The 1153433-nt window shown below is 37.4% G+C and overlaps 1 protein-coding gene across 6 annotated transcripts; it reads left to right on the forward strand.

The window, feature by feature from the left end:
- The first annotated feature begins 220982 nt into the window (after positions 1–220982).
- Positions 220983–814212, forward strand: NAV3 (neuron navigator 3). 6 transcript variants are annotated; one of them, XM_082636005.1, is made up of 40 exons: positions 220983–221335; positions 548635–548752; positions 549386–549438; positions 577486–577558; positions 581420–581603; positions 605031–605099; positions 608261–608400; positions 620013–621039; positions 637074–637189; positions 653361–653469; positions 654138–654521; positions 665366–665485; positions 723589–723721; positions 724379–724649; positions 725558–726266; positions 728286–728774; positions 732486–732527; positions 733928–734088; positions 739855–740043; positions 741640–741692; positions 747549–747572; positions 749762–749839; positions 758709–758792; positions 773064–773175; positions 778499–778620; positions 779589–779609; positions 780289–780461; positions 782035–782188; positions 783677–783851; positions 788798–788895; positions 791418–791513; positions 791795–791963; positions 793120–793355; positions 799613–799767; positions 800812–800883; positions 801465–801661; positions 802593–802711; positions 806848–807051; positions 811618–811749; positions 813297–814212. In XM_082636005.1, exons 1-39 carry the CDS (start codon positions 221264–221266, stop codon positions 811735–811737), a joined length of 6921 nt encoding a protein of 2306 aa, XP_082492131.1. In that variant the 5' UTR covers positions 220983–221263; the 3' UTR covers positions 811738–811749; positions 813297–814212. The 6 variants fall into 6 exon arrangements, with proteins under 6 accessions (XP_082492131.1, XP_082492130.1, XP_082492133.1 ...); XM_082636004.1 differs by having other exon boundaries at positions 811618–814212; XM_082636007.1 differs by having other exon boundaries at positions 581453–581603; positions 811618–814212.
- The last annotated feature ends 339221 nt before the right edge of the window (positions 814213–1153433 follow it).

The following is a 1153433-nucleotide window of genomic DNA, read 5'->3' on the forward strand; positions in this document are numbered from 1 at the left end:
TTATTAGGGAGGCATGAATGGAAGGAAAAAATATATCCTTCTGCAAACCACTTCTTTTCTGCTTGTGTTTGGAGTCAGTGTGTCTCATCTTTGACATAGGCTGCAAAGTCGATAGTGATGGTGAATTTTAGTTACATGATGCAGTCTCTTCCTTCTATACATCATCAGTGGATCAAGTATGATAATTTTTGTTTCCATTCTCACTGTAAATAATCGTTGTGGATAATTTACCCATTTTTTCTAAGGAGTGTATGATTTAAAGTATCACTGTGTTTTTTTTTTTCACTCTCAAAAGGGACTAATAAAACCCGCCTCTGGAATGAATAAGTACATTATCATAGGTGTTGAAATTGTTCACATAGGAATGTTAATTCCCTCCTTGAGTAAAGATATATTATCCCCAACACAAACACTGTCAATCGAAGAGTTTGAATGTGTCCTTCAATCAGCTCAAGACCACTTTGTATAGCTAGGGCTCAATCAAATATCACTTTTAATCAGCTAATTACATAAAGCAGATCAGGTTTTCATGCCAAACAAATGACTGGGGAGGAATAATTCTAAAAGTATGAAGCCCTGAATGGTTTTTCCCCCCCAACAAAATAGTCCTTTGAGGAAACCATCTGACAAGGTTAAAGTTGTATATGCCTCAGTTTTTGAAATGGTTGCCCGTTACTTTGGGAGGAATATGGGAACATTTGATTGTGTTTAGGCAAGAAAATTGATTTGGCATTTCCTCCCCTCCCCATCCCTGCTGTAGAATCCCCTGATCTCCATGTTTCCTTTCGTGCATTAACCTTTTCTCTCCAAGTCTTCAGGTGTCCTGAGGCTCAGAAGGCCAAGAGCACAACCTGTCTTTTTGGTGACATCATCAGTTTGTCATAGGGACAGTTTCCTGGTCCTTAGACAAGAGTGTGTAGAAAAGAGTGTGCAGTCTATCTGCGGTCCTTTAAAGTCAGATAGTTGTATATGGCTTTAGATATTTCTCAAAGCCGTCAACATACGTAATTCTGCAAAGTTAGTAGGATAAAAGTTCACCTCATTGAGGCCCAGGGAGCATAGAGATTGCACAGCAGGTGGGTGTTGCAGTGGAGACAGGAGTACAGGTCTGTTTGCTTCCCGATCTTTGCATTTAAATTAGGACATTGAAAAGTAATGCAGTTGCCAAGGTGAAATAATCTACTCATCTTCCTACTTACAGCACAGTCTCAGTTACAATAGGCAGTCATATCTCAGTTAGGCATCTATTACACCGAGCACATGCAATAAATATTTTTTAAGGCTGCAAGATCTGAGAAAACAACATTGTTCTAATCCCAGGTCTACTGGAAGCTATGCCCTAGCTTTTCTCATTGCTGTTCCAGTGCTTGTTGTCTACTTCTACTATTTACTATTTCTTCTGTCACCAGTAAGGTTTCATATGAGCATTAGTCAAATGGTAGAGGTTGACAGGATTTTCTCACGTAAACAGCTTACATATTGCTTGGAACCTGGAAGCATACAATGTTCGGAGTATGTATACTGATAAGGGGCTTGTCATAATTCCTGTTCTTTTCGGTCTGCATTTGCATTTTCCAGGCATGCCTCTGGGTATGGAGGCAGCATGGCTATACTGAGGTGGCGTGGCTGGGTCAGCATTTGTAGGGCAATGCATCATCTCATCTCGAGTGAGTTTCAGAACTCTCTTTCCCCTAGCTAGCCAGAAGTTCTGTTTGGATGTTAATGGCCCAAATGGGACTTGGTCCTAAGGGTTGGGGGAAAAGGCAACACCTTTTTCAGAGAGACACAAAATAAGGAAGACTCTATAAATGGATGTGGTCTCACTCTGAAAAGCAATGATAGTGATCCCCATGGCGGGTCAGGGGTGTCGGCCATAAAGAGTTGTTATGGAACACCCCTGGACACGTTTATCAACTCACAGATGGGAAAAGATGGTAAATACATGCCCTAAGTTTCATGGGGCTGGTTTATGGAAACAAGTAGAAAATTGCTGTGAAACCTCACATTTCATATGAAAAAAGAATACAGATTTTGCATTCAACTTCCTAATTTTTGTGTTGTCATTTGCATTATTCAAAAACAAGTAAAATAGGGCTTCCCTGGTGGTGCAGTGGTTGAGAGTCCGCCTGCCGATGCAGGGGACACGGGTTCGTGCCCCGGTCCGGGAAGATCCCACGTGCCGCGGAGCGGCTGGGCCCGTGAGCCATGGCCGCTGAGCCTGCGCGTCCGGAGCCTGTGCTCCGCAACGGGAGAGGCCACAACAGTGAGAGGCCCGTGTACCGCAAAAACAAACAAACAAACAAACAAAAAACAAGTAAAATCGAAAATCTAGAAATAAGGACGCTGTTTATACTGGGAATTCCCTCTAGTACACATCTCTGGTTCATTTCTAGACAGTTTTTATACCTCAGTTTAAGTCAGAAATACTGAAAAAAAAAAATCCAGAAGTCTAACATAACTTTTCAAAAGGGTCATACAAATAGGCTCTGTGGTGTTTGATTAATATCTAAGGCAAAGAATCAGTGTAGAATAAAATAAGAAAAAATACTCAGTGACCATTTAAATTTTTTCCATGCCTGCTCTTAGGTTATAATGGAATTCTTTCCCCTGTCAGTGAAACAAAAACAAAAAGCAAATAAACAAATTTTCTTTCTGATAAGAGCTAGGTCTGAGTAGTAGGAATAATCCTCCAAGCCATGATCTGGTACTGGCTGAACCACACAGGAATGTGGGACCTTAGGCAGATCTGTAACTTCTCCAGCTTGGGTGAGTATATAATTTATTGTCACTTTATGGAGCTGCTATTCAAAATTACAGTGGGTCATCAGGCATCAACCCGACTGTCCTGGTCTGATTTCTTACCCTGTCTTCAGTTCTCCATGTTTGTTGGTGAAATGAGATAGTTGGATTAAATTAGATATTTTTAAGCACTTTTTTTTGTTCAAGAAACCCAAAATGTAAAATGAAAGTTCATTCTGCAGCATGGACAGGGGCAGGGTTCCAGTTCCCCACCCTCCCTTCCGCATACACACCCCACCCAAGGATCCCGGGAGATCCCTAGAGCACGGTTTGAAAACTCTGACCTTCCATGAGTATATTCCACCCATCACTTGCCCTCAGCTGGAATCCCATACCACATCTTCATGTTCAGAAGATAATAGGCAAATGCAAATTCTAGCAGAAGAAGGATATAATCTCATCTAAGGTGTTCCTTTGGGGCTTCATCTTCTTGTTTGTGACTTTTTTTTTTTAATCTCATATTTTGTGTTTCCATTGGAGTAGGAGCTTGGGATAATTTCATTTCTTCTAACCTTTTTATTGTTTTCTTGTTTGAAAGACATGAACCTGCAGAATATAAACGTAAGGGTGGAAATACAGATATAGCCTTGAAAAACAAATATCAAATCAGAAATTGTTCTGTGTGTCCAGGAAAGTGATCAGGTTGTTCCCTGACCCTCCATAATCATCAAGAAGAACGTCCCACTGCCGAGACCCTAGGTCATATATGATAAAAAAAAAAATAATAAGGCCATTTTTAGGGTGGTATATGAAGGCACATACGAAAGTAACAGCCCTGATTTGCCTACGAATTTCCCAAATGGAATAATCAGTTAATTCTCTCATGTGTTCTCTGTGCCCATGTTTCTCTGCTGTATTCTTTTCCCTTTCCTGTCTCTTCATTGCAGATCTTCCGTCCATCTTCCCACATGTGATTTGGCAGTGTTATTCCCAAGATTGCCCTAATCACTGTGTGTAGTCCTCCAGATTAAAGCCTCCTCTCCTGTAGGTCTGCAACATCCAGCAGCAGGAATTCAAGCCCCTCGCAGAGGAGGTGAAATGAAGTCAACACGCCCCTCCACATACTGGCAGACATGTGCCAAAAGTGATTGTAACACTCCATCCACACTGGGCATTACTGGAACAGGAGAAAGGAGAAACCTATTTTTATTGATCCTCCCAATTTTGTGTTTTATTAACTGTGGCGGCAAGCTCTTGAATTTCTATGTCTCAGCCCTTCTCAGTGATCATCTGGAGGTTCCTCGTCATGGATGCCATCAGATTTGTAGGCTCAGTAGTCTTAGACCTGACCTGAGGCAAGTAGACATGCTTTTTGTTATTTCTTTTCAAAGCACTATGGGTTTTTTCTGCTCTGAGTTACAGGACCGCCCTTGGGCTAATGATATTCCTGTCTAGGTTTGCTCATCTTCAAAGTTCAGAAGCTTCTTTGTTGATGGCACCTCTATTTCTGGTTCATTTAGTTATCTGGACTATTTCAGGTGCAATTATCTGAGAATGAATGGTTAGAGGATGATATCTATCTGTAACTGTTTGATATGTGGTAGGAGGCATACAGGTTGCTACAGGTAACAGACATTAGCTGCAATGGAAAACTACATGACTGTGGTTTCTCTGAGAGTCATGGAGTCCTTCTGGTCACTGGCGTCTGTCCAATAGAATTCAACAGCCATCATTTATTCAGAGCCTGTTCTGTGCGATGCATTTTGTACATACTTTCCCATTTAATATATTGATAAGGTAGTATATTAGTATCGTATTGCTGCTGTAACAAATTACCAGCAATGTAGTAGCTTAAAACAACATAATCAATTTGTTACAGTTATAAATTTAAAAGGTCACAATTTTTTTTTTTTTTTTTTTTTTTTTTTTTTTTACAGTTCTGGAGGTCAAAATTCCTCAAATCAAGGTGCCAGCAGGGTTGTGTCCCTTTTGGAGGCTCTAGGGGAAAATCTGTTTTCTTGCCTTTTCCAGCTTCTGAAGCTTGCACACATTTCTTGGCTCATGGCCCCCTCCTCCGTTTTCAAAGCCAGCAGCATGTTATCTTCAAATCTCTCTCTCTCTGCCTCCGCTTTTGTCCTCACATCTCCTCTGACCCCTGGCTCTCCGGCTTCCCTCTCCCTTACAAGGACCCTTGTGATTACATCAGATCTACCTGGGTAATCCAGGATAATCTCCCCATCTCAAGACCCTTTATATAATCACATCTACAAAGTTCCTATTGACCTGTAGGGTAATATAGCCAAAGGTTCTGTAACTGGAAGTGGGGATGGGCTGCTCGCCGCTCTAAAGCCAATAAAGAGGCAAGGTTGGTGGAAAGGAAAGTTGCTTTACTTTGGATGCTGGCAACCGGCAAGGCCAGGAGAGAGGGCGGACTCTTGTCCAAAGGCCGACTCCTCCCCCAACCCCAACCAGTGGGGAAGAGCTTTTATTGCTGAAAGGAGGGGGGGCTCCATGCAGAAACAGCACAGTCAGCTCTGACAGTCACCTTGAAATTGGTCGTGCGGTGGTCTGACCAGCGTCACCTTGATTGTGTTAAGTACAGTTAATCTTCAGTTCCAGAGTCGGTTTGTTCCCATTTCCTTGAGGCCCATTCTCGGAACTGTGGCAGCTTAAGTCATGGCTACAATCTGGCCATCGTGTAGTTAACTTCTTCCACCTGCTGGGGGTTTCAGTATCTACAAGACAGCCCACAGGATATGGCTCAGAATATTATCTACAGCCCTTGAGGAGGAACTAAAGGTCCTTGACTGTGCTTAATGACTAAACTATTATTATTTTGTCCTGTTTGACTGTTTTCCTTTGTTTCTGCATTTTCTCACTTCTCTGATTAAACTTATTCTTTGGCTAAAGTTTTTCCACAGACAAAAGACAGGCGGAGGATGTGGAGGACGAGGACCATAGGATCCTGCTCCATTTCAGTTCCAGGGATTAGGATGTGCCCATCTTCAGGGCACCATTGTACTGCCTACCGTAGGTAGTCATAACTCCCACCATCAGAATGACAGCAATAGCTGACATGTATTAAGTTCCTACTGTGTTCCAGTCAGGTCGTCTTTAACCTTCATGACCACCGTAAGGGGTAGGTATTGTTATCCTTATTTTACAGCTGAAGGCACTGAGGCTTGGAGAAGTTAAGTAACTTGTCTGAAGTCACACAGCTAGTTGGCCACAGACAAAGGATAACAATCCATGCTGTTCGTTCTCACACTTCTAACCATTATGCAGTTCCACAGTTACCTCATTTGTACAGACAGGCTTAGGTGAAAAGAGGGTGCTTTTTCCAGGTCACGTAGGTAGTCAGTAACAGGGTCAATATTCGGATTGAATCTCTGACTCCAGAGCCTCAGTCTGAAATGCTCTTCCGTATGTGCTGATGATACTGGACCCCTGTTCTATCTGAGATTTTTGCTTTCAGCTGTAGTTACTGTGTCCTTTGGTCTGTTGGTTTGTTTTGTTTCCCTTTCTGGATGGTCCTTATTTATTGGTGAAGTCAGGTGGGGAAGGTTGTCATTGAGGTTGGGGTGTCACAGTGTTGAGAGCTAACGAGTGAGAGCCTTTGGCCCGGGGCAGCTGAGCTCGCCTGGATGGTGGCTGCTCCTCGGCTCAAGTGAGGTTTGTTCTTGGAGTGGCTGGTTGTCGGTGAAGGTGCCCACTCTGCCTCAGTTGGAGCAGGGACCCTGGCTCACGTTGAACTTTAAACACGGTCCCTGCCATGGAAGGCTAATGTTTAATGGAACCAGCCACAACTTAGTTACCGTAACAACTTGGTGATCCTCATTCCATCTTGGCGTACTGCCTCCGAATGTGAGGTACAGCAGTCATTCTGGCCAGCTGAAATGGACTCCCACGTTCTTCTTGTCAGGCATATTGATAGATGGCTCTGTTTCATGACATACATTTCAAAGTCATCGCTTTTTGTGTGCCACTGACCTTCCCTTAAGCTGCGGGTTGTATAAAGAGAAGCTGTTGGAGTAACACTGTGATTGTGCTGCTTTTCTGTTCCTGAGTTATTTTATCATAAAATTGTATGACTCTGTGTGTGTGTGTGTGTGTGTGTGTAGGTGAGGGGTGGTGAGGAGAGAAATAAGTAGATGGTTGAGTATAATTTTTGGAGCAGTGTCACAGTATCATAGTATATTTATGTCATCTGCTTCCCCCCAAAAAAAAAGCTTGAAATAATGTTAAATTCAATCTCATTCTTAATGCAGTAATTTTGACATGCTCTGGAAAAGCTGTGGGCAATACAGTGAAAGAGAAGGTTTTTTTTTTCATTCAAGCATTACATTGGGGCTGGCCAAAAAGTTTGTTCGGGTGTTTCTGTTCTGAACTTCCTGGCCAGCCCCAATATATGCACTAATGTCCAGTGTTTCCTTGATGATAAGTAACCTGTAGTAGAATTTAAATTTTGCCTATGGGGAAATAGATGGGCTGGTGGGAATTTGACAGAAAGCAGACATCAAGATTTTAGTTTGTATTCTAGTAGGTGAGAGTGTTCTTCCCTTTTAAGGAGGGTTAATAGGGATCCCTTGAGGGGGGCAGGGGGAAGGGAAGGAAAAGGCAGGGTAATGATGCATTCTTTATTCCTCTCTGGGAGATACAGGATCTGTATTCACATTCCAGGGCTCTGAAAAGTCCAGTGGCAGAGAAACCTATTTAATTAACTGTTTCACTCAGCCATGAGGGCCGTGGGAGCTCCTTTTCCAGCAAAGCATCTGTGGATATCTCATAGAGCACTGTTTGGGAAATGGTGCTTTTAGAGCAATAATAATGAAGAGGAGACCAAAGTCAGGATTTTGCCTTCTGTTCCTAACTGTCTGTGTAGTGATTCAGATATAGGACAGGTTCAGTACTTTGAATCTTCATTGTGAGCTGATGCATTTTCTCTGCTTCCCACCCCAAATGTTAAAATGGCATTTCTTGTGACTTGTGCCATCCAGGGTTCCATCTATGCATTTATTTTGGGCAATTTGTACAACATTCTGTTTAGCTGCTTCTTCTCTTAAGTATGGGAGCTTATTGCTAGGGAAGATTATGGAGTCTCCCGTGGAGAGTTCCAAGGAAAATAGTGATCATCATTTTTATGGGATGGCTAGAGTTCAGTCTTCTAGGAAACAGGTAAAGATACATAAAAATCTGTATTTTTATCCTAATTATTTTGTGAAAAAATGTGGAAGTCTAGTGCTCAGTAAATCCTAAGCTCTTTGTATACATTGGAGAGAATCTTAGAATAAGTTAGTTATACCTCTTTCTCTAATGATGAAAAAACTCATTTCTAAAAAAATGAGTTACCCAGTGTTACCAAGTGAGAAAGAATTTGGATCTCTCAACTCCCTAAGACTGCATTTCCATGTTTCGTTATTGGTAATCTTAAGAAATCGAGGTAAGCAGACTCCTTAGGGAAGGGATATTAAACCCCTCTTGATCACAACCCTTCTTTAAGAGGCAAGGTGGAAAGATCTGTGTCCTCACCGTTGTTGGCTCTCTAAGGCACTGACTGTTTAAGATATTGAGGGATAAAAATTTTAAGATGATTCCCTGCTTGTATGCCTATTTAAGATATTATCCAGTGCTATGTTATTTTCTTCCAGTGCCAAAGAGTTGGAAGAAAGCATATTTGGGTAACTTTGGTATGCAGGAACCATGTTGTTGCATACTGTTGACTTCCCAGATGTTCTCAGATCTGTTCCTGGCCCAGCTGGCTTGCTGGATATTTGACCACAATCCGTGGGGTGCTAGTGGTCAGTGTATTGTATGTGAATTAGCAGAGTCAGTAGATTTTAAAATTCAGAACAGCCTTTGTGTACTGTGTTGTCTCCCATGGCTAACATTATCCAAATAACAATGCTATGCCATGATTTTGAGGCAATTGTTAATCTCTATCTGATGAAGCTTTCCCATATCCCATTTGTTAGAATTTAATGTGCCTCTCTCTTCCTTTCTTTAATTTTTTTCCCCTACAACAGCATTGTCTGAAATTTTGAGGTAATTGATATCTTCATTTACATACTGGTTAGAAAAATGGATTTATCCAGCACTGTCTATATTGTTAGCCAAAAGAATTGTACACTAGGGTAACTTGATAATGGAGCATCTAAACGTATAATTAAAATTTTCAAGGAATTTTTTTTGGTGATAGAAATTAAAGCTTAGTGGCAATAAGCAGATAATAAACCACAGTGTTAACCTAAGATACTTTGAAATATTGGGGTATTATACACAGCTCAGGGGAAAGAAATAGACACTCATGTGTATGACTGCTGAAATGCTGACTTTGTTTATTTTCAATAAACATAATAACTAGCTTCATATGAGTACATAGTTTCTTGGAAGAAATTAGGAAGAGCTGGAGTAAAGTGGAACGTATATACGTATATATATTTACCCACTAAAAATAAACTTCCTGGTACACAGTCACTCAATTTTTATTTTTAGGAGGGAAATCAGATAAAGACAATGTGTTAAAAATCCTTCTTGGCTTCAGAAATGTTAGTACTTTGCATATTTTCTTAGGTGCAGTTAGCATATTTACTCATTTCCTGGCGTGATGTGGCGAAAGTATGTCTTTTGGATGATTAAAGTGAGAAGGAAAAGGAATATAAGGATTGGGCTTTTGGAAAACTGTCTCTCAAGGCAGAGCAGACAAAGAAAGACATCATCTATGTTGCTTCAATGAAGCTATAAAAATAAGACATGCTGTGGGCATGAATAGGATCAGAACCCAGTGAAGGTCAGTTAGATGTAAGAAAGACAAGAAATTTGTTGGCACTGTCATTTCACATGTTATATTTTTATTTTACTTAATTTTGTGTCCTGATTAGCAGCCGGGCTGAAGACTTTCTCTTTATATCATTAAGTCTTTGGTTGGTTAGTGAGTGTAGTTTAGCTTCTCCAGTCTGAGCAACATTGCCTGTCACTGTTGGAATTGAGTTACATAAGGACCATGCCCTGAATTGTGGTGAAATTCACTGAGTTTAAGGCATACCCTTTGGGTGGGCATCCAGGCGCTCCTGTTAGACACCCCACACTCCCAGCAGACTTCCAGAGAATGGGCCATGCACTGTGGGAGCATGAAGCGGAAATGTGTCCTTTCTGGTTGCCATTCTTGGTGGGTGGCAGTTGCTGCAGGGGGAGGGTTTGTGTCATAGAAGTCTTCAGAAGAGGTGAGGCTTGAGTTGAGTCTTGTAGGACTTGTAAGAGTTTGCAGGAGGCATGGAGGGGTGAACCAGCATGGCACGTGTAGGGTACTGAAGATACACTGGGAGCGTGACATGGCTGCAGCCTAGCGTGCATGGTTGGACGGGGGCGGTAGTCAAGTATCTAAAGGCGGACGGGGACTGGACCACATAGAGCCTCACGTGCGTGCCGTGCTAAGGGGTTAGAACCTGTGGCACTGGAGAGAATGATGAACTTGTGTCTTCTAAGGACAAGTGCTCCAGTGGTGTGGGGAATGAGTCAGGAGAGGGCTGAGACGTGAGAGTAGGAATTTAGTAAGACAAGACACTCAGCAGTTTAAGTTAGAGGTGATGAGGGCCTAAGTTAGTGAGGTGGCAGAGGGGACGGAGGGGACAAATGGCTAACCAGAAACGTAGGTGCTGTGATCCTCAAGACTTGGTAACTAGCATAGTAGAAATGGGGAGCAAAAGATTGTTGTGAGAATTAAATGAGATACTATATTTTACATGTGCAACACTCGTACGGTACCTGGCATATAGTTAAGCACACGGGAAAATGAGAACTTGTAGTTCTTTTGTTACCCACGTTGGCAATAAGAAACATCTTGGCGATTCCTGTTTGCCAATAACTCAGGACTTCACCTCTGTATAACCCCATCTCCAAATACATACGCTAGCAGATTTCATACCCTTAGATTGTGCTTGTTAGAGAGACTGGGACCATCTTGTGTTCACTTTATGTGATGGCCTGAGAGTAATATTGAAGTATTTTCTAGTTGTTAACAGCGTCTTAATTTTTACATGCCCTCATCCAATGACCTGATAGATGTTTTAAATACAATTCAGTTGTGGACCGCATTTGTTTACCTTTATGCTATCATTCAGGGAGAAAGCCCCAACCCACCACTCACATTTGATGATTTGTCTAGGGTTTTGTTCTACACATATTTCCTTTCCCTCCGTGTCTTTGGAGGCACCTGCAGATTCCCTTCCTTAGGAGAGTGCTCTTCCTAGCTTGTCGATAGCTGCCTTCTCTCGGTGTCCTCACTTGGCAGAGGGAGATCTGTCTTCTCCTTATAAAGCTACTAATCCCATCATGAAGGCCTCACCCTCAGGACCTCATTGAACCCTAGTTACCTCCCGAAAGCCCCATTTCAGTACCATGACACTGGGGGTTTGGGCTTCAACATAGGTTTTCGGGGGACTCAATTCAGCCCTAGCAACTGGGGTTGAGAAGTGTGAATTAAGGTATTTGTTGCCTTTATGCCCTCTTTTACATCCTACTATTTCCAGACCAGTCTTGATGGTTGTCTTAAGCTGGTTGTGCTGGTTGTTTCAGGTATCTTGAAGAGTCATTCATTAATTGATTCATCAGACAGGCACAGAGCTAGAATTTAGAAGCCAATAACATAGTTTGGTGCTTAAAAGCTTGTAGAGCACAGCTGTACTTTCTTAACTGGGAGGAAAAACAAACACATGCAGATTGTAACAATGGGAGTAATTGTCTCTTAGGGCATGGGAATCTGGAAGGTACAAAATCCGGGTCCGGGGCTAGAAGGCTATTCTCCAAGATCCCTTTCAAGGCCGATATAGTACTTTTTGTGCTGCTGAAGTTGACATTGCATCATGTTCTGTCCTCTGATTAAGTTGAGTGAGTAATCTTCACCATAAGCATGGATAATTTCCTTTCAGGTATGGTCCTGTATTTAAAGGAAGCTGTTAATTTAATTACTTTTAGTATCATTTTTTTCTTTAATGCTAAACCACACATTTTTCCACATTAAAAAAATCTCTGAAATCAGGATATATCTTAAAATCAGTGATGCATTATGGTTAATTGACAGTCTTCTTCTTTTCTTCCCTATTATAGTATATTATTTCTTTCAGATTATTTTCTTCTTATAATAATTTTACAATTGGTGGCACAGAATATTTAATGAAATACTGCAGTAAAAGGTATAATATGTACCTGAGTGAGCTCTTCCCTTGGTATCTCATTTAGTGCTCATAATGAGACTGTCATCGTGTTCAATTTACAGAAGGTTTGGTGATATTAAGTTAGTTGCTCAAGGTCATTTTTTCTTTATTTAATTTCTCCATGAAATAAACACACATATTTTTCTTAGAAGGCCAGGCCACACATCTTTTAGTAACTCTAAGACTGCATTTTTTAGAGGAAGATACTGAGTTTTACTCTGAATTTCGTATGAATTTAAATCACATAGTTGTTGGAGGAAAATTCTATCTTCTTGTATTTGCTACAAGTATCTATATAAGAAATTTATTTATTTCTTTACTACAAATGAAATGTGTAGTAGTTTTGTCCTCCACTGTATCAGAAGATGAAGAGTTCTTTCGGGACAGCTGAAAGGACACATCTGGATTCCTGGCTTCCTCTAATTCCAGTCTTCGCAGTTCTATAGCTGAGACTCCTTAGCTCTTGCTTGCAGGCTTATTCTCATCTCAGTCTCTGAGGGGAATCTCTTAGAGGGAATTTCAGAAACCCAGGCAATTATCTCGATTGGCTAAGCATAAAATTAACCATGATTCTTGTCCTGCTGTTTACAAAGTCTGGGTTCCATTCACTGGGTTCTCTTGTGAACAAACTTTGAACCTAGTGTCAGTAGCTATGTCTGCATTATCTCATCATGTCAGAAACTCTGCCCAGGTCTTCCAGGACCCAGGCTGTGTCTGCCTTCATCCTCCCTGACTAGGGCTTGTATCTTGTGTATCTAGACCTATTCTCTGATGCCAGACACTTGGACCCATGTTCTGCCTTTCTTTGGGGAAAACCTGTTTGAGCTCTGCTATCATTACCTGGTCCTGCCTGTTGCACATGGGGACTGGGTCCTGTCTGTGGTCTCGGTTCTCTTTACTGTCTGCCCTGGGCTCTGATTCAAACATCAGAGAACGTGCCTTAAACACTACGCAGCTTAGCCTTAGCCTAGCATTCATGCTGTCTAGAATCTGCCTCTAACTTTTCCAACAGTTTTGCACCATCCACTACTATCAAACTTCCTATCTTATGGTATTCTTTTTCATTACTGTATTATGATTTCTGTATTTGTGTATGTATCTAATCTTGGCTAGCATACTTTATGTCCCTTGAACATGGGACCATGTCTTTTATCTTTATATACTCCCATAGTAACTTGTACGTCGTAAGCATAATGAATGAAGGGTAGTAGAGCTAATAACTATTAGGCACCCAGTGTGTACCTGATGATTAAAGGCTCATAATAAACAGAAAAGCATTCACAGGAAGTTGTCCCTGATCACACAGTCTGTGCCTGATGGGTCCATGTGTATGGACTTTGGAATAATGCTCTTTAGCTTTTGGGTATTTGGTTATATATCTTTCTAATCCATTTTGTGTCTAATCTATTAATTTATTAACATAGAATTTTGCTTTTTTTCAACTTCTGGGTTCATATTTTATACGTGATTTATGTATGAAGTATATATATATACACACATATATACATATATACATTGTGTAGCCTTTCTATATAAATGAATGTTTATAATGGTTTGAGTTTTTTAATAGTTCAAGTACTTTATTTATTGATTGATTGATTTCTTACTCAGCCTTCAACAGATTATATGAGGCCCGCTGACATTTGGGAGGGCAATCTGCTTTACTCAGTCTACTGATTCAAATGTTAATCTTATCCAGAAACATTGTCACAGACACAAATACTTTCGAACTGTTTAAATGTGACCCTAGAATATAAGCTCATCAGGACAGTGGCTTTCTTTAGTTTGTTCTAGGAACTGGGCATACAGAAATAATGTCTAGCACATAATAGGTGCTCAATAAATATTGAAACGTGAATAATTATAACACTCTCAGCTTTCCTGGGGAGAGGAAAAAAATAAGTATTTAAAAATTCTTCAGATTGGATATATTGTTTGCAGTTTGATTCAGCTTTAATTTCCAAGTTGCATGAGCGTATAGACTCTTGGGTTTGGAATGGAACTTAAAGCTATGTATAGTCCAGCTTCTCTACCACAGAACAGCTGACAAGTAAGTATCATACATGTCAGTAAGTAGAATATTCAGAAATTGTCACAGGAAGCATATAACTGTGAAACACCAGTGAGAAAATACTGATTCCTCAAGCACTTCCTCACTCAGCCTACAACTTAAAGGATTGTTTATATGGGAACTGCAGAAAATTACATTATATTAAAGTGATTTGTGATGTCAGCTGAAGGGGCCCAAAAGTGGCTTGTTGTTGATTGGAGAGATCAGAACCAATTCTTTTGTTGTGTTTATTCAGCCGGTTTCTGTTCCATCTTCTCTGCCAGTGGAAAATGGCGTTGGGATTAGGAGAAAGAAACAGAAATGAAATATTTGAGCTGTGTTTGGTGCCATATTGAAGGTTTAGAGCATTTTATTGGTTCATTTGCTTAACCCTATTTTTTTTTTTTTTTTGCTTTACCATACTTTGATTGAAACCTTATTTTTAGAGAAAAGGAAATAAACATTAATAATTTAAATTTTGTAGTTGGCCAGTTGGCATTGGCAGCAAGTAACTGGGTAGCTAATTAGTCCTTAGAGTGTTTCAGAGTTGAGTATATCATTTTTCTATTCTTGGTTAATAACATTTCCAGTGATCAACTATCATAGTCTATCGAAAAGGACCTGAAATGTTTTGGAGTCATTTTTCTTAAGCTTGAATTTTCTCTATACCCTCCTTCTCAGCTTTCTAGATTATCCTTACACAGTAATCTACAAAGCTCTTTCCATCTTTAAATAATGCTGATTTTTCAAAATAGAAAGTTTCCTTATTTTAAATTGTCATTCGTTTGCCTAAACTCCTGCTCACTGCTGCTAGTTTGATGCCTGGTGCCATCAAGAGCACATCTAATCCCCCTCACATAGATGGCTCTTCTCGGGTTGAATCTGCTTCCCCAGGTTAAATAACCACAGGCCTAGAACTGCTTGTCAATGCTGTGGCTGTTTCCCCTTACTATCCCATTATCTTTAGATCTGTCTCTCTTGTTATATGCTACTTTCAAAAAAAAATTTCTGGACAGTATGAGCACAGAGCAAGTTGTATTCTTGGATATAATCATAGAGGGTTTCTCTTTTAATTTATTTATTTTTATTGAAGTATAGTTGATTTACAACGTTGTGCTAGTCTCTGCTGTACAGCAAATGACTCAATTATACACATATATGTTATTTTTTTATATTCTTTTCCATTATGGTTTATCATAGGATATTGAATATAGTTCCCTGTGCTGTACATTAGGACCTTGTTTCTCCATTCTAAATGTAATAGTTTGCATCTACCAACCCCAAATTCCCTGTCCATCCCTCTCCCTCCCCTCCTCCCCCTGGGCAACCACAAGTTTGATCTCTATTCTGTGAGTCTGTTACTGTTTTGTAGATAGGTTCATTTGTGCCATATTTTAGATTCCACATATAAGTAATGTCATATGGTATTTGTCTTTCTTTTTTTTTTTTTTTTTTTTTTTTTTTTTGCGGTTCGCGGGCCTCTCACTGTTGTGGCCTCTCCCGCTGCGGAGCACAGGCTCCAGACGCACAGGCTCAGCGGCCATGGCTCACGGGCCTAGCCACTCTGCGGCATGTGGGATCTTCCTGGACCGGGGCACGAACCTGTGTCCCCTGCATCGGCAGGCGGACTCTCAACCACTGTGCCACCAGGGAAGCCCTGTCTTTCTGACTTACTTCACTCAGTATGATAATCTCTAGTTGCATCCATGTTGCTGCAAATGGCATTATTTTGTTCTTTTTTATGGCTGAGTAGTATTCCATTGTATACATAAACCACATCTTCTTTTTCCATTCATCTGTCGGTGGACATTTAGGTTACTTCCATGTTTTGGCTATTGTGAACAGTGCTGCTATGAATATAGGGGTGCATGTATCTTTTTGAGTTATAGTTTTGTCCGGGTGTATTCCCAGGACTGGGATTGCTGGATCATATGGTAATTCTATTTTTAGTTTTCTGAGGAATCTCCATACTGTTTTCCATAGTGGCTGCACCAACTTACATTCCCACCAACAGTGTAGGAGGGTTCCCTTTTCTCCACATCCTCTCCAGCATTTGTTATTTGTAGACTTTTTAATGATGGCCGTTCTGACCAGTGTGAGGTGGTACCTCATTGTAGTTGTGACTTCACAGAGGCTTTCTCTGGAGATAAGTGAAGTTTTGTGCATTGTGAAGTAAAAGGTTTAACAAATGAGGCAAACATCACTTTTCTTCACTTTATGGTGTGTTTGAAAATGGTCACTAGGCCTCTGTATCTACTATTATGATCTTTACACCAAACTCAATGATCATGGCTTCTCTGTCAGATACGAACAAACACAAACAGTAGGGACATGAACCTATAATTGCATAGCTGAGACTTAATGCTAGAAAGATTGTTTAATATGTATTTAGCATACATAAATGAGATTAAAAATGAGAAGCTGTGGGGCTTCCCTGGTGGCGCAGTGGTTGAGAGTCCGCCTGCTGATGCAGGGGGCACGGGTTCGTGCCCCGGTCTGGGAAGATCCCACATGCTGCAGAGCGGCTGGGCCCGTGAGCCATGGCCGCTGAGCCTGCGTGTCCGGAGCCTGTGCTCCACAACGGGAGAGGCCACGGCAGTGAGAGGCCTGCGTACCGCAAAAAAAAAAAAAAAAAAAATGAGAAGCTGTATCATGTGCATTTGCTCCAGCCTAATTCTTGCTCATTAAAATGAAAGACGGTTCATTGTCTTTTGGAGCATTGCCATTATAAAAATAAATGTCAATATGTTTCGTACTTGCAAAATTTTAGCACTTGTCTACAAAATGCCAAAGGATGACTGCACCATTTCTTCTGGGTGTGGGCTTTGTATTCACAGTAGAATGACATCAGTTACAAAAATGTAAGCTTGTGCTCTTAGAGGAGTTTCCCAACTGCAGTGGTTATTTAATTATACCAAATGCTTTCTTGACTGGTGAACTCTTAAGAAGAAAGGTAGGAACAGTCTAGGTGAGAACATATTTGCAGGTCTTCTCTCTACCACTTGCTCCCATCCAGTTCCTGCTCTTTTCATTTTCCCTCTGGCTTGTCTCTTTCTCTCTTCAATCATCTTCCCCCTTGACTTGCAGTGAACAGTGTGGGCATTACTTTATCCCAGTGGTGGCACAGGGATTTAGTATGATTGCTGACCTCTGGGCCAGAATGACTCTTGCCTGGCTGACAGTTGTTAACTCCTAGTGGGCTATGTAGGTAAGGGAAGGAAAGTGATGGAATTTGCATGAGTTGCTGAAGCAGGTGTTGAAGACTGGGGACCTCTGTCAACACTTTTTTTTTCCTTCCTTTTCTAGCATTGGGTCTGGATGGGTGATGATCTAACTGGTTTAGAATTAGATGACAGGAAGGGATTGGTAGTTTTGCATTCCATTTTGCTTGTAATCACATGTGCTCACTATGCTCGAGGTCTTAGAGAGGTAGAGGGGAAAGAAAACAGGATAAAGAGGTGCTGTAAAAACCAATTGTGTGTTCCTTGTCCTGTTCCTTAGAGAGCAGGTTCTGGCTGTGGGTGGGGAGGTGGAGCTACTGTGTTACTGATGAGGACTAGGACCTGGAAAACGGTTTTGGACGAGGAGTTTCTGGAAATGTTGGGGTGATTGCCATGGTTCCCAGGACATTAGCAGAGTGGAGACCTACAAGAAAATACTAGTCCAGTGTTTACACAGTTGAGGTCAAGCCAGCTTTGCAAATTATGCATTTGCCTAATTTATTGCTGTTCACAGGAGAACTGCTATGATTTTTATATTTACATAAGAATTCCTTTGGGACTTCTTAATACCAAATACATGGATACAGTTTTCTAGAGTAATGAAATATTTCATTCTGGATGCTGGTATCTTGTGACTTCTTAATACCTTATTATACGAATTCTCCCTCTTGTGTATCTGATTTGCAGTAAAAAGATACTAATCCCCAACCGGTCTCATACACAAGGTACCTGTGAATTTCTAGTTGTGGGAACAGACAGGTCAGATTCAATTAAATAGCTCGCTCTGCTCACTGACATGTAACCATTTGCTATGAAGAGCTGGCGGGTAGAGTGGGTGGGTGGAGAGTTTTCTGTAATCTACTGAGTTTTCTTTACCCAGTACAAAATCAAGTAGCTAATCCAAGGCAATCAATTTCTGCCCATCCCCCGAAAAAACCCTTAAACTAGGATGTATGATTTGAAACGTGAAGGTAGTTCTTGAAGCTATTCTGTGAATACAGTTATTTGAAAAGGGGAGGTCTTTTGACTTATTTGATCTTCCTCTCTACCCTATCTACCAATAAAACAAAATAAGACTTAGTATTAAGTAATTCTTTGGTTAGGTCAGCCATGATTTATGGGGAGCCCATTAATGTACTGCACAGACAGGAATTGTACAGATTTGATGAATCAACAAAGCAGAAAATGGAAAACACATTTTCAACCCTGGGTTTTGTGAGTCAGGAAGAATACATACTTGGCCATGGTTAGGCTTTTATATCAGTCCTGCAAAAGAGAAAGTAAACTGGTCTCCATTTGTGCTGATCTATTATGTTGTGAAAATGCTGCGTGTGTTTTCATCCTTATAAAAGATTTCTACAAACAGAGCTCTAAGAACTGAACATAAATGATTGTGGAGATTGTTTTATTTATCCTAAAAGCAATATCCTTTCTGTCAAAACAAGGGATTTAGATGGCAGAATCCATAACTTGGTTACCATGTGGGACTTGCTAATACACAAATCAGTGTATGGTGCTTATGAGCTTGATAAGTTTAAAAGGCCATATTCTCTCAGTATTTTATTGCCATGCAGTCAAATGACAGAATAGACAGAAACAGTGTAAGGGAAGGAAATGATATATATCATAATCTTCCTAGGATGTTACTTCACACGTGTGGTGGCAACAGCGGACATCTCCGCACTACCTCATTGCGTGACAAACTCCTGTGACAAACCACTGGTATTGTGGATGGTGTGTTTTCCTAAAGCAAAAATCAGATAAAACCTGGTAGTTTTTATAAGAACTCATCATCCTTTGGCATGTATAACTAGGAAGCATTGGCAAATGGACACCCGGCTGGGAGATTTATTCCCTGAAATGCTCTTTTCAGGGCTCCGTGTGAAAGCGTTAGCTGTGTCAATTAGTTGAAATGAAATGACATAATTTATTGACTGGTGGTGATAACTTTCTAAATACATTGAACATTTGCCGCCACATAACTGAATGCCTCACTAATTGCTTAGACGCATGCCTGCTTTTATAATCAATGTGCGACTTGGGCTAGCCTCAGCAGAATTTATTGCCTCATCTTCTATTTCAGACTGCTTAACTATTCACTGGGTGGTATCCCTGAAAATGACAGTCCCTTAGGAGACGAATTCATGTGTCAGGGGGCAGAGGTCACCCCTTTTCATGGCTTTGGAATCACTCTTTCATAGTCTAAGAGCAAGGCAAAGCTGGCAATTTGCATTTAAAGCACTGCTCTCCAAGGTTACCGTCTGCTGAGTATATCTTTCAGATAGTGGACATTTATCATAGTGTAGCTCTCAAATCTGAAATAGCTGCTGAAGGTATAGCCAAGGAGCCATCACAGTCCCCGGGAACAAGGTAATAAATCAGAAGCTGCCACATGATCGCTATGGTAACCACCAGGTCCTGTCACACTGCAAGCGTTATTGAAGGGTAGGTACAGTGTTCAGCTCATCAAGTGTTTGTGATCATAAACCTGTTGACATTATAGATTTGATATGATCATATTATTGTCTTTGTGGATTGAAAGGGACTGCTCTCAGACTTTGTATTGGGAGAAAACAGTATCATAATGGAGACTTGAACTTGTTATCAATATAAATTGGCATAATACAGTAGCATGCAGCTTTTCTTTTTAAAGGTAAAACCTAACTTGTCAACACTGTGAAACTAAACATTTTTTTCTAATGAGATGTTTCATGCTGAGGTCTACATGTAGGCATGTAATTTTATACATATTGATTAAAATCACTTGTTCTAATATTTTAGCTATTGAAACAGTATTCAGTACTTCTCTTTGACACAATTTCTTTATGATTATAGGAATAAATAAAGGATCTTGAGATAATGCTTTCTTTCAACATTGTTTTTAAATACATGCACATAATTATATTTTGAAATTTTATAATGTGACATTTAGATTTAGATACAGGTAGCACCTGGGTAAAAATGTTGACGAATTTGTTGTGAAGCAATTAGAATATAAGGCCAACATTACGAAAGTTAATATTTTTAATTATAAGAACTAACTGTGCGTTCTCAGAATTATAACCACAACTTTTTCCCTAAAAACGAAATTCGTATATCTGGTACATTTTATATGAATGTCGTGAGTGGTAGTGAGTATTTTCAATTATTTTACTCATAATTGTTTAGCATTTTATTAAAGCACGTATATTTAGAACTAATCAGCAGGGGAGGAAAACCCCACATTTATTATTATAATAAAATTGTTAGCATTTTCATAATTATTGTTGAATTTTAACCTCTTTCTTTCGACTGACCTAATTTAGTCATTAGGGCATTACCAAACGCTAATGGCAGTGACTGTGGTAATCCCCTCGTAAGAGAGAGAAAAACTCATGAAGAGCATAATAGGGCCGTCACTCCTACATATTCCTCCCAAGGATTTGAATTTTCTTCCTTTCCTTCTCCCTCCTTTGAAAAGAGTGATCCAACATTCAATTACTAAGCACACGGCCATCGTTAACATCTTCAAAACATCCTCCCCCGACAGGCAGGCGAAATACACTGTAAGGTTTGCACTGAGCAAAGGACTTTGCTCCCTCAGCGTTAGAAGGCCGGAAGGAATGCGGGACAGAGGGAGGGAAGGAGGGAAGCCCTCAAGCGTTTCCTACCTCCTTTCTTATCCGCTGAGTGAGGCTGGAATCAATATATTTCGTGAGTAGCAGAGGAAGAGGCACAGCACATATGTAGCAGGTTTCAAAAAGAAAGGTTCTCCCTGCCATCCCTTTTTTTTTCATTGGAAGGGCAACCTGCAGCAGGGGCCCGTTGCTGCTGAAATGTAGTGGAACTCAGAGGAAGCGGGGGCACAGCGGAGTCTGAACTGGATGGTGAGCGCTCCTTTTCACGTGGGAGGCCAAGCAGCTGGCTGATGGGGAACTGCTTTGCACCATTTATGGGCCGGAGTCGAAGCGGCAGGCTGGAGAGGAAAGACTTGGGGCCAACCAGCTAGCTTCTGAGGACTCTGCCTGAAAGTGTTTATAAAGGCAGCAGTTAGGCGTTACTAGTTATCTTGACTCAGTTCACTTTGCTTAGTCTCAGTTTCCATATTCTTTTTGCATTAGATTCATATTCAGGGTCACTTGCACTAGCATTTTTGTAAATTATGAAGAAGTGCAGGATAGTTATACCCTGTAGAGGAAGGATGCTAATACTGCTCACTCCTTGTGTGCCAGGTACTCTGGCAGGTATTTGCATATAGTATACTTTAATCCTGAGGGCCATCCTGAGAAGCGTTATCATTTCCATTTTACTGATAAGAGAGCCTAACCTAAGAAAGATTTAAATGCCTAGAAAGTGGCTGAGCTGGATTTTCAACTCAGTTCTCTCTGATACTGAAGTCTATGCTCTTCTATTTTTTTTTTTTCTGTACAGTTTGCATGAGTGTTCAAGAAGGCATAACTTCTCGTTTCTTTTTTGCTTTTTACTATTGTGGTTAAAAACACTTAACCTGAGATCTACCCTCTTAGCAAAATTTTAAGTCTTCAGTACAGTATCGTTAACTGTAGGCACAATGTTGTACAGCAGGTCTCTAGAACTGATTTATCTTATGTAACTGACACTTCATACCTATCAAATAGCAACTCCCCATGTCCCCCTGCCCCAGCCCCTGGCAACCACTGAGTGGAATCATGCAGTATTTGTCTTTCTATGTGTGGCTTATTTCACTTTGCATAATGTCCTCCAGGTTCATCCATGTTGCTGTATATAGCAGGATTTCCTTCTTCTTTAAGGCTGAATAATAGTCCATTGTGTGTGTGTCTGTGTGTATCACATTTTCTTTATCCTGTCATCTCTCAGTGGGCACTTTGGTTGCTTCTGTGTCTTGGTTATTGTGATTGATGTTGCAATTGAGCAAGGGAGGGCAGGTCTCTCTTTGAGATCCTTATTTCAGTTCTTTTGGCTATATACCAAGAAGTGGGATTGCTGGATCATATGGTAGTTCTATGTTTAACTTTTTGAGGAAATTCCGTATGGTTTTCCATATGGCTGCACCATTTTACATTTCTACCAATATCATACAATAGCATCCGGTATCTCTGCATTCTTTCCAACACTTGTTATCTTTTTTTTTTTTTTTTTTTTTTTTGCGGTATGCGGGCCTCTCACTATTATGGCCTCTCCCGTTGCGGAGCACAGGCTCCGGACGTGCAGGCTCAGCGGCCATGGCTCACGGGCCCAGCCACTCCACGGCATGTGGGATCTTCCCGGACCGGGGCACGAACCCGTGTCCCCTGCATCGGCAGGCGGACTCTCAACCACTGCGCCACCAGGGAAGCCCATCTTTTGTTTTTTGATAATAGCTATCCAAATAGGTAGGAGAAGATATCTCATGGTTTTGACTTGCATTTCCATCATGATCCGTGATGCTGACCATCTTTTTATATACCTGTTTGTCATTTGTATGTTGTCTGTAGAGAAATATTTATTCAAGTCCTTTGCCCATTTATTAATCGGATTTTTTTTTTTTTACTATTGAGTTGTAGGAGTTCTTTATATATTTTGGATATTAACCCCTTATCAGATATATGATTTGCAAATATTTTCTCACATTCCATTGGTTGGCTTTTTATGCAGCAGCTTTTAAATTTGATGTAGTTCCACTTGTCTATTTTTGCTTTTATTGCTTGTGTTTTTTGTGTCATATCCAAGAAAGCATTGCCTAGACCAATGTCATAAAGTTTTTCTCCTTTGTTTTCTTGAAAGAATTTTACAGTTTCAGGTGTTATGTTTAAATTGTTAATCAATTTTTGATTTGATTTTTGTGTATGATCTAAGAATCTAATTTCATTCTTTTTGTTTTTCTGACACCATTTTGTTGCAGAGACCATCCTTTCCCCATTGTGTGTTTTTGGCACCCTTGTCTAAGAGCAGTTGACATATGTGCCTGGATTTATTTCTGGGCTCTCTATTCTGTTCCATTGGTCTATGTGTCTGTTTTTATGCCAGTACCTTACTGTTTTAATTATTATGGCTTTGTAACATAACCTTGGCCCTTAAACAATGCAGGGGTTGGGGTGCTGACCCTCTGTGCAATCCAAAATCTTAGTATAACTTATAGTTGGCCCTCTGTATACATATGGTTCACATCCGTGGATTCAACCAACTGTGTATCATGTAATACTGTAGTAATTATTATTGAAAAAAATCCTTGTATAAGTGGACCTGTACAGTTTGAATCCATGTTGTTCAAGAATCACTGTAATTTGAGATGGGGCAGTGTGATGCCTTCAGCTTTGTTCTTCTTTCTCAAGATTCTTTTGGCTCTCTGGAGTTCTTTGTAAAAAGGTTCCATATGAATTTTAGGATTTTTTCCCCCCATTTCTGTAAAAACATGCTGTTTGGATTTTGATAGAGATCATGTTGAATCTGTAGACCACTTTGGGTAGTATGGACATTTTAATAATATTACATCTTCTAATCCATGAACATGGGAGGAGTAAAAGGCATCCATATTAGAAAGGAAGAAGTAAAATTATCTGTTTAAAGATCACGTGGTCTTATATGTTGAAAACCCTACAGATTCCACAAAAAACTGTTAGAACTAATTAACAAATTCAGTAATATTGCAAGATACAAAATCAACATACAAAAATCAGCTGCTGTTTTCTTTTTTTAAATTGAGGTATAATTGACATAACATTGTATTAGTTACTTTTCAATATACTAACAATGAACTATCCAAAAAGGAAATTAAGAGAATAATCCCATTTAAAATACATCAAAAAGAATAAAATACTTAGGAATAAATCAAGGAAGTGTAAGACTCATAAACTGAAAACTATATAATGTTGATGAAAGAAAGAAGACATGAATAAATGGAAAAACTTCTTTCAGTTTCTTTGGTGTATATTTGGGTCTTTCTACTTGTGCTGTGTAGCTCACATTCAGACACTGTACCTGGTACTAGAAAAAATGTAACCAAGTTCAGGCCTCTGGAATTCCATTTGGTGTCACTATAAAGATCACTAAGGAAAAGTAAGCAACTTCTTGGAATGGTACACTTCCACTGGTACGCTTAGAAGGTGATGGGGAAGGGAGGAACCTGTACCTTTAGCTCTCATGGAGGCAGATTAGGGTAAGAAAATCATGCTTAAGCAGTCATATTTGGGGTTTGGTTTTAGATCTTATCCTGTAGTGCTTAACTCTTTAATTTTGGGCAAACAACTTTACCTTTCTGGACCAGTTCCCTCATCTATAGGGGAGAGATGATAATGTCTACTTCGCCATGTTGTAGTGAGGATTGAATGAGGTAGTGGATGCCGAGGACCTGGTGTGGAGTGGATACTGCTCATCTCCATTCTTATTTGCTGACACTTCCAATTATAAAACAGCTAAAGGATAGGTTAGAGTAAGCCAAAAAATGTTAGATCAGGGTCAGTATTCGTTTTCCTGAAATTCCATTGTATATAATACATTCACCGAGTATGTGACATTCATAATAATGATATTGTACTTATATCTTCTTATTTCTTATTAGAGATTAATTTCTTTTTCCGTTTATACATTTGACACTGAGCTGTTATCTTGACCACTGGAGGCAAATATGGAAGAGAAAATGAGAAACACTGTTCTCCCCAAACCTAAATCTGCAGCTGAGCCCTGAGGGTCTCCCAGTGTCAGCCCTGGAGCCTTTGCAGAAGAGAATCCTGGTGATTAGAATCAGGAAGGCAAATGCTAATGTGCTAATCCCTATCGTTTCTCCAGGGGGTCACACCTCCCTGTCCGCTTCTGTTGATTTGCCTGCCTTTGTTTTCCTGTCATCTCATTCTTCAGAGCAACATCTTAGGTTTTATACTTTTTTACCTCCTCTTACATTTTGTTACAAACCTGGCTACACAAGCGTGGGCAGTTGTTTCCTTTCATCTGGGCTGTTATTGTTGTGTTGGCCTTTTTTTTTTTTTTTTTTTTTTTGGTACGCGGGCCTCTCACTGTTGTGGCCTCTCCCGTTGCGGAGCACAGGCTCCGGATGCGCAGGCTCAGCGGCCATGGCTCACGGGCCCAGCTGCTCTGCGGCATGTGGGATCTTCCCGGACCGGGGCACGAACCTGCGTCCCGTGCATCGGCAGGCAGACTCCCAACCACTGCGCCACCAGGGAAGCCCTATGTTGGCCTTTTAAATGATAGGCTCCTGGTTCTGCAGCTCCCACACCTGGACACTCCAAGTAGAGTAGAAATAAAGGCCTAGTTCACACCTGGTGTGGAGAGAGGCGGGCACCATGCTACTGAGGGCCACTAGGGTCTCAGGTCCAACTTCATGTCAATGCCAGAGTGATTAACGTTCCTTTGAATAGATAGCAATTATTTGATTAACTGAAAGAGCCTTTTTATAGTAAAGGATTAGTTTAAAAAAATATTTAAAAGGTTTCAGTTTTGTAATAACTTTAGTTGTCTAATTGCTGTATCGTCTTTGTTTTTGGAGTTTTTTGTGTATTATATTTTTTTAATCAACCTAACTCAGCAGTTTTTGTGTTTTTTTAAAATTAATTAATTATTTATTAGCTGCATTGGGTCTTCGTTGCTGCGTGTGGGCTTTCTCTAGTTGCGGTGAGCAGGGGCTATTCTTTGTTGTGGTGCGGTGGCTCCTCTTGTTGCGGAGCACAGGCTCAAGGCACGTGGGCTCAGTAGTTGTGGCTCACGGGCTCTAGAGCGGAGGCTCGGTAGTTGTGGTGCATGGGCTTAGTTGCTCCACGGCATGTGGGATCTTCCTGGGCCAGGGCTTGAACCCGTGTCCCCTGCATGGCAGGCTGATTCTTAACCACTGATCCACCAGGGAAGCCTTTGTGTGTGTTTTTATTTCAAAAGCTTATGGATGTGTGTAGAAAGGAGATAAAATTCTGAAGCTTTTGTTATCTTAGATAATGCTTAAAGCAGAATGGCCACGTGAGGTATGTTTGGATAGGAATTCTGATGACGTTGACTTTTCCTCTATCATCCCTTTTCAGTTCTGAACAACAGGCAGTAGCTTGAAATTCTTGTTTCTATTAGATGAAACTCACCCTTTTACTGAAATGTTTTATTTATCTTAACTTTGCCTTTCCAATGGTAAACAATTAAGCATTACTGTTTGCAGAGCCAAACTAAGTTTAAAACAGGTCTTTATATTTAGGCTTCTTGATCCTAGTCATACTATCACATATATTTTGATACACTGCTTTCTAAGAAGTTGAAACAGAAATATTTATTATTGATGAACCAGGGAACGCTATGATTGTTTGATGTGTGTGCAGTTGTCTTGTTCCAAAAGTGCTGCATTTTCTTATAAGATTTGGGAGCTGAATAAAAGGCAACAGGAGACTTAATGAAGATATAAAAGTTATTTATTTTTGAAATTTACATATGTCGAAAGTCACTTTTTTGACGAGTAGTCCTGTGAATTATGACAAATTGCATGGGGTAGTGTAACCATCAGCACAGTCAAGGTTCAGACTTCTCTTCCTTCTATTTAGAAATTCCTATTCCTTTTCTTAGAAATTCCCTCAAGCCGCCTCTTTGTAGTCAAACCCACCCCCTGCCCCCCAACCCCTGGCAACCACTGATTTGTTCTCCTTCCTTATAATTTGACTTTTTTCAGAATGTGATATAAATGGAATAATATGTAGCCTTTTCAGTTGGGCTTTTTTTGCCCAGTATAATGCATTAGGGATTCATCTAAGCTGTTGTGTGCATCAGTTTTTCCTTTTCATTGAGTAATGTTCCATTGTATGGATTTACCATAGTTTGCTTACCCATATGCCAGTTGAGACATGTGGGCTGATTCCAGTTTTGGGCAGTTATGAATAAGCCTGCTATAAATGTTCACATACAAGTTTTTATGTGAATTTAAGTATTTATCTTTCTTGGATAAACATCTAGGAGTGGGATTGTTGAAGTGTATGGTAAGTGTATAATTAACTTTATAAGAAACCGCCAAACTTGTTTTCGAAGTGACTGTAACATTTCGAACTCTTCCCACTAGCAAAGTATGAATGTCTTTGTTGCTCTCCTTCTTTGTCAGCGCTTGGTATTTTCTTTTTTCTTTTTCTTTAAGTTTAGCTGTTCTAATAGGTATGTAATAATACCTCACTTTAGTTCTCTTTTGCATTTTTCTGATGACTAATGTTGAACGCCTTTTCATGTGCTTATCTATATGTCTTCCACAGTGAATTGCTTGTTCAAACCTCTTGCACATTGAAAAAAGGTTTGTTTTCTTATTGTTAAGTATTCCTCTTATACTCTGGATACAAGTCCTTTGTCAATTTTGTGACCTGAAAAAAATTTTTTCCCCACTCTGTGGCTTGTCTTTGAATTCTCTTAACAGAGGCTTTTGCTGAGCAAAATGTGTTAAATTTTAAGTCCAGTTTATCTGTATTTCTTTTTTGGGTCATACTTTTAATGCTGAATTTAAGAACTATTTGCTTCACCCAAGGTCAGAAAAAAATTCCATGTTTTCCCATAAAAGTTTTATAGTTTTAGGAATTATATTTAGATTTATAATCCATTATCAGTTAATTTTTTGTATAAGGTGTAGAATATATGGCAAGAGGGTTTTTTTGTTTGTTTTTTGTGGGTTTTTTGGCATATGTATGTTCAATTATTCTAGTACCAATTGTTGAAAAAATTCTTCTTCATTGAATCACCTTTGCATGCTTGTCAGAATTGATTGTAGCTGTGTGCTTTTACTTCTGGTCTCTCCATTCTGTTCCACTGATACATGTGTCAGTCCTTTGATAACACCACACTTTCTTGATTACCATAACTTTACAGAAAGCCTTAGAATCAGGTACTGGAAGTACTCCAACTTTGTTTTTTCAAACTTGTTTTGGCTATTCTGGTTCCTTTGCCTTTCCGTATAAATGTTAAAATCAGCTTGTTTGATTGAAAAAAAATTTTTTTTCTGCTGGCATTTTTATAGAAGTTGTATTGACTCTATAATGCAGTTTCTATGTATCAGTTTGGGATAATGGACATCTTAATCATATTGAATCTATCTATGAGCATGTTGTATCTCTCCCTTTATTTTTTATTTCTCTTACATCAGTGTTTTGTAAATTTTTAGCATACAGATACTGCCTATTGTTAAAGTTTTAATCATCTAAATATTTTAGAGAGTACTATTATAAATAGTAGTTTAAAACCTTTTTTATTTCTAATTGCTACTTATAGAATTATTGATTTTTGCATTTCTACTTGTTTCCTATGGTCTTAGTAAAATTTACTTACTAGTTATAGAAGCTGCTTATGAGGATTTCTTGGTTTTTTCTTTTTTTAAATGCAGGCAAACATGTCTACAAATAGGAATCGTTTTATTACTTCTATTCAGTCTGTATGCCTTTTGTTTTTTCATCTTATTGCACCTGTTAGAACTTTGAAATGTTGAAAAGAAATGGTGAGAGCAGATAGCTTTACATTTTCCCCAATTTTAGGGGAAAGCATCCAGTCTGTTATCAAGTTTGATGTTAGCTGTAGGGTTTTTTTTTTGTAGATGCCCTTTATTAGGTTAAGAGGATTCCCTTTCATGCTGCTAACATAATTTTTAAAAAAATTTGAATGGGTGTTAAATTTTGTCATATGCTCTTTTCTGTATCTACTGGTGTAACCAGATTTTTTTCACTAGTCTGTTAATATGGTGAATTACATTTATTTTTAGAATGTTAAAGTAGACTTGTATTACTGGAATGAACCCCAATTATGAAATACTATACATATATATATGGTGTGTTTGTGTATATATACGTACATGTGATATGCTCATATTTTGAGGATTTTTGAATCTATATTCATAAAGAATATTTGTAGTTTTCTTGTAATGTCTTTGTCTGGTTTTAGTCTCAGTGTAATGCTAGACTCATAAAATGAGTTGGGAAGTGTTCTTTCCTCTTCCATTTTCTGAAAGAGGTATTGTGACACTGGTACGATTTATTCCTTGACTATTTGGTAGAATTTCTCAGTGAAACCATCTGGGCCTGGAGTTGTCTTTGTTGGAAGGATTTTAATTGTGAATTGAATTTTTCAAAATAGCTGTAGGCCTGTTCACATTATCTGTTTCAGTTTGATGGTTTGTGTCTTTCAAGGAATTGTCCGTTTCATCTAAGTTGTCAAATACGCTATTTATAGTGTTCCCTTATTATCCTCTTAATGTTTGTAGGGTCTGTAGTGGTACTATCTCTTTCATTCCTGTTATTGGTAATTGTACTTTTCTTTTATTCTTTGTAAATCTTCTTCATTGAATCACCTTTGATAGAGTTTTATCAGTTTTACTGGTCTTTTCAGAGAATTGACTTGGTTTCATTTATTTTTTCTTTTTCTGCTATTGTTTTTTGTTGTCAGTTTCATTAATTTTTGCTCTTGCCTTTATTATTTCACTTTCTTCTGCTTGTTTTAGGTGTAATGTGCTCATTTTCTAGTTTCTTAAGGTGAAAGCTTATATTAATGATTTTGAACTTTCTTTTCTTATATAAGCATTTAATAATATCATTTACCCTCAATGCACTTCTTTTTACCAGAATCCCACAAATTTTGATGTGTTGTAATTTCATTTTGTTTTTATTTAGTTCCAAGTATATTCTAATTTCCCTGGAGACTTTCTTTTTTGACCTGTGGATTATTTAGAAATGTGTTGTTTAATTTCCAAATATTTGGGCATTTTCCAGTTATCTTTCTGTTACTGATTTTTAGTTTAATTCTGTTGTGGTCAGAAAACATACTTTGTAGCATTTAATTTCTTTTAAATTTGTTTGTTTGTTTTGTGCCCCAGGATGAATATTTTCTCTTCACTTAAAAGAATAGGCATTTGGCTGTTGTTGGTGTAGTGAATTAAAAATGTCAGTTCAAGTTGATTGGTAGTATTGTTCACTTCTCCTACATTTTTATCAATTTTTCTGTCTACTTTTTCCATGAGTTTCTGAGAAGTGTTGAAGTCTCCAAGTATAATTATGGATATATCTATTCCTCTTTTCTGTTCCATCAGCTTTTGCTTTATGTATTTTGGTATTCTGTCATTAGCCGCATAAAAAACAATACGTTTTCTTTTTTAAAATGTCTCCTTGTTGAATTGATGCTTTTGTCATCATGGAACGTTCCTTTTAATCCTTATTTTTTGGTTCTGATACCTTCTTTGCCTCATGTTAATATAGCTACTCTAGCTTTCTTGTGATTGGAATTTGCATGATACGTTTTTCTTTCTTTTGACTTTTAACTCACATATATCCTTGTATTTAATGTGGGGTTTTGTAGACAAAATATAGTTGGGTCTTTGTTACTATTGTTGCTTAGTCTCATACTTAATCTTTTCATTTGTGTGTTTAGACCATTTACATTTAACATAATTCCTGATATAGTTGGATTTAGGTCTACATTGTATTATTTTCTGTTTTTATCTTCTGTTTTTTTTCCCTTCTCTGGTACTTCTTCTTGCCGCCTTTTGTATTATTTGAAATTTTAGTATGTTATTAGTTGCCTTTTTGGCTATATCTCTTTATTTTATTCATAGGGTTTTTAAAAAATTAGCGTACATAGCTGACTTTTGCAGTCTACTATACACGTCTTTCTCCTTCCTACCCTCACTGTGCTAGAATTTTTACTTTCATGTGTCATACATATTTTTAAAACCTTTGAGAAGAAAAGTAATCTGTTTACCGTGTTATTATTTCTCTTGGTCTTCCTTCATTCCTTGTATTTCCCTTCAACGTGAAGACCTTCCTTAAGCATTTCTTTTATTATTAGTCTGCTGTGACAAATTCTATTTGCTTTCCTTTGTCTGAGAATGCCTTAATTTTGATTTCATTCCTAAAGTGTATTTTCACTGAATCTATAATCCCAGCCTGATAATTCTTTTCCTTTAGTACTTTAACAATGTCGTTCCATTGTCTTCTGTTCACCATGGTTTCTCATGAGAAATCCACAGTCATTTGGACCCTCCCCTGTATTTAATGGTCTTTTTTCCTCTGGCTACTTTCAGCCATTTGATTACAATGTGTCTGGATATGGTTCTGAGTTTACCTTTTTTGAGGTTCACTTGGCTTAATGAATTTGTAAATTAATGTTTCACCAAATTTAGGATTCTGTCAGCCATTATGTCTTCCTATTTTTTTTCCTGCACGCTTATCATTCTCCTCTCCTTCCAGGAATCCAGTGACACAAATGTTTACCTTTTTGATATTGTCCCACATGTCCTTGAGATTCTGTTCATTAAAAAAAATCATTGTCTCTTCTTCAGATTGGTTAATTTCTATTGATTTATCTTTAAGTTCACTGACACTTTCCCTTTTCATCTCTATTTTGTTATTGAGACAGTCCACTGAATTTTTAAATTTCAAAATTTTAAATTTCAGGGTTTTTTTAGTGTGTGTGCTTCAAAAATTTTTAACTGTTTGCACTTACTTCAAAATAAGAAAGAAGAGGAAAAAAACTAGTAAACTTGCCCTTTCTTCTTTATGGTTTCTTTTCTTTTCTTTTTTAAAAAAAAATTATTTATTTTCGGCTGTGTTGGGTCTCCATTGCTGCACGCGGGCTTTCTCTAGCTGTGATGAGCAGGGGGCTACTCTTCATTGCAGTGCACATGCTTCTTATTGCAGTGGTTTCTCTTGTTGTGGAGCACGGGCTCTAGGCGCGCGGGTTCAGTTGCTCCACGGCACGTGGGATCTTCCAGGACCAGGGATCGAACCCGTGTCCCCTGCATTGGCAGGCAGATTCTTAACTGCTATGCCACCAGGGAAGTCCTCTTTATGGTTTCTTGATCTCTGTGGAGACCTTTCCCTTTCAATTCATTTCAAAAGTGTGTTCATATTTACCACAGTTATAATTGCTTTTTAAAAAATCTTTATTAAAAAAAAAAAAAATCTTTATTAATTTTAAGATCATCTTGGGCTAGTCCCTATTGTTTGTTTTCCTTGTGAATTGGTCAGAATTTCCTGGTGTTTTGGATGTTGAATGAGTTTGGGTTATATCCTGGACTCTTTGAATATTATTTTCTGACACTCTGAGTCTTGTTAAAGTCCCCTTGAGAACGTCGATTTCTTTTGTTTCTTTGTTTCAGCAGGCAGTCAACCCATTTAGGTTTGTACCACTTCAGTAGGTGGTTTTCCCAATGTCAGTCCTGTTTTCCAACCCTTTGCTGTGCTGCTTTGGGTCCACTTCATGCATTCCTCACACTGGGTTTCATTTCAGACTCGGTTGGTGGTTTGGATCATAGCTTAATTCTCAGAACCTTTGTTGGGTTTCTTTGTGTCTGTGTCACAAAGTGCACAGTTGGGGTGGACTGGGACTTGTGTTGGTTTATATACAGCATTAGCTGATCCCCTTCTCCAGATCTTTGCTAATTGGATTTTCCTCAATACTCTCTGACTCCTAGGGGTCTGGTTGTCTATTTCTCTGGTGAAAAAATCTGGTGTTTCAAGTTAGTTCCCTGTGCTATCGCATAGTTCTGTCCACTGGGCTACCCTAGGGATAGAGCAACGGGGGTGGAGTGGGGTGGGAGGTTTGGGGGAAGAGAGAGGCAGAAAGAGAAGTGCGGATACCCTCACATTCTTCAGACCACTTGGGTTCATTCGCCCAGTTCCTTTGAGTCAAGAGATGCGTTTCCTCTCTAGATCTTAATGTTGGAGTCATAGCTGTGACAGAAGTGCAATGCTGGGACTGCAGCTGGTGTCAGGCCAGACTGGAAGAGGGAAAAAAGGAAGGATTCCCTCCATACTCTACTGTTTGCAGGGGTCTCTTTCCCTAGTCCTCTGGAGAGAAGGAGAGCGCTTTCTTTTGGAGCTTTTTTTTTTTTTTTTTTTGCCATTTGTACCCACTGTATAGTTCTGGGATTCAGGCCCAGCCTTGGGTCAAAGCAGGAATGTAAAAAAAGAGGGGTAAAATCTAGAAACCACCATTGTACTGTCTTTAAGTTTTGACTTCCCTCCCTAAATCACCTGCTCTTATTTATTTCTTAGAGTTTTCAAGTAGTTGCATTTTGTGTCTTGTCCAGAACCTTCAGTTATAATCAACCATGGGGAGAGAGAGAGGGTATAGGGGGCTTACACCATCCTGGGTGGTATCAAGAAACCAAAATAGTGTTTTTTTAAATTAAATATTATTTTATTTGCCAATAATGAAATACACACTATAGAAAACCTGGGAGACACAGAATTATAATTAAGGAAAAAACTACCCATATTCTTATAACTTAAAATTAAGTAGTCCTAGCATTTTTATGTACGTATACCAGTTCTCACTTTTTAATATACAGGTAGCTGTGTTCTTAGAGGTGATCATATTATATACAATTTTGTATCTTGCTTTTTTTACTTATTACAAAGGAAACTTGTTTGGTATTATTAAAATTATACTTAGAATGATTTTATAATGAGTTCATTGAATAAATCCACTATTGTTTATTCAATCATTTCCCTATTGTTGGACGTTTTCCCCCCCAAATATTTGCTACTGCAAAATTGCTGTGATTAACATCTCTGGGTATAAACATTTCCCTAAATTTAGATTATTCTTTAGGTTATCTTTCCAGATGCATAATTACTAAGTCAAAGGGTATGAATGTTTTTAAGGGATTTGCTGCGTAATTCTAAATTGTATAATACCATCATCTTACCAACATACTGTCCCACTGGCAGTGTGTCAGAGTGCCCAATTCCTGGCAGTGGAGGTTGCTCCACGTATATTTTAGGATCCCTTATGTGAATCAGGGTTCTATCCATTCCCAACCCCATGGACCTCATCAGGAATCTACTCACCACTCAGAACATTCACATTCTGAGCACTGTCTTGCTGCACCTTAAAGCTTTATTGTATGTTGACCTGATGCTGTAACGACTTGTACAAGAGTTGCGTTATTTGAGGCAGTCACTTGAGAATCACAACTATGACCACCTCACTTTCCTGTTTAATTATGAGCCCTCCATTGCCTATGGGAAAATGTCCAAGTTTCTTAACATGGCATGAAAGACCCTTCACCATCAGCCTTGTCCATTTGTGATGCTCCATTTCTAAGCACTCGTGCCTCACAGGTTCAGTTTTACTGCACCGTTTTATGTACCCTGCTCTCTCTTGCCCTCATATCTTTATTCATGCCCTTCCTCCCCTTGTGCTCCCAGTTCCTTCCTTCCCTTGCCCCTGCCACATAACTCTCATCCCACACAAACAAGCAGACACGCACACTTGCTGGTTCTTCGGCCTTTTACGATTCAGTTGACGTGTCACTTCTTCCGTCTTTCCTGAACAAACCTCTGTTCAACTCCACTCACCACAGTTGTATGTATGTGTGTGTGCACACATATGTATATGTGTTATGTGTGTGTGTGTGTACATATACTTGTTTTAGCCGTATTCAAATTACTTTCCATAGACTTTTCCCCCTTCAGTGGATTATGAACCATGCAACTAGCAGTGTTTTAGTTTATATCCCCAGAACCCGACACAATGCCTGGTGCATGCTGGCACTTTAAGAGACATTGGTTAATTGAACTAGTGCATGTCTGCATGAACGAATGCATACCTCTGAGACAGACTTGCTTCTACTCGTTTTTAACGTGCGAGCGACGCAGAGGAACACCTTATTTTATTTACTGTTTGTTTCCCACGTGTGAGTATCTGTTACTTGTGACGGTGGCCAGTGATGGACAGACAGCTCTCTTAGCACTGTTATGTTACGAACGATCGTTCTCGATTCATAGGGTTAAAATGATTGTAGGTTCATGTGGCTTGACCAGTTATTTCAGGCTCTGGAATATGACAGCAAAACACAAGTCTTTGTAGATTTATGTTGACTGATGTTGTGTGTCGTGGAGTAAATGCTTTTTTTGTCTTTTTTCTTCATTTTTTCCCTGTCCTTTGAAGTTCTACATTTTGTGCCTATAAAAACTTCAGTATGTATGATTGAAATTATTTTACAAATGGTCAGTTAAAGAATTCTGAGAACCATTTGGCTTCACTCTTGCAAAGTAAAAGCAGATTAAAAACGGTAAAATACAATAAGTGGTTACTCGGAGAAGGGCATATAGATGAAATTGTTCATCTATAAAAATACTGCCTAGACTTTCTGCTTTCTTCTCTTCCCCTAATTTTCTAGAACACACCCAAACTCAGTTAAATCCAGATTTTAATGATTTCCAAATAGGTACTCAGTTTAAAGTACACAAGCCATGAAATAAAATGTAGGCAAATAGGTAAAGCAGAATATAAAGCAGAAATAAAGTGATGCAAAAATCTCACCTGATTATCAGGTATATGTATTCTCTTTAGATCTTAACCCATTAATGTGGACTGAAAGTTTCGTCAGAGTTGTCATTGTCACGTTCACCTTTTTTTCTGGCAGTGTTTTCCATTTTTCCCTATTATTAAGCATCCTATCACATCCTTCCACAAGCACCACCATGGGGCAAACAGCCACCTTTTTCTTCTCTCATTTAAAAAAAGATTTGTGCTAGCTTTGAACTGCCTTTAGGTGATCCTGAATTCTTTAGGAGCTGACTCCAGCTCATGCTATCTTTGGACCTCAAGATGAGTTTGGGTTTAGAATATGCCAGCTGGTTTGGCCTGTATCGTTCATTCATTCAAAAACATTATTGGGTGTCTGTTATGTGCCAGGTCCAGTACAGTCATGGAGTATACATGGTGACAAGACACAGTGTCTGCTGTCACGGAGCTCACGTGGGGACCAAGGCAACAGGCACTTGCCGATCACGCTGTCATATGAAATGTACCAGGATAAGAGTGAATGCGTGGTTCTTTGAGGGCATCTAGAGTAACCTTGGTGATCAGGAATAATTTCTTGGAAGCAGTGAGAACTTCAGCTGTTGATATTACTGAGTTATCATTTGGGATATAAAAAAACCCTTCTGTGCTTTTGGATGTGGGTATTTGGCTCTTACCCATGGGTTTCCAAGTCTGTCCTCACGACTCTATACCTCACTACTCTAGCAATCTGTCCTTTCTCTTTCTGGCATTACATCTTTAACACTATGAAGCATCCAAAGAACTCTTCTTGGAATCTGTGAAGAAATCCATAAGGCATGTTTATTCAGGGCCCCTAGCTTTATCCCCCCCCCACCCCCCATATCCTTAGGCCAGCTGGGAACAGTACTGCCATCAGTGTTTGCCAGCTGCAGTTGCCAGAAGGAGTGTTGGAGGAGGCAGGTGGTTAAGGTGAGGTTGTGTGTGGCTCAGGTAGCTCTCTGGCTATTGACAAATTGTTGTTTAAATTACTCAGGGGCAGAAGAGGAAACTTTTGTTAGCAGTTTTGAATAGAGAAGAAGTGTTGTCTCTAGAGAAATGATAATTTAAAACATACTGTTTTCCATTTTGGAGCTGGTCCTAGTAGCTGTGTATATTTTCTCTTCCCAGCTGGGTGAATGACACTCTCTTGCACTCCAGCAAATTGGGGTGCGTCTCTTGGCTCCAGGCCTAGGGTTATAGCTGAGTAACTGCAAGTGCCATGTTGGCTACACATTCTCCCCTTGAACCATACAAGGACAATAGGAATTCACATAAAAAGACACATGAGTCTGTTGGTCTTATACATCACTTCTGGAATAGATTTTTTTTTTTTTTTTTTGCGGTACGCGGGCCTCTCACTGCTGTGGCCTCTCCCGTTGCGGAGCACAGGCTCCGGACGCGCAGGCCCAGCGGCCATGGCTCACGGGCCCAGCCGCTCCGCGGCATACGGGATCCTCCCGGACTGGGGCACGAACCCGTATCCCCTGCATCGGCAGGCGGACTCTCAACCACTGCGCCACCAGGGAGGCCCTCAAATAGATTCTTAAGTATACTTTTTTGAGGGATGGATACATTTAAACAGAATACGTTTATTGTTTGGTATAGTCAGTGGTGGTGTAGACTTTCTTTTAAAGGTTTTTTTAAAATTGAAGTATAGTTGATTTACAATGTTGTATTAGTTTCAAGTGTACAGCAAAGTGATTCAGTTATGTATATATGTATATATATATATATCCTTTATCAGATTCTTTTCCATTATAGGTTATTACAAGATGTTAAGTATAGTTCCCTGTGTTATTCAGTAGGTCCTTGTTGTTTACCTATTTTATATACAGTAGTGTGTATGTGTTAATCCCAAGCCCTTTAGATCTAGATGGTTTGGGTTCAAATTCTGGCTCTGCCTATCTCTCTCTGGGTCTCAGCTTCCTCATGTGTAAAATGGGAACAGTAATAATCACTTTCTTTAAGAATTAAATAAGTTTATATACATAAAGTACTTAAAATAGTACCTGGCATGGGGAAAGTACTCGAGTGCTATTAGAAATCATTAAAAATCAACAACACTGAATTATATGGCATCAGAATATAACAGATAGAAGTAGGAATTGATTAGGGTTTTTGATAAAGATCTGCATAGCCATTGAAGATTGCTTTGTGCAGTATATATAAATTTAAAGAAATCTGATTCTGATAGTAATTTCTTTATTCACTGTATCATTGAATTTCTCATCTACTATACCCTCCCTGCTCCATATCCAAGGGAGCATTTTGGTCCCTTCTGACATATCTCATTCCTTTATCACAGATAATAATCATATAAGTTAATTTAAATCGCCCTTGAAGTTTCCTAGTCCAATGGTAGCCTCTGGCAGCCTTTTAAAACCATCTCATCTTAAACAGGTTTTATAAATAAAGCTTGTTTATCAGACTCTGGGTTTGTTTGCACTCTCCTTCATGTTATTTATCTACTCACCCTGTTATTTCTTCGGAGTGCTTTTTTTTCTTGAACTTACTCTTGTGAATGGAGTTTCTCCCTTTGTTTACAACATTGCTTTATGTCCTTCTGCTTTTTCCTGTTTCATTTCTTACCAACTGGAGGAAAATTCTTCTTTCATTAAGTAGTAAAATGAAAGGCTTGAAGTGCATTTAATTCAGCTTCTACATTGTCTTATTCCTGTTTGCATTCGAGCAGTGAATGCATGTCAGCTTCAAGGACAATTGTTGCATTGCATGCAGCGTGCAGCTTTAAAAGCAATATAAGGAGTAATCTTCATTTGGTGAAATTTGATTGTAGTTCTCACCTTTACAAAAGTTCTTTGCAGTCACTAGGTTAGGCTCTTTTCTGCGTACTTTATCAGAGTCTGTGGTAAAGCTTTTAACATCAGTCTGTCTCATTGTATACATTGCCTAGCTAAAATGAAACTGTTATTATGTCTCATCTCAGTCTCCATTCACGGAAGACCAGGAAATAGACCCTTTCGTTGGGGTAAACATAGCTCATGTCAAAGCCTTCCCTGAAATGCCCTTCCAATAACATATATGGAAAATCTTACTTAAAAGGATGCTTAGTAAGGGGCAAACATTATGTAGCAGCTATTCTGAAATTTCTGGCAAAAGGTCACTGTGTAGGTGCAAGTCTCATTCTTTCTCCATATATGAAGCTCACAAGTTATTTATCAACACATTATCCCAGTGTTTTCAGATACTTTCTCCCAGCATATAAATATAATATTCATCAGTGTCTCCTTTGGTGTGGACTTTTCCTATCGATTCCGCTTAATTTTACATCCTTTTTATTGATTTGGCAACTTTGAACATACGCAGCTTGTTCTGAATGATCCTTGTTTCCTCTAGTTTTTCTTTCCTTCCTGAGATTCTGTATAGACATTGTTGCTGAGTTGTGAGATATCAAATGGGTTGTTAAACTCAACAGTGCTTTGTGTTGTTCCATTTACCTCAGCAAACATTTCTTACATGCCTATGCTATGCCATGTTGAAGAGGCCCAAATACATAAAATGGGTGCATGCTTTTGAGATTGAAAACAGTGGTGGAGTTACCTGGAAAGGTATAATTTCTGTACCTCATGGTACGTGTAATGATAGAAGCGTGCGTGGAAAGTACCGTGAGAGCTCAGAGAAAGAGCACATAAGTAGGTGGACTGGCCAGCCTTTTCTGGAAGAGCTAAATTTTAAGGGAAAGTAGGATTTAACTAGAAAAGAAAGAGTGAGCAGAAGTCTAAGATGCAGGTGGCGCTCTAGCCAATGGGAACAATTTTACACGGTCATGTAAAACATCAGAGTATATGTGGTAATTCCAAGATACAGTCAGGTCTGCTATAATGTGACCTACGCATTCCTCAAAATCACTATTGCAGAATTGCATAATGAAAAACCACGTGGGTTATGGGAAAGCTCAAAAGCTTCCTAAGTGACTTATAAGGAAAAAGATAGAAACCTAATATACATGGTAGCACAGTTTTGCATAAGTTAAAAGGTTAAGAAATATACAAATACCATAGCAAATGTGGCACATTTCCTTGAAAGGAATCTGAAGTTTAGCTGTGGAAGTTGCTGTCGTAAGGGTTGTAGCTTGTAAATTTTTGCAGAGTGTTGCCTGGAGGGTTATCTGAAGTGGGAGTGAAAACTGTAACAGCAGATGTGGGTGGTGAGGCTCATAATACAGGAGCTACGGGAGCTGGTAGATGCTGAAGTGTGTGGTGTGCATAGTTTTTTGTATTTCTACCTGGCTTGGTTCAGCCAGCTGCTGTTTTCTTTGCTCACCTAGTCTTTCCCAAAGATGACGTGGCATGTAGTCAAATGCAAGGTTTGCTTATGCTTAAATTGTTTCCTGATATAATCAATTACGTTGGAACAAATTCGTGTTTTCACAGCAAGAGCTATAGCAGAACTGGCTGGCTTGTGCCTCTGGAGGGTAACAAGGGACGTCTGGAGGGGCCGGAGATATGGGCTGGGGTTCCAGCCTATGGCTTCCATTTCCGTCTCCAGCATCTTTTTAATACTTTGCCATTAAATAAGGTCATTATGATTTCTTTCAAACTCTAGCAAGTCTGTTTGATCTTTCATGACCTTCCTGGTTTTCTTGTCAGTTCTGTTCTCTTCAGTATTCCCCCTTGAACCTCAGGGGGAATTTCCCCCGTGGTAGTATTGTCTGTCTCCGACCCTGGGCGCTCCTGAGTGGCCTGCTTCGTTGTCAGCGGCCCAGGCTTTTTCTCGGCCTTCCGTCCTGTCCTCTCCTTTTGGGCCTTTTCTGCATTAAATGCGAGGGCTGCTAGGAGCTCAGTCCTGTGCTCCCTGCTTTGTGTTGGGTGCCTGCCTTGCTGTGGCTTGGTTTCTCTGTGGACTGGTCACTCTTACACCTAACATGTTGTTGCTGTTATCTTTAGATGTCATGCTTTTTGAAAATTTACCCTCAGGTGCTCACTGTTTGGAATCTTTGCTTAGAAATTAAAGTGGAGTTGGGAATCAGGAGTTCTTTTAGATCATTTACCTATCTGGAAATTAGTAAGACCTTGCATATGTCTCAGCTGACGATCATTCAGTCATAATAAGTAGCTGTTAACATTTCCTGAATGTATAGTGTAATGTCAGGCAGTGTTACATAGTTGACCTGGATTACCTCATTTCATCCTCACAATGGCCATAGGAAGTAGGTACTATTATTATCTTCATTTTACACAGAAAGCAACGGAGAGTGAGAAAGTTAAGTGACTTGTCCAAGGTCACACAGGTATGTGTTCAAGGTCACATGGTCTAAGGTGCACAGGAACCTGGATAGTTTGATCCAGAGCCTGCACTATTAACCATTGCTGCATAATTGAAATAGTTTCTTTCGGACACTATTATAGGCATCTTTACACTGGGAAGAGGGCAAACCTCACTGTGAAGGACCATGAAATTTGGATAGTTTTGAAATCAGATATACTAGCAACCAAGTGTCTGCCCTTAGCTACATAAATGTATCCTTCATTACATTATATGTGTGGCATTCATTCAGAATATTTCAGTGCTACTTGAATAGATGTCAGATAACTTTTCCACCTATGCTTTTGTCAGTCTTTTTTCTTGTTTTTTTCTAAAGTTGGCTTGTTGTGGTGGCACAAATGGGGAGAGGAGAAACGACCCCTTCCCTGTTTCGGGTTATAGAGTCCTTCCTACGTACTGGGGTGGGGGAGGGGAGATGTTGTGCAATATACCTATGAGAAATGGGCTCAAATATGAAACCTGAGAGATCATGACTGTCAATAAATCAACTGGTTCTGTGTCTCTAAGCAAAGCACTGAAGATGGAAACTGACAATGAGGAAGCTCTAGTGCCATCTTGTGGAGAGACCACCGCAGTCCGGTTCTGACCCTGCAGTGACCATGCTTCTGCTGGTGGCACTTGGTGATCGTGGCGCCTGGATGGGGGTGTTGTGTTGTGTTTACTACCAAGCATTTCTAACCAAGCATTTCGCCTCTAACAATTGGAGATGGATGAAATTCGATACCCCGTGTAATGGGTAACATTGACAGTTTACAGTGCCCTTCCATACGTATTGTTTTATTTATTGCGTTTTTGTAAGGTAGGCAGGGAAGCTATTATTCTCATTTAATAGGAGAGGAAATGGGCATTGTCGGAGGGTTAATTTACTTGACCAGGGTCACAACCAGGAAGTGATAAAGCTGTGATTTGAAACACAGTTTTTTGTGTCCTAATCCAGGGGATTTTCTTGCTCTCCCATGTTCTTCATAATGTATGAGACTGTTTCATGTGCAGGCAGCAGCTGTTTCATCAGACAACTGCTTCTGCAGCTTCTTTTGTTTATTGTAGTATTTTGATGCCTCTCATCATTTTCTATGTGACTGGCAGTTTGGGATCTGAGGACCTCATATTCTTAAGGAAGCCTTAAACCTATTTTTTTTTTCCCTAGAGCTGGATGGCTAGAGAGTGGCAAGTCCTTACATAGAATCTTTGTTTGGATTTTGCCATCAAAGGGTCTTTAGTGGGGAGAGAGCTCTTTCTATCTGTGTGGGGAAGCAAGGGTTAGTTTTGGCTTTTAAGAGACGAGCGGACTCAGCACATGATTAAGCTGTGCTTTGCACTGGGTCTACTTAAAGGGAATCAAAATTTCTTGAACAAGTAGAAAGCTCTTGTTTCTGCTTTGTCCTTATGGACTTTATCGTCAAAGATTCCAGCTAACCCCTAGAGTCTCATTCTGGAGTTTTCTATCCCCGCTGGTTTGTTAGCTGTCTGAGATCAAGGTATCTTGTCTGTCTTCTTCTTAGCTCTCAGGAGGCACTCAGATAATTGAGGGATAAATGGAGGAATGTTGTTTTTTTTCTCTTTCTTTTGGATCTCTGATTCATTAGGAGATTGGTATGGCACAGTGGTTAAACCTAGACTCTGGAGTCAGATATACCTAGGTTTGATTCCTAAATTTGCTCTTTGTAATTATTACCTTATATCTCTGAGCCTAAGTTTTCCTAACTAAAAAATGAATAGTTTATAATAACCACACAATATTGTGCCTGTAAAGAATTTAGTGTGTATTTGGCACACAGGAAGTTTTGAATCAATGCTGGCTGCTGTTGTCATCATTATTATTATCTGGATTCATTTGAACTGTCATACTTTTCATAGGATGGACTGAAAATCCCAAGGGTATAATGTCTACTTCTGTTTCATCTCTAAATATGGATGCAGTTCTTAAGATTTTGGTACCTCTCCAACCCATAACTCTTCATCTTACCAAATCACTTTGCATATTTGGGTGCCATTGCAGTGACTCATTCTTTGGTCAGTTGCGGGTGAAGCTTTGGATAGCAGCTAGATACTCTTTTACATTACTATCAACTTTTTTTTTTACATCTTTATTGGAGTATAATTGCTTTACAATGGTGTGTTAGTTTCCGCTTTATAACAAAGTGAATCAGTTATACATATACATATGTTCCCATATCACTTCCCTCCTGCGTCTCCCTCCCTCCCACCCTCCCTATCCCACCCCTCTAGGTGGTCACAAAGCATTTTGTCTTAACAAAGTTTTGGAGAAAACATCGGCCTGTTTCTGGGCTATGCAGATCAGCACAAGCAAAGCGAGATCTTCCCTGGAGAAACTTTTTGTACCTGGTAAAAAACCCTTGTTTCATTGTTCCTGCAATCATTTTTCATGCTTTATAGAAGTCTAGACCAGAGCTTCTCAGTCTGCGCTGGGCTGGATAATTCTTTTTTTTTTTAATTTTTAAATTTTTTATTGAAGTATAGTTGATTTACAATGTAGTGTTTGTTTCTGGTGTATAGCAAAGTGATTACGTTTATATATATATATATACACACACACGTGTTTTCTTCAGATTCTTTTCCTTTATAAGTTATTATAAGGTATTGATTGTAGTTCCCTGTGCTATACAGTAGGACCTTGTTGTTTATTTTATGTATAGTAGTGTGTATTTGTTAATTCTGAACTCCTAATTTATCCCTCCCCCCGCTTTCCCCTTTGGTAACCATAAGTTTGTTTTCTATGTCTGTTTCTGTTTTGTAAATAAGTACATTTGTATCACTTTTAAGGTTCCACATATAAGTGATAGCAAGCATATGATATTTGTTTTTCTCTGTCTGACTTCCTTCAGCTAGTATGATAATCTCCAGGTCCACCCATGGGCTGGATAATTCTTTATTGTGGGTAGCTGTCCTATGTATTGTAGGATGGTTAGCAGCATCCCTGACCCCATCCACTAGATGCCAGAGCATTCCTTCCCTCCTAGTTGTGACAATTAAAAATGTCTCCAGATTGCCCTAATGTCTCCTTGGGGACAGAATCACCGCTGGTTGAGAACACCTGCTGTAGGTTTATGTGCTGGATACTGCCTTCCTTTAACTAATGACTGACTTTTCTCATTTATTTCTTCCTTTCTCAGTGCCATTCATTGTCTCAGCTCCCTCCTTTTCCCTCTGAGCACACCCATTTGCTTAGGTTGAAGGAATTACTAAAGCGCCATTTTGCTATTTCAAAAGTGTTCAATGATTATAAAAGTCAAGGGCCACAACAATCTGCAGAAAGTAAAAGTAGTGTTTTTTGCTCTTTTTATCAAAGGAAATTCAACCTTTTAAAGGAAGGATAGAGTTTTGTCAACGTTCTGAGGCAAGTGACATTTGTCTTGCTTTCTACTTTCTTTTATCTCCTAATGCTCCCTTTCCCAAACTTCAAACTTACTCCTTATTTACCCTCTATAATGCAAACCATTTTACTGTCAATCCTCACTTTATAAGGACTTCCATAGGTATTGGATCTCAGCTAATTATTAGAGGAGCCAGATAATCAATCTAATTTATGTGAAATTAGAAATACAGTTGACCCATGACCAACACAGGTTTGAACTCTGTGGGTCCACTTTTATGCAGATTAAAAAAAAACATATTACAGTACTACATGTGGTTGGTTGAATCCACGAATGCAGAACCTCAGATATGAAGGGCCGGTTGTAAAGTTATACATGGATTTTCAGTGATCCGCGCCCCTAACCCCTACGTAGTTCAAGGGCCAACTGTAATTCATAGGAGACACTGTATTGCTCCTTTTAGCATTTGCATTTTGTTAAGAGTAAAACTTTCTAACTTAAATAAGTTTCATGGGTTATGCTACAGTGAAATGCAGAATTTTCAGCAGATGGGTGAGATGGTTTTAGCTATGAGTGTTCCTTGCACTTCATAAGTTATGTTTCCCAGCCAGCCACTTTTTCTATATAGTGACAACCAACATCCATTTCAAAAGTATTAAAATAGAGGTTGTCTCACTTTCTTGCCGTCTTGTAGCTTCTTGGAGTCTCCCCCATTGGGTATAATCATTTCTTCTAATTGTACTATTTTTTTGTTATTGGTATTGATGAGACTTCCCCATATTCGTGGTCTGCAAGTGGATAAGGGCGTTGAGCACTGGTACAAGTTGTGCGTTTTTGAAAGCTGCTGGAGGCCGGAGACGCAGTTTAAAAATTGCATGAGTTATGTGGGAGGCTTTGGAGAGGGTGGTGGTGTGGTTCTGGTTATGGGAAAGAGTTAATTTATTCTGAAGATTTAAATAACTCTAGAGGAGAAAAGACAGCTGGAAAAAAATCTTCTGTGAGGACATTCTGAAGAAGATTGGGGGAAGATTAGAGAGACTGTAGTAAAACATTTGAAAGCTCTCACATAAGAGTGCTGTGAGGATTTATTTATTATCTGTAAAATGAGAGTATTGGCTTGCTCCCCTCCGAGTCTAATACTCTGTTATTACAGGATGACATTCTTGAGAAGCTGGGAAAGCGGGAATGTTTGCTATTTAATACCAAAAATGCAATAGGAGGACCCTCTTCTCTGTATTTCATTATAGTGAACACCATGTAACTTTCAGAAACAACTGCTGGCTATGACTGTTGTTTAGACAAAAACTTGGGCGTATTTCCTCCTGTCCTTTCATGCTTGAATGTATTCTATGTTCATAGACTTAGGAGTCACAGGTATCTGAGTTCGATTCAAAATGAATTTGTCATTTGAAATATTTTCATGGGGAAGGATGAATTAGGAGGTTGGGATTAACGTCTACACACGACTGTAATATAAAATAGATAACCAGCAAGGACCCATTGTGTGTGTGTGTGTGTGTGTATAAAACTGAATTGCTGTGTTGTGTACCTGAAACTAACATGATATTGTCACTCAACTATACTTCAATAAAAACAAACAAAAAATACAATATTTTCATGGGATTAATTAGCTTTCATAGGTCTTATTTTCTTTCTGGATGTTACAAAGTATCATGGGGTAATATTTTAGGAGGATCACTGTCCTCTTTCATTATTTCCAAAATTCTTTTGGGATAATCTTTAAAAACATGTCAACAGAGCCAGTACAGATGCAGTCGAAACAGGGCCTACAGGGACTTCCCTGGTGGTCCAGGGTTAAGACTTCGCCTTCCAATGCAGGGGGTTGCGGGTTCGATCCCTGGTCAGGAAACTAAGATCCCAGGTGCCTCGTGGCCAAAAAACCAAAAACATAAAACAGAAGCAATATTGTAACGAATTCAATAAAGACTTTAAAAAATGGTCCACATCAATAAAAACTTAAAAAAAATAAAAAAACAGGGCCTACGATTACCAATAGAACATTACATTAAAAAGAAATACTTCAGGGCTTCCCTGGTGGCGCAGTGGTTGAGAGTCCGCCTGCCGATTCAGGGGACATGGGTTCGTGCCTCAGTCCGGGAAGATCCCACATGCCGTGGAGCGGCTGGGCCCGTGAGCCATGGCCGCTGAGCCTGCGCGTGCGGAGCCTGTGCTCTGCAACGGGAGAGGCCACAGCAGTGAGAGGCCCGCGTACCGCAAGGAAAAAAAAAAAAAAGAAAAGAAATACTTCAACAAGCCTTTATTAAGGGCCTGCAATATGCGAGGCATTTTGCTGTGTGCTATGGCTATCAAAGAGGAAACAAACAAACAGCAGCAGCCGTTTCCAAATTATAGTTTGCCTTTCTTAGTTTGCAAAAGCGTGGTGATTAGAATGGAGCCAATACACAATATTAGGGACCCACAGGCTTGGCATACAAATGGCACACGAGGGCCCTTTGCTCTGGACATCTCTCCACGTGGGGTCGGCTGCAGAGAAAGTTACCGAAGGCAGGAGGAGGAGCAGAAAATTACCTCCCAGTGTGGGAAGAGCCCATAGTGCCTCTGGATTCATTTTCTGTTCTGGATGGATTCTTAGGACACCCTGCCCCATTTAAACTTTTCTGAAAGATCGATTCTGAGTTTAAGTTCCATCTAGAGGTCGTGCGGTTCTTGGCTCTTTTCCAGACTACGGAAAAGACCAAAATAAAGAAATAAAACAGGTTAAAATTCTAGGGCAGGCTCTACTTTCATGGAGGGTCCTCCTACCTACAAGTGGGCCTGCATGCCTTTGCTTTTGTGGGGTCTTCAGGGTAAACTCTACCCACCTCCATCCTCTTCAGAGGAGGTCTGGGATGCTAAATGGCCCAAGTTTGAGAGAGAGGCTCCGGCTCCGGACAGGAGGATTAGAGGTGGGTTGTTAATGATGGTTTAATATAATCAGCTGTATTCCTGGTGGTAAAATGTCTAAGTGGTAAAGAGATTGAGTTCCGTCTCTGGCTTGCAGCTCCCTCTGTGACTTTGGGCAAGTGATGTTTATTCTCTGGGGCTCTGGTTTCATATCTATCACACGAGGGAACGAGACTACGTAATTTCTAAAGTGGATCAAAGCAGACGTTGTCTCTAATGGTGTGTCTTCTTGCTATTTCTAGGTTTTTTTTTTTTTTTTTTTTTTTAGGAATAGGATTTGTTCTGAAGCCATTTCTGCAATCCTAGTTAACTGATTTTTGCTTGTAAAATTCTTATTTCTTTGCATTAAAGAGGGAGCCTCTTGGGCTTCCCTGGTGGCGCAGTGGTTGAGAGTCCGCCTGCTGATGCAGGGGATACGGGTTCGTGCCCCGGTCTGGGAAGATCCCACATGCCGTGGAGCGGCTAGGCCCGTGAGCCCTGGCCGCTGAGCCTGTGCGTCCAGAGCCTGTGCTCTGCGATGGGAGAGGCCACAACAGTGAGAGGCCCGTGTACCGCAAAAAAAAAAAAAAAAAAAAAAGAGGGAGCCTCTTTAGGGTGAGAGTGAGCACCCATCCTCCCTCTTTCAAATAAGATGGCCCAGTTAGTCCTACTGCCAAGACCAAGACGGATTCTTCAGTTTACCTCTAGCATCGGAGGAGAACAGCAGCGATGAAATGGGAGAGAATGAGTTGATTAACGATTATTGCTGCTCGAGCAGACACAGGAGTGAGGCCTCAGAGTTCCTGGCTGCCAGTCATTACTGTCTTGTCTGTCTTGTCAGTCTTGCCACAACTCTAGAGAGAATGCAGCCAAGATAAGGGGTGTGCTTCCCAGTTAGAGATTCAGTGGGCAACTCACAACAGATAGGACTTCTGTGTAGAAGTGAAAGGGTAACATAACAACGGGGATGGTAGCCAACTTCAGAAAATGCAGGACTGGTTTGAGATTAAAACATCATGGTGTCCAGAAAAGTGATCATGTATCAGTGGCACATTCTGACCGAATTTCTCATCAGCCAGTGTTTGATTCATACCGACCTCTTTTACAGGAAAAATAAAATAAGTGCACATTGCTGTGACCATAAAAGAAGCGATCTAAATCCCAAGGAAGAGCTAGACTCTTTCTCTTGCATTATATCCAAAGCTGTCAGTGATGGAAAGTGATTGCAGAACTCCTATTATCGTGGTAGTAGTATAAGCAGGAAGAGATCCCAGGTGGAATGTGTCTGACTGGCACTTAATATCCTCGATTTTGATTTATAAAAACAAGAACAGAATCACGAAGGGAATATAAGCATTGCCACACCTAATCTGTCATTTTGTTGCATTACGTCCAATTGTATAACTTCTTTCAGTACAGGTTTTTTTCCTCTTCCCTCTTATTAGAAAAATAAATGCAGTGCTATCGTTTTTAGGAAGAAAATTCCAGAGTTTATTGTATTTAGAGGGACTCATGAATGATTTATTTACATTAAGTATAAGAGTTTCCAGAACAGTGATTAAAAATGCTTGCAACTTCTAGATTAGAAGTGTGGGAATTTCCTTTTGTGCTAATCACTCTCTAAAAGTTACACTTCTAACATGACTCACAGGAACCAATTAAAATTAGGTCATTTGCATTTATTCTCTTCTCTTCATGGCAGTGTGAACTTTACATGTTGTGACTTGATTTTTATTAAAAATTTTTTAACTTGCAATCAAAATTTTAAACATTTATTGGTATTTAGAAGTGGTAGTTCTCCATGATTTAATGTAGTTGGATCCATTCTTGAGAGACACATCTCTTATCCCCTGATTAAATGCAGTTTTACTTCTACTAAATTGGAAGTAGGGATGTTTAAACAGAAATGTAGCATACAGTAATCACAAGTAATCCTTCTCTAATATTCTTTGTTGGAAACATCTGGAGCATGACTAATGGTTTGGGAAATAGGACCTATGAGTAAAAGTGAACAGGAATTGAGAATTATTTCATATGTAGATAAATAAATGATTTAAATAACAAATTGTAAGTTCAGGAGGAGCAGTTGGAAGGAGGACAGTAAATGTCATCCATTCTTCTCAATACTAAAGAAAATCCTATAAAACAGCAGGAGAAATTTGTGTTGGGAATAAAGTTGAAGACTTGTAGTAATGGCCCAGAGAGACTGCAGATTCTGTAGTGCATTGGAAAAAGGACAAATAGTTACCTATCTGTGAAGTCCCAGGATTTGGGGGGCCCTGGACCCAATTATTTCTGAGGTCTGTTGTAATTTTTTTCACTTACCAGTGAAGTGGTAAATACACACCCATGTTCTTAAAGTTTGTGTCACTTGTATCCATTTTTCTGCAGAGGTGTGATGAGAGGATCAGGTCCTCCTAGAAGCAAACCTGAGGTCCATGGTATTGGTTGTTTCAGAAAACAGAGTCCAGGAGTCAGAGACTCTGCTGGATTCTCTCCTGAGTACATTAGAGATACTCTATCTAGCAAGAGGCAAACCACAATAAGCTGTTTTTAACTGGAAGGAGTCACTACTGTCCCAAGACATGAAAGAATATGACTAGGGAGTCATAATGTAATGGAGAGGAGTTGTGGGCAAAGAGAACGCATTGATTTAAAAATCACCGCTGAAAAATGTGCATTTTTTGTAATCAGACTTCCAATGCTGAAACTATGGCCCGAATGAGGGGCTCCAATTAAAATGTAGCGAGAGCAATGTGTTAGATACAATTTTTGTATATTTTTGAGAAAGTGCTAAATACGTTGAAGGCATTTCTTGATTCACTGTCATTCTTTTTTCTCTGTTTCTTTCTTTCTTAGAATGATATTTTATGATGCATTCTTTTAGGCCACAGGCACCTCTTTTCTTCCTCTATGCTTTTTCCTGGGATTGAAATCAAATAAAAAATGTAGAGCTATACAACGTTGTCAGACCCATAATGAAATCTTGCTTTATTTATGTGTGCTTAGAGGGTTTAGGGCAGTTAAGCTGCTAACTGTGGTGGTAAACATTGTTTGACACTCCTCTCCCTTAAATCCTTTGAAAAGAGCTGATTTTGTATGTTCATGCCGAAGAGTCCTTAGAGGATCGTGAGGGAGCATGTGGTTTGCTCATACACAGATTATCTTATTACGATATAACCTGTGCAATTGTTAGAAAAAGCAGCAGCCGTGGCGTCAAGGAATCCTGAGCTGTTTCCTGTAGAGTGATGTCCAAGTGCTCCACAGCTTAGAAACTTACAGGAAATCTTGATCATGCCTATAGATGTCAGTGATATAATTGTGTGACCACTGTATTAGGGCATGCATGTGATCACAGTATGAGAATGAGACCTGGATCATATCTCTTCGTTTGTATATTTAACACAAATTAATTTACATGGCTGGGCAACTTAATATTTTCTAATAGCCTGAATATGGATGATGATTATGAGGATGAGTTTTTGAGTGGGCTTCACGACCTAAAATATCTGAAATGATTTTTTCCATGAATAGCTGCCTAGGTATTGCAGAACCATGGCCTTATGTTTGTGTCGGGATGTCGTTGATGATTTTGTGGGAAGGAACCAGGGTACCTCATATTTAGCAAGAGGAATATGCATACAGGAAGACCAAGGGATAACTAACAATTAGGAATGTTAAGGTCCAGGAAACTAAGAGGGATGTAGAGAAATGTGTTATTCAAATTAGCGGGACCTGCAGCCTAGCCATGATCTGAGAGCTTGTTTAAATTGCAGAATCTGAGGGACTTCCCTGGCGGTCCAGTGGTTAAGACGCCGTGCTTCAACTGCAGGGGGCATAGGTTCAGTCCTTGGTCAGGGAGCTAAGATTTCCACATGCTACACACGGCACAGCCAAAAAAAAAAAAAAAAAAAAAAAATGCAGAACCTGAGTCATCACCCCAGATCTACCGATTCAAAATCTGCATTTTGCACAAGCCTCTGGGGTGGTTGTTATATTCTATAGACTGATGTTGGTGTGTTCCTCTCAAAATTCATATGGTGAAACCTAACCCCCAACGTGATGGTATTTGGAGGTGGAGTCTCTGAGCAGTGATTGGGTCATGAGGACAGAGCCTTCATGATGAGGATTAATGCCCTTATAAAGAGACCCCCAGAGAGCTCCCTCACCCCTTCTGCCATGTGAGGACATGCCTAGAAGACTGCCTTCTAGGAACCAGGAAGCAGGTCCTCACCAGACACTGAATCCGCAGCTACCTTAATCTTGGACATCCCAGCCTCCAGAACTGTGAGAAATAACTTTCTGTTGTTTATAAGCCATCTCGTGTATGGCATTTTGCTATAGAAGCCTGAATTAAATAGTGTGCATATTGAAGTTGGAGGAATACTGATCTACAGATCAGAAACTTGGATATCTGGTGAGAATGGAAGACCCCAGCTGAATGAAGTTTGGGGAAATGAATGTTGTTGGCTGAAGGTGGTTCAGCCTTCTGGAAGTGAAAAACCAATCAAATATTGCTCCCAAGAGAAAAGGCATTTTATTGGTGGGATGTTTGCTGAGTCTGGCTTAGCTGTGTCTGTCTTCCAGGTCATATAAGTAACTATGGCATGCATACATTTTCTCCAGATGCCAGTGAGCTGGGTCTTTGAGGGCAGGCCCAAAGATGGAAACATTAGTTAGCAAAACCTCATGCTTTTTTTTTTTTTTTTAAAGCCGAGATAAGAGAAGCAGTAAGACATACATTCTCTACTGGAAATAACAGGAAGATGCCCATCTCATAATTGGAGAAATGTCAATAATTATTTTTTGTTACTTTTAACTTTAACTTTAATTAAATTAAAAAATTTTAATGTTTTTCTTAATTTTACTTTAAAAAATGCACACATGGTAATATAAAAGTTTAAAGAGTAAAAATTTAAATCTCTACTATAATATAAAAATATTTGTATCTCTTTATATAAATTCCCTCCTAATTTCATTTTCTCTTCCTTCCCGTTGGTAACCATACTTACGGCTTGGTATGTATGCAGTTTTCCATATCTTAGGAGGAAAAACTAATCTTACTCATGATAGCATTTGCAATTTTTAGAAGAGAACAAAGCATACTTTAGTAACAAATTTTCTGAATACAGTTGAATAGGGCTTTTTAAGACTATAATAAAGACCAAAGGGCCAGATTTGTCTTTTAACTACTAGCACTGTAGGCAGGAAATGATGAGGTGGGTTGCAGCGTAGTTTGGTCTCTACCAATTATGTTATTGAGATCAGAGGTATATATAAAATATATTTTTAGTGGTTGCATAGCACTTAAGCTGTGGCGGTCCTCATCCTACACTCTTGTGGTTTAGCTTGGCAGATCTGAGTTGAGAAGTAAGCCACAAAGCGCTACGGGTCTTAAGACATAATGAAGTCATGCATGCATTACGGTAAAGGGTAGGGAGAGGAAAATCAGCGTTTTTCAATAGCCAGGCTCTGCACATAGATGCTCCAGATACAGTTTGCTCTTTCTGTATTTATAGCCTATTAAAACTCTGTAAAGATTGCCTTAATTTCTCCACCTGTAAATTTACAGGACTAAGTGACTTGCCTTTGTCGTGTTTGTGGGCTACTCAGTGCTATATGGAGCCCTTTAAAGCAATATCTCTGGCTCTTCTTGGTACACAGTGAGTGTTACATGGCCCGTTTTTTCTGTTCATTGGTATTTCGTTGTCTACCCATGGTGGAACTCCTAGACATTGTAGCTAGTGAGGAACTGCTGAGGTTATTCACTCGACTGGAATGGTGAGTCTGAGTGAGAGGTAAATATGGTGGAGTGAGGAGACAGTGTGGGTAGACTCCAGCCAGACATGGGAGGATGACACACCATTTGTGATCAGACAGCTAATGGCTCGATCTCCCTGGTCCTCATGGTCCTGATGCCACAAGCAGAATATGACAGCAGGAGCTGCTGGGCTGTGAATAACTAGGATGACTTGGAGGCTTTTGGTCTAAGTTAATATTTCAAACTGGAAATTCCCACCAGACCATAACCGTGCTTGGTAAAAGGATGCTTTATCCACATAAGTTAATCTTGTTTGGGTTCTGCTTACCTATAAATGTTGGAATGAGAATACATGCTGTAATATAGAAATGGATGGAAATGTTCATCTTTTAGTTGCTTCTGTTGTGTTTTGCATTCAGAATCATAACTATGCCTATTTCTAGCATCCACCTGTATTAGAAAAGGTCTTAGTATGAATCCCTTGTAGAAAGATGACTACTTTTAGCCATTTTTTAATGTGAAGGCATATAGGTCTTTTTCAAGAGGTAGCTTGTTGGTAGTTCATTTGAGATATTTACCCTTTGCATGTTTCTTGTTATCTTAGCTTCATTTAACCCAGTAATCTGTGCTCTGCATTTATGTATTATTCCTTCTGATTTGGGGGATGTACTCCTAGGCTTAAATCAGTTTCAACTGTACAAGTTTATTATGGGTTCAGAAGGGGGAGCTGAAAACTATCCTCTGAGTAATCCTGATAGTTTTCTATTGCTTTTTTTTTTTTTTTTTTTTTTTTTGCGGTACGCGGGCCTCTCACTGCTGTGGCCTCTCCCGTTGCGGAGCACAGGCTCCGGACGTGCAGGCTCAGTGGCCATGGCTCATGGGCCCAGCCGCTCCGCGGCATGTGGAATCTTCCCAGACCGGGGCACGAACCCGTGTCCCCTGCATCGGCAGGCAGACTCTCAACCACTGTGCCACCAGGGAAGCCCTCTATTGCTTCTTTTTAAAAGACACTAAAGCATTTCCTGAATTATCTCTGCTAAGATTGATTTTGTTTCTGAATGGTCATAGTTAATTGAAAAGTAACCCAATTATTATTTAAATGGGGGTTGTCAAAATTCACCTGGAGAAGATTTTTTCTAGGAGAAAAAAATGTCAGCTTACAATTTACTGTTGAAGTAACTATCATAAGATTATACTGCATATCAAGCACTGAATATGTATGTTGTGTGTTAAAATTTATAGACTAAATCTGAATAAATGCATAGTAGATGTACTATTGTTTTATATCCATACTTTGATTATTTTTGATATTCATGTCAAGCCTCAGTTTTCGAATCAGTTAGCTAAATGTATACTCATTTTTTAGAAGATTTTTCAAGGGAAAGAGAGGCAGCCTTTTGTCTTTCATAAGTGAATTCATGGAGCGCATTTTAGAAATGGATTTTCTGTGGCAAGACTTGATCCCACACATTGCTGAAACTTTTATTAGTCAGGCCTTATCAAATTTCCATTTAGCATGTTTCCCCCTCCATTTAGACACCAGGACATGAAGAGAATTTAAATAGCCTAGAAAATTTACACGTAACTATTCATGGACTCAGAATACTTCCTTTTACTTTTTAAATTTTGACTTTGTAGTGAAAATTATGTCATATAGGGTGATCATCGTTAGTAAGACAGTGTGGAGTAAATGGACAAGAAGGCACCGGTCAAAAGAGTAATAATTTTAATGGGAATTAATTTTTTTGGAGGGCTTGTATTTAAGGTCCCACTTTAAAAAATCGCCTTGACACCAGCTCTTAATTATATTTCTGCCTAAAAGCCCTCCACGTCATAAGCAGTGAGCAAGCCAAGCTGGAGGAAACTTCACTGTGTGTAAATACAAAGACCTCGTGCCTGTGCGTGTGCTGGATTTGTATGGTGTTTGCCGGTGGTGTGTGTGCGTATTTGTGTGTGTGTGTGTATTGGGGGTGAGGGTAGGACCTTTGCTCCTGAAGACGCTTTGTAAATGTCTTTTGTTTTCGTGTGTTTCTCTCTCCCTTTGTCTGCAGTCAGTTGGATTCTCCTGTGCACCAGTGCCCTAAGTGACAGCCACTGGCAGTAATGAGGCTGCACACTCCACTATAATTGAACCCTGTCAGCGCTGCCCATTAAGGCCGCCGTGTGTATGCCAGCTCATTAATCCAACGCCCATTTCTTCTCCTCCGTCATTTCCCTTTTATATCATGGCACTGTTTCAAGTCCTGATCCCGTCATTGTGCATGTGGAGGTTCAGGAATGGGGAGTAATTGGTGTTATTGCACCGTCTTGAGAAGTAACCCTTCTAATAAAGGACATGCTCACATCTGCAAACTAAGTTCATTGTGTCATGATTGCATATTGTTTGGGCTTCTTGGATAGTCTGTTTGCAGTGGGAATTTTCTATATGGCTTTAGATCCAGCATCTCTAACTCTCACAGTTCCATGATCTAAAGATAGGTCTTTATGATTAAAACGCACACATATGAGTACGTGTATATTTGTGTATATATGTGTGTCTGTATGTATATTTTCTTTTATCACTGATTAGCTAGTGTGAAATCCCCATGGAACATAAAACTGCAACTGAGTGTTAATTATTCTTCTTCATTATTACACTCTCGGTTAGTCAAAATTTCAGAGAAAAACTTCCCTTCTTTCTTCAGTTATTTTTAAGCGTTAGGATATTAACATCAAAATAATAGCTGGCTAATAGTAGCAGGCTTTCATCTTTACAGTTTCTCATACAATGCATTCAGATTTTGTAATTGTTTTCATTTTTGTGCTTTGCATACATGATCCTTTTGTATGTTCCAATTCTGTGATAGTACAGCAGAGACCACGTAATTATCACTTGCATAGTAAAATGTTTCTAATATTATTATGTGAAACTCTGCTTAGAGCCCTTCTTTCATCCCATCATGCTAAATACGCCCCCCTTTTTTTTTACACTCAAAAAACGTAAGTAAATTCCTTTTTGAATCATTTTGAATCTGTAAACTAATTGAGGCTTATCTTTTGATGTGCTTTCTAAGTAGGAATCAAAGAAAGTATACTTTGGGCCTTAGTGTAGGGAAGGCAGTTCAACTCAAGGTATCACCTAATTGAAATGCAGAAATGAGAGAATGGTCTGGCCTGTAGGTCCTGGATGAGGGGAGGGGTGTGAAAAGGTAAATAGGAGGTACTGACAAAAATGGTTTAAAAATTCACATGAGTCTCCAGAAATCAACATCTCTAAATGACTCAAATTTGTCAACATTAACACTTGCTTCTAGATAACTTTGAAGTTTAGTTTATTGTAATGAGGTTAGGAACACTTTTTATAAAACCAAATGAGTGGAAATTCTTGGTATTTGGTAAATTATTATCTAATAAGATATTTTGTTAGTCAGGCTAACTTGGGCCTAAGTATCCTAGGATTCACTTTCTATAAAAGTAAAATATAGGGGAAAAAGAACCCAAAATAAAGTTAGCAGGAAAAGACAAGTAAATTGCAACTTCTTGAGGGTGAGATTGTGTTTTCTTCATTGTTAATGTATTTGCTGTTTAGTTCAATGTCTGAACACAGTGAGTTTTCAGCCAAAATTTAGTCCAAAGAATGAAAGTTCTCTGTGGGCAGAGATATTTGCCTCTTACTGTCTGTATTTCCTCTTATTTCCAGAATGGTGCCTGGCATAGAGGAATGTGCTCAATAAATACTTATTGAATTCATTAATTAATTCATTTTATAATATGGAGAAAAACATTACTGTTGAAACAAGGATTTTCAGTCTAGCTAGCTTTTTGATGGTATTTAGGACGATGATGGAAAACAAAGAGGAGGCTGTAGCAGACTAACCAAAGAAAAATATCCTTTTATAATCAAGAAAACGAGTATACAAGATGAAACTGTTTCCAAAGTAAGCCTTTAAACTTTCCTCAACCAGCCGGCTTTGTTCCTATTCCTGTAATCAGGTGTCAAAAGTATTTGTTTTAAACTCTACATTTTCCTGATAATTATTTTCTGTTTCACTAACTGTCAGGTAAAAAGTGATACTGATGTAGATTCAAAATTGAGTTATTTAATCTCTACTAAAGGCAATGAAACATATATTTTGATTTCTTTATTTTTAGAAAAGAAAGTTCAGAAAAGCCTCTTTAAGGTTATTCAGTTGGTTTAAGCTAAATGAAATTGGCATGTTTTTAGATCAGACCTACTAATTTATATCTTATTTCCGGATCATGAGGTCAGAAGATACTTGAGTTTTTGAGGTGTTTTTCTGTTTGTTTGTTTTTTTGTTTTGTTTTTTTTTTTTGCTGTGTGTGTGTAAGGGAGTGGAGGTGAAGGAAAATTCAAACATGGAATATGGAATAGGGAGCGCTGTCATATAGCTCTAGATAAATCAACCAAGAAGCCAGAGTGCTTAAAGCCTCTCCTTATCCTAAAAAGAACGCATTAATATGGGTGTGGCAGTCAAGGGGGCTCCACCCTCTAATTTCAGGGCTCTCATTGATTTTGGTGTCATTAGCAATTTGACCCTTGATTATAACCATATGACTGGGAATTTTCACCAAGGTAGAGAAGTGATCCAATGGTTTTTTTTAATAACAGCCCAATTATAGTGAAAGGAAAATAAACATACATTACATGTCTTGAAAAATGCTTGAAGAATTTGCCATCATGGAAGTTTTATACACTGTTTAAATGAAAGCTCAGTATTCAGATTAATCTGTGGTATTGTGAATATTTATGTGAAAGAGGAAATCAGCAGATATTTTCCTGACATTCTTTTTCCTGACCTTCGTTTTCCTCCACAGTTTTTCCCCAGTTTTTGAAATCAGCCACTATTGTACCTCCTGCAGATGTCACATTATACAAGAGTCCTCACAGAGACTGAGCCTCTGGGAGCCCTAGACAGTATAGGCATAGGGGTGAGTGTATTCTCTCCTGTGCAGGAGCCGTGCCTCTTGCAGAAAAGATAATTAGGCTTAGAAAACAACAACAACAAATAAACATATCCATCTCCCCCCTTTCCCGGCCTTTCACTGAGGTTCAAGCAAACTAATACTCCAAAGTCTCATTGAATCCTGGTTCCTAAATTCATCACCTTCCTCTTAGACCCTCCCTTTAGACCTTGGTGGCCTCCAAATCAGCTAATGGCTGTATTTTCAGTAAGAGCGTGACCTAGTCTTGGGTCTGGTACAAAGATCTTATAAGTCAGGTCGTAAGAGCTCACCAGTAACTTAGCTGGGGTTGTTGGGTGTGTAGGTTGGGTGGGATGGGGTGCAGCTAATGTTGACTCTGCGAGAAGGTGACTGACATTAGGTGCTTGGAGACCAATACACAGACTTGTGAATAGATAGAAGTCTTTGTGTCATGCCCCAAAGAACTGTCATGTCCATCAACATGAATCAGTCAACATCAATTGGATCAATTTATGCCTTAAATTTTTGATCTTTCTACTGAGCTTTCTAGAGGCTTTTGTTTACTGTGCTAGGATTGATATTGCCCATTAAATTAATATGACTATTTCTGATGTGCCCATGTTCTAATTTACAGTTTTTTTCTTGGGAATATCCTCTAGTGTTCTTTGCTAAGAGCATTAACCACGTCTGCTTACTTGGGCTCTTCCACCTCAGAAGATATGGAACATACTGCCTCCTCCCCACAAGCGCGTCAGCTTTACTCCTTGAAACGTTCCATAGAAGTTGACTTCCCCTGAGTGAGATAAATGAGTAATTTTTCAGTTTTATTTTCTTAATACTCTCATTGGCATGGAATTAGAAAACTGAATTTTTACCTGATAAAACTCATTCCCCTATTCTCGTACTTTTTCACACTGTGTTATTTCTTCTGTACTGAGCGCTGGGATTTTTTGCCTCCTGTGTACCTAAGGGGCCAGGTCCTTGTCTTATAGTATTGTTATATGGTTGCTTTCCTGAAGGAGAGGTCAGGTTTTTAAAATCTCTTATGGTGGCCGTCACAGCCGTTATTTAATGCATGCCATGTTTCTGTGTTGAGGTAGGAGGTTATGAAAAGTGGAGTTTTTGAGTCATAGCTTCTGACTTTTATTTAAAATTCTGAAGATGAGTCTTCTGTACCGCTTGTTGTCCTGTGAGAAGTTACAGCCTTTCTGAAGGATAGTTTGGAAATGCGTTAACAAGGGCTTTACAATGTACATGTCCTTTCAGGAATAGTTCCTAAAGAAAGTGTTAGAGAGTGCACAAAGGTTTGACCAAAAGAGCGCCTCTTTCCAGACAAAGCGGAAAATGATAAGGGAGGAGGAATACTTTGTCCTCAACAGTAGAGCCATTTCTTAAACTTCATTTATTCATAAAATGATTCCACGTTTATTGAAAAAGTAAGTGTATTGGAGTATACGCACTAGGGTACAAATGGATGTTAAAGGTAAACTGTGAGGATTATAAGCATGTTTTCCTTTTGTTCCCATAATTTTTCTGATCTTTCTACAACAAATGCATACTCAGCTGGTATTAAAATGTTGTTTTAATATGTAGAAGAGCCCTACATATTTATCGAAACATATTTGTTGAATGCTTGGTGCCAAGGGGTGTATTCATGAAATGACAGCCAATATTCTTCTTGACATCATATGACTAAAGTGAGCTTGCTGCAGCTATTAGCAGTCATTCATGAACAAACAAACAAAAAGTCTATTACTTGTATTGTCTTAGAAAAATGAACATGGATATTTTCCAAACTTGTGTTTTTATGGCCAAAGGTATTCCTGCTACCAGTGGTGGTTAAAAGAAAAGATGCTGAGGACCATCTTTCGTAATCAATGTTTTTTCAGCCTCATTTTGTTTGCCCTGAAATTCCTTTAGGTGTGGAGGTGAAGTTTGTCAAGAAATTGAACATACAGGTCATCCCCTCTAACTTAGGGGCAGTTTATACTTAAAAGTCTCTAATTGCTTACAAAGTAAAGAAGTGTGATTTTTGTAAAAAGAGAGCTCAGCCTAATTAGTAACTTTGAATACCAAGTGGAGCAGTGATATTTCATTATGGTTTCATTAGTGGTGAGAGGATAGACTCTGTAATCACAAATCTGTTATCTAAATTAAATTCCCAATTAGCCTTATAATAAAGTTGTTGACAGTGATGCTGTAAGCCCCTAAAATATTGTGATATCGTGTGATTGTGGTATTTTTTTTAACTTAAATTATGTTTTGTAGGATGTATTTAAGTGCCACAACAGCCATTCTGCTGTGAAGAGAGCAAGTCTCATCTCAGAGAAACATAAATAGCTTTTTGAAAATTAAAATGGCTTGAACTGTTCGGGATCGTGGTAATGAATGTACCCCAGGTGAATTTTAATTAGTACTTAATCAGTATTTTTCAAATGGCTGAAAAAGCAAGACACCTCAGTTAAATCATTTAGGAGAGTGATTTCATACACAGTTATTCCACACAGCATTATTTCTTGAGATGGGGTAATGATGCTCGTATAGGTGAGGGGTTTTGATAACAAAAATAGTTGGACAACATTATGTGCTCTCTTCTCTTGGAGATACAAAAGCACATAAGCATATTGAAGACTATGAGAAATCCTGCAGCGAAGAGGCCAACTCAACTTTGTTTAACCTAAATTTAAAAAAAAATTATAATTTTTATTTTATATTGGAGTACAGTTGATTTACAATGTTGTGTTAGTGTGTTGTGTACAGCAGAGCGATTCAGTGATACATATACATATATCCATTCTTTTTCAGATTCTTTTCCCATATAGGTTATTACAGAATATTAAGTAGACTTCCCTATGCTATACAGTAGGTCTTTGTTGATGATCTGTTTTATGTATAGTAGTGTGTATGTGTTAATCCCAAACTCCTAATTTATCTCTCCCCCACCTTTCCCCTTTGGTAACCGTAGGTTTGTTTTCGAAGTCTGTGAGTCTGTTTCTGTTTTGTAAATAAGTTCATTTCTATCATTTTTAACCTAAAGTTTAAAAAAATTTATTTAACTGGGAATTTTGTACATTTCCTAATACACCACACAGTGGTATTTGTGAACCCTCTTTGGCCAGGATGGTTCAATCTCTAGAGCAGTGCTTCTGAAACTACTACGGTGAAATACCAACTTGAAAAATTCCGCTGTCATGATCCGCCACTAGTGATGACAAGTACACAGCTTGTGGCACTTGAGTCCGACCACAGTCCAACTGACCTGTGTCTTGTTCAGTAGGATGAGTCCAGTGGTCTTGTAGTTGGATCTTGTGACAGTGTCAGATCACAGTAATAGTTTCTAAACCTTCATTCTCATGTTCTTCCATTTATGTTCCTGCCTCCTTTTGGACTGATAATAGATACTTGCAGACCAGCACTGCTCAGTATGGCACATTTGGGTAGCACATGTCCAGAGCCTGGATGCTCAAAGAGGCCTGCAGACCAGACCTTGGGATCACCTGGGAGTTTGTTAGAATGCAGCACCTTAGGCCTCACCCCAGACGTGATGAATCATGAAGCTGCATTTTATCAAGATCCCAGGTGAGTTTGATGCACATTAAAATTTGGGAAGCATGAATCTAGAACTGTGCTGTCCAACAGAAATAGAATATAAGCCACATGTGTAATTTTAGATTTTTTGGTAGACTCATTTAAAAGCAAGGCGAAATTAACTTAATATATCTTATTTAACTCAGTATATCCCAGACAATGATCGTTTCAACATACCTCTATAAAATGTTTATAAGATGTTCTGTATTTTTCCGACATCTTGGAAATTTGGTGTGTATTTACACTTCCAGCACGTCTCAGTTCATACTGGCCACATTTCAAGTGTTCAACGGCTACATGTGAGCAGTGGCTATAGTATTGGGCGGCTGAGAATGTAGCATGATAACTGGCACATAGTCGGTGCTTAGAAAGTATTTATAAAATGAAAGTAGTTGAGGGAAAATGTTTATGGAAGGCCAGATATGTACTAGCTACATTGCCTCCTCATAATTTGTAGGGTAGGTAGTTTTGTTGGAACAGCACTGAAACCTAGGTCTGACTCCGTGTTCTACCATGTTCTTTCTACCTCTTGATTGCATTTTATTTTTATTTCTGGTGATTCTCTTTAAGTGCTTTAAGTAGAATTAAAAAAAAATTAACTCTGGAAAAACCCACTTTCCCAAATATGCATATGCCTAATCTAAGACCTTCCTGGAAAAAGTTCAACTCTAAAGATCAAGACTGAGTTTTTATTGTTTCTTTGTTCCTCTGATATTACCCTGACCATTTTTCTTTTTTACTTGTTGGAATTTGTAACTTAAATCTACTTTAAGAAAACTGGTCAGATATGTCCTCCATTCCAGAAATTTTGTTTCCAAATTTGATGAGAGAAGTCTTAGGAAATTGAAAGCCATTGGTCAGATAAACAGATTATAAATCATGGCACTTTTCTGTGTAATGTGGGACCAATTTGATTAAAAATACTATTGATTCCTGGTATCCTTGGACCACAAAGTAAAACAAAATACCCACAAGATGCTGAGATAATGCTCTACCTACAGATTTTATTATCACAGGCTGGGAGAGGGTGGTAATTGATAATTTCTCATCGCACAGGAGGGCAAATGGCAAGTACTTTACAAGTCATTTTCTCCTAAGTGTCGTGATTAGATTTTTGATAGAATCAAGACAGAAAGTGAAAATATTTCTTGTCCTGTCTCCTAACTTCTACTCCCATTTTTGAGGCAAATAAAATCAGAGTATTGACTCTGGACACCTTCTAAATAGCTATTCTGAAGTTACTATTGCATCTCAGTCATCTGCTGCTTGCCTTGGTTGGTGAAGCCTCCCAAGACAGCTGGTGGGAAAAGTTCCTGAATTTTAATTATGGACCCACAGTTTGTTGACTGACATAGGAACTTAGCAGATTGGAAAAAGCTTGTCTCTAGGAACTAGGCACCCCAGGTTTTAATCTTGGTTTTGCCTCAGCTCACCTTTTCTAAATCTGAGTTTCCTTATCTGTTAAAATGAGGATAATACAAAACTTAGAGGATTGTATTGAGAGGAATAAATGAAACAACAGGTTTTAAGATGCTTATGTGAAGTTGGGCCAACAGAACTTAGTTATTCATCCTTTCCCCTGAGTGAGGGCGTGGAGAAACGGGAATTTTCACATACCAGGGCTTGGTAGAGCATTAATCAGGACAAGCTTTATAGAAGGCAGTTTGGCAGTCTTTTTGACGCAGCAGTACCGTTCGTTCATGTGCTTGGGCAGCCGACGGATAAGTTCTTAGGATATATGGACAAGGGGGCTCCTGATAGCATTGTTTTGTAAAATTTAAAACTGCCGACAACTGGACTGCTCATAAATTAGGAACTGATTAAATTACAGCAAATCCATACAGTGAGATGAATAGACATTACAAAGAACGACATAGATATCCTTGGGAAGATATCCAAGACGTATTAAGTGGAAAAAAATTGCAGGATGCTCTTCTTTGTACAGAAAATGTATCAAAGAATATGCGATAAGTTATTCAGTGGTTCACTCCTGAGAAGTAGAAATGGGGTCTGGAAGAGAGAAGGCCTTTGATTTTTCACCCTTCTGTGCTGTCTGAAATTTTTGTTATGAGCAGCCATTACTCTTTCAAAGTACTTCTATCAATATTTGTAAATAGGGAATGTATTACCTTCTAGCTAACTATTCTAAATTTTGGATGCAAAAAACGATTTTGGGGGAGGGGCTCAACATCTTAGAGTGTAGTCATTTGAAGTTTTGTCAGACACGTACTACAAAATCAATTCAAAAGCCTGCATACTCTGTTGAATTTGATTCAGTGTGTGAAGTTTGGTCTAGAAGTGATTGTTCTGGTGCTTTTATTTTAAACAATCTAGTGTTCTACATTGGGATTCAAGCATTTTGGAAACAACTTAATTTGGTATCTTACGAGGATTCAAATGCTTAAAGTGGATACAAAAAGTGCAGCCTTAAAATCACATTGATTCAGGTTCTTCTCAATTTAGTATAAAGTAATTAGGTCTGACTTAATCTTTCCAGGGGAGGTCAGTTTCTAACTCATTTTATTGGCACTGCATAAAGAAACATGAAAGACAGAATAAATGCAAATTGACTTATTATAGGAGGGGCATATTGTGAATGAGCTTAGCTAAGTAGATATTAAAACAAATGTGGCTTATAAAAAATGTGATAATGTAAGGATTTTTTCCTAATCCTGATTAGATTTCAAATTGTCCCTTCAGTAGTTTGCATAATTATAAGGCACTGCCATAGAATGAGTAACAATAGAAAATAACTCATTAATGCTTGTTTCTCTCTGGCATTGTTCCAGGGCGTGTAGCTTGATGTTTGTGCAGGAGACAGTCTGTAGCATTTCCCTGTCTGACATGGAACATCAAAGATTGCTGGGATTTCTCTGTGCTCAGACAGTCCTGGTTTTGTCTGAAGTGGTAATATCCTGAGGAACCAATAGCAGCATGAAATTTCAAGTATTTTGGTGCTTTTCCTATTTCTTGTATTATTTTCAAATGTAGTGATATTAGAGAAGTAGGTTGAGATTTCTTCGCTTTTAAACAAAGCAAACCATTACAAAGTCTGGGTTTTGAGCCCAAGGTTAGAAGGTCATTATCATGCTGGTGACTGAGCTGAATTGCTTTCCAGAGCTAGGTTTTAAATATCCACCACTTTTAAGCCATCATTTCATTAGCATTAGGACATTATCAGTGCCATGCCGAGACGTTAGATATGCATCCCTCATGAATAAATAATGAGATGTTGAATCTGGAGTATTGGAATTTTATTCTTCACTGTGTAACATTTTTGAATACAGGTTGCGACCAGCCGTAGTGGATCAGGAAATAGCTCTATATGCAGCTGATGACTTGCAAATACTTACAAGCAGGAAGTTTCTATCTTAAAATGGTTAAATCATTGACAGTGTCTGTGGGTTCAAACTGATCAGCCCCCCTTAGATGGAGGAGAAACCTTTGATCTACAGACATGAAACCAAATGTGGACCCTAAGTATATATATTCTTCTTGGGACAGACACTGCGGAACCAATAAAGACACTCTCTAGTGGTTCAGTACAAAGATATGGAGTAAATATTAAGACAATCTTAATTAGGCATTTGATGTATAATTCTTTACTGTTGTTTCTTACTGACAAATGCTAAATTTAAGTTTGAACCACTCAGAAATAATTATTTCTTAGATCTTTGCTTTTTTAAAAAAATTATTCTTTGGCTGTTTGTCTACTTAAAAATTTTTTTTGTTACTACCACGCAAGGAAGTTTGGACATTCAGCAAGGATTACATAGTTTGTTGCTAGAGTTTTATGAGATAATATACATCACAATAAGATATATGTATGTGTATATATTTATATGTGTATATAGTACCTTCACACACTAATAAATACAATAATGTATTAACAATTGCAATTTGAAGGTGTTAGGGTACAGATATTGAAAATTGGTTTTATTGAAATAGTGGAAGAAAAAAATTCATCTTCTAACTTTTGACAGTGAACTTTTGTACAGTTTAGCCTTGACAGTGTAAGAGAAAATTGCCCTCTTTGTTCCTCAACCAGATGTGGGCCTTACCAGTGGCCTACTTTCTGACCACCATGGTTATCGGCCCTAAGTAGCCACAACTAGCAGGACCCTAGTTACTGACCCTAGGATTGGAGGTCACCACTTCTGAGAAAAGACTAGTAAAAACAAATGCTGCCTAGTTGACTGTACCTGAGTACATGGAAAGGAAACCAAATTCAGGTAGCACTTTTTTTTATGGACCGCTTTATTTCTGAATTGTAGACCCAGTTTTTCTGCCTGAAAATGTGGATCCCTGCATCCATCAGCTATTATGTACCTTTAGTGGCTCCTGAACAGCTCTTCCTCAGTTCCTCCTGTGAGGAATTTCGTGGTGTGCATTAAGAAAATGAAAAGAACTCAGACAACATGAAGTAATATCTCTTTAGAAACATTGACAATAATACATAACTGTGTTACTCTCATGATAATACTCTTTGCTTCAAAACAGGCTGATCATGACCTAGAATTGTCTAAAAAAAAAAAAAAAAAGGACAATTCTGCCAGCATTCTGCACAGCTATATTTTCTGAAATGCCCACTGCAATATCTGGAAAGACATAATTCTTTTTTTTTAATTGAAGTATAGTTGATTTACAATGTCGTATTAATTTCTGCTGTGTAGCAAAATGATTATACATTATACGTCTATACACACACACACACACATATATATATATACACACACATACATTATTTTTTATATTTTCCATTATGGTATATCACAGGATATTGAATATAGTTCCCTGTGGTATACAGTAGGACCTTGTTGTTTATCCATTCTTTATACAATAGTTTGCATCCGCTCACCCCAAACTCCCACTGTATCCCTTCCCCACCCCCCTTGGCAACCACAAGGCTGTTCTCTATGTCTGTGAGTCTGCTTCTGTTTCATAGATAACTTCATCTGTGTCATATTTTAGATTCCACATATAAGTGGTATCATAGGGTATTTGTCTTTCTCTTTTTGACTTACTTCACTTAGTATGATAATCTCTAGGTCCGTCCATGTGCTGCAAATGACATTATTTCATTCTTTTTTTATGGCTGAGTAATATTCCATTGTATATATGTATCATATCTTCTTTATCTGTTCATCTGTCGATGGACATTTGGGTGGTTTCCAGGTCTTGGCTATTGTGAATAGTGCTGCTGTGAGCATAGGGGAGCATGTATCATTTTGAATTATAGTTTCATCCAGATATATTGCTAGATCATATGGCAACTCTCTTTTTAGTTTTCTGAGGAATCTCCATACTGTTTTCCATAGTGGCTGCACCATCTTACATTCCCACTAACAGTGTAGGAGGGTTCCCTTTTCTCCACATCCTCTCCAGCTTTTGTTATTTGTAGACTTTTTAATGATGGCCGTTCTGACTGGTGTGAGGTGGTATTTCATAGTTTTGATTTGCATTTTTCTAATAATTAGTGATGTTGAGCATCTTTTCATGTGCCTGTTGGCGCATGTATGGAACGACGTAATTCTTATACATAAATTTTCCAGATGTGGAGCGTATCAAGCATCATATATTCAATGAGAATGTTGTGAAATGAGATCCTCTCTGTAGAGTTCTTCTGTTACAGAGTGATACTCATATGACGTTGGTTTATTTTTTATTACTTTCCTTTTTTTCCTTTCATTTTCCTTGACTTTTAGATTTTCTCCAGTGGGTATGGATTTGCTGATTGAAATCTAAAATTCAACTTGTAAATACATTATATAAATGAATCTATTATGAAAGAGGCTGTTAAGACAGTTTATTACTGACCTAGTTCATTATATCAAGCCAATATATAAAAAGATAAAAAGTATCTGTAGTTATGCCATCTGTATTAGTTTCCTAGAACTCCGCCATAACCCAGTACCAAAAATTGGATGGTTTAAGACAAAAGAAATTTATTATCTCAAAATTCTGGAGGCTAGAAGTCTGAGATAAAGGTGCTATAGGGGAGACTCCTTCCTTGATTCTTTTAGCTTCTGGTGTTTGCCACAAGACTTGGCATTACTTGGCTTCTAGATGCATCATTCCAGTCATGTGGCCATCTTTTCTGTGTGTATCTTTACATCATCTTCTCTCTGTGCATGTCTTTCTCTTTGTCTAAACTTCTCTTTTTTATAAGCACAGCAGTCATATTTAATTATGGTGTACCCTAGAGACCTCATTTAACTTGATTTCCTAATGAGGTCACATTCTGAGGTACTGGGGGCTAAGACTTAAGTATAACTTCTTTGGAGGATGCAGTTCAACTCGTAACACCATCTCATGCTGGAAATGTGGAGGATGTTTATTCATTCGTTTAGAACATGTTCACTGAAGTCAAGTGATGAGGTACAGACAAATAAGCCAGGTAGTAGCAACCAACCCTCTGAATAATCTCTATCATTATTTATTCAATTATTTAAATAGTTTAGAGAATCTCATGGATTAAAGCAGCAGCACAGTTAGTGAAGGGTGTGTTTTAGGGACACTGATGCTGGAGACCTGTAATCATGTGAGAAAAGGTTTCTGGGGCTACAAAAATGGACAAAATGCTGGGTTAAATAGTTTAAAAAGTTCTTTTCTGCAAAACTTCTCAGAGCCTTGAATATGCTATTGTGCTTTGAGAACAACCAGCAGGAGGCCACAGTGTTTCCCAAAATTACTTGACCACAGAATTCTGTTTTATAATCATCTCCAAGAATTATGTTCCCTAGGAAAACACTGGAAACTACTTTAGTGTCAAACCATATGATCTTATTTAAAATGTCATTATAGAGTTACGGTAATCTAATGGTTACAAAAATAATTTATGGCCCGTGGGAGTAGACCAAAGGTTTTCAGGATTTATAAAACTCTCTTGTAGGTAGTCAGCCCTTCTCAAGAGAGTGCAAATTTCTTTCATGACAAATGTAAGAAAATTCTGATTAGAGGGCTGAATTCTATGTTTTACCCAGCAAATTTGATTTACTTTGAAATTAATAAAAAGCAAGAGACCTTCTCTTGAAACAAAGCAAAGTAGCATGTTTGCTTCACTTTTTACACACATTATTTATTGCCATATTTCAGACCTAGGAAACATTCTAAACAACCAGTGATAAACTCTGCCTGATATCCCCTGGGGAATTTTTAGACACCCCCCCCATATGGCTGTGGTTAGAAAAATATGATACATAGCTATTATTCTGGACCTTGAAAACATGCACATCCTGTTTATTTTTGAGACAATGCCACGTTACTGATTATATATCAACTTGAGGAAATGTGAAGCCGTGTACCAAATTATATGAGGAAAAATCCTAGTGACTCCACTTGTGTTAGCAGGTTAGAGGTGGAACAGTATCTAAACCCATCTTCACTATAAGAAGTCTGGAAAATGAGGTCATTGAGTGGGGCTCTTAATAGCATTAAGAACCACAGATCAGCTGAGAGATGCTTAAATGAGTAGCCTGGCCCCACTTTTGAATGGGATATGGAATTGGGATGATTCTAGCTCTTGTAGAGAAGAGTTGCAAGAGCAACTCTTATTATTTATATATTAAATATATATTTATATATTATATTAATATTATATTAATATTATGATTATTTGTCCTACCTATTGGAAACCCATTTGGAGTCATGAAGATATGGCCAGTCCGAGGAATTGTGGAGGCTTTTAGACATATTTACTCTCCCCAGATATGGAAACGGCAGTCAAATTTTCCTACAGCTTTCCACTGACGGAATATCCCAATGTTACTGAACCAAACTGGGGTCCACTCTCCTGAGTGCAGTAAGGCCAAGCTGCTGACCCCAGCTTGTGGTGAAGGAAAGTGAAGCATTAATTATAAAACCATACAAGTAGTTGGGGACAGCTTGTGCTAAAAAAGCCCAAACTCCCCATGGGTTTCAGGAAAGCATTTTTAAAGGCAAGAGGAGGGAGGGTGGGAGTTGCAGGTTATGTGATCAGCTTGTGTGCAGTTCTCCGATCGATGGGTTGATGGTGGGGTAACAGGGCGGTGACACAGGGGTTAACGTTTTCAATCTTTAGATTCCAGTAGGCCTGGGGGCTATGTGCTCATGGCCGTCAAGTAGTTAACATCTTCCATTTGATGGGGTTTTTCACATCTGTAAAACAACTTAGGAAACGTGCATCAGATAGTATTGTCTGGGTACTTCAGAAAGGAGCTAAAGCAGAGGGTATGGGCGAGGGGATCTGTCCTAGAAAGACCCTATAGGGTCCTGCTCAGTTACAGCGAGAATCACTAAATGGTCCTGCGCGTGGATTCTTAATCTTAATTCTATGGCCCTTCTCCTAATTTTTTATCTTCAGTATTCTGTACCTACAGATAGAACTAGCTTAGCGATGCCCTTTCGCCTCCGTGGTCTCCCAAAAGAGGAAGATGGCCTGCTTTCTCTCTAACCACGGGTCAAATAACTGTGCAGGACTAAACATGAATTCTTTGACTTCTAGGTCCCAGACTGATGATTTTCCAAACTACCAGGCTCAAATAGCTCATTAAATGTGTCTGTTTTGAGTTTTGTGGATGTTATTGCTATTAAATTAAACAAACAAAAAAATAGGATCAGCTCTCATTGATGTTTGTTTTATATTTAACTTCATAGTGCCCCAAAGATTCTGTGTGCCTGGCACAGCATTTATTGAATTGAATGAAAATGTTCTTGATGTATAGATTCATAGGGAAACTACGTGGGCACTCTGTAGAGCCAGACAGCAGTTTGAAAGGTTACATGTTCTCCAGAAATGGAAAGCCACAGCACTAGACGGTGGTTCTCACTGCCTCCTGGGGGCCTCTACTGAGTCATCCAGCCTGTGGTATTCTTTGGTTGCAGAGTAAATCTGGAGGGCTTGATGGGTTCTTCTCTTCTGCCTCAGTAATGGCTCAGTTTCAAAGATGGATGTTGAAACTTCTGTATATCTTAAAATTTTTTCAGTCTCTTCAGATTAATAGCAAAATAGAAATGTAACACATTGTATTATGATTAATGATTATCATCGTACTCGAGGCTACTCCCTGTAAAGAGAAAAAGCCAAGAACTTTCTACTCATTCAAGTTTATTAGGGAAAAGCAGAACATTGGACAGCAGGGGAATCTCTGGGTTGGATAGAAACTTCCCTTTGCAGTGGCCAACCAATGTTTCCCCTCCATTGAGCTCAACCAAGGAGATGTTCTTAATATCTGGCTGATAAATGGAAATGCAGCTCATCATCTCAAAAATGCACACCATTGACCAGTGTTCAAACAATAGTGTCTGGGTGGAACATTTTTACCAATCACAAGCAGTTCCTAACATTTTGGAAGTGGAAAAGAAGACAGATTTGAGGGTATATTAAAGACTACCACTGTGGTGTGCGTTTAACTTCTGGGAGGAATGACCATGTAGTTGATTCAGTCCTAAGCATGGATCCACAAGACGTGGTTGTTTTTATTGAGATCATATGCAGAAGTTTGTGTTTATTTAAGTTATCCTTGTTTAATTGGGGCAGCTGTGCAAATGTATCTGGGTTACTCATCTAAGCTTAGAGCAAACTTTTCATTAGAAATCCCATTGAGGACTGGAACTGCCCCTTTTCCCTTGAATTGGGGCTTCCAATTTTATTTTATTATTATTTTTGACAAATTAAAAACAATTATTTATTATTATTTTTGGCTGTGTGCGGGCTTTCTCTAGTTGCAAGCCCTATTGAGTGGGGGCTACTCTTCGCAGTCTTCTCATCGCCGTGGCTTCTCGTTGCGGAGCACGGGCTCTAGGCGTGCAGCCTTCAGTAGTTGTGGCACGCAGGCTCAACAGTTATGGCTCGCGGGCTCTAGAGCGAAGGCTTAGTAGTTGTGGCACACGGGCTTAGTTGCTCTGCGACATGTGGGATCTTCCCGGACCAGGGCTTGAACCCGTGTCCCCTGCATTGGCAGGCGGATTCTTAACCACTGTGCACAACCAGGGAAGGCCGGGACTTCCAATTTTAAGTATAAATAATTAAACTGTTTTCAGAACGTTAGGTCTTCCATTTTGTATGTGTAACTCATTGTTACCCGAGGTAGTTGTCATCAGGCAACAGCATATTGTTTCTCTGGGCATCCAATTAAGATCCTTATTGTAGGCAGCTTGATACGTCTTCCACCCCATCCAGAATGTCTTGAAGCATTCCGCAATTACTTTCATGGGGAGGTAGCCGTCTAAGTCATATCACATTGTGATGTAGCACTTTTGTCTGACAGGACTGAAACCATTTACGCATATAGAAACTTTTACCAGAAAAAAGATATATTCAAGTGTAATCTATAAATGTATTAGGTGGACAGAAAAAAGGAGCTGACCATATGGCATGGAAATGATTTGTTTTCACCTCTGGGCCGTGAGTTCCTTGAGGACAGAGATGCCTCTTATTAACTGGTATCTCTAATCTTAGCCATCACCTGACTCATGTAGTTCAGCTTGAACAACATTCTCAGTAATTTTGAGGGGCTTTTTCAATAACCAGTGAAGGGAAGTTTTACGTCTGATTTATTACAGCTTTCAAATCTTTGTTGCGGATTTACAGGATATGAATATAATTTGGCTGTGATGCCTCTCATAACCCCGTGAAGGAGAAAAGACATATTTTTCCATTTTGCATAGAAGGAAAGAGACAGGAACAAAGGGGGTGCATAATATTGTCAAATCTGCAACTAGGATTTCCCTATAAGAAGGAGGATTCCAACATTCTGACTGACATCATATACCTTGTCAAAAAGAATAAACTTTCTAACAGCCTTTAATTCTTTGGAATTATCTGTGAGTTATAGAAAGAAATGAATTCTGGTTGGCTTGTCAATTTTAAATGCACTAAAACTTGGAAAAGTGGAAAGACTCCAAATTAGAACTTTATTAAAATTGTTTTCATTTTGATTAGTTGACTTAATTATATATGGATTTAGTTAATTGTCTATTTCTGCCTGCTCTTACTTATGAAGTTTTTGGATGATAACCGTTCTCCTTTATTTATTTTTTAAAGGAGCATTTATTTATTTATTGGCTGCATTGGGTCTTCGTTGCTGCGTGTTGGCTTTCTCTAGTTGCGGTAAGCGGGGGCTTTTCTTTGTTGCAGTGCGCGGGGGCTTCTCGTTGCGGAGCACAGGCTCTAGGTGCATGGGCTTCAGTAGTTGTGGCTCGCAGGCTCTAGAGCGCAGCCTCAGTAGTTGTGGCACACAGGCTTAGTTGCTCTACAGCATGTAGGATCTTCCTGGACCAAGGATCGAACCCGTGTCCCCTGCTTTGGCAGGCAGATTCTTAACCACTGTGCCACCAGAGAAGTCTAATAGTTCTACTTTAAAACATGTCAACATGCTTTATTTCTGGGTGACTGACACGATATCTCTCATGTTAGCTTTTGAGTTTCTCTGGATTTCAACTATTTTTTTAAAATTTATTTATTTTTGGCAGTGTTGGGTCTTCTTTGCTGTGCGTGGGCTTTCTCTAGTTGCGGCGAGCGGGGGCTCTAGGTGCGTGGGCTTCAGTAGTTGTGGCGCGCCGGCTCAGTAGTTGTGGCTCGCGGGCTCTAGAGCGCAGGCTCAGTAGTTGTGGCGCACGGGCTTAGTTGCTCTGCGACATGTGGGATCTTCCTGGACCAGGGCTCAAACCCATGTCCCCTGCATTGACAGGCGGGTCCTTAGCCACTGCGCCACCAGGGAAGTCCCTGGATTTCAACTTTATTTTCCACTGGGAAAATAAAAAATGTGGTATAGTCATGAAAGGCATTATTATTTTAAAAACGTTTTTAGGTATATTATACAATTTTACCTGTATTGAAAAATTCACCCACTGCAATGTACAATGCAAATAATTATTAATAAATTTATGGAGTTGTGCCACAATACACCACAATTCCGTTTTGTAAAATTTCCATCAACCTCCAAGTTCCTGTGTGCATTTTTGCAGTCACAGTCCAGGTAATCATTGATGTTTTTCCATAGATTTACACTTTCTGGATATTTCATATAAATGTTATCACAGAATATGTAGTTTTTTGTGTGTCTGCCTTATTTCACTTGGCATAAACATTTGAGGTTTATCCATGTTGTAGCACTTACCAGTAGTTCATTCCTATTTTATTGCTAAATACTGGTCAGTTTTATTGATATGTCATTCACATTCACTTATGTATGGACATTTGGATTGTTTCCATTCTTTTGGCTGTTATGAATAGTAATACTGCTGTGAGCATTTGTGTACAAGTCTTTGTGTGAACATATGTTTTCATCCCTCTTACTTAGATTCCTAGGAGTGGAATTGCTAGGTTGTTTATGTTTAATATTTAAGCAACTGCCAATACCTTTTCCAGAGTGCCTGAACCAGTTCTCTCCAGAAATGTACAAGTGACCCAGTTTCTCCATGTCCTAACCAACATTTGGTATTGTCTGTCTTTGATAACATCCATCTAGCTGACGTATAGTGGTATTTCATTGTGGATTTGGTTTGCATCCCTTAATGAATAATGATGTTGATCACCTTTTCATATGCTTATTAGCCATTCTTCTTCTTTGGTAAAATATCCATTGAATTGTTTTGCCAATTTTTAAATTGGTTTGTCTACTTACTGTTGAGTTGTAAGAGTTCTTTATGTATTCCACATACAAGTCCTTTATCAGATATATGATTTACAGATAATTTCTGTTTGTCTCTGGTTCATCTTATAATTTTCTTATTGGTGTCTTTTGAAGTGGAAGAGTTTTAACTTTAAGTCCAGTTCATCAATTTTTTAATTTTATGGTTTGTGGTTTTGGTGTCAAGGTGTTAAGTGGCAGTATTACTATAGCTTTTGAGTTCAGCATCCCTACTAATTTCTGTTTAGACAATTGAAAAATGAGACTTAATAAAATAGAGTATGAAAGATATTCTGGGAGAAATTTTCTTTCTAGGAAATATTAAGGGAAAGGAATCTGCATTGAGAGTTAAAATGCATGCCCGTGAACTCTGTGTTGGCATCTGGGATTAGTGGGCACCTGTGAACAGTGGTGGTGCCCAAGGACCATCTTGACTTCTTGCAATGCTTGGGTCCTTGTATTAATGTTGGTTTGCATGAGAAAAATGATAAAACATCTGTGGGAGGAAAATCCACTATATGCAGTCACTTATATTGTTAATACTCTTATGTTTTAGCTCTAATATGTATAAGCTTATTTTTATAAAGAGCAAAAATACTGAGTTTAACACATCACATAGATTGTTCTGGTAAAAATGTGTTTCCAAGAATTCTGTGTTGTAAAAGTCTTTGGGTTTTTTATTGTTTGTGTAGTTATATATATTTAAAAAAAGGTAAGAGATGTTAATGATCATTGAAGCTCCTTTTCAAAAGCAGAGTCTCAAGATTTAGCTTCACTTCTTGCATTTCCTACACAAAGTGACACCATACTGTAGATTTTTTTCTTCTTTTGTTGTCAACAAGGACCCTGGTCTTAATACCAGGATTGACTGATGCCTGTAGCAGTCATGTTAGGTACGTGTGCTGTTACAGCATGCTGTAGAGAGTGCTGCTGTGGACGAGGAATTAGCATCAGGACAGAGATGGTGCCGGGAAGAGAAAATAACTGTCGTCTTGTTGCATCATCCCCTTATTCCTTCCATTATGCCCATATCACAGCTTGTCTAACCCCTTAGTCTTTGGGTAAGGGCTTTTTGCCAACTTTGATTTGATTTCTAGCTCTCCTGGTTACTAGCCGAATGACCTTGGACAGGCTATTCAACCTTGTCAAGCCTGTGATTTCATTGTCTGTAAAATGGAATAGCTATACCTACCTGTACTGGGTTGTTTTAAGGAGAGAAAATATACATAGATCACCTAACATCACGCTTAGCATATAGTAGGTGCTTTATTGGAGGTTGTTGTTATTATTATTGTTAATGTTGTCTTATCTTCTAGATTCTTTATTATTCAAAGAACTCTTATATACAGAAATTTTTTTTGGAATTTTATTTTTTTTTTTATGCAGCAGGTTCTTATTAGTTATCCATTTTATACATGTTAATGTATACATGTCAATCCCAATCTCCCAATTCATCCCACCACCACCCCCTGCCGCTTACCCCCCTTGGTGTCCATACGTTTGTTCTCCACATCTGTGTCTCAATTTCTGCCCTGCAAACCGGTTCATCTGTACCATTTTTCTAGGTTCCACATATACAGAAATATGAAGAAGCAAAAATGATAATGAAGGTGGAACAAATAGACTGAGCACTATAATGAAACTTCAACTTGAAAAAACGTGTTGTTTACTTTTCCCTAATGTTTCAGAAACGAATTCATGCCTTCCTCTTCTCAATATATATATATATATATATATATATATATGTATATTCTGCCTAATATCAGTGGCATTTTTTTCTTCTTCTTTTTACCTTCTCAAAAATAGTATCTCTAAGAAGTTTAGTTGGAGACAGGAAGACCCTAGCATGAATGTAGCCTATACCTTGAAGAGATTAGAGCCTTCTATAAAAATTGTGCGGTGCTCTGAGGTCTATGGGATTCCCATATTTGAGTCATTTTTTTAAAATTTTACCTAAGGAGCCTCAAAACTTTCAAGGTCCAAAGAGCCAAGACTCCACTTTTGCTTTCTTTGAAATATCACTTTATTTCTGATAGTGAGTAATGTAACATTTTTCAGCCTGAACATGAAGTTCTCTTTCTCAATTCATTATTAAAAAGTGCGGGCTTCCCTGGTGGCGCAGTGGTTGGGAGTCCGCCTGCCGATGCAGGGGACGCGGGTTCATGCCCCGGTCCGGGAAGATCCCATATGCCGCAGAGTGGCTGGGCCCGTGAGCCATGGCCGCTGGGCCTGTGCGTCTGGAGCCTGTACTCCGCAACGGGAGAGGCCACAGCAGTGAGAGGCCTGCGTACCGCAAAAAAAAAAAAAAAAAAAAAAAAAATCCCAGTTTGTATGAATTTAATGTATGTGCAAGTTTTAAGTATTAAAATTAGTTATTGCAGCATGTGATCCACAGAAACAGGAACACACCTTGTACAGGTATCTCTGTAAATAGGATGGGAGTGTTACTTACCTGGTGAGCATGCTTGAGGCACAGAATCCCAATTGTCATTTTCAGTTGGCTCCATCTGGCTCAGGTAGCTTTCCTTACCAATATCTAAAAGAGTTACTCTAATATTGAAAAAGAAGGAGTCAACATTTATCAAGTACTTACAATATATAGTAGATGTGCTACAGGCTGTATTCTGTCTTATTTTATTCATACATGTGGCTGAAATATTTAAACCCACATTTGGTATGGAATGGTAAAGGAGTAGGCTAAACAGCTCAAATTTGAAAACATACTTAGCAAATTAAAATGAAAATATTAATGTGATTTTGACATAGTCAACTCCTTCCTCTACCTAAGAAACAGGTGCCCTCCTTCTCACCCCTTAGCCTCATTTGGGTTCCTCTGGTCTTGATGCTTTTCTTCCCTTATTTACCTGCTTTGTGTTTCTCACTCATTCTCTGTACCATGTTATCCTACGTTCCATGATAAAGTTTCCTAGACTTGCACTGTCTGATGTGGTAGCCATTAGCCACATGTGGCTATTTGAATTAGACACAATTAAATAAAAATAAAAAAATTCAATTTCACTAGCCACGTTTCAAGTTCTCAATAGCCGCCTGGACGAGTGGCTACATATTGTATAGGGCAGAATGGAACCTTTCCATTGTCACAGAAAGTTCTGTTGGACAGCACTGCCTTAAGCTAGTTGTGTCTTTGTTAGAACTAATAGGCTAATTGCAGAATGTTTTTAGTTTCTCTTCCTGAAATTGACGAAAGCTTAGACACTGGTCTTCATTAACTCCTGTTTTATTGTCTTACCTGCTGTTCCATATATTTTACTACTGCTCTGCTCTGTGGAATGCTGGAAGTTAAGGTTCTTCATTCTTCTCTGTGGAATATAATTGCTGCCCTGTAGCTTGCTATGGCTCCTTCAGCAGAACGAGTCTTCCCCGTTGGCCAGAAGGATCAAATCTTTGCTTAGTCCATATGACCTAAGTCAGACTATCTTTCCATTGAAGAATGCTTTTTTTTTGAAGTACACTTTGATATTTGATGTTTTTAAATGTTTTCAATATTTCAGTACTCCAGACAAAAGAACTGGGTTGGGGGGGTGGGAGGGCGGTCATGGCATATATTGGGTTGGCCAAAAAGTTCGTTCGGGTTTTTCTGTAACATGGAAAAACCCAAATGAACTTTTTGGCCAACCCAATATTTCTGCTTGTAATTGAGACAACACAAAGACTGGAGAGATGTTTACTACTACAAGTGGGGTGATGGACATTGTTCTTTCTTAATGCCTCATCAGTAGCAATTATAATAAGTTAATTAATGCACTCGTTAATATACTCAAAATACGAATAGTTTAGTATGTCTTTTTAAACACCACCTGGTGGATATCAATAGACCAACAATGATTCATTGACCTCATTATGATAATCACTGCTTTGGAACTTCAAATGCCTCGGAAATAACACAGTTTTATTTTGATTTAAAAATATTCTAATGAGCTGTATAACTGCCTGCCATATTTGCGAGTAGAATAACTTTCTGGGGTGTTTAAAGAAGATAGGAAGCCATTTATATTGCATATTTAATGCAGAATTTTGTCTTTATGATATATTTTTGGACTCTGAGTCCAAGATTTTTGTTTCTTCTGAATAATCCCATATACTTTGTTCCATTTGATCAGTACTGTGTTGGTTAAGTTCTCTTAAGTTGACTCCTGGGAAAATTCCAGTGACCTACGCATTTTAATGTGAAAAGGGAACTGAGAAAACTATGCAGTAAGTAACATTTAAGACATAACAAATGTTACCAAGAATGGCTGTAAATGCTTTCTGTCTATTTGTGCCTATGTAGCTGAGATTTAAATAGATCAAGCTCAGGCTGGAATTGCCACTACTTTAGTCATTAAACTTCACCATGCTGATGCTGCTACATTAATGTCCTTTTAGGAGGAGACATCCAAGCAATTTTCACATTCTCAAGCAATTTTCAGGCACACAAAAGAAGGAGATAACTTGAAAGTATTTGTAAGATTAAAGTATTTTATTTAAAATGGCCTTCATGGAGCCAACCATAACTCTACAGATTTGGATCCACAAGAAGGTGATATAGGACAGTAAAATAATGTCCTGTGTTGAAAACACAGGACAAGGCAATTCAAAACATGGTGGACAGTTGGGTACAACCTTTGGGGTCCTGAAAAAAAGAGTATTAAAGAACAAGATTGTATGTAAAGTGAGGTTCATGTTTAGTGAGCAGTTAATATTCCTGTCTTGCTTTTGGAAGCAGAGCCATAAATCACTTAGAATTTATCTAGTGTATTAAAATAGACTTTCTGGAAATATTTCCTAAACTTCTTCACGTCATTTTGGGGGGAAATGTCAATGTTTTCCTTCAAAGAAAACACCACCTGCCTAGAGATGGTACATATTAAACATGATGTTCGAGAGGTTAAGTAGGTAACCAGATTGACGGTTCATCCAGGAAACGTTGTTTTCTAGGTTGTGTATAGGAAGAGAAAATAAAAATCCCCCAGGCACCTGAAACGTATGCTTAAGCCCAGTGTACTCCTTCCTCTTTCCCCAACTGTGGGTTCCTTTCAATTCTAGATTTTTGCTATAAGCAATTCCAGGAAACTTAAAGCTCCTTATACTTTTCCAAAGAAACATTGCTTTCAAAGGTTGTTGAGTTTCTTAACAAGGGCCAGATAGTTTTAACAAACAATTAAGGGTAATAATATTAAGAGTTCCAGCTAAAATTCACTGTTGTCTAAAATACTAAAAACATATATACTGAATTTTAAAATACTATACTTCTATTAATTATACAGGGAGTTTTAATATATTTTAAGTTAAATACTCAAAATTTTAAGTTAAATACTCAAAATACTTCAAATATATATGGCAGGTATAGTTGTTACAATGAATATTTGATTACCAGTAATTTCCTTGCCTGAGAAATGAGAAAAATGTTTACTTTAGGAATGATTTGAACTGCTCCTCTCAGATTTCTTTTCAAATTGATCATATGCCCATATAGTTGCTTATATTCACATTATTTGAATCTCCCAACAGCCAAGCAAGGATGTTTCAGTCAATTCTACAGCTCAGTAGACCCAGGCTCAGAAAGTAATTCACTTAAAGCACGCGTTTAATCAAGACTTTTTATTGCAATTTTCTTTTAAAAGGCCTCTCAGTCTATCATAAGAGATATGTTATAATGCAATCTCATAGACATTGAAACCTTGGAAATGAAGTCCATTTGGACCTGGCCTCGCAGACTGGGAGCTGGTTGTCTGAAGTCACTTGGTATAAAGATAAATCATTCACCTTCACAAACATGACTGCACTTTCACAGGGTGGTAAGTTTGGGTCATTTCCAAATAAAGGATGTGGGTAGGATTGGTGTCTCAAAATGTAGTTGCTATAGAGCAGGACCAAAATCCATACCCAGGTCTTCTGATTCCACATCAAGGCCTCCTTCTAGTGTACATGTGGTAAAAGTTAAGTGATTCCTTATCTTAAGTCCTTAGAATAATTTCATGGATCCTATAATTTTAAGTTTTGATCATCCTTTTAAATAAAACACAGGACCTAAATGTTTGGAAGCTTTCACGATTTTAGGTGTGAAAGTTTGAATGTGGTTTGTCATTTCTTTGTCTTTCCTTCTCCCCGTAAATAACATTAATAAAACCTATAGGAAGGTTAAGTAAAAGAAAAATCCTAAGGGCAGAAAAAAAAAGAGTCAGGGAGCCATACTTCTTCGCTACAGTATTCTGGCTGTAGAGCGTGTATGCAAGTTGGGAAAAAGACAACAGGACTATGAGAAAAATATATATTTATTAACCTCCAAACTTTAAGCTTTGATGGCACGCTACTGTCAGCATAGGCCTGGGTATGCTGCACTAACAACCCCCAAATCTTAGCACTTTAACAAAAATAAAAGTTTATTTTTCGCTCATAGAACATTTCTACTGTGATTCAGCTGCAACACTATTCCACAGTTTCTCCAATCGATTCCCTGCCTGAAAGGCAGTAGAATATTGCTGGTCTTGTGGCAGAGAGAGAGTTAATGCACTGGTTCTCAAAGCCAGCGGTGGCATATATCACTTCTGCCTACATTTCATTGGCCAAGTCAAGTCATGTAGCTATGGCTGAGCTAAATTGGCAAGTCTTCCTGCAGGGAGGGGCATCACAGAAGTTGCCACAGAGTAAACCTGTGGATGAACAGAAATCCCATCTACCACAAAGCCCTTCTAACATCTTAAGTTGTTTCCCAGAATCACCAGAGGCAAGGGGACCTTCATTAATCAATTTTGTTATGTTAGTCAAAAAGAATATATATGAATATACATATGCATGCATGTATATGTGTGTGTGTACTCACATACACATGCATGCACACATGTATGTGAATATAACAGCTACCTTTTTTGTTTTGAGATTTACATTTCTCACTCTTATCATCAAGACTCACTGCCTTTTATCACCAGTATTTATTGAGTGTTTACAGTGCAGCAGGCACAATGGAACATACAGAAAATATATCCCTGCTCTTGAGGAGCGTACATTCCTAAAAATATATATATGTATCTCTTCGTTTTAAGAATAGACTTTATTTTTTAGAGAGTTTGAGGTTCACAGCAAAATTGAGGGTAAGGTACAGAGCTTTCCTGTACATCTCCTGAGCCCACACACACACAGCCTCCCCCATTACCAGTGTCCCCCACCAGAGTGGGACATTTATTACAACTGATGCACCTACGCCGACACATCATTATCACCTGAAGTCCATACTTTACATTAGGATTCACTCTTGGTGTTGTACATTGTGCGGGTTTGGGCACATTTATAATGACATGTATTCATTGTTCTGGTATCAGAAAGAGTAGTTTCAGTGCCCTGAAAATCTTTTGTGCTCCACTTATTCGTCCCTCCCTCTGACCCCCTAGTCCCTTGCAACCACTGATCTTTTTACTGTCTTTATAGTTTTGCCTTTTCCAGAATGTCATGTAGTTAGAATCACACAATATGTAGCTTATTCATACTGGATTCTTTCACATAGTAGTATGATTTTTGTTTCCTCCATGTCTTTTCATGGCTTGATAGTTTGTTTCTTTCAGCACTGTCGAAAAAGCACTGTCTGGATGTACCACAGTTTGTTTATCCATTCACTTACTGAAGGACATCTTCGTTGCTTCCAATTTTTGGCAGTTATGAATGAAGCTGCTGTAAACATCTGTGTGCAGGTTTTTGTGTGAACATAAATTTTCAACTCATTTTGGTAAATACCAAGGAGCATGATTGCTGGATCATATGGTTAGAGCATGTTTAGTTTTGTAAGAAACCATGAAACCGTCTTCCAAAGTAGCTGTGCCATTTTACATTCCCACCAACAGTGGATGAGAGTTCCTATTGCTCCACACCCTCACCAGCATTTGGTATTGTCAGTGTTCTGGATTTTGGCCATTCTCATAGGTGTGTCATGGTATCTCATGGTTGTTTTTAATTTGAATTACCCTGATGACATACGATGTGGAGAATTTTTTCATATGCTTATTTGCTATTTTTATATCTTCTTTGGTGAGGTGTCTTTTAAGATCTTTGGTCAGTTTTAAAATTTTAGGTTGTTTTATTATTGAAATTTAATAGTCCTTTACTAGATACATCTTTGGAAAATGTTTTTCTCCCTGTCTCTGGCTTGTCTTTTCATTTTCTCGACAGTATCTTTTGCTGAAAAAATTTTTTTAATTTTAGTGAAGTCTAGCTTGTCAGTTCTTTCTTTCATGGAGCATGCCTGTGGTGTTATATTTAAAAAGTCATTTGCCAAACCCTAAATCATCTAAATTTTCTTTTAGATTTTTCTCTAGGAGTTTTATAGTTTTGTGTTTTACATTAGGTCTGTGGTCTATTTTAATGAATTTTTGTGATGGGTGTAAGTTCATGTCTAGATTCTTTTTTTTTTTTTTTTTTTTTTTGCCTGTGAATGTCCAGTTGTTCCAGCACCAATTTTGAAAAAAATAAGCACATTTTTTATTGACTCATTCTTTTTTTTATCTTTATATAATTTTAAAGGTTACAGTCCATTTACAGTTATTACAAAATATTGGCTCTATTCCTTGTGTTGTATAATACACCCTTGTGGCCTGTCTCATACCCAGTGATGTGTACCTTCCACTCCCCCACCCCGATATTGCCTCTCCCTGCTTCTCCCCACTGGTAATCACTAGTTTGTTCTCTATATCTGTGAGTCTGCTGCTTTCTTGTTATATTCACTAGTTTGTTGTATGTTTTAGATTCCATATACAAGTGATATCATACAGTATTTGTCTTTCTCTGACTTATTTCACTTAGCATAATGCCTTCCAGGTCTGTCCATGTTGCTGCAAATGGCAAAATTTCATTCTTTTCTATGGCTGAGCAGTATTCCATTGTATGTATGTGCCACATCGTCTTTATCCTTTCCTCTGTTGATGGACACTTCAGTTGCCTCCATATCTTGGCAATTGTCAATAATGCAATAAGCACATCTTTTAAAAAGGCATTTTTAAATCACAGGATAGTTGATTTACAATATTGTGTTATTTTTAGTTGTACAGCAAAGTGATTTAGTTATATGTATAATAAATACAATATATAATAATAATCTAAAATATATATATTTAGATTATCTCCCATTATATGTTCTTATAAGATACTGACTATAGTTTCTGGTGCTGTATGGTAAATCCTTGTTGCTCACCTGTCTTATACATAGTAGTTTGTATCTGTTAATCCTGTACTCCTAATTTATCCCTGCCTCTTCACTGTCCCTTTCGGTAACCATAAGTTTTCTAGGCCTGTGAGTCTGTATCTGTTTTGCATGTAGATTCAGTTGTATTATTTTTTAGATTCCACATGTAAGTGATATCATATAATATTTATCTTTCTCTGTCTGACTTGACTTCACTTAGTCTGATAATCTCTAGGTCCATCCACGTGGCTGCAAATGGCAATATTTCATTCTTCTTTTATGGTTGAGTAATATTCCATTGTATATATGTACCACATCTTCTTTATCCATTCACCTGTCAATGAACATTTAGGTTGCTTCCATGTCTTGGCTGTTGTAAATAGTGCTGCTATGAACATTGGGGTACATGTATCTTTTCACATTAGTCCATTTACAGTTACTACAAAATATTGGCTATATTCCAGATATATGCCCAGGAGTGGGATTGCTGGATCCTATGGCAACTCTATTTTTAGTTTTTTAAGGAAACTCCATACTGTTCTCCATAGTGGCTGCACCAGTTTACATTCCCACCAACAGTGGAGGAGGGTTCCCTTTTCTCCACACCTTCTCCAGCATAAAATGGCATTTTTATTGAATGGTTTCTGCACAGTACCTAGGAAATATTCTGTAGGGGGAGCTTTGTGTATAACTTAGCCCCATCTTCAGAGAATAGAGGAAGAGAATGATTTTAAAGATTATTTAATGGCAGCTCTGTATTAGCCATTATACCACAAGATTTGTAACAGACTGTGAGTTAGGTATTGATGTATTTGAACAAGATAAGAAATTTCAGACCTAGAGCTTAGATATTGCTTCCAACCAGATTCACATAGTGCAGATAGGAAGTAGCATATATACTAGGGAAGAGCACAGGCTCTGGAACAAGTTGCCTGTATTTGAATCTAAGCCTTGCCACTTTCTAGCTGTGTGGACTTTGTCAGGCTATGTAACTCTGTTGCAGTTTCTCACTCAGTATAATGTGGGTGATAATCACATCTACCTTAGAGAAGTTTTGTAAGAATTAGTGCATGTGAAGTGTTTCCTGCCAGGCCTGGTGCATGGTGATTTATCAACAAACTAGATGATAGCTAGCATTCAAACCCAAATGCATCCATTCTTCCCACCTGATAGATCATACTAGTTTTCAGAAGGGAAATAGCAGCAGTGGTTTAGGCCTGGTTGTATGGATACAGCAGTGAAATTTAAGAGAAGCTGCCCATGTTACATCACAGGAGATGATACTCAAGGCTCTTCCACATGGAGGCATAAAGTAATAAAAACGGTATAAGATATAGTATAACACTTTGAAAACATGTTGCCTTAATGAAATAATAAAGAAGAAGCAGTGAAAGCTTCAAACGGGGGATTAAAGCTTAGTGTCAAAGTAAGACACATCTGTCAAGATTGCATCAAAACCCTGATTAGCCTATTTATCATAAATTAAAATGAACCCTTTCTGAAAGGGATTGCCAATCGTTCATACACTACTCCACTGAAGCACTTGGTTTTGTAATAAACGAATAAGAAGACGTCTTAATCCAGTTTGTTGTTTGGGAACTTTTTTTTTTTGAAAGAAGACCTCAAGGTAGTGGTTTTATCTGTGGTCGGTCTAGAGACTTTCGGGAATCAGTCGTGTTCAGATGGTAGTTGTGGTCGCCCTTCTTTGTGGAAGGCTCACGGGGTGCTGGGTTTCTCAAGCACTTCCTCACTTAATCCTCCCAGAAGTCTGGTGAGGTAGGCGCTGCTGTCTCTCTCTTTCCCCCTTTTTACAAGTAAAGAAAGTGAGATACATAGAAGTCACGAAACCAGTCCAAGATTGTCTGTCTAACTAGTATGTGATTGTGGCTGAAATGAGATTCGTACCAATATTGTTCTGGTCCCAGAGCCTGCATTTAACCACTCTCTAATGGAACGTGTAAATTATTTTTAATCTTTCAAAAACTCTACGAGAAACAACATAATTATCATTATTATTGTTGCATAAACTTTTAAGTTGTTCTTTAGTTTGGGCTGAAGTTGGAACAAATTCTTTCAAAATAAAGGGTCTGTGGGGGGGAAGTAATTAATGTGAGGTCCTTGGTGGGGAACTATGAGGTGAGAATAATATTTGAAGCAGGAGTTAGGAATTGACACACACACAATCTGAACTCAGTCTGTAGAGGTGTTGGTTTCCAGCAAAACACAGTTTAACAAAAAAAACTTCAAGTTTGGATACATTGGGTCAAGAGGTTCACTTACCAGCCCACCTCAGTTCCTTTCCATCCTCAAATCACCAAGTGTAAGGTCCCAGGTCTAAAGAGAGGCTCCCAATTAGTTTCCTGAAGTCTTTGTTGCTGTTGGTATATCATTCAAAACACAGCATTTCTTTTGTCCTATTTTTCATTTACTAAAATTTCTTGAGACAATATAGCTTTAAATACTATGTATAGTATTCGGTCCTTTAAGAAGTTGTGTTCATGGTAACTTTTTTGCGTATAAGGGATTGAGCCAGTTATTATCATGACCAGTTAATCCATTCAATAATGGTCATGGGTTCTGTAAAAAAGATACCTGATAAAAAGGTGCTAGAGTTCTAATAGTTGAAATTGGATAATTAATTCTTAAATTCCATTGAGGAGATGTTCCTGCTGGACCTTGACTTTATTGTAGAAATGTTACAAAGTAGCCTTATGGAAGATGTATTTTCAGGAAAGATGTTGAGAAGTAAATAGTGAACAGTTGCAGTTAAAAAGACATTTAAAAATTCAGTTCTAGGGCTTCCCTGGTGGCGCAGTGGTTGGGAGTCTGTCTGCCGATGCAGGGGACATGGGTTCATGCCCCGGTCCGGGAGGATCCCACATGCCGTGGAGCGGCTGGGCCCGTGAGCCATGGCCGCTGAGCCTGCGCGTCCGGAGCCTGTGCTCCGCAATGGGAGAGGCCACAACAGTGAGAGGCCTGGGTACCGCAAAAAAAAAAAATTCAGTTTTATAGTATGTTCTCATGTGATTCTTCAACTGACTAAAATCAGGTGGCATAGGGATGGCCTTTAGGGTGCAGTTGAGAAGCATGTGGGAGGAGCGGCACAGACTCTGGACTCACATTGCCTGAGATTGAATCCTGGCTCCGCCACTTCCTTACTGTTAGCTTCTGTGCCTCAGATTCTTCAACTATAGAATAAAGATAATTGTAGCACCTCTACAGTACTCACATAGTTGTGCTGAAGTTAACCTGAGTTAATTTTGCTTAGAACAATGCCAGGCACTCACAGATTTAAAAGGTGTGATTGTTAGCCTTAATCATTAACATTATTCTCATTGAGAACATCCTTGATTCTTTGATACCAGGAAAAAATATAAACACCACCACACGTATCCGTGAAATAGAAACTAGTTTATTTTGGAACTCCTCAGACTGGAGAGTCTTTAGGGAATTAATCTCTGCTGTCCTTGAGAAGGAGCTTGCATTTAGCAAACCCCAGTTATTCATGATGAAGGTCAAGTATCTCTACATAGAGGTCAAGGTTTTTGACTGAGAAAGTGTTCCCATCCATCATGTTCAAGGAGTTCTCACCTCTACAAGGACTCTGAGTACTAACTATAGAAATGAATTGAGTCTATATTTTCCTCCCATAACTAGCTTTTCAGAAGTAACATTCAATGGCAAAATATTCTAGTTGTTTTGGTAAATAAATGAAGAATGAATGTAAAGGTTTCTACACAGTACACATTCTGGAGCACAGTTACATTAGTCATTCCACGCTGGCACAGAGAGTTGGTGTCATCATTAAGAGCTTAGAGTAGGTCTGAAAAGAGTTAAACCATCATACAATTTTGTGGGTGCTCACCTTTTTTTTTTTTTTTTTTTGCGGTACGCGGGCCTCTCACTGCTGTGGCCTCTCCCGCTGTGGGGCACAGCCTCTGGACGCGCAGGCTCAGCGGCCATGGCTCACGGGCCCAGCCGCTCCACGGCATGTGGGATCTTCCCGGACCGGGGCACGAACCCGTGTCCCCTGCATCGGCAGGCGGACTCTCAACCACTGCGCCACCAGGGAAGCCTGGGTGCTCACTTTTTAATGCTGTTCATTGCCTGAAGTTTACAGTAGGTCTGCAACTTCACTCGGTACATCTGCAGTTGGTGACTGCATTTTCTTACAAAATTTTGCATTTTGGATGTTAAGTCCCTGACAAGGTTTATAATGAGCTGTGCCCCCGGAGGACTGACAGTAGTCATTACACATTTATACAACTCCCTAGCCTCCTGTATCACCACCATTGCTCTTGGGCCACAACAATGTACCGTAGTTTGCTCTGCTTAGGAACTCTAAATCTGACATTGATTTGGGGTGGGAAGAATCCATGAGTCTGTTTTTTTTCTGGGCCCAGGAGGACAGGAGATGGGGTGCTGTTAATTAAGATAGAAATAGAGATTAAATGGGAGTTTTCTGGCTTGTGTATTCAGTGGGGGAAGTAAAACATTTCAGGCAGAAGATAATTTTTCTCTGGTTCTTGTTTAGCAAAAATCTCAGCCGTCTGCATAATAGAAAAAAAAGAAAAGAAAATAGGAGCTCTGTTTTCACCACCTCCTTCAGCTCCTTGTAGACAGACCCCTTATAGAAACAAGAAGCTCATTAAAATTACACTTAACTATCCTTTGCACTCCCCACCTGCACTCTTTGGGTGAAGGAGGTGAGAAAAGCCAGGAAAGCCATGAAAATAACCGCTATTAAATTAGCTCAAATCTTGCATTAATACACATTTAAAATAAACTTAGGATGTTCTTTTCCTACTTATTCCTACAGTTGTACTTTTCTATGATGGACTATAAATATTTGTTCTAGTAGATTTTTTGATGTCTTAGTGCAGCTGTGTGAGAGCTCGTTAATTGCAGATAGATCAAGGTAAACGTTGACAACTTTGCAGTGCTCCCCCAAAGTAGAAATTCGATTTTTTAGGGTAGTTCCTGTTTATGCTGCAATTATTTGCACCTCATTACCTGTGAGCTTATTCTTTAATTGTTTCTGGCCTTGTTTCTTCTTGCATCTAGTAAGATATTTGGAATAAAGCTTGTTAATGTCCCATGGGGCACATAACATGCCTTTGACCTCTTTTTCATTTCCTATAATACCTAGCGGTACTGGGCACTTAGTAGGTATTCACTAAATACTTGATTAACCAATTATACTTTCCAACTATTCCATAGGGGGATAGGGGTAACTGTTACCTTAGATTTAGTCTCCAGAGAACTTATTATTTCCTAAATCCCTGTGGTAAATGGGGTTCCCATGCGTATCTGTTGTTTGGATGTAAACCTCTTGCTTGTAATTGCTTGTCTTTTCTAATTTAGAAAGGATTGGACTCTGTTCTTTCCTTATGGTTGTGTAGTTGCTTGTTTTAGCAGAGGCAGTATCAGTAGTGGTTGAGAGCATGGGCTAGTCCTGTTTCTGCCATTTGTAGGTTGTAATCACACTACCTATTGTTGAGACAGTTAAATAGATGTAAATTACAAGTTAGAGAAGAGTCTGATACAAGGTAACAGCCATATTAGCGGCAGCTTTTATTTGTAGCTTTTTAAAGTCACAGTCCTTTTTTCCATGAACTATGAAAACACTTGGAATTTGACAAGCTCTGTGGAAATTGACTGCTTATTTTATTTAGACTAATTCGAGCCTTTTGCATTAGGTTTATTTCCCTTGACCTCAGACTTCTTTCTTCAACAGAAACCTTTTTCCGCAGAGTTACCTCCCTGAAAAGACAATAATCTTCATGTCTAGAGGAGACAGGCTGAATTATAGACAGAATGTTCCTTACTTTCACCAAGTTTCCTCAACATATTGAATATAGGTAATCTCTAATGGGTTGATATGACCTTTGATAATACTAATATGTGGCTAATTTATACTTTATGTATTTTTGGGTGCAAAGGGAGTTTGGGGTATTTCTTTTTAGCTAAAACAATTTTATATAAGAAGAGCACTGTAACTTGCTCTTTTCCTTGCTAAGTGCTTTTAGACTATTAGATTTTTCTTAATTTTTGATATTGAGGTATTATAAAAGCATTCTTCTGGCTTTAGTAAATGTGATAACACTGGACCAAGCACTACAGAAAGCCAGTAAATATTACCTTCTAAGAGTCCATAGACCATTAGTTGAATATTTAAAAAATTGATTTCATAGGCTGTAAAAATACCTTTTTTCCCCATTAGATCTACACAGACTTAAATGATTTGGTTCTCATACCCTGATATTTTTGAAATGTATTTATGCAGATCCATTATAGGACTGGGGTTTGTAAGGACCTCTCTCTTTAACTCCAGGGAAATTGGCCTAACTTTACAACTCATCTACAATTCCAAGTTATCAATTAGCTGTTAAGTTTGCTGCGTGAGAAATCAAATAGCCTCTAAAATCCAACTCTAAATCTCAATAGACTTCTTTCTAACCACATCTGAATCATGGTCCACTGTTGTAAAGTGCTGAATAAAATCAACCAGATACTATTTATGACTCTACTCATCACCATCAAAATGAAACTTCTAGTGGATCAATTAGGAAACATATTGATTTTTTAATAAAGGCTCTTATCCTAGATAAAACTTATAAACCATAAGAGTATCTCTGTATATTTATGTACACATTTGATCAGTGACTCAGATGATTCCTCATCCTTTGCCAATATGATACTGGAGTACAATTTGCAGTGAACTATGGTCTGTTTTTTAAATGGGTCATCCATGAGGATTCATTGTTAAATGCCAGCAGGAAATATAGGCACTATTTTTAGAGTGTGTGTTTCATTTTTTTTTAAGCTGCGCCGAGTCTTAGTTGCGGCACACGGGATCTTTGTTGAGGCATGCGGGATCTTTTCATCACGGCACATGGTCTGCTCGAGTTTCTCTGTAGTTGTGGTTCGCGGGCTCCAGGGCACGTGCGCTCTGTAGCTTGTGGCACGTGAGCTCAACAGTTGGGGCACGTGGGCTTAGTTGCCCCGCGGCATGTAGGATCCCAGTTCCCCGACCAGGGATTGAACCTGCGTCCCCTGCATTGGAAGGTGGACTCTCCACCATTGGACCACCAGGGAAGTTCCCTGTGTGTTTCATTCTAGAAAGATGCATTTCAACATTAGAGATGGTAAAGATTTAAAAATAAATCTGCTTTACTTATTTACAATAATCTGTATTGGTTATTGTCTATTTTGAGTGAATTAACTCAATGGGAATTTTAGGTTATTCATGGTCAAAATTAGAAAAAAAGATTCTGTGTTCTGTCACAGTATTTACTAAAAAATCCTTCAAAAGCAATGATCAGATTTATAAGCATTTAAACTAAAGTATAACTTATTCAGGAACAAACTTATAATGCAGAATACAATTGGATTGATTCCATGGCATCTTAACTTCTCTTTCAAAGATGATGCATATAACCTGTTGCTTTTTCCCATGCGAGCTCTGGCTTTCTGTAATATGACTATTTTTGTAATGAACTATTAAAAATAAAACATACAGATGCATATTGCTTTACAATTATCATCACTTAATCAATAAATATTGCTACTGTCCTAAACATTTTTGTCACTTGTGGTTAGAGAGCTTGAGTCTTGCAGGTTAACTTTATAGAATTAAGTTTTCATAAAGCACAGTGTTACCCAAAATAATCGCCAACCTCATTCATGAACTTTTGTCTGAGTGACTTGGCTATAACCAAAAATTAAAACCCTCTTCAAATAATGAAGATATTCATGGGACAGTGATGCAGATTCTACAGATAGTGCAGCTTTGGAGCCATACTTATGGATGACTTTTGGGGGTGTTATAAATATAAACAGCTTTGCCACTGCCAAAGGAGGCAAACATTTACAAAGAAGAGGAGGTTTGCTGTTTGCTGAATAGGGGAGACGAGGGGGAGATTGAACCAGCATTTACTACCTAACCCCAGTCCTGGTTATTTTCCCTTTTCTTCCTTCAAATATGTCTCAGTGCTATTTCCTAAATTCTCAGAATGGGTCTCAAGTTTCCTAATGAAGTACCAGACGGGTTATTTTGGGCAGTGGTAAGCAGGATTGGTGGGGTAGTCCAAACAGTCTTGTGTACTCTATGGAACTGTTTTAGGTGTGAAGAATTGGTAACTATAGGAAGATAGGGAATCTAAAGTTACATTACCTTTTCCTGAAATAGCTGTGATTCAAGAATTAAACTAATGAAGCAGTTGAAACATATTTATTAAACGTGACATTGTCCTGGTCATTGTTGAAAGCACTTATAATCTGGGAATCTTCTTTGCCTTTGTATAATGAAGACTTGATGGGGATGTGAGTATATAAATCACAGGGCAAAAGCTAAATAACAGCTTCGAAGGGAGAAAGAGAAGAAGGCATTTCATGGTTTATTGATAGTACTTTACATTTGTTTTGTGTTTTACAGTTGTCAAAACACTTCCACGTACCTCATCTTATTTGCTTCTCACAATAACCAGGTACACAGGCTAGCTATTATTATCCTTATTAAGTAATGATAAAGAGACTAGGAGGCTTACATGAGGTCATAATTACTAAGTGTGGTACCAGGGGTAAAATCAAGATCTTTAAAAAATAAACTCTAGCATTCAAACTAGAGAAAAAATTTTTAGAATTTGGAATTGAAGGTGGATCTTGAAGAAGATACATGTACCATATTTTGGAAAAATATGAAGATGAGAAAGTCTAACAATTTTCTAAACTATAATTGAGATTTTGTTTTGCTAGATTAGAAGCTTTATGGGGGGGCCTGTTCGTAAAAATTCCCAGCAAGGTGGTTTGTGTTCGATCAGTGATTTTTGCAACAGGGGGTGACGTTTGACCATGTCTGGAGGTGTTTTTGGTGTCACAGCTGAAGGGTTGATGGGGTGCTGCTGGCATCTAGTTGGTAGGGACAGGGATGCTCCTCTAAATACTGAACAATCCACAGGACAGTCCTACATAAATAATTTTCTGGCCCAGAATGTCATTAGTGCTGAGGTGGTGAAATCCTGAACTAGATTGTGGAGGGCCAAAAATGTTGATTCAAGGAGTTAGAACTTAACCCTGTATGCATTAGGGAGTCATAGAATTTTTTTTTCTTTTGATTTCAGGAGGGAGAGGCTATACCCAGTGGAAGTAGGTCCGAGATGATAATCCATAAAATAGATGTTATTTTCCAAGTTCTTTGACAGAAATAAAACTCCAAATTGCTACCTTATGCACACAGGAAATTACAAAATCACTTTGTGATAAGTTTTTTAGGCACTCCTTGCAGGGAAGAGGGAGGTCTTGAAAGGCACTTAAACCTTACAGGCAAATCCTTGTTAGGGGGCTTCCCTGGTGGCACAGTGGTTGGGAATCCGCCTGCCAATGCAGAGGACACAGGTTCAAGCCCTGGTCCGGGAAGATCCCACATGCCGCGGAGCAACCATACCCGGGCGCCGCAACTACTGAGCCTGCGCTCTAGAGCCCGTGAGCCACAACTACTGAAGCCCGTGTGCCTAGAGCCCGTGTTCCACAACAAGAGAAGCCACCGCAATGAGAAGCTTGCGCACCGCAACGAAGAGTAGCCCCCGCTCGCTACAACTGAAAGCCCGAGCGCAGCAATGAAGTTCCAACGCAGCCAAGTATAAAAACAAACAAATAAATAAATTTATTTTTAAAAAAATCCTTGCTAGGTGTGTGCGATAATGAGAATTCAGCTCACAGAAAGCTAGAATTTGAGCAGCCAACGCAAATTTCTTTCACCAAAATGATTCCAGACGTTCCCTCTGTGACCAGCAGAGCTGAAAGGGCACAGTCCCTCTGCCTAAGCCGATAAATCATAGACATGGTTTACAGCAAGTGCGGACTGTGCTGATGAGATGGATGCTCTCCAAACCATTGATGGGATGTTCCTCACGGTGATGAGATGTGAATGCTGCCAGGGGTCACGAGAATCTTGGATTTATCCGACTCGAGTGTACTCCGAGTAGCTTTACCAAGAGAGCATCACAGCCCCGGCCCTCATTTTTAACCTTCAGCTGCAGGAGATTTCAAATCTATGAGCTACACATGATGAAATTTAGAGGCTAGCTTCTGCTCCGTTCGAATTCATCTTCTGCTTGCTTTCCCAGCTTTTTACTTTTCATTTATGTAATGTTAGTTTTCATTCTGTCATTGAGCTGTGTGCGCTAAAAAGCTGGTTCCTCTCTTTCTGCTGTTACGTGTATCTCTCTGTAAGACATTCTCATGTGAGAAAACTGACCCACTAGCAATGTAAGGTGTCTTTGCTTTAATGGGGTGGTGAGAGATGAAAGATAAAGACCAGGTTATCATCTGATAGTGGGCTTGACACCAGGATGAGTGAGTACGTTGCTATACCTACCTCTTCTTTGGGCCGACTACCTGGGCAGAATATGATTAACGTGATGCAGGCTTCTCCCAGTCGAAAACCTGGATAGGCTACTGCTTGCTTTAAGCAAAAGTGCACATTTGATACAGCTGTAAACTACCTTGAGGGCCAAGAAGATATCTAATCTTATAGATTGCTTCAGAATGATTTAATCCTGGTAAAAGATCAGTCTGCAAAAATGTTATTTTGTATTTTTCAGAATCATCGGCGGAGAATGTCTATGTCCTGAGGCATATGCTTTAGCTCTTGGGCTTGGGGGTGGGTGGTCATCATCTTTTATTCATATTCTTGGTTTTCTTTTGCTGACTTTCAAGTCTGGCCAGGTTCATACTCTGGACCAATGCTTATTTGTAGGGGAATTTAAACCTATTTTAAATTAGTTGCATTTACGCAGTCTTTAAGGGAAAGAATGTGACTCTTACTCAGGAAGATATTTTAAACATTTTAGGTTGGAACTTTACTCACGAAAACCACAGATGCAGTTGGAAAATGACTTAGGAAAGCATGGAATGTGGTGGGTGACCCATTTTGTTGGCTTATTGCATCAATTCAGAAGAAATATACTGTAAATACCAAACATTAACATGAGATAATGCAGGGCTAAACCTAAATTTAGCTATTAGAATGAGGCTGCTTCCTGAATTTTATCAATTACACTCTTTTCTTACTGAATACATAGTGGTAGTTACTAAATATCCTTTGAATGTCAATATATATTGCTGGTTGAATGTTTTTCTTAATATTTTGGCCATGACATTTCCTTCATATTCTGAATCTATACTAATACATTTTAATACACACACCCAGCATTTTATGGTTAGGTTTAAATTTTATTTTGTTTGCTGTCTATTTTTATTTTCTAATTTTCTAGTTCAATAAATTTGAGTTAATGGGTTAGATAAAAAGCAAATGTGGGCCTCCCTGGTGGCGCAGTGGTTGAGAGTCCGCCTGCCGATGCAGGGGATACGGGTTCGTGCCCCGGTCTGGGAGGATCCCATATGCCGCGGAGCGGCTGGGCCCGTGAGCCATGGCCGCTGGGCCTGCGCATCCGGAGCCTGTGCTCCGCAACGGGAGAGGCCACAACAGTGAGAGGCCTGCATACCGCAAAAAAAAAAAAAAAAAAAAAAAGCAAATGTAACTAGTTAGAAATATACAGGCACATACTACTTGGCAAACTCAAGAAGGGAGTTTGTACTTTGCGTAGCCAGTTTTGAGAAGACTATTCCTACTTTGAATATGCTTGAAAAAGACTACAGCTTGGGGAATTCCCTGGCAGTCCAGTGGTTAAGACTCAGCGCTTTCACTGTTTGGCCTGGGTTCAACCCTGGTTGGGGAACTAATATCCCGCAAGCCGCATGGTGCGGCTGGGAGAAAAAAAAAAAAAAAAGACTACAGCTTGATTTGGAAAGTGTAGGCTTGCTATAAGGGAATCTATAACTAAAAGAAAGTAAAATATGCCTAGGAAAAGGCTTAAAAATTCTCGAGATGCCTGAAATAAGTTTGAGGATATTTGTCAAAATGTTGCTGAAGAGTCTTTTTTGAACTTTATAGTACTAGGCTTGATGAGAAAACAACAGAACTCAGGTTATATAGTACTCAGTTCATGTTAAATAATATATAACAAAATTGGTTACTGGATTCCTTGACTTCTGTGAACTTTGGAAATTTTTATGCTATGTAGTACTGAAAATGGCTAAATACAATATGGTCATTTCTATAAAAAGTTAGGCACTTGAATGTTGAATTTGAGTGCAGTCTCCAATATTTTATAATATTCAACTTGCTTAATTTATGCTTACAGACCTTTCCTTAGAAAAGCAATTAGCCAAAGGAGGATATACAATGGATTTTTCCTTTTGACTTTGGTTTTGGGTTCTAAGATCTAGAATCATAGGAGAGATCAATATACTCATAATAGGTTAGCTGATATGGTTTAAACTATGGTAAGATGATCCAGGGCTATTAGATAATGGGTTATATCTACATGATCCTCTGCAGGTTTTGTAAGATTCATTAAATGAAGGTGTCCGGATTAAGATGGCAGAGTAGGAAGATCCTGAGCTCACCTCTTCCCAAAGACACATTCAAACCACAACTGCATATGGAACGACTGTCTCTGAGAACAACCAGAAGACTAACATAACAGATCTTCTACAACTAAGGATATAAAGAATAGGCCACATTGAGATGGGTAGGAGGGGCAGAGACACAGTCTAGTCAGAATCCGTATCCCCAGTGGAAGGGATATCAACCCACAAGTGGGAGGGATAATCACAACCAGAGAGATCCCCTCAGAGGAGGGAGGGGTCCAAGCACCATGTTGGGCTCTTTAGCCATGGGGACCTGCACTGGGAAGAAGAGACCCCCATAACACCAGGCTTTCAAAACCAGCTGGGCTTACATCTGGGAGAGTTGGAGGGCTGTGGGAAACTGAAACTCTATTCTTGAAGAGCTTGTGCATAAACTCACTTGTGTCGAATCCCTGTGCAGGGTAGCAGCTTGAAAAACATCTGGATCATACAAGAGGAGATTGATTGACTGATCTTAGACCATGTGCTGAGAGTGGCAGGGATCTGGTGGAACTTCCTCTGGGGGTGGATATACTGGTGGGCACCACTGTTTTTTCATTCTGCTTCCACTTGGCTCACCCAGTGCTGGCAGGAGCCATTTCTGTCACTCTTCAGCATGCTAGCTAACACTGTATAACTTGCCTGGGAATTCCTTTGAGGACTAGTCACACTCAGCCCACCTGCCCTGGCCAGCCCCTCCAAAGTAGCTCCCACCCTGCCCCACCTGGAGGGCAGCCCAGGCCAGCATCAGCACCCTCCAAAGTGGCTTCTGCTCTGGGGGTCCATCCCCACATATCAGCATGCCTACAGTAGTCACAGCCAGACCTCTCAGCCAGCAAGGCTGGGGGCCAACTCCACGCATCAGCATACCTGCAACAGTAGTGGCCCAACCACAAAAGGAGGGTGTACACAGCCCACACAGGGGATAACCCTGGAGCACTTGGTTCTAGTGACCAAGGGAGATTGCACCACTGGGCCCCACAGGACACCTTCTACTTAAGACCTCTCTTTCAAGACTGGGAGATGTAGCTGATATGTGTAATATATAGAAACAAACATGGAGAGGCAAAATGAGGAGACAAAGGAATACCTTCAAACAAAAGAACAAGACAAAACCTCAGAAAAAGAACTAAATGAATTGGAAATAAGCAATTTACTGCATAAATAATTCAAAGAAATAGTTATAAAGATGCTCACAGAACCCAAGAGAAGAACGAATGAACTTCAGAACTGCAATAAGAGATAGAAAATATAAAAAAGAACTAATCAGAACTGAAGAATACAATAATGGAAATGAAAAATACAGTAGAGGGAATCAACAGCAGATTAGAGGATTCAGAAGAATGGATCAGCAGTCTGGGACAGAGTGGACATCACCCAATTGGAGCAGCAAAAAGAAAAAAAGTAAGGAGAGTTTAAAGGACGTCTGAGATAACATCAAGCATACTAAAATTCACATTATATAGGGGTCCTGGAAGCAGAAGAGAGAGAGAAAGGGAGAGAAAATGTATTTGAAGAAATAATGCCTGAAAACTTCTCTAACCTGGTGAAGGAAGTAGGCATCCAAGTTAAAGCACAGATAGTCCCAAACAAGATGAACACAAAGAGACCCACATCAAGACCCATTATAATTAAAATGTCAAAAGTTAAAGAGAGAATTTTAAAAGTAGCAAGAGAAAAACTACTAGTTATGTAAAAGGAAACCCACATTAGACTATCAATTGATTTTTCAGCAGAAACTTTACAGTCCAGAAGTGACTGGCAAAGTATATTTAGTGTATAGGAGGACAAAACTTATGACCAAGAATACTCTACCTAGTAGGTTAGCATTCAGAATTGAAGGAGAGAGAAAGGTTTTCCCAGACAAGCAAAAACTAAAGGAATTTATTGCCACTAAATTGGCCTAACAAGAAATGTTAAGGGGACTTCTTTAAACAGAAAAGGCCATAACCAGAAACAAGAAAATTATGAAAGAAAAAAATCTCACTGGCAATGACAAACATATAGTAAAGGTAGTGGGTCAACCAAAAAGATAGCAAGTGTGAAGGTCAAAAGACAAAGGTAGTAAAATCATCCATATCTACCATAATTAGTTAAGAGACATGCAAAAGAAAAAGATGTTAAATGGCAGCAAAAACAACATGGGGAGGCAGTAAAAAGGTAGTGCTCTTAGAATGCAGTCAAACTTAAGTGACTATCAACTTAAAATAGACTGCTGAATACCCAGGTTGTTATATAAGAACCTCATGGTAAACACAAACCAAAAACTGATAATGGATACACAAAAGTAAAGAAAGAGAAAGGGAAACAAACATAACATGAAAGAAAGTCATCAAATCCCAAGAGCAAAAGAAGAAGAAAGGAACAGAGAAGAACAACAAAACAACCAGAAAACAATCAACGAAGTGACATTAAGTACATATCTATCAATGATTACTTTAAATATAAATGGAATAAATGCTGCAATCAAAAGACAGAAGGTGGTGGAATGGAAACAAAAACCAGACCCAGATATATGCTGCCTACAAGAGACTCACTTGAGATCTAAAGACAAATACAAAAAGTGAGGGTGTGGAAAAAGATATTCCATGCAAATGCAAATGAAAAGAAAGCTGGAGTAGCAATACTTATATTAGTCAAAAGAGACTTTAAGACAAAAACTATAACAAGAGACAAGGGCATTACATAATGATAAAACAGTCAGTCCAACAAGAAGATATAACACTTGTAAATAAATATGCAACCAACATAGAAGCACCTAAACACATAAAGCAAATATTAACAGACACAAAGGGAGAAATTGATAGTTATAATAGTAGGGGACTTTAACACCTCACTTACATCAGTGGATGGATCATCCAGACAGAAAATCAACAAGGAAACATTGACCTTAAATGACACATTAGACCAGATGAACTTATACAGAAGATTCCATCCCCAAACAGCAGAATGCACATTCGTTTAAATTTCACATTCTCTGGGATCATGTTAGGCTTTGAAACAAGTGTCAATAAAATAGAGATTAAAAAAATAGAAAAAAATCAAAAAAACCAAGAGCTGGCTCTTTGAAAGGGTAAGCAAAATTGACAAACCTCTGGCCAGGCTCACTGAGAAGAAAAATGAGAGGACCCAAATAAACAAAATAAGAAATGAAAGAGGAGAGATAACAACTGATACCACAGAAATACAAAAAAACGTAAGAGAATGCTATGAACAATTATATGCCAACAGACTGGACAACCTAGAAGAAACGGACAAGTTTCTAGAAACATACAGCCCACCAAAACTGAATCAAGAAGAAATAGATAATTTGAAGAGACCGATCACTAAAAGTGAAATAGAATCTGTACTTAAAAAAACTCCCTGCAAACAAAAGTCCAGGACCAGATGACTTCACTAGGGAATTCTATCAAGCATAAAAAGAAGAACTTATACTGATCCTTCTCAAACTCTTCCAAAAGACTGAAGAAGAGGAACACTCCTAAAGTCATTCTATTGAAGCCACCATCACCCTGATACCCAAACCAGACAAAGGTAATACCAAAAAAGAAAATTACAGGCCAATATCTTTGATGAATATAGATACAAAAATTTTCAACAAAATATTATCAAACTGAATCCAACAACATATAAAAAGGATCATACACTACAATCAAGTTGGATTCATCCCAGGGTCCCAAGGATGGTTCAACCTACAGAAATTGGTGTGATACACCACATCAACAAAATAAAAGACAAAAACCACATGATCATCTCAATAGGTGGAGGAAAAGCATTTGATAAAATTCAACATCTGTTCATGATAACACTTATGAAAGTGGGTATAGAGAGAACATATCTCAACATAATAAAAGCTATTTATGACAGTCCCACAGTCAACATAATACTCAATGGTGAAAAGCTGAAAGCCTTCCTGCTAAAATCTGGAACGAGACAAGGATGCCTACTCTCACTTCTTCTATTCAACAGAGTACTGGAAGCCTTAACCACAGCAATCAGACAAGAAAAAGAAATCAAAGTATCCAAATTGGAAGAGAAGAGGGAAAATTGTCATTATATGCAGACGACTTGTTACTATATACAGAAAAGCACTAAAGAATCCATCAAAAAATTATTAGAACTAATAGATGAATTCAGTAAAGTCACAGGATACAAAGTCAATATACAGAAATATGTTGTATTTCTATACACTAATAACAAACTATCAGAGAATTTAAGAAAACAATCCCATTTATAACCGCATCAAAAAGAATAGGAATAAATTTAACCAAGGAGGTGAAAAACCTGTACTGAGAAAACTATAAGACATTGGTGAAAGAAACTTAAGATACCACAAATAAATGGAAAGATATGTTCATGAATTGAAAGAATTAATATTGTTAAAATGTCCATACTAGCCAAAGCAGTCTACAGATTCAATGCAGTCCTATCAGAGAACAAGGGAATTCTTCACAGAACTGGACAAATCCTAAAATTTGTGTGGAACCAGCAAAGACCCTGAATAGCCAAAACAATCTTAAGAAAGAAGAACAAAGCTAGAAGTGTCATGGTCCCTGATTTCAGATTATATTACAAAGCTATAATAATCAAAATTATATGGTACTGGCACAAAAACAAAAAAGATAAGTGGAACAGAATAGAGATCCCAGAAATAAACCCATGCTTATATGGTCAATTAATTTATGAGCCAAGGAGCCAAGAATATACAGTGGAGAAAAGACAATCTCTTCAATAAATGGTGTTGGCAAAACAATCACTTTCTCACACCACATACAAAAATAAACTCAAAATCGATTAAAGACTTAAATGTAAGACCTGAAACCATAAAACTCCTAGAAGAAAATATAGGCAGTATGCTTTTTGACATTGGTCTTACTATTTGTTTTTTTGATCTGTATCCTCAGGCAAGGGTAACAAAAGCAAAAATAAACAAATGCGACTGCATCAAACTAAAAAGCTTTTTGCACGGTGAAGGAAACCATCAAGAAGATGGAAGGACACCCTACTGAATGGGAAAAGATATTTGCAAATGATACGTCTTATAAGAAGTTAATATTCAAAATATATAAAGAACGCACACAACTTAATATCAAAAAAACAATCTAATTAAAAAATGGACAAAGGACCTGAATAAACATTTTTCCAAGGAAGACATACAGATGGCCAACAGATACATGAAAAGATGCTTAATACCACTAATCATCAGGGAAATGCAAATCAAATTCATGAGATATCACCACACATCTGTCAAAATGGCTATTATTGAAAAGACAAGTGTTGGTGGGCCTCCCTGGTGGCGCAGTGGTTGAGAGTCCGCCTGCCGATGCAGGGGATACGGGTTCGTGCCCCGGTCTGGGAGGATCCCATATGCCGCGGAGCGGCTGGGCCCGTGAGCCATGGCCGCTGGGCCTGCGCATCCGGAGCCTGTGCTCCGCAACGGGAGAGGCCACAACAGTGAGAGGCCCGCATACCGCAAAAAGAAAAAAAAAAAAAAAAAGACAAGTGTTGGTGAGGATATGGAGAAAAGGGAACCCTCCTGCACTGTTGGTGGGGATGCAAATTAGTACAGCCACTATGGCAAACAGTATGGAGGTTCCTCAAAAAATTAAAAATAGAACTACCATATGATCCAGGAATTCCACTGGTGGGTATTTATCCAATGAAAATGAAAATACTCATTCAAAAAGATATATGCATCCCTATGTTCATTGTAGCATTATTTACAATAGCCAAGATATGGAAGCAACCTGTATTTACTGATAGATAAATGGATAAAGAAGATGTGGTGTGTACACACACACACCACAGGAATATTACTTAACTATAAAAAAGAATGCAATTTTGCCACTTGCAACAATGTGGATGGACCTAGAGTGTATTACGCTTAGTGAAATAAGTCAGAGAAAGACAAATACCATATGATTTCACTTATATGTGGAATCAAAAAACAAAACAGAAACTAACAGAAACAAAGCATGAACTAGTGGTATTGGGGGGGTGTTGGGTGAAATAGGTGAAGTAGATTAAGAGGTACAAACTGCCAGTTATAAAATAAATCACGGGGATGTAATGTACAGCATAGGCAATATGGTCAATAATATTGCAGTAACTTTGTATGGTGACAGGTGGTTACTAGGCCTATTGTAGTGATCAAAATTATATAACTGTTGAATCACTTTGCTATACACCTGAAACTAATTTGATATTGTATGTCAACTCTAGTTCAGTTAAATGAAAACAAAATTTTAGGTAATTCATACCTGTTGAGACAAGATAACTTATTTATATATTAAAGTCCAAATTATTGTCATATCTGATTTAAATAACATTCCATCTTCCATAAATAATAGTCTTTCGTATGTAATCACTTGATAAATCAATATTTGAATGTTTGCTAAAATGTCAGTTTGAATAACAGTCTTTGCCCTTAGACTAGCTTGGTTTATCTGTGACACATACTCAATGCTTTTCACTGAGATTTATTTCCTCCCTGTGTATTCAGTTTTGTAAACCAGTTTGTGTAAAAGAATTGTGGTGTTAAAATTCCTACTGATGGTGATACCACAAATAATAGAAAAGTAGAACTTTGACCATGAGGAATACAAATAGTTGTTTATATAAATTTCAGTGTATTCTCTGCCAGTAGTAGATATTAAATTTAAAAAATATTTTGCTATATTTAAATTTCACTTTACTACAGCCAGGTTTAGTCACCCCTGTTGCCTTTTTCTCTCTTTAACTTCACTAGCCCATACTTAATAATGCTTCTCTCTCTGCAGCCAGCCACCAACTGAATTTGGCCAACATCACTTTTCAAAGTGATGGCTGTATTAGTTTTCTATTGCTGCCATAATAAATTACAAGAGATTTAGTAATTAAAACAACATCCTTTTATTATCTTACAGTTTTGTGGGTCAAAAATTCAGGGTACAGTGTGACCCAGCTGGGTTCTTTGCTTAGAATCTCACAAGGCTGATATCAGGATGTTAGATGGACTGTGTTTCTTCCTGGGGATGGATCCATTTCCAAGCTCATTCTTGCTCATAGGTGAGTCCAGTTTCTTGCAGCTGTAGGACAGAGGCCGCCCTTTCTTTGCTGGCTGTCGGCCAGGGGCCAGTGCTTGCTGCCAGAATCTGTCTGTATTCCTTCACATGCTTTCTGCTTTCTGCTAGTGTCTCCTCCTCCACCCTCAGCAGCAATGGATCATGTCCCTCTCACACTTCACATTTCTCTGACACCAGGGAGAGAAAGTTCTCTGCTTTTAAGAACTTGTATGAGTAGTTTTGGTTAACCTGGAAAATTCAGACTAAAGCCCCTGCTTTAAAGTTTGCAACCTTAATCACATCTGCAAAATCACCCTTGCCGTGTAATGTATTCACAGGTTCCAGGGATTAGGGTGTGGACATTCTGCCTTGTGAGTGCCATTCTGCCTACTAAAATGGCAGTAAAAGCAACGAGCTCTCCCACGTCCTCTTTAGTCTCCTCCACTAGCCAGTTGGTGACCTTGATCTTTCTGTTTGCTCGTTGGATATGTTGGACCATGAAATCTTAAAAAAAAAAAGGGTCACCTGGATGTTTATACAGTGAGTGCTTGAATCTTTCTCACTTTCCTTCTTGTTCTCTTTAATCTTTTCTCCTTCATGTCGTTTAATTTTTGCTCAGATATTTTCATTTTTTCTATTTGTTTTCACTTTTTTTTTTCTCTTTTTGCTGCCATGTTTGTATGCAGCTCAAGCGGCATGATTGGAAACATTTTTTTCACCTCTCATTTAATTGTAATACCTAGCGTGGACTGATGTGAGGCTATTATTTATAGTTAATGTATGTTGTATGTTTCACTACAGGATATTAATGTGTGACGATAGCATGATACTCTAACCCCCCAGAAAGAGTTCTGTAACATATGGAATATCACCATATTACTTTCCTAAAATCTGAAAAATTTTGAGTTCCGTATCAGTCTGACCTCAGTTGTTTGGAAAAGACAGCTTCCTGAGTGCTGCAGTCTTGCATTCCTATGATAGGCCAGATGATTTTATGACCTTTTTTTCCTCTCTTTATGGTGATAGGTGTCAAATATTTGTTGAAAATTAAAATGAATCATATTTAACTGTGATTTGTTTAAAGTACTTTTGAAAATTGCCCACCCATTGTGCTAATAACACACATCACTTTTGAGAATTGATGTCACAGAGCTAGGCCAGAAAAATATAGTCTCCAAGAATGTGTTGCCCAAACTGTTGAGAAGCAAAACGTGCATGAACCACGGAGAGAGGAGACCTCTTTCTTTCAGGGATATGCTTGGTTTTCAGTTAACAAAATAATTCCGGGCATTGTTCCAGAATTTAAATTTACAGCGTTGATAGCAGGACGTGAATTTGAAAGTTGGGAGACGATGCTCATTGTAGTGGATTCCCATTAAGATGCACTGGACCTCAGCTATGCTAGACACAAATTGTGATGGGAAAACTTACTGTATATATCTAGAAGCCTTGCTAATTCACTAATTCGTTTAATTTGTGATGCTAAAAATAATGCTTTTCTTGAGCTTTTTCTTTTATCTCGGATATAGCTCCTGTTAACACTTCATCTGGTTAATTTCTTCACTTGATTTTTAAAAGGCGAAAGAAAGCTTATTCAAAAACAAACCTATGGCAGACTTTCAAATTGTTAATTTGCAGAAATGTCACAGTTTATTTTCTGGCAGTGTTACACAGTTACTATTTAAACTAAGAATCTCATATATTGGAGCTGTGCATGTGTTGACATAGAGTTAAATACCTCCAGAATAAGGGACAACCTATATATATAAGAATTCCCTGTCCCCACCCCATCCCTTCTGGAGCTTTACCACATAAACTCCAGGTTAGTTAGGTTAGCAATAAGCCCCAGGCTCTTATATTTCTATCAGGAGTTACTAGGATCTGGCCCAGATTATGTTGCTTGGGTACCCTGAGGTGTATGCTGAGAGGATGAAAGTGGACTGTGAACTTGCAGCTGTTTTCTGTTATGGTTCTCCGTGATGGCAGTTTTTTGCCTGTGGTGCTCCCCAGGGTACCAAGGTGGGTGGGAGCGCTGTGGTTGCTGCCATTGTTGCCGTTTTCACTGCTTTTTTTCATAACTCTCATTGTCTGATTTCTGAACTGAAATAACCTTATTTAGATATCCAAGTACTCATTTAAATTGAAATATATCTACTGTGGCAAATTATTATTGCTTAAAATATGGCTAATTCAGACGTAGAGAATGGACTTGAGGACACGGGGAGGGGGAAGGGTAAGCTGGGACGAAGTGAGAGAGTGGCATGGACATATATACACTACCAGATGTAACATAGATAGCTAGTGGGACGCAGCACAGGGAGATCAGCTCGGTGCTTTGTGACCGCCTAGAGGGGTGGGATAGGGAGGGTGGGAGGGAGACACAGGTGAGAGGAGATACAGGGATATATGTATACATATAGCTGATTCACTTTGTTATAAAGCCGAAACTAACACAGCATTGTAAAGCAATTATACTCCAATAAAGACATAAAAAAAAAGTATGTGGTGTGGCATCAAAATATTACAATAAAAGATAGTGCAGAAGTAAACTATGCTGCTTTGAACACACGTGCAAAATAGGGCTAATTCAGTTTTATCAGAAAGTGCTATAATAGCATTGCAGATAATGTGGTATTCTGACCTTCCTTTTCTTGGCTGATTTTTCTCCTTTATAAGTAAATAGAACATAAAATGAAGAACTATCTCTTTCTACTTGTTCAGCACATATTCACTTCTTTTGGGTGTGGAGCACTTATGGGAATAGAAATTGTACTGTTTTCTTAGCCATTATGAGTTTAGTACCGATGAGTATTTCAAAGTCATTTGAATCAGAATTATTTAATTCTCTTAAAACCATTTATCTTTTTTTACATTCTGTTGTTAAAGCTTAAGTCGATCACCTAGTGATAAAAGAAGCACTTCCTTGTTTTTGTCCAAAAAACGTTATCTTTTAAGCCTCACAATGTGTGTGTGGGGTTGGCAGAAATTATAGTTCTGGAGTTCTGTAATTTTATTAGTATTAAGCTGACCAGATAATTTAAAACATGTTTTTATGTAACACTGTTACACTTTGGTCATATTCTTCTTTAGCCTTTGGGAATAAAGAATACTCCCTTTACCAGTGGTTCTCAGAGTTTGGTCTTGAGGAATGCTGGAGGTCTCCCAAAGTTTTCAAGGGCCCACAGAGTGGACCAACTCTTTTTCAACTACAGATCTATGTGAAGTCAGATTACCTTTATATACTTCAACCAAAACAATATGGCTCAGTAGAATCCAATGGGCTTTTATTTAAGCCAGATAGTAAAGAGTTTTACAAAAAAGTAGAATAATGCCACTCTTCTTACTAATTATTTTTGTTTTAGAAAATAGTTATTTTTCACAAAAGATACATTTGTATGTTTTAACATGCAGTTGGCACAATATTGTTATTTAAGCTGCATTAACAAATATTTAAATGCTTCTCAATTTTAATTCTTAATAGGTAAGCGTTGTTAGGTCCAACCCATATAAATAAAAGATCACTATGGTCCTCAGTAATTTTTAAGGGTTTTCAGGGGTTCTGAAACCCCCAAATTTGAGAAGATCTGCCTTATACACATTTCATAGGCTTTCTAAGCTTGTATTCCTTTGAAATCTCTTCTTTGAGTTCTAGCCTCTGGGTATGCGAGGTTTATCACTATTTTCTGATACTTCTGTTTAGTTTTCTGATCTAAAAAAAGGTCAGAAAAGGAACACTCTTGTTTTCTTACACCTTTCCAGGGCTATTTGACTGGTTTAGGGAGTGGTGGTCTGGAGTGGGCAGGTTGCAGCAGATTACTGGGCCTGCAACTCTTGAAGTCATCGATGAGTCAAGGAAGGAGAATGCCGAGCAGCTACATGTTCACGGCTCACCTTTACCAGAATTCAACATTTTGCTGTATTTGTTCACTTCGACCTTCCTACCTCCTCCTTTTTATAAGAACTCTTATGATTTTATTGGGCCCACCTGGATAGTCCCCTCATCTCAGATCTGCAAAATCCCTCATGCCATGTAATGTAACATGCAGATTTCAGGGATTAAAAGGTAGACATCTTTGGAGAGGCCATTATTTTGCCTTACTATGGGCATACGTATCTTGAACTTTACTAGGTGTTAACACATCATTCTCCAAAGCTGTTTTACCAAGTCTTTCTTCCGCTAGCCATGCAAGAATTGGTCAGCTTCCTTGTCAACACCCGATGTTATCATACTTTTATATCCAGAGTAGTAAAAATATTAAAGGTTTTGTGCTTTTCCCTACTGTTAGTAAAGTTTATCATCTTTTCATTTGTATATTGTCCTTTTGCATAATCATTCTCTGATTACATTGTAAGAACCATTGTACAAGTAAAACTTGGATTATTTTGGCTGAGAATATTTGCTCACATTTCTTCCCACTCCCATAGCTTCGTGCAGTCTTCTTGCAGTTTATTTCTGTGATTGACATTTTGCTAGCCAGAAATACTTAGTATTGTCCGCAAACTGAAAGACATTTATCAAGATGTAAAAAAAAGCCATTCTCAGACTTACTGATAACTGAAATTAATCCAGAGACTTACCAGAAAACTACTTGTATATAATGCTCTTCTTTGTAAGTGTATCCTTGGAGATTTAAAATGTATATGTACTCGTTACGGTACACATGATTATAGCAAGGATATTGTTGCCTGTCAGTTGTTCTCAACAGGAACTCTGAGCTGCCTGGTTTCAGTGCTGTCTGTGTCTTTTCTAGCCTGGGCACTTCTTACAGTCTCTGACCTGAGTTCCCCTCCTTCAGTGTCATGTACTGTCTGCTCAGTCCGTATTCAGTCCTTGATCCAGACTCATCTCTCCAACGCATAACTTGAGGAAAATTTCCCTGCAGATTTCATAACCGTTCTTCGTTCACGGACCCCTTTTAGAATTTAAAAACAGTTATAGATCCTTTTCCAGTGGGTATTTGTACACACGCACCACACACACACACACACACACACACACACACACACACACACACACACACACACACACACACACACACACACACAGAGTAATTATAGTCCCAGAGTGTTCATTGACCACATCTATGGTCTATGTCTTCCAAATTAAAACATCTGACTTTCAGGATAAAGATGAAACCGATTAGCCCACACATCAAATCATGATGCCCTTTATGATCTGATCCCTACGTACCTGCTTCTCCAGATTAATTTCCTACTACCGTACCCTGTATAAACATTCCACTACTTGAAATTCTTCAAACATTCTGTGCTCTTCTCAGTTGAAGCCAAATCTGAAAATCTGGCTATAGCATCCTGATATCTATTTCTGGATGTCTGATAACCATATTAATAGGTAGAAGACTGCTCACACCTTCCTTTGCCAAATGCTTTAGATGGCTTTCAGTGATTGTTCTTTAGTGTTTTCTCCTTCTTTGCTCTTAGTAGTTATTTATCAGTGTATCAGCTTTGAATAACTTTCATGCCAGCAGCCCTGGACAAGGAAAACCCTGTTTCTTCCATACCATGTAAAAACTTTGGGATAATTATTTGCTGATTATTGTCCTTTTTTTTTTTTTTAAAATCTCGTTTCTTGATTCTGTGCAGTGTTCCACAAGTAATAGCTTTTTGGGTGTCTGACAGTGGGAAAAATGAGAGCCAGTATAGTGTAGTGGTTATGAAGATGGGTTCTAAAGCCAGATGGACTGTATCCCTAGAGTTGCAAGTTTTGGAAAATGCATTGGAGAGTGGCTTAATTAAGGGTGTTTTTCTGACTCATGTAACCAAAAGTCCAGCAATATGTTTTCTTCAGTTGTGGTTTGATCTCAGCTCCAGCACCGTTTATCTGTGATTATCTTGGCTTTGTCATTCTTTTTGAGTTGTCTGTTCTTCAGAATACCGTCTCTCATAGGAAAATAGCTGCCCTAACGCTAGGCCTCATACCCTCTGTCAAACCATCCAAAGGTGCAGAGTATATTCTTTCTAAACCCTAGAACAGGAGCTTTAGAATTTACTTTATTTGAAACAACTTAGACTACATGCCAACCCCTGTGGCTAAGGAAAACTCATGTACTAATTGGCATAGAGCGGGGCTAGAGCTCATCAGTAAAAACACTTGTCTTTGAATAAATAACTAAATTTAGCACATTAAAAAATGAGTATCTGGAGGACAAGAATATTTGAGATCAATCCCAGGGGCATAGATTCCCCTTACATCCATCATGCCTGGATTCATACTACTTAGATACAGCTTGATTGATTAAAAAAGAACTAACTGAATGGTTTAAGATACCACACTTAACTAGGCAGAACCTCATCAGAAAAATGTCTGCCTCTGAGGTTATGAATGTCGAGAAATAAGGAGAGTCTGAGATTTTACTCTACTTGCAAGCTAATATATTACCCTGCTACAATTTATGTTTGCTGGCAGACACAAGACTTCTGATTCAGATATAAAGGATTTTGTTACTCATAGCAATAGCAGTAGCTGGAGTATTAGCATTCACCCTAGTTCCCTGAGCCCCTATCCCCATGGACAATTCGAATAGGGCCTGACAATGCCTGTACATGCAGTGGGTTGCATTACAGAAAAGGAACACATCAACCACGATTAGGGGAACTGAATTTTTTCAGTGTCCTCTAAGCAAATCTGCCTGACCTTTGCCTTGGACAGAGTCATTGTCTTTATTATACTGGACAGTAAATAAATCTGTACTTTGCTTTGGAGAGAGAGACAGTTTCTATCTTTCAAAACTATTTTCTACACAAACATCCTTGAAAAGATAGTCCAGAACAAAGGCTGTTTGTGCTTCTGCTTGTCAGATATGTGTGAATATGAGACCCCATAGAAAACTGTCTTCAGTAATAGTCTTCTTTCCTTTCTACTCCATCTTGGCTTCCAGAGGATTTTGCCAAGAGTATGTCACTCCACTGGCCGTTCTAATTAATCTGACCAACAGAAGCTGCATCAAATCTGTTTAATTTCTCTCATACAGTATTTAATTAAGACTACTATCGGGCTTCCCTGGTGGCACAGTGGTTAAGAATCCACCAGCCAATGCAGGGGACACGGGTTCGAGCCCTGGTCCGGGAAGATCCCACATGCCACGGAGCAGCTAAGCCCGTGTGCCACAGCTACTGAGCCTGTGCTCTAGAGCCCGTGTGCCACAACTACTGAGCCCACTGCCACAACTACTGAAGCCTGCACGCCTAGAGCCCGTGCTCTGCAACAAGAGAGGTCACTGCAATGAGGAGCCGGCACACCGCAACGAAGAGTAGCCCTTGCTCGCCGCAACTAGAGAAAGCCGGCGTGCAGCAACGAAGACCCAATGCAGCCAAAAATAAATAAGTAAATTTATTTAAAAAAAATAAAAAAAGACTACTATCGACAGGATCCCAAGCAGCATGATGAGGCCAAACTCATCCTCCAGGGCTCCAGCCGTGCAACTCCAGGGTCCCAAACTAGCTAACTGAACAAATCCCATATAATATCAGGGCCAATCTTAGAAAACCTGGTGCTTTCTCCTTAAATTTGTGTATTGATCTTTCCACTTGGACTAAGGCATTAATCCAGACATAGCAGGATATATTAGTGATTGTATATACTCTGCCTTGGCCCAGAATTTGTTAAGTCTAGTGTATTTCTGTCATCCATAATAGCCTTGGCCAGTGAGGTGAGGCTGACCTGAATGCCTTCCAGGGCGTAGGTGGTATCACTGATCACTTCAGCTAAAGTCAGGGATAGATTTCACACCACCTTTTCTAATTAGGTGGCTTCTGTTGTAGGGAAAACTGCACACAGGGTGTGTATAAATAACAAGTCAGTTAGGCCTCTGGGAAGCTCACCCAAGTAATGAGAGTAACCTCCTTTTATATAGGTTTCTGCAGTTTTCTGAGAGCTACATGATCTAGTGGTGGTATTTTTAGAAGCAGTTGTAGGGTTCCTTAAAACCTCCTGTGACTTCTCATTCTCAACAGAACCTATGAGTCCGTATGTGATCTGGCCTTTGCCCACCTTACAGCTTTATCTTGTCCTGCCTTCCCCTCACTCTCTGCATTCTTTAATCCCCTTCTGTTTACCACGCTCTCTCTTCCCACGTAGTCCTTGCACAAGCTGGGCCCTCAATATAAAATGTGTTTCCCGCCAATCTCAGCCTAATTAATTTCTGTTTACCCTTTGTTGTCTCTGTCCTATCCTAATTATCCTATTATACTATATCTTGTACTTTTGAGGCGTTAGGTAATGCTTCGTAGCACTTGTCATAATCGTAGTTTACACCTATTAGAGTTGTTTCATTAGTGTCTAGTCATTGCTAAGCTATGCTCTATGATGGCTGGGAATACATGTGTTTTTACTTATCTTTATATTCCTGCCTCTTCCTAGCACAGTCTGTGGGGTAGTCAGAGATTCAGTAAATATTTATGAAATGAATGAATTTTGTAGTGTATTTAAAATTAAGAGTTTAGAACGGATATTAGTGTCAAGCCCTTGGGCAGTCATCCCTTAATCATCAGAGACCTCTCACTGTAGTTGGTTGTAGCTTGATTGACCAGGAAAGGAGACTGAGTACAGGATGGTGTAATTAGCAAAGGAAGCAGCCAGTAGGATAGACCAAAGAGACTTTTGAAGCATTCAAGAGGACACACCTGGAGGCTAAAGAATGTGGCATTTGCTTCCTTGAAATCAGCAGCAGTCCACCAAATGGGCAGGCAACAATTAATCAAGAGGTGACTTAATTTGTAACTAAACCCCAGGCTGCTTAGAAGCCTTAATAGAGAAGTCCTTCTAAGAGCCAGGGTATAAGAAATGGATGTCAGGTGATTCTGTTCCTCAGCTGGTTCCTCCAGGGGTTCAGGGTTGGGAAATCCTCGGGGTAATGCCTGGGCATTGGGGATGTACAGTCAAATGAAGAATAGGGACAGTGTTCTCATGAAGCTGCCATTCCAAACGTACCTGGAAGTTTTAAAATTTCATGTGTGCTTTTATTATTATTTTTTTCTTAAGGTGGTTCCTTATTATTTATTAGGGTAGTGAAAACACTGAGTGTTTACTTTCAGTCATTTCCCCACTTGACTGTAAGCTGCTCAGCCAGGAGCCCTACGTATTCTCTGGGTCCCAGGTCCCTAGCACAGTGCCTGGGAGGTACTGAGCAGTGACTCCGTGAAGTGTTGTTCTGTGAGCTCTGGAGAGAGGCCGCTACTTTCAACCAAGCTCTGCCTTCTCTTGCTCTATAACTTTGGGCGTTTACTGAATCTCCCCTAGCTTCCGCGTGCTCCCGGGGATCATAAGGCTCATCCATTCTCTTGAGAACTGTGCCATAATGGACAGGAAACACTTAGGAAGTGCCTGGCACGTGTCTAGTCCTCAGAGAATATTAGCTTTTATTTTTAGATGTATAACGTCACATCCTCCCTACATTGTGATGGAGTTTGGGCATTTCAGAATCCGTTGGAACGTTAACGGCAGTGTTCGTGCAGATCGTTAGTGGTAATTGCAAGTCAAGAGGCTCACCTGGGTCGTTCTTTTCCACGTGGTGACTTAAGGATCCAGAATCCTTCTCTTGTGGTTCTATCTGTGCCCTAGAGCATCCTTAGAATTCGAACTGGAATTCCAGCCCTCCCCCCACCCCCCACCCCCCATCCAGCTGGGCAGTGAGGGAGAGGGTCTATAGGATCATGTTGTCAGATTTAAGGGCCTAATTCTAGCAGTGATAGAATTCCCTTCTGCTGCTGTTCTCTTGGCCAGAATTCAGTCACATAGCCCCGCCTAGATTGCTAGAGGACTGGAAAACGTCTTCCTAGGAAATGGTGTGAAGCTCTCATTATATTTCTCCTGCCACAGATTTCATTAATAGTTACCAAATATCCATGGGCAGCTTGAAACAATATCATTGTCATTGCATTTAATCCAGTTTTCTTAATGCTGTTGATCTTTTCATTATGCTTGTTTTCATACATTGCCTTGTATGGCCATGTCCTGCCTGTGGGTAAGTTCGTTTTGACAGCTGGAAGCACAGTAGGAGGGATGGCAAAAACAAGGCACCTGCCTCCAGACAGGCACCATGAAACTGCTGAAGCTGTGTTATGTCTTAGAAACCATAAGAACTGCAGAGATATTTCTTTGTGAAATCTATTGACTTCTCATTAAACTCTCCTTTGATTTAATGGTAGGTTTAAACTGTTCCCAGTTTAGGCATGAACAAGCTCCAACAGCTTCATATTTGACTTTGAGATTCTCGTTATCTAAAGCTTTGTCTAGTAGGTTACCTATGGTATGTCTTACCTGTTTGTTGTATGATGAGCTTTTAGCAGTTATTTCTCAAGAGGCTTGTGCTCCAGAGGTCAGATATTATCTCTATTCTTACACTAAGGCAATTGACCATGTCGGTTTGACATCCGCTGGTTCTTCGGCATGATTTTTAGTCATTCTTTATTCTCTATATTCTTAATTCATTTGATGAAGAGGGTTTTGGATTCCCCAGGCTAAGAAACAAAAGTGGCAGAGTGTCCTCCTTATTGCTTTTAGACCTGAGGGATTATCAGATGCATTACAACCCCATTAGGCTCAAGGCAATTTAATGACTTGCACCTTCCAAATCATAAGAACATATAAAACAACTAGGACAGTAGCAGCGTAAGTAGGACATTTCCTTGCTAAACACTGAGAAGTAGCAGCGTTAGACTGAGCCGTAATGGAGCTCAACTCGACTCCCACACCTTGACCTTGGCAATCACTGAAGACTCTCAAAATACTTGTAGTGATTGGCCAGTTTACCTTTGAGTCTTACCAAGTGCTTTTCTTGTATATCATCAAAAGTCTATGTGAAACGCTGATGGTTAGTTACATGTGCAGAAACAGATGTGGGTCATGAGGTTATGTTAATACTGCCACCTCTTGGGGACGTGTGCTGTTGTTAATACTAGCCCCTGTTGCGGGGCGTCTGGTCTGGGAGCCAGAGGCACAAGACTTGGGTGCAGGCCTTAAGTTTTCTCCTCCTTACTTTTGGAGAGCTGTAAATCTAGATCGTAAAACTGCAGTATGCCTGCTGGGTGATCTTGTATAAGGGTTCATGATATTAGGATTAAAAGCTCATGTGATGGAATACATTTCCCTTTAAGCCATATTCTTTCATATTATCTGTGTCAAGAACTCCTGAAAAAGGGCTAAAGTCGAAGTCCAAGTGTTGTAACTTTTTTATCCGTGGTTTCCAAGTAGCTCTTTATTCGGCTGTATTTAACGACCACATCTAGGAGCTGTTTCAACAGACTCTGTGTAACTAATATTGTCTTCAAGGGATTTGTTGATCAGCATGAAACTTTTACCCTCCAGGAAGATGTCAAGGGCATATTTTTGTCAGTGAGACCTTTATGGACCTTGGCTGGAACCCAAGGATTCAGAAGGAAGGGAAATATTGTTTTTCTTTGATTTATTTTTTTTTCTCTACGGTTGTATTTTCATGTTTTACGTGTGCTTAGCAGCTCCACAGCACAGTTTTATTGACTTCTAAACTAAGCAAATAAAACAAACTCTGGTGGTATAAAGTGCTAAGTGAGCGAGCCGCGGGGAGCACATTATACCGAGGCTCTTCACTCACTCAGCTCTGTCTGCCAATTTGCCTTCAAGTGCAATTCAGGAAGCTGGTTATGGTCGATGGAGCCCTAAGTAATCTAGGCCTTTTTCACCTTAGAAATTAGCTCCTTCTTTTTACACCCTCCCCACAATTAATCATGGCCCATCATTCTCGTGTCTTATGGAGGAAGGTTCTGCAAACACATTATTCGATGGACTCTTCCTGCAACATTGTCCCCCTTGTTTATAACGAGCGGCAGTGTAGACGAGTGGTTAGGAGCTGGACTTTTTTCAGAAGTGGGGTTCAAAATTCAGTTTTACCACATAATAGCTGTGGGATGTTAGTCAACATACTACAACCAGTGGTATTGTTAATAAGCACAGACATAGAACACAAGTATATGTCAGGTAGCCTTGTAAGTTTTAACAAATATTAATTCTTTCACTTATCATTCCCAACCCTGCCCTGCAGGTGTAACTGTCTTCCCCATTTTGAAGGTGAGGAAACAGAGAAAAAATACTGAATATTAAAGTCTTGCCGTTTAAATGTTCATCTTACCTAAGAACACTCTCATAGAAACACCCAGAATAATATTGGACCAAATACCTGGATACCCGGTGGCCCACTCAAGTTGACACTTGAAATTAACCATCACAATATCATAATTCATATGATAAATATATTTTCCCATGAAGTACAAGCTTCTTAGGAGACTGATCATGTCTTATTTGTTTATTTATTTTTAAAATAGGTCTTTACTGGAGTAAAATTGCTTCACAATACCGTGTTAGTTTCTGTTGCACAGCAAAATGAATCAGCCATAAGCATACACATGTCCCCATATCCCCTCCCTCTTGAGCCTCCCTCCCACCCTCCCTATCTCACCCCTCTAGGTCATCGCAAAGCACCGAGCCGATCTCCCTGTGCTATGCTGCTGCTTCCCACCAGGCAACTATTTTACATTCGGTAGTGTATATATGTTGATGCTATTCTCACTTCGCCCCAGCTTCACCCTCCTACCCCATGTCATCAAATCCATTCTCTATATCTACCTCTTTATTTCCGCCCTGCAGCTAGGTTCATCAGTACCTTTTTTTTTTTTTTTTTTTTTTTTTTTTTTTTTTTTTAGATTCCATATAACCCAGCAATCCCACTACTGGGCATATACCCTGAGAAAACCAGAATTCAGAAAGAGACATGCACCACAATGTTCATTGCAGCACTATTTACAATAGCCAGGACATGGAACCAACCTAAATGTGTTATTTGTAGTGAGGTGGATGGACCTAGAGTCTGTCATGAAGAGTGAAGTAAGTCAGAAAGAGAAAAGCAAATACCGTATGCTGACGCATATATGTGGAATCTAATTTATTTTTGATAGTTCAGGGGTTTATTTTCACCTGAGATAATATTGGTAAAGTCTACGTGTGGATGTATATATGTATATGTGTGTGTATGTATATTGTTTTCATTTTAAAATCATCCATTTCCTCCATGCAGAAAAGTACATTGCTTTTTTTGCTTATTTTGGGGAAGGAGTATCTTTAACTCATAGATTCCTGGGAATGTGGGCATCCATGAGGGATTTTGATCAGTGACTCTAGTTTGCTCCAGATGTGACAGATGTCAGGTGGGGATGTGCCTAAAAGACATCTACATGAGTGTTAAGGCTGAGACCCAATAGAACACTCTTCTGTCAAATGTATATTTGACCAGAAGGTGATTTTTTTTAAGTTCACTTTTATAATTGGAAGAATTCAGTCAAAATCCACACTTTTACTACTCTACTGTCAATTTCAATCTCTCTATTTTTGTTGTTAAAAAAGGAGAGGAAATGATACTTTCTGTTTGTAAAACTCTTCATGTTTTATGATGCTCTTATGCCTGCAACAGCATCTAGTTATTTTGCACTTAATGAGGCCATGACGCTTGGAGGGAATGGCATCTAAGAAATTTTCTAGCATCTGAGCAAGAAGCTGAAAACCATGGAGCATGCGCAGTGAAAACGCAAGGTTGCTGATGACCCTCTGCACGTGGCGCTCGACTACTAGGGGAAAACTTAAGGGAAAACAGCTCTTAGAGTGCATGTACGGTGGCTTCAGGTGACAAATGCACAAGACCGGGATTTGATGCAACCTGGTGCAATCCAGGCCACACCTCAACCCTCACCTCAGTGAATATTCCACCCCTAATCAAAAAGACCCCCACCCATTCAAAGGCCTAAAAATAAGATAAAAGGGGGGATCAACAACCCTGCACGGGGCCCCTCACTCTGCGAGGAGGCCCACACTCTTCTTCTTCGAGTGCGTGATTGTTGCTTCTGCCCTAAACTGCTTCTTTTTTCTCTTTGCTCCTCAGCCTTAGTGTGTGTGTGTGTTTCTTCCTTTGTGTTTTGTGTTTCTTCCTTTGTGTTCCTCACGCACATTCTTTTGGATGAGTTGAACAAGAGCCTGGACTTCTGATAAAGCTTTTCCTGTATCACCAGTTCATGAATTTTCCAAACTTAAATATGGTAGGTTTATACCCATGGTGAGAAGAAACAGCATGTCAGCTCTTGGCAAGGTGCGATTGTTGCAAAGGTTTGAGATGGAATAAATACTGTGGCCCATTTTGTACCCTCTACTGTGGTAAAGAATGCTTGTGCTAATTTATGGAGATTCTTTTTTTTTTTTTTTTTTTTTTGCGGTACGCAGGCCTCTCACTGTTGTGGCCTCTCCCGTTGCGGAGCACAGGCTCCGGACGCGCAGGCTCAGCGGCCATGGCTCACGGGCCCAGCCGCTCCGCGGCACGTGGGATCTTCCCGGACCGGGGCACGAACCCGTGTCCCCTGCATTGGCAGGCAGACTCTCAACCACTGCGCCACCAGGGGAAGCCCTATGGAGATTCTTGATCTAGACTTCTGGCTCTGTGCATAGCACCAAGAAGCAGACACCGCTCCCGGAAGGCTCACGCTGCATGTCAACAAAACAGTTTCTACTGATACCGCCTCTCCTGTCAGGATCATTGTGTGAGAGAAACTCTTCCAAAGGCCTCTGAGGCTCCTTTCTGCCTTAGGGCCTCTGAACTTAATATTCTCTTCCCCAGAAGCTCTTGACCCAGATCTTCTTGAGGCAGGTACTTTTCTGTTGTTTAGAAATCAGCTCAAATATTTACTTTTCAGAGACTCCTTTTCAGGCCACAAACTAAAACAGCACTTGCTGTCACTTCAGCTGTTTTAGCAGAACACTCTCACGCTCTTTGTGTATCTGTTGTCTGTCTGTCTCCATCTCACCGTTGGAATGGAAGATCCAGAAGGAGGGAGCTTGCCTTTGTATTTGGTGCCACTATATCTCTATATCTATAGCCACATGTACTCCGTATATATGTATATAGATATAGTAGGTGCTTTAAAAATATTTGTTGAATGAGTTGGCACTCAGAAAACAGAGCCACCTCGTGGTTTCCATTTACAGCTATTTACGAGTAATAAGAGCAGCACCACCACCACCCTGTAATGTGTTTTGGGGGCAGTGTGCCAGGAACCATATATGCCTCAGCACGGTGCTTTACCTACATTTTGAGGTCTCATGTCGACCTAAGAAATAATCTTAAAATTTAGACCCTATCATTATCCCCATTTTATAGATGGAGAAACTAAGGTACAGAAAGGTTCCTACCACTTGGCAAAGCTCACAAAGCTGGTAAGTGGCAAAGCTGGGATTGAGATGCAAGCAGTCTGATTCTTAAGTCTTCACAGCTAACTATGTATTTCAGGTCCAGAGGTGTTTTTCTCTGGATCATGACAGTTTCTGAGTTTTGCTTTCATATGAATAATTAGGAATACTTGATGCTTGGCAGTTTGATGTGCTATGATAGTTTTAGAATTCCATTCTGAGTTTTACTGAATGACAGAGTCTCTGAAGGTGGCTCTTTTTTCCCATTTAGACTCTGTATTCCATGTTCTTAAGCTTTTGTGGGCGGTGCAAATGGTAATTGTTATCGTTCAAGGCATATGAGGAAGCAAATGTTTCCTATATTCTGTTGTCTATAGGCAAATTTTTTCTGTTTATATATATCAATTATTTATGCAAGATATTTCTTTTTGAGGTTTGTAGTAGTGTTGTCTCATTGGCTAAAAGCTTCTTTTCAACTGTCAAATTTGGTTCAGTCAGGGCTTTAGGAAGAATTTACCTGTGATCTTCACATACATAAACCAAAGGTAATGTATTCTGTTAAAAATCCCTCAAATGTTGAGGCATTTGCCGTTTTTGTGTCATATGAAAGTAGCAGGGTCCTAGAGTGGTGACTCCATTTGAATGATAATGTGAAATGAAAAATGTCCTACAGTTGACTCATAAAATCATTGAATGCCCTAATCATTTTTGGAGCTAGGATGGTGAGAGGGCTTAGCATAGCAAGTATTTGACAGACTTTAAGAAAAATATCAAAGTAGGTAGCTAGTCTGAATCACTTTCCAAAAATTTAACTCTACTGAAAATGCTTCATTCCTTCATATTCTGTAACAATTCCATTTTTGCAGAACCTGGTGGCATGATGGGAAATCCAAGCTCATTTAAACATTTTATGTGCTCTCCTTCCTCCTCAGTTGTTCAGAGGTCCCAGGGTTATGCAACCCAGTAAGACAATGCTGTGGGCCCTCCTGTCACTGGTCATCACCGCAGTGGTGGTGACTATGTGGGACAGCCCCATTTCCAGACCAGAGGTTTCCTTCGGGTCCTCACTCCATTAACTCCATGCTAGAACTGGGGTTCAGGAACCTCAAGAAAAGTTGAGAATCCAGGAGCCATGGAAGCTAGGAGCGCCTCTCCCTCTGTGTCCCACACAGCAGTTCCCTTCCTTGGCCCGACTACGTCCCTAACACAGAGCAAAGTACCAGGCCCTGGACCTTTGTCCCTTTCCTAGTCTCAGCAAATCTTCCTCCTCCCTCCCTTAGTTCTTCTTAAAATAACTTTCAGTGGGCCAGTCCAAATCTCCAAAATAAGAAATTACAAGGGAAGACAATTCAGTATTTCAGCAGATTATTTTGTCAAAATAAATTTGAATGCCTTTTAGGAAATGTCCTAGGATGCAGCATGACTTGAATATCCATTTATTTTATATGACAAAATAGTCATTTTGAAGGTAAGGTCTAGGTCCAGATGATGTCTAGGTTGGAGATCCTATTGAATGTTAACCCCAAATTGTTTAGAGCAGGTTTCAAGATACTGTCTTGAAAAATGCTGTTGTCATCAGGGCCCTATTCTCTTCCTGAGAAAATTTATTTTCTTGGGTAGCACTAAACAGGTCTTTTACCAGGGAGGCCTTCATAGCTTCCATACTTTTCTGGCCAGTCCTTTTTTCCATGATTGAACAGACAACTAAAGAACTCCAAGTGGTTAGCACTCCTCTCTAATAGGGATCATAGAACTCCCTGGCCTGTCCTGTAGAGCAGCTGAGTGGTGAGATAGGAGGGAGAGCCCCACAGCACACCTTCTGGCCTCTTCTGCAATAGCATTCCTTGGAGGAGCTATTTCTTCCATTTGGAGGATTAAGAAAAGGCAAGACTTACAAATATTGGACCATTATAATACACAGGTTGGCCATAGACAAATATCAGAGAGACCTAGAAAGAGGGCTTTCTACTGATGTTCATGAACAGTTCACTAGAGAAATGTCTTTTCCCCCCTTCTTTTTTGTTACTGTCATTCTAAATGTTGGCAGATGTGTTTGCCTTTTGGATAAGAATAAGTATCATTCACATCATTTACTTGTGGCAGTTCTCTTGCCTTTGCTTCAACTGTTATTTAAGCCTTATTTCTAATTTCACTTTGAAAAGCCCATGATAATGGAATTAATTTTGCTTTGATGTGGAATCTTCTCTGATGACTGAATACTATAATTTACCCAGTGCACTGACTTTGATATGTTTTTCTTGGTTAAGCTTACATAGGTATTGCATGTCACAACTGGTGGGGCTATAATAATTTCGCTGTTCACTGAATGTCAGATTAAACATGTATATGAGATAGTTAAGGATCCTATCCCCTTAATTCTTCTCTTGGGATTTATGAAATTTTTTTGTTAATGAGCTGAAACATTCTGAAGACCAAATGCCTGAATGTTTTCAAAGGGAGAGTGAGTGAGGAAACCTGCAAACTGGAAAATGCACATGAAGGAGAATAAGATAATAAATAAATGTGATGCAGTCATTTAACTTTTTATTTTTATTTTTTTTTTAGTGGGGCAATTGCCTTCTTTTGGGGTGAATAACACTCTTGCTGTTAATCAGTACCAGTTTAATGCATATGTGGCTGAAAAGTTGCATGCATTGATACAGGCTTCCTGCAAAAACAGATCTAGCCTCTTCATTGGAATTCAGTACGTGGTACCTGGCAGGTGAATGGATGGATGAGCCAGTAAATTCCTCTTTATTCTGTAGCTCTGACTCAATTTTTGACTAATTGAAATCTGTGATTGTAAGGAAGATCATGAGCTGTGTTGTCAAGAAATCTCAAATTCTCCTTCTTGTTCCCAAACTGAGACAAGTCACTTACTTCTCTGATCCACCATTTCCTATGGAAAATGATTCTTACCTCCTAGTGGTTGTTTGAGGTCTGAATAGGTTGATTTACGTATAATTGCTGTATATAAAGTGCTTTACACTATTGGTTTTTTTAACCTTCCCGTTTGAGTTCTTTGAATACTTCTGAAGTTTCTCAGCAATCCATGGCCATTTTGATTCAACTGAGGGAGCTTTGTAGAATGTGTTCTGTGTGTTGGTTACTCTTTTAGTTCCCTGAAGGACAGTCTGATAACTGCTTTTTCTGTTTCGGTATAGGAATGGTTTGTCATCAAATACAGCTTTAACAAGCTACACTTACTTGGGGGAGTAAAAGAAATAGGCTGGAGGAAGGGGTGTATCATAAGAATCCCAAAGACATTATGGAAAGTTGGAGCTCAGTAGTCATGGTGATAGGATTTTGCTCTAAGCAGCCAGGTGGTCCCATATGGCAGAGGACCACTCTAAATGAAAGCTTTAATTTTGAAACTGCAAAGAATCTTCATGTTTAGCCTTTCATTCATTTTGTCATGCGAGTCCCCAAAAGCTTTACTCAGAAATTTGTGGATGCCTGTGCTTGGCTGGATTTCTAAATTATTCAGAATCACGATATGTAGCTTTATTCTAAGAATAACTATCACAAAGGAGTTACATGATGTAAGCCTATGTTTACTGTTTCAGGGCAATCAAGATTTTCTTTCATTTTATTTTTGTGAACTCTGAAAATTAAGTAAAAGTAAAAGGATGGTAGAAAAGTTCTGTGGGCTGTAAGTGGTTAGGAGAAGCATGGGGTAAGGGCTGACGGAAGCTTAGATTTCTGGTTTCTTTAATGAGTCTTTAAATGAGACATTAAAGAATTAGACGTTAAAAAAATGTAAAGGAACTTGAAGACCCTTTTTGCATAATCTGAATTATTTGGAAAGAGGAGCTAGCACTTCTTAGAGTTCTTTTTACGTTTTGAATATCTAAGAGGGAGTACAGTCTGCAGGCGTTCTAGCATGGATTGCCTTTCCATGACATTAAGCTACATCGCTAGCTCCATTTTTGCCTCTGTGGCATCCCCTACCCTCTGCCCTGTCAACTCATGCTAAATTTTATGTAGCTTGGTTACTCTGTCTGAACCTTCATGTTAATCCTATGGGTACCCTGCAGTTTCTTTGCTTCCAGTTTTTTCAAACATTTCTGAAAACGTTTCCATATTCTTACCTTCCATTGAAATTGTGCACCCATTAACCGCAGATTTTCCATAAAGGTACTGAGGCGTAAACTTCAGGGCCCCTCATTTACATGAACCCTTTGCTAGGCCTTCATAGGGGCCTACACAATTTTGTATTCATAATTTTGTCCTTTTAAAGGGGATTCTAAAATTGGTTAAATTTTCAGTCCCCCCAAATCTGAATCTGCCCAAACTTCTATTGCCATACATTGTTGATAGGTTGATGCTAAAATTATCAGTGACTATAGGATTTTAAGTTTTGCCTAAGTGGTCTTCTTGTACCTAACTCTATTTATTAATCTTTTTTCTGTGAAAATCTCTTTTCTTTGGTTTCATTTTTCCTGGTTTTTGTGTTTGTGTGTGTGTGTGTGTGTTTTTTAAGTTCATCCTTATCTCAGATGCAGGCTGTTTTTCCATCATCTCTGTTGGTGTTATCCAGAGTTCTATTTTTAGTCCTTCCTTCTTATTTTACTTACACTTTCTATATAACACACCCATTCTCAAGTCTTCAACTTCTCCCAAGTCTGCGGTGTACTATGCAGTAGCCACTAAGTGCATTTGGCTACTTAGCACTTGAAATGTAGCTAGTACCACATGCTGAAAAAGTATTTTGCATACATTTAATAAAATAAAATATAACTTCATTTATTCCTTTTTACTTTTAAAAATGGAGCTACTAGAAGATTTTAAATTTCATAGGTGAATTGAATTATATTTCTATTTGAGAACACTTTTGACTTACCCGGTGGCCCAGTGGTTAAGACTTTGCCTTCTAATGCAGGGGGTGCAGGTTTGATCCCTGGTCGGGGAGCTAAGCTCCCATGTGCCTTGTGGCCAAAAAACCAAAACATAAAACAGAAGCAATATTGTAAAAAAATTCAATAGAGACTTTAAAAATGGTCCACATCAAAAAAATCTTAAAAAAAAACAAACAAAAAAAGATGCTGATGGTTGCCCAATCTCTGTCTCCAGTCTAGAACAACCCCTCACTGGGATTTCAAGTGTGAAAATCCTGCTGGATATTCACCTGGGCATCTTATGAGGTCCTGGACTGAATCCATCACCTCCTTAGCCAATTACTTCTTCTGTTTTCTTTTTCTCAGTTGGCGGAATTCACTATCTATTAATTTGCCCAACGTACAGACCTGGCTTCAAACTTAATTTCACGTTCTTGCTCATGCACATGTGCAGTCAATCACAAATCCTAGTCACTTTGATCTCATAACTATATTTCAGGTATTTCCTTTTTGTCTTCACTGCATCTAACCTGGTTTGAGCTCTCATAATTTATCTGAACTCCTGTAACAAATAACCTTCAAGTATTTTTTCCATTTGGTACCCCTCAAGTATGTTCTCTGGTGACTGATGGTTTGTACAGGAGAGGAAATACAGGCAGACTGTTGAACAAAACAAAACCATGAGGCTTATCAGGAGACATTGCCATAACTTTGAGTGGAGAAGTGCACCATTCTAGTATAAAGCAAGTGCCTTATATATGGGGAGTGAATTGCTGTATCAGATCATTAATTCCTAGCTCCAAACTGTCAACGCCATCAGAAGACAGGCAGGTTTCTCAAATTCCATGACCCAGCAAAGTGCCTCTGAATTCTCTCGGAGAATTTGGGTGATGTCATATGACCTCATAGCCTTTTTTCCCCTATAGCAGAACTTAAAGAAGTTCTTCCCCTGGCTTTGGTACTTACTTTGATATGCTCAGACTAAGTAGGCAGCCGCTATGTATGTGACAACCATTGTTTTAATACCCCTCTGTTGCTGCTCTTCTATGGTGTCTATTTTGGTTGACTGTTTTAGATTATAGGTGCCTAGAGTATAGAAAGTAAATTTGCTTAAACAACATGTTCATGTTGGAAATCAATAAATTTATTTCAATTATGAGGAGCATGTTCTCATTAATATTTATTAAGGCAAGTGCTAAGGAAAGTAAATATTAATCTTCAAATAGTAGGAGGTTCTTGGTGAAAAATATTAAATAACAAATTAACCAAATGTCTTTTTAAATTTTTAATTCTGTTATATTAAAATTCCCCTCTTCTTTGACAATGCATGAGTTCATCAACTTCTTCACTAATTTTTCTCCTGAGGGTCTTCACACTTACCTAATCGGTACCTGGCATCTAGTGATGCTACATCATCTTTACCTGACTTGGGGAAGGATTGTTTTATTCATAGAAAGTCCCAAGCATAGTAAAGATGTAAAAAAGGGAGCAGTCATCTTCAGATGTAGAAATAAGTCATCTTGGTTATATGTCATGAATGCAATGGTACATGGTTAGAATCATGTTTTGTCTTTTAAAAGTGTAAAGGATCTCTGTTCTCCACTGACAGCCCTCTTCTTTGGTGTGATCCATTTCAATTTAAAATTTGTATCAAATATGCATTCAGTTATTTAGATTTCAATACAATTTAATAAGCATTCTTATTAACATTCTCTATTGTGAACCCTTCAATTTTACTTCTGCGCTGAACCAGGCTTGCCGGGATGATTACATTAATAATACATTGCTATCCAAAATTAAAGTGCCGAGTAGAGAACATGCTAATAGGTTTCATTGATTTCAACTTGGAAATGGGTGCAGGCAATCAGAAAGCAGGTGCAAACCTGACTAGCAATGAACTACTGTGAAAATATTGAGTCAGGATCAGTGGCAAGATTCATAGCTGTGATCTGAGTTAGAAAAATGTTAAACTTAATGAAGCTGGAGCGATTAAAGCCTTCTGGGCGGAATGTGAATGCTTCATTTATGCTTTTCAGATGGTGGCTTTGAGTGATAAGAGTTCTAAACTCTGTCTTAGGGATTTCATTGGTTTTCTTATATTTTCCATGGTGTTATCTACACATAGATTGACTCTCATTTTAGTTTTCCAAAAATAAAAGATGAGGTTAAGAACACAGCTCAAAACATTCAAACATCATACTACCCGTGCACTTTTCTTTAAAATTAATTTGGATTTAATTTCAACATTTGTAAAACTGCTGTGTCATTATTTATTTATTTTAAAATTTTATTTATTTATTTATTTATTTTTGGCTGCGTCAGGTCTTTGTTGCTGCCTGTGGGCTTTCTCTAGTTGCGGCGAGCGGGGGCTACTCTTCGTTATGGTGCACGGGCTTCTCATTGCAGTGGCTTCTCTTGTTGTGGAGCGTGGGCTCTAGGTGTGCGGGCTTCAGTAGTTGTGGCATGTGGGCTCAGTAGTTGTGGCTCACGGGCTCCAGAGCGCAGGCTCAGTAGTTGTGGCGCACGGGCTTGGTTGCTCCACAGCATGTGGGATCTTCCTGGACCAGGGCTTGAACGTGTGTCCTCTGCATTGGCAGGCGGATCCTTAACCACTGTGCCACCGGGGAAGTCCCTGCTGTGTCATTTTTTGGCTAATTCTTTAGTTGAGTGTATACTCCTTTATATTTAATCCTTTATTTTTGGCCTTAACAATTTGAAAGGATAGATGGTGATGTACGCAAGAAGTGATTTTAGTGTTAATTGAAGGGAAAGTTCTCTTTAAATGCAAAGCAAAAGCAGTAGTAATATTTCTAATTTCTTTTTCTATTTCTTTTGCTTGAAATGCACACTTTCAGGCACTGTACTTCTTGACACAGGTAATAATTCAAATCATCATCATCCGAAGCCTTCAAAAACACATAGAAATTGATTTACTCACTAGAAACAAAGAGTTCATTTGGTTTCGTCCTACAGTTTACAGTATGTGACGGATTAAAGATTAGACCTCCGTTCTATACTAATACCCATGCTGTAACACCTAAATACCTAATATCTAAAAATACTATATACGGATGAGGGGTTGCTGTATGGGCATTGTCTCTGGAATTTGAGCACACACTTAGAATCCAGGTGGCCTGAGTTTTAATCCCTGTTCCAACCACTTGCTAGCTAAATGACTTTGTGTCTCAGTTTTCCCATTTAAGAAATGGGGCTAAGATTGACGTCTGCCTGTAGAGTTGTTATGAAGGTTAAATGAATTAATTCGCTTAAATCCCTTGGAGCAATGCCTGGCACATGGGAAGCACCCTATAAAATGTTAACTTGTATAATAGTTGTTGCTCTTGTTGGTATTGTGAAGTGCCTGTACCTACTTTCCCAAGAGGGGCCTTACAGCCCATGTTGCTCTGTACTGACACAGCTCCCATGATCATTCGTTCTAGATAACTCTCTTTCTTGGACATTCCTGCGGAAATACCATACTACATTTAGTTTCTTTTCATTCCTGAGAAATTTGAATGTGACCTTCTGACCCTTTCTACCAAATCCTTAAGAGTGGGTGTGGATAATGCCAGAGAATGCATTATATTCATTTTATTGAATGGGAAGACTGTGCTTGCTTGAGGCAGATCCACCTCAGTGCATGATTCTTATACTGGAACTGTTGGGAGGATATAAAAACAATAACTTGGTCACGTGCAGGACTCTCCCTCCTGAGGCTGTTTTCCTAAATCTTCTCAGCTACTATTTTACTAGCATAATTTTGGTTTTTGATGGTCTTTCACGCATCTAGAGAACAGGAGATATCTTTTTTGCTCGCACCACTTCCAGTTGCGTGGTTTTAATCAAGTTGCTTAATTGCTCTGAGGCTGTTTGTTAATTTACAAAATAAGGATGAAAATAGTATCTACGTGATAGGATTGTAGCTAGGCTTTACTGGTTGAATGAATATGATATACCTAGTATATTGTGTGATCCTAATAAAATGTCACTATTATTATTAACCACGAAATATTCTTTATAGTTAGATTCCTGGCAAGATCCTGCTAAGTCCTTCAGGCCACAGCTCTACTTCTGACTATGGCGCTTGGTGAAGTGGCCTTTGAGCCACACGTAGGAAATTCACTTAGGCCAGCCCCAGGCTGAATCGGGTACAAAGCCCATTCTGTAGGCCACACCTCCTTCTAGCCTGCCTTCTCCCCATAGCTAAGAAGGGTCCTTATTCCTTCTGCTTTCTTTACACTTGATTATGAATATTAATTTGTTCATCTCTTCAACTATAAGCATTGATCTTGGTGAGCCAGTGATACATATTTGCTTTCTTCAGAGAAAGGAAATAATATTTAATATGAAATAACTGAAGGAAGAAAAATGTAGAGTAATCATAAATGAAGAGGTAAAAGACAAGCATGATACATGGTTGCCAGTAGTCTTATGTGTTCTACAACAAAAAGAAAGTGTAGAAAAGCAGACTCTCAGATTCATATTCTTCATTAATGTCCAATTAAGGGCTACATCCATCACCATGTGAACTGTTTTACCTGCTGATAACTAAATTAAAAGTAAAGAAGTTGAGGCTGCATACAGTTTTCTCTATAGCAAGGGCAAAACCAGAAATTCAGCCATCGATGCATTGTAATCCAGTTATTCCCATGTGAATTTTGTCTTCTATACTGGAAAGGGCTTAATGCTGTTGTTGAGTATCTTAGGAAGCCCTGTGTCATTGTTTCTTAATTCATTGGATGGTAATGTTCATTAGAACAGCAGTCCCCAACCTTTTTGGCACCAGGGACTGGTTTTGTGGAAGACAGTTTTTCCATGGATGGGGGGAGGGGTGATAGTTCAGGCTGTAATGCAGAGTGATGGGGAGCCATGGGGAGTAGCAGATGAAGCTTCGCTTGCTTGCCCACTGCTCATCTCCTGCTGTGTGGCCCCATCCCTAAGGGGCCACGGACTGGTACCGGTCCACTGCCCCAGGGGTTGGGGACCCTTGCATTAGAGAATTTGTGAGGGGTACATGAAAGGTAAAATTAGATGTTGTTAAGCTGCCAGTATACATGCTATGGCTTTCAATTATATACTAATTTTTCCAGTTATTCATTTTAATTTTCTAAAGCAAGGGTCACAAGAACACGTTTTCTCTGAATGAATAAGTGCTAGGGAAATCATTTGAGACCACTGTCTTACATAATAGTCCATTTTTCTTCTAGTGCAGAGAATTCAAGAAGCTTTGGGAAATAACTGTTGGCTTTTGTTTTGGATATCTAAAGAAAAAAAGAAGCTTGCAGAGGATTGTTGTGTATTTCCTTAGCTACGTTTGGGAAAGAAATTCAACTTGGTTAATTATGGATATGTATATGCTTCAGAAATATTGTTCCTTTCTTATCCAGTTTAGATACTTGTAGACATATCCTTAAGTTTGTAATACCACAGTGGATTAAATGAAATTGTGGAGAATACCTCAATGAGCCATACCCACTATTAGGCATAAGGTTTATTACATGACTACACACTTATTTCTAATTTGACTCTTCCTGTCATGAGTGTGTACGTGTGTGTGCGTGCGTGTGTATTTGTCTTGAATTCTTCTCGACCACAGTTCAGTTGAGGGAGTCTCTGTTTCCTATTGATATTTGACTATATTCTTTCCATTTTGGTGACTTCACAGGGGGGTTTTGCAGTATATCTAGAAAGTGTCATATGCTAAATTTGTTTGCCTTCCAAATCATTAAATTAAAATATAAAACAACAGACCCAATCTGATTTGCTGGTGAGCTCATTGCTACGTAAAGCAGATGTTATAAAACTGACTTGCTGAACTGTCCACCCTCCCAGCCTCTACCCCTCTTCACACCCACTGATTTTCAATTAAGAGTGTGTATTGGAAAATTTCTCCACCTCATTGTCTAGGGGGAAAGGAACCAGTGGGGAGTGTATAGCCCAATTAATTAGTAGTTTTCAGTAAATACTATTTAAAGAAAAATCCTGGATTCTGTACTTAGGTATTTATTTACTCATTCATTCATTCAACAAACAGTTATGATACCTGTGTGTTATAGGTGTCATATAGGTAAAATCATGTTTATGGAGCATGGCTATTGGAAATTCATTGCAGTATGTCCATTCTAGATTTATATGTGCATACAGCACAGTAAACATAATTCCAGGTATTTTCTAATGTAGAAAAAGATACAGGAATTAGAATACAGAAATACAAATATAGAAAAATAAAGAATTCATGTGTATAGTAACAAGCAATACGGTATGCTCACATTTTCTTATCCGGCAAGTTTCTAATACATACATATAGAATATTGTTGTGATTGCTGTAAAATCTCACATTTATAGATTTCAAAAACTGGAAATAATTTCTCCTGGACTTTTATTTTCCTCTGTAATATTTTTATTTCTTTATCTCGGAGTGTTTAGAGTTTTTTGTTGTTGCTATTTTTTTTTTTTTTTTTTGTATGAGCCTCTGTCTCTTGACGGCTGCTGTTTGACTCCTGAGTACATAGATACAGACCCTCTGCAGACTCTTGCAGATGCTTCCACATGGAAATAGTGAAGATAGCAGGTGATGTGTGAAATGCTGCCACAGTATTGATTGTCCTGCCACACGAACAATAATAAACTGAATTACTGCCATCATCCAGGCCTTTTAATAATTATGGGCAAAGGCCAAGGTTAAGCTGGAAGGCAAATTGCATTTGGAATATTATATGACATATGGATTTTTTGGAAAGGATGGAGATTGAAGATGGAGGGATTGTGAACTCTGCCCTGTTACATAGTACACATTTGTTTGACCAAGATTAAAAGTCTGTTTTAACAGGCAGGCATACCCCCTTGTTAAATACCTATTGTTTGAACTGTAAACAAAATGGTTGAAAAAAATCATTACCTAAAAAAAAAATCTCATAGTTGGTGATTAATCCACGTCACTGACAAAAGTTTGTGAACTGACTTAAGTTGACCAATTTTAAGGTACCAAATACAACAGTGAGAAAGTAATATTTCATCCATTTAGGTCGAAACAAAAAACAAAAACATACAAACAAGCAAACAAAGAAACACTTATATAAAAAGAGATTGTATTTGTGGTTACTAGAGGCAGGGGTGGGGAGGGGAAATTGTATGAAGGTGGTCAAAAGGTACAAACTTCCAGTTATCAGATAAATAAGTACTAGGGATGTCATGTACAACATAATAAATATAATTAACACTGCCCTATGTTATATATGAAAATTTTTTTAAGACAGTAAATCCTAAGAGTTCTCATCAAAAAAAAAAAAGGAATTGGAACTCTGGCTTGTACACTTCTAAGTTTCAAATGAAACTTTTCTGGTTTCCCGCTTTGAAGTTTTCTCAGAATTGTTTTCTTTCAGTTCTCAGGAACCTGAATTCTTCATATGTAGACATTCCATTTGCTTGCAGGCAATTAAAAGAAAATCTTGAGTTTATATGTGATTATATGACTTCTGAGATAATACTCAAATCATTGCTTCTAATCATCAAGGTATTGAACTTAAATATTTTTTGTTTTCCTATAAATAAACATTTTCCCTTTTTTTTTTCACATTTCAGTCAATTGCTTTGGAACAATATAGAAATACAATCTTGTAGACTCTGGTCTTATCAGTGACATTTCAGATGGAAAACTTGTTAGGCAATAATTTATACTTTTTTAAAAAGAAATCTTTATGAGCTGTGGTTATGGTCCATCTCACACATTTCAACCCTTGATTACATTCTTCTAAAAACTTTTAATTATCTTCTAGTTTTATATTTGAATGCCTTATCTCATATATAATGGTAAACTTCTTCAGGACAAGGAATGTAGAAAATCCCTAGAATTAACACCTTTTCTGAGGCTAATGCACTGTAATACAAATGGTATCATGCTATGAAAAATGAAGAAGGAAAATGAAAGAATTCTAAGTCCAGCAATATTAAAAGTCCACATGGCCTTGACGGTAGGGATGGTCCAGTCTTCTAGTGCTAGACAGTAGTGGCCGGGACCAATGAGAATCATGGCCAGGAGCAGACAGTGATGGAAGAAGAGAAGGGGACAGAGAGAAAAGCTGCAGAAGGGTTATTGGTAGTAATGGAGGAGGGGGGAGAAAGGCAGTGAACAATAGTGGTTTTTCACATGAATAAATCGGAAATGCGCCATATACGTCAGGTATGGAATTACTGCCTCTAGGTGGAAGATTGTAGCCACCTAATACTATTGCGGGATTAGGTATATAATGAAGAACTATTGATTTATATTTCTAGACCAGCCCTGTCCAGTAGAAATATAACACAAGCCACACATGCAATTTTAAATTTTCTAGTAGCTGCATCTCAACAGTAGAAAGCAGAGGAAATTAATTATAGTCATATAATTGACTTGACCCAAGATTTCAAACATTGCATCATATAATAAACTGAAAATTGTTAGTGAGCTACTTTATATATATATATACACACACACATACACACACACATATATATATACACACACATATATGTGTATATATATATATATGGTCCTAAATTTTAGAAATCTGGTTAATTATCATTTAATGTACATCTCGGTTTAGACTCGTAATCACATTTCCAGTGCTTGGTATCTACTAGTGACTGTATAAGACAGTGAAGTTAGGGACTTTTAAATAAAAATGTATTCTTTCCTGTCTTCTAGAAGGGGAAGCACACACAGTTTCTGGGCATTTCTCACATTTGTATGTTGCCATTTATCATCTTAGAAGGGTTCTTTCATATATAGCGTGAAAGACTGTTTAGAAAATTTCACAAGATATTCCCAGTGTTATTAAGGTTGCACTGTGTCCTTGGGATCTTACTCTGGCTATGATTAATTAGGAACTCCAGGTAATCCCCAAAAGTATAGATAAAATTCTGTGTTGGTGCAGATGTATGATATGTACATGCACAGGTTCTCTTATGCTTCTCAGGGAGGAGAGTCTGTGCCTTTTATTTAATTCTCTAAGGGATCATGACATCTCTACCTCCCCTACCCCAAAATAGATTAAACTTTTGCCAGTGTTTATTTCCTTTATATGAAAAGCCCAAAAATCAAAATAAAGTTGGTGAAATGAAAATCAGGACAGTTGGCTAGAAAGCCTGCCATGTTGGTTCAAATACACATTATAGTAAATTGCCTAATTAGGAATCTGTGTGTCTGATGCACAGAATGAATTGAATTGTGAGAGTCTACAATATTCATTATTAAAATATGACAATCCTTTACACTTTTTAATGAAGTATTTACATAACTTGCAAATGACACATTAATTAACATAACTTGTCTGGAGGCTGCACAGTCTTGTTCTTTGATGACATATTTCTGGCAAGGTCACCTATTCAAAGAGTGTGGTGAAAATAACTTCAATTTATCCAGGAAGCTTCATTTCTGGTGTAGCTTATACCATAGGATTTTCAATCTCACTTTTCCATGGGAGAAAAAATAATGAAATTCTCTAGTTTAATGATCTGCACCCTGAAATCTATGTTATTTTGTTTTCCAAGGGATATTTTCCTTGTTTAAAGAGATCAGAATTGTAATATAGTCCCACCTTGATGTATTTTGGGATGATAAGAAGTATATGTTCCATTATTTATTTACAAGAGGTATCAGGTGGTGAAGCCTTATTTCCTTTTTCCTTTTCTAAATAATTCTCCATTTAAAAATGCATTTGAAATGCAGAGACTGGAAAACATTTTTTAGCAATTTGTAATTATTAATTGATTACCTTTATATTATACAGACTCTCTAGTGAGTTGGCTGGAGACAACTGTAATATATCCTAGCCTTAACATAAATTAATCATGAAAGAAAGTAGGAGGTATTTGAAGAGCTGAAAATAAGATTAGAGGTGACATTTCCTCTAGAAAATAACAAAATGAGAACAAAGGCTTTACGGAGAATAGAAGTAGATAATCTCACATGCAAGGGAAGATGAAAAGCAAAGCACAAAGGATTGGTAACGTGTGAAGAAAGGGTGGAGCAGGGAGAGGAGGTCCAGGTTTATGAACAGGCTTCACAGGAGGTAGAGGATAGTGAAAAGCTAGTTAGTGGATCAAAAGGCGAGAAGTCAAGTCTAATACAAAGTCCTTTGGAAAGGAATAAGATGTAGTTAGTAAAGATAATGGTCGTAGAGAAGAAAGGAGGAAATTATATGGGAAATAAAAGAGAAAAATCCAAGAAATGGGAGGTAAGAACCACAGCCTGGCAAAGCTGGCCCTCCCAAAGCCAAGCTCCTGCATGAGGTTGCTATGGGGCTCTTGTCATGTGGCGTGGGTCCCCAAACCTTATCGGAGGAACAGAGGCTGAATTCATGGTTGTGATGATAAGAAATGGATTTGGAGTAGTATTTGCATCTTAGTCTGTTTGGGCTGCTATAATAGAATACCACCGACTGTGGTTTGTAAACAATAGAACTTTATTTCACATGGTTTTGGAGGCTGGGAAGTCTAAGATCAAGGTGCCAGCAGATTCGGTGGCTGGTCAGGGCCTGCTTCCTGGTTCATAGATGGCCATCACCTTGCTGTGTCCCCAGATGGCAGAGGTGAGAGAGCTCTCTCGGGTCTCTTTTATAAGGGCACTAGTCTCACGCATGACGACTTTCCCTCATGACCTAGTCACCTCCCAAAGGCGCTGCCTTCTAATAGCACATTGGGAATAAGGTTTCAACATATGAGTTGGTGGGGGACACAAACATTCAGTTTATAGCAATTTGCTACTTTTCTCCCCTGTACTTCTACTCAACGGGTTGCCTTTGAAAATCACATTGAACACAAGGACACACACACTGTTTTGTGCTGGTCTCATCCTATCAATAACCAGTGTTATAGTTGGACCAGCCCTTGTGGTTCTTTCTGTGATTGCAAGATGCTTTCCTGATGGTTAAATCAGGAAACTCTGATAAAAATAGACGTTTATTACTTAAAAGACCTGGAAACTGCAATGCACACAATGAGGTTTGGGGTTTGAGGGGGAGAGCAAGCAGCAGGGGCTGTGGCTTTGCTTTTACTGGCATGGAGGGTGGGTGCCTAGGGTTTCCTAGGCTCGTTCTTTGTAGGTGAATTCAAAGCGTAAGAGCGGGAATGTAAAGAGTGGGAAGAGAAGAAAAGCAAGTAGCCCAGTCAGTTTTTGAAATCAACCAAGATCTCTAAAACAAAGGAGCCTCACTGTGGGGAGGTCGCCTGGCTCTTTATCCAGCCTAGTGGCTGGCAGTGTGTTTATATGAGATAGCAGACTTCGGGGTGGATGCCTCCTTGAAATGAAAGCCCAGGCAATCAGAGCTTAAGTCAGGCACTTGCATTACAAAACCTCGCATCTGGCAGGGCTTACACTAGACACACACACACAGGGAAGTGTACAAACACTAAGATCTTCTGGGGTTGAATGGATTTGAAGGGACATATCACCATGGCGGTGCTACCACAGTGGAATCTGCAGATTTCAAAGGAGTCCAGAAGCTGATGCGGCAGGGCCTTTCCTATAACTCATGTGAGTTGGTTTGTGGAATGTGAGCTATGAACAGGAATTTAGTTTTAAGGCGGGTAGAATTATTAAGGGGATGGGGTTAGTTGATAACTTAAACATCATCCCATCACAGAGTCTCCCCTGCTGACCCTTCCTGTGTGTATGTGTAGTAAATAATGACTTGGAAAGGGAAATGGGTAGCTACATATGAAATACGGCAATACTTAGACAGATGGACAGTCTGCCTGGGTATTGAGTTAGTAGGAGTTTAGTAGGGTGGATACTCATTTTTATAGCAAATATTGATGTATTAGATTTACAGCCAGAGAAGTCTGAATCCAGACAGTTCCTGCAGGAAAGGACAGTGGTGCTCTCCCCTCTGGGGCAGGCGGAAGGGAAGGCTGCTCTCAAAAGCTCTGGCAGTATTGTACTTGCCTTTTCCCTGCCCCTCAAACACTGGCTTGCTGTCTTTTGAAAAAAGAATCCTTCAGGGATCTGGCACATTCTTCTGAAACTCTGTCCTGAAGATTCTCGGCAAAACCTTGGTTAACTTTTCCTTCCACACTGTGAGCATATGTTTCTTCTCTAGCTCTTGGCACCTCTGAGACCCCAACAAGAATGTTCTGATTTATAACCTGTTATAACTCTCTTTAGCATTAATTGACCCAGCTTCTTATATCCAGAAGCTCCTGGAGACATTTATACCCACTGAGTTTCATAGTAGTACATCCTTAACTTTGGGGTTCTTGCCTTTTCTTTCTTTCCAGTTTATTGCAACATAATTGACATATAACATTGTATAAGTTTAAGGTATACTATAAGATGATTTGATTTGGGTTATTTCTTTGATTATTGGTGCACGTATTTCTTCTAACTGCAAGTCTGTTTTGGACTAGAGACTCAGTATTTTCTGGAAGATGAAGGCTTGTTGAGTTGCCTAATATAACATGGATACATCAATCATCCTGCTCGCTATTTATATATTTGACTGATGATACCCAGGGATGGATGGTAAAGCTGTGTTTTATTTTCAGTACTAGTATTTCAAGAAAGGATATGTGTGCCGATGAAGTCTATAAATTTTAAGGACATTATGACAAAGCACGTTTCTGTTAATAATAACAAAGGTAAATAAATTCAGATTTTCTGGTACACAGAAATAACTGAGCTGTGATGTAGCAGTAGAAAAGCCTGATGTTACTAGGTAATGTGCATAATCTTTAAATGGTGATCTAAGCTGCGAAATGCAAAACCTGTCCATGCAATCTTTAACGTCTAGGACACTGAGATAGTCAATGCAATGGGAATTTGCTTCCTTGCATTTTACTTGGTAAACAGACTCTGAGTAGAATATAAAGTAGCCTTAATAAATAAGCTTAATGGAAGTTGGTAATCAGTGTATCCTACTCTGGATAATAAAGTTTCCCAATAGGAAATTTTCTCTCCAGTAACCTTCTCAAAGTAATATTTATTAATCTTCCTCATACATGTGGTTGTGTGCTATGGGAAAAGATTTTCTGTTCAATACTTGAACAGATTACATATTTTCTACTCAGCATGTGGTGTATTTTAAGAGAATATTGGTTTTGCTATTTTAACGTATCTTGTGTCTATAAACAATATAATCTTTCAACTTGAGCCAAAATATTTGCATTTGAGAAATAGCTCATTTGTTTTATTTGTCTCCTTTTTCTTCCTGACTGTGTCTGATTACTCACAAGCTCAGAAAAAATATAGTGATGCTAAGGTTTTGGTTGTGGTCTACTCAAACCAGTTGGATTTGTGTCCATTTTGCAGTGCTTTAGGCATATTGTCTTTGCATGTCTCATTGTAAAGAAAGGACTGAAAAAAATTTTGAATTTGGATAGCATCATTTTCCTTCTAAATGAGACAAAAAAGTATATGATCACTTGAATAACCTTTTTTTTTCCTCCACTGAATGAGGGTAAAATATTGATTGTACTCAGGGTCTGAATAATTGTTCATCAGAAAAGATAAAATCACATTTCTCTCTGTGTTTACACATATTTTGGACACTCTGTAGTATATTAACAATTGTACCCATTGCTTTAAATTAGGGACACTTTACCCAAAATGTTTTCTAGGAGTTGAAGTAAAATACCTTGAGGATAGCATATTTAGAAATGTAACTAACAAACTGTTTAAAAATAAGTTTTTCCTATGTTTCCTGGCTTTTCAGACACTCTGTACATATATATTGATTACAAATATGTTGGTTGACAGTGCAAAGTTGAGAGATATTACCAAATTTTACCATCTAGGTAGCAAGTGAATGCTAAATATAAATTTAAAAAATTAGCCCCAAAGTTGTTGTGGACTGGCAGACAGAATGTGTTGAAGAGCATTCAGATTTATATTAAACTAAGTTTTATAAGGTTGGCATAGAATCTGGAGAGATGTTTCACCTACATCCGACTGCTCATGCAGTTGCATCCATATTTCCTATGTGTTCTACTCAGCACCATGCAGCTCCCTACCGAGGGAGGATCCAGACTGCCTCAGCTGTGCTTACTAATGAAACTCCACTGATCTAGGTATGTATATGGAATACCTAACAGCAAGACATCCTGCCAGCTGACTTTTGTGGAACCAGAGAGAATTCAGAAAAAGAATATAATCAGAAATTAAAGGAAAAGCCCGCCCATTGGGCATGAATGTAAATTCTAGGGTTAGAGTCATTGTTTTGTGCCTCTTCTGAATATATACCCAAAGGAAATGAAATCAGTATCTTCAAGTGATACCTGCAATCCCATGTTTATTGAGGCACTATTCACAATAGCCAATATATGAAAGCCTAAGTGTCCATCAATTGATGAATGGATAGAGAAATTGTGAGATGTGATATATATATATATATATATCACTATATATGTGTGTGTATGTATATATACACATATATATGTATATAAAGATGTAGTATAATTATAATATATTGGAATATTACTGGCCTTAAAAAGAAGGAGATCCTGCCATTTGTGACAACACGGATGAACCTGGAGAACATTATGCGAGGTGAAATAAGCCAGACATAGAACAAAAAATACTGCATGTTCTCACTTAGATGTGGAATCTAAAAAAGTTGCTTTGAAAACATAGAAGCAGAGAGTAGAATGATGGTTGCCAGGGGTGGGGAGGTGGAAGAAACGGGGAGATAATGGTCAAAGGGTACAAAATTGCAGTTAAGTAGGATGAATAAATCTAAAGATGTAATATACAACATGATGACAATAGTTAATAATACTGTACTGAATACTGGAAATTTGCTTGATTGTAGATTTCAGGTGTTCTTACCAGCCACCCATACACAAAGGTATATGAAGAGATGCATATGTTAACTAGCTTTCTGTAGTAATCTTTTCATTATGTATATCAAAACATCATATGGGGGCTTCCCTGGTGGTGCTGTGGTTGAGAGTCTGCCTGCCAATGCAGGGGACACGGGTTCGTGCCCCGGTCCGGGAAGATCCCACATGCCGCGGAGCCCGCAACGGGAGAGGTCGCAACAGTGAGAGGCCCGTGTACCACAAAAAAAAAAAAAAAAAAAAAATGATATCGTACACCTTAAATGTATGCAATTTTTTTAATTTTAAAATTTTATTTTATTTATTTATTTTTTTAACATCTTTATTAGAGTATAATTGCTTTACAATGGGGTGTTAGTTTCTGCTTTATAACAAAGTTAATCAGCTCTACATATACATATATTCCCCATATCTCCTTCCTCTTGTGTCTCCCTCCTGCCCTCCCTATCCCACCCCTCTAAGTGGTCACAAAGCACCAAGCTGATCTCCCTGTGCTATGCGGCTGCTTCCCACTAGGTATCTGTTTTACATTTGGTAGTATTTATAAGTCCATGCCACTCTCTCACTTCATCCCAGCTTACCCTTCCCCCTCCCCGTGTCCTCAAGTCCATTCTCTACGTATGCATCTTTATTCCTGTCCTGCTCCTAGATTCTTCAGAATCAGTTTTTTTTTTTTTTTTTTTTTTTTTTAGATTTCATATATATGTGTCAGCATACGGTATTTCTTTTTCTCTTTCTGACTTACTTCACTCTGTATGACAGACTCTAAGTCCATCCACCTCACTACAAATAACTCAATTTCATTTCTTTTTATGGCTGGGTAATATTCCATTGTATATATGTGCCACATCTTCTTTATCCATTCATCTGTCGATGGACACTTAGGTTGCTTCCATGTCCTGGCTATTGTAAATAGAGCTGCAATGAACATTTTGGTACATGACTCTTTTTGAATTATGGTTTATCTCAGGGTGTATGCCCAGTAGTGGGATTGCTGGGTCGTATGGCATTTCTGTTTTTAGTTTTTTAAGGAACCTCCATACTGTTCTCCATAGTGGCTTAATTTACATTTCCACCAAGAGTGCAAGAGGGTTCCCTTTTCTCCACACCTTCTCCAGCATTTATTGTTTGTAGATTTTTTGATGATGGCCATTCTGACTGGGGTGAGGTGTTACCTCACTGTAGTTTTGATTTGCATTTCTCTAATGATTAATGATGTTGAGCATTCTTTCATGTGTTTGTTCACAATCTGTATATCTTCTTTGAGGAAATGTCTATTTAGGTCTTCTGCCCATTTATGGATTGGGTTGTTTGTTTTTCTGATATTGAGCTGCATGAGCTGCTTGTAAATTTTGGAGGTTAATCCTTCGTCAGTTGCTTCATTTGCAAATATTTTCTCCCATTCTGAGGGTTGTCTTTTCATCTTGTTCATGGTTTCCTTTGCTGTGCAAAAGCTTTTAAGTTTCATTAGGTCCCATTTTTTTATTTTTGTTTTTATTTCCATTTCTCTAGGAGGTGGGTCAAAAAGGATCTTGCTGTGATTTATGTCACAGAGTGTTCTGCCTATGTTTTCCACTAAGAGTTTTATAGTGTCTGGCCTTTTATTTAGGTCTTTAATCCATTTTGAGTTTATTTTTGTATGTGGTGTTAAGGAGTGTTCTAATTTCATTCTTTTACATGTAGCTGTCCAGTTTTCCCAGCACCACTTATTGAAGAGGCTGTCTTTTCTCCATTGTATATTGTTGCCTCCTTTATCAAAAATAAAGTGAGCATATGTGTGTGGGTTTATCTCTGGGCTTTCTATCCTGTTCCATTGATCTATATGTCTGTTTTTGTGCCAATACCATACTGTCTTGATTACTGTAGCTTTGTAGTATAGTCTGAAGCCAGGGAGCCCGATTCCTCAGCTCTGTTTTTCTTTCTCAAGATTGCTTTGGCTATTCGGGGTCTTTTGTGTTTCCATACAAGTTGTGAAATATTTTGTTCTAGTTCTGTGAAAAATGCCATTGGTAGTTTGATAGGGATTGCGTTGAATCTGTAGATTGCTTTGGGTAGTATAGTCATTTTCACAATGTTGATTCTTCCCATCCAAGAACATGGTATATCTCTTCATCTGTTTGTATCATCTTTAATTTCTTTCATCAGTGTCTTATAGTTTTCTGCATATAGATCTTTTGTCTCCTTAGGTAGGTTTATTCCTAGGTATTTTATTCTTTTTGTTGCAATGGGATATAGGAGTGTTTCCTTAATTTCTCTTTCAGATTTTTCATCATTCATGTATAGGAATGCAAGAGATTTCTGTGCATTAATTTTGTATCCTGCTACTTTATCACATTTGTTGATTAGCTCTAGTAGTTTTCTGGTAGCATCTTTAATATTCTCTATGTATAGTATCATGTCAATGTATGCAATTAAAAAAAATTTTTTATGTTATATTGAAGTATAGTTGATTTACAATGTTGTGTTAGTTTCAGATGTACAGCAAAGTGATTCAAAATGATTCTTTTCCCATATAGGTTATTACAGAATATTAAATAGAGTTCCCTGTGCTATACAGTAGGTCTTTGTTGGTTATCTACTTTATATATAGTAGTGTGTATATGTTAATCCCAAACTCCTAACTTATCCCTGCCCCCCACCTTTCCCCTTTGGTAACCATAAGTTTGTTTTCTATGTCTGTGCATCTGTTTCTGTTTTGTAAATAAGTTCACTTTTATCATTTTTTCAGATTCCACATATAAGTGAGACCATATATTTGCCTTTGTCTGACTTACTTCACTTAGTATAATAATCTCTAGGTCCATCCATGTTGCTACAAATGGCATTATTTCATTCTTTTTTATTTCTGAGTAATATTCCATTGTATATATGTACCACATCTTCTTTATCTGTCGATGGGCATTTAGGCTGCTTCCATGTCTTTTTAATTTTTTTAAACAGTACAGTCTTTCATTCTTGTCAAATTAAAAAGAATAAAAGCTCAAGTTCACCAGGAATCTGTGAAGCTAAGTTGCAAACAGTGGCAAACTAGGCTCACTGCAACTCCATCTACAAGGCAAGGAGCCACTGTCCTGCACCTACTTGTAGATGTATCTGTGGATCTTACAAGAGATTCCTGGATGTCGCTACATCCTTGCAAGCAATGGCATTTCCAGTAGAACAAAACTTAGAATTTGGAAACCAGATTTTTTTCCTGTGTTTTCCATCTATTGTCATTTTTGGATAATAAAGATAGTTCAAGCAGGATTAAAAAAAAATAGTTTCATGTGTTGCCAATTATCCCACTGGGAGCCTGCTCAAGTAAAGGCTAATATTAAAATCAGCAGCCTGCAAGTCATCTGGACCTTTGTAAAGTAATATGGATGAAGTTTGCCCAAGAAAGGAATTTGGAAGAGGGAGCGTAAGATGTTAGTCCCACAGCACTCCTAGTTAGGTCAGTGCATTTCTGGCAGCCAGATAAATACCAAATGATGCTGCTGCTATGTTAAATAAAGGGATAGTTAATATGGGATAAGTCCTTGGAGTATCTTTTGCTATTTTTCTCAGAAAAGAAAAATTCAAACCAAATCTTCCATGTTGGTGTTTTTTTAGTTGAAGGTGTTTAGCATGCAACCCTTTGGGATCACACTTGGTTTAAACTGGAATTTGCAAACTTGAGGCCAGGAGTCCCAGTTTGTCTCAGGGAGATGTTTAGGGGAAAAAAATAGCTGACGTTTAAAAATTAGAGGTTTTAATTTAAATCCTTGGGTTTCTTACTTCCTGGATACTTGGAAGGTCGAGCCTACATTCTTGTGTGGCAATATTTTTCTAAGACTCAGTCAGTCTCACTGTCTTTTTTTTTTTTTTTTTTTGCTGTACTCGGGCCTCTCACTGCTGTGGCCTCTCCCGTTGCAGAGCGCAGGCTCTGGACGCGCAGGCTCAGCGTCCATGGCTCACACACCCAGCCGCTCCACGGCATGTGGGATCTTCCCGGACCGGGGCACGAACCCATGTCCTCTGCATCGGCAGGCGGACTCTCAACCACTGCGCCACCAGGGAAGCCCTCACTGTCATCTTTAAAGGGAGTGTGTTCCCTCGTCTACAGGCCCCATAACTTTTTATTGTCTAACAGTGAGGCCGTGTGCAGTGTTATGGTGGTCAGTGTTTACTTGGCTCTGCAGAAAGGAAGAACCCAGGTTTGTAGCATTTGATGATTTTCTGCCGTGGCCGATTTCAGGTTACCAGTGTGAAGCAGTGGAACAAGGAGTAGGGAAGATGCTCCGACAATCTGGTGTGAGCTGGTGGCTAGAGCCTACCACAGGGAGTGTTCGTTTATCATCACACTTACATTATTTTTCTTATGGCAAAGAAACATTTCTCCATTCTTTGCTCTATCAAAATTGGAAATGTAAGTCCAAAGATGAAATGTTTAAAGAAAAAAAGGTAGGATATTTTGTTGTGGTCTAATGTGCAAACAGCTGGCACAGTTTACTAGTTGGTGGTGCGTGTCTGGGCCTTCTAGGTGTTTGCTTGCTACCTGTGGTCTGAAGGACTGCGAGGATGTAAAAAGATTCTGGGGAAGTTTTAAGGCAACTGTACTGCAGTGGAAAGCACACCAGAGGAGCTCTCGGGAGTTGCTCGTTGCAAACTGCTGCTAACTTTGCTGTTCGATCTTCAGCAGGTCATTAACCCCACTGGCATGTTTTGAATCACAGACCATTTTGAATCCTTTGGAGGAGACATAAGACACTGTCTAACCAGTTGTTCTAGACCCAGCTCTGTGCCTCTGCAGGCCTTGGTAACTTGCCTAATGGAAGGCCTCACCACCACCGCCACTGTTGCATCTCCTAGCACCTCCCCTGCTGGAGTGAGGCCCGGCCATAGCGGCTCTGACACACAAGTCCAACCTCTAGGGCCAGACTGACAAGACTCACAGGGGTCCTCTTACAGCTTTTGGTCTCCGAAGACGTGCAGCCCCAAGATACATAGGGTCTGGCTTCTGTCCTAGCAGTTATGTAGAGGGCAGGATAAAGAAAAGAGAAAATATTAGAGGGTTACTGTAACACGGGGCTGACTGTGACCAACGAGGAAGCTATGACCAGAAGAGGTGTGTAGATAAAATTCTCTCCTGATTGTCCCAAGGTGCCATGGTTTCACATGGCCTCTCTGAAGACTTCCCTCCCCCCCCCGCTGTGTACCTGCGCCACTGACTATTTCCTTATAAGCTTCATAATGCCCCCACCTTGTATTTTCTTTCCCTCCTTAGCTGCTTTTTCTCCTTCCTCCTCAGACTTGCTGCGTTGGAATTGCCCCTTCTGTTCAAGCCTCAGCCTGGAATATTTGTCTCAGACTTGGATTTTTAAAGAATTAGGATTAAGATATCAGTCTCTTATCAAAACAGGGATTCTAATAGATGACCAGGTGACTACCACCTGAGTAAATATTTACTGTATTCTAAAAAATTTTAATAAGTCAGGCTTTCAAGAGGTATACAGAATAAATGTAATTCCTATTTCACGTTCATTGAAAGAGGAAATATTACAAAAATGGTTAAGAATTGGGACTATTGGAGTCAGGGAGATCTGAGATCAGACCCTCTTTCCAGTACTTGTAATTGGCGTGTGATTGTGGCCAAACGTGCAAAGTCTCTCCCAGCTTCAGTGTTCTTAAAATATAGGCCTGTGACAATTTTACTGTGCATCCTGGGCCTTGATTGAAACCAGCATGACCTCGAGGAACTTGGCCTTTGACTGACAAGGAGGAAGAGGACTGGAGGTGGTTGGTGAATGTTTGGCCCAGCTTGCTACTTTGCACTCGACATCAGTCAAATGGGTTCAAGTAGGGAGATTATCAGACAACAGCATCTATCCTGAGGGTCAGAAGGAAAAAGAAAATTGCAATCAAAACTAGAAACTACAGTTGTGCTCGCCAGCTTGTCAGCTGAATCAAAAAAAATAAATAAGAGTTTAGTAAACAGCATCCAGGAATGTAAGACAAGATTAGATGTGACAGCTTTGCCAGGAGGTCTTTGTGGGGCTATGGAAAAAGTAGAAGCGGAAAAGCACATTTTGGTTTCTCTCCATTTCTCTTACAGACATAGCCTAGGGAAAGTCTGTGTGTTGGAAACATCACCTTGAATACTGTTTTCTGTTTCTTCCAGGCAATTTACTAATCACGGTTTTTCATTTTGATATATTGAATATTTCATTTGAAAATATCCAAAATTCTAAGAGGAGAAAAGATGAGAGGAAAAACATACTTCAACATAAATTCATTTTTCTGGCTAGCTGATGTCAGTTAAAAGAATCTCGTGTTTGTGAAAAATTACCTATTAACTGTATTTTGTAGGATTATTTAGTGTCATGAAATTGGAGTTTTGTGACAAAACAAAATATGTTTGAAGTTAAAAATGTCTTTCAGAATATATATTTAATCCATACTATGTAAATTTTTTCAAACCACTCTCCATTTTGTAGTATTTTCATTGTAAGAAGAAGGACATTGAGGCTATGTTGATATTTATTGGTCACAGTACTAGAATGTGGATGTTATTGAGTTCTTAATTATGACCCTCAGAACCCATTTGGCAGAAAGGAGTTAATTACAGGATATTAGGTGGCCCAAAGAACATTTGAGCAGCTAGAGCTGGGACTCAGGTATCAACTCCCTGGGACAGTGACTGAAGTCACGCTGCTTAACTGGCCTGTTGAGGAAGCTGATGCACCAAGCAATTAATGCTAGAAACTTGACCTTGTTACACTGATGCCTCTTGAACATCAGGAACTTGACCTGGCAGCCACTGAGGCCTCAGGAACCTGGATGCCTACCAGTGCCTACCATTCCCAGTGTCAGCAGTATGGAAGCTGCCCAGAGAGCTTGTTTCCACACATTGCTCACTTGTGAATTGATGGCTCAGTGGGTACGTCTGATGAGTGAAGCTCAGGTCACATGTCTGGGATGTGGCTGCAGTTTGAGTTTAACTTCAGCACTGGGGACGTGGGACATGGGAATACTTCCAAATATGGAAAAGTTGTTCAAAGGAAGATAGGCTACCGCTATCTGCCACGTTTAAGACAGTTGGGAAACTCTAACGCTCACCTATGTGTCTGGTCCAAAGCTGGTGCTCTCAACCCTGAGGCTCTGCAGCCTGAGTACTACCTCTGCCTTATGCCAGTGCTTTACAAAGTATAATTGCTAGGCCCGCAGCATCAGCATCCCTTAAAAGCTTATAGAAATGCAAATATGTGGGTGCTACCCCAGATCTACAGGACGAGAAACTCAGGTTGGAGCCCAGCCATGTATGTTTAATCAGTCCTCTGGGTGATTCTGAAGTGACTGAAGTTTGAGAAGCACTGCCCCATGCGGTACTTTACTATTTTACCAAGGCTTCCTTTTGAGAGACTTTCTACTTTTTGAAAGCTTAGGAAAAGGAAATAGAAAACCAAGAGAATTAGAAACCATTAACATACTTTTACATAGTTCCTTTGTGATTCTTATCCGTGTGTATATATCTTCATCTATTAAGACTTTATAAACTCATAGTAATTTACTAGAGCTGAAATATATCAAATGGACACAAGATTTGTTCAGCTGAGCTTTTAATGAAATGATGGAGTGCCAGAGATTTTTAACTCCATATTGCACACTAGAAGTTCCCCTTATGATTGAGCCTTAGAAGCTAAATCTTTTAATTTTGCATAAGCCCTGGAGGAATTCTCTTGGCTTGGTTACTCTAAGGTTTCTTGCAAAACAAATGGCACTTGCCTGCAAGCATGGGAATGTGCGTAAGAGCAGGAGTTACTGGTGCCACTCCTACAGGTCTCTGTGGTTTGGTCTTTCTGCATTTAGAGTTGCTGGTTTGTTATAAATTCTTAGCCACATCTGCAATGAATGGGAGAGGAGGTGATAGAGCAGATTGCAAAGTCCTCAATCATTTGCTCACTCATTCATCCATCAACTATTTATCAAGCAGCCGGTACAGGCATAGCTCATTTTATTGCACTTTGCTCTATTGTGCTTCACAGATATGCAGATACTGCGTTTTTGATAAAGTGAAGGTTTGCGGCAACTCTGCATCAAGCGAGTCTACTGACACCATTTTTCCAACAACATTTGCTTACTTTGTGTCTCTGTCACATTTTGGCAATTCTCACAGTATTTCAAACTTTTAAATTATTATTATATTTGTTTTGGTGATCTATGATCAGTGATCTTTTTTTTTTTTTTTTTTTTTTGCGGTACGCGGGCCTCTCACTGTTGTGGCCTCTCCCGTTGCGGAGCACAGGCTCTGGACGCACAGGCTCAGCAGCCATGGCTCACGGGCCCAGCCGCTCCGCGGCATGTGGGATCCTCCCAGACCGGGGCACGAACCTGTGTCCCCTGCATCAGCAGGCGGACTCTCAACCACTGTGCCACCAGGGAAGCCCTGTGATCAGTGATCTTTGATGTTACTATTGTAATCGTTTTGGGGCACCATGAGCCACACCTGTATAAGACAGCAAACTTGATCAGTGTTGTGCGTGTTCCGACTGCTTCACTGCTTCTCCTCTGTCTACTTCTCCTCAGACCACCCTATTCCCCGAGACACAACAGTTTTGAAATGAGACCAATTAATAACCCTACATTGGCCTCTAAGTGTTCAAGTGAAAGGAAGAGTCAATTGATGCAGCAAACATCATGGTTGTCTCATTTTAAGAAATTGCCACTGCCACCCCAGCCTCCGGCAGCCACCACCCTGCTCAGTGCCATCAGCAATGAGGCAAGACCCTCCAGCAGCAAAAAGATTACAACTTGCTGAAGGCTCAGAAGATGGTTAAGTTTTTTTTGTTTTTTTTTTAAATTAATTTATTTTTGGCTACATTGGGTCTTTGTTGCTGCATGTGGGCTTTCTCTAGTTGTGACGAGCAGGGGCTACTCTTTTTTGCGGTGCACAGGCTTCTCACTGCGGTGGCTTCTCTTGTTGTGGAGCACAGGCTTCTAGGTGTGCGGGCTCAGTAGTTGTGGCTCACGGGCTCTAGAACACAGGCTCAGTAGCAGTGGTGCACGGGCTTAGTTGCTCCGCGGCATGTGGGATCTTCCCGGACCAGGGTTTGAACCCGTGTCCCCCACATTGGCAGGTGGATTCTTAACCACTGCACCACCAGGGAAGTCCCTGATGGTTAGTTTTTAACAAAAAAGGATTTTAAAATTCAGGTATGTACATTGGATTTTTTAGACATAATGCTGTTGCACGCTTAATAGACTATAGTATAGTGTAGGCATTGACTTTTCTGTGCACTGGGAAACCAAAAAGTTCGTGTGGCTCACTTTCTTGCGATGTTCACTTTATTGCAATGGTCTGGAACCAAACCTGCATTGTCTCCAAGGTACGCCCGTGTTCAGAAAGCATTGTTCTGGTGGCAACCTTTAGGCTAGAATTGAAAAAACAATTATTGTAGAACTGAATTATCCCCTTGTATGACATACATGATTTAATGATACTCAAAGAGTTAAACATCAAGTAAAATACTTCGGCACAAAAATAAATGACCAAAAGCTTAGCCCAGCCTTACTTTGTGGAAAAGAAAAGGAAGGTATAATTTGAGGGGTACTGATAGTTATTGAGAGTCTACCTTGCATTGAGTACTTTACTAGTTCCTTTTCAGACATTTAATCTACAGTCCATGTGAGGTAAGTGTGCTGTATGATGAGCACTGGTGGAACAAAGCTGATGAAAGAGACACTGCCCTGTCCTCAAGGAATTAAACTCTGGCAGGAGGCAGGCATGGATAATTTCAATATAACATGACCTAAATCCCAGGAGAATAGTAATCCATACCTATAGATGTATGAAGTGAAGGTCATCACATGCTAGACACACCTGACTCTCAGCCTGGGCCCAGTTAGGGGCATCCTATTTCATCAGAATGGATGTGTGTGGGGCTACCTGATTTGTGCAAAGTCAATGTCTCATACATTGAGACATGAGAAACTGGGGGAAACAGGCAGGGGTATGTTGTTTGACATCTGTAAAAGGTCTGACAGTGCAAGGTCTGGGTCAGCCAGGGGGTCTCCCGATAGCCTTGGAACAAAGGTGATATTGGGTGTACATTCCCAGTACAGTGAGAGTTAGTAAGAGTTATAGTGGGGCACACAACTAACAGGTCATTTTGGATTCAAAACCAATGAGTAGGCACTCCTGAGACAGAGATAAAGTGACTTGGCAAAGACTATACAACCAGTAAGTGGCAGGGCCAGGATTACTCTAGAGTGTCTGCTCTTAGCCACTAGATTAAAATGTTGATTTAGTCACCACCCTCATCCATACCCATTTTACAGAGGAAACTAAGGTTTAGGGAGATAAAGGAAGATCCCTTGCTTGGGGTGGTACAGTGCTTAACTGTCAGAGCCAGCTGGGCTTAATTCCATATTGATTTTGCTCCAAAGCCATATCACACTTAGGCTAATTACTGTCAGGAGGGACATTTGTACTTCAGCTTTGCCAAATCTTAGGGATAGTTTTGGGCATAAGTTGTCCAAGTTTGTGTGGACAAGATTAAATAATTCTTCTTAGCGGCACAGCTGGGAAGACAACTTAAATGTCCCTTTTGGGGCTCATTCATTCTGGCAGGCCCTTCAAGAGGTGGTGGTGTGTGCTAGAGAGTCATAATAAAGGATATTCACATTTTCCTGGCCCAACTGAACATTTTTTTTGCGTGCTTCCTGATACAGACCTATGCAGTGTCAGCTTATTACTGGTCTTATCACTTGAGCTATTCAAGCTGTTATTCCTTTAGAAAAATGTTAGCCTTTTCTCCCAAGGCATTCGGCAACCTGTTGAGAGCTGAAATAACCTTTGATCTGGGTGGCATTAGACGCCACAGTTTTCACTGTAAAATGTCTGCTTGCCACTTCCTACTCTTACCTCTGAAGGCTTTCACTGTCCTTTCAATGGACACTATTGTACTTTGGGCACTCACTCGAAACGAAATCCTGAATTGATTGCTAGGCAGGTTACTTTAAAACATACATGATGCCCGCACTATTTTAGGCAGGACTGGCTACGTAATTTGGGGATGCCCAAGGCAAAATGGAAACAGTAGGCATTTTGCATTTTTAGGTGCTGAAGATGATGAACACAGAGCCTTAAACCCCCAAGTGAGAGGCCCTTCTGAGTACAGGGACCCGTGAGACTGCATGGACCACTCACCTGTGAAGTTGACTCTTTATTTTAGGAAAATCATCTGAGGGGGTAATTCCCAAATGTCTGTGTTCTGGTGCTATTCTGTGGCAAACGTTTCACTGGTAGTGGCACATAGGGAAAACAAAAGAGGGTGTTAGAAGTATGAGGTGACCTTATCAGACATTTTATAAAATTTACTAAAGGACTAACATTTTAACTTAATAATGCCATCTTTTTTTTGCCATTTAAAATAGCCTTTCTATGACTCTACTATCCAAAGCAATCCACAGATTCAGTGCAATCCCTATCAAACTACCAATGGCATTTTTCACAGAACTAGAACAAAATATTTCACAACTTGTATGGAAGCACAAAAGACCCTGAATAGCCAAAGCAATCTTGAGAAAGAAAAACGGAGCTGGAGGAATCAGGCTCCCTGGCTTCAGACTATACTACAAAGCTACAGTAATCAAGACAGTATGGTACTGGCACAAAAACAGAAATATAGATCAATGGAACAGGATAGAAAGCCCAGAGATAAACCCACGCACATATGGTCACCTTATCTTTGACAAAGGAGGCAAGAATATACACTGGAGAAAAGACAGCCTCCTCAATAAGTGGTGCTGGGAAAACTGGACAGCTACATGTAAAAGCAAGAAATTAGAACACTTCCTAACACCATATACAAAAATAAACTCAAAATGGATTCAAGACCTAAATGTAAGGCCAGACACTATAAAACTCTTAGAGGAAAACATAGGCAGAACACTCTGTGACATAAATCACAGCAAGATCCTTTTTGACCCACCTTCTAGAGAAATGGAAATAAAAACAAAGATAAACAAATGGGACCTAATGCAACTTCAAAGCTTTTGCACAGCAAAGAAAACCATAAACAGGATGAAAAGACAACCCTCAGAATGGGAGAAAATATTTGCAAACGAAGCAACTGTCAAAGGATTAATCTCCAAGACATACAAGCAGCTCATGCAGCTCAATATCAAAAAAAACAAGCAACCCAATCCAAAAATGGGCGAAGGCCTAAATAGACATTTTTCCAAAGAAGATATACAGATTGCCAGAAACACATGAAAGGATGCTCAACATCACTAATCATTAGAGAAATGCAAATCAAAACTACAATGAGGTATCACCTCATACCGGTCAGGATGGCCATCATCAAAAAATCTACAAACAATAAATGCTGGAGAGGGTGTGGAAAAAAGGGAACTCTCTTGCAGTGTTGGTGGGAATGTAAATTGATACAGCCACTATGGAGAACAGTATGGAGGTTCCTTAAAAACCTAAAAATAGAACTACCATATTACCCAGCAATCCCACTACTGGGCATATACCCCAAGAAAACCATAATTCAGAAAGAGACATGTACCACAGTGTTCATTGCAGCACTATTTAAAATAATCAGGTCATGAAAGCAACCTAAGTGTCCATTGACAGATGAATGGATAAGGGAGATGTGGCACAAATATACAATGGAATATTACTCAACCATAAAAAGAAACGAAATTGAGTTATTCGTAGTGAGGTGGTTGGACTTAGAGTCTGTCATACAGAGTGAAGTAAGAAAGAGCAAAACAAATACTGTATGCTAGCACATATATATGGAATCTAAAAAAAAAAAAAAGGTTCTGATGAACCTAGGGGCAGGACAGGAATAAAGACGCAGACGTAGAGAATGGACTTGAGGACACAGGTTGGTGGGGGAAGGGTAAGCTGGGATGAAGTGAGAGAGTAGCATTGACATACATACACCACCAAATGTAGAATAGATAGCTAGTGGGAGGCAGCCGCATAGCACAGGGAGATCAGCTCGGTGCTTTGTGACCACCTAGAGGGGTGGGATAGGGAGAGTGGGAGGCAGACGCAAGAGGGAGGAGATACGGGGATATATGTATATGTATAGCTGCTGATTCACTTTGTTATATAGCAGAAACTAACACAACATAGTAAAGCAATTATACTCCAATAAAGATTTTTAAAAAATAAAATAGCCTTCTTTTTGAGGTGATTACAATGATAGACCTAAAAGTATCTTTGTCTGACAAAAATAACACGTGGCAGCCCCCTGTCCTGGTGTTCTTTTCTCCCTTCACCCCTGATTTTACTCATTAGAAATTCCTGCTATCTTGGAACCACAGTTCTAAAGTAACTAATGAGAATATTTCATTGCTTTCCCTAAATTTTTCATTAGGATGTACTTTCAGGAAGCAACATATTATTTAAGCTTCATGAAATTATTTATTATTATGTCCTAAGTGTTCATCAAAGGTTGTTATAAGAAATGGCTCTAAGAAGATAGTTTTGCTATTCCATGTTCTAAAGATAGTTTCCATCCCATTTCTAACATCTCCCTTTGCATGTAAGGACCCACAAAATACATTCTTCCCAGGATTTAATGCCAGCAAAATCTGCCTCTGAAATGAGCTTGCTTGCAGACGGAGAACTATAAAATCCATCACAAAATTTAGCCGAGTGCTGAATTCGCTCTTCAGTTGTAGGACGGTTTAATACCATTTTCCTAGGATCTCTCTTCCTTTTCTCTAAATGGTTTCTTATCTCTATTTGAGAAATTGTATATCAACTGATCTTACTCTGTTTTAAATGGTCTTATTGAAAAACTCTTCAAATCTATTCTTTCTTTAAACACTAGGTTGACTACGCATTGTTAGTAGTCAAAAATACTGGATACTGAGTGACAAGAGCTGTGACTGTAGAGAAACATTTTGATGAGCCTGGAGAGCTTTATCGTGTGGAAGGAGTAATACTCCAATCAAAGTTATATACTTTCTTCGCCTGACACTTTCTGTGTCTGCCTCATTTGCATTTTCTCATATGTTCATGCCAATTGGTAGTAAGAGAAGGAAGATGAGGATAACTTAGCTTCTTGGCATACGTGTCAATTCCAGGTTCTGCAACATTGACAGTGAGGCTGTCATTCTTTTTCCTCTTATGTGTAGTCAGTGTGAAGTGTGAAGTATTATCTGTTTCTTCTCTGGGATATGAGCTACTTCTCCAAATTGCAATTTCGAACGTGAAGCCTAATCCCAGGTTCAGTCTGAAAGGGCATAGGCAAGAGTTGGTGTGTCTTGAAAATATTGCAGAAGGGAACCTCCAGCTAGCCTGGTACTACTTCACCTAACCTGCATCTTAAACATAGGGCTTTCCGGTTGTTTCCTTTCATTTTTAAATGAGTGACTTACAGTTGATAGATCCCAATTCAGTCAGCGGTGCTCTATATTCTTACACTGATGCATGTTTTAACTTTTATTTTCATGGTGGATTGCAGTGTGCTCTCCATGAGGAAATGCTGCAGAATGGCGGTTACAAATTCCAGAAGAGGGGGAACTATCTTCATTCAGTAACCTAGAGTCACTGCATGTCAAGAGTTGTCCATACGTTACTTTATTTCATTTTCATAGTAACTTCATGAAAATATATTATCTCTGTTTTTCATATATTATGAAATTGAGACTCAGAGAAGAAAGTTGCCCAGTATGACACAACTAGTAATTTGCAGAGCTAGTATGTGACTGTATATCTGACTGTATATCTGCCTGAGTTCATCTGATTCTAAAGATTGTGCAATTATCCCCTTGAGTAATGTTGCCAAGTTGGGTATTTGAGGTTTTAAGGCAGCTTGCAAGGTGGTCACTTGGAAGTTGATGATGTTGGCTGTTTGTCTTCCTGATCCATTGTCACCCAGCCACATTTTATTGCCCAAAGGCTTACCTACCGGGGCCAGCCCTGTCATCTTGCTAGAACTTTCAGAGCTCCTTGGAAACTACAGTCGTCATCTTTGATAAAAACAAAATTAGGAAGCCTCAGATTTGAGGGAAGGCCTCTTTCTCCCACCCAACGGCCTATAACTGTGACATCTCATGTATTCACTAATTGGACACAAAACTTTTTTTTTTTGACTATGTACAGAGTACTGTGCCATGCATGTTACAGTATCTTAGGAATGTGGTGATAAACAAGCACATGGTCTCATTTCTCATGGAGTGCATTGTTTTTGGGGATACATGGTAAGCTAATAATGACACAAATAATTCATTAATTAGAATTGTGAACAGTACTGCAACGGAGAAGTACAGGGTCTTATGAGTGTGTTAAAAAGGAGAACTAGTAAGTCTGAGACTGACTAGTGATCAGCTAAATGAAGGAGGTGTGATGGGCTGAGCATTCCAGGCAGAGCATCCAGATAGGTTATAGAATAATTACATGGAAGTAAGCAACATGTGTGTTAAGCTGCAAGAGGACGGAATAAGAGGATGTGATTAGCTGGGGCTGTCAGACCCTTTCAGTTAATACTTGCACTAACTCTGAATTCCATTCTTACCCCATACAGTCTTGTAACACACAGTACAAGCTAGCACAGTATGTATATATATATGTATATATATATATATATATATATATATATATAGTAGGGATCACGTGTTTTTCCTGAATTTTCAAGTTACGTATTGCTGTGTAATAAACCATTCTCAAACTTAGTAACACATTATTAATAGTTTATTAATGACCTCTTGTGGTCCGAGGAGTTGTCTGGGCCCACCTAGGTGGTTCCAAGAAGTCCAAATAGAAGCTGTAGGTTTTCTTCTCTAGCCTTCTTTGTCTCAGAATTTCACTTCTGCCATATTCTATTGGTCAAAACAAAATCACTAAGGAAAGCCCAGCATCAAGGGAAGGGGGATTAGACTTGACCCTTTAGGGGTGATTTTAGGACTTTAGGAGTAGGTAGGTCCCATTGGAGATAAACATGTGGGAAGAAAGATACTGTTGCCACCATCTTTGAAAAACAGCCTGCCATGCTGAATAAAGGAGTTGAATGCTAGTCAGGACTGAGATACACTCAGGGGGGCTGGCTTGTCTGCTTCTTATGGTCTGAAGTTTCTGATTGGATTCATATTTTAGGAACTGCCAAGATTAGATATGTCTCCCTTCTTTTGATCAGATCTTAGTCTGATTCATTTAATTTCTATGATACGTCATTGCAAGATAGATCCTTGCCAAGTATTTTTGGTCAACTTATGTTATTTCTCTAAGTTAAAAAAAATCTGGTAAAAATATAGACTGTAAGAGCTTCCTTATCTGCTACATCAGGTCGTGATAAGGTTGTCAATGATTCATTCGTTGATTCAAACCCAGCAATGACAGTAAACACTTAGCGTGCTTGCTATAGGCCTGAAAGTCTTCCATTATTCTAAGGACTGTATATAAAATCTTGTGACAGGATAAGGGCCAACTGTGTGCCAGGCAGCATGCTCTGTTCTGGGTGTATAATTACTAATAGAAAAAGGTACAGTGCTGCCCTCATGAGTTGCTAGTATACAGGAGGGGTTAGATTAGTTAAATGTTCAGACAAATGTGAATTTACATCTCATACACAAAAGCACATAATGAGGAGATTAGCGACTTAGTTTAACAAAGGTACATCTACTTCGTGCCAGGCTTGAAATAATTTAAATCAGTAGACGATGGTTCCTGCTATGACGGATGTGTAAAGGTCATTACTTACGTGAGTGTTTTGGGGTCTGGGGAGTTAATTGAATAATCGTAAGCTTCTGGCTAAGTAAACTTTAGAAAGGAGCTGAAATACAGATTTGATGATGAAGGAGATGCTTTGAGTGCTTTTGTAGAATTTGCTCCTTGTGTATTAATTTGAATGGACAGATGTGACTGAAGGGTGATGGGAATTGCTTAAAAACAGTGTTTCTTGGTAAATTCTGTCATTTTTATGATATATCTGCCCACTTTTCCCTCCTAGAAAATAAAGTAAAAATAAAGTTGTGTTTCTGGCCCCGTACGTTAGAAAGAAATGTTCCCATCCCACAGAAATAATAAAGAAAGGTACTTCTCTGGCCTTTTTGCTAAAAATACTTATAAATATTCTTAAAAGTCGCAGAAGTACCATTTAGAAAACCAAAACCTTTATATCTGGAGCCAAGATTTGGCTTTGAATTTCATATCTACCTCTTGTAACCCAACATCCTTGGGTGCATTCCTTAGCACTTCTAAGCCTCAATTTCCACATCTATAAAGCAGGGTAATAATGTCTTCATATTATATAAACAATAAAACACTATGTAAAGCATTAGAGTATCACATTATAATTATCATTTAATACTATTTGTCAGCAACTGGGATAGACTGTTGTTTCTAGCGTAGACAAAAACCTTTGTATCTCATATATATTCTACTTTAAGATCAATAGTTGATTTCAGAATAATATTGGACCTTGATATCAATTGTTGTTAGGGCTGATGGCTATTTTGTATGTAAAGTTCACATTTTACGTGATTCTTTGAGTGTTTTACTAATCTGATCACCTATGGTTTTCGTGACTAATTGGCTCATTCTGCTCTGTGATAATAATTTTAGAATAATGCACACAGTCCTTATCCATATATAAAGTTGAGTAGGGAGAAAAAATTTCTATAACATGAAGCTGTTTATTGACATTTACCTCAAAAATTAGTCTCCATTCAAATATCTCCTGTGCTTAAGATGCCATCTTTTCTTGCATTTGATATCAAATTTCACAATGAGCAGTTGCTTGGTGAAATATAAAGCAAATGATGCGAATCATTGGAAAATGAAGTGATCATTTTTTTGAGTGAATCAGAAATGAAGTGAACAATGTCTTGTAATATTTTCATGCAATTTTGTCAGAAAAATAGTGCCTCTGAAATTACATTTATTTTTGGTTCATTTAAAATATAACTTATTTTTTAATTTTTATTTTCAATGAATGCTATCAATCCAAATTTCTGTCATTTATTATAAGATTACAGTATCCTCTTAATTGGCTGCTTTTGGGTACAGTTGTCCTCCAATACAGAACACCTATTTTATATTAAATTGGAACCTGGCATCCAGTTTAACAAAGAGTGAAGGAAAGATGATAGAGATCAAGATAAGAAATTAAATTTTGAGGGCTAAAGTTATTTTTAGGAATTTTAAAAAACTGATTTATATTTTTTCTCTGTGTTAGTTTATTTAAACCATATATCAAAAAAATGCAGCTTCTTAAAAATAGTTACTAGGTTAATATGAATTATTGTTAATGAATTTGATTATTAGTTCAATAATAATCACTATTCTTCTGTTGAGACTTGGGATTAAAAGAAGTTATGATAATTTAAGGATGACCCAGGGAGGAGTGGGTCAAATAACTTACAGTTTTTCTTCTAATTAATTTGACAACTTCATACCTTCTCCTTTTTGAAAACATTTCAGTTGAAGTCATACACTGATTATTACTTGCTGTGATCGATGGTCCACAGAAGAAGTTATAAGCTTTAGAATCATCTGGGGAACTTTATAAAAATACCAACACCCAGGCCCTACCCAATCTAATTAAATGAGAATGTCTGAGGGGGAGGGCCCAGGTCTGCCTATTTTTAAGATATGTCCAAGTGACAGTCATGTCTGACCAAGGTTGAGACCCACTGACTCAGATCCTGACCCAGTAATCACTCAGAAGCTGATATAGGATGGCAGTGAGCAACCCTCCAGCTCCCGGAATCCATCAATTCAAGGATGTCTGCAGCATTAATCTGTTCTCTATTCTCAGCTGTTCCTCCTCTTGCTCCCACTTAGGAGATGTAAATATCATTATTTAGAGCACAACTGGCCCCAGGATGCAATTTTAGCAAGATTTCAGCGTGGCTACCATTGTTGACTGGAGCTTTCTATAGAGCCAAGCCATTTTTCTGTGAAACAACTTTCAACCTAATATCATCAAAGATTGGCAAGGGGGAAACAGGTGTCTAATTTTCTAAATATCCTCAGACTCTGGTGAAGCTTTTTAGCTGTTATATATTGCCCTTGAAATGGACCAGTATGAAGTCATGATGGGAATTTTGCTGATTGTACATCAAGGATGTGCCCAGACAGCCTGTGAAGTGGAAAGACCCAGCTGCTGAGAAGGATGAAGGTGCCAGGAACAGCTTTGGTGCTGAAGCCTGGAACCTTGTCTGTCTTGTTCACTGCTGGGTCCCTGGCTCTTAGAACAGTATCAACTACAGAGTATGCACACGATGAAAACTTGTTGAATGAAGGCATAAAGCATGAAAAACCTAAGTGCTGAATGGCTTTGAGAAAAGCTGTTAAGCCCTAGCCCTCTCCCTCCCCACACGCAACTGAATGATTATATGATAATAGTTATTATTGAGTTCTTATACGTGCCAGACATTGCAGTAAGATTCTACACACATACATGGCCATATAGACATGTACACCCACAACTATGTTCTTTCCTGTTTAAAACTCATAACAGCCCTATTAAATAAGTACTGTTATTATCCTCATGTCACAATTGGGGGAAACTGAGACTTATACAGGCCAAGCAACATTTCCAAGTAACACAACCAATTAATAGCAGAATTGGAATGAAAGATCATGTCTTCCCATTCCAAGCCTGCATGATGAAACAACTGTACGATACTAATATCTCTTTCTATGTGTCCAGCTTCAGATTTTAAACATTTTCACAGGCATCATCTCTTTATAGCAATGATCATTCTCGGAAGTTAGGTTATTCTTGTGTTTGTTGACTTGCGTACATCTATTAGAAAATCAATTCCAGAAGAAGAATGGTATTGGTATTTTTTGTTGTTCACCACGTTACCCGCTAGTTGTTGGATAAATGAATAAATGAGCCCCCTCTCTTCTTTAGTCGGTGTTTGAATGATTAGCCCTCCCATCCAGTTGCTCAATCGAGGTAGCTGGGCATTGTCTTTGACCATTGTTAAGCCTCAGTCACTACCCATAATTGGCTGCTATGTTTACCTCTCTGCTGTCACTCAAATCTGTTTTTCTCCATTCCCCACACTACCGCATTAGTTCAGGTACTTACTCTCTTTGTGCAGTAGCCTTCTGATCTGTTTCCCTGCCTTGAGTTTCACCTTCTGATTCACAAAAGTTATAGTGCCGTGATTCTCAACTGGAGGAAATTTTGCTCCTTGCCCCCAGGTAAAATTTGGCAGTGTCTGGAGATATTTAATTGGTTGTCACAACTGGGTTGTACTGGCATCTAGATGGGAGAGGCTAGGGACGTTGGTAAACATTCTGCAGTGCGCAAGACAATAAAGAATTACCTGGCCAAAATGTCAACAGTGCAGGTATTGAAAAACTGTTCTAAGGCAAGCTTTTTAAAACCTCATTCAAGTTTATGTGTAGTGCAACCCTTTCCGTGACTGCCCTGGACCAAACGGGTAAAACACACAGTTCATAGCAGGACATATGGAGCGTAATTAGGATTTGCTTCCTCCTTGCTACTGCAGCTGCCTCTCTCATGTTTCTTCCGAATGTGCGTGATATTCTAGCCACTTTAAGCAGTTTGAATGTTCTCAAGAGCTTTCTGTTATTTGCTGTATTTCACTTGTTAAAGTTCCCAGGCAAGCTTCTGAGATGTGCTCTTAGACTATCCTAGATACAGTCATTCCGTAATCACTGAGTGGCCCATTGTCTCTCAGTGTGGGCGCTGTGTTAGGCTCAGAGGGCACAGCAGAGAGAAAAGTAAACGTGGTCCCTCCCTTGGAGCTTCCTGTCTTCACCTGTTGTAGTTAGCTTTCAGCTGTATCGCACTTAAAGCTATTACTTCGTCATTAGTAGACCACTAAATACAGTTTAATTATAACCTCAAATAAAAAGAGCTTAAGGTTATTCTCAGTTCCTGTCAAATTCACATTTGTTTGTCTAAGAAATGTGTGTTTGTTTTAAACAGTTGGTTTCTTCAGGTTCCAGACAAGATCCATACCTTGGATCTGGTTGTGTTCTTTAAGTCTTCTGGGTTCTCTGGATCTACGCGCTAACTTCTTTCATCTCCCCCTCTCTCCCTCCCTCCCTCCCTCCCTCCCTCCCTTCTCCTTACCTTCCCCTCCCTTCCTCCCTCCGTTTCTCACCATCCCTCCATCTTTCCTTTTTCCATTCATCCCTTCTTCATTTCCCCCATCCCTCTCTTCATCCCATCTTCCCTCTCTCCCATTTGTTCATTTTGTAGAAGCAGTCAGTTAGTTGTCCTGTAGAAAGTCCCACGTTTTGGAGTTTAGATTTTTCTCACTACTCCTTTGTCCAGACATTTAACTCATTCCCCTCTATTCTACATGTTCCCCGTAGACTGGAAGTTAGATTGAAAGACTTATTTAGATTTACATATATTTTTTGCAAGAATAATTCATTAAGTGGTGCTGTGTATTTCCCATTTCATCACATCAGTGGTAAACGATGTCTGGTTGTTTCACTTTCGGTGATACTTAGATTGGGTTCAGATGGTGACAGGTGGCAGCCTGAACTTTGCCATCAACTTTGCTCCCAGTGGTTTTACCATTCATTGATGGCTATCGATTGCACAAATCAGTTATTTTATTAGATACTGAAAAATGGTGGCGGTCTAATTCTTTCCTTCTGTTTGCATTTATTAGGTAGGATTTCCCTACATAAACCTGTCTCATATTTACTGTGAGATACATTTTAAACAAGAATAGTATCATAAGTTTTATATTTTTCTCTTTATTCATTAATTTTTGGAAAAATAAGGTGGTACCTTAACATTCCCTGGTGGTATCCAGTTAATTTTGCTTTTCTCTTTATCCCTTCTCTTCCTTTTTGCTCCTGTTATTAGGAGCAAATGGCCCTTTTATCTGTTACTTCTTTTAAATAGGTTAATCTTCAATATTTAATACGCACCTTTGTCCACAGCAATGAATGTTTGTAGTTTTTTCTAAAAATTGAAGAAATAATCTTTTAGAATTTGGGGAAAATTCTGTTAGAGAATGAAATGAAATAGGTGTTGTTACTTAAGACAATAGATCTTACTGTTCCTGATCTCTTGCCTCCCTCTAATAAACACTTGTTGAGGACCTACTATGTGTCAGACACCAGACTAGACAGGATTTTTGTTGCAGATTTACTTTTGGTCATGATATCGATGAATTATTTAGAATCAGATACCAGTGAATTGTGCAATTTACTAGATAATCTGGAGGTGTCTCAGAAACCTCACGCTCTGTAGGCAGCCTGGGGAGGATTATGGGTCACAGTGGAAGCTCTCTGACATGTGTGTAATTCCGTTGTATGAGCAAGTGTTAGAGGTTCTCAGAAGTGACATTTTCTAAGTGAACTAACTGGTTGCAAAGGACTTCAACCAGGTTACAACAGGAGCTTGAGTTTAAAGTAGTTATTCCAATATTTTAATTTGCAGTTGATTTCCTAGACATTCTTTTTTTTTTTTTTTTTTTGCGGTACGCGGGCCTCTGACTGTTGTGGCCTCTCCCGTTGCGGAGCACAGGCTCCGGACGCACAGGCTCAGCGGCCATGGCTCACGGGCCCAGCCGCTCCACGGCATGTGGGATCTTCCTAGACCAGGGCACGAACCGGTGTCCCCTGCATCGGCAGGCGGACTCTCAACCACTGCACCACCAGGGAAGCCCCTCCTAGACTTTCTTGATCAGCTCTTTCCATCTCCATTTTCCCCAGTTACTTCACATTTAACAAATGGTGTTTATGCCAGCCTGCTTTTCTTTCCAGAGGTATGGTGTAGTTTGATCAAGGTTATATAAAATGCATAAGTTATAATTGTTTTCAATATCCTATTCCTGTATATGTCTTGATGCCTTATAATTTTACCTGGTTGATGTACACAGATTTCCTGTGCTATCAGGGGACAGTTATAGAGCTGATTTCAGCTATAATTACCTTTTATTATCGGAAATTGGAACACAAGGAATAATCTGTTTTTTTCTTTTCTTTCTTTCTTTTTTTTTTTTTTTGTCCTATGTCAGTTTTAAAAACTGTAATGAATTCAGTAGTTATATGAACTGATAGTCGATAGAATCACTGAATGGTGCTGATCCTTGTCTGATTGCTTACACCAGCAGCATTTTCTAATGTATCCACTCACTTTCTCTCGATTAAAATGGACTATATCTTTGGATTATTTGCTTTCAAATACTTTTAAGACTTATAAAATAATTTGAATAAAAATAGCTTCCATTTACTGATACTATGTGCTGGGTTGTAGGATATTGCACTAAGTTTGTTTTAATATGACTTATATTATTTGATTTTTAAGGCAACCTAATGGGTTTTCTGAAGAAAATTGAGTCATTTTCCCAGTGTACCATATATAATTGGAAGTAAAGTTGGGATAAGCTGAAGTCTGCCTGACTCCAAAGTTTATGCTCTTAACTATAAGCTACTGTGATCTCTAAAAAAGACAAATTCCCTTTCCATAGAGAGTTGTTAAGTCATCTTTTCCAATCATAATAAATGCCTGTTTACATAAATGAACATATATTTGTAAGTATGAATATATTATGTGGCTTTTAATAACCTAGAAACTCATGACTTAGTATCAGAGCAGAATGGCATGCAAGAGGCAAAGTTTATAGTCCAAAATAATTAAAAATATATCCTATTCTTTACTTGCTCTGACCTTCAACAGACATAAAAATAAGCTAAATATGTAGCTCACTATCAGCATTTATTAAAATTTCCTTTTCTAACTCACAGCTCTTTTCTCTTCAGATTAATTCTCCAAATTTCTTTTTCACAATCTGTCTTTTAAAAATACTTCCCTTTCTATCTTTTTCAGTTCTTTCAATTTAGGAAAGAATTACTCTTGTTTAAGAGGTAAGGGAAAATCAAATTTGTGATTTCAGCAGTGGCTTTCAAACTTTCCTGAACATATAAAATGAGTGAAAAGTATCAGAAAATAATACAGTGGACTCTAACATTTCTATTTTATTCCATTCCATTTTGGTCCACTCTACCCTTCCCCTCTATTCTCCTCCATCCTCTGTTTAAAAATCTCAGTTACGACCCATCCAATTGATTTTATGATTCATTAATGGGTCCTGGGCAGTAATAAGAAACTGAATCACACAATTTTCTTTGACTGGAGAAAGAGAGAAGTCTATGAACATGGCTAAATTAATAATTTTGCTCCTATCACCCATATAAATGCATGTCACATTAATTGCTTTGCTAAGAATTACTTCAGTGGGAATTTATATTTTGAAAAGTCATATTAAAGTCATTATTAATGGAAGAAAGAAGGTTAATGATTAGGTCAGAGGGGAATGAAATAAAACACTTTGAAAATAATAGAATTAAGATGGATTATGGATTTAGTATATTTCGTATCATTTAAAACTTGTTTTGTAGAGTTGTTTGGCAACATAGGAGTTTCCTTGGAAAGGAGATCAGAAGACAACAAACAATTTTAATAGGGAGTAACATGACCAAGAGAAGTGATGAGTATTGAAAATACATGTCTTACGACAGACAATGACAAGTGTTGGTGAGAATGTGGAGAAATTGGAAACCTCATTTATTACTGAAGGGACCTTAAAATAATGCAGCCACTTTGGAAAACAGTTGGGCAGTTCTTTGAAATGTTCAACATAGAGTTACCATTGATGAAGCAATTCAATTCTACCTTGAAGTATATATTTGAGAGCAACGAAAATATATGTCCACACAAAAACTTTGTATACAAATGAATATTCTTGGCAGCTCTATTCATAATAGCCCCAAATTGGAAATAACCCTAATGTCCATCAGCTGATAAATGGATAAACAAAATGTGGTATACTCACTCGATGGAATATTATTTGGCCATAAAAAGAAAGGACGTGCTGATACATGCTACAACATGGATGAATCTTGAAAGCATTATGTTAACTGATGCCAGTCATAAAGGACCACATGTTTGATTTCATTAATATGACATGTCTAGAATAGGCAAACTTACAGAGCTGTAAAGTAGATTAACAGTTGCCTGGGTTGAGGGTGGGATGGGGAATGAGGAGTGGCTGCTCATGGGTATGGGGTTTCTGTTTTGGATGATGAAATGTTCTAAAATTAGATCGTGGTGATGGTTATACAACTCTGGTAATATAATAAAACCCACTGAATTGTACACTTTAAGTGGGTGAATTTTAGACTGTATAAATTATGTCTCAATAAGGCTGTTTAAAAAAGGAAATACATATTTAAGGATCATATGGAAGTATTAAATAAATGCTATCATTTGATGAACCAAGTGACAGTCTTTGTGTTTTGGATCCAGTTTACATGCTTACTTTTCGTATTAGGGTCGTAGCCCAAGGTGCCTTCACATTCTGAAGAGCACAACTAGCATAGCAGTTTGGTTCACGGTTGGGTAGCATCTGTGTCCATGAGAATATAGCCAATTAATATAAAAAAGGTATTTTCAGAAATATCAGAAAGACATCTAAAACTGAGTCCAATAAAATGGCAAAAATAGTTTCAGAACAGAAGGAAAGAGACTATAAACAGAATGGCTCTTACAATGTAGGCAGTAGATTTCATGTTGCTAATTTTAATTCAAGATTTTTATAACTATACTTCAAAATTAACCTTTTATTCTGTTCTCATGCTTTAACTGGGGACATGAGTGCTTCTGTTGCGGCAGTTTAATTACAATTTGAGGTAATTCAGAAATAGATACTGGGTTTTAATTTAATTTCTTTTTTTAAAGTAAGTTGATTTTTAAATAAACTTTGCATTTTGGGGGTTATTTTATATTTGTAGAAAAATTGTGAAGATAGTAGTGAGTTTTCTTACTCCTCTTACTCATTTCCCCTAAGGTTAGCCATGGTATATTTGTCAAAACTAGGAAACCAGTATTAGTGCATTAATATATTTTTTGTTTTTTTTGACTGTGTTGGGTCCTCATTGCTGTGTGCAGGCTTTCTCTAGTTGCGGCGAGCAGGGGCTACTCTTCGTTGTGGTGCGCTGGCTTCTCATTGCGGTGGCTTCTCTTGTTGCAGAGCACGGTCTCTAGGTGAGCAGGCTTCAGTAGTTGTGGCTTGCTGGCTCAGTAGTTGTGGCTCGTGGGCTCTAGAGCACAGGCTCAGTAATTGTGGTATGCGGTGGCATGTGGGATCTTCCCGGACCAAGGCTTGAACCCGTGTCCCCTGCTTTGGCAGGCAGATTCTTAACCACTGCGCCACCAGGGAAACCCCCAGTGCATTAATATTTACTAAGTTCCGGAATTTATTTGGATTTCACAAATTTTTCCACTAATGTCCCTTTTTCTGTTCAGTGATCCAGTCCAAGTTATCACATTGCATTTACCCATCATGACTTAGTGTCCTCTGACCTGTGACAGTATTTTAGCCTTTTCTTTTGCATGACCTTGACGTTTTTTCAGGGTTACTGGTGGGTGATTTATAAAGTATTCCTCAATTTAGTTTCGAATAATATTAGACTTGAGTTGTGAGGCTTGGTGAAGAATACCACCGTAGCCCAGTTCCTACCTTCTCACCTCCTATCAGGAGGTACATAGTATCAACATCACTTACTCCTGGTGATAGTAACTTTGATCACTTGGCTAAGGTAGTGTTTGCTAGACTGCTTGACTGGAAAGTTCTTGTTTGCCCCATCTGTGTCCTATTCTTTGGAAGCAAGAGCATAATTTTGTATTATAAAAAGAGAGCTACATTTTGATTTTTCTCTTTTATTCAAACCCAAATACACCTTTTAAACCTGTGCAGTAGGAAGGTTCTTTTTTAACTTTCATTAAAACATTCAAATGATACATTATTATGATTTGTAAGTGAAGTTTAATTTTCATAACAGACCAAAGATTCCACTGTAAATTAGGTAGCTTTTAACTGGTGACAGGGAAGATGTTACTATAAGATGAAAATTCTCATACCAAAGGGAACATATATTTAGGGCAATCCAATAAAAAAAACCCTTTCATGAGTGTTGTTTCATATAAACAATAAAGGGAAAATACTGTAAGTGGCATTTTGTGTTGTATCTGGGAAGATATGTGGCTGTACTTTTCACGTTTGTCTTTCCATTTATGGAGCTCTATTTATTCTTGGAAATAAGAGTATTTTAGTTTTCTTTACTCCATCATACACTTTATAAATTCTACATCAAGAATTATATTTTTCCCCCAAAGACCTTTGCTTTAAGATTATCTACAAGACTTCTCCTATCCAAGGCTAATTCCTCTTGGTCCAGTTACCTCCTTTCCTCTCTGAGAATTGATTCCTTCAGTTAGTTCCTCTTTTTGTTTAATTTTCAACATCTCCCTTAATACAGCCTTCTTCACGAAGGCTAGAAACAAGCTATCTGGCTCAGCTTTAAAACGAACATGTGTGCAGGGCCCCCCTTATGTGTGTGTGCACGTCCACACACCCATGCATACATATCCTCTCACTTTCAGGCAAACACAGACAAGTAGCTTGAGGCTTAAGGACTGAGTCTGTCTATCTGTGTCTCTGAGTCTTTCATTCTTCTCCTAAATCTCTTAAAAGAAGAGGTTACATTTCCCTCTTTTATATCCTCATTTGCCAAATTGAAACCAATTTCCTTCTGACTTCTGCTGGTAACTCTCTATCCGTAGAAGAGATTGTCCTTGAAACTGTTGTGTCCTTGTTACCCATTATCTCTAATTTTCAAGTCAAATGGACTTTATCCCACTGGAGTTTGATAGTCACTGACACGTAGTGTTTATTTAATAAATATCAGTTCATTGGATGTTGCAGGAACTTTGAATATTCAGTGAAATTTTGACATAGATAAAAAACCTTTCACAGTATCCTGCTTTTTAAATTTTCTTCATTTATTATAACTGATGACTTTTCCCCTTCCAATTAATGTGTGGTACATATCCATGAATCTGAATGGAACAGGAATGTCTGCTATAGTGAGACAGTGTAATAGCCTTGGCACTGTTCATATGGATGATTGCTGTGTATTTTTAGTTAGTTCTCCATTGACAATTTCAGTAACTGGTTTGGGGCCTGTTTGGTCAGTCCATGACCTTCTTTTCTCCAACCAACCTACCCTTTGGGTCCCCAAAGGGAAATCTGTACTTGTTCTGGACAATAGAAAATTGGAACAAGAGGAGTATACCTCTCCCAGAATAGGTTACTTGTTCTTTTTCCTGAGAAAGACCACCTGGTCATCTGAACTAAATAAATATTTAAAAATGAAGATGTAGTCCTGCTCTCTGGTCACAGAAGGAGGAAGAGTATCCAGCCATATTGGAGAAGGGTTTTTACCCTTACCTTGAGAAATATTTTCCCAGGCTCAAATAAAGACCCATAAGAGGAGGCTTCTACATCTTATATAAAGCCAAGATGCTTTTCACAATGGAATTGTATCTATGCTTGTGGGGTCCCAGTGGGTCTGCTCAGTGGTTTTATCTCCCTTTCTTCTCTCGTAAATATACCCTCATTTAAACTTCCTTTACTTCAAGACACACTGTAGAGAGTAATGGAATAGATGTTCCTAGTGGAGAGAGAGGCCTAGCTCTCATCTCAATATTGTCAGCATTTTGCTGGGCCAGAATAATGCTAATAAATACTAATAACAGTGACAGTATCAGTAACCATTTATTGGGTGCCTACCGTGTGCTTGCAAAAGCCATCCAGGCATTTTGCAAATATTCTGAAGTCAGGGACCATGGCCCTCTTATTCACTGCTGTATCGCCACCTTTGGCAGAGCCAGTGGGATATAGAAGGCAGTTAATAAATGTTTACATGCACACCTCAAGACATTGTGGGTTTGGTTCCAGCCCAGTGCAATAAAGGGAATCACATGAATTTTTTGGTTTCCTAGTGCACACAAAAGTTTATATTTACACTATAGTCTATCAAGTGTGCAATACCATTATGTCTAAAAAAATGTGCATACCTTAATTTAGAAGTACCTTATTGTTAAAAAAAATCCTAACCATCTCTGAGCTTTCAGCAAGGTGTAATCTTTCTGCTGGTGGCGGGTCTTGCCTAAGTGTTGATGCTGCTGACCCATCAGTGTGGTTGAAGGCTGGGGTGGCTGTGGGAATTTCTTAAAAGAATACCACAGTGAGGTTTGCTGCATCGATTGACTCTTCTGTTCACGAATGATTTCTCTGTAGCATCAATGCTGTTTGATATCATTTTACCCATAGTAGAACTTCATTCAAAATTGGAGTCTATTCTATCAAACCCTGCCATTGTTATAACAACTAGGTTTATGTAATTTTTAAATCCTTTGTCATCATTTCAGCAATCTTCATAGCATCTTCACTCAGGGTAGGTTTCATCTCAAGAGAACACTTCTTTGCTCATCCATAAGAAGTAGCTCCTTATCCTTTCAAGTTTTATTATGAGATTACAGCAATTCAGTCCCATCTTCAGGTTCCACTTCTAATTCTAGTTTTCTTGTTATTTTCACCACATCGGCAGTTATTTCCTCTTCTGAAGTCTTGAACCCCTCTTTGAATTGACTTATTTCAAACTTCTGTTAATGTTGATATTCTGACCTCTTCCCATGAATCACAAATGTTCTTAATGGCATCTAGAATAATGAATCCTTTCCAGAGGTTTTCAATTGACTTTGCCCACATCCTTCAGAGGAATCACTATCTATGACAATTGTAGCCTTAGAAAATGTGTTTCTTAAATAATGACTGGAAAGTCGTAATGACTCCTTGATCCATGAGCTGCAGAATTGATGTTGTGTTAGCAGGCATGAAAACAACATGAATCTTGTACATCTCCATCAGAGCATGTTGTCAACAGATGTGCTGTCATCCAGGCTTTGTTGTTCCATTTACAGAGCCCAGGCAGAGTAGATTGAGCATAATTCTTAAGGATCCTAGGATTTGGGGAATGGTAAAATGAGCATTGGCTTCATCTTTAAGTCATCAGCTGCATTAGCCCCTCACAAAAGAGTCAGCCTGTCCTTAGATGCTTTGAAGCCAGGCATTGACTTTTCCTCTCTAGCTATGAAAATCCTAGATGGCATTTTCTAGGATAGACAGAAGGCTGTTTTGTCTACATTGAAAATTTACATCTCTAGTGCATGCCTTGGACTCTGCTGATTCTAAAACACTGGTTATGACTCTGTGTTATATTGTTAATTTATACAGTAGCACACTCTTTATAGACTACTGGCTTCTGGGATTTGAGGCAGTTTGAAGAAGAGCATACTGCTGTTCTTCTATAACCTTTAGTTTAAAACAGTAAAATATTTTGAGGTCATTGAATTAGAATGTTTTGAAGATCACTGAATGCATCTTATTTTGTATTAAATCATTGGCACTTTGTGCTTTTCTTCACATATAAAACAAACACTTGAGGAAAAAAGCATTCTCCAAAATTTTGTTTTATATCACTTTTATGTGTATTCCACATAATAACTCTCTAAACATGAAATACAGCTATGTCTTTTATGTGCATAGTTAAAGACCTCATTGATAGTATTTTGGTATGGTTAAAAGTATGTTCTGAAGGTGGACTTTCACGAATCTTATCCAACTTCATCATTTACTAGCTGTGCAAGTTTAAAGCAACATATAAACCTTTCTGTGCCTTAGGTTTTCCAGCTTTAACTGAGGATTATAATAGTACCTACTTGCTAGCTTTGTTCTAAGGATTAGATGAGATCCTTCTGATAATATGCTTACTTAGAACAATATCTGGCACATAGTGAACATAATTTCTATTATAATTTTTGTCTTTGCAGTTTTATAACTCTATTTAATTTTGATCGGTAATTAAATTTCTAGTAATCAGTGTTTGAATTAGTCTACATGATTCTTGATCAAGCAGGTTTCCATTTACTGTATTTACTTTGGGCTCCTATTGTAGCAGTTTGTGAAGAATGTGCTTTGAGAGAATCCAAAGATAATGTACAGTGGGAATCAAATATAAATACATAAGTACATATAATATGTAATCATTTTGTATTATTATTTTGGAAACGTTAGACTTTCAACCTAGTTCATCTGTTTGGAAGACTGTTAGGTTAAAGTGCTTTCCTACTTTGGAAAATCTTGTTAAAACTTTATGCTGCACTATTTCTTATGTTCCTTATTAATCGAAGTCTTATTCTCAGAAGATGGCACTTCACAATTATAAAATCACTGAAGCAGAACGATTAATCTTTTATTTTGGTAATTTATGTGATGCCCCTTCTTTAGAGGAATATTAGGAAAGTTTTATGTTTGAAACTTTATGGGGCCTATTTTTATTTTATTTTAATAAGGCATGGAATGCAAAACTCTAAGATAGTGTAATACCTTGATTTCGTGACATGTTGTCAGGAAATGACATATTCCAGATGAATACATGTTTTTCAGGTGATTGCCCCCCTATGATGTAGTACTCTCTTCCTTGTCTTTTGAAGCAGTATACAGTGAAAATAATATAAATTTCCTTCATAATACAAGGTCATCATTAGGCATTTTTATTATTACACTGCCCACTGACATGACACTGTCCTCAGGATATATTAAAATATGTAGCCCTGCTTGACCATGTACTAAATGGATCCAGACAGCTGACTTTTGGTGAATTCTCATGTCTACTGTTATTTCTCACCACTGGCAATGTGCCTACTTCTAGAAAGCCAATCCTCTTTATTTGCTGATTCTGACTGCAAGCTATGCTTGCTGGGATTGTGTCTAAAATAACACTAGAGCTTGAGTGAAGACTTGAAGTTTTCTCCTCAAGTGCGGTTCATGGAAGGAGGGAGATGTTAGTGTATGTAGATGGGCTACTGGCTGCCTTAGGAACTATTTTGATTTCTGGAACAGTATTCTAATATACAATCAAATGACCTATATATTTAATATTTTTAATGTCTGCCTAAGTTAAGAAAGTGAACACAAATGCTAATGTTACATAGATATTATTTGGTATATTTACTAGATCTGTGTTAAAGAGGAATACAATTCTGAGTTCATGAATTAGACATCTCAAATATAATGATGGTTAAAATAGAAACAGAATATAATGTAGGTGGTGGAGGAGTCTCATACCTGGAGATATTTCACAGCATCACTGGAGAGTGACCATCACCCATTTTTAGGAAACCCTTTGGTAGTGGACGTTTTATGGCCACTTGAAAACTCTTTGGCATTGCCTCTGTTCTCTGCTTCAGATATGAACATTGATGGATTGATTCATTGAATAATTATTTGTGAGTTTATCTTCTAGATTAAAGGTACTGTGGGAGGTATGGTGGAGGTGAATGAAATACATATGGCTCTTACCCCCTGAAAGATGAGAGTAAAATAATCACAAATAGATACATACTTTTCAATTGTCCTGTCTTATGAAAGAAAATTATTGAGTGCTAATGAGTTTAAATATTAGCAAGAAGAGGTAATTAAATTGGAATTCCAAGACAAGTTGATGCTCAAGTTGAGGTCTGAAGGATGAAGAGAAACTAAAAAAGAGAATCGTTTTTTTTTTTTTTTTTTTTTTGCTGTACGCGGGCCTCTCACTTTTGTGGCCTCTCCCGTTGCGGAGCACAGGCTCCGGACGCACAGGCTCAGCGGCCATGGCTCACGGGCCCAGCCGCTCCGCGGCATATGGGATCCTCCCAGACCGGGGCACGAACCCGTATCCCCTGCATCGGCAGGCGGACTCTCAACCACTGCGCCACCAGGGAGGCCCAAGAGAATCGTTTTAACAGAGTAAATAGCATGGAAAAATTCTTAGAAATGGGAAAGATCTTGGCACATTTTGAAAACTAAAAGAAGGCCAAGGTAACTGGAATGCAGTGAACAAGGAAGCATGGGTTAGGAGGGAAAGAGGGAGAAATATATAAGTGCCTGGTCAAGAAGAACCTTGTAAGGATTTTGAATATTTTTCCAAGTGTAATGACATTGAAAAGCTTTTAAGTAGGGGATGGAATAAGTAGGGTTGAATTAAAAAATACTTTCTGCTATTCATTGATTCATGAAAATTGGTGGAGTGAGAGTGGAAGTGTAGAGACTGGCTAGGAGGCCACTGAAGGAATACAAGGGTGGTCAAAGTGATGGGCAGAGTCAGGATATACAGACGCAGCCCTCAGTTTCATTATCTGTAAAAGAGGATAGTTGTGTTTGGTACAGGGTTCATATCAGTAAATATTAGCTACTATTATTATTTGTATTATCCAATGGAATTTGCACTAGTTGGTTACTTAGTTGAAAAATCTGGTTAAAGAGAAATACTAAAAAAATATATACGCAGGTCCTATATTTTATTTTAACTTAAAGAATATAAGTACTCATTGCCAATCTTTTGAAACAGCTTGGGACCATTCGTTGAATGTGAATCTGTGAATTGGAGTTCTGAACTGATTTTGTTGGGTTTGCTTTTGTGTGAACCATACCCGTAGTTACATCTTCCATTATTTCCGGTTTTGGCTCCCTTACCTGAAGCAAGAATTGAAAGATATCTGTAAATGTCTGTATGAAGCAGGGATGAGAATGACAGCACAGAACTTTCTAGCTTCTTTTTTTTTCCAGTTTTGTCCATTATGGGATTTAAAAATTCATATAGCAATTTTTCTTGGAAATCTTCCAAAACATTCTACCTTGTTTTTGTAGAGCCAAACTTTTTAAAATTCAAAATTAACCAGTTTATATAGTATATAATTGAAATATATAATTTCAGTAATAAGTGCATATTGGTATCAGCAAGTTTGGATCAAAATACAACTGACTTCTGGCACAGATGCCATTTGATTGGAGGGAGTAAAAATGCAGGGTGATGCTAGAAGTAAACCTTGTATTGATTGCAAGCATTCAATGTGCCATGGTTGCTAGTCAGTGTCTTTTTATAGAAGAGATGGAAAATATCAGTTAATCTAAGAGTCAGGTAACTGGAGAGTAGTTAGGAGTGTTTCTACTGGGTTTTGGAGGCAGAATTGACAAGACAGGCCTTGGTGTGTGGTGAGGGAAAGGAGAGTCCCAAGAATGTCTCCCTTATTTCTGGTGTAAGCAACCATTCAGAAGAAGGAATTGATCGATGGGTGGGGAGATGGGAGATTGGGTCCAAATGTGGTTTTCAGTTTAAGATTCCTGGAAGACATTCAAGTGGCAGTATTATATAGGCCATTGGCAATTTATCTCTAAAGTTTAGAAGGAGGTCTTGGCTGGCTTTCCTTGAGGAACTTTAAGGGAAAGTGTGGTGAGGGCTTGAACCAAGATAGAGTGGCCCATCTGCTAGGCTGGATTATACAGAATATGGAGTCATGGTGGCTGGAGGCCAAGGGGTGAGAGAGTCTGAATCCTGCCCTGAGTAAGGAGGTACAGCGATGTAGCTGCAGAAATAGCACTCATTGTCAGGTACTAGGGCCAAGGTAGAACTCTACATGCAAAAACAAATCAGAAAATCACAAACGTACAGAACTAGGAGATAATAGTGAAGTATGGCAGGAAACACAGTAAGGGAAAAGCTTCAATAGTAAGACCATGAAAAATGCCAAGGTGTTAGAACACTATTTTTGTGTGGTGCTGACTGAACAGCATGTGGGACACACTGAGAGCTCCTGATACACAGTCACCCAGGCATAAACATTAATTTGATTTTCTGGAAGTGTCCATGGGTTTTTCATAATACAGCCTTGATACGAGGATACCCTTGGAATCAGTTGTATGCTTTTATGAACACATTAGCCTCTGTTAGGGATGCAATTTCGAATTCCCCAAAAAGGAGTAAGCTTTTGACCTTGGCCTTATTGACCTTATTCTGTGAACAAAATAAACAAACTCTGATCCTACCAATTTATCATCTGCATGTGCAACAGTACAGATGTTTGTCCTCACCAGAGCCCTCGATTCATATTGATGTGTGAATCATCCAGTTGTGTTGGAATTCATATTGAAAACAAAACATGTTCAGAAACTGGTGGAAATTATAATTAGATCTGAAAGTATTCTGTCAATCACGATGAATATTGTGTTGTTTTGTCCAGCTGAGTTAAGAGGCAAATTGTGGTAGGGAAGGAAGAGTTTATTTTTAGTTGGTGAGTATAGCTAATCTGGCCTCTCAGTGTAGGGGTGCTGGGCTGTGAGATGAGAGAGAATTTGGTTCAGTGGCCACGTGATGGCTTGTTAAGTAATTCCAAACACACCAGCATGAAGATTCTCATTGATTTCCCATTTTCTGAAAGACTAGACTAGATTGCTGAATCTGGGTATCTTTTCTTTTTGGAGAAGCAGTTTCTTAAAGGATAGTTTCTTCCTTCTGATGCGAATATTTACGTATTGAATATTAAAACTGAAAATAGCAGCCATTGATTCTGAGGAGGGAGGGCTTGATCCCTTTCCCACATAGTGAAAAACATTTCTTAAGTGTTTTAATATTTAATGTACAAATATTTGATGCTTATTAAATTTTTTCTTTAAGCATCTATTTTTAAAAACATCCCTGAAGAAATAGTCATATATATGAGAAATCCGTCAATTTCTTATGTTTATAAGTTTTTTCATTCTATATTTAGAAGGAACCAAACACTTCATTATGATTTTCCATATTCCCCCACCAGCTCTTCTTCTTTTTTGGTTCTCTTTCTCAGGCTCTGGTTCTACCATTCAATCCCTTGCCAAAGTCAAAAACCTGGTCTTCATCCTTGACTCTTACTTTTCTCTATCTTACTGTTTGACTCATTCTAGAATCTGTTCAGGATTCTCCATCTCTGTGGCAACTACTTAATTCAGCCCACTATCTCCCTAGATCCGTTGTGGTGGCTTTCTGCATTCTCTCTGCCACTACTTTTCAATGCGTTCTCCCCACGTTACTCAAAATGATGTGTAATCATGCTGTCTCCGTGCTTAAAACATCGGTGGTCTTGCCCTTAGGGTAAGAAAAAACTACTTAGAATGTTGTATAAAGTATTTTAGAGCTTGACCTCCACCCCTTTCTTCAGTTCAGATTCACCTCTTACTTTCTCACATTCTGAGCTCCGGTCACACAGAAGCTTAATGTATGTTCTCAAATGTTGCATGGCTATATGGCCCCCGAGCCTTTACACATGATCTTGCTTTGGTTTTGAACACTGTCTTCCTACTTTTCTGTCCTCACTTTAGATGCCACTACACAGAGGAAATCTTCCCTGAGAACCACAGACAAGGAGAGGCGTTCATGCTCACATTCCAGTGTAGTCATTTCATCTTATCATGGTGCTTTTTAGTTCTTTATTGCTGTTGCTTATTTACTTGTCTGTACTTCCCAATAGATTGGAAGGGACAAGACCCATATCTGTTGTTCTGGGTATCTATTGGCGCATGTTTTAGATTTGTTATGGTGGTACCCCACTTACAGGAATCAAAATCTGTTCCTGTTGCTGTTAAAAAAAAAACCTCAAAACTTAGTGATATAAAACAGTCATCATTTTGTATGCTCATGGAATACATGGGTCAGAAATTTAGATAGGGCATAGTCCAAATGTAGGGATGTTTACCTCTACTCCATGGTGTCTGAGGCCTTAACTGGAAAGATTAGAAAGTCAGGGGCTATTTTAATGGCTAGAGGATGGAATCCTCTAAAGCCTTCTTACTTCGTTACTTTTGATAAAGCCCAATTGATCTTTTTTTTTCTTCTATTGTTGCTCTTACTTTTGATGTCATACCGAAGAAGCCATTGCCTAACCCAAGATCATGGAAATTTACTCCATCAGGTTGAGTGGTAGTTCCCACATACTGAGTCTTTATTCCACAATATTTTGGCAGGAAAAAAAATCTTGTAACTCATCACTTTCTTCTTATCTTTAAATTAAAAACACATGCCAAAATTCAGTTCTTTCTCTGTTTTTTGGTGTCTGCCATTAATTAATATTCCCTCGAAAAGTACTTGGAAAGCAGTTTGGCTAACTTAAGTCAAAAGCATCTAAGGAATATACACATGTACAAAGCTGTATGCAAGTTAGTGGGATAGTGTTTCCCAGACAAGGAGACAAGTTATGATGACATTAATGATGCTAGAAACCACCTGCTTAAACAAGCTCATTAAATCAAGCAATTGTGTAATTTGTGTTGACCCAGCTATTAAACAGACTCTCTGAGAAAGCTTATCAGTTTTCATTTATGGAAAAAATCATATTAGAAAACAAGATTAAAATCTCTAGTGATATCTTTGGAATTGACTATATAAGTTAAGGTTCTTTTTTTTCAATCAGTGAATTTTTATGACTAGCTTAAGCAAATAAATTAATTTATTTGAAGTTTATGGTGTAGTTTCCATTATTGAAAGGAGTAACATAAACCAGGCTTCAGATAGACCAGAGCCAGGCATATTAATATGGCTTTTCGGAGTAGGAGCATTTTAATCATCTTTCCCTGGCAGCTCCATGGGATGTATGAACTCAGATTGCTGACTCTGTCCTTGCATTACCTCGCTTGAATTTCTAAGAGCTTGTACTTCAGGTTGTTGCCACAACTTATCCTTATATGGATGGAAAAAGGAAAAGACCCATGATAAGACCTTCAGGCACTCCTTGGGGGGTCTGTAGTGGGAGCGCATAGCACCTTGATTTACTGCTCCAGCAAGATATCTTGTAGGGAAGGAAAGTTGTTTCCTAAAATGAAACCTGGGTACTGTTAGCAAAGCAAAGATCTATCAGGCAGCTCTAAGGCAAGAGCTATCTTCTACACTAGCTGTTTTAGTAAATTTAAGGGCAGTCTGGCTTTGCGTAATGAGTCCTGCTTCTGCTCATAGTTCTTCTTGAAAAGAGTGAACAACCATAGTAGAGCTTATAACTAAATTAATGTTTTAGAACTTTCTTCATAATGTTGTCCCAAAGAGTCAATGTGATATTATGCTTAGCACAATACACCTAGAAAATGAAGTTTAGATTTTAAAACAGTATTGTCTTTGAAATGAAAAAAAAATTTAGGGTTGCTACCAGTTTAAACAGAGGATTTGAGAATAGAACCACAAGAAAATCTTATAAAAATGAACTACAACCTTAAATCTAATGGTAGAGCAATTAGAAAATTCCGTTACTATCTAAACAGATAAACATTTGCCTTTAAGAAGCTATAGAGTGTTCTACAAGGTTGCCAAGGTAATTCAGTGGGGAAAGAAGAGTCTTTTCAACAAATGGTGCTAGAAAAATTGGATATCCACATGCAAAAGAATGACTTTTGTATATGGTGTGAAGTATACCAAAATTAACTCAAAATGGATTCCAGACCTAAATGTAAGAGCTACAACTATAAAACTTTTAAAAGAAAATGTAGGAGTAAATTTTCATGATCTTGGATTAGGCAATGGTTTCTTAGATATGACACCAAAAGTATAAGCAACAAAAGGAAAAATAGATAGATTGGACTTTATCAAAATTAAAATTTGTCGTACTACAAAGGACAACATCAAGAAAGTGAATCAATAACCCATAGAATGGGAGAAAATACTTGAAATTCATTTATCTGATGAGACTAGTATCCATGCTATATTAAGCAGAGGTCCCCAACGTTATTGGCACCAGGGACCGGTTTCATTGAACACAATTTTTCTACAGATGAGGGTGGAGCGGGGAGTTGGGTGGCAGGGGGATGGTTCAGGCAGTAATGCGAGTGATAGGGGGCATGATTCAGGCGCTAATGGGGAGCAATGGGGAGCGGCAGATGAAGCTTTGCTTGTTTGCCCACTGCTCACCTCCTGCTGTGCAGCCTGGTTCCTAACAGGCCACGGACTGGTATGGGGGGCTGGAGACCCCTGATATAAAGAACTTGTACAATCCAATGGTAAGACAACCCAATTAAAAGTAGGTAAAATATTTGAGTGTATATTTCTCTAAAGAAGATACAGAAATTGTCAGTAAGCACCTGAAAACAGTATTAGTCATTAGAGAAATGCAAATTAAAACAACAATGAGATGCCATTTCATACCCACTAGGATGGCTAAAATCAGAAAGACAATAACGAGTGTTGTTAGCAGGTGGAGACATTAAAATCTTAAACATTGCTGCTGGGATTGTAAAATGGTGCAGTCATTTTGGAAAACAGGTTAGCAGTTCCTTGAAATGTTTAGAATTGGGTTAAGCAGTTGCACTCCTAGGCATACACCCAAGAGAAATGAAAACCTATGTCACACGAAGACTTGTACACAGAAGTTTGTAGCAGCAGTATTTATAGTAGCCAAAAAGTGAAAACAACCCTAATATCAATCAACTGATGAATGGGTAAATGAAATGTAATAATTTATATAATAGGTTATGTGGTAATAAAAAGGAATGAAGTAGAGATATATACTACAATACAGATGAACCTTGAAAACATGCTGAACAACAAACAAAGTGAAAAAAGTCAGTCACAAACGGCCACATATTGTATGATTATTTATATGAAATGTTCAGACTAGGCAAATCCCCAGAAACAGAAAGTAGATTAGTGGTTGCCAGAGACTGGAGGGCTGAGGGAATGGGGAATGGCTGTTAATGGCTACAAGGTTTCTTTTTGAGGTGAAAAAATGTTCTGAAATGATGTCGTGTTGATCGTTGCACAGCTCCATGAATATTCTAAAAAATGCTGAATTATATCCTTTAAAAGGGTGGATTTTATGGTATGTGAATTATATATCAATATATTTTTCACTCTTTATATCAATAAAAAAACAAGAAAGAGTGAAGTCAGGATCTAGGCTCATGTACCTGCTTGTATGTGAGAGGAGTGCACCTTTGGCCTCGATTTTCCATAGTGATGTGGTTTATTGGTATATAGAGTGATTTTAACCCTTTGCTGCCTCTGGGTGCAGTGTGTGGAAGATCTGGGCCTTCCTTCTCTTTCTGGAGCCATGACCAAAAGAAGGGAGTACAAATTATTGTTTAGTAAAAATTGCAGTCGTTCAAGTCAATAAGCATTTATTGGGCACCTAGTGTATGACAGCCCATGTGCTAGGCAAAAGTTGCCAAAGATAACGATGCAATTTTGTTATTCACGAAACTCACTTGCTTAGAGCCTCAGTTTCCACCTCTGCTGACAAAATTGCTAGAGGTCAGAGGAGACGAGAAAGTTCTGAATTGAAATTGGATGTCATTTCAACAGAGATACTAAACTGCGTAAAGCACAGCCATTAATTTCCGTATAAGAATACATTTATTCGCTTAATTTGGTGATTTAATGCTATAGTTTTTGAGGCTCTAATAGTAGTAGCTGATTTGCTATTTAGAGTAATGCAACAATAGTAAAGAATAGTAAAGAACAATAGTAAAGAATAGTACAAGGCCTGTTGTATTCTGTATATTTGTTAATAATAGAACTTATTTCTAGATATTTAAATAGTATTAAAAGTTATAGTCTATTTTTAATCTGTGTTTAAAATAGTTCAAAGATAATTGTATGTTTGGAATAAAATCGTAACATTCTGTTGTGTTTTACTTCGGAGAAATTAACATCATCGTACATTGTAATTTAATTCAGCTAAAAGCAGAAAATCTGTTCTCCATGTAGGTGGTTGCTTCCTCTTCTTATATTTCCCTTTTTTTGGGAAAAATACACCTACTATTCTCAACATACAAAAAAGATATAAAGAGTGAGATATGAGTAAATTATTTTGACAAATGTATCCATTAAATAATATACAGTTATCAAGGAAAGGAGTTAAAGCAAGCAATGCAAATGAGTTTAGTGACAAAGTAGGAAGAATGAGTTAAGATAAATGTGGAAGAACAGGTCTGGGGGGCACTTTGGTATGTTTTCATGGCCTTAGTTGCTTTCTGTCACCATTTCTGCTCGTGGGACTTGGTAGTTTTGAATTTTATGTATCTGTAATATTCAGTAAGTTTTTGGTAAAGGTAAAAAATTCAGTATATTCTTTAATGTGTAGTCACGAAAGCCACTATATGTTTGTATGCATATAGTTATTAAATAATGGCTAATGTTGTATATAAGTAGTTTTATTTGAGAATATACGAAACCCTAGAGTAATTTCATTGCTTAATATAATCACATGTCTGATTCTATTGGCAGAAACAAAAGGATTTTGCAAATAATCAGTTTAAGATGACTAGAGTCTATTTTATTTATCTTAATAATTTCATTGACCAAGGATATAAATGTGCCCAAAGATGAAAAATTTACCTCTTTTCTATGGCTATACCAATAATATGGCCTATACTAATATAAGAAAATTGTTATGTTTTCATCTTTATTATGAGGCATAACATCCTTTAGAGGTTATCTGGCAAGAATGATACAAGGAAGACCTCAATGTTAGTTCACCATCCGTGCTGTGTTATATTTTGTTATATATGTTGAGTGTCCACAACTCCATAATTTATAGCAAATGTTATGAAATGCATACATAACAGATTCTCATTTATAGATTTGGCAGTTACCACATTTTTCTACATAGAGAAAAACATTATCAAGTTTTTTCTAAATTCTGTTTTTAACATCACAGCTTTTAACACTTGTTAATGAAAGTATATGTAAGGTGAGTTTAGCCAATAATAGAGTTTCCATGCTTGATATTCTGTTCAGAGAGGGTTTGAATGCAGATATATCTGAACATTTTGAGAAGGATGCAAGTGTCACTCTAAGTAGTTTTTAATTCATGTGTTATATAATTTCATGGATTCTGGTCATAGCTTTAAAGTATCACAAAATGTTTTTATAGTGGGTAGTTAGGCTCAAAAGTATATTTGGTATTTTTCAACATCATTGTATATACATGTGAGTGAAATGAAGGAGAAGCAGAGACAGACAGAAGGAGAAGGAGGAGAATAAAAAGGATGGGGAGGAAGTGGAGAAGGAGGAAAGAGATTGATATTGATAATAAACCTATGTTTCAGAGTTTAATATATTTTTATTTAACATAAGGCTATAAGATTACCATACGACCCAGCAGTCCCACTACTGGCATTTACTCTGAGAAAACCATAATTCAAAAAGTTAATTGCAGGGCTTCCCTGGTGGCGCAGTGGTTGAGAGTCCGCCTGCCGGTGCAGGGGACATGGGTTCGTGCCCCGGTCCGGGAGGATCCCACATGCCGCGGAGCGGCTGGGCCCGTGAGCCATGGCCGCTGAGCCTGCACGTCCGGAGCCTGTGCTCCGCAATGGGAGAGGCCACAACAGTGAGAGGCCCGCGTACCGAAAAAAAAAAAAAAGTTCATTGCAGCTTTATTTACAATAGCCAGGATCATGGAAGCAACCTAAATATCCATCAACAGATGAATGGATAAAGAAGATGTGGCACATATATACAGTGGAGTATTACTCAGCCATAAAAAGAAATGAAATTGAGTTATTTGTAGTGAGGTGGATGGACCTAGAGTCTGTCATACAGAGTGAAGTAAGTCAGCAAGAGAAAGACAAATACCGTATGCTAACACATATATATGGAATCTAAAAAAAAAATAGTTCTGAAGAACGTAGGGGCAGGACAGGAATAAAGATGCAGACATAGAGAATGGACTTGAGGACATGGGGAGGGGGAAGGGTAAGCTGGGACTATGTGAGAGAGTGGCATGGACATATATACACTACCAAATGTAAAATAGATAGCTAGTGAGAAGCAGCCACATAGCACAGGGAGATCAGCTTGGTGCTTTGTGACCACCTAGAGGGGTGGGATAGGGAGGGTGGGAGGGAGATGCAAGAGGAAGGAGATATGGGGATATATATGTATAGCTGTATATACATATATATATGTATAGCTGATTCACTTTGTTATAAAGCAGAAACACACCATTGTAAAGCAATTATACTCCAATGAAGATGTTAAAAAAATAATTTTATCTTTTAATTTATATTCTTTTTAATTTCAGTATAGTTGATTTACAACATTGTATAATTTCAGGTGTACAACATGATTCACCATTTTTGAAGGTTATACTCCATTTATGGTTATTATAAAATATTGGCTATATTTCCTATGCTGTATAATATATCCTTGTAGCTTATTTATTTTGTACATAGTAACATATCTCTTAATCCCCTACCTCCTTTCCTCTCCTTACTAGTAACCACTAGTTTGTTCTCTATATCTGTGAGTTTGTTTCTTTTTTTTTATATTCACTAGTTTTTTTTACAGAGCCTAAGAAGGCTCTGTAAATAAGTGATATCATGTAGTATTTGCCTTTCTCTGACTTACTTTGCTAGGTGTAACACCCTCCAGGTCCATACATGTTGCTGCAAATGGAGTTATTTCATTCTTTTTTGTGGCTGAGTAGTATTCCAGTGTGTGTGTGTCCATACCACATCTTCTTTATCCATGTATCTGTTGGTGGATACATAGGTTGCTTCCATATCTTGGCTATTGTAAATAATGCTGCTATGAACATTGGGGTGCATATATCTTTTCAAATTAGTGTTTTCATTTCTTTGGATATATACCCAGGAGTGGAATTGCTGGGTCATATGGTAGTTCTATTTTTATTTTTTTGAGAAACTTCCATACTGTTTTCTATAGTGGCTGCACAAATTTATGTTCCCACCAACAGTATATGAGGGTTCTCTTTTCTCCACATCCTCGCCAACATTTGTTATTTGTATTCTTTTTGATGATAGCCATTCTGGCAGGTGTGATGTGACATCTCATTGTGGTTCTGATTTTGCATTTCTCTAACGATTAACAGTGTTAAGCATCTTTTCATGTGCCTGTTGGCCATCTGTATGACTTCTTTGGAAAAATGTCTATTCTGGTCTTTTGCCCATTTTTCGATCAGGTTTTTTTTTTTTTTTTTTTGATGTTGAGTTGTATGAGCTGTTTGTATATTTTGGCTATTAACCCCTTATTGATCATATAATTTTCAAATGTTTTCTCCTATTTAGTAGGTTGTCGTTTCACTTTGTTGATCGTTTCCTTTAACCTGCAAAAGATTTTCAGCTTAATTAGGTCCCATTTGTTTATTTTTGCTTTTGTTTCTTTTGCTTTAAGAAACATCCAAAAAAAATTGCTCTGATTTATGTCAAAGACTGTTCTATGTTTTCTTCTAAAAGTTTTATGTTTCTGGTCTTATATTTACGTCTGTAATCCATTTTGAGTTTATTTTTTATATGGTCCTAGAAAATGTTTAAATTTCGTTTTATAACATATAGCTCTCTAGTTTTCCCAGCACCGCTTATTGAAAAGACTGTCTTTTCTCCATTATACATTCTTACCTCTTTTGTCGTAGATTAATTCACCATAAGTGTGTGGGTTTATTTCTGGGCTCTCTATTCTGTTCCATTTATCTGTATGTCTGTTTTTGTGCCAGCACCATACTGTTTTGATTACTGCAGCTTTGTAGTATAGTCTGAAGTCAGGGAGCATGATACTTCAAGCTCTGTTCTTTTTACAGATTGTTTTGATTATCTGGAGTCTTTTGTGTTTCCTTACAATTAAAAAGATTTTTTGTTCTAGTTCTTTGAAAAATGTCATTTGTATTTTGATAGGGATTGCATTGAATCTGTATATTGCCTTGTGATTTTCTGATTTGATTTTGCATTTGGAGCTCCACCTTGACCCTGATACCTGACAATGAACACTGTTTCTGTAGCTACATCACTCTGCCTCCTTACTCAGGCAAGATTCAGACCCTCTCATCCCTTGGCCTTCAGCCACCATGACTCCATATTGTATATAATCCAGCCTAGCAGATGGGCCACTCTATCTTGATTCAGGTCATCACCACACTTACAGCTCCTATAGTGTGGGAGACAGTTGTCTAAGTAAATAATGATGATTACAGTCAGTGTAAGGACTTAGATAGAGCTGTGGGGCTGGAGCCCAGAGGATGGAGTGACTGCCTGCCAAAGGCAGACAAAGGAGGACCTGGGTCAAGGATGAGCAGTCATTTCCATGGCAGAGAAGGATAAATGCCTCTAAGTAATAGAAGGAGCACAAGTAAAGCCCTGGAGTTGGGAAAGAAGAGCATGCCTTGTGGATGATGAGAGATACAGCATGTCTGGACTTTGAGTTGCAGAAGTGAGAACATTTGGAGCCAGATTATGATGTTCTCCAACAGGAATTTTTATGTGGTTCATACTTTATTCTCAAGGTGGTGAAGAGCTGTGCTAACAGTGATGATAGTAACCACCATTTATTGAGGGTTAACCATGGGCAATGGGTTGCTTAAGTTATTTGCATGTATTGTCTTATTCCTATGTAGTAGACAAGGAAACTAAGAGGTTAAGTAACTTAACCAAAGTCACATAGCAAAAGACCTGCACAGCTGGGTTTGGAGCCACCCAGTCTCAGATTCCAAAGCTTCTGCTTTTAATGTGGTACTTCACTGCCTTTTGTTACAGTTTTTAAAGTGGGGAGATATAGATTGATGTGAGATGTGTTTAAGGACAATATTGCAAAAATAATGTGCAGGAAACCTCTGGAGGAAAAGATAGGCTACAGCAATAGTGCAGGTAAAAAATCATGAGTCTGACTAAAAACATTGGGGGGAAGATGTTCAATCTGATACTGAAGGGTCTTTCTCTCTGCTGGTGATTCCTCTTCCTGCTCCTAGAATCCGCCTCGCCTCCCCTTGGAGTCAGAAGGGCTATCATCAAAAGGAACACAAATAACAGAAGGTGGCGAGGGTGTGGAGAGAAGGGAACCCTTGCGCACTGTTGGTGGGAATGTAAATTGGTGCAGCCACTGTGGAAAACAGTATGGAGGTTTCTCAAAAAACTAAAAATAGAACTACCACATGACCCAGCAATTCCGCTCTTGGGTATATATCCAAAGAAAATGAAAACACTGATTTGAAAAGATACATGCACCCCAATGTTCATAGCAGCATCATTTACAATAGCCAAATATGGAAGCAACCTAAGTGTCCATCAATAGATGAATTGATAAAGAAGACGTGGTATATATATACACAATGGAATGCTACTCAGTCAGAAGTCATAAAAAGGAAGGGAATCCTACCATTTGCAACAACATGGATGGTACTATGATAAGTGAAATAATTCAGGCAGAGAAAGCCAAATACTGTATGATATCTCTTGTATGTAGAATCTAAAAAATACAACAAACTAGTGAATGTAAGAAAAGAGAAGACGACTCACAGAAAACACACTAGTGGTTCCCAGCGGAGAGAGGGAAGCAGGGAGGGGAAGTATAGAGGTGGGGGTTAAGAAGTACAAACTCCTATGTATAAAATAAGCTATAAGGATCTATTGTACCACACAGGGAATATAGCCAATAGTTTATAATAACTATAAATGGAGTATAACCTTTAAAAATTGTGAATCATTATTTTCTATACCTGTAACATATAATATTGAATATCAACTATACTTCAATTAAAAATTTTGAAAAGAGAGGAAGCTTCTTGTAAGCCAAAAGCTCACCTGCCATTGTAGTGTGCCTGTATAAACACTTAAAAACAGGAGACCTCTTGATCAGAGAACAGAGCATTTACTCACATCTTAGAGTGCTAATTCCCCTGTGTTCCAGTTCCCCATGGGGCATTGCAGTGTGGGCTAGACACATCTGTGCGTGCACAGACTTGCCAAAGGACAGGAACTCCTAAATTATGAAACTCAGAGGTTGTATAAGACGGCAAGCATATTTTCCCTTTTCCCCCATGGAGAGAGACAAATCCTGTCTGGGGAGGGGAAGGAAAGGTCCTGAGATTTTTTTTTTTTTTTTGCGGTATGCGGGCCTCTCACTGTTGTGGCCTCTCCCGTTGTGGAGCACAGGCTCCGGACGCGCAGGCTCAGCGGCCATGGCTCATAGGCCCAGCCGCTCCGTGGCCTGCGGGATCCTCCCGGACCGGGGCACGAACCCGTGTCCCCTGCATTGGCAGGCAGAATCTCAACCACTGCGCCACCAGGGAAGCCCAGTTGCCAGTAATTTTTACCCAGAAGGCCCTGAGTGTGCAGAAATGTGAAAATATTCATGGAACATAGTCTCCCAATAGCGGTGTGAACAGCCTATTGAAATTGGACAGAATTTCTACAGCTTTTATAAGATACTGGAATCAGTCCATCACAAGCTTAGAATGTCTGCAATACTGATTGAAGTGGACAGTTGTTCAGGCCAAATTATCTATAAAATTCAATTTGAAAGGTGTTTCTTAAACAAATTTCTGGGTTACTCAAGTGATTGTCTTGGTATGTATGTTCTTACTTTGAGTGTCAATAAATTATATTTGAAGAGAAGAGAATCCTATTTCTTCTGTGCTTTGAAAGTTTCTGAAGAAATACTGGTAAATGGTCAACAGAAGGACCAAGAAACCCTACTTTTATTCAGAAACCTGGGCATTATCACAATTTCAAGAATACAGAAACGTACCTCGTGCATATATTCCATGTAATAAAAGATTGCATGCGGTGTGAAATTTTTAAAAATAGTTTATTTTAGCTGATAATGTATATCATAAGCTTTTCCCTGGAACATATAGTGGAACTCAGTTCTGTTTTTCTCAAAAAATGTGAAGATGAATTATTTTCTTGTGTTTTGTATGGATCATCTAGGCAGGTACCAAAAAGAGGAGCTTCAGTAGCAGTGTTAAATCAAAAAGCACATTGAACCAAGTTGAGTCTGACATTTTGAGAGTTAAAAAAAAAAAAGTGGTTGTTAGTTTCTACTATAATACAATGAGCTTTCATTTACAACTTTTTTCTTCTATTTTGTGTGTTTGATTTTGTATATGGGTTTTGGTCAAGGGATAGGTAAGAGGGAGATCAGGAAATATAGGTAGAACTTCCATGGATCTTCAAATGCTGGTGTTGACAGCAAGTAACTTTTCCAATATGTGATGTACAAATGTAACTGTTAGGGTTTTTGGATTTCTTTTCATGTTTCTCTGTCCTCTCATTGCCGGAGATGACATCAGCCTTGATTCTTTTAATAATATGATAGAAGAAGATTATCAATACCAAAAATTTAGAACTGCAGCTTAGTTGAAGACCAGCCTTCAGTGTGTAGGTCTTTTTATTTTTCATATATAGGTTTTGAAATGATGGAAGCAATAAAAATTCATGTTGAAATAAAAAGTTCCACTATTCTGCCACGACCAATTTGCTTTTTCTATATTACCTTTTACTTCAGACACACACAGCAAAATTCCAGTACATATTAAGTGCTTAATACATCTTTTCTATTAGCATTGTGTTACATTTGTTTGTTTATTTAAGGAGATGTGAAAAGCACAAAATATTAGAAAACTAATAGTATAAGTTAGGTGTAGTGAGTCTTTCTAGTTTGCTTTAGGTCTTCCAGAGTAACCCTAGGCTAGTGTTAATCCTGATAGTGACAAGTTAAAATAGTGACAGGGATAAAGTGATCTCTTGTCCTAGTTGTTAGCCAAGACGAGGGTGCCAGTTTCACTTTTTTATGTCGATAACCTCATAATAGTAATTTCACAGGGCTCTTTTGTGAGCTTACTGGACCTGGTGTTCAGCGTTGCATTGTGTTTGGGGCAGAGCTGGCTGGGTGGGGTGCAGGGTACCCAGGGGTGTGGGTGGAGAGATACCCAGTGCCAGATTCTTAGGGACCTTTGTAAGTTATACTATAGAGTTGGGACTTCATCTTGGAGCAAATAGGGAGTCAGTGAATGCCGTTTAAAGAAGGAATTGCCATTCTGGAATCTGTACTTTCAAGGGGTGACTCTTTCTCTGTGTGAATAGTGGATTTCAAAAGGGTAAGGTAAACAATTTGAAAAGTTCTTAGTGATCCAAGAGAGAAGTGAAGGAGGCTGAAGGTCGGCTCGAGGCAGCAGAGGAGTTTAAGAGGCTGAGTGAGTGTGGCTTTATGTTTAAGTGAATGCAGTAGAGTAGGAAGAGGGGACTTGGAGGGTTCATGCAAAGGTGTCTGACCTGGAAACTGTCCAGTTGGTGGTGCCAGGCACCGTGATGGCCATAAATTGAATGATGCTTATGCACCATTTTCAACCCCCGTGGTATCTCTAGGACATGAAAATAAGCATGCTGGAGCCTGGCAAAGTGATACATAGGATGTTATCAACTCTTTTGTTCTTAAGTTTTACATTTCAAATTTTATGTCAATACTATTAATGTACTTAAACATAAAAAATGCATTTATACATATCCTTTCAACTATTCCTTGAAGCCTTCCTGATTTCTGTCATTTAAAAATTACTAATTTTCGTTTGGCATTTAAACATACATTATCACACATGCATTTTGAATTATGTAGAGGTTTTGCTTATATTTTCATGTATCTTTGTGTTTGCCTTACCCTCATTACCTTTATTATTAAGCACTTGGGCGTTCCTTAGCTTCGATTCCTTCTGTATCTTATTAAGATACTTTTTTTGACCACATAAAATGTCTGTAACATAAAATTTAAATGTGGATACTGGCAAGGATAAATATTATGTAAAGTTAAAACAACAAACACATACTCCAGGCCTAGAAGGTTAGAGATGGGGGAAATTAACCCTACTCTCAACATTAATGTGTAAAAAAGCCATCAGGAAGTTACTACATTTGTAATTGTTCTTACATATCAACTATATCACAGCACCAATGAATGAAGGATCTGTTGATAAGAGGTTTTGCACAGTAATTATTTTCTCATTACTACAGCAGATAGAGCTTTCTGAAATAAATATAATCAAGTCTCTATCAATAACTCCAAACCAATCAGATCTGTCTCACACCAAGTGTTTCTTATTGCCCATGGTGAGCTTGAAATTCCCTGCCAGCTGAAAAGATGTTACTGAAGCATCAAGAAAACTATATGAAGAAAATGAAATGCATGATACTTTCTTACATTTTTCTTAGGTGAGCATAAATGTTGACAGAGCTGATCGTCTTACATATACAAGCTCTTACTCGCAAAACATTTCTGATTTAATAGTCAAACACTCAGAATCTTTTTATGCTCTCTTGCAATCTTTTTTTGCTTAAAGCATCTCTTTTTTTGTACCTGGGATTCCACTGTGGGGTCTTTAAAGATTTTGACAAGATAAGAGGAAACAAACCAAACTCTGCTTTCCTACATATCCTATACATATTTTCATTTTTAGACAAACTTGCATTATGGATACAGGTTGACTCAGTGTTTAAAATTTTGAGCTCCAGGGTCATACTTGGTATCCTTTTTATTTATTTCTTATCTTTTGTACTGTATTATTTCAGAACAAATGACTCTGGCCTGATTTCTCTCTCTCTCTCTCTCTCTTTTTTCTTTGCATATGTCCCTATAGGAATGTTTCTTTAACCCAATTCAGCCCTATTATTCTTTTATTAATTTTGACTTGTATGTGTTGAGTGTTTTCGACTGATCATGCAGGTCATTATTTAGCTCTAATGTTTTAGTATGTTGGATTATTATATTTGTTCTATTTGTCTTAGTCTCTTCATCAAGAAAATACCTACTATCCACTTGTTGAAAATCAGTTATCTTGAATTATATTATTAATTCTCTTGTTGGAGTCAACTTTTGTATTTTTCTTTTCCATTTTTGGAAAGTCTGTCAAATCTGACTGATAATTCATGATTTGATTTTTACATTGTTTATTACTTAATGTTCTTTTGAATTCCACCACGGCTTTACAAATGACTTACCATTCTGTATAAGCCCCCTTAGTGTACTGCTTTATTCTGTTAGCATTTGTGCTGAACAGGATGGAATAGTCTGTGTTGAAGGAATCAGTGCAGGTGTATTTCTTCTCATGCTACATGGTGAACTTAAGGTGATCCTGTGCTCTGCTGCCCACAGCCACTCAGTCGTCAAAGCTGATGGAGCCCCACTGTGACTTACCGGCACCATCTAGGACAGGCCACATTTTCAGTCACAGCATCGTGATGTAATCTTTCTGGCTCGTTGGTCAGAAGCAGTCACTTAGCCCACCAAACTCTATGTGCCTAGAAGAGGAGACCCATACATGAGTGAGCACTAGAAATCTCAATCAGTTTATGAAATCAGCGGTTATTTTTCAAAATTGTTTTGAATGTATAAAGCAGATACTATTTAATCTTTACCTGTGTTTTGGTGGCAAAATGTATGATTGTTCTCTTCCTTTGGTTTGGCAGAATCCGAAATGCAAAGTATCAGAATATCATGCTTTAACTGTAGTTAATATATTTTAATATACCAAAACAAAATTTATACTATATGAAATATTTACAGACATCTTAAGTTGCTTTCCCAGGTTGAATACTAGCTAGTTGCCCCTATATACCACTTATTGGATGTTTCTTCTCATCGCTGATTTGAGCTGAACCTTTGTACACTAAATTCTTCTATCTTTTAAGCAACTGGTAGGGAAAAGCATTACTTTTTTCCTGAAATTTCTTTACTATTCATATATATTTAACCTTCAAGTGAATTTTAGTCATTTTATCACTCTAAGATTTCTGAAAAAAAATATATAAAGTGGCTTCACCTCATCAATATTATGCATGAATAGTGGAAAGCCTTAGAATTTTTTTTATGGCATTAAATTCCTGGGTGGTAATTTCTACTGTGCCACTTAATAGCCATATGACCTTGGGAAAATACCAGGCTCTGCGTCTCAATTTCCTCCTCTGTAAACAGGGGATAGTAATATCGTCTATCTTACAGGGTTGTTATGAAGATGAGATAACTTAGTATTTGTGAAGCTCTTAGTACAGTGTCTCATATGTATTAAGTTTTGTATTTGTGTTTTTTGTTTTAAATACAACTGAAGTCAATTAAAAGCAGAATGTTGCAGTACAGTAGAAATGTGTGCGCTTTTTAAGGAGATCGTGCAAGAGAAATGGAGCTGTGCACCACGGGGTGCAAAAGGCACCACGTTCGAGTGCAGAGGCAGGCATCATTCTTCTGGGTGTTGGTTTGAGGGCTGATGCTCGTTGATGCGCCGGATGCGATGTGTGAGAGAATATAAGACGGAAACGTTTGATATTCTTAAAGAAACAGTAAAATTCCTGTCAAGGGACCCATACATTCTTGGGGAAAGGCTGTCTAACCCCTGCCCCGAAAGTGCTGTCTTCATAGGAAAGCTCACCTCTAAAAGTCTGCATCTTTAGCGAAAATAAACTGGTAGGTTGTGAATTTCTTTTAACCAAAGATAGCGGTTTATTAAAAGAAAATTAGTGTGTGCAGGCAGTGTGACATATTATTCTGAATCTTTTATGTCTGTTTGTTAGGGTATGCTAAAAATTTTATGTGATGATAATGCTCTTTAGATGTAGATTTTTTAAAATTGGACTTCATATTTGAAGAATCATGAGATCCACAAAGAAATAGCATAATCTGATGAATGTCCGTTATAAATTAATATTAACATATGGAGCTGTATGAACTGAAATATGAGTATACTATTTACAGGGCCAACCGAAACATCACATGAATCATCTCATTTTAAAATGTTAAGAATCCCTTGCCTGTCCCTGAAATAGGAAGAAGTATAGGAGATGAATTGTTACTGTAGTGTACTAGCACATAGCAATATACCTTTTTCATTACAGAATCAGGGAACAATCCTCTGAGATTCTCCTCTGAAGGAGAAGGGAGTGAATTTTTATTGATTTGTTATTTCATTTAACACATCATTTTGCCCTCTTGCTCTCTTGTAGTATGTGTGTTCAATAAATAATACATTCTCTCTTCTCCACGTTGCTGCCTAAGAATCTGTGTGGCTCAAAATAAGCCAGGTGTTTCCACAACTTATTGTTCTGGCTTCTCTGTTGTTTTGCCTAACAGCTGTCAGGACTGGTCTTCTTAATTGTTTTATGTGAGTGATGTGAAATTCGGGTTGTGATACCAAAGGTGGTCTGGGGTGAATGCTACTTACCCAATTGCCATGTTATGGACATGTGTGTCTCTTACTGTCTCTGGTTGATTGTGACAACGGCTGCTAACCCCTGACTCTTGTTAAGTGCCTGGTAACTGATCAGTCGAATCCACCTCAGAATGATGAGTAGCCGGGCCTGTGAGGCTGACAACAACCAGAAGTAAAAGCAACATGGCAAGTAAGATACTCACTTCATGGTCTGCTTCAGCAGGGAGCTTGCTTGTGACACAAGCTACATTTTCATAATCAGGAAAAAAATGACCAGACAGGTCTTTCCAGAGAGGGTTATTTATATATTTCATCAATGGTTCCTTTTGGTTTTAATTAGGAAGACTAGGGATATCACATTTAGATTGTTTTAGTAGGCCTAAAAAAGAAGGCAGAGGGTACAATTTTAAAATGGCACCTAGTAGGATTTCTGTGAGTGTTTAGTTGAACTAGGGATTAAACTAGAAGGCATCTTTGGTTACGTTCTGAAGTTCATTCCTCTGTGAAACTGCTGTGCTGTGCAGTGGAACTGCCTAGATAGAAATCAGTTTCAGTGGGAAGAAGCACACCTTTCGCCTGTCAAGATCTTACTGTTCCCCGCCCCCCCCCACCGCCCCTTCAAGCTTTTCTTCTAGTAAGGAGCATGGATTATGAAGGGTATGTAATTGCATTACATTGACTGCATCAGCCTAGAGGTTAGATTTTTGCCGTCAGCTGACAACATTTTGGAGAGAGTGTGTTCATTTTTATTCTTAGTATCCCACTTGGTCCTTCCCTATCACTCTTAGAAGAACTCAGTTTACTATATTCTGTACTTGACCCCTGAAACACCTTGACCCAAGCTGGAAGAGTAGGATTGAGTACAGTGAATTCATATCTCTTCAAAGATGTATTTGTAATGAAGGGCCTCTCTGGGAGCCTACTTAATACAAATCCCCTTTCATTTTACAACAGGTAGTCACTGTTGGATTCAGGTAGTAGTTTTAGAAAAGTTCATTTACTTGCAACTTCAGATCTCAAATTTAACATGATTGTTAAAGGGGCATGACATTAGACCTTTAAAAAAATGTGTGTTTCAATTCCCAGATAGTGCTTTTGAACAAAATATGTATTTTGAAGCTACACAGTGAATTGTGCCTAATTCTCACTAGGTTTTAAAATCATAAATACCTTAGGTCATGGCTCCTTCAACATTTGCATTCTTTTTGGATTGTACAAAGGCCATGCAGATAGATGTCACAACATGCAGGGAGAGCAGAAGGAAAATATACATCCAGGTATTAAGGAGGAAGTCAGTATCTTTGCTGTGAATATTCATCTTAATTTCAAGTGTTTACCAACAGTTTAAAGGCCTATGTGTCCTCCCAAACTGCAAACCATTAAAGAGGTAAAAAGGTAATTGAGATAGGAAATGGTAGTAAGAAGTCTCCAGTGACAAGCCAATAAGTGTTATAATCCTGAGCTGTATTCTTTATTAATATTGGTTTACAGTTTCTACTTAGCACTTAATGGTCTCTTGGTCCTGCCTTGGATTCCATATTTTTATTTGATTACATTTATTGTTTTTTTCCCTAATATAAAAGAAATAGTCACATTAAAATCTTTGGGAAATATATACAATAAAAATAATGATATGAATTTGTGAGTAAATGATACATGGTGATATTTGCTTCAAAATAATGTTGGATGGGCAAAGAGGTGAGGGTCTAGATGAAACTGTATTGGCCCTTGTAAGTTTTGGGTGCATAGAGGTTCATTATGCTGTTCACTTTATTTTTATATCCTTTGAAAATTTCTGCAAGTAAAATAAAAAGACCTCTAGTTCCACTTCTCAGAGATAATTATTTCTTCTTCTGCACACAGACATATGCACAGAAATACACTTAGACATACTCATACTTTTTTTATTTAGACAAAATTGGACCACCCCAAAGTAGAGAGTCTGAGTTCAATTGAGACTCAGGTTGTTCTCTCAAATGCCCTTGGCAGACTCCTGTGCAGAGTGACCATTTGAATTTTGTTGACTTGTCCCTGGATGGTCAGGTTTGGTGAGTAAGTGAAGCCAGGTGTGTACTCATTGGGCGGGGGAGGGGAGGGGGTTCAGGCCCAAAACACAATTAATTGCTGTATACACTGACACTAAACCATGGCTAAAATTTAGAATTTGCCTGTGTTTGGTGTGATGTTTAGACTTAGCTTAAATATCTTCTGTGGGCTGGGATGTGGGAAAAAATAGCAAAGCAAGGGAAGCTACCTTATTCTCATCCTCTTTTTCTTTGTAATGTTATTCCCTCTTCCTCTGAAAGAAGGAAGGGAAAACAGAGCAGAACCTCGAAGTGTTTAACTCAGAGAGTGAGAAATGAAGGAGTTGAATTGCCATCTGCTTCCACTTGCTCTACCCTCTCCATATCATCTTCCCCAAGCCCAGGTGTGTCAATTTCAGATGTACAAGTTCTTTTTCCATACCCCAAGCAATAAAAAAAAAGTTCTTAAAAATAGAATTTCCAGGACAGATCCTTAGTTACCATGATTCAAGGGATCCTACAGGTGTTAGGTAAGTCTTCTAGAAAGATAATTCCTTTAAAGAGATTTAATTATAGTTCTCTTATTTACTTTAAAAGTATCTTTTAACTGAGGTCCTTAGCAGAAACTCACATGATTTTAACTTTGCATGAATGGTGTTATCCCTTAAAAGTATGTGAGAATACAGTTGGCCCTTGTCTACGTTGATTTTCACAACACCAGAGGAAAGTTTAGGCCCTGGTATGGAAAATAATCTCATTGATTATGGGAATTTCATTTCGATTCATGAAGCAAATGGCTGCTTATTTCTAAAAGCCTTTCCTCAGTACAACCCAGGTCCCTAGGACTAGCCTTCCTTTGCTTGGGTAGTCATTCTTGAAATTTTTTTCGGTATAGTAGGAAAATACAAAGGCCTTAGCACCGAAAGTATACCATTTCAGATAACATGCATTCTCTTCATGCCTATATATGGTAAACCTTCATTCCTTATATATTCCTTATTAACATTTGAGTGTTATTTTATCATTCCTACATTGCAGTGGTAACAAATTTTGATGTGGTGCTTGTGAAGCAGTTCTGGGCACTGAGCTCTGGGGACAAGACACAGAGAAAAGGGAAATATGATGCTGAGCAAACAGTCTACACTGCAAAAGCACGAGTGAGTTGTATTGTAGGATTTTGGAGCAAACATATTTGTGTATATTTTTTACAAGGTCAGTAACCAAAGTTTGTTCACAGTTTAAGGCAGGAACATAAAATATTTTATGTATGAGCAAAATATTTTAAAGCCCAACCTGGATTTTAAAAAGCTTTATATTTAAAAATTTAGATTTATTATGAATCATACTCTCAGGTGAGTTGCTGGCTTGGTTTTGTAGATGGAAGTATTAAATGATATCACTGCATAAACATAATTTATGATTCATGATTTTTTTCATTAATGGCTATTTTAAAAACCTGTGCTTGGTTGACTACAACTAAGGAGTAAGTGATTTTTAGTTTTGGTATTTTTATATTCTATCATTTTATATTGACTTTTGCTGTAATTCCACAAGTGTTTTTCTAATATTAGAAGATATCTAAACATTTAGTAAAAGTTTTAACATTTCCTCCAAGTATCACTTCATAGTATAAATGTTTTGTCTACTTGTATTTTAATTCTCCAACTCAAGCTCTGTAAGAAATTGGTAAAATTATTATGTGCTTTAAATTTTCAGTTGTTGTATAATAAATTTCTGTTGAAAATTTCCACTGATTCCTGGACCCATGTAAAAGTAACAACAATTAAAAAAAAAAAATATTGCCAAACCAAAGCAAGGCAGTCTTTGAGCCAGCCCTAAAGGTCAACAGACCTAGGGCACTCCCCACATTAAGCTGGTAGCTTGCTTAAAGTAAATGTCTGATTGAATTACTCCTTGGCAATAAGGAATCCGGTTTTTTCAGAGGGACTGATTTTTAATCAAAGTCAAATTCTGAAAAATCGTTTCTGGATTCTCTATTTGATTTTTATGAGTTGGATTTCTCAGACCTAATTCCCTCTTAATATTCTTCCTTTCTGAATTTGATTTTCCTTTAACAAGGGGATATGTATTTCTTTCTAAATTAAAGGTTAGTTTGCAAGCCAGAATGATAAAGGTATAAAGGCCTCTATTCCTCCAACTTGGCAAGAGAACTTTATTTTCTGATATCTGGATCAATAAAACATTGCTTTTATAGAAATAGATGTAGAAAACATTGCTTTTATAGGAAATTGGGCACTCTTACTGAGGAATTTGCTTGGAGTCACTTCTTTTTAATTTGCTCACTGGGAGAAGGGTACTGGGAGAAGGTCTTTTCTGAGATGAGGAAGGTATACAACTTGTTTCTTAAAATTGCTTTGAGTTTCTTTGGAAAGGTCGGGATTTGTGGAGTATTCGAGTTAATTCCCTCTTCTGGCTATGACAGCAGAAGTGCAGATTTATTTCACAGTTAACCTAGCCTCTTAACACATCTTCTACGTCTTGTTAGATTTATTTTCTAGACCTCAAAGCTACAAAGAGCCTTGAACTGAGAGCTATCATCCCTCCCTTCTCTGTCTTCTCCTCTGTCTCATCACCCTTTCTCCCCTCCTTGCTCTCTCTTCTCTTCTCCCTTTATTTTTCTTCCCTCTTCTTTCTCTTCCTTTCATCCCTTCTGCTTTAAACACCCCCCCCACCCTCTTTACCTCCTTTTACCTCTCACTATCCCCTCTGTCCTAGAACGTGCAGTTCTAAAACAATGATGACTAAGTTAACGTAAAAATGAACAGATCACTAAATGCCACGGCCCCATCAGTTGCTGGAAAGAGTTGAAAATCAAGTGATGGAATTACGAATATTAAACATGAGACTGCCAAGGGTCCATCTCATTTCTCTTAGTGTAGTGATTCTCTTCCGTGGTTGTCATTTGAATGTGTTCTCAGGAAAGAGCTTCAGTGAAAGGAGAACGAGGGCAAATATGTGTGACCATAAGAACCTAGAAAACGAGACAAACTTCTTTCTTTGATGAAATATGTAAGAGCTGCACAGCCATATTCATGCTGGGACATTGCTGAGTGCTTCCAGGACACAGCCAGCCCATGTGGTCCATGCGTGTGATCTGGAATAATGAGACAGAGTGTAAGACTAAATCAGGATTCTGAGCTAAGTCATGCCAACACATTTATCTAAGCAAAACTGGGGAAGAGGAGTATGGTTCAGCTTTCTGGAAGCAGAGACTGGGGGGAGTAGTGTAGACCCAAATCCTGAAGAGGACTGTCACAGGGATACTCTTAGAGAGATGTCCCATGGAGTACGGATGGGAATCAGTTAAGGTATAGTCCAAGTTGCTGTTACAAGTAATTCTCACCACCCCTCATAATGTAGCTTTAATAAGAGAAGTTTTTGGAGTGTGTGCATGTATGTGTGTGTGTGTGTGTGTGTGTGTGTATGTTCACGTGTATGTTTTATTCTTACATGGCACTCCAAGGGTAGACTAGGGCTGGTGTGTTACTTCTCAGACAGCCATCCAGAGACTCAGGCTCATTCAGTCTTACTGTTATGTTCTTCTCAATATGCAGCTTTCATGTCATGGTCCAAGATGGCTGCTCTGGCTCTAGCCACAGTATGTATACTTCAGGTCATGGGAAGAGGAGAGGTCAGGTGAGCATATATCCATTTCTTCTAAGAGCAGTAGCACACATCAGTTCTGCCTAGGTTCCCTTAGCCAGAAATGAGTAATATGATCACTAGTCTCTCTAGCTAGGCAGTTGTTTAGCTATTTAATTTGAAAACTTTAATTTGGTATTTCTGCTATTAAAAGAAGAGGATGATGCACTGGTGTTTGTGGAACACCAGTGGTCTCTTGCAGAGGCATCAACCAATGCCTTAGATGAGTCCAAGCTACTGGTTCTGATAGTCATTGGGCCTGAGGAATATCATTTATCACCTGCTATAATTGGCAGGAGGAGAAGGACCACATTCCGGAAAGTGACTGGGTAACATCTTAAAAAGTTGACATGGGTGCTGCATGAGGAAAAGCAACAAGGACAGTTACCTCACTAGATCGTGAGTTTCTTGAGCGTAGAAGCTGAATATTATTCATCTTTATATTCCCAAAGCTTAACACGACTCTTAGCCTATGTTTTATCACTAATAGATAAATACTGAATGAACAGTTGTAAACATATCCTTTAAGAGGATAAGAAAGAAGGGAAAGCATATAAGGTAAAAGTGATAAGGGCCTAAATTATTTAAATCATTATGTTCTTTAAAAAGTTTTCTTTTCATTTTCTCATTTTTGCAGTAGAATTTCCCTTAATATTTCAAACTGGTATTCCAAGACACATACTTTCTCTCTGAACCTTGTGTGAGGCTAAAATAGATAATGAGTTATGGAAAGTACATCATTTTCTATGCAAATATAAATGTAACCTAAATTGTACATCTCAATATAGCCTACATTTGAACCCTGACATTGATAACTTTGAAACCATTCCTCAAAAACAGAGGTATTCTGCCTTTTAATTTTAACACCGTATGTAACTTCAGAGTTCACTATTGTACATTGAAAGTAAATTTCAGGATTTGCCAAGCTTTCACAGTGCAGGGATATGATTCTTAAGTTATATTGCATGAGTTCATTTTTGCTTTCAGTCATATCTTCTAGTAGTACTTCAGGAAACAACATTACATTAAAAAGTTTGTGTAGTCTACATAACAAATTGCCCTTTGTGATATCCAGGTATTTTCCATCCTCAAACATACGTTAAAGCATGCTTAAATAAATAAATATATAAAATATATTGTAATTATATTTATTAACATATATTAATTGTACATATATAATTCAGATTCCATGTGTGTACATGTGTGCGTGTGTGTGTATTTACATGTGTACATTGTGATGTTACACTAGACAGAAGTATTTCCTGTTAGGGAAATACAAGCTAAATTGCTTTACTGGGAAATATATCTTTTATACCTTTAAATGTAAAGGGTTTATTTAGTTTGTTCTGGTATGCAAATAAATGTTCTGGTGTGCTCCAATAAAAAGCACATAAATGGGGAAAATAATTTATAGAGAAAGTTTAAACATACTCAATTTGCTGTAATTATAGTGAGAGCAGGAAAATATTCCGTACTGTATTTGGTAAAAATAACTGTGCATTTTTGCAGATAGGCTATTTATGGCATATCTTTTATAGTCTTTTTTCTCTGACCTGAATAGCAAATGTTGTCTGTATCTGATTCATTTAAATAATATATTTTGAGCTTTTTGCATATTTCTGACAATTCCTGAGGGTAGGTGCTTTCATATACGTTATACTGTTTAATCTTCTGGATATGAAGGGTGTTTTTATTTTCCCTTTTTTTACTGATGAGCCCACTGAGTCTGATGTCACAGGAGGGTAGGAAACAAGCCTAGCTCTGATCATAGTCTCCTGCTTATTGCAATTTACTCCCCATCCTTTTATTCTGACAGTTACCAATTATTACCTTGTATTTGTCTATAATTTAGCTTATTTACTCAATTGTGAGCTCCTTGTAGACAAGAACTGAATTATACAAAACAAAAATTTTGTTTCTTATATGTCAGCTATGAGAGCAAGTAGCATTTGTATACCCAGAACAGTAAAAGATGCTCATTTTGATTAGCAAAACCTACGAATGCTGTTTATTTTCCTTTAGGATCTGGAGCCTAGGTTGCAGAGCATATGAAGGATCTGGGGAAACTTCCCAGAAATTTCTTCTATGCTTTCATCTCAAGTATTGCTGCAAGTCCTGGCTTATTTAATGATGACTTCCAAACAAAATAGAAAATACAGGTTGAAACTATTAAAGATTAAGCAGTAATTAAAATAGATACTTTTGATTTTCCTTTTTAACATAAACAGACTGTTTCTATTTAAAGAAACAAAAATTTTCCTCTTTTGTTGTTTTTTGTTTGTTTGTTTTTTGCGGTACGCAGGCCTCTCCCTGTTGTGGCCTCTCCTGTTGCGGAGCACAGGCTCCGGACGCGCAGGCTCAGCGGCTATGGCTCACGGGCCCAGCCGCTCTGCGGAATGTGGGATCTTCCCGGACCGGGGCACGAACCCGTGTCCCCTGCATTGGCAGGTGGACTCTCAACCACTGCGCCACCAGGCAAGCCCTCTTTTGTTGTTTTTAAGTTAATATCATTTGACTAATTTAATTGGTAATAATATATTTGTGTAAAAAAAAAAAGAATTGTTACCATACACACACTAAAGGAAAACATGGGTGATTTCCTCTTTTACCCTGGTGTAAGGGAAGTCATACCTACGTATGACTCAAAATCTAAAGTCAGTAAAAGAAAAAAGTTGGTAATTTTGACCACACATGCATGCACACACACACATACACATCTCATGGGATAAAACCCCATAAGCAAAGCAAAGACAACTTATGAACTGGCAGTAAATATTTGCAACATATGCCACAAACAAAGGAGTTGGTACATCCTTCATATACAAAGAATTCTGAGAGGCTGAGAAATAAAAGACTAAAACCAAAAAAATCGGAAAAGTTATGAACTAACAATTCAAGCTTGCAAATAAAGATACAAAAATGGCACTTGAACATCAAAAAAAAAGTTCAAATTCACCCATAATTAGATAAATGCCAGTAAAAATAATACTGAGATGCCATTTTTCAACTCTCAGGTTAGTGAAAATTAAAAGTATGATGACACATCCCATTGATGAGGCTGTGAGGAAACAGGTGCACTCCAACATTGCTAGTAGGAATGCAAGCTGGTACAATCCTTCTGAATGGGAATTGGATAGTACTACTACCTTTTGACCAGCAACTGCACTTTTAGGAATCTCCCCTGTAACTACAGTACTCTGGAAATATCTATACAAGTTTATTAATTGCAGCTTCAGTTAGAATTGCAGAATACTGGAAACAACCCAAATGCCCCCACCCCTCCACAAGAATGGCTGAATAAGCTATTGTATATTTGTTGAGTGGAATACTATGCAACAGTAAAAAGTAAAAGAGCAAAGTGCAAAAGGCTATCTGTATTGTGCTATACTTTATATCACAAATAGTAAATATAAAAAAATACAGTGTGTCTGCTTATTTTCCCAAAAGAAACGTAGTAAGGATAAGCCCGAAACTACTGAGATTGTTACCTACAGTGAGAAGATGGTTGACATGAGAGTGACACTTTTCTTAATACCCGTTTTGTGTAGCTTTGATTCTTATAAGCATGGTTATCTTTCACATACTCCCCCTCTCCAAATAAACAATTTGAATCAACCAGGATGTGGGGAGAACCCAAAATGGAATTTAGAAAGTGGCAAATGAACATAACTCTATTATGGATGAGTGCCATAACCACAATGCAGGAGATGGGGAAAGAGATTTAACTAAGTAAATTTGGAAAACAGTATTTGGCTGTGTACTGTAAGGTTAGAGACAAAGAATGTTATACAAATACTGTGCTCCAGTTAATAAATACATTTCTCAGAGGGGTTTGGGTTAGCAAGTCTGAACTACTTCATGTGTATATTAGAACTGAAAAAATATATATATTGTGGATAATGAGAGCCAGATTTCTCACCATCAGAGAAAGAAGTTACAAATAGAAAAGGAAGAAGAGAAGGCTAGAATGAACTAATGGTTTTGGTTAGAATCAGAGCTATGAAGAATCATATATCAACAAATTGGATAACATAGATGAAATGGACAAATAAGTAGAAACACAAAATTTACCAAGACTAATTCATAAAGAAATAGCAAATATGAATAGACCTATAACTAGAAAGCAGATTGGATAAGTAATCAAAAATCTCCTGACACACAAAAAAAACCCATGGATCTGACCTGATGGCTTCACTGGAGAATTCTACTAAACATTTAAAGAAGAGTTAATCCTTCTCAAACTTTTCCAAAAAATTGAATAGGAGTTTATACTTCTGGACTCATTCAAAGAGGCCGCATTACCCTGATACCAAAGCCAGACAAAGACAACACGAGAAAACTATAGACCAGTATCCCTTATGAGCATTAATACAAAGAATCCTCAAACCTTGCAAACAGAATTCGGTAGCATGTTAGATGGATTGTACACCATAACATGGGATTTATTCCTGGAGTGCAAGGATGCTTCAACATAGGAAAATCCATCAATATAATACACCACATCAACAGAATGAAGGAAAAAATTCACATGATCATCTCAATTGATGCATAGAAAGCATTTGAAAAATTCAAAACCCTTTCATGATATAAGTACACAACAAACTAGGAATAGAAGGAAACTTCATAAGTGTAATAAAAGTCATATATTAACAACCCACAATAAACATCATACTCAATGGTGAAAGACTACTGAAAGCTTTTCCTCTAAGATCAGGAATGAACTAGGATGCCCACTTTCACAACCTCTATTCAGTATAGTACTGGAAGATTAAGCCAGAGCAATTAGGCAGGAAAAAGAAAGAGAAGGTATCCAAACTGGAAAAGAAGTGAAATTATCTGTTTGCAGATGATATGATCTTACATGTAAAAAGCCCCAAGGATTCCACAAAAACCACCTGTTAGAACTAATAAAAGAATTCAGCAAAGTAGCAGGATACAAAATCAACACACAAAAATTATTTGTACTTATATTTATGTACAATGAACAATCTGAAAAGGAAATCACGTAACAATTACATTTGCAACAATATCAAAAAGAATAAAATACTTAGGAATTAAGAGTAAAATACTTAGGGATTAACCATGCTGATGAAAATCTTGTACAATGAAAACTACAAATCATTGTGAAAAATTAAAGAGGACATAAATAAATGAAAACATATACCATGTTCATGGATTGTAAGACTCAATATTGTTAAAATGTCTATACTACTACCAAAAGCAATCTATAGGTTCAATGCAATCCCCATCAAAATCCCAGTGATATTTTTGCATAAATAGAAAAACCTATCCTAAATTTCATTTGCAATCTCAAGGGACCCCAAATAGCCAAATCAATCTTTAAAAAAAACAAAACTGTAGAATTCTCACTTCCTGATTTCAAAACATACTATAAAGCTATAGTAATCAAAATAGTGTGGTATTGGCATAAAGACAGATATATGGACCAATGGACTAGGAATAGAGAGCCTAGAAATAAATCCTCATATATATGGTCAAATGACTTGTGAAAAGGTGGCAAGACCATTCAATGGGGAAAGGACAGTCTTTTTCAGAAAGGATGCTGGGAAAGCTGAATATCCACATGCAAAAGAATGAAATTGGACCTATACTTAACACCATATACAAAAATTAACTCAAAATGGAAAAGGATCTAAATGTAAGACCCAAAACAATAAAACCCTTAGAAGAAAACATAGGACACACCTTCATGACACTGGATTTGGCAATGACTTTTTGGATATGACATCAAAGGCAAAGGTAACTAAAGTAAAAAATAGACAAATTGGACTTCATGAAAAATTTTGTAAAATTTTTCATCAAAAGACATTATAAACAGGGTAAAAATTAAAACAACTAAATGAGAGAAAATATTTGCAAATCATATATCCTGTAAAGGATTAATATCTAGGATATATAAATAATTCCTAAAACTTAACAACAACAAAACAACCAGATTTTGGGCTTCTGTGGTGGCGCAGTTGTTGGGAGTCCGCCTGCCGATGCAGGGAACATGGGTTCGTGCTCTGGTCTGGGAGGGTCCCACATGCCGCAGAGCGGCTGGGCCCGTGAGTCATGGCCGCTGGGCCTGTGCGTCCGGAGCCTGTGCTCTGCAGCGGGAGAGGCCACAGCAATGACAGGCCCGCGTACCGCAAAAAAAAAAAAAAAAAAAAAAACAACAACAACCAGATTTTTTAAATGGGCGAAGGGTTTAAATAGATATTTCTCCAGAGAAAATATATGAGTGGCCCGTAAGCACGTGAAAAGAAGCTCAGACCACTGATCATTAGGGAAATGCAAATAAAAACCACAGTGAGATACCACTTCACACTCATTATAATGGTTACTATTAAAAAAACAAACCAGAAAACAGTTAATGTTGGCAAGGATGTTGAAAATTTTGAACTCTTGTGCATTCTTGGTGGGAATATAAACTGTTACAGCTTCTGTGAAAAGCATTTTGAATGTTTCTCAAAAAATTAAAAATGGAATTACCATATGATCCTGCAATTTTACTTCTGGGTATAGGACCAAAATAACTGAAAGCAGGGTCTCAAAGAGATATCTGTACACTCGTGTTCATAGCAGCATTATTCACAGTTACTAAAACGTGAAACCAACCCAAGTGTCCATTGACAGATGAATGGATAAACAAAATGTGGTATATACTTACAATGGAATACTATTCAGCCTTTGAAAGGAAGAAAAGTCTGCAATATGCTAAAACACGAATGAACCTTGAGGACATTATACTAAGTGAAATAAACCAGTCACAAAAAGGCAAACGCTATGTGATTCCACTTATATGAGGTACTTAGAGTAATTAGAGTCATAAAGACAGGAAGTACAATGGTGGTTGCCAGGGGCTGGGGGCAGGGGAGTTTGGGGAGTTATTGTTTATACATATAGAGTTTCAGTTTTGCAAGATGAAAAGAGTTATAGGAATGGGTGGTTATGGTGTTGCACAGACAAGTCAGTGTATTTAATACCACTGAATGGTACACTCAAAAGTAGTTTGGATGGTAAATTTTACGTTATTTATATTTTATCATGATAAAAAGTGATGAGCAGTGTTGAAAGGATGTAAGTGCCAATTCGAAGGAGCTTCTAGTGGTCAAATCCGAAACAAATTGAACAAGAAAATAATTGATGAGAGTAATGAATTATAACTCATAGAATAAAGCAACTGTCCCCACTGATGTAAATAACTGAATACATAAATTTTGGAGAAGAGACAGCTTTTCCTTATGAAATAATTCCACGAAGCCCTTCCCTCTAAGACCACTTTTAAGGGGGCCCATATATGTTTAGTGACATTTTGAAAAACTTTTATAAAAGAGAAGGGTAGCTTGTTCCTTGGGAGTCATGTCTTCTGAGGTTATCTGATTAATCTGCCACTAAAGAAGTGTAATATTAAAGAAATGTTGGCATGGGAAATTAAGTGTTTAAGAGAAAGAGGTGAGTCTCTGGGTACATAGACAGGAGGAAAAGGATAGAGAACAAAAGAACATTAGCTGGAGTGGAACAGCTCAGGACTTTAAGGAAGCAAGTCTTGAGGAGATGTGTGGCAAAGAGATTTACATAGGAAAATTTGGGTTTGCAGTTACAAACGTGCCCTTTTCCTGGGTAGCCATGAACAAACCATTTCGAGTTAGAGATTCGTAGAAACTTAGATGGCCTTTAGATTTCTTATTTTACTGAGGAGGAATCTGAAGACCAGATGGATACAACTGACTTAAATCATAACTATTTGCTGCTATTATGTTGTTTGTTATTGTACAGTGATTTGTTGTTTAAAAGGGTTTTCTAATGAGATAAGAGATAGGAAGATACCTTGAAAATTATAATATACAAAAGTGGTTAATTCATTTCAAAAATCAGTTATTCACTATATTTATGATGTAGGTATTATTACTGCATTCCTTTCACTCATCCAACAAATATTTCCTGAAAACCCACTGTTCCAGGAGGGAGAGTAAAATGGTTCAAGGTACACTTTTAACTCTGAATCAAGCTGCCTCCTTCCACCATTTACTACCTATATGACCTTTGGTAGGTTGTTTCACCTTCGTAGGTCTCAGTTTCCTTGTCTGTAAAGTGGAGAGAATGGAAGTCCCAAATTCACAGATTTTTGGTGAGGAGGTAATGAGATGGTACTTGGTGTAGAGCATGGCTTATAGAAAATGCTACATGTGTAAGCTATTGTTATAGTCTGTAGTTCCTTTGAAAGAATAGTATTAGGATGAATAACACTATCTGTAAAAAGTGTTCATCTGTTCTTTTTGTATGAATTGTGAATAAAGGTCCATCATATTAATGTAAGCACAAAATGAAAAGAAACATTAAAGCTGATTCTTTAATGTTCATCAGAGAAATTGTGGGTTCTGTACATCTTATTCCATTTATGGAATGACATGCCATGCGCAAAAGGAAAAAATAATTTTCATGTTCGAAAGTATGTATTTGAATCAAGTTGTACATTCATTTGTACAGTGTTTTAACTAGAGATTTGGGGGCTTTAGGATTTAGTGTGATTGTCAATAATTGATTTCATCCACATATTTCAGAAGTTAAGTAATGTACTTTTTTCATATGAAAATATTCCTCTATTTCATTTGTTTTGAAAAGTATCTGATGGATGCTGTGTGTAGAGAAATATTTGGCAAACCTTGAATCATTTCAAAGACCCAAACTTAATTGCTAAATATGATTAAAGATTATTCTTTCCCCTTCAAAAACAAAACAAAACAAAACAAAACAAAAATAACACACCTCCCACTTCAACAATACACATTCTTCTATAGGATTACCGTTCCTTTATTTGGGCTCACTATATGTTTTCAGGTCCTAGAAGAATAATAGCTAGTCCTTGTAAGCATACAGGGAATTATCTTTATTGAGATGCTGAAACGTTTTTCTGTACTGTTGCTGAACAAATTGAGTAAGAAATTGCCTTTATGTAAGGACATCAAAAGAAAATGTAAGTAGTATCTTAAACTACATATATAGCCATTTTTTTTGGTTAAACTAAAATAGTAGTCTATCATGTGACTTAATGTTGCTGAATTCATTTATGTAAATAGAATACATATTCATATTTTAAACAGAAGTAGGCAGATATTTATATAGCGTTTCCTGTTTGCAGTTTAAGGCCATGCTATCCATTGGAACCAGTACCTTCCTCCAGAGAATAGCACCAAGGTCACCTGTTTTTTGGTTGTTCTTTATTTACTTTTGTTTAATTTAAAAATTGTATTACGCTAGCTGCTCTCTGTAAGTTGACTGTCAAGATTAAAGCTGTACCATTTAACAAGGAAAGTGATGCCTTCATTCTTCACGAATGGCTCTGGATCGAATCAAAAGTCAGTATGGTCCACTCTTGCTCCCCAAACATTCCTAAACTGTTTCCTCTGTTTCAGTCCCTCTGTTTGGAAACTTTTTCCTCTTCTCTACCTTTCTCAGTTACAACATCGATGTCAAATGCATTAATCATATTTAGGGATTAGATCATTATTATGAATGTTTGAAGTGACTAGTTTTAAGATGATAGCAAGTGTCCAGACAGATTAGAAATTGAGAATGCATATTTTGCCTAATAACAATTAAAACAGACAAAAGAAAGAAAATAAAACTATAACACCCCTCCTGATAGCCCACATGCCTAACATACACTCTCTGATGCTTAAATTTCTGGCAGGTAGGCTGTCATAAGCCCTGATCTAAGCTGAAGATCTGTCATTCTTCATGAACCCCTTCCCAGGGTCCTTTTTCGTTTGAAGTTATGCTACAAAAATTTAAATACAATAATTTTGCCAAAATTTTACTGAAGTAGATAATTGGGATCAGGATTAGCTTGACATTTTCAAAAGTCTGATTTCTAGAATACATTTGAGAAAATGTCATTTTATTGTGCTCTTGTAAAGCACTCAGTGCATATTCACTGAATGAAGGAATACCTGAGTTCATTTAGGAATAGTAAGAGCCGTCTGTAATTAACACATTTATCACTTGTAAACAAATTACATGGAGCTGAAGTGCTTTGAAGTATCTAGTACTTGTTGAAGTACTATTTATACTATTGATTTGCTCTGAGATTCCTTTCAAAACTAATATTAAAGAGAAATTAAGTCCAATGTAATTCTGATTTCTGAATGTAAATTATTAGTGTGGATGGATTACTGGTGATTCAGATATTTTAAATACTGTATTTCCCCATTATTAAACAGTCTTTTTTTGTTAAATATCTTTACATTATGTACAGAGCTAGATCTTCAGAAAGACAAATGTAGAATAATCCTTCACAAAATAATTGACTATTAAATGTCTTTGGTTGGCTAATACAGGCTTCCTTCCTCCCTCCCTCTCTTCCTTTCTGTTTCCTATCATATTTTCACAATCATTTGTTAAACTGCGTGCTAAGATAACTTACTCCTGAAGAGTAAAAATAAGATAGGCTCAGCTGTCCCTAAGTAACATTGTCCTAGAGGGGTACTGCAGTGGATATATCTCACTTGACTATATTTCCTGTTTCTCAAGTTATTTATACTCATTGTGAATGTTTAAACAGAAAAGAGTGTATCTTTGCGTTTCAGTTTTATTTCTTGATACCTAACATGTATGAGCATATTAAAACAACTTATTAGTAACTATGGAAAACTTTTCCATAATGAGATTAAGATTCTGTAAAACTCTAGTCCATTTGGAAATTGAATAACTGCATAAAGCATACCTTACATCTTCCTGAGTACTCTTCTTGAGCACTCCAAGAGTACGCTTGTGCAGTGGCAGGTTGTGTGTTCTAGCAGAACTAGAAACTTAAAAAAGTTTTTGGGCTGTTTGTGGCAAGGTCTCACCATTTCACGACGCTTCAAAATATATCACTAGTCCCTCTAGTAGAAAGTTTCCACAGTTTTATATGCTGGCCAGACTTCTGATTCTCTAATTCATACAGAGTTTATATTATTAAATATCATAAACTCTATTACTGCTGTCCAAAGGTGGGATATAATACAAAGTAAAGTGTAGACCACTGGGCTATAAAATGGTGACAAATCATGACCTAGGATGATCTGAAATCCTCTCTTAACAAGGGAAGTGTTATTCTACTCAGAGTATCTGTAGGTTGCAATCCACTGATCAAACGAGTGAAGGGCCTTGGTTAAGAAAGTGGCAGAAATTGGGAGACAATGTACAAAATCTTAGAATATTAAAGTTGTAAGCATCCTTAGAGATTGTTTATTTAACCCTTCTGTTTTGAAGATCAAGAAATTGAGTTGAAACCATGAACAGTTACACATAAAAGTTTTTAAAACTTCTAATTCCAAATTCATGAAGTTCAAATTGTTTTCTTTAATACAGCATCCTGTCTTCTTTCTTTTCAGTATTATATATTGGTTCAATAATGTTGCCTAACCTCTCCTGTTTTCTTCCCCCCAAATTCAGTAGCTTAGAACAGTAAGCATTTACTTTTTTGTTAATGGGTCAAGCTGGGCTTGACCGAGTTGGCCATCATGCTATGAGTGGGATTTAGGTTTTCTCCATATATTTCCTCTTTCTTCACGGACCAGTAGCACCCGAGGTTCCCAGGTTCCTTCCATCTCATTGCTCTGACATTCCATAGTGTGGTGTCCTTGTTACATGGTATTCTGACCAGCACGACACTACATTCCAGCCCATGGGAATTGGGGGAAGAGAGAAAATTGCCACACAAGCAATTTCCTTTTGAAGTTATTTGAAAGTGGCACTGTCATTTCTGCTTGTATTCCATTGGCCATAGCATCGTGAAATGGTGAGACCTTGCCACCAGGGAAACTGGTTAATGTAGTCTCTCATTTTGGGGACCTATATACAGGTAAAACCTTGAGGATAAACAGAGAACAGATATTGGGTGACAATCAGCAGTCTCTGCTTTCAGGAAAGTTTGAACTAATTGTATATATGGGGGGATGAGCATGGATAGAAAAGAAGAAAAATGCTCCCTTACGCTTGGGAGGATCCATGTAGATGACGGTCTTTCCACAGCAAGAAAATGAAAAAGATTTTTGAAACTTTTCTTAGCTCACCAATTTTCAGTATAACTTTTATGATTACCTTGATTAAATGATTGTCTATTTGCTTTTGTAACAAGGAACAGCCATGTGTTTCAAATCTCCCTTATGGGAGCCTGTATTTTCTAAATAACCAAGTCCATGTGCAGACTAAATGTGAGAACCTGATCAAATGAAAAATTTGATTAAAATGACATAATAAGGCCTTGCATGTTTATAAGCACACATCATAATTTTATCCATATAACGTGTGCTATATCATCTGGGTTGTGACCTGAGTTATTGAAAATATTGTGTATGTGTGCGTTTTTCTTCTCTCTTCAGAACTTAGAAACTCCATTTCAGAACTATTACTGAAGATTGAATTGATGTCAGCCAGGAAACTGTAATTTCCTGTCACTTGGACTTGAATTACTACATTGAGTTTTCAGGCAATAAACAAATTTAGCTAAAAGATGCAAGCTTTTTTCCAACTTATCATTAGTACCTAAGAATATGAATGTTTTATACTGTTCCGTCTCCATTACAGATATGGTTATTGGCTCTGAATCATATTCAACCCTCTTTGTATCCTTTTATCTTGCACTAATCAAGTCCAAACTTCCTCCTGAAAACCAATGTATGTTCTTTTAAATGTGGGCTGCAGAGCCAATTTATCTGATACAGCAAATAACGTACCATTTCCATTCTACAGAAACGACGCAGAGCAGCCATGTTGCAAGGAACATAATGTTTCCCTGCTGTTATGACTTCTCTTGTGTATCACCAGTGGGAGAGGTGGAAGTGTACAGGAACGTAGTTTGTGAAGCGTGATGCAAGGAGGTTTTTGTTTTTTCGTTTTTTTCAGTAATTTTCCTGCATACGTGGTATACAAGAGAAAAATTTGTTTTGTCTTACAAAATTGCGTTGCAGTTTTCTGAAAACCCACAAAATCTGTGTTGACTTTCTGGTTGCCAGGTTTTCTGTGATACCTAAAAAGAGATACATTTATGTGTGTGTTGGGGGGGGGATGGCATTTATGGGGCAACCGGTAGCACCAAGGCTCTGTTTCATTGTGTACAGCAGAGTAAGGCAGAGCATAATGATGTCCTGGGGTTAACTTGATGGAGCTGAGAGGATGAGCTGGGAACTCAGCTTAGGGGGAGGGGGCAGGACAGAGCCTTAAGCATCTGTTCTCTTCCTGGTCCCCGAACAAGCTCTGACACATGGGAGGCTCTGGGGGAAAAAAAACAAAAACATTACTAAAGGAAGAGTCCCAAGGGAGAGGTCATCTTCTCATGGTGGGGATCTTGAACTCACACAGTGGTCAAGTCAGGCATGTACCAGGGCTGCTTGGTATAGTGACTGTGTCTGTCAGTGGGAGATGTAGGGACAATTTTCCCTTGTGCTGGGTTGTACCAGTCACATTGCAAGACATTTATCATGCTCCCCCTCCCGCCCAGTAAATGCCAGCAGTGTCACCAGTTAAATGGAACGACCAAAAAGAGCTCTCTCCTCCTGGCACATTGTCAAGTGCCACCTATGGGGAGGTTCTAGCCCTGCAGAAAACCATTTGCTATAGTTCCAAAGTTGGTTGGTTGGTTGGTTGGTTGATTTATCTATTATAAATACTTCTGCGTTCTGTAAGTTCTCACTTTTCTTGTTGTTTTTTAACATTTCTTGTTTTTACTGTGAACTCTTGTAAGTATTAAGAAAAGCACAGTGAATAGCATAGAGAATACACGGAATTAACACTTCTCTGTACTCAACATCTAGCTTTGCTGCATTTTAACATTTGTCTTTAGAAATTTTTTGAAGACATGGGTTACTGCATCATTATTAAAGCTTCCTTTGCAATCCTCCCCAATCTCATTTCTGTATCCTCACCCCAGGACAAACCCTGCTATCTCGATTTCAGATTTCTCATTTCTTACATGTTTTTATGCTTTTACCATATTTCTGTGTATTTCTAAATGGTATTTGGTGTTTCTCTACATGTTTTTAAACTTATTATAAGTGATATTAAACTCTATTTTGTTCAGCTTCCTTACTTGATGCATGGCTATGTTATCAAGATTTGTCTGTGAGACATGTGGAGCTTTAGATTATTCATTTTAAAAACTATAAACCATGTAATACAAATATATGCCACAGTTCACTTATTTAAAATTTCTGATACTTGGATATTTAGAATATTTCTAATTTTTTTTAAAATCAGTGCCAAGGATGCTATAATGAACATTCTCATACACTTCCTTTAGTGTATACATGTGTCCGTAGGAATTCAACTGAAGATCTGCTGACATTTAACTATACTAAGTTTTGCCAGATTACTCACTACAGTGCTTGCCCTATACCAACACAGCAGTTACACACCCACTGGCAGTTCATGAAAATTTTTGTATTCTCTTTTTCAACGTTTACTGTTGGTAACATTTAAAAATTTTAAACAAGCCATTGTGTGGGACATAATTTGTTTTTAAAAACTTTGTATTTCCCCAGTTACTACTTTTCATGTGTTTATCGGCCATCCATGGTTCCTGTTGTGGGCATTGCCTGTTCATATGATTTGCTCCTTTTTTCTACTGGGTCTTGTGTCTTCTTTGTAGTTTTTTGGTAAGAGTTCTCTTTTTAGTATGTACACATGCACATATGTATATGTGTACTGTAAATAGATTTTCCCAGTCTCTGGCTTTTCTATGTTACATGCTTACTTTTTGTTGTACAAATGGCTGTGGTCAATTTTTTCAATCTCTTTTATTAGATTAGCGTTTTTTCTGTATTATGTAAAATTTTTTTTGCTATTAGTCTTATATTTTTCTATGTGGATAACCACTTATCCCAGGATCAGTTTTTTAAATTGTCATTTCTTTCCACATCGTATTACTTATTAAATGGTCTTTATGTGGGTATGTGTATTTCTATTTCTGAGCTATATATTTTATTCCAGTATTTATTGATCTTTTACTTTGTCCAATACCTTTATGTCTTAAATATCTTTGTTTTATGTAAATCTTGATGTTTATGAAAGCATGCATTTTTCAAAATTGTCTTGGCTAGCCTTATCCCTTTGTTCTCATATATGAATTTAATAATCCTTTTGAGTTACATAAAAATTATACATTGAAATTTTGATTGGAACTGAATTGAACTTACAGAATAATTAGAATACAACTGTCATCTTTAAGCTATTCAGTCCTGTTACCCATGAACATGTTATATCTCTCCATTTATATAGATAATTTTTATGCCTTTCAATTTAAAATTAGACTATTCTATATAAAAATTTTAATTTTTTTCTAGTTTTATCTATAAGGATATTATATTCTATGTATCTCTTACTAATGGAATTGGTTTTAAAATTATATTTTCTTTCACTATTTTTATTGTTGTTGCTGCTATAAAGGTGTATATTTTGTTGGTGTATTGTAAATGATAGACTTGTTTATTTCTTCTAAATAATTTAAAAATAAATTTTCTCAAACTCTCCATATAATCAATAATATTATATGCAAATACTTTTTCTACCTTTTCTATTCTTACTATTTTATTTTATTTTTTGTCTTACCATGGTGATAAGTGCATATGGTATAAAGGTTTATTGAATGAGTGACAGACATCTTTATCTTATTCCTGACTTTTAAGAGACTTATTTCATTCATGATTATATACTTTAACTATATCTTTATTTATAAATATTGCTTAACAATGACTTACATTGTTTTAAATTTTATATAAATGGTATCATTCTATGTATTCTTCTGTTCACCATTAATATGATATTCTCTGCTGTACTTATTTGGCTTCTTTCTATTCCTATTTCTATTATTTATTTTTTTATTTTTATTTTTTTTTCTTTTTGCGGTATGCGGGCCTCTCACTGTTGTGGCCTCTCCCGTTGCGGAGCACAGGCTCCAGACGCGCAGGCCCAGCGGCCATGGCTCACGGGCCCAGCCGCTCCGCGGCATATGGGATCCTCCCAGACCGGGGCACGAACCCGTATCCCCTGCATCGGCAGGCGGACTCTCAACCACTGCGCCACCAGGGAGGCCCCCTATTTCTATTATTTAAAATTTTGTTCTTACATTTAAATCATGAATGGGTTTTGATGTTTATCAAAAACTTTTTAAAACATTTTTTGCAATAGTCATATTATTCCAGTAGTTTTCTAATAGTTGTATAGTGGTAGAGTTCTTTATTACATGGAACACTGGAGTCACGGGTCTGGGACCCTTTGGTAGGAGGGCAAGGAGAACTTCTGGCCCCAATGCCGTTTTCTACTGGAGCAACTTCTTATCTTAACCCTTTCCATTTGGGCCTGGATCCTTTTCTTTGTGTTTTAGAAATACTGACTTAGCTACATAGAGATTACAGTTGACACTTGAACAACATGTGCTTGAACTGTGTGTGTCTACTTACTTGTGGATTTTTTTTCACTAAATGCACACTACGTTACTACACTATCCAAGATTGGTTGAATCTGGATGTGGAACCATAGCTATGGAGGGCTGACTGTGAAGTTATGCTGGGATTTTCTACTGCATGGAGGGGTTGGGTCCCTTAACCCCCACTTTGTTCAGAGGTCAACTGTATTTAACAATTCATTATCAGAATTCAAAGCATAAACAATGGCCATTTCACCTCTGATTAGTGGTTAAAATTCCAAAAGAAATTTCCAGTCAGTTTTCAATGGTTTCTGGATCTGGTTTTATTACTCACTCAACAGTGTGGACACAGGGACTGTTGATTCTTTTGCATTCTCTTTGACTTAAATAGAGGTCATAGAGCCTGGGGAAAATATGTGAAATAAAGTGAACCTCTTTATTTTCTTCATTTGTAAACAAAAAGAGTCCAGAAAGCCTGAATTAGGATATGGAGTTCCGGATGATTAAAAATCCCAGTGTTGAGCTGGACTTTATTTCGGGCAAGTACATGAATTGGGACACATAAGCACAGACACCCCTCCATAGAGCAAAAGAAAGTAATGAACTACTGCTACGTAAAACTACACAGATGAATCCTCCAGATTTAATGTTGAACAAAAGAAAAGCAAATTGAGGACACACTGTATGATTCCACTTAATATGAAGTTTCAAGAACAGAGAAAACAGATCTGGGGTGATAAAACAGATCGGTGGTTACCTTTAGGACTATTAAGGGAGAGGGGGAATTGGGGAGTCTCCTGGAGTTTTGGAAATATTTTGTATCTTGATGTGGGTGGTGGTTAACTGAGTGAATCATAGGCTATGTACACTTAAGATTTTTGTACTTTGAGTGTGATGCCTTAAATAAAAAGAGAATGGCTAAAGTAATTTCAGAAAGGGCTTATTGCCGTTTCTAAGTTATATATATGTTTTTGATGAAAAGAGACAGTTTTGGTACAGCCTTTTCTGGGTTTATAGGAAATTACAGTTGACCCTTGAACAGCAAAGGTTTGAACTGTGCAGGTCCACTTATATGTGATGTTTTTCAACAAATATGTACTACACTATTACATGATCCATGGTAGGTTGAATCCACGGATGTGGAGGGCTGACTGCAAAGTGGTTTATCAACTGTGTGAGGGTCGGTGCTCCTAGAACCCATGTTGGTCAGGGCCAGCTGTATTGGTTGGAGTATATATTTATACAGTCATGTATGTACATATACATATTTCATATGTATTTCATGTGTTTTCTTCAGAATCATAAGAATCACTTTATGAATGGCTACCAGCCTCCAGGCTTTGTGTTAGACCTTGGGGGCTCTGAGAAAGTGTATAGGGGTTGACAGTCCAGTGGGTGACGAGTAGCTATAGGTAAGCGCGATAGTGTGGGGGACGTCTATAAGTACTAGTAGAACATTGGGGAAGAAGCGGCCAACAACTTGTCTGGAGTAGGGTTGGGGGCATAAAGAAAGTGGAGCCTTTGGAGAGGAAATGGATTTGAGGAGACTTTTTAACGACAAGTAGGAGTTTGCAAAGTGGATGTGTGACACTTATGGCCAAGTTGTAGAATGCTCAAGTTGTAGAATGAGTTATTGTACTCAGGAACTTAAGGTTTTTGGTGTAACTATAAAAAAAAATAAGCTCAGAAGTGGTAATATATGAAGCTGGAAAGTTAAGAAGGGATCATGATAGGGTAGAGTGTTGAATGACATGCTAAGGAATTTTGCTTTTGATTTTCTTTTTGGCTTTAGGGGTTAGGAAACTGTTGAAGAATTTGAATTGTGTCATGACCATGTTTGCATTTTTTGAGATAATTTTGGCAGTAGTACCTAAGACAATTTCAATCTTTCCTGGAGGTATGCCTTTGGTGCTTTTCTCAATTTATGTAACTTCTATGAGTGATCTCTTTAGACTGATGACTCCTAAATCCAAGTCTCTATTCCAAACTTCTCTCCTTTTTCTTCAGATTTCTAATTAGAATTGCTTGTCTGTCCCTGGATGGAAATTTGGCTTAGTTCCTGTTTTTGTTCACCTTTAGATAATATAAGCTTTTTGATCACTTTATGTCACAAAACAAGTTTCAATTCAAAATTTAGAATATTTATTTCAATATGTTTATAAACACATCATTATTCGAAAGCTCTTCCTCTTCAACCAAACCAAGACTGGGTACCAGTGCCCCTCCTTGCCCCACTTGAGCCAGTTGGAAAGAACCTTCTTGGTTCACCTCCACACCCACTCACTAGGGTCTTTGTAGGGGAGGTGAGGAAGAGACGAGAGGTATAGAGGCAGAAATTTCTTATTGGCTGATACTGGCTTTATGGCCAGTATTGGCTTAATGGCTTCATTGTCTATAGGCCTGGGGGATATTTAAAACTTACTCTTTTGGCTATTTGCCTGAGATGTTTGAAGATTTCACTGTCAGGTCCCTCTGATCTCACCTCCTGTGATCTGGGTAATGACCTCTCCTTGAGAGTGAGTGAACGTTTCGGATCTCTCCTTTGCTTCTCTTCCCAGCAGTACCTACAGCCTCCTCCTGCAGGAGTCCCTTACCTACCCTGGCAAATTACTCTTTTGAGCAGGATCCCTTTCCTTTCATAAGTGAATTCAGGCAAACGTTCCTACCACAATTCCTATCCTAAGATGCATATACATCTTTGATTTACAATCAGACAGGACTACAGTTTACTTCTCAGATGCATTACCCTACCCTGCCGCCACAGGCCACCTTACCTCACTCAGGTACTGGGCTTCTGTGTTTTCTCAGTTGCAGGGAACATACAAATGCAGGGAAGCTCTCTGAGTGGTCCCCTTAAAATCCTCATGAGAAGGATTTTTTAGGAAGTAGCACATACCCCAGTCACTCAAAAATCTCACATTCATGATCTTTTTCATCCTGAATCTAAGTGAGGGACTTCTAGATGAGTTTGAGCAAGATGGAAACCTTCTCTTAAGCTATAGAAAAATGAAAGTGTTTATACTTACGCATAAAGTAAATGGATTTCACTACCGAACCCAACCACTGAATTCTATTGAGTAAGAGTAGAAGAGAATTAATATGACATATTGACAGTTACCTCCATATGAGAAAATAACCTGTGAGAATCTTTTCAGTATACATAATCTGTTCTTTTTTGGCCACTTAGTTTAGTTTTATTATAAATGGTTTTTATTCCATGAAAGTAAGCATAAGTTATATTAGATTCTTTATGCATTTAAAATGAACTGAAGTCATATTCAAATTAATTTTTATATGCATAGTATTCAATAAATTCTGTCCACGTGAAATTGCCTTTTATCATTGGTGTAAACTCATCTGTATGCTTAGGTTTTGATGTTGGACAAAGTTGAAGAGTACGCTGATACTCCTTGCTTTTAGTTAAATCTGACTCCCCACTGGACTGTGAACTCTGTAAAGACAAGGGCTAGATTTGAAATTTGACTATTTTGGGCCTGCACCATGTTGAGTACATATTAGGCACTCAGTGCTGTGTGTCTTTTTGATGTCTTTTAACACTGTAACTAAAGGTATTAGGTAAGGTGGGTAAATTTAAATAACTTAGAGCATTAATGGTACTTTGGAAATTCTATTTTATACAGATATAAATATATATGTATAAAAAGTATGGTTGATAGACTACAATAACTCATCACTCTAAAGAAAGTAGGAGAGATGTTTGAAGTCAAGAGATGAATACATTTTTTGACAGTTAATAGACCATATCTTGGTAAGGCTGACATTGTTTTCAGACAAAACTCTGTGCCATAATCAAACAGTTGGTCCATAACCTTAAGAAAGAAGAACAATGCCCACTAGTAACAAGTTTAATTAGTCTAACTTAAATTTTTGTTGTGTTGTTGCTTGCTGGGGAGACTAAAGACATGGGAATACTAAAGACATAGATGTATCTGTGTTTTTTCTTAGCTAAATTTTTTATTATGAATATGTTAGACATCAGGAAAACTGCACAGAATGTAAATTTACAGCTCAATGAGTTGTTATAAAGCTAACATCCATGTAATGCCCACTCAAGTCAAAAAATGGAATATTGATAACACTCCAAACTCCAATCAAAACCCCTTCCTTCCCCCTCACCAAAGGTAACCACTCTCCTGACTTCTAACACTATAGTAGAGTTTTACAAGATGTTGAATTTTATAAAAATGGAATCATATAGTATACACTTTTTTTGTTTGGACTTTAGATTCTTAGTGTTTTTGAGGTTCATCCATGTTGATATGTATATCTATAGTTTATTCATTTTATTTAATGTATAGTTATCCTTTGTATAAATATACCACAAATTATTTACCTATTCTAATGTTGTTGTGTTGTTTCCAGTTGTGGTTTTTTTTTTTACCATTCTGAAGAAACTTTCTTGTACGTACCTCTTGATGCACCTATGCATATGTTTTTCAACAGTTCGTGCCTAGGAGTATTATTGTTGAGTTGTATAGTGTAAGTATCATCAAATGTAGTAGGAAATAGTAATTTTTTTTCAAGATAGTTGTACTCATTTATACTCTGACCAGCAGTGTTCTTGTTCCTCCGTGTCTTAGCCAACAGTTGGTTTTGTCATTTTTTGTTATTTTGATCCATTTAGGTAAATGAAAGGTCATATCTCATTATGGTTTACATTAGCGTTTTTCTGATTGCTAAGGAGGGTGTTCATTTCTCATGTGCTTATTGGCCATTTGTACATCCTCTTTTTTCTCAATTTTATTTTTAAATAATTGCAGGTTTACAGGAAGTGGTAGAAGTAGTTACCACCTGGTTTCCTCCAATGGTGACATCTTGCGTAACTGTAGAGCAATGTCAGAGCCTGGAGATTGGTATCAGTATGATCCACTGAGTTGATTCCTATTTCAACAGCATTATATACTCTCATCTGTGTGTGTATGTGTATTGTTCCATGCAATTTTATCACACTTGTAGGTTCATACAACCACTTCTGCAATCAAGATTCAACATTGTTCTCTTACTACAAGGCTTCCTTGTGTCATGCCTTTTAGGCAACCTTACCTTCTCTCTCCATCCCTAGCCCGTAGCAACCACTAATCTGTTCTCCATCTTTATTTTTACTCTTACTTTTGGAGTGCTTATTCAAATATTTTTCACTGTTGCCTGTCTTTGCTCGATTTTGGGGTGTTTTTACATGTAGTTATATGTATAACAAGTACATTTTCCTACTCTATGGGTTGCATTTGTATTTTCTTATTGGTACAATCTGATGAATAAAAGTTCTTGATTTTAATCTAATCTTAGTTATATTTTTTTCTTTATGTTTAGTGACTTTTGTCTCTTGTTTAAGAAATCTTTCGCTTCCCTTAGATCATGAAAATATTTTCCCAGAAGCCTTATTGTTTTGTCTACAATCCACCTGGAATTGATTATTGGTGTGAAGTAGAGGTCAAATTTTATTTTTTTCCATATGAATAGCCAATTGACCCAGAACTCTTTATTGAAAAGACTTTTTCCCCACAGCTTTGCAATTTCGACTTTGTAATTAATCATGTGATCATATGTGTTAAGAGTTCTTCTCTGGGCTCTTGTGTTCCATTGGTGAACTTGTCTACCCTTGTACCAGTTACATGCCTTTTTATTTACTATTGGTTGATAATAGGTCTTCACATCTGATAAAGCAAATAGTTGCAACTTGTTCTTCATGAGTGTTTTGGATTTTCTTGGTCTTTTACATTTCCATATATATTTTAGGAGCATCTTCTAGAGTTGTAAAAGGAAAACTGGGGATTTTGATTAGTAATGCACTGAATCTATAAATCCTTTAGGCATGAGTTGGCATTTTTACCATACTGAATCTTCGTTTATTAATAAGCCCTCTGTTCATCTAGATATTTATTTTTTGATGGTGTTTTATTGCCTTATAAAGTTTTTACCATCTTTTATGAGATTCATTCCAAGATATTTGTTATTCTAAGTGACAGTGTAAAAGAGTATCTTTTTAGAGTTTCATTTTCTGAGTATTTGTTGCTGTTATAAAGAAATATAAAGGAATGTTGTATATTTGTATCCAGGAAAATTGCTGAACACATTAATTCTAGTAATTTATCTCTTGATTTTTTAGAAGTTTCTATATATATCATCATGACATTTGCAAATACTGTTTTTTTCCTTCCTTTCTAATGCTTATACTGCTTGCCTGTATCCTTCTCCATCCCTCCCCCTCCTTCCTTCTGTCTCTGTCTCTCTCCCTCTCTCATATTTTCTTGTCTCACTGCATGGCTAGGGCTTTAAGTACAATATTGAGTAGACATCATGTTAGCAGGTATTTATGTGTTATTCCTGAGCAAATGGAAAGTCTTTAACTTTTCACCCATAAGTATGTGTTTGCTATAGATATTTTATGAATATACTTTATCAGATAAAGGACGATCATGAAAGTCTCTTTCTAGTCCTCATTTGCCAAGAGGTTTTTGTTTTGATCATGAATCCATGTTTACTTTGTCAGATTATATTTCTGCACCAATAGAGATGAACATATCATTGTTCTTCCTTGTTTTGTTAATGTGGTGAATTACACTGATTTTCAAATCTTAAACCAGTCTTTTATTCCTAGGGTGATACCATCCTGGAATTGATGTATGATTCATTTTATATTTTACTGGATTCAGTTTGTTAGTATTCCTTTAGGACAGTTACTTCTATGTCCATCAGTGAGATTGGCTTGGAATTTTCTGGATTTTAGTAAGCATCTTTTGTTTGCTTTACAAATTCTTTCATCTTCCCCATGTCTAAAGTGCTTCCTTTGTGAGATTTGCTATCTTAGATAATGATATCATTGTCCCTATGCTCATGCACCCTTAGACCACACACATGTCCAATCAATTACCAATTCCGTCAACTCCTCCTTTCATGTACTGTATCACTCAGTTTTGTCACTCTTTCCTACCGGTCAGCTCCTACACTAGTTCAGAATGTTGTTGTCTCTTTAATGGTTCTAACAATCCCTAGAAGGTTTCTCTTGCCACCGGTTTTGTTCTCTCCCTCCTATTTTCCATATTTTAGTTAAGACAAACTTTTAAAATAAAAAAATATTTTATGTTACATTCTTTCTTAAACATTTACAGTGGCTTCTCTTTGAATTTCTGTGAATTCCTCGGATGGACTATGTTTTCTCCTATGTCCAAGCCTTTGCCCATGCAGTTTCCTTTGCTGGTAACATTCACAGAGTACACAAACTATGTACTATATAGTATGTAGTAAAAATACCTACGCAGCAGAGCAGAGGAATTGTAGAAGGAGCAAGGCTTGGCAAAAGAATGAGTAGTCAGGAAACAGTTCAGGAGCTGATCTTCAAGCATTATCTGTCTACTTTATCATTTATTGTATGCTTGGCCTGGCATGTTTTGTGGTACCTGGAGGTGAGTTATTAAAGAGAGCGTGCCATGCTTGACCCTTGTGCTCATTTCTGGATAGTACATTTTATGGGTCATGTCAAAAGTAAAGCCTTTTAAGTAATAACCAGGGTAATGAGGAATTGTTGAAGGCACTAGGGATGGTTAACCCACTAAGGTGATACTTGAAGGACTGTCAGATGAAAAGGGAAATTTAAAAGATTTTGTGTACATTGAGGACTACAAGGATGTAAATAATTGCAAATGTACAGACACATTCAGGAAGGCAGACTTCATCTCCAAATTAGGAAGAACAATCTAAAGACTGGAACTGCTCCAGTATGGAAAGAGCTGCCTTCTGAGACACTAAGTTTCCTCTTTGATGTATTCATGCAGTGGTTGGTCAGTTACATAAAGGGAATATATATGTATTAGGTCAGTGGTTCCAAGACTCAGGCCATATCTCAGCCTAATTAAATCATAGTCTCTGGAGATGAGACATAAGAGTCAGTAGTTTTTGAAGCTTCCCAGATGATTCCAAAATGCAGACAAGCTTGGGAAGTGCCCTGTATTAGCAGGAGATTTCAACTCTTCTGTGGTTTTCTTGCATCAGAATTGTTTAGAAGAGATGGAAAAACAACAACAAAACCCAGAACAACACTGCCCTGTAGCTTCTGAATTAGCAGGGTTGCGTGGACCCCAGGAATCTATGTGATTAAGATTATTACCAGTAGATTCAGTTTTCTGGCTGGGTTTGGAAACCACTGGATTTTAAGGAGAGTGCCCTGTGCATTCATAATCTAGCAAGGCACTTAATAAACTTATTTTTGGTATCCTTGTGGATAATAAAATATGTAATATGAATTGACACAACTATGTTTAGGACAAGGAATGTGTTTTGGAGCCAAAGGTATCTGAATTCAAATTCTAGTCCTGTTACACTTGTTTGACTAGACTTACAAAATTTACTTACCCTCTCAGTCTCCTCATCTTAAAATAGAGTAATAAGAACCATTTTATAGATTCATTTTGAAGTTTAAATAACGTTGTTTATGAAAAGTATCAGTCTAGCATAGTGTCTAGTTATTTTGGGCTCTTTTCTGAATTCTGTAGTTCTATGAATGCTGAAATTAATGAGCGGGACCATGGAGCATATACACGTTTGGTGAATGTATGTGTATTCTCTGTTGATTTTTTGCTTGATGTGCTATGAATCCCTGGTTTTAATATTCTCTTTTGGTTCAGGTATTATAATTGGTATTTTAAAGGCCATAGGGTTAAAGAATAATGCCTTTCACTTGCTGTTACTTTTATGTGAAATATAATCCATGCCTACAATCTTTTTCCAAATTGGACATTTCAGATAAGAAGTTTTCATTTATTGTACTGTAAGCGGTGGGGGAGAATTAACTGTGTGCTTATTTTTTCTTATCACAGGTTTACAGGAACTGCGTAATTATTTGTTAAAATGGAAAACTGTGAAGAAAGAAAAAGATAGCAGTTGGAGTTAAAATTCCTGGATGAATATTTCGCTTTTGAGAAGTCCGCATTTAAAACCATATGCTGATTTGGAAAGTCCCAGGAGTAAATTACACAATTCATGTTTTCCATTCAATCAATGGATTTTTTAATCATTCCTTGGAGTTGATGAAGTTCAGAGATGGTGCGTGATGGGAAATGTGGCACTCCAGTGTTTTCCTAGTGATTGCATCTTGGATTAGTTTGCTGCTTTTTTGAAGAGATTCCATTGTGAAGGGTAAGAACCTAATGTGATGGATTTATCTTCAGAGATGAACAGACATGGAAAGAATCCAGTGAGTCACAAGCTAGAAGATCAGAAGAAGGTAATACAAATACATTTCCTTTTGCTTGGTCATTTTTGTTTTTGCTTACATAGAATTTTATAAATTGAAAATGAATGTGCTTTGAGAGATAAAATAACATAGTATTTCATGGAAATTAATCCTGTAGCCAAGTGTTGCTACGGGTCTGGATTTCATTATCAGTTAGTGGTTTTGTTTCTAAAGTCTTCTGAATTCATCCATCCAGTGGGTTTGTAAAGGATTCTGCTGTGTTTGCCCACCCTTGACTTGATTCTAGTGACATGCTGGCCTGACCTCATGTGAACAGTTTTCTGAGATTCAGGATGAGGTGTGAGTCCTGGGCCATCTCTGGAGTAATGGAGCAAGTTAGAGCTCTCCTAAAAGAGAACACCTGCCTTGCTGTTATTAGGAGGCATAGTTGGCATTTGAAATTCTCTGATTTCATGTCCTTGGTGCACACATCAGCTTCTCATTTTTCTAGCTAGCCTAGAAAGAGAGTCGTGAGGCAACTGTGAGCTTTGGTTTGCTTCTTCATGTGTGATGTCTAAGGAACTAATGGAAAGTATCAAGAAAGGACTGCGCTAATATATATTTTAAAATGGTCTTAGAGAGCTTCTGAGTAGGAAGCTGGGAATTGAATACTGAGGGTTGCATTTCAACCTAATTTTTCTACCTTTTTAGAAACTCTTACCTGCTAAACTGTTGCACTGTTGTGAGAGCACTTATCAGAAGGGTCAGGGATGGTGCCCAGAAGAGAAAGCCTGCTCATAATGAAATATATTCTCTTTTGTGGTGCCTTTCATTGAATCCATTAGTACAGAAGATGTGTGTGGGGACCCAGTGGCTAAGGCACGAAAGCAAGGAATAGTGAGATAATAGAAATAAGATTTTTAGCTAGAACTGGATCTAAGGGGCATGATTAAGGTTTGTTTTTACATCTGTCTCAGAAATTATTTACTACTCACTTTGTACTCCCAGAAGACATCTAGCTCTTTCACAGTTTTAGAGGTAAGAAATTTAGAAGAGGCCATAAAGAGTCAACAGCTTATTAATTTGTTCTGATCTTATGACCAGTGCCACTGGATTGGGGGCTACACGGACCCCTTTGCATCAATCCAGGTAGAAATGGATGGATTATTTGTGCCAGTTTGGTTCCTTCATTGAGTTTACCTTCAGTATAAGTAAATCTCAGAAAACACTAAGTACTATAAAATCCAAGATGCCTGGTCAGTTTTCAGTTCATTGTGGGTGTAAATTTCTGCACAAATAAGTGCGTTACCAAGAATGATGTTGGTGTTTTAAACGGTCGGCATCTTTTTATTGCTGTTCTTGGCACTAAGGGTGTTAATCCGAAAGCGTCGGCAAAGCTAAGTTTCCATCTAAAGCGTGCCCTTCAATTTCTTAACTACTGAGGAGCCTTTAATCCTTCTTCTCTATTCACATTTTTAAAATGTCCTTCACACTGATGGTAATTTGCGTACTGTATTAGGCTAGTGAAGAGTGTGAATGAAAAATACTGCCTGCCATATCATTAAATATGGATGTTGCAGCCATCAAGCCATCACATTGTAGCTGCCCCAGCAGTGAGCCCTGAGGGAACTCAGGATAGAAACAGGCTGCCCACCATCAGCCACTGCAACTACCCCTGAAGGTGCACCCTGAGGAGACTCAGGTTGAGAAAGCACAGGATGCTGGCCCCAGATAGCGGAGGTGCATATCAAAGGAATGACTTCAGTCAGCCCTGACTCTTGCACCCTCCCATACATAGAAAAGCGCTAAATTCTTTAACTTGAGGTATCTGGTCTTCGTTAATTAACAGTAACCTTTTGATGTTTTGACTGCCTGGTCTTCGTTGCAAAACAGTCTTCAGTTTTGTCCGCCCGAATACAACGTAATTCTCAACGTTCAGGCTGTTCCTTACTTTTCAGCTGACAAGAGGGAAGTGGGTTAGGTGGGCAGGTACTACCACAGAGTTCTGAGTTTCGACAGGAGCCCTGCTTTTCTGGCAAGAACGCAAAGTACCTCCACAAGTGCTATTCCCTGTCATGTCCCAAAGAGGAGATAGTTTTGCAAACACAGAGTGGATTGCAAGCTAAAGAATGGAATGAAATGGAATGGAATGAATTGGAAAGGCATTTTGAAAGTTTCTTTTTTTTTTTTGAAGATGTTGGGGGTAGGAGTTTATTCATTAATTTATTTATTTTTGCTGTGTTGCGTCTTCGTTTCTGTGCGAGGGCTTTCTCTAGTTGTGGCAAGCGGGGGCCACTCTTCATCGCGGTGCGCGGGCCTCTCACTATCGCGGCCTCTCTTGTTGCGGAGCACAGGCTCCAGACGCGCAGGCTCAGTAGTTGTGGCTCATGAGCCTAGTTGCTCCGCGGCATGTGGGATCCTCCCAGACCAGGGCTTGAACCCATGTCCCCTGCATTAGGAGGCAGATTCTCAACCACTGCACCACCCAGGAAGCCCTGAAAATTTCTTGAATGGAACTTTAAATAATGGTCTGTAATGATGCTTAGTTGCCCAGGCCAATTCACAAAGGACTGTTTATCATAAAGAATATATGAATATAAATAAAGAATATAAAAGTTTAGACAAACTATGTGGATCCATGATTCTGTGGGAAAAAAATAAAAAAACAGCTTGTTGTTGTGGTACAAGAGAATCCCTATTTCCCTGTAGTTTTACCTTCTAGTTGGTACGAAGATGGGGAGGCATGAACATTTTCATTGAGCAGTATCAAGATGGAAAATGGGGTTCAAATGATCTCCTGGCCACCCAATTTGTGTAGGCATTTGCAGTGAATAAGTCAGAAACTCAGATGTTGATTGATCAGTTGATCAATACTTAAGATTTCAATTTGTTAAGTGTCAGCAGGAATACCTAGTCTAATGACAGATTTGTGAATTTGTATTAAGGAGAAATATGAAATGTAGCATCATAAATCTTTATAGACTAAGCTTTGGGCACAGCCCTGACACCACACAATTGCCAGTAGAGATTATAAGATCATTCATGTAATTACTTTAAGTGTTTGTAGTCCTTTGTGATGAATTAATTTAACAGGCACAATGCTTTACATCAGTGAAATAAAATGCATCAATTCTAACTCACAACTTGAAAATCCAAAGGTGAAACATTTTTCTGGTATTACTGAAAAATATGTCCTTTTCACAGTTTGACATATGTATGGTAGACATTCAAAGCAAGGTGTGTTGAACTGGCTTGAATATAGGCTCCTGTTTTGTACTCTGCACAACCAATTTCTTGTTCAGTATATAAATGGTTCACTAGCTTTTGTTCTTAATTTAAAATATGTGGATTTGTACTTATTTTGCTCTGCTTCTGAGAAAGTACCTTCTTACAAAGATAAAAACTACTTTTACCTCTTTAAGATACTCGGTTCTGTAAACATTAATGATCAGTTCCTCAAGAATATATATACTAAAACATACATACACCCACTATTATACAAAGTTAAAGGGTTCAAAATTGTGTGTGAATTCTCTTGGACTTATTTTTTATTTATTTATTTATTTATTTTGCGGTACGCGGGCCTCTTACTGTTGTGGCCTCTCCCGTTGCGGAGCACAGGCTCCGGACGCGCAGGCCCAGCGGCCATGGCTCACGGGCCCAGCCGCTCCGCGGCATGTGGGATCTTCCCGGACCGGGGCACGAACCCGTGTCCCCCGCATCGGCAGGTGGACTCTCAACCACTGTGCCACCAGGGAAGCCCCTCTTGGACTTCTTTTAAGTGACGCCTCATCACCTCACTAAGTCTGAACATAGGAAAACATACTTGACAGTTAAAAAGCTATCATCTCCACAAATCCTATATTGAACTGCTCTTCATTATGGATAAGCCAGAAATGTGGCCCTTATAGGAATTGAGAATACTTGTAAGAATTTCAAATCAACTTGGATTACTGCAGGACTAGGTGGAATTCAGTTGTCTTTTTGATTCCTGTGATTTTTATCAGTAGACCTTTCAGTTAGTATTGGTCCATAATCCTCCTTTTGGCATTCAGCTTCTGGAATGTCCCAGATGGGAGAATTATGGTGGCATCCAAAAGCTCCTGAATGCCCATAATGAGGTGTTTATTTTTGGAAACTTTACTTTTTGACCCTTGTTTGCTCTTTGATGCCAGAGAAGTTGGTATATTGCTTTCCACTAATTGTATTGCTTTGTGGAATTATTTCTGCAAAAGCTCCTGGAACAGTGAAAGCCCTAAGGTACAAATGTCACTTCTGTATAATTACTTGTGACCTTAAACTGAAAAGCACAGCTCAGTAGATTTCACTGTCAGTCTAATTGCAGCAGTTTGCTGTCCAGACAGCCCTGGGACACTGCTTTATTGCTCCATGAATATTTTGTATATTAAACCAAACAATTTGTCATAGTCAACAATTTAGTAGGTACTGCTAAAAAGGGTAGCAGGATACACATTTTGAAATTATGGCAGTGACATACAATAAATATATAGTGATCTGTTGGAATTATTTTGTTTCTCTGTTCTCTAAACCAGAAAGGGATGAGCAGTATTATTGCATATATGCGGAGGTACTTACTTTTATGGAAATGTCCAAGATGGATGCCATCTCAGTTTGTCACTTCCTAAAATCATGTCTTTCACATGTTAGCATTATTTTCACACTGCCATGCAAAAAAACTCAACATAAATTCCAACAACACATCGTGTCTTTCTTTCTAAGAGATGACACACTTCAGAAGTGACATACTCCGGGTGTAGTGAATAAGAGTGTTTAAGATGTGGGAAATCATGGAAAATGAGAGCAATGATTGTATTTATTAATAGAAAAGGGAATACTGATGGAGCAAGCCTATTATTTTAAGGGCAGCCCCTGTGATGTTGTGGACTTAAAATCACGTTTAAGTGGGGAGTTAGAGGAAGCATCATCTGTAAGTGACAGTGAGTGCTTCACCACTGTCTATCCACATAAACTAGTTTTGTTCTTTTTTTTTTCTGTTGATGTCATGCAGAAGTATGATCCAGGTGTGTATCTGTATATGACTGTGTTAGGCTACTCTAATAATTGTACTGAAAAGTCTTACCCACTTATGGTTGCCACTGCTTTATAGAGTAAAACTACTTTATCAATTTAAAACTAGCCTAATATTTATTTTTATTTTATTTTAGTGTGCTGATTCTTTTAATTGAGACTACATTTGTTGCATTTTCTTTCAGTGATGGTAAAACAGCATCGTATAAGAGTTAAGAAGTGTATTGGGATTATTCTCACAGGTGATGAGGACTCCTTGAAATTATGTTGGAGACTGATTAAAGATCTGTCTTCTTAAGATAAAATACAAAGATAAATCACTGTAGAAGAGAGGCTTAGGGTAGATTCAGCCCTTCATTCTTTGATATTCTTGAAGGTTGGACTCATTACACGGGGCTTGATTTTTATAAGTCTGCCTGACTTCTTTTTTGTTAGTGTGTTACAATATATGTTAAAGGGACCGTGAGGGAGGGTGAGGCTTCTGCAGCAAAACCACATCGTTTATTGATCGTCCAGTCCTGAAGCATGAGTGCTAATAGGAATGGATTGTCCGGGGGTTTCAACAAAATTGACTAGTCATCCTGTTACTGGTGATTCAAACTTTTAATTTTTGAAATATAGTTGACCCTTTATTAACACCTGGTTTGAACTGTGTGGGTCTGCTTACATGCAGATTTTTTTCAGTGAATATGTACTACAGTACACGGTCCATGGTTGGTTGAATCCTCAGACTCAGAACCTCAGGTACAGAGGGCGAGTGGAAAATTATAGGTGGATTTTTGATTGCGAGGGGATCAATGCCCCTAACTTTTTTTGGTACGCAGGCCTCTCACCGCTGTGGCCTCTCCCGTTGCAGAGCACAGGCTCCGAACGCGCAGGCTCAGCGGCCATGGCTCACGGCCCCAGCCGCTCCGCGGCATGTGGGATCTTCCCGGACCAGAGCACGAACCCGTGTCCCCTGCATCGGCAGGCGGACTCTCAACCACTGTGCCATCAGGGAAGCCCTGCCCCTAACTTTTGTGTGTTCAAGGGACAACTGTACATTGAGCAGCCATTTTGAACTGTTATTATATAAATCTGGAATACAGGTATGGACACAAATATGAATATCAGGTTCACTAAGAAACTAGTACTGGCGTTGTGGCACGTTGTGATGCCGATTACGACTGCCCGTAATTTCTTCCTCCGCCCCTTTGTCTTTTATAAAAGGATGCTATAAACAGCCGTCTCTAAGCCACTTGACCTGGAGTTCTCTAAGGATGAATTAGATAAGGTGAGCTCTTTTTCTGCTCAGAAGTGATTCTAGAAGCTTCTCTTTCAAATCTGAACTTGGATAGAACCTCCTTTAAAACTTCCTCTATTATATCATTCGTGTTCCTCAAATAGACTTCTGAAAATTTGTATGGCCACTGGCCTTTTTGCTTCTGACTACATATATTTTCAGTGTAAACAGACTTGGGATAACAGAAAAAGCTAGAACTAGATAAAAGTAAACACTGTATTCCATGCTTCATGGTTCTTCTCATTTGTTGTAAATTAGACCATGTTCTTTTTCCTGATTGGTGGATTTAAAGCGTCAACAGGTATAATGACCACATAATCTGCATATAAATAAAGAGACAAAATAGACAAGTCTGAAATATATGATACTTGAATTATATATGTTTTGAAGGCAGAACTATATATAAAGTGTTATTATGGTTATTGTCATAAATTATGATCTCAGTATTAATACAAACATATAAGGTTTAGTAAATTTTAATTCCTGTTTTTTCATAAATACCTTCCTCTGTCTTGATATTAGCACGTGAGTTATTCAAGCTTTTATTACTTCATGACGGAATGCCTGAGACTAATCTTTTTCTAAAATATATTGAAAAAATATGTACATATACAATGTAGAAAACTTGTACTACGCTAATGCACAGATTTGTTCTCACCTTTTAATACATATATCATTATATTTTAAACATATATTTATACATATTATATATAAATACGTAACTTTTAAAAGCAAATATTGTAATATTTGCTGCCCTGCCTTGAATGCCCAATCATATCATTGTTAGTTTCTCTTTAAAATTCTGTTTCTAAAGGGGCTGGGACTGTTCTCCATTTGACTGTAGAAATATGTACATTTGCACAATAATTTTAAAACAATAGTTCAACCATGTCCATTTGCCTCTCTTGAGGTTCCAGCTGAGTATAAACATGAAGACTGAGATTCCAGAAAGCTTACCCTGAGGTAGCCACGTGGGTGAGGACCTGTGAATGCATGAATACATACTATTAAAGAGGGCTGAGTATCAAAATCAGGAAAACAGATTTATTTCTCATTTCCAAAGACCATAGATTTGGTACAAGTTGGCACTCGAATGGAGTGGGGAGCAACAACAAATGTGTTCGCAGAGAAGAGTCAGAGGGGCTGGGCGTGCGCTGAGCAGCTTGATTCGTTTCTGTGGATAGCGCGCTCCCTGCTCATGAGCAGGGCCGCCTGATTTAGTAGCACTAGGACCAGGTGGACAGAACTCTTCGTGTTTTCCTTCCACGAAGACGGACCAGATGTTTCCAAGACCGCTGATACTCAGTGAGGATGCAATGCCTGGGATAAGAGTTACACGAAACAAAGCAGATGTAATAATAGGTGGTGAAAGCAGTGGACATAAGAAATTCTGTTAATTTTATATGCAAATTTGGAAAAATCGAATGAGACAGAAGCAAGAAATCAACGTCTTTCCTCTTCAAAGTGTTCTGAGGGCTAGCAGCCGCAGCTTTCTCATCTGGGAGCGTGTAAGGAATGCAGGCTCAGACCCCACGCTAAACCTGCGGAATCAGAATGTGCATTTGTAACAAGACCTACGGGTGATTCTGATGCACAACAGTGTTTGAGAAGCACTGCCCTAGAGACCGTGTCTGAGAGGTCCTCAGTGGGATTAAGGACCTCCTGTTGTCATAAGATGCCCTTTATTTTCTGTCTTCTGGTTCTAATCTCCCATCCTGACTCCCCTCCCATATTTCCTGGAATCGTCAGCCAGATCAACTCCTTGCATTTGAATCGTTTCTGGTCTGCTCTGTGGAAACCTAAACTAAGACATTCTATATCGAGAGGTCTGGGCTCGCGTTTGGCTCTGTGTTAACACAGCTGCTTGGAATTTAAATTTTTCCAGAATTCTTTTCTCCTTTTTATTCATTCCCATTGTACTCTTGGACACCCCCAGTGCACACCCAGATAGATGATAGAATCAACACTCGTACAGTATGGCTGGCCCTGCCTTACACACCCTCAGTTGACAGGTGACCCATTCACAGGACAGCTGCTGCCTCCTCCCACTGTCACCCCATTGTTGATGGTTTCTGCGGCTGAAATTGTCCCAAGCAGTTGCTGAGGAAGCTGCCAGCACCTTTGCCCGTCTCCTGCCATTACCCGATTTACTAAAAAGCAAACCAGACACACTTAGGAATCATTCACTGAATCTGGTGCTTGGGATTTGAGGTGAGATTTTATGTGAAGTCTTCCTATTCTCTCCTCTCTACCTCCAAGCTTCCCTGCTGAGGAAGCTAAATTTACCACTGTTTTGTGGTAAATGGGAACAAAGGAATAGCATTCTAAAAAAGAGTGTATATATATATAAATGCTTCTAAACTGTCCTAAAAGTAGATCATCTCTGAGAAGATGTGGTCCCTTAGGTCCAGAAGCCAAATCTGGGTTTTCTAGTCCTGCAAAGCTAGAATCACTGCTCCACTGAGAAGACCTGAATATACTAACCAAGTTAGTGGTGTGGATGACAATGGACAGAGAAAGACTTCCCGAAGAGGAGGACCCTGTTAGTGAGCTTACCACAAATGAGCAGTACAACAGGAAAAATGTTGAGGCTCCTGACCCTACCTTGAGCAGAAAAAAAACACTGCCCAGTAATAAAACATGGCCCACTATTTCACTCTTGACTTGACCAGTAGGCTAGCCACGTCTTTGGTAAGGTCTAGTAAAAAGTAGTGTAAAAATAGTTAGGAGCAAAGGATCTAGAATGACTGCCTGAGTTTGATTCTTGGCTTTGGCACGTTGTCAAATTACTCAGCTCCTGTCTTCTCCTAGTCTTCTCTTTTGTGTTATTTCTTAAAATGGGAGTAGTGAAAATCATCATATACAAATCATCTGGAACAGTGCCTCCCACGCAGAAACTCTCAATAACTGGTGGCTGTTGGGGGTGAACTAAGGAGTTGAACGTGGTCCCTCCTCTGGGGACAGAGGCAGAATGTGAGCCGAAGGGCAGGAATGTCACTACCCTCTCATCGTTTGACTTCCTCTGAAGCCTTGGAAGAGCTGATGTCGAATGACTTCCGGGTTAGCTGCAATCACGGCAGCCCATCTTAGACTTCTCTCTCCCATCTGCATTTAACAAACAGTTTAGTCACTCTTAACGCCAGGGTCCCCAAAAGGTGAAGGGCTTCTTTATTTGGGAGTGGGAACAAAACGCACGCGCACACACACACACACACACACACACACACACACACGAAGAGGTGGAAGTGGAGCTTGTCAATCAGTCTTCAATTCTCCACACTAGCCCTAGGGTAGAATTACCCTGTGGGTCCCAGTGTTCTTTCCTGATTTCTGTTAGACTTGGTATTAGTAGTTCCTCTGAGGCCAGGGCTCAGTTTGCCTGTTTCCTGAAGAGGGAGAGAGAATAGTTGGTGCTCAGCATATTTCATTCTAAAATATGGATCAGGGTCAGCCATGTGTGACTAGAGCTCAACCCTAGAGCTGGTCAAAAGAAAGTCTGTGAGTTCAAAGGCTTTATTTCCCTTAGGATGACAAATTATTAAACCAAAATACTTTCTGGCCATGGCATGTGGACAAGTACAAAGTTACCCTTAATTCATGGTACATTTTAAATAAAAATTTACCTTCTAAATTCTAAACATTAGTATGGATTTTATTTCAGTTTCAAAGAGTAAAAGAACATTGAACATAGGGAAAATTCTCAATACATCAGCTAACTCAGGATTTATCTCTCTCATTTCCAAAGTGAGATTGAGAACATAAAAATTGTATACCACAAAGATATGTGATAAAGCAAACGTAGTAAAATGTTAATTGTAGAGTCTAGTGGTAGGTATGTAGGTGTTCACTGTAAAATTATTTCAACTTTTCTGTATGTTTGAAAATACATGCAACATGGGGGGATATGTTTATGAGATGTAATGCTTGTTTTCAAAGTATTTACAGTCTAGTGGCATATTTATAATTTTTCTGCCTTACTTCCCCAAGTTTGATCCTTCTCTTTGGTGTAACTTGGGAATCAAGAGAGCTTAGAGGATTTTAGAGGAGTTAAGGGAGACTGCTGTTATTAGTCTTTTTAGCAGCACTAGGTAGTTTTTTCCATTCTCCTGGGATTCTAAGCAGCATTTGTTACATGATATGTATGGGAAACACACAGTTTTCAACAAGGGACTTAAAAATCAGATTTAGGACTCCATCCCATATGTATGGAGTTTTCCTTGACTTAGAGATAAATTTTGTATATTCGATCATTTGTATGTTTCATAGAGGGGCACGATTATTGTGCTCCAATTTGAGTCTGGAAATGTCAGTTCCAAGCATTAATGCAATAAAAATAAATAACTTTTTTATCATTTTTGGAATCATTCTCTATGATCAGTTTTTCATACTTTGTAAAATAAACTCCATTATAAATGCTTCTCAACACATATTTCACTGGACAGTGTAGTTGGTTAAAGTACATTAAAATGTGCAATATTATATTGCCTGTGTAGAAGCTATTTCTTATAAGCATTTTTGCATAATGGTAAAATAGTTCATCAGTGCCCAGTGGGTGCAATTCTTGGCTCAGAATTTTCTACAGTGTATTCAGAAGGCTCTACATATTGCTTGATACCTTCCAGTTAATTAACTAGGTTTTGAAAAGTGATTGTGTCAGAGAGAGAGATGGAGGTTAGTAGATTCAGGTTGGTGATGTTGCCCTTAGTTGTATTATGTATTTTATTTTAGCATAATATTTTGTTTGAAGGTGGAAATTATCAATTTATGAATTGTGCACAGACTTGAATGATACAGTATTTTGGTTGAATTCACTGTGCGTTTGTGTATTTATGGAGTGCCGACTAGTGCCCTGTGGTAGGTAACAGTAATACACTTTACTGTGTTAACTGCATTACTAAAGAGTTTATCCATTTATATCCATCACATTCGTTTTGCATAACAAAGTGGGTTAGGCTCCAAGCTAATATTTGAATAGCAACCTCTATTTTACAAAGCACTTTTCCTTGCATTTCTGTCCACCCTTGCAGCTCAGTGGAGCTGTAGGTCAGATATTCTTTACGTCCATTCTTGTGAAGGACTTGCCCAAGGTCAGAGAACTCACCAGGTTGCATCTTTCTTTTTTGCTTGGTGGTCTATGATTTTATTTAAAATTTTTATCTACCTATGTTTAGCATGTTTTCTATGTGCATGGAAATTATATATCAAATACTTTCTCTTCTTTCTTAAAAACATTTATTAATGCTTTATTAAAAATCTGTTTGAAGGATATAAATCTACGAAAGCCTTTCAAGTTTTCTATTCAACTTTTCTGATATATGAGTCTGAGTATGATATACTTTCTTTGAGCAAATAGTTTTCAAAAGCTACCTCCAAAACGACTTGGAAAATGTGTCAAAAATGAGAATCCAGATTTGGGAAACTGCAGTTCTTTGTTGGCATTCAACCTGGCTTGGTCACATTACACTTGTCACATTCGGGAACTTAGATTCAACGTTCTCTACCTTATTAAAGGTGACAGGTTTCATTAAATCACATTAGGAAGCTTCATTTAGTTGTTGGAAAATATGTTGTAAGGAACACAGGTCATGTTTAAATTTGATGGGCTACACAGAGAAAAATCATCAGTCCACACAGGTAGGGCCACACTCCATCTCAGCTTCTCAGTTTTGCTATCCTCATCAGCCACCGGATAGTGCACAAAGCTTGGCTACCTGGTCTCCTGGCTGTGCCAGTGACACATGTGAGGACACGCAGGTATAAGAGCCGCCTTGCTCTCCTGTAGTGAAGCAGGATGTTCTTTTGGACCCCATTCACATTCAGAATGAATGCTCACCCTGGTGGAAATGAACGGGAAGCAGGGCCCATGCCAGAGGTAAGATTGCTGGCCATTTCCAGGCACAGTCACGTCATTTTTGAGGGGATATTAGAAGATAAAATATAATGGATTTGTGCCCATCTTTAGACCTAACTTACTGTATGTTTGATTTGTTTGATGCAAAATGAAGATGAGTAATTTCAATGACATAAATGGCCCTTTTGATTTTCTACTGATATTCTTCTTTTTTTGGGGGGGGTTCTTTTAATTATTTTTTTGATATATTTTTCAATGGTTCTCTGGCTACAGGTGTCACATTTTCCTAATGTTTGTGTTTTCAACAAATGCTAATAATAGCTATAGCGTACTAATCAAAATGTAGCTATTCAGTTCTGAGGCAAGGCTGCCTCTTCTTAAGAAGGTGATGGAAACTACATGAATTTTCCTGCTTGCTTTTCACATTTTGCTGCTGGTAGTTAATTTTATACTTTATATTTTTCATTAAAATTAGATGTTTTCCTTTGAAACCCTTACCAGCTCCTTGATTAAACAACCGTGTTATGTACAATGTAGAAGTTTTACCTTATGCTATCTCAGTAAGAAGGACCTCTATCTTTTAACAGTTGCTGGTATTGGCAAATCATAATGTTTGCAAATAACAGATAAACAACACCTTGTGTATACATGTATTCTCTAATTAACAGTGGGAAAGGATTTAGAGTTAAACTTTAAAAGCAATGTGAATTTTGTAATTAATGTCTTAGTCTGCTTCACTCTGTAGAATATTTTTATATAATTATGAACTGATGCAGTGATTTCCACATTACTTCGGGAGAAAAGTACAAAATAATGTTAAATAAAAACTGTGCCTTAATATTTCTGTAGCACTTGCCATTGATAAAATGCTTTTCATAGCCATCGTCAGGTACTAAGTTAGCGGTCCAGACTAATTTATGACACTAAGAGTATTCATGAGTGTAACAATGATTTTTTTTAAAATACACAGTGCCTCCAGATTTATCATTTGCCTTCCTAAAACCCTTCAGTGACTTTCCAGTGCATTCAGAGTACAATCCGAACTCCTTAACATGGCCTACGGAGCCCTGTGTGATCTTATTTTCATTCTCCTTCTCCAATCTTGTCTCCCAAGCTGCACTGTTCCGTGTTCCTCCTTTTCAGGTCACATACATATACTCACTTCCCAAGTATTAGCTGGTGTCAGGGACACTGCATCACACCTGTTTGCAAGGTCTCTTCTCTCCAGGCACTTACCCTTAGACATCAGCCACCATTTTTTTTCTACTGTCAAATGCAATGTGCTTGATTATACTCTCTTTACCTGGATAGTGGGCTTCTAGTAAAACTTCCTTAGACCTTAGAATCAATTTCAATGACTTCAAGATAATTTCCAACAACTCTTTTGCTGGGGAAGAGAAAACACAGAAATGAAAAATAATTATTCTCTGATGAGCCATACTACTGTATAAAATACATGATGTCATTAGGTTTGTTGATTTCTTTACCTCTGAAATATTATGCATGTCCATTTTCAAAAACTTGCTGTAATGTTATTTTGTAATTTACACTGACCATCAGTTTCTTTTACATGAATTCTATTCTGTAAGATCTTATAATATCGATTGGCCAAAAGTATTAAGATTTTTTTCCTGGAAGAAAGACTTTATTGCTAGTGCTTAGGAGAGCACTTTCCCAGGTAAGAAAATGTAATCAGCCCTTTTTGTGCTAGTTTTACATGACTAGATTCTTTCTGATATTCAGAAAGACTAGGGGTCCATTAGCACGCACTGCTGTTTTATTTTTTTTTTCAGAGATAATGGGCTTTCATACTCTTGTTTACAAACATAATTAAAAATGGGCTTTTGTAGAGAGGAACTTAATTTTAACAGAATGTTGATTAACTGAAGTGTTATTTAGTTTTTTCTAAAAGTCTTAGAGAGCACCTGACAAAAATTTAAGCTTATTTCTAAGAGCAAGTAAAGCTAGAACAACTATTGCAGAATAGAAACCAGAGCTTAGAAAAGCTTTGAATACTTTGTGCTTACTGATACAGTATTCATTAGCCACTGTAGATATTACAATTTAAGTTAATTAAAATTAAATAATTCGGTTCTTCAGTTGTACTAGCCATATTTTAAGTGCTTAATCATTACCTGTGGCTAGTGGCTACCATATTGGACAGTACCATATACAACATTTTCTTCATTGCAGAAAATTCTGTTGGACGTCACTGCTGAAATGTTGTCCTGGTTAAAATGCCATGGATAATGGGATATTAGGGGAGTCAGAGTCAGAGATAGACCAATGCAAGTCAAAGGAAAAAGCACTCATGGAAGATATTTTGTCATCTTTTAGTGCACAAAATTGGAATGGGAGGCCATCACTGTTCTGTGATAAAGAGGACAATAACCTTTTCTCCTGCCATAAATTTAGTGAGCAAAGTGAGAGGATCTTAAAGGTCAGTTAGACCAATTACCAAATTAATATTTGAACTGTTTATATTGCTTATTCTTGCTTACGTGGAAAAACCCAAAGCTCCCTATCTTAAGAAGACACATACAATGAGTGAGATAATTAGTTTTGCATTATATATAAAGAAAACATTGAAATACCATAAATGATTATCCATAATAAATTATTTGATAATAAATTTTCACTGCTGCATTAAAATGAAGACTTTCCAAAATTGCTTTCCATGATCTCACGGGGAACTAAATGCTGTTTCAAATCTTACAACATAATAAGGTCAGCCAACAAATTAGTTAGTGTCAGGGCAAAGGTATTGAGGTCAAAAAAAGAACTGTAAAATACTTACAAAAATGCATGCATAATATTTTCCATCATTTTAACAAATGATTTAAAATCATAATTGTACCCATTTATATTGTAGTTCAACTCATCTTTATATATATTTATTGTTTTCTTGCCAAAAGATAAGCTCAATAGTGCCAATATGTTTCCTAAGCTTCTCTTAGACAGAAATTTTACCAAAGCTAGAACAAATAAAATGTTAGCCAGTCAGCAAAGGCATCATTAGGTAAATTTGTGTTCCAGGCAGCATTGGTCCAAAATATGTATTACAGAAGCCCATTTTCAGTGAGGTAATATCAGACCAGTTTAGGTACAAAATGGAAAGCTTGGCAAAACCATTATATTCATTAAAAATGAAAGAATAGCATAGAGTTTGACTAATAATACAAATATGTTACATGAATACCTAATTTACCAGGAATATTAAGTCTTAATAGACTGAAGTATGTGTTCCATGTAATAGTTACAGAATTTTAAAGCCCCCCCCCAAAAAAAAAATCTTAGAGATTACACAGCTCCCTCTGAAGGTGAGAAATCTAAGGCCCAGAGTGGCCATATAACTTTCTCAAGGTCATAGTATCAGAGCTGTGATCAAAGACACATATAGACTAATAGCTGCAGTTCCATCAAGGAGATTTTTTAAAAATTAGACTGTCCATTACAATGTTTAACAGCTTATAATCTTCACATGTTTTTTAAACATACATTTATGTATACTAGTCATTCCCAAATTTAATACAGAGAAGCTTGTCTTAATGTTACAAGCCAGTGCATGTTTACTGTTACGTGTGACCGGTGATAAGATAGAAACAACCCACTAGGGCACTTAAATTGATTATCCTTCATTGTCTCCTTGGCAGTTTCAGACAGTGGTGTCCACATCCCAACTTGTGATGTAGTTCTTAATGGACACCTTTGCTTATAACCACAGGGGTTCAGGAACTTTAAGTGCTAGGTCTTAAGTACCCCCGTATCCCCAGTGCCTAGCATCAGGCTTAGTGCAGACTACCTATAGTGTTTGCTGAATAAACGAATGAATGATCATAACCTCCTCTCCAATAAAGATCTTACTTTGGTGCGTACTTATAAAGAAAGAAATTCACATGAAAGGTATAGGGCTGACTTGCAAAAATACCTTTTTCTTTCTATTCTTCTAAAAGCAAACTTGTAATTTTAACACAATATTGCTTTTTGTTTGATGAGAAAACCAAAATTAGGTAACTTTGATTCTCTTTTTCAAATGTTAAATCCCTTTTGAATGGAGTCTTAGCTGGGTCTCTGGATACTGAGCAGTAGGAGATGAAGGCAGTGGTTACAAGTTAGGAGTAGGCACAGCAAAATAAAACCTAGGAAGGAGTGAAGAGATTATCCAGATGGGTGATATACTAGAGCTTTCAGTAAAGACAGCTCAGCATCCCAGAACCTAAGCTTCTATAGGTGATATAGGAGCGTCAAGCCCCATCAAAGCCAAAGCAGCCTGGATTAACTGAGGCTGGAAATAAAGGATCTAGATCCTGAGACAAAGATTGTTTTAGGAAGGAAACATTTTATAAGTTTTCCCCTGTAGGAAGATCGTGGTAGTATGAAAGAGTAGGAAAAACACAGGCCTTGAAGAGAGGGAGACAGTAATTTAAATCCTGGCTCCTTTACTTAATAGCTCTGTGAATTTGGTTCAGTGACTTAACCACACTGAGCTTCAACTTACCTCATTCGTAAAATGGGTTTGTAGTGTTAATTACCCTTTTCAGACCATGGCCTGCTCAGAGACCCCTAGTTAGCGAGCATTCTCTGACGTAAGGAAAATGTGAATGCTATTTTTAAATCACATTTATCATCTCTATTTTGTAGATGATGATAGTCAAACTAGGGGTTCCAAAAAATATATTGGACATTAGCTTAGTAAAAAGGGAACTGCAAAAGTACATTTTCTTAAAAAAAAAAAGAATTTATAAATAATATTTGTCCATGCTTGGATTAATAGAGTATGAGTATACACATATACATTGCATGTATCCAAATGTATCTGAAAATGACAGCTAAATTTATAATCAGATATCATATATAAGAAAAATCAGCCTACTGAATTAAGATATGAAAGCATTAACTTATATTTGGGTCATAGTTCAAAAGAAAATTAAGCCATTATTTTGTAATAAGTTTAAATGGAGTATAATCTATAAAAATAATGTCACTATGTTGTACACCTGAAACTAATATATAATATTGTAAATCAACTAGACTTCAATAAAATAAATAAATAAATTGAAAAAAAAAGAAAATTAAAATTACACTCTTCTTGGAAATGATTTCCCGATGCTCTTATGGAGAGAACTTCTTCCTATTTCTGGACTCCTGTGACACTTAGTTGCGTCCTATGATTATGGAAGAGGATAATTGTCCACAGGCCCCTGAAAAGGGCCACAACATTCTCATCCATGACAAAGATGTCAGTGGACTCTGGAAAGTATAGTTTTAACTCATATTTGATCTCCTTGAATTTTATCATCAAAAGTATAGAGTCTTTGCTGAAGCCTTATTTTTTGCATGCAAACTATATGAAGAACCATGATATGGAACATCTTCAATTGAAGTTGAATTTCGTTGTCCACCAGGTATGTTTTACAGAACATACCTGGGCTCTGTAGTCAGGCAGGCTGGGTGTGAACACCAGTTCTGCTCTTTCCTAGCTGAATCACCTTGATCAAGTTGCTTAATCTTTGTGTGCGAGCCTCCTTGTCTGTAAAGTAGGGACAGTAATAGTCTTTCCTTACAGGATTTTTGAGAACATGAAGGAAGACAATTCACATAAACTTGGAACAGCGTGAGCAGGTAGTGTAGGTTAGGGTTTAGTGGTTACTGTAATTCATGGGTGATACGAGACCCAGACAGCCTCAGAGCTCCGTGGGGAGCAGAAAGCTGTCTAGGTATAGAGTCATCATTCCATGGGACAAATAACAATTCAGGGGAGAGGTGGTGGACCTGTATCTGCATTGGGCACTTTAGGTCAGGGAATGGCAGAACGTGGACAGCTGGGAGATGGGACTGTGGATGCCTCATCAGTGATGGGCTAGGCTCCTAGCCTGCATTTTGCTCAGGCCTTCCCTCCATGATTAAGATGGGAAGACTCAATAGCGGATGGAGGAATGAAGTTAAGACCCCACCTTGTGGTTTTAATTATTCACGTCAGTGTGCGCATTCGTGGAGATGGATCATCAGGAGTATACGTAGAAGCTTACATGGAATTTGTGAATAGACACAGAATTTTTTTTTTTTTTTTTTTTTTTTTTTGCGGTGCGCGGGTCTCTCACTGTTGTGGCCTCTCCCGTTGCGGAGCACAGGCTCTGGACGCGCAGGCTCAGCGGCCATGGCTCACGGGCCCAGCCGCTCCGCGGCATGTGGGATCCTCCCAGACCGGGGCATGAACCCGTGTCCCCTACATCGGCAGGCGCACTCTCAACCACTGCGCCACCAGGGAAGCCCCAAGACAGAATTTTATAGTGATTAACAGAGAAGCTTGCGGAGTCCTACAGATCTGAGTATGAGTGCCAAGAGTACTCTTTCTCTTCTATGTGATTATAGCTCTTTTAGCTATAGTTTATTTATCTGAAAGATGGGAGTCATAATAATACCCACCTCATTAGATGGTTATTATAATAAGGGTGATAAGCCATGGAAGCCCCATTGTATAGTGCTTTCTGTGTAAGAATGGCTCAAGGAGAAGAGGAAGAGGAGGAAACGGTATCAGACAGGCAGTGGTGACTCATCACATCGGTTCCCTTGAATGCTGCTTGCAGTCATTGAACTGGCAAGTTGGAGGAGAAAGCAGAAAGTGTATGAGATAAATACAGTTCTCCTCATGTATAGTAGTTATTTTTTCTAAATTCCCTGCTCATTAAAGTGACTATCTTCTTAATCTCTGTCATTTTTGAAACCTTATTTTTTAAAAAGAAAGTTGTAATTTAAAAATATGTTACTTCAGTTCATCTCAAATACATTGAAAGATATTTGTCTATTTAATTTACTTTTATGGACAATGAAATATATCTTACCTGCCAGATTTCCTTTGTAGGTTTTTAGGTTTACTTGCTGTGGGAAACTTTACAGCATGGGGGAAATGCTTGTGATGTTCCTTATTTAATTATTTTGTACAAATTTTGAAGTTGGAGATATTTCTGGAAAATTTCTAAAATATACATGGCAACTGTACACTGGTGGCAGAAGCAGAGGAAGCTGGTGCTGCTAATTTCTTGAATCAGCCAATAGAAGGAAATTGAGTGGTCAGGAAACCTTATGAATAACAATTTGATCAGCCTTATTTAGATGTGTCATTTGATTTCTAAACCACTTAAACATAAAGCAAATTAATCTAGATATGCCTATCTAAAAATGAGTGCACCAGGAGGCAATCCTATGTAAATATAAAAATATATGCACATATATATTTATATAAGCTTGGATGTATGTGTCTGTATTATATGTGTGTTTCTATATATGTGTATATGTACATGTTCCTATATATCCCTATGTATACATATGTGTCTAAGTACAATACCATGTTTACTTTATTACTGATGGATCAGAAAGTCTACCCAAATTTTAGTAAAAATGTAAAGAGTATTATGAATTTCTGAGATGAATTGTAAAATACACTTTCCTGTTGAAGCAAGCCTTCTGAAACAGGAGTCAATGGTAGGTGGCTGCACAGTTGTTAGAAACTAGAAATTCTGGGCTTCTTAATGGCCAGACACTGCAGGTGCTTTGCACAGTATCTGGCTCCAAAACCAGCTTTGGATCCTGCCTGGCTCATTACGCTTTCCTCCCAGGTTTCTTCCTCAGAAAATTGAAGGCCAGCTGCTGCCTGACATTAGGAAGCTTATTGAAAGTCAACATGGAGTTGGAAGCTGGCTGGGGGCTGATGGGGCACTGTCCACAGTCTGATGAAAGGGTCACCTAGAGAGGGCCTATGCTAATGCTGCTTAGGACTTGCTGCATGCTGCTCCTGCTCACAAGCAGCCCCAGAGAGGTAATAGATCAGTTCCGGAATGTTCTATTGTTGTAGATATATGTCACATGCCATATGTCATTCTTTGATCTCATGTAAACATTATTATGGTTGTATAAAGAGATTCCCTTGTGTTACTCTGAAGCTTTAATCGGAGTAGCTCCCTGTCCTTTCCCTTTACAACAGGGGTCTCATCATGCCCACCCGATCCTTTTTGTAATAGAGTAAAGCCTCAAGGGGTGATTCATCTTCTGACCTTCCTTGATGAAGACAATCAGCTTATGCCCTGGAGCCTAACAGTTGTCCCTAGTCTTCGGTCTGCTATCTTGATTGGTGCTCCTACATCTGTTGTATTTGTTCATATATGCTAAATTGCAAAACTCTTCTAAAGTCCTCTAAATATTTTGGCTGAATGATCTCCTCTGGCAGGTGATTACCCAGCTTACCCATATACTGGGTATTCTGAATTCACCCTACTTGTATCAAACCATTTCACACAGTGTCATATTTTTGTTTAGCGAAGCCTATTGAGTGAAAAGAAAATGCTGACATTTGAATGGAAAAGCCAGAGGCCTTAGGAAATGCCAGAGGAATTCTATAAATATCCTTTCTCAGTGGCCGAGACAATCAGGATCTAATTCTTCTTGGGCAGCAGATGGAGGTGGTAAAAAACTGAGCTAAGTGGCACAAGTCTCTGAGTTAAAGGGCTTGATGCTGTGCCATGCAAACAGTCCTCCTTTTTTGTAGCCTACAGCAAGGATGGAAGCCAGCTTTCAGAGAAGACTGGGTTTGGCAGAGAAAAGAGAAACCCAAATCACCCTTGGGTGTCTAGAAATGATCATAGTTGAAAAAATAATGGATCTGTTGAAAAGGAATGCCACTGTTTCACCAACACTATTAACACTCATTAGCTCTGTGCAGCATATGTGTGTGTATGCGTGCATGTATGTACCCCCATGTGTGTGCGTGTATGTATTTTTATCCCTTAGGTTTAAATAATATAAAGCTGATTACATCTTATTCTAACATATTTAACTTCTCTCTCGCTCTCAATTTCTCTCCCCCTCTTCCTCTTTTCTCTCCCCCCCCACCCCGTTTCTCTCCCAAATAGCCTAAGTGTTATATTTTTGTGTGATTTTTTTTTGTGGGGGGAGGGGGCAGTATTTTGGATAGAAGAAAGAGAAAGTAGATGTTTATAGCTTGTTAAATTGTCAAATGCCTTTTATTTTTATTTTTTTTGTCAAATGTCTTAATGCTCCTTTCTCAATATTTCCTCTCCTCTCTAATATCACATGATTCTTCTACCTTTGCAATCTTCAGCATATGAAACTACATATATACTGGCACGATTTATGTCACATAATATTCACTTACTAATTGTTGAACAAATTTCACATAATTTATGTCTCTTTCTCATTTTCAGCCAGCAGGTCTACTTAATGCCAGTGACTAACAAAATCCTAAAGGGAAAACCTTACTAAGACCTTTTGCTGTTGGAACAACAAAAAAGATGCTAATACATTTTATGTCTTTTAGCAGAGGAATTATGGGTATTTTCTCACACATTTATAATTACAGACATTTTATTTAATCATTTCTACTGCCCATGGGGGAGGTGGGGATAGGAGGAAGTAGCTGGTCTGCTGTCCTGAAAATACTGTCACAGAGAAGAGAACAGCCACTCAAGATTCTATAAACATCAATCTATAATCATCTGTCTGTTCTAAGGAAAAAAAACAAAACAAAACAAAACAGCTTAGCTCTTCTTCCAGTGTTTAAATAAATGCGCCCAATTATTTTAACTAGTTTCCACTGACTTGTCAAAAATCCTTGTGTATAATAATGGTCTGCCGACGGCAAGACTGAACAGAAATACTGTACAGTAATTGATTTTGTTAGTTGAACATCTGGCAGAGCAGCCTGGATATTTACTTGGAAGGAATGTTCCCCAACCAGAGTAAGTTCGCTGTTGGGTTTTAGGGCGCTAAAGTGCCAGATCAGGCTGCTCTGGGCCTAAAACACATAGGTTGGCAACAAGCAAGTGCATCAATAAAAGAAAAAGAGGAAGAGGTGAGACGCTCTTCACACATGGATTGAAGGTTAGAGGACATTTTTCCAGGACCACCTTACTGGAGTTCCAAATGGAATCCAGGCGATATACAATAGGATAATTGTTTTTCCATCATATGATTTGTAATCATCTATTCTTTTTCTTAAATGCAGTTTTGTTTAATCAATGCCAAGTAAGGAAAACCCAATTATGAGAAAAAAAGGAATTCAGTATCAATATAATGCTTGAGAAAGTGCATCTATGACATAAGATCCTACTGACTGGAATGCAGTACTGATTATGATAAATAGTCATTGGGCTTGTTTCTTATCTAGCATGTCTCCATGTGTATCTGCATGTTTTCTCATAAATGTGTGATTTTGACAACAATGAAAAGTACACAGCGTGTTCTGTCTCACAGGGCTATAAGCTACAAATTGTGCTTGAGACCATAAAATGTTGTGGATATTTTTGTTGTTTATTTAATTCTAAGGATCTTGTGGTAGCATATTATTTTCTTGTGGGACATTAACAAAAAACGTTTTCCAAGGAAATGGTCAATTGTACTAAGCATGAATGGTAGGATATGTTGGCATGACCTACTTATTTGTATACCTCCAATTGTGGTAGTTAATTCATTGTACCTTCTAAGGTGGATTTCCCAAGAGACTGAGATTACCTTGTGGGTAAGACTATATCGTACCAATTTTTATATTCTATCCAGTTACATATAGTAGATTATTAAGTGAATACTTATTGAACAAATCCCTCCATAATTTATTTTCAGCATATCTTTTATCATGTCAAAAAAGAAGTTTATGGAAGAAGTAAACCATCCTATACAAATGTGAAGTATTGCTTATTTCTATATGTTTAACTTGAATATTTGTCATATTCACGTAGTTCTCATTAGCTCTGTGACAGATACATTTGTCTGGCAGATAAATAATAAGCAGGAAAGTAATGCACTGAATCGTGAAATTGTTTATCTCAGGTAGGGAGAAACTTGCCTTAAGCACGCTGGAGAGTTAGTGGATTTATAGTTTTTATTCAACGGTCTGGCCCATTCTGCCCATCTCTGAGCAGCTTGTCATTTTAGTCACATAACTAGTGACTAGAAGTTTGGGATCTGAGGCCAGGCAAATCCGAGTGCAAATGCCAGCTCTACGACTTTCATGTATGTTTGACACTGGACAAGAGGCTTGATCTCTCTGAATCTCGTGTGCTCAAGGAGAATAATAATAGTTCTCATGGGATGGTTGCAGTGTATCATAAAGCCTTTACAAATGCAAGATATATGACAAGAACTCAGAAAATGGTAGTTTTTGATTATTTGAGCATATCAAAATAACAGGTTCTGTTTGTACAGACCCTGGATTTGATCAAAGTTTAGTCTTTTTTATTGAAGCATAGTTGATTTACAATGTTTCAGGTGTACAGCAAAGTGATTCAACTATATATATATATAGCAGGTACTGAATAATTATCCAACATTGTATTTATATATATATGAATGTTCTTTTTCAGATTCTTTTCCATGATAGGTTATTATAGTAAAAGAATCTGAAAAAATGTAGACTTTTATCAAATCCATTTTAATATTTATTGATTAGTACATTGCAGCATAAATATTTTACTCTTTAAATACCAGTAAAATAAAAATTTAAATGTAATGCTACCAGGGTCTATAATTGACAGTTCGGATTTCTTAGCTATCGAGTAAAATTGCTTAAATTCTTTTTCTCAGATTTATTTCAGATAATCACATGTTCAGCCAGTTTCATAGCTTATAGCTAGAGTAAGTCAGAATATTTTAGCAAATCTTTATACTTTTAAATTAAAGATTTGTTAAACAATCTATTCTTTAAGCAATCATTTCCAGATGCTGCACTAGGTGCTGAGAATAGATGATATAAATGACAGTTTCTCAGAGACTAAGAGAAAAAGAGTGTAATAGATTAATCAGTGAGACAAGAGAAGCTTGTGTAATGTACAGAGGTAATACAGAGGAAGTAGTGATTAACTTTTTTTTAAATAAATTTATTTATTTATTCATTTATTTAATTTTTGGCTGCATTGGGTCTTTGCTGCTGCACGCGGGCTTTCTCTAGTTGCAGTGAGCGGGGGCTACCCTTTGTTGCGGGGCGCAGGCTTCTCACTGTGGTGGCTTCTCTTGTTGCAGAGCACAGGCTCTAGGCGTGCGAGCTTCAGTAGTTGTGGCACACGGGCTTAGTTGCTCCACGGCATGTGGGATCTTCCTGGACCAGGGCTTGAACCTGTGTCCCCTGCATTGGCAGGCGGATTCTTAACCACTGCGCCACCAGGGAAGCCCGTGACTAACTATTGGAGGGGTGGACTTAAGTAGCTTTTGGCAGGGGGGCATTGTGTTTGGAGGTTCAGAGACCTGAACTAGGCTGGTGTGTTTGGGCATCCATATGCAATTTGACCTTGCCAGGAAGTAAAGTTGATAGGTGGGATGGAGAGAAGTAAAATAAAGTTGTTAAAAATGAGATCATGGCATGGCTTATAGTCAAGGCGTGGCTACTTCTCTGTGTCTCCATTGATTGGATTCTCTGCCAATTCAGGAGCATGGAATCACGATCACTTTCTTTAACTCAAAGAGCAATGTGCTGATAGAGATCCGTGTATATCATCATTCTAAAATTGGGCAACATTGGCCAGCTGAAGACACAAAATGATATCTAATGTCTAATGTGGAGACCCTGAAGAACTCTTTAGAAGGCAACAGTTGTTGGTAAGAGTTAAATGATAGTTAGGGTTCAAAGTAGTGATAATAACTCCTTTCTTCAGCCTGTTCTCTCTTTGTTGGGATAAGTATGACATAACCAATAAGATATGTCATTACTCACTTCTCTGTATTCCCACATCAAATGTTACTGGCCTCTATTTGGTACTAGTCATATGCTATGAAATGACTTGTTTCTATGCCCGTCTCCTGCACTAAGCCGTGAAGTCTTGATATCCCCAGTGTACAGAGCATGTACTGTATAATTATCCAACATCTTTATCTTCTAGGCTTAGTCATTTTCAGTGACATTAAGGAAACATCATTTTTTACCAATTGAATAAAATTTTGGCTAGCATAGTGATTAGGCATGTGATTAAATTTTAGAGGATCTTGAGTTACTTAATTGTATTTTCAAGGAGGGATTTTAATAGACTTTTATTTGAAATTCATGGAACAAATACTGGGTCTTGGGCACTGTCCTGGATGCTGGGAGTATACACATGAAAATACATGCTTTCTTGTCTCAAATAGCTTCCAGTTTCCGCCCTATGATACATGCAAACAATTGAAATACGATAAGAAAACAGAGGTGTGTACAAAATACAGTAAGACAAAGCTGTACCCGAGTCAGCTTGAGATGATCAGAAAACTTTGATGGAGTCATGGAACATTTGACATGGTAGCAAGATATGAGTTTTCAGGTTAATATGCAGGGGCTGGACTAGGAGGTTTATAGTGGAGTTAGTCTTGGAAGGGAGGATGAAAACCGTCCTACATCTCTGACAAGGGGGGAGAAGGAAAAAGAGAAAAGGTGGGAACAAGATGGATCTAAATAAATTCATGAGGAAGTCTCTGAGCACTGAACAAGTGCATGCCTGGCAACCATTGTATTTCAATTGTGTAAAAATCCATGCCAACTTCCTACAAATGGCTTAAAATTAAAAAAAAATTATATAGCCATGTATACTTATTGTGGAAGTTTAGGCCATTCTTTTCAGAATATTTCTTTGAATATATTTATTTGAAGATTTTCAGCAAATTTGTGATTTTATTATACCGGCTGTTTTGTCATTGGAAATTTTTATCTCATAATAAAGTAGCCCTTTAAAAAATACATAAGAATTATTCTACAACCTCATTTTAAATGGTTGAATTTTCTTTATGGATGTATCCCAATCAGGTATCCATTTCACTGTTGTTGAGACTTTATTTCCATTTTTATTTGAGATATATCACACCATTGAAATTATTCACAACTAAAGTTTGCTACATCTTTCAACACGTCTTTCATTTTTAGGATAGATTTGTAGAAGTGGAATTGTTAGATAATAGTTATGCATATATTTGAAGAGTTTATAATAGTGCCTAATTGTCCTCCAGAAATCTTGGAATAGTTTTAAGGATAACTTGAATTAATTAATTATAAACTGCTTAATTGAGGTATCATTGGTATATTAAAAAACTGCACATATTTAATGTATACAGTTTGATGAGGTTGCACATATGCGTACACCCATGAGGCTATCACCACAATCAAGGTAATAGACATACCACCACATATTTCCTTAGGCTCTTTTGTTTTTTTGATTTTTGTTTTTGTGTTAAGGTCATTTCATATGAGATCTACCCTTTTAACACATTTTTTTAACACATTTTTAAATTGCACAATACACTATTGTTATCTACAGACACAGTCTTGTACAGAAGATCTCTAGAACTTATTCATCTTGTACAACTGAAACTTTATACCCATTGAATAATAAGTTCCTCCCCTGAGCCCCAGGCAATCATTACTCTGCTTTCTGCTTCTATGAGTTTAATTATTTTAGATGCCTCATACAAGTGAAATTAGGCAGTATTTGTCCTTCTGTGAATGGCTTATTTCACTTAGTGTTTTGTCCTCAAATCTTATGCATGTTGTTGCATATGGCAGGATTTCCCTTTAAAAAAAATTTTTTTTAAGAGCTGAACACTATTCTTTACCATATTGTCTTTATCCATTCATCCATCAATGGACATTTAGGTTGTTTCCATATCTTGCCTGTTGTGAATGATGCTACAGTGAACATGAAGTGCAGATATCTCTTCTAGATGCTAATTTCAGTTTTCTTGGATGTATACCCAGAAGTAGGATTTAAGCATGACTTTTGAATGTTCTATTTATGATCATTTATCTGGTGTACTTACCAATAATGTGACTTATAAGGATAATGCTGAGTCCATTTGTTAAAATATAATTTGCATACCATAAATTTCTCACTAGTCAAAAATAAAACAAAATTCTGTAGAAAACCATTTCAAGATAGAATATTTAACTTTTTGGTAATAGTGATAAATATTTATTCAAGTATTTTCAAACCCTTGTTTTTTTATCATCAGTTATCATAGTCTTCTTGACAATTGTAATTTACAAAGTCCTAGTATTTCCTCAGGTTTTCTTATTTCTTTAAACATATTAGTGTTATTAAAAGAAGATTCACATCAAGTTTCCTTCTCTAATAAAATGCTGTGATTTACATTTGAGGGATTGTAAATTTTTAATCTGGTAAGTTTCCAGTTTATAAGCTAAACACAAACAAACCCAAGAAATATAGAGCAGGAAGGCACATTAACGATTATCCAGTTTTTAGTCCAATCTTCTCACACTATGAATGGAAAGTCAATTTGCAGAAATATTTTGCCAATAGGCCAGTATAGCAGCTTTTTAATTATTAAAGAAGACTGTCAGACCTTTGAAAAACTACACAACATCACAGATTTTCTTCCGCTTTGTAGCTGTACTTGCTGTCAGAATATATTTAGAAACATTGATGCTTAAGCAAATGTGTAACGCATGCGGTCAAAGTAATGCAGCATTAAGTGTAAGTTTACCCCAGGGAAAGCAAAACTAGAGTTTTGATGTTTGTGCTTAAATATTTAGTACCTAGGCCAGCTCTAGGCAGAATTGGTAAAGCAGACCTTTGGTGTTCACTTCTTTCATCTTTTTTCTATATATTATTACTGATATACTGGGTTTACGTCTGTCATCTAGTACTGACCACTGCCCAGTACATCTTAGCTCTCTCTTTTACTGAAGTTTCCAACATAGGTCCATCTACCCTCCTGACTGTTCTCTCCAACCCATCTTTCCACTTTCAAGTCTTTCCCAAGCTTCATACTCAGCCTCCTATGTAGGAATCGGGAAAGACAGTAGGTTATGGACTCTTTGGACTACAGGGTAAAGCCACAATGTAGATATGGTCTACATATCAGAGACGAGAACTTAGCAGAAACGCAACTGGCAAGTGCATTATCTCAGAAGGGGATAAAAACACATCATAAATCAGGGCATGAGTATATGAATTGGGTGCTCAAGGAGAAGCATCCACTGGATGGCAAAGCTGGAAAGGAAAGTACAGAAATTTGGTCAGAGAGACGAGTCAGATTCATCCCAGGACAAGTGATGATGGGTGATTGTTAGATAGGAATAAAGGTCCAGTTCAGGACCAATCTAGCAGACATTGGGCTCTGGCTTCCAGTATTTTTACAGATATCTCTACAGGTATCTTTACATGTTCTGGGCCTTCAAGCGGCAGGCTTCTTCCAGGCGTCCTGTAACCTTAAAAACTTAATTACTTATATAATAATTAGCCAGTTTTAGAAATGTATCCCTACCTGATAATAATGAGAAAAGATAGCAAATAATTAGTCATCCCTACTGTTCACTCACATCTCTCAGGACCCTCTTTAGCCTTCCTTGTGACATTTTGTTTTTGAAATTGTGAGAACAGCTAGCTCTAATATAGTGCTTAGTGTGGCACTTCCTGTTTTAAGTGCTGTGTATGGAAACTCTACATACCCAATGCATTTACATTTTTTATATATTTACAACTCATTACATATTCAAACTTATCCTCACAAATACCGTATTAGGTGGGAATAATTCTTCATTTCAGATGAGGAATCTGAAGCACAGAGGGTAAGTGACATGCCCAGGGTCATACAGCTGGTAAGTGGCAGAGTTAGGATTTGAAACCAGGCACTGTGACTTCAAAGCTCATGAACTTTACGATTCCTAAGCTACCTTGTCAGCTATTGCTTTTCCTTTTGTAACCCAAAAGAGGGATTTGATGGGGGGAGTCCTGGCTGAATATAAGGAGAACTATCACCATTATTTATTTTAATACTGGTAGGATGCTTCCTTACATTCATAAATCAATCTCTGTAGACGTGCTACTTAAACTTTTGAAGGATTTATGCAGTTATTAAAAAATATTTACTACTGTTCAGTACATGCCAGGGTGATAGAGATACAAAGATAAATAATAAAATGATTTCTGTCCTTCAGAAATCTAGAGTAAGTCAGGCCTACAAATAGGTGAATTAAAATACAATTTATGACTGCGTTACAGAAGTCTGAGCTAACTCATATAATAGATAGAACACAGTTAATAGAGCAATAATTTCTATGGAAAGATTTCTAAGAGTCTTCATTGATGATGTGACATTTATACTGGGACTTAAGGGTTAAGTAGGTGTTTTCATGACCAAGAAGAGGAAAGGGGGTATTTCAATTAGGCTTCAAGAGCAAAGGCATAGTGTCATAAGAAGGCTGAGATCATTTTGAAAATAAGGGGAACTTCTGTGTGACAGGAGCATGTGGTGCATAGTGAGGGATGATAAGAGGTGAGAAGGATTCCGAAGATAGATGTATACCAAGCTAAGAGATTGGGATTGTATTTGGTCGATACTGGGAAACCTTCAGAAGATTTGATGCTGAAGACTGATAGCAAAGGTTATATTTGATAGGAAGGTTTTGCTATAGGCTGTTGGAGAATAGACCATAGTGTAAGGAGCATCAAATATGAGACTTAGAAAATCCTAAGCCAAAGGCTTTGGTAGCTAGAGCTCAAACAGTGTCCCTGCACTTGGAGAAGAGGAATTGAATTTGAGATTTTTAAAACTTTTTTTTTTAGATTTTTTTAAATTGATGTATAATATTGTGTAAGTTACAAGTGTACAGTATAGTGATGCATAATTTTTAAAGGTTATGCTCCATTTACAGTTATTATAAAATATTGGCTGGTATTGTACAATACATCCTTGTAGCTTATTTTTTACATAATAGTTTGTATCTCTTATCCTCCTACCCCTATATTTCCCCTCCCTCCTTCCTTCTCCCCACTGGTAACCACTAGTTTGTTCTCTATGTCTGTGAGTCTGTTTCTTTTTTGTTGTATTCACTAGCTTGTTGTGTTTTTTTAGATTCCACCTGTAAGTGGAATACATACAGTATTTGTCTTTTTCTGTCTGACTTATTTCACTTAGCATAACACCCTCCAAGTCCATCCATGTTGCTGCAAATGGCAAAATTTCATTCTTTTTTTTATGGCTGAGTAGTATTCCACTGTACACATATACACACCGTGTCTTCTTTATCCATTTGTCTGTTGATGGACACTTAGGCTGCTTCCATATCTTGGCAATTTTAAATAATGCTGCTATGAAAATTGGGGTGCATGTATGTTTTTGAATTAGCGTTTTTGTTTTTTTTGGATATATACCCAGGAGTGGAATTGCTGGGTCATATGGTAGTTCTATTTTTAGTTTTTTGAGAAGCTGCCATACTGTTTCCACAGTGGCTGTACCAATTTACATTCCCACCAACAGTATACCAGGGTACCAGGCTTCCCTTTTCTCCACATCCTCACCAACGTTTTTTATTTGCATTCTTTTTGCTGACAGCCATTCTGGCTGGTGTGAGGTGATATCTCATTGTGGTTTTGATTTGGGTTTCCCTGATGATTAATGATGTTGAGCATCTTTTCATGTGCCTGTTGGCCATCTGCGTTTCCTCTTTGGAAAAATGTCTATTCAGTCCTTCTGCCCATTTTTTAATTGAGTTGTTTGTTTGTCTGTTTGACGTTGAGTTGTATAAGCTGTTTGTATATGTTGGACATTAACCCCTTATTGGTCATATCATTTGCAAATATTTTCTCCTGTTCAGTAGGTTGTCTTTTTGTTTTGTCAGTGGTTTCCTTTGCTCTGCAAAAGCTTTTCAGTTTAATTAGGTCCCATTTGTTTATTTTTGCTTTTATTTCCTTTGCTTTAGGAAACAGATCCAAAAAGTATTGCTTCAATTTATGTCAAAGAGTGTTCTGTCTATGTTTTCCTCTAGGAGTTTTATGGTTTCTGGTGTTGTATTCAGGTCTTTAATCCATTTTGAGTTTATTTTTGTATATGGTCTTAGAGAGTGTTCTAATCTCATTGTTATACATGTAGCTGCCCAGTTTTCCCAGAACCACTTATTGAAGAGACCGTCTTTTCTTCATTGTATATTCTTGCCTCCTTTGTTGTAGATTAATTGACTATAAGTGTGTGGGTTTATTTCTGGGCTCTTTATTCTGTTCCATTGATCTGTGTGTTTTTGTGCCAGTACCATACTGTTTTGAATTTAAGATTTTTTTCTCAGATAGCATGAATAAGATTTGATAAATGATTGAAGGTAGGGGATGAAATATATTGATGAGAAGTGCCTTTGAAATTTCTATCTTGAGATGGGGTGTGTATTACTTAGAATTCTGGTTGGCTGCTGTACCAAAAATCCAATTTAACAATACTTTTTTTAAAAATTGGGGTATAGTTGTTTTAATAGTGTTTTGTTAGTTTTAAACAAGGCAGAAGTTGGTGGGTGAATGGATCAAGGAAATGTGATATGTATATATACACAATGGAATATTATTAAACCTTAAGAAAGAAGGAAATCCTGCCATTTGTGACAACATGGATGAACCTAGAAGACATTATGCTAAGTGAAATAAACCAGTTACAGAAAACAAATACTGTATGATCTCAGCTATATATGGAATCTAAAATGGACAAACAAATAGAATCAGAGAGTAGAATGGGAAGATGCTGGTCAAAGAGTACAAAGTTTCAGTTATGCAGGATGAACTTCTGTATAGCAATGTGACTACAGTTAACAATACTGTATTGTGTTTATGCTTGAAATTTGCTAAGAGAGTATAGATCTTAAGCATTACTACATTAAAAAAAAAGAAGAAAAAGGTACTTGTGAGGTGATAGATATGATAATTAGCTTGATTGTGGTGATTATTTCACAATGCATACATATATCAAATCATCAAGTTGTACGTCTTAAATGTGTATAATTTAAAATTGTCAATTATTAAAAAATATAGGCAAACGTTAATTTCTCTTTCAGGGAAACAATCCAGGTTTAGCAGTCTAGAGATACTATGGGGTTCTGTGGTATTGCAGATTCAGATATATTTTCTGGGTTCTCTACCTTCCCTTAGGGTGATACCCTCATTCGTATGGTTGAATAAGTCTCTTTACCAGTCCATCAAATAGGAAGAAGCATGATCAGGAAGTCTGTTCACATTCTATTGCCACAACTTAGTCACATAACCGTTTTTAGAAGTAAGGAAGGCTGGGAATTATAGTCTTTATTCTGGATGGCCATGTACGCAGCTAAAACTTGGGGGTTCCGTTGTTAAAGGAAAAGAGGGAGAATGAATTCTGAGGTATAATTAGTAGTTCAGCTACAGAGTGTCTGATGACCACATTAATAGAGATCTGAGATGGAGGAGGTAGGTCAGATTTAGGAAGACATGGGGAGATCATGAGTTCCATTTTGTGTCTCTGAGACTATCTGATAGCTATGTCCAATAGGTAGTTTGGAGTAAGGATTTTGATAATGACAGAGATAAATTTGACAGTCATCAGCAATTTATTGCTGTTTCAAATGAACTGGGGAGGGCATTAGTAGTGAAGATTAAAGGCTGACAGCAGAATCTAAAGGACAGCAACCTTGGAAGGAGTAGATAGGAGATAAGAGCCGAAGCCAGTCAGAAAGGTTAATAGAGTAGAGGGGGAGATGGGGAAGATTGACATTAGGCTTCTTTTTCTAAGTGTGGAACCCATTCCACTACTCCCGTAGCAGCAGTCTATAACATCCTTGCATAGATTACCATCTGTCAGAGGACAGCTTCCACAGGGAGATCAGCTCGGTGCTTTGTGACCGCCTGGAGGGGTGGGATAGGGAGGGTGGGAGGGAGATGCAAGAGGGAGGGGATATGGGAACAGATGTATATGTATAACTGATTCACTTTGTTATAAAGCAGAAACTAACACACCATGGTGAAGCAATTATACTCCAATAAAGTTGTAAAAAAATAAAAAATAAATAAAGGCGACTCCAATCTACAAAAAAAAAAAAAAAAAAAAAAAAAGAAGACAGCTTCCAGATTCCCTAAGAGTCCAGTCACAATGGCCTTGAAACATGGCCTCAGTCTACTGCTCACTTTATTCATGCGAAGCAAAGACCAGTGCCACAGGGAACTCTAAGTAATATTGAAGCACTTAGCCCTTAATTCAGAGAATTGAATAAAATAATGTCTCTCAATTCCTTGCAATATATCATTAAGGAAATAGCTTTTAAGGTGATAGACTTTAGAACTGACTCATAGGCGGTGGCCCTTAGGTTCACCTGTAAGCACAACAATCCATGCTCATTGGTATGTGGGAACCAGGAAGGAGTGAGTATTGAGAAGTCGCAAGTGCTGAACAGAGATCAGTTGAGGTGAGAACTAAAACTAGGTGTGGGGTATGACATTAATGAACTCTTTGGTGATTTCAGGAAAAGGCATTTTAGTGCACTGGTCCTAGTTAGAAACTGGAGGATTGTAACTTGTGGAGTAATGCCCACTGAGCTGTAGATGAACAAAAACTGAGCAAATGAAGACAGAAAATGTAGACTCTGATGCTTTCAAAGACTTTTTGCTGATGAACAGAAGCTGGATGGATGATTAGGATGAAGGGAAAGAGAGGCAGGATAGGACCTTGAATTGAAGACAAGTCTCCAATGAGTTATATGCTTCCTTCTTCCCGGCTTCCTCCTTGTTTCCTTCTTCTCTTCCTCCCTCCTACGTGGAAGTTTTAAATGTGTTTACAGTCTCAGAGGAAGGAGCCAGTGCGAAGGGAGTTGCTTAAAGCATAGGAGGGAGATGTCTAGTACGTGGAGGAAGTCCTTCATAAGAAAGATAGGAGCAAAGCATATAAGAAAATAGTCCGTATTGGATAAGTTTAGAGATGATGTTTGAGGCGACAAGTTGGGAGAGTTCCTGTTTGATATTTTCTCTATGAACTAGAAAGCTGGTCTCACTTTCCTTGTCTGTAAAATGGGAATAATCATCCAAACAAGGTAGTTATAAAAATAAAATTGACAGCACTTACCCTTTGGTAGTTACCTTTAAATATTAGTTTTCTTGCCCACTTTGCTGTTAAACTAGAAGATTCAGTTAATCAATTGACTCTCATTATATTCCTTTTTGAATGACAAAAAGTCAAGGAAACAAATCTCCAAACCATACCATCTGGTTTTATTTGTACAAACCCACGTAAAAAGAGTAGGATATCAGTTCTTTATTTCTGCACATTAATTTGTATTGGGCCTTCTTTAACACGTCCATTTTGTCCTCTAAAATTAAAGATATAAGAGGTAAGTGCATGAAATAATCAATACTTCCTGAGTCTCTGATTATAGTAACAGTGTACACTCTAGAAGAATGTCAATAACCAGCATTTGTCTTGAGTTCTTTATACTCTTTAACTTGCTTTCATATCCTTTATTGCATATGATTCCACAGGGAACATTTCGCTTATAGAGAATATATCTTAACATCCAGCTACTATTTTACCACTGTGGTTTTTTAAAAATTGCAGTTAATTTTTGCCTCACTGAGTTTGTTGACTTTCAGGTCCCCAGAGATTCCTTCTGAAAAACCCCTCAGGTAAAATGAGTTACCTGGTAGTGGCCTAGGAGTTAATACTTTGCATTTTATTCACTGGAATGTCTTCATCATGCTACACAGTAAATGACAATTTGTTTCAGGAATGAGCTGGTGAATTCAAGGGGCTCAGTGTTGGGTGACAGTATTAGTATTTGGCATTTAAATTTAGGCAATTCATACTGAATGCAGAGGGACTAGCCGTGCTGTTAACTGGTGGATGGTTGTACTGTATGTAAGATAATGATGTGGTTTATTCTGCCTTTCTGTTAATTTTTTAAAGTAGGTTTTATTAAACCAGTGCTGGATTATGTCCCCTTCTTTCATAACATTCTGTCATCCTGTTTACCTTCTTAATTCATTATCACACTATATTAGTTTAGCTGTGTTTTTGTATTTTTTTTAACTTTTCTGCTAGAATGTGAGCAACTTCAGGGAAGAATTTTTGTCTTCTTCTTTGCTGCACTCCTAGAACCTAACACATAACATGTGCTCATTGTATATTTGCTGAATTCAAGAGTCAGTATGTATTTAGTTGCAGGAAAAGGGAAAACCTGCTAAAAATGCCTTGAACTATAAAAGGAATCTGACTTAATTTAGGTGTAATTCAGTCAAGACTCCCACCACAAACTTCACCCTCATGCTTGCTTCCCTCAGGCTGTGATAGGTACCCTCACAGATTTAGGACAGAAGACAGGGTTTGTGTCCCAAACTGCTGGAAACAGTCCTGAAACTCACTCCTATTGGATTCTTTTAGGTCACGTGCCATTCTTAAACCCATGACTGTGGTCAGGCCTAGAATCTGCAGATTGACTTTGCTGGGATTATGTGCTGCCCCTAAAAGATGATTGGAGTCAGGAGATAAATGAATGCAAGGATGTTATAAAAAATATTTACTACAGCTAATGAATGGAATTAGCTTTTGTGCATTTTATTTAATAAAGTGTAGTGAAATGAGAACATTTAAAAGGTTTTGTTTAATCCGAAATATCTGTCATAGTTCAAAAATAGTTGTCCACGTGTTTACACAAATAGTTTTAAATCTGTTAATAATAATTCTGGCTGTACACAATTAACTGAAATCCAAGATTTAGCTTAGCAAAAGTTATACTGTACACTTATTTTCATGATGCAATTTAGGAAAAATCTTCTACCACCCCCATCTCCACCAACCTATCCTCTTAACTCTATGAGGAATTTTAGCCTTCAACCACGAATGGATTTTTCTTTTGATAATAAGGAAAATGACTGAATAACTGGATAAGGGAAAATGGAAGGAAACAAACTTTGCAGATGCAGTTTTGCCTAGAGCCACCCCAGATATTTTAGGCTTCTGAAAAACTTGATTTTGTGTGAGCATTTAAACTTTGCAAGAATACAGATGAGTGAATGAAGTGTCTGAGGATGGGGGAGGGACGGTAGCCAGGAAGCCAAAACCTGTATTGCCCGGGGAGCGGGGTGAGGGGAGGTGGAGGGGCGGTGCCACGCATGAAACGTAAGTCATCAACTTGTAGAATATGTGTTTATCAAGTATTCACCTCCGTGGCAGTTCCACTTTCTTCCGTTTCAACCCCAAACAAATCCTACTGTCTGATCCATTCTTCTCTTACTGCCTTTGCATTACTGCTTTGCATTATCATTTAACTGTTTTCATCTGCATATATTGTCTCGCTAAACAGAGTGTAAACCTTCTGAGAGCAAGAACTTTGTCCTGTCCTCTGGAATTAACCCCAGCATTTTGTAGAGGTGTATTGTAAATAATTGGAGCTGAATAAATGCTTGTGAGAATTGGTTCAAATGTTCTCTTTCACAGTGATTTGGGCAAAGGTGATTGGATCACAATGATGTGAAAGTGTTTCCTTACCTTTTTTTTTTCCCCCTGAGAAACTCAGATTAAAATTTAAATATTGCCATGCAAAGAAAAAGATCCGGTAAGAAAGGAGACTGTTAAAAGATTTGCAAAGGGAATGGAACCATTTGAAATTATTTTCCCTGCTTTTCTGATGCCAGGTTTCTAATGACTTTCAAACAACTAGATAATAAAGGAAGAAGTTTTATGGGTGTGTCACTGCATTTATATTACTTCCATAAAATTCATAAAAATGTCAAGCTAGGGACATACTATCATGCTATTCAAACATTCTTCTCAATTAGATGCAGGGAGATGAAGAGAGATAGTACAGTATCATTATTGTTTCCATATTTGTTGTTGTAAACAGTGAAGTCTTTGTCTTTTGTGAACTGTCAGCTTCAAACATTCTGCCAAAAACCTTCTAAAGCAAGTCCTTATTAGAATTAATCACAAGTGTCAGTTGAGACAGTATTATGCTTTCCGTGTAATTGAAACAGACTGTTATATCCTATGTGCAAAATATTTGCTTTGTTTTAGACGTGCAGTTGGGCCATAACAAGATGCTAATAAGAGAAAGAATCTTTTGGCTTGCTGAGGCTCAACATGCTAAGCAGCTGAGGTCTTACCCTCTTGTACATAGTAAAGCTATTTTCTAGGTCTCTACCTTGATTTGTCCAGGCTGGTAGCAGATTTCCCCAGTCACATTCCAGAGAAAACTGGGAATTCTCCATTTCATTCTCCTCATCTAATCATTTGTCAAGTCCCATCAATCCTCTCTTTGAAAATTCTGGCTATGTTCTTCTTTGGCATGCAATGTGATATGGGAGGAGTACCTGTGGACTGGAGACAGGTACGATGAAAGAGTTGTGCTGGTCATGGAAGGAACTGGTGATGGATCAGTAGCTCTGTAGTTGAGATCTCATCCTAAAAGTCTGTCTGGAATCAGTTGGACTCCATTTCTTGAGATTCAGAAGAAAATTTCAAAGACCATCTTATTTGTGCTTGGACCTATAGGGCTTCCTACCTCCAGACAGCACTAAAAGAGTCAAGTTCTGCTGAAAGGCCTGAGAATGGGAACCCAGTCTCCATGGACTCAGAAGTAAAACGCCTCTTTTTGCCTCTTTCTTTGGAAAGTGGGATATTTTAAGAGACTTAAGTATATTTGACCCAAGATGTGTGTGATCTGTACACTTTTAGAAATAAAATAGACAAGAAACTAGAATAAGAGAAAAGTAAAAACTAAACCCTTGAGAATGGAGGATGTCTAGTTTCCAGGTAATTTTGAAAAGTCCTATTTTAAAAAAATATTTTTAGTTCTGCTTAATAGTAACATTCATGTTTGTGCATCTTGACTACTTTAATAATACTTTTTCATTTTATATGTCAGTGTGAGAAGAGTTTATTCTCTTGTACCTAATAACCCACATCAGAAGGTAGAAATAAAAGTACTTTAACCAGGGCACCCTGCAGGGCAGCGCTTCCCAGTGAAATCTCCCTCCTGACAAAGCAATTTTGTTTTCTAATTTTCCATTTATTTTAATGTTCCATTTTGTTCATCTTTTCCTTTCAGAAAGCTTTTTCCTTGAGTTGGAGAAAATTAGTTGCAATGCCTAGAATGCCTCTCTTTTCTGGGGAAAAAGAATTATAATTTCAGTTGAGTTTGATGAGACTGGGCAAAAGGATAAAATGATAAATATAAATACTAGCTATTTATTCTCCTATAAAATATTACATTCTTACTTTGAAAAAGTTGAAACAATTTTATTTTAAGAGAAATATGTGCACATAGTAGAAAGTTCAAATGCTTAAAAATATATGAAATGAAAATTCTTTAGGAAATTTTCCATCAATCGCCAGTTCTACTCCCCAGAGGCAATCACCATTAACAGGTTTTTGTGTATCCTTTCAGTTTATATAAAATACACATACACACACCAGAAATTGACTCATGCTTTATATATTTTACAAAGCTTTGATATTTTTCCTGAAGTGTTTTGAAAGTGCATACTTAAAAATGATGAGCAAAGTTGCTGTAATAAAAGCAGAAGAAATAAATAATTGAGGATCGCTTATCAAATGTACTTTTTTTTTTTAACCTGAAACGGATTAACAGTACTCTATCCCTTGGGAGAAAAGGGCACAAACATCTCTTCATGTTTTAAATTGTTGATTTAGGAAGTTACTCAAGGATGTTTGCTACCACTCATTGCTTTTTTAAATTCTATAAATGCTGTTAATGAGCTAATGACCCCAGAAACATCACCTCAGACATTTTGTATGGTATTTATTGTTATGATTTCACTGTACATTTCTAGTTTCAATTTTTTTATATAAATTTATTTATTTATGGCTGCGTTGGGTCTTCGTTGCTGCACGCGGGCTTTCTCTAGTTGCGGTGAGCGGGGACTGCTCTTTGTTGTGGTGCGCGGGCTTCTCATTGCGGTGGCTTCTCTTGTTGCGGAGCACAGGCTAGGGAGCACAGGCTTCAGTAGTTGTGGCACGCGGGCTCAGTAGTTGTGGCTCGCGGGCTCTAGAGCACAGGCTCAGTAGTTGTGGCGCACGGGCCCAGTTGCTCCACGGCATGTGGGATCTTCCAGGACCAGGGCTCGAACCTGTGTCCCCTGCACTGGCAGGTGGATTCTCAACCACTGTGCCACCAGGGAAGCCCCTCTAGTTTCAATTCTTAATGAACTATTAGCAAAACTAATTTTTAGATTATTTGTCAGAAAAGACTAGACCTTCTAAGTTCATAATCCCATAATAAATAGTGCAAACAGACTTGTAGACATGTAATTGCTGGCGAAATTATTTTATATTACAATATTATTTGAAATATGTGAATTTGGTGAAAATACAGCTATTATTTGGCTTTGGCTGTGGAAGAATCACTCTTCAGTCATTCATGTGGAGGGTATCTCCCAATGATGATCTACATTGTAGAAAATACGCAATTTTGAGTTTTTATAGAGCAAAACTTAAGTATCCGATTCACTGTTGGATAATAAATCTGTAATTTCTGTAACTATGTCTTTCTTCCTGGCAGAGGCGGTTATATGAAAGCAAATGGTATGTTCTCACAGGTAGATCTTGTCAAATCGCTCTCGCTCTTTGCATCCTCTACTCTTCAGAATTAGCGCTTCCTTCCCCACCTGGAGGTGGGAAGCAGCAGGGGAGAACAGGTGCACCTTGGTGGTATCAGTGTTGCTTTTCCAGGGTAATTTGGCTTGATGAGGGCATGCATTTATCTAAGCCGATCACTACTTCTTGTGGATTTAGAAGGCACCCTGACAGATTTTGGAGCAAGGAGATATTTTTCTCTAATGTTGCTTTATTAGTTTACAGAATTACAGTTTTCAGAAATATTTTTGATCTATATTCTTTCTTCTCGTTTTTAAAATGCCACCCCCTGCAATTTGAAAGGAGTCTCCTTTCATGGCAATTACCAATCTCATTGAGCTCTAGACTCATCTTGCCTTGGAAGCAGAATAAACTAGATTTTATTTATTTGTTTATTGGCCAGTTATTTGCATGCTTTGCTCAGAATTCTAAATACTACAGTGAGTGGATTTTTATGCACGTATGAGTCCTCTACGTGCATAAAATTTGTTCTTTGTTTAAAAAGAACACGACAACTTTCATTTCTCTTTATCGGTGTTTTCAGTGTCTAAGGCAGTTGATTATATTGGTGCGTCGTCGTTTGGGAGGGTTTGGGAACGTGGCAGGAAAGCGAAGTCTGGGAAGTGAAGTTAGCAACCTTTAGCCTCAAGGAGGAGTAAACGGCCTTTTTACATGAAAACTGTGCTCCAGGGGCTCAGGTGTCCTCTGTCCTTGAAGTGTGCTGTCTTGTTTCCCATCATGTTGTCTTTTGCCCTTATTTGGTGTTCACTCTGTAGAGAATAGCAGAGGGAAATTCCTGGTATTCAAGGCAGCCTGTGTTCTTCCAACACTTGTGCCCATGGCTTTCAAAAGGGCCTTGTTCTCAGCATTTGTGGGTGAGGCTGGAAGGAGTATGTGGGGAATAAATGGCCTTTTCACAGTATAAACCCACATATGATGTCATTTGTTTCTATGCTTTGTATGACAGTTCACTGAAATTTTGTCACTTTTCTGTGGGATCGTCTTTTTGTCTATTAGGGACTCAAGGGTTTTTCTCCAAGAAACCGTTTATAATATTTAACTACAAACCAAGTTGACCTGGCAGCTGTTGGTTGATTTGGTACCAGGGGGCCTGTTCTTATTCTGGCTGGGCTTTCCCCATATAACATGAAGTTTGTGATCATGAAAAGGGGGAGCTTGGGCCTTTACACCAGGCATCTATGTGTCTAGACCTTGCCACTTCATTGAACCTGTGACTCCAGCAAAGCCACTTTGTCTTTCTAAAACTCAATCCCTTCTTGTGTGAAACATTGTAGGGTATTGTAATGTTTCTAGATGCCTAGCCCATGGTCTGAATACCAAGTAGGTGTATTCAGTGAATAACTCTCCTTCCCACCAACCTTTGCTTTTTTTTTCTGCTACCTATATATTCCTTTAAAAAAAATTGTTCCCATGTTAAATTTCTTATTTAATATAACTTTTTTTATTGAAGTATAGTTAATTTACAGTGTTAACTTCAAGTGTACAGCAAAGTGATTCAGTTATACATATATATGTGTGTGTGTGTGTGTGTGTGTATATATATATATATACTTTTTCAGATTCTTTTCTATTATAGTTTATTACAAGATATTGAGTATAGTTCCCTGTACTGTACAGTAGGTCTTGTTGTTTATTTGTATTATATATAGTACTGTGTATATGTTAATCCCAACCTCCTAATTTATCTCTTCCTCCTTTTCTCTTTTGGTAACCATAAGTTTGTTTTCTCTGTCTGTGGGTCTGTTTGTATTTTATAAGTTCATTTGTACCTTTTATTTTCTTTTTAGATTCCACATATAAGTGATATCATGATATTTGTCTTTGATTTACTTCACTTAGTGTGATAATCTCTAGGTCCATCTATGTTGCTGCAAATGGCATTATTTCATTCTTTTTTTATGGCTGAGTAATATTCCACTGTATACCACATCTTCTTTATCCATTCCTTTGTCAGTGGACATTTAGCTTGGTTTCATGTCTTAGCTTTTGTAAATTGTGCTGCAGTGAACATTGTGGTGCATATATCTTTTCAAATTATGTTTTTCTCCATATATTATATGACCAGAAGTGGGATTTCTGGATTATATGGTAGTTCTATTTTTTAATTTTTTAAGGAACATACATACTGTTTTCCATAGTAGCTGTACCAATTTACATTCCCATCAACAGTGTAGGAGGGTTCTTTTTTCTCCACACCCTCTCCAGCATTTATTATTTGTAGACTTTTAATGATGGGCATTCTGACTGGTGTGAGGTGGTATCTTATTGTAGTTTTGATTTGCACCAACCTTTACTTTTGATGTTCTAGTGTCCTCCGAGTTCAATGTTCATCTTCCCAGAAGTCATCATTTTCCAAAGCACTGGTATCTCTCTCTTTTGCTCTTTGATATTGTGGGGGTTTTTTTAACTGCTAGTTAGGATATAAAACATTATGGAATTTGGAGGCTAGTGGAGATTCCTTAAATATTAATCAGCATATTAAAGTTCAGGACGGAATATATATTCAAGACTAGCTTGGTCTATAACGCCTACTGACATTTTAGGTTAAGCAAGTCTTTGTTATGGGTGGCTATTTTCCACAGAGTGGATTGCTTCCCAGCATCCCTGGCTTCTATCCACTAGATGTCAGTAGCACTACCCTCTCAGTCGTGACAACCAAAAATGTCTCCAGCCATTGCCAAAGGTCCTTTGGGGGCAAAATCACCCCTGGTTGAGAACTTCTGATCTGTAAGGAAAGGAAGTCTGTGCATGGATATCTCTTAAACACGTAGCCTTTATAATGCAAGTGTCATCCTTTATTGTGGCATTAGGAGTCCTGTATTTTTTAGAAACCTTTTGTTCTCAGTCTGACTATAATAGTGAGAAGAAACTTTTAATTATTAATAATATTTAAAATTTAATCACTCTAATATTTTAAATCACTTATTTATTTTTTGAAAAATGCAACTGGGCACCTATGTGGACCAGGCACTGTCCTACATAACGAGTATTTTAAGATAAATAAGGCAGCATTCACTCAGTAGTTAAGAGTGTGTGTCCTAGGGTCAGACTGCCTGTGTTCAAGGACTGGTTCCAGCATTTCTGGCTATGTGATCTTCAACAGTGAGTATCTCAGTTTCATCATATGTAAAATGATAGTTATAGTACTGCTTACTTTCATATACTTTTTTTTTTTTTTTTTTTTTGCGGTACGCGGGCCGCTCACTGTTGTGGCCTCACCCGTTGCAGAGCACAGGCTCCGGACGCGCAGGCTCAGCGGCCATGGCTCACGGGCCCGGCTGCTCTGTGGCATGTGGGATCCTCCTGGATTGGGGCACGAACCCGTGTCCCCTGCATCGGCAGGCGGACTCTCAACCACTGCGCCACCAGGGAAGCCCCCTTTCATATATTGTTTGATAAGGTTAAACAAAATCATATGTAAAGCACTTAACACAGTGTTGGTGCACAGTAAGTTCTTAAAGAATGTTAGTTGTGGTGGATGTTATCATTATCTGCATCAACAACATTATTATGGGTGCTGTGCTCATTCAGGAGAGCAGCACCTAATCTTGAGTGGGGGGTGATAGCAACATCAAAAGTCTTTCTAAAAAAGATGAGCCCTGAGCTGAGCCCTGTAGGACTAGGTCACCCAAAAGGTAATGAGGTAAAGTGAAGAAGAAGGAGGGAAGAGCATTCTAGCAGAAGTATTACCTTTTTTTTAAAATGTCTAATCTGTGATATAGAAACAAATAAGTATCATGTAAATATTTTAAAAAGTAATATTTATTTTTCACCCTGTATTTCTCAGGCCACAACTCTTTATACTTTATAAAAGTTTATTTTGCTATTAGAAGTTTCACAAAGTATTTTTATACCATTTTAATGAAGTATTGACTTTAAATGAAAACCTTATTTTTCCTTGAAAACTATATGATAAAAACTATATGATAGTCTTGTCTAATTTTAGAATTCCTTCTGACCACAGACTCAGGAAAGCCTGGCTATTTTAAACTTCCTTTTGCTTCTTTACAAATAATGTCAAAGCATAAGTTTTGATGGATTTTTTTTTTCTGTCTTTCATTTCCATGTTAGCTATCTTATTTATATGAGAATAGGGATCTAATCATCCTTGGGCAATTCTTGATGAATGCTCAGCTGCCCTGGTGATTCAAGTATAATATTCAAAAATAAACCATACCCGTTCCTAACATATATAAAGCCTAGTGCAATCTCCAACACATCCATAGGCTTCTGTGACCCATATAATAACCCATGGGGTAGGTAGGACAATTTTAGAGGTAGGGAAACTGTTCTCAGAAATATCATTACTTGCCTAAGTCGACCCAGTAAATATCAGAACTGGGCAGGGAAACCAGGTCTTCCTGACTTCAAAGCCTGTTATTTCTACTACATACACAATCATATATTAAAGTGGATCCTGTGCAGTCATGCATCTCCTTTTCAGAGACCTCTTATTAACTGTGAAGGTAGGATGGTGTTCTGCAGAAAAGCTCAGTATCTCTTCTTTATTTATTTTATATTTTATGATCCTAAGCTACTGCCAGTGGACTTTAAACTCTTCACTAGTTTAATCCTTTTTTAATTATTTAAGAAGAATGTATTAGAATCCATTTTAGCATTAACATGATTCTGAATAATCATTTATCTTGCTCATTCTTATGAGCTTCCTCAGGACATCTTCTGTGACTTGATCTTTGACACATTTCACAGTTTTGCTCATTGAGTTCCACATCTACTGGAAGCTCTTTGGACAAATGACTATTGAATTTTCTAGGGTATATTGACAGTCCTTAAGTTTTGACCATTTTACAGGATAGGTGATTGTAGTAGACAGCTTCCAAATGTTCCCCAGTGATCCTGTAGTCCCCTGTATTCATGCCCTTAAGTTCCATCCTACATGGAGTAGGGCTGATTTGTGTAACCAAGGATGTTGCTATCAGACAGGGACTGACATCCAAACCTAGGTCGTAAAACTTCCATCTTGCTCTTTTGGATCACTTGTCCTGGGGGAAAGCTAGCTGCCATCTTATGACACAGCCATCTTATGAGGAAGTTCTATGGAGAGACACATAGTAAGGGACTGAGGCCTGTCTGGACCATGTGCGTAAGCCATTTAGGAAGTGAATCCTCCAGCTACAGTCAAGCCTTCAGATGACAGCAGACCCTGGCCACGGTCTTGACTGCAGCATCATGAGAGATACTGAGCTGGAACCACCCGACTAAACTGCTGCCAAAGTCATGACCCACAGAAACCAAACAATAGTACATGTTTACTGTTTTAAGCCACTAGTTTTGAGGATAATTTGTTATACTGAGCACTAATTGACTCATATAGTGTTTATTTGAAATGATTTTACACCTGTTGGTAGTCAGGTGCTGTTAAAACACAAGTGAGATATTACGTGCTCTACCTGTTTTTGTCTATTCAGAATGGCACACACCTTTGATTGGTTCACCTATGCCAATAGTATAATTAAACAGTGATTCTTTTAATTGATGTTGCTGATGGTCATTGAGTGTTTTTAATTTAAAATAAAGGAGATACATGGAAAACATTCATAAAACTGAAGTGTTAGGCAGTTATAACCTATTGAATGAAACTCACTTCTAAACTGTTACAATGTGTTTTAACATTTATATGATATCTCATAATATTAGCAAAATAGTTTGAAGAGATTCCCCCTTAATAAAAAAAAATGGTTGTAATCCTTGAATATTACTTTTATCTTAGTATTTCATGAGATCTAGTCACTGATCTTATAATACCTCAGAGAAATAAGGACAGAAGGAAGAAGAAAGGAGGGGCAATAAATAATAAATATTATTAGCCCTCATCTACAAATAAAGAATTGAAAGCACACAAAGTCTAAATTGATTGTCAATAGCCTGGTAGAGGTTCCTTCTCGTATCCAAGGAGCTTATGTTTCTTTTAGTTGCGTTGTTAGGATAAGCTTTGTATTGTGTAACCAAAAAGTGTAGCTTTGAAACCTAAGGACATAAAGAATGACTCAGGAGATTTGCTCACAAAATGATCATCTTGTTGTAATAATCATTGAAAATACGTTTTTATTAGCCAAGTTAGTAGTATATTGAATGCTTTTAGTATTCATTTTAGTATTTAGCGCATGTTATTGTGCTTTTAGCACAATACATCTCCTTCATAAAACAATTTTACTTCGCCATCTTTTGAAAAAGTGGTTTATTCTATTGGCATAACATAATGATCACTGCCAACCATGATTCTCCATGCTTCCTCAGAAAATAAAGCTGTCTCTTTAACCCTACTTAAGTTTATGAATACTGTCAAAAGCCACAAAGCTTCCTGAAATATTTAAAAGGAATGTGTATTCATCAATAATATTTTTTAGATTCCATAAGCTTCTGCTGATTAAGACCATAAACCACATCAGACAGATCCAGAAATCAGACTCTAAGTCTTTTCTGCTGGTCCTTTGTTCTGACTAGAGCAATTGCCTTTCATGATTTCCTCTTACTTTGACAATTTTCTTTATTGGTAAAGTAAATTAAATGTATGTATTAAAAACATAGCTGTGAATCTTAGCATATTTTCTTGTCTTGAGCTTTGATGGCAGGTGTGCTTGGTCTTCTAAGCAGGCATTTCACGGTTGCTGCAGATGGTGTGTCCTGTCAGTTGGATTCACACATGATGTATGGTATTAATTGTTTCTGAACTATTGACGGAATGAATGCTTTTGCTATCACAGGGAACACGGGGGAAAGAAAAATGAGTAAGTAGAGTTGTCGTGTGTGAATTACTTTATTTAAGTCACCATTTTTCTTCATGTGTATTTCTTAAAAAAAAAAAAAAGAGGAACACAGGGAGGCACTTCATTCTCAAAATGACTTTGGAGTGAAAGCAGCTGTTTTTGTTTTTGTTTTTGCGGTACGCAGGCCTCTCACTGTTGTGGCCCCTCCCGTTGTGGAGCACAGGCTCCGGACGCGCAGGCTCAGCGGCCATGGCTCACGGGCCCAGCCGCTCCACGGCATGTGGGATTTCCCGGACCGGGGCACGAACCCGTGTCCCCTGCATCAGCAGGCGGACTCCCAGCCACTGCGCCACCAGGGAAGCCCCTGAAAGCAGTTCTTAAGAGAGGAGAGGCATTGCAAATTTGGAATGTCTGTTTCTTTTTTTCTGTCTGTCTCTCTCTCTTACACACACATACACACACACGCTCACACACACACACACACAGTTTGGAAGATTTCAAATGTTTATACACCCTTCTGGTAATGGGTTTATTAAAAGGATGTGAAAGACAGATGATTCTGAATTTACTTCCATTGCTAAAATAGAAACAAACAAATTTTCTTCATTGTAAGATTAAGGATGCTTTCCATTTGGAGAGTACCTTTTAGACCAAAGCATTAAAATAAGTGTCATTTTGGAAAAACTAGAGATGTGCTAGTCTCATACCTGAAATTCAGCCTTTCCCTCCTCCTGTGCCCGACTTTGCTACCGATGAAACCTTGGGCAATTTATCTTCCTGAGCCTCATCTTTCTAATCTTTATAATGGGGTTTTTTGAAGATAATCGATGATGAAACTTCTTTATCACATGCTACTTCGTATAGTAGTTGCTCAGTAAATGTGGTCATTTTTTCTACTCACGATGATGTTGGCAGGTGTTACTGAGACAAAAATGTAGATACCCTGGTGAAATCCATTCACACAAAGATTTACTTGTGCTTGTGCCCAATCTTCAAAATAACACTTCTGATTTTGAACATCCATTTTATGAAAAAGAGACCAAAATGGCTGGTTGCTGAAGGAGTACAGAAGGAAAATATTTTGGCATTTATATGAATGAATTGAATGAATAGTTAAAAACTTAGATGTTATGAAAACCAAAAGTCATAAAATACTTGAGTCAAAAAAAGAGTTGAGAAACTTAGGTGACATCATAGTAAAAGTTTGAAGCAGGCGTAGACATGGCAGCATGGGTACAGAGAAGTTGGAGAAACTGATGGAGGGGTGAAACAAGTGGCTCAAGTTTTTAAAAAGCTGTTCTTGAAGAAGGATTGGATTTTTGATGTATTTGAGTTCATTCTGAAACTCAGTCTGTGAGACGTACTAGAAGTGATAAGCAAACAATTATGTTTGCCATTTACAAGTTTATCATTTATAAAATTATTTCCTGTATATTTTCTGGGTCAATCACTATGAAACCCCAGGGGATGGTAGTTAAGAAGCCTTCCTACAACTTTGGGGCCCTATTTTGATAATGGAGCTATAGGGACTGGCGCATATAAGCAATGCTCTACCCAACAAAGCACCCAACAGCCCAACAGATGTGAGAAATGAACCACTGTAGCCTCTGGATAAAACCATCATTTTGTTTAAACCCTAAATAAGTAAGCAGAAGCTAATACAACTGTCATTGAGCTCTCCCTTTCAACCACACAGCTGCGTTGCATACCACCTGTGAGCTCAGGAAGTCTCATCAAAAGAAGATGATCCCCCACCCCAAATGACGGTCACACAGTTTCCATTTTACTGCCTGCCACTACATCATTCTGTATCTTAGAACCTGAGACATCATATTTGGGTGAAATGTATAGGCTTCAGTGATGCTGGTGGGGAATGGTGGACAACTTCACATTTAATGTTCTCATTCTTTCGACAAGAATGTTTTGGTTCCCTTATCTTTCTAGCATAGCACTTGCCCCAGCCATTATTATTATTATTTAATTATACAAATGAGGAAAACGAGCAGAGGAGGCAGGAGACTCACAGCTTTGAATTTCAAGTCTTCAGTGTTTTCCCACCACACACCACACCAATCAAGGTCCATCGTGCTCTACAGGATGCTCATCCTTATGAAGTGTTCAGTGGAGGTTGGAGGAGAAATGAGCAGCCAAGCACCAAGAAAACATGATGCATAGGCTAGTTGTACTTGTTCCAAAATATTGAGAAAAGCAATAAAGTCCTCATGTTTTAGTTCCTGGCTTCCATACAGTGTGTTCTATCAATCACATTAATTTTGTTCCATTTGCTAAATGAATGTTGATGTGGAGAATTTATGAAGCATAAAGTTGGATGAAATATGTATGTGTGTATCTATAATTTATGTACTTTAAAAAATGTATTTGGTGTCTGAAGCAGTACTGAGAGTTAGATGCAGACATAGCAGTTCTTTTGTCATCTAGGTAGGTGTGAAAGTGCCTATCTGTATGTACCCGGAGAATGTGATAAACACATAGTGATTTTCAGTCGATGATATTTGTCAGACCATTTCATGTTAGACAGTCTCATAATAGAAAGTAATGGATACCAAACTGTATTGACAGAAGTGTGACTTGGCAAATATCAGGGCAGGAAGAGGAATGACTCATCACAGTGTCTGCTTTAGATGTCTTGGTATACTATGGTTTTGAGGCCAGAACACATTTGTATCAGCATGAGTATGTTTTCTTCAGATTAAAATATAGTATTTTTCTGTTACTGAAAATGGATTGATTCTTTTATTAAAATACTATAAGACTAAAAATAGAATAATACATTAAACTAAAATTAAAGATAACAGAGGCCTGTTTTTACCCATTGTCTCTTAAGCACCAGAGAGCCATGGGAAGGGCATCGTGATTCGAGCTGTGCTTCAGGAGGTTAATCTGAGGATAATATATTCAGCGGATTATAAGCAAACAGAATTAAGTCAGACTGGGAGGAGAATATTACAGAATAAGAATGAACCTCAAGTGTCTACAGACTATCACAGGTTCTTAACTGGGGGTGTGGAAATGTTTGGAAATGTTTTCAGTTGTTACAATCCCTGGGGGATGCCTCTGGAATTGAGTTGGTGGGAATCTGGAAAGTGAAACATCCTACATTATGAGAGATCTCCTGCACAACAGAGAGTTTCTGATCCCAAGTGCAGGCACAGCCCTTGAGTGAACTGTGTAACTCAGTCGGGAGTTTGGGGGGATGTTATCTAAGAGGCAACGTAGTAAGGGCTGAGAGACGTCAGGGGAGCCTGCTTTACTTCCGTGCACCATTCTTAAGGTCTACCACGTTCTCTGAGATGGAGGTATCGTTGTGTTCTTGTTCTTGTCTTAAAAAATACTCAAATGCCAGGATTTTCCCTGAGTTTTCTCTTAGAAGAGAATGAGGAAGATAATTCTTAGCAGTAACATAAAGACAAACACTTCAACGTTTACACTATTGACAGCATTTTACAGGGGAGAATTATAGATAAAAAATATCTGTTAAAAACTCAGGGCAAGAGCTTATGATTCAGTCTCCTTAAAGAAAATAAGATGATGAAGAATTAGATTCATTTATTACTGTACTAGTGAAATGATTATAAGAAGAAATTTTGTTTCTGAATTCATCCATTCTTTCAGCAAATGTTTTTTTCAGCATTCATTGTGTGTCAGACACTGCTCTAGGAATTAAGCATACAACAATGTCTTAAGGGAGCTTGCATGATAATAATGAAGACAATATAAATAATGCCAGGTAGTGTAGTTAAGCACTAGGAAAACGTGTTAAGTGGATAGAAAAATGACAAAGGGTTATTTTAAAGGGGCAGCCCAAGAAAATACCGTCGTGAGGAGGTGGTGTTTTGAGTAGAAACTGAATAAAGGGCGGATGTCAGCATATGAATATGTGTGGGGTAAGATATTAAGCAGAGAGATCAACAAAAGTTCTAGGATAATGGTCATGTTGAAGACCAGTGAGGAGACCAGAGAGCAAGAGGAAAGTTGTAGAAACAAAGTGGGAGAGGCAGCTAAGTGCCCAGAGAGGTGGAAACTCCGTGTTAGCCCAAAGAACGGCTTATATTCAGAGGCACCTTAAACACCGCTGCAAGATCCTGAGTATAGAAGGGATACAATCTGACAAACGTTTCCAAAGGATCACTCTACACTCTCTGTAGTTTTCTTGGCCTGGCAAGAGTGGAAGCAGAGGTTGACTTGGACAGGTGAAAGGGCAGAATTGTGAAGTGGCTCTTGAAGATAGAGTTTGCAGGATATGCTGAGGGAGGGATGGAATGTAGGGTGGGAGAGAAAGAGAAGAATCAAGTATGACTCCAAGGTTTATGAATTACTCTCAATTTATGGGATGTTCATTTGAGAAACATGTTATTGCAAAGTTAAAATTGACATTATCTACCATTTAACCTCTTTAAGCCCTTTCAAACATTGCATTGTAATTAAAGGCGGACATTCCTAATTCTCAGGGATATTTTAGTGGCTTATTGTATTACTTCTTTTTTTTAATTGAAGTATAGTTGATTTACATCGTTGTGCTAGTCTCTGCTGTACAGCAAAGTGACTCAGTTATACACATATAGACATTCTTTTTTAAATATTCTTTTCCATTATGGCTTATCCCAGGAGACTAGATATAGTTCCCTGTGCTATGCAGTGGGACCTTGTTGTTTATCCATTCTAAATGTAATAGTTTGCATCTACCAACCCCAAATTACCAGTCCATCCCTCTCCCTCCCCCCTTCCCCCTGGGCAACCACAAGTCTGATCTCTGTGCTGTGAGTCTGTTACTGTTTTGTAGATAGGTTCATTTGTGCCATATTTTAGATTCCACATGTAAGTGATATCATATGGTATTTGTCTTTCTCTTTTTGACTTACTTCACTTAGTATGGTAATCTCTAGTTGCATCCATGTTGCTGCAAATGACATTATTTTGTTCTTTTTATGGCTGAGTAGTATTCCATTGTGTGTATGTACCACATCTTTATTATCCATTCATCTGTCGATGGACATTTAGGTTGTTTCCATGTTTGGGCTACTGTGAATAGTGATGCTGTGAACATAGGGGTGTATGTATCTTTTTAAAAAATTTTTATTGGAGTGTAGTTGCTTTACAATGTTGTGTTAGTTTCTACTGTACAGCAAAGTGAATCAGCTATACGTGTACATATATCCCCTCTTTTTTGGCTTTCCTTCCCATTTAGGTCACAACAGAGCATTGAGTAGAGTTCCCTGTGCTCTACAGTAGGTGTTCATTAGTTGTCTATTTTATACGTAGTATCAGTAGTGTATATATGTCAATCCCAATCTCCCAATTCATTCCACCCTACCCTTTCCCCCTTGGTATCCATATGTTTGTTCTCTACATCTGTGTCACTTAAAGACCTAAATGTAAGGCCAGACACTATAAAACTCTTAGAGGAAAACATAGGCAGAACATTCTTTTTTTTTTTTTTTAACCACTATCAATATTTTACTAATATAAATATTACTAGGCATATTTTAAATATGTTTATAACAAATATAACTTTAAAAATAACACAGCATACTCGTTAAATAGCTTGATGATAAGTACAGTGAATATTACTGTTAGAAAATTTCTATTTTAACAAAATTTACTATAAATAATAAGATAAGCTCACTAGTATGGGCAGTCTTCTGGGGAGATGGAAATAATTTTTAGAGCTGATATCTGTTAAAAATAGGAGTCTGCTTAGTGTGGTGGCTAAAAACAGACTCTGGAATCCAGACATGGGGGCAGGACATTCTTTGACATAAATCACAGCAAGATCTTTTTTGACCCACCTCCTAGAGTAATGAGAATAAAAACAAAAATAAACAAATGGGACCTAATGAAACTTAAAAGCACTTCTGCACGGCAAAGGAAACCATAAACAAGACAGAAAGACAACCCTCAGAATGGGAGAAAATATTTGCAAACGAAGCAACTAACAAAGGATTAATCTCCAAAATATACAAACAGCTTATGCAGCTCAAAACCAAAAAAAATCCCAATCAGAAAATGGGTGGAAGACCTAAATAGACATTTCTCCAAAGAAGACATACAGATGGCCATCAAACACATGAAAAGATGTATCTTTTTGAATTATAGTTTTGTCTGGGTATATGCCCAGGAGTGGGATTGCAGGATCATATGGTAATTCTTTTTTTTTTTTTTTTTTTTTTTTTTTTTTTTCGGTACGCGGGCCTCTCACTGTTATGGCCTCTCCCGTTGCGGAGCACAGGCTCCGGACGCGCAGGCTCAGCGGCCATGGCTCACGGGCCCAGCCGCTCTGCGGCATGTGGGATCCTCCCAGACCAGGGCACGAACCCGTGTCCCCTGCATCGGCAGACGGACTCCCAACCACTGTGCCACCAGGGAAGCCCTGGTAATTCTATTTTTAGTTTTCTGAGGAACCTCCATACTGTTCTCCATAGTGACTGCACCAACTTACATTCCCACCAACAGTGTAGGAGGGTTCCCTTTTCTCCACACCCTCTCCAGCATTTGTTATTTGTAGACTTTTTAATAATGGCCGTTCTGACTGGTGTGAGGTGATACCTCATTGTAGTTTTGATTTGCATTTCTCTAATAATTAATGATGTTGAGCATATTTTCGTATGTTAGTGGCTTATTCTGGATTGGAGATTTTTCCAGCCTTTGGCTTTGGTTTTCTGTAGTTTTGTAAACAGTCAGTATGTAGGATGAGGTTTAAAAATACATGTAAGAAATGCTTTTGAAGGAATGAATTATAAATAATAGGGAAGTTGTTAAGAGTGTGAATTCTAGAAGCAGACTGCCTGGGTTTAAATGCTGACATCACCACTCATGAGCTTTGCAACTTTAAGGAAGTTAGTTACCCTCTTTTTCCTCACCTGTAAATTAGAAATAATAATATTGCCTACTTTAGAGGATCATTGTGAGGATTTAGTGGTTTACTACATATAAAATGCTCTGAGCAATGCTTGGTACATAGTAAGTTCTTAATAAGCATTAATGATTTTTATTATCTATTAATACCGTTGCTAATAAGAACAGATATGTAGTGATTTGAATTTAAAAAGAGGCAGTTTCAGAAACAGAAGACCTGAATAATCCGTAAACTGAACAAGCCAAAATGAATAATAGAAAGTGAGTTCTGTATAAAATTAATGGAAAGAAACAAAACTCAATAGATAAATTCATATGTAAAAAGTTAAAAATTATATCAGACTTTTCTTGCCTAACAACTTGCTTAAATTTGTAACCTGAGAGAAGAAACATAATATCAGCAAGAGAGACAATTTTTTCAATTTTTATTTGTATCATTAAAGTATAATTGTCACACATTTGCTGTTTTCTTTTCTTTTTTCTGTTTGTAAGTTGCTTTTGAGGAATCCCAAATCTAAGTATATTTTCTGCATTTCCCAGAATTAAAAAAAAATTAATAGCATTCTCAAGTACATTGAGGGTATTAAATGAATGTACACAGTAAGTAAACCTTAATTGCTTATATAGTTGAAAATAATTCTATCATATTGAAAAAAGTTCTCAAGAATACCTAAAACCCAATTTTATAAGATGTTGATTAGTACTTATACTACTTAATAACAATTTTATCCTAGCACAGAAATAATAAAGCTGTAAAAAATGATAGCTGACTTATTTACAAGCCCTTAAATACTGTCTTTCTTTAGAATCTAGTAATAGGATTCCAACAGGCTTGGATGTAAGTATTCAATAAATATTTGCAGTTTGATTAATGTTTAATTAAAAATTTCATGTGCTAAGTGAAGTGACATAGAAATTCTGAGACTGCTCTATGAATGAAGCAAATAGAGCAGAAAATAGTGGCTTTTAAATTGTGATTGTGATAAGTGTCCTTTAGTTTGCCATTTTGAAGCTGACCTGACAGCATTGGGATCATCTACAAATATTTATCCAGTACCCATTATTTAATGTGCATTGTGATTGGAGCTTGGGCGTTTCACTTGCAAAGCTGTGAGTAAATATGGTTCTTTTTTTGGTTCCTTTTATCTCTTGCTTAGACTATTGAAATACCATTTATTCTTATTTTTCCCTGGAATAAAATCTAAAACATTAAATATTGTCTACAGTGTGGTACCAACAGACTTTTCCAAGCTATTTATGTAGTAATATCCCATTTTACTGTCTTAATATACTTTACTGCTTAAATGTGTGTAAGCCACATTCATTTTTGTACATTAAAAACTCTCCTCTCTGTTTAAAATGACATTCTGCTTGTTACCTTGCTTTTATGGGTGTGCTGGGAATGCCTAGCATGCTGAAAGTAGGAATAAAGCAGGCTTGGGAGAAGATGGGAGTAACTAACCTACACAACAGATGAGTCCTCGCCAGGTTGTACTAGTCTCAAAATTTCCATTCTTACATAATCCAGGTGTTTTTAAGGGAATCTGTATTGGGGCCAACTCATGGCAAGAGTGGTTACCGAAGTAGTTGTAGGAGGAGGTCCCATAGGTTTAGCACTAGAGGTGATGGAAGCAAGGTGAGAGAAGACCCTCAGTCAAGAATTGGACAGTGAACTCCAGGACTCAAATGACCAGGGTCAAAGTTAGTTAGGAAAGCTGCAGCCAGATTCTCATTCACATACTCCGGGACGTAGGAGTGTGAAGAGCAGACTATCCAGTTGCAGATTCCTCTCCCTCATGGTGAAGGAGCCTCCTAATTCAGCGTCCGTACCATCTTCCTATTGGAATTCAAGGCCTGAGGATGAGCAAGTTATTCCTTCTGGCAGCTATGAGCACCTCAGTGGGCCAGGAGTTTCACCATCTTTCAAGGATATTGGCTGAAAACTGTTTTCTTCAGTCTCCTGGGCTGGATTTAATCTGCTTATCTTCTGTGTTCCCAATAGCATGCTTTTTGTAACTCTTTTATGGAAGCTAATAGAGTTGGCTTTGTAACAGAGTAAAATCATGTACCTTAAGACCAGGCCTCCATTCCACCCCGGTACCTGGCCCATAGTAAGCATTCAGTACATGCCTTTTTGAGTGCATTGGTTATGTGAAATACTTTAATGAAGTGAGGGAAGAACCAGACTTCTTTTTTTCTTGGCAGTATTTTCCTGTTGTCTTAACTGCTTATATTTAAGGCTTTAGGCTCCAATAAACCTCCCATTCTTGTTATGATATGTGGGAGAAAAACAAGTCTTTTATTGCTTTATTTCAGTAGAATTGGCAGATTCACACCTGATGATTTAATCATCTATTTTAAGGTCTCATTCACCCTGTGCATGCTGGGTGAACAACTTGCTGTTCATTAAACAGATTGTACATTAAGAACTATAGAGTACAAAAGCAGAAATGTCATACATTTGGTGATAATTCGTAGTGTTCATTTCTTCACTAAGTACTAGGACATACCATACTGTTTCCATAGCAACCTCTATTCTGTTCAATTAACTGCCTAATGTGAATATATGAATAAGTTTCTGTGTTTAAGGAAAAAGCCCTCAAACAATGAGGTGATTTAAGAGTTTACAGTTACAGATGTAAGCATGTTGGTTTTACCTTATTTTGTATTTTACTTCTGGAAACACATTTTTGATGTTTTTAGGTACTAGTCATAACCAGGAAAAGCATAAAGAGTGAATAAATTTTAATGAATTTCTAAATGGCCTACTGAACCAGATTCTCCTAGTCCCCAGCTACTGCCTGGTTGTAAATTATGCAAATATACAAGCTGCCTTAAGTCTTTCAGGACATGAGGGTACCATTTGGCGAGTAGCTACTCCAGGAACTAATCCATCATGGGGGGAAAAAAAAGGCCATTTCATAGCGATTAAATCAGTGTTGCTTTAATTTATAAAGTGTCCCTGGAAAGAGGACTGGCATTATGCCAGTTTTTCTGGAGATAAAAGCTTATAGATATTTTCAGCAGAGTCTTGGACACTGTGGCCAACAGCATGCTATAGAGGAGGCAGCAATGACTCTGGATTCAGAGATCCAAGTTCAAATTCTGGAGTCACCATATACTAAGGCTGAGACTGGAAATAGCTTCCCCCATTGTGAGGATGATACTCTTGATATTGAGTTGGTTCTTATTCTATATCACTCCTCTATGTGATTATGTCAAGGCACAATGGTTATAAGTTAAGCGTGATCGGTTTCCCTCTTTTCTTTGGTGGAACCTTATTAAATTGTTAGCATTGACCACTTCTGACCTTAAAGAAAGTATAGTTCACCGGGGCCTAGTCCATTTTCATAAACCACTAAAATGTATTGTTTGGCTAAATAACCTGTGTAGCCTGACACACTGCAGGCACCCAGGAATCATTAGTACCTTTTCCATTTCTAATTGTCAGTTGGGTAATGGGTGTAATGTCAACCAGAGTAGTGATCTGCCTGGTGTTTGCCTAAGTGATTTGGAGCTTGGTGGAAGGATTAAGCTCAGGTGGCGAATCAAGAAAATTGTTTTATTTCCTACTCATTCTACTAAGAGACACACCTGGGGAGCTTTACTATTCCTCTGTTTTTCTAACTAAAATGAGAATGGTAATGTTGATGCATTTTTTTCAAAGGGGTTGCAATATTTTGATGTTCTTTGTAAAAAAAAAACCTACTAAGTATATACCATTTATATATCACTGTTAAATGTTTATTATGACCTCTGTTATCTTTACTGGCTATTTTAAAGAAAAAAATCTAAAGTCCATCCCTTATACTACCGGGAATGAAGAATCTTTTGAAAGCAATATATCAAGTTTGGGGTTTTCTTTTTTCTATTCTATAAATATCTATGAATATTCTATATCTATATGTATCTGTATATATAAAAAGATATACACATACATATATTGATTTTTGAATAAAGTATATAAATGTTTTTGTATACTTGTATGTTGAATATATTTTAGGAGATACATACATGCATATCCCATAACTTAAAATCTTTACTAACGTTTAGCATTGTGCCTAGTAAGCACTCAGAAATGTTAACTGTCATTGCGGCTGGTCTCCTCTTATCTTTCATACAATGACACTAACTTGAACAAAATTATTTTTCTAGGTATTTCTAATTTTGACTTAGAGGTTCATATTCAGAGAGAAATGAAAAAATGTTTCTATCAGAATAAATTTAGTTAATGAATTTTATTAATTTTAAAAAATAATATGCTCAGCAACACGTTAAATGCTTTATGTGTATTATCTCATTGTATTCTCACTGTATCCCTAGGAGATATGTTCTGTTGTTATGTCCATTTAGTATCCTAAATGTACATCATCACTGTAATATTCTTATGAATCTGTAACTATTTCATTATATTTTTTACATAAGCAGAATGAAGGGTTCTAAAGATGAGTCATCATTACAGTCCTTAGAATTTTTTTTTTTAATTTTTATTGAGGTATAGTTGATTTACAGTGTTAGTTTCAGGTGTACAGTACAGTGAATCTGTTAGACATATACATATATCCACTCTTTTTTAGATTCTTTTCCCACATAGGCCATTACAGAGTATTGAGTAGAGTTCCCTGTGCTATACGGTAGGTCCTTTTTAGTTATCTATTTTATATATAGTAGTGTGTATATGTCAGTCCCAATCTTCCAATTTATCCCTCCCCCCACACAGTCCTTAGGCTCCTAAAAACTTTTTTTTCTCAATACTTATTGTTAAAGTCAATGTATACCTAATATAAAATAACATTTCTTTTGCTAAAGTTAATCTACAGTTGTTGCATATCACATATTGTTCACAGTGAAGAAATTAAAATAGTCATTTTTCTTCAAAATTGACAATTCTGATGAGTTCATAAAGATGTTTATCAAAGAAAACTAGATATTGTTCTTGACCATGCCAGAAAAAAATCTAAAAGATTCAAAACAAAATTCTTTCCAAAATTAAAGAATTCACTTAAAACTTTTAAAGGAGAAACTAAACCAATTTACATCCCCAAATAACATTTTATGTTAGTATTGAGGTTGGAAATAGTAAAAAATTGTTAGCATGTTAGCATTGAGCTGTTCTTCTTAAAATGCTAGATAGTTCTTGTAAATGTGAAATTCATAGTCAAAAATATTTCCTTTATACACTATTATTTCAATGAAGGAGTTTGCACGATAATTATTTCCATTTGCCACTTCTTTCTTTTGGGTAAGGACATAGTGTGGTAAGGTAAAATATGCTCATTCTATTTGAAAAACAATATTATCGGAATGCTAATTGGAATTGAATCAAATGTATATATTTATTTTGGAAGATCTAATGTTTTCATGATAAATTTTCCCATCCCAGAATATAAAATGAGTTTTTAGTTGTTCAGATCTTGTTCTATATCTTGTTCTAAGCATCAAAGATATATTGATGTTTTCTTCATATAATCCTGTTCTGTTTTGTTAAATTCATCTCTAGGTATTTAATAGATTTGTTGTTAATGTAAATGGAATACTTCTTCCTGCTTCTATTTCTCACTTCTTTATGTGTACTTTAATTTTGTTTCCAGCCACCTTGGCAAATCTCATTAATTCAGGTTGTTTTACAAGAATCCTTTGAGGTGTTGAGAGGATTAAAGTGAGATATGCTGTTTTCAAACTTAAATGATATCTGACACAGAGCAAGTCCTCAGTAAGCAGTGGCTGTTTTCATAACGTAAGGTTCCACTTTCAGGCTGCATGGTCTTTATCTATAGAACATTCTCTTCATCATTGGATTGCATGCACTGCTATTTTGATGGTTTGATAAATTCACTTTACTTTTAAATAACATTTATTGGGCTTCTGCCATTACATGCTAGTTGCATTTACATAGATGATTTTTGATCATTTTGTGAAACAGCGTGAGCAATAATTTCTTTGTTCTAAAGGCTGTCAACACCATAAACAGTACTATAAGGGACCAATCGCAATGTAATCTAGATTGGGGATGACAACTAATGTTAATTATTTAAAGATGGTTATTAAACATGTTGAAAAGAGATGCTCTTTTCCTCGCAACTTCTTCACCTTTAATAGATGACAATTTCTGTATCCTTAAGCACAGAAATATATATGTTTTAACATGTAAAACATGGCACTCATAGTGTGAAACTTTGGAGTAGGTGTCACCTTTCTTCCATTTTTGGAATTTCCTTAAAAATATTCTGTGTGTATGTTAATGATGAGAATTCTATAATCCATTCTTACACATTCTTAGATTTTAGTAGTAATTAAAACAACATATTATCTATGTGACTCATAAAATTTACTGAGACAATAAAAGTCTGAAAGAAAACAATGAGAAAATAAAGCATTCATATTTAAAGATTTATAAATGGTGATTACGTCATAACCCTAGCAAAGATTATTTTAAAGTTTTGCCTTCTAAGTGAGAGGGATGGTTATGTAAGATGAGAAAAGTAATTTAAGTTGGGAAAATATATTAGGTCATGTTTTCTCCTGAGATGTTTCTATGATAGTTTTGTGTTAATAGCAACAGTTGATTAAAAAATAAAATACAGAGGATGTTTTCAGATGCCCTCAGCCTTCATAATGTGACTTTACCTGAGACCTTCTAATAAGTGGGACTGATTAATTTCTCTACCTTACTGAAGAGGCATGTAAAAACTGATTTAAGAGCATTTGACTATAAAAACTAATAATATCTATAATATTGATATTATTGAACACTACTCTGTTCCAGGTTCTGAAATTAAACAGTATCCTTGAATTACATAATCTTTTCAACAAAAATACCCTGAAGTAGGAGCAATTATTATTCCTGTTTTGAAGATGAGAAAATTAAAGCTCTGAGAATTAAATAAACTTCCCAAAGTTACAGAATTAATGTAAGGCTGATACAGTACTCGCATCTTAGTTTCATTCCAAAGTCGTCCTCTTCTCTACATTCTACTACTTCATTACATCAGAAATAGTGATTTTATAGAAATAAATATTTTTTCTTTAAAAATGTTCAACTAGTTTATAAACATCTAAGGGTACATAATAGATTTGATATGTAAAATAAATCAACACTATAAATGTTTGACTTTAGGTGATTACTAATGCTTGTGACAAAAAATTGACCATAGAATTTGTAATGTTTAAAGCATCACAGAGATTTAAAGTTTATTTATGATGCTTGGAATTGTAAAGAGGTATTCCTTAGAATTTTAGGGGGAAGATATCCTCATGATCAGGAAAATTGCAGCATTTTTACAGTTTTTGTTCCTCAAGGCTAGAGTTGAAGCAATTTCCAATATTGACAAAAACATACATTTTTTCCAAAGATGTATGTATTTTAAAAGTAATTTTTATCATACAGATACATAGTAACTGCTATCTTCTAGAGATTATCCTAAGTATTTTATAAATATTAACTTATTTAATCCCCATATTCACATGAGGTAGGCACTATTATTATTCCCATCTTATAGAAAAGGAAATGAGGCATGCACACTTGCTCATGTTTACAGAGTAAATATGGCCATCAGATTTAAATCTAGGCTGTCTAATTCCAAATGCTCAATGCTGCCTTTCATACATATCATCTAAATGCTTACTTTAGTAGTTCAATCAGTGCTTTATTTTAAATGTATTGCATATATTTTACAATGTTCTGTGTTCTCTTAAGTAGCTCATGTATGCCTGCAGTAGTTTCAAAGAATGTAATTATTTTTTAAAATTGTGCTGTGATATGACAGAATCATGTTTTCCAGTAGTATTTTTTTATTTCCTTATTTTACTGTCATAGAATTTTTTTAAATTAATTGACATTTTAATTAACAAGTCAAAGGTTCTCAACAGACACTATTTGATGCATCATGAAGTAACCTCTGTGGCGTGCTTTGCTGCCATTTGTCATCTTCTTTGTGCACTAGAGCATAGAACATAATGTTTCTTGTCTATAGGGACTTCTTTAGCAATTGATAATTAATTGAAAAACATAGCATAGCTAAGTCTTAGGAGAGACATTAATGTCTCGTCCTAATTAAATACATTAATTAAAAAACAGGCCCTTTGAATGATTTTTATGAATTGCCAAACTTCACTCTACACTGCAGTCTCGAGTATAATGGGGAATTGTTTCTGCCGCTTTGTTTGAAAACAAAGGATAAACTCTTGGAATTTCTCTTCATGTGTCTCAACAGCCCCTAGAAAGGATGACTCTTTGCCCTTCTACACCATTATTCTCTTTAAAGACCGGGAATCCTTGTCGTGTGCTTCGTGTCAGCTTCCTACCACCTCGTGATACTTCTGTACTTTATACCTTTGCCTTGTGGCCACATCCAGTGTGGGTGTCTCCTTTCTCTGAGAAGTCACGGTCTTATGTGTGTATTGAGTGTGCACAGTCTTTCAAAGGAATCTACAGACCATACTGCATGAGCAGCAATTCTCTTATTTGCTAAGTACCTTCTCAATATTCTGAAAATACTGATTGGAGAATAGAGCCACTTAAGAGAGGATTCTTACACTATTTTTTGAACTTGTGAAATTTCTATACTAATAGTTTGGCCATCGTACTTGAATAGATTAAAACTCTCTAAACAACGATAAAATCAGTACTATTTGTAGTGACATCACCAGAGCAATGTCTGCAGTGGCCAGATCCGAGATATCAGGTGAACTTGTTTATTCTTTACCTTGTTACTCTATTTGAGAAGGACCCTTGATTATCTTGAACCTGCTCTCTAATGTACTTAGGTGACAATGTTTAAACATACTCTAGGAAGGATGAATATTTATTTGAACCCATGCTGCTTTTTTTTAACCTCCAGTGTACTCCACATAGCATGTTCTAAGGACATACCATTCTATTTAAAGGACATTGGAGTAACTGTATCTATATTCAGCAAAAGTTTTTCACATTGAAAAATAATTGGTGATAGGCACATAGTATCCTGGTTTAGAACTCCTGAGGTAGATGCAGGGAAAATACCCATCGAGATGAAATTTGGGGTAGCTAGACGATCTCCATCTGGATTGGCAATAGATCAAGGATCTATAAGCAAGTTTTGATTTACCCTCATCTTCTATGTATAAAGGAATATTTGAGATTCCTTCATTCATTAATTTAGTCAGTCAGCCATCTAGTCTAGGTGCCAGGAACTTGTCTAGGTATAAATGACTCAGAAATGAACAAGATAGACACACTCTCTGCTCTTGTGCAATTTATAGTCTTTAGAGGAACACTGAAGCAGAAACTGAATGGTTCATTCATTCATTTATTCAACACACTTTGTTTTTATCTGTAGCACTCTTTATGATCTGACACGCTGTAGATTCACCAGTTTGTTTGTTGGCTGTCTGCACCAACCAGGCTGTAAATTCTATGAGGGCAAGGATTTGTCTACCTTGTTCGTTGCTGGAGCTCCACGGCTAGAACACTGGCTGGCTCATGGTATGAAGTCAGTGTCGAAGGAGAAAAATTAAGTGACACATATTTCCTATTCATCTGTTAAGTATGAGGGTGCTCAGTGCCAGGTGTAAAAAGACAAATGGGAACCACAGGGGGTAGGAAAGCCTCTTTGGGAAGAGGCAGTCCACTGATAGCTGGCTACATGCAACGGCAGACAGAAATCAGGTACTAGGAGAAACACAAAGAATACCAGGTTCGGGCTTCCCTGGTGGCGCAGTGGTTGAGAGTCCACCTGCCGATGCGGGGGACACACGTTCGTGCCCCGGTCCGGGAAGATCCCACATGCCGCGGAGCGGCTGGGCCCGTGAGCCATGGCCGCTGAGCCTGCGCATCCGGAGCCTGTGCTCCGCAACGGGAGAGGCCACAACAGTGAGAGGCCCGCGTATCGCAAAAAAAAAAAAAAAAAAGAATACCAGGTTCAGATTTCAGAGGTGAGGAATCGCTTCCTAAAGGAAGGGATGTCTGACTGCGCAAAGCAATCATCAGCCTTAAAACCCAGGACTCTAGGATCTGAGCCCCCTCCTTCCCTGCACACGCCCCACGTACAGACACAGTTGCCCACACAGAAATATAGCACGTGCACTGTTGCCCCGCGGAAACAGAGGTAGCAGAGATCAAAGTCTGACTGGAGACCTAAAAAAGACATGACAAGGAGGAACATTCGACCTGAGCTTTCAAAAGGGGGACACTGGTTATGGAAGAGAGTTGAGAAGAAGCCCCCATGGCCGAAGGAACGGCCCAGGCATAGGTACTTGTATAGAAACCTCCTGACCATCATCTGATTCTTGGATCCAGTTCTTAGAGATTAAGGCTGGTTGATGAGTCTTGCTTCATGCATCTTCACCCTTGTTTAGATATGCTGCTGTCTGTTTCCTTTGACTAAGTTTTAAGGTATTAAAATGTACCAGGGAAGTGGAAGATTGTAATTGCCAAGCGTACTGCACAAAGGAAATGATGAATTGGGAAAGCGAATGACAGGGACGCGGAGCAGAGAGAAAGAGACTTGTCTTGCAACACACAGGAAAAAGCAGTTCTTCAGTGGGGGATGAGTCGTCATTTTGTAGAAAAGCCTGGAGAAAAGCAAAACTTTCTTTAAAATACTCCTGATAAAGAATATATAAATTGCAAAACCACTTTGGAGAGCAATTTGGTAAAACCTAGTAATCCTGAAGTGACCCGGCAATTCTACTCCTATTAAGTGGAACTGTCTGAAATTGCTGACACTTAGCTGTTTTTGACCTACAAAAACATCAGTTTTAGATGGTCTTTTATATATATATATATATATATATATATATATGTATATATATATATACATATATATATATACACACATATATATATTTCTTAGATACATTTGTCCATGTGTGCAAGAAATAAAATTGTAGTAGCAAAACTTAGAAATAATCTAAATAATGCCATCAAGAAGAGAATGGATAAATTATTGCATATTCATACAATGAAGAGTTAAAAAGCCAAGCATTTAACTTCTTTATAGTTAAAAAAAAGAATTGGGGGGGGTGACATTTCTTGGTAAAGGGAGAGCAGCTCCCCTGTGCATTAAAAAGGTTTTACATGTCTTAGTCTGTACACCAAATTATATTTTCCTCTGTTTCTGCATCAGCTAAAATAACAATAAGCTTAAGTCATTAGTCTTCTGAAACAGCTCTGTGTTGCAGCCAGCTGTAGACTTGTAGCACGTTTTTCTTTGCTGAAACCGAATAGACATTTTCCTTTAATCTCAGAAATTTGAGAAAGTTTGGGACTTGAGATTTTTTTCCCTCCGTTTTACCCTCCTTCCATCCTTTCAGAAACACTTGAAAAGGCACGTGATCAGAATCAAGTCACTGCTTGTTTAGTGCTGTTTCTGATTCTTTTTGATATAAAATGAAGTTATTTATGAACATTTCACAAGTAGTTCTATTGTTCTACTGTGCCAACCCTAAGGGATGGAATGAAGTAATGTAGATGCGCCGCTCTTTCTAGTGATAGTACTACACTGTATTGTGTTTTACTACTGCAGAAAAATAGAGCCTGCCAGTCAGGAAACTGCTTGATTTCAAAGCACAGTTCTACCATTCCTATACCATATAAAAGAAAAATGTGGTTTTCTGTACCTTAATTGACAGTGTACATCTCAACTTCTCCTAAAACAGATGGGGAAATGCAATAATATTACATTTTGGGCCCTCAAGACCAAGGGGAAACCTGGCAGCTGTTCAAAAGTAATGACATAACAAAGAGAAGAAAACAGATCCTGATTTTTCCCTGATGTTAGACTCTCTGTCATTGCCCAAACAGAGATTTTGGCCTATTTGAAAAATCATGACTATTTGGAAGACATGCAAAGTATAACTGAGTATTGCAGATTTGTCCGGTAAAAGTCCTGGTTTCAAAGGAATTTCTTTGGAGGAGTATAAAAGCCAAGAAACTGCTGGAATTTATCATCAAACAAGGTCTGATCCTGAATTATGTTATAATTCAGCTGTAGTTAGAGACCTGATCTTTATTATCTTTTCAGTGACAAATACACATGTACACGCAGACAGCCAGACACCCTTAATTTTACTTAATTAATTGGGCTCTTGGTTGGAGGCTTTAAGTCATGTATGGTGTTTTAAGTCAAAAACATCAAAAGGTGGTGAACATTGCAGACAAGCAATTTAGTAACAGTATTTATATCTCACAAATTACAGAGTCTTAGACTTTATTGCTGACTGGTTATTTATTTATTTATTTATTTTTGCAGTACGCAGGCCTCTCACTGTTGTGGCCTCTCCCATTGCGGAGCACAGGCTCCGGACGCACAGGCTCAGCGGCCATGGCTCATGGGCCCAGCCGCTCTGCGGCATGTGGGATCTTCCCGGACCGGGGCACGAACCCGTGTCCCCTGCATCGGCAGGCGGACTCTCAACCACTGTGCCACCAGGGAAGCCCCCTGACTGGTTGTTAAATGGTAATAGTTGGATTAGGGCCAAACTGATTATTCGAGTATTTCTGCTTCTTGATGATGAGCTTGGCAGTCAGTGGAATGGCTCTCCTCTGAATGGTATCGTTCATCCGACTGTGGAGAAACTGTGAAGAAATCTACAACCAGCAAGTCCCCTAATATATGACATAAAATTTTGATGACTGTTTGCTCTAATAATGATCTCAGGTTTGCTTCGTGCGTGAAGGGTAGAGCTGACGAGGCTGGTAAAGTTTCTTTCAACTCTACTTTCTGTGAACCTTCCTGAACTTTTTGCTAGTAGATATTATTGGTTAGGGTGTCTAGTGAGGAAATTTTTTTTTCTTTCAGAGTCAATTAGAAATTCTCTGATTGTACCACATATTGTTTCGGATGTTATTAATTCTTCCAGCACGTCATAGAGTAAGCTATTTGGGAAGTAGGAAAGTACCAGGGAAGTGGTTCAGATAGAATCAGGCTCAAATGAGAAGCTGTGATCATAGCTTTTCCCCAGTAGCTGGCCTTCCCCAGTGCTGTTCCTTCCTCAATTTCTTAAATAAATTTCAGAATATATTTAGTTTGGATTAGACCTTGTTCAAGCCAGTGGCTCTGCAGAGAGACCACTGCCACATAGATGGACCTAGACTGGAAGTGAAAAAAATTATTCATTCTTTCAATCAACATTTATTGAACATCTCTTATATGGGAGGCATTCTACTAGGCATGAGGATAACTTAGTGAATAAAACATAGGTTGTTATTGACCTTAGATTGTTCAAGTCTGATGGTAATTGTGTATTTCAAGTTCTATACTGAGTATTAGTAATAAGAGATGGAGATAATAGGGTAAATGTAACCCCTGGATAGTAATACACTATATGCTATATTAATTTTTGTTCGATTGATACTTATTTCAAGTTTTACTTTATCTTATTTAATTAAAAAGCATAAATTAGCACATCATGTTGTTTGCATCAATTATGCCGCTGAATGCTTGGATTATATTTGATTCACAAAGTGACTTCAGCATACAAACAAGGGAGAGTAAATCAGAAATATAAAGAAACTTTCAATTTGAATTTTAAAATAAGAGTGAAATTCATGTGCACTGTAACTATACATCATCATGACCTTTCTATTGTAATCTTATTTAAAAATGACTTTGTTATAATAGACGAAATTTGAGCAATCTTCTGCAATATGACACATACAAAATCATTTTGCCAGTATCACTTGTTCTCCGCTATCTTTGGTATGACTAAAGATTTTTACATATGCCTTTGAAAATGAATGTTTTCATAGCTCTTTCTTTTCAGAATGACAGTCTATACTGTTTGCTTCCCTTTGCAGTAGTTTTATTTTCTTTACCAAGATCATTTTGAGTTCCTCTTTCATTTTAGTTTGGGTCCCTTCATGAATCATTGAGCCAGAATATGCTGAAACAAAGATCTTTCTATTCAGATATATTGAGGTATGTTGTTTAATTTCAACGGTGTGGCCCTGGTGTCCCTCCACCCTGTTTCTCTTTGTCTTTTAAGCTTGTCTCCTCCAGGTTTGGCCCATGGCAAACCTTCTGTCTCTCCCTCCCTTTTAGATATTTCCTAAGTGCCAGGCTCTGTGCTGGCTTCTAGGGGTGCAGTGGTGAAGCAGTTAATCACATCCCCCTTTGATCTGATAATCAAAAAATGTTCCTTAAACAATCCCATACAGTAATTTGATATCGTCTTTTTAATATCTTGAAAGGAGAAATATGAGGTATATTGAGAGGTGTAATTGGGGAAGTTACCCTAGGCTGTGGAGGAGGGGGTGGAATAAAAAATCTTCCCTGAAGTTCGACATGTAAGCTAAACCTTGAGCGTTCAAGAGAACAACAAAGAACTTGAAAAGTTCTAGTCGCCCCTTCTTTGATGTCAGGAGATATTTCACCTGATGCTGAGTTTCAAGGAGATACAGCTGGAAGCCTTGTTATTAGGTATGCTGAATTAATCTAATCATGATTTGAAGAGAGAGGATTTGTCTTAAGTGCAAAACTCTGGTAAGAGAACATTTTACCATATGTTATGAACCATTATAATACTTCTACATGTCCTTGACTTGAGTTAGTGTGGTTTATTATTTCAACTGAAAAATTATATAAATTGTAATTCACTTGTAGAGGATGTTTTGTTTCGTGGGGGTAATAAATCTGAAAATGTTCTTGGAGCCTGATATCAGTGGCAGGTAAACATTAGTTAACGTTAATTTCTTACATTTCCCATTTATGGTATTGCTTAATAACAGGCTAATAAAGATCATAGAGATGATCTTTATAATACCTATTATTAGGTTAATGATAAGATTAATAATCAAACTAAAGGTACTGCTAATGATAGGAGCAGTTTCCAAACTTTCCACATGTTTTCAAGTGATTTGATCCAATTGAATGAGTACTGAGGATCGAAAATCCTATTTCTCATAAATTTTTAGCAGCTATATTAAATCTAGAAGAAATTCCTCCAGATAACTCAGATTGTTATTGAAACTAGCTGCTTGGCCTTTTAGACTCATCAAAGCACAAATATGTTGCCCATTGCTGATATATTTTAATGAAGAATGCCTGAGACAACACAGTCCCTTTGAGTCAAATTAATTGTAAAACTTTTCTACTTTTCAGCCAAGCTGCTTGCATAATTACCTGTTGGCAAAGCTAGCTTTATCAACTCCTTAGAAAATTTTGGTCATTGAAACTTAAGGGAATTCCCCACCATATTTATATTGACTTTAAAAAATACTGAAGTAAAATTTCAACTGCTTTTTCTCTGTGAGCCCTTAATCCTTTCAAACTTACACTGACTGATCCATTCTTGTGTTTTCTCTGCTTTTTTGGGTGATTGTTACTACCAAAATCTTCCCCATGCTTTTTTTTAAAGTTGTTCTTATATAGCTGATTATATGAATGATGATTGGAGTAGATTATTTAACAGCCACGAGGATTTTTAAATACCTTAAAAAAAAACTCTGAAATTTGGTCCATAATTAGGCAGACTTTTCCTTTGCACTTAACTTCCTGAACCCTTGTCCACAGGTGGTGCCTAAGGATATATGACTAGGTGACTATGCATCAGATGGCCAGTGCACCTTCCATTTTTTAAGGCTGCAGGGGCTAGAATCAGAATTTTAGCTGAGCTAGTGTTTATTATTTTTCGGCTACTTCAGTTACATATGACAGAGTAAAATGTGATCATTTGAACACAAATTGAATTTACTAAAAGGATGTCTGGCAGCTCATGTAGCAGAAGGCACAGCTGAAGATCCAGATTTCAAATAAGAAAGGGTCAGAGGTGCTTTGGGATGTGTGTAGCAGCAACTTGTGTCCTATGCTTGGGGATCTAATTTTAGGGGAGATCTAGTTAGCTTGTTTTTGGTCAGTTCTTCAACTGTAGCTAGTGAAAGGCAGGTACTAGTATGGAAAGAGTAGTTTTCAAAGTAGTAGTGGGTGTATGATGACCAGAAGAAAGTGGAATGATACAGGAAGGGAAAAACAGTAGCTTTCTGCTCTGCTTTTGGAATTTAACTTCTCTCTAGTATCCTAGTCTATAAAATAAGATACTACCACTACCTCTCTTAGGTTGTAACAATAGTGAAACCAGAAACACTAAGAACAGTGTTTAACAAATAGTAAGTACTGTGTGAATACAAAATAAATTATTTATCTCTGTATATCCATATATAGATATATGTGTTACACATAAATGCATTACAGCACTGTATAGATGTATGTGTATATCTTTATTTTCATGTTTGCAAACATGTGAATCTATGTGGGAAGGGTATTGGGAAAAATTCTGGTTTTCTGAATAAAGAAAAAGCATACAGATATCCCCTGAAGTGAAGAATACCAGATAGCCATCTTTTTTTATGGTGTGTGTGTGTGTGTGTGTGTGTGTGTATGCCATATGTATATATAATGCATCAGAAATTACTTATGGTGGGTGGAGCAAAGTCTAATGAAGTTTTTTTATTCAACTACCATCATCAGTTTAAATATATGGTTTGGTAAATAGGATAGAAAAATTTCAGCAAGTAGGTGTTAGTCCCATTTTTCCATTTGAATGGAATTTGTTTTATCTCAGCATTTAAGTCAAACATTGCGATGTCAATGTCATTACGATTTTAAAAAGTATGCTTTTTAAATTTATTTAATTTATTTATTTTTGGCTGCATTGGGTCTTCGTTGCTGCACTCGGGCTTTCTCTAGTTGCAGCGAGCGGGGCTACTCTTCCTTGTGGTGCTCAGGCTTCTCATTGTGGTGACATCTCTTGCTGTGGAGCACAGGGTCTAGGTGCATGGGCTTCAGCAGTTATGGCTCATGAGCTCTAGAGCACAGGCTCAGCAGTTGTGGCTCACGGGCTTAGTTGCTCCACAGCATGTGGGATCTTCCTGGACCAGGGCTCGAACCCGTGTCCCCTGCATTGGCAGGTGGATTCTTAACCACCGCGCCACCAGGGAAGCCCATGATGTCATAAGCTATTGAAGCTGGGAATTTGGGGAAAGTCGGAAAGATTCACTTCTATGAATCAATTATGTGCCTTCAAAGGGATTAGACAGTAGGTGTCTACATGAATTATCTAAAGGTACTCCTTTTGTTTTTAACAGTTTTATTGACGTATATTGTACATAAGTTCACCCTTGTAAGTTTACAATTTGATACCTTTGAAGAAATATGTGCAATTGTGTAACCATGGCCTCAGTCCAATTTTAGACCATGTCTGTCTTCACCAAAAATTCCTCTGTGCCCCCTTGCAGTCCATCCTTCTCCCCATCCCTGGCCAACTGTTATCCAATATGGACGTGCTGTTTTACATTCCCCCCAGCAATTATTAAGAGTTCCAGTTTTCCACATCCTAAACAAACGGGTTTTTCAGACTTTTTGATTTTAGCCATTCTAGCGTAAATAGTAGTATCTTATTGTGGTTTTAATTTGCATATATAATTGTAGAGAGAACAACACCTTTATTAGATATGTGAGTTGCAAATGTTTTCTCATGGTCTATAGCTTATCTTTTCACTTACTTAATGCTGTTTTTTGAAGGGAAAGGTTTTTAATTTTGCTGAATTTAAATTTAACAGTTTGTTTCTTGATGGGTCATGCCTTTGGAATAACATGTAAGAAAATTTCGTCTAACTCCAAAGTCAGGGGTTTTCTCCAGTTTCTCCTATTCTCCTATTTCTTCTAGGTGGTTTGTAGTTTTAATTCAAATATATGTTCCATTTTGAGTTTATTTTTGTAAATGGTGGAGGCTAGATTTTAAATTTATTTTCTCATATAAATATCCAATCATCCCAATGTATTTAGTGAAAAGCCTTTCATTTTCCCCCTCAAGTTGCCTTGGCATATTTATCAAAAATCAGTTGACATAATTAGATGGGTATGTTTCTGGATTTTCTATTCTGTTCCATTGGTATTTATGTCTATCTATATGGAAATAGCATACTGTCTTGATTACTGGAGCTTTCTATTAACCTCTAAAATCAAGGAGTATACATCCTTCAACTTTGACTTTCTTTTTTGAAATTGTTTTAACTATTATAGGTCTTTTGCCTTTTTATATAAAATTTAGGATTAGCTTGTCAATTTCTACAATAATGATTGCTGGGATTTTGATTGAGATTCTGTTGAATTTGTAGATCAGCTTGGAGAAATGCCATCTTAATCATATGGAGTCTTCCAATCCACGAACGTGGCATATCTCACCTTTTTTTAGGTCTTTTAAAGTTTTTCTCAGCAATGTATTATCGTTTTTAGTTTACAGATCGTGCACTTATGTTAAATTTATTCCTAAATATTTTATTCTTTTAATGCTATTGTTAAAAATTTGTTTTCTTAATTATTTTTAGTTTGTTCATATATCAAATACTATTGATTTTTATATTTATCTTTTACCCTATAAAATTACTACATATTTATTAGTTCTAGTAGTTTTTCATAGAACCCTTAGGACTTTTAAAAGATACCTATTCTGGATGTCTCTCAGAAATAGTCTGTGTGCTATTTGAGAGTAGATACCCATGCCTAGCATGTAATGAATACTTCATACATGCTTACTGGGTGATGGAATGGATTTTTGCATGTATTTCTCCAGAGTATTATGCTTTTTCTAACTATAGTTAACAGGTACTTTAAATTTATAAAAATGAGACTTTACATAGGTTTGATTATATATTTACATTTCATTACAATTACATTGAAAATGTTTCCTACCTTAGACTCCATTCCTAGGCTGTACAGACAATATGAAAACAACACAAAACAAAACAAAAGTTGGCAATAAAATAAGAGTTGTTTTATTCAAGATCATTTTGGTGAAAAGATTAACTTTTTTCTTTTTTTCCAAAAGGATGTGTATTTTAAGGTGAATATGTGATCAACACTCAGTGCATTAAGAATGCATTCCTTACAGTCAGGTTTTTATTTCATGAAAGAAAAATGCTTATGCCATATCATGTTTATTGCATAATTTGTGATTTACAGCAACAGTGCGTCTATTTAATTTTCACTTAAATGTTGTAAATTACACTCTTTTAGAATACATTGGATACAAATATTTTTTATTCCTTCAGCTTTTTTTCTTTTAACCAACAATCTGAGTCATTTTAAACATTGCATGTTTTACTAGGAAGATCTTTTTTCCTTAAATAATTTCTGAGTGAAGATTTTTAACTGCATAGAACACAAACACCTGTTTTCCCCACAGTATTAATTGATATAATGCCAAACATACATCATCATCTGACTACTATGTGAGTTGTGTCAAAACATACCTTACTTTTCAAGCCAAAGACAGGTTTATGGAGTTTTCAATTTGTCAGCTCTGAAACTGCATCAGTTTGGAAATTAAGGACACAAAGAAAAAAGTAAACAAACATAAACAAAAAGTACAACATACAAAGTTAACCTTTTCCAGTACAAGTGAGGATTATCCTGCATGTGAAGCAACATTTCTTTCAAGTGTGTGTGGGTGAGCCTGCACCATGCCTGGGTGTATATCTGTAACTGCGCTCAGTTGCATGTATGTTTTAATATCACACCTAAAGTATCAATATAATCAGCATTAGCTCAAGAGCTTTTACCAAATTGGCATCTCTTCATGTTGCCACCACTTCCCAAACAACCCATCTCTCCTCACCAACTGTCTTACCTATTTGTTACCATTACTCCCAGAGGCAGCTGTAAGCAATGGGTAAGAGCCAGGACTCTGGACTGTATTATCTAAGTTCACATTTTTGGCTCAGTCACTTATTAGCTATGTAATCATGGGCAATTTATTTATGCTCTCTGAGGCCATGTTTCCAATCTGCAAAATGGAGAAAACAGTAGTATCTGCCTTCTTGGGTTGTTATGAAATAGATATGTACTTATCATGTTAACACGATGTATACATGTGGGTAGGTATGTGCATGTGTGTTGGTGCTATATCTACCTGTTATCCATCTATCTATCTACATATACACATATGCATACACAGACACAAATATTTGTGCCTGTGTTATCTATGTAAATGTATATACATCATATATATATAAAACAATATATACATATTTTTTGAATAACAGTGACTGGTATATGGAAAGTGATCAATATGTTTTATCCTTATAAAATTTGGTTGAAATGCCCTGGTGTAATATTTCTCAGAGCTGATGGTATGTAAACCATTTCTTATTATTAACCCTTTAGCTTGTTACAAAGTTTGATGAAGGTAAACATGATGGGAAACAAAATCAGCCAAACTGATAAGCCATGAAATTATTCAGGTCTTGGTGTGTGCCAGTGGTAAAGTACATTTATGAATAGTTAATAACATGTTTAATATTTACGTTAGATTCTGGATCCAAATTATTTTAGCAACATGAGAACTGCACATTCTTTTAAATACCCATAGTCATCCTGCTTAACATATATCAGAATAATTTTCCATCCTGTACCAAATAATTGTCATATTCAATGAAGAATTAAGTTCTATTTAACATATTCTTGTTTTTATTCCCTGGAAGAGTTGGCTTAATATTCAATAGATCTGTGTCCATTGCTTCCTCACAATGCTTGAGGATATTTTAAAATACTTTTTGATGTTTTTAAATGTACACTTGTAATATATTAAAGTAATAGGTAATTTGACAGTATCATGATTAATGACAAATATGATCTAGTGAAAATATATTATTTTAATACCACTCTGCTAAAGTCATAGATGATAATCTTCTCACTTATGGTACTATTATAATTCCTAAGTCATATATTTCATTGTACTTCAAAAGTAAAGTACTTATTACTCTATAAATCTCTGTTCAGACTTCTTTATCAGTTAAGATGGGATACCTTAATTGCCTCTCCATTTATTTATATTTATTTAAATTAAAAACAAGAAAACAAAAAAAGCATACTAAAATCTTGTTAATCCATGTAGAGTCTTCTCTGATAACATGTTATCCTTGTACACTAAAAATAAACATTGAGTGACAGTTCCTGTAAACAAGTTTGCAATGCTTTGCTGTTCCTAAGAGCTGTGATTTATGTCAGCACTTTTGGAGCAGGGATATCTGACCTTTTATGGTTGGTTTATGGACCCTTTTGAGAACCTATAAAGTAATCTATGAAAGCCCTTTTCATCTGAAAAAAGCATTTAGGCTCTTATGCAAATACAATTTTGTATATAGTTCCTTTAGATCACTGGATCCCCTAAAGCTAAATCAAGGACATATCCATGGTTTAATTCTTCCTACTAAGAAATCCAACTCTAATATTTGTGTGTAAATCAGAGACAATTAATAATTCATAATTTCTTGTATTTAGTCAGCCTCACAGAAATCATATTGCCTTTTCTGTTTTTCATTTTTAGTTCTAAGGAGCAAATTACTATGGGCCTTGTGGCACTATTTCATATTATGGTTTTTATGTAAAGATTACAAATTTTTTTTTTTTTTTTTTTCTTTTTGCGATATGCGGGCCTCTCCCTGTTGTGGCCTCTCCCGTTGCGGAGCACAGGCTCCGGATGCGCAGGCCCAGCGGCCATGGCTCACGGGCCCAGCCGCTCCGCGGCATATGGGATCCTCCCAGACCGGGGCACGAACCCGTATCCCCTGCATCGGCAGGCGGACTCTCAACCACTGCGCCACCAGGGAGGCCCAAGATTACAAATTTTTAAAAAGTTACTCTGGAAGAAAAAAGAGAGCAGTATCTCTTCATCATGTTTTTCTTATCATGACAATATTCTTTTCTGCCAGGAAGTTGTGAGGAAGTCTCCATTATTGTTCAAATATGCTAGTATTGGGCCTCCCTGGTGGCGCAGTGGTTGGGAGTCCGCCTGCCGATGCGGGGGATACGGGTTCGTGCCCCGGTCTGGGGGGATCCCATGTGCCGCGGAGCGGCTGGGCCCGTGAGCCATGGCCGCTGGGCCTGTGCGTCCGGAGCCTGTGCTCCGCAACGGGAGAGGCCACAACAGTGAGAGGCCCGCGTACAGCAAAAAAAAAACAAACAAAAAAACAAAAACAAACAAACAAAAAAAATATGCTAGTATCTTGGGAAGATAAAAACTGTGTAGAGTTTATATATCTTTAGAAGATTTTATATTCTGAAATTCAGTTATAAAAATAAATATTGACAAACATTTGCTGCATGCCAGGCTTTATATTTAGCACATTATTGACATCATCTCATTCATCCTCATAAAAACCCTAGAAGTTGTCGTAGTCTGTTTGGGCTGCTCTAACAAAAACACCATAAACTAGGTGGCTGAAACACAAAAATTTATTTCTCACAGTTCTGGAGGCTGGGGAGTCCAAGATCAAAGCACTGGGCAGATTTGGTATTTGGTGAAGACAAGCTTCCTGGTTCATACACAGCCATCTTCTTGCTGTGTCCTACGAGGAAGAAGGGACAGGATTGCTCTCTGAGGTCTCTTTTGTAAGGGCACTAATCCCATTCATGAGGGCTCCACCCTCATGACCTAACAAACTTTCTAGGGTCCTGCCTCCTAATACCATCACTTTGGAGGTAGGTTTCAACCAATTAATTGGCTGGAGGAGTGGGGGTGGGGCAGATACACAAACATTAAACCTATAACAGGTATACACAGTCATTCCTATTTTATAGTTGAAGTAACTGAGGCCAGAGAGTTGATGTAACTTTCCCAGGATTACTCAATCAGTAATTATTCAGTTACTAGAGAACAGATGGGGATTCCCTGGCAGTTTTTCTGACTTTCAGCCTCTAATTGTAACCATTCCACTGAAAGCTAAAATGGTTTGCCTAGAATTACCAAGGGAATGTTACTTTGATAGTTTCTCAGATTAGAAAAGAAATACACATCATATGACCTCTCAAAATCTTTACACATTTCATTTTAATTCCTTTATTCAATATTTACCTAGTGTTTAGGACCTTATCTGCCTTACTTGGCAGATAAGAAAACTTGAGGAGCCTATGAAGTTATGAATATAATTTATTGTCCATTAAACATAATTTAAGTACAATTTTATTCCCAATCTCCTCTGTTTTTACAAAATATATTAAATTCTTTCAGGTGTATTCATGCAGACAAATCCAGCCCCAGGTGGTTCCAATCAATTGCTTGTTTTGTTTGTTATCCAGAGACTTCTCTCTTGAGTCTTTCAAACCATCCATAAACAATTCCTTTTCAAATTACTGGCACAACCGTGGTCCTTGGTTTGTGATTTTAATCACTACTCCTGTTAAACCAAACACGTTGTCCATAGCAGACAGGGAACAAATACTTGTAGAATGAATGGGTGAATGAATGAATTTTATACTGGCTAGACTACAAAAAAGTCAGGTTCCTTAAATGAAGGGACCGAGTCGTTTAATCTGATGTATGTTACATAAGAAGCCTACTTCCTGAGTATTGTCTATTAGGGAAAAAATACTCCACAAGAAAATGATAGTTTTAATTTCATACTTCCTGAGAATGAATTCAAAGACTGTAGAGCAATTGACTTGTGCTAAGTAAGTCTAAATATTCTGCTAAAGGTATTAAATTGAATGATGCAGTAAATCCTCGTATTTAAAGGTATGTATTGTGCTTCTTTGAAGTTTATTCTATCTGGATTAAGTATTTTTATTTGATTTAGAATTTTGCTTTGAAACATTAGATAGGAGGATAAAATTTGAAAGAAATTCTTGTAAGTTTGATTTGATTTGTTATACTTCTATTGAACATTTTCTATGTGTTGCTTATCGTGGTGAGTAACAACGGGTTTCTTTTGGAAGCAGATTTGTTTTCTGGGTGTTTCCTATTTAACTTCTTAAAGAAGCCAAAAAAAATCAATTAATGGTATCCTATATTGAAGAGTTTATTAAGCACAGATTATATGGACTAAAATGGGGTTTGTGAGTATTACTACTCAGAAATGATAACTTAAAAACTAATTTTCAGAGTGCAAAGGGTTTTTTTTTTTTCTTGTAGATTCATCAATCTCATGTCCAAATCCTAAAGATAAATTCCCAATCACAGAGAATGTAAATGGGGAATGCAAGGAATTTTGTGGGAAAGGAGTAGTTTTAGTCAGTATGAAATTGGATTTAAAATTTTTTTGACTATTTTGAAGGGTAGTAAGAGAAAAGAAAAAAAAAAAAACTAATGGCTTCCTAGTAAAATATGCTTGCCCTTTGTTCTTCCTATTCTTTTTCTTTTCCCCAGTTTTTAAAAACTGTTGTATATCTGCACATTAATAACTTCTGTTGAAATTAGTAGTTATTACTTGTGTTTGCTCATATTTAGCAGTAATCAAGTATAGTTTGGTATACAAATTCAAATTGTTTTCAATGTTTACACCTAATCATTAAATCAGAGATATTAACTTATGGGAATAGCGATTTTTTTACTCATCTTTTTTGTTGTTGTTGTTGAATGATGTTTCCTTCATTTTGATTAAAAAAACTCCATTGGCAATTTTGTTTTCACTGTACATACATATTTGAATTTAAAATTTAGTCTTTTATAATCAAATTGCATTGCAAGACCTTCATACTCTGAGTACTGTATGAATGATTAAACAGAGCTTAATAGCTATAATAGTAATTTCTTGTGATCCATTGAAAGGGGTAGCACTAGTAAATACTAGCTATAACAGTTAAGAAGATTTTCTCTCAACATTATACCCAAAGCATAACATACATTTTAAAGTTCCTATGTCTCCTTTCAAGCATGAAGCCTTCCTTAAGCCAGTAAAGTTATCTATCTGAGTGAATATGAAAGATGCACTAATTTGTTGAACACACATCCAAGTAATACTGTGATTCACCAGTGGCATCAAATTCATTTGAAAGTAAATATTTATTCCTGAGTTTTTGTATGGAGTGTTTGATTTCAGCCTTTTCTCAGATTTATGTACTTAAAAATGAAATAAGTAAGAAGATAGTTGAAGATCCTTTTCTCATGGAAAGGGTTTTCAACACGAAAGATTTCATTTCTTAAATTGTGGAATACATAGAATTATAAGGAGGTTCTATTTCATATCTACTTTTCTTGCTAATATATTATGATCAATGCCTAATATTTAGATTGTGCTAAAATAACAAGAAGTTGGTTTGCCCTTAGAGTGTGAATATAGGTTTTTATTAAAAATATTTACAAAAAAAATTTACAACTCCCTAAATTCTCATTACCTAATTTTAACTTCCAAATTAATATCCCAAGGTATGAGGTGAATCATTATTTCCAAAGGGACCTTAAAATACTATTAAGAATGTCATAAAATGTGGTGCCATTTAGCTGTCTCACCATAAAATCTCTGTTTCTGCATAAATGTAGAATTGGCAAACTGATTTACGAGGTCTTCTTCACGCAGCTCTGGCTTTGGGGCATTTTTAGCTCATGTGATTTGGGTCATATTAACTAAAAAGGAGTTCATGATTGCTGTGTATCCCCCCAAATTCATACGTTGGGTCTGAATGTATCCCCCCAAATTCATATATTGAAACTTAACCCCCAAGATGATAGTATTGAGAGAGGAGCCTTGGGAGATGGTTAGGTAATGAGGGTGGAGTCCTCATGAATGGGATTAGCAATCTTATAAAAGAAGACCCTAGAAAGATCCCTTACCCCTTCCCTCAAGTGAGGATACCAGAAGTCTGCAACCCAAAGAGGATCCTTGCTTGACCATCGGGCACACTGATCTTGATCTTCAGCCTCTAGAACTATGAGAAATAAATTTCTGTTGTTTATAAACTATGCAATCTGTGGTATTTTGTTATAACAGCCCAACTGACTAACAGTGGTATTCAGTGGGCCACCTACACAGGCAACAGTAATAACACCTGCATTGCTTACCTCTAAATTCCACATTCTGAATCCTACACGTGTTCTTTGAAAGGTATCACTAAGGGTCAACTGCCAAAAGCAGATATTTTCAAATTATAATCAAATGTGGAATGCAGGGTGTTTTTTTTAAACTTTATATCCATGTATTCACTCATTTAATATTTATTGAGCATGCACTATATGTCCTTGGCAGTGTGCTTGATAGTGAGGATATATTGTTGACCAAGTCAAACCTGGCTCTGTCTTCATAAAGCTTAAACTTGAGAGGGGAAGACAAATGAACGTCAAATAATAAAACATTCATTTCAATTGTAATAAGTGCTACAAGAGAAGAACAGGTGTCATGAGCATATTTAACAGCAGGATCTGAATTTGATGGGTAGTCAAAGAAAGCATTCCTGAAGGAAGCAGCTCTTTAGATTGGGACCAGAAGGATAGAGAATAGGAGAAGTGCATTTCAGGCAAAGCAGGGGAATATGCACAAAATCCTCACGGTCTTATTTACATATATTAAGTTACTCATGCCACAAGCTAAGATATGCGGAAAAATGTAATATTTACATATTTTATCATTATTTTGGTTTTCTTTGTGGTTATTTGATTATGGCAGTCCGATTTCAGCCAGCGTAACAGAAATAGGAGGAAATATATATTAAGAGATTTATTACAAGCAATTGGCTCACACAGTCGTGAGGGCAAGCTAGACAAGTCCATTGGCACACCCATAGGGCAGGCTAGTGCTCTTGGCAGGAGCTGAAGCTGCCGTCTGAGGGCAGGATTTCCTGTGGCTCTGCTGTGAAGACCTATCAACTGAAAGACTCACCCAGAATATCTAGGATAGCCCCCCTTACTTAAAGTTTACTGATTATGGATTTTAATCATATTCACAAAATGCCATCACAGCAACACCTAGGTTAGTGTTTGAATAACTGGGAACTCTGGCCTAGCCAAGTTGAGGCATAAAACTGACCATCACACCAATACAATTTAAATTCGTCCATTATGGACATTTAAATAGTCCTTTTAGGTCAACCTCAGGCTCTCATTTAGAGAAAAATGTGTTCCTTGAAGTACCTCCCTTTTAACCCACTTCTCTGTCTATGACGGCATCCAGGTGTCTGTGAGGGTGAGTGTTCTGGGAAGGTTATGCCTTATGAGACCTGGGGTCATGGGAGGGGTGTGGTGCTCCCTCCCATGCTGGTCCTTGTGTGTGTGTGTGCACACCAGCTGATGTTTGTACCCTCCAGGTTTCTATTCTTGGTCTACCTGGTTGATGCATGCTCTTCTGTTTGTACTTGGTTTTGGCTGGTGTTTCTAGACACTCCCCTCAGTGGCTAGTCATGTAGACCTCCTGACCTCTCTTTTATCCTCCATTTGGCTCCTGGCTTGGGAGATTCCATAGGCCCTCACTCACCAAGAGGGCTCAGTGGTAAACCCATTGGTTCTCAACATGTCATCAACCTGACATGGGAAGGTTAGCGTTCTGAATGCTAGCGTTAATGTTATCCTCTGCCTGATAGGATTCTACCACCTTGATATCTTGGCTCCCTGGCTCATCAGTGTGGCATCCTCCTGTGACCTCTTTCAGGAAGATGGTACAGTGTTTTCCATGCTCCCCCTGCAGAGCCAACAAGCATGTCTTATGTTGGTTTTTGTTTTTATTTTTTCCTTCCTATAATCCCCCAGGATTAGAAGGAGGTAGGCTTTCTTTTCTTTTTGCAGAACTCTTCTTGTGTAGCTTGCAAACTGGACCCTTTAATGTCCTTTGAAAGGCAGAGTTTAAGCATCAATCACATTGTCCTTCACCGGGCACAGACTGAGGAGAAAGAACTTTTTTTGCTTCTGCTGGTAAACTATTTATTAGGGAAAGTTAAGGGCTTAGGGGTGGGATGAGGGTGGTGTGTTCTGGGGGTGGAGGTGGGGAAGTGAGGAGTACATTCTTTAAGCTTCACTTAGAGCCCCAGAATTTAAATGTCAACTCTAGATAGAAATGATAATTAGATCGTAAAGTAGCTTCTTTACAGTCATAAAAACCCCCAAGCCAGCACAAATGGAACATGAAGTGTTTCTACCAGTGGTGTGGATGGATTCCTTACGATCCGTTTATCTTTTCTTAACCCATCCCTACGTTTAACCAGAGGCATTTTCAATGTGAGTTATTGAAGAGAGGGGTTCAGTTTGAGGCCAAGAAGTAAGGTTATTTATTCAACAAATATTATTGAGTGTATCTAGGCACAGCCCATAATATGAATTCTGAGTCTTAGTTTATAATTGGCTAATTAGCCATTACAACGACTTATTCTTTGAAGAACATAATTTAGATTAAAAAAAAGAGAGTTTCATGCATTTTGTGATCTGATGGAGCAGAGGCAGGGTTGACTCTCGGTGAACTTAGAAGAGACCACGCTTGGTTTAATGCTCTGCTGTGGCCATCTTAACATTCTTAATCATTTTTGAACAAGCGTCCTCACATTTTTATTTTGTGCTGCGTCCAGCAAATTGTGTAGCCAGACAGGAACAGAGGGATTTGCCTTCTAATTCTGATTTCACTTACTAGCTCTCCGGCAAGTTACTTAAGTACTATAAACCTCACTGTCTCATCTGTAAAATGGGGCTATACCCCCTACATAGGCTTGCTGTGTAGATAAATGAGATGTGTGCATAGAGTGATTAGCGCATCACTCAGCAATTAGCAAGCCCGCTGCTGCTGCTGTTACTAATACGTAAATGAATGTGTTTTGGAGCCAAACTATTTTTTAGGCCTTAACAATCTACGAAAGTAGCAACTAAATTCACTGTTCTAAAGCAATAATGATATAAAATCATTTTTTAAAATTCTAGGATATTACCCTAACACTGCCAACCTCTATTTTCTAGCCACTGGTTAGTTTTCTTACAGCAAGTAAACAGGTTGTTGTTGTTATTTTCTCACAAATTTAAATTTGGAATATTTTGTTTCTTATAACTTTAAGATTGCTAAATTGTATGATTTTCTAAAGGAGAAGTAGCAGGCTCTGATATTATGCCTTATTGGCTTTGGTTTGCTGTTAGGAATTTGACAATTTAGTTTCTATTTTAAGTACTTAATATTAGATAGGGATTTATAAATAAAGTACATATAAACTCCAGTAAATAGAAAAGGATGAAGCTGGTGGGCAAATGGGAGTGGGTAGATTAGGAGGAAGCAGTAGACATTATACAGTTATGTTGTATTTTTAAAATGTGTAATCAACCTTATTTGAGAAAGGATTGGAAGCAGAATACCTCAACCATTCGGCATACCAGGGGAATGGATAAGTGAACTTTTCTCATAACTGACTAGCGCTTAACCTTGTAATGTTTGCTTTAAGGTACTTTAGTGGAAATTATTATTTCTGTGGAAATCTTAAGTATTGCAGCCATTTGATTCAGGAAACAGAATGTACTAAGCATAGTTTTTTATTAATAAGTCAAGGTTATCACTGTATGAATATCATGCCTTAACTGTTTTCTCTTTGGGGACAAAAAAGGGACATAGGAATTCCTTATTTCTTCAAGGAAGCTCCCCAGGCTTCTGCAGAATGCTGTCTGGTACTTGTTTCATTTGTTGGCATAACCTCTGTTTTCTAAGAGCCCTTCAATTGATGTGAGTAGGTCTGTTTCTGTGGCTCCCACCTTTCTCAGGGTTTTTTTAAATAATTTGATTCTGGTCAGTCTCTTTATGTGGGTCGAACTAAGAGATCCGTAAAAATGCAGGAGCAGTACCTCAGCTATCTTATACCATATGGTACCCTAAGAAGGAGAGAAATCTAGTCCCAGAGAGATCAGAAATAAACAGAAGGACAGAGAGGAAAGAGAGAAAAGATGAAGAGTGTGTGCCCAGATTCCTGAAGGCTTTCTGGCTTCTGATTCTAGAGCCTCGTGAGGTCCTGCTTCCTTTGAGATTCTTTAAGTATCTCATTATCTTTTAAGTAATTCCAAAACTTAAAAAAAAACAAAAAACCGTTTGCATTTGCATTCTTTTACTTGTGAACAAAGGCATCTTAAATATGATTGTGTCTGTATTAGACTTCTGAGCAGTTACTGTTCAATGTTAACTCATTTGAATTTGAAGTTCACTAAGCTCTGACTCTTGCTCTTTGTTTCTAACCTCAATTCAGGACTTTATATTTAGCTCTTTTTAATTTCAGTATGACTGAGGTGGTGCACTTGAATATCATAAATGTCCAGGTAAGAGTTGATGAAGGCCTCTGCTAGTGTTAGGGGCCTAATGGAGATTCTGGGGAAACTATGAAGGGTAGGATGATATTAGGACTCCATTGATAAGTCTTGAATGGAGATGATGAGATGAATGAGTGGTTGAGTCTTGAGGAGTACTTACAAATGAATGAGCAGAGTTTGATGCCATTCACTGAAGGAGAGCACGTACAAGGTGGTGAACAGGACAATGCATTCCTTTCAGGCCCTGCTGAGTCTGCTTCACTTGTAGGAGGGAAGTATTTGAGTCTTGGTCTCAGGAGAGGGACTTAAAGGACAGTTAAAAAAGTACAAGTGTTACCCTTTTTTTTTTTTTTTTAAATGTTGAGTCTTCTTTTAATTTATTTTTATTTTTGGCTGTGTTGGGTCTTTGTTTCTGTGCAAGGGCTTTCTCTAGTTGTGGCAAGTGGGGGCCACTCTTCATCACGGTGCGCAGGCCTCTCACTGTCATGGCCTCTCTTGTTGCGGAGCACAGGCTCCAGACACGCAGGCTCAGTAGTTGTGGCTCATGGGCCTAGTTGCTCTGCGGCATGTGGGATCTTCCCAGACCAGAGCTTGAACCCGTGTCCCCTGCATTGGCAGGCAGATTCTCAACCACTGCGCCACCAGGGAAGCCCAAGAGTTACCCATTTTTAAGTGATAGTTGACTCCAGAGGGGTGAAAGAGACCACTCAGCAAAGGGGTACAGTATGAGAAGAGAAAGCTAGAGATGAGACACTGAGGAACACCAACCCTTGGAGGAAGAGGAGGAACTGCTGGGAAAATAGAGAAGCAGCAGCCTGAGAAGTATGAAGGAAGCCGGAAAAGACAGTGTCAGAAAAGACAATAACGAGGTATCTTTGAGAAGGAAAGAATGGTCAACTGTGTTAACTGATGTTGAAAAGTCCAGTAGGATAAGGAGTGTTATACACTCAGTAGCTTTGATAACTCAGAGACAGTTGCTGACTTGAGGTACCAAACTATCAGTGGGTCGGTGAGAGGAAGGCCAGATTACAGCGGATGGAGAAGTAATGGGCAGTATGGAGGCGAACCTCATGTATCGGTCCTTCAGAAACTGAGCTGAGAATGCAAAGAGACGATTTATAGACACAAGAGGGTGTGTGGGTGAGGGGAAAGGTTTTTAACAATAGAAATTGCATCCTATCACACTGAAGGAGGAAAGAAGCCAGGAGTTACAGGGAAAAGGTAGGATTCACTGATGGAGGGGGAGAGAAAATAACAGGTTCTGGAGCTACAGTGTCTGGATTCAATTCAGGTAAAAGTTTAGGACAGGTATTTTTATGTCAGTGGGGAGGGATGCAGCAGGGATGAGGGTGAGAAATAGAGATGAACTTCTTTCCCACCCAGTGGTGGTGTTTCCCGCCACGAGGAGACAATACTTAACTAGGGTGACACTGCTTTCCACCTTCTACCCGCTACTCCCCTAACGGAAGAAGGAGGCATAATTTACTTAATCTGTAATTTGGACAAGCTGGGTGTTCGTAGCCCGCTCTTCCTCTTTACTTTCTGTTGTGAATTCTCCTTTACTTCTTATTGCTATGACTGGGTTGGTAAGACTGCTCAGTTTTGGTTTTCGATATTAGAAGCTTTATTTAACTCTCACACTTCAGTCATTGTCTCCAACGTTAACTTCAACAATAAGAAAGATGATATTTTGGACTTCATTGATTTTTGTCTTCTTTCTCAACTGGGTCAGAATTCAGCTAGGGAAGAGGCATCCTTTCTTCTTGGTGTGCCCCTTATTGATTTTCAGCAAACTTTTCTTCTAAGATATGTGGAAAATGGTTGACTATAAAAGATAAAATATCTCCATATGTATGCAAATGGAAAGTTAAGAGCATCTTGACGTTTTGCCTTCAGGTAGGAGGTGAGAGCAAATACTAGGAGAAGGGGTCTGGAATAGAGTAAATCTGAAGAGTGAAATGTGGACACAAAGAAAAAGTACTGACTGGCATTTTTGATCTAGTGGAGGCAAGAATTTATTAAAATAGTTTTCCTTTTAATTTTTTTATCAGGGTTGACCAAGATTATAAGATAATAATTTTTGTCACATTCTTAGACTTCTGGCACTGGGATTTTATCTATCTTTAAATTTTTCTGAAGTTGTTGTTACATATCTAAATATATGCAGTATTCCTATCTTTATTGTTATTACCTCCAAGATGGCTTGATCACTCCTCTGTGGCAAGCACTTTATTCTGTCTTCTAATTTTGAAAATATTTCAGTCCAAAACAGTGGTTCCCCAACTTACTTCATCTCCCTTCAGAGCAATGATATTGAAAGCCTAGGTAAAATAATGTTCAATTCAGAAAAACACACTTTAGATATCTTTTAGGTGAAAGGCAGGTAAGAGTTATTTATGTTGGTGATGTCAAATCTATCAAACCTTTAGTGAATGGGCATTCTGGCCCAGGAAGTCTTTGGCATTCCTTTTGTGTCCTGTAAGTGCAAGGAAAAAGAGCACCAAAGCAACAGGACAGTAGCCAGTGGGTATTTTCAGTAACATGAAGGCTTCTTTTACTACAGAAATGTCTCTTTTAAAATTTTAATTCAAAAGAGAATCTCACCTGGGTTGAAACACCTGCATGTGAGTGGCATTTGCAGTTGAGAAGAGGTAAGAACTAACAGTGTAACATGTTAAATAGTCAACCTTTTTTCCTCAGTAAGTTCTGACAAAAGGTGTTCTGTTCAATTGAATATTTTCTCCTTTTTTGCTGGTATAATTTCAAACAGTAAGATTCACAGATCTCAAGTGTAGTTTGATGAGTTTTGATAAGTGTATGCACCCATGTAACCAAAGCCTCAATCAGGATATGTAGCATTGCCATCTTTCCAGTTTATGCCACTCTCTCCCAGAGGCAATGGCTCTTCTGATTTCTTGCTTCCTACAATGATTTTGTTTGTTCTTGAACATTGCAACAATGGGTTATACAGTAGGTATGTTTTTATGTCTGGCTTCTCCTAAGCATAAAGTTTTTGAGATTTATCCATTTACCATCATCATAAGCTTATTCTTTATTATTGCTGAATAGTGTTTCTTTGTATGAATACGTTACAGTTGAATATTCTTTTTCCTGTTGATGGATGCCTGGGTTGTTTACAGTTTTAGGTTATTATGAATAAGATTACCATGAATATTTGTATGTAATATTTTGGGAGACATTTTTATTTATTTTGGGTAAATGCATAGGGGTGGAATTAATAGATCATAAGGTAGCTATATTTATAATTTTATAAGAAACTGTCTCATGATTTTCCACAGATGTGGATCAGTTTTATACTTCCACCAGTAATATCTGAGCAGTGCCATTGCTCCGAATTCTCTCCCACATTAAATGCTATTACACTTTAACTTTAGCCCTTCTAATGAGTGTGAAGTCATATCTTCATGTGGTTTTATTGTGCATTTCCCCGATGGTTATGATGCACGTTTTTCACGTGTTTGTTGGCATTCCAGTATACACTTTTCTGAAGTGTCAAGTCTTTTGCCCTTTTTAACTGACTTGTTTGATCATCATATTAGTATTTATTTGTAGGTATTATTTAGATAATCTGGATACAAGTATATGATTTATGTACTGCAAATATTTTCTCATTTTGTGGTTTGCCTTCTCCTTTTCTTTTCTTTTTTAACATCTTTATTGGAGTATAATTGCTTTACAATGGTGTGTTAGTTTCTGCTTTATAACAAAGTGAATCAGTTATACATATACATATATATATATATATATCCCCATATCTCTTCCCTCTTGCATCTCCCTCCCTCTCATTTTCTTAATGATGTCTCTCAATGAGCAGAAATTTTAAGTCTGATGAAGTCAGATTTATTATAATTTCTTAAAATTATAAGAACGGTTCATTCTTTTTTTGTTCTATTAAAAATTTTTTTTCTAATTGATCACAAAGATAATTTGCTATGTTTTCTTCAGTGAACTTGATAGTATGTTTTTTTACATTTAGGTTTGTAATCCAGACCTGATTAAGTTAATTTTTGAATGCGGCCTGAGGTATGAAACAAGGCCCAGTTTCTTCTATACAGATATCTATTTACTCTAGCAAAATATGTTGGAAGACCTTCCTTTCCCCACTGAATCCCATTGACACCTTTGTCAAAATCATTTGGGTCATGTATGGACTCTGTTCCATTGATCTTTTTGTCTTTATGTCAGTACTAGTCTGTTATGATTATCTTAGCATTATAGTACGTCTTAAAATCAGATCATGTTAATCCTCTAACATCATTATTCCTTTTCCGGATTCTGAAGCTGGAATTCTTAATTATAATTACTTTGTACTTATGTGGGGCCTCCTATTCTTCCACTGCTCTAATTGAAAAATGACTGTTCTGTGAATGGGTTATTGAAGAATTCAAATATGTAAATATACATGCATCTTTTCACTGTGCTTCCTAGAAGCAATGTGTGACATGCCATGAAACTTGTCAAGCGTCTGAGCAATTCTTTAGTGCAGTGAAACAGGTTTCCTGACAAGTGTGCCATCTGCTGATCAATGTTTCCAACTGCATTATAAAATGATAAACTCTTAACTTCCTTTCTTTGTTCATTCTGTGCCTTCAACGACAGGTTATCTAGCCCAATCATTAACATACTTCTAACACACACACACACACACAAGCAAATAAACACACCATTATTTCTACATCTCATTTGTATCTTGGCTTCCTATCCACTTTCATCCTTTCTACCCAACTGCCAAATTTAACACTCTTTTCCCTTCCCAAGAGCCTTTTGGGCTGGCCCTGAAGATTCAGATCTCTACTCTGAGTACACCACAGAGAACTCTTAAAAATGGCTTTTTTGTCAAGTCATTGCCAGTGTGTTTCAAACCTCGTTAAAGATAATTAGTTTCAATGTGTTTTAAGCTACTCTATGTAGTCTCTAAGCCTACTAGGGAGTAGCATCCATTAACAACTTTAAAAGTTGTTTATATACATAATATTATTTTATAAACAGATATTCATTTTTAATTATTATTTTATTTATTTATTTATTTTTGGCTGTGTTGGGTCTTCGTTTCTGTGCGAGGGCTTTCTCCAGTTGCGTCAAGCGGGGGCCACTCTTCATTGCGGTATGCGGGCCTCTCACTGTTGTGGCCTCTCCCATTGCGGAGCACAGGCTCCGGACGCGCAGGCCCAGCAGCCATGGCTCACGGGCCTAGTTGCTCCACGGCATGTGGGATCTTCCCAGACCAGGGCTCGAACCCGTGTCCCCTGCATCGGCAGGCAGATTCTCAGCCACTGCGCCACCAGGGAAGCCCCATATTAATTTTTAAATAGAAAATTTTAGACATTGAATTTATTTTGCTCCTGTGGACTCTTGGCATTTAGAGTGCTTAAGAAACTTGAGAAAACTTTGATAATGTTTACTATAGGCATGGAGCTATTACTTGCTAGTAGGGTCTTTTTAGCATTGCCATCTAAACACAAATGTCTAGTTTTTGAAAGTCACTATTTAATTGGAGAGAGGTTGATTGATTAAGCCATCTACATGTGGGATCTCCCTTCCTCCTCTTTGAGTCCTGATATATGACTCTCCAGAGCCTACCATAGTGATTAAGCTTAGCCATAATGATCATTAAGTTTTTTGTTTGGTTTTTTTTTTTGCATTAAAATCAGATACTTTGTTCTAAAGTGGGTTTTGTAGTTTGGCTCTTTTTAGTAAAATGAGTTTTATACCATATATATATATATATATATATATATATATATATATAAAATATTTGAATTACTAGACTTTAATTTCTAAGGCCATTTTAAGCCTCAAAGTCATTGATGAACCCACACATAGCATCCATGACTGCTGAATACTTTGCAGGTATTATTTCCTTTTATTATTATCCCCATGTATAGATGATGACACTGTACTTAGATGGCTGAGATAACATATCCCAGATCATAAGTACACGGTGGAGTGAAGCCAGTATTTTAACCAGGTCCATCTGACTTCATAACAAGTTCTTAATACACATTACTGCCTATTTCTGTATTTCAGACACTTACTCTCTTAAAATAGCTCTCCATAAAAACCCTGATGAAGTTTTCAAATCTCAGATCTTTTCTAATTAGGATTTATGTTGTAATATACAAACATAGAGTTATAGGAGAATTTAAAAAAAAAAACAAAATTAATGTGTACATGTCAAAAAAAAATAATGTGTACATGTCTAAAACGCAATACTGCCTCTTAGTGGGGTCTCTTTTCCATAGCAACCTTTGCATCCTCACTGTCAGCCATTCTGCATCTTGTACTAACTAAATCCATCATTTCCAGCATATGCACATTTCAGTCTGGTTACAATATTTTCTTTTCATTTCTTTTCAGTTTTATTGAGATATAATTGACATACAACACTGTGTAAGTTTAACATATGCAACATGATTTGATATGTGTACAAAATGTGGTTTTTCTTACTAACATTTTCTGAGTCTTATCTGTGGTCAACCCAGTCCTGTAATTTTATATCTCCAGGCTGGAAGAACATGAGCAGTTGATGTGCAGTGTTCTCTCTCTGTCTCTCTGTCTCTCTGTCTCTCTGTCTCTCTCTCTCTCTCTCTTTTTGTTTTTTCTATGACAGATAATCCATTACAAAAACAGAAGGAAGTAGCCTGGTGCATTTTGTTATCTTAGGTCTGCTGTTTGATTTTTATTAGGGATGTTCTTCATTATTTGGATACACTATGTGTTCATATATGAGAAAGGGGTGTGTGTGTGTGTGTGTGTGTGTGTGTGTGTCCATATGGAAGAAAGCTCTGTGGAGCCCGTATTTATCACCGAGTCCTTAAGTGTACACTTTATCCTTCTGCTTCTGGGTCCATCCCAAACTCATTTCTCAGAATCCAAGATCTAAGAATACCTCAGATGTCTGAATCTGTAGACAATCCAGAGTTGGGAAATAGACCCAGGAAATGCCTAGAGATAATGAAAGAAACTTAATTAACCAAGCTTATATCTGCCAGAGTTTAAATGGACTATTTATTTGCCCAGTAACAGGCCAAGTATGAGCAAAAAAGAACAGCATATGGAAGCATTCTAGCACAGTAAAAAGGAAAAATCATGAGAAAAACTGGATTCTCAGGCTCTACCACTGAATGGTAATGTGAATTTAGGTAGGTGCCATAAACTTTCTCTATTAAAGAGATGGTAATACCTTTCTTGATTATAAGCTACTTGAGGATCAGGACAAAGTTTTATACATCACCTTATTGCATAATAACAGCTTCTAAAAAACATCAGTACGTCATATAGGGTTTTTAACCTTTTGGACCGAGTATTCCCTCAAAATTATTTTTATAAAAAATGTACTCTAGTCCACATCTTAATTTTTCATTGCATCTTCCTAAGGATAAATGTTTCAGCATATCATAAATATTGATTTTACATAGAACTGTTATATCACACTTTTAATTATATCCAATGGGGTGAAAATATCATAGCCAATTGAAACCCACTGATACCTATTTAAATAGTATATGTACAAACTCAATTTTAAGAGATGGAAATTTTAAGTTGTATATTTTCTTCTTGAAATTTTCCTTCCAGTTCACTTCTCCCACATGATTATTGTTGGTCCACAAAGTTCAAAACAGCATTAATATATTTAAAGTTTTATGATTGCTCAAAATTTATGTGAAACATCTTAATTAGGTTAAGATATGGTGCAAATGGTGTTTGATTAAGGAAGATTCAGTGTGTTCCTCATGAAGACCACTCCTGACACCCTGGCTTAGGTGAGACCTGCTTACCGTATGTGCTCACTGTACCCTGTGCTATTTCTTTCTTAATACTGTTTTTACTGTCTCCTTTCCTCACTAGACTGTAGGTACCCTGAGGATAAGGACCTTGTTATCTCATTCACTGTTTGATCTCGAAGGACTAGTCTAGCAACAGGATAATAGTACATACATAATGAATATTTGTTCAGTTGAATTTTACTGAGGAATCAGTAAGTGAGGGAGACAGTGTAAGATCCGACAGAAACGTTAACTAGGAGAGTGAAGTATTACAAAAAGCAGTGTTCAAATAAAGCACAGTTATTACAAGAAGTGATTTATTGCAAATGCAAGATTTTGGATAGTGACGTTTCAGTAGAAGGAAGTTAATGGACGTTAGATTGTAGAGAATACTAAAGACTGATGGGTAATGAAGAAGGAGAGGCGGTAAAAGAAAAGAGAAGCTCAGTGAAATGGGGTGTATGGGCGTGGGGGGCAAGGACGCATATGGCCGACTGCTCCGGGCAGTGTATTCCATAATCAGTAAGGGGTGAATGAAAGGGTTTCTAAGACGGTATAAGAAGCCAGCTGAAATTTGAAAATCTGAATGATCAGTGGGCCAAATTTACATAGTTCCATAAGTTTCTCTGGAAGTGCTCAGCTGAAACCAAGATAAAAGGAAGTGTAAAATGGGGGAAGTTCAGGATTTGACTGGAATAGCGGAAGGGTTAAGGAGGCAATTGGGTTGAGAGCATTATTAAAGACCTTATCAGTAGGAATATGGAAGATCTCAACACACTGAGCATACTATTTCCAAGTATTTAACAAGTCTAAAAAATATAACATTTCCTGCTGAAACTCCTGCTGCTTTTTCTAAGCAAAATATGGTATTCTCATGTCTTGAACATCTGCTGCCAGGAAAAAAAAATCTCAGAAAGCTCAACATTATATACCAGTGTTCAAGCCAAAGCAATGTAAAGTCACTGAATGAATCAAGATGAGCTCATCCAAGATTCCATTTTAGAACATATCTAGTCTTCTACCAACGGTTGAAGTGCAATGAAAATTGTAAACTAAAAATATCAGCCTCTTCTGATGCCATAGACTGTCTAGTCTGAGATGTATAACCAATACACAGGAGCCCAACTTTCTCTGGGCAGTGGCTTTTATATTGGATGTTTCAGGAAGGTGGGTTAAGATGTCTGTGAGCTCAAAGCTTTTAAGGGACTAGCAGAAGGTGGTTACCTTAGCAACTGTAGCAGTGTACTGTACTTAGATGTTTTTCACTGAGAGCTGATCGCAGAAACACTGTCCTCGTGTTTAGATGCAGCAAAACAGAAAAATGAATAGGAACCTAAACTGAGGCAAGGGTTTATTAAAAAGGTAACATTTCCAAATGACCATTGCTAAAGGAGAGCTTCATATTTAGCTGTTTTTATTTAAGGTAATAATTAAAATGGGGAGTCAACGTTTTAAGTAATGCATCTATTTTTTTACTACTTGACTTTTATGATACAATGGAATATTTCAATATTTTCAGAAATCACAGTAGGACTAGTTATCACCAAGTCAGCTGTTAGATTTGGGAGTACTAAATATTAGTTGCAGTCTCTGTCTCCAAGAGGGATGATCATATCAAGAGTAAATATGATCAGAAGTAGGTGTTTTTTTTCCATTTGCCATTCTGAAATGAAATTGAGTAATCACCGACATGGAGCTGTTTCTCCCTCTCGGATAAGTGGTAACATTCAACATTCAAGGTTCTTCAGGAGCCACCTGTATCAGAATAATTTACGGTGCTTGATAAAATACAGATTTTCAGGTCCCTTTCTCAAGCATTCCAAATCAGTGGGGCTGAATATTTTTTCGTTTCACAAGTTACTCTGATACAGATGGTTCCTAGACACCACTTGAGAAACAAACTGTCTCAGTTTGATGCCCCAGGGAAGTCTTGGGTCACTTTGACAAATGAGAGACTCCCAAGGAGGCGGGTAAATTTAGTGTTGATTGTATGAGGCTGGGTACATAAAAGCACTGCTAAAATGTCTAGAAAATCCATTCTTATAAAGGATAATGTTTAGTTACCATTTCTAACAAGGTAATTAAAATCCAATAAATCCTTTAAAATGTTTTATACTTTGTAAACATCATTCTAATATAAATACATTTTAATTTCCTGAAACTTACATTTTTATTTCTTTCTGTTGTCAAAGGCATTCTTATCTCATCTCTGCTGTATATGGGGCAATATAGTGGAATGGAAGGAGCCTCGGTTATGCAGCCAGATGGCTGTGCATTCCATTCTCAACTCTGTCATATAGCAGAAGGATATTGGGCAAGTTATTTACCTTTCTAGAGCCTTAGTTTTCTCCTTTGTTAAAGTGGGTGTTATCTTATTTACAGTCCTGGATGGTTGTGAATAATAAATAATAAAATATATGTGTGATGCCTAGAATAATACTCACTCACAAATTGCCCCCTTTTCCTCCCTTCCTCATATAAAAAGGAGCACTTATTCAGTGTGAACGCTTTTCTGAGTTTATGTTTCAGTAGTTCAGATTGCTAAAATTAAAACCAACCTCTTAAACTACACCTACATGCTAGCAATAAATTATGTTCTAAATTCATATAGCTTTTCAATTATATCCATCATTTTCCTTACATTAATTTTCCAGTTCTGAGCCAAACTAAATAACATTATTTTTATATTAATAATACAGTTATTAAAGATAAAGATGCTAGATGAAATAACACCGGAAAATATTGTTGAATCACAGTTATATTACAGACAAGAAACAGACTATTTCAGGACGCTAAGGTAGAATCAATCCATTCCTCTTTGTTTTCCTAGCACCTGCAAAATTGCTTAGTACATGGAGTGAATAGTCAATCAAACCTTGATAAATGAAAAATGAAATCAGATTAAATGGAAACCTTAATTTAATAGAGGAGAAAGTTGGCTACTGTCATGCATCTACTAAAAGGAAGCAAGTAATATTATTCTGATAAGGATTACCTGAGTGAACATCTTCCGTCTCATGTCTGTTTTAAAATCAAGAACATTTAAAATAGCACTTAAAATACAAAATTACAGTTTTGAAGTAAAAATAAAATAGTAGAGAAAACCAAATGATCAGATATTATAAGAGGAGCAACAGGTGGCAAGTTGGTCAGAAGGGATTTGACCATATTCTAGAGCAAGTTCTTTTAGGGCCATTAACAACTCAATTATTGTCATGTATTATGGCTTTAGAATTCAATTACTGTGTGACATTCCCATGTAAATGGCATCTTTATTTCTGCTTGGTTTATTTGAACCTGAACCTTTAATAGTTTAGGTATCACAATGGCAACTCATGTGGTGGGTTTTGGCATCACCTCTATAGAAAGTAGTACAGTGTGATTTCCTGAGAGGAAGTACCCACAAAACGTATAAGATTTAGGGTACCATTGTGAAACGAAAAGTGATTCTTTGAAAAAATAAACAATTCGTCTCATACTTTTAATTAAAAATCTTGTGATGTCTATGTTTTGTTTGTTTTAATTTGTTTTTAATTTGTTAATACAGCTTCATATGAATGGCTGGGCATTAATGAAAATGACCCTTTCTGACAAATGTAATTTTTCCTTCTTTGAATTTTCATGTAATGTTGTGCCTTTATTAAGGTGTATCTTACTACTGTTGTTTTCATTTTTGAGTGATTGCTTTATACTAGATAAAATGCTGTGAGGTTGGTCATTTATAGACGAGATCATTGAGGCTTAGAAAGTAACTTCCCCCACAGCATACACCTAGTAATTGGAGGATCTTGGATTTGAACTCAGATCTGTCAGAAGTCAAAGCACTTAAGGTCTTACCCACATCACTTTCCTATGTCAAGTTTTAATAAACACACACACACATATATTTAAGTTGTTAAACTCTAAGCTCATTTAATATAGGGACTATACCTTCTACATCACGGTATCACCTTTAGCAATGATGCCAAATGTTTATCCATGGGTGCCACATGTTCCTCTGTATTTGTATAAAGCTCCCTCCAGGGATTCTAGTACACGACCTAGTTGGGACATTTCTATGCCTAAGATTGTGTCTCAAATAAACATTACGTTGGAATATATAAATGAAGGACAAGACTGCCAAGAGTATTAAGTATGAAATATATCCGTTTATGCAATGAGTCTATTATTTCACATAGGGATACAGTGATTAAATTTTAAAGTTACATGAGAAATCCTAATGAAATATTTTACATAAATAGTTTTATAATATAGAACTCATTTTGTAAATATTGCTATTTTTGAATGAGAAATAGACTAAGACTCAAACAACTTGTGTCAAAGTCACTGCTCCACCATTTAATAGGTCCATGGCTTTTAGTAAATCATTTCTTCTCTAGCCCATAGTGTGCCAAATTTGTAATAAGGAAATGGTATTATTAACCAATCCTTATAGGATTGTGGTGAGGATCAGATGAATTTGTTGAAGCACTTTATCGCTCATGGTGTACAGTATACTTTGCGTCTGGCACTGTGTACTTCTCATGGTGGGTCCAGAAGCTCCTTCCCGTCACCGTCCATCACCATTATGAGTGATAGTTCTGAGCTATAGTGAATGCTTAGAACAAAGAAGCATGTTTAGCTATATATATAAAGGTATAGTAATTATATTTCATTAGCTCATTCAGCCATTTATTTTTTGGTTGTTTTTGAGTGCTGTTCTATAAAAGAGAGATAATAATGTGCAAAAAGATACAATTTTTAAAAGACAAGTTTATATTTATGCCTTTATAAAGCTTATAATCTATTGGGAGAGACAGATGCTAATCAAGGAATCAGAGAAATTATAATATGATAAGGCTGCAAAGGAAAAGCACGTAATTTTAAGAACATAATAAAAAGCGAGAACTGACCTAATCTGGGAGATCAGCGAAAGATTCTCTGATCAAGTTATGTCTGGGTTAAGATATGAAGAATAGACGTTAACCAAGCAGATGTGGTGGGGAAAAATGTGGTGGGGACATTCTTGTTAGAGGGGCAGCATGTACAAAGGCCCTTCAAATGACAAAGAAAACCAGAGTGTCCAGAGTGAAGAGAAGAAGGGAGAGAGTAAAGAGAGGTTGTCAGGGACCAAGCCATGCAGAATGCTGGGGTGTGACTTCTAGATCCCTATATCCCACGAGCAAGGACCACTACAGCAACGTTTCAACCTAGGAGCCCAAAGAATGAGGAGATCATTATTTGGCCCTGAGAAAATCTTGTCGTCCTTTGCATCTACAATTCTCTGTACCTGGGGATCCAGCCTATAATCTAGAAATCACTTGGCCCAGCACCGTTATCTAGAATCAGCCGAATGGCTACTTTGTGAAGATGCCATTCATGCTATAACCATGGAACCACTCATAGGTGGCAGATCCTTTACTGACAACCTGTTATTTATTATGGCTTCTAGTTACTTACTGGGGACTCTGGGAATTAGAATTAGCCCTTCATACTGTATAGTCCATAACATTCTTATGTTACTGGACAATACCTGTTACCATCTTCCAATGCCTCATTAGCCCTGAAAACGCCAGGGTCATAGTATTATTGTCCTGGTAGCTATGCTCACAGAAATTATCCACTTTATCTCCTGCTCTGGACTGTCACTCTTCTCCCCAAAAGATATCGTTCCCTATGACTTTCTGGACCACAGAAGTTAGTTCATTTTATGTCTCTGGGTGACCTTTTTTTTTTTTTTTTTTTTTTGCGGTACACAGGCCTCTCACCGCTGTGGCCTCTCCCGTTGCAGAGCACAGGCTCCGGACACGCAGGCTCAGCGGCCATGGCTCACGGGCCCAGCCGCTCCGCAGCTTGTGGGATCTTCCCGGACCGGGGCATGAAACCGTGTCCCCTGCATCGGCAGGCGGACTCTCAACCACTGCGCCACCAGGGAAGCCCTGGGTGACCGTTTTAATGTCCTTCAAATGAAAGAGCATCTGCCTCTGCTTACAATCTTTAGTCCCAACTGACACAATGTTCTAATAGGATACATGAGAAATACTTAGGATGCCATGTCTCTTACCAGCAGAATCACTGGGACACCATGCAGGTCCCTAGGGTTTTGCTCTAGCAGTTCAATTCCCCACTCTATCCTTATTACCAAGCTTTATAGTGTCTGTGATCTCTACTCTTATGTATCTCAGTTTTCTCTTCTCTAGTCCTAGTACCTGCAGTAGAATTTAGTGATTGAATGTCATCATGGTCAATATTTTCTACCCCAAGGGTGGTTATAAAAAGAGTCCCTCCTTCTTTTGAAGCTATCATCTGTCATGCACACAAACCTTCACAACCAATTTCAGTGTCCAGACCACGTGTTTACAAATGAAAGCCAACTACCAGACTACCGTTAACATGAATGGTCTCTCCTTATCTCTCATTTGTGTAGCCCTCCTAGATACTTAATATCTTTTAAAGAAAAAATTGCTTGGATGCTTGTTAAAATGGTGAGGAGACTTTATTCAGGATTATTGTGACAGGCACTGAGATTGCCACAATAAGGGGGGGAGATAGGGTTCAACTCTGAGTACAGCAAGGACAAGGGGGAGTTATAGCCAAAGAGCAGGAGGAAGCGTCAGTGGATAGAAAAGATTAAGAGGAGGCATGAAGGGAGGGGGAGGGGTTCTTGCTGACGTCAGGCCAGAGCGGTCAGATATCACGGGTGGGGGGATTCTCACTGAACGGACTTAGTAGGATTGTTGCTATACCTGAACTAGGCAGACTGATGACAGGGCCCAAGGACACGTCTTGGTCAAAAAGAGGCCTGTCTAAAGTTTGATCAGAGTCTTTGTCAGTGTCTGATACTTTGGTCTTTTTCATGGTCCTGTTCATGTGTTTCCCAAACTGATGGCTCTCTGAACTAAGTGTGGTATATACAGTAGTTAAAGTTAGGGACTTTGGAATCAAACAAGACCAGCGATCAAAACATATACCCACAGCTTATTACGCCACCACAGATAGGTTACTCTAAACTGGATGTAGAATAGTATCTAATATATAAGGAAATTAAATTATATACTGTATTCAGTAGAAGAGATATTTAAAGATAAAATGCACATAAAACACTTAACCCGCTGACTGGTACCCAGTAAGCACACAGTAAGTATAATCTTTTATCAAACCCCCAAATCATCATAGAAGCTCTCCCCTTACTTGAATGTAAGCTTTTTAAAGACAGGGCTTTGTCCATTTTAATGCCAATGTACTTCCTAAAATTAAAACAGTGCTCTTAAAACAATAAATATTTGTTAAATGAATGACTATAAAACTCACATTTCATCAGAATAGATATTAAAAGGAAGAAAACCTATGGACACTACTTGCTAAAAATATCTGCTACCACTTTAAATAATCTAGGCCTGTAGCCTAAAAAGGCATCCTTTGTCCATGTACCACAATTATTGGTATTGTTTTGAGTTAAGGTTTTTAGGACAAGTTGCTATGTTAGAGAGATTCATGTGGTGAGGAACTAAATGGGGGCCTCTGGCCAACAGCTAGTAACAACTGAGGCCCTTAGTCCAACAGCTTGCAAGCAACTTAATTTTGCCAACAACCATGTGAGTTTGGAAGCAGATTTCTCCCCAGTTGAGTCATCAGATGAGACCCCAGCCCTGGCCAACACCTTCAGTGCAGCCTTGGGATACACCCTGATGCAGAGGCCCCAGTTAATTAATTCTGCCAGGTCTCTTGACCCACAGGAATTGTGAAATAATAAACGTGTTATTTTGAGCTGCTAAGCTTGTGGTAATCTGTTAAGCAGCAATAGATGAGTAATATATCAGGCTAGCCTTTGGCAAAATTGGGAGACTAAATAAGTAGAACCAATTTGTCTGTACTCACATGCTGTCTCCCATCTTCCCCTGGGACTGTTCTACCTCAGGCACTGTTCTCCATGGCTGGTGTGCTCTCAGTAAAGTATGCTGTGACAGCCACCTCATCCCTGCAGTGAATTTTGTTCTAGAATAGCCACATCCTGGGTTTGGAACTGTAGGTGTTTGGTAGAAAGTAGGTTGATGCTCATGGACCTCTTGTACCTTTCACAGAACGAGAACCACTAAAGAGGATTTTCAGATGATTCCATGTCTACTCTTGGGCATAAGACATTATCCCATCTACCAAAGGGCTCAGTATCTGATGGAGTAAATGAGGGCTTGAGCACCATCCATGCTTTCTGAATTTTCTGTAGGAACTGTGGCCAACACAGAAGGACCCTTAGCTGGGTGCTTCCTGGTTTTAGAAACTTTCTCTGGCTTCCTAACAAGTGGCACTGGCTCCATCCTAAGTAGGGATTTCTAGTAAGGCACAGCCCTTTCCCTGAAGATATTTTTAAAATTCCCAAACATAACTAAAGTAGCCTTTCTCTGTTGTTGCTGAGTAAGAATCTTCTGGTTCTCCAGGATGTACATGATGTGATGCTCTTGTTCTTTCTCCTTTGTGACTTGTGGCAAGACTCTGAGCTCTTTGAGTGAAGGGGCCATTCCTCTTTCTTCCTGTTGGAGTCACAAGGTGACTGTCCTTGCACCTGAGACATGATAGGTACAAATACATTTGCTGCGTGAGTAAATAACGACATGGAGTGATGTATGCATAGGCTTCCTGCACTCATCTGTTCGCCTGTTTATAATCGAATGCTGCTTGAACACAAACATACTGGAAGCAGTTGTGCTTTATCACTAACTCATGTACATTGTGTAATTATTTCCAACTACTGCCAGTTCAAAATCAGGATATATTTAGCTCACTAGCTTCATCTTTGGCGATACAATCGAAAGCCTCTTGCTGGTATCCTCCGTCAGCTGAGCTCTTCGCCTTATTACAGAGCGGCATTTCTCTGCTTCTGACCCAGTTTCCTTCTCACAGGGGAGTCAGCACATCTTGGTATCCTACGTAATTCTCCTGGCCTGCAAGAGCCTGGGTTGTGTACTTAGCTCCCACAACCCCCTTACCTTCCAGTCACCTCTCTCTCCAGGCTTCCTTGAGCCCATTACTCTCCCAGCCCTCTTTGTGCCTCTAGATGCACCATTTCTGTGTCATCATCCGTATCTTCTTTCTTCTCCCTACAACTGCCCTCAGGCTTGTCTTGGGGCATCTCCCAACAGTGATGAGCAGGTTGCAATGGCTTCAACTAACTGACCAAACATGGTAGCTAAAATCAGGGACATTGGAGTCAGACTGTCCTAGATATAAATCCAGATTCCTTGTGAGTTATAACCATGACCAAGTTGCTTAATCTTACTTTCTCAATCTACTCGTCTGTAAAAGGAAGATGATGATTCTTTGGTTTTTGGCCCCAAGTTCCACTTCTCACTTTAAGCTGGCAGAAATGTCCTTTTAATTTCATATTTTCATTGTTTCAGAATTGTGTGCACTCATGGATTTGCATTTCACTTTGACTCGTTCCCTTAATCACTCATGCATTAAATAAAGTTTTAGTAAGTGCCTACATATGGCAGATCTTATGACAAACACCATGGATAAGAGGAGTAATGAGATGTTATTCCTGCCCTCAAAGTACTTACAGACTAGAACGAAAGGAATAAAATCATATACAGTGCCATAAGTTAAGAAATAAAATATGTGTCAAGAGCTTGAGAAGAAAGAGATGGGAACAGTAAGGTATGGATTAAGGGCTTCCCAAAAGAGATGATAGATAGTTGAACTGGACCTTGAAAGATGAGACGGAATTTATAAGTTAAAAAGCAGTAGAGATGAGAGTATAGTTACAGAAAACAGAATTTGCTTTAAGTTGCTAATTTTTCTAGCTTCTTAAATTAGGAGGCTGAGAAATCATTTTTTCTAATATAAGCATTTGAATGTATAAATTTCCCTCTATCACTATTTGGGGTGCATCTCACAAATTTTTCTATGTTGTATTTTCATTATTCTTGAGTTCAAATTATTTTCTATTTCCAATCATGATTTCTTCTTTGTCTCATATTTTTTTCTTTTGTTGTTGTTTGTTTCTTTTAGTAGAGTGTTGTTTAATTTCCAAATTTGAGTGGCTTTGCTTTGTATTTTATTGTTATTAATTCCTTAAATTCAAGTATTTTAGTGGCCAGAGAACATATTTTGTAAGATTTAAATTTTTTTATGACCCAGCATATGGTTTACCCTGGTGGATGTTCCATGTATACATGGAACAAAATATTTAGTTATTGGGCATAATATTCTATATACATCATGTAATTCAAGTTAGTTGATAATACTTATTCTTCTTACATCTTGATTGATTTTTCTAGTTCTATCCATTACCATAAAGAGGGCTGTTAATATCTCCAACTGTGATTGTGAATTTATTAATTTTTCCCTTTAGTTTTCAATTGCTTTATGAATTTTGAAGTTCTGTTGTTAGGTGCATTCACATTTAGGATTTTTCTGTCTTTTCGATGAATTGACCCATTCATAAGTACAAAACGTCCTCCTTTAACTCCAGTAATATGTCTTGAAACTTTATGTCTTGAAGATTACTTTGTCTGACATCAGATAGTCATACCTGCTTTCTGTGTGCATAGAATATGCCTACTATTTGCATAGTATAATTTTTTCATTTCTTTTCCTTTTTTTTTTTTTCTTTATACCTCTGTGTTTTTCTATTTAAACTGCATCTCTTGCAGAGAATATAATTGAATCTTGCCTTTTTATCCTGTCTGGTAATTTCTGCCTTTTATTGAAGTATTAGTATATTTATACTTATTATATTTATTCTTATGCTTGGCGGTAAGTTTACTATCTCTATTCATTTTCTAGTTGTCACGTGTATTTTTCTCCCTCTGTTATCTTCCTGTTTTCATTCAGATTAATCAAATTTAAAATTTTTCTACCATTATAATTTGTTTACTGGCTTTTTGATTATCGCATTCTGGTTTTTTTTCTGGTGGTTGCCTTGGGGATTGCAAATATTCATCCTTAACAGTCACAGTCCACTTGTGGTTAATATTGTATCACTGCACATAAACTATACAAACCATAAAGAAGTGCATTTACATTTACTGTTGTTCTTTGTGCTATTGCTGTCATATATTTTAGCTTTATAAACAAAAAATTTCACGATAAATATTAATTTTGCTTTAAAATAAACATATGCCTTTCAACAGGAAGAAAATAGATAGTATTTTATATTTTCCTGTATATCAGAAATTTTCATTTCTTTTTATTGCTATCTGGTATTACTTCCCTTCAGCCTGAAGAAGTTTCTTTAAAATTTTTTTGCAATGGAATGGTCTGCTGGTGACCAGTTTCCTCCAGTTTTGTTTATCTGAAAAAAAAACCAAACCCTTTATTTTTCCTTTTTTAAAATAATTTTTTATTTTACAGGTTTATTCATACATACCTAAAAGTCATTCTTTAAGCTGTAGAGTTTGATAAGTTTTGACCAATATGTATAGTCCTCTATCCACCATAGTAATCTAGATATTCCTTATAACCTAGAACATTCCCTATGCCCTCAGAGTTTTCTCATGCATCTTTGATCCCCTTCTCCCTTCCTAGCCCCTGGCAACAACTGATCTGTTTTCTGTCTCTAAAGTTTTTCTTATTCCACAATGTTATATAAATGGAATTATATAGTATTTAAGATTGTGTCTCCCTTTACTTAACATATTTTTAAGGTTCATCCATGTATTGCATATATCAGTAATGTATTTACTTTTATTGTGGAAGAGTGTTCTATTTTATGGATTTACCACAATTTATCCATTCATCAGCTGTGGGTGTGTGAGTCATCTCTGATTTTTAGCTATTCTGAATAAAGCTGCCTTGAACATTTGCATGCAGATTGTTTTGTAGAAGAGTATTTACATTTATCTTGGTAAACATCTAGGAGTAAGCTCACTGGGTCATATGGCAAGTTATGTTTAACTTTATAAGAAACTATGAAAATTTTGCAAAATATTTGTAACATTTTTCATTTCCATGAGCAAACTATGAGGGATCAGATTCCTTAGGGAACAAGTCTAGTTGGCCTGGTTTAAGCCATAAATGCACACCTTGGTCAGGAGAGAGTAGAATTCCCTTTTTGACAATTCCACAAAGTTAAAAATCATTGAGAAAGCAGTAATTTCTAAATGAAATAAGATCCTGACAATAGAAAAATGGTTGCTGAATGGATGAAAATAGTGATATTTTCTGCAGTGTAAATCACTTAAAAATGCTGCAGAAGCAGAAAGACAGTTGGACCACAGGATTTTATTTTAATACTACTACTCTTGCCAGTGATTATTTGCATGACCTTCTGTACAACACTGGACTTCTCTGTGTGACATTTCTCTCACTTGCAACGCTAGAGGAATGGAATGGATGATCTTGGTGAGATCCCTGCCATCTTGAGTTTAATCTAAGCCATAGTAGATCAATTAAACATGTATTGAATGAACACATTTAAAAGAATGTTCAGAGGATCTTTTCTATTCTGTTTTCATGCTTCTTTTTCATTGTTCCTTTTAAATTGGATAAAGACTTTTCTTCTCTGTTAATTTTAATAATATTTAAAGCTACTAAAAAGCTTTAAGATTAGAGACTCGCTTCTCTCTGTGTGTGTGTCTATATATGTGTGTGCGTGTGTAGCACTTAAAAATAATTGGGAAGTTCCTCACATAGATTGGATGAGTAGCACTAGTGCCAATCTGGAGTTTATAAGGTATTGTTAGCAGCGCTCACACCTTGAAGCACAAACGAAAGCTGCCATATCCCAAACGCTAGTCAGTCAAGCAGTCCTGAGTCCTATTTGCTTGATTTCCAAAATAGTATTAGGTACACTTACTCTGGAAATTCCATGATCATCCAGCAATTGTTGCTCTTAAATCCTTTAAAAAGTACAGGCAATTCTATAAAAACTGCCTTTCAGATAGCAAAACATATCAGCTTTTTTTTTCAGGGGAAAATGTTCCTGTTAATGAGCCTGTGGATTTTCCTATACTCATTAATAGCTAAGGGTAATAATAATAATAATAATAAGCCAATTCTCAATATTTGCTAAAGTGGAGTGAACTGGACTCCACTTTAACGAACTGGACATTAGTAAACTAGGTTGGCTAAAAGCTGTATTACAAAAAAATCTAAATGAACTAAAGAAGTTGTGTGAGATATTTTATTTCTCACATTTCTAAGAACCATTTATATATCTGTTCTCTATGACCTGTCCTATCAGATCAAAGACCCTTATTATCTGGTAATTTCCCACTCATATATGAATTTCTGGAGTAACATTACTTCTTTTTAGGATATTTGAATTTTAAATTTAGTTTATATTTGTGAAATGAAAGATTTTATGATACAATTTTAGAAACTTAATAGCACACTGTAAGCATTTTTAAGGTGCAAGAGACAGTGGTAAGCTAATGGAGGAATCTTATTGTTGCCCTGATACTACACTAACCATATTTCTATGTTAGCTTAAAGGAGACTGTATCTTTGTCATATTTGCATATGTATTAACTATGATGGTTTCTTGCATGATAGTGAAATAAATGAAAGGAAAACTGGCTTGAAATTCAAAGGAAATTTATTGGCTATCACAAAACTCAGAAATTTAAAATTATGAAATGGCTTTAGACCCAGTCCCCAAAATTATATTTTAAGATATTATCTCTCCATTTCTTAGCATTATATTCCTCTTTATGACTCCATTTTTGGACACAGTTTCTTGAAAAAAAAAAAAAAAGGAGATACCTATGGTTATTGGCAGCTCCAACCAGGTATGGCACATTAGTTGGTTTCACCCAGGCCATTTGCTAACCTTAAGTTTAGGGATGGATTCAGTGAAATCATTGGTACTGTTTTTAATGCTGATAATGAACAGTCCAAGTTTATGCCATCAAGGAGCTTAGTGTCCTAGCCACAGTTTGAGGATGTAGAGCTGTCAGTTATTAATAATGGATGTTTTTAATAGTTGGACTACAGTTGATATTTTTTCATAGTCTTATATGAGTTTTCAGATATTTACAATATCCATCTTATTTCTGATTTTAAGTTGCATATTTTCACATGTATTTCTTTCTTCAATTGGAATGTTTTTGATATGTTTATACATTTTTTTTTTTTTTTTTTTTTTTTTTGCGGTATGCGGGCCTCTCACTGTTGTGGCCTCTCCCGTTGCGGAGCACAGGCTCCGGACGCGCAGGCCCAGCGGCCATGGCTCACGGGCCCAGCCGCTCTGCGGCATGTGGGATCCTCCCAGACCGGGGCACGAACCCGCATCCCCTGCATCGGCAGGCGGACTCTCAACCACTGCGCCACCAGGGAGGCCCTGTTTATACATTTTGATTGTATTTTCTCCATTAAAGCTATTAGCATAGAGGTTCTTCTCACAGTCCATGATATCTATGAGAAAGTACAATTCTTTTATAAAGGACAGGAAAGTTATTATTGAACAACCTCTAGCTTTTATGATTCATACTTCAAATCAAAGAAGATTACCCTGTTGTGTAGCTGAGATATGATTTAATAAAAAGCTAATGAAATTTCAGGTAGACTTATTACTGTGCAGACTCCAGAAAGCCTGGTTAATCATTTTGGAGAACTCAATTAACATTAACAGATCTCCATTATGAATGGTGAAAAAATAATATTAAAACTTTAATGAGTAAATTAAACTTCTAGAAGTACATACTATATTTCCGATAGTTGTTCAAAGACTTTGAGATCGTTCTTTCATTTTTTCATGAAAAATGACTTTTTCATGTAAAAAGACTTTCTTCAAATGAGGGACAAACTCAACCTGTTGATCTATGTCCTCCATCCCTTACTGAGACCTCTTTGAAACTCGACTTTTAATGTGCATAGTCTAATACCTGCCAAATGGTAAGTTATTGTGATTGTCTTCCCTGGCCCTGAGCACTCTTCTCACACCGGAAATCAAAAGATAAAACAGACCCAGGATTAGAATATCTGGGGGAAAAGGTGTGCTTTTTTTGCATGCTGATAGTATGCAGGTCTATGCATGTTTTGCCTGCTTTCATTTATCTACTAAATTCCTACTCTTTTACAAGGGAACAGCTTGAATTCTACCTTTTTTCTTTTCTTTTCTTTTCTTTTTTAAACTAACATCTTTATTGGAGTATAATTGCTTTACAATGTTGTGTTAGTCTCTGCTGTATAACAAAGTGAATCAGCCATATGCATACATATATCCCCATATCTCCTCCCTCTTGTGCCTCCCTCCCACCCTCCCTATCCCACCCCTCTAGGTGGTCACAGAGCACCGAGCTGATCTCCCTGTGCTATGTGGCTGCTTCCCACTAGCTATTTCACATTTGGTCGTGCACATATGTCAATACTACTCTCTCACTTCATCCCTGCTTACCCTTCCCCCCTGCACCGTGTCCTGTACCTTTTTTCTTTTACTACTAAGCAGTTTTAACTTTCCTTTCTTCTATGTTTCAAAGCATTTTCATTTACAATGACTGGGTGCCTACTGTGTGTCTGCTCTGTAAGGTATTGTGTTTGTAAACATCCAGTGCCTTTAAGAGACATGCAATAGAATGGAAGGCAAACAATATAAATATAAATTCAGTAAAGTATTCTGGGTGCCATAAGATAGTTGCTAGGTACAGCAAGGGATTATATCAAACATAGTGTTTTAAAAAGTCCTTTATGTACGAAAAGGACTTTCTGCTGAATTACAATAAAATTGTGAGTTAGATATATCCACCCTTGATCATTTAAAACCTGAGATACTGAGAATTTGGAACATGCCCATTGTCATGGTCTGGAACGGACAGGGTGGTGGCTCAGCCATTCACAGAGGTCAACCAAGTAGGCCTGTCAGCAAGGAATACTGTGAGGAGATTACGTACCCATTTCTTAGCTCCCTGGAATCATAAATTTAAACACATCTTAGTATACTTCCCTCATGCCCTTCTGCTGTATAAAACTTAATGCCATTAGTTGCCCATTCTTGATGTTTTATTTTGTGGTTTTATTTACTTAAAATACATTATTTATCTGATGTACAAAAAAAAGTATATGTATCACTGAATCACTTTGCTGTACAGCAGAAATTAATACAACACTGTAAATCAACTATACTTCAATAAAATAAACTTTTTTAAAAAGTGGAAAAAAAGGATTTTGAATATGAGCACTCTTTCTACTGCACTTGTTTCCTACTCTCCTGTTAAATTGCAACCTTCTCAATACTGATTTTGTATTTCCATCAATTAGCATTGTGCCTGACGTGGAGTAAACAATAAATGCTTGTTTAATTAAAAGGTGTGTGTTTTCCTTCCATATATATTTTCCAGCTATCTTTTAATCTGTCTCTGTTCAATTTATTAATGTTAAAGACTGAGCCAAACTCAGTATACCCAGTTATACAACATGGCCCCAGAAGAACTATCTGGAATCTTGAGCTCTTCTAATGTGGACCTCATATGAGCATTAGCAGAGACAAATCTCAGCTTGCATTACTTTTTTCTTTTTAAATTTTTATTAGAGTATAGTTGATTTATATTGTGTTAGTTTCAGGTGTACATAAAAGTGAATCAGTTATACATATACATATATACACTCTTTTTTTTTGGATTCTTTTCCCATATAGGTCATTACAGAGTACTGAGTAGAGTTCCCTATGCTATACAGTAGGTTCTTATTAGTTATATATTTTTTTATTTTTTATTTTTTAAAAATTTTTATTGGAGTATAGTTGCTTTACAACACTGTGTTAGTTTCTGCTGCACAGTGAAGTGAATTAGCTATATGTATACATATATCCCCTCTTTTTTGGATTTCCTTCCCATTTGGGTCACCATAGAGCACTGAGTAGAGTTGTATATGTATATGTCAATCCCAATCTGCCAATTCATCCCACCCCCCGTTTTCCCCCCTTGGTGTCCATATGTTTGTTCTCTACGTCTGCGTCTCTATTTCTGCTTTGCAAATAGATTCATCTGCAACATTTTTCTAGATTCCACATATATGTGTTAATTATCTATTTTATATATAGTAGTGTGTATATGTCAATCCCAATTTATTCCTACCCCCCATCCCCTGGTAACCATAAGTTTGTTTTCTACAGCCAGGACTCTACTTCTGTTTTGTAAATAAGTTCATTTGTACCCTTTTTTTTAAAAGATTCCACATATAAGCTATATCATATGATATTTGTATTTCTGTGTCTTACTTAACTTCACTAAGTATGACAATCTCTGGGTCCATCCATGTTGCTGCAAATGGCATTATTTTGTTCTTTTTATGGCTGAGTAATATTCCATTGTATATATGTACCACATCTTCTTTATCCATTCCTCTGTTGATGAACATTTAGGTTACTTCCATGTCCTGGCTATTGTAAATAGTGCTGTAATGAACCCTCCTGCACTGTTGGTGGGAATGTAAATTGATACAGCCACTATGGAGAACAGTACGGAGGTTCCTTAAAAAACTAAAAATAGAACTGCAGTATGACCCAGCAATCCTACTCCTGGGCATATACCAGAGAAAACCATAATTTGAAAAGATACATGCACCCCAACATTACTTTTTAAAGTAATTACTTTTCATAGTAGTGTATATCTTAGAAAGCTGCATTTTGAAAGCCAATAGTTATTAAATGGATCCTAACCGAAAAAAAATCAGTAGATGATTATTCTTGTTAGGGTGTACACTTTTTTCTTTTAAATATCCTAATGTATTTCAAATATAAACTCTCTCCAGAACACTGAAAAATCACTTCAGAAACAAAATGCTTTTGCATGGACTCTCTTGATTATGAAGCAAAAATGGTTAAGTCTGAACATAGACATAGTTCGTAAATCTAAAACTTTTGAGTTTTCCTGGACTTGATTCTGGGCAACTGTTACCTATTTGGAACTCTTGTCAAATAATTAACAATTTGGATGCCCTACAGTTTATTGAGTCTCACGGATTAAAAGCAGAAGTAGAAGACTGTGTTCCAGTTTGAATCTGCCAGTGTTCTACGTGAGGTTGAAACTCACTTGTCTTCTTTGTACCAATTTTTACATCTGGTAAATGGATGTTAATGGGATTTATCTTGCTTTCCCCTCATAGGTACCAGTAGAAATTACTTACAAGTGCTTAGAAATATACTACACAACCGTAGTTTAATGGACAAGTTAATAGAGATGTGATTCTGTAACTGTTCATGAACAAAGTCCTGGAAGAATGTCTCTGACATGCACATAGACAAGGACTTGTGTTCTTTGTTCCAGCTCTCTTGAATCCTCATAGAATTCCACTAACATATTAGAAAGACAGCACTTCAAGTTACTTCTATTTCTAGAAACAATTCGAGTGTTTTCCTTGTTCTAGCTCTTGGCAGTGGATTAAATGAACTAATCTAATATACTTGGCAAAATTTCTTTGAGTCGGGTTTTCTTTTTTTGGCAGCTACCTTTAAACATAGTTAAAAAAATTGTTTCTAAGAATTTTTAAGTTATTCAGTTTTTGTTGGTCAGAACTTTTGTACCATATTTCTTGATTCCATTTCAAACCAATGACCTTATAAAACGACAAACCCTCTTCAAATACTGTGTCACTTTGCACTTCTCAAAGAAATAAAGTAACTAGACATTGTGCATTATGGAAATAATTGCTAACTGAACTGTCTCAATATACAACAAAACTCTCTGAGTGCTTTGCATTTTGTGAAACATCAAACCCACTTAGAATCCCCCAGTCATCTGCAGACCCTCTGTGACTTTGCATTAGAATTACTAGTGGGAGCCTCAGAGACCCATGTGGTCTTCACCCTTGTTAATGTGACCTAACCCCATGCTGTGGACCGGAGTAGGTTTTTTTGGTTTGCTTGGTTTTTTGTTTGCTTGTTTTTTAATTTTTATTCTTCTATTTTTTGCTGTGACCTCTGCCCTGCCTTTTGCTGTCTGTGCATCACTCGTTACGTGGGGCACTTCCAGTCTTTGCTGTTAGTGTTAACATGTTACGATTTTCTTTCCCTGACTGTAAGGGAATCAGTGAAAGCAGAAAGAGTATCGTGATAATTTTCTTTTCTCGTCATTTTACTTTTAAAATCTGGGAGAAGGGGCAAGAACTTTGAACTGATCTTGAAATTATAGCTTAAAAACTGAGGGCAATTACAAATAGGATCTGATCTCTGGCTGTGGCATGGAGTGTGGTGTCAAGGGTAGCTAAAAGGCAGGCACTCCTGATGTCCTGTCAGTCTTGTTTCTTAAGCTGCCTGAAGAAAGTTATCCAGGATGTCAGTGGGACAGGGGATCTCTGAGGGAGGGAGGTGTCCGCAGACTGGAAGCTTTTAGCTGGAATCCTCATAGCTGTGAATCTAGTGATAATTTTTGATCACCATCCCCTGGGAGACAAAAGATGGCAGCTGTCCTTTCAAGCCCTTGATGCCTGTCTGTTGCTTCTCTCTCTCTTTCCCTACCAGGGGTCCAAAGCTGTCCTGTAAGTCCTTGAACCTTTCTTCTCACAGAGGGAGGAAACTGCAGAGTGAAAACTCTATTTGCTTGTAGTAAATCAGATGTAGTGACTCGGTTATACCCAGTGAGATGCAGGCGTGCAATGTTTCACAATCTGCTTGGGGATGCTACTATCATTCCTGTTTGCCAGTTCTAGGCTCTCATCTGGAACACTACTCGTGGACCAAGCTCTTTTTGAACTATAGGTTTTGGGAAAAGATGTCTTCATTTCCAGTCTTAGATATCCTCTTATAGCTTGAGATAAAAGCCACTATCCCAGTAGCCACTAATCAGCCACTAAATCAGCTCTCGGGAGATTTTCTCATTAGCCTTCTGGTACTCAGCCTCTGGGCCAATAAATAGAGCGGAGGTTCTTTCCCCCTTCAGCTTGATCTTCCTGTTTTTTTATTCATTGCCTCCTGTGTTTGGCTTTATCCTTTCTCTGGTGGGCTGTTTGTAGAGCTCTCTATTTCCAAGGAACCCATTCTGCCTCCTCTCTCTCTCTCTTTTTATTTTATTTTTTCAAAACCCACAACTCCATATAAAAGCTTTTAGTTCTTCTGACTGAGGGCTGTCTGCATCTATCCTTCAGCCCCCCATCATTTAAACCACCTGTAACTTGAGCATGTTAGAAGCAAACAATGGTTTTAGCTGTCTTGTATTATTTTCTATTGTTGTATTTTATCATGTCTAACTTTGGTACACCCCTTAATCCACAGTCTCCTTTTCAGAGAGATAGAGATACGTTTTTATGAAAATAAGCAGCAGAGGCTAAGGGGAAGCCAAGAGGAAAAAAAATGCTGGACCAATGAAAGATACTGCAGCTTAAGTAGAAGGGAGATATCATTGTATGTTTTTTATATAATATTTTCCCCTTTTGAATTTGCTCCACTTGTAAGAATACTCACTGTTTCCAGAAAGTACCAGTTTAAATGTGTACAGGCTCCCTCCAAAGTGAAATATATTTAAAGCCCTATCTTTACATCAAAGCTTAGGAAACAGGAAGATGCCAGTCTCTGATAAGTCCACGGCCAACAAATGTTGGGGTCCAAAACGTGTCCCCAGTGAAAGCCCACTTCTAATTAGAATTGAGACTTCAGTAAGATAAGTATTAATCTGATGTCGTAGCCAGAATATGTTTACAGTGACCCAAAGGTGCTAACAATCTTAGTTTTGCCTGTTGGATTCTTATTAACTGTTGGTTGTAGTAAGTCCACAACTATGGACATTTCTTTTCAAATGGGGCTTAATTAACTCATATAAAGTGCCAAGCAATTCACATCTCTCCGAATTAGTAACCATTGCTTCAGAGTTTGCACAGAAATAAAGCAAACTTATACATGCAAATTATTCATGTTGATAAACAGGCAAGCAAGGTGATGGAAATCACTTAACACAATTACATGCGGTTAAATTTCATAACCAGCTTTGGCTGGCTCCGGAGCTAATAGCTGGTTTTTTCAACACAGTGAACAAGTGACTTAGTCCTGTGGGACTGTTTCTGTGATGGTTCTTCCAGAGCTCATTGCCACTTCGGGCTGTGGGCCCAGATCCCTTTAGTTCAGATATTGACTGTCCTACCACCCTCTGGAGTCAGGTCACCATGGACGCTAGGTCTGGCCCAGTGTTCTTCCACTGAGACCAAGAAATGGCCCTTTCGGTTGGTTACAGTTGACTTAAGCGCCATACCTATGCATGCCAGCTCTGTGTGTTCACTTATTCATTTAGGTGGAAGAAAACAACAAGCAATTGATTTCATCTTAAAGAGGGAGATTGATGTGTGTATGCATTGGTTTCTGATTTTTTTTTCAGCATTTGTTTTTCTATCCAGTTATAAAATTATCTTTACTGACAAAAATATGGTGTGTTCAGAAATTATCTATGCTATGTGTACCCTGAGAAAACCATAATTCAAAATGAGCCATGTACCACAATGTTCATTGCAGCTCTATTTACAATAGCCAGAACATGGAAGCAACCTAAGTGTCCATCTACAGATGAATGGATAAAGAAGATGTGGCACATGTATACAATGGGATATTACTCAGCCATAAAAAGAAACGTAATTGACTTATTTGTAGTGAGGTGGATGGACTTAGAGTCTGTCATACAGAGTGAAGTAAGTCAGAAAAAGAAAAACAAATACCGTATGCCAACACATATATATGGAATCTAAAAAAAAAATGGCTCTGAAGAACCTAGGGGCAGGACAGGAATAAAGATGCAGATGTAGAGAATGGACTTGAGGACACGGGGAGAGGGAAGGGTAAGCTGGGACGAAGTGAGAAAGTGGCATGGACATATATACACTACCAAATGTAACATAGATAGCTAGTGGGAAGCAGCCGCATAGCACAGGGAGATCAACTTGGTGCTTTGTGACCACCTAGAGGGGTGGGATAGGGAGGGTGGGAGGGAGACACAAGAGGGAGGAGATATGGGGAAATATGTATATGTATAGCTGATTCACTTTGTTATAAAGCAGAAACTAACACAACATAGTAAAGCAATTATACTCCAATAAAGTTGTTAAAAAAAAGAAATTATCTATGCTCTATATCTACCTATCTACTCCTGTAGTGATACAGTTTTAAAATTTGATTTATAATGAATATTCAGTTTTATATACTGTTTGAAACTTACAGAGTGAACAGTTTTTGCATTGTGAAATAGTATTCCAAAGCTTGATTTTAATAATACATCTATTCTTAATTACACATTTAAGTGAAAGTCAGTGAACTGAGAAGTACAAATGGTGTTGAGTAACCTATAGAGTACATGAAGCTCATGAAATGTTGAGTGGAAGCACTCATGCTTATTCTGTTTTATGCTCTTTATCGTGTTTTAAAGTTTCCTTTTCCTGATCATTTTCTTCATGACCTTTTGATGTCTTTATTTCCCGTGTTGCATCCTTGCTTTTTATCTCTCTCTAATCTAAGGTTAATTATGGAAATGTGCAAGCCAGAAATGGGAATAAAACAAATGTATATCCTATCTTGTGGTGGGTAACAGCATGGGCTTTATAGTCAGAAAATCTGGATCTGAATCCTATCTCTAACATTTATCAGTTCAGTGGATGTTGTGGGCTAAGTAATTAATCATTTAGATTCATTTTCATCATTTCTAAAATGGGGAAAATAATATTTCCTAGCAAAATTAAGTGCCCAATAAACATTAGTTGCTATTATTATTATTATTATATATATATATTTTTAAAAATTTATTTATTTATTTTCGGCTGCATTAGGTCTTCGTTGCTGAATATGGGCTTTCTCTAGTTGCAGTGAGCAGGGGCTACTCTTGGTTGCGGTGTGCAGGCTTCTCATTGCGGTGGCTTCTCTTGTTGTGGAGCACGGGCTCTAGGCGCGTAGCCTTCAGTAGTTGTGGCTCGCAGGCTCCGTAGTTGTGGCTCGCAGGCTCTAGAGCGCAGGTCAGTAGCTGTGGTGCACGGGCTTAGTTACTCTGCAGCATGTGGGATCTTCCCAGACCAGGGCTCGAACCCGTGTCCCCTGCATTGGCAGGCGGATTCTTAACCACTGCACCATCAGGGAAGTCCCAGTATATTTTTATAATATTATTACATTGAGGAAATACTTTATCTTTTTCTGAATGGTAAAAAATATTCTATTTTACGGAGATAAGAAAGATATTTTCTCAGTTTTCTTCTGGGAATATAGTTTATTATATGTATAATGCATGGCTTGTGACAGGCATTTGGAGAAATTCCAAAGAAATTGATGTTACAGACTCTGCTTCTCAAAACCTTTCTCAGAGATTGAGGGTATAAGGCATAGAAATGTCAAGTATGTATAACGTAGAAATTTGAGAAATGAAGCTATGAAGAAATATCCAAAATAATACCACACCGATGGATAGAGAAGCAGATCCAGTGCAACTCTACCCTATACTCGGATTTATCCTGGGAAATTCATTAGCTGAGGCTATTATTTTGTTGTTTTTTTCAGTTTGCTAGCTACATGCTTAACTGTAATGAGCCCTGTGCACAATCTCTGATTAACAGATCTAGTTCCTGATCTTCTTGACTTTATTCAGCTTTGTGTCCTACAGCCTAACAGATCTCTTTAGAATTGAAGGCACAGCCCCGACCTATGGGTGAGATTACATTCTTATTTTATTTCTCCAATACAGATTTGACTAAGGCTACCTTAGAACATTGGTTTCTTTAAGGATTTCTATAATAGGATCTAGTAAAAGACATCTGCCCATTAGACATCAAAAAATTAAAATATGTTAGATTCAATAGCATTTGTCTATGGTTTTGTTTATAATAAAATTTCTAAACATCCATGAATTCAATTTTTAATTTTTTTAATTAAAATTTTTGCTTTCAAATCCCATGTGCTAGCTGGAAGGAAATTTGCAAAGACACTCCTTTTATAAAGTATCCCTTACAATTAGGGAATGTTTGTCTTTTAAATTGACTGTAGAAAGTAAGTTTATATAAAAGTTATTAAAAGTTCCACTTGGCATAAAGGGTTAAATATGTATAATGTGTATAACATATTTTTCAGATTCACAAAGTATCTTAAGAATGTATTTACTTTTCATAATTTTTTAACCCACAAGAATTTAATTTAGATTAATACTAGGGTATTAAGTGCCATATAAGTATAGATAAATGGCAGGTTACATTTGGCTCTCCCATTGAAATTGTAACAGTGAGAATTATAAAACATTAGTTATAATCCTATCTGTCAACAGGATTGTTTTGGTATTCCAGCAATTGTGATATTTAATTCATAGGACAAAAGGGAGTATTTCATAAGAAGTATGATTTGACAATTAAACTTGAATAAAACACTTCTTTTTTGAGGAATAATTGACATATAACATTATATTAGTTTCAGGTGTACAACATTAATGAGTGAATATTTGTATATATTCTGAAATGACACTCACAGTAAATCTAGTTAACATCCATCACCATACATTGTTATAAATTTTTTTCTTGTGGTGAGAACTTTTAAGACTTACTTTCTTAGAAACTTTCAAATGTGCAGTACAATACTTTAACTATAGTCACCATGCTAAAAATGTATTCTGTCTATCATACCATAGAAAATGACCTCTTCAGGGCTTCCCTGGTGGCGCAGTGGTTGAGAGTCCGCCTGCCGACGCAGGAGACACGGGTTCATGCCCTGGTCCGGGAAGATCCCACATGCCACGGAGCGGCTGGGCCCGTGAGCCATGGCCGCTGAGCCTGCGCGTCCGGAGCCTGTGCTCCGCAATGGGAGAGGCCACAACAGTGAGAGGCCCGCGTACCTCAAAAAAAAAAAAAAAAGAAAGAAAATGACCTCTTCAGTTGGTTAACATTCATTAATATATAGTTGGTATATAGTGGAATCAAATCTTAAGTAAAAAAGTACATATTTCAAGTATTAAACTTTGATTTCTATGTTTGTTTTATATCTACATCTATTTTTATTGCTTTTTGAATATGAATGTCCAATATTTTAAAAAATGTCCAAAACAACAAATATTTATGTATATATACACACTTGTGTATATATGTAATAGATTATTAAGATAGCATTTTCAAAATTTGTAGCTGATAAAATGTTTACCCCAAAAGAAATAGGATTTTTAAATTACTCTGCTATAGAAGTTATTGAAATGAACTCTACCATTACTGAGGACACTAGTTTTAGATATTTTAAACCATTGATAAGTTTTGAAGTAAAGTCTGTTTTTCAATGTCTTTTGTTACTGTATGCAGGGTATCTCATTAACTAAGTAGGCGCATATGGGCTGAGTAGCAAAGCTTTGCTGACTCGACCATTTTTTTTACTTCTTGTGTATTTTCTCTGTGTAGTGTGCCATTTTGTTGAATGGTGAAAAAGTTATGGTAGCCTTCAGTCATTTTTGTAGGATGCCATTTATTTACATCATGAGAAAATGAGGTCTTTATAAAATTATACCTTAGGTTTATTTATAGGTACCATTTCATACCTACAGTGCAAATTCTCAGAGGTGTGTAGAGCTGAGGCCATTATCAAGATTTAGAGGCAAAAGAGAAATCATTGTACTTCACAAGTACAGTATATTTATATTTACAATGTACAAAACCTGTAACTGTAACTTTGAACCTCTTAGAATTTGTCAAATTCTTAAAATGAAATTTAGTCTCATTTTTCCAAGTTTCTTTCTAATCTATGCAAATCTTGAGGTCATCAGTATTTTTTTCTAAATAAGAGGTTAAATTAAATATTATAATATCTCTTTTTTAAGATAAGTTTTGGAGTTCAAGAAATCTAATTGCATTTCTCAAAAGGAAATAATGAGATTTTCTTTTCTTTACACATCTGGGCAATTGCATTTAGAGGAACAGCAGAAATTATGACCTTTAGTTTACCTGCACATTTTTCAGTCATGACATAGAAATTTATAAGCACCTTATCAAAGAAACTGAAATCATTTCTCATTCTGGGTTATATAGTAACAAATCAAGTTACCGATGAATAAGTCTAAATTCTCAATTTTTCTCTTGGACAAAAATCATGGATAGAATCCTAGACTAGAGTTCCACATATCTAATTTCAATCTAAACTATGCTATTTATTCCCTCAACATTTATAAGCCTCAACTTTCTTATCTGTCAAAAGGGAGGTACAATTCCCACCACACCAGATTTTGATGAATATTAAATGGGATATGCGTGAAGCACATTCCATCTGGGAAGCAAATTATACACCTCATATTGACAGCAGAAATCCTATAGAATATGGCTTTCGGGAAACTGCCTGTAATGTTTATTATAAGGGAGCACTGTGGTAAAGAGAGTAAAACAACTGTGTTTCGCAGCTTGCTGAAAATTAAACATATGTCTGTGCATGAGTGTGTGCATATGTGTATATGAAGGGAATTATTGAACATCTCTGATTTTTTTTACGCTTCTTTTTCATTGTAGTAAAAACACATAACATGGAATCTACTCTCTTAATTTTTTAAGTGTGCAGTACAGTATTAACTATATGCACATTGTTGTACAGCAGATCTCTAGAACTTTCTCATCTTAAATGACTGAAACTCTGTGCTCATTGAACCGTGACTTCCCATTTCCCTCCCCACCAGCCTCTGTCAAGCACCATCCCATTTCCTGCTTCTATGAGTTTGACTACCTTAGATACCTCATATAAGGGGAATCATACAGTGTTTGTCCTTCTGTGACTGGTTTATTTCATTTAGCATAATGTCCTCAAGGTTAATACATGTTATAGCATATGACAAGATTTCCTTCCTTTTTAAGGATGAATGATATTCCATTACCTGTATATATAACATTGTCTTTATCCATTCATCTATCATCTAGATTGTTTCAACCTCTTGGCTATTGTGAGTAATACTGTAATAAACATGGCAGTGTAAATATCTCTTTGAGAGCTGTTTTCAGTTATCTTTTAAAATAAATACCCAGAAGTGGGATTACTGGGTCATGTGGTAGTTCTATTTTTAATTTTTTAAAGAACATCCATGCTGATTTCCATACTGATTGTACCATCTTGTATTACCACAAAGAGTGCACAAAGGTTCCAATTTCTCCATATCCTTAATCAACATTAATTAGTTTCTGTTTTTATTTCCTGCAGTGGCCATCCTAACAGATATGAGATGATAACTCATTGTAGTTTTGATTTGTATTTTCCTGATGATTAGTGATGTTGAGCATCTTTTCATTTACATGTTGGCCATTTGTATGTCTTCTTTGGAGAAATATCTATTCAAGTTCTTTGCCACTTCTTAATAAAGTTATTTATTTGCTATTGATTTGTAGGTATTCCTTACATGCTTTGGATATTAAAGCCCTTAGCATATACAGGGTTTACAAATATTTTGTCCCATTTCATAGGTTGTTTTTATACTCTGTTGATTGTTTCCTTTGCTGTGCAGAAGCTTTTTAGTTTAACATAGTCCCAGTTGTCTAGTTTTGCTTTAATTGCTTGTGCTTTTGGTATCTAGCCAATAAATTATTGCAATGTTATGTTCAGACTAATTTTATGAAGCTTTTCTTTTATGTTTTATTCTAGGAGTTTTATAGTTTTAGGTTTAAATCATTTATCCATTTTGAGTTGATTTTTGTGTGTGGTATAAGATAAGGGTTCACTTTCATTCTCATGCATGTGAATATCCAGTTTTCCCATTACCATATGTTGAAGAGACTGTCCTTTCCCCACTGTGTAGTCTTGGCACCCTCGTCAAAGGTCATTTGACCAAATATACATGGGTATATTTCTGGGCTTTCTACTCTGTTTCACTGGTTTATATGCCAGTACCACACTCTTTTGATTCCTACAGCTTTGTAATATGTTTTAATGTCAGAGAGTATGAGGCTTACAGCTTTGTTCTTTTGTCTGAAGGATGTTTTGACTATTCAGGGTCCTATGTGGTTCTGTATTAATTTTAGAATTTTTTTTCTATTTCTCCAAAAATGCCATTGAGATTTTGGTAGAGATTGCATTGACTCTGTAGATCACCTTGGAAATTTTAACAATATTAAGTCTTCCAATACCTGAACATGGAATGTCTTTCCATTTATGTGTCATCTTTAATTTCTTTCATCAGTGTTTTGTAGTTTTCAAAAGTGTATGTTCTTTTGCCTCCTTGGTTAAGTTTATTCCCAAGTATTTTATTCTTTTTGGTAGTCTATTCCTAAGTATTTTATTCATTTTAGTGCTGCTGTGTGTGGGATTGTTTCCTTAATTTGATTTTCATAATATTTGTTATTAGCATATAAATGTACAACTGATTACTATATGTTGATTATGCATCCTACAGCTTTACAGAATTTGTTTTTTCATTAAAAGAGTCTGTGTGTATGTGAAATCTTTTTTTCTACATTTAAGATCATGTCATTTGCAAACAGAGTTAATTTGACTTCTTCATTTCTAATTTGGATACCAATTTTTTCTTTTTCTTACCTAATTGCTCTGGCTGGGACATCCAGACTATGTTAAATAGAGATGAGAGTGGGTATCTGTGACTTGTTCCTGATTTTACAGGAAAAGCTCTCAGTTTTTCACCACTGAGCATAAGCTGTGGGTTTTCATATATGGCCTATATTATGTTGAGGCAATTTCTTTCTAGTCCTAGTTTGTTGAGTTTTTTCATCGTAAAAGGTGTTGAATTTTGTCAAACACTTTTTCTGCTTCTCATGAGATGATCATGTGATTTTTATTATTTGTTCTGTTAATATGGTATATTACATTGATTGATTTCCATTGTTGAACCATCTTTGCCTCCTAGGGATAAATTCCACTTGTTCAGGGTGTCTGATTCTTATAATGTGCTGTTGAATTTGGTTTGCTAGTATTTTTTTGGAGGATTTTTGCAAGTATATTCATCAGGTATATTGGCCTATAGTTTTCTTTTCTTATGGTATCTTTGCTTGGCTTTGGTATCAGGGTAATTCTGTCCTCATAAAATGAATCTGGAACTGTTCCCTTCTCTTCAATTTTTGGAAAGAGTTTGAGAAGAATTGGTATTAATTCTTCCTTAAATGTTTGGTAAAATTGACCAGTGAAGCCATTTGGTCTTGGGTTTTTCTTTGATGAAAGGTTTTTGATTACTGACTCAGTCTTACTAGTTGTAGGTCTGTTCAGATTTTCCATTTCTTCTAGGTTATTCAGTTTTTTTAGCATGCAGTTCATAGTATTCTTGTATAATTCTTTTTATATATAATATCTCCTTGTTCATTTATGATTTTGTTTACTTGTGTCTTCCCTTTTTGTCCAGTTAGTCAGGGTAAAGATTTGTTAATTATATTATCTTTAAAAAAATCAACTCCTAGTTTTGTTGGTTTTTCTATTTGTTGTTTTGTTTATTTCTGCTCTAATATTATTATTTCCTTTCTTCTGCTAACTTTGGACTTAATGTGTTCCTCTATTTCCTTGAGGTGAAAAATTAGTCTGTTTATTTGAGATCTCTCCTCTTAAATGTAGGCAGTTACCACTCTAAACTATCCAACTTGTGAATTTTTTTTTTGCTGCATATCATAAATTTTGGTATTTTGTGTTTTCATTTGTCTCAATATATTTTCTAATTTCCCTTTTGGTTTCTTTTTTGGTCCATTGGTTATTCAAGAGTGTGCTATTTCATTTCAACAAATTTGTGAATTTTCCAGTTTTCCTTCTATAATTGATTTCTAGTTTCATTCCAATGTAGTCAGAAAAGATATTTGGTATAATTTTAATCTTCTTAAATCTGTAAGACTGGTTTGTGATCTAACACATCATTTATCGTGGAGAATATTTCCTGTGCACTTGAGAAGAATTTGTATTTGTATTTATAATTTTTGTATCTTCCTTATAAATTGACTCTTTTTTAAAATTATTTATTTATTTATTTATTTATGGCTGCATTGGGTCTTTGTTGCTGCGCATGGGCTTTCTCTAGTTGTGATAAGCGGGGCTACCCTTTGTTGCGGTGCACAGGCTTCTCATTGTGGTGGCTTCTCTTTGTTGTGGAGCATGGGCTCTAGGCATGCGGACTTCAGTAGTTGTGGCATGCAGGCTCAGTAGTTGTGGTGCATGGGCTTAGTTGCTCCGCAGAATGTGGCATCTTCCTGGACCAGGGCTCTAACTCATGTCCCCTGCATTGGCAGGAGGATTCTTAACCCTGTGCCAGCAGGGAAGTCCCTAACTTGACTCTTTTATTATTTTATAATGTTCTTTGTTTTGTGACAGTTTTTAAATTTAAAGTTTATTTTGCCTTATATAAGTGGACTACCCCTGCTTTCTTTTGATTACCATTTGCATAGATTATGTTTTTCCTTCTTTCCCTTTTAGCCTATGTGTGTTCTTAAATCTGAAGTGGGTCTCTTGTAGAGAGCAAATAATTAGATTTTTAAAAAATCAGTTTAGTCTTTTGACTGGAAGACTATGTCTTTTGACTGGAAAGTTTAATCTATACATTTAAAGTAATTAATGATAGTTACGGATTTGCTATTGCCATTTTGTGAATAGATTTCTGCCCTGTAGTTGTTTTGTCCATTTTATCTTCTCCTGCTGTCTTCTTCCTTTGTGGTTTGTTGATTTTTTTTTAAAGTGATATGCTTTGATTCTATTCTCTTTTTCTTTTGTGTATCTCCTATAAATATTTTCTTTGCAGTTTCCATGGGGCTTACGTAAAACATAGTTATGACAATCTTTTTAAAACTTATAACAACTTAACTTCAATCACATACTGAACTCTGTTGTTTTACTTCTTACCCCACCTATACTGGTTATTGATGTCACAAATTATATCTTTATTGTATATTTATTAACATAATTTTATTATTGTAGTTACCTTTTATACTTTTGTCTTTTAACTTCTATACCAGAGTTAAAAGTTATTTATGCACCACTGTTATAGTGTTACAGAATTCTGTATTTGTGAGCCCAGCCATGTGGTCTGAATCTGATTTAGAGATAAATTTCTTTTTTGTTTTTGTTTTTGGCAATAGAGAGGATCATGGTCCACATCCAGATCCAGTGGATCCACTCTAACCTGGGAAACAAGAGACAGTCATTTAACATCTCTAAAATTCTAATCTCCCATTTGCAAAATTTGGATACTAGTTGAATATTCATCAGTTACTTTTGTAAGTCCATTGTAAGAATGTAAAACATGAAACTAATCTTATTGTATGTCATGACTATAAGATATATTCTGAACACGTGGATTTTTACCCAAGCCTAATTGATCCAATTGGCTCATTCTGACAGTAGCTACTTTGCCCTGTGTTAGCATAATAAAGAAATCTGAGTTTACTGCAAATTCTGAGTAATTAAAAATTTTAAATTTCCTGTTTATATTTGTTTTAATTCCCACACATATGTGAATGTGTCCATATCCATTTCAGATATTAGAAATCCTATAATTCAATAATTTAGGTAGATATTTTACACTTAAATTAGTGCTAGTTGTAAGTAAGAAACATGGGTGTAAGAACATGAAGTACTGAATGGAGAGTAAAGAGAGTAGCTTTAGTTGTTGATCTTTTTAAAATCAGTAATCCTTATTATGCATCCTTTATATTGAAATGAAGATGTTACATTAAAGATCTGAAATGCTGAAAGGCATATCAGCCCATGAACAGCCACTTTTGGAAAGTGCTCTGTGAGAATGTAGCAGTTTACATAGCACATTGTCAAGCCACGCAGAGCAGTTCATGGCCATCATCTGATTCGTGGGAGGTAAAATCTCAAAGTCTATTAATTAAAGGAAAAGAGGCTTTTCTGATTCAGGAGAGCCAACCCTAACCAGGTCTGGAAACCACTGCACCGCTCAGGCTTTCTCTGGGCAAGAAATTCAAGAATAAAACACTTGGAAGAACTGTGATTTTTACTCTGTGCCAACAATTGCCATAAACCATGTGCTCTGTGTGTTTAAATGGAACTGAAACTCAGTTTTCTGCTGGACAAATGTTTGCACTGAAAAAAGCAGTGGTGGAGCCCACAAACAACCCTTTCAACATGATGCACATTTTTGTTTATTCTCTCGTTTTATTGTGAAAGTGGGATTTCTATACAAAATGAAAGACATGAAAATGACTCCAGTTGTGTATGTTACTATTTTTCTACACTGCCAACCGGGCTGTGACTGACATACTTCAATTGATAGGAATTATAAGCACCCTTTGTTGAGGAAAAAGGGGGTTTAAGACTTCCTGTAATTAATATACTTGTATCCTTTCAAGCAAAGTACATGCTGTGTATTTCTATGTTAAAGTACCAGGTAGTGTAAAAACTGTTGTTGATGTGGTATGTGGTAGCTGAAGCCTTTTGTTTAAACCCTTGCTTCTATAAAGCATTATACTGGTAATGCTGTTTAGCAATAACTTTTGATTACTAAAGGGCTGTGAGACTTTTTTTCATGGGCAGTATTCATATTACACATAAATTGCACAAATGGAAAAAATGAAAAATATTCTGCTATAGTCTGGGAGAAATTTTGTTAAATAATGTTATTATATGGGTCGTTGAGTTCTTTTAGAGTCTTTTGAAGAGCATCCAGGCTGTTTCCATGCTTTGTTTATATGGGGAAATGGTTTAAATAAAAAAATCTGAACTATTCTTGAATTAAGCCAAATATTTATCTTATGGCATTATTGATAGAAATTTTGTCATGTTCCTTGGAAATCATGCAATGTTTACGGGGATAGCAATTTTCTAGCCAAAACCTTACTCATGAAGTTCAGCTCTCCGACTTCTCAAACGATTGCTCTTTTTCTCCTTTTTTGCCATGCATATTTGGCATAAGCCTCAATGAATCTAAGTCCAGATGAATGTGTGCAGAGTTTCTTTCTGTTTCTAACTCTGTATAGGGGTACGGCTGTAGCTTTTGTGTGACAAGCTTTAGTGATTTTAAATAGTTCTTCTGCATTTCAGAATCTTAGTGTTTTTCTAGTTTGTGATTAACTCTCTGTAAAAAACATAAGCTGTTTCATATATTTATTGTTCTTCATTCTTCAACAAATATTTGATTGTCTGTGTACTATGTGCCAAACACTGAGTGGGTTACTAGGATGCAGACGTGACAACGGCATGATCTCTGCCCTCTTGGGAGATTGCGTGATCTACCAAAACATCCCCTCTCAGTCCCCTTTCCTTTCAAATCAAACCCTGCCTCTAATGAAGTGCCTATGATTACAGTAAACACTGTATGCATTAACCTTTCACTTTTTCAGAATCGCATCACTTAATTGTTACACTTAATGCTACTGAAAAGTATTGAACATATTTGGCTGCATAGGATGGTAATGTGTGAGGGGTTATGAGATGTTCCTTTAGGAGGCCGGCAGGCTTCAGAGGCCCTGTGGAGTCATTGAGCAGATATTGAGCAAGTCGCGCTGTGTGCCCAGCAATCTGTCAGCTGTTGGGAGGTCAGTGATAAACAAAATAGAGATGATCTTTGTCCACTTAATGTACATACATTTCAAGACTTAAATTATGACAGATACTGTGAAGGTTTTTGAATCTTCTGGCTTATGTATCTTCTCCCTGCAGGAAATCCAGGTGCAAAGCCAAATTTTAATTCCTTGGATGCTTAATGATCATGGAAATAGAGGATTAATGGGCAGATCCTGATCACTAGCCAGCTGATGCCCTTTCTGTGTCTTCATGCAGATGTAGGGGCTTATCTTCTTGGCAATTCTGACATTTGGTACATATGTATCTATTATGACAGTTCCTATGATATTTTTTCATATCTACCTTCTGCAGCTTATACAGTAAATGCTTTCAATATAGTGAAGAGCCTTTTTCATGTTAAATTCCCAATGTTTGGTCCTTCATATATACATGATATTAAGTAGTGAATACATTTATCCATTCATTTATTCTTTGACTATGAGAGTACATTTGAGTCTCTGTCTCTTAAGTTTTTCTATTCATTATTTTTAAATATGCCAAATAAATGATTACTTTTCTGTATCCATCAAATTAGATAATAAACACACACACATATGTATACTTATGTATCTCATTAGCTTATTGTGTAACCAAATGAGATTGTGTATAACATATTTTAAATGATTCCAGGCATTCGTGTAAGATCTCAAGAAATGTTAGATATTATTGACACTAAATAATACCACATTCTAAATCTAATAAAGAAAAATAAAGGCACATTTATCTTAAAATCGCTTCTTTCATATATAATCCAGGCTGAGACCATATATGTGGGTACTTATGTATTTGTCTACAGTCCTGTTATTTGGTTCTGCCTTATCCAATTTTATTTTTGAGTGCAGACATTCAAAAAATTCACGGTACCGGCAAATAAATTAACTCAAAGTTCTGGCAGGAATTTTGAAATTATCTTTTCTGATATGATTATATTTTGAATGTATAACAGTAACTACAGAAAAAATTTAAAATATATTCAGACTGCTTTGAGGGAGAATCAAGATACTGAGCATTAAATAATGTTTGCAGTAAATTCTTTCTGTCCATGCTAGAGGATTCAGCAATACACCGCGTTTACCACCAGAAGGTGCTAGAGGGAAATGAAACCAGCTGTATGGATACTTTGCACTGTTTTTTTTCCATTTGCTCGGTGGTGTTCTTTCTCTCTAAATAATTTCCTCCGTTCAGTGACAGGTTTTCATATGGTTTCAATATTATATCTACAAAGTTTCAGGGATTTGTCCATGTGCAAAAACAAAAGCAGATTTTTAATCTGTTTATTCACCAATAAATAACTAGAAAAGGTTTTAGAAAAAAATTGCATGAATTATTTGAGAACATAACAGTCATGTAATTGAAGATAAATATTTTATGCTTCTGTATAAAAATTCATCTTTTCAGTCAAGTTTATAAGTAAACCATATGTTCTAATTTAAATTTCAGATCTTTCAAAGGTCAATTTACACCCACTTCAAAATAAGATAGAATTGAAAATGGTATTTTTAAAATAAATTTATTATTTATTTATGGCCGTGTTGGGTCTTCGTTGCTGAGTGTGGGCTTTCTTTAGTTGCAGTGAGCAGGGGCTACTCTTCATTGAGGTGTGCGGGATTCTCACTGCGGTGGCTTCTCTTGTTGCGGAGCACAGGCTCTAGGCGCACGGGCTTCAGTAGTTGTGGCACGTGGGCTCAGTAGTTGTGGCTCACGGGCTCTAGAGTGCAGGCTCAGGAGTTGTGGCACACGGGCTCAGTTGCTCCGTGGCATGTGGGATATTTCTGTACCCGTGTCCCCTGCATTGGCAGGTGGATTCTTAACCACTGCGCCACCAGGGAAGTCCAAGAATGGTATTGTTGAATGCATAATTCTAGAGTACATTTTCTAATCTTGTAAGTAAATTTATTAACCGTAAAAACTTCACTGACTTCCAAGTTTCCTAGATATAAAGTAATACCAGGTATCCATGTGTATTTTATTCAGATAGCTTATTTCAAGATAGTTTAAGCATCTAGGAGATGCTGGCATTAAGAAAAAATTCCATCGAGGATTTCCCTTTTCTTTCCCATTAGGAACTAAAACATGCTTCTCAGATTCCTAAATCCAGTGCTTATTTTCATTACTGCTATAAAGGCATAGAAAGAGGATAAAATAGTAAAAGGACAATAATATTATCCTGGGAACTGTTTCTGTCTTTCAGTGCTAAAAGTCATCCAGCTATATAGATACTTTCTAAAGTCCTTTTGTAATATTAATGTAATGGATGAAAATTTATTCGTTCTTCATTTTAGCAAGAAAAACTATGCAATTTCCCTGAATATTCTTAGGATATTTGCCATCTACGTTTTCATTTAACGTGTGTTTAGAAAAAAACCCCAAAAACTTGCATCTGTAAGCCAGATAATTTCTCCAGGTTTTTTTTTTTTTTAATTTCATGGGTTCAGTAGAAATATGGCAGTCTTAAGCACAATGCTGCCAACTGGTAAAACGGGGCTAAAATCAGAGAAAGGAGAAGCTGCAGAGAGCTTGCCTACAAAAATGTACAAAATATGAAAACAAAAACATGTCAACTCTCCTGTCCTCATACACCCTATTGTACTAGTTTCCTATTGCTGCTCTAACAAGTTACCACAAACTGATGGCTGAAAACCCTAAAGTATTTTATCTTACAGTTCTGGAGGTCAGAAGTCCAACATGGGTCTCACTGGGATAAAATTAAGAATGCAAGGCTGCATTCTTTCTGGAGGCTCTGGAGAGAATTTTCCTGGCCTTTTACACCTTCTAGAAGCTGTCCACCTTCCTTGGTTTGTGTTTTCCTTCTATCTTCAAAGCCAGCAATGTCTGATGGAGTCTCTCCTTTCCTACTTGGCTCTGACTGTGACTCTTCTGCTGCATCTTCCACATTTACAAGACCCTGTGCTTACACTGGGCCCTGCCAAATAATCCAGAATAATTTCTTTATTTCAGGGTCAACTGATTAGCAGTCTTAATTACCCCTTCCCTTGTAATATAACATATTCAAAGTTTCCAGGGATTAGAATGTGAACATCTTTGGGGAGGGGGGGGTCATTCTTCTGCCTACCACATCTATCTTCTGTGCATTTTTTACTGAATTGAAATACTATGTGTATAATTTAGCATTTTCTCACATCAGCAGTTTTTAGCATACATCTTTTCACAGCCACACAATACTACGATGAAAGAATTTACTGTACTCACCTAATGTTGGCAGTTTCACTTACTCAAAAAATATTTATTGTGTTCCAATTATGTTAGAAGTATTCTGCAAAGAAATGAGGCTTTAGTCATAAATAAGACAAAGCTTCTGCCTTTCAGGAACTTACGGGAAAATGGAAAAGAAAGGAAAGTAAGGGATTAACCAAAGAATTAATTAATTAAAATTGTGACTTGGGCATGAAAATGAAAAACAGGGTGCCATAAAAATGGGAAGAATATTCTTAGGCATACTTTCCCTGATAAAGTGACATTTAAGTTGACTGGAATGCTGGAAGGATTTATACATGTTAGGAAGTGAGGAGGGGTGTTTGAGGCAAAAGGAAGAGCATGGGTAAAGACCACACGTCAGGAAGCTACTTAGCAAATTGTAGGAATCTGAAGAAGTCAGAGAAATCTCCTCCTTGGTGAGGTGAGCAGGAGAATGGCTTAAGATAAAAATGGAGAGGTGGGCAGAGTCCAGATCATGCAAGACGTCACATTGCCAGGGTGAGCCTATTGGGCTTTGTGTTCAAGACAAAGGAAAGCTATTGAACCCTTTTAATCAAAGGAGAAATACAATAAGATCACATTCAAAATGATCCCTCTGGCTGCAGCCATTCATGAGTGAAGGGAACAGAGATGGAACTGGAGGAGGGAGGCTGTGTTGAGAAATGTCCACAAGTTGATGATGAAGTGAATAGTGAGGGTGGCAGGAGCCATGGGGAGGTTGTCTCCCTTCATAAGAACAAGTATAGGCAGAGAAAGAGCAGTTGTAGTAGGAAGATTGAGTTCAGCCTTGGGTATATTGAGTTTGAGAGACCTTTGAGTCATCAATGTGGGGCTTCAAGGGGGGAGTTTAGTAATTTTTTCAAGGTCTGAGAGTTTAGTCTGGGCTGGAGCTATATCTGTGGGCATCTTTAGTCTGTATAAAGCAACAGTAAACATGGGACTGAAGTAAAGAGGAGGGGAAAAGGGAGCCCTTTCCTATTTCAGCTCTTAAGAGGAACAGTTAACATATTGCATAAATTTTTGACTGTTTTTTTTTGGGGGGGGGAGGTATCATTTAGAAGTACCATTACCAAGTTGAGGTATAAATATTTTAATACTGAAGGGAAACTTACATGGCACATAGGCAGACAGAGCTGGGGACGGGCATTCCAGGGAGAGACCGTGACCAAGGGCCAAGAGGCACGGAGACATAGATTGTTCATCATAGTCTGGGAGTGTCAGTGTGAGGAACGGGATAAGAAAGAATGCTGAACTATCAAGCAGGGGCCAGGTCGTAATGGGTTTTCTTTGTCACGGCAAGAAGAATTTGATTTATTTATGCATGGCTCATGTTTGTTTAGTACTTACAACGAAGCTGAGACTGTTGTAAGAATTTTACCCTTATTAAATCAACAAGTCTATGAAGTAATCCCTGTCCTTAGTCTCACTTTTTATTTTAGACAAGTAAGGCCCTGAGAAGGTAAGTAACTTGCCCTAGTTATACAGCTAGGGAGTTGTGCTGGAACTCGAGTCCAGACGGTCTGTATTACACAGCGGGATAAATGCTGTTGCTCAGCGTCCTTCTAATTCTTCCTTGTGTGGGAAGCCACTGCCCTATTCATTCTGTCTATCGTCTGCGTTCCCACTGGCGATCAGAGTAGGCAAGAAACCCAAACTGGCCTCATCAGTATCTTTCTTTAGGATTAAAAATGGGAATAAAAGGGTACGAATCCTTACTCCTCTGGTAGCATAGCTGGTGGAACGTACGCTCCAGATTGCAGCTGACTATGATTCCAGCCTCGTGGGCATAGTCAGTGTAGTTCATAAACCTAACACACCAAGAGAAGCAGAGAAGAGATCTAGTGAGTCTTTTGGAGGTATTCCAATACCTGATTCATTCCAGTCCGTCGGGGGCAAGCATCCCATTTTGGCAATTTGGTCACAGGAACCAAGAAATGCCTAAGGTTGTCTGAGTTGGTTACTCTAGCTTGTGATCAAAAGCATTCTATTGCATTTAAGCGCACAGTGTCATGGTTAGATTTGTGTATAGGAAAACACTCACTTGCAACAGTATGGAAAATGCAAGACTAGAGACAGAAAGAATATAGCAGGATTATTTCTGTAACCCAGATTACACATTGCTTAAAAATGGACTAAGCCATTACCACTGAGGATAGAGGGGAGACAATGATATAAAACACAGTAATTTAGTCACACCTATTGAATTGTTTTATTAGTTGGGGAAGGATGAGGGAGAGAGAGAAAATATCCAGGTCTCCAGCTTGAGTAGTAAGTTGAATACTGTAGTGGTATCGTTTAAGGCAGTAATAGCTTGAGGGCGGAGGAAACAGTGAGTCCAGTTTTGTAAATGATGTCCAGAGCACATTTGTATATGTTTACTTGAAGAGAGTCTTTGGCTTCAGATATATATAGGTTTGGAAATCATCAGTATGTTGGTTTTAGAATGTAAGATGTCATTATTGATCCTTGCTAAAACAGTTTTAGCAGCAAGAAAGGCATAGAAGCCTGATTTCATAATTGGAAAGGGAAGGGAAGTCTTCTGCTTAAACATGGAAGATTGAGTTCGCATGTTTATTTTTACTTCTCAAATCTCACTAAAACGTTAGCAAAGAATAAAAACCTACCAGGAAAGAGATGGGAAAGGATATGAATAAGATCTATGGCACGTTGAAGAGTGAAATGCAAAGGAAACATGGTCAGTAGAGTACAGAAAGCTGAAATATAACTACCTGAAGAAGGAAGAGCCAACGAGAAATAGAGTTTTGCCTCCAGACCCTGGCATGGTTCAGGAATCGGAGATGACAAGAATCACTGAAATGGGGGATGAATGATAGCTGAAATTCCTAATGAGCTATTTAGTCTCCCAGATCCCCTCTGCAGCCATGTGACAATTCCTCCTCATCCTGAAATAAGGCAGGAAGTTTACTCCTTGGTGAAACTGAACAGAAATAGTATCAGACACACTGTTGTATCTGATAAAATAATTTCAGACACAATAGAAGGCCTGAAAACAAGATAAGTAATTGGCAATGTAGATTCTAAATAGAGAAACCATGAAATCCTTCCTTTTACAGAAGCTGCATCCAAGCTTTTAGCTCCCTTAGTGGGAGAATGATAGATTTCTTTCTCAAGAAAGGAGAGTGGGGGGAAAATCAGGAAAAATAGCTCAGAAAAAATGAAAACATTTATAATACATATAGCAAAAGAAAACTTAAAGAGCAATCATTGATAAGCTCAGAGGGGAAAAAAAGATACATGAAATAATAATAGGATGAGATATTTAAAACAGAACATTTAGTGAACAAACAAGATTTTTAGAAATGAAAAAGTACAACTCCAAGAAATTAAAAAAATAATAATGTAAGGTTTGGCAGTTAAAAGTGAGGAAGACAGTAACAGCTAAAAAAGACACAAGAGAACCATAATAGGAAAGTAAAGTAAACCAAGAAGTCTAGTATCCTAATTAATATATCCAGTCAATTTTTATTGAGCATCATTATGTACCATCTATTGTTCTAGATGCTGGGATATTGCAGTGAATAAAATAAAATTCTATGATCGTGAGTTCCAATGAGACAGAATTGAGAAAATACAAGTAAAAAAATTAGGAGTGAAATAATACATAGATAATCTGGCCTGAGTTATTGAGGTTCCAGATTGAAAGTGCTCATTGAATTATATAGTATAATGAATTTTTTTAAAAAAGAAAAAGAAAGGCACATCATGATGAGATTTTGAACAGTCATGATAAAGAGAAAAATGTAAAAGCTTTCAGAAAAGAAGGTAACTTTCAAAAAAGAATAAAGAATTGTGTCCACCTGGGGGGGTGGATAGGGAAGGTGGGAGGGAGGGAGACGCAAGAGGGAGGAGATATGGGGATATATATATATGTATAGCTGATTCACTTTGTTACAAAGCAGAAACTAACACACCATTGTAAAGCAATTATACTCCAATAAAGATGTTAAAAAAAATGAATAAAGAAGACCGTTCTTGAAAGGGGTGCTAGAAGCCAGAAGAAACATGGAACAATTCCTGCAGTACTTGAAGGAAAACGATTGCCAAACTAGATATTGATATTTAGCTAATCTCTGAATAATATGAGGATTAAAACAAAAGAAAAAGAAAGGTATTTGAGCAAATACATGGCATTGAAATTTTTACCACTCACCTCATTTATGGTCCGTCAAATCAAGGGAATAAAATCAAGAATGATGATTACGTGTGAGATTCAGGAATGAAGAGATCTAACCCAGAAGAGAGGTGAATGTAATTCCCAGAAAAATGAAGTTGAAGGCAAGGGTGACACCTGTATACCAAACTACAGAGCAACCAGTGCTGACTGCTGGAGTATAGGGGAGGGCTCCAGGGGGAGGTCTTTCAGAGGAAATGAAAAGTTAAAATGATGGATTAGCCTACGTGCTCCCCCATAAAGATTCACAGAAGAATTTAGTGGCAGGAACATAGAAAACTATGCAGATATTTTAAAAGAGGCAATTAATTCCAAGGAAAATAAAATTACAATAAAGTAAATGATTTTATGATGCAGTGCATGACCCAGCAATAAACAAAGTTACTTAGTTACTGTAATATAACCACCAAACAGTGATTTCTATCCAAATTGCCATGAGAGAACGCTCATTAGGGAGTCAAGTCATAGGAGAAAGAAAAATCCTCATCTTCCGTGTAAGAATTCAAGGGATTCTTGAACTTTGAAATAATAGGAAATAGCACAGATATTGTTTGTACCTTTGAGATAAATTATAGAAAAATTAACCAAGAGTTAAAATGATTGCCTTTCAAGGAGTTGAACTCCATGTTGACACAGAGGACTGCTGTTCTTATTAAAACCTTTCCAGTATTATTTAACTTTAAAAAAAGTTTGCATATAACAGTTTGAATATAAAATTATATTTGGATTCTATTAATTAAAAAAGACGAGGAGGGCTTCCCTGGTGGCGCAGTGGTTGAGAGTCCGCCTGCCGATGCAGGGGACACGGGTTCGTGCCCCGGTCCGGGAAGATCCCACATGCCGCGGAGCGGCTGGGCCCGTGAGCCATGGCCGCTGAGCCTGTGCTCCGCACGGGAGAGGCCACAACAGTGAGAGGCCCGCGTACCGCAAGAAAAAAAAAAAAAAAAAAAGACGAGGAATGCTTGAGGCAGTCTGAAATGTGCAGTTGTCGCTAGAATTAAGCTATAAGAGGCAGAATAAAGAAAAGTGAGGATCTATTGCTGCATTTAGCAGCTTTAGCGTGGGGGAGGTTTGAATCGGTTTATAGGACACAGAGAATGAAATAGGAGAGAGGAAGAGTTTGAAAACCAGGCAAAAAAAGATGAGAACCCACAAATGAAATCCCCAAATAGTAAAGTTTGCATTGGGACCACTGCAGTGGACTGGGGTCCCTGCAAGTTGATATTCTTCTCCCTCATTAGGGATCCCTGGTGCCTTTCCCACCCAAAATTCAATAGCCTACTTTGCAGCTCTTGTGCAGGGGTGATGAAGTAGGGTTGTATTAGTTGATGAGCATTTCCCAAAAAAGGTTATGGCGTTGAAATGGAATGAAGACAGATGAAGAGGAACGTAGGAAAGGAGTTGGACATTAACTGAACCTGAGAAGAATTGGACTGAAAGAGAACATTCATCTGTGCAGGGAGACTTGAAGGGAGGCTCTCCTCACTGTTTCTGAAGGTGCCTCCGTGGGTGAGTGGAACCAAGCTACAGGACCTCAACATTGTGTCTCCGTTGCTTGATTATTTTGGTGACATACTCCTCACACTGGATAGAATTCAGTCCTTCCTGCAGATAGTCATTACACATATGTTTGACGATTACTGCTGACGTTAATGAGAGGTTATTGCTGCCATATTTTCATTGCTTCATATGGTATGTCTCATCTAATCCTTGTCACAACTCTACGAGGTAAAAGTTCTTTTTCATCCTGTTTTACAAAAAAGAAAAACAAGGGACACAGAGTTTAATTAGCAAATTGTCACCAAGCCAGTGAATGGAGGAGCTGATATTTAAATCTAAGTAACCTGACTCCTGATCACGTGTGGTTAGTTATTATCCTGTGTTAGCTCTAACTACACTGTGGACAGAGGAATAGCAAGTGCACAGGTTGAAAAAAGAGAGTGTATTTGGGGAATTGAAAGTAATTAAGCAGAGCCGGAGCATAGGATTTAGGATGCAAATATAAAGGGGACATGTGGGAAACTGGTAGAAAAAAAATCTGTAGACATCGGAGAAACTAGTTCATGAAGAACCTTTTTGTCATATTGAAGACCTCTGAGCTTTAGCCTGATAGCTAGAAGGAGCCATTGAAGGATTTTAAGTAAGAAAATAATGTGATTGGATTTGTTTTAGAAAGGGCCCTCTGACATTATAGAAGATTGTTGGAAAAGTCTGAAGAGGGGATGTAGGGATGAGAGCATTTAAGAAACTGATGTTGATAGAGGTAAAAAGTAGGCACAGAGAAGAGGGGACAAATAGGACAGGCATTAAGGAAGTACATTTAATCGGTCTTAGTGAAAGATTGGACGAGGGGATGAAGGGTATGATTCCTTTGCTTTTGCCTTGAGTAACTAGGTAGGTGAAGCACCGTTCACCTATATAAGAAAACCAAGAAGAAGAGCATGGGGGAGATAAGGAAAATATGTCTTCAGTTTGAGATATAGCAATTCTGTGTGACCTGGGAAGCTTCTAGATGGAAATGTGCAGTGGTTGGTTGCTTTAATGTGTGTGTGTGTGTGTGTGTGTGTGTGTGAGAGAGAGAGAGAGAGAGAGAGAGAGAAATGAATATGAATGAATGGATGAATGGATGTGTAACCTATGTATTTGAGTCTGGGTTTCACCTGTATAAATCACCTGCACATATTGGACATTGGTGTAACCGTCTCAGGGACATAAGCAAAGTTACAAAACATCATATGGGGGACTTCCCTTGTGACACACCAGGGACTTCCCTGGTGACACAGAATCCGCCTGCCAATGCAGGGGACACGGGTTCGAGCCCTGGTCCGGGAAGATCCCACATGCCGCGGAGCAACTAAGCCCATGCGCCACAACTACTGAGCCTGCACTCTAGAGCCCGCGAGCCACAACTACGGAGCCTGAGTGCCACAGTTGCTGAAGCCCACGCACCCTAGAGCCCGTGCTCCACAACAAGAGAAACCACCGCAGTGAGAAGCCTGCGCACCACAACGAAGAGTAGCCCCCGCTCGCCACAACTAGAGAAAAGCCCACACGCAGCAAGAAAGACCCAACTCAGCCAAAACAAACAAAAAACATCATCTGGGATCATTTGACAGATATAAACTAAATAGTAAAGAGAAATGTGGTTATAACTGGGGGGAAATCACATTTAAATGGTAGCTAGAAACAAAGACCACAGAGGAGATAGAAGAGGAGCCAAGATCTGAGGGAAACCAACAAAGAATGGTTTCATGAAAGCTTGAGAATAGTGAGTAGAATTTCAAGGAGAGAGTGATCAAATTTTACTGAAAGGCCACTAGATCTTTTGGCACTTAGCAAGCCATTGCTGACTTGGTTTAGATTAGATTCGTTGAGGAAGTTGGGTTAAGAGCTTGTTTTCAGTTTATAGATAAAAGAGAGGTGAGGAAATAAATCCAATTTGTGTAGACTAGACATTTCCCAAAGCTAGGAGATAACGTGAGGAAAAATAGGGTCAAAAGATTTTTTTTTAAGATGAGAGAGACTCAAGGGAAGGAGTCAGAAAAGAGAGATGAATTTGAAGATTCTGAGCAAAAAAGGAATCGTGTAGGAACATTTCAATGGGAAAAGATAGCATCCAGAGTACAAAAGGGGCCATTTGACTTAGAAAACAGTTGAGATATCTTTGTTCACTAATGCTGTAAGGATGAAAGTAGGAACGTGATGGAGAGGGTCTAGCAATCTGTCCACTTGATAGACTCTACTTTTTTACATCCTATCCTGTCTTCCATGAACCAATCGTTTTTCCTTTCTTGGATTCCTGTTGTATTTGTGGTCTTTTCATTTGCATACTTAAATTGGTTCTGATATTTAATAACTTAATTGCATGCTTAAATTTCCAGTGCATGTGGGGAGATTCTCCTCAACTCCAACAAGCAATTCTTAGACACCAACAGGGTATCCATGAATTCAACTCAATTCTGACAGTTTACCCAGAGATAGTGTCGATTCCACAGGTTTAAGGGTCCAGTTCTACAAGACTGCACCCCCATTTCAGACGTTGCAAGCCCAGGTTGTTATCTTTCCTTCTGAGCTACTGGCTATAAATCAGAGGTTCTCATAACATCCTTCTTGGGTTTAATTAATTTGCTAAAGCAGCTAATAGAACTCAGAGAAATATTTTGCTTACTAGATTACCACTTTATTATAAAAGAATATAACTCAGGAACAGCTAGATGGAAGAGAGGCATAGGGCATAGTATGGGGAAAGGGCACAGAGCTTCCGTGCCTTCTCTAGGTGGGCACTCTCCCGCATCTCCACAGTGTTCACCAGCCCAGTCACTCTCCGAACCTCATCCTTTTGGTTTTATGGAGGCTTCATTATATAAGACATGATTGGTTAAATCATTGGCCACTGGTGATTAATTCAACCCCCAGGTCCTCTCCAGAGGTCAGGGAGTGGGACTGAAAATTCCAACATTCTAATCACGTGGTTAGCTCCATTGGCAGCCAGCCTCATCCTTAGGTCATCCAAATGACCAAATACATATGCCTTATAAATCACAATACTTTTTTATCTTGGAACCAGAGACCATGTCCCTTTGTCCTTCTAATTCCTCAGATTCAATATGTATGCTAGCCATGTGATGATCTTTAATCTTTGGCTGATACCTTGATCTATACATGAGAAATACCTGGCATAAAAAAAAAAACCCTGAGTTTTGAAGCATTGGCTGATGACCTTTATAGAAGTCAGAGTCACAGCAACTAAATTTGAGGTTTTTGATTTGCGTATTTGGATATAATTTTGCAGTCTGAGCAGATGATCTACAACCTGGCCTCAGAGATCTGCCTGCAGTAAATTGTAAGATGTGCCTTCTTTTTTTTTTAACCTCCAAAAGTGGAAGGGATGAGTCAGCCCATCTGGGATTTTAAACAGCCAGTTCCAGGGACACTGCACAGCCCAAAGCCATGCCTCCAGCAAATCACTATTAAAAATATTCTCTGCTAGGCAAGACCGCCTAATGTGTCAACCTTGACTGCTTCCTGTAAGTAAAAGGAAATATTTAGAGGCAAAAACAACAGAATTACTATTGAAGGCAATCGTAAGGTTACTTCCCTCATTTGCCTTTGAAAATATGGTGTGTGTTTTATTCCCTGATAGCCTTGATGTTTTACATGAACAGTCAGATGTAACTCATTTTACCAAGGACGGATGAAGTTGAATCAATTTTCTCTCTGAAAAAGCTAATAATGTGTAAATTGATATATAAATGTTGGTGATATATACTGTGTATGTGCACTTGAATGATAGTATAAGCTTTTCTTCTGCACAGATATCAAGAATGTGATATTATTCACATAATTGCAAAGATTTAGACACAACAGGACAAAGAAGATATTTTAAAGAAAAAAAGTGAGGAATCATGCAAATTTTGACAGGGTCTTTTAATGTCTGATATGTATTGAAAATTAGTATACTGAACATTGTTTATAATAATAATAGGGCACTAAAAATGATACTTACCTTTGAATATAAACCCTTTGTTCAGTTATTCTTAAATAGGATTTTAATGTCAATACCAATATGTGCAAAATATTAATAATAAATGAATTAACATAAAGGAAAGTGCAGGTCACTGTTCACAGTAGGAGCTCAACAATGGTTAGCTGAATTTGAATGATATAAAGATAAGAGGGAAAACATGTTAAACCCTCCTGTAAACAGCAGATGACCCCTGGCAGGAGTCCCTTCTTTCTCTTAGCTTGATTAAAGACTTTCTTACTATTTAGGGTGATTATTTTTCTTCTTTAAATTTTCCAATATTCCTTTAATTTTTCTGCCCTGTTAGATATTTTATTATCATCAGAAATATATATATATTTTAATCTTGTAAAGACAAATTACTTCCTTATATGCAGTTTTACTTTAAAGTAATGGTGCATGAAATACCTGTCATTTGAATCTGCTGTTATAACTCCAAACACAGCCTTTCATAAAATGAAGTGCCATGTGCAATAAATGAGTGCATATACCACTACATAAGTTTAAAAATAAAACAAAATATTTAAAAAGAGTTACCAAAGTCACAACAACATTTTTTAACACCCTCATTCGTACGTTTAATTGGTATGCCTGTATCCTTCTGATGTCTACACTTCCCATCTGCTGCTCAAGGACAGATTCACGGGGAGAGGACTACAACAAAGACATGAATACTGAAACCTGTGGTTCCTGGGGGCCACCAAGGTCATTACTGTTCTAAAGAAATTAAATTCAAGATGTACTGTGTATTCTTGTGGCTCTCAGAGACATTGTCGGTCACCATAAGAATTTTGATGTTTGCCCACGATGGGTGAACCCATTGCACGGATTTAGGTAAATGAGTGAAATTGTCAGGCAGGTCTCTTGGGCAGCACTGTGGAGGACGGATTTCGGAAGAACAAGATTAGTGTTAATGAGGCCAATTCAAAAGTAGTGCAGTAATATTGAGGTAAGAAGTGATCTGAGCCTAAAATTATGCTACTTTTATTTTTTTCCCTAAAATTTCATTTGGCCTCCATTTAACTCTGGGAGTGGGTGAAGAAATAAAGATATGGGGAAAAAGAGAAATTCAGTATGATTCTGTGCATGGTAGCACCATTCATTCAGATGAGGAAGGCAGAGGAAAAAAGATGTGTTGAGGTTGATGTTTCTTTGGAGGTACAGGGAGAAATATGTACTGGTCACATGGTATCCGGAATGGAGATGAAGATTTAGGAGTCATTAGGGTACACCTGGTGTTTGAAGCCTTAGGAGAGATTGAGCTCGTCCAAGGATGCGTAGAACAGTGTTTCTTAAAGAGGAGGGAAGAATAGCAGAATCCACTAAGGGTCATTTGCAAACTCTACATCCTGCTTCCCAACATCACAGGGGTGGAGAAGGAAGCATGTGTACTTTGAATAAACTCCCAGGTACTTCTTTGATATGCCGTCCTCTCCCAGGGGATGTGGACATTGATACCGTTTTTAAAGTTCTCCAGGAGATTCTGAGGTACCCCCAGGACTAAGAACCACTAAAGGCAAGTGAAAGGGGAAGAAGGGTGAGCATTCCATCCAGGAGAAACAGAACTCAAATGAACAAGACCAGACCCGATAATGTTCTCTAAAGGTGACAAGAGCAACTACAGAATACTAGCAACTGCCACAAATTACAGGATAACTTTACATATGTAATTTCTGCGAAGGACTCATAGCCATTCATCGGGCTCTTCAACTACTAGTATGCCGTCTGTCTTGTAAGAATTCAACAGCCCATGCTTTTCTAGAGATAACCAGTATTTCCAAGTGTTTCGCATTGATTTGGTGACTGAATCTGACCACATTCTAGAAACTTTCAAACATGCTTTCATGTGTTTTTCTAGTTCCCTTTTGAGTGACAGCGAATTTCACTAGCTTTTCCCTTGCTCCCTCTTCTTTCTTTACTTCCCTTGATGTCCCACCCCATCCATCTTAATTTTGGCATCCTTGAAGAATATACGTCCTGTCTCCAACTTATTCTTCCTCATTGGGTTCCTGGATGTTTAACGTTAGCTTCTTTCTGTTTGTTCCATAGTGAATCTCTCAAGATATACAGTCTAGTCCATATCCAGTTGGATTCTGATGGCAAATCAAATATAAATGTGAATTATGGAATTTTTTCTTGGTGTTTACACATCTCTCCTAATGTCCGTCTTGTCATCTCTTTTTACCTCTTTCTCTTTCTAATTGATCATTGGTAGAGTGAAAATGCCAAGTCTTACTGCTTCCTCCTTAATTTTTCTGCACTTCAGTTCCTATTCTGTAAAATGGAGACAATTGCAATAGCTTCCTCATGGGGCAATTACGAGGCGTATAGAAGGCTTTAGTTGTTATCATTACTTCCTAATGACACCTCCTTTTCCCCCAAAGTTTATAAATAAGTTCACCAAGATATAATTAATGGAAGCCAGACCCAAAAGTGCACAAGTGCACACACATCCACAGAAACACACAGGCACACATACGTATATCTTGCTTTGGATGGTGGTTACACAGGCATATACATTTGCCAAAGTTTTTCAAGCTGTATACTTAAGATGTATACATTTTCTAGATGTAAATCATACCTCAATAAATTACTGGGTGGAAAAGGTGTCATGAGAAGCAGGGCAGTAGAGCAGTTAAGATTGTGGGTTCTGGAACTGGACTTTGGTTCAAACCCGGGCTCCAGAACTAACTGGTGGTGTGATTTGAGGCAAGAGATTGGCCTCTATTTCAGTTTCCTCAGTAGTTAGATCTGGATAAAAGGACCTATCTCATAGAGTTGTTATGAGGACTAAAGGAAGTAATCTAAACTAGTACTTGGCACATCTTAAATAGCATATAAATGTTAGCTACTGTTTTCTAATACGTTTTCTTAAAAGAATGGCGTTACATATTTCTAGGGTATGTGTCTTCTTTGTATATCCCGTATCTTTACTTAGGTAATGTCTTTTTTCATGCAGAGAAAAAGATTTTATACTTTTTTGTTACCTCTGTGTACGTCCAGCATTTAGCCTGATGCTACATTTAATAGGAGCAAAATCAACATTCATTGAATATTCACCAAGAAGGTCATACCAGATCAAAAGACAGTTTTTATTGTAAAAACTGATTAAATTGGGTATTCCTAACTAGTAGTGAAAATTGTATCTGACTGATTTAAATCAAATCTACCCAAAGAATAATTATTCCTTTAGCAGCAAATTTTAAAATGGTATGAAAATAAGTTTGTGAGAAGTAAACAGATTTTCTTTTAACCTCAACTATTCTACTCAACCTTTCAGATCCCAGAAAATTACAGTAATAATAAATTGGAATAATGTCAGATGATGGAAACTTCAAATCCACATGGATAATTGTCTCTTCTAAGTAGAGAGTGGCTATGGTTCTGGAGCTTTAAACATTTAAATCTAAAAGACAAATGTCCTAGTGTTTTAAAATGATTCACACAGTGACCTTTTTCATTATGCATTTGAATTGTTTAAATCAAATTTTGATATGAAGTACAAAATCTGTTTGATTTAACAGTCATTTGTATTAATTAAAAGAATGTCATCAATGCCTTAAAAGAAAATTACAAAGTTTATTTTTTAAATTAAATTGACGGTAACCGTATTATTAATTAACAACATTTTCTATTCAGTTATACAGTAAAGAGAAAAAAAAGATCCCACTTGATTCCCAGTTCTTGGATTAGAACTGATAATTACTATTTATTACATACCAATTATTTTTCAATTCCTATACTTGGTGGATTTTACAGGTTTTATTAAAACTATTGCAATGTAATTATTATCCCCCTGTAGACATGAGAAAACTAACAATATAGCACTCAATTTAAAGCTTAAACATGCTTCACTGAATGTGTGGATATTTTCCTCTTTAATTTGAAGTTTCTAATATGTGGAAAACTGGTACGTAGAACCAGAATGCTTTAAAAATTGTGAAAATAACCATCTAGAAAGTGATAAGGTGATATGTAACCAAAAAATGGGCCATTACAGAAGTCAAAAACATATATTATTGGTTGGACGAAATCTGATTTTGCAAAAATAAAAAAGGGGGGGACGTTTATGACTTATATGGGGGGAGGGGATAATTATTCTTTTACAAATTAATTTTGAAATAATATGTTAAATAGTTCAGTTTGAATGAAAAAATAACAATGAAATTAGGACTCATCATACATTGATAAAGGTATATTTCCAGTTAAAGGGAGTGTTTTACCCATGGTACTGTACTGATGAATCCCATTCTGTGGTCAAGACCACATCTGAAGTACCGACTCCATTTCTTGGGGTCATTTTCTAAGAGGATAACTGGACGGGTAAGAGGTTTTTCATGGTTTCCAGTGAGGATAAGCTGCTCTGATTACCCTGGAAAGGAGAAGGTTTGCCAGTAGACTACATGATGGCAGAAGAGGAACAAATGGGTGAATAACACTGGGAGGTGGAAGAGAAGCATCATTTTCTGTTAGTGCTATGCAACCATGGTGTAAGGTGGTTTGCAAGGAAGTTAACTTGCAAATACTGTGACTACTTCAGCAGAAGCCCGGTGACCCCGTGTCAGGGAATGTGATGACAGAGGATTCCTCCTTGGGAGAGAGGGAGTGGAGGATTCCTAAGCAACTTTCTGACCCTTAGCCTTTCAGACCAACAGAAGTGCCCAGAAGTTTGCCAGGTAGATTGTGTGTTATCAGTTGAGGAGAGTCCAATATTTAAAAAAAAAAAAAAAAAAAAATCATTTATGGGGAAAGTATTTTTTGAAATGTTATTTTTTCCTGGGTATAAAGAATTGGAACTAACATTTCTTGATTTTAGAAATACCAACAACAAAATTTAATTGGCAAAGATAGTAAGAGAAAGAAAAAAATGAGAATAAAAAGGAGAGACAGAGAAAAACAAAATCCTTATAAAGTGTGATACATTTAGCACTTTTTCTTTACCTGCCCCCATCAATTTACTCATTATTTTCCATTGTTTTACATATGCATACAATAATCTGAGGTTTAGGAATTATGTTGTTGTTACAAGCTATTAATTATTACATTATATATTTGTATTCTATAAATACCTATTTTTAATTTTTGTATTGTCAGGTTTTTTTTTTTACTATATTTACTACAATTAAACAACTTTTATTTAACTGGTTTTTATTCTCCTTGCCAGTATTATATGCCATCACTTCCTTATTTAAGATCTCTTAAATTTGACTTACTACTCAGTCACCTAGAGTATGTATTCAAATAGCTTGTGTAATAAATAGGAAGTTTGAATTACTGAAGAAGTCTTTCTCTTGCCTTTATATATGACTAAAAATGTGGCTAACTATAAAATTATTGGTTGGTCATTAAAACTGAGCAGTGCTCAGTATTGTTTTAGGAATTCAGTTTTGCAGATGGGTATGATAACAAATTAATGTCTTTCTTTTTTCATTAATAACATTATTTTCCCGACTTCATGATTTTTGACATTAGTTTATCATTGTACCAAAAAAAAAATAAACTTAAGAAGTGTATGGCTCTTCTTAGGCAGAAGGGTTAAAAAGCCTCTTATTTAGTTAATTTGAATTTGTTAAGAACACAGTGGACTTCGTTTGATGTTCATATAATTTCACCAAGTTTTCTTTCATAATTACCACTCATTCTTCAGTAAGTATTGAGACTCTTATTGCTTATTTTTCTGGTTTCCGCATTCAGTATACCTAAAATCTTTTATTAATGATCTGTTCTGTTACCTCTATAAAAACTTTCTTCTGACGTAATTTTAGCTCTTTGCTCTTTTTCACTCTGCTTATGAGTTTTTCAAGTTTGACCTCTGTGTTACAGTTTTAACCATCATATCAGTTGTGTCCTTAATTCAGCTGGTACAATGTTAATATATATGTAGCCTGTCCTGATTGAACTAATTTGTCTCAGCATATTGATTTTGCTGGTGGCAGTGTAAATGATACACCATCATTATAAAATTAAGCATATACCTCTCAAATGACACAGCACTTCACTCCTAGGTATTTATCCTAGGCATCAGAAACACAAGACTTTGAGTTTTGAGTTGAGACAGAAAGCTATAGGAGTAAGTGAGAAGCCTCGTGTATTGTGAAAGGACTTCTCTGTTTAAAGTGGAGGCATATATAAGACACATTATTTTTCCTCAGCCTAATTTCAGGGAGCTTGTAGAATATATCACTTCTTAAAATTTTATATAGGCTCTTTGCCATACTTAGTTTTTGACTGTGGTGGGGTTTGTTTTTCAGTGTTTTTCATAGTATATTAATTTAAAAAAAAGTCAGGGGAAGGTGTGTCAGGAAACTAATATAATAATATTTATTTTATGTAAAATTAAAAAATCATAATGGGCTTTTTTGGAAGATATGAACTTAAGAATGTAGTGGTTCTAAAATAGGTCATGAGAATATCCTTGGTTACTAAGTAGCTCCATCTTTCTGTGTAAGATTTGCATTTCAAGGGGTGAACAATAACTGTATTTCTGTGTCTTATTTTGTACAGTGAGGTGTTAAGTAAGTGGGATGAGGAACTCCCTATTTTATTTTAAAAAATTTATAATCTGGGACTAAGGTGTTGCTTTTGGTTAAAAGCTAGTGTTACAGTAATTTTTGCTGATTTTAATATTAATCATTAGACTTTGTCAAATGAGTTAGTACCTAAAACCAACACATTGTTCGTGGTATTACATCATTCATTCTGCATGAAACTGAGGCTGTCTCTTGTCCTCTTATTATCCCAGTAAGAATTTACACCACTTAACCAGGTATTAATCATTGGCTCTTGTGAAAGCTGGGAATGTTTGAGTCAGTTAGGTGAGTGAGGGAAACAAAAACAGCGATAAAGGAGCAAAAAGCCTTTGATGGAACAAATTGCCTATGAGAAGATTGGGGATAAGCTCAGGAGCCTTGGAAGGTAGAGCTCAGTGAAAGGATACATGCAGAAGAAGCCAGCCACATCTTCAGGTGGAGAGGAAGGAGACTGCAAGGTGTTATTTCTAGGGGCTATCATCTTCCCTGTAAATTTAGAAGCAAGGCTACCTTCTCAGTAAATACTCCTGGAATGACTTGAGGGTACTGAGAGGAGGAAGAAAGACTGAGAAGTTTTGATGGTAAAGTTTGGGGTCAACTGTGGAGGAGAATGCAACAAGGAATCATTCGGGAGAGAATTAAAGGCTTGCTGAGCAATAGAGAGGTCTTGGTGTGGTTACATGTGTATTCTGAGTCAATTACAATGGCTTTGCAACCTTTCTGGTAGTCCTTGACAGAGGGGGAAAAAGGAAAATAAAATAACTGGGACAACAGTGAGCTCTCAAGTGGATAGGAGACCAAGGAATTATATGGGAAAATGGAACAGGGGTCAGGAACGCCTGATACTGAAAACAGACTAGAAATCCATGTAGCTCCACAAGATTAGCTAAATACTTAAGGTCAAAATATAAGAACATAATCTAGGAGGCATTAGTAAAGAGTGGTAACCTGTTGCCCAGTTGGCAAGCTGATAATGACAGCAGTGAAAGAGCAGTCACGAGAACATCTATCAGGCTAGTCTATCCCATTACTCCTGTTAGTTGAGGGCTACTCTGTGTTGTGTGTTTTGCTTAAATCCAGGTTGGCAAACATTTTCTTACAGGTCTAGATAGTATATATGCCTTAGACAATCTGAAAATGCATTGACCTGAAAACCATAGGTGGTTGCCCAGGAACATTTGTGTGAAATCCCCATTAGAAGTCAAGGTTAAAAATGTATCAGTATAAACAGTGTTGCAATCCTTGTAAAAATGAACTTCCTAGCCTCCTGGATGTTGAAGAGATTTTTCAATCTACCTACAGGTATCTATGTCTGTATATATGTATGTGTGTGTGTGTAGGTATATGATACTATATACCTAATACTGCTTTAGTCCCTATGAGAAACATATAGAAATTACAGAAATAATTTGTCTTCCAAGAACTGCCAATCTATTTGGAGAAGGAAATGGGAAAAGGAAGACTGGAGGAATGAAAATACTTATAAAATATCATATAGTTGGACAGTGAGTTACTGCTACAAAGGTTACTTATAAAATATCATGTAGTTGGACAGTGAGTTACTGCTACAAAGGTGACTGAATGACTTTGAGTACAGAATTGCCTGTATACCAAGCAGGAAGATTTCTCTGCCTTTGGACTTGAGGTTCGAGACAGTAACCAACTGGGAACTCTTGTCTCACGTATAGCATTTCAGCTACTCTCGTGCTTTGGAAAGATGAAATAATGACTCATTTCTCCAGGATTTTTATTTCTACTGCTTAGTTCTGCTAAATGTCATAGTCTGAATAGTTAATAAAAGTCGGAAAAATAATTAAATGGACACTTTTCAGACTCAATCACATTTTGACTGGTATGATAATGGTCTCCCAAAATATTTGATGCCTTGAAAGTAGTGTCCTGCTGTATTTGATACAGACCCCTTTTTCTTCTTTTTAAATATTTTCTTGAATTATAAAATAAATTTATGTGGCAATAGATTAAGTCTGTTAATTCTATTTTGGGCAGTTCTACCTAAGAAAAATAAAGACCAGTGGATAAATCCTACTTAGTGTTTGACACATTAAAGTGGTCATTTAAAATTGTTAAACCATATTTGGAACGTAATCAGAAAGCACATGTAAAAAAAAAACAGGATTATAAATTTGTTCCACTTTGATATCATAGAACAGTATGTTGGAAGGGCCTAGTGCTATCACTGCCTACCGGTAATTTTACAGTAAAATACAATCTGGGATTCTAGATGGAAAATTACATCATCAGTTGTTCAGTGGCATGGTGGTGTCTTTGTAAATCTGCCTGAGCAATTTGGTTACTGCAGTCAATTTGTGTTTTACTTTGCTCATTGTCAAATTCAAGATTTCTGTTGTTCTAGTTGAGCAAAAATTTGTGTATATCACACTTTCAAGATGGTGGGTAAGATTCAAGTTGGCCTTCTGAGCTAAGATACATGTGGTGTTAAGCCATCCCACAGTGTTGACAATAAACTTTCAATGACATAAAGTGAAGTGGGAAATTTTCTCCCCCCCTAATCTTACCCAGGGCTATTGAAAAGAGATGTTCTTCTTTAATGATGACAGGCACGAGAAGGAGAACTTGGTATGAACTACAGTTCTAAAGAGAGTGATTCTAACCAGACTGTACTGATGGGCATCAGATGAACAGAGGAGGAAATATAATTGTAAACGGAAAAGGTGGCACTTTTTGTTTCTAACGATTCTGTTACGTTGGGGGATATTTGAGGATCTGACCATGAAGGATTCAGCCCTGAGACTCGGTTTAACATTTAAAAACATTTTTAAATATTAAAACTTAGATGAAGTCATAAAAGATATGTCATTAACTTTTGCAGGTGATAGAAATATGGGAGGGAGCATTAGTATGATGGATGAGAACATCAGTGTACAAGGTTAATAGCTTCAACTGATGGATTGCATCACATTATGGGATTAAATTTGAATGTAAATATTTATTGTAAAAACCAGTTTGGGCAATTTTAAGGTAGTGGAAACACAGCTTGATAGCAAATGACGCTTTTTAAAAAGGTGAATCTGGGTATTTTTATATGACTATAAAATTAATATGAGCCAGTAGTGTGAAGCAGCTGCTAAAAAATAAAAACCTTGAGCACGATAGAAACATAGTAAAGATCAAGAGAAGTCCTAGACAGTGCTCGCTTCGTCAGCACATATACTAAAAATTGGAATGATACAGAGAAGATTGGCATGGCCCCTGAGCAAGGATGACATGCACATTTGTGTAGTGTTCCATATTTTTACCTCGTACCAGTCAGAATAGCTATCGTTAAAATGTCTACAAATAATAAATTCTGGAGAGGGTGTGGAGAAAAGGGAACCCTCCTACACTGTTGGGGGGGATATATTTTGGTGCAGCCACTATGAGAAACAGTATGGAGGTTCCTCAAAAAACTAAAAATAGAGTTGCCATATGATCTAGCAATCCCACTCCTGGACATATATCTGCAGAAAACTCTAATTCAAAAAGACACATGCACCCCAATGTTCATAGCAGCGCTATTTACAATAGCCAAGACATGGAAGCAACCTAAGTATCCATTGACAGATGAATGGATAAAGAAGGTGTGGTGTACATGTACAATGGGATACTACTAAAAGAATGAACTATTTCCATTAAAAAGAATGAACTACCCATCTGCAGCAACATAGATGGACCTAGAGATTATCACACTAAGTGAAATAAGTCAGAAAGAGTCAAATATTGTATGATATCACTAATATGTGGAATCTAAAATACGACACAAATGAACTTGTTTACGAAACAAGCAGACTCACAGACATAGAAGACAGACTTATGGTTACCAAAAAGGAAAGGGGGTGAGGGAGGGATAAATTAGGAGTTTGTGATTAGCAGATATCACTACTATATATAAAGTAGATAAACAATGAGGACCTACTGTATAGCACAGGAAACTATATTCAATGTCCTATAATAAACCATAATGGAAGAGAATATGAAAAAGAATATATATCTATATCCATCTACCTATCTATTTATCTATCTATTTATCTATCTACCTACCTATAGTATAACTGAATCACTTTGCTCTACACCGAAAACTAACACAACGTTGTAAATGAATTATATTTCAAAAAAATAAACAGATAAAAAAAAAAGAATTCCTAGACATTTTGCACACTGTGATGTGCAGGCCGCATCCAGAGGGTTGGGCTGCTTTCTATGAGCCCTGATTTAAGAAGAGTGCTTAATATGTCAGAGTGGGTCCAAACGAGGCTGGAGGCTGACCAGTTTTCTTCAGATATTCAAATTGCCGATGGAACAGATGCTGGAATTATTTTCTTTCAAGTAAAAGCTTCAAGAAGCAGACTTGATTCTCCTGGGAAGGCATGGGCAGCCACTGCCAGAGAGATATAATAAAGAGAAATCTTTGGTTGGTAGAGACTAAGAGGAATAACTTCTATTTTCCTTTTAAAAGTCAAAGATGCCATGATTATTCAATATAAATCTAAGATTTGAGAAAGCAAAAAGAAAGACAATCCTGGGTAAGAACTGAGATAGGCTGTGATTGGAGGGTCTCACTCTTGATTAGCTTCTGGACCTATTAAAGCACGTTGTATGGACCTCAGCTCTCCATTTAAAGCCTGAATTGGACTTAATTGTGATACAGTGTCAAGTGGTAAAGGAGCATATCACAAGGGGTATACTGTTAGCATTAAAAAGGGAAAGTCAGAAATAGCTTCACGTGGATTTTTTTCCCAAATCAAGCAACGCAATGAAGTACAATAAAAAAGGCAGAACACAGAACTCACAAGAAATAATGGTCTATCCCCTTTGAAGGTTTTCATGAACTATATATAACAGGATTATAGTTTTTTACACTGTAGTTCACTTAGAATTGAACATGAAGGTGCCTTCGGCTACCTGACTGCCTTTATAATTCTCTTAGTGATTCCTACAGTCTCATGGCAAATTGTAAGAATTTTCTTTTTCTCCTTCTTGTTTATATTCAGGGAGATGGGTTCTGTTCTTTAGAGTTTCACAAAGATGTAGTAGATCTTAGTTTGAACAAATTGATCCTCTTATTTCTTTAGAATCTGTTATGTGTATGAAAGTTTAATTCAGTGTGGGTCAGGGCAAAGGAAATATAAGGACACTGGATAACAAAAGAGACAAAAAAGGATGACTGATGTGTTAACACCCTTATAAGCCTCTCTACTTCAAAAATGCCAGTCTTGGATAAAGCTATTGTTGAAAGAACGCTTTTTTCTCCCTCAAGTCCAATTTCCAGACACACACAAGTATACACATACTCTTTTTATAATCTAGAAATGTTATAGGAATCTGATAATACAGTTTGTGTTATTAAATGACACATTGTTCAAGTCAAGGTTTTGTGTTTTTTTTCTTTCACAACCGAGTTTATAGTCAGTTGTCCTGTGACATTAACACATTGTAGGTATTCTTAGTTTGTTATTAAAGAAAATATTGGGAATATTAGACATCTTCAGGGAAATTTTTAAAAACATTACTAGATGAGTGAACATTTATCCTTTCCAAGAATATAAAATTTGTGACTCATTTTTATCTTTGGTTTTCCACTGTAAAGAATGGGTGTCAGCTTCCTATGTAATTTTGATTTGTTTATCCAGCAGTTTTGTTTGTCTGTGCAGTTTTCTATGTGCCAATTGTGGTCAATATTTGGTTTCCATAAAAGGTATGAGTTTTCTTTGAGGCTATCTTTCTTGCTATTGCCAAACCCACAACTGATGCACCATTACTTTGACTTTTGTTCTTAATTTAAACTTGGCACAGGTCCTGTCTTTGGTGTAAAACATGAAGCAAACTCCATTTTGACCTGGAATCTGGGGAGGAAACTATTTGCTTGACATTCTCTAAAGAGACATATAGACAGGATGTTTGTGTTGCTCTTATAGGGATAGAACTGCTACCTGAATGTGCCAGTACCCACAAGTTCAGGGTTGGCACTGCTATTAAAAAAAAAAAAAAATGTAGCCAAGTCCGTTTTTCTCAGTTTATAGGTAAAAGCAGGTAAAGACACATCAAAGTGTCTGTGTTTAATGGAATGCAAAGCAATCCATTTTAAAAGGCCGGAACAGGATTTAGATCCAGACTGCCTGAGTCTGAGTTCTGACTCTACCACATATATGCCCAGGCAAGTTATTTAACCTGAGTCTGTTGTCTCAACTGTAAAATGAGATATCAGAAGTTTCAACCTCATGGAGCTCTTGGAAGGATTAAGGTAAGTGGCTTAGAACAGGGATTGACAAGAGTAGCCTCTTCCTTCTTCTCCTCATCTCTCAGAATTGAATATGCAAGTTACATTCCTTTTTGGCAAGAGTATGGGATTTAGGGTCTTCGGAGAGTTAGTTTTTGACATTCTGGCCTCATTGTCACCCTGCTCTAACTTACCTCGTCAATGACATAGTCTTTACTTATTATCTAGCAAACTGAATGGTAACCCTGTGACCTGAAGGTGCTAATACATCTCTAATATGTGAACCATTCAGTCATATTTTATGAATAATTTAGGTCTCGTAAGCTCAGTTCATCCGTACTTTGGAAATTTTTCAATCTTCTGTAAGAGCTACGTGGGGCTAGAAATTGAAACCACATAAAACAGTAAAAAAGAATTCCGACCAACTTTTACCTGTCAAATAAAGCCATTTATTCATATTTATTGAGTGTCTAGGACCTTCACAGTGGAGAAAACTACTTAATCATTCTCATGAGCTCCCTGCCTTGCACATTGTAGACACCTAATAAAATGGTTTTTTCAATTGAAGTTTATGACCAAGCTTTTCACAGTGAAGATTCCTTTTCAAATATTCTCTAAATTTCTTCTTTTAAAAGTAGATACCCAGTCAGAAGTGGAGAAGTAGCAATTGCTGAGCTTAGCAGTAGCCAAAAGCGAACTTCATCCCTAAGTCTAATGACAGCTTCTTGGATGCAGCTCATGTGTGTTTCTCTTCTCTCTCTTTTTAAAGACAATCCCTAGGTCTGGATCTACTGCTGATTTTGCAGTTTTTACTGGTTAGGTCATATTGAGAATGATGATAGCATTAAAAATGAAATGTTGTATTCTTTTTCAATCCTTTGCCCCAGATTAGTTGAAAAGGGAGAGAGAAGGGGGGAGGTCCATTACTATTGTTCTACAACACTGAACTAATTGCTTCTTAAGAAATAGCATGAAAGTTGTACACATTATATAAAAAATTCTTGTCTAAAGTGAAATTATTTTACAGATGAAGATAATGAGTGCTTATTGAGGTAATAATGCATCGAATTATATTCAAAGAAGAATTAAATAAAAGATGTTCTGTCATTCTACACATGGTTCACTAACAGAAATTCAAGATTTTTCACATCGTAAGACAGCCACGTTTAGTGCCCCTAAATTTTGTGCCACTTTTAGCACCACATAATTAACTGTGATTTTGAGTCTTCACATATGGAAAAAAATTAGGCTAGTACACTTGTTTGTTTCAGAAGCAGTTAATAATTTTTAGTTTATCACTGAAATGATATATGTTTCTGAATGAGCTTCTCCAGAGGCATGTCACAGGCATCTCATCATTCAGTATCACCCTGCCTTTCTGTCAGTTTTAGCCATTTAGAGCCCCTATTTTGGCCATTAACTCTCAAGTCTTTCACTCTCCTCAAGCTGATCTTGACATAGGATTAGGAATACCAAAGCTTCCAGTCACAAGGAACCAGTGTCAAAGAGATTAACTGAATTATCTGTTGGCTTAATTCCCCATTCATGCTCACATGGGAAGGGAATAACAATATATGTGAGAGTTTTTTTTACAGCTATACTCCAATATAAGCAATGGCTATTACCATTTCCCTATATTGGATCATTATGGTGACCTTCACTGCTCCTAAAGAACTCCTTTACCTAGTCTTTCTCTTCCATGGTCTCAATCCATAGCATACAAATGTAGTTCTCTGTTTCTGTATAGCCCAGACTTTGAGGTTAATTGAATATCTAATTCTTACCTACTAAAATTGGGTAGCTGCAGAAAGCAAGCTTCTTAATCAAAATTTCGTGTTTCTTGCTGCTACTAAAATAGGCAGGAAGGCAGGCCTGTTAACCAGTATTAGTGAGACTTTATGAAAATCCCAGGAAAACGTTAATGTTCCTTTTGGCTGTGCTCCCAATGAATTAGCTGTTTATGTGAAACTTTGCCTGTATTGCTCATGAGACCAATGATGCTATGAGGTTTTTTCCCTCTGCCTTGGAAAAAAGTGTTGCCAGAGTTGTGTTCCTTATGATATTGTTACTTTGCTCCTGATTTTGCACTAAACTCAAAGACGTAATCAGGTAGTGTTGGGTGAAAATTGTTGGCATGAATAGAGAATCTTTTATCAAAAGATTTAAATATGATATCCTAAACGATAAGTTTCTTTCCTGAATTAAAAAACAAAAACCCAATAACTTAATTTTCCCTTATTTCTCAGTTAGCTATGAAGGTAAGCCTACAGGTAAACCTTTTCATACAGATGTGTACCTGACCATCTTGGTATTTCTAAGCCTCTTTTTCCTGAAATCTGTTTTACTCAGACTTTTTTTTTTTCCTAATAGACTATTTCTGAAATTGATGCAGATCTCTTATATCACAATTAATAATTTCCAGTTTATTTTTTCTAATAAGGCTCTTCTTTTATTATTATTATTTTCTTTTATTGGAGTATAGTTGCTTTACAATGCTGTGTTAGTTTCTGTTGTACAACAAAGTGAATCAGCTATATGTTACATACATCCCCTCCCTCTTGGACCTCCATCCCACCCCTCTAGGTCACCACAGAGCACCAAGCTGAGCTCCCTGTGCTATACAGCAGGTTCCCACTAGCTGTTTTACACATGGTAGTGTATACATGTCAATCCTAATCTCCCAATTCATCCCACCCGCCCTCCCCTCTGTGTCCACACGTCCATTCTCTGTCTGCATCTCTATTCCTGCCTTGCAAATAGGAAATACATGACTTTAATTTAATATAGGCTACATATATTTTGACCTGTTTGCTCATCTATATCTACCATCTGCCAACTATATGCTAGGCATGTGAAGGGTACAAAGCCCTCTGCCTTTATTTGGTGGGAGTTACAGTTTCCTTTTTGAGAAACTTGGAGAGTAACGTTAATGGGTTAAAATAATGTCAAATTAGAAATCCTTTTAAGACCTATTTAAGGATAAAAATTACTTTAAAGATCTTAATACACTAAAGGAAAGCACAGGAAAAAGCCTAAAATACTAACTTAGAGTGGGCTTGGGAATAGAAATATCAACTTTGGAATCCTAGCACTATTACTTAACAGGCACAAATTACACTTGCCTTTTTGCATTCTCATTTTGTTTTCTCTAGAACATAGAGGTAATAAGAGTATCACCTTTATGGAGGTGTGTGAGAACTATGTGATATAATATGCATAACTACTACCACCCAGTAGGTTCTTAATGCATTTTGCCTTTATTTTTATTGCCAGTGTTGTTAAAAACAAGAGCTTATGGAAATTAGGTAGACTTATAAAAATTAGAACATTATAGGATAGAATAATCTTTCAGAATGTTGGCTTATATGGCTTGTTAAGTTTATGTATGTCATACTTATTTGACTGTCAAATTTATTTTTAAAATTTCAATTCCCTCTTATCTCCAGGAAACATGTATTTTTATTTTTCCACGCAGTATGTTGTCCTCCTTATTATTCTGGACATGGAAATAAAGGAGTGCTTGGAAATGTCTAGATTGTCTTGGCCATTCTCTTGTTACGTTCAGTGATGTCAGTAAGACAGGCTCCTTCAGAAGCTGTGTAGTTTATGAGTCTGGAGTGTCATATAAAAAAGAAATATCCATAACTATATTTTATGGCTGGAGGTTATATAAAGATTCTTGGTCGACTTTCTTTTGAGATTGAGTATTTCAGTAATGGTTTAAAATTGACATTCTGAATTATTATGTAATTATTTTGCATTATTCTTATTTTCTTATTTGAAAGTAAACAGCTCCTAATAACCAAAATACAGATATACTTTGGACGTCTTTGGCATATACAGTGTCCACCAAATCTTTCCATCTGTCGTTAATAGGTACATTTCAGCTACACTATTTTTTTTTTAGTCTAATTCTTTTTTACTTTATTTTTTTATCATCTTTATTGGAGTATAATTGCTTTACAATGGTGTGTTAGTTTCTGCTTAGTAACAAAGTGAATCAGCTATACATATACATATATCCCCATATCTCCTCCCTCTTGCGTCTCCCTCCCACCCTCCCTATCACACCCCTCCAGGTGGTCACAAAGCACCAAGCTGATCTCCCTGTTGTATGCGGCTGCTTTCCACTAGCTATCTATTTTACATTTGCTAGTGTATATATGTCCATGCCACTCTCTCACTTCGTCCCAGCTTACCCTTCCCCCTCCCCGTGTCCTCAAGTCCATTCTCTACGTCTGCATCTTTATTCCTGTCCTGCCCCTAGGTTTTTCAGAACCTTTTTTTTTTTTTTAGATTCCATATGTACGTCTTAGCACATGGTATTTGTTTTTCTCTTTCTGACTTACTTCACTCTTTATGACACTCTTAAGTCCATCCACCTCACTACAAATAACTCAATTTCGTTTCTCTTTATGGCTGAGTAATAAGGCAAGAATATACAATGGAGAAAAGACAGCCTCTTCAATAAGTGGTGCTGAGAAAACTGGACAGCTCCATGTAAAAGAATGAAATTAGAACACTCCATAACACCATACACAAAAATAAACTCAAAATGGATTAAAGACCTAAATGTAAGGCTAGACACTATTAAACTCTTAGAGGAAAACATAGGCAGAACACTCTATGACATAAATCACAGCAAGATCCTTTCTGACCCACCTCCTAGAGAAATGGAAATAAAAACAAAAACAAACAAATGCGACCTAATGAAACTTAAAAGCTTTTGCACAGCAAAGGAAACCATAAACAAGATGAAAAGACAACCCTCAGAATGGGAGAAAATACTTTCAAATGAAGCAACTGGCAAAGGATTAATCTCCAAAACATACAAGCAACTCATGCAGCTCAATATCAAAAAAACAAACAACCCAAACCAGAAATGGGCAGAAGACCTAAATAGACATTTCTCCAAAGAAGATAAACAGATTGTCAACAAACACATGAAAGAATACTTAACATCATTAATCATTAGAGAAATGCAAATCAAAACTACAATGAGATATCATCTCACACCAGTCAGAATGTCCATGATCAAAAAATCTAGAAACAGTAAATGCTGGAGAGGGTGTGGAAAAAAGGGAACACTCTTGCACTGCTGGTGGGAATGTGAATTGATACAGCCGCTATGGCGAACAGTATGGAGGTTCCTTAAAAAACTAAAAACAGAAATACCATACGACCCAGCAATCCCACTACTGGGCATACACCGTGAGAAAACCATAATTCAAAAAGAGTCATGTACCACAATGTTCATTGCAGCTCTGTTTTCAATAGTCAGGACATGGAAGCAACCTAAGTGTCCATCAACAGATGAATGGATAAAGAAGATGTGGCACATATATACAGCTACACTATTTATTTAACTGTTCCCTGACATTTAAGAAAAAATGACATTTAGTAGATTTATCTCATTCCTGAAAAGATTCTTTTTTGTTATTTAACTTGCTAGAAACTCCTAACTTCACTCTTAGCTGAAGATTTCTGTTACTACTTCCTTAAGACTAAAACCTCCCAGTTTGCAATGTATTCGACACACCGTTGACGTCTATGAGGTGGCCTTTCCTAGTTTATACTGCAGTAACACAGTTAGAGCTTTATTTCCTGCTCATCTTCAGTATTGTGTGAGGCTCCTCTTCATGTACCTTCATGGTGGGACACCAGCGGAGGGGCCACCCTTTCCTGGGCCATGCCAAGATGGTGACAGATTGGAAAAAGAGATTGTGAGACCACATGCTGGCTAGTACAGCTTCTGCTCGCACAAGGCCTGTGTCTCATATCTTTTCCACTCATAGTGCATGAGCCAAAGTCAGTCACATGGCCAAGCCTGATGATAATGTGATGGAAAATACTGCTTCCTGCAGCAGTGGGCCTGGTTTGTAGGGGAGGGGAGCAGCAAACATGTTTAGACAAAATCCTAGTCCACCACACTACCTCAGTGTTGCCCTCTTGACATGTGGAAATGTGCCTTCCTCGCTACAATTGGAAAATACCACGTATTCACTTTTAAAACATATATTGAGCATTAACTATTATATATTCCCCATAGTCAGTGATTGTACAGACTTTAATCTTAAGGACCATAAACTGAAAGAAGAATCTACTGATGTGCTTAGCTCTTGTCCTCCTGATATGTCTATACATATTCAATCATTTTCATAATGTTTTCCATGATACTCTTTTCACTCACCTTTTGTGATGCCAAAAGGTGACTTGGACTTTTTAAAGAGAGATGGGATTGGAATTCTACCTCTGTGATTCATTAGCAATGTGATCTTAGTTATTAATTCTCCTTGATCTCCCTTTTCCTCAATACTCTGGGATTATACAAAACATGTGAATCACCTGGTCAATCACCTTGATGCATTATAAATTTTCAAGCAAGTCATATCTTGTATCACTTCCACCATAACCCTCTAGGAACTCTCATTTCACTCAGAATTAAAACAGAAGCCCTTTTTGTGTTCTACAAACTCCACGATGATCTGTCACCATGGTTCTCACCCTTGCTTACTTTGCTCCAACTATGTTGGGCTTCTCGATAATCCAAAACACAAAAAGCACAGTCCAGGCTTGGCACTTCTGCTACTGACATTCCCACTGGAATGTTATTTCTTTAAATATCTACAAGGCTTGTCTGATCATTTTTTTCTGCTTAAATGTCATCTCATTAGAAAGGCCTCTGGCCACTGTGTTTAAGATATCACCTATCACTCTGTAACTTCTTAACTTGACATATGTTTTCTATTTTGATTTATCATCACTAGACATATATATATGTGTGTGTTTGTTTACTGGTTTATGAATTTTTCCTCCCTATAGAATTTAAACTTCATAAGAACAGAGACTATTTTGTATACTGTGCATTCTACCACCTACAATGCTTCCTGGCCCATAGTAGGTGATTAATAATGGATGAGTAAATAAATTTAACTTATATCATTCAGGAGAATAAATAATAAGATTAAACAGAGAAAAAAAGACAGGTTCTTCGTATCTTCTATTTATTGCTCAATACCAGAAAAGGTGACTGAGACATAATTACGGAATATCTATATTTATCTTCCAAGTCACTGCCCAATTTTTTTTTGTATTTTATTTTATTTATTTTTTTATACAGCAGGTTCTTATTAGTCATCCATTTTATACATATCAATGTATACATGTCAATCCAATTCTTCCAATTCATCACACCACCACCCCCACCTGGCACTGCTTTCCCCCCCTTGGTGTCCATACATTTGTTCTCTACATCTGTGTCTCAATTTCTGCCCTGCAAACCGGTTCATCTGTACCATTTTTCTAGGTTGCACATATATGCGTTAATATACGATATTTCTTTTTCTCCTTCTGACTTACTTCACTCTGTATGACAATCTCTACGTCCACCCATGTCTCTACAAATGACCCAATTTCTTTCCTTTTTATGGCTGAGTAATATTCCATTGTATATATGTACCACATCTTCTTTATCCATTCGTCTGTCGATGGGCATTTAGGTTGCTTCCATGACCTGGCTATTGTAAATAGTGCTGCAATGAACATTGGGGTCCATGTGTCTTTTTCAATTATGCTTTTCTCTGGGTATATGCCCAGTAGTGGGATTGCTGGGTCATATGGTAATTCTATTTTTAGTGTTTTAAGAAACCTCCATACTGTTCTCCATAGTGGTTGTACCAATTTACATTCCCACCATCAGTGCAAGAGTGTTCCCTTTTCTCCACACCCTCTCCAGCATTTATTGTTTGTAGATTTTTTTTTTTTTATGGTACACGGGCCTCTCACTGTTGTGGCCTCTCCCATCGCGGAGCACAGGCTCTGGATGCACAGGCTCAGCAGCCATGGCTCACGGGCACAGCCGCTCCGCGGCATGCGGGATCCTCCTGGACCGGGGCACGAACCCATGGCCCCTGCATCAGCAGGCAGACTCTCAACCACTGCGCCACCAGGGAAGCCCATGTTTGTAGATTTTTTGATGATGGCCATTCTGACTGGTGTGAGGTGATACCTCATTGTAGTTTTGATTTGCATTTCTCTAATAATTAATGATGTTGAGCAGCTTTTCATGTGCATCTTGGCCATATGTATGTCCTCTTTGGAGAAATGTCTATTTAGGTCTTCTGCCCATTTTTTGATTGGGTTGTTTGATTTTTTTAATATTGAGCTGCATGAGCTGTTTATATATTTTGGAGATTAACCCTTTGTCCATTTCTTCGTTTGCAAATATTTTCTCCCATTCTGAGGGTTGTCTTTTCGTCTTGTTTGTAGCTTCCATGGCTATGCAAAAGCTTTTAAGTTTTATTAGGTCCCATTTGTTTATTTTTGTTTTTATTTCCATTACTCTAGAAGGTGGATCAAAAAAGATCTTGCTGTGATTTATATCAAAGAGTGTTCTTCCTATGTTTTCCTCTAAGAGTTTTATAGTGTCCAGTCTTACATTTAGTTCTCTAATCCATTTTGAGTTTATTTTTGTGTATGGTGTTCGGGAGTGTTCTAATTTCATTCTTTTACATGTAGCTGTCCAGTTTTCCCAGCACCACTTATTGAAGAGACTGTCTTTTCTCCATTGTATGTCCTTGCCTCTTTTGTCATAGATTAGTTGACCATAGGTGCATGGGTTTATGTCTGGGCTCTAGTCTATCCTGTTCCATTGAGCTATATTTCTGTTTTTGTGCCAGTGCCATATTGTCTTGATTACTGTAGCTTTGTAGTATAGTCTGAAGTCAGGGAGTCTGATACCTCCAGCCCTGTTTTTTTCCCTCAAGACTGCTTTGGCTATTCGGGGTCTTTTGTGTCTCCATACAAATTTTAAGATTATTTGTTCTAGTTCCGTAAAAAATGCCATTGGTAATTTGATAGGGATTGCATTGAATCTGTAGATTGCTTTGGGTAGTATAGTCATTTTCACAATATTGGTTCTTCCAATCCAAGAACATGGTGTATCTCTCCATCTGTTGGTATCATCTTTCATTTCTTTCAACAGTGTCTTATAGTTATCTGCATACAGGTTTTTGTCTCCCTAGGTAGGTTTATCCCTAGGTATTTTATTCTCTTTGTTGCAGTGGTAAATGGGGGTATTTCCTTAATTTCTCTTACAGATTTTTCATCATTAATGTCTAGGAATGCAAGAGATTTCTGTGCATTAATTTTGTATCCTGCAACGTTACCAAATTCATTGATTAGCTCTAGTAGTTTTCTGGTGGCATCTTTAGGATTTTCTATGTATAGTATCATGTCACCTGCAAGCAGTGACAGTTTTACTTCTTCTTTTCCAATTTGTATTCCTTTTATTTCTTTTTCTTCTCTGATTGCCGTGGCTAGGACTTCCAAAATTATGTTGAATAATAGTGGTGAGAGTGGACAACCTTGTCTTGTTCCTGATCTTAGAGGAAATGCTTTCAATTTTTTCACTATTGAGAATGATGTTTGCTGTCGGTCTGTCACATATGGCCTTTACTGTTTACTGAACCTACCTACTGTTGAGGTAGGTTCCCTCCATGCCCACTTTCTGGAGAGTTTTTATCATAAATGTGTGTTGAATTTTATCAAAAGCTTTTTCTGCATCTCTTGATATGATCATATGGTTTTTATTCTTCAATTTGTTAATATTTTGTATCACATTGACTGATTTGCATATATTGAAGAATCCTTGCATCCCTGGGGTAAATCCCACTCTATCGTGTTGTATGATCCTTTTAATGTGTTGCTGGATTCTGTTTGCTAGTATTTTGTTGAGGATTTTTGCATCTGTATTCATGAGTGATACTGGTCTGTAATTTTCTTTTTTTGTAGTATCTTTGTCTGGTTTTGTTATCAGGGTCATGGTGGCCTCATAGAATGAGTTTGGGAGTGTTCTTTCCTCCGCAATTTTTTGGAAGAGTTTAGAAGGTGGATGTTAGCTCTTCTCTAAATGTTTGATAGAATTCACCCGTGAAGCCATCTGGTCCTGGACTTTTGTTTGTTGGAAGATTTTTAATCAGGGTTTCAATTTCAGTACTTGTGATTGGTCTGTTCATATTTTCTATTTCTTCCTGGTTCAGTCTTGGAAAGTTATACCTTTATAATAATTTGTCCATTTCTTCCACGTTGTCCATTTTATTGGCATAGAGTTGCTTGTAGTAGTCTCTTAGGATACTTTGTATTTCTGTGGTGTCTGTTGTAACTTCTCCTTTTTCATTTCTAATTTTATTGATTTGAATCCTCTCCCTCTTTTTCTTGATGAGTCTAGCTAATGGTTTATCAATTTTGTTTATCTTCTCAAAGAACTAGTTTTTAGTTTTATTGATCTTTGCTGTTGTTTTCTCTTTTTCTATTTCATTTATTTCTGCCCTGATCTTTATGATTTCTTTCCTTCTGCTAACTTTGGGTTTTGTTTGTTCTTCTTTCTCTAGTTCCTTTAGGTGTAACGTTAGATTGTTTATTTGAGATTTTTCTTGTTTCTTGAGGTAGGCTTGTATAGCTATATACTTCCCTCTTAGAACTGCTTTTGCTCCATCCCATACGTTTTGGATTGTCATGCTTTCATTGTCATTTGTCTCTAGGTGTCTTTTGATTTCCTCTTTGATTTCTTCAGTGATCTCTTGGTTATTTAGTAACGTATTGTTTAGCCTCCATGTATTTGTGTTTTTTACGTTTTTTCCCCTGTAATTGATTTCTCGTCTCATAGTGTTGTGGTCAGAAAAGATGCTTGATATGATTTCAATTTTCCTAATTTTACTGAGGCTTGATTTGTAACCCAGGATGTGATCTATCCTGGAAAATGTTCCGTGTGCACTTGAGAAGAAAGTGTAGTCTGCTGTTTTTGGATGGAATTTCCTGTAAGTATCAATTAAATCTCTCTGGTCTATTGTCATTTAAAGCTTGTTTTTCCTTATTAATTTTCTGTTTGGATGATCTGTCCATTGGTGTAGTGAGGTGTTTAATTCCCCCATTATTATTGTGTTACTGTTGATTCCCTCTTTTACAGCTGTTAGCAGTTGCCTTATGCATTGAGGTGCTCCTATGTTGGGTACATATATATTTATAATTGTTATATCTTCTTCTTGGATTGATCCCTTGATCATTATGTAGTGTCCTTCCTTGTCTCTTGTGACATTCTTTATTTTAAAGTCTATTTTATCTGATATGAGTATTGCTACTCCAGCTTTCTTTGGATTTACATTTGCATGGACTATCTTTTTCCATCCCCTCACTTTCTGTCGGAATGTGTCACTAGGTCTGAAGTGTGCCTCTTGTAGACAGCATATATATGGGTCTTGTTTTTGTATCCATTCAGCGAGCCTATGTCTTTTGGTTGGAGCATTTAATCCATTCACGTTTAAGGTAATTATCAATATGTATGTTCCTATTACTGTTTTCTTAACTGTTTTTGGTTACTTTTTGTAGGTTCTTTTCTTCGCTTGCGTTTCCCACTTAAAGAAGTTCCTTTAGCATTTGTTGTAGAGCTGGTTTGGTGGTGTTGAATTCTCTTAGCTTTTGCTTGTCTGTAAAGCTTTTGATTTCTCCATCGAATCTGAATGAGATCCTTGCCGGGTACAGTAATCTTGGTTGTAGGTTCTTCCCTTTCATCACTTTAAGTATATCATGCCACTCCCTTCTGGCTTGTAGAGTTTCTGCTGAGAAATCAGCTGTTAACCTTAAGGGAGTTCCCTTGTATGTTATGTGTCATTTTTCCCTTGTTACTTTCAATAATTTTTCGTTGTCTTTAATTTTTGCCAATTTGATTACTATGTGTCTCGGCGTGTTTCCCATTGGGTTTATCCTGTATGGGACTCTCTGTACTTCCTGGACTTGGGTGGCTGTTTCCTTTCCCACGTTAGGGAAGTTTTTGACTATAATCTCTTCAAATATTTCCTCTGGTCCTTTCTCTCTCTTCTCCTTCTAGGACCCCTATAATGCAAATGTTGTTGTGTTTAATGTTGTCCCAGAGGTCTCTTAGGCTCTCTTCATTTCTTTTCATTCATTTTTCTTTATTCTGTTCTGCAGCAGTGAATTCCACCATTCTGTCTTCCAGGTCACTTATCCATTCTTCTGCCTCAGTTATTCTGCTATTGATTCCTTCTAGTGTATTTTTCATTTCAGTTATTGGTATTGTTCATCTCTGTTTGTTTGTTCTTTAATTCTTCTAGGTCTTTGTTAAACATTTCTTGCATCTTCTCGATCTTTGCCTCCATTGTTTTTCCGAGGTCCTGGATCATCTTCACTATCATTATTCTGAATTCTTTTTCTGGAAGGTTGCCTATCTCCACTTCATTTAGTTGTTTTTCTGGGGTTTTATCTTGTTCCTTCATCTGGTACATAGCCCTCTGCCTTTTCATCTTATCTGTCTTTCAGTGAATGTGGTTTTTGTTCCATAGGCTGCAGGATTGTAGTTCTTGCTTCTGCTGTCTGCCCTCTGGTGGATGAGGCTGTCTGAGAAACTTGTGCAAGTTTCCTGATGGGAGGGACTGGTGGTGGGTAGAGCTGGGTGTTGCTTTGGTGGGCGGAGCTCAGTAAAACTTTAATCTGCTTGACTGCTGATGGGTGGTGCTGGATTCCCTCCCTGTTAGTTGTTTTCCTGAGGTGACCCAACACTGGAGCCTACCCGGGCTCTTTGGTGGGGTAATGGCGGACTCTGGGAGGGCTCACACCAAGGAGTACTTCCCAGAACCTCTGCTGCCAGTGTCCTTGTCCTTGAGGTGAGCCACAGCCACCCCCCGCCTCTGCAGGAGACCCTGCAACACCAGCAGGTAGGTCTGGTTCAGTCTCCTGTAGGGTCACTGCTCCTTCCCCTGGGTCTTGATGTGCACACTACTTTATGTGTGCCCTCCAAGAATGGAGTCTCTGTTTCCCCCAGTCCTGTCGAAGTCTTGTAATCAAATCCCACTAGCCTTCAAAGTCTGATTCTCTAGGAATTCCTCCTCCCATTGCCAGACCCCCAGATTGGGAAGCCTGACGTGGGGCTCAGAACCTTCACTCCAGTGTGCGCACTTTTGTGGTATAAGCGTTCTCCAGTTTGTAATCACCCACCCAGCAGTTACGGGATTTGATTTTATTGTGATTGCACCCCTCCTACCGTCTCACGGTGGCTTCTCCTTTGTCTTTGGATGTGGGGTATCTTTTCTGGTGAGTTCCAGTGTCTTCCTGTTGATGATTGTTCAGCAGTTAGTTGTGATTCTGGTGTTCTCACAAGAGGGAGCGAGAGCATGTCCTTCTACTCCGCCATCTTGAACCAATCCTCACTACCCAGTTGAATGCAGTCTAAATAGCTATAAACTGCTAACAACTATAAAATATACATGATTATATTACTTTTTAAAATAATTTTTTAAAATGTTATTTCTTATAGGTGGAAACTGGTTTATTTGAAATGTAAACTGCACTTAAGCAGTTGGGCTAAAGACGGTAGTAAAATTGCTTCCTTTCTTGGAAAATAGGTAAAAGAAAAAAAATCAAGCAGTACTTTGAACTTAGAGCAGTGAATTTAATAATGAAGTTAAATTTCACTATATCTGAAAAATTTAAGAACGTAAGGCATTTTACTTAAGGAGCTAATAAGGCTTTTCATTTAAGCCAAGGTGTATTTTCAATATATCATCAGTATAAAATTGTTAATAAGATAATTTATATTTTTGATATTAATTCTTTGAAATCTGATGTGTATTTAGACTTACCACATTTCTCAGCTTGGATTGGCCACATTTCTAGCGGTCAGTTGCCACTTGTGACTGATAACTACCATATCGGATCTTACAGTTCCAATCTGACTGGTCACACCAATACAGGAGGATGCTAGCGAGGGCTACTCTTCATTGCCGTGCGCGGGCATCTCATTGCGGTGGGTTATCTTGTTGGGGAGCACAGGCTCTAGGTGCACGGGCTTCAGTAGTTGTGGCACGTGGGCTCAGTAGTTGTGGCTCGCGGGCTCTAGAGCACAGGCTCAGTAGTTGTGGCGCACGGGCCCAGTTGCTCCACGGCATATGGGATCTTCCCAGACCAGGGCTTGAACCCATGTCCACTGCATTGGCAGGCAGATTCTTAACCACTGCACCACCAGGGAAGCCCCTCAATGCATCTTTATTTCACTGCTATCGTGTTATTTTTTTTTCAAGTTTAACAGACAAAAAACAGCGTTTCATCATTTTTAATTTCTGTTGTTGATTAGCAGGAATATTTATCATAACTAATAGTTATTGAGAGCCACCTGTTTGCTAGGATTGTAGTAATTGCTTTATGAATGTTATCTAGCTCTTCACAAAGATATGAAGATATGTTAAAGGGAAAAGGGGGCCCAGAAGTTTTCCAAAATTTGCCAGACTCACACAGCTTTAAGTGGCGGAGCAGGGATCTCAGATCTTTGTTTTTGACTGAGTTAGCAATTTATGTAGGGCCAGTGGTCTTGAGATTTCAGGGAGCTATAAATTGAACTTTATTTCATAGGCAGTGAAACTATGTTAATTGAAATGAGTGTGAAACTCTAAATATAGTCCTCTGATTCTTAGGTAACTCCTCAAATAAAATCACCCCTGGTGCCCAATATAGCTGAAGTTAACCTGAGAAATGGGCTCTAAATGGATTAAATGTCATTATTTTGGTTATCTGCTAGGTTTGTTCAAATGAGCAAGTATTAATTAACTCTGTTATAGATATTCACCACTCTACTAACAAATATGCAGGAGTTAAATAAGGTTGCTTATTGATGAAGACCGTCTGATTTTAAAAATATTTCCAGATTATATTTCATTTTGATTCTAGAGGAATCGAAGACTTTTTCCTAGTAGTCCGTCTGCCCTGTACTGCTGTTTTTCTGGACTCTAAAGCGCTGTCACATAACTTCTGCTTGAAGTTATGCTTCAGTATGTGGTGGGTTCCTGTTTGCAGCAGAAGCCCGAAGAGTGACTTGAAAGTGTCCTCCTTGTTTGTATATATTAATGTATAAGTGCTTCTTTCCCAGGATCAGTTTTAAATCCAAGGGAGCTGGAACCCTTTTAGTGGTGATTCGAACCTCCTAGACTGTGGAACATTGTGAGCATCAGAAGATCTCTGGTACAGAATAGGTTTAATATCTTGAATCTCCATTAGCACCAATATGAAATCCAGATACGGCAGGAAATATCCATGTGTATGAGGAAAGCTGCATCTTTTGAGTCACTGAGTAGCCATGTAAAAAAAGTTCTGAATCTTACTCTAAAATAATTTTCCTTTTGTCAGGATTGTAGTTACACATTCAGGTGGAGATCATTTTTATGCTGAGGAAATACCTTGGCCTTGGTCCCACTGTCCTGAACAGAATAGGAATGGGCACATGGATTTCTGGGGACCACAGAGCAGCCTGCGAGTTTGCTTTGGAGACAGGGTTTCTGGCCATGCATGTGAATTTCAAAGTGAAACATTAACCTGCCTTAGCACCTCTAGGCCTTCCTTGTTGGTTTTGGCTATTGTTTAGTGACACTTCTACTACCAGCAGTTGGAGAGTTTGCAAAGGCGTCTGTAGCCTTGTTTTTAACATTACTCTAGCGGCCAGTAAGTAGAACTTCAAAGCCATCACTTTGAAGAAGTTGCATTGAAAATGAACTCCACTTTAGATGAAATTCTTGGTCAAAGCAAGAGAAACATTATCACAAAAGTTTTATGACTTTTTCAGTGTTGACTTACAGGGTAGGATTCAGTATGAACCCGGGACAACAGGGAGCATACAGAGACTGGAAGGAAGGTAGAAGGTCCCAGCCCTGGGTCACTAGGATGCCAAAACTGCTACCAAGCTCAAATGTGACTCAAGAAATTGTGTGTACTAGGAGTTAGGACCATAGTTAGTTCTGAGTGATAAGGTTTTTCCAGGCAAATGGATTTCTAGGATACAAAGTTAAGCAATGTTAAGCTCTGACCACTTTAAAAGCAAAAGAAAACTCACCCTCCTACTGCTCTCTTTCTGACTGAGGCCTTAAAGCTTACCCCAGGTTTCAGGTCAGGCTACTTAGCATTAGCAAAGATGCGAGAAACTAGAGAATTCCAGAAGAGGCCATATCCTCCACAAAGATTCTGTGGGCTTCCCCAGGAAGCGAGAATTTCTAGTTACATCTCTGCAAGTGGTCATTTTTGTTTTGTTTTGTTTTGTTTGATTGAGCATATCAGCAGGAAGTGCAGGTATACAGCAAGTAGCAGGTATTTGACCGTGTAGGCTGGAGATGGGGGACATATTCAAAGCAAGGTGCTAATCCACAAAGAGTGCTTCACATACATTAGAGGGGTTTCTGAGTGCCCATCACTAAATGCATTTCAAAGTGGGGTTCTTGTCCCAGAAAAGTCCAAAATCTCAGGCATGGTCATGAATCAGGGAAACTTTAGGGGACATGTGGCAGTAACCCAAATCTTTTTACGACTATGATAGGGAATATCAGGAAGACTATCTCCCTATGCACGGATACTGGTTGACACAAGAAAAGAGGGGGGCAATCCAGGACCCTACATGTTACGAGGAGCACCGTATCCTGACAGTTGACCATAGGACTGACTGTAGGAGAGTACTGATCATCTAAACCAAGGTTGATCCAGGCACACAACCTGAAAGTCAGTGGTTGCAGTGACCCCTGCTGTGATTGGTCGTCATGGACATAAAGAATACACTGGCTCTCTACTAGACCTAGTAGGAAGAGACCAGGCGTATCTATAGATCACCCCCTAAGGTAGATCCTAAAAACAATATGAATAAGAAAAACAGTTTACCGTTTAAAAAAAAAAAAGCCAATCCGAGATTATATTAGTACAGTGCCTAACACGTTCACTAGTTCAACTTTCCCTCCTTTCACTCTGCTGGTCTCTGCTAGGTTGTTACATGTTAAGAGAACAATATATAGTGGCACTGTTAATAATTCCATTTGAATTCAAATTTACTTCAAAATCAAATATATATCTTTAAAAATAAAGAGATGGCATATTTGAGAATATCTTAGGCTGATGATGATAATGATGTTTTTGTCCAGAATACTTACACTTTTACCTGCTTAACGGTGGAATTACATGAAGGTAGTGATGGAACTGGATGATTCAGAGGAGAGAAGAGTGAAGGAAACAGAATAAACCACAGATTCTAGAAACTGCAGTGCACGGTTTCCCTGTTACTGTAGTAGGAGCGCTCACAGTCATTGCACAAAGCCATGTGGCTTAGTTAGCTTACCAGAATAATGGAAGAACAACAATCTTAGAAGGTTTTTTTTGAAAATTCTATTTCAATGGGATTTTTTCCCAAAATTGACAGCTTATGTGCATATTAATATTTTTAACTCATAAATCTCTATCAGCTTCATACTTTTATTTTGAGAAACGGTAAGCAATGCCTTGCTGAAACCTGGAGTTACATAGAGAACTACTTTGAAACCACTTTGGGAGTTCCACTGTCTCTCCCCAAGGAAGGAGAGATGGAAGACTTGTAATTCTGTAACATCCTGAAGATCAACTGTTTCACTGTGCTACACTGTGCAACTATCAAATCCCAATCTCCCTGATGTTTGTGTTCTTTGAACTCTTTTATCATGGAAATGTTCAAAAGATGGCTGTTCCACATATGAACAGGGATAACTGCTACAAAGTTCTTAGTTGACAGAACTCTTCCTCCTTAAAATTCCACCCGTCTCTTCAAGTTCTTTATTGTTAAATGGACAATTTTATGCTAATTGATTATTCCCCACTGTGACATGACCGTTATTACTTTCAGTGCCATAAATCTTCAGAACCTATTTATATTGAAACAACATACATATTGCCTCTACAGTTCCATGATGCCATTTATTAAATGCTCATCGGATTATTCACGACACTGTATTATCCATTGTTTTTCCCATGAATACTGGCCTCTGGTGGCTCCCTCAGAGGTTGTTCCTATAAACACTAATAACCATGAATGGACCTCTTACTCAGAATGTGGAGGGAAATGTGAACCATAATTTGCTTCCTAGTCATGTTAAATTTAGAATTTAGAGTGTGAACTGAGAATAACACATCCATCTTTCAATTATATCTTTTCATGATCTCTTTAGGCCATAAGAAGTGCATTCCTAGATTGTGATCATTTTTTGTTTGTTTGTTTTTTGCGGTACGCGGGCCTCTCACTGTTGTGGCCTCTCCCGTTGCGGGGCACAGGCTCCGGACGCGCAGACTCAGCGGCCATGGCTCACGGGCCCAGCCGCTCCGCGGCATGTGAGTTCCTCCCGGACCGGGGCACGAACCCGTGTCCCCCACATCGGCAGGCGGACTCTCAAACACTGCACCACCAGGGAAGCCCCGATTGTGATCATTTTGAATGTTAACCGTGCCCCTGTCTTCTACACAAGGCCACCCATAGGGCAGGGGTGAGGGGACCTTGGGTAGAGAGAGAGAAGTTGCCTCTTCATACAAGGAATATCTCTCCCTTGGCCATACAGCTGACGACCGACCTGGGGAAGCACATCAGTGGGAAGTAAGAGAGGATGTTGATCACAAGGACTCATTAGCATTAGGGAAAGACGGTCTTGAAAGGCCTTTGAGAAGATGGATGTGGCCACTACTAGAGGACTGTCTGACAATTAGCAAATGGGGAGAGATGACAGCTCTGGATGCAGTGGGCCATGAGTCCACAGGTTAAAGAGTGCCTGCTGTGGACCCCTGCTACCCTTAAGTGCTATAGACCAGCAGCATCACCACAGTTGGAACATGGGCAAACTGATGCATGGGCCCACGAAGCTCAAGGCTAGTGGTAGACCTTTGGTTGCCCAGAACCTGAACTTGCCCTCTGTCCAACATGAATAAACATTGTTCAAGATCATTTACGTTTGCACCATTTTTGCAACCTAACCTTGTACAACCTTATGGAAGAAATAGTACACTGACCAGTGGGAGGGATCCTTTTCCAGGCTGCTCTCCTGGAACTAGAACAAGGTCACTAAGCCCTGAAATAGGTGTGAATCCCTAAACTAATCGGAACAACTGGTTCACCCCATACTTGGGATAAAGCATTGGAGAAGACCTCAAATAGAGGAAACAGGAATAGGTCCAATACAGTTCTGGTCTGAATTCGAGGTACCACACCCAGATAGCACTGCAGACTCTGGCACGCTCCAGGCACCAGAGAAGGGCTTCTTTAGAAAATTTCAGTGAAGTGGTATAATGTTTTAGTTATGCAAGAGGAATAAGTTCTAGAAATTTGCTGTACAACATAGCACCTATAGTTAATAATACCGTATTGCACACTTAAAAGTTTGTCAAGAGGATAGACCTCATGTTAAGTGTTCTTACCACACACACACAAAGCAGGAAGGAAGCTTTCGGAAGTGATGGATATATCTGTTACTTTGTGTTGATGGCTTTCTGGCTTTATGCATATGTCCAAACTCATGAAACTGTAAATCAGATATGCGTAGTTTTTTTGTGTATCAATTTTACATCAATAAAGTTATTTTAAGAAGAAAAGAAACTTTCAAAGAAGGCACTTCAAGTGTCGGAGCCCCTGAAGACTGGGGCCCAGGACAGGGGCCTCACTTGCCTGGTTGTAAAAGGTGGCACTGCCCATTAGAGCTGTTTAATTGTGTAAAAAGTTTTCTTCTTGGTTCTAAGTCGTCTTTTCTTGTCCTTCTCAATTTCTTCCAGTCTTCCCACAAGTGGATGAATGCCTTCTGAAGTATAAAAACATTGTAGATGCCATTCCTTTATGTGTGTGACCATCTGTGCATGGGCACTGTCCTTCCTAATTAAACTGTACATAACTGTCGTCTGCATTGTTTATATGTTTGTTTGGCATTCATATCCTTAGTAATACAATCTGTTCAAAATCAATAAAATCACCCCAATTGTCACTCATCAAATGCTAATATTACCACATAGGCAATCATAGTTATTTTGGTACATGTTTTAAGGCCCACACAGAGGACTCTGGGCATTTTGTAATTGGGACCAGTCATTGGTTATTTTGAAAGGAAGATAGAAATGAGCTATTCTTATATATTTAGGAGTTTATAAAGACAAATTTAATCCTGAAATGTTTTAAGATCACTTTACTCAAGTTGCAAAGGAGAATTTAACCTCATTTAAGTTGGTATTTAGTTGATTGGAACATGAAATTAATTTTCTTTATTACTTCATGGGATTTAAAAAAGGAGACTTTTATTAAATTGGTTTTATACTGTTTTTAAACCCAATAAACCATTGCATTGTTGTTAGCTGTTGGGAAGGAAGAAATTTTTTTCTGCTCTTCTAGGTTCTTCTGGCTGGTCTAAGAATTAAATGGACATGAGACAGATTAATTAATAAGAGAACATCAATCAAAAGTTTAATAACATGTACACATGGGAGAGACGCAGGAAAACTAACTTGGCAAAATGGCCAAAGCCCTCACCTTAAATACCATCTTCAGCTAAAGCCAAAAGAGAATGTTGGCGGTAGTGGTTTGGGACTTCAAAGGAGAGGAAGGCAATTCACATGGAGATGGAAAAGCAAATATTTGGTAAACAAACGTTGGCTGGTCCACGCAGAGACAAGGGGACACAGAGGGGAATTTTAACAAACAGACTGCTAGATTCCTCCTGGTCTACCACACCTAGTTCATACTATAGTTATCTATGGTGTTAGTTCCTTTCCTGGAATAAGTCCTCTATCTTTTAGGCATTTAGGGGGAAGGCCAAAGGTTCTTCCTGAGTCTCTTGGGCCTTGATGATTTTCAGCTTGAAATAATCCACATGCCAAAGAGACCCATTTTGGGGTGGTAAATTCTGCTCTTCTACATGGCTTTATTGCATTCTGTTCTGCTTTAACTATTTTACCATCTTATAGGAGGTCTGTAGCTCTGAATTAGCTAGCAGACCTCTGCTTTATAAATGGAGTGAGTAGGTACATAAATTTCTGCATATTCATGTCAATATATAAGTGACATTTGTGAAAGCAAGTCTGGGTCATTGTTTTGGAAGCTGTCCCAGTTCACATAACATTTATACCTCATCCAGGAAGTATCTGCATATGCATCAGCAAGCCAGTCTTCCCCATGCCCTCTTGTAAAATCTCTTAATGGTATGTTGTCAATTATGCTAGGTTAAGAAACCTGCTTAAAAGTTTTCATGAACATAAAACATTATGAAGGCTATTAAATTAAAAAATGGTGTTTGGAAGGTGGAAATCCCCAGAAATCCTAATCTTTTAAACTTTCTTCTTTATTCACATCTTGTTGGAAGAGGCTAGTATGTTCATACCCAGAGCTGAAGGAAGACTTTTGACAACAGTGTTGCTGCCAGACCTGAATTCTTCAGTCTCCAAAGTTCTTTGACCTTTCTGAGACCCTCAGCCACAAATCTCTTTTCCAGCCACTTTGGCCTCAGCTCTGTGCTCTTGTGCCTCTCTAAATGTCCGTGTCAGCTGCTTACCCCATGACTCCAATTGTTCACTGATCAGACTACCAAGAACGGATTGTAGATGGGTCTGTGGTATCTAGGTATCATGCCAATTACTTAGGCTATGAAGGTAAATGATCTATTGCAAGGATGTGCCTTTGAAGATCACATTCCACTGGAGGAGAGGTCCAATTACAAAAGAAGGCGATAGGTGCTGCAGAGACTTTTGAAAATATAGAAGCAGCAGCAGCTGACTGTGTTTCAGGCATTCAGTTAAGATGATTCTTAAGCTAAGTCAGGAAGCCAGAGAAGAAAAGGGCCATGCAAATACAAGGAGTAACATGACCAAAGGCGTGCAGTTCTGAGAGAACATGGGGTACGGGAGGAAGAGTATGACTGGAGTCTAGAGTTCACGTGAGAGATGGTAAGAGCTGATGCTGAAAAGGTAGAGCCGGTACAGTGGAAGAAAAGGAAATTCAATATAGGCACACAGACTGAGAATAGAAGGAAGACCAACAATGAAACCTGAAGAAACTGACTAGATAAGAAGAGGACACCAACATCAAAGAATGACAGAAGAAGAAGAACCAAGAGAAGATTATAACACAGAAATAAGAAGAGAAAACTGTAATGAAGGAGGAAAGAATCATTGGTGAACTTTGAAGGAGGGACATGAAACCAAATGAGAAGTGTGCAGTGATTATTGAATGTCAGAGCTACATCTGTTTCAGCTGACTGGTTGGGAAAGAGAAATGGCCATAGTTTGAGAAATTTAAGGGATGTGAGAAAGAGGAGATGTTGAGTGGTCAAATTTGTTGAAGGAGGAAAGAGAGCAGGGAATTGGGAACTGAAGTCTCATCCAGACAGGCTACTTTTCTGCTCCCAGAGAGAAAAACTTAGATCACATTTATCCCACAGGGGAGAAGAACTAGAGGAAAGGAAGATGGCGAAGGTATAGGAAATAGAAGAGATTGTAATTACTTTTAAAGGAGGTGTGGAAAATCTGTCAATTCCTTTTGCACATCAACACCACCTTTTTCTCTCCATTTCCTTTCCAAGTGAAACTTAACTCCCCCTTTGGCATGACTGTAATCCACCGACAAAGGTATTCTTTTTATCTCAGTCTCGGAACCTGGCTCAGCACTTTCCTTAGTGGCTGGCCCTTTCATTCCCCAGTTATCATGGCCTCATACATATTCATCGAATCGCAGTCTAATATGGATAATGGCCAAGAGAATGTTTTTAACATTGAAAGAGGATGGTTTTCATATAAAAAACATATTGCTATAGCTGAAGAAAGTAAAAAATAGGATAGACACATGGCCTCAGGACAAGTCCCTTAACCCTCTGAGCTTCAGTCTCCTCCAGCTTTTTTAAAAAATATATATTTTTAGAGAAGTTTCAGGTTTATAATAAAATTGAGGGAGGCACAGAGATTGCCCGTATACCCCCTGACCCATAGTCTCTCTCATTATCAGCATCACTCTTCAGAATGGTACATTTTTTTACTAAGGACGAACCTACATTAGCACATCATAATCACCCAAAGTCCTTAGTTGCCTCTTGGTGGTGTACATCCAGTGGGTCTGGAAAAATGTATAATGACATGTATCCATCACTATACTATCATACAGAGTGTTTTCATTGCCCTAAAATTCCTCTGTGCTGTGCCTGTTCATCTCCCCTCCTTTCAACCCCCTGAAACCACTTATCTTTTTATTGTCTTCATAATTTTTCCTTTTCTGAACTGTCATATAGTTGGAATCATACAATATACAGCATTCTTAGATGGCCTTCTTTCACTTAGTAATATGCGCATAAGTTTCCTTCATGTCTTTCATGGCTTGCTAGCTTATTTTCTCTTCTGTTTTTTGGAATATAGTTGCTTTACAATGTGTTAGTTTCTGCTCTACAGCAACGTGAATCAGTTATATGTATACATATATCCACACTTTTTTAGATTTCCTTCCCATTTAGGTCACCACAGAGGGTAGCTAATTTTCTTAAAATGCCGAATAATATTCCATTGTCTGAATGTACCACAGCTTGTTTATCCATCCATCCACTGAAGTACATCTTGGTTGCTTCCAACTTTTGGCAATTGTGAATTAAACTGTTGCAAAAATTCCACGCACAGGTTTTTGCGTGGACATAAGTTTTCAGTTCCTTTGGGTAAATACCAAGGAGAGTGATTGGTGATTGTATGGTAATAGTATGTTTAGTTTTATAAGAAACTGCCAAACTGTCTTCCATAGTGGCTATACCATTTTGTAGTTGAATCAGTAGTGCATGAGAGTTCCTGTTGTGGCATATCCTCACCAACATTTGGTGGTGTTAGTGTTTCAGATTTTGGTCATTCTAATAGATACGTAGTAGTATCTCATTTTAATTTGCATTTTCCTGATGACATATGATGTGGAGCAACTTTTCATATACTTACTTGCCATCCATATGTTTTCTTTGGAGAGGTATCTATTAAGGTCTTTGGCCCTTTTTTTTTTTTTCCTTTATGGCTTTTGTTTTAAAGTCTATTTTGTCCGATATGAGTACTGCTAGCCCCACTTTCTTGTTTCCATTTGTATGAAATATCTTTTTCTATCCCCTCACTTTGAGGTTGTGTGTGTCTTTCATCCTGAAGTGAGCCTCTTGTAAGCAACATATTGTAGGTTCTTGTTTTTTTTTTTTTTTGTCCAATCTTCCACTCTGTATTTTGACCCATTTTTTAAAAATTGGGTGGTTTGTTTTCTTATTGTTGAGTTTTAAGAGTTCTTTGTATATTCTGGATAGCAGTCCTTTATCAGTGTGTCTTTTGCAGTAATTTTCCCCTGTCTGTGGCTTGTCTTCTTCATGGAGTAGCCTTTAATTTTAATGAAGTCCAGCTTATCAATGATTTCTTTTATGAGCCAGTCTTTGGTGTTGTATCTAAAAAATGCGTCACCATACTCAAGGTCATCTAGGTTTTCTCCTATGTTATCTTCTAGGAATTTTATAGTTTTGTGTTTTGCATCTATGACTGTGATCCATTTTGAGTTAATTTTAGTGAAGGGCATAAGGTCTGTCTCCTCTTATGTTTAAAAATGATACTTTGTATAGCTTCTATCCAAGATGTATTCTAGCTAAAAATTCAAGGATACTAAAATTAAGCAATTAAGAATTTTATGAAAAGGGATGAAATGACTAGTAGGAAGTGTGGTGGAAAGTTAAGGGGTCACAGGGGTAGGTTCCAATCTTGGCTTCTGGTATGGTAGTTTTGTATCTCTACCTAAGTTACCTGAACTAAGTCTCAATTTTGACCTCTTCATAATGGGTAGGTATAATTTCCTACAGGACTGTTGTGAGAACCACATGAGATGATCTGGATAAAATAGCCAGCACAAATGTGGCACATGATGTGTGCCTAGTGAATATTTGTGATTCTCTTCTTCCTAAAGTTAATTTTGCTCAATGGTAATGCCTTTTCTCAAGAACATATTAATAGCAGACATTGAATGAAAATTTACTATGAACAAGGCATTGTTTTAAGTCTTTTACATGAATTAATGTATCTAATCTTCTTTAAAAACCTTTTGAGGTAGGTAGGTATTGTTTTCATTGCAATCTTATAGTTGAGGAAACAGGCGTAGAGAGGTTAAATAATTTGCTAGAGTCACTCATAAAATAAAGAACTAAGCCCAAATTGAAATCCAGGCAGGTCAGCTCCAGAACCTGTGTTTTAAACTACTACATATAGTTGCCATGTATTTATGAAATAATTCTTAGTCAAATATGTGTTTGATATAAATTACATTTGATATAAGGCTCAGTTATATATGGCTTCCAAGCTTTCAAATATAATTTCTAATATAACTTCAGACATACGTAAAATGCCCAGTTTGTCAGTAATAACTAACAGAAGAGCACAGATCCCAGAGCAGTCATGCCATCTGTCAGAAGCATTTTCTGATAGTGCAGTAGTTACTGTATTTGAAAAGAGGAATGTTATCTGGTTAGCCAGATAACTACTTTGACATCTGAGACTTTTTCTGTACATTTCCTTGCCCTAAAAGAGTAAACAGTAAATTCATCAAAGAAGAGTCACAGGAATGTTTGAAGAGACAATTCTGATCATGGGTTAGTAAACAGGAACTACTACACTTTCGTAAATTAGGAATGAGTAGAAGATGATATGTTCATTCTTTCTAGCCTCTATAGCTGGGCAGGCAGCTATGCATCACTGTTCACTTGAGCACGAAAATCACAACTAGAAACTGCTATGTAATTCACAAGAAAATTATTTCATTCACATTAATTCAGTAATATTAATGTAAAAATGTCACGTGAACTCAAGCATTTTTAACCCATGACCAATCCTGATCGTGAGCTTAACAGGCAAGGTAAGGACAACAAAAACCTAACAGAGTTTTTGGTAATATAATACAAAGTATTGCAAAATCACCATATCTAATGCCTACCAGTTCCTAAGACAGAACAGCAGCTTGTGAATCTGCCAAATCCTACTTATTTTTTGTTCATTAACAAAACAGCAGGGGTTGGTAGACGTAAATATAAAAATAGCATATAGTGTGATGACATAATTAAGTAAATAAACATATCAAAGTTACATAATATGTACACTGGGAAAAACAGCATATAAAGTTGTCAAAAGACATATTTGAGAGTTAATCTTTGATAATTAATCTATTAAAATTGCACCTCCTCAGACTCCGCAACAGCATTCTCTATTTGCCTTTCCCGCCTTATATTTCCCCATAGCTCTTATCACCATCTAACATATTATGTAGTTTACTTATATATCTTACTTATTGTCTGACTCCCCCACTAGATGTTAAACTCCATTGGGACAATAAATTAGTAAAGCTTGAATCATTAGAATAATTTAATAATAATTTAATTTATAATTTAATAATAATCTCAACTTAAATGGTTTACTTTTGTAATTAAATTAATGTCTTTGATGCTAGTGTTTGAAATATACTGCCATTATAGAAAGTCAGATGTCTCAATAAGGAATTGATTTTAAAAAGTTATAATTATGACTATTAGACATTAATTGAGCATATCCTTTACTGATATTTTTCCAGTTAACCTGACAGTGAATGTTATTAATTTAAAAAACAACTGTCAGTTCCTGTTTTGAGATGGTAACTTCATGGGTTAGTAAACAGGAACTACTACACTTTCGTAAGTTAGTAAAGCTTGAATCATTAGAATAATTTAATAATAATCTCAACTTAAATGGTTTACTTTCAGTAACTTCAGTATATCTAGTGAAATGAATGTTTGACCAATAACTGGGATATTCAGGTTAATTTTTTTTAATGGAGTTAAGGAAATAAGGAGAAATTTGTTTTTAAAGAAGATGATGGGTTTGAATTTGGGTATGTTTTATTGGATGCCAGTAGGAATATGAAAACACAAGACACAAGAAACTTGTTCATGCTAGAGTTCTAGATTTTATTTTTTAATTTAAAAACGTTTTTTTGTCATTGGAAGTATTAAGAGGCTGGGGGTGAGGGTCTTTCTTTAGTTTATAAGAAAGAATATTGACACTGAGGACAGCATTCATAGGAGTGGAAAAATCAGAAATGAGAAAAAGCTAAATCCCTGTAGGAGGAGAGTAGATTGTCAGTTTGCAGTCTTAGAGATGGAGCAATTCTAAGTGAAAAGAGGTTCTCTCCTGAAGTTTCTCTCCAAGCCTTGGACTTGGATGTCACTGGGATTGAACATGTCAAGGAACTGAGCCAGTCAATAAATTGTCCTCCCAGGTAACCAGGTGAGTGTTGTTTAGTGAGGACTTTTGCCTGAACTACTTAAGAGCTCTTGAAAAATAGACCTAGAAAGTTGAAGTTGACTTAGAGGTGGCCTGGCTCAACAGTTGCCAAGAGCTTCAGGTCTGAGTAGTTAATGATAGCCTAGCAATCACACCTGTACCACAGCTTCTGGAGCCTGCCCACCCTTCCTTGCTTTTATATGAAGTCTAAGACTTTACCATTTGGATTTAGGTTAGCCTAGGATATGATCAAGTATGAAAAATTAATACTATATATTCAACATTGGTACCTACTAATAATACTTAATATGTATCACTCTTTTATGATGTACCAGACACTGTGCTAAGGGCTTTGCATAATGATCTCCTTTAGACCTTACCTCAACCCTGAAATGGATATCATTAGCTCCATTTACAGATGAGAATACTGGGACTTGGAGAGGTTGTGTAATTTGCTCCAGGTGACAACACTAACAAGGGGCAAAACCAGTATTCAAACTTGGGTCTGTCTGATCTCTAAGTTATACTGATTCTGTGAAGGCTTTTCAAAAACTTTGTATGCTTTGTACTCTGAGCGACAGACAATAAAACACAAAGATGATTTCAAAATAAAAGAAGAGATTAATTTTGAAATCTTTTAATTAGGAAAAAGCAATGACTTATCACCAAACTAAGTGTTTTTATTCATAAATCTTTGACTGTACTTGTCAATCCTTTTATGAATAGTATATGTCTTTATGTAAGGAAATCTCAGAATCAGATCCTTGCTGAAGCTAATGATAAATAGTATTAACACTGAAATTGACTTCACTGAGTAAAATTAGTAAGGAGATGCTAGCAATTTTCATATTAAAAGCTGCACTGAGTTTTTTTTTTTTTTGGCTATCCTTTTATCTTAAATATAAGTTCTTGGTTTGATAGGTTCTGTTTCAGCGGGTAAACTCACAGTCACATGAGAAGCTGTTTTAAAAGGAAAATCCTTGATGGTTCAAGCAGTTGGAATCTGTGTTGAATTCTTACTGAGGTTTAGAATGACTTGATGGGCAAAATGTACTTGTGGGACACACATGTTACATGATAGCACCCAGACCTGACTTAATGAACTAAACACATTGCTGGTCTTTCCTACCAGCTGTTCCAGCATTCTTTAGTTGTTTGCATTATGACTTTTCATGAACAACAGATAAATCTGGGCATTTCAATAGCATATATATTATGTGAAGAAACTGTAATGGTAAAAAAATAGGCTAGTTTCTGACACTCTATCATTCCAATATTTAATCATCCTAAATGGCAGAAACAGATGAGTTCTTCTATTGGCTACAAAGCCATCCAATGTCATAGATATTACATCATTATGGGATATATAGCTGGTTGACATGCACTTCAGTAATAAATAGTCAGAGATTGTTTTCCCCCAAAGTGTTGATTATTTACTGTATCACGTTATCAGAGCTCCTTTTGCCCAAACCATCAGCTTTTTATTGTTTTCTCTAGTGATGATCCTCAGGGATAAGAATGTATTGAAATTATTGTAGACAAAAGCAAAAAGACTGTGACTGTTACCACCAAGATTGCAAAAGAAAAGCAATATAAACAATAACATCTTCCATTGGAATATTCTACTTGATCTCCCTATTAGCTGACTTTGGATTTTGCAAGGTGTTCTATATATTTTAAAGAAAATTGACTGCAAGTCATTCTGTTTATTCACAGATATTTATCGAATACTTACTAAGTTCTAGTAAGTAATACTTACTTATACATGTTGGAAATATATAATCCCTGGCTCGGTGAAGTGGAAAAATAATTATTGTCCCAATGGAGTTTAACATCTAGTGGGGGAGTCAGACAATAAGTAAGATATATAAGTAAACTACATAATATGTTAGATGGTGATAAGAGCTATGGGGAAATATAAGGCGGGAAAGGCAAATAGAGAATGCTGTTGCGGAGTCTGAGGAGGTGCAATTTTAATAGATTAATTATCAAAGATTAACTCTCAAATATGTCTTTTGACAACTTTATATGCTGTTTTTCCCAGTGTACATATTATGTAACTTTGATATGTTTATTTACTTAATTATGTCATCACACTATATGCTATTTTTATATTTACGTCTACCAACCCCTGCTGTTTTGTTAATGAACAAAAAATAAGTAGGATTTGGCAGATTCACAAGCTGCTGTTCTGTCTTAGGAACTGGTAGGCATTAGATATGGTGATTTTGCAATACTTTGTATTATATTACCAAAAACTCTGTTAGGTTTTTGTTGTCCTTACCTTGCCTGTTAAGCTCACGATCAGGATTGGTCATGGGTTAAAAATGCTTGAGTTCACGTGACATTTTTACATTAATATTACTGAATTAATGTGAATGAAATAATTTTCTTGTGAATTACATAGCAGTTTCTAGTTGTGATTTTCGTGCTCAAGTGAACAGTGATGCATAGCTGCCTGCCCAGCTATAGAGGCTAGAAAGAATGAACATATCATCTTCTACTCAGATGCTCAGATGGTTATGTTCTCACACACTGGGAAAGACATAACAGGAAGTGTCTGCAGTTATCCAATTATCGCCCTCCTTTGCTCCACTTCCGTGAAGAGGTGGGGTAGACTTTATTAGCTTTCATAAGTTGATGCTGGTCATAGTCTTATTTTCCTGTATAATCACCGCTCAATCAGCAATGTATAACAGTGTATTCAACAGACATCTCAGAGCATATTATTTTGATGTCACTGCTCCAAATGTTTATCAAAAGCTGGAATGAGAAAGAGTACTTATGGAGGATTCCTTGAAGGAGGCACAGATCATCCACCCCTCTAGACTCATAATTACAAACTTAAAGGACTAGAGAAGCCAAGAAAGTAACAAAATTGAATGAAAGCAAATATGTGACCTGTGGCCTCCTGGAGGGTCACATGCCCATCTAGGCACAGTTACTCCTCACTCCACAAAACACTTTTTGAAGGTTGATTTCTGCAAGTAGATGACCACCTTAAAACCGTGCATTTAAATGACCAAAATCTTCCTCTGATTACAATAGGCTGGTATCTGATTAAGATACCTAAACCACATTTTTTCCAATCTCTGTTAAAATATAATTTTCTGAGTTCTGATGTGTTGTGAATATAACAGTCTACATTGAGGAAGTTAAAAAATAAAGATTTATGAAGCCTGCCGTTCCATTTACTATATTTATATATCACAGAACACTCCTATGGGGATCCCTGGGAGAAATTTCTCTCTGATCTTAGTACCAAGGTTAGTTGAGCTTATACTATGAACAAATGGATGATTTTATCTTATGAATAAAATAAGTAAATTTGTACCATTATATAGAAGGAGCTGGTGGCTTTAGACATGGATATTCCACTTAAAAGAGTCTATTTGTCAATTTCAGCTGTCTCTTGCAAAATTTAAATTCATCACCAAGCTCTAGCCAGTGGATCTCATCTTGCAAGGTGTACTTGTCTGTCACCTTCACTCCTGACTTTATCTTACCTTTCTTATTCTCATTTTCCCTCTGCTCTATTTCCTCATCTATTTATTTACAAATTTATATATTTTTATTGTCTATAACTATATAGACCACCTTCAAACTTTGGGAACAGGTAAGATTAAACATAAATGAATAATCAACTTCTAAGATCTATACTGGTTGACATTTTTCTCATCACAATAGCATTGCATACTAGCATATCATCAGGTCAGTCACAAATGCCAACATGTTTGTTACCAAACATAATTAAATAATAATAGCAAAATATTTACATTTTGACATGAATTGACAATTACTAGATGGTCCTTATAATGATATCTTAAAGAAGACCATCGTTCACTTTCTAATGCTGGGAGTAGCACGTCAACGGAAGTTTGTCCTTGTGTGTATACATGACTGCCACTAGCCCATGTGGTACCTTTCTGTGGTTTAAAAAAGGACGTGGTGTCCTCTTAGAGGATACAATCTAAGGTCAGGTCTCATACTTTTGTCCTCAAGGTGTGGCAAGGATTTTGGTCCCCATCTCTCTCAGACCAGGAGTTATTTGGGAAAGGCATAACCTACCAGGCCATTCATGGAAACCTTACTAGTGTGTTACATGTGAGTTTCATCTGCCACATGTGTCTGACCAAGGAAATCTAGGTTGAGATCTGATGGGGTAAATTCTAGGTTGGTGACATTTTATAAACACGTGAACAAAAATAAGCACTTCTAATCTCACAGAAAAGAAAGATATGACAACAGGATGCATATGTGTCATATAACAGATTAGTAATTTTTTGATATGTATTGAACTCTTCCTGCATTTAATAGCTAAATACTTTTTGGTAGGTCATAGACCTCTTGAGAATCTGATGAAAGCTATGGTCCCTCTACAGAAAAACACACAAAGGCATAGGCGTATATATATATATATTTTTTTTTTTTAATTGAATTCATACAGGTTACCAGATGTTCAGAAACAAACCCCAACTATTGATTTTGGAGAGCTCATTCATTCTCAGTCCTTTGTTCAGAAGGATGATGATAACCTCCTGATGAAGGTACTGCACCTCTCTGACCCGATGTCTCAAAATCATCAATCCCTAAGCTCATCAAAGCCATGCTCTGGGATTGCACCACTGATGAATATGGCCTCTGAACAAGTCTAAACAGGAGCAGTTTTACAGTACTCACACAGTGATTAATAGAAATGAATGTGAAGATTTCCTTATCCATGTAATCCAGTAGTTCAGATTCCACTTAGCATATTCTGATGCTTAAGCGTATGTTTAATAGGAAAACAAGGATTAAGTAAATCACTGTACATTTATTCAGTGAACTATTATATAGTCACTTAAAAGAATGAAAAGAATTAGTAACCATCTAGGGAAAAATGCTTGGTGTATACTGTTAAGATAATAAAGTAGACTATGTAAGTGTTTAATCAGTATGATTGCAACATTTTTTTTCTTTAAAAAATGTATTAAAAAAACGAGAAGATACTACACCAAAAATATTAGTGATTCTCTTTGATAAAATTATAGATCAATTTTTTTGTTACACCATTTTATTTTCCACATTATTATAATGAACATGTATTATTTTATATGAAATGGGAAAAAAGTTTATTTTAAAATTATAAAAGCAGTTTGCTGGAGAAAGGAAATTGTATATATTAGTAAAGTATAAAATTGTCGCCTTCAAGCAAAAAGAGTTCTCAATCCTCACTAACAAATGTGTATATAATTATATAGCATCAACTGTTGTCTTTGGGACAAAGAAAGATCAATTTAGTGATTATTGAGATTGAATGTCTCAAGTGACTAAGTTAAGCTGTGATGTATATTGTGCGTTGGAATTTGTAATTTTCTCAAATTATTAATAAAAACACACATTGGGCTTCCCTGGTGGTGCAGTGGTTGAGAGTCTGCCTGCCGATGCAGGGGACACGGGTTCGTGCCCCGGTCCGGGAAGATCCCACATGCCGCGGAGTAGCTGGGCCCGTGAGCCATGGCCGCTGAGCCTGCGCGTCCGGAGCCTGTGCTCCGCAACGGGAGAGGCCACAACAGTGAGAGGCCCGTGTACCAAAAAATAAATAAATAAATAAAACAAAAACACACATTAATAGGCTTTGAAAATGTAAATTAAAAAAGAGGTCTCTTTGATACTAGCCTGTGCCACTTTGCATATGTGAGAATAAATTATTGGAGTCTATACTTATACATTGCTTTGTAATGACACTTTTGTGGCAGTTGATCACATTACTTATTTCTGCTACAAGTGTCAATTTTGGATAAATGTTATAAAGCAACTGAGATTTGTGGTTTTGAGTTGAAATTTTGTCACGACACTGAAAAATCTCACCCAGAGGGTATGAATTAAACTTTTGGCTTCTACCCATGAGTAGGGCGAAACTAAAACTAAAATAATATCTCAAGGGGTATAAAACCAACCATTCCAGTAAAATGGACATACAGGCAATGCCTCATTTTATTGTGCTTCGTTTATTGCTCTGCGCAGATACTGCATTTTTTTGCAGATTGTACATTTGTGGCAACCTTGTGTTGAGCAAGTCTACAGGCACCATTTTTCCAATAGCATTTCCTCACTTCATGTCTCCGTGTCACATTCTGGTAATTCTCACAGTATTTCAAACTCTTTCATTATTATTATGTTTGTTACCGTGATCTATGATCAGTGATTTTTGATATTATGATTGCAAAAAGATTATAACTCACTGAAGGCTCAGATTATAGCAATTTTTAGCAATAAAGTATTTTTCTATTAAAGTATGTACATTGTTATTTTAGCCATAATGCTACTGAACACTTAATAGACTATAGTACAGTGTAAACATGACTTCTCTATGCACTGGGAAACCAAAAAATTTGTGTGGTTCACTGTACTGTGATATTCAGTTTATCTTGGTGGTCTGGAATTGAACCCATGATATCTCCAAGGTGCCTGTATTCTGAAATTGAAGTTCTATGTAGCTTGTATATACTCAGACCGTCCAGGACTGCTGAAAAAGAGAATTTACAACAATCTTAAACTGCTTGTTGGAAAGAACTAATACATACACAGCTGGGCCACCATGTTGCACAACTCAGTGAAGTTCAATGTGAATAAAGTATGAAAAGTAGCTTCCAGAATTGGGCAAACACTGGGTGGAGTTAAACAGTCAAGGAAGACTTTACTATTCGTGACTATTAGAGGTCAAGACTATTGCAATAAGATTCAAGGTTATACAGTAGAGGAGAGAGATTGTTTTAATTCTGAAGAACCAAAAGGCAGTAGAATTTTTTTTTTTTTTTTTCAGTATGCGGGCCTCCCACTGTTGTGGCCTCTCCCGTTGCGGAGCACAGGCTCCGGACGCGCAGGCTCAGCGGCCATGGCTCACGGGCCTAGCCGCTCCGTGGCATGTGGGATCTTCCCAGACCGGGGCACGAACCCGTGTCCCCTGCATCGGCAGGCAGACTCTCAACCACTGCGCCACCAAGGAAGCCCAAGGCAGTAGAATTTTTAAATGCTGGGATGAGCTAGTGGAAAAGTTTGTGGGACATTTGTGGGGAGGTTGGTCAATGTGTTTGCAATATGGCAGTTTACCTAATCTAGGCTCCTACCCTCCCCCCTGAGACTGGAAGATTGAGGCTCAATTCTTTCTTGATGATAAAATTTCAAAGGGATGTTTCCCAGGTCCTTGAGAAAGACCTTCCTAGGTAGTAGTATGAGCTGGAGGCTGGGAAGAGATTTATATCTCAAAGGGGCAGAGAAAGAATTTACAAATTCAATTTTTTTAAAAGCAAATCCTCTAGGAGAAGGCAGAGGCCAGAAGTCAGGAAGAAACCTGTCTAAAGTTTAGTGATGCTGAGGGGATTCTTAAGGCCATCTTTGTTACCTTCATTTTCCTTGGAGACAGCATGGAGATAGAGAATCCTAACCATAAGAGGTAGGTTTTGTCCTTGGCTCTGCTTAGGTATATTTTGGGGATGTTAGTTTTTCTCTTTGAGTTTTCTATACTGTGTAACAATTACCACACTTAGTGGCTTAAAACAACACACATTTATTTATCTCACAGTTTCTGTGGGTCGGAGATTTGCTTAGGCTCTGTTGCAATCAGTGTGTTGACCACAACTGTGTTTTCTTATAGAACCTCAACCGTGGAAACATCTGCTTCCTCCACTGGCATGGTTCTTGGCAGCATTCCTTTCTCTTTGGCTGTAGAATTCATGGCATTTTGCTTCATCAAAGTGAAAAAGGGGAGACAGAGGTCCTAGAGCAAGGTGGCTAGCAAGGAAAGTTTTGCATAACATAGTGTAATCCTGGAAATGACATCTCATCACCTTTGCTGTAGTCTATTGGTTAGAATCCTCACTCTTTCCATGCACACTCTGTGGAAGGCTTTTACATAGAGATGTAAATACCAGGAGGCTTCTGTAACAATCTATGTGCCACATCTTTCATTTGCAAAATTAAAGCAATTTCACTAATAATAGTTTCCTTTGATGTGTAGGAGTCCTCAAGTTGCTTCTAGAGAAGTTTGGTGATGGAGGTGATGTCTTCATGTTACAGAGCTCTGGTTCCCTATATCTACTTTAACCTAAACAACATGTTGAGGTTCCTTATGAAATTTGTCTTTTTCTTTCTTCTCTTTTTTCTTTCCTTTTTTTTAAATGAAGTTTTTCTGTTTCCTTCAAAATATAATAAAAAATGCACCACACCAGATAATAATTTTGATCACACTAGCTAGAAAAGCTATGATTCAAATAAAATTTAAAGTGAAAACTTGTCTCATGAATTAAAGCTTAGCTTTCTGAATTTGACCAGTCATATAGTTATGATGTGACTTGTCCTAGAGAGAATTTAAAGATTCCCTAGCTTGAGCAAACAGCCTATAAGCTGATAGCTTATTTTGCACAGAGTTTTTATCCTCTGCATATTCTTGCATCTTTCATAGCTATACCTTCTCAAAGAAATTATCCCACTCGAAATAGGAAAGTAAGAAAATTCTAGTGGAGCTGAAAGTAGTATCCAGATGAAAAAGGACCAAGTCATGTGTTGCTCTCATTCTAGACTATTTATTGCTTAGTTGAGCTTTCCACATTTGAGAACATACTTTAATTTTTCCCCACTTTTTATTTGCAAAGTTCTCTTTTCCATCTTAGTGTGAAAATGGAGCATATGCTGACACAATATCCCAGGCTGTGTTTACAGACTCTCTGGAGGTGAGGTGGAGGTGGGAGGGAGCATGGGAAGGAGCAGTTCCTTAGCAGTTGTTTTTCTCATTATGTTGTTAAGCAACCCATCACAAGTTATCCTTGGAACATACTTTTTATATTCACTTATACCACTGACTCTATATATGATTATTTATTTTTCTATTTATAATATTAAGGTGCCATTTTAAAAGGTACTGTATTAAGTCCAGTTTGGACTATAGATTCTAGCTGCTTCTTCATGTTTTACTTATTAGGACTGTTGGAACCAATCCTTGCCTTTGTACTTATAAAGTGTAAGCACATGACCTTTCCAGGCCTGGTGGGAGAGCCTCCCCAGACCGAGCACATGGAGCCTGCAGTTGTGAAGGAACAGGAGCTAGTGCAGGTCTGGTGGCCTTGTTCTCAGGTGGCCTGGGCCTACAGCGGCTTGAAGCAGGATTGCGGTTCCCAGCCAGAGATTGAAGTCAGGCCGCAGCAGGGAGAGCGCTGAATCCTAGACACTAGTGGCCAGTGACAAGGCCCTGGCCCGTACGGCTTTGCAGAAAATGAATTTCCACAGAGAAATGGAAAGTAGTGAAACAAGTAAAGTGTTTATTAGGTGGAAAAGGGGTACGTGTGGACAGGCACACGGGCGGACTCAGAGAAAGAGTTGCGTTGTTGTGGTAGTTTGAATCACGTATATGGGGCATTTCTTCCGGGTTTCCTTTGGCCGATCATCTTGCTCTGCCTGGTTCTGTTTCCGTATTTGGTTTACCCCAGGGTCCTCTCGTGTGTGTGTGCATCTCTTAGCCAAGATGCATGCTAGTGAAGAGGCCTATGGGTAGGTTGACTTTACATCACTCCCTTTTTTGACCTCCAAGAAGCCTTTCTGCACATGTAGAGTGGGGAAGGTCTCCTTAACCTTGAGAATGAGAAATCTGTGGTCTCTTACCTGGGCAGGGCTCAGCTTCACTCTCGCTCCTGCTATTTTGGAGTATCTGTCCACAGGGGACAAACTCCAGCTGCTCAGCCTGGGGCCCGTCTATCTCCTGCCTCAGCCTCTGATTGCCAGTGTCTGGCAACCACATTGTCTTCTCTCACGATGTGCTGGGAATGTGATCAGGCAGAAGCACACTTAAGTGAATGCAACAGTGGAAACTACCAAGGAAGAGTATGGTACACAGAGAAGAGTATGGAGAAGAGTAGACCGCAGTGTGAGCTTCCAAGGAACTTAGCATCTTGTTGAATTGGAGGGACGTGGATTATGTAGAGAGTGAATAAAGTGTTATGGGAATTAAAATAAGGGGCCCATTTTTTTTAAGTGGGGGAATGGGGCAGGCTTCATGGAAAGGATGTGTTTGATCTGGATCATATGGAATGAATAGGACTGAAAATGGAGCTTATAAGGGTGAGAATGCTTTACATTAGAGGAAACTGCATTAATAAAAGGATGGCCATCTGTGGCTTGAGGTGTATAGCTTATTTGTAGATACATGCATTTCAATTTGCCTGGAGTTCAGATTCCATGTGGCTGAGCTAGAGAGTTGGGGCAAAGGGAGAGGTGACTCTGGAAAGGCAAATAGAAGCAAATCATAGGGGGTGGGGGGCGGGCTTAATTACCAAGTTAAGACTTGTTGATTTTTTTCATGGGTGTGTGTGTGGGGAGAAGACTAGAGTTATAGTATAGTGATTCCAGACACAGACTTTGGGATCAGAGTAACTTGGGTTTCCATCCTGACTCTGCCGTCCACAAGCTACATGAACTTGTGTAATACATAATGTTTCTGACCTTCAGTTTTCTCATCAGTAAATGAGGAGCAATAATGCAAATTTATCTGAAGCATTCTGAGGATCAAATAAGATTAGGGACCTAAAGTGCTTAGGCTGGTACCTGCCACTCAGCAACATTCTGTAAGCAGTAGCTATGATCATGCTAAAGAGAAGGATGGTAATACCACTAACTTCAACACAATAAATCTCTTCAGTTTTTGGTGGAGATGTAACATTCCCTCTCTCCCAGGTAAGTAGAAGCTGTCCCTGCTGTATTGAGCTTATTGCCAAGTGGATTAAAACACTGGACTGAGCAGGGAGTCCAGTGATCTCATGGAGAAAAATGTAAACCAAAGTCATATAGAAGAGTGTACAACAGAATTATCAATGAAGACAGGAAGAATCTAGAGATGAGGCAACAGAAAGCACAGGGAAACTAAAGGAGATGGAAATCCTGTGAATTCAGAATGAATTCCCTGAGGTATCAAGGCTGGGAGAGACTTCTTAGGAGCCTGCAACTATGAGTTGTTCAAAGAGGAATCTATTACGGTACTTCCTTGGTCTGGATAGAAGGGAGTGATGGTTCTTTATCCCTTCTATTAACCTTTGATTATCTTTCTGAATAACACTAGGATCTGAAAACTGATAGACTTACTAAGATACACATGATGAATGGAAGTTCAGACTACATACTGATTAAAATCAGAATCTGAAAGTATTGGTAGTTGAGCAGATACATCTGTCAGAAGTTAGGCCACGCAGGGACCACAAAACTAGGACAATGTTACCTAAAGGAAGGATGATATAACTAATATCCCATCATCAAAAGCAGGAAGTTACCTGCTAAAGGCATGTCAAGGTTAGAGGTGCAGTGAGGGTCAGTAGTAGAACTCAGCCTATGGCCAGAATCAATCAGTTTGGTCAATGAAGCAGTTCCTTGAACTAGTTTCTTGTATTTTCCATTTCTTGTATGGCTGGAGGAGCAATATGTTGGAAGGATCAAGCTGGGTACATTTGACATTGGGAGATGTGTCTGTCAGTGATCTTAGTACCAAGCTTCAGAAGCTAACTCACAAAAGTAAAATGGGAATTAATAAGGATAGTGTAAGTTCAGTGAATTAGTGAGGATACTGCAAGTTCAGTGGATCAGTGGGAACCTGGAAGTCCAGACTTGGAAAATGGACAGGAACTGTAGGCACAGTACAGGGTGAGGGAGCAGGAACCACACTGAAGGTCACGTGGTCTTCATGCCTCCACTCTGAACTCCAGTTATTCCCATATTAATTGTTGTATCACTTACTCAGCCCTGAAGAACCTCAGAGAGCCTCAGCCTGACCTGGACTCTGCCCACGCCTGGCCCCTTTCTGTCCTGAACAGGATCGTGAAGATATTTACTACTTTGACGTCCTTAGTGAGAAGTAGTCACTATTTCCTAAGGCAACGTGCAATGGGGGAGGATGGAGATCCCCTAAACAGAGATGGATGCTAATCGGAAAAGGGTTTGCATGTTACACAGATACCTGCCTAGGAGGCACTGAGGTAAAGAAGTAGGAAGAGGGGGGAAGGGAGCTAAAGAGGGTAAAGGGAGACAGACAGAGGAGGGTCAGAGTGTTCTTCTTGTACCGGCTGTTTCTTAAGTAACTAATTCAAAATCATCAGTATGCCAAAGTGGCATTTTGGGGGCAGCCTACCCTGAACGCCATCAGCAATAATGGTAGGCTCCTATAGTAGCGTCAAGATGCCTTTTATCAGGGGGCAATTCTCTAAGTACATACTTTGGAAACCCAAGAAACCTGTGGCCATTCCTCCTTCCAAATCCTTTAGTAACAGAGCCTGTGTATACTGAGATGAGGAGAAGTTTGTCATGTTAAACCTTAAGTCAAGGCTTAGCAGGAGCTGAATGATCTTTTTTTGATGAGTGCAGATTTATAAGAATTTTAGCTTGGAGTTTGAGATCAAATTCTCTCACCTAAGCTGTGGGAGCCCATGAAATTTTTCCAATAAAAATGATTGCAGTTGAGATTTTTGCCAAATAGTGTCTCTTAAAAAGAGTCCCTATTTAAGTCATTTCTCAAAAATCATTGAAAATGGCTATTTCGTTATGCTCCTAACTGCTCTGTGGCACTACTTATTTCTTTTCGAGAAGTATGATAGAGAATAAGATAATTCTGATTACGGTGAAATACGAGAACACTGATATTATTTTATTGGTTTTTTTTTCCTGAGTTAAAACTTTATATTTTTGGATTGTTCATCATATACCCCTTTGCCTGCTATCATTTCCAAATGGTGACTATTATCCATGTGTTTTAATATTCTTCATATGTCATTTTAATGTTGTTCATATGTTAAAACTGAAGTGACTGCTTTTTTTTTTTTTTTGGTCTTTGTAATACCAGGATAATTTAAAGAGAATGTTTTTGAAACATCATTCTATTTTTTTGTAAAGTGGGCCAAATAAAATATTTTTGTTCATTTGGGCAGCATGTCAACAGCCACGTAGTTCAAATAATAAGTATAATTTCTTTGAACATTTTGAAGCAGTTCAGATGGAGGCAGCGTACAAGGTGGATCCTTGGAAAAGCTCCTGTTAAAAGATCCTATTTAAAAAGAAAAAAAAGATCCTATTAAAGCTGGTGTTGAGAGTTGGGGTTACAGATGGAAGGACTATAGAGAAGAAATCCCTGAGTCTCTAACTCTTCCCTTTTTCCTATCCCCACGTCACCCGCTTTTATCATTTCTGACTGCTCAGGGTCTCTCTTTCCGAATGCTACCAGCAACGGTGTTAAGGTCTTAGAATCACATTGTTCTTCGAAAGGATGTCTTGGCCTTCTGTTTCTTAGCACGTATTAGCCTCCATTCCACCATGCCATTTCTCTGCTCAAACTGTTATTCCCCATTATATCAGAATACCCGAGAAGAGCTTTGATGTTTAAGAACTTTTTATTACTTTAAGTTGATTGAAAAGTACTCCCTTTATCCTCTCATCTTATTGGACAATGTCATCCTGAGGTTGAAGAGCTGGTGAACGCCAGGGACAACTGTGGAGAAACAGAGTTCTTGTTTGTGTGGCTCACCCGTCCTACCTGTCCTTTAAACCAGCAGCACTTGCTTAGATGCCCAGAGGGTAACTTAGGTACAAACACTGATGTGACCTGTGAATTTTACTGGCATTGTTTCTTTTAGGATGTATTCATTGTCTAATGGATATGAATTCATAAGCCTCCACCTCGTAGCGATTCCTTGAACTAAGTTAAGCAGTTTTTAAAAATAATCTTCTTTGTTATTTAGCAGTTTTTTGGGAAACTGTTCATTTTATGTAAATGTGATTTACCAAGATTGTTGGGGAGATCATCATACAGTTAATACGGAGTGTGCAGTTTGATAGTTTTACAGATATACACATTTTAAAATTGTTCATGGACTTTTCTTGATAATGATTAGATCTAGATTTAACTGGCAACGTGTTTGAAAATATTTTCAGTATTATTAAAATATTTCATTAGCCCTGTTAGTTTGAGAACAAAAAAAGGAGAGAGAGAGAGAGAGAGATGACTGAGAGACGGTATATTATACAGTTCAAGATGCTAGAGCTAGATTCCTAGTGTTCCAGTCCTAACTTCACAAATTATTAACTCCGTGATCTTGAGCAAGACATTTCACATTGCTGGGCCTTGCTGTTTTCATCAAGTATGGATAATCCTCATGGGATTATAGTGAGTATCAATAGACCCAAATAATGTCTTTACTGTGGATTTTATGGAAGTGTATCGCGTGCATATACGCAACTTTCTTACTGTTAAGAGTTATTCAGAATGATGTTGAGACGTTTGTAGTAAAATTAGAAATCCTGGATGTTAGAAAGAAATGCAGCAGGTAAAAATGTGCTGCATTCATTTCTCAGTCTGTGATGACTTTGGCCTTAAGTTAATGCTGAGTGTGGTCAGCAGAGGCAGAAAGCCTGGCAGGCGCGGAAGAATAGTCCTGAGATGGGCTCCCGTGTGTGAGCTTGGCCAGGTTTCTTAACCCCTCTGTACCTCTGTTGTCCCATCTATAAATATGCCAACTTGGATTACCTGATCTCTAAGGTGTCTTTCGGCTCTAAAAGTCTATGAATCTTTCAATGCACTTTGACTTAATGCATTTTACACATGGAATGTTCTTGAAAGCATTTAGCCTTTTTTTTAAAAAAAACAAACAAGCAAAGGCTTTTTCAGGTGTTTCCTCTTCCTCCTCCTCCTTCCCGCCCGCCTCTCCTTCTTCTTCCTTCTATTATGTAGAATTCGTAGAGATACCAGGCCTGACTACTGCTTTCAGGATGGTTAAATAATAGGATTTCCATTTCTAAGACATAGCAATTGAGATTACATGCGATTAACTTCTTCTAGTAGATTGAAACAATAACAAAATAAAAAAATAAAACTAAACTTGGGGGCTTCCCTGGTGGCGCAGTGGTTGAGAGTCCGCCTGCCGATGCAGGGGACACGGGTTCGTGCCCCGGTCCGGGAGGATCCCACATGCCACGGAGCCGCTGGGCCCGTGAGCCATGGCCGCTGAGCCTGCATGTCTGGAGCCTGTGCTCCGCAACGGGAGAGGCCGCAACGGTGAGAGGCCTGAGTACCGCAAAAAAAACCAAAACAAAGCAAAACAAAAAACTAGATTTTGTCTCCTAACCGAACTTCTCTGTTTCCTGGCTCCCCAAACTCAGTCCCTCACCTTGTGCATGGTATCCCTTTCGACTCCATCTTCCGCAGCCAGAGAACTGGAAGCCACAGTAGACGTGTCCCTCTGACCTCCCACCCCATCCACAGTAATCCAGTAGCCACGTCATGACTCTGCTATTTAACAGACGTGCTATAGTGCATCCTCTGCTTTCCCTTTCCTTTTGCCACTGCTTCACTTCAGGCTCTAATCATTTCTTGCTTGGATTATGCCAGCTAACCTACCTTCCTTATTCTGATCTCAAATCCTTCCAATAAAGTTTCCACTTCTCTGCCAGAGTGGGATTTCCTGGAAATTGTGTCTGATTGTCATATCCCTCCCCTAATAAATATCTCCATTTTCTTACCAGCTCTTCATCAGCTGCCTCCTGCCTACGTTGTCACTTAGTTTATTAGTCATTAATTCCTCTGGCCCCTGGCCCTCTACCCTCTAGCTGTTATTGAACTACTTTCTTTTCCTCAGTACTTTTTTTCTGGTACCCGCTGCCTAGCTTTATCCTCCTGTTCCCACTGTCTGGAACACCTTACTTTTCTTCATCTGCCCACTAACGCGCATCAGCGGTAACAAGCCTCTCCTTGGTGCCCCTGCTGTCATGTGCAACATAAATAACCATAAAAGAAATGATAGCACATTTTCTCATACTACAAACTGTAACTGTGATGCACAGTGGACACGTGCTTTCTTTTTTTTTTTTGCTGTACGCGGGCCTCTCACTGTTGCGGCCTCTCCCGTTGCGGAGCACAGGCTCCGGACGCGCAGGCTCAGCGGCCATGGCTCACGGGCCCAGCTGCTCCACGGCATGTGGGATCTTCCCGGACCGGGGCACGAAGCCGTGTCCCCTGCATCGGCAGGCGGACTCTCAACCACTGCGCCCCCAGGGAAGCCCGACACGTGCTTTCTTAAACTGAGCCGGTGTCCTTCACAAAGGCCTACATCTTCTGACTTACCAGAAAAAAATCGTTAAGATATATGCAGCTGGCTCTTCAGGAGATGCTCGGCATCTCTGGGAGAAAACATTCAATCTTGGATTCAGACCTCTGCCCCAGTTTAGGCTTTTTTCCTACATCCGTCTGGGTATAAGGTGTTGAGGAATAAATGAGCTGCATAGTCTTATGGGTAAAGAGTTGAGGTTCTTGGGTTCTGAAACTTCTGTTTTGTCTGGCCCCTGGGTTGATGACCCTTGTCCACCTGGTTGCTGGTCTTGGCAGGTGGGGACAGCTATTAGTGTAGCTTGCAGTCTGGCTTCGTGGCTTGGGCAGGGCCGACCTTTGCCCCCCAGGTGACCAGGCTTTGCTTGTTTTAGAGGTTTTCTGGCCTTTGAGGCTCTGCACCGTCCTCTGTATGGTTTGAGATCGTGGACATTTATCTCAGCCTATAAGATTCACTACCCAGGGGGCCCCTCAGCAGACCCAGTGACTCTCAACTCACTGTCTAACGATGTAGGAACATTTCAGGAGTGAAACCTACAGCCTGTCTGCTGGACCACTCCACTCAGGCAACCTCTGCAGACTGAGGCCCTCCTTCCCTTGCTGCTTTCCTCCACTTACCTCGTGTTTTTAAAGGTATTTCTCTCCACCACCCCCTTCTCCCCTTATACCCTGTTAGGGTATAATTTCAAAAGAGGAGGACAAGGAAGGAAGAGCAGAAGGCGAGAACCCTGACCCCAGTTTGGTGTTTTCTTAGTTCCTGTGGGACAGTGAGAATGGTTTCCTTTCGTTTTGTCATTCCTTCCTTCTGAATCATCCTTATGGGTGGGTCCTAGTGATAAAGAGTATTTTCCTGGCATGTGGAACAGGTTCTCTGATGAGATGGAACCGACTTAGCCCTTAGAAACTTATGATGGGTGCTTTAAACATACTGTCTCTTTTAGTCCTCATAAGTCCCTGATGACATAGGTGCTGTTATCAACCCTATTTTCAGAAGAGTTGCTGAGGCTCACAAAGGGTAATGAGTAGCCCAGGGCTTACCACAGGCATGTGGCAGAACCGAACATCTGTTGTGTACTGCTGTAAAAGCCACCTAAGCACAAAGCATCTTACATTTTTTTTCATCAACATCATCTAACATTAGTATCATTCTCACTTTGTATGCTACTGCCAGACTGATTTTCTTCCAATTCCTTCAGTTTTTTTTTTGTTTTTTTTTTTCCCGTCTCTGGACCATCTGCTTTTCCCTCTGCTTGGAATTCTTTATCCTCCTACATGCAGCAAATATAAAGCTCAGTTCACAAATGCAGGTGCCAAGCAATAAAAGTCTTTGTTTCATAATTCAATTTAATTGTTACTTTAACCAATTAAACCTCCTGTTAGGCTGGCAAAAAAATAATCTTCAGCCTTTATTAGGGCCCCCTCATACACCCACCTACATGGTACCCAAATATCATGTAGGGCTAAGGCTTTGGACATGGATCGTGGTGGCCATGACAATACACCTCTCAGACCATAAGCTACAGGGAGCATCACTGAACCAAGTCCCCTGCTGCTGTGCCCTGAACTCCATCAGCACATTGACAAGGAGGCTTCTCAGGGGACTGCTCGCAACCAGTTACTAAGCACAGCAGGGATCTTAAGGCAGACCTGTTCCATGGGATTCCTTTCATGGGCAGCTCTGGTTCAAGGGCTCTCCACAACCTTGCTGAACTGTCCTTCGATTGCCCAGCAGCCTGAGGCACTTTCACTCCCGAAGGTCCTTCCCTCTTTCCTCCATCGGGATCAGACTGGTACAGTCTGAAGGCAGGCACAACCTTTTAAGTCTCCCTCCCTATTTCCTTTCATAGTGTTTCCCATAGTAAAATCTTAGCACATTTAATCCTGTCTCAGTGTCGTTTCTAAAAACTCCCTTACTAATGTATAGGGGATTTGGACATCATCAAATCATCACTTCCCACCAGTTACTACCAAGAGGCATTTCTCTCAGTGGACATGTTACTGTGGCCCTTCAAATCTGCTTTTAGCTGGTTCATTCCATGATTCCAGTGCAGGGGTCTTCAGAGAGGCAACCTATGGCCCTATGTGCCTAGTTACCCTAAGAAGCTAAAACCTTTCTTGAGCCTTGCTGATGTCAATTGCAGTTGTATGGTCCACCCATACACCAAATGAGGCTGACCTCTATGAACTTAATTTCTACTGAGAAAGCACAGACAATAATGAAATGAAATGAATGAATGAGTGAATAAGTCAAATAATTATAGCTGATAGTTAATCTTGTGAAGGAAAAAAACAACAAAAGAGGTATAATAAAAAGAAACAGGCAATATTATATTGAAATCAGGAAGGTTTCATTGAGGAGGTGGTGTTTTGTCTAAGATTGAAAGAGAAGTGATAATTTCTTAATGTCTTCTGTTTAAGGTGTTAAGGTAGTTAAGTTGTAGCTTCCAATTTATAATATAGAAGAAGAGAACTGAAGTTAAGGTCAGGAATCTGTTTATAGCCAAGTTCTCCTCTCAAATTATCAAGTAAAATCTTGGGCAAATAAGTAAACTTCTTAGGGACTCCATTTTCTTATTGTTATTTAAATTAGGTGGGTTTTAAGATCACTTTACTTCTAATGGTCCCCAAATTGAAATCAAGCTACCACCTAGCTATCGATCGAGAAGACTGATCTTGCCAGCTATTTATCTAAAACCATGTCATTTTAACATCAACCTTTATATTTTTCAGAGCACAGTGCAGCAAAGTCAGAGATATTTGGGTTTCAGTATTGGTTTGCTTTCACCTAAGATGTGTGACCTTGGTACAAGTTTTCAACTTCTTACTATAAAATGAAAATAATAGTGCTTTTTCATACTATGTGTCAGAATGGAGATTATGTATGTACAATGCCTAGCACAAGTAAACAGTGTCTCTTGTTTTTTATTTCATTTACAAAATATTCATGGAATATACATTATTGTCCCATTTTTACAAATTAGAAAACTGAGGCATAGAGAACACAACTTACCCAGGTCATATCAGAGCTAATAAGAGTATTAATCAAGGTCTTAGGAACCTGATTTGTTTTTTCTATAACCTATTATTTACATGTGGTCTTCTTTAAAAGCATCTTTTGTGGGTTCTCAATATATATGTGTTTGTGCATGTTAAACTGATTCAAAAATTATGATGTGACTATTTCATTATATACTTAGAGTAAGTAAATCTGTAACTAACATGTTTGCTGATTTAATTTTCTGTACTAAGGGTTAAACAGAATTTTTACAAAGTAGAAAGTTGTTTAAAGATACCGTATTCAAATACCTTCATTTGATAAATGAGGAAGAAACTAAGTTCAGGGTAGGTAACACACACTACATGTTTAATAAATTTGCTTTAGTAAAGGCAATTTGAAGTTAAGCATTTCCATTGATCTCTCTCTTTTAAAACTCATTATTACTGTGATATATAAATACATTTAGTCTTACATAACTTTTATATATGTATATAGTTGTATAACTGTATGTAGAAATTATGGAAAATCAGTGCATTTAATAGCTGTGTGACAGACAAATTATTTTACATCTTGAACCTCATTTTCCTCACCCGAGGAATAAGAATACAAGTAAAACCTTGTTTATAAGGCTTCATGAGGATTAAATGAGATGATGTATGGTGCTTGAATATGTAAATTTTAATTTTATTTTATCATTTTTAATGATAAATGATAATGAAATATCATAACTGTTATGAATACTGTTGGGGGGACTTCCTTTCCTCTGACCTCATGTTTCTATGAGGAAGTTCTTGAGGGCAAGATTCATATAGGATTTGACTTTGTTTTTCAATGTTTATATACTATAAATAAGTATCAATGAACCAATTAATGAATTCATGAAATGGAACTTCTCTTTGATCCAAAGTAGTAACTTAGAATTACTTCACTGGAGGAGAAATACCTTATCAATTAGCTTTTAGTACATAACAAAACACCCCCAGACCACCATTCATTAACAAATTGTTCTGTGGCTCAACTGGAATGGCTTTTGTCTGCTCTGTGTTTTGGCTGTGTTCAAGCATCTGCAGTGAGTTGGCTGGTCCCTCATGGCCTCGCTCACATGTCTGGTGGTTGGTGCTGGCTCTCAGCAGGACCACATGTCTATACAAGGCTAGCTTGGGCCAGAGCAACAAGAGATGGGGCACACCCCAGTGTGTAAGTACCGTTAAGGCATCTGTTTGTATAGTGTTTGCTCTTCTTCCATTGGCCAAAGCACATGTGGGAAGAGTCAGTGTGAGAGGAGATAACACAAGGGTTTGGATACCAGGAAATATGATTATTGGGGCTCTTTCTTGTAACAGGCTACTACAAATAGAACTTTTGAGCCTCCCTTGCTTTATTGGATTTTTAATTTATATTTAATGCTTTGATTAGCTTTCTTGTTAATGAAGTAAAGTGGATAAATCATTGAACGTGATTTTAAAGTCAACATGATCCTTTATTAAGAATTATTGTCTCATTATAATTTTTAAGTCAGAATGTGAGTGAGCCAAAGTTTAGTTGCTATGACTGGTGATAAATACTGAGAAAATTTATTCCTCCCCCAGTGATGATGATGCTGATGATGGTGACTGCACCTAACAATAAATGAACTCTTAATATATGTCACACACAATGTTAAATTCTTCACATACATTCTCCTATTTTAGCCTTATCATAGACTATTATTTTTCATTAAAAAAAATCAAACAGGAAAGTGAAATACTAGGAGGCTAATAAGTTCTCCCAGAGTTATATACTAGTAAGTGGTAGAGGTGACAATTGACATTTGTTGGTCTGACATTAGAACACAGACTTCTGATTTATGCTATACAGTGTCACAAATTTTATATGTGTATACATGGGTTTGTATACATATAATATATATTTTAAATATGAAATGAATGTATGTAATTACAGTGCTTTACGTTATCTGTACTTAGTTATAATGCTGTTATATTATTTGATTCTTCCAGAATCTCAGTGAGTCAGTGTCCCAAAAAATTAATGACACAAGTAGAATACTGTGTTAAAAGGCATTATTCTCACCATCATATGTACTTGCTTTCTGAGAGGTATAACAGTTAAAACATGTCAAACCATGGGTTTGAATAATAGTTTAATAGTAGGAGACTTGGACTTTCATGGAACATCAACAGTAGTGTCATGAGATGGCTTTTGAGGCCTTGGAATTGGCAGCCACTGCAGATTCAATTTGGCCAGCAAAACATAGGTAAAGGCCAAAAGGGAAGACGGTAAGCAGGAAGGGACTGGCTGTATTTATGGGTGGGCTTTAGAAATGAAACTCTCCCAAAGCAGAAATGGAACATGGAAGTCAACTGCCATAGCTAATAAACTGAGGTATTTAAATCTACAAATCACACGTGTTTGCTATTGTGGTGTAAAGTAAATGGGTTCTAGTGAGTGTATAATGGTATGTTCTTGGGGCTTATATTTTTCTTGAGAGAATGTGAACATTTTGATGGTTACTATTTATAAAATGGAGCATTTGACCCCCGAAAGTCATTGGTTTGATATTAGCCTTAGTTTTCTAATATTTCCTAACAAAGAAAATAGGCATTTTTCTTGTCATTTTTAAGTATAGCAGGCACTACTATGGTCTATAAACAATTTATGATTTTATTTAGAAATGATTATGTAACTCTGCTTTTAAAATTAGAATTAACAACAGACTTTGGCATCTGTGGAAGTGGCCTACATGTCTGAGCTTATATCAGAATGAGTTGTCAGGAATTAATTGGGGGAATATTTTTAAGACCTGCTTTTTAGGGCTTCCCTGGTGGCGCAGTGGTTGAGAGTCTGCCTGCCGATGCAGGGGACACGGGTTCGTGCCCCGGTCCGGGAAGATCCCACATGCCGCGGAGCGGCTGGGCCCGTGAGCCATGGCCGCTGAGCCTGCGCGTCTGGATCCTGGGCTCTGCAATGGGAGAGGCCACAACTGTGAGAGGCCCGCGTACCACAAAAAAAAAAAAAAAAAGACCTGCTTTTTAATGGACACAGATTTGTGAGATAAAACACATAAGAGAAAATTCCTCATTTATTTCTATACTTATTCACCCAGGATACTCCTCATGACTTTTTAAAACATTGCAATTATTCACAGTGGATTCTAAGATTTTGTTAGAGGCACTTAGGGAAAGACATGACAACAGTCTTTTCTTACCAAAACTGATATATTTCTTTGCTTTGCCTACCTGAGCATTAGAATCGGAAAAAAATTAGTTTTGAATTCAGGTTCTAATTCATCTAGGTTTCCCTTGGGTACAATATTGAATCTCACAGGTTTTAGTTCCCACAAGAAAAACACTGCTATTGTAACCTAGCTCAAAGTATGGCGCTCAAGGGCCTCCCTGGTGGCGCAGTGGTTGAGAGTCCGCCTGCCGATGCAGGGGATACGGGTTCGTGCCCCGGTCTGGGAGGATCCCATATGCCGCGGAGCGGCTGGGCCCGTGAGCCGTGGCCGCTGGGCCTGCGCGTCCGGAGCCTGTGCTCCGCAACGGGAGAGGCCGCGGCAGTGAGAGGCCCGCATACCGCAAAAAGAAAAAAAAAAAAAAATTTAAAAAAAAAAAAAAAAAAAAAAAAAGTATGGCGCTCAGGATTCAATGAGCTAAGTACATGACAGCAACGTGGCACAGTGGCTGCTGCGTGGACATCACTCAGTAACTATTAGCGCCTTTCCCCCATCTACAGGACGACATACCGTACTGTGTGTGTGTGTGCGTGTGTGTGTGTGTGTATATATATGTATATATGTACATATATACGGAATACTGCATATGTAATTTATATCATTACATAGCATGCATTAAAAAGACTGTCATTGTGAACAAAAACTGAACCTTACCTCAAAGTGGTCTTAGAGATGTAATGGATTTTAAAAATTAATTATACGTGAATTTTAATTTCTTCTCCTATTTTTAAAATTCACATCCTCAACATTTATTTGCAGCTCTCTCACACAAACATACATGCTGAGGAAGAGAAGGATATTTGTGTTTCCCGTGATTTTAGAATTTCTGTTTTGACAGTGTGTACTTACGGTATTGATTTTCAGAGCCTTAGAACGCATTAATATGTTTTTTGCATTCTTTCTTTCTTTGATGAACAAAAATGGAACTTGGGGGATATTTTATTTCACTAAAACTCTGAAAAAGTAGTGTGCTCCATCCAAATTGGAAAACTTAGTATATAAAACTTAAATTTTTGTTTCTTGGGTTTTCTGCTTAATGATAAGTCAACCTGGAATGCTTGCTGTGACTTGCTCCCCAAGACTTCAGTTTAATGCCTGGAAAAACTAAGAGCTGCCCGTCATGTCCAAAATTCTTCATTCTTCAGCCCTTTGGGGGTAACTCGCTTAGCCCATCAGAAATGTTCATCTTCACTCTTTCATGATTTCTAAGTGAAAAGGTCTTGTCTTAGATTCCTTTTCAGTTAGTAAGCTACTGAGGGAGAGATGACATTCCTTACATCTCTCTCTGCTCTTTATAGCACTTTTGCTCATAGCTGCTGCTGACTCAATATTTGATAAATGAACGAATGGGCATGTAGTCTCTCACGGGCCCCATGTTGAACATCCTAGAATTGTACATATAAATATAAAAGTGGGCTAAACCACTCTTTAAAAGAATACATCATTTAAAAGAAGCCTTTGGCGTTAAAGTGTTTCCATGAATATAAGAATATGAGAAATGATTCTTGCCCAGAGGGTTTGTTATATATTTTGATGCTTGGTATATATTTGTAGAATGACACTTTTTTCTGCTCTTCTCTTCTTTCCCAAGTTAGCCTAGATGTTCAGGGGTCACTGGACAGAAATCATCTAAAAATACATGAATGACTTTCTATAGCAAATACAATTAATCCTCCCACAGTAACTGACTCTAGGAAAACCATACCTAAGAGATTTGAGAAGTTAGGTATGTCATGAATTTCGTATTAGATTAACTGTGTGGTTTACATTTATAACTCAGTCAAGCTTATCTCTGATTTTTAGGAAGGAAACATGGAAAAAGAAGAAATGCTTTTGCTCTTATTCCCAGGGATTCAAAAGGAAAACAGTTTTTCCTGAGAGAGTCAAATAATTGTTTTCTGTAAGTGGATACGAGGGTAATATAAATGTGTTTCAAGTAAACTGTGTTAATGAAGCCCAAAAAAAGCTTTAAAAATTACATTCTTCTTGTGTGCCTAGTACTTTGAAAACTCCTTCAGACAATTTAAAGGGTACATTTATTATGCAACATCCTATATTCAATGATATTTTAATGACAATGTCACATTGTCTAGCTTTCTTCCTTGGTATATTGTTTACATTTTAGCCAGTGAACTGAGGAATGAGTTACTATCTTTCTTGTTTTTTTGTTTTTTTTAGTTATGAAAAAAATGCAGAATAAAAAATACTTTGCTGATGTGGGTTGTTTATTCTTTATGTTTGAACTCTGTCCTTTAAATTGGGTTAAGTTGCTAATTTCAAATTCATAGCAAAACCACCGTTGTGTGGCTTTTTCCATGGTGAATTACAAATCATTTTGGCTTTAATGTTTGGCAGATATGTAGTTGGTCTGTGTATCAGATCTGCCTTTGGTTGGGTTCCTGGTTGCTCCAGTACAGCAAAAATTGAATTGCAAAATATTTTTATTGGCTTGTCACCTTTGCTGTTGTAAAAATACTAAATCAAGTATCTATTAAAACCAGATTCTCAAATGCCTGACTATTCAGACTGTTCTGCTCAGGATTGATCCGTGTTTTGCCTTCTTTTTCAGTTTAATTCCAAATTCTATTGGTCAGTTTTCTGAACTTCTTAGTCATTTTACACATTTTTTTTGCTACAAGATCCATTATGTGTTTTTATGTTTTAGTGACTAATTGATTGTTATTACTTAGTGAATAACTGTTTTAAAGTGATATTATATGATTCCATTTACAGACTGATAACTGTTTTAGAAAAAGAAAATACTTTAAAACTTAGCATAATGTTGCAGACCAACAAGGCTAAGCAGATTTTTCTTTCCAGGATTAAATACTTTAGGGCAATTATTTAAAATAGAACTAAGACATTTCAGGTATAATGTCAACAAATATGTTTCTTAAAAATTTTTTAAATTCTTTTTATTCCTTAACAAATATCTCTGCCAAGCCATTATGAATAAAAGTAGGCCAATCTTCAAATTGTCTTTTGTTTTTAATTGCCACTTAAAAGTTTTATGTTAAATCAGCTTTATTAAGCTTTCTTATTTTAATACAAAAATACTTGCTCATTTAAAAATATGCAGTGAATGATAAAAATAAACAAATAGCTTTATATCAGATTCCCCTGCTATGACTACTGATAATAAATATTGAAGGCAGTTAGATTTCTTAAAGGGAAAAATTGAACCTTTTCAATTAAAAAGATTTCTCTCAAATGGGATGTAAATGTGCATAGTAGATAAATTTTTAAAACTTAAAGAATAAAAGTGTTAATTAGTATTGTAGTTATCAGTTATTAGGTGGTAGTGTCTCTATCCAGTTCTTCACCATCTACTCCTATAGGCCATGAATATCTACTGATCATCCACTCATTCTTCCATTCTTTCAGTATCATTTAAGAGCATGATGATTTGCATAGTATTTGGCCTTGTTTTCTAATATATGGGAAACTAATTATAGTAATTCATAATTAAGAGAATATATGATAAAACGGGTATTAAGAGAACCCTTTCCTGACAACCTCCATCCCCAAGTCTCAGTCAGATTATTTAGTTATATGTTCTCAAGAAATTTTTCTTTTTTTCAAAGTACTTTTATTGATTTGATGCTAAGCCTTCTTTAGTTTGATAATATAATTCTTCTCATTTGTTGTAAGGGGCTCACCAAAACTTTTCCAGAACTTAACACAGTGCCCTACACATAGTGGGTGCTTAACAAATATTTGTTGACTGAATGACTAAATATGAAATACAGTATAAACACTCAGAGAAGTGAAAGTTAACTTGGGGTTGGAATTAACAAGGAAGGTCTTAATCAGTAAATGACATGTGAATTGCCTTTCTAATAAGAGAAGGAGGTGGATAGGTGGAAAGAAGAAAGAAAGGCATTCACTGGAAATGCTGTAAAATAAGAGAAGATAACAGCACAAAATTAACCATTTTGAAGTGGCATTCAGTGGCATTTAGTACACTCACAATATTGTGCAACCACCAACTCAATCTAGTTCCTTAAAACTTTTATCACCTCAAAAGGAAACCCTGTATTCATTAAGCAGTTGCTCATTTCCTCGCCTCTTCTTAGCCCCTGGCAACCACCAGTTTGATTTCTGTCTCTGTGTATTTACCTATTCCAGATATTTCATAGAAATTGGAGTTGTATGACATATAACCTTTGTATCTGGCTTCTTTCACTTAGTGCAATGTTTTCAAGGTTCATTCCCATTGTAGCATATATCAGTACTTCATTGCTTTTACAGGCTACATCTTTCATTGTATGTATATCCACAATTTGTTTATCCATTCATCCATCTATGGGCCTTTGGCCTGTTTCCACCTCTTGGCTATTATGAGTAATGCTGCTGTGAACATGAATGCACATGTAATTTTTAGTATATTGTTTCATGCTTTGAATTTTCTTTTATTTATTTTTACTAAAGTATAATTGACTTACTATATTATATTAGTTTCAGGTGTACAGCATAGTGCTTTGTACACTATGCTGTACAAAAATGTGTTTTTATATATTATGAAATGATTACCCTAAGTTTTGTTACCATCTGTCACCATACGAAGTTCTTTATAATGTTATTGACTATATTCCCTATGCTGTACATTACATCTCTGTGACCTATTTATTTTGTAACTGGAAATTTGAACCTCTTAGTCTCCCTCACCTATTTCCCTTCTCTTCCCACCCCTCTCCCCTCTGGCAACCACCTGTTTTCTTTGAATCTATGATTCTGTGTCTGTTTTCTTATGTTTGCTCATTTGTTTTGTTTTCTAAGTTCCAAGTATAAGTGAAATCATACAGTATTTGTCTTTCTCTGACTTATATCACTTAACACAATGCCCTCCAAGTCCATCCATATTGTTGCAAATGGCAAAATTTCATTATTTTTTATGCCTGAGTAGTATTCCTCTGTGTGTGTGTGTTGTGTATATGTGCACCACATCTTCTTTATACATTCATCTGTTAATGGGCACTTAGGTTAATTTCATATCTTGGCTCTTGTAAGTAATGCTGCAATGAACATAGGGCTGCATATATCTTTTCTAGTTAGTAGTTTTGTCTTCTTCAGATAAATACCCAAAGTGGAATTGCTGGGTCGTATAGTGGTTCTATTTCTAATTTTTTGAGGAATATCCAGACTGTTTTCTACAGTGGTTGTACCAATTTATATTCCTACCAACAATGCACAAGAGTTCCCTTTATTCTACATCCTTACCAAAACTTGTTATTTGCATACTTTTTGATAACAGCCTTTCTGAAAGGTGTGAGGTGATATTGCATTGTGGTTTTGATTTGCATTTCCCTGATGATTAGTGATGTTCTGCATATTTTCATGTGCCTATTAGCCATGGGTATGTCTTCTTTGGAAAAATGTCTATTTAGGTTCTCTGCCAATTTTTTTAATCAGATTGTTCATTTTTTGATATTGAGTTGTAAGAGTTCTTTGTATATTTTGGGTATTAACCCATTATCAGATATATTAGTTGTCAATATCTTCTCTCATTCAGTGGGTTGCCTGAGGAGACAGCTCCATAAACTATTGCTAAGACTCTTCTAGGAACCTCATGGCTTCTGGTATTACATTTGTCCTTGAGCCATCTTGAGTTTATTTTTTCATATGGTGTAAGGTCCAGTTAACGTCTATTATATGTAGCTCTCCAGCTCTATTTATTGAAGAGACTGTCTTTTTCCCCATTGTGTATTCTTTTTAAAAAAAAATTATTTATTTTATTTTTGGCTGCGTTGGGTCTTTGTTGCTGTGCGTGGGCTTTTCTCTAGTTGTGGTGAGTGGGGGCTACTCTTCATTGCAGTGCGCGGGCTTCTCACTGCGGTGGCTTCTCTTGTTGTGGAGCACGGGCTCGGCTCTAGGTGCGTGGGCTTCAGTAGTTATGGCGCACAGGCTCAGTAGTTGTGGCACATGGGCTTAGTTGTTCTGCGGCCTGTGGGATCTTCCTGGACCAGGGCTCGAACCCGTGTCCCCTGCACTGGCAGGTGAATTCTTAACCACTGCACCACCAGGGAAGTCCCCATTGTATATTCTTGCCTCCTTTATCATAGATTAATTGCCCCTATAAGTGTGGGTTTATCTTTGGGCTCTCTATTCAGTTCCACTGACCTATGTATCTGTTTATGTTCCAGTACCACATTGTTTTGATTACTGTTGCTTTGTAGCATAATTTGAAATCAGGGAGAGTGATACTTCCAGCCTTTGTCCTTCTTTCTCAGGATTACTTTGGCTATTTGGAGTCTTTTGTGTTTCCATACAAATTTTAGAATTATTTGTTTTTAATTATTTAGGTTATCTATTCAGGAATAAAATTGCTGGATCATATTTTTATGACATTATGCTGATTTTAGGGCAAATTATGACCAAATATGTGATATCCTAAGATAAGATCATTTTTTGAATATTATGACTATTCATTTTGTTAATTTTTGCATTAATGGAGAAATTATTTTCAAGTTTATGATTATTTTATTCACAAACATATCTTATTAAAATTATTTTCTACTGTATGTGAGTTTAAAATCAAAGTTTACTTTTTGGTTTGTTTTAATCCTTTTATCTTCTTACTACTCAGATGAATAACCTGGTAAGGTGATTCTTTACTTTGGAGATGCTGATTAATTTCAGAGCCTGATTCCATCATCACATTTTTATTTACACTTAACCTTGACATTTCTTTATAATATTCTGCAAATTGGTAAGCATAGCATAGAGAATTTTATTCCATTCTTCTAGGATTTCTTCATTCAGTGAGACATGTATTTTCCTCTGTTTTCTTTTACTGCCCTAGCCTGAAATAACAGCCCCACATCCTGTTGCCAAACTCCATGCCATTCAAATTCTTTAATTGTAACAAACTTCAGCTTCAGTTCTATTCCTTTAACTTACCTTGTCCTCTCCTTGGACTGGAGATACCTGGATAGCCTATTCTGATGGCATTTTAAGTGATTGGCTAAATATGAAGATAAATAACTTAAATAATGAAATGCTATTTAATAAATGATTCTTTTCTACCCACCCTGACTTCCATGATTATTTCAGAGATCAGAGCTTAGTCCCAATGAAGTATAGAGGAACTTTTTTTTTCTAATGTAACAAAAATCACATTTGCTCATTGAGCAAAACTCAGGGATTGACATAGACAGTCTTCATAAATAAAAAGTCACCAAACTCTTAAGGGTCCTGGAATTCTCTCAGCCATTGGTGCCTGGGCAGAGTTTACATACAAGCAAGGAGCCTGTGTGCCATGGACATCTTTTGTTTTCACCTGCCAACATTCATTACTCATTCTTTTGCTGACAGCACACTCATTTTACTTTGGGGAACCAGCCATCAAAGACACTGGATACTGTCTTGATAGGACGATATATCAAGGTACTCTACTTTTGCTGGCCAAGACTAGGGATGTGACCCAAGTTTTGTGAATCAAGTGTTTTTTTTTTTCCCGGAATGCAGTCCTTGAACAGAGTAACAAAAACTCTGAAATTGATCTTAGGAAGCCCTGAAGAAAGTACCCATCTGTTCCTGCCACTCAGATCACCAGACCTGATTGATTTGTTTTGTTTGTTTTTTTCCTCAGTTCTGTTTGTATCCCCTCTGCATCCTCCTTCCAATTGTTATATTCATACATGGAGAGGCTATCCCACATCCTAAAGCTATCCTACAGAAAACTGCCTGGCAGAAAGATGAACCCATCAAAATAAAAGGGCTTAGGGAAGACAGAATTAAATGTGTATCTAAGAGACTGTTCATAGGGAATTATGAAGGATAGGACTAGTCACCAACCACAGGGCCAGAACTAGATTGGTTCACAGGACTGACAGCAATTACTCAAAAAATTGGAGTCTGGGGCTTCCCTGGTGGTGCAGTGGTTGGGAATCTGCCTGCTAATGCAGGGGACATGGGTTCGAGCCCTGGTCTGGGAGGATGCCACATGCCGCGGAGCGGCTAGGCCCGTGAGCCACAACTACTGAGCCTGCGTGTCTGGAGCCTGTGCTCCACAACAAGAGAGGCCGCGATGGTGAGAGGCCCGTGCACTGCGATGAAGAGTGGCCCCTGCTTGCTACAACTAGAGAAAGCCCTCGCACAGAAACGAAGACCCAAAACGGCAAAAATAAATTAATTAATTAAACTCCTACCCCCAACATCTTCTTTAAAAAAAAAAAAAATTGGAGTCTGGCACTAATCCAAACTATTTCAGGAAAGATGGCAAATTCTAGAACTTCAGTGTCTTCATTTCCTTCAGTTATTTTTTTTTTCTGGCATCTAGTATAAATACATCTAAGTTATTCTCAAAAGTAAACCCTCTTTCTTGCTCTTGTCTGTGTTGCACACTACAAAACAGTGGTTCATGGAGTGCGGTCTCCAGATCAGCAGCATTTAGGAACTTGTTAGAAAAACAAATTCTCAGGCCCCACCCCCAGATTTATCATTTCAGAGACTCTGGGGGTGGGGCCCGGCCAGCTGTCAGGTGGTTCCGAAGCCCACTACCGAAGCCCTACAGGTGGTTCCAAAGCCCACTACCATTAAAGGACCACTGACCTAATATGCCAGAGGTTGGTGGACACTCACAAGTCCAATATCCCAGGGGAATTAATGTGTCATTGTTCAGGGAGACTCATGGCCCTTCATAGTTTGAGGAAAAACTGATCAGGGGAGAACATTTCCTGCCCTGTGATGAATTTCTCAAGAATCCTTTGGGACGATGTGGTCTCCAAATCAAGCATTCTGCTTTCTCTGCCATGGCCTGGCATTGAACTCTACTTCCACCAAACTCTACACCATGCAAATCAAAAGAGAAATAAATAAAGCAACACCAAAGCGATGGAGATCTTTATTTGAAATGTTATACCAAGAAAACATCAACAAGGAGAAAAGGTTGAATTCAAAGGGAATGAGTGGGTTAGAGCCAATAAAAACAACTGATTCTGGTAAGCAGAGGCAGTTATTGAAACAGGGAAAACACTGGATCCTGTGGAAAGTACTAAAGAAGTGCGGAGAAGCAGTTTGTAAACTGAGAAAGTGAGTCCTCATGAGCACAGGCCTACTTTCCTCCTTAATTAGACTGGAATTGCCCATTAGTGGGGCTCACCTGTGAGTAAACCCAGCAAAACACAGTACGATGTGCAAGCTTGAAAACAAGTTAAGACTTTTAAGATGGTTCATGGTTTTAAAATGTTGATTAGAAAGTGGCTTCTGCTGGTGCTATTAATCAGTGCGCTTGGAATGTGAATCCCCAACTTAGGGAGAGGAAGAGATGTTTTGGTTTTGTTCTCTTAATTTTCCCAAAGTATTAAGATGTATGCAGCAAGATGTGTTGATTTTGCTATCATTTAAGTTGGCACCATTAATGGAGGGGATCCTTGAAGCCCGTCAGGGGTGGAAGCTGACACGAACATCAGAGCATGGCAATGTAATGGACAAGGTGGTGAGTGCTGATGGTGGAACAGGGGATACACGTTTCTTGAGTTTTAGTTCTGGCTCTGTTCACTACCAGTCAGATGTTCTTCGTTATTTCAAAGTAAAGTTTGAGGCTGAATAAATAAATAATACAAAAAGCAAATAATTTGTAGACAGTAATTTTAGTAAGAACTTACTATTTAGTTCAGTGCAGTTTTTTATTTATGGCATGACAGTTACTTATATTGTTTATATTGAAGCAATTAAGGATCTCCCTTGATCCGGAGGATACTAGAGTGGGCAGAGATACAATTACTTTAAAAATCCAAGTGGTGAAACTTGAACATCTTGTTCTGTGAAGATGCTGCTATGTTATTATGTTACTATTTTCTCATTACTAGAATTACAGCATATGCATTTTCAGGAGCACATAGTAAATACTGACCTCTCATTTTAAATATTTGGGTAGGCTAACGATCTCCACTATGAGTAGATAGGTTAAATATGGTGCATTAAAGCAATCCTGATACACCCCTTGATGTATGGCTTTTTAAATTATCATGTATATCATCTCCAGTAAGTTGTAGCTTTTAAAATTACATTGTAGTCTCATAAAATTATCGCTTTATATTAGAACATCTTAGTTCTAATATAAAGTGTGGTCATGGCTTCCTGAGCTGTCATAATTCATCCAATCTTTTTTCCCTACATCTCATCTCCACATCCTTTCTGAACTGTACACTGTAATTTTTAGATTGCCAAGTATGATCTATCAGAACTAGAACTTGGGTGTGGTACTTAGTAATTTTTGGATATTCCAATAAAATAATAATCTGATGTCTAAGGAGAACTGGATAATTTTCTGTTGATATTTTATGGTATGTTGGAACCTCTTAATATATGCGTATGCACTAGCGGAGGTGGGGAATTGAAATACATTATATTATGTGTCAAGCTAGCCTCATATGTCAAATGATTTCAGAGGACAGGGAATAAGAGCCAGGGGTATTGAGGAAACATAAGATAGAATTTCAAAGGCAGGAAGAAACTTGATGGGAGAGTAATTAAGAATGAATTGGTGGAGGTTTGTATATAATTACAAGGCATGTTTGGGGGAAATGAACACAGTATTCATTGGAAGGGGTTAAGAATGAAGACTGTTAAAAAAATACTAGAAGCAGGAAGTCTGGAAACATAGGCTGTTTTTAATGATGTTTTGTACTGTTAATATCCATGTATCATCTAATGTATTCATCTATATTTTCAGACTTGATGACCACCCTCCACTATGATCAATATGTAAATAAGTGGTTTTAGTTCAGTCAGCGAAGAAGGTGCATTTGTACAGAGAGAAGGAATTTGTCAGCCTTCTGAAAAGTGAACACACTGGAAAACCACTGTTTTCACTTTCTGGGCAGAATTGGTACTGGGTCAGTATTTTCAGATCAGCTCTAAGATAATGGCATTTATATCCCTTTGCTCCCTTTCCTGTGAGTTTATCATCCAGGACTATCTAGAAGTTCTTTATCCAATGTGAGCACAAATGACTAGAAAAGATGAAAGATGAAGCCGCCAGGTAGCCTGTGACATGCAGTGTTATCTGCCTGTCTCTTGAATGGTGCCCAGCTATGGACGCTACAGTCTTTGTGTCTAGTCAGCTTTGAATTTTACTTACAAACACAGTATCTTTTTCCATTTAGCTTTATGTTTACTTCGTTTTATTATTTGCCACTCCTCTCCCCACTTCCCTAAGCCAGAATTGGAGGGAAAAAAAAATTATATCAGTAGGCAAATAGTTTAAGTTATTTGAAGTAAATAATGTGGGTTTGGGGCTTTATGTTTCAGCTCACTTCTAAACATCTTTATGATCTCTAACGTATGGAGGGAATTTTCACTGTTTTCCAGTGAACGTTTAATGCTAAGAGTTCATAGAGAATAATAAAGTGCCATCTATATGTTAACAACTCTATGAATTCTTGCCGATTGACAAACTGAATTTTGTGACTCTGTGTCTGCACAGCTGGTATCTTACATGCTTCCGTCAAATTGTGGTTGCTCCTGTTGATTTCCATTTTTTCATTCTCTTTTCCAATTTATTATACTCTTTCCATATTCTGGTTGGCTAGTTATTGATGCTTAAACCTAGTTTACTGTGTACACGTTGGTCATCAATTTTTGAAAGGATGCTTGTAGGAGCTCAGATACTGAGAAAGAAAATATACCAATAAAATGTAAACTGGAGAGAAAGAAAGTGGGCAAGCAAACTTTAAAGCTTATCTAAATGGAGCTCACTATTTTAAGATTGTGAGCCTGGAATGGCTGTACCTACTTTAGGATTTACTAATAATTTTACCCTTTTACTGAATATTCTGTGAAGGAATAATAAGCCCTGTTCTTTGCCATAGATGCGTTGTTTAAGTCAGATCTTTTGGAGAAAAACTCAAGAGGAGAAGCTGCTGAGTTTACCTGAATTGTTTTTTTTGTGTGGTTTTTTTTGTTTTTTGTTTTTATACTTTGAAGTTTCCTTGACGGCACTGCTTGTTGATTAAAATGCTTTGCAAAGTTCTTCCAGTGATTCTGTCAAGAGCACACTCTACTTTTTTACTGCAGAGGCAAATGTTAACCTCTCTTCAGCATTTTCTCCTTTTCAGCTCTTAACATTGCCAGATGTGCAATTAAATGGTCACTTTACCTTTATTATAGTTTTCGTGGCATGTTATTGTCATTATTTTTCTTGTTTATGTACATTATAGCAGTTATGGTCTCCATATGCTTGTTTTGTAAGATAGCTTTTAAAACCCAGCTGAGAGATGCAAGCTGGTGGGGAAAAAATCACCACTGGTCTCTCATTTATCTCCTTTTAACCCTCAGAGGTAAATTCATCTGGGTAAATGTGTGTCTAAGCATCTTTCAGGATCAGGCAATGTTGTTGTATAGTTCCTCTCTAGAAAGAAGAAAGAAGGCTACAATATAGAACCTGATTTTATCACTTAATAGCTTTGGACTATTGAGGTAGCACTTTTTAGATAAGATACAATAAGCCGATGAATTAGAAGCTGAGGTGTGGTGAAATAAATATATGTAGAAACTGGGCTTTTTGTGTTTGGGGAAGAGGGCATGTAAGGATTTCTTCCTGATGAGTATAAAGAAAAACAACTTCAAAGAACATGGGAGTTTAATAATTTAACTAACTTAGAGTAAGCCATACAATTGAATTGAATTGGTTTCTCATAATGCTCTTCTTAGAGAAATCCCAGATATCTTGTTTCATGAGAGTCTGGGATATGTACAATACAAAATGCAAATATGCCGTTATTGCTGAAAGAATTACAGAAATAAAACTTCTAGAATGCACATCCTTTGGGGCATGGTTTTTAAAACTGTCCTATGAAAATGATATATTTCTAATGAGTAATTTTAATGCTTAATAGGAAACAGGGAAATTGGCTTCATGGGAGAAGAATCTATCCCATCCAATTCGAATTATGAAACTTTCCATTTACATTTGTTCAAAGTGTTTTGTCTTGTTTTGTTTGCCTGTTTTTTGTCAGAAAGTGTGGAAAGTTGGAAAGTGTGGAAAGTTGGCAGTGTTGTCCCCAAGACTAAGAGTATGTGAACCCTTTGTTTTCAGTGACCTCATCCAGGTTAGCATCTGATGGTCTCCATCAGACAGGGTTTAGAGGAGAGGAGACAAATAACACATTACCTTTCATCTTTAACATTTCCTCTTTCATCCTGCCTGCATCTAAGAGGAGACAGTTCTTTTCTGTTAATTCCAGAAAATATGTGAGAGATTTTGTTTTACTTATGATAAAGAATATGAAAATACATTTATTATAAGCCAAGTTTAAGTAATAAAAAGTGAGATTATTTTAAAACTTAGCAAACTGTTCATTCCCCTGTTTCTATATTCCAAGTTCACATGTAGGATGTATCATGCCAGTTGATAGATTTCGGCCTATCCCATTTTCAGCAAATCTAATAGTATTTTATTCTATTTTATTTTGACTGTGCAAATTTTCTCCATATTCTTAAAATCCATTGAAGGCATTTTCAGTGACTAAGGAAATCTCTGTCAGTGATAGTGGAATTGATTGATTTCAAACCTTCTTGGTACTGTTATAGAACTTGGCAAAGAGAAGACTCGTGGCAGCGATAGATGTTTCTGTGAACTTTTTATGAGACCAGTGGGAAATTTATAAATTTTTTGGTGATTCCCTCTCCCCTCACCCTCTTTTTCCTTTTTGTCTGACTGACTATTAACATAACCGTGGTATAAATATGCTACTCATCCTGAAAGTACAAGAATTGACTAATAGTGAGGATTTTAAGCTGAGGTTACTAAGTCAAACTTTCTCTTCTATTAGATGAAAATCTGCCTTATCACCAGCTACTTAGTAGCATGTTATTAGCAAATTTTAAAATTCTCATTTCTTCTAAGTTTGAGGAATCTAATTCTTAAAAATATAGCTATTGAAAAATGAAAAATAGGCTGATGTTTTAGATACCAAATTTAGTTATCCTTTTTTTCCCCCTTATTCTCATCCTTGCCTAGCCCCTAATGCTTATAAAAATTTTGTGGAAGCATTGTGGGGGGATGAGAAACAAATTGTTTTTGTGAAAATATTTAGCAAGAGAATATGGGTACAAGGAATAAAATGAGGAAAATAAAACAAAACATTTTAACCTTAGCCTAAATTTTCAGCTTTGTTAAAAATTAGAAGCTCCTCATGTATATCTTACGTTGATAATGATAAAGAATTTCCTAAACTAAATTAATTAAAATTAATTAATTAAAAGTCATCTTTATAGAAATCTGTCGTACTTTATCAACAGTATACTTTTCGACTTAACCACGTTCAAGGTTCAAGCAATTAAAACAGGAAAGAGGAAGATATTTAGGGCAACATATGTGTTGTTCATAAAACCAATGACCAGGGCTTCCCTGGTGGCGCAGTGGTTGAGAGTCCGCCTGCCGATGCAGGGAATACGGGTTCGTGCCCCAGTCCGGGAAGATCCCACATGCCGCAGAGCGGCTGGGCCCGTGAGTCATGGCCGCTGAGCCTGCGCGTCCAGAGCCTGTGCTCCGCAACGGGAGAGGCCACAAGAGTGAGAGGCCCACATACTGCAAAAAAAAAAAAAAACAATGACCAAAAATATGTAAGAAAGATTTAGGCAACTGTTTCTACTGCTGTCAGAAATCATTCTTCCTTTGTGAAATTTCAAGAAAAGTAACCCTTGAGATTCGGATAATGTGGAAGTGAAGGGAATGTATATTTGAACATCAATATTTTAGTAAGAAAACTGATTGGGAAAGAAAACAGATGTCAAGGTCAGGATGAATATAATGCCTAAAAGGAAATATATAAAGAAAACTATTTTGGTGAAAGGCAGATAAGAAAGAAAAAGAAAACTTTGAAGTGTTCCCTCAGACTTTTTAAAGAATATATTTGAAGCTTGCATCTTTTATGGTGTATTTTATATATATTCTGAATCCAATGGATTAGATGTCCCTGATACAAAAACATGGTTTTCCAGTTATTAGTCTTATTTTATTTCTGGGCTATTGAGAATAGGACCATTGCATACATCTCCTCCCCGCCTCTCTCACTCTCACTCTCTCTCTCTCTCTCTCTCTCTCTCTCTCTCTCTCTCACTCTCTCTCTCTCTCTCACACACACACACACACACACACACAGAGCTGTTTTGAAATATCCCCAGGGTTCCTAGTAAAATATTGCATGATGTGATAAAGACCACCTTTGCGAAGCTATTGATTTGGGTGGGTTTTCTGGGTGGTCTCCTAGAATGGAGATGAAAGTTAGTTATATCTGAAATTCCCTTTGCTAAAACTAGGGGACATATCTCCTAATCACAGGCAACAATTAATTTAACTCACTTTTTGGGTTAAAATAAAAAAATAAATTTAAAAAGAGAACTTTAGAAAATATTTCTCCTGAATTCCTGAAAGAATCCTGGTGCACCCTCAATATATCTGAAATAAAGTAGGGGATAGTTAACATTTTGATTCTGAAAGAGTAAGAGCAATGGTTATATATCATGCCCTAGGATGCTCAGGATATGAGAATGTGTAATGTTCCAAGTGATATTCCTATAAATTCTTCACAACTAGTAAGTACAACCTTTGCAAACAACATTTTTATTGATACCTTTTAAACAGTCATCTCTTTTTATTTTAACCAACTCGTATTTATATATAATATTCAAAAATAGCTGAAAATAATGAAAAGTGGCAAGAGAACAGTAGTTAAAAAACCCATACTTTTATAAAAAAGTGTTTTTATATATTGTTATGCCTAAAATTATTTGGCTGCATTTACCAGGACCAAACTGTCAGGACTTGGCTTAAGTTCCCTTTCTTTACCTTCATAACACAGTGTGTTTGTGTACTTATATGCCAATAGGAGTAGTCCTTTCAAGTGTAACTATTTTTTAAGTTATTAATGTCCTTTTTTCAGTAAGGTCTGCTGTCTTGTTGGAGCACTGAAATTTATCTGGCAAGACTATCAAAGAGATTTTTGTCTTAATAAAATAACTATCCTTTCTCCAGATGTGTATATTTTTGACTCTGGGGGATGATATTCTGAAAGGGAGAATATCAACGTGAAGTGCCATTTCAAAGCTTACTACATTTGCTTTTCATTGTACTTTGTGGTTAAGAGGCCTTCTGAATTTGGTGAATTTTATTTGCTCAATTAACTATATCAGTAGTATATTGTAAGGAAGCCTGTAAGATTCTAAATATTTGCCATAGAGCAAATGTAATTAGTTTTCACCTCTCCTGAATTGTTCCTCATTTTAGTGGGTATGATATGCATTTCCAAATGTCCTTTAACTTCTATTATTGGCTCCTTTGTACTCCTCACCTACGTTTATATTTGAACCATCTGGTTTACCTTCTTTTCCCCTGCTTAATACCACAATAAAGGCATATCTTGGCTTATTGCTCCCTCATATATACTACATGGCTAATACTTCTCTCTGCATCAAATTTTTCCCAGATATCTGAAAAAAAAAATGGTGCCAATGGGGATTCTGGAAAGACATTCTAAAACAGATCTTAGTGTTTTAAGTGCTTCAAGCCAAATTTGGAGAAGAGTTTTAACTCCATGCTCATTGTATCCTGTATTAGTTTTTATTATTTGAATTTTCTCATTAGAGCTGGCAGACAGTCTAACCCAATCAATCAAACATTTTGCAAGTTGTCAGTACAAAATATTTCTTCTTTAAGGTTTAAGGGAAGTTCTCAGCTAAATGAAGGAGGCTAACAAACCAATAAAGGTTTTGAGGTATATTGTGAAAAACTAATAACAGTAAACAGTTTTCAGGATGGATTGGAGAAAAAAATTAAGATCTGACTCTTTACTTTTGCTTCTAACCATTATAGATTAATAGGGATCTGATTTAATCTCCTGTCTTAAACAACTAGAAACTGGACAAAAGTATAAAAAAATATATTATTCAGCCATTGGATAAAAGGCAGCACAGGTCTGTGGTACCCAAGGGAAGGGTAATTAAAAACCAGTCCTATTATTGTGCCAGCTTACTGTCTGGAGACAATATCCAGATCCCAGAGAAGGTCTGGAGAACCCACGTAGAGTCCAGCCATTGTGCTGAGTTGTAGAGACTGAAATCAAAGTTCAGGAAAGCCTAGAGGTCTAAAATTTTCAGACAGAGTACCAGGAAGGAAGGGAAAAATGAATGAGAGAGAGAGAGAATGAGAATGAACCCTGGAAACTTACAGAGGCGTTTCCTCCAGTGTTTGGTAAAGGACTACACTGTACTTGTATGAGAAGAAACAAGCAAAGGTCAAGGAAAGAAACACCAGAAAGGAGTATGATAAACAATTCCCAGAACTCACATAAGTCTGGGGACACTGGGTATTTCCCCCAGCTGGAGTGGAGAGGCCACTTAATAGGCATTTGTTTGAGTTCAAAAAATTGTATTTCTTTTAGGAGTGGTGTTAAACTAGCCCTAGACAACAAGCTGCTCTGTACCTTTTTAAAAATAGCTTGTAATAAAGTCTCAAAAGTAACTTAATTGTGCCATTACAAAGTCATACAGCACATGAAATCCAGCACACAACAATGTATAACTCAAAATGTCTCCCATCCAGGAAAAAATTACCAGACATGTAAAAAGCAGTATAACATGAGTCATATCCAGGAGGAAAAAAAAAGTCCATTAATAAAAACATACTCTGAAATGACAGAGATGATAAAATTCATGTATAAGAATATTAAACAACTAATATTAATATTCCTCATAAATGCAAGATGGTAGAAGAGAACATAAATACGGTGAGAAAAGAAATGGTAGATACAAAAAACACTCAATGGAACTTCTAGAGAAGAAAAATGCATTATCTGAAATAAAATACACTAGATGAGGTACAGCAGATTAAATATTATAGAAGTAAAGGCTGGTGAACTTGACAATATAGCAATAGAGGTTAATTGATTGCAAAATGAAAAACAGAGTTAAAAAGACCTAAAGAATAAATGAAAGCATTAGTAACCTGTGGTACAAAAACAAATGGTCCAACACATATGTAATAGGAGCCTCAGAAGGAAAGTGGGAGGCAACAAATATTTTTAGAAATAACTGTTCTAAATTTTCCAAATTTGACAAAACTCTGAAGACTGCCAATGAACACAAAACCAAAAAAGCATAACAAAAGTCACATTTCTAAAAATGACTAAAATGAGAAAATCATAACAAAATCTGGATAAAATAGCCACAGTACACAGGGAGGAACAAAGATCAGAATTACAACAGACTTCTCCTTAGGAACTCTGCAAATGAGAAACAACAGAGTGACATCTTTAAAGTATCAAAGAAGGAAAAATTTTAACTCAGAATTCTATACTCAGAAAAAAATTTCTTTTAAAAACGGAGGTGAAGCAAACTCTTTTTCAGCCAAATGGAAGCTGAGACAGTTAATCACTAGCAAATCTGTAATAAAATAAATTTTACGGAGGTTGTTCAAGGAGAAGGAAAATGATACCAGATGGAAATTTGCATCTACACAAAGGAATAAAGACCAACGGAAACAAATTATGTGGATAAACATAAAATGCATTGTTATTCATTTTTGTTTTTCTTTAAAAGGAAATTGACAGTTTAGAACAATGTAATAATGTGCTATTTTAATGTATGTAAAGAAGATGTATGACAATAACAAAAAATGTGAGGGGAACATGAAAATAAAATAGTGAGGCCTGTACATTATACATAAAGTGGTTTAATATTATTTGAAGATATATTGTAATAAGTTAGTGGTTTAAATTGTAAACCCTAGAGAAACCATTAAAAATGTTAAGACATAGAACTGTATGTTATTAAATCAATAGCAGAGATAAAAGGGAATAATAAAAAAAATGAATCGATCCAAAGAAGACAGGAAAAAAGGGGAAGAAGAATAAAGAACAAATAGAAAACTAATGGAAAGATGGTAGACTTAAACCAGTCATATCAATAATTACATTTATCTGAAGTGGTCTAAATACTCCAATTAAAAGGCACAGATTGTCAGAGATAATAAAAGAACAAGATTAAAAATGTATACCCTGGGCCTCCCTGGTGGCGCAGTGGTTGAGAGTCCGCCTGCCGATGCAGGGGATACGGGTTCGTGCCCCGGTCTGGGAGGATCCCATATGCCGCGGAGCGGCTGGGCCCGTGAGCCATGGCCGCTGAGCCTGTGCGTCCGGAGCCTGTGCTCCGCAACGGGAGAGGCCACAACAGTGAGAGGCCCGCGTACAGCAAAAAAAAAAAAAAAAAAAAAAAAAAAAAAAATGTATACCCTAACAGAAATCCACTTTAGCTGTAAAGACACAAAGAATGGAAAAGTTATACCCAACACTAATCAAAAAAAATATCAAAATATTGCCAAAGTAGACTTTAGAATAAGAAATACTAACAAATATAAAGAAAGTATTTTCATTATGGTTGTTAAAGGAGACAGCTAGCTCATCAAGAAGAAATAATAATCCTAAATGTCTATGAAGCCAGTGATAAAACTTTAAATACATAAAGCAAAAACTAATGATATTGTTAAAATACAATATTAAGATAACTAAAGGGTGTCAAGAACTATAAGATGTTTGAGACTTTACTCTGTTTGAAAGCTAATAAGTTAACCTGGCATATATTCATGGGTGTTGGCAGAAGACATTAGACTTCTCTATCAGAGACCAGAGATGGTTTATTACTTAGAGCAATAGCAGTAGCCAGAATATCATATTTTCTTCTGTAGGTTTCTCTAGCCTCAGTTCCTACAGGACAGTGTGACAAGGGCCAGGTGATGTCTGTATATGCAGTAGGTTGGGTTACAGGAGAAGAACTTTGAGCCTAGGGAACACAAATCTTTTATAATTAGTTGTAAGCAAACATGTGTCACCTTTTTTTCCTGGAGGGAGACATGATTTTTATTAAAATATACAGCAAATAAATCTACTCTTTGCTTCAGGAGAAACACCATTCCTATCTTCCAAGGCTGTTTGCTTCTAGATAGAAGACTTCCGAGGCTGTTTACAGCTCAGAATCCTAGAAAAGATAATTTAGCGTAAAAGGACAGTTAGTTATGGCCTCTGCTCTCAAGACTGCAAAAATGTGAAAAATATATAGAGAATTTTCTCCTAATGAAAGGCAACCTGTAATGTATCTAAGAAAGGACCTGTATCCAAAATATATAAAGAGCTATTAAAACTCAATAATAAGACAAAAATATTGGTAGACATTTTGAACAGATATGTCACCAAAGATGATATATGGATGGTATGGCATATAAACATATGAAAAGCTACTCAATAAATTATTAGAAAAATTCAAATTAAAACCGCAGTGATGCACTATGTACCTCACTAAAATGGCTAAAAGATTGACAGTGTGAGGTATTGCTACTGGTATGTTTTGGAAAACAGTTTGGTAGTTTCATATATAGTTAAATATATGCTGATCCCCTCCTAGTTATTAATCCATGAGAAAATAAAATAATATCAACACAAAACATATACACATATTTTTAGAGGTTTGTTCATAATATCCTCAATCTGGAGACAGTCCGTATGTCCTTCAGCTGAAGAATGCATAAACAAATTGTGCCATACCATGCAGTGGAATACATCTCAGCTATACAAAAGAAAGAACTGTTGATACACATAACATGGACAGATTTCAAAAGTATTATGCTAAGTGAACAAAGTCAGACAAAAATACTGCATGATTTCGTTTAAACGTGTACTTGAAAAGGCAAAACCAGTGTCAGAAAGCACTTCATGGGTTGCCGGAGTTGGGTGTGGGATGTTGACTACAAAGGGGCATGAAAGAAGCTTTTAGGATGAAGGAAATACTCCACATTTTGATTATGGTGCTGGTGACACGAATTATTTCCTTAGAATTGCTGAATTTTATTATGTGTAAATTTTACTTCAAGCTGTTAAATATAGGAGTGTGACTCTATCTTAGAAAATATCAGAGTTGACTAACCAATCATATTTTTTCTTTTCACAAGCATGTTTTTAGTGTTCATAGTAGTTCTTTTTTCTCTCTCTTTCTTATAAAAGAATAATAGCAAATTGTCACGTCATGAGGTTTTATTATATATTTTCAAAATCACTGATATTAAAATCTAGCCTGGTTAGAATTCTCTTACTGCCTTCAACTTAAGCTTGGCTTTAAAAGGCAATGTGTTTTAGGAGTCATTGCTGCTTTTCCTGTTAGGTTTGATGGGAAAAAATGACTATAAATTTATCTCATTTTTATTTTCAGGATTTTACCGAGTTCAGTTATGTTAACCCTATGATCCTAGCCAAACTCTTCAATTATGCTTCTTGACCTTACCTCAATAATTCTCAAGGCTATTATATTTCTAATAACATTAATACCTAACATTCATTGAGCACTTATTATATAGCAGACTCTGTTCTAATGACTTCATCCATTTATTTTCTTTAATTCTCACAACTGCCTTGTGAAAGAAGCACTGATTTTTTTCCCATTTTACGGAAGATGAAACTGAGTCGTAGCAACTGCCAAATTCATACAGCTAGTAAGTGAGGAAGCAAAGATTTGACTACAGGCAGTCAAGCCTTTTAGAGTCCATTCCCTGAACTGTAAAGCTACAAATTAAGTAAAATACAGATCATAAGTTTTAGTGTCTAGGAGAATCAATCAATTCATTTAAATTCAGTTCTCAAACTTCTCCCTCTCCCTCCTGATTCTTATTTGGTAGATTTGGGATGAATTCAGGAATCTATGTTTTTAGCAAGCACTCCAGGTGGTGGTTTGTTGAACCCAGTTTGAGAAACCCCATTTTCTGTGACCTTAAGCTAATTACTTCTAAGGGCCTTTGTCTCCTATTCAAAGGTGGATTCTTTTAGGATGAAGTGCTTGCCCAGTAACTGCTATGTAGTACATTTCCCATATGTATTAGCTCTAAATATTTTTATTATCACCATTATTAAATTTTAAATGATTACTATATATCTGGTGCCCTGTTCTCTGTGTTTACTGTATTTCCATAACCTAGGCAGGCATAATCTGCTGAATGATTTAGCAGCTTTAGCTGCTATTGCATGAATTTAACCTGATTTCATGGGATGAAACAGAATGAACACCGTGGTTCATGGCTGTCAGTAGTGAAAAATAGCTGGAAATCAGACAAACAGCTTCATTGCTGAGATTGTTTCCGGGCTAAAAGTTCTTCCAACAGCTGTTTGTTTTGGCCATTAATCGTGTCCATTCTTTTTTTTTAAGCTGGGGGAAATACAATTTTCTTTAAAAAGAGAATGCAGGCTGGTTATTTCTGAAGTTAGGAAGAATGCCTGTCCTTCCACTATTGTGATCTTTTGGCTGCTTTGACAGTTGGACTGAAGGGCTTTCCTTTTGTTCTTTTTCACTCTCAGTGCTCAGACTCAGACTGTGTAGTGAGAAGAAAAGGTAAAACTAGGAGCTCTTTAATCCTAGAGAAGGAGCTTTGTAGCAGTTACCTTCAAGAAAAGTTTCCTCCCCAAAGGAATATTTAATATTACATGGACACTGACTCACTGAACAGAGAGAGAGAGAGAATGGATATATGAGAGAATGAGAATATGAGAATTCAAGCCAGCAAGAAAGAAACTTAACTAAAGATGTAGGGGAGTTTTGCCTCTTCCTGAAAGTTATATTATTAGTTGTGTTTTTTTCGTTTTTTTTTTTTTGTTTTTTTTTTTTTAAATCATGTTGACTGCTAGTTTTGTTTAAAGTATTTGTTCTGGAAATACTAAAGTTGGAGTCTACCAGACTGAGGTTAGAAGCATTTTCTTTGGCAGCAAGAAGATACTTTTATAGAAGCCATGCCTGTACTTGGGGTTGCCTCAAAGCTGAGGCAGCCAGCTGTTGGGTCAAAGCCTATTCATACTGCTCTTCCGATACCAAATTTTGACACTACTGGGTCACAGCACTATTCTTCGAGACCTCTGGAACTTACTGAATCAGAGAGCTCAATGCTTTCTTGTCAGGTCACATTACAATCAGCCTGTGAATTTGAAGAGAAGAAACCCCTCCAAGGAAAAGCTAAGGAGACAGAAGACAGCAAGGTTAGTGGCTGAAGGTTGCCTACAGACTTATAAAGCTGAAATGCAAATTTCCTTTTAGGTAGAATATAAAACATGCTGTGAAGTGGGGAGTAGTAGAGGAATACCGGTGTAAGAAAGTAAGTAGTTTGAAAGCTGAATATTTAGCCTATGCAGAACTGTATTTATAATTTATGGTTGTAAAAGTTGTGAACGAAATTCTCTGAATATGCCTGTGTTATCAGTACTACTTATTGATGAAGTGCCTAGTTAAATCCTAGATAACTCTCTTACTGATAACTGTAATTGATCACAAATATGAGGAAAAGGGGAGCTATTTTTCAGATATAAAGTAAAAAAAAGATTTATTTGTGAGAACTCGTACAAACACCATCACTTTTCTCTAAATGTCGTTTGCATTTTAAACACTTTCTGATTGAATATGTGAATCCTAGCCTGCTTAGTTCATTGTAGTATGAAGGAAAATGAAGTATGATTTTCCTTGATACTGCACATTTGTCTGGGTTTTCACTTGTAAATTGAAAACCTACTCTGACTTATTACTGACATCTTTTTCAGTCATTTAATTTATGACATTTGTGAGCAGTAGCTCATAGCTTTTGGGTTTTAAGCCATGTTACACTCGTTTTCTCCAGATGCTGAGGGGTAGCGTGGCCCTTCAGCTGGTGACCTCCACAGGGATTCCTTTGTACCTAGATGAGCATCACTTTTTAATGCAGCATTAACTATGGCATCAAGCTTTACAAAGTCACCATTCTCACCTCTGGCTCCTTAGGGAATGATTTGATTTTACTCTCCCGCCCAAATGTAATCTAAAATAATTTTTAAAAAGGCTTCATATAGAAATCAACTCTACAAGTTAAAAAGAAAGTCACGCTTTTTGTCTGAAATGTCCATTCTGTCTTCACCTGTTCAAATCCTCTCAGGTGCAGCCCAAATGCAGTTTTCTTCATGAAGTCTTTGCTAGTTACCCTTTCCTCGCCTTTCCTGTGGTTATTCACCTGCAGTAATGCCTACGACACCTTAATTTATATTGCGTTTTAATTATTTGGATAATTTATTTCTATCCCCACTAAATTGAAAATATATGGAACCTAGGACCTTATTCTGTGCTACAACTCCCTCTCCTCAATGCTTTAGGCATAACAATTAGTAATTGAATGGATTGATACATGTATGAATGAATCAATGAATGAACAATTATACTGAGAAAGATTTAGTTATGTTCATTAGTCTCTTTGGATCATTCCATCTATAAAACGTAAGGTTTAGAATGAATGATTTTTAAAGTACTTCTAGTTCTAAAATTATTCCTTTTGTGTTTTAGGACAACACTATCTACCCAAGAAAAAATCAATTAAAAGAAAATACTTAATTTTAGGCTTAGAGTTCTCAGTCCAACATAAGCAATTCAGGGTAAAAGTAGGGAAGTGTAAATTATCAATAAAAGACTAACAATATTTAACTTTATGCAAATAATTAAAACAAATGCATGCCGTTCTCTTCTAATATTCTGTGTACCCACAATGACTTGTCTGGATTAGATGGAAGAGAAACCACTTTTCTCTCCTGACCATGGCTGTCATCTCTGCAGGTTTACTCAAACTTGTACTTTGATAAATGGCCTTGGCCTAAGACTTGACCACTGTAAGTACTATTTGCAATAGAACTTTGGTTGGTCTCTTTGGTTAGCAAACATATGAATCATACATCTGATATTCCAATAAGACTCTGTGGTAAGCAATGTTGTATTTATAGAGATGTTTTTACCATGCTGCTTATCAGATTGAAAACTTTTTCAAACAAATGTAAAGAATACCTGGTCAGCATTTCAGAATATTTCTAAATGTTAGAAAAGAATTAAGATTTGTATAAACTTCTGAAAAAAAATAGAACTAAAGAAAACAGCAAAAATGATCAAGGTCGTTGTGTTAGAGAAAATTAGATTTGGCTGCAAATAGTAAAAAAAAAAAAAAAAAATCAACATAACAGCATAAATAAGATAGGAGTTTATTTCTTTTTCATTTAAAGGATATCTGGAAGTAAGCCATCCATGACTGGTGTGGTGACTTCATGAAATTGTCAGGGAACCAGGCTCTCTTTTTGTCATTTTGGCATCCATCTCTCAGTCTTGAGTGAATAATTGAGTTACACTCAACTAAAAAGACACAGCCTGGGCTTCCCTGGTGGCGCAGTGGTTGAGAGTCCGCCTGCCGATGCAGGGGACACGGGTTCGTGCCCCGGTCCGGGAAGATCCCATGTGCCGTGGAGCGGCTGGGCCCGTGAGCCATGGCCGCTGAGCCTGCACGTCCAGAGCCTGTGCTCCGCAACGGGAGAGGCCGCAACAGTGAGAGGCCCGCGTACCGCAAAAAAAAAAAAAGAAAAAGACACATCCTGTTTCATTAAGGATTCTTCCACATCCATTTGGCCTGTTGATAGTTCCAAGGCCTTATCTAGTTGCAGTGGAGACCGGAAAATGTAGAGTTTATTCTAGGCCCAACTAAAACTGATGGGTTCTATTTCTAAGGAAAAGAGACCATTGATAGTACCCACAATAGATGACTGTCATTAAGAAACATTTATGTGGAGTATTCTGATGGTCCTTGCACCAAACAGCCTCACAGTCTGGTGAGAGAGAACAAACCTGTATATGACAGTGTCAGAAATGTATCTTCAGTCCAACACTCCCTTCTCCTGTCCTTGTTTTTGGTTAGTGTACATGCCATCATTCCAGGCATCTAATCTTGAATTCCTAGTCTGATTTCTGGTGATATACATCGCTATTCCACATTCCATAATTTGCTAGAAATTGAAGATTTTGCTTCTGTACTACAGCTTGGATTTATCCCCTTATGCACATCCTCATGCTTTGGCCCTTGTTAAGTTTTCTGTCTCTGTAATAATTCCAAATTGGTCTCGTCTCCAGTGGCTCTCCATCACATCCATCCAAAACATTTACCATTCTGATTAAAGAAAAAACTTATTACTTTCTTCTCTGTCTTACATTTTTTTTTTTTTTTTCGGTATGCGGACCTCTTACTGTTGTGGTCTCTCCCGTTGCGGAGCACAGACTCCAGACGCACAGGCTCAGCGGCCGTGGCTCATGGGCCCAGCCGCTCCACGGCATGTGGGATCTTCCCGGACCGGGGCACGAACCCGTGTCCCCCGCATCGGCAGGCGGACTCCCAACCACTGCGCCACCAGGGAAGCCCTGTCTTACAATTTTTTAATTCAGGCATTTCAGTCTCCTAATTGTCACTTCTTCTATCATAGCTCTATCTAGCTATTCTATATCTCGTTCTTGGGTGTCCCAAATTTTTCAGATTGCTTAATCTCACTGTTCTTTTTTTTTTAATTGAAGTACAGTTGCTGTACAATATTATATGAGTTACAGGTGTACAATATAGTCATTCACAGTTTTTAAAGGCTATACTCCATTTATAATTATTATAAATTTTTGGCTGTATTTCCCATGATGTACAATATATCCTTGTAGCTTATTTTATACCTAATAGTTTGTACTTAGTCTCCTACACCTATATTGCCCCTCTCCCCTTCCCTCTCCCCACTGGTAACCACTAGTTTGTTCTCTATATCTGTGAGTTGGCTTTTTTTTTTGTTATATTCACTAGTTTGTTGTATTGTTTAGATTCCACATATAAGTGATACCATACAGTATTTGTCTTTCTCTGTGTGACTTATTTCACTTAGCATAATGCCCTCCAAGTCCATATATGTTGCTGCAAATGGCAAAATTCCATTCTTTTTAATGGCTGAGTAGTATTCCATTGTATATATATATACCACATCTTCTTTATCCATTCATCTGTTGATGGACACTTAGGTTGCTTCTCTATCTTGGCTATTGTAAATAATGCTGCTATGAACATTGGGGTGCATGGATCTTTTCAAATTAGTGTTTTTTAGCGGGAGTATATACCTAGGAGTGGAATTGCTGTGTCATATGGTAGTTCTCTTTTTACATTTTTGAGAAATCTCCATACTGTTTTCCATAGTGGCTGCACTAATTTACATTCCCACGGAATGTACATGGGTTCCCTTTTCTCCACATCCTTGTCAACGTTTGTTATTTGTGTTCTTTTTGATGATAGCCATTCTGACAGATGTGAGGTGATATCTTGTTGTGGTCTTAATAAATAACTTTATAAATAAAGTGGTCTAAATAAATAACTTTAATTACAGATTCCATGGCCTATTTTCAAATTCCACCATGATATCTAAAAGGCATATTTTTTCTATTTACCTCTTGTTCTGATTTCTTGCTTTCCTTGAATTTTCTAGAGTCTCTCCTCATATGGATTTGTTTTTCCTTTCTTCCTGGGCGTTCGCCCAAATGAGAAAGAGAGTAACTTTGCTTTGGAAACGTTACTTAAGAATCTGGAGATTAAGGTTAAGAAAGAGCGTTTTACATTGTCATGGTTCACCAAATAACATACAGTTGAGCATTAGATATCCTTGTTCATAAAAGTTCCTCAGCCATACCTACCACTGAAAACTGGCCTTCACTTTTTAATCCCCATCCTCCTTTCGGCTTGATCTGTCACCTAAATTTTACCTCTGTTCTCATTTCTAACTTTTTTCAGACTTGGGCTTGCTCACCCCTTCTTTCTTGAATTACCTATGCAAACTCAAGATTATTTTTACATTATTATAGAAAACAATTAATTTTTTGAGCACCTATCTTGTACTTTATAGGAAATTTCTCATTTTATTCTCACAATGTTTCAAAGAAGGCACTGTATCCACATTTGCAGAGAAGTAATCTGAGGCCTAGATAGAGTGGGAGACACTCGTAAGATCAGACAGTTAACTAGTAGTTAATTTTGATACTACTAGTATCAAAACCCAGAATTTGAATCAAGATTTGTCTCTACAAAGCCTTTATTGTCTTTTACATTACACTCTCTCGTCATGATGCACTTGCAATATTTTTTCTAGTTATAACCTTTTCTCTAAGTTTCACCTATTTTTTTTAAGGCTCACTTCAAAAGTCAAAGAAAATAATAAATTGTTGGGGAGGTTAAAAGGAAGGAAAGTTTACATCCAGTTGGGGAGATATAAAGGAAATTCTTGAATGAATAATGGAATTTATATACATGGTAGAATGGATACTTGCTTAACGTTCTTACCCTATTAGTTGTAAGGACAATCAAGATAGAGATTGTTGCTTACTAATTTGTTCATATAGTGCTAACACTAATGCTTTGAAAACAGAAGATACTCAAAAGCATTAAATTCAATATTTTTAAAAAACATAAATTGTGATATAGACAAGCAAATATATGGATAATATTGCTAATGAGGGCAATTATTTCATAATTTACAGTTGAGAGAAATCCTGTTTGGTTGGAACATTCAGAAAATACTTCATCAAGTAGTTGTAATTTAATGGGCAGATAGGGCTCATATAGAGAGAGGAAAAAGCATTCTTTTGAGGAGAAGGTTTCATAGAGGAGCACCCAGAGAGTAAACCATCATGGTTTGAGCAGACTGTCAGTGAAAATGAACAGCTTGGGGTCAGATTATAGATGTAGGCAGACTTCACTAGGAAGACAATGAGGAAGGCTCTTTGGTAAAAATGAGACAAAATTACACGGTGAATGACATTTAGGAGAAGTAATAGCAGAAAGGGACTAATATTAACTAATGTCTATAGAGGCTTGCTGTATGCCATTTACTGGACCAAGCATTTCACGGAGTATTGCATTCAGTCCTCACAATAGTCTTATAATATAAGGACTGTTATCATCCCCATTTTACAGATGAAGAAACTGAGGCTGAGGTTAAATTACTTGCCAGTATCTTAATGTGGTAGAAAATGGATTCAAACTAAAACTGTGTGGTTCCAGAAGATGCTACTCTTAACTAATAAACAACATTGTAACAATGGGGACTTCTGGTGCCAGGGGGAGAGAAGAAGCGCTATTGGTTGACTTGATTTCCATATATATATATATATATATATATATATATATATAAAGTAAGGTTTGCTGTAAGTATTTAATTAGCATTGCTCGTGAGTTGCAAATAAAGCATTGGTATGCCTAAGTGCCTAGAATTATCAGAAGACAATTAAGTGGACACAGGGTCTCCACCGAATTGTTTGAAAAACAGAAATGAATAAAAGAAACCCCAGAAGAGAAATATATAGCAGCAGATGTCAATAGAGTAGATGACAGGCTCTGGGCTCCAGCTGTTTCCTTCATGACGAAGATGCCTGATTGCTGAGGACTGTGGACACCCCTGTTGGCTCACTCACATGGTAGCACTTCCAGAGCTGGCCAGGCCCACAGCTGCATAGGTCAGCCCTCAGGTCTCTAGATGATTCCGCCTGCTTTGCCTGTTTCTGCTGTGCTTGCACATTTAGTTATTTGTATTTAAAGAAACATGATGATTTCTTTTTCTGGTTATACTTCATGCTCTAAGTTTTATAGTGAAGCTGTTAATGGTTGTTTTAATTGCTTTTGCCTTCGTGGTAGCAGTAGTGTGTAAAGAATGCTGTAATGACCCTTGAATTTTAACTTTTCCTCTGCTGGCAGAGGGCTCAGATTTTCAGTATCATACATTTATTTCCCTTAAGTAACAATTTATAGAAATGTGACAGTCTAATACTATTGTCTATTATTTTAGTTTGTGCTTTATAACGTCTTTAAAGAATTATATGTAATGCTTTAAACTATGAAATTACCAGAATTTCTGGTGTAAATTATATGTGATTAAATGTTATTCAGAACCTCATATAACTTTTAAATTGTTCTTCTGCAAGTGTCAATATTGAGTGTGTATTTGATGCTGATTTGCCAAATGTATTCTTCTTAGTTTCTTCCTTTCCAGTGTTATAGACATTTTTCTTTCCTTTAATAAAAAGGAAGGCACTAAGTATATTGTTTATGGAGACATAAAATCATTAGGTATGTCATAATTTTTAAACAAAATAACGGTTTCATGGTTGATATTTATGCTGTCATATCTCCAACAATTACCCTCAGTCACTCTTGAACTTAAAATACTAGGTGTCCTAGTTAAAAGAACATCAAATTAGGAGCTCAAAAGATTTGAATTAAACTTCTGCTAGATTTTGAAACGATAAGTCACTTAAACTGTCTCGACTTCAATCTCTGTTATCTGTAAACAATGAACGAGAACTGAGGACAATAGTTCTTGGTAAAGCTTTTCGAAGGAGAATATTTGTATTATCTACCCCCCTTCTTCCTGATTTTGTCTTATCAGTTATCACATTTCTCTTATTTTTTCAATCTCTTCCAATCCAGTGGATTCTTTGGACCCAGACTTCTCAAACTTGTAACATTTTGGAGCTGATAATTCTGTGTTTTAGTGGAATAGCCTTACTGTTGTGGGATATTTAACATGATCCCTGCCATTATCTACTAAACGCTAGTAGTGTTCTCCAGTGTGACAGCCAAAAATGCCTCCGGACTTTGTGAAATGCATCTGAGGGGAAGGTGAAGTCAAACTCTGTAGAGAGACACTGCTTTAGAATCAGCTTCCAAAAATGCTCAGATCTTTACTATTTTTAATAATAATTATTATTATATCCTTCAACATGCTTCAGGTGATCACTCTTTCTAACTCTGCAGATATATTTCTTTAAAGAGTACTTTGTGTCCATTCCCACTATTCCAAGGTTTACATTTGTTTTACTTTTCTTGATTTCTGACTTCTGTTTTCTGAGAGGTTATCAGTGGCTTTTAAAAAGACATCTTTTCTTTTTTTTACCTTATATACTTCTAAATTGCAGGGATTTTTTTTTAAACATCTTTATTGGAGTATAATTGCTTTCCAATGGTGTGTTAGTTTCTGCTTTATAACAAAGTGAATCAGTTATACATATACATATGTTCCCATATCTCTTCCCTCTTGCGTCTCCCTCCCTCCCACCCTCCCTATCCCACCCCTCCAGGCGGTCACAAAGCACCGAGCTGATCTCCCTGTGCTATGCAGCCGCTTCCCACTAGCTATCTACCTTACGTTTGGTAGTGTATATATGTCCATGCCTCTCTCTTGCTTTGTCCCAGCTTACCCTTCCCCCTCCCCATATCCTCAAGTGCATTCTCCAGTAGGTCTGAGTCTTTATTCCCGTCTTGCCCCTAGGTTCTTCATGGCCATGTTTCTTTTTTCTTAGATTCCATATATATGTGTTAGCATACGGTATTTGTTTTTCTCTTTCTGACTGACTTCACTCTGTATGACAGGCTCTACGTCCATCCACCTCACTGCAGATAACTCAGTTTCGTTTCTTCTTATGGCTGAGTAATATTCCATTGTATATATGTGCCACATCTTTATCTGTTCATCTGTTGATGGACACTTAGGTTGCTTCCATGTCCTGGCTATTGTAAATAGAGCTGCAATGAACATTTTGGTACATGACTCTTTTTGAATTATGGTTTTCTCAGGCTTTATGCCCAGTAGTGGGATTGCTGGGTTGTATGGTAGTTCTATTTGTAGTTTTTTAAGGAACTTCCATACTGTTCTTCATAGTGGCTGTATCAATTTACATTCCCATCAACAGTGCAAGAGGGTTCCCTTTTCTCCACACCCTCTCTAGCATTTATTGCTTATAGATTTTTTGATGATGGCCATTCTGACCAGTGTGAGATGATATCTCATTGTAGTTTTGATTTGCATTTCTCTAATGATTAATGATGTTGAGCATTCTTTCATGTGTTTGTTGGCAATCTGTATATCTTCTTTGGGGAAATGTCTATTTAGGTCTTCTGCCCATTTTTGGATTGGGTTGTTTGTTTTTTTGATATTGAGCCACTTGTAAATTTTGGAGATTAATCCTTTGTCGGTTGCTTCATTGGCAAATATTTTCTCCCATTCTGAGGATTGTCTTTTGGTCTTGTTTATGGTTTCCTTTGCTGTGCAGAAGCTTTTTAAGTTTCATTAGGTCCCATGTGTTTATTTTTGTTTTTATTTCCATTTCTCTAGGAGGTGGGTCAAAAAGGATCTTGCTATGATTTATATCATAGAGTGTTCTGCCTATGTTTTCCTCTAAGAGTTTTATAGTGTCTGGCCTTACATTTAGGTCTTTAATCCATTTTGAGTTTATTTTTGTGTATAGTGTTAGGGAGTGTTCTAATTTCATTCTTTTACATGCACCTGTCCAGTTTTCCCAGCACCACTTATTGAAGAGGCTGTCTTTTCTCCATTGTATATTCTTGTCTCCTTTATCAAAGATAAGGTGACCATATGTGTGTGGGTTTATCTCTGGGCTTTCTATCCTGTTCCATTGATCTATATTTCTGTTTTTGTGCCAGTACCATACTATCTTGATTACTGTAGCTTGTAGTATAGTCTGAAGTCAGGGAGCCTGATACCTCCCACTCTGTTTTTCCTTCTCAAGATTACTTTGGCTATTCGGGGTCTTTTGTGTTTCCATGCAAATTGTGAGATTTTTTGCTCTAGTTCTGTGAAAAATGCCAGTGGTAGTTTGATAGGGATTGCATTGAATCTGTAGATTGCTTTGGGTAATAGAGCCATTTTCACAATGTTGATTCTTCCAGTCCAAGAACATGGTATATCTCTCCATCTATTTATATCATCTTTAATTTCTTTCATCAGTGTGTTATAATTTTCTGCATACAGGTCTTTTGTCTCCTTAGGTAGGTTTGTTCCTAGATATTTTATTCTCTTTGTTGCAATGGTAAATGGGAATGTTTTCTTAATTTCACTTTCAGATGTTTTCATCATTAGTGTATAGGAATGCTAGAGATTTCTGTGCATTAATTTTGTATCCTGCTACTTTACCAAATTCATTGATAGCTCCAGTAGTTTTCCGGTAGCATCTTTAGGATTCTCTATGTATAGTATCATGTCATCTGCAAACAGTGACAGCTTTACTTCTTTTCTGATTTGGATTACTCTTAGTTCTTTTTCTTCTTTTCTGATTTGGATTCCTTTTATTTCTTTTTCTTCTCTGATTGCTGTGGCTAAAACTTCCAAAACTATGTTGAATAATAGTGGTGAGAGTGGGCAACCTTGTCTTGTTCCTGATCTTAGTGGAAATGGTTTCAGTTTTTCACCATTGAGGACGATGTTGGCTCTGGGTTTGTCATATATGGCCTTTATTATGTTGAGGAAAGTTCCCTCTATGCCTACTTTCTGCAGGGTTTTTATCATAAATGGGTGTTGAATTTTGTCGAAATCTTTCTCTGCATCTATTGAGATGATCTTATGGTTTTTCTCCTCAGTCTGTTAATATGGTGCATCACATTGATCGATTTGCGTATATTGAAGAATCCTTGCATTCCTGGGATAAACCCCACTTGATCATGGTGTATGATCCTTTTAATGTGCTGTTGGATACTGTTTGCTAGTATTTTGTTGAGGATTTTTGCATCTCTGTTCATCAGTGATATTGGCCTGTAGTTTTCTTTCTTTGTGACATCTTTGTCTGGTTTTGGTATCAGGGTGATGGTGGCCTCGTAGAATGAGTTTGGGAGTGTTCCTCCCTCTGCTATATTTTGGAAGAGTTTGAGAAGGATAGGTGTTAGCTCTTCCCTAAATGTTTGATGGAATTCGCCTGTGAAGCCATTTTGTCCTGGGCTTTTGTTTGTTGGAAGATTTTTAATCACAGTTTCAATTTCAGTGCTTGTGATTGGTCTGTTCATATTTTCTATTTCTTCCTGGTTCAGTCTTGGAAGGTTGTGCATTTCTACGAATTTGTCCATTTCTTCCAGGTTGTCCGTTTTATTGGCATAGAGTTGCTTGTAATAATCTCTCATGTTCCTTTGTATTTCTGCAGTGTGAGTTGTTACTTTTCCTTTTTCTTTTTTAATTCTATTGACTTGAGTCTTCTCCCTTTTTCTCTTGATGAGTCTGGCTAATGGTTTATCAACTTTGTTTATCTTCTCAAAGAACCAGCTTTTAGTGTTATTGATCTTTGCTATCGTTTCCCTCATTTCTTTTTCATTTATTTCTGCTGTGATCTTTATGATTTCTTTCCTTCTGCTAACTTTGGGGGGTTTTTTTGTTCTTCTTTCTCTAATTGCTTTAGGTTTAAGGTTAGGTTATTTATTTGAGGTGTTTCTTGTTTCTTAAGGTAGGATTGTGTTGCTATAAACATCCCTCTTAGAACTGCTTTGCTGCATCCCATAGGTTGTGGGTCATCGTGTTTTCATTGTCATTGTTTCTAGGTATTTTTTGATTTCCTCTTTGATTTCCTCAGTGATCTCTTGGTTATTAAGTAGTGTATTGTTTATCCTGCACGTGTTTGTATTTTTTACAGACTTTTTCCTGTAATTGATATCTAGTCTCATAGCATTGTGGTCAGAAAAGATACTTGATACAACTTCAATTTTCTTAAATTTACCAAGGCTTGATTTGTGAACCAAGATATGATCTATCCTGGAGAATGTTCCATCAGCACTTGAGAAGAAAGTATATTCTGTTGTTTTTGGATGGAATGTCCTATAAATATCGATTAAGTCCATCTTGTTTAATGTATCATATAAAGCTTGTGTTTCCTTATTTATTTTCATTTTGGATGATCTGTCCATTGGTGAAAGTGGGGTGTTAAAGTCTCCTACTATGACTGTGTTACTGTCAATTTCCCCTTTTATGGCTGTTAGCATTTGCCTTATGTATTGAGGTGCTCCTATGTTGGGTGCATAAATATTTACAATTGTTATATCTTCTTGGATTGATACCTTGATCATTATATAGTGTTCTTCTCTGTCTCTTGTAATAGTTTTTTTTTTTTTTTTTTTTTTTTTTTTTGCGGTATGCGGGCCTCTCACTGTTGTGGCCTCTCCCGTTGCGGAGCACAGGCTCCGGATGCGCAGGCCCAGCGGCCATGGCTCACGGGCCCAGCCGCTCCGCGGCATATGGGATCCTCCCAGACCGGGGCACGAACCCGTATCCCCTGCATCGGCAGGCGGACTCTCAACCACTGCGCCACCAGGGAGGCCCTCTTGTAATAGTTTTTATTTTAAAGTCTATTTTGTCTGATACGAGAATTGTTACTCCAGCTTTCTTTTGATTTCCATTTGCATGGAATGTCTTTTTCCATCCCCTCACTTTCAGTCTGTATGTGTCCCTAGGTCTGAAGTGGGTCTCTTGTAGACAGCATATATATACGGGTCTTGTTTTTGTATCCATTCAGCCAGTCTATGTCTTTTGGTTGGAGCATTTAATCCATTTATCTTTAAGGCAATTATCAATATGTATGCTCCTATTACCATTTTCGTAATTGTTTTGGGCTTGTTTTTGTAGGTCTTATCCTTGTCTTGTGTTTCCTGCCTAGAGAAGTTCCTTTAGCACTTTTTGTAAAGCTGGTTTGGTGGTGCTGAATTCTCTTAGCTTTACTTGTCTGTAAAAGTTTTAATTTCTCCTTCAAATCTGAATGAGATCCTTTCCTGGTACAGTAATCTTGGTTGTAGGTTTTTCCCTTTCATCACTTTAAATATGTCCTGCCACTCCCTTCTGGCTTGGAGAGTTTCTGCTGAAAGATCAGCTGTTAACCTTATGGGGATTCCCTTGTATATTATTTGTGTTTTTCTCTTGCTGCTTTTAATATTTGTTCTTTGTATTTAATTTTTGATAGTTTGATTAATATGTGTCTTGGCATGTTTCTCCTTGGATTTATCCTGTATGGGACTCTCTGTGCTTCCTGGACTTGATTTACTATTTCCTTTGCCATATTAGGGAAGTTTTCAACTATAATCTCTTCAAGTATTTCTCAGTCCCTTTCTTTTTCTGTTTTTCTGGGACCCCTATAATTCGAATGTTGGTGCATTTTTTTATTTTATTTTATTTTTTTTTGTGGTATGCGGGCCTCTCACTGTTGTGGCCTCTCCCGTTGCGCAGCACAGGCTCTGGACGTGCAGGCTCAGCGGCCATGGCTCACGGGCCCAGCCGCTCCACGGCATGTGGGATCTTCCCAGACTGGGGCACGAACCCGCATCCCCTGCATCAGCAGGCAGACTCTCAACCACTGTGCCACCAGGGGAGCCCGAATGTTGGTGCATTTAATGTTGTCCCAGGTGTGTCTGAGAGTGTCCTCAATTGTTTTCATTTTTTTTCTTTCTTCTGCTCTGCAGTAGTTATTTCCACTATTTTTTCTTCCAGGTCACTTATCCGTCCTTCTGCCTCAGTTATTCTGCCATTGATTCCTTCTAGAGAATTTTTAATTTTATTTATTTTTTGTTCATCATTGTTTGTTAGCTCTTTAGTTCTTCTAGGTCCTGGTTAAACGTTTCTTTTTTTTTCTCCATTGTATTTCCAAGATTTTGGATCATCTTTACTATCATTATTTTGAATTCTTTTTCAGGTAGTCTGCCTATTTCCGGTTCACTTGTTAGGTCTGGTGGGTTTGTACTTTGCTTCTTCATCTGCTGTGTGTTTCTCTGTCTTCTCATTTTGCTTAACTTACTGTGTTTGTGGTCTCCTTTTCACAGGCTGCAGGTTCGTAGTTCCCATTGTTTTTTGTGTCTTCCCGTAGTGGCTAAGGTTGATTCAGTGGACTGTGTAGGCTTCCTGGTGGAGGGGACTGGTGCCTGTGGTCTGGTGGATGAGGCTGGATCTTTTCTTTCTGGAGGGCAGGTCCACGTCTGGTGGTGTGTTTTGGGGTGGAAAAGACACAGTTTCTTGACTCGTATTTACCTCTTGTTTTCATCCTGTTTACAGCACTTGACGTCTGCTGACCACAATTCTCATTTTAGAATGCTCCAATATTCACTAACAAAGTGACTGTGGCAAGTCGATTAATACTTAAGTCTCAGCTTCTTCATCTATAAAATGAGGACAATAATGTAAACTGACCACATAACATTTGCATATAAACTGTATGCCAACAGAGTGCTGTACGTAGTTGGTGGTCAACTTATTACCTATTATAATACTATAAAAGTATCTAATAGTTTAATACCGAAAGTAGTAATATTAAGCATTGTTAGTAGAACAAAGGAGACAGTGACTAATTTCCATGTACAAGTAAAGTAACTTTTCAGCCATGTTTTGAAGAATGAATTTTTTTTTTTTTTTTTTTTTTTTTTGCTGTACGCGGGCCTCTCACTGCTGTGGCCTCTCCCGTTGCGGAGCACAGGCTCCGGACACACAGGCTCCGCGGCCATGGCTCGCGGGCCCAGCCGCTCCGCGGCATGTGGGATCTTCCGGGATCGGGGCACGAACCCGTGTCCCCTGCATCGGCAGGCGGACTCTCAACCACTGCGCCACCAGGGAAGCCCAAGAATGAATTTTTTTAGCTAAATAAATATGGAAGAAAGAACATCTTAGGTAGAATAGCATCTATCAAGGTATGAAATACTGTGCTGTGTTTAGAAAACTACAGATTATTCAGCAATCCTAGGATTTAGATAAGAGAGATGCAGTTGAGATGAGGCTATGGGAAGATGACATTAAATGCCCAGTAAGGAGGTTAGACTTAGTCTATAGAGGATGAGGGGAAGGATGTCAAAGAGATATGATCAAGTCTGTATTTTAGAAGGGTGAGGATGAAATGAAATGTGGAAAATATCCAGTAAGAGGAGAGTTCAAAAATCAGAATATTAGGAGTGTGTGATGGCCCAAACTTTTGTCTAAGATATCCCTCTCAAGAGCAATGGAAGAGGGATACATCTAGTGAAATAAGCTGTAGCTGTTTGGATTAACTTATTAATTATCAGCAAAACACAGAATTCTGTGTCTTGAAGAACACATACATGTTTCTTCAAGCAAAACTTAGTTTATTTGGAAATGATAATTTGTGAACTTGGCAGCAAGTAGCAATCAACCAATGATAATTATTAATACTTTCTGAGTACCTACCACATGCTGGATGCTATACGCAATTTATTATTGTTACAATTAAATATATGTAGAAACTGAGCTCAGAGAGGTACTAGGATAAAGCGGGAATGCCAACCTAGGTCTATTTTACTCTTAAGTCCTTGCTTTTCAATCTCCCTCTCTGTCTCTCTCTCAGAACAGTTTATAAACCACAGTCAAAATCAATGTTATTATTTCTTCTTTTTGTGGATTCTGAGTCACATAATGGGAAAACAAAGAAAACTGTGGATTCTTACAGGGGGGCTGAATTAATCTTTGACAGATTTCACTTTGCATTCTTCTTCCTCCCACTGTTACTCCATTTTTGCTTTAAGAGTGCTTTTCTTTGGACTCCTAGTCACTAGAGCCAATAGAGAAATTCAATATCTGTGGGAGAGATCATTAATTGGACACATAGCAGAATTTCTCCACTGTTCCCAGGAAATGGAATGATTTGTTAAAAAGTGTTACAAGTCTGCCTGGAGATAAAGGCACCAGATGAAAAGGCAGTGACAAAAATTTACCTAATTTTTCCCAATAACATAACATGATCTGATCTCCATCAAAGAAAAAAACCCAAAGAAACAAAAACAGCAGGCCATCTCTTTTTGCTGTATTTGGATGTTGTCAAACTGATGTTCACTCTTGAAGTTATTCTTTGATGTTTACTCTTTTGTAAAACTGAAAACCTGAGGTGGGCAGGCTCATAATTTCCCATCAGGACATGAGTTAGAGTAAACTTCGTAAACAGTGAAAATGGCATTTTGTTAGTCAAGGTAATGCTAACTTCTCTAGCAGACAGATTCAAGGTCTCAGTGGCTTAACACAGTAGGAGTTTATTTTTCATTCTCTTGGCTGTTTGTATCATCAGGGGTAGATAAACGGTGGGCCATAGGTCAAATCTGGGTTGGCACCCCGTTTTAGTAAGTAAAGTTTTATTGGGACACAGCCAGGACATTTGTTCCTGTGTTGTCTATGGCTGCTTTTGTGCTGTGCAGCAGAGTGGAGTGGTTATAATAGAGACAGTATGGCCTGCAAAGTCCGAAATATTTACTCTCTGATCCTTTATAGAAAGTCTGCTGACACAGGTTTATGGTAATTCAGGAAATCAGATTTTTTTTTTTAAGCTTGTGGTTGTACCATCCCACCTTTAACTAACCAACAGTGAAAGAGAGAAAATAGAGGATTGTGTAAGAGACTTAGAATTTCCACATATCACTTCTACTCAGTTCTATTGGCCAGAACCCAGTCATATGATACCTAATTGCTAGAAAGGCTAGGAAGTATAGTCTAGCTGTGTGCCCAGAAATGGTTTGGTGAGCTGTTAGCCAGAATTTAGTTAGCCCATGACTGTCTAATTAGTCCGATGTTCAACATTAGGCAAAAAATTGCCATATGAAAAATTTTCTAAGGGCCCAGAAGTGGCTTGCAGGTTGTCAAAATGTTGCCTTGAATTATAAGAACATGTCTTTAACAGCAAAACATTGAATGTCTGGAAGACCATAATTATATTCAAGTTTCTCAATGTACAGAAAGAAAATATCTTGTAGTTAACTCTGCTTTTAAAAAATGGACCAGGCCCATCTACACACATGTATCATACAGAAAGCTCGCTGTGGTATTGTGACTCCTCACGCTGCTTCCCACTTGATGATTTTGCTAACCACCTTCAGTTTCTCCTGTTCCAACCTGGTGATCCAAACTCACATCCTGAAAGCAACTCTCTCTTGGTCCTGTGCCCTTGTTTCTACTCGCTTTACTACTCAGCTTGTAGCATTCTTCTCTTGTGGGACCTGGAAACTCTCCATCAAGCTGGGAGCCAGAAAGGCCAAGACAGTGTCAGATCTGAATTCTAGAAGTGAAATTTAAAGATTCAAGCTGGAGTCAGGCGTCACAGCAGGAAGGAGGCATTTGCTGGCTTCTAGATGTCAAATGGGTGGCTGCATAGTTGTATGAGGGGGTATCTGCTCTCTTGGCCTGGAGACACCATGTAGCTTCTGTCACTACATTGCGGATTGGTTCCAAAAAGGACCTAGTGGGAAAGTATGAATGGGTCATTGACAAACCCACCACTGGTATTGAAAGAAGCAACTCATATTACAATCCTTTCAGACCTTGGTGAGCAAACATAAAGCAAAGTGCATAAAGCAACCTCTTTTCAAATGCAAGGTAAATTTCTAAATGACTTAATTGGTCTTTAGATTTAGTTGTGCATCTGGGATTATCTACTCAGGTTTCTACTTCTCTTTCACAGTGTTTACTATTTAGCTTTAGCATGGATCAATTTAAGTTGTTCAGTTTTTAGACTCTGAAACGTAGGCAGGTAACAGACATTTCTCTTTACTGCCCCCGAATGCTTACATTTTTAATCTTGCTGTGCCTTTCTTTTTTGACAATTCGTTGGATTTCTACAGAGTGATATTTTTGCCAGAACCATTTATGTTATTATTTTGACCCATATATTTTTTTGGATTCTGTTTTACATTTCCTTTCTCTTCAAACCATCTGCTTTTTATAGCTCTTCCTTCCTTTGGCTGACTTTTTGATATACACACTTGTGTGTTGCCTTCTTCCATTGAACACAAGGTTTATCATCTGCAACAATATGTTCTCTCTGCTCTTTTCCTCTCATTCAGGCTAGATGTATTGTATTCTAAAACAAGGTGTCTGTTGCACAAATGTAAATCCTTCCAATTTCTACTTCTGCCTCTTATCATGGATCCTAGGTGACTTTTCTTATCTTTATTTTATTTTTTTTAAAAGAATCATCTTTTTTAAAAAAATTTATTTATTTTTGGCTGCATTGGGTCTTCGTTGCTGCACGCGGACTTTCTCTAGTTGCGGGGAGTGGGGCTACTCTTCGTTGCGGTGCGCAGGCTTCTCACTGCAGTGGCTTCTCTTGTTGCGGAGCACGGGCTCTAGGGTGCGTGGGCTTCAGTAGTTGTGGCACACAGGCTCAGTACTTGTGGCTTGCGGGCTCTAGAGCGCAGGCTCTAGAGTAGTTGTGGTGCACGGGCTTAGTTGCTCCGCGGCCTGTGGGATCTTCCAAGTCCAGGGCCCGAACCCGTGTTCCCCGCATTTGCAGGCGGATTCTTAACCACTGCACCACCAGGGAAGTCCCTCTTATCTTTATTAATCAATTAGTTCATCATCAACTATTCATTGTTTACTTACTATGTACAAGGGGAAGTGTGTGTGGCTGTGTGTGTGTGTATGTATGTTTGAAAGCTCATTTTGACATGATAGTCTTTATGGGAAATATACTAGCAACAACTGGGACTCTTTTTAGGAATTTATATTTATTATATGGGGCAACATTAAATTCCTGTTTGATATTACCTAGAAATATCAGAAACAATTATTCAGATTTCCAATAATCGTAACTGTGATTATACAGTCGAGGTATGTTGTTTCATTTCGAACAGATTTATTCTCTCCAGTTGTGACAAACAAAAATGTCTCCAGAGGTTGCCTCCCCTTGGTGGGGGAGAAATTGCCCTCAGTTTAGTATCACTGATTTAAATACTGTCTCTTTTGAAAAAAAGATTTAGTAGAATTTTTTAAAATGCAACATATAAGATTTCAAAACATGTGCAAATAAGATAGGATTATAAGAAGAAAAGAATAATAGAATAGAATAAAGCCAGAGGAAGGAGCTGGTGTATAAAATTTGTGCTGCAATGTTTTGTCTAGTTACTAGGGTTCATCTGCACATTTGGATATGAGCTTTTGAGTGGGTGATATGTAAAGGTTAAGCAAGTGATGTTTGAATCAGTGCCCAGTGCATGAGCTAATATTTGCTTAGGAGGTTCACATCTTTGTCTGCTTTTGGGTGTGCAAGAAATATTTCCTAGGGGCATACAGAGACATTACTGTGTAATTAAAACAAAAATTTTCTTGATAGCTTTTTTATTCCAGATTTTACTTACTGTTTTCTCCCCTGACCCCCATTTTCTATAAGCAACCATTAAAATAAAAGAAATTATTAAGTCTACATAGAGTGACCAGCTATAGTGGCTTTCCCAGAACTGTCCTGATTTTAGCACTGAAAGTTCTTGTTTTGGGAATCTCTCAGTCCAGGGCACACTGGGATGGTGGGTCCCACTAATTCTAAATCAGATTTTCATGTGTTCCTCTTTAATTTTATTGCATTTTTGTCTAATTATTAATTCTAATTTTGTAGTAGTAGAAAATGTATTTTATATTTATTGATTTTAAAACATTGCCTCATTTAATTAAAAATTCATTGCCAGACTGTCAGTCCTCTAGTGAGATTTAGCAGAACATGTCCTTTCTTGAATGGCAATTATTCAAATTAGAAGTAGTTTCTGTGGAGATTTTAGTTATTCAAAGAAGAAATTTTTTTTTGAGGTTCAGATACCTAACATCTGGTCCTTCCTTATCTGTGTCATTTTAACTAGTGTTGGCAATAATGAATGTCCTGTTGTTTCCTTTTGTGTGAAAGACTTAGAGTTGTCAATAAAACAAACATACTTAGTTCCCAGAGTTCATCAGGTAATTTCCACCATAAGTCCTATAGGTCCTGAGTTGAATTTAGAGCTCTCTTGAGGTTGATTTGTTTTCTCTCCACCTTAGAGACTACACAGAAAAACAGGACTTTCATTTCACTCCAGCAGCATCCTTCTCCATAAGACAGACAGGATGTGGTCTGGGAGAAAGTCCACACTTGAACAATAGACCATTGACAAAATGTTGGGGAACTTCAGAGAGGAAGAGAGCATCTGTGTACACCCAAAATTATCAGAGGCATTTGTGTAGGTGTGAGAATCTTAGGTTTCAGAAAAATGTTTTTTAAGGTCACCCGTTTTCCATCTCTGTTTTTATTGGATGACGAAGATTGCCTTCAAAATAACACAACATTTTAAATTCAGGGGAGGAATTGCATCACACTTTGTCTGGTTATCCTAGGCAGAAAATTAATTCCCTCAGGCACTAAACACATTTTGTTTAGCTCTTATGTCTGGTCTGTGTGAAGCAAGCTGAGAGAATTGAAAGAGCGAGAAGATAAAATCCAACTGAAAGATAAGGCTGCAGAGGTTTCAGCAGGAAAGAAGTCCTTTTAGGCCGATAGTGGACCAGGTGCTGACATTATCTACAACTCACTCTGCATGAAATATGAGAAAAGATGCTATGCGGAGTAAGGGTGTCACGAGCACTGGTATGTCCCTTTCTCTTCTGCAGCCTTGATCAAGTAATAAGTAAACTTTTAATTAAAGTTAATATTTTAAGGAGTTGCAAGAACATCTTGGACATCATATCCCTGTGTTCATTCTGCTGCATTTGTAGCTCGTTTCACCTTCCAGAGGACAGTTCCTGTCTATACCACCCTATCACAATGGTGACTCATGAACATATCCAGTTGGTGCAGCTGCCTTTAAGTTGAAAGGAGAGTTAGAACAAGTCCCAATGGCTGCCTTGTCTTTTGCTTTCTTATTCTCCAGTGCAGTTGTGTAAAACTTTTGTTCACATGTCTTACCACCTGGGTCCTCCTGTAGATGTGTCACTGCTCTCCAAAGGACTTGGCCATGGTTAGTTCCTGTTGTACAACGGGCTTTCCTTTACAGGACATCTGTAAAACCACAACATGAATAGTCATAATAGCAAAACCGGCCTTCTAATAAACATAGTAAAATTTCAGAGCACATTCTTGAGCCAGGAGAAAGTGCCCCAAAGAACAGATGTGATTTAGGATGAGTAAGGCATAAGTCAAGGTGCGGGTCTTACACTCTCTACCAGAAAACAACACTAGGATTTCCTGGCAATACAATTATGTAATGACTGTGGTTTCTTTCTGTAAACTGTGTTTCAGACAGGGAGGAAGAAGGAACCAACTGGATTGTGTAACTTTATAAATAGAAACAGCCATGTTAAAATAACAGGACTGCTCTGAGTTAAGCCTATGAATTTTGCTACTAGTGGCGAAGCTGGGCCACTGAATGAATATAAGATCCATTCTGTGGAGTAATTTCTCAGGTTTGCCCAAGAATGCTTAATGGGAAAAATCAGTGGGAAGTTCTTACCCTCCTTCCGTTGTATGCCAAGTATTTTAGTCCAAGTAAATCAAAACTTTTCTCTGCTGGAAACAGTCAAGTTGGAGACATACAGGAACTTTGTCCTCCACCACAAAAAATAAATAAGGAGCTCACACCATTTTTAATACAACACATAATTTACTAAATACTTGGAACAGTTTATTCTGGCAGTGACATAAAGGCTAAAGAGGTACCTGCCTTTTTATCTGTTGGACAAAATGAGTGCTGCTCTTGCCATATGTTCTGGAACACTAGATGATTTACATTTCATTGCTGTTCTTTATTTTAGGGGGCAGAACCCAGGTAAATAGAGATAAATTTCTTTAATAAAGACTGAAGCCCTCAGTCTTCTCAGCGTGATGCCATTCGATTTGATATATATTCCAAAAAAGAGATTGTGCTATGTTGCCAGTTCACTGAGGTTTATAGATCATACGTTTAGAATCTCTCAGGAATGACTGTATAACAGCCATGTTTTCTTTGATTTTTGTGGCTATAAAAGTGATACTAGTCCTTCCTAGACGCCGTGGACAAATTAATATTCCCCAGCACAGTGGGGAATCTTGGCATTCTTTCAAAGTTCTCCCTAATCTAATTGAAATGAATTTTCTCATTTAAACTCTTACTTTAAGGAGAGGCCTACTTGATTCATGTTTACATCCCCTGAGATCCCTAACACAATGCCTTGGGTACAGTAAGAATTTAAACATATTCATTGAATTAAAAAAAATCAATAATGACTTTTGTAATCTTATTTTTTTTCAACTCATGATTTGCCTCCTGATGACTTTGTTTCAAAAGGAGCTATCCTAGAGGCTGTTCGTGATTGCTAGGATATAAATATTGGCTCTACTGTTTTGGTATATTTCTGCTCTTGGAGTAATTCAAGGTCAAAATCTTCCTCATTCTAGCTTTAGTATAGTATACTAGTCCATCTTGAGTGAATCTATCCCGGTTCAATGGTCGTTTCATATGTCTCTAAATCTATATCATGAAATGTATCATATTAATAGTGGAAGGGATAGTGGAGGGTATTCTAATACAAGTATCTCTTTTGTACATTGGTAAAATCAAGACCGAGCAAATTGAAATGGACCATCATAAAGCCATATAATCTTAAAAAGTGAATATAGAAGTCTTTGACCTAAGTGTCCCAGTTGTTGTTAACTATTACTTAGTTTACCCTAAGAATCCGGCTTGAGAAAAATGATTATGACTTTAACAGCAAATCCAAGACTCATCGTTTCACAGAAAGCCAGCCATTGCTTTGTGCTGGAGGACCCGTAAGGAGATGGGAGATGTTCCAGGCATGCTCCAGCCCCTCAGATTATCTTGGCATTCTTTGATTTCCTTGTCAGTTAGAACATAATTGATGAGATCAGTCTATTCAGCAACAATGTCCATGCTCTATCGCCAGAGTAGGTTTATGGATGTTAATACAGTTTTCCTTGCCTAGGGTGATGTATGATCTGGATCATCCTGTAAGTAATCACAGGTCCATTGTAGTGTAGTAAATTCAGCCAAGTGCATTGTAATTTTTATGTTTGACTTAAAGGGCTTTAAGATACACTACTTCTCCAAAGTATAAGAAAATATAATTCAGTATCTTCTATAACATATCTCTTCTTGCTCTCCAACCTCCATTCCTGCTGATAGTGGTAGTAAAGGTTGGTGAGGATGGGAGAAACCTAAATTAGACTCCTTTTCCTGTTTGTTTGCTTAGGAAAGCCTCATTAGAGTAAATATTTAGTAATTTGAAGGTGAAACTTCTTGTCAGTGCTGTTTTCCTTTCTCTATGAGGTTTCTCTCTTCTTTTCTCATTTATGAAATGGCATCATCTGACAGATGGACACAGTATATTTAGGGAACTTTGTGTATCCTCAAGGTAATAGCAGATGGAGTGGGAAAGGCTCTCGGGTTTGCTTGCAACCATCTATATCCTTACTGGTCTGTGCTGTGATGGCCCCATACAGCTTGGTCACTGGACATGCTGTGCCACTTTCTGCTGAGAGTTGGGCTTTAGGTACTGTGGACACCCACTGCTGGTTACCATTGCCTACATTCTGCATCTGCCTTGCCGTAATGCCAGCTCTCTTTGGATACGTAGTCCTCTCAGCACTTTTGCATATCCCCACTGGCATACATAGAAACTCTGGATTTGGTGCATATCAGGAATGCTGTTTCAAGCTCTGTCTGGCTAAGTGTGTCCTCTTGCTATTTTCCCTGTACTTTGGCTCTTGATATTGGCAAGGGACACCCTGCATTTTAGCCCTCCCAGCTACCAGATGGGAAATGGAATGCAAGTCCTCTTAGCTTTCACCCTGATCCTCAACGTATCTGGGAAGTCTTCTTAACCAACAGTCAATCCTGGGACTACTCCCCAGGGTATGGAGTCATGGTCTTCCATCTTGGATCCTAATGGTATCGTATTTTAGACATACCCCCTTCTGAATCTCCTTGCTTCCTACCTGCTATTGGAATTTTTAAAAATTCTCACCATCACAGTTAGTCTTTCTGAAAATATCTCCTGCATCCTCTGCATTGTGTTTTATGTGAACCCTATGTTCAGGTTTTCAATGTGGTAGGTAAAAGGAAGCTTTTGCAATCTGGAAGATACTCTCATTCAATGAATCCTAACTTTCAAAACTATTTTGTCACTATGGACTTAAAAAGATATTTGAAATACAGTTGAGCAATGAGTTCCTTGTCATATGCTGAATTCTGTCTTCTTGAAGTAATAAATATTATTGTTGCAATGAATCGAGGAACCATATGTCAACTAAGAAATAGAAATAAATAAGGACAAAAATGTGCTGTTTTAATATCTCAAAAATACACTCCCTCCTACCTAACTACAATGAATATATGTTATGATTAGGTAAAATTCACAACTTACTCTTAAATATTTGTTTCCTAGAATGTTGAAAACATTTTCTAATTCTGGCCTCAGGGTCTATTATATACCTCATGAAGAACACTAATAATAATTAGTTATTAATGAAAAACTTTATTTGAGATATAAAATTGAATATGTATAATATATTCCACAGCTGCTTTGTAATACACACACACGTTTATAAATTACCAAACTGTTCTATTGTATAGCCTGAATTTCAGTATATTTTTTGCGAAAAAAAATTAGTGAAATCTTTATCCAAAAAATCTGCTAAAATTAAAATAGCTATGACTTATTCCCTTGGCTGCCAACTTAGTAACACTGTCGCAAAATGAAAGAAAGTTAGTTTGATAGAATCTATTCTTAGTGAACCTATGCTATCCCTAAAGGGCACTGCATATTTTCCTATTTTCTCATAAGGTCTTTGTTTAATGACTTTGTGGTATAGTATAAAAATCCTGCATGACATCGTAGCTCCTCTCATCAAAGTGCGGGGCAGGATGCTACCCCCATTTTGAATCTGGGCTGACCTTGAAATTTACTTCTAGCAATAGGATGTAGTTGAAGAGACACTCTAAGAATTCTGAGCCTAGTGGTTTTCCCACTTGCTGCTCTTGGGAACCCTAGGTGAATAAGCCTGGACTAGCCCACTGGATAATGAATGGCAAATGATGCAGGTATCCAGCCAACAGCTATCTAATGCCAAACTCACTCAATGAGTGAGACATCGACTACCAGCACAATGCAGATACTTGAGTGAGACCAGCCAAGATCAAGTGAAGAACTGCTCAGCTGAGCTTAGCCCACATTGTCAACACACAGTGTCATGAGCTAAAAAATGGTGGTTGTTTCAATTTACTAAATTTTTGGTAATGTATAATATTTTATAGTAAATGCTAACTGATACTGATGTGTACTGGATTTTCATAATAATGTTATACAGTTTATCTCCATGTAAGTTTTATTATTAAAATTTCTTTTTCCTATACATTTTGGAATATTAAAGTTTTCACATCAATATAATTTTTCTGAAATTCATTTTTTCTGGCACACATGCCATGGATTACAAAGGAATGCTTTATAATTCTTTTTACCAATGGATGTACATTAAGATCTTTTAAGTCCCTGCTGTTTGTTCTCTTTTAGGAAAAACGTAGGGCTTGTAGATCTTGGGCTTCTATTGACTAGAGTATTCTTATTATTGTTCTTGTTACCTTTAGCTGTTTAAGTCTGAACATAAATACCAGTTTATGAAATGATAATGACAGGGTGAAATTAGGAGTAAATACTGATAAATTGCTCATAAATTCTGAAAGCTGACTGTTGGCATCTTCTGAGCCCCAAGGGCTATGTTCTCACACAGAAGTTCCACCCAAAATTTGTTGTCTTTATTCTAAAGTGTAAAGATACACACTGGAAATCTAGATTTGTTTCAATTAAGACTATATTGGCTTAGCTTAATGTTTAAAGTTCTTAAATCCAAAAATAATTGAAAAACTTTCCCTTGGAAAATTTTGTAGTGGAAAGAATGTCATCACAGAGTTTTAAATTGATGTAATAAAAAGTAAAATAGTAAAAATAAAATTCTTACTATTATATTATTTTACAATTTGCGGAAATAAAGAGACATTAAAATGTAAAGTTGAAAAGAGGAAAAATAAAGTTAATTATCTACTTTCTTTTCTAAAATAACATTAAATATTTGAATATTAGGGAATGGCTTTTTAAAAAAAATTTCCCCAGACATTGTGAAAGTAAACATTTGAAAATTTGAACTGTTTGAGTTGAAAATAAGAAATGATAGTTTCTGAGGACTTCCCTGGCGGTCCAGTCGTTAAGATGCCCTTCCACTGCAGGGGGTGTGGGTTCGATCCCTGGTTGGGGAACTAAGATCCTGCATGACGCATGGCCAAAAAAAAAAAAAAAAAAAAAAAAAGAAATGATAGTTTCTGAAAATAAGATATTTACAGATCTTAAAATGGTTTAAAATTTTTACACTTACTTTAGACAGTGAAAGGATAAGAATGGTTAAGTTCTAATTGTTTAGACTTCATTTAGCATTATCAAGTATTTAAAACTATTTTTCTAGTTTTGCATAGAATACATCTTTAACTTTTTAAAAACAAATGCATTCATTTTGATAATCTGTAAAATGAGATACCAGTTAAGGGAAATTCAAACCTACATGTTTCTGATAAATTTGCGGAGGAATTCAAGCATGAAAGTTGGAACCAGCCAATTTTACATATAAATTCCAGCCCTGCCACTTATTAAAAGAGTAACCTTGAATATATCATTTAACCTCTCTGTGTTCCATGTCCTTTCTCTCTAAAATGGAGATCATAATATGACATTCATGAAGAGTTTTTAAGTGTTAGATATCTTTTTATAGTGATTGGAATAAGTTGAGCCTTTAATAATAATAATAATAATAATAATAGCTATTGTTATATACTCTTAGATTTTAGTTTCAGTTTTCTTTGAACTTATATGATAATTGTGGGATTTCTGTTTTATTTTTAGTGGTGATGGTTGCGTGGAATAGGAAGGTTGCGACAAAATTTTTTTTAAAAAATTAAAAGTCTCATTAATTCAGCAACTAAAATCAAAATGTAATCAATTCTGTTATCTTCAAATATTCAGCAATACTTGTAATAGTGAATTTAAAATATCATTATTTTGGTTCCTAACAGTTCCTTTTTTCTGAATTTTAAACCATTATCTTTAGTTATGTATGACATTTCTTGGATTTTTTTAAGGACAAGAAAAAAACAAGGTTTTGGAAAAAGTCTTCCTTGGATAATCTTTTCCTCAAAGGAATTACTCATATTTAAATGTTCTTGCAAAATATTTAATTAAATGCTCAGATATAAAGCCATGTCTTAAAACTGAGGATAATAAAAATCTGTATCATGTAGATGTATTATGTAGATGGAAAATGATCCACCCCATAAACTCTTATATTAACAATGCTATGGAGTTGGTTACATTTTTGTGACACAAAGTTGATGAGTCTTGTTGTTGTTTTGTTTGCCTTACTTTTTTTTTTTTTTAACTATCTTTGTAAGGACATGAGTGTAAAATTCACATTAGATAACAAACGTTATCTATGCATCTTGCCAAGACTAAAAACACATTTTACATTTGAGACAAAATACAATCCATATTTATTTCGCGGGTTTAGGAATTTCAAGAGGTCACTTCTATAGGAGAGTTCTAAGGGAGTTAGGAATCTGGCCTGTGATTTTTACTTTTGGCAGTGGCTTCTGAAATAAAACACAATAGCTTATAATATTTCAAAAAGTTATCCATCATTCACACTGTAAAGTACATTGCAGTATTTTAAGCTCTGGAGTATGGCTTGAAAAATTTGCTATTCATGGGGGGTGGAAAACATGAAAAGAAAATGAAAATGGGAGACAGGGGGTTTAGGGGGATTGGGTTCCATGTGCATGAAGAATTTGACTCAAAATACATATGTTCCAGGAAATGTTTCGGGAGGACTGTGTTGTTAATTAAGATTTACAAAGGCTCAGCAATACCTCAGGTACTCAGGAAGTATGATGCGTACAACCACCATGTTAAAGTTAATATCTAAGACTCCAGCTGTTTATATACACAATTGATTTACCAGGAGAATTGGTGAGAAAGCAGCTCTGTTGAAGACAGATTGGGAACTCACAGCCATATTTTATTACCACTATCTCATTGCGGTTTTTCACACTGTGGGAATTCTGCTTCCAGAACCAGGGGAGCCTCTCTACTCTCATTTCAGTCTGGCCACTTTTCTTCAGGGAAAGCAAAAGCTCACAAATCAAAAGTTTGTTCCTGTTGAACCCCAGGAAAATATTTAAAAGGAAAATCCTGCTGTATAAGCATGCTTATCCACATAACAGTAGCTGCTTTACCCAAACCCAAACCAATCCAAATAAAATCTTACAAAATCTCATTAAGTATACAGCTGCATGTGCAGCGCTTAGCAGAGGAGTTGCCCTGGGTGATTCTGTTATGGCTTCCTGCTGAGAGAGATGCAAGCTTCTTTACCCCAACCTGAGATCATAAGCCTTTTGTGTTTATTGACTGGCATTGCATATTGACAGGTATTTCTTCTAGTTTAGTTTCATTACAGCTGTAGAAATTGTAGCTCCTTACTTTGTTTTTAAGTGAGTAAGGGTGTGTCATTCACAGTGAAGTCATTTTGGTCATCCTACCCAAGAATGAGAAGTAGAAGTTGTAAAAAACTGGTTGAGATCTCTTTTCAAGAGATCTCTTTTCAAACTGGTTGAGATCTTTTAGAGAAGAGAATAAAATTCCAGTTTAGCTGTGATTTTTCTTTAATTCATGAAACTTTTAGCATATCTTATTATACCCGTAAGCTTTCCTTGGGATACAGTTACATTCCAAGATTGCAACCTTAGAGATTATATTGTAAGACCCTGGAAACTATTATTGCAAATGTGTCTTAGAAACAATTTAAAATATAACTCCAGTCTTCAAATTTTTCAGTTTTGTCTAAGAGAAATATATAGTCCCTAGAGATATGTCTTTTGGCCCTCAGGGCAAAGGTTCTATGACAGAGTTAGTACTTTTTCAGGCTTAAGGAAAATCAGATGTGGCTCTCTTGGGAGAACAGTTTTTTGATAGCAAAGACTAAATTGATAACCTTTCTTGCTGTATCTTTCTGATATTCAAGAAAATATTTAAAATGGTAACTTAGCCTTGAATTTGAACTCTGATATGACTTGTCATTCTTGTATTTCTCTTTTCCTTCTCTTGCTTACACTGTCACCATTTTATTTTTTATGCTTAATTGTATTTCCTCATAAGTGGAATCAATTCCTGCTAACAAGTGAAGCACATTTAAAATATTTCCCTGTTCATTAAAAAATGTGGTTGATCTACATGTACTGATAATGAGTTAGACTCAAGATATGTTAACTGCAAAGAGTAGAATACATAACATGGTGGATAGGATGCTTCCATTTTTGTAATCAAATACACACAAAATATATTTGCATGTATATGTACATATGTATTTATTTATGCATATACCAGCTCTGGAATGATACACAGGAAAATAGTAACAGTGATTGCCTCCAAGGAAGGAAAGGAAACTGAGAAGCTTAGTGCTCAAGGGTAGAGGTGGTCTTACTTTACTGTAATATATAATAATATAATATAGTGTTACACTGTTATATATATATATATACTATATATATAATTTATATATATAAAAGTAAAGTACACACATAATTATACACATGTACAACACACATATGTCTACAAGTATATATATACACTTATTACATATATAAAGTTATACATGTAAACACACACACACACATATATATGCACTTTGTATTGTTTAAAATTTTATTATGCACATTATTTAAAATCAAAGAATATTAAAATGTTGCTGAGGTTTAACTACTAATTGTCAAATCTTTTTCATACTTGAATTAGAAATAGCCATTTCCAAAGTAGTACTGCACAGTAGCAATCATGAGTATTCAAACAAACAAAAAATATTTATTTTTCTAGTTACTAGAAAATATTCCTCTTTTTTTTTTTTACATCTTTATTGGAGTATAATTGCTTTACAATGGGAGTGTTAGTTTCTGCTTTATAACAAAGTGAATCAGCTATACATATACATATATCCCCATATCTCTTCCCTCTTGGGTGGGATAGGGAGGGTAGGAGGGAGGGAGGAAAATATTTCTCTTTTGTTAAATGTTTTCTGGGTGTAGGGCACAAATTGTGAGTATTCAATAAAGCATTATTACTTTGGGGTTGGAATAAATTGCCATTATTTTATTTGAATAAAATACAATACTCCCAAGTCTGTATTTGACATTTAAACAGAATGAGGTTAGTTTTTACTGTCAAAATATTAGGTGCAGATGTGAATGCCTAAAGTCAGGTTTAAAATATTAAATAGAACTCCACATGGGTTTCAAATTGAATGGGAAGGGATGCTGGCAGTGTCTCATACAATTTCGAATGGCAGTGAACTTAGCATTTCAGTAATTCTTGGTCAAACTGCTTTAATTGGCCTGTAAAAGGGATATAAAGGGCTTGAGGATCAAAACTGCTCTTCACAGAATGGGTAAGCATGATCATTTTAGTCTGAATTACTTAACTATATGATACAATATTCATTTGATATGTGTTTGTGAAGAAACGACAAAGAGTCATTTAAAAGCAGAGCATCGGTAAATCCCATTAATTCCATTCTTGATCACAGAGACATTTGTTCGGGGCATTCGTATGCTTCATCTTGATGCCATAACCATGGTTGTCTCTTATGTAGTAGAGATAAAGTTAGCAAGTGATTGCAATATCATATAGTCCTGTGGTATTTACAGGGTCATAATTGTTTAAAATGTTTCCTGGCTTAAAAAGAGAAACTCAAATTTTCTTCCTCTTTTTTTTCTTCTGTTTTATGCAGATGATTCTATACATTCATCTGCATGAAACTCTCTTAATTAACCACAACCAACAAGAAGTTTTGTGACTTTTTGTCCAGTTTTCTATTATCATATGGCATCAGTCATGATTAGAGAGAACAATATTTAATGGGTTAAATTAATAACATTTACATTCTGGTCAAATACTAAGAAATTTGGAATGATGTTCTAATGAAACCAGTTTGTATGTCTCTCTTAAAAGCACACTAAGAAAATGCTTCAGCGTTGCAAGTGGAGTTTCATATTGTATCCTGATAAAATAAATCAGACAGTTAAATAACATGAAATATGGCCCCCTGAATCCCCTGGACTTTTGCAACCTGCTATATAAGCAATAAGATGTCTAAGTTAGAATTCCTGTTACCTTTTGGCCGGATATCATGGAAGCCAATTTGTCTTTAAATTGTTGGGATTGGGGAGGAGGTAGATTATGGGAAAAAGCTCCTGAAATCTTAAAGGAGACTATAAAATGTCCTGAGGTCTTAAATAATTTTTCTGAAGGATGTTTACTAGTTTATATTCTATTACATATTATATTTAAACTCCATTATTCTACAAACGAAGTTCATTTTTTGTGCCATTAGAAAAATAATCACTCCCTTCCCAAGCTAATATCAATGTGAATAAACATTAGGTAGGATTTCAGTCATTTTTATCAATTGATATAAATTGTGTTTGTCTAAAAGTACTTTTAAAATATACAGTGAAAAGTCAGGAAAGGATTCCACACACACAAAAAGATACTTTTCTGCTGCCTGATTTCTGACATGTTTTCTAATTTTTCCAATGGATAATATTGTGATGATTGTTATTTTAAATAACAGGCAAATACAGCTCTTCAGAGGTTTCTGCAGATGTGGGATACACATTAAAATGAATTATGTTTCTCTTCATGGGTCTTTGGAGGAGTACTGAATAAAGTAACAGCCTATTAATTTTATTTTTTATATCATTAAAATAACGTTTTTAAAATGTTTTCAAGTGAAGTGTATAGAGACGAGCAGTTCATCAGTTATCCCTGAAGAGCCTTTTGAACAAAGGAAAATTTGGTGTGACATGTTAATTACCTAAAGTTTAATGACAAAGATAGTAAGGTATCTTGCCTTCCCTGAGTCAGTTCTGCTTGTCAACAAGATGAATTTGTTTCCAGTTTTGTAATGCCAAAGGAGTTTGGGGGGAGGTGAACAGAAAGTTGGACTATCAACTGAAACTGATGCAGAATCCACTATGGCCAGCCTGTAGAATCTGTTGAATAATTTGAGACTGTTTCCTTTGGCTTGATGTTCTATTTTGAAATGGAACCAAAAGTGAAAACATGTATTAAATTCATAATCCTTCCTGTAATCCTTCGTAGCAAGGTCCAATGAGTGTACCAAGCAAAGGATAACAAAAAGTTATTAAAAAGACAGCATCATTATTCTCCTTTTGTTGGAATTCATCAAACAAATGAAAGCCCAAAGGGAAAGTATTGTTTCATTGGTGGTGATATGCGACCTTTTTTTAAAACATTATTTTGATTAAACGATAGCTTATCTAATGTTTCCATATTAATCAGGCAGAAGTTTCTTGGATGAACAACTATTTATTTTAGGACTTGAATGGGGACAGGATGAAGGAGGATACTGTCACAGTCAATTTTAGAAGGTCATGAAACCTTTGCCTTCCTTTTTTTCTCATCTTTAAAAAAAAAAAAAAAGGCTAAAGCATTCCCTTTCTTTACTTGTATCATAAACACTGCATGTTACCATTCTGAATTCCCTTTCTTCTTTGCTAATGAAAACTTTTTTCCGGTGACTTGATAATTGTATTCATATTCTTAAGAAATGGACATCTTGAAAAGTCTGTGTTAAATTGTCTGCATCTGCTCATACCAAATACAACAGGTTTATATTTAAAATGTAAGGGCTGGGAGTGCCAACTAGAGAAACGAAGTGCAAAGTGTAAACAAATAACAATTCCGCTAAAGATAGGTAGATCAGAATACATACTTGTTTGACAGAGTTAGCTTTTAACTTATTTATCTAAGACTGTTAAAATGAATCATCTATATTTAAAGTCCTAGAAGCTCAATTCTCTTCAGATGTCAGGGGATATGTTGAGAAGATACTTTGACTACTGGTTAAACTTGTACAAATCACCCAAGTATTTTTTAATCACTTCATATTTCCTTATTTATAGTCACTATTTGGTAGACAACTTTTTGAAGGCCTCCTAATTAAGTATTTTAACTACTTTTTTTCTAAAATAAATAATAGCATAAGTTACTCTACTGATCATTTTAGCAAGATATTTTTAAAAATCGATTGGTTTGGGTCGTGATATGTCTAAGTCTTCAGTTTTCTTTTTATCATGATCCTTTGCATTCCCCATTGGCATAAGTATGTATGGGATTCATTCCGTTTGCATTATTCTTATAGTCTTAAATTATCCTTTTGAATGAAAAAGTTTGAATTGACTACATAGGGAAAAGAAGTTTTTCTGTAGTCGGAAAGAGTTGTGTTTTAAGGCTACAATGAATATTTGACTGACCTTTCAAAGTAGGAAAGTTGAGAACTAAGACATATACTTAAAGACAGTTTTCTCACAATTTAATTTTACGTGTTTTTTGTTTGTTGGTTTTTAATAATAGGGCTATTACACCAGAAGACGGGAACAAAAATCATTTAAGGGAGTCACTCAGGGCAATCAAGTTAATAGTAACAGATCCCCAAATTCTCCAACATATATATTAATATTTCAGTTCATCTGTCTCTGTAAAAATATGCCTCTTTTGGCAGATCTTATAATATAAATATAAATGGGGGCAGGACGAATGAACATCTTTGGTACAGCTTAGACGATACCTAAATACAAAGATTTGTTTAAATACTGTGATTAGGGCATCTCAAATTTGATTTGTACTTTCATCCTGCTACAGCTTCTTCATGCACCCCTTGTTTATATCTTCTTTTTCTATTTTCAGTCCTTTACTGAGTTCTACCAAGTTATACTTCCCCTTTCCTTATCAGTCCCTCATCTTCTCAGAAGTAGGGCCCAGTGGTTTGCCAATGTATCTAAGTGTAATAGTGAAATTTGTTCAAACATACGTCGTTATGAAATGGCTTTGAGTCCTTTTCATAACAAGTAATCCTTATTTTAACTACCTTACAAATATCACATGTCCACTAGCATATGTTCACTGCAAGAATTTCCCTGGTGCAGCAGAGTAACTTGCTAAACAAAAGCTACTCTCTATAGTAAGCATTTATAAAGCTTTGAGGCGGTTGGTTATAATTTCTGAGATGGCTGAGAGAGCAAAGATTATAGAAATTCTTAAGGCTAGTCTGAATAGAAGTAGACATCCCTCCGAACTATATATACCAGTGGCGTCTCTGCTCCCCTCTTAAGCAACCCTTTTCCTATCTAAAATTCCCTCTGCCCACCCACTATGTGTCATGTTACCTTTTTTTATTTCTTTCTTGGTATGTATCTCAATCTGTAATTCTGTTATTCATTGTTTTGTTTTGTTTGTTTTAGAATTATGCAACATGAGGGGAGAGGCCTTGCCTGTCTTATTCTTTTTCATCCCGGACCCTCTGTGTCTTGAGTCGTGTCTTGCACAGAGTTGGTGCTCAATAAATATCTATTCAGATAATAAATGAAGGAATGAATGAGTGAGCTAAGCCAGGAGTAACCCTAAAAGGGTTCAGAATGTTTAATCTTCTCCAGGGTTAGCCTGCTGGCATCAGGCACGTTTTATGATTGATTTTGATTCTTTATGGCCATTACATGCATCATGATAAAATCTATGAGAAAGGCATTTATATTGTCAATAAATGATGACTTTGATGAAATGTGAATAGTTGGTGAGGAAATGTAAGGTATGTTTATTTACATTAGCTCCTTTTTAAAACTACATGGTTGAACTAAAACATACTCTACAGTTCAAAACTCTTTCATAGTTCATGTAGATGAGTCTGTATGTTTTCATCCTGTTTTTATTTTATTTTACTTTGCAATGGGAGGAAAAACTGATACGTGAGACATTTCTATTGCACAAGAAGGAATAGATGCTTCCTTTTACTCTCATAATGTCCATAAGGACACTGAATGTTTCAAATCCTTTTACCAACAAACATAATAGAACTTGTTTTTGTTTTCCAATCTTCTTTTACTACAAACACATTTTCCAAGGGAGATTTTGAGGTTCTTTGGAACTATAGCTATCTCTGAGATACAGGAAAAATATTCATTAGTTAATGTTTGAACCCTTAAAATGTATTTAGTCACTGCTGTTGATAGTAGTTAAATAGTTTAAAAAATTAGTTCTGTTAAATAGTCTATGTATTATAATTTAAGGAAATGATATTAAGAGTAATATTTAGGGATGTTTATAAGTTTTAAGATAATGTATTTAACAACAAACAAATGAATGTACAAAACCTCTACTATATAACTTTCTACAATATAAAACAACCGATTGCTTCTCTTATCCTACATGCATATTTTTGTCATCCTAATATGTTTGCTTAGTGACTACTGTGAAACAAGCTTTCCCATTTCCCCCTTTTTCCCTAAGCTTTGAGATCCTTACTTTGTGCCTAGTAAGTAATCAGTATACACTTCTTTTTAAAAATGCATGAAAAGACAATCCACTGCTCTTAGGGATGTTCCCATTGGCCTCACATGATAGGAGTTTGTCAGTTTGCCACCAAAATAATATGTGATAACATTTTTCCAGTATTTGTTTACCAAATACATTTTATGAAGAGTAATTAATAAAATTTTAAGCATATTGTTTGAAACCACATTTTAACTTTAAAAAAGTAAAAATCCAAACACAAAAGAAAAACATAATTCTTGAGCACAGTTATATTGATGTTGAATTATTTGTCAACTTGGATAAAATATGAATAGTGGTAGAGAAATTATGGGGATTTAGAGTATTATCTTTCTACATTCTATTGGAGAATTGAGATTGAGTACATAAGGCTTAAGTTTTAATTAGAATGGTTTTGAGGTTTACACAGTGCTGCTGGATAGAAGAAGGGCGTTTTTATTTATTGGGTTTTTCTATTTTTCTTTTTTATTGAAGTATATTTGACATACAATATAATATTTCATATGAACAACAGTGATTTGACATTTGTATACACTGTGAAATGATCACCACAATAAGTTTAGTTACCATTTGTCACCATAGAAACTTGAAACAATATTATTGATTATATTCCTCATGCTGTACATTACATGCCCATGACTTATTTATTCTATAAGTGGAAGTTTGTAGGGAAGGGAGTTTTTTAAAAGACTTTGGTACCACAGGAACAAGTTAGCCTAAGTGGCTGCTGGCTCATGCAAATTGCACAGGCCTCCCGTTCTATGGGGCCATAAGGGCACTTTGATTTGACTCAGAGAAGCCGGAGGATCCAGCAACCACAGGATACCGAACCAAACGTTTTCTTCATCTAACATCAAGACCAATAACTAAGGTTAATTACAATCACAGAAAAATTTTGAGAAAGGCCTAGTGACAGATTTACTCTGTTGGTTATTTATAAGAAGTTTGCCATTTGATTAAGATTTAAAATCTCTTTTAAGTTTGTGGCATAGAAGGTATATATTTACTCTATATTCTTCTTGAATAACTCAGCGAGTAACTTGAATAGCTCATTTAATAATTATAAAAGGAAAGAAATCCTCTTAATATCCAATGAAAGCTTTGGTCTATAGCTAAATTTGCCCATCAAATAACAAGAAACATAGATTCCCAATGAAGATAAATTCTTGAAAATGTCTCATTTATACTTAGCCTCCTCTTCAGTGTAACCAAATAAAATTATTAACAGCTACATTTATTCTTTAGAACATGCCAATAACATGGCAAGGATTAAATTTAGTAATGTGACAGTCAAAACAAGCAATAAATTTAACAGTTTAAAAGGAAGTCAGTGTTTAGACATGATAAATGTAATTGTTCAAGTTGAAAGTGGATGAAGTCCAAGATACATAATTATTCTTTGTTCCTCTTGACTGTTGTATTTCTTAATACATATCGATTTCCTCTAACGTTTCCTCTAAAAGAATATTTGGCATTTCTAAGCTGAAATGCATATGCAGGGCTAACGTACATTTAAAAAATATGTGAGTTATTAAAATATAGGTTAGTATATAAAATCCTAAGGGTAATTGTTTAAAGTAAGTGAAATTAAAATTTAGCTGAGCTTGATGGTTACAGGGAGATGAGTGTTGAATGACCCTTGAAAAATAATGAATAGATGGGTGTGAGGGATGGAGTGGAACACATGATGTGCTTTCAAACAGAATCAAAGCTGTAGAATATTCTACAGTATGAGAATAAAATGTGAACATTCCCAAGCATGGCAGGCAGGCCGTTTCTAGAGCTGTGACATTCAACCCTTGAGTAGACCCAAAGGTATAATAAAAACTAAAACACTAATTAGTTTGAGTAATTGTAGTATAGCAAAATCTTTCTTCATGATGATAGAGTAAACCCTAGGGTGGTGTTGTGACCCCACCCCCTCAGGCCCCAAATAGTATAAAAAGCAGGCAGCCTACAGTTCTGGGCTGCACTGACCTAGTAGATTGCAGGATGCCGAGGCCCCTCAAGAATGGATGTGTTTAGGTAAAGCACTGAGGAAAACCAGAGAGTGGAGTCCACTCGCCCCAGATACTGTCCTTCATCTCAGGCACAGGCTCTGCATTGTGGATGTGCTCGTTCTATTGTAAACCAAAGTTTGTCATTTTCTTCTAGTCTTCAAACTTTTTAGTTGGCTCTAACTCAAAGCACTATTAATATTTGGAAGAACTTGAGAAGAAAAAACAGCATGCTGGGATCGCTAGATTATAATGTGGAGAGAAACAGAGCCAGGGGAATATGTTCCTATAGACTAAAAATAGGTACTCCTAGAAACCTCAACTCTTGCATGAAGTCTGGTTAATTTAAATAATTGTTATGAGAGCCTTAAACGTCACGGTGCAGAAACGACACTTACAGATCTGTACCAGCCATTTGAAATGATTATTTAAGAAGAGTGAGAATTCTCTGCCCTACTTCTGAGAATGCATGTTTTAATTGATATGGTGGAAATGAGGTCAAGTGGCAAGAAGCTGGGCTTTGGGCAGGGCTGATTCTATTCTTAGGTTTGCCCCTTACCAGCCTTATGCCCTTGGGCAAATTGCCTAACCATTCTAAGCATCAATTTCCCAGCTGTACTAGGATTCCATTAAATAACAATATAAAGTTCTTGACATATAGTAAGTAAATATGCTATTTGGGGAAATAAATGTCAAGTCAAAATAATTTTGTATTGAAACATATGTTTTGGTAGTGATAATTTTTTCTGAAACACATCAGCTAATGTACTGACATATTATGCCTACGATCATTTGTTGAGCAAATGAAAATTTGTCTTAATGGATGTGAACCTGACCATGTCAGCCATTTTGAACATGGCATGCCCCTCCCTCTTCAGGATTTTTGGAAGTGCTGTTTCTGTTTGGAGTTTTCTTCCCTTGCCCTTAACCTGGTTAACTCTTACTCATTTTCAGATTTTAGTTCAAACTTTACTTCTTCAGGGCCAACTTCCTGGACCACCTGCCTCCACCATCCAAATTTAGATTAGTTTCCTTTGCTTTATGCTCTCCTGATATCGTGTTCCTTTCATTCAAAGCCCTTATCTCTATTTTTCATAATACATTTATTAGTATAATTATTTATTAAATATATTTTTCCCACTAGACCACAAACTTTATGGGGGAAAAACCTGTGATTTTTTTGCCAACCAATATATTTCTAGTGTTTAACATATACAAGGTGTATACTGTTTGATGAATGAATGAATGATGTGTGTTCAATTCTGTTTTGTGTATCATTTTTGTGTTGGGTAGGAAATAAGTAAATACATAAATAGTCTTTTGTTGTTACCTAACTCAAATTTTATATCTATGACAGTTTACCAAAAAAAATATCTGAATATGTTATTGCAACATACTATATAAAGATAGGCTATATAAAAATTACTAATAATCATCACATCTCTATATAATTTCAGACAAGAATGTATAGAGATCAAATTACTATATTTTAGGTGATTAAGTCAGAATAAAGCCTAGATAATTGGGACATTTTCTTTCTATTAGTGAGACATTTAGTAATAGAAATCAGGGAGAAATATTGGGTCTGGAAATGAAATTTTCTCAAGTAGATGAGTCAGTTAGTCATGGTGCTTCTCTTACAGGTGCTGGAGAATGTTCGGATGGGGAATCTGCCACACACTGGGGAAAGGCAAGGAAGTGAGCAGAGTGGGAAAAATAACCAGTATTTAATGATAATTCTGTAGAGGAAAATAGTGGGAGACCTGACCAGAAAAAGTTAATCCATGAGGATCTTGAAAACCAAACCGAGAGAGGGAAAGTATTTAAACCAAATTCTGAAAATCACCAGTCCTTTTTCACGAAATTCAAGGATATACATCATCCTCAACTTAAAAGCAAGGTGAAAGCCTGTGTGAACATAGTAGAAAGTCCATTTATGATAGCTTTAGCTCTTAAATCCAATCGTTTACAAGGGTATTGAAAAATGTGTATGCCCAGCTTCACTTGTTAGGAGCTTGTAGTCAATTTAAATACGTGAAATACATTTTAATACAGAACTAAGTAGATAGAATCTTATGCATTATATCTCTTATTATATCTCTTATATGAGAGATAACTTCTATATATTAGCACATAAGTAGAAAATAAACTTTAGTAAAAATTGTCTTTGAGATTTTCTTAAATTGAAGACTAGCACACATGATACTTTTGTGTACTATACTAGCTTACAATTTATTGTTTTCTTTTTCCTTAAGCATGAGTGCAGATTGCCTTTTCTTTAATTGAACATGAAATAAGGTAAGCTTATATTTGAGACCAGCTAATACGAAAAATTAAAGATAAATGACATAGGGATTTCCCTGCGGACCAGTGGTTAAGACTCCATGCTTCCAATGCAGGGGGCACGAGTTCGATCCCTGTTCAGGGAACTAAGATCCCACATGCTGCGCAGCACGCCCAAAAATAAAATAAATAAATAAATGACATACATGATGCTGCCTGAGTGGTATTTGTGTTCATTTTACATATACTTTAACTTCACTTTAAGTTCTAAATTTCTGAGAAACAAAAGCATTCAGAGAATAACCCGATGTGAGTATTAGTGGAACTGCATACACTAGAGCTGAGGGTACACCCTGAAATGCTGGTACTTGGGGAAAGACCATGGTCTTGGGAAAGATACCTCAGACTCGAGAAAGCTCTGGTTGGAGATTCTAGGACAGAAGGCCAAGTTCTAGGACAGAACCACTAGTTAATGACAATCTTGGGGAACCAAGAAAGTGTATAATAGAGGCACAACTACTGAGAAAAGTCAGTTGAAGCATTTTATTTTCTTCAAGCTGAGGTCTTGGCCACTGCAACTTAAATCATCTTTGCCAAGATATTAATATTACTCTTTTGTAGACTTTTAAAAATTTGGAACCCTCTAAATATGTGATTATGGCTCTGGCTTTAACCAATGTGGATCTGTTTTTTTATATCATTTTTCTTTTTCTATTGTGTTGAATAAATATAATGTATGCTCATTTCAGAGAACTTGAAAAATATAACTGAAAGTTAAAAAAAAACTCTAACCCCATTTTTCAGATGTTACTTTTTAAATTTATTAGAGTAATTACCTTTAGTTTTAACATATAAGAAGATATACATTTTGTACATATTTTATCCTTTTAAACTAATATTTTTAAAATATTTCTCCATATCCATACATATTTTGAGGAAGTTGATTTTTTTAAATTGAAGTATAGTTGATTTACAAGGTATGTTAGTTGTTTCTGGTATATAGCAAAGTGATTGAGTTATAAGTGTGTGTGCGTGCTTGTGTTCGTGTGTGTATATATTCTTTCCCAGATTTTTTTCCATTATATAGGTTTTCCCGAGATACTGAGTATAGTTCCTTGTGCTATACAGTAGGACCTTGTTGGTTATCTATTTTATATAAAATAGTGTGTATCTGTTAATGCAAAACTCCTAAGTTATCTCTCCCCTGCTTTCCACTTTGGTATCCAAAAGTTTGTTTTCTATGTTGTGAGTCTGCTTCTGTTTTGTAAATAAGTTCATTTGTATCATTTTTTTAAGATTCCACATAAAAGTGATATCATATGATATTTGTCTTTCTCTGTCTGACTTCCTTCACTTATTTCACTTAGTATGATAATCTCTAGGTCCATCCATATTGCTGCAAATGGCATTATTTCCTTCTTTTTTGCGGTTAATATTCCACTGTGTATGTATATACACACACACTGGCATATATATGTATGTGTATATGTACACATACCACATCTTATTTATCCATATGTCTGTTGATGGACATTAGGTTTCCTCCATGTTTTGGATCTTGTAAGGAGTGCTGTTGTGAACACTGGAGTGCATGCATCTTCTGAACTGGGAAGTTGATTTTTAATGACTGAAAGAATTCCTACCATAGGTCTGTTAAAATTTCTCTCAGTACGTGCCTAGTGTTCAACATCTGTTACATGTAATTTTTGTTTGCAAAATTTTATAATGTCATAGCAAAGAACCATGACTACTTTTTTTTATTTAGGGTAAATATCTAGAAGACCAAATGTTGTTAACATTTTAAAAGCTATATATTGTATCATATTATAGCATGTTAAATCATATTATATGAAATTTCCCTTTCTAAATATTGTATGAATTTGTTCTTTCAATAGCAATGTTGTAAGAGTGTCTGTTTCTCTATAACTTAGAGAATACTAGGTGCTAACATTCTTTTTAATCTTTTCAAATGGGTTGGGTAGATTTTAAAAACACCCAAATTTATTTGCATTTTATTAAGTACTGGTGAGTGCTTTCATGTTGTGTAGGTTTTAAGCTTTGGAATCTCTCAGAATGGGTTTATATACTATAATTACCTTTTGGGAGTCCCTCTGGAACAAGTTACAAAAGGCTGTGATGCTTTAGATTTTTGATCTCTAAAATGAGGTTAATAATACCTACCTTATTATGTTATTATAATGAGTAAATGAATTAAGCATACAGGGGTATCTGGCTTAATAAATGATTATTTCATTCTCTGTACTCTCTATAAATTTGGTTACTCAGTTTGATGTTAACAGCTTCCATGATAAATATATAAAAATATACATTAGGGCTTCCCTGGTGGCGCAGTGGTTGGGAGTCCGCCTGATGATGCAGGGGACGCGGGTTCGTGCCCCGGTCCGGGAGGATCCCACATGCCGCGGAGCGGCTGGGCCCGTGAGCCATGGCTGCTGGGCCTGTGCGTCCGGAGCCTGTGCTCCGCGGTGGGAGAGGCCACAGCAGTGAGAGGCCCACGTACCGCAAAAAAAAAAAAAAAAAAAAAAAAAAAAAATATATATATATATATATATATATACACACACACACACATTAGAGGAAACTCACAAAAGTCGCACAACAGATTTATATTTTCTTATAGGAAGAATGCATTTATTTTAACTTTACAAATAACAAGCCATTGGGCAAGAGTAAAGTTTTTCATGGCAAGACGTTAGCTGCCACCAGTAGAGGTGAAAGGAAGGTCTTTTTGGTCTTTTGTTGGTTTTTATACAGAAGAAACATTTTGAAAGTATATTTTCTCCAGAAGTATTTTTTGGAAAGCCCCTTTTTCTTCAAACTGGCAACAAACTACAGTGTAAACATTTAAATTACTATTTTACACTATTAAGCACTCCATGCATGATTGCCTCAGGACTTCTGTAGTGATTGTTACCCTTAGGTTACCCAAGGCTCATCTCTATATTTTGTACAACTTTCTGCTCCAGTGGCACCTCATTAAAAAGATCTTCTCTGACTACACTTCTCGAGAAAACACCTTGCTGCTCCTTATTATCCTGTTTGATTGTTCTGCTTGATAAGTGACAGTACTTATCAATACATTATAATTATCAGTTAACTTCCGCATTGGAATGTGAGCTGTATGAGAACAAGGAGTATTCACTATTGTGTTCTCACTTCCTAAAGCGTCACCTGGCATATAGAACAGCCACAATACATATTTATTAAATGAATGAGTTTATGAATGAATGAATGAATAAGTTGCATCTAATAATAATGAGAAAAGGAGTTCTTATTTGGTTATGGAATTTGATTAAATCGACAGTATTTTGATTGTATCCCTGCTCATATGAGTGATGTATTTTATTGACTATACGTATTTAAGCTGTATGTAAATTACATGGTAGATAATACATTGCAAACACGTTATTAATGAGTAGTCTATAATATTCTTTGTCTCCATTTGCATGTTCCTCTATCAATAGGTAATACTTAGAGAGACCCACAGTAATTTCCTCTTTGCCCTTGTATCTTCTGAGAAAAATAGGACGTACTGGAGAAGCACTTAGCATTTCAGGTTAGTCTTTTTCCAGGGCATAGGGTAGCATGACAATGGCCCTGTGAGCTGTTACTGTTCTTATTTCCATCAAAATTCTAAAATAAATAATATAGATATGAAAGTAAATGTGGAAATGCAATTGGTTTATGTTTCTATCACTATTTTGTAGCCATGGTCTGAGAAATGGTCAGAGCCAAGAGGACCCTAAGCAGACATACCAACTAAAAGTATTATGGTAGCCTGAATGACATCCTGGAACAGGAAAAAAAAAGACGTTAGTCAAAAACTAAAGAAATAAGAATGAAACATGGATTTTAGTTAATAATAATGTGTTCATATTGATTTGCTGATTGTAACAAATATACGTAGTAATGTAAGGTGTTAATAAAAGAGGATATTGGGTGCTGGGTATATGGGAACTCTCTGTACTGTCTTCTCAATTTTCTGTAAACCTAAAACTATTCTAAAACACTGTCTATTAAAAAAAAAAAGGTAACGTGATCTGATTAAGAGGTCTCTGGCAAGTGGAGCTTAGACATTCTGGTTACACTTGTTTTACTTTAATTGTATAATGGTTGTTAGAGTTCGCATGGTACACACTCTTTGCTCTCGAAGTAGCTTTTGGCCATCAAATTCTGACCTGAATTGCTGTCTGAGAATGGCTGAGAAAAACTAACCCTCACCTCTGTCTCATAAAGTTCAACAAGGTGTTTACAGGGGAGAGACCTGAATTTGTAGACTTTCAGTCCCCATTGAGCATATTTGTGACTATGTCTGCACATGCTTTGTCTCAGACAGCCATTTCGTAGTTTTCAACGACTCGTAGCAGGAAGCAGCTCTCAGTGGGCAAAATGTGGCAGTGCCTGGAGGTCAGTAGCTCTATGCCACCAAATATAGCTGAGGCAGAGGAACTATTTATGAGTTAGGAAGGGAGTTACAACACAGTCTAGATTAAGCAAGTAACCCTGGAAAGTCCCCAGGCTCAAAAATTTCTCCTCCATACCTTCAGAGAACCATAGCGTTTTAAAACAGCAAGTTGTTTTCGTAGCTATCTAAATCAAGTCTCTACATAATGCAAGACTCATGTTCACAGAATTCATGTTAAATGGGAATTAAAAGAATATTTGATCCACAGGGCTATGTAAGCTGAATGAGATCATGTATGTGAAAATTATTTTACCACTCACTGTAAAGTACTCCATATGGATGTACATAATTATTATGTGTGCTCATCAGAGTTTACTGCTTCACAAACCAGTTTGTTTCACTTAGTGAGCTATAACTTTGTAAAAAGCACTTTCTCTTGTTAAGTCAAAGTCCTCTTTTCCAATAATGATGAAGTCCCACAGATGTGGGTTCAAATGCTGGCCCTCTTACTTACGAGTCAGGACCTTGGATAAGTGGTTTAAGTTCTCTACTCTCATTTTCCTCATTGATACATAATGGCGATAATCTCTGCCTTACAGCAATATTGTAAATGTGATAGTATTTGTAAAAATGCGCCTATCCTAGGCACCTAATAAATGGTAGTAGTTACTATGATATGAGTTTTCCTTTTACGATTCTACAGTAGGTAAGAAAGAGTGAATAGGAGCCCCAAGCCTTTCCGGCCTCCCAATGGCACTTCATAAGAATATGCCTGAACTTCCATTTCTAAGTAATTAAGACACAGTGACTGGCATAATTCTGTTCCTCTTATTGTATTTCTCATTCTAGGAAGAGAAGGCCTGAGGGAGGAAATCTTTCTTTGGCACATAGCTTGTCTCATAGCGGAGTCACATCTTGTAAAATGTGGTTTCCCCTGATTGTCAGGAAAATGGACAATTCTGTTAGTATGCAGTTACCTTTTCCTTTATAGAGGTTCTGTATTTGTTAGAAGTGGGATAAACCCTGCAGGCAAGTAGTACTTCTTTAAACTTCTCCATCCAGAGCCTCAGTGTTGTGTTGCTCCAACTTTGGTGGATACTATCTATTGATACATAGACAGCATGTAAATGGCATCCTCTGGAGTTGTGCGTGGCATTGTTGCTGTCTCCACCTACCCTGCCAGTTAATGACCAGCTATTTTGTAGTTGTTTTGAGGCAGAATGCCTAGATAGCTGTGCTTCCCTTTAGGCTACCTTTGTGGATCTCAAACATAAGCGTGCATAAATATGAGTTTATTATCGGCATAACCTTTTTTAAAGGGATTTTTTGTCATGGTGATTCTGACCTTAGGAGCTGGCTTTAACATGGGTCTCTCTCTCCCCCTGCCCCATTCTAACACTTGGCTCCACTGTGCTGCCAGGTGAAATCTCAAGTCATTACAGTGTTTGCAAATGGTTAGTAGCTCAGTTGGAATCTTCCATAAACTGCGTATCAGGATCAGATTTCATCATCCATCAGCATTCATGGAAAATGGCAGTTAGTCTTTTACCGCTTTATCCACTGCTCAACAAAATCGTTTGATATACTGTTTGGGTAAACAGCTATTTTCTTCTAGCATGTTTACTGGGAGAGAGAGTGCGAGAGAGAGGATGTGCACTGACTAACATACTTCACAGTAAAGAGAATTATTTTCTCTTTTCTTTTCCTCAAAGATGGTCTCTGCTGCATTACGTTTTTGCTGTAGTTACTTGGTTTTTCCCTTTCTCTTTTAACTTTCGGTATACCACAGGGAAATTGGAAATCACAGGTCCAGCTGGAAATCTTTCCTAGAAAAGATTGATTATACTTTCATGTCATATTTTTAAGAAGAGGTACAAAAATTACATTTGGCCACCTGAAATATTTTTTCCATGTAATCTTGTAGTAATTTGAAATAAAGCCAAAAGTAACCTCTCTGGGAAGCCCAGCACCTACTATAGCCTTAAAACTTTATAGCTCATTCAGCTAAAAGGCAGAGCTGGCTTCTAAAACCAGTTGGTTCATTTAATAACCGGGAGCCATTTAGCATGGTGCCTAGAAGCAGCTCCAAATGATAGCTCTGATTATTTCTTTATTTCTGCAATTCTCAGATTCCCCATCAATTGAGTAAAACTTTAGAAGAAGGAAATAAATGTTGACAATGCCAAATTATTATGAGATGCACCCCATTTTCAGAAATGCTAAGTATGTTTTATCATAAGTATAGTAATAAGGATGATGATGAATGGATGGAACATTTCTGGAATCTTATCTCTATTGTTAGAAAAGTCTATATTCATGGACTATAAATCTACCGTGGAGAGTATATCCTGTCAAATTTTGTGTCATTTACTTTAAAGTAAAGGAGGGTAACCATTTAGTTGTCTCACGGTTGTTCCTGGAAACATGAGATTATCCTTATAGAGAGTAAGGGAAAAAACAATTAAAATATTTAAGCTTTTTTTCTAGGAGTTAGTGATTTATTACAGTGAAGTGTGTCGATTTTTGTCAGAATCACGGAGTCACAGAGTTTGAAAGGCCCTTAGAATTCAGTGGCCTAATTGTACAAATGATCAGTCTGAAGTCTAAAGAGACTACATAGTCACAGCTTTTACCGTTACTTGTTTTTTTGTAGCTATATATGCATATGTGCCTCTTATTTTCAGAAAAAAATGTAGCCGTGCACAACAATACCTTGTACAGAACAGTGCTCAATAAATGCACATTAGTTTGTTGTATAATAAACATCTACATAGAAATAAAAGTTATGTTGGTCCTATATGAAGGTTCCCTTGCTTCTTACAGGTTGTATCTGCCCCAGAGGAGTATTTTTTTGTGAATCAGAATTTTCAAGAATATGCTCTGATCTTTAATTGGAAGTGACGTCTAATATTCATTCTAAATTTCTCTGCCTATGCCCATCTCCTTGCATTAGTTTCTCAGCTGAGTAGTTAACGATCATTAACATGCACTTAAATACATTGGAGTGGTCACATTCCTGAAAGAACATTGCTGAAGCAAGGAACCAACTTGCAATTTGAGTCCTTCCCTAACTGTCCTGTTGCTTAAGACTAATTTTAATCCAAAGCGAGATATAACTCTAGTTCCACGAGCCTTCTCACCATTTCTGACAATGGGAGCAACTAAATCTTTCCGTTTAAGAATATTTCTGTTTAAACAAACAATAAGTTATTTTTGGCATTTCCTCCTCCCAGTTAAAAGTGGCATCATTTATCTATTTAAGCCAAATATCTATTCTTCATGCCTGGTATCAGATCAGTCACCAGATCCTGCTTATTTTATGTCTTAAATATTTCTTCAACCTTTCCCTCTCCCATTTCTCTCTTTATCACCGTCCTGCTTCCCATCATCGTAATCGCTCAACTGTATTCTCTGAAGTCACCCTGTTGATAATCCCAATCCAGTCTTACCGCCTCCCAACCAATCTTTCAACTGTTGCCTGAGAAATGTCCATTTTACCACACCACATCCAGGTGAATGCTCCCTATTGCCACAGGGTGAATTCCCATCTACACAGCATGGTATACAAAAAAGCCATGATCTGGTCCCTGCATTCATTTATGGCATCATTTCTCTGCTCTAGTAACACTGAAAGGCTTCTGCTCACACAACCTGCTGTTTAGTGGTTCAGGTTTTTTTCCCTCTAGCTCCTTTGAACTTCTTTATCTTCCCACTATCACTACAGCGTGTCTGTATCTTAGACTTAACGTATTATGTTTATTTATATTATCTTCATCTTAGTCTAACACAGACTATAAGTCCCTCAAGTATAGTAACCGTGCTTTGTTCATATTTCTTCAATGAGGGTGTAATTTCTTTTTGTTTGAAAATATCTCAAATTGGTCTTAGATGTCATTTAAGCATTTTGTTGCTTCCACCCCTGGATAACTTGTTGCTGAATTCTTCTTTCTCAAAGCTGTAGTTACATCCCACAGTTTTTCTGATATTCTTGTTTTTAACTGTTGCAGCTTGCTGAATAAAAGCTGCTAAATTTTTTACATGTTTAATGTCATTTCCTTCATCTTTCTGGAATTGGAGGTATATTTTATTTTTTTATTTTTATTTTTTTAATTTAACATCTTTTTTTTTTTTTTTTTTTTTTTTTTTTGCATTACGCGGGCCTCTCACTGTTGTGGCCTCTCCCGTTGCGGAGCACAGGCTCTGGACGCGCAGGCCCAGCGGCCATGGCTCACGGGCCCAGCCGCTCCGCGGCATGTGGGATCCTCCCGGACAGGGGCACGAACCCACGTCCCCTGCATCGGCAGGCGGACTCTCAACCACTGCGCCACCAGGGAAGCCCCAATTTAACATCTTTATTGGAGTATAATTGCTTTACAATGGTGTGTGAGTTTTTGCTTTATAACAGAGTGAATCAGCTATACATATACATATATCCCCATATCTCCTCCCTCTTGTGTCTCCCTCCCACCATCCCTATCCCACCCCTCTCGGTGGGCACAAAGCACCGAGCTGATCTCCCTGTGCTACGCAGCTGCTTCCCACTAGCTATCTATTTTACATTTGGTAGTGTATATATGTCCATGCCACTCTCTCACTTCGTCCCAGCTTAACCTTCCCCCTCCCCGTGTCCTCAAGTCCATTCTCTACATCTGCATCTTTATTCCTTGGAGGTACTTTTAAAAAAATCTGTTCTTCTTAAATAAATATCTAGCACAGTGCCTTCCACATAGCCAGCTCTCCATAAATAATTACTAGGCTGAAATGAGGTATGTAATTGTGGTTCTAGTCTGGTGTTGCCTTTTGACATGATTTATATACAACTTACCCCTTGATTTCAGTCACCATAGTCAATTTAAAATGTCTTCGGGTGAGATTTTTCAATTGTTTTCATTTAGTATGGATTCCAAGCTTTTTGAGAAAGAAAAGTTCTCCTCTAGGCTCATGGAGTTTTGACAACAGTTTTCCATGCTAATTAAATGAACAGTTCTTAAGTTCCAGCTACAATGTTACATGCTAAGAATATAACTTTGACCTTGCTTTAAAGAAGATCCTGTTCTCAAGAAACAGATGAACCCCTCACAGTGGTGTCCCATTATAGGTGCATTTAATTTAGAAAACTTTATTTATAGGCACTGGTGAAAGAGAGAAATTGGGAGTAGATAATGAAAGAAATTAATTCAAATGCTGTGGAAAATTCAGCTCATCATTCCATCATGAGATGGAAGAGTTGAATCCCTTCTTGGTTTTAGTTTCTACATGACTAATAGAATAGACTTGTATACTTAAAACTATGCATCTTCTACTTTAGGGGAAACTTCAGCATTTTTCAAGGGAAACGTTGAGTGTGAGTATTGTGTGCCTTATGTGGTAACTTGAGAACCAGTATCCAGGGAAAGACAGTGACTCCTTGTGTTTAGGGATGTAGTAAAGTTCTATCAAAATTTGTATTTGTGTGATTATGTGATGCCTGTTTTCTCCACTAGATTATGTTCCATGATAACAGAGACCATATCTACTTTGTTTACTCTTACATCATTAGCCTTTAGTAAAATGCCCAAAACTTAATAGGAACTCAATAAATATTTGTTGGAAGGATTAGAGGAGTTATTACATGTTAATGTGATTTTCCCCTTCAGTAGATTTATTTAGATATTTACACTGCTTTTGTGATCTTTAATTCTGAGTTCATTTTTTTCTGTAACTTGTGACTTATCTTTTTTAGATACTAGATATCAATTTATATGATTTAATTTATTTTAGAATAAACAGTAAACTTTAAGAGAAATAAAACACCTCATTTTATCTTTAAAAATTGGTGTAGTTTAGAAAGAACATCCACCTTTTGGGTAGCGTGATAGTTCATTTTAGGTGTCAAGTTGATTGGGCCACAGGGTGCCCAAACATTTGGTCAAATGTTACTCTGGGTGTGACTGTGAGAGTGTTTACAGGTGAGATGACATTTGAATTGGTAGACTGAGTAGAGATACTCTCCCTAATGTGGATGAGCCTCATCCAATCAATTAAAGACCTAAATACAACAAAGGTTGAGTGCTTGAGCTGGGACATAGTATTTTCCTGCCCTTGGACTAGAACTTACCCCTTTGGTTCTCCTGATTCTCAGGCCTTTGGACTCAGACTAGAACTACACAACCTACTCTCCTGTGTCTCCAGCTTGCTGACTGTACACCTTGGGATTCTCAGCCTTCATAATCACATGAGCCAATTCCTTATAATAAATCTCATTATATGTATACCTTCTGTTTCCATAGAGAACCCTGACTTATACAGGTGGATTTAGCTAGGATTAAAATTTAAATGCTGGACAATCCATGGTAAATGCAACTGTTTCAACTACCATAAATTATTTCAATGATAACTCAGTAAATACTCTTTTACTCTGTAATAAATAATATTATACTGAACTCAACAAATCATGTTATACCGAACTTAAAGAATCTTGTCATTAATCTTGATCATCATTAATTACAGTTTAGGGTTAATGGCTGTTGAGCTGTTGAAACCCAGTTGTTATTAGAGATATACATGAACCAGTAACTTTGGGCTCTTCTTAATATCATTCCTAAGTACAGTTCATATCTTTAGGGTGAAAGAAAATTCTAGTCCTCATATAAGCATACAAAAATATGTCCAATAGTTATACCATTTATCTGCATTTGGTAACTTCTCCAGGATATATGAAGAATAGCTATTATATATTTGGACTCTATAAATACATGCAGTAGTTACCACTCCTATCCTGTAGCTGTCTTAAGCCTATCTACTTATTCATAACTGAAACCAAACCCAGTGGGTAGGTAGAATAAGAGAAAAACCTAAGAATTAGAACTTAATCTTTGAATTTTATGTTATGTTAGTCTCATAAGCCTTCATTTTATAAATTCTTGTTCTAACAAATTATAATTCATATTCAATCAAATCTTAGCTCTTGGTTAAATTTTTTTGGTGAATGACCTTCCTGAGAACTTTGCTATTTATAGCCTATTTTGATTTCTTTAATTTTAAGGAAATTATGAAGTAAAGAAATATAACAAATATAATTTTTATGCCTTAGCTCATCTCTAATTCATATGTGGTTATCCATGGTTGGAATTAGAAAAACATGTCTATTTTTTACCTTTCCTTTTTAATTTAGAGACCATCTGTTATACTCCGATATTTATAAAAAACCTCAGAGGGTAAATAGCCTGCTCTATTTTGACTTAGAAAGATATCCCTAAATCTCAATATGCCAGCTATAATATTAGAATTTAAAGTATTGAATATGAAGATGACTTTTTGCCCAAAGTAGGTACTCCACAATGTGAATATATCCCAAAGTGTCTTAAACAGCTATCTGTAAACTCTGTAGAAAAGCTTCCAGTTCTTTTGAAAGTAGCGTCAGGTCACATCAACATCTGAAATGCCTATATAATGTTTCAGAAACTAGTTCAAAGGGAGGGAATCATGCTCAATATTCTAATATGATAAACGATTTAATAATTTAGACACAAGATAGTTCTCCAGAGTAGCCTGTGCTTAGTCAAATATTTTCTGCCCTTTCTTCTCTTAAGCAAGATTGTCCTGTTTTATAAGTAAGACTCCTTGTTAATTTAGCATTCCTGATGAAATATTAGCACTTTTCCTTGGTATTTCTGCTTTAAAAATTGGTAAGTGAAACAAACGGAAATGACAAGATAACTTAGATCAAATATATTTTCTCAGTGACTTAGATAGGGTATTATTCTGTACCTATGCTGTGATTCGGTATAAATGTACTACCAAAGATTATTTTGATAATAACTTAGTAAATGTTTATGTGGTGAGCATTGATTTCATATTATGTTGAACTCAATATATTCCATAAGGCACTTTTGTCTCTCACCTCCTTGTTTATATTCTTGGCAGACAAATATACGTATGTTGTCTGTTTGGGGTAAATGCAGTCTTGTTTCTCGTACACTCAAATCTAGATGCAGGCATACCTTGGAAATATCGCAGGTTCAGCTCCAGGCCACCACAATAAAGCAAATATTGCAACAATGCAAGTCACAAATTTTTTGGTTTCCCAGTAAATATAAAAGTTATGTTTATACTATACTGTATTCTATTAAGTATGGAAAGCATTATGTCAAATAAAAATACCTACCTCAATTAAAAAATACTTTTTTGCTAAAAAATTCTAACCATCATCTGAGCTTTCATTGAGTCATAATCTTTTTGCAATCGTAACATCAGAGATCACTGATCATAGATCACTGTAACAGATATAATAATAGCAAAAACGTTTGAAAATTACCAAAATGTGACACAGAGACACAAAGTGAGCAAATGCTACTGGAAAAATGGCACCAATTGGCTTCCTTAACACAGGGTTGCCACAAACCTTCATATTGTAAAAATTGCAATATCTGCGAAGCGCCATAAAACAAAGCACAATAAAATGAGGTATGCCTATATTTTTTTTCAAGAACTCTTTAACAAATTTCTAGTCCTATTATTTTTGGCCCTTTACATTTTTTGAAACAGGAACAACCTAAGTTCAGTGATATAATGCACTTAATATAATGCACTTTATCATGTATATCACAAACAGCTAGCAATTTAACAAACACTTGTTCATTGAAACAATTGGAGTTGAAGGACTTATGCACAACTCCAAAAGCCAGCAGCCATAGAAATGGCATTGGACCCTGCTTTTCAGTCTAATAGGCTTGTTTAACACTATGCTGCCTTCCAGAGACAAGACATTCATCCTAAGTGCCACTGTTCCCTTGTCCATTTATTTTCCTTCACAGGAAAGGTGTCATTGATTCCATCAATTTCTCCCCTTTGCTGCTCTGTGACCAACAGCCTTGCAGGTGTACTTCCTCATCTACTAATCTAGCAGAAGCCTCTGGGAAGCTAGTCATCCACTCTGCCACTTTCATGGGTTTAGAGACATTGACCTACACCAACATTTCTCAGGTGTATTTGACCATGGAACACTTTTATAATTATACTTTTTTGTTAGATTACTATATTAACAAGATACAATAATAGAGGGGAATAATTCAAACTAACATTAGAGGGCAAAAATGGTCTCATAAATTAATTGCTTAATAAATTATCAAAATGTGACATATTTTATATATCAATACAATAAAGATACTAAAGTTGTAAGCCTATGTCATAGCCTGTAATCACTGAGAAGCATTTAATGCAAAGGTGAGTTGATGAATGCTGCGTATATCTTCTTGCTGATGGAAAATTATTTCTTTATACATCAGAGGATCACCAAAGGTTTCCCTAAGTTCATAAAGGAGGCAAGCAATTGAATCAGAGTCTCTTGTTTTAATTTCAGCTTTACCATTTATCCACTGTATGATTTTGAGAAAATTATTTAAACCTGATAAGCCTCATTTTCTTTATTTCAAAATGCAAATAATGAGAAAATAGGAATGAAGTGCTGATACAGTACCTGATACAAAGGAATAAATATATGTAGCTATTATAAAGGAAAGGCGAGCAGGGTAATGAAGAGTTGGTAGGTAACTAACTTTGATATTAGTTATGTAAGTAAGGAAGCAATATCATAAGTGATGAGTTTCATGTTAATCATTCAGTGCCATTGAGTAACAAATATTAATATCTCAGGGGATGTTAGTCTTCTGATCAGTGCTTAGAAATACTGACAGAGTTATAAGAACTTTATTATCTAACTATAGCATTTTTCTTACATGGTGTGGAAAATGTCTTTATAAATATAGGATTCAAAGGAACATAAAGGAACTAAGGAAAGAAATTTGTTATCTTTAAGAACCTCAGGAATGAGCTGAATAACAAACTACAACTTACGTCATGCTGCAAATCTTCTAATGTCAAAGTTTATGGAGGTCCCCTTCTACCAAATTAAACATTTTCTTAGGAGTTTACTGTTAAGTCAGACTTTCTCCGCTGCTCAACATGAGCTTTTTCCTCAAGCATAAAACTCAGAAGAGTAATTAAGATTGTTTGTTTAAATTGTTCTTACTTATTTATTTACATATTTATTTTTATTGACTTATAGTTGATGGACAATGTTGTGTTAGTTTCTCTTGTACAGCACAGTGATTCAGTTATATATATATATATATATATATATATATATATATTCTTTTTCAGATTATTTTCCCTTATAAGTTATTTCAAAATATTGAGTAGAGTTCCCTGTGCTATACAGTAGGTCCTTTTTGGTTATCTATTTTATATATAGTAGTGTGTATAAGTTAATACCAAACTTTTCATTTATCCCTACCGCTCCTTTCCTCTTTGGTAACCATCAGTTTGCTTTCTGTGTCTGTGGGTCTATTTCTGTTTTGTAAATAAATTCATTTATATCATTTTTTTTTAGATTTCATGTGTAGGTGATATCATATGGTATTTGTCTTATTTCACTTAGTATGATCATCTCTAGGTCCATCCATGTTGCTTCAAATGGCATTATTTCATTCTTTTTACGGCTGAGTAATATTCCATTGTATATGTGTGTGTGTGTGCGTGTGTGTGTGTGTATGTGTGTGTGTATGCCACATCTTCTTTATCCATTCATCTGTTGATGAACATTTAGGCTGCTTCCATAAGCTTGCTTGAAAATAAGAAAAAAGGAAAGATCTAGGAGAAGTCCATAATGCCAATGTATTCATATTAGAGTTGAACTGCATAGAGTACTTCTATTGGCATGATCATGCACATATTAATAAACGAAGCATCTTATTATAAGTGAATTGATAAAAATAAAGACTATTAATGTAAGAAAAATCAGATACCCAATCTAAGAAAAAGTGAAGGGGGGTTGAAAATTTGAAATTGTGTGGGCAAAAGCTTAATCTGACTTTTAAAGGATGAGCCTTGCTCAGAGACAAAATCCGGGGGCCAGGATCGTAGAGTTAGGAGGCGAGAATGATACCTTGCTCCAGTAAGGCCTTGGAATAGTGACTTCAGCAACTTAAATCAGAGTTTTTGCAGTGGTGTTTAAAGCAGAGTGAGTTTGTCAGAGCTGGAGAAGCGTCTTCAGGATGCGCAAAGAACTTCCCTTTAGCTGTTGAATGAAACCTTCAACTGTAATTATAATATTGCTCTCCTAATTGACATCTAGTTACACTAACATATTCTAAAGAGTAGACAAACAGCTACCTATTTTCTGCAGAAAACACCAAGGATGTCAAAGGCAACTTGTTTTTGCCCATCTGTTGCCTTTCTCTAACCCTTGGCACTTACCTGTCCCCTTTCAAATGCGTGACTTGATCTCATGGGTCCCAGAACTTCAGTTCCCCTCTCACCTCCTGACTTCCTGAAACTATAGCAGTTTTACTTTGGTTTGTTGACTTTGGAAATTTGCCCAGCACTTTCCTAGATATTTTTCCAGTTGACTAACACTGTGGTGTTGTCACTGCCCTCTCAGCATGACAATTATGAACGTAACCTAGGAAGGTTCTATTTCTAAAATAAGATTCAAAATAGTTTATAAGCCAAGATAAAAGTTAGAGAAAATATACATCTGTTATAGATCTTTAAATCTTGCTCTAAGTGGTATTTCATGTTAATATAAAAATTTCAGTAATTTGGGTTTGGAAAACAATAATCTACAGAAAGTGGAACAGGATTGATTATTAGAAAAAAACCAAATCCTTGGCATTGCGTTATTTTAACCATCCCTACCAACTGTAGCTAGCAGAATTAGAAAGGATTAGCCAATACCTAGTATGGGAATTGTAAAGTCAAAGAAATGTCTCTGGGGACCAGACAAGAAGAGTAAATATGTGAAAAGGGCTGATGATATGAAACTACAGGCAACGGTGAAGAGGATTGGTCAACTGAAAAGTGGTCATTATTGACATGCAAGAACGTGGATCTAGTGCTGCTAGAGCTTCCCATTTCTCAAAAGAAGCCAGAAACCTGAAATAATCTGAGTTTTAAACACTAGCTAAAATCTTTTTAAGACACTGTGTTTGCGAAACAAAGCATCTTTGGAGGGCTTGATCCCGTTGACTGCCTACCTCTGCTCTCACAGATATTTCTCACACATTCTTATTTTCTTGACACCAAATGCCTCACCTGTACAGGAGTAACTCATTAAAATATTAGCAAATTAGGGCACATTTGAAAGAGATGTGAGACGATGGAGTCTGATCAAAGAAAGAGGGATAAGAAAAGTACAGCAATGTTTCTTGAAAAATATGTTATTTTCCTGGATTCCTCCAATGACTGCCCTGCATGGCTGGGACCCTTGTGATGGGGTACGATGAAAGGAATTAGGGATATGAAATACGAACAGAGTAATAGAAACAAAGAGTGAGAAGTCAGCAGAGACTTGCTGGTTTGTCTGGGACTGACGTGATTTTAAAAACACGTTTTAAAAAGGGAAGTGTGTGTGTGCATGCGTGTGTGTGCGTGTGTGTGTGCACACACGCACGCGTGCGTGTACATGTGCATTTTGTGGGAAGGAGGTAAAAAGGGAATCACAGACTGTGGATGGTATAATGTTCAAAACTTTCTGGTCAGTGCTTTCATGATAAACAGTAAAGGGAACAGTTTTTGAGTTTTGGACGTGCTCCTGAATATAAAACTTAAACTCTCCAAATACAAGATAAGTATTTTGATTAGAACCTGCCTTTCTATTATTTGGCTTTGACTTTATGTTGTTAATGTTCTCAGCGGTTCTCAGTGCAAAATGTTACTCCAGAGCTTTGTATAAAATGTATTAAGTTTTATGTTTTCGTTTGTAAAAAAAAATATTTTAAAGCATCTGCTTTAAGTAGGCATCATGGTTCTGGTTCAGATCTGCCTTCCTTCCATACGCCACTCCACCCTATACCAACATTTTATATATATATATATATATATATATATATATATATATATATATATGCGCACACACACACATTTAAAAAAATTCTGTCTGGAAACATTTACACAAATGTTCTTTTTTAAACAAAATACACAGATCTGATAAGGGGAGTTATGTTTCCCACTCTTTTTGCAAAGAGCTCATATAAAAGTATACGTTATGTTTTATAACCACTGAAAGTGGGATTTGATTTTATTCTGAACTTTTTTGGTCATTTAGTTTGTCTTTTGATCTCAATTTCCAGTTTAAAAAAAAAAGATTCTTTTAATGCTATTCTTAGGACAATGGAAATCTGTCACAAAACTGAGAAAGTGGTGCTAATGTTAGAAAATTAATGAAGTAAGCAATTTATAGTAAAGTTGTGCGTTTAATTTTATCATCATGTCTGATAACAGTGAGTAAGATCTTTTTCAGGATAGCTATAGCCCTATTCTCTAGTTTGTCAGGCCACAAACTTCATCTAAAAGATTGACTGTAAATCTATAGATTCACTGTAGGCAGATGTGAGTATAGCTCATGGATCTGCCTGCACATCAAAACCAGTGGAAATACTAATGTAACAAAACAGGGTACTGCTAAAGGGTTCCAAAAGAAGGCTGTTGATTCCAAGTCTCTGTTTTCTATTAGCAGTTCATTTCATATTGCTGTTTGCCAGGCTCTGTCTTAGGTACTGGAAGTAGATAGATGAATACAACCATGTATTTCAAAGTCAACAATGTGAAGGGGATTGGCAGATAATATAAATGATTGATATGGAAAAAGTATACAATGTGATACAACTAGGTTTACATTTGTTTCCTCAGTTTTGACAGACATGGGGATGGAAAAATATCTCTCTTCTAAACAAAATCAACATAAAAATTGCATGATGAATAGAAAAATGGTCTCTGCCTCTGTCAGGGATGTACTTGGTAGTGAAGGAGGCTGTTGGCAATTGGATGGGACATGCCTCCTCTGAAGGGGTAACTTTCCCTCCCCTCCAGTGTCAACTGATGGTTGACAGGTGCAGTGATGCCAGCTGTCTTAAGATTCTAAGAGAACCAGGAAACCCAATCTTTACATATAGTCTCGTGCTTTCTCATTGTAGACTTTAAATTGTGTGGGCCAAACAGAGCAAAGCTGTAGGTCTTGGGCTGCAGGAGGCCAATGACCAGCCACAGAAGACCCACGTCAGGCTTTCCAGTTGCTTACACACCAGTACCTCACTGGCTAAAGTGTGGACCAGTGGTAGAAGCATAACCTGTCGCTTGTGAGCTTGTTAAAAATGCAAAATCTCAGGCTCTGCTCTAGATCTCCTGAGGAGGAATCTTCATTTAAATAAGTCCCAAGTGATTTGTAGGCTCAGAAGCATTTGACAAGCTCTGGCCTAGGAAGCATCAAAAAGAAAAAAATTGATTTTTCTCTAAAAATTGTGACTTTGAATTTTGGGCCCTTTCCTTTTATTTCTTCTGGTGCTTTTCTATGCCCACTGACCATTTTCATTGATTCTTGGTCTCTCCTAGAGAACAGCTCATCTTAACTTGCATGGAAATAAATCTTCTGAAACCATTACAGGGTGTTTCAGTAAATGACTAGTACCTGTTGTCACATCACATCATTCTTTAACGTGATAGGATATTCGAGTATTTACTGGCATTCTCCATGTCATCCTGGAGCTCTGACCTCATTCTTTGTTGCCCTTTCTTGCCAGTTTTCCTCATATCTACTCTCTCATATTTATTTTACTCAGAAACAAAGTGGTCTTTCCCTAGCTGGGCCTTGGGTACACCTCTGTGGACGTCAACTTCCAGTTTCTTTGTCACAGCAATTTGAATGGGAAGCCTGTAGGCTGCCCTGGGCCTAGTACTGCTCTGGCTTCTGTGGTTCTTTCTTCTGCTTTCTTTCATCATGAACTGTACTGGTAGTCTCCATCAGCCCATTCTAAGCTCCTATTTTGTCCTGTTTTTCTTTTATATTGGCATATTTTTTGTTCCGGGGGCTGGTTGGCAGGTGTGTAGGGTGTATGTTTATATAATACGTCTGTGTTCTTTGGTATTCATGGCGTTCAAAGTGCTGTGGGAATTGTACAATTCCAATGAGGTCTCAAGAGAGAAAATCTATGTACATATTTTATTATGGATCCTACACTCATTGAGCTCAACGTCCAATCTCACAACCCTGTTTCTTTATAGCTCTGTGTCCAAGTGGTCCACATCTCAGCTGACCTAATACTGGGACATCAATAATTTCCATTATAAGTACCTATTCTTATTTGGCTTTTCGTTGCTTTTGAAATCTATACTCCATTTGTTTCTTATAATAACCATTACAGGTTAGGTGTCCCTATGTTCCCATTTCATAGAAGAGAATATGATGATTATGGAAATTAGCTAAGTGACTAAGATCACACACACTTGAACCAACGCTGAATTTCTGGCCTTTGGTACTTCTTTGGAATCATGTTATATCACATATTCTCTGGCAAGCATATACAGAAATATCCTTATAATCCATTTGCATTTCATCTCATTTCAATTATCATCAAACTAGTCAAACTGAATGAATATAAGTTTTCATCCTGTTAAATACATAGTTAACTATTACAAAGGTAAAGTTATCAGAATTTGCTAACAAATGGTACACAGGATATAAAAGGAAGAGGGGAGTCAAGGATGACACCAGGGTTTTAGAATGACCAGTTGGAAGGATAAAATGAGATGGGACACGAGAAGGGGGAGAATGCAGGAGGAGCCAGTTTTGGTAAGGTAGGGATCAGCGGCTCAATTTTGGAAATGTTGGGTTTGAGATGTATATTAGGATTCTCCAGAGAAATAGAGTTTTTTTTGTTTTTGTTTTTGTTTTTTTTGTGTGTGATACGCGGTCCTCTCACTGTTGTGGCCTCTCCCATTGCGGAGCACAGGCTCCGGACACGCAGGCTCAGCGGCCATGGCTCACGGGCCCAGCCGCTCCGCAGCATGTGGGATCCTCCCGGACCGGGGCACGAACCCGTGTCCCCTGCATCGGCAGGCGGACTCTCAACCACTGAGCCACCAGGGAAGCCCCAATAGAGTATTTTATATACATTATATTTTTATCACATATATAATATGTGATGAGATTGCTTATAGAAATTTATTATTTATTAAAAGGTATTGGCTTGCAATAGTATGGAGGCTGAGAAATCCCATTATCTGCTCTCTGAAAGCTGGAGACCCAGGAAATCTGGTGGTGTAGTTCAAAGGCCTGAGAGCCAGAGAGCCAGTGGGGTAGATTCCAGTCCAGGTCCGAAGACCTGAGAGCCAGGAGTGCTAAGAGCAGAGGACTGACGTCCCAGCTTATTCAGTCAGGCCGGGAGCAGATCAGCCTTCCTCTGCCTTTTGGTTCTATTCAGGCCCTCAGTGGATTGGATCATGCCAGCCCTGCTTCCCACCCCCACCCCACCCCCATTTTGGGGAGGGCCATCTGGTGTACTCAGTGCACCAATTCAAATGCTAATCTCTTTGGAAACACCCTCAGACACACCCAGAAATAATGTTTTACCAGATATCTGGGCATCCTGTGGCCATGTCAGGTTGGCACATAAAATTAACCATCACAAGATGCTTTCTGGATATCCAAGTAGAGACAGTGGGTTGGAAGGTGGATCTGTGAATCTGGAATATAGATGAATATATCATCTCCCTAGAGATGATAATTATAGTTAATAATTTTGGAGTCAGTAATGTACAGGTAGTATTTAAAGTCATGAAACTTGATGGATTCTCCAAAGAAGAAAGTGTAAATTGAGAAGAGAAGAGGTTTGACTACTGATACTGGAGAACCATCAGTGTTGAAGGGTCAGGGAGATGCAGGAAAAAAACCAACAAACATGTGGAGACCAAGAAGGAGCAGTCAGGGAGGCAGGAAGAAAACCTAGAGAATGTGGTGCCCTGGAAGCCATGTGAGGAAAGGGCTCAAGGAGGAGAGAATGATCAACTACATCAAAAGCTGCTGATATGTCAAGTGTATCAGAATGAAAAAATGACCCATGAATTTAACACTTGGAAGTCATTATTGACCTTGAAAAAGGCAGGGTACAGGAGAATGGAAGATGGGTCATAAAATGCAATGGACAGAGTTTTATGAGGATTAGATGCTAGAGGATGCAGGTTGATCTGTCCAAGGCTTCTTGAGGAGACAGGTACAAACTGATCGTTTCTGAAGATGTAAGTGTGAATTTTGGAGCAGGGAAGGGTGCAAAGTCTAAAATTTTAATGATATCTGGATCATAAAATGAAGCATATTTTATGGTTCAAATTTTTAAAGTTTGTATATCTTTTTCAAAATAAACTGTTCATCCACTAGCTACAAAAGTCCCGTAATACAGTCAACTTAATTTCTCTTCCTTATATCTCTTTTTCTTCTGTTTGTTGTCATGTTTTCTTTGTCATGTATTAACTGTCCTTCTTTTCTTTGGCTACCTTCTTGAAATGGCTACCTTCTTGAAATCTTGACCCTTTTGTTCCTTTCACCTCCAAATATGCTAAATAGACTTCTTGTTCTCGAAGTCTATTTAGCATATTGAATATTGTCTATTAAAAATAGACAGCTTTGTTCTCGAATTTCTTCTACGTTAGAATCACATTAAAGCTTCCATGCAGGTTGGACCTGGTACCTGCCTCTTTGCTTCTTTATAGAGGGAGAACTTTGCCATTTTATTGTTTGATTTATTTGATCTTTTTCAATATGCTGTCCTTAACTCTGCTCTCACAGCACTGTCCTCTTGAGGGCAAGAGAAGGCACAGATTCTGAACATGAAGGGAATTTAACGCAGGTCACGTCAGCAGTTATAACGTCCACCCGAGCTGAATGTGGAAAACGAAGCTCACCTGGAGATTGCTCACTCTGTACAGCTCCCCAGATCTGGGCTATTCTTGCCAGAGATCCTTCCTTCTCTGGTTCTCTGAATCACCCATCAGTCTTTCCCGTAGCTCTATCCTTCTTCTCTGCTTCATATTCAGACTGAGCTGTTGCTACCCTTTCTACTAGTCTCAGCTGAGCTACCCTGGCTCTTTAAAGTGGAAGATTCTCTTCTTTCCTTTCTGTTTGGGGTCTCTGGGTTTGCTTGAGTATGCAGCTCTGAAATTATCCAGTGGTGTCTTTCTGAGTGGCACGTACAAGTGCCCTCTGGATTTAGCAATAGTTGGCTACCATATGATTGTACGTAGGGTGCTTGTGGAAGAAGAGATGGTCCTATAGTAAATGATTTCATTGTAATTATCTTTACTCTTATTTCTCTCTGTGAAACAAGTGATTTATATTATTTTTTATTTCTGGCATTACATTTTAGTTGTTATATGTTGTTTTCAAAAATCGTCTCCCGACACTTTGACTAGATGTTTTATTGGTGGTGGAATTTCTCTGAATTATCTCCCTTGCTTAATTATCTTTAATTAGGATGTACCTGAAATTGGTTTCTGGGAAGATCATGCCCACTCTATGAAGCGGTCAGTCCCACTGAACCAGTAGTTTGGCTGGTGCCCAGCCATTTGATTGAATGAACCATTGTGTTGTTTTTACGTGTGTAGACAGCCCCTGTAATACTGGGCTTGTGAAACATGCACTAAAGGTTATCCCAAAAGGTAGTGGTCTTGAAAACCAAGCCAACAGGGAATAGAAAGGCACAGCACTACTTATTAAATTTACTTTAGAACTACTGCCAGGTTCTCTGAATTCTATTCTAACTTATTTTGGGTTTAGGACCAAAAGTTGCTTTCATGATTATTTCATTATACGTCTCTCTATTCTAATTTTCCTTCTATGCTTTATCTGCACAAGTGTTGGTCTTTTGTTTTCCTGCTGTGCTGGTCGTGCCATATGGTTGCTTTCATTTGATCAGGTACTTTATTTAAAAAAAAAATACTAAGAAAGAGATCTGAAATAAGTATGGATAAATGGTGCCAATGCATAAATCAAGGAATGAAAAGTTATTCTCATACTAACTGCCACAGTGATAGCAAAGTCAATATGCTATCCCCCTGGTCTGTAAATGCCTTTGAATATATCTGAAATTATTTCATTAAAAACTCACCTTTTGGCATAGCGAAATGTTATCTATGTCTTCAGGGATCTGGTGATTTTTAATACCAACTGAGATCTCAATATTCAGGTTCAGAATGGATTGATATATTATAAGCTATAAAAATTACTTTGAGGGAAAAAGCAAATATATCTACTTGCATTCATTACTGGTTGTATGCCAGTGGGAAAAAAGGGTTTTCTTTGCCATGCACTTATTTCTTTATATCATCAGTAAGTCATTTTGTTTGAAAGAAATTCTCTAGATTTTATATCATTATCTCAAATATTATATGTGTATGGGGGAAAAGCCTCGTAGTTTTTAAAGTAGGGAGACCTACAAATTGCATCTGTCAAATTATAGGTTGGCAAGGGCCTAGAGAACTTGATTGATTTGTCCAAGGTTATAGAAGTTTGGTGCCATAACTGTGTGTATTCTTTTTCCTTTTTCACATTTACTTTCAAATATATTAAGTTTATATTTTCAGTTTACATTTATGTTTTCAGTTTTCAATTATATATTTACATCCCACTGGATTTTATCTCCAAAGTTAATGCATTTCTCATTCTTGGAAGCTTTTTGAATTAATAATAATGTAACTCAGTATAGAAATAATATGTTTATCTTTTATAACAATAGTAATTATTTTATTGTTTAATAAAAGCTATATTAACTGTGGCTGACCAGACACCAAAAAATATTAGCACAAAAATTACCACAGTAATTAACTTTTGTGTGTTGATCACAGTAGAAACTTTCTGAGCTAACTAGAACATTTTGGATTGGTATTGAATACTGAAGTAGACAGGTCATGGGTACCTGGAGCTTCCTTCACTTCACTGAGTACTTTTTCCACAATCTACTAAGTAGGCAGCGTGCCTTGGGACATTGCTTCCTCTGGTCACTTCTGTTTAGATAAAGGGTGGATTTTTGATCCAAGCTATGCCAATTCTGTTTCTTCTCCTTGGAAATTGTAGACCATGAGTGTAAGTAAGTTAGCTTTAGACACTGGATTCATTCGTTCAAAAACATCAAACCTGTATTTGCCATGGACCTGCAGAGCTGAGAAAGTCAATTGACCCTCATGAAAGAAGGAAGAAAGACATTAAGGGGAGAGGATGGGAGGGAGGGGTGTCCCCCAGATTAGGCATCCTGTTTCCAGGATCCCTTTGATAGCTTATCTGTAGACATGCCAATAAACTCTAGTGTCCATGCTTTCTCTACCGCTCCATGATATAAGAGAAGAGGGTGACTGAAAATCAGATTGCAAAGGATCCAGAAAGCTGGACAGAGAACTTTAGATTTGAATTCAGATTTTAGATTCTTTGGTGGATGAGTAACAATCAAGATAACTGATTAGAGAGGAGAGGAGAGGGAGGGGTAGAGAAGATGGGCTCAGTAGACATGAAAATCTTCCCTGAGAAGATATGACTCAAAGAATGTATCGAAAGGCAAAAAAGGGCCTTCCAGTCAGAAGGAACAGAATGCACAGAAGCCTGAGTTCAGGAGAGATGAGCGTTCATTCAGATAGCATGTAATTATTCCCAGTCTGAGTCTTTGAGAGTTTTATTCATTTCTGTGGAAAGCCATTCCTCCCTGTCTTTCTACAGGCTGAGCTTTGGTTGGTGTGGTTTCTAGTAGCCCCCAGATGAGAGCTGTTGGTAGCTCTTTCATCTCGTAAGATTTTGCTCAGTCCCATCTCTTCTATGCACCTTTTCTCACATGCTCCAGACTTCTCCTGATTCTGGCTTTGTGACGAATAGTAACGCAAGTCACTGGTTATCTCTCTCTTACACTTATATGTGGTATTCATTTGTTTTATATATACATAGAGATAGGGAAACGTGTGTGTGGGGGGGTATGTGTATATATATATATATACACATATACACATACACCCACACACACACATGAGTCCTCACAGCAACTCTATATAATAGGTATTATTACACCTGATTTTTCAGTTAAGAAAGCTAAGACTTCAGCACCATCTCTTAAGACTGTAAACACCTAAGAGGCAGCTAATATATCCAGTATATTGGACATAGGCATGATGCTGAGCAAGTGAACAAGCTCAATAAACATTAACTGACAGCAGTATTTCATATCTGAATGACATTACCTGCGTGCCACATACTTGTAAGTAGGTGTGGATTATATGAACTTTCCTTTCACTGTGTGAGTGGCTGAATAGTTTCTGGCCTGTGTACTAAACACAGTGACCCTCTCATATTTTCTTCCATAATATTCTGGAAAAAGCTAGAAGTAAACCACTCCCACATAGAAACTATAGAATTATGGTTAGCAGTGGTTTTTAGCTTGTTTTGTTATATTTTATTCATTATTTTAAAACATAATGAGGCCTTGGTTGTAAGTAGCAATCACAAATTATATATTTATTTGTCAGCAGGCTATTCCAAATAACTTGTATTCAGAATTGCTTATTTCCACATAGACTACTAATTACATATTGGAAAACATACATAAATATTAAAATCACCATATTGTAAATATGGTATAAAACCAACAACATATGCTTCTAGAAAGTATTGGAGCTGACATATTGTTTATGACTTCGTATGGGCTAAATATATTTTGCTTCACTGGAAAGTTTGGAAGTCTTTTATTTATTTATTTTAGAACTATAAGATAGTTTCCAAATGGGCATCACTCAGCAAAATGTACACAAATGTATTTGTTAGAAGAAAAAGAAACAATGATACAAATATTTTTAAAAGGGAGAAAACGCAGTTTAAAAAGAATATATCCTTGTTAATCTCTAGCTTCTGGTGTCTAAACAGTTTTTGGTGATCATATGAATTCCATTTTATAATAATGTTTAGACTTTCTACTATTTTTTCTGAAAATAATATTCATCATAAAAATTCATACTTTGCTTTGATTAGTGGCTTAGATATAGTTAAAAGACCTTGATTAATAGTTGGATTTTTCCATTGCTTTACTATTTACAGTATTTCAGGGAAGCATTCAGCATACCACTCTCAGATTTTTTTTCTCCTTTGCATAATTTATAGATCATATTGCTCCTTCTGTATAATGACAGCACTTTATCCTTGCCTGTAAAAATAGCTTGGACAGTTTGTATTTAAAGAATCTGAAAGTCAAAACAAACCATACATAGTTCAGGGAAAAGAACATAGACGATAGCTGTGGAAATAGCAGACTGGATTCAAACCATGATCCATCCATTTGCTGGTTTTTTTCCATAAAGTTATTTATTTATTTATTTATTTCTGGCTGTATTGGGTCTTCGTTTCTGCGCGAGGGCCGTCTCCAGCTGCGGCGAGCGGGGGCCACTCCTCATCAAGGTGTGCGGGCCTCCCACCGTCGCGGCCCCTCCCGTTGCGAAACACAGGCTCCAAACGCGCAGGCTCAGTAGTTGTGGCTCACGGGCCCAGCCGCTCCGCGGCATGTGGGATCCTCCCAGACCAGGGCTCGAACCCATGTCTCCTGCATTGGCAGGCAGATTCTCAACCACTGCGCCACCAGGGAAGCCTCCCCATCCGTTTGATGTTTGACGCTGCTCAAGCTACTTAACTTGTCTCAGCCTCAGTTTCCTTATCTCTAAAACAGGACTAATACTATTTGCCTTATAGTTTTGCTGGGAGGATTAAACTAGATTCTCGATTTAAAGCCTCTAATATAGTACCTAGCCTGTAGCTGGTGCTCAAAATGTGGCTACTGTTATCAGAATTACATTTGTAGGTATAAGATTTTATAACTATCTGATCATTAAAGATGACATAAACTTTAAAACAGGAAATACAAATCAGTAAATGTATCTGAACATATATAGTTGAGAAATTTTCGGGGACCTTTTTCTCCTTTGATCTTGCTAAAACAATGGTGCAACTTAAGCCTGTTTCCAGCCAGATAATGACTGCATTCCCCCCGGGTTCTAGGCTGATTTACAGATAAGAGGGAGGAGCACAAGAGATGCCAACTCAAAGTCTATAAAAAGAGAAAAAATGTTATGAGGAGGTTGTGGTACTACATGCTAGTGATTGTCGTCACAGAAGAAAAGGCAGAGACCAACCTGTTTAGTATCTTTTAAGTAGAACTACTTCTTCAGTGGAGCATAAGCAGTTCTTCAAATGATCACAAGTGTTTTGCCTCTTAAAATCAGCTACTGGCATGAAGTTGTCGCCTTTTGAACGTGTCACCCATTATCTAATATGACTCAATGGAAATGGAAAATTTATTTTATGGTTTTCTTATACAGATAATTTTCATGAATGCTTATATATTGTGGAATAATCTCTTCAATCTTTATAACTATCAGATGCTATTGAAATGATTGGATTAACGTCAAAGTCTACAGTTACTAGGTACATTTTTAAAGGTATAACAATTTACTTTAAACAAAGAATTGAATATCGAAAAATGTGTTTAGGGGACTTCCCTGGCGGTCCAGTGGTTATGACTCCACGCTTCCAGTGCAGGGGGTGTGGGTTCGATCCTTGGTCAGGGAACTAAGATCCCACATGCTGTACGGCACGGCCAAAAAAAAATAATAATAATAATAAAAAAAATTTTTTAAGGTGTTTACATTTGCCATGGTGGTGTGGATACCTTTAGGGACTAAAATACCTCATGATATTTAAGCTATCATTTAAATGTTTTCACTGTTGTCATTTTTGAGACATCTTTACAGTGTTCCTACTTTTTTTATTTTAAAGTTCTTTTCGGAATAGCACTATTTTACTATTAAGGCATTCTTAAACTATGCCCCAGAAGGAGTTCAATTAGAGAGGGTGAATAATATTTAGCTATTCTAATGTTTAATAGAATTGGAGTAGTCTTAAGTTTAACAGATTTCTAATAAGGGTATCATAATCTAAAAACTCTCTCTTGCCTTTGTCTAAGTATGTTTGCTTTGAACTTCAGCAACTTGCTAGGACCTGGTCACAAGAAGCATTAAACCCTCATCTCTGTGAAACTGTGGTTCCAGCAAGTCATTCTGCACCCGAAATTGGTGACAGGGAAAGTCCTGGGCACCCCAAACAGATGACCTCTGTGGAAGAATAGAACTGAAAAGCTCTAACAGAGTATGCCCTATTATCTATATTCACGAGGTTCCCCTAGAGCTCAGAGAGAAAATGGGCACCCAATAGGCTGATGGTGTGTCTCTGATGCCATTTTGCTTGAAAGCTGAGGGATGAAAGAAACATGGGAAGCAATAAGCCATGGGGGGCGGGGATTGGGGAGAGAGAGAGAGAGAGAGAGAGAGAGAGAGAGAGAGAGAGAGAGTGCAAGCAAGCTAGCTAGATACTGCGGTAGTATAGATACTAATTAGTAGAGAGAAACAACAGAAGAGCAGAGGGGAAAACTCCCAAAACTTCTGTATTTGGGATAGAATTGAATGGCCACCTTCTTTATACTTCTATCAGCCTGTAGCATAGTGCCTAGAAGATAGTATGGGCACAATAAAGAGATGCCAAATGAAAGAAATAAAGAAAGGGAGGGCCTCCCTGGTGGCGCAGTGGTTGAGAGTCCGCCTGCCGATGCAGGGGATACGGGTTCGTGCCCCGGTCTGGGAGGATCCCATATGCCGCGGAGCAGCTGGGCCCGTGAGCCATGGCCGCTGGGCCTGCGCGTCCGGAGCCTGTGCTCCGCAACGGGGGAGGCCACAACAGTGAGAGGCCCGCGTACAGCAAAAAAAAAAAAAAAAAAAAAAGAAATAAAGAAAGGGAAAGGTAGGGAGGGGAAGGGAAGGGAGAAAAGGGGGTGGGGAGAGGGAGATGGAGAAGGAGAGGGAGAGAAGGAGGGAGAAAGAAAGAAAGAATGAATGAATCCGTTAGGGCAGTACTGTGTTATTTCAACCAAACACTAGCTGTTGAATAACTTAATACCCATGTGTCCGAAGAAAGAGTGAAGAGCCATCTTGATGAGATAACTGATCAAGTACCTCAAGACTTCATGATAAATGAAGGTTACAGATGGGATTTATACTAACCTTTAGATGTTCTAGAGTTTCCTTGAGGAAGTGGGATTAGAATCTGCCATTTTCATAAAACTTATCCAACTTGTTGACTAGTGAGAGCATGAAACTTTGCCATGAAAAATTTGTCTCTTGATTTATCATACCAGAATTGTTTTAAGATTTTCACTCAATCTTGTGTCTTTGTTTTTGTTAAAACATTAACTAATAAGAAGAGAAAAAAGATATTTTGGTTTATTATCAATTTAGATTCAAAGAATGGAATCCTATCCAGGACTTTCTGCAACATCCTGGCAAATGATGATCCAGCCTATATATTAAAACAAAAAAGAACAAAAAACAAAACAAAGCAAAACTATCATTCTGGCAATGTTTCTCTAATTATTTTTAATTAATTTCAAAAAAAATATCTAGAGACTGATGGAATGAATATTTACTTATAAGAGTGTGCCAGAAATCAGTTCTCCAGGCTTGTTTTGAAGCTAAAATTATTTATGATACCCTATGTGAATTTAACATTCCATTACAAAATGTGTTGATTTTAAAATAAAATTAATGTTTTAACTCACTTATCATTAGGTAAAGTTAATTTCCATGAAAGATAGAGCATGTTAATCAGAAAGGTTTTTATACCACCAATCACACATTTCATTATCTCCAGGATGTTCGTATGTTCGTACCCCAGTTTCAGAAACAAAGGCTTTGTAATCAGGCACTTCCACGTTTAAATGAGACTCAGCCTCTTACTTGCTGTGTCCTTCCAAAAAAGTAAATTAATCTTAACGAGCTTTCTTTTCATCAGTCAAGAGGGAGTGATGCCTACTCCACAGAGTTTATGGCAACCATTAATTGAGGCAACATAGTGTCAATTACCTGGAATAAAGTACTATTGGGGATTGAACTGTGACCCCCCCAAAATGTATGTTGAAGCCCTAACCTACTGTACCTTAATTGGAAATGGGATCTTTGCTGATATAATCCAGTTAGGTTGGGATCATACTGGGTTAGGGTGGGCTGTAATCCAATGACTAGTGTTCTTATGAGAAGAGGGAACTTTGGACACAGACACATAGGGAAAGCACCATGTGACCATGGAGAGAGAATAGAGTGATGGGTCTACAAGCCAAGGAATGCCTAGTAACCCTATTACAATGATATGGTGTTAATTTGATTTGTTCCTAGTAAATAGTCTGATTGCTAGAAACATCTTTTACTATGTAAATACTCATAAATCAATTACTTAGTAATTCACACTAGAATTTTTCCATAAATCTGCATCAAGCTAGTGATCTGCAAATACACATTTTCCCCCATTTTGAAAAATTGGATCAATCTCTGTTTCTTAAAAGATGGTGATAATGATTATCATGGTCTAAACACATGCTTTTTTCCCCAAGAACTTTAGGAAATAGCAATGTGTACTTTAAGACTTTACTATAAAGTGTCTAGATAATTTTTTTAATTGTTATTTTCTATTATCTTCAGTCATTTTGGTGACCCTCAATCATGTTTTCCATTTCCAGGTTACCAGTTAACATTTGAATCACTCTTTTGTTTAATGTAATTTCAAAGTTACACTTGAATCACTCTTTTGTTTAATGTAATTTCAAAGTCCATTTAAGATATGAAAAAAATGTGCCTAGTGAAAAAAATATCCTTAAAGTAGTTTAATTGGCCCCAATATATCATGTGTACATGGTACGTGTCATACGTACACATATACTTTCACTTTGTATATTATGTACACAGCAATTCTTATACTCAGAGGAGAACCACTTAGCTACACTAAAGGACGGAACAGAGGAAAGTCCACAACATGCCTAGGACCAATGGCACTCAAGTCACTATTGGTGATTGGGTTGCAGGTAGAAAACTCTCAACAGTCCCTGAAACGTGTGCTCCATCCAGTAAACCACTAGAAGATTAATGTATTTGAATAAGAAGAAGAAAGATTATGATGATCATCACAGAACACTTATCTAGTATTTAACCATGTTCTAGGCATTATTCTAAGAGTTTTGTAGGTACCGTATTAACTCTATTTAATTGATTTTTTTTAGTTAGGATCATTTGACTTAGGTTGTAGTTTATTGGCAGATTAGATTCTGAATTCAAGGAATATGTTTGTGAATGAGGCTTTAAGAGGCTAGAAGCAAAATAGGATTTGCATGTTTTTATCTTTTCTCACTTAAGTTCTATCTTTAAATATAACTAATTAAAATGTTTACACAATTTTTATGCTGGGCTTCAGACATTTTTACAGACGATTTTTAAAGTGTTTTCTTAGTTCTGTGCCTCTTCTTTCTGTCTGTTGTACATATCCTTTTTTCAGTCTGATGTGGATCTTGGATTTCTCAGGCAGCTTTTTTTAGCACTGTGCCTAGAATATAATACAGATTCATTGAATGTTAAGTGTTTTTTTTTCTTAATTTTTTGTGGGCCTTAATCATATCCAGTGCAGAAGTCCCTCTTTACCTCTGAGCCATGACATTTTAAGGAAGCCAAGTCGAGGTTTTAAGATGCTCTGCTTTTAATTGAATGAAAATTTCAGCAGATGTTTAGCTGGTTAATGTGTCCCACAATTTTTACATTTTGTATCTATGCCAACTTTTTAAGCTGCTTCAGGAGAGAACCATCCAACAATCTCTTCTGCCGATGAATGCTTATTGGTCTTATTGGCATGTGAAGAGAGTATGCCTTTGATTCACTATTAGAAGCTTCAGTCGTTTATTCACTCATCAAGCAGCCAATCAGTCAATCATGAGAGAAGGTGTAAGGAGGTTTTGGGAGGTAAATTTCTACTGTGTGTACTGCAGCTGGCCTCTGAGTTTAGCAGCTACTTTGATATCTTAGTGAGGGGTGCTCTCTAGTGTTTTGCTACAGATGTTTCTGTGTCATGAAATTGCAAGATAAATGATTTTGCTTTTATCTAAAAGTCATACTTGAAGGATAACTTCTTGTTTGGGGGATACCATTAAAATAAATTATGGTCACAGGTACAGATTAAATTCCCTCACAGGGTTAGCTAGTGCCCTATGGGATAACCTGTATATCTTGCTTTTATTTTCCTTGCACAAATATGGAGTGAAAATCCATGGGATCTTGCCTAGTCTGTTGTGCACTAAAATGAATGTTGAATAGTTTGTAGAAAGCAATTTTCAGATATCTGTTCTCATTCATAAAACAGACACTTAAAACTCAAAACAATAAACTTAAACCCGTTACCAGGTTAGGAAATGTGTAGGTGCTTTGTCTTTGTTTCAGGATCTGATGTTTTTCCATTTTATGCCTAATGCGTGTGTTGCACATGCGTATTATTTTACAGTATAAGTCATTTAAATGGCTTTTAAAAATCCAAGCCAAATGCAGCTTATTAATTTCTGAAGATCATTTAGTTTAGTTATGCAGTGTACGTTTAAGAGATATCTTGCATCTTTTTGATTCCAGCTGTCAGAATCTTGAAAACACCATAACAAAACCTAAATGTCTTCCTTCATGCCTTACAATCCTCCTCTCTTCCTGAGCTCTGCAGAAATTTCTCCACCCTGGATTTACTTCCTGACCAGCTGCAAATTTTGACTTTTGCCTCATCCCAGAGTCAAGTGGCTTAATTTCAATATGTAATTAATTTTTTTTAAAATACCATAGTGGACACATCACAGAATTTCACATTTCATGCTTTATGCAGAAGCATGCATCAGTAAGTAGCCATTTGTGTGTACATTAAATTAAACCTAACATTTATATAATGGCTAAAAATTCTTCCTGACATTGCATAGAGCTGTGGAGTTTGTTTAGGGCTTTTCTGAAATTTCCACTTGTATGGCCCTCTGGAGATCTGTCAAATAAATAACAGATGTAGAGATTATCAGTTACTGTTGAATGTTTGACAAAAACAGACATGCAAGCCAGGGATTTCCCACTGGGTCTCTTCATGTTAAAAGAAAGAAAAGATCTTCCAGCCAGAATCAAGTAATTCAACTGAACAGTGTATTCTTTGCATCTTTTTATGTAATTTTTGCCATTTTACATCTGCAAAATTTGATCAGGGCCAGGAGGGTAAATTTTTTCTGATCTTTGAAGATAATCACTTTATCTCTGAGAAATAATTAAGTTGACTGCATCATTGTCTTCTCCAGTAGAACTATAAAGACAAGGAAGTTGTAAAATTGGTAAGATGTTTGCTATGTGTACTCTGTGGCCACATGCATTCCTCATTCATTCATTTTATCCCGTCAGTATTTATTGAGCACTTCCTATGGGCTAGACCTAGTCCAAGTGACTAGAGATACAGCAGTGAGCAAGACCATGCTTGATGACATGAAACTTAAATTCTAATGAGAGTGTGGAGGTAATTGGGAGACAAATCTTTAGGGTATCAGATGACACTAAGCACTTGAAGAAAATAAAGTAATAGATGGAGTTAGGCAGTGACAGAATTGCAATGGCGAGAGAGTATTTTATCAAGAAATTTAAGGAAGACCTCTCTTAGATGGTGATTTGAGCAGAGACATGAATGAAATGGTTAAGGGAACAAATGAATGGTTAAGTGAACAACTTATTGATGGAAAAGCATTATGAGCCAAAGGAACAGTGAATACAATGCCCTGAAGCTGGATAGGACTTATATGATACATAAACTGCAGCAATTTTTATTTAATGCTGCAACTAAAAGACTATTTATTATTTGAAAATCTTTGGAAAATATGTGCTACCGGTCCAATGTTTCGTTTTGGGAAGAATAAAGAATAAATCCAGAAAACTGTTTTGAAGGGAAAGACTAAGGCTCCTTTCTGGTTGTACCTTGTGGGAGTCCATTTCCTTCAACAAAAAGGTACCAAAGCAAAGAGGAAGGAATGGTTAATCCTACCAGGAAAGGGACAGATGGTGTGAAGATTGTGTTAGAAGTAAAGGCTATTAGGCATTAGTTGAAAGAGGAGGGAGGCAGGTGTTCCATAGATTTTACTGAACATTTCAACAAAAGTCTAAAGGACAAAATCTACCTAATATATTTTTTCTGTTGTGTTCAGTATATTTTAATCTTTGATCACTTGTGGATGGTAGGTTGGCATTTTATGCAGTGAGTGTGTCTTCTCTTCTGTGGTCTCATATCTCGTCAGTTGTAGCTTCCATCAGTGAAGTCTAGCTTCTAGGATTCAGCAGTACCACACCTCTTTTCCCCCTTGCTGTAGAGGTGATCATGGTTTCCTGCTCTTGCTAAAATCTGGATTAAACATTCTTTATTTGTCTTCATGGCTGTTCAGTGGCCACAGATTAGATTCTTAAAGTCTTACTTCTCTAGAGTGATTTCCATTTTCCTGACTATACGGACCCTGACTCATACTGTGATTTTGCATCTAAAGGCAGTGACCAAATGGATCCTTTTAATCTGCAGTTTCTCTTCTGAAACGTGGAAAGCATGGGATGGCATTTAGAAAAACTTTCATTTACCTGCACATTGTCAGCAGCATTGTTTTCTAGCCGAAGAGCTAACAAACTATGTGAAGTCCAGATTGAACTAATCAAAATTAAGCATTAACTTATACCTAAAGAATAATATTCTGTCTTTCAGTATGGAATGGTCAATTGTGATATTTTTCTCTTCTTTCACGATCCTAGGGATTCCCCTTGCTTTAATTATTAGAGCTCTTCTTTTTTTTTTTTTTTTTTTTGCGGTATGCGGGCCTCTCACTGTTGTGGCCTTTCCCGTTGTGGAGCACAGGCTCCGGACGCCCAGGCTCAGCGGCCATGGCTCACGGGCCCAGCCGCTCTGCGGCATGTGGGATCTTCCTGGACCGGGGCACGAACCCGTGTCCCTTGCATCGGCAGGCAGACTCTCAACCACTGCGCCACCAGAGAAACCCCTAGAGCTCTTCTTAAATGAGATATATTAAGCACCACTTTGTGACCCTTCTTTTGGACAACTTTTCATGATCAAGGCTGTTTTCTTTTAGGGACTCTATTATCTTGCATATGACATCTACATTCTGTTAGCCAGTGATCCAAAAATAGAAACTATTTGGCTGAGTATGATTACAGTCTATATTATGGGGACCTTTTACATCAGCTAGTCCAGAGCTGTTAGCTACTGATTCTGTTAGCACGTCCATACCTATTTCGAGTTATTGGAAGATGTATCGGGTAGCTTTTGCTGCAAAACCAACCCATACTCCATGTCTTAAGACAACAACTATTTATATAGTTTACAACTTTGTGGGTCGACAAATTGGCTTGGGCTCATCAAGGCAATTTAACTGTGTTCCATGGGTCACTCATGTTCGTGGTCAGCTGCCAGACAGCTAAGTGATTGTTTTTGAGAGTTGGGTGGCTTTTGTCAAGCTGTCCCACAGTGGCCTTATCTGATAAAACTGAGATGACTGGGACTTCATCCCACATGGTCTTTCCTTATCCAGCAGAGTAGTCCAAGCTTGTTCACATGGCAGCTAAGAGTTCCAAGAGCAGCAAGCAGCAGTGTCTATTGCACAAGTGCTTTTCTAGGCTCTGCTTGTGTCATGTTTGCTAAAGTAATGTTGGGCAAAGCAAGTCAAATGCCCAACCCCAATGCAAAGTTAAAGAGTGACTCCACATCATTATGGGGAGAGTGGACAACATTATTACACTCTACCACAGAAAATATGTACAAATGGCCACGTGATTCATTCAAGGAAGGGGAAAGAATGAACCCAAGAGCTGGTTTGAAGGGAACATAGGAGAAAGAATATTTTCAAAGACAACAAGATAGAGGAAGAATTGGAATCTTTAGTGAATGAACAAGGGAGAGAAACTTAGGTTTGGAATGAGTATACATATCACAGAAGGAGAACAAACAGAACAAACATTTGTTGTCTATGGGCAAAATGAAATGGATGCTTGGCATGCAGGCTCTTAATCATGAATTAAGGTGAGGGGGGTTAAAGTGTGATCAAAGATTTCTTTGCTCTGTTAAATCTTGACCGGTCGTCCACATGAATTGAAACATGGACCAACAAATAGAGTAAATACATGTGAATTAGGTCACTTAGACCTCCTTACCAGAAGACCCACATGAGTGTTGTTAATTTAGACTTCAACTATTGGGGTGGAAGTGGAGGAGGAGAATTCAAATATTGCGGTATAGACTTCAACTATTGGGGTGGAAGTGGAGGAGGAGAATTCAAATATTGTGGTATAGACTTCAACTATTGGGGTGGAAGTGGAGGAGGAGAATTCAAATATTGTGGTATAGACTTCAACTATTGGGGTCCAGCTTAACTTCTAAAAATACTCAGGCAGAACTGTTGCAGCTTTGCACAAGTAGAAGTGGGGATAGCAAGGAATGCATCATGTCTAAGTAAGCCATTGCCTTGCGCCTTACTTTTTAATGCCCTGCTTTACCAAAATACATGATTTTTTTAAAATTCAAAAGTCTGTAATTTAGGTTATTTCTTAAACTGAACTATGTTACATAGCAACCACTGAAGGACATCTTTTGTATCTTTCAAGGCAGAATTCATATTATGTTATCAAACATCTATTTTCGTAGGAGAATCAATATGTTTCTATCTAGACAATCTGCCTGGACAGTGTTCTCAATGGCAATTATACTCTCTTTGCTTTTTATTTGATCAGATCAACAGAATTCTGGCTCTCAAAGGGCCACTGTTTATTCAACTTTATGAAAACCTAATTGAGCTTTGATTGTCTGGTGACCTTTTGTCATTGTTGGGCTGTGTGGTTAGAATTTGAAGGGAACCAGCGATGATTTCTATAGAGGGCTGAACCATCATTTGTATTTCGTTTTGGCAATGACACTATACATACAGCAAGTTTAGAACTTACCACCGTTTTAGACGTTATTTATCAAATGCATTTAAAATATAACATAGTATGAAAAGTTTCAGAGTTTTTTTGGCTTGGTGAAGAGTCTAGGCTCAGCCACTTACTACCTGTGTGAACTTTGGCAAATTGCTTAATGTATATAAACCTTAGCTTCCTCATCTGTAAAATAACAGTAATAACACTGTCTTTAATGTATGGTTCTGAGAATTGCATTAAGTGTCCCTGTGTAGAGCATAGCACAGTGCCTAGCACATGGTAAGAGATCCATATGTTTTATTGTTATTACTGTTACTCAACTATATATAATTAGCACTCTATAACTCGTAATTCAAATTTGAATAGAGAATACTTTGCTCTATGTTGTACGTAATTTTCTCAGTTACTTTATCCAATTCAAGCTGTTTTCTCTTGTTTGAAAAAAATTGGAGTTTGTTTTGGGAATGAATGGTCTAACATTGGACATGAAGAAAATGGAAAAGATAAATTTAAAAAACACAATGAAAAGCTCCCAAACTGTAAAATGAAGTAAGTCCTAAGTGACCTTTTTACTTAGAAAGTTCATAGAACAAATAAATACTTCATAGCATTTTTCTGGAAACATAATTAATTCGGTATTGTGGAAAATTAAAGTTTTAGAGAAATATATATTGTGAAAATTAGAACTATCGGAAAGACAAGTACAAATATGTACTTGTACATATTTGGTACATTGGCAAATGTACCAATGCTCGAACACCTTCTTGCTCATGCAGCCAAATATTTGCCATTTTTTCTACTTGATTTGAAAGTATAAATCCAAATATTAACAGCAATATTTGTCACAAAAAATTATATTAAAAAATTACATTAAATGCTTCCTGTCTTGAGAAAGACAAGATTATCAAAGAATAAGGTGACACTGACAATTGTTTTACCTTGTGAATGTGGAGAGTATTAGACTTTTAAAGGTCACTGTTCAGTTTCTTTTGGGTTATCTGCCCATGTCCTTGTCAAAAAAGGGAATGGAAGGCTGTAGGCATTTCTGAGTAGAGAATTTTGGTTAGGAAAGTGGGCTTCTAATTATTGCATCATAAGAACATGAAAAGGACACCCATTCCCAAGACTCAACTGCTAATGAAGAAGTTGAAATTTTTCTTTTTTTTTTTTTTAAGAAGTTGAAATTTAAGAGTAGAGGTATGTGAAGTATTCAGCAGACTTTCTGACAAAGGCTTAACCTTAAATTTAGGCTAGTTTGAGAAAAGATGTGAATTTTTTTTTTTGTCATCCTAAATCTAGTAACTGAGGACATGTATCTTCAAGATACGGAGTTCTGTAAGTATAATTTTTATTCAAACTTTAATTTGAAAGTTTAGAGACTAATAAATGTTCTGCTAAGTCCATACCAACTGCATATAGTTGATGGAGTCATAGAGATGAAACTCAAATTTCATTTTTACTATTGATAGAACTGTTGAAGAATTATAGCCATGTGGCAACAATGTACTTTATAATCCTGCACCCCAGAATTAGCCATATATATCCTGTCAGAGACACTAGCAGTCTGGAATAATCAACAAATTGTGATCATTATTAATCCAAATATATTAGAGCAAAAAAAATGCTATTAATAGCTGCAGCTTGGAACTGATTTAGAAAAGACTGTCCAACAGTAAGTTCTTTCTCATAGCTAAGTCCTTTTACCATGGAGTTAACATGAGCCTTCTAATGTGAAAAGATGAAAAATTTACTGGAAAACATAGGGTTAAAGTGACATATTCTTAAAAGAACCAGCTATTTTATGGGCATATAAAGGCAGTACCAGGGCAAACATTTTGAACATTTTTAATATTACCCTTTTTTGTTTGTTTATACCAACAGAGAAGATGGTATGGAGTCATTGAAAACATATGGGTATAGGAGAGAGAGAAACAGTTTCAAACCTGGCTCTGTGACTAACTATTTATAGACTTTGGCGAGTTGGTAAAGTGGTCTGAGCCTCAGTTGTCTCCTGTGTAAAATAAATCCAGTGGCCCCTCGCTGTCCACGAGGAATTAGTTCCAGGACTCTCAACAAACACCAAGCCCTCATATAAAATGCATAGCATAATCAGCCTCCATGTCTACGGATGCAACATCTGCAAATGCCGAGGGCCAACTATATAACAATGCCCATCTCATAGGATCCTTTGGAAGATGTAGGAAATAATACCCATAAAGTGCCCAACTCGTGGGAGTAAATGCTGTACTGGGGCGGGTGTCCTTCATATCTTAGTGGGAACGTGGCAGTTTGATCAGAGCTTGTTCTGAATATTTGCGTTAGTGAACTTGAGTACAAGAGCTTCTGGTCATTTGCTTAAAGAAAGCTACTGGCTCTGTCAGCCCTGAAGACACTCCTTAAATCAGCCATCAGTTCCAATTACCTCTTCCTGAAAGTGCCAGAATAGCCACCCTAGGGTGGTTCCCTGCCTCAGTGTTTTAAAATCTCTGAGCTGTGAACCAGAGAGATTTCTGTTTTTAAGATTTCTGCCCTTTTGGAGGCTAATGCTTTGTATTCAGTCTCCTAATTGCTTTTCTGGTCAGCGGGCTCTTATGAACATCCTGGTTCTTGTCTGATCCCTTGATCTTCTAGTTCTTCAATTGCCTCCACGCCTTTACTTCTGGGAAATTCCCTCATCAGTATTTCTTCCGACTTTTGCAGCTCCCTTGTGCCCGCCTTCTGCTGTTATCCTGCAGAAGTGTTGGTCATAGATGGGCCACCCTGAAGTGCTTTCAGACTACTTGCCAACTTTGGCGCCTACATTTGTCCAGAACTGGCTTCACTCTTGTGCCCTTGGTATGTGTCCCTCAACTTTATGTGGTCCCAAACCCCTCTGGTTACCTGTAGTTCTCTCTATGGGAGTGATAAGTAGTAATGAGTGTTCATATTACTGCTTTGAATTCAAAGACTCACTGCATCTTCTTTTTTCAAGAAGACCAAGAAATTCTCTTAAAGTATTTTTACTCATCTTATACCTGTGAGGTAATGATTTTAAATCAATTTTAATTATATGAGAAATGTAATATTACAGAATTTTGTTAAATATAGAGAAAAATCTGTAAATCTAATCACCCTCATTACAAATACTGTTATTCCCTGCATTTGCTTCTAGTATTTTTTACATGCACATCTAAAGATTGTCTTATAGTCAACTTTTTTGCATCATATTAATACTTTTGCATTTTGGTATATAAGCATCATAATTTCTATTTTTCATGGCTACTTAATACTTCCTAGGGTGAATAAACCTTATTTAGTAATAATAATTTACCGACTGGGTTTTATTTTAATTCTTATTTTTAAATACTATAATTCATATTACAAATGACATTTTCTTGGCACATAAATGCACATTAAAAAGAGAATAAAGAATATCACAGGGGTGTATGGCAAGCCTAAAGCCAATTTGAGAAAAAAAAAAAAAAAAAGCAAAAACATTCTATTCCTCCAGAATTCTACCACCTAAAATATGACAGTGAAGAATTCTGAATTTTAAAAACCAAATGCTTATTTTTTACATAATTTATAAGACACTGAATTTAATTTCACACACACACACACACACACACACACACACACACCAGAACTAAAATAGATGAGAGGCTGTGATGGATTTAGAAATTGATCATCTTCCGGGCTTCCCTGGTGGTGCAGTGGTTGAGAGTCCGCCTGCCGATGCAGGGGACATGGGTTCGTGCCCCGGTCTGGGAAGAACCCACATGCCACGGAGCGGCTGGGCCCGTGAGCCACGGCCGCTGAGCCTGTGCGTCCAGAGCCTGTGCTCCGCAACGGGAGAGGCCACAACAGTGAGAGGCCTGCGTACTGTGAAGAAAAAAAAAAAAAAACCGAAATTGATCATCTTTCAAATTTTTAAAAATGTATTTTTAAAAAATGTATTTTACTGAAATTTGGAACCACCATTGCCATAGAAACAATGTTATAAATGATGGTTAATTTTCCCAAACAGTGCATCTGAGCCCATATTACCCCTTCTGTAGGTCTGTAAAGTAGGACTATAATTATAACACCTACTCTATTCAACTCAAAAGAGTATTGTGAGGGGACTTCCCTGGTGGTGCAGTGGATAAGACTCCACACTCCCAATGCAGGGGGCCTGGGTTTGATCCCTGGTCAGGGAACTAGATCCCACATGCATGCCACAACTAAGAGTTCACATGCCACAACTAAGGAGCCCACGTGCCACAACTAAGGAGCTGGCAAGCTGCAACTAAGGAGCCAGCGAGCTGCAACTAAGACCTGGTGCAACCAAATAAATATTAAAAAAAAAAAAAAGTATTGTGAGGAACAAGTGAGATGACTCACTTGTAATTATAAAGCAAAATTGGGATATTAAATATATTTAGGACCGGGGAGCTTCAAGATGGCAGAAGGGTAAGACACAGAGATCACCTTCCTCTCCACAAATACATCAGAAATACATCTACATGTGGAACAGCTCCTACAGAACACCTACTGAATGCTGGCAGAAGACCTCAGGCCTCCCAAAAGGCAAGAAACTCCCCATATACCTGGGTAGGGCAAAAGAAAAAAGAAACAAAAGAATAGGGATGGGACCTGCACCAGTGGGAGGGAGCTGTGAAGGAGGAAAGGTTTCCACACACTAGGAGCCCCTTCGCGGGCGGAGACTGCGGGTGGCGGAGGGGGGAAGCTTCGGAGGCACGGAGGAGAGCACAGCCACAGGGGTGCGGAGGGCAAAGCGGGGAGATTCCCGCACACAGGATCGGTGCCGACCGGCACTCACCAGCCCAAGAGGCTTGTCTGTTCACCCGCTGGGGCGGACCGGGGCTGGGAGCTGAGGCTCGGGCTTCGGTGGGATCCCGGGGAGAGGACTGGGGTTGGTGACATGAACACAGCCTGAAGGGGGCTAGTGCACCACAGCTGGCCTGGCCGGGAGGGAGTCCGGGAAAGAGTCTGGAGCTGCCGAAGAGGCAAGAGACTTTTTCTCACCTCTTTGTTTCCTGGTGCGCGAGGAGAGGGGATTAAGAGCGCTGCTTAAAGGAGCTCCGCAGACGGGCGTGAGCTGCAGCTATCAGCGCGGACCCCAGAGACGGGCATGAGACACTAAGGCCGCTGCTGCCGCCACCAAGAAGCCTGTGTGCGAGCGCAGGTCACTCTCCACACCGCCCCTCCCGGGAGCCTGTGCAGCCTGCCACTGCTGGGGTCCTGGGATCCACGGACAACTTCCCCAGGAGAACACACGGTGTGCCTCAGGCTGGTGCAACGTCACGCCGGCCTCTGCCACCGCAGGCTTGCTACGCATCCGCACCCCTCCCTCTCCCCGGCCTGAGTGAGCCAGAGCCCCCAAAGCGGCTGCTGCTTTAACCCCGTCCTGTCTGAGCGAAGAACAGACGCCCTCCGGCAACCTACACGCAGAGTTGGGGCCAAATCCAAAGCTGAACCCCGGGAGCTGTGCGAACAAAGAAGAGAAAGGGAAATCTCTCCCAGCAGCCTCAGAAGCAGCGGATTAAATCTCCACAATCAACTTGATGTACCCTGCATCTGTGGAATACCTGAATAGACAACGAATCATCCCAAATTGAGGAGGTGGACTTCGGGAGCAAAGGTATATATATTTTTATCCCTTCTTCTCTTTTTGTGAGTGTGTGTGTGTGTGTGCTTCTGTGTGTGACTTTGTCTGTATAGCTTTGCTTTTACCATTTGTCCTAGGGTTCTGTCTGTCCAAGTTGTTTTTCTTTGTATTTTACTTAAAATTTTTCTTTCTTAATAATTATTTTTTATTTTCATAACTTTATTTTATTTTATTTTACTATATTTTATTTTATTTCACTATATTTTATTTTATTTCATTTTATCTTCTTTCTCTCTTTCTTTCTATGTTTTCTCCCTTTTATTCTGAGCTGTGTGGATGAAAGGCTCTTGGTGCTCCAGCCAGGCGTCAGGGCTGTGCCTCTGAGGTGGGAGAGCCAAGTTCAGGACACTGGTCCACAAGAGACCTCCTAGCTCCACATAATATCAAATGGTGAAAATCTCCCAGACATCTCCATCTCAACGCCAAGATCCAGCTCCACTCAACGACCAGGAAGCTACAGTGCTGGACACCTTATGCCAAACAACTAGCAAGACAGGAACACAACCTCATCCATTAGCAAAGAGGCTGCCTAAAATCATAATAAGGCCACAGACACGCCAAAACACACCACCAGATGTGGACCTGCCCACCAGAAAGACAAGATCCAGCCTCATCCACCAGAACACAGGCACTAGTCCCCTCCACCAGGAAGCCTACGCAAAGCACTGAAGCAACCTTAGCCACTGGGGACAGACACCAAAAACAACAGAAACTACGAACCTGGAGCCTGCAAAAAGGAGACCCCAAACACAGTAAGTTAAGCAAAATGAGAAGACAGAAAAAAACACAGCAGATGAAGGAGCAAGGCAGAAATCCACAACACTTAACAAATGAAGAGGAAATAGGCAGTCTACCTGAAAAAGAATTCAGAATAATGATAGTAAAGATGATCCAAAATCTTGGAAATAGAATGGAGAAAATACAAGAAACGTTTAACAAAGACCTACAAGAACTAAGCAAACAAACAGTGATGAACAACAATAAATGAAATTAAAAATTCTCTAGAAGGGATGAATAGCAGAATAACTGAGGCAGGAGAACGGATAAGTGACCTGGAAGATAAAATAGTGGAAATAACTACTGCAGAGCAGAATAAAGAAAAAAGAATGAAAAGAATTGAGGGCAGATTCACAGACCTCTGGGACAACATTAAATGCACCAACATTAGAATTATAGGGGTCCCAGAAGAAGAAGAGAAAAAGAAGGGACGGAGAAAGTATTTGAAGAGATTAAAGCTGAAAACTTCCCTAATATGGTAAAGGAAATAGTTAATCAAGTCCAGGAAGCACAGAGAGTCCCATACAGGATAAATCCAAGGAGAAACATGCCAAGACACATATTAATGAAACTATCAAAAATTAAATAAAAAGTATTAAAAGCAGCAAGGGAAAAACAACAAATAACACACAAGGGAATCCCCATCAGGTTAACAGCTGATCTTTCAGCAGAAACTCTCCAAGCCAGAAGGGAGTGGCAGGACATATTTAAAGTGATTAAGGAGAAAGACCTACAACCAATTTTACTCTACCCAGCAAGGATCTCATTCAGATTTGATGGAGAAATTAAAACCTTTACAGACAAGCAAAAGCTAAGAGACTTCAGCACCACCAAACCAGCTTTACAACAAATGCTAAAGGAACTTCTCTAGGCAGGAAACACAAGACAAGGAAAAGACCTACAAAAACAAACCCAAAACAATTAAGAAGATGGTAACAGGAACATACCTATCGATAATTACTTTAAATGTAAATGGATTAAATGCTCCAACCAAAAGACATACACTGGCTGAATGGATACAAAAACAAGAACCGCATATATTCTGTCTACAAGATACCCACTTCAGACCTAGGGACACATACAGACTGAAAGTGAGGAGATGGAAAAAGATATTCCATGCAAATGGAAATCAAAAGAAAGCTGGAGTAGCACTTCTCATATCAGACAAAATAGATTTTAAAATAAAGACGATTACAAGAGATAAAGAAGGACACTACATTAATGATCAAGGGATCAATCCAAGAGGAAGATGTAACAACTGTAAATATTTATGCAGCCAACATAGGAGCACCTCAATACATAAGACAAATACTAACAGGCATAAGAGGGGAAATCGACAGTAACACAATCATAGTAGGGGACTTGAACACCCCACTTTCACCAATGGACAAATCATCCAAAATGAAAATAAATATGGAAACACAAGCTTTAAATGATACATTAAACAGGATGAACTTAATTGATACTTATAGGACATTCCATCCAAAAACAACAGAATGCACATTCTTCTCAAGTGCTGATGGAACATTCTCCAGGATAGATCATATCTTGGGTCACAAATCAAATCTTGGTGAATTTAAGAAAATGGAAATTATATCAGTATATTTTCCGACCACAATGCTATGAGAGTAGATATCAATTACAGGAAAAGATCTGTAAAAAATACAAACACATGGAGGCTAAACAATACACTACTTAATAACCAAGGGATCACTTAATAACCAAGAAATCAAAGACGAAATCAAAAAATACCTAGAAACAAATGACAATGAAAACACGATGACCCAAAACCTATGGGATGCAGCAAAAGCAGTTCTAAGAGGGAAGTTTATAGCAATAAAATCCTACCTTAAGAAACAAGAAACATCTCAAATAAACAACCTAAACTTATACCTAAAGCAATTAGAGAAAGAAGAACCAAAAAACCCCAAAGTTAGCAGAAGGAAAGAAATCATAAAGATCAGATCAGAAATAAATGAGAAAAGAAATGAAGGAAACTGTTGCAAAGATCAATAACACTAAAAGCTGGTTCTTTAAGAAGATAAACAAAATTGATAAACCATTAGCCAGGCTCATCAAGACAAAAAGGGAGAAGATTCAGATCAATAGAATTAGAAATGAGAAAGGAGAAATAACAACTGACACTGCAGAAATACAAAGGGTCATGAGAGATTACTACAAGCAACTCTATGCCAATAAAATGGACAACCTGGAAGAAATGGACAAATTCTTAGAAATGCACAACCTGTTGAGACTGAACCAGGAACAAATAGAAAATATGAACAGACCAGTCACAAGCACTGAAATTGAAACTGTGATTAAAAATCTTCCAACAAACAAAAGCCCAGGACCAGATGGCTTCACAGGTGAATTCTATCACATTTAGGGAAGAGCTAACACCTATCCTTCTCAAACTCTTCCAAAATATAGCAGAGGGAGGAACACTCCCAAACTCATTCTACGAGGTCACCATCACCCTGATACCAAAAGCAGACAAAGATGTCACAAAGAAAGAAAACTACAGGCCAATATCACTGATGAACAGAGATGCAAAAATCCTCAACAAAATACTGGCAAACAGAATCCAACAGCACATTAAAACGATCATACACCATGATCAAGTGGGGTTTATCCCAGGAATGCAAGGATTCTTCAATATATGCAAATCAATCAATGTGATACACCATATTAGCAAACTGAAGGAGAAAAACCATATGATCATCTCAATAGATGCAGAGAAAGCTTTCGACAAAATTCAATACCCATTTATGATAAAAACCCTCCAGAAAGTAGGCATAGAGGGAACTTTCCTCAACATAATAAAGGCCATATATGACAAACCCAGAGCCAACATCGTCCTCAATGGTGAAAAACTGAAACCATTTCCACTAAGATCAGGAACAAGACAAGGTTGCCCACTCTCACCACTATTATTCAAAATAGTTTTGGAAGTTTTAGCCACAGCAATCAGAGAAGAAAAAGAACTAAAAGGAATCCAAATCAGAAAAGAAGTAAAGCTGTCACTGTTTGCAGATGACATGATACTGTACATAGAAAATCCTAAAGATGCTACCAGAAAACTACTAGAGCTAATCAATGAATTTGGTAAAGTAGCAGGATACAAAATTAATGCACAGAAATCTCTAGTATTCCTATACACTAATGATGAAAAATCTGAAAATGAAATTAAGAAAACTCTCCCATTTACCACTGCAACAAGAAGAATAAAATATGTAGGAATAAACCTACCTAAGGAGACAAAAGACCTGTATGCAGAAAATTATAAGACACTGATGGAAGAAATTAAAGATGATACAAATAGATGGAGAGATATACCACATTTTTGGATTGGAAGAATCAACATTGTGAAAATGACTCTACTACCCAAAGCAATCTACTGATTTCAATGCAATCCCTATCAAATTACCACTGGCATTTTTCAGAGAACTAGAACAAAAAATTTCATAATTTGTGTGGAAACTAAAAAGACCCCGAATAGCCAAAGCAATCTTGAGAACAAAAAATGGAGCTGGGGGCTTCCCTGGTGGTGCAGTGGTTGAGAGTCTGCCTGCCGATTCAGGGGACACGGGTTTGTGCCCCGGTCCGGGAGGATCCCATGTGCTGCGGAGTGGCTGGGCCCGTGAGCCATGGCCACTGAGCCTGTGCATCCGGAGCCTGTGCTCCGCAACAGGAGAGGCCACAGCAGTGAGAGGCCTGCGTACCGCAAAAAAAAAAAAAAAAAAAAAAAATGGAGCTGGAGGAGTCAGGCTCCCTGACTTCAGACTATACTACAAAGCTACAGTAATCAAGACAGTATGGTACTGGCACAAAAACAGAAATATAGATCAATGGAACAGGATAGTAAGCCCAGAGATAAACCCACACACATATGGTCACCTTATCCTTGATAAAGGAGACAAGAATATACAGTGGAGAAAAGACAGTCTCTTCAATTAATGGTGCTGGGAAAACTGAACAGGTACATGTAAAAGTATGAAATTAGAACACTCCCTAACACCATACACAAAAATAAACTCAAAATGGATTAAAGACCTAAATGTAAGGCCAAACACTATCAAACTCTTAGAGGAAAACATAGACAGAACACTCTATGACATAAATCACAGCAAGATCCTTTTTGACCCACCTCCTAGAGAAATGGAAATAAAAACAAAAATAAACAAATGAGACCTATTGAAACCTAGCAGTTTTTGCACAGCAAAGGAAACCATAAACAAGATGAAAAGACAACCCTGAGAATGGGAGAAAATATTTGCAAAAGAAGCAACTGACAAAGGATTAATCTCCAAAATTTACAAGCAGCTCATGGAGCTCAATATCTAAAAAACAAACAACCCAATCCAAAAATGGGCAGAAGACCTAAATAGACATTTCTCCAAAGAAGATATACAGATTGCCAAGAAACACATGAAAGGGTACCCAACATCATTAATCATTAAAGAAATGCAAATGAAAACTACAATGAGATATCATCTCACACCGGTCAGAATGGCCATCATCAAAAAATCTACAAACAATAAATGCTGGAGAGGTTGTGGAGAAAAGGGAACCCTCTTGCACTTTTGGTGGGAATGTAAATTGATACAGCCACTATGGAGAACAGTATGGAGGTTCCTTAAGAAACTAAAAACAGAACTACCATACGACCCAGCAATCCCACTACTGGGCATATATCCTGAGAAAACCATAATTCCAATAGAGTCATGTACCAAAATGTTCATTGCAGCTCCATTTAAAATAGCCAGGACATGGAAGCAACCTAAGTATCCATCGATAGATGAATGGATAAAGAAGATGTGGCACATATATACAACGGAATATTACTCAGCCATAAAAAGAAATGAAATTGAGTTATTTGTAGTGAGGTGGATGGGCCTAGAGTCTGTAATACAGAGTGAAGTAAGTCAGAAAGAGAAATACAAATACCGTGTGCTAACACATATATATGGAATCTAAGAAAAAAAATAAAATAAAGGTCATGAAGAACCTAGGGGCAGGAAAGGAATAAAGACACAGACCTACTAGAGAATGGACTTGAGCATATGGGGAGGGGGAAGGGGAAGCTGTGATAAAGTGAGAGAGTGGCATGGACATAAATACACTACCAAATGTAAAATAGATAGCTAGTGGGAAGCAGCCGCATAGCACAGGGAGATCAGCTTGGTGCTTTGTGACCACCTAGAGGGGTGGGATAGGGAGGGTGGGAGGGAGGGAGATGCAAGAGGGAAGAGATATGGAACACATGTATATGTATAACTGATTCACTTTGTTATACAGCAGAAACTAACACACCATTGTAAAGCAATTATACTCCAATAAAGATGTTTAAAACAAATAAACAAACAATGAACAACAGAAACATAATACCAAGTATGTCTAGACTTCATTTTGTGTGACATTGAGGAGTTAAATAAATTTGATCATATAAAGAAAAATAAATAAATAAATGTATTTAATACTTAGTTCTCTTTTTTTTTTTTTTTTTTTTTTTTTGCTGTACGCGGGCCTCTCACTGTTGTGGCCTCTCCCATTGCGGAGCACAGGCTCCGGACGCACAGGCTCAGTGGCCATGGCTCACGGGCCCAGCCGCTCCGCGGCATATGGGATCCTCCCAGACCGGGGCACGAACCCGTATCCCCTGCATCGGCAGGCGGACTCTCAACCACTGCGCCACCAGGGAGGCCCCTTAGTTCTCTTTTTAATCATCATTAAGAAAAAAAATGCGGCTTCCCTGGTGGCACAGTGGTTGAGAGTCTGCCTGCTGATGCAGGGGACACTGGTTCATGCCCTGGCCCGGGAAGATCCTACATGCCATGGAGTGGCTGGGCCCGTGAGCCATGGCCACTGAGCCTGCACGTCCGGAGCCTGTGCTCCGCAACAGGAGAGGCCACAGCAGTGAGAGGCCCGCGTACGGAAAAAAAAAAAAGAAAAAAGAAAAAAAAATGTTATACCAAGTTCTAAGGATTCCAGTTGTGGAAATTTCACCAGTGTATGCCCACATTCCCATCCCAGGGACAGTAGCAACAAGTTGAATGGAATTGCTGAGGACCCATGGTCAGAGCTTCACAAGGAAGAGAGAGGCATTCCTAATGATGAAGAACCCATAGTAAGTGCTCAGAAGATACACATGAAATGAATTAATGAAAAGATTATCAGGAATGAAGAGAAAGTCCTTGGTAAGGACTGTGGGTACAGGGCAATGGTCTCTGGAAGGGAAATAGGAATATTTCCTATTTTTCTCCATTGGCATCATCATCAAATTCTTGGACACGGGATTTGTTCTGTGAAGAGTCTTTGGCTGCAAGGAGAATATCTCTGTAATTTCAGTTAACACCAGTTTGTAACAAACACCTGGATTCCAGGGGCTTAGCACAGTAGCTGTTTATTTCTCACTCCCACAGTGAAAGGTGTTTCCTGCTTGTTGGTTGTAGAATCAGGGATGCTCTGTTTTGGACAGTCACTCAGAACTTATACTAATGATAGCTCTGCCATTTTCATCATGTGGCTTCCATATTCCACCTAGATATGAACTTCCAGCTGCACCGAGGGCAAAAAGGATGGAGAATATGGTGTCGGGTATTTTTATGGGCCAGGCTTGGAAGAGATGAATATCACTTTAGTTCACATCCCATTGGTGAGAAGAAGTCTACATTTTCCTACCTAAATGCAAGAAGAGGAGAGCTGGAAATGAAGTTCCTGTGTGAGAAGCTGCTTGCTAGAGGATACTCTATGCTGTGGAAACTGGAACACCAGTTTTGGTGAACAGTAGCTAAAATGTAATAGGTTTTCTGACAAGGGATGGGAGTCGGGTCACTTATAATCATGAAGCGGCTGGAAAGGCATTGCTAGTTAGGTCAGCTCTTCATAAAAATCATCCATTGTCATAATACATAGCTGATGTATGACCTTTCTTAGAATAAACTAGGAAATACATCAGATATGGGCAGAGAAGAAATTCGAGATAAGGGCATTTTGTGGAGATAAATTCGTTTGTGTCTCATTAATGCAATTAAAAAACAAAACATAGTTGATCTCAGTATGCATGTGCAATAGTTCTTTGAAATGATTCTATGTTTGTTTTGGGGGAATATGTTTTTAAACGTAATCCATGGGTAACATTTCATGGATTATAATAATGATGCCTTATTTTGTATAATATATTTTGCTTTTGCAAATGTTTTCTATTACGGTTAATCCTCACAATAATCCTCTGAGATAGGCAGGGTAGATAAGGATATGTATGATCCCTGCATTAAAGAGGAGGAAACTCAAGATCCAGTAGTAAGTGGTGGAACTGGGAAAGGAGCCCAGAATCTCTGACTCCAGGCTCTACTTCTGAAACCCTTCAAAAATTTAACTTTATTTTTTTTTCTCAGAGGGGTTGGGAGTTAGAGAACAACATCAGCTGAGATCGGCTTACTTGCTTAGTGAGAAGTTTTACTTCCTGAGTTGTCCATGTTGGGTGAATGTTCTAGACCATGTTTCACATCCTCTTGGGGAACAACTTCAATCACTGGAATAGGTTTATAAGAAAATAGATGGTAAAATTTGGTTTGGAGGCTTGAACTTGAAATATTGGCCAAATTAGAATCTTTGATTTCTATTTGCTACCTTGCATTTGTATATAAATACAGTATGAAATCATATAGTGAGCAGTCTGCCTTTTTTTTTCATTTTTATTTTCCATTTTACTTAATGAAGTGTAATAACTTATAAGGGATTTAAATTGAATCCTTAGCAGTCTACCTGTTGTGGTACATTTAAAATGAAAGGATTTCAGAATGAAATTTGGAGATTTTTATGGTGATTGTCAGTGTGATGACTTCTAAAATCTTAGTGCTCTCGCCGGGGTCAAGAGACCACTAGTGTGGTTGTCCAATTAGGTGAGCAGGTTTACTTTGCAGCATGACAAAGCTGTACAGTAGATGCACTCCAGCTGATGGTCTTGGAGTTATGTGGCTCTAGCCCCTACATGTGGTGATCTGGAGCTACAGCATGTCACTGTAGAGAAACCATCTGCAGGAAGCCAATAAATAATTGTGTCTGATTGGAATATAAATTGGATCCATCAAAGTGTCCTTAGCAAACAGCAAACTACATGACACATATCACCATGTGTCGTGTATATACACATATATGCGTGTGTGTTACTATAATTCATGATAGTTTCAAAAATTTCAGATATTTATGAAAATAGGATATGGCCCCATGGGGATCAACAAAATCTTCCAAATAGTATTGTGTTTGCTTATAATTCATGTAACAACGACAAAAAAGAAGATAGCAAGAAAACAAATATTTTTAAAAGTCTCTTTTTGTCCCCAGAAATTTCACTCCTGCAGATTAGCAGTGGCTGGCTGGATGTATCAGTGCCCCTGGGGTGATGCACTTCTATTTCCATTACTCTTCATTGCAGCTCTTTAGCACAGCAGGAAGTGTGTTCTCTCTCAGCTTCCAAGTTTTATGTTTTTAGCCTAAGTAAATATAAACCACCTGCTGTTCACCTCCTTCTAAATAAATAGATGTTTTTTAACCTTGAAAAAACTTTGAAATGGATGCCTACCTTTATTACTAAAAATTTAAAGTTTTTAATGTGGGAATGAATGGTTTGCAAAGAGCACTTGTAGTCAGTATTTTCTGGGCTCACTGTGAGGTGTTTTTTAGTTTTGGGGTCTTTTTTTTGGTAGCAGGAGAATTTTAGGAAGTAAGGGAAAATACTATATAAGCTTTGAGTCTTTTGTTACTTTTAATTTACATTGAAATAACTTTATCTTTACAGTGAAACACAGTTTAAAGTGCTAGAAATAAATCCATTTTTACGTGTGAACATTATTGTCTATGCCAGTGGTCCTCAAATATTAGCTAGCATACATCAAAATCACCTGGAGAATTTTTAAAACTCAGATTACTGTCCCCACCTTTAGAGTTTCTGAGTCAGTGGTTCTAGGGTGAGGACTGATAATTTGCATTTCTAACAAGTTCCTAGATGACTCTGACGATGTTGGTCCAGGGGCCATACTTTGAGAATTACTGGTCCATGCTTAATGTTTCTAACAGTCAATTCCTCACTGCTAATTATGGGTACGTGAGTGGAAATACCCAGGTCAGAAGCCTAGAAACTGAATTGCTAAGACTAATCGAGGTTTATTCTCTCTTACCTCTGTGTTTCATTAATATTATTTTCTTACACATATTTTTCTGCCATATTATTTCTTCTTTGAAGGACGGTTGCTAATATTTACCTTGAATTTAACTTACATCAATTATCAGACTGAGATAAAAAGAAGGTAAAAGAATTTCAGGTATCATGCTTTTTTTTTTTCCCCTAGAAAAGTATGAGAAGTAAAAGTTCTTTTAACTGGTTTTCTAAAATACTCTTTGGTACATGTTATCACCTGGGTTATTAGAATTTTGCAAGCAGTTAGGATGGATTCCCCCATAGAGCATTCTATAAATGCCAGATGTTGTAGCAGTCAAATAAAGGAGGCTTTCCCCCATATTTTGAGATGCATGTCAGATGCAATGGAAATAACTGTAGGAGGCTGGAGTTAGGGAAGCTCATAAATGAAATATCTCCTTTTGTGTGAGCTAAGAGGACAGCTTCTGGGCCAGAATATCTGGATTATTTGGCGCTCTTATGTTGAGACCTAGGGAAAACACCTCACCTCTCTGTTTCAAGATCCTCATATCTAAAATGGAATAATAGGATCTTCCTCTTAGGAAGCTTTGAGGATCGACTGAGTTAAACCATTTAACGTGTTTAAAATAGTGCCTTACTCTCAACAATATTATTAGCAGATACTACATCTTGGAGAAAAAATACTATAAAGCCTTTTTTTTTGGTCATGCTGCTGGTAACAGTGGCAATGCGATTGAAGTTAAGTGAAAAAATGTTAAATTAGTACCAGAATTGTACTGTATGGTTATAATATCCAACTCCTTTTTCAAAAATTTACAAAATGTCATTTTCTCTGTAGAAGAAAAGATCATTAAAAAGCGCTGTGAATTTAAGACAGGGTAGATGGTTCTTCTTTATATATTTCATTTCTGGCAGAGTGTTTATTGGATTGTCCACTGATGAGGAAATTGCCCAGGATGATGATGACACTTAAGGTTAGAGGAGAAAATATGACTCAAAAACCAAAACAATCAGTACATCTGGAGTGGTCAGAAGGATCAGAGAGTGACATATATGACCGCAACTAAATGCCAGGGAGTCTTCACAAGAGTGTGGGGAGTGATGATTTGGAAAAAGGATCGAGGTAGCTGGAACGTCACCAGATAGACAAGATGGGGAGAGACGAGGCAATCATCATTGCAAGGAACACCTGGTGGGTTCTCAAAATGGGCTAACCTGCTCCCTGCCCAGTCCTTGCTTCCCTCCTCAGGGACAAACTATGTGTCTTCTCCTTTTTAATGTGGCCACAGTACCCAGCGCAGCGCTGTGCAGTCAGTGTTGGCTGATTGGATTTGATTATGCATGCCCCAGTTTGTATTCTGGTTTCATTATTTTCCCTACAAATAAACTGCAGGTAAAAAAAAAAAAAAAATCAGGAATACGGTAGTTAGCATAGTAAACTCTATCTCTTGTTTTCCTTTTAGATTACATTTAGGTCTCTTTCTGCTCATGGAAAAGTTTCTTATTCCTGTATGAAAATACAGGCTTACCTCATTTTATTGTTTCACCTTATCGCACTTCACAGGTAACTGCGGTTTTTGTGTGTTTTGGGTTTTTTTTTTTTTACGAATCAAAGGTTTGTGGCAACCCTGCATTGAGCTTTCTGAGCAGCATTTGCTCGTTTCGTGTCTCTGTGTCACCTTTTGGTAATTCATGCAATATTTCAGCCTTTTTCATTAGTATTACATTTGTTATGGTGATCTGTGATCAGTGATTTTTGCTGTTACTATTGCAAAAAGATTACGACTTGCTGAAGGCTCAGACGATGGTGAGAATTTTTTAGCAATGAAATATGTTTTAATTAAGGTATGTACATTGCATTTTTAGACATAATGCTATTGCACACTTAATAGACTACAGCATAGTTTAAACATAGCTTTTGTATACACTGGGAAACCAAAAAATTCTTGTGACTCGCTTTATTGAGATACTTGTTTTATTTAGATGGTCTAGAATCGAACCCATAATATCTCCGAGGTATGCCTAAAAGGAGATGTCATTACATTCCAAGGTAATCACTTGGGCTATAAATTTAAACAGATAAATGCAGTTGTACATGAAAATATCAATATAACTTCAGTTTCAATAAAATCTGAAACTTGAATCAAGTGGTACATTTGACAGCTATACGCCAAGGAAGTGTCACTGGGATGGGTAGGGTTGCAAGCATGAAAGTTGAGAATATTTATGTTGATTATTTGCTCCATCTGGCTTATGGTCAAAATAAGTACAGTAGGCAGCCAAGGTATATTCTTTTCTCAGGTAGGAAATAACTCTCAGAGAACTTGAAAGGTTAAATGCAGTAATAATGGAAAGTGATATTTTTGCATGTATATGAATTTTAACGTTTACTTAAGACTGGTAATCCCTTCACATGGAAAATATTATTAGTAATATATGTGACATGGACCAGAATTTTGATATACTAATCATCATTAAGAAGTTTTCTTTTTTGTAACCAAAAATCAAATATTTTTTTTAAAAGTAAGAAATATTTGTATTTTCTTAAAATCTAAAAATGAAAGCATCATGTATATCATGTATATATTATGTATATGGATTGTATATAGATGGACCAAAAGGCTGTGAGCCAGGCTTTTTTGGGTGTCTATTAAGTGGTAGACACCAACATTATAACGAAGTCTTATTCTACTCCTGCCTTTGACACTATTTTGTTCTTTTTTATCTACCCATCTGGTGTCTGTATTTTATTTTAGAGGATTTCATCAACTGTATGGTAACCTTCAACTCTGTATGTATCAAGTGTGAGACACTAAAAAGCTATGTTCACACATCCACACATTTCTTAGTGTCCTCTGGGATTCACTCTAGGTCATCCACTGGCCAGCTGGTTGATCCACTGGGTACCTTGAATGTTGATGTCTGTTGGTCTTAGGGATGATAATTGTTGTCTGAGAAGGACTTCCCATTTCTGGCTGGAATGCGGATGGGGGAGATATAATCTTGCATTTCTGAAGGAGAAAGAACCTAGGACAGGAAGACACTTGCTGGAGTCTCAGTATCAGGATGCATAATTTCATTTAATCCCTCATTTTCATTCCTATACCTCCACCCTCCTGTCTGACTGATATCTCTAAGTCTGGCTTTTCCCTGGTCTGTACTTCCTGGCTCTTGATGGTATGAGGAAGAGGTACAGTAGCTCTTGTCTCTGGTTTCTCCCACCCCAACTTGTCACTTGGTCTGTTGCCCACACTTCCTGAGCTGTTCTGGGATCCTATGGGAAAATCTCTTTGCATTGCTCTGATGTCTCTCTCCGCAGGCTCCTGTGGGCTTGATGGTCCTTTACTCCTCTTTGCTAAATCATGTATCTTTGCTAAATCATGTATCTTTTAGCTGCTTTCCATATTCATATACTGCAGTCATAGGAGATTGAGTTGGAGCTTTCAGTTTTTGTTCTTGCTGTCTTAAGGGAGAATTCCTAGAAAATACAGGGTGGAAAAGTTTTTATTTTACCATCCAGAAAGTGGGAGTCTTACGTCTTAAGTCTTAGCCTCTTAAGCAGTCTCCCTTTATTGTTTTTCTCTATCCCTCATAGCTACACCAGAGCTAGAGTTTAGAAATACAGCCATATCTGTCATTTTTATGCCTCCTCCTACATAAAAATAAGCTTTTACCTAAAATATTGATACAGCCCTCTTTACATAGGACCCCTGCCTGATTCCTGTCCTCTTCTCTCTAGCTTTCCCATGTGCCTCTTCCCCGTGCTCTGACCAAATGGAATTATTCAGACCAAATGGATTCAGAATTCAGAATATGAAATACACCTCTGCCCCTTAATAAGTTTCACTATCCCTCCATATATATATATATATATATATATATATATATATATATATATATATATATATATATATATATGGAATATGCTTTCCCCTTCTCTCTGCTTGTCAAAGCTCATCCTTTTGGATGGCATTCCTCAATCTTTCATCATTCTTCTAGGACCTTCATAGTTGTGGCTTTCTTTTTTCTCTCTTTTTTTTTTTTTGGCCATTTTTCTTTAAACAAATTCACTTTTAAGAACTGGAGTAAATTGGCTTCATACGGAAACTTTTATTCTGAAGTCAAGTGGGAGCTATCCTGTGATTTTTAGGTAGGAAGGTAAATTACTTTATCAGACTTGCATTTTAAAGCAGTCCCTATCTATAGTGTATAGAATACTTTAGTGCATACCCTGCCTAATTTAGAGACAGTTTCTAGGACTTTTAAAGCAATTTGGGTGAGAGATGATGAAAAGCTGAACCAGAATAATTACAGCAGTAATGGAGCCGAAGGGTCAAAAGATATTAAGGAGATAGAATTAACAGAACTGGGTCAGAGATTGGGTGTGAGAAATAAAGAAAAAAAGCAAAAGGAAATTATTAGAGTTTATTTTATGTTTACTTTAGAATTTACCTGCTTTCATAGATCTTCTTCTGATTTTCTGGCGTTGTTGACTCATCAATATTCACTTTTAATCAACCTTCAAACTTGAAAAATTTTTTAAAAGTTCATTAACAGTATTTTCCTTGATGTAAAAACTGAGAAATAAACTAGCTGTGTTGAACCATTTACTTGGTGAATCTATTACATATATTGTGATGATGTTTATATTATCAAAAACTTTTAATGGGTTCATTTTATAATAGTCCCTCATAGCCCTCAGTATTGAGATTTCTAGAAGGTCTGCAAGAGTCATGACATTGAACTCCATGGATCTTTTGGTCATATCAGTTCTGTGATAGCAACTGAAGATCCAGTCTGTGATCAGATTTCAAACTGAGTAAAAATAGCATGTTTCAGGTCTTAATTCCATACTGTAATTTTTCTAATCTCCTTTGCCCAACATTGCCTATCACTCATGGATTTTTGAATAATACACTGAGGTGTACAAAATTATAGCTTTTAAAAAGAATATATAGGGAATTCCCTGGCAGTCCAGTGGTTAGGACTCTTCTCTTGCACTGCAGGGGGCCCGGGTTTGATCCCTGGTCGGGAAACTAAGACCCCATAAGCTGTGCAGTGTGACCAAAATAATAATAATAATAATAAGCAAAGAGGGGCCTCCCTGGTGGCGCAGTGGTTGAGAGTCCGCCTGCCGATGCAGGGGATACGGGTTCGTGCCCCAGTCTGGGAGGATCCCATATGCCGCGGAGCGGCTGGGCCCGTGAGCCATGGCCGCTGGGCCTGCGCATCCGGAGCCTGTGCTCCGCAACGGGAGAGGCCACAACAGTGAGAGGCCCGCATATCGCAAAAAGAAAAAAAAAAAATAATAATAATAATAATAAGCAAAGAGATTCTATTTTTTTAAAAGAATATATATATAAGTTCATCTCTCAAATTTCTATTTCTGTACAGCAGGAGAAAATTTATTTTTCCCAATTCAAAGTATTCAGTTACTTCTGGTTTAAAGTTCAGTCCTATCAGAAAAGGCCCAGTCAACTTCAGATTCTTCTCCTTCCCTTGTACATCTTTCTCCCTGAAGTGATAGTCTGGGGAGGGTTGGTGAACAAGGGTACTTACTACCACGGCACCATGATGCCACATCTTATGGGCCGTTAGTGCCCATCAGTGCCACTGTCTGGTAAGTGGTGAAATTTATGATGTCTGTCAGACTGGAGTTATCATAACCTGTGCTCACATATTTCTTGCTTTTTGTCCTTTCCCATATTAGGTCTAAGCATCCTTCCTGTCCTGATTTCAAATACTCTCTGGGCTCACTTGCTTTCCCTTAGAAAATCCCATATGATTCTCAGGAATTGGAAGAAAATAATGGATGCTCTCCCATAAACTTTTGGTAGATGTTATGCTTTGTGAGTCCTTCTCAGGTCCAGATGCTACTATGAAACTCTGCCCAGAAAGGTGGCCTGTTGGGTCGAATCTTAGCACCTTTCCTTCCTTCCAGTTCTCTTCCCAGGATGAATTCTTCTCTTTGTGGGAAAAAATATTTTCATCACTGGTCACTCTTCCCTAATCTACCATTTATGGCTTATCTTTTATGTGCTTAGTCCTTTGCTAATTTATGTAATGTGAAAACCCAATTATTACTGTTGAAATTGTTGGTTTTCAAAACAGTTTCTTTCTGCTATGGATTAGAAGAGCCTATTTGACTTCTCAAAACCTATAATTTGAATAAACCAGAGAGCAGTGCTTACGGGAATATATCACTACTCCTTGAATGTTGGGGAGAAACTAATGTGTATAAATAAATGCAGGGTTGAAACCAGCTCAACTAATATTTAAAATCATCTGACTTCATTTATAATATTTTATAAGTAGGTTATAGGTTAGTGTCTTTCTGTTAAAATAGGCTCTTGACTGAAGAGTCTGTTGTTCCCCACCTACTTCTCTACATTTCTTTGATCATTTAGCACTCATTAAAAATAAATTATTGTATCTCATTGAAACATTTGTATACCCCAGAGTGTAGTGTATGCAGTAACAAAAACAGTCATAATAATTTTTATATAACTGTCAGGTTATTTATAATACACTCATCAAATACTGAATTATGGTTAAAAAATTCAGGAGCAGTTTGCTGTGATACACAAAAGCAGTGCATTATATTGTCAGTAGTAAAAAAAAAAATTCATCATAAACAAAAGTTTAAGACTCCATGGAGAACCAAAGTAGATCTTCTGATGTTGTTTTACTGTAACAGGATAAAAGCAATATGATGTCTATATTTTGTCTTCTATTTTTTTACAGCCATATTTATTATTTATTCATTTGCCGTTGTATTGAGAAGTAATTGATATACATCACTGTATACGTTTAAGGCATACAGCTTGATGGTTTGGTTTACATATACTGTGAAATTATTACCACAGTACATTCAGTTAACATCCAACTTCTCATATAGATAGATACAGTAAAAGGAAAAAAATGGGAGGGGGAGTCTTCTTGTGATGAGAACTCACAGGATTAACTCTCTTAACAAATTCCCTATGTATCATATATTAGCTGCATTAACTGTAGTCATCATGCCACACCTTACATCCTTAGTGCTTATTTATCTTGTAACTGGAAGTTTGTATCTTTTGCCACCTTTCTCCAATTCCCTCTCGCCCTCCACCCTCTGCCTCTGGTAACCACAAGTCTGATCTTTTTTTCAATGAGGTTTTTTCATTTGTTTTTAGATTCCACATGTAAGTGAGATTATACAATATTTGTATTTCTCTCTATGACTTATTCCACTTAGCATAATGCCTTCAAGTTTCATTCATATTGTGGCAAATAGTAGGATTTCCTCATTTTCTATGAGTGAATAACATTCCATCGTGTGTGTGTGTATAAATTTATATATCTATATTTTATATATCTATATATGTACCACAACTTCTTTTTCCATTCATCCATCGATGGACACTTAGGTTTTTTTCTATGTCTTAGCTATTGTAAATAATGCTCCTATGAACACAGGGTTGCAGATATCTTTTTGAGTTAGTGTTTCTATTTCCTTTGCATATATTTCCAGAAGTAGAAATGCTAGATCATATGGTAGTTCTATTTCTAACTACTTGAGGATCCTCCATACTAATTTCCCTAGTGGCTATACCAATTTAAATTTCCACCAGTAGTACACAGGGGTTCCCTTTTCTCTATATCCATGTCAGCATTTGTTATCTCTTGTCTTTTTGATAACAGCCATTCTAACAGGGGTGAGGTGCTATCACATTGTGGTTTTAATTTGCATTTCCCTAATGACTAGTGATATTGAACATCTTTTCTTATACCTGTTGGAATTTTGTGTATTTTCTTTGCACAAATGTCTATTCAAATCCTTTGCCTATTTTTAATTGGGTTATTTGTATTTTTGGTATTGAATTGTACAATTTCTTTATATATTTTAGGTACTAATTCCTTTATCAGATTATACTGTTTGCAAATATTTTTTTCCCATTCCATGGGTTGTCTTTTCACTTTGTTGATGATTTCTTTTGCTGTGCAGAAGCTTTTTAGTTTGGTGTAGTCCCACTTGTTTTTTGTTTTGTTTTGTTTCTTGTACTTTAGGTGTCATATCCAAAGCTTCATTCCCAAGACCCATGCCAAGGAATTTATTCCTGTGTTTGTTTCTAGGGGTTTCATGGTTTCAGGTCTTAATCCATTCTGAGTTAATTTTTTTAAGTGGCATAAGATATGGGTCCAGTTTCATTCTTTCACATGTGACTATCTAATTATCTCAGCAGCATTTATTGAAGTGACTGTCTTTTCTCCATTGAGTGTTCTTAGCTCTTTTGTGAAATATTAGTTGATTATATATGCATGGTTTTATTTCTAGGCTCTCAATTCTGTTCCAATGGTCTATTTATCTGTTGTTATGCTAGTACCATATTGTTTTGATGACCATAGCTTTATAGTATAGCTTGAAATCAGGAATATTGCCTTCTATTTGATCCTATTATTTTATAATTTAAAAATTAGCACTCACTGTAAAAGAAATATTATAAGATCAAATAATTAAGAGATCATTACAACTTGCAGCAGTTTTCCTTAATTAGTTAGGTCAACTACCTTTGGGTGGACAACTAAGATTTAAGGATTTGACGAAGATACTGTTTTATAATGTTAATAAACTAATTATGATTAATGTAAATGTGAAAATGTGAACTGATAATGCTATTTGACATTTAACAAATATTTAGTAAGTGAAAGGCCATGTTCCAAAAGTATAAATTTATTAACTCCTCACAATAATCCCATTAATAGTTAATACTATTATTGCCATTTTACAGATGAGAAAAATCTTACACTGAGAGGAAATAAATGTTCAGTTGGTATCCACATGGATATTGAGTGGCAGAGTAGAAATTCCAACCATATAGACTGTTCCTTAAAGAATACCTGCTGTTGCACAATAGGCCCTAAAACCCATGCTGATAAATATGAAATATAAAGTATGCCATGGTGCCTTTAATTTCTATTATTTTAAATTACTGTAAATGCATTATTAAACATACAACTGTGCTAGAGTTTCTAAGTAGCACTTTGGTAAATGTAATATCATTAGTTCTTCTGAATTAACTGAAATATAATTATAATGAGATGACATTTATATTCATAATATTGAAGTTTAAACATCTGAAGCCAGCTTTCCTCAGATGTTTTAAGGTAAATGATATTTAAAGCTTTGGTCACAACCTTGATGACTTAAACACTTAATGATCCTGTAGAAAATACCAAATATTGATTTACGATTGCTATGATATTATTTCCAATTATATCAGTTTCTTCACTAAAAAAAAACAACTGTAATTCATACCATAATCCTACAAAATAAGTACCACACATTTCACTCATTCAACTGAGGCTAAGAGGTTAAATGCTGTGATTATTTTTATGGGAATGAATCAAGGGCAACTTTGGAGCTCAGATCCAAAATCCGGACATGATTTCACCATTCTGTTGTGTTTACTTGAACAACAGATTCTAATGATGATTGACAGGTTGTTTGTATCTTCTCTCATCAGGTTATTACAGAAAGTTTATTGATGAGTTTTAAATATATTTATATACCATGTGTCCTTTGCTTGAAAACTGTCTCCTTAAAGACACAGTTCATATGTCCACTTTTTTAAATTTAACTTTTTATTTTTTAAAAGACAGGAAAATATAAGTTTATATATATTTAATTTTAAATATATGTATAAGTTGCTTTGTAATTGTTTTATATTTCCTAATCTAGATTATAACCCTTTGAAAATCACTGATTAACTTGAATCAGGTATCTTCTACACATGACTGTTAGAAAGAGTAAGTAAATAAAGTGCATGGGACTTAGTTTTTGTTTTTTTTTTTTTTTTTTTTTTCCCGTACGCGGGCCTCTCACTGTTGTGGCCTCTCCCGTTGCGGAGCACAGGCTCCGGATGCGCAGGCTCAGCGGCCATGGCTCACGGGCCCAGCCGCTCCGCGGCATATGGGATCCTCCCAGACCGGGGCACGAACCCGTATCCCCTGCATCGGCAGGCGGACTCTCAACCACTGCGCCACCAGGGAGGCCCGGGACTTAGTTTTTAAATTCATTTATTTAGTCTGAATAGATTTGTCTGATTGCAGCTAAGTCAGAGCTACTATCTGAGCAAAGTCTCATATGTTAGAGACGCTGGACGAGTCAAAGCACTCGGGCTTGGGATTCCTCTAGAAGGAATCCTGGACCAAGTGAAAATGTGTTTCATGAGCTCAGCCAGAGGCTATCCCAACAAGGTCTTGAAGCCAACCAGCTGGTTTCCCATCTGTTTTCTCACCTGAGTCCCAGGAGGGATTTGGATAGAGGCTAAGGCACTGTTGACATGCATTTGGAAAATAAAAGGATTATTGTTTTTATTTTTAATACATTCTAGTCTGTGTATATTTAAATAAATGTTAAATGAATATATTTTCCATAATTTAATGCCTTCATTAAAAAAGAGGAATCCATGCAACATGGAGTTTGTTGGAGGTTGTGTCACGATGGAGGCATTGCAGGCCTGGATGAGAACATCACAGCCTTAAAATTGGATACATTCCTCTGAGTTTGGATGGCAGACAGATCTGTGGCCCCAGTGAATTAGATAGCAGGAGTCAGAGATGTGAGTAGTGTAAGAAAGCAACGAGTACAGTTTCTCAAGTCTTTGACTGCCAATACTTTCAAATTTTTTAACCTTTGCAAAATGATAACATCAAAACATATTTGTTGGAAAGCCATCATAGCAAATAACACTTAGATGCCATAAAATGATAATAACAGCAGACCTTTTTTCAGGGCTAACTCTGTGACAGGCACTTTACAAGTGCTATCTTATTTATTCCTGACACAATTTTATAATGTAAGTATTATCATTATCTTTATTTTGCAGATGAAGAATCAGGTTTAGAAAGGATAAGCAACTTGTTCAGTGTCCCAGGGGTGGCAAGCGGTCTGCTGGGCCTCAAAGCCAGGTCTGCTTGACTGCAGAACTCATGTTCTTCATCTTTGTGGTTCCTTTAAAGTCAATTAACGGTGCTTATAACTCGCTGCCTAGGAGATAGGCACAAATCAAGCCTAGCTTGCCCTGAAATTTCTACTAGAAACCAAACAATTAATGCTATCATTTGATTGATGTGTAGATGAAGGGAAAGTGCTGAATTTTTTTATATTCTAAACAGTATAAGTCCTTATAAAATTAAAATTTTACAATAACACAAGCAGACTAAAATCTTGAGGAAAATGATCACCAAATAAAAGTGTCTATCTAGAAATCATGCGTTTGTTTTCTAATTCAGGAGACAGTTGTGCAAGTGATTTTTCTCACACTTTAATATCTTCAGTATAAAGAAGATCATGAACATGGAGAAAGATGTAGTGTTGCTATCATATATGTTTTTCTTATGCAACAGGATGCTTCAAATTATTTATGTCTTTCAGGACACTTAATACCACTACATATGCATTAAGATGCCACTTTGTATTTTCTAAAATAAAGAAACACCCTCTTTTTCTTCTATGTTGTATTTTGGAATGTTTGTACCTAGGACACATTAAAAAAACTTAATGGTCCCACTTTTAGGTTTTGGTCCTGTAAAAAAATACTAGTATATGAATGTGCCAAGATACATATATAAGATGTATCTTACAAATCTAGATGCAGTGGAAACATTTAAAAAAAATTAAATATCCTTCAACAGGAGATTGATATTATATATAATATTACATCAAAAATAATGAGAAAATATATGCAAAATGGTTTTAGAAGTGTTATTAAAATGCTGTTACATAAAAAACGGAAAAATGCAGTGATAAGTAAAATTGAGCTAGATTTGGTCATGTATTCTATCATGAGTATGTGTATGTGTTTGTAATATTGTGTCATGTGGTAAAGTGTGTAGGCGTAGAAAAAATTCTAGAACTGTTTATACCAAGTTATTCAAAAGTGGGTGGGGTTGCAAGTTGTGGGGAAACCTCCATTTCTCAGTTTCTACACTTTTATTTTATTTTTATAAAAACATGTATTAGTTTTGTTAGAAATTTTAAAAAAGCATTTTTTTACATTTTGCTTGGCACTCAGTGCTCATGACTACAAGGCTCAATTTACCTTTCCAGTCTAATTTGTCACAATTTCAGACGTCCTGCCTTATTATATAATTTACAACTGTGCCCTTGATTCCTTTTTTCCTCTGCCTTTCTGTATCTTGTCCCCTCTGTGGGGAAAGCCCTTTCCTTCACTTCCTATCTTTAGGTTCTATTATGTTTCCAGTTCTAATTCCAGTGCTTCTATAACACATTTTTATGTGTATATTTCTCAGTTAATTGTCCTCCTCTATTCTCATTTCAAATTTTGCATTCTTCTATCATATCACATATTATAGTCTGCCTTGTAATAAATGTATTAATATGTCCATATGAGCCATTCATGAAATTCAAGTCTTAACATATTTATTTCCTTACATTTAGATTGCATTACATCAGTTAGTGCCTATAGCATTTGAAAAATTAGTAACATTTTATTTTTGTGAAGTTTTTGAACGGTTTCAGTTTTTTCTTCTATCATAATCTGTTATTGGAGAGACACCTCTACTTTATGTAGATTGCCAACCTTATGGCTCATAATCTGCTCCTCAATTCTGTATTATAATTTCTATGTAATAACTGCATTTGCTTCCTCTATTCTCTTATATAAATGCATTTCAAGAGGCTGAAATGGGATATGACAGTTCAAATAAAATAGCTTAGGCATTTGCAATTATTTCATAAAATGATACCAAAATATTGTCACATACAGTATCTCACATGACAAATTTAATAAAGTCTTCTCAGAGAAACACACATTTTTATAGTAAGATTCTGGTATAAATCAATCCAGGTGGCTTCCTTTTACAAGGACAGGCAGATTATTTTCAATATGATAGAACCAAGGGCAAGAGAGTAAAAACTCAAACTGATTTGCAAACAGGAGCTTCCTCAGTAGTCATCCAGGAAGGGAGTTTTGCTGTGTCACAAGTGACTAGTACCCGGTTTTGAAAAAAGAGTGAGTCATCCCCCTTTGAAACAAGAGATAAGTGGGGGAAAGGGCTGTTTAAAAATTATTTTACAACTATTTCCTTTGGAGCTATGACTCCTTAAGCTGGAATGTGATCCAGAATAACTTCCCTTTGAATCCAACATTTGTCTTAAGCATTTTTATTGCCTCTCTTTTCCCTCATCCCATCTCACTTCTTCCCTCCCTCTGTTCAACAGATTTACACGGACTGGGCCAACCACTACCTGGCAAAATCGGGCCACAAGCGGCTGATCAAGGATTTGCAGCAAGACATTGCAGATGGAGTACTGCTAGCAGAAATCATCCAGATCATTGGTAAGATCTGCCCTCTGAGAAAAGCCATGAAAGTTTCTGCGCCCACGCACTTTGGTAAAATACAATTTAATTTGGATGCTTAAGAACTTGGTCCATGTGTCTCTGAGATTAATGCAGCTCTCCCCGTGATTTAATTAAAATGTTTATGTGAGAATGTTTGAAAAAGGCAGTTTGGCCATACTTTTAAATGGCTAAAACTGTATCTTTACATACACTGAATTGTCAGAAATGAACGCTTCATTAAACCATATGTCTCCCATGTGTGCATTTCGTTAGCTGGAGCAACTCATACACTCTGAGATTCCTTGAAACTATATCCTGATCCAGCAGGGACAATTGTGAAAGGTTTCATGCCAGCAGTCATTTGGCACAAGCTAAGGAATTAGCAGCCACTTCCTTCTCACTCACTTTTTTTTTCTATTTGCCTGATTTGTGCATATGGACCTGGCGGCTGCTAACAAGAGTGTCTTCTTGTACACGGCTTAGGAGGCAGAGTGGATGTAGCACCAGCATTTTGCTTGGTGTTTTTTTTTTTTTTTTCTTTTTTGCTTAGTCTCCTTTTTTTGTGTTTCACTTCATGGCTTAAGCATGTCATTCTTCTTTTCTCTCTTTTATTTTATTTCTTGGCTTTAGCAAATGAAAAAGTTGAAGATATCAATGGATGTCCTAGGAGTCAATCTCAGATGGTAAGAATCATGTTTATTCTAAGTATATTGCTTGTCTTCACTTCCAGAGTTAACTGCATTTATAAATGAACTAGAAGTTTCTTTTGCATGTCTCTCTCCTTGTTTAAGAAACCATTTGATCATATTCTATCATATATATTTCTTGGGGGGAAATTTAGGAAGAAGTGATAACAACGATACAGTTGAATATGTATGACTCCTGAAGAACCAATCTCCAGGTGTTTTATCAGATCCTTGACCTTTGTTTTGTTGTTGTTCTGATGTCTGAATAATTTAACACTGGTCTTGGTGGCAATAAATCCCATTTCCAGTTTTAAGTGGAGCCTTTTTGTCTGAACAACTGGTTTGAAGAACAGAAGTTGCCATGCGCATTTTAAAAATATATGAATAGTATTTCCTTCGCTCATAACAAAGTCCAATGTAAACACATGGACTCTTCAACACTTTTGGAAGTAACTCTAAAGGCAGGCTGCTGGAATTTTGCTGAGCAGGGACTGACTAGGAGATATGATTCATAGCCTTTTCTAGAAAGTTGTCGATCTAGAGGTCTGTCTGTCCCCCAGCCCTCTCTTATTTTTACCACTTGGTAAAGCCTAGAGTTTTATAATAAAATAATAGATTAATAAACTGCTGAGATAAAACCCCACCCCTTTCTTAATTAAATAGCCACAACTTTATTTTATAGGACAACGTGAACCCAAAATGCCTTAACTGAAGTTATGTCAGCAGATATAATCAGGAATGACAGCCAAAATCCACAAGATGAGGTTTCCTCCAAAACTCTTTTTAGCATAGAATAGACATTTAAAATAAAAATAATGAGTACTTAATTGACAGAAACTGGAAGAATGAAAAAAATGATGAACAGTTTTGACCTGCTGACCTGCTTTATTTAATGTCAGAAAACTGAAATCCAAAATAATAAAAATAATTTATTTTTAAAGAGTGATTAACTAGCGTGTGTGTGTGTGTGTGTGTGTGTGTGTTTAAGCACCCCTCTAAGGACCTACTACAGTGACATGAACTCTGTGTCGCTCTTGTGAAAAAAAATCACTATAAAGAAAGATTCTCTGTAAAACATTTCAGTTTTAAGGAAACTTCCTGATCTAATTACTCTGGGCACAAAGACGACTCTATTAAAATTAATTATGGTTATTTCCTGAAGTTTTACTGGAAGTAGTTATAATACCTTTAGGCCCTGCTATAATAAAAGCTGCACGATGATGGGAAAGACATGTAACTTCTCTGAGCCTCAACTTTCTCATCTGTAAAATGAACCCTAATTATGATATGATAATAACATATAATTATGGACATTCTTTACTACCTAAACTGATATGGAAATGCAGAGTAGTATTGCTACAAACTTTATAAAGAGCACATTCATGAATTAATACCTGCTAAAAATTTTTAAGGCTTTATATTAAAAAGCTCTATAGTCCCTGAATATCATATGTTATTTCTCAAACCCAACACTGTTGGTTTTACTTTCATTATTTCAACCATAAAGAGATGTTGGATACTAAAACTCTTATGTTCTCTGCTGGTATTCCAATTTGATTCTGATTACAGTTCAATAAATAGCCAAGTTATTACTTCATGACAGATAATAAACAAATAAACCTTCAAAACTCATAACTATAAATAGAGATGCGGTCCTTAGATATTTATCTGAAACATCTGTGCCTAAGATTCTACAAATCTGAAAATATTCTCATGGGTATAAGACTCTCTTAATTTTATTACTTCCTGCTCCTTATTAGCCCCCAAATGTCATGCAACATCTAGTATACATGTTATGTTGATATTTCTTTCTGCTTCTGATTTAAAAAACAAACAAACAGAAAAACCAAAACCTGAGAAATGCAAATGTTATAAAATAGGTGATTTTTTTTTCCAGCCAAAAAGTTTTAGTCAGAATTACACTGAATTTTGAGTAACAATGACTTGTAACCTCATTTTTTTTGATGTGGTTGAATTTCTAACCTGAAATTGGCATGCCTTCAATAAGGTGATTCAGAAGAATACATATGACACAAATGTAACTTTTTTGGCTGAATTATTTTTGCCTCTGTTCTTAAGAATTGGCATCGGTACTATGTTATTAATGAATAAAAATTCCAGATTTTAACTGAGACAAGAAAGTAGAGGAAAGAGAATTATGATAGCATGACTAGGCTTATAAATTTCATATATCTTTTCCAAACAGGATGTTGCCTGTTTCTTTATTGTGTAACAACCGAGCAGTGCTGTGTTAGTAACAGTGAGCACTGTCCTTACTCATAGAACTACTTGGCCAATGCTTTTTATATATCTGATTTTTCATGGCCTTTGGTTGGCGTTCATGTTTAGTAACAAAAGATAAGGTAAAACTAGGTCTGCTACTGTTTCTAGTTACAAATTGTCTTTTTTTTTTTAAATTTCCATCTTGGTAACCTTTATTGGATTATTTTCAGCCTTTAGTAATAGAAGTTCTCTCATGGTATGAATGTATGGTATATTGATGAATAACAGCCAGCTATTCATATTTAGGCAATATTAACTGAGCACATAAGACACCAGGTGTAGGGACACTTGAGGGTCAGAGGAGCAAATATTCAAATAAATAATAGCCACAGTGTTAATAGGGAAGAACAAAAGGAATGTGAAGGAAGTGAGCCTGGTGTGTTCCAGAGCAGAAGACCACTGTGGTTTGAGCACAGTGAGAGGTGATTGGGGGGGATGACGGAAGCCTGATTTTGTAGGACCAAAGGAAGGAGTTTGTATGTTACTCTAAGCTGATTGAGGAGCCTTTGGAGGACTTTTAAAGCTGGGCTGTGTTGTGACTTGATGTAAATATTAAAAATGATCACCCCAGGTGCTTTCTGGGCATTGTAGAATACTTAAGTGTTGGCCTTCAGTTGGGTATGGGAGATGAAAAATATAGGGACTGTGCAGTGGTCCCCGATTTTTTGGCCTGAATGAGTAAATAGTTACCATTAAACCAGATGATTATTATGGAGGGAGAAAACAGGCTAAAAGGTGAAGAAGGGAAGAGGACAAATTCAGATTTTGACAAGTAGAATTTGATGTACCCATTGGAACGTCAAGTAGGAGGTTATTGGAGGCAATTAGGCATGTGATTCTTAAGGCCAGAAGTAAGGTATTGGTTAGAATATACCTACTGCGTAAGTAATGGTTGAAGCCATGGCCAAGGATGAGATCTCTAGGAGGTCTGTGTAAAGTCAGAAAGCAAGAAAGCTTAGGTTCTCACACTGAGGAATACCAACATGTATGTGATAAGCAGAGGTGAAGGAGTCAGAAAAGGGTGAAAAGAGTGGTGAGAAAGTGAGCCCATCACTGAGAGAGTGGATCAACAGATATGGATTGTTAATCCTTAGGGTAGCTATGGTAGCTTAAGCTGTAGTACATACTTGGACTAACCCAGTGGGACGGGGCAAAGTAAGATGAGGAAAATGTGGCAGATGCTGTCAAATGCTACCTAGTCAATGGGTTGGTATACCAGAAGGCAGGAGGGTTAGTTTTGGTAATTAGACAGGCGTTAATGACCTTCATGTAAACATCTTCTGTAGAGTGATCATGTGTTCAAGAATAGCTGAGAGGTGCAGATATCCACTGAGTCTTGAATGATCTTTCCAGGACTTTCCTGTTGAAGGATGAATAAAAAATATATAGTTTGAGAGGAAGTCAAGGTGAGGGGAGTTTTTGCAAGGGCGGAAGTAGGCAGAGAAGGAGGAAGCAATAGGGAGAGGGGAGGATCCAGGGGAATGGGGAGACAAGTGACCATGCCAGATCCTCAGGGACGTGGCAGAGGAGGAAATTTGAAGTCTGTGTGGAAGATTTAATGTTGGAAAACAATGGGGATACTCTTCCCTTTCATAAGGGGATATGATTGCTTGAAGAGGTGATATTTGTTAGTGGATTACATAGAAATGGAAGGAATTCAAATCAATATGATAATGACTTCAGACTATTAGATAATATTAATGTGCTCTTTTCCATGTCATTCTCTAATGGTTACCTTATAATATAAAGAAAAAACATTGGTTATAGTATTTTATAGCAGATAAAGAAAATACAACAAAAATTCTTTCAAATATCATTGGCTAAAGGGCACATATTTAAGAAAAATATGAACTTGTCTTTATTAGCAGGATTATTGAGAGGTTGATTCATATTTATTCCAAGTTTCAACTGCTATCTATTGCTGTCTTTCCTTAATAAGTTTGAGACCAAACTCATCCTGAAAAAAACAGAACTAAGTTTGTAGGAGCTTATTCAACACTATATTTAACCTCATCCAAAGATGAAGTTACTAATATGGATGACACCTGTTAAGTAATTTCTAGGTGGGTGGTATCAGGATTCAAAATATATGCTGCATGCCACAACTCTGGTGAGATTACATGAGGAAATAAATTAGCCAACTATAAATACCAGGAACATCCAGAATGCCCAGCAGATTAAAAATAGCAGAAAAAAAATGCCCAACATGTATTTGAAAGGCAGAAGCACAAGTGCAGGGTTCTTAGACAAAAATGTAAGACACGTAGAGGAAAAGCTGTTTTGAAAACAAAATTTTCTTTATTTTAAAATAGACCATTAGAGCACTTGGCCAGTTAGCTCAGTTGGTTAGAGTGGGGTGCTAATAAACTAGGCCATGATATTTAGTAATCTTCATAAATGCATGGAGGGGTTAGGAAATTTGATCATGTGAAATAGTTTCAACCCAAGAATTAGATAGTGGGGCAGAGGTGAGGGTGTGGTTCCCAGCCTGTCCTTCCTCTTCGCTGCTTCCTCCCTTTTCCTCCCTTCACCTCACTCTAATAGCTCGACTGCATTTTTCAGCCACAGCATTCTCCCTTCTTTTCTATCATATCACATTGTTTGAAATTTGCTGAGATGCGGATTTTTGGAAAACTTGTGCCTCTTACCCTTTTCTATTCCTAGGAGATGAAAAATTAGGTTTTAGTCTTCCCTTAATTCTCTGATTCCATGTCCCACAGGGTTATGGCTGCCACAATAATTACCATCATGGATTTCACAGGCATCTTTATTTCATTGCTATAGTTTACAGCAATCCAGACAGTGAAACTATTCTTGACGGAAGAAGTATCCTGTTCTTTTATCACTATGCTGTCCTTTTAAGTTTTAATTCTTTCAGCCACTGCTTGTTACTGCTGCCCTTTTAAAGGATCTATTTAGGTAAGATAAGAAGATGAGGCTCCTAACCAAATAGGGAAGAGATAAAATATTGGAATGCTCTAAAGGTTTAATAAAATCTTATAAATGGCACGCTGCAGGATTCTAGCACTATGACTCAGAGGAGTGGAATATTGCTAAGTTAGTCCATTCACATGATCCCCTGCCATTTTGAAACTGTTCATCTTCTGGAATGTCTAGAAAAAGATAGCTTAATGAAGACAAATGCTTTCCTACAAATAGAGCTCTGATCTCTAAAGAAATACTAACTGAAAATCTCTACTTTGTAGTTGCCTTAATGATTCATTATCTTTATTTAGGCTCACACTTCAGAAGAATAAGTGTAAAGTATAAGTATTAGGAAATTTATATTAAATGATTAGAATATCACCCTGATGATTTTTAAAACTGAGTTTGTCTCTAGAAGTTGCTCTATATACTTGTAAAGTTTGAATGAAGTAATTGAAATAACATGGGGGTGCTGAGAGTGTGTCATGTTGAAAGGACAGTGGTCACTGGAATTCTAATTCTGATTAGATGATCCAGGAAAAAGAATTCAGTAAATGCTCAGAGTTTTCACTCATTTCTGCAATGAGGAAATTAGACTGATTAAAGTCTGTTAGAACTCCAACTTGCTAGATTGATTTAATGAAACACCAAAGACCACAGTTTCTGTTCAATATTTCATCTTATAGATATACCTGGGTTTTCAATCTTTATAGCTTTTTAAAACTACATAGTAAAGTAAGAAAGACATTTCTTAGAATATATTATGTCTAATTTACAACGAAAGACAGTATTTTTATGAAAGTTATCTGGTCTGCCATTCAGAAATTAAATAAATGCTGAAGATACAAGAATGCTTTTCTACATTAATTTTATATTATAGAATAAATAGTATAAATGTTTTTCTTATGAGTATCAATATTTAAATTGGTTTGTGCCATTAGTAGGACAAATAAAAATTGAAGTTAAGTAACCCCCTTTGGGTTGGACACCAGATTCCACATACAAATTTTTTCCTTTTTTCTGGAGACAAGATATAAAATATTTCTGGTTTTGCAGGTAGTTATTAAGCTTTACATACATAAAAAATTGCATACATAAAAAGTACATAAAAATTGCAAATGTACTTAATATTTCTACTATATATTTAAATACCAACCACTTTCTTAAACATTTATCCTGATAGTTTTGACTTAAAATGCTGTAAGTTGTTTGCCACTGATAAGCCACTATCTGAGTAAACACAAAATACCATCATACCTTGTATTAGAAAACATATTTTGTAGCAATCCTTTCATAATTTTAGTTTTATTACCCTCACTAATCTAGTTTTTTTTTAAAAAGAACTTACTGCTCCATCTTTTTCAACCCCCTTCTTGAAATTAATAGAAAGTTAACTGAGAAATTTAATTCTCAGTACTAAAAAATATGAAATAAGAGCAGTTTTTAAAACCCTAGTTCGGAAAACCATATATTACTAAGATATGAAGCCATTTTAAATATGACCTATGATATTCTTAGCTTAAAAACCTATGGTGATTAAACAATGTTTTTAAAAAATACTTCCATAGGACAGAAAAAGGAAATGAAATGGGGGAATCTTGTTCACTTGATCTCAGTATAATCATTTGGGAAGTATATCTTTGATAAAATAAATTATTGGACAATCAGTAGATGTACCCAATCTACTTGTTTTATGATATTATATTTAAATGATTTTAATATGAATGAAATTAAACTGACCTGTGTGGATAGCCACAGACAAAATTCATGACATGTCTGGTTACACTTTGAAAAATTGTATTGCCCGTTTGATTTGTATTAGCCCTGTTTCAAACATAAAAAAATATTATGAAATCATATCATAGAAGCATCAAATTTTAGAGATGGACCTAAGAGTTCAGCCATATCAGTAGCGCTTATTGATTCATCTGCAGGTTGAATGTCAACCATCTTTATCCAGTGCTGCACTAGATGCTTTGCTTGCATTTTTCATTGAGTCATCATAGCAAACCTACAAAAGAACTTGTCTCACTGAGGCTGCCTTTGTCCCTATTTAGTAAGTGGAAGAATCAGTGTTTGGCCTCATGTCTATTTGAGTCTAGGCCAAATTGCTTTAAAACGTATTAACAAATGCATTTAAAAAAATAGGGCCTGGGACTCAAGTCTTGAGATTTTGATCTCTTCCTCTTCTTTCCCCTCCCCCTCCTTCTCCTTCCCCACCTCCTCTTCTTCTTTAAAGTTTGCATCCCTCCTCTCCCTACCCTCCCTCCAAACTTGCAACATACATGAGCATTTTTCTTTAATATTATGCTTGTTTCTTCCATCTATAGCAGGAATAAAAGCTTTGGTTAGGTTGGGAGAGGGTGTGGGCATATGAGATAAATAATGATTTATAAACTTTGTGGTGAAATTATGCATTTGGAAAATAATTAATTGTTATATGTAACTTTAGCCCTATATCTAAACAGATATTATTTGTTTAGAATGGTTTTATAACTTCGTAATAAAAGAGTAAGATTCCTTGTTTTGTTTTGTTCTCTGAAACAAACCGAGAAGCAGGAATTATTAAAAACCTACAGAGAATATTTTCAGGTCAATGAGTACTGACATAGTATTTTATAATTTTATATTTATAACACTTTATATTGGCAATTATAGCCTATAATGAAGATTTAACATCATCTATAATTGGCAACTAATATTAAATGATGTTCATTATTCTCTAATCACCAAGTCAGTTAAAGCAGAATATAGAATTTTAAACAAAAGATAATTTTTAGCTGATAAAATTCTAATAAATTTTCCATATCTGTACCCTTATCTATCTGTCTATCTAGCTATCTAGTCACATACACACTTCTGTTATATATGTGTTTATATAAAGCATTCCTAGTATGAAAATTTGTATATACACACATGTACACACAGACATAGATACACATATGCCTAGTATGGAGTAAGCTCTTCATAAACATCTGTAATCCTCACATAATATATTGTGTGGGAACTGCTTCCATTCTCATTTCACAGATAAGGAAGCTGAGCCTTCAGGAGAGTAAAAACTTTATTTCTAACAGTGTGTAAATTTCATAACTGTGATTCAAACTCAGATTTATTTGACTGCAAAGCTTTCAGTTATACTACAGTGCTTAATTAATGAACTGACTCCTTGTAGCTAACCCCAGACCAATTAAACACAAAAACAAACTGAAGAGCTAAACAAAATTTCTATCTCCTGCCTCTCCCTATCCCACAACACAAACTAACTTGAGATAGGAGAGGAAAACATGGGACATAGCATTCGATGACATGAAATACCTAGTTAAACTGTACCTTTCACCTCCCCTCCCCACAGACTTAACAAATCAAGCCTCAGAGGGCAAGGCCTAGAACTCTGCATGCTTACAGATCCCAGCTGACCCTTAGGCTTGCTAAAGTTTTGGGATCTACTGCTCTGCTGCATTAGTTTCCTGTGACTGCTATAACAAATTATCACAGATGTGGTGGCTTCAAACAGTAGAACTTTAATCTCTCACTGTTCTGGATGCCAGAAGTCTGCAATCCGTATCACAGGGCCAAAATCAAGGCTTCAGCAGTCCTGTGCTTCCTCCAGAGGCTGTAGGGGAAATCCATTCCTTGCCCATTCCAGCTTCTGGTGGCTGCCAGCGTTCCTTGGCTTGTGGCCACGTCAGTCATTCTGTATGTTCATCTACCGGGAGATAAAAATGCATTGGTTAGTTGTGGAATAATTTGGAATCATTTAAACCTTATGAACTTAGAATATGTATGGAACAAATAGATTTTGCATACTCTTTCTGTCCTTCCTTTCACACTACACAATTTCATCCTTACATTCAACCACATATTTGTGGAGCACCTATCTTGTGCCAGGCCTATATCCTAACTGCCTGTCGATCATGTAGAGAGCTTGAGTCAGAAGCTGGAAATGGCTCAGTCAGAATGTCTAAATTACAGCGGTAGAAAGCATAATGTGGCAGAAATGGTGATTTCATTGGAGACTGACAGGGTTGAGTTTGAATTCTGTCTCTGCTATTTATTAATTGTGTAAACTTGTACAAAGTATGTCATTTCTAAGCCTCTACTGAATGGCCAAAATAATATCACATTTACCAGAGTCTATGGTAAAGATGAAAAAAGCGTTTTGCATTTGGAGTAAATAACATCCATGCTTAAAACTGTGTATGGGGCTTCCCTGGTGGTGCAGTGGTTGAGAGTCTGCCTGCCGATGCAGGGGACACAGGTTCGTGCCCCGGTTCGGGAGGATCCCACATGCCGCGGAGTGGCTGGGCCTGTGAGCCATGGCCGCTGAGCCTGTGCGTCGGAGCCCGTGCTCCGCAATGGGAGAGGCCACAACAGTGAGAGGTCCACGTACCGCAAAACAACAACAACAACAAGAACAAAAAACTGTGTATGAACTCCCTTCCTGTGCTGGGTTGTTAAGTGGTGGAGGAAAAAGTGGCTTTCAAACCATTTCCCGTGCTTCTCTTCTTGACATGTAGTGTCCAGTTCATCACAGTGTGGCCTGTTCACCTAGTGTGTTATGAAGTTAATATTTTACAAATGACATATTAAAATTAAATACACTAAAATAGACTTTTTAAAAATCAGAGTGCATTGCAGATAGTATGGGTAGAAATTGACTTGTGAAACTTTTATTAATTTCTATCTATAAACCTATGTATATACTGTGTGGTCATATAAAATAGATATCTTCAGTGCAACGCTGACCATTTCTTTCTTTCGCATCAGACACACCATTAGTGCCCTGAGCTTTACTATCAAGCCCAGGCCCTTAGCAAGACGTGGAAGATGTTCCACATCTAGTCCCTGTTTATCTCTATGGCCTCGTCTTCTGCCACTAGATTTTCCAGATCTCAAGATACTTGTTCCTGGAGTCTTTCAGCCTGATCTCTCCTCTAACACAGTTTCTTGAAACCTATTGAAGGCCACCAGCCTTTGGAGGGGCCTGTTTTCGCATTGATAAACAAAGACGTTGTGGAGAAAGATTTAAGTGGGGTTCAACTTTTAATATTCCTGGCTATTCTGAATTCCCCCGTCCCTTAACTAGCAGTGTTTCTCAACCCTGACCAGTTCACATATTGTTCCTTCTTTGGGTTCACTTCACCCCCCATCCTGTTATTTGGTTAACCCTTCCTGACCTTTCAGGGACTAGCTCAGGCTTCCCTTGAAGCAGAAAAAAAAAAATGTGGGAGTTAATGATACAGGCTCTGTTTTTGACATATTCTCTCTGTGTACCCTTGAGCATCTCAGTTTAATTCTCTGATCAACACTTTTGTCATTGGAAAAATGCTATAATTATGGCAACTTCAGAAGAAGGTATCTTTGTAACCATGATAGAGAAGTCTTAGTTACTAATTACTTTCTCCTTTCCTAGTCCCTTTACCTCTGATCATGAATAGACTGTTCTGCATGCTTCTTTAGGAGTCTGTGTTTCTCTAATTATAACATTCATCACATTACATTGGAATTATCTCTCCTGTGAGACTATATATATTTTTAAGAGCTTGGACATGTCTCAGTGAATAAATAATTGTTATGGAGTGAATGAAAGCAAACATCTTAAGAATTTTTAACCAATGCAAAAACACTGTTGCATTTTACTTTAATTCTTCAAACATTTATATTTAAAAGAGTTATATTAACATCTTTGGCTAAAATCTATATAATTTGAATTTTATGATAGGATGGGAGTTTGCTCAAACTGAGCCATCATATCTATTTATTTTTGGTGGAAATCAAATGTAATTAATTTATATAATGATACTAGCAGTGTATATTTATCATGACAAATAGGAAGAGTCATTAATTAAAAATAGCACAAGTCACAAAAGAACTTACTGTCAGAGAGAATGAAAGTTACCTTTGCTTTATATTCTTCTTCATATTCTCTGTGTATGATTCACAGCAGCAGTACCTCAGACATGCCCTAACCAGGATGCATTGTGTCTGTAGAGAGAACTCAGTCTTTGAAATATTATGCCTACTACCTGGTTTACAATTATTTAACTTTTTATATTGCAGTGGTTTTAGGATTCCAGGGGGCATCAGAGCCTTTTCAGTTCCAGGCCAAATTCAGCTCTGTAAACATAATTGCAGAAAGGAAAGGCTGGCATGGTCTGTTTTCAGGCATCCTTTTGAGCAATTGTGTGTTGCTCTAAGCTGCTCTGTTGGGCATGGCTGCTCCCCCTTCTGAAGCTTGTCTAACCTTCTCAGAATCAGACTTCTCCTGTGCATCCAAATGACACTTCTTCTTTGAAGCTTTCGCCAGATCCATAGTGAAAATTGATAAATGCATTCTCTTCACTGCCTTATAGTGTTCTCTATAATTCTTTTTTGGACTATTACGCCTTGTGTTATGGTGATTTATGAATCTTTTTTCGTCTCTTCAGCTATTTTACAGCTCACAAAGCTCACAAAGGCAAAGACTTTATAGTCATTTTTACATCCTTTAACCATCTAGTAGAGCTGTTTGCCCATAATAAACAGTCAATAGTGGCTGAATGAATTGATTACTTGTTGTTAAGTGTTGGTGCCATGGTTAAAATTTAATCACACACTGATCTCAATTGATACTAATCATACTCAGAATGTAATTTCCATTAAATATCCATAAGTAAAAATGAAAGAAACCTACGAATAGACAAGGCATAATTTTGTTAATATTGTGAAAGTTGCCTCCAATTACATCTTCCAAAACAGATTATCCTAGTTTTGTAGTAAAAATACTCAAAGGCTGGGTGGCATCAAACATGCCACTTAAAGTTCATAAGTTCAATAACTGGGAGATTGGGATTGACATATATACACTATACACTAATATGTATAAAACAGATAACTAATGAGAACCTGCTGTATAGCACAGGGAACTCCACTGTACAGTAGAAACTAATGCAACATTGTTAAACAACTATACACCAATAAAAAATAAATAAAGTGAGTCTCTTGTAGACAGTGGGGAAAAAAAGAGTTGTGCTAATTAAGAACACTACTCTTTTTTTGGACTACTTCATTCAACACTGAAATGAATAAGTCCAAATACATGCAATACACACTCTGTGTTTAATATGTTGAGAACACATATTGACCCTCAGGTTTAAAAAAAATTTGAAAGCATATATACACTGATAACTGTCTAGAGTTTTCATAAGTGAAGATAATGAAAACTCTTGTTTTCCTCACTTGAAATCCAGTTTGTGATTTAACAATTAGCCATGTTCATACTGAGCAAGCTCATAAGGGTCAAGATAAATGTACAATAATGAAATCAGACAATCAAAGAAATTTCTGAAAAATGACTCCCATTCTTTGTGGGAATAGTGGAAAATATTGGAAAGAAATCAATGCTCTTTAGAATATACGAGAATAGTGGCTATATCTTGAAATTTATATCTGTAGCACTGAGTACAATTCCAGGCATAAAGTTTAATAAATGATGAATTGGAGACCTTCAACATGGCGGAGGAGTAAGACATGGAGATCACTTTCTTCCCCACAAATACATCAAAAATACATCTACATGTGGAGCAGCTCCTACAGAACATCTACTGAACGCTAGAAGAAGACCTCAGACCTCCCAAAAGGCAAGAAACTCCCCACGTACCTGGGTAGGGAAAAAGAAAAAACAGAGACAAAAGGATAGGGACGGGACCTGCACCTCTGGGAGGGAGCCGTGAAGGAGGAAAGGTTTCCACACACTAGGAGCCCCTTCACTGGTGAAGGCAGGGGGTGAGTGGGAGGGAAGCTTTGGAGCCACGGAGGAGAGCGCAGCCACAGGGGTGCGGAGGACAAAGCGGAGAGATTCCCGCACAGAGGATCGGTGCCGACCAGCACTCACCAGCCCGAGAGGCTTGTCTGCTCACCCACCGGGGCGGGCGGGGGCTGGGACCTGAGGCTCGGGCTTCGGAGGTCAGACCCCAGGGAGAGGACTGGGGTTGGCTGCATGAACACAGCCTGAAGGGGGCTAGTGCGCCACAGCTAGCCGGGAGGGAGTCCGGGAAAATGTCTGGACCTGCCTAAGAGGCAAGAGACCATTGTTTCGGGGTGCGTGAGGAGAGGGGATTCCTTCCCTGTCTGCCCACAGAAGGCAGATCACTGCATAAATGAGCTCCAGAGACCGTTGCGAGCCGCGGCTATCAGCGCGGACACCAGAGACAGGCATGAGACGCTAAGGCTGCTGCTGCATCCACCAAGAAGCCTGTGTGCAAGCACATGTCACTATCCAAACACCCCCGGGAGACTGTGCAGCCCGCTACTGCCAGGGTGCTGTGATCCAGGGACAACTTCCCCGGGAGAACACACGGCGCGCCTCAGGCTATTGCAACGTCATGCTGGCCTCTGCAGCCGCAGGCTTGCCCTGCATTCCCTACCCCTCCCTCCCCCACCCGGCCTGAGTGAGCCAGAGCCCCCTAATCAGCCACTGCTTTAACCCCCTCCTGTCTGGGTGGGAGCAGATGCCTGAGGGCAAACTACATGCACAGGTGGGGTCAAAACCAAAGCTGAACCCTAGGAGCCGTGCGAACAAAGAAGAGAAAGGGAAATCTCTCAGCAGCCTCAGGAGCAGAAGATTAAATCCCCACAAGCAACTTGAGGTACCCTGCATCTGTGGAATACCTGAATAGACAATGAATCATCCCAAAATTGAGGTGGTGGACTTTAGGAGCACCTGTAGACTTGGGGTTTGCTGTCTGTGACTGATTTGTTTTTGATTCTTACATTTACCTTAGTATAGTTTTTAGCACTTGTTATCATTGGTGGATTTGTTTATTGGTTTGGTTGCTCTCTTCTTATTTTATTTATTTATGTATGTATTTATTTATTTAAATATTTTTTATTTTAATTATTTTATTTATTTTACTTTTTATTATTATTTTTTTCTTTCTTTTTTTCTCCCTTTTCTCCTGAGCCGTGTGGCTGACAGGGTCTTGGCGCTCCAGCCTGATGTCAGGCCTGAGCCTCTGAGGTGGGAGAGCCGAGTTCAGGACACTGGACGACCAGAGACCTCCTGGCCCCATGTGATATCAGTCAACGAGAGCTCTCCCAGAGATCTCTGTCTCAATGCAAAGACCCAGCTCCACCCAACGGCCAGCAAGCTCCAGTGCTGGACCCCCCATGCTAAACAACTACCAAGACAGGAACACAACCCCACCCATTAGCAGAGAAGCTGCCTAAAATCATACCAAGTTCACAGACACCACAAAACACTCCACCAGCCGTGGCCCTGCCCACCAGAAAGGCAAGATCCAGCCCCACCCACCACAACACGGGCACCAGTCCCCTCCACCAGGAAGCCTACACAAGCCATTGAACCAAACTTACCCACTGGGGGCAGACACCAAAAAAAAAACAAAACGGGAACTAAGAACCTGCAGCCTGTGAAAAGGAGACCCCAAACACAGTAATTTGAGAAAAATGGGAAGACAGAGAAATATGCAACAGATGAAGGAGCAAGGTAAAAACCCACCAGACCAAACAAATGAAGAGGAAATAGGCAGTCTACCTGAAAAAGAATTCACAGTAATTATGGTAAAGATGATCCAAAATCTTGGAAATAGAATGGAGAAAATACAAGAAATGTTTAACAAGGACCTAGAAGAACTAAAGAGCAAACAGTGATGAACAAAACAATAAATGAAATTTAAAATTCTCTAGAAGGAATGAATAGCAGAATAACTGATTCAGAAGAATGGAAAAGTGACCTGGAAGATAAAATAGTGGAAATAACTGCCACAGAGCAGAATGAAGAAAAAAGAATTGAGGACAGTCTCAGAGACCTCTGGGACAACATTGAACACACCAACATTCAAATTATAGGGGTCCCAGAAGAAGAAGAGAAAAAGAAAGGGTCTGGAAAATATATGAAGAGATTATAGTTGAAAACTTTTGTAACATGGGAAGGGAAATAGTCAAGTCCAGGAAGTGCAGAGAGTCCCATACAGGATAAATCCAAGGCGAAACACACCAAGACACATATTAATCAAACTATCAAAAATTAAATACAAAGAAAAAAATGTTAAAAGCAACAAGGGAAAGGCAACAAATAACATACAAGGGACTCTCCATAAGGTTAACAGCTGATCTTTCAGCAGAAACTCCGCAAGCCAGAAGGGAGTGGCAGGATATATTTAAAGTGATGAAAGGGAAAAACATACAACCAAGATTCCTCTACCCAGCAAGGATCTCATTCAGATTCAATGGGGAAATTAAAAGCTTTACAGGCAAGCAAAAGTTAAGAGAATTCAGCACCACAAGACCAGCTTTACAAAAAATGCTAAATAAACTTCTCTAGGCAGGAAACACAAGACAAGGAAAAGACCTACAAAAACAAGCCCAAAACAATTACGAAAATGGTAATAGGAGCATACATATTGATAATTGCCTTAAAGATAAATGGATTAAATGCTCCAACCAAAAGACATAGACTGGCTGAATGGATACAAAAACAAGACCTGTATATATATGCTGTCTACAAGAGACCCACTTCAGACCTAGGGACACATACAGACTGAAAGTAAGGGGATGGAAAAAGATATTCCATGCAAATGGAAATCAAAAGAAAGCTGGAGTAGCAATTCTCATATCAGACAAAGTAGACTTTAAAATAAAAACTATTACAAGAGACAGAGAAGAACACTATATAATGATCAAGGTATCACTCCAAGAAGATATAACAATTGTAAATATTTATGCACCCAACATAGGAGCACCTCAATACATAAGGCAAATGCTAACAGCCATAAAAGGGGAAATCGACAGTAACACAGTCATAGTAGGGGACTTTAACACCCCACTTTCACCAATGGACACATAATCCAAAATGAAAATAAATAAGGAAACACAAGCTTTAAATGACATATTAAACAAGACGGACTTAATTGATATTTACAGGACACTCCATCCAAAAACAAGAGAATACCCTTTCTTCTCAAGTGCTTATGGAACATTCTCCAGGATAGATCATAACGTGGGTCACAAATCAAGCCTTGTTAAATTTAAGAAAATTGAAATCGTATCAAGTACCTTTTTCCGACCCCAGCGCTATGAGACTGGATATCAATTCCAGGTAAAAAAAAAAAACTAAAAATACAAACACATGGAGGCTAAACAATATGCTACTAAATAACCAAGAGATAACTAAAGAAGTCAAAGAGAAAATCAAAAAATACCTAGAAACAAATGGCAATGAAAGAAGATGACCCAAAACCTATGGGATGCAACAAAAGCAGTTCTAAGAGGGAAGTTTATAGTAGTACAATCCTACCTCAAGAAACACGAAACATCTCAGATAAACATCCTAACCTTACACCTCAAGCAACTAGAGAAAGAAGAACAAAAAACCCCAAAGTTAGCAGAAGGAAAGAAATCATAAAGATCAGAACAGAAATAAATGAAAAAGAAATGAAGGAAACAATAACAAAGATCACTAAAACTAAAAGCTGGTTCTTTGAGAAGGTAAACAAAATTGATAAACCATTAGCCAGACGCATCAAAAAAGAAAGGGAGAAGACTCAAATCAATAGAAATACAAATGAAAAAGGAGAAGTAACAACTGACACTGCAGAAATACAAAGGATCATGAGAGATTACTACAAGCAACTCTATGACAATAAAATGGACAACCTGGAAGAAATGGACAAATTCTTAGAAAAGCACAACCTTCTGAGACTGAACCAGGAAGAAATAGAAAATATAAAGAGACCAATCACAAGCACTGAAATTGAAACTATGAATAAAAATCTTTCAACAAACAAAAGCTCTGGACCACATGGCTTCACAGGCAAATTCTATCAAGCTTTTAGAGAAGAGCTAGCACCTATCCTTCTCAAACTCTTCCAAAATATAGCAGAGGGAGGAACACTCCCAAACTCATTGTACGAGGCCACCATCACCCTGATACCAAAACCAAAGATGTCACCTAAAAGGAAAAGTACAGGCCAATATCACTGATAAACATAGATGCAAAAATTCTCAATAAAATACTAGCAAACAGAATTCAACAGCACATTAAAAGGATCATACACCATGATCAAGTGGGGTTTATCCCAGGAAGGCAAGGATTCTTCAGTATACTCAAATCAATCAGTGTGATACATTATATTAACAAACTGATGGATAAAACCCATATGATAATCTCAGTAGATGCAGAAAAAGCTTTTGACAAAATTCAACACCCATTTATGATAAAAACTCTCCAGAAAGTAGGCATACAGGGAACTTACCTCAACATAATAAGGGCCATATATGACAAACCCACAGTCAACATCATTCTCAATGGTGAAAAACTGAAGCCATTTTTTCTAAAATCAGGAACAAGACAAGGATGCCCAGTCTCACCACTGTTATTCAACTTAGTTTTGGAAATTTTAGCCCTAGCAATCAGAGAAGAAAAAGTAATAAAAGGAATCCAAATTGGAAAAGAAGAAATAAAGCTGTGTCTGTTTGCAGATGACATGATACTATACATAGAGAATCCTAAAGACGCTACCAGAAAACTACCAGAGCTAATCAATGAACTTGGTAAAGCAGCAGGATACAAAATTAATGCACAGAAATCTTATGGATTCCTATACAGTAATGATGAAAAATCTGAAAGTGAAATTAAGGAAGCACTCCAATTTACCATTGCAACAAAAAGAATAAAATACCTAGGAATAAAGCTACCTAAGGAGACAAAAGACCTGTATGCAGAAAACTATAAGACACTGATGAAAGAAATTAAAGATGATACAGACAGATGGAGAGATACACCATGTTCTTGGATTGGAAGAATCAATATTGTGAAAATGACTATACTACCCAGAGCAATCTACATATTCAGTGCAATCCCTATCAAACTACCACTGGCATTTTTCACAGAACTAGAACAAAAAATTTCACAATTTGTATGGAAACACAAAAGACCCCGAACAGCCAAAGCAATCTTGAGAAAGATAAACGGAGCTGGAGGAATCAGGCTCCCTGACTTCAGACTATACTACAAAGGTACAGTAATCAAGACAATATGGTACTGGCACAAAAACAGAAATAAAGATCAATAGAACAGGAGAGAAAGTCCAGAGATAAACCCATTCACATATGATCATCTTATCTTTGACAAAGGAGGCAAGAATATACAATGGAGAAAAAACAGCCTCTTCAATAAGTGGTGCTCTGAAAACTGGACAGATACATGTAAAAGAATGAAATTAGAGCACTTCGTAACACCATCCACAAAAATAAACTCAGAATGGGTTAATGACCTAAATATAAGGCCAGACACTATAAAACTCTTAGAGGAAAGCATAGGAAGGACACTCTTTTTTTTTTTTTTTTTTTTGCCGTACACGGGCCTCTCACTGTTGTGGCCTCTCCTGTTGCAGAGCACAGGCTCCGGACGTGCAGGCTCAGAGGCCATGGCTCACGGGCCTAGTCGCTCCGCAGCATGCGGGATCTTCCTGGACCGGGGCACGAACCCGTGTCCCCTGCATTGGCAGGCAGACTCTCAACCACTGCGCCACCAGGGAAGCCCAAGAACACTCTTTGACATAAATCACAGCAAGATCCTTTTTGACCCACCTCCTAGAGAAATGGAAATAAAAACAAAAATAAGCAAATGGGACCTAATGAAACTTAAAAACTTTTTCACAGCCAAGGAAACCATAAACAAGACGAAAAGGCAACCCTCAGAATGGTAGAAAATATTTGCAAATGAAGCAACTGACAAAGGATTAATCTCCAAAATATACAAGCAGCTCATGCAGCTCAATATCAAAAAAAAAACAAAAACCCAATCCTAAAATGGGCAGAAGATCTAAATAGACATTTCTCCAAACAAGATATACAGATTGCCAACAAATACATGAAAGGATGCTCAACATCACTAATCATTAGAGAAATGCAAATCAAAACTACCATGAGGTATCACCTCACACTGGTCAGAATGGCCATCATCAAAAAATCTACAAACAATAAATGCTGGAGAGGGTGTGGAGAAAAGGGAACCCTCTTGCACTGTTGGTGGGAACGTAGATTGATACAGCCACTATGGAAAACAGTATGGAGGTTCCTTAAAAAGCTAAAAACAGAACTACCATATGACCCAGCAATCCTACTACTGGGCATATACCCTGAGAAAACCATAATTCAAAAAGAGTCATATACCAAAATGTTCACTGAAGCCCTATTTACAATAGCCAGGACATGGAAGCAACCTAAGTGTCCATCGACAGATGATTGGATAAAGAAGACATGGTACATACATACAATGGAATATTACTCAGCCATAACATGAAACAAAATTGATATATTTGTCGTGAGGTGGATGGACCTAGAGTCTGTCATACAGAGTGAAGTAAGTCAGAAAGAGAAATCCAAATACTGTGTGCCATCACATAAGTATGGAATCTAAAAAATACCCCCCTGGGTTTGTGGGGGAAGGGTAAGCTGGGACAAAGTGAGAGAGTGGCATGGACATATATACACTACCAGATGTAAAACAGATAGCTAGTGGGAAGCAGCCACATAGCACAGGGAGATCAGCTCGGTGCTCTGTGACCACCTAGAGGGGTGGGATAGGGAGGGTGGGAGGGAGACGCAAGAGGGAGGGGATATGGGGATATATGTATATGTATAGCTGATTCACTTTGTTATACAGCAGAAGCTAACACAACATGGTAAAGTAATTATACTACAATAAAGATGGTAAAAAATTTTTTAAACCAAAAAAACTAAAAAATAAAAATAATTAAAAAATGATGAATCAGTGAATGGTTTGATTTTTTGAACATAAACAAAATTAAATGGTATTGCTTAAGATACTAATATTGGTTATACAAATAGAAATTATTCATGTCTAAAAATATGGATCAACTTCTGTTGAATTTATTTAGTATCTTTAATAAAGAAAACACACGCAATTATCAATTTACTTACTTCCTGTAGAAAAACTGTATTTTGGTTTAGGCCATTGTGGTAACATTATTTTCATACAATCCAAAAACCTGAAGGCTCAGTGTGCCCAAACATTTTTTTTTTTTTTTACTCCCAAACATTTTAAAACTTCTGAAAGCATTGATTGTTTCTAGAATTTAGAAACTTTTGGGTTGATTTTCAGTATACAGTCAATATTTTTATAGTTATTTAGCCATCCTCAAATTTAGCAGGAAAAAGAGAGGCAACGTAGGTGTTCCATGCCAATAAAATGTAAGCCACAAACAGAAGGACCCAAGAAATAGTGCATGACATAAAATAGGCAAGTAAAAGTCCTGGGAGTTGTCCATGAGCTGCAGATATGACTGTTACCTGAGCCAATGAGAAATGGGGTGTCCAAAGAACAGAATGGATTTCTTTGTATTACTACTACAAAGGCAAAGGTATATTTTAATACCAAAGGAAGAAGTGTAAAACACATGAATTATATAGGATAATGGTTCAAATACACAAAAGACAATACAGTGCTCCAGTGTGAACAGTGCAGTTCTTGCATTCACATGGGGTAAATTGAAATTATATTCAGTTTCTTTCTTTGAAGAGCGTAGGTGGAAGCTTTGTTTTCCAGGCATCGCTGCAAACTGGAATCACCTGGGGACTTTGAACAGTTTTTGATAACTGCTCTCCACAGACATTCGTATTTAACTGATGATGGTGTAAATTGGGCATGTATACATTTAAAGTTCATCAGGCGATTCTAATGTGTAGCAAAGTGGGCAAACTGTTGAATTAAGTTTGGAAAGCAGGTTTTGTGCAGTGTGGATAATTCTCAGAAAAATTGCTGTAATACCAAAAGCAAAAGATGTTATGATGCTATTTTATACCATTACCACCTGCTATTAATTTTTTTAAATTTATTTTATTTACTTATTATGTTTGGCTGTGTTGGGTCTTCATTGCTGTGCGCGGGCCCCCTCCAGTTGCAGCGAGCGGGGGCCATTCCTCGCTGCGGTGTATGGGCCACTCATTGCGGTGGCTTCTCCCGTTGAGGAGCACAGGCTCTAGGCGCACAGGCCTCAGCAGCTGTGGCCCGCGGGCTTCAGTAGCTGTGGCTCGCGGGGCTCTAGAGCGCAGGCTCAGCAGCTGTGGCGCACGGACTCAGCTGCTCCGCGGCACGCGGGATCCTCCCGGACCAGGGCTCAAACCCGTGTCCCCTGCATCGGCAGGCAGACTCCCAACCACTGCGCCACCAGGGAAGCCCGCCTGCTATTAATATTAAAGACTGGTACAGTAATCACAGCTACTTTTTTATTCTTGAGTGTATTACAGTTCTTACTATGTGCAGTGCATTGTACTATGTACATATTTATGTGCAATTTCATTGGGTCCTCTAAGTAATGATGTATATTATCTGTTTCTCATCTCAGTATTTAATTTGAAAAGGTCAGATAAGATGATCTTTATGGGCTCCTCAATTTCGGAAATTCTTTTAAATTATTTATTTCTATCAATCCTAAAATATAATGTCAACAAGTTCCCATAGAAGGGTAAATGGGAGGGGGGAGATGCTGGACCCCTCCAGTGTAGATGAGTGTGATGGGCATTAGAGAGGAGAAGCTTAGGATGCTGCAGAAGTCTAAGTTGCCTGGGCAGATAACGCTAAATTTGATTATTAATAGTATTATAAAGTATTGTTTATGTCTTTTTTTATTTGAATGATCTAGGCATAAAACATCATTTTATCCCTGTGTAGTTAATTCATTCCCTCAACAGTTGTTGATGGCATGCCTAAGGTACTCTTACTCTCTCTATGTGTGTGTATACATATACAGAGAGAGAGAGAAAAAGAGAAAGAGAGAGAGAAAGAGAAAGAGAGAGCCCAAGTGCCAGCAAGCATGAGAGGCAGGGAGTACTAGGATTGAGGCTTTTTTTTTTTTTTTTTTTGGTGCTTTTTTCTTTTTTTTTTCTTTTTTTTTTTTTTTGCGGTACGCGGGCCTCTCACTGTTGTGGCCTCTTCCCTTGCGGAGCACAGGCTTCGGACGCGAAGGCTCACGGGCCCAGCCGCTCTGCGGCATGTGGGATCCTCCCGGACCGGGGCGCGAACCCGTGTCCCCTGCATCGGCAGGCGGACTCTCAACCACTGCACCACCAGGGAAGCCCAGGATTGAGGCTTTTATGAGTTGATTTAGTTAATCCTAAATCTAAGAGTCAGTTCTTAGTTCTCATCTTACTTACCAGCTGCTTTAGCTAGAGCTCATGTCTCCCTTGGAGTTAATGTACTTTCTTCAGGTGCCTTTCTGTGTCCCATACTCTCCTAATTTGCCTGACATGTCACTGGTTGCTTTTCCTCCATTTCCTCTGCTGGTCCTTCCTCTTCTTTCCTGTGAGTTGCCTCAGGCCCACTGTTTGTTCCTCTTCTCTTTTATAGCTACACGCCCTTGGTGATTTAATCTAGCCCCATGGCTTTAATTACCTTCTGTATGAGGATAACCCTGAAATTTAGACCTCTGTTCCGAAACCTCTCAGTTGAACTCCAGACTGTGTGTCCAAAGGCCTGTACATCCCTTTGGGTGTCTAAGAGACTAGATAAGAGGTCCAGAAATTAACCCCTTGTATCTGTCTGTGGCTTTTCCCATCTTATGGCTGGAGGTGTCATCCACCTGCTACTGAGGCCAGAAACCTTGGCGTCATCCTTGAATCCTCTCTCTTATATGCCACATCTTCCCATTAGAATCCTTCAGAGTATATCCAGAATCTGATCCTTTCGGATCCAGAAGGTGATCCTTTCTCATCACCTCGCTGCCGCCACCGTTGTCTGAAACACTATCATCTTTCACTTGAATTACTTGCACGAGCTACCTGACAAGTTTCCATACTTCTATCTTTATATGCCTGGAGTCTATTCTCAACAAAGCGAGGGACCAATCATTTTATTTTTATTTTTAAATTAAGTAACACATACATAGAAGCGTATAAATACTCTAATAGAATTTGAGGTAAAGCAAACATAAAAAGTGTATAAAATACTCCAGTCTTCAGTATATAGCTGATTGATTTTAAATATCTCTACACCTGTGTACTCACCACTCATATCAAAACACAGGATACTATTAGCATGTCAGTTCCCCTTGTGCCACTTTCCAGACTATACCCCTCCAAAGTTCGTCACTATTCTAATGTCTGTTCTCATTGTTTAGTCTTGATCTTGAATTTCATAAATTGAGCAGCATATAGTATATACTCTTTTGTTAGCTTCTTTTGCTCATCTTTTTTTTTTTTTTTTTTTTTTTTTGCCGTATGCGGGCCTCTCACTGTTGTGGCCTCTCCCGTTGCGGAGCACAGGCTCCCGATGCTCAGGCTCAGCGGCCATGGCTCAAGGGCCCAGCCGCTCCGCGGCATGTGGGATCTTCCCAGACCAGGGCACGAACCCGTGTCCCCTACATTGGCAGGTGGACTCTCAACCACTGCGCCACCAGGGAAGCCCTGCTCATCTTTATTTGAGACTTTCTCCGGAGGTCAGTTGCTTAATCTGTAAAGATGAGGGTAGACTGAGATTAGGAGCTAAAATTTGAAAACAAACTGATGTCCAATCCCAACTCACAGAATTTCTGATTCTTATTGTCTGGGGTCAGACACAGGGAAGTCGTATATTTGAAAAGATCCCAAAGAGAATATAACATGTAGCCTCTGGATCAAATGACTCTCTGTCTCCCTCTGTCTCTATCTCTGTCTCTCTTTTTTTTCTCTTGGACTCATTTCTTCCAAAAATGCAAGGACCAATTGGCCGACACTCCTTTCCTCCCTTCTTCCTCAAGTATGTACTGTGCATCTATAGGACACCAAACACCATGCTAGGCTGCCAAAGGTGCACGAGTCAACAAAATTCAGTTCCTGTCTCTCAGAGGCTTAGAGCTTTGCTAAACCCATGTCTTCATAAAAACAAACAAACAAACAAAAAACCTGAATGAACAAATAAATAAATAAATAGATAGATACATACATACATAAATAAATAAATAACTCTATGAAAACTCAACAGACATCTCTATTTACCTGCAAACCAAATAGAGGGAGTGAGGAGAGAGAGATCAAGAAATGATTGACTTTGTTAAATAACCTAGTAATTTTGAAATAGTTGTTTAAATTTGGTCAAATAACTGATTGCTTATAAAAGATTGACTCAAGTTTCAACTCAGTTGCTTTCCTTTTCAAAATGATTTGGTATCTAAACAAATTAAAGGGGATTGAAAGGAGTTAAAATTCTTTTTCAGATCTTGAACACCATTTGTAAACACATCCTAAAAACTATGTGATTATATAACCAGTATTTTGAATATTTTGTTTTTGTTTTGTGCCAGTTAACTGATGTAATTAAATCCATGCAGAGACTTCGCTTGTGAGGATAATTTTCCACTTTCTGATTAATCATTGAATATAACGCCCACCCCCACCACCCAAAAGAAAAGGTACTGTAGATGTGTCAATGCTCTGGTCTTCTTCAGGGCAGTGTTTTTCAAATTGTGGATTACTGTCCATCAATGGATCCTGAAATTCATCTAGTGGATTTTAAGCAATACTTAAATACCGATTAAAAAGCATTAATTAATTAATGAAAAGAGAAGACAATGTTATTAGTAGAAAGCATCACAAACGATTTCATGTAGTAAGTGTAAGTACTGATCTATGAAACTTTTGTTTCCGTTATATTTAGGTAACTGTGCATTGGGTTGTTTATTAGTTTATTAAGTACATGAAATTATTCTAATTAAAAATTGATCCAAATTATTAGCTGTTAAAATTACACTTTGAATTCTGATAGCTTATTTGGTATATGATTCAAATAATACTGAGAAAAAATAAAACTCACTTCAGTTAATTGGATAAATTTGATGGCAAAATCACTTTTATCTGTTTGGGATTTCAAAAATGTTTAGAGGTTTTTAGTTCAAAGAACAGTTGAGGTTTGACATGACAAAAAAATTAGGAACTAAAACAGTATTTATAGATATTTAACTGGGAAATGTGAGGGGACAATCTATTATTTTAAAGCAGGAATTATGAGAAACTAATATCTCAAATTTATTAAAATAAAAATAATCATTAACCAAAATATATTATTATATAGGTAGAAAGTATTCTCAAATTATTTGAGTATGCCTCTGACAAGGAAACTAAACATATAAATGACATTTAACAACATTTCTCATAGCCATTTTCTTTCATTATAACTTATCGCTGGGTAAAAAATGTAAGTAGTACCAACAAGCATGATTGAATTTATAGATGACTTTGGAGTTAGGTAGGGAGAGGATATTATTTTCTTAAGTTATGTTTGTTATGTTGTTACATTGTTGGAAAATTAATTTTGACCGAAAACAAAAATTGGTGAATAAATAAATTGTAATGAACTATCCTTTAATAGTCATACAGGAGATTTTGTATTCAAGCACTTATTCTGTTGCTGTTACTTACCTGCTATAGTAAGATGGGAAACAATTAACTACCTCAAATTGTTGGTGCTCGTAGTGAATGACTGTAAAGGACTATTACAAAAGGTTGAATGCTTCTGATAAATAGATATGAAAGGAATGTAAGGTATATTTTGAGTATTTTTTTCTTTCCTCTACTAGGACCCTTTTAATTTCCCTTTCTAATTTATGGTGCATATTGAGAGAGAGTTGTTTGTCTCTAATACCCAATCTAGACAGCAGTTTTATTTTTTATTCTGTTTGAACAGCCAAAAAAGCCATTTTACACACTTAATTACAGACACTGTTCATGAATATTTTCTTGGTCTTCCAATGAACTAATCTGTTAATGTATAATAAAAATACATTTTGCAGTAAATTATATATATTTGGGCCAGAAATCTTCTTACTTTCTATAAAATTCATATAATTGGTGTAAAATTAATAATATCAGGACTGTTACAGCAAACATTCAAAAATACTCAGCTCAATTCTCTGTCTTAATATTAGGCCACCATAATTACTTGGCATCTTTTATTTTATTTATTTATTTATTTTCTGTGGTACACGGGCCTCTCACTGCTGTGGCCTCTCCCGTTGTGGAGCACAGGCCCCGGACGCGCAGGCTCAGCGGCCATGGCTCACGGGCCCAGCCGCTCTGCAGCATGTGGGATCTTCCCGGACCGGGGCACGAACCCGTGTCCCCTGCATCGGCAGGCAGACTCTCAACCACTGTGCCACCAGGGAAGCCCGGCATCTTTTATTTTTTTATTATTTTTTTTTTTTTGTGGTACGCGGGCTTCTCACTGCTGTGGCCTCTCCCGTTGCGGAGTACAGGCTCCGGATGCGCAGGCTCAGCGGCCATGGCGCACGGACCCAGCCGCTCCGCAGCATGTGGGATCTTCCCAGACCGGGGCACGAACCCGTGTCCCCTGCATCGGCAGGTGGACTCTCAACCACTGCGCCACCAGGGAAGCCCCCATCTTTTATTTTTAATCAACCTGAAAAATAATGTTTTAAAGAACACACTGGGTAGACACAGTAGTATATTCTGTTTGTTACACTTTTCTTTTTCTTTCCTTTATGTTATCTTATTTTCTAATAGCAAAATGAAATGTGAAGGAAAGAATTTGAAGTGGATTCCAGAACCATAGGTTTTTTGGGTATTTAGACGTTGACAAGTAGAACGAGAAGGTCCACTTGGTCATGTAACATTCAGCGTCTTCAACTCTATCATTCTTTCAGTAAAACTTATTTTGAAATGAATCAAGAAGTTATTTTTTTCTCAAAGCAAATGTGTATACCTTGGCTGCAATCATTTTAAAGTAAAGAACCTCTCATTGGATATTATTACTTTAATTTTGCACAAAATTACATTTAAAAAGGAACGTAATCAGTTGTCCATTTTATAAAGACAGATTCTGGAATATATTTTTTTTCTTTTTATTTTCTTTAACAGACATTTTAACCTTCCTATGAAGCTCAGCTAAAGAGGACATTGGCAAAACTTTGTATGTCCTCCTGCATAGCTTTTGATGAGAATTTAATAAGACAGAAAACAGTACCTTGCCAAGTATTAACTTTAAATCTCTTATTTACTTTAGAATTTCAAGATTTATGGAATACCACAAAACCCAGGGAGATGACTCACAAAGAACTGGAACTTTCTAGTTTCCTACATTCTTTTAAAAAGTCTTAGCTATTTAACTTTGCTACATAATGCCATAACTAATACTGAAATCAACCCATGAATTAACATAAATTAGTCTTTTTTTTTTTGCTTCTCACCCTAAATGGTTAATCACTGGCTATCATGTTGCAGGGAACGGTTCAAAAGCAGTGGCATCACTCTTTTAAATTATAAAGGCAATACCTATATTTAAGCAGAGAATTAGCAACTGTAGAAGTACAAATACGGTTTTTAAAATAAAGAATTTCTATGATTTAGGATGAAAATATGCTTCGTTTCTTTCATGTATATCAACCCTTTCCCCATCTTATTTATCTTTTGGCATACTTACCAAATATTACTGTTCGAATCTCAGTTACCCACATCCTAGTATTCTAACTCACAGAAACAGGCGTCTCCTCCTATTTGGATGCTTTAGTTGAGACGTGTTTGTGAAGCACAAAATCAGTCTGGTTTTATGTTAAGTAGGTGGGTTGCTAATCTGTAAGAATGCCATTCTTGGTCAGGCCTTTATGAATTGTTTGTAAGTACTAAAGCGGACAATGCAATCTTTCTATTCATTCTGCAATTAGCCAAAATAATTCTAGTTAAACTCTTGTTAAAGATCTCTAGTATGAAATGAATGTAAAGTATTCATTCTTTCTTTATCTTTCTCTCTGGCTTCATTCTAGCTCATTTATTTATACAAAAATAACCTTCTAAGTTACTTTTTCGCTGCTTTTCATGTTACAGATTGAAAATGTTGATGTCTGCCTTAGTTTTCTAGCAGCCAGAGGAGTAAATGTTCAAGGTCTATCTGCTGAAGGTAAGAAAAAGTACAGTTGTCACAAATGGCATCCATGTTTGTAAAAGACTTTTTATAACGCTGTAAATGTAAAGTGGGAGTACATAGCCCCTTAATACAAGAAAGGAAATCAGTAAAGTTTCCAAAATAATAGAAACATAAATTCACTGGTTATTAATGTACGCCTTATATAGGTATGTTCCAAATTTTGCCAAAATTGTTCTTTACATTATGGAGTATATGGGAGGGGGACATATTAACAAAATATCTTTATGTTATTACCAGTTGGTAGTGTTTTTAGAGTCTTAAGTAGATGGATGGATAGATAGATAATGCTGGATAATAAATACAGTAGATGGACATGAATACAGTTAAAATAGTGTAATTAACGCTCAAATATTTTATCAGTAACAATTCTATAATTTGATCAAGTTGGTAGTCCAAGTCTAAATATTTGTTAATTTTAAATAAGTCATCAGGAGTTCTTACTTAATTAGCACTACCAGTATTAATAACTGTTCTTTGTAAAGGCCTTAACATTATTAAATGTTTAAAAGATCATCACTGACATTGAAATATAGAAAAGTGGAAAAAGAAAACTAGATCTGATATTTTTTTTCTGCATTTCTTTTTCTTCCACATATATTTTTAGGAAGCCTTTGCAAAATTTTCAATTTAGTACTATTAACAAAAAACAATTGCTAAAGTTATGAAATACCAAGTCCTTTGAGATCTGTATCAGCAACAACCATTTTTAATTAGAATTTTATGATTAAACACTTCTGACAATTTATGTTGCTTCTTGTTTCTACTACAGTCAGTTTACTCTGAAAAGCCTTTTTCCCCCACAGATAGTAGAAATATTAGACAATTCTAAGCTGTTCAAAGTTTGCTGCCATTGGAAAAAGAGGAATTGTGTGACTTCTGAAATATTATGGACATGTACTAGAATTATTTACATTTGTCAATTTTTCTTCACTGTTTAAATTTTATTTTAAATTTCTTTAATCCTTTATCTGTATATGTCATCATGATGTTTAATATTAAATTACATATTTAATGGCAAAAAACTTATGTTCAAACCTAACTCATGGTTCTGTTACTTAGAATAAAATTTGATAAAATCCTCCAGGATAATACTTTACTTTCTAAGTGGTTAAAGTTGGTGAGAAATGTTACCATTTATTCGTTTTATGTCTCTTCCGTATAACATGACATCTTTTTGTTTTGCTTTGTTTTGTTCTTTCATATTCTTTTTTTTAAACATCTTTATTGGAGTATAACTGCTTTACAATGTTGTGTTAGTTTCTACTATATAACAAAGTGAATCAGCTATATGTATACATATATCCCCATATCCCCTCCCTCTTGCCTCTCCCTCCCACCCTCCCTATCCCACCCATCTAGGTGGTCACAAAGCACTAAGCTGATCTCCCTGTGCTATGCAGCTGCTTCCCACTAGCTCTTTTACATTTAGTAAGCGTATATATGTCAATGCCACTCTCTCACTTCATCCCAGCTTACCCTTCTCCCCCAAACCTGTGTCCTCAAGTCCATTCTCTACATGTGCATCTTTATTCCTGTCCTGCCCCTTGGTTCTTCAGAACCTTTTGTTTTGTTTTGTTTTGTTTTAAATTACATATATATGTGTTAGCACACAGTATTTGTTTTTCTCTTTCTGACTTACTTCACTCTGTATGCCAGACTCTAGGTCCATCCCTTTCACTACAAATACATCAATTTCATTTTTTATGGCTGAGTAATATTCCATTGTATATATGTGCCACATCTTCTTTATCCATTCATCTGTCGATGGACACTTAGGCTGCTTCCATGTCCTGGCTATTGTAAATAGGGCTTCAGTGAACATTGTGGTACATGACTCTTTTTGAATTATGGTTTTCTCACGGTATATGCCCAGTAGTAGGATTGCTGGGTCATATGGAGTTCTGTTTTTAGTTTTTTAAGGAACGTCCATACTGTTCTCCATAGTGGCTGTATCAATGTACATTCCCACCAACAGTGCAAGAGGGTTCCCTTTTCTCCACACCCTCTCCAGCATTTATTGTTTGTAGATTTTTTGATGATAGCCATTCTGACCAGTGTGAGGTGATACCTCGTTGCAGTTTTGATTTGCATTTCTCTAATGATTAGTGATGTTGAGCATCCTTTCATGTATTTGTTGGCAATCTGTATATCTTCTTTGGAGAAATGTCTATTTAGATCTTCTGCCCATTTTTGGATTGGGTTGTTCGTTTTTTTGATATTGAGCTGCATGAGCTACTTGTATATTTTGGAGATTAATCCTTTGTCCATTGATTCGTTTACAAATATTTTCTCCCATTCTGAGGGTTGTCTTTTCATCTTGTTTATGGGTTCCTTTGCTGTGCAAAAACTTTTAAGTTTCATTAGGTCCCACTTGTTTATTTTTGTTTTTATTTCCATTTATCTAGGAGGTGGGTCAAAAAGGATCTTGCTGTGATTTATGTCATAGAGTGTTCTGCCTGTGTTTTCCTCTAAGAGTTTTTTAGTGTCCAGTCTTACATTTAGGTCTTTTATCCATTTTGAGTTTATTTTTGTGTATGGTGTTAGGGAGTGTAACATGATATCTTTTATTAACATAAACCTCTTGCTTTTTATTTATCTCCTAAAAATATATGAATGCCCAAAATGATTTTCTAAATTGATTAAACATGCATAGTAATAAAATAAGTTTAAAAAACCTCTTTCAATAAGATCATTCAGGTTTACAGGAGAAAATTAATACTTTATCACTGTAGCTTTATATTGATCAATCCAACACTTACATGTTCTGACCCCTGTGAGGAGGATTGGGGGCTTATAACAATTGAGCCTCATTTTATATGAATAATTCCACGGCATAGTGTGTGTGGCATTATAAACCATCAGAGAGCAAGAAATCTAAGTAGTTTATTAATGTTTCTAAATTCCAAAAAGGAGACATAAAACCTTGACCTCAAAGGAGGATATATTTTGTTGCCAATAGCAAGTTTCATTTAAATTATGATTATAGGTTGTGTAGCATTATATCAAGCTTTACTTGCATCTCTTTTTTCTAATTTTAGAATTATAACTGCAGGAGGAAAACGTAGGCTCATGTTGTAGCCTACTTAGTGCATTTAATTTTGTATTCAATATTAGAAAAACGTACACAGGAGCCCCATGTGTTAGAACTAGGAATTCCACTTACATTTATTCAATTATGTCATCTAAAGTCACGAGTAAGGTGATCTTTAATATTTATTAATATGTAACATAAATTAAAAATAGAAGAATTGGAGCATTAAAAATGGATACCTATGATGTAGTCTGCTTTTTGGAGGACATATACATATATTTTTTAAAATAAATTGGTTGGTGGGTGATTTAGAATTGTGCTAACAGTTATAAATCTAGTTGCTATTATGAGGTGCACCCATAGCATTTGTAATGTAGGACAACCAGCATTTAAGTGGCTTTCTTTCTCTAGCTCATAGCCACCACTGTGTTGGTAACAGCTGTGTGTGCTTGTGAGGGAAGCAGAGTGCTAAACCAAATGATTAGCACAAGACTGAGAACCCATCCATTTCCATGAAGAAACTAACTCTAGAAAAACTGTCATTCAGGGTCAGCAAAGAACATCACTTGAGTAAGCTTTGTTCTCTCTACGCTTCATCCCTTCCCTCTCTCCCTGAAGTTTCCAAGCTATTTGGAAATGCTAGCATGTTTCAGAAAATCAGATTTGCTTAAATCTGTGACTGAGAAAATCACGTTGTATTTCTGTCTCCATAGATTTAGCCTAAGAGACTTGCTTCTAGAATTTCATTTGTAAAAAATAATCATTTTCTATGATACTGTTTTTATATTTTCCACTTGATACAGAAATAAGAAATGGAAACTTAAAAGCCATTCTAGGGCTGTTTTTCAGTTTGTCTCGCTACAAACAGCAGCAGCATCATCAGCAGCAGTATTACCAGTCCTTGGTGGAGCTTCAGCAGCGGGTCACTCACGCCTCCCCTCAGGCAGAAGCCAGTCAGGCCAAAACCCAGCAAGATATGCAGTCCAGGTAAGGAAGGGAAGTGGGGAATGTGCTTAGAATGAATTTATCTTGATGCAGCTTGTTTTTAATAAGTTTTTGTTTGCGAGTTTGGAAAACATATTTATATGTTTGTATCAAAGTGATGGGATTATTTGATTAATGTTATAGAATTTAAAACCACTTTTCTATTGGTTGGATGACCAACACATCACTTTTTAGGTGAAATATTTGTATTTATTTTCTGAAGATGATTGTGGTTTCTATCAAAATGTGTGAAATGTCTTTCTTGTAAGTAGTGTATCAGAGTTCCTTCCTTCTACAAATTATTGTTTAGAATGTGTTTTGTGAATCCTAGTCTCCAGTTGTGTAGTTTTCTTTGGTTGATGCTTTTGATTGATTAAATCGTTAAATCTGTCAAAAATTTCAGGTCTGTTAAACATAGGAGTTTGAGTGTTTGGGAACATACCATTTTGATGTGAGATTGTGCATGCATGTGCGTGTATACATGTGTGTGTTTGTATACACACATTGTTTGTCTGCCTTGAGTCTGTGGATGCATGTAGACACAGCTGGTGTGGGGTGCTGACAAACCACTGCAGCTTCCTTTACCTTTCGTTCCTGCTTTTTTCCAGTTTGGAACTATATCAGTCATGATTCACCTAGAGAAGCAGAATCAGTAAGAAAGAGTGCAAGCAGATTTATTTTAAAGAATTGATTCACATGATAATGGGGGCTCGATAGGCAACTCTGAAATCCTGAGGCCAGCCCAGCAGGAAGACAGGCTGACACTCTTAGCAAGAGCTGAAACCGCTATAAACTGGTGGAATTTCGTCTCTCAAGGAGGCCACACTCCCGCTTTTAAGACCTTTCAAGGAGTGAGTCAGGCCTACTATCCTAGTGATAATCTAGGATTATCTCCCTTACTTAAAGTCAACTGCTATGGACTTTAACCACATCCACAAAATGCTTTCACAGCGACACCCAGATTCGTGTTGAGTGGAACTAAATAAACCTAGCTAAGTTGACACATCAAAAAATGATCACAGAACGTAATTAAGTTAACAGGTTTCATGCAAATTACTCATATGTTTCTGATCAATGTTCGGGTTATCAGATCATTAGCTCTATGGCATACATAGCTATGATCATTTTTCTTAAGGAGGGAGAATGTCCAATATGAAAATACTCTTTTATCGTCTACTAAAATATACGCATTGTATCACACATATGTAAATATTTAACTTTTTCCATCTTAGAAGCCAAGCCTAAAACCTAATAATACAGTTTGCCTTGAGTTTGTTTTTGGCAATTAGTATTGACTCAGAAAGCTAACATAAAATTCCAAGATACATCCACAAACCACTTCCCACTTATTGTCAAATATTCAGCAGCTCAGAAATCCCCTGTTCTTTCATCTGTCAACCATCCCTCACTTCATATTAAGCAATATTTCTGTCTCTGTACAACCATGTAAACTCATTTCCTTTGGCAAATTTTACTCATTAGTGAATTATTAATAAAGAAAAATCACAGTTTTACCAAAAAATATGGAGTGTACTACAAAGGCCATGGAATGATAAGAGATAGTTGTTTTTACTAAGTAATGCAGATGTGCTTCTGTTCTTTAAGCTTGTCTTGGTATTTTGTGATGTCATGTGAAATTGAGCAGGAATCAAAGTGAAAAAAACATTCTTTACAGTATAAATTCTTTAGATTTCCTTAAGAATAGAGAAGGAGAAAAAATAAAATATATATTTTAAATTTTTTATTATTAATTGTTTTGGGGGGAGTGGTGGTTGGTAGAAAGAGATCTAGATTTTGAGAACTGCCAGAAATAATATTTCCTAGAGTTTGGTTTAAGCCATTTGAAAGGACAAGAAGCAAGAATAGTAGCTGGAAAAATACAGGAAGTGAAGTGGTATTGTGCAAAGGATGTTGACTCTGGAAGTGAGATGAGATATCATTTGTCATTGCTTTCCCTCACTCTATTTCTGTATCTGCCATGTGGAGTTTCTTGCCCCACATTTCTCAGTGGTTATGACCCGTTGGGGGAAATTTTTTTCTCTTCTTGCTGGATATGCATGGATATTATGAAACTGTATTATGTTTTAAAATATAGACCTATATATAATAGGCATGGTCATTTTATACCATCTTGGGGAGAGCTCTCTTATTTTTTTCAGTGAAAGGTTATGAAAGCATTCTTTTCACCAGTGTCCTTTAATTCTGAGATAGACTCTTAAATAATTTTTTCTTTTGATAAATTGGATTTAATTGCTTTTTTTTGGGGGGGGTAGGTATGCGGGCCTCTCACTGTTGTGGCCTCTCCCGTTGCGGAGCACAGGCTCCGGATGCGCAGGCTCAGCGGCCGTGACTCACGGGCCCAGCCGCTCCGCGGCACGTGGGATCTTCCCGGACCGGGGCACGAACCCGTGTCCCCTGCATCGGCAGGCGGACTCTCAACCACTGCGCCACCAGGGAAGCCCAAGGATTTAATTACTTTTTGGATTGTTAATTTAATAAATTCAGAGTAGTTACTGTACTGAAGGTAGGGTAGTACTTAGTTAGGACATGATAAAGAGGAGCTCCAAGTCTTCATTTTAACAGAATTTATTCTATGTTTTGGAGAATGTTATATTTCAGACATTAATACTTATTTACATTTGTATAGATTTGACATAGTGAAATAGTGTATGAATTATAATCTATGTGAACTTAAATATAACAATGTATCTAAGCATTTTTCAAAGCCTATATTGATAGTATACATAGGAAAGGAATAAGTATCTATACAATAGAACCAAGATAATTAACATGGAAAATAATCTCAATGACACATTACCTTCATTTACATGAGATGAGAGTCATAAATCATGATTTATGAAGCCTTTCTGTTGACTCCAAAGCTCTTCCCAAGTGAATAGCTTAAATGACTGGTGGCTATATTATTCTGGATATTTAGCCAGAAAAATGTTCTTGTATTTTTCTCTGTAGACCTAAAATAATTTTAGTGCACGTTGTTTCATGAGAGTATTTTTGTTTTGTTCTCTTTGTTTATTTAAAGTAAATTGACATAACTCTCTATATTTCCACAATATTTATTTTATACATTAAGAATTGCTAATTTGTTTTGCCCTTTGGAGAATAACCCCAAATGTTTTCAATCAATTTGAACACCTTTCATTTAAACAGACATTTTGATCTAAAGGTTAACAAGTAAAATATACAAGAGAGAAAATAAAATGTGGACCAAGAGACATAGAATGTGGATAACAAACTCTCCTCTTCTGGCTTCTCAGCTTCCTCTCCACTCTTGAGTGTGTGTGTGTGTGTGGGTTTGTGCACATGTGAGCGAGCATGCGTGCCAATGTGTGTCCTGTTCAAGGACTGAAGATCTCCTTGTTAAGAGCTCACCTCTAGAATCAGACTGCCTGCACTTGGATCCCAGTTCCACCACTTCCTAATTGTGTGACCTTGGGCAACTTACCTAACTTCTCTATGCTTCAGGTTCTCATCTGCTAAAAGGGTATAAAAAATGGCATCGATTTCATGAAGTCGTTTTGCGGGTTCAGTGGGTCAGTATCTACAAAACTCTTTGAACATACCCGTTAGATGTCACTCTTTTGCTCAAAGCCCTGCCGTGGTGTCAAATAGGCTAGGCTTGCTCCCCGCTTAGGAAATATGCTGTAGCTGATTCCTTTGCCTGGAATGCTTTTCCTCTGATAGCCACTTGGCTGAATCTCTCACCTCCTGCAAGTCAACTGCTCCAGTGTTGCCTTCTCACTGATGCTGACCTTAACTTCTCTTTTAACACTGCAGTCTGCCCATCCGCACTCCACATCATCGTTGCTGTAGTTTTCCTTCTTTTCTGTAGCTCTAACCCCTCTCTAACCTACAATTTATTTATTATATTCATTGTTTATTATTGCCACTGTGAGGACAGCAGTATTTTTACATTTTAACCACTTCTGTATTTCAAGGGATTAGCCCAGAACCTTACACACAGTACATCCTTAGTAATGATCTCTGAAATGAGTTAAGTAAGAATGAATGAACCTTTATTATAGTTGCTTCTAATTTTAGGTAGGAAAACTTTCTAACATTCACAATTGCAGTGGTACGTCATTTAAAATGAGAATTGTGTGTATTACAAAACTGCTATAATATAGATAAAATGTTCTTGATTCTTGGGTGGCCATGATATTGAACTACAGTTAGTTTCAGAATGATATGTAGTGGAACCATCAGACCTTCTCCAGGTCTGATGGAACCATTTGCTTCCATCCTCATTGATGCATGACTATACACCTCTTTGGTCTTTTACCTATTTATGTAAATATTTTGTTCCCTTTGTTTTCTGGCTGTCATTCATTAATTCACTGCTACCAGTGTTGCTGCCTCTGTGGAGTACCATCCCTTTACCAATATGTGGTTTTTGTTTTGTGGGATAAGAAAGCAGATTACCAAGATCATTAGCATTTTGCTACCACAAAAAGTAATAGGTAACATGAGTGAAGTGTTTGGGCCATGAAATATCATTGATAGCTTAAAGGCTTGCATGTTGATAACTCCTGTCTTCTCTGTCATGTTTGGTTTAGACAACGAAAGAAGGTATCTGATCTAGTATTAAGAAATGATGCCTCTAATTTGCAGCTAGTACAGAGTTTAAAATTTTTAATTAAAGGCTGGTTAAAAAAATGAATGCCACAACTAATCCGACACGGACGTATTATCTTTAAAATGTCCAAATTACTAATTTGTTTTGTTAATAAATAATATTAATACAGAAGTCCTTACCTTGTCAACATAAACTAATATTACAAGGGGAAAAATACTGTTGAAAGACCTATGTTCTGAATTAACCCTAAAATGGCATGGTTGGTGTAAGTTTAGTGATGATATGTGAGGGCAGTCTTGTTCCTTGATCACTGATCTGTTTACCATTTGACTTGAATTATCCACTTGTAGTATGTGTATTAAAATAAAGCTGCGACTCATTCTAAATTTCTTCAGTCTTTCAGCAATCTCAAAAATTTGAACATATTTCATATAAAAAGTAATTTCTCTATTTCAGTGATCTTTGGAAGGACTTTGCATAGGTAAAGTTTAAACATTTTGCTATATTAAAGAATGTTAAGTATCCTGTTTACATTTATTTAATATAAAATATAAAATCAATTTCTTTTATTTTTCTGGCTTTTCATTTTATTTTGAAAAGAGTATATTAAAGGCCCTTTGTCTAACCAACTGGAAAAAATATGAGAACTGTTTTAATATAAAGTACTAAAAATCTTATATAAGAGTTGGGATCATAGTTATTTTCTATAGGCATTAACCAGGAGATGGGGAAAATAGTACTTCTTATTCAAAAAACGAGGTAGACATGAATCCTATAATTTTCAAACTCAGAAAATTTATTTCCATCAGTAAATATGTCATAGACATTCAGGATATTTCTGCTAATCATATTTTCACATATATGTGTTTTGACAGAATTCTACTTGACATGAAAAGTAACAGAAAGTTCAATTTCACCAAAACCGTACACAGTGCCTGGCACATGAGTCCAGTCAGCACTGGGCAGAAATCATGTCATGAATGTCTAATTTTCCTGAGAATATCTAGTAAAGCATTATAGTGAAGGAAAATTATAAAATGAAAATTCATTTTTCTTATGTACTGGTCTGGTTATACATGAGATGTTAGGGTAATAGTATACATAAAAAATGTTTTCTATTTGCTAAAAGTTTTAAAAAAGGAGGTGATTTTCCTTAGAATACAGGCCTTTTAGCTTAATTTTTGTCTACATTATTAAATGATTTCCCATCCCGTTAGTAAATAGTTGGTGAATTGTACCAATCCCAAAACAGTGATTTTTGAATCACATGAACAAGTACTTTTATATTATAGAGAATTAAAACATGTAAAAAAGAAACAAAATGCATGTGAAAGTGTAGGTAAGAAATTACATAGATAGGTGATAGTGTGTTAAAGGCAGTGATAATAAGTCTTTCTCAACTAAAATAAGAGCTATTTGGGGAATTTGGGAGATTATGATCTCCACAGAAAACCATTTGCCCTTCTGCTTTTCATTTTGTAGGAGAAAGCCAAGAATGTGTCCACTTGCTGTGTAGATGAACTTGCTCCTTCCTATAGGACTCACAAGTCAAATTGCAAACTCTCTGGGCATATGCTATTTGAGTGACTTGTCTATTCCCTTTGCATCCCCTTCTCAAGGCTCCCATGACCCCTGCCACACACATTGCTTTTGGAGCCTTCTTCCATGGAGGACATTTGCCTTCCTCTTTTCCAGGAAACATCATTTCCTTCTGGGAGATTCACTCTGAAACTGGGATGGTTTACAGCTTTTCAGCCTGGGGTTATAAATCTTGAGAAGTATATAAGGAAGTTTAATTTAAGATGACAGGAAGGCTCTGGTAATTTAAGCCCTCGTGAACCTGGCTTCAATTAGTTGCTTAATTGAGCTCTGTGTTGTGGCCTATAGTGTGCTCTTCATAAAAGACAGTGAATCAATTAAACTTTAAAGAAAATGAAAGAAACAAAAATGACATTCATGAATCTCCTTTTAAATAACAGGATTTTTTATTCCTAGAGAGAAATAACTGAAGGGAAAGAAATTATTCTTTAATTGACTGATCGAGGAAACCAAGAGAGGGTGTAATACTAAGAGTATGTACACACACATATACACACACTGCTTATGTTCTGTGCTTCTAGTCCATGATTTTAAAAGCTTGACAACCACTCATGGTTCTGTCGTTATGACGAAGCAGCATCTGTATAGTGTTGGTTATTTTAGAGTCAGGCAAATATGGTTTTCAATTCTGCCAACCAATTCCCAGTGATGTGGCATGAGGCAAGTAATTTTAATCTTCTCAAATACCAGGTTTCTTACCTTATATTAGGATAGTGGTAGCCTTCTCAAAAGGGTATTGAGAAGACCACCTGACATAATTTGTGTTTAAAGTTCCTCCTTAGCACAGCCCTTAGCATGTAACAGGAACTCAAACCAGCCACTTTCATCTTTCCTCCTCCCACTTCTAGGTCATATCACATATATAATGAAGTATATTGACCCACATTAAAAACCTCAAGTCAACCTCATCACTGTTCCTTCCTCTCTCACTTTCTCTGATCAATTCTGTCCATTACACTTCTAACTTCTATTAAATACATAAATGTAATTCAAAGTAATAATATCCTTATGATTTAAAAATGACGGCCCAATGCTCAGACCTTCCCAAGCCTGGTCTAGCTACAGAGAGGTAACCCCATTAATTATTTTAGGTATTTCCTATAGTAAGTATTCCCTTATAGCTAAATAAAATACTACTACCACTAATTTTTATTCATTAATTTGATCATTATCTTTTGATGTACACACTCTCCCATCTCTCCCATCCCCCATTAATATATTCAACAAATGTTTATTAAGCACTTAGTGTGTTCCAGGCACTCTTCTAAGCGTTGGAGATACAGCAGAAGACAAAAGAAATCGAAGAATCCTTGCCCTTTTGAAGCTTACATTTAGTGATAGACAAAAAATTAAAACATTAAATATGTACTAGTAATTGGACAACTGATGGTAGAGAGGCATAAATCAGAAAAGGAGAAATAAGATGTGTAGGAGCCATATTTCTGCACATTTCAACAGGCTTCTGGGAAAGTCCTCACTCAGATGATACTGAGCAAAGGGGGTCATAGAACCAGCAATTCCATTCCTGGGTATCTATCCAAAAAAACCCCAAAACACTTATTCGAAAAGATACATGCACCCCAGTGTTCATAGCAGCATTGTTTATAATTGCCAAGATATGCAGGTAACCTAAGTGTCCATCAAGAGATGAAAGGGTAAAGAAGATGTTGTGTGTGTATATATATGTATACACACACACACACACATACACACACACACACTGAAATATTACTCAGCCATAAAAAAGAATGAAATAATGCCATTTCCAACAACATGGATGGACTTGGAGGGTATTATGCTAAGTGAAGTAAGTAAGGCAGAGAAACACAAATACTGCATAATATCACTTACATGTGGAATCTAAAAAAACAAAACAAACTAGTGAATATAAAGAAAAAGGAACAGATCCACAAATGCAGAGAACAAACTAGTGGCTACCAGTGGGCAGAGTGAAGGGGGAAGGGGCAAGATAAGGGTAGGGGATTAAGAGGTACAAGCTACCATGTATAAAATAAATAAGCTACAAGGATATATTGTACAACGCAGGGACTATAGCCAGTATTTTATAATGACTATGATTGGAATATAACCTTTAAAAATTATGAATCACTGTGTTGTACACTTGAAACTTATTGTGTATCAACTACACACTTCAATTTATTTATTTATTTGTTTTAGAAAGCAATTCTAATTTATTGGTTATCTGTTTTAAATAAATACAGCAGTGTGTACATATCAATCCCAAACTCCCAATCAATTCCCCCCCTCCCACCCTTACCCCCTGGGGGAAGTTTGTTCTCCAAGTCTGTTTCTATTTTGTAAATAAGTTCATTTGTATCAATTTTTTTAGATTCTACATATAAGTGATATCATACGACATTTGTCTTTCCCTGTCTGATTTACTTCACTTAGTATGATAATCTCCAGGTCCATCCGTGTTGCTGCACATGGCACTATTTTATTCTTTTTAATGGCTGAGCAATACACTTTGGTTTGAAAAAGAAAGAATAGGCCATAGCTCCTTTAATGATGCTCTAGAGGTATATCAGTCCAGGTAAATTGAGAAACCCCTCTTTGCCGGCATTTTTTTCTTTGATTATTCAGTTATTATAGTTAAAATCGCTTCTTGTTTGTTTGGATGGTTAATTGGTTTGCGTCTGGCCATGGAGTGGTCATCAATAGTAATTGACATGGATGTTCCATTAAGCTCCCTCTTTTTTTTTTTTTTTTTTTTTTTTTTTTCCCCGTACGCGGGCCTCTCACTGTTGTGGCCTCTCCCGTTGCGGAGCACAGGCTCCGGATGCGCAGGCTCAGCGGCCATGGCTCACGGGCCCAGCCGCTCCGCGGCATATGGGATCCTCCCAGACCGGGGCACGAACCCGTATCCCCTGCATCGGCAGGCGGACTCTCAACCACTGCGCCACCAGGGAGGCCCTAAGCTCCCTCTTTTTATATCCCCTTCATCTTATCTGAAATTTCCTAGTCCAGCCTCCCTCATTCTTACATGGAGGCCTCCATGCGTATAGTAGGATGAGGCTTCTGTGTTCATTTTTGATGGAGAACACATGGAGGTTATGTGTTCCACATCAAAAATACTTCATTTAGTTTCAGTTCTCCAAAAGCTGCTGAAGTCTCTTGGTCATTGATGGCCCCTTTTATCTATCATGTTATCCTTTGATGTTGTGAACTTAAACCTTAATTATTGTTTATCAACATGTTACTGGCATCACATTCATTGACAGAACCATTCTTCATTCTGATAACTTTGTTTTTTCTTTTCTTTAACTAAGTAAAAATCAGTTAACTGAGCTTGATTTCTCCAGGTAGAAAATGCAAACATCACAGTTATACTCTATCTTTCCAAGGGAATTGTGAGAATATAATATATATTATAAAGGATTAGACTCACTCCTAATTTAGAGAATTTGACTTGTGCTCTCTGACATAAATGTCTCAATAAAAACAATGGTAAGCCAATGTTTCATAATTTTCTCTTATAATTACCAAATATATGATTCATGTATCATCACAGAGCTGTTACTCAGAATAGCTAATTTGTGATTTATTTCTTTAACATTTTACTCCAGGACATTTTGATATCCTGTTTATATATTTCATGAACATTGTCTCCCAAACACTAGAAATTGTTTGGTTCTATTTGATCTTTACTATTTCTGGGGCACTGTCTTCTCAAATAGAGCACTGATAATGTAGAGTTGATTATTATATCTGCAATTTTATACCATATGAAATTATTGGGTATTAATCTGTTTTCCACTAAAATCTTTCTCAAAGGTTCAACTTATTGTCTTACAATGGAAAAATGCACCTGTCACAAAAACTGTAATAATTTTGTCAGTATGACCCTTGAATATTTTCCTGTCATCAGGTCTACAGAGAAAGACAAATTGTAATCAGGGGATGACTGGGTGAGCATAGAATTGAATTTGGGGGACTTGCATGTTTCTGCAGCTGAGATAGTCTTGCCATTGGTTAAAAGTCCTTCTTCATTACAAAGCGCACTGTCCACATTTGTCTCTTCACACTCCCATTTCCTGTGCTTCTGCTTCTGGCCACACTCATAGCACCCACCCCTTTCTAACTGACTTCTCAGTCTCAAAAGATGTGTAAATAAAATCAGCTTTCTCTCCTTACAAGTGGGGGCAGACTCTAGACCAGAGTCCACCATCAGAGATGTTTTGAGACCCCAGTTACCCCTAAATGATATGAAACTGACTGTCTTAATGATTACATTTGCTTTGGAGTAAATTGAAAGGAGCCCAATTATAAGGACTCTCTAAAATAGACTTTCTTCTAGATCTTCAAACATTTATATAATTATTTTATAAGTATAATAATTAAGTTCATTTTCATGAACATGGGTACTAGGAAATAGTTTAACATAGTCTGTGCTTCCTACAATACTTTTATTTATTTACTTATTTATTTATTTTATTTTTGGCTGCATTGGATCTTCATTGCTGCTGCACACGGGCTTTCTCTAGTTGCGGCAAGCGGGGGCTACTCTTCGTTGTGGTGCGCGGGTTCTCAATGCGGTGGCTTCTCTCGTTGCGGAGCACGGACTCTAGGTGCCCAGGCTTCAGTAGTTGGGGCACACGGGCTCAGTAGTTGTGGCTCGCGGGCTCTAGAGCGTAGGCTCAGTAGTTGTGGTGCACGGACTTAGTTGCTCACGGCATGTGGGATCTTCCCGGACCGGGGCTTGAACCCGTGTCCCCTTACTTTTTAAATCTTCAGGAGTATTAAATAATCCAGATTTTTTCACTCACCAGGGTAGTCTTTGCCAAAGTTTGTTTACATTTTTAGCTTAAAAAATAGTAATAACCTATATGGGAAAATAATCTGAGAGAGAATGGATATATATATGTATATCTAAATCACTTTGTTACACACCTGAAACTAACACAACATTGAAGTCAACTATATCCCAATATAAAATAAAAGTTAAATTAAAAAAATAGTTTTGTCTAGCGGTATTCAGGGTCCAGTTTTTTTTTTTTTTTTTTTTAGCTGTACGCGGGCCTCTCACTGTTGTGGCCTCTCCCGTTGCGGAGCGCAGGCTCAGCGGCCATGGCTCACGGGCCCAGCCGCTCTGCGGCATGTGGGATCCTCCCAGACCGGGGCACGAACCCGTGTCCCCCTGCATCGGCAGGCGGACTCTCAACCACTGTGCCACCAGGGAAGCCCAAGGGTCCAGTTTTTTTAAGGTGGTTGCATTAAAATGGACTTTTAGAATGGAGCACTGAATGCATTGCGATATAATTTTACTCCACACTGAAAGTTGTAAATGGAAAAGATCCATGCAGCAGCATAGTGTTTTGAGCTACATGTAAGTAAAAGCAGTGTGAAAATCTAATTTATGGTAACATTGTGAGAGAAATGTGAGCCTGGTTTCCTGAGTTCTTTATCTTGAAGTTCTCCATTCCTGAAAGAGCATGAGACTTTGATGCAGTAATATCCTAGCCAGGCATCTCCCTCTTTAGTTACTGTTTTGAGATCCCTCAAAAGCAGACCATGCAGGTGGCCTTATTAACTGTCAGTTGAAATTTAAGATAAGACAGAGGTTATAATAGATTTACATGCCATATTTCACTAATGGGATAAGTTATCACAGTAACCTGTCTCACATGTAATCAGGATGATATTTCAGCCACCCAGCTGCTAAAAAGAAACACATGTGGATGAAGGCTAAGCTTCTGACTCATTTATGGATTAGGCAATAACTGTTTTTAGTGAAGTCTCAGCAAAATTTATGTATAGGGACAACATATTTTTATCACATACTCTGATGTGAGTATAGTTGTTACAAAATGTCTGAAATATTTTTGAAGGAGTGTATATAGTTTTAAGGTACAAAAGATATTTTGCAGAAGTGGCCGAACACTTTCCTCTTTTTTAGAGCTATTAGCTTGTCAGTTATCATTTTATAACATTGCACAAGGACCCTACAGAAGGGAAACTGTATATACTAAAGGAAGAATTTGGTTTAAAGAATTATTTAAATACTAATTCTGAAGATACGGTTTTATTTCTAGCAATCATAGGATATATAAGGAAATGTATTTCAATCTATCTCAGCCTTAAAAATTTTAGTGAATATGTTCTACTATCTTCAATGTTTGTTATTTTATATAAAATCCTTAGTTTAAGACTTTCTTCCAATGTACTTAATTATAATACACCTTGGGTAATTTATCCCTAATTTTCTCTCAAGGCATTTTTAGTAAATTTGAAAGGAAATAATTCCTGTCTTCTTCACATACCATCTTACAAAAGAAAAGTAAAATTGGGAGGTAAAAAACTTCCACCAAAATTTATGCCCAAGAAATTTCTTACCTCATATTGTGTAATTTGCTTCTTTGTATTCCTCCTTGGTTCCTTGGGAATAGTGTTGTTAGTAGAACAAATGTGATTTTTTTTTTTTTTTTTTTTTTGCGGTACGCGGGCCTCTCGCTGTTGTGGCCTCTCCCGTTGCGGAGCACAGGCTCCGGACGCGCAGGCTCAGCGGCCATGGCTCACAGGCCCAGCCGCTCTGCGGCATGTGGGATCTTCCCGGACCGGGGCACGAACCCGTGTCCCCTGCATCGGCAGGCGGACCCTCAACCACTGCGCCACCAGGGAAGCCCCAAATGTGATTTTATGATTAAGCATTTTTTCTCTTTCTTTGGGAATCAAGAGTACTAAAGGTGTGACTGTAGAGGGATTCTGTATAGGGATTTCCACTCCTATTTGTGTGATTCCAAGGCTGAAGTTAAGTAGACTGAAGGGAGGAAAGATGGTTGATTCTAAAACAATTTTCTGTAAAATCTCTTAATATAGATGAGGAGTTATAAAAACCTACAGAATATGAAAGATTGCTCTGATAAACATAGTGTATTATCATATTTATATTAAGTACATCCATTTAAAAAATTACTGTTTTGTGCTTATTTTTATGTCTTGATGAACCAGTCACTGTGCGTAGTCCATGAATACCACATGGCTCAATGAAAAACAATATTGTTCTAGTGATCTTCCATATATTACCTTAGAGCACAGGGTTCTTTCTTACCGGTGGTTTGAAAGTTCAGATGTGACCTTTCAACAAATAAAGATTCAGCCCCGCTATGTGCCAGGAATTATGCTAGATGTGCAGCTGAGATCTGGTGATGCTTTAACCTTTTATTTCGCCTTTTATTTCGTCATCTAATAGAGGACCTAGATGTTTAAACAGGTGGTTCAGTGAGGTGTGCTAACTACTTCAACAGAGAGCAAAAGCCCATACAAAGGCACTGGTGAGGAAAATGCCATTTCATTTTCAGGAAACTGCCACTTTTTGGCTGAGCAGAAAGTGAAAGTGGAAATGTGTTCTGGGTATCTCTTGCTGTTTAAAATATATTGGCACAAAACAATAGCGATTTTATTATACTCGTGGATTTTCTGAGCTTAGGAGTCAGACAGGGCGCAGCAGGAATGGCTTGTCTCCACTCCACTATTTCTGCAACCTTCACAGGGAAGGGTGGAATGGTGGGAGTGTCACAGGCTGCCCCAAGGCAAAACACCTGTGGTTGGAGAATCCACTTTTGAGGCGACTTCTTCACTCACGTGTCTGGAACAGTGACTACATATGGCCTCACCAGCATGGCTGTCTCAGGGACATTGTACTGTGACCCAAATGTATTGTGACCCAATAGTTGAAGGACTGACAATTCCACCCAGCTTCAAAGGGAGGGTGGGTGGGATAGAGATCTCACCTTTTAATGACAGGAGCATCAAATAATTGATTGTAGCTCTGGGTTTAAATTGCCACAGGGCATGATGAGAGGGAGGCTAGAAAAGTAGGCAGAGGCCAATTCATGGGGGCTCTGGATGCTCCATCTAGGAGCTGGGAGTTCTTTCTTGAAGGTAAAGGAAGTTGCTTCAGGAATTTCCTTAGCAGAAGGAAAATGAGGCTGCTTATAACTTAGGAACATGACCTTGGTGACAGGGTGGAGAAAAATGTGTTTTGGGGAGAAATGTGAAAGGGTGCAGGTTTGTCATACATTATAGCTATAGAGGCAAGAGTTTGAGCAATTTAGTGTTAATAGGCATGAGGGTGGGACTGCGGAAGCTGGATTTGGGGACTGTTTGGAGGTAAGGGCCAAAGAAATCATCACATTTCTAGTTTTGTTGACTCACTGGTGGTGATGTATTTCAACAAGGGAAAAAATAGTAATGCTGTGGTGGAAACAGATGAGAAGGAGATGCAGAGAAGGAAGTTCAGCTTTGGCCTTCATGAATTTGACATTTCAGTGGGACTTCTAGATGGTGATATCTAATATGAGGCTCTGGAGCCCAGAGGAGTGGTCAGGGCCAGATATATGGACCTGGGAACATCGGCTTAGCAATGTTTTGTTGACTGAAACTATAGAAATGGAAGAGATCACTCAGGAAGAGAGTATAAAGCTAGGGAAGAAAAGGAGGGCTCAGAACAAAACTCTGAAGACTACAAACATTTATGGGTCAAGTGAGCAAACAAGAGAATTCCTTTTGTTGTTTTGCAATATATTCAGAATTATGGAGGCCTGTTTGCTACCTTCTTAAAGGCAAATTATTTTTGTTGTTGTTATAGAGGACTGCCTCAATTGCTGACACATTTTACCCCTGTCTTTCAAATTAGTTGTGACATTTAGAGTGCAAATCTAACACAAAACTGTGGTTGAAATATTAAAGCAAATATACTATAGCATTAAGCATATCAAAACTATATTTTCATCTAATGACTGTATCACAAAACAGAACATTTATGAAATTCTGTATTTGAGATACTTTGGGGATTATGTACAGTTTTGAGAATTGTAGTTTCTGGAAGGCTCATCCTGTGCATGTTGTTTTGGGAATGCTGGTTCTTGGATGTCCTATTGGGGCAATTTTCTGATGATTCTTTATACAATTAGGACCTATAGGGCTTGATATTGTTGACTTTAGAAAACAAGAAGAGTGAGTAGTATCCAGAGAGGTTTGAGGGAGAATAAGACAATTGTATTTGCTTGCACGAAATCGGGTCTCAAAGTAATTATAAACCAGGAGACTGAGCCAGAGTTAAAAGCTCAGGCACTGTCCTGAGATGTCCATGCTTGTGGGTCTTAGAGTAAGAATGTAGTAGCATCAAAAGTGATAGGTGGGGGCTTCCCTGGTGGCACAGTGGTTGAGAGTCCGCCTGCCGATGCAGGGGACACGGGTTCATGCCCCGGTCCGGGAAGATCCCACATGCCGCGGAGCAGCTAGGCCCGTGAGCCATGGCCGCTGAGCCTGCGCGTCCGGAGCCTGTGCTCTGCAACGGAAGAGGTCACAACAGTGAGAGGCCCGCGTACCACAAAAAAAAAATTTTAAAAAATAAAAGTGACAGGTGGGACCAAAGAATGTGGTGTTGAGAAGACAACCAAGCACAGGAGGGCAGGGTAGTTGTAGGAACGTAGGAAGTTATGTTGTAATGAATTCACCAGACTCTTTATAAGCCTCACATGGGGGCTTAGTGAACCCAGCGACTCCCAAACGTACATCTGAATCCCACCGAATTTTCTTTTTAACTGTTCCAGCACTTATTTCTACCAGACACCCTTCTAAGTGATCTACAATTTAATCCTTATAAAAACCTTGAGATAGATAATATTGTCAGCCTTATTTAACCCCTGAGGACACAGGCACAGAGAACAGCTGAGCTAGGATTCAGGTAGAGTATTCAGGCTTGAGAGTCTGTGCTACTAACCAATACATTAGATCTTTACTACTGGCATTTCAATTTAATAATTCACGGAAGATAGATATTTGAATGTACCACTTTTTGCACACTTGCCTAATATTGTTGTGTTTCTTCTTCCAAGGTTGAAGTCAGTTCAGTTTCCATTAAATATCAAATTGTATTTTTTAGGAAGGGTTTTGAGTTGGAATACATGGTCTGAAGGGTTATACTTCTCAGAGTGAAACAGTCATCCCTGCATTCTTAAAACTAATTTTCCCAAATTAAATCGTTCTAGCACATTGCTGATACATGCTGGTGGTCAATAAAAACCTTTTTAATGGTTTATTAATTGGTGGATAACGTCAATCAATATATGCTTATTAGAATAAGTGGGACACAAAACTAAATCAAATTTCTCAATATCTATGTCTGTCTGCCACTTTAAGTACCTTAGGGGTGTGAAGTCAATTTCTTATTAATTTATTCAATATCCAAAACTATTATGTGCTTTAAAAAAGAGCTATTATGATATGACCATAAAGTGATCTTTACTTTATCTCTGCTGTGAAAATGGATTTATTCACCTGTGAATATCCATCTTCCTAGTATTTCCTGTTACTTTATTCACCCTTTGACTAATGACATAACTTAAAAGTGGAGTCTTGATTTTTTTTTCTCTTTTTACACTCTATCAGGGATGTTAAAACTCTTTTTCCTGCCCTCTGTTCCCATGTAACTGTACTGCGCAACCCAAGCCAGAGGCCCCAGAGCCATCTTAGATTTTCCCTTCAAGTCCTATGTCCATGATTATAACTTCTCTCATTAATCATTTACTCTTATTTCCTGTGCCTCTGCCTCCATTCAGGCCCTCATCAAATCTTGCCTGAATTGTAGCAGTGATTTCCTATGTGGTCTCCTGGTTCCAGGCTTGCTAAATATCCCAACCTCTTTCATCCCCCCAATTTCTTCTTTACATATCAAAGAAAAGGTTCTCACTAATCTGGGAATTTATTATTTATTCTGCAGTTTAAACCTTTTGGTATTCTCTGTTGTGGTCATGACAAAGGCTCAATTTCTTAGGAAGTTACTGTGGCTCTCCAACTTTTTACTTGGGCAATTAGTAGTTGTTAAAAGAATATTTTAACTATCATAGGAATTAAATACCAGTTAAGGCAATTCAAATATTAACTGTCTCAACTGAGATTTTTTTTTTTGAAAGAACCTTGATAGTGGCCAATGGAGGTAAAGAATGATAGACGTGTGAGGCTCAGATATTATGTTTTGATGACTTTTAATGACGCACATGTCTTTATATCTGGGTCCAATTTGATTTTTGAAGATGAAAGCTAAGGAATAAGATCATATAATTTTTACTTCTGCATGGAAGTCCACTGCTAGAATAACTACAACAGAAATAGAACCTTCCACAAAAATCTTGCACTGAGCCACTCAAAATCTTCTTAACAATATTTGATGAGAGCATAAGGAAGAGATCGAGTAAGTTTTTACTCTCATTCTAAGTGTTCTGATTAATAAGGGTTGCTGGAATCCTAGCCAAGGATTTTGAGGCTACCACAGGACTCAGCAGAAAAAAGTTCTGTGATTGATTAATTAGTCATGTGTGCAATGAACATGGGAGTGGCAAGTTATAAATAGTATGCCGTAATTTTCTAGCTCTTACTAAAATGTGGCTTAAACATTTAAAAGATAGTGTTTACTTGGAAGATTTTTGAGAATTGCTTGGACATTAAAAGCATCAGACCATTTAAAATTTGTTTTATGGTTTATTTCCTATTTCTACATAAAGTCATCTGTTGGATGAAATTATTTAAAATTCCCTATCTAAATGCTGAAGAGTGTCTATTGAAAGTAGATTTATTTGACACTGGAAGAGATGATACTCTGAAGGCAATATAAAGTTATTATCATATAATGTCTTGGAGATACTCACAAATCCAAAATGCAATGAATAGCAAAGGAAGCATTAAAGTATCACAAGTTGTACTTTGCAAGAAAATGATATGATATAGTAGAACATAGCACAGCTTATAGAATCCAACAGAAGAAAGTTTAAATTTCAGTACTATTATTTATCAGATGTATAACTTGTACAAGTTACTTAATGTTTAAAGGCGGTTTCATATTTTTCAGTCAGGAGTAGGGTATCACCTTTGCAGGACTATTGTGAGGAATAAATGAGAAAATAAAGTAAACTGTCACTTAATAAGGACACAATGAAGACAAGTGTCTTCCTTTAGTATACTTCGGATACTTCCATTCTTAAAACAATTTCCCTTGGTTAAAAGATGGTGATATGACATACCATTTTTTGATAATACTACCCAGTAACTAGCAATCAATAGTTAATTACTGAACACATACCAACCCATGATAGGAACTGAGAATGAAGAAATGAACATACCGTAATTCCTGTCCTGGTGAACAATGCAATCTGTTCAGGAGATAAACATTTACCCTGATACATTTCCATGTTAACCTAATCCTTAGAGATGAATAAAGACCTGGGGACTAATGGGGGACAAAACTAACTCTACAAGACTTGAGAAATGCCTCAAGAAGGAGGTGACACTTGAGCAGGATCTTAAAGCAGAAGTAAGATTTCATAATGTGGGGAAGAGAAGCCAGGGTGTTGCAGATGAAGGAAACCTCATGAGAAAAGCCATGGAGCCGGGGGAGAAGAGGTCTCAGGCCAGAAGCAGAGGTGTGATGACAGTGGAGAACGTGGGATGGAGGACGTGCAGAGGAGATGAAGCTGTAAGAGAGTCTGAGGAGACACATGGAAACACTCAGTAAACCAGATCACAGAGCTTGGACTATATCCTACAGACAGTGGGGAGTCAACAGCAATTTCAAAGAAAGAGATTGGCATCTATTCTTTCTTGGGAAAGTTAGTTCTGTTGACTGTGAGAAGAATGATTGGATTTGGTTGGCAATAAAAAAGGGGTGATAAGAAAGAGACTAGTGGAGGGGCATTATTGGAGTCCATGAGAGAAATGACACAGAGGTAGAAATGGAGTGGGTCATGTCAAAGAAGACAACTCTTCTTTGTTCAATGGAAAAAAAAAAAAGTTGGTGACACTAAATTTAAATAACAAAGTCAAAGAGAGAGAGGTGATTTGAAAGAATAATGAGTTAAGGTTTGAACATTTTGGGGATATCTGGGAGCAATATAGCTGATAGATCCAGGTAGAATATGTAGGAGATAATGAGATACTTAGAAAAGAGGCTCTGAGTTTAGAAATGAGATTGGAGTATAAAATACAGATTTGATATAAAAAGAATGGAGGGATATACTAGCTGATACCTAGGGTTATGGTTTTGAAAATATTCATGGGCATAGTACAAAATTTAGAAGGGGTGATGGTGAGTGGACCTGTGTCTTGGAAGGAGGAGGAGGAGTAACTCAAGAGACAGCTGTTGTGTTAAGAAAGCTAAGTGAGTTGAGGATTTCTAGAGGAAGGAGGGTGTCAGCGCTATCTAAAGCAGCAGCAGCAGAATAGAAAATGAGGCATGGCTTGAGATGTTTAGATTATGCTCTTTGACTTTGGAAACAAGTGTTTTTCTTCCAAGCTTGGACATCTGTGGATGTTCTGTAGAGCACAGCTTTTATTATGCATAGGAATCCTGTTAAAATGCAGATTCTGATTCAGTAGATTTGGGATGAGACCTAATATTCAGTATTTCTAACAAGACCCAGGTGATGCCATTTTGTTCATCTGTAGACAACACCTTGAGTAGTGAGGCTCTGGTGGTTAATAAAAATAGGTGATTGTTGGGCTTCTCTGGTGGCTCAGTGGTTGAGAGTCCGCCTGCCAATGCAGGGGACACGGGTTCATGCCCCAGTCCGGGAAGATCCCACATGCCGCTGGAGCGGCTGGGCCCGTGAGCCATGGCCTCTGAGCCTGTGCGTCCGGAGCCTGTGCTCCGCAACGGGAGAGGCCACAACAGTGAGAGGCCCGTGTACCACAAAAAAAAAAAAAAAAAAAAAAAAAAAATAGGTGATTGCAATTCAGGATCGGTTTACTTTGAGAAGCTTTCTTTCCTTATAATAAATGGATATTACAGTTCTACATGGGGATTTGCACTGAAGCTGTATTGGATAGTTCTGGCAGTTTGGATCCTTCTGTGTATTGAACACCAGATGAGTTTCATCCTTTTTTTTAATTGACTTTCTCTAATCTCCTCCTCTTCCCTTCCATGTTAGGGGAAATAAAAAGCTTTCCCTTGATATTCTACTTTACAGGATAGATGAGAAGATACTTCCTTTAGTAGAACCCACAGTGTGTCTCAAGATATTTATTTTTTTGTGCTTTTGTTTCTGATGCTTTTTGCCACCCATTAGCTAGAAGCATTTTCATTTGACAACATTTCAGGAAAAGAATACATAATCTTCTAACCAGATGTCTGCAAATCCTTAGTTTAGTGGTGTTCTGACTCTATTTATCTACCCCCACTTGCCTCAGAGCTGTGTCTACATGTCCCTTGTGTCTATTTCACTAATAAACTGCTTTGGCTGTACCTACTCACCTGCTTTGTTACTAGCCCATTTGTAAATCTGAAATTAGGGACATGGTATCGCAAGCACTGCGGGGGAAGAAATTTGTTTCTGCTGCGTAGAGAGCCAGGGCCAGGGAAAAAAGGAAGGAAGAAAGAAAGAGAGAGAGAGAGAGAGAGAGAGAGAGAGAGAAAGGAAGGAAGGAAGAAAGAAAGAAAGAAAGAAAGGGAGCTAGAGGCATTGTGAGAAGTGTTGGGGCTTGAGTTAGGTGGAAGGAGAACATAGATAAATTTGTAGAGGTCGAATCAGCGTGGCAGGGTATTGATTGCACATCTACAATAATTAAAAGGAAGGAAAAAGGGAAGTGTTGACTATTGAGGTTTCAAGCCCAAAGACCTAAAGAAAATGGTGATCCTGTGTACAGAAATTATGAAATGAAAGGAAGGATCTGATTAGAACTTGGGGGATTAAAAAAAGGAAAATGGTGAGTTTGATGTGGTAATTGATTTTGAAGGTCATGGAAATAGATGTCTTTTATTCAGTTGATACTGATGACTGGGAGTATGATGCAGCTATTAACTCTAGTTTCTAGTAGATTTCACCTGAAATCTTAGGTAAGAATCAAATGAAAGAATGCATACAAGTGTTTGAGGAAAGATGACATATGACAAAGCATGCTTTTAAGAGATGGGTAATGGAAGAGGGCCTGGTGAAAGAAAGAGAAAATGGATAAGAATGATGGTGGGTAGGTCAAGTGAGTTTATTAGTATGACAGTCTATGAAAGAGAGAAATTAAAAAGGCAGAGGGGGCTTCCCTGGTGGCGCAGTGGTTGGGAGTCCGCCTGCCGATTCAGGGGACGCGGGTTCGTGCCCCGGTCCGGGAAGATCCCACATGCCGCGGAGCGGCTGGGCCCGTGAGCCATGGCTGCTGAGCCTGCGCATCCGGAGCCTGTGCTCCGCAACGGGAGAGGCCACAACAGTGAGAGGCCCGCGTACCGCAAAAAAAATAAAATAAAAAAATAAAAAAAAATAAAATAAAAAAAAATAAAAAGGCAGAGGGAAAAATATGGCCAAATACAAAAATATTAGAATATGGTGAGAGTTGAATCAAACGCTTCTTCAAATAACAGTTTCACATTTGTAAGGATAGTATAGAGCAGAAGCCCAGTTTCAAAGAATTAAAGTAGGATGGCTTGGTGCAAAAATATAGGCAACTAGTAGAGTATTCTCATAATAATTAGAAAACACAAGTGGGCGATAAAATCAGATTGATTTTGACCAAGTCGATTAACCTCTAGATTTTGTTGTTGGTTTTCCACTTCTATACTAGAATGATACATCTTTAAAATCATGGAAGAAAAAATCAATGAGGTGGCTTCAGTTCCCCGAGGGAAAGTACATTGTTTTATTGGCATCTCTCCTGCTAATATTTGTGTTCAATTTGGAGGGTACAGGATAGAAGACATCATAGTGAACCTGTAGGTAGTTCTCTTATTCTTGGGTTGAGAAAGCAGACTGACATGTTCACAGAAGATTCTTTTTTTTCACTTTGGGTACTTTTAGTTTTAATTTTTGAATTAATATTTCATTGGAGTGCTTTGGTTTTTACTTTTAAATTGTCCTCTGATATTATTGTTGCTGAGGTAGTTTGGCCAGTGGTAGCCAGTTGTCTCAGTGTCCAGTACAGTTAGAATACAGAATGCACTCTCTGCAAATAAGAATATATCACATGTCCACTTGAAAAACAAGTGCTCTGAAAAGCTGTCTAGATATGAGGAATTCTTTATTCCTCTCTAGCCAGGCAGTTCAAAGGCCTGCATACTCCCACCACAGACTGGCTGCATGGAGTAAGAGTTTACTTAGGAAACATGTCACCATCTTAAGGGATCCTTCCCTTGGTTAAATACCCTCTACTTAGCAGCAAAGCAACTGGATTAACAGCAGGGCTCCACATGACCCTTCCACCCTGATTCCAACAACTCCATGTTGTTCCTGTTTCCTTGGAAGCCTTGGAAACTGTGCATGTACAACAAATGTGTTCATGTAGAGTCATCACAATTCACCAGCAGAGTGATTCTCCACTCACACATCAACTCGTGACCATCACAGCACGTGTGAACGTGTTTAGGCCCACTGAGTCTTACTATGTCCTTCAGAACACTAATTTCAGAACCATTAGGTAATTCAGAAATCAGTTCAAGTTAAAGCACAAATGTTCATTTAGTTTATAAAGTATCCACTGCTCTTCAAAACTTGGTTTCCATAATGCTTTTCAGTGTGTTTTCGACCAAAGATTGTGATTTAAAAAATCATTAAGAATTGTAATCCAAGAATGCCCAGAAATTGTCATCAGCAGTTGTTCAGTCCGTTTTTGAAGAATTTGACTCCATTTTAATCTTAGTTTTTTGCATAGATCTTTCTCTAGAAAAACATCTTGTATTAATCACTTCCATAAAATATTCTATCCAGGACTAGAGATGAACAATAACTTACTACACAGAAACCAGATATTTTAATCTTTTGGCTTTCAAAATAGTATTTAGGTTAAGACAACAGACTAGAAGAGTTTATAAAAGAAAATAATGACTCTCATTTCATGCTCTTTTTTGCATTTGAATCTTTTTGAGAAAGAGATCTTGCTATGGTGTTAAGTCAAACTTTAGCTTTCCTGAAGTTTTCACTGTCATTTACAAAGGTTGAATTTTTTCCAAGATGGAATAATATTACTTTAAAAATATTAATATTGTCGCACAACCATTTTTTAAAATTCATTGATGACACACTTGTTAGGGGGTCCACAGCATTATTTATTTCATAATATGTCCATAATCAAAGGTCATGGTATATGTGTTGCATTATCATAATTTTCTAATTTATTCTTTATACATGTTTATACATGTTCTAATTGCATTTCATTAACTCATAGTTTTCTTGTAAGCTTGTACTTTCTTTCCATGTTCAAAGAATCTCTTTAATTCAATTTCTCTGTTTCTCCTCATACAGTCTGGCAGCCAGATATGCAACTCAGTCTAATCACAGTGGAATTGCAACCAGTCAAAAAAAGCCTACTAGGTCAGTTAATATCTCTAATTTATTGCTTGTTAGTGATAATAAAGTAAATGCCCAGTGATATTTTGTCCTATCATTCTAAATTTTTTCAAAAACTGACGTACTTCCGGATGAAAAGGTTAGAGTAAAGAATTCTTCCAAGTAGATTTCCATACGCCTTCTTGGGGGTGAGCATGTTTGTGTTAGATTATGAAATGGGTCTTGGGTTCTTCTAATTCAGTTTAGTTATACATAGTGCTATGACTGGGCTGAAGTCTAGGTTCTAGGCTTAGAGAAAGTCAAGGAAAAAAATTACTTTGAAGACCCCATTCTTTCCAGGCCACAAATCTGGAAGTAAAACAAGATTGTAATTGCTTTTTGAAATGGGTACGCATTAATTATTGCACATTTTGAAGCAGAAGTGAGAAAACATTGGCAGATTTTTGTGGGGAAATTAGCACCAGCTCAGCCTGAACCATTCTTTTATCTTTAATCATTTAAATTTTTGCTTCTTTATGACATATGTATTTTAAAGGCAGTCTATTATAGTAAATGACAGTGCGTTATATACTGTTTGGAAAATACTGGTATAGAAAAATGTGTGGAAAGTGATTTTTTTTAATGTTAGTTTACTGGAGGCATGATGGTACAGCTAAGTGAAGCCACAGCAAATGTGTTTTGCCCCCCTGATTATTATGTGATTATATGTGCCATCTCACTCACTGGGGAAGTATCTCAGTAGTGGTTTACTAGTCACTACTCTAATAATGAATCATATTATGCAGTGTTTGACCACAAGAACTACTTATGATGCCTTAACTTGAGGTTATGTGCTTTTCCCCTTGCCTTGGTTTCCTAAGTTATGTTCATTCCCATAGTAATTAAACTGATTCTGAAAAGGCAAATTAAAAGGGTATTTAATTAAAAATCAAAAGAAATGATATAAACTAGGATGTGCAAAGAACAGTGACCTGCCATGTTCAGTAAGCATTTTTTATTACTATTTCTAAGACTTAATGAATATAAAATATATTTTAAGTACTTCTTTGATTTAATAGAACATCTCTTTTTTTGGCTTCATTCTCATTTCTCTTTTTATTACTTTGATGAATGATCTTGAGCTCTGGCTGACTGTCAGATTACGGTAATGAGAAGAGCAAATGGATTTTTTAATTTGTTTTAATTTGTTCTTCTGAGGACTAAAGATCACTTGGCTTCATGGGTCACAGTCAAGATCAAAATGTATTTCAATTGCTTTCTAGAAACAGGTCAAGTTTCATTGCAAGAAGGGCAAATTTTGTGACAAAATTTGTTTATAAATGTGAGTGTGGAATGAACTTTCTAAATCTATGGCTGTGTCTATAGGACTAGTTCTCAGATTTATTATGATGGGACATTTGGCCAAATTAATTAGTTGAGTTCCTTCTACATAGTGCAATCACTGGTATTCAAAATTCCTGGTGTCTGTGGTTATTGTGCTAGACTTACAAACCCTGTAGATCCATTTGAGTAAAAGTTAAATGCTGCAGTCATTTGGAAAAGATTCTAATCTTGTGCATGACACAACCTCTAATTAGCAAAATAGCTGAAGGAACTATTTATTAGCCATATGTATTTAAACTCCAAAATACAGTCAACATTTTGAAACTATTAACTATTCCAAGATATCAACATTTCTGGTCTAAGCTGGCGTGTGTGTTTTCCTGATGTTCATTCCATTCCGCAATACCTGTTACTATTATAAAATATTTATAGTATACATTTAAGAGTTTGATTTCCTGATAATCTATGGAAATAATGTGTCAAGTAGTATAATAAGGTGAGTTAAAATTTGAATATTGTAGCAACTGATTGTGAAATTGTGATATGTTGGGTACCAATATAATAGATATAAACATTCTTTTATTTTAAACATTTTGTATAACAAGAAAAAATTATTTGCTACATTTATAAGTTATGGATTGTTTTTGTTATTTTTCTTTTAAAATAGAACTTATTAGAGCAGTACACAGTGACATTCACATGGTGGCAGCAAATACTAGCAAAGATGCTGGCAACCCTTAATATCATGTTTTTAAATATGTCTTAAGATGCCAATATTAATTCTTGATTTCTAGTTTTTCATTTATGCGGATTGAGTTTACTATACATACACAATATACATTAGTATTAGTATAAAATAAAATATAGTAATTGCATATTTTACACACAGTTCTTGAAATAATTGATACCTGAAATTTTAATATGGAAACTGTTTAAACAGTGAAATAAATGATCCAAACTGATGTTTAATTATAGTTCAAATAAAATAACTGCAGATGATTACCTGCTATCAAACTTCCCCTAATTCTAATACAGTCTACCTACATTTCCTCATGTCTTGTCCTTCATACACAATGAGTAGCTAAAGCTACTATCACGGTAGGTGTATTTTAAATTGTCACTCTACTAGCATAGATTTTCTTCTTCTGAGACCTGCATCCTTGTCGCATGGCCTGTGTGATCAGTTGGCCACACTTGTGAGATAACCAGCTAGAGTCTAGGTGCTTACTTTTGGCAAGAGAGTGAAAGTTTTCATGTGAGACAGATCAGTCAAGTATGAACAAACTCATGACCTTGGTCTCCACACCGTGTTTTCGAGTAATTAACTACCTTAGATATTCAGTAAGCATTTGCTATTTGCAATTTGTATGTAACTTTATTCTTCTTTTTATTAATGTACAAGTTCATCTAAGATACAGCCACCTAAGATAAAAACAAATGTCCCGTATATTGAAAAGAACAACTTAACAACAACTGCAGGCAGCTGGTTAATATAGCCTGAGAATATAATAGATTCTAGTTAAGTATTATTTTTCCCTTGCTTTTCATGTAATTGTTACAGTACCTTTAAATCAAAGTTTTATTCATCAGGTGCATAGAGGCATGACTTTTTAGTTAAAATTACTTTATTTCTAATTGTCCTGCATTATTAATATACTTTGGAGGCAAGTTATATCATACGAAACAAGATTTTTCTGAAGATTTTCAAACCTTGTTTTTAGCTATTTGTCACTTAAACCAACATTTTCTGCTGAATGTCGTAAATGATGATTTTCCCATTAACTCTTCCCTGCTCAGAACCTCCTGTTCCCTATCTTTTTATAATGTACAGTAATGATGTAATTTTTCTTGTACTATTTCAGGCTTCCAGGTCCCTCTAGGGTGCCAGCTGCAGGCAGCAGCAGCAAGGTCCAGGGAGCCTCCAATTTAAATAGGAGAAGTCAGAGCTTTAACAGCATTGATAAAAACAAGCCTCCAAATTATGCAAATGGCAATGAAAAAGGTGAGTGTTCGCCCATTACATCATTAAGGCACAAGCGTAACATATGAGCCTAATAAATTACATGCTAAATCTAGTATTTAAGCAGTATTACAGCATTTGGAATGGAAATGTTATCAGTGGACTTTCTTATATTGCCTAAGTGCCTCCTCCTGAATTCCAGCTTTCTTCAGGACCTTTTCTATCTGAAGAACACTTTAAGGAAATATAGTCATTTATATTAAAGTGGTTAGTGATTATCCCCAAGTATAAAATCTGTTTCTCAAAAAAAGTTCCTCCTGGATGTATGTAAATAGCATTTTCTTTTGTTTTCTCATGTTTTATGAACACTTATCTTGAAATCATAAAACTACATGAAATGTTTTCAAATCCTTGGATTCAGTTAACATTAAGTGCCATACATGTTTGAGGAAGTTAAGGTTGGAGCATCAGAATTTAAGACATAATTATGAAGGGTACTTAGTCTTTGACAGCAGCAGGACAGATAAATATTATGACCTTAGTTTTTCCTATAAGAGACAAGTTATTCATGTTTGTTTTATTTTCTTGAACGAGTGTATGATAGAAGTATCCAATCACACATTGATCAGGAAGAAAGGACACAGTGGAAGTGTGTGTTAAAGGAGATTATATATTAACTACTGTATGATACACAGTTCTCTCTAATGTGCACAGTGCATATTTAAAGAGGTGCTGGCTTGATGCATATCCCTGTGGAGCCTGCATCCCAACGGTAGGATGTGTAATTTACATCTAAACCATGAGACAATCAAGAACCTCTGCTGTTGGGAGCAGTGTGTTGCGGGATTTTGAGGTAGTATTTTCTAATCAATAAAACTTTAACTTCTGGGCTTCCCTGGTGGCGCAGTGGTTGAGAGTCCGCCTGCCGATGCATGGGACGCGGGTTCGTGCCCCGGTCCGGGAGGATCCCACATGCCGCAGAGCGGCTGGGCCCGTGAGCCATGGCTGCTGAGCCTGCACGTCCGGAGCCTGTGCTCCGCAATGGGAGAGGCCACAGCAGTGAGAGGCCCACGGACCGCAAAACAACAACAAAAAAACTTTAACTTCTCTGTGTGGTATTTAACTCTCCATGCAACAAGGCATGAAATTCCAAAGTGACAAATACACTTAGTAGAACAGCTGGCAAATTTGGTTTGACTAATTGAACCAGGTAGAAACTTTCTGGCTCAGATTAGATCATTTCCAATTGTTTCATATGGGTTATCTGATTAGACTTCTCTTACTCAGACATGAATTGACAGGAGTGATCTATGAATTATACACTTTCATGAAAATTTCCTACCCACTAAAACAAAATTGGACAGACTGTAAATCCATGTAAGCAAAGCACTGTATCTTGATCCCTGTAATATCCCCAGTTCTTGAGTTGAATGGAAAAAGAAGAAAATAGTATGTGTTTGGAAGTTAGGATTTTGTCTTTAAAATAAAGAATAAAACCTTTGATTGGAGAACCTAAGAAATGTCACTGAAGACTTACACTTCTCCTGGAGAGAAAGGGGACAAGAATTTCTTATCAGAAAAACATCTCCCTCATTTTGTGACTTTCCTAGAAAGCATCATACAAAGGCCTATATGTGCTATGAAATTCTAAGGGAAAATAAACAAATTTAGACATTAAGATATGCTGAGTGGACTGCTCAAGTGTCTGATTTTAGCTACATGATAATACAGTTGTATAAGAGTTTTGCAAAAAATGACTAATAACATTGGCAAAGAAACCTAGAAATGCTTTAGATGACCCAACGCTTTGATATCATAATGTATTTTTTGATCATGTGAAATACTTTTTGTATTTCTGGTGTCTAAAAGTAAAAATCCAGAGGTAGCCAAGTATTCATATCTTTCCATAGCCATTCAACCTCTCTTATGTATGTCTAGGAAGTAGTGCAAAATTAGAAAGTAGCAATATTTATAATAACCACAAGGTGGAGACAGATAACATACATTACGAGGTATTTGACCATAAGCAGATTTCCTTAGGTCTGTATCAAGAGCAAAAGTTTTCATGGTGAATTAGCCATTACTTTTAATTCCAACAAAGTAAAATTCCAAAACATTTAAAGTGTATGATCTCACATTCACAAATATTTATAATATTATATATCAAATGTAGGCATTAAATGTCTGTAAACTGTCAATAATAATTAAAGCATAAATTGCATTATATAATACAGCCTTCTGGAATTTGTTTTACATGCTATATGGCATTTTCTATTAATGTGGAGTTACAACTTCATATCAGTATATCCAATATCATCTCTAAATTAATCATTGGGTCATGCTATTTTATATTTCCAAAATATTAGCTTAAGTTATAGAGCAAACAAAACAAATATAGACATCACATATGAAACAGTTTATAATTTATTCTTTAGACTATTCGAATGGTACATATTTTTGGATAAGAATGTTTTATTTAACCTTTGACGTGGAGATTTTTCATGTTAGCATAGCATATAAAAATATAAGATTCCATCTGATGACAGGTTGATCTCTGTGACAATATAGTTCATACATATCCTAGGTATGGCCAAATAAGGTGAAAATTAAACAAGAATTTTCAAAGGTTACAATATTATAATGACAGAATTCAGAAATTACTGACTTGAGTATTCTAATTGCCATTCCTTTTTAGTTATTAGAAAGTATAACAGTTAAATTTAATAAATTATTTTTACTCAAAAGAAATAATCACGCTATCTGTAATGTGCTCCCTGAATGCTTCTAAGTGAAAATGTACTTTCTACTTTTTTAAAAAGTCTTAAATGATGAGTTATATGAATCAATTGGGGAATCTCTAGAATTTGTAATAGATAGTAAAGGTTTATTCACAATTAAAGCAATTTCACTTCCTTATTAAAAAACATACTGTTGAAAGCACAGTAGCTTCTCACATGTATGGGATGGTAAAAATAGCTTATTTACGAATTGTGTGGCTTATCTAATAAAGGGAAATCAGAAGAGAATCACAAACTGCACTTCAAAAGATACATCTAATACCATTTTAATAATAATCCAAAAAATAGTGTGCTCATTTCACCAAATGGATTAAAATACCGGTGAACATGGCCATAGATTATCACTTGCAGAGAAGGCTGAAATAGAAATGTTAAAATAGAAAGCAGTGCCACCCCACCATTCTGTTGAAATGGAATGTAGGAACAAATTTCTCAGAACAAATGGCGAAATGAAGATAGTATATTGTTTGTAGAAAAGCATTTATTTGGGGAGTCCAAGTTTCTTCGCTTGGTGACCTGACATGCAGAGACTGACAATGAATAAATAATATGTTCTGACACTAGCATTTATCAATTTGCCAATGCACCCTATGAGATTACTCTAGACAGATGTATGCTTTAAAGAAAAATCAATATCTTTTCAGTGGAAATCAGGGATCTTGGGGAAAAAAATGGCCTGGTTCATTTGGGCACACATTTTATATGCCTGAAGCAAATTATCTTAAGAAATAATTCTTGTTTTATTAAATCGGCATGATAAATATGAAAAAGGCTTAACAGTTTAGTATTATTAGGAATGTAAATGTCCCTAGCTCTATTTGGAATTCACTTTCTGAATTATGATCTGTAAACACTTATTACTTGGCAGAGTTCCTTAGCAGAGAGATGTTTTTCTATGTTGCTAAGAAACATGCCACAGTACCAGAGGGCATGCTCGCATCTCTTTATTGTTTCTCCCATGTGATTCTTACATGGTACCTGTACATCTGTGGAAGAGGAGATTTCCTTTCTGTTCTCCTAGGTTCTAATGAAGTATCTTCTGGTGTGAAAGTGTTTTATTTCATTTATACTCAACATAGATTTAGTATGATTGATATGGAGAATTTAGCAAAATTGAAATTGAACTTTTTAAAACTATAGGTTTAATGTGAATGTTGCATTAGTCGTGGAGTTTTGACAGCTAAAACATAGTTATCTAGTTCTTAAGTACTTTTTTAATTACTCTGAAATTACTCTTAAGACCACAGAACTGAACTGTTTTATTTCCTTTTCAATGCAATGCAAATATGTTTTACTCATTATATCTCTTTATGGGTGATTTCATTATGTGTTCCACCATGACTTTTTGCTTTATTTCCTTAATAATTATATAAACCTATAATGACATAATTTCAAGTTAATCTTGAGGATGTTTATGAGGTACCAATTAAGTACATAGGTCAAGTGATATGATTAAATAGACTTGGGCATATATGTTGTTTACTTATGTATACATGCTTACATATTGAGGTGTACATGTATTTTATATGCCTGTACATAAATTACATACTTTAAAAAAATCTGGCTGGTGAGTTAAAGCTTCCCTAAATTTTTCAATAGTCCACAAAGTGGCACTCTCACATTACTAATGGTACAGTATATACATGTGCAGAATGGACAGTGCCCCTACAGTCCCTGTAATAGCATTCCATGTTTCTGTTTATCATAAAATTGATGATTGAGGCATTTTGCAAGCCATCATTAATGGGAGACAGTGTGGTGAGGTAAACAAGGGGCCAGTTGGTAACAAAACAACTGAAAACAAATTTGAATGCTACATTTTTTAACTTTTGAAATGTTCAGTGTATTTTGGTATATTATTGTAAAATGAGAGTCTAAGTTAATTATTTACCAAACTAATTGCCATCACCGCATTGATCAGTCATTTCCTTCCTTCCATAATGATCTGTGATGCTGAAGTTCTATAATTAGCAGGGACCATACGTATCACTGAGCACAATGCCTGCTGTACAGTGAATACTTTAAAAAGAGTGGTGCCAAAAACAGAAAGATAGATCAATGGAACAGGATAGAAAGCCCAGAGATAAACCCACGCACATATGGTCAACTTATCTTTGATAAAGGAGGCAAGAATGTACAGTGGAGAAAGGACAGCCTCTTCAATAAGTGGTGCTGGGAAAACTGGACAGGGACATGTAAAAGTATGAGATTAGATCACTCCCCAACACCATACACAAAAATAAGCTCAAAATGGATTAAAGACCTAAATGTAAGGCCAGAAACTATCAAACTCTTAGAGGAAAATATAGGCAGAACACTCTATGACATAAATCACAGCAAGATCCTTTTGGACCCACCTCCTAGAGAAATGGAAATAAAAACAAAGATAAACAAATGGGACCTAATGAAACTTCAAAGCTTTTGCACAGCAAAGGAAACCATAAAGAAGACCAAAAGACAACCCTCAGAATGGGAGAAAATATTTGCAAATGAAGCAACTGACAAAGGATTAATCTCCAAAATTTATAAGCAGCTCATGCAGGTCAATAACAAAAAAACAAACAACCCAATCCAAAAATGGGCAGAAGATCTAAATAGACATTTCTCCACAGAAGATATACAGACTGCCAACAAACACATGAAAGGATGCTCAACATCTTTAGTCATTAGAGAAATGCAAATCAAAACTACAATGAGATATCATCTCACACCGGTCAGTATGGCCATCATCAAGAAATCTAGAAACAATAAATGCTGGAGAGGGTGTGGAAAAAAGGGAACACTCTTGCACTGCTGGTGGGAATGTGAATTGGTACAGCCACTATGGAGAACAGTATGGAGGTTCCTTAAAAAGCTAAAAACAGAACTCCATATGACCCAGCAATCCCACTACTGGGCATATACCCTGAGAAAACCATAATTCAAAAAGAGTCATGTACCAAAATGTTCATAGCAGCCCTATGTACAATAGCCCGGAGCTGGAAACAACCTAAGTGTCCATCATCGGATGAATGGATAAAGAAGATGTGGCACATATATACAAGGGAATATTACTCAGCCGTAAAAGGAAACGAAACTGAGCTATTTGTAATGAGGTGGATAGACCTAGAGTCTGTCATACAGAGTGAAGTAAGTCAGAAAGAGAAAGACAAATACCGTATGCTAATGCATATATACGGAATTAAAAAAAAAATGTCATGAAGAACCTAGGGGTAAAACGGGAATAAAGACACAGACCTACTTGAGAATGGACTTGAGGATATGGGGAGGGGGAAGGGTAAGCTGTGACAAAGCGAAAGAGAGGCATGGACATATATACACTACCAAACGTAAGGTAGATAGCTAGTGGGAAGCAGCCGCAGAGCACAGGGAGATCAGCTCGGTGCTTTGTGACCGCCTGGAGGGGTGGGATGGGGAGGGTGGGAGGGAGGGAGACGCAAGAGGGAAGGGTTGTGGGAACAGGTGTATATGTATGACTGATTCACTTTGTTATAAAGCAGAAACTAAAAAAAAAAAAAAAAAAAGCATCCCTATTAGGATGATAAAAAAAAAAAAAAAGAAAATAAATAAAATTAACACAGGCTCCAAAAAAAAAAACCAGACAGACCGAGTGGTGCCCTTGTCATTTTCATTGTTGCTGCGCTTTCTGTGTTCTTACTTTGTGAACTGAAAGCTGGTTTGCTTCCATGCAAACAGCATACTACTCAGTGAGGAAGAAGAAGTAAACAACTGAGGATGTTCCCCAGTCCTTTCTCAGGCTAGTAGCACCATTGGCAACATAGCACTAAGCTCGGAAGCTAACCTGCCAGATTCCCATGGAGAATCATCTTTATCTAAACTTCCCATATGCCTGTTGTGACTGCCACATTCACCTCCGTGTATTAATTTTAGAACTAGGTTGGCATTTTTCCAGGTCATCAAAGTTACTTTTTTTTTTTTGCATATGAAATAACTAAAAATTAACTCTCTGAATTTAGATGTTTTCTAAGCAGGAATTAAAATCTATTCTTACATCAACTCAAAAGGGTGGTGCCAGTAGGATGCCCCAGGAGATAGTATATAGGTAACTGAATAGTGGGTATCTATCATGTTCTCCCCATTTCTATTCTGCTCATTGAGGAAGAAGGAAGCCATATTTCGGGGAGGTACCCAGTTGCCTTCACTGTTGTGACAAACATGTGACATTCTGGAGAACTGAACCGGCAGAATTTTTGGATGGGCAAGCAAACATATGGGAAGAAGGCAGAGTCAGAAGCCTCCAAGTTTTGTAGTCACATAAGCCGCGGTTCCAATTCTGGTTTTGTCTTTTCTAAATTTTACGTTATGCATGATTTGGAGCAAGTTACTTTCTCTAAGCTTCAGTTTTCTCATTTATAACAAGAGAAATAATAAGTATATTGTAGATTATTATGAGTTTAAATAAGAGGCATATGGGGAGAAGCTCTAAATGTGATACCATGTATCAAAGTACTTGGGAAAAGTAAGCAGTTGATAAATAATAGTATTTGGTTGTAATGGAATTGGTGGTGGTGGATGCGAGGTGGAAGAAGGAGGGGAGGAAAGGGAGAGGGAGTGGAAGAAACTTTCTCTTTGGAGGCCAGAGACAAGGAACAGCTATAGGCAGAGAGGCCCTGCAAACACAAGATACAGGTTGGTTGCAGGAATGCCCTTAAATATGTGCATTAGATACCTGTGCTTTTCCGCCATACCCAGCTAACAGTTCATTTATAGTCAGCAGCTGAGTTAACAACACTCAGCAATGTATCAGGCTACTTACTATTGAATATGTAAGTCGCACAGAGACCAGAATTTGTGCCGACGCCGCAGAGGCTGCCATTTCAGCAGCTGTCGTTCTGCACCCTCTCTTGGGAGGTGTCCAGAGAGACACTCATTATTCTAATGCTCTCCTGATGCACAGTGACTTCGGATTTTCACTCTTCGTGAAACCTGAAGCACCTCATTGCTGATTATAGAGAGGAGCTGGGCACAGATTGAGAGTTGAGTTCAGAGAAGTGTCTTCTATGTGTGTACTTATCTGAGAACGATTTTATAGATTTTGCTGTGACCGTTACTGTAGGCTGGATGTTGATGTCATAATTTGGAGTCCCTCCTGTCTCATATTTGGGTGTGATGATGTTGAATTTCCTCTGTACTTGAACTGCGATAGCAGTCTATCTAGCTAATGTCAGCACACTTACAGAGCATCCTGACTGGTCCTTTTCTGCCCTCTTCTCTCATCCTCACCAAAGCTCCCAGGCCTACAGGGGTAGGAGTCCCCTGGTTTCTAGTTGCAGAAACACAGAAGATATACACTAAGTATGTGGCGGAAATGATGAAATAAAGGACATTAGGAAAACCTCTTTTGTTTTTAGTGATCTCTCGCCACAGATTGCCAAGCATCCGGGGGGAATGCAGAACTGACCAAGGTTCCAGAAGTCCACAGAGCGAAGAATATTAATGCTGCACAGCTATGGAACATTTTATGAATTTAGCCAATTTGGACACTGTCATAAGAAATAACTCTTTAAAGCCGAACATGGTCTGTGACCAGCAGCGTTGGTATCATGTGGAAGGTTGTTAGAAATGCAGAATCGCGGGGCCTCCTGCAGATATGCTGAAGCACAATGTGATGTACACTCAGTAGGATCCCCAGTGACTTAAGCACACGTTAAAGTCTGAGACTGTTATGTTAAACACTTAAAATGTCAGACATTCTACGATAATTATAGAGCTTGGGCTCTAGAATCACACATGTGGCATCAAATCCTAGCCACACCACACATTCCTCGCTAGCTGTGCACCACTGAATGAGTTGTTTAGACCCTCAAAGCTTGGGTTTCCACAAGTGTGAATTAGAAACAGGAGCCCTTCCAAAAAAAGATAGGCAAAGTGATTATGAAATTGTCAAAAAAAAAAAATAGGAGCCCTTCCCATCTCATCAGGCTGTTGTGAGCACTAATGTGAGATAATATAGTTAAAGAATCTTCAATAAAATGCCAGTAGGCATTATTATATTTGTAATAATTATTAATATTATTTTCATTATAGAATAAGAAATATTGCAAATAACTTTTGAGATCAATGTAAGAAAGTGAAGATAAATTCAGTATGAGGCCATTATGTTCCTCTTAACAATACTACAACAGACTGTGATTTCATTTTGGGGGTACTTTATTTCTAACTCTGTGTCCCACTATACGTATGTACATATTTTTAAAATGTAACTAAATAGAATACATTTCCACATAGTTTCATATAAAAATTCTATACCACTCCTGCCTTGAATGCCTGCATATCTCCCTTAGCTCATCTGTCTTGATCTTATTTAATGTTGTACAGCCCTTTGTGCACTTCTGATCTCTACCATTTTCTTTCCTGCCTCCTACTCGTTTAACATTTAATATATGCCATTCATCTTCTGTGAGTCTGATTTCTTTCCTCTGACTAGATTGTAAGGTGTCTTGGGGAGTCTTGCACAGAATAGCCACTCAGTAAATATTAACAGATGTTATGCCTAGATTCAAGTCCTAGAGATTATAGGAACTGAGTAGCATTGATTAATATTTCTGGAAATAGTAGAAAAATAGAGGCATATATGTTGGACAGAAATCTGCAAAACAGTAAGGTCACTGTGTGAAATGCACGGGCACGTACACAATTCACTGAACTTGAGAAAATGCATCTTGTTTGGAGATGTTCTTAGTTCCCAGTTGAATCTAGGTAATCGAGAAATAAAGTTTACTTGACAATTCTATTAAAGGCATGAATTTGACATTCACTATTTTTTGTGTTTCTAGAGTCAAGGAGTAATGTTATAACTGATAAGCCATTGAACTTCTTGTACATTTGAAAAATAGTATAACATAGTGGTTGACAGAATTAACTTAGAATCCCAAGCTAAGTTCAGTTCTCAGGCTTGTCACTTACAAATTGTGTAACTTTGGCCAAGTTCTTTTACCTCTTTGTGCTTCAGTTTCTTCATGTGCAAATTGAGGGTAATAATGAAAATTTTATGCAGTTGTTGGAAGGACTGAGTTAATGTATTTCAAAAAGTTAGTTTAGTACCTGTCACACAGAAGGTGCTATGTGTTTAATGTAGAACTATGCATTACAGGTGTGGTCTTTGCTTTCATGGACTGTATCAACAGTGCAGTAGAAGAAACAGGCAATCACAGTGAAGTTATCTACGTTTGTCTATATTATTGGCATTGTTAATATAAACTTCACAAATCTATTATATTATTTTAGGCACACTTATTTTTTTAAAAAAAAACCTAACTCACACAAATATTTAATGAAGAATTTAACCTGTTTTCCTATCTCTAACTTTCTTTATTAACTTTTTAATGTAAATTTCTTCTTCTGAAAAATGGGTAAGACAAGTATTCTATACCAATTGGATTAATTACCTACTGTTTATCATGCATTTTGATACTGTTGGAAAAAACATTTAAAAGTGAAAGCATTGTAGTTTTAGATCTATGAATATTTAATGGAATTTAATGGTCTCCAATTCCTGAATATTATGAAAGGATTTATTAATAAAATATTTCCTTTGGACATTTCATCAAAAACAGCTTAGCCTTTATTTGACAATATCTGGTATGTTAACAGTATCAACATTGCCTCTTTTACATAAATATCTAATTTAATCATTCACTCCATTTCTCAGAAAAAAAAGAAAAAGAGGATGGAAGAGGGAGGTATTTATGGTAGATGAAATTTAAGATAAATGACATGACCAGAATTATATAGTTCTCCAGTGTCATCATTTATACTGAGATCTCTTAACTCCAAACTCAATTTTTTTTTAATTGTATACATTGTTATAAAATCTCTTTTTGGTTTAGTTTTTCATGCTTAAAAATAAGACTTGTAATCAAGCATTAATCAGTGCTATAACAGTCGTATAGAAATTCATATCATAATGAGATTTCTAAGTGGAAAGTAAGTAAACACTTGTGCATTATAAGTACTTATATGACAATTGGCCTTATTTTCTTATAGCCCCCAAAAAGTAGCTTGATTTTTTTATTAGAATTTAAAGTTTGTTCAGATCCCTACAGGAGCCTGCAGGTGTGCTAGTTAAGAGCACAGGCTTTGAAATCCGTTCAGGTCCAGGCTGGGTGACTTCGGACAAGTTATGTAGAATTTTTAAAAGTTATTTATAAAATTACTATTTGTAAGAATTATTTGTAAAATATCAATACATACCTTGTAGGGTTGTTATAAGGATTATACATACTATGTATTACACATTTTGTAGTATTACATATTTGTATTACATATTTTATATATCTCTTAGTAGATGATCTGACCCATATAAACATCCCTTTCAATATTTATTTTGTACAAATAAAAACAATATTAACAAAAAGCTAAATTATGATTCAAAAACATATTTAATCAGATAAGAATAAGCTAGGCTCCCTGTAGGTTAAAGCAATCTCTCAGTATTCATTATTTTTATAAGGCAAGGTGGACTATCCATTCACTGCTATGAGCTACAGTAGTAGCTGGAAGAATACAGAGAATTGCTTAGGGGAGGGATAGTGTTTGATTCATCTTTAGACCTCTGTGACCAGCAAAATTCATTTGGCTATGAATAATTTTAGAAGGGAAGAAAAGTGTTGTGTGTTTTTTCCCCAACATCACTGTCCCTCAGACGCTGAATGTTTGATATATGGTACAAAACCCACCACATTACAGACGTGGTTGATGCCACATAGCATGTCCGTTTCCAGTTCAGAGGAAAGAACTTTCCTTGTGCCTACCGTTAGAAATACTCAGTGGTGTGACATAAGTGATCAAAAACTAACCAGCCTTTTAAAATTGTTTCTTCTTAACCACGTCCAGATTCCTCCAAAGGACCTCAACCATCTTCAGGTGTGAGTGGCAGCACGCAGCCCCCCGGCGCCGCTGGGCAGCCCCCGGCCTCGGCCATCCCGTCCCCGAGCGCCAGCAAGCCGTGGCGCAGCAAGTCCATGAATGCCAAGCACAGCGCCACCTCCACCATGCTGACCGTGAAGCAGTCGAGCCCAGGCCCCTCTCCCACACCACCTGCAGACAGGCTGAAGCCCCCTGCCTCGGACGGGAGCAGAGCAGCTCCCTCGGGACAGAAATCCATGCTCGAGAAGTTCAAGCTGGTCAACGCCCGGACGGCTTTACGCCCCCTGCAGCCAGCCAGTTCCGGACCCAGCGATGGTGGGAGGGAGGACGAGGCCTTTTCTGAGCCTGGTGAGATGGAAGGCTTTAACAGCGGTCTGAATAGCGGCGGCTCAACAAATAGCAGCCCCAAGGTGTCACCGAAATTAGCCCCTCCAAAAGCTGGAAGCAAAAATCTCAGCAATAAAAAGTCTTTGCTACAGCCAAAGGAAAAAGAGGAAAAGAACAGGGACAGAAATAAAGTTTGCACTGAAAAACCAGTCAAGGACGAGAAAGATCAGGTGGCGGAGACGGCTCCAAAAAAGACCTCTAAAATTGCAAGCTTCATCCCAAAGGGCAGCAAGACGACAGCCGCCAAGAAGGAAAGCTTAATCCCCTCTTCCAGTGGGATTCCAAAACCGGGCTCCAAGGTGCCAACAGCAAAGCAAACTGTCTCACCGGGAGGCTCAACAAGCAAAGAGTCTGAAAAATTCAGGACTACCAAGGGAAGCCCTTCCCAGTGCTTCCCTAAGCCCGTAGCGACCGAGAAAGCAAGCACGTCCAACTGCCCTGCTCCTCTGGAAGGGAGGGAAGCTAGCCACCCCTCCTTGGCCGGCTCCTGTGCTGGGTCAGCGGCGCAAGGCAGTGGGCAGAGCGTGGGGAACGGTGCTGTCCAGCTCCCTCAGCAGCAGCAACACAGCCACCCGAATACGGCCACCGTGGCTCCATTCATTTATAGGTAAGGCGAGCTCCGTTGGTCCACAGCTGCAAACACTGACAGGTCTGCATACTCAGCGTATACATAATAAGGAAGGTTGCGGAGTCCTATTTCACGTAGTCATTTTGGAACAGTGTTTCATTCTGGAGAGAGAGGCCTAGAATTAAAATTTTTAAAAGAAAGCCTCCCCTATCCTCCAATCTGTTAGTCCTCATCTCCTTCCCCTCCCCCCCCACTCAAGAACCGAGGCCTTTGAAAGTTAACCTACTTGTCATCAAAGGCAACATAGAACCCAGATGTCATGACTTTTCCCTGTGTCTATTACTTTTACGACTATTATTTCTATTATTAGTCTTTTAAAATAATTCTCATTTTTATAGAGTTTAGACATATTTTTGTTTTCACCCATGAGAAATAGTAAACCATAATGGTTAAGGGGGCACGCTCTGGGATCAGGCAGATATAGACTTGATGCCCAGCTCTGCTACTTACCAGCTATATGCCTTTGAACAAAGAATTTAACATCTCTTAGTCTCATTGTCAGCTGTCAAATAGAAATAATAGTATCTACCGTGTAGAGTTGGGAAGAGTAACAGGCATAATGCATATAAGATGCTTATTGTATATTGTGGCACATTGTACATGTTTGTTAACTGTTGCTTATAAGGCATTGCTTTCCCAACATAAAATTTATATTAATTTCCACAGCTAGGCCTGTTGTTTCCAGGCAAAAATAATAATCTATATGATTATTATATTTAACTTTACTAAATTTTTTGTTATATATTTATATTATTTTTCATTTAAAATACATAACAGAGGGCTTCCCTGGTGGCGCAGTGGTTGAGAGTCCGCCTGCCGATGCAGGGGACACAGGTTCGTGCCTCGGTCCGGGAAGATCCCACATGCCGTGGAGCGGCTGGGCCCGTGAGCCATGGCCGCTGAGCCTGTGCGTCCGGAGCCTGTGCTCCGCAACGGGAGAGGCCACAACAGTGAGAGGCCCGCGTACCGCAAAAAAAAAAAAAAAAAAAAAAAACATAACACATGCTATATTTTAAAATATATATCCTACTAAACAGTTGTAAAAAGAACACATTTTGCCTATTGTCCTGTGGTAAGTTTTACTCGATCAGGACTATGTCAGTGCTGCTCTGTCTCCATTTTTATCCACTGTCCTTTCTGTGAAGAGGTGGCTAGGGAGGAATAATGCCTGTGACTTCAGCAGGTGTACGGTTCATCAACAGGAAAAACAGGATGTAGGATCTGCTGCAAATAGGAAAAGGTCAAGATTATATAGTTTCAAATTTTATTAAATTTATTAAATATGTGAGTTTTTAAGTAAAGAAAACAATTATAATGATTTGTTTTCCCTCAGTGAAAAGCCCAAGTGCTTTAAGGGATTTTTTCTGGGGCTTTATATACTCATCCACACAAATGTATAATTATTGAATTTCAGGTCTACCTCAAATAGCTACCTCATTTAAGGCTGCTATTCTGCCTTTAATAGCAAAAATTCATTTAAAACCTTTGTATCTGCATCACATGATGTTACCGAGCCCAAGCTTGCTCTGCTTGCCACATGACAGGCCAATAAATCAGGAGATGAGTTGTTGGGGCAAGGAATAACGACTTTAATCAGAAAGCCAGCAGACCGAGAAGATGGCACCCTCGTCACAAAAAAACATTTTCCCTCAGTCCGCATTCTCTGGGCTCTTTTTCTACAGAGAAGGGAGGGGAGGGGCCCACTGCAGTGCCAGCCAATGGCTGAGTGGGACCACTAACCGTCAGTTGCTCATTGACAGTTGCTCACTAACGGTCGCTCACTTGGGGGAGGGGCCCACTGTGGTGCCAGCCAATGGCTGAGTGGGACCTTTTTTTTTTTTTTTTTTTTTTTTTTTTTTTTTTTTTTCAGTACGCGGGCCTCTCACTGTTGTGGCCTCTCCCGTTGCGGAGCACAGGCTCCGGACGCACAGGCTTAGCGGCCATGGCTCACGGGCCCAGCCGCTCCGCGGCATATGGGATCCTCCCAGACCGGGGCACGAACCCGTATCCCCTGCATCGGCAGGCGGACTCTCAACCACTGCGCCACCAGGGAGGCCCTGAGTGGGACCATTAACAGTCAGTTGCTCATTGACGGTTGCTCACTAACGGTCGCTCGCTTGGGGCAGGGGCCCAGTGCGACACCAACCAATGGCTGAGGGGGACTGCTCTAGGTCGCACCTGTCCCACCTGTATTACAAAGGGAGTCTGCAGATCCTTCTAGCTCCAGAGACCCTATCTGACAAAGGAGAATTTCAGATGTCAAAATCATAATCCACGTTTCAAAAATATAAGAAAAAGTTATAAAGTTTAAAATGTCATAGGGCTTCCCTGGTGGCGCAGTGGTTGAGAGTCTGCCTGCCGATGCAGGGGACACTGGTTCGTGCCCCGGTCCGGGAAGATGCCACGTGCCGCGGAGCGGCTGGGCCCGTGAGCCATGGCCGCTGAGCCTGTGCGTCTGGAGCCTGTGCTCCGCAGCAGGAGAGGCCACAACAGTGAGAGGCCCACGTACAGCAAAAAATAATAATAATAAATAAAATAAAATATGTCATACTCAGCACACTTGTCACTCTCCAATGTATTCTGTAAGAACATCAGTCATTTCAAATCACCATGGATGAATTTCACAGGAAAGTATAAATCTAAGCAAAAAGAACATATCCACCAGTTTAGCAAGCTTCTTTCTGTAAGTAGCAGCAAACTGCTTTGGTTGTTTGCAATAACATGTCCAAGTGGGTACAGATTTAGTGATTTTCATTTGACAGGGTAACCTTTGCTATCTGAAAGAGGAAGCAGCACAGTTTAGGGGTTAAAGTGTGACTCAACCGTGTGACTGCCAAATTCTCCAGCCTCTTTGAGTTTCTTTTTGCCCTGTTTAAAACGGAGATTATGAAAGTGAGGTAATATAGCCAAGTAGCTAGGATTACAGGCTGTAGAGTCTGATTGCTCTACCATAGTTCAGAAACTGCACCTTGTATTATTGAGACAATGGCCCCAAGAGCCAGGTTGCCTGGGTTGGAATCTTGATGACACCATTTGTTAGTCATGTGGCTTTGTGTAATGCATTTAAAGACTCTTGAGACTCAATTTTTATAATCTGTAAAATGGAGATGATAATAATAGAAGCTTCCTCATAAGGCTGTTTTGAAGATTAAATGAGTTGATATTAATACAGGGTTCAGAACAGTACCTGCCACACAGTAAATGACCTTCCCCAGACTTCAGTTTCTAATTCTGTAAAATGTGGTAGAAGAATATCTACCTTATTTGGTTGTTTTAAAGATTAAATAAGGCAATCTTGTGTAAGTCTTTAGCACAGAGCCAGATTCAGAATAAATTGCTTATAAATGTCAGTAATTATTTGTTTTATTATCAATAATATAAAGTAGTTGAAAATAAATAAAACCATCTAATAAGAAATGTCACATCATAGTCTACATATGAGGAAAAGTTTGATTGGAGTCTTTTATAAATTCAGAATAATTTTATAAATGATAATATAAATGCTCTTAAGGTTGAGTAGTCAATATTCAAGTTTCTTAACTGTCAGTGAAAGCGATATCATAGAGTCATGTCATTTGACTTATGTGACCCCTGATGTCCTTTCCACTCTGACTACTCCAACACCATTTAAGAATTTCTCTTGCAAAATCCCTGACAGACTTTTCTGGAGGTGCTAATCATTTGATATGATAATAGTAATAATTTACTATTTTATAATGGTTTTTGTTGAGTGCTTACTTAGTACAAGTCTGTATTACAAAATTTATGTTCATTTTTTCATTTAAACTGTGTCATAAACCCATGACAAGGGAATGTTACCCCATTTTACAGAGATGAAGAAGCAGCGATTTCAAGGCAGAATAATGATAATCTCTTACAGTCACAGGCCTGGCAGGAGTTTGCCTTTGAATCCATATATGCCTGAGTCTGTAGTGTGCCCTCCTTTGCTTAGCAGTTCTTGCTGTATGTGTAGAAATAAGAGGTATTGTTACTAGGAAAATTCTGGCTGGGAAAATGTCAATAGCAGATTTGCAGATATCACAATCAGAATTCATTTATATTGGGAAATACTTAATTGCTTTTAAGTAGAATAACTTTAAAATACATATATATGTATGTATATGTATAAACATACATATGTTTGATATTTAAAGAAAATTAAATAACCTCTATATAATGGGAAGATCCATGGGTGATGCTGATATTTTTCCCCAGTTCTCAGCCCACTTCTAGGTCATGCTGGTTATTAATTATTCCTTCTGGGACATTAATATATGCTTCATAATACCCTTTCTTGCAAATTGAATGTTCAAAGTCCTATAAATATATTGTTGCGTTCTGAAAGTTAATGAATTTCATTTTACTCCTACTTCCTGCACAGTGCAAGGATATTCGATATTAAGTTTTTATAACTCATTTATCACTACTATGTGATAAAAGTAGTTTTGAATTGGGCATATCTTTATCCATTTAATGAGTGGATATAACTAAAATCAAAGGTGAAAACTTTAAGAAGATTTTAACTCACTATAAGAAGTTCCCAATAAGTAGACCTGTGTGAATGGAATAGCCTGCCTTTTTTAAGTGCTGCACGTGGCTACCGGAGGTTGTTAAGAAGCGATACAGTGACCAGTTGCCATAGTTTAAGTTAAGGAATTCACCAAATATTTTTTTTCTTTTATGTACTCATCACTCATTCTGCAAATACTAGGTAATAAGAATTACAAAGAGTGAAAAAAAAATTATCTGCTCTCTGGGAGCTCAGTTTTATTGGTGATAATGAAAAGAATTTAATCAAGAACTTAAAACATCATTGCTGTCATGGAAGTGTATGCAACAAATAAGGTAGAAGAGTTTTCCTGAATCTTACATGAGGGTGGAGTCAGTGTATGCATTACAGAAGAGGTAAGAGAAGAGATGAGACTTAAAGGATGAGTTAGAATTTGTCAGGTGGAAGGAGGAATGTTATGGAATCATCCAAATTTAACATTCTACAATTTTACAATCCAAGCATGTTGGAAAAAATAACAGGCAAATTACGAAGTGCTATGCAAAATGCTAGTAACTAAAACTGCTCAAGACTAGAGGTTAGAATTCATGATTACTTGAATGGGAGACTAGGAAGAAAATTTGGAATGAATCCATACTTTGTTCTTCTCTTTCACTCCCTCCCTCCCAACACGTCTTATTTCCAGCTAGTCCTATTGGCTTGTGCTGCGAACCATACCCTCAGTTGGGCATTTCTTTCCATTTCCACCCTGCCTTCCCCGATCATGGCACCACCAACTTTCACCTAGTTTCCAACGAGTCTTCCAGCATTCACTTTTGGTCCTTTCCAGTAGCATCCTTCACACAGCACGGGCTCTAATCTTCTAAAAGTATAAATGGTATGTCATTTAAATTCATGAGACCATCTACTGGATTTACATTACACTTGAAAAGTAAAACCTAAGCATCTTACCAAGCCCTACAAGTTCCTACATAATCCGGCCCTCTCTCTAGCCCTTAAACTACGCTCACTGCCTCCCTGCCTTCATTCTGTTTCTTAACAAACTAACCTGTCCTGCTTTGGGGACTTTGTCATAGATGTTCTCTCTGCGTATAAGGACTCTCTTCTGGATCAAAGCAGCCTCCTGGGGCTTCCCTGGTGGTGCAGTGGCTGAGAGTCCGCCTGCCGATGCAGGGGACACGGGTTCGTGCCCCGGTCCGGGAAGATCCCACGTGCCACGGAACGGCTGGGCCCGTGAGCCATGGCCGCTGAGCCTGTGCGTCCGGAGCCTGTGCTCCACAACGGAAGAGGCCACAACGGGGAGAGGCCCGCATATCGCAAAAAAAAAAAAAAAAAAGCAGCCTCCTTCTTCTCATCAGAACTCTGCTTACATGCTACTTCGTCACACAAGCTGTTTCCAACCATCTAGTCTGAAGGAACACTCACAATGCCTCTTGCCAGAATTATATGCCATTGTCCCCTTGTATTTTATTCATAGAGTTTATCACCATCCACTGGGTTTTTGTTTACTTATTAACAAGTGTGATTTCAGCCACCTCCGACCATAACATAAACTCATTGAAAAACAAGCATCTTGTCTTTTTTTATTTGGTAGCATAATTGCCCAGGACAGAGCCTACCTACAATAGGAACCAAATAAAAATTGTTGAATGAAACACCATCATCATGGGTTAGACTCATCTGCTATAGAAGAATAGAAACACTACCAAAAATGTACAATGGAATAAGAAAAATTCAGAAGTCTTTTATTCCTATAAATGGTAGGGTTTAGTTGAAATATAAACAGCTTTAAAATGTTTATAGAATGAAACCATATCTTCTCTTCGGGACCTTCATTCACTTATTCTTTTCCTCTTTCAACTACCTACTAAATACATTTCCTGTGTAAGGCATCAGGGTTAGAGTGAAACATCACACATCCCATATGTTATTTCCCTTCCATGGTCCACAGTGTGGTAGGCAAGAGACTGACTGAAACATAACTACAGAATGAAGCAGGAAATGTAAACCCCCCGAGCAGTGAACCAGATTTGGTATACCGAGACTTCAAAAAATGGAAAATTACCGCTAGTTGTTGGAATCAGAGAAAGTGGCACTTAAGCTGAATTCTGAAAGAGAAGTGGGATTTGGGCATTCGGAGATGAGGGGGACAGGAAAGGAAATGTAAGACTAAAGGAACCAAATAAATAGGGTAAACACAAGATGTGTAAGGTGGTTGGCAAGGAGATCAGCTTTCCTGGAAAATGAAGATTGATTGGAGCCTGATTGTAGTAGAAATTCTTCTTTTTATTTTTTAACATCTTTATTGGAGTATAACTGCTTTACAAAGGTGTGTTAGTAGAAATTCTTGAATGTCAAGAACTTGGACTTTGTGTGTGTGTGCAGCACAATCTGGAAAATTACTATGTCTTTATTGTGTAAATGAATTGTTAGTGGGAGAGGTCAGGGTAGGATACACCAGGTTCAATGGCTGGATGAAGAAGAAATTTACAGACTTTCAGAGTTAGATTTGTTATGACTTGAATTAGGTACCAATTATAGCAAGGAAAGAAAGATAAAGAGGAAGAGCATAGTTAAGAAGAAAAAGCCTACTTTTCCTTGTTCCTCTTCTTTCTTGGTGTCTGCCCTTTATGCTGTATTCTTCAAACTTGCTTTCCTTGCCTGGAGTTCAAAAATTGTTACCTCACCTCCTCTGGGCCTTCAAGATTGCCTCCCCTCTTTTTATGCGCCATTTTCTTCTTCCATTGTTTTTTTTTTTTTTTTTTTTTTTTGCGGTACACAAGCCTCTCACTGTTGTGGCCTCTCCCGTTGCGGAGCACAGGCTCCGGACACGCAGGCTCAGCGGCCATGGTTCACGGGCCCAGCTGCTCCGCGGCATGTGGGATCTTTCCGGACCAGGGCACGAACCTGTGTCCCCTGCATCAGCAGGCGAACCCTCAACCACTGCACCACCAGGGAAGCCCCTTCCATTGTTTTTACTTTCACTACTTCACAGCTATATTTCTTATGCTTACAGAGATATGTGAAGTAAAATTGTGAAGTGATTCCTTAGTCAAGGAGGAAAGAAAGACGTGCACATTTTCTCTAAACCTCAGTATTTTTAACAGCCCCCAATAAATTTCAAAATAGCTATTAACCAGATTCATAACTTGCTAGTTTGAGGTCTACATGCTCTTTGTTATTTTCTGACCATTTGTAGTAAATGTCAAGAAGTCAGTGCATTGGATATAACGCAAACATCTAAAGGCAAAGGGAGAGAATCAGGGTGAAGATAGTTCACAAAAGAAAAAAAAGGAACCCAACCTTTAGATAAGGCAAAACATTGTTAAACAGAGAAGAAAATCATTGTGCTTCTTAAACCCATTAATTAAATATAAGCAGAAACCCTCTGTACACACTTGATTTGTAAAATTAGGTCAAGAAAGTCTGAATTTAGAGATTTCCTTTTGTTACTCCTATGTATATGTATATATATAATTGGTATAATATGATTTGTCTTATATAACAGCATCAAGGGTTCTCAGGAAAGATTTTTGTTGTAACAGTGTTTGTGAGATTTCGGATTTACCTAGAAAGTGACATGGAAAATTGGCCCTTGAATATATTATATTCTGAAAGGCAAAGAATACAAAACGTTAGTTTTGAAAATGCTTACTCACATGGTTTTAAGTTTGGCTCATTTGTTGAACCAGTAGATTGAGTAGGAGGCTCTGTGAGTCTATGAAGTTTGAAACGTGGAGCATAGAACCGTCTTGCAGATAAAGCTTTTGTAAGCCCTGCAGCTATTATTACAGATTATACTGCAGTTGTGGTTTTATGTGAACTGGGCATAATTGGTTATCAGCACAAACTAAAGCTTACTGAATGCTTGTCTTGCAAAATTGTCTTTTGCTGGGTTGGATATATATCTGTGCATTGGGTAGCAGTTTAACGTCCCTCACACAGCAGTATTTTTAAGCTGGAATGCAGAGCCAATGCTGGAAGGGGGTCTGTTGTGTAGAAGACTGCTATGAGTTGGCATTCTCCCCACAGAGAAGCTTGATAAGCTGCCCTTTCTGTATTTAGCTTACGAGGTTCAGCGCCAGATTGCCCAACCAAACCACAACTGTTTCTTTTTTCTGTATTTTATCTTCTCTTGGAAAGGCTGTTAATGTTACAGAAAATTTGCAAGAATCGTACAAAGAACTCCTATATACATTTAACTCAGAGCACCCAGAGACCTTTTTCAAGTTTCACAAGTTGTCCCAGAGGTAGCACTTTTAGCGATTCAGGATGAACGTTGTACCCAGTCGTCATGTCTTCGTAACATCCCTCGAGCTGGAACAGTGCTTTAATCTTTCCTTGACTTCCGTGACATTGATATGTTGAAGGCGAGCATTTTATAGACTGTTTCTTAATGTGGGTTTGTCTGATATTTTCTCGTGATTGCAGATATATATATATAAATGTATATATATTTATATATATATATATATATATATAATGTCACAGAAATGATACTGTGTTTTTTCCATTGCCTTCCTATCAGGTATCAACATTACGGATATTCCCCATTTTGGTGGTGTTGAATTTGATTGCTTGATTGGGATGATGTTTGCCACAGTTGATGTGCTTTCACCCATAGGTTTTAGCATCCACTGAGGTTTCTTGTCTAAATTAATAGTTTACTCCATGGATGTCATGTGATTTCTCATTCCATTATTCCTTCTGCACTTATGCCTTGCCATTCAACTGTAAGAAAATGATGTCCCTTTCTTATTTTTCTCCCCCTTCCCCTCTCCCTCCTTCTCCTTCTCCTTCCCCCTTCCCCCTCCCCTCCCCCTCCCCCTCCCCCTCCCCTTCCCCCTCCCCCTCCCCCTCCTTCTCCTCCCCCTCCCCCTCCTTCTCCTTCCCCCTCCCCTCCCCCTCCTTCCCCCTCCCCCTCCTTCCCCCTCCCCCTCCCCTCCTTCCCCCTCCCCCTCCCCCTCCTTCTCCTTCTCCTCCCCCTCCCCCTCCTTCTCCTTCCCCCTCCCCCTCTCCCTCCTTCTCCTTCCCCCTCCCCCTCCCCTCCTTCTCCTTCCCCCTCCCCTCTCCCTCCTTCTCCTCACCCCTCCCCCCTCCTCCTTTTCCTTCTCCTGTCCTCTTTCCCTCTCCCTCTCTTTGAATTTTGTGAACTAATGGGTTCCTGTTGTCTTCAGGGGATTATAATCCATCAATATGAATATTTATTTTGATGTTTAGAATTTCCCAGATTTGGCTGCTGGGATCCCCTTCAAGCTGGCTTCTGCCCCATTATTCTTTGAGAACTTTGTTTCTTTTTGGCTCAAGGTAATCTAGGCTCACCTTGTTCTCTCACTGCCTTGGCTTCAGCTTTTATCTAAGGTGCCCTGATTTCTTTTGTGAAGAGTAATATTTAGGAACCAGATCTCACTGCTCCTAGCTTTCCTAAATAGTAAAATATATGTAGGTACACACACACACACACACACACTCATAGAGACACACACATATTTTTTTCAAACCTATTTCCTTTTTTTAAAATTAATTAATTAATTAATATTTGGCTGCGTTGGGTCATCGTTGCTGCGTGCGGGCTTCCTCTAGTTGCGTAGAATGGGGACTACTCTTCATTGCGGTGCACGGGCTTCTCATTGCGGTGGCTTCTCTTGTTGTGGAGCATGGGCTCTAGGCGCACGGGCTTTAGTAGTTGCAGCACGCGGGCTCAGTAGCTGTGGTTCACGGACTCTAGAGCGCAGGCTCAGTAGTTGTAGTGCACGGGCTTAGTTGCTCCACGGCATGTGGGATCTTCCCGGACCAGGGCTCGAACCCGTCTCCCCTGCATTGGCAGGCAGATTCTTAACCACTGCGCCACCAGGGAAGTCCCTACACACATATTTATCTCAATATCAATGAGCTATCTATTAGAGAGAGAGAGAGAGAGATGGGTATATAACTGTAAATTCACAGTGCCTCCAGTTCCAAATCAACACACAGAGTTTATGCTTGCTTTCTCCTTTCCATACTTGCACCTTCCTTTGTCAACTGAGAAACCTGGCTCCCATTATACTCAATATGTTTTCTTATTTGCTCAGCCCCCCGACCCCCAGCATACAAATCTAACAAATCTCCCATCCACACTGGGCTACTCTTCACTCTGACAGATTCCTGGCCTTGGCCCTGGCTGTCACCTGTCTGCCTTCCCACCAAGAAAGAGAGAGCTGGTTTGGGAAAGATATTTGTTTTTCTTTCTTTTAGGTTGGGTTTATAAAGCAGGAACTATAAGACCATTAGTTAATGCTGCTGACTCAAACCAGTTGTGTTTGTGTTCACATTTGTGTCTAGTATATCCATATCAAGATGAATTCATACGGCTATATTTTTAATATAAACCAATACGCAACACCCCTATTTATGAAATTGGAAATCTGAAGATTGATAGTATCTAGATGTAGTGCTGAATTCCTTTAAATGTCATGTATAATAGCTTCCTTTTCTTAGGAGTAAAAATTTAAGGTAGTAAAGAGCAAAATTAAGGTTAGGCCATTGGGTATTGTCACATTCAAATACTGCCTGTTAATAACTTAGTGACTAAGCCGTCTGTCAGCTAAGGAGACATCACATACATTAACATGCTCAGTGTCCAGAGACATTTGGATGGAATTAACTTGTAGGGTAGTGGTTAATAAAACAATATTTAGAAGCTTCCAGGTTTAAGTACAGGTTAAGTATCTCCCAGCTTGTTACACAGGGCAAATTATTACACCTCTAGAAGCCTCAATTAATCCACAGCACCTAAATTACAGGTATCTTAGTCTGTTCAGCTGCTCTAACAGGAATACCATAGACTAGGTGGCTGAAGCAACAAACATTTCTCATAGTCCCGGAGGCTGGGAAGTCCAAGATCGAAGTGCCAGTAGATTTGGTATCTGGTGAGCTCCTGCTTCCCGGTTCATAGACGACCATCTTTTCACTCTGCCCTCACATGGCAGGAGGGGCAAGGGAACTCTCCAGGGTCTGTTTTGTAATGGCACTAACCCCATGCATGAGGGCTCTATCCTCATGACCTAATCACCTCCCAAAGGCGCCACCTCCTAGCATCATCACATTGGGGGTTAGGTTTCAACACATGAATTTTGGGAGGAAACAGATATTCAGTCCATAGCAACACAGTTGTTGTGAAGTTTGAGTGATATGCCCTAGATAAAACACTAGGCATAGTACTTGGCATATAGTAAGTGCACATAAACAGGAACTAGCTTTTATGTTAATTATTGGTGAAACCTAGACCTTTAGCTACTAGGACTCTTAGTAACAGACACTAGCACTAGCTTATTAGAACTCTAAATAAATTAAATGGTGCTTTGGCAATGCCCTATCTTACAGTTTCAGTAAGTGCTTATATCATGTTGACCATGTTGTAAATGCACGGTAAGATAGTCTGCACAGGATGATGTCTTCTAAATATTTTGAATCATGTTTTCCTTTTCCCAGTCAATATGAGAGGAATGCAGTATCGGTTTACATGGGAACGGTGAATGATGCCACTGCAATATCTACCTTTTGGTTAGAAAACACTATTGATTCTGAAGTCTTTGTAAATTGTTTTATGAATCAACCCCAAAACCTGTTATTTTACTGGAATGAAGCATGCACAGAAATAGAGGACATGCTTAGAGCCTTCCGAGATTAAACTGAACTTCTTTGATCATTTGTATAAAAGTTAAATCTTTACCAGTTACCTTTGATTGTCCCTCTAGAGACTGGAGTTAAACTCTGATTCCACTTTAACAAATAATGAGGTAGAAATCCTGGAGAAATCGATGTCTTGTAACATATATAGAGCGGGGGATCTGGACCCATTTACATGTGAATACAATCCAAAGATAATTTCTGAGATCTTTTTATAATTATTTGAAGTTTAACTTCACCATGTTCCTTCCTTTGATCAATCTGTTGCCCTATCATTTCTAATGTAGGTAACTCAGATAGGGAACACTGTGAAACATACACCAAAGAACTTGAAAATATGGTATAAATAAGATTTTCTCTTGTGACCTAAACTAAAAAATTAAAGAACAAATCAGCCAGAAATGTTCACTGCCACATTAAAAAATAAAGTAAAACAAAGGTTTCTAAGACCAAAGTTTGAATACTTTTTTATCAGAGGGTGGGGACTTGGCCAATGGAATTAAGTACTAGGTTTCACACATTGAGAAAGATAGCCGTACACTGAGAAATATTTGTAAGATCTGTATATTTGCAGCAAAGAAAAAAGTCTACTCCCAAAACACATTCTAAATATTCTTTTGCTCCATAGAGATTTTCCTAGAGGGAGATGCTCTGCATCTTTATAACTAACATGGCTACAAGTATTCTGGTTCCTGTAATTGCTCTGGTCTTGTTCTAGTCAAAATCAGTTGGCATTGGGCTTTAGACAGCCATCCCAGTGAACTACTTTACGTGACTCAGCATCTGAGAAACCAGTCTGTGAATTCTGAGCCTATATGACTGTAGGCCAACCCTGGCTCCTAGCCAGTTCATCCAGGCACCATGCCTCTCTGAGGCTTCTTGGCCAGCAGCCAGTAAGCTTTCCCTGGGGTGTCCTATCTTACTACATACTCTCCATTTAAATGGCTTCAGCAAGGAATAACAATCCTTAGAAAACTTCAGAGGAATTTTTTCCCCTCGTTCTTGGACATTAGGCTAAGGAATAAGCCAGGGAGGTACAGTGGCTCACAAGAAAAGAGCCCAAGTGGAAGAATAGATGATAATGAACTTTAGAAGTGAGTGGGGAGGGGCAATAGACAGGGGACATAGGAGACCCTGGGGGCCAGAGAAGAAAAGAAACAGCCCAGAGAGCCGGATATATTCCCCACATTTTAACGTTGGCCAGAATCCCACATGCCTCAGGAGAATGCCTTTCCAGGCCTTTAGTAATAATAACACCTGAGCTCACAATTATTTTGCGAGGAACATATTTTTCTTTGCCTTTTACATATAAGCGAATTGAGGTTCAGAGAGGCTACGTCACTTAGCGAGGTCACATGAGTTAGTAACTGTTTAGCGAGAGAGCTAAGTTTTACAACCAAATGCAAAGCAAGCACCATTATACCATGCTTCCTTCTGTATGCTTTACCCACCAATGACACTATTTTATGATCACTACTGATAAGATTTATTCATTCAGTTATCAAATATTTGCAGAGTGCAGCGTATCTGCTAGACATGTGGCTAGGCATCGGGGTGCAATGATGAGCTTAAACATCGAGAATGGACTCTAGTTTGGAAGATGAACATTTATCAAATAATTACACAAATGTCATGTTACGAGAGTATGAAGTGCTCAACATAGGTACAGGGAGAAATAAGTATTTGTAACATGGGACTTCACCTGAAAATTTGGGATGGTTCTTTAAGAAAGAGTCACTTGAGCTGAGACTTGAAGGGAGAAATTTAATTGGATGTCGTGGGAAGGAAACTATTCAAGTAGAAAGGACCTGTTGAGGCCAGAAGCTATAGGATGTGGGTAGAAGATTCTTGTGACCACAGGGGAGAGAGATAAGGGGAGTCCAGTGCAAGATGATACTGGAGAGGCAGACAGAGATCAGACCATGCAAAACCTCTTAGGCTCCCTAAAGGTTTCACCCAGGGACACTATGAACAAGGACCAGGTTTGTTGAGAAAATATCACAAGTTCAGTTCTGTACAAGATGGGTTTGAGTTAACTCTGTGATAATCAAGAGGTAATGTCAATTAGACAGTTATGATTCACATCTGGAATTCAGAGAAAAGTTCTGGGTTAGAGTTTGAATTTGGACTTCATGTGTGGATAGGCAATCACTAATACAATGTGTATGTTTGAGATCGTCTGGAGAGACTGTACAATGCAAACTGGAAGAAGCTTAGGATATTGCTTTGAGGAACCCCCAACTTTTGCCCTTCTTTTTTACTACCGACAACCATGACATTTAATGATTGGGTAAAAGAGAACAAAGAGAAAAAAAGTAGCATCCAGAGAGAATGGGGAACAAACTGGAAAATTTTTATTACAGAAGCCAAGGAAGGAGAGTTTCATGAAGGGAGGAATGGTCTGCTATTCTAAATGCTACCAAGATATCAAGGAAGGTGAAGACTAAAAATGTCTGAGTTTCACAACATTGAAATTTTTACTGGCCTTAATGGTATATCCTGTCATTCGAACAGCATGTCCTCTTCTGAATTTTGCTGTGCTCCTTATATGTAGTTTGAAGTTACAATAAGCTAGGAATGTCTGCCAGAAATCACTGGAGGTCAAGGCACAGCTTTGTATGAATTCTTGCATGGCTCTTTCTTTTAATATGTCAATTCCTATATACATACACACATACAGCATATAGTTTTCGATGATTTATTAAAATCCTAATGAGCGTTTCAGAGTTTTTAAATCCATCAGATAAATAGAAAATATTTCTGGCATCAATTATTACACTTTATTTTCTCTCAAACAAAACCAGGATTTAGAATAAAAGTAACATAGTAAGCGAAAATTGATTTAAAGATATACTGAATTTTTCTTTCACGTATAAATATTCTCTTTAGATTTTTTTAAAGTAAGAAATATTTAGTGATCACTTGCCATGGTCCAAACTCAGTACTAGGAATGGGACTCCAAGCAAATGAGATAACTATAAAGAACAAAGTCCAGTGTACAATGGTGTATTGTCTTGTCTCCTTCTTTCTCTTGTAGTTCACGCTGTGGACTTTCTAAAGATGTTGTGTTTTTGACCAAATATATGTAGATTTTGAAGCTGCATAAGGAAAGATAGTGCCTCTTAAAACGTTTGCCTGTGCATAAAAGAAAGAAGCAATGCATGAAGATTGGAATATCAAAACGTATGCAGTCCCTCTGTGGAGTGCTTTTTATTTGATTAGACCTACTCTTTATATGTTAATCACACACACAAATACATACCCATGAACATATATACACAACTATAAAACGTATTATAAAAGGGGGTTGTCAGAATGAGAATTTGTTTTTGATTGACTTTAATTTTTCTGAAATCAAGACATCATAGTGACATTTATAGCCCATAGCAAAGTCAATATTTATTTTACTTGTACTTTGTATTTTAGGATATATTTTATAGAATGTGCATGGAAAAATAATTTTAGGGGGGTTTTCAGTGCTTTTATTATTCTCAGAAGAACACAGTTTAGCCAGACTTCCTCTAAGACAGCAAAATAAAGAATCTTTTCCAGTCTTTTGCCCAGAAAAAGTGCAGTCAATTATTGGTAATTACAAGCTTTCAAACTTAGAAAAGTCTAAGAAATCTGATTTAATACCTCACTACAACTTGGGTTGTATATGAAAAGTAAGGAAATTCTCCTGTAGATAGACAGCTTTGGAATGTCCCAGACATAAAGAAATGCTCACTTGCCTTCATAGAAAACTTTTAATACATTGATTTCTTCTTGTACTAGAGAACTTTGATGAGTGGCTGGTGACAGCAATTGGTATTTCTGTCTTCTTGGTTAATTTCAGAGCACATTCAGAAAATGAAGGTACCTCTTTACCATCTGCCGATTCCTGTACCAGTCCTACTAAGATGGATTTATCATACAGTAAGACAGCTAAGCAGTGCCTAGAGGAGATATCCGGTAAGTGACCTGATTGGTGGGTAGGTCAAACTCAGAATTTTTATGATCTCTCCATAAGTCTTTTTATTAAATCATATTTATGCTATACTGTTTTCCCTTAGGCATAAATGGACTGTGTACATTTCATGCTTCAGAGATGCTTAGGTATTTGAGTATTCTGCTTAGCATGGTCTCTTTGTTGCTCTGTAATGAATTCTGTAAAGAATGGTAGTGCTCTCAGAGGCTGAGATTTTAAGTCATGGTTGCCCTCAGTCTAGTTGAATACTATCAGAGAAGACCTGGAGAATCTTCTATTGTTAATAAGGCAGTTCTTGAATATATCTAGAGATTTAAAAAAATATAAGATGGCAATGTAAAATTTCCAAGGCCTCCAACCCTGCTCTGTCTACAATTCTGTGTTATTTTGAACATTCCTACATAGTGGCTCCAAATGTGTGTTCTGGGAAAAATCTAATTATGGAAATATGTCATTATATATACATAATGTAAGAAAAATGACATATACGTACTCCAGACCCAATTTGTCAGATTCTCAGCTTTAGTCCACTATTTTTCCTAGGATCTGGATAAGCCTAGGCACATATGGAAGGCCTTTGGTATAATTTTATTATATGTAAGTCCATATGGACCTATATAATATATAATATAGGAACTAAGTAGGCTCTTAACGTGATATACTGCTTCTAAGGGGAAAGACAGCTTAAGAACATTTTATGTGTTTCCAAGTATAAGAATGCATGGCAGTAGAGGTATGTCTTTTGGTCCAATAAATCTCTGGTTCAGCCCTTGTATATTCCTAAGGAAACAACTAAAAGAACTATTTAAATTTTAAAAATTACTATAGTGCTCCTAGAACTCAAAGTATTGCTCTGAAGCTCATGAGCACAGCCATATCGCACATTCGGAGGTTAAGCAACTTCCCCACTTCAGCAGACTTGTAGCACTTTGGCAAGCGTTAGCAGCTACTGTGGTATCCATCAGTGGATATGGACAACAATGACAGCGCAACATCCCAAGGGTTCCTTTTGGAATCAACATCAGGGGTATCACAGGCTTCAGCGTTTGTTTCCATGTGGAGATTACAGTGGACCAGTCCAGGGTAAGGGCAGAAATGGTAATGCCAAGGCATAGCTATAGGGATACTTGTAGATTTTTCAAGCACTTGGAGAAAGTGTTGGTTTTCCATAGCTCCAGATAGCCCCTTGGAGAGTGATGGTATGTATGTGTATTGTGACTAGATATTATGTAAACATAGTGTGGAATGTTTCACCCATTTCTTTACTCATGCATGTCTTCAATTAGTATCAATATGCCTACAAAATACTAGACCTCAAATCTGTAGGAGAAAATGCATTTAAGCACACTTTGAATTCTAATTTTTATGTGATTTTCACAAAGAAACCTTGTTTTTCTGAAATTAGTATATTGCTTAGTATCTCTGATTGAATCAGTAACCCATGTTGGATCTTTTATCCTCCAGTTTCTTATTCTTTTGACCATTTGATCATTTTTTATACTTCCAGTTAATATTTCCATTTATGTAAGTCACATCATTATGTTATACACCTTAAACTAATACACTGCTACATGCCAATTATATCTCAGTAAAACTGGAAAAAAACATTTTTAATTTCCATTTACTGTTCTGATTTTTAATAGAATATTTGAAAGTGAAAAATAAACTAGACTTTAACATAATACAATAGTCTGATGGATTTATTAGAAGGTATAATATTAATTTATGTCAATAAGTATTGATACAGAATCATAGATTTGAATCTATGATTTAGATAGGAATAAAAGAAAGCAAACAGCACATAAGTGCTGAAATGAGGCTTATCTGATTATGTCATTCCTACGATCATTTGTTTAAAATGAGTCTATAGTGGAGTGCTGAAAATTTCTCTCAGTGCAAACTTGAGATTTCATGAAAGAAAGATATTTATGATTAGAAAGCTATAAATTGAGTACCATAATTGGAGAAATGTAGATGAGAGTATACTGGTAGACCAGTGATGAGAGGATGACAGTCATAGGGAAGTAGGCCAGTGACAAGAGCAGAGCTGGCATTTATACCCCAGCCTTTCTTCTAATGAGCTCGCCTTCTAATCCCTCCTTGAGCTACTTATTCTCCTGTTCCTACCCTACATCTGGGCGCCATTGGAATCTGCAGCTTCTCTATAATCTCACTTCCATGCACCTCACTCTTACTGATGACATCCTCCTGTCCTTTCAATGCCCTTCCTTTCATTCTCTGACTCTGACACTGGTTCTACTAAGATTTCCAATTTATTGATCCCACCACCATTTACTTACCCTCACCAGACTCTACATATCCTTTCTTCCTTCCTTAATCAGATGAATTCCTGTAGTGACTGAATGTGATTTTACTTTTACATATACCCTTTACTCCCTTACACCTCTTTCACTTCATTGTTCTCATTGGATGAAACCACAGACCCAGTAACATCCAGGTCTCCACCTAGTCCATACCAGCAATGAATGAACCTGTAGAAAAACACATCACGTGTTGATGTGATTCGCTTTACATTCATGACCAGCAGCTTCGAGTGAGTAGTTAATGCTGCCCGGCAATCATTCTGTATTTCTCTGGCGCATTTACTCTTTTTTTTGTCATCTAAGAACTTGAGATTGTTCTTAGATGACAATTTTATACCTTATCTCTTCTTTACAAAGCTACAGTGCCACTTCTCCCATCCTTTCTCTTAACTGATGACCTTGATGTTGATGTCACTAAAAAAAAATTAAGCAGAGAGAAAAGAATTTCACAAACCCCTGCCACCATATCTACCCATGTATGGCATTTTATACCTATTTACTTCACTTTTCCTTGGATTACTTTCTTTTCTACCTTATCTCCTTCTATACCAAACCACTCTCTTTAGCCCACAGCATGCTGCCATCTCTGCAATCTTAATTGAAAACAAAACAGAACAACTTTCCTTGACCCCTTCCACAGCTTTCTTTCTCTATCTAATTTCTCTTGTTGCTACTATATTCTGGCTGCTAGGGAAACCACAAACCACATACACACTTGAATTTAATGCCACGTCTTAGACTAGCCCTTAGAATATTTTTTCAGAGACAGCATGAGATATGAGGAGCTAAGTGTTCTAGGAAGTAGAAAAAATTAATCCTGGCCTCTGCACTGCCGTTGTTTTGTTGTTTGCATTGTCCCTTAGTTCTCTTTTTTGTGAGGTGACTATAGTGATGCTTAATAAACTCAGGATTATTGTGAGATACGGTTTTATTCTTCCATCCATCTTTTCAGTAATCATTGCCAGGTATGTTGTAAATGCCAAGCATACCAAGGATAGGGAAAACAAACATGACTAAGACATGAGTTCTCCTATGGAGGAATAAGTGACAAATAAACTTTAACACCACAAATAATTGAATTACTAGATTTATGGGAACAACTAACTTAACTGTAAAGATTTATACAGGGCCTAAAAGAAGATCACACATGTGTATAGTAGAATTCTAATGGGTAAAGAAATCAGGAAATAATATTTCAGGAAGAAACAACTTCAATGGAAGTAATTTGAAAAAAAGTTTTACTTGTTATTTTTGTCTGTTTCTTATTGAAAAACTGGGTACATTTGGGATTTTGGTAGCTCAGTGATTTTCAATGCCAGTTTCAATGCCAGTGCTACTGTTGAAGGCTTATTGCTAAAGGTTGCTGTGGGGACCTCAGTGGGGAGTAAATTTGTCCTGTTCCCCAAGTGAAGTAGCCTAAATAATAGAGAACTCTGATGGAGTTAGTCTTGGCTGGATAAGATCCAGATTCTGTGAATTTTTGAAGCCTATACAATTTGGAGGAGCCTGGAAATAATTTTAAAAATACAAAGTTATATTGGCTCAACCAAGTTAGAAGCTCTGTATATTAAACACCACTGGCTTCACAGTAGACGTACCTTGATGTCCTGGTATAGTTTTGCCTGACCAGCATCCATTGCTGAATCTGCTAATAACAGCCCCTTGATTTTCTTTTGGGGAACCATAGCCCCATCAATCTCTGTTCACGTAGTTCAAATGAAATTGACCCAAGCAGGTCCAATCAGAACAACCCATTCCGTTGACCACAGTGACTCTTTCAGGAGTGGACAACTGACCCAATTCAGTTCAATCAGAACCAGTGAGAATCAGTCTCAGAACTTTTCCTGGCTGTTAGGAAAGAGACACTCCATTTTTCCACTAGACCTGAAGCTAATCAGAAGAAAGCTTGGAGCTGCTGGCAGTTACCTTCACCCGCGAGTGAAACAAACGTAGAGAAAACAGAACCTAAAGCAGAAGAATATTAGCTCAAGGTCTTTGTAGAAAATGTCTGAGCCCCTGGACAAGCCGTGTCAGAGACTCTGTCTCCCTCCTTCCCTGCACTTTTCTGTTGTGTTACCCAGGGAAATCCCTTTTTGTACTTAAACAAATGTGAAAAGCATCCCTATTGCATGACCTGTGAGATGCATGACATGTAAAGATCTATGATACTGTTAAGGAGCAAACTTGAAGAGTTCACATTGAAAAGCAGATTTGTTAGGAGGCTTAGCTCTTTACACTTCCTCTATGCAGTAACTCATTTGAATTTATAAGAACAGTGTCTTCATGATTAAATGGTAGCAGAAGTTAAAAACGTAGTTAAATTGTGGTGTGAAGATAAGTATCAGAAATGAGTTACACAATAAAATGGCATATGCTGGAGAAAACTCAAGACTTTTACAATTTGGAGACACTTTATCCCTCTAAAGGCTTTATGTATCTCTCTCAAGCTTCCCATTATTTGTCATGTTCTTAGGGAGGAAACTGTGATATTTACCCAATCTGTTGATGGTGGTGCTATTAATTATTACAGTCAGGTGGTATGCATTATATAATTTGTGGCAAAGATCGAGTGAGCTTCTTGCTTCCAGCCTATCCATAAGATTCATGCCATGACCTCAATATTACAAGTCCAGCTGAATTGATGGTTTAGAGTTTACTGCTTTGGCTTGGGTTTCATTCTCTCATTCATTGACAAAAAGAATTTGGCTTCAGAGACCATCCCTTTCATCAAGTGCCAAGAGATCCTGCCAAATGCAAAGTGAGCTTTGTTTTTCATTCCACTGGAATCATTCAGAAAGTTTTTAGATTTTTTTTAATACATAGGTTCACACATGCCCCTTGTTTTGCATAAAACTGTCTACCAACACATATAACATTTATTTAATCCACTTTTTAACCTTTATCTAGAATTTATATTCCACTGAAAAATGGTGATAGATGCCAGACTGAATCAGAATCAGTGAAGCCAATATGTCATTTGTAAAAAAGTAATTAAATAATTGGATGAATTCAGGAAATCATTTTAGAAGTAAGAATTTAATTTGAACAGAGAGATAAACTAATGGCTACATGTGTTTTTTTCTGACTTCCCAGACTTTGTATTGAATAATGGGAAATACTTGGTATTTAAGACCTGTGTAAATGATCACTTATTTTGCCTTTTTCTTGGATGTTTATAAAGATTAAGATGATCAAGCTCAGGTCATTTTAAATCAGTTTAGATCTTTTACTTAAATAGCTACTTTGTAATTATGTTTACTAAAGAACTCAAAAGCATTTCTTTTCAGAACATTATAGTAGCTCTACTTTATGTGAGGTCTTGGCTAAATTAGAGCGATTCACATTTTCATTATTGGGCATATGTGTCTCATACACTGAGGCTTCCTCCTCCACCTTGTGTAACATACATTTCTGAGCATGCTCTCTGGAGCCCGTGAGCCACGACTGCTGAAGCCCACACGCCTAGAGCCTGTGCTCCACAGCAAGAGAAGCCACTGCAATGAGAAGCCCGCGCACCGCAATGAAGAGTAGCCCCCGTTCGCCGCAGCTAGAGAAAGCCTGCGCGCAGCAACAAAGACCCAACACAGCCAAAAATAAATAAGTAAATAAATAAATCTATTAAAAATAAATAAATAAACAATTAAATACAAGTAAGTATAAATACACCCATGTATGAATGTACACCCAAAGCAAGCAGAGATAACTGCCTCTAGAGAAGCAATAATTGGGTTCCCTGCTGTTGTTCAAGGTAAACTTAAGGACCCATGTAGTTGTTCCCAGGGAGAAAACCACTATAACTGCAAGTTGACAATATCTCTAAACAAAGAAACAAGCAAAAATGCCCTTTTGGTGCTTTTCTCTGTTCGGGCTGTATCTTCAAACTAGCCAGCCCCGCTCTGCTGTCTCCACTGGACTTAGTCCCTTCCTCAATTCACCCCTACAGTTGTGTTATACTTTTCGCCCCACTGAATCAGAATGGACCATGTGATTTCATTTGACCAATGACATGTGAGTGGAAAAATGACGTGGGCCATTCTTGGGCAGAAGCTTAAGTTTCTTATCTCTTTTTCCCTCTATCATGATATCAACATATCCTAGACTGAAGTTGCTCTTTCAATATGGGTCTTTGTATAAAGGGTACCTGGATCAGAGCTGCAGCCAACATAGAGTGGACATTTATGTGAGCAAAGTGCATCTTTGTTTCTGGAAGCCGCTGAAATTTCTAAATCATTTGTAAGTACAATGTAATGTAGTCCAAGCCAGAATTTCTCAACCTTGGAACTATCAACATGTAGTCTGCATAATTTGTTTGGGGAGTGGGGTTCCTGTCGTTATAGGGTGTGTAGCAGTATCATTGGCTTCTACCTTCAGATGTCGGAAGCACCACACCCCCCTTTGTGACAACCAAAACTATCTTCTGATACTGCTGAATGTCCCCTCGGGAGGACCCAGTAGAAAACCACTAGTCTCTAGTCTCACTCTAGAAGTTCTCAAAGTGGGGTTTGTTCCAGAGCTAGCAGTATCTGTATCACCTGGGAACGTGTTAGAGATGCAGAGTCTCAAGCCCCTTTCAGACCGACTGAATGAGTAGAGATGGGGCTGGGGCCCAGCAGGCTACGTTGTATTAAACCCTCGGAGAGGTTCTGAACGTTCAAGTTTGAGAACCACTGGTCTAAGCTGACTGGTACACAAGTATCCTTGTATAAGGAGAGGGCATCATTATTGCTTTCACTTATAATGCTCAACTTTAACTTTTGATGCCTGAAGCGTAAGAATTCCATTTTTTGTGAATCTGTAAGACTTTAGAGGATGCTGCATGTGTCCTTTAGTGTAATACAGATCAAACACATTAAAGTTTCATAACCTTAACAAATTTACTCTAGTCTTATAATCTGTTGATTTACTGGATCACAATAACTCCAAATGAAGAAAAAATCCAAAGTGGGGTAGCATTTTGATCTTTTGAAAAACACTTTATAAAATGATGTTTTTAGAAGGATAATTGTCAGTTTCTATGATTCAGCCTTTGTGCCCTCATTTTATTTAAGCACATTTTATATAAACATAAATTATTTTTGAAGAATGAAGAATTGAGGATCAGTATTCATAATTCACAGGTTTGTTCAATTGCAAAAACTTTTATCCCAAATGATTGCTCTTCTTTCCGTCTAATTCCCTTTTACATACACCCTTGAGCTTGAGCAGAAGGAATAATTAACTCTGCAAAGTACGCTGTTATCATATGTAAAGGTATAGGCAGTGTACATTATAATGCTAATTTACATAGTTAAAAGACTGAGCATTCCCCCTAGCTGAAGTTAGCAACAAGAGGTGAAAAATCAGAATTAATTTGATGATATTAGCTCAGAAAATGCTACGGAATTATATCAATCTGAATGACACGAATATTTTCATCTATTTCTCCATGCTGCCCCCTTTTAGTGAGGAGTGTTTATGGGCAGAAAAACCTGATAAGCTTTTCCTTGATGCTCTTCTCATTAGCTCTCAGTGGTACATGGTCTCTACTATACCTGATAAGTGTTTTAAAAGTTTTCCTAAAATCAGAATTTCAGGATGGTAATTATAACCAGTACAAGATAAATATAAGAAATTTACCCTTTAGGTTTTCTGCTTTTCATCAAAATATTAAAGAGCTGATTATACAGTAATAGGTTTATGGAATAGACTAAGAAAAATGCTCTGTCAGAAAACATAATAATATACAGTTTATGGGTTTTGTCACATCATTATCTTCAACACACTTGGCCATCAACTTTCAATTATAGGCTTTGAGTGAAAATATTCTTTCTCAAAAAGAAAAAAGAAAAAAAATGTTTGAGGGGTTTTTTGTGTGCTATTTTTGTATAGGAATAAATCTTGATTTTTATTGTCAGATTAGGATTGTACTAAATATCTTCAGAATAAAAAGCCCTTGGATTTGTTCTTTAAAAGAGGAGGTGAAGTCTCTCCCTTTAAAGCATTATCTGTCTGCCGGTGGAGAGTGTCATGCTCCGTTTTTTAGGTCCTTTACACTCTTGAATTTGATTTGTGCTTTTACAGCACAAATCCCAACATTCAGAAGACAGATCTGCCTGCTTCAGCTGCCTGCAGCTATAGAGAATTAGTCTGTCATTCTCAGCGTCGTGGAGTGTGTGTTATGTATGTGAGTCAGTGTGTATGTCGTGTGTGTGTGTGTCTCTCCGTATCTGAGGTGGGGTAGCCGAGAGTGATTTAAACATGCATAGGGTTAATCATGTAGCATCTCATTCAGGCTTGGCTTTGAAACCTGTGGCATGCTAGGCTGGACAGCCGCTTCTGTGCCTCTGTTTTAATTTAGCAGGATGTTTGCTGCCATGGCAGCCAGCAGCATCCACTGCAGCGAGGAAGAGCCATAGATCTGAGAATGCAGGTGGAATACTAAAACACGGGAGGCGCGTGCAGGGTGGGCTTCAGTGCTTAATCTGCTCTAACGGGGCTCTGATGTGGAGGCTCTACATGCTGCATCTTGCCAGTTCCTCTAGAGTAAAGGGCTGCAGACCCAGATAGATCAGTGAAAGGCTGGTGAGAGGCAGGGAAAAAAGCAAAGCCAGAGACATTGCTGGTGCTTCACTACCTCGCGTTTGGGAATACAGAAGCGATAGAGGGAAATGTGGACCCATCGCCCTGCTGAGACATGTGATTGGATAAAGACTGGAAAACGTAGTTGGCTTCCTGTGCTACTTTACAGCTGGAGCAGTGTCTTTGATGAACTCTTTTCTGCTTCCGATATATACAAGCAAAATGTTTGTAAGTACTGCTGATGAGGGGCATGGCATGGCAAGCTGAATTGTGGGCAACTCATTGATTGTACTATAGCTCTAGAATCTAAGGTGAATGTTTGAGCCTTGCCTGAGCTTTTATTGAAGTGCAAGTGTTCATTAAAATCAAAGGGGCCAGTTGGCATCTCAGTGTAGAAAGATAATATGAAGTCCAATTGAAAAAGAAGAAGCCAATAAGGAGAGCCATGCAGCGGCCAGCTGAACTCTCTGTGTTTCAGAGCAAAGTAAGGCCAAAGGGAGCTTGCCTTCAGAAGCAAAAGTCTCTGACCAATCTGTCCCTCACCAGTGAGGGGGAGAGGCGACCCACTGTGCGCATTTCCAACTGGTTTGGAAATGCCGCCAAGGCCAGCCAGAGAGAATCCAGCTATGCAGAGAGGCGCTCGCTGTCCAGATTCTTGTCGAGGTCCGTGCAGTCCCTGTACCACACCAGTGGTCCGGGGGCCTGGAACCTGCTGCCCGCCAGCCATGCAGGCGGTGAGAGCTTAGAAGAGTGGTCTTCCAGAAAAGGCTTGGAAGGTGAGAGTGATGAAGACAGCCGTTCCGAAGATGAAAATGTGTCCTCCAGGCCTGGCAGCATCGGCAGGAGCTGGGCCGAAGAGGAGGGAGAAAGCTGCCTGCGGGAAGGCACAGCTCATCTGGACGAGGATGTGATCCTGACAATGCTGGGCGACCTGGAACAGGCCCTTTACACTGACTTGTTAGGTAAGTGGGGTCTGCTCCCAAAAGGAGGATGAACTTTTCAGAAGCTGCCTCTTTGCATAAACCAAATAGCTTCTGTTCTTCCGACTGATGTTTTCGAAACCGTAGTTACTCAGAACAATTTGAAATTCCTTGTTTCTTGAAATGATTGTCTTCAGAAAACTGAACTGTGAGAACTAGTTGTAAAGTGTACATGGAGAAGGTAAATAGCAACCACCTGCCTTGGGCATTATTGGCCTGGAGTCTAGTACACTCTAGACATCCATAAATAAGTGTTAACATTTAAAACTCCAAGTTTGTTTTTTACTTAGTCATTAACAGGGCCTATTTATTCACCTTCCCTCAAGGCGACCTCACCACAGATTTGGAATGAAGAGTGAAGGGCCTTGTGGGTAAATGTGTTGTATAGTCAGGTTTCTTCTGCCTCAGTGGTGTCTGAAGAGATGGCCTTGTTTGTACCTCGGTGACAAGTACCATACATTCTAGTTATACTGGAAATGCAGAGGCCTCTTCTGACAGCTTTACTCACTTACTTTTTTTTGAAGTGTTTGGCAAAAAATACTTCTGAGTGTGTACATTATAACTATGTAAATTACTATGTAGATGCATGTGAACTGTTCTGATACTTTACAAAGTAGGCCTGTTTGATGACATGATTCTTAGGAGTAACTTCTGATAATAATCTTTAATTAATTAGATATGACAATGTCTGAAGTAATTCTTCAGTTTTGCCACCTGCCTGAATAGCTAAACTGTATACGTTTTAATTGTTATATCTAAGTTCAGCGCTCTACTGTAGCATATTTATATCATTATATCATATGGTGCCTTCTTCAAAAAGTCATAAGCATTAAACCACTGACCACATCCTCTTTTATGTCAGTGTGTATTTCCACAAAGGATTTCATATAGGACTCTTTAAATGTGAAAGAATTAAACCAGACCAGTGATCCCTTTGTTTCTGATTCATACAACCGAAGCCAAATATAGGTTTGTTTTTATTCTCTATGTAGACCCTCCTGTTACAAGAGGTTTTGTGAGATTTTCTGGAATCTTAGTGAACAGCTTTAGAAGAAGAAAGCTTAGAGAGACAGCAGAGATGAATATCACTCAATTTTTCTTGCTAGTTTAGCTTTAAAAGAGTAATGTTTCCACAGTTGCGGGAATAGTGATTTCTGAATCTGAATACACCAGGTGCTCAGACACTGAAGATTCACTTCTTCACCATTGTGTGCCTTCCGTGATGAACTGCTTCTCATAAAAAAAAAAAAAAAATCCCTGCATGCAGTACAAAGGCAAGAGAGGGAGTCTTAATCCTTAAGAATCTTTTTTCGTTTCTTGATCCTCTGAAACAGTAGAATCAAATAATATTTGTCTTTTGCCTTGAAAATGGTAGCATTTATCTTGTTCTAAGTACCTCTTAGGTAAGTATTTTCAAAGATATGACCAGAGTAAAGTCCCCTGAAAGCATGTGTTGGTCGTTCTGTTAAATTATAGCCTGCTGTGGCTGGGTGTGTATATGACATATGCCTTTTTGTACATAAATAACTTGGAACATTACTGTCAGAGGGTCATGTCTCAATAGGTGTCTGTGTATTCCATGGTTTTTAAACTGAGCATCTGCTAATTTATTTATGGGATTATTCTCCTTAAGGCTTTTTTCTCCCCCAGCATATGCCAGTATTCAAAGATGCAAATGAGAAAGTAAGAGGAAGAGTTTATTCAAATAGCTCTGATATGAATAATCATATCAGGATAATGAAGCATTGCAATGCGCTTCCCTAAATAATGATGCATGTTAAGTTGGTAAATATATCCAAGCCCACAGCACACAAGAATTGCAGGATTTCTGCTATGTGCTTGACTAGGTTCTGCTTCTGACTCAAAATGGCTTCTTCCAAGTTAGTTTTTAGGCAGAGTTCCCTGAGTTCAACTCTTTATTCTTGGATATCCTAATAAATCAGACAGACTAGGGTCTGTGCTATAACTATATAGGAGAATATTTAAAAGGTAGTGGTAAAGCTGTTAGCCATACTTTGCTATTTTTCCCCCAAAGTGTCTGGTTTAACCTGATGAGTTGAAAATTTTTCTATCCAACTCACCTTTGGAGGGTCATCCACAAAACTAGGGTGATTTCTCCAAATAAATCAGGCAGCTGTACTCTAAAAAATAACATTTGTAATATAGCTGGTGTAGAGGACATAATTCTCTGTGAATCAGGTTCATTCGTATGTAATTTGATTTCCTCCTAAAAGATGACAAAGGCTGGTGGTGTTAATTACAGTGTGTGTAATTAAAGCTTGAAAAGTAAGGGCAGGACCACACAGATTAAATGGTCCGTCTGCCATTAAGTAAAAACGCAAAAGCACCGAACTGAGCCTGTTACTCTGTCCTAATAGAAGAGATGTTTGCACTAATGTCAAAAACTCAAAGCAAATTGCAGAATATGCCATTCTGGAAAATGTGTGTAAGCCCTTACGATTTTGTCTGACAGGAGACTTCTTTCAGGAATAATAGCTGGTTTTTAGATGATAAAAGTGAAAGGGGATACATTTTTGTGACTAAATTTCTCATGTGCATTTTTCTGCTAACTTTTATTTGTTACTAAATATTTAATGGTATTTGCACTTTTACATATGGCCTTTTCACAGTTGTGATTCCCTCCCTGCCCCCATTTCTCTATTTACTTATGGGATTTGGACACAAATTTACAGGATCTTTCAGGCTTGTGCAATCCTTAGGGGGGTTGTAAGTGCATTTAACTTTATCTTGCCTTTCATGGGTCATTGAGAACATTTGCTGCAAGAAATGTTGATTTGGTTATTATCTTTCCTGACGTGAATGAGGCAGCACTTATGTTTTGCTCAGTAAGTGTTGGAGGAAAAGGTCCATCTGTCTGATTGTCATGAGTGGTGCAGTGTCATGAGGAGAAAAAACAATGGAGAGAGAGAGAGTGATGGTTCTGAAACATGAGGGAAGCTGTATAAACAAACAATGGATTCAATTGGAAGAATCCAAGGATCTAAGATGCCTGCTGGATTGGAAGAAGGAAATTTAAAAGGAGAAAAAGAAGGTGTTAAAAAATACTGAGTGAAATGGAATGTCTGAAAATATACTGTTCTTAAAGTTTATGTAAAAAAGGTATTGAAAGTAATTCAAATATCAGTGTTACTAATATTATGCAATTGGCAAGTAGTTGAGATGCAGCTTGATTACAAAGTCAAAGTTCTCCCCAAAGGAAGGGGCTAGGAGATCGGAGATAGGGAACTTGTAATGGTGTATTTTTGGAACTTGTGTAAGGGCAATGATTTGCCTTCCTTCCTCCCTCCAATAAAAGTCATCTCAGCACTTTCTCCTTTAAGACTTTTCTCTTACCATCCCTTAGAATCTTAGGCTTCTCTACTGTGTGAAATCTTAGATAAACTACTGAATATTAGCTTTAATGTGTCTCCAGTTTGGTCTCATCCTTCACTGTTACTTTTGCCATTTTAAGTAAAATCTCTTCTTCACCTCTGCCTTTCCTTTGACTGTAATCTTTTTTTCTGCCCATCAAGATTTTCCTTACAAAGCCTTCTTTTTCTTTCAGCATACTGCCAGATTGTTTGGAAATAAGAGGTAGACTTCTTTCTAGCCATCTCTCAAATATGCTGTGTTATATTTATGAGGAGAAGGATGGGAAGAATTTCCAGAGAAAATATAATTAGAGTCTTAAGGGTTATTAACAGTTCTGAATTTTAAAATAATGTTAATCTATGAGGTTAGAAGTTGTATGACTTGAATTAGGGTTAGAAAAGTTGTGCCATGTACAACATATTCTTATTTCTTTTTTTTTTAATTTATTTTTTTGTTGATTTACAATGTGTTAATTTCAGGTGTACAGCAAAGTGATTCAGTTATACACACACACACACACACACACACACACACACATATATATTCTTTTCAGATCATTTTCCCATATAGGTTATTACTAAATATTGAGTATAGTTCCCTGTGCTATACAGTAAGTCCTTGTTGCTTATCTATTTTATATATAGTAATGTGTATATATTACTCCCTCCTCTGCCACCTTTCCCCTTTGGTGGCCATAAGTTTGTTTTCTCTGTCTGTGAGTCTGTTTCTGTTATGTAAATAAGTTCATTTGTATCATTTTTTTAGATTCCACCTATAAGTGATATCATATGATATTTGTCTTTCTCTGTCTGACCTACTTCACTTAGTATGATAATCTCTAGGTCCATCCATGTTGCTACAGATGGCAGATGACATTATTTCATTCCTTTTTATGGCTGAGTAATATTCCATTTGTGTATGTGTGTGTGTGTGTGTACACACACACAGGGAAGTTAGGGAAGTTTATCAGTACTTTCTAAATCTGAAATAATAATACAGTTATTAAGCATTTCAATCATTCAAATAATTGGTAAATTAAAAGGAAGAGATTTGCAGACTGGCAGCAGAGTGGTGGTTGTTTTGGCAACCATTCAGGATGAAGGATAATGAACAGTGTAGTAGTGTTTGGCTGAAGAAGAAATTAGCATTTGTCTTTCTGAGTGGCTGCCATGGTAAAGTGATATAAAATTATTCATTTGGTTTCAGAGCCATTGCAACCCCTGGGTGGAAGTTAAATGGGGGCAAATCATTACTCGTCCTCAGAACTGTTTTTATAATGAGACCTAATTGGCCTAATATTGGAAAGAGTCACCTCTTACTGGAGAGGAGGAAGCCTTTCCGATCTTGGAGGTTTTAGGCAGAGACCCGTGGCCACCTCGCTAGTGACACAAAGAGTTTTCCCTCATTGGCTGAGAGGTGAGGCAAGACAGTCTCTGAAGTCCCCATCAACTCTAAGATTCTATTATAGATGTTAAATGTGTGCATTTGTTGTGTGTGTGTTTTTTTAACCTGGCATGAATATTGTGGAAGAAAAATGAACAGGTTGAATATCTACCTGTATTCTTAAAACTGATGGTAGACATGCATCTTGACTTGTCTATGTGGCAGTTTTCATACTGGAATTTAATACATGCCACTTTCTACCTTCACTTTTCCTTCTTTTGTTCTTTTCCTTCCATTCCTTCTGCATTCCTTTCCCCTCCCTACCATCCCCTCCTTTGCCGTCCTCTTCCTTTCTTTCTTTCCTGTACCTTCTCACCCCTTAATCCATTCATTCCCCTTCCTTCCCTTTTTTTATTCCTTCTTTCTTTTTATTTAAAATTCCTCGGGCTTCCCTGGTGGCGCAGTGGTTGAGGGTCCGCCTGCCGATGCAGGGGACACGGGTTCGTGCCCCGGTCCGGGAGGATCCCACATGCCGCGGAGCGGCTGGGCCTGTGAGCCATGGCTGCTGAGCCTGCACGTCTGGAGCCTGTGCCCCGTAACGGGAGAGGCCACAACAGTGAGAGGCCCGCATACCGCAAAAAAAAAAAAAAAAAAAAATTCCTCATCACTGGACATCCTCCTGAGTCCAAATTGAACAGAATTAAGACTATGTTTCCTCTCCTTCCTTTCCATGTTGTTCTTATTATCCAGATTCACCAATTTCAATGGCCACTGGCCTGGGAATTATTACATGACCATAAACAAAATGGTTTAATGGCACCTCTGCCCCCAAATGACAGATAGAGGTTGAACAAGGCCAACAGTTGTCACCCTGGCAGAGCTGTTTATTTTATGTGTAGACTTATTGCTGGATTAGATGCCTAAGACTTTACTGGCACTCTGGTGTCACATGTGGATATTTTGGTTCCCTGTAGAAAGTGGAGAAATAATGAAAAATAAAGCTGTCCAATTCTTGGATCTTGGTTCATGAGTCTAATAAAATAAAAGACTTAAAAAGATATTGCTTCTATGAGAAAAGGCCTCTGTCTGATTCCCCAGATTATAAATGTATACTTGCTACATAAGTCAAGTTTATCTCAGCTATTCTGAGCACACTTTGAAATAGGTGATTATGAAAGTAATTAGGATCCAAATGTTTCAGATATTTAAATTAAGCTTAGAAACATGGAGTACAGCATATTTCCAAATGACTCTCTCATTTTGCAATGATTAAGGTCATAGACCTACGAAATACTATTGTATTACTGCCACTTCAAATTATTACTTGTAACATTACATTTGTTTCTATTCACATTTTATTTGTAGAAAAAATTATAATTTCAGATAATAATAGTCATTTGGAATTTTCTACCTATTATTTTACTTTACAAAAAGGAACTCATATCTATATCTATATCTATATCTATATAATTATTCAGATTATTCACAGGACAGTAAATGGCATGAATAACAAGTTTATTATTATGTTACTTTTCTAGGTGAAGACCCTGAAACAAGAAGAATGAGAACAGTTAAAAACATAGCAGATTTGAGGCAGAATTTAGAAGAGACTATGTCCAGTCTTCGTGGGACCCAGATAAGTCACAGGTCTTCTTCAATTCTGCCTATTTTGGGGCCAATAAAGAAAAAATTACAATTAAGCATTTAACTTCTTATAATGAAAAAGAAGGAATTTTAGTTTTCCTTTACTATTTTCTCACTTAAATTTTATATGAGAGTCAACTGGTGACTTCGCAGCCCTACCCAGTGATTTTTTTCTCCTATCCATCTCTTCTTCAGTATAATTTCCCATTTAAACTGAATTAGCTACTGAAACTAACACCATCACTGCTAAATGGATTTTCACGCCTGCCTCAAATAACAACGGTGGAAGTTGTAATTAAAATGCATCTGAGGAGAGGTGGTAGAGAGTCTTTCAAACATAATTGTAGTTAACTTCCAGAAAAGTTCTGGGAAGGCTACAATGGGTTAAATTAAGGGTTGGTTGAGAATGTGAAACAATATTTTGTTTTATCTAAACTGTAATGATGGCATTTCTTTTGAAAGCAAAAAATCTGTGATGAATGCCCCTTCCTACATTTTGATACCTGCAGAGGTGTTTAGAATCTCAAAATGAATGTATAATTTGACTTTCATGAAAATGGACATACTTCTAAGAAACGACTTTCAACTGTAGGCATTCCTGTCTTCATGCATTCTGGGTCCATGGCCCCAGGTGAACCAGAATATAGTGATTTCTCTATTTGATTTGACAGCACCCTGGAGACAACATTTGACAGCACTGTGACGACGGAAGTGAATGGCAGGACCATACCCAACTTGACAGGTCGACCCACTCCCATGACCTGGAGGTTGGGCCAGGCATGTCCTAGACTTCAGGCTGGAGATGCTCCCTCCCTGGGTGCTGGCTACCCTCGCAGCAGTACCAGTCGTTTCATCCACACAGACCCCTCCAGGTTCATGTACACTACGCCTCTCCGTCGAGCTGCTGTCTCTCGGCTGGGAAACATGTCACAGATTGACATGAGTGAGAAAGCAAGCAGTGACCTGGACGTGTCTTCTGAAGTTGATGTTGGTGGATATATGAGTGATGGTGATATCCTTGGGAAAAGTCTCAGGGCTGATGACATCAACAGTGGGTAAGTGGCCCTGGGCCCTGGTCTCTAACAGAATTGTGTAAAGAGAGGTCGTCTACTACAATGCAGTAGCTGTAGGAAGGGGGTATAGGTTAGTTAATAAAGTCATTAGAAAATGTGAGAAATCTAACGTTCTTTGGGGGTATTTCAGCCTTCTCTTCTAATCATTCATGAACAGTAAAAATGTCCAAAATTTCTATAAAGTCTTTTCATTATAATCCATTAACTTTTTCTATTGTTAGTTCAGAGAAACACATGTGCCCTGTGTTTTTCAGAGTGATTTTCACATGCTTCTTAAATAACAGATTTTGTAGTGAAGGGTGTGGGAAGGAGACAGGAGGAGTTTTGCTGAGCTGCTTGATTTTTTTTGGCTCGTCAAAGCTGCCTGTAACTGCTCTGAGGAACACAGATTTTCTAGCATTCTTCAATTATACACCTCCGGTCTAACTTGAGAGAAAATCATTTTAGATCTGAACATTTCAATCTATTTATTCTCTTTTGATGGCATCAGATTTTTTATGTTAACCCCTGTTTTCCTTCTGTTTTCTATTACATTCCAAAAAAGAGTTGTAATTATAACACTCTCAAAAGCATTTTGGCAATTTGGAATATTTAGTTCAATCTGAGGATGAGCCCCAATGGAGGAAATAGGATATTCTATTAAAACTACTTCTATTAATAACTGTAGTTGACACGTTGAAAATTTATTACCTACTTCACTCTTTTTAAGTGCTTTAAGGACATTAATTCATTTGACCCCCTCCCCACCACCAACCCTTATGAGGTAAGTATTTTTATACCTGTTTTACAGATAAGGAAACTGATCCCACTTGGCCCCAACTGTATTAAAGCTAAGCAAAGACTAGACTTGCATTAGGACTCAGATACATCTGACTTCAAAACCTAGGCTCTATAATAAAAGGAAAAGCTTCCCAACTAACTCTATCTATATTTTTCATGTGAGTCCAGGTTTTTACCTCTTCTTTGTCCTTATGCATCTGAGAGGACTGGTCTCTGAAATCATTCTTCTGTACAAGTAACCTTTCCTGACTTCAGTCATGAAAAGCTTGTTTGAATGGGAATAAGACCTTAAAAAGTACAAAAGAGCTTTTGATCAGACTTAACAGCTCTGCTTTGATATCCTGATACCTACCAGTTCATTCCTGGTGGCCACCTTCTCTGAGTTTCTAAAGGTCTAGAATTAGGGAGACAGGTTATTGTTAATTAGGGTAGGAAGCAGTTGAGTTGCCGCTGGAGTTGGAGTGTCTAAATTATGTCTCTTTCTACCATTTGCTATCTGCCAACTCCTTGAGAGCTTAATGTATCCAAATTCCTTTCCGTAATAAGGATAAAATTGCAAAATCTTCATGAAATTGTTAGGAATGAAGAAAATAACCCACAAAATTGTACTTAGCACAAAGCCTGTCACAATATGTGTTCAGTAAATTATCATCATCATCACAATTACATTTTTATCAGTAATAATTATTAACCTAATGATTAATAACCTCATAATCATAGGATATGATCTTATATAGGAGATAGTAGAAATTGTGAGAGGTGTGAAGCATCCTGGGAAAAGAATAGAGAAGGGAGATCATGAGCTGAATTACGTATGTATGTATGTATGTATGTGTTCAAAAATATTTGTTGCATTCTTCCTATGTGCCAAGCAACATTCTAGGCACTGTGTGTTCAGTGGTGAACAATGTAGACACAGTACTGGCCCACGTATACTCACATGTTAGTGTTTTTATATTTTTATAGTTGCTCATTTATTCAATAAATGAATAGTAATATGTGTACATATGTATGTACGTGTGTATGTATATACATTCTTAGATAAGGGGTTTTTGAAAGTCTTTTTTTTTTTTTTTAAACTGAGCTCTGCTTATAGTAGTGTATTTTACCAGCATACCTATAGTCAGGAGCATTTTGTATTTTCCAGGACTCTAGCGGTATTAGGCAACTAACTTCTGTAACAGAGAAATCTCAAAATCTCAGTAACTTAACACAAAGAAGTTAATTCCTCCTTCACATAAAACCCATCCTGGCGTTTCTGATCATCAGTTGGGGACTAAGATGGATGGTAGGTAACTCTGCTATTATCCAACCAGACTGCTGACGTCACCCTGGGTGTCGATTTCAACAGACAGATGACAAAAGAGAGGAAGAACCATGGTGTAAGAATAGTTCATATGTACCAGGTCTGGAAGTGGGGGGTATGACTTCTACCCACATTTCCTTACCCAGAACTGCTGCAGCCCCATCTCACTGACAGCAAGGCCAGGAACCAATGTTCATCTTTGTGCCCAGGAGGAAGAGGAAATTGGTTTGATGAGAGCTGGCTCGTCTCTGTAGAACTAATGAGACATTTTTAAGATACTGGTATATTCTTTGTACTTCCTACTTGTTTCCTGCCTCACTGGAAACCTGATTCTCACGTCTGTTCTCCAGTTTTGTTCTCTGTTGGCCTTTCAGAGGAGGTCTTGAATAGTCCCACAAATGAGTCCGTGTAAGAACGCATTAGTGGTCTGTGTGCTTTGTGTTGAGTCATTCATACTCAGTTTCTAAAGTAGAAGAAGAAGAAAAAAAAAAAAACTAAGTAAAAATAACACAAATCCTATTTGAAAACTTCCTCTAATGATGTTTACCTGCTTGGCCTTATCCATGTTCTCTTTCCCATGGTAGAGTACAGGACACTGAAATTTAAAGAATGACTCAGAGTTCTGTCCCCTGGATGGAGCGTGACTAGACGTGGTCAGCAGGCAGTGTCACTGGTCTCAGCTCAAGGGTGACTGGGGTGTTATGGGGAGGACACCCAGGATGTGCTGTACTTCCTCATTGCTCACCAGCGTATGTAGTGTACCATTGTCAACATCAGTAGGATGCAGCCCGATTTGTCAGCCTAAAGTTAAAAGATAGGAGGATGTCCCAGGGGAATTTTAATTTGATGTTTTCTTTAAGAAAAAAGGGCATAGAAAAGTCTGTGCTATAATTCATGAAAAAATCTGAATCACAAAGTTAACTGTCTGTTCCCAATTTTTTAAAGTATGTTTTAGTGATTAAAGGGACAAAAAAGGCTCAAAAGACAAAGCAATGAATGAAGATGTTTAATCTTGGATTTTTTTCTCATACAAGAAGGAATGTCATGAAGTAAATGGGAAAGGAGTTTCATTTTTTTCATGTACTCCAGGTAGAACTCAGAAAATTAGTTAATCGGCATTCTGAGAATTCGAGATTCCTTGAAGCATGCAAAAGCTTATCTCTTTCTTCTCTTCTAAAAATTACTTTAAGCACTTGGGGATGTGAATCTGCCAGTAATTAGGAATTAGTCAGAGGAAGGCCTCTTACTTATAATGAATCTCTTTGAAAAAGTCTCCATGTGTAAAGCAAAAAACGGAACACCCTGGAAAACTGGGGGAAAAGTTACATATTTTAATTGGGTGGAAATTGAAGTTATCTGCAGGTGTCACAGTGAATAATAGTTGGGCCAAGAATATAACCTAAAATCCTGATTTAAATGGCCCAAACGCAAAGTAATTTAATTCTGGAGAATGACATTTTTTAAAAGGGAGGTGGATACTTTAATGCTGCTTTAATCCCCTGATCCTCCCACAATTCTCCTTTAGGAAACTTTGTGATGACTGAAGCATTCAAGACATTGGAAGGGCAGGGCTACTTGAGTTGGGTTAAAGGATGTACATGGGAAACCACATATTCCTAATCACAATGCTTCTATTCATTTCATATGCAAGATATGAGAGTTATTTTTAGTGCATTTAGAAATTCTAATGGAAAAAATAGACAGTAACGTTAGTCAACACTTATATAGCACTTATTATGTGCTAGGTCACCATAACTGTAAGTGATAAGCATATCATTACTATCTCCATTTTACAGATGAAACAACTGAGGCATAGATAGGTTAAGTAACTTTAGGTAGACCTCAGAAAGTTAGTTCATTGGCATTCTGAGAATTCAAACTTTCTTGGTGCATGCAGTGCTGGACTTGAACTTAAAAGCAGTCTGGCTCCAGTCTGCACTCTTAACCATCTTGACATACTGACCCTGTGAAGTTGTCTACATGTCTACTTGTCCACATTTCTCTCCTAGGAGTTGATTTTTTACAAACATAACAGAGCTTCACAGCCATCATTCATTATTAGTATAGTTTTCTTAGCTAGCACCTTTGATCAAGGGGATGATCCTTAATATTATCTGTGCTCATGATCTGTGTTCTAGGTGCTGAACTAAAGTTCCTTGGAGGTTAAAAACACACACACATTTTAGATGCCCTGTGTTTTCATGTCATAACAAATAGCGAATTGTTATATACAATTTCTGATATAAGATATTGAATGTAAAAACGGAATTCTAGGAAGATATGGTAGGGGCATAGGTGAATCTTTCCAAATACCCACAAAAATAGACAAAACAACTAGATAGCAAAACCGTGGGAAAAAACCATGATCGTTGTTGAAAAAGGATGATGACAAGGTATCACCTCAAACCCCAAGTATAAGCAATGAAGGAAAAACAGTCAAGAGCCAAAGGAGCAGAATGATACCAGCATCTATGTACGAAGAAAGAGAAGGTAGTAGTGGGGCGTCTGATAACACTGAGAACAGAAGAACCACAAAATAGCCCAGAGAAACTGACTAGAAAACACACAGGGCCTATCTGAAGATAGCACCTGAAGCTGGGAAGGTTTTGACCACTTGACCCGCCAGGGACAGTAAGGGCTGAAGGTCATATCTGAAGGGAGTGGAACAATCTTGTCCCATGAATTCATTAAACTCTCCAGCCACAGCTCCCTTCCAGGACAGGACCCCACACTGAGGGAAAACTTCCAGGAGTAGAAGCAAATTGAACAGGATGTAGCAATAAAAGTGAAGATAGAGAAGGTCCAGATAAAAGTGGGAGATGGGAACAGAGTCCAAAAATCTCAAAAAAGCTAGTTATCACATTCTAAAACACTACACAAAAATAACAGAAGCATTTACTGTGTGAGGTTAGAAAGGTATCTAGATCAAGTTTCTTTTTATTCTGAAGAATTAAGTTCACATAAAAATAAGTAAGAGAAAAATGTCAGGATAAAACCCCACATAAACCACAAACATATACAAGACATACAACTAATAAAGGATTATTATCAATGGGGAAAGAAAAAAACAAAACTAAACATAGAATCCAATAGAAAAATGAGCAAAAGTCATAAACAGACATTTCACATTTCACAGACAAAACATAAATGGCCTATAACAAAGTAAAAATATGATCAACCTGCTTGGTAATCTGGAACTTTTAAATTAAAGCCAACATGAGAATTCTTATTCATAGACAAGTAGAAGTTTATTCTGAAAATATTTTGAAAACTCTTTGGCATTGACTAGTAGGGTTTGAATATGTATATGTATCCCTTTTGACCCAATGATTCCTTTCCTAGATATAGACCTTTGACAAGCTCTTGCCTGTGAGCATAAAGAAATGTGCATATACAGATGTTCATGGCAGAGTTGTTTGTAACAGCAAAAAATCTAAAAACAGCTCAAATGTCTGTAATAGTCAAATGGATAAATAGACTAGTGTGCTTGTAAAACGAAGCTGTATAACACTAACATTAAAAATACAATAATAGGGCCTCCCTGGTGGCGCAGTGGTTGAGAGTCTGCCTGCCGATGCAGGGGATACGGGTTCGTGCCCCGGTCCGGGAGGATCCCATATGCCGCGGAGCGGCTGGGCCCGTGAGCCATGGCCGCTGAGCCTGCGTGTCCGGAGCCTGTGCTCCGCAACGGGAGAGGCCACAACAGTGAGAGGCCCGCGTACCGCAAAAAAAAAAAAAAAAAAAAAAAAAAAAAAAATACAATAATACACATCAAGATAGATGATTTGCAAAAATGTAACTTTGAGTGAAGGAAAGAAGTCACAAAAGAATATATACAATGTGATTCAATTTATATGAAGTTCACATGCATGAAATGCTAAACAGTGTATTTTTAGGAATATATGCCCATGTGGTTAAACCATAAAGAAAAGTAAAGGAATGCTTAACACAAAATCCAGGGCAATAGATATCTCTAGAAGGGAGGTTTAGAAATGTAGGACTGGAGGGCTTCCCTGGTGGTGCAGTGGTTGAGAGTCCGCCTGCCAATGCAGGGGACACGGGTTCATGCCCCGGTCCGGGAAGATCCCACATGCCGTGGAGCGGCTGGGCCTGTGAGCCATGGCTGCTGAGCCTGCGCGTCCGGAGCCTGTGCTCCGCAACGGGAGAGGCCACAACAGTGAGAGGCCCGCGTACTGCAAAAAAAAAAAAATAATAAATGTAGGACTGGAAAGAGCCTATATGGTCACTGAAGAAACTGGAAATGTTCTCTTTCTGAAGCCAGGTTATGGGTACATGAAAACTGATATTATTTTTTAATTATTATTTAATGTGCTGTTACATTTTATACTCTTGCAAAAATATGATGTATTTAAATATGAAGCTTTTTTTGAAAAAGCATGGAGTTGCTGTGGAGGTAGAGTTGTATGTATTTATGTTGATTGAGAAAATGGGATTGAATAGCATACAAAAAGAAGATGTTTATAGTTTCTTCCTATTTCAGTGAATTCCAGACATAATTAGAACATAATGATGTTGATTCACAGGTCTGAACAGACTCCATCCTATAGTCGTTGAGGGTGGTGAGTGACAAGAAGAAAGTCATTTATCTAGATTGTTAACTAGGTGGATGGTGTGTTTCCCTATAACTATATTAGCATATACCAAAGGAGCATGAGCTTTAGTGGTAAAGGCAATATATGGTCTGTTTATGCTATATTTGAGGTGGTTATGGGAAATCCACGTATCTGTGCACAGGAAGCAGTTTAATATCTCATTCTAGTGCAGGGTGGAGCGCTATGGCCTGGAAATATTAATATGGAAAACACACACCTAAAGAAAATGTGCCAAAGTATGCAAAGTTTTTCTACAACAGAAGGAAGACGAGAGATGACAGTGGAAGGGAGGAAGAGTTAGAAATGCTTTGGGAGACTATTGCGTTTTTTATGTGAATCATCTTATAGCTTATAGAATTTGAACATGGCTAAAATTATCCTAAGACTTCCATAGTTTGAGAGATTTTACTTTCTGTCAGTAACCTTCACAAATTTCCTTTGCAACTTTTTGTTTGTACCAATCATCCTGTGACTATTAACTCTTAAACTCAGCTTAGCTTATGGTTTAGAAGTTTAGGTATAACATTATTAGGAAATCTTTTTTTTTAATTTTACATTATTCTTTCAAAATGATCTCCTAACATTTATATTTCCTGGATTGTAACAAATTTTTCTAGAGGAACTATGAAACGCATGTTATTTTAGATTTTTAAATCCTTCAGGAAAACTGAAAAGAAGGAAGAATTTTCAAGAAAAAAATTTAAATGAGAAATTTGCTTGTGTGATGCCTATATATATTTTTCAAATAACAAACTTTTCTGTTATGAAAATGCCCTACCAACATTCCAGTGAGACAGTGTCTGTAAACAGGAAATAGACACTGATGACTATTTTTGGTTCAATTAATATCTGTTGTAAACCTATTTGATATTACCTGGAAAATCCCAGGGTCAAAGGAAAATGAGTATCTTTTGAAATGCTTCCTAAAAAGGTTGGGTTTTTTTCTTAATTCATTGAAATTTTAAAGTTGTTTTTTTCTTTGGAAAATTAGTTTTCAAAGCATTTAACCTTTGTCTATAGAACTTACTCTTCTGTAAGCATTGAATAATTGAAAGGTTATGTTTCTAATAGAAGTCATCTTCCATCTTATTTCTTGTTTACATGCATCACCATTATGGTTAAAATGCTGAGATCTGCTGTCATGGTTTCTTCCTGCAGTACGGAGGCCTTTTAAATTCAGCTGAACAAATGTTTAATATATTTGTTGATACCAAACTATATACAAAACACTTTACTAAACACTTTTAGAGATACAGCAATGAATAAAACAGACCAATAAGACGTAAAACTTAACATGTATACATTGTTTTAACTTCCTCCTGAGGTTAAGTTTAGGATCAAGCATGTTGATAGTTTTTTAAAAAAGGAGTATCGCACTTATCTGGAGAGAAAATTTCTATCATCCCCAAACTTTTAAAACACAGTTTCAGGGCTTCCCTAGTGGCGCAGTGGTTAAGAATCTGCTGCCAATGCAGGGAACACGGGTTCGAGCCCTGGTCCGGGAAGATCCCACATGCCGCGGAGCATCTAAGCCCGTGCGCCACAACTACTGAGCCTGCACTCTAGAGCCCACGAGCCACAACTACTTAAGCCCGCTCACCTAGAGCCCGTGCTCTGCAACAAGAGAAGCCACTGCAGTGAGAAGACTGCACACCGCAACAAATAGCAGCTCCCGCTCGCAGCAACTAGAGAAAGCCTGTGCACAGCAATGAAGACCCAACACAGCCAAAAATAAAATAGAAAAAAAAAAATTCAAAAGGAGAGTGAATGAGAAAAACATTTTTCACTAAACACTTTATCAGGAATTTCATATACTCCACCTTAAGAAAAGAAGCAATAAAAATATTTAGAATTGGGCTTCCCTGGTGGCGCAGTGGTTGAGAGTCCGCCTGCCGATGCAGGGGACACGGGTTCGTGCCCCGGTCCAGGAAGATCCCACATGCCGCGGAGCGGCTGGGCCCATGAGCCATGGCTGCTGAGCCTGCGTGTCCGGAGCCTGTGCTCCGCAACAGGAGAAACCACAACAGTGAGGCCCGCGTACCGCAAAAAAAAAAAAAAAAAAGAAAAATTTAGAATTGGTTGAGAACTATGTGGAAAATATAATAAGTAAGAAATTGGAAGTAAGAGTAACAATAGAACACTGACAGCAATCAATATGGCAGCTGACAAATTAAAAAGTACGAAGGACAAATATCCTTTAATCTTTAATTATCTCATTTAGTATCACTGTATATGATACGGGAAATTGATGCTCATAATCATGAATTAGTTATCAAAAAAAGTTGTCATATCTAGTATTCCCTGTTTAAAAGAGTATGTCAGGGGCTCCCCTGGGGCTTCCCTGGTGGCGCAGTGGTTGAGAGTCCGCCTGCCGATGCAGGGGACACGGGTTCGTGCCCCGGTCCGGGAAGATCCCACATGCCGCGGAGCGGCTGGGCCCGTGAGCCATGGCCGCTGAGCCTGCGCGTCCGGAGCCTGTGCTCCGCAACGGGAGAGGCCACAGCAGTGAGAGGCCCGTGTAACGCTAAAAAAAAAACAAGAAAACGAGTATGTCATCTGCACATTTTGGAACCAAAGTACTCTTTTTACTGTTTTAATTTTGGTGGGATTCAATTCTTTGGTTATCAGGAAAATTAACCATGTAGAGTACCTTATGAGGATAATACAGCACGACTTTCTGTTTTGTGTATAAAATTCATATATTTCCTTTTAAACATATGTTGGGAGAGACTTTGTGAATAACAAGTCACTATTATTTATCAGGTTCTCATATTAAGAGCTTTATGTATTTCTCCTTTAATTACCATAATATCTATCTTCAGTAAATTTTATTCTTCCCATTTTGAGGCAGAAATTGAGGCATAGTTTAAGAAATTTGTTTAAGGTCCTTCAACTAATAAGGACAGAATTTACTAATCATGTAAGCAATTAGCCAACTTCATAATCGTAGTTTTAACTATTTGGTTGATCTTTAATATGGTCATGATTAGATTTTTTATTCCAAATAGTGAAATTAACTCAAATTTGTTTAAGCAAATTGGGGATCTTATTATAAGGAAGCAGGGATATCTCCTAGAACCTCAGGAGAAGTTGTGAAGCTGAAACCACATGGCCAAGTGTGCTTTTTGTGCACCTGTGTCATTCTTTCTACTTTGCTGATCAGCTTTCTCTGTGCCTCTTTGCATCTGGTGAAGATAAATACCCAAAACTCCTGGGTTTTCATTATCATAAACTCTTTCCACATAGAAAGACTGATGAGCTATCTGTTAATCCCATTTCTCAAGAAAGAAACATTTGATTAGCCCCACATGGGGTAGGAGATTAACACCTGTTCTAATCCCCCATTACCAAGAAAAGATTATCAAATAGTAACATGACTATGGGAGTCTACCAGCCCTGTGTGATGATGGTGGTCCTGTGATAGCAAGGAAGTAGTTCTCAGAGACAGGAAATGGACAGGCAGTGTGGTCCTTCAGTTCAGACAGCAGTGCATGGTGGTTAAGGTCATGGTTTCTGAAGCTGACTTTCTAGATTTATTCTCAATTCTGCTGGGACTGGTTGAGTGACCTTGTGTAAGTCCTTAACCATTTCGTGCTTACTTATTTTCTTTATCACTAAGGTGGGGATAATAATGTTATTACATGTAAACTATATAGAACGGTTCCTGACAACATCTTAAACATTTAATACATCTTAGTAATTATTTTATGATAGTGGTCAATTGCTGTATATATTTTATTTATCAAATAAAATAATCTAATTTTAAGATTACTCCTGTGACCTTCAATGCTTCAAAGATAGTGTTTACAAAATGAAATAATCATGCTCTTATTTTGCTAAGAGTTACATTATCTCTAAGTCTGTTCAAAATATTGATAACAAAGGGGAGAAAAAGGAAGGTCTTATAATAGGCTAGTTACTTGTTGCAGTAAGGAAGATTAATTTCCTAATAAACTTGAAAAGATTTTCTAATACTTCCTGGTGAGTAGAGTATTCATATAGAAAAAACTATAATAGAGCATATTTGCATAATTATTAAAAATTTTGCACACCATTTGTTTATTAAGTTAAATTATACAGCTGAGGTCAGTTAATTTTCTGTTGATTAATTAGGCATTTATTTTCAGGTACATGACAGATGGAGGGCTCAACCTGTATACTAGGAGTCTGAACCGAATACCAGACACAGCAACTTCCAGGGATGTCATCCAGAGAGGGGTTCATGACGTGACAGTGGATGCAGACAGGTAATGTCATCAGCGTATTTGATGGTGAGGAATGCATAAAGCAATTTTATAAATGAGATCCTAGGAGTTTTACAGTATTAAACCGAAGGACTTTTTATTTTGATATAATAATTATTTTGGAACATTTTGAAAACTAAAGTGCTTTTGCTTACAAGACTTTTAGCTCTGTACACTAAAAGAAACTGCATTGCTGTTGAGAACATTTAACAAATTTCAGGTTACATGGTGGCAAATTTTCATATCTGCAAAAGCAAAATTATAAACATAGATTTCTGTTCCTCACTTGAAAAGAACCCTGGCTGATAAATTCCTTTCAATTCAGATGCTCTCAGATCTACCTGGGGGCTAATGACATAAAGATTAAAACATAATTCTAATTATCAGGTAAAATAAGCTTGATGCTTTTCTTGAGGGGTTTCTTGAAAGCATACAACTCTTGCTTTAAGCTAATCTCTTTCATATTTCAAATTGCTTACAAGTTTGTGTGTTTCATGTACTTGTTATTATTTTGCTGGGAATTGTTTTGCCAATGTTATCAGAATCACTGCTCTTTGACAATATTGTCTTTGTGAAATAATGTTGTAAGACATACTTCTGACCTGATTTTGCCCCCTCTTCACTCAGAATTTTTAATTTCTTAAGCAGGAAGGGATTGCCTATTTCCAGAGCTACTGTATATCAATACCTAGAGTAGTTCTTTAATTCAACATTTATGAAGGGGACGAAAGGGTAAGACCTAACGTATGCACATTCTGAAATAAGAACTGTGTACAATTCATAGTGCATTTTAATATAGCCAACTCCAAAGGCTAGACAGTGAATTCTGATATTCATCATCAATTCCTCCTTACTCAAATGCTGTTGATGTTTTAACTCCTGTTGGCCAGCTCTCATCCTGTATATACACTAGTCTCCTAGGCTGTACACAAGGTGTCTGTGTGAAGCATGTGGTTACAAAAGGCTTATGAAAAATTTTGCTCACTCCACCCCTGACCTGAACTATTCTTCAACTGTTTTCCCTCACTGACTCTCACTCACTTCAAACACGATGGACTTCTGCTTTCACATTGATGCTTCCTCTGCCTAGAATGCCCTTTTGTACATTCTTTGCATTATTGCCTCCATCATATTTCTGTTTCAGCTTAATGTTACCTTCTTAGAGAAGTGTTTCCAGAGTAGTTAAGGTACAGTTCATTTCCAATCACTTTCTTTTCCATTATCTTATATTATTTTCTTCAATGTACACATCACTCCTAATTATTGTTTACATGTTTACTTTGTATCTCCCCCATTACAGTGTAAGCTCAGGAATGCAAACTTTTCATCATATTTACGATACATTGAGCTTTTTTGTTGTTGTTGTTTGTTTGTGGTACGCGGGCCTCTCACTGTTGTGGCCTCTCCCGTTGCGGAGCACAGGCTCCGGACATGCAGGCTCAGTGGCCATGGCTCACGGACCCAGCCGCTCTGCGGCATGTGGGATCTTCCCGGACTGGGGTACGAACCCCTGTCCCCTGCATTGGCAGGTGGACTCCCAACCACTGTGCCACCAGGGAAGCGATACATTGAGCTTTTAACAAATGCTTGTGGAGTGAATGAACAAAGGAATGACTATAGGCTATATATTCATATAGGCTAGCGATAGCGTCCAGTTGACTAAAGAGACAAATAAGACTGGGAAAAGAGATGAGATACTGCAAGGATATTATGTAAGAGAGGGAACGAGTTATGTGGGAAAATAGGAAGGAGTGATTAGAGGGAAAGAAATCCAAAGTGTCGGCCACATTTTGAAACTAATGACCAACTCATTGTTAGCGGACAGTGGAAAACATTAAAGGAGAGGAAAAAATCTGTTGGTCTTTGGGAAATGAGATTTATGATAGCACAAGCTAGGAATCAATACAAAGGTGACTTATTTTGGAGGCATTTGGGATAACCAGCTCTCCAGGCTCCAGATTGGAGCCGGGCTGATGAACCTCAGACCAACGGAAAAACCCAGGTATTCAACTAATAAATTGGGACCAGCAAAAGCCATAGTTCTTAAAGTGTGGTACCTGGATCAGCGGCATCAGCATCATTTGGGAACTTGTTAGAAATGCAGATTATCAGCTCCATCTAAGACTCGCTGAACCTGGGGTCCAGCAATCTGAGCTTTAACCAGGTGATTCATATATACACCAAAACTAATGAAACACTATCTTAAAATGAACAAATAGATGCCAGGCCTATGAAAACGTAAACATTTAACATAAACATGTAAACATAAAAAATAACATTTGGGGGCTTCCTTGGTGGTGCAGTGGTTGGGAGTCCACCTGCCGATGCAGGGGACATGGGTTCATGCCCCGGTCCGGGAAGATCCCACATGCCACAGAGCGGCTGGGCCAGTGAGCCATGGCCGCTGAGCCTGCGCGTCTGGAGCCTGTGCTCCGCAACGGGAGAGGCCACAACAGTGAGAGGCCCGCGTACCACAAAAATAAATAAATAAATAAAATAACATTTGGAAAATTTTACTTCATTAGCTGTGCTTTGTCAAGTGAAAGAGACTATCAAAATAACAATGGCATTAATCTTTAAATTAGATCAAATAATGATGTGTTGCACCTGAAATAAATTGTCTCAGATTCAGATTTTGAGAATTATGTAGAAGGTTTTTGAAAGAATTATGTAATTTGAGGAATACAAAAACGCTTTGGTCACTTTTATATATTAAACAGCAATAGGGTTATAGTGAAAATCCTACTGTAGGAGTTTTAGGATTTTCTCTTTTATTATAGCTAAATCTCAAGCTCTTTTAAAATTGTATATTCAGGGCTTCCCTGGTGGCGCAGTGGTTGAGAGTCCGCCTGCCAATGCAGGGGACACGGGTTCGTGCCCCGGTCTGGGAAGATCCCACATGCCGTGGAGCGGCTAGGCCTGTGAGCCATGGCCACTGAGCCTGCGCATCCGGAGCCTGTGCTCCACAACGGGAGAGGCCACAACAGTGAGAGGCCCGTGTACTGCAAGCAAAAAAATAATAAAAATAAAATAAAATAAAATAAAATTGTATATTCAGAAAGTGATTCAAGATGTTATTGTTTTAAAATGCATAATCTTAGATATTAAAGTTGTAAAAGTCCTGTTAATTTATAAAGGATAGCGTTTCATAAAATTTTCTTAATTCTGCTATCCATTCCAAGTAGGATTGACAAGAATGGCTAAAGGTACTGAGAAGTCCTGCAGTTTAAAATAAAACCTGCTTAACTTTATTTAATTCATTGCTCCTTAAGTTTTTTTCATCGATTCCCCCACCTTTTTCTCTATAATGATAATTTGTTCCTATAATATCTTAAGAAATGCTCATTTAGCCTAATGCTCTCATTTAATGGATATAAAAGAGTGAGGAGTTAGGTCTTTTACTCCTGTGCTTCTAGTTTCCCAGCTACCTTAGTCAAGGTTTTTAAAAAAAAATAATAATAATATAAAATGTATTAGTGATTGGTTCATTTTAGCAAATTGGTAAATAATAGGACTTACAACAGTTCACTGACAAGAAAGCTTAAATGCAAAAAAATCAGCAGTGTTTTCATACTTCTTAGATTTTCTTTCTAAAAGGTATATCAGGGAAAAATGCACTTATATAATGGCAAAGTACCCAGCTGGCTGGTATGGCAATGGATTTGAATTGTTCGTGTTGCTGTAGTGAAGGTTATACGCTCCCCTTTGATCAACTTCTGGAGAAAATGTGACGGGCAATAGAGAATAGCTGAATTCCTCTTCTCAGCAGATTGAAATGGCCCCAAAGAAAAGAGGATGGCTTCCAGCAGCCAACTGTATTACTCAAAGATATTGCAGAACAAAAGCGGGGCATCATTTCGAGAGGCACTTGGGTTTGGTCCGTATGTAGTACTCTGCTCGGACTGCCATAACAAAGTACCATGGACTGGGTGGCTTAAACCACAGACATTTGTATTCTCACAGTTCTGGAGGCTACAAGTCCATGATTACAGTGCTGGAAAATTCATTTTCTTATGAGGGCATTTTTCTGGCTTGCAGACAGCCACCTTCTCACTGTGTCCTCACATGGCCTTTTCTCTGTGCTCTCTTGCAGTGAAAGACAGAGATCTTTAGTGCCTGTTTCTTTTCTGTTAAAGACCCCAGTTGTATTGGACTAGCCTCCTCCCACCATTATGACCTATTTAACCTTAATTACCTCCGTAAAGGCACAATCTCCAATATAGGCACATTGGAGATTAGGACTGCACCACATGAATTTGGTGATGATGGGGGATGAAGGGACGGGCATAATTCAGTCCATAAAACTGTGTAACTCCCAGGTGGTTTTGTACTTGGAGATATAGGTTCAGTCTCTCTATAAGTGCTGGATTAAAGTAGTGAATATATGTATTATGCATATCATAAGCCCAAACCCTACAGGGATCAGGAACATCACATGAAGTGAGTGAAGCAGAAGACACATGGTAAACATGACCAGTCCAAGTGGGCATCTACCCTCAACTGTAGAGGTCGCTGCCTGTGGAAATGCACAAATGTAGAAAGGAGGGCTGAGGATTGCAAACCATTTGATTTTTTTAATTTAATTTTTATTTTATATTGGGGTATAGTTGATTTACAATGTTGTGTTAGTTTCAGGTGTACAGCTAAGTGATTCAGTTATACATATATCCATTCTTTTTCAGATTCTTTTCCCATATAGATTATTACAGAATACTGAGTAGAGTTCCCTGTGCTATGCAGTAGGTCCTTGTTGGTGATCTATTTTACATATAGTGGTGTGTATATATTAATCCCAGACTCCTCATTTATCCCTCCCCCCCCACACATTCCCCTTTGATAACCATAAAGTGCAGCCAAGAGTCTAGACTTTTTTGAGAACTCTCCCAATTTTTAAGTATTGGTAACTGTCTTAGCACATCTGTGAGATCAGTAGATAAAGATACACATTTTTTTCAAGTTAAAGATACACATTTTTTTCAGTCAGATAATCTAGGAAATCACAGAGAAGCTTATATAAAGCAAGAAGCCATGAACATTCTCACGTATGGTCATGTAAACCTCCTAGGTCCATTAAATTTTCCCAAAGAGATATGCTGGTGGTGATACCTGCTGTACAGAATGAGAATGCTGCCACTCGTGAGAAGCCTGCCCGGTGGGTGCAAGGAATTGTGGCAAAACTAGCTGAGCACGTTTCTAAGTTTTTAATACAAGATAGGACCAATCTAAGGTCTGTGTCCCAGCCATAGCATCACTCTGGAGGCTGTGAGCCCTGTTATGGCAGCAACTATAGTTAATTTTGTTTAAAACACTCTGAGGATCAACACTGTGCAGGCTAAAAGCTCATTTGGATTGGTGATGTAGAGAGAGAAAACAAGCCTTGAGAATGAGCTCTTGACATTTAACAAGGGGATAAGGGAAGAGCAGTCATTGAAGAAGGCAGAGATCAGCTCTAACACAAAGGTGAGGACAAATAGGGTTAACTGGTACTTTTAAAATGGAGAGAAGAGGGAATCGGCACCAATGTCAAATAACATGGAGAGGTTAAGTTAGGTGAAGAGAGTTTATGCAAAAAATAAAGTAAAATAATATGAAGTTTCACACTTGAGAGGTAAAGTTTCCTGGATGATTTAAGCAAGTTGTAAGTCATCGCCTGAGTTACTAGAGTAGAATGGTCGTAGAAGTCAAAGTTCGGTTATGCAGATGATTTATCCAGGTGGCCATTAACTCATGATGACAGAAGGAGTCTCAAAAGAGAGGAAAACAGGGCTTCCCTGGTGGCGCAGTGGTTGAGAGTCCGCCTGCCGATGCAGGGGACACGGGTTCGTGCCCCGGTCCAGGAAGATCCCACATGCTGCAGAGCAGCTGGGCCCGTGAGCTATGGCCGCTGGGCCTGCGCGTCCAGAGCCTGTGCTCCGCAATGGGAGAGGCCACAACAGTGAGAGGCCCGCGTACCGCAAAAAAAAAAAAAAAAAAAAGAGAGGAAGACAAAGCTCCAGGTACCAGTCTTTATTGAATACTGACAAATTCCTCAAATTGTAATAATAGATTTCACCAGGTCTCTTCTGGATTGTCTATTACATTGTTATCTAAAGTATATTCTTAAATATAGTGATTGCTCATTTCAATTATAAACGAATCAATTTAACTATTCATATTTTTACTGACTTTTTGCATGTTTAGTCATGACTTTTTGAAAATATAAAAACATAATATATCATAGAAATTATTTTTGTATTGTATTAAATGAAAAATTGATTTCATTTATGATACTATAATCGCGAAACTAAAATCACAGCTGATGAACGAGTTTACAAAAGGCATTAAGGATTATCATATTACATGTCTCTAGATTGCCAGTCATTATAACTTACTATATTGAGGGAGGTCTAGTTCCAAGCATCTAGTCATAGTGAATCCCCTACTGGAAGAGGAACTCTTTTCTCTCAGGTTTAGTGGTTGGTGGCCTGCGAATTACTCTGACAGAAAAACAAGAGACAAATTTTTATACACATATGTATGCAGGAGATCACAGAAAGATGTGATTTAAGGGGAGATGGTTAGAAATTGGGACATCTTCATAGGGAAAAGGGGGCAGGGAGAAGGACACTTTTGGGAAAACAAATGACTTTCAGGAAAGATAAATGGGACCATAGAAGAAGAGATGGGAGATATGATAGTTTTGTGACAGTGTCTATTTAGGCAATTTCTTATTTGGTGCCATTTTTCTCTGGTGATAGGAGTCAATCCTGTCTGGTGTGAAACTCCCAGGGAGGAGATTTATGAAAATTGAATTCTTTTGGGAGACACTTTCAGGCAGACAGGGGGAGTTTAGGAAGAAAGAAAAAGCTCTTTCAGGGGTATATTTTGGATCCCTTCACCCTAAATCTACAGTTTTCATCAATGTGTAGAAAATTACACTGCCTCTACAAAAAGGCTCATGGAAAATTCCCATAAAATCAGGTGGGGAGTCATTTCTAAGGGTAGGAGGCCTTTGGTATTTTCACGACTTCTCCAAACGAGAAGTGAAGGCAACTGAGATTTCTCCTAAGCCACCAAGCAGATATCTCCAGAGTCTGGCTTCATGATGCTTGTCACTAGTTTATGTACACTCTAATAATTCCTTCTCTTCTGTGTTGATTTATTCCCGCATAATCACAGAATCAGTATATTCCCATATCTGAAGTATTTCCTTCATTAGCTCACTGGCTTTCCATAGTAATTAAAAGCGAACACAAAAAAGATTAATAGGCTGAGATTAAAGTAGATAAAGTAAATATAATTATTTCATTTTATAAGTAAATGGCCTGCCATTTTGGCCCTCCTTTCTTTAAGTAGGGAGAGACCAATGCAAAACACTGGAGAAGTAGAAAACGTTTTATTTGCCCCCCTCAACTTCCCTTTGCTACCTTACTCATCTGTGCAGGCTTATGCACTGGTGCTAAACTTCTCTCCTGTGTCCTGATTCTCAGCATTACCTGACCTCATTGTGAATCATCTTACAAACTTCCAATACTTTTAAGTAATACCCCTCATAAAATTAATTCACACTGTACACATGTGAACACATTGTGTACACATGTACACAATGTGTGCACGTGTATTGAGACCCTGCTCTCTGCCAAGTTCTGTGCTCAATCCTGGGGGACCCTGTTCTCAAAGGTCTTATATTAGAAGGGCTTTTTAGGCTTGATTAATTTAAAATAGGGATTAATGAAGCCTAAAAAGCCATTGAGATTCAAAGGATGCTTAGTCAGTACAACTAGCCCAAGTCGTAGATTTTTTTTCATCTTTATTGGAGTATAATTGCTTAACAATGGTGTGTTAGTTTCTGCTTTATAACAAAATTAATCAGTTATACATATACATATGTTCCCATATCCCCTCCCTCTTGCGTCTCCCTCCCACCCTCCCTATCCCACCCCTCTAGGCGGTCACAAAGCACCGAGCTGATCTCCCTGTGCTATGCGGCTGCTTCCCACTAGCTATCTACCTTACGTTTGGTAGTGTATATATGTCCATGCCTCTCTTTCGCTTTGTCACAGCTTACCCTTCCCCCTCCCCATCTCCTCAAGCCCATTCTCTAGTAGGTCTGTGTCTTTATTCCTGTCTTACCCCTATGTCCTTCATGACATGTTTTTTCTTAAATTCCATATATATGTGTCAGCATACAGTATTTGTCTTTCTCTTTCTGACTTACTTCACTCTGTATGACAGACTCTAGGTCCATCCACCTCATTACAAATAGCTCAATTTCATTTCTTTTTATGGCTGAGTAATATTCCATTGTATATATGTGCCACATCTTCTTTATCCATTCATCCGATGATGGACACTTAGGTTGTTTCCATCTCCAGGCTATTGTAAATAGGGCTGCTATGAACATTTTGGTACATGACTCTTTTTGAATTATGGTTTTCTCAGGGTATATGCCCAGTAGTGGGATTGCTGGGTCACATGGTAGTTCTATTTGTAGTTTTTTAAGGAACCTCCATACCGTTCTCCATAGCAGCTGTACCAATTCACATTCCCACCAGCAGTGCAAGAGTGTTCCCTTTTTTCCACACCCTCTCCAGCATTTATTGTTTCTAGATTTTTTGATGATGGCCATACTGACCGGTGTGAGATGATATCTCATTGTAGTTTTGATTTGCATTTCTCTAATGACTAAAGATGTTGAGCATCCTTTCATGTGTTTGTTGGCAGTCTGTATATCTTCTGTGGAGAAATGTCTATTTAGATCTTCTGCCCATTTTTGGATTGGGTTGTTTGTTTTTTTGTTATTGAGCTGCATGAGCTGCTTATAAATTTTGGAGATTAATCCTTTGTCGGTTGCTTCATTTGCAAATATTTTCTCCCATTCTAAGGGTTGTCTTTTGGTCTTGTTTATGGTTTCCTTTGCTGTGCAAAAGCTTTGAAGTTTCATTAGGTCCCATGTGTTTATTTTTGTCTTTATTTCCATTTCTCTAGGAGGTGGGTCAAAAAGGATCTTGCTGTGATTTATGTCATAGAGTGTTCTGCCTATGTTTTCCTCTAAGAGTTTGATAGTGTCTGGCCTTACATTTAGGTCTTTAATCCATTTTGAGCTTATTTTTGTGTATGGTGTTAGGGAGTGATCTAATCTCATACTTTTACATGTCCCTGTCCAGTTTTCCCAGCACCACTTATTGAAGAGACTGTCCTTTCTCCACTGTACATTCCTGCCTCCTTTATCAAAGACAAGGTGACCATATGTGTGTGGGTTATCTCTGGGCTTTCTATCCTGTTCCATTGATCTTTCTGTTTTTGTGCCAGTACCATACTGTCTTGATTACTGTAGCTTTGTAGTATAGTCTGAAGTTAGAGAGCCTGATTCCTCCAGCTCCATTTTTCGTTCTCAAGATTGCTTTGGGTATTCGGGGTCTGTTGTGTTTCCATACAAATTGTGAAATTTTTTGTTCTAGTTCTGTGAAAAATGCCAGTGGTAGTTTGATAGGGATTGCATTGAATCTGTAGATTGCTTTGGGTAGTAGAGTCATTTTCACAATGTTGATTCTTCCAATCCAAGAACATGGTGTATCTCTCCATCTATTTGTATCATCTTTAATTTCTTTCATCAGTGTCTTATAATTTTCTGCATACAGGTCTTTTGTCTCCTTAGGTAGGTTTATTCCTAGATATTTTATTCTTTTTGTTGCAGTGGTAAATGGGAGTGTTTTCTTGATTTCACTTTCAGATTTTTCATCATTAGTATATAGGAATGCCAGAGATTTCTGTGCATTAATTTTGTATCCTGCTACTTTACCAAATTCATTGATTAGCTCTAGTAGTTTTCTGGTAGCATCTTTAGGATTCTCTATGTAGAGTATCATGTCATCTGCAAACAGTGACAGCTTTACTTCTTCTTTTCCAATTTGGATTCCTTTTATTTCCTTTTCTTCTCAGATTTCTGTGGCTAAAACTTCCAAAACTAGGTTGAATAAGAGTGGTGAGGGTGGGCAACCTTGTCTTGTTCCTGATCTTAGTGGAAATGGTTTCAGTTTTTCACCATTGAGGACGATGTTGGCTCTGGGTTTGTCATATATGGCCTTTATTATGTTGAGGAAACTTCCCTCTATGCCTACTTTCTGGAGGGTTTTTATCATAAATGGGTGTTGAATTTTGTCGAAAGCTTTCTCTGCATCTATTGAGATGATCATATGGTTTTTCTCCTTCAATTTGTTAATATGGTGTATCACGTTGATTGATTTGCATATATTGAAGAATCCTTGCATTCCTGGAATAAACCCCACTTGATCATGGTGTATGATCCTTTTAATGTGCTGTTGGATTCTGTTTGCTAGTATTTTGTTGAGGATTTTTGCATCTATGTTCATCACTGATACTGGCCTGTAGTTTTCTTTCTTTGTGACATCCTTGTCTGGTTTTGGTATCAAGGTGATGGTGGCCTCGTAGAATGAGTTTGGGAGTGCTCCTCCCTCTGCTATATTTTGGAAGAATTTGAGAAGGATGGGTGTTAGCTCTTCTCTAAATGTTTGATAGAATTCGCCTGTGAAGCCATCTGGTCCTGGGCTTTTGTTTGTTGGAAGATTTTTTATCACAGTTTCAATTTCAGTGCTTGTGATTGGTCTGTTCATATTTTCTATTTCTTCCTGATTCAGTCTTGGCAGGTTGTACATTTCTAGGAATTTGTCCATTTCTTCCAGGTTGTCCATTTTATTGGCATAGAGTTGCTTGTAGTAATCTCTCATGATCTTTTGTATTTCTGCAGTGTCAGTTGTTACTTCTCCTTTTTCATTTCTAATTCTATTGATTTGAGTCTTCTCCCTTTTTTTCTTGATGAGTCTGGCTAATGGTTTATCAATTTTGTTTATCTTCTCAAAGAACCAGCTTTTAGTTTTATTGATCTTTGCTATCGTTTCTTTCATTTCTTTTTCATTTATTTCTGATCTGATTTTTATGATTTCTTTCCTTCTGCTAACTTTGGGGTTTTTTTGTTCTTCTTTCTCTAATTACTTTAAGTGCAAGGTTAGGTTGTTTATTCGAGATGTTTCCTGTTTCTTAAGGTGGGATTGTATTGCTATAAACTTCCCTCTTAGAACTGCTTTTGCTGCATCCCGTAGGTTTTGTGTCGTCGTGTCTCCATTGTCATTTGTTTCTAGGAATTTTTAAATTTCCTCTTTGATTTCTTCAGTGATCACTTCGTTATTAAGTAGTGTATTGTTTAGCCTCCATGTGTTTGTATTTTTTACAGATCTTTTCCTGTAATTGATATCTAGTCTCATAGCATTGTGGTCGGAAAAGATACTTGATACAATTTCAATTTTCTTAAATTTACCAAGGCTTGATTTGTGACCCAAGATATGATCTATCCTGGAGAATGTTCCATGAGCACTTGAGAAAAATGTGTATTCTGTTGTTTTTGGATGGAATGTCCTATAAATATCAATTAAGTCCATCTTGTTTAATGTATCATTTAAAGCTTGTGTTTCCTTATTTATTTTCATTTTGGATGATCTGTCCATTGGTGAAAGTGGGTGTTAAAGTCCCCTACTATGAATGTGTTACTGTCTATTTCCCCTTATATGGCTGTTAGTATTTGCCTTATGTATTGAGGTGCTCCTATGTTGGCTGCCTAAATATTTACAATTTTTATATCTTCTTGGAGTGATACCTTGATCATTATATAGTGTTCTTCTCTGTCTCTTGTAATAGTTTTTATTTTAAAGTCTATTTTGTCTGATATGAGAATTGCTACTCCAGCTTTCTTTTGATTTCCATTTGCATGGAATATCTTTTTCCATCCCCTTACTTTCAGTCTGTATGTGTCTCTAGGTCTGAAGTGGGTCTCTTGTAGACAGCATATATACGGGTCTTGTTTTTGTATCCATTCAGCCAATCTGTGTCTTTTGGTGGGAGCATTTAGTCCATTTACATTTAAGGTGATTATCGATATGTATGTTCCTATTCCCATTTTCTTAATTGTTTTTGGTTCATTATTGTAGGTCTTTTCCTTCTGTTGTGTTTCTTGCCTAGAGAAGTTCCTTTAGCATTTGTTGTAAAGCTGGTTTGGTGGTGCTGAACTCTCTCAGCTTTTGCTCGTCTCTAAACGTTTTAATTTCTCCATCAAATCTGAATGAGATTCTTGCTGGGTAGAGTAATCTTGGTTGCAGGTTTTCCTCCTTCATCACTTTAAATATGTCCTGCCAGTCCCTTCTGGCTTGCAGAGTTTCTGCTGAAAGATCAGCTGTTAACCTGATGGGGATTCCCTTGTGTGTTATTTGTTGTTTTTCCCTTGCTGCTTTTAATATGTTTTCTTTGTATTTAATTTTTGACAGTTTGATTAATATGTGTCTTGGCATATTTCTCCTTGGATTTATCCTGTATGGGACTCTCTGTGCCTCCTGGACTTGACTATTTCCTTTCCCATATTAGGGAAGTTTTCAACTATAATCTCTTCAAATATTTTCTCAGTCCCTTTCTTTTTCTCTTCTTCTTCTGGAACCCCTATAATTTGAATGTTGGTGCATTTAATGTTGTCCCAGAGGTCTCTGAGACTGTCCTCAGTTCTTTTCATTCTTTTTTCTTTCTTCTGCTCTGCAGTAGTTATTTCCACTATTTTATCTTCCACGTCACTTATCCGTTCTTCTGCCTCAGTTATTCTGCTATTGATCCCATCTAGAGTATTTTTCATTTCATATATTGTGTTTTGAATCATTGCTTGATTCATCTTTAGTTCTTCTAGGTCCTTGTTAACTGTTTCTTGCATTTTGTCTATTCTATTTACAAGATTTTGGATCATCTTTACTATCATTATTCTGAATTCTTTTTCAGGTAGACTGCCTATTTCCTCTTCATTTGTTAGGTCTGGTGGGTTTTTATCTTGCTCCTTTTCCTGCTGTGTGTTTTTCTGTCTTCTCATTTTGCTTATCTTACTGTGTTGGGGGGCTCCTTTTTGCAGGCTGCAGGTTCGTAGTTCCCGTTGTTTTTGGTGTCTGTCCCCAGTGGCTAAGGTTGTTTCAGTGGGTTGTGTAGGCTTCCTGGTGGAGGGGACTAGTGCCTGTGTTCTGGCGGATGAGGCTGGATCTTGTCTTTCTGGTGGGCAGGTCCACGTCTGGTGGTGTGTTTTGGGGTGTCTGTGGACTTTTTATGATTTTAGGCAGCCTCTCTGCTAATGGGTGGCATTGTGTTCCTGTCTTGCTAGTTGTTTGGCATAGGGTGTCCAGCACTGTAGCTTGCTGGTCGTTGAGTGAAGCTGGGTGCTGGTGTTGAGGTGGAGATCTCTGGAAGATTTTCGCCGTTTGATATTATGTGGAGCTGGGAGGTCTCTGTGGACCAGTGTCCTGAAGTTGGCTCTCCCACCTCAGAGGCACAGCACTGACTCCTGGCTCCTCAATTTGGGATGATTCGTTGTCTATTCATGTATTCCACAGATGCAGGGTACATCAAGTTGATTGTGGAGCTTTAATCCGCTGCTTCTGAGGCTGCTGGGAGAGGTTTCCCTTTCTCTTCTTTGTTCGTACAGCTCCCGGGTCTCAGCTTTGGATTTGGCCCCGCCTCTGCGTGTAGGTCGCCGGAGGGCGTCTGTTCTTCGCTCAGACAGGACAGGGTTAAAGGAGCAGCCGCTTCGGGGACTCTGGCTCACTCAGGCCGGGGGAGAGGGAGGGCCACGGAGGCGGGGCGAGCGTGCGGCGGCGGCAGAGGCCGGCGTGACGTTGCACCAGCCCGAGGCGAGCCGTGCGTTCTCCCAGGGAATCCGTCCCTGCATCCCGGGATCCCGGCAGTGGCGGGCTGCACAGGCTCCCCAGAAGGGGGGCGTGGACAGTGACCTGCGCTAGCACAGAGGCCTCTTGGCGGCGGCAGCAGCAGCCCCAGCGTCCCACGCCTGTCTCTGGGGTCCGCGCTTTTAGCCCGGCTCGCGCCCGTCTCTGGAGCTCCTTTAAGCAGCGCTCTTAATCCCCTCTCCTCACGCACCAGGCAACAAAGGGGGAAGAAAAAGTCTCTTGTCTCTTCGGCAGCTCCAGGCTTTTTCCCGGACTCCCTCCCGGCTAGCTGTGGCACATTAGCCCCTTCAGGCTGTGTTCACGCCGCCAACCTCAGTCCTCTCCCTGCGCTTCGACTGAAGCCCGAGCCTCAGCTCCCAGCGCCGCCCGCCCAGGCGGGCGAGCAGACAAGCCTCTCGGGCTGGTGAGTGCCGGTCGGCACCGATGCTCTGTGCGGGAATCTCTCTGCTTTGCCCTACCCAGGTACGTGGGGAGTTTCTTGCCTTTTGGGAGGTCTGGGGTCTTCTGCCAGCGTTCAGTAGGTGTTCTGTAGGAGTTGTTCCACGTGTAGCTATATTTCTGGTGTATCTGTGGGGAGGAAGGTGATCTCCACGTCTCACTCTTCCGCCATCTTCCCCGGAAGTCTCTGTAGATATTTTTGATTGGGATACCTTTTAGTATCTTTTTTTTTCTTTTGCGGTACGCGGGCCTCTCACTGTTGTGGCCTCTCCCGTTGCGGAGCACAGGCTCCGGACGCGCAGGCTCAGCGGCCATGGCTCACGGGCCCAGCCGCTCCGCGGCATGTGGGATCTTCCCGGACCGGGGCATAAACCCATGTCCCCTGCATTGGCAGGCGGACTCTCAACCACTGCGCCACCAGGGAAGCCCTTTAGTATCTTTTAAAACATACATACAGATGGCTGTAAGTTTTACCACCCTTTGTAAGACTGCCCCTGATATTAAACTTGGCCATGGCTAAACTTTACCATTACAGAATACATCTCCCAATAGAGGAGATGGTCCCCAGTACTCTTATTTATGGAGTCGTTTTACATTATCTCCTTCCAAAACAATTTGCTAATGAATCTTATGAAGACGGTGATGATGATGTTGAAGACAAGGAGGAGTCATGGCTGTTACAGTACAAAGAGCCAGAGTATTTCTCTGTATTGAGGATCGAGTAGTGCAACCAACATACCATACTAGTTAAGTACGTTGTTATATTTTACCTTTCCTGCAGCCCTGTGAAGTGGACTTTATTACTGCCGTTTTATAAGTGAGGCAGACAGTCCTTTGATCAAGTAACTTGCCTAGAGACACTTTGTTGATGAGTGGTAATGGTTGGATTTGAATCCAGTTCCTGTACTCTTACTGTTACTCATAAAATTATTAACATGGATAAGGGTTTTATCATGCCTGGATAACATACTCTGATTTTTAAAATTATTTCAGTTGTCCCTTTCTGGCTAAACATACCTGTAAAATATGAATAGATCTTTCTTATTCAACTTCGTAAATGTTGGTAATTTCCTTCAGCATGTAATCATTTTCTGTTTCTACTGCAGATTGTCAGTAAATGTAAAAACACGATTGACAGAACAATATTTTCACATGCATTAGAGCTTCTAAAAGGCTGGCTAGTTTGTTCATCAGTAACGCAATTTAGCAGTGTTTTGTTTGTAAATCTATCCTAATCTTGAAATCTAATGTCTTTTGAAATATCTATTTCTAACAGCCTCAAGGAAATAATAGAAAAATGGAAAGGGTAGAAATATGATTCATCTTATATACAGAAAAATACTAATAAAAGTGTACTTATATGAAGGGAAAAACAATGTGGACCTTTTATATTACATGATTTTTTTGTCCTACAAAGAGCAATAAAGTGGGAGAGGTTTTTGTCAATGAACTTAATTGTTTAATTTGATTTAAGAGTTGCATCTATACATGAAACAGCTTTTTTCCCCCTTCAAAAGCTATGGATGAATTCTTTTTTTATAGGCTAACTAATGGGGTGAGACATTCAACTTGGGATCATTAAACTGAGGTCTTCTGGCAGCTGATAAATTCTGCACCTTCCTCATTCCAGCTGTTTGAGTGGGTGGCATGGACATATTTATTAGAGTCATATGTGCTCCGTTTATATTCTTTTTTCTTGCTTGACTTAATTTGTGTTTGAAATGGTTAAAGTTATCTGCAGTGAGCTGTATTTTTTCTTTTTTTAAGCATCAACAGAGCTTCCATATGTTTTTTTAGATAAGTTGCGAATGAAAGTGTTTTCATTACAAATGAGTGCTTATTCTCTGAATTAGTTATTTTGTTATTATAAAGCTTTTCTGTGGTTATTGAGGAAAGTTCACAGAATAAGTAAAAGTATAAAGAAGAATCTAAAAATAATTCATAATCCTCCCATCCCCAGAACAACCAAGAATATTGCTTCGTTGTATTTCCTCCCAGGCTTGCTCATCTACTCTGTTTGCACAGTTTGGGTTATACCATCTATACAATAGATTATCCTGCTTTCTTCACCTACTTACGTAATGAACACTACCCCATAATGTTAAAGATTTTTTTAAAAATATGACTTTTAATGATTGCATGCTCTTCTATCACATGGGATAAATTTTATCTAAGGAGTTTTTGTAATCAACCGTAAAATTTTTAAGACATACATCAAATTTTGGATTTTATTGGCAAGGCCATTAGGAGAAACTTATCTGATTGTCTGTCTATATGTATTTTTTCTTAAAAGGTAAACACCTCACATATGCACATGTGCACATTTGTATATATGTGTGTGTATGTATATACACAGGTGCATTTGGAATTTAATTTTATTTCTCCAAGTGAATCTCATTGCTTAAGATTAAGTTTTATAATTTACTTTTACTTTAGATTTTTAAAATTTCAAGTGTATATTTAGGGCTTTGTAAACTCTTAGAATTCATGAGTTTGATATAATTTTAAAATACTTTGTCAGCCAGGTTTTCTTACAAAATAGGTGGTAAACAATATTGCCTGAAACTGTGTTGCTTCTTCTTCAAACATAAGCAAATATCCAAAGGGGCTTTACTTCTTAACAGAACAAAACCCTATCACTTGTTTCTCTAACAATATAATCTATTCTGATCCCAGACAGTTTGTACAAGGCACATCCACTTGATAACCCAAATATTTACTAGATAAAAATAAAAATAGGGCTTCCCTGGTGGCACAGTGGTTGAGAGTCTGCCTGCCGATGCAGGGGACATGGGTTCGTGCCCTGGTCCGGGAAGATCCCACATGCCACGGAGCGGCTGGGCCCATGAGCCATGGCCACTGAGCCTGCGCGTCCAGAGCCTGTGCTTCGCAACGGGAGAGGCCACAACAGTGAGAGGCCCGTGTACCACAAAAATAAATAAATAAATAAAATAAAATAAAAATAAAAATAATTATAATAATAGTGCCTTTATTGAGGGTCTCATTAGTGCTAGACATATTTCTTTTTTTCATCTTCGGAGATGTTAATATACTTCTTTCAGTCACTAATAGAACAAGAAGACACCCCCCAAAAAAAATAAATATATAGAAGATTTGACCCATACAATAAGAAAGTTGACCTTATGTACATGTATAGAACACCAGAATGAAGAATAGTAGAATTCATTCTTTTCAAGTACACATTGGATATTAAAAAAAGATGTGTTGGGCCATGAAGTAAGTCCCCACAGATTTCAAAGAATTGAAATACTATAGAGTATGTTCTTTGACCACAGTGCTTTAAGCTAGAAATCATTAATAAAAAAGATAGACAATCTCTGTATGTTTGAAAATTAGAAAATGTACTTCTTAATAACATTTGGGTACAAGAAGAAATCACAATGGAAATTAGAAAATATTTTGTTCTGAATGATAAAGAGAACACTACATATTAGAATTTGTGGGATATAGCTTAAAGTCATGTTTAGAGGAAAATTTATAGCCTTAAATACTTAAATTTATAAAACAAACAAGAAAGGCTGAAAATCAATGAGCTAAGCTTACAAGAAGTTAGGAATTCTGCAGTTCAAGGAGTTAGGAAAAGAAAAGCAAATTAAACCCAAAGAAATAAGAAAATATACATAAGCACAGAAACCAGTGAAATAGTTTTTAATACTTCACATGCATTAACTAATTTAATCCTCATAACAACCTTCTGTATTTGGAACAGTAGTTGTCATGTCTTTGCAAATGAAGCATCCATAGCACAAAGAGATTAATCATTTGCTTCAGTTCACACCATTGGTAAATAGCAGAGCTGGATTTAAACCCAGGTGAAGCAAAACAAGTGGATTATAAAAACAACATTCATGAGTATTTTTTTTTAATTTTAAAATCTTTTCCAGCTTTAGTTTTGACTAAGTAATTTGATTGTCCCCTGTCCTTCTTGTCTAAGCCCGTTTGATTGGCTGTTGGCTAGAACAGGTTGATCATAGTAAAAACCAATAGAAGTTCTGCCCAAATTCCATTTAACTACTACATTTTGAGAATATGTTGGTGTAGTTGATTTTTAAGATTCAGATATCATACCAGCTCTGCTGCTACTGAAACTCTCCAAATATTTTAGTGAAAAGAGTTTTAAAACACATAAAGCCACAATGGTCAGAGTACAGTTGGCCCTCTGAATCCACAGGTTCCCCATCTGGGACCATTTTATGTAACAGAGTTGAGCATCCTTGGATTTTAGGAGGGTGGGTGGGGGCTCCTGGAACCAATCCCCCTGCAGATACCAGGGGACAACTACACAGAAGGGAGCAATAGCAGGAAAGCTGGGGAAATGGCAAGACAGGGAGAATGGTGATTGATTTAACAGCCCCGTGAAAGCACGGAGCGTGCCAAGGGTGAAGGCAGGAAGCAATGCAGTTTACACCATGGGAACCCCTAAAGGCTTGGGAATTTTAGGATTAATTAGCTTGGGATTTAGGGGTGAGTATGAGGTAAAAATAGGAGGAACTGGGTTAAAAGGTTTTTAAGAAGCAGTCAGATCCCCAGATCCCCAACCCAAACGTGAATAACTGGGCACCTGCCCCTTTTCTATCTTAGCAAAAGACTGGAGATTATTTTCTGGGAGGAGAAAAGAAGTAGAATTTGTGTGGGACACAGAGGAGGACTGACCACAGGGTAATTAAATGAAGTTTTCATAATAAACATGGAGATTCCCAGCTTTTCCTCCAGTTTAGACCCTAAGTCTAAATTTAGGCAACAGGTATGAGTCCATCTAATGAGGACCATCATTTACCTTCTACTTTCCCCATGTACCTGCTGTGTGCTTACTGGTTACAAATTCTTAAATCACTATAGGCAGTATACATTTGGAAAAAATATGGTATTGTGATCTAGAATTTAGCATAGTTATTAAAAAGGGTTTTGAAGTTTGGATTCCTGGCTTCAGATCGCAGCTAAACAATGGCTGTTTGTGTGACTTTGGAAAGTTACATAGCTCTCTTAGCCTCATTTTTAGACTTACAAAAATGAATGATCTATTAGTAGTAACTAGTTAGACTCTTAGGCCTCTTTTAATTGTAAATGACAGACAGTCATATTAAAACTGAATTAAGAAAAAAAGCATGCTCTGTTCCAATAACTGAGAGGTCCCTAAGTATCTCAGAGTTCGAATGCGGCTGCATGTAACAGTATCTGGTTCCCTTTATCTGAGTCCTATATAATTCAAGGTTCAAGTTCAGTGCAGAAGCAAGCTTCTGCGACATTCCTAAGACTCACTAAAATTGGACAGGTTATGGTATGCACATTCTTGAACTAGTCACCATGGCCAAAGAAGCATTTTCACTGCCTAAGTTCTTACTTGTATCTTAACATGCGTAATCTGTACAATTACCACTGCACCCTTTTCTTGACTCCTTCCATTCTTCTGTTCCAAAGCTGGGCATCCTGGCGTCTTGCCCACAGCTTTACCTCATATGTGACCTGGCCTGACCTCACAGTTTATGCTTTGGAAATATCGAATTATTTATTGCTTCCCCCTCCACACACATATACACATATCGTCATACTAAAATCAGCTGTTCCATGTCTTTGCTTAGGCCTGGAATTCCATACTCAACCCTTCTGTCTTCCTTCATAATGCTTACTCATTCGCTGAGAGTTACTTCAGGTGTTGTTTTTCTCTGTGAACTTTCCTCAAAACCTTAATAGGCTCCGTGTTCCTTCTCTGTGTACTGGGTGTACTTCAATCTTAAAATTCATCATATTATTTTGAAGACTCTCGTTATGTGTCTGTCTCTCCCACAAGACTATGATATATCCAAAGACAGGGACCATGTACTATTCATCCTCTTACCCCCGGTTTCAAATACAGTTCTTGTCAATATACATCTGTTGTCCTGAAACCCCATTTTATCTTGTGCATTCTTGTATTATACAATACTCTCCACATGGTATTGAAAATATTTTTTCCATGTCTTATCCAACATTATATTTTCAGCATCTAATACAGAGCCTGATATACTGTTAGTACTCTATTAATGTTTACTTGAATGAGTGAATAAATGAAATGCTTTATTTTGTGGAGAGCTTGTTTTAAAACTATAGGTAGAAAAAGAAGCATGTAAATAAGAATGTTAACATTGAAGGCATTATGGAAGAATTTATTATGTGTGAATGTCTTTGAAAATCATTATCATCCAGAATATTGCTATTTGCTTCTTTTTGTAAATTGAGATATAATTGACATATAACATTGTGTAAGTTTAAGGTGTAAAATGTGTGGATATGATTCTAGCTGGTGATCACTTAAAAATATTTTGGTCAAGATACTCAAACCAGAAATTTGGTCCACAGTCATAATTTGGTGATTCCTGTTCTAGACCATTCTTAAACCTGACATTTATTCTCTGTATTAGTTTGCTAGGGCTGCTGTGACAAACTCCCACAAATTGGGCACCTTAAACAATAGACATGTAATGTCACGGTTCTGGAGGCTAGAAGCAGGAAATGCAGGTGTCTGCAAGTTTGACTTCTTCTGAGACCTGTGAGGGAAGGACCTGTTCTAGTCCTCTCTCCTGGCCTTGTAGATGGCTGTCTTCTCTTCATGTCTTCACATGGTCTTGCTCTGTGTGTGTGTATCCAAATTTCCCCTTTTTATAAAGACATCAGTCATATTGGATTAGTGCCCACCCTAATCACCTCACTTTAACTTAATTACTTCTGTAAAGACCCTATCTCCAAGAAGGTCCCATTCTGAACATGCTGGGGGAATAAGACTATGCCATGTGAATTTTGGCTGGGTGAGGAGAGTGGCATACAGTTCAACCATAACATTCTCATTCTCTTTGTACTACATCAAACTTGATTGCCACCAGGAGCTAGAGTAACAAAATACTCTTTCTGTCCTTCTAAATGTCAAGCCATAGCTTCTCTCTCAGTAACACTGCACGGTAATAATAAACAAATAGAACTGAACCAAGAAACTGGAAAGATGACCCTATAAGACTTGCCATTTCAATCCTACAAAACACCCAGAAGAAAATATGACATCGTATCAGTCATCTGAATATTTAACCACTTTAGAAAATGGGCAGCAATATGTAGAAAAATAAAATGATAAAGAAAATTCTTGTCATCGTATTTCTAACAAATATTCTGCTGGTTAAGATCCTTAACTCTGTGATTCCCTAAAAATATCAAGAATAAGACCCACACAAATCACACCCCCCTGTGTCCAAGCAGCAGACAGAATTGACTCTAAAATAAAACTGTCATTTGAAATCCCCAGCTGTGAATGTGCCTTGTTGTTAGGAAGTGTCGTACCTTTTGTAACTAGAGCTGTCACAGCATGCAAAGCCGAGATGCCACTGAGTCATACAGCTGGGGCAAGGATAGGTTAGCACAGGAATTCTGAAGAGGTTTCTTTTCAAATTTTAAATGAAAAGACCATGTGAGGTTCTTCGATATAAAAGCTTAGATTTGTAGCTTATATACCTGAAACTGTCTTTGGAAAAATTGGTCCATAGTCATCAATTTTGAAAGAAATGTGCTTTAAAATAGAGCATCGTATTCTATCTCTTTGAAGTCTTATTAGGCTCCATTGATCCATGTATTATTTTCATGACTGATGACATTTTATCAGCAAAAGGAAGCAGTATATTTTGGTATTTGTTGTTTGATATTCAGCATTTGATACCTGCTCCATCATCCCAAACCTACTTTAATAGGACAGTTGTAATCTTATATAGTGCCAAGCACAATTCTTTTTCCTTCTCATCACAGCAGTGTTAATTTTTAAAAACTCTCCCATCTTTAAAAATATGGAAACAAACATGAGACCTCTTTAATTAGCTAGAGAATGACTAGATACCCTGGTGCACTGATCATACCTCTAGAATAGAAGCATCTTCAAAGAGAACGCTGGAGAAGTGATTAGGCCTGTCTACCAAATGGAGTTTCTGTCATTCCATGCAAGGTAAGTGATGGTTACTCCCTTTCCTGCATATGGCAGTAGAGAAATGGAAGGGAACTTACACTGTTTAACTACAGGCCAGATGCCATGCCAAGTGTTCTATATTCATAACCAAAGTAATGTATTCTGCATTTTGCAAATGAGGCAACCAAAGCATGGAGAATGAACACATTTACCATATGCCAAATGCGTTTTGTTTATATTTTAATACCTTATGAACATGATCCTGCCCTCTCCCACACACACACATTCCGTTGACAGCAGAATCTCAAACTATATCCACATACCTGGGCTTTCTTGACTGCTGTTTCAGACTAGAATAGTTTAGGGATTGGATATAGTTAAGAGTTTTCTAACTTACAAGTATCCCTTCCATAGTAGGTACTCACATGGTGTAGGTTGAGGTATAACAGTACAAAGAACCAGTGGGAAGAGGAAAAGGAGAGTATCACATCCCCTTAGCAAGCAGGCAGCAGAAGCAGAGCTGGCCTCTTTCTCCTGTTTTCTAAAGACAACTTAATTTTTGTAAAATTTTTGTAAAATTAATTTTTTGTAAAATTAAGTTGTCTGTGTGATATATGGAATGAGCCTTAAATTAACTTTAAATGTTTTCTATCTTGAAACATGCTTTTAAAATAAATTTTCACCTGAGTAAATGTTCTCTTTGGATTAAAGGCTTAATCAGCACACTTTGAAGAGATACTTTTTTTTTTTTTTTTTTCGGTACGCGGGCCTCTCACTGCTGTGGCCTCTCCCATTGCGGAGCACAGGCTCCGGACGTGCAGGCTCAGCGGCCATGGCTCACGGGCCCAGCCGCTCCGCGGCATGTGGGATCTTCCCGGATCGGGGCACGAACCTGTGTCCCCTGCATCGGCAGGCAGACTCTCAACCACTGCGCCACCAGGGAAGCCCTGAAGAGATACTTTTCTGAACCTTCTGACTGCATTGTTATTATAAGGACAGCAGCTCATTAACACAGTGGTGTCAGTATTGATTATGACTTTTATTTTTATTTTTTAACTTGAGATATCTGGTTTTTCTTTTTTAATTTTTGAATTTTACTTTATTTACTTTTTTATACAGTAGGTTCTTATTAGTCATCAGTTTTATACACATCAGTGTATGCATGTCAATCCCAATCGCTCAATTCATCACACCACCACTTTTGCCTATTATGGTTTAATTTCTATCTAAAATAGATCATAACTCTTGATTGGCTGCTACCTTGGAGTTTTTCCAAGATATTGGACTTATGGTAAGATAATAGTGTTCAAATGGATACTGATGGTCATAGGGACTCAGGACTGTTTTCTCCTACTGTGATGCTCTGTTTTGCAGAATGCAGTGGTATGGGTAGTCTTCACTGCAGAAATAATCATGAGAGCCAAGTGCATGCCGCAGGTACAATCACCACCATCTAATTGTCTCAAAGTTGCTTGTCTTTTGACTTTATTTAGCTGAGCACATGCACACAATAATAACAAATAGGCTAATTCAACGTACTGTCAACCACAGGCAACTTAGTCATCATAAACGCGGTCTGGTGCATTTTAGAGATTGTATCTACTTGACAAGCTAGCAGGTATGAAGAGGAAAGGCAATGAGGCAGGAAATAGAGAAGTCAGAATTTGATTTTTTCCCCCTTAGGAGAAAAACCTATCAAGATCTATAAGTCTTCCTTCAATGTGTATTTGAAACATTCAGTTACTTACACTGTTACATCTCTAATATCTTATAAACTGTATAACATTATAAGATGTTAAGAGAAAGTGAGGTTGATTTTTCAGACTCAAAGGAATGTTCTTTTCTTGAAAGAATCTCTCTTGGTCAGAGTCAGCAGACACTCTGATGCCTTTTATAGGTGCAGCTAATGAGCCTGTTACTTCAGCTTTGCAAGGCTCATAGCAGGCCTGGTGCAGATGCAGAGCTTGGGGCTCAGCACACCTAAGGGCCCCAAGGTGGTGACTGCAAACCTTACCAGGATGTGAGTGGCAGGAGATGCATGGCGGAAGTGCTGTCTGTCCTTCACGCTCCTCTCAGCTATGTCAGCTGTCTGTCCTGCTGACAATCTCTTGCTCACTGTCCACAGTCATTTCTTCTCCTTGCCTCTTGCCGCTTTCTCTCTTAAAACCCTGGCCTAGGCCTTTTCATACACCTGGGAAATCTGAGAGGGTCCGGGCTGGAAGTGGGAGAGAGTTTGTCTGAGGCACTGTGCTGTTCATCCTGTGTGCAAATGATGATGTTTCTCCCAGTCCCAAGAGAGGGGCTACCTGGTACGCCCCCCAGGGTCCCCAGGGTCAGGCATCTTGAGTGCTGAGCCCTCTACATTCACCAGCCCCGTGTGTTTGTAACCTGTGCTGTGTGTTTCTGCTTCTGACCACCTGTAAAGATAATGTTTCATTTTAAAATGCAAAACTTCCTGAAGACAAGCACGTGGATGTGTCCTTTCCTTGGGTGCTCTTTAATTTATCTCATTCCCTGGCATATGCGCGTTTTCAAATATAAATGTACGGGCCGATGAATTATTTTACCTCCGTTGTTTTGCCAGATGAATGACCCATTTTGAAAATATCTGTGCACGATTTTAAGGAAAACATGTTCTTTTGGGTTAGTTAACTTTTTTTCTGCTAAGTTTTAACATGAGGGTAACTAGTTATACCTTGACTACTTTGGTATTTTGTTTTAGACATGCTCTGTGTGCTTTCTGTTCATCTATTATTAAACAAAAGCAGTGTGTAATGTAGTCCTCCTACTGTTAACATTTTAACAGAAGATGTTTGATTTACAAACTGTGTTGTTACATACATCAAACTTTTCAAGACATACATTTAGAGTGACAATTAAAAGTTTCTCCCTCATACCTATACCCCATGGCTATATAGTCCTGTAAATCCTTTTTCAAACTCCATTTTCCACACCTTCCCGATACCTGAAATCCTTTCACAGCACTTCTTAGAATTTAAAACCACTGTCAGCTAAATTGCCTCTATCAGTAATCTCTTCTTGAATCACACCCTTCACCGTCTTTTCACTCTAAACTGCCTCTCCCCCCAGGCTTCTAATTCCATACAGTTCTTCGCCCACAGACCTCCTGCGACTGGGCCTGGGTGTAGGTTCCACGTCCTCCTTGTCTACCCACTCCCCTCTCTTTCCAACAAGCATCCAGTTTTGAAGCCCCTCCTATCCGTCTAGACCCCTTGCCGCCCCTTCTTGGTGTTATCATTCCAAGAACCTCAAGCCACTCTCCCTCAGGTATGCAAGATGTTAACTCAGTTTTTGTCACTTTCTCTTACACTCCTGTCATAATCCATTACGGTATCAGTGTCTGCACACACTTTCCAACAGCCTAGCTTCTCAGGACCTTGATAGGCAGGGGTCTTGCCTTCCATTCTGTCTTAGCCACGAGCTCCTACTATCCCCTTCTAGAACTTGCTGTTGATAAAAGTTTCACCCTCTGCATTGGAACAGTTTTGAGTATCATGATAACAATCACTCTGACTCCTCCAGTTTCCTCCTTTTATTATTCCAGCCCCAAGAATACTGTAATTCTACCAGGACCTTTAATCCCTTAATTCCAAACTTGTCAGAATCCCACAGCTTCACTGAGTCCTCATAGTCTTCTTCGTGCGAGTTAGATTCCATGATTCATCAAAAAAAAAAAAATCCCTTTATTGACTATGGATGTCCCCCCCTACTCCACTGCCCCCTTCTCCCTTTGCTTATTTGACTAGCAAAAACTTCAACCTGTAGTTGAATCCAACATTTCCTCTACTCTGCGTCTGCCCAGCTGAATGTGGCCAGAAAATTTCAAAAATCATGCAGACTGATTTCATAGCAAATTCATGACTAGTGATCTCAAGTGGACTCCTAGTGTGCCCAGAAACCCTGCGTTCCCTTATTCCCTCATCCTTCCATTCTCTTAACAGATAATTCACCCTCTTCTTTCTCCTCATACTCCTATCTCCCCTTCCCGATTCGACTCCCAGTTAGCATGCCTGCCATTCCCCTGAGAAAATGGAAGCACTTCAAATAGAACTCTCACCACCTTAGGTCTCTACTTACCTACCCCTCACTTATATTATCTTCTGTTAGTCTGTCTCAGCTATTATACAAGGCCAGACACTCCAGTTAAGTCCTGGATCCCATCCCCTATCTTCTGTTCAGACTTTTAGCTCCATTACTTCTAAGCTGCCTGGGTCTTCAGATTTTTGTTTGTTTGTTTCCCCTAGGTTATTCTTATCAGCACACAGGCATGTTGACATTTATCTCTCACCATAAACAAATAAGACAAAGCCCCCTCTGCAAAGTCCATATTGCCCTTGAGCCACTACCTTCTTTGCTCTTCTTTACACCAAAACGCTTGAAACATTTTTTTAAAATTCTCTTGCTATCTCCAATTTCTGTCATCCTGTTGACTCTTGACTCCACTCTTGCAAATCTTTTCTTCCTGAGGTAATAAATGACTTTCTTATTAGGGTTAGCAATGACTTTCATTGAGGTCAAATACATGTTGCTAAATCCAGTGTTCATTTCTCATTCCTCTTCTGACTGACCTATCAGCTCTATTTGATAAGTGGGTTGCTTAGTCTTCTGTGAGACCTTTCTTTCCTCTGCCCCTTAGAGAATCATATATGATGTTTGTGAGATGCTCAAAGTTCACTTGAGGAAGAGTCATCTTGATAGAAACTAGAGTAAAAGACAGGCCTAAGGAATTGCAGATCATCAAAAGGAATGGTAATGATCAACATAATTAGGAGAGTGGTGGTGAAAATATAAAGAAAAAAAAGGATGGAAGATACATTACAAATGTAGAACTAATGGAAATTGCAATGGATTTGATGTCAAGGTGAGAGTAAAATGAAAATGTATAGTTTCGGTTACAAGAAATAACCTACTAATATCAGTGGCTTACAATAACAAGCATTTATTCCTTGCTTACAAAACATGCCACAGTTGCGGCTTGACTGCTATGGCTTGGCTTTCCTTTGTTTTCTCGTTCCTAGATCCAGGCTGAAGAGGCAGTCCCTGTTTGAGTATCTGTTCTTAAGACAGAGAGGAAGAACAAGAAAGCCAGCAGAAATGTGCACTGCTACTTAAAGGATGTGTCATACGTCATGTCTGCTGACACCCAGTTGGCCAAAGACCATCACATGGCCAAGGTCAAAGTCAATGGGATAAACATGGATAAGCCACCAAAAGAGAAGGGGATAGAATATTTGTGAACAAGTATACCATTTACTATAGGGGTAATTCAAACTACTAGTTCCTATCCTCCTAAGTGATTGTGAAAAGAGTGGGCAGAAACAGAAGATCTAGTAGAAAGGATGGATTGGGGAAAGAAGAAGATGAATTCAGTAAGAAACATATTTTGTGTAGGCTGAACATCCAGGAGCAGATGTCAGACCGGCAGTTTGAAATGGAAAACTAGCACTTAGGGAAAAGGTCAGGTCTGGAGATTCTGAACAAAGCCAAGAACAGATCATTTGGAAACACCTACATTTTGGCAAAAGGAGATAAAGGATTTAACTCTAAGAAATAGAGTAGGTGGTTCCCAAATTACAAAAATCCAAGCTCCGAGTAAAATGTATTCTGATACAAGTGTGGATTGGTGATTCACTATCAAGTCACCTAGACTTACTCAGCAAGTAAGTTCTGAGTTTTGTGAATTTATCAGAAAGACAATATGGCATAAAAATTAAAAACATAAGCTCAGGAGTCCAAGATACAGTTTTACCTTACCGCTCAGCCATTTTGTAACTCTTTCAGTTTGGGCAAATTATTTCACTTCCCTAAACCTGTTTCGTCTCTGCAAAATAGTGACAATAACACTTACCTTATAGGGTGGTTGAGAAGCTTAAATGAGATTTTGCTTGCAAAATGCTCAGACAGCTCCTGGCTTGTTTTAAATATTGAACTGGTGATAGTAATGCTGTTAACAAAATTACAAAAAGAAAACATTAACTCTGGCTTTATTTATCTTTGCTTTTCTCAAAGTCTTTTCTTGAAGCATATGTTTTTTTATTTACTCGTGTTAATAATTCTTTTGACAACAAGAATGGCTGGAATTATTATCCAATTATGTGAAAATGCAAATAAGATTAAATTCAATTATATGTGTGCAGCACTTTGAGTAATTACATTTATTTTTAAATTAATTGCACCCAAATGCTCACTTCTTGCTCCTTGTCAGAGTATGGCTGTACAGCATGCATATTTATTGCTACCAATATTTTTATCACATTGACACTCTGAAAGGCTATTTGGATGGTGTTGGTACTATTTATGTTCAGCTTCTTACGTTTTTATGCTTCATAAGAAGTCATGGTAATGAAAAAATTTTGAAGGGATGAAACATTGCTGAAGGACTATTCCATTTAGCTCAAAGAAATAAATGAAACAACTCTTGAAAGTTGGCTAGAATTAAAAACTTGAAAAGATATATCTGTTTTACTGTCAGTATTTCTACAGCCCACTTGTGGCCCAGATTCACTTTACATTTTGTTCTGCATTATCACTTCTTTCCATCGAGATGTGATTTCCACTGAGATATATCTGTGTGCTGGGGTTATCATGGCTTCACTGGCCATCTTTCATACTAGTAAAAAAAATTAAATACTCTTTAGTGAAGAAGATTCTCTTTATGATACCAACACTTTTTCCCATTTTTTGAATTAACTGACTATGAAGTGTTAACAGTTGTCAGTGAAACAATATGTATTCTAGAGTCTGTAGCCCATATTGCTCTTTTATACTATCTTGCGGTTTTCCTGTGAAATGGTTTTTGGTGTTTATTTTTTTTAAGCATCACTAGCCATTTTTAGACTGCAGAGCTAATTAAAACCCAGACTCCCATATGAGGCTTACAGATGCTGCAGAATTAAAGGAAATTAGCTTCAGGTCTGGCAGTGATTTTCTAAAAATGGTTCTGTTGATCTCACTGATATCGAGGATTTCTTTGCTAAGCTGCCAAGATACATGCATCTACGAGAGCTGGTTTTGTAACAGAACTTGACGTGTATGATCTAATTCTAGAAATCAAACTTCTAACTGAAAATCAACAGCCTCAGGGAGGATTAAAGGTTCTCTTGGTATCCACGTGTGTATTCTGTCCTGTATTGGGCAGATGCGTTTGGAGGTTGTACATTCAGAAGGAATCCAGAAGTATCTGTACATTATCACTATAACCTCCCTGCCCTCCCCTTCCCAGTTGCAATGCACAGCCAAGAAATGGGTGTTTAGAAGGTGGGGTTGTGACCTGGGTGGAATTTAACATGCAGTTTTATGTTGTTTGACTTTTTTTTTTTTTAATTTAATGACAGCCATGTTAGTGGGTGGTAAAGTAATCTAGCAATGGTCAAGTAGACTTATCATGAAGTATAAGGTCTCACCTTCCTGTCTGCTTCTAGAAATAATAGTTTATAAAATGCAGCCTCTAAAATGAATTGTCCTCTTTTGACTGTTTTCCCTGTATATTATGCAAGAGTATTTTAGAATCAAAATGGCCAGCTAATTAATTTTTATAGTCTTACAGAGACTTTGTATTTAATTAAGGATATATTGATTTTCCTTACTTGTGCAGATGAAATCCTAATAGAAAATTAATTTGAATATTCACTTATTGATCAACATGATTAATATGAACTATTATTTTTTATTGCAAAAGCAATATAACATCATAGAGAACTTTCGCTAAATAGAAAAAATACCCACCTCTTGTTTAAGCACAACTGATGTTATCATTTTTCTTTTCTAATCTTTTTTCATATGCATATTTGTATTTACCTACATGATAATGTATAAGGTTCATTCAATTTTATATGCTGCTTATTCACTTAACATGTAAGGCTTCTTATGATAGTTAGAATTGATCTTTATTGTCACAGCTATATAGTTCATGTAATACATAAAATACATTAAAATCAAATAGTGATTCTGAAATGCATGTGAAGAAAAATAAATCTACAGGTAGCGTATTATCAACAGAATATAACAGGGTAAAATATAAAATTCATTCAAGCATTGTCTTTTCTTTCCAAACACCTTTCCAACAAAACGTAAAATTCTATCATTATAGAATGTGTGAATGGATTATCACTGCAAACAATATTATCTCAACTAGGCAAACAAAGGGGGAAGACCCAATGATCAAATTAGCTTGGCAACTTTTACTTTTGAAGCTCAGTGCTTTATTGAAATTCACTGTCACATAAACTTACAGGCAATGCTAATAATGTCCTCTCTAGAAGAGAAGATCAAAAGTTCTTCATCTCACTTCTTTCTCCTTTTGTTTTCCTCTCAAGAGAGAAACTCAGGAAGCAACTAAAATAAATCCTTTTATCCAGAACTCTACGTAAATGCTACGACTCTTTCAACCACTGCAACTTTCTAGGCCTTGCTTCTCTTAGGCAGCAACTACTCGCTTTTACAGGGGTCCCCAGAGAATTTGAAGATGGGATGGCTCACCCAGAATGTGAGAGCATGAGTGGGAAGATGGCTATGTGTCCCATATCACTGCAGAGTGGATCCAAGACAGACATGTTGCACTAGCAAAGATGGGATCCAAAAAATTTTTTATATTACAGTCCCCAAAATCTCTTACTGGCATTTAGATTAGGAGTTTTAACTTCTGACCTTTCATAAGAAACTATGCAGTTCATCGTCAGTAACTGCACATTGATCTCTTAGAATTTGAGATTATTAATGGATTCTACTCTTTATATATTTTGAAATTGGCATGAGAGGCATGTTTGTGCATTGCACTCTCTTTGCAAACATGGCAGGTCTGATCATTTAAATTTATGATTTAGTCAACCAGCTGATTCTCTCCCCCCCCACCCCTTTCCCCCTACCCCTCAAAACAAAACAAAACAAAAAACCTTATAGAATTCACCTATTTATAAGCTCAGATTTCTTCCCTCTGAGATTTAATTCAAGTGGAGAGAGAAAGCTAATACAGGGGAACAAATGAGAAAGAGTTAAATGCTAAACCATATGGAGAAGGCCATAATTATTAATAAAATATTCAGATAGACATGTTAACACACCTAAGAAACTCCATTTTATTTAACGAATTAAAAGAACCAAGGCACTTTGCCTTGGTTAAATAGGCATAACTGTTGTTTCTGATTTGTCAAAAAATAAGCTATAAATCTCCAGAGTACTTACCCTTTTCATAGATATACTACATTTGGTTTTCCAGAGGTTTCCTTTCTCTAATTTCCTTCCCTTATTTTTTTTTTTTTTTTTTTTTTTTTTTTTGGTATGCGGGCCTCTCACTGTTGTGGCCTCTCCCGTTGCGGAGCACAGGCTCCGGACGCGCAGGCTCAGCAGCCATGGCTCACGGGCCCAGCCGCTCCGCGGCATATGGGATCCTCCCAGACCGGGGCACGAACCCGCATCCCCTGCATCGGCAGGCGGACTCTCAACCACTGCGCCACCAGGGAGGCCCTCCTTCCCTTATTTTTAAGATGAAGTAAACTTCATTTCAGTTGTTTTATTAGCTTGGATAATGGCTTTTAGGCTTAGCATTCTGAATGACTCCTGAGATTTTAATCCTATTTGAATGCACTAATTAGTGGCAGGGTCAACAGTGGAATTAGGACTCTGGGGCTATGATGTGAGATGCTCGGTGTTTTATGGGAAGTTGGTTCCCTTCTGCCTCCTCACCACATGTAGACTGATGCTTGTGGTCACCAGTCTCCATATATACTACCTGGCAATACTTCCGTAGCTACTCTACCTAACTCATCTAATCCAAAATAATTTCAGATCCCAAATGTTTCAGTGTATCATCACCTTCTAGTTCTTCTTCAGCCTTGGCCTTGATTTCCTGCCTGGCTGGTATCTTCAATCGCTCGGTGTCTTTGCGCTGTCTTCTGTATCTATGCAAAACTACCTCCCTCTCAAACTCTGACTTAAGCTTTCTTCTGCTCTGTACTGCATGACTTTTATATGATTTTGTTTGCTTATTTTATGAATTCAACTCTATCACCATTTTGCAAAATTAGAATCATACATAGGTTTCTCCTTCTTTTGTATCTCCATCATCCCCCGCATCAAGCGATAACTAACATACTTTGTATTCAGGCCCCTCCAAAAAATATTTTGAAAGTTGAATTAAATTGCAAGTGTTCCTATATCCATATTTCTTTGGTTCCACTACTGCAGATAAATGTGGCTGTTATAATACTAAGCTATGGAAAATTCAAAGGTGTTAAAAAAATTTATCCAAGATTCTAATTTAAGCTTGTCTGAATTTAAAGCCTCTGCTACTAACATCAACCACATTGCCTGATGATGCCTGTTAGAATTCACCATAGGAATTGTGCCTTAAATGATTCCAAACTGCTAGATAATATAAAGTATATGATGAGTGAGCTTCTTGGAATATTTTCCCACTGATCATGGTACCATTGACATTAAATAGACCTTTGTTGTCAGTATATTGTGGACTTTATTACAGAGTAACCCTAGGCACTGCTTTTATAGGTTCTTCTTAAAATTACCTCCACATATGTTTTTAAATTTTCTCTAAAACAGAAATTGCTATGGTTGACGCCCCATATAAGTCTTTATGACCTATCTTTAAAGTGATAAAGACGATTCTACAGTAGTTGCTTTCATATTTCTAAAATCCATTGATTTCAAAGATAAAAGTTAAAAAGATGTGAGAATCCCTCTGCATGGGGTCCATCCTTTCACTTCCAAACTCTTAACAATAAAAGTGAAAGATGAATGGCATCTTGCAAAGAGTTGGAGCTATTTCTGAGCTTTGTGTGGGCATGTGTGTGTGCGTAAGTGTGAACATATCCAAAGAGATACAAATTTAGCTTTTTACTCAAGTAACTATTATATTGTAAAATGGCATAATATAATTGAAAAGAGTGTAGTTTATATCTTAAAATGCCTTTTTGAAATACAGTGGATTACTAACATAGCGAATTCAGGAGACCCTACTTAAGTTATGTGCTTGAAGTGTTAAAGATCATATAAATAATACCTATTGATTCCTACTGATGTTTTGACTTTTTTTAACATCTTTATTGGAGTATAATTGCTTTACAATGGTGTGTTAGTTTGTGCTTTATAACAAAGTGAATCAGCTATACATATACATATGTCCCCATATCCCTCCCTCCTGCGTCTCCCTCCCCCCTCCCTATCCCACCCCTCTAGGTGGTCACAAAGCACTGAGCTGATCTCCCTGTGCTAAGCGGCTGCTTTCCACTAGGTATCTATTTTACATTTGGTAGTATATATAAGTCCATGCCACTCTCTCACTTCGTCCCAGCTTACCCTGCCCTCTCTCCATTTTGTAACCTGCTACTTTACCAAATTCGTTGATTAGCTCTATTAGTTTTCTGGTAGCATCTTTAGGATTCTCTATGCAAACAGTGACAGCTTTACTACTTCTTTTCTGATTTGGATTCCTTTTATTTCTTTTTCTTCTCTGATTGCTGTGGCTAAAACTTCCAAAATTATGTTGAATAATAGTGGTGAGAGTGGGCAACCTTGTCTTGTTCCTGATCTTAGTGGAAATGCTTTCAGTTTTTCACCATTGAGAACAATGTTGGCTGTGGGTTTGTCATATATGGCCTTTATTATGTTGAGGTAAGTTCACTCTATGCCTACTTTCTGGAGGGTTTTTTATCATAAATGGGTATTGAATTTTGTCGAAAGCTTTTTCTGCATCTATTAGATGATCATATGCTTTTTCTCCTTCAATCTGTTAATATGGTTTATCACATTGATTGGTTGGCATATATTGAAGAATCCTTCCATTCCTGGGATAAACCCCACTTGATCATGGTGTATGATACTTTTAATGTGTTGTTGGATTCTGTTTGTATTTTGTTGAGGATTTTTGCATCTATGTTCATTAGTGATATTGGCCTGTAGTTTTCTTTCTTTGTGACATCTTTGTCTGGTTTTGGTATCGGGTGATGGTGGCCTCGGAGAATGAGTCTGGGAGTGTTCCTCCCTCTGCTATATTTTGGAAGAGTTTGAGAAGGATAGGTGTTAGCTCTTCTCTAAATGTTTGATAGAATTCGCCTGTGAAGCCATCTGGTCCTGGACTTCTGTTTATTGGAAGATTTTTAATCACAGTCTCAATTTCAGTGCTTCTGATTGGTTGGTTTATATTTTCTGTTTCTTCCTGGTTCAGTCTCGGAAGGTTGTGCATTTCTAAGAATTTGTCCATTTCTTCCAGGTTGTCAATTTTAGCGGCATACAGTTGCTTGTAGTAATTTCTCATGATCCTTTGTATTTCTGCAGTGTCAGTTGTTACTTCTCCTTTTTCATTTCTAATTCTGTTGATTTGAGTCTTCTCCCTTTTTTTCTTGATGAGTCTGGCTAATGGTTTATCAATTTTGTTTATCTTCTCAAAGAACCAGCTCTTAGTTTTATTGATGTTTGCTATTGTTTCCTTCATTTCTTTTTCATTTATTTCTGTTCTGATCTTTATGATTTCTTTCCTTCTTCTAACTTTGGGGTTTTTTGTTCTTCTTTCTCTAATTGCTTTAGGTGTAAGATTAGGTTGTTTATTTGAGATGTTTCTTGTTTCTTGAAGTAGGATTGTATTGCTATAAACTTCCCTCTTAGAACTGCTTTTGCTGCATAGGTTTTGGGTCATCTTGTTTTCATTGCAGTTTGTTTCTAGGTATTTTTTGATTTCCTCTTTGACTTCTTCAGTTATCTCTTGGTTATTTAGTAGCATATTGTTTAGCCTCCATGTGTTTGTATTTTTACAGTTTTTTTTCCTGGAATTGATATCCAGTCTCATAGCATTGGGGTCGGAAAAAGATACTTGATATGATTTCAATTTTCTTAAATTTACCAAGACTTGATTTGTGACCCAAGTTATGATCTATCCTGGAGAATGTTCCATAAGCACTTGAGAAGAAAGGGTATTCTATTGTTTTTGGATGGAATGTCCTGTAAATATCAATTAAGTCCATCTTGTTTAATTTGTCATTTAAAGCTTGTGTTTCCTTATTTATTTTCATTTTGGATGATGTGTCCATTGGTAAAAGTGGGGTGTTAAAATCCCCTACCATGATTGTGTTACTGTCAATTTCCCCTTTTATGGCTGTTAGCATCTGCCTTATGTATTAGGTGCTCGTATGTTGGGTGAATAAATATTTACAATTGTTATATCTTCTTCTTGGATTTATCACTTGATCATTATGTAGTGTCCTTCTCTGTCTCTTGTAATAGTTTTCATTTTAAAGTCTGTTTTGCATGATATGAGAATTGCTACTCCAGCTTTCTTTTGATTTCCATATTCATGGAATATCTTTTTCCATCCCCTCACCTTCAGTCTGTATGTGTCCCTAGGTCTGAAGTGGGTCTCTTGTAGACAGAATATAGATGGGTCTTGTTTTTGTATCCATTCAGCCAGTCTGTGTCTTTTGTTTGGAGCATTTAATCCATTTACATTTAAGGTAATTATCGATATGTATGGTCCTATTACCATTTTCTTAATTGTTTTGGGTTTGTTATTGTAGGTCCTTTTCTTCTCTTGTGTTTCCCACTTAGAGAAGTTCCTTTAGCTTTTGTTGTAAAGCTGGTTTGGTGGTGCTGAATTCTCTTAGCTTTTGCTTGTCAGTAAAGGTTTTAATTTCTCCATCAAACCTGAATGAGATCCTTCCTGGGTAGAGTAATCTTGGTTGTAGATTTTTCCCTTTCATCACTTTAAATATGTCTGCCACTCCCTTCTGGCTTGCAGAGTTTCTGCTGAAAGATCAGCTGTTAACCTTTTGCAGATTCCCTTTTATGTTATTTGTTGTTTTTCCCTTGCTGCTTTTAATATGTTTTCTTTGTATTTAATTTTTTTTTTTTTTTTTTGCGGTATGCGGGCCTCTCACTGTTGTGGCCTCTCCCGTTGCGGAGCACAGGCTCCGGACGCGCAGGCTCAGCGGCCATGGCTCACGGGCCCAGCCGCTCCGCGGCATATGGGATCCTCCCGGACCGGGACACGAACCCGTATCCCCTGCTTCGGCAGGCGGACTCTCAACCACTGCGCCACCAGGGAGGCCCTGTATTTAATTTTTGATAGTTCGATTAATCTGTGTCTTGGCGTGTTTCTCCTTGGATTTATCCTGTATGGGACTGTCTGTGCTTCCTGGAGTTGATTCACTATTTCCTTTCCCATATTAGGGAAGTTTTCAACTATAATCTCTTCAAATATTTTCTCAGTCCCTTTTTGTCATCTACTTCTGGGACCCCTATAATTCGGATGCTGGTGCATTTAATGTTGTCCCAGAGGTCTCTGAGACTGCCTTCATTTCTTTTCATTCTTTTTTCTTTATTCTGCTCTGCAGTAGTTATTTCCACTATTTTATCTTCCAAGTTACTTACCTGTTCTTCTGCATCAGTTATTCTGCTATTCATTCCTTCTAGAGAATTTTAAATTTCGTTTATTGTGTTGTTCATCATTGTTTGTTTGCTCTTTAGTTCTTCTAGGTCTTTGTTAAACATTTCTTGTATTTTCTCCATTCTATTTTCAAGATTTTGGATCATCTTTACTATCATTACTCTGAATTCTTTTCCAGGTAGACTGCCTATTTCCTCTTCATTTGTTTGGTCTGGTGGGTTTTTACCTTGCTCCTTCATCTGTTGCATATTTCTCTGTCTTCCCATTTTGCTCAACTTACTGTGTTTGGGGGTCTCCTTTTCACTGGCTGCAGGTTCTTAGTTCCCTTTTTTTTTGGTGTCTGCCACAGTGGGTAAGGTTGGTTCAGTGGGTTATGTAGGCTTCCTCATGGAGCGGGCTAGTGCCTGTGTTCTGGTTGATGAGGCTGGATCTTCTGTTTCTGGTGGGCAGGACCACGTCTGGTGGTGTTTTTTGGTGTGTCTGACTTTATTATGATTTTAGGCAGCCTCTCTGCTAACGGGTGGGGTTGTGTTCCTGTCTTGCTAGTTGTTTGGCATAGGGTGTCCAGCACTGTAGCTTGCTGGTCGTTGAGTGGAGCTGGGTCTTAGCATTGAGATGGAGATCTCTGGGAGAGCTTTCGCCATTTGGTTTTACGTGGAGCCGGGAGGTCTCTGGTGGACCAACGTCCTGAACTCGGCTCTTCCATCTCAGAGGCACAGGACTGACACCTGGCCGGAGTACCAAGACCATGTCAGCCACATGGCTCAGAAGAAAAGGGAGAAAAAAAGAAAGAAAGGAAGGAAGGAGGGAGGGAGGGAAAGAAGGAAGGAAGAAAGAAAATTAAGTTATTAAAATAAAAAATAAAAAATAATTATTAAAAATTAAAATTTTTTAAAGTAATGAAAAAAGAAAAAAAAAAGAGCAACCAAACTAAAAACAAATCCACCAGTGATACCAAGTGCTAAAAACTATACTAAAAAACAAACCAAAAACAAAACGGAGAGAACCCTAGGACAAATGGTAAAAGCAAAGCTATACAGACAGAATCACACAAAGAAGCATACACTTACACATTCACAAAAAGCGAAAAAGGAAAATTATACATATATATCGCTGCTCCCAACGTCCACCGCCTCAATTTTGGGATGATTAGTTGTCTGTTCAGGTATTCCAGAGATGCAGGATACATCAAGTTGATTGTGGAGGTTTAATCTGCTGTTCCTGAGACTGCTGGGAGAGATTTCCCTTTCTCTTCTTTGCACAGCTGCTGGAGTTTAGCTTTGGATTTGGACCCGCCTCTGTGTGTAGGTTGCCTGAGGGCGTCTGTTCCCGCCCAGACAGGACGGGGTTAAAGGAGCAGCTGATTCTGGGGCTCTGGCTTACTCAAGCCGGGGGTGGGGGGCCTAGGGGGCAGAGGCCGGCGTGACGTTGCACCAACCTGAGGCGCCATGTGTTCTCCCGGGGTAGTTGTCCCTGGATCCCGGGACCCTGGGAGTGGCGGGCTGCACAGGCTCCTGGGAGGGGAGGTGTGGATAGTGACCTCTGCTTGCACACAGGCTTCTTGGTGGCTGCAGTAGCAGCCTTAGCATCTCATGCCCGTCTCTGGTGTCCGCGCTGATAGTCGCGGCTCACCCCTGTCTCTGGAGCTCATTTAGGCGATGCTCTGAATCCCCTCTCCTTGTGCACCCCAAAACAATGGTCTCTTGCCTCTTCGGCAGCTCCAGACTTTTTCCCGGACTCCCTCCCGGCTAGCTGTGGCGCACTAGCCCCCTTCAGGCTGTATTCACGCAGCCAACCCCAATCCTCTCCCTGGGATCCGACCTCCGAAGCCCGAGCCTCAGCTCCCAGCCCCGCCCGCCCCGGCGGTTGAGCAGACAAGCCTCTTGGGCTGGTGAGTGCCGGTCGGCCCCGATCCTCTGTGCGGGAATCTCTCTGCTTTGCCCTCCGTACCCCTGTGGCTGCGCTTTCCTCCGTGGCTCCGAAGCTTCCCCCCTCTGCCACCCGCAGTCTACGCCCACGAAGGGGCTTCCTAGTGTGTGGAAACCTTTTCTCCTTCACGGCTCCCTCCCACTGGTGCAGGTCCCATCTTTATTCTTTTGTCTCTGTTTTTTCTTTTTTCTTTTGCCCTACCCAGGTACGTGGGGAGTTTCTTGCCTTTGGGGAGGTCTGAGGTCTTCTGCCAGCGTTCAGTAGGTGTTCTGTAGGGGTTGTTCCACATGAAGATGTAGTTCTGATTTATTTGTGGGGAGGAAGGTGATCTCCGCGTCTTACTCTTCCGCCATCTTGAAGGTCTCTCCGATGTTTTGACATTTGAAAGCTCATTTGAAGATGTAACATTTAATAATAACCTTAGCTTTGTAAACAAAGTTGGTTTTAGGAGAGGATTATAATGGGTTCTTTGGAGGTGCACTATTGGCCCTTTCTTGCTAAAATACATTGTTCTTTGATTAATGTTGACAGTTTTAAAATTGTTAAAAATTAGTGATTCAGGAAATGATTCTATGATAAATCCTCATTACTCAGCACGTTCAAGAGATCGAAAACTTAACTCAAGGTAAATGTTATGTGAAAACAGTGTTTTAATCAGCGTCTAGCAAGTAATTCATCTGTTCTTTGGCTACGTTTCTTATTGTTCCTCCTTTTTACCTTTTTGAGTTTTCATTTTAAAGTCTGGACAAAATACGAAGAATCAGTGTCATGCTCAGTTCATTATCAAAATAGCACTCACTCACTCTAAGTTAAAGAGCAGTCATAAGGGTAAGAAGGAAAATGCTTATTTAATTTTCCTGATATTTTTCAACCTGTGACATTCATTCATTATTATTTCAGCAAATATCCAAACCTAATATATACAAAGTGCTGGGGAGCTGGGGATACAGTAATGCAGGGCACAGGTTCCATATAGCCCAGATTCTTGCAGAATTTCTTGAATTCATGCAGAGTTCACATTCAAGTTCAAGGATATTTTAAGTAACATTTCACATTGGTGCCTGTGAAAATTGGGAGACAAGGGAGCAGGGAGTGGTCAGCCCCATCTGTAATACTTGGCTTATATCGAGGGAGTGTTACAGTGTATAAGATAAATACATCTTTAAAGATGTGCTCATGCTTGGTATGGTAATATTTTTCTAATGCCAGGAAAAAAAACTCATTTTAACCTTTGAAAGTATTATTTTCCCAACTGTTTCATCCATATTCACTTGGGCCTTAAACCAAGTTCTAAGGCTATTCCATAATAAGGAGATGCAGACATTTTATTTCTCCCTGTTGCATAGTGCAGAGTAAGGTATGTATTTGGCTTTCATATATTGATTAAGTTTTATCTGGTTGGTTGGTTGGTCAAATCCTCCAGAGAATCTTGCCAAGTCATGTTTACTTCCCACAATAATTTCCATTTGGTCAAATACTAGGGGGCTGGATTTTGTTCCTTTCATCTTCATAGACTGAATAAGCACCTAGCAAATCCTTAGAGCATGAATGAATAAATGAAAGTAGAAATTATTTTATAAACAATGAATATGATTCATTAAGTAACATTTTCAAGTTTCTGTGGCTACATCTGTGACTGCCTGTTTGGGGAACAAATTCAGGGGTAGGTTTTCCATAACACATTCTTAATTTTCTGTCATTGATTAAACATAAGCTACAGTTCAGGTTCTCAGTTATAGATATTTACCCATCTATATTTTTCTGCATCCTGTTTGCTTATTGAGGACACAATCTCATTTTTGTTTATTATAACAGCAATTAGTATGGAGCCTGGAATTTAGAAGGCGCTCATAAATCAAGAATGGAATACAAGAACAGAGGAAGCATTTTAAGCTTTGATTAGGAAATCGAAAGTACCATTAAATCTCATGGTATACGAAGTGGTGATGGAAATAATACAACAAATCCAAATATTAAATGTTGGGAAATAAAACACACATCACTGTAGTATAAAGACTTGCAAAGCACTGGACAAGCAAGCTGTAGGGGCCAGAGGCCATATGCTCTTTGTGTCAGTGTGACAAAACACGGGGACTCTAGGGACTAATACAGACAAACAAACAAACAGAACAGCGGTGCATTATGCAGGAAAACAGACAAGTTTCTTCTTTCCCGGTAAACATTATTTCCTACCCCAAGTCATCTTTCCTTTTACATTAGAAGACATACTTATTCTAGGGCATATTCAGAAGACTGTCGTTTACCAAGATGTCTTAATAATCGTTTTCTTACCATTTGAATTTTTGAATAGAAATTCTAAAGCACCAATTTTGAGTACAGTTGGAGGATGAGACGTTCATACCATGTCCATTCATTTGAGTTTATCTAAAAACACTGGGAAGCTGACTGTTTGCGGGGACTTGGACCAGATTGGAATTTCCTTCCAACATGCAGCTATGAAGTCTGCTTGTCCTTTATCCCAAAAGCAATCTAAAAAATACGAATTTCAAATGCCCAAGGTATAACATTATGTCTGGTTTGTTAAGTTGTGGGCTGTTTATTTTTAATTAAAATGACTCAATGGATATAATGATATCAATACAACATTTTAATGAGAAGAAAATAATTCTCCAAATCAAAAAACTATACCTGATTAAGTAGCAACAATTACTGAGATGATTGCAAATTACATATTTAAACTTGGAGGATGACATTAACCCTGTCATATCATTATGAATATCCTAAATCATTTGATCTTTTAAGGTCATAATTTAATACTTTGTAACTACACAATTATAAATGTGTACTATTTTAGTTATTATTAGAAAAAACCCTCAAGAATATGAGGAAGAGTAAAGAAAATGTGTTTTTTATTGATAATTACCAGATTATAAATCAGAAGCATATAACACCTAGTTTTAGTGTCTTGCACATGAAAGATATTTTAAAATATTTCTTGATATGATAGACAGCATATTGCTGCATTTCATACTATGCATTACCTCTGTCAATACCAAAGTTCCAGAGAGCCTTGCAAGTTAGGTAGGCTCCACAGGAAGGTATTCCAGTTGCTGAAAGTGACTTCTGTAAACTTCCTCAATCAACTCAAGCTCAAGGATTAAAGGAAGTGTAAGGGTAAAAGAAAGAATATGAACATATATGTTTATAAACACAGTTGAAGGGTTCCTGGTGTTTTTATTTCACCAGTCCACTCAAAGAGCCCAGACCTCAGAGTGAGCACAAATGGGAGAGTTCTGTCTGTAGAGTGAGACAAGCAATGATTCTAGGATTGAAGATAGGTTTCTTTCATATATTTTGGCCCCTTAGTAAAACCTAGCTGCTTCCTATGAGGCTGAAATGAATAAATTGCAATATGTTGTAATGAGACTGAATGAGACCACCTAGGGATAAAGAAAGGAAGATCAGTAGAAAGACTTCGGCTTAGGAATGCCAAAATCTGCATCTTTTGCCTTATTTGAATTCTTACTGGACTCAACCCAGTCTTTTATGAGTTAACATTTGAAGAGTAAAAAATTACCAAATTACTGCATTTTATTTTTCAGAGATTTTGTCTGAAGGACAGGCAAAGATTGGGAGATTATCATATTTTAGCTTTCTGAGAATGAAATTTCCCAATCTTATATAAATGTATTGTTAATGTAACCCATGATATTTGTACAAGGTTACAGAATTTATTATACATGCAATCAGAAATTACCTTCAAGCAGATCACATCCCAAGGAAAAAGATAGATTAAAAAATAAGTAATATCAATTTAGTGAGAGAAGTGCTATAATGAGGAGTATAAATATTTGAACGGATACTCACAGAATACACAGGAGGGTTATGTAAGAGCCTCAGGTGTTCGAGAAGGTTTTTGAGAAGGAACTAAAGACATGTAACAGTCTGGGGGAAATGTACATATAGAAAAATGCATTAAGGAATGCATGAATTTATGAAATTGAGAGAACACTTGAAAAAGTGCAAGGTAGCTCCACATGACTATAGGTAGAGAAGCAATGGGAACCTAGGCTGAAACACAAAGAGCAGACTTCAAAGAGTCTTTGTACCATGCTAAGTTCTTGGTAATTTATTCTGGCTTTTTGTAGGATGCACTGGACCAGACCAGAGGCCAAGGTGACAGTTAGGAGATAGTAGTACTAGTCTACTGAGAAGTAGTGAGATCATTAATTAAGACAGTGACAGTGGGGATGAAGCGATGCAAATGGAGGGAATAGAGATCAGATTGAGCTTGGTGACCAATTGGATTTCGGTCGTACAAGATGGAGAAATCTAGGTTTTTGTCTTGGGCATATGCTTCCGTGAGCATATAGGATCATACAAGCTGTATACTTGTACACACAGCTGAATGACTGTGGAGCTGAAATCCAGACCACACTGCTTTCAAAGCCATGCTTCTGTGCAATTATATAAATACTCTTGCTACATAGGCTATTTTATTTATTTATTTATTAGCTGCTTTGTGTCTTCGTTGCTGTGTGCGGGCTTTCTCTAGTTGCGGCGAGCGGGTGCTGCTCTTTGTTGCGGTGCGCAGGCTTCTCATTGTGGTGGCTTCTCTTGTTGTGGAGCACGGGTTCTAGAAGCGCGGGCTTCAGCAGTTGCAGCACACAGGCTCAGTAGTTGTGGCGCACGGGCTTCTTTGCTCCGTGGCACGTGGGATCTTCCCAGACCAGGGCTCGAACCCGTGTCCCCTGCATTGCAAGGCAGATTCTTAACCACTTTGCCACCAGGGAAGTCCTACATAGGCTTTTGACAGCCCTAGATGTAACCCAGACGGAATATAGGAAATGCAGTAAATTTGGTTTAAACACTGCTGAAAAAAATTCATTTTCTGACCCTAACATTTTAACTCATGCAAGCCTGAGAAGAGTCTTCCATATATCTATCTTATGCCTGAAGCTAAGACAAGACAGTATTAAATCCACTATGTGGAAAAGAGAAATACAATTCTCAAAATCAATCCCATGAATCAGTACCACATAGGACATGCCCCAAGCAAAATTACCTGACTTCCTCCAAGCTTATAGAATAAAACCGAGTTCTCCTCTCTTGAGAGGACTAAGGAATAACATCATAACTTGCATCCCAAACTAACTACCTGAAAAGGAGATGCTTTTCTCCATGGCTTTACATCATTCCCTCAGGCTCTTCTGTTTGCCCTCACTAAATCCTGGGAAATTGATTTCTGCTCAGCTGATATAAATGCTCTCTGTTTCAGATGGAAGACTGACCCATTTGTCAAAATCTTTTTTTGTTACTGAGTATCACGTTTTTTTTTCCTCCTGTTCTGAGCCTTTTCAGCTCCTATAAATCCACTGACTCCCCAGTGTGCGATGACTCAGTGACCTCTCTTGCTTGCTTCTGTTCTGGCCTCTCTTTTTTGGTGTGCCCTGACTCCACTTTACCTGCCTGAGGTGAGAGATGATCTGTGTACCAACCACCGCCTCGTCTTGAAGTGTCACCTTTTCTGAATCCTCAGTTCCTCCTGGGTGGGACACAAGATGAATCTGGTCAGATATTATGATCCAGGATTAGCAACAAAAATCTGTGGATGAAATCTTCATCTGGAAGAAGACAGAAATCAAATAGAAGATACTAAGCCGGGCTCAGAGACAGAGAGATGGGGTGTGGAAAGTGAGAGAGTAGATTGGGAGCAGCTGGCAACGTTTCAGACCCGGAGATAGTTTAGGCAAAGCATCAGCAATGAGTTAGGTGCCTGGGAAATCTCAGGAGACTCAGACACCTAGCCAGGGTCACATCAGCACTTCACTCTTGCTTTTAAGGTTTAATCCTTTCCCTGTCAAGGCAATTTAACTGTCATTCTTGCATTTTTTTCTCTTTTATATCCATGCATACGATACAAGGAGACAGCGGTTAGCTGTTTGTGGTGGGAAATACAAATGGCTATTTTGAAAGTGTGCCAGCCAGGATCTGCTGCAAGTTTTCATTGTTACTGCTGCTATCTGTTGTTCTTCACTGCTGGGATGTGAATTTCCTGGCAAACATCTCTCTGACTCTGAACTATCTTTCACCCCCTCCTAGAGATATTCACTTGCTGGAGTGGCTTGTAAAAAAATGTTCTTTACCAAGGCAGCTTTCCGAAAGTTGAATGGAAGAATCTGGAATGTTTTTATATAACATATTTTATGTATCTCAGAGCAAAAATATTTCTTCATTGTTAATAATATTTCTCTTAAAAATATTTTATTGAGTTCTTGTTACTTTAATGTATGCTATCTCAAGCAAGATATCATGGAACAGATTTCCATTTTCAACCTTGTTTGCTGTTAGGTCTGTAGCTAAGTTGTTGGGTTTTATCTAAGTTCTTTTATCTCTACATAACGTTTTTGTTCACTCAACCATGAGATTATAGTAATTTGGGGACTTCTCTTCTTCTGAAAGATGGCTAATGCCAAAAATATTTCAAGTGATAAAGGAGGTTTTAGAGAGGGGAGACAATTTAGCTGAGGATCAGTAGCTGTGATTGCTACTTATTAAGTAAAATGTCTATAACTAAATGTTCAGATATCAAAAAAAAAAGTCTGAGTTCTCAAAAGTGAGAATTACACGTTTTCTACATTAAAGGAAAAATTGTGTCTCTATAATATCTTTTTGATTTCTGTATTCTCAGTATTTTCCATAATGATACCATTCAATAAATGCTTCATGCACTAATTAGTGAATAAAGCTATGCATGGAAATTTTGAGAAAGTTTTTTAAAAGGCTTGAATTCTTAGTTAAATATATATTTTTAAGTTGTAGTCTTTAGTCTTTAAAAAAATATTAAAAAACCTCTGGACCTCACTATACTAGAACAGCATGGCATTACATGTATGTGTGGTATTACATACATAATCATTTAAAAATAGCATATATTGAGACTTGATAAGTGAACTATAATAATAAATAGAAAGGAATAGTTATCAATAAATGATCTCTTTGGGGTTTCCCTGGTGGCGCAGTGGTTGAGAGTCCGCCTGCCGATGCAGGGGACACGGGTTCGTGCCCCGGTCCGGGAAGATCCCACGTGCCACGGAGCGGCTAGGCCCGTTAGCCATGGCCTCTGAGCCTGCGTGTCCGGAGCCTGTGCTCCGCAACGGGAGAGGCCACAACAGTGAGAGGCCCGCGTACCGCTAAATAAATAAATAAATAAATAAATGATCTCTTTGAAATTCACTGTTTGTTTAAAAAAATAGTTCTTACTTTACCATAACAATGGAATATAAAAAGGAGGAGGAGAAATCAGATTATATATGCAAATTTTTCTGGGAGAAATTGTAGAAGAAAAGATCAAAGATTGATTTTTTTGAACCCTATACATTGAAATATAATAAATAAAACTAAAAGCCAAGAAATAGATTGAGAAGTATTTGAAATACTTTAAATATATAAAAATCTAATACCTATATGTTGTTTAAACTCTATTAGAAAAATACACGAAGGACATTGACAATTTATGGATATAAAAATAGCAAATAAATCTGTTGAAAATTTAATCTCACAGTTGCTCACTTTAATTAAAACTACATTAAACACTATTTCACATTTTGAAATTTTTGAATTACTGAAGGAAATCACATACCTGAAAGTATCCAGGTTTTGTAAGATTGGCACTCACATGGCTGGCAGGAGTGTGAAATGATGTGTTCTTCATTTATTATGCTACATCTGCAGTGTTTCAAATGTTTGTATTCTGTGAATCACTAATTCTCTTTCTAGGAATTTATCCTAAGAAAATAATCATAAATGTAACCTGAATACTTATATATAAAATATTCATTGAAGTATTACTACAACAGTAAAAAAAATTGTGAAGTATTTCATATATCCTAAAACAGAAATGGTAAAATATATAATAATTCATATAATATACTTGTGTCAAAGAAAATTTAAGGATATTAAAAATCATTATAAGGTGATATAAAATAAATGAATAAGGTACAATCAGATATATAATCAGGTATAATCAGCAAGGTCTCAACCAGGTATGTTACATATGTATATATTGTACATCCAGAAAATGACTGGACAGAAATTATAAAATGTTACCGGTGGTTACTTTTAGGTGGGATTACAGATGAATTACTTTGTCTCTTTTATATATTTCTGGACTTTGGAATTTTCAACAATGAGCACGTATTGGTCTTTTAATTAATACAAAAAGATACCAAATGGACCTTAATGAATCCTGAGTTAGCTTTCATATGAGTTATATGTTATATTCTCAGCTTATCACTAATAGAAAACCTTTAAATAAACTTGTACACATTTCAACCATATAACAGCATCGTGAAAATGGGCTTTGAAATAAACTAGCAAAACCATAATAATCGTTCCAGTGATGTGGTTCAGCGAAGTAATTTTAATAAGATTATTTTATCTCGTGATTTCAGCCCATATAGTAATAAACACAAAAATAGATGTTTCTTATCTGCCTCAGATAACATTAAAACAAAAAATCTGCCTGATTACATAAATTCATTTCAAGCTAACACCATTCATCACATTTAATTAAATCTACGTAGGGCTTTTTCTTATAAAGAACAAGAGCTTTTTCTCTTTTGTTTATCTTAACCGTATCTGATGCCATAATAGAATAGTCGCAAATATTCATTATTTGTTTTCTAGAGAAAAGAAAAGGGAATGAAAGGTCAATGCATAGAGTTTATTGATGCTCTCCTTACCCAGAATCCCCACAGTATTTATGGTGGTCTCTCTAAATATTTCATGGATAAATATATAGCATTTTGTGCACACTAAAAATAATGAAAATAGAGAGACTTTAACCCCATGTTGACGTGAATTGCCAGTTTTGTAAAGAGTTATACACTTAAACTATGATATTTTAAACTCATATAAGCTTCCCTTGAAATATGAAAATAATGGTACTAAGTGCAAACAAAATTTAAGATTAAAACTATGCAAGAGATCTAGAGTCTTTTTGTTTTCTCTTTTACCACATTCCAACTAAAGAAAAACTGTTTTCTATACAACCCACTCACTAAATACTTCTGACAACAAATGTTTGGGGGTTTTTTTCCCCACACCAACTAATTTTTCAACACCAGCTGCATACCCTACAATTCAGTTCAGCTCAGTGCTGGCACTATTTACCCAGAGTTTACATCTGATCCCACAAAGTTAAGGGCTCAGTCCCATAAGACTCCCCCACTTCAGATGCCAATTGTAAGCCCAGACCTCCCATATTTCTGACTAGCCAGCTGTAAATTGGGGGCCCCCATGATCCCCTACACAGGTTCAAAAATTTGCTAGAATGGCTCAAAAAACTCAGGGAAACATTTACTTATATTTACTGGTTTATTATAAAGGATATGACAAAGGATATAGATGAACAGCCAATTGAAGTGTCACATAGAGCAAGGTATAGAGAGGGGCATGGAACATCCAAGCCCTCTCTTGGCATGCCACCCTCCCAGCACCTCCCTGTGTTCACTTGGAAGCTCTATGAACCCCATAAATTATGGATTTTTATGGAGGCCTCATTATTCAGGCATAATACATTAACTCAATCTTCAGCTTTTCTCCCTCCCAGAGGATGGAGGTGTGAGATAAATCAATAAATGATGTAGTCTTACAAAGTCACAAACTAAGGCCTTAATCTGTGATACATTCACTCATTCTAATATGTAAGTGTGCAAATAGTTATGAATCGTGGTTTTACACTAAAGACCAATGGGCTATCCAGGAGCCAACCAAGAGTTGTCTTATTAGAACAAAAGATGCTCCTATCACCCAGGAAGTTCGAAGGGATTTAGGAGCTCTGTGTTAGGCACCGGAGTCCAAGACCAAATATTAGAACAAAAGTCTCTAATATTAGAACAAAAGGTTCTAGCACATCTATCACTAAGAAAATTACAAAATTTTTAGTAGCTCTGAATCAGCAACTGGGGACAGAAAGCAAATATATATATATATATCTTATTATTATCTTACACCATCCAACAGCAAATCCTGTCCTCTCTACCTCCAAATATATCTTGAAACTGCCTTCTTTTAATGAACTTGTAAACCCCTCATCAAAAACTGAAGGATGTTGCAGTAGCCTCTTCATTGAGCTTCACACTTCTACGCTTCTTTACCTCTAATATATTCATAACACTACAGTAGTATGTTTAAAACCCATATCTGCTCATGTCGTTTCGCTGCTTAGCACTATTTGATGAATTTCTGTCATATCTCTAAGGAACTCTCATGTCTTCACATTGTCTAGAAGATCCTTGAAGGGCTGCCCCTGCCTCCCTTCCCAGTCTCAGAACTGACACTTTCCCCTCGCCTGCTGCTGCACAGTCCTGCTGCCCTTTGACCTTGTGGCTTCTGGGTCTTTACACTGGCTGTCTCCTCTTCCTGTGCTGCTGTCTTCTCCACCCTTTTCACAGATGGTTCTCCTTCACCCTTCAGTTGTCTACTTAATGACTGTTTACAACGACCTCCTCACAGGCCGTTCTTTATTCACCCAGAGGTAGTAGGTCTTTCTGATTGGTTTTTCTCTCACATAATCACATTGATTTTTAACCACAGTTCATAATTATACGCACATTTGAGTGTTAGAATGAGTGAATGAATCACAGATTAAGGCTCTAGTTTGTGACTGTAAGACTAGATAATTTATTGTGTCAGTTGAAAAAATGCACAACCTAAGCATTGAAATTGTGTTTTATTTGGTAGACAAAACTGAGGACTTAAGCCTGGACACAGACTCTTAGATAGCTTTGAGGGACTGCTGCAAAGAGATAAGGGCGGAGCCAGGATATATAGGAGTTTTTGCAAAAAGATCGGGTAGTCAGAACATCAAAAAATGACCGTTAATTAAAGAAAAGCAGACATCTCAGGTTAATGAATTTAGTGCTTTTCTAAGTATGAGAAGATGCAAAAGGCTGGGCGCATTGAACTCATTCCTTTGATAAGTACCTCAGCTATCTGGGGCCAGTATCCTGTGTTTTCCCATCCTGAGTCTCCTCAGCGAGCATCCTTGGGAGGTGGCTGCAGGGCTGATGGCTTGATGGCGGGCAAGCTGTTTCCATCCTGAGGGGCAGCTCTAATGTGATGGCTTGATGGCTGCAACATCCTTTGTTTACTGATATGGCAGGCAACATGTTTTCACTCACAATTGATTTATTCCCCAAACACTAGGAACCTATCATGGGCCAGATGCCAACCTGAGCACTGAAACTGCAAAAGAGAAGTCGCTCTATTTGCCCTCAACCACAGTCCTGTAGCTGAACCCACTTTGCAGGCAGATAATTTACAAAACAGTGGGAGCACACTTGTAGTAAATACAGACATGGAAGAGTTAATGTTTCCTTGGAAATCATGGAAGGATTCATAGAGGAAATGACGTTTCAACTGGATTATAAACCAGTTGCTTATGCTCCACTGCACAGTTAATGAACAGTGGAAGGACGAAACACTTTAAAAGTAGAAGGAAATTTTTTAAAAATATTTTTAACATAAAATCATGTTTAGTATATTGATGTTGTTATATACTTAGGTTTCTACAATTCTAAAGTCTTTTCTAATGATATTCTTATTTTCTTGGTAATAAAATATTTTTCCAGGGAAATGTTGAATAAATCATTGTTGAAATACACGCCATTGCTTTCTATCAATGACCCTGAAGTAATATAGAATTTACACTTCAGCAGTTGCAATGCTCAAATGTGGCAGGTAGTGTATTGTGTTTGCTGATTTAAAAAAAAAATGTATGGCATAGGTCTAAGTGGTTTTGTGCTCATTTAGTTTTGAGGAAAATATCATTGACTTAACATATTAGTACCAAAGTGCAGAGCCTAGACAGTTGATTCTCAGTATTTTTAAAATTATTATTGCAAAGCTCATTATGTCTAAATAGTTTTAAGATACCTGTATCTCCTTATGTGTATTTTTCAAATTGGCATAAACAATGGGAATGGAAAGCAAAGCTATCCTGGAATGTGATAGAGTTGTGTTTTAAGTGGTGACTTTATTTTCTTAGGCAAATGTTATTTACTTTTCCCTCAGAAACAGGAAGCCTATCCAGAAGTTTTTACACAGTGATCTTATGGATAGCTACGGAGACTTCGTTTTTCTTTTCATGAAATAATTATTTGTCTTAAGAAATATTTAGTAAAATCTTTAGAACTTATGCTTTATCATATCTTATTATGTTTTCCAATATTTAGGTTGGAAGAGAGCAATTTTTCTCAGTATGATTATCTTATGAGATTTTTAACTCTGGACCTCTAATATACCAATGAACTGTTAGGAGTATGTATCTCCTTTTCTTCTAGCCTCTAGATTTCTTTCTGTTTCTGCTACCTCACTTACATCTTTAAAAATCCCTATTTTATAGTACACACTTGTGGAATAAATGGGAATCTCCACATTCGTCTTAAGTGTCTGCAGTGCCTAAATACTTCCAGTGTATCAAACTATATGTTTGTGGAATGTCCACAGGTCTCAGGCACTGGAATGAACACTTTATTTACATTATCTGCATTATCTACCAATGGCAAACGACTCCAGAATTTTCGTTTAAATCATATATAAAAAATGTTGAATTTGCTTAACATTTTAAAACTTTTTATGTTCTTGAAGTTCTTGAAAATGGAACCAAGGATATATGAGTTTTAATTTAGAGTTCAGAATGAGGATGTTGTGGGGAAAGATTTAGAACTTGTTTCAAGACCTGTCCTATATATCTAAGTGACATTCAGAGGACTGAGATGTAAGTGAGAGTGGCATCCACAAATCTAAAGCAGTGTACAGTAACCTATGGTTGGTGATACATGTAGAGTCCGACCAGGTGATTACTGTCAGCATTAAGAATCAGGTACATATTGCAAGAATCATCGTGAATGAGGGAGTAAGACATGCTGGTACCCTGGAGGAAGAACCGTATGTTGATGGTAAACCTCAGGCACTTGGTTCCATAGTGTTCCAACAGCATTGGCCTGAGAACACTCAGATACTGACAAATATTAAATATCCATATTTTCTAAAAAACATGCAATGTATAATCAAATAATTTAAAAAGATGCACAAACATTGTTTATATGGCTATTTCTTATTTTATCTTTTAATAAAATAAACTAACAAAATAGTATATTGTTAAAAGTTTAGGTATAAGAAGGTGTTTTTATAGCAATCAGAGATAATATCACCTTAGTGGGCAGCATTTCCATGATTGTAGTTGAATTAGGGTTGGAACTGAGTACATCTAAAGGAAGCATGTTTGTTTATTTCATTAATGAAATATTTAATGAACTGGCAAATTGAGACTGAGGTTACTGTTGAATGCCTGAAGTATAGAAATTAGTTTTTATTGAAAGAAACTCTCTATGTTTTATATGTATACGTATAAGTAGTACAGTTGACCTGCCAATATAAGCTATCAAAGAGCCTGATTGAATACCTGCTAAATGAAGTGTTACTACACCAAAAAACAGGAGTGTGTTGAAAAATTACTTATAAACAGGACTAGCATTTTCCTCTGGAATTAGATTTAAATCTGCAAAATTATTTTAATATTTATTTACTTAATATTTCAGAATTCTTCAACATAAAAAGCAACAAAAAAAGACTCTCAATATATAACACATTTGTTTTCAAGCAGGTCTGCTTCTAAATGTAACTCCAGGGGTGAACGTAGGGGTCAGAGCCACAAATGCACAACCAGATAAATAAAATAGATCCCTGGCCCCATTAGGTTATTCAGCATTAAAAATATAAATAGTAAAAGGTATACCAAAACAATCCTTTTCTTCTTAGAATAATGAGTAATCTAGTGTATATCCAAATTGTAATTTATCAACAGGTTAATTGGCTACATTTGTTTTTACTTTACATACAGTGTTTTTTTCTACAGTTCTAAGTTTTGGCATATGCATCGTCATGTAACAGCCACCACAAATCTTCCCACACTCCCATCCACTGGCAGTCACTGATCGGTCCTACATATCTATAGTTTTGCCTTTTCTAGAATGCCACATAAATGGAATGTATGCGAATGTTCTTAACAGCTTTATTCATAATATTTTAAAACTGGCAGTAACTCAGTGTGTAAATGCAAACTATGTGGATAAGATACTCAGATTTGTAATTTTTTAGCTGTCCTAGGCTGTTGAGAAGAATTTAGCAGATCAACAGATCTGTAACTTGGAGGTGATAAAGACTTGACCTTTTATAAAGAATATAGTCAAGAATTCTTAGCACTTAAGGAATTTAAAAATGAAAGGATAAAGAAAATATATTGATGGGTTTGAGACATACTACTCAGGGCTAATTATGTGAGTAAATTAACATTTTTGTTAGAAAAACTATTTTCTATGAAGTTTTTAACTTAATTAAGCGTTCCATAATAAGCAAGATTAATTACATCCTACCTAGGGAGAATTCTGGCTCTACAAAACCAAAGATGAAAGTCAAAACACAGAACCTTAAGATAAGGAAAATGATGTTGTCATCAATCAAAATTTGTTCCTTTAAGATTGTTTAGCAGAGAAATATGTTGAACACATTTTTCTCAAATTCTACATTTATTATTGCATTCAATCTGACTTAACTTTATTGGATAGAAGCAGTATCCTAAGTAAAACTGCTTCATTTATTTAACAAACATCTACTAGTCATCTATTCAATAGTTGACACCATGTTGCATGCTAGAATTATAAAGATAAGTGTCACATAGTCTCTGGCTTCAGGTAATTCAGATTATGGCCAAGAAGATAGAAAAACACCAAAATAGTGGTTATGTTGTAACAAGTGATATATGCTATAATACAGTGGTTAACATTTATTTCCTCTGATCACTCTGCAGTATCTCTGTCATGAGGAAATGCTTGAATTCTTCAAATGAGTGGTAGTGGCTCTGTCCTGCCACACACTTAACATTCATCTCTATTACAACACTTACCATTTTGTATTATAACAATTTGTTTAAACTTCTGACCTCCACAATAAGCAGTGAGTTCTTCAAAGGAGAGGAGCTATAATTTATTCATCACTTAATGAATAAGAGCAGATTCTTACTAATAGCTTTTATGGAAGGAGGGACAGGCGTGCAGAGTGGCGATGTGGAACACAAGGAGGGCCATGTCACCTATAGCTGAGATGGATTTTCAAGGATTAGAGACAACTTGACTAACAGTGGATCCAGGTGAGAGAAGAGAGGTAATCACACTAATATTTTATGGCAGAAGGATAAACAGGTAGTCAGTAACTGAAAGGGAGAAGAATTGTTAACGAGAAATGATGGAATCTAGGTAGAGTGAATTTGAGATGTTGACAGGACATCCTTGAGAAAGTGTTCAGTAGAAGGCTGGAAATGCTGATCAATTAATCAGGAAAGAAGTCTGGATTAGAGATGTGAATTTGAGTGTCATAATCATGGAGGTGATATTGAAGTTGTGAAAGACTAAGAAATTTCCAAGAAAGAATGTCTAAGGTGAGTTAAGATTAAGTACTGAATTTTGAGGAATTCAAAGGAATCCCAAAGAAGAGGAGAAAGTAAAGGGTTCTGTGGACTGGTGAAGTTTGCAAAGAGCCTGTAAATGCACATCATTGGTGTATTTCAAGGTAAAAGGGGTGAGAAGATGGGAGGCAAGGGAGTGGAATACTGACCAAGCTTTGGGACATAATTCCTGGGTTCAAATCCCAGCTCCATCATGGGCCTTGGGCACATCATTCAAACTACCTGAACCCCTTTATCTTTACAATGCCTGTCCCATGGTTTTGTTTGGGATTAGATTATATAAAATATTTAAAAGAGTAGGACACATTAGTAAGCACTCAGTCCATGGGTTTATTGACCTCAATGAAAGCAGTTTCACTAAAGTATTAGGAGGAAGATCTTGGAATCCAGAGGAAGAAGAGAGAAACAAAGCTATATCTTTGGAATTTGAAGAAAACCACTTTTGGAGTAGGCAGAATTTCTTAGTAGTGCTGAGAAATCACCTGAGGTTAGATAACTTGAATCTATATGCATTCAGTCATAATTATTATGTATTATGAAATATACAATAATATTGTTATATTAGTCATTCTGATTAGTTGAATTTGCTGTCATTTTCCAAAATAATAATGGAGAAAACATGTTTAATTAACATAGAGACAGGACCGGTATGGAAGACCATTATGGGGGCAAGAACTAGAACAGAGTACTGGTTAGATTATGACTTTAGCGATCCTGTTGTTCCAGCATCTTTGGATCCTGCATCATTTGGTAAAGAGCTCAGTGGAGTAAAAAACACAAGAAGGCCATTAAAAATAGATAATAGGAAGTAGCTATAAACTAGACATAAAAATTAGGAAATCAGTAGATTTTAGAGCACCGGAAGTGTAGAAGACTGTGATCAAAATATGAGATTGCAGAATTTGAGATCTTAGAGGTAAAGCAGTTTGAGGAGATGGAAAAATGTAAAGTATTATCAGATGGTTTGTATAAATGATTCATTTGCTTCCCACACTACTCTGTGAGATAGGAAGATCAGAATAGCAAGTTTAAGTGAATATACTAGCTATGCCCCTCTAAAAACGGCTCAAGTGAAAGTCTTTAATTTTAGGAATCCATTGTGCTTTACATTACACCAGGATAAATTTGGAAATTTGTTCTTCATGTCTATGATGTTTGTTAGTTTGATATATTTTCATTTTTCTATCAAGAGATTGAAACTTTATATCTTATTTTGGATCCTTTCACTTATATCATTTTAACTACAAAGTCATTGTGTTCATCTGAGTCTTTAAATGGTTTTAAAACAACTGATTTTTTTAAATTCTAGTAAGAGTTGATGCATTTACTTTTCGTCGCTAATGCTGGGATTTACATTATTATTAGAAATATTAGAAATATTTTAGAAATATTTTTAGCTATTATTAGAAATATTGATTCTATCTTCCTTGCCAGAGAAATTATTACTTTAAAAATATTCATTTTTAAAGAGAGGTAAAATTTCCTCTTTGTTTAATTTTGCTCTTTGAGTACTGAATATATTGTGGTAAGTATTTCTTAAAAATTCATTTCATATGACTATGAAAGATTATGTCTGTAACTGCCTTTCTCTTAATCTCAATAAAACATGAGAATTTATTCAACATTTATGTCAGTCATTGCCATAAATAGTAGAAATTAAAAGAAAACTACTCCACAGTTCTGTGCTTAGAAAACTCACAGGCTAATGGTCCACTTTGACACATATTTATAGATTTATAAAACAATGTGCTAAATCCAGTCCTATAAGTCTGCATAGTATTATGGCAGTGCAGAGGGGAAGCTACCTAATTCATCCCAACAGTGGCAAGTAAAAGGGGCTTCCCAGAAGATGGATGCTAGAACTGCATTATTAGGTAAGTATGGGTTAATCAGGTACGCACAGGGGTACCTTGATTGAAGACAGAGGTGGGAAATAATGTGATGGTGATGGGAATTGAATGCAGCTCTAAGTCAGAGTGCACAAATTGAGGCAGGGGGTGTAAAGAGTTTAAGCTCAAGAGGTAGGCTAGGGCCACATAATGGAAAGCCTCGTATGTCTTTTAAAGGAGCCTGAACTTTGCTTTAGACTAGTGATTGCCCAAGTGTGTATATTTATAATTTTATGATTATATGCATGCATTCCTATGAGAAGATAATATATGTATTACACTGCATATATAAACATGAAAAATTTAAAGATATGTTAAAGAAGAAATAATATTTTTTAAATTATGAATGTATTGATAGAGGTTCTTGGTTGCAAACTACAGAATCTACTATCTAATTTAAGGAATGAAGTGATATAAGAAGGCTCTCTGAATAATTGGGGTGATTGGAGGACCAGGCTCTTTGTAGGTACTTAGCTAACCATAGCTCTAGGGCATCACCGCTTCCTCTACTTGGCACCTCTGACCCTTGGAAATAGAGACCAGATAGCTGCCAGTGTTTACAAGAGAAAAATTGAATGACTGTTCCTGTGTTTGCCAGAAGATTTTCTCATTTGTGACTCTGTAGGCCCTTTGTTATATGTCATATCTGTCTATAAGGGAGTCTGGAAATGTGAGGTTTTTGCAGTCTACCTTCGGAAGGTAAGACTCATAATGTGGGAAATTATCAAAATAAGATGTAGGGAAGATATTCAAAAGATCTGAGCAGCTGCAAATGGCAGGTATTTGCTACAGTGATACAAAATACTCTTTTGCTGTCATTAAAAATACAATTATTATTGGTAATAATATGATTTATAAATGTGTTTGGTCATCACGTTTTAAGCTCTCAGTAGCTAACATCTCAAGCAAAATACTCACCTGGGGGGAGATCATCATTAATGATATTTTCTATAAGTTCAAGTTTCAAATTTTCTTCTTGATAATTACTTTTCTAGTTGGTTTGCTACATGATCTCAACACTTCACTTTTATTTGGAACGTATGGTGAGACTCATAAAGTACACATAGCAGAGCAGGAAGAGTTACCAGTTCACCCTTCCTTTATGGTTAGCTTGTGCTTTCGTTACAAATATTCTCTTCAATGTGTGGATTATTTGCAGGCGTTTTTTTTAAAGCCACTTGTCTATTTTATGAGACTTAACTTTTGTCTGTATCTAATATCTGTATCCAGTTTACATGAATTCAATGAATAGAGTGCAGGTGAGCAGCAGTGTATCATAGGAGACTGAGAACCAACCAGTAAGTGAGAGAACCATGGTTCAACCCTTCACCCTGTGGAGCTCCCATTCTCATTCAGGTGACCCTGCTCACCCTACATTATTTCTGCATCTTCTGACACACTAAGTAGGGTGCCTATGTTAGCCTGCACATGAATATTAATATATCCTATTTTGCTTCTTCTTCTTTAGATTAAGAACAGGTGTATTCAGAATTTCAGATATTTTTCTTATGCCCCAAGGGATTACTTTGTGCACCTCGCAGGGCAGGTGCATTACATTTTGGAATCTACTACCTTGGTAAAGAGAAGTCTTTGAAGAGTGGTACATAAGGAACTGACATCAGATGTGAACATTCGAGCACTGACCCAAATTTAGCAGATGAAGTTCATTGAGAAAGACTGAAGACAGGAAGGCCAGATAAAAGAATATTGTACGTTGCCCAGGCCAGAAATGGCAGGAGGGAAGATATGATAGAATAAGTCTCAATCTTCAAGATTTGGTAAATGATTGGGAATGGTTATTGGTAGGAGAAAGAATGAGGAATGATTTTCTGGTTCCTGACCAAAGCACGTTTTTTTTGTTTTGTTTTGTTTTTAATTTTTAACACAACGGGTGAATGCTGTGTGACTCCTGATTGCCTTCTCAGGGGAACAAAAAGGTTATGGATAATGTTCTTCTTTCCTGATGCCATGCAGTATTTGTAGCAGTATTTTCATTCATTCTGCAAACATTCCCCTGGATCTGCTCTACACACGGATCCTTAGCAAACCTCCGATAAGATTACTCTCAGGTTTGCGCTCAGTTCTTAGCAGGATGATTTTCCAAGAATGGCAAGTGCACATTTTTCATCATAAGATTAAAAAAATAAGAATTCTCTTCCCAATGCGTGACACACGTTAAATGGGCGTGTGGGTGACTTTTGCGTCGTGCCTCGTGTGCTTAGCTCATCACTGCTGCCTGTTTTGCCTTTAGCTGGGATGATAGCAGCTCGGTGAGCAGTGGCCTCAGTGACACCCTGGATAACATCAGCACTGATGACCTGAACACCACATCCTCCGTCAGCTCTTACTCCAACGCCACTGCCCCGTCCCGAAAGAACGTGCAGGTGAGAACTGCCCTCTCTGTTTCCCCAGGGCTTCTGCCATATTTTCCCCCAAATTATGTTGCATTGCATTAAAACATAGCACAACCTCTTAATCTGAAGGAATTGCATAAACTGAAGCAGCTCACGGATATGTATTTTTTCAGTTGATTACAGTCTAACCCAGAAAGCCTTATGTTGTCATATCTGTCTTTATAATAATATGTGTGTCTAGAACTCCAAAAATGATTTTAATAGTCTAATTTTGGATAGTTCCTGATTAATTTTATACTGATCTCTGAGACACATTGCTGGATCTCTTGTGAACGGTGAATCGAGAATGAATATTAGGTAATTAAGTTTTATTTTGTCTTACTTTTCCTTGTTCGATTTGACATAGAAAGTGCCTTCTTCTCTGGAGTGTTCAATTGGGTTTTCTGCACACACTTCTGGCATTCTCTAATATGTGCAATTGAGAATTATAGGGCTAAAATTAAGGAAACTTAAATGAAGACAGAGATAAAAAAAAAAAACAGGAGTCTTCAGAACTGTTTAGAAATACAAATCACTGCTTCTTTTTTTTTTTTTTTTTAACCAGTTATCTGAAAGGACATTCCAGGGCCCAATTCACACTTGATAGACTTTTCTGCACAAAGTTTTTCTGTCCTATTTTCTTCATAGCTGAAGACAGATTCAGAGAAACGATCTGCAACAGATGAGCCCTGGGATAGTACCGAGGAGGTGAAAAAAACAGAGGAGGACTTTGATAGCCATGGGGATGGAGGTGGCAAGTGGAAGGGCATTTCCTCCGGACTTCCTGAAGACCCTGACAAGGCAGGGCAGAAAGCCTCCCTGTCTGTTTCACAGACGGGCTCCTGGAGAAGAGGCATGTCAGCCCAGGGAGGAGCACCATCTAGGCAAAAAGCTGGAACCAGTGCGCTCAAGACCCCTGGTAGGCTTGTCATCTGGCAGCTGTTATGCCAAATTGTTTTAGTGTTTCCATTCGATCTTTTTGTCTTTCATAGTAGCTTTTCTTAATTAAATCAGATTTTTCTTCATGCTAAATTTCACATGCTTTGTCATATGCATCCACATGAATGTAACATTCCAGGCATCCTCTAGAGGGCATCCTCATAATATGGTGAGTGTCTATTTTGCCACAGTCATTTCTGATCACGTGGAAATAAAATAAGCCTACTTACTACTAAACCTAAGGTTGCCTTCATTCTGACTTTCTTATGAAAGTTTGGCATATTTATGTGAACTCTGCCCCTATGTTTCACTTTCAACTCTAAGAGCAAGAGCAGTCACTCTAATCTACTTGGAAGGCTGGAGATTTGAAACATCATTTCTGAATTAGACTTGATGCAAAAAGAGAGTGAAAGAATTGTGCAAATTGTACTCTCCTTTTTTTGTAAAAGACTCTCTCCCTATTTTAAAAATGGTTCCGCATTTTAAATAGTGCCACCTGAAGTGCTGATGTAACAGGGCACTCCAAATACAATCATCTCAGAGATATTCAAATGAATTCCTTTTTGAGCACTTAGTTTGATGAGATTAAGCGCTGTCTTTATAAAGGAAGGGAGTTGCAAGATAGAAGGCAATAATAAATAGCTAAAATAGGTGTTTTCCTTTTATCTCCTTGATCTCTCGTCGTTTTCCTCTAACAGCCATATTTTGATAGCTTTGTAGTTAATCCTCTGAACGTATTAAGAGAACATGCCTATTTAAATCTAAAACAGTGAATATTTAGGAATTGAGGCAATATTAAGATGTATTCACATTTTACACTTTGTTTAAAGAAATATTGTGAAATCAAAATGTGCAGGCACATAAATGTGTGTATTTTTCACTCATTAGGGAAAACTGATGACGCCAAAGCTTCTGAGAAAGGGAAAACTCCCCTGAAAGGATCGACTCTACAGAGGTCTCCTTCAGATGCAGGAAAAAGCAGTGGTGATGAGGGGAAAAAGCCCCCCTCAGGCATTGGAAGATCAACGGCCACTGGCTCTTTTGGATTTAAGAAGCCAAGTGGAGTAGGGTCATCTGCCATGATCACAAGCAGTGGAGCCACCGTAACAAGCGGCTCAGCAACACTGGGTAAAATCCCCAAATCTGCTGCCATTGGTGGGAAGTCAAATGCCGGGAGGAAAACCAGTTTGGACGGTTCACAGAATCAGGACGATGTTGTGCTGCATGTCAGCTCGAAGACCTCCCTGCAATACCGCAGTTTGCCCCGCCCATCCAAATCCAGCGCCAGTGGCATTCCCGGCCGAGGTGGCCACAGATCCAGCACCAGCAGTATAGATTCCAATGTCAGCAGTAAGTCAGCTGGTGCCACTACCTCGAAACTGAGAGAGCCCACGAAGATCGCCTCAGGGCGCTCGAGTCCCGTCACTGTCAACCAGACAGACAAGGAAAAGGAAAAAGTAGCAGTCTCAGATTCAGAGAGTGTTTCTTTGTCTGGTTCCCCCAAATCCAGCCCCACGTCTGCTAGTGCCTGTGGGACACAAGGGCTCAGGCAGCCAGGGTCCAAGTATCCTGACATTGCCTCACCTACATTTCGAAGGTACGAAAGCGTAAAATGATGCTGAGAAAATATACAATGCTATATCTTAGGATATATATGTGTCCTATATCCTATCGTATAAAAGATGTATATCCTGAACATATATGTCCTAAGTGTATACATTCTATGACACATATATCTTAGAACGTTTTATTCAGTTTCTGAGTAAAATGCGTTTTATGAAGCTGATGATATAAATAGCTAGTGAAAGAAATATCGCTCATTTTGGGAAATGCTTCAACTTTGTAGTTTCACTAACATTGTCATATTAGCAACATAAAGAGCATTTATGAGAGACTTAAAAGCAGATGGCAGTACCTAAGGGGAGTGATAAAGCAGCTTGCAAAATTTCCATAGATTTTCATCTTTCCACAGTTAAAAATAAAATAGAACGTAATAGGTCTTTATGACTATTGGTTTTCATTTCTAGTGTTTATATTATCTTGCTGGCTCTTAATGAGCTGATGATCACGAGTGTGGATGAAGTTGTGTTCCTTGTACAGTACTGGATCACAATGGACAGATGTATATAGTACCGTATCTTGACATATGAATGAAAATCAAGGTATGATATGATTGACAGAATTTGAAAAACTTTGGATGTTCGATACAGGATTATTACTAAGAAATGGGCTAGGTTTTCTAACTCTTCATCAGCTCTCTTTGATATGACTCTGATAAGCAGCAGGACTTGGTTTCTGCACCGGGACTGTCTTTGGTATTGCATATGCAAAGTTCTCCTTCGAGATATCACTGTTTTAAATACTGATGTGTTTTAAGTGGCAGGAAAATACATACAGTGCAAGACTTGAGACAAATAGTCAAACCTCTCTGGGTCTGTTTCCTCATCTATGAAATGATAGAGTATGATTTGTCTTTCATGACATGTTAAGTATTTTTAATGTTTTTATTATACTGACTAATCTGGGAGATATCAAGGGTCTTGAAACACTTACTTTTATATTTCAGGCAATCTCAGATAGATACATGGCTGTTTGCAAAACCTAGAGGTTTTATATCTCTCAGTAGCAATATTAGTCCTGAAGAGCTGGTGTTTTGAAATGTTGCCTCGCGTTGCAAAGAATAGCCGCTAGTAGTGGGAGTAAATATCTCTGTTGCTTAAGTAGAAGCCAGTGGTGCCCTCCAGTGGCCCTTACCTATGAAACAATTTCTCATATTCGTCACACAATGTTTCACTATAGGAAATATGGATTCCACTGCAACTTAATTAGTCATCGTGATACCATTACTTCATGTCACTTTATTTCCATGTTTACATAAAGTCGATGATATCATCTGCTTCATTTACAAAACTAAAATGTTTTCTGAACTAAACTCCGGCATCTAACTTAGCACCGTGTTTCAAATCACTATTACAGATATGTATTTGAATAGCACTGGCAACTGACATAAAACCCTTTGGTCTTTCTTGGGGGAAAATACGGACAAACCAACATGTTGCTGTCAGTGTCCAATATTGTTTCTAACCAAATGCTCTCTGAAAGTCAATCAGGCCACCAGCTGTACAACATAACCCCTAAACCTTGCCTTAAGCATTCCTTTTAGATTTTGAATAAACTGTTAAAATGAAAAGAAAAAAATGAAAAGAAAACGAATTTACATGTTATATACCGAATGCGTAGAAGTTGTTTCATTATAATGGTTCTGTAAATAGGTAGCAGCCAGTACGTGCAAACTATTTAATTTTTGCAAAAGATTCTCATGATCGCTTAACTGTGAAAACCAGGGACTTTCGTGTTTGATTTACAGTTCCTTTTGTTTGGCCCATGTCCCCCCACCACTGGGGTGGCAGCCCAGGACCGACTTACCCTTTTGGCGATATGAGAGAGTTTTGACACTAGAAGTTCAAGCTTATCAAGTTCATTAACATAGAGGCAGGAAGTGCTGGGTAGCTCGGTCCACCAAAGCACACTTGGCTCTATGTACTGTAACCCTAAATATTAAATGTGGATATTAGTTTCTCGGAACAACTGAAGTTGTTATTTGTTTTTCTTTTAGGTTGTTTGGTGCCAAGGCAGGTGGCAAATCTGCCTCTGCACCTAATACTGAGGGTGTGAAATCCTCCTCTGTAATGCCCAGTCCTAGTACCACATTAGCGCGGCAAGGCAGTCTGGAATCACCGTCGTCCGGTACGGGCAGCATGGGCAGTACTGGCGGGCTAAGTGGCAGCTGCAGCCCTCTCTTCAATAAACCCTCAGACTTAACTACAGATGTTATAAGCTTAAGTCACTCGTTGGCTTCCAGCCCAGCATCGGTTCACTCTTTCACGTCAGGTGGTCTCGTGTGGGCTGCCAATCTCAGCAGTTCCTCTGCTGGCAGCAAGGACACTCCAAGTTACCAGTCCATGACTAGCCTCCATACGAGCTCTGAGTCCATTGACCTCCCCCTCAGCCACCACGGCTCCCTGTCTGGACTGACCACAGGCACTCACGAGGTGCAGAGCCTGCTCATGAGAACGGGTAGTGTGAGATCTACTCTTTCAGAAAGGTGAGCTCTCCTGGAGGCGTCGATGAAGTCCTCACCCCCCCTCCCTGCACTGTGCCTACCTCTCCCCACACCCCGCTCAATTCCCTTGATTTCAGGGGGAGTGCCACTTTGCAGAGGGACGTCAGATGGATGAGACTGGCTGGGCCTTTTCTTTGGTCTCATTACCAAGTTTGTAGAAGGAAGAGACCACTAAGGATCCATAAAAAATGGAATAATTAGTTTCTTAATATGAATGCATACATATATACCCAATAGGCAATTTAAGTAAAATCCATAGCATGTATTTATGTATTGAATGGTGTTTTCTCAAGACATGTCGATGATGTGGCTTGAGCTCCAGGCAGCACAGCTCCTTAGGATAATTGAAGCATTTTTAAAGACCAAATTTAAATGGATTCTACAATTATGCTCAGAGCAAAATGTTCAATTGGCTTTATTAGCACTTCTATGGAAAAATAGCAAATGGATCACTGGGAATCCTAGTTGAAGCGGAAGAAAGATCAGTTGTCAGATATGAATTCTTAGAGAAAATTACAACACCGGTGACGTTTTTAGTAAAAGCCCTTTAAAAATAAACCACGTTACAAGGTGTTTCTCATTGATTTAATGAATTACTGTTTTCTTCTAAACTTAAAATGAAGACCATAATGAGGCATTCCTTACCTAATATACTTACCAGAAAGCATCTCTGTCGACCAGAATGGCTCTAGATTCTCTTCCCTAAAAAATCCTTTCTCAGATATTTTGGTACTGACTCTTTCCCTCAGGCACACGTCTTAAAACTGCCCCTTTTCTCCTGATGAACTTAATGCTGTTTGTTTCTTGGCACACCTAAAGCTTTCAGAAATGGTCTTGGCTGTATACCTTAATTGAGTTATTTGTGAAGGCACCACTGGTCACTGAAAATGCCTGATACCTTCCCCAAACTTTTGTTCAGTCTATTATTGATGCTGACATATCACCTCCAACTAAGCACACGGCAAATAGGTTATTGTTTGTTAACCAGAATCAACCTCCAAGATACTGATTAGTTTTTAATCATGAATATGACTGCAACAAGTTGACCATTTAACCATCAACCTACTTCTTTGGCATTGATACATTAAAAACACAGAAAAATGGTCAAGTAATTATCTGTAACCAAGTAACCCTCAAATAAAACTGGATGTTAAGATGGATGAGTTTTATGCAACATAAATTCAATGTTAATTTTTTACCTTGATATATATTTTAGCAGAAGTCAGTATATATATATAGTCTCACTATAGAAATACACTGGCAAATATACAGTTACGTATTCTCTTCAAGCAAATCTTTTTTTTTTCAGTCTTTGAAATAGACCAGTTTTACAGGTGGATGTATTATAAATAGCCAGATAAATAATTTTTCTAAAATAAATTTTAAATAAATCACTTTTGAATAAATGAATATTCTGCCCTTGACTCTTAGTAAAATATATTGATGAATATTAAACTGAAAAGTAAATCATCTTCATAGGTATATTATATAATATAAATATTTAATTAGTTTCTCCCAATAGATTACTAGATTGAAATAATTTTTGATATAAGAAATTGTGCTTTTTCTTTCTTGCGAACAAATTTGCAAGCAATAGCAATTTCTTCTAATCCTTTAAAGTACACCCAAGAACTTTATGATCTCTTGAAGAGAAAATTAGGTCCTATCAGAGATCCTGGCTTAATCATAATTAAGTCCGCAGAATGTTGGGAACATCAAGGAGACCAAAGAGCCATGCCTAAGAGAAAATGTGCCAAAGTGTAATATTTAAGACAAAGTAGTTAGAAAGATATAATAGAGATGTATGTAAGTTCATGACTCACCTGTTTATCTACGATTTCAGAAGACTTTATTGATACTCATTATCCTAGTACTGTTAAATAGTTTTTCATTCAGATTTTAATTCTAGTCTAAATTTCTTCTCATTAAAATATCATAAACAAACAAACAAATTCTTTAACAATATTTCCTCTAACTGCTCTAGATCATTGGTGGCCTTTGGTTATAACTATTAATAGTTCACATTTGTTTTGTTCATTTTGTTTTTTGTGACCAAACCAAACCTTAAAAATAATTTAAAGTTGTAGCCAAATTTTAAAATTTCTGGCTTGCTTTTAACTATCAGATCTGGCTCCCCTGCCTTTATAACCGTGCACTGAAACAGTGCCTGTCTTCTTCAGACTGTTGGTTAAAATTCCTCCTTCGCTTATGCAGGCGTAGGAGTTTTCGACTTTTCAGGGTTTGTGAAAACTGTCTATACTATAAAATCATTAATATCCAGATTCAAACAGATATTTCCGCTTAAAGTTTTAACTTATATTGGTAAACTTAAATTTTTTCCTGATTTTTCTTTCATTAAATTCTCTGCATCATACAAACACATAGTGTTTATACAATTAATAACATGGGCAAAACAATGCCTATTTTCAATGTACTCTGAAATGTTAAAATTGAATAAATTTGCACACATGAAAGAGATAATTTTTAAAATGGCTTATGACTGTATTAATGTTTCAGCATTGTGTAGTTTATATTTAGAGGTCTCTCATATTTGTTCAGTATGATTGCTTTTTGTTTGTTGGTTTATCTACACTACTAAAAGCACATCTATAGTCAAGATGTATGCTAGAACTGGCCTCTACATAATATAGTAATTACCCTATGTGGACATTCCCAAAACATAAAGTAAAAGTTGTATGATGCTTTTGGATGCTTTCTATTGCAGTGCTAAATAATGGAGTACACATAGAAGAAAACATTTTAGCTTTGATTTTGAGTGATTAAATTTCAAGTCAATGTGTTTGCATTCATGTTGTATCATCCCCATTATGCATATCATGTGTATTTAATTTTGATCACTTGAGGTTCTAATGGAAGAGATGTATCATTCTGCAAATTCAAATTAATTTTATTATTTGCTTAGCCACATCAAAGATTATAACAGAAATTCCTAGACTTATCCCACCTAGTTGTTGACACCCTCTTCCTCTGTTTTTAGGAAGGCCACTTCTCATTTTCTCCAGACACATTCTTTCTTCCCCTTCTAAGACCAATTGGGAGTTTTTAAAAATAGAAACTGAAAACTTATAGCCTTTTAAACATCTAATTTATAACTTCTAAAAGGTGGCGTCGTTTAATTTCCTTAAAATATTTAAATGATGCCAGAAACATTACATTTCAAGCAGATACTATGTATTATTTTTCTTCTCTTATGTGTAAGTGGGGTTACATCTGCCTTTATTTTTATTGAAGATAGTTTAAATACAAAAAATAAGTATTAAAAGGTGTTTTATATCTTCTCTGTCCATTGGAAGTTGTCACTTGAACTTAGGCAGAGAAGATCTTTCTTATTTCCACCTCTGTGATTCTCCTGCATGTGAAATCATAGCAGAAGTCTAGTTATTTGCATGGGGAAGGAAAAACTACCACAGGACTAGGCAAATAGAATCTAGAGGAGAATTATGTTAACATATAATCTATCTTCTCATAGTCCTGTCACTAAATTATCATCGAAGGTGTCACAACAATGGACATCTGTTCTCCTTTGGTTGGCCTTTTCCAATGAGTTAAGCATTAAATATGTGTCACAAAAAGATTGATTTTGTGTAATTCAAACAGAACCATTTATGTTGGATGTGTAATTTCGAAATTTTGTTTACATTATGTCCTTAGGGGTTTTCTTTGTTTTAACAGCATGCAGCTTGACAGAAATACACTACCCAAAAAGGGACTAAGGTAGATATTTCTCTGAGCACAATTGCTGCCTTTCTCTGTTGTTACGTAAACTTTTTGTGCTGTCTCTTTACCTCTTTCCTTTTTTGTTTGCGAAGAAGCACCTGACATTGAGGATGAAATCACTTTTAATCCTGATGTTTTCTCTGGCCTGAGGAGTTGGTGAGATGGCCCTCAGGTAGAGATTTTGTTAGAGGCCAAAACTCAGTAAATTAAATCTAATGTAAAAGCCATTATTTGGGGGGCAGCAACTTTTAGTCGAATTCAGAACTCACTTCTGAAAATTAAAACAAAATTTTAATTTTCCTAACATTCGCATCTTGGAGGCGTATGCTTGCAAAACCTCGCCCCATATAGTCTACAGATGGGGCCAGTGAATGTTGAAAAGTCGAAGGATGCTCTAATTTGAATCAAAGAAAACATATTTTCATCATCAGATGACAAATACTGTAATTAAGGTATAATTTTTAAAGAATCCTTTTGGTAAAAACTCAGAAGAGCTTTATTTTCTATTTTTCAGGAGTGCTGGTATCCATCAGATCAATATAGACATGAATTAGTCTAGTATTACATCATAATATCAAAATAATTATTCAGTTCCTCATAAAAAATAGAATGAAAATCGAATGCATGGCCATCCTTTACTGTACACTTTTATCTGATGAGAAGATATGGAAGGAACTATGAATAGAGATACAACACTATATGAACATAAGTCGACTGCTCTTTGGTACTAAGAATTGACTTACTCTGGAAAATGTGAATTCTGGCCAAATAGGTCTTCCTCTGTTATCCTCCTCCTCTCCACTTTCTTAGCAAGAGCAAACAGCTTGCAATTATTCCATTCTAAGATTTCATTCCAGAGATTTATTTTCCAATAAAGTAAGCCCAGTTCTCTCTCCATTTTTTAAAAGAAGATCCAGACATGGTGTCAAGTGGCATTTTAACCAAAAAAGTGTTTTTCCTTTTTTTAAAAAAATGATCTGTCAATTTGTGTTCTATTTCCTATGTCTTACTGTGAGCATCACTGCAATTCCCTTGGATTCTGGCCTACTACTGTCCGCCATATTTAGTCTGTTTTTCCAGCCTCTTCATATCCTTCTAAACACTGTGCTTTTGAGCCCTTCTCAATTAACCTGGCTGTCTGCTCACTGCTTATGATTTTCAACTACATATCTCACAGAAGCATAATTTTCTTTTCAAAATCCTTTATTTTTTTTCCCTGTGAGATTCAAACAGATGGTGTCAAATCATCTGGAAGAACTAAGCAATTATAATTAGATTCAATCTGTTTGAGAATGTTGCTCAGTCTGACTAGTAAGCTCCTCTCAATTGTTTTCTCGTCTCAATATTGCCTTGCCCTTGCAGATGTGCTGAAGTGTCTTAGCTGTGCTGTTTTGCAGATATACCCCGTCATCTCGGCAGGCCAACCAAGAAGAGGGCAAAGAGTGGTTACGCTCCCATTCTACTGGAGGACTGCAGGACACTGGCAATCAGTCGCCCCTGGTCTCCCCTTCTGCCATGTCATCTTCTGCAACGGGAAAATACCACTTTTCCAACTTGGGTAAAATATTTAAAAACATCAGTTTCATCTTGTTCCTTTCACCACCTACTCTCCCAGGAGCCCTGACATCTCTCCATAAGAATGGTTCATTTAAAGAGGAGTTAAAGACACCTTAACAGTACCTTTTATTTGTATCCTTACTGTCCACAAAATAATTTCCAAACATTATGCAATTTATTGCTCATGACAGCAAGTTGACATAGGTAATACTGTTGTTATTTTATAGTCTAAGATCCAGAGGCAAAAAGAGATTATTTGACTTAAAAAAAAAAAAAAAAGTCTCACCCCTTTTAAGAGGCAGAGGCAGTAATTGATGCCAGAACACCTGACTTTAAGTCTAGGGGTTTTCTCAAGAGTCCTCTTAAAAACCAGTAAAACACCTCCTTATTTTCTGTTTAATTTTTTTTAATCCTTATAAGAAAATGAATTATCTTTTTGTAGAAAATAGAAATAATTAGGAAGAAGAAAAATATGTGATTCCATGACTCCACGATCACTTCTTTGATCATTTTAAAGTTAAAACTCTCCTTAAAATGCATATGAGAATTCCTATTAAGATAATACCCTGTGAACATTTTTGGATAAATGCACTGAAAAGAAATGACTATTTGAGCCATTGGATTACTTTGTGTTTAGCATAATTTGTATGAAATATAAAATCATTTGTGTAAATGTCATAGAAAACACAGGGAAAGTGACAAAATAAAGTCTAAACATGACAGTTATCATTTAATAGATCCAATGCTTTCAAAAATAGATTTCTGGGCTTCCCTGGTGGCGCAGTGGTTGAGAGTCCGCCTGCCGATGCAGGGGACACGGGTTCGTGCCCCGGTCCGGGAAGATCCCATATGCCACAGAGCGGCTGGACCTGTGAGCCATGGCCGCTGAGCCTGCGCGTCTGGAGCCTGTGCTCTGCAACGGGAGAGGCCACAGCAGTGAGAGGCCTGCGTACCACAAAAAAAAAAAAAAAAAAAAAAAGACAAAAATAGATTTCTTTTCTATAAAGTCACATATAAAATAGTATCATTTTTTTCTCTTTTCACTTGAGAAGTTTTTTTGTAATGATAGACCAACAGATTGTCCAAATTCTTTAATAATTTGGACTTTTCAACTTTCCGCCCTGTAGGGATAGTCAAAGCTATTTCTCTGCTATTGTAACTATTCCTGCTATACAGAATAGAGCTTTTGGCAATGAAAAAAACAATTATTTTGGTCATGGTTCCACATGCACTAATGAATATCTATCAAACACCAAGTTTTTGTTGCTAAACCTGCACAATGATGAGACTTCTTTGCCTCACAATGGCAAAGAATGGTATAACTTTTACTTTGAGTTGTAGTTATAAAACACAGCAGGAAGCTTAAAACTTTGACTTCAAAAAATGAAATAAAAATGTTTTTATAGAGTCATAGGCATATGAAACAAAATCTAATTTTATGCAACATTGGAGTCAAACCCATGTCACCTAGTTTGCTGAGTTTGCTGGGTATCTCATTCTCCTGTCAGTCTTTTCATTAATTGACATTAATTTGAGTATTTGAATCTCCACTCCATTATTTTCCCATTGTTGTTATTCTGACTCTATTTATTCCATCTTTCTTTGAGAAGAAAAAAAACTCACTACTTACTATGTCTGATCTTAGCAAGTCATTTAACCTCAACTTTCTCATCTGTTGAATGGGTTCATAATACCTAGGTTATATTGTGAGGCATGACTAATGTGTGCAAAGACACAGGAGATTATCAGATTTGGTGGACTCTGCTACATCATCATTTTTATTGGAAAGAGATGTCTTACACTGTCAGAGACAATTGCAGTAGACTTCAAATTGATCTTACTGCCTCTACTCAAATCTCTCAACATTTTCACCCAGTGGGACTTATGAAGAAAGATCTTCCCATATATGTCAACACACTCTCATGTGCCTAGCCATATTTTATAAGCATATGTGGATTCAGGTCAGGCGTTCTGAGATCTCTATGTTGTATTATTTTACAAGAGAAAACGATGACTAATTTTAAAATCATGAAAATTACTTTTAGAGAATTTGGGTTGTATTTCCAGATCACTGGAACTTATAATTATTAGGCAAGAAAGTAGATACTATTAAAATGCAGTCATAAATAAGAGTTACTTTATTATTAAATTTTAAAAATATATCAAATGTAGCTCTTTAATTTGAATATGGATAGCATTGTCGTACATTTTACTTTGGTCATCACTTGTTTTCAATTTGATCATTATTTTTTCTGAATGATCAGTAAGATAAGTGATTATTACTAACATTCAAGAGTTGCAGTATCCATGTTTTTTTATCCTTACCCATTAAAAATATGTTAATACATAAAGTTTTTAGAAATATTACTGTAAAAATCACATATATATATAACAAACATTTAAAATTTAAGATCACTACTATTATGTCATTATTAGTAGACTACTGTGAGCTACTGCCGAAGTAAACTCTGGTTTGTATATAGTTTCTGGCATGATAGCTATGTTAGAAACCATTCCTACCCAAGAAAGCATAACAGAATATATTTATATAAAAATAATAAATTATTGGATGCAATTTCATTTACTATTGGTCACAGCCCTTGGGAGGCATCCCATAACCTAGTGAGACTCATTGTCATAGTCCCACGAGTGATGATAATTGCTCAGATTCATTTTTCACCTTGTCTCAAGGGTTACCATGTAGAAGCACTATTATCAGCCTGTCACTTTCAAATTCTGTATATTTGATGGACCCTTTTGCATAGAGTGATGTTTAAACACCTTTGTATAGGAAGTTTCTTTGCTTTACTCCCAAAGGTCCCTCTGCCTCGAATGTCCTTCTACTCCCCTCTCCATATTCACCCTTCAAGCCATTCAGAATTAAGCCCTTTCTTCTATACTTATGGAAGAATAGAATCTCAGAGTTGGAAGAGACCTACATCTGGTTCAATCGTGCATCTATTATGTAAATTCTAACGACAGCTCTAGCTTCTCCTCTAAACCCACCAATGACAGAAACTACCTAAATCTAGATCTATCACACTTTTGAAGTTCTTTAAATGATCAAATAAACATTTCTTGAATCTCCACCTAGTTCCCAGTTATATTCCCAAATTCCACAAAATAAATTAAAATTAGGTTACATAGGGCCTCCCTGGTGGCGCAGTGGTTGAGAGTCCGCCTGCCGATGCAGGGGACACGGGTTCGCGCCCCAGTCTGGGAGGATCCCATATGCCGCGGAGCGGCTGGGCCCGTGAGCCATGGCCGCTGAGCCTGCGCGTCCGGAGCCTGTGCTCCGCAACGGGAGAGGCCACAACGGTGAGAGGCCTGCCTACTGCAAAAAAAAAAAAAAAAAAAAAATTAAAAAAAAAAATTAGGTTACATATGACAACTCTTATTAAAACAACATCATAAACTCACTAACTGATGTGTCTAGATGTGGCAGCAAAGTCAGGGGGCAACTTGGAGGTATTTAAGAACCCACTCCATATTTCTGTCAGTTCCTGTCCTCCTCAAATCATTACAAATAAACATATAGTTTAATAAAAACAGTGGCTTTGGTATGATATATAGCTTAAGACAAAGTCAGTAGTCCTCTTTTCCCTAATATATAGTCACACCTATATCTGTCCTATTAGAAATGTTTACATGTCTTCTCCTGGCTTTGAATGGGTCTTAGAGGACATTTATTCTGCCTTTTTTTTTTTTTAAATTCATGAAGAAACTGAAGGGTAGAAATGGAGGTATTTGCCTAAAGCAAATGGAAAGCAAAGCCACCACTAGAAACCCTGTACTAATTTGTGTCCCTTTACAAAAATGCTCTGTCCGTCATACTTTTGTCTTCTATTGCATAACTTTTCTCAGTCTATTCTATGTTATTAATTTCTCTACCTTTCAGTCACCTCTCCTAGAGGTCACTCTTGAAGCCAGGGATCTTGCCATATTTATCTTTCTATTCAACCACAATAATAAAAAAGCAGACCCGTCATAGATTTTAACTTAATTGAACACTCTTAAATAAAATGAATACATTTCCAATGGAGAAGCTATCAGAAGTGCTTATAAATACAAACTATTCCTTTTAAAATCTACCCTGATCCTCATTACTATTTCACTTTGAATGAGCTAAGTGTTATGTTTTAAAATTATAGAAGGACACTTACTTGGATATCTCTGCAACCATTCTGTAAGAATTATGCAAAGCCAAACAGTGAATGAAATGTCTTTCTAACCTCTATATACATATATTAAAATGATGTACTTCGTTGCGTTGAATACTTCATTTATTTAGCAAAAAGTCAATTCATACTGTGGACCTAGAAGAGTCTGATTTACCCCAATCCAGATACCTTAAACATAAACATTCAAGTCTAGAATGTCCTTTGGAGTATCTTCTGGCTGTCCTCAGCAATCAGATTGATTGTCACTGCTGACTGAAGGAATGTGCCTGAAAGATCTCTCTCTCTTACTCTCTCGCTCTCTCTTCTTTTCTTCTTCCTTCCCTCCTTCCAGTGGATTGGGGACTTTGCAAATCCCCAGTTTCTTTCTTTCTTTATTATGTGTCACAGATGCACACATAGATACAGTTCTTAGGTTTTTTAGTTCTTTTCTTGGTCTTTTTTTACCGTAATTCATAGCTGGCTGTATCAGAGTTGTTCTGTGTATTGATTCATTCATACCTGTAAAATATCCAGCATAGTGCCTGGCAAATAGGAGATAATCTCCTTACGTTATCTCATAGTATGTACTCCTCCTATTTTACTTTGTTCTGAGATCCAGTAGTTACATTAAGAAATGTAGTCTCTGTGTCACAGAAAAAAATAGCATATTTTGAAACGATATCAGACTATTTCTAAGCCAAAGACATAAATTCCCCGAGGCTTTTAAAGTACCCAGCAGTTCTCTTCCTATCTTAAGAGTTTCCTGCCTGCTTTCTCATATGCCTGTAACAACTTGCGTTTCTTAAATATGAGCATTTATGATAAATATATTTCTTAATTTTTCTGCTTTGCTTTTATTCCAAATTTTAAAGCAGTATTGTTTTGCAGTGTAATTACACATTCAGTCAACCACATCTTTCTTTAAATTGATGATTATCAGTTGGCCTAAAAAGTTGAGTGTCATTAGAACTATTTGACAATAAGCACTAGGTAAATAAATTCATATTCCAAATTGCAGACTTAAGGTACTGCTTTGGAAAAACAAGTTTATGACTTTTGACAGTCTCACCGTGACATTCCCATCTTAGACACAGTAGAAAGTAGTTTTATGTGATTAACCTCACGATGAGCTATGGATACCACATACATTAGATTATATTTCATTTTTATTTGCATCTATTATAACCTAACTTTGATAATAATGATGGTACTGATTATGAACTGACAAAAATTTAGAACTCAAAATGACTGAAAGTCTTTGGTTGGAAGCTTCAAACGTTTCTTCCTGGGAAATTTAGATTTCTTGAATTTTATATTCCTTTCTATTTTTGCTTTTCCCATTAAAGTGGTCTATTTTTCTCTAAAAAGAAATGTGCAGCCTCTAGGAACACAATCTTTTCTTCATAATGGGCAGCAGGAAATACCATGTTATTTCTAGCAAAAAACAGTAGAGGTGACTCGATGGTTTTGTTTAATACCGCTTTAAAAATGGACATACTGCTTGCCATGAAAGTGCTAGAAAAAAAGAGGACTCCACTGTAACTGCTATCGAAAATTTCAGAGGCAGACAGCCCAGAATAATAGGCTGTGTGTGCTTTGTTTTTCAGTGAGCCCGACAAATCTGTCTCAATTTAACCTTCCTGGGCCCAGCATGATGCGCTCAAACAGCATCCCAGCCCAAGACTCGTCCTTCGATCTCTACGACGACTCCCAGCTTTGTGGGAGTGCCACATCTCTGGAGGAGAGGCCACGGGCCATCAGCCATTCAGGCTCATTCAGGGACAGCATGGAAGAAGGTAGGCATCGGGGGAAATAAAGATGAAGTTACTTTAGTTAACTCAGACATGAAAACTATCACATCACTCACATCACAAGGATTCCCTCAACAAAGTAAATAAGTATAACTCTCACTTGGGAGCCCTGAAGCTTGAAGAAATTTTAGTCTGCATTACCTTCTGTTTCTTTCTGTATTTGGAAATATGCCAGAAATTGTTTCGATTAATACTTGGCTATAGAGCAGTTCAGAGTAAGTCTGGTGTTCTCATACAGAAATCTGTGTAATTTTAGAGACTATTTACCCTGGTGTGCCAAATATCCAAGTGACTGTTTTGTTTGACACCTCAGTTTAAAAACCATAAAAGATACATAAACGAGAAAAAATTCTCTTATGAAACAACCACATGCTGCCGACTTTTATTCTCAGAAACTCCCTCTGGTGTTAGTTTTTATTATCATATTATTTTAGAGTTCATATTGTGCCTGCTTTTTGCTTTGTAAGTTACATTTCCTTATCCATTACATTAAGATTCTCACCTGACCTAATAAATGTCTTTGTAGTTGTAAAGTTCTACAGGAATACTTTATAACAAAAACTCTTCGAAAAACTCAGGAGGCTTAATTGATTTTCAAGTGTATGTAATTTTCTAAACTGTATAACCTCAAATGTCAAACCTGATGATAATATTTGAGAGAATTTCTTCTTTGATTTAATGAATGATTTTTAAGTACCCACAAAGGAAAATTGTGGCACACATATTATAAAACATATCAGCTAAGGATAAAGTAAAGGTAAACACAGAAGTTCAAATAGATTAGAATAAAATCAGATGTGTAATCAGTCCTACTATCCTAGTCCTTAGTAAGTCTGTATAAAAAAAGGGGCTCTAGATCTTGAAGCATACCAAGGGTTTAAACCTCTGGTCATCCATTTATCTGTGGTATGAACATGAGCTAGTTTTGTAACTTTATTAGTCCCGATTTCTGTATGTGTAATTTCTAAGGATGAAAACAGAGTCAAGAATAGTTCTGTTCCCTTCTCTTTCTACCTTCCTATTTAAAGTATCTTCTGACTATAATTGAACTGTGAAATTGAGCTGTGAAATCTAAACTAAAATCTGTTACTAAAATTATGAAGGAAACCATACCTCTCCATTAGAATGGGTATAATCAGCTCATCACAGATGATGTTGGAAGAGCTTATTTCCCTGAAAGTTTATGGAGAAAAAAATTGAAAATAGATCTTTGTTGTATAAAAATGAAATTAAATAAAATACATAAAGTTTTTTTTAAGTTTAAACTTTCATGGCAACTTTAGGTGTCCATGATTTTCTGATTATTTATTATGTGGGAGTTTACTCTAGTTTTCAATACGTGCAACGCTGCTAGAAGGGCTTGCACTTATCAGTTCTTCTCTGTAACGTGGTGGAGGAGGTACTTTAGGGACCTTTCCATGGCTCAACGTGTCGATCTCTAAAGAATGACAGCAGACTTGTTCTCAGATTCTTATGTTCTTTTTATTTCCTTAATCACCTCTTCTTCACTTTTCAGTAAAGGTCTGGTGGTTCTGAGCAGACTTCATTACTTCACCTCTTGTTCTTTTTTGCTTTCTTCAGTTCATGGCTCTTCATTATCACTGGTCTCCAGCACTTCTTCTCTTTATTCTACGGTAAGTGTTGACTGTTAAGAAAATGCTTTTGCCTTTGCCAAGCACACAAATGGTTAAATAGGTTGGCATTTACACAGAAGCCGTGCAATTAAATAAGGGTGTACTTCAAGCTCCAGCATACTGATAAGGTGGTGGGTGCTCTCCCAGCCCTTCTATGGCTCATTTGTATGTGCTTCCACTTGACTTTTATGTACTCATTGTAATCAATGAGTGGATAGAAAACTGAATCTCATAAAACCCGATGGGCTATGACTCGGAATCCCTGAAACCATGTATGATGATCCACCATAATCTTATAATACTGACCACTTTTCCTCGTTCGGTTCCCTGAGCCATGATTGGTAATTGTTCTATGGTATTCTCTCCATTTTCTTTTATAAGTTCATTTTTTGAGAAGATCACACCAAAGGGTAAAAGCCTAAAAGGCCTGGTGATTTTTTAAACTGTATCTTCTGAAAGAGTGTAATTTTAAAAACTTCATTTCTTAAGAGAAAATGCCAGTGTATCAACGTATTTTCCCAATGTGTGAAATTATATTTTGTTTTTGCCAAGATGATTTTTCTGTCCACTTATTAAAATTTCATCATTTTCAAAAAAATAGTCTACAGGCAGTTACATTTTACGAAAAGGTTCTTTCATCCTAGGTTAGAGTGGGGTATATTTTAGTTTATGAATCTCACTGAGTCTTGAGCACTATGAATAATCCCTAATCCTGTATCGAAAGGTTCATGAAAAGTTCAAAGCCTCAGCTGTCACTGAATAATTAAGCATTAAGGACAATACTAATTTTTTCATTCGTTTTCATTAAGTTCAAATGTTACGGCCCTCTTTTTATATTTATTGCTTTAAAGTGTTACTCAAGATCAGACTCTCATTGGCAGAGGCAATATTTTTCTTCTCATTTCACCTTTTAATGATTAACATTGCCAATCGATTCTATGAATAATGAAATCACTGTTAGCGTTTAGATAAATCTGCTGTTTTAGGCAAACAGATAAAGAAGTGAGAAATGTAAAAATGTATCAGAAAAAACACAAAGAAATATGTCGTGTTCCTCCTATTGGGCCAATGCCACTGCTTGACGGGAGATATATTCTGACTTAAACCCTTGCAATTGAAGTCTCTATATATAACATTAAAAGGTGCGGCATCATTATAGTCATATTTTAAATATATAAAAAACAATATTTGGATAAGAAACTACCTTCATGAAGCCTGAGAAAAACTCAAGAAGAAAAAGAGCATGGGTTGAGGAAAAACAGATGGCTAATTAGTATACAAGAGTCTAATAGACCTTTCTGTGATAATAAAATTATTCTATAGCTGTACTAGATTATACAGTAACCACTAGTCACATGTGGCTATTGAGTATTTGAATTGTGTGTGGTATGACAAAGGAAGTGCATCTTTTATTTTAAGTAATTTGAATTTATGTAGACACGTGCCTTGTGGCTGCTATACTAGATATTACAGGTTTACAGGGAACAAAGGAGGTACATTTAAAAAATTATAGATTGATAGGAGCAGATGTCAAAATAATAAGGATAAATTAGAAAGTATAAATGAGAAGTATTAAGAGTACAATATGAAATAGGCACAGAGGTGCAAATAAAGAGACTATACACACGTATTTATGTGATGAAATAGACCCTCATGTTAAGTGTGAAAAGAATGGATTAGGTGATCAAATCACATGAGAAGGTGATGTTATTAGGAAATTAAGAAATTTAAATAGTTCTATTGGAAATGATGGAAATTATATACTTGAACTGACAACCTGTAGTAAGACAATTAAAATAAATGCATATGTGGAGGAGTAATAAAGAGAAAAATCGCAGGTGATAGAGGAGTCATTTCTGTCTCCAGTCCCCCATTATCATGCACTGATAGTTAATCGGCAAAGAAAAGATACCTGTGAAAGTGCTTTTCAAACTATGAAGTGAAACATTTTCTTCATGCCTCCTTAAGGACTCAGGATAAAGGATCAGTTGATTTACATTTTTGCCTGACTATCAGGAATTATTGTGTGACATCAGGCAAGTTGCTAAATTTCTTTGGACTGTACCTGCAACATAAAGTTGGCAAACAGCAGCCAGACCTATCCCATCTGTCCCAAGGGATTTCTGCAATAGTTAAGAGAAGATAAGGTTCATTGTATACCATAAATTACAAAAAATTATAAACTGCATGGGAGCACCTTTTATATCATAGTCTTTGTGATTTGCACCTTTTGAAGTTATGCCATGTGCAAGTAACACAGTTGTGCATGATATCCCTTCATAAAATAATTAGGGAATTTGCTGGCAGTCCAGTGGTTAGGACTCCTCACTTCCACCACCAGGGGCCTGGGTTCAACCCCTGGTTGGGGAACTAAGATCCCGCAAGCCACGCGGTGTGGGAAAAAAAAAAACAAAAAAACTTAGTGTTCAGGGAAAAAATATTCTTTTTTTTTTAAAAGGACTATTAGACACTATTTGCTATTATGAGGCAATATACTGCTCTTCCTAACCATGAATATAAAGTCTTTAATTATGCAACTTATAGAATTATATGTTTTGCTTAAAAATATTAAATTAGGGCTTCCCTGGTGGCGCAGTGGTTGGGAGTCCGCCTGCCGATGCAGGGGACACGGGTTCGTGCCCCAGTCCGGGAAGATCCCACATGTTGCGGAGCAGCTGGGCCCGTGAGCCATGGCCGCTGAGCCTGCGTGTCCGGAGCCTGTGCTCCGCAATGGGAGAGGCCACAACAGTGAGAGGCCCGCGTACCGCAAAAAAAAAAAAAAAAAATTAAACTAACAAAGATGACTTGTTGCAAAGAACATTTACCTGTCAAATTACAATCTAATAAATCCAACTGAAAGGATTGTTTCTTCACATATAACTCTTGAATTATACCAATTATAATTTGGTAAAATTTTCCAAAGTACCTTGTTATAAAGCTGAGTAAATCATCTTACAGAATTTTTGAGCAGAAAGATCCAGGGAGATTACACACTGGTTGGAAATCACAGACCCAATCTGACCTGCCAAGCTGTTACCTTTGGCAAACTTTGAGTTTGTGTGTTTGTTTTTAAATCTAAGCCAACACTGAAAAAATATGGAGTTTTACCTAAGAATTCAAATTTCTCAGTTCCTTTTGAAAGTAATCGGAATATCTAGCAACACGGAGATAAATTCCTCCAGGTTTACAGCATCGCCCCTTTTAGATGTTGGCATGTGATCTCAGGCAAGACCCAGCCTCCACCAATTCTCCTCCTGACACTGAAGCTGAGTTTGCACTGTTATTATTGTGCTGTTGCATTTCTTGCAGGAAAGAAATACTCCTCAGTATCCATATCTTTATGAAAAGTGGGGAAAACAGATAACCTAGGAAGGCTGTGTGATTTTTTTTTAATACCCAGGGCTCTTTTTATTCTTTGTATGTCTAGTCCTGTTAAACATTTAAAATTTTGATCCTTGCAATAGATGTTTTCTGAGTGGCTGTATATTAAAAATTGTATTGAACCCGTTTTGTACTTGGAATCTAATTTGTATTGATTTAATAAGAGTGAGTGAGGGCTATGTTAGTTCATTGTGGAGCCCTTCAGCATATTTCCTAACACATAGCTAATACTAAAGTAAACTTTTTTTTTTTTTTTTTTTTTTGGCGGTACGCGGGCCTCTCACTGTTGTGGCCTCTCCCGCTGCGGAGCACAGGCTCCGGACGCACAGGCTCAGCAGCCACGGCTCACGGGCCCAGCCGCTCTGCGGCATGTGGGATCTTCCCGGACCCGGGCACGAACCCGTGTCCCCTGCATCGGCAGGCGGACCCTCAACCACTGCGCCATCAGGGAAGCCCTAAAGTAAACATTTTTTGATTAGTAAATTTGAAAGGATGAATGAATGGCCAAGTAATGGCTTACAGAATAAAGAATCATCTAATATATTTTTATTTAGGCTAGGTGTTTTGTATTGTTTACCACCCTTGAGGACATTGGGCCAGCTTCAAAACCATCATTTAAAAATGGCAAGTAATCATATTCCATCATAATGTCATCAATCCATGCCTAACCCACTGAAAGAAATATTAATATTCTGGCTCATTGCTTCAACTTTATGGTAACACCTACCCAGTATTGCTAACCACAGGATATGAAAGAAGGCAAAGATTAAAGAAAAAGTTAGTTCTGAAAAGTCAGCAAAGAGAAAGTCATTCTGTACAGTATATATGGAATTAATATGTGATGGTTATGCATATAACTAGTGTGTGTAACTTATTCGGGGCTTTTTTAATGAAAAAATGTGATGACTGTCTTTCTTGACTATTTTTTTTAAATAGCATACAATGCTCTTTTCAATATGCAAGTTACTTATTAAGTATCAGTTCTGTATAAGCCTAGCAAGCCTAGAAGCAGGATTTGGACAGAATAAACTGGCAGTAAATATGCAAAATAACAGGGAAACCAAGTAGTCAAAGTTAATCATGCCATATGTCTCAAGGCAAACAACCTCCAGCTTTTGATCCATGAAATTTTTATCTTAAAATTCCTTCATTCTGTCTGATTCAAAAATCAAACTTTATATGAAACATTGAAATTATTATAACTTAAAAATATTGAATCTTCACTTTAAAAAGTTGAGATATAAAACATTAAATCTTTATGTCAGAATTTGTTTTTAAAACAGTTTTCTTATAAAGGCTATTAGTATTCTACTAGTTAACCACTCTTCATTTAACCACTGTGTTAATAACTATACATATTTTTTAAGAATGAAGAAAATATAGGATAGAAAAAAATCCAGTTTAAAAGAGATGCTTATGCATAAAAAATATCCTGAGGGTTATTTTACTTTGTTTTAGTTTATGTTTTCTGGAGGAAAAGAAGAGATAAAAAGTGGTTTAGGTACTTCTGTGTCAATCAGGAAATGTCTCAAAAGGAGAGATAGGAGATAGGAGATTGTTTTTCAGCTTTGGATATGCTCAAGGCAATGAACAGACTTGTAATGTTCAGCAATATTATGCATTCTCCAGCTTTTTCCAGAGTGAGGGAGCTTCCCAAATACAATGGCACACATAATTCATTTTCTGGCATTTTGCAGCCCAATGTGAAGAAGAAAAACAGAGCTAGGAGTTTTCTACAGCTGAGGCCAAAACACCCCTCAAGGTCCTACAGCAGTGCTCATTTCCATTATCTGTGGAGCTGATGTTGGTCAGCCACTTTTATTACCGCCTTACCACTGGGTGTTTTAATGTTTTGCTGACTTGGAGCCCAATAAACTTATTTAATGATCATTAAGAAAAGCAAATAAAATAGAAACTAATCAGCAGATTTTCCGTGGTTGTCAGTACAGGTCAATATTTTTCCTCTAGTCTTATTTGGCATTCTTTGTGATCTATATATCACAGAATAAAATTCCGACTCCTAGGTCTTGGCTAAAAATCTCTGTAATTTCTTAGAGTATAAATTTCCTAAAATCTGTATGAAAAAAGATCTACTCTATTATTTTTTTCTGTACTCATCTTTTTTAAAGTATAATTTTATAACTTTTCTTTTTGTTGTTTATGGTCTGGATCTTAGGGTAACACCATTTTTTAATTCTATCCTTTGCTTTCAAGACATAGTACATATCCATAAATGAAATAACTGATATTTTAAAAATACCATTAGGTTTGTATATAACAAAATATTCATTTGCAGTCCTACAGGTTCCTGTTTTTACTGTTTTAATTTAATAATATCATATATTTTACCATGTTCTTATGTTAGACCAAAGTAACATTTTAAATACAGTCTAATTATTTTATTCTTTTATACTTATAGAATGAATTGACACTAATTATTTATAGTTAAATTCTTTTTCCTTTTTTCTTTTACAGGCTGAAGAAAAGGCTCATTCAGAGGTAAAAACCTTGTAGCATTTTTACATTTGACCGTTTTCGTTTACATTTATGATGAAATTAGTGTTTCGACCACTAGAGGGCTCTGTGATACAACCCGTAACTCTCCAACACTGCTAATAGAAGTGACCCAGCTAGTGATAAATGGTCTTGGATATTTCCTCTTAAAAGAAAATGAAACGAAGTTTTTAGAAGCAAACTCTTTTCTCACGTTCTAGCTTGGAGTCTTAACTCAACATCTAATAAGTTGTCTCTAGTAGTACGCACTTACAAATCTTTGGATGAATGAATGAAATGTGTGGTCTATTATATTATAGTCTCTTCCCCCACTGCCTGTTAGACTAAGTGCATAAGATTAAGGCAAGTATTGAATTTGAGGCACTAGACCTCCACAACACAATTTACCGGTATCCCAGCCCATCTATTGTTTGGTGCCAGGACTTTGCTGCTTTTAATCACTTGATGTATAGTGTAGTATATTGTTCTAATCACGCACATTTCACAAATATTTCATCGCAATCACATACAAATCAGATTGCAGCCTGGAGAGAACATTATTTTTCTTTCCCTTTGTATAAGAGTTGTCCTGGCCAAGGAGAGCAGGGAGACTTTAATTAGGCCTTTATTCAAGGTGTGCTAATGACTATTTGATTGGTTTTACCATGAGCAAAGAAAAATGCATTGGTAACAGCCTCTGCAAAGGAACTCTTCCCTCTGACGTTTTATTTTATTAGCCTTTTAAAGTAAAATTTGTGCTGTATTTTAAAAAAATTGGAAAAGTGTAAATTATATCAATTTTATCTTTATAATTGCTAGACCAAAGAGTAAATACGGTTTTGAAAAACCTAAACTATTTACATCTCACGGACATGTCAAAATTCTACCATCGACCGCAATACGTTTAGCTACTAAGGCATAGAAATACCACATCTGTTTGCCGTATTAGTAGTTATCCACCTCCCCTTTAATTATTTATGCCCCATAGTAGGTTATGGTTCTTTTTTAATGATTTATATTACTTTAAGGTTTCCTAGATTCTATTTTAAAGGAAATCAGATCATGTAATAGACTATTAATTTTTGAAAGCCTCTTTTAATTTGTATTGTTTTAAGAATAAAATAGATGTTCTCTGCTTTCTGGAACCATTTGCGGTCATCATCATTTGAATGCAGCTCAAATGCTCTTTGGGTCTGGGTGTATCTCTTTTTTTAAAGGACAGAGTCAAATGGAATCACATTTACTAAAATTATGTAAATGTCCCCTGTCTCTAATTCCAGTTTAAAGTTTAGTTCTTTTTTAGAGTCTTTTCAGTATTTACCACCATTTCTTTCCCACAAAAATCTAATGGGTAGGAAAAAAAAAAAAAAAGACAGTTAATGAGCTGTGTCAAGAATGCTCTTTCAAACTAAGGTAGTGTTTTGAAAGTCTAACTACAACAATAGAAAACTTGTTTTTGAAGAAATGAGAATCATCAGAGTAGAATGTTTGGCACCTAAGTAGCTAAAATCCCTTGAGACTAGAAGTATACTTGTAGACTTAGTCTCAGTTGCTTATAAATATCTTAACCTTACTAATCACTGTTTATATTTCATGGAAATGTGAAACATGCAGATTAAACTGTGGAAAGTGCTTAAATTAAAATTTTAAGTATGATATATACTCTCATCTTTTTCTGGTTCACTTTTATTTGAATGTAGACCTAACCAAACAGGAAAACAGTTTAGCATATTTATGTTGGTGGTTTATCTAGACATTTTTACAGTATTACTAATTTTTCCCCTTTTTTGAAACTATGGATAATCTATAACAACATTTCTGTCCAGAGCTCATAGTAACTCACTGAATAAAGGGCATTATAACAAAGACTTGGGAAGGCTTCTCTGAGTGTTAGGAATTAAAACTCCAGCCAATAAAATTATTTTCAAATATGGAATCATTAACTGTTGAATTGGAGCCAACTTTCAGTGACTGCAGGATATTCTACAGCTTCTGAGAAGTTGCCAAAGTATAGGAAATAAAAATAAACATACAAAAAATGGATAGAAAAATTAAAAGACCCAGAAAAAATATATATGTATATTTAGTGGGGGGTAGGATGAGCTAATTATAGTATTGGCTTTTTTGGATTGAATTCTTAGTTTTAAGTTAAAATCTACTAGCATATTGATTTGATTTTTTTTAATTACATTCAGCAAATCCATAAACTACGGAGAGAGCTCGTTGCATCACAAGAAAAAGTTGCCACTCTCACATCTCAACTTTCAGCAAATGTAAGTCACTTTTGATTTTTTTGATATATTAAAACAGATGTTTATATAGTAAATGGGATAATTTTAGTAACAGACTCACAAACTTTAAATGTCCAAAATTATACAGACTTTAAGTCACTGAATAGTGGGACTTTCCTGCAGGCTGGGTAATCAAACGTAAATCCACATTGATGAGGAATCACAATGTGGTTAAAATGGCTTTTTGTTTCATGTAAAGTTGGAAACATTAGTAAAAGCTACAAGTCTTATTTCTTTTCTTATTTCTCATTGTTACCGACACCCAGCCCCACATACGTAAGACTTTCTTCAGCTCCAAGACAATGAGGGGTTGACAGTGATTAACTGTGGAGTATAAAAAATTCTTGTGCCCTGTCTCCTTCAGCACAATTTATTGGACAATTAGTTAAGCAGCCAGTTAATTCTCTAAATTTGGGTTTCTTAGCTATATTATAAATGAGCTACAGTTCTCTCAAAAACCTTTGTAGCCTCCTTATAGCAGTTTAAGCAGCTGAGGATGGCAAAAACCATCAGTTATATTAACATTTCCTGAAGATCTTTCAGTGTGCCCTGGAGTATACTCAGAGTAGGAGCAGAAATAAAGGCGAACATGTGACATTGTGCCTGGTCCTAGGGAACAACAGTGTTAGAAGCAGCAGTGAGGGCTGAGGAAGCTCCCGCTATTTTGCCATATGTCCTGACACCTTCACTCAACATCAGTCTGCTCACTTCCACTGGGTGGCTTTGGGCCTGTTCCCTGCCTCACCACTCTGCTCTTCGTGGAGTTCTTCCATCTGCTCAGCGAAGCTTAACACAGCAAGAGTGAGCAAATGTGGGCCCACTGGGTATGATTTAAATAAGAGATATTTTAAGAATAAAAGTTATTGTGCAATATATTGGGTTGGCAAAAAGTTTGTTTGGGTTTTTCCATACCATCAAGAACCCAAATGAATTTTTTGGCCAATCCAGTACCTTCCACAGTATATAAGTAAGTCATTTCACTCACGATGCATTCATTTTAGCACTGTATTTGAATTGACTTTATCTTTTTAACTTTGGGAGAATCAAATGAATTTGGGATTGGCTATATTTATTTTTTATAGATGTTGTCAGGGGATTCTTAAAATAATAGCAGGTTTTAGAGAGCTGTTTAGACAATACTGGAAGAGAACAGTACTATTTAACCCATATTTTTTGTCTAAGAATAATTCTTAAATAGTTCAGAAGCCACTCTAAATTTTATACTATAGGCTATATGTATAGTAGTATAAAGCACTCCTGTCTAGATTCCTGAATTTGTACCCAGAGGACATATTGCAGTGTAAAAGCCGGAACACACTGGGTTGTGTTTGCCTGCAATGAGGAAGGCTCAATGACAGACCCTATGCGCTGGATAGTAAAGATATAAATGTCTTGAATGATTACTCAGAGTTTTGTTTTATTTTGTAAATGTCTCTTGCATGGACTTACATATCAGTTGTTGGATTAATAAATGGCTGCTATACATAATGGAATTTGGGCTTTTACACAATAATGTTTATACTGTCTCCATTTAAAAAGTAATACGGTTGACCCTTGAACAACACAGGTTTGAACTGTGCAGGTCCACTTATGCATGGATATTTTAAAAATCTGCATGTAAGTGGATCCACACATTTCTAAATATCTGCATATAACTGGACCCGCGTAGTTCAAACCCGTGTTGTTTAAGGGTCAACCATACACAATCCATGGTTGATTGAACCCTTGGATGTGAAACATCCAGATGCAGTGGGCCAACTATGGGACTTGAGCATCCATGGATTTTGGTCCTGGAACCAATCTCCCACAGATACCAAGTGACAAATGTACATGTATATTGTATTAAAAAGAAAAACTGAAATTAAAAGAAGTGTTTAATAAAAGATATATATTTGTTTTTCCCTCTGAGATTCCCATTCCCATTCTTGGTTATTGATTTCTTGTGTTTCCTTTCAACATTGTTCTTCTGTATACCCCTGAATACATATATACAGTACACATTTGCAAAGGCTTATACACATACACATACACACACACACACACACACACACGTATACACACAGAAGAAACCAAGTTCTAACATAGGAGGACAGTCCTGGGGGACAACTCGACGCCACTGTTTTGAAAGGTACCAAACATTTTACAAAGATGTCAGCCATTGGCTATCTGCCACTTCTCTCAAGTCATACATGCCACACTATTTTCACTGTTGTGTTTTCACAACTATGGACTATGTATTCTCAGCTGGGCATTGATATGATCGTCAAAGCATGAATAGTGTTTCTTATGGTGGGAAAAAAAAAGTACTCTTTTTTTTTTTAAAGTACTCTTTTTATGCATAAAGCACAGATATATAGAGAGTAGATAAACAGGTATCCAGCATATCTGTGACATTAAAATGGCCATGGAGGAAGGGGACAATTAGGAAAAAAATAATCTATAATGTCTCCCTAGGGGGTGATAAAGAAAAAAAAGTAAGAAACATAAAATTAGAAAAATCGGTGCCAAATTGATAAATTTGTTTAAAAAGTGCTAGTCTTGGAAAAACTATCCAAATATCTCCAGCCTTCCCTGTCCACATCTGTGTTATCATTAGTAGTACATTTTGCGCGTGGATGGGAGCTTGATATATATCCTATTTGGTATGTTCTTCTTCTTTTTCTTTTTTTTTTTTTTTTACTTCATAATGCATTTTAGAAATATTCTCAAATCACCTCAGACCCACACAGAAACCTGTACACAGCAGCTTTATTTTTTAATAGTGCAAAAATTGGAAACAACCAAAATGTCTCTTAATAGGTCCATGGATAAACAAACTCCGATAGATACATCCATACCATGGACTGCCACTCAGCAGTAAAATTAAATAACTATTAATACACACAGCAACTTGGCTGGATCTCAAGTACATTAAGCTTAGTGAAAAAAAGACCAATTTTAAAAGGTCACATACTATATAATTCCATTTATTCAACATTCTCAAATGACAAAATTATAGAAATGAAGAACAACTTAGTGGTTGCCAGGGTTTAAGGAAGGTGGTCACCTCTCTCCTGAGAGATGGGTGTAACTACAAAGGGTAGCAATAGGCAGAGCTTTGTGGTGATGAAAGGTGGTTATTTACATGTGTGAATCTTCATATGTGTACCAATAATGAATTTCTGGTTTTGATATTATACTATAATTTTATAAAATGTAACCATTGAGGCAAACTCGATAAAGGGGTACAAGAGTCTTCTCTGTATTCTCTTTGAAACTTCTTGCGAATCTATAATTATTTCAAGTTTAAAAATTAAACACCTAAAGATCTATCACAATTTTTAAAAGTGATGTCTAGTTTTTAATTTCTTGGGAATTTAAATCTTATTTCACCCTTTAGTGCTTTTTTTATTCGGTGGTGATATGGATTGTTAAAGCTTTTCACCATCAGATAAATGTATTGCTGAAACTGTCAAAAGATAAAAGTCAGAAGATTCAGGTAATGAAGATATGTATTATCTTCTATTCTTTTTTTTTTTTTTTTTTTTTTTTTTTTTTTTTTGGGGTATGCGGGCCTCTCACTGTTGTGGCCTCTCCCGTTGCGGAGCACAGGCTCCGGACGCGCAGGCCCAGTGGCCATGGCTCACGGGCCCAGCCGCTCCGCGGCATATGGGATCCTCCCAGACCGGGGCACGAACCCGTATCCCCTGCATCGGCAGGCGGACTCTCAACCACTGCGCCACCAGGGAGGCCCCTATCTTCTATTCTTTTACAAAGCAGTTTTTCAAAATTTACTTTAAAACTATTGCAGTAACTAAGAACTTGTGTAAGTGGATGCCTGTATAAATGTTTACAAAATAATTTTAAAGTCAGTCCTATTTTAAACATTTAATAGTATCGTTATAATTACTAGGGATGGAGTCTTGTATATTTATGTCTGTTTGTATCTTTAAGGATATAATCTCCTTTACACATTCAGAAATTTGAATTATTTATAAGGTGCAAACCATCTTGAACTCATTCTCTTTAGCACTTAGTTTAAAATGTCACTTTAGATTCAGTGCACCATTATAAGTCATCAAAGGATTTACTTGAGAAAACACTTGGTTTCTCAGTTCTAAGAAATACTGCATTTAAATTTCTTTCAGAGTGTGTTTCACGTCATTGCCTCTGAGTTAACTTCTGTTGATGTATGTAATATATGCATATATTTTAATATACTTGTACAGAAATGAAATTAATTATAAGAGTGAAAAATTTTTCTGTAGAGTTTCTTCAATGTAAGTGAGAAAAATTTTTTAATCTTGTACATTTCCTGTTTGGAGGTAAAGATATGCCTTTTATTTATTATTTTATTCAGACCACAAGTAAACTTTTTACTTTTTGGTGAAATGGGATCACTACAGTGACCATTGTTGTATAGAAGTGTAATAGCCATGATTTATAAAGACAGATTACAATGTTTGGTTCTGTAGAAAATATCATTAACTGTTATTATTATCGTTTATTTAGTAATCATTTTAAGATCCAGCTATTCAGTTTTACTCAATATATGAATAATTCTATCAGAACTTAATTGGTTTTCCTTAATTTGGGCTTTTTGGGTTTTTTTTTTTTCTTTTTGTAATTGATGTGTCACATGTTTGGACCTGGCAGCATGATTATATTTATATGGAGTCCGGACAATAATCTGGGTTTTAATATTTAAATTTGAAACATCTGTTTCTCTGCTTTTTCTCCCCCTTTGTTAAAAGGGGCAGTGGTAACTCAGAAAGTTATTCAGTCAGCTCACCTCTCATTTGCCTGACAGAATATGACCTCCATTCAGTAGAAGGTACGTTGAGCCTTCCCCTCCCCTTGCGAAGTTCTCTGAGCAGAGCTGCAGAAAGCCTGGGAAGCTTCTTTATAGAGCTGTGTCCACTAGGATGTCTGGAGAAAGGAGAGAGGGTATGTTGGCCAGCGCTATTGCCTGGCCTTCTTTGAATCAATACCCCACCAACAAACAGGAAGAGAACAGGAGCCACACAGTCCAAGGCCCCCGGGAATGTATAGTCACATCAGACAGTCAGCCAGGTGCCCCCTGGCCTCTCACCCATACCTTCATGCTGCCAAGACAGGTGGGATGCATTTAATGTATTTCTTACAAATCTCAGCCCTTAGGTAATCTGGAAATGGGCACTAAGGCTAGTTATTGCTACCACTTTTCAAAGATATCGCTGAATGAATGTGTAACCAAAAAAAGGTTTTTTTTGTTTTTTGTGTGTTTTGTTTTTTTGCCTTTCAGTGCATAAGTCTTTTAACCACAAATCTCTCAGGTGTTATTTTCCTTGGGATTGTGTCCTATATCTTTGCTCTATTTAATATTTTTATATAATCTGGCAGTTACTTTTGTTTTTCTGCATCTCCTTTAAGGGAAAACTATTTTGCACATAATTAACAATAACAGACACTGAAGAGACAATTTTATACAGTAAAAGAAATGTGAAATCTTATTTTTTAGTACCACAGTTCCTTACATGTCTATTCAGATTATGTTATGTGATTCCAAAACTAAAGACAATATGTATTAAAAATATTTTCCCTTAACTAATATTCAATCTTGTCTATTTTATTACCTTCACAGACTTCACCTAACACAAGTAGGGAATATTCATCAACATATTGATACAACTTTACTGTGGCTTGAAAATTATGCAGAAAATTAAGAGAAAAGTCAGAACCATGTAAACTATGATTAACAGTCCCCCTAAAAATCCACAGTTCTTTTAAAGTTATCATTTTATAAAGTTTTTAGACAAGATATATTTTCCTCTAGTTTAATCAGTCTTACATTCCATTTTTTTCTCCAGTAAGGTGACAAAGATTATCACTGGTATAAATGCCTTCCTTTATTTCACCTATTGTAGTGCCTTTCCATGAATCCAATTGGTGTGAAAGTTGCCCTTTTATTTACTTCAAAGTAACAAAGCTATTATGATAAACTAAGTCAAGGGGACATAAACTTAAAGCAGCATTTCATGAACATACTTTTAACCAACTTTTCACTGAGAACAATGTGACTCAAATTAAAATGTTCTTTTGTAACTAGTTATATATGTTCTTGAAAATAATTAATGAAGAACAATTTTCCAAAGATTGAAAACTGACCTTCTAATGGTGAACATTTTATATTTACTCATAGATACCAAATATAAGCAATATATTTGTGCAGCATATTCTTCACAGTCCTGCTTTCTTTGTCATATTTTTAATTCCTATTAAACTGATAAAACATTCACAGCTGGTAAAATGAAGCAATTTTCTATAAGTATATACATTCAAGGACTCATTGTCCAACAATTAAACCTTACAGTTATTTGGGAGAATTGAAACTCTTCAATGTTATGTAGAGTCTTGCATTTCCTGTAGTGAATATTAACAAAGTTCTTCTATTTTAGAGGAAAACAAGCAATTTTAGCTTTAGAATTAATAACCCATTGTATCTTCCTAGCAGGATTATTTTTAACAGTCTAAACTGGAATCAGCACTAATGGTCGTCATGGACAAATAAATTATAAATCACACAGAGCAGTGCTTTACAGCAAGTTCTAACTCCTGCTGCACACCACATGGATGAATCTCAAAACACAATGTTAAGCAAAAGAAAACTGTCACCAGGAAAATCATGCCATGTGATTCCACTCGGATAGATTTAAAAATAGGTCAAGCTAAAACATAGTGTTTAGGGATGCAAGCTTAGGTGGCCAAACTATATAGGGAAGCAAGAAAATAATCATAACACTGGTCACTCTAGTGGTTATCTTTTCAGAAGGGGGAGGGGACAGAGATGAGGAAGGGGCAAGGGAGGACTTCCAGGGTCTTCCAATCCTCTTTCTTGACTTGGCTGCTGAGTGCATGAATATTCGCGACTATGAACCAGTGAGCTGTACATTTTCATTCTATTCACCTTTAACATAGTGTGAAGGTTAAGTATAGAGAAAGTGGGACATAACCTTATGCTAATTTCTGAGGGTACTAAGTCTGATGTAATGACATTCCTTGTCATTGGAAACGTTTTGAACTATTAGATACTATTTGTTTTTTAAAAAGAGTGTTATTTATCCGATAAAACCTGCTAACAAACCTTGGAGTACAGTTCTCAAGGTCGTGTGTATGTGTGTGTCTGAGAGAGAGGGAAAGGCGGAAAGAGGGAGAAGGGAGTGGAAAAGAATAGAGGCTTTTTTTGGTTATTAAAAAAAATTTTTTATTGAAGTAGGGTTGATCTACAATGCTGTGCCAATCTCTGCTGTACAGCAAAGTGACTCAGTTATATAGAAATTATTTTTTTATATTATTTTCCATTATGGTTGATCACAGGATATTGAATAGTTCCCTGTGCTATACAATAGGACCTTGTTGTTTATCCATCCTATATATAATAGTTTGCATCTGCTAACCCCAAACTCCCAGTCCTGCCCTCCCCCACCCCCCTCCCCCTTGGCAACCACAAGTCTGTTCTCTATGTCTGTGAGTCTGTTTCTGTTTTGTAGCTAGGTGGGAAAGAATAGAGTTTTACTTACTGATGGACTGAAGATTAATAGCATCTTCTATAAATTATCTTTCTCTATATTACAGTGTCAGGAAAACAAAGGCATCCCAGGATGAGCTCAGAGCTGGGAACAAAGACACCTTTGTATCATGATGCTAATGGAAGGAACTTGTACATTCTAGCTGTTACCAATAATGGAATAAACTTCTGGCTGTTACTAATAATGAAATAAACTTCTAGCGCCCTAATTCTTAGGACTCCTGTGATCCATTTGATAATAGGTACCTCAGGCTTTCAGCTCTGCTAGAGTTACAAGGCGATTTATTTTAATTGCATCCTCTCACTCCCTTCTCTCAAAAAAACAATCTTTTGCCAAATCTTCCCCCACACATAGTTTATTATAGATGTAGGTTGTAAAACATTCTGTACTTGTATCTTTCTATGGATGCGATAAAATTGGAGAACATACCTGTGGTTCTACATCAAGCCACAGTGAGAGGTTGATGCATCTCTTCATGCATAATATTCTGTGGGTCAAGCTGTTGCATGATGGCATATCAATAGAAACTGGCCTATTTTAGAACTATAATAAGATTTTCAAATACTTCTTAATCATAAGAGTTACGGTTATGTACTGCAATATGTATAATTCTCTGAGATTTAAAATAAAACCCCAGAGCCACAAAAACTTAAATAAAATATGACTGAATATTATTTCTAGCTGGCCTACCTACATTTCCTTAGTGGAAGGGAAAAAAGTAGGAATAAAAGCCCTTTTTATTGAAAAGAGTTTGGAAAGTGAAGACAACTCTTTTCGATTCAATTCTTTGTTAGTAGAAAAAGAGGAAAGATAATGTTATAGCTGTCAGCAGATTTCTGGCACTTGGAGGAAGAGCATCATTTCAACAGAGGAGCTAACAGTATCTTCAAAGGTCATCATGCAGGTATAAAATGAGGAACATTCGTCCATTGACTATTGCCACGACCTCCTCTTGGACTTTGAGTCTAAAAACTTGGCAACTCAGAACTTTATCCAGTATTTTGGGTGTCAAATCCTCCATGATGTGCAAGTTAGAAGGTGTTTTTATTTGCAAAATGCCATTCCCTTTCAGAAGTTGAACTCATTAAATGTCAAGATTGAAACACTGATTTTTAAGCTGAAGTTTAGAAATAATAGATGAAGATTTGTGTTAACGGATAGTCAGCACTGAAAGCCAGACATGACAGTCATAGTATTTAAAGAGTAAGAATACCTAAAATTAAGCATTTTGTAAAGAGAAGGGTTTTCATCCATCCACATAAGGTTCTGACATTTAAGATATGTTCCTTCCGTTTTGTTCACAGGCTCACCTCGTAGCAGCTTTTGAAAAGAGTTTAGGGAATATGACTGGCCGACTGCAAAGTCTAACCATGACAGCGGAACAGAAGGTATGTTCAGGAATTGCCACTGGGGCTTGAAATAAGATAGGAAGTTGCATAGGGTGTTTAAACAATAACTGAGATGCAGCTCCTTAGAAATAATACTGAGAGGATCCATTCTAAAGTAAATTGGAACAATGGCAAGATAATACCTTTTCTTTTCAGATTTTAATTTAAAGAATTATGATTCAGATTAACCTATATTGGAACACACACACACACACACACACACACACACACGTTCTTTTCAGGCAGTCTGTTATTTTACTTCTGACTGGAACTATTGAAAGAATACCAAATGTTAAGAAAAAGAAACAGGATAAGAGTTAGAATATTCTAGGAATAATTTAATGCAGTTGATGAGAATTGCACTCTGACAAGAATTTTCACAAATTCATGGTCTATAAGCCCAGTTATAGACCATGGCTGTGATCTGAGATACTCATGAAGAAGGCCTGAAACAGAAGTTAGGGATCTGTAAAGTAAGGGGCCTTACGTTACAGTATCCACGAGACAATTAATTAATAATTAATTAATTAATTATTAATTAATTAATAATTTTGGAGTAACAAGACTAGCTGGCATCTGGGGATGCTGTCTTTGAAGTAAAGCTAAGCTACATCAAAAGCTTTAAAATAAACGTGAAGGATTTTATGGAGTAGAAGAAGGAATGGTTTAAAAAAAAAAATAGCAACAGAGAATTTGGTTCACAAAGGCAGAAATATCAAAAGGTCCACACTGGATAGAAAGGATCTGGACACTTTCCATATGATGACCAGTAACTTACCTCCCTGCCATTAATTTGGTGGTCCTAACCTGAGTCCTTGGATGAGTGTCTAAAAAGTCTCTAAAATTGTGTGGAAATATTTGTAAAAATGGCATATGTGCATAATAGGAGCAGATTTCCATAGTTTTCATCTAATTTTCAAAGAGATCCATATCTAAATAGTTTTGGATAATTTCAACTGATATAGAATCAGTTCCTATATCTTTCCATAGGGATGGCTTCGATTTTGGCTTCAGTTCTGTAAAATATGGCTTTGGCTTTAAAGAACTAGCATGTGTTATTGAGTTTTGTCAGTTTACTACTTTTTTTAAAGTTAAAAAAAAAACAAAACTGAACAGTCCAATTAAACCAAAAGAGAAAATTGAATATTCCTATAGTTGCCTGGTATAATTATAGAACTGTATTCTGTTTGCCCTTATCTTTCATTCTCCTATTTCATAGCTCTCCCCTGCCCATGAAAGAGAACACTGTCCATCCCTGTCAAGCCTGCTCTGAAAGAGAAGATAACAAACTCCTTTGACCACATAAATGTTGTCTTAATCTTTTGGGGGGGGATACAATTTACCATTTCACTATGTAACATAAGAACTCAGCAAATAGGATTACAAGGCCTTTTTAAGGGCATACAGGTGGGAAAGATTATAAAGGTTGGAGTCCAGAAGCCTGAAGTTTGAATCTCGGCGAGGTCTCTCAAGAGCTGGAGAATCTCCCTTTCGTAACCCTCAATTTTGTCGTTATAGAAGTGAGAGTTATAATAACTACCTTGTAGAATCATTCTGAGGAGTGAGATACTGTAATATGCCACAGGTAGTGGATAGTCAACAAATGTTACCTTTCTTTATATTTCTCTCTTTTTCCTTAAAAAATGTAAGATAAACCAAATTCATCATTGGTTATATGCCAGGCATATTGCTAGAAATCATGGTTAGTATTTAAGTCTCAATATCTTTAAAAAATCAAAATTTATATATTTTGCCTCTCCATATTTCCTTCAGCTCTTTTTTATTTGTAAGCAAATTTCTCATAGAAATTGGAAATATATACACGTTTGTTAATTTATAATGTCTATGAAAATTCCTGAATATTTTAGAATACATCTCCATAATACAAATAACTATATAATTGTTTGCACATTATCCTTGAAATAACATTGCCAAAATTGTAAAGTTTTCTCAGAAGATATCATGATGTCTGCAATTGCCCTTGCCATTTTTTTAACTGAAAGTAGAATGGTTGCTCTTTTAATTGAAATATGTATACACACAAAACGACGCTTATTTTATTTTATCAACATTAGGTTTTTTAACATTCACCTTAGCATTGTATTTTATTAACAATGTTTATTTCATTATATTATTTATTTAACAATGTCTATTTTAGTAATCTGAGATTTATAACTTGCTTCTTTCCAGAGTGGTTTTGAGAATCTTATAAAGTTTATTGGATTATGATATAACACAATTCAATGACAGAATCTAGTGAAAACCAGTAGGGGAATGTATATAACAAGATGCTTGAGCCTAGGTAATTACCACCCCAAAGTAGAAATTCACTGAACTGAATTGATCTCAAGGAAGCTAAGGCACAAAGGGAGATTGCTTGGCATGTTTAGTTTTTCATTTTCTGACCAGAAGAGCATAATTTAGATTGAAGAGACAAACTTTCAGACACTGAATTCAAGGACAAATTTATTGTAAAATTTCTTAAATTGGGGTCATGAAATAACGAAAGACAAAATCTCTGTTCAAATAGACATTTCTCTAAAAGCTGAGGGCATAACATTTAATATATTTCAGGAAAGCCGTTTTCTTCAGGGAGCTGAGATAAAAGGGCATATTGTTCTCTGGTGATCCAACAATCCTGGGAAAAAAGAGCAGAGAATATAAAGCAGAGGTTTTGAAACTCTGTCCTAGACTTCCAAGGTTCCTTTGTCCATTTAGTTATGCACCAAAGTTATAATGAATTTCTGTTGTGTATGAGATACTGTTCTAGCTACTGAGAATTCAGCAGTGAAATACACACACACATACATACTTATATGCTAGTTTATAACCAGTTATAATATAAAATAGAGTTTATATTCTAGTAGGTGACAGATTATGATAAAAATATAATTCAACTATATGGGAATTTCAGGTGAAAATAAGGACCACTGAAAAATTTAAAGCTAAGAATGAGTATATTGGGAAGCAAGGTAGGATGCTAACACATGAAGAACCAAAGGCCAAGTTGGGTGCATGTGCTTGGGTATCTACTTAAGAAATAGATAAACTAGAAAAAAAAGAAAGAAAGAAAGAGATAAACTAAACTAGGACTCAGATCCAAGACTCCTGCTTCAGTGTGTGATTTTCAACAATCATATGGCATTAATAGCCTGAAAATTGTATCAAAATTTTAGTTAGGTTTATAGACCAAAATCACTCCCTTGAATAATGTTCTAAATTTTTTCCTTGTTTCCAGATGCCAAGTCACACCGATTCTCTTGCTAAATGTATGTGCCAAAACACTGCTTTTATATACTTGTAGCCTGGTAAAAATAAATAAACAAATAAAAATAAAAGAAAGAAAAGACATGTATGAATAACTCAGGAGGCATAAAATATGAGGTGCAATTAGAAATATAACAGGACAATGTCCTGAGTGTTCTCACAGAGAACCATTGCATTTTCACACTAGCTTTGGTGGGGGGGGGGGGTTGGGTTTTTTGTGTGTGTGTGGTTTTTTGTTTTGTTTTGTTTTTTATTGAAGTATAGTTGATTTACAATGTTGTGTTAATTTCAGGTATACAGCAAAATGATTCAGTTATATATATAGTTATAGAATAGTTATATCTATTCTTTTTCAAATTCTTTTCCCTTATAGGCTATTACAAAATATCGAGTATAGTTCCCTATGCTATACAGCAGGTCCTTGTTGGTTATCTCTTTTTTATATGGTAATGTGTATATATTAATCCCAAACTCCTATTTTTTCCCTCCTCCCCTTTCCCCTTTAGTAACCATAAGTTTGTTTTCTATGTCTGTTAGTCTATTTACATTAGTTTTAGAGGAGAGGTGGCCAAGAGGAGCCTTGTCAGGCTCTGGGAGGATGAAAAAAATTAATTCAGGAGAGATAGAGGACCACGTGTCATAGAGGAAGGAACACCATGAGTGTGAACAGCAAGGAGGGAAATTATGGGAGACATTAAGGGAAAAAGAAGGAATGTGGAGGGAAATGTGGAACCAAGGCTTGAAGGATATCTAAGGAATCTGTTCCTTGGAAACAGGGAGCCATTCAAAGTTTTTTGACACTAGGCTCACATGATAAAAGTTAGTTAATGAAGATCAGTCTAGCAGCATTTCCCAGTAGTTTAACGGCATTCCCTATAGCTGCCAGAAGACCATGAGTTATAGAACAGTAAGTCTATAAATAAGAGTAATTAAGATAATTGTCAGTAATGCTGCCCAGAGGGTGACATTATCTCTAGGTATCCCCTGTACCTAAGGCTCAACAGACTGTGATGGTGACATAGTTTGATCAAGAATTTTACCTGGATTTCAGGTCCTTGTCCCTTAACTAGTACTTTTCCACCAAGATTCTTTAAAAGAATTAAGACCGAATGCCCTGAAGCATCTATTATATGTGATGAAATGGCTTCTTTTCAGTGCATCTAGAGTGGTACTAGCTACATACCATTCGTATCAGAAATGAAAAAATTGTCACTCAAATTATTGTTCAGGGTTTTATTTTCTTATGTTGCAATAAAGGTCATCAAAATGATAAGAATTCTGCAAATCTATATTTTTATGAATGAAATTTTTACACAACTACTGCTAAATCTTTGCAAATTTACTAAGGCTATATACTCATTGATAATTAGAAGACTTTCAAATCACTTCCTTATATCTGTAGTGCCAGAGGCAATTAGAACATATGTTAAGGTGTGGTAGATTAGTCTTGTTAGAAGGTCAGAGCATGACAGAGGAATATATTTTTGTTTGAGTAGTGGAGCTCAGATCTTGATTCTATGCTAACTATAAAGTCTAGGGTTTGGTCATGCTTACCTCTGTGAAACTGCTTTTTTGGATGACTAGATGAATAGACACTTAAATGTTAAAACTTAGAAAATTCAAAACCAACTCTCTGGAAATAGATAATGTAGAAGCTAAAATTTTAGTTGAATTGGGTCTTTACATTAACTCCTAGTTCAGGTTAAATATTTATCATCTAGAAGTGTTTTTAAAAATTTATCACTAGACTCAGAAAATATATTCATTAGCCTTTTAGGGCATAGGATAATTTGAATCTGTAAGTTACTTATGGATTCAAGTTACTTGTGCTACGGGGGTTTGATGAATTCAGTTCATTTAGTTAGAACCAGGACTGGCCAGGTTCTTTCAGCAGAAAACTTCACAAAATTTCAAGACACATACGAAGGGTTGGAGAGTGGGTTGTGTTCAAAGCAACTATAGCTAGATAATGTGAGATTAACTGTGTCAATGTGAGGAAGCAAAAGACTGGTTTAGTGGAAAAATTTTAAGAGCCTTGCCTAGAAGGTCAAGTAGAAGGTCAGGCTGGTTGATGAGATTTGTTGCCAAGCTGTGAGATTCTCAATAAGGCCTGTGTCCAGGAGAAATCTGGAAACAGGTCAGATGTCGTTAGGAAGTTAGGTTGGAAAAACACGGCGCAACGCCAGTATTATGACACAATATTTGATCATTTGATCACTTTATTTTGAAGCATTTCAAGTCTGACCTTGATAGCTTGTTTAGCCTCAGAGGCATGTACAAAACAGTTAGAAGAGATACTGACTCCATCCAGCCTCTTATACACAAGAAACTCACATAGACTACATTACTGGAATCTCACGTGGTCAGCCTATGTTTGGGGCATCATTATCTTGAATGGCTCATTGTAGGTAAATGAAATTTGAGTTCAGTTCTCACGTTTTAAAGTATCATTTTTGAAAAGTGGAAAATATCAATAAAATACTATCTGATCATCTTATTCCCAAGACCCTCTGAAGAGTTACTCCAGCCCCAATCTTCTCTTTGGGAGAAGAGTAGGAAACTGAAAACTACTAAATTAGAGGAACAAACTTCAAATTCATCTCTTGATGCTATCTACCTTTTCCAGGTTCTTTCTGAAGGTTTAATAGGGATTCTCAAAACTTAAGTTATCTTCTATTAGGTCACCTTTAAAATGAAAAGACTATGTGAAAATATTTCAGATTATCAAATGATTTTATCGTTGGTTATCTCTGGAACTCACTTCTAATTATTTTTCTAATCCACACTCCCTGCCACAGCCAAAACTAAAACGGGGAGTCCATAGTTGTCCTTGGCGACAGCACTGCAAGCTCCATGATTATAGACATCTTAGAGAATATGTACCTTAAAAATAAATGTGAGCAATCAACTATAATTACAAAGGGGAAAAAAGGAAGGCTAGAAATAAACTATTTAGAAATTTCTGTCTCAGTCCAGTTTTCATTCTAAAATGCTTTATATTCATCACTATACACTTTTGGAAAAGAGAGAAAGGAAAACCCACTTTGTTGCCATCCAAAGGAAGTGATTCCACTGATTTAGCCACATTGAGACTTTCACTTTATAATGAATAATAAAGTTATTGATGTTTTTAGTATATAGCATCGTAAGCGATCAGACACCCTCTTGTTAAAATATGCAGTGGAGTTGAAGTTTTACATCATTCTTTGAAGGGAAGAAACACCTGTTTAACATAGACCAGACATTTGAACAAAATCGTCCCAACATTTACTGAGATCAGATCATAAATCAGGTGAAAAGATAAACTCTTGGACAGCTAAATAAGCTGAATGCATTAAATGGTCTGGATGCATAGAGAAGGAACCTGTTCATTTTTCCTCAAAGGAAAACTAAGAGGTGTCATGTGGATGGAGACGTGTCACCATGGCCTTTAAGGGTGAAGGATGTTCAAAGCACAGGAGGAAATCACATGGAAAGACTCAGAGAAAGAGGTAGTGCTCGTTTGAATGATGGTGAGGGTGGATCTCATTAACTGAAGTAAGAAAAAAGGAAGGGACTTTTGCAGATATGGAGAGATAACTAGTTCAGGTTGAACAGACTATCAGTGTAGAATTTAACTCTCTTTTTTTTAAATTTTTAAATTTAATTTTATTTTTTTATACAGCAGGTTCTTATTAGTCATGAATTTTATACACATCAGTGTATACATGTCAATCCCATTTGCCCAATTCATCCCGCCACCACCTCCAACCCCTGCTGCTTCCCCAACTTGGTGTCCATACATATGTTCTCTACATGTGTGTCTCAACTTCTGCCCTGCAAACCGGTTCATCTGTACCATTTTTCTAGGTTCCACATATATGCATTAATATATGATATTTGTCTTTCTCTTTCTGACTTACTTCACTCTGTATGACAGTTGCTAGATCCATCCATGTCTCAACAGATGACCCAGTTTCGTTCCTTTTTATGGCTGAGAAATATTCCATTGTGTATATTTACCACATCTTCTTTATCCATTCATGTGTCGATGGGCATTCAGGTTGTTTCCATGACCTGGCTACTGTAAATAGTGCTGAAATGAACATTGGGGTTCATGTGTCTTTTTGAATTATGGTTTTCTCTGGGTATATGCCCAGTAGTGGGATTGCTGGATCATATGGTAATTCTATTTTTAGTTTTTTAAGGAAACTGCATAACGTTCTCTGTAGTGGCTGTATCAATTTACATTCCCACCAACAGTGCAAGAGGGTTCCCTTTTCTCCACACCCTCTCCAGCATTTGTTGTTTGTAGATTTTCTGATGATGTCCATTCTAACTGGTGTGAGGTGATACCTCATTATAGTTTTGATTTGCATTTCCCTATAATTAGTGATGTTGCGCAGCTTTTCATGTGCTTCTTGGCCATCTGTATGTCTTCTTTGGAGAGATGTCTATTTAGGTCTTCTGCCCATTTTTGGATTGGGTTGTTTGTTTTTTTAATATTGAGCTGCATGAGCTGATTATATATTTTGGAGATTAATCCTTTCTCCGTTGATTCATTTGCAAATACTTTCTCCCATTCTGAAGGTTGTCTTTTCGTCTTGTTTATGGTTTCCTTTGCTGTGCAGAAGCTTTTAAGTTTCATTAGGTCCCATGTGTTTATTTTTGTTTTTATTTCCATCACTCTAGGAGGTGGATCAAAAAGATCTTCCTGTGACTTATGTCAAACAGTGTTCTTCCTAAGTTTTCCTCTAACAGTTTTATAGTGTCTGGTCTTACATGTAGGTCTCTAATCCATTTTGAGTTTATTTTTGTGTATGGTGTTAGGAAGTGTTCTAATTTCATTCTTTTACATGTAGCTGTCCAGTTTTCCCAGCACCACTTATTGAAGAGACTGTCTTTTCTCCATTGTATATCCTTGCCTCCTTTGTCATAGATTAGTTGACCATAAATGCATGGGTTTATCTCTGGGCTTTCTATCTTGTTCCATTGATCTATGTTTCTGCTTTTGTGCCAGTACCATATTGTCTTGATTACTGTAGCTTTGTAGTATAGTCTGAAGTCAAGGAGTCTCATTCCTCCAGCTCCGTTTTTTTTCCCTCAAGACTGCTTTGGCTATTCAGGGTCTTTTGTGTCTCCATACGAATTTTAAGATTTTTTGTTCTAGTTCCATAAAAAATGCCATTAGTAATTTGATAGGGATTGCATTGAATCTGTATATTGCTTTGGGTAGCATAGTCATTTTCACAATATTGATTCTTCCAATCCAAGAACATGGTATATCTCTCCATCTGTTAGTATCATCTTTAATTTCTTTCATCAGTGTCTTATAGTTTTCTGCATACAGGTCTTTTGTCTCCCTAGGTAGGTTTACTCCTAGGTATTTTATTCTTTTTGTTGCAGTGGTAAATGGGAGTGTTTCCTTAATTTCTCTTTCAGATTTTTCATCATTAGTGTGTAGGAATGCAAGAGATTTCTGTGCATGAATTTCATATCCTGCAACTTTACCAAATACATTCATTAGCTCTACTAGTTTTCTGTTGGCATCTTTAGGATTCTGTATGTATAGTATCATGTGATCTGAAAACTATGACAGTTTTACTTCTTCTTTTCCAATTTGTATTCCTTTTATTTCTTTTTCTTCTCTGATTGCCATGGCTAGGACTTCAAAAACTATGTTGAATAATACTGGTGAGAGTGGACATCCTTGTCTTGTTCCTGATCTTAGAGGAAATGCTTTCAGTTTTTCACCATTGAGAATGATGTTTGCTGTGGGTTTGTCATATATGGCCTTTATTATGTTGAGGTAGGTTCCCTCTTTGCCCACTTTCTGGAGAGTTTTTATCATAAATGGGTGATGAATTTTGTCAAAAGCTTTTTCTGCATCTATTGAGATGATCATATGGGTTTTATTCTTCAGTTTGTTAATATGGTGTATCACATTGATTGATTTGCATATATTGAAGAATCCTTGCATCCCTGGGATAAATCCCACTTGATCATAGTGTATGATCCTTTTATTGTGTTGTTAGATTCTGTTTGCTAGTATTTTGTTGAGGATTTTTGCATCTATATTCATCAGTGATATTGGTATATAATTTTCTTTTTTTTGTAGTATCTTTGTCTGGTTTTCATTTCAGGGTGATGGTGGCCTCATAGAATGAGTTTGGGAGTGTTCCTTCCTCCGCAATTTTTTGGAAGAGTTTGAGAAGGATGGGTGTTAGCTCTTTTCTAAATGTTTGATAGAATTCACCTGTGAAGCCATCTGGTCCTGGACTTTTGTTTGTTGGAAGATTTTTAATCACAGTTTCAATTTCATTACTTGTGATTGGGCTGTTCATAGTTTCAATTTCTTCCTGATTCAGTCTTGGAAGGTTATACCTCTCTAAGAATTTGTCCATTTCTTCCGGGTTCTCCATTTTATTGACATAGAGTTGCTTGTAGTATTCTCTTAAGATGCTTTGTGTTTCTGCATTGTCTATTGTAACTCCTTTTTCACTTGTAATTTTATAGATTTGAGTCCTCTCCCTCTTTTTCTTGATGAGTCTGGCTAATGGATTATCAATTTTGTTTTTCTTCTCAAAGAACCAGCTTTTAGTTTTATTGATCTTTGCTATTGTTTTCTTTGTTTCTATTTCATTTATTTCTGCTGTGATCTTTATGATTTCTTTCCTTCTGCTAACTTTGGGTTTTGTTTGTTCTTCTTTCTCTAGTTCCTTTAGGTGTAAGGTTAGATTGTTTACTTGAGATTTTTCTTGTTTCTTGAGGTAGGCTTGTATAGCTATAAACTTCCCTCTTAGAACTGCTTTTGTCACATCCCATAGGTTTTGGATCGTCCAGTTTTCATTGTCATTTGTCTCTACGTATTTTCTGATTTCCTCTTTGATTTCTTCAGTGATCTCTTGCTTATTTAGTAATGTATTGTTTAGCCTCCATGTGTTTGTGTTTTTTTACGTTTTTTTTCCCTGTAATTCATTTCTAATCCCATAGCGTTGTGGTCAGAAAAGATGCTTGATATAATTTCAATTTTCTTAAATTTACTGAGGCTTGATTTGTGACCCAAGATGTGATCTATCCTGCAGAATGTTCCATGCTCACTTGAGAAGAAAGTGTAATCTGCTGTTTTTGGATGGAATGTCCTATAAATATCAATTAAATCTATCTGGTCTATTGTGTCATTTAAAGCTTCTGTTTCCTTATTTATTTTCACTTTGGATGATCTGTACATTGGTGTAAGTGAGGTTTTAAAGTCCCCCACTATCATTGTGTTACTGTCGATTTCCTCTTGTATAGCTGTTAGCAGTTGCCTTATATATTGTGGTGCTCCTGTGTTGGGTGCATATATATTTATAATTGTTATATCTTCTTGTTGGATTGATCCCTTGATCATTATGTAGTGTCCTTCCTTGTCTCTTGTAACATTCTTTGTTTTAAAGTCTATTTTATCTAATATGAGTATTGCTATTCCAGCTTTCTTTTGATTTCCATTTGCATGGAATATCTTTTTCCATCTCCTCACTTTCAGTCTGTATGTGTCCCTAGGTCTGAAGTGGGTCTCTTGTAGACAGCACATATATGGGTGTTATTTTTCTATCCATTCAACAAGCCTGTATCTTTTGGTTGGAGCATTTAATGCATTCACTTTTAAGATAATTATCAATATGTATGTTACTATTACCATTTTCTTAATTGTTTTGGGTTTGGTTTTGTAGGTCCTTTTCTTCTCTTGTGTTTCCCACTTAAAGAAGTTCCTTTAGCATTTGTTGTAAAGCTGGTTTGGTGGTGCTGAATGCTCTTAGCTTTTGCTTATCTGTAAAGCTTTTGATTCCTCCATCGAATCTGAATGAGATCCTTGACAGGTAGAGTAATCTTGGTTGTAGGTTCTTCCCTTTCCTCACTTTAAGTATATCATGCCACTCTCTTCTGGCTTGTAGAGTTTCTGCTGAGAAATCAGCTGTTAACCTTATGGGAGTTCCCTTGTATGTTATTTGTCATTTTTCCCTTGCTGCTCTCAATAATTTTTCTTTGTCTTTAATTTTTGTCAATTTGATCACTATGTATCTTGGCGTGTTTCTCCTTGGGTTTGTCCTGTGTGAGACTCTCTGTGCTTCCTGGACTTGGGTGGCTATTTCCTTTCCCATGTTAGGGAAGTTTTCGACTATAATCTCTTCAAATATTTTCTCGGGTCCTTTCTCTCTCTCTTCTCCTTCTGGGACCCCTATAATGTGAATGTTGTTGCATTTAATGTTGTCCCAGAGGTCTCTTAGGCTGTCTTCATTTCTTTTCATTCTTTTTTCTTTATTCTGTTCCGCAGCAGTGAATTCCACCATTCTGTCTTCCAGATCACTTATCCATTCTTCTGCCTCAGTTATTCTGCTATTGATTCCTTCTAGTGTATTTTTCATTTCTGTTATTGTATTGTTCATCTCTGTTTGTTCTTTAATTCTTCTAGGTCTTTGTTTAACATTTCTTGCATCTTCTCGATCTTTGCCTCCATTCTTTTTCCGTGGTCCTGGATCATCTTCACTATCATTATTCTGAATTCTTTTTCTGGAAGGTTGCCTATCTCCACTTCATTTAGTTGTTTTTCTGTGGTTTTATCTTGTTCCTTCAACTGGTACATAGCCGTCTGACTTTTCATCTTGTCTATCTTTCTGTGAATGTGTTTTTTGTTCCACAGGCTGCAGGATTGTAGTTCTTCTTGCTTCTCTAACTATCTTTTTAATTAAAGACAATTTATACTTACAAAATTCTCCAAAAGAACTGCTAATCTGAATTTGGCTAAACTAATTATTTCATAGATTTTTTTCCCCACATTATATAACAAATATATTTCTTACTTAGTTATTCTTCCTTTGGGCTTATTGTGCCACACTGAGTAACAACTACCCTGCTAATATCTGTTGTTGTTAAAAATATACTTAAAATTTTAGGAAGTGATCATTCTTCTATTTCATTAAACATAGTTTTCTGAAAAATCAATATTACCTGAACATTTTACTTCTAATTTTAAAAAAAAGTTTTTAGAAGAGGTTTCTCTAGAAAAGAGTAGAATTTTGACAGTAAAATAAGTCAGCCAACCCATAAAATTAAGCCAAATTTTTAGACATTTGTATGAGATTTCAATTTCATTTTTCCTCTTTAAACCTAAAGCCAAATGTTTTAGTAGATTTTTAATCCAAAGCACAAGCACTGTTGATTTTAAATTCAAGGATGAAAATCTGACTGTATTTAAAATTTAACATTCATCTTAGTCTATATGTTATAAAATTAACTATTTAAATCATGTGATTCACTAAGTATGCACTATAGGTGTTCTTTTGTGAATAAATTCCTGGTAAAAGCAGAATGGATTTCCAATAAATATTTTCTCACTTTGGAGATTTATTTTAAATGGGAAGTAGATTCAATTTTGGTACAATAATCTATTACTAGTTGGGCAAGGGACAGAATATAGATAAAACTTGGAGAGACTGAGAAATTATGATGAATTGTATTTGAATTTGTCATGTTATTGTCAGTTTTCACAAACATGTTCTTTTTCCTTTATGATAAATAAATGCAAATGAAATTATACTCAAGTATCTGAAGATCCATCTATGAATCCAGGAGGTCGCTATTGATTTTCTATTATGAGATTCTTTGACTTATAAGCTATTAAAAGTCTATAAGAGGGTTTGTTTTTTTAAAAATACCTAACTGTCTTTTATCAGGAATATGCCAGATACTCAGAGAAGATAGATATATGAGATGCCAAGTATCTATTCTGAACTTGGATATCGTTTCAATTAGCACCATCTATCTTTTTTTTAAAAAAGTGTCTAAGGCTGGGATAGCCATTGGACATTCTCATGTATGAAGCAGTTTCCTGCAGCGGCAGTTGTCATTGTCTTGCCTTTTTTCATATATACTGGGAGACATTAAGTAGGGATAAACTGCTTACCACAGAGTGAAGAACCCAAGCCTGATTCTTTGGCTTTCTGCCAAAGAAAGAAAATGGAGAAAATGATGAATGACAAACACATTATGGAGGAATTCTCCCCCCCAGAGGCTGACAAGAATTCTAATTTTTAAGATTGCTATCACTGCCAAGAAGGATACTCTTTGTATTTGTGCACCTGTTGGAAATATTGCTTCTGATGAAACAGCACTCCAGTTCCTTGTTGTTGTGTTGGTGCTGTTATCTTATCTTCCTAATAGTGAGTCCTTTATTTCTGGTAAAGATATTCATTTAAATAACTATGGGAGATCAAATTTATACACGGATTTTCATTGAGACATAGCTTAAAATTACCCTTAATTCAATAAGAAAATAGATGTTTTATAAAAATTTGATTTGTAAGCTTTTTAAATAATTTAACTATTTTAAGGACTATACATTACATATATTTCTATTCACTTTTTAAAAATTCCTGTATTGCTTTGGCTTGGTGAAACTAGATCTTCATACTAGGAATTTTGTTGGGTGAAAAGTGCCAGAATCTAAGATGACATATGGCATTTAATAGCAGTGAGTTAGGAATTAATTCTAGGTTTTGTTCTTGAATATAAAGAATCTATTTCCTAAGTGCAAAATAAATGAGAAAATCTAAAATCACTCATTTGACAAAAACTCAGGGTTTTCAGTTAACAGTAAATGCAATATGATGTACCAATGCAATAATAGTATTTATCTATGTAATATAATCATGGGTAGTATTAATAAGTTTGGTATCTAAAATGAGCAGTGTGATATCTTGCTTTATATGGTACTGGTCAGCTCTGGGTACCACCCTTTTAAAGAAATAAAGACTGTTCAGACCACATTTATAAGAGAATAACCAAGACATTATTTTTTAATTCTCTATTGCATTTACCTTCTTACATTTACAAGTAAGAGGTTGTAAGACACAACTTGAAAGGTCAGCCACGCATCTAAATCTACCAGGACGTTAGCACTACATAAAATCAAACTCATTGGATAGTGAGCTATGAATAAGAATCTTTTACTTTTAAAGCTCCTAAATTCTGTTTGTTTCACAGGAGTCTGAACTGATCGAACTAAGAGAAACCATTGAAATGCTGAAGGCCCAGAACTCTGCTGCCCAGGCAGCCATTCAGGGAGCGCTCAATGGTCCAGACCACCCTCCCAAAGGTATGTTTAGAAATCTTGCCATTTTTCATCCAATCTGCTAGGAATCTATTTTTATTTATTAATTAGAGCAAAGCTGCTTTTACTCAGTCGCACTGCCTTTTATAATATATCAATATAAGTTGCTACTAATGCAGTCAGAATCTCAGAATTTAAGAACAGTAGGCTTCAGTATCAAACTGACCTTAAGGAAATTGCTTCTACCGTCCAGCACTTTTCTCTCCACTTGATTTGGTGAAGGTGGTTCTGAGGAGGTTGGTTAATGTATTCATATCTGCCTTCAAGCAAAACAAACCTGAGAAGGAGTATGAAGATCTAGACCTGTATGTAAAAATACAATAATCAATATGCTGAAGTAGTGGATACTGGGAGCAACTCGTCCTGGGTGGGGGCAATAAAAAGGTACATTTTCTGTAGAGAACTTACAAAACAGTAAGAAAATGGACTAAAAGTTGGTGTGTTTTTAATTATTACTATGCTTCAGTAATTGGAAGCAATGATAAAATCATCTTCCCTGCCACCACCCCACTCCTTAAATTGCTACTGAAGAAATACTCTGTGATGATGTCATGCCATTGTTCTCTTTACATAGGTTGTACTTCTTCCTGTTCTGACTCTTTGCAGTAGCGTTCAATAGGCTCAACTCTTTACCAGCTGAAAAACGTTCTCCTAAATCCTGAGTGCTCTGACGTCTCTCTTCGCATTTCCAGATGAATTTTGGGAAAGCTTGGTGGAGTCATTCAATGTCTTCAACAGCCAGTTACACTTCAGACCATGGGAGTGGGGTTCCTCTTTCTACTACTCCACCAAAACTGTTCTCTCCAGCATCAATAATGACTTAGATGACTCTAAATCCAGTACAAAATTTAAAATTCTTATTGTATTTGTTGTGCAAATAGCATTTGATGCTGATGTCCACTGCATCCTACTTGAAACATTCACTTCTTCAAATGCTCATGACATCCACATTCTTAGTTTTTCTTCTGCTCCTTTGAAATTTCTTTCACAGTTTCTCTTGTAGATTCACTCGTTTGTATGCATTTGTTAAATGTTGATGTTTCTTAGAATGCAGACCTAAACTGTCTTCCATTATGATTTTATACATTATGATTCTCTTCATCCTATCTAAAATTTTGTACAAGTTCATCTAGTACTCTACCTATAATTCTTATTTATGTGTTGATAACTGTCAAATATATCTCTCCAGGGCAGGCTCATCTCTTGAGTTACAGATCTGTATATCTAGCTGCCAAAGAGAAAACTCCATTAGGTTATCTTTGGATGTCTGTTTGTCACCTGAAAGTCAACATCTCCAAATTGGAACTTGTCTTCTTCCTTCTCAGACCTGCTTTACCTTCAGCGTCCCTTTCTCAGTAAACAGCATCACCATCCTTCCATGTGGCCAGAAATCCTCCTCTTCGTACACAGTAAATCACTAAGTTCTATTGATTCCATCCATTAAATATATGTTATTCCCTTTTCTCTGATCCTATCACCATTCCTCATATCTCCCCTGAACTATGACCACAAACTCCTAAGTCTTAAGGAGCCTTCCTGCTCTTCATCTTTCACCTCCTTATGCCATTCTTCACACTGAGACCAGAGCAGTTGTCTAACAATATATATTTAAAAGGTATCCCATTGCCTTTGGATGAAATACTAACTCCTTAACATGACATAATCTCTCTTCGCCAGCTTCGTTCATTCAACAAGTATTTATTGATATTACCATTTGTGTGCTAGACACTGTTCTAGACCTTATGTCTTGCTATTTTGTCGTGTTGTGTATTTCATGTTTCAGCTATCCAGAACTTCTTTCAGTTCTTCAAAAATTCTTTATATATTCTCTTTATTCTACTTGGAACTTTCTACCCTGTTTGTTCAGCATAAAAACTTTTTGAGATCTTGCAAGAGTTAGCCTAAACATGCCTGCTTGTCTCCTAAACTATATGAGGTCCCTCTGTGATATGTTTCTGGAAATAACTGTACTTCCCTCATCAAAATTTGCATTAAGACACTTTGGTGCCTTAATTTGTTTATCGTCTGCCTTTCCTGGTCGATGGCAGGGTGGTCTGTTTTCTTAATCCTTAATCCTGGCTGTGATGATGGCTTGCACATAAAAGGGGCTTATTCAAATTTTATAGAAAGGACTAATACAATTTTTTAAAACTTGAAATTTAACTTATAGAAAAACAGTTATATAAAGTGAGATATACTTAAATTGAAGGACAAACTAGTTCTCTAGGGGCTACTTCTGTTAAGAATTTAGCAACTTTCCATGTGGGGGAGTTAATGTATATGTGGCATGGAAAATTACTGCATATTTAAAGCTTATCTTAGAGCTATAATAAAGCAGCTTATGTTCTAAATCTTCATGTCAGTAAATAGGTCCAGAAGGGATTTAAAAAGGCTTAATCCTTTCTTTACCACAGTACAAGTCACTGAAGTAAAACTTTCTGGAAAGATTCCTTTTATCTCAGGCAACAGGTAGCTTAATATATCTACTGGAATTGAAAAATAGGAATTCCTTTGCTCAGAAATGTGGGAGGGATACCTAAAATGAACAAAACAATAACAGTTAATATTCAACTTGGCTAAGAAAGATTTAAAAATAATTTTATAAGATTTAAAACTAACAAAAACAAATAGTTATAGAGGGTTGAATGTATATAGAATATTCAGATTGTATTTCTGTAGTATTAAAACTCATATCAAGGCATATTGTAAATATTTAGAGAAGAGCATTGCAGGAGGTTCTTGAGACAGAAAAGAGATTAGTGCCTTTATGGAACTGATACAAGGAAGATAATGACCAAAGATAAAGTGAGTAGAACCAGGTTGGAGAGATAAGAACTGACCAGATTACTAAGGAACCTTTGGGCCATATTTAAGAGTTGAAATGTTTTCTATTCTTATTAAAATGGAAATCTATTGGGAAGTCTCAGGTAAGGGAGTGATGGTGAGGTTTTTCTTTAAAAAAATTTCTCTAACTCTGGTTTGTGGAATGGTTTGAAGGTGAGTTGGACAGCTGTTCTTTCTTAGATCAGGTAGGTGATGTTGGTGGCTTGAACTAGAACAGTGATGGTGCAGAAGGTGGGAAGTGGAAAATGAATGAATGAATAAACATATAACTGAAATCGATATTTTAAAAATAAGCTCCCTTCATTCAGATTGTTGATATTCATTTGGTCACCCATTCTTTACTGAGCTCTGCAATGCCACAAGTACTCAATCAGATACTTACAAACACAAGAAAAGAATTGTCCGAAAAAAGTAAAATGCATTCCCTTCATTCCATGGTATTATGGAAATTATGCCCTTGCCAATCTTTATTGGAAATGCGGTCATAATTGAACATAACTGATACCTCCAAGGACTACTTTTGACCTACGATTAACAAGAATTTCCCTGTCTTTTTAAAATTTGGGATTACTTGAAGTCAAATAAAATTTATTAATTCTGGATATAATAAAAACTCTGGAATACTTTAACGCTTAATACATCTGTTTTATTTGTAAAAGTCAGTTATGAAGGGAAAAATAGCAAATACTAATCTTGTTCAGAAAAGCTTATAGCCAACTGTAGCAGAAATTTAAAACACAGATACCTACACATGTTCTTTTATTGCTTATTCATATAATTTCCATATTAGTTGATTAAGGGATACTGTGCTCCTTTACTGTTGAATCAGAACAACACACATAAATACCTTGATTTAGATTTTGGTACTGGTAATGTTTTGGGCATGCAAAAACAGTAAATGTTCTCATCATTAAAAAAAATATACTTTTGGACCAAACTCTGGGGATTCTTAAAAACAGCTCTGGTTTTACCCTCCTGTAAAATTTTTCAACATGGTTATTCTCTTAGTGGAAAAAATTAAAGTACTTATTGGTATGTATGTACATGAGATTAAGGATGGAGGCGTGTATATGCATATTATACACCCACACATATACTTATTTATTGTATGTTTTGAAAGTAACCAGTTACAGTTCCATTGCCATCAGTCATTTTACTATTAAATTAGTCAACTGCAAAGCTTGGATTATATACTATTATTTCTATGGGAACTTTTTGAAAGCTATATAATAATTTCTGACATCTTATAAATTCCACTGAGAGTTTTTTGCTTGGCTAATATGCATTGATACCAATTATATATGACAATAGAAATGGCCTAAAAGCATATTTGACCTTAAAATAATTTTATGAATTATTAGTGTCTCCACTAACACTTAAGTTCACTGTGAGTAGAAATCATTTCAATTTTCATTTTAATGACTATAAATAAATCTTATATTATAAGCTGATTGTATGGAGTAAGTGAATATGTGCAAAAAGTGATTTAGTATCAAATGGTATCCTCTTCAAAATATCTTATTATCTAGAGGAGCACTCCATGCTTTTTAGGAGTATATAGAGGCCATATCACCTGGCAATTAGTACAGTAGACAGTAGGATACTTCTAAGTCTCAAGTTGGCTCCACTGTTTTTCAGCCACGTGACCACAGGGAAAATTTAATAATTACACTCATTTCAGTGGTTTGCTTTAAAATTAGGTACTCCCAGAGCAGAGTAGTAAAAGCTAACTTTATTATTACCTGTTATTATTGTTACTACTATTACTCTTCCAAGTCATGGACAGGGGTTAGGGGTATGATGGCAGAATTGTACTGTCTTAAGTCTGATTTCTGTTGAATTCACAAATGCAGTCTACCCACATTCTCTCTTGAGGACCTTCGCCCCATTGGCTCTTTGACCTTGGTCAGGTTACTTAACTTCTTTGCACTTCAATTGCTCCATCTGTGGTATGAAGTGCTTAGATGACTTGCAAGGTTTGTTTTGGCTCTAACTAGGTATGATTCCATGAAATGGAGAGTTAATATATTTGGCTTCGGTAGCTTTATTCAAAGGACAGATATTAAAAACACACAATTAATTATCATGCTATTAAGAGTCTCCTTTTACTCCATGGAACAAATCATTTGGAATAAGTCATTTTGGAAGTGCTGTTTGATCCAGGTATTCAGTAAAAATCACTAGCATAGCCGTTCATTTTGGGACAAAGCTCAGAATTCATTAAAACACCAGTGCTACAGACTTACTTGAGATTCCCATTGAATCTTAATACAGATAACCCAGTTAATTAAAGCAAATGTGGTTGTACTTTATTAAGCTTATAAAACCAAAACTGCATCGAAATAATCTGTACAAAGCCATGTTGACATTTATTAGAGGACTTCCTCTCAGAAAGCCTAAAGGTCTTGTTTGTTCAGATTGCAAGTTTTTATGAGTAAACGTGATACTGTCGATCTGTGGCTAGATCTCCGCATCAGAAGACAGCATTCCTCCGAAAGCGTTTCTAGTATCAACAGTGCCACAAGCCATTCCAGCGTTGGCAGTGGTAACGATGCTGACTCCAAGAAGAAGAAGAAGAAAAGCTGGGTAAGCCATTAGCATTCATCTAATTCAGAAGCTTATTACTGCACAGTGCGTCAGGCTTTTTCCTTGTGGGCTTTAGAGATCCACAGCAGTCTACAGTGTCTCATTCAAGTGACTGACACCTCAAAGGCTACGCTCATCACCAAGATTAGGGCAGCATGGTGCCGAGGAGCAAGTGCTTTGGAGTTGGCACTAACTAAACTTGGATTTGAATCCCAACTTTGACACTTACTATTTGGACCTTAGGCAAGTGACTTCACCTTTTTGGGGAGACTAAACTTTCTCCTCTGTAAGAATTGGATAATTAATACTGACTTTATAGAGATACTGTAAAGAAAAATAGGGTAACGTGTAAGTAAATGGCTCCGAGCAGGGGCTTACTGTGGAGGTAGAGATGAAGAAGAAGAAAAAGATGATGGTGATGCTGATGGCGGCGACGGTGGCGGTGCCGGCGGCTGGAGGGAGTGGAGGAAAAAATGGAATAAAAAAAGTAAAAGGGAAAGAAGAGACCTTGAAAGCCTCTCCACCCCTTGCATCAACAGGGTTTATAGCGTGAATAAAGTGTCACTGTGTAAGAAATCAGCTATGTGTATTTTTATCAAAAGAACATAGGATAAATATAGAAATGTACTTTAACAGAGCTGTCCCTTAAGTTTGCTAGAGATAGAATTGATATTAAATAATTGCTGAAAAACTGAGGGGAAGATGCTACCACTGCAAAATGTTTAAAAACAATGAAGTAAAGGATTTATTTCAATGCCATGCAAGAAAAGTAGATTTTAAATAAGTAGAACTCTTGATGAAATCCAAAATATAACTAGCAGAGGATTTTACTGGAGTGCTTTCTGTAAATAATGAGAGAAATATCTTTTCTGTTTTAAAAACAATGTTTATGCAGGTAATTTTTTAAAATACTGATCAGCCTTCATTCCCTTGATTTGTAATTCCACACTCTTTCATGTTTCTGCAAGGTGAACTCTAGAGGAAGTGAGGTGAATATAAACCATGGACAATTTGGCATGCATCTATAAAAATACCCACCCTTGGCATGAATGCTATTCATTTTGGCAGGAGGCTTTTATACCTTTTAAAAACGGATTACCTTGTATGTCTTTTCTTTGTGTCTTTTCATTTTAATCTCCAGTTTTAAAGAGAAGTAAAACCACTTTCTGAATAGCGCTGTAGGGCATACCAACTCTGGTTTCTCATAGTCCGGGAACTGAAAATTTGAATAGAAACTCACAATTAATAAAGTGTTAGGTGAATTTGATTTCATTTTGCTTTTTAAGTTTATATTGCCAGCAGGCCCTGACTTGATTGTAGCGCTAAAGCAGCCATTTAAAACAAATTGCCTTGAAGAGAGGAGCCTTCTGAATGGAGATCCCTTCAAGGTACTTCGTTTTAAATGAGTGCTCTGACAGCCATGCCCTTGACCCTGCACTGTTTAAAAGCCTTCCATGTTTGCGCTGCGCTGGATTAATACAAGAATAAAACAAAAACACAAAACACGGTATCTTTTTTTTTTAGAGATACTGTGCTGCAGCTGTTAATCCTTTGCTTATACATACTGACCCCAGGCAGTGGCTAGGATGGCACCTGCAAACTAACGGCCCAAAGCAAGATGCCCCCAGTGCAAATAGACAAGGAAGGTAATTTCTGTCCTTCTTGCAGCTGAGAAGCTCATTCAAACAAGCCTTTGGGAAGAAAAAGTCCACCAAGCCTCCATCCTCACATTCGGACATTGAAGAGCTTACTGATTCGTCCCTTCCAGCGTCCCCCAAGTTGCCCCACAATGCGGGTGACTGTGGTCCAGCCTCCATGAAGCCCTCGCAGTCTGCCTCAGCGTAAGTCACTGCCTCTGCCGGTTGCGGAAGTATTTGTTAAAGACAACTTGAGGCCAAGCCTAGATCTGTGTTCTAAATGGAACTGCAGCACCACCTCGATACCGATTATTTTCAGATCTTCCTTAGAATAGCAGACAGCGTTTGTTTCTCTTCTGCTTTCCATACGTTAGAAATTGAGCGTTCTTGATCTCATTCTCCCCTTTTCTAAGTTATTATTTTCACTTCTTTTCACTTGCATTTGTCCATGGATCTGTCTAACTGTGCATTAAATGCAGGTTACCCCTTGTCTGGCCACCAAAGAAACGGCAAAATGGCCCTGTGATCTACAGGCATAGATCCCGGTAAAATGGAGTGTGATGCATGAGAACTGCAAAGATCCTGGTTCTAACCTAAGCAGTGTTCACTCTTGCTTTTTCTAAAATCACTCGCATGCATTTCAACAATGACTACCCTCCTCTGTCCTCCTGTTTGGGAAGTAAAATTTGGTTTCCTCAAGCCAAACTTCAATCCTTTTTTCTTTAATTGTGTTAGATAATCTAGCATAATGTTTTTTTATAGTATCCCACTAGTTGACGTTACAAGAAAGAATAAAACATTTAGAATGTAAAACATGTGCTCTGATAGTTCTCTTTGTTCTATATACTATTTAAATGAGATGTCCTTGTGTGCCCAAGACACTGGCTCACCCAGAACTCATATAAAGCAGGGCCACTAATAGAACCATTTAAGACCCTTGTACACCCTGTATAATTTCCTGACTTAGAGGAAAGAACATAGCACCATCACTTTGTGACCAGCGGTTAGTCCTCACATTTTAAACGGAAAAGATATTCAGTAACATAAAACAAATTCTTTTGACATACTTCCTACAAAGCTGTCTACAGAACAACAATAGGATATAATGTATATTACCTTCAAGCAGCCCCCAACTAGCCTGCTCATTGGGGTTGAAACCTGTGATTCAGTTTCATTAGCTGATCTCCTAAATCAGCTGAGCCTCCCAGGAGGATTATATAACACTCATCCATTATTTAAATGTCCAAAACTAATCTCCCTGATTTACTTTCTACAGTATTTATATTGAATTTTATCGTAACCTGACGATAGTATTGTGACGAATAAGGTTATTCTTTGCAAAATTTTACAAAACAAGAAATCAACATTTTAAGGACATAATAACTTTGCTTTAAACAAATTTCATGTTGCAAATAGAGGCTCAAGTCCCTTGAAAAATGGTAGAATGAGATGTAGTAATATTATGACTTTTCAGCTCCATAAACATCAGCAACAAGGGAATTTTGAGGATCACTTTATATACAGTAAAGATAGATTGTTTTTAAACTTCAGAAAATAGGAAGAAAAGATTAAAAGAGAGGGCTACTATTTTCAGTTTTGAACCTGTGAATGTATTGCTGTCTGTAAAACTCTTTTTCCTTTTCTCTAGGTATTGCCAGCAGCAAATAATCTCTGCACCTGCTGGATGATATTGCAGTTCAGCTTTTAAAAGAAGCATTGCCTTTCGTAATCCTCTGGCTTCCCCAACCACTGATTTTGTGCTTGTTTCTTTCTTCAGGATCTGTGAATGCACAGAGGCTGAGGCAGAGATAATTCTGCAGCTGAAGAGTGAGCTCAGAGAAAAGGAATTAAAATTAACGGATATTCGGCTGGAGGCCCTCAGCTCTGCTCATCATCTCGATCAGATCCGGGAAGCCATGAACCGGATGCAGGTCGGTCCGAAAGCACCTTCAGGGAACAAACAGGAGAGATTTAAAATGCTGCTTTTTCTCTTCTCTTAGTTATTATAAAAACAAATCTCATGTTTAAATCCTTTTTGGAAACGCACTCTGTTTATTCAGTCTCTGCACCTCATTTCTCAGTACTGGATGGAGAATTTTGTCAAATCCAGGTTTGGAAGTGGAAGTGCAAACTGGCCAGTTGCACTCAAGGACCATTGAAGGCACTGTGCTAGTGATTGGATTCGCTGAGAGCTAAGGTTTTAGAGAAACTACTACAGCCCTTGCTTCTTCACTTTTCCATGATTTACCCTTATGGTAACTTTTTCCTATTCTTTTGAAATCTGGCTTTCAGACACCTTTACCTGTTTTCTATTGAAAAACAAACGTAATGAGGAATCAACAGAAATATAACACAAGCTCTCTAAATATGAAAGTAAATGTGATGTAGAATGCCATCTGTAGAAGTAAAGCTTTTCTATTTTTTGGAAGCATCTGAAGGCTAAATTCAGGATCAGTCTGTGCTCAGACTAAGTTTTCGTTTTATTATGGTCAACCAGTAATCACTTGGTACCACAGATGACTGAAATAGGAAAAGCTCATTGCTGAGCAGATTCATCTGCCAATGGATATTCACCAATAGGCTTGTGTTGTTTTTATGAGCTTAATGCCCCATTTTGAAGGAACAAAAACTTTTTCAGACGTTAGCTAGGATTCTGAGGTGGTAATTTTAAATCACCTTATTTATATTACTTTTGTTTTACTGTGGTTTTCAACTCTCCCTGAATTCAGAGTATTACAAACGGCATTATTTTCTATGAGATTTTAACATTACTTTCATTTAAAAAATTTTTTTTAAGTTTTTAAAAATTTTTTATTTTATTGAAGTATAGTTGATTTACAATGTCATGTTAGTTTCAGGTGTACAGCACAGTGATTCAGTTATATGTATATAACTGAATATATATATACATATATAGATTGATATAGATATAAAAAGCTATTCTTTTTCAGATTCTTTTCCCTTATAGGTTATTACAAAATATTGAGTATAGTTCCCTGTGCTATACAGTAGGTCCCTGTTGATTATCTATTTTTGTATATGTAGTAGTGTGTATGTTTACTTTTAAAATGAGGAATGGTATGAACTTTTCAATTATGTTATTCTTAATTCACATAAGACCATGTCATATTTGGAAAACTCCTCAAATATATGATAGATTTTTAAAAAATTATAAAAAATTCTACTGGTTAGTGTGTGTATTTGTGAATAGCTGAACATGTGTATGTGAGAGACAGAAAAAGGAATTACTTTTCCTTCTTTGGAAGGAAATCCTGTTTTCATAATTTATGTTTGTTTATTTAATATCTCACCACACGGTTTATTTAATAAATGAACCGATTAACCCTGTTAAAAGAGTTGGTACCCTTTTCTCAATCAAGCTAGCTCTATGTTTTTCATGTTTTCCACCTTCACAACAGAATGAGATTGAAATACTGAAGGCTGAAAACGACCGGTTGAAAGCAGAAACGGGGAACGCTGCGAAGCCAGCTCGGCCCCCGTCTGAGTCCGCAAGTAGCACTTCCTCCTCATCCTCACGCCAGTCCTTAGGACTCTCTCTGAACAATTTGAACATCACGGAGTCTGTTACCTCAGGTGATTTTGTGCACACGCCTGCCTGAATCAAAGCATGCCTCTGACTTCACAAGCCTGGAGACCTCGAATTTGGAGACCCTTACCCGCTGCAGCTCTCACCCATACCCTCTTTAAAATGTTAACGGCCTAGTTCTCAGAAATAGTCCTTTTTCCTCTTATAAATTTATTTTACTTCATTATCATTTTAATTTCTTTTACTTATTTAATTTTGGCTGCGTTGGGTCTTCATTGCTGCCCACGGGTTTTCTCTAGTTGTGGAGAGCGGGGGCTACTCTTCGTTGCCGTGTGCGGGCTTCTCATTGTGGTGACTTCTCTTGTTGCAGAGCACGGGCTCTATAGTTCAAGCTCAGTAGTTGGGGCACACGGGCTCAGTAGTTGTGGCTCATGGGCCCTAGAGCACAGGCTCAGTAGTTGTGGCACATGGGCTCAGCCGCTTTGCGGCATGTGGGATCCTCCCGGACCAGGGCTCGAACCCGTGTCCCCTGCATCGGCAGGCGGACTCTCAACCACTGTGCCACCAGGGAAACCCCTTCATTATCATTTTAAAAGAACATTCTGTGTGAAAGAGTAAAAAGACATAGAGATATGGTTTTCATATCATTTTTTAAAACAATTACTTGTGTTTGAGAAGTACTTCCTCCAGGGTTACAAATAGGATGAAAAAGTAATATTCTCAGTGATGATTGTTAGTACTAATGAATATAATACTCAGAACCCCATGCAATTTGATAGTGTTTTAAGTGTACGAAGCCCGTGTACAAGTACATCAGGACCTATTCCTAAATTTGACTAGATGATCCTGCATGATGTGACCCAGGGCGAACATAATGCTACTACATCATCCAGACTGCAGCTCTATTAGATTTTCAACAAACAAAAAGAACACAATGGATTCTATTATTGTATTCAATGGTACTAATGATGGAACAAGGGTACAGTTTTATTCAATTGCAAATAGAATCATATGACATAATGTTGTCTTAATAGCTGATGAACTATTCAGTTATAAAGTATAACTGCTCCTATGGCTTCGAATCATTCTGTGTATATAAGACTTAGTTGAGGAAAGATTTACATGAGGATCTGCAGTGATTGCAAAGCACAGCCACTAGATGACGCTTGGAAACCAATAATACGTATACATGTTCCTGGGCAATTTTAGATCCCATGATAGAATTGAGAAACTTCATGGCTTGCCTTAAATTACACCAAAATATAGAAAAAGATAAAGATGAAAATGAAAGAGAAAAGAAACAGAAATACAGCAAGCTGATACTGATGATATTTTAATGAATCATATCTCTTGCTTCTAAAAGGTCAGAATTTTAAAAATTCTACCAATTATATCTGCCCTTCATGGTGTAAAATGAATGGCCCAAATGCATACTTGCTTTTTTCTTGTAAAAGGTAACTAGAAACTAAAAGGCAAGTAGGAATTTCCTGAAGTTCATGAAAACAACGTTTATACCATTTGGCAGGGATTGGGGAAGGAAAATGAATTTTGAGAATACACATCAAGTAAAAGAAATATTAGTAGCTAAGAAAAAATAGATCTGTCATAATTAAATGAACTTATAAATCATTAGGTAAAATAAAACTATGGAAATATAGTAATAACTTGAATGTGTAAATTGTCTATGAAGTGTTATCATCCACATTCTTCAAAAGATGGGGAAAAAGAAAGAACAAAAACTTTAAATGTATAGAATCTGAGAGTCCTGAGTCACATCCTATACATTGGCTTGTCAGTGATGAACCTGAGAGAGGTGAGGTAGGACCCACACCTAATGGCAGTCAGTGCCTGCCTATGTCCTGGAGCTTCAATTCTAAGGAGAGAAAAGGACTGGTACCTTATAGGATGGCTTAATGGTGGGATTTTCCTGCCTGTTACATGATTTTGGTTTAGCCTATGGAAATATGATAAGGTCTGAAGGAGGCAAATTTAGTACTGAAGGTAGTTTAGGAAGAACAGCCATATAAAAATGAAACCAAAATTAATGTCTAGGAAAGACTAGGACTCATAAAGATAAATATGAAATCAAAGAAATTAATTTACATTTTCTGTGTCCATCTAACTGATGGCCATGGTTCAGAATTTGGGGCAATTTGGTGAGGAGAGGTTTTTTTTTTTTTCAAAAATGTGCTTTATAATTAATTACCCATTTCATGGTTTATTTTTAGACGTATATTATTTTATTTCCTCAACTATTTTTCAATAGCGATACTTGTGTCTGAACTAGCAAGAAAAATGTAAATCACTTGACATCACTTGACTAGGATACTTTTCAAGTCAAGTTTTCTTTGCCTTCACTCGTTTAGTGGGGTTCAAAATTGGAAATCAAAAGTGCCTTTATGCTGAGGCTTTTTAATAGAAAAGGTTTCTAGAGTTCATGATTATTTTTTTTTAAAAAAAGAAGTAGGCAGGAGAGAGACTAATTGACAAATGTCCAGTTCCTGAAATAATAGTGCATGTTCCATACATCCAGTGAAGACAGAAGTTTGAAAAACCTTCAGTTTTTGTCAGAATTTCACTTGACTGTAACCAGAATGGCAAATCGTTTTTCAAAATGTTGACAGAGGACTCTAACTTATTTTCCATAAAACAACACAGAGAACCCTTATTTCAAACTGGCTGTTATTTGTTTTTACTCAGAGTTGTTTGTTCAGGTGACCATCCCGTCAATGTACTGGGTGGGGGGCAGGGGGGACCCAGAGTGAGTCATGATGTGCTCCTTCCACTGTCAACACGAGGAGTTAGAATAAACACACAGAGAAAAGGAGTAATGGTTAGAACAGGTAAACTTACTAAACACGGAGGATAAAGTGCTTTAAGAGTGTTTTCTATTATGTTCTCAATAACCCTACGAAGCTGGTGCTTTTGTGCCCCATTTTATAGATGAGGAAACCAAGACTTAGGAAAGTGATTATGATAATTTTTCAAGATTATGCATCCAATAAATGATAGAGCTAATATTTGAGCCCAGATCTGTATGATTCCAGTGCCTGACTCTTAACTACTGTATTCATTTTGCTAAAGCACTTAAAACATTCAAGATTACCTTGCTGAGAATGTATACGCCAACAGAGCAGGGAATTCATCTTCCTTCTCACCATGGTATTCATTCCCAATGCCCAGCACAGTTGCTGATTTCTTTCTTTCTTTCCTTTTTTTAAAATTAATTAATTTATTTATTTTTGGCTGCGTTGGGTCTTGGTTGCTGTGTCTGGGCTTTCTCTAGTTGCAGCGAGTGGGCGCTACCCTTTGTTGTGGTGCGTGGGCTTCTCTTTGCGGTGGTTTCTCCTGTTGCGGGGCACGGGCTCTAGGCACGCGGGCTTCAGTAGTACCAGCATGCGGGCTCAGTAGTTGTGGCTGGCGGGCTCTAGAGCGCAGACGCAGTAGTTATGGGGCACGGGCTTAGCTGCTCCGTGGCATGTGGGATCTTCCCAGACCAGAGCTCGAACCCACGTCCCTGCATTGGAAGGCAGATTCTTAACCACTGCGCCAGCAGGGAAATCCACGGTTCCTGATTTCTGTGATGCTTAATAAACTGTTAGTTAAAATAAATATTTTTGAATATTTATGAAGTTATGAATAATTGAGCAAAGTACTAAAGAGGTAATTTGGTCATGAATTACAAGATATTTAGATGTGAACGATAAGCCACTTTAAACTTTTGAGAAGAAGAGCAAGAAGAGAATTAAAATGACACTTAAGGAAGAGGTTTGAGTTGGGTAGGAAAAATGGTGAGAGACCAGGAGGATGTTAATCTAGTAAAAAAAAATAAATAAATTTCAGTAAGGGAGATTGTCTTTGACAATTTAAAAATCTCTAGCAAAAAAGCTCCATATTCCTTAAACTCTAAATGTGCTTTTGATTGTTATGGTGTTATGGCATTTTTTAACTCCTTCCTTTGCAGAATTGCATGTTCCTAATTATTAAGATAATAGAAGCATTTTATTTTCAGAAGGCACTTGATGAAATTGTTGCTTCTGTAATGGTACAGTCACAGTCCTTGGCTCTCTAACTTTACGCTTTGAGCAGTTGAGTCCTCTTGTCACCAGGCACATGTGCTCTTCAACATGTAACCAAGTTTTCTTTGTCCCCAGAAAACTATCTTCATATTAAACATAATAGCATCCTTGTCAAAGGAAAACATATATGTGGGATAGTTTGCCTCAATCATTCTCCAAACTGGACATTAATCTCATATAATATATTTTGAAAATTAATCTTTAATCACATTTTAAGGTTGGTGGGTTAAAGGTTAGCTAGCTTTATCATGCTTCTGTAACTCTTAGCTGATTACTAGAAGTATTATTTTGGTTTTGAAGCTATAAGCATAAAGAGAACAGGAAAGCAATAATTAATATATTTCAGCGGGGAAGTATAATGCCGTGGTTGAAATTCAAAACATTACCTAAAATTGTAGATACGAGGCGAGTAGTCATATAGCAGGGAATGTGCCAAATGCTTGAAAATCATTTCAGTTGAACAGTCAGTCTCACCACCTTCGCATTCATAATTACATGGGTGATGAGCTTGGATGTTTTCGGTTGGATAGAAAAACCAGATTGCTTTTCAGTTTGTCACGGTTATAATGGTAACTGACTATTACTCAGGTATTACTCAGACCTGTGCGTAATAGAAAAAAGGAACCCCTTATTTCCTCATCTAAATGCAATGGGTGCCCAACACTTGGGTGAAGATCTTTGGAAGGAGAGATAAATTCTTAGATGGAAACTTTAACCCAACACAGTCACTCATCTTCTTGGAAGCTGAGGTTTTTCAAACCAGTTAGGTTAGAATGGGTGGCAGAAAATCTGAATATTCCCATTGAAAGATGTAAAACGATGAGGGAGAAAACGATGACAGTAAAGAAATCCAAGCTAATGTGACTCTGTTGTATGTGTGTATGTTTGTGTATGTTTCTTTGAAAATTTGGTAGATGTTTTGCTCGATGATGCTGCTGATGCAACCGGACATAAAGATGGCCGCAGCGTGAAAATTATAGTCTCCATAAGCAAGGGCTACGGTCGAGCAAAGGTATTTCTTTAACCTTAAGTTCTTTATCACTAAAAGATGAGAATGACCATGAACCAAATAAGTATTTGTCGTAAATATACTATCAGCAGTGTTGGTCTTGGCATTGGCCTAATCTATTATAAAAGCATGAAAGTTAGAGACTCAAAAGAAATGACATCATCCTATAGGTAAAAATGTGTCTCAGTATGGCATGTTCATTCACTGAAAACAGTATTGGTTGTCAGCCACCCTCATTTCTAAAACCAAAAAAGCACATTGCTTTCTTTGACATTAACATTTTGTCTAACTAAATACAGGTGATATTTATGATGTATAGTAACATGTTGCTAGAGCTGCCAAGATGGTCTTTGTACAAAGAAGAGACTATAAGTTATATGGCTCTTCTAGTAACTGGAAAGATATATTTTATTGAACTTGGTGTGACAAATTCCATTGACACTACTTGTGTGTATCATTTTAAAGCAAGGTCTTAGATGATAAGGCAAATATTCTAATTTCTCTGGAATCAAATATTGCCTTCAAACTGGCAATACCATTCTGACCCTAGCCTCTTCTTGAAACTAAAACTATTATTTCAAGTTGAAATTGTAGTTCAGTGGCCAAAAATACGAATTTGTAAGTATCCAAACATTTTTTATCAGACAGAAAAACAAAAAAATCTTTAGAATTTTAAGATAATTGAAGTATTTAAGTTTGAAAAGTGAGCTAGCAATTGTGAATTTTTACACTGAGCGTATATTCCAAGAATTCTAATGTCATAAAATTTCTGCTTGAGCTGCAAATCTGTGCCTGAATTTCCGAAGTGGGTCTTTATGTAAAAGACTGTAATAGTCTTAGTAAAGCTTAGATAGTCTAATGATCTCTGATTTGAAAGCAGCTGCTTAAAAGCACTGCTTTTAAAAGTGTGCATGTCCATTTTGACTCAGTTACAATAATGCTGTAAAACAAGTTTTCTTTTTCAAAATAATTCTGAAAGATAGTATTTTTGAACATTGGAAAGTAGTTGTCTTAGTCTTCTTGGGTTACCATAACAAAATACTATAGATTAGGTGGCTTAAACAACAGAAATTTATTTTCTCACAGTTATTAAGTCCAAGATCAAGGTGCTGGCTGATTTGGTTCCTGGTGAGGGCTCTCTCCTTGGGCTGCAGATGACTGCCTTCTTCCTGTGTCCTCACTTGGCCTTTCCTCAGTGTGTGTACTTGGGGAGAGAGAAAGAGATCTCTCTCCTACTTCCCCTACTTAGAAGGCCACTAATCCCATGATGAGAGACCCACTCTCATGGCCTAATCTAGCTCTTATTGCCTCCTGCTGTCTCCATTTCCAAATACCATCAATTGGGGGTTGAGGCTTTAATAGATGAATTTGGGGCGGAACACAAACATGCAGTCTATAACAGTTGTTACAAAATAAGAATGGTTTGCTGTGAATTTCTCAACTTTTTCTGTAACAGATATTGGCTTCAGGTTATATCTAAAGAGTGCTGATAATCATTTACCCTTATAAAGTTAAATGTTGCAGATGAAGAAATTGAGGCTCTGAGCCAGCTAAGCGACTTGAACTAACATCACATTTCTTAATTACATGGTAGATGTTGTGTGTTGTAGAATCCATGTCTTCTAACACCTGACTCAGTTATTTTTCTACCACCTCTTAAGGACTATGCAAGTTGGTGACTAGAATCAGGATTGTGATATATCAACTGTCTAATTATATATACTGGTGTCATGATCACTATCTCATGTAACCATTCCAGTCAACATAAAAATGGCTTCAGTTAGACTATAAATTGAATTGCTTACTTTTCTAATATATGTAGAAATTCCTCAAAATCCCATCCTACAAAAGGGATAAATTTGGGCCATTGTTTGTATTATAAAGGAGTTCTTTGCTTGACAAAATGAATCCTGTAGGATTCCCTGGCGAGTTCTTCTAAATATTGAATTTTCTGATAAATTCAAAATGGGACCTGTGTTGTTAATATGTGAATGCCATACTACCGTGGATAACTTATTTTTCAAAACTGGATTGGATTTTAGAGATAACCTAAATAAAAAAATAAACTGAGTTTTGAACTTAACAAAGATAAGATCACAAAAACATTAAGATGAGGCTCTAGGACTCATGATATAGTTCTGTTCCATCTCTATCACCATTTCCCTCCTACCAAGTTGCTTCTCTTCAGGAATGCACCCACTGCATTAAAATGGAAGACTTGTTCTCTCCTGGCCCTTTCCCTTCTACTGAACAGGTCACGAATCAGTTTTCCTTGACCATACCACTTCATCTAATCTCTTTCTCTCTTGTTTTTGTTGCTATCCTGTTACTTTGTTAGTTACTTTGTTTGTTTGTTGGGGTATTTTGTATAATCCACTGTGTATGTCTGTTATTATAAAACCCATAGGTTTAATATATATTTTAGTGTTAATCACCACTAATATTAATATTTTTTAGTAGAAGATATCATAATAAAAAAAGACACACAGTTGGATTTTATCTTGTTTTATTTTGTCCTGACTTAGGATCAGAAGTCTCAGGCATATTTGATAGGATCCATTGGTGTCAGTGGAAAAACCAAGTGGGATGTCTTAGACGGTGTAATTAGACGTCTCTTTAAGGTAAGTTGTGTGAGACATCCTGATATTAATTTTCAAATGTGTTTCATTTTGGATGCTTCCCTTAGCTTTAATGGCATAGAGGTATCTGCTTTTCCTCTCTTCCATTTCAAATATTAAGGAAAGTTTTCTCTCTTTATGCTGTTTGATATTAATTGTTCTTATATTACCCATTTCTAAAATTCTTGATAGCTAGCTTCACATCCCCATGAGTTTTGTATTTGTTGTAGGGGAGTTGGACCTCTGTTTTGACTTTCGTTTTTTTTGTGTGTATACCATTTCAGGAATATGTGTTCCGAATTGATACATCCACTAGCCTTGGTCTGAGCTCTGACTGCATTGCCAGCTACTGTATAGGAGATTTAATTAGATCCCATAACCTAGAAGTGCCTGAACTGCTGCCTTGTGGATACCTTGTCGGCGATAATAACATCATCACTGTGAACCTGAAAGGTAAAAATAAAAATGAAAAGCACAGTTGTATTTTTTTTAACCAACATTTCTTTTCTTTTCTTTTTTGCAGTTTCCCTTCAAATTTTCATATTTGAAAACTATGTTAACCACTTTGATAATTTTGATGTGATATGAGCTGTATTTATATTTAAAACACTAAAATCCTACTAAAAACACTAAAATCCAAGTAAATGAAATTCTTTGAGTTTTGAGGTGTAATTTTGAAGTTTCTCCAAGACTCAGAAAAACAAATGTGATGTAGCGAATTTCAATTTTCTAGATTTTCTCCATTATCATCTTAGATTTAGGGGAGATTCAAAAAGTTGGTTGCATATTCCAAGGTAATATATTCATTCTTTTACCTTTAATTTTAAAATATGTATACCCAGTAAGTACCCACTGGGGATAGAGAATGGAAGTTAAGAATCAGGGATGAGAAATTCTCTTTGCTTTGAATAATGTGACAAATTCTAGGCAAATGGAATATCTAAAGTATACTTGTATCCATAACTCCTTGTTCATATATGTTAAAGTGTCAGAACACATCTATATAAACTATGGATTAATAGAGGGATTTGTCAATATTTGATTTTATGATTAAGGTAATTGGGTGAGTAAAAGGAGAAACTGTTGCTCTCCTTCTTAATTCCCTGCCAAATACCTATTATATTTATATTTTTCAAAAGCTTAAGTGGTGGTACAGCTGGGATGTATAATGAGAGCTAGAGGGAAATAAAGAGAAGGAGGAAAGAGGAAGAAAAAGAGAAGAACATACACACTTTTATACTTTTTATTTTAATTTTTACATTTATTCTTAACAAAACTACCACCTTCAAAGAGAAGGAGGATTTTATGATAGAATTCATAGTAATGCTTCCATCTCTTTGTGGAAACATAAGTGAGAAGCATGAAATAGATGAGGGAAGTCTAAGCAAAGAGGAAAATCCTGCTTTCATTTGAATGTTCACTCTGCCTTATTACTGATGTTTTCTGTCTTAAAATAGCAACACACGTGGGATCGAAATGTCAAGGAAAGTATCTTGCAAGGACTGCATTCCAATGGCTAACAAAGCCCAGTTGCCAGTTGACACTATATTTTAATTTCAAGCTTACGTCGAACAATAAGCCACACTCTTCCCTTTGTTTCTCCCTTCAGGGGTAGAAGAGAACAGTTTGGACAGTTTTGTTTTTGATACGCTGATTCCTAAACCAATTACCCAAAGGTACTTTAACTTGTTGATGGAGCATCACAGAATTATACTCTCAGGACCTAGTGGTACTGGAAAGACCTATTTAGCAAACAAGCTTGCTGAATATGTAATAACCAAGTCTGGGAGGAAAAAGACAGAGGATGCAATTGCCACTTTTAATGTGGACCACAAGTCTAGTAAGGTAAGTCGCAGACTCCTAAGACAACTGCTGCTATTTATCCGTGTCTTAAGCAACTAAGCTTTAAGATTATCTGAAACTTCCGTATTGTACATGGAAACATATCCAGCTCTTTGGCTAAAACTAGAATCTGGTGAATGACTAAACCCTATTTCATGAATTTGAACAAGGCTGCTCAGTGACCTTCAGGTATCAGGTATTCACAAGCATTGAGAATGGACAGAAGAGAAGGACAGAGTCTCCGTTGTCTGATTCCTCGTAGACGTCCATACCACAGAAACAAGAGGCCATGACTCTTCCTGCAGGAATCAGAGCTTTATAAAAGCCAATACTTGGTCTAGGTAATAATAAATAAGTAGGAATTAACTGGGATGTTGCAGCAATGGGGATTTGGGTGTAATTAATGTATTCTAAGCAGAAATTCTGGGAGCAGCAATTTGTTTACATCATATTTCTATAGGATTTCTGCTTAGGAACCTTAGGAAATTGAACAATATTCCATTTCACCATCTACTAAGGTTTAATGTACCATAATCGTCCTGAATGCTCTCAGCTCTTAAATACGCATGAGGGGCTATAAAACTCAGCCAGGACTTTCGTATATTTAGCGTGAAATAAAGAATCCTAAGAAGGAAATAGTTGATACCTGATATATTCCTAACACTGGACTATTTTTGCCTATAGTTATTCATTTACATTCTCGATCAGTGCAACCTGTGGTTCTCTTAGGAAACTACATCTGTTATAAGCAATACCTTGAAGATATCCAGATGATACTGGGTCATGTTGTTTTTCCAGAGATAACCTGGTTAGATGATCTAAACTGACCCCGTCTCACAGAAACCTCTGGCCTGCAAATTTTTAGCAAAGAAACATGACTCCCAAAAGCAACCCAAACCCACTGGATTCTTGACATAAACAAGACATTTAATTTAGTGAACAAAAATGTCTTAAAGGAGTAGTTCATTAAGTCCATATCACTGACCAACTGTGGGACCTAGGGCTGATTGTTGAATTTCTTTGTGCCTTAGTTTTCCCAGCTGTAATATGGGAAAAAGTAGTGGTGTTGTGGTAAGGACTAAATGGGTGTGTATCTGTGTGTGTGTGTGTGAGAGAGAGAGAGACAGACAGACAGACAGAAAGAAGCAGGGAGAGGGAGAGAATAGTACAAGTAGCAAGCACCACCTAAGGGTTGCCTGCAGTTATTAATTATAGCTCTTGGTTCCCATTACTGTAAGGGTTTCTTACACAAATACACACAGACACATACAGACCACCCACCCCCATCACATACACGGATCTTTGTTCAAAATTGGCTTATACGTATTTTTCAAGGGGAACAAAGGTGTGTATAAAGCATGATGGGATCTCTTAATGTGGACTCAATACAGCACATGAATTCCGAATGTTTCTTTGGAACTCAACACTATTCGGATTGTGGTTGAACCACCCATTCTCATTTTAAGTAGAGAGAGACATGGCCCCTGAGGCAGAATATTGAACTCTTTTCTTTTTTTTTTTTTGCGGTACGCCGGCCTCTCACCGTTGTGGCCTCTCCCGTTGCGGAGCACAGGCTCCGTACACGTAGGCTCAGCAGCCAAGGCTCACGGGCCCAGCTGCTCCACAGCATATGGGATCTTCCCGGACCAGGGCACGAACCCGTGTCCCCTGCATCGGCAGGCGGATTCTCAACCACTGCGCCACCAGGGAAGCCCTGAACTCTTCTTTAAGCAGAAGCAGGAAGAGCACAGTTGTTTGCTTCAGCCTACACCTTTAATGCCTCCAGTGAATTCTGGGTCTCCTCATAGCTTTATTTAAAAGCTTTTAGCACATTTTGTTTTCAGCCAAAATGATGAAAGAATTGACATGTCTTAATTACCCTCAGTGCTCTCTTTGGTGTTTCCTTAATGTTGATGTGACAGAGCTCTTTAGAAGTTACATCTGTTATGAAAAAAACAAGTGGTTGGAAGATAGGAGAAGAATAGATTTATTAGAGGAAACAGGCATTTTGATAAAGTTGGAGAATCACTTAAAATCAAGTTTTGAATCAGATAGATTGACTTGGATATAATTCGACATGCTAAAATAAAGTAGGGTAACTTAACATTAGTTCTAAACTTTGCCTCACTCCAAAAAATACTGTTATATATAAGTTCTTTTTATTTCAGTTAAAAAAATGTTTAGTACTTGGAGATATTCTTAATCAATAATAATTTATATGTCCTTTAAAATTTGATCAAATATATCCAGCACTCTTATTTTCTACTTTTTCTGAATAAAATCACTTGTACCATTATGAGGTCAGTTTAATCTTTGTTATTACAAACTGATGAAAAATAAAGCTTGCCAACAGCCTTTGAACAGAACAAATGATGCTAGTAAACAGTAATAGGAAGAAATCCATGGACAAATCACATGGCATTCATCACCAAGAAAGCACAAACTACAACTAACAAATGCTTATTGTTTCTTTAGGTTTGTAAGATTTGAATGAGCTGTCAGTAATGTTGGATACCAAGTCATGGCCAGAGAATTTGGCCAATTCTTGCCAAATTGTCAGAGAATCCACACTTTATTTTCGGGGGGTTGATGGTATGTGAGAGTGGTATAGAGAAATAGGGATGACAGGTTGGAATTGTAGGAAGGATGCTGCCAAGTGTAGATTTACTTAAGTAAAGGGTGAATGAGGTATGAAGTAAATTCTTTTCCTGTGAGATGGAACTGTGTAACTGCTGACATGCTTTCTGTGATGCCTTTGATAGCTCTGAAGAGACAAAGCCACAAATCACTCACTGATTCTAAAAAAATCCAATAACAAACCATCAAATGAGAAAAATCTTTTCATGTTCTGGTTCCCCCTGCATTTTACATTCTTCTCCTCTTCCCACTCCTCAAGCCCTCTCTCGAGGTGCCAGCTGGAATATTTTGATTGAAAACAGGATACATAAACAGTTACACTTTGTGACATTTGATATGGTGGGCCCAGAAGGCTAGAGGTGGATTTAGTAAAGAATATGTGGCCAACTGAAGCCACTTGGAATGTTAGGTGGGAAAAGATCAGAAAGCGGGACTTGGCAGATTCATTTTGAGTGTGTCTGGAGTCAAAATCAGAGATAGCAATGATCAATGGTTTTTATATAACTGCTGTGTTCTGTGTATATTTTCAAAGCATGGGATTCGTCTCATTATCAATGTCCATCTAGTAGATATACCTGTTTTTTTCTGCCTGATTAGATCTTGGACATGAAACTTCTAATGCTAATGTATCAGTACTTCAATCTAAGATTTTACCCTGATTAAGCTAGAGTGGGGATCATGAAGTGATTTCAAAGAGGTTTGAGAAAACTCAAGTTGTATGACCAAATTATTTGTGTATGCCTGTTTCTACTTGTGACTGGTCCATAGCTTTCATTAGATTCCCAAAGGGATCTACTACCCTTCTCAAGAGGAGAGAGGACCACAATAGAATCTAATGGCCCTACTTTTCCAAAATCACCCGGTGACTCTTCTTTACCAAATTCAATTCAAACTTGTCCCCCTCCCCCACCCCCTTCACCTCCACCTCCTCCTCCTCTCCCCCCACCTCTCTCTCCCTCTTTTGATCCGTATATACTAAATTGCTACAATTGATCCCCCCTTTCTAGAAATTGTTCTGATTTTCATGATTATCATTCTCTCCTTGTCTCCTTCCTACCCTCTAGTAAGCTGCTGCTCAGTGCCTTTCACTGACTGTTTTTCCTTTACCTTCCAGTAAATGAAAATATCCCCAACATTCTGTTCCCTCCCACTTCTGTTCTCATCTGGATAACTCCCTTGTTTCAACTTGTATTGGCTCCAATTGGACACTATTGGCTGTGCCCACTCTTCCATATGGTAGGCATTTCTATTAGCTTACAAGTATGTTTTCATTAGCATACTAAATATACATGTTTAGGAATGCCAATTTCAATTCTTGTATATTCGTGATGTATCTGTGAAAATATATCACAAATCCATCTTCTTTCATCCATCTCTACTACCATTACCCTCCCACCCAAATAAATACTCTGTCACTTACTTGGACTATTGCAATTGTTTACTAACTGCTTGATTTACAACTTGCATTAAATTCCCCTTCTCTCTCTGCCTCTTTATCCTTGCACCTCATGGAAATAGAATGTCTTCTATTCATTATAATTCTTCTTTCATAATTAAAAGCTGACCACATTAAAATCCTGCAGTGTTTCCCCACTGCTTTCTGCTCTAGGTCAAAAATCTTCCCATACTTCTACTATTCCTCTTGAGTCCCACAGTGTCTCTTGGCTTCAGCAATTTCAGTATCTCTTGACTGGTTTCTCTTCCTCCTTTGCCATATACTTACCACACTTTGAAATCATGATTCTGACTACATCACTCAGATCCCCAGAACAGTCAATGTTTCTTCACTGTCAGTAGGAAAAGTCCAGTAGTCTTAGCAACCATTCAAGGTTGCAAACTTTCCTTTCCAAGTTATTTACCACTCTTTCACAAAACATATACTGCTGGGTTTTTCCTACATGGATATCATCTTTTTATGTTTCTGCCTTTGTTCTTCTCCATCTATGAAGAAAGCTCTTCTTCCATTTTTAAGCATCACAGTATTACCTAATCTTTAAAATAAAGGATTAATAGCAAATAATACTGCCACCAGAAAGTCTTTCCCAGAAGCTACAAGTAATCTTTACATGCTCTGAACAAAATCTTTGGTGTATATTCTTTTGAGGTAACGTATTAATTTTCACTGTGAATTTTAGTTATCTATATACATGCCTAACCTATTCTGGGCAGTAAGCATCTTGAATGTGTTTTCCATTTCTAATTAATAATCCTATCCTTCACATGTATGTTTCCTTCGATAAATAAATTTCTCTACCCTGGGGAAAACAACAACATATGAATGGTGCACATGTTTATATAGTAAAATCCAAATTCCTCTGCATGGATTCAAAGTCTCTTCGATTTCCCCTTTCATTGAGATCACTACTGCCACGGACCATTTCTCTTGCAAATGCAGAATACCAATATTTCTCCCAACACATCACACACTCGGATCTTCCACCTCTTACGCTTTACTCTTTATTCTTCAATTATATCACCTGCCCTCATACCCTATTGTTCTATGAACCTTAAATCTGGATTAGATGTCTCTCTTTAGTTTTTCTGTAGTGTTTTGTGCATTTCAGTGATCACACTGCCTTGAGACTTACTTGTTGGCCTGCCTTTCTATCAACTCTAATGCCTGAATATAGAAGTAATCTCTAAATCCTTGGTGCCAGAGTACCTGGCACATAGTAGGTGCTTGCTAAAGCTGTGTTGAAAGAGTAAAAAACTACCCACTTATCATTTGCAATTCTATTCATTATTCAAGATCCATCATGAAATTGTTTTTTAACCCTGCTCAAGATGTACAAATTGAAAATGTCATTGTAAATATGTAAATATTATGGAAATGCTCTTACTGATTAGGATAATTGTAAGAAATCTAATTATATTTCTGGCCTACCCATCTGTGAGAGCAATCAGTGAACTGGTTATCATATTTAGATTAAAAGCTATTAGAAAGGAATTATACCTGTAAAGAACCAAGAAGCTTAATAAATGCTAAATGCTGATGTCAAGTGACCCAATGAAATATAACACATTTTGTCTGTTGTTATAAATTACAACAATTGCAAGCAGATAATAAATAAATAACAAATCAACCGACCAACCAACCACAGTTTTATTTGAGTCCCAGGGCTGTATTTTCAGATGCACCTCATCGAAATGAATTGAAATTAAAATATTTAAAGTCTTAATGGAAACTTAGGGGTGCCATTTTGGATTTAGTCTATACTTGAAATTATAAGGTTTTCTAAAATCCATCTTTATCATTGTAATACCAAAAACAAGAATGAATCTCAGTATTTGTTGTTTATCATAAGAGCTCATATCCAGAATTATTTTTTTTTTCACTTTTCTTCCAGGGAGAAAGCAACTGAGAAGTATGTCCTTGTGTTTACAGCTTTATATTTACTTCAGGTGTCCTGTACTGGCTTTTCTCTTTCCTTTAAAAGTGTATCCTCTCAACATTGTATGTTTTTTTGCTTTGTAGAGTAAGGTTTTATATCGATGGAATGATGTGTGAGTTTTAATCAAAGAACCTGGATGGAAGACAAAATGTATCATTCCTAAACTATGAATTGCTTTCCATTGGTATAAATTTCTCATTAACGTATTTGTTTTCTTTTTTTTTTTTTAAGGAATTGCAGCAATATCTAGCTAACCTGGCTGAACAATGCAGTGCTGATAATAATGGTGTAGAGCTTCCAGTTGTAATAATTCTTGATAATCTTCATCATGTGGGCTCTTTGAGTGATATCTTCAATGGTTTTCTCAACTGTAAATACAACAAATGGTATGCTTGTGAAATATTTCGAGTGACAAGATATGAAAAAATGGTGATCAAATATGCATTCTTGTGCCTTTATACCTTTTAAGACGTATAGTGGATGCTATTAATTTGAGAAGCCTTCATTACTATTATACCATATTTCCAAAGAACCTCTATGTGTTCATTAGAACATCTATTTACTCATTCAACAATTGTGTCCCAGGCACTTTTATGGCAACATTACTTACTTGATGATGTTAACTTCTACAGGTATGCTGAAAGTCTGGGAGACCATTATCAATGATGGAATGTTTGAATCAGGGAAATCAGAACTAGAATAAAGCTATAGGGCTCTTTTTTCACTCTTAGTCCATATTAAAGTTTAAATTCAGCCTTCCTATAGAAATAATTTTAATACATTCAGATATGCCTCTCTCCACTAGTGATTCTAATTTTTAACTATTTACATGAAAGAAAAGGTTAAAGTAGGGTATAAAAAAAATCTGAAAACCCACTTAAGATTCACTATAGTATGGCCTCTAAAAAAGAACATATAAGAACAACAACATAAATGTTAGTTTTAATGGTGCAAGTAACCCAGTTATCTCTGCTAGAGATTTTTTAAATGTTAAAAATTAATCAGCATAAAATAAATATTGAAACAAGAATACAAATTCTTTCATGTTATTAAGAACCTTTGAAATAATTATGAAACAAAAGAAAAAATTAATGAATTAGATTATAAGCACAAGAATCATAAGATGTTGGAGTAGAGTGAGATCACTGTGATTATTCTGTCTAATCTTTTCATTTCATAGATGAGAAAACGTGGGATTAGAGAGGGAAAATGATTTGCTTAGGATGCCAGATCTGAAATTAGAACCCCAAATCTTACTTTCCAGTTCAGTGATCTTTGTCATTTTCCAACCAAACACTACAAAATTACCCTTTTACAGCTTAATGTTAAAGTGGAAAAATCCATATTTATCTAAATTGTTTTCTGAGACAATTTTAATGTATTAATCTCTTTTACCTTTAGTACGTATAAATTTTCTTTTTTTTCCCCAGTCCATATATTATTGGAACAATGAATCAGGGAGTTTCTTCATCACCAAATCTAGAGCTGCATCACAATTTCAGGTGAAGATAAATTGAATTTTTTTCATATTGTCTCTTTTCTCTTTGCTTTTGGTTACTGTTTTTTCCATTTGTACATTGACAAATCCTGCCAGTGGTGACCTGGGGTGTGAAAATAATTCTCACTTCTTCTGACACTCTTTCTCAAGCAGACATTTTGTGATCTTCAACCTGTAATCAGAAGTGTTTCTTTCAAAAAGAAGAAAAAAGAAATGTTTTTTCTGCTCACAATGTCACTGGCTACAGTAGAGCCCTTTTTTTCTAAGTGTGAGAAATGTGAAGACAGTTCCTATTTCAGGATTTGTGATTCTCCTACAGAAGAGTGCTCAGCCTGTACCCGCCCACTCACTGCTGTGACGCACATGAGGCTCTCTTGAGCTCAAGATGAAAAGTTAGTTACAGTATAGCTCTAATGCTAATAGACCTCATCCCTTTGATCATTAACATATGGCCACCAATTAAATTAGGAACATTATTACTTTATATTGGAAAGAGAATCACTGTGGACTTAAAGTTTAATTTATATAAAAGTTTAATTTATATAAAGATTTCTGAGTTTTTGGTTTTTTTCTCTATTTTTGTAGGTGGGTACTATGTGCAAACCACACAGAACCAGTAAAAGGCTTTTTAGGCAGGTATCTTCGAAGGAAACTGATAGAGATGGAAATTGAAAGGAACATACGCAACAATGACCTAGTCAAAATTATAGATTGGATTCCTAAGACATGGCATCATCTCAACAGTTTTTTGGAAACACACAGTTCTTCTGATGTTACCATTGGTGAGTTCCAAAATTGCAATATGCCATTTTCCAGGAACTACGAGTACGTGGTAAAGACGGCCAGATTGGAGGGCAGAAAATAACAAGTGAAGCTAATGTTTTTCAAGCTTCCAAAGATTTAAGTTTTCATTTTTTTTCCTTCTGAAAGTTTGCCTTCTTCCAAGCTTTGTATAAATATTTCTAATTAGATTCATTTTTGTCTGACTACTATGGTTTACTAAGATTTTACTGATATCAAATAAGTTTAATATAGACAAATATCTAAAAATCAGATAACCATTTGAAATAAATTGTATCTGTTTAGAATACCTTTTTTATGCTAAAAACAAATATTAGTTTATGGCTCCTATCAAATATAGTTGTGAGAGAAGATTTTAGTTAGAGGTAATTTAAGTGTTTTACATTTTTCTTGAAGACAAAATTGTTTGAATTATTTTCTTGAGTTGGCATAAAGATGTTTGTTTTTGTATTCCTTCTTAAATTGCACGAAAAACATGTCCCTCTCCCATTGTGGTGGATCATAAATACATACTCACTAAAGACACAGTGTAAATTGAAAAGAACAATTCTATATTTGTGATCAGAAGACCAAGGCAGAGACCCACTTCTGCAAATAATGACATATTTTATATTTGAAAATTCATTCCAGCATAGTTTTGTCATTTGTAAAATGAGGCAGATTGACTGGATTATAACCTTTAAGGTTTCTCCTAATGCTAAAATGTTATGTTTTAGATTAAGGTTTTAGTGTAAAAAGAAAGTAGGGTCCTGGAGATTGGGTCTTCAGTGAAACACACTTTAATAATAATCAAACTGGCCAAGATTATAATTTTCTAAGAATCCTCTAAGAAACATTCCCCCCAAATGGTGTCTAAATAGATTGCTACATATAATGGTTCTTCAAAATGTTTTGTTATTTGTTTCTTCTCAGGTCCTCGACTTTTCCTTCCTTGCCCCATGGATGTAGAAGGTTCTAGAGTATGGTTCATGGATCTCTGGAACTATTCTTTGGTACCTTATATTCTAGAGGCAGTGAGAGAAGGTCTGCAGGTATAGTACTCAATTTTCTTTACTGTTTTCAAAAACAGTGAAAAAATCATCCTTTAAAAGCAAAAATAATTCATTTCTCTGAGTATTTGTGCAGAAAAATAAAGGCATGAGCTATGTAAATATAGTGGTAAAGTTTGAAAGAACAAATAGTATAAACTACTTTTTTTCTGTTCTGAGAATAAATATGTAGGAGAAAGAGAAAGCACAGTTATTCTAACAAGTACACATTGAAGGCCAAATTTTTTGCCATAGGTGTTTACAGACCTGTTTTTTTTTAAATATTTATTTGTTTATTTATTTATTTATTTATTGGCTGCACTGGGTCTTAGTTGCAGCACCCGGGATTTTCGTTGCGGCATGTGGGCTCTTTGTTGCAGTGCGCAGGCTTCTCTCTAGTTGTGGCACGCAGGGTCATTAGTTGCAACATGAGGACTCTCTAGTTGTGGCACATGGGCTTAGTTGCCCTGCAGCATGTGGGATCTTAGTTCCCTGATCAGGGGTCAAACCAGCGTCCCCTGCATTGTAAGATGGATTCTCAACCACTGGACCACCAGGCAAGTCCCCAGACCTGTTCTTATTAGATAGCTAGTTAATTGCACAGTTCTACATCTTACAAGAAAGGCATGTTTATGTGGACCTTGATCATTTATTCTCTTTTTATCTAATCTGCAACAAGTAGTTTTTGCTTATAGTTTCCTTGCTTTAGGATATTTCGTTGTTTGAAGCCCTTTAACGTCACTTGTAAGATCCTTTACTATTTATGAGAGTGCTCTAAATCTAAGGCATTTGACTTTTTAAAATCTATGGGAGGCGGGTTTAGGAGCGCCCCTGCTGTCCCTGTCATCCACCTTGCATCTGAGGTCCTGCAACCACCCCTTCTATTTACTCTTCACTAAGAAGTCAAAATATATCACTAATAAGAAAACCCTTTTTCTTAAATAAAATGTATCATCCCTTTTCCATCAGTCTTGGTTTTTTCCTTATAATGAAGTTGAAATTTCATGAAATTGTAGAATTATAAAACTTACGTGTGAATATTTTAAGATTGATATTGTATAATTACCAAACTTGTGGCAGAAAAATCCAGTCATCTTTACAATAACTTAGCTAAGGTTTAGGCAGTATTTTGCTTAGGCATCTCTATTTCTGGTTATCACAACTGCTGCTAGAATTCAGATATACTTCATGCTTTTCACATTTTGTCATCTGCAATACTGTGTTAAGTCTTTATTTTACTGTCTAAAAAAAATGACTTTGTATTTTACTTCATTTTGCTTCCTTTTACCATCATGCTTTCCTCACCTAGTAGAAGGGCATGGCAGTGATTTAGAACTATCATATTATGAGGATGTTCTGAACATTCAGAGGTAATGATCCTAGAGAATGCTAATCAGTTGGTTCTAATCCATATTTAAATAACTCAATTTCATATTTTTAAGGGTATAAGCCAGACTAGCCCCAGAAAGTGTCTCCAACAAAATTAAAGACTGTACCAAAGATTTTTATTTTTCAAGTATAACATAGCACATGTGAGGATTCCTCTAAAACTATTATGCTATCTCAGATGTGAGTTAGGTCTCTTGTTTCAACCATTTTTACCAAAAAAAAAAAAATGATTATATATATATATATATACATATATATATATACATATATATTTTTTATGAAAATGTATTTAAAATATTCACAGTCATAATTTTAAAATAAATATTTAAATGAATTATTTGTTCTTTAGATACTATTTCAGTATTAATAAACTATGACCCAAATCTTTATATATGAAATTCTCCTTATTTCGTATTCATTTGCTAATATTTAGGAAGAATTAGAAGTGTTTTAAAAACTCAAAAACCATAATACCTAAAAATCCTTAGATCTCATTTTTTTAAGTACATAGTGTTTTTAATATTTAAATCAATATTATTTCTAAAACACTGTCCTGAGAATTATCATACGATAAAGCTTCCATTTAAACAAAGGCATAATCACTAAGGTAATACCAGTTTCCCAAACTGATACTTCAAAATATTTTTTTGAGGAGGGATTAAAAGATCTCAAGTTTTTTGCTGTGGTTCTGGATGTTTAGTAGTAGGTTAGTGTGAAAGCTGGTTCAACCATGATGTAGGGAGTAGCTGGGTGTTGGTGGGGGTTGGTGGCAGGAGGCAGGAGGAATTCAGCACTTGGAGAGAAAAAGGAAAACCCTTTGGTGAGTAGAGAGTTCTCATTGCTACTGAAGGATATGCTGGACCAGAAGTCTGTTGGCAGATGATGTTCTTGGGATGGTCCATATGTGACTTCTGGAGGAACAGGAAAAAAAGGAATCACACACGTCATGAACCATTTCCTTGGATCTCCTGGCAACAAAGAACCATGAATTGGAACAAGAGGTGGAAAAACAAAGCATGGTTGCAAAGATGAGAATCTGAGTTGAGAGGAACGGAAAAATCTCTCTTCAAATGAAGGCTGATGCTTTGATGGGGAACCGTATGGGGAATACTCTTTACCAGATGTTCTAGTTGAAAAAAACACTGGTGATGCACTGGATTGCAGTTTTTATTCTGATGATTCTATCTTTCTTGAAACGTCAACAATCAGATTATCTCCTTCTGGATGTTTAAATTTCATTTCTTTCAATTCTTCTTCTATAGCATCTATTTTACTCTGAAATATAGAATTGAGCCTGTTTAGCTTTTTATTGGTCACCCCCAATTTTGCTGTCCTTGATGATTCTTTAAAAGGCTGGCATCTATTGATTCTACTAGACTTACTCATTTTTTGGTAACATTTCCTTTCCAAGAATTATATGCTTTCCTTCAATTAGTTTAAGTTGTATAGCAAGCTATGTTTTACATCCTCTATAATAAAGTAGATTTTTAACAGAGAAATTTTCTGCTCTAAAAGAAGAGAACTATTAAAAAAAGAAAAGAAAACTAACCATTGCCACCCCTACCATCATCCCCTAAAGAAATGCACAGCTATCAAGACCTGAACTTTTTTTTTTCTTAAGGCAAGCTGCCCCAATGTCATACAACTTCTCCAGGAGAAACTCAAAAGACAGTTCCAAGGCAGCCATGGGCTTTCATGGCCTCAGTGTCCGCCATTTTGCTTTTGTCTCACTGAACCACCAGAAGACACATAGAACACTTAACACTGTGTTCTGTGCCATCCAGGACCAAGATGTGTATACACCTAGTAACCAGGATTGCCCTCAGTGGAATAGGAGAGTCCATTAAAGAACTAGCGTACCCATGTTACGGTCTTCTCCTCTTAATTTTAACTTTTCTTTCTGTGCCCCTGCGGCTTATACTTTTTTTTTTTTTTTTAACCAAGTCCCATCAACCTCTTTCTCCTCAGTGTGCCCTTCCCAGTTTGGTTTTGGCTTTGTTTTCAGCTTAAAAATTCTTTAACATCGCTTGGATTCATCTGCCCTCTACTCCACTACCAGCACTTTAACCAGGCTTTATAATCTCTTTCTATTAACTTTCTCCCTCCATATGAGTTTTGACAAATCTTTCATTTCCCATGATTTTCCTCTTTTACTAGTGGCCTTATAAAAAAATATCTTAAAAGAGTTTTAATGGGAAGCAGTGAGATTATAGAGAAAGTTAATCTGAGGGAAATGGTTGTCAGAGAAAGGATTCTTATTTTCAAGGAAAATTTGAGTAGAATGAAGTGGACAGAGAAAAGAAGTCTCTTTTATTCATCATCTTTCCAACGTGCACTTTAGTAAAGAAAGCTATTTAGTGTCTAGCTTTTTAATTTTTCCATTACTGGAACTTTCCTTTCTCAATGATGAGCTTTCTTTTAGTTTGTAAAATTACTAACAAAGATAAATGTGGCAGCCATTTCTTCATGTATTTAAAATAAAGCTCCCTCATGCTCTCCTCCAAATGTTGGCAGTCTATCCCAAATGTTCAGCTTTATTTTGTCTCCAGCTTTATTTTGTCTAGCCTTCAAGTTTTAAGTGAACTATATAGAGAGATATATGTTTAAAATCTGGAAAATTGTGTATGGACACTTCGTTCCCCTGAGTCCCATAGGAACTCAGTGTGCAAAGGAATCAATCAATTAGTAGTTACCTTTTGTACTGAATAGAAATGCATTTTGTATGTGCTAAATTTGTGATCACTTTTTAGATGTATGGGAAACGAGCACCTTGGGAAGATCCCTCAAAGTGGGTGCTTGATACATACCCATGGAGCTCAGCATCTTTGCCTCAGGAGGGCCCAGCATTACTTCAGTTAAGACCAGAAGATGTTGGGTATGAGGGCTGCATATCCACAAAGGAAGCTACAACCTCAAAGCACATTCCACAAACTGACACAGAGGGGGATCCCCTGGTAAGAAGCTGATGTTTGGTTCTTCCTATATAATCTTTTTTTTTTTCAGTGTGAAAATGTTTTTATTAGACTTCACATTTATATAATTGTGGCAGTGTTCCTATATAATCTTGACTATAGTGTGCAGTCATCAGTATTTATGCATCAGAGACAGTAGTTATCCTAGGTAATATTTGAAACTGTCCTGATACTGGTACTCAGTTTTAAAATTTTTACCTTTGGCCTACTTTCATTGAGTGAAACTCTTAAAATGAAAGACCAAACTCATATGCTTAAAAATAATCAAAAAAACACTGAAACCAGGCTGAACTCTGCGGCCATAATTTTTCTTTTATGTAGGAGAAAACTGAATTTTGTTCTAAAATGAAAGAAACCAGAAGAATATAGTCTAATGTATGCTTGAAGAACTAAAGAATGTTTTACACGTATCTGACTAAATTTAGAATTAGTTCTCTGTTGGCAACAGTAGAGAAGAATAAACTGACTTGAAATCAAAGGGACGTTATTCTCTGCCTTGCTCAGTTTGCAATCATGGAAGGCTTAATATAAGTCAGTAAAACTCCAAGGTATGAATACTCTGAAAATATTAAGTACATGATGTTCTTAGTAAAATGACTTTATTTTTGTATGTATTTTTTATTTTTAGAGATGACTTTCCATAGGTTGGTATCAAACGTAATGTGTTTGTTAGCTTACCATTCTCTGACTAAAGGGATCACCGGGAAACCAATACAGAAAGAAGACATGCTGAGATGAAGGTCTTTATGTTACTTAAAACAAACAAAAAAGGAAATGATTAAAATCATAATCTATAACTATACCTAAAGAAGAAAATGACTTGCTATCTTGTGGAATACCCTTATACCAACAACCCCGACATGTATATGTCGTCATCATTTCAGCTGATCATTCTGAACATTTTGGGGTTTATATGTGAACCATCTGATAAAGTTTCATGATTTTTTTCCCAACAAAATGCACACACACAGAAGATTTTGCATACTATTTCAAAAAGTTCCATAAAGTCACAGAGATATAAACATTGACCTACTTAGAGCCCAGGGATCTCTTATTTAGGACTTTTGATCTAGGCTATAAACTTCTTAAGGGCCCGGAGTTGTATTTTTATAACAAGTATCTGACCCTTTAGCTCATACGTAGCTAGAAATCAACAGTGGTGGTGGAATTGGTTTGAATTCTGCATAATTGTGAGCAGACACTAAGTAATTCCTGATAGGATGATTAAAATGTAATAGAGTAAAATTAAGCCTTAGAGGACAAATATGGGTTATTTCCTCTGAATTTTTTTACAAATTCCAGTTCTCCTTTTGCAGATTTTAAAACAGTTCCTGATAAAGGTGAGGTGTTTATAAGGTTCGTTTTCAGGGCTACTCTACAGAGTATGGGACATTTAAGGGATGTCCTAAATTTTCCCAATTCCCATAGTCCTGGTCAGCTAAACCCATTAATCACTCCTTTCCCTGGCTCAGAATGCTCTTGTCTTCTAGTATGGAAAAGAGATCAGGATCTCCACATTCTGAATGAGAATTTGGGTAAAAATAATCTCTGATTCCTAACCTGCTGCTCACCTAAACATCTTAAGGAACAAGGGGTTATGATATCTGACATGTTAAATGACAAAAACCTTATCATCTAAAAATCTTTGAATTAGGCACATTCTGTTAGGGAAGTAAGTATCTCTCCATGTTTATTGCTCTATATTTTTATAATTATTGACATAAGGTAAAAACATATTTGCAGTCCAATCTAAATCAGAAAAAAATCTACTATTTAATGTCAGTGATATATTTTTGAATCTGAACACGGAAGCAAGTGTTTGGCACATCTCACAGTGTTTAAAAATATAATGTGTCTTCATCATCAACAAACTTATTAATTTCATTCATTCAGTAAATATTAGTAAATAATAAGTGTGTACTCAAAGCTAAGACCTGGTGATCAGAAAATAAATTAGATCTCATTTCTGATCTTAAGAAGCTCACAGTCCAGCCGTGGAGAGAGACATGTATATATATAAATTATAGTAAAATAATGATAGAAGTATATCCTAGATAGATACGTCCTAGATAGAGTTGTGAGTCTGTTGAGGAAGTGATTAGGAGAAAGTTCCAGAGGAGGAAAGGCTTGAGCTAGGTCTGGAAGGATGAATAGAAACTCACCTTGGGGTTGGGTGGAGAAGATCCAAAATTAAGAACATAGCACGTGAAACGTGATGGAACAGTACAGTGAAAATGATGAGTTTAGGGAGCTGTATACAAATTGTTGGGATTAGAACAAAAGGGACGGGAGGAATTACAGCTACAGAAGTCAGCAATTGTAAAATCGTGTGAAGCCTTGTTTATCCTGTAGGAAGTTAAAATTTTATCACACAGACAATGGGGAACCACCAAAGGTTTTTGAGCAAGGGACTTACCTCATTAGATTTTCGGTTTATAAAGATCACCTTGATAATAGAATAGAAGGCAGATTGAAGGAGAGAGGATGGAGGCTGGGAGACCAGCAGATGTGTAAATACCAGGGATGATAAGGACCTGACGGAGGTGTTACAAATGTAAGACATTGTATTTCTGACCCTGGGTATGGGAAAGAAGGAGGCGGGAAGAGAAGAAGGAAGTACTTTTGTAGAGAATAATGATCTATCCGAGTGACTACTGAATGGTATGGAACCTTACCTCCCTCTTGTAATCTCCTTTGACTTGAATGTACAAAACAACCCTATGAGAAGGCAGAGTAAAGCCTTCATATGTATTTATTATGAATCTGAGATTCTGAACTTATTCTAATAGAACATATTTACTATATGCACCATTTTCAAAAATTAAGACTTTAATAATACTGTTATTACACGGTAGAACTTTTACAACAGTCAGCATTCAAGTGATTTCAAACATTTGTGACTGAGATAGAAGCACAACCCTTGAAACCATTTCTGCTCTTGGAAGGTGCTCAAAACACAGTTCTCTTTTACAAATCATCTTCACCCAGATGCTTGAATACACAGCCAGCTACTAATAAGGGAGGGATTGACAAAAAAAAGGAAAAAGAGAATATGAATGTGCATGAAGGTGTGTGTGTGTGTGTGTGTGTGTGTGTGTGTGTATGCACTCATGCACGAGAGAGACAGAGAAACAAAGAAGAGAGGAGAGAGAGGGCAAGAGAGAAACAGTATATTGATGGAGACATTTAGCTTTTTGACTCACTGGGATTAAGAGGTTATCACCAACTACTTTAATTTCATACCTTTATGTAGCTAGTTAATAAATTCAGGGAATTAGACAAAAAATTGTATTGAAAAATGTTGTCCTGAAGAATATTAAAATGACTTTAAAATATGCTATAACTGTAGCTTCTTCGTCAGAAAGGCATCCTTGCTGGAATCGGTAATTACCAGTTTGTCATTTTATTTCACAGGTCTTTTTTGAACACACATTTTACGCTGAGCATACAAGCATGCAGAGCCTCACATATGACTAAGGAATCCTTTGTAGATTTCTCCTTTCTTTGGCATCAGATTCCCTATATTTCTAAGTTGGAACCAAAAACCAAAAAACTTTGATTACATTATGAAATAACAAAGTTAGCGCGCATTAAACAATACAAAGATTATTACAATTTACAGAAACCCTTGATAAGAAAACTACCCTCCCGAAGACATGTGCCATTTTTTCTGTGCTGTCTAAAACTGTTGAACCATTTATTCATGATTCACTTTTAAACAGTCTTTCTTTTTCCATCCCTACCAGTGGATCTGCAGATCTATCAAACTCCAAGCAAGGTGGCTGCCTTTTATTTTCTAATACATGGAAATGCTAACTGTCTTTCTCCCCAGCTGCTTTCATGCCTACGTCCCTTTTATGAGAACAAACATTGCCATTGTCCTATAAGGCTGGGAAACTTGAGACAGCCGCTCTTGTTCCAGAAGGTGGTTTTAGTTTTCAGTGAGATATCCATCATATTTTAGCCAGACATTCAACAACCACAGAAACTTGACAGTGATTCTTCCCTTCTCCCTCTTCCAACGTTCATGGTCGGCTTCACTTGGTCACCTCTCGAGGTCAGCTCCTAAGCAGCAGATGGGGGGCTCCGTTCCACTCCATCCCCACCTCCTCTCCAGGGACCGTGTCCGGGAGCCTGTGTGTGCATCTGCCTGTAGGAACATTCAGGACTTTCAGTTGTCCTTCAGTGCTTTCTGCTTCTCGCAGCCAAAGAGCTGGGCAGCTTGGTGTACTCTCCAGCCACGAGCCCAGATGTCCAGCTGTGATACAGTTTCTTTTCCACTCTCCCTGCTGGAGCTGTATTCATTCACAACTACAAATAAAAGACGTATCCGGAGGCCCTATTTTGTCCTTATGGTTTGCTGTTGTAGTCATGTTTGGGAGAAACAGTGTAGGAGCCAGGGACAACTAGTAAAACTCTAAAATTTTTTTCCGTTTCCCTTGGAGGGGATGAGATGGGTCGTCCGTGTGGCTCGGGGCAGTGTGTTTTCTGGGACTGGCTTCCTCTATGCATCGTTGCCTCCATCGATGTCTCTTTTTCTTTCTTCAGATGAATATGCTAATGAAACTCCAAGAAGCAGCCAATTACTCGGGCACACAAAGCTGCGACAGTGATAGCACCAGCCACCATGAAGACGTTTTGGATTCGTCTCTTGAATCTACCCTCTAGAGGGTGAAAAAAGTTAGTGGAAAAGACTATGCTTTAGAAAAAAAAAAAAGGTTAAAAAGTAAGGTATTTTCACTAAACCACTGCCAGTATGAAAGCACCCTGTCCAGGGCCCTGATCCAGGGCTGTGGTCTCCGAGGAAGCTGTAGAACTAAGTTTGAACCGCCAAGATGCTAAATTGACCCGGAAGTGTAACTTGCTTTCCTTTCTAGGCATTTTTATATCCGTGGAGTGATGTAAGGCTCCATTACTCAACTGGAAAGGACCCTAATGACAGGGCAACTGAATAGATTGCACATGGGATAGCCAAACTGGACTTTCTGTTTTTCCTCTTTAAAAGTTTACAATGCAGACCTTTTTTCGTTGTTGTTCCTTCCTTTGGTTTCCTCTGAGGGGCTGTTCTCCCCAAGCAGCGTCCATTCTTCTGATCCGTCCAAGCTCCTTTGTGCCACGTGGTGCTGGTCACGGAGCCCCAGTAGTGTTTGTGTTGTGCGCTCACCCCATTCCTAAATGAAGAGGCCAGGCCTCCACAAGCACAAATGGAATTGTGCACCCCCCAGGGAAACACTGCTGTGACAAGCTGGAGAAGTGCCAGTGTCATTCAACTGCCATGATCACAGGATGTGCTCCACCCACTTTTAGTGTCTGAGTCACGGGTTTGATAAGGTTGTTTTTACCACCGTGGTCTTTGTGAACCACCTGCCCACTCCCTTAAAAAGAGTTTTATACCAATTACTAGTCAACACTGATAAAAGGCTTTTTTAGGGCTTTATTTGCTTGAGCCTCTTGTCAGTGAACAGAAGCAACATTTCCTATGGTGCTGTCTTACTGCCTTAAAACCAATTTCTGCAACAGTTTAGCGGTTGGTTTAAATCCTAAACCATTGGTAATTTCCACTGTCTTTTCATTTACAACACCGGTTAACGCAGTAGCCTCATCTCTCTCTATTTTTGTGTTTGTTTTTGAAGAAATGGATAGGAGAAAGATCAGTATTTTTACCTTGTGAATAGCTTGCTTTGCCTATCCTCCAAACTACTCAAGTAAACCCAGAAACCCTCTTTGACTGTCACTTAAAAGCAAAGCCATGTGGCTAAATTTCATCCGGCTCTAGGGGAAAGAGTTTCAGAAGGCGGGAGATTGTGATTTCTTATCCAGCAGAGCTGGAAGCACCAGATGCAGCATGAGCACAACGATTCCGCTTTTCTCCCCTATTCTTTTTTTTCTTTTTTTTAATTATTATGAGTTTTGAGCATGTTGTTTTGATGGATATTGTTGTACATGAGAAATTCAGCATTCGAGAACACTGATGCAGTGAAGTCACTGTGGACGAGGAAGCGTTTATACTGTAAGAGGAGGTTAGATTTGCACAGTCTACTGGGTAGGTATTGTAAATAATCATTTTAAAAACTTGCACAAATCAAAACACACACACACAAACAATTGTATTTTATCCTGTGGGTGTTAAGAGCTGTTTCACTTGCTGAGATTTCCTGTACTTTGCAAATACAGAATGCAAACCCTCAACACTGTTATTATCTGGTGTGTTTGTCCTGTGTTTACAGTTGTGATGACCATGCAGGAGCTGTCAATGCTAGAGTGAGCATGCTTCAAAACTGTCCATGAAGCCAATCCATTTTCGGAAAAGTAAAAATGTCTGAAAGTGCATCTGTCGTGGCAGGCTTTCAAGAGAGTGCATGAAAACTGTTGGGAGTGATTGGAGACGTTCCCACCACACACAGGGGCCAGGTTTGAAATTCATCAACCCAAGGGCTAGGCCATGGTGTAGACTTGTCCCACGTGAAAATGTGCTACTTTCAGGACGCGTAGTTGGTGCTACTCTCTGTGACCGCCCACGGGTCAGTTGCTGTAGAACAATAACAACACGAGACATCTGTGCAGTTGTCAGGATGTCGCTCAGTCCATAGGTCCTCCACGGTGCTATTGCCCTAAGGGAAATCGGAACTGAATTTATGCACATAGAATGGTCACCCTGACTTTGAAGCCTCAAACGTGGATCACATCTGTGGCGAAGCATCAATATATGTAGCTGGATGAGTGACTAGTGGCCCTTGTATAACATGTGATCTAAGAAAATTGCTAATCTCGCCCTGCCGTTTTGAGAAACACAGTCCAAACACGGTCATAAACAAATTCCTGCAATACATCCCAGTAGGTCCGCCTAGTTTACAACTTAAACTAGTTTGTGAAACATTTGTCTGTATACATTTTATATTTTGTACATTTTTGATGTAACATATCATGTAAATAGAAACAGTGAAATAAATCATCTGAAAAGTTTTGTAGTCTTTGTAAAGCCCCGACAACAAGTACTTGGTGTCAGTGGACATAACTGGGTGATGTATTTTCTATTGGTTGATTGTTCCTCTAGCTTGTAAACCAGCTTGCCTATATTTTTTTGCAAATGTGCACCCTGTATCTGTCTAAATTATTACTTTGCCATTAAAGTGGAATTATTTATTGACAACAAGGTGTGGTGTCTATATATGGAGAAAATTGAATAATTACGCACTGGAAGTATCAAGCTTTAAAGTGTTGCTTGTACTATTAATATGCCATAAGTAGGGATGTATGTGAATTTTTATTTTTCGTTCCTTATAGAAAGGACCTCATAGCTTTTAAGTAAGGAAATAAATTGAAGGCACTAAGTATATCTTTTTAAATGAAAAGTATTTATTCAGTGAATATTTTTAGAAAACTCTGACTAAATGGTTATAAAATAAGCACTAATATAAAATAAAATGTTGATATTCACTGAATTATTTGTTTTTATTCCATTAACTCTTTTTTTAAGCTTTTAGCTCTAAAGATGCTTTTAACATAAAATAATTTTTCTGCTGGTGCTTTATTTTTAATAGAGATTATAAAAAGAAACAGAACCCCCTTTAAAATGAGAATTTTTTCAAAGCACCTCAGTCTCCAACCCCAGTAACTGGAATGTTTATTTGGGTACTCTAAATAGGGTTTTAATTCTAAAAACAGGAAAATTAGAACAGTTATTGAGCAAAAAAATATATATTAGTTAAAATGGGTCTAGTGTCCATAATGGATTAAAATTTAGGAGATTGGGAGATTTCCACAATTCATCTTATCCAGATAAACACTGAATTAAGGCAAAACTGGAACATAATTCTGACACATGCAACATCAGGCTGCATAAGTGTGAATCCCAACCTGTCATTCTTCTCCGTGTGACCTTGACCTTGGCCAATTTACTCACCCTCTTTATGCCTAGTTTCCTCACCTATCAAATGATGATCAGAATAATACCCACTTCTCACAGATTACTGTGTTGTTCAGGGGTCAACAGTATTTTTAAAAAAATTTTTAAGAGTGCATCTTTTAACCAAGTTTTCTCATTTATAACACGGGGGTAGTAATATCACCTACCTCATAGCGCTGTTGGTAGCAGTGAGTTTAGATCTGTAAAGCACTTAAAACAATGCCTGGCACTCAGGAAACTGAATAAATGCCAGCTGCTGTATTAGCACTGCCATTATAGTAAATTAATAATGTCAGTAGTGTAACAAATACTCTCAAGATTCAATTTGTAAATGTATTCATGGTAATATTAAAGTCTTGTGAAAAGTACATCTTTCATCCAGTTTCCTAATCTGTAAAATGGGATAGTTACAGTATCTACTCATAAGATTGCTTTGAAGATGAAATATTTTATTTATTTATTTTAGATATTTTCTATTTTTTTATATTTACTTTTTAATTTTGTTAGAATATAGTTGAGTTACTATGTTGTGTTAGTTTCATGTATACAGCAAAGTGATTCTGTTATACATATATTCATTCTTTTACAGATTCTTTACCTATAAGGTTATTACAGAATACTGAGTAGAGTTCCCTGTGCTATACAGTAAGTCCTTGTTGGTTATCTATTTTATATATAGTAGTGTGAGTGTGTTAATCCCAAGCCCCTAATTTATCCCTTCCCCCCCCCCCACATTTCCCCTTTGGTAACCGTAAGTTTGTTTTGAAATCTGTGAGTCTTTTTCTGTTTTGTAAATAAGTTCATTTATATCTCTTTAAATTAGATTCCACGTATGAGTGATGTCATATGATATTTGTCTTTCTCTGACTTACTTCACTTAATATGACAATCTCTAGGTCTATCCATGTTGCTGCAAATGGCATTATTTCATTCTTTGTTATGGCTGAGTAATATTCCATTGTATATATGTATCACATCTTCTTTATCCATTCCACTGTCAATGGACATTTAGGTTGCTTCCATGTCTTGGCTATTGTAAATAGTGCTGCAATGAACATTGGAGTGCATGATGAGTCTTCTCCAGATATATACCCAGGAGTGGGATTGCTGGATCATATGGTAGTTCTATTTTTAGTTTTTAAGGAACCTCTACTGTCCTCCATAGTGATTGTACCAATCTACATTTTCTCCACACCCTCTACAGCATTTATTGTGTGTAGACTTTTCGATGATGGCCATTCTGACTAGTGTGAGGTGATACCACATTGTACTTTTGATTTGCATTTCTCTGATAATTAGTGATGTTGATCATCTTTTCATGTGGTTTTTAGGAAGATGGAATATTTTAAAATACATGAAGCACTCAGAAAAGTCTGTCACATCTTAAGTGCTATATGTTGGCTATTATTATTACTCAACAAATGTTTATATTATACACCTCATATGTGCCAAGCAACTTTCTTAGGCCTCAGAATCATTGACACTCAGGCCACAAACCTAAGTGACTTACAGTTAGTACAATTGGGTTTCTGCTTCTTATTTTGATGAGTACCTAAGCTCTCTATTAGAGAGTGACCAATGAGAAATCCAATGAATAGTGGCTAAAAGATATTCAGACACTGGTAGAATCAACAATACCAGTGGATTGTGTTTAAATTTGGAGAAGTTCAAATACCTTTATTTCAGACTTTTGGACTTTAATGTTAAAAAAAAACAAATCACAGTATTTTTATAAGAAATAAGCCACCTTAAAAATTGTCTAAATCTATGTCTTTGATCAGTTAAGACGTTTAAAAAGCTTCAACAGTGTTTTGCTTGGTGGGCGGGGGGTGGGGGAACCGACTGATAGATAAAATATTGCATTACTGAATTCAATATTAATTTTTAGTTCAGTGGAGATGATTTGGATAAGTAATCATTGTAGGCTCTCTTCTCCACATGAAGTATACATTATCTCTTAGTTACTCAGGAGTTCATCAGCAAGAAAACAAATTTATAGAAATTAAACATAGCACTTTCTGAACTAGAATCTTATTAGAGAAAAATGAAAGTTCTCAAGTTGTTTTCCATAAAATTGTAAAAAACTTGTAAACATTTTATTTATCACTGGAATTTTTAAAGTTCGCCTGAATATTCTAGACTAGCACGGTACAGTTGAAGCTGGTGAACAACTGAGTAAATAATTTTTACAGTGATTACATGTTAACATGAAAATACTTTCAGTATATTGGATGATATTAACTGTAGGATTAAAATTAATTCACCTGATTATTTTTCCTTTTTTAATGTGGCTACTACAAATTCCACAATTAAATATGACGTTCATATTTGTGTCTCACTTTATATTTCTATTCCTGTTGGATAACACTACTATAGAAAGATTGGTCTTTATAAAACGTAAATGTGATCACCTACCTCCCTCACCTCTTTTGCATTTTGTTTTTAGGGATAAGGTTCAAATGTCAAAGGACAATTCTTTGCTCAGTCTGGATTTTGCTTATCCCTTGACTTCCTTTTTCACCATGTCCCCTGCCACCATTTTGGTCTGTTCTCTACATTAGCCTAATTGTAGAACCTAGAAGTAATTGTTGAAACATTAACAACAATTTTCCAGACAATTTAGCTATGAGCATGCATCAACATTTTCGTATAATTTGATGTATGGAGAAAACTTCTGGTACGCCAATTTAAAAGTTTCTCTCTTAGTAGAGAAACATTTATAGAAAATGTAGATTAGACCAAAAAAAAAAACCTATTTAAAGATTCCCAGCCTTTTGACTGTCAGGTGGATGGGTGAGTAGATGGTTTCCCAAATCAAATATTAATCCCATAAGTAATTAGGCAATTATTGAAAATTACTAAACATTTATCAATGTTCTAATTTATTCAAAGAAGATTACTAGTTTTATCAAGCAATAACATTTTGTCCCAGACCAGGTTTAGAATAATATTTCTTTTACTGTAATTTACTTCCCTTTACCCCAAGGCCCTTAAACATTCTCAAATGCCATTACCTTAGACAAGCCCTCTGATCCCACAGACTAGGTCAAAAATCTGAGTTATTTGCTTTTCTAGATCCACATATATATATTGTGAGTCACTTATCATGTTCCATTTCAGGGCCTAGAATATAGTGCATTCTCAATAAATATGTATTGAATAAAAATATTTCCGAACATGGAGACAGCAACTGAACTTCAGTTTATGGTAAACAAAAGCATTAAATTTGAGAAGAACCACTTTACAGGTCGAACTCCCTGGAAAGCCAGATTAATAATTAGAATACTGTTTAATGACCACAGAAGGAGGAGGATAACCTGAGGATTTGTGTCATCCAGTACAAAATAATGCCTCACGCTTGGGATTTTTTTTTTCCCTTTAGATGTAATGTACTACATACCTTCCACCAAGTTTTCTTTTTTCTTTCTGCTTTTCAAGTCCTTTGAAGATGTCTTATTGTATATAGCACAATTTAAATATGTGGGCTTTTTAGGGGAAGACATAAAATACACCAAGAGGTTGGAAATGTAATGCTAGAGCCCAGAAGACAGGTGGGGACTGGGAAGATCAAAATAGGAATCCTTAGCATAAAAATGAGAAGTGATGTGAATTTCACTTTGGGATGTTTCCCCACAAGAAAGATCTTGACTGAGAAGGCAGACAGCAGAATGCAAGAAGAACTACAGTCCTGCAGCCTGTGGAACAAAAAACACATTCACATAAAGATAGACAACATGAAAAGGCAGAGGGCTATGTACCAGATGAAGGAACAAAATAAAACCCCAGAAAAACAACTAAATGAAGTGGAGCTAGGCAACCTTCCAGAAAAAGAATTGAGAATAATGATAGTGAAGATGATCTAGGACCTTGGAAAAAGAATGGAGGCAAAGATCGAGAAGATGCAAGAAATGTTTCACAAAGACGTAGAAGAATTGAAGAAGAAACAAACAGAGATGAACAATAGAATAACTGAAATGAAAAATACACTAGAAGGAATCAATAGCAGAATAACTGAGGCAGAAGAACAGATAAGTGACCTGGAAGAATGGTGGAATTCACTGCTGCAGAAGAGAACAAAGAAAAATGAATGAAAAGAAATGAAGACAGCCTAAGAGACCTCTGGGACAACATTAAACACAACAACATTTGCATTATAGGGGTCCCAGAAGGAGAAGAGAGAGAGAAAGGACCCGAGAAAATATTTGAAGAGATTATAGTGGAAAATTTCCCTAACATGGGAAAGCAAATAGCCACCCAAGTCCAGGAAGTGCAGCGAGTCCCATACAGGATAAACCCAAGGAGAAACACGCCGAGACACATAGTAATCAAATTGGCAAAAATTAAAGACAAAGAAAAATTATTGAGAGCAGCAAGGGAAAAATGACAAATAACATACAAGGGAACTCCCTTGTTAACGGCTGATTTCTCAGCAGAAACTCTACAAGCCAGAAGGGAGTGGCATGATATACTTAAAGTGATGAAAGGGAAGACCCTACAACCAAGACTACTCTACCTGTCAAGGATCTCATTCCGATTCGATGGAGGAATCAAAAGTTTTACAGACAAGCAAAAGTTAAGAGAATTCAGCACCACCAAACCAGCTCTACAACAAATGCTAAAGGAACTTCTCTAAGTGGGAAACACAAGAGAAGAAGAGGACCTACAAAACCAAACCCAAAACAATTAAGAAAATGGTCATAGGACCATACACATCGATAATTACCTTAATTGAGAATGGATTAAATGCTCCAACCAAAAGACACAGGATTGCTGAATGAATACAAAAACAAGACCCATATATGTGCTGTCTACAAGAGACCCACTTCAGACCTACGGACACATACAGACTGAAAGTGAGGGAATGGAAAAACATATTCCATGCAAGTGGAAACCAAAAGAAAGCTGGAGTAGCAATACTTGTATCAGATAAAATAGACTTTAAAATAAAGAATGTCACAAGAGCCAGTTGGCGAGTGTAACTATGTGAGAGCAATTCCTGTGTTACTCCTTGCAGGACACCATGGATTTGCAGCATGCTCTGGAAATTTCCTTCTCACAGAATGATTTACAGAAGATATGCAGGACGGCCAGAGAAACTAGAAACTAGATCATGTGCAAACAGAGGAAAACATTTTACCAGCCCGGCAAATATTGATACTGCCAGAAGCCAGCCTACAGTTATATTGTGACTGTTAATTTCAAAGAAAGGTCAAGTTGCAGATCACGTCTCAACATTACTAAGGCAAAAACGGAAAAGGAGTTTGAACATATCATAAGAAAATACTGTAAACAATTTTATTTATTTATTCATTCATTCATTTTAAGCTGCGTTGGGTCTTGGTTGCTGCTCGTGGGCTTTCTCTAGTTGCGGCGAGCGGGGGCTACTCTTCGTTGTGGTGCACGGGCTTCTCATGCGGTGGCTTCTCTTGTTGCAGAGCATGGGCTCTAGGCATGCAGTCTTCAGTAGTTGTGGCACGTGGGCTCCATAGTTGTGGCTCGTGAGCTCCAGAGCACAGGCTCAGTAGCTGGGGCGCATGGGCTTAGCTGCTCTGTGGCACATGGGATCTTCCCGGACCAGGGCTTGAACCTGTGTCCCCTGCATTGGCAGGCGGATTCTTAACCACTGCACACCACCAGGGAAGTCCCTGTAAACAATTTTAAATCATTACCATTTATTGGGAAATTAACCCATGTTAATTTGAAGAAACAAAATATCTTGTGGCCAAACAGTTGTAACTTCTAGCATATTACAATGTTAACAATATCATAGAGATCTGTCTACAAGGAAGTGTAACCAATTTTAGAAGATCTACAAAAATATCTATTAAGTAATTTTATATTACTCTTCATGTAGAACAAGGGACCTAAACTGAAGAAAAAGTGGAATCCCAGAATCAACGCTACTTTTCAATCAAAGGGAACAATTTAGTTAAATGGATGCCTTTTTAATATGTATGGGACACTAATTGGAAAATTCCAAAAGAAGCAACAGTGATACTGTGATAGTTCTGTTTTATGTACACTTTAGCATTTCTAAACAGATATTAAGAATCATCTGTGGCTTCTAAAGGTAAGACATTTGTTTTATCTATTGACCATCCATTATCTTATGAGTGCATTGAGTATACAAATGGCTGATTTCAAGACATAACACGTGCTAATGAAAGGATAACATTTCTCCTCTCCCCACATTTTGGCCTTAGGCCATAGGGGATAGAAATTTCACCTGGGAAGAGCTGCTGAGGGACTCTTTCTCCATCTCCACCCCCAAGGTAAGGGCCTTGCACAAGTAATGGCCTAGTGTTCTGGAAAGGAGGGGTGGGGGACATGGCCAAGTCAAAGTCCAAACAAGTGGTGTTTGTAAAACCCTCATGTAAAGACTATTAGCCAGGTTTCCCTCAGGTTTTCTCCAGGGTCCTAACCTGCTCTTAAAAGCTCTACCCCTTACTTGAACCCGCCCGAAGTGGGAGTACTTATGTGAATGGTAATACAAGCAGCTGCTCACATTTATCTGCCAAGGAGAGCAGAATGGTCTCAAATCTACTTGTGTACAGATCCAGTTCACCAGCTTTTATGCAGTAAGCATCCCTGGGCAGGGTCTCTGCAAGCAGTGGGAGGAGATTTTGGAAAGATGTTGAAGTTCCCCAGCTTCTCCACCAGCAACCGAATGAGTCCAGCTGTCTTCTGTCTTCAAATTGGCATTTATGTGTGTGATGGTGAAGACGGGTCGCTAGGAAATCTTGATAGCATCTTTAATAGAACCCATACTTGTCCACTTCTAACTACAACAGAAAGATTAAACAAAAAAAGGTAGATAGTAAGGGACTTGAAGCCAGCTAGCTATCATATCTTTTTAGTTGTCTTTGTTCTTAGAATTCTATTCATAATTCAGTGCCTTGAACATAATAGGTGTTCAATTAAAGGTGCTGAATAGATAAGGAGAGTCTTATAAGGGCCGCAAGAAAAGGTACTTATTAATTAATCATTTGTATATTTGAAAATCACTTTAGCCAAAGAACATTATTATTGGGGCCATGATATGAGAATAAGTTTACTTCCAGGGCCACTTGGAATAATCTTCCAATATTTGTTTACCACAAGAGAAACTACCTCTTATGGAATTTCTGAAGTTAACTGTATTTACTGTTTGCTATTGAAGCTAGAGAACGTATGGGAATGCCAATTTTTGCCACCTATTTTAAAGATATATCCTCAATCAAAAATATATGAAGCACATCTGTGGATGCATTCAACAAATAGTTTTAAGAAAATAATCATTCCCAATTTATTTTTAGGAAAAAATATAACAGAAAATTTCCTTCCCCTTGACTTACCTCAATGACCTCAAAGTAACACAGGCAGAAAACATCCACAAAGCCAATAAACTGTCTATTAATGTGCTTACGCATTTCATCACCTTATGCTTTCACCCATTATCCAAAATGTGGATAATTTTTATTTGCATTTCAAATCAAAAGATTATTTCTTTTAAGGATGCTTTTAAGTGATGACCATAAGAAGCACATTGTATCGTTTATTACAAGATGGAAAAATGCTTCCATCTGAGCTCATTCACCTCACCTAACTTATAACAGAGGCTGCAAACTAATACCTTCTTGACTGATAAGGTACTAAGTGACCTACCAATGATTTTTTTAAAACTGTAATTGCTTACTGTATTAGTTTTCTGTTGCTGGGTAACAAACAACCACGTAGCTAGTGACCTAAAATCACACCCATTTATTATCTCATAGTCTGTACGTCGTAAGTTAGGCTGGGCTCCGTTCAGTTCTCTGCTTAGGGTCTCACAAGACCAAGATGAAAGCGTTGGCTAAGATGAGCTCTTCCTTCAAGGATCTGAGGAAGAATTTGCTTCTAAGCTCATTCAGGTTGTTGGCTGAATTCCGTTCCTTGTGGTTGCAGGACTGACATCCCTATTTTCTCGCTGGGACCACTCTCGGCCCCTAGAGGTTTCTGGGTTCTTGGGCATGGCCTTCTATAGCTCCAAAGCCAGCAAAGGCTGTCATATCTACCCTTGTCCTGCTTTCCCCCTCTGATGCTACGTCATTAGATTAGGTCAACCTTTTGCCCCATGATACGAAAGTCATGGAAAAAGTATCACATTAATAGATCCTATTCACATTCAAAGGGGACGAGATGATACATGGAAGGTCATTGGGAGTCATTCTTAAAATTATGCCTGCCATATTTACCAACATTTAAACATCAGGGTACTTCATATGGATATCCAGAAATCTGGTTTCTCTTAAAAGGAGAATTTCCAGCAACATTGGGTCACATTCCACCATTACAATTGGCTGGACCTGACAAGTGATGGCCTCTTTCAGAAGAGCATTCACCAATCGCCATTCATGTACATCCACCCTCTTTCACTCTGTACGTATTTCTGTTTTCGACAACTGCCTTACAAAATAAACAATACTGCAACACAACCTTCCTGACAGAGTACATATTCATACCTCTTCAAACCTAAATTTATCCTGGAAACTCAATGATATCTGCGCTTTGACAATAACAAGATAATCTCAAGCTGGCACTGATGTTCCTTTGCCTCTCGAGACTGATTCTTGTAATAACATTTCAATAAGCTTAGTAATTCTGAGCATGTACCCTCTTTTGGTCTGATAAGTGAATAATAGTGCACAAATTAAATGCTACCACTGAGTTAGCCCATGCAAAAGACACAAATGTACTCTCAGTGGACAAATGTATTCCTGTGTAATCATGACAACAGCAGAAAATGGAATCTGTCGTAAAAAATAAATCATCCAGGAGTCAGGCCATGTTCACACAACTCAGCACTAAACTTCATTTTCCTTATTCTTCAGCTGAGAGTCTAAACAAACACTTATAAAACAGTCTGACAGATCACATTGTTCATCAAAGTTGGATTCTACAGCCTCAGAATTCAGATGTCTGAAACCGTGGCAGCTGGGAGACCCACTGCTTCTTGTGTGCTGGTCTCTCTGTGATCACACCTTCATTCAGTTAGGTTTTCCAGTTTCAGAAGGCACAGAGAGGTGGTGCAAAGCCTGCTGCTTGTTTTGGGGGGAGTATGGGAGGGAAGTCTGGAGGTGATAAGGGTTGAAGTAACGGAATTAGCTAAAGGTTGTTGTGGGTGAGATTGTGGAGGTGCTACTTGTCCGGGTAAGACATTCAGAAATTACCTTATGGCAGCCAGGGAATCTCATTTAGGGCAACAGAAGAGTACAGTAGTTAGAAGTCAGCCTTTGGAGCCAGACTATGTGGGTTCAAATCCCACCTCTGCCACTTCCTGGCTATATGACTTGGAGTAAATTATATACTCTGTCTTAAAATCTTAATGTAAAATGGGGATGACAGTGAAGATGTGTTAATATATTTACAGCATTTAGAACAGTGCCTGATACATAGTAACAATCCAGGATATGTTAGCCATCACTACTACTCTAACAATCCATGTTGGGGCTAACACTGAGATTAAAAAAAGGAAATAAGAAACCACAAATAAAACTTGTTGGAAAATAACAATTTTTATCCCTTTAAATATGTATATTAGATTCCTCTGGGTTGCTGGGAAGAGGCACAATTGAGTTGCCTCAGTTAATTAGACTTTATTTTAAACCTATTTTGCTTCTTTCTGCCTCCGGTCTAATGTTTATGCAAGACTTACTGCCATATAGCTCTTCATCTCTTTGCTTCTGTTCTCTCTACTAACTTATTTTCTTGCTAAGTGCTTCACATTTAAATTTAAAAGAAAGGATGTGAGTGGTTTTCCCAATCACCATTAAGTGTGGCTCTTTCAGCTGTGCCTAGCATGGCAGAGAAAATACTTGTAAGCCTGCGTTTCCCCTACTGCATGCTTGTGAAGGTAGGTTGCAGATAAATACATCATTTTGCTGTCTCTTCTGCTTTTAAGGTCATTGGTGCTTCAGGTTGTGGTGATGAAGAGTCTGTGAGAGAAAAGACAGAAGGGACAACAGCTTTATTGCCAAACTTTTCAACAATAGCAATGAGGAAAGAATAGCTAATTTACTCAGGGGTCGTTAACTCAAAGAACAGCTCCTGTGAAAGCAGCATATTGTAGATGGCGTGGGAGAAGGGGAGAAAGCGGGGCATGGAACGGCATAGAGGATGGGAATAGTTCTTCTGTCAGAATAATGAGAGGCTCAGGAGTGTTTCACGATATTAGAGAATAGAAGAAAATGGGGAATTTTCGTAAGAATTCTTGTTGACTATGTACCTGGATCCTTTTTTTTTGTTCTTTGAGAGATTAGGCAAAGATTGGAAACATCATTTGAACCATGCTTCTTTGTGAAACCTCCCTAGCCTAACCATGTGGAACACAGTTTAAATAGGCTTATACGAGGGACAGGCAAAGAGGAGTTTGGGCACAAACATCACTCTGAGCCTCCCTAGAAGGGAGCAGTTTAATTAGATTATTCAGTACTGCAATGGATCCTGGAATTCCAAACACCATGCTGATTCTGCTACCTTCTTTGTGAGCATAATATGAATTTAATTACTTGAGAAAGGACTTTTTTCAAAATATGAAATTATAAAATAACATTTGGCAACTAACAAATAGATGTTTTAAATGCATACCTTTTGAAGTCAACAAAAATTGAACTAGATACTTGCATTTGGTTTCTAAATGTGCCCTCAAGAGATCATGCGTTCAAATGTATAGACGTTCTAGGCAGTAGAGAGCTGTGATTAAAACATCTGGTCCACACAAAGATTGAAACAAATTCAAATGCAGGCTTTTCCACTTATTAGCTCCATTGCTTTAGATAAGTTAACTTGTATAGTGGATTTAAATTATGTACACAAATTCTTTGACATTCTTCCCTTCAAGAGTTGGAGCTCAATTTCCCTCCAGTTGAGCTTCTGCTGAATGTAGTGACTTACTTTTAATAAATAAAGAGAAAGTGACGGGTTTGGATTTAGAGAGTAGGTCATAAAAAACACTTCAACCTCCTCTCTAGGATTGCATGCTCTAGAGAAACCCAGTTGCCATGTGTGAGAACACAGCAAGCAGCCCTATGGAGAGGTCCATTTGGTGTGAAGCCAAGGCCTTCTGCCAACAACCTTGTGAGTGAGCCATTTTAGAGTTAGCCCCTGTCAGGCCTTCAGATGACTGCAGCCCCAGCAAACATCTTCACGAAACCCTGGACCAGAGCCACCTGGCTAAGGTGCTCTCCAATTCCTGACCCATGCAAACTGTGTGAGCAAAAAAATGCTTATTGTTTTAAGTTACTAAATTCTGTGGGTAATTTTTGTTACACAAGAAGTCGTTTTGGTAATATATGGAAGCCAGCATTTGACAGGGGTTCAGAAAAAACATATAACTGTCCTGGCCATTACAGTAGCTGCTCGCCACATGTGGCTATTTAAATTTGAATTAAAGTTAAATAAAATTTAATATTCAATTGACCAGTCACATTAGCTACATTTCAAGTAACTCTATAGCCACATGGGACTGTTGTATTGGATAATGCAGATATAGAACATTTTCATTATCACAGAAAGTTCAATTAGTGTTTCTCTAGAGCAATGAGGCTCAAATGGGAACCAGCAAAGACTTAGGAAAACATGGATACATTTTGTGATCTTTATTTGGATTTAAATATTTGAGATGTTTGGCATGATGATTATTTTTTTTTAAATGCATTCCAGATCATTTGGACAACTGTCTTAAAACCAAATATTGCTAACTGATTTCTGTTTGTGATTTAAGACCTTGAATTTGGATGTTTATAATGGAGTTCCAACCAGGCAGTGCTACTCTAAATGTTGAGGGCCATTGATAAAAGAACAGAGTTTAAGTCTCTCCATAAACAATGGGCACTTAAGATGTCTGTGATATCAACACATGGTGTCAAACATGCTGACTGAAAGTTCAGTCATGAGAAAATTGGTTTATCAACATAACACACTGAGAAGTCAGTGATTCACTTTAAGCAAAATAGCATTCTCTACATATGAAATTTATGCTCTTAATTTGACTATCATTGATTATATAATTTTGTTTGTATTTGTAAGTATCTTTGACCTTATAGATGGATAGTGGCTATACATGCAAATGTAGTGTTATACTTATCCATGGTTGTCACATTGTAAAAAATTATTATGATCATACTGAGATTCCATGATATTTTCCTCCTTTAAAAGTGTGCCTCCATGGGGCTTCCCTGGTGGTGCAGTGGTTGGGAGTCCGCCTGCCGATGCAGGAGACACGGGTTCGTGCCCCGGTCCGGGAGGATCCCACATGCCGTGGAGCGGCTGGGCCCGTGAGCCGTGGCCGCTGAGCCTGCGCGTCCGGAGCCTGTGCTCCACAACGGGAGAGGCCACAGCAGTGAGAGGCCCACGTACCGTGAAAAAAAAAAAAAAAAAAAAAAAAGTGTGCCTCCATGACTCAGATTTGGAAAACAAAAATCCTAGAGATATTCCATTCATCTCAATTTGCAATTCCTAATTTCTGTGTATCTGAGTATAAATTATTGAGCAAAAGATCCTGATTGGCCCAGCTTGAATCATGTATCTCCACTTGTCCAGTGACCTATGATTAGGATGGCAGGTTCACACTAGTTAAATATTTCCCTCATTTAATTGAGGTACTTTACAAAGAAGAAAAGCTGGGGAGATACTCCCAAGTTGCCATCTACAACGCTATTAACCATTAGAGATGAGAATCATGCCTGGAAAAGAAGTCTAGTTTTCCTTTCAGTTAGCAGACTTAACATTTTACCCGAGCCTTCACAGAAAAGAATACCTAAGCCTGAATGACCGGGCTGGGGGTACCTATTTTCTGCACAGGAACAAGCCCATGAGGGAGGTATTTTTAAATGGGGAACCTCTCCTTGCACTTCACAGCATATCCAGTAGGTGGCCCTGCCTACGCTTTTGCAAATGCCCGTGGATACAAGCGCTTCTTTGATGGTGCATTACATTAGCTCTGTGAGACACCTAACTTGCAGAGAACAGGCTTCTAAAGAGAGAAAGGCTTTGATGAATGCAGTTGCATTATATTAAGTTATCGGCATACCTTTTGTTATGTTGATTGTGTCCTGGTTTTTATTTTAACTGGATGAAAAATAAAAAAGACTGAATTTCTCGCTCAGCTATGCCTGTGCAGTTCTTTGCAAGAGCTCACAGAGCTGGGTCAACCCTTGCTGGGTAAAACAGGCTGGCCTTGGGGCATGCTGTGTTCTCCAGTGTCCTCTTTTCCTGTGACGTGGAGTGGCCTTGAGAAATGCCTCTCCCTGCTATTTATGGGGGCAACCAAACTGCCTTTAGTAATTGCCAGGCTCAGTTTAGTGAAACTTGTTCCTTTTTTCCTCCTCTCCTCCCTCAAATCCACTTGCAAAAGTCTTCTGTCATCTCCCACTCTGCCTTGTCACCTTCCCAGGTTCCTGCATTCTTCATCCTTGCTTAGTTTATTTCCCTTTAAATTTAAACCCACATCTATTTTTCACTTAGCCTTTTGAGAAGTCTCTCCAGGTTTTTCCTCTTTGAAGGTGTTGCAATTAGCTTTTTTATTAAGTGCTGCTGACTTCCCATTGGTGGCATCCATTTAGATGGTAATGTTATCTTTGTGACATGTTTATTCAAAGAGGGGACAGGGCCTGCCTTCAGAGGTCTGAAAGGAAGGAGTTCCCATTTTCGCACAAAATTATTTCCTGAAACTTAGAATAAATCAGATCTTCTTGAAATGCATCCTATTTCCCACAGGAACAATTGTATGACTGGGTAAGTCATATAGGTGATAACAGACACTTAGTTATGTAAAACACATTTGGGTCACATTCAAGTTCCTAGCAATTCTAGAAGAGTTAGAACAAATGCAACCGATTCTTTGGGGACCCCAGTAAGAAATGAAGTGAAATGAAATCTTACTATGTGTTATATAGTATTAGCTCTCTCATATCAGTTTTTTTAAATAATATTTTGTATGTGTGTCTCAACACTCATAACTAGAATAGAAACAGTGGATTAGGTTAAGGTACTTAGCATAATGCCTCCTGCCTCCATAATGATTTAAAATAGTAAAGTTAGGTGGAAATGCTCTAAATAGGCACACTTGAATCAATCATGCTTGTTTCTAGTACAAAGATGTCTCATATTCCTTAAAATATTGTCAACAGCCAAACTCTGCACACTGAGCGGAAAAAAATAAAGCAGAAAGATGAGTTTATTGCAAGGGTTTCAACCTGCAAACTGAGAAATTCAAGGCTACAGGAGCAATGAGTTCTGAGTTGCTCACAGGTTAGGGAGTTTTTATGAGATACACGTGGAAGTTACTTGGCTTTTTCAGCTGATTGGTTGCCTGGTGGTCTCCTTCCTCATTTGGATCCGGGTAGCTGAGTCGGGGAGCAAGGAAGTCCAGAGTTGGCGTAAACAGACTTGGCGTTTGGGGACTGGCTGGCATCCTCTGCTGATTTCTGAGAAGCGCTGTAAATTCCTGCAACTTCTGTTGGGTAAAGTTAACTTTCATTTTCTTTAATGCGCCCGCATTGCTTTAAATGGCCAACTCCATTTTGTCTCAGACGTAAGCAACCGTGTTTTAGTTTGGTTCAACAACGTTAAAAAATAAAATTCTACCCATGTGTAGAACTGGGTCACTGGGCATGAAGGATCTATTGAAATTTTATATTGTTAAAAAACAGAATTCAACTGAGAAAATTTAAGGATCGTGTTGGCTTTGTTCAGTGATTCGTGAATCGGGCAGCGTGCAATCTAGCCGATAGAAAGGAGCTCTGAGGAGCCATACGAAATGAAAGAATTATGGGCAGAAGGGAGCAGGAACAAGAAAATTATACTACACTAAAAAATCAGGTTGGTTATTGCGAGGTCATGTTCCTTTAAGGAATGGCGGCGGTCTATCCGGCAGCTTACCTAACTAATGCTTATCAGGTGATTCCTAATTGACTGGTTTAAGATTCCATTTCTGGAAGAGAAGAAACTAACTAACTCGTCTGAGTTTGGCGACACTGGTCTTAGCATAAGCATCTCCATTTTGTGCCTATTTTCTTGTTTTTAACAATATGCTTGCTAAAGTAAATATCAATTAAAATCACCAAATGGTATTTCTATTGATATTTTAGATTACAGAAGATTTATTTTAAAGGGCCATGTCTTTTTTTTTTTTTTTCTGTACAAATAACAACTTTATTTGTCCACACCAGGATTAAGTTACTTAACAGAGAGACAGAGGGTGGTGGGAGGTTGGCATCCACAGCACCATTTATTTAATGGGCTTCTGGAGGCACAGCATCACTCCTACCGTGGTACCACGTAAAGAGCCATATCTTTTGATTGTTGATTCCTTTTTAATAAACTATCCAAAGGAGTTTGTACAGATAATTTCCCCATAGTTAATGTTCAGAGTCTTTTTGTTGACCTTTTAGTGGCATTCACATCTGTGGTCATGCTTTTCAAAACAATATCTGAAAGACTGAATATATCAGTAAAGTATTTTAATAGTTGATGTGAGTTCATAGAATGCCTTTTGGCAATGAATATATTCTTACGTTTTGTAGTTAAATTGACAATCAATTTATTAGAGTTCCACATTCAAAAATCATGTTTTCCTTTGGCCTTTAAGTTATTTTTCACAAATTTTATCTTGTCACATAAATCTAATAAATTCTATTTGAGAAAGAACAGTCACCTCTCCTCGTTTACTTATCCTTTAGTTAAAGTTGATTAGCTGAAGCCTAATGGTTTAAACTCTCTTAAACAATGAATTCCTTGAGCAACTTCGTTAATTAAATCCCCTAAAATATTTTAAACAAAATTTATAATTTTAATATCTTCAATTTTTAAGCACCAACTTGACCAACTCTTGGTGTCTGAAGATGCCAAAAATGGTTTACCTGCTCCTTGCCTGAGTTTGAAACCTATTTACTTATTTTTAGTTGATTAATTTAACAAATACTTTTATAGTGCTTACTCTCTCAGGCTGGTCTACCCCGTAGTCAAGAAGATCTTTTATTCCCAAGGTTACCAGATAAACGATTCACTCCTCTTCCCCTGGAGGGGAGGAGATGGGACAGGGGAGTTATCCACTGGAGCACCTGCAGATGAAAAGGTGAAATCAAGGGAAACATGTTCCCTCACTCACCCAATCAACACACACATACTCAAAACCTCTGGTCTTGTATTCCTGTTACTCTTTGGGGCTTATTCATTAAAGCTATGCTCAAACAAGGCTCTGACTGTTTTCATCAGTGGGGGACATCTGTGTGTGGCCTCTTCAAAAAAACTTGTACCTGATGGTAGAGGAAAAGATGACTTTAAGACTATTACAATAGGAGTCAAGACTGTTGTAAGAAGGGATAGAGAATGAACTAAATTTCACTGAAACAAACGGTGAGAGAGTTTTAAGCACTGAGGTGAGCTAGAGGGAAAGTACTGGAGAACTTTTGGTGGAGTCGGTCAATGTGATTAAGCCATCTAAGGTTGCTAATTGGTGCTTATCATGAAGTTCGGCTCCTATCCTCTCACAGAGACTGGGAGATGGAAGCTCCATCTTTCTTCCTTTTTTTACAAAATTTATTTTATTGAAGTATAGTTGACTTGCAATGTTGTGCTAATTTGTGCTGTACAGCAAAGTGATTCAGTTATACATATATATACATTCTTTTTCATATTCTTTTCCATTATGGTTTATCACAGGATATTGAATATAGTTCCCTGTGCTATACAGTAGGACCTTGTTGTTTATTCATTCTATATATAGTAGTTTGCATCTGCTAATCCCAAACTCCCAGTCCATCTCTCTCCCACTCCCCCTCCCTCTTGGCAACCACAAGTCTGTTCTCTATGTCTGTGAGACTGTTTCTGTTTCATAGATAAGTTCATTTGTGTGATGTTTTAGATTCCACATATAAGTGATATCATATGGTATTTGTCTTTCTCTTTCTGGCTTACTTCACATAGTATGATCATCTCTAGGTTGATCCATATTGCTGCAAATGGCATTATCTCATTCTTTTTTATGGCTGAGTAGTATTCCATTGTATATATATATACCACATCTTCTTTATTCATCCATCTGTTGATGGACATTTAGGTTGTTTCCATGTCTTAGCTCTTGCACATAGTGCTGCTATGAGCCTTGGGGGGCATGTATCTTTTTGAATTATAGTTTTGCCTGGATATATGCCCAGGAGTGGGATTGCTGGATCCTACGGCAACTCTATTTTTAGTTTTCTGAGGAACCTCCATACTGTTTTCCATAGTGGCTGCAGCAGTTTACATTCCCACCCACAGTGTGAGAGGGTTCCCTTTTCTCCACAGCCTCTCCAGCATTTGTTATTTGCAGACTTTTTAATGATGGCCATTCTGACTGGTGTGAGGTGGTACCTCACTGAAGTTTTGATCTGCATTTCTCTAATAATTAGTGATGTTGAGCATATTTTAATGTGAGGCTCCATCTTTCTTGATGATTACATTTCAAAGGGATGGCTCTGCATAGGTCCCTGAGAAAAAAAATTCTGTTTTTTAATTTTTTTATACAGCAGGTTCTTATTAGTTATTCATTTTATACACGAGTGTATACAAGTCAATCCCAATCACCCAGTTCATCCCACCCCCCACCCCCCACGGTTTTCCCCCCTTTAGTGTCCATACGTTTGTTCTCTGCATCTGTGTCTCTATTTCTGCCCCACAAACCGGTTCATCTGTACTATTTTTCTAGGTTCATTTTATATCTTAAAGGGTCAGAGAAAGGATTAAGTAAATGCTCTAAGAAAAGGGATATCAGGAGCCTATAGTTAGGAAGAAAACTGTCTAAACTTTAGTTAAGGAGTTAGACCCCAGGTGGGTGGTGTCAGTTCTCACCCATAAGGCTCAGAAGTGGCTAGAAACAGTAGCCCAGTAAATCAAATCTGAGTCACTCTGTACCCAAGGAGAAAGAATGAGAAAGAGGCAGCTATCCTCTTGTCCAGGCTAATATTTAGGGGTGGCTAAGAGCTCTTTGTGTAATAGATCACCGTAGATCTAACCTCTTCTTTAATGTACTTCAAGGTTTCATGACATCCTTCTGCTGCTTCCTCCCATCTCTCAAATGCCGCTTCATCCTCCTCTAGGAGGTGCTTAAAGAAGGTAATCAGAACAGAAGTGTATGCTGATACTTGCTAGTCTGATATATTTAGTGAGCATTATAAAGGGTGTAATTTTGATTCTTGATTGAAACGTAGTATTACAAATGAACTTACTAAGATCTATGTTCTGAAGAAGAGGAGGCATTCCCTTTAAGAAAAATTCATACCTGAAGAGTTTAATCTTTTTAAAACACTTTCTCCAGCAGTCTTCTTCATGATATACTGAGCTTTTGTACCAACCTGCCATTTAATATTTCAGTTCTTAGAAGGCAGCTAAATCTAATGCAGGCAGAGTTACCAGTTTTGATTTAATAAAAGCAGTGACCCTCATGTGGAAGGTGAGAAGAGGTGGACTCTATCCATAAGGGAGGAAATGAAATGTTCAAATTTTGATTCATTCTGGAATCCACACTTTTTTGGGCTAAGTTGATAAGATACTTTACCTGAAGAAAAGCCAGATTTAATAAAATGTAAATGTAAGTATATGCTAATTGAAAAAAGTTAGAAAGTGTTAGAAAATCAATTCATTTTGTAAGTGCACTGATAAAGAAGGTACTGCAAGGGGATTTATGTAAATATAATAAAGCATTCATCCTGCAAACTTGTTAAAGAGCAGTAGGCACTTTAGAAGGTGAAAATAATTAGTTCCTCAGCTCTCATGTGAGCCCAAGTCATTGCTACAATTATATTTGTTTATTACTTCAAAATGACTTTTTATTTCAGTGCAACACAGTCTTAGAAACCTATAATCACATTTTTCCTAATAATTTTTGTTTGTATTTAATGTACAAACAGTAAATTCCCATCTTTCATAATGTTATTGACCTTTTATCTCTCCTTAAGAAGACACAGTAGCACTGAGAGTTATCGTCTTGTAGACAAGATCATTGTAGAAACAACCACTCCTCTCCCTAGCCCCGCTCTAATACATGATCTAAATTTCACTCCGTGATTTTATTTTTTTTAGAATGGACATAAGACCTTGTCACTCCCTTTCTTAAAAGTCTTCTAAGGCTTCACAATTATCCAGCGTAATGTTTCAGTAAGGCAACTTATAACTCGTAATTAATCAAAAATCATCCTACACTAATTGCCCCCACCTTGAACTTTGCATTCAATCAGATGAACTCTTACGTGCCCTTAAACATGTTGCCTATGTTACAGAACACAAGTTCATGTGCCCAATGCACCGTGAGGCCAAATAAAACAAGATGTCAGAGTTTAGAGCAGAGAAAGTTTTATTGCAGGGCCAAGCAAGAAAAATGGGTGGCTCATGCTCAAAAACCCTGTGCTCCTTGATAGTTTTCTGAGAGAAGATAGGCAAAATTTTGGGTGAGGGCTGCAGGGTGTGTGACTTTCTTCTGATTGGTTGGTGGTAAGGTAACAGTGCGGTGCTCTAGGAATCTTGTGCTCAGCCTGAAGTTACCATCCTCCACCTGGGCGGAGGTCTTAGTTCCTGTAGAAGAATTCAAAGATATTGTTATGTATATCCCTTGAGGAGGAACTGGGACCAGGGCCCAAGGCTACACTATTGTTTCTTGATTGTTCCTCCTTTGTTTATTCAGCCCCTCCCTTCCATGATTAGGTGATTAGCTACTGTTTGAATTTACTCTTTAGTGTTCAGGAAGGTCTAGGAGGCTGAAGCTTTTATCCTGCAAATAAGAAGGGGGGGGGGGGACACTGACAGGAAAGGCTTTGTACCTAGGAGGGCCCCACAGCGTCTTGATTGGTTTCAGTTACATTGGCCTTAAGTTCTTCCTACCCCCAACTTCTTTTTCACCCTAGGCCTTTGCAAGTGCTAATCCCTGTGTTCAGAACACTTCTCACATCTTCCTGTCTTGTTAATTCATTTTCACTATTCACATCTCAGCTTAAGTCTAACTTTTCCAGTAGCCTTTCTTGAGTTCCCCCAAACAGTTCAAATTTCCCCCTTTTGTGACTTTTCCACCCTAACCACTACATACCTTAGCACCATGGTAGGCTTCTTTATAACACTTTACATAGGCACCAATTTGTTACTCCAAAAGTTAATCACTTATGATCATGTTTAATAGATAAAACTTTAATTTGGCTAAGTGCACAGGAATGCAAAACCAGTACTTAGAAAATTATAGGTTTCGAGGAACTGTTACAACCCAAGGAAATAATTTTAGGAGTTATTCTAGACTTCTAGGCAGCTCTAGACTGCATGTTTACAGCAATGTGAATTCTGCTCAGTAGAAACAAATAAGTAAATAAATATCCTTGTTCCTCTGCCTATCACCACAGAAAGATGTGTTATCAGAGAAAACAGGAAATTAAACATAGGAACCATTCAGTATCTTTGCTTGGCTAGATTCACCAAACCAAAATGATTTCATCAAATAAAATTTGTTGCTTGGTCTAGAAATATTTGTGCATAATCAAAAATTCTCAGTGTAGATAGCATACCTCCAGGTGCTAGAAACAGGAGGATATATACAGCATAGCCCTCACCTTCAAAATACCACAAAAGTACGGGAGAAAGCAGTTATCTGAAGATAACTTTTAGACAATGCAGGCTGCTATGATTAGCGTAAGAAAGATAAAAATAATAGTGTTCTGGAAGAGAACATTTAAGTTACAACTGGATTAATAAAACGTTTAAATTAATGGTTGCTGGGTCTAGACCATCATTTCTTTTTTGCTGTGGTTACTGTTATTAAGCTAAAATGCACACCTTTTAATTAAAAGCCCATAATTTATTCAGATTATTCTTTAAATCAAAGAATATTCGTACAAATATTATAGCCCTTATATAATACTGTATTTGCTTGTTTGTCTTCCTGCCAAAGTATGAGATCCTAGTGGGTGTATTCTCATTTGTCTATAGGTATATAATTTTCAAATGAATAAATAAATGTTTGAGTGAATAAAAAATGAAGATGAGGGTAAGAAGTGTGGATAAATTTCAGTTTCCTCACAATTTTACCTCGTTCTGAATCTAGTCCTATCACTAAATATATTTACATTCTGATACAGACCGATATCAGAATCAGAGAATTTTTATTGGAAACTCATAGAGGTAGAAGTTATTTTAACTTTTTTTTTTAATTAATGCTCTTGAATTCCAGTGGAGACAGAAAGGTTTGAGGGGCCACAGTATATGCCAAGAGATGCAGAGATAGGAGTGAAGAGAAAAATAAGAGAGAAAGTTGGGCCTGAAGACTCACAATGAGAAAAGTAAATACCTTCCACTCTGACATCACTCCTGGGTTTATATAGCAAAGTGCAGAAGAAGCTCCCAGGCATAGTCAGACAGAAGTCAAGTCATGGCATATTAAAATTGAGAGCAGTAAAATTTACTATCAAAAGTCAACTTTGTCTTCTATTACCACTTCTTTTATTGACATCCTTGTATTTATAATTAAGAATTTTCCTAAATTTCAAAGCTTGTTTTTGTTCTTAAGACAGCAGTTTGCGAGCATTTTATATTAAATGAAAGAAAAAAAGAAAGCTCACTTAAGAATCTGCTTTAATTTTTTCTTTTAGTAAATTTTCCACTTGTACATGGAAACACTAAACCTTGAAGAGAATTTAAAAGTCTGTCCTGTAAACATAACTCTCCAATGTCAGTTATGTTTCTTTGACTACCAGCAAACAGAATTTGATTTTGGTGTCTTGCACAACAACAACAAAGTATTTATTGGGTAGCTATGGGCAGCAGTGTACACACTCACAGGGAAAGTTGAACAACCAGAACTCTTACAGGATAAATCATAGGATAGTTCCAATGTGTTGGGTTGCAAAAAGAAACAATTAGATTTTTTTTGAACATTGCTCTTGGGATAAATCAAGAGTCCATTTTTGTTTTAAACCTTTTATTTTGAAATAATTTTAGACTTACAGAAAATTTGCAAAAATAGCAGTTTCCATACTCTTAACTACATTGCAGCTACTAATACCAGGACATGAACATTAGTGTAAGATTATTAACTGAACTAAAGACCTTATTTGAATTTGACCTGTTTTTCCACTAATGTTTTCTATCTGTTCCAGAATTCCATCCAGGATCCAATTTTGCTTTAAAATTTTATTTCTCCTTAGTCTCCTGCAGTTTGTAATAGTTCTTCAGTTTTTCCTTATCTTTCATAACAGTCGTTTCTTGTCCTTCATGATCTTGATACTACTGAAGGCTATTGATCAATGACTGTCAAATCTTCTTCAATTTATGGATGCCTGAAGTTTTCTCATGATTGAATTGAGGTTATGTGTTTTGACAGGAATATCACAGAAATGATATTATGTCCTTCTCAGTGCATCATATCATGGGGTTCATGATATTGATAAGTTTCTTTACTGGGGATGTTGACCTCGATCACTTGCTTAAGGTGGCTTCTGCCAGATTCCTCCACTGTAAAGTTAATATTTTTTCCTTTGTAATGATGAATATCTTTGGGTGCTAATTTGATACTGTGCAAATCCACTTTCTCTTCAAATGTTTAATCAGTAATTTTAGCTTCTATCTGTTGATCTTGTCTGCAACAGTTATTACTGTGGCGTTTGCCAGTGGTGATTTTATATTTCCCTTTATATTTTTAATTGGACTTTTGTACTAAAGAGCTCTCTCTTCTTCCTTATGCATTTATTTAATTGATTATATATTTGTATCACTATGAACTCATGGATATTTATTTTTTATGGGTTATAACTTAATACTATTATTTTTTTGTGGTTTTTTTTGAGAGAGGGGGCTCAAATTATTCTAGTTTGGGCCATTATGAATTGCTTCAGATGGGTGCCTATTTTTGAGAAGTGTTTTTTTTGAATACTTTCATACTATCTGATATTACATAATTTTTAGTTTTATCTTATATTTCACTGCCCCAGTCCTGGAATCAACTATTTCCCTAAGGATCCCTGGTTCTTCTTATTGGAGGATAGTGTTTAGAAACCAAGATCTGGGTATTATGTGTGCGTATTGCTACTTGGATGTCATATATATACACACACACACACACACACACACACACATACATATATATGTATACTAATTCAGGCATACTCAAATATCTATATATAGGTATCCATCTCCTTGTATATATATTAAAACCATGAATTTTCTCTGAGATATTGAATTCCAATTCAATAACAAGTGTTCATTTTTAGATTTCTCCCTTTGCTCCAACAGTGAGAAACCTGGCTCTTATTATCCCCCATATGGTTACCTATTTGTTTAAATCTAGTATACCCATAGATAGTTTCTGAACTCCTAACTTATATCCCTGTAAGAAAGATTTTTATCAACTAGATAACAATGCTTATGTACAGTTTTTTGGTCACGCTATATCCGGTTTAGACATTGTTTTCCAAGTTACCTAGGTTAATTTTTTTCTTCCCTATCACAAATGAATGTGGTTACTATTCATTTGTAATACATTTAGAGTTCTTTTGTAGTATTTGTATCCAGTTTTGGGTTCTTACCCATTTTGGTTGGTTTTACTGTTGTTTTTTGTTTGTTTTTTTCCTTTTTTGAGTATGTGAAACATTACTATGGGTCTCTGGGTTAGAGCTATGCAAAAAATATATCTACTCAGAGAAGTATCACTCCCTCCTGTTCCTGCTACCTTGTTCCCATTTCCCACTTCTTACAACAATTTTCACCAGTCCTTATAGGTAATATGTTGTTTTTAAATTCTGGTTTATCCTTCCAGTATTTATTTCACACAGATGAACAGATAATGTGTGTATTTTCTTATATTCCTTTTCTTTCTTAAGTGAAGTTTGCATACTCTTGTGCTTTGTTTTCTTCACTTAATGGTATATTTTTGAAATCATTCTGTATCAATTCATAAGTGTATTCCTAATTCTTTTATTACAGCTGCATAAGACTCTGTTGTATAGATGTGCTAGAGTTTACTCAACCACTTTCCTATGTATGAACATTTAGGTTGTTTCAATATTAAGTAATTACAAACAATGCTACAATGAATGACCTTATGCATATGTATTTCTGTATTATTGGAAGTGTATTTTGAGGGTAGATTCCTAAAAGTGGGATTGTTGGTCTGAAAGATATGTGCATATATACTTTTGTTAGGCATTTTAATTTCATTTTAGAAGGCTATATATATTTGCATTTCTATCAGTAATGTATGAGAGTGTCTTTTTCCCCATAGTCTCACCAACAGAATGTTCTGTTGTATTTTAAAATTTTTTCCAGCCTCTAATAGATCAAAAATGACATCTTGCAATTCTCTCATTATGAGTGAGCTTGAACATTTTCTCCCTATTTGAGGAGAAATTTTTATATCTTTTTTTTTTTTTTGAGAAGCGTCTGTTCATTTTTTATGACATTTTTAAATTAATTAATTTATTTATTTATTTTTGGCTGTGTTGAGTCTTTGTTGCTGCGCACGGGCTTTCTTTAGTTGTGGCCAGCAGGGGCTACTCTTTGTTGCAGTGTGCAGGCTTCTCATTGTGGTGGCTTCTCTTATGTCAGAGCCTGGGCTCAAGGCGCATGGGCTTCAGTAGTTGTGGCACATGGGCTCAGTAGTTGTGGCTTGCAGGCTGTAGAACGCAGGCTCAGTTGTTGTGGCACATGGGCTTAGTTGCTCCACAGCATGTGGGATCTTCCCGAACCAGGGCTCAAACCTGTGTCCCATGCATTGGCAGGCGGATTCTTAACCAGTGCACCATCAGGGAAGTCTCCATATTTTTTGACATTTTTATTGAGTTTTTGGTTTTTTCCCCTTAATTTTAAGGGTTTTAAAAAAAATATGCTAGGGATATGAGCCGTCTGTCTGTGGTGTATGTTGTAAATAGTTTTTCATAGTTGGTTAGTTTCCTTTAGACTTTGTTTATAGTGGTTTTTTTCCATGCAAATTAAAAAAAAATGTTGTCAGACTTACCTGTCTTTTTCTTATTGCCTCTGAATTTTGAATCATAGTTAGAAAGTCTTTCTCTATGATGAAGTTAAAGAGAAATTCATCTGTGTTTTCTCTTATTATTTGTGGTTTAATTTTTTTCATTTAGGTTCCTAATCCATTTGGAGTTTATTCTTATTTAAGGTGTGAGATATGGGTCCAATTTTATCTTTTTTTTTTTTTCCAAATGGCTCCTTAGTTGACCCACCACCATTTATTTAAAAACATCCATCTTTACCCAGGGATTTGGAATGTTGTCTTTGTCATATATTAAGTTGCCATGTGCATTTTTTATAAATTTATTTATTTATTTATTTATTTAGGCTGCATTGGGTCTTCATTGCTGTACGCAGGCTTTCTCTAGTTGTGGCGAGTGGGGGCTACTCTTCGTTGTGGTGCGTGGGCTTCTCATTGCTGTGGCTTCTCTTGTTGTGGTGGCTTCTCTTTTTGTGGGCTCTAGGCACGTGGGCTCAGTAGTTGTGGCTCATGGGCTCTAGAGTACAGGCTCAGTAGTTGTGGTGCATGGGCTTAGTTGCTCCGTGGCATGTAGGATCTTCCCGGACCAGGGATTGAACCCATGTCCCCTGCATTGGCAGGTGGATTCTTAACCTCTGTGCCAACAGGGAAGTCCACCATGTGCATTTGCATACAATTATGGACTTTAATAACTGCATAGGGCTCATAATTTTTCTTTAGCCATTTCTTCATGTGATTCTTGCATGTGTGTTTCTCCTTATGAACTCTAATAGCAATTTGTCTAACTGCAAAAAAGCAGTTTTGCATTTTTATTGGAATTGTATTAATTTTATATATTAACTGAGGGAGAACTGACATCTTTACGTGGAGGTACTCTATCCAAGAAGAGGAAATGTCTATTTCAAGTCTATTTTTGTGACTTTTGGATTGTTTCACAATTTTCCTCATAGAGATCTTATACATTTTATGTTAAATCTATTCCCAAGTATTCTACCTTTTAAAATAAGATTTTAAATGGGTTTTTCTCTATCTTTATGTCCTTTAACTATTTATTACATGTTTATATGAAGACTATTGATTTCTGTATCTTAATGTTATAGTTTGTTACTTCACTGAATTATTTTATTGTTTGAGTTAGTTTATCATTGATTCTCTGGTGATTTTCAGGTATACTATCATATTATTTGCAAATAAAGATAATATCACTCCTTTTCCATTCTTATTCTCTTGTCAGCTACTTTTGTCTAATTGTATTGATTAATATTTCTAGTACAATATCAACTAGGAAAAGAGATAGTGGAAATGCATGCAGTATTTCCCCTTTAAATAAGATAATAGCTTAAGGAGTAAGGTACACACATATGTTAAGAAAATATCTATGTCTCAGTTCTTATTTTCTTGAGGTTTTTTTTTTTTAAGCAATAGTTGGGTGTTGAATTTTGTCAAAGATATTTTCAGGGGCCTCCCTGGTGGCGCAGTGGTTGAGAGTCCGCCTGCCGATGCAGGGGATACGGGTTCGTGCCCCGGTCTGGGAGGATCCCATATGCCGCGGAGCGGCTGGGCCCGTGAGCCATGGCCGCTGGGCCTGCGCATCCGGAGCCTGTGCTCCGCAACGGGAGAGGCCACAACAGTGAGAGGCCTGCATACCGCAAAAAAAAAAAAAAAAAAAAAAAAAAAGATATTTTCAGCACCTCTGAAGATAATAATATTCCCCATAGATTTAATAATATGGTGTATGATATTAATAGATTTCCTAATATTAAACCTTACATTCTGGGAATAAATCCCACTTGGTCATGGTATATTATTTTCTTAATGTGGTTCTGGATTCTGCTTACTAATAATTCTGTTTAAAAATTTTTCACCATTATTTATGAGTGCAGTTAGTCTTTAATTTTCTTCCCTTGTGCTCTTTCTGGTTTAAATAAGATTATTATTCTTGCTTCATAAGGGAAATTAGGAAGTTTTTCTTCCTTTTCAATGCTCTGTAATAACTTTAGAGTATTAGAACTATCTGGTCTTCAGAAATTTGGTAAAATTCCTCTGTAAAAACCCCTAGGCCTGGTGCTGTTTTATCAGTTTGTTTAAAAAAAATTTTTCTATTTCTTCTAAAAAATGTGTCTGTTTCAAATTTCACACTTGAATGGGGTCAATAGTGGGGTTTTATTTTGTGAGCCAACTAGAAAATCTTTGTTCTTTCAGTAGGTGAATGTTTTAGGCTGAATTGTGTTCCCCCAAAATTCATATTGAAGCCCTAAACTCCATTGTATAGAGTGGGATTGAATATGAAGATAGGGCCTTTAAGTAAAAGATTAAGTTAAAATGAGCCTGCAAGTGTGGGCCCTCATCCAATCTGACTGTGTCCTTATGAAAAGAGGAGACTAGGGCATAAAGAAAGACACCAGGGATGCACATGTAGAGAGGAAAGACCATGTGAGAACACAGAGAGAAGGCAGCCACCTACAAGCCAAGGTCAGAATGAACCAAACCTTCTGACAACTTCATCTTGGATTTCTAGCCTCCAGGACTATGAGAAAGTAAATTTCTGTTGTATAAGTCACCTAGTCTGTGGTGTTTTGTTATGGCAGCCCTAGCAAAGTAATACAGTGAATTAACCTCATTCACAATTATTTTTGTGACTGATATGTTTCATCTCAATTTTTTTGTGATATGTATAGTTTACTCATTACATGTGTTGCCCTATGAGAGTATTTCTGTATAAGTTACATATAGTTTGCTCTTTTATTTTAAAAAATTGGGGGAGGGCTTCCCTGGTGGTGCAGTGGTTGAGAGTCCGCCTGCCGATGCAGGGGACACGGGTTCGTGCCCCGGTCCGGGAGGATCCCACATGCCGTGGAGCGGCTGGGCCCGTGAGCCATGGCCGCTGAGCCTGCATGTCCGGAGCCTGTGCTCCACAACGGGAGAGGCTGCAGCGGTGAGAGGCCCGCGTACCGCAAAAAAAAAAAAAAAAAAAAAGAAAAAATTGGGGGAGTATACAAGAAGGTCTGTATTTTTGTCTAGTGGTAACCTACTGATAATCTTTTGAATGCTCTTTATTTTACCCTTTACCACCTAGCTTATCAAGTTTCATTTTATTTTGTAAGTATCCTTTAGCACCTACATATCACCTATACAACAAGGAACTTTTTATATTTTCCTCTTTTTCCCTCTCTTCCCATTTTTATTTGCAATATTTCTGATTTATCACAATATATAACAGTTGGGTATTAGTCTTACACTCTCACTTCCAACATTATTTTAGTCTTATATGTATATTCCTTTTTTTTTTTGGCTGAGCCACATGGCATGCAGGATCTTAGTTCCCCAACCAGCGACTGAACCTGTGCTCCCTGCATTGGAAGTGTGGAGTCTTAACCACTGGACCACCAGGGAAGTCCCTTATATGCCTATATTTTAAAGTGCTTGCATTCAGTCCTTTTGCTGAAGTTTTCCTCATTATTATTTGGTTGAATAAAGCTCATCCTCTAGTTGGCAGAGGTCAGCAAACTTTTTCTGTAAAAGGCCTGATGGTAAAAATTTGGAGCTATGTAGACCAAGAGGCCATAAACTGTTTCTGTCACAACAACTCTATCATAGTGTGAAAGTAGATACAGGCACTATGTAAAGGAATGAGTGTGACTGTACCTTACCCAACAGCACCTTGGGCCGTAGTTTGCCAGATAGTACTCTGGTAAATTTCTCAAAAAGGTCTGATTTATACAGAATTCCCTAAGTTCTTGTATATTGAAAATTGCTCATTGGCTTTGTTTTATATCCTCGTTATTTGAAGGACAGCTTGGCTGGATACAAAATTTTTGGTTCATATATTCTTTCATTGAATTTTTAAAAAATGAAGTCCCACTGTTGCCTTGCTTTTTATGTTTTGAAAAGTCAGATATCTTTATATGACATTTTGCCTGCATGTCTTGAAGATCTTATCTTATTATTTGAAATTGAATAGTTTTAGCTAGAATATGTCTCAGAATTGATTGATGTGGGTTCACTTTTCAAGGTAATTTTTTGAGTTCTTTCAATGTGTATATTTGGGTCTCTTTTTATATTTTGGGAAAGTTTTCTGGGATTAGAGTTTTGAATATTAAATGTTCCATTGTGTTTTTTTTTCTTTTTCAGTGACTCTGATTATACGTATGTTATTCCTTCTTTGCCTGTCTTCTATTCCACTGCTTTCCTTCAGATCCTTTTCATTTCTTACTTTATGTCATTTTTATTCTCTTGGTTGTTTTCCTGTATTTCTTGAATGTACCTTTAAATTTTCATTTGAGTTGATTCTCCCTTGAGTATTTTAATGCATTGTTGCAGTTACTCTTTATAAGGACTTAAGTGTTAAGGTGCTAAACTAATATCCTCATTTTACACATAAGAAACATGAGACTTTATTCACTGAATAAACTATAGACCTGCTTAAAGGAAGTTCATGAAGTAGAACCCAGGATTGTTGAGTCCTGGGGAACAACGTTTGCACACCAATATGCCGTGCTCCATGTTAGTGCAGAACAGAAGGTTCAGGATAATAGAGTCACTGTGTATGTCTCTGCAAACACTGGAATGTGAGCTCCAATATCTCGAACAGAGGCTGGCACCAAAGTAGATATTAAAAATTGTTGCTGAGTTAATATGGCATGAGTCATGTCCCCATTGAAACTGCAAAACACCTGATCTTCAGGACACCAAAGAACAGGTGGCAATTGCAGGCTGGCAGTTCTTGTGACAGTTAATATCTGTACTGACCTGCAAACCACTTCTAAGCCTCCCTATTCTCCCAACACCTAGTTTTTTTCACTTCCCTTCAGCTTTATCCCATCTGCCCTAATAGGCACATCTCTCCCTGCCAAATGGTAACCAAAGCTCTGTTGGAAACTTGGGGGTAAGACTAAGAGCACTAACCAGATAAGTGGTTTGTGATTTGCTGACATAGATTGTTTTGAATCTTTACTAGACAGAGAGGAAACTCTCCTAAAACGATCCCGAGGATTAGACCCTGAAGCAAAAGCCATCTAAGATTATCTGTGGATTTATCTATACTCTTAAAGAACAGAAGACATGTTTGGGGAGGAGGAGGTAGAAATAACCAAATAATTGAGGAATTAACTTTTACAGATTTCTATTCCCCTCTCCATTTTTAAAGATCTCCTTAATTATACAGACCTATGTGGAAACTCTCCTGTCTTTAAATTTGCTCCTTCTCACTTATTTTGCCACTTACTTGTCCACTGCTTACTGGGGAATGTGTGCAGTGGGAAATGTAGGTGCTTTATACAGTGAGATAGTACAGTGAAATATTGAATGTGAACTTCTTTGTACACGAGTCTTCCCCTAGTCAGTCAGAGCATGCACATTGCCTGGAGAATAAGACTGTTGTGCCAGGAGTGCAAATAGAAAGAGACAAGTTTCAGTGTTTGACTTCCAAATTGGCAGTGACATCAGAAATAATAGCACCAGGAGACTGCTGAAAGCGCTCAGTCTCCTGTGCCAGTAAGCAGAGAGGGAGACAAGCCAAAGCTTGCAGGCCATTGGTGCCACTTGAGCAAGCTCATTGTGTTCCTGGTGCTGGGGGGCCTCATTAGCAGTTCTTGTCAATGCCAGGAGAGTTTTCATCAAAAACTGCTGCTTGAACTTGTCCAGGAGATGCCCACCTGTGCTCAGAGAATTTGCTGGCATTTATTTAAATGGCCTCATTTAGACCACTCCTCCCTCCCCTTTTCTTCCTTCTCCCAGTCCCTTTTTCAATCACCTAGGATCTTTGTAAGTCAAATGCTCAAAAACAGAATGCAGTGGGCAATGAAATGCAGAGATAATAATGTTGTAAAGAGAATGTCCATGGTGTATTACTTGGAGGAGATCAAGCAGTGGTGAAACTCTCAACTGTTATATTGGAGGACTTTTTAATACTTCTAGGTGAAGGAACTTCCCTGGTGGTCCAGTGGTTAAGGCTACATGCTTCCAATGCAGGGGGCGTGGGTTCAATCTCTGGTGGGGGAACGAAGATCCCACAAACTGCACGGTGGGGCCAAAAAAAAAATCATATCATCTGAATAAAGACAATTTAAAAATAAATAAAATAAAAGGAAAGACAACTGATGAGATAAAAGAGTGATGTAAGGGCAATGGTGATCTTGCCCTCAGAGCAAACCTATGACTGAACTGGGCCATTACTCATTGTGATAATAGAACGTCAACAGGCATTTCCATGATGGGCATTATTCCCAATAAATAAATAAATAATAAATAAATACTTTTAGGTGAGAACAGACATTCTGGGGAGGCTGGCTCTTCAAATTATGAGAATCTAGAATAGGGACAATTTTGAGTGTGTATGTGTGATTTGGGTAGGAGTAAAGAAAAACGTTGATAAAGATTTATAACAATATCAAGGAGCTGTTCCCGTGGCTGGTGTAAGTTCCAGTTCAATTCAGTTTCAAAGGCCAGAGACCCAGGAGAGTCAATGTCTCATCTCAGGCTGTCAGGTCAGAGTGGAGCACCCTTACTGAGTTCTTTCTCAGCCTTTTTGTTCTAGTCGCATCTTCAGCTGATTGGAGGAGGGCCACCCACGTTAGGAAGGGCAATCTGCTTCACTCCATCCACTGACTCAAATGCTCATCTCATTAAAAAGCACACCCAGGCACACCCAGAATAATATTTGACCCAACATCTGGGCACCCTGAGGTTTTTTTAATTTTAAAATTATGCATGATATGCAGTATTGGACATTGTGGGAGTGGATAGGAGAGACCACATTCTTCCCAGTATTAAGAAATTCTAAATATCTTAATGCAGCTTTATGTAAAGTGTTAAGGTATGGTAGAGTTAAAAGGTGCGTTTTGAAAACTTTTTATTCAATAGAAGTATGTATCTTTCAAATCAGGTGCAAAATATGCCAAGTATTTTGGTTGTTTAGGTTGTTTAAAAATATTACATTAAAATGGATAAAACTAAATGTTAGCGAAAATCTTAAAAAAAAAAAGTTGGTGCATAAAATTAACCATCACAAGGATATAATAAACCCTCTGGCTTATAGTGAATCAAGATGGAGGTTGGGGAACTGAAAGGGGAGGTGCTCACAATTAAAGGTTTCTACTTTTCCTTCTTTAACCATTTTCTTGGGACTTTTGAAGGAGAGATTAGTTCAAGATGGGAAGGATTAGGATAAATCCTTTTGGAGGAAAAAGCAAAAGAAGTAAAATATGTCCTTCTATCTCTTTTTTATTTTTTATGAGAATGTGATGATGTAAGTACAGAATATCTGTAACAGAGAGCCCAAGTCATGCAAGCTTTCGTTTGAAGTAGCAGAGGAAGAAAAAAAATTGTATCACTTTAAAGGTTGGCACAGAACTCCTTCTAGGGAGAGAAGAGTTGAGTTTGGTCATAAATATGAGGATGAGGCCCTTTGGGCACAAGCAGATGGTTTGTGATAAAACAGAGGGATAGCTAAACACTTCTGCAGCAGAAATTATCTGAACACTGAGTGGGAGCTCCAGGTGAGTGAGCTTGGTTTGAGGAGAAATGGGGGCAGCTACATGTTGCAATGCTAAAATCCTAGCTGGAAAAATGGCCACCACAAATTCCCTAGGTAAGTTCAAGGAGTTTCAAGGCCAGAGGTATCTAATAGTCAATGTTAAGTCGTTGTCCTGCTGTACAGCTAAGTAAACCTACCTCTCTCCTTGTTATCTCTAAATTCTTAAGTCAAATCTGAAATACACATCACCTTGGGATGGAGGAATTTGAGAGAATAAAGTATCTGCGTGTGACTCAATGGGTCAGTGGGGCATAGAACAAAGGATTGCACACATAGGAGGTGTAACTGGTGATGGAGAGTGAGAATTAAGCTGAAATGACACAGAGAAACACGGGCTTGCCTACCACATCTCTACCCAAATAATCATAGGGGACTTAAGGCGTTCAAGCTAATTTCATGCAAATATATTAAGAATATGGCCACCAAAGCCAGCTGGAGAAACTAAGTATGTCCAGATGTTTGGATTACAGTGTAACAGAAACTTTCCTGTTTTACTTCTTTATATGGCTTTCAAAAAAATTGTTGGCCTATGTTGGAAACCATACCTGGGGTTAAAGTCAAAAGGATTATGAAATCATGCATTGGATATTTCGATCCACATTTGTCCTTTGGTTCTTTCTCCTTAAAAACTAAGCTCTAACACATTTGCTCTAGGATGTTTTCTCCTCCTTTCTGCGGCTCTGGGTACATGCTGTTGCTTTTATATTCATACTCAGTGGTGTGTTCTCTGAAACCTATATCAATCAGAGCCTTTCAAAACAGAGCTGATGTGGAGAAGATCTGGAGGTCCACGCTGGAGTCTCACTTCGAGATAGGCTTGGAAATCAAACAACAAATGCAAACGGTGTTATTAATCAAAATAGGCTCAAAGAATATTTGCCTGGCAGCACTACAGAGAGCAGTAATAAAATTAAATAAGTGCCTTAGGGTAGTTACATATGAAAACATATTTCTTTACTTGTACAAGAACAGATAAATGGTGAAGCACATTAGGATTTGAAAGCCCCTTTCGAGGAAGGCTCTAAGAATGGCCATTTACAGACCCCAGCTGGCTGTCAGAGTCTTCCATGCATCCTAATGGCTTCTCTACTGTGGCTGCCAGGGACTGTCATTTACATAGTCATAAAATAAGAGTCAGAATCTCTTCATTGTTTCGAATTGGAAGCTAAACATCCTTATAGGAAGTGGCACCTGGAAACAGGGACTAAATATTATGCCTAGAATTTGGAACAGAGTTGAGTCTTGGCTCTTTAATTGTTCCATTGGTTCATTCATTTGGCCCACAGATCCTTACTAATTCATCATAGGTTGCTCACTACTGAATGATACAAACTCTGATTTAGATACGTATCCTTACATCAAGGAACTTTCCATTTAAAATGAGAGAGAAGGTAGGTACACATATAGTCAGAAGTGCCACAGATCAGGAGTGCTAAATGTTATGAGAATATTATTAGCTGTATTATTTTCACTGTTGCCCTTATTGTGTTTTTCATGTACTGAAATGGATGAGGCACTATAGATTTAAAGGGTCTATACTTTCTGTCTCCCATTCTTTACCTCTTACTCATCCCTTACCCCACTGTAATCTGATATTCATCCTCACCAGCTTCTAAGAAATGTGCTTTGCAAACATCATCGACCTCCTAATGCTGAAAACTTCAATACACCTTAAGTCTTCAAGCAACTTGATGTTCATACCTTCACTTCCTTCTTTATTTTCTGTTCAGTATTTAGAAGGTGGACCAACTCTTCCATCAAGGAGTTGATTTCATCCTCAGCTTCCAAGATGGGCCTCTACTGTTGTCCCCCTGTGTCACTGGCTTCTCTTTTCCAGGTCTCTTCCTCTGCCTACACCATCCATGAAGGTGATGCTTTCATCTTGGCATCCTTTCCTCTTTTCTACTCCCTTTTCCTTGAAAACTCCTCACATGAACATAGTTTCTCCTAACAGTTTTATGTTGTGGACTCCCAGATTTCTATCTTTAGTTACAATATTTAACCGTATTTAGTTACAGTATTTCTAAATCCCCAGTGAGCATATCCACCTGGATATTTCTCAGGCATCACAAACTCCTAGTTCTGCAACTGAATTCATTGAACTCCTTCTACATACAATTTCCATCCGCACATATCAGCCCTCATCCTATTTTCTTTATTTCAGAATGGTTCTACCATAATGATATTCAATGACTAAGCCAGAAACGTAGGGGTCACCCTTCCCTCCTCCTGCTGCTTGACACTTATCAAATTCTTAACATCATCTGAAGCCACCATATCCTTTTCATCTACAATGTTAATTATGGCCCTCATTATATTTTACTTACATTGTTAAAATAGCTTCCTAATGTGTCATTCCACTTTTTAGCCTCTCTTCCAATCCATTCTTCACACTGTTAGAAGAATTATCTCAGGAATTCCAGGTAGTTGAAGACAGTGGTGGCTGCCTATGTCCATATTTCCTAATATTTCTTCCAAAAACAGTATGGATGAACAAGGAGGATAAAATAAAACAATACCTTCAGCATAACTTAGAGACAGAATAATGAAATTCATATAAATTCTAAGACAGACATCTGAAACAGCAAAATCCAGCCTGTGGTCTCATGCTACCATCCAGCACCTCCGAGAGCAAGGCCTTGCAGTAAGCAAAAGAGGCATGGAACCATTCTGGGAGAGGGACGATGGGAGCTAGAATTGGCCTAGGGTTGATTCAAACCTACCACCAGAAAGACTAAGCCACCCTAGGAGGTCTGGAAATACTAAATGTGCCTGGTAGATCAGAGCATAGGCAACAGGAAGGAGTTTGAAAGTATGTGGGATTTGAAGAGGCGGTCTCTGAAAGGCACAGTTTCTGGGGAGAAAAAAGGCCAAAGGGAAGGGAGAAAAGCCACTTGGCAATTTGTTTGTTTGGGCTGCTATAACAAAATACCGTAAACTGTGTGACTTATAAACAAGAAATATTTATTTTTCACAGTTCTGAAGGCTGGAAGTCTGAGATCAGGGTTCCAGCATGGTCCGGTGAAGGCCGTCTTCCAGGATATTTTCTTGTTTTATCAGCACATGGTGGAAGAGTCTAGGGAGTTCTCTCAGATCTCTTTTATGAGGACACTATTCCAGGTATGAGGGCTCCACCTCATGAACTAATGACCTCCCAAAGGCCCCCACCTCCTAATACCATCACCATGGGAAGATTTTAACATATGAAGTTCGGAGGGGACACGGTCATTTTTTTCCCCAGATAAAACATCTGTCCTTTTCTTCAGATTTTCAAAAACATCCATCAGCCAAGACAGTTTAAGAAACTTTGCCTTTGATAGAGATAGGGAAAGTCTGTCAAGATATGTCAGTACCTTGGGAAAAGGACTGTTAGACAGAAAAACACCACATGTGCTTTGAAAGGAAGTGAATGAGTGGGAGCATTTATTTCACATGGTCAGGCAAAGAATAAACGTACCCACACTGAGTACACTAAGGGATATCGGTGAGGACTGATACTGTGTATACTACCTGATAAAGTCTGGATTCTTCTGTCTGCAGACTGATGAACAATAAGGAAATAAGTTTAAGGTAAAAGGAAATAATTAAACAGAGAGATGATATATTTCTGAGTTGTACCAAATGGTGTAAGGCTGAGAATAAGACACTGTATTACTCCTTTTCCCCCCCAAGGAATATATATTTTTTATTTTTTCATGCAGCAGGTCCCCATTAGTCATCCATTTGATACACATCAGTGTGTACATGTCAATCCCAACTGCCCAATTCATCACATACCCACACCCAACCCCCGCCGCTTTCCCCCCTTCATGTCCATAGGTTTGTTCTCTACGTCTGTGTCTCAATTTCTGCCCTGCAGACCGGTTCATCTGTACCATTTTTCTAGGTTCCACATATATGCGTTAATATACGATGTTTTTCTCTTTCTGACTTGCTTCACTCTGTATGACAGTCTCTAGATCCATCTACATCTCTACAAATGACCCAATTTCGTTCCTTTTTATGACTAATACTCCATTGTACATATGTACCACATCTTCTTTATCCATTTGTCTGTCATGGGCATTTAGGCATGTCCTGGCTATTGTAAATAGTGCTGAAATGAACATTGGAGTGCATGTGTCTTTTTGAATTATGGTTTTCTCTGGGTATATGTCCAGTACTGGGATCGCTGGATCATATGGTAATTCTATTTTTAGTCTTTTAAGGAACCTCCATACTGTCCTCCATAGTGGCTGTATCAATTTACATTCCCAACAACAGTGCAAGAGGGTTCCCTTTTCTCCACACCCTCTCCAGCATTTGTTGTTTGTAGATTTTCTGATGATGCCCATTCTAACTGGTGTGAGGTGATACCTCATTGTAGTTTTGATTTGCATTTCTCTAATAATTAGTGATGTTGAGCAGCTTTTCATTTGCTTCTTGGCCATCTGTATGTCTTCTTTGGAGAAATGTCTATTTAGATCTTCTACCCATTTTTGGATTGCATTTGTTTTTTCAATATTGAGCTTTATGAGCTGTTTATATATTTTGGAGATTAATCCTTTGTCCGTTGATTCATTTGCAAATATTTTCTCCCATTCTGAGGGTTGTCTTTTGGTCTTATTTATGGTTTCCTTTGCTGTGCAAAAGCTTTGAAGGTTCATTAGGTCCCATTTGTTTATTTTTGTTTTTATTTCCATTACTCTAGGAGGTGGATCAAAAAAGTTCTTGCTGTAATTTATGTCATAGAGTATTCTTCCAATGTTTTCCTCTAAGAGTTTTATAGTGTCCAGTCTTACATGTAGGTCTCTAATCCATTTTGAGTTTATTTTGTGTATGGTGTTAGGGAGTGTTCTAATTTTATTCTTTTACATGTAGCTGTCCAGTTTTCCCAGCACCATTTATTGAAGAGACTGTATTTTCTCCATTGTATATTCTTGCCTCCTTTATCATAGATGAGTTGACTATAGGTGAGTGGATTTATGTCTGGGCTTTCTATCTTGTTCTATTGATCTATATTTCTAATTTTGTGCCAGTACCATATTGTCTTGGTTACTGTAGGTTTGAGGTGTAGTCTGAAGTAAGGGAGTCTGATTCCTCCAGCTCTGTTTTTCTCCCTCAAGACTGCTTTGGCTATTCGGGGTGCTTTGTGTCTCCATACAAATTTTAAGACTTTTGTTCTAGTTCTGCGAAAAATGTCATTGGTAGTTTGATAGGGATTACACTGAATCTATAGATTGCTTTGGGTAGTATAGCCATTTTCACAATGTTGATTCCTCCATTCCAAGAACATGGTATATCTCCCCATGTGTTGTTATCATCTGTAATTTCTTTCATGAGTGTCTTACAGTTTTCTGCATAAAGATCTTTTGTCTCCCTAGATAGGTTTATTCCTAGGTATTTTATTCTTTCTGTTGTAATGGTAAATGGGAATGTTTCCTTAATTTCTCTTTCAGATTTTTCATCATTAGTGTATAGGAATGCAAGAGATTTCTGTGCATTAATTTTGTATCCTGCAAATTTACCAAATTCATTGATTAGCTCTAGCAGTTTTCTGGTGGCATCTTTTGGCTTCTCTATGTGTAGTATCATGTCATCTGCAAACAGTGACAGTTTTACTCCTTCTTTCCCACTTTGTATTCCTTTTATTTCTTTTTCTTCTCTGATTGCCAGGCTAGGACATCCAAAGCTATGTTGAATAATAGTGGTGAGAGTGGATATTCTTGTCTTCTTCCTGATCTTAGTGGAAATGCTTTCAGTTTTTCACCATTGAGAATGATGTTTGCTGTGGGTTTGTCATATATGGCCCTTATTATGTTGAGGTAGGTTCCCTCTGTGCCCACTTTTTGGAGAGTTTTTATCATAACTGGGTGTTGCATTTTGTCAAAAGCTTATTCTGCCTCTATTGAGATGATCATATGGTTTTTCTCCTTCAATTTGTTAATATGGTGTATCACATTGATTGATTTGCGTATATTGAAGAATCCTTGCATCCCTGGGATAAATCCCACTTGATCATGGTGTATGATCCTTTTAATATGCTGTTGGATTCTGTTTGCTAGTAATTTTGTTGAGGATTTTTGCATCTGTATTCATGAGTGATATTGGTCTGTAATTTTCTTTTTTTGTAGTATCTTTGTCTGGTTTTGGTATCAGGGTGATGGTGGCCTCATAGAATGAGTTTGGGAGTGTTCCTTCCTCTGCAATTTTTTGGAAGAGTTTGAGAAGGATGGGTTTTAGCTCTTCTGTAAATGTTTGATAGAATTCACGTGTGAAGACATCTGGTCCTGGACTTTTGTTTGTTGGAAGATTTTTAATCACAGTTTCAATTACATTACTTGTGATAGGTCTGTTCATATTTTCTATTTCTTTGTGTTTCAGTCTTGGAAGTTTATACCTCTCTAAGAATTTGTCCATTTCTTCCAGGTTGCCTAGTTTATTGGCATAGAGTTGCTTGTAGAAGTCTCTTAGGACGATTTGTGTTTCTGCGGTGTCTGTTGTAACTTCTCCTTTTTCACTTCTAATTTTACTGATTTGAGTCCTCTCCCTCTTTTTTCTTGATGAGTCTGGCTAATGGTTTATCAATTTTGTTTATCTTCTCAAAGAACCATGTTTTAGTTTTATTGATCTTTGCTATTGTTTTCTTTGTTTCTATTTCATTTATTTCTGCTTTGATATCTATGATTTCTTTCCTTCTACTAACTTTGGGTTTTGTTGGTTCTTTCTCTATTTCCTCTAGGTGTAAGGTGAGATTGTTTATTTGAGATTTTTCTTGTTTCTTGAGGGAGGCTTATATTGCTATAAATTTCCCTCTTAGAACTGCTTTTGCTGCATCCCATAGGTTTTGGACCGTCGTGTTTTCATTGTGATTTGTCTGTAGGTATTTTTTGATTTCCTCTTTGATTTCTTCAGTGATCTCTTGGTTATTTAGTAACGTATTGTTTAGCCTCCATGTGTTTGTGTTTTTTACGTTTTTTTCCCCTGTAATTGATTTCTAATCTCATAGTGCTGTGGTCAGAGAAATGCTTGATATGATTTCAATTTTCTTCAGTTTACTGAGCCTTGATTTGTGACCCAAGATGTGATCTATCCTGGAGAATGTTCCATGCGCATTTGAGAATAAAGTGTAATCTGCTGTTTTTGGATGGAATATCCTATAAATATCAGTTAAATCTGTCTGGTCTATTGTGTCATTTAAAGCTTCTGTTTCCTTATTAATTTTCTGTTTGGCTGATCTGTCCATTGGTGTAAGTGAGGTGTTAACGTCCCCCACTATTATTGTGTTACTGTTGATTTCCTCTTTTATAGCTGTTAGCACTTGCCTTATGTATTGTGGTGCTCCTATGTTGGGTGCATATATAATTGTTATATCTTCTCCTTGGATTGATCCCTTGATCATTATGTAGTGTCCTTCCTTGTCTCTTGTGACATTCTTTATTTTAAAGTCTATTTTATCTGATGTGAGTATTGCTACTCCAGCTTAATTTTTTGTTTGTTTGTTTGTTTTTGTTTTTGTTTTTGCGGTATGTGGGCCTCTCACTGTTGTGGCCTCTCCCGTTGTGGAGCACAGGCTCCGGATGCGCAGGCTCAGCGGCCATGGCTCACGGGCCCAGCCGCTCCGCGGCATGTGGGATCTTCCCGGACCAGGGCACGAACCCGTGTCCCCTGCATCGGCAGGCGGACTCTCAACCACTGCGCCACCAGGGAAGCCCCTCCAGCTTAATTTTGATTTCCATTTGCACGGGAAATCTTTTTCCTTCCCCTCACTTTCAGTCTGTTTGTGTCCCTAGGTCTGATGTGGGTCTCTTGTAGACAGCATATACACATGTCTTGTTTTTGTATCCATTCAGCAAGCATGTGACTTTTGGTTGGAGCATTTAATCCATTCCCCTTTTGGATAATTATTGATATGTATGTTCCTACGACCATTTTCTTAATTGTTTTGGGATTGCTTTTGTAGGTCCTTTTCTTCTCTTGTGTTTCCCACTTAAAGAAGTTCCTTTAGCATTTGTTGTAGAGCTGGTTTGGTGGTGCTGAATTCTCTTAGCTTTTGCTTGTCTGTAAAAGTTTTGATTTCTCCATCGAATCTGAATGAGATCCTTGCTGGTTAGAGTAATCTTGGTTGTAGGTTTTTCCCTTTCATCACTTTAAATATGTCATGACACTCCCTCCTGGCCTGTAGAGTTTCTGCTGAGAAATCAGCTGTTAACCTTATGGGAGTTCCCTTGTATGTTATTTGTCATTTTTCCCTTGCTGCTCTCAGTAATTTTTCTTTGTCTTTAATTCTTGCCAATTTGATTACTATGTGTCTTGGCCTGTTTCTCCTTGGGTTTATCCTGTTTGAGACTCTCTGTGCTTCCTGGACTTGGGTGGCTATTTGCTTTCCCATGTTAGGGAAGTTTTCTACTATAATCTCTTCAAATGTTTTCTCGGGTCCTTCTCTCTCTCTTCTCCTTCTGGGACCCTTATAATGTGAATGTTTTTGCGTTTAATGTTGTCCCAGAGGTCTGTTAGGCTGTCTTCATTTCTTTTCATTCTTTTTTCTTTATTCTGTTCCGCAGCAGTGAATTCCACCATTCCGTCTTCCAGGTCACTTATCTGTCTGTTCTTCTGCCTCAGTTATTCTGCTATTGATTTCTTCTATTGTATTTTTCATTTCAGTTATTGTATTGTTCATCTTTGTTTGTTTGTTCTTTAATCCTTCTAGATCTTTATTAGACATTTCTTGTATCATCTAGATCTTTGCCTCCATTCTTTTCCGAGTTCCTGGATCATCTTCACTATCACTATTCTGAATTCTTTTTCTGGAAAGTTGCCTATCTCCACTTTATTTAGCTGTTTTTCTGGGGTTTTATCTTGTTCTTTCATCTGGTACATAGCCCTCTGCCTTTTCATCTTGTCTATCTTTCTGTGAATGTGGTTTTTGTTCCCCAGGCTGCAGGATTGTAGTTCTTCTTGCTTCTGCTGTCTGTCCTCTGGTGGATGAGGCTATCTAAGAGGCTTCTGCAAGTTTCCTGATGGGAGGGACTGTTGGTGGGGAGAGCTGGCTGTTGCTCTGGTGAGCAGAGCTCAGTACAGCTTTAATCTGCTTGTCTGCTGATGGGTGGGGCTGGTTTCCCTCCCTCTTGAGGTGATCCAACACTGCAGCCTACCTGGGCTCTTTGGTGGTGCTAATAGTGGACTCTGGGAGGGCTCAAGCCAAGGAGTACTTCCCACAACTTCTGCTGCCAGTGTCCTTGTCCTCCCAGTGAGACAGCTCCACCCCCTCCTCTGCAGGAGACCCTCCCACACTAGCAGGTAGGTCTTGTTCAGTCTCCTATGGGGTCACTGCTCTTTTCCCTGGGTCCCGATGCACACACTACTTTGTGTGTGTCCTCCAAGAATGGAGTCCCCATTTCCCCCAGTCCTGTTGAAGTCCTGCAATAAAATCCCACTAGCCTCCAGTCTCATTCTCTAGGAATTCCTCCTCGTTGCTGGACCCCCAGGTTGGGAAGTCTGATGTGCAGCTCAGAACCTTCACTCCAGTGGGTGGACTTCTGTGGTATAAGTGTTCTTCAGTGTGTGAGTCACCCACCCAGCAGTTATGGGATTTGATTTTATTGTGATTGCACTTCTCCTATGGTCTCATTGTGGCTTCTCCTTTGTCTTTGGATGTGGGGTATCTTTTTTGGTGTCTTCCTGTCAATGATTGTTCAGCAGTTAGTTGTGATCCTGGTGTTCTCACAAGCGGGAGTGAGAGCACGTCCTTCTATTCCACCATCTTGAACCAATCTCCTGACATTGTATTTCATATACAGAAAATGTGTAACAGTATTGGCTATTGGACTGTAGTCACAAGGACAGACTTTGGACAATTCGCAGTGTCCTATCAGGTAATAAAGTTTACCCAATAGATGAATCAAATGTACCATATTTGTTTTTGAGTTCTTGTTTATTTGTTTCTCTCCACGTGGAAAATTCTTATTGATCTGATAGCATAGTAGAATAATTATTATTTAACAGTAATATTGTATAGACGCTAGAAGCTGGGCTATGGCTTTTCTGTATCTAGTTTCATTATTATCATTATCATTATCAGAGCTAATATTTGCTCCATGTTTCTTGTCATGCTATGAAGTTACATACATTACCATATTTAATCCTTAACAGAAGTCCTTATGTAACATATGCTGTTATTATATCAGCTTTAGGGAAAGGGAAATTGAGGCTGATAACAGTTAACTCACTTCCCGTAAGGTGGCACACACCTGGGTCTGTGTGATACTGAACTTATTTTGCTACTAGGTTCCTAGCAGAATGTCTCCATTTTAGTTTTGAGAGAGCATTAAAAGAGACAATTAGCACTGAGAGAACCTGACACCATCTTTTGCCTGGAAACAGTGATTTAGGATCATGTATCCTCTAAAAAGGAATAAAGAACATTGATTATGATTTGCATCAAACCTCAAAAACATTGCAAAGTAGCAGGACAGAAGAGTCCTAGAGGAAAATGTAAAGAAAAGGAGAAAAGAAATAGGAGAAAAAGGGAGAAAAGGAAAGGATGGAGAAACTAGAAAGAGTCAGTGAGTGGAGACTAGAGACGTCTGAGGAAGAGCGGGAACACTGCTGCTTCCCCTTCCTTCTCCACCCACGTAACACTCGGGCTGAACTGTGTGAAAATCTGGGAAGTACAAGAAAGAGCCCCCAGTCTATTATCTTTTTTTTTTTTTTTTTTGCGGTACGCGGGCCTCTCACGGTTGTGGCCTCTCCCGTTGTGGAGCACAGGCTCCGGACGCGCAGGCTCAGCGGCCATGGCTCATGGGCCCAGCCGCTCCGCAGCATGTGGGATCCTCCTGGACCGGGGCACAAACCCGTGTCCCAAACCCGTGTCCCCTGCATCGGCAGGCGAACTCTCAACCACTGCGCCACCAGGGAGGCCCTATTATCATTTTTTTAATAAAAATTATTCTAGAATTCAAGGAAACCATTTTCCTCCTCTGTATATTTAGCTTTCTGCCATTTCCCAGTTTTGGATCTTTTATTTAATTTGTGTTCATTGACAAGCTCTCCAAAGTATAAATTTTAACTACTGGCTTAAACTGTTTTTCCTGCATATTTCGTTTATGACTTTTAAAAATCCTTGCCTTTAAAATTTAATCAGAACCAAATAGAATAAAGCAATTTATATATTCCAGAATTATAGATAATTTCCTTTTTAATGAGTTTTAAATAATAGAATCTGATGTCCCTGGTCATTGGCTAACAGTAATAATGGTAGCTTCTGGGTGCTGACAATGGATCAGGCTCCTGTGCTAAGAATTTAACATGGATTAACTCATTTAATCTGCACAGTAATCCTGTGAGGAACATTGTGGCAGAAACTGCAGGTTAGCTACCAATCTAATTTTCCTTTTCCTCTTTTGTACCCCACTTTTATCTAAAGTGACAAAGTGTCAGCTAAAAGATTCCATTTCCAAGCCTACTTTGTAGCTTCACGCAGCTATGTGACTGAGTTCTGGCCAATGAGCTGTGCACAGAGCTGTTGTGTGGAACTTAGGCTGTTGGGAGATGCTTCCTTTTGAGCCCACCCTCTAGCCCCACCTTCTCTTTTTTACTCTCTGGAATGCAGATGTGATGTCTAATAACTCAGTAGCCAGTGTGGACTATGGTAGCTTGAGGATGGAAGCCAGTACTGAGCATGGGGGAGCAGAAAGATAGAAGGATCCTAGGTTCTGGATGACTTCCTGGAGCTACCCTACCATAAGCTTTGGACTACTTCTATCTGTATTTCTTTTATGAGAGAGATTAGTCCATATGTGTTTAAGCCACTGTTATTTTAGATACTCTACTATATGCTATTCAAGAGAATTCTTAACTGGTACACAGGTATTATCTCAATTTTATGAGTGAAGAATCCTATGATTTAACCACATTAGGTAACTTTTACAGTATTTGGATTCAAATTGGGGTCTGTCTGACTCTAGAACGCAACAATTTACTACTAGCTTAATACCGATAGAGAACTTTTATTGTGCATATCCAAGTCATGTAACGTTCAACATAATTCTTTTCAAAGCAGCAATAGCAATTCATATAGGAGTAGAGACTGTAGCGAGTCAAGTCAAGGTCATGAATTCCTTTCCCAAGGAAGTCAGTCTTATTTCAACAATCTCTTAGTGCCTCTGGCCACTCCTCAGCTCCTGCCCCAAGCTGCACAGTAATCATTCAGAAAGCTGGATTAGGGTGTGTACGGCTGCTCACCACCAGTGAGAAATGACAAAGAGTACTGTCCATGAGACTCTGCATATATGTATGTGCATAAATCATCTGTATTCCAGACCTGTCAACCAGTTCACCTGCTATAATCCACGTTCCTTCTTGCATATCCACAACCACAGCCATTTACTTCAAGACCCTCCCGGCTCCACTCCCCCTCCAGAGGCCGATCACACCAGTGGCAGCACTGAATGTTAGCCAAACCCTGCATGAACCAGGCTAAGTCAGTCAGATTCTCCACTTTAACAACAGAGACCATAGGCTACATGTAATAGCCTAATGGTTGTGTGATTTCCAGATTTGAAGTCATCTATATTTTGGGTCTCTGCAAAACTTGTAAATAGGCCAAAGAAACTGCATAGGCGGAAGTATAAAGCAGACATGTCAAAAGGAGGAGTATAGGCCACACACGATTGTACTAATTGAAAGTCCATAGCATCACCTGCCTGGTTCCCTTCTGTTTATTCTTAATATTTCAACCTCAACTTCACTTCTAAGAAGCTTTTACTATCCTCTCAAAATCAGCTGGGCTCTGTGTCTAATATTTCTTCTTTGTACAATATTACTAATTTTTAAATATTTTAATTAATGCCTGTGACACCCCCCCCCAAAACTGTGAGTGCCAAGAGGGCAGAGACAGTTTCTCATTTCTGCTGCCTAGACAGTGTGTGACACATAGAGGTTACTCAATATATATGTGTGGTAGACAGTATGACCCAAGAGAAAAAAAGAGTCATCTTAATGCTTGATTTTCTTGTCCTGGTCCCAAGTAGATACAATGGTACTTCAGTTTCTATTTCTGTGTTCAATAAACTACCATGTTTATGATGATAAAAATAACCCCACATCTTCTTTCTTGATTTGGCTTCATATATTTCTCGTCTTTGAAAACAAAGGAAACATAATTAGAAAATGTATGTAAAATAGATGGTTATGTAAATAGAGAAGGGAAAAGCCATAGATGTAGGAAAGTAGAAATTACATCATGTGAAATGATAGCACATGTTCAGTTCATTCATTGCTGTATGTTTAAAATGAGTGTAATTATGATTCTTATGATAACATTACATCAAACTTCTATTTTGACCAGCAGTTTGAAGAGTATCCTTGGACACCACACTATTTTAGTAAATGGTGAAGTTCAAATTAAAGAATGGTGTAGATTTTCTTCACTGACATTTTTTTTTTTCACCCAAGGAGGGTATAAGGGTTAACATTGCCAGAAATAAGCAGAGAAAACTTACGGGAAATGATGTTTTATAGAAAGCTCATTTGGGTGACTGGCCTGTCCATAAGAACCTCCTGATTGAGGAAAATAATGGTTTAAAAACCTTCTGTGCAACCTATCAACTCAAATGCAAATTTCCCTTATATTTTGTGAATCCATTTAGATGTAAATTATGAAAAATAAAAATTCGTAAACAAGTCATGGTGGCAGACAGGGAACAAACAGGTTGTGTCTAGCTCTTAGGAAGAGGGGTTGCCTGGAATAATTTAAGCTAAGAGATGCCACACCATTGTTTCCTTGAAATCATGCTTCAAAGGTAACAGATGGCACCACATCAATAGCTGATCGGAGAATAGCATTTGGCATTCTGTCCTCTGGGTAGGAGGAAAGAGTCAATTTTAAGGGAAAAAAACGCAGCTCATGAGCAAGATCGGCATACAAATGGAGAAGAGTGTTCAGGAAAAGAGTCACTTTCTTTCCATTCAATATCCAGAAAAGCGGTGAACAAAATTCTGTCAGAGCTCAAGTCAAATGATAATTTCATTTGGGCTTATTTCCTTAGGACTGGTTGTTTAATTTCAAATCACTGGTACTGCTAGGGATACAGTCCGTCCTTCCTTGGGTAAACCTACCTAGGATTGTTTCTTTATGTGACTTGATGTGTTGTAGAAAAATCAAGGGCTGAGGAGACAATTGGTGCTCAGGCCCACCAACTAGCCATCTTGTTATAGTGAGTAATACGTCATCAGGAGAAAAATCCCACAGTCTCTTCCCTCTGTCATCCTCTTCTCATATGTCGGGCTGTTCATGCTGACTTGAAGTAGACCCGGTCTCTCAGGTGTGTTGCACTGATGCCACTTCTACCTTTTGTCACGCGCCTAGATCTGAATTCTTCCACCTGTGCCCCCCTGGAGTAGACTGCCAGACATCAGATACTGAGGAGAACATTCAGAAGTACTGAATGACAGGTGGCCTGTGGACTTGCTCACTGTGTGTGTGTGTGTGTGTGTGAGAGAGAGAGAGAGAGAGAGACTGACAAAGGCTGAAGTTAGTTGATGTTAAGGCTAAAAGTTAGCAAACCCCAGCGGTTTCTATAAGAACCTTGAGTTTATGAAGGTGTCTATGGTGTATTAGCACAGACTTCATAAGGAAAACATTTATTACCTCTGGCAAAATACAAGCATAAATCAGATTTCCAGTCTAAGAAATGTGGTAAGCAGCCAGACGTTTGTCTGTAAAAGTGAAAATGGGATATTCATCATGAAACCAAGATCAGGGAGAACAAATGGACAAGAAGTGTGTGTGTGTGTGTGTGTGTGTGTGTGTGTGTGTGTGTGTGTGTGTGTGTGTGTGTGTGTGTGACTGCTGCTCGTCCCTTTCCCTCAGCAAAGCTTCCACAGTAAAACTTCAAAAGCTGTTGACTCTGCAGGCAGAAGATCAGGATAGGGGACGGGAGTACACATGACTTGAGCTGGTGGTCAACATGTGGGAGGGCCAGCCCCTATGAACATTTTAAGCTCTTGATGGGGGTACTAGAAACAATGTTTATCATTTGGGGGTTGAATCTGCCCTTTTTGTAGGTCTTCCATTAATTGCCTCAGTTATGAGATCTGAGCCCAGCTGTAGGTAAGAGAGGTAATAGAAACTCCCTAAAAGTACCTGGAGTTGCATTTTATGTGGGATTAGGTTCTAAAGGTAGAATTTCAAGTGAAATTATCATATATTCAAATTTAGGCAAAAGTAGCCATAATCTTTGTATCAGTCAACTTGGACTATGGTGTCCTACAGTAATAAACAGCCCCCAAATTTCAGCAGCTTAAGCACAAGGTTTATTTCTTTCTCATGTTAGTTGTTGGCTAGAGTTGCTTTCAGATTGGCTCCACTTGGCTTCTTCATTCTGGGATCCATACTGCAGGAGCGCTCCTCTCAGGAAGTACCGTTCTTGAGGTAGATGGTAAAGGGGCAAAGGGGAAACCATTGATGGCTCTTCAAGATTATGTTCAGTTAAGGAAAGTTTCATCCTGCGCACATTCCACCGACCCAAGCAAATCACATGGCTAAGCATCAAGTCCGTGCCAATAGGAAGTACGCTTCTTCCCCTGGGAAAGAAGGCACTGCAGGTCGTATGCAATCGTAGCGTTATACTAATCGTGCATTAGAATAATGCTAATACTGGGAGTGTAGAAAATAACAGGAAAAAAATTTAAATCTGCCGTACAGATAGCAACAATATAATCCAGCACAACGTCACTTAAGGAGGTGTCACAGTAGTAATACATGATTTCTCAGCATGGAGATCCGGTAAGCAGCCTCAGTTCCTCTACATGTGCAACTGATGGGGTGGTTGTATTTGAGGGAGTGAGCATGGCTTCTAACACAAGAATCACACTCTTCTGGGAGAGGTGCATATTTTGGGGAGACAGTTGGGAACGGAGACTGAGTTTACAGGGGGTGCATCGCTCCCACTTCACATTGACCCCAGGGATAATCTCTATTGATTGGAACAGCAGCAGAAGTCTTCCACACTATTGAATTTGTTGCTTCTTTTCCTCGCTTTTAGAGTCAATCATATATATGTGAATTTGCAAAAGTTAAGTATTTGCATAATGAAATTCCACTGCAATCGGGAGGCTCTGCAAGTGTGTCTCCATAGGTGTGTCAACTGTAATACTTACTAACTCTTCCTACCTGACCTAGACCCGGAGAGCACAGAATGGTGTTTGCTACTTCTAATGGCTCAAAACATATTTGTGCAATGATACATTCTGTTCTGTGGTATACTTTATTGTTTAAAAGCGTGAACTCTGGAGCCAGTATGCTTAGTTCCAGTTCTGATGTTTACTTACTATGTGTTTCTTAAATATTTATGCCTCATTTTTCTCATCTGCAAAATGGAGATAATAGTTCCTATTATATAACACTTATTAAGGGTTAAGTGAATTTATATATGTGTGTGGGGGTATATACATATATATATATATATATATACATACACACACACACACATACATTATCACTTATTACAGTGCTTGGGACTCATTAAGGAATCATAAATATCAGACATGATTACTATTACTATTCTGGATACAGTCTCTATTTCAGGTCCAATCATCTAGAATGGTGCTTGGCATCTAGCAAGCATTCAATATATATTTGTTGAATAAATGCATAAACCCCATTCTTGGTCCAGGTTATTACTTCTATGTCTTACTGTTTCTTAAGCCAGAAATACAGGAATCATCCTTGAAAACTCCTTCTTCCTTATTCTTCAATTCCGTCTATTTTTCCTCTATAAATAAATATTCTTGTTCGTCTCCACTCCCACTAAATTGGTGCACACAGTGCCATCATCTTCCCTGGACTAAGGAAAAGTCTACTTTGTGGTCCCTGCTTCCTCCCTTGCCTGTCCAATCAATTCTCCAGACAGCATGGAGGGAGGTTTTCTTTTTTCTTTCTTTTTTTTTTTTTGTGCTGGGTTTTAGTTGTGGCACGTGGGCTCCCTAGTTGTGGCATGCATGTGAGATCTAATTCCCTGACCAGGGATCGAACCCGGGCCCCCTGCATTGGGAGGGCAGAGTGTTAACCACGGAGCCACCAGAGAAGTCCCGAGGAAGGTTTTCTTAAAGAGATAGATACTGTAATAGTTTCGCCTTCCTTAAAACCCTCAATGATCCCCCATCTCTTTTAGAGTACTGACCGAAATCTTCAGTATCTCTGACAAAGCTCTGCTTGATCCAGCCCCTACCAGCCTCCTGTCATGCTTTTCTTTTCCCTTACTTTCTCCACATTCGTCACAGTGACTTTTATTCCATTTCTCAAGCTCTGTCTACTGCATCTTTCTTCCCCATCTTCACAGCCCATGTTCTCTGTGGCTGGATCACTGTTGCCTTATCCTTTCCACTTGCCGCCTCCTTAGCTAGTTAGCAGTCATTTAGAAAGACTCAGATTAAAACTCGGTTCCTGAGAGAAACCTTCCATCTTTACCAAGTAAGATGCCCTTGTTCAACTCCGTTGGATACTTCTATGATTTTCTTCTCTAGCACTTATGCAAGAAATATACATTTAAGTAGCTTTTGAAACTTATTGGATAGATGAATGTGGCTATTTTTTGCCACGATTTAAAGCAGCTGTAAAGGGGCAAGGAGGCCTTCAAAGTCCACCTTAAAACCTTCCCCGCCTTGGGTCTGGAGCCTGTGCTCCGCAACGAGAGAGGCCGCGATAGTGAGAGGCCCGCGCACCGCGATGAAGAGTGGCCCCCGCTTGCCACAACTAGAGAAAGCACTCGCACAGAAACGAAGACCCAACATAGCCATAAATAAATAAATTAATTAATTAATTTAAAAAACAAAACAAACAAAAAAAAACCTTCCCCGCCTTGGACATAAAGCTCTTCGATGGACTCCCCAGAAGAGTTTGTCCTGAATGTTGCAGGAGTCCTCACAACAAATTTTTGCTGGAGTCCCAGATGTAAAGATTCAAAATCAGTCTTCTAGTACAGCAGTTTGAAGGTAATTAGGACATGGCAGTAAGCACAAGCAAGTGCTAAATAGGTGTTTTCTCCTCTCTTATTAGTGCTTATGTGCTCAGTAATGAGAAGCAAATAAAACAGATTTAACCTAGAAGAATTATAGCATCTCCTGGGCTTGGCACTGGATTGTGAAGGAATCATCTGGGTACATTCTGAATTGTCTAAGAAATCGAGTGGAAAAAGACTTTCGGCAGACTGTCTCCAGGGTCAAAGCTGCATTAAGCTCCTTTAACCATTAGCATGAACTCTTTCATAGGCTTCTTGTAAGATATACACTTGTATTCATCAATATTCATTCATATAATTTATGAGCATTTTATATATGCCTACATTTTGTTTCCCAAAGCAAGAGCCCATTCCTCAGGTTTAATAGCTAATAACATTTGAATAATGCATACTAGACATATAGTGTGAACTGGCACGGATTAATGCTTGTATTTTCTTTCCCCACACCCACCCCTTTTCTTGTTTATTTTTAACCAGTGGAAACGTCAGGAAATATTTTTCACTGTACCTGCAAATATGGGAAATACGGGTCTCAAAGGAAGTTCTTTCCCAAAACAGAAGTAACAATGCACAAACTTTTAAACTTTTTTTTTTGAGCCTTATCCTTTTTTTTAAAATTTTTTTTTAAAATTTATTTTTGGCTGTATTAGGTCTTTGTCGCTGTGTGCGGGCTTTTCTCTAGTAGCAACGAGCGGGGGCTACGCTTCATTGTGGTGCGCAGGCTTCTCATTGCAGTGGCTTCTCTTGTTGCAGAGCTCGGGCTCTAGGCGCGCGGGCTCAGTAGTTTTGGCTCGCGGGCTGTAGAACACAGGCTCGGTAGTTGTGGCGCATGGGCTTAGATGCTCCGTGGCATGTGGGATCTTCCCAGACCAGGGATCGAACCCCTGTCCCCTGAATTGGCAGGCAGATTTTTAACCACTGCACCACCAGGGAAGTCCCAACTTTCTAACTTCTGAGAAGTTACTATGTGCCAAGACATCGCAGTAAGAAAAAGACAAAGAATGCTAGAAAATTATGTCTTTAAGGCATACCCTTCAAGTTCTCAAGTCTAGTTTACTGCAGGGAGGCTGACAAGTTAGCCATTTTAGGGCACATGCAGCTGACACTTGGTAAAGAGGTTTCATATCCAAACTGTATTGCCAATTTATTTGAAAATTATTTCCATCAATATTTGCTTCTCCTGTTAAAAGACCCTCAGCATATGTCTCCTCCCTGCCCCCTAAAATAGAATATTCAGTTGATCTACTGTCTAAATACACAAGTAGACTGTTCTTGGGAAAGAAAGTGACTAAAGCCTGTAACATCTTTAACTGGGGCTTAGGTTCAAGCAGCTGACTTTCTGCAGATAGCCTGGGCCCCAGAGAACCTAACTAATGTAATGTTCAGGCTTTGCTCACAGCAGCCTCCCTGCTCCATCCTGGGAGCTAAGATTTGCATGCTTCCCCCAAATTAACTTCCTCTTTTAGAAACAAAAATATATGTGAGCAGCTTCTAATATAAAATGCCCATCTTGTTTCCTGAGCAGAATTCAGTCTTGGCTGAAATATTAGTTCTAGAGTTCGTATCACAAGCTAGCAGAGGACAGAGTTTAGCCCTTAAACCCAACAGATTTCAGAAGTGTGGAGGCTTACTGTCTTGTTACCTTCCTCTTCATTGTACAGTGGTCATAAGGAAAATCTTCTATGCACTGTTTTCCTCTGTGTTTTGAGAGGCAAATAATGCTTTTAATGTTATTACATAAACCATGTTTTGGTTATCTCTAAGCATTAAACCACGTTGATTTAGGAAAGGGTTTCATTGAATCATAGGATCTAAAGGGGTTTATTCCATCTTGCTGTCCTGAAGTGAGATTATAGTTTACTACACTGGCCTGATAAAGTTTCTCCTGTTTTAAAGATCTTTAGTGAGATGGTTTTAACCATCCATACTCCACCACAACATGGTTTATACCATGGTCTGAGGATCAGCAGAATCTGCTCTACCTGAAAGCTTTTATTTTTAGAAATGCAAATTCTCTGACCTGAGGAATCTCTGGCGGTGGGCCAGAAGGTATGTTTTAACAAGGCTTCCTGATGATTGTCTTGTCTGCTTAAGTTTGGGGAACACTGAGCTGTATGATACATCAGTTGTACACTGTGGATGGTTAAGAGCATAGACTGTGGGGTTTAGACTGCCTGAATTCAAATCCTGTTTGGGAATCTTACTAAACTGTGTCAACTTGGGTAAATTACCTTTCTGTACTCTATGTTTTCTCATCTGTAAAAATGAGATGTTAAAAACACCTAAACTCATAGATTTACTCTTAGGATTAAATGAGTTAATACATATAGAACACATGGAATTGCACTTGGTACATACATAGTAAGCCCTCGTAAGTAGGACTCATCATTAGAAACTTACTGTGTGCAATTGTTTGGCAACACTTTTGTGTTCACCAACATTTACAGGGAACTCAAAGTGAGAATAAACCTTTACTAGAAATCCAAAGGAATCAGAGGACTTTTTGAGGAATGAAAAATGTTTTGTCATTATTATTATTATTATTTTGATATGGACCATTTTTAAAGTCTTTATTGAATTTGTTACAATATTGCTTCTGTTTTTTTTTTTTTTTTCATCTGAGAGGCATGTGGGATCTCAGTTCCCTGACCAGGGGTTGAACCCACACCCCCTGCATTGGAAGGTGAAGTCTTAACCACTGGACCACCAGGGAAGTCCCGTTTTGTCGTTATTTATTCCAAACAGGAATTGTTTTTCTTATGCATGTCCTGAAGTTCACATGAATCAGAAAAAAAAGAAAAGAAAAAAAAAAAAGGAATATAAGAGAAAACGTGCATAACATTATAGACTTAATTTTAGGAGTCAGAGTAAGTTTGAGTACAAATTCTACAGTTGGTTAGTTGTGAGACTTTATTGATATATATTTTTCTTTGTAGGAAATGCCTTTTGTTTCCTAAGAAATATTTGTTTAGCTTCTAGGATGCAAAGATTTTCTGTGTTTTCTCTAATAATTTTGTAGTTACAGTGTTTTTAAAACTCTGTAATCCATTTCCGTTAATTTTTGTGCGTAGGTTGATGTAAGGGTTAATGTTCATTATTTTTCCTTATGAATATGTAGCTCTTCTAGTACAACTTGTTGGAAAGTCTATCTTTTCCTCACTGAATTACTCTGCATCGTCACTTGACCATTTGTGCAGTTCTCTTTCTGAATTATTTGTTCTGATCGTCTATACATCTACTTTACATGAGCATCACCAAGTCTTGAGTACTTTAGCTTTATAGTAAGTTTTGAAAATCAGTAATAGAACTCTTCTAATGTTGGAAAAACTTTAACATAGTTTTGGCTATTCTATGAACTTTATATTTCCATATAAATTTCAGAATCACGTATCTCAATTTCTACCAAAAAAGCTGCTGGGATTTGATCGAGTTTACTTTGACTCAATAGATCAAGTTGGGAAGAATTAATATCTTAACAATATTCTTTTTCTCCTAATCTGTAAACATGACAAATCTCTCCATTTACTTAGGTCTTCTCCAATTCTGTCACCAATGTTTTATATTTATCGAGGTGCATCTCTTTTACATATCTTGTTAAATGTTCCCCTTTGTATTTAATTTTTGAGATGTTTTGTCAATGGTAATTTAAAAATTTCATTTTTCAAATGTTTGTTGCTAATTTATACAAACACAGAACTCTACTAAATCATTTATTAGTCTCAGTAGCTTTTGGTAGATTCCTTAGGATTTTCTATAAGTCCAAAAATGTCATCTATAAAAAGATAATTTTACTTTTTTCTTTCTAGTACATATTTTTTCCTTGGTTTACTGCACTGGCTAGGACTTCCAGTACAAAGAATAATGAAATAGCAAATGGGTGTTCTTGTGCCCTGGTGTTCCCACCCTAGGGCAAAATATTTTGTTTTTCCTTATTAAGCATGATGCTAAGTCTAATTTTTTTTCTTTTTTTAAGATACTCTTTATCAGTTTAAAGGGATTATCGTCTGCTCTTAGTGGAGAGTTTTCATCATGAATTAGTGTTAAATTTTTTAAAGTGTTTTTTCTACACTGACTGAGATGGTCATAGTTTTCCCCTTCTCTTTTGTAAACATGGTGAATAACATTAATTGATTTCCCAATGTTAAACTATCCGTGAATTTCTGGGTCTCAGCTGAAAAAAAAAGCACAATGTGAGAGTTGTGAGTTAAGCTTTATTTGGGGCAAAATGAAGACTGTAGCCCTGGAGGCAGCCTCTCAGATAGCTCTGAGGAACTGCTCCAAAGAGGTAGGGGAAAGGTGGGTATTATATATGACTTTAGTGAAGGGGGAGGCGTGCATCAAGCACACATTTTGGCAGAGGCTGGCTGCTGGTCACAAGGAGCAGATGTCTCCATTAATGATTTTAGTGCTTTTTTAGATATGAGAAGATGCAAGAATTTGGGGTCATAAAATCTCCTCCTGAAAATATTTAACTATCTTAAGGCCTGTTCTGCCAGTTTTTACCAGATCACAGAGGGATCTCCACCCTGAATTCCTTTCAGGGTGTGTTGAAAGTCAGTGACTGCAGTGGCTAATGACCTAATCCTTGTAGAGGCAGATGGCAAGTGACAATCGTTATTTGGCATGGCATAAACCTGACTTGTTTGTGATATGCTTTTCACTGGTCCTGAAGTGTTCCAATGTGTACTAAAGGTTTATGGATTGCCAAAATGTTCTGCTATGTATCTTTTCTTTTTATTAAATTTTGGTAACTAAAAAGTGAATTTTCTCTTTTGTAAGAGAAAAATTTTTGAAGAAGCTGAAATCAAAAGCCAAGTAAAATGAAAAGTGGCAGCAATATATATTGTAAGGTAGCAATTACCAATTTATTCTCTCCTGAGATATGTTATATCTATTCCCTTTGCTCTTTTAGAAAATCATTTCAAAACTTGGGGCCTATCATTTGTTGTAGGCATATAACTTTCAACTTAACTCATAACTAGTTGAGACAATCCATGTGAGCCACTGTAATCGATGACCACCAAGTTTAGAGAAGGGATTTTATATATATATATATATATATATATATATATATATATTTATATATTTATATATTTATATATTTATATATTTATATATATATAATTACATACATAATTTATATATAATATATATCGCTATATATTAAAATTTATGTATATATATTATAATCACAGCATAGTTATTTATTTATTTTTTACTTGGGGTACAGTTGATTTGCCATATTTATATATATATAAGTATATTTTATATATATAAAATATATATATATTTATATATATATAATTACATACATAATTTATATATAATATATATCGCTATATATTAAAATTTATGTATATATATTATAATCACAGCATAGTTATTTATTTATTTATTTATTACTTGGGGTATAGTTGATTTGCCGTATTTTACAAGCATCAGGTGTACAACTTAGTGATTTATAATTTTTAAAGGTTATATTCTGTTTATAATTATTATAAAATATTGACTATATTCCATGTGCTGTACAATATATACTTGGCTCATTTATTTTATACATAGCAGTTTGTACCTCTTGATCCCCTACCCCTATTTTGTTCCTCCCCCAAGAAGGGTTACATATTTATGCTGTGAGAGTATTTGTAAATTGATGACAAGCAGTGTGATTTAAGAGAAAAATATAATTTTAGCATATTACTGGTTAATTTGGTATACTAGTATATTAACAGTTAGCATATTGATATTAACTAGCATATTGATATTAACTAGCATATTAATATTCTCTATTTCTTCAAGTTTCATTTGGAAAAATAAAGATAAAGCTATGAGCTATAGCTTTGCCCAAACCAATAAAAAGAAATAAAACAACAACAAATTCTTAATAGATGAAAGTAGAGAACTGGGCTATGCAATATTCCCCCTAACACCTTAACTTTAGATAAATATCAGTTAATCCATATGTTGTCATAGAATTGCTGATTTCCAGATTTACTACATCAACCATATTTCTCTTGGCTATAAAAGATAATAATAATAATAATCCTTAAAAGAGCTAAATGAAGTTAGCCTTAACTAAATAAAGTTAATCTGGTAAGATTTGTTCTATTTTATCATGAGCCACCACTTTAAACATTGGTTATAAAATTTTTGATTCAGAGCAACATAAATGCCAACTCTCTGTAGGTGATATAGTGCTTATTATAAATACTACGAAAGAGGCTGGGCCTTACTTTTCATTATTATTTCTCCATTGCCTAGTACAGTGTTTGACATGTAATGGAAGTATAACATACTTATTAAAAAACGAATGACAGGACTTCCCTGGTGGCGCAGTGGTTAAGAATCTGCCTGCCAATACAGGGGACACGGGTTCAAGCCCCGGTCTGGGAAGATCCCACATGCCGCGGAGCAACAAAGCCCGTGAGCCACAATTACTGAGCCTGCACTCTAGAACCCGCAAGGCACAACTATGGAGTCTGAGGGCCACAACTACTGAAGCCCACTCGCCTAGAGCCCATGCTCCACAACAAAGAGAAGCCACTGCAATGTGAAGCCTGCACACCACAACAAAGAGTAGCCCCCGCTTGCTGTAACTAGAGAAAGCCCGCATGCAGCAATGAAGACCCAACACAGCCAAAAATAAAAAATAAATAAACTAAAATTTATTAAAAAAAAAAAAAAAGAATGAAAAATCTGTTTTCTTTTTAAAAACAGGAAATCCTCATTTGGCAAATTACAAGTTCCCAGCATGTTTCTTAATCTCCATAATTCTATTTTTTAACGTTTATAATATTTCAAGGGCATGCACACAAAGTCTAGATAATACTATGAAGAATACACATGGGTCTACCATCAAGATTATGAAATAAAGCATTATAGATATACTTGAAACGGAACTAACTACTGTGCTGAATATTTTTAATTTTATTCATTCAAAAGATAGTTTTACTAAATATACACACATTGGTAATATATAAGCATTACTTTGCTTGATTTGAATACTTAAAAATTATATAATTGGTATCAAATTATACAGCCCTCAAGCAACTTACTTTTATTTTTTCCTCTCAACCTTATATTTGTGAGATTTATCTGTGTTTATAAGCATAGCTCATATTGATTAATTTTTGCAGCTGTATACTATTCCATTGTGTCAGTATTCTAAAGGCAATTATGTAATTCCTGAATGTGGTTCTCTCTAATCCTTAATATCATCATTATCACCATCAGCATCATTCTTCTCCTCCTCCTCATTTTAGTATGATGCATAAACAAACTTGAAATGAGGTATCTGAGATAGATTGTCACAAAATGACCCCCAATGAACCACAATTCTCTGTACTCATACTCTTGTGTAATCTCCTCCTACACTGAATCTGGCCTGGGTATTAGCTTGGTTTAAGCTATAGACTCTTGTAGATATGATGGTGTCTGAGTTCAAATGCCCAAACTTTATGAAACATTGTGGTTGCTGCTTTTGCCCTCTTGAGATTCCGGAAATGCAATGTAAAGAAGCTTGAGCTATCCTACTGAAAAGGCCACACAGAGAAAAAGATTCCAGGGAGTGAAAGCCTATGACAGGAAAGAGGTCTGGGAAGATGAAAGTCTACAAGTAGAGAGGGCCCCAGCCATCCCAGATAAGGGACTGGACATGTGAGTGAGGCCATCTTGAATTCTTCGTTCCAAACTAAAGCCATATTAGTAAGCCCGGCTGAGGCTTAAGTGAAATAGACAAGTTATCCCATCTGAGCTCTGCCCAGTCAATTCACAGAATCATGAGAATTAATAATCATTGTTTTCCTAAAGCACTCAGTTGTGAGGTAGTTTGTTTGTAACAATTGTTTAACTGTTACAGTGGTAATGGCAAGATTCTGTTATTGACTTTAAAGAAAATACTTCTAATATTTTACTTTTAAGCATAATGTTTTCTGTAGGTTTTTGGCAGGTACCCTCTAACAAGTTAAGAAAGTTTCCATTTGACCATAGTTTTTAAAAACTTTATTTTTTATTTTTAGAATTCCTTTCCCATATCTATTGTAATGATGCTTTTTTCTTTCATCTTTTAGCATGATTTACATTTTCAAATATTAAATAATATTTGCATGTCTAAGGTAAATCAAATTTTGTGATATTTTTATGTACATTGCTGCACTCTTCGCCAATATTTTATTTAGGATTATTATATCTATACTCGTGAATATAGTTCTTGCATTACTTTTCTTTCTTCAGTTGTTCATATCTAGTTGTTCATATCTAGTCTTGTAGTATAGGGTTTTATCATCCTCATACAATGATTGTAAATACAGGCATCCTTTTTTATTAATATGCATCAGATAATATAAAACTGGAAATATGCTGGACAGAATATATTTGCAAATTATGTGTATATTATGTGTACCATTTTTTAAATTTATTTATTTATTTATTTTTGGCTGTGTTGGGTCTTCGATGCAGTTTTGCATCTTACTCATTTCACCATCCAGTCCTCCTCATTGGTCATAATTAGCTTCTAAATGATTTCCCTTAGTTAATACCCCCTCTCCCTGGGAGTTTTAATTTTCAGCAAAGCTAATATAGAAATTTTCAGACACTCTGTTTTGAATCAAAGGATTCTTTCAACAAACTACTAAGTCTTGTGTTTCTTATTTCTCATTTAGTGTCCCTAATCCTAATTTTACCCCTTAACAGAACCCTAACGCTAACACTAACCCTGATGATCCATTCTTTAACTCCAAAGCAAATCTCATGGGTTAATTATTGTTCTTTAAAAAAATTACCTCTTGGGCCTCCCTGGTGGCGCAGTGGTTGAGAGTCCGCCTGCCGATGCGGGGGATGCGGGTTCGTGCCCCAGTCTGGGAGGATCCCATATGCTGCGGAGCGGCTGGGCCCGTGAGCCATGGCCGCTGGGCCTGCGCGTCCGGAGCCTGTGCTCCACGGCGGGAGAGGCCACAACAGTGAGAGGCCCGCATACCGCAAAAAGAAAAAAAAAAAAAAAAAATTATCTCTTAGATGTTCTTAAGTAATCTTTACCTCTTAGAATCTTGGTTTTCTAGTGGACCTAAAACTATGCCACTCCTCTTCCATTTCTTAGTAGGTCTATTTGCCCTTCTAACACTGTATTCCCCTCTTACAAAAGTCTACCATGTCTACAAATTGATTTTTTCTTAAAATTTAAATTCACATCACTTGGGACCAGCACAATGATATATATTTGCATTTGAGGTTCTCGGTACATTTGGGGTTATACTGACTGGTTCCGGGTCCAATTGTTTTCTCATATGACTCACTGGCACCACCCACAGTGTTTTCCTTCCTTCAGTGTTATAGCTACTGTTTTCCACAGTAAATTGATTTACATATTTATCTCCATGTTTTTCTCCTCCCTCATCGCATTTAGGTTCAATTCCTCTTGATTAGTTTATCTAGCCTCAAGGCAAACATATTCTCCAAGGAGAAAAAAGTGCTTGAGCTTGACAAAGCTTAGAAAATAAGATGAAAATAGGGAAGGCATTCTAGGCAAAATGAATGGTGAAGAGATAGAAACATAATAAGACTAGGAAACATTATATGGGTAATTATGGGATTTCTGAAAGAAAACAACAGAAGTTTAGATAGAAATGGTTGTTATAGGATACAAAATAGCCTTGAATTTTAAGTTGAAAAGTTTAGTTTATCCTATAGATTTTAAAACTTCATCTGAAGTTGTTGAGCAGTGTTGCTCAAAATGACATTTTAAATAGATTACTCTGAAAATGACTTGTAGAAGAACATGGGAGACAGAAATCAAATACACAGATTTGTATAACAATCTGAACTGCAATTCTAGAGAAAATGGACAAGAAGTGAGAAATTTAAGAGACACTGGAAAATGGATAAGAATGAAGTGAGACAGATACAAAGGAAAAGACTTTGGTAAGATTTTTTTAGCTTCTTTGAGAAAAACAGTATCACTGATCCACATAGGAAGTTACATAGGAAAAGTAATCACAGAAAAAGAATGAATTTTTGTTACACGTGGGGAATTAGAGGCACTTTCAAGTAGCTGTGGATGAGAAGTCTGTTAAATGATGCTTTATACTTGATAGAGTTTGAGAGACACAATCAGGGTCTTCTGGATTAGGGAGGACAAATGTGTGATAGTTTAAGAGGGACGCTGTATCATGACTATTTCAGTTGCAAGCGATAGAAACCTAACTCAAATTGGTTTAAGCAATAAAGATTTATTGGGAGAGTACTCGGGTAGTTCACACAATGAAGGAACAACTTTGTTACAGAGCAAGGGCTCGCTGCCCAGTCACATAGAAGCCAGTACTGTGGCACTGGCTTTTGAGAAAAGAAAGAGCTATTGCAAGGTCGACTGGCAAGGAGACAGGAGGCATGGCTCAAATCTGTCTGCCCCTCCTGGGGTTCCATCAAACCTTTATGAGTTAGGGAATGAGGTGTGGTAGGCTGAAGTGCTGGTGGGCAGGTTTTGATTGGAGGGCTCTGGAACTTGGTCCTTTATGGTAAGATATGGTTAAGAGGCTCCAGAACCACATCTTCTTGGATAATGGACCCTTTGCTTCTGAACGGATTCCGGCATTCAGGTTCTAGTCATGTGCCTGCCCTTTGATTCTGTGGAGGGAAAAAGGGAGTGTTATTTGAAGTCAAAATTTTTTCCTCTGCCCGTGCTTCAGTTGTATGACTTGCAGTTTTGCTCTATGTCTCTGAAAAACAACTCAGTATCTCATTAGAAATAGGATGGGGCCAGATGGGGCTGTTTCTGTGGTTAAAACTTCAGGACTCGGGCAGTTCTGGGGGCTTGAGGAATAAAGCTGGGGCTTGGCCACAACCACATCTCTTTCTGTCCCTGTGTCTCTCCATGTTTGTTTCCCTTTGGTCCTGTTTTCTTCTATGGTAGACTAACTTTTCTCTTGTGATAAAAATGGTAATTGCTGAACAACTTTGGAATCACATCATTAGAGAATTTTTCTGAAGAGGAACTGCTAGTTCCATAAAATCTGATCTGAGAAAGGTCTCTGATTGATTTGGTGTGGGTCATGAATCTATTCCTGGGTCACTCAGTGTCATCAGGGGCAAGGGACACTCTGGTTAAAATCCATCTCTGTGGATAGTGTTGGGGTCCAGGGTAGGCCACCCCAAATGTGCCCCAATGATATATTGATTATTTTGAATTAAAGTTACTTGAGAAATGGGAAACACTCTGACTCTGCTTTCTGTCTCCCTAAAAGCAGGAAGTAAATCTCTCATGTGAAGTTTACATTCCCTGCATCTGCAGGTAGAAGGACACCCTTATTGCCAGAGACAGGGGATTTGGGGCCAAGAGACCTATATAAATATACCTTGTTAATTCTTTAAGTTACTACCCCAAACCCAAACTCTGTTTAGATTCTTCACTAACTGGCCACCCCAAACCTAAGTTTCTTTGTTCTATTAACTCCTCACAAATTTGTTTCTTTCTAAAAAGTATAAAAGCTGCCTACTTTGGCAACTTAGGTTATATTTCTATGGGACCTCCATGCCCATGAATTAAAATTTGTTTCTCTCCTGTTCATCTGTCTGGTGTCAATTTTATTACTGGTCCAGCCATAAGAACTCAAGAGAAAGAAATTTCCCCCTCCCCAACAATAGGAAGGTGGGATGTATCACTAGAAGAAGTGATGGAGGAAAATATGTCCATAGAGAAAAGCAACTATAGTTTTGACTTAGACGGCTCAACCGTACCTCCCAATTTTACGATGCAACAATGATTAAAAGAGGTTTACGCCTGTATAATTGTGCTGGCTATTCTAATGCATGTTACACTAGTTGACTACAGCCTCATCAATGATGATTAAAAACAAAACAAAACGAAAAACTGATGGGCTGACACTGAAGTCAAAAAAACTAAACTAAGCGGCTACATACTGTGTCTTATAGCAAATCTGTAGGCCTCTAAACCAAGTAAGGATATCATCAAAGGCATTGTCTTTCTTTGAAATAATTAGGATCAAACGATGAGACATCAAAGGAGAGGTTTCAGGATGAGCCAAAGAAAGCCTGCTTCAGGAAAAAGAAATTGCTTGGTATATATACCATGAGAGTAGGATGAAGTCAAAAGCATGAAGACAACAATCCATCAACCTGTGACAGCTTGACTCTGAACGAGTCAGAAAGTCAATGATGTTGTAAGTTGGGATCATCTGTAACAAAAGTCATGAGGCAATTGATGTCTAGAGAAAGCCGAAGTCATGAAGAAGAGTAAAGGCAGCCAGGAGCAGAATAGGAAAAAGGAAGCGCCTGGAGAGAGAGAGAAACAGAAATGGAGCTGTTGAGTTACCGTTACGGTAGGGCAGAAGATAGTTGAGTTAATTGAGGTGCTGCTGGGGCTGATTTTAGGCGTCAGCATCTCATTCCTCCGTGAAATTTGACTGTGTGGCAGTTGGAACTACTTCTGTTAGTTCTTACTTTCCCATGTGTGTATCCTTAGGTTAGACCTTTACTTATTGAAACAATCTCTTCATATATCTGTTCTTTTTTTTTTTTTTTTTTTTGCGGTACATGGGCCTCTCACTGTTGTGGCCTCTCCCGTTGCGGAGCACAGGCTCCGGACGCGCAGGCTCAGCGGCCATGGCTCACGGGCCCAGCCACCCCGCGGCATGTGGGATCTTCCCGGACCAGGGCACGAACCCGTGTCCCCTGCATCAGCAGGTGGACTCTCAACCACTGCGCCACCAGGGAAGCCCTATCTGTTCTTTAAAGCCTTAACAATCCTTATTTTACTTATCATCTTTCAGGCCAATCTTTTGTTTAGAGAGAATGGGTTCTTGATAAAGTCTATGGATTTTTCAGCACTGTATCCTTGATTAATATATGTGTTTGCATATTGTTGAGATTTAAGCAGCAAGTACAATACAAGTTGAATTAAACTGAATTTATTTTCCAAATGATTTCTCTAGTTTAACAAGAACATGCTGGAAAATATGATTTGGAGAGAAAATATAGTATGGTTTTAGAGCTCTGGACTTTTAGGTCAAATAGACTTGGCTTTCAATTGTGAAAGAGTTCTCCTATGTCCTCAAGCAGGTTTTCTAAGCTTGAATTTTAACCTTTTTTTTTTTTTCTTTTTTTAGCAGCGCAGCATTTAGGATCTTAGTTCCCCCACTAGAGATCGAATCCGAGCCCGCTGCAGTGGAGTCTTAACCACTGGACTGCCAGGGAAGTCCCAAATGTTAACGTTTTTTTTTTTTTTTTTTTTGCGGTACGCGGGCCTCTCACTCTTGTGGCCTCTCCCGTTGCGGAGCACAGGCTCCGGACGCGCAGGCTCAGCGGCCATGGCTCACGGGCCCAGCCGCTCCGCGGCATGTGGGATCCTCCCGGACCGGGGCACGAACCCGTGTCCCCTGCATCGGCAGGCGGACTCTCAACCACTGCGCCACCAGGGAGGCCCAATGTTAACGTTTTTTAAGTGGAGGTAATAATAGTGCCTCTCTTAGGGCTGTTTTGAAGATTAAGTAAGACGATATGTTTTCAGCAGAATCATCATTACATGGTGCCCAGGAAGGTTAGCTGTTAATTATCATTTGACTAGTATGTTAACCATTATTACCTCACATTAAATTATTGATCTGGAATTCATAAAATTAACTTCTGCAAATACTAATGTCCTATTATATATTTGAATAGTTATTCAGATAATTGCCTTGTTATGCTAAAACACTTGTATGATAGGCTGGCAGTTAAGAAAATAAACATGAGGAAAGAATGGTATTCTTTCAAGCCCCTTGGTTGTTCTAAACACATATAATGATCTTTGCATTACTTATTCTATTGACTGGTAAATGAATTAAGTAGAATATACTTTCTTCAAACATGCTGGGGTCTGGGAATCCTAAGAAACAACACTATCAATTCCCTACCTGGAGTTCTGAACAGCTGAGATATAAGACAAAAGAATAAAGCAGTATCATTGATAATACTGATATCGCACATGGTGGCTGATATCTGCAGGAAGGTGGGATGTCTAATACGGAACCACTGGACCGCCAGGGAAGTCCCTCATAGTAGTAGTTTTTTTTTTTTTTTTTTTGCGGTACGCGGGCCTCTCACTGCTGTGGCCTCTCCCGTTGCGGAGCACAGGCTCCGGACGCGCAGGCTCAACGGCCATGGCTCACGGGCCCAGCCGCTCCGCGGCATGTGGGATCCTCCCAGACCGGGGCACAAACCCGTGTCCCCTGCATCGGCAGGTGGACTCTCAACCACTGCGCCACCAGGGCAGCCCCCATAGTAGTATTTTTAAACAAGCCTGAAGGACTAAATCTAGTAAAGTATTAAGATTTTTTTTTCATATTTTCAAAACATGCATAATTCAGTATATAGGTTAATGAAAGAAATTTTCACATATTGAGGTATGGGGAAGCCATTCTGGCTTATACATGATCTAATTCAAATTTTATGCTAAAACAGCATGTTTGTGGTTGTCAAACATATATTGTGTATGTGCTTTAATTATTAAAGGGTGAATGGACCAGAAGTAAAAATATACATGTTAAAAATGAAGACTGAATGCCTCCCTTCCTGGGTTGCCGATGCTAGTACTCCTTAGATGATAAGACTCCGACTGTTGTATACATGCTGATCTGGTTTTCTAAAACCTTTAAATGATGTATCCCTGACTTGTTTGATGTTATTTGTTCTAATTTACATATAAAACTGTACTGAAAATCATGCTCCTCCAGAGTATTTCTTCAGGATCTTATCTGAGAGGCTGTCTCCTGGGCTATAATCCTGTTTGGCTCAAATAAAACTTTTCCTATTATAGATTGTTTATTGATGATTTCTACGGACAAGATAATGGGTGGAAAAGTAGATCATTGTTTAGAGCAAAAAGAGGAGTGGTGGTGTCAAGTAGACTTTGGAAAGATAAAGAAAACAGCACCAAAACATAACGGCCTTAGGACTGTCCATGATGGAGGAGTGCAAACCCATGGGTGAGCCAGGTCAGAGCACACGCCTGAGTTCCACTCTGCTCCTGCATGACCAGGATCAGGGGAAGTCTTGAACCTAGATCCTATGGAGAAAAATACAGATGGGTGAGTTGGAGAGAGAGTCTGAGTTCTGAATTTTCCTCCTTAGGAAATTCATTGAAATGTGATAAATTTCAGGGCTTCCCTGGTGGTGCAGTGGTTGAGAGTCCGCCTGCCGATGCAGGGGACACCGGTTCGTGCCCCGTCCAGGAAGATCCCACATGCGCAGAGCGGCTGGGCCCGTGAGCCATGGCCGCTGAGCCTGCGCGTCCGGAGCCTGTGCGCCGCAACGGGAGAGGCCGCAGCGGGGAGAGGCCCGCGTACCGCAAAAAAAGAAAAAAAAAAAAATGTGATAAATTTCAGAGCAACGTTGTCATGCCAAAAGCTGCGAAAATATCCCTTTCCTCTAAGGCCAAGACTTCACCAGGGGCTGGTTGCTAACAGATGTCTGGATGGGTAAAGATTTGCACTCAGAACATGTGATGGTATACAAATTTATGAAAGAATCATTGATTCTTGGTTGAGAGGTAATATTTTACTGCAGTGTCGTATTCATGCAATGGCAAGTGGCTAACAGCTATAAATTTCCTCTTCTTTGATTACGATATTTTTAGATTCAGAAAAGCTTGTTACTTCTTTCACCTAACAAGCACTGCCTTTTTTATAACTTGTGAAAAATGTGATTAGAGGGTGAGATCTCAGCTGAAGGAGGCCTGGCTTCAATAGAATAGCCTCTGTGATGTGGAGTTTCCATCTCGGACATTGTGGGAAATTGTTAATAGGTGAGCCTGTGTACTGGTGGTTAATACGATAATTGCTCCCAGCTGTAATGGCTTAAGCTTCAATTCCCTTCCAGTGGATTCAAATCCAAATGTCAGATTCATGGAGAGGTAAATGGAAAAGTTCTAAAGGGTGGAATACAAGAATTAAAATCTAAATTAAAGTCCTGCAAGAAAAAAGAGGGTATTGTGTTGTATGTAGTGAATTTTTTATTTTAATTTATTTCTCAGTGACAGTTAAATTGTTAGGTAATTGTTGTATTCTAACAGAATGATATTTCTTCCCAAGAAATTGTCTGTTGCTTATTACAGAGGGAAACGTGACCACTCTAGAAAAGAAACACTACTAGAAAACATTAAATCTTTAAGAGCACTAGAGGAAAAGTTTTGAAAGTCATTTCTTAAAAAAAGACAGAGTGATTTTCACTTGCACCTTGCTTTGCTGCTGAATTCAGGTTTCTAGTTTTTTGGCATGACTCATGGTTTTTATTTTAGTAATATACTACTTAGACATAGATGAGATGCAGGGAATTCTCTTGGCAGAGCTGTTTTTAACAACTGCATTGATGTTGAGAATTATTATTCCCAATAACTAATTCTGATGATGCTAAATATTTCTTTCTTTCTTTTTTTCCAAATCCAGTGAGCCTTCCATAATGAGTGAAATTATAGTACAGAAGGGGCTCTCCCATAAACCTAATGAGGGTCTGGGGAAGTATTTGTTATGCATCGTTTCTGGTTTATATGAAAGAATATTAGATATTAATTTCCTATGTAACAATTATTTAATCATGGGATACTTACTGTTATTTCACTTTCTTGAGAATTTCAAGCTCCTACCTTCTAAAATGTCACTCTTTGGGCACACAAAGTTGTATTGAAATTAATGGGGACAGTTGGCTAATTAGCAATACAGAAAACTTGCCTCTTTTTGTATATAAAGTATTCTACCTGATATAGCTTTTCATTAATGTTGGTTGAAAAGATATTTAGCACTCAGCCCTCTATTCTTTAAAGTTGAGAGGGCCTTTATTTGGAAAAAAAATTTTTAAATATAAAAACATAACTGTGCCACACTGTTGTGCTATCTTGGCTGCCAGGTGAGTATTTCTTATACAGGAGATACTGATTTAGACTTGTTTTATGTTGTGAAACTTCCAAGAGTAGTGACTTAATAAACCCAAATAGAAGGCTGAGACAGGTGGATGGGTTATCAGCCTCTACTTGGTGTACATTCCTCCCTCCCTCCCTCCTCCCCCCCTCCCTCCTTCCTTCTTTCCTCCCTCCCTCCTTCCTTCTTTCCTCCCTCCTTCCTCCCTCCCTCCCTCCCTCCTCCCTCCCTCCCTCCCTCCTCCCTCCCTCCTTCCTTCCCTCCCTCCTTCATCAAGACCTTATTAAGTTGTTTTATTTTTCAAAGATAGAAAAAGAGTCAGAGAGATGGAGATCAAAATACTACAGCTTAATCACTAATAAACTGAATTGGAAAATGTATTTCAGATATGTAGCTCCAATCAGGCTTCCTAGAAGATTTTTCCTTCAAAATAAAATCCATTCACTCAGAAATGCAGTCATCTCCCCTTGACAGATACAGAGCCTGATTTCAGAAAGCAGAGAAAGCATGCATCTTGAGGCTAAACTCCTGGCAAGACATATAGGAGCAGGGATTGACAGGCTCAGGTTCTTGCCCCTAATTAACCACTGAGATAAGTCGCCTCTCCTCCTTGGGAAGGAGAGAGAGGCCTCCAGGATCCTCCACACTTTTCTCTCCTAGGTTGCCCACTCTCCTCCCTTTGCAGGAAACGTATGGGATAGAGAACTGGTTCCAGCTCCACCATGTCTGCCCTCTCCATTAGTATTTGTTCTGGGCAGGTGATTTGCCAAGTTTTGGGAAATATGCACAGCCAGAACATTCAAATTCCTTGGCCCTAAAACAACCTCATGTAGGAGGGAAACTGATACCTAAAGTGCTAAGTGTCAGAGACATAAAACAGTATTCCTTCTGGCCTAGATCTTAGGAGGGACATCAAGGTAAGGAGAGCTTTAAGCTGGGCTTTGAAAGATAAGTAGGATTTAGTCAGAAAGAGACAAATGAAAAGGCATTAAAAATTAGGAACAAACATAAAGTGATGAAAAATCAGAGAATAATAGTTGGACTAGAAAAAAAATGTAAGGCACTCTGAAGGAAAAATGAGTTAGTTAAGTTATGCAACAGAAATGGAGAGAACAAGAATATACACACAAAAGAGTGGGTTTTAGAAGATTAGTAATTTGGGATTTAATATTCTTGATTCAAATATTTAAGAACTACTCCCAACATTTCATGACAAATTTTAAGTGGAATTAATTCTACCTCATAGGCTTGTTCTGAGGTTCATATGTGCTTATGCATGTGACACCATTTAAAATAAATATTAATGATGTGGCCTGTGAACTTGGGCTCAGGTCACTTAGCTAAAGACCAAGCCCAGAATTCACTTCCAAAATAATGGTTGCTGTAAAAGCAGTCATTACCAAAAGTTTTGGATGAATCAATTTCAAAATTTGAAATAGTCTATTATCCTTAAGCAAGAAAGGTAGGATCTTGGGCTTCCCTGGTGGTGCAGTGGTTGAGAGTCCGCCTGCAGATGCAGGGGACACGGGTTCGTGCCCCAGTCCGGGAAGATCCCACATGCCGCGGAGCAGCTGGGCCTGTGCGTCTGGAGCCTGTGCTCCGCAACGGGAGAGGCCCGTGTACCGCAAAAAAAAAAAAAAAAAAGAAAGTTAGGATCTTGTTCCCTGAAAAGCTCAGAGCATACTGAGTCCTATTCCCTTTGCAAAATTTTAAACTGTGGCATGTAAGGAAGAAAAAAGCCACACCATATTAAACTTTCTTTAGTTCTTGAACTCTTCAATTTTGTTTCAACTCAAGCCCTTTCCTTTGTAGGGGAGCAAAATCTGCCACCCCAAGATATGTCTCTTTGACATGAGAATTAATTTAGGCTGATTCTTTTTTAGGCCCAAAAGACTCAGGAAGAAACTTTTGACTTTCCCCCTAGCTGCATAAAAAATGTAGATAGAAGATCTGTTCCAGGAAGGGAGCTATCACCATAGGTAATTATAGTATTAACTAGGTGTGTAAACAGGAGGAACCTAGCAAAGTCTATTGCTTAAAATTCCTCTCTATGTCCCATTGTCTCTGTGTGGCCCAGCAAACATTTGGTTACCAAACATTTGCTTTTTTCATCTCCATGTGAATTGCCTTCCTCCCCTTTGAAGTCCCAAACCAAAACCCCCAACATCCTTTTTTTTTGTCTTTAGCTGAAGATGGTATTTAAGGTTAAAATTTCGGACATTTGAGCACTTTACCCACTTCTCCTGGGTCTCTTCCACGTATACATGCTATTAAATTTTTGTTTGATTTTCTCTTGTTAATCTGTCTCACGTCCATTTAATTCTTAGACTAGAGGAGCCTAGAAGGGTAGAGGAGAATTTCTTCCTCCCTGACCCTTTGTGCGTGGAGTATTTTAACTTTTGCATGACTAACTCCTACTCAACATTCATGTCACAAATCAAATGATATGTTCTTAGAAAACCCTTTCTTGTATCCCACTTTAGAGTAGTTACTCTAAACTACTCAAAAAACTAGTTTCTCTCCTACCTTAGACACAGTCTTACAGCACCATGTTTTATTTTCATTCAGAGCACTTATGAAATTATCACTTTTCTGGTCAACTTCTATATTTTCTGTCTTCCTCTAGATGGAAGTTCTTTGGGGTTAGGCAATGTTTGTCTTTGTATTCTATTCTATTCTTAGCAAATAGAAGAATGCCTATGAATCCACATATTATTAATAGACTGTTGGATGAGTGAATGAATGAATGAATATATAAACAGGACATCTATCTGAAGAACTGACAGGTATAAATCCTAAACCTTGGCCAATTTTGGTACCCATAAATCAATCCTTAATATATTCTTATGAAAAATATGACCCGAGTATTCAATGTATATGGCTCATTTTGTTTTCATACGAGGATATTGAAGTGAACAGAAGGGTAAAAAAGAATATATTTCTGTTGTTCTCTTTTGTGATTTTTCCATTTTTGTCCGCTTTGACATAGGTTGTTCCTAGGGTATATGTATAGAATGGGTAGGTCGATGGCTATCAAGGAGAACCTGGCCAAAAAATGAGTTGCTTTCTTAACTTGATACCACATACCCAGTGAGGAGAGTGGTTGCTGTAGTGACCACGTTCCCTTGATTCACCAGGGTACTCCTGTTATCTTGTGCCCTGGCTGTAGAGCATTGTCCTCTGAGAAAGCTGTCAGAGAATGGGTAGAAATAAAGGAAAGACAACAACAAACAAACAAAAAATGTGCTGAGCTTTAAAAATTTTTGTTCTAGTGTTTCATCTCTTGAAACAATTGTGAAAAACTTGGTAACTTTGAATAGAGCTTTTAAGCCTGTGTTACATATCTTTGAGTACCTCAACTATTATGATAGTAGTGAAACTGATAAGTGTCGTTTTGGGGGGCTCTGAGGAGCCTGGTCCTTTATGTCTCAGGGCAGAGAGAATTCAGTGAGAGGCAAAGTGGTAGATAAGAAGTGATTTATTAGAATAGGACACTTGTGAGGTTTACAAGCCGGTGGGTGAGCGGGTGCCATGCCCGAGAATTTACTGGGCAACAGTTTTATAATCAAAGGAAAAGTGGGGAGGGGGAAAAGACTACCTTCTTTTTCATTCTTGAGTAGATGTCATGCTTCCATCATTAGCTCCTCCTCCAGGTTGGGCAGGGGAGTTTTCTTGTCCTTACATGGTCAGGCCAGGACTGTCATGGCGCTATGGAAATTATTGTGTTTTATGTGTGCAGAGAACATGTCCTAGAGGTCATTAACTTACTGAGCTCACTGGGCAGGATGTGGGTCTCATGGCACCATTGTTTTATTGTTTTGGGGCATGTCTCATGCTTCCGTTACATGGTTTTGTTGCTAAGCAAGTCTGCTTGGTTTCATGATTAAGCAAACCTTTCTTAAGTAATCATTAACTTACAGGGGTCTCCCGTATTTTTTTTTACTTATAATCCCCTGTTCCTTATAATACTTATAATACTCTGTTCCTATCAGTAGGAACATATCCATTCGAGGAATACATGGGTTTGAAAAATCTGAATACTTAGCATTTTTAGCTATTTTGTTAGGCATCTTGAATTTTACAACAGATGTTAGTTTTTAAAAGTCCAAACACCTGCACTGATCCTAAATGGGTCAATTCACAATCACTGTCAGTTTCATGTTCCTGCTTCCACTGTACTGAGGAGTTGAAGACAATAATTGTGATTCTAAAGCTATAGGTAAGAACATTTAAAGCTACACTTTCATCAGAATGTAAAAATGGGAATTTTTTTCTGTTTTAACAAAGTTTATTTTTAGGAAACATAAATAGTAGTAATTTTAAGATATTTTCTGATGCCTGAAGTAGTTAGATTTTTTTTTTTCTTTCTTTCTTTGGCCACTATATCTCAAGGCTATTGACTAAAGTTTTTGGAGTAACTAATAATGTTTGTTCTAAATTCTCACAAATAATGTTTGTACTCTCTCGAAATGTTGAGCTATCCTGATATGTCATGATGTGAATTCACAAGTCTCAGAAAAAATTATTATTTTTACAGTAATATAATCTACTACAGGTGACCCTTGAAAAATGCAGGGGTAGTGCCATGACCCTTCACACAGTGGAAAATCCATGAATAATTTAAAGTCAGCCATCCATAGATATTCGGCTCCTCCCTATCTGAGGTTCCATATCCATGGAGGATTCAAGCAACCCTGGGTCATGAAGTACTGTAGTGTTTACTATTGAGAAAAAAATCCACTTGTAAGTGGACCCATGCATTGCAAACCTGTGCTGTTCAAGGGTCAACTGCATATGTTTACTGGTAGGAAGAATGTGTGCTGGAAGGAAGATAAAAAATTTTTTTCATGTTAAGATGCTTGAGGAGTTTTGAATTTTATTTTCAGTTCAGAGAACACAAAATATTTTTTCTTGAAATATAAGCAAGAATACAGCATGGAATTTTAAATGTTTCAAAAGCCATACAATATAATGCAAAAGAAAAAATGAAAAATATGTTTTTTGGCCAATGCAACTTTATAAATCAGTGATATAATTATAAGGGTTTAATTGAGCATTACGAGTTATTTCACATTTACTATTTTTCTATAATAAAAAGGAGGATGAGAAAGCATGGTTGCAAAAGAGAAGAAATTTATTTCATTCATAGAAGAACTTAATTACAAAATGTTTGCTAAATCCAAGTTTACTGAAAGCTAACGTCAGCTTTTAGTTGTTCATACTCAAGATCCATGATAATCTTTTTTTATTTTTTATTATTATTATTTTTTTTGCAGTACGTGGGCCTCTCACTGTTGTGGCCTCTCCCGTTGCGGAGCACAGGCTCCGGACGCGCAGGCTCAGCGGCCATGGCTCACGGGCCCAGCCGCTCCGCGGCATGTGGGATCTTCCCGGACCGGGGCACGAACCCGCGTCCCCTGCATCGGCAGGTGGACTCTCGACCACTGCGCCACCAGGGAAGTCCCATGATAATCTTTTAAATCAATTGGCATTGAATTCTTAAGCAAGAAGGGTTTCCTGGGAAATGCAATTTGGATGAGATGTCTAGAAATCAATGTGCTAGCATTAAACCAGGTCTCATCTTTCTTTCCTTAGGTTTCTGTTTTATTTTCTCTTTTCCTGAGCTTGTGGCTTTTCCCTTTAGCTTATGATCTCACTGTATTGGCACTTTCCTTTCTTTGAGGAAACAATATTATTATTAGAAAAAACATTGCTATGCACATCGAACATTCTCACTCAGTTCTGTAAGCTTGAGGGTGTCAGCCTGCTCTCAAACAGTATTTGCTTCACTGCATTACCTCTCTTCACAAAGCCCCTTGTTCCAAAGTACAGCCCCAAGATGGAAGTTTTGAAAAAGCTAATCATGAATCACAGTACTTGGAATAGCTTTGAATAAACTGATGAAAACTTATAAGCAGTACCTTAGGGTCTTTGAATATCTGGTTTGAAGTTTTGGTTTCTACATTGATTGGCAACAAAACATTCACTAGAGCTAGAGGATAAAAAAAGAAAAAGGAAAATCTGCCCATAAAATCTTGACAACTTCAGGGAAGAAACTTCGCATTTCCTTTCAGTATTCATGGGAAGGAATCTTGGCTTGCTCAAAGGCTGGTTGTTATTTTCCAGTTCATTAATCATTGAGTGTTAAAGGGCTGTGGGAGCAGAAGGAAGCTGGGGCCAGCCAGCCAGTAGACAGCCCATAATAATGACAGGTGGCGGAGGTCTTCAGCTGAGGGCGGCCAGCCCAGGCACAGGGACTGTAATCATTAGTCGCCATAACCGATTGGGCTTGACATGCCCTCTGCTTTCCAAGGAAGCAATGCTGGAACTCTCAAGTCCACTGATGTACTTGTGTAATGCAAATGGCCTATTTTCCTAGATTTTTCAAAGTAATAAAAGCTGAGACAGACTGAAGAGATAATGACTAAATCCAAATGTACAAGAATATTTCCTCTCCTTAAATAATTGCCAGTTGATCTACAAAAACATTGCAGGTGTGACAGAATAATTCTCACTTGTTCAATATTAAATACACAGTCACAATTATTGTACCTCAGGTGTGTTTTTTTAGTTGACTTCCAATTCTTTACTCTTTGTTTTATTCCTCACTAAACTCAATCTGCAATAAACATTATACAGACGATTTGCAGAGTGCTTATGGTCACAAGTCCTGGCTATAAATGCAGAGCAAATTGTACTGTAGCTTGATCAATATAACAGTTGAATGCTGCTTACAAAAATGGTTTAAAAACATCTGGCACTTTCTTTGTAAAAGCCTTGTGATAAACACATCTCTCCTTTCAGGGGGAAGTTGTTTATAAGTGCCTAGAATGGAATGCCTTTCAAATAATAATCAGATATTTTCTGATATTTGACAGTTTTATTTCCAGGCTTTGCTGATAGTTTTTTTATGTTTTAAAATTTTACTCACCAATAATTTCTATTGTTTTGTGTCTTTATGTAAAGAGCAGTATAATATATTGATAGAAAACTCAGTATTACACATATTTAAATTGAGATTTTATTAATTGAGAAGGTATTGTTTTTCATATAACACCTAACGTGAAGTTTAACTTTGCATGTCATGGTTAGAAGCTTTGCTAAACAAAATGAGTTATGCAAAGTTAATTGTCAAGGAAATGTTTTAAAAGAATTAAAATATAATAATGAATGTTGTTTTTAGACACATGAAATTTGGAAGCATTTGTTTACTTATGAATAATTGAATTCCTAATTATAAACCATTTTTCTGTGTATTCTATGTACCTATAATGAACAATGCTAACTTTTTATAGTCATTCAATTTGCTTGAAAGATATGATTTTTTGATATATGCTAAAATTCTAAAGTTTCTCTTCTTTGGATTAATCTTTTTCCTCATTGAGCATGCAATAAGTAAGTCTATTTAGAACCACATTTAAAACTTATTTTGATGTGTGTCTTCCCTAAGGAAATTTGTTTAACTATGGCAGTGATAGGATATATTGTCTGGACTTAGCTTTCTGACTGTCCTTATACAATACCATACAGTTCCTACAGAACCGTATCTTAGGCGGTATCAAGCCTTGAATCAGATCTTCTATCTGTCAGATCGATAACCCCAAAATATACATGGAGGAAAAAATCTGATAAAAAAGAATCTTCGGGGCTTCCCTGGTAGCGCAGTGGCGCAGTGGTTGGGAGTCCGCCTGCCGATGCAGGGGACACGGGTTCGTGCCCCGGTCCGGGAAGATCCCACATGCCGCGGAGTCGCTGGGCCCGTGAGCCATGGCCGCTGAGCCTGCGCGTCCGGAGCCTGTGCTCCGCAGCGGGAGGGGCCACAACAGTGAGAGGCCCGTGTACCGCAAAAAAAAAAAAAAAAAAAAAAAAGGAATCTTCAAAATTCAAAACTACATAGATACAAGGAGGATCTTAATAAACCAGGAGAGTTGCATATTTACAAAGGGGATGAGCTTTACATCGACCATAAAGTGGTACGTAGACTGACCCTGGGCAAAGCTGGTCAGTAGAATCAAGCTGCTTCCAGTTAAACTCGTCTTGTTTACTAGAATTCTTGATTGGAAGAGCTTTGGCTTTTTTTCAGAGCTCCCCTTTGCCCTGACAACTCTTCTAATCGTTTGCTGACATCCTGGTTAAATCTTATATAACTGACTATAGCAAGCGCTCGTGTCTTCCAAATTCTGCCTAGAGCAATACAAAAACCCAGCAGATAAATTATGGGTGAATGAAAGGAGACTTATTACATTTCTAAAAGGTTTCACCTCAGGATTTCTTTAAATATTGTACTTCTCTAATGTAATTGACATAATTCAATTAACTTAAAAAAAGACTTTCAGAAAGATATCCATATTTAGTTTTGGTAAATTCTTGTCATGTAGCTATTAGCACAGTGGTGATGTTTTGAAATACCATTAAAACTAAATGAGAGCTTTCCAAGTCCTCTCAATGTTTATAATTTGTCAGAATTAGAAATTTCATGGAACTATTCAAAAGTATTTATGGAGTATCTACCAAATGAAAAGCACTGGCAGAATGCAGAATAAAAAATATATACTAACAGTAACTAAACATTTGGCTTCATGGTATATTTATTAATATTAGTATTTAAATATACATTTATTAATATATAAATATATATTTATTAAGATATATAGGTCAGTAATTAAAATGAAAGGCAAAATATAAGGATCATAAAAGAAATATGTGGCTAGGAATTAAAAAATAAAGATAAGAATTATTTATCTTTGAAAATAATTATGAAAAGTCATTGGAAATCCACAGGACTAGAGATGTATACATGTGAAAACTAAAAAGATAGTGCAGTGGAGATTGTAGGTGTCTTAAAAAGTAAAAAATTAATGTTGATTTTTGGAAAATTTATAGATTATTAAAAAAATTTTTTCATGTCAGTTAAGATTGTGTTTGGCTGCAACAGAAATCTGACTACTGTTACTTAATCTAATAGCACTTAATTTTTTTGCAAAAAAAGGTAGTCCAGACATTTATGCTGACTCAGTGATGCCAACAGTGACCTGAGTCCCTCTCTCATCCTTCATTTGTGTTTTTGTTCCTCATACTTCTTAGATTGTTGGTCTACTTACAGACATATCATGTTTGTAAAAGATGTCTGCCAGCTAAGTGGGTCTCTTTTTATCAGGAAAACAAAAGCAGACATCATCTTCTGCTTGCAGGACTACATCACATAACCACCCTCCAGCTACACATCATTGATTCTCACCAAGTGTCATAATTTCCCACGTTTAAACCTCTGCTTTGTCTTGACCAAACTTTAGTCAGACTTCTCTCTTTCCCAGAAGGCCCAGAACATCAGCTTGCCTCCAAGCCTAAACTAGCAATAAAATGCAGCACACTCCCACCTATTAGCTTATGCTGAGAAGTGGAGGACCATGAGACACATTCCCTGTCCACCCTCACAGAACATAGACTGCATACTCCCTCTTTTTTGCTGACTTCTCTTACTTATTGCTTACCCCCTCCTTCTAAAGAAAGCCCTTTTTCTGTTTGATTTGGAGATTTTGATTTCTGAGCTTGAAGAGCTCTACCTATTGCAATAGTCTTTCTTTTAAATAAAGTCTCTCCTTATCTAAGTCCAGATTTGTTTCTGTTTGACACTTCAGTCTCTGGTTTGGGGGAATAAGGAGAAATGGGGAGTATTGGTATTGGGTATTAAGTCATGTGGAGTGTCTGCTGAAGTTTGTAAGCACTTGGCAGTGTTTAAGCACAAGCTGGCCTATTTACCAGCATTGTTATGTAAGGAAATCATTTATACATTGGGAAGAAGCTTAACCTAGATCATCCAAATGTTCTCTCCAAATCTAGCAGAGTGTGATTCTAAGCATGGCTCACACATACCCTCAAATCAGCTTTCACTCAGAGTTCATATCTAATTTTAGTCAATTGGGAAAACATTTAGAGACAATAAAATTTAAATTAGACTTTAATCATGCATAGAATTTTGGTAGTTGAGACAATAGTGTTACACATTTAGGCAGGAAAACACTCAGGATTTATAGTTCATTGCTATGTGACTGTCTGGAATCCTGTATCTAACCACCAATGAGTTCCCAACTCCCAGCTTTTGTGAAGAGAACAACTAAATTCAAGGTTCCCATACATGTTGGTATTTGACCCCTACAAGATACATTCTTTGGTTAAAAACAGAGCAAAACAAAACTTTATTATTCCCATATTAGTTTAATCTAGTCTTGGTGAGAAAATAAAACCAGTATGCAATTTTCTTTCCTCTTGGTTCAAGAAAGCAATGTGATAAAACTGTATCTCAAGCTCATCGAACGTCATTTAAATCATCCAAAAGCATCAAATATCTAATAATGTTTGGAAATAAGATATGAAAAAAATCCTTCACTAATTCTCATGGAAAAAATAATCCTGTTTTATGGGTACTCTGAAAGGTGTTAATACAACTTTCCAACAGAAATATATGTAATTCAGTGTCTTAGCAGAAATGAATGCAATACTTCATTGCAGTAAGGCAGAGACTGTTAAGAAAAATACATTGATAGAACTTGAAAAATAGTATTTTCCTCAAAACTCACCTCACTTTGTTTCATAAATACTTTTCAATCACATTAGCTTATTTGTTTCTTTCTGAATGAGTGAAAAAATTGTCACAATTTTTTCATATACTCATCTTGATACTATGTATTGACATAATCATTTTAATAAAAAAGGGAGCAGAAAATCATTTTGGAAGTTTTTATCTAAGATTTTAATCCTACTGTTCAATTCTCTTTGTATACTTTAAATAGACTTCAGTATTTCCTGGTCTCAAACAGCAAGTGTTTTTAGGCAGGCACCCCAGATGAAACATTTCTGTCTCCATTCTAAGAATAGAATTCTTGTCTCAAATTTCACTTATAAAACAGCATTAGTAGGAAATTTATGCCATTGATTCATGAAGTAAAATATATCTTTCTCTGCAGAAACATGAAGCTCCTTTTACTGATTTGTCTTTGTTTTGAAAAGTTAAAAAAAAAAAAGAAAAGGCAAGGTACAGTAAGTAACATAACAAATACCAGGTGGCCACCATACAAAATTGGCCAATACTGACATGTTAAAGTTTTGCTCTATGTATCTCTTCACTTATTCATCTTTTGTGCTCTTTAATATTTTATACTTTTTCTTTGTAGGCCTCACATAATTTTTATTAGATTTACTCCTAATAGGTAGTAAAGATAAATATAACTTTCATTGCTGTTGTGAATGTTTACATTTTTTATAGCATTTTCCAATTTGTTATTGCTTATTTATAAGAATTCTAATTATCTTAGTATGTTGTTTTTGTATCCAGCAAATTTACTAAACTCTCTATTAGATTGAATGATGTCTAGGATTGTCTTGGATTTTCTGTGTAAATAACAACTATTTTGTGACTTTAAAAATTTGGGGGGCTTCCCTGGTGGTGCAGTGGTTGAGAGTCTGCCTGCCGATGCAGGGGACACGGGTTCGTGCCCCGGTCCAGGAAGATCCCACATACCGCGGAGCGGCTGGGCCCGTGAGCCATGGCCACTGAGCCTGTGCGTCCGGAGCCTGTGCTCCGCAACAGGAGAGCCCACAACAGTGAGAGGCCCGCGTACCGCAAAAAAAAAAAAAAAAAAAAAAAAAAAAAAAATTTTTTGTATGCTTCATATTTATATATTTTTTAATTAAAATATTGGCCAGAACGTCTAGTGCAGCATTCAATAATTGAATGATAACAAAACATTTGTTTTATTTCTGATATTAGTAGGAATGATCCTTACATTTTACTTTTAATATAATATTCCTATAGATTTTTGTTAGAACTTTATTAGAAAAATGTTCCCTTTGATTCTAAAATTGCTGAGAATTTTTCAAATGATTTTTTCTGCACCTATTTTTCTTCATCATATAACCTTTCAGTTTAATAGATGTGTTATATTGACTTGCCAATTTAAAAAAAATGTGTTAGGGCTTCTGTGGTGGCGCAGTTGTTGACAGTCTGCCTGCCGATGCAGGGGACATGGGTTCGTGCCCCAGTCCGGGAGGGTCCCGCATGCCGCAGAGCGGCTGTGCCCGTGAGCCATGGCCGCTGAGCCTGTGCGTCCGGAGCCTGTGCTCCGCAGCGGGAGAGGCCACACAGTGAGAGGCCCGCGTACCACCAAAAAAACAAAAAAAAACCAAAAAAAACAAAATTTGTTGTACCAAACTTGTATCCCAGAATAAACGTTTTTTGGCATTTCTGAGTTCTTTTTAAATATTCTATTGGGTTGAATTTGATTTCCATGATTTCTTTTTATTTCTTCTTGTTTCTTTAAAGGTGAGATTTAACTATAATTTAATTTTTATGCTGTTGCCTGCTTTCCATATATGTTACATTAGAGTCACAATATGAATAAGATAGTTTTTTAAGCAATTTTTTTATCTTTAAAATATTTTGGTAATATAGGAATTACTTATACTTTTAGGTCTGGTAAAACTTAACTCTGCAATGATCTGGATTGAATGACAATTTTAGAGAAAGTTTTTTTTTCCATCTGATTAAATTTTAATGGCTACTGGTCTATTCAGGTTTTCTACTTATTAAATCAAGTTTAGTAACATATTTCGTATACAGTTTTGCTCATTTCATCTATCCTTTCAAATATATTGACATAAAGTGGTTTATAATATTCTTTTATGATCAAAAAACAATTTCTAGACTACTATCACCATATTGCCCCTTTAAGAAATACTGTTTATTTATATCCTTCTTTTTTTTAATAAATTTATTTATTTATTTGTTTTTATTTTTGGCTGTGTTGGGTCTTCATTGCTGTGAGCAGGCTTTCTCTAATTGTGGTAAGGGGGGGCTACTCTTCATCGCAGTATGCGGGCTTCTCAGTGTCGTGGCTTCACTTGTTGCAGAGCATGGGCTCTAAAGCACAGGCTCAGTAGTTGTGGCTCACAAGCTTAGTTGCTCCGCAGCATGTGGGATCCTCCCGGGCCAGGGATCGAACCCATGTCCCCTGCATTGGCAGGCAGATTCTTAACCACTGCGCCACCAGGGAAGCCCTTTTTTTTTCTTTTTACTATTACATACTTTTTTCTTTATCAATCTTGCTAGAGGAACCGACATCTAAGCCTGTGACACATATAATTCTCCTAGCCACAATAATTATTTCATGAATGGACATGTTGGGGAAGAAGAAATTTTCTTCTACTCTTCTAGGTTCTTCTGGCTGGTCCAAGAATTAAATCAACATGAGACTGATTAATAGGACAAAATTGAACAAAAGTTTAATAACATATATACATGGGAGAGATCCAGAAAACCTGAGTAACTCACCAAAATGGCTGAATCCCTCACCTTAAATACTATCTTCAGCTAAAGACAAAAAAAAGGATGTTGGGGATAATGGTTTGGAACCTCAGAGGGGAGGAAAGCAATTCACATGGAGATGGAAAAGCAAAATGTTTGGTAAACAAATGTTTGCTGGAGGGCTTCCCTGGTGGCGCAGTGGTTGCGAGTCCGCCTGCCGATGCAGGGGACACGGGTTCGTGCCCCGGTCTGGGAAGATCCCACATGCCGCGGAACGGCTAGGCCCGTGAGCCATGGCCGCTGAGCCTGCGCGTCCGGAGCCTGTGCTCCGCAATGGGAGAGGCCACAACAGTGAGAGGCCCGTGTACCGCAAAAAGAAAAAAAAAAAAAAAAAAAAAAATGTTTGCTGGGCCAAGCAGAGACTGTGGGACACAGAGAGGAATTTTAAGCAGTAGAATTTGCTAGATTCCTCCCTGTTTACACCCCCAAGTTCATACTATAGTTATCTATGGAGACAGCTCCCTCCCTGGAACAGGTCCTCTATCTCTATTCTTTAGGCAGCTAGAGGGAAGGTCAAAACTTCTTCCTGAGTCTTTTAGCCTTGATTGTTTTCAGCTGGGAATAATCCTCATGCTGAAGAGGTATTTTGGGGTGGCAAATTTTGCTCCCTTACAAACACATACTCTAATATACAATAGTGATAAAAGGGGAAGAGTTTTCTGGAGCTTTTGGAAAATGTGGTCTCTTCCTTAAGAGATAGATACAAAATGAGGTGGTTTCTTCCTTCTGAGCACTTTTGAGCACAGATGTGTGGCCCCAAACTACTCTAACCCGATTAGTATTACCTAATAAGAAATGGCACTGCTGGTTTTATAAATGATGGTCTTTTTTCATCTCCCTTGGCGATAATTCAAGCTTTATATTTTCTACATAACTAAATGAGATATTTCCGACTCAAAAACTTTTATTTTCAAAGTAGAACTTTCAACTATAACTTTGAGAGGCAGGCTGTATAGTGAAAAATTATGTTGTCTATTCATTCATCCAGTCTTTCTTTAATATGTATGTATTGGGTGCCTACTAGGTTTTAAGTACTGCAACAGGCACAAATGATACCAAGAAAAATGATATTCAATCCCTTCTTTGAAGGGATTTACAATGTAAGTGAGGGATACAGACAGAACCATTCATTCTAAAACAAACAAACAAACAAAACAACGAGTAAAATAGAAACACCAAGAGGGATATCCCTGGGAAAAGACAAATATGGCAATTCTGTGTCCTTGATAGTGAAGGAGGGATAATGAACAACAGGGTTTAATTGAACACTAAGTCTTTTGAGGTTCCTTAAATTTTGATGCAAAAGCGGTCAGATGTAGAGTTCATTAAGACAAGTATCAGTTGTACTCTACCCATGGAAATCAGACTAAAATTATGAAAGCTTTTACTCAGAGGTACCTAAAAAACATAATACATTTAAATTTACAGTGACTAAGGACATAATTTCTAAAATGATTTAGTAATTATAGCTATTACTTTAGAACCGTTAGTCATTACACTGAGGAATTGTGGAATAAACAGTTTCCTGAGAATAGTTAAAATCCATGTTTTCCTTATTTAAAAAAGGATTGGATTAAAAAATAAATAAAATGTTGGTTTGTGTTAATAGACACATTAAGCAGAGAATGACTTATGAGCTAGGGAGCAATTTTTAAATTATGCTAATTTTAGGGTAAAATTTTAGGATATATGCAAGCATATAACATTTAAACATCAACTATTCCAAGTATTTATTCAATGTTAATTTAATAACATTGCCATAATGCTGTATTATTATTTATCTATAACTCATCTTTCCTTCCCCCTCCCTGTTGTGATTCATTGTGGTCCTAGTGTAATTCCCTGGCCATTGACTTTGGTGTTGGCCATGTGACTTCCTTTGGCAATGGGATGAAATGATGGTGCAGTGAGAAGGTACCAACTCTAAGATGAAGTCTCAAGAAATGTTAAATGGTTTTGCACACCCTTCTTGGAGATCCTTCCCCCCATAAATGAGAAGCACTTGCCCTGGGTACTTGGTGGACTAGAATGACAAATACATGGTTCAGAACCTAACCTTCAGTCTGAAATAGAGCTTTCCCAGCCAACCTATAGACCTATAAGCATGAAATAAATTCTTGTTTTAAGCCATGGAGATTTGGGGGTAGTTATACAGAATATGTCAGCAGAAACCTGACAAATACAGATCGTTAACTCACTGTCTCTCAAATCTATCTTTGCATGAGGATGATGAAGAGAAAGAAATTAAACTGGTGCGTTCTCTGTGCTAGATACTACTTTAGGTATATAACACATATTATCTCATTTGTAGTATAGCTCAGTGATCAAAATCTAAGTTTTATCAAGCTTTATCACTCATTACCTGTTTGTCCTTGGGAAAGTTACTTAACACCTTGTTGCCTAGTTTCCCTGTTAGTAAATAGGAAAAATAGCAGAATCTATCTCATTAGTTCCTTCATGGTTTGTATGAGATTTTAAAAAGACAAGAAAAACAATTGCCAGATGCACAATAAGTACTCACCAAATGTTAGCTACTATTACATTAATACTCTTTATCCCAGGCCAATGAGGCACGTTTTGTTAAATCAATTTTAATAATTAAAAAAAGAAGATAAGTAATATTAACTATTCTTGCATGGTTTTGAACTCAGGTTTGCTTTATTATAAAGTTTGTACTTATTACATATACTTGTGAGTTAGAAATCTCTTTCCCCTACAGATCCTACATTTAATAAAAATCTATTAAGGCTTTTTTTCATTTAATGCCAGGATGTTTTGGGGCTAAGGTATCTAATTATTTCAATATACTCTAAAATATATGGAAAAAACTAACTAAAAAGATAAAGAATAATTCCTATGAGAAAATGTAAAAGAAAATAATAGGGGTTTTTGGAATTTTATTTATTTTTCATACAGCAGGTTCTTATTAGTTATCTATTTTATACATATTAGTGTATATATGTCAATCCCAATCTCCCAATTCATCCCACCACCACCACCACCCCTGGAAATAATGTTTTATCTGAGGGAAAAAAAAGGGGAAATGTGGAATCTCTTTCTAATTATATACAGCATTTTAAGAACTTTTGTGGTTTTTTAAAATATACTAAGGTAAAGAGTGTCATAAACTACGATGTACTCATAATCCAACTTTAACAATGCATGTTTTCGAGGCATATTAAAACTCAGAAGCTAATCATAAGATGTAATATAACAAGCTAATTGCACTTTGCTATGGATATAAAAAAGTAATTTCATTATCTATTGCTGTGTAACAAGTTGCCTCAAACCTTAGTGGCATAAAACAACAAACATTTATTATCTTACAATTCCTCTGGGTCTAGGATCTGAGCACAGCTCAGCTGGGTGCCTGTCCTTCAAGGTCTCTCCTGATGTTTCAGACAGCCTGTCATTTTTGGTCTCATCTGAAGGCTCAAGTGGGAGAAGATTTACTTCCAAACTCAGTAACATGGTTGTTGGTAGGATTGAGCTCCTCACAGAATTCAATTGTTTGATGGCTTGTTAGCAGGAGACTTTCCTCATTTCAGGTGGCAGAATTTAGTTCCTTAACGTTTATTGGCCAGAGAACTTCTTTATTTCCTTGCCATAGGTTAGCTCACAATGTAACAACACGTGAACAAATGAGCGAGAGAAGGAGAGAGAACAAGCACCCAAGGTGGAGGCCACAGTCTTTTTTTTACAACCTAATCTCAGAAATGAAATTCTTGTTACTTTTGTTGTATTTTATTTGTTAGAAGTAAGTCAATGAGTCTAGCCCCCACTTAAGGCGACACAGTGTGGGAATACAAGGAAGCAGGATGTTGGCAGCCATCTTGGAGGCTGCCTCCAGCAGATTAGGTATAACTTTAAAGTCTAAGATGTCCAAGACACCAGGTCCATAAATAAAGGCAATAAGCATTAATGAAAAATTCTTCTCTGACTTATATGGTAACTGTGATTGGCAGGTGGCGGCAGGGTTCTGGGCATGGTTATGGAATCTAAATTCTCAAAGCTCTTTAAGAGGATATCATTATTTATCTTATATCAAACATATCTTATATCAACCAGACCAGTGTTTTTCAGTCTATAAAATCCTTGTGTATTTAGAAATATTTTCACATAACTCTATGTTTAGAGCCATGAGGTTTATAAAATCTATTTTTTATTGAGAAATTTAAGCAGTTAAATCTAAAAAAAATTTTGTTAAATGAATCACTGAATGAGTGAATAAATGAAACTCACTCATTTGCCTGTTAAGCATGCTGATATGATGGGTATAATTTAGGAGTCTTTGCTCTGACATTAATCATACAAAGAAGGAGATGTTCCTTGAATGTAAATTAATTCTGGTTACTATGCACTCTCTTACAATTTTCCTGGGACTAGAATATCCAGTAATTGACCAGTATTTTTTAAAAGTTTTTTCTCTGAAACAAATACTAATTTTCTGTTTGCATCCCTGTAAGTTTTCTTTCAAATTATATTGCTATTTTGGTTGTATTTGAATGACATGAAGGTTTCCTATGAATTGTGAAGGGATAAGTTTTGCATTCAGGTCTCAGTTATGTTTTCCCAATGATTGATGACATAGTGAAGTTAGGTTTTTACTTTCCAGTGCAAAATCAATTTTTCAACTAGAGTAACTGGCAACTGTAATGAGTTTGGAAAAATCTTTTCTGGTTTCATGCTGAGATTCCATTATCTGCATTTAGAGATTGCTATGTACACAGATGCACAGTACCAGTGGAATGCTATGTTTCTGTAGTTGCCCCAAACCATTCAGTGGCATAAAGTTTAAATGAGTGTCCTAAAATTACAGCCTTTGGAGAGCCTTAAAATCCTGGGAACAAATTGTGTCGTTTCAATTAATGTAGATGTCTTCAAATCTGGGATTTTATTTCTCCAGAGTACATGTTTTACTTGGGAAACTTCCAGAAATAATAGGCTTCTAGTACCCAGTGAAGTCTCCAACTAAAAATGTTCCTAAAATGTCTATGTTGAGAGGAAGCTAATTCTTCATTGTTTCTTTGGATGTTCAACAATACCAAAGCAAAATATATGTATTGCATTTCATAAACTAGAAGGAAATTAGTATTAAATTTTATTTTCAAGTTGCAAATATTTTAGCACTAATATTTTATTCACATTGCCATATTCTTTAGTGTGAATTAGTTCATTTAAAAAATATTTGAAGCTGAATTAATCAAGGGTTTTACTAGTATCATTGATAGGAAAGTTTAAAATTCCTGTAAGAGAAAATTTAATAATTGAAATCTCAAATCTCTATAGTCATGATAAGTGCATTTTATGTAAGTATTTTTTCCCATCTCTTTGGCTTTCTCTCTTCGATTGCATCCTCATGACACTAATATGTGTTTAAAAGCAAAATAATTTATTTGGTCAATTAATCCTCTTGTTTACATAATGATAAAATAATCCACTGTTTTTTTTTTCCACAAAATTTCTTGAAATCACCAGTATTCTCCTATATGGTATTTACAGACTTAGAATGTTTAAAAAAATTGTTCTGAAGTTGACAAAAGGGAAGTCAATTTAGTACCTCTGGGGGGAAAAATAAATCTAGTACAAAGCATGCAACAGGAAGGAAAACTTGTGAAGAAATAATGTTAAAATATCCATAGGTGAGAGCAGAGAGAAAATTGTATATGACCTTGCATTATCCATCCAACTGAATCAGGGCTGCAGAAAATGCCATTGAGTTTTCCCACTGGATACAACTCCATCATATTACCTATTAGGGAGGTGACAGACTTTCTACTTATGTTGCCTTTGTGAAAAACCCCCTAGAGTATTAAATTCAGTCCTGGACAACTCAATACTAGAGAAATAGAGAGACCGAGGGGGGGGGTTTGAGAAAAACAACACACTGTATGAAATATCTTAGGATCATAGGGCTGAAAGGAACCCAGAAAGGTCATCTAATCTCCCAGCCTGCCTCTGGGCATGATTGCATTTAAACCACTGAATCTCCTTTGAGAAAGGCAACTGTACGACATTTCTACTGTTTTAATATTTCAGATGTGTATTTGGCACACTTAACCTAAAATCATTATACTATAACTTTTTTGTAAACTTGTTTTTTTTTGTTTTGCTTTTTGCGGTACGCGGGCCCCTCACTGTTGTGGCCTCTCCCGTTGCGGAGCACAGGCTCCGGACACGCAGGCTCAGCGGCCATGGCTCACAGGCCCAGCCACTCCGCGGGCATGTGGGATCTTCCCGGACCAGGGCACGAACCTGTGTCCCCTGCATCGGCAGGCGGACTCTCAACCACTGCGCCACCAGGGAAGCCCTAAACTTGTTTTTTTTTCATTGCAGTGAAGTGAACAAATTTTAGGTTTAAAGCTCCATGAATTTTTACAAATAAATATAGTGGGACTGCAACCCAAATCAAAATAAAATACCACATTCTCAGCATTACAGAAGCCGCCCTCAATTCCCTCCAATTCAGTATTCCCCCATCACCCCACAAACACACTGAAAGTAACTACCATTCTTATTTATAGACATATTAATTAGTTTTCCTATTTTTGAACTTTCCTATTTTTGAATGTAATTATATATGTTTATCTTTGTTTCTGGGCTTTTTTGTTCAATATTACATAGTTCAGCTTTGGCTAAAGGAACTTTTTTGTTCTATCATATTCCATTGTATGAATATAGTACAATTTATTTACTCATTCTACTGTTGATGAATTTTCTTTTTTCCATTTTATTATGAATAAAGTTGTTTTGAGCATTCCTGTATGTATCATTTCGTAAAGCTATGTGCACATTTCTGTTGGGGAAATACCTAGGAGAGGGACTGCTCGATCATAGAGTATGTGTATGATTAGCTTCAATAGTATCATCAAACTCTTTCTCAATTCATACCTGCATTGTCAGTGTATAAGAATTTCTGTTCTTTCACAATCTTACCACGACTCGGCCTTGTAAGTTATTTTAAAATTGTAGCCATTCTGGTAGTATATAAAGATATCTCACTGAGGTTCTAACTTGCACTTTCTTGATTACTAATGAAGGTTAGTACCCTTTCATACCCTTATTGGATATTTTGATATACTCTTTTTAAATACCTCTTCATGACTTCTGCTGTTTTTAATTGTGCAGTAAGAAAAAAATGTATGTATATGTGCACGTGTGTGTATCTTTTTAGACCTGAGTCTACCTTTGATATAGGATATCCGAGTTTGCCCTGGAAGTTACTACATGATAGCCAATTAAAAAACAAGGAAAGGAAAGAGAATGTAGGATTGCATGAAGATGCATTTATTGGGAAGGCCTGAAATTGATGTTACTTCTCCACACATTCTATTGGTCAAAATTTAATTTTGCTACAGGAGTTCCATTAACTGTAAGAAGTTATAATCTTGTTGATTAGCCAGGATGTAGAGACTATAAGTTTGAACACTTAGTCAATCTCTGGCACATACTAAAAAATATTCTATAGAAAGGTTTTTAGAAAGCAAGGCATCTCAGTATCATAATTAAGTCAGCTTATCTTGACTGTCTCTCTATTAGAATCAAAGCTATGTCTGTGCTTACCATTTATTTCTGATTTTGATTTTCTGTATATATGTGTGTGTGTCTCTCTCTCTCTCTCTCTCTCTCTCTATATATATATATATATATGATGAATTCATTCCCTCTAACTTTTTGTTATATTGAGTTCCTTTCATATAAATTTTGTTATATTGATTTCTCAGTCTTTTATAGAATCCCAGAGTTGAAAAAGACCACAGAGGTCATCTGGTCCAATCCTCATCCAATGCATAAATCGCCTCCAGCCGGTTAAACTCATTTTTAATTCCAAAGCTATTCTCCAAGCTTCTAGTCATTTCATCAGCAAACTTAATTAATGGGGACTCTATTCAATCTATTGACTCATGAGGCCAGTTTAACAAAATTAATAAATATATAATTGGGCTGACTGCACAGTAAGGTGAAAGATTTCAGAGTAATGTGCATTACTTCAACACCTGTAATTCCTTCCATAACATTACCAAGCAAAATTAGATAATCCTAAATTCAGTTTGCTGTAAAAGAATAAAAATCTGTCTAGTTAAAACAGCATGCTATTGGGAGATCAAAAATATTGTGCTTGTAGGTAAAATGTGCTAGATGGACAAATTAATGTTTCAGATGAACCACAGGAAGCAAAGAACACTTGAAATTCAGTAACTTCATGAATTTTTTCTTGAAAAATGTATCATATTTGAAAAGGTACCATGATTATGGACCAAGCTGCCAATCTTAAGTACCACTGTTTATATAAACTACAATATGAAAACTATTGATATTTCCTGGGCTTGTGCAGTTCACAGACATTTGGTCCTAACCAGTATGTTCATGTACAAAACTCAACAAAGAGTAAAATTAAAAATTTGAATTTGTATTATGTAACATTTGAAATTTAAATAAGGTAACAAAGATGCCATTGAAAATACCTGATCCCTAGTTATAAGGCAAATTGGGTAACTTTATTTCATATTGACAAAAGTATTTTTCATTAGCGACATGAGTTTTCATAGGTCATACCATATCCGGTGAAGATTTCTGACTGATCAATTGCATGTGAAAACTTGCTTCCCTACAGAGGCACAATAAAACCCACACTGTGTTTGACAATAACTGTTATAAGTTACTTAAGGTGCAGATCATGATAATGATAAATAGTTTACCAACTTTGAAGTTTCTTATTGTTAAAGTAAATGTTTGATGGCTTCAGAATGACTTTTGCAGACACAAAAGATTATTCAGGGGTCCACTTTGGTTTTTAAAATATATATTTGATTTCTTAGTGGAGCTAGATCTTAAAAATTTAAGCTTAGTTTACAAATATTTTTTTTAAAGATTTTTTTGGTGTGGACCATTTTTAAAGTCTTTATTGAATTTGTTACAATATTGCTTCTGTTTTATGTTGTGGGTTTTTGTTTGTTTGTTTGTTTGTTTGTTTTGGCCACGAGGCATGTGGGATCTTAGCTCCCCGACCAGGAATTGAACCCTCACCCCCAGCAGTGGAAGGCGATGTCTTAACAACTGCACCGCCAGGGAAGTCCCAATAAATACTTTTATTCTGCTTGCAAGTCTAACAAATATGAACAATCACTTTTAAGAGGGTTTTTGATTAATATGTAGTCTCCTTCCTAAATTTGGAAAATTAAATCCGTTTAAATATTTTAAATTGTAATTATAAACTTTAAAATATTAAATTTCTTCTTTCTGTACTTCAATTACCTAAGAGATAAATCTTCTAATCCATTATAATTAACTTAGGAGGGTCTCCACAAGGAATATTTTTAGGGTTACCTTCTTAGCTAACAAATATTGCTTATCAACCAGAGATCTAATTCAGGAATACAACTTAAAGATGCTCAGAACCAGGGTGATTTGGGTGTTTTCTTTTGCATTCTTCTGACAGCTCTAATGGAACCCCTTCTTACAGCCATTTACCACAGACTCCAAAATTTGAAGAGAACACTGGGTAGCCAAAAAGAAAGGTTTGAGCCTTATCAAATTGCTTAAATTACAAGTCAGGTTAGAGTCTGTAATTCTCTGTGAGGTGATTATGCCACTGTTTGGATGTAACTAATATATTTTCTAAAACATTCAACTCTGAATTCTGTTTATATTTTCTTTCTTATCTGTTAGAATCTTTTCCTACAAGTAATAAAATAGTATCTTACTGAATTTTAAATATTTTCTCCTGATATATGTGTGCCTTATAGTCCCAGCTTTTAAAGTCATTCTACTGAATTATAAAATTAAACATTTTTGTATTAATTTTACATGCAGTCATCTGCTCTACTAATTTCCTATTTTATGCTTCAAAGTTGACATAAGTTGGGGTTAGAGAGTAAGGGTGAAGGAACGAAGTCAGTCTTGATCACCAAACACCTCCCAGTTATATTCTTAGATTTCCCTGGTATTTCTTCTCTCTTATAGTTCCAGGTATATCTTACAAGGAACTTTCTTAAAGTAGTATGAGTTTTCTATCAAGGAGCATTACTAGCTAGAACACATCCATAAAATATACTCACACTCTCCCTGTTTATTCAGGGAAGGCATCATACCAAAGCTCAGTTTTACTAAAGAGACCAAAGAAGAACAGAGGAATGTATTCTATGTAGCTAGTTCTCCCGTGGCCTGGCTTCATCTAAGGGCAGATTTCAGAGCACCCAGAGTCATGCTTCTCAAACTAGAGTATCTTCCAGATGACAACTCATGCAAATATGTCAATGAGTTTTCACAGCTGTAGGATAACCAAAGCACATTTCAGTTCAATGCCAAATTTCCCTGAATATTTAGAGAAAAATATTTTTGGATGTATATTCTCTTTAATGGTATTTTAATGCTCACTCATATGCAACATCAGTAGAATCCCACTTTACTACGTCAGCCAATCTCATAGATATGTTTTGACAGTGCGTTCTTTTGTAATACTAGGGAATTCTGTGGGATAGTTGTATCAATGTAAATAGGGTATACTATTTTAGAATATGCCAATGTATGGCATGGATGTGTTATAATAATCGCTTATTGAAATTACTGAGGATGACATTGAAAGTCTCTTTTTGGGGACTTCTCTGGTGGCGCAGTGGTTAAGAATCCGCCTGCCAATGCAGGGGACATGGGTTCAAGCCCTGGCCTAGGAAGATGCCACATGCTGCGGAGCAACTAAGCCCATGCGCCACAACTACTGAGCCTGTGCACCACAACTACTGAAGCCTGCGCACCTAGAGCCCGTGCTCCACAACAATAGAAGCCACTGCAAGGAGAAGCCCGTGCACCGCAATGAAAAACAGCCCCCGCTTGCTGCAACTAGGGAAAGGCTGCACACAGCAACGAAGACCCAATGCAGCCAAAAATAAATAAATAAATTTATTTTTAAACAGTCTCTTTTGAAAATTTTATCACCTTATAAACCAGTTTAATTTTGGTTTTCACTTTAATTACTTAAAAAAAAACCTTGACTCTCAAAACTCCACCTATCCTCCTGCTGCAATTATTATAGATCAGATCTTTTGGTTACACGTTGTATTGTTTAGTTCCACTTTCTCAGTGACAGTACCAAATAGTCCAAGGTTGTGATTTAGTTGCATCAATAATTCACCATTTTACTATGCCTTATTTTAAAAATATGTGTTAACTTGAAACAATAATTCAGGAATTAAGAAAGTAAAAAACAGAAGTATGAGAATGAATTTGCTAAAATATATAACGTAATACAAAAAGTTCAAAGGAGCATTAAATTATTAAGACAATAGCAAAGAAGATACTATCATCATTCTAATCATAACATGAGACTTGATGGTAGGTGGTGATGAAGAGTAGGATGTACTTACATGCTTATTTAAAATATGAATACAAGAAATGAAATGTCATCCCCCAGAGCAAAAATTATATAAATTCACCTCTTTTTTTGTAGTAATAACCATAACATGATAATCATGAATTTAAATGACAATCACCAAAATATAGGGAAAAGAAGAAAAGTGTTTTTATAGGATATAATAAAATAATAACTTGATCAAAATAGCAAATAAAAATTGCTTGAATCTTATTTCAAGGTCAGCTTTAGAGCTACCTAAGATGGTTAAGTTCTAGATTAGTATATGAGTTTGCCTTCTTAGGTCGTTATTATTGTAATTATTATTAAACTATTATAGAAATGGACAAAAATGTTTGGGTCAAAATGAAGCAGTAAATTTTTAAAAATAGTCTTTGTTAAACAATGCTATATAATTACAATTTAAATGTAGTGAAAAATGTGTCGGCACAAGCGGTTGAGAGACTATGGTGATTCTGAATATTTTACAGTTGGATTACACTATTAATATAAATTATTTGTGCATTTCATTCATCTTTTTTTGGATAAATTAATTCTATTTATTTATTTTTGGCTGCGTTGGTCTTCGTTGCTGCGCTCGGGCTTTCTCTAGTTGCGGTAAGCAGGGTCTACGCTTCCTTGCAGTACGCAGGCTTCTCATTGCGATCGGTGGCTTCTCTTGTTGCGGAGCACTGTCTCTACGCTTGCAGGCTCAGTAGTTGTGGCTTGAGGGCTCTAGAGTGCAGGCTCGGTAGCTGTGCCACGTAGGCTTAGTTGCTCCTCTTCATGTAGGATCTTCCCAGACCAGCGCTCAAACCCGTGTCCCCTGCATTGGCAGGTGGATTCTTAACCACTGTGCCACCAGGGAAGCCCTTATTTGTCTTTGATATATTTATATTTTATGATGATATCTGTGATAACATGAAAATTTGAAGAACGAAGGGTGATAAACTACATGATGAAAAAAGATAGGATATATAAAGATGACATTGATTTTTTTAAAAGATTTTTTTGATACGGACCATTTTTAAAAATTAATTAATTAATTAAGACTGAGCCAGGTCTTAGTTGCAGCATGTGGGATCTTCGTTGTGGCATGCAGGATCTTGAGTTGTGGCATGCATGCAAGATCTAGTTCCCTGACTGGGGGTTGAACCCAGACCCCTGCACTGGGAGTGCAGAGTCTTACCCACTGGACCACCAGAGAAGTCCCGATGTGGACCATTTTTAAAGTATTGAATTTGTTACAATATTGCTTCTGGGATTTTTTATGTTCTGTTTTTTTTTTGGTCGCGAGGCATGTGGATCTTAGCTCCCCGACCAGGGATGGAACCTGCACCCCCTGCATTGGAAGGTGAAGCCTCAACCACTGGACCACCAGGGAAGTCCCTGGCATTGATTCTTTAAAAAGCTTGTTCACTGAAAAAAAAAATTGTCAAATTTGCATGAAAACAGACTGGTATGATAACCAACGTTAAGGTCATTGTATATCTTCTTTATTTTTCTTCTTCAAAATTGTCTGGCTATTCTTGTCTCTCTGCATCTTCACTTCATTTTAATAATCAATTTGTCAGATGTCACAAAAAAGTCTGGATTTTAAATTGAAATTTCATTGAAATTGTATGCATACATTTGAAGGAAATTGATATCTTTGCATTATTGAGTCTTCCAATCCATGAAAATCCCTCCAACTATTTTTGCAATCTTTAATATCTCTCAAAAATATTTTGTAGTTTGGTGTATAGACTGATTTTCTGTATTTTCCTTTCTTTTACTGTCTTTGCTTTAATCTAAATATATTGTACTAACTTATCTATCTACAACTAGTCTTCTCTTTAGCTGTGTCTAACCTGCTGTCAGTGCCGTCCATTGAGTTATTTTTGATATTTATTGTATTCTTTACATCTAGGTTTTCCATAGTTTCCATAGTAATTCTTCTTCATAGATCCTGGTTATATGCTGATATTAACCATTTAACCTCTCCCCCAATTTTCTTTAATATATTAATCATAGCGTCCTCAAAGTCAAAGCCTGATATCTCTAATATCAGAATCTCCAGATTTTTTAAAAACTCTTGATTGTGGTAATTCATGTGTCAAATGTAGTGTAGTCTATTGCTGTGTCAGGTTATTTTTGATTGCATGCTGAAAATTATATATGAAAAATTATAGATATAACTTGAATCTTTTGAAGATGTTGTTTTTCTTCATTGCGGATTTCCTCTTGCCTGTAGCAGGATTTAGACTAGGAGATCATTTAAGTCTATCACAGATTAAATTGGCTTTCTGTCATTGTGAAGACCATTTCTGATTCTCCTTTAATTCTTTGGTGTAGCCATTCGAGCATCCCAATTGAAAATTTAAGAATGTCACCAGGTTCCCTCCTCATTGATGTACTCTATATACCTTTTTTTTTTCTTCTTTCTAGCCTTTTGAAACTGCTAAAGGCTACTCAGTGGCTCATCCATCACTGATGAACAGTCATATGCTGCCAGGACAAAAAAATGTACTAAATGTCAGACTATCCCTCTGCACTTCTCATCAGGATCTTGGGTATAAGTTTGAGTACCTTAGCAGCTCTCCCATTTCTTCAAACAGATGTTTTTAATGTATATTATCCATTTTTCCTGTTGTTATTGGTGAGAGGATTGGTCTGATACAAGCTAGTTCATTATAGCCAGAATTAAAAGTGGTGCTCTTACCTCTTCATTTAAGAAAAACTTCAACTAGTATTTATATGAGACAGTCAACATTACTAATCAGTGGTTCCTAGACACTCATAGCAATTTTATGTAACTTATCTCCTTATGAGATGTACATCAAAATTTCCAGTATTAGTGACCCATTTTACATCATGTTTTCAGTAATTCTCTGGGCATTACTCCTGTGTGATCATATTAATCTCTTGCCATTTTTTTCCCACATACTAAATTTTACTGTGTTTAAGATAACCTCGATTTTAAGAAATAAAATGTTTTATATCATAATATAAAGAAAACAATGCTATCAGTTATAATTATGTCAAAATTTTAAAATGCTTCCTGATTTCAGAAATGCCAAAATGTTAATAATATGAAGCTATATGAACTATAAAACTATATATAGTTCCATGCAATAAGAAAAATAGTTTTTTTAAAATTAAACTTAGGATCTCAAAATATTGGAAAACAAAGAAGAACTTGCCTATCATAAAAATCTGATACATAATGTGGGCTTTTCTCAATTCATTCATATTTTTGGAGTTGATAGCTGAACTAAAAAGCATCATTAATTAATGAAGTAGATATGAAATTTAAAAATTCTTTTATGATAATTAATATAAAACCTTTGCATTTAAAAATAAATGCACAAACATATATTATGCAATAGCATACAAAAGTTTTTAAACATGACACAATAGAAGTTCTTTTGTGAAGAATTTGAGAATTACTGATTATGAGTAATGGGTAAATTTTGGATCCTTTTAGAAATTCTTTAAAATAGTGATCCTCTAATATATATCAAGCAGTGGTTAACATTATTATTAAACATTATTATTTTCCCCAGTGAATGAAAGCTTGTCTGAATGAGTGAGAAGAAGGATATCATAAGTATGCATATGTCATTTTAATTCCTGATTTTCATTAATTCAGCATGTATTTAGTACTACTGCACCAAGCAGTATAATGAATGCTGAAATTACAGCTCTCACTATATTACCTCGTGCTAGTGGTACATTGATGCATCGTTCATGGTTCTTGCTCCCAAAGTATATAACACATAATAATGAGAGAATCAAGGAGTTAATATGCCATTTAAAAATCATATGATAAAGAGTATTATGGCAAAAAAAGCCAGATGGTAAGGGTATAATTCCATAGAAGATGCTCTAGTTCTCCACTGGAAGGTAAAATTCACTGGGCAAATATGCTAGGTTTCCAGTGCTCTAATCCTTGAAGGCACAGAGATATGAGAAAGCATGGCCTATTTAGTCTGACATTGTTTGGTCTGGCTAAAGGATTAGAATGTTTGAGAGTGAGAACTAGAAATTAGCATTAGAGGGACAATCACAAGCCAGCTTAAGCTTTATGACCTTGTCAAGGGATTGAGAATGTACCATGTAGACTTAGTGGGGCTATTAAAGAAGTGTAGCAAGGGATGGCCATAAATATGATGGGATAATGGCAGTTGTTTTCCAAGATCTGTTGATAGTAGAATTGTAGTAGTAAGTGCCAGGTGTAGCTCAATGTGTTTTACATGTACGAACTCATTTGTTCTGCATGACAATCCAGTGGAGTAGCCCCACTCTTTCTTATCTCACTTAACAGATGAGGACAGGCTGCAAGAAATTACATAACTTGTCCATATTCACACAATTTGAAAATGTTTTGAATATGGCATTCAGTTGACATTATAACTTCAGAGCTTGAATTCACAGCCTGTCCTTTAAGCACACACTTGCTACTCAATGGAAGTCCACTAAGCAGCATCACTGACATCTTCTGAAAGTTGTGGGAAATACAAAATTTCAGGCCCCACCCAGACTTGCATTTTAACAACATCTGCAGGTGATTTACATGCACATGAAAGTTTGAGAAGCATGGCACACTGCTTCTGCACCCCAGGCTCTTTTTGAAGATCTTTCTGGGATAATAGGCCTAAAATGCCTTTTGTTCCTATGGGCTTTGTTCCAGTGTTTTAGTCATAGACAGAGTTTACACCTAAGTAATATCAATAAATCTGGATGAAAATTGGAAAACTTACTTTGGATATTTTGCCTGCTCAGTAAAAATGCTTGTCATGTGTCTTCTGCCTTATCCGTTTAAGTAGGAGCACCAGATTTGGAGGTGAAACAGGCTCAAAAGATACATCATGAAAAAAAAATACAGCATTACTGTGCTTCCCCAGGGGTAAGATAAGTATCACCGGATGTGAGACAGATCATTTTAGTTGGTACAGGGACAAGATGTTACACAGCAACGATTGAGAACGTAACTCCATTTTCACTTCTCTCTCAATCCTCTGATCAACTCAGATCAAGCATTTTTGAGACTCTATTCCTCTTAACATTTTTCTACCATTGTCCTTCTTAAAAAGAGAGAGAAATAGCTTTGGGCAGGTAATAATAACAAAGTGGGATTTTTACCAGTGTTTTGGTTTTGTTGCATTTTTGTTTATAATCATTTTATATTTATGGGTTTTTCCCCTTTTTTTCTATATTTATGGTTTTAAAGGATGATAGATTTGAAACTCCCTTTAAGATAAAATTTAAGTAAAAATCTGTCCGTTTTAAATAAAGTAATTAAGACAGTAATAATATAGTTGATACGTGGATGTGGAAAACACTGTGATGGATGTGTGTTAAAACTGAAGATTAAGACCACTGATACACAGGGAAATCAGTGTTAAAATGTTTTTTAAAAGAAAACTAAACACATGAATCCATGACAGAGCTTATTCTCAAAGAGTTTTAAGCAAGTTTAGGAATTATTTCAATTAACAATGTCTTTTATTTCCCTTTGTCTAGAGTGTGGTGTTATCTGAATGTCCTTCTAGGAGGGCAAAGGGTCTGGGTCACCCTGTGACTCACCACTCTTCCCTCCAACCAAGATGACACCTGACTGGAAGGAGGAACACGATGCAGGCAGTTGAGATAGGAACACATATTTCCTCTTGACAGGAGCACAGGTCTTTTCCCTCTCTGGGAGGATCCCTAAAGACAGTAGCTAGTGGCTTCTCAGCTTACCTCTACCACATCCCTGACCTTGTCCCTTTTGGAGGACAACCAAGAAATTCCAGGATGAGGCAAAGAATAAGATGAATTATATGAAAGATCCTTATGTAGAAAAAGTGCTATACAAATGTTGATTAGACATATTGTTATTATTTTAAGGGGAAACATCTTCCCCATATATAGGTACCAAATGGAATAAGGGGAAATTTGGACTCTAACTTACAATCTTGGTTTTTTTAAAATCCAAAGCTTATTTAAATAACAACTAACTCCTTCTCAGACCCACTAAGATCTGTAAATCACTATATTTTTTAATGCTGAGGAAAAGATTACCTCTGAGTGCTTCAAATCCCAGCAGTGTTTTTAATGAACCAAGCTTGTTTTTAATCAATATTTAAGCTATGGGTGTTTTATTTTTTATTTTTTTATAGTGTTGCTTTTAGATTTCTGTGCTTACAAAGAGAAAATAATAAATGCCATGCTCGGAACAGGGAAGTCACTTTGATGCCGCAAATCAATGAGAAACATTGTTTAGCTAAGTATGACAGATAAAAGTGAAAACAAATGCCATTTCCCTATCTTATAAGAAATCACCATTATGAGGCATCATCTGCAAGTGGGCACCGGAAAAGGTAGCTTTTGAGCCTAGAGCTTTAGGTTGTTTGCAGAAATCTTTTCAGGTTAATATGAATGAAGTGTAATGCCTTCCAGAACATTAAACCTGTCTTTAATTGTTAATCCCTTTTATTTGTAGACCATTTTATTTTGTACAAAGTGCCTTTACCTCACATTGTATCATTTAAATCTCACAACATTTCTGACAGGCAGACAGAGTGGGGTTTTATTATACTCATCTCACAGATGGAAAATTGGAGATTCAAAGATATTAAACAATTAGCCTAAGGTCATGCAAACTGGTAAATGGTAGAGCACAATGGATACATAATTCATGTAGAGTCTGAGGAGAGAGAATTTGTCCTTATTTCCTAGCCAAAATGTCCTCAGTGGATATACTGAAGAGAAGGGGTTCAGTTTCAAATATAAAAGTAATTAGGTAGAAGTTAAATTCTTTAAATCCAATGTAATCTTTATTAATTTATTCAACTAATATTTATTGTGTGCTGTCTGCATGCTAGATGTAGTTCTGACGTTGAGAAGAGGACAAAATCCAAGACAGTAGCACTCCCTGAGTTTGAGAAATTTACAGTCTAACAAATTATGATTAAGCATGTTTTAAAATTTTATTTATTTATTTTTGGCTGCATTGGGTCTTTGTTGCTACATGTGAGCTTTCTCTAGTTGCAGCAAGCGGGGGCTACTCTTCATTGCGGTGCACGGGCTTCTCGTTATGGTGGCTTCTCTTGTTGCGGAGCATGGGCTCTAGGCATGCAGGCTTCAGTAGTTATGACACGTGGGCTCAGTAGTTGTGGCTCGCAGGCTCTAGAATGCAGGCTCGGTAGTTGTGGCACACGGGCTTAGTTGCTCTGTGGCATGTGGGATCTTCCTGGACCAGGGCTCGAACCTGTGTCCCCTGCATTGGCAGGCAGATTCCTAACCACTGTGCCACCAGGGAGGCCCATGATGAAGCATTTTGTTTGAACATTTATTTCCAGTTTTCCTATTGAGTAATTTGGCATGTACATTCAAATTTAAAATGAATAAAATTTGACATAGCAATTTTACTTTTAAGAATTTATCATAAAGGGTAACCAACATGGTGGTATAGGAGGACCCTGAGCTCACCTCCTCCCATGGGCAAACAATAATTACAACTATTTACAGAGTAACTATATGATAATGACCTAAAGACTAGCAGAAAAGATTTTCCACAACTAAAGATATAAAGAAGGAACCACAATTAGACAGGTAGGAGGGGAAGGGATGTGATACAGTCAAGACCCACACTCATGAGTAGGCAACCCACAAATGGGAGGATAATCATAAAAGTGAAGGAGATCTCTGAGTGACCCTTAGAGATATTTTATTACTTCTTAATTTTTTTGTGAAGGATTACACATGTTCATAGCCAAGTGGATCTATTGGTCCATGTCCTGTCTGGAGAGTCCCAGCATCCCAACACCCTTCTTTATTTCATCCCACCTCTGCCTCCTTCAGTCCAAGCTGGCAGTATTTCTGCTTAAGTGACTGATTGGATCCATGTCTAATATCTCCAGCAAAAGTTTGTACAGTCAGACCTTGGCCCTGTTTCAGATCACACTATCTGAACAGGCTGAAAAATTTCCAAAACATAAAGTTCCTTTTTGCTTAACTGTTCCTTTTAAAATTTATCTATTTCTCACTCATTTGCTATACACAACAAGGAGAAACCAGATTACATCCTCAACAGTTTGCTAGGGAATCTCCTCAGCTAATTATCCAAGCTTATGGCTTAAAGTTCCACTTTCCACTCAACAGCAGGAAATAATTCAGCCAAGATTTTTGCCACTTTACAAAAGAATACATATTTCGAAGAGTGGCCAAGATGGATTCAATGTATAATGGATAAATTCCTAGAAATGTACGACCTCCCATGACTGAATCAGGAAGAAATACATAATAAGAACACACCAATTAACAGTAATGAAAATGAATCAGAAGGAAAAAACTCCCAACAAACAAAAGTCTAGGACCAGACAGCTTCACTTGGGAATTCTACCAAATGTTTAAAGAAGAATTAACACCTATCCTTGTCAAACTATTCCCAAAAAATTGAAGAGGAAGGAATGCTTCTGAACTCATTCTATAAGGCCAACATCATCCTGATACCAAAACCAAAGACACCACAAAAAAGAAAATTACAGGCCAATATCATTGATGAACATAGATGCAAAAATGCTTAACAAAATATTAGCAAACCAAATTCAGCAATACATTAAAAGAGTCATACACCAAGATCAAGTGGGATTTATCAAGGAATGCAAGCATGGTTCAGTATTCACAAATGTGATGCACCACATTAACGTTTGAAGAATAAAAATCATATACACCTCGGTAGACGCAGAAAAAGCTTTTGATAAAATTCAACATCCATTTATGATAAAAACTTTCAACAAAGTGTATATAAATGGAACATACCTCCACATAATAAAGGCTATATGTGACAAGCCCACAGCTAACATCATACTCAATCGTGAAAACCTGAACATATTTTTTCTAAGATCAGGAACAAGACAAGGATGCCCATTCTCACCACTTTTATTCAACATAGTATTTGAAATCCTAGTGACAGCAATCCAACAAGAAAAAAAAAATAAAATGTATCCAAATAGAAAAGGAATAAGTAAAACTGTCACTGTATGCAAATGACATGATACTCTATATAGAAAAGCCTAAAGATGTCACCAAAAACCTATTACAACTAATAAATGAATTCAGTAAAGTTCCAGGATCCAAAATTAAAGAAATCTGTTGCATTTCCATACACTAAAAATGAACTATCAGAAAGAGAAATTAAGAAAAAAATCCCATTTACAACTGCATAAAACAAAATAAAATACCTAGGAATAAATCTAATCAAGGAGGTAAAAAACCTGTGCTTGGAAAACTATAAGACATTGATGAAAGATACTGAAGACAACAGAAACAAATGGAAAGATATACTATGTCATGAACTGGAAGAGCTTCTATTATTAAAATGACAATACTCCCCAAGGCAACCTACAGATTCAATGCAATCCCTATCAAAATACCAATGGTATTTTTCATAAACTAGAACAAATAACTCTAAAGTCTGTATGGAAACCTAGAATAGCCAAAACAACAAGGCTGGGGGTATCATGCTCCCTGATTTCAAATTATTACACAAAGCTACAGTAATTAAGATATGGTACTGACACAAAAACAGACACATAGATTAATGGAACAGAATAGAGAGCCCAGGAATAAACCCACCTACTGAATGCGAGAAGATATTTGCAAATGATATATCCAATAAGAAGTTAATATTAAAAATTTACAAAGAACTCATACAACTCAACATCAAAGAAATAAAAACAACCTGAGTAAAAAATGGGTAGAGGACCTGAATAGACATTTTTCCAAAGAAGACATACAGATGTCAAACAGACACATGAAAAGATGCTAAACATCATTCATCATCAGGAAATGCACAACCAAAATGAAATATAATCTCACACTTGTCAGAATGGATTTGTTTTAAAAAGACAACAAATCAGTGTTAGTAAGGACATGAGGAAAGGGAACCCCCATGAACTGTTGGTGGGAATGTAAACTGGTATAGTCACTATGGAAAACGGTATGGAGGTTCCTCAAAAAAAAAAAAAAAAAAAAAAAAGAACTACCAAATGACCTAGCAATTCTGTTTCTGAGTATTTTCCTAAAGAAAATAACAACACTAATTTGAAAAGATATATGTACCCCTATGTTCATTGTAGCATTATTTACAGTAGCCAAGATATGGAAGCAACCTAAGTGTCCACTGATAAATGGAAAAGGAAGATGTGATTTATATAGACATACACACATATATATGTGTATATACATACACACACACAATAAAATGTTACTCTGATTGAAAAAGAATGAAACCTTGCCATTTGCAACAACATGTTTGGACCTAGAGAGCACTATGCTAAGTGAAATAAGTCGGACAGAGAAAGACAAATACTATATATTATCACTTATATGTGGAATGTTAAAAAAACAAATGAATAAACATAACAAAACAGAAGCAGACTCATAGAACAGAAAACAAACTGGTGGTTACCAGACAGGAGGGGTGGAGGAATGAGTGAAATAGGTGAGGAAAATTAAGAGGTACAAACTTGCAGTTATAAAATAAGTCACAGCATGTACAGCATAAGGAATATAGTCAATAATGTTGTAATAACTTTGTATTGTGACAGATGACTAGTCTTGGTGATCATTTTGTGATGCATAAGAATACTAAATCACTATATTGTGTACTTGAAACTAATATGTATTATAAGTCAATTATACTTAGTTAAACAAAATTTATCATGAAGAATATCAGACATACATGCAATGCATACATTGGATGTTCTCAGAAATTTATAGTGATAAAATCTGAAAATAATGTATGTTCATCAGTAGAGGAATAGTTAAATATATTATGATATATTCACACAAGGGATTATTATTTTTTTGTTGTTGTTTTTGGTTTTGTTTTTGACGGTATGTGGGCCTCCCACTGCTGTGGCCTCTCCCATTGCGGAGCACAGGCTCCGGACGCGCAGGCCAAGCAGCCATGGCTCACGGGCCCAGCCGCTCCGCAGCACGCGGGATCCTCCCGGACCGGGGCACGAACCTGCATCCCCTGCACTGGCAGGCGGACCCTCAACCACTGCGCCACCAGGGAAGCCCTCACTATTTTAAATAATTATGTTGATTGATAGTTATGGATATTAAAAGCTGCCCATAATGTATTATTACTTTTAATAAACAAGTTAGAGATTGTATTGCTTGTTGGATCAAATATATGTAATATTATTAGTGTATAAACTTGAAAGATTTTCTGAAAAAATAGCCAAATATCAGGTATTATATTTTTGAACTTATAGATTTCTACTAATTTTGCTTTTTTTTAAGCTTTTTGTGTTGTTTCATTTTTTAAACTAGGCATATTATATTTTATGATTAAAATGATAGCATTTTATTTAAAATTAATTCATGAAAAATCAATTATTTAGAGAACATTCAGTCTTTTTATAAATTTATTTATTTTATTTTTGGCTGCGTTGGGTCTTTATTGCTGTGCACAGGCTTTCCTCTGGTTGCGGAGAGCAGGGGCTACTCTTCTTTGCAGTGCACAGGCTTCTCATTGCAGTGGCTTCTCTTGCTGTGGAGCACAGGCTCTAGGCATGTGGGCTTTGGTAGGTGTGGCACACAGGCTCAGTAGTTGTGGCTTATGGGCTTAGTTGCTCTGCGGCATGTGGGATCTTCCCGGTCCAGGGCTCGAACCCATGTCCCCTGCATTGGCAGGTGGATTCTTAACCACTGCACCACCAGGGAAGACCCCATTCAGCCTTATATATAATGAAATGTGTTGTTAGGAAAATTGTGATATGTACTTTATGATTTGAATGTGTAGGATCTTTTGTTTATATTGCCTTGTTCCATTTTTCAGATTATCTTTTTACTTGAATTGCTCCATTTGGAGTCTGTTAGATTATAGCATGTATTTGATATGCTGGAAGGCCATATTGGTATCATTCTTTTACGTGAACTTGGTTATTCCTTGGGCTGCATAATATTCTCTTCTTATGGTTCGTTTCTTACTATCAAAATTTTCTAAAAGGAATAAAAAGGGCAGCTTCTTTTCAACCACTATCAGAATTGTGCTAAAACCTACGTGAAAACTTTTGATTTAGCATTTAGTTTATATTTCTTTCCAAGTAGAATTTTTCCACAGACAAGCAATTATTCTTCCCAAACTCCATCTAAGAGGATACAATTTCTTCTACTTTCTAAAACCTGATCTTCCCCAGTAAAAATGCCAGTGTTGCTTTGTCTGAGATGAATGCAGAAAAGAAGATAATCTGTTTATTTAATGCTTTGGTTTATATGATTCAGATTTCCTCAAGCTTTTATTCCCCCTTTGGGAAGGTTTGGGAAAGAAGTTCTAAACTTTTATTCAGTAGAAACTTCTGTAAATTCTCATGTATTGTGTTTAGATTGTGAAAGGTGAAGGCTGTGCCATTCTTGATATAAGTGAACAGATTCTCTTACTGACATGGTACAATACATCACCAAAGCTTATCTACTGTATCAGTGCCAGGGACTGGAGAAGGGAGATATAAATAAAATTGGAGAAGTCATAACTTTGGGCTCCTAACCTCAGGACTCTGGTCAGTAAACTCTTTAATCTCTGTGTTGAGAAGAGTTATGACAACATTGAGGGGAAAACAAATGTGTGGTCTGTATTGCCAACTCCTAGTCCAGGGAGTGATGCTCATTTTGTATTTTGACTTGGTCCAAAAGGTCTATGTTTTGAGGCTGGCTTCTCCACTCAGTGTGTATGCTTTAAATAGGAATGAGCAATCATTATTTGCCTTGATCAGAGCCATGTAATTATCTTATTATAAACAGAATGACATTCTTCACATTTTCTACACAGGGATGGTGACATTGACTCATTAATGGTGGCTACCTCAATGTCTTCCTCATCTCAGCTCCAGTAGCCATCATCAATGAATCAGTGTCACCATTGGATCAAGGATAAGAATAAGAAAACCAATGAAAGCCAGGAGTAAAAGTCTCCCATTCTCATCCCTGCAAGCTAGACCAGAATTCGCTACTTTCTTTCTCTTACAGAACAAGGAAAGACTGAGAAAAGAATGCCTGTTTCTATCTTCAGGGCCAGCAGAAATTATGTATGGATATTTACCAAACACTTGAAATTGAAAAATTTAAGGTAACAGCAAGTAGGACCTGATTTCTTTGTCTATAGAAATGTATAATAAGACCTATGGAGAAAAGTGGGGTTAGAGATACGTTTTGGAAGTAAAGGGCAGAGACAGAATTAGCAACACACTCAAATGACACCACAGGATAAAGGAGGGAGGGAGTGAGTGAGGTCTAGCTCAGGGTGTGGTATAATATCCTACACCTCTCCTCCTGCTAAACCTCTACAGCTTAGGTGAATTGCCTATGTCCTTGAGTAAAGAAATGCATAAAACTTCATTGGAGTCCTGTGTGTGTTCAATTCAGATAGCAATGACCCCTGAAGTGATAACCTTGCCTACCCAAACCTGTTTACATGATGGATATCACAGGCTGTTGGTTGGTATTATTGATCGTGAGGTGCTTCTACTCAAGATGATGCAACTGAAGATACTGCAAGTTTGATTCCTGGTCCTCCAAGGATGGTTAGGGATACTTTGTGGGCCAGAAAAAAAGAGTTTCTCAGGAAAAAAAAATTAAGAACACTTAAATAATAATTTATTGTCCTTTATTAATGGTTCAAGTAGGTCCTTGGTTATTTAAATGGCAGCATATACTCATCACCCTTATACTAAAAGTGAGCTGAATAGAACGTAAGCAGCATATACCCAAAACCCGTTCTGCACACCATAGGACACAGAAACATTTGGAGGTGCAAGCAGTTGCCTTCAGAACAGTGTGGGGCTGAGTCAGCTCTCCTGCCCAGCAGTCTGGAGTCAGGACTTGGCTTGTAGGTGGCAGTTGGGGAAAGAAATATAGATGTTCAAGTTTTATATAATGTGTTGAGTTTCTTCTCTCTTTCACTCAGAAACCTAGGTGTCCCTTTTTTGTTTGAATCTTTTAGGTTGCAAAGAAAAGGGATATGTAATGGAGGCTTATTATAAGGATTTTCAGGAGGAAAGGGCAGCTAAATTTTGTGAAAGGCAGCAATTGCCTTTCAAGCAGGCCTTATGGAGACTGGTTTGACATTTGGAAGCTGGAAGATTGTTCAGGGGAACTCACTGATTCCTCAGAAGCAGGCATTTTTGCATGGTGTTCTAGTGCTCTATGATTTGGGTGACTTTTTTTTTGTTCTCCCCGTCTCTCTGCTTCTAAGATTCTGGGATCTATAAATACTTTTTCACTATTCATCACTCTAGCTTATGTTTATCATAGCATCTGCTTTCTCAAGGTTTTTGCAACTATTATCCGAGTCTCTCTGCATGCCTTAGAGTTACAGGAGAATCTGATTCATTTGGAACTTCACCATCTGGTTCAAGGAATACCCAATGGGCAGGGCTTTTTGTCACAGTAGACCAGTGGCTGTCTTATACTTTGGTAAAGTCAAGGGGGTATAGCCAACATGCTTGTGAAAAATTGGACAGTGAGGGCTAGCCATTCAAAATAATTCAGCTGAAGACATTCCAGATTGACTCCTGGCTCCTCAGAGAATACTTAGAGATACCCAGGAGGTCAGAAAATGAAGAAACATTTTAGGTGCAGTCAACTTTGGTTAAAGGGGAGGGCACAGCTGTCTATGGTATGGATGCCACTTGCCCAGTCAGAAGGCAGCAGTGAACATGGACTTTTTCCTCAGAATCACCTGTAGGAATAGCAGGCATTTGGGCTCTTTTCTTTTATTTCTTCCATTCCTTCCCAGACTAGAAATAATATAATAATGAAATGTTTATAAAGTTTCTTAAGAATGAGGACCCAGGGTACCAGTTGTGCAGAGAGCTACTGACCAGGAAATGGATGGCCTGGTGGGATCTGCTGGCTGGTGGCCCTCAGGAAATGTGGATCCTCTAGCAACAAGAGGTGTGAAGAGAGAGGACCTTCAAGATGGCAGAGGAGTAAGACTTGGAGATCATCTTCCTCCTCACAAATATATCAAAAATACATCTACATGTGGAAGAACTCCTACAGAACACCTAGGGAATGCTGTCAGAAGACCTCAGACTTCCCAAAAGATGTGTGGCTGACAGGGTCTTGGTGTTCTGGCCGGGTGTCAGGCCAGAGCCTCTGAGGTGGGAGAGCCGAGCTTAGGACGTTGGACCACCAGAGATCTCCCAGTCCCACATACTGTCAATCGGCGAGGGCTCTCCTAGAGATCTCCATCCCAATGCTAAGACCCAGCTCCACTCAATGACCAGCAAGCTCCAGTGCTGGACATCCCATGCCGAAAAACTAGCAAGACAGGAATACAACCCCACCCATTAGCAGAGAGGCTGCCTAAAAATCATAATAAGTTCACAGACACCCCAAAGCACACCACTGGATGCAGCCCTGCCCACCAGAGGGAAAATATCCAGCATCCTCCACCAGAACACAGGCAGCAGTCCCCTCCACCAGGAAGCCTACACAACCCACTGAACAAAACTTAACCACTGGGCGCAGACAACAAAAACAATGGGAACTATGAACCTGCAGCCTGCAAAAAGGAGACCCCAAACACAGTAAGTTAAGCAAAATGAGAAGACAGAACACAACACAGCAGATGAAGGGCAAGGTAAAAACCCACCAGAGCAAACAAATGAGGAAATAGGCAGCATACCTGAAAAAGAATTCAGAGTAATGATAGTAAAGATGATTTAAAATCTTGGAAATAGAATGGAAAAAGTACAAGAAACATTTAATAAGGACCTAGAATAACTAAAGAGCAAACAAACAATGATGAATAGCACAGTAAATGAAATTAAAAATTCTCTAGAGGGAATCAGTAGTGGAATAACTGAGGCACAAGAACGAATAAGTGACCTGGAAGATAAAATAGAGTAAATAACTACCACAGAGCAGAATAAAGAAAAAAGAATGAAAATAATTAAGGCCAGTCTTAGAGACGTCTGGGACAACATTAAATGCACCAACATTCAAATTATAGGAATCCCAGAAGAAGAAGAGAAAAAGAAAGGGACTGAGAAAATATTAGAAGAGATTATAGTTGAAAACTTTGCAAATATGGGAAAGGAAATAGTCAATCAAGTCCAGGAAGTGCAGAGAGTCCCATACAGGATAAAGCCAAGGAGAAACACGTGAAGACACATATTAATCAAACTATCAAAAATTAAATACAAAGAAAACATATTAAAAGCAGTAAGGGAAAAACAACAAATAACATAAAAGGGAATCCCCATAAGGTTAACAGCTTATCTTTCAGCAGAAATTCTGCAAGCCAGAAGGGAGTGGCAGGACATATTTAAAGTGATTAAAGGGAAAAACCTACAACCAAGATTACTCAACACAGTGAGCATCTCATTCAGATTCAATGGAGAAATTAAAACCTTTACAGACAGACAAAAGCTAAGAGAATTCACCACTAAACCAGCTTTACAACAAATGCTAAAGGAACTTCTCTAGGAAAGAAACACAAGAAAAGGAAAAGACCTCCAATAACAAACCCAAAACAATGAAGAAAATGTTAATAGGAACATACATATCAATAATTACCTTAAATGTAAATGGATTAAATGCTCCAAGGAAAAGACATAGACTGGCTGAATGGATAAAAAAAAGGCCCATATATATTTTGTCTACCTGAGACCCACTTCAGACCAAGGGACACATACAGACTGAAAGTGAGGGAATGGAAAAAGATATTCCATGCAAAAGGAAATCAAAAGAAAGCTGGTAGCCATTCTCATATCAGACAAAATAGACTTTAAAATAAAGATTATTACAAGAGACAAAGAAGGACACTACATAATGATCAAGGGATCAATCCAAGAAGCAGATATAACAATTGTAAATATTTATGCAACCAACATAGGAGCACCTCAATACACAAGGCAAATGCTAACAGCCATAAAAGGGGAAATCGACAGTTACACAATCATAGTAGGGGACTTTAACACCCCACTTTCACCAATGGACAGATCATGCAAAATGAAAATGAACAAGGAAACACAAGCTTTAAGTGATACATTAAACAAGATGGACTTAATTGATATTTATAGGACATTCCATCCAAAAACAACAGAATACACTTTTTTCTCAAGTGGTCATGGAACATTCTCCAGGATAGAACATATCGTGGGTCACAAATCAAGCCTTGGTAAATTTAAGAAAATTGAAATCGTATCAAGTATGTTTTCAGACCACAACACTATGAGACTAGATATCAATTACAGGAAAAAAATCTGTATAAAATAAAAACACATGGAGGCTAAACATTATGTTACTAAATAAGCAAGAGATCACTGAAGAAATCAAAGAAGAAATCAAAAAATACCTAGAAACAAATGAAAATGAAAACATGATGACCCAAAACCTATGGGATGCAGCAAAAGCAGTTCTAAGAGGGAAGTTTATAGCAATACAATCCTACCTCAAGAAACAAGAAACATCTCAAATAAACAACCTAACCTTACACCTAAAGCAATTAGAGAAAGAAGAAGAAAAAATCCCCAAAGTTAGCAGGAGAAATCATAAAGTACAGATCAGAAATAAATGAAAAAGAAATGAAGGAACTAATAGCAAAGACCAATAAAACTAAAAGCTGGTTCTTTGAGAAGATAAACAAAATTGATAAACCATTAGCCAGACTCATCAAGAAAAAAAGGGAGAAGACTCAAATCAATAGAATTAGAAATGAAAAAGGAGAAGTAACAACTGACACTGCAGAAATACAAAGGATTATGAGAAATTACTACAAGCAACTGTATGCCGCTAAAATGGACAACCTGGAAGAAATGGACAAATTCTTAGAAAAACACAACCTTCCTAGACTTAACCAGGAAGAAATAGAAAATACAAACAGACCAATCACAAGCACTGAAATTGAAACTCTGATTAAAAATCTTCCAATAAACAAAAGTCCAGGACCAGATGGCTTCACAGGTGAATTCTATCAAACATTTAGAGAAGAGCTAACACTCATTCTTCTCAAACTCTTCCCAAATATAGCAGAGGGAGGATCACTCCCAAACTCATTCTTTGAGGCCACCCATCACCCTGATACCAAAACTAGACAAAGATGTCACAAAGAAAGAAAACTACAGGCCAATATCACTGATGAACGTAGATGCAAAAATCCTCAACAAAATACTAGCAAACAGAATCCAACAGCACATTAAAAGGATCATACACCATGATCAAGTAGGGTTTATCCCAGGAATGCAAGGATTCTTCAATATATGCAAATCAATCAATATGCTACACCATATTAACAAATTGAAGGAGAAAAACCATATGATCATCTCAATAGATGCAGAAAAAGCTTTCGACAAAATTCAACACCAATTTATGAGAAAAACCCTCCAGAAAGTAGACATAGAGGGAAATTTCCTCAACATAATAAAAGCAATATATGACAAACCCACAGTCAACATAGTTCTCAGTGGTGAAAAACTGAAACCATTTCCACTAAGATCGGGAACAAGACAAGTTTGCCACCTCTCACCGCTATTATTCAACATAGTTTTGGAAGTTTTAGCCACAGCAATCAGAGAAGAAAAAAGAAATAAAAGGAATCCAAATAGGAAACGAAGTAAAACTGCCAGTGTTTGCAGATGCCATGATACTATACATAGAGAATCCTAAAGATGCCACCAGAAAACTCCTAGAGCTAATCAATGAATTTGTTAAAGTAGCAGGATACAAAATTAATGCACAGATATCTCTTGCCTTCTTATACAGTAATAAGGAAAAATCTGAAACAGAAAGTATGGAAACACTCCCATTTACCATTGCAACAAAAAGAATAAAATACCTAGGAAAAAACCTACCTAAGGAGAAAAAACACCTGTATTCAGAAAACTATAAGACACTCATGAAAGAAGTGAAAGATAATACTAACAGATGGAGAGATATACCATGTTCTTGGATTGGAAGAAGCAACATTGTGAAAATGACTATACTACCCAAAGCAATCTACAGATTCAGTGCTATCCCTATTAAACTGCCAATGGCATTTTTCACAGAACTAGTACAAAAAATTTCACAATTTGTATGGAAATACAAAAGACCCTGAATAGCCAAAGCAATTTTGAGAAAGAAAAACGGAGCTGGAGGAATCAGGCTCCCTGACTTCAGACTATACTACAAAGCTATAGTAATCAAGACAGTATGGTACTGGCACAAAAACAGAAATAAAGATCAATGGAACAGGATAGAAAGCCCAGAAATAAACCCACGCACATATGGTCACCTTATCTTTGATAAAGGAGGCAAGAACACACAATGGAGAAAAGACCGCCTCTTCAATAAGTGGTGCTGGGAAAACTGGACAGCTACATGTAAAAGAATGAAATTAGAACACTCCCTAACACCATACACAAAAATAAACTCAAAATGGATTAAAGACCTAAATGTAAGGCCAGAAACTATAAAACTCTTAGAGGAAGCATAGGCAGAACACTCTATGACATAAATCACAGCAAGATCCTTTTTGACCCACCTCCTAGAGAAATGGAAATAAAAACAAAAATAAACAAATGGGACCTAGTGAAACTTAAAGGCTTTTGTACAGCCAGGGAAACTGTAAACAAGATGAAAAGACAACCCTCAGAGTGGGAGAAAATATTTGCAATTGGAGCAACTGACAAAGGATTAATCTCCAAAATATACAAGCAGCTCATGCAGCTCAATATCAAAAAAACAAACAATCCAATCCAAAAATGGACAGAAGACCTAAATAGACATTTCTCCAAAGAAGATATACAGATTGCCAACAAACACATGAAAGAATGCTCAACATCACTAATCATTAGAGAAATGCAAATCAAAACTATAATGAGGTATCACCTCACATCGGTCAGAATGGCCATCATCAAAAAATCTACAAACAATAAATTCTGGAGAGGGTGTGGAGAAAAGGGAACCCTCTTGCACTGTTGGTGGGAATGTAAATTGATAGAGCCACTATGGAGAACACTATGGAGGTTCCTTAAAAAACTACAAATAGAACTACCATATGACCCAGCAATCCCACTACTGGGCATATACCTTGAGAAAAACATAATTGAAAAAGAGTCATGTACCACAATGTTCATTGCAGCCCTATTTACAATAACCAGGACATGGAAGCAACCTAAATGCCCATCGACAGATGAATGGATAAAGAAGATGTGACACATATATACAATGGAATATTACTAAGCCATAAAAATAAACAAAATTGAGTTATTTGTAATGAGGTGGATGGACCTAGAGTCTGTCAGACAGAGTGAAGTAAGTCAGAAAGAGAAAATAAAATATCGTATGCTAACACATATGTATGGAATCAAAAAAAAAAAAGGTTCTGAAGAACCTAGGGGAAGGACAGGAATAATGACTCAGACATAGAGAATGGACTTGAGGACATGGGGAGGGGAAGGGTGAGCTGGGACGAAGTGAGAGAGTGGCATGGACATATATGCACTACCAAATGTAAAACAGATAGCTAGTGAGAAGCAGCTGCATGGCACAGGGAGATCAGCTCAGTGCTTTGTGTCCACCTAGAGGGGTGGGATACGGAGGCTGGGAGGGAGATGCAAGAGGGAGGAGAAATGGGAATATATGTATATATATAGCTGATTCACTTTGTTTTACAGCAGAAACTAACACACCACTGTAAAGCAGTTATACTCCAATAAAGATGTTAAAAAAATAAAAAAATAAAGATAGATGATGGACGGGCCATCCGGAGGTCTGTGTAGGCCGCGTAGGCTGCATGGATGCAGTCTTCCCTTGGGGGAGAAGGATGCGTGCACAGCGCCTTCTGCCCAAGAGGAAGTTTTCACGGGGCAACTGAGAAGCATGATCTCCTGTCCCGACTGTGGCAAAGGTATTGAAGCAACGTTCAAATTCTGCCCCTACTGTGGAAAACCTTTGCCTACAGAGGAGCATGAAGGGTCCCAGACCTTTGTCAAACCGTTTATGTCATCCTCCCGAGCCCTCCAGCAGATCTCGTCAGCTCTCCCTTTAAAAACCATGCTGAGGACTTCCCTGCTGGCGCAGTGGTTAAGAATGTGCCTCTCAATGCAGGGGACATGGGTTGGATCCCTGGTCTGGGAAGATCCCACACTCCATGGAGCAGTTAAGTCCATGCACCACAACTACTGAGCCTGCGCTCTAGAGCCCACGTGCCACAACTACTGAAGCCCGTGCACCTAGAGGCCATGGTCCTCAACGAGCCCTCGCATCGCAACAAAGCGTAGCCCCCGCTCTCCGCAACTAGAGAAAACCCGTGGGCAGCAATGAAGACCCAATGCAGCCATAAATAAATAAATAAATTTATTTTAAAAAATAGATGATGATGGTAATGAGAATACTTCTTTTATTTACTGTTTATTTTCCAGTTATAAAGAAAAATTTTTATGTGAATTATTTTACTTAATTCTCACAACCATGCTATGATATACTCAATTTTATTATATCCATTTTGTAGATGAAAAATTAAGGTTTAGAGAGGTATAATACCTCATCCAAAATTACACAGTTAATTGCCTGAACCTTACCTTAGACTCTGGCACTTATGTCAAGCTTTTTGGGGAGGAGTAGCAACATGTGGAAAGGAATATGATGAAAGCCCTGTGTTTTACATTTTATCTGTAAATTGGCATATTAGTGGTATGTGTTTCATGGAGTTGTGCATATTAAGAATAAGTAGTGTACCTAAAGCATTTAGCATGCTGACTGGACCTACAAAAAACAATAAATGGTAATTATTATTATTAAAATTTTTATGAAATGATTACGAGTAACTATATTTGGAATAATAGGTGTGCAAAGGTTTTATTTAAGTATAAATAATGTAGCGTAAGCAGAATTGAGACATCGCATCTTGCATCTTACTAGTGACTAGCCACAGGGCAGACTATGGTGCCACTGACGGGAACGTCACTTGACTGTCTCTTTACTGTCTGATAACTTTAGTTATGTCTTCTTTTCTTCATACACTCTGTGATCCTTCTCACTACCTCTCTCTTCATCTCTTCCTCCGTACTTCTACAAATTGTCCAGCAATTTTCCTGTATGTTTTTCTGTGTCATTTACCTCCCCAGCTCTTAGAATTGGCTGTAATATTGCATTTAGGAGCCCGCCTGGAAGTTGTATTTCTCATATAGGGCCTTAGGGATTGATCTCTCTCATCAAAATGTTAATTGAGCAATATAATTTTTAATAGGAGTAAGATGAAAATAGGTAGAAATGCCCTCCTGCATCCAAAATCCTGAGAATTCAGGAGGAAATGTTTTAATTTATTTGTGGGGAAATTGTTTTTCAGTGTGGAGTCCCTTTTTTCAAAATTACGTTTATGTAAAGATATGTTTGATAATGACAATAACTTGCTAGTAGACATATTTAATGATGTTCGTTCCTTGAGAGGAGGCTCTGGTCCTTGTCCTTGTATTTCCAGCACCTAGCAGAGTGCACATAGTAGGTGCTTAACAATTGTTGAAGAAAAAATAGAGACATAAATAACAATAATTAGTTAATTGTTATGTAAGTAACATTATATAAATATAATTATCATATAATAATAATTACAGTGTGTGAACCTGTACTCCTGTTTTGGACAGTATACCTATTGACAGTGTTCAAACTCAGGTCTCATTAATTCTGGGAGATTTATGGACAGAAATACATACACATCTCACAAACACAGCCTAAACCTAATTTAATCAATAATTTAAATACTTGCCTCACTCTGGAAGCCTAACATTGATGACAGTATGCACAAGTCTATATGACTTTCCGAAGAAGCCCAATGAAGCTTTTCAGAACCGATCTACTCCCTGAAAATGTCCCGGGGATAAAGCCTTAGTGGACTTTTTTTTTTCTGTTTGCAGGCATGTTTTAACTGGCCTACTTGAAATATTGTTAAGAAGCTTAGGGAATCCACAGTTATTATCTGAGAATTCCACGTTTATATTTTTGGTTATAGCAGAGCGACTTTAGAATTTGACTTATAAAGAAAGACTTCTGAATACCAGGTGATTAATATTTTACATAAATAAGGAGCAAATCAAGAAGTAAAGGAATTCAGTACCCTTACTAAAATACAATGACTAATGTGCAAATATGGGAAAGGTCATTGTATTTCATGCTCACATTATGCATAAAGAGACGAGACTTCTTTTGAAGTGTTTATTGTAGTGATTTGCCATCGGACTGAGTTATGAAATCAATGCAGAGTCTCTGAGTCCTGTAGTAGCACACTAGTGGCTTAGTACAACCTGGGACGCACACACTCGGCTATTTGTGAACATATTTTATGTTTAGAGAAAAAAAGGAATTAGCCATCTATGGACCAGATGAGTAACCTCATAATAAAACATAACAAAATAAAACTGTGAGACAGTTGACGTCTCAATATGATTTGATTTAATCCTACCTAGTGAAAGATCATTTCATGGGCTTTATGGGGGTGTTAAAGTAGAGGTTTATTAAAGGGAGCATAGAGTAGTATAGTGACTTGATAGATTTAGTCAGAAGACATGAATTCACTTTATGGCTTTCTTCCTTCTCCTTTTGGTAAAACTGGGCAAATATCAACCTCAACCTCTTTCAGCCACTGATTCTTCATCTTGAAGATGGTGGAAACAATATCTACTCACCTATCACCAAAAAAAATTTTAGGCTAAAATCTAAAAAAAAATTGTAAAGTGACATAAAATACTAGTTAATCTTCAAAAGTAATAATTTTCTTTACTGCAAAGGATTCATAAGAGTAAGATATTCTTAAAGACCACACTGAAATAAGGATGGATCTTAGGATACTTGCTGACTTCTCTATGGCTCTTGCAGGATCTATCAGAGTTCTGAAAGATGTTTGTGCATATGTGGCTTTAGTTTCAGTTCTTCATTTGACCTGTCCATTATTTTTTGTGTCACTTTTTGAGGGCCACATTTCCCAAGCATTTTACCATTTATCTTTTATGCATCTATGCAAGAGACTTATGTGTGCTATTTTTGAATGTTTTTAAAGGAACTATTTGGAATAGTTTTATTCTTTCTATTGATTTTTTTTTTTGGCTCAGTTAATAGGTTGCCACATTACTTAGTGAGTCTAAAATTGAATATCCTGTTTGTATATCTGAAGCAGGTAATGGATAATTATTATCAGCTTGAGGCTGGCAATATTCACTTGAGAGTAAAAATTACATTGATTCTCTGATTTGAGTAAAAATACCTTCTACAGAAAATGTTTATGACACTTTCTTCTAGTCTTTTTTAACTCTTTATAACTGTCATATCTCAGTTCCACAAAAAAATGAGTTTATAGTTGTATTGAAGACAATTATCTCCAAATAGTCTTTGTTTAGTTATTTAAATCATTTCTATAATTGAGAAGACGTGGATTGGTTTTAGCTAATGACATAGTTTTCTAAATACTTTAATGAAATAACCTTCTCCATGCAGTTCAGGTATAACTAGATTATTTAATGAAATACCTTGAGAAAATTGATTCAGCAGTCCTGGGTTACCAGCTGTGTAACCTTGGGGAAGTTAGCTAATCTCTCTGACCCTCAGTTTTCTCTTCCATGAAATAGTGAGATAAATAATAATACCCAGTCTAGCTACATAGATTTGTGGTTGAGATAAAATGATGCTTATACGTAGTACAAGGATGTACTATAAAGAGTTAAATATTACATACACATTTAAAAATATTAGCAGATATCTTTAGCACACTAAAACGTCATGTAAATACATTTCAATGTGGAAGGCTCTTTCCTTCTTGAAATGCCTTTGTTGAAAGAAAGGCTACCAATTTCTGACTATCTCTTTTGTTTCCCTCTATTGTATCCTCTTCCTCTGTATCTCTTTGGTGTAACTATTAGTATCCTTTGGTGTTTGATCTGCCTTCTTCACTCCTTATAGCCCACTGGTTGGAATTTTTCTGTCACTGGCATGACGGTCTCCTGAGCCTCCTGAATCGTATTCCTCATTGTGGAAAATTGTAATGGCATTAATCCAATCATTCATACCAGAAATATTTCTTCTTTAACTTCTCTATTCAGTAGATTACCAAGATTTGTTAAATTCACCACTCAAATATTTCCCAGATCTCTCTATAGATGCTGTCTTCGTTCAAGTCTCTCTCAACTTGGATTGTTGGAAGAGCCACTTAATTTTTGTCTTCAGTCTCACTTCAACCCAAATGAATCCAACATTCTGTTTAAGTGAGCTTTCTCAAATACTTTTGGACTTTGCTTTCACATGGTTTGTAATTCCGTATGTGTTTTGATGGGTTCCTGTAGAGGACAAAGTACAAACTCCATATTATGGCAAACATTTTTCATACTGTGTTCCCATATGCACCTCACCCCAGGTACACAGACCTGGTGGGATTTCCCAAAATAGAGTATGATTTCCAAAACTCTGTACCTTTGTACATGTCCTTTTCTTGAAATGACCCTTCTCCTTTTCACACCTCATTGCCTGGGAAAATGCTCACCTCAAACATAACTTTCTCTCGATTTTACCTGTGTCAAGACACTACATGCCTTTGTGATTTTATGAAATCCTTCACACTTCAGGACTACAGCCTTTAAGAAGATTCCATTAGAATTATTTTTCTCACATTTGTGTTCCTCCGTAGGCTGAGCTTATTCTTCTCTGGTCTTTTTTTCCTACTAAAAAATGCTTGTTAAATGTTTACTGATAGAATGAATGAGGGGTAATGCAGTTTAGTTTTTCATTTCTTATCACTTCCAAAATAAAAAGGCTAGGAGAAGGCAAGGAAACTCAGGAAACAGGAGGAAGGCAAGGAGCTGGTGATAAGCTGCCATCAGACTTGACAGAAAGAAACCTCTTTCCCTGTTTGTTATGTGCTTCAGAAGAGATTGGTTTTGATTCATGTTGTTTGTAACAACTTAGGGCCTGTCCTCTGTGCCTCTATTTTGTCTTTAAAGCATATTTGTTGACACCATTATGTAATGAATAACATATCACAATAAGTTTTTCTGAGGCTTCAGATTAGTAAATGGTTTTCTTTTCATGGAAGCATTCAAAACTAGTGATTCTGACAAACAATACTTCTCATTTTTGAACAATAGGTTTCCTTTCTCTCTCTAATCTAAAGATCTCGTAGGTACATTCAGTTATTACAAACATGGGTTAAAAACATATTGTGAAAGAAATATCCATAATACTTTTTATTTATGCTAGGTTAGTTGCCTGTGACATTATATCTATTTTTTAAGACCAAAACCAAATGTCTGAGTAATACATTAATAAGATTTAAAAGCAGCACATTGTTATCAGAGAACCCTGAGGTACAATGGCATGATCATATTCCTGAAGCCCACGATCCATCATGACGGAGCTGGTGTATCATATTGTCATGGCAACAGGATGTCTTCTTAGGTTTAAATTTGTTTGTGTTGCAGATCCATAACTTTAAAAGCTTATCCAAAGCTTTTAAAGAGCAACTTGTATTGCTTTCATGGTTCAGGCTGTATGCTAAAAATTCATGGCTATTTTGCAAATGGTAATTTGAGTGTTCTTTACTTTTGTTCTTTTTGTCTCTAAAGTGCGCAGTTATCAGACTAAAATGGTTATGCCTGAGTGTTTTGTTCTGTCACTTGTGCGGCTTCAATACAGAACCATTGGGGGTAAAGATTTGCTTCCCTCTATTTGCTATGCAGAGACTCTGGATTTAGGCTTTTGGATGTAAACATGTATATTCTTTCACTGAGGCAATAATGATGAAAAGCAAACAGCTATTTTAACCTCCTGAATATTCCAAACTTAATAAGCTTCCTGTGTTGTACCGAAAAGCCAAAACCTCGCAGCACTCTGAGTACTTTCTGCATGGCAAAGACAATTCTCTTGCCCAGAGAGTCTCTGTAAAGACTGAGGAAAAACAGTGATCAACGGTCCTCCTGCTCATTGCTTTAGTAGAATGTCCTTGGCGCCCTTCGCATTGTAGCACAAGGCTGACAGTTAAGTTCTCAGTTGGAAGCAGCGAGCAGAGAATCAGGGGAGTAGGAATCACAAAGGTTGAGAAGGAGAGAGTGAGGGAGAATGGAGGGAGGGGAGAGAGACAGCGGGAGAGACAGCGGGAGAGACAGAGGGAGACAGCCCTTTGTTGTTGCCTTCTTTGCAACTGTTAACCCCTTAGAGTTAGAGATGGAAATTTCCTACATCAGCATGTGCTGTATTACCCCCTCCAGTGAAGCAAATTGTTTTTGTAAGTTAGCTTTGTCTTTAAAGAGGCATACAGATGAAGGTTATGAAGTGAATGTGAAATAGAAAAGGCCCTCTGTGATGGTGTTAATACTGAAGCAAGAGGAAAGGCATCTGCAGATTAAAAAAATTACTAAACTGGGAACTAAACTCGACTGGTTTTTTTTTTTTTTTTTCTATTGCCAATTCTTTGTCTCGGGGTATTCCTATATGGGTGATGAAAAAGACAAGATGCAAGATATTCCATAGGTTTTGCAAGTGAATCTCAGGTGTTTTTGTCTTGTTCCTATTTTTGTGGTTTGATTTTTTTTTTTTTTGGCTTCTTTCTGGATGGAATAAAGGTTACAAGAGTTAAAATCTTAGAATCTTTATGCCTGCATATCTACTATCAGTTTGCCAAGAAATATGGCAAATGAAATATGACTTTGTAACTTTCATAAAGTCAGTTCCATTATTTATAATTTGATTTTACAAAACTCAATTTGTGGGTCTAACTGTAATTAGTATTCATATCTCCTTCTGAAGCCCTTAGCCATATGCTTTAGGAAAGAAAATGAGGAATATTGTGTTAGATAAGAATAAAAAAGCAACCCTTTGTTTGGTCAGCAAAAATTAATCCTTCACGTCTATTGTTGGGAAATTGACTAAGCTTCTAACATCCCTGGTGATGATACAGTATGCCTATTGCAGAAAGATAGACAGTAACATTTTAATATCACATCAAGCCAGACATTCAAGGGCATGGTTTACTCCAGGTTCTCGGTGTATATTGTACATTTTTCTTTTTGTTTGCTCAAGTCTGGGATTATTTATGACTATTAGAGACACTCAGTAGATCTTTGGTGGCTTGAAAGAGTGGAGACTTGCTGTAAACTTCAACTTTTCCTAAGAAAATTGCTTTTGGTAATGGAAAAGTTTTTAAAGAAATATTTTTCTGTTGGGAATAAGTATCTGTTGGTAATACCTTAATAATATTAAGTATGCATCCTTAGAATACTTTTCACAGAGCCAGGATTTTATTTGAGTTGTGTTGGAGAAAAGGTCCATCTGTGTAAAGTACAGCTGGACACCTCTCTATTCCATTCCTCTACCCCAGCCCCCTGACCACACGAAGAGAAGACCAAGCTCAAACTCATCTGAAGGAGAGAGAATCATCACCAGGAACAGAGACTGTTTCACTTCTTCAGTGATTCTATTTGTGAGGAATATTCAGTCAAAGTGTAGTTGGTTGAAATGTGATGTGCCCCCCTCTTCCCCCCAGAAAGAGACACATCCATGTTAAATCCTTGGAACCAATTAGTGTTACCTTATTGGAAAAATGATTTTTGCAGATGTGATTAAGAATCTTGAGATGAGATCATCCTAGATTATTGCGTGAACCCTAAATCCAATGACAAGTGTCTATATACGAGAAAGACAGAGGGAGGTTTGAGACAAACAGCAGGAAAGAAGATGATGTGACCATGTAGGGGTGATTGGAGTGATGCAACCACAAGTCTAGGGATGCCAACTGCTACCAGAAGTTGGAAGAAGCAAGGAACAGAATCTCCTCTAGACCCTCTGGAGGGAGGCTGACCCTGCTGATCCCTTGATTTTAGACTTCTGACTTCCATAACTGGAAAAGAATAAGTTTCTGTCTTGTTTGATGATGACAAGTTTGTGGTAATTTGTTATAGCAGCCACAGGAAACTAATGCACAGAGGATCACCAGATCTGACTCATATGTGATGGTTGCTGCTTTGCCAGTATCCCTTCTCCCACGCCCGCCCCCATATCAGCCTGTGCAGAATTCTAGGAGAGAAAAAACTAGTTAGAAATTGAGGAAGCCATCATTTTGACTTTGGCTTTGAGTTATGCCTGCTTCCTTCTGCAAACGTTCTCCTTTGGCAGTTATGCATCATCCTGCTCCAAATCCACCAACTTTAGCATCATTGGCTTTTGCTTCTAATTTACATCCTCCCTCTGCCTTCCCTTCTTGAACCTCAGTATGCCAGGTGTTATGTCAATAAAATGTAGTTTCTTCTCGATAGAATATTGCTTGTGTCTCTTAAAACCTCTAAGGTTTTCTTTTTTTTTTTTTGAATCACAGCTTTTGCAACTTCTGGCCTTTCCTCCAAAAAATTCTAGGTTTAACTAAGAATTGATCATAGAGGAATGTCAACCAAATGGAATATATAGAAAAGGGCTGGCTGCCAAATGCAGTCTCTTCTTTTGCTTCTGATTTTAGTGATCCATGTGGTTTTGTTCCCCCTTGTAATTATCAATATCCTTTATGGCTAGCATCTGCCATCCTCCTAAAAATCATAGCCGTCTGAATGAACAGTAACTAGTGAGTTTGTTTCTTTTTAGCAATTTTAGGTCAAAAGCTGTTGAAAGATTCTGGTCATAGAAAAATAGGAGATCTTGGCTTGTCTTAATAGCAACAAATATAATTTCTGAAGCATTACATGAAATAATTGACTTAGAAGAGATGGATTGTTTGCTCATGTTTGCTTTCACATCTAGGAGACAGAGATATTACTCTAATGGCAATGGTTTAAAGGATGGACAAGGCTATAAACTCTCATGGCTTCATCCTTTGCCACCATCTAATATGTAGAAATGTAATGGCAGGGATTAGACTTTAATATATGGTAGCTGATAAAATTGATTTTTTCTGAAACATATTTTGATTATGTGTATAGAGCATAGAGCCTAATGGCTAGCAGTGGACAAAAGTTTGATGAAAAATTTGATGCTTTCTTTGGTAGCACCAGGTAAAAATCCCATTTAGCAATGATGTGGTTGGTCATTGTGGAACTGCTGTCTTACATAATAGTTGGAAATTGTTTTAATAATCCAGCACTATTTTAAGTTTAAACAGGAATCTGCATAATAATTAAGCTTGTGACCTTTTGAATTAGATAGATAGGATTAAAATTTTGGCTCTGAAACATATTCCTAGACTTGTGTGTCATCCGACTTAATTATTTGTTCCTCATTTTCCACATTATCATTGGGATGGTTATAATACCTATCTGAAAGAGTTACAAAAATTAAAGGAGGCCATGTATAGCAAACACTTTGAAAAATGGGTGTCATGTAGTAAGTGCTCAGAAAATGTGTATTATTGCTTCTTCTCTATCAAACCTTGGAAATTCTTAACTATATTTTTAGTATAAACCCAGAGAAGATGAAGAATAACATGTAAACTGGTGTGAGTTAAGCTTTTCCTTCCCTGCTCTCAAGGTCTTGACAATAATTTAGGGAAGCAATAAAATCTGAAAAAGGAATTGATTAAGATGCAAAAGAAGAGAGGATTTTTACATGAAGTGACAACTAATTTAAAATCTAATAAATAAAAATAAGGACTGAATTAAAGTCAAGTTAGAAAGCTAATAGCATTAAAGAATGCTTAATCAATGGAGGTCTTGAATTTACAACAGTTGTACTTTACTCCAAGATAAAACAAAAGTATGATAAAGCAAGACAACACTTCTCCATAATTTTTGTTTTTATCTTTGTTTTTATGAAATACTAAGATAATCAGAGATAGGAGAAGGAAGAGAGGAAAGAGAAAGAGCAATCAGCAGTATTTCAGGGCTTGGCGATGGGGACCGTGAGGGATTTAGTCCTAAAAATACTAGAAGGCAAGTTGCATGACTCTCACTTTATAAGTGAAGGTATAGGAGAGGAAAATTTTCCCTCTACCCTTTTGGGTTCTTCTGGCTGGTCTAATGAATTGACATAAAACAGATTAACAGGAGAAAAACAAATTTAGTGTTATATATATGGGAGCCCCACATACATGAGTCTCCCAGACAGTCAGGCAACTGAGGCTTATATGCCATCCTGAGCTAAGGAGAAGGGGGTAAGGGTCAGGGCTTCAAAGGAAAGGAAGGCAATTCACAAGAAGACGGAAAGAGCAAGTGTTTGGTAAACCAGTGTTTGCCATGCTATGTAGAGATAACGGCACACAGAGAGGACTTTGAACAAATGGACCCTGCCTGCTCACCGCCCCCCACCCCTTACCACATCTATCCCACACTCTTTGTAGTTATCTCTAGTGATAGTTCTCTTCCTGGACCAGACCCCCCCACCCCGTCTAAATTCTTTAGCAGTTAAGGGGGAGGTGAAAAGCTCTTCTTGAGTCTGCTGAGCCTTGATTATCTTCAGCTCAAAATAATCCACATGCCAAAGTGGCACATTCTGGGGCAGCCTGCCGTGGACCCCATCAAAGCAACTGAGGCTCAGAGAGGTTAAATAACCTGTCCAATATCTTCAGGTTCTAAGTGGTTAAAAAAAGTGCTGTCCACCTTACCGGAGTTTAAGTTTGAGTTGATAATAATCAATGAATAGGAAATCTGGGGAACAGTTTCACCTGGTAGAATTGGGCTTTCTATTTTTTCTTAATGTTCTGAATTTAGTTATCTTAATGTATTGATTTATTATGTTCTGAATGGTGTCATGGGGGAGAAAACAAACAGAATATATGAGAAAACAGAGAACTGTTTTCTCTCTTGGATTGAAATTCCTAGGGAAACAATTCAAAGTGGATGGGACATTACCTCACCAAGGCTCATCTCTGATGTCAGTTCAGATATCCTGTTACTTTGGATAATTTAGGCAAGTAAGCCAACAGGTCTAGTTTTCACATAAAGTAAGAAATTCCAGGCTTTCAAAATCTGAGCTCTGAGCAAACCATATTTTGGAGGCAGTAAAACATTTAGTCATTAAAAATATACTTAAGAGTGAGAAAATAATTTTTTTTTTAAATAATTTTATTTATTTATTTTTGGCTGTGTTGGGTCTTCGTTTCCGTGCGAGGGCTTTCTCTAGTTGTGGCAAGTGGGGGCCACTCTTCATCGCGATGCGCGGGCCTCTCACTGTCGCGGCCTCTCTTGTTGCGGAGCACAGGCTCTGGACGCACAGGCTCTGGACGCGCAGGCTCAGTAGTTGTGGCTCACGGGCCCAGTTGCTCCGTGGCATGTGGGATCTTCCCAGACCAGGGCTCGAACCCGTGTCCCCTGCATCGGCAGGCAGATTCTCAACCACTGCGCCACCAGGGAAGCCCCGAGAAAATAATTTTAAACTCAGTTCTTGGTGTATTCCCTAAAGCCATGGGGTCCTTAAACTGTGGTCCTCATGCCAGCAGCATCAGAATCTCTTGGAAGCTAGTTAGAAATGCATATTTTTGGACCCATCTATAGAATCAAAATCTCTGGGTGGGGCTCAGCAGTATGAGGCTTAACAAGCCTTAGGTGATTCTGATGCACATTAAAGTTTGAAAACCACTGCCCTAGAGCTGCAAAAGATTAAATAAAGGGAAGGAGAAGGAGGGAGATCTATGAATGAGATTGCAGAGCTTTCTCTTTCTAAGGAACAAAGTGGAACAGTGATAGAAAAACAAAGGGAAAGGTCATCTTAAAAAAAAGTCTTTAGGAAATGATATGACTTAGACACGCTATCAGGGCTCTAAAGGTGGGCATTTGTCTTCTTGTACCTCATCGTGGAGGAATGCAGAGGCAAAAGGACAGAAATCAAAACACAAAGAGAAAGTCAAAAGAGGCCTTGTGCCCACATTCTGCTTCCTAATACAACCAAGAGCAGAAACTTCAGGTGTTTCTGAGCATTGGGATGATGGTAGAGATGAGCATAGATTGCTCCCGTCTCCAGACCTTGCTGAGGGGTCTCAGAGTCAGTACTGCAGGTGACTGAGCTGGGGTGTTTCTGTCTGGACTGTGTTCCTGAGGTCTGCCCTCCAGCCTTAGGATGAATGTGTAGGATGTCTGAGGAGCAACGTGAGCATTGTTTCAGCTTGATGGTCTTCAGTGGTCCCTCTGCCCAATGTGGCTGTGCACCTGAGCCTCATTTCTCATTGCTTTGTGAAGTACTGTTCAAAGCCACCTTGCTTCCTTCAGTCAGCCCCTGTCAGAGCACTCTGAAGTAAATGCCAACCAGTTGTGGTATCTGAGAAGAATGTAGTGTTGGTGCTGGAGCTCCTGGCATGATAATGCAGAAATTATAGAATGGAATCATGCAACTAGCCATAGTTCTTGAGATCTAATCCAGACTCCTTGCTTTCCAGTAGAGAAAATGTAACCATGGAGAAATTAAGTGACCAATACAAGGTCACACATTAGTGGAGCAAAGACAACTCCATGTTTCTGGTTTTAATTTACTCAACAAATGCTGATTAAGCAGCTATTAAGTGCTAGGCAGTAGGTGAACAATGATAAATAAGACAGTCCTTGCTCTCAAAACTCTTGCCACCTAGTGGATAAGCTAGGTAAGAAAACAAGCGATTATGTGGAATTTAATAATTTTAATGATGAAGATAAGCCTATGGCACTCTATGATCATGTAAGTGGGGCACCTAAGTCAAATCTGGAGGGTGTTAATGACTGCTGTGGACCAATGACAGCTCTGTGCTGTCCATCCCTTTCCTTTTTGTATGGGATTATCTTTGGCTGTCATCCTATGTTTGCTTCCCCATTGTATGTTGGGTGTGTGGGGAACAGATAAGCAAAGAAGCCTTGTTGGTTCATAAGTCTGCAGTTTGAGAAGAACTGTCCCCCAGGAATTGCACTTGAGGCTGATTGAAATGAGAGATCCGGGGCTTCAAATCAATCCCATAATGGGATGAGCCTGTGGAGCTCTTGGGAGGAGGGTGAATATATTGCAGTGGCCAGAGGGCAGACTGTGGTCAGTAAATTTCAAAATGGTCATCACCAAGTCCTTCCCTAGCTATATGTGCATGCTGATCTTCACATCAAGATGTGATATCTCATTCTCCTCTTGTTAAATCTGGACTATCCTGTTAAATCGGGTCAGTAAAACACAGCAGAAGTAACCTTTGGGGACTTCCAAAGTTAATTCATAGGAAAGCTCATCGTTTCCACCTGGGAATCTGGGAGCATTATGCTTGATGTGCTCCCTCTCAGAACCCAGCAGCCATGCTGCAGAAACCCAAGCCATATGGAATGGCCAAAGTTGACAGCCCTAGCTGAGGTCCTTGCCCACAGCCAGAATCAGCTGCCAACTGTGTGTGTAAATCATGCTGGATATCAGCCTAGGGAAGTCTTCAGATAACTGCAGTTCTAGGCCAACATCTATCTGCAGCTGCACGACAGACCCCAAGTGAGAACTGCCCAGCTGTGTCCAGTCAACCTACAGAACCAGGGGAGATCACAGTGACTCATTTAGAGCCCTCGAGTTCTGGGATGGTTTGCTATATGGCAACGGACATCTGAAACACCATCTTACACGTAAGGAAGTTCAGGCCTAAAGACCTTAAGTAACTCGTTAGAGGCAACAGAGTAAGTCATAGAGCCTGAACTTTAAGATTAGAGTCAGATTATTTCATTCCTCTGCATTCCCTCTTACCCATTATATTTTATTTCTTCCTACTGTTAACAGCTCAGACCCTCACTATATGACCTTGATTGAGCCTCATTCTTTTTTTTTTTTTTTTTTTTTGCGGTACGCGGGCCTCTCACTGTTGTGGTCTCTCCCGTTGCGGAGCACAGGCTCCGGACGCACAGGCTCAGAGGCCATGGCTCACGGGCCCAGCTGCTCCGTGGCATGTGGGATCTTCCCAGACCGGGGCACGAACCCGTGTCCCCTGCATCAGCAGGCGGACTCTCAACCACTGCGCCACCAGGGAAGCCCGAGCCTCATTCTTTATCTGTGAAATGAGACTAGTAAGTACACTTAGCTCATAATTTTTTTTATGCCTGTATGTGTGAGATTAGATGACTTGTCACAGGTTATATAACTTGCAAAAAGTTACAACTAGAATTTGAACATAGGATGTTTCTTACTCCTAAATTTGAGTTCTTAACTATTACACAATACTGCTTCCTAAAATTAGTAGAATGAGGCCTAGTGTGCCTTCACTGTTTCAAGAACATTTTCATAAACTTCAGCATCTAACTGTGGTAAAATTCAGAGGAATCGAAGTTCTTATAGTAGCGGTTGGGAAATGCTTAAACCGTCCATGAAGAGAGGCCAAGACTGGGAATCCCCTTACTGCCTTTTAAAAACAAAATGGCTTTATTGAGATATAATTAACATCACTGAAATTCACCCTTTGAAGTGTATAATTCAATATTTTTTCAGAGAAGTGTGCAGCCATAACCATTATCTGATTCCAAAACTTTTCTTTACCCACAGAAAAAGAAACCCTGTACGCTTTAGCAGTCATTTCCTGTTACTCCCTACCCCTTAATCTCTTTTTTAAAAGACTTTTTAAAAAAGAAAATATTACCTTCTCTATTTTGTCTTCAAAATATTAATAGATGTTTAAGGGCTGTTAGAGTGTAAGTGCCATAAATGCACAGGGAAAATCTGATTTAATTAGAGCTGTGTCCACCAGAGCCAGCACACAGCAGTGGTACTCAACACGTATTTGTTGTATGCATGTATGTGTCCTGTAACTGATCTTCCTTACTAGCAGATTTTTGTAATTCCCCAGAATGAAAGCCTCTGCTGAAACCCTAATTAGAAAAGGGGTTCTCTCCTATAGTATGTACAAAGCCCAAATGACATCCTCACTTTCCTACCCTGCATGTAACATGCATCAGTAGTTACCCCAGACCTATAAATTTCTCGTTCCTTCACCAGTAAACCCATGTTGGTGTTGGAGACTACAAAGGCGACAGGGTTTCCTATACTGTAGCTGCACAGATGTTGTTATGGACCAAATTGTGTTTTCCTCCCACCCCATATTCTTATGTTATAGCCGTAGCCCCCAGTATGACTATTTCTGGAGATGGGGCTTTTAAAAAGATAGTTAAGGTTAAGTGAGATCATAAGGGTGGGGCCCTAATCCAATATGACTGGTGTCCTTTTACAAAGAAAAGAGACACCAGGGATGCCCATGCACAGAGAAAAGTCCCTGTGAGGACAGTGTGTGTGAGCCATAATGGCTTCCCTGTATGGCAGGAAATATCCATGATGCAGCCTCCTCATCCTTTATCCTGAAAACAGAGATTGAAGTAGCCCTTGTGTTTTTCACTGAGAAGGTCATAGGTTTCCCTCTCTGCTGCTCTATTATTGCAGATGACTTAAAATGGAAATACTGCATTCTAATTATTTAAAATATTTTTCATTAAGAAATAACTACTCAGTGTGCATCCTAGGATAAGTTTCAAATGGTATATAATCCATGCAACCTGAGGAAGTTTCATTTTTAATAATGGCATCAAACATTTTATAGGACAAAGTGAATTTAAAACTTTAAAAAATAGCCCTAAGATAATGTGAATAAAGTATACTATCTTTACAATAGAAGGTTTACAGAATTTTGAAACAATAATTTCTCTAATGGTTAAACTTAGTAAAGACTCAGAGTGTACCACCTTATATAATAAATGCAGAGACAGTAAGAATCTGAAATATTTAATAAACAACGAGGCAAAGTAGGAAACAGAATCATACTGATGAGGCAAAGAGATTCAAATGGAATTATGATGAGTAGGTGCTGGGCTTATGTTTTTTTACCTGTCAGTTTTTCAACATTTAGTGCATTATTTTTAGAAAAACACTCAATACAAATTTCAGAATGACAAAAGCCACTATTTACATATAGATCCATAATTCTAGAGACTAACAGGATGAAAAATAATAGACTTTGTGTACTATTCCTAAAGGTTGTCAACTTTCAAAGGTGCAAAGCCTGCTAAAGATGTCTTTTCCTAGTTTCCTTGAAGTAAAGTTTTGCTAAAGTTGGAAATAATTGCTATGAAATCCTAGTTCTGGTGAGTCATTCTGGTGGAGTGTGCAGTTTGACAATAATGGAAAGAGACCATTTTAAATCCTATCTTGCAAGGAAATATGAACCCAATTCCCAGCTAAGGATACAGGATCTGAGAGTTCAACTGATTTGATGAGGGTCACCCAATGATAGGAAATAGAGAACTCAATCTCAGGCATATCTAATCTTAAAGTCAGGACATTTTCCTACTGTACCTGCCATATGATCAGAATGTTCTGATGCTAGTTAGGGAGTACTAAATTGTCAAAGGACTCCTGAATGGAAAATATGCAGCAGGTATTGAGATTCTTCCTTAATTCACTAGATTTGAGAACAGATTAAACAGTCATACCAAAACATAGAAGGTATACACTGTAAAAGCTTATTATTGTCACTTGAATAATGACTATGTAAACCACCTGCAAAAAAGCAAATATAAGGACTGTATCTCTGAATATTCTTGTATACTGAAAGTGTCCCACATCAAAAGGAGCAGTTCTAATCCATTTAAGTAGACACACCTGATGGAGGGGTAATAAATCCACATCCATTCTCTCTTCAAGGCTTTCCTACTTTGGGGAAGGAAGTGGAGGATCTTCAGAGTGGGGGCTTCACTTCAGAAGTGAGGTCCCAAACAGTTAAAAAAATTGGTTTTATTTTTTTCTCAATGCTCCTTGACAGCATGGGCCTCATATTGCCAGCGGGCTGGTTAAAGGGAACTATTGAAGTTTTTAAGGAGTTATAACCAGAAATTTCAGAAATTACAGCTTTACATAAATTCCAAAATAGATGATCAAACATTAATTTTGCTATAGTATGTGTTATATAGAGCATGGTTAGTGAAGACAGAGCTATGCTTATTATGGGAAAGAAAGGATAATTATTGATTTCATTTTTTATTCTGCCCAATGATAAACTCTTGTTCATAATCTAGGAATTATAATCTGGACTCTCACAGTGTAAGACATGGCAGATACGGTAAATTCTCCACCCGTAGCTAATCGCCCTCTTCTTTGCTAACATTTCCCAAATTTGGTCTAGGAGGCAGTGTGCCCAGCTCAAATATTTGCCTCCTGCAATCCCCGTTTAGCTGTGGGTGGCCATCCGAGGCAGTTCTGGGAGACATCTACTGGGTGGGGCTTATGGGAAAATCGCTGTTATCCTGAATAAGAGGTGTAGGTACATTGGTATGTCCCTTTTGTCCTGTTCCATGTATGTAGCAGCTGTCTTTCGATAATGAGGATGATAGATCCACTCTAAGGATGGCAAGGCAAAGCAAAACAAAAATAAAACAAAAACAGAAGTCTGCCATATGGAGTGACTGTGCCAATCTTAATTTATTCCCTTATTCTCTTCCCAGGCTTATTTTTAAGTGAGAGAAATAAACCCATTCGATTAAAGAAAGTTTTATTACATGGAGTTGAATGCAGTCCCTCAAATGATTCACATGTTGATATTTAACAAAATCACAGTATTGATAATTACCAGTGGCCCTGAATCAACCTCAGTAACATTTTAGACAATAATTCACAGAGCTCTTTCCTATCTTATTTGATGTTTTTATGATAACCTGGTAAAATAAATCAAAATCTACTGTGTTAGTAGGTAATAAAAATGTAGTTCCACAAAAACATAGTGGAATTCAAAAGGAGAAGACATATCAGCAAGTAGGTACTAATAGTAAAGACGGTGATTTACAGTAGCAAATAAATAGCTTAGAGAAACAGTAGAGCTTTTCTTCTGCATCATGAAGTAAATATAAGTTATTATTATGGTTCTGTGGTGAACAACTAACCTACTTACTAAGTACTTACTACTTCTTACTAATCTACTGAATATCACATGAAGGGATTGGAAGATAACCTTTCCATTCTAATCTGTGTTAGTCAGACTCTTCCTGGATTACCTCGACCCTCACAGGGTTTTTCAGCTGGGGCTGAGAATTAAACTGACATAAAACAGATTAACAGGGGCAAACAGCATACAGATTTACATTAAGTTTTACATGACATGGAAGTCTTCATAAGGACTGAAGACCCAAAGAAATCGTGAAACCTATTGACTTTTATCTTAGGTTGAACAAAGAGAGGGAAAGAAATTGTAGAAAAGTGACTAAACTATGTAGGGAACCTAAAGGAACATAAGAATGATTTTAGCAAGGTCTATACAGAATTCTCTCAGTCTCAACTTCTTGTCCTTAATGATAACTACTTTCCTTCTGGTAAAGAGATGATATTTTTCACGTTGGAATTTCATCTCCTGGAAGGAAGATCAGACTGTTGCTCTTGTATTTGCTATTTTTCAAGTGTTTTTAACTCAAAATTGTCAAAATGCCAATGTAGGTTATTTTGGGGTGACATGCTTCAAACTCCTTCACTGTACAGTTTATGTGCATATTTGATCATTACATTTTAAAGAAACGCTGAGAAACTGAACAGAATCCAAAGGAGACTGACAGTGACATAATGATTAAAGTGCTGAAAAGTAAGTCTTACAAGAAAAGGTTAAAAGAACTGGCATTTAGCCTGGAGAGGAGTAAGATGGTTACTATGCTCAAATATATGAAATTTTTTTGGTGTGATGCTGTGGTAGACTGAAAGAAGCATTAGGAACTCTCTGAGAGAATTCTTCATTGTCTATTCAATACACATTTCTTGAATGTTACTATGAGTCAGGCCCTGGACTAAGTAAATAAGTCATTGTTCTTTAAGAATTGCACTGTACAGGATATTACACTGATAGAGGATGAGGATAGTTGAATTTCTTAGGGTAAAGGCTAAGTTGCTTTATCAATGAGATCCTCAAATATGGTTATTCAAATACTATAGAATGCAATTATCCAGTCACAGCTGGTGAGGCTGACCTGCTCCAGGAGGTGTTAGGGAAATGGTCCTTGTACCAGGTCTCTCCGCCCTCAAAGGTAGTAAGTACACTTGTCTTTGTGGTTGAAGCTGGGTCACCACCCACCCATGGAGGGTGATAACAACCCCAAACGGAGGGCATCGATTTATCTTAGGAAAGTGAGGAGGAGGTTGCCATTAAGCTCACTGGCCTTGTCGTGAATTTAGTCATATGACTATATCTAGTTGCAAGGTGAGCTGGGAAATATTGTCTCTAACTGGGCAGCCATATGCGCAGGCACAATCATATTATTATGGAAGAAGGAGAGAAAGATGTTAGAAAACAACTAGCAGTTTTCCATAGATAAGAAATATTAGCATATCAGTATTTCCAGTCTTAAAATTATGTGGCAAGCAGCCTACAGTGCTGCTGGATAATTAAGATATACTTTGCCTAAAGTCTGAAGGGTGAGTTGATCTTGTCTATACTATGTGTAAAAGTGTTGGGGTTATTTTTGGCCATTTCTGACAACTTGGTTTTTAAAGTCTTTTTGGTCTCTGAGGATTTCTACCTGTAGAAGTCTAGAGAATACCTAAAATTTCTTAAATTCTATAAATGAAAGATATGATCAGAGAGTGAATTTGGTCTTGGGTTTCTGTGTTTATCTTCTTGCTTTGAGGCTTCTCGTCCTAGCAAAACCTCTTCCCCTAACCATTGTAGGATATTAGAACCCAGTTATGTTCTATTCAGCTGTTTTTGTAGACAAAGCACTTGGGTCACCATACTCTCCTAACATCTAATAAAGCTCAAGTGTAGAATTTTATTGAAGTCTCCCTGCAATGGATACTCTTTATCTACATTTTTTGTTTGTATTAAAATAATATTTTTTCAATTTAAGCAAAAGTTTAAATGGTTATTTTCTACAAAATCGTATCTGATCCTGACATCATAGGCAGTACATTGGCAAGGTCTCATATGATTTAATAACGTTGTCAGGCTCAGAATTAATTTAGTTCAATTCTTACAGTTCAAATTCAATAAGCATTGTAACAAACAATTTTATAATACATGGAAAGACTTTTTAAATAATCAGTCCAAAAACCAGACTCTCAAAAACCCTTCTAATGAAATTGCTTTAATTTATCCTCAAGAAGATGTTATTTCAAACAGAATAAATCACATCCTGCATCATGCTGTGTTGTATTTTTTGAAGAATGACATATGTCCCCTATGGCTTCATCTTATAACAATAATTGGAGATAGGAATTCTTTGAAAAAAATAAAAAACACTAGTTATTAGATTAGATAAATTAACTACTTATTATTAGATGTATTAGATTAAATTATTAAATCTCATGTTGACTTTCTAAAACAGTGATTTTTAAAAAACGGTTTTATTTGCATAATAGACTTTTGAATGAAATATTACTTTAGTTAAATAGTCATTTTTTCTAAAACAAAGGTTCCAGTAAACCCAAACAAAATTAGTTTGACTATTTTTTTGTGCAGGTTGGCTAACTGACTAGTCATTTGAGTCAAGATGTTTGTATTTATGGTGCATACAGTTAAAGCCTGTGTATAATAAAGTCCCAGTGTCACTAACTCCCATCTAATAATGTCACAGTTTATATAGTCTTAAGGTGTTGAGACTTTATACATTACAAAGTGATTTAGTCAATCAGATTTCTGTGGCTAAAATATGGTCTCCTGAAAATTTACATTTTCAGAAATTATAGCCTTAGCCCTTGCAGGACTATTTTAAATAATCACCGAGGAAAAGAAAACTTAATGTTCTGGGCAGAGCAGAAACTATGTGCACTGAAAAATTCAACCTGCCTTTTATGCACAGTTGAAGTGATTCTTTTCAAATTGTTTGGTTATTTTAAATACAGTCATAACACATTCCTAAATAACTGATTCAGATCTGTCACCACAATATCCAGACTATCTGATTGCTGTTCCATTTTTTTCCATCTTTTTGATTTGTTGACAATTGCCTAGATTACTGCCAATATGATTGGAATAAGATTCCATGTTTTAATGCTGGGATTCACTGCTATGAGTAAATATTATATGTAACTATTTTCTTGCATTTATGATATTGTAGATAATGGAAATATGTTCCAATACAGTGTTGAGATCAACTATAAGGTTGTCTGGAGAGATGCATGAGGCCTGGCAATCCTGTCTGGCTGCATCTTAGTAAATCTATTTTGGTGAGGATGAGAATAGGAAGGAAGGTTGTGTTTGCTTGTTTGCTTTTAACCACGTTTGGCCTGGAATATTTCTTATCTCCTTAGGTCTCTGACACACTTCCAATTTTCTTCAGAGGCAAACTTTTCAGCAAAATTATCCAAGGTAGCTTTTTCTCTCTCTTCTTCCTGACCATCTCCAAAAGACCTGGATATGGTTCAAATGATTCTTCCATCTGTTTCCTCTCCTAATGCCATGACCTCAATCCTCTTCTTTAGAGTTATATCTCCCTTTGCACACTAATTATTGCCTAGACCCGGCTCATGTTTGATTCCCTCCATCTGGCTTAGTGACTGTGCTGTGCTGGATTCTCTCTAGAGGAGGGAGATCACGTGAATTCTGTTCTCACGCTCCATCCGGGTCTCATGAACTTGCAGAATTCCACGTTGCTACAGCCCAGTCTATGTTAATTCTCTTCTAGGACAAGGCTGGGGCATGTAAAGTTATGGGAAAAAAGTGAAAACAGGAAAAAAGAATCAACCGTAGGGTAGTGGTTAAGCCAATTATGGTGTATTCCTGTATTCCCCCAATTGATAGATGTTTTTTGTTGTTTTTCTTTCTCAGTCTTTCATTTTTTCAGTTCTAGTTTTATTGAGTTGAGTCCTCTCCCTCTTTTTTTGATGAGTTTGGCTAATGGTTTATCAATTTTGTTTATCCTCTCAAAGAACCAGCTTTTAGTTTTATTGATCTTTGCTATTGTTTTCTTTGTTTCTTTTTCATTTATTTCTGCTCTGATATCTATGATTTCTTTCCTTCTACTAACTTTGGGTTTTGTTTGTTCTTTCTCTAGTTCCTCTAGGAGTAAGGTAAGATTGTTTATTTGAGATTTTTCTTGTTTCTTGAGGTAGGTTTGTATTGCTATAAACTTCCCTCTTAGAACTGCTTTTGCTGCATCTCATAGGTTTTGGATTGTCATGTTTTCATTGTCATTTGTCTCTAGGTATTTTTGATTTCTTCTTTGATTTCTTCAGTGATCTCTTGGTTATCTAGTAACATATTCTTTAGCCTCCATGAGTTTGAGTTTTTTACGTTTTTCTCCCTGTAATTGATTTCTAATCTCATAGTGTTGTGGTCAGAAAAGATGCTTGATATGATTTCAATTTTCTTAAATTTACTGAGGTTTGATTTGTGACCCAAGATGTGATCTATCCTGGAGAATATTCCATGCGCACTTGAGAATAAAGTGTAATCTGCTGTTTTGGGATGGAATGTCCTATAAATATCAATTAAATCTATCTGGTCTATTGTGTCATTTAAAGCTTGTGACTTCCTTATTAATTTTCTGTTTGGCTGATCTGTCCATTGGTGTAAGTGAGGTGTTAAAGTCCCCCACTATTATTGTGTTACTGTCGATTTCCTCTTTTATAGCTGTTAGTAGTTGCCTTATGTATTAAGGTGCTCTTTTGTTGGGTGCATATATATTCATAATTGTTATATCTTCTTCTTGGATTGATCCCTCGATCATTATGTAGTGTCCGTCCTTGTCTCTTGTAACATTATTGTAAAGTCTATTTTATCTGATATGAGTATTGCTACTCCAGCTTTCTTTTGGTTTCCATTTGCATGGAATATCTTTTTCCATCCCCTCACTTTCAGGCTGTATGTGTCCCTAGGTCTGAAGTGGGTCTCTTGTAGACAACATATATATTGGTCTTGTTTTTGTATCCATTCAGCAAGCATATGTCTTTTGGTTGGAGCATTTAATCCATTCACATTTAAGGTAATTATCGATATGTATGTTCCTCTTACCATTTTCTTAATTGTAATGGGTTTGGTTTTGTAGGTCCTTTTCTTCTCTTGTGTTTCCCACTTAGAGAAGTTCCTTTAGCATTTGTTGTAGAGCTGGTTTGGTGGTGCTGAATTCTCTTAGCTTTTGCTCGTCTGTAAAGCTTTTGATTTCTCCATCAAATCTGAATGAGATCCTTGCCAGGTAGAGTAATCTTGGTTGTAGTTTCTTCCCTTTCACCACTTTAAATATATCATGCTACTCCCTTCTGGCTTGTAGAGTTTCTGCTGAGAAATCAGCTGTTAACCTTATGGGAGTTCCCTTGTATGTTATTTGTCATTTTTCCCTTGTTGCTTTCAATTATTTTTCCTTGTCTTTAATTTTTGTCAATTTGATCACTATGTATCTTGGCGTGTTTCTCCTTGGGTTTGTCCTATGTGAGACTCTCTGTGCTTCCTGGACTTGGGTGGCTATTTCCTTTCCCATGTTAGGGAAGTTTTCGACTATAATCTCTTCAAATATTTTCTCGGGTCCTTTCTCTCTCTCTTCTCCTTCTGGGACCCCTATAACGTGCATGTTGTTGCATTTAATGTTGTCCCAGAGGTCTCTTAGGCTGTCTTCATTTCTTTTCATTCTTTTTTCTTTATTCTGTTCCGCAGCAGTGAATTACACCATTCTGTCTTCCAGATCACTTATCCATTCTTCTGCCTCAGTTATTCTGCTATTGATTCCTTCTAGTGTATTTTTCATTTCAGTTATTGTATTGTTCATCTTTGTTTGTTCTTTAATTCTTCTAGGTCTTTGTTAAACATTTCTTGCATCTTCTCAATCTTTGCCTCCATTCTTTTTCCAAGGTCCTGGATCATCTTCACTATCATTATTCTGAATTCTTTTTCTGGAAGGTTGCCTATCTCCACTTCATTTAGTTGTTTCTCTGGGGTTTTATCTTGTTCCTTCATCTGGTACATAGCTCTGTGCCTTTTCATCTTGCCTATCTTTCTGTGAATGTGGTTTTTGTTCCACAGGCTGCAGGATTGTAGTTCTTCTTGCTTCTGCTGTCTGCTCTCTGGTCTTTTTCTCAGTCTTTTGCAATTACAGAAAAATATTACAATGAATAGCTCTATAGATATGTTATATTATATATATGCATGTAAGTTGGCAAAATAAATTCTTAGAAATATAGATGCATCACACCGTAAATGCATGTTGATTTTAATAGTCATTGTCAAGTGGCCGCGCAGACGTTGCATCATGCTTTACTAGTAGTTTATTAGAGGAATTATTTCCTTACAAATTGTTTAACAGAGCTTATTGCAAATTTTAGATTTTTGCCATATCTATATAGGTTAAAATTATATCTTGGTATGGTTTATAGTTTGCTGTTCTTTTATTCTGAGAGGTTGATTATGCTTTTATATGTCTAAGAGACTAATTTTTCTTTTACCCTATAAACACTAGGTTCATATTATTTGTCCATTTTTCTGTTGGGTGTTGGTTTTTTTTGTTTTTTTTTTTTTTTTTTTGCGGTACGCGGGCCTCTCACTGTTGTGGGCTCTCCCGTTGCGGAGCACAGGCTCCGGACACACAGGCTCAGCAGCCATGGTTCACGGGCCCAGCCGCTTCGCGGCACGTGGGATCTTCCCAGACTGGGGCATGAACCCGTGTCCCCTGCATCGGCAGGTGGACTCTCAACCAGTGCGCCACCAGGGAAGCCAGGGTGTTGGTGTTTTTACTTAATTTTTAGAGCTTTTTATGTATTCTTTCTGTGATATTTATTAGGTTTGTTTGTTTGTAATTTGCTTTTCTTAGGGTGTTTTTAATCATGCAAAAGTTGAATTTATAGAACTTTCAATGGTGTGTGGAATTGAGGTCATAATTTGGAAGGCTTTTGGAGCTCCAGAGGCACAATCAGTGTGTGGTACTTATATAGTTTGGAAGGCTTTCTCTACTTCAGGGCTTTAATGAAATATGCCCATGTTTTCTTCTAGAATTTACATGGTCTTGTTTTGCCTTCTAGACTTATGTTACCATCTGTTCTTTTGCTCTGTAACAGTGTAGCAATTTACTTGTGACTCAATTTGAGTTCTTATTAAGAAAGGGGTCAATTCATAGTATAGAATAAAAACCTAATAAAATGGATTTGAGTAATAAATATGATTTTAAATCCGTTTGGAAAAGTAAGGAAAGACTCCAGCATGTTGTAAAAAAATGAAAGGAATTATTTCTTGTTGGTTATTTCTGGATAACTTGTGGGAAAGTAAGTATATCATTGGAGTCTATTATAAGACTACTCTCACTGTTTTTTTTCAAAGTAGCTGTTTTCTGTGAAAGAAATGGGAGTCTATTTTCAGACAAGAAAGGACTAGAACACTTTTAACTACCTCCAGTTATATTCCTAGCCAGGCATAGACGAGAATGGTTGAGAGTATGGCACACCAGACACACCTCCCTACTGGTTAGGTTACTTTGGGGAAGTCATTTACCCCTCAGCTTCAGTTTCCTCATAGGTGAACTATAGAAAATAATGTTTTTTTCATAGCACTGAGGGGATTAAATGAGATGAAACAAGCACAGTGCCTGGAACATTTATAGTACATACATTATATATTTAATAAATAGCTATAATTAGATATTGAAGTTGGATTTTGTTTTAGATGACTCCTTATTTTAAAAAAAAGATTTTGAAATATTAATAAGAACCTATACATTTATGTTAACCAGAAGTAGAGGCAGCATTGGAGAATATGAGAAAACGAATCTTCAAATGTACTGTTTCATTTCCTGTTTGAAAATGGCAACTTTGGTTATTAGATGAGGCCTTGGAGATGTTCATTTCCAAGGTATTTGGAGAATAACTATGCAAGAACTCACTAGCTGGTGACAGTAATTCAGTTGGTTTAACATCTTTCTAGTGGAATCTAGAGTAAAATATACAAAACCAGGTGATAAATTTTGAAAGCGTCTCTGGTATGGCGGTGTCATGCATTTTAAGTGTACATCAAGCTTTCTGAAGACAGCTGGGGATGGATGTTCCATGTGTTGGTGTCACATTTTTAGACATGTTCCCAAGGTCTCATTATTTTGTCTCTTCATTCTTACACTTCAGCAGCTAGAAATGGTTTTGCTACTTCAAAATCCTGTGATATCTCTTTACCATAAATTTAGATTTTAAATGCCATTGTCACTTGCTGAATGCATTTGTAAGGAATGTGCAAATCAGCAAGTCTTTTTTAAGTGTATTTTGGCTACATTATCTTTATTTAATGAATGGTTCCGAAACAAAAAGCATGGGTGATACTCATTATCCTTCTTTTGTTCTTTCTGCCTTGGCAAAACTACAGGAGACAATTGGAAGCAATCAATTGTTCTAATTTATGAATAGTGATGAGTTTTTGTTACCGTGACTTCTAGAATTTGGCTTTGTTCAAGCTGCTGTTGAAGAGCTAGAGCTATAGAAATATAAATGGTATAGTAACAGAGTGAAGACGTATTCACGCATAGACACATTACACCTTGTTCAGACAGTGACTGATTATTCTCTGTTGATAGAGAATTTATTTCAGTAGTGGTAAAGAAATGTTGAATAGCAATAAAAATAACATTCTTAAAATCCCTATATAATTATAAGGAGGTTTGTCAATTATTACTATTAATAAATACAGAATGCAGCATTCAGCTTGAACATTCATGAGTTGGATGAATATAAAAAAATTAACTGCTGTGAGCCTCCATTTCCTCATGTGCGCAGTGTGGGTAATAGTACCTATCTCCTTAGATGATTATGAGAATAAGCATCTAAAGCTGTAAGCACAGTGTCTGGTCTATAGTAAGCACACAATTCAAGTTATTCATGTAAAGATAGAAAAAAAAAATGCATGCTTATTTTATGGGCATAGATTCTTACTTCATACCTTTCTATGTGTGCATTCATGTGAGTTTATTTCAGACATGAAGCTTATTGCCATACTTCTATATTTATAGATTAGGTGGTTGATTTAATAACAATTATCAAAATAAAAACCACATATAAATTTATATTTACAGCCAGCTTTTTGTTCTGAAAGTCTGTTTTTAAGTCTGTTTGTTCAAGGATTCAAGATTTACAAAGGATGAATAAATGTTATAGTTCTTTTTGCAAGTATAAGAGTGTGATTATATTCTCTGGAGCTTTAAAAAAATTCATTGTCTTTTTTTATTCTTGCAAATATATGTTCTATATGGCAACTTTATCTAAAATAGGCCACCCACTTTATCAACATTGAAAATCTGTGGAATCAGAAAATTGAAAATCATTGTCTTTTTTTATTCTTGCAAATATATGTTCTATATGGCAACTTTATCTAAAATAGGCCACCCACTTTATCAACATTGAAAATCTGTGGAATCAGTGCACCAACATGATATTCTTTGAGTTTATTTTAAGGCTATGCTATCCAGTAAGGTAGCCACTTATCACTCATGGCTATTTAAATTTAAATATAAATTAATTAACATTTAATGATAATATTAACTTTTAAAATATTATTTATTAGCTAAATAATATTAGAAATTTAGAAATTTATTAGGATTAGAAATTTCCTTAGTCATACTAACTACATTTCTAATCCTCAGTAGTCACAAGGAGCAAGTGGTTATTGTATTCAACACAGATGTAGAACATTTCCATCATTGCAGATAACATGGTCAGTGTTATCTTATAGAATCTTAGGATCAACTCCATTACAGATGGAGTAATAGGCTCTGACCTCCTGTGGCTTGAGACATTTTTATAATCAGACACTTCTCCAATCTTAAATTTAAGGTTTTGAATGAATTCCCAACCTTCTCCTGCATTAACATGATACTAGCTGGCATCTGGCATGGATGCTATTACCTTGATTCAGTGATCCTCAATCTTGTCTGCACATTAGAAGAACTTGGGGAGATTTAAAAATCTAGATCTCCAGGCCACTGCTACATCACAGACCAATTAAATTAAAACCTCTGGGAGGGGCAAGCAGACATCAGGGTTTTTAATGGCTTCTCAGTGAGTTCAACAACTGGCAAAGTTTGTGACTGTGGAACCAGCCACACAGATCTGGCTGTCCCATTTGCAACTCATTTTTCTTATCACTTGGTGATTATGTAGTATTGTAAAGGTACAGAGCTCTTTCCACACATTGCATGATTTATTCTTTTCCTTTAAGACAGTGCTAGTATGCTTTATGTACATGCACCATTCTTTTCTCATAAATTGCTTCATTATTACTATTTTCACTACAAATCAGAAGTCTTCTTTACCAGGAACTTTTCACATTCTCACTGTCTTTGCATTTTTGAAGTGCTGGTGAATATAAGTTCATAAAATACAAAAACTCTAAACAGGAAAAAATGCAAAAGAAGAGAAAAAACCAGATTGAGGAAAATAATTTGATCTTATATACCCTTCTTCCAAATGCTTGTAAAGTCAAGAGTTAAGGTGCTTTGCCGCAGAGGCAGCTTTCGTACATGCACAAAGCTTCTTAATTTAAATGCAGGAGTGTCTGTATTGACATCCTTCCAACCAAAATGATTTTCTAGGAACAAGTTTTAAACTACCTGATTATTTTGGGAAGGCTTATGATGCAAAGAAGAGTTTATATTGAGAACTTTAGGCAAATGCTAACATTTTCTTAAAATGACAGGTGAGGAAAATCTGTGGATGGTGATAATTGAGAAATAAACTTGTTAAATAATATTTTAAGCCCACGTGCCACTGAAATAATCCAAGTGACAGAAACTGCTAGTTGTTCCCCAATATCTATTCTTCCTTTTTTTGTGTAGTGGTAACAGTTTTAGTTGACTGTATTAAGATCTTTCAAGAGAGAATGAAAAATAAAATTAAAATTTTATATATTTAAAGGACCAAATACTGCACACACACACACACACACACACAGAGGGCAAATGCTGAATCTTTATGGGGATGAGTGAATACATTAGTTTGAATATTGGTTCATCTCAGTAGTAGAGAGCAAAGATAATAGCGTCTTGATCAAAAAGGAATTTTTTCTCTTTCACATGAAAGCCTAGGAAATTGGTCCAGGCTAGCATGGTAATTCTATAAATATCAAATATCCAGGCTCCTTCTGTTTTGTTGCCCTTTCATCTTTAACAAACAGCTTCCATCTCATGGTATAATATGGGTTTTGCTAGTCAGAGGAAGGGAGAATAAAAAGTGAAAAAAAGAGGCTACATTTTTTTCTTTTATGGCCATTATTTGGAAATTGTCCATGATAACACCATTTATATTTCATTGGCCAGAAGTTAGTCACAAGACCATACCTTGCTGTGACGGAAGTTGGGGAATGTTGTTTTACATAGAGAAGCTTTGTGATTAAACAAAAATCCTATTACTATGTGAGAAGGAAAAAATGATTCTGAGAGGAAAGTGTCAGTCTTTACAATAAGGCATTCAAATATCCAGACACACTCCTTCCTCTTCCTTAATTATCCTTCCCCCAACAACCTCCTCAAACAAGATACCTACTCACTGAACTCAGCTCAAAATCTAGTGTTTCTGAAGGATCTACAGTCTTCCTCTTTAGATCACAAGCCACAGTTTCAAATGAAAATTTTATCCATGGCCAGTTTCAGAGTCTGGCTTTTTGTTGGGAAGAACCCATACAGAGCTAATTAGAAGGGAGAAAACAGCAAGTGTTGTTGTTTAGACATCTTCTGAAAATATTATTGTGCTGCTTGAGTTACCATTTTATATTGCTCATTAGAAAATGAAAGTTATAAATCGTGACAGTGAGATACCACTATGGGTTCAGTTGGCAAATCACATTTACAAACTCCAGAGATCTGACCCTATATCAAACTTTTCTAATCGTTCAAAGGAAATAGAGGTGAAATATGGTAAAGTCTGGGACTGATAACACAGTATTATACACCTTTCCTTATAGCATTGGTATTGGGTTGGCCAAAAAGTTAGTTCGGGGTTTTATAACTTGGAAAAACCCGAACGAAATTTTTGGCCAACCCAATATTTACCCTGGCCCAGATTTAATATATAAAGTCTCTAAGGGTGCATGTAGGGCATTGCTGACACAAAGGGAGATGTGATGGTTATAAAATTCTTCATTTTATACTCTGTTAATTATGTAGCTGACATGGTATTTTGTAGCTGACCATGCCTCATAAATCCATAAATTCTAGGTTTGTTTACCATTAAAAATCTGCACAATCAAGTTGGAATCCATTAAAAGCATGAAGAGATAAGAATTCTCCATTACCTTTGTACTTGTAACTACTAGGAAGATGTTTAATTAATGTGTTTACTTAGAGATTTAATCCAGTCATTATTCCCAAATAAAGATAGATTATGCAAGGGAAAAATGTAATAGACCATGGAACATAAAATGTAAATGTAGGATGCCTCCAAGCTTGGTTTAGAGACTTTATTATGACATCAGGGACCCAACTTCTTTCTTTCTGATCTGCAATTTCAGTGTGTTGACGTTTATCCATAAGTTTGTTTCCTCATGGTCACTGGAAGTCTACCACAGCTCCAGGCAGGACATCCTCTTTTTATGAAAAACAAAAATGTTTCCCAGGAGCCTATCAGCAAACTTAACCTTGAGTCCCATTGATGAAGACTGGGTCACCTGCCCATGCTCTACCTGAGAGAGATTGGGTGACTGTGTGGCATCTTCTGTCTCTATAGCGTGGGAAGTAGAATAAATATCCTAGCAAAGAAGAATAGGACAGACGAGGGAATGGCTGTTGTTTAAGCAACTGAAAGTGTCCTCCTCCACATCCTATAAATTTCATTTCTAATAAGAGATATAAAGAGCAAGATTGTTGTCTTTTCTGTAACTCTGCACAAGGCTTCCTAGCCCAGAGCTAATTTGCTATACTGAACTTTAGTGAAATTTCATTTAAAACTGCCATTGACTGGAAACATTGAGGGCTACACATGAGAACTCACTTACGGAGTTAACTCAGGAGATCCGTAAACCAAATGAATCTCTAAACAGAGATAAAAAGCAAGTCCCAAAGATGGTTCAGGGGGATTTTTAGAATAGTGGTATTATATTGTCTGTATTAGTTAGTATTCACCATCACTATGAAAAGGTCTATAATTTAAAAATAATGCTGACATAATGTATGTGAGCCTGCACACATTATGTGAAAAATAAACTCTAGGTAGTTTTGTCATCATTGAACAAATTAACCTGAAAGTACTTTAAAATTCACAAAACTGTTCTGCAGGATGATACATATATTTTAAGTAGGTCATATAAAGACTTTTGTTCAGTTACCATTTAACAATATTTTAATCATTTTTTCTTCTTCATTAGTGTTATAGTACCCCCAACAACTAAATTAAAATTCATTATACTCAGTAGTAATTTTGTTCATATTAAAAAAAAAACTATGTGACTTTCTCTTCTCTGTAATTGAGGTCCCCAACTATATAAGGAAATTTTGGATCATTCTAATGGTTACCAATGAGACATATTCAGTATAATAGGAATTCCTTAGCACACTGTTTTTTTGGATAACGTTCTCATACTGATCAAGTTATCAATCAAATTAATTCTACCTGGTTGCTTTCAAGCAAATGATTGTTTAGCATTGGGGCAACACTTTTAGATAATCACTGAATCCTGCCCCAAGATTGAGGGTTTCTGACACAGAATTAGGGGGAGAGACAACTCTAGTTAATAGGCTGTGACTGGCTTACTGGAGGTGAGAAGGTACAATCACCTTAATGCAGAAATTGTAATAGAAATGCAGGATAAGAAACTGTAGTGGAGGGAAGGGTGTGCTATAAAAAAGGGCTTTAAATTCTGAGCCTTTGAAATCTTTGGGAAAACTGGAGATGATAGTTCTTAAGATTCAGTGAGAAAGTGGAAGAGACCAGTAGTGGATTTGGGTAAAGAAGAATAAAAGGAGACTCAGGAAATGACCTTACTGTTAAGACAAATATTGTCTGTGGGATATAGAATTGTGAGATGGAAGACTTAAATGATGGACTAAATCAATATTGCCTTCCCAGCTTCATTTCATATGTTCATCCTTTCGGTCTTTAAATACCTATTGCACTTTGCTCATGCATATCTGAATCTCTTGCTCCTTTAAACCACCATACCTATTCTTGGAGCTCACTGCATAAAAAGAGAAACTGATCTCTCACTTCTGGCTGCCTGAGTTCTGAAGTGCTTTCACAATGCAGATCTGATCATGTTACATCTTTGCATCAATGACTTAATTGGCTTTCCACTGGTCTTATGATAAAGACCAAAATTCAGAACATGACCTATAGGATTCTGCATGACCTAACTCTGACCTGTCTCCCCAGCCTTATCACTGCCTGTCTCCACCACCCTTCTCTCTTCACTTTCTGTGCTCTTGCCCCACTGGCCTCTTTTTGGTTTCTCCAGTGCCCACTTCAAGGTCTTTGTGCACGCTCTTCTTCTCTTTTGCCTACCTCCTTCTCCTTCAGATTTTAGCTCAAATTTACCTCTTCTTTTCACAGCGCTTATCAGAATAGGTAATTACATATTTGTGTAATATTCACATTTGTCTCACAACCAGCAGTGAACCTATTTTTAGATATCATGAAAGCCTGCACATGTCCAGCAAGCAGTAAGGACCTTATTTGCAAGGGGCAGAGAGTATCCTTAGGGAAAAACTCATTCTAAATAATAGATTCCCAATGGAGATGGGATAAGGTAGCGTTTCTCTGAAGAGGCACCTCTGAATTACATGGAGGGGGACTATCTTTACTTGTTGCATATTCTGGCATACCCTTCTCCAGAGATATGGCCCAGTGGATACAAACACTGTAGGAGGTTATTTATTGTTTGTCCATGATGGGAAGATGGTGTATACTTTAAGGCTGTGAAGTGGAAAAGATCCTGTACCTCCTCCCCATTCTGTAATCTCAGCTTCTTCTTACACTGAAGAGAATAGAAAGCAATCAGGAAATGCTACCATGACACACCTGCACCTGTATCCCTATGCTCTGTATTCCCTGCTGTTACTATGGATAAAATGCTCTTGCTCCTGCCTAAGGCTGACTCTCCTGTTTGCTCACTTGATCCTACCCCGTCTTACTCACTGAAGAAGATTTCTCCATTCATTTCCCCCACTCTATCCAGTATGTTTAGTTTTCCCACTTGACTGACTTAGTCCCACAGACATGAAAACACACTGTGATACCATGTTAAAAATGAAACCACAACTTCTTGATCCAGCATTTATCTCCTGCTGTCCTCCCAAGGCTCTGCTCATTTCTTCCCAAACTCTTTGAAAAAGTCATCTATACTGTCTCAAATTTCGGTCCTCCCATTTTCTCTTGAATCCTCTCCAGATAGCCTTTCATCTGCAGTACTCCACTGAAACACACCTTATCAGTGTTACCAAAGACCTCCCCACTGCTAAATCCAGTCAAGCTCATCTTATAAAAACCTTGAGGAGAATTCGACACTCAATTACCCTCTCCTTCTCAAAGCTAATTTATTTATACAGCTTCCAAAGCACTACGGTTACTGACTGCTCCTTCTGAGTCTCTCTTACTGGTTTCATCTCATTCAACTCTTTGCCTCCCAATGTTGCTGCACCACAGAGCTCAGTCATGTCACCTCTCCGTCTATACCCGCTCTCTAGAGGGACCTCACTGAGTCTCATGGCCTTAAAAAAACCATCTGAAAGACACCACAGATTTCAAGTGTGTAATTAGAAGCAGGTTTATATAACCTGCTAATCTTTTAGCAGGGGTACCTGGATGTCTAACGGACACCTCAAATTAGTAAGTCAAAAACCAGACTACGGATGTTCCTGTCTCTTCCCCGAGTCTGTTTCCACCACAGCAGCCCAGCGGCCACAGAGGTCCCTTTGACACATACGTCAGGTCACGTCACTCCGCTGCTCAAGGCTTTCCACTGCTTTCTTATCACACAGAGAGTAAAATCCCAAACGCTTCCAATGGCTTATAGACACCTGTATCAATCATCTGCACCTTTTACTTTCCTGGCCTTGTATCCCACCATGGTATTCAAACCGTTTTTTCCTAAATTCTGTATTTGTCTATTTGGCATCCATTAATCGCAGGGCCAATCTAATGGCCAAACTCGTTTACATCTCCCCATAATCCAGTTTTTGCAGGCACATGAGAATCATATTACAAACCCTCTAATCTATACTGACTCCATACTCCCAAGCCCCTCTTATTTAACTCTCACACACCACTTCAGGATTTCTCCTGCCCTAAACCAGTGCAGGGTCAGATACCAGACAACTACAGACAGCCCCAATATTCCGAAGTCCGCCGGAATTATTCAAACTGGCCCGTCCTGAAGTGTTTACCCTGCTTTCCTTGTCTTTTCCACAGAAACCCTGGTAAAGGCTTGTCCTGTGCTTTCGCTTCACTCATGCTCTGCCTGCAGACCAAACCTAGTGCTTCCCAAACCTCGTGTGGCTCTGTGTGGTGTGGCGTGTCGTCTTCTCTCCAGAACTGTCAGGGGTAAATTCTTCTTTCACTGACATAAGCCAGTGTGTGTTAGTCATCTTTAGAAATCCACACCCAGGCACACATTACACTGTTCCCCCCATTTACTGCCTGCAAGCCTCACCGGTCAATCCCCTGACAGTTTTTCCAGTGAACTAAGCATTCTCCCCTCTCAGGGCCTTTGTCTTGCTCAGTCATTTGCCTGGAATTCTCATCTCACAGTTATTCACGGGTTCAGTATTTCCTTTCCTTCAGAACTTGCCCACATATCTTCTCAGCAAGGCCTTCACTGAGTCCTCTTTAAAGATTGTGCCTTCCCCTCACCTCCCCCCACCCTATATGGACACTATTCTCCTTAATCTATTTTGTTTTCCATAGAATGTATCCCCACTGAAAATATGACCTATTGGCTTTTCTAGAAACATAACTAGAATATAATAAGCTCCATGAGGAAAAGAGACTTGTTCACAATACATCTCCAGGGCATAGAACCATATTTGGAATAAAATAGGCATTCAGGAAATATTTATTGGTTGGAGGAATGAATAAATGGATGGATATGGCCACTCCCAGGTTAGCCCAAGGGGCTGTGGACAAGATGATCAGAAACTAAATATTAGTTTCCTGTCTTCCTGTCATCATGATCCCACCTTGCCCCAGTCTCCAGATAGGTACATGCTTTAATCTGATTAGAGAGGGGATTGGATACACTTAAATGTGAAAGAGAAAAGCCGCTGTGCATAGAAAGATATATTATTCCCATTAAAAAGGGATAACTAAAAGCAACAAAATAGAACCAAAAAAGGGAGACAAATAGTCCCCCTTAGGCTACCCTGAGCTGTCTGATAGAATGGCAATAGCATCCAGTGAGACCCCATGGGGCCCAGGCGACGTGAAGACACTAGAAGTTAACTGGCATTTTATTTGTTCCAGTATCTTACAACAGGATATTGAATTGAATTGTGTTCAGAAATATTACATATGATGAAAACAAAAGTCTAATGGTAGTCCTGACACTACCCAGTTTCTTGAGGGCTTCCTCTCATCAGAGATGCTGGCCTCTCAGACCAAAAGAAAAATATGAGCTGCAGTGATGCTTTCTTTCAAATATTTATACGCTGATTTGCATGTAATGGTGTACTTTTTACTCTTTCTAGACGGTAGCAAATTGATTATCATATGGTTTCTTCAGTTTTTCACCCAGGTATAAAATATAATTTCTGGATTAATTTCCCTGCCTCATGCAAAAAATCTTTTCCAGTTTTAAGAACTTATGTTGGCCCCAAAGATACACATTTTCACTTATTATTTCTACCCATATATTTTATATATGAGCACTGAAGGATTCTGTAAATGAATATGGAGGTAGGCTTTTTCATGGTTGTGGTCTTCAATTGTCCCCCCCTAAAACCTAGAACCAAGGCAAGTGAATCCCATTATCTCATTAGTTAATGCTGTGTTTGCAGGCTACAGTTTTTTCACGCTTGACCTTTAAGAAAAATCCACTGGATGATTATGCCGTGTCAAGCAATGTTAGATACTATTTTATGGCAGCAAGAATGAAACAGTATACATCTATGCTATTATCCAGTGGATGTGTTTTTTGGGTGGTTTAAAATTACATCACTTAGAAATTCAAATAGAAGTTTAAGTACAAAAATCTGATTGACTGGAAAGTGGAAACATCAAATTGATGCAGCAGGTGGTTCCAACCATTATGTAGTCGTGGCCTAACTATTTCTTCCTTTAACACTCTTGTTCATTTTTCTCTCCCTACTTTCATTTTCTGATTCAGAGCTTGATTGGTTTTCTTCCCATCTCCAGTCTTTTCCCCTTTCAGTTAATCTTTTATATAGCTGCAGAAGGATCTTCTGCATCAGTGCATTAATATGTGTGTCCCCCCTAAAAATCCTTTGAAGGTATCCCATTGTCAATGAAATGAAGTCCCATTCCCTAGCATGGAATCCAAAGCCCTCACAACTTCATTCCACTGAATTTTGATCTCATGCCTTTATCCTTCCTCTATGTTACTTTGTCCTTAAACCACGATATTCACTGTTCCCTCTAGAGGATATAAACTTCTTTTTAAACCTCTTTGTTTTGCTCAAGCTGTTTTCTCTGCCTAGAAGGCCTGAATCCTATTCATCCTTTAAAATTGCCACTCCCTTCATGAAGTCTTTCTAACTACTTCTAGTTGGTATTAGCTTTCTAGAGTTGTTTTTTTAAATTTTATTTTTAAATAAATTTATTTATTTTATTTATTTTATTTTTGGCTGTGTTGTGTCTTCGTTGCTGCAAGCGGGCTTTCTCTAGTTGCAGGGAGCGGGCTTCTCACTGCGGTGGCTTCTCTTGTTGCAGAGCAGAGGCTCTAGGTGTGTGGGCTTCAGTAGTCGTGCCTCGCAGGCTCAGTAGTTGTAGCTCACGGGCTTAGTTGCTCCACGGCATGTGGGATCTTCCCAGACCAGGGCTCGAACCTGTGTCCCCTGCATTGGCAGGCGGATTCTTAACCACTGCACCACCAGGGAAGCCCTAGAGTTTTTACCTATAACATTTTAATAGCATTTATAACATTCACCATCTTAATTGTTCATGTCAATGGTTTATTACATTTCACATTAACCTACATGCTTGAAGTCAAAGACCATTACTAATCCATAGCTATGTCTTCTGTAGCACCAGTTTAGAACTTTGGATGTATAAGACCCTCAAATATTTACCGAACTGGAATTGATATACTTATATATAAGATAATGAAGTTAAAGAATCTTTCCTTTATTCATGAGTTTTCATATGTTTGTTTTATTTTTTATTTTTCCTGTCTTTGGAACAGCCTGGCTAGGAATGAGTACATACATCTCCCTGACAGGTCTTCTGTCAACATTTTCTCACAGAGATCTAATTTCAAATGTTTAATGTCTCAGTCCAGTGTAGTATTGAGTAATACTACATTTTAATGCACAGATCATAAGAATCTAAATAATTAATGATAAATGAATAAATAGAAACAATACCCACAGGTGATTGCGTCATTTTTAAGTTCCCTCCTTTTGGTCTTGGTTTCCTCTTCCATAATATGATATGGATGATCCCTACCATCATTTCAAACCTGTGCATCCTGTTTTCATAGTGTCGTCCATGAAGACCCAGTCCAAGTTTACCACTTTGATTTTCATATTTTAAAGTTGATTATTAAAGTTGAATAAGCCGTTTCTGGTAGCAGCATTGCATTCATTAGAGAGACGATCACATTACCAGCCGTCAGCCCCCTTCTGCAGGAGGATAACAGATGGCCTCTCAGGTACGAGCACATCAATCCCAAGCGGACAAGCCAGCTTGCCAGCATCGCCTCTCATCTGTCTAGAGAAACGAATGAAATTGAGGAAGTGAAACTGCTTAGTAAGGTCTAAAGCAGTAGTCACATCTAGGGGATCATTATTATTAGTTTTGTCACCAGCTTTATAGTGTGATTATAAGGTCATGACATTTTTCTTTTAAGCAAATTTGCTAGCAATTATACATCTGAATGAGTTTTAGGCTCTTCAAATAATATTTGGGAAGTTATCTACTTATCTCAATGATGTGGCTATAACATTCAAACATGATTTAGAATCCATTAAAAAATATAGACTCATCGAATATGGGCTCACTGTGACTGTAAAGAAAACCAGTTGTCTGTACGGCATCCTTGCACACACTAAAGCTATGTAATGCTAAATACATAATTTTGGACAATTAAATATTTAATAAAGGATGAAGAAGAGATGGGGAACTTAACTTCGCATAAGAGAGACGATGTAACATTTTTGCCTTCTGATTTGCTGCAGTAAGAACTAATTATACAGTATCACCTATGAACTATTCTCACCAAAAATTTGAATCTGTCTTATCAGCATCTAAATACCAAAATAAAAGATATACACAGGAGAGATATAAGATATAAAAGATGTACACAGGATATTACATGGTAAGGTGGTATAGTTAGTAAAATCAGTAATTTAGAAATTTCTATATGACTTGTAACTCAGTTTCTTTGACCAATCAAAGGGACTATGAAAAAAAAGAGGACCTGGGAATTATTATAGATTGAAACAGATTTAAGTGACAGACCAACCAAGTGCTAAATGTTGAACTTGTTTGGATTCTAAACAAATCAACTATTAAAAGACATTTATGAGACAATCAAGGACAGCTAAACACTGATGAGATATTTGGTAATTCTAACAAATTAATTTTACTTTGAACTTACATGTGATAATGGTTTTATGGTTATATTACAAAACGGAGCATATCTTTTAGTGGTATGTACAGAAGTATTTACTAAAGAAATGTTATAATTAGTCCAGAATTTGCCTTCATATGCTCTAATAGTGTAGAGTGAAAGAAGAAAGTAAGAGACGAAATGATTTCCTGGGGGGAATGTTTCTCAGGTGAACCTCTCCCCATTAAATCTTCAGAAGACAAGATGCAAATGTACATATTGTCTTATTAGAGTCCTAAATAAAATATTTTTATTAAAAAGTTTAAAAAAAAGAGATGAAATGAGAATAACAGAATGTTGTAATTGATGAAGCTAAGTTACAGGTGAATTGGTGTTAACTACATACTTTCCTTTGTGTATAATTGAAAATTCTCATAGTAAAAAGTTTAAAATAAAAGCATAAGGCAGACATATAAAGAGAAATAGAAGGAATGAGAATATTTCTGGGCCTCACGACACACTAGCTTATAGAAGATAGCCCAGCTGCTGTCCTGCCCTTGGGTTACACAAGATGTCCTCAAACTCCTCTTTCTTTAAATTAAATTTGCACTGAGATTCTATATGCAACTGAGATCCCTAATACATCAAGCCAGCCAAAAAGAATGCTAATGAGCCTCCTTAGTAGTCATATTAGAGAACTAAAAATGTTTCAGTCTACTTTAAAAATACCCTGTCAAAGATGTGCTTTATATATATATATATATATATATATATATATATATATATATATATATATATATATATATATATATATAAACTGCTTCCATTCAAGTGTCAATCATTTCTTTAGATGAAGATTCCTGGGCTACATATTGAGCATATTTATAATATAAACTAAAATTAACTAAAATTGGGACTACTGAAGTAACACTAAGAAAAAAAAGAAAAAAAGAAAATGAGCTAGAAATACTCAAATTAAATCAGATTCTCAACCAAGGATAATTTTGCCCCACGGGAGACATTTTGCACTGTCTGTAGACAGTCTCGATTATCACGACTTTGAGGAGGGGGTAAGAGGAATCAGGGAGGCTGATGAGTAAAGGCCAGGGATGCTGCTGACGCCCTACAATGCACAGTTCAGCCTCCTCCCTCCTCTTCCATATACGACCAGGGATTACCCTAATTTATTCAAAACAGCCTTAGTGCTAAAACCATGACTTTACACGTGAGGCAGTCAGATACTCCTAGAATTTCTTCTTCTTTTTTAAAAATATTTATTTATGTATTTATTTTTGGCTGCATTGGGTCTTCATTGCTGAGCGCAGGCCTTCTCTAGTTGCAGCGAGCGGGGACTACTCTTCATTGCGGTGCAAGGGCTTCTCATTGTGGTGGTTTCTCTTGTTGCGGAGCACGGGCTCTAGGTGCGCGGGCTTCAATAGTTGTGGCTCGCAGGCTCAGTAGCTGTGGCGCACAGGCTTAGTTGCTCCGCGGCATGTGGGATCTTCCCGGACCAGGGCTCGAACCCACGTCCCCTGCATTGGCAAGCAGATTCTTAACCACTGTGCCACCAGGGAAGTCCTAGAGTTTCTTCTTTTATTTTAGCACTCTTAATATGTTTAGCACTACTTACATTATGTACATCGTACATGAAAATATAGAAAAGCTTTTTTTTTTTTTTTTTTTTTTTTTTTTTTTTTTGTGTGGTACACGGGCCTTTCACTGCTGTGGCCTCTCCCTGTGCTCCGGACGCGCAGGCTTAGCGGCCATAGCTCATGGGCCCAGCTGCTCCACGGCATGTGGGACCTTCCCGGACCAGGACACGAACCCGTGTCCCCTGCATCGGCAGGCAGACGCTCAACCACTGCGCCACCGGGGAAGCCCAGCTTTTTTGTTTTTAATTAAACTTGGGAAACAGATATGTGTAACTGAAAAAAGTTGATCAATAATAATTGCTTCCTAGGAAATCAAAAATTTTTCTCTTTCAAATTTTATCTTTTTACACATTTGGAGTCACTAATTCTCTGCCAGCTTGATGACCTATAAGTAGTTATTTTACTATCTGTCAAAGTTAGAGGTAATTTCTGTATTAATTTTCAGCTGATCTAGAACATGATTTATAAAATAGTGAAAATATGTATTTTAGATGTTCCTAGTTGAAATTTTATTTCATTTTGCAGTCTCTAGACATAAACACTCCATTAGTAACTTAATGAATATCAAAGTTGGTTGAAAAGTTATCTCTTATTGTAATAATAGTATAATATTCATTTATATTTAATACAGAAAATATACTACTAAGAAAGCAGTTTCTTATCTTTGTGGAGCCTCAGTGTTTTATTTAAAACCCAGTATGTGTTTTAGATATTAAAACAAAAGGAAAGGAAGAACTAATATTTTCTCCCTAATTACCTGTTATTATGTAAATAATATATGCCAACTTTTAGTGGGATGGGAAATGCTGTTACTTAAGCTATTTTAAAAAATCATTTATCAAAATATGCCATGGCATTTTAAAGACATACCTAAAAATAGTTTACCCTTAATTTTCTTATAATTCTTTTTCCAAACTGCTTTTCAGACATTCTTGTAGACACCTGGTTATAGATGAGTATGCCCTCATATTTCAGATGTATATTTTGTAAATGTTATTGCTAGATTTTAGTTTTTTAAATCCCATCTATCTTCTCTGCTCAACAGTTGAATGTAGTTCATTTTTTTAAAATAAATGCTATATTAATATTTGCAATTACTTCTTCCATCTCACTTGCACTTCCTATCCATTTTCCCTTCCTTTAGGTATTTCCCCATTATTTGTTGCCTTCTTTTTTTTTTTAATTGAGGTTTTAGTTTTAAATTCTGTTTTCTCCCTTCAACTAATTTTGGAAGTATACTTCCTATTCCTATTATTTGTTCATCATAGTTTTCACATGCATGCTTAAAATCTGATGTTAATATCTCTATAATATTCTTGAACCTTAGAAAGTTTGACAACCATTCCTCACCAGTCTTAAAGTCATTCATTACAAAATTGTAATTCTGTTATTTTTTACCACAGCCTGGCTGGCTTAAATAACAGAAATTTGTTGTCTCACGGTTTTGGAGTCTAGGTATCCAGAATCAAGGTTACAGTAGGGTTGGTTCTTTCTGGGGGCTGGGAAGGAAGAGTCTGTTTCAGGCTACTCTCCTTGGTTTGTAGATGGCCATCTTCTCCCTATGTTTCTTTGCATCATCTTCCCTCTCTGCAGGTCTCTGTGTCCAAATCTCCCTTTTTCATAAAGACTCTAGTCCTGTTAGATCAGGGCCCACCCCAATGACCTCGTTTTAACTTGATTAGCTCTGTAAGCACCCTACCTCAAAATATGATCACATTCTGAGCTACTAGGGTTTAAGGACTTCAGTAGATGAATGCCGGAGGTGGGGGAGGATACAGTTCAACCCATAACACTACCCAAATTTAAAATTATATAATGATGATTATTAATTTTTACTGTCAAGGTTTGTTTAAATTTATCCATGTTTATCATTTTTTTCTAAAATGAAATGTTAGATTCTAAAATATTTCTGGATATAATTCCTTACTTCCTCAAAACAAGTTATTTTAGGGAGATTCTATTTGTAAGAAACTACCTACCTTTACCTGGAAATGTCTTTATTTAGCCTTGGGTCTTGAATGATAGTTTATCTGTGTACTTGATTCTGGATTGACAGTTACTTTTTCAGAAGTTTGAGGGTATTGTTCTATTGTCTTTTGGCTTCCTTTGTTGCTATTAGAAGTCTCGTGTTGGTGCCATTTTTATTCCTATGTGCGTATTACATCTTTTTCCCATAATTCCTTTGAAATCCCCCCTTTTATGAATTTTTACTGTTATAAGTTTAGGTTTTGATTCATTTTTATGTATCTAGCTTTGGATTTGTTAAGCTCCCTGAACCTGAAGAACTGCATCTCTGTAAATTCTAAAAGTTTTCAGGCATTATTTCTTTGAAAATTTTGCTTTTCCTTTTATTTCTCCTCTTTGAACTGCAAGACATTTCTTATTATGTCTCTCATGTCTTTTCATCTTTCTTTTATATTTTCTATCTCTGTTTTTCTATGACTTTGGAAATATTCCTTACCTTCTTATGAAAGCATCTCTGTATTTGTTGAATTTTATCCAATGTAGGAATTTTGTTTGGTATGGTTTTTCAAGAAAATTCAGTTTTCCATAAATTTTCATTTTTTTTTTAAGTTCCATTTCTAATCCAGGGCTCAGGAGAAGTGTAAAATAGAGGCCTACATATCATATGTGTACATATTTAAATATCATAAATTAAGTCATTAAATAAAATATGTTCTATCCTCCAATCTTGATAAGCCTTTATAATGATGTGAAAAGCCAAGTTTGAATTTAGAATTCTTGGGCTCTTCATATATCTGTGCTAGAATGTCGTGGTACAGAGAAAGCTATCTCCTAGCCCCAGGGCCCCTGGCCTGTAGCCTGCTGCCTGCTCCCCTTCTCCATCCACAATTGCATCCCTCCCATAATATAGGGGATTCCCCCACTTGCATGTAGACATGACACCCATGCATCCAAGCTCCATCCCTGCCACCATACACAGCTCTCCCTTAGTCGCCCCTTCAGCCTAGGAATGTGAATACCAGTGGTTCAGTCTGCTTTTAGGATGATCAACTCAAGGAAGAGACACAAGAGAAATGTGGATCAGGCTAAGGTCACAAAGGCATAGAATTTTGTTTCCTATTTACCTAGAGCATGATCTAGAAAAGCAAGGCTAGAGACTCTGGCTGCGTAGGTCTCCTTGAATCTACATTGCTTACACTTTGAAAATGGGCGTGGCCAGAACAGGATCATTTCAGGCTCTCCAAGGTGTAGGACTTGGGCATAGGCCTCTCATACTTAGATCTGTGGTCATTATTGGTCTTATATTGCTGAACTATCCATTCCTTAAACAATCAGGAGCTTTTCCTGCTTTATAATGACCAATTCTGGACTCTTCTGAAAGGTTTTTTGATGGCTTGGAAGATAGATGCCAGTCATCAGGAAGTCTCCACTGTGAGCTATCACAGGTGCTCTAGCTCCCAGCCTGTAAAAGTCAGAAAATAAAACTTGCTTTAGCATCAGAACCTGATACTTAAGGATGCCTGTTACTTGGCTTGAGCAAAATCACAGTCCTTGCAAATTGAAAGAATGAAAATGTTTACCCAATTCAGCACTTCTATATTTTATAAATATGGTTGTAATTGCAGCGGAGTCAACTTTAAGTTTGGAAAATGCCAATGAGTCAGAAATACAAGACGTGAATGTTTAATGGTGACTTTCCTACAACACTGTTTGTTAAAGTCTCCCCTTTCATACTCCCAACCTTCTCCCTCCTTCCACTCCCACTCCCATGGCACCATGTGTTCTGGCTGTTATGAGCACTTTCTTAATCTTATGTTTATGTGTTCATTTAAGAAACTTTCATTAAGGTGTTGTTATGTATGACACTGTTCTAGATGCTGGTGTAAACAGGATGAACTTAGTATAGGCAATATTCTTAAGGCACTCATGATCTAGAAGAAAAGGCAGCTATAAATACAAGCAATTACAGTGCCTGTGTTAAGGACAAACTCTAGGTAAGAGTGAGATTTTAAGGAACCACAGAGTGAGGTAGCAGTGGGATTACTAAAAGGAGGAAACTGATTCTAGATAAAGCAGATGCCAGGAACAACAGTTTGGGCTAGATCACATGTTTAGGCTGATTGAGCATCACTCAGGGTTCAAGTACAAGGTACAGAGGAATGGGATTTGATGCCAACATAGCTTCAAATCTCATACCAGGTTGCATAGATGGAGCTACTGTGGTTTTCTATGTAGATCATATGAGCCAAATAACACAGTTAAGTCAGCCTGATTCCTCTGTATGGTGGCCAAGGGGAAGCATAGGTAGGGGTAAAGGAGAGGGTGAACATAAAAGAGAAACATAATTCTAAAACATAATCATTTAAATGCCATCTGTTTGGAATTACCCTTTGTCTTCTAGTAAATGTTAGTAGAAGTATCCATACTTTATGAAATAGCATCTTCTAATGGTAACAATGGTAAATTTGTTTCAGATATTATACTGTTCTATGTCAAAATACTGGCGATATCAGACCAGTGATAAGCAAATATGGAGTGTGATTGATAGAATAAAAGTGAAAAGTGGTAAATATGTTAGATACAGTCCTCATCACAGGGTAGGGGGCAGCTGGAGAAGGAGCAGGGAGTCCTTGGTCACGTGTCATAATAGGCAGAATAGCACCTGATTACTCTGAAATGGATTCGCTATTTTATATCTGCTTTGGAAATACTTATGGAAGGTTGCGTTTGTTGTTTCTGCGACAAAAACTCTTAATGGCATATGCTATTTTACAAGCAATTTTATTTAAATAACAATAATTAATGAAAAACCCAGAAGCATCAAAGTTCAGCACCAACACCTTCTCTGAAGAGTCAGTGTATTTCCTCAAGCCACATTTTTAAAGTAAAGCTTTGTCTCAGATTCATTTTTGTTTGAACATTTGTAAAACCTTGTTCACTGTTGAAATTTTTATCTACTGAGAATCAGTGTTTATTTTCCTCCAGATTTCATGTAATTCCAAAATGGAAATTTAAAAAAAAAAACTTTAAAAAGAGGAAAATAATTACTTTTTAAAATATGTACATTTATATTTTTTCTACTGCAAAGCCATATGAAGTACACCCTCAGGCCTGTGCTAAGAAAAAGACAGCTGCTTTTTCCTGTCCTAGTCATGTGCTAGGGATAAATGCAGTCTGAAAAGGATGTGACTGTGAGCTCAGAGGGATCCTAAGAATTTGAGGTCAATACTAATAGGGGTATTAATATTTATTTTGAATAACAAAGTAGTAGACTGTAGTTAACCCTGCAAGGTGTGAAACCTGCTGAAACTATTCACAGTCATGTGTTAGCGCCTGCAGGTGCTTGCATCTTTAAACTTTTTATCTCTGATTATGAAAGACTCAGTCTCCAGTTAAAGGCTGATGGGAGAGATTAATTTCCCCTTTCTTCTCTTTTGTCCTTGGTGTTTTGTCTTGTATCTAGGAGTAGGTTTGTTTTTTGTTCCTGAAATCATCCTGTACCTGAGAGTATCACCAAATGTAAGCCTCGTTTAGAAATCAAGGATGCAGAATTAGACTGATGGATATAGAGCTTAAACTTGCCTTCTAGACTCATAGATTTAAAACTGGTGGTTTTGATGCATTAATGAATGGAGAAATAAATTTTGTGGGTTTGAATAGCACTTTTATTAGAATAGACTAATAGAAAATATCGGAGGGTATTACAAATAGTTAGGGTAGGTTTCACGTTAAATTTTTCTTTCAGTTATACATGCAAATGAATGGAAAAGACTGCTGGATTTTCCCCAGAAGCCTATTGTGCTCTTCTCAAATGATAAGCAGCTGCATTTTAACTACATTTCTCAGCTACCCTCTAGCTATGTGGTCATATAACTTTGAAGGGTACCAGAATATGCCTCCACAAAATATGCCTCTTTGGCATATGGATTTATTTTGAGCTAAAGGCCATTGAAAACCAGGAGAGGCAGGAAAAGCTCTAAAAACAGGGTGCCTGTTTTCCCCTTTGTAAAGGAAATTTCCATTTGTAAAAGATGTCTCCCTGTCACATACCAGGAAGAGAACTCTTACCCATCTGCAGAGAAGGCACCCACTTAAATCTGCATAACAAAGCTTAATAAACAACCCTTGTTTACCATACTTATCTGGTCACCTACCCTAACTTGCCTCCCCTGCCCAGAAGCCTCAAGCCCTTTTTCCTTTGTTTAGCCTAAGATGGTATATATGCCTAAGTTCTAACCAGCCCTTTGGGTTGTGCCTCAATGGGTGTTCCCATGAGTATATGCACAACACACATGTTAATAAACTTCTGTATTTTTCTCTTGTTAATCTGTCTTTGGCCAGTCTAATTTACAGGGTCCCAGTAGTTAAACCCAAGGTGGGTAGAGGAAAAGATTTTTCTTTTTTCTTCCTTCCCTACAATCTAATTCTGGCTAAAGGGATAAGAACAGAAGTGAATTATCCTGCTTTTGGGTTGAGCCTTTGAGGGAAATAAATGGGACCTCTTCCTTCCTCTGACTTCTACCTTAGCTGGAAAACAGACATATTGGTGACCTCTGGAGTAGCCAAAACACTAAATAGAAGTCACATATTGAGAATGACTAGACAAGGAAGTTAAATGAGGCTGGACCCCTGATGGTTGCGGAACCTTCCTATCAGCCCTGGACTTCCTCGCTGTCTCCTAATTAAGAGGTAAATGGACAACTCTCTTGCTTAAACTTCTATTATTTCAGATTCTTTCTGACCACGGTTGAATTGATATTCCAGTTAATACAGACCATGGTACGCAGGAGTGGGGCTATAGGAACAACACCAAAAGGTGTTACATGGCTTAGCTATTAGGTGGTATGGAGCGGGGACACAGATATTGGACTGGAAAGCTGTTGATATTAAGTATGTTGTGGCAGAACATTAACCAACTTTGATGTGGAGAGATCTTGGATATAAAGGCTTTAATACGCTCAAGCCTTTAATACATATTCTTGTTGCCTATTGGCTATTTATTCTTTTCAGATTTTTTTTTTTTTTTAATTTTGCCATGTGAAAAGGCCTATCAGAGAGGTGGACTGAAGTTAGAACAAGCAAGGAGAAAAAAAGAGAGAGAATGAAGCTCTGGCAAGGTAGGCTTTCTGTTTCTTTGGCCTGCAATCTAAATGGACTGAGAGTCTTAAAATACAGGGCTTTATAAATCAGTCCTGACAGGAAACAGAGGTGTTTGTGCCCAAACTGAGGCAGTGATAAAATGAGTCTCTAAATCAAGAAACAGTCTTAGCCAGAGATAAGACTGGACAAACCATTAAGACCACCACATGGTGGGAGCCAGCTCAGGAGGAACATTTGATTAAGGGCCTTGCCTTCCTACTGAAGCCAATTGCTTTATTTGGCCTTAATGTGGTCACTATTAAATTGAGCAAGAGAGTGATTGACAGGGCACAGAAACAAGTAAACAAAAGACCAGAATTTTGGCTAAAAAGCCAACATACACATGAGAATTTTGCCTTTACTTATTTGCAATCAGATTTGATGGAAATAAAGAGTCCGTGAACCTTCTAAATTTTTTTCAGTGCATCGTGTTACCAAAGAAATCATGGGCCGGGCTTGTAGAATTCTGTTACAGTTCACCCCTAAGAGTAAACTTTGTCTCCCTAAACCCATCCAACCAGCAGGAATCAACCTACCAACATTCTAAAGCTTCCAAGATGGGAATATTCTCTAATGCCTACTTGATATGTGGCCATGGAGATAATGGACATGTAAAAACCTCCCTGAAGGCAAAGTCAGACACTGGCAGGATAGTGACCAAGGAGGTACGCCCTACAGAGTGGAACCAAGAGCTGCTAGGTAGCTAGCTCAACACAGGGAATTATTCCAGTGCTGTGATAGTAAGTCCAGTTATTGTGGTGCTGTTCTTATTCTTCCCTTTTTAGAACTGAGTTTTTTTTTTTTTTATTATGTGTGTTATATTATTCACCACTTTATGTTAGGTTGGGGGATCAGGACAGATAACTCAATTTTGGCTTATAGACTGTCAATTCATGAGAAGCCACTCCCAGTTTTGATAGATATGCACATCACCCAGAGATGCTAGACTTGGAACAGGATGCAGGACCTAGATGGGACTTTGGGGTTGTCCCTCTTGGAGAGTAGGAGGGCAGGAACGTGTCCTAACTATGAATGCAAAGGAAAATGTGACCTGAATTGGCCATGAGGGCAAAGACTGAAGTAGACTTCTTCACCATCTATTCTCCTTTTCTGTTGCAAAGAAAACTCCCTTTCCACTGAAATTCATGCTCCCATTTATAGTAGAGAGTTAATCTTGGGAAGTGGATGCTCATCCAGGGACTACATTTTCCAGCCCCTCTTGTACCTAGATGGGGTCATATAACGACTTGCTAATGAATGCAAGTCCACGTGACATGTGGAGTCTGTCATTTCTTGGCCAAGTTGTTTAAGAAACACGAATACCTTTTGCATCCTCTTTTCTCACTATCCCATGACTGGAAAGGAGAGTATGATGCCTCCCACACCCGCAACGGTAGAATCCATATATTGAGGATAGCAGAGCCGTTATTCGCCTAGGTCTGTGAAGACTTGCCAAACATAAGTGAGAAATAAATTTTATTGTGTTTGACCTATTTTGCATTTGGAGGAACCTCTCTCTCTCTCTCTCTTTTTTTTTTAATAGCAGCTAGTATTACCCTACCTAACACACCTTTTTACATATAATAGAATATTATTTTGGCACATGGCTACCCAACTAAAGCCTGTATTTTCCAGTCTCTTTTGCATCTGGATGTGGCTACATGACTAAGTCCTGCCTGTGGGGTATGAACTGAAGTGATTCATGTAACTTCTGTAGCATGCCCCTTGAGAGAAGAGGTATGTCCTTCTCTTTCCTTTTTCATTGTTTCTACTAACTGAGTGTGGCATGGTGATAGGAAGTGAAGCTCCCATCTGAGAAGTGGTCTGATCAGGAAGGTGGAACACCAAGATAGAAGGAGAGGTCAACATTTAAGGCCTGGGCCTAAGATTTGGAATTTTACATGAGAGAAATGAACTTCTTTCTTACTTAAAGCATCATTATATAACAGGTCTCTGTTACAGCATATGAACAGATAGCTTACTTTATGCGTGTACATATGTGTGATTGACCATAAAATTTATTTGTGTTATGGGTTGTATTTTTAAAAAAGTAAGTAGACTGTTGCATTGTATTAATTCTATTAATATTCTTTTACTCTGATGTCCATTCATTTTTCCTAAGCATTCTCTAATTTATGTCTCCTCAGTAGATCAAGGGCTCATGAACTCTTTGCCTCTCTATGGTAATTATGCTGACATCCTCCCCTAAAAATGATCTCTAATCAATGTACAGAAGGAAAATTAATTTTCCCTTTATCCTTCTAGGTTCTTGGCTGAGACCCTCCCTGTAATAAAAGACATTAACGAGAGAAAAACAAACAGAACTTTAATAACATGTATACCTTCTGTATACATGGGAGACACCTAGGAAAACTGAGTAACTCCCCGAAATGGCCGAGACCACCACCTTAAATACCATCATCCAGCTAAAGACAAAAGATGTTGGGAGTGGCGGGGAGGCAGTTATGGGAGGTTACTAGGTTACTAGGAAAAGCACAGTAAACCAGGGTATGGTGGTTATACAGATTTAGTTGTGTGCCTTCTCCATTGATAAGAGTTTCTGGGGATTTGCTCATCTCCCTCTTCCTGGTACAGAGAGGGAGACACATTTCCAAATGGAGATTTTGCTTATAAATGCAAATGTCTCTTATAAAAGGACAACTTTAACTTGGTTTTCAAAGCTTTTCCCTTGTCTGCAGTTTCTTAAAAATAGTCATCCAAGATAATCCTTATACCCAAGGGGCATGTTCGGTTGGACAGGTATAGTAAGCCATGAAGGGATTCACAGGAAGCCTCAGATGTTCCCTGTACATAAGAGTAAGACCCTTGGAAATCCCATTCATTGGAGAGTAAGGTTTAGAACGTTTGAATTTTAATGCAAGTAAGGTTGACTTAATTTTAGCTCATGTCAATAAATTACCCAATCCTTTCTGAATGGGAATAACATAAACATTGATGAATAATAAATGAGTAGCGTTACTGATGCTTATATATAGTAAATAAGTTAAAAAATTAACAGAACAAAAAGAAAAATACTTGACTACATGAAGGTATGTTTCTTGGTAATTTATGATTTATTTGTACTTTCCATATAACCCAATGATTAACTGTCTTACTAAGCAGAGGTCAAATTAATGTGGTTTAGTTTTTTTTTAAATTATAATATTAACTATGCAGAGGCCAAAGCTTTTTTGTTTTTCTTTTTAAAATGCAGCAACAGCTCTGAACCTTATGGGAAATAAATATCAAAGACTTATAAAGGATAAGTATACTAGTCTATAATATAAGCACATAAATCAATCAGTGCCACTCACTGTTCCACTTTAATATCTTATTTGCCTTCTACCAAAGGAATGTAGGTAATAGAGCCTTAAAATCAACACTTTTGTTGACTCACTTGTACATGTGTTTTACTCCTGGGCTCCTGGCTAAGTGATTCTTTACAAGTTGGGAAGCATCTATGGTCTGGTATTCCTGGGAATAAGATCTTGCAGAAATGAGGACATTCAACTGGGAGATAGGAGATTTGTGTCTTTTGGATCTACCACTAATAAGTTATATGACAGGGCAAATTGCAGCAATACTGGACCCTCATTTCATCATCTCTGCAAGGAGGGGCTTACGCTTGATGAGCCCCCAAACCCCTTTGGGTTCAAATTATGACTTAAAGGCAATAAAATGTAATCAAAAAAGAAAACGATACAACATAATGACAGACGCTATTTTGAAGAAAAGAAATGTATTTAGGTGTGTATGTATTTTTGCTTTGGGGAAAAAACCCGAAGTGTAGCAACAGGACTCCACACTTATCTTAGAAACAGTCTCATCACTCCCAATTGTTTAGGTGGTTATGGGCTCTTACCTCTTCTTCTCAGCTCGACAGCAAATGACTGTTAAAATTTTATCCCCCAGGTGGCAGTGCAGTATTCCAAGTTTAGAATGGTCTGGTCCAGTGCTCTGGAAAAAGGCAAAGCAAACTTGTCCCTCGCACACTTATATGCCATGTTTCTTCCTTTTGGAGGAAATATGCTATAATTCTGATGTAACGAGACTTGAGTAATCAGTCATTTCCAGGTGAACACAGCAGCTATGCATGTTCATGCTTGTGTAGCACCACCACTATATTTAAAATTTTTATTTTTTTTTATTTTATTTTTATTTTTATTATTATTATTTTTTAATGTTGGGGGTAGGAGTTTTTTTTTTTTGCAGTTCGCGGGCCTCTCACTGTTGTGGCCTCTCCCGTTGCGGAGCACAGGCTCTGGACACGCAGGCCCAGCGGCCATGGCTCACAGGCCCAGCCGCTCCGCGGCATGTGGGATCCTCCTGGACCGGGGCACGAACCCGTGTCCCCTGCATCGGCAGGCAGACTCTCAACCACTGCGCCACCAGGGAGGCCCAAAATTTTTATTTTATGTATTATTTTATCAGAGTTTGGAAACATTTACTAAATGTAATAGGATTAAGTAACTGCTTAGCAATTCTTTTTAAAAGCTACAAATGAAGTGGATAGCATCCACCATAACCTTTACTTAAAGGACTATAAGCTTCTTGTACTATTATGGTTGCTGAGACGTGCTTATGAGACATATAAAAACAAACAAATAAAATAGCATCACATGGAAAGCATGAAAAGAAGTCAGGGAAGGGAAAGGGACACATTTTAGTTTGATGATAAAAAGCATGCAGGAACCATTTGGATCAAAACCATATCTGGTCATTTGTATGTTGGTCTAAGAGATTAGAATGAATCCTTTAAATTTCTACTATTCATTGGAGAAATTAAATTTTGTAGATTTATAGTACTAAAGCAATATTCATTGGTAATGCCATGGAAGCAGCATAAGATAGGAAAGTAAAAATTAAAGAGGCTATGAAGTGTCATCTTGAAAATATTTTATTTTGATGGGTTGTGGAATGTGGTCACATTTTTTTTTCTAGAGATTCCTTTACCTTTAGGTTCAATGAAGTCTTCTGTCCAGTTTTGTATTTCCTAGTAAGAAAAAGGATTCATGCCACAGAGATTATGTGTAATAAAAATAAGTTTATTTTTAACCACAGAATTTGGGTTATTTTATTGGATCTGCTGCTTATGAATTGATCGTCTGCCTATACCAGAAGCGTCCTAAAGGAATAGTCAATCACAGTATAAAATCTTATATACTTTTATATGTAGTTTTCCAAACAGTACTATACTTCTCTATGCAGTTCAATTAAGGAAAAATCCATATATGCACTGTAATATTCTAATCACTGCTTGGAATACAAACAAAAATAAGATATATCTGCCTTCAGTGAGCTTTATACTCTAGTGGGATGATAAGCAAATTGCAAATAACAATGAACAGAGCAGGAATTGTAGACGAGGCAACATGGTAATAATAGTGGGCTCTGGAGCCAGTATGCTAGGATTAAAATCTTGGCTCTGTCTGCAATATTTATGTAGCTTTGTTAAGATTACTTTTTTGGTTCCTTTATAAAGCAGATGATTGGATATTTATCTGAAGGTAATGAAAACACGAACTCAAAGAGATATCCACACCCCCATGTCCATGCAGCATTATTTATAATAGCCAAGATATGGAAACAACCTAAGTGTCCATTGATGATGGACGAATGGATAAAGAAAATGTTACACACACACACACACACACACACACACATACACAATGGAATATTATTCGGACATAAAAAAGAAGGAAATATTGCCATTTGTGACAGCATGAATGGACCTTGATGACATTATGCTAAGTGAAATAAGTCAGACAGCAAAAGACAAATACCATATGATCTCACTTATATGCGGAATCTAAAACAAAACAAAACAAAAACCAGAAAAAGAACTCATAGATACACAGATTGGTGGTTGCCAGAGGCTGTGAATGGGGTGGGAAGTAGGCAAAATGGGTGAAGGTTGTCAAAAGGTATAAACTTCCAGTTATAAGATCAGTCATGAGAATGTAATGCACAGCATGGTGACTGTAGTTAATAATACTGCGTTGCACATTTGAAAGTTACTCCAAGAGTAGATCTTAGTTCTCATCACAAGAAAAAAATTTTTAACTATGGTGATTAATGTTAACTAGACTTATTGTGGTGATTATTTTGCAGTATATACAAGTATTGAATCATGTCATACATCTGAAACTAATGTAATAAGTCAATTATATCTCAATTAAAAAAGCAGATGATAAGAGTTCCTACCTCATAGGGTTTTTTTTTCATTTTTAAAAATTTTATTGAAGTATAGTTGATTTACAATGTTGTATTAATTTCTGCTGTACAGCAAAGTGACTCAGTTATACACATATATATATACATATTATTTTTCATATTCTTTTCCATTATGGTTGTTTTAAAGAAAGTGAGTTAATGGAGTGAAGTCCTTGGCACCTAGCAAATTCATTAACAGTTAAAAAGTCCCGGGGGTTAAGAGAAGGGAAAGACGAGTAAAGGAGCTAACAGTTGAAATTAGCCTTTAAAGATACCCTTTAAGGGCTGTCAGTGATTTGTTAAAGTGTGGGGATGGAAAGGGCACTGCGGCCTAAGACAGCAACGTGCCAAATGTTAGAGGAAGAGGAAGGAGTTCAGTTTGGCTGCACGTAGAGTAGGGAGGAAGGAAAGTGTAGGTTCAAACCTACGTGTAAAGGACAATTTGCACTGGGCTAATTTGGAGATACTGCTTAATCACAAAATAGGGGATGTCACTGAAGACTTTTGTACACAAAAGATGGATAGTCAGGATGATGCGGTAAACCTATCATTCTGGGAGCCCTACGACAGAGAAATTGAGCACAGGAGGAACTAGAGAAGGGGAGATCAGAGATGAGAAAGGCAACACCTTTCTCAGAATAGGAGAATAGGAGTGGCTGTTGTCATCGCTTAAGAATCATGATTGATTGACTTGCCAACTGATGGAAAAATTGCATTATCTACAGAAAGGTCCTTTCAGGATCCTACAAATTTTCACTTGTCTTTCCTATCAGGATGCAGAATTCTACTCCTTCTCCCATATATAGATAGCATTTCAGATGCAGAGTTTAAACATTCTGCTCACAGATAGCTAGATTTCTCAACAGGCTTTCTCCCCTGCTTCCTGAACACTCCAGACCCAAACATGGAAGGAACCTCATCTTTTTTTCATAACTGAAATTTGTTTTGAGGAAGATTGAACTGGTTGAGGCTTCTAAGAACAATCTTGGTTTTTTTCCCACTTAGTTCCTTTTTGGTGTTCTATCAGTGATAAACTTGACCTGCCAGCAAGAGACGTGTTAGATGGAGAGAGCACAGTGTTTGCCTTCCTTCTTTTCTCTGCCTCTTGTTTCTTTCTTTCTGCCTTCTTTTCCCTTTCTACCTGCCTCTGATCTGTTCCTTACAGATGCATGGAGGTACCATCCACTTCTGTCCTCCTGCCTTCTTCCCAAATGTAATCAAAATGTTTTAGCACTTTCCTCTCCTTCTCTCTTCCCACCACTGAAGCCAGAGGTCTTCACTTAGCTAATGGGCCCTACTCTGCTGAGCAAACTGTGAACTGAAATAAAGCAACAGGCAGTGCAGATGGGATAGTGATTCTTGCTCCTTGTTGCAATCGTGGAAGAAGTACGTGAATTACTGAATAGAAACAGTGTGATCTGAACTTCTGAGTCTTCACTAGAATGAGTTCAATGAGAAGTCTCTAGAGGAGGAGGAATAAATGGCTTGGATGTGAGGCCTGCGGTAGGAACTCTCCCAACTCCCAGCTTCGATCAGAAGACAACTGAAAGAAAGACTGAAACGTTTTAATTAATGAGAAAAGAGAACCAGGAAATAGCAAACTTTCAGGAAGCCAAGCTGTTCCATCACATCTTACATTACATCTCTGTGGTCTCATGGTCTGGTTGCTCTGGTTGCTCACTTCAGCAGTTTGGTTTTATTTACTTCTATCTGCATCTGAGCAAAGGAGGCTGCACGCTGAGCTCCTAAATTGACATGTCCTCGGTTCTGGAGGTCAGCTGAGGAGGATGAGGACCTGGGCCAGCAAGAGGGACCTACTCAGTCTTGGTCCAGTTAACTTGGGCTCTGAAGCAACAAGACGTGGCTCGTAGGAACTGTATTGGTCATGGTGTGATGCTGCTGATTTTTAAAAAAAGCAGTGGATTTCGAGACTTTGGCTTCTCCTACAGTGTCAGAGTTCTCCATTGAATCGTCTGCAGTGGAGAAGCTAAGGAGGAATAGAGAGAGCAAGCAGAGGAGCTCGTGGAAGGAGTTTCGGGCCAACCCTGGAAGAGGCATTCAAAACATCTACCCATTTTCCATCACCAGGGCTCAGTCACTGGGCCTATGTAAATGTAAGGGAGGCTGGGGATGTCAGTCTACCATGATCTCAGGAGTAAAGCAAATGGAATTATCTTTGCCACAGGGACCATGCTTGTTGGTCAGCAGAGGAGTTGTTGGAAGAACAGTGTTGGGTGCTGGGCAAATGCACCAAAGATACCTTCTATTATGAGACAACCACCTGGCTTTTCCTGGGGCTTCAGCAATGCCTTGGTTGGCTTGCTCAGCTCCTGCAGTCTAGTTTGAATCACTTGTTTCAATGGAATGATGTTATTTTCTGACTGCGTTCAAGTGAATTAAAGAAATGACTTTACTTCCTTTCACAGCTACTCATCTACGTTCTCAGACTGTTTACTGGTAATCTCTATTTCTTTTTAATGTCATCTCTAGGGGAGAAAATCCTATTTCAGCCAAGAGATTTCATTCTGTAATTACATCACAAAGAATCACTTCATAAGGAAGGCATTGACTCTGAATTTCTGTCAGCTTCAATTTAAGTAGATGGAAAACTATGGAATATATATATCATAAACAACAATCTTTTTTAAGCTTTACAACCAGGAAGATTTCAGCTCTCCAGGTCAGCTGGCAAGCCTAGGACCTGCTCATCAATCCTCTGCCTGAATAGTTCAGCAAAGAAACACTTTGTTCATAAAACACAAAGTGGATATGATATTTCAGACAGGAGAGAACAGAGCCATCTCTCAAAACGAGGTTTTGCTGTTTCATTACATCAGATTCCCACCCTTCCTCCCTCCAACTCTCCCAGCAAGGCTGGCTGCAATTGCTCTGTGTGCTAAACTTCCAGAAATCCATACTAATCAAACCTTTAAACTACCTCTTCTGTTTAACAGAAATCTGCCAGGGGATGTGCTGTGGGAGTGTGAAAGGAATCCTAGCTGTTAAAAGCCATGTCAGCCCATCACAGAAATGTGATTTCTACTATCACTATCATGCCCATATTAAAAATTTAGGAAATGAGCCTTTTCATTTCTCGTTACCCACTTCTACTGCTAAAGCCAAAAGAGACCCCTTTGGTATGCGTGCCAGTGAAGTCCACAGTGCCCTGTAGGAGTACAGATGTGCACGCTTGCAAGACTATAGATACTGAATGTGCACATTGCTATGTGGACAGGAAACTAATCCCTAGCTTGTTTGTCTTTAAAGAACCCAAATACCGTATCAAGGCAATATGCCTAAGCTTATGCATTTTCTAAGCCATTTAAAACAGTTTAGAATAAATACATCAGGTTTCATGGACCAGAGGCAACTGACTGGAGAAAACTTCTTATATATATGAGAAGCTGAAAATAATGGAGCCTTTTGTTTTGAATTATAAATAATATATTTAAAGACACCACAACCTCCCCCTTCCCATTTGCTACACCAGAAATCTGCGAGGCATTCTTTCCTCATCTCCCACACCTAATTTGGTTATAAAGACCTACTACTGAGGACTTCCCTGGTGGTGCAGTGGTTAAGAAGCCGCCTGCCAATGCAGGGGACATGGGTTTGCGCCCTGGTCCGGGAAGATCCCACATGCCGTGGAGCAACTAAGCCACAGGTACTGAGCCTGAGCTCTAGAGCCCATGAGCCACAACTACTGAGTCTGCGTGCCACAATTACTGAAGCCCATGCTCCGAGAGTCTGTGCTCCAACAAGAGAAGCCACTGCAATGAGAAGCCCGTGCACTGCAACGGAGACCCAATGCAGCCAAAAATAAATAAATAAATGAAAAAAAGAAGACCTACTACTGAGTCTATTTTCTGCAACTCACTGGAATCCATCTACTTCTCTTCCACTTCACTGCTGCTGACTCATGCAGTCTCCATCATTCCTCACTGGAGATCCTTCTATTTGCTACTCAAAGTGAGGACCTCAGCTCATCAGCTTCAGCATCACTTGGGAGCTTGTTAGAAATATGGAATCTCAGGCCCCACTCAAACCTACAAATAAGTAGGCTCTGTATTTTGAGAAGATCCCCAGATGATTTCTGTGCATGATCCATTTTGAGAAACACTGATATGTGTCCTTGCCTTCAGCTTTATCCACCTCCATTTCATTCTGAACACTGAAAACAGAGCAATCATTATATCAACAGAATTTAAATTTCATCATGTCACTATCTTGCTGAAACCCTTTAATTTCTTCTCCTTGTCTTTAGGCTAAAGATCAAAAGCTTCAAATTAAATTTCTAATCCCTTTATGACCCGGTTCCTGTAGCTTCATCTCATAACACTTGCCCTCCCCATACTTAATGCTGTAGCCATCTTTGTTCCAAATGTGATTTAGTTTAAATGTCAGTTTGTTAGGAACACTAACCTCTGAACCCCTAGGTCTCATCATATCATCCTTTCTTGCCTTGCTGTAATACTTAATATTGTATTAAACTTCTTTAATGCAAATACTTCCAAATAAACCTTAATTTCCATGAGGACAAGGACGATGTCTATCTTGGGCAAAGCAGTGCTCAAGCAGTACCCGGTGCTTAGGACAGCAACTGGCACATGGCAGTTGTGAAAGAAGGACCAAATGAAGTAACTTCTCATGAAGATGAATGGGCAGTTTTCCACATCTTTAAGAAGAACAGTCTTCCAAGATTACGATGCGCTGTCACAGGGAAGATGGATCAGACTTATTCTGATGGGTTCCAGAGGGCAGGATGATACAAGCAGGGCTTGCAAATGACTGTACTGCTACATCTTAGCACATTGTTGGCACGAAAATATCTGCTGAAAATATGAACCAGAACCAGTAAATAAAAGCTTTAGGAAGAGAGAAATTCTTAAACAAATAACTTAATATCATTTATCAGGTGCTAAAAATGGAATTGATTGTCTTATGAGGGATCTCAGATTGTATGACCATGCAAAGGCAGGATATGGACTAAACATTATTACCTTAAGAAAGTGGTTGAAGTAGATGATTTCCAAGGTCCTTTGCAACTCTGAAAATCCATTGTTTTATCATTTCCTCTGTAAGGGGCAATGGTGTTAATCATAAATTCTAGCCTTAATTTTTTAAAATGTGACTTATCATTGTTAATGATTGTATCACTATTTTTATGCAGACACTGGTAAGTTGTTTATTTAGTATAAGCAAAAGGACACTGACATCAAATATGTCCCTCTTCACTTGCCACTGGTCCTTAAACTCCACCATTAGAGAGTCATTCCTTGGAAGATGTTTCTTCTTCAGGGGCCAAGGTTACAAATGCAAATGTCACAGGAGAGGCAACATATTGGACAATTATCCATAATTTCCAACTTTGACTGTTTTATGAGAACCTATTCTTACAATTGAGAGTAAGTGATAGAGGGGATACGGATAGAGTAGTAGCATTTAGAACGTCAGAGGACTCTGGATATATTTTCAGCTAAAATAGTTCTCTATCAGAGACTGGTTTTTGATACGTCAGTCTAAATGATATATCTCTTCATGTGATTTTTTCCCCTATATCAACATTCTTCATGCAAAATATATTTATTGAGTGCCCATTATGTACTAAGCACTATTGTAGGTACTTTAGATACATCAGTGAACCCAAGAGATAAAAACAGGCAAAAATACCTGCTGTTGTGAACTTTGCATGGTAGTGAACTGTGGTCCAAGGATCAAGAATTCCAGCATCACCTAGAAGTTTGTAAGAAATAAAGAATGTGTCACCCAGACCTACTAAATCATGTTTGGCCTTTTAAAAAGCTCCTCAGATTAATCTTCTGCATGTTTAAGTTTGAGAGACATTCTTCTGTGTACCTGTCCTTTACTTTGGAGTATTCTCATATTTTTAAATGACTTCTCTGTTTATTTGCTTAAAGCCTGTTTGCCCTACTAGGCTATAAGCTGTATGAGGTTAAGGATTAGTGGGCAAAGATGGAAGAGATGGAAAAATGTCAGTAACAAACCTCATCTGTTATTCAGCTCTGCCAAGGCACAGACTTCTCTTTTCAGTCTCAGCAGCTGATTCACCTACCGCTCAGCAGGGAGGGAAATGGAAACCTCTGCAGGGGAATTAGCTAACATCTGTGAATTTTTCTCCACCTTCTGTCTCAGCCTTATCATTTCTTGTGTTTTTAAAAACTCCCATGAAAAAAAGTACTAGCATAATAATATTGTAATAAAATTTGAAGGTACTCATTCCTGTGGATTAAAAGAAAAATTCCTGTGGTTTGTGGTAACCCTGCCTCTGCTTTTATACCTGCACGCCTCATTGAAGATTTTCTCTTCTATTCTAATTTGTAACATAACTTGGTCCTCTTTAACATGGCTTTGGTGAATGATAGGATTACCCCTACACGGTACTTTCTGTAGCCTATATATAGCAGGGATTGTCAAACTATGTGGACCAAATCTGACTGATCGCCCTATTTTTTTTTTAACATCTTTATTGGAGTATAATTGCCTTACAATCGTGTGTTACTTTCTGCTTTATAACAAAGTGAATCAGTTATACATATACATATGTCCCCATATCTCTTCTCTCTTGCATCTCCCTCCCTCCCACTCTCCCTATCCCACCCCTCTAGGTGGTCACAAAGCACCGAGTTGATCTCCCTGTGCTATGCGGCTGCTTCCCACTAGCTATCTGTTTTACGTTTGGTAATGTATATATGTCCATGCCACTCTCTCAATTTGTCCCAGCTTACCCTTCCCCCTCCCAGTATCCTCAAGTCCATTCTCTAGTAGGTATGTGTCTTTATTCCCGTCTTGCCCCTAGGTTCTTCATGACCTTTCTTTTTTTTTTCTTAGATTCCATATATATGTGTTAGCATATGGTATTTGTTTTTCTCTTTCTGACTTACTTCACTCTGTATGACAGTCTCTAGGTCCATCCACCTCACTACAGATAACTCAGTTTCGTTCCTTTTTATGGCTGAGTAATATTCCATTGTATATATGTGCCACACTTCTTTATCCATTCATCTGTTGATGGACACTTATGTTGCTTCCATGTCCTGGCTATTGTAAACAGAGCTGCAGTGAACATTTTGGTACATGACTCTGAATTATGGTTTTTTCAGGGTATGTGCCCAGTAGTGGGATTGCTGGGTCATATGGTAGTTCTATTTCTAGTTTTTTAAGGAACATCCCTACTGTTCTCCAGAGTGGTTGTATCAATTTACACTCCTACCAAAAGTGCAAGAGGGTTCCCTTTTCTCCACACCCTCTCCAGCATTTATTGTTTGTAGATTTTTTGATGATGGCCATTCTGACTGATGTGAGATGATATCTCATTGTAGGTTTGATTTGCATTTCTCTAACGATTAATGATATTGAGCATTCTTTCATGTGTCTCTTGGCAATCTGTATATCTTCTTTGAAGAAATGTCTATTTAGGTCTTCTGCCCATTTTTGATTGGGTTGTTTGTTTTTTTAATATTGAGCTGCATGAGCTGCTTATAAATTTTGGAGATTAATCCTTTGTCAGTTGCTTTATTTGCAAAAATTTTCTCCCATTCTGAGGGTTGTCTTTTCATCTTGTTTATGGTTTCCTTTGCTGTGCGAAAACTTTTAAGTTTCATTAGGTCCCATTTGTTTATTTTTGTTTTTATTTCCATTTCTCTTGGAGGTGGGTCAAAAAGGATCTTGCTGTGACTTATGTCATAGAGTGTTCTGCCTATGCTTTCCTCTAAGAGTTTGATGCTGTCTGGCCTTATATTTAGGTCTTTAATCCATTTTGAGCTTATTTTTGTGTACGGTGTTAGGGAGTGTTCTAATTTCATTCTTTTAGATGTAGCTGTACAGTTTTCCCAGCACCACTTATTGAAGAGGCTGTCTTTTCTCCATTGTATATTCTTGCTTCCTTTATCAAAGGTAAGGTGGCCATATGTGTGTGGGTTTATCTCTGGGCTTTCTATCCTGTTCCATTGATCTATATTTCTGTTTCTGTGCCAGTACCATACTGTCTTGATTACTGTAGCTTTGTAGTGTAGTCTGAAGTCAGGGAGCCTGATTCCTCCAGCTCCATTTTTCTTTCTCAAGAATGCTTTGGCTCTTCGGGGTCTTTTGTGTTTCCATACAAATTGTGAAACTTTTTGTTCGAGTTCTGTGAAAAATGCCAGTGGTAGTTTGATAGGGATTGCACTGAATCTTTAGATTGCTTTGGGTAGTAGAGTCATTTTCACAATGTTGATTCTTCCAATCGAAGAACACGGTATATCTCTCTATCTATTTGTGTCATCTTTAATTTCTTTCATCAGTGTCTTATAATCTTGTGCATACAGGTCTTTTGTCTCCTTAGGTAGGTTTATTCCTAGATATTTTATTCTTTTTGTTGCAATGGTAAATGGGAGTGTTTCCTTAATTTCACTTTCAGATTTTTCATCATTAGTGTATAGGAATGCAAGAGATTTGTGTGCATTAATTTTGTATCCTGCTACTTTACCAAATTCATTGATTAGCTCTAGTAGTTTTCTGGTAGCATCTTTAGGATTCTCTATGTATAGTATCATGTCATCTGCAAACAGTGACAGCTTTACTTCTTCTTTTCCAATTTGGATTCCTTTTATTTCTTTTTCTTCTCTGATTGCTGTGGCTAAAACTTCCAAAATTATGTTGAATAATAGTGGTGAGAGTGGGCAACCTTGTGTTGTTCCTGATCTTATTAGAAATGGTTTCAGTTTTTCACCATTCAGGACGATGTTGGCTGTGGGTTTGTCATATATGGCCTTTATTATGTTGAGGAAAGTTCCCTCTATGTCTACTTTCTGGAGGGTTTTTCTCATAAATCGGTGTTGAATTTTGTCAAAAGCTTTTTCTGCATCTATTGAGATGACAGTATGTTTTTTCTCCTTCAATTTGTTAATATGGTGTATCACGTTGATTGATTTGTGTATAGTGAAGAAACCTTGCATTCCTGGGATAAACCCCACTTGGTCATAGTGTATGATCCTTTTAATATGCTGTTGGATACTGCTTGCTGGTATTTTGTTGAGGATTTTTGCATCTATGTTTATCAGTGATATTGGCCTGTAGTTTTCTCTCTTTGTGACAGCTTTGGTTTTGGTATCAGAGTGATGGTGGCCTTGTAGAATGAGTTTGGGAGTGTTCCTCCCTCTGCTATATTTTGGAAGAGTTTGAGAAGGATGGGTGTTAGCTCTTCTCTAAATGTTTGATAGATTTCACCTGTAAAGCCTTCTGGTCCTGGGCTTTTGTTTGTTGGAAGATTTTTAATCACAGTTTCAATTTCAGTGCTTGTGATTGGTCTGTTCTTATTTTCCATTTCATCCTGGTTCAGTCTCGGAAGGTTGTGCATTTCTAAGAATTTCTTCTGGTTTCCATTTGCATGGAATATCTTTTTCCATCCCATCACTTTCAGTCTGTATGTGTCCCTAGGTCTGAAATGGGTCTCTTGTAGACAGCATATATACAGGTCTTCTTTTTGTATCCATTCAGCCAATCTATGTCTTTTGGTTGGAGCATTTAATCCATTTACATTTAAGGTAATTATCGTTATGTATGTTCCTATTACCATTTTCTTAATTGTTTTGGGTTTGTTATTGTAGGTTTTTTCCTTCTCTTGTGTTTCCTGCCTGGAGAAGTTCCTTTAGCATTTGTTGTAAAGTTGGTTTGGTGGTGCTGAATTCTCTTAGCTTTTGCTTGTCTGTAGAGGTTTTAATTTCTCCGTCAAATCTGAATGAGATCCTTGCTGCATAGAGTAATCTTGGTTGTAGGTTTTTCTCCTTAATCACTTTAAATATGTCCTGCCACTCTCTTCTGGCTTGCAGAGTTTCTGCTGAAAGATCAGCTGTTAACCTTATGGGGATTCCCTTATGTGTTATTTGTTGTTTTTCCCTTGCTGCTTTTAATATTTGTTCTCTGTATTGAATTTTTGATAGTTTGATTAATATGTGTCTTGGCATGTTTCCTCTTGGATTTATCCTGTATGGGACTCTCTATGCTTCCTGGACTTGATTAACTATTTCCTTTCCCATATTAGGGAAGTTTTCAACTGTAATCTCTTCAAATATTTTCTCAGTCCCTTTCTTTCTCTCTTCTTCTTCTGGGACCCCTATAATTCGAATGTTGGTGCATTTAGTGTTGTCCCAGGGGTCTCTGAGACTGTCCTGAATTCTTTTCATTGTTTTTTCTTTATTCTGCTCTGCAGTAGTTATTTCCACTATTTTATCTTTGAGGTCACTTATCCATTCTTCTGCCTCAGTTATTCTGCTATTGTTCCCTTCTAGAGAATTTTTAATTTCATTTATTGTCTTGTTCATCACTGTTTGTTTGCTCTTTAGTTCTTCTAGGTCCTTGTTAAACATTTCTTCTATTTTCTCTATTCTATTTCCAAGATTTTGGATCATCTTTACTATCATTATTCTGAATTCTTTTTCAGGTAGACTGCCTATTTCCTCTTCATTTGTTAGGTCTGGTGGGTTATTGCCTTGTTCCTTCATCTGTTGTGAGTTTGTCTGTCTTCTCACTTTGCTTAATTTACTGGGTCTTGGCGTTGAGATGGAGATCTCTGGGAGATTTTCGCCGTTTGATATTACGTGGAGCTGGGAGGTCTCTTGTGGACCAGTGTCCTGAACTTGGCTCTCCCACCTGAGTGGCACAGCCCTGATGCCTGGCTGGAGCACCAAGAGCCTGTCCTGTACACGGCTCAAAATAAAAGGGAGGAAAAAAAGAAAGAAAGAAAGAAGATAAAATAAAGTAAAATAAAATAAAATAAAGTTATTAAAATAAAAAATAGTTATTAAGGAAAACAATTTTTTAAGTAATAAAAAAAAGAAAAAAACCCAGACAGACAGAACCCTAGGACTAATGGTAAAAGCAAAGCTATACAGACAAAATCACACACAGAAGCATACACATACACACTCACAAAAAGAGAAAAGGGAAAAAATATATATATCTTTGCTCCCAAAGTCTCCCTCCTCAGTGTGTGAAATTTCCCTTTCTGTTCTTTGTTCGCATAGCTCCCGGGGTTCAGCTTTGGATTTGGCCCCGCCTCTGCACGTAGTTCGCCTGCGGGCGTCTGTTCCCGCTCAGACAGGACGGGGTTAAAGGAGCAGCTGCTTTGGGGGCTCTGGCTCACTCAGGCCGAGGGAAGGAAGGAAAGAAAGAAAGAAAGAAAGAAATAAGATAAAATAAAATAAAGTAAGATAAAATAAAATAAAGTTATTAAAATAAAAATAATTATTAAGAAAAAAATTTTAAAAAAATGGATGGATAGAATCCTAGGACAAATGGTGGAAGCAAAGCTATACAGACAAAATCTCACACAGAAGCATACACATACACACTCACAAAAAGAGCAAAAGGGAAAAAATCATAAATCTTGCTCTCAAAGTCCACCTCCTCAATTTGGGATGATTCATTGTCTATTCAGGTATTCCACAGATGCAGGGTACATCAAGTTGATTGCGGAGCTTTAATCCGCTGCTTCTGAGGCTGCTGGGAGAGATTTCCCTTTCTCTTCTTTGTTCGCACAGCTCCCGGGGATCAGCTTTGGATTTGGCCCCGCCTCTGCGTTAAAGGAGCAGCTGCTTCGGGGACTCTGGCTCACTGAGGCCCGGGGGAGGGAGGGGCACGGAGGCGGGGCGAGCGTGCGGAGGCAGAGGCCGGCGTGACGTTGCAGCAGCACGAGGCGCGCCTGCGTTCTCCCGGGGAAGTTGTCCGTGGATTCCGGGACCCTGTCAGTGGCGGGCTGCACAGGCTCCCGGGAGGGGAGGTGTGGAGAGTGACCTGCGCTCGCACACGGGCTTCTTGGTGGCGGCAGCAGCAGCCCCAGCGTCCCACGCCCGTCTCTGGGGTCCGCGCTTTCAGCCGCGCCTCGCGCCCGTCTCCGGAGCTCCTTTAAGCAGCGCTCTGAATCCCCTCTCCTCGCGCACCAGGAAACAAAGAGGTAAGAAAAAGTCTCTTGCCTCTTAGGCAGCTCCAGACTCTTTCCCGGACTCCCTCCCGGCCAGCCGTGGTGCACTAACCCCTTCAGGCTGTGTTCACGCCGCCAACCCCAGTCCTCTCCCTGCGCTCCGACCGAAGCCCGAGCCTCAGCTCCCAGCCCTGCCCGCCCCGGCGGCAGAGCAGACAAGCCTCTCGGGCTGGTGAGTGCCGGTCGGCCCCGATCCTCTGTGCGGGAATCTCTCTGCTGTGCCCTCCGCACCCCTGTTGCTGCGCTTTCCTCCGTGGCTCCGAAGCTTCCCCCTCCGCCACCCGCAGTCTCCGCCCGCGAAGGGGCTTCCTAGTTTGTGGAAACCTTTCCGCCTTCACAGCTCCCTCCCACTGGTGCAGGTCCCGTCCCTGTTCTTTTGTCTCTGTTTATTCTGTTTTCTTTTGCCCTACCCAGGTACGTGGAGAGTTTCTTGCCTTTTGGGAGGTCTGAGGTCTTCTGTCAGCGTCCAGTAGGTGTTCTGAAGGAGTTGTTCCACGTGTAGATGTATTTCTGATGTATTTGTGTGGAGGAAGGTGATATCTGAGTCTTACTCTTCCGCCATCTTGAAGGTCCTCCCCCCCATCTATTTTTTGAATGACCCATGAAGAATTTTTTTACGTTTTTAAATGGTTGAAAAAAAATCAACAGAAGAATATTTCATGGCACATGAAAATTATATAAAATTCAAATTTCAGTGTTCATAAATAAAGTTTTATTGGAACACAACTATGCCCATTCATTTGCTGTTGTCAGTGCCTGATTTCCTTCTATAATGGCAGAGTTGAGTAATTGAAACAGAGACCATATGGCCACAAAACCTAAAATATTTACAATCTGGGCCTTCACAAGTAACGTTTGGCAACTCCTGCTCTACAGTAGCATTGTCCAGTAGATATATAACATGAGCCACATTTATAGTTTTAACTTTTCTGATAGCCACATTAAAAAAAGTAAAAAACAAAGACCTAGGTGAAATTAATTTCAAACATATATTTTATTGAGCCTAATATATCCCAATGATTATTTCAATATGTAATCCATCTTAAAAATTATTAATAAGATATTTTGCATTCCTTTTTTGTACTGAGTCTTCAAAGTCCATTGTGCAGTTTACGTTTACAGCACACCTCCATTCAAACATGCCACATTTCAAGTGCTAATAAGCATGTGGCTAGTGGCTACCATATTAGCCAGTGAAGTTTTAGAGGATGTAGCTAAAAGTTGAGTAATTTATCTTAATTGTAAGTATGGATATAAAGTTATAATATTAAAATTAAGTAATATCCATGATAAGAATATGGCAGAAGGAAATCATACCTCATAGCACCCCCATTCTCATGTATCAAGGAGGCAAAACATCATGGGCACATGGGAAGTAACATCATAAAAGCTAAGTGTCCAGACTTCTTGGTCATCAAGTTTGTATTACAGAGAAATTTTTTTCTAATTTTCTGGAGAGAGCAGCAAAAGCTTGATGGGATAGAATTTATTTGCCAGGGGAAAAAAGATGGATTTAGTCTGTGGATTTGATTTTTTTTGAATGCTCTATAGAAATGAATTAAAGGAAAAAAATGAGAGATACAGAGAAACTTCATCTAAAAAATGCAATTGTAGCTTATTACTCAGGGTAATCGATTTTAAACAGAGCACTGAGGTGACCACCCACTATTAAAAATAACTTGTTTGAATTAGACTCCTTGAAAATAGGACACTGAGGACATTTTTAATATGGGCCACCCTTTCCAATGAGAACTATTTTTACAACCTCATATAAGGCAGTATGGCTGGCTCTCAAAGTCTGGAATTTCTTTCGTATTTAGCATGCAGAACAGCACCTGACAGCCTTCCAAGTTACTAAAGGAAGGCCTCTGTCTTAGTCCTTGCCTTCACTTACCATCTGTTCTTTTTCAAAACCCCAGTGCCTCAGCTGTGCTGTGGAAATTGACAAAGTTAATGACTTGTAGCTTTGGCTCCTATTTCTGAGCACTAGGTAGCTCCAGTTATCTTCCACTCTCTCAATTTCCCCACTGGTTAAATGGGGATAATGATGATTGAATGATGTGCACAATGTAAGCAGGGGTCAGAAGTGTTCTGTTTTGTCTGTCTGCTTAGGTGGAAAGAACATGGTGTTGTTTTAGCGCTGTAGAAAAAACCAGAAAATGCCCTTTGCTATTTAGCAACTCGTATGCTTCTCCTGGTTTAAAAGATCCAACTTTCCTTAATTAAGTTTGGCAACAAATGGTCATCTCCTTCAGGTAGAACCTGCTTCATAACAAAAATAAAAGGATTTGACAAGGCATTGGGACGGTTCCCAGTTCAGTGCAGGGCATAGAGAATAATTCAATGAAAGGGATATAAGGTCTGAGGAGGCAAGGGATGACTCCTAATTTTAGGAAGCAGCAAAGCATGTTTGCAGCAGACAGAAGTGAGCCTCAAACAAGAGGATTTTCCTGAGGAAAAGGCACTCACACCTGAAGAGGGTTCTAAGTTTGATGTGGGCCTATCCTGTGCAGACAAAACGCATTTTTGTGTGTGTGTTATTCCTTGTGATTCTTTGCTCTTTATGGCCCTGAGCCCTGTAACGATGCATCATTTCTACAGAGGGCAGGATGTGCCTTATGATGGATGAGAGCGCCCACAGGGAGGGAGATTCATCATCTGTTACAGTTGAGTTAACTGAAGTGACTCTGCCTGTGGCCAGTTGCCTGAAAGTACCCTTTAAAAGAGAATCGGGATATGACATGACATGCACTTTATTTCTGGAATGTGACTGACCCTGCCGCAAGAACCTTAGGTAAAAACCACTAACCAAGTGGTCAACTAAAATGAGAAGCAGAACTATGAGAAGATGACCTGTGACAGTTTGGACGTTTGACTCCCTTTAGGAAAAGAGTAAAATGTGAGTCCTAAGAGTGCCTGTTACTACTAACCAGGCTGGAGAGTGGCTGAATATGTCATCAAGAGCCCCATTTGGAAATATCTGAGTTTTATGGCATTATCAATGAGTTTGTCTTCATAGGTCTGAATTATTAGATAATAACAAAGGATATCCCTCAAAGTGTTCTACTTTAGTATGTAAGACCTAAACTTATCTCTGCAACAAACTTAATTTTGTAAGCCGAGGAAGAAAGCCTCTAGTTGAACATTGCATTACTCTATAGCTAAGAAGTCTGGAAAAGTTCATTAGCCTGATCTGGGACTTTCTTTCCTAAACTTTTATGTGAATGTACCTTGAACCTAAAGGCTGCATGGTCCAGTATGGGAGCCACGAGTCATGTGTGGCTATTGAGCTCTTGAAACGTAGCTTTTGCAACTGAAACTGACTTTCAAATTTAATGTTAATTCATTTAAATTCAAATTTCAAACAAATGCAGTATAAATTTAATATTGATTACTTACTGAAATGAAATTAGTTCAAATACCATATTAAAATTCATTTCTCTTGTGGGGGGGAAGGGATAAATTAGGAGCTTGGGATTAACATACACACGCTACTATATATAAGATAGATAACCAACAAGGACCTACTGTATAGCAAAGGGAACTCTACTCAGTGTTCTGTAATAACCTATATGGGTAAAGAATCTGAAAAAGAATGAACATATGTATATGTATAACTGAATCACTTTGCTGTACACCTGAAACTAACACAACATTGTAAATCGTCCCTACTCCAATAAAAATTTAAAAAAAACCATACACACACACACGTAAATATCTGGAAGAACACACACACACACACACACACACACAATTTATTTCTCTTGTTTCTTTTTACTTTTTCTTCAACGTGGCTATTAGAAAAATTAGAATTGCATATGTGGCTCTCATTATGTTTCTTGTGGACAGTGCTATTCTAGAGAAATAAGTTCCGTTCAAAATCCTACTTCTATAAGAATGGCTATAAATGCTCAGTAGAAATATTGAGATATTTGTTCTCATTTCTATAAATATAATTTTTTTTCTTTTTCCAATTTTAAACATTAAAGCAGTTTTCATAAGAGGGAACATACATTCTAGATGAACAGGGATAAAAATATCACATTCCTTATGACTATAAGCTCTTCATAGTTACTCTTTATCAGTGTCTCGTCTTCAGCTCTGGTAGAGCCATTTATCTTAGATTTAACTTTCCTCTTTTTAAGAACATGCTTCAGACACAACTTTTAAAGAGTAAAGACTCCCTTTAAGAAAGTACTAAATATAATAGTTCTCTCTAAGTTGAAGAACAAAAGTGATAAATGTTTGCCAACTTTGTGTCATTTAAGGAGAATACATTTTCTGGATTTTGAAAGAATTGAGATATTTGCTTTTTCTTCGTCAGCGGGGGGATCTTGGTGTTGCTAGATCTTTAAGAGCAGTGTCTCAACCTTTCCTGCACAGTTCCTGACATTTAAAGGCCAGGGCAATCAAGCCTTTCTTAGAGGTGAAAACTAACAGTTCAAGGTTTCATCTGCCAGCTTCTCCTAGTAGATGCCATATCCGTGGCTAGGGATTTAAGATCAGCAGGTCATAATTCCTGGAAAGACAGCACAAAAGAAAATGCACTTAGATGGTTCCATGTGGGCTGTATCTTTCCTGGACAGCTAAGATTGATACCTAGGCTGACATTGGGCATGCTTGCCAAATGGCTATACTTATCAATTCAGATATTATTGAAAATAATATTGCCATATGAAAATACTTTCTTGGCTACATAGTAGTTTGCCTTAGGAAAACATCTTTATTGCAGACATCTTATATTTGATCATCTAAATGGGAAGCTTGTCTCCTGTAGTTCAGAATAATACACTACATTTTTGAGGGTTGAGATGACTTATTTTCTTTGGTATTTTTTCCATGTTTACAAAAACTGAGACTTTAAGTTTTTGTGGCTGCCCTGAACACTGTCTAATCAGCATCCTTCAAATTTCTCTGTTTTGTTTTTTTTCTGGCCTTTGAGTGAGAGAAGCCTGGCTTCTTTTCTACATACACTTCTTACTTCTAATCACTGTAATTTCAACTAATTTCCTGAAGATGAAGAAATTTCCTTTACCCTAATTGCTTTTGAAGAGCTTCTGAAGGCTTATCACTCAACAGTGAAACAGCATTGCTATAAGTGACTGCTTATATTCATGAATATTTCACTTTTCTGGAAAGAGAAAAGGTAGAAATGGTTCACTGAACTGAGAGTGTTTTCAAACTCCTTTTTCTCCCCTTTCTTAGAATGATAATCACTAAAAATATCTTTTTCTAGGACAAGATATTTGTGTTTTCCTGGCGTTATGACTCTCCTCCATTTGCTGTCCTGGCTGATGACTTGTGGCTGAGGGACGTGAGCACAGACTATCTCTTCAAGGGGAAATCATTTCTCACAGGCAAGTCAGAATGACAAATCTTGCAAATAAAGATATTGTGTTGGTACGGATGTGAAAACAAAGCATATCCACAGTCACACATTAGTTGCTCAGTGTAGCAGGGCATCTACCACGGTCTTCTTGAAGACTAATCATCTGCTATATAAAGATAGAATGTGAAAATTACGGGTGGCCCAGGCCATCTTTTTAAACATAGCATGCAATTAAGGCCTCCACAGTGCAGCACAATTAGAGAAAATATCTCGATATTTTTATTTTCTTAATCTGGTCCAGTTTGCTCTTTTGTTGCCTGGCATTTTATAAAACCCATTGAGCTGGGAATATCTATCCATATTTTAGTGTGAAAGAAGATTTCTCTAATTGCAAATTGTTCTCAGAAAGTAGATTCTGAAGTTCTTTGTAATATTTTTAACAGGAAAGGTGATAAAATAAAGCATGTTGATTCCCTTCCGAGGCTACCAAGCAGCTTATTGGTATGGCTGTTATCTCTCCTTTCCCTCTCTTCCTCTCTCCCTCCTCTTGCCCCTCCCTTCCTCTCTGTTTTTCAGGGTTTCTGATGCTAGTATCATTTCTTGTCCTCATGAATGACTGGGCATATGAGAGGGTTTAAAATTTTAACACCATTAATACCATGGCACCTAGCACCTCTGTTTAGTTTGGATATGATCTATCAGACATGTTATATGGCAGAAAATAGAACAAATAATTCTTATAAGTCACAATAAAAGGTCATTAGCAACTACCAGAAATGAAGGGAATACTGAGCTGTTTACACTGTAAAATCACTTCTTAGTACCAGCATTTCAAGAACAAAATGAGAAGTGAAGTGGGAAATTTGGGCTTTGGACCAAGGAACATTTCCCTGTGTTTGATTTTTCTCGTTGGACCAGAGAGCAGTGCATTTTTGTTGTTGTTAGAAAAAAAAAAAATTAAATGTATGTGCTTCTTACAGAAAGGGGAATAATTATATGTGGCTTCACCAATTATGTTCTTCACTCTTGCTTCTCTGTATGAAAACGTTCTAAAAGATGAAAGCTGACATTATTGCAAAGTCATGGATTAAACTTGGGTGTGATAATTTTATTTCATAGAGTTGGATCACATCAGGTTATCAAAGGGAATTTTTAAAGCAAAACTATTTCTATGTCCTGTTACCACAGTACCAATGATTTGTTCATCTTAAATTAATTCCTTACGATAAATGACCCTATTGAATAAAATTTTTTTGAGGTTCTGATATGTGAATAATGGGGAGTCACTCTGTCAAAACAAATCATCACCTATTTTAAAGGCATATTGAAGAAGGTACATCAGACAGAATAGTCTAGGTAATTCTGTGGCAACAACAACTATAAAATTTTAGTGGTTTAGCAGGAAAAAAAAGATTTATTTCTTTTTCATGCTACATGTCCATTTCAAGGCAGCTATGGTTTTACTTCAGACATTATCTTTATTCTAGGATCCATGATCAAGTTGCCATTTTCTGGAACACAGCCAGTTGATTGAGTTGACAAAGGCAATAAAGAAAATGCAAACCATGCACTCACTGTTCAGAAGTATTACCTGTCAGCCCACTTGCATTTCATTCGTCCAAACAAGTCACATGGTCACATTAGTTAAATAGATGTAGCCTCCTCCCACAAAGATGAGCTGTGAAAGGAGGCACCACATACGTGTGAACATAATAAAATCTACAGAGATTATATATCTTGCTCAGATAGGGAGATAAAAACTAAAACAAGAGTTAATGCCTTTATAGTTTTCCAAACCAATTTCTTTTACTATTTTTCACCTTAAATACATAATTGCCTCAGCTACACATACCAAAAGGAAATCACCATGTTTATGTTTTGAAAACCTAAATCAGAATAAAAGAGTAAGTTATATCTAAATGCTTAGAGTAAGGGAAAAGGCAAGTTGAAGTGTGAAGGGAGGGACAGAATCTGATTGTCCCTCCATTAGGATTAAAATTAGGATCAAGTTGTTATTGGCCAATTTACCACATAAAATCTTGGTACATTTCTGTTCCTGATCAACTAAAAACTAGGCACAACTGTTTATTATAACAGAATTTTACTATAGTCTGATATATTTCGGGGTTAAAATAGATTGTTTATTTAATAACATTTATTTTGAAGATAAATACATAGGGAGACAATTTCACAGGAGTTTCTGATTCTTTGCCATAAACGTTTGGTATAATAATTGTGAAAGGGGCTGTGAAGAATTTACACACTTTTATAGACATTTCTTAATTAATCACCGGTGTATTTTTGCACAGCTATGCCCATTGTTGGGAAATTTTGGAGAAATTTATTCACATTTGGAGGAACATGTTCTCATACTTCTCTGTTTCCTTATCTGGAAATCACTTCATGTAATTTGGTATTAATATTCTAGTCCCAAGTAATCTCTATGATTGCTCTCTGGGAAAACTCTCTCTCCAGTTCTGTATTTATAAGTTTTCTTCATTTCCTTATCTTCATGGGATTGGGCATAATGTTAAAGTTAATCAATTTAGCTCCGATAATACGTTTTTTTTACCACTTGGTGGAGTAGGGAGCTTTGTTGTATTTCAAAAACCCAGCCCTAACAGTGGCTGTTATTTTAAAATCCTTGGTAAATATTAGTGTTTGTAAATACTGGGCTTGAAGGTCAGTCAGTCCTTGGGCACATGAAAGAGCTTCTGACTGGGGAGAATCTCAGAGGCCCTGAGAATTTGAATCAGAGCCAGAAGAAATTGAGGGGCACATGGGAATTGAGAAGCTGAGTCACTGTGGACTTCATTTTTTTGCTGTGATGTTTGTGTTCCTCTTTATCTCACTATATATTTATGGAGCATGGCTAGCGTGTTCGGTGATTTATAACAACATATACGAAACATGAATCTGTACTCTCAAGAGCTCAGAAACTGAAAATGAATAAGTAAGTAAATAAAAAGAATGACAGGCCTGCAAATAAACAATGTAGTATGAGGAAAAGTGTGCCTCTTTTTACTTACATTTAATTTTTCAAATCTCTGTTAAATCATCCCTGTGCAAAATATACATTGTCGTGCTCTCTTTCTGGCTTATCTTAACTGCAGTGTTGTGGAAAGGACAGATAACTGTTTCCTTTCTCCACAGTGTTCAAGGTTATCAAAGCAGGACTTTGTCTTATTATCTTCAATTTTAGATTTAGAAGTTGACTCTCATTAGACAGTTCTTTCCTACTTTGCATGAAATAGAACTCTGATTTTTAAGCTGTGAGATTGGTTCACAACATTTAATCTGCAGTGGCTAATTTGTCTTTAATATAATGGGCGAACATTTTGCAATCTTAAATGTTTTGGTTTAGATTATGTTATTTTATTAATTTATAAACATAAAATCAGATGAGATATCACAGATGAGGCTTAGGTTTGTTTATTTATTTTTAAATAAATTTATTTAATTTATTTTTGGCTGGCCGTGTTGGGTCTTCGTTGCTGTGTGCGGGCTTTCTCTAGTTGCGGTGAGCGGGGACTACTCTTCGTTGCGATGCACAGGCTTCTCATTGCAGTGGCTTCTCTTGTTGCGGAGCACAGGCTCTAGGCGCACAGGCTTCAGTAGTTGTGGCACACGGGCTCAGTAGTTGTGGCTTGCGGGCTCTAGAGCGCAGGCTCAGTAGTTGTGGCACATGGGCTTAGTTGCTCCCTGGCATGTGGGATCTTCCTGGACCAGGGCTCGAACCCATGTCCCCTGCATTGACAGGCGGATTCTTAACCACTGTGCCACCACGGAAGCCCGAGGCTTAGGTTTAAATAAGCAAAACAGACTATGTAAAGAGGGAGACTTCACAGCTGAGGATGAGGTGTGGATTTCGGGTTATAAAGCCCAACAAGTATTGTGAATATGACTCTAAGTATACAAGAGAGACTTAGAATTTTTATCTCATGGATATTACTATTTTGCTTATCTGTTTGAAACCAAAATTTAATATCAAATTCAGGAAATTAAAGTAAATATCACTGAGTAAGCATGTGAAGCATAATGTGGTGTGCACACTGTATAATTTTTTTTGAAGTACAATGTATTTATAATATTATATTAGTTCAGGTGTGCAACATAGTGTTTTACATATTTTTATAGATAATACTTCATTTAAAGTTATTATAAAATATTGGCTATATTCCCTGTGCTGTACAGTATAACCTTGTAGTTTATTTACTTTTACATAGTAATTTATACCTCTCAATCCCCTTCCCCTGTCTTGCTCCTCCCCACTCCCCTCTCCTCATTGGTAACTACTAGTATCTGTCAGTCTGTTTCTGTTTTGTAATATTCATTCATTTGTTTTATTTTTTAGATTCCACAGATAGTATTTATCTTTCTCTGTCTGACTTATTTCACTATGCAGAGCACACTCCAGGTCCATCTATGTTGCTGCAGATAGTAAAATTTCATTTTTTTATAGCTGAGTAATAATCTATTGTGTATATATATACCATACTTCTTTTTTTTTTTTGGCTGCACCACACGGCATGCGGGATCTTAGTTCCCGACCATGAGTCGAACCTGTGCCCCCTGCACTGGAAGCGCAGAGTTCCAACCCCTGGACCACCAGGGAAGTCTCACCATGCTTCTTTATCCATTCATCTGTTGAAGGATGCTTAGGTTGCTTCCATATCTTGGCTATTGTAAAGAATGCTGCTATGAGCATTGGGGTGCATGTGTCTTTTCGAATTAGTGTTTTAATTTTCTTCAGATAAATACCCAGGAGTAGAATTGCTGGATCATATAGTAATTTTAGGTGTTTTTTTGAGGAAACTCCATACTATTTTCCACAGTGGCTGCACCCACTTACATTCTCACCAACAGTATACAAGGGATCACTTTCCTCCACAGCCTTGCCGACATTTGTTATTTGTGGTCTTTTTGATGATAGCCATTCTGACAGATGTGAGTTTAGATATTCCATTATAGTTTTGATTTGCATTTCTCTGATGATTAGCAGCATTGAGCATCTTTTCATGTACCTGTGGGTCATCTGTATGTCTTCTTTGGAAAAATGTTTATTCAGTTCTTCTGTCCATTTTTTAATTGGGTTGTTTGTTTTTTTGATATTGAGTTATATGAGCTGTATATATATTTTGGTTATTAACCCCTTATCAGTCATATACTCTGCAAATATTTTCTCCCATTCAGTGGGTTATATTTTCATTTTGTCCATAGTTTCCTTTGCTGTGCAAAAGTTTTAAGCTTAAATAGGTCCTATTTGTTTATTTTTGCTTTTGTTTCCTTTGCCTTGGGAGACAGATCTAAGAAAAATATTGCTACAGTTTATGTCAAAGAATGTTCTCCCTATGTTTTCTTCTAGGAGTTTTATGGTTTCCAGGCATACATTTAGGTCTTTAATAAATTTTTATTAAAAAAATAAATATTCAAATATTTATTATGGGTTTAGTTTTGGGCTCTCTATTCTGTTACATTGATCTGTGTGTCTCTTTTTGTACCAGTACCATGCTGTTTTGATTACTGTATCTTTGTAGTATGGTCTGCAGAATGGGAGGGATATACCTCCAGCCTGTTTTTTTTCCTCAGGGTTGCTTTGGGAATTCAAGGTCTTTTGCGGTTCCATGTAAATTTTAGGATTATTTGTTCTAGTTCTGTGAAAAATGTCATGGTTATTTTGATAAGGATTGCATTAAATCTGTAGGTTCCTTTGGGTAGTATGTCCATTTAAAAAAATATGAATTCTTCCAGTCCACGAACATGAAATATCTTTCCATTTCTTTGCATCATCTTTAATTTACTTTATCAGTATCTTACAGTTTTCAGAGTATAGGTCCTTGGTTAAGTTTATTTCTAGGTATTTTATTCTTTTTGATGTGATTTTAAATGGGATTATTTTCTTGCTTTTTCTTTCTGATGGTTCATTATTAGTGCATAGAAAATCAACACATTTTTGCATATTAATCTTGTATCCTGCAACTTTACTGAATTCATTTCTTAGTTCTAGTAGTTTTTTTGATGGTGACTTTAGAGTTTTCTATATATAGTATCATGTCACCTGCAAATAGTGACAATTTTACTTCTTCCCTTCTAATGTGGATGCTTTTGTTTCTTTTTCTTGTCTGATTGCTGTGGCTAGATTGTCCATTACTGTGTTAAATAGAAGTTGTGAGAGTGGGCATCCTTGTCTTGTTCCTGGTTTTAGAGGAAAAGCTTGCAGCTTTTCACCATTGAGTGTGATGTTGGCTGTGGTTTTGTCATAAATGACCTTTATTATGTTGAGATATGCTCCCTGTATACCAACTTTGATGAGAGTTTTTATTATGAATGGATGTTGCATTTTGTTGAATGCTTTTTCTGCATCTTTTGAGATGATCATGTGATTTTTATCCTTTGTTTTGTTAATGTGGTGTATCATGTTGATTGATTTGTGGATATTTAACCATCCTTGCATCCCTGGAATAAATCCCACTTGATCATGGTTTATGATCCTTTTTATATATTGTTGAATTTGGTTTGCTAATATTTGGTTGAGGACTTTTGCATCCATATTAATCAGAGATATTGGCCTATAATTTTCTTTTTTTGTAGTGTCTTTGTCAGGTTTTGGTAGCATGGTAATCATGGCCTCAGAATAAATTTGGGAGTCTACCCTGCTTGTCAGTTTTTTGGAACAGTTCGAGAAGGATAGGTATTAGCTCTTTTTTACATATTCGGTAGAATTCCCCCTTTGAAGCAGTCCTATCCTGGACTTCTGATTGCTGGTAGATTTTTTTTTTTTACAACTTTATTGGAGTATAATTGCTTCACAATGGTGTATTAGGTTCTGCTTTATAACAAAGTGAATCAGTTATACATATACATCTGTTCCCATATCCCTTAACTGGGAGATTTTTGATTACTAACTCAATATCACTGCTAGTGATCAGTCTGTTCAAATTGTCTATTTCTTCCTGATTCAGTCTTGGAAGATTCTGTTTCTAGAAATTTATCCATTTGTACTAGGTTGTGCAATTTTGTGGCATAGAACTGTTCTTAGTATTCTATTACGATTTTTTTGTATCTCTGTGAGATTGGTTGTATTTTCTCCTCTTTCATTTCTTCTTTTGTTTATTTGGGTTCTCTCTCTTTTTTTCTTGGTGAGCCTGGGTTAAAGCCTGACCCTCAGGGCTTAAAGCCCAACCCTCAGGGCTTCTGCTCCAGCACCCTGGGACCTGACCCCACTGCTGATAGGGCTGTGACAGCCACTGAGCACAGGAAAAGCCCCAGCTCACACCTGGCTCTGACTCTAGCCACTCCATCTGCAGTCTCCCCTCCCACCAAGGTAATACCTGCCAGCACACCTATCTGAAGAAACTGACAGAAATATTTTGATTCAGGAAAGTATAGCAAAGATTTGACTTTATGCAGATTCAAATGCATTCTACCCCATAGAAATGTCCAGATGTGCAAATACAGGCATTTACTTTTATATTGCTAGTAAAGTGCATATACATTTTCTTGATGAATGTGCTAAAATAATGAGATCACTTCATGATAAATAAAAGAGAAAAAAATTTCCCCAAAGACAAAATTTTAAAAATCTGAAAAAATTAAGTTTTTAATCAAGGAAAAGAAATTAACATGAGTTGATGACTGCCGAGAACTGTTGACTGTTCCCTTGTATTCGGAATAATGGAATCTCAAACTCTAGAAAAAAAACTGAATTCATATTTGTCTTGTTTTATAAACATCATTTATATGGTCTGTTTTTTCTGATATCTGAATTTCAGACAAGTGCAAATATTTCTTCATATAACTGAAAAGGTATTGTCTTTTACAACCATATATATGGACCAGTAAGTAGCATTTTAGCCAAGATACAGTATTTCTCTTCTGCTTACATAAGATTTTTATCCTGAAGCTTAAGCACTGTTCCATGGGCTAATGTGTTATATGAGAATGGGAAGTTGCTGTTTTACATTGAGAATCACTTCGGTAATAAGCCTTGCTATTATTAGCTAGAAAACACCTCCCAGAAGACTCCACTCAAGCATTACCTCTTCATTGCACTACTCCAGGCCTCTCAGTCATTGTTTCTTCATCTGTGTCTGTGTCTTCCTAGCATTTTATATATGTCTTTATTATATAACTTAAACTGTTTATTATGTGTCTTTCTCTTTCATGATACTGGAAGCTCTTATTTTTAACTCTTTCCTTTTAAAACTGATTTGTTTGCTTCCCAAATTTAATGCTATGAAGACAGGTTCTTTAAAATGTGTAATGAATCAAATAGTGAATACTGTTTCTATCATTTAGAAATGATAGAAGGAGAGTAATTATTATCCCCTTTTTAAAGAAGAAGAATCTGAGAGATTTTCATGAGTTTATTGGAGGTGAGGTTTATCCAGGTTCATACGTGAGTAAGTATAGATTTGGGACTCAGATTTACATATTTTGTCCCTAAGGCCTTGTCCTCTAAATAGAAGAAACATGAGAATTGATACAAATGTTGATATTTGAATTGGGAGATGGGGGTAAAGGTAAAACAAGAGAGCTTTAGATAAAGCATTTAGACAAATAGAACAAAAGCTAATGAAACATTCAAGGGACTGAAATGATTGTGGTGTGGTATGGATTAAGATCAAGCTATTGTTTTTATTTTATAAAAGGAACATTTCCAAATTTGGGATGAAATTATTATATTGTTTAGTTAATCATTTAATGTACATACCCCCTTCATAATTCTGTAATAAGAAAAAATAATGACCTTTTTCAATAACTTACTTCCTTAACATTCTCTGATATCTTCTCGTTTTGAAATATTACTGGATCATAGAATTAGAAGAAAATGCATTCCTACACTGGGTGATATCTTTGGATAGTGCAAGAGTTTCTAACAGGCAATGAAAATGAGAATTAGTGAAGACCCTGAAAGTGTAAGAAAAATTTTATACATGTATATGTTTGCATACACATTTTTCTGGGAAGAAGTTTATAGATTTGGTGAAATTTTCAAAGTTGTTCATGACCATGTAGAGGAAAGAGCTTTGTAATAAGAATTGCTTGAATCCCATTTACAGACTCCTGTATATAAATTGCTTACCTAATGGGGCTGATGGGGAAATTTAATGATATAGCATAAAAATTGGTTTTGGAAGGTATAAAAATGCATGCAATATATAGTAGTTCTTATCCTCATTCATTGCTTGAGGAATAAAATCCAAATTTTTGGCTTGGCGTTCAAGAACATGGATGAATTTTATCAAGCTGCCTTTTCTGTCTTCTTTTTCCGGTACTCTGTTCTCTAGTCAGACTGTATTATTCACTCTCACAGGATGCCCACATTCTCACTCCTCTGGGTTCTTGCTAATGTTATTCACTCTGTCCAAAGCCCTACCTGCCAATTCATCTCATCTAAATTTTGCCCAAATGTCAAGGCCCATTTCAGCAGCTACTACCCCAATTAAACCTTTGTTAATTTCTCCAGGAAGGACTTTTAAAAAAAACTCCTCTCAATTCATAGCACTTTGTAACCTCTAACAATTTTTAATATATTTTGTTTAACAAAAAGGATATGTGTATATCCTATAATTTCTCTCTTAGCCTACATGCTCCTTGAATCAAAGACCACATTTTCCTCAACTTTATATGTGCCTGAAACTCAGAATAAGAACTTACAATAAGTTCTCTGGCATGAATGATACAGAAATTCAAATTCAAGAAATAAAATATTTCCCTTTCTTTCAGAAGAAAATCCAGTGGACCTTCCGTAGCACCTATGTCAGTGCTTGAGCCTACACACGCACCCGCGTGTCTTGAAATAATTTAAATTTGTGGTTTTTTTTTAAAGAAAGACATTATAGTATGTTTTATAAAGGTAGTTAACCTTGGCTTCAAAGTAATGAAACTTCCACTAATGTCAACTATAGAACCTATAAGGTTTTCCTCTTTTTTACTTTTGGACACTAAATTGATTCTTTTGTGAAATTACTTTTGCTTCAGAACAGGCTGTCCAGACTGCCTAATCAGATTACCGCCCACTCACTTCCTCACAAAGTACAGCTCCCTGATCTGCTCTGATTCCCAGCTCCCTTTGTTTTTCAGTAGCTGAATATTTCAAAAGAAAATGTTCCAGGGAGCACTACTGTCGAATATTAGAAGAAGTATCTTGGGAAGTCATTGCTCTTGTACTCCCTCATAATTCCACAGAGAAAGAATGAAAGTTCAGGAATTTTTTTTCCAGTAAAACAGGTCTGTAAAAGTATAACCTGTTAATAATCAGTGTTAACAGTGTGTATTGGTTGATGATTTGACACTGTATAGATGCAACAACTTAGGTGTTGACCTTTCACTTATATAAAGGTCTTCGCTCTGTGTAGCTGGAAACTCAACTTTAAGTACATCCCTGCTTTCCAGAGGTCAACATTTGGCAAAGAAGTACCTATCACAGTTCCTAATTACCTTTAGTGTAGTTTTTTCTCCTTTCACCTAAAATGTTTCTTGAAGGAGAGAGAGAGAAAGAGAGAGAGAGCCCAAACTGTGTTGGGGATAGCACTCAATGAACTTAGGTAGAATAAATTTCTTGCCTGTGATGAAACCAATCAATCTCAGGAACATTGAGAAACTTAGTTATCGATCATAAAGAACATTGCAAGGGAAAAGATATGAGGAGAGATTACAGTTATCACAAAATGGCTCTAGAAATTGGCTTCCCTCTCCCAGTGAGCTGCTGCACATTGTCTTTATCTGTTTATCAAAACACTACACTTGCAACAACAGATGAAACTACAGGAAACAGAACACAAACAAACATACACACACACACACACACACTACAAAAAAAAAAAATCCCCGACAACCTTTTAGTGGGAAATAAACCATTTTGATGAGAATTCCTACAAATCTTTAGGTTAAAACAAGGTTTGTTTAAAAGCAATGAGATTTTAATAGACCTTGATAAAGCTTGATTTCACCTGCATTAATCAAGTTGCCTCTGCCTGAAAATGTGACGGCTGCACTAAGGTATTTTTAGAACCGTTTTATTACACATTTCATGCCTTTACAGCATGTAGTTGCTAATTTTCTTAATAAGGTCACCTTTCAGTAAATGGCGTGTGTTTTCAAATTCATGTGGGGTACTTGCCTAAAAATTGGGCCAATTTATGTGAGCGGAGGGTCCTTATTTTATCCCTTGTGTCTTTCTCATTACAGTATACCCAAATCTGAAGAAGAAAATGACATTGGCAGCACTAATTCTTATTCATTTCTGTCTTTCTCCTTACAGTCCAATAAAACAATGAGTCAAGTAGGCATTAACTCCTTCCCTAGGTTCTTCATATTTGGAGATCTTCAAAAGCAGGGATAACTTCCCCCTTTTCTTTTGTGCTGATACACAGCACAACAGCACAGGTTTCCATAGAAAAGAGGCTCAATACACCTTGTTGACTGGGGGCTGGAGCCCCATAATCAAGTGGGGAAAGATGAAAGAAATGTTCAGACTTTCTCACCTCAAGGGAGAGGCAGAGTGAGAATGTAGAGCCTGGAACCCTAGCTGATGAGGGCGTTAGGCTTAGGCAGCAAAGGCTCTCGCATTTGGAGAGCTGGCCAAGTGCATTCCTAGCATTTTAACATCAGCTCTGCCCTAATATATGGACTTGGTTATTTCTCTAAAAAAGCAGGAGGGACCGGGGATCACTTCCTCTGAATGTCTTGGCCCAGGTTTTCCTCCACTTGTAATTTTCATCCCCATATGAGTCCCTTAATAAAAATCCTAAACCTTTTGCCTCTGAACTGTCAAAACACACATTTCAAGCTGAAGGGTGTTACGATTTCAAAGATAGTTTCCACTAAAGATAATGAGTGTTCTAGAGTGCTAATTGAAACAGCAGGAGAGAATGGTTACTTTCCAGATATCCCAGGGGAGTCCTGTGTGCCAAGGTGATGGTATACATAAGCTAGACTAATGGACTTTGGTTTCTTAAGACACAGACCAAATGCAGAAATTTTAAGAAGAAAACTTCTTTCATGCCATGAAAACTTGATCAACACCATTTATAAATTAATATAAAAAATCTTTTTAACACAGATAAAAGGACTCTACCATGTGTTAGTACTTCATTTGTTTAGAATCTGTCTGAGGTATAAATACTCTTATTTTGATGTGCAAGTTTTCTTTGATATGAAATCATTACTTAGTGGATTATTATTTTTTTTTTTTCCTTTTTCGGTACGCGGGCCTCTCACTGTTGTGGCCTCTCCCGCCGCGGAGCACAGGCTCCGGACGCGCAGGCCCAGCGGCCGTGGCCCACGGGCCCAGCCGCTCCGCGGCACACGGGATCCTCCCAGACCGGGGCACGAACCCGCATCCCCTGCATCGGCAGGCGGACTCCCAACCACTGCGCCACCAGGGAGGCCCTAGTGGATTATTTTGATTTAATTAACATCTTTGATATCTGAGTGATACACAGAAACTATTTTGCTTTTAATTAGTTCATTCATGAGTTAAATATTTATTGGAAACCTACAAAGAAGACAAAGTGAGGTTGCAAAGGTGAATTATACATGAATCCTGATCTCAAGAATTTACAAATCAGTAGAGGGTAAAACACATACATATAAAACTATAGTGAAAGTAGAAAGTGCTAAATACCATATAACAATACAAAGTGCTATTAATTTCAATGCTTTTGGTCAAAATTTTAATGAAAACTCATATCTCCATTTTTCTTGACTTGTAAATAAAGCTCGCTAGATATAATTGGGTATTTGAAGTTAGAAAGTCTGCAATTCCCTCATCCTAAATATCAATTCTTATTATACAACAATATAGAAAATAGCAAAAATTGAAATGAGTCAGTTGTAACTTCATATCAATAAACGTAGCAATAATCATCCTGAGAGTAACTGAGTTCTGCTTAGATAGCTGAGGTATTTCTGTATTATATGTCGGGTATTCTAAAATAGTGAATAATACATTTTGCCATTCGATTTTAAGACATAGATTACAACCCACAAGGCTGAGTGATCTTAGTGTTTTGGGGACCTGAATTAATTGTCATTATAAGAACAAAATTATTAATTTAAAATTATTAGAAATAAAAAAGAACTTACCTGTTATACCACAGATTGCTAGTATTTCCATTGCTTACAAGGAACATGGTCTTTACCAAGGTTAAAAGAAATTGAATTTCCTTCACTAAAGGCAATTAACACAAAAGAAATTCAACCCAAATGGAACTGGCACACAGAGGTGACATTATGATAGAATAGTATTTATAGTTAGGGGGCCTGGGTTCAGATCCCAGCTCTGTGGATTGGACAAGCCAACCTACAGACTGAAATCTACAAACCCACTTCACAAGGTTGATAACATTAAACAAAAGGGTGTTGGTAAAAGTACATTACAAACATTAGTTGTTTTGTATTTATCATTGTTTTTTCTCTGAAATTCTTGTATCTTACATTTAATATTTATCTTTATACCTAAATGGAGACGTTTTTTCCACAAACGTAATGCCCTCTGATTACTGCTGTCTTTATAGGAGGAGAAATCACCTGTCCTCCTACAGTTTGGTTTATCTTCATTAATTAATTCCAGAAGAGAAAGTATTTTGGGTTCTTATATATTTTATTAATTTGTTAGGTATATCATAACAAAGTACCACAGACAGTATAGCTTAAAAACCAGAAATTTTATTTTCTTCCAGTTCTAGAGGCTGGAAGTCCAAGTTATATGCTTTCACTATTTTTTTTTTCTTACCACAAACATTGAAATTTTTATATGGCATTTGTCACTTTATAATTTCACTATGGTTTTGTATGTGCATGTGTTACCCTCTATTGACTTGTAGATTCCTTGAGATCAAGATTCATGTCTACATATAAATGTATGTAAAATACTGGAAAGTATTTCTAACTTGAAGATATTCTGTTTTGTTCTATCTTTTAAAGTGGAATTATTGCCCCAAAGCACAATTTCTTTCAATAAGTCAAGAAAAAGAAGGCATCTATTCAAATAGCAAACAAATCAGCAGGCATCTAATGCCAGTCTAGTGCCCTCTGGAGATGCTCTATATTGGCTAGCAGTCTGTTTTCTTCTAACCATATGGTTTCATGCAGATGATTTAGCACGAAAATAGCCTTCTTCAGTAAATAGTGGTGCCGTGTGCAGAAAGCTCGCCCTTCCTTTTTTAGCCACTCACAGAGGTGTAACCCCACAGGAAAGGCACCGTCCTCTAGCAGTAGTCAAACACTGGATGTTATAGATTTGACAACTCACTGAAATGTCACGGAGAATCATTTTCTAAATAGAAATCTGGCATTCCTCTGTATTAAGGTTCAGAACTTCAGCAATGAAACACAAGCTCTCTCTAGATATGTGGGGTTATTATTTCATTTCAACACTTTTTAGCATTTTAATATTTGATTCGGCTGGTCCATTAAACCAAGGCAAATGATGTAGCTTGCTATTTTTTCTCCTTTTTCTTATCTGTTGTTTGTTTAAAGAATGGAGGCTTGTTGTGGAGGATAAATACTGGAAGTATTTATTCACTGTATTGCCACAGAAAGGATACATATAATGCTATATGGTCCTAAATCTCCTTCTGGTTTTATCGCATATTCCTGTGAGGCTGGGGGAAAATGAAATATTTTCAAACCATAGAATTTATGTTTATAAAATGGAGGCAGGTATAGGAAATTATAGTCAACAGCTAATAAAGAGATTAAATGTTGGAGCCAACGCTAAAAACTAAGTCAACTTACAGTGGGCTGATTTCTAAATAGCAGCTCAAAGATCCTGATTAATATGTCATAGTACTATTCATTCATCCATTCACCAAATATGTTTTGTGAGGCATTATTCTACACTCTTGGGATATACTAAGAGTGAATAAAATAAAATAAAATAAAAACCTTTGCCCTCATAGATTTTATATTTAAATAAGAGGAGATCTGCAACAAAAAATAAATACAAATACGTAAATGCTATAGTTGTGTTACAATGACAAAAAGGAAAGAGGTGAGCAAGTTAAGGTAAATTGGGCATTAATTGGGCATTTGGCATTGAGCAAGTTAATGCATTGGGCATTTGGACTTGAATTTTAAATGAATGGTCAGATAAAGCCTCAAAGCCAGTCGTAGGCCATACTCTTTTAATAGTAGAATAAATAGTGCCTAAAATGAATCATTTTCTTATGAATTCTTCTTCCTTAAAAATAAAATCAGTTTTCAAAGTCGGGTATGAAAAGTTTAGCAAAGCACATTTAGCATTTAAGATATCTGATTCCGTAGCATATTTCTTTGTACATGTGTTTAATAAATGGTGGTGCTTTACTACTGTAGTTTTCCTTTGTCCCTGTCTGAGAAACCTGATTTGAACTAGCTAAGCAGTTTCCCATCTCTCTCTCCTAACTTTAAACCTGCCCCTCACAGTTCAGTTCTACATCTTTAGACAAGAGAATGTCAGGTACTGCAAAATAAAACAAGACATTTCTTTTTTCTTCCAGGCAACTCTCTGTAGTCTTTGTTCATTTCTGTCTAGATGCCATGTGACATAAGAGGAAAAGAAGGCCAAACTTCAAAATAAAAATTAATAGTAATGTGCTATCAGACAATCCCAAGGTGCATATTCTTCCAGGTTAATTTGCTCTTAGCAGTGCTGGTGCCAGCAATTCAAGTTTTTGTGGCTGGGTCTTAAAAGAAAATCCCTAAGCCTAGGAGAGGTTAGCAAAAGGGCAGAATTGTACTTCTAACAAGAGAGGCAAAGCAAGATGAAAGAGCACAAAGGCAGAGAGGGTACTTTGCAAATATATAGTGCTCTATGAAGCGGGCAAAACATTATGAGACATCTAATTTCTGCTGTCAAAGGGGCTCACATTGACTTCTGTGTTCATTGTGTGTACTCTTAGGGTCCTCTAAATGGAGTCTTATTTATTTGGCTCTTTGTCAGGGGAAAGTTAGTAGTACCTTCTAGTAGGAAAATAGGAGCTTGGTTTAGATTGGAATAGTTGAGAGTCCATTTTGCTTCTGTTCAGATTCAAGAAAATGAAAAGGCTTAGACTTTGTCAAGGTAAAGAAATCAGCAGAAATCCAGGGACCCTAAATCACTGCTCTAAATGCACACTTTTTGTCCTCCTGCTACATGCTTTTGTTCATATGTGATCCATCTCTTTTCAGCCTCCCCGACCCCTGATTGCACAAAACTACTTCTGAGAATGAAAGGAATATCATGACTCAGTTAAAAATAGTTCTTTTGTAAGAAAGCATTTAAAAGCTGGCCAACAATTAAACCCAGACCCTGACCAAAAGAATCTGTTTAGAAAATATAGTCTGTACTAGGGATGACTCAGCTCTGTTGTCACAAAATATTCCTTTCCTAAAATACCTTGGCACTAGCTTATTAAAACAAACCATTTGACTATCTTACTTTCACAGTATGACTTAGTTATTCTAATGGTACTTAGAAATAGAAAATGTAATTGTTTTCCTTTGGGCATTATTATTTTCTTTTGTCATTTTATATTAAGTCTGTTGCAGACTGCAGGGTTTTGTCTTTAGAGCTCTTGTAATGGGTTTAATGAGTTATTTCAACTTCTGATTTGTGTACAGTGTAATCCCAAATATTACACTTTAGAATCTAATCATGCTTCCACTGGTCTAATTGTCTAAAGATAAGACAACATGTCAAGTGATATTTTACAGTTTAACTACACTAGGAGGAGAATAATTTTGTAAAGCTCCAAAAACAATTGCTTTTCTTCAGTCAACCAGACCTTCAGATTGGTGGGAGTATGAGTAACCATTGTGTTTACTAAGTCAAAATGTTGAATCTGTGAGTACTGATACATATACATATCTGGAACAGGGCAGTTTGGGAGTTTGCATTACCTGATTCAGATCCCCAAATGTCTGTTGCACATGCTCTGTAGTATAACCCACTTGAATGGATTCGGAACAAATTTCATGATGATAGACAATGTAGAGAAATCTCTCAGAATTCCTTCATTGGGTATCCCAGAAATCGTAAAAGGCTGCTAATTTTGGGGAAACATTCCCAATTTCACAGATACAGTAGGACCTGTTTTAAATGCATAACAATTCTAGAATGTCAGAAGAGACATCTTGGGGATGACATGTTGACCCTTTGAACGCAGCAACTCCTAGGACAAGGGTGATATGCAGAAATCTTGGGCAAGGGAGATAAAATAGATAGTGTGGAAGAAGTAGTAAGTGAAGTCCAATACTTGATGACTGAAAAAGAAGCCTACTTTTTCCTTAATGAGGCAAACTTCTGCAATCTGTACCTCAAAAAGCATACCATACCAGTAGCCAGGCCTAGAAGAGGACAAAGCACTATCCGTGGCATCCAGATGGCTGGACCAATATAAGATATCTTTCCTTCCTAGCCTTTAAAACTCTGGATGAAACTTTGTCACGACCATAAGGATGATTTCATTTGTGCTTTGCAGAGACATTTAAGGAAGAAGGTATGGGAACTGGTGCACCTGCAATGCATGAGTGCTTTTATATGTGTTACCTAATTTCATCCTTAGATTAACTCCCTGAGCTCAGTACTGTTTCCTCTAGGTTAGAAATGAGGAGTATGACTCTCAAAATCATGTAAATTGACCAGTGACAGGCCTAAAAACTGCTGCAGCTAATCATAACCCTGGTTATAAAAGCGTACTCCTTCTACCTCAAAATGCTGTACTGTGCTCAGAACTTGGTTTAGATTAAGTTATTTATGTCACACAGCAAGCTGTGACAAAGATATCATGTCTTATTATTATCCCGTATTATCCTCATTTTATAGAAGAAGAAACAATTAGAGGTTTAAAGGAGTGGTTCCCAAAACTCACTCACCATCAGAATTGCATGAAAAGATTTTAAAAATCTTGACTCAAGGGATCTATGTCTGTTCTTTTTAAATCAGTCTTTACCAAAGCCCAGGGATTTTTAATTTTGTACAATTCTTCAGGTGACTTTAACATACCATTAGGGTTCAGAAATACTGATCAGTGGACACTTTTAATAGGTGGAAGAGCGGGGGATGGAACCCTCATCTGTCTATTTTTTCCTACTATGTGAAGCGGGGACATACCTTATATTTACATGTTACTATCAATTTATTGACACTAACTTAACTCTTATAATAATGCTCAGTGGTAAATATTTACCTGCTGGTACTTAATGGCCACACGTACAATTACATGTTGTATTATTTATTGTTGCATAACAATTTTACTGCAAACTTACCAGCTTAAAATAATACACATAGGGGCTTTCTACTTCCAGGAAGATAGAGTAGTTGTATATTTTTTCCTATTGCTTCTGCTAAGTAAAAGTAAAATACCTGGACATTTATATATAAAGCAAACAGCAGACTGAAAGGTAGAAGACAGACCAGCTTGGGAACTCAGGTCCTAAAGAATGACATGGTTGTGTGTTTTCTGTGTTTCCTTTTGTTTCTGTGTTTGTTTTTTTAAGATGTCATTGTTTATTTCCCAACATGATAGTTTATAATTTAATCATGCTCTCTTTTTTAAAAAAGCTTTATGGAGATATAGTTCACTTGCAATACAATTAACCCATTTAAAATGTGCAATTCAGTAGTTTTTAATATACTCATAGATATGTACAGCTATCACCACAATGAATTTTAGAATACTTTCATTGCTACAAAGAGAAACCCTATATCATCGAGCTGTTATCCCCTACTTCCTTATCCCCTGAGCCCTAAGAAACCACTATTTTACTTTCCTTCTCTATGGACTTGCCTATTCTGGATATTTCATATAAATGAAATAATATATGTTTTTTGTGACTGGCTTCTTTCACATTGCATAATGTTTCATTCATAGTGTGGCATGTATCAGTACTTCACTCTTTTTTTTTTTAAATGGTTGAAGTGTATTCCCTTGTATAGAATATTGTTTACACCTTTGACTGATATGAACAATGCTGCTAGGAAAATTCATGTGCAAGTTTTTATTGGAACACAATTCTGGTTTCAATTCTTTGGAGTATATACCTAGGAGTGGAATTACTGGCTCATATGGTAATTCTATTTTTGATTTTTTTTGAGGAATTACCAAATGTTTTCCATGTCACCTGCACCACTTTACATTCTAGCTAGCAACATATGACATTTCCACTTCTCCATATCATCACCAACACTTGTTTTTGTCTATTACTACTACTACTGTCCTAGTGGGTGTGAAGTGGTATCTCATGGTGGTTTTGATTTGTATTTCCCTGATGATTAATGATGTTGAGCATTATTTCATGTGTTTTGTTGGCCATTTGTATATATTTGGAAAACTGTTTATCCAAGTCCTTTACCCATTTTTAAATTGGGTTGTCTGTATTTTTGTTGTTGAGTTGTAAGAGCTCTTCATGTATTTTGAATACTAGCAATATCTTATGAGATATATAGTTTGGAATCAAACTAGGAATTGATAGGAAAATTCCCAAGTACCTGAAAAACTAAACAGAGCATTTCTAAATAATTTATAGATAAAGGAGAACATCTTAAGAGGAATTTAAAAATATACATTGAGCTAAATGAAATGAAAATGCTGCATACTAAAATTTGTGGGATACAGCTAAATCAGTGCTGAGAGGGGAATTTTTAGCACTAAATGAATATGTTAGAAAAGAGTAAAAGTCTCATCTATAATCTAGCCTTCCCCCGAAAGAACCTAGAAAAAGAAGAGCAAAATAAACCCCGAAGTAAGCATAAGGAAGGGAATAGAGATCAGAGCAAAAATCAATAAAATTTATTGAAAACAAGAAAAAAACAATAGAAAAAAACTGTTACCCAGTTATGCAAAGAACTCTTAAAAATCAACAATAAGAAAACAATCCAATTACAAATGAGCCAAAGACCTTAAGAGGCAGCTCATCAAAGAGGATATACAGATTGCAAATAAGCATATAAAAAGATGTCCAACATCATTTGTTACCAGGGAAATACAAATTAAAACAACACTGAGATACCACCACAAACCTATTAGAATGGCCAAAATCCAGAACACTGGCAATACCAAATGCTGGCAAGGATGTGGAGCAGCATGAACCCTCGTTCATTGCTGGTGGGAAAGCAAAATTGTACAGACTTTTTGGAAGACAGTTTGGCAGTTTCTCATAAATCTAAACATACTCTTACTATGTAGTCTAGTAGTTGTGTTCCTTGGTATGTACCCAAAGGAGCTGAAAATTTAGGACCACACAGAAACCTGCATATGAATGTTTATGGCAACTTTCTTTACAACTGCAAAAACTTGAAAGCAAACAAGGTGTCCTTCAGAAGGTGAAAGGATAAATAAATTGTGGTACATCCAGACAATGGAATATTATTCAGCACTAAAAAGAAATGAGCTATCAAGCCATGAGGAGACATGGTAGAAACTTAAATGCATATTACTAAGTGAAAGAAGCCAATATGCAAAGGTTGGCTTTTCATATCCGGTATGATTCCAACTATATGACATCTGGAAAACTATGATGACAGACAGTAAAAAAGATCAGTAATTGCCAAGAGTTGTCGGGGTTCTGGGGAGTTAATAGGTGGGACACTAAGGACTTTTTGGGAAGTGAAAATACTTTGTATTATGCCATAATGATTGGGAAGTGAAAATACTTTGTATTATACAATAATGATTGATGCATGTCATTAGACATTTGTCCAAATCCATAGAATGCACACTACCAAGACTGAACAGTAATGTATACTATGAATTTTGAGTGATTATGACATGTCATTGTAGGTTCAGCAGTTCTCACGGCTGGTGGGGGATGTTGACGGTGGTGGAGGCTACGCATGAATGGCGGCAGGGGCTATATGGGAAAGCTCCGTACCTTCCCCTCTATTTTGCTGTGAACCTCAAACTGTTCTAAAAAAGGCTTAAAAGAGGGCCTCCCTGGTGGCGCAGTGGTTGAGAGTCCGCCTGCCGATGCAGGGGATGTGGGTTCGTGCCCCGGTCCGGGAGGATCCCACATGCCGCGGAGCGGCTGGGCCCGTGAGCCATGGCCGCTGAGCCTGCGCGTCCGGAGCCTGTGCTCCACAACGGGAGAGGCCACAACAGTGAGAGGCCCGCATACCGCAAAAAAAAAAAAAAAAAAAAAAAAAAAGGCTTAAAAGAAATGAACCTTGACCTAAGTCTCACACCATCTACAAGATTAACTCAAAATGGATCGTGGGTTTCAACAAACATAAAACTATATCACTTTGAGAAAAAAACATACGAGGGGATCTTCAGGATACAGGGTTAGGCAGATCGTTTTTAGACTTGACACCAAAAGCACAATCCATAAAATGAAAAATAGATAATTTGGACTTCTTTGAAATGAAAAATGTTGTTCTGGGTAAGACTCCGTGGCTTGGATTTTCATCCTCTTAAGAGATTGGGAGAAAATATTAGGAAACCATATATCTGACAAAGGAATAGCATCTGGGATATATAAAGAACAAATCGACATTCAAACAAACAACCCATAGAAAAGTGACAATGGCCAACTGCAAAATGGAAATAAAGAGATATTTCACTGAAGTGGATATACAGATGACAAGGAAGCACATGACAAACTGTTCAACATCATTAGACATTAGGGAAATAAAACCAAAAAGGAATACCACTGCTCACCAGTCAGACTTAAAAAAAAAAGACCATATTAAACACTGGTAGGGATGCAGAAGAACCGGATCATGCATACATTGCTGGTGGGAATACAAAATAGTATAGCCACTCTGGAAAACAATTTTGCAGCTTATTTTTTTTAAAAAAACACTAAATATGCAGCTACTGTACAACCTAGCAATTGTACTTCTGGGCACCTATCCTAGAAAAATGAAAACTTACGTCCACCAAAGCCTGTGCTGAATGTTTATAGACTCTTTGCTTGTAATAGCCAAAAACTGGAAACAATCCAGATGTCCGTCAAGGAGGGATGGTTAAACAAATTGTGGTACTTTCAAACCATGAAATCAAGACATGAAACAACCTGAGTGAATCCCCAGGGAATTATGCTGAGTGGAAAAATACAATCCAAAACGTTTACATAATGTGTGATTCCATTTACATAACATTTTAAATGACAAAATTATACAAATGGAAAATGTATTAGTGGTTGCCAAGGGTTAAGTAGGGGTTGAAGGTGGAAGGGGAGTGACTGTGGCTGTAACTGGGCAGCATGAGGATTCTACGGTGAGGGACAGTTTTGGTACCTTGACTGTGTCATTGTCAATTTTCTGGTTGAGATACTATACTGGAGCTTTGCAGAAATGTTTACATTGGGGAAAACTGGGCAAAGGGTACAGAGTCTCTCTCAGCAGTATTTCATACAACTATAAGGGAATCTATAATTATCTCAACATAAATGTTTAAGTAAATATTCACATTTATTAGCTCATATTTTCTGTGGGTTAGGGGTCCAGGAATAGCTAGCTCAGTCCCCTGTAGGAGGACGAAGTGTCAGGCAGGACTGGGTTCTCATCTAAAAGCTTGACTTGGCATGAATGTGCTTCAAACTCAGGTAGTTATGGGCAGCATCTGCTTTTTGTGAATTGTTAGACTAAGGGCTTCAAGTTTTGCTGGCTGTCAGTCAGAGGCCACCTTCAGTACCTTGCCAGGTGGGTTTCCCTAACATGGCCATTTGCTTCATCAAAAGCAGCAAAGGAGAGAGACTCTTAGCTGGACCGATGTCATAGTCTTACGTAGTAATATAATCATGGGAGTGACATTGCATCACATTTTCCATGTTCTATTGGGTAGTCCCATAACACTCAAGGGGAGGGGTTGCACAAGGTCATGACTACCAGGAGGCAGGAATGATTGGGCTTTCTGAGTCTCTCCTGAACATATGCTGATACACATTCCTTTCAAAAATCATTGGTTTTGGTTTAATTGGGGGTATGTTTACTGCTTTCTTAAATACTTGGCAGCTGTATAACATGATTTAAAATATTATCAGCTATGTTCTACATTTATAATAGAAATAGAACTGAAAGAAGCTAGAACATTTTTACCATAGGAAGTAAGATGTATTCAAACAGGCTGGGAAATATTACGTCTTATTTACATTAGATATTTTTAGACTATATGTTAAATCTTTTGGATATCTAGAGAACTAGTTATATTGCTGTGCTTGTAATTTAGTAACCTGAAGAGTTAATGTAATATCCCAAAAGACAACATTATTATTTATGCTTTGGATGAAACTTTTATTGTCTTTTCAGGAAACTTCTTAGTTGCCTTGAAAAGCTTAGAAATCTTTTCAAAATAGAAAAAAATATTCCACATGACATCTTTTGTAGAGTGAATCCATTCAAGTTCCCAGTGACCCAGTAAATATACTCAAAGTACAAATCATTAATTAATACTCTTCAGATTTTTTGTAAAAATTTGCATTGTTGACCTCTTTTTATATACTAGAATATTTATTAGAAATATTAAAATATTTCCTTTTTAGAAAATTATGATATGACACTTTCATTCTTCTTGTACTACTTTTGTGCCCCAGGGTTTCTTAAATATTCCTTATGGTACTTCTGAAAATAATTTTCAGATATTTCTTAATGCCAAAATAATGTAGATCCTCTGGAAGTAATAATGATGACAAAACCATCATCACCATTATCATCACATGAATAATATCTGGGTAGCTCTAATCTCTGTAACAAAAAAATATGTGAGATCAGAAATGAACAACTCCCTCTGCTTTCCCCGCTCCTCGAAAAAGAAGAAAAAAAATGTTCTCCTCCCTGTAGCATATTTGGAAAGAAAGAGATTTGTCTTATATCTCTGATGAGTCATTCCGCATATGGTCCTTGCTTCCCTGGTCTAACCATGCACACTGAAGCTCAGGCTGCTTTGCTCTGAGCAAAACACTGGCCCCTTTTGCATCATCCCTCATGGCACCACTAAACCAAGACTGCTGATGGGAACCGTCTTGTACTAAAATTTGGGAGATAATAGGGGCATTTGTCACACATTAGTGAACAAAGAACGATTTATAATTGTGATAGTCAGGGTTCTTAAAAGATTTTTAGCTTTCTCTGAGTTGGATAATGTGTCTTTGACCAATATTCTTATCTGGCCTCTGCCTTTGTCTGACCTATCTACCTCCTGTCCCAGCTGCCTGGAGGAAACTCCCAGATCTGTTTCTCTATTCTTCAGAGCGCTCTACTATCCTCCTGGGTCACATCCGTAAGGCCTTGGCTTTCATAATTCTGAAAGCGCCTATCTAGATGTTTTACTGAGTAAGAATAGTTCTCTGTTTAAAAATAATTCTGGTATCTTCCCAAGGCATCTAAGTCAAACTCTTGGTAGGTTTAAAAAGAACAACTTTCCATCCAGCTTCATAATAATAACCACTACCATTCACTGAGACATAAAATACTCATAATTATCATTTATTGAGCTCTTCCAACATGCTATGGACCTTGACCATCCTATGTGTTTTATACTTTACATATTTTGAGTCATTTAATTCTCAAAAAACTCCATTATTATTCCATTTTACAATATAGTGATTGTGAGAAGAGGCTGTATGTTTTAAAAGCATGTGTATTCTAACAATACTACCAGATAAAAACTTTAATATCCCAAGGTTTCAAGAGTAGGGAGCTCCCATTTTTGGAGTTTTGATAATCTTCCAGCTAAGTGGGAGAGTCAGGTGTTTCTGGCTACAGAATCTCCCAAATTAATCACAAATTAGTATACAAATCTGGATTCCTTTGAAGAAAGCTGTACACTTTTGTGATATTATCTGTTGTGGTAGCTAGAATAATGACCCCACCCCCACCCAGATATCTACCTCTTAATCCCAGCAGGAACCTATGAATAAGTTAGATTATATGACAAAGGGAAATTAAGATCATACATGGAGTTAAGGTTGCTAATCAACTGATTTAAAATAAGAAGATTATCCTTGATTATTCAATGGGCCCAATGTCATTACAAGGGTCTTTTAAATGTGGAAGAGGGAGAGAGAAGAGTCAGTGTCAGAGTGATTTCATGTAAATAAGACTTGACTGGCCATTACTGGCTTTGAAGATGGGAGGAGAACTTGAGTCAAGGAACACCAGGCAGCCTCAAGAAAGTGGAAAAGGTGAGAAAATAGAATCTTTCCTAGAGCTTCCAGAAAGGAAGACCACCCTGCTGACACCTTAATTTAACCCTATGAGATACAGTTTTGGACTTCAGACTTCCAGAAATATAAGATAATTCATTTGTATTGCTTTAAACAACTAAATCTGTAATTTATTACAGCAACAATAGGAAACTAATTCATCTGTTTTGACTTTTTATTATCTCTTAGTCCACTGTTCCCAGCTTGAAAATTGTTATGTTTGATTGATGTGTCAGTTGGCACATGATATGACACTATTTCTGTTTGACGGTTTTCCTTCCCCTTGACACTTCCAAGTAGCAGAACTTGTATTTTTGTTTCTTCTTGATCCTAACAAATTTCAATGTCCATTTTATTTGTCATTAAAAAAAACAACTCATTCTTCTTTGGACTATAGGCTTCCATACTTTATTTTAGCCAAGGGAAAAGAAGGTATGGCAACAAAAGTTTCTTTAGATGGATGAAGCCCAGAGGAGGTGAAACATAAAAACTGAGTGAGAGTTTTTTTAGGTAGAAGTTGTCTAAGTAAAGGAGAGGGAGTGGGGGTATAGTTAAGGCAGCCAAGTGCAATAACACGGTCCAAAAAACAAGCACTCAGAATGGAAGATTACTGGAACAGACACTGTAAATGAGACAGGGGTGAGAGATGAGATTGGAAAGGATCATAAGTTAGATTATAAAGGGGTTTGAATATCCTTCTAGGAAATTTGGATTTTATCTTGGAGGCTGTGGGGGATCTGGGAGAATATTTAACCAAAAAGGAACTTGATCATGGTTGAGTTTGGAAAGTAAAGGGTGGAGACAAAGTAGTGAATGGAATTATGATGCAAGACAAGCCTAGAGGCAGGGAAAGGAGTCAAGAGGATTTGGGGTACACTAGGGAAAGGGTAACAGTAGTTACATAGTGGTGGCCCTACGGATTGAAAGAAGTAGAGAGATTGGAAAGATATCAAGAAGACAGAAACAGTAGTACCTGTTGACTAAATGTGGACTATGAGAATGCAAAAGAAATTATGTTGGTGCCGTAGACGACAAGATGTATAAGTGTGTTCACGAATCTAGTGAATATAACAGATTTATAGAGATAAAGGTGTCATGTCTGGTTTTGCTTGAATTTGAGTTGCTCTGAATCATTGTGTTAGAAATGTGAATCATATCACTTTTTCCTGGATTTTTACTCTGTGTTCCTGTTGTGTCCTGCTGAGTTTTCAGGACCTAGTTCTTGCAAGTTGTTAAATGATCAAAGTCTTCCTTTGTCATATGTTGTCCTAGCCTCTGCCAAGTAATCTGTGACCACGTGCAGACATCTTTCATTATTTCAAGTCCACTTTTGTGACTCGTTAGCAAATTAATTAAACAAAATAATTAAACATTGGAACGTCATAAAGACAGTGGGGAACCACTTGGAGACTTGATATTTAATAAAGAAGTAGTGGTACAAAATGAAAGTTTAAGAAATAACAAAATGATACAGCTGAAGCAAATATGATAGACAGTGACATCACAAAGCCTGTAAGAGGTCAATGTGACATTTGGGACAATTTCTGAAAAGATTTTATTGACTGCTTCAATATTGTGCTTCAGCCATAACAGAAATCTGTGAACGATTTAATAATGTCAGATCAATGACAGTAGAACCTGTTAACCTACTCTTCTGTTTATTGAGATGAATGGGGCAATTATTTGCACCTCATAAAGTAAAAATAAATTGTAATTGGACTTGTTCTAGTATTAAAGGCTTCTTGTTAATATTTATTGAGGATTACCTACTAACATCTAGTTCTGTGCTGAATGTGGTAGAAAAATTAAGAAAAATATAATATGGGATCCCTGTGCCCAGTGAGCTGATATGTCTCTTAGGAGAGACTAGATTAACAAGTATAAGAAACCATTAAAATTATTAAAAAAATTTTTTTAATCAATTATCTATGTTTTATATCTGAAGAATTCAATAAATGCTAGCTAAATTCACCTCTAGTATTTTTTTATTATTATGACAGTTCCAGAGAGCAAAATATTATTTATTCTATGGAAATGGTATAACTCCTTGAAAAAATATTTCCTATATATTGCTTGGAAGATTGTAAAGAGTAAAGATTACGTGTTGTTTAGCTAACCAACCAATGTATCAAAAAGGTACATCTACTAATTGCTGATTGTGACATTTCCAGCATGTAACTTTTGTGTAATTCAGGAATATCCTGTATAAATGAGAGGGATGTGATGCTAATTGAGGTTTGGGGCCTTTGAAAATCTCCCTTTATAAACAACCCCAGAACAATGACTTCCTACAAGGGACAGTCTAGGATGTCTAACATGTTAGTCTGTGCTCTGTAGATCAAATCCTTTTCATGCCTTAAAAAAGATTGATTTTTGATGTAAAGGCACATTTAATCAGACCTTTGAAAGTTTGAAAAGTGTCTGTGAAAGTTTGCTTTTCAGTGGATTGGAAATCTATTAGTATATAGCCAAGAGGTCACTGAATAGCAGAAATAAGATTTTTCAAGGGTTCTGATGAAAAATCTGATGGGACACACCAAAGTACTGTATTTTTAAAAGCATAGCACTGAAGCTCTTCTAACAAAATAAGACTAACAAAATACACGCTCATGAGCTTAATGCTGTGGTCACGCTTCCTCCATGTTGTAGTAAAAGTTAACCAACCTTGCAGACATTTGAAAAATATCTGGGAACTTATAAAAAAATATTACCGTATAGGAAATATTTTAGTGGCATTAGGCATAATATTTAATGATTCTGGCTTCTTCCAAACCCATTTTGAAACAAAGAATGTGCTTTATTGTCATTTAGTTAAGTTGTATTTCTGTACATCCATAAGCCGTGTTCATAATGATGTTTTACCAGTCCACAAGAGACAGTAATGCCTTTTGTATCTTCTTTCATTTGGTTTGATGCTGCTAATTTCTAAAGTGCTGTCCCTATTTTTTAGTTTAATTCCATTTCCATCAGTTTTCCACTCTGCCATCACAGTAAACTCTTTAAAATGCAAAGCAAATCATGTTACCTACTGCTTCAAATCCTGCAACCACCACTGTTACCAGGAGGATAAAATCCAACACAAGAAGCCATGAAATGACTAGGGCAAATTACTTGGGCAAGCAATTGGTGTATGTACACCAGCTGCCATGCTGGCCACCACACTGGTCCCCCCAACACAGGAAGAGTGGTGCAACCATCAAAGTGAGATAGCAATTGGGAGATGACAGTTTCTAAGGTACATTTTTTTTTATGCCAAGAGTCCAGGTTAAGCAAATTCACCCCATAAATAAAATTTTGCCCAATGTCTCATATAATTAGAATATATTTATTTATAATTTTTACTCAAATTCACGGAGTTAAGTTTGCTTATAATAATATATTTTACAAAGAACTGTTAAAATGGAGATAAAAAGAAAGATGAGAAATCATGTATAATATAAGACAGAGGATATTACTTCAGTTACCTTTTTGTTAATTTACCCCGATTCCTCCATGTTTCTCTAATCCTGGATATTGAGTGCTACAAGTAGATATGTCTTCCTTCTCATTTTCCCTAGTTTTATTCTCCAGAACTGGCATCCCTTTATACTTAGTTATTCCTGTTTACTTCTAATTCCCTCTGTGCTAACTCCTTCCTTTCAAAACTTGGGGTCCACATTCTTCCATGAATGTGTGTCATTACTCTCCACAGATACTACCTCTTTTGAATTTCTTTCTTAAAGTCACTAAACCTCACAATATCAGTAAAAATGTTCAGTATTCTCAAGTGAGAACCTAGGATTTTTTTCTTTAATAAAATTCATGCACTTTACTTATAGCACTTTCTTTGCTATTTTGAAGTTACCTACCTACTTCCCAAAGAAGGTTTTAATTCTTCTTTCTGCACTGATTTCAACATTTGTTTCATAGCCCTTTATTCTATCCTGTGTTTTGACTTTGTATCTGAGACTTCTAATTATCTCCCAATTATGCAGGCTCCCAATATGCAGTCTTTACTTCTTCTTTTTAATAAAGAACCTGATTAGATTTACCAGAACAGTCAGCCAGCCAGAGACTATATATCTCAGCCTTCCTTGCATCTGGTCAGTGAGCTATGAGCATAAGAGCTGCTCCACTTCCAGATCAGCTGCTTGCCTAAAGCTTCCCCTTTGCTTCTTGCAAACTGGTTCATGATCCTGATGGAGAGAGAACTTGGACTATTTGGAAAAGGAAAACACCCTAGGGGATGGTAGAGGAACAAAATAGAGAGAACCTGAATTTCTGGCTTACTTTGTGGAGTTAAGCTCCTACCAATACCTGTCTGTCACTTCAGGGAGCAGTATACTTCGTGAGTGTATCTGGGGGTCTGCTGTAAAAGCAGCTTAGCCTGTACCCAACACAACTGACAAAGCAGCTTGACGATACTTCTAAAACCTTTGAGAATATGTTCCTTCTATCCAAAGACTACCCTTTCTTTTTCCATCTCAGCCACTCATATATTTTAGTAATCTCTGTACTCCAAGAAGTGATATATCAAAATCCCCTCTCTGGTTGTGATCTATGTACCTTAATTGTTATATACTTTAACTCTCTTCTTAGTGCCATGATTCTAGACTGACTTGCCTCTTTATCTACCTGGATACCAATTGAGGAGGAGTATCAAGGGAGAAGAAGTAAAAGCATCTGTTTGAAAAAGGGGGGAGGAGGTATTTACCAATATCCCATGCTGCTGAAAAGTCAGGTAAAATGAAATGTGCCCATCAGAGGAAGGTTGTAGATGGATGTAGAAAAGTTCAGGGATGTGGTGAGTTGAGTAGTTAGATTACTTGGAGGAATAAGTAGATATAGAAGATGTCATTAATTCTAGAGATCTGTAAATGTAGGGGAAGAGCAAGTGGAAGATAAGAACTCTTACTCTGTATCACATTTCAATCCCCGAATTCCCTTACTTTCCTTACTCTTTAACTCCATTTTTGTTTCCCCTGCTTTTCCCTAACACACTTATTTCTACCGGGTCGGTGACCTTGTCTCCCACCTGATTCAGAAGACTGGAATGGTCTGATGGATCAGATTTCACTGCTCTCAATTATTTCCTTCTCCTTCACTTAGAAATGTTCTCCTGTATGTGTCAACTGAAAAAAAGGTCCAACCTAAAAGTTTAGAGTTATGTTTTATTTGGCGGACATTCTTAGGACTTAAAGCCTTAGAGGCAGCGTCTCAAGTAACCAGAGAAAAGTGCTCCGAGGAGGTGAGGGGAGAGCTAGGAACTATAGGAGTTTTGCAATAAAGGGCAGGTAGTCGGAAGGGCAAAGACTTGTTAATTAAAGAAAACCAGGGCCTCCCTGGTGGCGCAGTGGTTGAGAGTCCGCCTGCCGATGCAGGGGATGCGGGTTCGTGCCCCGGTCTGGGAGGATCCCATATGCCGCGGAGCGGCTGGGCCCGTGAGCCATGGCCGCTGGGCCTGCGCGTCCGGAGCCTGTGCTCCGCGGCGGGAGAGGCCACAACAGTGAGAGGCCCGCATACCGCAAAAAGAAAAAAAAAAAGAAAACCAAATAAGTTAAGGAATTTAGTGCTTTTCTATGTATAGGAAGATGCAAGAGTCTGGACTCACTGAAAGCATTCGTTTGATATGCACCTCAGCTATCTGGGGCCAGCATCCTGTGTTTTCACATCCTGAGTTTTCTCACGCTGCACCCTTGGGGTGGCTGAAGTCTGATGGCTGCTAGATGGCAGGTATTCTTTGTTTCCTTCCTGAGTTTCCCCAGGGCTCACCATCAAGTGACTGCAATTGCTGATGACTGGGACATCTTCTGTTTACTGATATGGCAGGCGATATTTTATTTCTTATATGTATAATCTCACTCTTCATTTCCTTTTGCTTTGAAGAAGCCTCCCTCCCTTGTTCATGGTGCAGTCCACAACTGTAAGCATGATTTGTTTTCAACCACATCCTTAGACTTTGACCTCTCTCCATCCCCAGGCTATCCTTCTATATTAACCCCCTTCTCTTTGCCTGTAGTAAAAAATTCATGTCTCTTCATCCTAAATAAAATTCTTACCTCAACCTTGATTGCTTTCAATCTGCTTTCGTCTCCTTTCTTTAGTTACCAAACTTGTTGCAAGAAGAGCTTTGACTTGTTGCTTCCTTTTCTCTCACTATTCCAGAGTGCCATGTGACCTGGCATCTTTTCTAATGTTCTCTCTCAAAAATCACAGTGATCTCCTAATCATCAAACAGTATCATCTGTCATCTGCCTTAGCCATTCTGTACGCTTCTTTCTTTTTGCCTTTTTTGTCCAAATTTTTAAAAATTTAAACTTAATTTCTTTGTCAATAGAAATAATATCTACTTACTGTAAAAAATTTTGTAATGTGCATAAAGTCATTAAAATGACTCATAACATCAAAAATAACCACTGGTAAGGTTATTATAAATGGTTTTGGTTTTCTTTGTAATCTCTCATCTGATCTATTTTAAAAAAATGTTTCCATGGTTCTAAAAATTTTTCCTGTGTGTTTTTTTTTTTTTTTTCTTTTTGCGGTATGCGGGCCTCCCACTGCTGTGGCCTCCCCCGTTGCGGAGCACAGGCTCCGGACGCGCAGGCCCAGCGGCCATGGCTCACGGGCCCAGCCGCTCCGCGGCATATGGGATCCTCCCAGACCGGGGCACGAACCCGCATCCCCTGCATCGGCAGGCGGACTCTCAACCACTGCGCCACCAGGGAGGCCCCTGTGTGTTTTTAAGGTAAAAATATATAAACTCAATTCTACCAAGTACATTGTTAAAACACGTTATTCATTTTTATTTAGTATAAGAAATAATGATGTATATTAAATCTGCCAGTGGTATGGTATATCTGTCAGTTACCCTTGAATTAATATAGATATTTTATACATTATTGTCATTTAATATAAGCATAATATTCATCCCTATTGCCTTCATTTATATTATGGCTTTCATTTATAAAATGTGACTTTATATATTTGATGAATCCTAAATCATACATTGTCTGTTATTAATACTGTCACTCCTGATGTGTTAAAATTCTGTTTGTTTACGTAGATTTGCCCATAGTTTTAATTCTATTTGCATACCATTTTGTATCATTTCCTTTCATCCACTTATTCATTAATTCCCTCAAAAAACATTTATTTTTGTGTCAATGTTGTGTTTTGTACTAATGATATAATGGTGTATAAGACAGGCCCAGTGCTTGCCTTCAGAGGGCTTATAGTCTAGTGGGTGATACAAATAAGTAAACAGATGATTATAGTACAATTGATAAGCATAGTAATGGGGAAATTCTGTGTGCTTTGAAAACATGCAATGTGTCTCTGAACTAGAATTGAAAGAGTAGGAAAAGGTTTCTAGAATGGGGACAATAGGAAGAACTCAGAGCAACAGGTAGGGAATAGAACAGTAAACACCACACAATACATGATTACCCTCTCAACTGTGTAAAGAAAGTTGGGCTTTATACTAAGGACAAAGGGAAACAAACCATGAATCAAAGCCTTTCTTCAAAGGAATGAAAAGATGAAAGTGACACTTCAGAGAAGATCATTCTGGTTGCATTGTGGAGAAGACTTGGAGAAATGCAAGATCGGATGCTGGGAAAACTGTAGGAGGCTATTCAAGTAATCTAGAAGGGAAGTAATTATGCCCTAAGCTAAGTGGTGGCTCTGGGAATGGAGAGAATTGAGACATTTGAGAGATATTTAGGAGGAAGAATTTTATCTAAATGAAGATTTTGTTAGTGGTTGAATATATGAGTCTGGAGCTTAGGAAAGAGACCTAAGTAGGAGACCAGGACTTGAGTGTCATAAGCATGTGTGGTAGATATTCATTGGAGCCTTGTGGCTGGATGGATAAGCACATCCAAGGAAAGTGTGTAGAACAGAGGCTCTAAGACAAAATCCCAGGGAGGGGCAACATATATGGATTTAAGGCAGTGGAACTCAAGGCAGAGAGGAGTGGAGGTGGTAAAGTGAGTTGAGGATTCCTAGGGCTAAGAGAATACCCATGGAAAGAGTGGAGAATGTATGGTTTAAAACAAAGAGCATGGGACTTCCCTGGTGGTGCAGTGGTTAAGAATCTGCCTGCTAATGCAGGGGACATGGGTTTGAGTCCTGGTCCAGGAAGATCCCACATGCTGTGGAGCAACTAAGCCCATGCACCACAACTACCAAACCTGCACCCTAGAGCCCGTGCTCTGCAACAAGAGAAGCCACTGCAATGAGAAGCCCATGTACCACAATGAAGAGTAGACCCTGCTCACCACAACTAGAGAAAGCTTGCGTGCAGCAATGAGGACCCAGCACAGCCAAAAAAAAAAAAAAAAAGAAAAAAACCAATGACCAGCACATTATTCCTTTGTTTTGGTTTCTTTCCAGTCATATTTATGTTTGAAATCTCAAGTAACATTTATTATTCTTAAAAATAATAACAAGGAGTAAAATTTAGGCTATCCAAAGGAGGTAGGTGGCTTTTTAAGAGGTGAACAATAGAGCGACCATGGCCAGAGAACTTTGGAGTAGGGAGTGCAGGACTGAATCATCAATAGGAGATGAAGAAATGTTTGAAGGCAGAGTTCAGCTGTGAAGAGAGGAGAGTGGTATTGAGCTAATTGAAAGGGGAAGCAGGATTGAATCGGTGAGGTTCCTTCTTAAAATGGGACACTAGAGAATGTATAACTAGTGAAAAGGAGGATTCAGAAGAGGGAAATAAAGTATGATCTAGAAGACAAGTCACTTCGAAAGAAAAAAAGGGATGTCAGAGCACATGTGAACATTGTCTTTAGATAAAAGTTGTAACACCTTTTCCCTTGAAACTGGAGGGAAGGAAGAATGATTAAGTTATGTGTGGGTTTTTGAATTTGGTGAAGCTTAGAATTAAATTTTACTCTTCTGTTTTATCTTAGAATTCTACCTTTTTATAGAGAAATTTAAATTTTCATTGTTTTAAACCTATGATGTTTTATTAATTTTATTTAGGTATGCATGTGTGCATATATGTATATGTTTATATATATACATATAAATATGTGTCTGTATGAACATATGTATGTATGAATGCACATATGATTGTGTGTGAATGTGTTTGGTATGAATGTATATATTTTGTTTGCATATGTGCATGTGTGTAGGTTCCAGGGAGCATAATTTGGAGGTTAAGAGTGAACTCTGACCAGGACCATGTTCTTCTAATCCTGGCGTCACCGTGTACTAGTTGCGTGACCTTGGGCAAGTTACCTCACTTCCTCATACTTTACTTTTCCATCTGTTATGATGAAAATAACAATAGTATATATTTCATGTGGTAATTTTAAGTGTTAAATGAGATAAGCCACACACAAAGAAAGCAGAGCATATAATAAAATACTCTGTCTATGTTATAGTTATTATTTAAGTTTTTACCCTTTATTTTACATTTTGATGCTTCCTTTTATTTACTTTTGCTTCCTTTTATATATTTTTGTTTTGTGAAGACTGTTGTTTTTTTATATTATGTACATATTTTGAAATTAGTATCTTATTTCTAATCCAAATTTAAAAAATAATTTGTCCTATCTGTCTGTCCGTCTGTCTATCTACGTACCTACCTATCTACCTTATTTTCCATGTTGAATGAAGACTCTTTAGTACTTTGGAATATAGGAATTTAAAGCTTCTGTTATCTTCAAACTTAGCCTGGTTTTAGGTGATATATTCATTTAAAACAATGTTAAAAATCTCTTTAAATAAAAACTGTGCATGCCTAATATTTTTGCAAACACATTTGCCACATTTTAAATGATTTCTATATAAATATTTTCTTTATGTTTAACCCTTTTCAATGCCTATCACCAGACTTTCCTCCCACAGTTTGCCATCCTCTCACTTGTTTGTTACATTCGTCAATCACTTATGAATTTTTTAGAGAAACTTTTTCAAAATCCTGGTCTATTTTATGACACTTTATGCAGGTATTACCTTCACATTTGAAGAGCAGCTAGGCAGAATGTAGAAATCATTAGTCTTAATCTTTCCCTTCAACCTCTAGGGATATTGTTCCCTCATGCTTTGGCATCTGTTGTTTGAAAGGAGTGTGGGGCCATTATATTTATTTCTTTTACTGTGTTTGAAGCATTCTTTATGCTTAGAATTTGCCAATGTCATCAGGCTAGTTTGTTGTTGTTGTTGTGTTGCTTTTGTTATTAATTTGCTTGGAACATTACTAGTCTTTCAATCTCAAAACACAGATTTTAAAAAACTGGATAATTTTCCAGAATTTCTCTTTGATTATTGTTTACAGTCTACTTAGTCTGATTTCTTTTTGGAAATCTCTCTTATGTAAGCTGAATTTGCATTTGTCTTGCCATTTTTCTCATTCTCCCTCTCAGTGTACCCTCTCTGCCCTTTTCCTGTGGATTCCTCAGTTTATTCTAAGTCCTGCCCTGTAAGTCACTAATTAAATTTTCTGCAATGTCAGGACTGCTAATTATTGATTCAGACTAAAGTGTTTTTTAATTCAATAAGTGTGCTGTTTATCAACAGTTTTTCCTCATCTTTGTCATCTGTTTCTATTTCACAGGGGCAATGTTTCACTGATTTGTTTTTCTTCTATTTTTTAAGTATAATGTGAATGTACTAAGTCAGATGCTGTTCTTGTATTGAAACGCTTTCTTATATGCTGCTTACTTTGTTTTTGTTCAGTATCTTTTTTTAAAAAGTACATTTCATATAGTTTTTCAATTATTGTAAATTATAGTATTACAATTATATATTGCTCTGGGTTTTGTCACAGACTGTCACAATTCTCCATCCACATCCTTCATAGAACATCCCCTCAAGTTGCCAGTGCTTCAATCTTCCTCCCGAAAATCTTAACAGTGTCTTACTTTTCGCATTAAATTAACATGTCCAAACTAGACTAAGAATCATCATCTTCTTCTGAAGTCCCATAACAATTATATTATAATTCTGCCAGTCATCCAGGATTAATCAGAGTATCTTTCACTCTTCTTTTTACCCTTTTTAAAAGGCAGAGTTCCCAGTTCCACAGTGTTTCATGTGGTGTTTCCTTTACATGTATGCTCTTCCTTCTCATGTTATACATTTACTCCATGAACAGCTCCTTGGTCTTGTCCTTACTTCAAAGCAACCTGAGTAATATTATCAGGTTGTTCTTCTTAACACTCAACTCCAGTAATGTATTTCTTCAGAAGCTTTCAGGTACTGAAATAAGCAGTGAGACAGACCACCCTACAGAACAAACAGGAATTGGCCAGAAGCTAGGTTTGCAACTCTTAAGCTGGTCCAAAGATTATCCAGAGTACACAAGGTTCACTAAGTGGAGACTGAGAGAGAGTGGAGAGGAAAGCTATAATGTGAACCTTGGTTCCACCTACCATAGGGAAAGTTAGGGATGCTTTTCCTTCACCTCAAGTACAGAAAATGGGGGGGAGTCTTAAGACCACTCCAATATTTTAATAGGCATCTTCTGCAATTTGGGGGGGACATACAGAGTGGGCAGATAGTTGACTCCTACTTTCAAAATTTTAAAAGTGGGGAAAAATGACTGGATAACTATTCTAATAGCTAGAGCAAAGAAGCGGTTTTTGTTGTGGCAAAGAATGATGAATGCTTGAGTGTTTTCCATGAGCCACAGGTAGGTCAGGAATTCAAGGAAGTCCATGAGAATCATCTTAGATCTTGTGTAAAGGGCTGCCTGCAGGAACAAACAGGTGTCAGTTTCTGGAATCTGGATGATGTGGGTGGTGGAGAGAGTAATTGGGTCCTCAGAATAGAGGTTCTTTTGTATGGGTTTAGGGAACCACAGTTGAAAGACTGTCAGTGATTGAGCAAATTCCTGAAAGCCAGTGAAAATGCTAATGAGGGTAAGGGTCTGCTCTAGACAGCTGACCAGCCCAGTGAGTGTGGCTCAGGACAGTAAGGTCTGTCTTCTCTTTTCTGCTCTGCCCTTCCTGGGTTTAACTCTACTGTGATCAGAAACGAATATTTTCCACCTGGGAAAAGGAAGAGAGGAGCTCAACCATCCTCCTTCCCTTACTGTCAGCTCCCTCTTCCTCTCTGCCTCACCTCCCCACAGTGGATCTTTTGGGTGGGAAGGAAGGATACATGTCAGTATTAAATCAAGTTGGACTTCATATTTTACTTATAAAACTAAGATAGTAACTTTCATTTGAAGTAACCATTTTCTTCAAATGACCAAAAGAATCATAAGATTGAGTTTTCATCTGGTAGAAAAGAAACAACTAAGTACATTCCCAAAACAATGGGAGACTAAAATAAAATTGTTTTATGATCACATCTTAAGAGTCATACTTGTCCAGTGTACCAGTTACATAAAGAAATTTTAAGAACTTATCTGTGTTTGAGAACTATTCTCCACATGCTGAAAGAATAATAATCTGAATTGGAAGAGATGCGTCAGGAAGACCATCCCTTCCTATCTAAGTCTTCTTTATCATCTTTATCTTCTTCTTTATCAAGGTACCACCTCAGACATTAAGTCACTACTGATTTCCTTCCACTGCCTTTACCATCCAATCAAAGCTGATCACTCATTAATTCATTCAGTAGATATTTATTAGGTACCTACAGTGTTTCAGCTATTGATCTGATGCTTGGAATGCATCAAGGAATGAAACAGATAAAACTCCCTATCCACATGGGGTTTACATTCTAGTTGGTAGAAATGGACAATAAATTGCACACATGATACCTAGTAACTTTCACACCAGAAGATAATAAATACAATAGAATAAAGAAAACATTAGAGTAGGGCAAAGGAATTTGAAAAAGATGGCTTGGAGACAGTATCTCAACTTTGAATAAGGGAGTCATTAGACCTCTTTTGAAGATGAGATTTGAGCCAAGTCTTGAGGGAGGTGAGAGTGTTAGCCATGTGGGTATTTGGAGGAAAGAGACTTCCAAAGCCTTAGTGTGGGATTGTATTTGGTGATTTGTGAAACAGCAAGCAGTCCTATGTGGCTTATTGGAGAGGAAGAAACCTTTCCTCTACTAGGTTCTTTGGGCTGGTGTAAGAATTAAATTGACATGAGACAGATTAACAAGAGGAACTCAAATTTAGTTTTGTACATATGGGAACCCCACATACATGAGAGATTAGAGACAGGAAGGTAAAATGTGGTATATACGCCATCCTGAGCTAAGGAATAGATTAGGGGGCTTCCAAGGGCAGGAGGGTCATTCACAAGAAGATAAGAAAAGCAGATGTTTGGTAATCAGATGTTTGCCCTGATGTGTAGATGGGGCCACTTACATAAAATTTATCTCAGGTCATTACTCCTTCCTGGGAAAAATCCCCAATTTAAATTTTTCTCTGTAGTTAAGGGAGGAGCAGTTGTTTCTCTTGGACCCATAGGGTCTCAGTTGCCTTTATCTCAAAATAATCCTCATGCAAAAGTGACACATTTTGGGAAGGCTTGCTCTGAACCCTACAGGCTGAACGGGGTGAACTAGGGGGAAATAGTATTGGGTTGGCCCAAAAGTCCGTTCGGGTTTTTCGTAATATGAAAAACCCGAACGGACTTTTGGGCCAACCCAATAGTAGGAGATGAGGTCAAATATATAATAGCAGCCAAAATGTGTAGAGCCTTGAAGTTCATTGCAAGGACTTTGACATTTATACTGAGTGAGGAAAGAAAAAGCTAAGCAGAGGAGTGACATACTCTGACTCATATTCTCCAACAATTTTTCCTTTCATCTTCTGTAGCCATTTTTTTTACTAGTCATACCACATTTACCATAGTTGACTTTTTGAAGTGTGGTTATTTGTGTATGTTTCCTCTTTTAAATTACAAATTCACAAATGAAAGAGTCTAGAGCTTACTCAACTTTGTATCATGTATGGTGAATAGCCAGTACTTTACATATAAATAATACTTAACCTGCATTTGTTAGAATATGGCTTTATGTTCCTTTAGGTGAGTGATACTGATGTTGTTTGTCATTCAGAGAATTGTTTCATCAACTAGAGTATCTGATTATCCTGGGCTCATTATCCTCTTATGCCAAATAGCATAAAATTGCATTTTCTATATATTTGACTCTAGTATGGAAATTTGGCCATTCCACTCTATCCTATTATTCTCTGTAATAGCAGACCGTTCTTTCAGGTCTCAAATCAGAACTGGATCTGATTTTTTTTTTTTAATTTGTCGTCTTCCTTCTTAATTTTCTGGTTTCCCTATAGGGCCTGAGCTTCCTGAATATCTTGTTCATTGTTGAATCCTTAGTGTCTCGTTCACTGTTTGACACATAGTTAAGTCATCCTAGACATTGTTGAATGAATACATAAAAGAATGAAAATGGTGTCACATTATCGTAACATTCTTTACAACTATAAAGGATCATCCATTTGAATGTGAATCGTCCAAGTTTATTTCCATATGTCTCATGGCTAGAGGCAGACTTCTAGAGTAAATCATGACATTTACATTACTTTGAAAGAAATTTAAAAAGAATGAATGAAAGAAGTAAGGAAGAGGAAGGAAGGAAGGGAAGAGGAAGAGAAGGAAAGAGAGATGGAAGGAGAAAGGGAAGAGAGATGGAAGGGAGAGAAAGAGGGGCGGAGGGAGGGAGGTGAAGGAAGCAGAATCTGCCACCTCAACGTCTGCCTCTTTGGCATAAGGATTATTTTAAGCTGGGTAGTTTTTAAAAATAGCAGGCTTGAGAGAAGCTCTGAGAAGCAAGTAGAAGTTACCCTCTTATAAGAGACATTGACATTTGTAAGGGAAATCTCCCTTTGCAAGGGCGTCTCCCTCTCAGTTCCAGGGAGAGAAGGGCAACTAAATCCCTAGGACCTCTTGTGATGGAGAAGACGTGGACTTCAGTCTACGGAACAATCATACTGTTGTTTACTGTGCTTTGCCCGATAACCTCCCATTAACGGACCTTCTCCCACCTCCAACCCCCCGCCCCCCAACATCTTTCTTTTGTCATTAGCTGAAGATGGTATTTAAGGTGCTGGCTTGGGCCATTTCAGGAGTTAGTCAGCTTTCCTTGGTCTCTCCCTTATAAACAGGAGGTATGCGTGTAATTGAATTTCTGTTCCTTCTTCTCCTGTTAATATGTCTTTTCATCTCGAAGGGGGCTCAGCTAAAACCTAGATGGGAAGAGGGAAAATTATTATTCCTTCTCCACGGGAAGGAAGGAAAGAGGAAGGAAGGCAAATTCCTCACTGCTGTGGAGGCTACTTCTCTCTCCATATCCTTGTTAAGTTTCTCACCTTGTCCTTTGCATACAATGTGTTCCATATTGCTTTGCATCTCACCATTTGTAATGTTTAAGCAGTGAAAGGTACATTATGAAATAATACTTCTGACTTGCTTGACACTGAGTGATCCAAAAAAAAAAAAATCCATTCCTCAGTGGGATTTTTATTCTGTAATAAAGAATAAAAAACTGTGGCTGCTTGTCAAGGAACTGGTGAGATTTACCTAGCCTTTTTTACATATTAGGCAGCAAGTGTGCAGAACACAGCAGCCAAGAACCTAGTGATTAATGTAGCTGACTGTAGAAATCAACTCCAGTGAACTCACTTCATTGTAGAATGCTTCTAGACCAGAACTTAATAGATACTTTCTGTGTTTTCATCTAGTCAGCCTGCTGTGTGCAAGATGAATGCAGGTTTAGATAGATTCATTATATTATTTGGAATGTTCTGATCCAGAGAGGTCCAAATTTAAGATTTGAACAACTCAGGTTCATTTGACTTTCAGAGATGGCAAGGCACTATTTCTAGGGAGATAAAAGGCATACTTCACGAAATCAGGTATTCTAGGTCCCTGACCATTAAATCTCCTTACATAAAGCAAGGCACCAGGGCCATTGTTTCGATTGCAATGGAAAATGCAGGATTTCCAAAAGCATCAAAGAACTGAAATCTCATCCTGCTGACATCTCACACAATCTTGTAAGTGTCAAAAACATGTTATCTGTGGTTCTTTTCTGAATCTCACATGATAAATATAGCATCAGCTTTGTCCAGGAGGTAAAGAAGGAATCCTGCAGCAAGGCATAAGAGAGAGGTAGAAATATAGAGGTGAACAGAACTGCTTTTCCCTGCAAAGTGTAATTCAGCCTTTTTGAACTAAATTATCCAGACATTCACCATTTTCTCTGTCATGTATACTTTAACATTAAAAAAATACATAAAAGGAAAAAAAGAAAATAACGAAATGACCCTTTTACTGAGACTTTATCAGCAATTTTGTTGACATGGATCACAATTTCTTTTCATAATATGATCCAGTTATTGCAAGAAACGTTCTGAATGATTTTTGTCTGTATTTTGCTCAAACTCTATTATTGGCAACACTTACCTGACCATATTAAGACACCAGCTTCTTTTATGTCCTGTCATTGTATCAGATGCCAAGTAGACAGGTTCTCATAGGTTTAGAGCATTTATCTTGGAATTAGACAACCTGGATTCCAAGGCTGAGTTAAATTCTGACATGTCCTACCACCCTCTTTTGGTTTGACTTTGATAAATCATTAATTGTTCTTACCATCAGCCTTGCCATCTATAAAATGAGGATAAGGATAAAACTATCTTTAATAGTTGTTATAAATATTGAAGAGAAAGTGAATGTAAAAACACTTTTTAAACTATTAAGAAGACCTGCATATATGTAGGGTGATACTACCATTACCATGTGGCCAACCCTTAAGCCCATATTATTTGTGATTGTGCAGAGGTTACCATTCTTTTCCCCCTGTTTACTTTTAAAATAGATCATTGCTGTAGTGGGTTGACTAGGGCCTCCAGAAAAATATATGCCCAAGTCATAATCCCTGGAATTGTGAATGTGACCTTATTTGGGAAAAGGTCTTGAGATGACACCGTCCTGGATTTGGGTTAGGCTGTACATACAATGACAGGGGTCCTCATAAGAGAAAGCTAGAGGGAGATTGGAGACACAGAGATACAAAAGGAGAAAACAAAATACGGGGGCAGAGATTGGAGTTACGTAGCCCTAAACTGAGAAGTGCCAAGGATAACTGACAGCCACCAGAAGCTAGAAGAGGGGCAGGGATGAATTTTCCCTCAGAGCCTCAGAAGGAACCAACTCTGCAGACACTTTGATCTCAAACTTCTGGCCTCCAGAATCGTGAGAGAATAAATTTCTGTTATTGTCAGCCACCCAGTTTGTGGTGATTTGTTATGTGGCACCCCTAGCAAACTAATACAATTTCCATGACGGTATTGTTACAGTAACCTGGACTACAGCCTGGACTATTTCTGAGCTTAATGAATGTTCTCTGGATTCACAGTTAATTTTAACTAGGAAAGAAAAAAAAAGACTCCAAGATGCTTTTCAAAGTGCATCCCATTTTACACCAAAGGATATGAATCTGTTTGAGTAGAATGATTTTATCGTGGAGATTCTGAAATTTGTTCTCTTTCTTTCAAAGGTCAAATAAGCTAAGCTTCAATTCCAAAAGTTACATTTCATGTTTGAAGTACAGAGTTATACTCTGTTGTTGCAGCTTAAGCAAAAATTATTTGAAGATATTTAGGTTCCTTTTGCAAACCCTTCAAGAGTAAACAAGCCATATGTCCATAGTTTCATTTTTGGTATGCATAGATATTCCAAACATTATTTTATATACTTGGCATTATTTGCAAAAATAGTTTTTAAAATCACATTCTTCAGATCACATTACCTTAGTAATAGACTTAATTATTAAATGTAATTTGTTAGAGATTTAACATTTAATTTTTAAAATATTTAATGCATATCAATAAGTAAAATATGTGACCCATTCACATTTCTTAATATAATACTTACATTTTTTCATAAAATGAAGGAGAAAAGTACTTTCTACATCTTCTATAACAAGCCATGCTCCTAATTCTGTCTTTACTCTTGGAAAAAACTAATAAATTAACAAGGTGGAAATAGTAAAGAGGATAAGCTCTTCTACTAATCACATTTTTAAAATTTGTTTCCTTTTTACCTTGTATAAACAGCTCTTGCTGACCTGATCTCATTTATCTTTAGCTCCTTACAAAATTAGGGAGAATAAGGGTGGGAGAGGTTCATAAAGATAGTATGCAGACATTCAGCAAAAACACTACAGAAATTCCCTGCTATTCTTCTGGATCAGAGTGGGTCTTGTGAATCACTGTAGAGATAAAGAAAGGTTCTCAAACATTCCTGAAAATGGATGTTTGAATCTTGTCAACTGGGAGGAGCTCTAAGGAGAATGCTCAGGCCTGTCCTTGGGCCTTTCTTCTTCTTATGCTTAACAAGAAGCATTAGGCCAGGGGTTCCTAACCTTTTTTGTACCGTGTACCCCATTGGCAGTCTGAAGAGGCCTATGGATCCCTCCTCTGAATTACACTTTTTGTTTTAACTTTTTATTTAAAAATTATTGTAGACTCAGAGGAAGTTGCAAAAATAATACAGTCTGTTAATCCTTCACCCCACTTTCCTCAATGGTGACATTGTATGTAACTGCAGCACAATATCAGAACCAGGAAATTGACATTGGTATAATACTGTTAACGAGAGTGCAGAACTTATTTGATTGTCATAGGTTTTACTTGCAGTCATCTGTGTATCTGTATATGTATTTATCTGTGTATCATATTTTCGTCCCTCATTGTTGAGATTGTTAACTTTGAATTACTGTCCCATGCTTTATTTCTCATATCAGATCTAAATTTAGCATCCAGCGACACCTCCCACTCTATATTGTCATAATATCTTCCTAACATCATCTTTATAATTGTCTCAGATCTATAAATGCTGATAAAAATTTATTGATGAGAAAATAAGAGAAAGTAAAAAAGTAAAACATAGATCAAATATTCAGCTCACTTGTACGTATAGAACACTTGGTAGGTACAAAGAATTTTTTGCTTAGAAACTGGGAGATTGTCTTCCAAAGAAGAAAAATTCAACTCCCATGACAAAAGCCATTAGAAATAATTTGTCAAAAAGGAGAGGAGAGTATTAAAAATTTATTGTCAGAATCTTCTTTTCATGCTATTTAGAAGTTTAGAAGTTAAGGAATATTACTTTGATTGAACACTTGAATTTAAGACCCAATTTTGGCTCTATGGCCTGAGGTAAATCACTTAACCTCTTAGAGTCTCAGCTTATACAGCTGCAAAAGAGGAGACCAGATGCTTTAAAAGTAAATGAACACAAAATAGTTTTTTTTCCATAAGTTATGACACGTGTATCTTCAGCAAAACCATAAAATAAGGAATGTTCTCTTTGGGATTCTATGTCCCTTTGCATTGTGCCACTTTGAATTGACGCTTTTACTGAACTTCTTTTCTTTTTTCTTTTGTTGGGGTTTAGTTGATGTACACTGTTATGTAAGTTTCAGGTGTACAACATAGTGATTTGCAACTTTTAAAGGTTATATTCCATTTATAGTTATTACAAAATGTTGGCTATATTCCCTGTCTTGGACAATATAATTCCTGCTGTTCTTACATCCCTCCTTTAAATGTCCTACCATTGTACCCTGTTACCTAGTTGGCCTTTTTTTTGAGGCATGATATGTCCCAAATAATACTTGACTGCAGACTTCTATACTCCTTTAACGAAAAATTATCACCAAGCCACTTTGGGAAATACTTCCTCAGTCTTTATCCTCTAGCATCAGAATGTTTCTGTTTTATGTTAGTATCCCACCAGACCTCCTTTTAGGAGAAGATATCTGTAAACCTATTCATTTTATTCCGATATGGGAGTTGGGGTAATGCTTTTACATACAGCTAACTTATTTGCTTTTCAAAAAATCATAGACTTCCCAGAGGAAGTGTCTTAATGGAGCAAACTTGTCTTCCATAATTGTATTCTATAAAATATGACCTGCAGGACTTTGGTTATTCAAAAAATCTTATTATATAAGAGAGTCTATATTTGTAGGCCATCTACATTATTCTACCACGTTTATTTATGCATACTGATCTATTTTTCATATCATTTTTGTCTTAGAAAACATTTCACTCTCATTTTTGATATTAAAAAAAATCTGATTCCGCTTAATTTTTTGGCTAACAGAAATCTGTTTTCCTGCCTGAGCAGAGGTGGAAAGAGACAAATCAGACATTTTCATCATGGCAGTTCTTACTCTCTTTCTTAGCTTTCCCAGGAGCTAGCATTGTCACTGCTTGATTGGTGACACACTTGATTTAGGATTGAGCCTCTTCCACGTTTTACATACCACTTCTGAGTTTTGCATCTGATAGACTGATCTGACATCTATCATAGTGGCCTCCTGTCAGCACCTCTTCTACATTATCACTGTAAAATTCTTATACATACTTTATATCCTATCATTCTTACAACTATAATGATCTTCTGAAAATTTGACTTTCCAGCCTCAGCATAGACACCCTGGCTCCTGATAGAAAGGACTATAATTGTTGTGACAACCAGAATGTACACAAGGTCATCATCAACTCCTTAGCTGAAAGACTTCCCATATTGATCTGACACTTTTTCTTCCATTATCTCCCCAGTTTTGCAAACCATACATGGCAGGTAACATTATTCTTTACAACCTCTTGAAGGAATAGAGAAATTAAATGACTCACTTCCCTCACAGCAAACCTAGAACTAGTCAGTTCTCCTGTGTTCCAAACAAGGAGTTTTAACTTAATATCTTCTAATGCCCCATCTCATATGAGACAAGTCATGCTTCACGTATGAGGATAAATTTCAGCTTCTAAAACACTCATGCCTTATCAGCGTAGTATCTTCTACGACTCCATCACAAATATGCCTCTACTCAAAATCTAACAAAGGGTCCTTATTTTTTTTTTCAGGTTATTACACTAAACCCTTACATGATCTGCTCCCTTCTCCCTTAATTTGTACATTGCCTACTACTTTTACCCTCAGTCAATCTACGCCTAGCCTCTCCGTCCCCGCCTCCTTGATATTTTTCAAACATCCTGGGCGCATTTCAACCTCAGGGCTATTGTACAGGCTGTTCTCTCTGCCTGAATCTTTCTTCTCTGGGATATTGACCCCTCAGATATTCAGATGTTTCCTTCTCAATGAGTCCTACGTTGATTACTTTTAAAATTATAACCCCTCCTCCACTTCAATCCTTCTCACCTTGCTTTAGTTTTTCCATTGTAATGATCATCTTGAATATACTGTGTTATTTACTCACTTGCTATGTTTATTGTCTGTTATCTGTATCCCTCAACTAGAAGTTAAACTCCTCAGTGGCAAGGGTTTTTGTTTGTTTTGTTTGCTGGTGTATCCACAGCACCTAGTAGCGCTCAGTAATTGTAGGTTGACTTAAGAAACACACATTCTGCCAGGCTCTATAATAGAGGTTTGCAGATGCCAGCTCCGCTTAGAACTCAGGTTTGGGATACTGTCTATGTTTCCCAAGGTAGAGGGTTAATAATCCTGGGGCTCCCTCAGAAGAGATAGTGCCAGAACAACAAGCTCCCTTTTGCAGCTTGAGGGAAATCCAATTTAAAAAGCCGCCCTTTTCTATAATAGGCTATAGCTTGATAAAAGATTTTGAAAATAATTTAAAAGCTTCCTGGTCAGCATTACTTTTATCAGCTGATCTATCTCTATACTGTGGCTCTTATTTGCAGCTTGGAAATTGTAAAGTGCTTTTTCCCCCCCAGCTCTGAGTCTGAGGAAAACAGTGTCTAAATGCCATTTGTCTTAAGTTGGAGTGAGTACGCTATGGAGAGACCCACTTTCAGCATTTTCATTTTTACACTTCTCTCTAACTCAGGGGACTGTCTAAATTCAGGGGATTAGTTTGCAAATATCCAGCGTTCTTCAGTTAGATATGTATGTGTAAATGCCTTTGTCTCCTCTGTGTGTGTGTGTGTGTGTCTATTTGGTGAATTTGTCATTTAGGACTTTAGTATTTGTTTCAGTGCCTGGAAGAGCATTTTCATTGTTTTCATCTTGCAAGGGTGCAGTCTTTTCAGAGAGGTGGTGCTTCACTTCTCATGCAGGATACAATGCTCAAGGTTCACTCACCATCACAGAGCATCATTTCCAATCAGCCTAAACAGTGATGACTTCAAAACAAATGGGAAATCTTTTAAGGACTCTTGGCTTCTTCTTTTAAGAGATACATAGGAGAGAAAAGATGGCCAATTAGATGTTATCCTAACAAGCCCCTTCGGAAGGATTCCTCTCCCTTTCATCAATTTACACCTTGCTTTCCTTAAGATGTCACCCAGAGACAAAGGGAACTTATTTCAGCTGGATTGCCCAGAGGAGCTGCTAATTGAGAGCAGTGGTATTGTGTAGCAATTCACTGGCTCTGTCATCTGTTCAAATTTGTTGATTTACTTGGAAAATGAGAAATGGAAAGATACATTTGTGGATAAGCACTTGCACTTTTTCGCATTTGTGTTGGGCACTGAAAGTGGAGGTGAGGAAGTCAAAGAATTACACACACACACACACACACACAAATCACAGGCGTATCTCAGGAGGGCTATCTGGTCCAATAGATGACATGCTAATTTTCTCTCTGAGTATTACATTTTTGTTCTCTCTGAAGTCTATCATCAAGTAAATGATAACAGCGACTTACTCATGCCAGTGTTTCATGGAGCCTGAGACAAATACATCTCTTCCTCTCTTTTTCTAGCCAAGCTAAAAAGAAAATTGACTTTTCTTTCAAGATGCACATCAAGTGGAGGAACAGTGCACAGTCTGGCACAAGCATTAGGTGCTCTTTCAAGCTGTTTCTCAATATACCTCATTTTCTTGAAAAGTCAGGTTAAATTAGTTAAATCACAGTAAGGAGAATGTCTGCAGTTTTAAAGTCCATTGTAGTGATTCTGAAGCATTTTTACAAGTGGAGCAAATTAGGATCTGGCCCCTGAAACATGACATTATTTTGGAGCATCACACTGATGAGCTGAGCTAACAAAGTCTCCTTCCTGTGTGGTGTCTGGATGCGCAGTACGAAGGGACCCCACGCTCGGGAGGCGGGGTGCAGTGCGGAGCAGGTAGGGAAGTTTCAGAGAGAGCTATCCTTTCCTGTGGGGTGTGAAAATAAAGGTGATCCTTTGTTTTCAAGTAGGATGGGCAAACCCTTTCTATAGAGGGTCAGATAGGAAATATTTTAGGCTTTGTTGGCCATAGGGTCTCTCACAATTATTCAACTCTATCAAAACTATACTGCAGAGGCGGGGTTCCAACAGAACATTATTTATGGACATTGAAACATAATTCTTCAAGCGTCATAATATCCTCCCTTTTAATTTTTTTCTCCATTCAAAAATGTACAAACTATTCTTAACTCACTAGTTGTATAAAACCCAGGATTTAGACCAGGAGCTGAGCCCCGGGGTGCTGCTGCCTGTTCTAAGGCAACAGCTGATGTGTGCAAAGACTAATGATGGCGATCTGTACGTTTTTAAACTCAAGTGGACATGGCTTGAGATTTTAACAAATCGGATTCAGTATGAACAGTCTATGTTACTGCTAGTCAATCTGGCAAAAGTTAAAATTTTCAGTGGTCCAAAAAATAATAGTAAGAAAGAATTCTTGCCTTTTGTGGATTTCTTTAAGCCCTGATGACCATGAAATCAGCTCTTAATATACAGAGGAACAGTCCTCAATACATATCAGAAGTTTTAGTTACATGTCCCTCTTACAGGAAGTAAAGAGAATTATAAGTCTCCTGCGTTCAGGCTCCTCATTTCAAATATAATCTCTTTCTCCGCCTCTGTAACAGCAGTTTTCATTATTATTTAGTGACTACAATGTGCTAGGCATTGTAGTAAACACTTCAGAGATGTCATCTTATTTAATCCTCATAACCCTTATGAATGTTTATAATTCTCACTCTAAAAGTGATGAAACTGAGTCTTACATAGGTTACATAAAGTGCTGGAAACCACAGTGCTAGCACAGTGTGGATCTGGATTATGAAATAGGACTTTCTACTTCCAAAACCCAATTTAATGCTGTTTTTTCCCATATAGCTATCAGCACAATATTAGCATATCTATAGGTCTCTAAGGACTCTTCAGGTCCTCAGACTGTGAAAGTCTAAAGATGAGTTTCATTTTTAAAGAATGATTAACTAATGTATTAATTTATTTTATTTATTTAATTTTTTAATAAATTTATTTTATTTTAATTTATTTTTGGTCTTTGTTGCTGCACGTGGGTTTTCTCTAGTTGCCGCGAGCGGGGCTACTCTTCGTTGTGGTGCGTGGGCTTCTCGTTGTGGTGGCTTCTCTTGTTGTGGAGCACGGGCTCTAGGCGCGTGGGCTTCAGCAGTTATGGTATGCGGGCTCAGTAGTTGTGGCTTGCAGACTCTAGAACGCAGGCTCAGTAGTTGTGGTGCACAGGCTTAGTTGCTCGGTGGCATGTGGGATCTTCCCGGACCAGGGCTCGAACCCGTGTCCCCTGCACTGACAGGTGAATTCTTAACCACTGTGCCACCAGGGAAGCCCACTAATGTATTAATTTAAACTTTTGATTTCTACTACGTGAGAGATACTAGGGCTGATCAGGTAAATGAATTATGATCCCTGTCCCAAAGGACTGATTATTCTAGCAGAAGAGGCAGATAAATATAATTCTCTATTCCAGCAAAGGTAGATATAGAAAGTAGATATAGAAATGTAGATTCATGAGTGATTAATTTAACTGAGAAGAATGGAGGGCTCTAGGGACGCTTCACCAAGTTAATGAGATTGAAAGACCTTGTAAGAATGGAGCATGAAGGAGTGATTTCTGCCCACTAGATTGATTTGTTTATAGCTGTAGTTTCTAATATTCCATAGTTAAGGCAGCACTTGAACCTGTAATATTTGTTTCAATTCTTCTGTAAGAATTGGATTATTTTCCAGGTGTGCATTTTATCTAAATAAGATAAAACACCAAAAGCTTTCCAAACCAGATCAAATATTAACTCTCTTTGGCAGATATCAGTTAGAACATCAAATGAGTAATCACTTAAACTTCTGAAAAACACCATAAACTATAATGGAAAGAATAAGAAGGCTAAAAATAAAGTCCAGTGGTACTTTCTTCATACATTTGATCATTTATTCAGCCAAATACTTATCATAGTAAGTGCCTGTTGGATGCTCATGACAGTTTTGGGTGATGAAGATATAGTGGTGAATAAAAAAAAAAATTCCCTGATTACGAGAGCTTACATTCTAGGATAAGCTAAATAACAATATGTAGGGCTTCCCTGGTGGCGCAGTGGTTGAGAGTCCGCCTGCCGATGCAGGGGACATGGGTTCGTGCCCCGATCCCGGAAGATCCCACATGCCGCGGAGCGGCTGGGCCCGCGAGCCATGGCCGCGGAGCCTGTGTGTCCGGAGCCTGTGCTCCGCAACGGGAGAGGCCACAGCAGTGAGAGGCCCGCGTACAGCAAAAAAAAAAAAAAAAAAACAATATGTAAAACATGAAATAAGAATTTAAAGAATAAAAATTATTCTAAAAAAATTTTAAAAACCTGAAAAACTATGGTAATGAGATAGAAAGTGAACTAGAAGGAGAGGAACACTTTTTTTTTGCCGTACGTGGGCCTCTCACTGTTGTGGCCTCTCCCGACGTGAAGCACAGGCTCCAGACGCACGGGCTCGGCGGCCATGGCTCACGGGCCCAGCCGCTCCGCGGCATGTGGAATCTTCCCGGACCGGGGCACGAACCCGTGTCCCCTGCATCGGCAGGCGGACTCTCAACCACTGCGCCACCAGGGAAGCCCTTAATGTTATTTTTGAATGTGTGTTTTATTAGTGAAGTTCAGAGACAAGGGAGCATGAACACGAGTGGAGAGAATTAATACAATATGTGTATCTGACTTTGCCTGTTGCTCTGTCAGCCCATAGGATTTGAGATGTCCCATGAGTGCAGGATTCTGGACCCACAGTGTGTCAAAGTTCAGCACAACGCCAAGTAAAGTACTTGTATTAAGTCTACAACTGAGTCACAAGGGACACAGATAGCCTGAGAGACCACACTTTCCTGTTGAAACACAATTTGCTTTAAACAGAAAAGGAAGACAACAGCATTGTGAGGAACTCGGAATAACAAGGGATCCTATCATGTCCTTTGTTACTTGTGTTACTTCCCAGTATTAGCCAACTATTTATGCTGAAAATGAAGACTTAGAAGGAAAGGGAAAGATAGAACAATGCACAGTTCCTTTTTTTCCCCAATCCTTCTCCTTCCTTCAGTAAGTCTGAGAGTGTTGGTAGACTGTGTGCATATCAAAGAAAGACATAAAAACGGTTGAGTTAGATTTTTGCAGCACTTGCATTGTTCTGGTAAGAACAAAATATGTATGCACATGCAAGCTACGGAATACAAATTGTGTAATCCAGTGATTCAGCACAGGACTTAAATGCTCTTACATTTTCTTTTAAAACTGATATTACAAAAAATAAAGATGGATGGTACGACTAATTCTCATAATTTAAAATTTTGATTTTACTTAGAATGACATGAAATAGCAAATAATAAACATGATGACCAGTGGGAGAAAGACTGTGGAAGAAAGGAAAAGCTTTATATTTTAGTACCTTTAACACTTTCCTCCCTGCTTTTCGAACAAAGGGTCTGATGCCATATTTTCATTTTTTACTAGGTCCCACAAATTATGTAGCTCACTTAACACATACTGTTCATATAGTCAGCAGGCCAGCCTTCCCTAGCCTACCTGGCAAATAGCTAAACAAACTTCAGATCTATCTCAGATGATACCTCCTCAGTGATTCCTTCTCTATTTATGTGACAAAATTAGGTGTTTCATTTTCTGTGAACTCACAATAATGGGTACCTCCTAACTCATTCATTTTAATTCATTCCACAAATATGTGGTTCCTACTATGTGCCAGGCACTGTTCTGTGTGCTTTTTGTACCTTTCTTAGTGGCAGTGTCCTTCTGTTGTGTTTGCTTTTTAATCTACCTGCTAAATATAATGCACTTGTAGATAAAGACTGTGTTTTGCAGTCAATTTGTTTATTCATTGAAAACACTGTTGAGTGTCTACTAAATATCAGCCACTGGGCTTCATTTATATATATATATATATATATATATATATATATATATATTATCCCCTGGCACAGCAGTGTGTGAACAGAAATTGATAATAAATAAATATTTTGTAGGAAACCAAATGGATGAAATAAATAGCAGCCATAAATGTAGCTGAATAAAACTCAATCATCATGGGCTTGAGTGAAACAAATAAACCTAAAGTAAGGAAATGTACTTATCCATGATGATTTTATCAGTTATCTTTCATCTACATTTCTTAGTTCAATGCCAGTGACTTCAAATAGGCTTCTGATGAGTTCCATCAGTTACCTCTGAGTCATCAAATGGCAAACTTGGAATAGCAGTGGCAGAATCCTGGATGGCAGTGCCTGTCAGCAAGAGAAGCCTGTCCTGCTGCCCTTGAATGTCACTGAACTGGATGTGGGGAAAAGGGCAGATAACAGCAAGATACCCAAGAAATTATTAATACATAAGAAGGGAACAGTTTTTTTTTAATTTAAAAAATGTCCTTAGGACATTCTGGAGAATAATTTCAGTCAAGAGAGCATAGCTGTGAAATGTGGTGGTGGAGAACAGCAGTGTACACAGTAAGTCAATATGCACCATCAGAGCAAGAACAATTTTATTTCTTTTTTTCTGGATCAGTGTCCAACAATGGATGAAAAGAGGCAGAACCACAGGCATCAAGTTGCCTTGAGTTCAGGCGCTGTGATAACAACCCAGAGAGATTCTTTTTACTTTCTTCTTGGGAAAACTATTTAGGGAAGAAAAAAGCAAAGTGAGGTGAAATGTGGAGAGGAATGGATGATGGAAGGTGAGTCTAAAGAGTTATCTGATGTCAGACTGTAGAGCCTCTTACATGGTGTTGCTAAAAATATTTACTTGTACTCTGAAGTCAGGGAAGGAGTTAGCAGAGGGTTTTAAATACAGTAGGTCAGGCTTCCCTGGTGGCGCAGTGGTTGAGAGTCCGCCTGCCGATGCAGGGGACACGGGTTCGTGCCCCGGTCCGGGAAGATCCCACATGCCGTGGAGCGGCTGGGCCCGTGAGCCATGGCTGCTGAGCCTGCGCGTCCGGAGCCTGTGCTCCGCAACGGGAGAGGCCACAACATGAGAGGCCCACGTACCGCAAAAAAAAAAAAAAAAAAAGAAAAACATTGTTAAATACAGTAGGTCCCCTAGATACGATCTTTCGAGGTGCAGACTTTCAAAGATGCAAACATGCATTCCATCAAGGTCAGGTGTGAGTGAAATTGCAGCCCGCCCTCCGTCTCCTATTGCTGACGACCCTTCAGCTCTACCGTCTCCCACCTCCTCTCCCTCCTCCAGTCAGTAACTCTTCTTGCCTGTTCACTCGATGCCAGCCCCTGTATGCCAGCTGTTGTACTGTACTACTGTGCTTTTCAAGATACTGTACTGTAACATTCAAGATGATTATTTTTGTGTTTATTTTTTATGTATTATTTGTGTGAAAATATTACAAACCTTTTACAGTATGGTACTATATAGCCAATTGTGTTAGTTGGGTACCTAGGCTAACTTCATTGGACTTACAAACAATTTGGACTTACAAACGTGCTCTTGGAACAGAACTTGTTCATATGTAGGGGACTTACTGTAGTCGAATTAAGTGATTATGTTAGCAGAAGGGCAGAGTGATGGAGTACAGCTTGAGAGCTGAATGAGTTTTAAGGGAGCCAAGTGGATATTTTGGGAATAGCATTTCAAGCAGAGGGAACAGTAAGTACAGCTAAGAAACTGCAAGGTGGGTGAAGTAGCTGAAATGGAGTCATTAAAGGGGAGATTTGTAAAAATAAAATATAAAAATTTGTAAAATATAAAAATCATGGAGGTGGTCGAGAGGAACCAGATCACAAAAGAGCTCATAAGTTGTGGTTGGGACTTTGAGTTTTATTCTAATTGCAATGGGAAACTCATTGGAATGTTCTGAATGGTTGAATGGCATATCTGTTTTCTATGTAAGGAGAATCAGTTTTGACTCTCCTGCATAGACTCAAAAGTAGTAACTGAGAAATTGTTGAGATAAGAGACAATAATGGCTTGTTATCAAGATTTTCATCACAGAAAGTGGTGGTAAGTAGTAAGATGTTTTTTACCTGTTAAATTTGAAATACGTGTTAGACAACCCAACAGAGATTCAACCGGGCAGCTGTATGTGATTTGCATTGGAGATGAAACTATAGAAAAGGAGATCAATTAGAGAATGTTATGGGAAAAGAACACATGCAAACACACACACACACACACACACACAACAGGAAGATAAGGTATTTTAAGTCTGTTAGGTACCAGAATGGACTTCTACTTAAATTGTATTATTTAATCTCCATCATAACCCTGTAGGGGAAAGTAATATCCCCATGTTACAGACAGGGAAACTGAGATGCAGGGAGATTAAAACTATCAAATGGTAGATTTGTTATTCTAAAACCTGTGTCTCTATCATGACACCTAATTACCTTCTCAACAATGAAGGAATAAGCAATTACGGTATACAGCTGGGGGTAAAATGAAAAGTGACAACCAAAAAGAACGAACAAGTTACAAGTTTTGGAAACACCCATTCTCACGGGACTGTATTCAGAGTATGAAACTATGCAGGGGTACGTGGAATAGAGATGGGTCATTCCTGGATTTTCCCTGTAAATGTTTGCCCTGACTGAAGTCAGTACTTGCCATCTTCTTAAAGGTGCTTTACTTTCAAGAATAGAGCAATAATTAGTGTAGACAAAAAAAAAAAAGAAAGGCATAACATAGATTATGTGGCTCAAAATTAGGTCCTTTATCTCTTCATAGAAGTCTGCCCATTTAATAATCGAATATCTGAGATATTACTTGATTAATCTCTGCCTCTTCCATCATAACTTAAGTTGTCTGAGGACAGACTTCTTTGCTTTAACCACAATTATAACCCAAGGCTGCATCACAGTGTCTGATACATTGTAAGCACTTATGCAATGTTCATTGAATGAACTAGTGAGGAAATAAAAGACTGTGGCAAATTTCACTTAGATTTCGTGGTGCAGCCTGACTCTCCCTCTCTCTGGGATTGTCCTTCCTTATGACAGAAGACCAGGCATGATTCCGTTTCCAATAGTCTACTATGAAATTCAAGGCAGGGACCAGAAGAAAACTGAGGATAAATTTTAGTTTGGTGATTGTGAATGATAGTGTTTCTAGAAACAAATTTAGTAAGCTCTTTATGCATATTTTTTTTCCTCGTTTACCGCCATACGCTTGACTTCTTCATTTCATATTCCCCTTTGCTAAAAGAGAGCTTGGTTCAACCTCCCAGGATAATCTTAGTAAACATATGCTAAATGAATGAGTAAACCCTGATAGGATTATGTACCAATTTAAAGCTCTGAAAAGCACAAAAGCTGCAGTGATATAACAGGTTAAAGTAAATGCAGCTGCTATCATGGGGTATATGTTAGTTTTTATATTGTTCTTTACCTCGTCATGACAAACTGAGGGCCTAGATATTCAGGGACTTCTTTTGACCTGCCTAAACCTTCTTTGATGTGTAAAATTCTCAGAGCTATAACATAAAGCAAAAGTTTGAATATAAGTTATTCAAAGAAAGAATGTAACTGTGATAGGACAGCATGGGCCTTGCAGAATTTTTTAGTGAAGAGAAAAAAGGCTTTTCAAAGCCCAGCAGTCGCTACTGTGTATTTCACCCAGTGTTTCAGCCTGCAATTTCAGATGTTGTGCAAACTCGGATATAATATACCACCACCAAAAGAACAGTGTTCTCTTCCTGAACCTTGCCTCTTGCTGATAAAATATAAAGTGTAAAATAGCAAAGAAAATTTTAGGCCGAGACTTCACCTTCAAAAGACAAAACATGTGGGTTGCTTCTTAGCAGGAGTGAAACATATACATTTCAATGGGAAAATGGTAAGTCAGAGGTCACAACTGCTGTGGAACACATTTCAAGGTGTAATCAATATCAAAATGATCATTGAAGGTACCATGGTGGGTACAGAGGACCGGAGCAATAACGTTTCAGGACTGTGAAGGAAGAGGTGAGAGGGCTTCCCTGGTGGCGCAGTGGTTGAGAGTCCACCTGCCGATGCAGGGGACACGGGTTCGTGCCCCGGTCCGGGAAGATCCCACATGCCGCGGAGCGGCTGGGCCCGTGAGCCATGGCCGCTGAGCCTGCGCGTCCGGAGCCTGTGCTCTGCAACCGGAGAGGCCACAACAGTGAGAGGCCCACGTACCGAAAAAAAAAAAAAAGACAAAAAAAGAAGAGGTGAGAGAGGAAAAGCTTTCTGTCTGCCAGGTAAATGTGCTTTTACTTTTTAAAGAGTTTATCCTCAAATATAAAGCACCATACTCTTAACAGTTGCAAAATGTTTTTTAATAAAAATTCCTAAAAGGGGTATAGAAATACAAATATCCCTTCTCTTATCGAGTAGTATGATCCTAACACATTCATTAGGGCACAGTCATGATTGATGAGGTTGATGTCATGTGGGGCATTGGAGAGTCAGGAGGAGGAATTAAGTATGTCAGGCAAGACCCTGATTTGCACAACTGGTTCATTGGTGATGCCATTCGCTGAATTAGGCAAGACGGGAAAATGAATTGATTCTGGTGAAAGATGAGGCTTTCTTTCGGACATGGTCTGGTTGGGGTATTTGTTTTGTTCCCTACTAAATTACCAATGCTTAGCAGAGACCAGGCACCTAGCAGTTGCTACCTAAATATTGTCCAATGGCATAAATGGAACTGTTCAAGATAGAGTTGGAGAGATTTGGGTTGGAGACGTAGATCTGGGGATCATCAGTACTTAGGTGGTAATTCATGGGAATTTAAAAAGAATGAGCATAGACAGAAGTTATAAGAGTGAATGACAGTCTTTTAAACGAACCTATGTTTTCTTACAGGCAACAGATTACTTATCTGTAGTCCCTCGAGTGGGGTAGACACCTTTTAGGCCTTCATTCAGGTGTAGGCCTTTTTGGAAATGGTGCCACTGAGAACAAGAGAATGTGCTTGGAGTCAGTCTTGTGCCCTGAATGAAGGGCAAGAGAACAAGATAAGCATTTGGAGCTCCCGTTGATAGTGTGCTGTTACAGCTGTCACAGCCAAATCATTTAGTCACCATGTCCACTTTGTGGGGGGAAGGAGGGCAGAGATTAAGCTGGCATTCACCATCCATGCCTATCTGTTCTAATTGTCTATTGTTCTGTGGTGATTGGTTGGAACTTGTACTTCACTAATTGCTAACTATTTTGACCATCACCCTTGAAGGTAGGCATTGTCCACCATATTTCACAACCAAGAAATATGAGGCTCGGGGTCTGAAAGTCCAAGGTCATAGCGCTTACAGTTATTTCAGCTGAGATGCGAATCTGCTGGACGTTTATACAATTGAAGCCCAAAAGCTTCCCTTTGCTTCTTTCCTGGAGCTTCCAGCTCCCTGTTTCTCCCATCCCCAGTGGTAGAGAAGAAACATGTGTGCTGAGGGCCCAGAACTCTTGTCTACATGGACTGTGGTCTCTGCCATGCTTGCCTCCTAGATGAAGATGTACTTAATGGGCCGGTGGTTGTTTCTAGCTGGAACTCCCCATGAAATAACGATGGGTATTGCCTGTTTCTGTACAGATTTTGGGAGCGTTCCTTCATCCTGGCTGGTCCGCCTTCTTACTTGCGCTTTTAAGTCATTGAATCTAAAGAACGTGACTAAAGCTCTCCTCCTTTGTTCTGCTTTATCCTGCCTTCTTGTGGTTGCCCTCAAACCAACACAAAACACATTTTAAACACGGTTTCCTCACAAAACAGAATAGATCTTACGTAACAAATCACCGCAAAGGAGACTCTTGCTGTCTGTGCTCTTTGAATGGAGTCTAGATGTAATACGTTTTAAGTGTGTAGACAGTCATGAAAGTGGTGTGTCAGTAAAATACTGAGTAGCATAGTTAAATGGGGTCTGGAATTACTCTGATAGGGAATGTTCAGAAACAGATGACAGCTACTTAAAGGGGTTCACTTGGGTAATTTAAATTGCTTGCATATAGTGTATAAAACATTCTATTTTCCTTAATAATGAGCAACAAGTTGAAAGACTAATGGAGTAGGTAAGACTGAAAAAATCCATTTCCAAAGAATCCTTTGATAAACTTCATCTAAAATTACATTTTATATTTACTATTCTTAAAGATAAACAAGCAGGTAGAGTTTTTGAATTATTTTTGTTCTAACAATTCCAATTTGTTTAAAATACCTTTCACTGAAACTTCTTTCAAGCTGTAATTAAGGGTATTTTTTAAACAGTTAAAATCATATAACAGAAACCCTTTAGATAGAGATATTCTTCTCAAGGGCTCATAGGAATAACTTTTTTTAAAGTTTCTGCTGAAAAATCAGCTGTAATGGCCACAACAGTATCACAATTCACAGTTTTAATTTACATTGCATTAATTAGCAGCACATAGATTAAAATTCAAGACAATGTATGCCTGTGTGTTTATGTGAGGGCGTATTAGTGCAGGTTTCTCAGTGTTTTCATTATTTTGGAGAGATTTAGCATTTACTCATTTGGATCTTATGAGCCTAGAGATTATCTGGAGAAAGTGTGAGTTATAAACTGAAAATATTTCTAACATCAGGCCCAATTGTGCATATCAATGCTAATTTTAGGGGCCGTGGGAGGTAGGAACTCCAGAGTTAGCGTCACCTCCTGTCTCTCTCCCCTTCCACACCCAATCCTTTAGATGCCCAGTAGATTCTACTAAATAAATGATTTTGTCTTTACTTCTCCTCACGAACTCTCTCAGTTTAATTCAGGCTATAATCTTTTGTTTTGACACCGATATCCATCTCTCCTCACCCCGATTCTTCAGTCCGCTACCAGAATTCCTTCTGTTGTCTGTGTTTTGTTTGTCTTCGATGCTGAGTATTCAATTCCCCATTTTTTGGCCTTTTCGATGAGGGCACCAAATTCCCCTAACCACTGGATTGTTTTTAGGTGGGCATTTGGCCTGTCTCGATCAGTCATCCTCTCTCTGCTGTCCCCTGTCAACTCGCAGTTCAGGGATGGGACTGTAAGCCAAGATGGTACAATCAGATTGACTCTTGGAATGTGCAGTATAAGCCACCGAAGAAATACTCTCATTCTGCCCAGGGTAGATCCTGGGAGGATGAGACTCTGGAGTGGTTGGTAGCAGTCTGGCCACTTGAAAGAACCTTGAGATCTGGAGGAGAGCTAAGGTAAATTAATACTGTTTCCCTTTGGATTAGTACCTGGAAAGAATATCGCTCCAACTCTCTGACAGTTTTCTTGCCACCAGGTGGCGCCTGAGGTAAAAGCGGCTGGGAGGAAAGCAGAGATGTCAGAGTGGGAGTTTGGGAGCACAGTTTGAACGCCTGGTTCAACCAGCTATGGAAGCTACTCCCGTGAGACAGTTTTCTTTGAGATTTCTATCCCCTGCAACCAAATATTCCTAGCTGATCCGCCTTTAGACTAAGAATAAAGCACTTAGCCGGGCATTCAAATCCCTTTACAATGAGGCTTCAATCATTCTTTCAGTATCATCTTTCTCTGCTCAATAGCTACACAGTCCACTGCCTAGGCAGGCTGCACTTCTCACCCGTTTTCCATCCTTTAGTTTTGTCTTTGTGTACTTGGTGAACTCCTTACCTTCTGAACAGCTCAAATATCACCTTCTTCCAATAGCATTTTCCCAAACTCCCCAAGGAGAAATTACTCTCTTCTTTTGATTCCCAAAGTTCTGGCTCATATTTCTATTATTGTGCTTAAAACTCATCTGTTTCTTGTTATTCTCTTCTACTTATAGCTCCATTATTGCAAAGGTAACACCTTATTTATTTTCATATCTCTACTGCCTAGTACAGTAACTGGGGAAGCTCAGTATGGTATTCTAAAGGTGAGTGGTGAATAAGTAAAAAAAAAAACAAAACAAAAACAAAACTCCAGAATATTTGAAGTTGCTAGCTTACTTTTGGAATTTTGCCATTGAATGCCCTGTTAAAATTCAAGTGAGATCCTGAAGAGTATACGTTTAGCAATTCATAGCCTTTTGGATTTATTTTAAAAATTTGTCATCTGTTTTAGCTGATTGAGCTCTGGTCCTCCCCAAACTTGATTATCAGAATCACCAGGGAAGCTAATTCAAACACTGGGCCTTACTGCCGACATTTGGATTCAGCACATCTAGGATGGGGCCAGATCTGTGTAATATTTTTAAAAAATACCTAGATGATTCTGATTCTCAGACATGTTGATGAAATACCACGCTGACACATTTAGAAAATGGCATTTTAAATTGGGAAGCTTAGACGATGGAGTAGAGAGGATCAAGAAAATCTTGCGACATACATTGACTTAGAGTGGGGGAGGGCTGCAGGGAGTCAGCACTTGGCACTTAGAGGAAGAGGAGTAGCAATGGGGGGCAGGAAGAGAAAAACAAGATGGAATTGGTGTCAAAGACAAGAATTTTACTTACTTCTCATTTTTCCCCCTTAAATCGTTTTTGATTTTGCAAAGAATAGTCTTTTTCATGTATTTTCAAAATATAAAATCATTAATCTGTGGTTGAGTTTAGAGAAGTCACTTATTTATAATTTTACTTAACTTGCTTACCATTGTCTCATATATATTATATACTAAGCTGATCGTATTTGATCAATAGAACACTTGAGGTTGGTTTTTGTTTTTTACTGTATTTGTAAACTGGAATCTCTGTGTTATAAAAGACGCTGGAGATTATAACAGTGCTATCAGAGTAGTGAGAAGAAAAGTCACTGAGTCTCTAATAATCTGTTGATAGCTTCGACCTGAGAACGTTTTGTAAATTAGGTTGAATATGCTAACATTTGGAAAAAACTGGAGGATTAACTTTTAAGCTCCTTAGTTCTGCAAATGGCTAAGAAATAATGCCCAGCTGCTAAAAATAGATCAATTTCTTTTTCCTGAAGGCTTCAAATGGCATGTTTATTATGTCTGCACTTAGAACTTTTCTTCCTTTGATTTTCATTTATGTTTTCTCTTGCCTCTTTAAAACCTTGCTGAAATTATCTGAACAACTCTTTTAAATTTTATTTATTTATTTGTTTGTTTATTTATTTATTTTGCTTGCACTGCACAGCTTGCAGGAACGGGATCTTAGTTCCCTGACCAGGGATTGAACCCAGGCCCTTGGCAGTGAAAGCACGGAGTCTTAACCACTGGACAGCCAGGGAATTGCCCTGAACAACTCATAGAAATACTAGCAAAAGCAAATGTGAACTCTCACATCGGTGGTCTCCTATCTTTGAAAGCAATATTAAAATGGTATTCATGTTTGACTTAGTTATCTTTGGGGGGAAAATAATTATTCTTCCTAAATTTATAAAAATTTCCCATGACTAAGAGCTTGGCAGAATTAAAAGAAAAATTTAAGCAATTAATTGGCAGGAGACTATGTGCATTTTTAGAAATTAATTAATTTATTTAATTTTGGTTGTGTTGGGTCTTCGTTTCTGTGCAAGGGCTTTCTCTAGTTGCGGCGAGCAGGGGCCGCTCCTCACCACGGTGCGCGGGCCTCTCACTATCGTGGCCTCTCTTGTTGCGGAGCACAGGCTCCAGACGCGCAGGCTCAGTAGTTGTGGCTCACGGGCTCAGTTGCTCTGCGGCATGTGGGATCTTCCCAGACCAGGGCTCGAACCCGTGTCCCCTGCATTGGCAGGCAGATTCTCAACCACTGCGCCACCAGGGAAGCCCGTGCATTTTGCCTTATGAAGTTCACAACTGAGAATGAATTGGCATGTTAAATAAACTTATAAAAAAGTGTAGGCTGTTCAGGGAAATAAATGCCAGATACAAGCTCATTTTCACTTATACTGAGAGTTACACCCATTTAAGTAATTTTTAGATCAATGTTTTGTTATAAAAGTGTTAGACTAATTGAAAACTATTTAACTGTCAAGGTTGCTAACATAATACTTTCTGAAGCTAGAATTACTTATTTATGATGTATATTTAAGTAGCAGGAAAACTTCTAAATTGCAAACTAAGCCAGTTTTGACCCAGCATTTCCTTACCCCACGTTACAGTTATAATTTTCTTTTGTTCCCCAACTTTACTGAGATATAATTGACATTTAACATTCTGTAACTTTAAGGTGTACAACATGATGATTTGAAATACATATAGAGTGTGAAATGATTACCGCAAGTAGGTTACTTACCTCTGTCACCTTACATAACAATTAGTGTGTGTGTGTGTGTGTGTGTGTGTAAGAACAGTTGAGATCTACTCTCCTGATAAATTCCATGTATACAATATAATATTGTTAACTATGGTCACCATGCTGTACATTAAGTCCCCAGAGCTTATTAACATTATAACTGAAAGTTTATACCCTTTGACCAACATCTTCCCATTTTCCCTGCCCCCCAGCTCCTGGCAACCACCAATCTACTCTTTGTTTCTATGAATTTGGCCTTTTTAGATTCCATATATAGTAGTGTTGTATAGTACTTGTCTTTTTCTGTCTCACTTATCACACCTAGCGTAGTCTTCAAGGTCCATCCATGCTGTTGCAAATGGCGGAATTTCCTTCTATTTCATTACTGAGTAGTATTCTGTTACATATATACCACATTTTCTTTATCCATTCATCCACTCAACACTTAGGTTGTTCCCATGTCTTGACTATTTTAAATAATGCTGCAACAGTCATGGGGGTGCAGATCTTTCTTCAACAGAGTGATTTCATTTCCTTCAGATATATGCTCAGAAGTGGAATTGTTGGATCATACGGTAGTTCTCTTTTTTAATTTGTTGAAGAATCTCCATACTGTGTTCCATAATGTTTGTACCAATTGACATTCCCATCTATAGTGCACAAGTGTCCCCCTTTCTCCATATCCTCACCAATACTTGTAATCTCTTGTATCTTTGATAACAGCCAATCTAAATAACAGGTTTGAAACGATATCTCATTGCAGTTTTGATTTGCATTTCCCTGATGATTAATGATGTTGAGCACCTGTTCTTATATCTATTGGACATTTGTATGTTTTATTTAAAAATGTCTATTTAGGGCTTCCCTGGGGGCACAGTGGTTAAGAATCCACTTGCCAATGCAGGGACACGTGTTCGATCCCTGGTCCGGGTAGATCCCACGTGCCATGGAGCAACTAAGCCCGTGCACCTCAACTACTGAGCCTGCACTCTAGAGCCTGAGAGCAACAACTACTGAGCCCACGTGCCACAACTACTGAAGCCCTCATGCCTAGAGCCCATGTTCCACGGCAAAAGAAGCCACTGCAATGAGAAGCCCGCACACCTCAACGAAGAGTAGCCCCCGCTCGCTGCAACTAGAGAAAGCCCGCATGCAACAACGAAGACCCATCACAGCCAAAAATAAAATAAATAAAATAAATAAATTTTAAAAAATGTCTATTTTGGGGGCTTCCCTGGTGGCACAGTGGTTGAGAGTCCGCCTGCCGATGCAGGGGACACGGGTTCGTGCCCTGGTCCGGGAAGATCCCATATGCCGCGGAGAGGCTGGCCCCTGAGCCATGGCCGCTGAGCCTGCACATCCGAAGCCTATGCTCTGCAATGGGAGAGGCCACAACAGTGAGAGGCCCGCGTACAGCAAAAAAAAAAAAAAAAAAAAAAAAAAAAGTCTATTTAGGTCCTTTACCCATTTTTAATCAGATTATTTGGGTTTGTTTGTTTTTTTCCTGTTGTATGCATTCTTTATATATTTTGGATATTAACCCATATCAGGTATATGATTTGCAAATATTTCTCTTATTATAAGTGAAAGAAGAGAAGTTATGTCTCTTATTTCACTTACAATTTTTAAATTTGAGTTATTGCTCTTTTTCCTTGGTTTGTCTAGCTAAAGTTTTGTCAATTTTGTTTATCTTTTCAAAAAATACAACTCTAGGGCTTCCCTGGTGGTGCAGTGGTTGGGAGTCCGCCTGCCGATGCAGGGGACGGGGGTTCGTGCCCTGGTCCGGGAGGATCCCGCATGCCGCGGAGCGGCTGGGCCCGTGAGCCGTGGCCGCTGAGCCTGTGCGTCCGGAGCCTGTGCTCCCCAGCGGGAGAGGCCACAGCAGTGAGAGGCCCGCATACCGCAAAAAAAAGAAAAAAAAAAAAAACAACTCTATGTTTCTTTTTTTTTTTGTCTTTTCTAGTCTATATTTCATTTAATCTTCTCTGATCTTTATTATTTCTTTCTTTCTACTGTCTTTGGACTTAGTTTGTTCTTCTTTTTCTGGTTCCTTGAGGTATAAAGTTAGGATGTTTATTTGAGAACTTTTTTCTTATCATAGGCATTTATCACTATAAACTTTCCTCTTAAAACTGCTTTTGCAGTGTTCCATAAGCTTTAGTATGTTGTGTTTCTATTTTCATTTGTCTCAATATACTTTCTGATTTACTTTTTGATTTCTTCTTTGACCTATTGATTAATCATTCAGGAGTGTATTGTTTAATTTCCACGTATTTGTGGATTTTCCTCCTGTTCTTGATTTCTAATTTCATACCATAGTGTTCATCGTGATATGCAGTCAGTCTTCTTAAATTTGTTGACTTTCTTTGTGGCCCAACATATGATCTGTCCTGGAGAATGTTCCATATGTGCTTGAGAAAATGTGTATTCTGGTTCTGTTGAATACAGAATATGTCCGTTAAGTCTATTTGGTCTGTAGAGTTATTCAAGTCCATTGTTTCTTTATTGATTTTCTGTCTGGATGATCTTTCCAATGTTAAAAGTGGGGTAGTGGTTCCCCTACTATTATTGTGTTGCTGTTTATTTCTCCCTTTAGTTTTATTAATGATTGCTTTAAATGAAGCTGTTGTTGGGTCTGCAGTGGGATCAGTGGTTAGCAGGCTTGTTACAAGGGGTTTGGGATCACCTGGATCCTGTATGATCCCTAGATGAATGGGACTATCTCTAGGACCTTGTTCAGTAGGGTGGCACTGGGACAAGGATTCACTTCTGGGTCTGAAGTTGGATCCTTAGACTGCAGGCCTTTTACCAGGTGCATAGACAGGTGGTATCCTGATGGGTAGCTGGGAGGGTTCCTTGTAAGGTCACTGGATATGTTCCTGAGTAGGCAAGACTGGATCCAGATTATGGTTGAGAGGGCCTGGAACTGAGACCCAGGGATACTTTGGGTCCACAGCCAGGGTTGAGGTCTACACACCTTGCTATGGAGGCCCAGACGGGCTCATCTCCTGCGAGGTCCTTGGACAGGCAGCAGTGCACCCTGACCATGACTGGGAGGGGCTGCAGCCAAGTTAGAGGGCTGTTGTAGGATCTGCCGTCAGACTGAGGTGGGCAGGCTTCCTTCCAGAGACACAGGCCAGCACGTCTCCTGGTGGGTCTGTGAAAGCCTGACTAAAGGTGGACTACTTGTGGGCCACAGCTGGGAGAGGTTGAAACTGAGTCATAGATCTGTTTTAGGAGTTGCTATTGGACTGCATTGGGCTACCCTGCCTCAGAGGTCTCTAACAGGCATGCTTCCCAGGATACTTCGGGCCAGCAGGACTGTTTATGAATGGGGGCTGGAAAGGCTGGAGCACTATATAGGTTAATTTCAGGATCTCTAGGGCCCCACCAGGTTTCCCACCAGGTCCCTGTGCCAGTGGGACTGCTCATGGACTGAAGCATATAACTTTGAATCATAGTCTCTGCTTCCACAAAATAATACTTTGCTAAACTAAATATAGGATTACTGAAATAGTAATACTTGAGAGCCAGTGCCAAATTGAAATAATGAGTTTTCTCTCTCTTTTCCCTATACATTTACCGTGATATAAGCAGGCCTGTATAATCCAGTTCAGTTTGAAGAGGTAGTCTAAATCTTTATTTTCTAGTTAAATGGATGGTGTTTCTAGTTAAGTGGATGAATAAATGAGTGCATAAATACATGAATGAAACGAAGCCTACACAATAATGATGGAAATATTGCTGGCTGCTATTTTATGACAGTCCATAAAAGGACTAGAGTGCTGATCAATGGAGCTCTTAAATTGCTCTTCTGGTAAAGCAAAAATTTAACCCTGGTGCTGAAAGTCTAACAGAAGGTGTTTCTCTTGGACTTTGCCTTTGATATCAAGTCTGTTTGGTCTACATGATGAACTTAAATTGATTGCATCTAAGATGGTATATGTTAAATCATGAAAACACTGGCCTTCAGAGAATATTATGAATTATTTTTAAGATAGAAATCAGGTTATTTGAGAAGGAGAGAAGGAGAGCAAAATAAAACAAGAGAATAAGGGAAGGAGAGAGCACTTCAGTTGAGCAAAGTCCTTTGGAAAAGTACATTAAGAAAAAAAATACATATATAACTAAGAAAAATACATATAAAACTAGGTCCATCATAGCTCTATAGCCATAATGGTGGTTATATCTGTGTTTCAGATAGTTTTATTTTCTTCCTTTTCGTTTTTGTATTTAATTAGTTTTCTGTTTTGCTTTTGCAATCCATGGTAAACAAAATTGAATCAGGGCCTCCCTGGTGGCGCAGTGGTTGAGAGTCCGCCTGCCGATGCAGGGGATACGGGTTCGTGCCCCGGTCTGGGAGGATCCCATATGCCGCGGAGCGGCTGGGCCCGTGAGCCATGGCCGCTGGGCCTGCGCATCCGGAGCCTGTGCTCCGCAACGGGGGAGGCCACAACAGTGAGAGGCCCGCATACCGCAAAAAGAAAAAAAAAAAAAAATTGAATCAAAAATATTTTGAATGAAAAATATCTGATGTTTGGTAAATTGTTAAGAGTAAAGGCCTGGTGGGTTCACAAGTTCTGTTCTGTATTTAGTACACCTTCTCTTTTAATTTTAACTACAGAAATGACCATAGGCATTGGAATGAAAAAAATCATTTGAGGCACTTCACCTGAAGAATGATTGCACACCCTTACTCTTTATATAAACGAAATATAAATGGTCGATGTAAAGTATTTCCCACTTAGTTGTGACTTTAGGAAATAAAGGTTATGGGAAATATTTCCTAAATTGTGTTCAATGGGACATTAATATCCTGAAAGTTGCTAATAGACGTTCCTTAGAACAAGGGTTTTATAACCAAATGAATTTGTGAAAATTGAAGTTAAACAAAATTAAACAGGCCAGTAGTTTCTCAGAGCCATTTCATGTAATAATATGCCTTGTGATTCTCCAGGAAGAGAAACAATGTGTAATGTTTCCTGAACTTTCACCAAGAATGCCCATTAATGCTTGTTATAGTACAGTTTAGGGAAAAATATGATGGAAGATTTCTGCAAATACATTCAAGCAGGAGGTAATATTTTGCAATGGTTGGCTATCTCTAATTTTACTTTCAAATTGATTTGGTTCACCTTTTAAAATTCATTTATATCCTCAAACATAAAATTATCTTCCATTGCTTTCTTTTTATTGAAAATTATTTTTTATTTTTAAATTTTTTCTTATTTTTAATCTTTTTACAGAGCAAGTGAAAATTATTTTATTCATGTCTTTCCAAGTATTGCTACATATCTGTAAGTGTATTTAAAAAAAACTTCTTAGTGAAATACAAAAATTGCTAAAATGAAAAATCTTCCTGATGAATAACATACTTTATAAAATTAATTTAAAAATCTGATAAGAACTATTAACATGTGATAATTGGTGATAGGAAATTACAACTCAAAATTTAACTTTAGAAATACATCATTATAAAAGCACAGTATAGGGTTATAGAAAAATAGTGAGATAGAAGAGGTGAGAGGTAGTTGTAAAGGAGTTGAGGGCTGGTTGAAATCTTACTGTCTCTTGTTTATTTATTCTTTTCTTATTTTTAAATTGAAGTATAGTTGGTTTACAATATTGCATTAGTTTTAGGTGTACATTAAAGTGAATCGGTTGTGTATATACATTTTCTTTTTCAGGTTATTTTCCATTAAAGTTTATTATAAGATGTTGAATATAGTTCCCTGTGCTATACAGTAAATCCTTGTTGCTTATCTATTTTATGTATAGTAGTTTGTATCTGTTAATCCCATACTTCTAATTTATCCCTCCACCATACTTTTCCCCTGTGTAATAACCATAAATTTGTTTTCTATATCTGTATGTTTCTGTTTTGTATATAGATTCATTTGTATTATTTTTTAGATTCCACATATAATTGGTATCATATATTTGCCTTCGTTTGACTTACTTCATTTAGTATGATATTCTCTAGGTCCATCCATGTTACTGCAAATGGCAATATTCTTTTTATGGCTGAGTAACATTCCATTGGGTGTGTGGCACATATTTTTGTGTCGTTTGTATAGTTCCATATAAATTTTAGAATTATTTGTTTTAGTTTAGTGAAAAACGTCATGGGTATTTTGATAGGGATCACATTGAATCTGTAGACTGCTTTGGATAGTATTGCCATTTTAATAATATTAATTCTTCCAATCCAAGAGCCTAGGATATATTTCAATTTCTTTGAATCATTTTCAATTTCCTTTACCAGTAGTTTTTAGCATATAGGTTTTTCACCTCCTTGGTTAAGTTTATTCCTAGGTATTTTATTTTATTTTTTGATGTGATTTTAAATGGGATTGTTACTTTTTACTTTCTGATATTTTATTGTTAGTGTAAAGAAATGCAGCAGATTTCTGTATATTAATCTTGTATATTGCTACCTTGCTGAATTAATTTATTAGTTCTAATAGTTTTTGTGTGGAGTCTTTAGGATTCTCTGTATAAAGTATCATGTCATCTGCAAATAATGACAGTTTTACCTCTTCCCTTCCAATTTCAGTACCTTTTATTTCTTTTTCTCGTCTGATTTATTTGGCTAGGACTTCCAATACTATGTTGAATAGAAGTGGTGACAGTGGGCTTCTTTGTCTTGTTCCAGGATTTAGCAGGAAGGCTTTCAACTTTTCAATGTTGAGTATTATGTTGGCTGTGGGTTTGTCATAAATGGCTTTTATTATGTTGATATAGTACCTCTCTACCCACTTCGGTAAGAGTTTTTATCATAAGTGAATGTTGAATTTTGTCACATGCTTTTTCTGTGTCTTTTGAGATAATCATGTGGTTTTTGTCATTCCTTTTTTTTAATGTGGTGTAACACATTGGTTTATTTGCATATTTTGAACCATCTTTGTGACTGTGGAATTAATCCAGCTTGATTATGGTGTATGATCCTTTTCATGTATGCTTGGATTCACTTTGCTTATATTTTTATTGAGGCTTTTTGCATCTGTATTCATCAAAGATATTGGCCTGTTATTTTCTTTTTTTGTAACATCTATCTGGCTTTTGTATCTTGGTGATGTTGGCTTCACAGAATGAATTTGGGAGGGTTCCCTTCTCTTCAGTCTTCTGGAAGAATTTGAGAAGGATAGGTATAAGTTCTTCTTTGTATGTTTGGTAGAATTCCCCAGTGAAACCATCTGGTCCTGGACTTTGGTTTGAAGAGAGTTTTTAAAATTACGGCTTCTGTTCCCTTCTAGGATCAGTCTCTTCAAATTATCTGTTTATTCTTTACTCAATTCTGTCAGGCTCTGTATTTCTAGAAACCTGTCCATTTCTTCTAGGTTGTCCAATTTGTTGGCATATAACTGTTCACAGTATTCTCTTATGATTTTTTGTATTTCTCCAGTATCAGTTGTTATTTCTCCTCTTTCATTTCTTATTTTGTTTATTTGAGTCCTCTCTCTCTTCTTGGTGAGCCTGGCTATGGGTTTGTCGATTTTGTTTATCCTTTCAAAAAACCAACAGTTGGTTTTATTGATCTTTACTTTTTTTAATCTCTTATTTAATATTTCTTTTCTGATCTTTATTATTTCCTTCCTATGGCTGACTTTGAGTTTTGTTTGGGAAGGAACAAATTTTTCTAATTCTTTTAGGTTATAGGTTAGGCTGTTTGAGATTTTTCTTGTTTCTTGAGGAAGGCCTGTATCGCTATGAACTCCCCTCTTTGAATTGCTTTTGCTGCATCCCATAGATTTTGTATGGTTGAGTTTTCATTGTTGTTTGTCTTGGGGTATTTTTAAAATTTCCTCTTTGATTTCATCATTGACTCACTGGGGTTTTAGTAACATGTTGTTTAGTCTCCATGTGTTCATTTTCCCCCCATTTTTCTCTGTGGTTGATTCGTAGTTTCATGCCATTCTGATCAGAAAAGATGCTTGAAATAATTTCTATACTCTTAAATTTGTTGAGGTTTGCTTCATGACCTAGTATGTGGTCTATCCTAGAGAGTGTTCCATGTGTGCTTGAAAGCATGTGCATTCTTATTTTTTTTGGATGTGGTGTCCTGTAGATAGATGGCCTACTGTGTCACGTAGGAACTCTGTTGCCTTATTGATTTTCTGTCTGGAAGATCTGTCCATTGATGTCAGTGGGATGACAGTGGGGGTCTCCTACTGTTATTGTATTCCTATCAATTTCTCCCTTTATGTCTGTTAGTGTTTGTTTTATGTATTTAGGTGCTCCTATATTGGGTGTATATATTTTAACAAATGTAATATCCTCTTCTTGTGCTGATCCCTTTATCATTGTATAATGCCCTTCTTTGTTTTTCTTTATGGACTTTGTTTTAAAGTCTATTTTGTCTGATATGAGTATTACTACTCTCACTTTTTTGTCATTTCCACTTGCTTTTTCCCCCCTCACTTTCAATCTGTGTGTGTCTTTCAACCTGAAGTGAGTCTCTTGTGGGCAGCATATTGTAGTTTTTTGTTTTTTTAATCCAATCTGCCACTCTGTGTCTTTTGATTCGAGCACTTAGTCCCTTGACATTTAAAGTAAGTATTGATATTTATATACTTATTGCCATTTTAAATCTTGTTTTCCAGTTGATTTTTTAATTCTTTTTTGTTCCTTCTTTTTGTTTTTCCTTTTGTGGTTTGATGTTTTTCTTTTGTATTATGCTTGAGTTCCTTTCTTTTTGGTTTTTGTAAATCTATACATTATATATATTTGGTTTTTGATTTGTGGTTACCCTGATTTTCAAGTATGTTGACCCACAGCTGTATCTACTTACTTTAGACTGATAGTCATATAAGTTCAAGCACATTCTAAAAAATTTACACTTTTTACTCCGTTCCGCCACATTTTGTTTTTATGATGTCTTATTTTATGTCTTCATGGTTATCCTTTTCTTCTTCATTGTAGTTATAACTGGTTTATTTTTTATTGTTTTTTAATCTATATACTAGCTTATTTAAGTGATCTTCAATCCTTTTATATATTTGCCTTTCCTATTGTGATTTTCCCTTTCCTATAGATTCTTCCTTCTTTTCTGATTAGAGATGGCCTTTCAGTATTTCTCTTCAGCCCTTTTGGGGTTGAAGTCTTCTCCCCAGTTATTGCAGTAGAGCCCTGAGGGTCAGGTTTGATAAGCCTCCATTGCCCTTGAGTGCATGCTCTATCCCAAAGGAGGTGAGCACTGAAGCAAGTGAGGCCCCTGTGGTCACAGTGAACCTATGTGCTGCCTGTGCAGGCATACGTGGTTCTGCCCAGAAGCAGCCCAAGGTTGCATCCCTTTCTTTACTGTGTTTGCGCCAGACCTAGTGCTAGGCTGTGTTGTCAAGTGGGGTGATGCTGGAGTCTGGGGTTCTGTGGCTGCAGGACTTGAGGTGGTTTTGCTGCCAATAGGCATCTTGGCTGCCTCTGTGTCAGGCCTTTCCCAGGACCTGCCTGCCCCAGAGCTGGCTCCAAGCTGTGGTGTGAGGTGGGTGGAACTGGAGTACTCCTGCCAGGAATGAACAACTGAGTACTCCTTCCCAGGAGTTGTCTGCCTGAGACATGTGTTTCTGTGATGCCATCCAGTATGTACGCCAACCAAGTGTGCTGCTGTTGGACCTGTCCCTGCTCTGTGAGTGCTGACAATGGGCTCTGAGATTGGACCCAGACTACAGCCCAGGCCTTTTGGGTTGTAGCCATGCAGCTAGATCAAGTCCTCTCCCAGGGCCCATCTGCTGGAGATTCAGTGCCTAGTCAGTGCATGTACTAGTAGCCCGAGCCGGTCTGTGTTTTGGGCTGGGTAGTGCAGCAAGGTGGCAGACATCAGCACCAGTCTAGCTCCCTGATTGCTAGCAAGCCAGCCTGTGTGCACTCTCATGAGCAGAGTCCAGGCTGCTCCACTCCCTCTATCTGTCCCAGAAGACTCTCAGAAGACAAGGGGATTCCCCAGGGTGAGGGCCTGCCCCTGTGGACCTTGCCTCCTTCACAGATTCCTCCCAGGGGTGCCAGTCCCATCTAGATGCCTATTTTTTCTGTCCTATGCAGTTACATGGAGATCTTTTTTGCATCTCTGGTCACGAAAGAGACCTTCTGCCAGTTTCCAGCTGGATTTTGGTGAGAATTTTTCCTCATGTAGATGTATTTTTGATTTGTTTGTGGGGGGATGTGAGTTCCATGTCCTCCTACTCCGTCATCTTGATCCTCCTCCACATTCTTGTTATTTTTGAGAAATTGAGCTACTATATCGTTTTTACAAGAAAGATAACTTGTTACAAACTGTATTTTCTCACAGTAAAAAATATACAGAGCAGTTAGTTTTTTTTTTTTTTTTTTTTTTTTTGCGGTATGCGGGCCTCCCACTGTTGTGGCCTCTCCCGCTGCGGAGCACAGGCTCCGGACGCGCAGGCTCAGCAGCCATGGCTCACGGGCCCAGCCGCTCCGCGGCATATGGGATCCCCCCGGACCGGGGCACGAACCCGTATCCCCCGCATCGGCAGGCGGACTCTCAACCACTGCGCCACCAGGGAGGCCCCAGTTAGTTATTTTTTAGCTTATTTTTTATTATAAAATTCCCAGGCATATGAAATGACATAAAAATGTTATAATGAATACCTGTGAAAATACTAGCTTTAAGAAATAAAATATTACAATAAAGCTGAGTTTTCCTAGTCCCCCCTACTCCTCATAATATCTGCAAGAGGTGACATCTCTTAAATTCCAAAACTTCACATACAGGTTTTTATATTTTAACTATATGAATGTTTTAGTGAATGGTATGATTTTGCATGTGTTCATTTGTACTCCCATTTTCCCCCTCAATAGTTTGCTTGTGAGTTCTATGTTAATGCTTTCAAGGCCACCATGATAAAAAATACTTGGGGTGAGTGGCAAACTCATAACTTCCTAATGTGGGAGTCTTTATATTGGTTAAGGCTTAGTTTGTAGCTTAATATGTGATAAATTATCATAAATGTCCCCTTTGTTCCTGAAACATCTGTATTCTCCAATTTTGAATGCTGCTCTACGTATATGATACGTGGGCATATGTTTTTTTTCCTATTGGTTAAATCTTCTATAAACTCACACATTTATTTTGTCTATTGATCTATTAACTCCTAAGAAAGATATTTAAAAATTTTCTGCATCCAAGTATGTACAGTTTCCTCATTTTAACTTAGCTTTGTTAATTTCTCTTAGTAATTCTTTCACTTTGTGCTTTATGTCCTTTTTAGTTTGTATTATTAAATACAAAGTGAGTTAGAATTCTTATATTATGTATTCCTGATTAATTAAACTATTTAATTGTTATATTGCATCATCCTATTTTATCTTTAGTGGTGTCTTTCTTTTTTTTAAGTTTAAGTCTATTTTGCTTGATCGTAATATAGCTATACCAAATTTTCAGACTTGATTGTTAGTATTTATGGGCCCTTTTGTTTTATATTTCTCTATAAACAATATAGCTAGGAAAATTTAGCACAACCTGAAAATACATATTTTTAACTAATAAATTGGATTACTTTATATTTGTGTTTATGAATATATTTGCACTTATTTTTAATAGATACATTTAGCTTTCAGTTTATCTTGCTTTTTCTTTTTTTTTTTTCCATATTAGAGAGACTTCTTTTGAAATGTTTGAGGTATTTTTAAAGTATATGTTTTCCTATACTTATTTGGAAGTTGTACCTTGATTCTATTCTTTAATAGTCACTCAAACATTTAATGTGCATATTTAACAAAAACTAAAGTTAATCAATATTCCTGTGTTCCTTCTGAATAATATAGTATTTACGGGCCATTATAGAATGCTTTGACTTCCATTACTTTCTTTCAATTTACATAGAACTGTTTTCCAGTGTTCTGATTCCACAAGAGCAATTTTGATTTTTTTTTTTTTTTTTTTTTTTGTGGTATGCGGGCCTCTCACTGTTGTGGCCTCTCCCGTTGCGGAGCACAGGCTCCGGATGCGCAGGCCCAGCGGCCATGGCTCACGGGCCCAGCCGCTCCGCGGCATATGGGATCCTCCCAGACCGGGGCACGAACCCGTATCCCCTGCATCGGCAGGCGGACTCTCAACCACTGCGCCACCAGGGAGGCCCGCAATTTTGATTTTTATCTTTCAAATTATCATTAATTTTATTGCATTATATGGTTATCATTTGCTTAGATTTACCTACACATTTATGATCTTCTTTGATCACTATTACTTCTTGCATCTCACTTTTTCCTTTTTGGTTCAGTTTCCTTCCAAAAGTTCCTTTATTGAAGGTCTATCAGCGGTTAATGCCCAGGTTTTATTTTTCTGAAATGTCTTGATTTTACCTCCTTTCAGGATTAACAGTTATTTTCATTCAGAACGGTGTAGCACTATTCCGTTCTCTTCTAGCTTCTATTCTTACTCTTGAAAAGTTTGCTTCAGTCTACTTGCTGTTTCTATGATGTATCTAGAGGGTGACAGAGAAAATTAACCATTGGGTCCCTGAGTCATCTTGCACTCAAGAAGCTGCGACTCATGCCCAATTCTCTATTATACAGAAGTCACTGTTACCTCATTCCCCTGAAACCCTGTTGATTTAAAAGTAATTTAACCCCAAGAGTACTGGGAAAGTTTATTAGTAGTCCTTCTCAGTTTCAGCTTTACCTCTTGCTTCCCACACCACCCCCTTCACTGACAGTGAGAGAGTTAAACATCTTTAGATCAAAAAGCTCAGAATCGTTCAGATGTAGTCTCTCCATTGATTATTAGATTGGTAGCAAGCATCCCTCTGAAAATTTGACAATTAGGCCACAAAGGTGCCTTGGTTTTTTGGCTACTAGAGGAGCCTGGAAAATAACCCATCTTTTTTGCTTACAGTGCGATTCGCTAACTGTTTTAAGAGAAGACTGAGCTAGACTAAAATGACTCTTGAGCCATTTGAAAGAGCTGGATATGGAATAGTGAGGTTTGAGAACCATATAAAGGAATTGATTGGGCTTCTCTATGTGCAATATATTGATGAATTAGGCATTTACTTTCTGAATCATTAGGGCATGTTAGATTCAGTGCAGGTTAGAGAACACAGCAATGCTGCAGTTTCTCATGACTACCAAAGTGGGTAAAGAGTACATACTTAAATTAATAACAAGACTATTTTGAACCTAGACCCTTCAGAATTTCCCCTGTTGTTTTTAAAACGATGTGTATAAAGGGGGGACCTGCATGCCGATGACTTGAGGCATCTCACAACTTCTCATTTCTGTCCTTTATCTTCTCTGGCTCTTAAGTGGTTAAATTGACACGTGGACTCTTTTCTCAGTAACGCACATGCTATCCATGTGATCCGTACGGTTTCCAAGGAAACCATACACTACCTGAAATAGTAGGTGCTATTACTACCACTGCAACTACACGTAGATCCAGGGTAACACTACCTCAGCGGGAGGCCCTCCTCCTTGAAAGGGGAGCTAGTAACCAGGAGGGAGTCTCCACAGACCAGTTAGCTTTATGCAGGTTAGTTACAATCTGCTTCCTACTGCTGCCATTAACCTCATTCTCTCATGGAAGTGGTAGTTCTGGTCATCAGTCACACTGCCCAAGCAAGACCTTTCTTCAGCATCACTCAGCCCTGGCCAACCACAATCTCTTACATATCTTTTCTCCTCCCCTCCCTGGCACAAAAGACACCAGCTTTACATTTCTAGGTAAGGCCTTTATCTGTTTCTTGGGCTCCCTGTGTGTTGCTTTTCTTTAATGTGGGCCTTTGTCTAAACTGAGCAACCATTTTTTTTTTCCCATTACCTGGGCCAGATTTTATCATGTATTGACCGGTCGCTTTTTCTTCCCCAGACTCCTGTCATTTTCACCTGTCCAGTCAGAATTCTCCATTCTCCATTACCTCATAGTTTTTTCATTGCTTGCCTTTGTTTGTTTGTTTATTGAATTGTTTGGAGAGGGGGAAGAAGGGAATGACTCAATAATTTCTGTAATCAAAATCATTTTTGTTTGTTTTCCATGATGTTGACCATTTGTGTTATTGTTATCTGAAACATTTGAGTCTTTACGTTTTCATCAGTGGTTTAAATAAACAGAATCATTCTCTGAGACAGACTTCTTTAACACTAAGCTGAATGAAATGACATTGAAGAATGACCTGCCAGCTCTCTGAATAGTGTGAATGCATGAGAGTTTTATCGTGAACATCAAGAAAGAGGAATGGAATTTAGGCTTGACGTCAAATCAGTGTCAAGGTCAATTAAAGCAGTTGATTAAATGGAGGCATTTTATAGAACCTATATCAATAAATATAGTAGGTATTGATGTAGACTTAAGAGACTTGAAATGGAATTGTTGAGGATTTAAAAATACCTCTTGAAGCATTTCTTTTTTTTCCCCCTTAGAGCACCCAATTGAAATTTTGTGGCACATTTGCAAAGTAAAAATGGAATTGCATGAATTATGCACAGTGTTCTTAACTGCATATAGTCTCTATCACTGGAACCATCGTCACCTCCCCCCACATCTTGTCTCTCCATCCAAAAAAGAGACTATTCACACTATTAGACATGCCATATTGAATTACAGGGAAGAAATATGCAGAATATCCAGCTCCCTACATCCCAAACTGAAGCACTAAAATTGCACATTGAAGGTGTTGTTCAGACAAAACCCACTAACTTCCCTTTGATTTTTACGGTAGTTTATGCTGTCTGGAAATTATGGGCTGGCATTTCAAAGTAACATTTTAGAAGAGGAAAATGGATATTTTAGAAGAAGATTTCTTTTGACATACACTGTGTCAGAATGAATATTTTTTTTTCCAATGGTGAAGATCCCTGTATTCTGGGTTTTATCTTTGAAAGCAGAAGAGATGGAAAATAGTATGTGACTTAAATACATCTTTCTGTATCTTAACTTCCAACTGTTTCTTCATAGAATGGACTGTGAAAGATTAATTTTACAGCTACTTAAAACTGTCTGAAGATGAGAAGTGGTTTCAGTAAGAAAAGCAGAAAGTAAATAAAGCTAACATGCCAAACGTGAATACCATGAAAACTGAACAGAACACCACATGGATTAACTGATTTGTTCCACTCCACTAAGTTACATTGAAGTTGGAGAAGTTTGTAGGACTTTGATGTACATGGAGGTAAAAGTGGTATGTGTTTTTATCAAACTGAATACTGATTGTTCAAAGCTCTGAAGGTGAATAACGGTAGTACAGCAGAGTAGTTGGAAGGGTGTGGGCTTCTCATCCCAACTCTGTTATTTACTAGTTAAGTGCAGGCAAGTGACTTAATCTAAGTCTTATTTCCCAATCTATCTGTCACAGGGTAACTGTTTAGTATATGAAGAATGAGAAGTAAATAAATCATTATCAGAACTAAACAAAATGAAATAACTCAGCACAATGCCTGGCATCCATATATTAAGTTCTCAGTAAATGCTACTTCTTCTTATTTTCATTTATTATTATTATATGACAAAAAGATGATCATACAAGCAATAGCCAAATTCTTATTTTAAACTTTTCCAAATTTTATAGTAAATTGATTCTCATCATAACTTCGTAGATGAAAGTTACCATAAACTTGAAGAAACTGTGGACAAATTATTTTTTAACATTTTTATATTTTCTCAACTCTTCTGTATCCAGTTCCCTGATTATTCATAAGCTGTGTGCATTTCTTCCGAAAGTAAGTACTTGTCAGTCCTCCTAATGGCCTCCAAGGAGAGAGATGTCAAGTAATTTATCTGAAGCCTATTTTGGTGTTTAAACCTGCTGAGCCCATGTCTCTACAATTTGACATTCAGTGGAAGCAATAAATGATGATCATATCATTAGGAAATCAGATCCACTTCTCAAAACATTCCACTGACCCATTCCTTTCATATTCCTGTGTGAGGAAATTTATATACTCAAAATGGGTGTGTGTGTGTTTATGCATGTACATTCAGGATGCCAAGTCTGAATCTTTCAGTGGTCTGAAGTGGAATCTTCTCGTGGAGTAGCCATGTGTTTGTAGAATTTTAGCCAAATAACATAGTGCATTTTATCTATGTCTTACCACATCCAACATGTCCGGTACTTTGCCTTATTTGATTATATATGAATATGGAGAGACATCTGAAAGGTCTATGTTTTTTTTTTGAGAGCTTTTGACTTGTAAGAATATGTTACATAGACAGACAACAAGGATATACTGTATAGCACAGGGAAATATAGCCACCATCTTATAATAACCCACAATGGAGTATAATCTGCAAAAGTACTGAATCACTGTGCTGTACAGCGGAAAACAACACAACATTGCAAATCAGGTATACTTCAATTAAAAAAAAGTATACATAGCTAGTAAGTGGTTGAGTCAGGAATCAAACACAGGCTACATGTCAGAAAGGCATATCTTTAATTGGATAAAAAGTTCTACTATTCTAGATTTTCAACTCTCCCTAGATTCAGGACTTCTGATGGCATGTGTGAGAGACCAACTTCAACAAGATTAAGAATAGAAGAAATTTATGATAAGAAAGTAAAGGACAGAGATTCCTCATGAACCTGAAGGTAGGGTTCAAGTCTCAGAAAGAAGGATTACAATTAGGAATTGGCTGACCTTTAGAAATCTTGTAGTTTATCTCTGTATACCTGTTGTATTATTTTACACTCAAGGGTGAACTACTTCAATTTCTTGGCCTCTGTGGTTTGTGGAAAATGGCTGGCTTACATTTGCATAACCACATTTAAAGGATTGAAAAAAATCTGCTAACTTTGAACTTATTTTACAAGTCTATAGTCTCAGGGGAAAGAAATTCAGAGAGAGAAGGTTGAGTCAAATATATAATAACAGTTTAATAAAGTTTGGACATAGAGGTAAGGTTATGTACTGTAAACATGATTCCCTAGCTGCTTGCCTTTCATGTTTTTGAGGAGTTAAATTAAAGGGTCATAATGAGTTAGGCTGATACCATGGTGGAAGTCTCCTAGTCTCCCTTCACATGCCAATGTCTCAAGGAAAGCTCTGTGTCTCAGACATTACAGGAGGTGCAGTACTTATTTCATATCCACTCTGACCTCCCCTGTCCCAAGTTTTCCTCACTGTATTTATGCCTTAATCTTTTGTCATAGTTATTTTCTGAAATTTTTTGTGACGTCTTCCGGAATCAACTGTGATTACTTTGCATCATATTTCTGCATTCTGTTGATATTACATTTATACCTGAATATGCTGCTATTTATAATTTTAGTAAGGTACTATATGTTCTAATATTTACAAGATTCATAAATACTGTCCTTGGCTCAGCTTTTAGAATATTACTCAGTATATTGTCCTGAATAGATATACATATACTGAAGCTATAACTCACCAGCTGGTTCCTTTTAAACTTATCAAACAAAAACCGAGACATAATGAAAATCAGTGTGTGTTTATGTGTGTGTCTTTGTCTTTAGTGGGAGATTAAAGGGGCGTAGTGATTTGTGGGAGCTATCAAGCATGGAAGAAATGTCTCCTTCTTCAAGTACATGTACTGCTGACAGGAATGGGGGAAAATAGAACCTGTACTCACATCTCTTAGGATCTTGAGGATTCTGCATAGGTTTTAAAACGTATAAGAATCAACTGAGGGCTTCCCTGGTGGCGCAGTAGTTGAGAGTCCGCCTGCCGATGCAGGGGACACAGGTTCGTGTCCTGGTCCACATCCCGCGGAGCAGCTGGGCCCGTGAGCCATGGCCGCTGAGCCTACGCGTCCGGAGCCTGTACTCCGCAACGGGAGAGGCCACAACAGTGAGAGGCCCACATACCACAAAAAAAAAAAAAAAAAAGAATCAACTGAAATGAACGCAGTCATCTATTGCAATGTCTGTTTGAGCACAGTTTTAGAAGTTTGAGGTTTTTGTGCCTAGAGTTCTATTGATTTGCTTGACACACTATTTTCCCACACTGTGAAAAGGTTCCTACTGTCTGCTTCTGTCAGTTCCCCCCTATTTAATAGGAGCTGGCCGTCAGTGTGCAGCTTGAGCTAGTGAGACTCCTCAGAGGACTCTTAAGGACATCTGTTGTTAATCTCCATTCCCTCAACTTCCTGAAGGTTCAGTCCCCGTCCCCACCTCTCTCACTCTTAGCAAATGGTTTTACTTACAGCTTTCCTGAGGAGATGAAACTTATCTGACATGGATTGCATCATCTTTAGTTTGTGTTCTCACTCTGATTATTTTTTACGTCTACTGAGACATCACTCTATCAAATATTCTAAGCTTAAATCTTTTTTTCCTTTTTGCCAATTAACATGAATAGACTCCCTCTGTTCTAAAAGATATTCCCTAATATCTTTGTATGGTGACATATCTTAACTAGACTTATGGTGGTGATCAATTTGAAATGTATAGAAGTATCAAATCACTATGTTGTTTAACAGGAACTAATGTAGTGTTGTAGGTCGATTATACTTCAAAAACAAACAAACTCCTAGAAAAAGAGATCAGATTTGTTACCAGAAACAGGGGTGGGGTGGAGGGGCCATGAGGGGAGGGGGAATTGGGTGATTGGATGAAGACAGTCAAAAGGTACAAACTTCCAGCTGTAAGATAAATAAGTACTAGGGCTATAATGTACAACATGATAAATATAATTAGAACTGCTGTATGTTACATATGAAAGTTAAGAGAGTAAATCCTGAGTTCTCATCACAAGAAAAAATATTTACTACTTACTTTTCTATTTCTTTAATTTTATATGTACCTATATGAGATGATGGCTATTCACCAACGTATTGTGACAACCGCTATATGACGTATGTAAATCAGTTGGTTACGTTGTATCCCTGAAGCTTCTACAGTGCTATATGTCATTTATATCTCAATAAAACTGGAAGTAAGTAAATAAATGAATAAAGAAATGAGACATTCCCATCTGATCCCTTAAGTTACTACTTTGCCTCTTCCCGTCCCCTCTTCACCAGGTACCCTAACATAAATATCTACACGTGCTTTCCCCGCTTCCTCACTACCAGCGTTTTAATTGGGCCCTTACAATCCAGCTCTTACACACTCTACTTAACTTGTTTTTACCAGGTAACGAACTACTCTCATAATTTTCCAGTGCTTAGGGAATATATAAGATGCATCTCAACTTTACAAGAATTTAGTTTGAGAAAAAAATAACTACTTTTCATCAAAGTAATTTAAAAATGTGTTGAGAATAAAATTATTAACTTAATTACAATATATTGTAAAATAAAATCCAATAAGAAATAAAAAATTCCTGCCTAACTTGTAAGTCTAGTATCACAAGAAACAAGATAAATACAAATAACTGAAAACGAATATAATGAAAGGAAATAATATTGGTACATAGCAGGGCTGTAATACATAAATTGAAAAAGACCTGGGAGGATAAACATTTTCCACTCTGTCCCTTGCATGCCTTTGTCACCTGCAGCTCTTCCTCTCAACCCCCTATTGAACTTGACCTTATTAATTGTTTCTTTCACCTTCTTGATAAATCAAATTGCCAAAACCATGGCTGTTAAAGTACAAGAACAATTCCTCCCTCTTTAAAACAAATTTTGGCCCACTATTCCTTAAATTAGCTGAAATTTAGATAAATCCCTTGCTAAAAAGCTATAAAAAGTTCTGCCTTTTTTCCCAAAGATAATCACTGGCCTTCTGAATAAAGTCTTATAATTAATGGTGATCTGTATGATTTTCTCCCCCACAAACTGTGTGTTTTATGACGTCTTCTGTGGAGCCATAGCAGAGAGAAGTGAGAAGAAAGTCTGTGTTTTTGGTGTCATATCCAAGAAATCATTGCCCAGACCAATATCAAGAAGCTTTTCTTTTATATTTTCTTCTAGGAGTCTTACAGGTTCAGATCTTACATTTAACTCTTTAATCAATTTTGAGTTGATTTTTGTGTAAAATAAGCATTTAATTTAATTTTGGGGGGTGTGGATATCCAGTTTTTCCAAAACCATTTATTGAAGAGACCATCCTTTCCCCATTGTGTATTCTCAGTACCCTTGTCCAAATTCAACTGATCATATATGCATGTGTTTGTTTCTGGTCTCTATTATGTTCCATCGGTCTATATGTCTTTTTTAAATGCCAATACCATACTCTTTTGATTACTTTAGCTTGGTAATATATTTTGAAATTAGGAAATATGATGCCTCCAACTTTGTTCTTCCTACTCAAAAGTACTTTGGGTATTCATGGTATTTGTGGTTCCAGATGAATTTTAGGATTCTTTTATCTGTTTCTGTAAAAATATGCCATTGGGATTCTGATAGTGATTGTATTGAATCTGTAGATTCCTTTGGGTAGTATCAGCATTTTAACAATATTATTTCTTCCAATCCATGAACACTGAATGTTTATTTATTTGTATCTGCTTTATTTTCTCTCAACAGTGTTTTATAGTTTTCAGTGTACAAATCTTTCACCTCCTTATTTAAACTTATTCCTAAGTATTCTATCTTCTGATTGTTTACGTAATTTTCTTCTTGGATAGTTCATTGTTAGTATATAGAAATGCAGCTGATTTTTGTATGCTGATTTTATATCCTGCAACTTTTCTGAATCTATTTATTAGTTCTAGTGGTTTTTTGGTTGGAGTATTCGGCTTTTTCTACACATAAAATTATTTCATCTTAAAACAGACAGATATAAGATAACTTCTTCCTTTCTGATTTGGGTGCCACTTATTTCTTCTTCTTGCCTAATTGCTCTAGATAGGACTTCCAATATTATGTTGAAAGAAGTGGCAAGAGTGGACATCTTGCCTTGTTACAGATCTAAGAGGAAAACCTTTGTTTTTGACTGCTGGGTATGATGCTAACTGTGGGCTTTTAATATATAGACTTTATTGTGTTGAAGTAAGTTCCTTCTATACCTAATCTGAGAGTTTTTTTTATCATGAATGGGTGTTGAATTTTGTCAGTTGATTTTTCTGCATCTATTGATATGGCAAGTGATTTTTATTCTTCATTCTGTTCATGTGGTGTATCACATCAATTAATTGGTGTATGTTGAACTATCCGTGCATCACAGGGACAAATCCCATTTGATCATTATGTATGATCTTTTTAATGTGCTATTGAATTAAGTTTGCTAATATTTTGTTGATGATATTTACAGCTATGCTCATCAGGGATATTGGCCTATAGTTTTCTTTTCTTGTGTTGACTTTGTATGGTTTTGGTATCAGGGTGATAATGGCCTCATAAAATAAGTTTGAATGTTTTCCCTCATATTTTTTGGAGGAGTTTAAGAAGGGTTGGTATTAATTCTTCTTTAAATGTTTGATAGAATTCACTTGTGATGCCATCTGGTCCTGGTCATTTCTTTTTTGAGAGTTTTTTGATTACTAATTCAGTCTCTGTATTGGTCATATTGGTTAATGGTCTATTTAAGCTTTCTATATCTTCTTGATTTAGACTTGATAGTTTGTATGTTTCTAGAAATTTATCCATTTCTTCTAAGTCATTTGGAATATAATTGTCCATAATAGTCCCTTTTGTTTTTTACTTCTGTGGAATCAGTTGTAATATATCCTCTTCCATTTCTGATATTATTTATTTATCTTATCTCTTTTTTCTTAGTTAATTCAGCTAAAGGTCTGTTGATTTTAGTTTTTCCAAGAACCAGCTTGTAGTTTTGTCAATTTTTCCCTTGTTATTCTATTCTTACTTGATTTATTACAGATCTAATCTGAATTATTTACTTCCTTTTGCTAACTTAAGATTTAATTTGTCCTTTTTCTAGTTTTTTGAGGTGTAAATATATGTTGTTTGAGATCTTTCTTCTTTTTTTAAATGCAGCGATTTATAAACTTCCTTCTTAGTACTGTTTTTACTGCATCATCTAAGTTTTATTATGTTGTGTTTGCATTGTTATTTGTTTTGTGTTATTTTCTAATTGCCCTTTGGACTTTTCTCTTTGACCTAATGGTTGTTCAAGAATGTGCTATTTAATTTCCATGTATTTGTGAATTTTTCCTTTTATTATAATTAATTTTTAGATTCATCCCATTGTGGTCAAAATAGTTACTTGGAATAATTTCACTCTTCTTAAATTTGTAAAGACTTGTTCTGTGACCTAGCAGGAGCTCCCTCTGGAGAAAGTTCTGTGTGCATTTGAAAATAATGTGTATTCTGCTACTTTTGGATGTTCTGTATGTGTCTGTTAGATCCTCTATACAATGATGTATAGTGTTTTTCGGGTTTCATTTCCCTTATTGATTTTCTGTCTAGATCATCTGTTTATTTTAGAAAGTGGAATATTAAAGTCTTCTACTGTTACTCTATTGCTCTCCATTTCTCCCTTTACATCTGTCAGTGTTTGTTTTATATATTTAGGTGCTCTGATATTGGGTACATATATATTGTAATTGTTTTATCTTCCTGTTGAACTGACCCTTTTATCAGTATGTAATTACAAACTTTATCTCTTATGACAGTTTTTGACTTAAAAATCTATTTTGCCTAATACAAGTATAGCCACCTTTGCTCTCTTTCAGTTGTTATTTGCATGCTATATTTTTTCTGTCATTTCCCTTTTAGCCTATGTGTGTCCTTAAATCTAAAGTGAGCCCAGGACTTCCCTGGTGGCACAGTGGTTAAGATTCTGCCTGCGGGGAGATTGGTTCAAGATAGCAGAGTAGGAGGGTGGGCTCTCACTCCCTCTTGTGAGAGCACTGGAATCACAACTAACTGCTGAACAATCATCGACAGGAAGACAATGGAACTCACCAAAAAAGATACCCCACATCCAAAGACAAAGGAGAAGCCACAATGAGATGGTACGTGGAGTCCGATAACAATAAAATCAAATCCCATAACTGCTGGGTGGGTGACTCACAAACTGGAGAACACTTGTACCACAGAAGTCCACCCACTGGAGTGAAGGTTCTGAGCCCCACGTCAGGCTTCCCAACCTGGGGGTCCGGCAATGGGAGGAGGAATTCCTAGAGAATCAGATGTTGAAGCCTAGCGGGATTTGCTTGCAGGACTTCAACAGGACTGGGGGAAATGGAGACTCCACTCTTGGAGGGCACACATAAAGTAGTGTGTGCATTGGGACCCAGGGGAAGGAGTGGTGACACCATAGGAGACTGAACCAGACCTACCTGCTGGTGTAGGAGGGTCTCCTGCAGAGGCAGGGGTTGACAGTGTCTCACCGTGAGGACAAGGACCCTGGCAGCAGAAGTTCTGGGAAGTACTCCTTGGCATGAGTCCTCCCAGAGTCTGCCATTATGCCCACCGAGGAGCCCAGGTAGGCTCCAGTGTTGGGTTGCCTCAGGCCAAGCAACCAACAGGGAAGGAACCCACCCCAAACCATCAGCAGACAAGCTGATTAAAGTTTTATTGAGCTCTGCCACCAGAGCAACACCCATCTCTACACACCACCGTCCCTACCATCGGGAAACGTGCACCGGTCTCTTAGCCTCATCCACCAGAGGGCAAACAGCAGAAGCAAGAAGAACTAGAATCCAGCCTCTGGAACGAAAGCCATATTCACGGAAAGAGAGACAAGATGAAAAGTCAGAAGGCTATGTACCACATGAAGGAACAAGATAAAACCCCAGAAAAACAAGTAAATGAAGTGGAGATAGGCAGCCTTCCAGAAAAGAATTAATAATAATGATAGTGAAGATGATCCAGGACCTCGGAAAGAGAATGGAGGCAAAGATCGAAAAGATGCAAGAAATGTTTAACAAAGACTAGTAGAATGAAAGAACAAACACCTAGAAGAATGAAAGAACAAACAAACAGAGATGAAAAATAAAATAACTGAAATGAAAACTACACTAGATGGAATCAATAGCAGAATAACTGAGGCAGAAGAACGGGTAAGTGACCTGGAAGACAGAATGGTGGAATTCACTGCTGTTGCACAGAATAAAGAAAAAAGAATGAAAAGAAGTGAAGACAACCCAAGAGACCTCTTGGACACCATTAAATGCAACAACATTCGCATTATAGGGGTCCCAGAAGGAAAAGAGAGAGAAAAAGGACCCAAGAAAATGTTTGTAGAGATGATAGTTGAAAACTTCCATACATGGGAAAGGAAATAGCCACCCAAGTCCAGGAAGCACAGAGAGTCCCAAGCAGAATAAACCCAAGAAGAAACATGCAGAGACACATAGTAATCAAACAGTCAAAAATTAGAGACAAAGAAAAATTATTGAAAGCAACAAGGGAAAAACAACAAATAACATGCAAGGGAATTCCCATAAGGTTAACAGCTGATTTCTCAGTAGAAACTCTACAAGCCAGAAGGCAGTGGCATGATATATTTAAAGTGATGAAAGGGAAGGACTTACAACCAAGATTACTCTACCTGACAAGGATATCATTCAAATTCAAAAGAGAAATCAAAAGCTTTACAGACAAGCAAAAGCTAAGAGAATTCAGCACCACCAAACCAGCTTTACAACAAATGCTAAAGGAACTTCTCTAAGTGGGAAACACAAGAGAAGAAAAGGACCTACAAAAAACAAACCCATTACAATTAAGAAAATGGTCATAGGAACATATATATTGATAATTACCTTAAACATGAATAGATTAAATGCTCCAAAAAAAAGACACAGGCTTGCTGAATGGATACAAAAACAAGACCCATCCATATGCTGTCTACAAGAGACCCACTTCAGACCTAGGGACACATACACACTGAAAGTGAGGGGATGGAAAAAGATATTCCATGCAAACGGAAATCAAAAGAAAGCTGGAGTAGCAATACTCATATCAGATAAAATAGACTTTAAAGAATGTGACAAGACAAGGATTGATACTACATAATAATCAAGGGATCAATCCAAGAAGAAGATATAACAATTATAAACATACATGCGCCCAACATAGGAGCACCTCAATACATAAGGCAACTGCTAACATCTCTAAAAGAGGAAATCAACAGTAGCACAATAATAGTGGGGGACGTTAACACCTCACTTACACCAATGGACAGATCAGCCAAACAGACAATTAATAAGGAAACACAAGCTTTAAATGACACAATAGACCAGATAGATTTAATTGATATTTAGAGGACATTCCATCCTAAAAGAGCAGATTACACTTTCTCCTCAGGTGCGCATGGAACACTCTCCAGGATAGATCACATCGTGGGTCACAAATCAAGTCTCAGTAAATTTAAGAAAATTGAAATCATATCAAGCATCTTTTCTGACCACAACACTATGAGATTAGAAATGAATTACAGGGAAAAAAGCATAAAAAACACAAACACATGGAGGCTAAACAATACGTTACTAAATAACCAAGAGATCACTGAAGAAATCAAAGAGGAAATCAAAAAATACCTGGAGTCAAATGACAATGAAAACACGACAATCTGAAACCTATGGGATGCAGCAAAAGCAGTTCTAGGAGGGAAGTTTATAGCTATACAAGCGTACCTCAAGAAACAAGAGAAATCTCAAATAATCTATCCTTATACCTAAAGGAACTAGAGAAAGAAGCATAAACAAAACCCAAGGTTAGTAGAAGGAAAGACATCATAAAGATCAGAGCAGAAATAAATGAAATAGAAGCAAAGAAAACAATAGCAAAGATCCATAAAACTAAAAGCTGGTTCTTTGGGAAGATAAACAAAATTGATAAATCATTAGCCAGACTCATCAAGAAAAAGAGGGAGAGGACTCAAATCAAGAAAATTAGAAATGAAAAAGGAGAAGTTACAACAGACACCGCAGAAATACAAAGCATCCTAAGAGACTACTACAAGCAACTCTATGCCAATAAAATGGACAACCTGGAAGAACTGGACAAATTCTTTGAAAGGTATAACCTTCCAAGACTGAACCAGGAAGGAATAGAAAAAAAGAACATACCAATCACAAGTAATGAAATTGAAACTGTGATTAAAAATCTTCCAACAAACAAAAGTCCAGGACCAGACGGCTTCACAGGCGAATTATATCAAACATTTAGAGAAAAGCTAACACCCATCCTTCTCAAACTCTTCCAAAAATTGCAGAGGAAGGAGCACTCCCAAACTGATTCTATGAGGCCACCATCACCCTGATACCAAAACCAGACAAAAACACTACAAAAAAAAAAAGAAAATTACAGACCAATATTACTGATGAATATAAATACAAAAATCCTCAACAAAATGCTAGCAAACAGAATCCAACAACACAATTAAAGGATCATACACCATGATCAAGTGGGATTCATCCCAGGGATGCAAGGATTCTTCAGTATGTGCAAATCAATCAATGTGATATACCAGATTAACAAACTGAAGGATAAATACCATATGATCATCTCAGTAGATGCAGAAAAGTCTTTTGAAAAAATTCAACACTGATTTATGATAAAAACTCTCCAGAAAGTGAGCATAGAGGGAACCTACCTCAACATAATAAAAACCATATAAGACAAACCCACAGGAAACATCATTCTCTATGGTGAAAAACAGAAAGCATTTCCTCTAAGATCAGGAACAAGACAAGGATGTCCACTCTCACCACTATTATTCAACATAGTTTTGGAAGTCCTAGCCATGGCAGTCAGAGAAGAAAAAGAAATAAAAGGAATACAAATTGGAAAAGAAGAAGTAAAAGTGTCACTGTTTGCAGATGCCATGATACTATACATGGAGTATCCTAAAGATGCCACCAGAAAACTATTAGAGCTAATCAATGAATTTGGTAAAGTTGCAGGATACAAAATTAATGCACAGAAATCTCTTGCATCCCTATACACTAATGATGAAAAACCTGAAAGAGAAATTAAGGATACACTCCCATTTACCGTTGCGACAAAAAGAATAAAATACCTAGGAATAAACCTACCTAGAGAGACAAAAGACCTGTATGCAGAAAACTATAACACACTGATGGGAGAAATGAAAGATGATACAAACAGATGGAGAGATATACCATGTTCTTGGATTGGAAGAATCAATATTGTGAAAATGACTATACTACCCAAAGCAATCTACAGATTCAGTGCAATCCCTGGCAAATTACCAATGACATTTTTTACAGAACTAGAACAAAAAATCTTAAAATTTGTATGGAGACACAAAAGACCCCGAATAGTCAAAGCAGTCTTGAGGGAAAAAGCCGGAACTGGAGAAATCAGTCTCCCTGACTTCAGAATATACTACAAAGCTACAGTAATCAAGACACTGGCACAAAAACAAATATAGATCAATGGATCAGGATAGAAAGCCCAGAGATAAACCCACTCACCTATGGTCAACTAATCTATGACAAAGGAGGCAAGGATATATAGTGGAGAAAAGACAGTCTCTTCAATAAGTGGTGCTGGGAAAACTGGACAGCTACATGTAAAAGAATGAAATCAGAACACTTCCTAACACCATACACAAAAATAAACTCAAAATGGATTAGAGACCTAAATGTAAGACCGGACACTATAAAGCTCCTAGAGGAAAACATAGGAAGAACACTCTTTGACATAAATCACAGCAAGATCTTTTTTGATCCACCTCCTACAGTAATGGAAATAAAAACAGAAATAAACAAATGGGACCTAAGGGAACTTAAAAGCTTTTGCAAAGCAAAGGAAGCTACAAATAAGATGAAAAGACAACCCTCAGAATGGGAGAAACTATTTGCAAACAAATCAATGGACAAAGGATTAATCTCCAAAATATATAAACAGCTCATGCAGCTCAATATTAAAAAGACAAACAACCCAATCCAAAAATGAGCAGAAGACCTAAATAGATATTTCTCTGAAGAAGACATACAGATGGCTACGAAGCACGTGAAAAACTGTGCAACATCACTAATTAGTAGAGAAATGCAAATCAAAACTACAGTGAGATATCACCTCACACCAGTTAGAATGGGCATCATCAGAAAATCTACAAACAACAAATGCTGGAGAGGGTGTGGAGAAAAAGGAACCGTCTTGCACTGCTGTTGGGAATGTAAATTGATACAGCCACTATAGAGAACAGTATGGATGTACCTTAAAAAGCTAAAAATAGAATTACCGTATGACTCAGCAATCCCACTACTGGGCATATACCCAGAGAAAACCATAATTCAAAAAGACACATGTCCCCCAGTGTTCACTGCAGCACTATTTACAGTAGCCAGGTCATGGAAGCAACCTAAATGCCCATCGACAGACAGAGATAAGGAAGCTTTTGTAATATATAGAATGGAATATTACTCAGACATAAAAAGGAAGGAAATTGGATTAATTATAGAGGCATGGATGGATCTAGAGACTGTCATACAGAGTGAAATAAGTCAGAAAGAGAAAAGCAAATATTGTATATCAACGCATATATGTGGAACCTAGAAAAATGGTATAGATTAACTGTTTTGCAGGGCTGAAATTGAGACACAGCTGTAGAGAACAAATGTATGGACACCAAGGGGGGAAAGTGGTGGTTGGTGGGGGTGGGGGTGTGATGAATTGGGAGATTGGGATTGACATATATACACTAATATGTATAAAATGGATCACTAATAAGAACATGCTGTATAAAAAAATAAATAAGATAAAATTCAAAATAAAAGAATCTGCCTGCCAATGCATGGGACACAGGTTCGATCCCTGGTCCAGGAAGATCCCACATGCAATGGAGCAACTAAGCCCATGCACCACAACTACTGAGCCTGAGCTCTAGAGCCTGCGAGCCACACCTACTGAGCCCATGTGCCACAACTACTGAAGCCCATGTGTCTAGAGCCAGTGCTTAGCAACAAGAAAAGCCCACGCACTGCAATGAAGAGTAGCCCTTGCTCGCCACAACTAGAGAATGGTCATGTGCAGCAACGAAGACCCAGTGCAGCCAAAATAAATAAATAAACAAATAAATAAATTTATTAAGAAAAAATAAAGTGAGTCTTGTAGAGAGTATATAGTTCAATCTTGTATTTTTAATATGCATTCATCTCCAAATCTTTTGATTGGTGAATTTAATCTATTTACATATAGAGTACTTATTAATAGCTAAGAGCTTACTATTGCCATTTTGTTGTTTTCTCTTTTGTATTTCTTTTGTTCCTCTCTTTCTCTGTTGCTGTCTTCTTTTGTGAGTTACTGTGGTTTTTCCCATAGTGATATACTTCTTTTCTATTTACCTTTTTTGTATCTACTATAGTTTGTATGTGTATGTGTGTGTGTGTGTTTGTGGTTACCATAAGGCTTGCATAAAACTTCCTATAATTATAAGTCTATTTTAGGCTGATAACAAGTTCAGTTGCATACAAAAAATTTATACTTTTACTCTCCCCTACACTTTATGTTATTAGTGCCAGAATTTACTTACTTTTATACCGTATATCAAAAAGTAATTCTTTGTGGTTATAGTTATTCTTAGTATCTGTCTTTTAACTTTTATACTAGGGTTAAAAGTGACTTATGCAATACCAGTACAATATTTTTTCTCTCTATGTCTATACATTTATCTTCATTAATGAATTCATACTTTCATGCACTTTTGTGTTGCTGTTTAGTGTTCTTTCATTTCAACTTGAAGAGCTACCTGTAGAATGTCTTGTAGAGCAAGTCTAGTGGTAAAGAACTCCCTCAGTTTTTGTTTTTCTGGGAAAGAATTCTCTCTTCTTTATTTTTAAAAGATAGTTTTGCTGGATCTAGTAGTCTTCGTTGGCACTTTTCTTCCTTCAGCACATTGAGTGTATTATCCCAGTCTTTCCTGGCTTGCAAGATTTCTGCTGAAAGTTCTACTTATGGTCTTATGAGGTCCCCTTGTATGTGATGAATCACTTTTTTTCTCACTATGTTCCAAACTCTCTCTTTGTCTTTGATTTCGACAATTTAATTATATATATATATATATATATATTTTTTTTTTTTTGCAGTACTTGGGCCTCTCACTGTTGTGGTCTCTCCCATTGTGGAGCACAGGCTCCGGATGAGCAAGCTCAGTGGCCATGGCTCACGGGCCCAGCTGCTCCGCAGCATGTGGGATCTTCCCGGACCGGGGCACGAACCCATGTCCCCTGCATCGGCAGGCGGACTATCAACCACTGTGCCACCAGGGAAGCCCAATTTAATTATATTTTGTTTTGATGTAGAATTCTTTAGATTCAACATTTTTGGAGTTCTGTGGGTTTCATGAATCTGGATGTCCATTCTCCTCCCCAGATTTGGGAAGTTTTCATCATTATTTTTTTAAATAAGCTTTTCACCCCTTTGTCTTTCTTTTCTGCTTCTGAGACTCCCATGATGTGGTTCTCTTTGATGGTATCTCATAAGTTCTGTGGGCTTTCTTTATTATTTTTCTTTCTTTTTCTTTATGTCTCTCTGACTAGATAATTTCAAATGACTTGTCTTTGAGTTGGCTGTTTCTTTCTTCTGGTTGATAGAGTCTGCTGCTACTGATCTCTAGTGAATATTTCAGTTGTGGTCATTGTATTCTTCAGATCTAGAGTCCTGAATACTAATAGGAAGTTTTTCCATCTTCCAACTAACTATTTTGCTTTGATTTGTTTTAGATAGTATGTGCACATTATAGATATTAAGTAAATAAGTGTTGATTTGAACTTTATTATATTCTCCACTTTTAAATTTTTTTGAGAAGAAAATTGGGATTGACATATATACACTGATATGTATAAAATGGATCACTAATAAGAACCTGCTGTATAAAAAAATACAAATTCTTAAAAAAAAAAAAAAAAAGAAAGAAATTTTCTTCTTTTGCTTCCTGAAGGATCTTATCTTCCTGTAATCCTTGGGACAACTTCTTGAAGCTCACCACTTTTGCTTCCTTACCATTTATCTCCAGTTGAGGCAAAACCTTACATTTCATCACTGCTTGCTTCCTGGTTAAATTTGGGCCAATCTAGTATTCATGCTTTCTTCATTTCAAAGGAGAAGCTTTCTTTTCAGTGCACAGGTTTCATCCTTTAAAAAATCAGTCAGGTAAATGTGGGTGAAATATAAACATTAAACTCCATGGGTCATGCATTCCAAGTTTAAAAGCTATGTCCTTCAGTTGGATCTGCTGGGGATAACTATTTCATATGCATCTTCTGTATACAATTCGCCCTTGAATAACAGGGGTTTGAACTGTGCAGGTCCACTTAGGTGCAGGGTTGTTTTTTTTTCCCCCTAATGTATAGGTATTACAGTACTACCCGATCTCTGGCTGGTTGAATCTGTGGATGTAGAACAGAGGGTCAAAGCATAAAGTTATAGTTAGAGTTTTGCATGGGGGTTGGAGCCACTAACCCTTGTGTTGCTCAAGGGTCGATTGTACTTCACACTAGACATGGAACAGATTGTTTTTCTTGGTATAGAACTTCACAAAGTTTTTTCTTTCTCCAACAGGAAAGAAAGAGGTCATTAAAATTTTCATAACAAGTTGGTTCAATTTAATTGATTAATATTGTTTACATACAACTTAACTTCTATCCTTGTTGTGTTAATCATAAAGTTCTTACTTAACTCCACAAGGGAACAATATAAATTTTTATATTTATATGAAACATGAACTTAATAAACAAGATTTTGGCTTTCCTGCATGCAAGTAATCATTTTCTTAGTGTAAATAAATGACAAGCACTTCTATAGATCTTAAAGAATAAAAGTCATTACAGATCATCCTTGATGATCTTAGTACAAAACTTTCTAAGTTCCCACAGAGTATCATTCTTTCACATCCTAGTCTTAGGTCAAACCAACATACTCCTTTTGGAATAAAGACTAGGATTTCTTGGACATCTGGGTAATCATTATTAAGATAAATATACTATTTATGTAGAGGAAACTATAAGCAACTTTATATAATTATATTTAAAAAATGAATGTTGCATTGGACCTTAACATTATGCACAAACTGGTTTCACTTTTTAAAAAATATATAAAGAATGGGAGGTAGTTGAATGAAAATGGTCAAATTGTGTGGAGGCAGCTCTAATCCAAGGGGAAATTAAATAGGGCACAGTACAAAGGTTTACATTTTTGTAAGAAGAAAGAGAGGATTCCTCCCTTTTCAACATGTAAATGTGTTTGGCCCAAGGCAAGGCCAGAAAATTACACACTTGGACTTTTTCCTCATAAACAAAGGTGTTGCTGTTTCAGCTCTCTAGCAATTTTCTAGGCTATGGTTTTTTACTGTTTTTGATATGGAAAAGAAAGACTTCTGATGTAGCTCTGAAAGCTGGACAATCATTTTTTGCCACAAGCATACTATATTATCAGTTTGGTGCAAGGCTTGGAGAAACTGAGGTGGTCACTTCTTAGTGCCGAGGGGAGAAAGTTTTCCTAAGTCTGCATCAATAAACGCTGTTTTCAGCATTTGTAGGGATCATCAATAATTCATAAATCTTTAGGAAATATTTGAATCAAGAATGGATGTTTCATCTTTTTCTATTATGTTAATTTAGTTGGATATTTTTGGAATGGTTCATTTTATTAACTCTCTATTCATCAAATCCTTGTCCTTAAGAAGCTTTCCTCTAATAGAAATGTCACTTTGTTTTTCTATTCCATGAGATGAATAGTCTTCGCAGCTAATCAGCAAGCAACTATTGTGTGTCTGTTCTACACCACATGAGCTCTAGGTATGAATCCCAAACAATACCATTTTAATATACAAGGGAGACAGTACAAAAGATCCTGAAGAAATTGGCAAAAATGTAAGATAGTCTATGTAAATTGTGCAAATTCTGTCTATTTTTAAGTGCTATATTATGTGATATAAATGTATGACCATATGTTACAAAATCAAAATCAGGACCCATGTTCCAATAAATTATTTTTACTTTATTATTCAGTCGTAGAAGCTGTCTGAGAGAGGTAGTGTTAAGTGCTCAGTAATGGAATTTTCAGGATATTTTAATGGCTTATGGGGATAGCAGATATTTGCAATTAGATTTGTCCCTAGAAACCTGATATATAAACATACTTTGGATATTCAAATATAACAAAGAATAATGAAAATCAGAACCTTACTATTCAGGTCTTTATATTCATGGGCCATCATAAAAGATGCTTTTCTCATTTGTCCTGTGTTAGTGAAAAATTTATCGTGGATCAGTGTTTGAGAAGCTGGTGTTGGAAGTAATCCAATAGGACTTTATAGACACAATGAGCTGAATTTCTCAAGCAAAATGGATTTTGGTAAACAGAGGAAGGATCAGAAGACATTTCAAGACAGAGGGATGAAATGTTTGAAGAGACAAAGTCCAGGAAGAATCTAGCTCTTTTGTAGAACTATGATAAAGGTGGGACCATTTAAGTAAAAAGTACATGTTGTTGGTTAGTAAACATGAGGAATCATTGATGAAGTAAATCAGGATTATGGAAGGCTTAGAAAACCAAAGTCTAGGCATGGTGGATTACCTGGGTTATTTATACATTCCTGTTGCAGTAAGGCATAGAATCAAATATAAGATGATTAATGTGACTTTATCTTCCTTTAAAAGTTATGTTAATGGTAGATTGGTGTATTTCATGATGACTATACTTTGATGCTGTTCTAAAATTTGAGTTCCTTTTTTTTTCTGATCATTTTAAAAACACATAGAAACAACTTCTCCTCCTCCTTCTCCTCTTTCTCCTGCTCCTGTTCGTCCTCCTCTCCTATCCCTGTCTCTCTGTTTATCTCTCTCTACACAAACATGCATACATATACACATATACAGTAATCAGACAAACTTGACTGACTGTAAGAAGACCAGTTGCTTACTTTCACAGTGTTTCTTTTGATTTTCCTATGATACTGTAATTTTCGCCCTTGCTCTTAGGTCCGAAGAATGTTTTCGAATGATAGAACAGAAACAAATCCCGCCCTAATTATTGGAAGGTGGTGGAAGGAAACTAATATGTGTGAAGCGAAAGCTACTTGATAATCACTAATCTGGTTACCTTACCTGCACACATCCATTTAATCTTCTAAGCAACCACAGTAAGGAAAAATGATCTCCATATTACAGATAAGAATATTAAAAATCAACGAGATTAGTCAGTTTGCTCAAGAGTACTCAGTAGGTATATGTCAGAGGCCGGACTTAAACCCAGATCTGTCTGACTCCAAAACCCTTGTTCACTTCTCTGTACAACTCTTTGCTCAAACAAAATACTGCCACCATATAGGGTCAGTGATCTATAAGATTAAAATTTCATTAATCTGTTTGAAGTAATTCAGTGAAGTGTGTTTTTGTTTTACCTGTTAATTATGGGCCATGAAACAGTCACTTCTCAGTTGTTCTAATGAAAAAAAAATCCACTGTAACTGATTAGAGTCTTTATTTGTCCATAAGAAGCTGTAAGATAAGTCAGGAACCATGGCACACTTGACTTCTGTTTGTAGTTAATAGAGAAAATAAACTACAAACAGTTTTCCTGATAATAAAAAGTGAAAGCAAGGGTCTAGCAGAAAAAAACAGCAAAATAGAATTGTCCCTCTTCTCCTTATGACCCTCTTCTATCCATATTCTTACTTCTAATTCTGTTGTTATTTGAATAGAGGAAGGTACGAACAGAAAAATCACAGTCTAATCACATGCTGAACTTTAACTATGGTACCCTGATCAGTGAATTTCCTGTATAAGCAATGCCTCCCTCATCTACTTTTATCTCTGTGTATCAGGCCCTCCTAACTACCTGATAGTTTATTAAGGAAAAGAAAAAAACTAAGCTTTTCACAGTTCTTTTGTTCTATGCAGTAATTATCATTCTTGCCTCATTTACCAACCCCAATTACTTCCATTGCTTTTGTTAGAGAAATAATATCTGCTGGCATTTGTTTAGCCCTTAACTACATGTGAGGCCCCACTTGAAGTACATTACAGGCGATGGCTTACTTATTCCTCATACTTAACCCTACAAGGCTCATGTTCTTTTGCCATTCCAGTTTTATAGATGTAGGACCTGAGGCATAAGCTAGTTATGGAGTAGGGATTTGAACCTGGGCACTCTGACTACAGAGGCCAAACAAACCCTACATTGTACTTTTCAATCTTAGTAAAAAACTTAACCTGTCTCACTTCCATTATTGGTGATTTGTGTACAGTATTTCCTAACTTGCAGAATTGTCAAGATTAAATTAGGTAACTTATTAAGATTATTATCATGGTGCCTGACACAAAGCGTTTATTATATATTTAATTTATTTATGCTATTATACTTATATAATTGTATATTAGGCTTAATTATATGTTAAATATAAGTAAAATATGACTAGCATATTTATTATCTCCATTATCATTGTGACATGCCTGTTCCCTTCTATTACAGGTACAGGATAGAATTTGTTGCTTATTTTTGTGCTCAAGGTACATAGTCCAGTATCTAAAATATACCAGCTAGTTAACACATGTTTGTTGAACCAATTAGAAATGTACAAATTACTTAGTGTCATGTGTTTTTTTCTTTAAAAGTTTATTTCTTTTTTTTACGTCTTTATTGGAGTATAATTGCTTTACAATGTTGTGTTAGTTTCTGCTGTATAACAAAGTGAATCAGCTGTATGTATACATACATCCCCATATCCCCTCCTTCTTGCGTCTCCCTCCCACCCTCCCTATCCCACCCCTCTAGGTGGTCACAAAGCACTGAGCTGATCTCCCTGTGCCATGTGTGTCATGTGTTTTTAAAGCTAGTTTCAAAATTACTTTATAATTTCCACATTATAAACGCTTGTGGAATGAAAGAATTTGATGCCCCTTAAATTTCTTAAGATGGGATATACAATATGTTCTTCAATGAAGGGTAAAGAATGGTAAATTTGGGTTGTTAAATTAATTGGTAAATACTAAACATTGGAGAGTATATAAAAATGTTCCTGGTGATGTTTTCTATGATAGGTCTCCTAACAGTGCAACCTTCAGAAGCTCTCACAGATATAAAGCCTAGATATTTATTTCACAGTGGTTGCAAAGTGAGATGTTTTTGTCCACTTGAAGTAAATAGCAGTAATGTACTTCCTGAGAGTATTTTAATTTAAGAGAAGGTATTGTCAGATGATGGAATATATTTTTAAATCTGATATATTGGTAACTTAACATTTAGCATCTATAAATACAAATGTCAAATAATTGCAGTATTGTAACTATCTTATAGTATCATATATTACTGATAATTTTTTAAAGAAGTGACAGTCTTATCAGCCGGTAGATCTAAAGCAAAATCAGTGAAAAAGGTCTGGGGCCTATGAAAAGAGGTCAGTGTGGTGGCCCAGTATTGAAAGCAGTAAGTGAATTCAGAAGCACCTGACTTTTTCCCTCTTTTTCCTCATTCACAGTCTCATTCAAGTGTGGAATTTCCCTTTAATTATTATCCTCTTTCCTCCCATAGCTCATGTGTTTTCATAATTCTGTTGCTCTCTCCAGTGCTCTTGTTTGGAAATGGCATTTATACATTTGAACAGTTACTTAACAAATGTTTATTTAGCGCCCACGAAATGGATGGATTTGGGGGTGAGGCATTCATGGGTTCAAATCCTGACTGGACGACAGAGCAGCTGAGTGATTTTTCTTTTCAATTATCTAATTACCAGTTTCCTAATCTCTGTCATGGTTATAGTGATACCAAACCCCCAAGATTGTTGTGAGAAATAAAATGTTGCCACGTATGGGTGTGTGTGTGTGTGTGTGTGTGTGTGTGTGTGTGTGTGAATGATGAATATTACTCAGGCATAAAAAAGAATGAAATAATGCCATTTGCAGCAACATGGATGGACCTAGAGATTATCATGCTAAACGAAGTAAGTCAGACAGAGAAAGACAAATATCATATCATTTATATGTGGAATCTTAAATATGACACAAGTGAAATTATTTACAAAACGGAAAACAAAAAAAAATCTTTTATCAGTTTTAGTAGATAAATCCTAAAATGAAACTATTTATATTTTTCTTTGGCCATTTATTATGTTTTTATTTAATCATATATTTTAATCATATGTATCAATCTGTCTAATTATATATGTTGATTTTAGACTGATATATGACTAAATTAAAATGGACACACATATATAATTATGTATATTGATATATATGATTAAATAAAAGCAAATAATGTTCAAACACAAATATACTGGGAGAAAACGTTTGTGGTACACATAACAAAGTATTGGTATTCAGAACATATAAAGAACTTTGCATATAGTAGAGTAGATGAGTGTGCAAACCCTGGAGCCACCCAGTTCGACTACTTACCAGCTGTGTGACTTTGGAAAAGTCCTTCAGCCTCTCTAGGCTCAGTCTCCTCACTTTGTAAAATGGGAATAAAAATAGTACCTCGTCGACTTGGTATAAAGATTTATTAAGTTCGTATTTATAAAGTCCTTAGAACGGTATCTGGCACATAGTAATTACCATGTGTGTTTATTAAATAAAATAAATGGCTAATAAAATGATGAAGAACTCACTAAAAAATGACAAATCACTTCTTAGAAAAGGTCATATGAATAGCTAATAAAAATATAAAAAGATACTTGACTTCAACCAGTAATAAGAAAAATGCAAGGCAAAAATCCATCAGACTGACAAAAGATTTAAAATGTGTGATTATTAAATGTCTCAAATGAAGAAGAATAATAATTTGGAAGGAAATTTTGAAGTTTCCATTTAAATTTAAAATATTATAAAATCTTTCTATCTAAAAGAAATATTGATACAGTAAAAAAAAAATGTACAAAGATACCCATAGCACTACAAACTATAAGAGCAAAAAAAGTGACAAATGTTCAATGGCAAAATGTAGAATGGTATAGTCATGATATGACATACTATGCAAGGTTTACAAAAGAATAAAGGAAAAAATATTATATATATGTAATTATATATAATATACTCTAGGAAAAGCAGGTCATAAAAATGCTTAAATTATCTAAAAGAAAAAACTCAACAAACAATACTGTGAGCTTTCTATGACAACTTTAATATTTTAATATGCAGGAAAAATAGGTAAATGATAACAATAATACTTATTTCTGGGGAGATGCTATTCATAATATCAATAACATTAGGAATTGAATTTATGAGAAAAATATCAAGTAAAAAACCCTGTAAAACTTCACAGATTAAAGCAAAAGAAGGCTTGAATACATTAAGAGACATACTGTGATTTTGGATTGAAGACTCAATAGTGAAAATAGACTTTCCCCCTAAATTAATTAATGCTATCTTAGAATAGCAATGTTAATTTTGACTTTGCAAAATATTTATAAAGTTCATTTGTAAGAATTAGGAAGAAAAATCGCCAAGAAAAACATTTCAGAGGAAAATATGGCTAGAGAGCTTATATTGCCAGATATTAAGGTATATCATAAATATATAATAATTGAAACGTGTGCACCACAAATGTAAAAGGGAGCATTGCATTGTCTATAAATGTCTGTATTAGTTTTTTATTGCTGCTGTAACAAATTACCACATACTTAGTGGCTTAAAAAAACACAAATTTATTATCCAACTGGTTTAGAAGTCTAGATTTGCTGGACTAAAATCAAGATATTGGCCTACTGGGTTCCTTCTGGAGAATCTGGGGGAGAATTTATTTCCTTGTCTTTTCCAGCTCCTGATGTCTATCTGCATTCCTTGGCTCCTGGCCCCTTCCTTCATCTTCAAAGCAAGCCACTTCAAAGCTAACATCTTCAAAGCCATGTGACATCACTATGGCACTCTGCTTTCATCCTTATAGCTTCTCTGACTTTAAGGAATTTTATAATTACATTGGACCCATGTGGAAAATCCAGGATAATAGTCCATCTCAATGTCTATTGCTTTACCTAATCACATATGCAAAGTCCTTTTTGCCTTGTCTGAGATTCCAAGAATGAGGTTATGGACTTTGGGGGGCCATTATTCTGCCTACCAAAGGCACATGACAATTTATGTAAAAATAAACAGAAACATGATTATAAAATATATGTTTAATGTGAAACATATGGAATATGTATTTGCCACCACCTCTGTTAAGATAAGGAACAGTTATCTCACCCCCAAAAGTCTGTTATATACCATTTTAGTCATTCCTCTTTCCCTCCACAGGCAATCACTGATATTCTGTCTGTCACTATAGATTTGATCTGCCTTTTCTAGAATTTCATATAAATGGAATCGTGGAGCATGTACCCTTGTTTTTATATCTGGTCTCTTCCATTGTGCATAATGTTTTTTATAGTTTAATCATTGTTGTATGCATCAGTAGTCTGTTCTTTTTTAGTGCTGAGCAGTATTTCATGATAGGGATTTCCCATTTGGTTTACTTAAAGATACAGGCATAATTCTAAGAATGTCTCCCAATGACCCTCACTCTTGTATAATCAGCCCCCATCTGAGTGTGGGTGGAACCTGTGTATATGATGAGATATCACTCCTACAATTGTATTACATTATATGACAGAAGGGGATTATTCCTGGTAAGCTGAAATGAAGCATGGGAGCCCTTTAAAAGAAGAGGATTTTCTCTGGCTGGTTGCAGAACAGAATTTAGAGATTCAAAACATGAGAAGGTTTTACTTGCCATTTCTGGCTTTAAAGATGGAATGGGCACATACTATGGAATGTGGGTAGCCTTTAGAAATTGAGAGGGACCCTGCATCAACAGCTCACTGATGAAAACTTCAGTCTTAGAACTACAAGAAACTGGGTTTTGTTAACAAACTGAATGATCTTGCAAGAAAATTCTTACCCAGGGCTTTCAGATAAGAACTCAATCTAGCCATCACCTTGACTTTGGCCTCCTGCAAATAATTTACTGGCATGTGCCTGGACTTCTGACCTACAGAGCTATAAGCCAACACAGAGGTATTGTTTTAAACCACTGAATTTGTTGTAATTTGTTACGATAGAAAATTAATATCCATTTGCCTGTTAATGAACATTTGAGTTGCTCTCAGTTTGGGCTATTATGAACAAAGCTACAATGAATAATCATGTAAAGATCTTTGTGTAGGTATGTGTTTCCATTTGTCTTGCAAACATGCGTGAAAATGGGGTTGCTAGGTCAGTTGGTAGTGTATGTTTTTCTTTTTAATAAAAAACTGCCAACTGTTTTCAAAAGTGGTCGTACTATTTTATATCCCTATCTGGAATGTAGGAGAGTTCCAGTTGTTCCACATCTTTGACAACACTGTGTATGGTCAATGTTGTTAACTTTAGACTTTTTTGTGGGTGTGTAGCAGGATCATCATGAAATCATTACTATAAATCATTATTCTGAGTATCTTTTCATATTCTTATTAGACATTTGTTCTTATATTATTAAGTCATGAGTTCTTTATATAGTCTGAATATAAGACCTTTGTCAGACATATAATTTGAATATAATTTTCCAACCTGTAGCTTGCCTTTTCATTTTTCTAAATATATCTCTCAAAAAGCAGAATTTTAAAATGTTATTAAAGTTTAATTTTTTATTTTTTAAATTTAAAGTTGGTTAGTGTTTTAGGGTGTCCTGCCTTAGAAACCTTTACCTACCCTGATATTGGGAAGATTTCCTCTAATGTTTTCTTCAAGAAGTTTATAGTTTTAGATTTTATGTCTAAAATCTGATACATTTTGGGCAGAATTTTGTATTTTCTGTCTGGTATGGTAAGCCGGATTCTAAGATGTCCCCCAAGTTTTCACATCCTTCTGGAATACACCCTGCATAATCCTTGGATCTGTGAATTTGATCCCCTTTACTCTTATTATTATGTCTTTTTAAAATTACTTTTTATTGGAGTATAGTTGATGTACAATGTTGTGTTAGTTTCTACTGTGCAACAAAGTGAATCAGTTATACATATACATCTATCCAGTCTTTTTTTAGATTCTATTCCCATGTAGGTCATTACAGAGTACTGAGTAGAGTTCCTCTGTGCTATACAGTAGGTTCCTATTAGTTATCTATTTTATGTATAGTAGTGTGTATATGTCAATCCCAATCTCCCAATTTATGCCTCCCCCCTTCCCCCTTTGTAACCATGAGTTTGCTTTTTACATCGGTGACTCTATTTCTGTTTTATAAATAAGTTCATTTGTACCATTTTTAAGATTCCACATATAAGCAATATCAATGATATTTGTCTTTCTCTGTCTGACTTAATTTACTCAGTATGACAATCTCTACGTCCATCCATGGTGCTGCAAATGGCATTATTTCATTCTTTTTTATGGCTGAGTAATATTCCATTGTATATATACATGCCACATCTTCTTTATCCATTCCTCTGTCGATGGACATTTAGGTTGCTTCCGTGTCCTGGCTATTGTAAATAGTGCTGCAGTGAACATTGGGGTGCATGTATCTTTTCAAATTATGGTTTTCTCTGGATATATGTATTAAGTTATGTATATGGCACAGTTGACTTGAAAATAGAGAAATTATGCATTGACCCTAGCCTAATCACATGAGTTCTTTAAAAGCAGAGAGTTTTCTCTCGTGGAAGATGAGGAAGGCAAGGATATTCATAGTGTGAGAGGGATTTGATCTGAGGCAGGTTCTCCTTTACTGAGTTGGAAGGGCCTGTAAGGCAAGAACTGGAGACTGGCCTTTAGGAGCTGAGGCTATTAGCTTCCTTCTACTTTTCAAACAAAGAAACTGAAACTCCAAAGATTCGGCTGTCACAGAGCCATTAAAAATACTGATTCAGAACTCAAAATCCTTTATTTCTGACTCTAAATATTGATAGAATGCCTTTCCATTTTGCCACACTGACTTCCAAATGTTTAATCTCTCAACTCTGATGTATAAAATGCAATAATCAAGGTGTAAACGTTCCTAAATTATAAGATCAGACTGTCACACAGTGCAACAATATACGAAATTAGTACTGGTATACTTAAGAAAGAGAAATAAGAAGAGTCTAGAAGCTCTTTGTTTCCCAAATTTCAACCCCCCACATTACCGCCACCATCTGATGCTATGCATTTCCCCGCTGGTTCTGAGTTTCCTGTCAGAAAGGGATAACTAGAGCATTTGAGGCTAGTTACATAGTAATTGATACTCTGTTCTTTTATGTCTATATGGATAACCTGGAGGTTTTTTTTAAATTATAGGTTTGGGTTCAGTAATTTGGGAATGGGCCCAGGAGTCTGCATTTCTAACAAGCTCTTTGGTACTACTACTATTCCACAGAACACACTGAATGCCGAGGAGTTAAGAGTGTTTTCTAAAAATCACAGTAGGGAACTTGAATTTGACAGGGTGTAGGAGTATCCCAGCAGAAGTAGAGGCATTTCATGCTCCCAGTGATACTAATATATTCATATATGAATAGCTCCCAAATGTTCAAATAATTTATTCAAATAGATCTTTGAAACTCACCTATTTATTATGTGTAAGAATCAGTAACACTAGAATGAAGTGGGTGTTGGCAAAAGACATATTTATAGTTCACTGAGATGGTTAGGACTTAGGTTCATATGAAACATTATAAAATTGACCTTCAGGAAAAGTGACATCTTGTCTCTTATGAATTTCATTTTATTTCTTCTTTTATGTTAAAAAAACCCAAAATAGTTGTTCATCTGTTTTATGGCTGATTTTTAATGACAGAGAAAATATATTGCTAATTTGTGATATGATTAATATATTTATTTTTGTGTGTGTGTGTGTGATTAGTCAAAAATTAATTTAGAGGGAGTTTATTAGGCTTTGGTAATAAGCTCAATCTCTGGCTCATGCTTTGGTTTTGAAATATCGGTGACACATTGTGATCTATCGTTCAGTCAATTGGAAAAAAAATCAGCCACACTTGAATACTCTGAGTACCTTTTTTGTTTGTTTTTTAGACAAAAGGGTATTTGAACTGATGCACAAAACATTCTTAAAAGTCATAGATTTGTATAATGGGATATATTTCTCCTTTTGTTGATATATTTCTTGGAATATATAGGTTTTATGGAAAATGTCCTATGATGTAAGAATATTTTTTAAATAACATCTTCAGTAACAACTTCTTAAAGATTCAGTGGAAATGAACCATAATATTAATTACACTTGCAAACAAAAATTTATAAATTTTTCTCATGAAAGTCAGATTTTGAATGTCACAAATTGATGCAGTTTGATTAGTCTCTTTGGGACCAAAAGAGTATATGTATATTATGGGCTTAGGTCATGCTGGGACAGGAAGTCTCTCTGGGGAGAAAATTAGTTTGACTTAACATGGGAAATTTCATAAAGGTGAACTTGTTATTCAAATGAAGATTTTGTCTATAAGCACAGCTTCATAAAACCAAAAGAGAGTTGTTTACCAAGAAATAAAATTTTAGGAGCTAGTTTATAATGTTTATGAAGTAAACAAAGTTATGTACTTTCATTCTTTCACTTTTCTTTTTTGTTGTGTTACCTGATTTTGTATTTATATTAATAAAAGAATCAAGTCCAACAATGCAATTAGATTGCCAGGGACAAAAATATGTTTTTAAGTTAAATTTAAACTTTTGGTCCATTTTATTCTCTTAGGATTTGAATAATCAGCATTCCTTTTTTTTAACATCTTTATTGGAGTATAATTGCTTTACAATAGTGTGTTAGTTTCTGCTTTATAACAAAGTTAATCAGCTATACATATACATATGTTCCCATATCTCTTCCCTCTTGCATCTCCCTCCCTTCCACCCTCCCTATCCCACCCCTCTAGGTGGTCACAAAGCACCGAGCTGATCTCCCTGTGCTATTTGGCTGCTTCCCACTAGCTATCTATTTTACATTTGGTAGTGTATATAAGTCCATGCCACTCTCTCACTTTGTCACAGCTTACCCTTCCCCCTCCCCACGTCCTCAAGTCCATTCTCTAGTAGGTCTTGTGCCATGACAGCTGCCATGTCTAAAACATGCCAGTAGTTTTCTCCAAGTCCTTTGGAAGTTTTCAAGTCTATGTAAGAGATTATTTCTCTCATCATCAATGAGAGGCAAGAGAGGCCCTAATGGCAGTTTTTCATTAGCCTTATCTTTGGCTTGTCAGTGCAGTGCAATTCAAACAACGACAGCTTGAAAGTCAGATTTTTCTATGTCCCATTTACTAGCTGCATGGACTCAGATGATTCTCAACTACTCAGTTTTCTCCATCAGCAATAATAATAATAATAAATTTCTCTTGGAGCTATGAGGGTGATGAAAAAGAACATATATAGAGTTCCTAGCACAATTTCTGACCCATAATGATATCAATAAACATATTTATATTCTTCCTTTTTTTCTGTTTCCTTTCCCTCTCCAACTTATGAGGTCCTTAACAAAATAAATTGTATTAGTTGTCAGTATTCTGTACTTGGCCGAAAACTTGGTAGATGTCTTCTCCAAATCCTTGGAAAGTACTTTCCATTCTATACTGGAAGAGAAAAGAAACCTGATCGAATTGTGAATCATGTTGAAAGAAAATTGTTTCATGTTCATATGAGTGAGGCTAAATTCATAAACTTCCTAAAAAAGCATATGTTTTACTTCTGAACATAATTTTAAAATATTTAATAGTTTTCCACTTTCAATCAATTTTATTGAGTAAATGCTTCCTAGTTGTTTTGATGTCAACTCACTTCAAATTTTTTCCTGCCACTTATTTTGATCTAATAGTGGACTTGTCTGAATAATGTGTTTATTTGGAATACTAAGCATTTGATAATGCTATTTTAGTGATAATAAGACATTTTTATATAGACCATTGGTAGATAGGCATGAGGACATTCAGGAGAGCATCTTTATAATAATAGCAAAGTATTTTAGCAGAGGAAAAGCAGGATAGTGATACGGATTTTCCTCCGATTAGGGCAAATTAGTGGAAGGGAGAGGAATCGCCTACATTTACATTTAAGATTCACTTGATCTAAGTTCCTGGGCTCACTTAAAGGCCAAGGAATCTGGAGAAAAAATGAGGAAACTATTCTAGCATACTTTTATTTAAAAATGCCAGTAGGACCAATCTCTTCAGAGAATCTCTAGAAGCACAAAGACAGATTAACTTATTCTGTTAATTCATTCACTCAAAAATATTTACTGAGCCCCAACCATGTGCCTGACCCTTTTGTGATACATCAATATGCCAAACAGAGTACAATCCCTGGCCCTATGGAACTTACATTTTAGAGGAAGATTTGGTTAGACAAGCAAAAAGTATTAAATATAATATAAACTTTGCTTAAAGGTGATTAGTGCTTTGAAAAAGAAAGAAGAGCAGGTAAGAGGGCATTCAAATATTATGAAAGAGGGTCACCCATGGATGATGATTTTAAGATTATACTAAACAATGGACTGGGAACTTTCAAACACAATGAGAAAATGGTTGCTTAGTGTGTCAGTCAAAGTTCTCCAGGGAAAACAAGGTAGAAATTTATTAAAGTTTGTTAGGTCCGCCAAAGTGTCTTCCAGAGAGACAAAGACTAGCCAGGAAAAATCCCCAACTATGCCACATGAACTGTGGTAGAAATCACTGTCGTCCCCAGCCTGCACAAATAGCATAGTTCTGAGTCTACATGGTCAGTACCTACGGTGTGAATACTGTCAAGACCACAGACTTCCACTGCTGCTGCTCTTGAAAGATCTCACTCCCTGACCCCATGACTCACTGAAGGATGGACTGTGCACATGTCTACTTCTTGTTTTTCCCTGTTTGTCTCATAAACAGCCCTCTTGTTTCTGCTGGCTGCCTCACACAGGTGTGTCTAACCGACAGAATCTAGGTCACCTGCCTATGTCCTAGCAGTGAGGAAGGCTGGCACGGTGAGTCTTGGGATAGTCCTTGAGAAGGATAGAACTCACAGTGTGAGAAATTGCTGCCTCCCCAGAAGTCATTCAAATGATTTGGGGCTCAGCAAACATGACAAATACACAAGACCACTAGGAATCATTGATTAATTTCTAAGCCATATCATCTTTTATGTTTTACCTTATTCTTAATTATTGATTTTTTTTTTTTCTCTCAAACAGATTCATGAGAGTGTAGCTCTGTCTTTCACTTAGCCGGGTTTTGGAACATTTTAGTGTTTCAAGCAACATGGATTTTTCTTTCACGTAGGATAAAGACAGAAAATTGGTTGATATTGATGATGATAATGGTTTTCATGGTGATTATATTTGAATATCTAGTAAATGGTGAGAGAAGTTTTCTTAAAGATTACCAGCCAGTTGTAGTTTTAAACATAAAACTCTAGATTTTGATATGCTATGGGAAGTAGGTACTCTAATTTAGCAACCTCCCTTTTGATATATTTATTTCTCCCTAGAAACATAAAAAAATATATTCCCCTCTCCTTCACACCTGGTAAGATTAGAGGATAATAGAGTTCAGTTATGTGTAAAGAAATAAATTAATTAAAAAGAAAAAGTATATGCAACTATTGAAAATAACAGTTGTAGAATTATATACTATGGACATCAATGTAGGCATTTTAGTTATGATTTATGAACCATATATTTTCATTTATGGATGATAATTTTTTTTTTTTTTTTTTTTTTTTTTTTTTTACGGTACGTGGGCCTCTCACTGTTGTGGTCTCTCCCGTTGCGGAGCACAGGCTTCGGACGCGCAGGCTCAGCGGCCATGGCTCACGGGCCTAGCCACTCCGCGGCATGTGGGATCTTCCCGGACTGGGGCACGAACCCGTGTCCCCTGCATCAGCAGGCGGACTCTCAACCACTGCGCCACCAGGGAAGCCCTGGATGATAATATTTTTCTGCTTAGCTTTTTTCATCCTTTCACTAACTTAAATCTAATTGTAATAGTTCTCCTCTATAAAGTATTTACAAAGAGTTCTTAAATACAAACATTATTCATTTAAATACTTTACATATATCTATAAAGAAATCAAGTGCACATAAATAATGAGTTGTTTCATAATTTCTTTTTTACCTCATTTAAGTAAAATGGAACTGAGCCAAAAACTGTTGTGAAATCTTTCCTGAAGAAAGATATTCAGAAGAGAGTTTTCATTATTTAGGTCATCTTTGATGAAAGGCAGGGAGTGAGACAAAAATCATGAGTCAGAATTAGAAGCATGGTTCGTGTGAATATGTTGAAGAACTACAGGTAAATTGCATTGGAGAGAGGAAGATCATTAAAGAAGAAACTGTTTGGCATAAAGTGAATACACTGAAGAACTGAGTGCACATTTATTGGAGACAAATTCTTCCTTTGATGTCATTTCCAGACCCAAGCCATTTCGGGGCTGCCAGTGTTCCCTACAGAGTCACCCCTTTACTCTCGGGGTGATTTAGTCCATATACCTGACTGTGATGGAAGGAAGCATTCTAATTGTGGCCTTTGTGAGACTGTAAAGCAAATGGTCCTTACTTCCATGGGCTTATTACTGGGTGTTTCTCTGCACCGCTGGCAGAAAATTGGGTGACGCGTGAGTTCCTCTTCAATTAGTCAACCGGACTACAACTTAACCACAATTGAAAAGACTTTGTAACAGTTGCCAAGGATGTTTGGACAAGCCAGATTTCCACAGCCTCCCACAGGGGAATCCTGATGCACTTGTCACTTCCCAAATCAATCAGTGGCCTTGTTGTTTTGCTAAGTTTCCCAATGGCTATACTACTCTCCCCAGAGATTCTGAGAGCCTGGCCAAGGGGGGCTGGGCAGTCTGCAGAAATATGTACCACAGCCAGGATTGTCAAGCTGCATGAGTTCTCCCTTGAGCTAAGAAACTTCAAACACTATCACAATGCAATGCCCTGGACTATAAGCAAAGGAATTTTCAGCATAAAGAATCTCTGTATGCTTGGCAGTGTAATAGATGCCACATGCAGAGAGATTAATCTGATCCTTATCCAAAGAAGGAAACAGAAGGGAGAGCCTGGCCTGGCACGCCTTTCACTACATCAAACACAACAACAAAGTAAAACAATAACATTCTCTTTGGAACATACTTTATCCTTTTCAGTACTTTCTCACATGTATTAGCTCATTTGACTGTAACGACCTCACACGACTTGAGACAATGTGGTATGTGGCTGAGCCCAGGATTGGGAATCCTAAAGCGTGGAGCCAAGCCACCATTAAACCTGTGTGTCGTTAGCGTCTGAGTGGCATTGTGCCCAAGGTAATGTGAGGATAAATGAGATGATGAATGAGCCAGTGCTTTGTAAACAATCTGCAGATATAAGGCAATGATATTATCATTGAAGTGGACCATACCCTGGTAAGAAAGGCTGTATATTATTATTTATCTGACCTAGGGCATCTGTGAAGATTCCCAGAAATGTATGAAGAAGGAAACCCAGTCAAAGCCCAGAGAACCTTCTAGTTAAGCAGGGTGAGGATTAAGTAAGCCTCCTTACTTGGGCTTTAAAGGAAAAGATGACCCTTGAAACCTGGAGAAAGCTAGGACATCTGGGTTACGTAAACAACTCTGAAATGCAGCAATTATTTTTGGTCAAGTAACACTGCAGGAAAGTTTTCCTAATTCTGTTGTATGTGAAATAAACAGTACCTGTTCAGGTACTGGAAGTTGAATGATGGTGCTTATCTGTAGAAGCAGCAGCTATGAGGTAGCAGTTTTGACATGACTATGAAGCTATGGACATAGGGAGAGAGAGAGAGAGGTTATTATCGAACAGACAGTAATTTTCAGACTCCAGAGCAGTTTAGTTTCAATTTCCAATGATGTATTAAATGTGTGTGCATGCATATGCACACACATCACAAATGCAAAAAAAAATGCTTACTATAGAGCAAGGCTCAGGAATTTGGATGAAATTGTGAACAGCACTATTGAAGCTGCTCTAATTTTAAATTCTCTCTTGCAGCTGCACCGTCCTGCCCTATTCTCTATGAATACAACACATTGATTTAAATAAAAATAGTTATTTGCATCATGCTTCCCTGTACCAGCTGCAGAACCCTCATAAACCTTTGATTTACTCTCTATTAGTGGTATAGAAATAAAGCCATTTAAGATGAAAATAGTAATGCCTCCTATTCCACTTCCCAGATCCTGTCAAGTTTAACCTAATGTCAATTAATGTGACTGGTTTTATGTATTCAGTATCTTGTAATAATTTATAATGAAAAAGAATATGTGAATATGTATATATGTATATATGTGTGTGTATATATATATATATATATATGAATCACTTTGTTGTACACCAGAAACTAACACACTGTAAACCAACTATACTTCAAAAAAAATTTTTTTTAATTTTAAAAATGTAACTTGTTTTATATTTAACAAAGGAATAAATCTGGTTCTTTCTGTGAGGTAGAGAGGAACCTTTTTGAACTCTTCTCCCGTGTTCACAGGTTTTGTCCTAGAGTTGATTGTAGAGTTGATGTCCTTTAAAGCAGTTCCTGAACAACTCCACATGTTTTTTCTTTCTCCTTGTCCTGGTAAAGCTTCTCTTTCTCCTATTCACCACTGGAAAAATCTGTCTTGACAATACTTTTTATCTACCCCCTACCCCCTGCCGTAGACAGTGCACAGAGACAGAAAGCTTAGGTGCCCCTCCTTTCTGTTTCCAAGCACTATAAGCCCCTCTCTAGAGTAACACACAGCTTCATTAAAGCTCCATATGAGCAGAGGCCGTATCTGCATTTCCCCCATTGTGTATCCCTAGCCCACATAACTTGGTAGACCCTTAATAAAAAATAATTAAACAGGACTTCCCTGGTGGCGCAGTGGTTGAGAGTCCACCTGCCGATGCAGGGGACACAGGTTCGTGCCCCGGTCCGGGAAGATCCCACATGCCGTGGAGCAGCTGGGCCTGTGAGCCATGGCCGCTGAGCCTGCGTGTCCGGAGCCTGTGCTCCACAACGGGAGAGGCCACAGCAGTGAGAGGCCCGCGTACTGCAAATAAATAAATAAATAAATAAATAAATAAATAAATAAATAAATAATAATTGAACAGATGGAAGACAGAAATGAGTGTATTGCCTGTGTTCTTGCCTAATACCCTGCCTAGTACAAAGCAAGTGCTTAATAAGAAATATATGTCGAAGAAGCAAATCCAGTGTGTTAGAGTGGTTTTCTTATCTGTGTTGACCATAAATGGAAGAGAACTGTGAGGGCAGGAGAGAAGATATTCCCTTCATTGTTCTCACTGGCGCTAGAATAAACTTAATAGTACCTATGGTAGTTAACAGCCATCTTGGTTCAAACCTTGCTCACCTATCCCACTTCATCTCTTGCCCCTCACCAGACTTCCACTCTCGGCCCCCCGCACTGCCCACTGCACAGCTGCAGACCTAATGTATCCCGCTCTCGCTTTGCCAGGTCATTGCATGTTTTCCTTCTATAGGAAATGTCCTTCGTAATCTCTCCACCTTGCTTCCTCAGCCATCACGTCTTAAGATCAAAGTCACTTTCTCAGAAAATCATTTCCTGATATACCAGGTTGACATTAGGTGAGTTTTTCTGTGTTCCTTTTGCATATTGAGCTCACCTTGCTTTCATAGCCATATTTTGTTGTAAATTGTGAGGTTTCTGGTCCTTTAGACGCTTTTCTTCTGGATGACTTAGAGCGTCATTTCATTTAAGATAAAACCCAAGATTCTTAAGTGTGGAATGCAAGGTTCTAGGGGATCAAACCACTCTTTGCCATTCCAGCCTCATTTCAGCCTTAGGGTCTTTGGCCATAATGTTCCTTCAGGTTGAAAAATTCTTCTCCCTTCCCTGAAAATTCCTTCTCATCTTTTAGTCTTCTCTCAAAGCCTCTTCTATTAACCCAGTAACTAGTTAATTCCTAGTTCAAAATAGTCATTGCAAAAATGACTTATCACTATGAAGCTAACTGTAGTGATCAACACAAATAAGATGTAAGCATATCATATTTTAGTTAAATCTATAATGCTTTTACAAAATATTCAGTAACTCTATGCTTTAATAAAAAGGTCTAATATTCTGCGGATGCATCACAGATTTATGTGGACAGGTTTTACTTCTCTCTTCCTTCTCATTAGGCTGTATAACAGTTCAGACCCAGAGGTTTGTTGTGTTGTTCTTGTCTCCTTATATTAATGAAATCCTTCAACAAGGATATCCAGGTATTTAAAAGGGAAAATGTTGTTAGCCCTCTGCAGTTGAGAGTGCCCGAGTTTAACGCCCACATTAATAAATAATCACTGTAAGGTTATATTATTCATCTGGACAAATTGTATAAACTAGATACTCATTGTTTTAATTAAGCTCCAGAGCTATTCCAATTAAGAGAGCTGTAGAAAAATGTGAAGGAACAGAAAAATGGAAGTAGGGCTTTTGAGTTTCTGAGCAAGGAGAAGATGATGGGGGAACTGAACAATCAATTTCGTATTATATAACGAAGTCAATTTGAGAAGTCAAATTGCAGGAACTGGTTTTCTCGATTTTCTTCTATACAGCATCTCGCATACTCGTTGCCTTAATGATCTGAGTCCTCCTTGTGCCCAGAAACCTATATAGGAGGAATAAGAGCTGCTTAGTAAGCCTGCTGTGCAGATACACGAGATGTTAGAGATAGGAATTAAAATGTTGCACAGAAGGCACTGGTGAGTCAGTAAAGGGATTTAAAAGAGATGAATAATGTGTGATTATTTTATTTGAGGTTTAAGCTGATTGAAGTCAGGGGTAATTAATAATACCTCACAAAAAGATTTAGAAGTATCATGGACTTTGTCTCCTACAGATGTAAGAAATGATAACTAACTATTCATCAACTACATATTAAGCTCCTGCTATATGTCAGTTGTTCAACCAAAGCCTTTCTATATTTTATCTCTAAGCTTCCCATAACTCTATGAGATTCACGTCGGTATTATTATTACCATTTCAAGTGTTAGGAAATTAGTAACTGCTCTCATGTCATATGCACATCAGATGTCAGAGCTAGAATTTGAACCCAGGACAATTGCACACCCCAAACCAGGCAATTTCTTAGCCACTTAGCACATATTATTTAATTTATTTATTCTTGGCAACAATCCTGTTGAGACAGCGTCATTATCCTCATTTTGTAGATGATAAACTTGAAACCCAGAAGAGCTCAATAACTAACATAAGGCCATATCCTCACTCAAGAGTGGAGCTCGGATTTGAACCCAACACAGTTTTTTTCAATTCTGTGCACAGTCTTTTTTTCTACTAGATTAGCTTTGATGTGCCAATCCTATGCCATACTCTAGTGACTCTGTGGGTGAGGAAGCTAAGAATCATTTACTTTTATATAAGAGAGTGGTTTTCAGATGGGTAGGTAAACAGGTCCTTGGAAATTGTGGCTACACATAATAGGGTTTTCTTAAAATCAGGCTCACTCACACAGGCTTACATTTCAATATGATTTGCTGTTTCCAAATTATTTCAATTTAATATCTATGCAGAGGAGATAAGTTGATGCCAAGGACTGTTGGATCAAGTTGCTGAAATTTGGAATTGATTTATTAATTAATTTACTATAGCAAAATCTCGCCTACCCTGACTAAAAAAATATCTGACTTCTTCATAATTCTGTCACTTTCTTGCCAGGTAACAATGGGAAAGTTCTTTAATTTTTCCATATTTCAGTACCCTTGTCTGCAAAAAGGAGGTAATGATAATGCCAATCTTATAGGAGAATTGTGGAATTAAACTAGTTGATATACTTAGAGTTCTTAGACTAGTGTCAGTACAAAGTAAACATTCTTCTTTGGCTTCAATCCCCCATTATCTCAGATGCTTATAGATAAAAAAGATGAAACACTTTGTATGGTCTAAGAAGTTAACCAGGATCTTCAAAGTAGTCATTTCAAAGCCTCTGCTGAATTTTTGGACATGTAAAGGGAAGACCTGACCAGAGTTGACAGCAGGGATAATGAAGAGCTCAGTTGCTCTGCATTAGGAAATGGAGCTTAGTGTCATTATTATGTTTATGTCTGTATGTTTTTGCTTTTGTCATGAAAGAGATGAGAAAGGAGGAATGGGTTACATGGAATCACTAAATCTCATAGTGGCCCAAGGACAAGAAATAATAATCAATTTAAAGATGTTTTTGTCCCTCTGATGTAAACCCTTATTCATCTCCTCCAAACTTTCAGTCACATAGACACCTTAGTAAATCTTGTTTTCTTTCATTGTTTTAGTGTTTGCCTTTGATTTTTATTTTATTTTATGGTTGCGATCGTTTTTTGAAGTCAAAGAATGGAGTTGACGAGCAGAGGTAAAGGAGAATAAATGGTAGTCACAAATAGGAGCCAGAGAAAAATGCTGTAGAATATCATCTGTAGCCTAACTCTGATATATTCATAGTTGATTGCAGTGTTATCCACTAATATCCCATGATATCATTATGGGAAACTATAAAAATGTTTGTTTATTGGGTAAGAGATCAAAAAAGGAAATGATACCAATGGCATCATACACCTAGACTCTCCATTCCTCCATCCTTCACCCAGGGGTAGAAGACGCTCCTGAGTCTGGTATGCTTCCCCTAGGGATGGATAAAGCTTCTAGACCATGGCTCAGTCTTGGAGGTTTCCATATTTCTACTCAAGAGGTAGCAGACCTTCAGTGGGTCATGAGAATGGAATGAATATATGGTCAACCCAAGAAACTCCTGTCTGTGATTGTTCAGAATTTTCATTGACCCCATTCCCACCTTCAACCCAAACACCACCTGTCTCTCCTTCCATCAGATGCTAATGAAGAAATTAGATCACTTCACCATAGGTAAAGTGGAAAGAATTTAAAGTCAGACAACTCAAAAGTGAATACAGATTATTCCTGACCTACCAGTGTTTTCCAAGGCTCATTCTCTGAGATTTTGAGGTATTACTTCATTTCTCAGAGCACTCTCCCCTCAGAAGTTGGAGTACTAATTATCTTACCTTTTTTTTTTCATAAATCTTGTTACTACTAAGATCCTAAATGAGCTAATATTGATGTCAGATCTTGCTTCATGACTATACTTTTGCTGCTTGAAGTGATATGAAGTTCCACTTTAAATAGGAAGCAGGGGAAGAAAAGTCATTTTGCCCTCACATAAAATTCATATTTAATATGGAAATACCAAGAATCCACTATTGTAAGGATGAATCAAATGTCCTCTCTTAAAGGAGTTTTCATTGTTGTAGGTGAGATAGGTGCACAAAATAATGATAAAATTGATTTTGGTATATTGATAAAATAATGGTAAAACTGACGAGTATAATTTAGAAATTAAAAAAAAGTGTTATTGGAATACAGAGAAGAGATTGCTGACTTCTAAAGGCGTGGAGTGTGATGGAAAGTAAGAAAAACTGTTCTGAGGACATAGTATTTCAGCACGTTTCATGGGTTTTGGATTAATGATGGATCTGCAGGAAGGGCATTACTAGCACAAGACATGAGCAGATCACAGAAGCAATAACTTAAAGGATCAGAAGCAATATTTTGCTGTAACTGGGAAATGAGGTGTATAAAGGGAAGTAACGGGAATAAAATTGGAAAAAAATAATTTGGGAAATGTTGAATACCAGGCAAAGACATTTGGGTCTGTTTAGTATTCAATGGAGAGCTATTGGAAATTTTGAACAAAAGACTTATAAGGTCAGAATGGAGATTCAGTAATATTCATCTGACAATAAGATCTAGCGTGGATTGGAATGGGGGAGATTTTGAATGAGACAAGTTGGGAAACCAAGACAACATTTTGGGGGAATGGTAAAGATAATCTAAATAAGTGCAGAATATGAGAAGGAAATGAGCCTCAGAATCAGATCCAGAAGGACTTGGTCACTAATTAGAATTTGAAGGTAAAGAGAGGAAGGAGTTGAAGATGAGTTAATCCTAGAATCAATAGTAGAATTAAGGAAGCCAGAAAAATAAACAGGATTGGGGAAAGGGAATTGAGCTTGGAATATACTGAATCTGAAGCTTAAGTAGAATATCCAAGTGAAAAAAATCTAAGAGAAATTGGAAATACAGTTTGGACTATGAATTTCTTTGGGGAAGAAAAACAATATTCTCTTTTTAGAGTTTTTTAAAATTTATTTTTAGATAAGTTTGCAGTTGCAGTTCAACATAAGCTAGGAATAAGAATGTTTAGGATGGGGAAGGAACAGTATTGCATTAAAATTATTGTATTAGTTAGCAGATAAATCTGATCGGAAAATACTTTAGAGATGCTTACAATGCATGTTTTCTATTCCTAAGTCAGACATCTACTCTCTTAAATATCTCTTGGAAGACAATTTCAATTTATGTTTAAAATTGGAATGGTCAAGAAATGACCATTGTAACTCTTATAATCTAAATCTCATCTCTTGTAATTTAAGACTATTTACACTCATTTTTAGAGACATTTTCTATTGTTAAATTACATCTTTTACTCAAATCTTATTCATTACTTACTATGATTTTAGATCCGTTTTTGCATTAATCACCTTCATATTTATATTGGTATTAATCACCTTCAAATTTACTGAGATGTATTGCCAGGACTTTCCTATTATTCCTTGACATGTTTAAAAGATTTAAATTCTTCTCTGTTTCATTGTATTTATAGTGTACATTAGCATAGTATTATCTTAATGTCTGGTTGAAATAAGTTAATATTTCAGAAATTTAATGAAGATATTAATGACAGAACACAGAGAATTTCTTTTAACTTTTTGTAGTCTCAAAGATTTGAAGGCAGAAATTAAGGATTACTGTGAACAACTGCATTTTGGGAATGTTTTCTTTTTGTTTAAGTCTGACCTTAGGCATATATAAGTCTTTTAAGTCTTTAGTATACCAGGCTCCTCCTACTCTACACATAGTTTTATGATATAAATATTTTTCTGCATTAGGCAAATAATGTGGCCATTTTACCTGGGTATTAACTGTGAAATATATCTATGTATAAAGGAAATCTAATCCTTTCAAAATATGTTAATAATTTACTTTCCTTTGGTCATAATATAGATGCATATCTGTAGCATGCAAGAAAATGTAAAATTTTATGTCCTGTTCTCTTGACATCATTTGAAACAATGCTCTCTATCCTTTCCCTTTTTAATAGACTTTTTTTCCACTTAACTTCAGTAACATTGAATACTAATGGTTTATTTTTACTATCACTCTGAACTTCCTGATGAACATCTGGTTGACCTTCTCTTTTCACTGTACATACCACTCAAAGAAAGTTTATCAATTCCCATGGCTTCATCTACTCTTTGCTAGTGATTCCCTAATTTTCTGCCTGATGTAGAAATTACCTAGCCATCTTTGACTCTTTTTTATGGATATATCCTGTCCATTCCATACCATAAATACTCTCTGTGCACTCCCCACTGACCCCATTGCTGCTACTATTATAGACTGTGATGTTATCATCATTCTGTGGATTGTTGAAATCAACTTCTAATTGACCCTCTTACCCTGTCTCTCATTATCTACCTTGCTATGCTGGAGAATCTAAGACATATCTTTAGCATGCACCCCATTTCCTCCGGAGCTTTATTAACATGCCAGTCAAGGCTCTGAACGTGCTTGCCACAAACTTTTTTCAGAGCCAACTCAAATCCTCTCCCCACCTATAAATATTACTCTTGATTGAAGAGAGTGTACCTTGGGCCTCGTGCCTCTATTCCTTTTCTTATGATCTTCCGTATTCCCAAGATATACTCGCACTCCCTTCTCTGCTTTACAAGTTCTTACTCATTTTTAAAGGCTTAGCACAAATATCACCTCCTGTAGTTTTCCTTGATTCTTCTGTGAGAATAACTTTTTATCTTCATCTGAGTTTCCATAGACTGGTGTATGAACGTCCATTATAAAACTCAGCACGTTGTACTGGAGGGAATAGTTTTCATACCTGGCTGATTATAGCAGACTGAGAGCTTCTTGCAGGTAGACGTGCCTTATCTCCCTAGTCCCCAATGCCAAGTATAGTTTCAGAAATTAGCAGGTTCTCAATAATTGCTTGAATCACTATTTCATCATATGGAGAGGCATAGAAGAAATAACTGTCTCAAAGGAAGAGTGGAGAAACAGACCCAAGAGGATTAAAAGCAATTGAACTTGAATTTTTCTCACAAAAGTATTACTATAATCAAGACAGATGTCATTAACGGGATACAGAGAGTGAAGCGGCAGCCCTTTGGAGTGCAAGCTGAACTTGGGGAGGTGGTTCTATTGCTACATGGTGGGGGAAGTGGGTTTGGTGAACATCTAGCTAGACTGGACAAGTGAAGGTAGGAGTGAGAGTAGCACATGAGTATTAGCAACAGAAGATGGCCTCTAAATTAAGAGTCTAATTATAAAACAGCTTTACCGAGATTCAGACATACAGATTGCCCCTAGCCACCCACTGGACAAGGTCAAGCTTTTTTATACTCACATCTCTCTTCCCTGTAATATCTGTACTCATATTCTTTGTTCTTCCTTTCTTGTTCACATTCTTCCTCCAGATTAAAAAAAAATGTGTATGGGATAGGGAGGGAGTAAGACTAGGGAAAACAACTGATAAGAAAGAGTTTCTTGAGATTTATAAATGCTGTTCTCAATGCATGCTTATTCTTTATTAGAGAAAGTAGTGTTAGCGATACTACCAAGTAAATTCCAAAATGTCAGTGGTTGGGCACAATGGAGGTCTACTTCTTGCCCACGTAAATTCCAGTTGGCAGTTTGAGAGTCGGGGGTGAGGGTAGGATGAGTGGGTAGTGGGTGTGTGGGAAGGTCAATGTGTGAAGTATGTGCAGTAGAGGGGGTTTCTGCTCCAGGAGTCATTCAGGAGCCCAAGCTGACACAGACTCTACTTTCTTCAATCAAATGGACATTTGACTCTACAATGCAGTCTGTGAAATGAATTCTAGCCACGTGCCCAGGAGAAAAGGGAATCGGGTTATTGAGCAAGCAGTCAGTCTCTGCCCATTAAGTACAAGTGATGCTACCAAGAGATAGCAAGAAGAAAGTTTTAGCTATTATATTTATAGTCATATACAAGATGTATATATGCACATATAAAGCAACAAAAGACATTGTGATAGAATATTCTTTAAAAGCATAACAATAACTAAACACACACTTTTCAGATGTCTCCATATGACATCAATAGGCTATGCTTCAGTAAACTTATTTTATAGTCTGGAGGCAGCGACTGTAAGATTACATATATATTGTTTTGGCTCATTTTTCTAAAAAAAGAGCCATGAGAACTTTAAATCCTACTTGCCTGAGGGTTCAAAAGTGAAGAGATTTGTGGGTAGAAGTGATTTACGTGTCATATAAATAATGTTATTTCTGTTTTGAGGCAACTGTAAACAGTATAAAAAATCAATGCAGACATTCTTTTGAGTGAAAATAGGAAACCTACTGTGGGTACATACATTGCTGGAGAACTGCGGAGTAAATAACATAGATTTGCCTGATGTTTACACAGTTTGGGCTGTAATTTCTAAAATAATGAGACTTATTTTACAGGAAAATTAAGTTAAATTTCAAAATAAAAATGATAGTTGTGTCTAAGTCTAATGAATAATGTGATGTCAGATTCACTAGCCCATTTTTGTCTACAAAACATCTACCTATATACCATCGTCATAGCATCCTCGTAATTGCTGCATCTTAACCCTGGGCAATTAACAAACGTGACGGGAAGAACCAGCATCCAAGTTTGCAGTTGATGAAACACAGGTCCCAACTTATTTTTCTTAGGATTAAATAGTGACAAATAAGACTTTAGATTAAAAAAATTTTTTTAGTGTGGTCTCAGGATTAATTCCTTTGTAAGCTACTTCTCCACACATCATACGTACTTAAACATAGTATTATAGGATTTCATGTTTCTTTGTTTCATCTTCGCAACAGATCAGCAGTATGATTCAGGATTCATGTCAGTGGACCAGTGTCCTGTGTGCTCCAGAAATAAAAGACGCTGTCCCTCTAAGTGGACTTGTTCGTGCCTTTAGTGTTTGTGATTCTCTCTGCGTTCAATATGTCAACTTCAAGCTAAATTGTGCCCCAAGTAGCACAGTAATTGCATTTGATGCCTGGAGGGGTGAACATCAATTAGTTACAAGTGTTCAAAAGACTTCTGACTGGCAGGTTACATTATTCTTGTATGAGGATTTCATATTGCTTTGAAGGCATTTTCAGTAACCTCAACAGGTGGCAAAACTTTTAAAGGATTTCGCCACTTATCTTTGCCACCATTCCCTTAGAGCCCTAGATTGATCTACAGTGTCTAACAAGGCCTGATACTGGCCTTTGTGGATTCAAAGTTTTCTTTCTTTCTTTTCCCTCTGTTTCAGTTTTTGCCGAAATTGATAATATAACCATGTGGAGAAAAGAGCTTTAATCATTTACAAGGAAGGGCTCAAAAAGTCAAAGTGATTTACAGCAGCTTCTCAAATTTTCATGTACCTACCGATCACCTGGGGTTTTTGTGAAAATGCACATTATGATTCAATCAGTCTGGGGATCACCTTAGATTCTACATTTCTGAAAAAGTCCCAGATAATGCTGATGTTGCGGATCTATGGATCAAAATTGGAGTGACAAGAAATAGTATTTCAGTGGTCTGCAAAGCTAAAGGTTAGTCACAGGCTAGGACAGATCCACAAATTTAGGTGTCTCATTTTCTGATTAGTAGAATGAAGTCTAGTATATTATTTAAAAATATAAATGTTGTTAGATATCCCTGGGTCCACTAGTAGCTACTCATAATTGCTCAACCTTAACCCTTGGCAACGAACAAATTCTAGTGGGAAGAGCCAGCAGTCCTGGGATCTGGCCTGAGGAGCCTTGCTCCTAAGTTCTGGAGAACAAATGGAGCAAATATGAAATTTGACATAATAATTTGCTTCATAATTGTTATTGCAGAGCCTCAAAGAAATGTGGACCTATGGGAACGTCCCTGGTTTATAGCAGAGTGTCTGGCATTTGTTTATTTCTCAATAAATGTTGAATGAATAAAAGAGTGAAATAATCTCTAATTGTTAAAGAGATGTTGATAACCCGTGGCCTACATAGGTATGAATAGGTTAATCCTCCTGCTAGACATATTTTCTTCTATATAAGTGTATTAAATAAAAGATGTGCTCTCTCCCCAGATAATATGAATGGGCTTGTTGAAAGACTCTCACTATACAAACATATTAGAAATGATGTGGGTTCAGGAAGTAATACAAAAAAGAAATCACCAAATGGAAGACAGGATAACTCAACTAGTAATAATAAGTAACCAAATGGAAAAAGGTAACACAGAGAGTGAAGCAATAAGAAGAAATTCCATCTAATTAAAAAATAGGTAAAAAGCATTGTATCCAACACCAACTATGCATGGAATGTGTTAAAGAGTGAATGGATAAAGAAACAGTTATTATTCTTTCCCACACCCCCAAACTGAATGCATGTTTTTAGGGAAGAAATGCATATTTCTACAATAGAGAAAGCAAAAAATTGTAACGCTAAAAATAATACATGTAGTGTCATGTCTGTTATCTCAGTGCTGAAAATTAGAAATTATGCAGCCACAAATAGTGTAAAAGGGAAACTTTGACTTACAGTAGCATTTGACTAGGGCTGTCACCTGATGGTCAGAGGAGGCGGGGTGTTTGGTAGGTGATTAGGTCATAAGGGCAGAGTTGTCCTGAATGGGATTAGTGCCCTTGTAAAGGAGACCACTGGCAAGCTCCCTGACTCCTTCCACTATGTGAGAGGTCAGCAGTTTGCAACCAGAAGTGAGCTCTCAGTAGGACCCTGACCATCCTGGCACTCTGCTCTTGGACTTCCTAACCTCTAAAACTGTGAGGAACAAATTTCTATTGTATGTAAGCCACATAGTCTATGGTATTCTGTTATAGTAGTCCGAACAGACTTAAGACACTAGCTACTTTTAAAGCTCTGATGGTCTCTTTACCAGTCACTGAATGGGTCTATTTCCAGGAGGTTGTATATTTGCTAAGGAGGAAAGCATGTTTCAAGTACCAGTTAAGTTGACAGTAGTCAGATAGTCCCCTTCTATCCCCAACACAAGATGAATGATGCGATTAGGACAAATCTAGGAGATGTTTTAAGGGTTGTAAAGCTGTAAACTCAACTTGAATGACAAGAATGCACAGCAAATGTTTCCCCATTTTCTCCCAGTTAAACTATGAACTCTGGTAGAAAGAGGACATGGGAAATAAACAGCAAACAATGTGCATGGTGCCAGATGACATACCTACATATTCTGGATATGATGGACTTTGTCTTGACTATGCCATATATATGAAAGTGTTTCCAGATAAAATTGAAACATCATACATTGTGGGAGATGTTAGATTAGATATATCTATCCATTCATGTATCCATTCATTGATTCAAGAAACATTTATTGAGTGCCTATTGTGTATCAAGCAGTATTCTATTATTCTTAGGAAATAGCAATAAACAGAAGTGAAAATCCTTGCACTCTGTATTTGTGTATAAATAGAAATTTATAAAAATAAGTAAGTTGTAGTGTCATATAGTATGATATAGTGAATATAGTCTATGGAGAAAATGTCATCAGAAAAGGGGAATGAGAAGTGCTGGGAATGTGGGTTGGGAGAGTTGCATTTATAAATGGGGTAGTCATAGAAGGTTTGGTTGAGAAGGGGTCACTGAAGAAGGTTGAGGGAGTGAGCCATATGCAAATCCGAGATCAGAGGTCCAGGTAGATGAAACTGCAAAGAGTTATAAGGTATGAACGTGCCTCGGGTATTGAGGAAAGGGCAGTGTGGCTGTAGCAGAGTGAGCTAAAGGAAAACTAATAGGAGATGTGGTCAGAGAGGCAAGGTTGGAGGGTGAAGAGAAGATCCTGAAGAAAAACGAGTCAGAGATGGGGCATGGGGAGTGCTTAATGTGTGTGCATATGTATGGTGGTGCAGTTATAAATCAGGTGGTGATTATATGTAATTTTAAAAATATTGGCTTTAAATTTGAGTAAAGTGGGAAGTTTTAGAAGGGTTTTGAGCAGAGGAAAGACATGACCTCATGCTATCGCAGAATCAATTTGGTCATTGTGTTAGGAATAAATTGAAATGGAGTGATTGTAGAAATAGAGACCAGACTATGAAAAAAATCCAGGTGAGAGAAAACTGTGACTTAAAAAAAGGGGTTAACAGTGGAGATGGTGAGAGACAGTTGGATTCTGGATATATTTTGAAGGTAGAAATGGAGATATTTGCTGATGGATCTAATGACGTATATGAAAAAGATGAAAGAAGTTAATTAAAACTTCAAGATTTGGAGGCTTAGGAAATGGAAGGTCCAGGATGGAGATATAAATTTGGAAGTCATCAGCTTATAGAGACAGTGTTTAAAGCCAGGAGACTAGATAAAAATAATCTTGATATGAAAGAGAAGAGGCTAAAATTCTGAGTTCTGCAATGCTTCTGTATCAATAAATAGTTGGAGAAATGAGCAGGAACCAGCAAAGGAACCTAGGAGGGAGGGGCTAGTAAGGTAGTAGAATGAATTACTATAGTAATATTCTCAGTGATAAATTACTCCCAGTCATATACAGAAGAAACCTCCAGTAATTCAAAAGTGACAATAATGTTTTCAGAACTCTATGTATCAATATACAAATGGAAAAGAAAGACGTAAAGAAATGTTTTCAGAGCTCTATGTATCAATATACAGAATACAGAGAGGAATAGTTAGAAATGTGATGAGATACCATCATCATCATTGTTATTAACTGAAAATGACAAAACAAGTACCATTTAAGTTACAAACTTTATTTAATTCTTCATAAAATTGTGATTTAATTATTCACACTTTTTATGGAAAATGAAGATGAGAAAGGCAAGTAACATTATCAAGGTCATTCAGGTACAAAGGACTCGAGGAGACGGGAGTTACAACTGGAATTCAGGCACCAAGTGGAGTCGAAGGCTATAACTTTGAACTTAGAACACGCATTTTAATTAATTTACAGTTGTTCGAGTAGCATACATTCAGCAGAGTGTTAAATATAAGTACAGTTTAAAGAATGATTATAAGGCAAATATTAGCATAACTACCACCAAGGGCATAAAATTGAATATCGTCAGAATTCTGGAAACTTTGCCCCTTCCAGGTCAGTACCTTCCTACTCATCCCAGAGGTAACCACCACCCTGGTTTCTTTATTGTTCTAACTAATTCTTTGTTGTTCTAAGTAATTCTGCGACCTATGAATGAACACTTAAACTATATAATTATTTTGCTTACTTTTGAACATTATATAAACAGTGCCACACTCTTTTTAGTATTTTGGGTTGAGAACTGCAACAAACTGCATCAAACATAGCTATTAGGACTGAGAAGTAAGTGTTGTCAGCATGACTTGATTGTTTGTTCCAGGAAATCTTTGCTCAAAAAAGATAAAACTATGAACCAATGAATAGTACCACTGTTTGCTTAAGAAAATTTGTGCCAAAAAATATGAGACAACTGCTTTAAGACAATTCAAGACCATCACTTTTCTGTGTCTACTAGTTTGGAAGTTTGATGTCACACACTTTGCAAAATCCAGTCAGTTTCCTTACTGGAAAACCTCACTTTAAATTACTTGTGCCAAGACCTCAAGATCCTAGAAATAGCCCTCTTCTGACTCTCACCTTCTCAGTCACTACTAAGACGTTGCTGAGATAATGTTTTCCCTTACTGCAGTGACTCTGGTAAATTTAGCTCTTCTTTATTAACAGGTTGTCTGATGATGCTTTAGGGAGTTCAGCAAACTTGGGGAACTTTTGGGGGAGTCCCGTTGAGAGCAATTCAAGACTTCCTCCTTGCCATGTTCCAAGGGGCTTGATTCAGAAATAGTGTGCTTCTCAGAGGTCCTTTGAGCCTCCCACTCAGAGATCTGTGGAATTAGTCTCACAGTGGATCTCAGCCCTGACCTCTTTTCTTTGAGTTCCAAATCTGAGGTTTATTTTGTATCCCAGAAAGTAAGATGTTTTAGGGGAGGCTTTTGGTTTCTTGATCAGATTTGAAATCTCTTTCTTTTGGTGGAAACGTATCTTGTGACTGCAAACACTACTGTGTGTTTTGTCTGTCCTTTTCAATTTAGATTGTAAATCTGTAAGAAACATACTATAGGGAGAATATGGGCATAAGCTGAATAAGTCTGTCCTCAAAACAAATTCTGAAAGGCTCTTCAGGAGTCCCTTGGGCACACTTTGCCTTGGGTCAGGTTTTCAGAACCTTCTAAGCACCTTCCTCAATTGTTTTTGTAACTGACCTGTTTAGTTCTCTCTATTTGGATCTGGGAAATTTATTGGGCTCTTGGTGGGTGACAGACAATCTGTTGACTAATTTCTTTATGTATGGGCACCACTCTTAATGACTGTTGCAATTCTCATGGGCTATTCACATTTAGGTCTTTAATCCACAAGGAACTGGTTTTTCTGTAAAGCGTGAAGTAAATATTTAATTTCATTCTTCTTCCATATGTATGCATAATTTCCCAGGACATTTATAGACAAGTCTGTCTTTTCCCACTGATCTGCAATGACATTTCTGTCATATAGTGTGTCTCTGTGTGTGTAGGTCAGTTTCTTGGCTTCCTATCATGTTCCTTTTGTCTATTTGTCTAGCACAGGATTATCAACCCACTGTTCCAAATATTATATTTTTATAATAAGTCTTGATATATGTTAGTGCGATTCCTCCCAATTGGTTGTTCTCCTTTGTGAATGCCTTGGCTGTTTAGATCTCTTTCACTATTTAATGCAGTAAAGAATAACCCTGTCAACTTTGAACCAAAAAATAATAATAATAATGACAAGGAATTTGTTTGGGATAGCACTGAATCCATAAAATAATATGGGGAGAAGTGACATTTTTTCAATATTGGGTATTCCTGCCATGAACATGGTATATCTCTATTTATTTAGGTCTTTTAAAATATCTCTCAATTAAATTTTATAATTTTATTTACTAAAATAATATATATATATTTATAGATACACTCACAGGTATTTTGCACTTCTGATTACAAGTGGTATATTTTAAAATTTTGTGTTTTAAATACTTGTTGATGATTTATAGAAAAGCCATAAGTATTTGTATTTTTACTTTCTTCCTATCAACCTAAATTCTTTTATTAATTCTAATAATCTACTTGTAAATTCTTTTGATAATACAGATCACAACCACAAAATACAGATACCATCACTAAACAATGAGAGTTTTGTTTTTTCCTTTTCAATCTTTAGTCTATTTGTTTATCCTTTCTGCCCTGCTGTGTAGTGAGGACCTCTCAGGTAAATGCTGAATGAAAATGTTGCTGATAGAATTAATTTCTAGTCATCATATAAAGGGAAAGCTCTCAGTATTTCACTGTTAAATATGATATTTTCTCTAATTACAGTGGAGGTACTATTTAGCAGATTGAGGGATGTTCTTTTTATTCAAGTTTGCTAAGAGCATTATTTGAAAAGTCGTGAATATAAATTTTTATTGATGAATTTTCTCTTCATAATTACACACACACACACACACACACACACACACACACCCTTTGGTATCATCCTCCCTGCTCTTCTTCTGATTCTACAATCAGTCTATCTGTTGGTCTCTACCTTCAAAATGTCCAGAACTTGACTACATCTCACCATCCTCAGCGCCACTCCCCTTGTTCAAGCTGTTATCATCTATCACTTGGTTATTTTAAAAGTCTCTAACCTAATTGAACTCTGTCTCCACCCTTGTGCAGTCAGGGCAAAATTTTGAATGTATAAATTAATCAGATCACATGACTTTGTGACTCAAAACCATCCAATTGCTATCCCACTTGCTCAGGATAAGAGCTAGAGTCCTGACCGGGACCGTCAAGTCTCTTCAGATCTCCTCCCACCTCTGCCCCGTGTGTAACCTCTCTTACTTTATTCTCTATCCTCTTCCCTGGTTCTCTAGACTGCAGCACAATAGCGTTGCTTCTGTTCCATGGATATGCCAGGCCTGTTCTTATGTCAGCACTTTGCACTCATTGGTATACTACTCAGAGCACTCTTTAATCTATCTGCATGCCTGATGTCTTCATTTCCTTGAAGTCTTAACTTACACGTCATGTTTTTATTGATGACATTTCTTTATTGATGACCTTTCTAAACACTATAACTTAAAACTACGCATGTGGCCCATTCATACCTTTCCCCTTATTTTTTCCTTAGCACTTACAACATGCATCATACCATAAATTTGACATATTTTTTACCTCCCTCTCTGCAAACTAGAATGTAGTCTGCACAAGGGGAAGACTTTTCATCTGTTTTACCCAATACTATGTTTTCCAAGCATAGAACAATGTCTGGGATGTACCATGGTGGGATGAATTAGTTAATTATTGTAATTTTTAAAATTTCTGAAAATCTACTTTAAGAAATATGAAATGTCACTCTGTACAGTTTCCTATTCCCTGCACATACTTTCACATTTTATTTCTTTAAATCTAGTAAGCATACCATACTTTAATCTGTGTCTGATAATTCCAACATCTAAAATCTTTTTTGAGTATTTCAGCTCTTTTATTTCTATTGGTTCTCAAAGAAAGTGTCATTTCCTTGTGTCCTTAGTTTTGACAGGGAGTGACCCCAGAGAGTATTTGCATTTCCTCCTGACAAGCACCTACAACACAATTTCTCCGGACTTCATTAAACTCAATGTGTAACATTAGGGTTTTTGTTGTTGTTCTTGTTTGAGTACATACATGATCTCATTTTGTCATAGAGATCCACAGAGCACCATTTGAGGATTTTTTTTTTTTTCCCCTTTCGGCTTTGCTTGAAGCCAAGGTGATTTTTCATGCAGTGTCTTGTGGTGGAGGTAGGGGAACATTTATTTATGACTTGCTCTTTCACTAAAGTATAGACATTTGGAATTCCAGCGTTCTCTCCTGTTGGACTTCCAAGCTTGGCCAGTGATTGTGTTTGATTTTGACCCCCATTCTCCAGCAGGCTATCAGAAGGAAAACTCAATTTTGCTAGTTTGGTGAATGCTCTCAAGGTAAATGTGGTTTCATTGATTTGCTTACCTCTCTTAGTTTCTACCTTCTCTTTGATTTACTATCTTGCCACATATTTAAAACTTTAAAAAGGATTTTTAAAACAATGTTAAAAACACTTCAGTTGTTTTCAGCAGAAGGGATAGTCGAAATAGCTTAGCTCATCATATTACTGGTAATAGGATTTAAATATTTCTTTCCAATTGTTTTATAAAAATAGCATAAAAATATTATGAAAGATTTAGAAATTTAAGAAAAGGAAACAAATCATCTAACAATGTACAATACTAATACTAACTGAATTGGCATTTTAATTCATGTAATACAATTTTTAACTCATAGTTTAAAATATGGTTTTTGAACTTTATGCATGATTTTGCATTGTTTTAATAATTTAATGTCATATCAAGAAGTAGTACATCTTGTTGCAGCATTAATAAGTAGTTTTTATGTTATAGTGTTGATTAAGAACTGAAAACTTGGAGTCAGATTGCTTATTTCTACTTTTTCACTTTTACTGTGATCTAGAGTAGGCCATTTAAACTCTGTTTCTCAGTTTTCTCGTCTCAAATTTGGTTATCTTCCTAGAGTTTCTGTGAGGAAATTAAATAAAATGAGTGATACATTTAAATATCTAGGAACAATATTTGTCACACAGTAGGGCCTTAGTAAATGTTTATTTTTATAATCAATTCTCATATTTTAATAGCTTTATTTAATCTATGCATCAAAATAGAAACTAACTCATAATTTTTTTATTTTATTGAAGTATAGTTGATTTATAATATGTTAATTTCTGCTATACAGCAAAATGATTCAGTTATACATATATATATATTCTTTACCATATTCTTTTCCATTATGGTTTATCACATGATATTGACTATAGTTCCCTGTGCTATACAGTAGGACCTTGTTGTTTATCCGTTCTGTATATAACATAGTTTGCACTTGTTAATCCCAAACTCCCAATTCATCCCTTCCCACCCCTGCCCCTGCCACCAGGGCAACCAAAGTCTGTTCTCTGTCTGTGAGTCTGTTTCTATTTCAAAGATGAGTTCATTTATGTAATATTTTAGATTCCACATATAAGTGATATCCTGTAGTATTTGTCTTTCTTTTTTTGACTTACTTCACTTAGTATGATAATCACTAGGTCCATCCAAGTTGCTGCAAATGGCATTATTTCATTCTTTTTTATGGCTGAGTAGTATTCCATTGTATGTATATGTGTGTGTATGTATATATATATATATATATATACCATTTCTTCTTATCCATTCATCTGTTGATGGACATTTAGGTTGTTTCCATGTCTTGGCTATTGTAAATAGTGCTGCTGTGAACATTGTGGTACATGTATCTTTTTGAATTATAATTTTGTCCAGATATATGCCCAGGAGTGGGATTGCTGGATTACATGGAAACTCTATTTTTAGTTTTTTGAGGAACCTCCATACTGTTTTCCATAGTGGCTGCACCAATAGACATTTCTACCAACAGTGTAGGAGGGTTCCCTTTTCTCCACACCCTCTCCAGCATTTGTTATTTGTAGACTTATTAATGATGGCCATTCTGACAAGTGTGAGGTGGTACCTCATTGTAATGTTGGTTTGCATTTCTCTAATAATTAGCAATGTTAAGCATCTTTTCTTGTGCCTATTGGCCATCTGTATGTCTTCTTTGGAGAAATGCCTATTTAGGTCTTCTGCCCATTTTTTGACTGTTTTTTTTTTAATTTTTGTTTTTGTTTTTGTTATTGAGTTGTATGAGCTGTTCGTACAGTTTGGAAATTAAGCCCTTGTTTGTCGCATCACTTGCAAATATTTTCTCCCAGTCCGTAAGTTGTCTTTTCATTTTGTTTATGGTTTCCTTTGCTGTATAAAAGCTTGTAAGTTTGATTAGGTCCCATTTGTTTATTTTTGTTCTTATTTCTGTTGCCTTGGGAGACTTGACCTAAGAAAAAATTGGTATGATTTGTATCAGAGTATATTTTGCCTATGTTCTCTTCTAGGAGTTTTATTGTGTCATTTCTTATATTTAAGTCTTTAAGCCTTTTGAGTTTATTTTTGTGTATGGTGTGAGGGTGTGTTCTAACTTTATTGATTTACATGCAGCTGTCCAACTTTCCCAGCACCACTTGCTGAAGAGACTGTCTTTTCTCCATTGTATATTTTTGCCTCTTTTGTTGAAGATTAATTGACTGTAGGTGTGTGGGTTTTTTTCTGGGCTCTCTATTCTGGTCCATTGATCCATATGTCTGTTTTTATGCCAATACCATGCTGTTTTGATTACTGTAGCTTTGTAGTGTTGCCTGAAGTCTGGGAGGGTTATGCTCCCAGCCTTGTTCTTTTTCCTCTGGATTGCTTTGACAATTCTGGGTCTTTTATGGTTCCATATAAATTTTAGGATTGTTTTTTCTAGTTCGGTGAAAAACGTCATGGGTAATTTGATAGGGATCACATTAAATCTGTAGACTGCTTTGGATAGTATGGCCATTTTAACAATATTAATTCTTCCAGTTCATGAGCATGGTATATATCTTTCCATTTCTTTGAATCACCTTCAGTTTCCTTTATTAATGTTTTATAGTTCTCAGCATATAAATCTTTCACCTCCTTGGTCAGGTTTATTCCTAAGTATTTTACTTTTTTGGTGCAGTTTTTAAAAGGATATTTCATTGTCAGCATAAGAAAATGCAACCAATTTCTATATGTTAATCTCGTGTCCTGCTACCTTGCTAAATTTAGTTATCAGTTCTAGTTGTTTTTATGTAGAGTCTTTAGGGTTTTCTATATATAGTATCATATCATATAATTATTTTTTATGCTGGTTTATTTTGGATTTTTTAAATTGGTTTAACTAATATAAGTAATACTATGATGGGCACCACTGAACATCACTTTTCCCCATATTTAAATTATTTCCTTAGGAAAATCTCAAAAAAGAGTTATTTTGCCACTACATGCATATGTTTATTGTTTTAGTACATAGTGCCAAATACAAATTCATAAGGATTACACTAATGTACAATAAAAGCTTTGCCAAGCTTAAGTTTTCTAATGTTTAATTATTACTAATAGAAAAAAAATTTGTTATTTTGATTTGTATTGATTACTGGTATGAATGACCATTTTCTCAAATGTTTGTTTAGTATTTGTATTTCTGCTTTTGGAAAGTATCTGTTTATTTATTTGCCTGTTTATCTTTTAAGTTTTTTCCTATTTATTTTATGAGTTTTTTTAGATAATAAAGAGATTAACCTTTGGTCTGTCATATTTCCTGCCACTATTATACTATGTTGTTTGGCTTTTAATTCTAGTTTCTGTTTTTGCATGCTTTTATCATACAAGTACACTTTTAATATATTTGAATCTGTAGACACTTTCCTTTGGACCTTCTCCTCTTGCTTCTAGATTAAGAAATTTCTTACCCTGAAGATATTTAATAGACAGTGTTTTTTCTTGTCTGGCTGAAGTTTAGAGTTTACATTCGGCTGTTTGGTTAAAAGTCAGTTTTTTTGGTGTATGATGCTGTGGAGAGAACCAAACTAAATCTTTTTTAGATTGCTAAATATGTATTCCAAATCAATTCATTAAATAACTGCCACTCCATTGATCTGGGATGCTTCTTTTATATTAATTTAGTAGCTGTGTTAAAATTTTAAATGATTTTCATTTTTTTCTTCAGTGTAAACCAATATGTTTATGGTCCCTGGACTATCTTTGTAATAGGTACATTATATTTTGAGATAGGGAAGGAGTCTCTATTAATTCACAGTAAACAGATTTTGAGGTTATCAATTATGTACCTTTGTGCTGAAGGACAGGTATCCTCATTCATTAATAGCTGCTGAGTGGAAATGAGATCAAATCACTTAATTTATCTTTAAAATTACAGTAAGTTGGATTGGCACATAAAGAAAAATTCTCTCAGTATTAGAGCTTTTCAAATGGAATTGACCACTTCAGGAAGCAATGAGTTCCCCATCACCGACGGTAGTTAAAGAAGATGGTTAAATAAGAGCTCATTACCAATTGCAGGATTTTCATAAAGACTCCTTGTTGTTTAATACTGGAGGACTCCAAGATCCATTTCAGCTTTAAGATTCCATGTTTCTTTAATCTACCTATGAATAAATATTTTTCACAGTGTAGGACTTAGAGGACAGGAGTATTTTTGATTAACTTTTGAGTAGCTCCTAAACCACAGAACAAACCAATTGTTTCATTTAATTCTATTTGAATTGCCAAATTTGCATAAATTCTCATCAAGTTTAATGCCTATACTTCCTCTCTTTTTTCTCAATAGACAATAAAGTTCCAGGGAATAGGTACATACCTAGGAGAAACACAAGCCGGTTTTAGAAGTTCCCTAGGTAGTTTTAGAAGTTGAATAAAATAATTAACTGGATTTATCCAACAGGAAAGCCCAACAGGGGCTTCATGTCATTACTGAAAGGGGAGATAGATGTTACCAGACTTCAAGGAGGATAATGATGATGAATCCATAAAACCATACATAAGTTTCATTAAAAGCAAAGTTATATCTCATCTATTTAGATAATTGAGGAAAAATACAATACTGAATTATAGGATATTTTAAATAAAAATTTATAAAGCAATAAATCAAAAATTTAATAAAATATGACCTTTATAGAAAAAAAGTACATTTGTTCTGTAAAATAAATTGTTTCAACAAACAGATGAGAGTAAATTATAATTAATATAAGTACTACATTTAACATAGGTGTTGCATTTAGGATTAAAAAGTTTAATTTCCCTCATAGTTTGAAAAATATTGATGGAATTGTAACATATTAATATGCCTATTAATCTTTTTCTGTGATAACCTAAACATTAGCCTGAACCCTAATTAATCAAAAAAGTTAAGTAGGTGGTTCTCATTGATGAAATTGTAATGCATTGATACATGTACTGTAAAGCAAAGAGAATGCCTTAGAAATAAACATCACTGGGCTTCCCTGGTGGCGCAGTGGTTGAGAGTCCGCCTGCCGATGCAGGGGACATGGGTTCGTGCCCCGGTCCGGGAGGATCCCACATGCCGCGGAGCAGCTGGGCCCGTGAACCATGGCCGCTGAGCCTGCACATCCGGAGCCTGTGCTCTGCAACGGGAGAGGCCACAACAGTGAGAGGCCCGCGTGCCGCGAAAAAAAAAAAAAAAAAGAAAGAAACATCACTGTAGAGGCAAGAGTCTGTGGCTTTTAACATGACTCTCAGGAGAAGCTCAGCCATGAAATTTCTGCATCCCTGACTCCAGGAAACTTTGTAAACAGGTCACAACAAATTGCACATTTTGGTACCTTCTATTCTGCTGTATGTCTACAGACACAACCTGAACTGTTTACACGGTTCAGATGGCTCACAGTTCCTAGAACAAACACAGAGGAATTTGTAATATATGATCATCATTTCAAAAATTTTGCATTTATTTTCTTCTTTGGAGGAATCATTTTGTATAATGTGACTACTAAAGATAATTTTCACTGTAAAACGTAACACACATTCACAAATGCAAAGTGGTTTTATATTTTTGAAAAAGAGCATCCTTATTTTCAAATAAATTGGCATAGGAATGTAGGTTAAAAATGATAGAAGTAAATAGTGTTTTAATATGATTATTTTGTAAGGAACAAGATGGAAATGTTTTGTGTCTCAGTTTACTCAACTATTCAATGAGAATGATGATAATACCCAGTTCATTGGGTATTGAAAAGATTAATAAGTATAAAACACAAGTGCTATGTTAAATGCAAAGCATATATTTATTATTGTTCCTTGAAGTTTAATTAAATGAGATACGTTTTTGTTCAGTTTGATGTATGTTTATAAACTTGTGCTAGGCACAGTAGAGAGGACAGGGTGGAAGAGACAGATATGAGGTTAGCCAGTTATAATGTAAGATGGACCATGATGCCAGCCTAGAGGTAGGGGGAGGGTTGAGGAAGATGACCTGGGGGAAAGGTTTAAGCAGTTATCCATGTTGTAGTCTTCCCTAGACCAAAAATATTCCATATAGACATAATCCAAACTTTCCCTTTGTACTCTCTTAAGTAGCCCAGTACTCTACCACTAGAGACATCCTTGGTTAGGTTCAGAATCATTTAAAACATATTAATTTTCCAACTTTCTTCCAAATATGTTGTGCCCTTTCATGTCTCTAGGCCTTTAAATAGGCAATGGTCCCTTCCTGGAATGCATATTTTCGCTCCCTTCCTGTCCACTACAGACTTTATCTGAAAAATTTGCACTTCCCCTCCAAAACCTAGCTGAAAATCACTTCCTTTGCATAAAATTCCTATAAAAGAACATAGGCAGAACACTCCTTGACATAAATTGTAGCAATATTTTTCTGGACCTGTCTCCTAAGGCAAAAGAAACAAAAGCAAAAATAAACAAATGGGACCTAGTTAAACTTAAAAGCTTCTGCACAGCAAAGGAAACCATTAACAGAATGAAAAGACAACCTACTGAATGGAAGAAAGTATTTGCAAAACATATGATCGATAAAGAGTGAATATCCAACATATATAAACAGCTCATACAACTCAATATCAGGAAAACAACCTGATTCAAAAATGAGTAGAAGACCTGCATAAACATTTTTCCAAAGAAGATATACAGACAGATGGCGAACAGGCACATAAAAGATGGTCAACATTTTTAATCACCAGAGAAATGCAAATCAAAACCACAATGAGATATTACCTCATACCTGTCAAAATGGCTATGATCAAAAAGTCTACAGATAACAAGTGTTGGCGAGGATGTGGAGAAAAGGGGACCCTCCTAAGCTATTGGTAGGAATATAAATTGGTGCAGCCACTGTGCAAAACAGTATGGAGGTTTCTCAAAAAACTGAAAGTAGAACTACCATATGACCCAGCAATTCCAGTCCTGAATATATATCCCCCCAAAATGAAAACACGAATTCAAAAAGAAACATGCACTCCTATGTTCATAGCAGCATTGATTACAATAGCCAACATATGGAAGCAACATTAAGTGTCCATCAGCAGATGAATGGATAAAGAAGAGGTAGTATATACCTACAATGGAATATTACTCCTCCCTAAAAGGAATGAGATTCTGCCATTGGCAACAACATAGATGGACCTAGAGGGTATCACTGCTTAGTGAAATAAGTCAGATAGAGAAAGACAAATACTGTATGTTATCGCTTACATGTGGAATCTGAAAAATAGAATGAATGGATATAACAAGACATAAACAGACTCATAGATGTAGAGAACAAACTAATGGTTACCAGTGGGGAGACGGAAGTGGGGAGGGACAAGATAGGGGTAGGGAATTAAGAGATACCAACTACTATGTGTAAAATAAATAAGCAACGAGGATATATTGTACAGCAGAGGGTATTATTTTGTAACAACTTTAAATGGAGTATAATCTATAAAAATATTGAATCACTATGTTGTATACCTTAAGGTAATGTAATATTGCAAATCAACTGTACTTCAATTTAAAAAAATCACTTCCTCTATGGAGCCTTCTTCAAATCCTGCAGTATGGTGAACTGCCCTTTCCTTGTTGTTCTCACAGTGCTTTGCTCTGTGTCCTGTGATGTATTTATCAGACCATATATCATAATTTGTGTGTACTATCTAAAATAGTGTGGAGGTTTACCCCCAAACAAGGACAGTATCTTACCTATATTGTATTTCCTAAAATCTAGTATGTACTGTGTTTCTAACAGATGTTTTTGCTTGAGTTGATGGATATAATAGCTGAGGGAGTAAGAGGGGGCCGTCAGAGATAATGAGAAATCTTTAGGAATACCAGTTCTAGGAAGACACCTGGAAGCAAGGTTCCAATAACCTCTAGACGAGAGGGAGGGTTTCCAGGTGTTGGAAATGGCTGCAGAATGTTAGATAAAATTACAAAACAAAATGCATACTTCTCAACTCTGCCCAGGGCAAGCTCTGAGAAGCAGGTCCTGAAATGTAAATTGCTGTTCCTTGAATTGTACCTCCTCCAAAAAAAGCCATCGCAGACACATTGTAGTAGACCTTATTGAATTTTATTATTTCTGTCTCTTTTATTCTGTTTACTCTCCAGGAGTTTAATTAATGTGCTAATTTTTAAGAGTTCATGCTTCTTACAGTGCTTTTTCCCTTTCTGGTGAAATTTTGCAAAAAACGTCTTTACAAATTTTAAAGTAAGACGCTTACATTTCTCATTATTAGTTCAAAAACATGTATTTTTTTTCAATCAAACCTGAGCTTTGTACCAGATCAGTACTAAGCTAAGTCTGACTGTGAAGGGGAAAGAATCATACAAAGATGTCAAAACATGGTGTCTGCTCCCAAGAAGCTCATAAGGTCATAGGATAGTAATGTTTTTTAGCATTTTATAGATAAAAACACTTTCATTTGCTAAGTCTCATTTCACTTTTTTATACAACTCATTTCTTAACAGGTAAGGAGGCTAAAAGTAAGAGATTGAATGATGACTGAGGTCACAGCTATTAAGGGGAAGATCATGAACTTGAAAATGGGTTTTCTGACTACAGATCACATAGCCTTTGGACAGCAGCCTACTTTGTTCTTTTTCAAGACTCATAATCAAATTGATTAAGTTGGACCTCAGAGAACTCAGTTTAACATTGGAGACAGGCACATTTCCAGTGTTACTATAGAACTCATGATATATATAAAAAAGACCCAAAAGGGATGAGGAGCTATAATATTTGGAATTGAGATGAGAAGGAAATTTCCTGAAGGAGTTGATTCTTAAGCTGAATTTTGAAGAACAAGTAAGTTCTAAATTGAAAAAGACGGGGGAAATTGCCTCCATGCAGTGAGGACTGAGTGTATATGTGTACAGAGGTATGTAGAGACAGAATACATGTGGGGAAATAGCAGCACTGCAGAGAGACTGAAATAGAGAAAGAAGAGAAAGGAGGAGTGGGAGGCGCTGAGCTAGGAGGCAGACAGATGTTAGCTTTTAAAGAGGCTGACAGACTGAAAAGAAATCTGTTTTTTTGTTTATGGGGTGCAGACCCCACAGAAGTGTGACATGACCAAATTTGTATTTTGAGAAGTTCTTTCATTCAGCACAGTAGATGATTGTTTAGAGGGAGGACAAGGATTGTTTGGAGGCCCAGGCAGAAGGAAGCCATCACAGTCACTCAGGGGAGGAGGAAAGAAAGTTTAACACGCAAGAATGGCAGTACGAATGGAAAAGAAGGGATGTGGAAGATTAGGCAGGCAAATATGTACAGAACTGATAAGTGATTTTATGGTTGAGGTGGGAAAGAAAGCAGGATCTATGATAAGTCTCAGGTTTACCGCTTAGAAACCAAATGGATTGTGTTGCTGTGTCCTGAGAGAGAAATTTGGAGCAGGTCTGAAGAAACGATACAGTGAGTTTAGGCTGGCATGTGTTGGATGTGTTGTAGCTTTGAGGCACTCAAGGCAAGATGTCGAGCTATCATTTGTTGTAGAGAAAGCACTAGAACCCAGGACTTAGGATTGCAGTCCGTGAAGCTGAGGTGACTTACATTTCAAGCCCTGCTTACCACCTACCAGCTGCATGACCTTAGGCAAATTATCTAATATCTTAAAATCTTATGTTCATAACTAGTAAAAAAAAAGGGTTTAAAATAGTTACCTTAAAATGTATTTTGAAGATTAAATATGATCACATGTGTAATTATTTACGGTCTGTCTTCCCAACTGAATTGTCTGCTTGTTGAGAATAGAGACTATGTCTCTCTTGTTTAATTCTGTATCTCAGTACCTGGAACCATATTTGAAATGTAGTAGGTACTCAATACATACTGAGTGAGCTAAATGACCAAGTGTCCAGAGACTCTTCTGTAAATAGCAGGTATAAGTGTCATATAGGAGGTTGAAGCTTAGAGGGTTGGGAAAGAGAATGTATGTAAGTAATTGAGTGTAGGTATGGGTTCATAGTAGTCACTCTGTGGAGTTTGTACACAAAATGTATCCCTGAGGAAAAGAATTTTTAAGGAACAACTAAAGGAAAAGGAATCTCTGCTGCTATGACTCTTGACTATGTCCAGCTGTTCTTTTTCTAAGCTTATCAAATCTAACACTCTTAATATCAGAGCTGGTTCCTGGAGACACCCCTTCACCTGTTAACACCAGACTCCACATGGTGAACTCTTCCATGATGTTCACTGGACAGTCAAGGGTAGGTCCCACTTGCAAACTGGTGATCCTCCTTCAGGCAGCCTACTGCCCATCTGTCTTCTGAGTTGCCAGGTTCCATCAGTAACATTCAAGAGTGCCCTTGGCTTTAATGGGAGCATTTAGAGCACAGACAGGAACAGCTGCTCCTTCCATGCATTCCTGTATATAGCAAGCTGTAGGTGTTCCCTCTATCTGGATCCATCTCACAAGGAACTTCTGTGCTGCTGTTACTAAAATATGGGACAACTGTGACATCTTTAGATGGGAAAGTCTAATTTGTTTCATACTATTCTAGATTTAAGTTTCTAATTAAACTCAGAGAGGTGACAACATTGTGGGTGTGTGAAGTTGTCTTCCTGCCAGCTAAGTGTTTCTCTTTTGTGCTTGTGTGGCAGAGAAGGTTGTGCTGTGCTTTGTTAACATGCACGACAGTTGGCTTTTTATCAACAGCTGGCTGTTTGGGGTACACTCAACTGTTCTTCAGTCAGATGACAGGAATGTCTTAGGGTGGTTCTTCAATCACAACCAAAATAGTTTTTTTTTCTGTGTGTCTAACTGATAACAGCAATAACAATCATTTTCTAAGCTTCTGTTCCACTGGAGAACATGAAGAAGTCAAGGAGGGTAAGAATGCATACCTGTTAAGGCGTTGCTTGTTGTGATCTAAGTACAAAATGATAGTGACCTGAACTAAGATGGGGACAGTGGGATTAGAGGGAAATTAAGGGATAAAAATGTAGAAAGAGCTGTGAATTTTATGACTTGGTGCTAGATTGGGGGATAATAAGCAAGAGGGAGAATCAGTGATGACCCACGCCCACCCTCAAGAATTTTAAGTACCCCATTTACGTGCTCTATGCACTTTTCCTCTTATGATAGTCCTAACACCTGTTATTTCTTGTTAAATTTTATTCTTCACCGTTGGGTTGAACCTGAAGGAAGGCAGGGGCCACCTCTGTCTTGTATACTGCAGCAGCTCTTTAGCAGCTGGTAGAGTGAATACAAGCCATTCGCCAAGGTGTGGACCACAGAGGAAGGGGTGGGTTGGAATTGTGTGAAGAGAATGATAGTTATGGACATATGTGAAACATTCAGATGGAGCTGTGTTGTAGCAAAACTGAGACAGCCATCTGGATTCAGGAGAGAGTTCTGTGCTGGACATTTAGATTAAGGAGCCATCAGCATTTAGACAGTAGTGGAAATTATAGAGGCTCTGCAATCTATGGAGAATATTTAGGGTGAGAGAAGACAGGCCAGAACTTTGGGAACACTGGAACTTAAGGCTAGATAGAGAAAATCCCACTTTCTTTAAAGAAGTTAGATTTCTCTCTCTTTTTTCCCCCCTTAAAACAAGAAAAATCATTTCTTATCTCATAGTTTCTGGAGGTCAGACCTTTGGGAGGGGCTCAGTTGGACAGTTCTGGCTTTGGGTCTCTCATGAGGCTGCGGTCAGATAATGGCTGAGGCTGCATTGCCTGTAGGCTTGACTGAGGTGGAGGATCCCATTTCAAGGCGGCTCCCTCACATGGTTGGCAAATGGATAGTGGTTGTTGGCTGGAGGTCTTAGTTCCTCTCTACATGGACCTCTCCACAGAGCTGCCTGAGTGTCCTTGTGCCATGGAAGCTGGCTTCCCCCAGAGTGAGCATTTCAGACAGAGTGCCAGGTGGAAGCTGTATCCTTTTTATGATAGTCTTGGAAGCCACGTAGTATTCCTTCTGCCACATTCTATTTGTTAGAAGTAAGTCACCAGTGACCCACATTCAAGGGAAGTTAGACTTCTCCTTAAAGAAATTTAAGTCAACTGAGGAATTGAAAGCAACCTTTGGGGTTAGTACCAGAGATCTCATTGATTACCTTGCTAAGGGCAGATTCTACAGGGTTTTGGCAATGAAAATGCATTGGTGACAGGTAATCTGGCTTCTGCCACTGTCTATTTTGTAATGACTATTTGCTTTTATGCCAATTTAGAATCCTTGTCTTTCTCCCCCACTGCTCAGGGTCTACGCTTTCAGTAAAGAGCTTTCTTCAATTCTATTCCTAAGGAGGTATACTTTACTCCAGGAGAGATCTTTTAAAACACTGCCTCTATATTTTACCTGTGACTCTTTTTTTCCTCCTGTTGTGTACATTCCCTCTCTGTCTGTTCTTTCGGACTTGAACGAGGCACTCTAATGGTTTTCTAGCAGTTTTTATGAGTTTCTAATAAGTTTGGTAGACAGAACTGTCCAAGCTGACCCACAAAAGACTTGTATAGCTCTTACGAAACTTCGGTGTGAAATATCACAGGTAGCCTTGACTTGAGAAGCTCAGTGTTTTTCTATCTAAATTTTAATTCTTCTGTAGGTGAAGACCATTCAAATCCATCTCAGATTGTTTAGGCTAGAGGTAGAGGAATGGGCAAAAGTAATAATCCGCCAACATGCCAGTCACATCTGAACTAAAGTGAAACATATCTTCAGTAATTCTGACCTTTAAAACAGCCATCGTCTACACAGCCATGTTCAAAATAAACTCATCACCAAATGTTCTGTGTATGCAGCTGGAGAAACTGATGCAGGGAATAATGAAATCCATATCAAAGAGCTAACAAAGCATGGCAGGAGAGTTCAGGCAAAGATTTGCTGACAAAGATCTTTGAAGAGCGATAATCTTTGCCTTGATACACAGCAGGTGTGCCCATTGGACGAGAATTAAGTCATCTTTTGATGCCAGCAAAGGGCCTTGTTTCTACACTGCTATCAGGGAGCATCTCCTCCCCTTAGTTGCCTGGAATATTACTAAATTGAATCCTGGCTGCCATTGTGGCAGATAGAGCCTGAATTATTTGTAGGACTTCAATTATCGCGGGCGTACCATGGGGCTTGAGGAAGAAATTATTTGCCCCCTAATGTTGTAAATTTAATTTTCTGTCTGAACACCTGCTAAAGGACCAACTAAATCATTTGCCAGTGTGAAATATATCACACTGAAAGTTGATAGTGGCTGTATTTATTCTCATTGGAACCATATTTCCCAAGAAGCCTGCCACAGTCTACAGAACCAGGGATGAATTTCTTAAAGAAGGTTTTACAACAGTTGGATCTTTCCAGGTTAAAGAGAATTGTAAAGTTTTTGCAGGTTACACATAGTAGTCAGAATGGTGATTAAAATGTAGAAGGACTTCAGATTTTTTTTTAATGGTACATTTGTCTCACATTTTAAGTCTCTCAGCTGTAAAAACATCATGTGCAATCAATGAATTGCAATCCCTCTCTGTCCAGATCAATGTAATATTACACTTTTACTCAAAGAAGTCCTGATTGCATTCTCACCAACAGTCTCCACAAACAAGTCTAATAATTAATAGGTAGGAAGACCAAACTGTCCTCCTGCTGTAAAAGGTAGCACAGAGTTAGGGCAGACGTAGTTTTGGGAGGAAACTTAGAAACTTTACCTTTTGCTTTTTGAAGGAAAAATAACGTTTCTACTTTGCATCTCCTTGATACTTTCCTAAAATAAAAAATGAGCTACTGAGGCTAAAATTAGAGAAATAAATTATTAATATGTACATTAATTAATATTTGCATTAATTTTGCAAATCTCTGAGCTGTAGAAAAGAGAAAAAAGCTAATTTCATACCTCTGGTATCCTCAACAGTATACATGAATTTGGGAAAAATGTTTTAAGTATACCTTGGAACACCCTATGACCTGTAAAAATTTTTTTTTAAATGAAGATAATGGATATAAATCTGATAGTACTGTCACTATAGTTTAGCATACTTATTTACTTTGGGATATATATGCCAATAAAGTCATGTTTGGGGAAGAAACAGAAATACATTTCTAAATTGAAAATGATCTTTAAAGTAATCATTTTGGTAATTACAGACATTTGGTGAATTCCTCTTTGGGAATGCCTTCAGAATCAGAGTCACACATGAAATTCAGGTTTTATTTTATAGCAATATACTTGGGACCCTAAAATATATTACCAAGATGTCACATATGTTATTCATAGAATTTGTCAAAATACTTTTTACTGATTTAAACCGATCTATTTTACTCCCAAAGTACAATATCCAGTATGACCTAAATGTATAATACAGAAAATCACCCCCCCCCCCAATCCCTTGCCATTTCTTAAGAAAAGATCTAAACTCCAAAGTACGAAGGCCAGGTAAGTCAAACCTAACTCAAGGCAGATCTGGGTCATTGTCAATTTTTAAGTAGTCTAACGTACGTCAGTGGGACACAGGAGCAGGACTTCTGTATGGCAGACTGTCTCAAATTCCATTTATAGAACTGTAACAACTCTGGAGGTCTACCTACCGTGATACCAGAGGAGCTGGAAGCAGTGAAAGTATTGGCAAGAACATAATTCCAATCCTTAGAGGGAAATGTAACGAAGCTCTTGATATGCGGCAGGTTTGGGTTCTCGATGTTCACAAACTAAGAAGAGATACCATTATTGTTGCCTGTAGGTAGACAAGGCTGACGCAGATAGGGACACCCAGAGTGGATGAAAACAGGCCTTGAACTATTTTAAAATAACGTGCTTTAGAACCTAAAGATAACTTTGAAAGAGGTGCATGATGATACAATTTGAATGGAATTATTTGAATTGGAATTGGTCTTCAGACTTAACAAGTTTGTTACTTCGAAGTGCCTCATCATCCATCTGGGTGTATAACTTCCAGTATGTTGTTAAAATAATACTACCCTCTTTTTAAGGTCATAATACTTAGGTTCTTCTGCGTCTGCTGTTTGGATTCTAAATTCTCTGCATATTCAAGTTTGAAATTTGCTCTAAAGAATAATAGGCATACTATGACCCCCAGATCCAAATTGGATTTTTATTGTTTTTTATGCTATTGGAATAAACTATAAGAGTATCACCTGCCTCTGCTCTTGCACAGTAAAATTTCTAATGTTTGAGATACCAAGGTTTTATGTATTATATTAAAAATATATTCTCCACCAATAATACTCCAAAAGGCCAGCTGAGATTAGTTCAACATTCCATAATTTCTCCCTTATGACCTTTATTTACTCCTATTAATTGTGTGCATATCTGTCTTCACAACTGATTTTAAGCTCCTTTAGGGGTATGGACCATATTTCACTGAAATTTATATCCTGCACATAATCTAGGGGAGTGTTTTCTATTTTATCATTTTTATTATTAAAATCTTTAGGGCATATAAGAATTCATGTGGATCTAAGGACAAAGTGCAAAAAAAGAGAAATGTGGGAAGGGTGGGTCCCACCTTATAGTTCCACACGGCTGCTTTCCTAGGCAAACTGCATAAGCAACAGTCATTTTCCTGAAAGAGCTATGCTATGTATAGCTGCTCCTGTGAGTCTACCACGGCGAGGGAGCTCTTAGGAGATGCTCTAAAATTATTGCAGTGAAGTAGTAGAAAGCTACCTTATAAGGTCTTGTTTGCTATAACTGAGGATAAGACTGGGAGTAAACTGGGCAACAACCAAACTGAATTATTGTTAAACTGAGGACCAACAACCAATAGGCGGTGATGAGCTGAGAATGTATATGTCAGAGGAACAGGACAGAGGAGCCGCTGGTGTACACACAACTGGACAAAGTTAGGAACTACTGCAAGGCTAGTACCACCCCTCCACCTTCATCGGGTTAGAATGTTTCACACCCTGAAGGTTGTGGCAAGATGGAGGTGGGAGCACAAATTCCACTCACATTAAAAAATTTTCACTACATGTTAAAAAAAAATTTTTTTTTGGCTATGCTGGGTCTTTGTTGCTGCGTGCAGGTTTTCTCTAGGTGCGGCGAGCAGGAGCTACTCTTTGTTGTGGTGCGTGGGCTTCTCATTGCGGTGACTTCTCTTGTCATGGAGCACGGGCTCTAGTAGTTGCAGCATGTGGGCCCTAGAGTGCGTGGGCTTCAGTAGTTGTGCGTGGGCTCAGTAGCCGTGGCATGTGGGCTCTAGGGCACGTGGGCTTCAGTAGTTGTGGCACATGGGCTCAGTAGTTGTGGCGCACGGGCTTAGTTGCTCCACGGCATGTGGGATCTTCCTGGACCAGGGCTCGAACCCGTGTCCCCAGCATTGGCAGGCAGATTCTTAACCACTGCGCCACCAGGGAATTCCCTTCACTACATCTTAAATGAAGATTGAGCTAAGATGGAGGTAGGAACATGAAGTATTTATGTTTTATGCATCTTCAAGCAGAAAGCTGAGATTATTTAAAATGTTCATGCAGAACAAGAAATAGAAACACCAGAAAGGATCAAGTGGCACTGACTTTGGAATATGACCAGGTCTTCAGTTTCTGGGGAGAAAGAAGAAGAGGGAGCTGCTTGAGGAAAATACTTGGAGTAAAGAAAGAAACAGAAACACTATTCTCTTTTAGAAATATTTAGTAATTAAGTGCTACAAGTTTTGTCTTTATATTTAGCCATCTAACTCCTTAATGGAATTAGAGTACTTAGTTGGTTTCACTGTTTGTTTTACATTTTAATTTTATTTTTAATTTTTCTTAATTTTAACTTCAATCTCTTTTATTTTCAAAACCACTGTTTTATTTCTTTAAAAAAATAGAAAATAGTTGGGCTTGTATTCGTTTTCTTAGCTCTGTTAAAAGAAGATTGAAAATGGATTATGAAGTTGCTCATTCATGAACAATCAAATATTGCATTCTTTGCTGAAATGACAGCTTTTGGTTAATTAATTATGTTGTAGGCATTCACACTTCTGTGGGCAGTGCACCATAGCACAAGTTGCTCACATGAGCAGCTTTAAGAATATTCTACACTTAATACTCACATATTATAAGAACTTCAGCTAGTAAAAAAGTGTGTTTCTTTTTATTAATTATCATCCCTTCCTTTTGCTTACTCCTCTGGAATCTTTGCTCACATAAACCTAAATGTCCACTTGTTCTCACCAAAGACATTGAATAAATCGTCCTCTCTGAAAATTGCACTGTTTCCTAAGCTTTCAATTTCCAATGTATCCCTGAATTCTTCACTCTCTACCCTTGAAACAATCTCTCACTTTTAGTTTGTGTCAACAGCTCACCCTGCCTTATCAATCTCTCTTGTCTCTTCTGTTGCAGAAACTGCCCATGTTAGGAGTGGTGGATATAAGATTTGAGGTTTAATTTCCAATTCCATATGCTCTTTAACTGTGTCCTAAGGAAGCTGTGAGATTTCAGTATCCCATTTTTTAAGCAAGAATTTGTTGTAAATAAGTCTGGCAGATGGCCACAACACCTGGGACAGTTAAGCCCCAGGAATGGATGAGTAGTTTTCTAAGGTGAGTAGAATTTTCCATCTGTTCAAATGGCATGTTAGGGGTTTAGACAAGCCAGAGCTGGCTGCTCGGGGTGTGTGCCTTACACAAGCCTACTGTTTGGTCCCCCAGATACTTCCTGGTTGTGCTGCTAAAAGGTGGAGAAAGTAGGAAAATAAATATTTGCTCTTTTTACAGCTGTCTGGCTGTTGTGAATGGATAACTTAGGCTTCTTTGGGTTTAAGAAATGAGATCAAACAGTTTTCATGAAATTCCACTCACATTTTCAATGCATAACTTATTTTGGTTTATTCTGTTGTAGAATATTCCAAAGCCCAAAGTAAATGCTAAAGAATAAATTATCCCATTTAAAAGATATGGATGTACCACATAACAGATTGTGGCCACAAACATTCTGAGTCAGACCTTCCCCTCCAAATGCCCCATCATCCCCTACACCCAGGCAACTCTCTAATTAATGTGTGATGGAATCATACCAAATCAGTATTAGGAATGTATTATTTAGAGCCTAAGTTATTATTTTGAAGATCTGTTGCTTAGGGTAAGCCACAGAAAATCAGTGAATTAGGCAGGATTTTTGTTTGTTTTCTGTTTGAGGATGTACAATAAGTTGGCTAGTACAAGGAAGCTCTTACATCCTTGCAAACTTCAGTCACATTGCCATGTAAAGTCATTGCCAAGTTTTCAAAAATGAATCTGGACTGCTATTCTAATTCATGACTGTTCCGCCTCCGTGACAGTTGGTGCTCGCTTTTGCAGGGGGCACAGCTGAAACTGCATGGTGGAAGTGTCATTCCACTGCTAAGGTTTTGGATTTTGTTGCTCTGAAGAACTCGTATGTCAAAGAGTAGCAGCTTCTTGGTCTTCTTCTCTCCCCATCAGCAGCTGATATCTACTTTTCTCCCTATTTCCTCCAGACCATCCACTCCCCAGCATCATTTCTGGAATATAACTCTGCCTTTCTTTCTGCATTTTTTTTTTCTTTTTGGTAAGCATATTGACTTATATGGTTTGCTGATAATTCCTGAATATGCATTTGCAGCCTTGAATCTCAGTGCCTTTCTGGCTTAAGTATCTGGGCAATCTTAAGGCAGTACTTGGAGAACACTGTAAATGCTGAGACCTGACCTTTCAAACAGTTGAAGTATTGACCACACCAGATTTACCCTTGGCTGTGCCATTTGCTATCACTGTAGCTTTAGAGCATATATTTGACCTATGCTAACTATTTATTTATTTATCTATTTCACATCTTTTTTTTTTTTTTTTTTTTTTTGCTGTACGCGGGCCTCTCACTGCTGTGGCCTCTCCCGTTGCGGAGCACAGGCTCCGGACGCACAGGCTCAGCGGCCATGGCTCACGGGCCCAGCCGCTCCGCAGCATATGGGATCCTCCCAGACCGGGGCACGAACCCGTATCCCCTGCATCGGCAGGCGGACTCTCAACCACTGCGCCACCAGGGAGGCCCTCACATCTTTATTGGAGTATAAATGCTTTACAATGTTGTGCTAGTTTTTGCTGTACAACAAAGTGAATCAGCTATACATATACATATATCCCCGTATCTCCTCCCTCTTGTGTCTCCCTCCCACCCTCCCTATCCCATCCCTCTAGGTCATCACAAAGCACCGAGCTGGTCTCCCTGTGCTATGCAGCAGCCTCCCACTAGTTATCTATTTTACATTTGGTGGTGTATATACATCAGTGCTACTCCCTTACTTCATCCCAGCTTCCCCCCCACCCCCTGTGCTCTCAAGTCTGTTCTCTACGTCTGCGTCTTTATTCCTGCCCTGCCACTAGGTTCATCAGTACCACTTTTTAAATTCCATATATATGTGTTAGCATATGGTATTTGTTTTTCTCTTTCTGACTTACTTCACTCTGTATGACAGACTCTAGGTCCATCCACCTCACTACAAGTAATGCAATTTTGTTTCTTTTTATGGCTGAGTAATATATATATATTTTAAGAAGATGTTGGGGGTAGGAGCTTAGTAATTTATTTCATTTATTTTTGCTGTGTTGGGTCTTCATTTCTATGCAAGGGCTTTCTCTAGCTGTGGCAAGCAGGGGCCAGTCTTCATCGCGTTGCGCGGGCCTCTCACTATCGCGGCCTCTCTTTTTGCGGTGCACAGGCTCCAGACGCGCAGGCTCAGTAGTTGTGGCTCACGGACCTAGTTGCTCCGTGGCATGTGGGATCCTCCCAGACCAGGGCTCGAACCCGTGTCCCCTGCATTAGCAGGCAGATTCTCAACCACTGCGCCACCAGGGAAGCCCTGAGCAGTAGTCCATGGTATATATGTGCCACATCTTATTTATCCATTCATCTGTTGATGGACACTTAGTTTGCTTCCATGTCCTGGATATTGTAAATAGAGCTGCAGTGAACATTTTGGTACGTGACTCTTTTTGAATTATGGTTTTCTCAGGGTATATGCCCAGTAGTGGGATTGCTGGGTCATATGGTAGTTCTATTTTTAGTTTTTTAGGAACGTCCATACTGTTCTCCATAGTGGCTGTATCAATTTACATTCCCACCAGCAGTGCAGGGGATTCCCTTTTCTCCACACCCTCTCCAGCATTTATTATTTGTAGATTTTTTGATGATGGCCATTCTAACTGGTGTGAGAATTGTGGTTTTGACTTGCGTTTCTCTAACGATTAGTGATGTTGAGCATTCTTTCATGCATTTGTTGGCCACCTGTATGTCTTCTTTGGAGAAATGTCTATTTAGGTCTTCCATTTTTGGACTGGGTTGTTCATTTTTGTGATATTGAGCTGCATGAGCTGCGTGTATATTTTAGAGATTAATCCTTTGTCATTTGTTTCATTTGCAAATATTTTCTCCCATTCTGAGGGTTGTCTTTTCATCTTGTTTATGGTTTCCTTGGCTGTACAAAAGCTTATACGTTTCATTAGGTCCCATTTGTTTATTTTTGTTTTTATTTCCATTTCTCTAGGAGGTGGGTCAAAAAGGATCTTGCTGTGATTTATGTCATAGAGTGTTCTTCCTATGTTTTCCTCTAAGAGTTTGATAGTTTCTGGCCTTACATTTAGGTCTTTAATCCATTTTGAGTTTATTTTTGTGTGTGGTATTATGGTGTGTTCTAATTTCATTCTTTTACATGTAGCTCTCCATTTTTCCCAGCACCACTTATTGAAAAGGCTGTCTATTCTCCATTTTATACTCTTGCCTCCTTTATCAAATATAAGGTGACCATGTGTGCGTGGGTTTATCTCTGGGCTTTCTATCCTGTTCCATTGATCTGTATTTCTGTTTTTGTGCCAGTACCATACTGTCTTGATTACTGTAGCTTTGTAGTATAGTCTGAAGTCAGGGAGTCTGATTCCTCCACCTCTATTTTTCTTTCTCAAGATTGCTTTGGGTATTCAGGGTCTTTTGTGTTTTCATACAAATTGTAAAATTTCTTGTTCTAATTCTGTGAAAAATGCCATTGGTAGTTTGATAGGGATTGCACTGAACCTGTAGATTGCTTTGGGTAGTATAGTCATTTTCACAATATTGATTCTTCCAATCCAGGAGCTTGTTTTATCTCTCCATCTGTTTATGTTATCTTTGATTTCTTCTATCAGTATTTTATAGTTTTCTGAGTACAGGTTTTTTGCCTCCTTAGGTAGGTTTATTCCTAGGTATTTTATTCTTTTTGTTGTGATGGTGAATGGGATTGTTTCCTTAATTTCTCTTTCTGAACTTTCGTTGTTAGTGTATAGGAATGCAAGAGATTTCTGTGCATTAATTTTGTATCCTGCAACCTTACTAAGTTCATTGATTAATTCTGGTAGTTTTCTGGTGGCATCTTTAGGATTCTCTATGTATAGTATCATGTCCTCTGCAGACAGTGACAGTTTTACTTCTTCTTTTCCAGTTTGTATTCCTTTTATTTCTTTTTCTTCTCTGATTGCTGTCACTGGACTTCCAAAACTATGTTGAATAATAGTGGTTAGAATGGACATCCTTTTGTTGTTCCTGATCTTAGAAGAAATGCTTTCAGTTTTTCACCATTGAGAATGATGTTTGCTGTGGATTTGTCATATATGGCTTTTATTATGTTGAGGTAGTTTCCCTCTACGCCCACTTACTGGAGAGTTTTTATATAAATGGGTGTTAATTTTGTCAGAAGTATTTCCTGCGTCTGTTGAGATGATCATATGGTTTTTATTTTTAATTTGTTAATATGTTGTATCACATTGATTGAAGAATATATTGAAGAATCCTTGCATCCTTGGGATAAATCTCACTTGATCATAGTGTATGATCCTTTTAATGTGTTGTTGGATTCTGTTTGCTAGTATTTTGTTGAGGATTTTTGTGTCTATGTTCATCAGTAATATTGGTCTATAGTTTTCTTATTTTGTGATATCTTTGTCTGGTTTGGGTATGAGGGTGATGGTTGCCTTGTAGAATGGGTTTTGGAGTGTTCCTCCCTCTGCTATATTTTGGAAGAGTTTGAGAAGGATAGGTGTTAACTCTTCTCTAAATGTTTGATAGAATTCACCTGTGAAGCCATCTGGTCCTGGACTTTTGTTTGTTGGAAGATTTTTTTTTTTTTTTTCTTTTTGCGGTATGCGGGCCTCCCACTGCTGTGGCCTCTCCCGCCGCGGAGCACAGGCTCCGGACGCGCAGGCCCAGCGGCCATGGCTCACGGGCCCAGCCGCTCCGCGGCACATGGGATCCTCCCAGACCGGGGCACGAACCCATATCCCCTGCATCGGCAGGCGGACTCTCAACCACTGCGCCACCAGGGAGGCCCTGTTGGAAGATTTTTAATTACAGTTTCAGTTTCCTTACATGTGATTGGTCTGTTAGTATTTTCTAATTCTTCCTGGTTCAGTCTTGGAAAATTGTACCTTTCCAAGAATTTGTCCATTCCTTTCAGGTTGTCCATTTTATTGGCATATAGTTGCTTGTAGTAGTCTCTTATGATCTTTTGTATATCTGCATTGTCGGTTGTAATCTCTCTTTTTTCATTTCTAATTTTATTGATTTGACTCCTCTTCCTTTTTTCTTGTTGAGTCTGGCTAATGGTTTATCAATTTTGTTTATCTTCTCAAAGAACCGTCTTTTAGTTTTATTGATCTTTGCTATTGTTTTCTTTGTTTCTATTTCATTTATTTCTGCTCTGATCTTTATGATTTCTTTCCTTCTACTAATTTTGGCTCTTTGTTCTTCTTTTTCCAGTTGCTTTCGGTGTAAGATTAGATTGTTTATTTGAGATTTTTCTTGTTTCTTGAGGTGAGCTTGAATTGCTATAAACTTCCCTCTTAGAACTGCTTTTGCTGTGTCCCATAGGTTTTGGATCGTTGTGTTTTTGTTGCCATTTTTTTCTAGATTTTTTAAATTTTCTCTTTGATTTCTTCAGTGAACTCTTGGTTATTTAGCAACGCACTGTTTAGCCTCCATGTATTTGTGTTTTTTACTGTTTTTTTTTTCCTGTAATTGATTTCTAATCTCATAGCATTGTAGTCGGAAAAGAAACTTGATTTCAATTTTCTTAAATTTTCCAAGGCTTGATTTGTGACCCAAAATGTGATCTATTCTGGAGAACATTCATGTGCACTTGAGAAGAAAGTGTTTTCTTCTGCTTTCAGGTGGAATGTCCTAAAATATCCATTAAGTCTATCCGGTCTGTTTTGTCATTTAAAGCTTATGTTTCTTTATTTATTTTCTGTCTGGATGATCTGTCTACTGGTGTAAGTGGGGTGCTAAAGTGCCCCACTATTATTGTGTTACTGTCGATTTCTCCTTTTATGGCTGTTAGCATTTGCCTTATGTATTGAGGTGATCCTACGTTGGGTTCATAAATATTTACAATTGTTATATCCTCTTCTTGGATCGATCCCTTGATCATTATGTAGTGTCCCTTTTTGTCTCTTGTAATAGTCTTTATTTTAAAGTCTATTTTATCTGATATAAGTATTGCCACTGCAGCTTTCTTTTGATTTCCATTTGCATGGAATATCTTTTTCCATCCCCTCACTTTGTCTGTATATGTCCCTCGGTCTGAAGTGGGTTTCTTGTAGTCAGCATATATAACAGTCTTGTTTTTGTATCCATTTGGCCAGTCTGTGTCTTTGTTTGGAGCATTTAATCCGTTTACATTCAACATCGATATGTATGTTCCTATTACCATTTTCTTAATTGATTTGGGTTTGTTTTTGTGGGTCTTTATCTTCTCTTGTGTTTCCTGCTTAGAGAAGTTCCTTTAGCATTTGTTGTAAAGCTGGTTTGATAGTGCTGAATTCTCATATCTTTTGCTTGTCTGTAAAGCTTTTGATTTCTCCATGAAATCTGAATTAGACCTTGCTGGGTAGAGTAATCTTGGTTGTAGGATTTTCCCTTTCATCACTTTAAATATGTCCTGCCACTCCCTTCTGGCTTACAGATTTTCTGCTGAAAGATCAGCTGTTAACCTTATGGGGATTCCCTTGCATGTTATTTGTTGCTTTTCCCTTGCTGCTTTTAATATTTTTTCTTTGTATTTAGTTTTTGATAGTTTGATTAATATGTGTCTAGGTGTGTTTCTCTTTGGGTTTATCCTGTGTGCGACTTTCTGCACTTCCTAGACTTGAGTGACTGTTTCCTTTTGCATGTTAGGGACGTTTTCGACTCTAATGTCTTCAAATATTTTTTCAGATCCTTTCTTTTTCTCTTCTTCTGGGACCCCTATATTTCAAATACTGGTGTGTTTAATGTTGTCCTAGAGGTCTCTGAGGCTGTCCTCAATTCCTTTCATTCTTTTGCTCCCTGGCAGTTATTTCCACCATTTTTATCTTCCAGCTCACTTTTCCATTCTTCTGCCTCAGTTACTCTGCTATTGCTTCCTTCTAGAGTATTTTTAATTTCAGTTATTGTGTTGTTCATCACTGTTTGTTTGCTCTTTAGTTCTTCTAGATCCTTGTTAAATGTTTCTTGTATTTTTTCCATTCTGTTTCCAAGATTTTAGATCATCTTTACTATCATTACTCTGAATTCTTTTTCAGGGAGGTTGCCTATTTCATCTTCATTTATTTGGTCTTGTAGGTTTTTACCTTGCTCCTTTGTCTGTAACATTTTTTTTGGCCTTTCATTTTTTTTTTTTTTTTTTGATGAGTGGGGCTGTATTCCTGTCTTACTGGTAGTTTGGCCTGAGGCGTCCAGCACTGGAGTTTGCAAGCAGTTGGATAGAGCTGAGTCTTGGTGCTGAGATGAGGACTTCTGGGAGGCCTCACTTCGATTAATATTCCCTGGGGTCTGAGGTTCTGTTAGTCCAGCGGTTTGGACTCAGAGCTCCCACCACAGGAGCTCAGGCCCAACCTCCGGCCTGGGAACCAAGATCCCACAAGATGTGTGGTGAGGAAAAAAGAAAAAAAAAGTAAAAAAGGAGCAATACAGTAACAAAGAATAAAAACAAAATAAAATCAGAAAGATAAAAATATATTAGGCAAAATAAAAATTTATTTGAAACAACTGCAACAAGGTAAAATAAAACCACAACAGAAAAAAAAAAAATCCTTGGCTGTGGGGGGTAGAGTTTAGGTGGGGGTGGAACTTAGACAGGGGTGGGGTTTAGGGTGGGGCAGGACCTAGGCAGGTGGGGGGTGACTTTTGGGTGTGGGTTGCATCCTAGTCTCAGGACCCAAGCCAACAAAAAAGGCATTGGGGGCGGGGCCTAGGTGGGAAGATGTTCAAGAGTTGGGTGGGGCCTCTGCTTAGGACCTTCACAGAAGGGGAGAGGCAGCACCTCTAAAGGAGGGCCTCTGGAGTGTGGAGTTCCAGAGTTTGGAAGTAAGTCCCTGGGTGAGGGGGTGTGGGTGGGGTTTACACCCAGTGCAGTTGGAGAGGTCTCAGAGGGGGTCTCCGAGTGTAGAGGTAGAGCCCTGGGTGAGGGTGTAGGGCTGGGGCTTGGGCTCTGCACAGCAAGAGGGAGGCTCCTAGGACAGAGGATTGGGCCTGGGAACCCAACAGGCTCCCCAATGCCTAAGTGGACAGAGAGCGCCGGCTGCATTCCGTTCTTCTGTGCCCCCCTCCCCCACAGTCTCCCGC

The sequence above is a fragment of the Mesoplodon mirus genome, assembly GCF_964341445.2.
Source record: "Mesoplodon mirus genome assembly, chromosome: 11".
Taxonomy (NCBI): Eukaryota; Metazoa; Chordata; class Mammalia; order Artiodactyla; family Ziphiidae; genus Mesoplodon; species Mesoplodon mirus.

What these genes read in the sequence shown, in the direction of transcription:
- NAV3 (XM_082636004.1), top strand. Translation starts at nt 221,264, where the DNA reads ATGGATTTATCTTCAGAGATGAACAGACATGGAAAGAATCCAGTGAGT. An exon ending in AGAAGAAGAAGAAAAGCTGG is followed by an intron (nt 778,621 to 779,588) that starts GTAAGCCATTAG and finishes TGTTTCTGCAAG; the next exon opens with GTGAACTCTAGAGGAAGTGA. An exon ending in CCCTCGCAGTCTGCCTCAGC is followed by an intron (nt 780,462 to 782,034) that starts GTAAGTCACTGC and finishes TTCTTTCTTCAG; the next exon opens with GATCTGTGAATGCACAGAGG.